Source organism: Myotis myotis, unplaced genomic scaffold (genome assembly GCF_014108235.1).
Source record: "Myotis myotis isolate mMyoMyo1 unplaced genomic scaffold, mMyoMyo1.p scaffold_m19_p_11, whole genome shotgun sequence".
Classification (NCBI taxonomy): domain Eukaryota; kingdom Metazoa; phylum Chordata; class Mammalia; order Chiroptera; family Vespertilionidae; genus Myotis; species Myotis myotis.
In genome coordinates, this window is record NW_023416315.1 from 69,441,586 (window position 1) to 70,595,018 (window position 1,153,433).

The 1,153,433-nt window shown below is 38.6% G+C and overlaps 3 protein-coding genes, 1 non-coding gene and 2 pseudogenes across 9 annotated transcripts; 3 read left to right on the forward strand and 3 right to left on the reverse strand.

The window, feature by feature from the left end:
* Window positions 1–10,100: 10,100 nt before the first annotated feature.
* Window positions 10,101–41,528, reverse strand: ING3 (inhibitor of growth family member 3). Of its 5 annotated transcripts, none has more exons than XM_036328854.1 (12): window positions 41,381–41,408; window positions 41,049–41,120; window positions 37,836–37,936; window positions 36,302–36,367; window positions 19,002–19,098; window positions 17,195–17,266; window positions 16,291–16,410; window positions 15,859–16,016; window positions 15,144–15,337; window positions 13,443–13,635; window positions 12,268–12,306; window positions 10,101–10,419 (listed from the first exon to the last, which is right to left on the reverse strand). In XM_036328854.1, the coding sequence occupies exons 1-12, from the start codon at window positions 41,406–41,408 to the stop codon at window positions 10,303–10,305; spliced, it is 1,257 nt and encodes a 418-aa protein (XP_036184747.1). In that variant the 3' UTR covers window positions 10,101–10,302. The 5 variants fall into 5 exon arrangements, 4 of the variants coding, with proteins under 4 accessions (XP_036184747.1, XP_036184749.1, XP_036184748.1 ...); XM_036328856.1 differs by lacking the exons at window positions 41,049–41,120; window positions 41,381–41,408 and adding exons at window positions 38,311–38,312; window positions 38,429–38,439; XM_036328855.1 differs by lacking the exons at window positions 41,049–41,120; window positions 41,381–41,408 and adding an exon at window positions 39,324–39,432.
* A 198-nt stretch (window positions 41,529–41,726) lies between these two features.
* On the forward strand, window positions 41,727–183,908 carry TSPAN12 (tetraspanin 12). Of its 2 annotated transcripts, none has more exons than XM_036328860.1 (9): window positions 41,727–41,897; window positions 110,738–110,906; window positions 111,812–111,947; window positions 126,027–126,109; window positions 127,100–127,235; window positions 155,922–155,996; window positions 160,341–160,448; window positions 164,361–164,504; window positions 182,248–183,908. In XM_036328860.1, the coding sequence occupies exons 3-9, from the start codon at window positions 111,882–111,884 to the stop codon at window positions 182,551–182,553; spliced, it is 918 nt and encodes a 305-aa protein (XP_036184753.1). In that variant the 5' UTR covers window positions 41,727–41,897; window positions 110,738–110,906; window positions 111,812–111,881; the 3' UTR covers window positions 182,554–183,908. The 2 variants fall into 2 exon arrangements, with proteins under 2 accessions (XP_036184753.1, XP_036184752.1); XM_036328859.1 differs by lacking the exon at window positions 41,727–41,897 and adding an exon at window positions 110,376–110,496.
* Window positions 183,909–215,981: 32,073 nt separating this feature from the next.
* On the reverse strand, window positions 215,982–735,521 carry KCND2 (potassium voltage-gated channel subfamily D member 2). The gene is made up of 6 exons (XM_036328861.1): window positions 733,288–735,521; window positions 236,316–236,478; window positions 226,645–226,740; window positions 224,134–224,226; window positions 220,623–220,870; window positions 215,982–218,615 (listed from the first exon to the last, which is right to left on the reverse strand). The coding sequence occupies exons 1-6, from the start codon at window positions 734,400–734,402 to the stop codon at window positions 218,438–218,440; spliced, it is 1,893 nt and encodes a 630-aa protein (XP_036184754.1). The 5' UTR covers window positions 734,403–735,521; the 3' UTR covers window positions 215,982–218,437.
* Window positions 303,280–303,386, reverse strand: LOC118666663. Its single transcript, XR_004971018.1, has one exon. It is a non-coding gene; the product is annotated as a U6 spliceosomal RNA (small nuclear RNA).
* A 15,001-nt stretch (window positions 735,522–750,522) lies between the features above and the next one.
* Window positions 750,523–750,922, forward strand: LOC118665756 (annotated as a pseudogene).
* Window positions 750,923–829,064: 78,142 nt separating this feature from the next.
* LOC118665798 lies at window positions 829,065–830,886 on the forward strand (annotated as a pseudogene).
* The last annotated feature ends 322,547 nt before the right edge of the window (window positions 830,887–1,153,433 follow it).

Below are 1,153,433 nucleotides of genomic sequence, written 5' to 3' on the forward strand. Positions count from 1 at the left end.
ACATAGAAATAAGATGCTGCGTTGCACATCTTCATTTTTCTACTATTCTTTTCTTGTTTGATGTATTTATTTGAACAAACATTCTGCACTGTTTCTAGATGAACAACAGTTGAAATAAAACAAATGCTTCAAACTAAATACTTTTCATTTAAAATTGCCCACAAGACCAGTATTTCTGAACATACAAATCACCTGGAGGTCCCACATGACAATACTTGGCACTGCCTTTTTAAATGGGGCACACAATAGGTCCTCATTTAATGTCATCAGTAGGTTCTGGGACATGGCAATTTTAAACAAAATGACAGGTGAGATCAATTTTATCATAGGTTACTTCAGAGGTTCTCAACCTTGGCTGCACATTAGAATCACCTGGGAATCTTTTTTAAATCCTGATTTCTGGGCCTCATCCTCCGGAAATTCTGTTTCTTTGTTACTAATGTTGTGGCCCCACCCCATAACAAAGAAACAGAATTTTCGGAGGATGAGGCCCAGAAATCAGGATTTTAAAGATTCCCAGGTGATTCTAATGTGCAGCCAAGGTTGAGAACCACTGGGTGACTTGAGATAATTAAAAGTTAAGTTCTTACAGCACATTTCCGGTTACAGAAACATCACCAAACTTCTAATAAAAGATCCAAACACTTCTGATATTAGACATCGAAATATATGTGAATTATACATACATTTAAGGTGAATAGCCTGGTTGGAGTGGCTCAGTTGAGCATTGTCCCACCCATGGAAAAATTGTCAATTTAATGCCTGATCAGGGCACATACCTGGGTTGCAGATTTGTGCCCCAATTGGGGAGCGTGTGGAAGGCAACCAATTGATGTTTCTCTCTCTCTCTCTCTCTCTCTCTCCCTTTCTCGCTCTAATCATGTCCTTAGAGGATTTTTTAAAAAGATTAATAAAAACAAGGAAGATGATTTCCAACCCACTGATACCAGAGCCTACCCCAGTAGTTCAAGGTACAGGGATGAACCCACCTGGACAGGATGTCCTTCCACAGCAGGGCACTCACACCCATCACACTAACTCAGACTGGGACAACGTGGACACCAGCTCCTCGGGCGCACATCTTTGTGACGTGGAGGAAACTGGAATCCTTGGAGAAAACCCAAAGGCCCAACCGAGAATCGGTTTTATTTCTCTCGTCAACGTTATAACCAAACGATGCTGAACGGAAACAAGGCTACTCAAGGACCTCCTGCACTCAGCAGCTCTTCACAGTTCTCAACTGGGTACGTGGCTCGTTTTTCACAGCCTTCTTTTATCTTAAAAATATATTTTTATTGATTTCAGAGAGGAAGGAGAGGGAGAGAAACATCAATAATGAGGATCATTGATTGGCTGCCTCCAGCATGCCCCCTACTGGGGATGGAGCCCACAACCCAGGCATGTGCCCTTGACCAGAATCAAACCTGGGGCCCTTCAGTCCGCAGGCGGATGCTCTATTCACTGAACCAAACCAGCTAGGGCACAGCTTTCTCTCTTTATAAGCGATTTGGAAATGCTTGCACCAGTACCAAATTTACTTTTGCTGAATTCTGTACTGTATTTTAGTTACTAGTGTACTTATATCTCTTTACAATATAGTTTGCTTAATGACAGAACTATTTTACTCATCTCCATACTCTTGTGTCTTCCTATGATTTAAATATTTTTTTAAAATTTATTGATCTTACAGATTGGAAGGGAAAGAGAAAAACATTGATTTATTGTTCCACTTACTTATGCATTCCTTGGTTGATTTTTGCATGCGCCCTGACAGGGATCGAAGCTACAACCTTGGTGTAGTGGGAACAACACTAACCAACTGAGATACCCAGCCAGAGATTCCTGAGTGATTTACTTCATATTTGTTGAGATCTACACATTAATTCAAATCTTTTCCATGATATTCCAATGTTTTGCACATGAAGTATTTCATATCCAGTGGGACAATTTTGTTCCCCAGAACACATTTGGCAAAGTCTAGAGACCTTGCTGGTTGTCACACTTGAGGGTGGAGGCTGCTATGGACATCTAGTGTGCAGGTGTGAGGGACACAGCTCCACAACAAAGAATCATTCAGCACAAATGTCAATAGTGCTGAGGTTGGGAACTGAAATTTATCAAAGAAATTGTTGTTGCACAATGTCTGCATGTGGCTAAGATTTCCTGTCACTTAAATTACAATAGTGAGTACTTGAGCAGTCTGTGGCAATGACATTGGGATTTCACCACTTCTGAATGTGTAATTATATTGCCTCCTCAAACAAATGCAACTTTGTGCATATGATCTCCTCTAAGTCTCTCAAATTTGCTAAGATTTGCATCCTCTAAAAGACTTTATATATGCATACACATATACATATACTAGTACGCATACATATATTTACACATACATTCTAAAGACAAACAGATAGATAGAAAGACTGACAAATAGATAAACTACTTACTTCAAGCAGTGAGCACTCAGGTAGAATGGCAAACATTTAATCCAACAAATTATTTTTTTACTTTCTTTAGGACACCTATACCTTGTCGTAAAGCCAGAATTCCTATATTTTTAATCAATCAACTAGAGGCCCAGTGCACAAAATTCGTGCATGGGGTTGGGGGGGGGGTGTCCCCTCTACCCAGCCTGCACACTCTCCAATCCAGGAAATTCCTCTTGATCACCACTAACCGCCTCTGCTTGCCAGCCTGATCACCCCCAACTGCCCCCCCCCCCCGGCCCCACTGGCCTGGTCGCCACTAACTGCTCCCCTGATGACCTGGTTGTCCCTTACTGCCCCCTCCCCCACCGGCCTGGTCACCTGTTACTGCCCCTCTTGCCAGCCTGGTCACCCCCAACTGCCCCCCCCACCGACCTGGTCAACCCCAACTGCCCTCCTCCCCCGCTGGCCTGGTCGCCCCACACAGCCTGCTGTTCAGTCATTTGGTCATCCCTCACTAACCCTCCTGCCGGCCTGGTCGCCCCATGCAGCCTGCTTGTTCAGTAGTTTGGTGGTCCCTTGCTAGCCCCCCTGCCGGCCTGGTCACCCCACGCAGCATGCTGCTCAGTCATTTGGTTGTCCCTAACTAACTCCCCTGCCAGCATGGTCGCCCCACTCAGCCTGCTGTTCAGTCATTTGGTCATCCCTCACTAACCCCTCTGCCAGCCTTGTCGCCCCATGCAGCCTGCCAGCCTGCTGTTCAGTCATTACTATTACTGCGATGGCGTCCCCAACAATTTGCATATTCCTCTATTATTAGTATCCTATTTAATAGAGAATATGCAAATTGACCGTCACACCATCACAAAGATGGCGGCGCCCATAGCCACAAGATCATAGCGCCCAGTCCCCTCAGCCCCACTGGAGTCCTCCAGTCCTTTCAGTCCTGCCAGGGGTGGCAGGCCCACGGTGCGGCCAGACCCGCCCTCAGCCCCCCAGCTACCCAGGGCTGGCCGGAGAAGCAGGCAAGCCTTGGATGGCAGCTGCCCAGCCACTTAGGGCTGGCCCGAGGCTCAGGCAAGCCTCGAATGGCAGCTGCCCAGGGCTGCCTGAGGCTCAGGTAACCAGGGCAGGCTGAGGGTTGTGCTGTTGGCAGTGACAGCAGCAGAGATGTGATGGGGGCATTGCCTTCCCCTGATGGCTGGCTCGCCTCCCGCCCCTGAGGGCTCCCGGACTGTAAGCAAGCCAGCTTGAGGGACCCCCCCCTCCAGTGCATGAATTTTCATGCACCAGGCCTCTAGTAGATACATAAAAAATATACAAACTTAGCTTTCTTTTTTCATATCATAGTATCAAATTATGTTCTTTTACTCAAACAGATATCTCATTTGTTTTCTCTGTAGATCTGCAATATTCCTTGGAATGATAATACATTTAAAAATTGCCTCAAGAAAGTCACATAATTTAGCTTGTTTCTTTTTGAAATGTAATCACAATTCAGTCATCTATTTTTATTTTCAGAAAAGGTATTTTGAAATGTTTACAGTATTAAATTTGCTTCCTAAGAAACTAATGTATCTGATGGGGGAATGGGAGGTGGGCAGGTTTTGTCTTATCACTCTGATGAAGGCTGGCATTCATTTAGCTCAGTGGTTCTCAACCTTGGCTGCACATTAGAATCACCTGGGAATCTTTTTAAAATCCTGATTTCTGGGCCTCATCCTTGGGAAATTCTGTTTCTTTGTTACTAATTTTGTGGCCCCACCCCATAACAAACAGAATTTCCGGAGGATGAGGCCCAGAAATCAGGATTTTAAAAAGATTCCCAGGTGCTTCTAATGTGCAGCCAAGGTTGAGAACCACTGATTTAGCTAATCTATATCTATAAAAGCCTAACATGAAAATTGTCCCTTCAGGAGTTCAACCAGGAGACCAGGAGTTCAATTGCTCGCTATGATGTGTGACCAACAGCTGGCGGCACGGAATGAAGGCAGGCCCTGGCCAGCAGCTGGGGAAGGGAGGCTCTGGCAGGCAGCTGGAAGGCTCCAATCAGCCCTGATCACTGGCCAGGCCTAGGGACCCTAACCATGAGTGAATTTCGTGCATCCGATCTCTAGTTTGGGTGATAAGAAGGAAACATTCTTTGACAAGGTTTTCTGGTCACAGGTATACCACATAAAATCAAAAGATTACCTCTATATCTAAAACATATGATCTCTGATATATCAGCTTAATTTTTTTCTTGTTTTCAACAAGAGAACTGGACTGGTCTTTTAACATATATAAATGACAACAATTGGTAAAGTGAGAACATCTTTTGGCACACTTGAGAAACCCATTAAAAAAAGTCATTTGTCATATTAAAGATAAATACAAAGTGCTTCAAGGATATGAATATGGGGAAGACATACTAAAACGTTCTAACTAGTTATAATATTAGTAAATCATTCTAATGAACTGACTCATATTTATGCTCGGAGTTACTTGGAAATATTCCTGACTGGCCCCTTGTATTGCATTTGACCTAGAAAACTTTTTAAAGTAACTTGGTAACTATTACAATTGTTCTTATTTTCAACACGGAGGGTCCCTCTCCTGGGGTAGATTTAACCATGCAAAGAGAATTAAAATATGACCATTGCTTTTCCCTACAACTGATGTTAAATTTGTGAATGTTTTAATTAGTTCATTATTGGAGACTAGCACTTACATACTTTCCTAAGGAAAACTATTCTTTTTTCTTTTTCAAATATACTTTTATTGATTTCAGATAGGAAGGGAGAGAAAGATAGAAACATCAATGATGAGAGGGAATCATTGATTGGCTGCCTCCTGCACGCCCCCTACTGGGGATCAAGCCCGCAACCCGAGCATGTGCCTTTGACCGGAATTGAACCTGGGACCCTTCAGTCCACAGGACGTTCTATCCACTGAGCCAAACCAGCTGGGACAGGAAAACTACTGTAGGTCCTTGGGTTACGTCGGAGATCCGTTCCTACGGCGCGTCGTAAGGCGATTTTCGCCGTAAGTCGGAACCCACCTACATAAGCACCTACGTCACTCACATGGAGCCCATACACAGCAGTAATGAAGTGAAACAGTAAAAAAAATTTAAAAGAAAGATAACAATTCCTGACCTTTACTTGTGGTAAATAAATAATAAAAAACATAAAGCACCTATGTACATACGTCGAAATGATGGAACTTTTTTTTTTATAAATACTGTAAATGGGAGATGGCGACGTAACCACAAAACAACATACGCTGAGTCTGACGTAACCCGAGGACTGCCTGTGTTCTTATTCATTAGAGTAGGCAATGAGGAACAGAATGAGAATAAGCAGCATGCACACACGCATACACATTCCCCACACTCACTCACCACACTGCCTTCTGAATTGTTAATAAGCAGCAGGAAAATGAATGATTATAATGCCTCTTCTGCCATCAGTAAAGAAAATAAAAAGGGGCTATGACTTAACTAAAAACTGAATCATATGGCTCTAAAGAATTTATTAAGAAATTAATCTCAAAAAACATTTTGATATATCGAAGTCTCTAATAATTTATTAGTTAAGATATTGACTTATAAGATATACATGACTCACTACCTTAAAATATAAATGGCCAGAGGGAATATGCCTCTTTTTTATGACAAACTTTAATTACAACAAAAAAACACTGAAGTCAGTTCATAACTTTAAAGTTTAACTTACTTCTCTGTAGCAGAATCAAATCATGACTATTAAGATCCTGGGTCAGAAATCACAATCTGCTTAAATATTTTAGATTTATCATCTAAAAAGGAAATCTAAAAATCTTGACTAGCAATTCTAATTTGTAGTGTTTCAAAATATGGGAGAAAAGGTTAATCTTAAGTATAGAATTTTTAAAATATTTCCAAGTTTAGATAATTAACTACTGTCAGCCTATTTTATAATCTTTTTTTTTAAATCCTCACACAAGGATGTTTTTCCCATTGATTTTTAGATTTTTACATAGTGTGAAAGCAGGGGATGGGTGGGGGGCGGGGGGAGGACAGAGAGCAAAACATCAATTTGAGAGAGACACATCAATAGGTTGCCTACCACATGCGCCCCAACCGGGCCAAGGAACAAACCTGCAACCCAGGTATGTGCCCTTGACCAGGAATGGAACCTGTGACCCTTTGGTGCACTGGCCAATGCTCTCCACCGAGTCACACGGGCCAGGGCTGATTTTATCATCTTATTTAAAAAAATGCTGCCCTGGCCGATGTGGCTCAGTTGGTTGGGTGCCATCCTGTGCACCAAGAGATTGTCGGTTCAGTTCCTGGTCAGGATACATGCCTGGGCTGTGGACTCAATTCCCGGCAGGGGGTGTGCAGGAGGCAGCCCATCGATGTTCCCCTGTCACATGGATGTTTTTCTCTCTCTCCTTCTCCCTTCCTCTCTCTCTAAAAATCAACACAAACATAAAAAATGCTATTTTATTAAACTGTTAAATAATAACAATATAATGTATTTAGCCAACAATAAGTAAATGTCACTACTATTCCTATTAACAAACAATTCCATGGCACAGTGTAAAATGTTCTTCCTGAATAGACTCTTGCCCAGCTTCTGGCTTCGTTCCCTGACCTGACACATCTCTCTACCCCATGTCTACCCATTCCCGACTACTTTTAAGTTCCCAGAATGTATGTGGTTGTTGAACAATCTCTTCTGCCTTGAAACTGTCTCTACTATCCATCTTTAGGAATCAGTTCAAATGAAACCTCCTAGGTCAAGTCTCCCAGTGTTCCCAGAGAGCTTTGTATACTCATACACTATCGTGTGTATCAAAATACCGCAACTGGCCCTAACCGGTTTGGCTCAGTGGGTAGAGCATCCGCCTGCGGACTAAAGGGTCCCAGGTTCGATTCCAGTCAAGGGCATGTACCTTGGTTGTGGGCACATCCCCAGTAGGGGGTGTGCAGGAGGCAGCTGATCAATGTTTCCCTCTCATCCATGTTTCTAACTCTATTCCTCTCCCTTCCTCTGTTAAAAAAAAAAATCAATAAAATATATTTAAAAAAAGAAAAAATACCACAACTGTTTGAGGACATGTCTGTCCTTCCCACTTCCCACAGGAACACACACAAATACACACACACCTGCATTTCTGTATTCTCAACATTTAGGTGCTTAATGTTTGTAAAATTATAAGCATTTTCTAGGACATCTTTCCTCTTAAAGCCCATTTGTTGGAAGATTTCTTTTTAAACGTGTGAGAGTTGAATGTCTACATTCTATAATGTCTACACATGCAAAGAGTATCTTACCCCTTCCAAACCAAGTATAGTGGTCTTTTATTTTTCTAAGGTTGAATTAATTCATTAGATCAAGAAGACCATTTTTGAGGTCTAAGGACAAAGGGCACTATTGCTGTATTAGCCTAAGGTTGCTAAAATCTAAAATAGGTACAATTTGCTTTAAAGGAGAAAAGAGCAAAAAAATTTAACTGCCCTTAAAAAGAATGATTGTATGTTTATCAAACACTCAGCTTTATTTAGGCATTTAATTAAGCCATTTATTGCTTCAAGTGTGTTACCATGAACATTTTAATATACACTCCACAGCAGTAAGGCCTCAATTTTCCCCACCTATAAACTGTGAACCCACATTTGTATTTTTTTTATGCCACCAATTGTTACATGAGTTTTGTACACAACAAAGATTTTTGAATGTGTATTTGATAATACCAAAAATGCTCATCATACCCCTTGTCAATGTCACAACAAACACTAATAGTTGGCCACATTATTTTTGATGAGGTAGTTCCATGTCTGGCTATCTGAGATATTAACAGGTTCCACCCATTATTAAATAACTGAAACAAAGTTTTGGTTTACTTCTTTATACACACTTCACAAAATAGTCAATGTTTGAGTTGAAGATTTGTCAAAATGTTTTCGGAGTGATTTGGGAAGCAGTGGAATTCACATACTGAAAAGGGCTGTAGCAGCTGGAAGTAGGGATGTTCCTGACTCTGACAAGGAACTTTCTCTGAAAATAAGGCTGAATATAAGGCTTTATCCTTTGACCAATTCCAATAATACAAATAAGTTTGGGAAAATCATTACATTTAATTAGAACATTAAACAATAACACTAAGCATCTCCAGGCAACATGCTGATAAGCTAATTGAATACTACGTTATATATTATTTCTTAAAGATTTATAAAATTTCCATGAAATATTGAGTACCACCAAATTGTGATACTAGTGATACTATGAAATCATGGTAACCCACAAATGAACCTAACTTAGCTTTATGGGCTGTCCAGTTATAAAACAGACTGCAGCAGCTCAGAGCTGTGGCACTGGGAAGCTGGAAGAGAACTCTGAAATCCCCTATCTAACCCAAACCCTTTGGGTAGCATTGCATAGACGTCACAGTTTTCTGAGTAAGTTCTAAGAGGCTCATAAGTAGTTTTCATTAAAGTAAAAATCTGATGTACCCAGTACGTTTTGATATAAAAAATATGACATAATAAATATTTTAAAAGCTTTAAGGATTTTTCTACTGACCAGACTCAATAGTATGCAAAATTTATAATTTAAATAGCACCTATAGAATAAAACCATAGAAGTGCTTTAGAGACTTCCTACAGCTAGCATCACCCTGGTTTAGTAAGGCCCAGAGTGATTAAAAAATTGAATTAACTGTCATACTAGTATATGGTAAAATAAAAAACAGAACTGAATTTTAAGCTCCAATCCAGGGGTCGCTTTACTTAAATTGGCCACACTGCCTTAAGTCAAATATCTATAACCATTATTTTCATTTTACCTGCTGTAATTAGACTTCTTTCATGTCCTTCCAACTGAAGGAAAAGTCAGAGAGATGATCTAAAAAAATACATCTGCATTTCAAATTTACATTAAAAATGTCTTTCCCTTATTTTCACATCACAAATTCTAAGCATTATTAAAGAAATCACAGATTAAACAGCTTTCTGTGTCCTGGGCCTCAGTCCTTAGATTATGAAAATTGGAATTTAATTAGAATTGAGAAATTTTCATTAAGTGTGTAAAGTATAAATACAAGTAATTTTTTAAAAACTTTATTTTAACACCTAATACAATTCCAATTTTAAGGATTACTTGCACAAAAAAATAAACACATTTGGTATAAAAATGTATCACTTTAATACCCTTTCCCCTTCAGCCCCTCCCCTCCCACCCTCATGAACTGCACTCGGTCTGGATGTAGAGACATAGAAAGACTAATGGCACAGGTTAGCTTTTACCTACAGGAGTTTCTGTGTATGTACCCAGGTACTCTAGAGGACACCAGCTCACTTTAGCACATGAACCACTTCCTTCAGCCTGCTGAATGTAGTTTCACAAAGAAACAAAGCTTATTATAAAGGCATTTAAAAAACCATTATCTTAAATTCTTTTTAGAAGCACTACCTTTTTTTTTAACCATTTATATACAGTATTACATAACAGCTCTGGAGTGCAGTACATGCAGCAGAACATACCTGTTGAATATAAAATACTTTTCTTAAAACCTTCATCATTGGAATTCTTAAAGTCTAAATTATAGAATGCCCATTACTTTGTGAAAACGGCTGAGGAGTACAAATGTCTGCATATGTTGGCCACTGAAAGAATCCAAGGCTAACTGGAATAATATTCATAGCACACCAGGAGTGCATAAATAATTTACTTACATTATTAAAATACAACCCATAAAATTCAAGTTCAAGATCTTACAGGATTGCCTATGTAAATCCTTTAAGTGGTTGCCTGGAAATGCATTGTATCTTCTTTCTCTTTTCTTCTCTTTTAAAGTCCTATATAAAATGTTTAGTTGAAGTCTTACTCTTTCTCAAATGAAATGACCATCTTTATTTGTGCCGACTGCCTCTTCTCTTCATGGCAGCAGTACACTGTGGACAGTACCATTTTCCTTTTGGTGCTTCTGTCAACCCAACACATCCATAATGGAACCATTCTATAGGGCACTAGAAAGCAAAATTGCAAAGAAGTTTTTAGTTCTTCTAAAGATTAGGGAGTATATTAAAATATGTCCACTACACCAAATATTAGATTAATGGAAACATAATGTTTAGATCTAGGAGCTGATTTATAAACAACACGGTCCAACTGATAAGCTTCGGAGATGAGGCAATGGAGGCACAGAAAAATTATGTACCTTTGTTAACTGAGATTCATGTAATCTATTTCCATAATTCTAAATAATGAACTAAAATTTACTAATTTTCATTTTCTTGGAGAGTAAGTTGATACCAACTTTAAAGATAAGAAGTGAGATGGGTCTCTTATGTAAAAAAGAAATTTATTTTAAAGATTTTATTTAATACTAGAGGCCTGGTGCATGAGATTCGTGCACTTGGGGGGGGGGGTGGTCCCTCAGCCTGGCCTGCACCCTCTCGCAGTCCAACAGCCCTCAGGGGAGGTCTGACTGACGGCTTAGGCCCACTCCCGAGTCAAACATCCTTAGTGCTGCCGCAGAGGCGGGCTTCTGGGCTTCTGGCTGAGCAGCGCTCACCCCGTGGGAGTGCACTGACCACCAGGGGGCGGCTCCTGCATTGAGTGTCTGCCCCCTGGTGGTGAGTGCACATCATAACGACTGTTGTTTGGCTGTTTGGTCAATTTGCATATCACCCTTTTATTATATAGGAGGATTCAGCTTTATTCGCTCCCACATGGAGTAGAATAAGCTACTTGTAATTAAAGACATAAAGGAATGCCCTAGCTTTCCCTTTTGGATAAACCCATTCCTAGATATGCAGAGAGGAAAAGTGCCGTACTCTGCAATATATTAGGCAGTTCTACACTTCCATAGAAAACCTTAGCATTCAGAAAATCTTAAGTGGGAATGAGAGAGATCAGAATATGATAGGTTAATCACAGAAATCTTATTTGTCATTTCCACTAACTGCCTAGGAGACAGTTTCCAATGGTGTTCTTTAAATGCTTGGGCAATACTGTTTTACAATAATTACCAGCAGCCCACAAGTGATTCTAAAGAGGGAAGTGGAAGGAGGGTCTTTCTCTTTCTATGCGAACATATTTTTGGGACCCTGTCAAGTCAGAGAAAGTCCAAATTTCAAGGTACCTAGCCAACCCTGCTCAATCTTTACACTGTTTATAAATTTAAATCTCTTAGCATAACATTCCTGAGTAGGATTTCTATAGAATTCGGAGTTGTTACCCCTCTGGAGTAAAAGATGGACAAAAGAGTTATATGAAAGTAAGGAGGGAGTGAAAATTACTAAACAAACATATTCTTAGCATTCAATAAAGAGTATCTCTAATCAAAAGTAAGCTTTCAAAAGAAGAGCAATTTTAAGACCCCCCCTTTTTTTTTTTAATATAAGTGATTTTTTTATATCAGCTGACACCTGCAGAGTACAATAGGACATACTACACTAATGGGAGGAAAATAATCTCACATTAGATGCTCAACATCCCCACCCTTCACCTAAGCACCATGCTTCTTGAAAAAATGTATTGTTTTCACGTTCCAATTCTTCACTGTGATAAGTGAATTGAATTCTAGCAAACACAATATTCTTTAGCAAAGGGGGAGAGGGTGTTTCTAATTTTCATACAATGTAACACCTTTTTGAGAAATACAATTTGCATAAAACCATAAAATTAGCTATAAAAGTTAAAATAGGGAACACATTAAGAGACACTATCCTATTTTGGAGAGGAATATTTCTAGCACTAATATGACATAATTAACATAACTGCAAACTGTTTTCTTACACTGAAAGACACAATAAATATTCAAATAATAATGTGATTTTTTTCATTCCTGAATAGAAAAATGTGATACTTACATCTTGGTTATCACAGCCCACCATCTCACCATAGGATACCTGGTTAAAGAAAAAATCTTATTATCACTATAGAACAAGCATCTAAATCCAAATTAACTGTTTATGATACTATTAGACAATGAAAATACACTGAATATACACTTGCATTAAGAAACAGGGTACATAGATTTATACATTTACCTAGTTTTTCCAAAAGACTTTATGGAGGCGGAGGGGGAGACACACAGAAATTGTATGACCTTTGAAAGTCTGAAAGAACCTGCTCTGTGGGAGTCATCTCTGTGGATGGTTCCTTTATTAAAGACCTTAAGTTTCTTTTTTGGTTACTTACCTGCTTCGGTTTTAATTTTTTCTTGGGTCACATTAGGTCATCTACATTTTAGCAGTCAACAGTCCATTTCATTGAAACTTCTAAACTTATTACGTATTATATGTCCTTTCTCATTTTCCTTTTTGCGGTACACTGCTAGCACTTTATAGCACAACTTCCTAACTCCTGAATTCACTGAAGTTCTCAATGGACTGAATAATTTTCCAGAAAAGGCAACTAGATGGCATACTTTCAGATTCCATGGACATGAACAATAACTTTACTCTGGGTGACAGTTTTTTGGGGAACACTCAAATTTCTCCCTCAAAGTTCTACATACATATTTCATCAACTTCTGATTGTTAGTGTTATGGAGGGGAAATTGTGGGTGAATCTGATTTTGTTCTTTTGTAGGTAACCTGCTTTTATTTGCCAAGATTTATACAAGATTTCCTTTCCTTAACCCAGGAATGAAATCAGTCAGCACCTTCATCTTGGACTACCCAGTCTCCAGAACTGTGAGGAATAGAGTTCTGTTCTTTAAACCACGCAGCCTGTGGTATATACTATTATGGCAACACGAACAGACTAAGACAATATACACGTGGGATATGTAGAAGTGGTACAAAAAATGTTTAATTACAGGTTATATCTGAGGGCTGAGATTATGGATAACTTACGTTTCTTTATACTCTTTGTATTTACAACAAACGTCATTTTTATAAAAAGCCAGAGAAAATTGTTTATGTATAAAAAAAGCAAGGGTATTTTAACTGGAGTAAAAATAGCACTTGAAAAAAAAATGAAATTGTTTTTTCCTAGTTTGTTCAGATTATGCTTTTATAGACACATGCCAGACTTTTACCTGATTACAGATGCAATATCGTGGTTCATTTGGGTCATAAGTCCAATCGACCTGACTATTTGAATCGGATTCTGGTACTACTGTTGTTTGTTGAGAGATTTCTTGTACAACAGTTGATGATGAAGAACACGATGACAAGGAAGAGGAGGAGGAGGATGAGGATGACTGCTGGCTTGAAGACTTGTTGTTGTTTCTGAAAAAAACAGCATTTATTTGCTCAGCATCCAGAAGTTACCTGAGAATAACTACTAAATAAAAGTGGTATGAAATCAAACATATAAATTAATGTTTAAGATCAAATTAAAGTAATCTGATAGTTTTAAAAGCATAATCATTTAGAACAACAAAGAGCAACATGTTTCATAATGATTTATTTTTCTTTAAAATTTTTTGCTATCTGGAGAATAAAGATATTCAAAAGTAAATTTTTTTCAAAATATTACAGAGTTTTTAAAGTAATTTTTTAATCAGTTACTATTTACTATTGACTTAAATTGTAGGCAGGATCTTTAAGAATTAGTATTAGTTATGGATCCCTTACAGATATTCTTTGTATTTTTAAGCACACTGAATAGTCTTCATCAAAATCTAAAATACCAAGATGTATACAAAAGCATTTGGTGAGCCTGGCCAATGTGGCCCAGTGGTTGAGTGTCCTCCCAAGCACCAAAAGGTCACTGATTCGATTCCTGGTCAGGCACATGTCCGGGTTGCAGGCTTGATCCCCAGTATGGGATATGCAGGAGGCAGCCGATCAATGTTTCTCTCTCATCGATGTTTCTCTCTCTCTCTCTCTCTAAAATATTAAAAAAAAACATATTTATAAAAAAAAGCATTTGGTAAAAATGATCATGATCATCAACTAATGTGTGAATACTTACCTGTGCAGGACAGGAAACCAAAAGTTTTAAAATTCACAAATAACTTACCATTATCTGCATGCTAATTCAATTGTAAAAATACAAAAATTTATCACTGGCAGTTGTAATAAATTTGGGTCATTAAGATGAATTCATTTTTAAAATACTTAGCACTTTTGTGGTAATTTTACATTGATCATTCTTTCAGGGACTTACAAAAATAGACTACATTAAAAAATTATAATACAATTATTAGGTAACTAATTCTGTTGGCCTAGCATTTGAACTTTCATTCTGTATGAACACCTAGCATATGCAGGTACTTAGGACAGACATTGCCAAGTACCATTGTTTTCATATTTAAAGTCAATACAATCATCCTAAGAGTATAATATACAAAATCTAGGGATATATTCATAATTTCAATTTCGGGGACATAAGACCAAGAATTAAGACACGTTGTTCTTAATCAAAATGAAGAATCTTATTTAAAAACAAAAAATTCGCAGGATTTAATTTGTATTTTATGTATTAATTTGCCTAAAATAAGAGGTTATAAATGAAGAAAGTTTCATAAAATGGTTTATCCTAACAAATAAAAGAAAGCAAACAGAAATAATTAATAAACCCAATTTAAGACTAGAAAAATTAAAGACTCTTAACCCTTTTTAAAGACTTTACCTCTTCAAAGTACGGAAGTGTGAATGACAATGCCATGCCTTTCAACTCTCCAAGCATCCTGACCCCTTATATGCTGCCTCTGTTTGACATGAAAGCCAGGGGATGCCCGCTAGCTGCACGCCTGGTAAAGGGGCAGGGCTCCCGTAGCAATACGACTTACTTGCTCTTTCTCCCACTCCGTGAGTCTGCTGCTGATGAACTGGCATTCTGGGTCAATGTAGTCATGAGCGCTGAAGATGATGAAAAGCCAGCTGTTTCCCTGGGCATTGAAAACTCTTTTCCCAGCTGAAAGTCATTATTTTTAAACGCTTCATAACTGGCTTTTAAACTTGATGTCCTTCGGCCCTCTTTCATCTTGAATAGACATTAATGGACAGTATTAATATACATACATATGTAGATTGTCTTTCTTAAGTATTAGTAGTTACATTACTTTGGTTTAACCAATTCTACTTTATTTTGTTTAAACCATTTTCATCATTATAATTTTAAGCTATTTTGTGTAAAGAATTTAAAATCAAGGCAACCTATGTTCTGCGGCTACAGAGAACGCCCTGGAACGGGCAGATAGAACAAAGTATTGTCCTAGCAGGTGCTGTGGGTTATAGTCAAGAACATGGACATCATGAACAATTATTGTGAGAAGGAATCTGCATGAGACTGTATGAATCTATTTTTTATTTTTCATTATCAATCAAGTAATTTCTGCATGTTCATTTCTTTAAATAAAATATCAGATATCATAAAACTATGACTTAAAAATGAGCCTGTGCAATTAGGAAAACTTCCTGTCCACACCTAGTTGTTTCTACTAGAATTTGCCAATATTTCGAACAAAACGAAACACCTTGTTCCACACCTTTTCCATTTTTTACCTGAGCTGTAGCTTGAACTGCTTGAGCAGCTGCCATGGTAATTGCCCCTGCACCAGTTCCTGAAGATAATGAGCCAATATTATAGGAGGCCAGAGGTTGGGAGGAATTCACATTGTAAGCATTGTTGGATGAGGCCGTAGAATTATTATTTCGACAACCTGTGTAGAATTAAAGAATAAATAGAAATGGTCAGAGAGAACATAATGTTAGTGTGTTTAAAATACTTTATTTCCCACAACAGATATAATCATGAATTTAAAATTTTCATGTCTCTATAAAATTTCATATCATATTTTTCCTTTTTCTTCTTTCTCCTTATGTAGAAATTAACCAGGTAAAGAATCTGTATATTCATTAATCCTGAGTGCTTTAATTTTCCCTTATTTTAACATGAACAAGCAAAAGCAACCAATCACATTTAAGAATACTTACCTAGTGTATTTTCCTTAGAGGCATCGGATGTTAGGGTAGATAGAAGAGCTTCAGATTTAAACTTCTTTTCAGGAATATGATCTGTTGTCGTATGGTGAGAAGTTGGATTATACTTCCTTTCTGCATATAAAGAATCCATGTGTTTTTTAACTTTAGAGAAATACAGACCATGCATAATACTTCCATTTAGTTATAAACTGGTACATTTTATGATCTGAGTTCCTCATGATATACAGAACATTATGTTTTCTTATAAGAGGACAAACAGAACTCTCTATGTTACATGTTTTATCAAGAGCAAACTTCTTAGACATTTAAAAAAAATTTTAGTAGGAAAGTACTGAAGTTAATTCATCGATGCACAATGGGTTCACATGTAGCATGAGGGAAATTCTGTTTTGAAAACATTATCTACAATTTAGATAAATTTTCAATCAACCCTTCTATCATGTCAAATTGATTTATCAAAAAATGCAGACAGTCATCAAGCCAACTGGCTTACCATTCACTTAGTCACTAAGTGAAACATTATTTCTGCCAAGCAGTAGACTAAGCACTGCAGAAGCAAGAATGAAAAAGACAAAGAGCCCGCCATGGAGTACTTTGTTGTTTGCCTTCGGTATTTGTGTGTAGGAAGTATATGCTGCTATCAGTACCATACAGTCTTCCTCTATGGATTTTAGGGAAAAACAGATCCCTGTTCCCAAATCAAAGATGCTTTTCCCAAGTGAAGAAGAGAAGTCTGCCAATAATTGCAATGACAAATATATATCTAATGAAAGAAAAGTAAAGGAAAGATACTTATGTCTCAATCAGTTGTGTAGATCTAATAAAAAAAATATACAGGTAATATGAGCTTTTAATTCTATTTAAAATTTTATTTGCACTAATAAACCAAACTTACTTTCCACTGGAGTATGTGAATGAGCATGGTGATTGTTCACTGGCTGGGAAGGAGTATCTAATTCCAAAGATCCTGAAAAAAGAAAAAAAATGACAAGAGAGATTCACTGTCATTAACTGTCACCACAGAACTTTACATGTCAATCAACTACAGGTACTGTGTACCCTCACTCAGCAGAGGACTAGCAAACTCTGATGTATATGCCTGTGTCACTTTAGTCAAACATATTAGGTCACCACTGCCAATTTCACCCTGAATCAATTGCATACTTTCTGTAAACAATAAGTAATCCATTTCTCAATATTCACCTTACGTACAAAACAGGTCAAGGCATGCTAATTTCGATTAAGGGAATGCACAACAGTAGGTACCAAATAAGTGAATGAATGGATATTATAACTCTTTTCTATGGGAGATCCTAAAGTATTAAGCAACGGGACATTACAGTACAAAAGGAAATTCTTTGATCACTGAAATGACCTAAGATAGTAAAGGATTTTGCTTGTGAAAAGTGAAACACAGAATCTACCGCCAAGCTTTACAATACTTTTAAATAAATGTTCTGTGTTAATTGTGATCCCTTAAGATGAAATTGTGGCAGGGCATAGAGTGGTTCAGTTTCTATATCTTGATCCAATTTAGTTTCATTTGTCTGTGTCCTCATGAGGATGCTTTGTGAACCTTCCTGCAGTACTGAATAGGCATGAATTTCTGTTATGGTGTGTCAAAAAAAAAAAACAATCAAAGGAGCTAAAGGACATTTTATTTTGTCTCAAAATACTTATTATTATCAGATAGGGTTCCCCTGGAATAAAAATATCACAACTAAATTAAATGATCATCTAAATTGATGGATCCATTTTGAATACAGCTATGGATTCCTACCTGGCTGCTTCTCTAGTTAACAAAAGTATATTAACAGAGTATATCAACAGAGATACATAACCTAACACTGTAAGTAAATTTTTCGGGGGTGTGTGTGTAGAAATATGTACATGTTCTTGCCACTGAAATGCACCAAGTAAAAAAGATGTTTGAACCCTTAAACTAGATTCTAGTAGAAAACAGCCACAATACTGATTTGGCTCACTAACGTTTAGCTGGTGTCTACTCTGGGCTTAACACCACACCACATGCTTTTATGGACATCACCTATTTAGGTTGGAATAAATGCTAAATTAGTTAAAAAAAACAACAACGAAGCTTATGTCTCCACTTTTGGGAAATCTCCTTAGTTAAACCCAAGAAGTTATAAGGGTAACCAGAGCAAGAGATCAAGCTGAGAACCTTGCAAAGAAATACTAAAATGGCTTCTCGCTGATCCAAGAAAATTTAGAGGAAAGAGACAGGACTATGGAGCCTATTAAAATTTTTCTTATTAACACAGTTGAGGAAAAGCCTTAAAACGATTCTTAAGGAGAAATAATAACCTTCTTCAAAGCTTACAATTTACACAAAGGCGAAGCGGGTAGGGCAAAGTCAATACATTTCATGACAAATGGTTGACTTGTTTCTAGATGGTTATTTTTCTTTAACTCTCTGCTCTTACCATTCAGCTTACTAGCATATATGCATATTAAAAGTGGAATGACTTCACATTTTATTTTCATAGCCAGTGAGAATATTCTATGTTCTCTCTCTCCGTTTCCATGACCCAAACAGTTTCAACTGCCAAGGCCCAAGCTCTCCGACCTGGTTGCCACCATCCACCGAGCGCAGGATCTGAGAAGTCTCCGTGGGCCCAGTTCTCCTCAGTGACTTGTGCACATACTATCCAACATGGATGGGAAACGTAAATTTTACTTACGCCTCTCTAATATTTCTGTAATTCCAGCATTATCAGCTTCCAGCTCCATTTTAAACTTAGCGAGTTCCTGATCCAGCTTTCTCAAGTGTCGATCTACCTGTTTCAAAGAAGAACAAAGATAACCACCAACATTTGGGACACTATTAAAGTGTCAGTTTAATGAGGAAACCTACATCTTTATTTCTGTTAATGATTCTGTTTTGCATCCTTGAGCAGATCGATTGACCTATACTTCAGGTTATTCATCTATAAAATGAAGATGCTGGCTAAATAATCTCCGAAGTCTCCTTTAATAAATTTTCAGTTTTAAGAAAGCAGAATTGCAATTTGTTAGAAAATGTCTGAAAAAAGTGGTATATAAAACGAAAGCAACAATGATATTAGGGATTTGGGGGGAGGAGCGGAGGTGCAGGAGGGCTGGTAACTTTTCATAGTACATGCCCTGGGTTACTTTTAGCCTGATCTGACCCTACTCAGAACAAGGCCGTCCACACGGCCATACCACATCGTTGTTATTTAGAATGAGCAATGAAAGACCCTCAGTCTACAAACAAAAAGGCTATGATATTCTATACATATATTTCTCTAAGGCAGGAAAGTAAGACATTTATGTAAAGGGTTGAAACAAAAGGAATTTTTAGCCAGAAGACTGCATTCCTCAAAGAGCCCGGTTAAAATAGTTTTACTATAAAACTACTGCCCTTGTAAAGGTGGCAAATTTTATTTTCTCATTCACCTAGAGATCTTTTGACTAATTTCAGAAAATTATATGATACCTCAAACTAGCAACAAGTCTTCATTTATTTTTTAAGCTTAGTATTATTTTTTCAAATGTACTACTTTGAAGTGAAAGAAAAAAATCATAAATTCTTTGAAAAAATACTCATGTTGCATTATTGACAACCTCTTTTTCAAACTCTAATTTCCCACAGGATCACTGTTATAATTAGTAACTTTCTTACAAATATCAAAATGCCTCTGGTCCCTTACAAGAACAAAAACTTTAAGAATTTCAATTAAGTAATGTATATCTAAAATAAGGGGGGGGGGGGAGTAGGAGACAATTTGTGTGTTAGATACCAGGTAAAGTGCTTGATGCATTAGATGGTCTATCTTTTCTAGCCCTCCCTCTAACCTTTTGAGATACGTTATAACTGTTTCTACTTCATAAGAAGAAACGAAGGCTCAGAGGGATTAAGTCAATAGTTCCTGTATTACAGAAATAAGATTTAACGCTGATCTATATGTAATAAATTGTGTTTCACCATTTATGCTTAACATTGTCCTCTGAACTTGTATATGCAGAAGCCAACTGTTGTTGTTTTTAACTCAGAGTAATATAATTCCATTTGAAAAAATAGGATTATCTTATTATTTGTATTTTGTATATTAAAACAGCAACCACTGGGGTGTTGGTTTGCGATTTTTCAGTAATTTAAAGCCCAACTGTCCCTCCATCTTCACACACAAGTTATTTTTCAGAGCTTGGTTGTAATTACAATATTTAAAATCCTGTAAGGTCACATATTATGGACACTTGCTCCTATTCAAAGAACCTGCAGGTGATTGAGCATCCTTTCAAAAAATAAAGTGTGAACACAGACCTCAGTTATTCAAGAATATATTTTACATTGTCAAAATTAAATCTCAAGGGAAATCAGAAAAAAAATACTCATATTTAAATTCCAAGACCACTTAATCCACCACTTTTCCTACCTACAATTATACTACTAATAAATACTGAGTTCTTATTATGTGTTTAGCACTGGGTTACTTGGAGGATACATGACGTATGAGAGAATCCATCTTCATAATAATTAGAATGTAGCTAACAAATCAATATTTATATAATATTTTTAATATAATAAAGTTTTGAAATATATCTTTATTCTAGATCTAACAAATAAGCAACAGCTGAAAAAGGGTCAGAAGTAGCACCCAAAAAAATAAACCATTGGGCAGAATAGATACAAAGGAAGTATGAATGTTAGTGAAGACTGGGTGGCATTCAAATAGACAGAAAAGGGAGTAATAATTAGAAAGCAGGGAGACAGGAAGACAAATAGTATTCTTAGAGAAAAAGAAAGTAGAGTATGGTGTGGCCTGTAGCAGGTGTATATGGTATAGAGAGGAAGAGCGCCGGAGTCTCGGGTGGGAGAGTGGGGTAGGGGGAGAGGAAGACATCACACACCGAACTCACTCCATCCCTGCAGGTAAGATTGCTTTACTAACGAAAGACCGTGCTGATAAGGCTTATTATGCCTGAAAGCATGGAAAATAATGATGAGAATTTCCAATACTAGATAGTCCAAAAAAAAGCAATGGAACCCAAAGAATTAATAACTCCAAAATCCAAATTCATAACTAAAATAAACAAACACAGAAAAGCCTTAACTACACTGTGGTGGGCAACTTCATAAAACAGCTCCCACCTCCTGGTATGTAAAAAAGATTACAAATTCATTTATTAGTTATTTACTTAATAGCAATTATTAGTTAGTGAGGATTTTCTTAGCTTAACCATTCCTACTAAATCAAATTATAAGTGCTCACAATAAAGCTGCTCACAATATTTAATTTAAGCTATAAAGCACCAGGATACTTAGTATTAAGCAGCCCTAGCAAGAGCTTAATTGAACTTGACTGTACTCTATAAAGTGCTCTCCCTCTACCTACATGATTCTGAATGATTAAAGCATCTATTCTAACTGATCATAATGGCCCCACAGTTTACGGACAAAGCAAGAACCTAAGTTACGCCACCCTTGCACACACCTCTAACCCCACAAGACGGATTTACAGCAGTAAAGAGGGTACTGATTCAAATGACCATAGATTACTAACACAAAGCTGACTAGACTCCAATTATTGCATTGTTCCCCACTTAATGTCAACAAATGCTAGCAATAAGTTTCCTTAAAGCCAAAAAACATATCCTATAACACCAATCATCAGTGCTTTAAGTTTAAATCTATTATCCTTTTTCTGACCTCTTTAGAGACAAAGGAAATTCTATCAACATTATTTAACATATTCATGATCATAAAGATGTTTAAGTCACAGCTGGCCCCTCTGCATGAAACAAGAAATCCTCATTCACTCTTTAACATTCTTCCATAGTTGTAATCCTTTATTCTCTTTTGACTCTCCCAGTGTTCTAATATTCAAATTTTCATGTGTCCCTGAGGACCCAAAACAAAATAACTACATATAGCTTTGTAAAAGTTTCTACATGATTAATGGTTCCCAATACGGTCAAATTCTAAAATTTAGATGCCTAGCTTACCCTTTCAAAATGAGCACTCAGTCCCTAAGTTGAAACCCATGGCAAGAAGAGATAAATTTTTATCCATGAAAAGATCAGGTAATAGTGAATAAGGATAAATTGGTGAAGAAAAAGGAACCTTGATGGCAAATTATTTCTCTGATAAGTCATGAAAATCATTCTTTCCATCTCTGAATTATATTTAAACGAGATGAAAATTTGATCCATCTTTAGGCTGAATCAAATACTTGAGGCCTTAGCACATAAACTACATCTAATCATCTTCCTAAAAGACAGTAAAGATAAGAGACAAATCAAAAGGTCAAACATATATTTCATTCATTAGAGTATCAGATGAAGAATTCTTAAATTGATAGGTAAAATGTGGGCCTGAAATATGATCATCTCAGGAATAGGCGAGGATATAAAAAAGAACAAGTTCAAGGGTAGTGGGCACTGTAACTGACTGCTAAAATCATTCAAGCATTAACTAAAAGCTCAAATTTTATCAGAGTATACATAAATGAACTTTATTAGGTACTGCAATCTAATGCAGCCCTGACAGTGACATCTGGCTGAGGAACACAAACAATTGTATAATGATTATGAGTATCAAGATTCTAGAAGGAGCCGAAACCGGTTTGGCTCAGTGGATAGAGCGTCGGCCTGCAGACTGGAAGGTCCCAGGTTCGATTCCGGTCAAGGGCATGTGCCTGGGTTGCGGGCGCATCCCCGGTGGGAGATGTGCAGGAGGCAGCTGATCGATGTTTCTCTCTCATCGATGTTTCTAACTCTCTATCTCTCTCCCTTTCCTCTCTGTGAAAAATCAATAAAATACATTTAAAAAAAAAAAAAAAAAGATTCTAGAAGGAAATTATTGCAATAGAAAATAGATATTTTTTTCTGTCAAATTTCACTAAAAGACATTGACATTTTTAGTTATATTGAACCCTAATTCCATATATTTTTTATTTGCTGATATTTAGGCAGTCCAGTTTCTTTTTTTAATAAATATACAGTGCAGGTCATAGGAATAAAAAGTTTACCACTGATTTTAAAAGTAAACAAAATATTTCAATGAAAAATAATGCAATGAAATATTATGCTATAATAAAACATTGATGGGCAAAATCAAACACGATTATATACTAAATTGTTATAGCTTAAAATCTGTCAAAATAATACATGCTTACTTAAAGTTGCCATAAAATGTGTTTAAGCAAAGCATATATCAATCTTCTCTAAGGTATAGTTCACTCCTCTGGTTAGAATCCTTCATTGACTTCCCATTGCTTTTAATTTTTAAAAAATTTTCCATCACCATTTATCCCCTCTATGACCTCTTCCTCCTCCACCCCCTCTTCCCCTCCCAATCACCACACTGTTGTCCATGTCCATGAGTTCTCTACCTCTTTTTTTTTTTCTCTTTGACTCACATTACCCCCTCCCCCTGACCCCCAGCACTAGAGCCATTTGCTTGGTCTCTATCTATGAGTTTGTCTCTATTTTGCTTGGTAGTTCAGTTTGTTCATTAAATTCCATGAGTGGAATCCTATGACACTTGTCTTTCTCTGACTGGCTTATTTCACTTAGCATGATGTTCTCTAGGTCCTTCCATGTTGTTGCAAAGGGTAAAATTTTCTTCCTTTTATGGCAGAGTAAATGTATCACAGCTTTTTTATCCCCTTATCCGTGGGGAAGCACGGTCTTGGTTGGAAAGTCTGTAAGAAGGAATCTCCAAAAGGTTGGAGGCCTCTAGGGGACCTTGCCAAAAGTCAGTAGACCCTGCCTTGACTTTTCCAAACAAGTCTGAGCCCCTGGGTGTTTTACTGGAATCTTCACGTTTAGTCTTTAGATGTCCTTGCTTAAAGAACACTGCAGATGCATGTGTCTTCTCAAGGATGCTTACCCTACTGATAGTATCTAATAGTTAATTTTAGTTCAAACTGTTGTTACAATAAAAGCCTGAGGAGGCAGGCAAACAGGGCTTTGGTTTCTCAAGCCAAGCAGTCCCTTAGCCCTCTCTTTCACAAAAAACATGTGTGGGAGTAATTACTCATCTGTCACTCAGGGTCTGGCAGTCAGCACCAGCACTTATCTACTAATGGGCACTTAATTCTGGCTTTTGTAAATAATGCTGCAATGAACATAGGGGGACATATATTCTTTCGAATTAGTGTTTCTGGTTTCTTCAGATAAATTCCTAAGAATGGTATCGCTGGGTCATAAGACAGTTCCATTTTTAATTTTTTGAGGTAACTCCATACTGCTTCCCACAGTAGCTGGAACAATCTGCATTCCCACCTACAGCGCATGCGGGCTCCATATCCTCGCCAACACTTGTTTGTTGATTTGTTAATGGTAGCCATTCTGGCAGGTGTGAGGTGGTATCTCCTTGTGGTTTTAATTTGAATTTCTCTGATGAATATTGATGCTGAGCATCTTTTCATATGTCTATTAGCATCTGTATGTCCTCTTTGAAGAAGAGTCTATTCAGGTCTTTTGCCCAAAAGACAACCCACTGAATGGGAGAACATACTCGCCAATGATACATCTGATAAGGGGCAAATATCCAAAATTTATAAAGAATTTATAAAACTCAACACCAAAAGAACAACAACACACAACCCAATTAAAAACAGGCCCCATTGCTTTTAGAATAAAAACCACACTGCTCCATTGACTTGCCTGGCCCTGCATGGGCTGGCTCCTGCCTGCCTCCTCTCGTTCCACTCCTTTCTCACTATACTTCAACCACACTGGCCATTTTCCTGGTTCATTCTGCCCTTTTTTCACCTCAGACTTTGCACTTGGTACTTCATCTCCCTGAAATGTTATTCCTTAAGCTTATCACTTGGCTGGCTCTTTCTCATTTTCCAAGTATTATCTCAATTGTCACCTCTTGAAATTACATTTATCCTGAATATATTCTTAACAACTTCCCCCAGTTATGCATTCTTTTTTCCTCTCTCCATATGTTTATATCCTTTCTAGCACTTAGCAAAATCTAAAATAATCTTTATTTACTAGTTTGCTTATATTAATGAACTATCTGTGTCATTACTGCCCACCTACCACCAGTAACTGTTTATAGCTGGAGTTCTATAAATACTTGCTGAATGAAAGTTATACTCTCCCACTATGAAGAACTGAATCAGTAGAAGTACCACTGTCTACAGGTCGAATGATCTATGAATAAAAAGTACTGTAGTTTTACACTTACGCTATGTACTCACCTCTCAAGTACATAGCATTCTAAGCTCTCAAATGTTAAATCCTGGCAGAATTTAACTTCTCTTTAATATTTGTAAAAACGTTCACTTGGATGTTTATTGTTGACTAGAGGCCTGGCACATGAAATTCATGCACGGGTAGGGTCCCTAGACCTGGCCTGCGATCAGGACTGATCTTCCCCAACTACTGGCAGCTGGCCCTGCCCCCTGCCGTTGCTGCCACCAGTCTGCCTCTGTGTGTGGGGCAACCGGCAGGGTGATTGGGGCTTTGGTACTGTCCGCATCTACCACCACCCACCCCCGGTTCCTGGTTCCCCATCGGGCGATTGGAGCCTGACGGCCCGGGGTTGGGGGAGGAACCGAGAAGTTGGCCAGCAAGCCCTGATCGGGCGATCGGGACCTGGGCCTAGGGGCAGCTCCTGCATTGAGCATCTGCCTCTAGGTGGTTAGTGTGCGTCCTAGACGACCAGTCGTTCCACCATCAGTCAATTTGCATATTACACTTTTAAATATAGATATGTAGATATAGATATAGATATATAGATATTTTGGGGAGTAGAATTAATTTGAGATCTATATAGATATATAGATATAGATATATAGATATTTTGGGGAGTAGAACTAATTTGAGATGGTAAATCCATTTAGTGACCTCCCTACTTAACAAGTCAATGATGCCATTATGTTTGTTTGCAATTACTTGTGAGGCTAATAAAGTAAATTTCTTGGCCTCAAGCACAAAGTGTTCAAGTACCAAAAGCCACTCTGGCAATATGGTGCAGCGCACAGCGCACAGAGCACACACATTCCAAGGAGGGTGTATAATTGGTGTTAACATTTTAATAATTATGTATTTGCAATGCTAGTTTCCATTTATGTAAGTAACATCAAATTTTTAAGTTTTAAACTTTCATTTAAAAATGTACTTAGTAAATAGAGGTGTAATGGAGATATTGTAAAAACCTTACAGGTGAAATGCAAATGATTAAGGTGTAGAAAATTCTGGATTAGATCACGTAACAAAAGTCTTTGTCGTCCTTTGTAGACCATTCAACTAGTCTACTGTGCCAGGCTCTGAGCATACAGAATCATTAAGAACCTCACCTACTCTCAGGGCCCTGGTTGCCTCTAATATTTTTTATTTTACAAAAATAATAAAATAAGACTTTATTGGGAATGAGTTAATTGGAAGTCCAGTATTGTTATTACTCTGTATGGTAAGATCTAATAACGTTTAATAAATTTTTTTCATGATTTAAAAGGAACCACTCTAAAAGCAAAGGAATTGAAAAGAATGATAAATTTCTATGCAATGTATAATTATTAAGTGGAAGATATTTTTTATTTAAAACTTCCAAGACACATATATCACAATAAGTGTTAATATTTTTATACTAGTGCCTTTTGTTGAAGGCACATCTATAAACCCTGTTTTATAAGAACTTTCAAAATGAGCTTATGTATCAGAGAAGGAAATCTATCCTAACATGGGAAACTAATAAAATTGAGAGCAGTTGAAAAAGAGGAACACCAAAAAGATCTGAGCAAAATCATGGATCATAAGATTATTTGGTCTCTGAAAATGATTCCATAAAGGAAGCTAAACTGATCTGAGCTGTATGACTTTCGCTTTTCCTGGTTTAAAGCCATACTTTGAAAAGAAGAAGCTATTTGCACTGCAGTCTACCAAGCCAATCTCAGCACACTAAAATGTAACTCTATTGCCTTCTGAGAAATAGTGACCCAACTAAAATACATCTGACACCAACAACGACACCATTAAACTCTATCTATCCTTTAGTCTCATATCTTGGGAGTCATGTTACTGCTCCTTTTTCTCCATCAACTTATTCAGGTGATTTTGTTCCACAAATATTTACTGAGAACATAGTTCTTGACATTTAGAGCAGGGAAAACACAAACACACCAGTAAGAGGTAAATAAATAATTATAATGTGATTCAAATAATAATAAATTCCTGGGATTAACAATGATTTGGAGGCTGGCATGATGTTGTTGAGGGTTAGGGTGAGGCACAAACTGTATATCACCTCCTCAATATATGCCTTCTCTCCTCTTTCCTGACAGAATCCCACATACCTGGGCCGGCAATGTGCCATGTTAAACAACATACCTCAGCCTCCCTTGCAGCTGGCCAGTAGTGAGATTTCCAGGCAGGCTCTTCAAAGGAGCTGACTGAAGCTGCTAAATGCGCCCTTTCGAGTAATCCCCTACTGCGATTCTACTTGTCCAGAGTGGGAACAGACTGGAAGGAGTCTGGGGCACTGAGCATGTTGAAGTAGCCTTATAAGCCCTGGTCTGTCTCCTCTAACAGTTATTTTACAGAAGAGAAAAATAAATCATTTGTTTAAATCGCTCTTGTGTGGCTTTTCTGTTATAAGTGGTCAAGTCTCTTCTAGATATAAATGACAACTATCCAGATGATTGAGATGACTTTAATAAAGACGCAATGCTTACCCAGGATTATGAAAGATGGATACAGTTTACCAAGCAAAGATGAAAGGAAAGGCATTCCAGTAATTTTTTTTATTTTAGAGTCACTTGAACTATAGCAGGCTGAAGTGGAGAGGAAGGGATAATGAGAGGTAGTTAGAAAGTAAAATGAACAAGATATGGTGATGAACAAAATGTGGAGAAGTTAGGGACAAGGAGGAGACTAGGATGACTTTCAGTATACCACTGTGCATGACTAGGTCAGTAGTTCTAAGATTTAGAAAGAAAACGTGGGGGTTCCAAGATGGCTGCATCTGGAATCTCCATCTGTTTGCTTCCAACCCTGGACTGGCCTCGCAGCTAAACTGCAGAGCAATTATCTTGAAAGACCAGAGAAGCGTAGCTGATCTGAAATATTGAGAACGGGAAACACAGGGAAATACAGGAACCTCCTCGCACGGGTACAACTGGGAAGTCCAAGGGATACTGTGGCAGCACAGGCTCTCAGCTCCATGCAGGGATCCCCAATCGGGAGCAACAGAGAAAAGAAGGGGAGTCCGCATAGCATCCAGCAGCGGGACTCAGTGAGAATTCGGTCCCCCTGAAAGACTTGGACGTGCCCAGAACAGAGTGATATCTTCCTTGTAACATCAACCTGGGAAGTTCGCTCTGGTTAGGGACTGCTGGAGGGGCCACGGAGCAGCGCTCGGGGACAGCGGAGGGGTCTGCTAGGTGCACCCAGCAGTGACTTTGATGGGCCCTCTATTCTCTAGAAGGACCTTGAGCAGAAAGTTGTTCAGAGACTTAGACTGTGTGGTTTGGGAAAGAGGATTGGTCTTGCCCATCTTTTGTGCATGAGTGGCACCTCTCCCCCACTGCTAAACTGCTGGGTCTCTGTGTATCTCTGTATTCCCATGCAAAGGGGAAGGGCACGGGGCTGGAAATCTGTACCCACACTACTTGGTTTGATGGTTTGGAGGAGACAGATATTTGGGAGCCTGGGAAGAGGCCTTGTCCAGCTGGTGCTGGCCATGCAGAGATTGGAGTGCCAAGTGGGCTGATTTTTAAATTAATTTTTATTGTTGAAAGTATTACAGATGTCCTCTTTTATTCCCCCATTAACCCCCTACTCCATGACACCATCCCAGCACCGAGGCCTTCACAACACTATTGTCTGTTATATATGCATATAATCTTTCCTGCCCCCCACTCACCCCTTGCCTCTGAGATTTGTCAGTCTGTCACATCCTTCCAGGTATCTGGATCTGTTTTGTTCATTCGTTTATTTTGCTCGTTAGATTCCACATATAAGTGAGATCATGTGATACTTGTCTTTCTCTGCCTGACTTACTGCACTTAGCACAATGCTCATCAGGTCCATCCACGCTGTTTCAAGGGTAAGAGATCCTTCTTTCTTACAGCTGCACTGCACTCCATTGTGTAAATGTAGCACCTCTTTTTTATCCACTTATCTACTGGTAGGCACTTGGGTTGTTTTAAGATCTTGGCTATTATAAATAGTGCTGGTATGAACATAGGGGCGCGTATATTATTTCCAATTGGCGTTTTGGGATTCTTAGGTTATATTCCTAGAAGTGGGATCATTGGGTCAAATGGCAGTCCCATTTTTAATTTGTTGAAGAAATTCCATACTGTTTTTCATAATGGCTGCACCACTCTGCATTCCCACCAGCAGTGTACTAGGGTTCCCTTTTCTCCACATCCTCACAGCACTTGTCATTTGTTGCTTTGTTGATGATAGCCATTCTGACAGGTTTGAGGTGATATCTCATTGTTGTTTTATTTTGCATCTCTGATAATTAGTGACTTTGAATGTTTTTTCATATGTCTTTGGTCATCTGTGCACCCTCTTTGGAGAAATATCTATTTAGGTCCTTTGGTCATTTTTTAATGGGATTGTTTATCTTCCTTTTGTTAAGTTGTATGCCTTCCTTATATACTTTGGAAATTAAACGCTCATCAGATGTATCATTGGTAAATAAATCCTCCCAAACAATGAGCTCCTTTTCATTTTGTTGATGGTTTCTTTTGCTGTGCAGAAGCTTTTACTTTTAATGTAGTCCCATTTGTTTATTCTCCTTTGTTTCTCTTGCCCTAGGAGATGTATCGGCAAACATACTAGTATTGCTATGAGACATGTCTGAGATTGCTGCCTATGGTTTCTTCCAGATTTTTATGGTTTCACGACTTACATTTAAGTCCTTTATCCATTTTGAGTTTATTTTTGTATATGGTGTAAGTTGGTGGTTTAGTTTCATTTTTTTTGCATGTACCTGTCCAATTTTCCCAACACCATTTATTGACGAGACTGTCTTTACTCCACTGTCTGCTCTTGCCTCCTTTGTCAAACTGTCACTGTTCAAAGATGACATGATATTATAGATGAAAAACCCAAAGACTGCACACAAAAAACTACTAAATTTAGTATACGAATTTGGCAAAGTTGAAAGATACAAAATTAATATCCTGAAATCAGTGGCATTTTTATACACCAATAACAAACTCTCAGAAAGAAAAATTAAGAAAACAATTCCATTTACCATTGCAGCAACAAAAATAAATAAGGTATCTAGAAATAAACTTATCCAAGGCGGTAAAAGACCTGTACTTGGAAAACTAAGGGACACTATAAAAAGAAACAAAGGAACATATAAACAAGTGGAAACATATACTGTGTTCATGGATCAGAAGAATTAACATCATTAAAATGTCCATACTACCCAAAGCAATCTATAGATTCAATGCAATCCCTATTAACATACCATCAGCATATTTCACAGATCTAGAACAACTATTCCAAAAATTTAAATGGAATCAAAAAAGACCGCAAATAGCTGCAGCAGTTTGAGAAAGAACAAAGTAGGAGGCATCACAATACTGGATATGAAACTATACTTCAAAGCCATTGTAATCCAAAGATGCTGGTACTGTCATAAGAACAGGCATATAGATCAATGGAACAGAACAGAGAGAGCAGAAATCAACCCACTTATTTATGGTGAATTAATATTTGACAAAGAAGGCAAGAGCATTCAATGGAATTAAAGCAGTCTTTCCAATAAATAAATGGTATTGGGAAAATAGTATAGGAATATGCAAAAAAAATGACCACCAACTTACACCATGCACAAGAGTAAACTCAAAATGGATAAAAGACTTAAACGTAAGTCACGAAAACATAAAAATCCTAGAGGAAAACATAGGCAGCAAAATTTCAGGCATCTCTCATAACAATGTTTACCGATACATCTCTTAGAGCAAGGGAAACAAAGAGAAAATAAGCAAGTGAGACTACATCAAAAAAAGCTTCTGCACAGCAAAAGAAACCATCAACAGGATGAAAAGGGAACTCAAGGCATGGGAGGATAGATTTGCCAATGATACCTCTGATAACAGTTTGATTTCCAAAATAAATAAAGAACTCATACAACTTACAAAAGGAAGACAAACAATCCAATTAAAAAATGGACAATGGAACCTAAATAGACTTCAATAGCCAAGAGGACATACAATGGCTAAGAGACATGAAAAATGCTCAAAGTGCCCTTGCTGGTCTGGTTCAGTGAATAGAGCGTCGGTCTGCAGACTGAAGGGTGCCAGGTTCAATTCCAGTCAAGGGCACATGACTGGGTTGCAGGCTCGATCCCCAGTGGGGGGCATGCAGGAGGCAGCCAATTGATAATTCTCTCTCATCATTGATGTTTCTCTCTCTCTCTCCCTCTCCCTTCCTCTCTGAAATTAATAAAAATATATTTTAAACAATAAAAATAAAATAAATGTTTTTAAAAAGCTCAGAGTCATTGATCATCAGAGAGATGCAAATTAAATCGACAATGAGGTATCACCTCACATGTGTCGGAATGGCTATCACCAATAAATCAGCAAATGACAAGTGCTGGTGAGGAAGTGGAGGAAAAGGAACCCTAGTACACCACTGATGGGAATGAAGACTGGAGTAGTCACTATGGAAAAGAATATTGAGTTTCCTCAAAAAATTAAAAATGGAACTGCCATCTGACCCAGTGATCCCACTTCCAGGATTATAACCTAAGAATCCTGAGACACCTATCAGCAGCATTATTTACCATAGCCACAATCTAGAAACAGCCCAAGTGCCCATCAGTAGAAAAGTGGATAAAAAAAGATGTGGTACATTTCACAATCGAATACTACACAGCTGTAAAAAAGAAGGAACTCTTACCCTTGGCAACAGCATGAATGGATCTGGAGAATACTATGCTAAGTGAAATAAGCCAGTCAGAGAAGGATAAGTATCACATGATCTCATTTATATGTGAAATCTAATGAACAAAATAAACTGATGAACAAAATAGGACTAGAGATATGAATACTTGGGACAAACAGATTTCAGTGAGGAGGGGCCTGAGTGTACAGGAAGAGATTAACCAAACAACATACATGCATAGGCCATGGACACAGACAATACTGTTGCAAAGGTCTGTGAGGGCACCACGGGCTGGGTGGAAGGTGGCAAAAGGGGATAAAATGGGGATATCTGTAACAGTGTCAACAATTTTAAAAAATAAAGAAAATGTGTGTGTGTGTGTGTGTTGGGGAGTGGGAGGGAGAGAAGAAAAAGGGAAGCTAAGAGTTAAGTTTTAATTCACAGAGTTCCAGGGCGTGGAAACTCTCAAATAAGATGAATAGACTCAGAAGCCAAGTCTGAGCATGAGAAATAATTCATGCATAATTATCAAAACTAACAGAATACATGGAAAAGCAGTGAAAAATATTTCTCAACTTGGGTGGTGTCTGTGGGGCCAAAGGAGGTAAAACTGGCATTTGATAAAATAAGTTTTCACCAAGTGGTTTCTGGTCTTCCTGGCCTCTGGAGTTGGGGTAGCAGATGGGAAGAGAGTTACCTCTACAAGAAAACCACTTGAATAGAGTAGCAACCATTATGAGTGATATTCAAGACGGAGGAAAAAGGCCATAAAGATGAGAGGGTGATATCAATGATTAATATTAAATCTCAAAGAAGAATAGATTTTTTTTTATATTATGAAGATGATGGTCACCTGAAATAGCAATGGAGTATTAACAAAGGAAGGGAAGAATAGAAGTAGGAAAAAATTAAAAAGGGAGCAAGGTAGGAAGGAGGAAAGGGGAGAGGAGAAGGAAAAGAATAAAGAGAAGACATTGCTAGAAGTACTGGAGAATGGGAATTAAACAGGTTAAGGGAGGCAGAGCTGAAAGAGAAGTGCCTTCAGGAAAGTAAAAAATGGCAGTTAGGGAAATGCGATGGAGTGAGAATTTAAAAATGGAATGAGTGCCTACTTTCCGCCAAGTTAAGAGCATTACATAATATGGGGTAAATCCTCCTGTCAGGTACAAATTAATACTCAATTTTACAGATAAGGAAATTGAGGTTCCCGGATTAAATAACTTTTCCAAAGTCCTGCTATCAGCTGAACTCATGTCTGTATGGCTCTGTTATGGACACTTACTTTTGATTACATTTTATTAAATTTATTACATCACCTTTTAAAATTGAATTTATTGGGTGGCATTAATTAAATTATATAGGTTTTAGGGGTACATTTTTATAATATTGTATTGTATGTTCACGACCCCAAGTCAAGTCTCCTTCCCTCACCATTTATCCTCTTTATTCTCTCCCACCTCTCCCCATCCCTTTTCCTTTGGTAATCACTACGCTATTGTTTGTCTATACATCACCTTTTAATACCTTACTCTTTTTTTAAATCCTCACCAAAGGATATTTTTTCCATTGATATTTTTAGAGAGGGGGGAGGTGGGGGGGGGGGAGAGAGAGAGAGAGAGAGAGAGAGAGAGAGAGAGAGAGAGAGAGAGAGAGACATTGATGTGAGAGAGACACATAGATTGGTTGCCTCCCACATGAGCTCCAGGGACAGAGATCAAGCCTGCAACCGAGCTATGTGCTCTTGACCGGGAATTGAACCCAAGACCCTTTGGTCCGTGGGTTGATGCTCTAACCACTGAGAAACACAGCCAGGGCTATTTCCTCACCCTTTTAGTCTAATTAGTCTATCCTCCTCAAAAAATTTAATTTTCATTTTCATTCTATGTTTATCCATTATTTCTGAGTGTAATACTTTCCCCTCAATATAGTACCTAATCCAGACCCCTGAGCCTCTGAATAAATTCTATTCAAAACTCATCTCATACCCTCTAAGAAATCAACAGTAACTCCACATGACTTAGTTCAGTCTTTTACCAGATATCCCTTAATACTCAACTGCATTAGTCTTTACTTGTTACATGTTCCTATTCAGGATCTTTACTTTGAGGGCATGTCTTTCCAACTAGTTTACTTTGAGGACAGGAACGATTTATAATATTTTCTCTTTATTCCTCCATTACACCTAGGTAAACTCCACTATACCAAGCACAGAGTGAATAAACACTATGGTTCCTAAGTAACAGATGGATACAAACACACACATTTAAAAAGCACATATTTACGTTATATACATATTTTCCTAAATGCATGAAGTACTTTTCATAAAGGTATAAAAAGAAGCAAAATCACAAAATATAAATGAAACAGAGTACAACCAAAGAGCTATATGATTTAAAAAGCAGGTAATCTATGCCCTAGTCGGTTTGGCTCAGTGGATAGAGCATCAGCCTGTGGACCAAACATTCTGGTTCGATTCTAGTCAAGGGCACATACCTTGGTTGCAGGTTCCTCCTCGGCCCAGGCCCTGGTCGGGCCTTGTGCAGGAGGCAACCAATCGATGTGTTTCTCTCACATCGATGTTTCTCTCTGTCTTTCCCTCTCTCTTCTACTCTCCCTAAACAAATCAATGGAAAAAAATGCTCGAGTGAGGATTAACAAAAAATCCTATATAATAAAAGGCTATATGCAAATTGTCCCATCGGGAGTTTGACCGGGAGTTCAATTGCTTGCTATGACGTGCACTGACCACCTGGGAGTGGCGCAGAACATGGTGGGAGACCAGTGGCAGCAGTGGAGCGCTGAGGGAGTGAGGGAAGGAGGAGGCAGGGAGGCAGGGAACCTGATTGGCCCTGATCTCTGGCCAGGCCTAGGGACCCTACCAATACACGAATTTTGTGCACTGGGCCTCTAGTAAATAAATATATCAATAAATAATAAAAAGCAGGTAATCCATATATAAAGATTGACATATACAGTCATTAAAGGTGAGAAAGAATACTACTAAAAAAAAAAAATTAGTCTCAGATTCAAAGAAAACTGTATTTTTCTGTTTATAAACATAATTCAAGGCCAAAATAATAAAGAACTTCTTTTTCATTCCATAATAAATGAAGCTACTACCCCCTCTACCTTTCTTCAGGCCTTATCTTTTATGAAATTGTTTTCAGAATAACTGTAAGAACAAACGCGCCTAGGTTATTATAGCCATAAAATATTTTCGCTATATAAAAACAACTAAACATTTTCTATACACGACAAATGTTTACTAGTTTTGTGTAAGCATTTACAATGTATACCATAGGTGGTATGCATCTTTCTTCTTGTGTCTTGCTCACCAAAGGCATTTATATTTACATGTACTTGTTCAGTAATAAGATTGTGACTACAAAAATAAGACATAAAATCTATATGCTAAAGTTCACCTAAAGTGAACATTTGTTTTCAGCTTCAACTTGCTTTGAGGCAAACCAGAAATGAGTATTAACTAAAGTATCTATGTCAAAGATGATGCTCTACATTAAAAGGAGCACCATATTTATACCAGTTTCAGAAATATTGCCTATACCTGTCTACTTAGTAATTTCAATCTTTTACTAGTACAAGCGCTGCTGCAGCAAAAAAGAACCTTTTTAAAAAGTTTATTTAGTCTATTGTTTCCCACTTTTGCCACCTAAGCCAGTTGTGCACTACCTACTGACATCACTGGATAGGTGAGTACGATCTATTAACACTGATTCCAATGATTCTCTTCTTCATTCTAATTTGACTACCAAGAACTCTTGTCAACACAGTAGTCTTCTGTTTATTTTACCACAGAAACAATCTCAACATGATTTATCAGGAAACTAAACACACTACCTTAAGAAGAAAAAGATTACTAAAAGAAAGCTAAACAAACAGAAAGTCTAACATCAGATACAATTTGAAAGCAATAAAGATTTGGCTAAAATGTAAGGATCTTGACCTGTTAACTAACATTGTGGGACACTACAGGAATCTTTTCTACAAAGAAACCAAACAGATTCTGAACTCTCAAATTAAATGTTTTAGTCTGCTCTTCCTTTTACATTTAAGGGAATAAAATTTAAAGTGACCACAATTCAAGTATTTATGGCATAGCATGCACATTAATTTTACTTACCAAATCATATATCTGGTTTGCCAACTGTACCTTCTCATCTGCATCTTCCAAAGCTTTATAGTAATCCTAAATAAAAACATTTGCATTTCAAGAATAAATTAATAATCTTAAAATATGTGTATCTAGGACATATAACCACATTTTCATTCTCATTCCTTATTATCACTGTCAGTCATCCTAAGTAAGCAATAAAAACCCAGTTAAGAAAAGGGTGTAGATGAGGTAGAATTAGAAATTATGCACAATGGCCAAGAATTAGAGAAAGATGTTCAGAATTCCTAGAAAAGATATAAATAAAAATAAATACTATTCCAAGTCTAGCCTCTATACTAATGAAAGTTATATGCGGTAATGACTAGATCTTTTCCTTTAAAATTTCTTTTGAAGTTAAGATTTATCTAATTTGTAAATAACATTTAAAGTCTCTAGTTTTAAAACATGTTTTTTATAAAAGTACAACTACTGAAAAAATGCTAACCTGAATGTCTCTATTTTCCAACTGCTGTATAACTCTCATTTTAAGTTAGGTATCAATTCACACAGCTCAACCTATACTGTAGATTTCTCCTCAGCAGAAAGCAAATTATTGTTTAAGAAAATAAATTCTATGAATGTCCCTGGAGTATCAGACTTCTCAGAGTATATGCAAGCTGCACTACACCCAAAACTTACCTTAACAGATTAAAGGGATAATGAATGACTTTGGGATGTATATATGTGACGTCTATATTCACACACACACCTAAGTCTCCAGGTATACTAAGCCAGGACCAATTCTGTCATAAATTCTAAATTCTTGTTCTCCTAACAGAAATAATCTTCCCCCCATGCAGTAAAATAAATGACACCACTACTCTAAATCTATAGTTTTCAAATTTAGTAGCTGATCCTTGAACAATTCTATGTGGGCTGGAGTTGGGGGAGTCATTATCACGCAGAGATATTAAAGGACCTGTCCGATGCCACAGAGCGAAATGGCAGAGTCGTCACCAAAGCCAGGTGTCTGAAACAGTTCTGTCACTGCATCTCCAACAAACTAAATCATACCCTTAAAGCAAACCCTGCAGGGAGAGCTGATATCCATCTAATCTGAAAGACGGCTATAAGTACTGTACAACTAATTAAGAACTCAAAGAAATCTTTATTTCTAGGCCTAGTTCATGTATGAATTTAGAGTTTTAAACTAAAATACTTTGAAAGAATCCTCCTCATCTCTTAAGATTCTGTTCTTCTGTGATAACACCAACTTAGGTACCTAGTAATATAAAAAATGTGCTTCAAGTTCTGCTAATTAAAAGTGTACTTTTTTATGGCTCTTCACTCTCTAATAAAAGTCACTAATTACTGAAACAACTTCTAAATAAATTACCAAAATGCTTCAATGAAGCTCTAAAACACAACAAATTATTTAAATCCTCAGAAGCCACTGGTAACGTTCCCTCATTTTGATAACCAGAAAACTATTTATTTTTAAAATATCTTTCTCAGACAGTCCCAGTTTTAACCGACAAATCACCCAGAGTGCTGAACATACTTTTTTGATGGATGCCATTTGTTCTTCTCTCCACTCTGGTTTATTTTTCTTTGCATTCATAAAGAATTCACTGACTCTTTGCTCTAGTTGATCCATTGCATCTATGACATAACAAAAACATTTCATATTTACACAACCAAGTTCATACACTGAATATACGTGCTTTGACTGGGGGAAAGAAACAAATATCTGACAATGTACACTCCTTCACTGGGTCACGAACTTTAAATATGGCATGCTTTAATTCTGTAAATATAGAATGCCTTAATTACCTTAGTAAAAAACAAAGTTACAATTTTCCCTACTAATAATTTACTTTTGTTGTTGTTACTTCATAACTTTTTCCAATAGTCAATGTAGTCAACAATACAGATAGGCTCTATACTGTAGTTTCTGAATAGTACAGTCTTAGGTCAAAAGGTAATGGTATTAAATCAGCCAAATGTGTCAAAACACGATGTCGTATTGTAAGTACCACTGGGAAATTGGCACATACTTTTAATAAGAAAAAATTATAAAAATGATTTTAACCTCTTGCTATATGGTCTTAAACACAAGATCATCTCCTATCTATGATTAAAAGCAGTAGGTACAATCATTTATCACTTAATATAGTATATTATTTATTCTAGATACATTTTTTTCCTAAATGTGCCAAGAGTAGTCATTCCATGGCTGCTAAAAGAAGAAAAATAAATAAAAGGGATTCTGTTGCCAAATAAATTAAGGAAAACATTTTTACTATATCCTTCTTTTGGAGATTTTCAGTGAAATAATAGCTCTTTAAAGATTCTGAGAAGTCTTACAGTTAATTTTTAAGAGAATTTTCCTTTGTTTAAATAAGCATTTCCAAACTTATTTGCTAAAGAAGTCTTTTTTGTTAATCCATACCTATTAACTTTAGAAAATTCTAATTATTATAAACAATAAAAGTTTAAAATCTCTAATTTATATAATCTAAGTCCAAATTGCAAGAGAATTTTAAATTTGTAATAACAAAAAAGCATAAAATTAAGTTACTTCTTATTGAATGCCTACCTTCTATCAGGCACTGTATGTTCTAATTTATATGTATTATTTTAATTCCCAGATGATTCTCATTTTGTAGAGGAAAAACCCTCAGAAGTGGTAATGAGGCCAAGGTCAATGAGAAGTCAGTAACCGAAAATGAACTCGGATCTGAATGAACCTCAAAATCTGTGCTCAAACCTATTGGTAACTACTACTTTAGCGAAATTTTAACATTTCAACTATATTAAAGTTACAATGAACTTTGTGAGCAAGCTGGAGAAACACACAATTCAGACTTCCACACCACAATATACTGAATAAAAGAAGGTGCCTTTCACATCTATCACCTCCTATTACGTGCCACATGAAACTGACAACAGACTGAGAAAAGTATATTCCTGAACAATGGGTATGGAAACGTGTGTGCTGCTGCTGGGGCAGAGAAGCAAGGGAAGAAAAGAACAGGTTCTTAGCTACCTCAAGACTCCCACACTCTGCAATGTCTGGTTCTCCAATCTCTTTTCATGGTTCTTCCTTCCTCCCTATCAGACCCCACACCCCAGATCTTCCTCCACCCTCACTTTTCTAAGAAAACCTGGCAGCACAAGAAACATTTTATGTATAGCTTAAACACAGCTGGAATAAATGGGATCAAAACATATTTTCTGCAGATATACTCCCACAAAGGCCAGCCATTCATGTCATTTAAATAATTTAAGAGTTATTTTCATTTCTCCAAACAAGGGAGTGACACAAGGCCAAAAGGTACACTTGATTATTCACTTTCATTATGTACCATATAACTTCATATTCTTTTTTATTGTAAGTAGAGCATTTTTAAAAATATATTTTTATTGATTTCAGAGAGGAAGGGAGAGGGAGAAAGAGTTTGAAACATCAATGATGAGAGAGAATCATTGATCAGCTGCCTCCTGCACAAACCCCACCGGGTTCTGAGCCTGCAACCTGGGCATGTGCCCTTGGCCGGAATCGAACCTGGGACCCTTTAGTCCATAAGCCAATGCTCTATCCACTGAGCCAAACCAGTTACGGCTAATTTCACATTCTTAATTTTTAATATAGTATCTATACAAGATAGTAAACAGCTATATTACATTCACTTCACAAAGGATTGTGAGGTTCTTTCAAAACATGAGCAACAAAAATTTGGTAATCATCACTGTTTCCTTGTTGTTTTTGTTTTTTAAATATGTTTTTATTGATTTCAGAGAGAGGAAGGGAGCGGGTGAGAGATAGAAACATCAATGAGAGAGAATCACTGATGGGCTGCCTCCTGCACGCCCCCAACAGATCGAGCCCACAACCCGGGCATGTGCCCTAACCAGCAATAGAGCCGTGACCTCCTGGTTCATGGGTCAATGTTCACCCACTGAGTCACACTGGCCGGTTTTTCCTTGTTTTAAGTGTAATTTTGCTCAATGGATTGACCTTCTTATCTCCAGAAGCACTGATTCTTTACCTTCTCTGAATCCTGAACAATTTTAAGAAACTGCACAGAAAGAAAAAAAAAAAGGATCATATAAACCAAATACTGCCCTATGAAAGAGTAAGGTTAATTTTGGGAAAAAGTCACAGAATTACCAACTATCACTGATATAAGAAGGGGAGCCAAAAATTTTATTATGGCATACAAGAAGCTTTACAGTAAAATCTTATTCCCCTCGCTCATTCTGATTAACAAAATACCACGCTGTTGACAACTGAGAATACATGCTATAATGTGCAACTTTTCCAATGTGACATCCCAAGGGTCTCTAAAAAACTGCATGCAACCCATACTTCTATTTTCTGCTCTTGAAAAAATTTTAATACGATGGACTTTAGCAAAAGCATTAATGCTAAAATATATGTTCAACACCTAAAGGCTCCGAGTCAGAATGCTGACATTCATGCCGCTGTGCATGAAAACATCTACCTACGGTCTCAATGAAGGCACAGGCACGCTGGCTGCACAGTCCAAAATCCGAGAAAGGAACACAGACGCGTTCCAGTGTCTCCTCTTGTCAACGCCAGGAGGAAAGCGGAGGGAGGCAAGGGAGGCAAGGTTTGGCACTGAATTCTTTTTGACAATTCCTATGTGCGAATCAGCCAGAGAGTCAGACAGCAGAGGCGCTGGGGTCGACAGCGACTAAGTCCGGCACTGAACGTGCGCGGCGAACAAGAGCAAACGCGCCCACTTACTCTGCACCTGCAGGTCCATCTCGCGCATCTCCGTGAAGCGGTCCCGCAGGTCCATGGGAAGCTGCTCAATCACTGTCAAAGGAAAAGTCCGTCAGAGGGGCGGGGCCAACGGCGAAAGTACGTGCCTGCGTCACTGCGTGCGTGCGTGCGTGCGTGCGTCGGTGGGGTGGGGGTCGAGGGAGCCGGCAACCCTGAGCGAGGCTGCCAGTTACCGTGAGAAAGAAACATCCCCCGCCTCCCCCTCCCTCCCCGCCATCCCGCCTGCCCGGCCACTCGCGCTCTCGCCCGCCCGCGGGTCCCACGGACGGCCCCGGCCAGCGCCGCCCACTCACTTTCTAGATAGTCCTCTAGGTACAACATCTAGCGCCTTTAGCGCTTGGGGGACGAGGGGATCCAGGGGTTTATTTGTGTCACTCGCTGTCGCCGGAGTTTTGTCCCTTCCAATATGGCGCCTCCGCTAGCAGCGCCCGCTCGGCTTCGGTGGGAAAAAAAAAAGAAAAGGGGAAAAAAAAAACCACTTTGGCGCCTGACGGCGCTTGCCTCACTGCCGCCCGGGGCTGTCATTGGCTGGCTGGGGCGGTGACGTAGGCCGGCCGTGCCTGTGCCCGCGCCGTTGTGGGAATTGTAGTTTTCCTCCCTCGTCAGCGAGCTAACCCGCTGGCAGTTCTTCACACGGAAACTACAAGTACCAGGTGCCATGGCGAGGGCTGCGCAACAGAGTCCCAACTGCGGTGCCCGTGTTTATTTGTTGCTTTTTGCACCGGTGTGGACGGGAGTCTTCTGCGGCTGCCCAGCGCCGCTAGGAACAACTTTTCCGCTGTCCCTGCCGCTGCGACGGCCCCGCTGCGTGTGAGTCTAGGGCCTCGAGGAGCGCGGGGGGAGCAGCAGAGGTTCCAGCGCTAGAACCCCCGCAAGGTCAGGCAGGCGGGGCTCTTCGGGAAAACAGAACTCGCTTCTGGAACCCAGCCTCCGTGTCCGCTCCCCAAAATGTAAACAGGACGTCTCGTGGGCTTCCATGTCACTCAAAGAGTTTATTTAAAATATGGGGGTGACTATTTCCCATATTAAAAAGGGTGCACAAATAGTTCTCAGTAGTTTCTCATCTATTCCATTTTGCGGTTGTCTCGTCGTCATTCTAATGAAATGGATCTATACGTACAGCCTGCACCCGCAAAATAAATAAATAAATAAATTATATCTATATATAATCTCAAGCAGAAATAACGGACGGAGCCTTCGTGTCTAACGGGCTGTGCTTGGAATAACTTTATGCTGAGCCAATAGCCTGTATTGGACGTCTGTAGTCCTGTGCGTTGTCTTTTTGGGTGTTTTTGAACTTCTCAAATGTTCATCCGTGATAGTCCTTCACGGATCAGTTTTCCTCTTAAAAACTTTTGCACTCAGTAAAGGTTGGCTATTACTTTCCACCTGTCTTTACTTAACTCTCTTCTGTTTCCTGCGTCCCCCCTCCTTGACATTTTCTTGTGCTGAAGACGTTTTCACTGCTCTTAATCAGGATACTTAGCTGTCAGATTCATGAACCCCAAAGGAAATTAACCGCTATCCTAATAACAATTACCTAATTTATTTTTTGTACTTATATTTAAACTCGAATGACTTCAGTCTTCCTCCCACCCTCCCCTTCCTTCCTTCTTCTGGCTGCTTTTAAGATCTCTGATATCCCAGTTTCAAAGCAGTGAATCTAGGGATAATTTATTCATTCCTTCCATCCATCCTTCCTCTCCCCTCCGTTTCCCTCCTCTCCTCACCACCTCTCCCCTCCCCTCCTTCCCTTTCTTTCCTCCCTCCTTTTCTTTCTTTCCTTTCCCCCTCCCTTCCTCTCTTTCCTTATAAATGTACTAGAGGCCCGGTGCACGGATTTGTGCACATTGAAAGGAAATTCATTAGAAGGTGGCCAACAGGGCGGGACTGGGCAAGATGTGCTGGACACGCTCTGGAGCCAACCTCCTGCAGTCCCTCGCCCGGCCACACCTGGGGCATCTACAGAGTGAGCCAGCCCCTCTGGCAGGTGGGGTCCCTCAGCCTGGCCTGTGGGAATCGGGCCAAAACCAGCAGCCTGCAGTCCGACATCCCCTGAGGGGTCCCGGAGTGGGAGAAGGCACTCTGCAAAGTTGCTCTCTCGGCAGCTCCTGTGTTGAGCGTCTGCCTTCTGGTGGTCAGTGGGCATCATGGCTACTGGCCAGTTGGCCTGTTGCTTAGGCTTTTATATATAAAATTTTAAACATGTTTAGGATGTGACAGGATTCCTGAATCTCAGGATTAGTATACTGCAGCAATTCTAGAAAATTCTCAACCATTATATCTTCAGTGTTGCTTATTTCCCATTTCCTTCATTATCTCTTAGAATACCTCTAAAACAGGTCTCATTCTATTTATCTTTATCTTTTTTTTTAAATCTTCATAGGGGACTGTTTTATTGATTTTTTTTTTTTTTTTAAGAGAGGGAAAGACGGGATTGTCAAGGGCGGGGGGGGAAAAAAGGACACATGTAATAATAGCCTTTGTAATACTTTAAGCAATAATAAAAATAAAAATAAACAACAAAAAAAAAAGAGGGAAAGAGATCAGTGTGAGAGAAACATCTATTGTATACGGTCCACCTCCAAATTTCCATATACTTTGTGTTTTTAGAAGTTCTGTTTGGTTTTCTTTTCAAGCCATGTTCTAATTTCTTATACAAATTAAGCATAGTCTACATTGTCTGTTAAATCTGACACTGAAAACTGCATGGGCATTTTGTACAGTCTGCTGTTTCTTCTGGCTTTTGCTCCTGGTGCCTGTTTCCTTGTGGCTTGTGATATGGACTCTGCACTCATGTTTCTGGGGTTTTAACTATGGGGATTCTTTGAGACCTGATTCAAAGTGAGTTTTCCTAGAGAGTATTAGAATTTGCTACTGCAAGTTGCTAGGAGGCAACAAAAACCCTAGAACTAAATTCAATATTTCATTTAAGATTTATTGAATTTCACAGGTAAATTGAATTTGGGCCTTATGCCAAGTAGCTTGTTATACATGCTGAAGGAAATTTTTTTTCCTCTCCTGGACCCCAAGGTCAAGACAGACATGTTTCCTTACTGACCTGTACATCAGGTTTTGTTTTTTTTCTGATTCACCTTTACACTGGGAATGTAGCCCTTTGGGGCCCCAGATTTTTATCTCCTATTAAATTTCTCCTTTTAGATGGGCTCTTGGCTTTATTTCCTGGCCCTCACAACTGCACAGCTATCAAAGTAGAAGACCTAGGTGTACAGAATTTAACAGATAATCTCATAGCGAAAGCCCACATGGGCCCTCACTTCTTTCTCAGAGTATTCTCATTTTTCTTCCTTTCTTTTTTTACCCCTCTGAGAATTCCTTCACTTCCTACCATTTCATCAATGTGTTTTATTTTTTTTAATCCAGCATTTTTTGTTGTTTTCAGCAGGTGGCTCATTCAGATAGCTGAAATAGTGTGCTGTCAGAAATAGAAGAAATAGAAGTGCATCATTTCAGCTGGTGGCTCTGTTGGTTGGAGTGTAGTCCCGTATACCAAAAAGTTATGGGTTCCATTTTCAGTCAGGGCACATACCCAGGTTGCAGGTTCAATCCCTGGTTGAAGCACGCTCAGGAGGCAGCCAATCAATGTTTCCCTCTCAACTCCTCCCTCCCTCCCTCCCTCCCTCCCTCCCTCCCTCCCTCCCTCCCTCCCTCCCTCCCTTCCTCCCTCCCTCCTCCTGACCCTTCCTCTCTCTCTCTAAAAATCAGTGAAAACATATCCCCAGGTGAGGATTTAAAAAAGAGTATCATTTCAGTGTAAACTGAGTTTCTTCAGTGAGTTTTTCATACTAAGGAAAATGAGATAATAGATGGTTCCCAGTTCAATTACTATAGATACACACTCCAAAGAAACTAAAAAATAATAACACGAAACACTATATATTTTTCTTGATTAATGTAATTCTTATTTTGGGACCATGTATCAGCTGCAGAAAAACTGTGATTGCTCCTTACATCATTAGGTCATAAGTAGATAACCTTTTAAAGTGGTTGCCCACTTACAGCCACTACTGCATGTCTAGGCTGTGCCCTCATTGACAAGGTAGACCATATGTGTATTACATTATTAGACTCCCTAATCATAGCTCATTCATTTAACAGGGACAGGCCAGAGCTGGGTATATTAGATACACTCTTTTGGGATTTGAAGCTGGGAATGAAGAGACTTGGAGACCGAAGGAATTGAGGCAGAATTGTATTAATTGCAGCGCAATACATTGTCTACAAGAAACTCCTGCTGAGACCCCCCAGAGCAGCCCTAGTTTTATCCTTGGCTTTTTTTCCTTTCTCTGTCACTTTCTCCCACACTAGTTGCACCACCTTGAGGAAGATATTTTAACACTCTGTGCCTCTGTTTCCTGATCTGTAAGCTGGAAATAGCAATAGTAGCTAAATCATAGGATATTTAGATTGAAATGATACCATCTCTGCGAAGACTTAGGTTAGTTCCTGGTAGATGTTATAATGCAATCAATGCCAGCTTCTATTAACACCCTTTGTTCCCCTCCTGAATTGTCCGTATTGCAGATGCTCCTTTGCACTATTAGCTTTGCCGTGTGCCCCTTGAAGCTTTGGGGCTGGCCACCCCTTAGAACTCACTAAAGACTATCTCACCTCCAACTGTTGTCACTGTCATGAAATTCAAAGGGGAAGAGATGCAAGGAAGGCCATGTAGGGGTGCTACCCTGAAGACTACTGGCTAAGGAGAAGGGATCAGGATGTAGGGAGAAGATTTTAAAATGAATGCAAACTCTGGTTGTTACCAGGAGTCCAAGAGAAAGGAAAATTTAAGTTCTTCATGTGGCATGTCCTCAGGGGGACCTTTGGCCTTATGTCTTAAGAGTCTGACACTTCCTATCTTACAAAGAAAACCACCATATTTAAACCTTGCTGGTAAAACTTTGAAAAGAAATATTTTCTTAACTTTGTGCCAGCCAGTCTCTCCTTCCTGACAGACCTCTAAAACATGGGATGAAAGCAGAATAGAATGCTGTCTTTACATGGACCTCTCTAATTTTACATGTTTAAAATCCACGGAGTCATTCACTGCATCTGTTATAAGCAGCAAGACAATAACCTTCACTTAAAATACCTATGGATGTTCCTAGCCTTTTCCACTCCAAATTCCTTTGTACTGAAATAGACCCCTCAAAGGAAGGTTGTGATTTTCTGACCTGGTTCCTGGGTGTTTGTGATGAATAATTGGAGCAGACAAGTAATGGGTGGAGAGTTCAGGAGATTTAGCAGAGGGAGTTTCTGGGTGGGGGTTCAGTGGATGGGAGAGAGATACTATTGAGAAAGAGGATGAATAACTGGATATAAAGCTGTCATAAAACCATTCCTGCAAAACAATGGAAATTCTGGATAAAATGGAAAAAGAAAGCCCAACACTAAGAATAAAATTCCCAGGTCCAGAAATAAAGACTACACTCAACGTCTTAATAATGAACAAGATTTGAAAGAGCCAGAGGGTTTAGGCCTTCACTCTTCTTGGGTCTTGGGAATCTGATTGTGGTAGAATGAACATATTACAAATGTTGAAATAAATTTCTAGGCCCAAGATGGAACTGCTCCTACATGGGATGTCATGTTACCAAACCAAAATTTATATAACTTTCATGTCCTTATAAATGCTCCCCTAGACCAGAAATGCAGTATGCCCAGTCATCCAATCTCGAAATATCAATCCAAGCCTGGGCTCTATAATTTCCTTGTTCCTTCTCACCCCAAACAAGGTTGGCTATGTGGCGCCAGCTACCAATAGGTGTGGAGTGCAAATTCAGACTTCTCACAAGGGGCAAGGCACTTTACCAAGATAGTAAACATTGGTCCAGCTGAATAAAACATGAGAGGGCCCACAGAGAGACAAATGTGTTAGTACCCATTCGGGTTGCTCCTCAAGCTACAACACAAAGAAGAGCAACATCTGTTGGAAATGAGCACACATTCAAATACTACAAATCACTTAAGGAAATGAAAACTCTGAGAGACTATTAGCAGACAAACAGGGGAACTCTAAATATGCAAGTATTGGAAGTCGTGATTGACAAATTTAACCTAGAAAGTAGAACAAACAAGAGAAAGAAAATTGAGTAGAGACAGACAGAAAGTGAAGGATCAAACTTGAAGTTTCAATACCTTAGGAGTATCAGAATGAAAAAATGGAAAAAAATGGATACACTAAAGAGTACATACTCTGATATCATTGAGGTGCAGTTACTGAAAAGGTAAAACAAACCTGCGGTAATAGACACAGAAGGGTGGCCACCTCTGGGGAAAGTGGGGTGCTTGACTAATCTTACATCAACTGTTTCTTATGCACAGCTCTGTTACTAGCTTACAGAAGGCACTTGGGTCCTATTTGTGGCATGAAAAGAATGGAAGCAGTACTGGGTGGATTAGTGCTTTTGAGTCAGAGAGACCTGCATTCGAGCACTGCTTCTGTTATTTGCTCGTATAACCCAAATCAAGTTACTGCTTCTCCATCCATGGAATGAGAATAAGGAAGGCTACTTGCACTGTTAGGTTTTGGCAAGGCTCAAAGGAGATAATTTGTAAGAGTATCTAGTACAATGCTTGGCACAGAAATGTAATCATGAAATAATATTATTTGTAGAAGTGACAGTACCTTTAAGTGACAGGGGTGGGCAAACTTTTTGACTCGAGGGCCACAATGGGTTCTTAAACTGGACCGGAGGGCCGGAACAAAAGCATGGATGGAGTGTTTGTGTGAACTAATATAAATTCAAAGTAAACATCATTACATAAAAGGGTACGGTCTTTTTCTTTTTTAGTTTTATTCATTTCAAACAGGCCGGATCTGGCCCACGGGCCGTAGTTTGCCCACGGCTGGTAAGTGCCATTCCAAGGGCATTGTAGTGGGAGTGGAGGCCTCACAGAAGGCAAATAAGGAGAAGCATTGTCTTTAGAGGATTTAAAAAACAATAATAAAACTGACTTGTACAGTCTGTTTTTATTATTATTATGTGCCAGCAATTCTAAACAATGTCAGTGATAAAATGTTTCTCCCTCAAAAATATTTTCTTGGTCTAAATTCTAAACAATCTCTGAAGTTACGGTTGAATTTTGATAACTGGAATTATATATTTTCATTAAATAATGGCTTGAAATAAACACAGAAAGCACAGGGATTGTAAAGACAAAGACATAGAACTTGAATTATCTATATATATAAAGGCCAAGTGACCAGAACAACTGGTCGCTATGACACACACTACAGCAGCCAAACAGCCCAATTGGGGCCCTGATTGGCCCCCCAACCTCCCACTGCCCCTCTCCTCAGCTGGCCTGGCCCCAATTGGCCCCCATCGGAGCCGGCCAGCTGGACCCCACCTGTGCATGAATTTGTGCACTGAGCCTCTAATTTTGATTACAAAATCCTATATTGTCACTTGGAGTTTTCCTTTGTATCTTAAAACAGTGAAAATGACCATGAACAGTTAGGTATATTATTTTTGCTTAGCAAATGCAAATTTTAGTTTATATACAAAACTTATTACTAAATTTGAATAATATCTTGAAAATTAAAATATATTCTTCTAAAATTGTTATTTTTGTTGAATTGCTATTTAGTTGCTATTACATTTTTTGTGGTTATTTATTATTGCATCAAGTCAATATGTATTTTCTTTTTTTAAAAAAATGCTTAAATAAAGTTAAAAGGGATTAACACATTCCTTTTTTCCTTATTTGCTTAGTTGTAAAATTAATTATTCATTACAAGCTTGATTATATAATGAAATTTAATAAAATAACATTTATACTGTGAGTTTCTTTTCTGGCCATTATCGTTATTTCAGTTAATGACTATTTTTGAAAATAATTTTCCTGTAAGGAGAAGGGATATATTAAAAAAGTGATCTACTCTAGGTACCAATACTCTAGGTATGCTTATTTAAAGGCTTCTCACAGAAGACACATGTAAATTTATTAATACACAGTGGCGTCACTGTTAATAACTATTTCTTGTGTTTGATTTTGACAGTCTAAGGTTCTCTAACGTTCATTTTCATGAGACTGGGAATGTAAAGATAAATTGCCAAACAGTGACTTGTTACCAAGAGAAGTCTTTGTGATGCAATATGGAAATATTTTAGTGACTGAGAGGATTTTTAGCATACTGAAAAATCTTCAAAGATTGCATTTTTCCTTTTCTTCTCCCCTTTATCACTTAGGTTCTCTATGATACTCACCAAAAGTGGTGCTTCTTATTTTTATTTAAAACTTGTTTTTTTTTCCCATTAATACAAACTATTAATGGCTTAGGAAGACATATTTTGCTAGTAGGTGTAAAGCAATTTTTGAAACTTGGTTAGGGTATTTCTACCATCAAGGAAATGACAAAATAGTGTTTTTATACACTCTGTGCATAAATATCTTATGAGACATACTATATTGCAGTATAGAGCCTGTGTCCCTCACTAATCTGGAATTTCTCAAGGACAGAGACTATGTTTTATTCATCTGTTGATCCACAAATCTGGCAGATAATATGAGTTCAATAAAGAAGTAATGAATTATTGAATGAATTCTTTAATTCATGCACATCAAGCATAAGTTCATAAGTTTTCATTCAGACCAGAGAGGACAAGACAAAGTTATGATTGCTAACTAAGCTCATGATTACTGAGCTCTTCGAAGAAAATAGGATTCCAGTGGTCATTCAAGTAACTGGTCTAGAGTGCTGAGAAGAATTTTCTAAATAGAAAACATTGAAAAATTCTCAAATACAGGAGTAGATTAACTTCAAACGTGGTTCTTAATTAGGCTTGCCTAGAAGGCGAGGCAAAGGGAAAATAAATACAGTAATATAGTGACTCATGATGCTGTATATTTTGAAAAAAACCTTTGAAGTTCTAAATCTTAAGTAGACAAATATGACTCCCATGGAACATGAGAAAGGATATTACTACAGTTAATTTTAGTAATAATTTATTGAACAACAAATACCAGCAATACAAAACATCACCAAGGCATAGTCCCTGTTCTTGCAGGATGTACAGTTTGGTCAGAGAAGCAAATGGTAGGGAGATGATTTAAATATGATATGGTAGGAGCTCTAATGTGGTAAAATTTTGAGGAAGGGACTAAGAAATTTACATAAACTGGATTGAGAAATGATGGTTCCTTTGATGAATATTGAACATACAGATTCAACAAAAGAATAAAGCGCTGGAACCAATATAAAGATGCAGTGGATAAAATATCCACAAATTCAGGTACTTCTCAGCCACTCAATATTATGTTTTGATTTAGTAGATTTTGAAATATAATGTATTAGGAATGCTAGTCAGAAAATTTACACTGCCACAACCCTACCCAGTTGTTAAAATATTGGGATAAGATGTTCAACATCGTATGCCATCAGGGAAATGCAAATTAAAAGGAGATGCCAGTACACACCTATTAGAATGGCCCAAATCTGGAACACTGACACCACCAAATGATGGTAAGTCTGTGGAGTAGGGCAATGGGAATTCTTGTTCATTGTTGGTGGAAATGCAAAATGGTAAAACACTCTGGAAGACAGTTTGGCAGGTTCTTACAAAACTGAGCATAGTTTTACCAGATGATTCAGCAATCATACTTCTTGGAATTTACCCATAGAAGTTTGAAAACTTATGTTCACTGAAAAAAAAAATTGCTTGCAGATTTTATAATTGCTTTATTCATAATTGCCTAAACTAGGAAGCAACCAAGATTTCCTTCAGTAGGTGAAGGGGTAAATAAACTGTGGTACATCCAGATAATGGAATATCATTCATTGTTAAAAAAGAAATGAGTTATAAAAGACATGGAGGAACTTAATGATTCCAACTATGTGACATTCTGGAAAAGGCAAAACTAGGAAACAGTGAAAATAGCCGGGTTGCCAGGGTGTGGGAGGGGGTTTGAGGGTGGATCTCTTGTAGACAGCATATATATGGGTCATGTTTTCATATCCATTCAACTACCCTTTGCCTTTTGATTGGAGCATTTAAGACATTTACATTTAAGGTTATTATTAATAAGTATTTATTGCCATTTTAATTATTTATGCCTGTGTTCCTCTCTATATATCTCTTCACATTACAGCAGTCCCTTTAGCATTTCTTGCAATGCTTGTTTGGTGGTGACAAACGCCTTTAGCCCTTTTTTTTTTGTCTTGGAAGGTCTTTATTTCACCATCTATTTTGAATGATAGCCTTGCTGGATAGAGTAATCTTGGTTTCAGATCCTTGATTTCCATTACCTTGAATACTTCATGCCATTCCCTTCTGGCCTGTAGAGTTTCTGAGAAAAAAAAAAAATCAGCTGACAGCCTTTTGGGAGCTCCTTTGTAGGTAATAAATTGCTTTTCTCTTGCTGCCTTTAAGGTTCTCTCTTTGTCTTTAATTTTTTGGCATTTTAATTGTGGTATGTCTGGGTGTGGGCCTGTTGGGTTCTTCTTACTTGTGATTCTTTGTGCCTTCTGGACTTGTGTAACTTTTTTCTTCACAGGTTAGGGAAGTTTTCCACCATTATTTCTTTAAACACATTCTCGATTCCTTGCTCACTTTCTTTCCCTTCTGGCATTTTCCATAGTGGCTGCACCAGTCTACATTCCCACCAGCCGCATACTAGGATTCCCTTTTCTCCACATCCTCACTAGCACTTGCCTGTTTTTTTTGTTTGTTTTGTTTTGTTTTTAAATTCTTGGGGCACACCAGTGAAAATCACCGATCTAAGCCATAAGCTCTGCTTTCTGGGAAACCCAAGCTAAGATAGTTGATACCAGAAGAACCCTAAATAGCATGTTGTTAGTAGAATTTTGGAGATTATTATTACTTGGGCAGAGGGTGATAAGTGGGATGGTGAAAGCACCTGTCATAGAGACTTACTCCTGTGATAAAGTCAGATAGCAGATAAAACACGTGGAGACTGAACATAATGGAAGCAATGCTAATTATAAGAATTGTGTAGTGGGATGACTTGAGGTAAGGAACTAGATATACCAATTTGTGGATGTGGTTAATGGTTTGGCCAAATGATCTAGAACTTGGAAAAATCCAGACTGGAGTGTTGGCCTTAAGTACTTGGGGGCACTAGATCTAATGTGTTAGATTTCTGTGTTTCATATGACTGTTCACATAAAGACCTCGGTACCAAAATATACTCTCTATAACTGGATGAGCAAAATGCATACTCCTGCTGATGTCAGTCAATTACTTTTCATATTCAATCCCAAGGTTTGCTCAATGGGCATTGTGGCAAGGACAGAGGTTTTGCTTGGGTTCAATAGCTTTATAGAATGTATATGTTGGCAATCTTTCAAGTTAGAAGGGGCAATGACTTTTTCCCTTAGAGCAGTGGTTCTCAACTTTGGCTGCACATTAGAATCACCTGGGAATCTTTTTAAATCCTGATTCCTGGGCCCCATCCTCCAGAAATTCTGTTTCTTTGTTATGGGGTGGGACCACAACATTAGTAACAAAGAAACAGAATTTCCGGAAGATGGGGCCCAGAAATGAGGATTTTAAAAAGATTCCCAGGTGATTCTAATGTGCAGCCAAGGTTGAGAACCACTGTGCTAGAGAGGATGAGTTGCTTAAAGTCTCCTCTGATAAATTCATTAACTTCCTACATTTATCACACCTAGTATCTATTGGTTTCAACCAAAAACCTTACTGTAACAACTCCCTCTTTTTCATTTTATTTGATTGTTCCTTTTCAAATTTTTTAGTTTGATGCTATTTTCACCTGTTCTCATCTAGTAATATATGTACAAAAGGCTACCATTTTCTTTAGACATTGCTTTATTTTTTTCATTGTCACTGCTATTTATTAAAAGTATTATAAAATGTTGGTTTTGACATTCTTTCATCCCACCAAAATTGTTTGACCAAAAAAGTTTTGAATTTCTTAGTGGTTGTGAGGATGTTATGTTGTTGTTTTCTATTTTTGTTGACTCCTAATTTTACTGTGTTGTGATCAGATAATGTGTTCTGTCTTGTTTCTATGTTTATAATTTATTGAATTTTTGTGGCTTAACTTATAGTAAATTTTTACAGATGCTTGAAGTCATTTTTGTAAAGTTGCTTTTTTGTTTGGAGGATATTGAGTTTAATATCTACCTCTAAGTTCTTCAGTAAGGTCTTTATATGGTTACTTGTTTTTCTATCTCATTCATCTATCATATGTGAGATAGGTATTGTCATTGTTTTTCTGTGTCTACTTGTATTTTCAACAGCTTTGCATTTTTTAATTCGGAATTGTTGTTTGCTACAAAAAAGACCTCGAGAAATATTTATTGTGGATTGCATTCTTTATTTTTTATTTTTGTTAATCTTCATCTGAGGATATTTTTTTCATTGAATTTTAGAAAAAGTGGAAGGTAGTGAGGGAAGGGAAGGCGAGAGAGAGAGAGAGAGAGAGAGAGAGAGAGAGAGAGAGAGAGAGAGAGAGAGAGAGAGAGAGAGAGAATCATCAATGTGGGACACATTGATTAGTTGCCTCCAGCACATACCCCCAATCGGGTCAAGGATTGAACCTGCAACCCAGGTGTGTCCCCTTGATTGAGACTTGAGCCCACGAACCTTTGGTGCTCGGGCCGACCCTCTAACCACTGAGTGCACCAGCCAGGGCTGCATTCTTTATTACTTTAAGAGATCCATTTTTTAAAAGCCTTTTGCTCTGAGTTAATAATTGCCTGATACTAACATTGCAATTCCTAATTTCCCCCATATGATTATCATTTGTTTACACTTTTACTTTCAACCTTTTCTTTTAGTAATTTTATTATAAATATGATTCTTGTATGTAGGTGATCATTATTTTATAGCCAATCTAATAGATTGATGTTCTCTATTTCACTTATGATAAAACAAATACGTTGAGATTTACTTCTGATCAGATATTATTTTCTGTTTTCAGTGTTTCCATTTTTTTTATAATTTGCCAAGAAGGAGATGTAAAGCATAATTTTAAAAAGCATACAATACTGAAAAATTGTTTCTCTCTAGACATTAGTTGCGCCGATTACTAGTTAACTCTGGCTTTCTCTTCTGCATTAAGGAGAACATTGACTCTGAGCCTTTCTTAGTGTCGTGTGTACTTTCTCTGACTTTATAGCACCAGCTTTTGATTTAGCATTTTGGACACGTTTCTGCTGATATATAAAGTATAAGACATTATTTTTCCTTGTGAGTGCTCCCAACTAAATTCCTGTGTTGAAGGAACCGCTTTCTTTCACTCTCCCTTTCACAGTGCTTCCTGCTTTGAAGCTGTGTGGTGTAATCTGGTAGGAAAAGGGCTCGTGATGACCTATGTATGTCCACAACTCTTCTCCTCGGTTTTTTAAAAGAGTTTATTTGGTCAGCTGGCTACTCCCTGTCATTTCTTTAAAGCTCCGAGCTTTAGAGTCAGGGCTCATTGAATTATTTAAGAAAATCTTACAACGAACATAAACTTAGTTCTAATAGAAACTGTATCTCTCTTTTCTCCTCCTACCTTCCCTTCCCAGTCTACATTATGAACACACACACGCATATACAACTTGGTGTTTAGAATTATGCAATCACCTGTTCTTTTTCTCACTAGTAAGCTTGAATGTTAGCCATCTTCAATGTAAATGTAAATAAATACAATTTGATAATAAATATTGAATAAATGGTGCTTTATCATAAGCGTCATTCTTATGAAAATATTTACTTTAAACTATTCATATATTTTCAACTGAATAAAGAAATTTGCAGTAGAAATTTATCTGTTTCAAGATCAAGATCATTAATTACTTGGTGCATCAACAGGAAAGTGGAATTTCCGTATATCTTCAAACTTGACTTTTAGCCCAGATTTGGACAAGTACACACCTTCTCTTCCAGTTCATTTTATTTACAGATGAATTAGTCATAATTTCCTTTTTCATTTCCTTATGCTCTGCAAAAATGTCATCAGCTTTAACCATTTAATTTCCAATTTCTCAAAAGTTTGTTTGACTCAATTTACATTCTCATCTACTACTGTTAGCATAAAGACCTTTAAAGGTAATTAACTCTTAGACAAATGAAATTTAAGAAGATTAATTTTAACCTAATATTTTTTTTGTTTGTGCAGTAAAAATATATAAGCTTAAAAAGACCATCTTTGCAATGATTTTTAATGAATTAAAATATAATGTATTTATGAAAGGTTGCTTTTGGATCATTAAAATATTAAAATGTCTCCAAAGTCTGATTCTTATTCAAAGTTGTTGATTATATATGATTTATTATTTTTAATGCTATGAAATTTTAAAGACACATTTCAACTTTAATTTTCTTAAAACATTTTATGGTGTAGTTCTTCTAAATATATGTGCTTTAAAAAAACTTTTGTTGGTATATTGATTAGTAGTATATGCTTAGGAATTGGATAACAGGGGTTCAAATGCCTTCTTTAGAACTCCTCTAAACCTCTCCTTGCCTCAGTTTACTTATCTGTAAAATGGGGATAATAGTAGTTCTTAACTCATAGGTTCTTGTGAGGAATCATAAAATAGATATAGACAAAGTACTTAGAAGAAGGCCTGACATTTGTTTATTTTTTAAATTGAATTTATTGGGGTGACAGTTGTTCATAAAACCATACCAGTTTCAAGTGTCCAGCCCAATAAAATATCATCCGCATACTGAATCATGCACCCAGTGCCCTATTCAAAGTCTCTTTCCATCTCCATTTTCCCTCACGTTGCCCACCTTTACCTTTCCCCCACATCCTTTCTCTCTGGCTATCACCACACTGTTGTCTGTGTCTATGTGAGATATATATATATATATATATATATATATATATATATATATATATATATATATATTTTATTTGACTAATCCCTTCGCCTTTTTTCATCCAGTCCCTTCTTTCCCCTGCCCTCTGACAGCTGTCAGTCTGTTCCATATATCCATGCCTCTGGTTCTATTTTGTTCATCAGTTTACTTCGTTCATTAGATTTCACATGTAAGTGAGATCATATAGTATTTATCTTTCTCTGACTGGCTTATTTTGCTTATCATAATAATCTCCAGGTCCATCCATGCTGTTGTAAAAGGTAAGATTTCTTCCTGTCTATCAATTGGACTACTAGCCTTTCATCTGTGTCCACTCTCCCCTTCTAATACCTTGGTTGAAGCGCAACATTTTGCGTAGGGTGTATCTTAGGCAACCCCCCCCCCCCCCCCAAGCTCTTGCTGATTATGTAACTGACTCTGTGCCTCATATCTGCGTCACTGTCATAGTAACACTTGTGCTTTGAATATTGAAAGTCCCTGATTTACTGTTATTGTTCTGCCTGCCTCTTTACTGTCTTAATAATGATTGCAATATGTGTTATCTATTGTTTCAAAACAAATTAAAACTTAGTGACTTAAAACACCAATAAACATTTATTACCTCTTATAATTTCCGTGTCAGGAATTTGGTTGCTGCTTGGCTGGGCAGCAGTTTTTTTGGCTCAGGGTCTGGCATGATGTTGCAGTCAAGTTGTCTGCCAGGGCTGCAGCCATCCGAAGGCTTGACGAGGGTTAGAAGACCTGCTTCCAAGAAGGCTTTCACCTGGATAGTAAATTGGTGCGGACTTTTGGCAGCAAGCCTGCGTTTCTCTCCGCATGGATCTTTCCCTACAGCTGCTTGAGTGTCCCTGCTACATAGTGGCTGGCTTCCTCAGCACAAGCATTCCAGCAGAGCAAAGCAGAAGCTACAGGGCCCTTTTGAATTCACGTCGGAAGTCACACTCTCATGCTTGCCGTCCTGTTTGTCACACCGAGCAGCCCTGGTTCAGTGTGGGAGGAGAATACACGCGGGCATGAATACCAGGCGGTGAGGGTCCTCAGGGCTCTCTTGGAGGCGGCCTACCACACAATATAAGAGCATCTTCTGGTGTCCAATATGAGTCACTGCTTTTGCCTCTTGAACTAGTGTTTCTATTTTCTAATAACTGTAGATGAGCCTGTACCGGACGTGTTGATCTCAGTGATTTATTAAAGTGCAGGTTCTGGCCACTCCTACTCTTTACCATCCAGCTAAACAAGACCCAAGAAATGCAAGTCCAACAAGAAACATATTCTCAATTAAATCATCCAGGCCAGTGGATCTCAACCTTCCTAATGCCGCGACCCTTTAATATAGTTCCTCATGTTGTAGTGACCCCCAACCATAAAATTATTTTCGTTGCTACTTCATAACTGTAATTTTGCTACTATTATGAATCATAATGTAAATATCTGATATGCAAGATATATTTTCATTGTTACAAATTGAACATAATTAAAGCATAGTGATTAATCACAAAACCAATATGTAATTATATATGTGCTTTTCAATGGTCTTAGGCGACCCCTGTGAAAGGGTCATTCAACCCCAAAGGGGTCGCGACCCACAGGCTGAGAACCGCTGATCCAGGCGTTGGTGACCAGTCTTGACTCTCTCTCAGTGAATCATTAACTTGTGAACTTAGAGTATCCTTTTCCCTTCGCAAGCTTAATAACATTACACTGGTTGGTGTAAACTTTTCAGAGTCGGTAAGTGTTTTATCTAATTTCCCCCTTTTGGATAAAAGATGTAAAGACATTGGAGAAAGAATATTAACTGCATTTAAGTGTGCATTGTCTGTTTAACCATAAGAATGGAACTTTTTGTTTTCCAAACTGCACTTCTGCACTTGTTTTTCTTATTTATTTGGATTATACTAGTACATTGTGACTCCCTACCCTGCGTTTGCACTATACCAGTATGAAGACAAGCCTTACCTGGAGGAGGTTATTGTTTGCTTTTGTTAAAAATTTTTTTTTCGAATTCTTATTGATTCAAGTATGAGTTTTCCTTGATAAGAAGAAATTTTACCTAACAGTGGAATGGTTAACGGCACATTGCTCTATAAGCCACGGTAGTTACAGAAGAATGTGGTAAAATGATAATTCTATAACTGGTTTAACCAGAGAGTGTCATGATTAATGGCAGAATTCTATAAGCACAAATATTTATACAAATGATGTGGTAATTCATGCAGTAATTTTAGGACAGCACATTGTTCTCTTAATTCTCTTAAAAACAAAATTACAATGAAAGGTGGGTTATGTAAATAAAGTATGTTGGATTTAGATTTGTAGACTTCTTGAGCAGATATTGAATTTCAAAATCAATGACCTGAAAGTGTTCTAAATCTATATAAATGCACAATAGTTAGTATAAATGAATTGATTTTTATAATTTTATTTATTTTAATTTCAATTAAAATCTATTAATACTAAAGCATAGCAAAATAAATTTCTTTAAAAGTACATCTCTGCTTTAAAGTTGGAATTCTTAGGAGATATTATTAAACTATATATCAGTGATTCAGTGAAACTCACAGGAGATAGAATTTCCCATTAAAAATTTCCCAAAACAGCTCATTGGGCAAGTTATATGAGTTCACTTTCAGTAATATCTATAAAGTACTCTTGAAGATCATAGAATTAAAAATTGAAAATGCTGGGAGAAAGGAACTGAAATACTGTACCCTTCCCTTCCACTGAGCTTTCAGTCCCTGTCCCGCTGGTTCTTACCCATTAACCTGGCAGCGTTAGGAAGGGATGAATAACAGCAAGAAAAGTCATATGAAAAAGTGGATGATAAGAAGTCAAGAAAAAGAAGGCAAGAGGCTCCCTTGGAGCAATTAGAACCTACTTGGAGGTTTTGCTATAGACCGAATGTTTGTGTCCCCTTAAAATTCCTATGTTGAAGCACTAATCCCAAATGTAATGGAACTTGGAGGTAGGGGTTTGGGGAGTTAATTATTAGATGAGGTCATGAGGGTGAGGCCCCATGATGGGATCAGTGCTCTTATAAGAACAATATAAACTGATGAACAAAAATAGACCCAGAGACATACAAACATTGGCAGACTGTCAAACCTTAGAGGGAAGGCAGGGGTAGGGGGAGGGAGGGAGAGATCAACCAATGAACTCATATGTGTATATGCATAACCCACAGACACAGACAATAGGGTGATGAAGGCTTGGGGGGAAGGGTGTGGGAAAGGGAATGGGGAAAAAGAAACATATGTAATACTTTCAACAATAAAGATTTATTGGAAAAAAAAAGAACAGGAGAAGACAAGAGCCCCCTCTCTCTCCACTGTGTGAGGACACAGTAAGAAGGTGTCTGTCTGCATACCAGAAAGAGAGCTCTCACTAGACACCAAATCTGCTGACATATAGTCTTGGACTTCTCAGCCTCTGGAACTGTGAGAAATAAATGTCTATTGGTTAAGCTACCCAGTTTATGGTATCCTGTTATAGCAGCCCAAGCTGACTAATATAGGCACATACCTCAGGGAAGAATATTCTCTAAAGCAGCTCTGTTTTGTATAATGTCTTGTTCATTCCAAGACAATCTCTTACTCTTTTCTCTTGAAGAATTCAATCTCCATAACAGACCAAACTATATAGCTATGTATGTAGTTACAAGCTCAACAAGCTGATAAAACCCTCGTGTTTTACTTTCCCTGGACAAACATACTGTGATCAATTTTAATATGCACTGCACCACTCTTTTTATACATATACACTAGAGGTCCGGTGCACAAAATTCATGCTCGGGTAAGGTCCCTAGGCCCAGCTGGTGAACAGAGCCGGCAGGGGCCTTCTTTCATTTCGCACCGCCTCCTGGTGGTCAGCGCATGTCATAGTGGGTGGTCGAACACCCAAGGGGACAATTTGCATATTAGCCTGTTATTATATACGTTTTTTTTAATTGATTTCAGAGAGGAAGGGAGGGGGAGAGAGAGATAGAAACATCAATGAGCCAGGCAGCATGGCTCAGTGGTTAAGTGTCAACCTATGAACCAGGAGATCACTGTTCAAATCTCTCCCTCTCCCTTCCTCTCTGAAATCAATAAAAATATTGTTTTAAAAAAGAAACATCGATGATGAGAGAGAATCATTGATAGGCTGCCTCCTGCATGCCCCACACTGGGGATCGAGCCTGGAACCTGGGCATGTGGCCTGACCTGGAATGGAACCATCAAGTAATATGTCATTGTACTTTTAATTTGCATCTCTCTGATTAGCGACTCATATGTCTCTTGGTCATCTACTAGTATATGCCCTCTTTGGACAAGTGTCTATTTAGGTCCTTTGACCATTTTTAATTAGATTATTTGTCTTCCTTTTGTTGAGTTGTACGACTTTTTTTTAATATATTTTGGAAATTAATCCCTTATCAGGTGTATCATTGGTGAATATATTCTCCCATACAGTGGGTTCCATTTTCATTTTGAGGATGGTTTCTTTTGCTGTGCAGAAGATTTTTAGTTCGATGTAGTTCCATTTTTTTTTTTTTTTTGGCCTTGTTTCTATTTCTACGGAAGATATATCTGTGAAAATTATGCTGAGTGTGACATCACAGATATTACTGCCTATGTTTTCTTCTAGGATTTTTATGGTTTCATGCCTTACATTTAAGTCTTATCCATTTTGAGTTTATTCTTGTGCATGGTGTAAGTTGGAGGTCTCATTTCATTTTTTTTTGCATGTGCCTGTCCAATTTCCCCAACACCATTTATTGAAGAGACTGTCTTGACTCCACTGTCTGCTGTTGCCTCCTTTGTCCAATATTAGCTGACCATAATGGCATGGGTTGATCTCTGGGTTCTCTGTTGTGGTCTATTGATCTATATGCCTGTTCTTGTACCAGTACCAGGTTGTTCTGAATACAGTGGCTTTGTAGTGTAGTTTGATAACCATTACGGCGACCTCTCCAACTTGTTCTTCTTTCTCAAGATTACTGTGGCTATTCAGGGTCTTTTTTGGTTCCATATAAATTTTTGGAATATTTGTTCTAGATCTGTGAAGTATGTTGTTGGTATATTAATAGGTATTGTGTTGAATCTATAGATTACTTTGGGTAAGAATGGATATTTTAATGATGTTAATTCTTCCAATTCATTAACATGGTATATGCTTCCACTTGTTTGGATCTACCTCTATTTCTTTTTCAGTGTCTTAGTTTTCAGAGTACAGGTCTTTCACTCCTCTGTTAAGTTTAATCTTAAGTATCTTAATTTTTTTTTGTTGCAATGGTAAATGATATTGTATTTTGTTTGTTTCTATTTAATGGAGCTGATTATTGGTGTATAAAAATACCATCAATTTCTGGATGCTTATTTGTAGACTGCTACTTTCCCACATTGATTTATTAAATCTAGTAGTTCTTGGTTGAATCTTTAGGGTTTTCTATGTATAATATCATGTCGTCTTCAAAAACTTACAGTTTTACTTCCTCCTTTCTAATTTGGATGCCTTTTTTTTTTTTCTTCTTGTCTGATTGCTGTGGCTGGGGCTTCCAGTACTATAATGAATAAGAATGGTGAAAGTGGACAACCCTGTTTTGTTCCTATTCTTAGGGAAATAGTTTTAGTTTTTGGCTGCTGAGTATGATGTTGGCTGTAGGTTTTTCATACATGAACTTACTTATTTTGAGGAATGATCCCTCTATTCCTACTTTGCTGAGAGTTTTATTCAAAGTTGGTGCTGGATTTTGTCAAATGCTTATTCTGCAGCTATTCATATGATCATGTGATATTTGTTTATGAGATGTATCATGTTTATTGATTTGAAGATATTGTAACAGCCTTGCATCCCCAGAATAAATACAAGATGGTCATAGTGTAGGATCTTTTTAATATATTGCTGGATCTGATTTGCTAATATGTTGTTGAGGATTTTGGCATCTATGTTCATTAGGGATATTGGCCTATAGTTTTTGTTCTTTGTGGTGTCTTTATCTGCATTTGAAATTAGGATAATGTAGGCTTTGTTAAAAAGTGCTTGAAAGTCTTTTCTCCTCTTGAATTTTTTGGAATAGTTTGTGGAGCATAGGTGTTAGTTCTTCTTTGAATGCTTGGTAAAACTTACCTTTAAATCCCTCTTTTCCAAGAGTTTTTGGACAAGGCCGGGAATTTTTTTAAAGTATTGCTTCAATTTCATTAGTTGTTATCTAGCTATTCCAGGTTTCTGATTACTATTGATTGAGTCTTGGAAGACTGTGTTTCCAGGAATTCATCCATTTTGTCCAGGTTGTCCAGAAGTTGCTTTACCTCTTTCATTTCAGATTTTATTTATTAATTTCCTTTCTCTGTTTCTTTTTTTTTTATATATATATTTTATTGATTTTTTACAGAGAGGAAGAGAGAGAGATAGAGAGAGTTAGAAACATCGATGAGAGAGAAACATTGATCAGCTGCTTCCTGCGCACTCCCTACTGGGGATGTGCCCGCAACCAAGGTACATGCCCTTGACCGGAATCAAACCTGGGACCCTTCAGTCTGCAGGCCAATGCTGTATCCACTGAGCCAAACCGGTTAGGGCTCTTTGTTTCTTTATGAGCTTTTCTAAAGGTTCATCAATCTTGTTATCTTTTTGAAGAAACAGCTGTTAGTTTCATTGATCTTTTGTGTGTGTTTTTTTTGTCTCTATGTCATTTATTTTCACTCTAATCTTTATTATTTCCTTTCTTCTGCTTCTTTTTGGCTTTTCTTGTCCTCTTTCTAATTCTTTTTTATAGTGTTAAATAATTTATTTGAGGTTTTACTTGTTTCTTGAGTAGGCCTCTAATGCTATGAACTTCCCTCTCAGACTGCTTTCACTATGTTCCATAAATTTTGCATTACTGTGTGTTTCTTTTCATTTTTTCCCAAGATGTTTTTTATTTTTTCCTTGATTTTTTTCCCATTAATTGTTTACCATACTACTTAGTCTCCATGTGTTTGAATGTTTTTGAGTGTTTCATTTTAAATATTTTTTTTATTGATTTCAGAGAGGAAGGTAAAGGGAGAGCAGTATAGAAACATCAGTGATGAGAGAGAATAATTGATTGGCTGCCTCCCACATGCCCCACCACTGGGGATCGAGCCTGCAACCCAGGCATGTGCCCTTGACTGGAATTGAACCCGGGACCCTACAGTTCACAGATTCTCTATCCATTGAGCCAACCAGCTAGAGCAAGGTTTTGTGTTTTTTTAATTGTAATTTATATCTAGTTTCATACCATTGCGATCTAAGAAGATGCTTGATATGATTTCAGTCTTTATCAACTTGTAAAGACTTGTTTTGTGTCCTAACATGTGGTCTATCTTTGAGAATGCTCCATGTGCACTTGAGAAGAATGTATATTCTGCAGCTTTGGGATAAAATGTTTTGTAAATACCAATTCAGTCCATCTGATTTAATGTGTCATTAAAGGTCACTGTTTCCTTATTGATTTTTTTTTTTTTGGTCTAGAAGATTCATCCAGTGATGTCAGTGAGGTATTAAGTCCCCTACTATGACTGCATTGCTGTTGATCTCTCTCTTAAAGTCTTCCAGGAGTTTTTTGTTATATTAGGTGCTGCTATATTGGGTTCATGTATATTTACCAAGATTATAACCTCTTGTTAGAAGGATCCTTTAAGTATCATTTACTGACCTTCTTTGTAGAACTTAAAGGAACTTATTATGAATAACAAAAGATATGCTTATCACTCAAGAAATCCATGAATTTTAGGACTTCTGTGTCAGGAACAAAGACAAAATATATATTTTTGTTATACCACATCTACTCATTTTATGTCTTTCTTATTAGACACCATAAAGAGTTTAAGGTGTCCTTAGGAATTAGTCTAAAGGAGATCTGACTAGCCAAATCTTGGAAAGATGAATGACAAAGGAGGAAAAACCCTTAAGTAGAATGTCAACTCTTAAATGTTGAAGGAACAATGAAGTTTGAAAGTAACCATTGGACAACAATCATTTCAGGCAAGAATCATCAAAGGACACTAGCACAAGTGGGTGCAAGTGTAATGAGAAATATGATACTTAAGTAGTCTCAAAGTATCTTCCCCCAAATACTTACTGGTTAAAAGAGAAATATGGTAATTTTACAATAAAGAAATCCAGCAGAAACTACCTAAACACAAATAATTAATAATAACAAAAGTTGGAGAAAATATCATGTGCCTTCTGAAATGATACTTTGGAAGGACCCAACATTACTTCTGTAATATTCTTGCCAAATGTGTTGAACCTGAATCTGGTCATGGAAGAACATCAGATAAGCCCAAATTAAAGGTATTCCATTAAATAACTAACCTATAGTTTTAAAAAATTGTCAAACACATAAAAAAATGGCAGTGGAACTGTTTCATATTAAAGGAAACTAAGACATGATAACTAATAATATCTACATGTACATCATGTGATCTATTTTTGGAAAGAACGTGTGTGTTTTTTAAAAATATATTTCTTTATTGATTTCAGAGAGGAAAGGAGGAGAGAGAGATGAAACATCAATAATGAGAGAGAATCATCGATCGGCTGCCTCCTGCACACCCCCCACTGGGGATCGAGTCCGAAACCCAGGCATGTGCCCTTGGCCGGAATAGAACCTGGGACCCTTCAGTCAGCAGGCCAACGCTCTAACCATTGAGCCAAGTTGGCTAGGGCAGCATGTGATCTTTGATTACATTATGTACTGTTTTTTTTTAAGTTGGTTTTTCTTTAAAGACATTGGGACAATAGAAAAATGAAAAAGATTTTTAGATAAGGGTATTGAATCACTGTTAATTTTCCAACTTTCATAATTGTACCTTAGACATGTAGGAGTGATCTCTCTTTTTTTTCTCAGGAAACATATATGTGCTTAAGTATTTGGGACAGAGCCTGGCTTCATATCTGAAACTACTCTTCAATCGATACATATTTATATCAAATATTGACAACTAGTGAGCCTTAGTGAAAGATAAATTTGAAAGTATTTCAAAGTATAAAGTTATATACAGAACTCTAGCTGTCCTACTTTCATTCTGTGTCTTACCGGAGCCTCTTATAAGGCCCTGGAAAGAGCTCGAGTGATGATGCGGTGTGTCATAACGGAAGCTCGGTAACTTAAAATAAGAGCGCTTTATTGCCTCATCCCCTAGAGGCCAGAGGTCTGAAATCAAGGTGCTGGCAGGGCTGCACTCCCTCTGGAGCCTCTAGGGGAGAACACAGCCCCTTTGGCTTGTGGTGGCTGTCAGCACTGTTCTCGCTGCATCACTACAGTCTCTGCCTCTGTCTTCACGTGGTCTTCTTTGTGCTTGTATTTTCCCTTCTCTTATGAGAATGCTCATCATTTGATTTAGGCTCCCCTCTGAGTAATCCAGAATGATCTCACCTCAAGGTCCTTAATTACATCCACAAAGACTCTTTTCCCCAAATAAGGGCATATTCACAGGTTTGCTGGTTAAGACATGGAAATATCGTCTGGGGAGCACCATTCAATCTATTACTAGTATGGTCATATTTTTTAAATTTGCATAAAAAGGTATTTTTAAATGCACTTGACTAAGACATATCTCTGTATACTTCATTGTTGTCTTTGTTACATTTTTCCTTGTGTTAAAGGCTTTGGAGTAGTAAGCAATTTGGGGAAACAACGGGAATTTGAGTTGAATATACATTTAGTGTGAATTTAGAATGATATATTTAGGTGTTTGTAGTCACTTGTAAATGCAGTTAACTTATTGCTAACACCAGGTGTAGGGATGGCTTCCCGGGATTCTTTTTTTGCCCACTATACTCACATAATCCCAGGATGCTAAGGTGCAAGGTTATACCTACAGCAAGCAGCACTGGGAGTACCTGGATCCAAAAAGGAGTACGGGTGGGGCTTAAAGGTATAAAACAGGAAGTTAATATATGAAAACTTCTTCCAATGATTCTGTGTATGACACTGTGAGCAAATGATTCATTTTTTATTAATGCCTTGTCAGAAAGTGAAGTTTATCTTATCAGAAATATACTTGGTAATACAACATATAGAATTACAAATAATGTATATTTCTTCAATATGGAAATTGAGCAAAACTGTATGTTTCAGAATTCTTATGTTCAAATTTTAGTAATACTATAAGCAATTGGTGTCATACATTTTATGCTTCCCGGCATGCTAGATTGTACCTTAGCATATCTGCTGTGTCATGCACTGAAGAAGTCTGGCTGTTACAACCAAAGCAGGATGCAACCATTTAGTGGCTCAGTGAAATGACCTGAAGTGATAAGTAGTTCCAGTGACAAAAGTTTAGATCCATCAATGTGTGTGATTTAATTATGTGATCATATAGGTCAATATAATATAGTGGCTCTTTAAAAACAGACTTGTTCTTACTTTCAGATTAATTGTGGGGTTGTTTTGTGTGTGTGTGTTTCAGAATTATTGATCCCACCAAAATTCATATATAGTTGTCAGGAAGTTTCTGAGTTGAAACAAAAAAATAAATAAACAAAACCTGAAACAAAAAAGATTAGAAGTTTTAAAATGCTAAAGACAGTACCTCACAGTAAAATATCATGAAGATAAGGAGAATATCAGAATATCAGAGAATATAAGGAGAATGAATATGCAACAACATTGGAAAAGAAAATGATGGGAATCAGTAAATTTTTAAAAATCAATTCGAGGAATAATGGACAAAAACACAATGTACATGAACATCAGTGACAAACTGCTTAATGAGTATTGTCAACGTAAAGTTTTGTGCAGACTAGGAACTGTACATAAAAGTGACCTTTTTTGAAATCATACAGGTCATTTATGAAATCAGTATTTTACAAAAACCCTAAATGTTTACATGACAATAACAAAGTATTGTGCTGTTGCAAGATACCTGTCAATAGTACTACTATGAAAAACAAATTTTGATCAACCATATGAGAAGAGGCTGAATTGCCGAAACCGGTTTGGCTCAGTGGATAGAGCGTCAGCTTGCGGACTGAAGGGTCCCAGGTTCGATTCCGGTCAAGGGCATGTGCCTGGGTTTCGGGCACATCCCCCAGTGGGAGATGTGCAGGAGGCAGCTGATCAATGTTCCTCTCTCATCGATGTTTCTAACTCTCTATCTCTCTCCCTTCCTCTCTGTGAAAAATCAATAAAATATATTAAAAAAAAAAAAAGAGAAGAGGCTGAATTATTGTTCTATCTTTTCTATAGAAACAATATTATAAAATTATCATCATATGAAAAGTCAATTTCCCATTGAACCCCTCCACCACACACCCACCTTTTCCGGGTTTTCACTACACTGTCTATGCCCATGGCTATGAATATCTATAGTAATAAAAGCATAATATGCTAATTAGACCGGACATCCTTCCGGGGTCATATAACTCAATAACGAAAAAATGAATACTCTGATAAAAATAATGAACTGAGGACATGAAAAGACACTCCTCCAAAGAAGACATTCAGATGGCCAACCAATATATGTAGAGATGCTCAATATTACTAATAATCAGGGAAATGTAAGTCAAAACCACAATGAAATATGACCTCACACCAGTCAGAATGACTGTGATCAAAAAGTCCACTAATAACATGTTGGTGAGGACATAGACAAAAGAGAGCCCTTGTGCACTGTAGTGGGACTACAAATTGGTGCAGCCACTATGGAAAACAATACGGAGATTCCTCAGCAAAAAACAAAATAGATCTACCATATGACTCAGCAATGCCACTCTGGATATTTATCCAAAGAAAATGAAAACACTGATTTAAAAAGACATATCCACCCTTATGATGATTGCAGCATTATTTACAGTAGCCAAGAAATGGAAGCAATGTAGGTGTCCATTGCTAAATAAATAAAGGAGATACTTGCTATAAGGGAGGGGAACGAAAGGATGGGTAAAAAAGTGAAGGGAAATGCAGTCAATAATATTGTGATAAATTTGCACAGTGACACAGGATTACTAGAATTAGTGAGGTGATCACAGTATAAGGTATAAAAATCTCAAAGAACTATATTGTACACTTGAAACTAATATAAGTAATATACTATTGTATACCAACTACTGTATACTTAAATTTTTAAAATGGGAATCATATGATCACAATTAGCAATCTCTATCCAAAACTACAGCTTTTCTTACTGTCAGAGTTCTTAGAAGTTTCTGGGCCAGGTGTCCTTGGGTCAGGCATTGATCTGCGCACAATCTAATATGTTTTGGCCAAGTTTTCAGGGGCTTGTGACATAAAGCATGGCAACATCAGACAAAAACTGGTTCGGGCTGTTTAAGCATTAAGCAACAACTTTAAATGGTTAATGTAGCATGCATTGGATACATGGATCCATTTCATGCATGGAACATTTGTGTCAGCCAAATTGGAATTAAGGGTATTATTACTACATACATGCCTAGGCAGAACACATTGTGAAATTATGCACTAACTGAAATGGTGAAAATCGGCTGGAAGGAGGGTAGTCTGAGGATATTGGCATCAGATCCCTAGCTAAAGTAAAGGTTTAAAGAATAGTGGCAGATTGTGGCCTGTTGCATATTTGTGAGATCTCATCTGTCATAATTACTACATCTTTTGCTTAGGATATTTCATCACCATCAATTGAAGCTATACTTTATCTAAAATGACGGCAGATAATATCACCACGACCAAGATCCTGGAGCACAGCCAGTCTTCTGGCATTTCAGTGATCCCTGATGCAACCCAACACCACTGTGAACAGGATGTTGAAGCAGCTGTTGCAGTAAGCTCAAGGGGCATTTGCGATCACTGAGCAGAGGAAACACATAGCAAATTGTACCAGCCAAGTTCAAGTAATGCCTCGAACAAAACATGTTCTTGGGGAAGAGTTTAGTTCTATAAATTAAAGCAGACCTGGAAATATAGTAGTCATTTCCCAATAGAAAATTCTCCTCTGGTAAAATATGTGCATTTGTTAAATTATTTAATGTGTACATTTATGTCAGTTACCCAATTTGGAATTTTATAGTATGTGATTTTTCAAATCACTCTTACTGATAATTAAAGAGAAAAGAGCCCTAGCTGGTTTGGCTCAGTGGATAGAGCATTGGCCTGCTGACTGAAGGGTCTCAGGTTCGATTCCAGTCAAGGGCACATGCCTGGGTTTCGGGCTCAATCCCCAGTAGGGCACGTGCTGGAGGCAGCCGATCAATGAATCTCATCATTGATGTTTCTCTCTCTCTCTCTCTCTCTCTCTCTCTCTCTCTCTCTCTCTCTCTCTCTCTCCCTCCTTTCCTCTCTGAAATCAATAAAGAAATATATTTTTAAAAAAATAAAGAGGAAAGAACTAGGGTTAGGTATAGAGAAAGGAAGAAAATCAAGTAGTAGAGAAAGAACAATTTCTTTTGCAGTCAAGGCTTGGAAAAGATGAAGGATGTTAAGAGGAAGGAAACTTAGTCTTTAGACGAGCAAAAGTGTGCTGGGTCATGTACAAAAAGGAGCTCAGGGAAATGACCTAGGGCTGTGGGAACATGGAAGCAGGGACAAAGGGATCAGTATGTAGATGTCAGCATCTCTAAGCCATTGAATCAGAAAGGCATTAGCGTTGGGAAAAAGAAAACAAAAAGTCTCCTCAATGTGAGATGGCAAATGTCTTAAACAATACATGATACTGACCTTCTCCTCTCCCTTATCTACTAAGATAAATTTTGGCTTCACCCTTCTGATTTCCAAAAATGGTCCCGTTGTGTTCTACTTATCGTTGGGGCTTTCATGATGAACTATTAGAAGGAATGTGGGCTGAAGGAGAACAGTCTGAGTACTAGATTGGTTTGAGGATTAAAACTTCCCTGCAAGTTTTCAGAGGAATTTTGGAAGGAGTGGTACACAACTGAGAAGCTGATGAGTGAGGGAGGAAAATTTGAAGCATTACAATAGAAATATGCCTCCTTTAAAAAATACATGTGAAGAGCTTAAATTATTTTAAAATTATCTTCTTGGTTGTGTTCTGACTGTACTATTGATCTCAGTTTGGACCTCGTGGATTATGACTTTATAAAATTGCATTAGCTTATACATGATCCTCAATTTAATCCAACAGCTGTGCATATATCATGTTAAAGCTTCAGTGAAGAAAGGGAGCTTTAATGGTGATTTAGGTGGTAAACAAAAAAATAATAGTACAGAGCACATTATTATTTGCTTTCGTTAATCATCATTGATCTTATCTTAAGTGATAAAGTTTCTTTTCTGTTTTGTGTAGTGGACATTAAAGCTTTAGTTAGTTAATTTTTGACTTCAGTTTCTATTCAATTTTTTTCACTATAACTTCCCTCAGGAATTTTCAAAGACATGATCTGTACGATCAAGGAACTGTTATTATAGTTTGGAAATGTTTATTTTCTGTAAATTTTATTGCGCACGTCACCAATACAGTTTCATCTCATCTTCCATATAGATTTCAAGTGTACAGACACATCAATATACAAATAAGCAGACATATATACAGATATGCCCGCATGCCCATTCTCTTTCTCCTTCTCCCTCCATCTCTGTTTCTCTCTCTCTCTCTTTTTTTTTAATTAATCAGATGCCTTTATTCAAAAATCAGTTTTATAGTGAAATTTGGGATGAAAACAAAACACCCATTACCTGGCACAAAATTATAGAAAAGAAATTACAATTTTTAATCTGGTTAACAAATATGATCTGTTAATTTACACACATGTTACTAGTATTGCCAGGCACAACCTCACCCTTAACACCAAGGTTAGGTAGCTCTAACTGTTCAATAAAATCTGCTATGTTTTGACCCACTGTTGAAATTAATAGTTAACTTCCTTAATTTTTTTTAATGTTATTGGACATGCATTTATTTAAAATATCCTAAATATTTACAAAAGTAAATCAAGTATCGCTTCTGTTTTTCAAGTGTCAAAGTCAACTACTTCTTTGCAATATATAGGTTTACAATAAGAGGTATGCATACAACCATATAGACACATTTTACATAGGAATGGTTCTAAATATACATGTAAAAGAACCTAACACTGAAGTATTATGCCCTACTAGCCACTCCATAGTGCCAGAAGTGCCACTATACAAAAACAGATGTAGGTATACTAGCATTATCTAACATTCAAATTAGTGCTCATTATCCAAGATGACATCTTCATGAGGGATGCCCAGTTTAATGTTTCTAGGCAAGATAGTAATTCTTAGTCGATGTAAATCATTAGTTCAAAAGCCTTATTCATTGAAAATATACAGTGAACTTAAAATATTTTTCTTTTTTTTAAAATTAAATCTTTATTGTTCAGATTATTACATTTGTTCCTCTTTTTTCCCCCCATAACTCCCCTCCTCCCAGTTCCCGCCCCACCCTCCGCCCTCACTCCCCACCCACTGTCCTCATCCATAGGTGCACGATTTTTGTCCAGTCTCTTCCCGCATCTCCCACACCCCTTTCCCCCCCCCCAAAATAGTCAGTCCATTCCCTTTCTATGTCCCTGATTCTATTATGATCACCAGATTATTTATTCACTTGATTCTTAGATTCACTTGTTGATAGATGCATGTTTGTTGTTCATAATTTGTATCTTTACCTTTTTCTTCTTCTTCCTCTTCTTAAAGGATACCTTTCAGCATTTCATATAATACTGGTTTGGTGGTGATGAACTCCTTTAGCTTTTCCTTATCTGTGAAGCTCTTTATCTGACCTTCAGGTCTGAATGATAGCTTTGCTGGATAAAGTAATCTTGGTTGTAGGTTCTTGGTATTCATCACTTTGAATATTTCTTGCCATTCCCTTCTGGCCTGCAAAGTTTCTGTTGAGAAATCAGCTGACAGTCGTATGGGTACTCCCTTGTAGGTAACTGAGTTTCTTTCTCTTACTGCTTTTAGGATTCTCTCTTTGTCTTTTGCTCTTGGCATTTTAATTATGATGTGTCTTGGTGTGGTCCTCTTTGGATTCCTTTTGTTTGGGGTTCTCTGCGCTTCCTGGACCTGTAAGTATATTTCTTTCACCAGGTAGGGGAAGTTTTCTGTCATTATTTCTTCAAATAGGTTTTCAATATCTTGCTCTCTCTCATCTTCTGGCACCCCTATAATTCTGATGTTGGTATGCTTGAAGCTGTCCCAGAGGCTCCTTACACTATCTTCGTATTTTCGGATTCTTTTTTCATTTGGCTTTTCTGGTTGGGTGTTTTTTTGCTTCTTCGCATTTCAAATCTTTGCCTTGATTCTTGCGCTCCTCTGGTCTGCTGTTGGGAGTCTGTATAGTATTCATTATTTCAGTCCGTGTATGCTTAATTTCTAGTTGGTTCTTTATCATAACATCAAGGGTCTCATTAGATTTCTTGAGGATCTCACTACATTTATCGGCGGCTTCTAGACAGTTCTTAAGAGACCTTAAAAGTGTGGTTCTGAACTCAATATCCTCCATTGACAGTTTTGTCCTCTTTCTTTGTCTCCACATTTTTTATGCTTTCTTGCTGCACCCCCTAGTGTTCTTTGTGCGCAGTCTTGTTGTAGTTAAGCCTTGATTGTTGTCGGAAATACCGGGGGTGATTTGACCTCCAGGCTAACTGGCTATGAGAGTCTGCTGTGTCTGCAGTGGGAGAGCTTCTGTGCTGGATCTCTAGGGCAGTGCTAATCTAGTGTTTGCCTGAGGCTATCTGGCAAATGGCTCTGTGCAGGGCTTGGGCGGGGCGGGTCCCCGGGGATCTACAGGGCGGGCCAGAGCAAGCAGTTATGGCTGCTCTCAGTTCCATCCCTAGGGGATCTGCCTCACAGAGCCCCAGCAACCACTGCAAACCTCGGAGAGAAAGCTGCCTTCGAGTTTCGACCGAAGCCAGACAGTCCCACTACTCCCGTTTGAGTCTGGGTCCCTAGAGACTCGCCCGGATCTGGAGCTCAGAGTCTGAAACTCCCTCCCGATTGAAAACAACAACCGCGCCCTCTGCCTCCAGCCCGCTCCGCGTGCACTCCCCACCTTAATATTTCACTTCAGCACTGCGCCTCCTCTGAGTCTGGGTATGATATTCTCTTTCCTCCTAGTTGTAGAATTTCCACTCAGCCAGCCTTCCTGTGGTTCTGGATGCTGTCCGTTCTGTCTTTTAGTTGTTTTTTGAAGTGGTTGTTCGAGGCAGCAATCTCTGGCGTTAACCTATGCCACCATCTTGGTTTCTTGTTTTTCTCTCTTGAACACAATTGTACACACACACACACACACACACACACACACACACACACTATTTATTTATTGGGATAGCTAAAAGTATGGCAATAAGAAAGATTAAGGGAGAAACCAAGATGGCGGCATAGGTAAACACCGGAAATTGCTGCCTTGCACAACCACTTCAAACATACAACTAAAAGACAAAACGGACATCATCCAGAACACAGGAAGGCTGGCTGAGTGGAAATTCTACAACTAGAAGGAAAGAGAAAAGCACACTAAGACTCAGAGAAGGTGTGGAAGTAAAGTGCGGAGGTACAAAGGCGCACGCCGAAAGGGCTGGCAACTGAGGACACGGCTGTCTTTTTGAATCAGGAGGGAGATACAACCTCCCGACTGCTCTGAAATCCAGTTCCGGGCAAGTCTCTGGGGACCCAGACTCATATGGGGAGAAACTGGACTGTCTGGCATGGGTCGGAACTCGAGGGTGGCTTTCTCTCAGAAGTGCTTGCAGCGATTACTGCGGGACACGGAGATGCAGGGCCTCTTAGGGTAGGACTGAGGATCAGCCATAGCTGTTTGCTGCTTCCTGTTGATTCCCTGAGACCCTGCCCCACCCAAGCTGTGTGCAGAGGCTTTTGCATATGAATGCCCTGGCCCTTTGCAATCTAAAATTACCTAACAAACTGCAGCTGGGTCAGAGAGACCCAGAACATCCAAAAGAAGGCCCAAGGACCCACAGCAGCTTGCATTGCTTCACAGATGGGCCTCATCTGGGCACCTCCAAACCCCAAACAAAGAAGAGGAATCTGCAGATCTCTCCATAGCTCCTGCTGGGTAGCCTCAGGCAGAGTCTAAATTAGCACCTCCTTAGAGATTCAAGAGCCAGTGTACCCAGTGGTCAGAGTGGGACCATCCAGAATACAACTCCTCATATCCATAAGGGACACACTCAGGGGATAGACTCAGTGAGCACCAAAGCCCCACTGAAGCAAGTCTTGCCCCATAAGGGTGTCTTCAGCACAGAAGTACAACCACTGTAGACACAGCTGATTCTCACAGCCAATTGGCCTGGAGGTTAATTCCTCCCAGTGATACCTATAACAATCAAGGCTTAACTACAACAAGACTGTGCACAAAGCCCACAAAGGGGTGCACCAAGAGTGTCCACCTCAGGTAATTGGGGAGGCTGAGCCACTGGGCCCTATAGGACACCTAGCACACAAAGCCACTCTATCAACACAGGGAAGCATAAAAAATGCGGAGACAAAGAAACAGGTCACAAATGACAGAAATGGAGGAAAGCAAACTACTGGATATAGAGTTCAAAACCACACTTATAAGGTTTTTCAAGAATTTTCTAGAAACTGCCGATAAATTTAGTGAGACCCTCAAGAAATCTAGTGAGACCCTAGAGGATATGAAAAAGAACCAACTAGAAATTAAGCATACACTGACTGAAATAAAGAATATTATACAGAGTTCCAACAGCAGACTAGAGGATTGCAAGAATCAAGTCAAAGATTTGAAATATGAAGAAGCAAAAAACACCCAACCGGAAAAGCAAAAAGAAAAAAGAACCCAAAAATATCAAGATAATGTAAGGAGTCTCTAGGACAACTTCAAGCTTACCAACATCCACATTATGGGCTTGCCAGAAGAAGAGAGAGAGCAAAATATTGAAAACCTATTTGAAGAAATAATGACAGAAAACTTCCCCTACCTGATGAGAGAAATAGACTTACAAGTCCAGAAAGCGCAGAGAACCCCAAACAAAAGGAATCCAAAGAGGACCACACCAAGACACATCATAATTAAAATGCCAAGAGCAAAAGACAAAGAGAGAATCCTAAAAGCAGCAAAAGAAAGAAACTCAGTTACCTACAAGGGAATACCCATACGACTGTCAGCTGATTTCTCAACAGAAACTATGCAGGCCAGAAGGGAATGGCAAGAAATATTCGAAGTGATGAATACCAAGAACCTACAACCAAGATTACTTTACCCAGCAAAGCTATCATTCAGAATTGAAGGTCAGATAAAGAGCTTCACAGATAAGGAAAAGCTAGAGGAGTTCATCACCACCAAACCAGTATTATATGAAATGCTGAAAGATATCCTTTAAGAAGAGGAAGAAGAAGAAAAAGGTAAAGATACAAATTATGAACAACAAATACACATCTATCAACAAGTGAATCTAAAAATCAAGTGAATAAATAATCTGATGAACAGAATAAACTGGTGAATATAATAGAATCAGGGGCATAGAAAGGGAGTGGACTGACTATTCTCAGGGGGATGGTGGGGGTAGAGGGGTGTGGGGGATGTGGGAAGAGACTGAACAAAAATCGTACACCTATAGATGAGGACAGTGGTGGGGGGAGGTAAGGGCAGAGGGTGGGATGGGAACTGGGTGGAGGGGAGCTATGGGGGAAAAAAAGAGGCACAACTGTAATAATCTGAACAATAAAGATTTACTTAAAAAAAGAAAGATTAATAACACATTGCTCTTGGCCCAAATCAAAGAGTTGATGGCAGTGTCTCTTTAAGCCTCACCATCTCAGCCACTAAGGAAAGGATGCTGGTGTTTAAAATATAATTAATGAAGGCCTAGATGTCCTGTCAAAATGCAAATTGAATATTGCCACAGTCTGAGCTGAATAAGTTTCAGAGACCTACCTATAGCTGAGGGGCCTAGCTTCCAGTGGGTATATTTATGACTGTAAGAGAACCACAACATTGAATTAACATTTACTGAACTCTGTTGGAGAAGCTACTATTTGGAGTGCTTGGTCAGGTGCAACCCAGAGTTATTTGCAAGGTCTATTCTCCAGCAATGACATCTGGTGTAAAACAGCCTTCTCATTAGCTGCATGGTCTTACCATAGGTAGTATTGTCACCGAAAGACCACAGCTGGACAGTAAAGCAATAAAAAGAGATTTTATTTAGAACAAATGTAATAAGAAAAAAACAACAACAAACCTCAGGGTAGAAGGGGGCTCAATTCAGAATATAACAAGGAAAAGGAGGAATTTTCATCCAAGGAGCAGGCTAGGGGTTGGTGGATAGAAAATTACTTGAAGAAATATCAGGAGTAACAGGGGATTCTGGCTAACCTGTTGTAATAGGATTCTTGGAGAAGGCAGGCCAGAGTGGTCAAACATCACTTGGAGGATGAGGAACCTGATTAGATACCAAGCATGGAGTATTCTGGCTAAATCAATTTAGCAAGATTCTTATTGAAATTGGACAATGCAGATCTGAGCAAGGAAGCCCAAAATTTTTTGAGGCCTACTTGAAAAAGAGCCCAGAAGAACATGGCTAACGTTTAGAAATGGAGAGGATCTTTGTCAGTATGAACTGCACACATTGTCTGTACCTGCACCCATGTTCTGTGACCCAGCTTGTGTTTCCAAGGGGGTGAATATTGAGGTAGGGCCAGAACTTGCTCTTTCTGCTACCCAGAGGTTCTCAACCTGTGGGTCGCGACCCCTTGGCGGACGAACAACCCTTTCACAGGGGTCGCCTAAGACCATCCTGCATATCAGATATTTACATTATGATTTATAACAGTAGCAACATTACAGTTATGAAGTAGCAATGAAAATAATTTTATGGTTGGGTCACAACATGAGGAACTGTATTTAAAGGGCCAGAAGGTTGAGAACCACTGCACTAGCCCCAGACGTAAAGTCAATTTCTACCCAACTTCCTCTGGGCTTTTGATAGTAGATATACAAGTTTCTCCAAATTCTGTCTCAAATGGATGCTATGAACACATAATTTGCTATTGGTAATTTCTTCTCCCTTCAATTCTCATATGTAATCAAGCCTTCCTGAAGATGGTGAGACCAACTGATCTGCACTCTGAGAAACAGTAAAGAAACCTATTCTCCCAAGTTTTGCTTTTCCACAGAGTAGACTAGGCAACACTGATGATCCCCATATGCTCCCCGAGAACAGCCTTTCTTTACACTCAAATTCCTAATTCTCCCTGGGAAGTCCCATAGTAACTTCTATCCGAAAGTCTCCCCGAGCTGTGCTCCACAAGTTCAGTTCCGTTTCACTCATCATACACACTCAACTATGCAGTCTTTTGCCTCAGCCTTAATTGTAATTAAAAATCACTTTCAGGAAGATGGTTTTCTATCTGGAGAATTAAGAATTAGTAAAATAGTTTTAGGTACCATTTGAGGTCTTTTCTCAGAGTCAGGCAGAAGCAGAGAACTGACTCCTGTATGGTGATTAACGCATCACTCCAACTCCATCACAACTTTTTGAATATTTGCTGAGGGAGAGAAATAGTGTCACAAATAATCCTCTCCTTTCCTCGTGAGAGTACACAGTTCAAACTCCAGAGAACCCTTCCACCAAAAGAACCCTTGGTGGGTTGCAGACCCCTTTGTTCAGCTGACGTGGAACCATAATCTCACATAATTTGGCCATTTCTCTAACGGAAGTGTGTTTGTCTAGCTTTTCTTCCCAAGGCAACTTCACCTTTCCATCAGCCTTGCCATTTCCCCCCATTTCCAGATTCCTTGTGTACATGATATTTTTGGGAAGGAAAGTAAATGCCACCATGACATTTAATTATGATCCCCATGCCTCTATCCAGTAGAGAGTCATGCCACTCAGAAGTTCATGTTTTCTTACACTGGATTTTGCTGACCCACATTAGCATTTTCCACCTCTTGCATGAGTTTACGACCATGACAGTCCACTTGAGTTGAGTGGGGTTTGAGTATGAGAGCTTAGTCTAATGGATGGGCATCTTTCCCAACTCCTGTGTTGAGGTGAAGGTCTTCAGACTTTTATGGCTATATTAGTACTTGCAAGCATTGAGAGACTTTAGACACTCTACAGATTCCACTTACTTGTGAGCCATGAGTTATTCAAGTCTAAATTATAGTCAACATTGGAAAAGAGACTAACCCTGTTCTCTGTGGTTCATGTGGCATTGGTAAGTCTCTATCATAGACCCTATTCCCATTACATTGTTAAACTTAAAACATTACACAAAACAGAATATCTATATCAGCACATTTCTCCACTATCTCCTTAAGAACCATTCCTTAATATTTTGCATACCATGCTCTCTTTTCTCAATTAAAAGGTTGTTGCTTAACAAAGAAAATTAAACGTAAGCTTAAAAAAAATCATAAAATGAGAATTGACATTCTTTATAAATTTATTTTTAGAGAAATTAAAAATCTCATGAATTAACTCAATTTATATTCATTTTGTCACATATCCTAGGTTTGGGTGCAATTCTATTAGAATCAGTGTGCTAATGGAAAAACAGATTCATGATAATTTAACTTGATCTATATTCATTTGAAATAGATTATATAAGTTTTTAAAGCAACAGTTGGAAATAAATAATGAATAAATCTACGTGCTAGCGATATTTTATTTTATTTAACCAAGTTAATCCATTGATATGTTTCTTAAGAACATGCTAAAAAAGATTAATGCATGTCTAAGTATTGTATTTATTTTTTGTCATGTAAGGTTTTTTTTAAAATAGGCCTCTCTATTAATAGGAATATCTAGGTTACACCATTAATGTTTGTTTCTAGTTTGGCATAGATTTTATTTTTATTTATTTACTTATTTTTAAATTTATCTTTATTGTTGAAAGTATTACAGATGTCACCCTCCCCACCCCCCTTGATCCCCTCTTCCCTGCCTCTCCCCAGGCCTTTCACTGCCTTATTGTCTGTGTCCATGGGTTATGCATACATGCATGTAAATTCTTTGGTCAATCTCATATCAATGTGAGAAGTCATGAAAGTATTTTTCTTTAAAGAGTGTTGTGATAGAAAAAAGTTATACAGGATAGAATTTGATATTATCTGCTCTATATTTGTATGGCTTGAAGCCCTAGCTGACAATGGATCACTCATCAATTTAAGGAGAGAAAAATGTCAAAAATTCCAGAAATCTAATAAATGTCTATTCTTGATGGCCTCATTCCATGTTATCGCTTCTTTCTAAAGTGATACTTTTATTTTCCTAACAGATTTATAAAACAAGTGCCTTTTTTACATATGTCTCTTGTATCTTATAGCAATTGTTTTTATTTATATTAGTTTCTCCTGAAAGCTTAAATTTTTATGTCATTAAAATTATCATGTATGCTAAATTTAAATATGATTTTAAATTAATTCCATTATTTCAAAAACCATGAAACAACTTTGCTTGGTCTTTCTACTTTGAAAAAAATATTACTTGAAGTTATTATTTAATAAAACTGGAACATTTTTGCAACTTCTGACAAAAGAATATATTTATTTCCCATGTACATCAAATAATGAAAACTGAACAAATGCTAACAGCTGCCAACCCATCAACTTTCAGCTCATGTTAGACAAAACACACATTTTTAAGAGGCAGACATATGGGCTTTATATCATGTTCATGTAGGCATTTGTGAATTAAATGCCAAAAAATGTTCTGCCCCAAAACCATAGTTACATCTTTTGTCTTAAGGAAATCCGTACATGTTAATGCATCAGGTTTTGGTAGAGTTAATATACTCCACTTAACCACAGTATATTTTGTACTTTACTAGAAAATGTTTTACTTTTTGTTGTTGGTGGTGTTTGTGTTTTTATTGAGGTGTAATTTACATAGAATGCAAGCCATTCATTTTGTATTTTGGAAAATTTGCCACAATCGAGGTGTAGTTGAGTTCCATCATTCTCCCAATTTCACTTATGTCCCTTTTGTCATTATCCTCTCTCCCCATACTCAGTTTCTGGCATCCAAACCCCCTGATAGACGTGGTTTTTGTCCCTATAATTTTGCCATTTTCAGAATGTCCTATAAATAAAGTCCGATACTATGTAACTTTTTGTGTCAGATTCTTTTTATTCAGCATTTCCACTTTTATTGATGCATTCAAGATTAATCAATGTTTTTATGTGTATCAGGAGACTATTTGTTTGAATAGCTGAGTAGTATTACTTCAATATATGTGCCATAGTTTGTTAATCTATTCATTAGCTAATGGTTATATAGTGTGTTTCCAATTTTTGGCAGTTATATAAAACTGTTATGAAAATTTAGTGTTTGTTTTTTCTTTTTACTGTAATCTTAAATCTCCATTTGGGGTGAGAATGAATTCATAAAAATAGGAATAGTATAACAATTCACTTCTATCAAAGTATCACAATATAATTTTCTGGAGATATTTTCCTGACAAAGCAGTATGTTACCCATGATCAAGGTACAGGCACTCTTGTCTTATATTCTTATCATCTAGGAATTCTTTACCACTGTGGCTTAGGTGTAGAGCATGATCCTACATTCATTTGTGATTTGATTATTCTCAGATTATGTAAGTGATCACAGATGCATAAAATATAAAAGAAGGATAGTGTATTCTTTTTTAAGAGCAGCTGACCCAGACTAAAGTAAATCAGTGCTATGTGAGACGAAGGAAGAGACATTTAACTGTATATGTGTAACACAAATATGGCACTGGGTCTATGTCTTCTAAGCGATGCAGCACTCCATGTCACCTAGCATAATGCTTTGTGCGTATGGCTTCAAATAATAGTTTTCTGAAATATAACATCAGTGCATATATGAATACATACAGCAAAACCCCAAGGAGGAAACATCAGTGTGTCTATTACACTTCACCCTACTTCATTTCCCACATTAATAAGTCACACCTTTTGACTTACTAAATATTTTTCTATCTCCTTTCCATTTTAATTCTTCATGCTCTAATTCTTCAGACACATAATATATCTAGGAACAAGTCATTTATTTTATTACCTAAGCTAAAAACCTTTAAAATACCCCCTGATCATTTAGTTTTATTTGAGAAATTCTTTCACAATGAAAGAAAAATACAATTAAAAGTGATGGGAAAGAAAATTAGAAATGACAGGTACAAAAAAGTAAGATTCTTTGTGATACTTAGGATATATAATGTCTTTCTTTTGAACCTAAAGTTGGTATTTCATTATCATTAATTGAAAATTATCCCCCCAATATTAGTTTTAAACAAATATTTAAAGATGCACACTGCCCTGGCCAGTTAGCTTAGTGATTAGAGCATCTGCCTGCAGACCAAAGAGTCTCAGGTTTGATTCCCAGTCAAAGGTACATACCTGGGTTGCTGGTTTGACCCCTGGCCCTAATCAGGGCACATGTGGGAGGCAACAGATTGATGTGTCTCTCTCACATCAATGTTTCTCTCTCTCTTCCTCTCTCTCTCTCTCTTCTGATCCCCTCTCTTACACTCTCCACTATCTTCCATTCTCTCTGAAAATCAGTGGAAAAATATCTTTGAGTGAGGATTAACAAAAATAAATAAATAACAAATAAAGATGAGGCACCAAGTTATGAGTTTACATGATATACCATGTGCCTCAATCTGACTATGTTGTAGAAAAATTGATCATTACAGGAAAAACTTATAAACAAACTAGCTATCGGTAAATTACTTAGAACGATGAGTTCCACTGAACTGATATTAACATTGGGATTAGGAAGAATAGGTAAATAAATCTTATACACCCACACAATGCAGCTATTCAAAAGTATAAATTCTATTTATATTATTGGCTCAGAAGAATGCATAGGATGTATTTTTAGAGGAAAAAACCAGATTGCTTGTTAATGTATACTCTGTTACTCCATTTTTGTTAAACAAAGAAAACCTGTGAGAAAAAGAGTAAATGGGAGAGAGAGAAAAATAAAAAGAGACAGAGAGACAAAGAAACAGATAGTTTATGCATTGGTTTGTATGACCATATGCAAATGCAGGTTATCTCTGTTAGAAGGGTATTCAAGCATGGGGGTGTGTATCACCTTTTATCTTTCTATAATTTTGCATGGTTCAGTTGCTATAATTAGCATGTCATAAAGTAGCACTGTTATAATTTACAGTCATTTAATAAGATAAAAAATTTAAATTGCTGTCTGAGAAAGCCTCAGCTTACCCCTCCATCTCCAGCTTTCCTCCCTGCAGCAATTTATAACTAATGTAGCAAAAAGTCTTTTTCTTTTTTTTAAATTGTCTAAAGATTTACACATGTCTCCTTTTTCCCCAATTGACCCCCCACCTCCAGCCATTCCCACCCTGGGCAAGCCCCCACCACCCCAGTGTCTGTGTCCATTGGTTATGCTAATATGCATGCACACAAGTCCTTTGGTTGCTCTTTAACCCTCCCTCCACCTCCCCTACCATTTATCTCTGGACCTATTTTTGTTCATCAAATTATGTTGATCATTATATCCCACATATGAGTGAGATCATGTGATATTTATCTTTCTTCGACTGGCTTATTTCACTTAGCATAATGCTCTCCAGTTCCATCCATGCTGTTGCAAATGGTAAAAGTTCATTCTGCAAAAAGTTTTTAACAACTATCACATTTGATAATTTAGGGACCTCTCCCCCCCAATCTAGTTCATGGTATAAACTTCTCAAATTCTTTTGGTCTCTACATGTATACTTGCATTCATATGAACATGTGTTCATCCATATTAAATTATATGAAACTGTGGCACATATTTTTCAAATAAGTCTGTAGGTCCCTAGAATTAAAGAGTACAGTGTATAACAAAAGGAGGTTTACAGTTGTTCAGATGGAAAATAAGACAGTAATTAAAAATAAATAATAATACAAGAATAAACTCTGTTTCACATACTCACAACTGTAAACTTTTACCCCACCCTGTATTTTACAGTGGAGTCAAGTGAATGGCAGACTTTCAAGAAATTTTGATCTAGAAAATTCCCATGAATACACATAAGTACAAATTGAGAACTTTTGTTCCTCATACTTATATGCACAAACTGAGGTAGATATAACAATGATGTGAGAAAATACAAAGCTAGCTAGTTGTATTTTAAAGCATTATTTTTTAACCTGGAAACACACATTTATAACTAAAAAGCATGTAATACAGATGTATTCTAAGCAGCCTTCTTACACTAAAACATTAATGTTGAGGTTAGGAAGTAATGAGTGTCCTATTTTCTTACCTCTTCAGAAAGGAATAAATGTAATAGAGATAATTTTCCAGAGCAGTTTTACTTAAATATGGAATGAAATTAAAGTATTCTACAAAGAAAAATAGAACTGTAGTATTCTTTTCCCCATCACACCAAGTGATCACAGTTACACAACAACAGAAAAATAATATGCATTTCAACTATTTCTCCTTCTGAAACTGAGTTTTGGGAGCAAGGATCAGACCTCTGTGTTTCATAAATATTCTTGCTATGGTATCTTTTGTGGAACCCTATTTAATAAATATGGGTTAAAATGTCTGCTTGTAAATATTTTCAATGAGTAACCCAAGAATATAATAATCAAATAATTGCTAGTAGAGCCCTGATGACAAAGAGCAAATACCTCCCCCCCCCCCACCTCTTTTTTTCTCCCTCTGATTTCCATCAAATTTACAAATACAACTGTTCTCAGTATGGGGTATTCCCATATGCAGACATAAGTATTCCATTTATTATGGAAGAATGTGGGGTATAATTGAGTGATCCCAGGGGGGTTGAAAATGGAGCTTGGTATATAAAAAGCCAATTTAAAATGATCTGCTTATATACCTCTATAACCATATGACTTGGCAACTTATAATCTGGCTTAGTAGGAGATGTTAATCATATGGCTAAGGTACTGGGAATTGATTAAGAATATAGACTTTCCAGTCAAAGTGCTTGGGCACCTGCTTCTGCTTCACTCATTACTAGCTAGAGATGGTGAGTGAGTTTTTCTAAACCAGCTTCAACATTGTTGATTGCATAGCCTGCTTCATAGGGTTGTAAAGAAGGTTATATAAAGGGATGATTGCAAAGTGCCTGGCAAGAAGTCAGTGGTAAAAACAGGGTGTGGCAAAATTAGGTTTACCATTGTAAGGAGTGAGGTTTACAAAACAGTTTATTCTTGTATTATTATTTATTAATTATTGCATTGTTTCCCATACAAACAACTATACACCCACTTTCCCCCCACCTGTATACTAGTATGTTAGCCATTAATGATATTAAGTACATTTAGAGCCATTTCTTGCATCCACTGAACTAGAAAAATTGTTTTGTTCTATTTCTGTGTGTTCCCATTTTCTAGGTCTTGAAATTAGGAAGACCACTGTAAGACCAATGTAAGTCAAACAGTCATTTAGCTAATTCGCAGACCAATTAGACCAAGGGAAATCGTGACCCTGAAGTAAACATACTGGAAAATACTCTTTGGACCTGCCATAGTTCTTGGGAAATAGTCAAAGGTGATAGCATTCAAGCAAGATAATCCAGAGCTACCCTTGTAGCTCCTGGGGCAGTGGTCTGCAAACTCATTAGTTAACAGAGCCAAATATCAACAGAACAACGACTGAAATTTCTTTTGAGAGCCAAATTTTTTAAACTTAAACTATATAGGTAGGTACATTGTTATTAAGTTAATTAGGGTACTCCTAAGGCTTAGGAAGAGCCACACTGAAGGGGCCAAAGAGCCACATGTGGCTCGTGAGCCGCAGTTTGTCGACCACTGTCCTGGGGGATGGAAAAACAAAAACAAAACAAAACAAACAAACAAACAAAAGACCCAATTCCAGGTGATTTTAATCAATCTTAAATTCTCTTTCTTGAGACAGTCACTGTGAGGAGTGAGGAAGTGGTTATGAAATATTTTTTAAATCTCTCTTTATAATGGCCGGGAGCCAGGGAAAGAGACAGGAGAGGCACAAAGGTAACAGAGGAAGATAGAATGGGTGTAGGGGAAACTTTATTCACTTTACTAGAGGCCCATGCACGAAATTCGTGCAAGGGGCTCAGCGCCTGCCACCGTGGTAGCCACCTCTGCCTCAGCCCCCACCACCACAGCTTCATCCGGTAGGTTGTCTGGAAGGATGTCCAGCCTAATTAGCATATTATGCTTTTATTATTATAGATATTATTCTAAGCTTATAACAGAAGACCCACTTTAAAAAAAATGCACAAGATTAAAGAAAAAAAGAGAAGGAAGAGAACCAGTGTATATGAATCAACTAATATGATCTAAGAACTCAGCTAGGGGCTTTATTTTTATTATTTTACTTCATCCTTTCATTAATTCCACAGTCAGAATAGGGTAGGTTACTCTGTGGTAACAACTCCCAGTGGCTTAAAACAGCAAGAGTTTAGATCCAGGTAATTCTCAAAGGCAGTTCTCCTCCATGTGTTGGCTCAGACTTACAACTCCATATCATGTCAACATATGCTCCCAAGACCGTCCCAGAAAAATAAGATACTTCTATAAAGTTTCATAATGCCAATTAATGCTTCTTCCCAGAAATGACATGTTACTTCCACTCACATGGAAGTAACTTTCATTGGCCAAAGTAGGTCATAGCACCATGACCAACCTTAATGGGCAAGAGCAACCTCATGTGCCCCAAAGCATAAAAGCCAGAAATTCTGGCCAGCAGCGTTGCTGCCTATCACATAAGGAGACTTCCTAGTTTGAAGATGAGGAATCCGAGATTCAGAGACATTAACAACTTAGGCAAAAAACACCCTATTCCTCCTATATCACAAGGGTGGGGAAACTTTTTTCTGCCAAAGGCCATTTGGATATTTATAACACCATTGGAGGGCCATGCAAAACTATCAACTTAATTATCCTGCTATATTTGGCCAAACATTTAACTAATTCATCCCTAATGCCTTGGCAGGGCCTGACCAAATGATTTAATGGGCCACCCCTGGTGTATTGGAATGCAAAACTCCTAAATCTATATTCTTTTTCATCGCGTTACCTTGACTCACATACACCTTTATAGTAACAGAACACACAGAACAAACACTTTCCACTTAAATCAATGTAGAAGTGAGCATTGTAATCCATTCCATAGCCAGATACACACAGATAAGTGGGTCAATTATTGTAAAAACCTAATATCGTAATCATGTACTTTGGGATGAGATGTTCTTATCTGTTGGTATTGAGATGAAATGTTTTCAATTTTGCAGTGTTGGTGTAGTTTCATTTGTCTTGGTTTTTGTTTTCTAAGGACTTGAGCCCTCGTGTGTCCTGAAGAGACCTCTGTTGTGCTCTCATAGCTTAGTAAAATCCATGGCACGCAGTTCAAAGCAAGTGCACCAAGGAGGCTAAGAACATATTCCAGGTTCAAGGAAGCCTTCCCCACAGTTTGAGCATGGTCTATGGATCGGTGAAGATGGTAGTTCAAAGGGACTAGTCAGTTTGGTAAAATAAGTGCCTTGGTTACCCATTAAATTGGCCTTGGTAAATAAAGTACAGAGTTTCCCTTTGATCTTGTGAAGATAGTTCAGCATGCTATACATAGCACAGAGATGAAAGTAGATGAGGCTGCTTAAAATGAAACACGCCACTGGGTGATATAAAGCTTTCAAACTCTCTTGAGCAGAAGAGGAGTAATTGGGGGTAAGTGATGTTTTAGCTCTGGGGTATTTTCATAGGACGTTTGGCATTAATTTCAGCTTATTTTTTTATTAATGTGAATAAACAATGGGCACTACAGGGAAAATACCATAAACCACGAGGCATAAATATGATCAAGGATCTATGACAGGCTGCATGTATTTGTTCCCATTTCTTGAAAAATTACATCTAGCTTTCATATTATTTCATCAAGAATCCCTTGTCACTCTCCTCTCTGGCCAGGACATTACATTTTTACAATTTATTAGAAATGCCTCTGTCTACATTTTACATTTTATCTTCTCCTAGCTGGTTGACATGCCTTGTCTTATTATTGCTGGAGGATGGCACACTAAAAGTGGAAAATGGGAAAAGTTAGATTGCTGTATTTTCCATTTTAATGACACACTTTATAGCGTCTGGTAGGTTTCTCCTGGTGCATGTCCCTCCTCAAATGTCAAGTTTTATCCTAGTTTTTAAGGAATTCAGGCCATGGTTTTTGCAATGTTTAGCTTATATTCTGAGAGCTGGCATTTTAATAGAGTTTTTGAACCCAGAAGAATGAATCCTATTGGAGGAATTTTCAACAAAGGTAATAGATGGTGCGCAAGAAGTGGCCTGGACAGTGTGCAGCGAGGGGTTTCCACTGACATTCTTGTCACCTGTTTGGAAAGCTGACCCTGGTTCAGGGATAGTCTTAAGAGATACAATAATTCCTACTCCTGCTTTGGGGCAGTTTGATTTCGTTGTCTTTTCAAAAGTTTGTTGAAGAAACCTTATTTTTTAAAATCCCTAAATTACCTATAGAGTTTGGGCTTCCAGTATTTACGTGACTGCATTTTTCTTTGACAATTAAAGTACCTATTTTTCAACTGGGTCATTATCCTAAACTCTTCTTTCTCTGATTTATTCCTTCCCACAGGAAGTAAAATGTCTTACCTAATAAATGAAATTTGGAAGAGAGCTATTACTCTTCACTACCCTCTCTGTCTCTGCCTCTCTTTTGCCTCTTTGTGAACCAGCCTTCCCACGGGATGCATACATTTTGTTCTCTCCACTTCCCTGTAGTCGGGAGCCTGGCTGTGGGGGTGACTGGGATTGAGCAGCTGTCCCAGTGACAATTGTCCATGGGTCTAATTCAGTGGAGAAGTATTATCAGTGCTCTTAGTAGCTAGCTGTGTCTGTAGGCTAGCCTTCATCAGTAGTAAAGCTGACATTTTGAGCTCCATCTGTTTGACTCTGTATTTGCCTTATAGTTAGTACCAAACTCTTGGGTAGAAGGGATGTTATCTACGAGGCTCCTCTATATCAGATTTGTCATTAATTATCAAAATCTTATATTTAGTTTCTCTTGTTCTAATTCCATACTCATCAAATAACCTTCAGATGATAACTCACCCCTTTACAAAACTCGTTTGTATGAAAATAATCTGTGCACCAGAAGATTTTAAGGGCCTGGATTCCTTACCAGTTAGATTTCTTTTTGTAAATTAAAATGTTGGCAGTTTGTTTTGATACTTTACTTCCATAAGCCTGGTTGTTAATGTTCATTTGCCCTTAAGACATGAGCCTGTCAATAGACTGACCTTGGAAGTGGTGAGCTCCAAGACATTTCATAATTCAATCCAATATGGTTTTAGTGTTAGAAGAGTTAGGCACTTTCATGAATGCAAGAAAATGCAGATTGCCTTATATTCAAACTAGAGGCCTGATGCATGAAATTCAAACACTCGTGGGGGGAGGTCCCTCAGCCCAGATTGTTTGAGGGCACAGGCTAGGCCGAGGGACCCCACTGGTGCAACAATGGCGGAGGCAGGGAGGAGGGACGCGGGAGGTTGGCCAGCTGGGGAGGGACTGTGAGAGGGCTCCAGCGCGTGTGAGGCTTGTCTCGCTCAGTCCCGACTGGCCGGATCCCAGCAGCAAGCTAACCTACCGGTTGGAGCTTCTGTTGCCTTATATTCAAATGTCTTTGCACCTGGATGTGAATACATTTAGTTGTCTTAAGAACTAAGAAAGCAAAACTAAGGAAAGCAAAAAGCCAATGAAAAGGTATGGCCCTCTGGTGGGAGTTAGAGTCTAACCTGACTTTAAAACTACATAATGGTGTGGTTGGTTCAATTCCAATGAATACGAGCTACATGAAGTTTCCTCCTTTCACTTTTGAAGTACTTGATACAGTCTGCTATAATCTACAGGGTGAAGTATGTTCCGTCCCTATCACAGACAGGACCCAGTCTTATTCTAGGAGTAGCCTCAGGTCATTGAGAAGCTGAGAAGGCAGCAATCACATTGGGCTATAACACTTAAAATTTGTGAGATGCTATATTTTATTTGAGGAAAAGAATTTTCATATCTGGGGAGATCAAAATTAATTGTAGGAATTTTTAAGAGGACCAAAATGTAATACTATTCTTACATTAATTAATGTGTGCATACTTGCTATTTTAAGTATCTATAATATATGAGACATTAACCTGTTAGGCTAACAGATCAACCTTGTAACACCATTTTAAAATGTCTAATTGGGAACTGATTTAGAATTGTGTATCTAGACTGAACATAATTAATTTTATGTGTAATACCTGGAGAAAAGAGAACTTGAAATTATTTTAAAAGTTTCACTTATTAATTGTATAAGTATTGCTTAAATACTTGAGGAAATTTGTTAATTTATATATACATAGAAAATGATTATGTTAAATCTGTTAATGCAATTAAAAATGTTAAAAGGAGTTTAATTAACAAGGTTCCAGATAGTGACTAAAGCCACCTTTAAAGTGACTGAAAATTTGCTAGCTTTATAATGGAAGAATAAGGTTTATAATATGAACTGAAAACTCTAAAGAACTAATCCTTTTTTTACTTCTAACTATAATAGTAAATTGAATATTTTAAAACTAACAATCTATTAATTTTTTTCACATAAAAACCGGTCTGGAGGAACCAAATCTCTCATTTAATAGGAATTACTTCTAGTATCAGGCACAAATCAAGCTTTCAGTATGAAAGAGTTGAGGCCAGTGTCTAGAGCAGGCCGTGGTAATTCACTAGAGAATGCCAACCTAGGCTGGCTCTTTAGATGATAGGGAACTGACCTTTAACATACCTCATTCTGACCTCATTATTGGTAATGCCCTTCCTTTTTTTGGAACTTCTACAACTTTTTAGTGCTTTATTAAAATGTTATTTCCCTAAAGTACTGAATATTTAAATTATAACTGTCATTGAGATTAAAAAACACATTTTTAAGTAATCAGAGGTTTTTATGGTTCTCAAGCAAGTCAGCTCTGGTAATAATGAAAACAGACTTGTGTCTTTAATAATAGAACTTACCTAATTTGTAATGACTTTATGAGTTTGCTCTTCAAAAAAGCTTTTGCTCCTTCTTTAGACCCTCCTGTGGTATATAAATAGATCATTATTTATCAATGCAAATAGGGTTTGGGAACCAGACAGATCTTGGTTTGAATTATATTTCTGGCTTAAACTAGTCTGATTCCTTGAGCAAGATATTCCACCTCTTAGTGGAATTATCTGTAAATTGAGGATCATAATACCTACCATATAGGGTTGCTGTAAAGCTTGGAGATATTATATAAAGAGAGTTGACACACAACTGGTCCTCAAGGAATCAAATAAGATTCTGATGGATAGTATGAACACAAGGCTGTGCATGTGTTGGTAGGTGAGAAAGGGTTAATTTCTGCAGCAGGTTGAGTATGTGTATGTGTATGTGTATGTGTGAAGGAGCAGCTGCCTTGACAATATGCTGCTGCAGGGAATCATGGCTGGCTGCCAAATGCAGGCTCCAAAGACCCTTGTGCTATGTTAGGCAATGGTCTGCATAGTGTAAATGATACCCTGCAAGAACTCTAACTTCAGACTTCATGATGTTGAAGACCTGGCCTCATACAATCTCCCAGAGATCATAGGTCCTAGACCCCAGTGGAGTGAGAAAAATCCCCAAGCCCAACAATTGCCCTTATAGATTTCAGGCTGCCTTCTTAATTCCTAAGGTTTCCTTCATTCATCTACCAGACACATGCCCATGTGTTAGTTTCGCTCACACAGCCAGTGGATGCTTGGGTTTTTTTCCCCTCCCATGATTATTTGAGGCAAAATACCAGACTTTGAAACTCTTGTGAAAACTGTAAAAAAGTTGCCTTCTATATGCTGTTGTGGTTGATGTAATTTTGAAAGTGGCATTTTATATCAGGCTCCAACTCTAAACAATTTTAATAGGATGATCTAGGAGAGGAAGGGAGAGAGAGATAGAGATATCAAAGATGTTGACAATATTTGGAGGCAAAAGGAGTGAGTTTTTTTTTGGAGCACTATATTAAAGGGAAACAATCTTATCCATTGACAACCTTACTGAATTTCACTATTTTTTTTTAATTTTTTTAAATATATTTTATTGATTTTTTACAGAGAGGAAGGGAGAGAGATAGAGAGTTAGAAACATCGATGAGAGAGAAACATCGATCAGCCACCTCCTGTACATCTCCCACTGGGGATGTGCCCGCAACCCAGGTACATGCCCCTGACCGGAATCGAACCCAGGACCCTTCAGTCCGCAGGCCGACGCTCTATCCACTGAGCCAAACCGGTTTCAGCCTGAATTTCACTATTTTTTAATGAAGTCTTTGAATATCTAAAGACACCTTGTAAATGGAATAATAGATATGGACTCTAATGAGAAACAGAAGAAAACTGATGACCAATTCCTTAAAGAACATTGAAATAAATTCTTTACTATCATCCCAAATACTCTTTGTTGATACCTTATGTTTGGTATGCCAAAAGTCAAAATTGTCCAATTGACAAACTGTTCCATTGAACCCTTCCCAATCTAGCTAGAAGAAACCAAGTCTTTTGGGCATTAAAATATATGTTGATTGCCCTAGCTGGTTTGGCTGAGTGGATATAGCATTGGCCTGCGGACTGCAGGGTCCCAGGTTCAATTCCAGTCAGGGGCACATGCCCAGGTTGGGGGCTTGAGGCAGCTGCTCAGTGGTTCTCTCTCATCATTGATGTTTCTATCTCTCTCTCCCTCTCTGAAACCAATAAAAATATATTTGAAATATATATATATAGATATATATATATATGTTGATTGACTAACTTTAAATTGCCTTCAAGAGTTGTTATACTTCTTATCATGATGTAGATTTTAATTGGGTAAGACAATGACTTCTGGTTGTATTATTTTAGAGAAGTTAGTTTTTTAAAAAATATATTTTACTGATTTTTTACAGCGAGGAAGGGAGAGGGATAGAGAGTTAGAAACATCGATGAGAGAGAAACATTGATCAGCTGCCTCCTGCACACCCCCTACTGGGGATGTGCCCACAACCACGATATATGCCCTTGACCGGAATCGAACCTGGGACCCTTCAGTCCACAGGCCGACGCTCTATCCACTGAGCCAAACCGGCTAGGGCGAGAAGTTAGTTTTTTAATTTGAAAAATATGTTTACAGAATGCATATAGACTGTTCTTAAACACTGAGGAGATTAACAATAGAGGCTGTTTTTAAAGAGGTTTCAGTCTAGTGAAGAATATAGACCAACAAATAATTATGATATGCAATTTATATGTTAAAAGAGATTACACAGGTGTATGGCAGCATCAGTAAGGAGCCCTTAATTTAACTTGGGGCTATCAGAGAGTTCAGTTTTAAACCTACTGTGTTGAAAATGTGAGTTGTCTGTAGAAGCTGGATGTATAGTATTATGATTTTGAAGTAATAAGTAAAGGCTTTCAGGGGTGGGCAAACTTTTTGACTCGAGGGCCACAATGGGTTCTTAAACTGGACCGGAGGGCTGGAACAAAAGCATGGATGGAGTGTTTGTGTGAACTAATATAAATTCAAAGTAAACATCATTACATAAAAGGGTATGGTCTTTTTTTTTTTTTTTAGGTTTATTCATTTCAAACGGGCCGGATCCGGCCCGCGGGCCGTAGTTTGCCCACGGCTGGCTTAGATGGAGCTCTAGGAACTATTCACAATCATGAAAAAATCAAATGTCTCTGAGAAACATTTTTCACTCATGCCATGTCATTCCTTATGATTAATTCCAAGTGTACATGAAAATGCAGTTGAAATATAAATATTATTTAGGGAGGCTTAGGAATGAACAAAAACAGACTATTAATGGTAGATTTGGCCAGGAAAATATAGAAGTAAAGCAAAGTCTCAGAAGAGTATTATTTCTGACTTGGCAAGAACCTTTTCTTTCTTTTTTAGAAACACTTTCATTTATTTATTTATGTATTTACCTTTAATTTTTTTATAAAGAATCTTTTGATTATTTCCTACAATCAAATACAATCTATACAATTAATAAAAATCAATTAAGTTATTAAAATGATGAAAGTAATAAGAACTTGGTCATAACATTGATATAAAAGGGTCCAATTGAGAGACTGCCATTTTCTTGACTAGAATGGATTTGATGTATATTTTGCAGTAGAATTGTTAGACCTTCCCACTAGAGTGAATACAGTGTTGAGGTAAGAGAAAAGAACAAACCAAGGAAAAACATCTAGGTTTTGGGTTTAAAAATGAATGCGCGGTGATTCCACTTAAAGCGAGAAGTGGCGTGGTGCTCCATTGCTGGGAATTCCATTTTGCACACCTGAAGCTTGAGATATCCTGTAGGTTGGATACTAAAACCTGGAGTTCCCAGGAGAGGGAGTCTGGGCTAAAGATGTACTTATACGTGTCCAGATATAAATGTAATTTATAAGCCGGAGAACTAATTGAGATTGTGTAAGGAAAGGAAGAGTCCATTGAAGGAAAAGAAAAGGGGGGGAAATAACAAAAAGAGACAGAATAGCTCAGGAAATGTAGCTGCTTCCCATTCCATCATTTCCCAGTGCCCTGCACGGAGAAAGAGCTCTTGAAATTAATCCTGCTCTTTCCTGGGTTAACTTGGTGGAGTAGGGAGGGCACAGTAGAGGCACATAAGAAAGCCTTAAATAGAAGCAGCTGCTAACTCTTCTGGGTGGTAATTCGATGACTATTTATTTAGATTCAGTAGAATAATTTTGTTGAGTAGATGAAATAGTTTAAAGTATTTTCATGCTGACTGTATATGCCTTTATGTCTTCCCAATTAAAAAAAAATTGCATGGGTAGATTTACAGAAGGGTATGTACTGGTACAATTGAGATGTTCTTAGGATATGAAAGACTTGAATATGCCCTATGTTCAGTATACATTAGTCCAATGAGCAAATGTAAGTGTTAAAATTCTAAAGACTATACACCTGTTGATAGAAACGATCATTTCTATTTGTACTTTCCATGTTGTTATTAAATAAGATAGATTTATATTGACAATTTAAATATATTATGTCTGAGTTAGTGAGTTTTGGTTGGTAGTTAAAGGAAAGCAAAACTTTAATAAACCAATGAGAGTTTAAACATTATTATTTTATGAGCTAAGAAGCTTTTCTTCATTCTCCTTATTTAGCCTGTAAGCATGGGTACTTTTTTTCCCTTTCTTCTTTCCCCCTAAGGAATGAAAGAGATGAAAATCTAAAGCATCTCCGTTATGGTCTGCACTGAAGTTACTAAGTTAAAAAACAAGTTCAGCAAGTTTTAAAGAAAAGACCTGTTAGCTAAGTAGAAGGCAAATATTTTCATTAGTGCTGAGTGGGAAGGGAAAGTTTCATGTGACACATCAATGTTCTATCACTTCTCACCTGAAGCCCTTTTACCTCAAAGGAGAGGGAGAAAACAAAATGATGAATTTAAAATGAGAGTTTACATCAGCAAAATATTTTTTTCTTTTATCATGCAGAAAGAAGAGATGGTGTTGTTTTATTCAGCACCTCTGTACTTTTTCTTGTGAAATAGAAACACATACAATTATTTTGGATATGTTTTTGACTAGCATGGAGCAATTAAGGATAACAACTCAGAAGAAAATGCTAAATGTAGCAAGGAAGATTGGGAAAGGAAGTATATTCAGTATATTCTTGTAGCTCACCCCATTGTGTGCATGTGGTGATCAAACAGATTTCATCTCCTGAAATCATCTCATACCTAGATAGTGCCCTGAAGGCGTTGTTTAACTCCAAGAGGAGATGGGCTTTTTGAAACAAGGCCCCTGGAGCTGACAGGAATTTCTCACAACAGTGGTTTTAGTCCTAGGAATTCAACCTGGAAAGGGGAGAGTACAGATGTTCCATGTTAGACCTGTGGATATAATTATTAATAAACAGAATGGATTTCTGCTAGTTCTGGTAACTTCCATCCAGCTCCAAAGGAAGTTTGCCCCAAGAAATTCATCAAGAGCTCACATGAAAAATTTCTACCGGAAAATACTGGGATGCCAAACCACTCTGATCGTGAACCTATGAAAAGAACTGTTATTATACTTGGCTGGAGGAGGACCAACCACCTCTCTCATGCACATCCTTCCTCTTCAACTGAGGAAGGCGTGGAAAAGACAGTGGGAAGGAAGGAGGCAATGCAGTCATGCCATGATTTGCTTCCTTCACCAGGAGAAACAGGAGACTTGAAATGGAGGTCAACAGTGACAACGGAAGTTGAGTCACTCTATTGGCATCTGTGTCTGTGGAACAAATTTCTAATGGTATCCAGAGACTGGGTATGGACATTGTTGAAGGAAAGAAGAGCCTAAAATCTTGTAGCTTAAAAACAAAAAAACAACAACACTATGGTTATTATATCATCCTTTCCCCCTGCAAACATATTCTCTCATGCTGGTGAAAACTGGCAGCACATTTCATTCAGACATTATACTTAAAATATTTGATATACATCCACAAGAGTACATGTTCCAAAGTCTTGAAAACAGATCTCATAGGTCATTGTTTCTATTCAACTGAGAATCTCAGATGTACTTGTACTGGGCTGTTATTGATTATTGCTGTGTTAATTATTTTGTGAAGACTGTCGAGTCATAAAGTCATGTAATATTGTCATGTTTATCCTATAAAAAAAGAATAATAGGATACGTGAATCATGATTTATGGTCTTGAATCTGAATTAACAGGAAATTAGTAATGACCAATTAGCATAAATTTATAAAGTCAATTATGCCTACTATTAATGTCCAATGTATGAAAAATTATAGGAGTAAGTATGAATGTGGATACATACTACAATTACATGTTTTAATCACAGCCATCTTCAGATTGAAAGACAAAGGAAGAATAAGAAAGAAAGCAAATTTAACATCTCTAATACTTAGATACACTTAAGAAATGAGTATTTGAAATATATAACATGAGGACCATATCAAAAGTTCTCTTAGAAATAGCTATTTTTAATCAATGATAATTTGTAAACTACTATTGTGAACCTAAACCTAACTTTGAACCTTGACAACTGAGATGTGATTTGTCATAATAGTTCAGTTTTTATAAAACACTGAACTATTGTTATCAATAGAATTGAAACACACTCTTCATATCAGTACTTGGTCTTTAGATTTAAGAAAAGGATGTTAGATCATTAATATTTTGCCCTAAAAATTGGTATGGGTAGTAATTTTTGTTCTAATTAAACAGGACAGAATTTTAAACATGTGATCAAATGGCTCAATGTTAGAATTATAACTAGTGGCCCAGTGCACAAATTTGTGCACATTGAAAGAAAATTAATTAGAAGAAATATTTTAATATTGCTATTTGCCCTTTCTCTATAATAGAAGTGCCAACCAAATGCATGATCTGCAATGACAGATCAAAATACACGCATGTGATTGGTGCCAGTGAGAGCTTTATATGTATCGCACATGTGTGAGTCCACTTAGCCTTTTATATACTGTATATACTAGAGGCCAGATGCACGAAATTCATGCAAGAGTAGGCCTTCCTTCCCCTGGCTGCCAGCACTGGCTTCCCTCTGGCACCCAGGACCTGGGCTTCCCTTTGGCCACTGGCAGGCATCCCAAACCCGGGCTTCCCTCCCAGCCCCAGCTTCCTCTGTAAGGTCATCCAGAAGGACGTCTGGTCTAATTAGCATATTATGCTTTTATTATTATAGATAGGATAAGCTTGCTTAATTAGACTTGCTTTCTGATGTAGCCAAACTTTTTCCAGCCCAGTGAAGCACCCCAACTTCTCTTTCAGATAATTGTCAGCAACACAGCAGTAAATATTAACATAAAGCAGATTATTATTGTACATCAGGCAGGAAGAACAAAAGGTAAAGTATTTAACTGCAGCAGTGTTTGACTATATTCTGCATGGTGAGAAAACCTGAAGTCATTTTCAAGGTCCACCATTTCTTACTTCTTCTCAGTCGGGTCAAGTTTCTAAACTTTCTAAATCTCCATTTTCTGGCTAATTAAAAGAAAATAGGATTCCACTGAGTCTCCTATGTACCTACTCCAGGACTTCTGTGAGGATCAAATGAGATGAGACACAGGAAAACTCTTCACAGACATTTGGTTACAGTGTAAAATGTTTCCACCTGGCTATAAAGCAAGTCGTGTGCCCTAACCAGTTTGGCTCAGTGGATAGAGCCTGCAGACTGAAGGGTCCCAGGTTTGATTCCAGTCAAGGGCATGTAACTTGGTTGTGGGCACATCCCCAGTAGGGGGTGTGTAGGAGGCAGCTGATCAATGTTTCTCTCTCATCGATGTTTCTAACTCTCTATCCCTCTCCCTTCCTCTCTGTAAAAAAAAAAAGTCAATAAAAAAATATATATTAAAAATAAAATAATATAAAGCAAGTTGTGTTCATAGGCTGAAGAAACTGAAAGGAGGCTACTCGCTAGGGATAGGAAGCCGGGCGTTGCTATGTAATGTCATTACCCAGCGCCCACAGCAACCATTTCTGGGCTCGGTTGGGCTGTGTGGCTGCGATTTGGTGAGGTGTTGCTCCAGGGTGGTGGCGGGGCCTGTGTCCCACTTGAGAGAAGCTGAGTGTTGGTTTGTGGGCGCCAGGTCCATAGTGCAGTTTATTGTTAAATGGCCTGTCGCTAGGGAGAGGAAGCTGGTGTTGCTACGTGACATCATTACCCGGCACCTACAGCCACCGTTTCCAGGCTGGGCTGAGCTGCGGGCTGCATTTTGCACCATGGGTCTTGGCAGCCTCTGCTGCCATTTGGTGGGCTGTCACCCCGGGGTGGTGGCACGGCCTGTGTCCCACTTGGGGGAAGCCGAGTGTTGCTTTGTGGGCACCAGGTCCACAGTGCTATTTCTCTCTAAATGGCCAGTGCATGTCACAGCAGCTCCTGCGTTGAGTGTCTGCCCCCTGGTGGTCAGTGTGCGTCATAGTGACCGGTCAGACAGTCGGACACTTAGCATATTAGTCTTTCATATATAGATATTAAAAATTTTAAAGTTAACAGAATGTGAGAGATTAAAATTTCATTCTTATCCTTCCAGAGAGCCATTAAACAACTTCAGGACCTGGCCGATTTGGCTTAGTGGATAGAGTGTCGGCCTGTGAACTTACGGGACCCAGGTTTGATTCTGGTCAAGGGCATGTACCTTGGTTGCGGGCACATCCCCAGTAGTGGGTGTGCAGGAGGCAGCTGATTGATGTTTCTCTCTCATTGATGTTTCTAGCTCTCTATCTCTCTCCCTTCCTCTCTGTAAAAAATCAATAAAATATATTTTAAAAAAAACAACTTCAGGGTTTTTGGCTCAGGAAAAATCTGGATTACAAACTCACTGTCAGAATTCATACTTTTTTACTCTTATCAGCGAAAAAAATCTCATTTATATTTATGGACTAACTCCCCAAATCAACTCTTCAGTCCACTAAAGTGCAAAGAACTTTTCTTCTACCAATTAGCTTTCTTAAGTTACTAGATGGACAATTTTTTAAACTAGAAACAGAAAGGCTAAATTTCAGTCTTCTGCTTCCAAGTTCAATGGTCATTTCACATACTATACAGGCTTGAAGTAGTTTAGATACAAAATTAAAATTGATCTGCTAAAAGTAAAATTCATTTCAAATATTTTTAGGGTCTTTTTTTTCAAAAGTTTTTATAGTTCAGTAATACTTTCATGATTAGAGGCCACTGATCTCAGAACTTTAGCTACACAGAACATAGACAAATAAACACGCACACACACACACACACACACACACACACACACACACGATGCTTAACATCAAATCTTTATGCAAAACAGACAGCACAAAATCCACTGAAGCTCATGGATTGTCTAGACCAGTGGTCGGCACTCATTAGTCAACAGAGCCGAATATCAACAGTACAACGATTGAAATTTCTTTTGAGAGCCAAATTTTTTAAACTTACACTATATAGGTAGGTACATTATAATTAACTTAATCAGGGTACTCCTAAGCTGGCCTTTGCTAAAAACGTCCTCAATCTGATTGAGGTGCGTTCGCTGAGGGCGACCCCTTCCAACTCTCCCATCCACACTCCTCTTGTATACTTGTTTCGTCTATCTCTTTTCGTTCATCCTCTCTATATGTCCAAACCATCTCAACATACCTTTCTCAATCCTTGACACTACATCTTCTTTCACTCCACAACGTTCCCTAAAATAAACTTAATAAACTTTACTTAAAGTTTTAAGTCTTAGTTAAACTATAGGTACGTTGAATAAAACTTCTTCAAAATAGACTCGCCCAGGCCGAAAACTGACTTCTGCGCATGGGCCACGAAGTTTCAATCACACTGTATGTGTGCGTCCGCACGTGGTATTTTGTGGAAGAGCCACACTCAAGAGGCCAAAGAGCCGCATGTGGCTCGTGAGCCGCGGTTTGCTGACCACTGGTCAGACTCTCCTTAGAGGATATTTTCTCTGATTTTGAATTCTGTTCTATCATTTCGGTTCTCCTGATTTTCCCCCCAGAATAGATTAGAAAATTGTTTCTTTGCTTTTGACAGAAGAGAGAACGGGAATAGGGAAGGGAAAGCTGTGTAACTTGATGCAAACACACTATGACCAGCAAGAGTAACAAAGAGGCCAGCAAAATCCAGCACAAAATGTCACGTTACAAACTCACTCAATAGAGAAGCTAATAACCTGCCTACTTTCATAAGCTATGAGATCAGCCCTGAAAAGAGACTTTCATGTATTTGCCATTAAAATTTGAGCATGCTTAGGCAGAACGAAAATAAAGATACAACTATTCAAATCCCTACAGGTCAATAGAGAAGGGCTGGGACAGTGCCCCGGCTCTAGGGCTTGAGATACCTGTCTGGAAGATCAAGGCAAACTCAAGTTTGCTTCTTGCAGACTTTAGAACCCAAGGTGTTCCAACGCTGTGTATGTGAATCTGTGTGTGTGTGTGTGTGTGTGTGTGTGTGTGTGTGTGTGTGTTGGAGAGTGATAAAGGTATGTGTGTTGGGGGTGGGGGTGCTAATGATCCACAACATCATGAAAATTCCAGATTAAGCAGGTTTCACCTTGTGGTGGTTTAAAGGTTCAGTCTTAACAGGTCCTGGAAAAGTAAGAAGGCAAATCAAATACAGGAAGCAAGATCTAGCTTCTGGAGAGAGGGATTAGGAACAGTATTAGGCATAGCCAGAAGATGAGGTTTGGGGAGAAGATGAGGCTTGGGGAAGAAATTTTTGATTCTAAACAGGATTTTAAATCTGAATATCAGACAGGGAAAGCTGAGGAGGAGCCCAGATCAGTGCTGAATAGGTAGGGTGGGGCTAACAGGGCCAGGCTTCAGTGGGGGCAAGAGGATCCTGGAAGCCCTGGCAGCCAATAGGCCTGTCCTCCCTGTTATGCCATCTGCACTGAGATGTTAGGGCTGTGTCAGCACCAAGTGGGAATGAGCATGCGCGAGAAGGGCATCAGGAATCCAAAGACACTGCTAAGGAAGACAGGAGCCAGTGTCTTTGATGAGGCAGGCTTGTGGCATCTTCCTTCCTCCTCGCACCTCCCAGTCCCTCCTTTCCCCTCCCTCCCCTCCTTCCTTTTTCTTTCTCCTTCTTTCCTTCCTTCCTTCCTTCCTTCCTTCCTTCCTTCCTTCCTTCCTTCCTTCCTTCCCTCCCTCCTTCCTTCCTTCCTCCTTTCTTCCTTCCTTCCTTCCTTCCTTCCTTCCTTCCTTCCTTCCTTCCTTCCTTCCTCCCTCCCTCCTTCCCTCCCTCCCTCCCTCCCTCCCTCCCTCCCTCCCTCCCTCCCTTTCTTTCATTCTTTCTTTCTTCCATCTTTCCTCCCTCCCTCCCTCCCTCCCTTCCTCCCTCCCTCCCTCCCTTTCTCTCTTTCATACAATTATTACTTTATGACCTATAATTATTTTCTTAGCCCATTACAGCCTTGCTCCCACCCACTCCTTTGTGTTACCATTGGTAAGCATGTTACATTTCTATATGTTATAGGCCCATAATACATTATGTATATGATGTCTAATATGTATGTATATATCATTATTATATACTAGAGGCCTGATGCACAAAATCTGTGCAAGAGTAGGCCTTCCTTTCCCTGGCTGCTGGCACTGGCTTCCCTCTGGCACCCGGGATCCTGGCTTCCCTTGCAACCCCGGCTTGGGCTGGAAGGTCTTTCAGTCTAATTAGCATATTATGCTTTTATTATTATAGAATATAATGTATTTCTTTATAAATATAAAATTTATTATTTGGTCTAGAACATAGAGTAACATTTGGTTCTTATTTGCAGCGTACCTTTTTACTGATATTATCTATGTGATGTGACATTGCCATCATGCCTTCCTTTACTTCTTTAGTCATCGTGCCCTTTGTGCTGTGAACATATTTACAATGGCTACTGTGAAGTAACTTTCTTTTAGATCTAACATCAGGTCACTGTCACAGCAGTTCCTGCTGTTGGCTTTGTGTGTGTGTGTGTGTGTGTGTGTGTGTGTGTGTGTGTGTGTGTGTGTTTGCGTGTGTATGAGTCGTATCTTCCTGTTTCTTTTCAGGCCTCAACCTTTTTCGTTGTTGTTGTTGGAAACTGGACATTTTAGATAACATATTGCAGCAACTCTAGGTACAGGTCACCCGCTCTTCCTTCCGGACTTGTTTATGCGATTTGCTTGTGTGGTGATTGGGTGGATTGTTCTAGTGAAGTCTATTTCCCCCATGGTGTTAAGCACCTATGCTGCTCCTCAGGGAGGCACAGATTTGCAGATGCCACAGCCACCCTGGTAGCCAGAGGGTTTCTAATATTTGTTTTTGAGTTCCATGTCATGCTGCTACTGAAATCCCTTCAGTCAAAGGCAGCTACGATTGTCGGCTTGATACTTTGAGAGGGAAGGAATCTTTTTCTGCAAATGGTCACCCTTCAAAGAAAAGAATACCATTCTTGAGATGACAAGATGGTCCATAAATTGACTCAGAACTCTAAAAGAATTGTTCCCTTCCTCCACCATCCAAGAATCCCCAGAGTGATTACAGGGGAAAACATGTTGACACGCTGCTTTTGAAATGGAATTTTGGACTGGAACCCGGATTCTTTGTCCATCAGAGTCAAAGAATGAATCCATGGACAGAAGGTGGTATAGCAAAGGTGGAGACTTATTAAAAAAACAAGTACAGGCTCCCATGTAGGGAGAGGGAAAGAGTCCCACAGAACTCCGACGTGGGGAAGGGGAAAGGGTCCCACTGAGTTCCTTTTCCCTGTGGCTTATAAAGGCTGCAGAGCCTGGTGCCTTGATATCCCCTCTGATGAGTCACTATTCCCTTAGACTGGTTACTATAGTAACTCCTGGGCTCAAAGGTCGAATCTCACATGGGACATGTGAGGTTCTCCCCCCTCCTTCCTTATTGTTTTCCTATTCCCTTTGGGCTTTCTTCTTCTCCTTCTGGATGAAGGGCTTCCTTCTTTTTATTCTGTAAATATAGACTTTTTGCTGTTCCCAGCTCCCTCATTCTATGGAAATGTACCTGTTGCAGCTTTTCAGCTCCCCTGTTCTATGGAGATATACCTTCTGCTGCTCTGCAGACCTGTGCTTCCTTCATGGTCCCCTTAATTTCCAAAATTTCTAACATTTCCTAAAACCTGTCTTTTTCACCCCCCAAAATTCCCGTTTCACTTTGCTTTCAGACTTAGAGGCTCAGTCCATTCTATTTAAACTTCAAAGGACAGCATGACTCCAGCTACATGTAGGCCATACTATATAATACTCATGCCCACTTAGGCGGTAGGTATGCGAGTGAGGAAACTGAGGCTTACAGAGGCGAGGAGGTGAGGTCATTCGTTCATCATCACCTTCTAGCAAGCGGTGAAGGCAGCATTCAAATCTAGGTCCGACTTCCAAATGTCTGCTGTCGTTGGCTGTATCATTCTTCTGCTCATGTCAAAACCTGTCAGTGGCCACCATTGCTTCTGAATAAAGTGCAAACTCCTAGGCTCAGCATCTAAGATCTTCCTTAATCTGGAAACCATAAACGTTTCTAATCTTCCCAGTATGACTCGTAAAACTGGAGATGAGAGGACTTTCTCTGAGACTGTGGCTCTTGTTCTACAATCTTGCTTTTCAAGGAACCTGCCTTCAAGTCCCTGGCCCCGCCTCACCCAGTAAGCCTTGGGCAGAGTGATTCAATCACCTTGGTGTGGAGAATGTATTTTTCTTGCTTTCCCTGCTTTTTTTTTTTTCTTTTTCTTCATTATTTTTCCCCCTGCCATGTCCTATGACACTGAGTTCTGTCTGTCTGCCAAGGCACCTGCCTGTCACCCTTTGCGGGGCCTCTCTGATGCGGCCATCTGTCTTCGTGCTGAGCTTTGCACCTCACACTAGCCAACACACTCCCCTCGTCCCTGGTTCCGCTCCACTGCCTGGATTTGCATAACCTTTCGATGGGTCTTCACTCAAATCCCAGTCACACCCAATGGATTGGTCTGGTTTTTAGGTTCTGGCCATCCCTGTCTGCTCCCTGAGCGGAATGAGGCATGTTTGGGAACCTTTGGATGCACAGCAAACATGATGAGTGCACTGGATGGTTGGCGATCCCAGCCTGAATAGAGTGAGGGGTGTGTAGGGGAGGGAGGAAGGGAGGTGATTTATCACAGCCTTAGCACAGTGCAAGTTGGGGACAAAGAGAGTAAACTTAAGCAACATAAATTCTTGGTTGCTGTATTTTCAGTTTTTATGTCTGATGTGAGAAATGGCTGCCGGGGACCTAGTTAATTAAGTTAACATATGGTCAGCCTAGCAGCCCAAACCACTGCTGCCAGGTAACAGGCCACCTTCCCTGAAGTGAGAACCAGCTCATCTCTGCAGTGACAGACTTGGAAGGATTCCTGTCTGTGACCCAGCGCTAAGGCGACAGTGACTCATAAAACCCCATCAATATAAACTCCCACCAGGAGACACACACTTTCATTCTTACTCCTCATTTTGGAAAATATGCATACGTTTTCTAAACCAAACATATTACATCCCAAGTCTTCTCTCTAGTCATTTACAGTGAGTAATTTTACTGATAAAGCTAAGAAATGTAGGAAAATAACAGAAAGGCTTGTAAGTTATTAAAACTAACTCTATGAGTTATGTGTGGATTTCTTCTGTCCCTGACATGGTATCTCTTCTTTATTTCTGTGAACAGTAATCATTCATGCTGCTTTCTAAGAAAGAATACTGACCATACAAAGGTAATAAAACATAATAATAATTGTTAGTTCTTTGCAATGAAAAAAAATGTAGCATCAGCAGGAACACTAACTTTTATTCATCACTCAATCATTAATGCATTTGTAGCATGAAATACAAAATGAAAATTCACTACATCTCTACATGGCTAACACACACACACACACACACACACACACAATAACATAGGGAGTTTTAAAGGCTGAATTATAACCACGAAAATCACAATTGTTTTTGTATATAAAATGGTTGGTTTATATGTGGTAGGATGAAGACACTTGTGAGCTTGGATTAGCTGATTGAAAAGAAATTTTAAAATTAAATATTTTTTCTGGTGTAAATAAATAAACGTGTTATTAATGTGCCGTTGGAATAACATGGAAGTTTTAAAACACAGCAGGTGAACTGAAGGGACAGCAGATGAAGACAAAGGACTAATATGCATGATAACAGTTTATCTTTCTCCTAGGTTTTGTACTGTGGGCATGATAAGAAGGTGATGTGGTAGTATAATGGGATAATTCCTGAGGGATCTTTCTAAGAAAACTAAGGTCTGACAGCTGTTTGTAAATGGAGACTGTGTTCCTTCCTTTTCTTTACCGTTTGCTTCAAAGAACTGCAAGTTAAGAGTTTCTGCTAAGAGAGCTCTTGCTTTTTGAAGAATATGTGTGTAATGAAGATGTAAATACTTTGAGAGTCAAAATTATTTTAGAACTTTTGTTATCTCTTAGCACAATTCTGAATTTGTAGTAACAATTCCACACATAGTTATTGAATAGGACTGGATTATCTGTACCATTGCAAGCTGGTGAAAGGAGTCCAAATCTGTGAATTTTGAATAGAGGCTGGGTTTGGATAAACTTTAGCAAGAAAGTATTCTAGGGGGTTTCTCTGAGGGTGCTGCTTTGGGCAATCCTTTAAGCCAGTGGTTCTCAACCTCGGCTGCACATGAAAGTCACCCGAGAATCTTTTTAAAATCCTGATTTCTGGGCCCATCCTCCGGAAATTCTGTTTCGTTGTTATGGGGTGGGGTCACAACATTAGTAACAAAGAAACAGAATTTCCGGAGGATGGGGCCCAGAAATCAGGATTTTAAAAAGATTCCCAGGTGATTCTAATGTGCAGCCACGGTTGAGAACCACTGCTTTAAGCAATAGTATGGTGTGCACAGGTGAATGTAGTATAGGATGTAAGCTTATGGCTTGGGAGGGAGATAATGTGGTCTGAGTTTTCTTAGGGTTTTGCTGCTGCCAGGAGGTTCCTGCTTCAGTGGTTGTCTGAATGACTTAAAAGTGCTTGCTGTATAGCGCCACAGAAGTAGTGGGCCGAGAGCTGGGCTGTTTTAGCACTGAATAGGAGAGAGGATGGTAGCATCGGTTCCTTTCTACACCCCACAGCTCAAACAAAGTTCTGACTGTGTTCCATGTTCTCCCCGCCTCCATTTGGCCATATGCTCCAGAGCAGAGCTGCTCCAGGCACAGGGAGTATCACCTGATTGTTTTAGACCAGTCACAACAGACCCATATTCCTTGCCAGTAATTGGCGCATACCTGAGTATGTAGGTGATGGGGTTCCAGCTAATGAATCATAAGGAATAGCCTGCTGTAATACTTCTGGGAAAAGTTTCCTTGATTCTATGAGAGATCCACAGAAAGGATGAGTTTCTTCTAGAAGAAGTAGCAGCCGGATGCAATGGCTGGGTTTGCACAGCCATCTTGTGATCAGGAGAAGAGGTAGCCCAAGGACATTAGCTGACACATTGTGTATATCAGAGGAGTAAAGTAGAGAAAGACCGATTCCCTGATGCTATTGTTGAATGGATGAATTGTTATTTTGGAACTATTGTTATGTAAAATAATGTATTTATTTATATCCTTTATTGTTGTGGCACTTTGAGTTGAATTTTCTAGGGTTGCCTGAATTAGCAAATAAAAATCTAGGATGTGCAGTTAAATTTGAATTTCCAATAAATATAAATAAATTTTTAGTACATGTGTGTCCAATGTGGTACTTTTCCCATGCAATATTTGGGACATCTTATATCAAAACAGTACTTGTTGTTTATCTGAATTTCTAATGTTACTGGGAATCCTGTATTTTGTTTGCCAACCTTAAGCCTGTAGTTGAGAGAAGTCTGCCTAATTCAGTGATAAAAGACTTTTCTCAGATCCTATTGGGTGTACGCTTTGAGAAATAAAAGGTAAAATTAGATTTACCAATCATAGTTTGAGTATACATATTTAAAATCCAGCCTCATATTCTCAAGAACTAATAAATATTCCTTAGAATATTTTTTCTTTTTGAGGTTTGTCAATGACTCCCCACTCAGATTTGAAATATTATTTTAATGCAGGTTAACATAGCAAGGAGTCAGGCACATCTTATAATCTGTTTCTTTACTTGCTATCTGTATGACCCTGGAGAAATCAAGTGAATCTCAGTATCTCACTGTGCGTTTATGATAAATAATCAAGGTACATTATGAGAAACATCTAGCATGTCAGACACGTATTACTTGCTCAAAACACATTATGCCTTGTTTCTGCATTGATTGTGGAGAAGTGTTTTCAGTGTACTGTAATGGGTATTACACTGAGAAAAAAATAGAAACTCATTCATTCTACCAAATCCCTACGCTGCTCCTCCCCTCTGCACAACTTGAGCCGAGTGAGTGGAATAACACATGGACAAATCAGTTGCCTTGTGGAGTGAGGAACTTATATTACCTTAGTGCATAGCTGAGTTTTATTTCTGACTCTGGGACTGACACATCTGAGATTGTTCCTAAGTAGCAACTGTTATCATCTAAACTGAAAAGAATAGTTTTGCCTTTTCTTGGAGGATAGGGACCCATCTTATTCTCAGTATCTTAGTATTCTTAGTAGGTGCTCCACAGTCAAAGGGTATTTAATGGAGCGCACGTAGCTACAGAATTGAATTTCTGCCTCAGGGGCAATGAATAGACCACACAGTCTTCCTAATGTGTTAGTCTACATTCAGATCGTCATGCCCATGTCGGGATTTTTCTACCCTCCTTTTGGTGTACAGAAAAAGATGTTATTCTCACAGAATAAACTATGAGCCCATAAAATGACAGCTGTGATGGCAAGTCGTACTGTGCTTCTGTAATTCTGGTGAAGACAGGAATTGGAGAGGGAGGGCAGAGCAGCTGCCCTCAAGGAGTTGAAGAGCTGCAGATGGGAGAAGGATTGCTTGAGCTCTGGGCTCCAAAAGGCAGAACTCGAGTTGAGGGGCAGGAGTTGAAGGGAGGCGTGGTCAGGTTGAAAGAATCATGGCTGCCCAGTCCTGCAGTGTCCCCAATGTGGTGCCATCTCCTCTGCTGAAATTTTGACTCATACCAGTATACTCTGATATCGGTTTATCGGGAATATTATAGCAGAAACTGGAGCTCTGTTTTCTTAACTTGTAAAATGAGGATATTAATTTTAATTTATCAACTCACAAGTGAAGGATTGGATCCAGCTAAACCTGAAGAGACCCCTTTGCTAGTTTTCTGGCATCTGTAAGGCGTTAGTTGCAGTGATTTTCAGCCTTCGCTGCAGATTAGAATTAACTTGGGAACTTTGAAAATCCTGGATGTCTAGATCACATCTGCAGAGATGCTGGCTTGACTGGTGTGGGGTATGGCTTAAGTGTTAGAATTTTTTCAGAACTTCCCAAGTGACTCTAATAGACTGCAGTTTTGAGAATCACTGAACTCACGTGCTGTTAGAGAGTATGATTCTGAATTTTAGTTTGGGATCTGATTTAACCATAATGTTGAGCAACTCCTTTAACTTCTATGGTTCCATATTATTTATTTGCTAAAAAGGGTGGGGGGGCATATATACTTCCAAAGCAACTTCCTCTAAAATTGTATTATTTACAGCCCTTAAGAGTTTATGAATTATGCCTGGCTGGTTTGGCTTAGTGGTTGAGTGTTGACCTATGAACCAGGAGGTGATGGTTGGATTCTCAGTCAGGGCACGTGGCCAGGTTTCGGACTTGATCCCCAGTGGGGGACATGCAGGAAGCAGCCATCAGTGATTGTCTCATCAAATGATTGTCTCATCATTGATGTTTTTATCGCTCTCTCCCTTCCTCTCTGAAATGAATAAAAAATAAAAAATATATTAAAAAGTTTATGAATTATGGAAAGGCACTGCGTCCCAGAATTAGAAGAGGATCTCTGTTCAGTGCCATGGGAGTTTTTGTGCTCTTTGTCAGTTTTGATGCTAGTCATAGACTGCCAATGTGGGGGTGTTTCTACCTCTGAGGAACGGGCGGTTCCAACAGCGTTCAGGTGATGGGCTGTCTCGGCAGCTCTCTCATTTGAGCGGAAACTGATGGCGGATAAAAGTGGGTTTCTTCGCTCTTCTCCATGTTTCCAGAAGATGCTTTGCTGCTAGCGTCAGTCACCTAACAGATGCCTGGACACTTTTCTTGGTGTTTTGTGTAGATGGCTGTCTTTGAGCTCTTTGGGGCTTGCTGCCTTACATTCAGCTTAGTGAAAGATTGTACTAACTCTAACCCAGAACACGGGTTCTCTTGTAGTCGTGATTTTATTTCTACCCAAATGAGTGTATGTCTCATTGTCACTTTGGTCGTGCAGCAACTGACCATCGACAGACAATGACACAGGATTCTATCCACCCCACCCCCCGCCATTAGAGCAATATAAGTAGGATCCCCATTATTAGGTTTTCTCAAAGATGTTGCTTGCAAAACAAAAAGACAACCTACGGGATAGGAGAACATATTCGCCAATGATATTTCTGGTAAGGGGTTAATTTCCAAAATTTATAAGGAAGTCATTCAACTCAACACCAAAAAGCAAACAATCCAGTTTAAAAATTGGCCAAATGACCTGAATAGACACTTCTCCAAAGAGGACATACAGATGGCCAATAGACATACAAAAAGATGCTCAACATCACTAATCATCAGAGAAATGCAAATTAAAACCTCAAAGATACATCACCTCACATCTGTCACAATGGCTACCATCAATAAATCAGTAATAGTAAGTGTTGGTGAGGATGTGAAGAGAAGAGAACCCTTGTGTACTGTTTGTTGGTGGGAATGCAAATTGGTGCAGTCACTATGGACAACATATGAAGTGTCCTCAAAACATTAAAAATGAAACTGCATTAGGACCCAACAATTCTACTTCTGGGTATATATCCGAAGAAAATTGAAACACAAATTCAAAAGAATATGTGCACCCCTAGGTTCATTGCATTGCTATTTACAATAGCCAAGATATGAAGCAACTCAAGTGCCATCAGCAGACAAACAGATAAAAAGTGGTGGTATATCTGAACAATGGAATATTACTCAGCCATAAAAAAGAAGGAAATCTTACCATTTGTGACAGCATGGATGGCCCTAGAGAGTATTGTACTAAGTGAAATAAGTCAGTCAGAGAAAGACAAATACCATATCACATTGTAACAACGATGTAAGGTGCCTGGTGGATCCTGAAAATATGAAGGGGGGAGCACTTTGTGAAGTGTGATTGTCTGACCACTGTGCTGTGCACCTGAAACTAATACAAAATAACATTGCATATAAACTGTTATAAAATAAAATATAATAAGATGTATAACTGCCATTCTCCAGCACATTTCCTCAATTCGCTGAGATTTTGCTTCCTGATAATTGCTGTCAGTTTGGCTCAAATAAATTCCTATATTTCTCTAAAAAATGTTTTTTTTAAAAAAATTTCTGGGAATTCAGATTTGTTAGTGTCAGATTTATTTGCCACACAATGTGCATAAAAATAATTATAGAAATGTGGGCTATCACGAGGCATAAAATATCAGATTTTTATATGGAGATATGATGGAGTGATTGTTATGTGTGAAACTTCTTACTCCCCAAAGAAACTTTTAAGAAGAAGGATAGTTTCCCATTACTATTTTAATACTCCCTGAATCTCTAGCTTAAAAAAAAAAAATCCAAGTCCATTAGTATGTACACAATTCAAGGTAAATCACCCACTTAAAACTCCATCTTATTGGGAGAAAAACTTGAAGTCTTTGGATTACCTGTGAAAGAGTTAAAAATATTTTCTTCTTATGCTGGATGTCAGACCTGGACACGTTTACTCGTGTTTCCTAGTGCATGTGCATTATGGAAGTAGGAAAGAACTGGTTGTGTGTGTGTGTGTGTGTGTGTGTGTGTGTGTGTGTGTGGTTTAATCTGGGAGGCAACAAAGCAATAAAAAGGATCACAGGGCACCACGTTAGTGACAAATCACAGGAGGCTGTTCCCAAAAGGTTGTGAAAACTGGTTTCTCGTTGCAGGAATTGGGTTGGTCCACTCTTTCACCCCCCTTCTCAAACACAAATATTTTCATATAATAAGAGCCTGCTTCCCTATGGCTATAGCCTCCCCTCCCCTCCTCCAGCACCACCATTTTCAAGGGGCTCACTGCGTGGACGTCCCCCAAATCCCTGGCTTTGGCTCCTGGACGGTGTCTCGCAGAGGTGAGGCGTCCCTTAAGGGGCTCACTCGGGGTGATGGGACAAGCAACACCCACTAGGATCCGACCCGGGCCGGCGGCCGGAGCATGCGCCGAGGGTTTGTGCAGCCAGCCCTGGCTGCCGCCGCTGCCTCGTCCGGACTTGGCGAGGACTTGGGAGGGACAGCGGCGCTGGGAGGTGGCTTAGCAGAGACTTTCCAGCAACTGCTGCCCAGGACTCTTTTTTTTTTTTTTCTTTTTCCCAGGAGGCGGCGACGGCGGCGGCGGGCGGAGAGGAAGAGAGGGAAGCGTCTCCAGCTCCAGCCGATGCAGCCCTTCGGCTCCGCGGGGGGAGCGCCCCTGCCCCGATGAGCCCCCTCGGTGCGTCCCCGACAGACGAGCGGCGGGAGTGCGGAGCGCGGCCGGGCGCGGACGGTGAGTGGCCGCCCGTCTGCCGTCCTTCCTGCCCGCGGTCCCGCCAGCGCGCCGGCGGCTGCCCGGGCGCCGGGTGCGAAAGTACTTAGGGGGCTGCCCTGGCGGCTCCCCGCGCCGCGCTGCCCCCCGCGCCCGGCCGGGGGCGCGCGCACGCGGTGGCGGGCGGGGGGCCGCGCTCGGCTTTGTGCTCCCTCGGCGGCTGGGAGCGCGGGGTCGCGGCCGCGGCCGGGGCCGGGGGAGGGGACGTGAGTGACGAACCCGGTGCCTGCACAGCTGCACGGGCCCCGATTCCCCTGCGCCCTGCCCCGCCCCGCCCCCGGCTGATCCATCACTGCGGCCGAGACATGGTTTCTCACGTTCCCCGCCAGAAACTCCAGGCGCCGGGCGGGATCCCCACTCGGCGCTGCGCCCCCTTCGGGGCCGCGCGTTCCCACGGGAGCTGCGGGATGGGGCGGGAGGTGCGGAGTTGGGGGCCCCAGGAATTGTCCTAACGAGAGGTACCTTCCCACCCTCGGACCCGCCGGCGGCGCCTGGGATGCCTCCTGCGGGTAGTTTGGGTTTGAGCGGACCTGTCCCCCGGGAGGGGCGCGGATGGAGGGGGGTTTTCCCGAGCGTCTCATCAGAATCCCGCAGACAGCGCCGCGGGTCCCCTGGGAACCGGGGTTGACTCTGCGCCTTCATTCGTCCGGGGAGTCACCCCTTTTCTCTGCTCAGCAGGTGGTATCTGCAGGCGGTTGGGACTTGGCGGAGGGGGTAGGTTACTATCAGAACTTTCACAAGTGCTTGTTGAGAAAGCGGTGTCTGGAATGAACCTGACTCCGGACCCAGCCGAGGGCTGGCAGAGAAGGGATGCGCTGGGGGTGCGGAGCGCGGGGATCAGTCCTGTTCTCCCCTGCCCGCTGCAGGTCGCTGCTGTCTTGCCCTTGGGGATAGGATGTGGTGAGAGAATGGGGCTGCTCCCTCCCGGGGGTCACCATGGCCAGAGAAGACTCCGTCAGGTGCCTGCGCTGTCTGCTCTACGCCCTCAACCTGCTCTTTTGGGTAAGTCAGTGCCAGGGCACCGCCAGGTGGAGATGGCTGGACGGGGTTTCCTGCCCACAGCCGCCACAGAATGCGCCCAAGGGCATGGCGACGCATGAATTCATTTCATGGGATCACACCCTCTGTTTTGCAGAGAAGTACATTTTGACCTTAAAATGTCTTTGATCTAGCTCAAGTTCCATTTCAAAAAAGAAATCCACCCTGGATACTCAGTGGCAGTAAAATTAGACGTGAAGTTAATCTGGGGATATAAATAAATGCACGTGCCTGTGCTTGTAGATAAGAAAATTATGACCTGCTACTTAGGGAACTGCTTGTTTTCAGGAATTTCAGATAACTGTGCAAGCCATGAGTTGTTTCCCTATGTCATCCTAGCCTAAAAGCCTGGTTGTGGCTAGCCAGTCTTACTTACACTCTAAAGGCTTGGCGGATTTTTCCAGAAGATTCCAATCAGTCTGAAAAGGTGGTTTTTCATGTAAGGATTCCTAAATTGGGGAAGTTTAAAGGAATTTTGTGTATCCTTTTGGAAAATCCCATACCCATTTAATAAAATAAAATACACTAACTGTAACCAGCTCATGGAAATCTTTATGCCCCATGAGCTAGTGACTTTTTATGCTTTGCACTCAGACACAAATTTTCATTTAGTGTTACTCATATTCACATTATTATTTATAAAACTTTTGAGGAGAGTATAAAAATTAAAACTTTGCTGTTTTAGGAAACGATCATGCTTAAGCAGGTACGTTTTTGGGCAATTTTGTATTCTATGAATAACATATTCAAAAGGTTCCTTTGGAAACTGTCATGTGTAACTTATTTATTTGGCTGACTGGCTGCCACTGACCAGCCTTTCTTCATAGAGCTATTACATGTGGTCTCTAGAGCATGACCTTTTTGTTGAACTGTTCCTTATGGACGGCTCTATTTTAAGGTGACAAATCAAGCCTTACTTCAGTGAGTAATCTGAAGGATAGCTAAACTGATAACTTTCCCCCTCAACATGAAAATTAAAGCATTGAGTAGTTAAACTCACCACTTGAAACTGTACAATTCCCACTTAATCTTATTGCCGCTTTTCATTCTAAAAATGTATAATTTTAAGGGGCTCATTAAATTACCAGTGTCTTTAAAATGTTAATAATTATCACTCCCATTTGCTAGCTTTTCACTTTTCTCCTTTGTACTTGTTAATAATAGAATCATCACACTGTTATATCTAAAAAGGTATTTAAGGGTGACCAGGTTGAACTTCCTCACTTGTGGATGAGAAAACTTAAGTGGAGGTTATTAACTAGCCAAAGGTCAAATAGCCCAAAGATGACAGTGCCAGGAGCAGGACTCAGCTTTCTTTCCTCTACACCAAGCATGTCAAACATAATTATTAATAACGAACTGCAATGTTCGCTAATGACTGGTTACTATAATGGTGTTGCATTCAGTTCCCTTACACACCTACGCGCAGGCGCACCATTTCCTCCACTAATACTAGCAGCGAATATTTTAGCAGCTGATTGCCACGTCATTAGTCTTGTACTGACTTGTTTGTTGTGCGCAACAAGAAATATTTCGCTTTCGGAGAACAAGTTTTTTTTGCGGCCCACATAAACTTAAACCTTGTTTATTTGACCCGTGTTAGCCTTTGAGTTTGACATGCTTACCTTTACATGGATGAGTATGAGTTCTGAACCTTGGAATTAGTAGGGGTTTTTGGTATTGTTGTTGAACAAAGAATAAATTCTTGGGAAATTTTCTCCATAATTTGTATTACCTGGGGGGAAAGCCCAAATCATTTAACAAAAATATGGCTCTTTTGAGTAATGAAGTTTGCTTGAAAATATCTGTTCCTTAAACTCCTGTAGAGCTCCTTGTGTCCCCAAAGAATGTGAAATGTTGTCTTTGTTTTTATTCTATCCTTAAGCTTTCTCACTTTGTGTGTGTTTTTTATTATTGAGATTGCTTCCTCCTTTCTCCAGCCATCCTTGTCTCTCAAAAAAAATCACTTTCCTCCACCAAAATAATCCATGCGAACTGCCTAGTGTGGGTCCTTCTGTTTTTCTTTATTTCATACAAAGATATATTTACTCATTCCTGTCCATGTATTCCCATTCATGAACATTCAGATGTACAACATCTGAATAGGATATGTAACAACAGCAGCAAAAGAGCTAATCCTATATAATAAAAGGCTAATATGCAAATCAACCGAACAGCTGAATGCTGACCACTAGGAGGTAGACACTCAATGAAGAAGCTGCCCCCTGGTGGTCAGTGTGCTCCCATAGGGGGAACGCTGCTCAACCAGAGGCCAGGCTCTCAGCTGGCAAGCGTAGCAGTGGTGGCAGGAGCTTCTCCCGCCTCCGCGGCAGTGCTACGGATGTTCGACTGACGGCTTAGGGAGCGGGCCTAGGATCTCAGTCGGACATCCCCCAAGGGCTCCCATACTGTGAGAAGGCCAGGCTGAGAGACCCAACCCATCCCCCCTGCCCAAGTGCACAAATTTCATGCACTGGGCCTCTAGTATCAGTATAAGTTCTTATGTTTGCTAGGCATATTTATGCCTCAATTTCCTAGTCTGAAATAGGAATGATAGTTTCTGTTTTTTATAGTTATTGTGAGGATTAGAGTTACTATATGTAAAGTGCTTGAACAGTGATACTTAAGTACTATCTCTATCTCTGTAGCAATAGTAGTACTTGCAGTTGTTACTACTGGCACTACTACAATACTGATCTCCTGTAAGTAGATTACCAGGAGGTGGGTTGCTGAGTCAAAGGAATCTTATAGTAGTAATGGTGGTAATTGTAATTGTGATTAACACTGCTGCTAGTGTTAGCACTATGACACGCCTTAGATGTAGCAGTCCTGTCCTGGGAACCCAGCCCCTAGGAATAAGAGCACTACTACACCCCATTATGCGGATGAAGATATTTGTTGCCATCTTGTTGGTTATGGTATATATATATATATATATATATATATATATATATTTGATTTTTTTACAGAGAGGAAGGGAGAGAGATAGAGAGTTAGAAACATCGATGAGCGAGAAACATGGATCAGCTGCCTCCTGCACACCCACCCTGTGGATGTGCCTGCAACCAAAGTACATGCTCTTAACCGGAATCGAACCTGGGACCCTTGAGTCCGCAGGCCGATGCTCTATCCACTGAGCCAAACCGGTCAGGGCTGGTTATGGTACTTTTTAATTTTTGCCATTCTGAAAAGTTTAAAGCAGTGATGATCAACCTTTTTCATCTCATGGCACACATAAACTAATTATTAAAATCCTGCAACACACCAAAAACTATGATATATTTTTTGCCTATCTGACAAAACATAGGTGTAGTTTTGATTCATTCACACCGGATGGCTATTGTGTTGGCTGTTCTCATTTTTAAATTTGACAATCTAAGGGTAAAGACGTCAGTGTCCTTGAATAAATAGTAAGGCATTGCATGCTTTAAAAATTCTTGCAGCACATGGGTTGAAAAATCACTGGTTTAAAGTTTTATCTCACTGTTACTTTACTTTTTACTTCCTCCACCATCAGTGAGCAGAGCATCAATTTACATATACATATATATTTATATATATTACTTCATTTCATAATTAATATTAAATATTTTATATTTAAATTTCAGTTTGCGCTATTTTTCATTTCATTTATGTTATCTGTTGCTGCATTAAAAACAAAATTTTCTGTGTTTTTAATAGAATTTTTCTGTAGAATTTTATGCATTCTTTCATGTTCTGTTCTTTTAAAGCACTTGCCTTTTTTGTGTTGGTTAAAGATTTCTTTTTACATACTCATTTTTAAGATTGCTGTATACAATGAAAAATAACTATGGGAGTTTTGTTGGAATTGTATGAAATGTATCGGCCAGCTTTGGGGAAATTGCCCTTATTCTCTCAATGTTAAATTTGTGTCTGCTGATCCTTGATTTCCTATCGCTACTGAAACAGAAGCAAGCAGTTTTCTACCTTGGGCTGGGCACATACCTGGCCATCCTTACACTACTCTCTCCTCTCATTCTCATCACAGCTAGGGAAGATAGTTTTTTGTTTTTGTTTTTTTGCTAGGGGAAGTTACTCGGAGAAGTTCTGTAACTTGCTAGTAGATAACAGAACAGGGATGCAAAGTTCCAATTTTTTTTCTCTCCAAGTGCCAGGGGAGTTGTACTTCTGGACACAGTGGGGAATTTATTTGCAGCAAAGAAGTAAACAGCCTTAGTCGGAAGGGATTAGCTGTCCACTGCTCACTCCAAGCCCTCTACGCGCGGACAGTCACCTGGGCCTCATGTGTGTTAAAAGCAGATTCTGATTCAGTGTGTGTGGAGTTAGGTCTGAGATTCTGCATTTCTAAAAAGCTCCTTTGTGATGCTGAGGCTGCTGGTGTGAGGGCCACATTTTGAGGAGCGAGGCTTTTATCCTTGCTTTTGGTTCTCGTTGGAATTGGAAACAGAACAAACCAGTGCGGCTTATGAATCCCACTTCTTAAACCAGACTTCACATCCTGAGTATGGATTGGACAATGGTTCTTCCCTCTTGATCAAGAGCTATAGTCCTTTGCTCTCAGTTGGCATTTTAAATGGACTTTTTCCAGCCTATATCTTCTATACCGGTACCCTCCCCACTTCTCTACCTCACAAGGATTTTAGAGAGAGAGAAAAAAGGAATCTTAATTGGGAAAACACTGGGAACCTATATACAATTTTGTTTTGCTGTTCTCATAGTTGAAAATCACACAGTGAAATTCTTTTTTTAGTAAAAAAAAGGTACATCTTAAGTACTTAATTTTTGGAGGCGTGAGGCATAGACAAGTCTAAGAGGAAATAATCCCCAGCACATTTCGGACTGAAAATGCACTGTGTTCACGTTGCTATGTGTCCAGGCACCTGGCTTTGCCCTCTGTGGAGCGGCTTTCCCTCCTTACACAGAAGCATGGTCCCCCTACAGCTGCACAGGGTTTGGCAGACACATACCGGGCCTTGTAGGTTTGTCAGGAGTGTGTAGTGGGTTTGTAATGGGACACGGTGCACGGGAGGAAACCACCCCTAAAATCTCTTTTGAAACCATGATTCACAGTCTGGCCAAGATGAAGCAAGGAACTGGATTTTCTTTACTTTACATTTATCCTATTTTTACTATTTAGATGGCATATGATTGAAGTAAATGAAAACTTTTCTCCATTTTAAAGACAACTTCTGTGGATTTATGATCTGAGTGCCAATGATAATTTTCTGCTATTACAAATATGGACAAATATGGTTCTCTTTGAAAGTTCCTGAAATTGGTGAACATGGAACATTCCTCATATATGTTTATTATTTTCTAAAAGTATAATCATATTTGTAGATTTTAAAAAATTTTTAATTGATTTCAGAGAGGAAGGGAGAGAGAGAGATGGAAGCATCAATAATGATCGAGAATTATTGATCAGCTGCCTCCTGCATGCCTCCTACTGGAGATTAAGCCCACAGCCTGGGCATGTGCCCCTGACCAGAATCAAACCTGGGACCCTTCAGTCCACAGGCCAACACTCTATCCACTGAGCCAAACCAGTAGTTTTAAGCTCCTATTTCTCGTTAGTAGGTAAGAGCCATTGTTTAATAGCAATGGCTCTTAAACTTCCTTGATGAAAAGAAACATATAAAAGAGAGCCTAGAAAGTAGACAGGGCATCTAGTTCATGCTTTTTTGTCTTATAGATATTCTTTTTTAAAAAATATATATTTTATTGATTTCAGAGAAGAAGGGAGGAGAGAGAGGTAGAAACACCAATGATGAGAGAGAATCATTGATTGGCTACCTCCTGCATGCCCCACACTGGGGATCGAGCCTGCAACTTGGGCATGTGCTCTGACTGGGAATCTAACCGTGACCTCCTGATTCATAGGTCGACACTTAACCACTGAGCTATGCTGGCCTAGCTAGTTCACACTTCTGGAATATATGAAAGGTAGGTGAAACAAACAAAATGATGTTCTGTCCCCTCTTCTTATGCCCCTCATAACCCCTCCCCCATCTGTAGTGAGCCTTGGGTGTTTGACCCATGCATACCCTAAGGGGGTTCTTGGTGAGTGGACATTTGCATCCCCACAGCACTTATATGTAGTCACATTCAAGTATTGCTTGCTAAATGAATGCCCCAACTTTACTCTATGACAGGCTTCCAGTTTCCTTTAACTCTTCCTAAAGAGTAGTGGAGAGCCCTCAAACAAATATTAGTGCTTTATAAAAATAGACTTTAAATAAACTTTAGTCTCAGGGGCAAAGCTGAGTATATATGTGTATATATATGTATATATATATATATATATATATATATATATATATATATACATACTAGAGGCCTGGTGCACAAAAATTCATGCACTCGGGTGGGGGTGGTCCTTCAGCCCGGCCTGTGGCCACTAGCAGTCTGGGAGCCCTCAGGGGATGTCCGACTAAGCCGCAGTCTGGCCTCCCTCTGTGGGAGGCAACTGGAAGGGCAGAACAGGGGATGGAGCTGGCCAGCGAACAGCCAGCCCCATTCCCTGCTGCTGCAGCCACTGCCGCCGCCGCCGCCGCCGCCGCCACCACCACCACCACCACCACCACCACCACCACCACCACCACCACCACCACTGGTGGCCTCCCTCTGTGGGAGGTGACAGGTGGGTGATCTGGGGATGGTGCCCCCCATCGTCCCTCCCCCGTTGTCCCCTCCCTCTGCCTGCTGGCATGTGCCTTGGCTGGCCTGGTGCCGCCGCCTGCTCGCCAGACAGTTGTTCCACCGGTTGGGTTGATTTGCATATTATGCTTTTATTATATAGGAGATATATATATTATAGTGTGCTCAGCAGGGCAATGATGGGCAAACTGAATGCTTCTTAAGGAATGTCTTTTGAGGAGAAGGGCAGGGAGGATTCTTTGGAGCACAGACTGGGGTGGTAGCCCCTTACTCATTTGCTTCCTCTGAGAATCATCACAAGCTGGGCCACTGGGGAAGTGAAGGTGGAGTTTACTCTCATTGGTCTGCACAGACACTGCGGTGTAGAATGAGGCATCTTACCCTTCTGTTACCTGCAGTCTCTATAGGGTAATCATGTAACTTGTCCTGGGAACCAGGGAAGGGAAGGGGATGTTCCTACTCATAATCATGACAGGACAACAGAGGCTTACAGCCTGGCCAGAGTAGGCCGTACGGTCTCCCCATCTACAGGGCAGCATGATGATCTATAAAAACTATTAGTCAAAGCAGCTCCAGGGAGCTATTGATTTGTTCAGCTCCAATTAATAGATGCCGACGTGCAAATCATACCCACAAGTAATCTCCGGAATTCATTTCGGATATAATTTACAGGGCCTTTTCCCCCACAGCATTCTCAGATGGTGTTATCTCTTTGCTCTCTTTCTGCTGCTCATCCCTTGGTGGAAGGGAAACTGGTTAGGTACCGACTGACCAAAAGGCAGAGGGAGGCAGGCAAGAAACAGACACATTACCGGGAAGTACTGGCATTGGGCTGCCAGCCCCCAAATAATCAAGAACTGACTTACCTTTACATTTCAATAAATAACTATTTGAGTTTTTTTGTTTGTTTGTTTGTTTTTAAGAAAAAAGGGAGTTTAAAAGCCTCTAGTCCATCTTCTCCATTTTTAAGACGAGCAAGCAACGGTTCAGAGCGTTTGTGTCGTTTCCCCAAGCTCTCTGCAGACGGAGCTGTAACTAGTCCCCATCGCTTTTGCATTCTGCTTGTTTCTAAGGATCTGACAGAAAAGGAGAAGTTCAAGGAGGTGGTTTCAGACACCCGTCAGCCTGGAACAGAAATGATTGGTGTCACTGTCACCTTATACGAGACTATATGTATTTTTTATGGCAGACAGTGGGAGGATTTAAAAATCTGTTTTTTGACTGTGATCTTACTGTTTGGTGGAAACTATAGATATACATTTCATAATAAATCTAGGGAATATGAACACACATAAAATTCTGATTCAGAAAACAACTTGATTCAGTACTTGTTTTTACATAATTAGATTCAAACAGAACCAGAATGTATCTCCTACCTGGGAAATTTCATACTTATAAATATTTATTGAGAGCTAGCATTTTCTAAATGTTTTGCAAGACAGAATGTGGCAAATGTCCTGCCAAGGAGTATATGAAATATAGCTCTTTAGAGTAATATTTGTATTATTTGCTAAATATTCCTTTGAACTACAAATAATATTTTGCAATATGGGAGAAAATGCAAGGAGCTCTAAGTCTAGTTACATAGGGTAACTACAGTGTTTCTAGTAATTTAATCATGAAACAGTTTAAGAATTATTTTAGTTTAATTTGGAAAACTAGTAGAAAATACTATGATTAGTAAGGAGTCCGGAATTAGCTGCATAATTTGTTTTTCTGGATTTAACACATCAGGATTCCTTGTCAAGGTGAATGCGTCTCATTATAACTTAGCTTGCGATGGCTTGCACTATCTTTGTTGTTACTGTTATTATTTTCTCAACCGTAGTGAATAAAATCACTCTTTGAGGATGAAACTGCTCTTAGACATTTAATGTGGAGGGAAATAATGTCACCATAAAAAGCAATTTATTCTCAGAGTTGCTTGTTTACTATAAAATAAGGCTTTGGGTTGATGTCATTTATGCTGATTAATGTTCTGTGCACAGCTACGGTGCTTGGGCAACTGCTGTGAGAAATACAGTGGGGCCAAGTAGGACACAAGGCTTGTAGTTTAAAGGACACTTGAGAACACTAAGCCAGCTTCTGACCTGATATGTAAATCTTCGATCTTAGAATTCAGCAAGCATCTCTCTACTGGAAAACTTCCAGTGATAGGAAGCTTCATTTTGCTTAAAGTGCCTCCTAATTTTGCTAAAATTCCCTGAGAGCTTGTTTAGCAGTTGAAATCATCTCCCTTTACTTTTTTCTCATTTACTCATCTAATATGTATTAGGGCTCACTATGGGGCCCGGCCCTCTTGCTATGTGATGGAGCTGTAAGTAGTGGTCTGTCTCCTCTAGGGGAATCAGGTGGGTAAAGATAGGAAGCTAGATAGCTGCTCTGGGAAGTCTGAACTAGCACCCTGACTGGGGAGGAGGGAGTTGGGAGAACGTCTTCACACTCTAGCTGATATCTGAGCTGGTCTTTCAGGCTGGAAAGGCTGGGGCAGGATAGCACTGCAGGCAGAGAAAACTGGGCAAAGACATGGAGGCTTTGGAGATGTGCATGGTGCATCTTACACATGTGCGAGCAGGTTTTTTTTGGTCATCTGTGTGCAGAATGTGTGTGGGTAGGAGCTGGCAGGAAATAGGTTCAAGAGATAAGTCAAAGGGTGACTGAAGCTTAAACTTTATTCTCTAGGAGAGCATTGGGGGAAGTAGAAATGAGACTTGGGGAGGAGCCACAAGGGGCAGCTATGAGGGCTTTAAAGCAGAAGAACTTGATCTCTGTTTTATAAAGCTAATGGAAGGGTGAATTTGAGGTGCAATCTGTGAGCTGTAGAGTTCTCTTGGAAGGTGATTGTAATTGCCTGGCAAAGAATTGAGGGCCTGAACTAGGCAGAAGTGGCAGGAAAGAGGGAGGGATTCACCAGAGGCGTCACAGGAACAGTCGGTAGGACTTGCAGGTAATTAGTTGTAGGACTGAGGAAGAAGGAGAGGTTCAGGCTGCCTGCCCAGCTGTCAGTTTATGCGATTGAAGCATCGATTATACCATTTACTGAGGTAGGAAAAATGGTGGGAGGTGCATGTAGGTTTTCAGAGGAATGGAAATTAGTTCCGTTTTAGAGATGTCAAAAGTGAGAATGGCCATGGGAGTCCTATAGGTAGCTATGCCACCCTGCTTCTGCCCTTACCCACTTGGTAGACTTTCAAATATATGATGATTTCATTTCTGGACTGATTTTGCAATTGACTTGTCTCTTAAGCTGACTGAGAAAGACTCAGAGAAAGCCCTGAGGTCAAAAGTGACTTGAGATAGGTTAAATGACAACCCAAAGTTCTATAGGAAAAGGAGAAGAGCTGGAATTCAAACCAAGGTGTTTTTTGTTTGTTTTTTTGTTTGTTTTAGATAATGGCTTCTCATTGTCCTTATGGTCAAGGTCATTCGCCTTAAAATGACTTCTGTGATCTGATCCTGATCTCTGCCTGGCTTTCTGTTCTTACCAGGTGCCAATTTCCCTTCCTTTAACATATCATGATGCCTTCTACCTTGGGACCTTTCTGTTTTTTTTGTTGTTATTTTTTACTGGGATGTTCTTTTTAGCCTTCCTCTCCCCAATGAACTTGATAATTATCCTCAGACCTCAGGTCTCTTAGACAAGTTCCCTTTGACCCCTTGGAATAGGCCAGAAACCCCAAAAGAAGTTCTTAGAGCAACTTGTATCATGCCTCCCCAGTACTTATCACAGTTTGCAGTTATGCATTTATATCTCTGATAAGTTCATTGATATATGTGTGTCCTCTTCACTTAGCAAATTTCACCATAGAATAGAGTTGGTGTCTGTTATTTTGCCCATCAGCGTATCTCCACCACATCACACACACACAGTACCTGGCAAAGAGCAGCTGATTAACACATACTTTTCTAGATGGAAGAATGACTTCAAAATCCATGGTCTTAACCATTCTGTCCAAATATTTTGGAATATTCCATTTATAATAAATACACTTTTTGGTTATAAATAGAAGAACTGTATAATAACAACCACTGACCATATATTATACAGAATGAAGACGCTGATAATTTTTTGACACCTTAGAGCTGTAATACTGAAAATTTGGCCTGAACAAGCCTGTAAAAAATTAGAGGGTAGGAAAACCAAGGCCAGAATAATAAAGAGAGGAGAATTACTTATAACTATAAGAGAATATGAGGAAATTAAATAAAATAGCACATTATAGAATTTTTTGTTGCCATCAAACTTACAAGGTGTTTAAAGGCCCATACATATAGCCAAGTGGAGAGAGAATGCATAGCCTCAGAGGGAATTAGGTAGGCCACAGTCCTCGGTTAGCCCTGTGTGTTTCAAGAGGTTGTATTATTATTTAGCGATGGTAAGGCCAACACGTCAGGAAATGACTGGCATTGAAAAGGTAGTTCATTATACTCACAGATCCCAAGAGAGTACATGTCTCATCATAGTGGGCTGAGATGGGGAAGCACGGGGATCCACCACAAGGCAGAGAGGTGGCGGGATCAGGCCAGTGCTTCTATTGTGGCTTCTTTGAGAAGGACCAGGCAAGGCAGGGTAAGCAGGTTTTGGATTGGCCACTTGGAATAATTTCAGCGTTTTGGAAGTAGGGACTGCCTCTAGTCGTCTGGCACTGAATCTTGCAGTGGTTAGGGCAGGTGTAGAGTAGCCCAGACCGAGGGAGCTCATAAGGGAAGGGGCTTTGGATTGGTTAGTTTGTATTTCAAAATGAAAAGCTTGTTCCAGGAGGACTCCTCCCCGAGGCGGTGGACAGCAGGTGGCTGAGACACGCTAACTCAGGCATATTATCAGTTTCTCAGACTAAGGCATGTCCAGCATAAGCATGCAGAACAGATGTCAAAGCATCAAGTTGACAGAAGCTAGGCGCATGGTTAATACACTGTGGCTGATTCACTGAGTAGCCTTTGTTAGGCTTGCAATCTGTTCTTCATTCTCAACAGAAATGAGGACAGTACTAACTGGCCGAATTCTCCTCTGAACTGGTGTCCCAAGGCTCCTAACCTGTGTTGGGCCATAGGCCCCTGAGCTCCTATTCACCAATGAATATAGTTCAGACATTTGGACTGAGCCTGACCATTGTACACTGCCTCCCCCTCCTCTCCCTTCTCCTCACCCCTTTTGAAACAGAAGCTTGAATGCTCTGCAGGCTGGTCTCCTCACTGTGGAATTTCTCACGCTTGTGTCTTATTGGGAAGGTAATTACTGTGGGTAAAACCCCAAAGGCATGGATTTGAATCCCAGCCCTGCTACTTAGTCTGTAAGACCTTGAACAGGCTACCTCACTTTTGTGTGTCTCATGGTACTTTTATAGTCTGTAATCACCTGATTTATATGTTTATTTTTGTGCCCCACAAGAGGCTCCTTAAAGTCTGGCGTCTTGCTTGTCTTACTCATTGTTGGGTCTCTGAATCTAGCACAGACAGTACAAAGCAGGCAGTATGCGTTGAGTAAATATTTGCAGCTGAGTGAAGGACAAGTGAATTCACTAATGGATTTTCCAAGCAGGTGTCCATACGTCACTCTCCAAGAGGCACAGGGCTCTACATGTGATACTCCTAGAGCCTTTTTCCAGAAACCATGTTTCATGGCCACGGCTTGAATCAGCACAGACACATTCCATCTTGTATTTTCATCATTTCTTTTAGCATTTAAGGCTAAATCTATAACACATAATGGTAATTGATATATTTATAATGTCCCAGAAATTATTAAAAATCAAATGAAGTAGAATTTCACTATACTGTGCTTTAAGAGCCAAATATAAGGTACATTTTAGAAACATTTCCATCAAAATAGGAAAGACCTTCAGAACTTAAGGGTTGACTTCAGCTTTTGGATTGTTTATTTAACCATTCAGCATATATCTCTAAAAGATAAGGATCTTTTTTTTAAAAAAAAAACACACCTCAATACCATTACTGTACCTAAAATAAAAAACAAGAATTTCTTAATATTTTCAAATATCTAGTCATCTTAAAATATCCCCTGTTGTCTCATAAATGTCTCTTTGTTATTGATTTGTTTGAATAAGAATTCATACCAGGTCAACATGTTGCATTGAGTAACCTCTTAAATCTCTTTTAATTTCTAATGGTCCCCCCCACCCTTGGCCAATTTTTAAAATTAAATAAATCAGATCATTTGGCCTGTAAATTTCTCATATTCTCGATTTTGCTGATTGCAAAATCATGGTGGCATTTAACGAATTTAAATCTATTCCCTGTATTTCCTATAAACTTATACAGCTAGGGGCTTGATTAGATTCAGGTTTGACTTTTTGGTAAAAATACTTCACAGGTATCTCGGTGTACTTCTCATTGCATCGTGCTGGGAAACATTATATCTGATTGTCTCTTTTTGTGATACTAAGATTGATCAGTGGGGTCTGCCTGCTCTCTCTATTCTAAACTTTCGCGTAATGCAGTGGTTCTTAGCCCTGACTACATGTTAGAACATCTGTGGAGTGTTTACACATTTCTGGTGCCCAGCCCCCACTCTCAACAATTAGTTGGTCCAGGGTAGATCAGGCTCAGTAATTTTTTGAGTCCTAGGTGATTTTGATGTACAGACAGGATTCAGAACTACTATCCTGATCATTTTGGCCTCTATTGAGGACCTTTGCCTAGAAATTCATTATTTCAGAAGGAGTTGATAAATAGTGATACTCTGTCATGCTTTCTTCACATATTACCAGAAATTCGTCTGTAAAAGCTTTCATTAAGTCTTTGGTTCTTTAGTTTTTATAGAAAAGGTTGGATAAATATTGGATTCTTAACAGTTTTCTGAATAATGATTTGAGTATGCAACATTCTACAAAGGTGACCAGTGAGTTTTGTTTAAGTGTGATTATGAATTTACACATTTTTAGCATATTTGATGTTTCAAACTATTGTGTTGATTATTGTTATTATTGCTATTATTTTGGTGCCCAAATTGCTTGAAATTTAGCCAGTGGAAGCTCTTCCAAGTTAGCTCCTTGGACTTTTATTTTTTGATAACATCAATAGTATTTGATTGCTTCCTTGCTTTTACATTTGACATATTTTAGGCTTATCTTGTGCATTTCATAATTTAATTGTCCTGTGGCCTCTTCATCTTGTGCAATTCCCCTTCTCGACCTGGAATCGGTCATTAAATAGTTTAGCTATGTGTGTCCTATTTGGTGACTTTCTATTTAGCGGCTATGTCGTGATTACGAAATGGAATGGCAGATATATAAAGTAAAAGTAAATCTCAACGGGAAATTATGGAAAAGCATAATAGCTATGTAAGGCAATATCCTTATTTTTTTATTTTTATTTTTTTTACTGTTAATCTGGCAGAGAATGTTGCATGAATCCTTCGTAACCTTTGTATTTTTTTCTTTCCAGTTAATGTCCATCAGCGTGTTGGCAGTTTCTGCTTGGATGAGGGACTACCTGAATAATGTTCTGACTTTAACTGCAGAAACAAGGTAGGCTTTACAAGTAATGATTGATGTCTTTGATAAGGTTTCCTCAGGCGCTAGTTTCTAGGTAACTTTGCCCTCAGCTGTTTAGAGGGTATTGCTGCTAAGTTCATTTGGGAAGTTTTCCCTGCCCGTGGCAACCTTTGTTACTGTTGTATGCATTTTTCTAGCATTCTCATTAAGGCCCTGAGAGATCATTCCTGTCTTCCTGACAGTGTGCCAGCTCTGTCATATTTGCATATAAAGGACAGCCGAGCTACTTTTTTTCTACAAAAATCATCCCCAACCTTGTTGCCTTCGTATTCCTGAGCTCAGGAAAACCAAACCCACTCAGTGCCATTTCTTCTCAAATTTCAAAGGTTGGTCCACTAACCTCGAGCAAATTACTCAACTTCTCCTAGCCGCAAAAATTTATTTTTCATCTCTGAATGGGGAATGTAATATATTCCACTCTGAAATGTCCTAAGGATTCACTAAGATATTTTTGTAAAGTCCTTAACACAATGGAGTGTTGTTAGGGTAATTTTTGTTATTCCCATTATTCTTCCTATTATGGCTGTAGTCAATGACCTTTTTTTTCATAAGTTTCTAGCAAAAATCATCTCTCCCCCTTCCTTTTTCTTTTAACTGGAGCCCCAGATCTGTGAGGAGGGGAAAGAGCGAAGGGTACAGTGTGGTCCCCCAGGCTGAGGCTTCAGAGCTCACAGTAGATGGACTTCTTGTTAAGGATCTCTTGCTCATCATATGTTTTAAATGAGTTGAAGTTGGAATGTACCACTTGTATAAAAAAACTAAAACAAAACAAAGCAAAAATAAAACAAGCAGGCACATTGCTGAGATAGCACAGTGATTTTGAAAATAGCAATGCAGCTGTTGTCTTTGCGCATGATGATTTAAAGGTTATTAAGGCAAATCACAGTTGGGTCGTGTACCATGTCTTGGGTGCCTTTTGATCACATTTTCTTTGTAATGTGACACATGCTTGTTCTTTTTCAGGGTAGAGGAGGCCGTCATCTTGACTTACTTTCCCGTGGTTCATCCAGTCATGATTGCCGTTTGCTGTTTCCTCATCATCGTGGGGATGCTAGGATACTGCGGAACGGTGAAGAGAAATCTGTTGCTTCTTGCCTGGGTATGGTGTTTCTATCTTCTCTTTATTGTGCTTAAAAAGACCAACCAGTAGCGGACTATTTTTTCATCAGTGCCCAAGACTCTGTGCTTAGGGAACTGTGACAGCAGTGCTCTTACCCGGGGTAATTGTTCCACAGCCTGTGCGGAGGGAAGCTTTTTCCAGGAGAGATGACTTGAACCCAAGTCTTTGCTTTACTCAAACGATGCGGAATGGAAATATGCGCTCTACTTAATTGTTCCACTCAGGCTATGTGCAGACCTCTTCATTCAAAAGTATGAGTTTTCTCTAGAGTCGTGGACCTTATGACCACTCGGACAGGTCCCTGAGACGTCAGAATGGAACGCACTTTCTTTCTCTCTTCTTTTTAAAACCGATCTGCCATATAAGCTCGTGTGGAAGTTCAGGTGGTCAGGTAGCGGACGGACATTACCGTCCTGGCACTGCCTTTACATGAGTTAGCACATGTAAGTGAGTCTCCGTGTCTATGATCTTAGTGGTTTTTTTATTTTTAAATCTGAAAGTCTTTTCTAGATTATTTCTTTAAGTCCCTTCAGCACTCAAATTCTATGGTCCCAAAGTTTGTGCTTAAACTTTTAATGAAAAAATTAGCAAACTCTCTTTTAACATTAAAAATCTGAGTCAATTAAAAGTACAGCTTGTATAAAGATTAAATAAATTTTTTTTGCTAATCCTCACTCGAAGATACGTTTCCCCTTTGCTTTTGAGACAGAGTGGAAGGGAGGGAGGGATGGGGATAGGGAGAGGAAGAGGGAGAGAGAGAGAGATACATTGATGTGAGAGAGACACATCAACAGGTTGCCTCCCACATGTGCCCTTGACTGGAAATCGAACCCAAGATTCTTCGGTGCATGGGCCAACACTCTAACCACTGAACACACCGGCCAGTGCTGTAAAGATTTTTTGAAGTGCATTGAGTGTATAAAATATTACATGTTAGTGGCACCAGGTATTGCGGCTGCTAATATAATTGCAGATATATCATATGTCCCCCAGAATTAATTCATTGAGTATATTCATTTCTGTGCAGTAGTTTTCAAGGCTAGTTACGCTTTAATTCCTTGTAGGGAACATAATAAATTCCTGTGTGCTGATATGCTGGATGTCTGGGCAGAAAAAAGGCCCTGATTTGTAGCGTTTGCGGGTTTCTGTGAGGTAAATACTCCCAGCATGGTGGATTTTAGGTCACCAACATGGTATCACTGAACGCAGAACTGGGGAGAGATGAATGCACATTGGCTCTGAGGAGCCAGCTGGGCACACCAGTGCTTGATTGGCCCCCTCCCAAGCCCATTAAGCAGAGCCTTAGTGAGAAGCTGCACGGAGCCTTTGAGTTTCCCAGGGACAACCTGTGCTACCGTATTCCTTGGCTTCTCGGAGGAAACCTCTTCAGGCCCACGGTTAGAAAACAGAATATGCCGCAGACAGTACCCCACACCCAGAGAAGGGGAACATGCCCAGGGGCTCACTTCTCTCCACAGTGCTGGGAAGCATGGGGAAGGCTTTGGAACCTTATTTTGCCATTTAAGATATTTGGACAGTAATTTAAACATAAACGAAAGGACTTACTTTAAATGAAACTGATAGTTAAAAGCATGGGTGAAGTATTTTAAATGGAAAAAACTCAGAATCCTTATTTATTTATTTGTTTGTTTGTTAATCTTCACCTGAAGATATTTTTCCATTTTTTTTTTGTGTTTTTTTGTGTGTTTTTTTTTACTGAGGGAGGAGGGAATGAGGGAGTGAGAGAGGGAGGTGGGGGGAAGAGAGAGATGTAAACATCAATGTGAGAGACACATTAATTGGTTGCTTCCCAACTCAGCCAAGGGATCCGAACCTGCAACCCTTCAGTGATTGGCCTGACACTCTAACCACTGAGCAACACTGGCCAAGGCTCCGAATCCTTTTTAAACCCATACTCTCACAATGATGATTTATTTACACCAATTTAAGTGTGACCGCTATTCTCCCCTCCCCCCCCCCAGCTCATATGACTGGATGGCCCCTGGACAGTGGGCTGGGGTGGGTGGCATAGCATATTTCATGAACCTAAAGGCTTTAGGAACACATTTCAAAACCACTTATGTATCACATTAGTCTACTCAAATGCTGGTAAGTTAAGTGGACAAGAAGAGTGTAATTTGGTCTCTACTTGAGGCAGGATGAGTCATAAAGACTTGTGCCCGAGAGGCTAGTGTGTGAGGCTGGAAAGAGCCTTACGATGCAAAGGTGACGTGTTGACTGAGGTTCTAAGGGCCATTAACTTGTTCATTTATTCGTTCTTCAAATATTTATTGAGAATATAGGCACTACTAATCTCTGCCAGTGCATATGATGGACAAACACTCCCACTATTCAATGGTAAGATCTTGAATAGGGTTTTCACCAGGTGCTCTGAGGTGGAGCGGAAGACCTCCAAGCTCAGCCTCAAGGGCTCAGTACCTGCTCCAGGAGGTTGATCGGCCTAAATTGATATGCTCTATCCCACTCTCTTTACTTGGCTCACTCCTTTTCAGTGTAGCTTTTGGTGCATTGCCGTCCAGTGTGTGCATGTTGGATGCGCCTTCCCATGGACTGCCGGGGGGCATTTCATTCCCATCGGGCTGCTTCTCTTGTCAAAGCTGGTTTCCAGGCCTTAGTTTGTCTAGGCCCAACACAGCTTTTCCCTCGCTAAGGAATGATCAGTGATCTCAATTCCCAGTTACCTGCCACTCAAAGCCAATCTGCCTCTGATCTGCTGCCCAGGTATTCTTCCCTGGTTTCCTCTCCAGAGCCTCCTCCTCTAAGCACTTGCCAAGTCCTGTAAGTTCTGGATCTACCACCCAGGAACCTGTCCCCTCTTCTCTACTCTTATTCGTAATGCCCAGATTCAGGCTCTCCTGACTCCTACTGACACAGTGCAGAGCCCCTAACGGAACTCCTGCCTCTGTTTCCTTCTGACTTACCCGAGACTAATGCCACCAGGTTAATATAATGCAACAGTAGTCGCGTTACCCCTCTGTTCTGAAACCTTGAGGGAGTCCCGGTTGGGTAATGAAGTATTTAGTGATGCCTCAGTCTGGCCTCAGTTTCTTCTGTAATCCAGTCTTTGTCCTCCATTTCTAGCTTGCTTACCTACTTTATTCTTCTCTGGTCAAACTGTATCTTCTGAGCCTTGAACAAACTCTTTGCTCCATTCTTCCCTGCTGTTATTCTTGCTGTCCCCTTAGCTGGGAATTCCTTCTTAATACTTTTGTTTTAATACTTCCAGTCCATGAAGACTTGTCTAACATCCTATCTCCAGAAATCATCATAATGACAAAGATGATGGTGATAATTAAAGTAGTGAACATTTCTCAGGTGCTTACAGATGCTGCAGAGGTTTACCTGAATGTTGTATATGAAGAATTTTACATGAATTAATCAATGTTGTCCTCTCCAAAATTCTAATGAGATAGACACTATTTTTATTACCATACGATAGATAAGGAAATGAGGCACAGATTGGTAAAGTGATTTGCCTAAGTTTGCATAGCTAGGAAATGGAGAACCTGGTATGCAGACATGGCAATCCAGTTCCAACAACATATTTGTAACAATATCATTCTTTTATTCTGTAATTGCTCCCTTTTCCCACGTGCTTATAAACATATCTGACAGTGTATAAAACATTTTCCCGATGATCTTTCATTTTAAACCTGACAATAATAATCTAATAAAGATAATTATAAATGAGATTCAGAGAAGTTCCAAGGTCACTCAGTAATAATGGTAGCGTTTTGATTCAGGCGTTAATGTTTCTGACTCCCAAGCCCATTCTCATTGGGCCTTTACTGATGTCTCTAATAGATGCTCCTCAACCTTTGTGGTCCAGTGCATTTCCCTTTTTATAAATTTCATTTTTTTTATAACCAGATCAAACTCCCAGACTACAAACAATTTGATAATACAAACCATTCACCTTGCCTATTGCTTTTTTTAAAAATATATTTTTATTGATTTCAGAGAGGAAGGGAGAGGGAGAGAGAGATAGAAACATCAGTGATGAGAAACATTGATCAGCTGTCTCCTGCATGCTCCCTACTGGGGATCGAGCTCACAACCTGGGCATGTGCCCTTGACCGGAATCCAACCTGGGATCCTTTAGTCCATGGGCTGACACTCTATTCACTGAGCCAAACCAGCTAGGGCTTGCCTATTGCTTTAATAAGTGTTCACTAAATTGAATAATGGACAAAATTAGAACAGTGGGAGTAGGAGTGACTACACATCAGGTGGGGGATGGTGCCTGGAAGACAGTGAAGAGAGTGAGAATTTAAAGGAGGAGCCTGGCAGCTAAGGGAATGGCTTGTTAAGGGAGCACAACAAAAATATGACATGATGTTGTTGCTCTTTGGCAAATATTTGCAAGGCAGCTCTCATGGTTTCTTCCTTTGTGCCCTTTAGCTTTTCATCCTAAGTTAGAAAAAATTAAGGAAGATCCTTATTTTAATGTATTTTTCAAATTAAAGAAAAAGTTTCTTTAGAAAGCCATAGAGGTAGAAGAAGTGAGCTGTGGAAGAAGTGAGCCAGCTGAGCTGCATGGGCTCAGGGAACAAGTTACAGAGGAAAAAGAAGGGATCTTGGAGCTTAGGAGAAAGGCAAGGAAGATGGACTTGAGGGGAAGGGAGTGGGGAAAGGCATGGGTTTATTCCATAGAGCAGTGGTTCTCAACCTGTGGGTCACGACCCCTTTGGGGGTCGAATGACCCTTTCACAAGGGTTGCCTAAGACCATCGGAAAACACATATATAATTACATATTGTTTTTGTGATTAATCACTATGCTTTAATTATGTTCAATTTGTAACAATGAAATTGGGGGTCACCACAACATGAGGAACTGTATTAAAGGGTCGCGGCATTAGCAAGGTTGAGAACCATTGCCATAGAGAGAACTGCCTCTTTTCTTTTGTTAATCCTCACCTGAGGATATATTCTTTCCATTGCTTTTTAGAGAGAGTGGAAGGGAGGGAGGGGGAGAAAGAGAGAAACATTGATGTGAGAGAGATGACTGGTTGCCCCCCACCCCCACTCCCAAGTGCGTCTACCAGTGCTGGGGATCAAACCTGCAACCCAGGTACAAAGCCTTGACTGGGAATCAAACCTGGGACCCCACAGTGCGAGAGCCTACACTCTAACCACTGAGCACCACCGGCCAGTGTGAGAGCTGCCTCTTTTATTTAATGTAAATATTTAAACAACCAGAATGCATTCAATCCATCTTGTCTATTTCTCTGTAGTCAAAGTCTTGTTTCATGTATGAGATCTGTAAGCCAGATAAGCAGGAGGACAATTTTTTTTTTTAAAGACAACCAGTATCTCTGAGAACCGCCATAGCTCTTAGATCAGCGGTTCTCAACCTGTGGGTTGTGACCCCTTTGGGGGTTGAATGACCCTTTCACAGGGGTCGCCTAAGACCATCGGAAAACTCATATATAATTACATATTGTTTTTGTAATTAATCACTATGTTTTAATTATGTTCAATTTGTAACGATGAAAATACATCCTGCATATCAGATATTTACATTACGATTCATAACAGTAGCAAAATTACAGTTATGAAGTAGCAAAGAAAATAATTTTATGGTTGGGAGTTAGCACAACATGAGGAACTGTATTAAAGGGTCGCGGCATTAGGAAGGTTGAGAACCACTGTCTTAGATGATCCCTAAAAAAGGAGCTGGCATCTGGGCTATGGTGGTGTTCCAGCAGAAATCAAAATGCCATTATTCACCAGAGTGATCAAGAAAAAGTGAGAAAACCTCAAAACAGAGCTTTATAACCAGCCTGCCTGTCCACCCCATCTTCACCCCCAAAAACAATTCTTCCGGCTCAGAGGGGACACCCATAGGAAAATACTTCCAGTGAACCTTGGTCATGAATTTGACCATCTGTTGAATTATAGATACAATTTAAAAATAACCTAACTTAAGGTTCCCAAATAATGTTTAGGACATCCATTTAAACTTGAATCCCAGATAAAGAAAGAATAATATTTTAGTGTAAGTATATCCCATGCAATATTAAGCTGTAATGTACTAAAACATTCTTCATTGTTAATCTGCAACTCAAATTTAAATGAGCATCCTGTATTTTTATTTGCTGAATTTGGCAACTCTACTCTGACTACATTTGTTCTTAATAAATGTGAAACTGTCATAGGAGAGAAACGTTTTTATACTTATATGAGGAGATTGGGAATAATTAAATTCTAATTATATTGGGAAAGCAATCCAAAAATGACTAGGAAAACAAACTTGATTATACCGTGACTTTCAAAGTAATTTCAGTAGCAGAAATTCCTTCTCTTTAAAAGAGAAATCGAAGCTAAATGGGAATTGGTTTTAAGCCTATATGGGTACTTCTCAAGGCTTTTAGCTGTAGACCAAATGAAATTCATTTATTATTGCAGTTCTACCTTGCTGTTCACATAGGCAGTAGGGGAGCTGGGCCAGCTCAGGAGGATTGTAAACAGATTGAACAGACATGGTTACAATATTGACAACAGCTGAATGCCGCTGTCAGGAGATGTCCTTTGTCAGAGACACTAATGTATGCTCAGCTGCCAGCAAACCACAACTAGCCCAGCACTGGTCAAAAATGAAGTTGGATGCATGTCACATGTTTCAGAGCAATACTTTGTAGTTTAAAGGTAAACGTTTCCTCTTTTTTTTTTTTTCCCAATTTTATTTTCAGGAGAATTTTCATATGGCCATTGATTGTATGGAAGCTTTTCTAAAGCTTTCTTATACTAGTAATATATGGTGATTGAACCAGATTTGAAATGATTTCTCTTAAAGGAAATCAAATCAATTTTTTTTTGTTGTTAATCCTCACCCCAGGATATTTTTACATTGATTTCTAGAGAGAGTGGGAGGAGGGGGAGAGACAAAGAGAGAGAAACATTGATGTGAGAGAGAGACATCGATTGGTTGCCTCCCACACGCCCACCCTGACCACGGCCAGGAATCAAGCCTGCAACTGAGGTACATGCCCTTGACTGGAATCCAAGCCAGGACCCTTCATTCGAGGGCCAGTGCTCTATCCACTGAGCCAAACTGGCTAGGGCAAAATCAAATTAATTTTTAATGATCATGGAGAAATTGCCATCCTCAATATTTTTATTGTTTAAAAACCTATATTATAAAGAGCTAATATGCTAATTAGACCAAACAGCAGAATGACCGGCTGGAGACGACCTTCCGGAAGAAGGGGGGGTGGGGGCTGCAAGGGCCGAGCCCCTTGCATGAATTTTGTGCATGGGCCTCTAGTCATAATACAAAACCGGATAATCTTTCTAAATAGTAATTTTTCTACAGGCTCTGTCTAAGGTCTTTTCATAAGTAGTTATACATTTTGTATATATAGTTATTAAGTTAAAATTAAACTATTACATTTAATATCTTTATTTTCTATTTTTAATATTGGTTGATGGTTAGCAACCTTCTTTACTTATTTTGTAAATATATTTTTATTGATTTCAGAGAGGAAGGGAGAAGGAAAAAGATATAGAAACATCAATGATGAGAGAGAATCATTGATCTGCTGCCTCTTGGACACCCCACACTGGGGATAGAGCCTGCAGCCCGGGCATGTGCCTTGACTGGGAATCAAACTGTTACTTCCTGGTTCATAGGACGATGCTCAACCACTGAGCCATGCCAGCCAGGCTTAGCAACTTTATTTCTAAATCAAGGTCCATCGTATCATTGGCTGCTTGTTCAGCATGTGCCCAGTGTTTTAACCTTGTTTTCTGAGAAAATACTTATAGGACGTATTTCACAGATGAAGGGAAGTAGGATGCCCAAGGATACATAGCTGCTAGTTGCTATAGTTACTATCAGTAATGTGCAAACACTGTCTTATGCTCAAAGCCCATGCATGTTTCACCCACCACACTGCTATGATTAATTATTTCTGTACGATTTAGACTTTGTTTATAATTCCAAGGCAGTTAGTAGTCATTTAACTTTTAAAATATAATCTTTTAATGCCCTTATTATAAGAGGAACTCTAAAAGTTCTGCCCTGGTTCTCTATCATCCTGTCAAGGAATAAATGGTTTTTCCTTTCCTGTCTACATTCTTCCCTCTCATTCCCCTTTTTTTCTCCCCCCCCCCCCACCCGCCCCCTTAAACATTTATTGAGTACCCAGTCTGTGTTAGACACTGGAGGGGCAAAGATGAAAGGGGAGAATGCAAAGCAAATAACAAAGGAAAATACAATATTAAAGTAATAAATAGATTGCTGTGGGAACACAGAATAAGAAGCAATTGGAGGCTTCTGGCAGGTTTTATAGGACAGTTACTTGAGCCAGAGACTGAAAATGTGTAAGAGCTTTCTGGTAGAGAAGAAAAGGGGCTTTAGAGCAACATGATTATGTGCAAAGACATAAAGACGTGGAGGAGTAAAGGAACTTGGCAGGTTTAGGCCAAACTTAGGAATTCAGCGAGCTGTGGTGTCGGTGCACAGTGAGAAGTAGTCCAATTGTGAAGGCTTTTCTAAGAGAGTGTGATGTTATGCGTGGGTGTTTCCGGCAGCGGATGAGATGATAACGTTTAGTGCAGGAGGCAGTGGGAAGCTCTGTTAGAGGTCACACCATAGTTTTCAGAAGCCATGGATGGAACTAAGATTTGGGGGAACTGAGGACAGCTGAATTCGGCAGACCTTGCTGGAATAGAAATATGGAAAAAGAATTGCATATGATAGTAATGTTGGTGACAGTGAAAAAGGCACCAGCTGTCAGACTGGATCTTGGTTCAGCAATCTCAGTACTTGGGTTCTGGCTAAGAAAGACTTCAAAGGCAAGACTCAAACTATAAGAGAAAGTTTATTTAGAAAGTCAAAGAGGTAGAAGTGAGCTGTAGAAGAAATGAACTTAGGAAACCAGTTACAAAGGCAAAAGAAGGGCCCTTGGAGCAGAGGAGAAACAGAGAGGCCAGGGAAATGTGCCTGAGAGGAAGGTGTGGGTGTGCTCCAGAGGGGACCGCGGTGGGTCTTGAGGCTATTTACCTGGAGGTCTCAGGGGAGGGTCTCAGTAGAATATTCATCAGCTTTCCAGATGTGTCCTTTCAGGGTCCTCGTCTGCACTTGATTGTCACACCTGGTCTGCACTGATGGTCACACCAGGTCATTAGTTGATGAAGCTGGTCCTGATGTCAGCCAAGGCATCACTTGTCTGGTTTTGCTGCTTTTCTGAATCCGGGGCTGAAACACAACTGAGGTGTAGATGTTATCTCTAGGGGTAAATGCTTAAGGGAGTGGTGGTGCAAGAGCCTGCATGGGAGTCCCATGAGGCCAATCTTCAGTCCCTTGTTCCTCTTCCAATAGATTTACCGAATGACTAGCAACATGCCCTGGGAGGAAAGGTCAGGGGAGGGTCTGAACTGCATGACCAAGGATATGAAAGGTCAAGGTCCAAACTGCATGACCAGGGATGTGCTAGTGGAGGAAAGGTTACCCTGGGGGTGAATTCCTGTTTTCCCAGTTTTGCCTGTTGTTAGGCACCCTGGGCTTTCTGCCCTGGTGACCTTCTATACCTGACCCAACATCCTTTCTTTGCACATACCTGTCTAACTGCCTACCATGGTAATGTTCATATTACTTGACATCTGGAAATAAAGTATTCAATATTTATGCATTTTTTAATATAACAGAAACATATCCTTTCAATGTTGACTAGAATTTTCTAAAAACCACAGTTGTTAACTATAGTTGTCAAACTCACAAAAACCTCAAGCAGAGGAATCTGAAGGTGATTTCAGCATTCCTGGATAGAGAAGCCGTTTGTGTATTTCATTTCGGTCGGCACAAGAACCTCAGCCGAGCTCCTGGACCACGCCTGCTGCTTCAGTGGTGTTTGTTCAAATGCGTCTAATTACGCCCTTGAAAAGCATGTGCGCTGAGGTCTTTAACAGTAAATATCGTGCCAGTAACCTGGACCCAGGACAACCGTGTGAAATTTGTGGCCTTAGTGACAGGACTTTAGTGCTCATGAGACTTTTTGCCTACTTAAGAATTTGAAGTATGAATGGGTCAGGTATTTGTGTTTCTGTCATTTGCATAATGTGGTGTACTCTGTCATAGGAAGCATTTTAAGCTTTATTACATACTGTTTCTTCATGTACTCATTTGAGATAACTTTGGTTACATGTAAGCCATGTTCATCTATATCCACTGACTGGGTGACGGTCCTGAGTTGGTGCAGAGTTCAAAGCCAGGTAGTTCTCTATCAGCACATGCTATTGAAAGGCTTGTCCAGCTGTGAAAGCTGCTCACCAGTTCAAATGCTACCTGGAGGCAAATCTAGCAATTGGGCACTGTTTTTGTATTCTCATCTGCTTCCACATTGTCGGTCTATTGACTCCCTTGGTCAAACACAGAACATAAACATTCATTTAAAATCATAGAGTTGTCTAGATGACTCAGGATCCAGTGTCCCTAAATGAACAGAGTTAAAATAAGAGGACAGATAACACATGTAAAAGAAGAGAGAATTAAGTCATTTAGGCCCATGCAGAAAGTAACTTTCAGAGAAATATTTTAGAAAAATGATGTTTAATATTTATGTGCAGTGTCTAGTGAAGTTGATGACCAAATAGTAGCTCATGAGTTAAAGTTAAACTTTATTTGCATGAAATTTTACAAATTTAATAACCTTACATTTTCAAAACTGTCATCCATATAGCTTTTCTCTTTATAAGATAAATAATAACAGGCCCTGGTTATGTACATGACAGAAACACTAATTTAAATTTTATTTAAAATGTATAAACACTGTAGTTGCATCACTTAGTATTCTTGTTAAGCAATGCATTTGAATTATTCTAAAATAAGTGTTTATTTCTGAATTTTCTTTAGGTTACCATTATTTTAGTTTCAAAACTTTAAAATGTGAAAACTGAAAATTTCCTTAAAATGATTACAACCAGCAAGACATTTTAGAAACATTGCCTTTACGAATATAGGGATTTTATTAGGTGATACTTGCCAATGAAATTATTATTTTTAATTAAGTACAAATATGATTTTTTGGTGTTTATTATATGAAAGAAGAATTTAAATGTTTTAAAATCCCAAGTTCTGTGCAGGGTTTGCACAGCTAGCCGAAGACATGGACTAGTAACTTTTAAATGAGACCATGAGAGGTTTGCCTTTTATAATGAAAATATTTTAATTTTAAAAGTCTTCTCAGTGTTATTGAAGTTGCATTAAATGAACTCTAAGGAACAATAGCCTTGCTCCAGAGAGAACCTTTAATGAAGGGACAGGAGACGTGTTTGAGCTGAGATGTGATGGGGGAGGGCAGAGTGCAGAAGGTTGGTGCCTTGTGGTAGGGAGTAGGGCGTGGCTTACAGAAGAGCCCTTGCTAGGGGAGCAAGGTGCTTTTGAGGAATTGAAAGGCTAGTGGAGGAAAATTAGTGATAATACTCGGAAGCTCAGGGTGTGTTTGGAGAAGGGCATGTGTAGGTCAAAGGTAGATGTGTGCCAAGTGAGCAGGGCTGACAGTTGGCTATGTGACCGAGGGCCAGATGGGGAGAGTCTTAGTATTGTGCATATGTACTCTGCAGTTTGAAGTTTTGTGAGCTGAAGAGTGATGTGAAGTGATCTTCTTTTGCTATGTACCCCTAGTACAGTGGTTCTCAACCTTCTGACCCTTTAAATACAGTTCCTCATGTTGTGACCCAACCATAAAATTATTTTTGTTGCTGCTTCATAACTGTAATGTTGCTACTGTTATGAATCGTAATGTAAATATCTGATATGCAGGATAGTCTTAGGCGACCCCTATGAAAGGGTCGTTCGACCGCCAAAGGAGTCGCGACCCACAGGTTGAGAACCGCTGCCCTAGTAGCTGTGTCTGTTCCTGCTTGCTCCTGGGCCTTTTGCTTATTTATCTGGGAGAAAATAGCTACCTGGTCTTGCCACTCTGGGCTAAGGTGCCTTCCCATTTGGAGAACCGTTTTTTTGTTGTTTTTTTTAAAATATATTTTTATTGATTTCAGAAAGGAAGGGAGAAGGAGAGAGAGAGGTAGAAACATTAATGATAAGAGAGAATAATTGATCAGCTGCCTCTTGCATGCCCCACACTGGGGATCAAGCCCGCAACCCGGGCATGTGCTCTGACCAGGAATTGAACCTGCAACCCTTCAGTCCACAGGCTAACACTCTATCCACTGAACCAAACTGGCTAGTGCGGAGAACCTTTTTTTTAAAAAAAAAAAAAAATAATAGAAGAGAGAATTGAAGACATACTTTTATTCTCTAACAATGTGCCTTTTCTGATGAAGGAATAAAGGTACTCAGGTGGGGAAGTCTAATGTTTTAGAATGTTTTCCAAATGTACATTATAAATGCAATTCTGTTGATTTGGGTGTGTTTAGTTCAGGTTTCATAGCAAAAAATATAATTATCAAGCTAAAGTAGTCATGGGAGACTGGCTGGTGGGCTAAGATGCCCTTAGGGAAACAAGCCAGCGCCAGACTCTGCGGAAGGGCGAGGACAGGAGCAGTTCATTGGAACGCCGCAGCAGTTTCCAGACTCCGTGTGTGTGTGTGTGTGTGTGTGTGTGTGTGTGTGTGTGTGTGTGTCGGGGGGAGGCCCATAAACAATTCATTAGTATCAGAGGATCGTTAGAGAACTGCTTAACTTGATTGAGAACAAACTGATAGTGGATGTGGTGCCTTCAAGACATCATTGACCCGTTTACAAAAGCAGGTCTTCAAGGGCCTCTACTTCTCAACATCGTTATAACTCAGATATTTGTTGTAGCAAAAGTGCATTTCTTTAAAATCATTCCGTGATCTATTCTGTTGAATTCAAAATGTTTCTTCTATCAATTAGCCTGAATTACTGATGTTTGGGTGAAGCAGGTGAGAATTTAATGCTTTTATCATTCTTCGCACAAGTTGTTCTTTCTCTGAACATTAAGCATGACTGTGAATCAGGTTGTGTTCTTATACTTTCTTCTTTTAAGAAGAAAGTTCATTTTTTGGTTCAGGGAGAAAGTGTTTTTGCTTGAATCGATTTATCAAAATGACAAAAAAAAAGAGAATAAATATTTGTATGCATGGATTTTTAAAATTTAAAGGAAATATTTTTCCTTTAATTTGTTCAACAAACAGGTGTGTGGTTATTCTGGAGAATATGCAAACATAAGTTCAAATGTATACCTTGTCTGAAAAATAAAGGCAAAATAAAAGAACATGATTTAGAAGAAGACAGTTTTAGAGACACAGAGCCATAGATAGATGCAAAAGTTATTGGCAGGTATTAAAGAATGAGTTCCTGTTCTAACTAATAAAACATCTTTTAGCCCTAGCAGGTTTGGCTCAGTGGATAGAGTGTTGGCCTGCGGACTTAAGGGTTCCGGGTTCGATTCCGGTCAAGGGCACATGCCTGGGCTTGACCCCCAGTAGGGGCATGCAGGAGGCAGCCATCAATGATTCTCTCTCATCATTGATGTTTCTGACTCTCTCTCCCTCTCCTTTCCTCTCTGAAATCAATAAAAATATATTTTTAAAAAAACCCAAAGCATCCTCTTTTAAAATTGCCAATTTCCTAACATTTTTGTCTTTTAAAAGGTGTCATAACGGTGCCTGCCATAAACTCCTGGCCTCTTTTGTTTGGAAGGGATCTGGCCATATTTGTCCGGGTCTGAGTGAGAGACATGATCTGGATCAGAATTAAGTCTGGTGTTACTCTGGCAGTGTTTCTAGGATATTTCCAAGGTTCCTTTCTATTGGCACTTTCCTGCCCAGGTTCTGGTGATGAAGATCCCTGTCTTGCATTCTGAGGAATGGCCCAATAATATGTAGAGACAGCCTCTTCAGAGACTGGTAGCGGCTTGTAAATCTTTTGAGCTGGGGCTAAGCATGCAGACCTAGCTTACAAAGCAACAGAGATTATGCAGTGACCTGTCTAATGTGTCCAGCTACTTTATTGCCTCAGTCTTAATGCTTTATCTCCTGTGATAAAGACCACTGACTCTGGCGACTCAGAGCACTTGACCAAGCCCCTCAGAACCTGGTGTAACACAGTTCTCTGTCGAAAGTTTTGAGCAGCACATGAAGCAGTCACATAGTCATGTGAGCTTCCCCAGCATCTTTGATCAAGAAGTTGGCTCAGCAATAACCAGTGGAAATAAAATTGAAAAGGGGAGTAAATTAAGACACATTTTAGACATAGTCTTCTGTATTTATTCAAATATAAGCATGAACAACGGACCACAGCAGACCAGTACTTTCTTCCTTTAGCTTGAATTGTTGCATGGGCTCAGGAATTACAAGGCTTTGTTTCTGCAAAAACTGGTTCATAGTTCTAGCTTTTTCTCAGTTAGACGGATATGTAATGTTGCCTTTTCTTTTTAAACTGTGTATACTGGCCTTGAGAAAGTACCAAGCCTGTGTCTGCTATGACATCATTTCAAGAGGAGACTAAAACAGAGGCATGTGTAGGTGTGTTTTAAGCAGCGAGGGCTCTTGAACTGTTAGTTTAGTCCCAGTGGATTCTTAACAGAATGTCGGCTGTTCCATTATCTTGTACAAATATTTGGCACTGGAATTCTCTTATTTACTAACTATAAGTAATACAATATTTTTAAACCTCCAATCCTGGGAAAGGCAAAATAAACAACTGACATAGACCTACTTAGCCCTGAAAGCTTGCAGGGTTTAGTATTTGACAGGGGGAGCCTGGAGTTTACCATTTATCACTTAGTGAGTGCAGGCCTTTCATCAAACTTTTTGTTTATCAAAAGTGTTGGTTATGCAGCATGTAGCTAGGAGTCAAAAGGCACCATGTTTTAAAAATACTAAAATATACCGTAAAGTATGTTATATTTTGAAATAGTTTTTATTTGGGGGAGTTGAATCTCAGACTACTAATTTTCAAGGATAAGCTAATCTGACTTCTGCAGTTTCAAAATATGTTGAATGTTAGTTATGAAAAAAGGATCTATGTTTTTAGTTATAAATTAAGAGAGTAGCAGGTTAAAACCACCTTCCGTATTTATAGTTTTTACGCTTCTGCCAGTGAAATATGTTCTCAGTGAGGCAGTTCTGTGACACTTGGTTGATTATCTTCTTGCTTACACAGAAAAACATGTAAATGTTCAAGAAAGACGTTACATCTTTGTTTTAATATAAAAATTCTTTCCTAGCTGGCATTTATATAGAAAAACAGTTTAAAAGTAACTGTTTTGTCTATTTGTGGGAGTAAACTGGATAGAATGAGGCTCAGTTTAAGGCTTACTAAATAAGAGTATTTTTTCTTATATTTGTCCACTGTTTACTAAGTTTAATATTCTCAACAAATATACACCCTCAGTAAACTAAGTGGCTTTTTAAGGGCAGATTTATTTATTTTTGTTTCCTTTAGATTGATGTTAGAAATGAAAATTTAAAAATAATCTATCTTCCCCAAAGTGAAAATTATTTGAAATATTTTTTGCAAAATCAAATATTACTTTCTTAGAAATGTTATTAATGTCAATTAGTAACAGTAAAGAAGTGAAAATGTAAAAAGAAAATAAATCACTTTAACTTATTAGTGCTTTTATCAAAGTTCAGTTTAATAAACTGGTAAGCACTCATTGGCTACATGGTACTATATACTTCATTAAAAAACTGTAAAATGCCCCTGGCTGGCATGGCTCAGTGTTTGAGCATTGACCTATGAACCAGGAGGTCAACCGTTCGATTCTTGGGATTTCCCGGTTGCAGCTAGATCCCCAGTGTGGGGTGTACCAGAGACAGCCGATCAATGATTCTCTCTAATCATTGATGTTTCTTTTTCTCTCTCTCCCACTCCTTCCTCTCTGAAATCAATAAAAATATATTTTATAAAAACCTAAAATGTGAATAAGAACAAAAATTAATTTTTTAATCAATGTTAATAGAAGCTGTTCTGACTCAATATAAGTTCAAAATCTAAGAACAAAAGATGGAATTGTTGATATAATTTATTGAGGCTTTTGACATAGCAATTAAAGCAGCATTTGTGCCTGTATCTAGGCATATTAGGAGGAAGGAAAAAATAAAGGAATATTTTTGGCCATCCTTAAATTTTTGATATTATTGGAAGTCTTTCTTTTTTTTTCTCCTGGAAAATATCAAAGATGGGAATATAGGGGTTTTAGGTCATTCCTCCTTAGTTCAAAGACAAGAAAGGTTTTGTATATACATGCGTGAACATGTATTGCATGTGTGCCCAGAAGATGGGGGTGTACATGATGAATTGTGAGGTATTGTTAACACCACCACCAACATCCCTAACATAATATGTGCTATGTGCTAGCCAATATTATGTGTGCTCTAATGTATTGACTCATTAACTTCTCCCAACTATACTATGAAGTTGGAACTATGTTGTCCTTATTTTATAGATAAGACACAGAAAGATGAAGTGGTTTGTGAGCTATGAAGTGGTAGAGCTGGAATCCAAAGCCCAGATGTTTGGTTCCCAAACCTGTACTCTGAACAACGTAGTGTTCTGTTGTCTCTCAATTATGGATGGAAGCACCTAGCTCCGCTTTCTCTTGTAACAAAATAGAATTTATGATATTTTGTTTTAATTTTTTATTTATTTATTTTTTAATAATTTTTATTTCTTAAAGTATTCCCCCCCCCCCCTTGACATTCCCCCGGCCTCCCCTACCCACCAGTTTCTTGTGTCCATTGGTTATTCTTATATGCATGCATATAAGTCCTTCGGTTGATCTCTTAACCCCGGCCCCCCAAACCCTCCCAGGCTTCCCACTGTAGTTTGACAGTCTGTTCAGTGCTGTTCTGCCTCTGCATCTATTTTTGTTCGTCAGTTTATATTTGACTTTATTATCCATTTCAACCTCACTGAGGCCGTCCTGGCCTCATCGGGGCCGTGCCTCACCGGGGCCATTTCAGCCTCACTGGGGCCATCCAGACCTCACTGGGGCTGTCTCTACCTCACCGGGGCCGTTTCAACTTCACCGGGGCTGTCCCGACCTTACCAGGGCCGTCTAGACCTCACCAGTGCCGTGCCTCACCGGGGCCGTTTCGGCCTCACTGGGGCTGTCCCGACCTCACTGGGGCCGTTCCGACCTCACCGGGGCCATTTCAACCTCACCGGGCCGTACCGGCCTCACCAGGCCGTCCCAACCTCACCGGGGCCATCCCAGCCTCACCGGGGCAACACGAAGTTTGGCATTCTGTCTTTTGTTGGGTGGCTCCTTGCTGGACAAAATCTCCAGGCATTCTTGGTGGCTGAATATCTGTATGCTTGCTTGGATTTCGTTTTCTACTAAGTGCACAGACTGCTTGTCTGCCGTCTCCCAGCGTCCCATGTGAGACTGGAACTGGTGGATGTGCTTGTGCGTTTGCTGGTACAGCGATTCCATGTCGCCGGCCCAGCCGGGTCTGGCTCCGGCTTCCTCTGAACCCGATTCTGCTTCTTGATTGTGTCCCTTTTGGATGCGAGGAGTTGAAATCTGCAGTTTGTTGGGTTGGGCTCTGTACTTGGTGTCTCTGCACATCCTACTCAGTCTCAATGCTCTTCTTTCTTTCCTTCCAGTTGTAGAGCTTCCACTGGGCCAGCTTTCCCATGGTTTCGTATGATAGCTGTTTGTCCTATAGTTGGTAGTTTCGATGTTGTTGTGGGAGGCAGCACACACAGGTCTGTACCTTACGCCGCCATCTTGGTTCTCCTGGGTCTGCTTCTTGAGTGTGTTTCTTATGGGTGCGAGGAGTTGAAGTCTGCAATTTGTTGGGTTATGCTGCAAAAGCGCAGGTGGGGCTTTTTGTGCCACTGGCACAGCTTGGATGGGAATGTAAATTGAGTAGGGCCAGGTCTCAGGGAGTCGCCAGGGCGGAGCAAATAGCAATGGCGGTGTCTCCTCGGCTCCTCGCCTCCCTGGGACTCTGGGACTTTGCGTCCCCCAGTGTTGACAAGCAGCTGCGCGCCAGAGCCTCTCTCGCTTTCTGACCGCTGCAAGGCCATGCCGCCTCTCCCCGTGGGGTCTGGGGCCTCAGAGTCCCACCCCGAACAAGCCCAGTGGATTTGAGAGTTTGTAACCCCTTCTGATTGAAAAAAACCGCGCATCCAGTTGCAGCCCTCTGTTGCGCGACTCTGTACCTCTGTTCTTGGTGCCTCTGTAGCTCCTACTCAGTCTCACTGCGCTTCTTTCTTTCCTTCCAGTTGTAGAACTCCCACTGGGCCAGCTTTCCCATGGTTCTGAATGGTGGTTGTTTGTCTTACAGTTGGTAGTTTCAATGATGTTGTGGGAGGCAGCACGCACAGGTCTACACCCTACGCCGCCATCTTGGTTCTCCTCTTTATGATATTTTTGTAATATATTTTGAGTAAATATATTAATATATGTAAATCTCTTGCACAATAAATTATTTGGGCATCCATACCTGTGTGTATTCACTCGTACACACAATTGCATATACATTTATATACATACTAGAGCAGCCTTGGGCAAACTACGGCCCGCGGGCCAGATCCGGCCCGTTTGAAATGAATAAAACTAAAACAAAAAAAAGACTGTACCCTTTTATGTAATGATGTTTACTTTGAATTTATGTTAGTTCACACAAACACTCCATCCATGCTTTTGTTCCGGCCCTCCAGTCCAGTTTAAGAACCCATTGTGGCCCTTGAGTCAAAAAGTTTGCCCACCCCTGTACTAGAGGCTTGGTGCACAGGATTCGTGCACTGGTGGGGCACGTGGCCTGTGGGAATCGGCCTGCTGTGGGAGTGCACTGACCACCAGGGGGAAACTCCTGTGTTGAGTGTCTTCCCCCTGGTGGTCAGTGTGCATCATAGCGACTGGTCAACAGGTCGTTCTGGTCCTTCTGCCGTTTGGTTGCTGAGCTTTTACTAGTATTATATAGGATAAGTATATTGATATTTTACATACTTTAAATTTTATATAGTCACTAGAGTCCCAGTGCACAAAATTTTGTGCACTTGGGGGGTCCCTCAGCCCGGCCTGTGCCCTCTCGCAGTCTGGGACCCCTCTGGGGATGTCCACCTGCCGGCTTAGGCCCGCTCCCTGGGGGATCGGGCCTAAGCTGGCAGTCAGACATCCCTCTGGCAGCCCGGGAGCCCTTGGGGATGTCCACTTGCCAGCAGGGAGCAGTCCTAAGCTGCAGTCGGACATCCTTAGCACTGCTAGGAGGCTGGAGAGGCTCCTGCCACCACCGCTGTGCTGGCAGCCATCAGCCTGGCTTGTGGCTGAGCACACTGACCACCGGGGGAAGCTCCTGCATTGAGCGTGTGCCCCCTGGTGGTCAGTGTGTGTCATAGTGACCAGTCATTCCCAGTCGTTCTGCTGTTAGGGTCAATTTGCATATTACCCTTTTATTATATAAGATAATGCTTGATTACATACAGATGGGGCGAAAGTAGGTTAACAATTGTGAATACATGAAATGTAGAGTTTATTCTTGTATTATTATTTATTTATTACTAGAGGCCCGGTGCATGAAATTTGTGCACAGGGGAGGGGGTTGTCCCTCAGCCTGGCCTGCACCCTCTCCAATCTGGGACCCCTTGGGGGATGTCCAACTGTCAGTTTAGGCCCGATCCCCGACTGTTGGTTAAATCGGCAGTCAGACATCCCTCTCACTATCCAGGACTGCTCGCTCTTAACCGCTTGTCTGCCCGCCTGCCTGATTGCCCCTAACAGCTTTTGCCTGCCAGCTTGATCACCCCCTAACTGCTCCCCTTCCGGCTTTATTGATGCCTAACTGCTCCCCTGCTGGCCTGATTGCTCCTAACTGCTCTTCCCTGCCAGCCCAATCACACTCAACTGCCCTCCCATGCCAGCCTGATTGCCCCCAACTGCCCTCCCATGCCAGCCTGATTGCCCCCAACTGCCCTCCCCTGCCGGCCCGGTCGCCCCCAACTGCCCTCCCCTGCCGGCCTGGTCGCCCCCAACTGCCCTCCCCTGCCGGCCTGGTCGCCCCCAACTGCCCTCCCCTGCCAGCCTGGTCGCCCCCAACTGCCCTCCCCTGCCGGCCTGGTCGCCCCCAACTGCCCTCCCCTGCTGGCCATCTTGTGGCGGCCATCTTGTGATGACCTTGTGCGTGATGCCACCTAGGCTTTTATTATATAAGAATGTATTATATAATACATTTATAATACATTATTATATAATACTTTTATTTTCCATACGAACAACAATAACCTTACTTTTGCCTCACCCTTGATCATACAGATCTCTTTTCTGCAAATAAATAAAATTCAGGTCTTCATCATTGCACAACACCACCTATAAGATAAAATTCTAAGTTCAAATTTTTTAAAAAATATGTTTTTATTGATTTTCAGAGAAAGGAAGAGAGAGGGAGAGAGATAGAACATCAACGATGAGAGAGAATTATCGATCGTAAACTTCATAATTTTGTGATTTAAATAAACTATCCTGGGAAATAATTCACTCCACAGTGATTTGAGCAGACTGTATGTGTGGTTTTAATAAGCAACATTGCAGGAGAGATCCAAATTTCCAAACAGGGTCTGGTGAAAGAGACCTCTGGGATGGTCTATAAATTACATTAAATATACACTTGTTTATTTCATTATACCACTCCTATTTTGAGCTTCTAAAAGAACGTTTAGCCAAAGGATGATGGTTTCTAAGCATATAGTTTCCAGTTGTCATCCACCCACTTTAGTCCTAATAACCATGAAGCATAATTGGGCTACTTACAATTTTTAGCCATTTTTGAATAACTTTTTCTACGTAAAACATATATAACTTCCTTTGGCTGCCAAGCTTTTTTCTTTGGTGTGAAGGCATCAGGGAGGCTATTGTTTGTTTTAGTATTTTTTGTTTCACTTTTATCAGAGTGCTTCATACACATAATTTAGAGTTAATTTCATTCTAAAAATCTTATTATGAAAAATACTCGTCCTTCACCCCTAACAGTGCCACTCCTAAGACACAGCCACTTTCAATTTTTATTTTAGCAGATTCCCTCTAAAGCACATATTTATGTAACTCTTCTCATTCAATTAATTTTCAGTTTTAAGCACTATGTGCTGACTTCACATGAAGATGAAGAACTGGCCTCCTTCCTGCCTTTATTCCCCCCTCCCCCAGGCATACTTCTTATCTCACCTCAACACGGACAATTCATAATTTTGTTCGGATCAGTGTTTACATGATCATGGCTATGTCAATGCTGTTCACAGCTGGGCTAGGCAAAGGACTGGTTATAATTTTTTTCTGAAATAATACTTTCTTTTTCTTGGAATTAACATTCCTGTTTTCTATGTATTTCTGTTTAATTAAACTCTTAAACTCCCCCAGTGTAAGTCTCGTCCTTATATTTTCATATGTTTGGGGCATTTTATTGATGATTTTTTAAAGAGCTCCCTCTCCCAGAGCGTTTTAGACCTGCTCCCGTCTAGACCTGCTGAAGAGTTGCTGCATGGGCTATTCCTTTACTACCTCGGGCTGCAAAGGGACACTAGAAAGTTACTGGCAGGATCTTGGCTCAGCAACCTCTGTGCTTGAGTTCTGGCTAAGAAAGAATTGAAAGTCAAGACTCAAACTATAACCAAAAGCTTATTTAGAGAGACACAGAGGTAGAAAAAATGAGTCATCGAAGAAATGGGCTCAGAAAAAAGTTACAAAGGCAAAAGAAAGGCCCTTGAAGCTTCGGAGAAACAGAGAGGCCAGGAAAACGGGCCTGGGGGGAGGGTGTGGAGAAAGATGCGGGCGTGGTCCTGTGTCTTGAGGCTATTTACCTGGAGGTCTCAGGGGGAGGGTCTCAGTAGAATATTCATCAGCTTTCCAGATGTGTCCTTTCAGGGTCCTGGTCTGCACGGATGGTCACGCCAGGGCAGCAAGCAGGTCTTTAGTTGATGAAGCTGGTCCTGATGTCAGCCAAGGCATCACTTGTCTGGTTTTACTGCTTTTTCTCTGCCAGTACGACCGAGGTGTAAATGTTAACCCTAGGGATTAATGCTTAAGGTGTAATGGCAAAAATCAGGTCATCGAGAAGCTACAAATCATACGCACTCACATTCGGAGGTTCAGAAAAGGACTGTTTATTCACACTGGGGCTGGCCCAGCGGAGTCATCTCTAAAGGCTGAGTTCCGGACAGCGGGGTTTGGCCTTATACACTGCTAGGCTCTTTGTCTCCCAGATACAGCACACATACACATTCAAGACATTCATTATAGGTTACATGCTAAGCTTCTGGGTATTTCTTGGGCTTTCCACACCCGGCACAGTTCACGCTGAAGGCCTGTTGCCTAGGCTATAGACGGAGGACTGGGTTCCTTATTTGCACGTAGACAGTGGTCGGCAAACTCATTAGTCAACAGAGCCAAATATCAATAGTACAATGATTGAAATTTCTTTTGAGAGCCAAATTTTTTAAACTTACACTATATAGGTAGGTACATTGTTATTAACTTAATTAGGGTACTCCTAAGGCTTAGGAAGAGCCACACTCAAGTTGCCAAAGAGCCGCAGTTTGCCGACCACGGGCCTAGGGGAAAGTCCTGGACCAAGGAGAAAGAGTGCTAGGTGCGTGTGCACGTAGACCTCCCCTGCTTCTCACTGTCAATCTGCCAAGAAGCGAGCCAACGGCGGGCATGGTTACGGTGGTGCAGCCAAGAGGGGGATTTATCTGCTCTTGACTTGCCTTCTCAAAGCGAGTGGTGCAAGGGCCTGCATGGGAGTCCCATGAGGCCAATCTTCAGTCCCTTGTTCCTCTTCCAATAGATTCACCGAGTGACTAGCAACATGCCCTGGGAGGAAAGGTCAGGGGAGGGTCCGAACTGCATGGCCAGCGATATGAAAGGTCAGGGTCCAAACTGCCTGACCAGGGGTATACTAGTGGAGGAAAGGTTACCCTGGGGGTGCATTCTTGTTTTACCAGTTTTGCTTGTTGCTAGGCTCCTGGGGCTTTTGCCCTGGTGACCTTCTGCAGTGGCCTATCCTCCTTGCTCTGCTCCTGTCAGTAGAGCTGCTCATCACACTATTATTCTGGGATTTTCTTTTGGCCTCATTCCTATTTTAGGTCCCAGGTTTCCTGGTATCGAAGCCATTATCCTTCTCTGTTTAGTCTCTCATTTTAGGGAGACATCTTCCAGTAGTTTCCTGAAAAAGCAAATAGAGGAGGTAGATTTTTTTTAAAAAAGCCTGTATGCCCAAGAATGGCTTTAGATAGCCTTATGTGTTCATATTGATGGCTATAGAATTACAGGTCAGAAATCATTTTTTCCCCTCAGAATACTGAAGAACCTCTTTCACTGTCTTCTAACTTCCAATATTTTGGTTGAGAAATCCAATGCTATTTTAGTATGATTTGAGTTTTGAACCTCTGTGGAAAAGGTATGTAAATTTGAACTTCAATTCTCTGTACTTTATCCTCCACTGTACCTTCTGTCCCCAATCCTGAGACTCGGTTTTACAGTTTCTACAGGACAATGACCTCTCCAACTTCTATGTTGGTGGGGGTGGGTAGTCACTCAGTTGCATAGCATGGGGAGGGACCTTCTGTTTCTAACTTCTTCCAAAACAGGTTTTCAATAAGTCATCCTCTTTTTAGCCATACCTTCCAGAAGTATCTGGGACTGCCAAAACCTGAGCATTTGAGGGCTGTGTAGTGTGAATAAGATTGTTCCAAACTTTCCCCACTACTGGTTAAGCATTCAGCTTTTGAAGGACTGCTGAACAATTTGCTAGTTTTCCATCTTCTTTGCACCTTCCAAAATATACTTGCTGTTGTTCTTTTCCTTTTTCTCTGGGTTATACCTTTTAAATATGTTTTTATTGATTTCAGAAAGAGGAAGGGAAATGGAGAGTGAGAGAGTAACACCAATGATGAGAGAGAATCATGGATCAGCTGCCTCATACACACCCCCTACTGGGGATCGATTCCACAACCCAGGTATGTACCCCCACTGGGAATCAAACTGTGACCTCCTGGTTTATGGGTTGATGCCCAACCACTGAGTGACACCGGCCTGGCAGGTTTATACCTTTTAAAATATCACTTTATTGTTTTTCTAATGAAATTTCAAGAGGGAGAAGGGATAAGTGCAGATGTTTAATCTGCTTTCTCTGTTAGAAAATCCTGGGGAGTGGGAGTGACAGGGAACCCAACCATTTTGATAAATAAACTTTTCTTTAAGAAAGGACTTTCTTAAGATTTTACTATTTTGTCTGTACACATATAATGAGATGAAACATTCAAAGGGGGGATGAATTTCCTTTATTTCTATTGGGGGGATGAATTTACCTACAAGTCACAAGGGGCTTGAATGGGAAAGTGAGATTTTTATGCCCCTCTCTTTCTCCTCAAATACTTGCAGGGGACAAAGACACTGGTAGCCTTTGCCATTCTTGCCATTCTTTGGTCAACTTTAGTTTAAAATAACAGACAAGTTGATTTCAATATTTTAATAAAAGAAGTTGGATTCCACACCCTCCACACCCTTCCTGCTTTAGTTTCCCAATAAAGATGTTTTGAAAAATACCAGCTATGTTTGCACTGGACAGGGATTTCCCTTGTGCTTCAGTGAGAATGACGCTGATAGTCTTAGGTGGAGATAAAGAGTTTCTTCACCACCTCCAAGCCTAGTTACATCTATTCAGGAAATGTGCATTGGGTGTGTGCCCTATGTCAGGCAGTGAGGTAAGCATTTAAAGCATTATATGACACCTCTTGTCCTCATGGAGTTTATATTCTAACAGATACTGTGATCTGGTTATTAACGGTTATCTTTAGGTAGTGCTCACTCTGCGTGAGACAGCACCTGACCTGCCTGAATCCGTAGCACAACACTGCAAGGCAATTCTAGAATTCTCATTTTACATGGAGGAAGCGGTGGCTTTGTGGTTTGCTCAAGGCCATCCAATTGGTATGTAAGGAGCCAGAATCTGAAGCCAGGTCTCTTTTATTTCAGAGCCCGTGTTCTTCCATTTGTGTAGTTAAAAAAAAAATCAACAAAGCAATTTCACATACGGTGTTTTATAAAATCTATTATTTAACCCAGTGAGGGCACTCTTTTTATTTTTATTTTTTATCCTTACCTGAGGATACGTTTTTATTGATTTGAGAGAAAAAAGGGAGGGACAGAGGCAGAGAGAGAGAAAGAAAGAAACATCAGTCATTGCCTCCCTCTCATAAGCATCCCAACTAGGAATTGAACCCGCCACCTTCTGGTGTATGGGATGAAGATCCAACTAACTGAACCACTTGGCCAGAGTAAGGGCCCTCACATTTTAACTAAAAGTAATTATCCTCAGCTTGAGAGATTCGATGAAAAACAATCACAAATTAATTACATCATTTTGGGGCTGTGTCCTATTATCAGCTTGCCTGACTTGATTACATTTTTTTTTAATGAACATTATGTTTAGGAATAAAACTTCTTTATATAACACAAATTTTACTTTAATTACAGTAGGAGAACTTAGCTATTTTAAGGAACTCTGTCTTGAATAATATTTAAAGCAAATAAAATAGTTTATCATGCAAATAATTGCATTCTCATTTCCTTGTCTCAGCACACACTTTCCCAGTCTTCATTTGTTTAAAATGTTTAGATAATAGTAACCCAGGAAATATGGGGAGAGTCTGTATATTGTTTCTTTTCTTTAGCCTTGTAAATTGTCTTAAATGCTTAAAGGCATACTAATTTATCATAGTATAATCCACATGAAAGACACGTAATAAAACAGAGGCGATATTTAAAATAGAAATGTGTAAGCAGAAGTCAAGGGGAGTCAAATGTTAACCAGAAACTCTCTTTAGAGAAACTCAAGGAAATCTGAAAAAACATTTTTTTCAGTTGGTGAGCTGATCATTATTTCCACTGACATTTATTGAATACCTGCGGTGTGACAGCTACTGTTAGACGCTGGGGATGAAGTGATGTTTAAGGATAGGCTCTCTGCCAGTCAGAACCGGTGGTCTGGCAGATCAGTGAGCGCTGAGACTTGTGGGGGAGGCAGCCAGCTGGCTTAAACGCTGAAGCCTCTGAGGATTGATGTGCAGCCGACAGAGAAACCCTGATACATGGAAGCTGGAATAAAGTAAAATGGTAAAGAACAGGAGATGAAATACTGGGAAATAATGATGAGGAAGAAACTGGAGCACACTGCTGGAAATTAAGGCTATGTCCGGGAGAAATGGACAAGTCAATATTGGATTGTGTTTCACAAACTAGTTCAGAATAGTGTTGAAATAATACTTCACAACTTTGAAATTTAAAAGTTTTCAGCCCTAGTGGGTTTGATAGAGCGTCAGCCCGTGGACTGAAGGGTCCCAGGTTCGATTCTGGTCAAGGGCACATACCTTGGTTGCAGACTCCTCCCTGGCCCAGGTCCTGGTTAGGGCTCATGCAGGAGGCAATCAATCGAGTGATATTTCTCTCTGTCTTTTCCTTTCTCTTCCACGCTCTCTTTAAAAAATAAAATCAATGGAAAAATATCCTTGGTTGAGGATTACATTTTTTCAAAGCACTTTCCCATTTATCAAATCAACCTTGATAGCAGTAAAAAAAAGCTTTATTTTTAATTTCATTATACAGACGAACAAACTGATGCCAGAGCAGTATAATGATTTTGCCAGAAGGTCACAGAATGTTTCAGAGCTGTATTTGAACTTCAGTCTGTTGATTCTGAATTCAGAGCTCTTTACACCATTCTAGAAAGATAGCATTAAGGAGAAGAAAGAAGAGACTAGATCTTCAAACTAGGTTGGTACAGATCATCTCATGAAACCACGTGCGCTGGGAAAGTAAGAAACATGAGAGACACGTGCTGACACTGTTACCAGAGATGTGTATACATGTTCCCAATACTGCTGAGGACAGCAGATGGTTTTGTAGTGAAATATGACACAGAAGTACGCTTCCAACCATAACAAAGCTGAGCAGAGTTCTTGCTTAATTCTTGGTTAGTTTTGTTTTATTGAAACGATGGATTAGTACCGTGCCTAATAGATGCCTCAATTAGATCCAGCCCTTAAGCTAATTAATGGCAGAGTGATTCTTTGCGCAAAAACCAACATGAGGATGCCTCTATCTAGGACTCAGAGCTCACCGAAAAAGAAAATGCAGCCCTAGCTGAGTAGCTCAGTTGGTTAGAGCACCATCTTGATATGCCAAGGTTGCAGGTTCATTCAATCCCCGGTCAGGGCTCACTCAGGCACGAGTCAACCAATGAGTGCATAACTAAGGAGAACAGCAGGCTAATGTTTTTCTCTCTCCCTCCCCCTTCCTCTCTCTCTAATCAAACAAACAAAGAAACAAGAAAATATAAGAATAAATGCAGTTAATCTGCGTATGCTATAGTAAAAGTTTCCCTTGGAATTAGAAGATGGGATGTTTGAGACGAATGCAGTGGCAATGAAGCAGAGACCGCTGACCATGAAGCTGCAGCATCATTTACAAAAAAAAAAAAATATTTTCTTTGAATTACATTTTAGATTTAATTTGTTGTAAGGTCAAGTAAATCTGTGCCCTGTACCTCTCCCACCCCCTCTGTGTTCCAGGTACCTCTGAGTTCTTAATTGACTAGCTCATCCTGTAAGGTGGCCTTGCTTTTGATATTGCCTCTACCTGGTTGCTTTCCACACACCTTCACAGCATCACCTTCTCCTTGTCATCACGGATCCACCTTAAAGATTCCCTGCATGAAGAGGCCTCTCCCGATCACCCAGCCGCAAGGAGCTCCCGGTCCCTGGCCACCGTAGCCATCTGCTCTGTTTTCATTTATGCTTTTATTGAACACCTGTGTTGTGATGAGGGACACAATAAAGCTCTGGTCCTTAAGGGAGTTGTCACTCCAGTGACAGGAAATAATCAATAATCATCACAACCTGGTACCCCCCATTCTGACCCCGCACCAGAAGCAGAGTGGAAGATTCGAGAACAGTGGCGCTGTTTTCTTTCTGCTGTAGTTAGTGCAGAGAACCTTCAGAGAACCCATTCTTCCTCACACTTTTACTGCTTACTTCTGTAAAGTTATCTGCACAACCGGAGAGGTGACAAGTTATACCATAGAGAACATGGCTGGCAACTTCTCCAAAATTTACTATGCACATTCTTGAGCAACTCGCGTTGTCTACTTTTTGCATTAATTTTCTCATTTGTAAAATGAGATAGACCTATCCATTTCACAAGGTTTTTGAATGAATTAATTATGAAAGTATTTGAGCCTTAGCTAGTTTGGCTCAATGGATAGAGCATTGGCCTGTGGACTGAAGGATCCCGGGTTTGATTCTGGTCAAGGGCATGCACCTTGGTTGCAGGCTCGATCCCCGGCCTTTGTCAGGGCGCATGCGGGAGGCAACCAATAGATGTGTCTCTTTCACATCCATGTTCCTCTCTCTCTGTCTCCGCTGCTCCCTTCCACTCTCTCTAGAAATCAATGGAAAAATATCCTTGGGTGAGGATTAACCAAAAAAAATTATGAAAGTATTTGATACATAGAGCACTAGGTGGGTATTAAGTGCTGTCTGCAGATGTCTCTAAGTTGCTGAAATTTTCCCCATCTGTTCCCCAGGGAGCTTCCCAGATGTGTGCCTCTTTTCTTTCATCGGATAAACAACACAGTAATATTTAGCGCGTCTCAGATGACCATATTTTTCTTTGATTCTACTCTAACAGCATTCATTTTCTGTTTTTCTACAGTACTTTGGAAGTTTACTTGTCATTTTCTGTGTAGAACTGGCTTGTGGTGTTTGGACATACGAGCAGGAAATTATGGTGAGTTCAAAATGGGATACAATCACAACCTGAAACTTTATCCAGGTCAGCCTTAGAGAGCAGAGCCTTTGGAGTAACTTAGGCACATGACTAGTGACTTGAATATTTATACTACGTATATGATAACATGCAGTCCCAGTACTTCTGAAAAGTAACACTGCCTTTTCTGTGTCTGAAGCGTAGTTCCAAACCCTAATTTGTAATATTTCATTTGGTGTACTATGATACGTGTTTTTAATTCCATGGATTGCTTAAACATGGATATAATAGGCTTAACATAATATATGTTTTAAAGTAGTTTTACCAACTTTTGAGTATGCAGTTTGGGAAGATTCTTATTTGCAACAAGATTTAAGAAAGCATGACAATCTTCCGAAAGCCTTATAAAAAGCTGTCCACCCATCACCGGGAGGCATGCACCCCCTGTTGGGCCCACGCTGAGCCATCGTCCCCTTCAAGACGCGCATTTGAAGGGTTGCGGTGTGTTTCCTCCCGCCGGGAACACTCTCCCAGTTGGACACTTGGCTACATGGAAACGGCTCTTCAGTTTTTCCCTCTTTTACTTTTGCACTTGAAACCACGGGACCACCGTTTATAGTTATGTTAGAATGGATGCGCATAAGTTCCTCAGTCTTCAGACGTTAGCAGTCATGTTTGATTTACCGTGTGCACTTCACTCCTGCTCACGTAGCCCATTATTACTTAGTTAACGTTTGTTCGCTTTATTCTGGACGTTGTTAGGTTTACACCTCTGCATGCCAGTGATCGCTGGCTGTTTTCATGATGGCGAGCCAGATTTCCCCTCTGCAAGTGTCAGGGTAATTCCAGTAAGATGATGCTTTTCCACATGTAGTCCTTGGACTGTCTAGCAGGAGTCGCCCAGGGTGATTCTCCACAATATGCATTCTAGGGCTCGATGCCAGGTCTGCTAAATCAGAATAGAGGGGAAAGCAGAGGGAGAAGGGACAGAGGACTGGGCATGCGCATTTGTGACAGGTTCCCCAGCCGAGTCTTCAACTCTTTAAAATGTAAGAGTTCTTTTTTTTTTTTTTTTAAATATATTTCTTTATTGATTTCAGAGAGGAAGGGAGAGGGAGAGAAAGATAGAAACATTAATGATGAGAGAGAATCATCTATCGGCTGCCTCCTGCATGCCCCCCACCGGGGATCGAGCCCACAACCCGGGCACGTGCCCTTGGCCGGAATCGAACCCGGGACCCCTCAGTCCGCAGGCCGACACTGTCCACTGAGCAAAACCGGCCAGGGCAAAATGTAAGAGTTCTTAAGCAGAGAGGCCCATCATTCTGTATTTGTTTCACAGCGGCATTTCGGCAGCTGTGTGAGAAAATGGAAGTTGCTTATGGTACTGATGCAGTTATTAAAGATTTTATGCTGAATCTGCTGTGACACTGTTTTGATTACTAAGTGGTAATTGCAGACTAGTGGGTTCTCTGCACACTCCAATTTACATGTAAATGATGTTTTGACACTGCCTCTACCCTGAACCCCTCTGGAAAGCCCTCTGAAGCGTCCCCAGTGTGTGACAACTCTCAGCAAGAAGAGAGGATTTATAATTATTTATTTCTCTATAAAAAAATTGGAAAGTTGGGCGGGTTCTAAGTTATTTTAATGTAAACCTGACTTTCTGAAAACGAAATCTATTAAATAGGAATACTTGTGCTATCTTTGAGAATCACATTTTCACTTCTTCCCCTAGAAACTTTGCATATGTAGGAGGGGTGAAAAATTAGTTGTTTGCAGGGGTTCAGGTTCTGTGTTTCTTTGATAAAGAGATGGTCTCTTAATTTTTTTCAGTTTTTAATAAATGCATGTGTCTCTTTGACATTCAAGCAAAATATAGAAAATTGCATAATTAATTATTGATGCCCTCAACTCAGCTTTTGATTGTGTTCTTTTGGATAATTAAAGGGTTTTTAGAGATCAGTTTACTTTCTGTGGATTTTAAAAACGGTTTCTACGGTGTTTATGTCATACTAATGTTGGTAAATCTCCTACGTTAAAACAGTTTGAAATGAATTAATTTAATGTATTAGCCTGGAAATATTTTGATTCTAACATAATTCTAAGAAACTTGAGTTCATTAAAAGGAATTTATCCTTACTGTGTAGATACTGTCTTCTATTCTGTTAAAGGGCCATCTGCAAGTAAATTTTAAGTATCACAGTGGTACTAGGTTGGTGTAGAGTAGACTGATATCTCAGTTGATGGCGTACATCACGGTTTTGCTTATGTAATCTTCCCCATTGATCTATCCTTCACCAGGATAGAGCAAGGCCTGTTTAAAAGTAAACAACTTTAACATATTTTTAACTTGTTTTTTCACTAACAGCAGTGTGCGTGAAAAGTGCCCTTACAGTTTACTAGCTGCCCAATCACGCAGAGCCTAGCCTGTGCGTAGACGGCTTTGTGCTCTTAGCTGCTCCATGCAAGGAGCCAGCAAATGAGTGTTTTCCTTAAGGACTAGATCACAGTGCTTTATTCCAGAACCTCAGTGATCTTCTCTGTTTCTTGACACGTTTGGCCTGTAGACTGACTGTGGCCAAAAGAAACAACTTGTTTTTATTTTGGAAAATAATATTAAAATTAAGACTGTCCTAATCACCAAACCAACAGATTTGACATCAGACGGTCTGTTTCTCCATTCTTTTTCCATACATTGTCACCTCTTATTCGCTATTTCTTCTCTCAAAAAAAACCAAACAAACAAAACACAACAAACCTGTCAATGGTATTATGTCAGATACATTTCTGGAGAATTCATTTCACTTTCATGTATTTTATGCTCAAAAGGATAGGAGACAATAATAATTTATAGTGAGTAGCTTGAGCTTTGCTGAAACCCCATGGACACTAAGCCCGTTATGTAGGGAACAGTGTTGTGTGCCCATGTGTTGGCTGTTTTCTTTTGCACTGTGCATTTCCAAGTAATCACAAAGAAAATTAACAAAGGGGGAAAAATGAAGAATGTCTGTGGTCAGGAATTTTTAAACCACCCCTATTGATATCATTCTTTTCTAAATAAGATTTCCAAATGATCCAATTCTTGAGTTAGTGTCAAGCTTGCTTGTCTAAGCCTGGTCTGTATGACACCATAGGTCAGATGCGGATGTCTGTCCAGCTCCCGAGAGCTACCTTAGTACTGCACATGCCATGAGACTGGGATTTGTATGCCTCATTTCCGCCCGGGGCACAGTTGGTAACAGACTGTTGCGCTGACTAGATTTCTGGTCAGGTGTTGTGTTGTGTACCGGAAGCTCTGGCACGATTAAACATTCCGTCAAGGGACTCGGTGCTAGGTGACTTGAGAACAGAAGCACAGACAATGCTTCGATTCGGGAACTGATCTTTCTAGAGTGCCAGCATGCCTCTGAAATCCAAATTTTGAAAAGGGGTTCACAAACTTATCCCAGAGTGAGGCTTGAGTTGATCTCTTTTTCTTCTTGATTCTTCCCTCTTTATGTTAATACCATAATCTGGAGTCTCTTCAAAAACAGCAATTTTCTGAAGTGAAATGAAAAGGCATTGCTCTGCAGGGATGGTTTGTTGTGAGGAGCTCTTCAGGTGTGTCTGTAGAACACACCGTGTACTTGTCTCATCATCTTCTTGAGCTCAATATTGGCATTAACTGATTTTGCATTACTTTGCTTTATATGACACTAGAGGCCCGGTGCACAAATTTGTGCACCAGTGGAGTCCCTCAGCCTGGCCTGCGGGATAGGGCTGAAACTGGCTCTCCAACATCCCCCGAGGGGTCCCGGATTGCGAGAGGGTGCAGGTCAGGCTGAGGGACCCCACTGGTGCACAATCAGGGCTGGGGAGGGACTCGGGAGGTTGGCCAGCCAGGCAGGGACTGCGGGAGGGCTACAGGGTGTGTCTGGCCCATCTTGCTCTGTCCCAATGGGCCAGATCCCAGCAGGAAGCTAACCTACCAGTTAGAGCATCTGCCCCCTGGTGGTCAGTGCACATCATAGCGAGCGGTTGAGTGGCCTTAGCATATCATTAGCATACTACTAATATGCTTTGAGTGGTTGAACAGCCGACTGGACAACCAGACACTTAGCATATTAAGCTTTTATTATATAGGATACCTCTACATTTAGTACAAAAACCTACACACAGAGATAGTTCAGTAAGTATTTAGTAGCTCTGAGTTAACATAGGCTACAACAAATATAAAGTACTTGTCAATTACAGTACATTCCAGGTATGTGTGAGTATGTGTATGAAACTATGAGTGACTGAGTTTGTGAATCTGTGAGTGTACGTGTGTCTGAGTGTGTGTTGCTGTGTTACAGTTGTTGATATTTTGTTTCTTATCTTCAGCTTCCAGTACAGTGGTCAGACATGGTCACTTTGAAAGCCAGAATGACAAATTATGGCTTACCTAGATACCGCTGGCTTACTCACGCTTGGAATTTTTTTCAGAGAGAGGTAAGTGCTACCATTTCTGAGGTAAAGGGTATAGAATAAATGGCGTGCTTTCAAAACAAATGTTCAAAGCTTTGGCCTTGGTCACTTTCTCTGAAAAGTTAAGCCTGTGATTCAGTTACGACTGGTGTGATTCTTTATTGAGAAATACCTTAAGAAAAGCCAGGCTCTGCTTTCCTTCCTATATATACCATTTGCTCTGCATTTCACATGCTTCTCTATAGTTTCAAATTTTTTAAAAAGCCTCTGCACTAAGCTACTGTGAAGTTTCCTTTTCATGAGTCAGTAAATATCCACATTCTACTGTGAAGTTTCCTTTTCATGAGTCAGTAAATATCCACATTCTATTTGAATAGATCATTTTTCATCACTTTTAGAGGTATTTGTATTTTAAACATCATTTAAAATTTTAAATGATCATTCTTACTTGAGAATTAGGAGTCAATATTTTGTTAAAGGCATGAGCTTTCTAGTCAGAAAATTCTGGCTTTACTGCTTACTATTTCATGAGCTTTTATAATTTACTTAACTTTCTGAAGCTTCAGTCTCTCATGTAAAGTGGGGATAATAAAATATCTCCTCGAGTTCTTGAGAAGATTAAATAAGTTTGATCTTATTTAGCTTATGGTCATTAACAATAACATTACAAAGTATAGTGACTTTTAGCTTTTCTTACCTAACTTCCACATAGCACTACATGCAAGCATCTGCGCACATGGGGACTATATTTAGATGTTTAAAGTCTGGTGACTTGAAGTTAATCATTGATCTCGCTTCAAACCAAGCTTCTCTTCCAAGCAGTTTCCCTGTGATGGGAGTGACATTTCCAGATGACCAAGTATATCCGTTTTCTTTCATTTTATTTAGAGCTGGGCCACAAAGGACTGAGGGCCAGTGTCTTCCATGATAGATAGCCAGCTCTCTGCTCCGTTACTCTGGCTTGAATATGGGCAGAAGTTCAAGTCTAAGATAATCTCCAAATCTGGCTCTTTGTGTTCCAGCTGTTGAGATGGTGAACATTATCATTGTAACACAGATTTCCTGTTTATTGAAATGCATCCTGACTTTGTTTGTTTACTGTTCATTTGTACTAAAAACAACATGTAAGGAAAATAAGTAAAGCATTTAGGGAATTTATAGGAAGCTGTGTTCAGCGACTGCCCGGGGTAGAAGGTGCCCAGAGCTCTTTATTTTTTATTTTTTGGGTTTGTGATGTAGACCATGATAATCCAGGTTAAAAAAACAAAGCACTTTTCTTTTTCTTAAATGGTAGGAAAAGGAGTTCCACTTAGATAGCGAATGTACGAGCATTGCAAATTTTAGATTTGTTGCATGCTAAATTTCCTCCTCCGTATCATAGGCCTATTTCACCCCAGAGGAGGTGGTGAAGACCTCTGGGTATCCTGAAAGATTAAAAAAAAAACACCCCTGTCCTAGTTTTCTAGGGCTGTGGCTATAACCAAGTACCACAGGCTGGGGGGCTCAAACAACGGAAATGCGGTGTCTCACATTTCTGGAGGCTCAGAGTCTGCGATCAGGGCATGCGTGGTTGGTTTCTTCCGAGGCCTCTGCCCTGGGCTTGCAGATGGCTGTCTCCTAGTGGCTTCACGTGGGCCTCCCTCTGTATGTGTTTGCGTTTAAATGTCATCTCCTTAGAAGGACATCAGGCCTATATATGGGTTTAGGGTCCACCTGATGACCTTAATTCAATTTCCTCTGCAAAGACACTGCCTTCAAAAATGGTCACGTTTTGGGGATAAGAACTTCAACATGAACTTCAGGTGGCATACAGTTCAGCCCATAACATTCCTTTTGAACAAAATAAATGGTAGAACCAGGAGGGACCTGTCAGCCCCAGTTTTCCTGCCTCTTTCAGTGCTGTTCGGTGCACGTCCTTCAGCTTCGGGGACTCTCAAACCCCAGTGATGCTTATTAAATACCTTATAAAAAGCACTCCTGCCTTTTAAAAGTGTGTTTCTTTATTTTAACATAGTGGTTGGAGAATAGGCTTTGGAATTAATAGGTTCTGCCACCTGCTAGCCTGTGACCTTGGCAAGTTACTTGGGCCATCTGAGCCTCAGTTTCTTTATATATAAAATGGTGACGGAATTTTTTTGACTTTGATACAATGTTGGCAAGAGTGACCCTGCCTCACACTGTGGTTCTGAAGGAGGCAGGAAAACTACAGGGAGATGGACCACAGTCATATGTGGCATCATAATGGGTTTGCTTACGGGAGTTTTCAGGAAAAAGTTTCAATTCAGTATCTTCTGCTAAGGACGAAAAACAACTGTGTACAAAGGAAAAATATCTCAGTGACATTAAAATTTTGAAAGTTTGGCACCGAAGGTGATATGCTTAAGTAATTTGGAAGAAGCAGTTTCTGCGGAGCACCTCATTTCCTGACAAGCCCTGACGAACGGGCTGCCCTATTGTGGATGGGGTTAGAATGTGCCAAGAGCTATTCTTCTGTCATCAACCAGAAAAAACACATGTCGTCAGGAAATGAGGGAGGCGCGTTCTCTCTTAGTGCAAGGATTTTTAAAAGACTGACTTGGAACTCTTGTTAAGTCGTGTATGATTTTTAGAAAGTAAAGTCTTTTGACTACCTACGATTTTTATGGAGTCTTAATGACTTGAAATATGTGATGTCACATGATGTTTGACTTAACCTGTGATGCCTCTGATATATTATTCATGGCTTTGAGACCAAGTTTATAAAAGGAAATGACTAAAAATATGTTAAAGTTTCTTGGAAAATTTTCGTATGACTCATAGCTTTCAGTAATTCATCATTTGTAATACTCTTACGGTGATTTTTGCTTTTAAAAATTATATATGTAGGCAAATGAAAAAATATATAGTCATTTTCAGGATTTTCCTTGTTTCATTTTACTTGAGAAGTCCAGAATTCTTCACAGTGGATTTTAGTTGAACTGTGAAATGGTGGGTTGTGGTATTTTATGGCACAGTGTAAATCCTGGGCACGGATGGATCTGTTGGGCTACATAATTTACAGAGCCAATCACTCTTGGCAGAGTCCTTCTCAGAAACTGCCCATAGTGCTTGTTTCTCACTCTATGAAGAGTAACCCCCTCTCGACCCAAGGGCAAAACATTATCATAGTTAATTATTCTGAACCTAATCTACATCCATCCTTAAGCAGTGTATCTAAACCTTGGCCAGAAAAAGTTTTTGCAAAACCTTGGTGAAATGAGACAAAAAGAAAAGGAAAAAGAAACAATAACTTTTCTTAAATCTAACTTTATGTAAGCTAAAGGAATATCATTTCTTCTGTGATTTATGTGATAGAATATGATCATTTATTTCAAGGATCTCATTTGGATGGATAAAAATTTATTGGCCAAACTTATGTTTACATCTCAAACATTTTTGGAGATTTTTGGGGTTAATGAACCCAAGTCTGGTAATCTTTGCAAGGGGAGCTTTGGTCAACAAACATTTCTCTGGAGATTACAGAAACTTTTAATATAATATTTGAATTTTTAAGCATTTAAACTGGTAACTAAGCATATACACGTAGATTGATCAGCTACTCTTCAGTGTCTGCTTAATGATAAGTATAAGATTTGAGGTATTTGTTTTGTTAGTTGTGCATATGAACTCTGTTGCTCTAAGATCACTTGTGGAGGATCTAAGGGTGGGAGAGAGGGAGGGGGACTCAGTCCTGCCTGGTCTGTTTTCAGGTGTTAATGGGCATTAGTGCTCAGAATTGTTCCATTGGGGACTCCTTTACGACAATTCTGTCATCCGCCGAGAATGTACACCTATCATTAAGTGATGAAGAATAATGTTCGCTTTGGCTACAAAATTTTAAGAAATCTGCCGTTTAACCTCCTATAAATAAAGAAAATATTTGTGTAGTGTCTGAGCCTGACCAGTATTCTTTTACAGTTCAAGTGCTGCGGAGTGGTGTACTTCACCGACTGGCTGGAAATGACAGAGATGGACTGGCCCCCAGATTCCTGCTGCGTTAGGGAATTCCCAGGATGTTCCAAACAGGCCCACCAGGAAGATCTCAGTGACCTGTATCAAGAGGTAAGGCCGTAGGTGTTTAGCTTATCGGGGAGAAAAGTTTTCTTATAATGACAAGTATAGAACCCGCAACATGCCAGTGAAATTTTCCTCTTCTGTACAAATATAAAGGCCCTTGAAATTTTTGCTCTGGTATGTGGAAAAACAGGATAAAGGTAAAAATTAATATACAAATCTGAACACTGATCACATGTTAACAAAGAGCATTGGGAAGGTCTAGGTTTTAGAATTAATTGGATTTTAAAATGAGTTGTCTAAGAATCAAATTCTCTTGCCCCCTCCTCAGGGTCCTTTGAAAACAGACGCAGGCAGAGGGTGTAGCTGACTCTGGAGGTCAGGAAAACACACTTTGGAGTTCCTGAGCGGAATATGGTATAGGACCTCCACATAGATTAAAACGTGTAGGGGAAAACACCACTCTCCCCTTCCCTTCCCCCTGCTGGATAGTGAACAGTGATGGGAGTTTTAGTTAGCTGTTTGAATGGAGTTAGATGCTCCCTGGAATTAAAATCAGTTGTCCTCTGCCCAAGAAACTTGCATACTTGTGTTTTCTGGAAGAATTTATCCGAATAATCTCTTATTCCTTGTTAGCAGAAGTTTTCCTATCACTTCACTTTTAGTGGCGATTTTCAAATGTTTTTAGCCACAGAATTTTTTCTTCCAATTAAAATCTAGAACTACACCATCCTGTACAGCAGCCAAGAGCTACGTGTGGCCACTTGAATGAAAATGAAATCAAATACAATTTTCATCTCCTCTGCTGCGCTAGCTCAGCAGCCTCTCCGGTTAGCTCTTCCTGTGGTGGACAAGGCAGATGTAAGGTATTTCCATCCTTCCCGAAAGTTTTACTGCAGCCTCCATCTAGAGTGGAAGCTCAAAATGGAAGGGAAGTTGCTCAGCTGAGGGGCCAGAATCATTTTCCAGATACATCTCCGGGCAAGCACCTGGGCACACAAAGCACTGTTGCCAACCTCTGGCTTAACAGACACACTCATGATAGAACACACACACACACACACACACACATGCACGCACACACACAATATGCTATAAAGATTGAAACTGTAAAAAAAATCATATCAGGATTTATAAAACATGCCTTTTTATGTGTTTCAAGATCATGACCTTAGGAGGTTAGGCATTTTTTCCTAGAAATACTCACATTGTTCAAAACATCTTTTAGCCAGTCTGCCAACGTCAATTGTAGAGTTGCACAGGAATCAGCTCCATTAATTTATAGCGTAAAGGAACAATATTTGAAAAAGATCCTGGAATACTTATACAAATGATCTTTTACATCCGTATCTTAGATGTGAGTAACTTTGGGCTGTTAAAAAAATCATCTCAGAGGACAGGACCCTGCCACCTTGAAGGATATCCAAAGTAAAGTGCTTTGGGCTCCAAAGGCACATACAAGGAAGAGCGCCAAGTGTTTTTTAAAGAGATTCACAATTTTATTAATTTCCTAAGGCTACTTAAACAGCAGGTACTTGTTGTCTCCCCGTTCTGAGGGCTGTAAGTCTGAGGTGGAGGTGAGGCAGGGTTGGTTCCTTCTGAGGGGTGTGAGGAAGAACCGGTCCCATGCCTCTCCCTCACCTTCTGTGGTTGGCTGGCCATCATGGTGCTCCTTGGCTTGCAGAAGCTTCGCCTGCTCTCTGCCTTCACCTCCCCACGGAGTTCCTCTGGTTTGTGTCCGTCTCCAAATTTCCCTTTTTAGAAGGATGCTAGTCACTCACTCTTCTCCTTCATCTTAACTGATCACACCTGCAACAACTCTATGTCTAAGTAAGATCCGATCTGAGTTAGTGGGGATTAGGACCTCAGCATAAGCATTTGGAGGGGACACAGTTCAACTCATAACAAGAATTGTTGAAACAGCTGAATGACTCAGGTTGTTTATTTTAAAAGATAACCAAAATACTTTTAGTCATGCCTCATACTACTGAGAGGCATTGTGTTTGGATATTATCATTTGAAGCATATTACATTTTGGCTTTGAATAAAAAAGAATATCCAAGGTCTTGTATATTGAACAAAGAATTGTTGGGTCAGTGTCGCCGAGTTCCTCGGTGGTTGTGCTGTATCTTGTGCTCTGGGTGAAAGCTGAATATTGGCTGGTGTCTGTAGCAGGGATGGCGAGCTAACACGTGCAACAAAGTCCTGCTTGTTCCATAAAACAGAAGCAGTGCTGAACATTTCTAAGATAATATTAAACGCAGGCATTCAAACACATGACCACACCACTAGATTTAAAAACACACACGCAGATGTTTACAGTATAGGTACAAGTGTAAACATGTGAACTGAAACCTATGAACTTACCCTGTGTAAACTTCATTCATTTGTTCGTTTTTAGGAGTGGCAAGTCAGTATGGGAAATTATTGGACTATACCCCATGTATAGTAATATGTATTTTCTTCAGTGATTAATACTGATAATATGATTATAACTAATACTAGAGGCCTGGTGCACGAATTCGTGCATGGGTGGGATCCCTAGGCCTGGCCTGTGATCAGGGTCATTTGGGGCCATCTCGCCCAGTCCCAGTTGGGGCTGGGCTGATCAGGGCCTGCTGGCAGGGCGGAGAGACAGGGGGAGGGACTGTGGGAGGTTGGCCGGCCAGGGGGAGGGGCTGGGGGAGGTTGGCCAGTTGCAGGAGGTTGGCTGTGGGAGCACACTAACCACCAGGGGGCAGCTCCTGCATTGAGCATCTGCACCTTGGTGGTCATCAGTGTGTGTCATAGTGACCAGTCAACTGGTCATTCTGGTCGTTCGGTCGTAATGGTCGCTTTGGCATATATATATATATACATACATATACATACACAGTGGGGCCTTGACTTACGAGTGTCCCGACTAATGAGTTTTTTGAGATATGAGCCGTCTCTAGGCCAATTTTTTGCTTTGAGTTGCGAGCTAAACTTCGGGTTACGAGCCAGCTTCAGATACCCCACCACTAGTTGGCGCAGCGAACGTCACAGTGAACGCCACAACATCAGCCCAGCATCACGTGTCTCACTCGTTCACTTTTTGATTTGATATACTAGTAATTTGAGTTACGAGCTCCGTCATGGAACGAATTAAACTCGTAAGTCAAGGCCCCACTATATGTGTGTGTGTGTATATATATATATATATTGACCATGAGAATAGCAAAACGTGAATCAATTTTCCAGATGTTCCCACAAAGTCTTTATTTCAATTTTACTATATTTAGTTGAAAAGCATGCAGTTAACATTTAATAAAATTTTCTTGTAAAAATACAATTTAATTTTACTAGCTTATCTTAATGATCTCCACTAGTAATATTTATAATGGGATTCTTTACTTTTAGGATGTCGATAATTGCTTGTTCCATGGATTTTAAGCTGGAAAAAAGCTACACTGTTGTGCCTGGGCAAATTTGATGGCCCAGATTATTCAAAAAGTTTTTCATATTTTTCATATTTTCAGTAGCAAGCTGGCATTGTCAGTTATGAGATATTTCTTTAGACATGATGTCAGAGTAATCTGCTTTTACACTTCTAATTAATAACAGATGTTGATATTGATAATGTTACAGTGCATCATTATATGCATAGTTGACTTGCCAACGTGAATCACTGAGTAGCTTTATGGTACAAGTACAATTAAGTTCATCATTAAAAAGAAGACTTAATTCCACTTTGCCCTGGAATGCATGTTTCCTAATTTCAGAGTGCCCAGGGATCATCCACCTGGAAGATGAGGGATCTAGAAAGAAGAACAAGTTGACAGAGGGACAGTTGGAGGTCTGTGGAATGTTTATTCTGAAGTAGTGAGTACTAAAGGGAGGTATTTCAGATGTCTTCAAGTATTTCAAAGTTCATCAGTCAGAACAGGAACTGGACTTACCCATTGTTGCTCCCAGGGCCAGAGTCAGAGGAAGGAACTTTTAAGTCAGTAGAAGGAAGAGCTTGTTCATCAAAATCTGTCCAATTGTGATACAGGTTCTCTTCTAAAATAGTGAGTGTCTTATCGCAAAAAAATATTAAAGTCAAGGTCATTGGTGTTAGAATGGGTTTTTAAATTAAGAGTGAATCTGGACTGGATGAACTTCAAGGTCCCTTTTATCTTTCATATTCTGTAAGCTCAGAGATAAGAACCGACTTTCTTCCTGCAATTTCTGTTCAGAGGTCTGAAATCAAGGAAATAAATCATTCTCAACCATCTGGTGGCCTGCTTGGTCCCTGACCCAATAATATTTTATGTCACATTTAAAACCTGTGAAAAATGACAGAGCAGAAATAGAGCAATAGTTGCACATTTTAGGAACAATTTCATCAGAGTTATTGTTCGGTCTGGCACACAACTCCTTAAATATCTGCATTGAGTAAAACACATGTCTAAAAGTATACATTTAAAAATCACAATTGAAAATATCTCTGACCATCCGTTTGGTTCCATTGCATTCATTCATTCAAAATGTTTTGTGGTTACCGAGTGGGATCCAGGTGCTGAAGATAGAGTGGAGAATGCTGCAGACAGAAATCTCTCCTCTTGTATAACATATATTCTAGTTAGGAACATGAACAACTAACAAGAAAAAAAGCAATAAAAATAATTTCAGGTGGTGTTAAGCACTTTGAAGATTCCAAACAGGGTCATGTGCTGGAGAATTTCTTTATTGATGAAGGAACTACTTAAGGTAGGACAGGTAGGATCTAGGCTCTCTTAGGAGGTGACATTTGAACTGAGACCAATTGATGAGAGGGGTCCAGCCATGCAAATATCAGCTGAAGAGGATATCTTTTTAAATATGTTTTTTAAAATTGATTTTTAGAGAGAGAGAGAGAAAGGGAGAGGGCGAGAGATAGAAACATCAGTGATGAGAGATAATCCTTGATTGGCTGCCTCCTGCACACCCCCTACTGGGGATCGAGCCTGCAACCCTTGCATGTGCCTTGACCAGGGATTGAACCGTGACCTCCTGGTTCATAGGTCAATGCTCAACCACTGAGCCCCACTAGCCAGGCTCAAATACTCTTAATAATTTCTTTTGTGACAAATAATTGGAACCAAACCCTTTCTGCCTCTTTAGATGGTTGTTTATTTCTTCTCTGTGTAACAGGAAACATGCACAGACAGGAAGCTGGAGAGGGCAGGGTGTGTAGATGTGAGCAGAGGTGATCTTTCTGGCTTGTGGGACAAAGAACCCGGATGATAACAAGGATGTACAGATCTCCAGTGCTCACGGTAGTGAATGAGTATGGAGGGGTGCTCCCCCACACTGAAGGTGGGACAGCTCATGGTGAACCATGTGGGGTGGGCTATTAGAGGCTTTCATTCTCTCAGTTATGTGTTACCTGCTCTGTGAGTTGATAGCAGTTTTGAGGTTTTATACCTACCCATCTCTTTTGTACCTAGTGGTTGTTGTTTTATAATCTACATACATTTTTTTAAAAAAATGTTCTGGGCAGTATCTCAGCCCTTGGCACTTTTTGTTAACACTCTTCTCTTGCTAATATCTTTGACCAATGAGAAAAGTGAGTCATGATGTATGTCTGTTTTGCCTAATAGAAACAACTTTTATTTTATACTTTTCTCACACAACATCTGAGACATGTAAGAAGTTTCCTCAGCACTTCTGAGCCAGAGGGAGAGACTTGACGGTATCGTGGATGAAAAGGAGATGGTGGGAGTGGGGATTGATCATTTTTTCTCCCAGGTAACCCTACTGGTAAGTTACTAGTGGCATTCTTCTTAGAACCAAGTAAATTACCACACTGGAAGCAATCAATTAGGGGGGTAGGTGCTGAAAGACAAGTCCAAGGCAGAAAGTCAGAGGTGGCAGCGTAGCCCCCGGCCAGGTCCGGGCCAATGATGCTAACCTCAAGTGAGTCCAATCTGCATAGAAATGAGTCTCACATCAGTGTTAGAATAAGAGATAGGAATGATCTTGAATTGGGACACAAGAAGGAGCCTGGCATAGGATAGGCAGTCCTTCATTATCATTGTGTGTATGCGTGAGATAAGCAATGAGAGCACATACAGAAGGTAGAAATTCATGGGGCTTCCAATCTTTTTAAAATATATTTTTATTGATTTCAGAGAAGAAGGGAGAGGGAGAGAGAGATAGAAACATCAATGATGAGAGAGAATCATTGATTGGCTGCCTCCTGCACGCCCCCAACTGGGGATCGAGCCTGAAACCCAGGCATGTGCCCTTGACCGGTATCGAACCTGGGACCCTGAAGTCCATAGGCCGACGCTCTATCCCCTGAGCCAAACCAGCTAGGGCTGGGCTTCCAATCTTAAAAGATAAGCAGTCATTGCCAAAGGCAGCAAATATTTGGGTGGCATGAGGCTGAAAAGGCCATTCTAAGCAAAGAGGCAGCGATGCAGTGAGAGCTGGAAGGCAGACAACACAGCACAGCGGGACTGCGGGCATGAGGAGGGCCATGCAGGCATGGCTGGACAGATGGGCACTGGACTACGCAGAGCCCTGGATACCTCATAACGCATGCGTGTTCCACAGAAGTCTGCGAATGGTTGCGAAATAAAGAAGGCGAGCATGTTTGCAAAATGGAAGCATTATTATGAAAGGAATGCTGAGGGCAGAGTAGTCCTGGGATTCTGACTTACTCATATGAAGCCCCATTCTCAGATAAACACACACGATAGTAAAAGGTGGGCTGCTTTCCGGCTGGCCCAGTGGTGATTTAGATGGAATATCCCCAAGAAGTTCATTCCCAGGGTTCTTTTATCTGGAGTCAGACACTCCCTCCTGCCTCTCTGCTGACTTCATTATCTCCTCAGCAACTGCTGGCAGGGGTCAGCTGGACTCTGACAGGTGATATCTGCTTTAGCATTCAAAGCCTTGCAGGGCCAGTTCGGGCCAGGAGGGTGGATCCCTTTTATCTCTAGGCTTTGCTTGATCTAATCAGGCCTTGAACTATCCTGCCAACTTTGCTTCAGGTTACAAATGCATTCTTATTGCCTTTCATTCTCTTCCTCAACTTAATTCAATTGTGAGTTTCTTGTTACCTATTCACTATTCAAACACTCCCCCCCCCACGCCCCCCATGCTCTATTTGTAGAGACTTTGTAGATTTTGCCTTTAGAATTTACTGATGTGAAAGCCATTATAGTAGGTTTGACCTGGGAAGTACCTCACAAAGTATAACAATTTTAGATTTGTGCTTAAAAATCATTGTATAGGCAGAGAATGGGTTGAGGTGCGAATTGGGTCTTGCTTGAGGCAAGGGAGTCTGTAGGAAACTGTTGCAGGCCACTCATATGAGTGACTATAAAGGCTGGGATTCCCATTGTGCCATTCAGGATGGACAGGAGGGAATGAGAGTGAAGGATATGAAAGAGGGAGGGTGAACAGGACTAGGTGATGAGTTGGCTGTGGGGAGTGAGTGACAGGGACCCTGCAAGGCCACTTGACTTTGACTTGGGCCCTGAATAGATGTAGAAACTATTTTTTTCAGGGGGGAAGGTTGACTTTGATCACTCCACTTTGGAAATGCTGGGTTTTAAGGGTCCTGTCCATGTACTCCTAATAGGAAATGTGAAGCTTAGAAGACAGAACTCAGCCAGAGATACGGATTTTGTGTGTATTAATTAGGGAAAGAGCTAACTCAAAATACAATAGCTTGAATAAGGTGGGAGTCTATTTCTCTCTCGTAGACAAGTTCATGCAGGGGCCCAGGATGGTGAGACACCACGCCTTTTTTTAATACCTCCCTTCCAAAGTTGCTCCTGTTTTTCTCCAGTTCCAGTCAGTGGGGAAAGGAGGAAGTGGGAAGGAACACAGCCCATGCGTCAAGCTCTACATTCCTCACCTCTGCTCGCCTTCCACTGGGGAGGGCTCACATGGCCCTGCCTCACTGCAGCGAAGGCTGGGGAATGTGGTCTCGGCTAGTAGTCGGTGTTCCATAGACTACCAGTGGTTGGCAAACTGCGGCTCACGAGCCACATGCAGCTCTTTGGCCCCTTGAGTGTGGCTCTTCCACAAAATACCACGTGGGGGCGCGCACATACAGTGCGATTGAAACTTTGTGGCCCATGCGCAGAAGTTGGTATTTTGTGGAAGAGCCACACTCAAAGGGCCAAAGAGCCGCATGTGGCTCGCGAGCCGTAGTTTGCCGACCGGTGGACTACATGAACTACCATAAAGAGGTGAACAGACTGGGGTGAGTTGGGGCCCTAACAGGTTACGGGTATTATCAGTGCATAGAGGCGATTGAATGCATGGGAGTAGAGAAGGCCACAGGAAGAGGTGAGGTGATGTGTGCAGACAAGGCCAGAAGTTGGGGGATGGTAGCATTTAACAGCAGAGGAGGAGTCGCCAACTGCAGGAAAGAAGAAATGGGAAGCAGTGTCCTGGAAGCCAAAGGAGAAGAGGTTTTTAGGAATGAGTGTTGTTCAGCAGTTAAGACTAGTCTCCCAGGCCAGACTCTTTGGGTTAAATCGTTGATCTGCTTCTTACTAGCTATGGGACCTTGGGCAAGTTGTTAATCTTCCTGTGCTTCATTTTTCTCACCTTTTTTGGGGAGATCCAACCTGATAAAAAGAGGATGCCAGAGTACTTATCTCATAGGGTGGTTTGGAAAGTTATGCGAATTAACCTGTTAAAAACCCTTGGAACAGTGCCTGTGTGTAACATGTGTTTATAGTAATAGCTGAGAGTTAAAGTAAATCAGAAAGTACACACTGCGTTTTTCAAATACGATACATATTTAATAGATCTATGAGCAAGTTTTTACATGCATTATCTCCTTTAAGCCCTAACACAATTCTTTGAAGGTTGCAGTATTGTTATCTCCATTTTACAGATGAGAAAAGTGAGGCCCAAAGAGGGTAAGTGACCTAGCTAGTCATAGAGCTAGTCAGTGATTTAGCTCAGATCTAATTGATTCCAAAATTTTGAGATGTGAAATACTGGTAAGGAGCAAGCTGAGCTTTTATAGATTTTTTTCCCACTTCTAAAGCTCACTCTTATCTATTAAGTGAGATAATAATAGTACCTACCTCCTTAGAGTTTTGCAAAGAGTAAATCAAGCTACTTAATGAGAAACCCTTAGCAAACCACTTGGCACATAATAAATACAAATCTTCAAAGCATAGTAGTAGCTAATGACAGTAATAACAGTAATTTATTAACAACTTAGTGAAGTCAATAGAAAAATTAGCCGCCTCTGATTGGAGTTTACACTAGCCAAATTGCCCCTGGTTGTGCCTGCGAGGCCCAGAAAGGATGCGTTTTCTGGTTATGTATATTTGGGCTGGCTGAAGCTAGAATTTTAGGTCCAGGTTTTGGGACTTCATGTGTCTCCCACTTTGCTTGTTTCAACACCTTCCCACTTCTTATAGTTAAACATTTAGGTGGATGAAAGGTCCAGTGAAAGACAATGTGAATGAGCAACTTGGGAAGGCTCTTCTGCTTGATCTGGCTTCCCATTTCTTTCCTACAGTTGGTGACTCCTCCCCTGCTGTTAGTGTTGCCATCCCCCAACTTCTGTCCTTGAAGCACCTGCTGGGCTTCCGGACTCTGGTCTACGACCACGTTTTTTGTTTGTTTGTTTGCTTGTTTTCCATAAAAATGAAAAATGTTTGGCAAATGTAGTCTTTTCAATGTGATGGTTCTGCCTATCTAATGGAGATATATTGAGGATTAAACAAGTCATGAGGGTCTGCCATTATTAAGAAACTAGAGGCCCAATGCACAACATTCGGGGAGAGGGCCTAAGCTGGCAGGCGGACATCCCCCGAGGGGTCCTTGGTGCTGCCGCAGAGGTGGGAGAGGCTCCCCTCACCACCACTGTGCTCGCCAGGTGTGAGCCCAGCTTCTGGCTGAGCGGCACTCCGCCTGTGGGAGTGCACTGACCACCAGGGGGCAGCTCCTGCTTTGAGCGTCTGCCCCCTGGTGGTCAGTGCACATCATAGCAACCAGTCGTTCTGCCATTTGGTCGATTTGCATATCAGCCTTTTATTATATAGGATAAGACTTGCTCTACTGCATTTTCTGTGCATGGGTTTGGTTAACTTTCTTCTTAAGGGAACAGAAAGTCCCGTAATGAATTTTATTACTTGCTGTTGAACTTTTTTTTAAAGGACTCATTTATTTCCCTGCAAAGCTTACAGTTATCGGTAGAGAACTTGTGATCCAACCTGTTTAAAACTCATGAACTGCTATCATTCATTTTTTAATTTTGGAAGCACTAGAGCAGAGATTATATATTTGTACCTGATGATTAACATAGTCCTTTCAAACTTGAAAGTTGTGTTTATTATCAAAAATCCATTATGAAAATATCGTACTGGTATGTATGGCACCTAGATTTTATTTATACCTTATTTCATAAGCCCAGGAGTTCTGTCTAACTCTTTGCCATGGCCTGGGAAAGCCATTGGTGCTTTTCTAATTTTAGAAACTCATTTTGGAGATAGATTAGAGAATAATTTCAAGTGTATCATTTCCTCAAGTGAAATGAGGCATCTGACATTCCTTCAAATAGATTCCAGGAAATGTAGGGATTAGTAATTTTTCTCTGATAAAAAGGTAATGTTATTATTTACAGTTAATAGTTGATCAGAATTTTAATATTGTAGCAAGTAAAGTAGGTTAGCCAATATGTCTTATTCATAGCTTTAAATTGTCTGAGGTTATTAATGTAAGGCTAGCATAACTTTATTTAGGAAGAAAACATATTCAAGGTAAATCAACTCAGAGTATTTTATTTTGAGAAAAGCAAATAAGTGAAATTCATTTCTTTCCTATTCTGATTAAAACAACTTTTATGAAATAGAATGCAGTTTTGAACTCTAACATTTCTATTTTCTCTTTTTGAATCACTTAACAGAAATGATAATTTATGTAACTAAATATCTATGAATAGTACAATAGATTATATGGAATGACATCTATATTTGTTTCTTCTCTAGACTTAGTGTCTTGCTTTTCAATGAAAGTGTCAGAATCTTCATGGAGAAGTGTAAATGTTATGCATGATTATTTGATTGACTTAAAAAAGTTCACAATTGTGTTCAGATTGAATTATTTCAATGGGGATAATGCAGAAAGGACCATAAACTCACAGTTGTTTCTATTAAGAATTTAGAGAGTGGCTGAGGAGGACAGTTATTTATGCAAAGAAATTTGGGAAAATACTGTCTTATCAAGAAGAGGGATATTGGAAAGTTAACATTTAACATTAAGTAATTGTGTAATGAACCACTAATAATGAGCAATACGCTGCAAGTTTCTACAATGCCTTCTGAGTCATTAAATATTAAATTGTGTCAGTATAGAGAGATTTGTGCTTTTATTTATATACAGTGGGGCCTTGACTTACAAGTTTAATTTGTTAGGAGACTGAGCTCGTTAAGGAGCTCGTTAACTCAAACTACTCTATCAACTCAATGCAAAAAATCGGCTGAGAGACAGCTAGTATCTCAAAAAACTCCTTAGTCGGGACACTCGTAAATCAAGGCCCCACTGTACTAGTTTTTTTATTATATACTAGAGGCCTGGTACACGGATTCGTGCACTGGTGGGGTCCCTCGGTCTGGCCTGCAGGGATTGGGCTGAAACCAGCAGTCTAATATCCCCCCAGAGGGCGCAGGCTAGGCCGAGGGACCCCACCAGTGCACGAATCTGTGCACCGGGCCTCTAGTATGCATATAAGATCTTTGGTTAATCTCTTCCTGCCCTCTCCCCTCCCCCCTTCCCTCTGAGATTCATCAGTCTGTTCCATGTTTCCATGCCTGTGCATTGAGTGTCTGTCCCCTGGTGGTCAGTGTACATCATAGCTGCTGGTTGAATAGTCACTTAGGCTTATATACATATAGATTTACAACGTGTATCTTTTTATTGAACAAAGGGTTTAATGCAGTACACAACAAGAATGATGCAATGAATTAATAATAAAATATAAATAACATTGGAATTTCAGGGTTAAGAACAGAATAATTAGACATGCTTACTATGAGGACAGATGGGGCATACTTGCCCCTCAGCTTTCTGAAAGCTCAGATGCAAAGGAGACATCATCATTTGCATGATTTAATGCTAGAATAGAATATTTTACATTTTCAAAGGCAACAAAACTCAAAAGTATTTTTTCAAGTGAGATTTAAAAAAATTTAAATTCTACTCTGAATTACCTAGGAAAATATCTTCAATATTATTTTTCACTAATTTTATTGAGCAGTTTCTTATGGTATTTTTAAATACACATTGGTGGAGAATAATATACAAGGCATAGGCTAACGTATTCCAGTGTAGCAGATTTTGATAGTCTGGCTTGACACTTGGATGTAATTTAAAAATATAGAGAGATGTCAGTTGATTTCATTTTTAAAATAATCTGTAGATAACTTTTTTCTGATAGAGAAGCATAAATTTTAATGAATTCTGATGACAAGCATAAGTACTTAAATTTCATCTTGTTTTGAGGAGTTATCTATGTATTGTGTAAACTGAGGAAGTGATAAGACTGACGCATTTTTATAAAAGTTGAGGGAGTGAACTAGGATCTTTGCTTTGAATAGACAACCCTGGCCCACCTCAGCATGGACATAGTATTCAGGTCCCAGTTATCAGGAAGAGACCAGGTCCTGCCCATGTGCCGTGTGACTCAATGCCATGCCACTCACCTGGGGCACCTGAAAAGCTTTATGTGTGGAATCCAAACCCATTGATAAGACCTTAGTTGTTTTAATATTTTATTGCATTTTCTAGTTTTTTAAAGTTAAAAAATCAGTGTTCTTTCCAAAGAAACATTGATAAAACCAGGCAATCCAGAAAGAGATCATCAGGATGATGAAGTGTATATATTTGGAAAAGTTGGAGGCAGCAGGAATACGTAGTCTAGAGAAGAGGATGGTTAAAGGGAATGTGACAGCTCATCAGGCATAGCTCTCTACCTTCTGGAAAAGACATTGTCTGAGAGCAGAGCTGCATCTTATTGAGAGACAGGTTCCAACAAGGAAATGCTTGTTAAGGACTACTGTTTTTCACTCAGCTGGTGTGTCGGCCTATGAACCGGGAGGTCACTGGTTCAATTCCCAGTCAGGGCACATAGCTGAGTTGTGGGAATGATTCTCTCTCATCATTAATGTTTCTATCTCTCTCTGCCTCTCCCTTCCTCTCTAAAATCAATTATATATATATATATATATATATATATATATATATATATATATATATACACACACACACACACACACACACACACACACACACACACACACACATATATATATATTTAAAAAACTACTATTTTACAAAGTGTGGACAGAGCTGTCTAGTGAGGCCCCAAGCTCCTCTCATTAGAAGCATTTTCTTTTTTTTAAATTCTTTATTGTTTAAAGTATTACATATGTCTCCTTTTTCCTTCATTGACCTCTCCCCGGCCATCCCCACATCCCAGCACATGCTCTCACCCCCCCCCCCTACTGTCTGTGTCCATGGGTTCTGCTTATATGCATGCATACAAGTCCTTTAGTTGACGTCTTACCCACCCCCCTCCCCTGCCTTCCCTCTGAGGTTGGATGGTCTGTTTGACATCAAAGCATTTTCTTTGATGTATCTTTGTCTGTGTATGAGACATACTTTCTTGTTTCTTTGCACCTCTTGTGATTTTTTATTTGTTTTTGTTGTAGAAAACTGGATATTTTAAATAATATAATGTGGCAACTCTGTAAATCAGGTTCGCTACCTCCTCCTGAAAGTTTGTGGTTTATTGTTGTTGCTATTTGTTCATTAATGACTTTCCTGAACTAATTTTGTAAGTTCTGTATTCTTTGTCATGTGTGGCCCCTACAGTCCATGCTCTGTTAGCTTCGTGGTCAGTTAATGAATGAACAGAGATTTCCTTAGATGCCTAGAACCAATGAGTCTCCCAGCCTTTGCTAAGGGTACACAAAGCCTCAGGTTAGCCAGAGGTGAGATCTTAGTGCCTTCCTAGGTCTTCCTTAGCATGTGCACAGTCCTAGGTATGAGCACAGCCCTACTCATGTGTGTAACTTCCTAGATCCCCACCAATGTGTCAGGGTTTTGCTAAGGCCCCTATCGGCTTCTTTTTGCCCCAGATTTTCCTTTTAAACTTTTTGACTCACCCATTGTGTGCACCACTTCATGCAGCCTCAGCGTTCAACAGTTGCCTCTGATTGCTTTTGACAAACATGGGGGTAAAGAGACCCTGGTTGATCTGAATATCAGGTGCAAATAAGGACAGCCTTGCAAGTAAGGCCTTCCAGGGAACCACCAGATAGAACAAACAATGGCGATTCTCTGGTAATGGGGTTTTGAAGTAGCTCCACCCCTATTTTGTTATCTCTAGTGGTTTCTAGGCCACTGGTTTTTAATTTGTGTGTGTTTAAGAAACACCTTTAATGGATTTTTAGAGAGAGAGGTCAGGAGAGGGTGAGAGAGGGAGAAACATCGATGTGAGAGTGAAACATTAACCAGCTGCCTCCTGCACATCCCCCACCAGTGTTCAAGCCCACAACCCGGGCATGTGCCCCGACCCGGAATCAAATGGGCACCCTTACAGTGCACGGAAGGATGCCAAAGCAACTGACCACAAATATACTGCAGAGCTGGTGAGGGTCGGATGGGAATAGGGTAAATTAAGATGCCACAAAGCTTACTGTTCTTACTGGAATCAAGTGAGTTTCTTACATAAATGCTGCTCAGATTGTTGCAAGCCTTCAATGAATTCCCAGAGTTATAAAAGCATTTATTCTGATTTTTTAAAAAATTAATTTTGAAAGAGGGAGGGAGGGAGGGAGGGAGAGAGAGAGAGAGAGAGAGAGAGAGAGAGAGAGAGAGAGAGAGAGAGATTTGTTGCCTCCTGAATATGCCCCGAGTGAAGATTCGAACCTGCCACCCTTTGGTGTATGGGATAATGCTCTAATGAACTGAGCCACACCTGCCAGGGCTATTTTGACAATTTTTACTAGTGCTTTTATTGTTTATATAGAGGAAAGACTATTCGGAGTTTCTTTCCTCTGCCTGTTTTGCTGAGTCATTCTAGAAGTGCTTTTTTAGCCATATTTTTACAGTTAAAAAGTTGAACTCATTGACTTCCAAGGTCCCCTCTCACTCTAGAAAATTCAGTGTTAGCTAATATATCACATTTTCAAACCATTCTAGATTATATAATTTACTGTACCTTTTTTATAAATATGATTGTTTAAAATAAAGTTGAAACAGACGTTCCTTAATGCCCAAAATATGAAACACAATAGACTATAGTTTATTCTCAATTTCTGCTTAATTTTATTGACAGATTTTTAAAAATAAGTATTATCTTTTCTACCTACTGCACTTTTACCATGTACCAAACCCCATTCTAAGTGTTTAAATATATTTATTCATTTAATTCTCCCCAAGTCTCAAACAGTAGGCTCTATTACTATGTATGTTTTCAGATGAGAAAAAAACTGGAACATGAATAGATTAAGTAACTTGCCAAAGTCACATAATTTATAAGTAGCAGAGCAGGGATTTGAAATTCAGAATTCAGGCTCTGCAGTCCATGATCTTAAACATTCTATCCTGTGTCACAAAAGGATGTTTGTTGGAATGCCGCATAAACATAAGTGTGAATGGGTTCTGATAGACAAGCTGAGGGGAACTCTTTGGAAAATATTTGAACATTGGTGAATTGTATTTGTGAGATCTATTTTGGTTTTCCAGAGTGTCTGTATATTTGTATTATCAAATAGGTAAGATGGCCAGAGAAGTGATATTATACTGATGTTAAGTAATACTAAATTATAAATATTTTAATTTTACTTTTGGTTAAATTGATGAAACTTGGATAATCCTTTGCTGTTAATTTGCATTACATATGTACTAGAAAAAGGTAGTTATTGAAATGTGTCTATGACTAGTTATACATGATTTTTTATTTATTGAGAATTATGACTTATTGGGGTACAATTACTGATCATTGTCTTTGGAAATCTAATAATGATGCATCATTCATTCCCCCCTCCGATATAATGCAGAAATTCTAACAACTGACTCTTGCCTTCCTTGCTTTAGTTGATTTCTTTGTGTAATCTAGAGAAAAAAACAAGGAGGCAGTTATTTAAATAATTACCAATTTCTTTTTATTCAAGTAGCTGCCTTAATAGGGTAAGCACTGACTCACTTTTGCCCTAAATGTAGAGTAAAATCTTGAAAAGTCAAGGTTTGGTTGGGAGATAATTTTCCGTGTATCTCTTGCTTGACTTGTGAGAGCAGAGTCACTGACTGCTTATATTTTGTTTGGTTGTGCATAGCAAACAGCCTTGATGACAAAGAAAGTGTGTCCCTCCGAAGAAAAGGGCAGGTTTATTTACTGTTCAATATAATGATGATGATGTTTCTCTCCAATGCAAAGAACAAGTATTCTTCCTGCCCATTATAAAAGATTAGGGTTCCCAAAAGATTGGGGTTCCTGTCCTATAGTGCAACCCACTGTATGTGCAGGGGTCATCTCACTATCTTCATGTTGTTCTGGGGACTCGAGGAACTGGAACATACTCTGGCCATTGCTATTGCTGTGAGTGATAAAGTTCTTTTTCTCGTTCTTCTGCCAGCATCCATGAAACCTCGACAGGCTAATTTGTTAGCTTCCAAGTAGAGTAAAACCTCAGAATCTTCAAAGTTTTTGAAATTTGTTAATTGTTATAAAAATTCTTTTCCATATTTTTATTTTAATTTAGAATTAGCTTCCCTTTGGAAGAGTGAATTTTCACTTCTTTGCTGTGGATTCATTAGAGACATGGCAGGTAGCCTCTGCTTCGGTCACCTGCGAGGTGACTTAGGACAATTGTTAGTCACATTCTACCTCCTTTTGTTTGCTCCTCATCCCCCATTTTCCTTGCTCATGGATTTTTTTCCTCTTTTTATTCCTTCTCATCTCTTCTTTCTGGATTATCTTCTTTGACTACCACAGGTACTTGTTAGCCTTTTGAACTTAAACAAAAACAAAAATCTTGCTTATTTTTTTAAGTCAGATGTCAAATTCTTACCTGATAGAACTAGAACTTGGTGCCATGTCAGGAAGTCCCCCACGTATACTTCTGCTGCAGGCAGTGGACTGAGGTGTGTGTGTGCATGTGGAAGGTAGGGGGAAGGGAATAGATTGGTTTCTGCCTACCAGCATGCTTCAGCAGCAGCAGATTGAGGAAATAGTCCTGATCCCTGGGGAAAAGCTTCTGACCAAATGAACCATGATCAAACAGTGTATACAAATAATAATGATGATGAAACTTCAGTTTTGAAAAATTTGAGTCAGTCTGTGTCAGGAGTTGGCACTCTGTGGCCTGTGCGCCAAATCTGGACCACGGCTCATCCATTCATTTTCATATTGTCTGTGGCTGCTTTGGTGTTACAGTGGCAGAGATGGTAGTTGGAACAGAGACCACATGGCTTACAAACCATAAAAGATTTACTATCTGGCCCTTTACCGCCCCCCCCCCCCCCAAAAAAAAAAAGTTCGCCAACCCTTGCTCTCTAGATGTGTGTTTTAGCAGCAGCTCTCAATTTCAGGTTGTGAGGAAGACAGAAGAAATCACTGGGCAGGCTTTTCAAAGAGTCCCCATCTCTGTCTCCCCTCTGGCTTTCTCACAGGTGTTCTTCCTGGTTGAGAGTCACTGTTTTAAACTTCAGGATCTAGTTGTTTCGCCCCATTAACTGATACCGATTGTTTGTTTTCACCATTTTGGCCCTCTGTATCCCATCCAGAGTAATTTTGACTGTGTTATTTCTTTTACAGGGTTGTGGGAAGAAAATGTACTCCTTTTTGAGAGGAACCAAACAACTGCAGGTGCTACGGTTTCTGGGGATCTCCATTGGAGTGACACAAATCCTGGCCATGATTCTCACCATCACTTTGCTCTGGGCGCTCTATTATGATAGGAGGGAGCCTGGGACAGACCAAATGATGTCCCTGAAGAATGACACGACTCAGCACCTGTCATGTCACTCAGTGGAGCTGCTGAAACCAAGCCTGACGAGGATCTTCGAGCACACCTCCATGGCAAACAGCTTCGATACACACTTTGAAATGGAGGAATTATAGAGGATGTCGAAGGAGGAAACCACCCAGTTATTTTATCTCACTTGTGAATTTTTGAGCACAGAGTTGTTTCAGAAATGTGTAGAAATAAAAATGCCACAAAGCAATGCCTAAGCATGTCATTTTGAACTCTTTAAAATGAAGAGGGAAAAGCTCCATATGTTATGTTGCCACCTGGACAATAGCAGCTGCCCTTTACAAGGCCAAGGACAGATCTAATATCCACTTTATAGCTTGTGTCAGGTTTTTACTAAACATAGTTATGCTTTGAGGTTTACGCTTTGGTACAGACTGACCAACGTTTCTGCATGCCTACTATGGTGGGATTGGAGCTACAGTAAAGTTCGATTTACTTCTGTAAGCTCGCTAGTATATAAAGTGCCAGTTAATTGCTAACATAGGAAGTTAAACAATACTAATTATTTTTATTCTTTGGTGATATATATATATTTTTTTGTGGGTAAAATAGATTAGACATAAGAAAAGTCTGAAGATTGGTGACTACCTAAATGTGATTTTTGCTAGTTACTAAAATATTCTTAACGACATCCAAGAGCAAACTAACACATTGTCTTAAGCTGATCAGGGAATCTATGTGTATATGAGAACCTGTGTTAAGTCTGTATAATTCACTAGATTTCATTTCTTATAATGTTAATAACAATTGTGAAAAGGATACATTTGTCCTGTATAACATCATTATTCTTAACCTTCCCTGTTAATAGAGTTTTAAAATTCTGTCTTGGTTTTTACAGTACATTACATTACATAACTGTTAATTTAAATACTTAACCACTAATTTTGAAAAATTGCTAGTGTGATACAAAAGGAGTCATTGTAATTCAGAATGCAGTCTGGTCCCTAGGGAGTATTAATAAGAAAATGTACACACAACTTAGTTCATTTAGCAAAGACCTGGATGCTATCTTTCTCCCAAACTAAGACTCTTTTTGACACTAAACACTTGTTAGAGAAGCTTATCTTTGCCTTCTCCAAACAGGAAGTGACAGTATCCAAGTCTGAATATAATTCTTCAGAGAATAGTGTTCTCTTTCTCCAGGGAAATGCTGTGAGAGTCATTAAGATAAGTGGCAACTTAACCAGAGAATTTCTTTGCTTTATTTCACTGATTAAGATAGTATGGTGAAATACACAGATTATTAAATTTTTTACAAGAATAAATATATTTATTTAAAATGGGAAAAGTGCATTTTACTGTATTTTATCTATTATGTTTATTTCTCAGAAAATGGAAAGAAAATTAAAACTTGTCAATAAATATTTTCTAGAGAGTAATAATTTGTCTGTCTAATTTGTACATTGTAAGCACTTTCACCATTCAAGAAGATTAGCAAAGGGAGAAAAATGTGAGAAGAAATGATTGAATACAGTAAGAATAATGATTTTCAAACTCAAACTAATCTATAAGAATATGTATCTTCACTGAGAAAAAATAAAAGATGCCCATTTACTTTTCAAGTTTGATTTTGAGCTAAATGATGATGCAACTGTTTGATATAATGTATAAAAGTACCCATTTATGTTCATTTATATCCTCAATATTTTCATATCCAAGTTTTTAAAGTAATTTTAAGAGAAAAGTAGTCTAAGAAATACAATATTTTAAATCAACAGCTAGATTTCATCTCTTCCATAGATTTAAATGAAAACAGTAAATAACTTGCTTAATCAGATTCAAAAGCAGCCCTTTTTATAATTTCCTTAGCACCCCAAATCCTCATAATTTTACCTAAAATACCCAAGTAACTGAAGCAGCTTTGAGTGTTAATTGAATTATTTGGATAGCAGTCAAATTTGGCTGCTTCTCTTTTGCCATTACAGAAAGAACAAGCATATGTTTTATTGACCTTGGTAAAAAAAAAACAACACATTTAAATTTGTAGATAAAAGTCAATTTTTACATCTTTAGACTTCAGATATTTTGATTTGCTTGATTGAATACTCTTTAGAATAGTCAACATAAATTTAGACAATCATCTTATATTCTTATGTACTTATTTAATGGGAACAAATGAAACATATAGCAAAGGTCTACAAAGGCCTCTATGGTAGCAGTGCACCTGGAATAATAACACTGGAAGGGACTTTAAAAAGTATATTTAAGCCCTAGCTGGTTTGGCTCAGTGGATAGAGCATCGGCCTGTGGACTGAAGGGCCCCAGGTTCGATTCTGGTCAAGGGCACGTACCTTGGTTGCAGGTTCCCTGGCCCTGGTTGGGTTATGTGCAGGGGATAACCAATCAATGTTGTCTCTCTCACATCGATGTTTCTCTCTTTCTCTCCTTCTCCCTTCTACTCTCTCTAAAAATTAATGGAAAAATAGCCTCCACTGAGGATTAACAACAACAACAAAAGTGTATTGAAGATGGCAGGGCTCAGGGAGTTCACTGTTTGGGTCCATTGCAAACAACATTGTTAACTGGTTCTGTGGGAATTTTTAAAAGCTTTCCTTTGTGCAAATCACAATTTTTTTTTTAATTTAAGTAACATGTAAGAAGATTATTTTTACTCAGGTTAAGAGTCAATTCAAAGTGCCCTGGAGATTCAGAGACTGCAATAAGAGACGCTGTGTATCGTCTAGCTCTGTGAATTATAAAATCAATATGTACAAGAACATGCAGTCAGTGGGGCCATTCTTAGCAAGATGAGACTCAGGAGAGGAGAATTAAGGCAGTTAATGGAGGAAATGGCCTTCAGGTGGAGTCAGGAAGGAGGAGGGGAGCTTAGCTGGCTCACAGAGGACATACCATGGGCCACTACCCTGAAGTTCAAAAAGCACATGTTATTTGTGGGGTAGGACCTGTTGTTTACTATGGTGAGAATATAGAATTCTTGAAGAGATTATCATGGGAAAGGAAATGGGTGAAATTTGAGTGCTTAGACTTCATTCTATAAGTTCAATGGCGAGTCACTGAAGTATTTTCAGAAAGAGAAGCGATTTGTGTTTCAGAAATTGAACTGGGAGGCAGTTCAAGTGAGGATGTGGAGGCACGGAGACAGGTGGACATGGTACAACTCCCCAGGGCGGGCCATTCTTTAGTTAGTTCATATGGTGCTCTCTGGGGTTGTAGAGACTCCAGAGCTGGGCTGGCTAGATTGCTGTTGCTGTGGCCTGGAGAGAGAAGGACCCTCGCCAGCACAATGGGAGTCAGAAGCACAGTGACGAAGCAGGTGACACCAGGGTGAATCTTCACCATTGGGCAGCAGGTGAATCTTGGAGAATGTCGCATGAGAAGTGAAAGAACGGACATTTCCAGATTTCATACCTGGTAAATTGGCAATGGCATTACCCTAGACAAAAGATGAGTGGGAACGGTGTTGTGGGAGGGTGATTAATGTGGTTTAGACACTCTGAGTTGGACATGCCTGCAGGCCATGCAGATGGAGATGTCTGCAGGCAGCTGTAACCTTCCAGTCTGGAGCTCCAGAGAGCTCAGTGTGGAGCCTGTGAATTTTTGTGCATTGCCTTCTGAACTCAGGAAGCCTGACAGAAAATGGGCCGCGAACCAAATCTTCTGTGAGGAGAATCTTAAGCAGGATGCTGCAAGAACTTCCTATTGTCTGAACTCCCACTCCTGCGGATGAGTCAACGGAGGTAAAAAAAAAAAAAAAGACTGCACCACTGAAACTTCTGTGGCAAAAGGAGCCACCTCCCTTTTTCTGTTGTTAATCCTCACCCAAGGATATATTTTTTCTCTATTGATTTTTTTAGAAAGAGTGTAAGGGAGGGAAGGAGAGGGAGGGAGAGTGAGAAACTTCGATGGTCGGGGAGAACCTGCAACCCTTGGCCTGGAATTGAACCCGAGACCCTTTGGCAACACCACTTTGGCAACCACTTGGCAACACCAGCAGGGCGGGAGCCACCTCCCTTTAAAACAACACCGCCAACTGCTGTTGGCTTCACCCAGCTCCCCTTCCTGTTATCATATTGTGATTTAGTTCTTATTTCCTCATATCCAAGCACCCTGTAGAGACATGGATGGGAGAGTTTTTGATATCATCTTAAGAGTGCATCTATTTTCTATTCTAGTACGTTCTTGTGATCCTTCTTTATTTCAGGCATTTATGTAAGCCTACTAGGCACTGGCCATAGGGCACTAGGTGATTTACACATATTTTTTCTTCTCTGTACAACTGTTGTGCAACCTGTAGGCATCACTAGCTCCATCTTACACATGAACAAAAGGGACTTAGCGGGACTGAGGAAATATATTCAACAAGTGGAGTGCTCTGCGTCAGTTCCTCCCCACTTTGTGATGTGGCATCTTCGTCAGCCTGTGGGGAGGATCAGCTGATCCTTCGTAGAAAAGCCAGCTCCTTCTACACCGGAACCAATGTCTAGGTTTGATTTGTCTCCAAAGTCTGTTACTTCTTCCCCCAAGACAGCTCTTTGATCTAATTTCATCCTGCCTATTTTCCCAGAACAAGTCCTAATTATCTAAAACTTTGAAGCCATACGTTGCTCTTTCCCCCTTGTCTCCTCCCAATGATCTATCTTGCATATATACACACACAGTGAAATTAATTTCTTTAATCAACTTTATGGAGGATATATATATATATATCATCCATTTTAAGTATCAGTTTTCCTTGTTCACCTCATACCAAATGACACACTCTACTTGCTTTTTCCAGGCAGCAGGCTGGGGAAGGGAAAGTGAGAGGGGAGGGGGCCTGTGCCCCCTTTTAGGGATGTCCCCAGAAGCACACATCACTTCCTTCACATGGCACAGCTATGGGAGGGGTCGACTCTTTGTTCTGACACCACGTATCCAGTTAACCAGTAAGTTCTGTGACCACAACAAAAGGGGGAAAGGCATATTTGTGTCAACTAGCAATCTGCCATATTTCTCAATACCTGCATAATAAAATCTACTTGAATTCATTTTTCAAAACCCAAATTTCAATACTTCCCTGCCAGACGGGCCAACCATAGTCTACTTATTGCCTCTAACACCCTGCATATCCTGCGCCTCCTTGATTTTGCTCACATGGTGGTTCATCTTGCACTCAGCCTTCAGGTCTCAGCTCAGCAGTCACTTCCTACATGAAGCTTTCCCTGACTACCCCACCCACAGCACTCCTTCCTACTCTGAATTCAGCATTTATTTATTGCTAGTTTGGTTCTTATATTTTCTATTTTATAATATTATATCTTGTTATCCTTGACTTTTTTATTTTATAATATTATTTTTATTTTCTCTTTGTTTATATGTCTGGTCTCTCTTGAGAACTAGTATTATATTGTTTTTTTTATCCCACTCAACATTTTGCATAAGACTAGGTAATGTTTCTTATGTATCAGTTGCATATTTATTTACTATGTGTATAACTTAATAGATGCATGAATTATGAGTCAGTTTAATGAATCAAAAGCCATTGTTCAACCTTGGCTGGGTGGCTCAGTTGGTTGGAACATCTTCTCATACACCAAAGGTTGCAGGTTTGATTCCCACTCAGGGTACATACCTAGGTTGCAGATTCAATCACTGGTTAGGATATAGAAAGGAGGCAACCACTTGATGTTTCTCTCTTACATTGATGTTTCTCTGTCTCTGCTCTTCTCTTCCTTCTTTTCTCTCTAAAATCAATAAATATATCCTCAAGTGAGGACAAAAAAAGCCACTGTCCAAAGTAATTCCAATAAGGAGAAACTGCACTGAAGGAGGTTATCTGTTCTTGACTAGGATAGAGGACACTGGGTTATTGTAGGCTAAGTACTCATCTATATATATAAAAGCCTAAGTGAGCGAACAACTGAACGACCAACCGGTTGCTATGATGTGCACTGACCACCAGGAGACAGATGCTTAATGCACAGGATCAGGCTCCATTCTGTCTGGATTGGGCCTGTGGGGATCAGGCCGAAACTGACTATCTGACATCCCCTGAGCAGTCCTGGTTGCGAGAGGGCACAGGCCAGGCAAGGGACCCCTCCAGTGCACGAATCCCTGCACTGGGCCTCTAGTTTAGCTATAAATGGATATAGATTGGATCTACAAAATGTGTTTAAAGCTCAGTACAGTTTAATAAATGTCTGAGTGAACTATTAAATTGTAGTTATGGTCTAATAACATAATAGTATCTTAGATTTATAAAATACTTTAATGCCTAACTCCAAATCCTTAAACTTTTAAATCTACATTTGTTGACCTGGGAGTGTACAGAGTAAAAACTGAATTCACATTGCTGAGGAACTCACTCCTCAAAATTTCCTTTTTGCATGGCTTTAGGGTCAATTATTCTGATGAAAGCCACTTTTCTGATGTTCAGAAGACAGTCCTCACTTCTTCCTTTGGCATTTGTAGACTGACTTCTCACATTGGTGGCCTCATGCCTGTGAACAATCACTTCTAGATTTCTGGCCACCTCCTGGACTGACATTTTTTTTAATCCTCATCAAGGCTATGTTCTTTCTTTGTTTGTTCATTTATTTTTATTGATTTTAGAGGGAGAGGAAGGAGTACAGAGAAAGAGAAACATCAATCGGTTGCCTCCTGTATGCTCCTTGACAGGGGATTGAATGTACAACCTGGGTATGTGCCCTGACCTGGAATTGAACTCAAAATCTTTTGATGTATGGCATGACACTCCAAGCCACTGAGCCACTTGGCCAGGGCTGGACTGACTTTTGCTTCCTCTAGCCCTAAAGTTGTGTACAACTCTAATTCCCTGTGTTATTGGAGTCTTTCTAGATAGGAGTCTTCTTTCCTCATGAACCCTGAGACATAAACACATGCTGTGATGGTGATGAGCAATGACTAAGAATGAGCTATATTATTTTGTGTGTTGGAGAACAAATAGAACCAGTGAAAGACACAGAGAAGGAATGGTCAGAAACATTTTAAAAAATGAACACACTAAAGAGAAGCCATTTAAAAGGAAATTGTGAGGAAAGAAATGTTTATCAGCTCAGTGACAAAATGAAGAAAAGGAGATGCACCCTGAGTAAAGGTAGTATTTGTTAAGGGAAAAAATGACTTACAGGAATTCTATTTCAGTGTAAGGATATTCCCACACATGTGCTTCCAGGGTCAGTTAGAATGATGTTACCAATGAGTGGACCAACATAATGTCTGGTGGGATGGTAAGGTAATCAAGGTCCCTGGACATTGGATATCACAGCGAGGCAGAGAGACTTCAAAGTCCTGAGTTAATACCGGAAATCCAATATTGTCCCTGCTACACACCAGTGAATTGCTTCTCTGATCTTTACTAATTGAGCTGGAGAAAAAGCATTGGCCAGATTTAATAGTGACATATTGTTAACCACCTCTTGAACAACTGTGCAAGTGGCAATACTACCTGATTATATTTATGGTAATCACATAATTCTACAAAACCCATCTTTATTTGGCATAGACCTCATAGGTGAATTAAATGGGAGAATTGATAGAAATCCCCACCCCTTATCTGTCAAGTTTGATAATGGCACTAATCACTCAAATATTATTGGTGATTTTTTACTTTTGAAGGGAGGAACTATTCTAGCCAATTTTGTTTGACCCTTCCTGCTCCATAGATCAAAGAGCTAAAATGGGTAGATTTCCTTTTGAATAAGGTATGATTTGCATTTAGAAACCGCGTAGTTAAGCACAGGCGAGTTCACAGAGCCATTCAGTTTACCCTGAGATGGATTCTGATTTTTGCATTCCTTTTCTGCATTATAATAAAGAATTTCTGAATTCTTAACCCCATCGAATGTAGGTAATTGGCTTCCATAAGTTCCTACTCTGACTAGTAGTCCACACTGACATATGGGACCTCCTGGATTAGTGTTAGCTCTGAGCCAGTTCAATAAGCTCTGGAATAGCTGAAACAAACAGACAAAATATTAACATTTGTCGGGTGCTGGTGGTGAGAACATGAATGTTTCCTTATTCTTCCCACTTTTCATAATATTTCATATTAAAATATTTAAAAATCTCAAACAATTGAGGTGAAGCCAAGAGTTACAAGTACACATGTTTGCAGTACAAGTCACATTGGAAAATGTTTGCTACAGTTTGGAAATAAGGGCCCTTACAATGAACTGATTACAAGAAAAAAATTAACTTCTTAGAAGACAAAGTCAGAAATAGATGAAATGTATGTTCTCATTTAAATTTTTTATGAAAAGGTGCTAATTCTGCCTGTTTCTTTGACTAGTTACGTGGATCAATCTTGGCATCATGATGTTTTTGTGCATTTCTTCCTAAGGACCAGCAGCTCCCCCTAAGAATGTTATTCTTCTATACAAAAGGTTAGAGGAGGAAGCCAAAAAAAAGAAAGAAAAAAAAAGCAAGCAAGAAAAAAAAAAAACTAAGTCTGAAGCAACAGTTATCACAATAAACATCCATCAGGACATGCATTTTTTGTTTATATACATTTTATCTGTAAGGCTTTTCTCAAAGTGTGGGCTTTATTAGTAAGTGGTTTTTAATTTAATGTATTTACTTTAAAATTGTATTTTATTGTTGACATTATTAGATGTCCCCCATTTTACCCCCACTTTGCCACCCTCTACCTTAGAACCCACCCTCCCCTCCCTCTGGCCCCCACCATATTGTTGTCTGTGCACATGGAATATGCATATATGTTCTTTGGATAATATCTTCACCTTCTTTCATCCCATGGACCCCACTCACCTGCCCACTAGCATTTGATAGACTGTACCATGTATCCATATTTCAGGTTCTATTTTGTCAGTTCATTTTGTTCATTAGATTGCACATAAAAGTGAGATCATGTGATATTTGTCTTCCTCTGACAGGCTTATTTATCTTGGAATTATAACTTCCAGGTACATGCATGCTTCGCAAAAGGTAAAAGTAGCCACATAGTATTCTATTGTGTAAATGTACCACAGATTTTAAATATATATATATATATATATATATTTCTATTGACTTCAGAGGGGAAAGGAGAGTGAGAGAGAGATAGAAACATCAAAGATGAGAGAGAATCATTGATTGTCTGCCTCCTGCACACCCCCTACTGGGGATCGAGCCCACAACCCATGTATGTGCCCTTACCAGGAACCAAAGTGTGACCTACTGATTCATAGATCGATGCTCAACCTCTGAGCCATGCCTGCCAGGCATATCACAGTATTTTTATCTACTCATCTACGATGGGTAGTTGGGCTGTTTCCAGATCTTGGATATAGTAAACAATGTTGTGAACAGAGGGGTGCATATATTCTTTCCGATTGGTGTTTTGGGATTCTTAGGATATATTCTGAGAGGTGGGATCACTGGGCCAGTTGGCAGTTACATTTTTAATTTTTTGAGGAAACTGTTCTCCACAGTGGCTGCACCAGTCTGCATTCCCATCAACAGTGCACTGGGGTTCCCTTTTCTCCACATCCCTGCCAGCACTTATTGTTTGTTGATTTATTGATGGTATCCATTCTGGCAGGAGTGTGTCATTTGAATTTGCATCTCTCTGATATTAGTGACTGAGTATTTTTTCATATTCCTATTGGCCAACTGTATGTCCTCTTTGGAGCAGTGTCTATTCAGGTACTTTGCCCACTTTTAATTGGATTATTTGTCTTCCTGGTGTTGAGTTGCATAAGTTCTTTATATATTTTGGAAATTAACCCTTTATCAGATGTATAATTGGCAATTTTGTTTTTTCATACAGTGGGTTTTCTTTTCATTTTGTTGATGATTTCTTTTGCTGTGCAGAAGCTTTTTAGTTTGATGTAGTCCCATTTGCTTATTTTTTCTTTATTTCCCTTGCCCTAGGAGATATACCTGCAAAAATGTTGCTATGAGAGATGTCTGACGTTTTGCTGCCTATGTTCTTCTAGGATTTTTATGGTTTCATGACTTGCATTTAAGTCTTTCATCCATTTTGAGTTTACCTGTGTGTGGTATAAGTTGTTAGTCTAATTTCATCTTTTTGCATGTGTCTGTCCAGTTTTCCCAGCACCATTTGTTGAAAAGACTTTCTTGACTCCATCATATGCTCTTGCCTCCTTTTAAAAATATTAATAGAAGCATAGGTTGATTTCTGGACTCTCTGTTCTGTTCCACTGATCTATATGCTTGTGTTCATGCCAGTTCCAGTCTGTTTTTATTACAATGGCCTTATAGTATAGTTTGATATATGGTATTGTGACCCCTCCTGCTTTGTTCTTCTTTCTCAAGATTGCTAAGGCTATTCAGGGTCTCTTTTGGTTTCATATAAATTTATGGAATATTTTCCCTAGATCTGTGAAATATGCCATTGGTATTTTAACAGCGATTGAAGTGATTCTATAGATTGCTTTGGGGATGGACATTTTAATGGTGTTTATTCTTCCAATTCATGAACATGCTATATGTTTCCACTTACTTGTATCTTCCTCAGATTCTTTCCTCAATGTCCTATAGCTTTCTGAGCACAGGTCTTTTACCTCCTTGGTTAAATGTATTCCTAGGTACATTTTATTATCGTTGTTGCAATAATAAATGGGAATTATTTTTTTTAGTTTCTCTTTCTAATACTTCATTTTTGGTGTATAAAAATGCCATCAATTTCTGGATATTGATTTTGTATCTTGCTACTTTGATGAATTCATTTATTAGATCTTGCAGTTTTCTGGTGGAGTGTTTAGGGTTTTCTATATACAATATCGTAGCATCTGCAAATAATGAGCTTTATTTCCCCATTTCCAATTTGGAGGCCTTTCATTTCTTCTTATTTTCTGATCCCTGTGGCTAGAACTTCAGTACTATGTTGAATCAGAGTGGTGAAATGGGCATCCTGTCTTGTTTCTGATCTTAAAGGAAACACTTTTAGTTTTTGCCCATTGCATATGATGTTGGCTGTAAGTTTTTCATATATGGCCTTTATTATGTTGAGTTATAGTCCCTCTAGTCCCACTTTGCTGAGGGTTTTTATCATAAATGGTGCTGAATTTTATTGAATGTTTTTTCTGCATCTATTACTATGACTGTGATTATCATCTTTCATTTTGTATGTGATGAATCACATTTATTGATTTGCAAATATTGTACCAACCTTGAATCAACGGAATCAATACCATTTGGTCAGAGTGTATGATCTTTTTACTATATTGATGGATCTGGTTTGCTAATATTTTGTTGAGGATTTTAGCATCTGTGTTCATCAGGAATATTGGCCTGTAATTTCCTTTCTTTGTAGTGTCTTAATCCGGTTTTGGAATTACGATAATGTTGGCTTCATAAAAAAAGCTTGGAAGTTTTCCTTCCTCTTGAATTTTTTTGAATAGTTTGAGGAGAGTAAGTATTAGTTCTTCATTGAATGTCTAGTGAAACTCACCTGTGAAACCATTCGGTCCTAGACATTTGTTTGCTGGGAGATTTTTTTATTACTGTTTTTATTTCATTAGTTGTTATTGGCCTATTAAGGTTTTCTGATTCTTCCTGATTCAGTTTTAGAAGATTGTATGTTTCTATGGATTTATCCATTTCACTCATGTTGTCCAATTTGTTGGCATATAGTTGTTCATAATATTTTCTTACAGTCCTTTCTATTTCTGTGATGTCAGTTGTTACTTCGACTCTTTCATTTCTGATTTTATTTATTTGGCTCATTTCTTCTTATTTCTTGATGAGTCTGGTTAAATGTTTATTAATGCTGTTTATATTTCCAAAGAACAAGCTCTTGGTTTCATTGTTCTATTGCATTATTTTTTAGTCTCAATGTCATTTATTTCTCTTCTGATCGTTATTATTTCTTTCCTTCTCCTTCCTCTGGGCCTTTCCTGTTGTGCTTCCTCTATTTTTGTTAATTGTAGGGTTAGATGGTTTATTTGAAATTTTTCTTACTTCTTGAGATAGGCCTGTAATTAATGCTGTGAACTTCCCTTTCAGGACTGCTTTTGCTGTTTTCCATAGATCCTGGATTATTCTGTGTTTCTTTTCATTTGTTTCTGGGTAATTTTTGATTTCTTCCTTGATCTCATTGGTAACCCATTAATTGTTTAATAACATGCTATTTAGCTTCCATGTGTTTGAATGTTTTTGAGTTTATTGTAGTTTATTTCTAATTTCATGCCATGTGATCTGAGAAGATGATTGGTATGATTTCAATATTCTTTATTTGTAGAGACTTGTTTTGTGTCCTAACATGTGGTCTATATTTGAGGATGTTCCATGTACACTTGAGACGAATGTATATTCTGCTGCTATGGGATGAAATAAATGTTCCCTAATATCAATTACTGGTATATCCATCTTATCTAGTATGCCATTTAAGGTTGTTGTTTTCTGGTTGATTTTTTTTTTCTGGAAGATTTATCTGGTGATGACAGTGGGGTGTTAAAGTCCACTCCTATGATTGTATTGCTCTTGATTTCTCCCTTAAAGTCCACCATAAATTTTTAATATATTTAGGTGCTTCCATATTCCAATATATTAGGTGCATATACTGGTACAGGTATAAGGGTTATATCCCCTTGTTGGATTGATCCCTTTGGTATCATATAGTGACCTTCTTTGTCTCTTTTATAACCTTTGTTTTGAAATCTATTTGGTCAGAAATAAGTATTGCTACCCAGCTATTTTTTGTTTCTATTTGCATGAAATATTTCCCCCCATGCTGTCTTTTTCAGCCTGTTGTGAGTCTTTTGTTCTGAGGCAGGTCTCTTGTAGATAGCATACATATAGGCCATATTTTTTTATCCATTCAGCTACACTGTGTCTTTTGACTGGAGCATTTAATCCATTTACATTTAAGGTTATTATTGAGAGGTGCTTATTTAATGCCCTTTTTTCCTTTATACCTATGTTCCTCTCTCTCTCTATATTTCTTCTTCTTAGAGCAGTCCCATTAGCATTTCTTTCATTGCAGCTTTGGTGGTATTGAACTCCTTTATCTTTCTTTTATCTGGGATGCTTTTTATTTCACCTTTGATTTTAAATGATAGTGTTGCTGGATAGAGTAATCTTCATTTCAGTCCTTGCTTTCCATTCCTTTGAATACTTCATGCCAATTCCTTCTGGTTGGAAGTGTTTCCATTGAAAACTCTGCTGACAAGTCTTATGGAAACTCCCCTGTAGGTAACTAACTGTCTCTTGCTGCTTTTAAGATTCCCTTTTTGTCTTTAATGTTTTCCAGTTTAATTATGATGTGTCTTAGTGTATGTTTCTTTGTGTTCATCTTGATTTGGACTCTCTGTGCTTCCTGAACTTGAGTGACTTTTTCTTCCACCAGTTTAGAGAAGTTTTCTGTCATTATGTCTTCAAACATTTTCTCTATCCCTTGCATGCTTTCTTCTTCTGGTGCCCCTATTATGTGGATGTTATGTTTCATGTTTCCTAAAAGTTCCCTCAAACTACCCCATGCTTTTTAATTCTTTTTTCTTGTTGCTGCTGTGATTGGGTGATTTCTTTTTTCTACCTTGTTTTCCATATTGCTGATTTGATCCTCTGCTTCATGGAACCTACTGTTTATGCCTTTCAGTGTATTCTCTATAATCACTATGGCATTCTTTATTTTCATTTGATTATTTTTCACTAGATGCCCAACGAACAAAATTCGTGCAAGAGTAAGCCTTCCTTCCGCTGGCTGCTGACACTGGCTTCCCTCTGGCACCCAGGACCCAGGCTTCCCTCCGGCACCCAGGACCTGGGCTTCCCTCTGGCCGCCAGCAGGCATCTGGGACCTGAACTTCCTTAGCAGCCCCAGCTTCATCTGGAAGGTTGCCCGGAAGGACATCTGGTCTAATTAGCATATTACACTTTTATTATTGTAGGTGGTTTCTATGTCATTTTTCATTCTGCAGGGCATCCTTATAACTATTACTTTAAGCTCCATTACTTTTGCCTCCATTTCTTTTAGTTCTTTTTCTGAAGATTCCTCCTGTTCTTTCATTTGGGGCCTATTTCTTTTCCCACATTTTAGCTACACCTTTGTGTTTGTTTCTATGTTGTTGTGACTCTCAGTATTGGTGGGGTGACCTTTTGCAGTAGTTGTCCTGCGGGACTCAGTGGTGCAATCTCCTTGATCTCCTAAGTTGGGTGCTCTCGGAATGTCTCTTGTGTTGCTTATTTTCCCCTCCTGTTATAATTGGGTTTTAATTGTTCTTGGTTCATTCGTGAGTATGATTGACCCTTAGGCTGGCTGACTGAGGCTCAACACTAATCACTGTGTGCAAGCTGCTGTGCAGGTACAGTCTTAAGGTGTGTTGTTGAGCTCAGTGACACAATCATCCAGATCACCCGTGCTCCGTGCTCTAAGAATGTTTCTTGTGAGTTAGGTGCACCCTCTGTTCTAGTTGCGTCTTGATGAATGCGGTTGGCCCTTTCATGAGTGGAGCTGACCCTTCAAGCTGGGTGGCTATAAGGGTTAAACCTCGATCACCATGTATGAGATGCTGTGCAGGGTTGTCCCCATAAGGTAGAGTTGTTCCTAGCAAAGTCTAGTGCCTGCTGGAAACTTCCTTTGAGTGTTGTCACTTGTATGACTGGTTTGGTTGAGCTCTGGTGTGGTCTGAAGTCTACCATTGGTTGTGTTGGTTCTGGGTCCAACTGAGTGGGGTTCAGGTACTGGTTGCTGTGAGATGCTCTGTGTAACTTGTTTGGGGCTACCTATCTGGAAGTACCATGCTGTTCATTGTTTGTGTCTGTGTCTACTGGACCTGGGTATGCATAGGAGAGGCCAATCCATGTATATGTGTTGGCTTCCTAGAGCTCTTACCTGGGGTCAGATGAATAAAGACCAAGGCTTACTGAGGTTGGCATCCACCTGCTGGATACTCCACTGTTTCTCAAGGTTGCCTGGATTTCCTCCAGAGTCCAATGCAGAAAGGCTGTAGAGTGGGCCCAAGCTTGCCATGTTCCACTAACCCTTCCAGAGGGCTCAAGCTCAGTAGGTAAAGGTGACCAGTTCAGGCTAGTGGGTACTCTAGTTTGGGGCAAGCATGGTCTGGCACTCAATGGGGAGAATGTGGCCCCTACTCCAGAGCCATAACATTCAGTCTCTGTCAGTCTCCAACTTTAGCTTCCCTAGGAGGAGCGCATTGCATGTTCAGGTTGGGTGAGGCCAACTGTCCTACCTATAGGAGCAAGCTTGGCAGGACGGGACAGGGTCACTGGACTTGGGCAAGCAGATCGAGAAAACCTTCTTTGTGGGGAGGGGGGGCGGTGGCACTAACTATGCTGTGGAAGAGGGGCAAGCTGGACTCTTCCTTTTAGCTTTGTAGCCATGCCTGATCAAATCCAGGACTGGAGCTCTCTGAGGTAGATGCACTCTGAGTGTCCCAGCTCTGAGCAGAGCCTCCTTCCCCCTCAAATCTGAGCTTAGCAAGACAGGGCTAGCAGGGCTTCTGAAACCTGATCAAGGCTGTCTTCCACTGATGGGGGCACTAGCCTGCTTGAGGGGAGAAAGCGGCATGCCTCCAGGAGAAAGCTGCATGCCTCCTTCCCCTAGCTCAGCAGCCACTCCTTCAGACACCCTGATGGAGCGCATTCCAAAGCTCCCAAGCTCCTAGCTATGCTCCCAGCTCCTGTGTGTTGACCCTTAAGGAGAGACCTGGGAATCTAGCAGACTCCCTCCTCTTTCCAGCAGGCAAAAATCACAGCTTATTTTTGCTGCCAGGCTCTTCTTCCTGATCCTGGTGCTCTAGTTTAGGGTGGGGGGCGGGTCCCAGGGAGGAGTTGAGACCCCACTTACCTCAGGGAGGACTTTTGTAACCACAGTATCCTCCCAGCTTCTCAGCTGCTGCACCTGGGTTCAAGGATCGGCCTTCTCTGCATCTCCACCCATCTTACTAGTCTGTGTGTAGCTTCTTTTTTAAAGCCTCAGATAAAATACTCCTGTTCAGGTGCCCTTCGGTTGTTTATTTAGGTTGATTGTTCTAAATTTTAGCTGTAAATCCAATTTGGCACTGGGAGGTGGTATGTGTTGCTTTCACCTACTTTGTAGCCATCCTGACAGTCCAGTAAGTGATTTTTTAAATGATCATCTGCTTACAGGTGACTGCTATGATTAGTATGATTCTTTTTAATGATTTAAACAGAGAGAAATGAGAGTAGAAACTGAAGCTGAAAATGCTTGCTAACTTGACTTGGATTCAGCAGAGATTCCCTAAGATTTTCTGCCTTTAATTCAGATAAAACAGCTCATACCAATAATTGCCCAAAAGGAGAAAGAACACTTATACTAGTAAAACGTAGAATAGAAGACTAGCTGAATCAGATGTATGGGACTGTGCTTTGGAGTGAAATGTGCTGAGCTCATACAGAATATAAACAGTTTGAGAGGGGAACACTCAGGGTCACCTGAATAAATGTATTCTGCCCTCCAACAAACCACTGACCTCCATCCTGCTTTCCCCATTAACATATTAATAGCAGACAGAGTAGACAGGGATGGCCTTTGTGATCATCCTAAGACTTGTCGCTCAAAGGGGCCTTTACACGCTTTATCTTATTCAACCCTCCGTCCACCTGTGAGCTAGGCAGCAATTCATTTAGAAATGCAGACATTGAGGCTCAAAAGGTTGGATCAACTTCCAGGTGTCACAGCTAGGAGGTAGTAGAACCTGCGTGTCTGCCTTTTCCTTTATATCTCACGACTCTTCATTCTCCATACCCTCTCTGTGTTCTCTGGATCTTGACCTTCTAATTTCAGGGAGATTGGGAAGGGTTTAAAGTAATTCCTTTGGAAAATCCTTTGTGAAAACCCACAGTGTATTGACACTTACCTCTAGGGCTGTGTTTTATTACTAGAAATACTAATTGAGGGAGGCAGTGCTTTGACCAAAATAGCTGAAGGCAGAAGATGTTAAACACATGGACCCATGCCATAAGGTTGCATTCCTCTGTGGAGAAAAAAAAAAGATATCATTTCTGGTCTCCCCAAATACATTTAGCAGATTTGATTTTGCCCCCCTTAGGAGTAAAGCAATTAGAACATTGGATGGGGAAGATTATCACACACAGTTACATAGCGTTTTCTGTCTCCATTCTGGTTCAAGTTACCCATTGCTTCCTAATTACCCCAAAAGTTAGTGGCTTAAAACAACAAACATTGTTTCACAGTTTCTGAGAGAACCACATGGCTGGTGGCTCTGGTTCGGGGTCTCTAATGAAGATACTGGCTTTCCTTTGGGGCTTTTACTATCTCTCCATATGGGTCACATACTGAAGAGCAGCCAGCTTGCCTTAGAGCAATTGATCCCAGACAGTGGGAAGGCGCACCCAAGATAAAAGCTGCAGTCTTTTTATCATCTTGAAGTGTTGGCCCATCTATCATTCTTACAGACTCAGTTAACCAGGAGTGATTCATTAATGAGGCTTACAGGGGTGGTGGTAAGGGATGAGGGAGAGAGGGGATTCAGCTCCACTTCTTGGAGGGAGGAGTAGCAAAGAATTTGTGGATATACCTTTAATACCACCCAATGCCTTGCCCAAATTCTTAACTTTTGTAGGAGGAAGCACATAAAATAAATGTTTCCTTTTCAGATGTTTCACATACTAGTAAAATGGATAAAAACTGATAAAGAAAAATCTCTCTGTTGCTATATCTCATCTTTTACCGATAGTTTCTACTATTTTCTTTGCTGCCCTTTCTCTTCTGTTTGCCTTAAAATGTTGGAGGATCCATGGCTGTTCAGGGTTTCTTATTTATGTGTATGCTCGCCTTACCAACATCCTCTAGGACCACCTCCATTCTCACAATTCTTATATGACTGTCTTCATCCCTGGGCTCCCCCTGAAATCCCAGATTTATAAGTATATCCAGCTGCTCTTTTTAAAAATATTTTTATTGATTTCAGAGAGGAAGGAAGAGGAAGAGATAGATAGAAACATCAATGATGAGAATCATTGATTGGCTGCCTCCTGCACACCCTCTACTGGGGATGGAGCCCAAAATTTAGGCATATGCCCTAACCGCAATTGGACCCATAACCTCTTAGTTCATAGGTTGACATTCAACTACACTGACCAAGCTCCAGCTGCCCTTTGACATCTCCACACAGATTACATGAATTTAAAATGTACCATGGCTAACAACTCTGGATTTCCCCTGCTTCTTTCCCAGTCTTTTCTTTTTAATAAATCCACCCAGTTGTTTAAGCGCCTCTTTATCTTATGTCTAATCTCACAGCAAGTCTGTCAGCACTTCCTTCAATATCTTTCCTGGACCTACCAAACTTTCTCCATCTCCACTGTTCCCACTCTAGTTCAAGCTACCCCTCTTCTCATTTGGACCATAGCAGTTGCCTCCTAATGGGTTTTCTGCCTTCTTCTCTCCTGTTGTACGTATTTTCCATTGTACAGCCATGCTAGTATTTTGCAAATGAAATCAGTTCTTGTCACTCCTCTGTTTAAAACTCTTTATGGTTTTCTAATTCACTTAGAATAATAAACCCAAACTCCTTGCTCTGACTTAGAATTTTTTACATACACTGAGTGGCCAGATTATTATGACCACCTGATGTTTGTAGGCAAATTAGCTATAATTTCGCGCTGAAGTTGCTAGAGGGCCAGACCATTATAAATAAGGAAGCAGGTTGTTTACCACGACAGTAGAAGTGATGTTTTTCTGAAGATATGGGTAAACAACGCGATTTAACAGCCTTTGAACGTGGGATATACATACACTGAGTGGCCAGGTTATTATGACCACCCCATCAGCACTTTGTTGGGCCACCTTTTGCCTTCAATACTACGGTGATTCTTCTTGGCATTGACTCCACGAGATGTTGAAAGGTGATGTGAGGAATCTGACACCATGCCTGATGAATAGCACTGTCCAGTTCTGTGAGATTTGATGGTTGTGGAACCAGCTGCCTGATGGCTCTTTTAACTTCATCCCACAAATGCTTCATTGGATTGAGATCTGGTGATTGTGGGGGCCACCCAAGCAAGGTAAAGTCTCCCTCATGTTCTTGAAACCGCTCCTGCACAATACGAGCACCGTGGCATGGCGCATTGTCTTGTTGGAAGAAGCCATCTCCATTGGGATGCGCCATCAACATGATAGGATGAACCTGATCAGCAAGGATACTTAGGTATGTTGTGCTATTCAGACATTGTTTCACACGAATTAAAGGGCCCAAATCATGACAGGAAAACATGTCCCAAACCATAACACTGCCCCTCCCAACTTGAAGGGTTGTATTCATGCATGTGGGGTGCATGCTTTCATGCTGTTTCTGCCAAATTCTCACTCTGCCATCTGCATGATGCAACTGGAAACGTGATTCATCAGACCACACGGCTTTTTTCCAATACTCGATTGTCCAATCCTTGTGTTCCTGTGTGAATTGGAGATGTTTTATCTTGGTAACTGCAGACAGCAAAGGTGTTCAAACAGGCCTTTGGTTTCCATATCCCATATGATGCAGTGTACAGCTAATTTGCCTACAAACGTCAGGTGGTCATAATAATCTTGCCACTCAGTGTGTGTGTGTGTGTGTGTGTGTGTGTGTGTATATATATATATATATATATATATATATATATATATATATATATATACCTCCCACGTTCAAAGGCTATTAGATCACGTTGTTTACCCATATATTCAGAAAAAAATCACTTCTACTGTCATGGTAAACAACCTGCTTCCCTATTTATAATGGTCTGGCCCTCTAGCAACTTCAGTGTGAAATTATAGCTAATTTGCCTACAAACGTCAGGTGGTCATAATAATCTGGCCACTCAGTGTATATTCTTGTTCCTGACCACTAGCCAGCTACATTGCCCCTCTCTTATCTCTTTCACACACACACTTAATATGATTTGGTAAAATAAAAATAAAATCTAAATTGGAATTTAAATCTTACTTCAATTGTAACTAAAAAATTAGAATGTGTAGCTCTTTGCCCCATCTACAGAGATGAAGAAGACCATTCTCAGCAATCAGAAAATGTCAACATCACTCTGATGGGACACACTGTTACTGTGAAGGGCCCCACAGACACCCTGCAGGGGGAATTCAATCACATCAGTGTAGAACTCAGTCTCCGAGGAAAGGAGAATAAGAGGTTCCTGGTTGGCAAATGGTGGAAAAACAGAAAGGAACTGGCCACGGTTCGCAATACCTGCAGGCATGTACAGAACATGGTCAAGGTGTCACACTGGGCTTCTGTTACAAGATGAGGTCTGTGTACGCTCACTTCCCCATCAATGCGTTGTTCAGGAGAATGGTTCTTTTGTTGAAATCATACATTTCTTTGTTGAAGAATACATCCGCAGGGTTCAGCTGAGGTCAGGCATTGCTTGTTCAGTATTTCAAGCCCAGAAATACTGAGAAAGATGAGTTAGTTCTTGAAAGAAGGGACATTGAACTTATTAAATTCAGGACTTTGATTCAGCAAGGATATCAGAACAATTTTGGATGGTATTTATGTTTCTGAAAAAGGAACAGTTGATCAGGCTGATGGATAAGATCTAAGTTGTCCAGCTATTGAAACAACACGATACCGGATGATTCCTCAGACTTATTTATGATATTTTAAAGATGCAATAAAATCTGAGTATTGATTTAAAAAATAATTAGAATACATAGTTTGAATAGTGATTATGGGAAACAATTGGACAGAATACTTACGTCAGGCATATCCCATAAAAATGTGGGAGATTTTCTATTGTGCAGACTGTAAAAAATATCATAACTAGATTTGGGACCAATAAGCTGGGCACGCCAGTAGGAAACTCTGATTTAGTGAATAATGGATGGGATCATACATTTCGTGAGTGATGAGAAGATAAATAAAGATGGCAATCTGTGTTATTAAAAAAGTGTATTCGATGTAAAAAAAAAACACCCAACACAGTACTTAGGTATATTAGCACACACTGTGTGCACATGTGTATCTGTGTTTTGTGTGTTTACATGCATAGGTGTGTTTATGTGCATGTTGTGGATAATATATGCGTGTCTCAATGCATTAGTATGCATCTGAGTATCTGCACGTGTGTCGCTGTGTGCCTCTGTGTATAAAGGGCCATCCTGATTGATAGGCAGATTGGGCAGAGCAGAATAGACAGCTCCCTCAAGTATACTCAGGGACTACAGGCATCTTCTCTCTCAATATTAATGTATCTCTAGAGATTCATTAGGTCTAAGTGGTCTATTTTCAATTGCAAATATCCTGGGAGTTGCATCCCTCATCTGTATCTTCCTGTGAGTTATGATAATTAGGTTGTGTTCCTCCTAACACTCGCTGACAACCATCAGAGATCTGAACCAATGCAAGGGTCTCAGGAAAGAAAACCTAGGGACCCTTGGGTGGTGGGTGGGTGGCTTGATGGCTGAGATGACATCTCCTGAATGATCTCCCTGGATCACAGGGATTCCTTCTCACCCATGGGATTGGCAACACCGGGGAATGAGGATTACAGAAAGGAATTCAGAGGAAGCCGATGAAAAAGTCAGTTGTTTCCCTGTTTTGCTGAGTGCCACACATGCCTGGTCCCGTTCTGTGCTTCTGAGGTTCCCAGGTGGTCTTTAGAGTTAGGCCACTCCTCCTTTTATTCAGAACTGTGCGGGGCTAGTTGGTTCCCAGGTGACACAGGGAACCCTTGGTGAGCACAAGCAGAAGACAGCAAGGGAGCACACTCGGTGGCTATTCCATGCTCAGCCACACAGAATACCTTTCAGAGAGGGGCCACTGGCCCGCCCCACCCAGGGCTTCTCCCTTCTTCTGCACTCTAATTCGATGCCTTTCTTTCTTCTTTCTTTCTTTCTTTCTTCTTCTTTCTTTCTTTCTTTCTTTTTCTTTCTTTCTTTCTTTCTCTCTCTCTCTCTCTCTCTCTCTCTCTCTCTCTTTCTTTCTTTCTTTTCTTTCTTTCTTTCTTTCTCTCTCTCTCTCTCTCTCTCTTCTTCTTTCTTTCTTTCTTTCTTTCTTTCTTTCTTTTTCTTTCTTTCTTTCTTTCTTTCTTTCTTTCTTTCTTTCTTTCTTCTCTTCCTTCCTTCCTTCCTTCCTTCCTTCCTTCCTTCCTTCCTTCCTTCCTTCCTTCCTTCCTTCCTTCCTTCCTTCCTTCCTTCCTTCCTTCCTTCCTTCCTTCCTTCCTTCCTTCCTTCCTTCCTTCCTTTCTTTCCTTCTTTCTTTCTTCCTTTCTTTCTTCTTTTCTTTTTTCTTTTCTTTTTTTGATTTGTTAATCTGAACCTGAAGATACTTTTCCACTGAATTTAGAAAGAATGGAAGAGAGAGGGAAAGACAGAGAGAAACATCAATGTGAGAGAAACACATCAATTGGTTGCCTCCTGCATGAGCCCGGACCAGGACCTGGGACAGGGAGGAGCCTGCAATCAAGGTACACGCCCTTGACCAGAATCAAACCCAGGACCCTTTGGTCCACAGACTGACGCTCTATCCACTGAGCCAAACAGGCTAGGACCATGTCTTCCTTTCTTTCACTATTTACATTCTTCCTCTCTTTCCTGCAACCCCAGCTTTTCCTTTCCCATTTGCCAGATGGGACATTCTATATTATATCCCATCAAGTTGAGAAAATAAAAATCCCACCTCCTTTCACACATAGTCCCTTAGGAATTTCATCTCAAAGCCGTCCTTCAGCGTCAAGCAGCTCAGGAATGTTTTCTACCCTTTGAGTCTCTAGTTAGGTCTAGGTTTTGTGCTCACTACATCATGTCATGTGCTTTTGCTCAGTTGAACAACGACCACTCTGGTGCCAGACGGCCCCACCATTTTCAGTCCGTGCCTTACCCTACAGCATGCCTTGAGTTGAGCCTTCCCTTGACTTGACATACTTCCACAGTCTCCTGGCTACTCTGTCTCAGACTTCTTTTTAGCTCCTCCTGGGTATTTCCAGGAATCCGTCCCTTATTCTGCACGTTATTGCTTTCCCTTGGGTTTAATACCTCCTACATGATGTTGATTCCCAAAAGGAATAATTCTCGAATTGTCTTCTGTGCTGTGTACCCCCGGATCTAACTGTTTCCTTAATGACCAAAGAGAGAGACCTCACGGGTGGGTACGTTTTCAGAGCCAGAGTCAGCAACCTGGGGTTCAAGCCACCTTTTGCAAATTATTTTTGGTACGACTTTAGGTAAGTTATGTGACATTTCTATGTTTATGGAAAAAATGACTCTATCTATAAACTAGAAAAGCTAGTAGTAAATGCTTTATAGGGCTTTTCTGATGATAAATGAGTTAATACATTTATGGCTCTTCAAAACTGTGGCTGGCCCAGTTAAATATTTAATAACTATTAATACTAAACAGTTAATAAATATCTACTAATTTTTATTATTATTGCTTTATTTGCACCCCCCCTTGGGTGATTCATGACATATTCAAAGCAGAATTCCTGATCATTCCAGCAAATGACACTTTCTTCCACTCAGCTACTTAAATCAGAAATTAACAGCTTTCCTAGAATTTTCTCATGCTGATACCAATTACTACCAAGTCTCCTTGACTTTAACTCCAAAATGCCCCTTAAGTTGTCTAGTTTCTCAGGTGTTGCTCTAAATCTGCCATATCTTGTCTCTCTCACTGGAGTCACTGAACTGGTTTCCTAATTGGTCTCCTTGCTTCCTCTCGTGTCCTTTCCCCCAACAAATCTCCAGCACAGCAACTAGAGTCCTTGAAAAGCATAAACTGGATCATGTCACTCCTCAGCGCAAAATTCTTCCTGGTTTCCCACTGGACTGAGGATAAAGTCCAAAGTCCTTGAGTGCAGGGGTCTATAAGTTCATGCATGTCCTTTGCCATGCCCACTTTCCAGTTAATAGTCACTCCCCTCTCACTCACTCTGGCTCAGCTACACAGGCCTTCGAACAGGTTTGCACATGTTACCAGAGCGTCTCTGTCTTGTGAATTATAGTTTTGTTTCTAATGTCTGCTGCCTGCAATGTTTTTTCCTAATTTTTGGATAATCCCCACTTCTCATTTAGGACCAAATAAATGCCAGTTCCTCAAACATAACTTTTCTATACCTTAAATCTTAATGAGAATGCCTCTGTTATCTCTTTTGTAATAGCCCATTATTTTCCATTGCCACAATTTGCAATTACATATTATCTATACGTTTATTTGCTTAATGATAACGTTTTCAATGATGTAAACACTACAATGATAAGAAATTCTATTTGTCTTTTCCACTGTTTTATTTCAAGTGTCTAGCAGAGCAGTGCCTAATCAATATTTGTTGAATTAATAAAGTGAATTAATGAACTCTGGCTTATAAAAATAATTAGAAGTGCCCAGCCAGAGTGGCTTAGTTGGTAGAACATCATCCTGTACACTGAAAGGTTGCTGGCTAGATTCCTGGTCAGGGCACATACTGAAAGCAACCAACCAATTGATGTCTCCTCCTCCCCCTCCTTCTTATTCTTCTCTCCTCCACCCCCACTTCCCCTCTCTAAGCATGTCCTCAGAATAAAAAAAAAAATACTTTGTGGTCATTTTAATGATAAAAAAACCCACAATAATACAGATGTCAGAAAGACAGAAGATGCTCCTAAACTTGTATTTAAGTGGTGAAAGCCAGAATTATTGTTGTATGCAGGTTTAATAATGAGAGAGTCTGTTACAGGGGGATGAGTTCAACTTTGCTGTTAGACCTGGGTTTGAATTGCCTCTTCATCACTTACCAGCGTTGTGGCTGGGGCAAGTTACTTAACTCCCCTTGACTTCGGTTCCCTCTCTTGGGAAATGGTTATCCTAATACCAGCAGAAAATTGCGAGTCAGTAAATGGCTCCTGTTGGTTGCTTAGTGAATAAATGTTTGCTGACATTTTTACTGAAAGACCTTTATTTTTGCCACTTAACTATGAAAAGGAAAGATACAGGAACCAAGAATGATAAACTATTCATTATTTTAAAACAACTAGAAAAATTTGGCCCCTGAATCACACAAAGGCCTGAAATAACAGATAGTAGGAGAAAAAAAATTAAAACCCATGAATTTTACTGAAATCAAGTAGATTGGTCCTTTACATTCACAGAGAAAATCTATGGGTGCTTCCCAGGCCTGGAATGCTCTTTGCGTGGCTGGCTCTTCCTTCTACAGTTCTCGTGTGTCTTTACCTGGAGGCCTTTTCTTCAACACCATATGAATACTCCCACCACCCCATCACCATTTCATTGCTGATCTGAGCACTATACTGTTTTTCCAGAATGTACCTCACTCTAAATTAGGTTCCTTAACTTTCTACCTGTTCTGAGTCCAAGTCATCAAGGACATTATAGGTAGCGAAGGGTGACAGAACATGCCACACCGAAACATGCCTCTTCGCTGCCGTGATTATTTTGATCTGCAGGCACTTGAAAAACAGCAAATAAAGGGACAGACTTTCTCTGAACTCGCTTACTTGCCTAAACATACATCCTCGAAAGGAACTCAATGGTCATAAGTCCCCTCCCCAGGAATTATATCAACTCTTGTCATAAGAGAGGGGATGAGAAGTGAACACCACACCCAGACAAACTTTGCCACATAATATCATAACTCCCATCTAGTTTCCCATACTATTGTCTGTGTCCATGGGTTATGCTTATCTATTCTTTGGTTACTCTCTTCCTGTCCTCTGTCCCCCTAACCTCTCCCTCCCTTCCCACTGAGGGCTGTTATTCTGTCCATGCATCCATACCTCTGGACCTATTTTGTTTGTCTATTTATTTTGTTCTTAAGATCATGTGCTATTTGTCTTTTTTTAACTGGCTTATTTCAGTTAGCATAATAATCCCCAGGTCCCATCCGTGCGCCAACAACTTTCCTGAGTTGCATGTCACACTGTTTCATATCCTGGAAGCATTTTACATTCCCTTTGAGGGGAAGACGTTGCTTCCAGGTCTCCACATGGTGTCAGGTACAGCGATTGACTTGGACTGGAGAGTGTGGGCCTGTGGATATCTCGGTGATCCTTATAAATTACAAGTCCAAAGAGAGAGAGAGATCTAACCACTTGAAAAGCAGGGAGAAGAATATCACAGAAGCTCATAGATACATTTAGAAGACAAGACTTTGAAATGCTTGGTGTCTTTTTTACTTTCATAGTAATAAAATAGAAGCATAGTTTGCTTTTCACAATCCCACTAACAGAAATGATTACCTTAATGTTTGATACAGATTTAGCTAAGAAGTGGATTATTATTGTTTTTATAAACTATGGGTTGCTTTACTCAAAAGTAACCTAAGAAGGCACAGATTCTCAATACATTTGCAAGTGAATAAGCAATGAGTTTCTCTTCAAGGTGTGCACTCAAAATCACTGCTATCTCATTTCTTCCCTGAACCAGCTAATGCAGGTTTCAGCACTCTCAGTATTTAAGCTTTAGAAAAAAGACAATGCTGTTTGGTAATCCTAAGAATGCTACTTTTCATAGTTCTTTTCGGGAAGATTCGCTTAAAAAGCTTACCCATAGCTATAATATAATTTTTTACAGTCAACAAAGAAAAAAACCACTAGAAAATATAATGGTTACTGGCAAGAAAAAGTCTCCATCCACATTTCATTAAAATGCATCAGTTAATAAGATAAATGGACTTTACATTCTGCCTGTCTCATTGTGTGTGTATATATATGCTTAATATCTTCCTCCCTCATTTTCTCTCCTTTTTATCTGAGACATAAAAGAATTTCATCAGAAAACCACTACATCAATTATATGGTAATCTGTGATTTAAAAATAGAAATGTATGTGCAAGAAAGATCCTAAGAACTTACATTTTTATAGCAATATTTTATATTACTTTCTATGTTTCTATTATGAGAAGTGCACTGCATGCTTAAGTTAATTTATTATTATTCATTTTGGCTTCCTCTTATATTACAAAAAACATTTGTTGAGACTATGCTCTTATAATACAGTTAGGGCATCAAATATATTTTCTCTGTTATAAGAAGAAGTGGAGAAGGGAAGTACAAATGATTAAAAAGAAACCATAGTCATTCTAAAGTTCATTTGTATTTAAATGTTGATATGGTCAGGGATTATTATAGAAATGTATTCATCAGAGGTGCTCAGACACATGAAGTGAGGCATTAATACTCTCACTTTTTGACTTATGGACTTATCCCTATTCTCCTAACTTGATTTTATTATAATCATTTTAACATTCAGTCTAACTTCCAAGTTCAGATACTTACACTTTGAGGCTAGAGGTGATGAGGGAAATGTCGAATTAATTTCAGATAATTCTACAGAATTTATAATCCATATCTCATAGTAAATACAGTGTAATCAAACTAAGTTCTCAGAACTTTGCCAATGAATTGAATTATAGATAACTTAGCTAAAGAAACTGACGGGATATTCAATTCTGTCCAGTCTTTCAAGCTCTGTATTTTTCAAAGGATATATACCTTCAGGCTCCTCCAGTCACTCATGGTTCCATTTCTTTCTTAGTCTCTCATTAGTGGCTTGTGCATTTTGTTTTAGATACTAGTAAGGCTGTTGATTATTAAATAAGTTTCTCCTTTGCAAATTATAGTGTGATTTTTATATTAGAGTTTACCTGCTGTATACTCCTACTTTGGAAAATAACAGAAATGAGAATTTTTATTCTTTATAAAACAACTTGAAGACGCTTTATGTCATTGAGGATAATATTTAGAAGTTATCATCAAGTTCTATAGGATTTTACAATGATAAACCATAAGTAATATTAAATTTTTGATACATTTCTTTTAAATCATAATTGCACCTTAATTTTTTATGTAAAAGAAGTTTTGGACACAACATTAATACTTGTGATAAACAGACACATTTGCCTTTTGAGAAGTAAGAAAGGAAACATTGAGGTGAAAGGTAAAAAGATATTATTAATAGGCCAGTGCTACATGGAACATAAAACAAGCAAACGATGAAACACAAGGAAGAAGTTTTATGACAAGTAGTTATACCCCAAGTACCATTTTAAAAGGTACATTAAATTTTTTACAGTTCTGTGTAAATCAAATGTCTGTGTTTATACCTTTATAGAAGCTTTCCATTTTATTAAGAGCAAATAAAAAATATCAACAACTTACAGAAAAATTTTGGAATTTTTTGTGAGGGTGAAAAAAATCTAAAATATAAAAAAATTTATTGTCGCATGAAGGGGGGGCGGGGAGGTTGGGGGTTAATGGGAAATGAGGACACAGTTGTAATACCTTAACCAATAAAGAAATTAAAAAATTTATTGTCTCATATTAATTTGGGATACTGAATTATGCCATTGCGTTGCCTATCTGAATCTTCTTTTGCATGTTATGAAATGCCATTGCTGTGTTCCAGAATTTTTGCCTGCAATAATTTGAGGAAGATACAAAAGGTAATTAAGGGTGGTAATTGTGGTTTTGACCCAATTCCAAAATATTTCTCTTCAGTTAGAATGAGCTCCAGGATTGGACTATGGGTCAACTCTGTGTCTTGGCTATTACTGCAGCCCTGACCAACTGCTTCCACATCTTGGCAGGCCTTGTTCACAAAAGGAGACAAGTGAGAGAGGGTGGGAGCTCTCACACTGGAAAATGAACTCCGTGAGTATGCTGTGCTGATATGGAGTTGCTGGGGAAAAAGAAACTTTGTCAATTAGAATGGCAATCTATTTGTCAATCAGGCTCCATTTTATTTTAATTCACCAATAGTCAATCAGAAATAGGCTATTCATGGCATATTTTTGGAGATAAAAAAATTTAGACCAAAGAAAATGGGAAGAAAAATTGATTGTCCTTGATAATGGCCTTGCAACCAACAGAGCATGACTATAACCCAGCTTCCTCCTGCACCCCCCCATTTACTCCCACTTCTGTTTAACTCTAAAAGAATAAATAGCATCAATATTTCTACAAAGGAGAACACCATCACAGAAATACATGATTTCTGTGGAAGACGTTGTTTCCACATGATTTAGAAGTGCTGCCCCCAATTTAATTTTTAAAAATTAAATTTTCTTTTTCCTTTTCTTTTTTTTTGTTTTGTTAATCTGAACCTGAGGATACTTTTCCACTGAATTTAGAAAGAGTGGAAGAGAGAGGGAAAGACAGAGAGAAACATTGATTTCTGACTTAATTTAAAAAAAATGTATTTTTTTTTCTGAATTAGGAGAATTCATTGTACAGCGTTAAAGGGTTGGTCTCTGAGGAAACGCAGCTAATGGAATGATACGTATACTAAAGTGGTTAGCGCAGTTCCTGGGCATATATTTAGGATCCAGTAAAAGTTAGCAGCCATGGTTATTGTTGTTGTTGAAACAGAGCGCTGGTTCTGCTTCCTTGACACAGAGTGGTGGTGGGTAATGGAATCCTTCTTTCACAGAGACAGTCCTGCCCGGGGCTCCCTCTGTCCTCAAGGTGACCTCAAGGTGAGCTCTGCGTGTCAGCATTTTGAAAAACCTTAACTTAACTCTGGTGCCGTGTCACATATAGAAATTTTTTGATATTTGCAACCATACTAAAACGAAGACTCATATTTTTGATATTTATTTTATATATTTAAATGCCATTTAACAAAGAAACATCAACCAAAAAAATGAGTTCGTGTGTCACCTCTGACACGCGTGTCATAGGCTCGCCATCACTGCCCTAGACTCTTCAGGATACAGAACTCCAGTAACAGAAGTGTGGCCACCAGAGCCCTTTGTGAAGGGAAAGTTCCTTCAATATGGAAGATCGGCGCCCAGGCAGAAAATATGGACGAATCCAGAACTGACCAATCAAACCCTCCTCGACTGGAATTCCTTCCTGCTTTTCCTTACCTCTCTGCTCTATACCTTAGTGGGCCAAGTTCCAAAAGAACGCCAATCAGAATTTGCTCGGCCAGCTCTCCCACAGCCACCTTGCTCTCCCTAACCCTTAAAACTTGTCCAGACCCCAGGAGATGTAGCGGTGCCTTCCGTCTCCTGGGTGTGGACTCAGCAAAAAAAGCTGACTTTTCTAAAAGCCAGTGTCATAATGTTGTCTCCCATGGGCATCAACCGTTGCGCAGTAACAGTGTTATCTTTTCATGGTGGCTGTAATCACTATTATTTACTGTTCACTGTGAATCTGTGGGAGAAAGAAACCGTATATTGAAAGGCTGCCTTAGGATTTTACAATCCAGATTAAATCTTTTGTAACATTGTATGTGCATGACATTTTACTTCTGGAATTTTTATATCCAGTGCCTGTGATAAGGAAACGTGCAGCTTCATCTATCCGAGGTCAAGGTCCATGCTTCGGCCGTTCCAATCCTCTGTCCCACGCCTCACTACCCGTTCCCTATTCTGCTCTTTCAGGGTTTTGTCCTCTGTTGTACAGGGAGCCTGGGAGATCTCAGAGCAATTCATTGGTGCTTGACTATTAAAGTTAAGGTAAGTAACTTTTGGTGTTACAATTTTTAGCTCTAACAAAGGAATTAACTTGATCCAACAAAAAAAAAATGCTGGATTAAATTAGAATAAAAACCCAAATGTGAAGTTCTGCCTCCTTTTCTGTTTTGTTCTGTGTTGGCTCGCTTTCTAATCTTTCTCCAAGCAGGTAGGCCAGGATTTGGGTGTCCTTTGCTGCAACCCCTCCTCCAACAGGAGGACCATGGCCTGCAGAAAGAGAATTTTAATGGTGTGAGGAGATTTTAGAAAGAACGTTGAAGAATACTATCTGGATGCAGCCTTTGTTGAAGAGATGTCTTTGGGAGATTCAAGTAGCCAAATGACTGTCAATATGCAGAAAGGAGAATGCTTGTAGGATAAGATTACGAACAGCAGTGTGAAGCAGAGAGTACTCTAAGCCAGTGGTTGGCAAACTGTGGCTCGCGAGCCACATGTGGCTCTTTGGACCCTTGAGTGTGGCCACGAAGTTTCAATCACACTGTACGTGCGCACCCGCAAGTGGTATTTTGTGGCAGAGCCACACTCAAGGGGCCGCAGTTTGCCGACCACTGCTCTAAGCTATTTTTCCTATATAACGGCCTGAGGAGGATTTGGTCTGGAACTTTAAATCTCTATTTCTCTAGCACAGTGGTTCTCAACCTTCCTAATGCTGCGACCCTTTAATACAGTTCCTCATGTTGTGGTGACCCCAATTTCATTGTTACAAGTTGAACATAATTAAAGCATAGTGATTAATCACAAAACAATCTGTAATTATATATGTGTTTTCCGATGGTCTTAGGGGACCCCTGTGAAAGGATCCTTTGACCCCCAAAGGGGTCGCGACCCACAGGTTGAGAACCGCGGCTCTAGCACCTAATGCAATGTCTGGCACATCCTACATGCTCAAGGATTTGAGTCATTTATTGGGTTTCCATAGAATAACCAGAGGAGAAAATACTATGATTAGGGAAAGAGGGAGAATAAGCTAATAAAAGAATGACTAGTGCTCTAGAGAAAGAAAGGAAAAAGTAAGGCAGGCAGTAGAGAGCAAAGGTTTAGAAGGTACAAGATGGATCTAATATTGTTTACACTAAAAACTTTTTGCAATAAATATCTATAATAATAAAAGTGGAATATGCTAATTAGACTGGACATCCTTCCGGATGAAGTCGGGGCTGCGAGTGAAGCCTGGGTCGCGGGTGCCAGAGAGAAACCGGTTCCGGCAGCTGGGGGAGGGAAGGCCTGCTCTTGCAGGAATTTTGTGCATTGGACCTCTAGTATTATATGATTATCTTAAGCAAATGTGCTATTCAAAAATAATAATTCCAAAAAAGTAATTATTTTTTTACAAGTAAAAAATCTTTCGCTTTAGAGAATGTTTTGCCACCCTAAATACAACCAGCCCAAGTAGATAGAAATTTAACCTGTTTTTTTTTTTTTTTTTTTTTTTTAAATAGAGTGTGTCTGCACAATTGTGTTGAAAATTCTGGTGAAGTTTAAACAGTACAGAGCAATAACCCTTTTTCGTATCTGTGAGTTAATAAAATAAGCAGCTATTAACACCCTAGGAAGACGAGATGCCTTTCTTATGAATCTCTGAGGAGTCATTTATTTGATATAAAGAACCATTTTTTATTCTTTTGAGCACTGTTGCTGGCAGACATTGATATAACTCTCTGGAGGCTCTTTGCAAGTCCACATTGTAGCTAAGTTGAAGGAATAGGGAGGTATATTGAACCCTTTTAATGCAAGATTGACATCTCAATAAATCAAAGCCCATAAAGAAAAGGAATTAATAAAGAAAAAAATAGAGATATCCAACAGAAGGACCACTAGTTAAAATCACTGCCTTTACTAAATGATTTATTCTGTTTTGTTCTTCTAATTATCTCAACATTTTTTTTTAACTTTTTGTCCCTTACTGGACAGAAGCCATCAACCATCGGTATGTGCATATTTAAAAAAAATGAATAAAACCTATGTGTATGTGTATATATATTATATATACACTGAGTGTCCAGATTATTATGACCACCCCATCAGTACTTCGTTGGGCCACCTTTTGCCTTCAATACTGCGGCGATTCTTGGCATTGACTCCACGAGATGCTGAAAGGTGATGTGAGGACTCTGACACCATGCCTGATGAATAGCACTGTCCAGATCTGTGAGATTTGATGGTTGTGGAACCAGCTGCCTGATGGCTCTTTTAACTTCGTCCCACAAATGCTCAATTGGATTGACATCTGGTGATTGTGGGGGCCACCTAAGCAAGGTAAAGTCTCCCTCACGTTCTTGAAACCACTCCTGCACAATATGAGCACCGTGGCATGGCGCGTTGTCTTGTTGGAAGAAGCCATCTCCATTGGGATACGCCATCAACATGATAGGATGAACTTGATCAGCAACGATACTTAGGTATGTTGTGCTATTCAGACATTTATAATGATCTGGCCCTCTAGCAACTTCAGCAGGAAAGTATAGCTAATTTGCTTACAAACATTAGGTGGTCATAATAATCTGGCCACTCAACGTATACTCAGAGAGAGACACGACACATATAAACAAACAAATATATCACCATCTGTTTTCTTAGATAGAAAAGAGTCTTTGACCAAGAATCTATTGAATTCTGGCCAAAGTTATTACCTCAGAACGGCTCTTTGCTTAACTCAAGTAGTGGAGGTCAAGGAGTTTATAAGGTTCAGGCAGCAGCTTTCTCTCTGGCCCACACTGTGCAAGAAGCCGCTGGCATGCGGGGTACAGGCTAATAAACTGTGGGTCACAGCCTGCAGAGAGCACTCTATTTGATAGTATCATGTATGACACACCACTGGTTTTAACTCTACTGCATCTTTTTTTAAGGACCAATAAAATCTTGCAAGAAAATTAAATTATCATAATTAGTAGCTATGGAGTTGGAGTTGCCAAGATATTTCCAAAAACGACCACTGAAAGCAGTGACACTCTTTTATCTCTAAATGATGTTGACTAAGGCTCTGCTGAACTTCCCATTGTTGGCAGAACTACTCTCTCCGCCGGTTTAGACTAGATCTAACTGCTACAATTGATGGGTTCTTGGAGCACATGTTACAGAGTTCTCTTAGATACGCACTAGGAGTGTGGCATGTTCTTGATTTGGGAAAAGAAGGAAGACCAAGAAAAAAGGGCAACAGCCAGCCATGTGATCCTGTTCAAGCATGCACATGTTTTATTTAAGTATTCTCCAAAGGTCTACTTTTCCAGCATAATGCAGATATTAGGCTACCCTTTAAAATAAAGACATATGAGTTTCAAACCAAATTGCCCAAAATAATGGCCTTGGTTACTCCATATGGCACACAGAAATAATTACATTTCACTTACAATACAGATGCACTTAACACAGTCATCAAGAGTCATTCACCACCGGCACAGTATATTTTTAAATCACCTGAAACACCAAAAAGTTTCTTTTTCTTTTCCAGAAAGTCTAAACAAAGTAATAGTTTGGGATAAATGATAAGTTGAAAAGGAGGCAGAATTGTTAACTGAAATAATCGAACTGAACTGCATTTTTTTAAATGTAACATTCAGAACACGAAAATAGAACTTCTCATTGGGAATCGAAAGACCTATGTATTCTCGATGGTGGTTTCTTTAGTCTACTTTTTAAAAAGATTCTCAACAAATGCCATCAAAGACGTGTCACTATGTGTTTGCTCTAGAAGCATGAAGTGGCGTGAGGCAGGTGTTAATATACTCGTTAGTATTCACACTCCAGGAAGGTTAGTAGCTCTTTAAAAGACATTCTAGAAATAAAGGCAGTTCTTCCCGAGAGAGAGAGAAGTTTGTCTTCATTTCACTCAGCAAATGCTTATTAAAATCTACCGTGTGCACAGCATTATTCTAGAAGCAGTTCTAGAAATGGGAAGCAAGAACCTCTGGCTTCACTCAAAATAGTTGGATTAATTCCTTTTTATGATAAATTATGATAAGTATTTAAAAATCTCTACAGTAGAGGGATAATTATTAATTCTTTCCATGTATGGAAGCTAAGCTTTATTCCTTAACACTGGTGGTTTGAAATGAACAAAACTTTTCATGTGACATAAAACATTTTTACACTGCCACGTGCAGACATGTCTGCTGATATATTTTAAAGGTGAAAAAGTATCGAGACTTTTTACTGAAATGTACATAGAGATCAACTTTGCATCATCAAACTCCTGTCCTCCTGAATTAGTGGAGAAAATGACTCCTTGCCTTATACAGGAACCTTTCTGAGATAAACTTGGGTTGCTTTTCCAGGGGCATAGAAAGCGTGCTCTTCATCAAAAATTGTTACATAAAGCACTTCAGTTTATCTCTGCATTTCAATTCACATGAGTTATTCTCAAAATTTATTCTAGATCTAAAGCAAAATAAATAATACATCAAGTGAGATTCTGGGATCATTGATCCGGTGATAATAGTCCCAGCCAACTCCTTGTATAAAAACATACAGTGGTTTATCCAATAATTGGACTTTTCCATGACAGCAAAGAGGTTAGAAATAATTCATGGATGTGAACTCCTGTTTTCTAATTTTTGACGAGAGGATTGTTGATGATAATAGACTTACAAGATGATTTTCTGGGGAATACAAAAGTAGGAAAGTCCATTGAACTACAAAACGTTAGTCCAGTTGATGACAATAAACCCAAAAGAAATGTTAGCACAGGAACAAGAAATGCACTGTCATGGGGATAAGGTGGATCAAAGAATATTACTGAGAAACATGTATGACACAAGAGTTTGGGATTAAAAAGTTATCTAAAACCTGGCCACACTAGACGTTTTCCTATGAATGTGGCTCTTACAGAATTTATGAAAATCTGGTAAGTCTCACAACAAAAATCCCGATTCCTGATACAACAGGTGTATTATGAATTATTGCAGTTGTAACAGTATCTAGGTGCAAGGTAAAATGATAATACCGCACTATCTGCACACTTTAGATTTATTATTGAGCATCCCCGTGAGCAATGCTGCAGTTCCAATAGGAGTTTATTTGCACAGCCCACCATGGGACATGAGCATCCAGCTTGTAGTAAGTGCACAGAAATTCCCCCTCTCTACATTTATAGTTTATCATGCCTATTCTGAAGACAACATAAGGAAACTGAGATCACTACTCCAAAGAATCCTAGCATGCATTATGATGGTTTCCTTCAGTTAATACAAATGTGTTGCGTGAATTTTTCAATATGCAATAATCTTCATCATAAGCCAATGTTCATGGTTTTAACAGGAAATATTTTTATCAAAATGTTTTCCATATTTTTTTTTGTTTTGCATTCAACTGAAACATTAGGTTCAAAGATTTATTTTATTTTATTATAAAAGAGTTCTGGTCATAAGAAGCATCAATAGGCGGCATTTCATTGTGCTCATTCACAAAGCCAAAGGGCCACAGGCTCTTCCTCGGTACAACAGGTCAAACTCTACAGAAATGCCATTTGGTGGTTTTATTTCCATCCTCTGGTTTGGAAGCTTTGTTTTTGTGTCACTACCAACCTCCTTGCTTCGCCGTTTTCAGCTGCAAAACGTGTACCTTGTCTTCTTTCTTCCGCATTGGAATTCTCTCCAGAGCCAGGGCTCAACTTCCCCTGGACCTGATTCCAACTGTCTACAAAGCAGACACTCTGACAATGTTTCCGCCTGAGTACTCGGGAGACTCTGGCCTGTCATCGCCTTCGGGAGTGGTCACTGGAGGTGTTGGGATGCTTATTATTGCTGTAGTCACATAAGGTTGTTCACAGTTTAGTTTAACACATTCTTCCATTTTGGCATTTAAACTGGATCGGCTGATGAGGGAAGAAAATAGATTTAAGAAGGTAAGTTGTTTACTTAAAAATGTTTTTGCCTTTAATACAGGTGTACAGGAAGTCAGGTTTATAGGTGACTTTTTAAATGTCTAAGAATAATCACCGTAATTTTAAGAAAGGAAGCACCAAACCTTAACATACAAGGTGGGCAAAAGTAGGTCTACAGTTTTTCCCATGAAAAATAATACAAGAATCTATCTCTGTATATATAAAAGCCTAAGCTACCATTAGGACTGGTCAAACGAATGGTCAACTGGTTGCTATGACGTGCACTGAGCACTAGGGGGCAGACTCTCAATGTAGGAGCTGCCCCCTGGTGGTCAGTGCACTCCCAAAGCCAACCTGCCATGGTCCCTCCTCCTGGCCCACTGGCCTTGATGGCCCCATTGGGACTGGGCAAGACGGCCCCAGTCGGCCCTGATGGCTGGCCAGGCCGAGAGACCCCACCTGTGCATGAATTAGTGCACCAGGCCTCTCGTTAATAAATAATAATGTAAATAATAATGAAACTCTGTTTCACATACAACTACAAACCTATGTTTACCCCACTCTGTATGTTAAAGTGAACATTAGTCAGGTCCCTAATCATAAATGAATGTGTAAAAACCAGCTAAATTTGATTCCATCAGTGTTTTTCAAATAAATGTTATATAAAAATGTAAGAAACAGGATCAGGTATGTTTTTGAAACACTGAGTTGAGCAAAATAAAATAGTTTTCTTTAAGACAGAATTTCTGAGAGTTTTGAGATACCATTATGAAAGGGATATATACTGTAGATATGCCTAAATTATTTGACCACAGCATCATTTCACTGTCTTGTCCCTTTGGGATATAGGGTGCCCTTAAAGTTTTCAACTTAGTAACACCCAAATGTTAAGAACCCCCAAAAGTTAGCCATTGCTAATACTTAAAGGCCTTCCAAGTGGTATTCTTGCATGAGTTTTATACTCTTAAGTGGTGAGTGGGGAGGGGGAAAGGAGAAAGGAGGGCATACATGGGAACTTCAAACTATTTTATTTTCATGGAAAACTTAATTTAAATGTATATGGCCTAAAAAATCCTTTCTAAACACTTCTCCATTTTCTACATTGGAGTGGTAGAATATTTTTGAGACAGAAATCTTTCATTGCTCCAACATTTAATATTCTGATTCCAGAGATATCTGATTGATGTAAATCAACATAACCCGAGTTCAGAATCTCATCCAGGTTTTCCACAAAGATTATTGGATACCACCAAAGAAATGGCACTGAATTAATGGTTTTTAATCTAAAAAGAAAAGCTACTAAATTTGAAGAACAAAGTAAAATTATTTGGGCCAAATTGATTTTTTAATGACTTGTAAAACAAGGAAATAAAGAGAAACAAAAGGAAAACACCAATGGAAAAATTTCACTTCAGTGGTCCATAAACTCACTAGACATACCATTTTAGCATTTCACTTATCTTGCTTTGAATTGGATTGATTTTTGTGTTTATTGTGGCCAAAATACTTTTTTTGATCAAAATTGTACACTGGTTCAAAAGGTTTGTGTAGAGATAGTTTCCAGTTTTCACTGTCACAGTGACTGTTGATTTATTTAAAGGTGCTGTTGAATACTTTTTAATCACATTAATGTCAGTTTCACTGGTCTCTTTCAGCAGTGTTAACTATCAATTCAGGCGATTTGTTTTTACCTCTGGGGCTCCTGGGTTTGGAGTGTCTGTTCAAATAGGAAACGGCTGTGGAATTAAAGAGGTAGAAATATATTTGTGGTTGCCTGCCTGCCTTATCTTTTCTCTGCTCTTTTAATATCGCTACAACTACTCTCTGACTCAAGGAATATTACAGAAGATCCATTTTCCTGCTTGTTACAGTCTAAGTCTTGTCTCATTCTAAACTCTAGGAACTAGAATTTAGATGCCACACGTGTAGCAACACAACTGCAGCTGGAGATATGCTCCAGGGACCAGCACAGGTGTGTGTCCACACAGATTAATCTACCTGTTAGATAGCGGGTTTCTCTCCACACATCTGATCTGAATCGTACTGAGTTCTTGCACACTGCCTCGATGGCTTCCTGATACATTGGCACTTGGGATGCGGAAAGTTTTTTTGTGTCGTCGTGAACAGCAAGTGCCGGTGACTCCTTGTTGTGAAGAGAGAGAAGGACTATGACTTGAAGGACGATTAACAGTCGAAACCTCCATGCAGCTTTCTTCAAACACTTGTTCATCCACAAACTCGTGATTCTGTTCCATAGGTGGAAAAAAATGTGAAGAAAGGGAGAAACACACTTTAACTTCAAAAAAAAGCAAATGAATAGTTTTATTTTTAAAACTAAAAAAAATGTCCACATACATATAGACTATCCAATCGACCACTAATACCATTTTCATAAAGATTAGAACATCAAAGCTACCTAATACTGGCATTTGTGGGAAAATAACATCTCTCTAGTTACACCTAGAGATTGACACATGAAGGCTGATTTAGTATCTATTTGTAAGCTAACTTTATCTTGAAATATCATTTATTTATTTAAACTGGAGATTATAAACTAAAGAAAAAAACTTGAAAATGAATATAGATAACACCCACAAAAATGTGTAAATTCACATTGACTTATTTTTAAACAGATTGAAATTATGAGAGACTATTTTAATCCAACTTAGATTGTCTGTTATATAAAAGCAAATAGCTTCACATGGAATTGAAAATATTTTTAAATTAGGAAATAAGGTACCTAGGACACTTCCCATTTCTTTAGATCTTCCTATAAAATTCTCAGTGGAGAGAAATATATGATTTATTAAACAAATACAATATATTTATCTGCAAAATGTGTCACTTTATGTCTGACTCAGAAGGGGTTAGCACTGAACTTTCCTGTTCTCCTTTCTTATCTTTGTGATATATCACTAGGTGTGTTCAGAATCTCTACCTGTGTTTAGGGCTCTAGCCAAGAAGCAAATAGTGATGGAAATAGTTTCATAGTCTCCATCTTAGAAAAACACAGTGTAAAATTTGCTTTAAAAATATTTAATGCAAAGCATTGTCTCCTAAAATGCTTATGGAAGACTTTTACCTCAGTAGTATAAAGGAAAATATTTTTGGTCTAAGCTACTAAAAAATGACTTCATTTACTATTTTTTTCTTTGTGCTGGTGGGAATAGTCTTATAATGAGAGACTTTGCACATGCAGAATTCCACTTAACTATCTCTCAGCCTAACCATTAGCAAAACAATTGAAGCAATTCACTGGCTAATAGGAAATAGATTGTTTTAGTTACTCATTTTGTCATTTCTTTGCTGAGACAAGCATTTTGAAGTAAACGAAATTTAACATTCTACAGTTGAAAGTCCTGAGAAAAATATGTCTAGAGAAGATAGAGTTTTATGTTAACTATTAAATTTCTAAAAAAAAAAATACAGTTCAGTAACGATTTAAACTCTGTTTTCTTCTCTGGCAATGCACATCTCACACACATAGTATGCTACAATGCATGAGATTCTAATTTGTCTCCTCAGTGACTGGAAGTGAAGAAGTCATTCTGCCGCTGGTTACCATATATTTTTATAGGCAGCTCAATTTAAACTATATTGGTTGGTATTAAATAATGTTTGCTTTAAAAAGCCCTAAGTGGCAAAAAAGTAAAAAAAAAATTAAAATGAAAGAAAAGGAAAAGATAGTCATAAATACATTCTATCATTAATGTTACTATTTATATGTCAAAGGTTTACATTAGGAAATTATAGACCTGTCCATATTTTTATTTAAAACGCAGCCACAATCCTGTAATTTCCCTGTTTAAACCCTCAAATAATTTTCCAGTTGAGATGAAGATAAAAATTTTGCATGTGCCTCAAAAATCTAGCATGAGCTAGTCACCGCCTTTCTGTCTCCGCCCGCACTATGCTACACTCTCTCCTTCCTACCACCCTCAAACTTGCAGCAAGTTCTAGCCTTCCTCGGGTTACATCACCTTCTAGCCCCTGTCGTTCTTTGCCTAACTAGCTCTCAGTCATCCTGTGAGTCTGAACTCAGGTTCCTCCAGAAAGCCTTGTCTGATTCTGTACCCTCTGGTTCCATCCTCTTTGCCCCCTACACCGTGGCCCACTGTTGCTTTGCTGCTCACTGTCCTTCCCTAGGAATATTCGTGGTTTGTCCCCCCATAGAGATTGATGGGGGTAGAGACCACACCTGACTTCCCGGCATATCTTAGGTCTTGGCTCACTGTCTGGCACATGGTAGGCAAGTCATGCATATTTGTTGAATGACTATGTAGGTAAATGAAAGTAAATGAACAAATGTATGGGCAATCTATTGGAATTGAGAACACAAATATGCATCTCTGGTGAGTGAGTGAGAAGACTTGATCCAAATACGGTGAAAGTTTCATTCTGCTCTGTGGTCACACACTATGATGTCTTTCGACAAGCCAGCTAGGGAAAGGATGATTTTACTAAAGAGGAAGTCCAATTGGGAGCCTATAAATGGAGAAATGCACACTCAATTCTCAGCCAAAGGGTCATGACACTGATTAAACACCATTTCTTTTCTTATGAGAACAAATAATTTTACTATATGTGTTCATTATACCTGTGAATTACAGAGATGTTTATATTGCCCTAGCGGTTTGGCTCAGTGGATAGAGTCTCCGGCCTGGGGACTGAAGGGTCCCAAGTTTGATTCCAGTGAAGGGCACATGCCCGAGTTGTAGGCTAGACCCCAGTAGGGGACATAGGCAGCCGATCAATGGTTCCCTCTCATCATTGATGTTTCTATCTCTCTCTCCCTCTCCCTTCTTTTCTGCAATCAATAAAAAATATATTAAAAAAGAAGAAATGCTTATATTTAGTCATTCTTTATTTTGTATTATTGCTATTGATATTCCCTTCATCCAGATGTCAGGAACACTTGAACTTCATTAATATTTTCTATTTAATTAGCATTTTCAAAATCAGGGTAAATTACATTTAAAAATATGTTTTTATTGATTTCAGAGAGAGGAAGGGAGAGGGATAAAGAGGTAGAAACATTGATGAGAGAGAAACATCATCGATTGGCTGTCTCCTGCGTGCCCCCTACTGGGGATCGAACTCAAAACCTGGCCATGTACCCTGACCAGGAATCGAACTGTTGACCTCCTAGTGCATGGGACAATGTTCAACCACTGAGCAACCCCGGCTGGGCAGGGTAAATGATATTTTATAGGACTTGCAGTTGGCTATTGGAAAACAACTTTCCATCCACATTACACTAGTATTTTAGACTAGAGTGAGGATAGCCACTAAGGATAACAACATTTTAATAAGTCTCTCAAACACTTTCCAAATGGAAATGTCACAACAGTCTTTTGAAGTAATTTCGTGTTTTATTTCTTTTGTTTTTGTCCTTTACTCTATTTTCCAGTGATGTGGGCAGTGAAGTCCTTCCTAGGAGGATTGAATATTCACAAAAGCAAATGGGAGACTGTGAGGACCGGGGCAGGCAGCGATGCCGGTTCCTTACCGTGGTCTTTTCCAAGCAGTGAAGCAGGTGGTGGTGCTGGCTTTCAAAGCTGGAGCCGTATTTGCTGACAAAGGCCTGCTCATCCTCAGAGGACTGTGAACACAGAGAAGACAGAGTCTTTTCTATCATATTTGCAAACAATGAGAAACTCAACTGCACATTGCCACAGAGAGAGAGCCGTCCTATTTCTTGAGATTAAATGTCAGCATTTTATTATTATTTATTTTAGACAGAAAGGCACAGCCTGGCAGTTGCTTTTAAGTCTGAGAGTCATTATTTACATTTTTTTTTTTCAAATTTGGAGTCTGGTTTTTTAGACTTGCCTCCCTGAACAGAAAATTTAAATCTCTTCTACTCTTTCAACTACCACTTGACTTTGAAAACCTGACAGCCATTATTTTGGGGTAATACTTAGATAATCCTGGAAATGGCATTATGCTCACCTAAATAAAAGCTATTTTGTAAGTAACGATTATTGGAACCCTAAATATTAAAGGAAAGTTTTGAGCTAAAAGTGGTTTCTCAAATTGTATTTCATACTGTGTGATATTTATAACACTAGATGATGTGCCCTCCCATTAAAAAAAAATAAAAGGAGACATCATGCTATCCTCTACTCCCACTCATATAAACTTTAAGGAACATAAGTAATTTTTAAATTAAAAATAATTAGGTATTTGAGTCATTGAGCATTTTTTACCTATCCCATGTAAAAAGGGTTCTAAACCCAATCTGAAGTGGTGGGGGTTAGCCCCAACACCATCAAGCAGTGAAATGGTCTGTGCACTAGTGGTGTCCTACAATTCAGCTCAAGTTGGACTCTGTCTACCTGGAAACAGCATCATATTACACAGGTTGAGGGCTCAGTCTTGCAAGACTGTCCTTCACTCTCCTCTCCCCAGCTTAGATTCCAATTACCAACTTAAACGATCACCTGGGCTTCTGACCATCTGGCTATAGGTTAGAGCAGTGGTTCTCAACCTTGGTTGCACATTAGAATCACCTGGGAATCTTTTTAAAATCCTGATTTCTAGGCCTCATCCTCCGGAAATTCTGTTTCTTTGTTACTAATGTTGTGGCCCCACCCCATAACAAAGAAACAGAATTTCCCGAGGATGAGGCCCAGAAATCAGGATTTTAAAAAGATTCCCAATGATTCTAATGTGCAGCCAAGGTTGAGAACCACTGGGTTAGAGGTTCTAGTGACCTCTCCTTGAACTTTAGATGCCAATTGCAAGTGGGACAGTTTACCTGTGCTTCTGACCAACTGACTATAAATCAGGGGTTCCCACAATCTGCTCCTTGAGTTTGATTAGTTTGCTAGAGCGGCTCACAAAACTCAAAGAAACATTTTACTTACTAGAGTAACAGTTTATTATAAAAGCATATAATGTGACTCAGGGAGAGCCAAGTGGAGGAGATGCATAAGGCAAGGCATGTGAAAAGGCTGAGGGCATCTGGGCTCTCTGAGTGTGCCATGCTCTCAGATTTCGAGCATTAATAACTAGATATTAATAAAGGAAGGGAGCAAAGGGAATCAGACATTAAGAAGCCTAATCAACTAGGCAGCTGAATCAGACATCATGCCTAATAAACCAGTTAGCTGAATTGGACAATAAGCCTAATGAAGTCTGGAAGTGACAGCTTCAGGCTCGCCAAGGGAACATGGCATTACCCCACCAATGGGATCAACACCTCTCCCTTTCCTGTGTTGGGTGGAAGGACTAGCTTTCCAATCTCTCCAGGGTACAACGAGCCCACTTGTCCAGACTAAGGGGGGGGGGGGTGGGGGGGGGGGCGGCGGGAAGTAACTGAACAACAAAGGGGAAATTCCTCTGCTGGGCACATGCTCAGTAGAAGCCAAGATGGTGCGGGGAGGTCATTCCACTATGAGGCATGCACAATAAAAACTAAGATGGTGGCCACAAGGGGCAGAGCCTCGCCTGAGGAAATAATCCAATTGGGTGAGGAACGCAGAACCCCAGAAGATTTAAGAAATGGATTGGTTAGGAGGAGGACCCAAAACAAGCCGGCAAGGAATTGGGAAATTGATTGGTTTTGAAAGAGCACTTGGTCCTTCCCAAGCCTGAGATAATATAATCCAAGCTTAACAAAGGCAAGCTTTCTCTCAACCCCCGCCCCATAACGCACATTTGTGGGTTCATGTGCTCACGTGTTCTCTCTCCATAGCAGACATGTGGGCTAGCAGCTGCCTGAGGCCCATCAGCCAGGCGAGCTCCAAGTGAGGGCTCCAAACTGGGGCTCCAACTGCGAGCCCGGATACAGGACTGCAGCACCAGCTGCAGCACAGCAGGGAGTAGAGGCTGCTAGCTGGACAGGGACAAAGGCTAAGCTAGAGTAAGCTCTGGCATGGACTGAACCAAAGACACTTTCGTTGTCTCGGTAGCCATTTTCATTATTACCCACAATAAAATTCTATGCTTAAGTAGAAATAAATCAACATTACATGAACAAATGGAGCATCAAAAACAGTGAGGTGCTTGACGGTACCTGCAGTTGATTACTGAGCAAACCATTCCGTTTACTTTGCATGTAAGCATTTGCACTTCCGCTTTTGGCTGCCCGTATCCTGGCGAGTCTGGCTTTCTAGAGGAGAAGGAAAATGAGTCTTGTTAATACTCAATGAATTGTTTTCTTAAAACAGTGCATATACTCTTGTATAATTCCAATGTCAGCATACGTATGTTTAAAAACATGCCAGCTTTTTGTAATTACTGACAATTAAATTTTCATCAGATTGAGGCAGGTTGAGACACTAGGAACATTCCCTGGAAAGTGGAATGAGGAAACCGAGACAAATGGCCGAACAAACTGCCAGAATGGCTCAGCAATAAATCATAAGACCCTATCTCCCCAACTAAAGATGCCTAAAAGCAGATGGTTTAAATCACTACAGTCAGGGAAGTAGATAACAAAACCAATTAGAGCCAGACTAATCCAAGATACAGGCAAAACTAACTAGAAAATGACCCCTTCTCCATTCTACACTCATTTTAATACATCAGCATACTAAACAACGCGCCCGGAAATCCAGTGAATATTCTGTTGTGATCCTCCCCTGGGATCTCCTCTAAAATTCTGGCCTATAGAAAATAGGTAAAACATTCAGGACAAAGGATCCCAGCACATGCTTCTTTGAGCGCATACATGCCCCTTTCCTCAGGCGTGTATTTGTTCCTTCTATCCTAAGCTCTAAGGGTACCATCAAGGGTACCAGGGGAGCAATGGGCTGTGGAAGCTCATCCTGATCTTACCCCCAATCCTATCTCCAGGGGTCCTTCCTTTGCCTCATTGTCCCAAATGTTAATAAATTTACTGTTACTTTCACCTGGACTCATGTCTTGAAATTTTCCCCAAATGAGTCAAGAGCCTGTAGGTTGCTTGACCTGTGAAAGGTCCAGGGCCAGCACCCAGGGGTGAAGCCGTCTGGTAATAATATGAGTGCTTTCTTTTAGTTAACATATGGGCAAGATCAATTAACTACTTTGGAGCTGGGTTATGCATTTTAAAGATTGTAATTAAGTCTTTACAGTAAGATCAAGCTATTTCATTATTGTTTCTGTCAATAGTGTTAAGAGAAAAAATAGCTAGCTGTATTACTTCTAGTTTCACTTATCCCACTTCACTTATCCCAATCTGAGTGACTTAATGAAATAAAGACCCAGCAAACCAGCTGCCAACTCTTTTTTATTTAAATTAATGTCCTTTTAAAAATTGGTAATTAAGTTTCAGACACCAATTGCCTTTTTTCCTTTCTTCCTCCCTCCATCCCTTAAAAACAAAACAAAACAAAATTTAGTTAACATCTGTGCCTTCAAATATAAACTTTTTTTTTTTTTTTTTTGCAATCAGTTTGCTAAATTGGCCAGTATAGAACCCATGCTGAACAATGGGGGCTTCTCAGAAAAATCCCTAAATGTTTCCACTAAATTTTTTGTGTCACAGGTCCACACAAAAACATGCTCACCTCATTTCTGTTTCACCTTTAGATCTGTTGAAATAAACATAGTGCTCCTTGCTGGAGAGACTAACATTATTATTTTTAATTTTAAAAGCATTTATGTATAAAGAATGTTCTTCAGTTTACAGTGTTTTGGGTGGTCATTTGAATTGCTCACATTGACAGAGAGATCACCCAAGTGATATTATTGAGCAAACTGACTGTGTGGCCAGATTCCCAGGATTCCATTCTCCTTTAGAACTGCTGTTGTACCTGCTCCAGCTGTCATGGAATGAGTTTCATTTTCACTTCCTGGAGAGCAATCTTCTGGTGACCATTCTACTTATATGATGTGTATCTAGTGTGTGTGTATAAGGAAGCAACTGGGATATCTTGGCTAAAAACATTTTTGTAAAATTATCCTATAAAGACTCCCTTTTTCTCTTTTCTACACCCCCACCCAAAAAAAATCACCTTTGATTTCTAGCCCTGGAATATTCTTTTTAATAACAATTAAAAATTATCTAGATTTTAAAAATGGAAAATGAATACATACATGTGATAAAACTTTAATACTACAAACATGCAGGAAAATCAAGTCAGTCTTTCTGGACCCTGAGCATACCTTACTCCTATGCTTCAGAGTCAACCATTGACAATATTTCTAGAGCATCTTGCCAGAGGTTTTCTAGGTATATAACAGCAAGTGTATGTACATGCATATGTGTATAAACGTATATATTACTCAGTTGGGAGAATACATTTCACACTTTTACACTCGGTTCTTTTCATTTAATACAACTTAGAATTCTTTCCATATCTACATGTGTAGATCCACCTCATTTGCTTATGGATGTATAATATACCACTGTATGAATGAAGCATCATTTATTTGAGCTTATCTGCAAGACAAATTTCTAGAAGCAGAAGTATTCCTGGGCCAAAATGTGTGTGTGTGTGTGTGTGTGTGTGTGTGTGTTTACCAAACTTCTTCCAAAGTTGTAGTACCAAGATGGCCCTTCACCACAGCATTTAGAAGTAACACTGAGATGTCTGAAGTTCTCAAAATAACATTAAGATAACATCTGGCTTCAACTTGACTCCCTTTCTTCTCCTCCATGAGTTTATTCTTCTTGTGTGCCAATTCCAGGTTAAAATAAAACTTTGCAGAAAGATCACACTTATATGTGATGGGGAAAAACAGACACATTCTTCTCTTTACTGATGGTATAATATTTACATCACTTAAAATACTGAGACAATACTACGCGATGAAGTTGGAAGTTAGAAATGTTTAACTTCAAGGCCATGCTGCTTGGCCAGGATTTCAGGCCAAACTCAATAAAACAATGGCAAGTGTCAAGCACACCTGGAAATGACTTAGAATTGATGGTAGAAATTTAGAAATAAGTAAGTTAAATACACATTTCATTTTCAGAAAGGGGTTATTGTTGGAATTTCAGTCCCTAAGTCTCACTGGTCCCCTGGAACTGTCAATGCCATTTTTTCTTTCTCTTCCTTGCCCTTCCCCTCCTTTCCTTCCTCCCTCCCTCCCTCCCTTCCTCCTTCTATCCCTTCCTCCTTTCCTTCCTTCATTTCTTCCTTTTTTTGTTTCTTCCTTTCTTTGTTCTTCCTTTCTTTGTTCCTTCCTTTCTTCGTTGCTTTCTTCTCCTCTCTTCCTCTCTTTTTCTGTAACTACTGATTGTAACTAATTATATATCATAGTTACTCTATCGAAGTCACTAGTCTTACCTATGCCATTCTATCTGCATTTAGCAGCAGTATTAGGGCACATTATATCTTTCATAAAGGAGACATAGAAATTAACCAAAAATAGTGTCCAGCAAAGGAAAATGAAACATCTTTCTCATGGAAAGCACACACATGGTGGCAACCACTACAGTAGAAGTAGTTCTAAAGCTTAGGAAAAAAGAAGCAGTTATGTTAGAGACAGAATTACCATTTTGCTAAGTCATGTGCTGTGTTAGAAGAAACACACACCTCCCATCTCAATTTCAATTACCAATTATCTTTCATTTGGGGTTAATTGGTGTAATTGTTCTCGTAGAGCACCGCACCAAATGTCTCTTGAATGCTAGCCCCTTTATGACCTGTGATTATATCTTTGTTTCCAGTAGGTAATTGAGAGAAATTCTTTTACAAAGATATTTTAGAAAATCACTTTACTTCTGTTCCACTCATTATGACAATCTTGGCAACTCTGGCTGAGTAATTGGAGGTTAAAAGAGTGCTGCTCACTAGTAAGAGGAAATGTACTCCTCCCAGCCTGCTGCTCCCAGCCCTGTAGGAAATACAACTTCTTTGCATGGTCAAGTACTAGCAAATATTATGGAAGTTAGAGCAAGATTTCAGTAAATATTAAGCCTATATAAAAAATAGGAGGCTTCCAAATTTTAATTAAAAATAAGGCTCATATTGTCAGTATAAAAAATAGCTTTGCAGTTATTTTCAAATTCCTAATCTGCCTTGAGAAATATTGATGGTGCTGGAAAAAAATTGTCTCATAAGCACCTTTTTCCTATGCATTCCAATTTTTCATAAATTTATTTTTTTCTTAATTCCTTAAACTTGGGGGTCTCTCAAAGTTAATTTCATAAAACTAGTACATGTGATAGGTTACAACCGAATGAAGCAAAATGGTTCTGTGGTCAAGAAAGTGTGGGAGCCCTAGCTAGTTTGGCTCAGTGGATAGAGCGTCGGCCTGTGGACTGAAGGGTCCTAGGTTTGATTCCGGTTAAGCGCACATGCCCAGGTTTCAGGCTTGATCCCCAGAAGGGGGTGTGCAGGAGGCAGCCAATCAATAATTCTCTCTCATCATTGATGTTTCTATTCCACTTTTCCTCCCCCTTCCTCTCTGAAATAAATTAATGTATGTATATAAAGAAAGTTTGGGAAATGCTGAGAGGTTAAGTAGGTTTCTTCGAAGCTGGATTTCTCTCAAAAGATCACATTGTGGATGTTCACTGTGAAGTAGAGAGGGGGATATAGCATGAAATTTTTCTCGAACTAATTTGACGTGGAGCCCTTCATTGTGGAGCATTCAGAGGCTAGTGTGCAGGGGTTTTTGGCAAGTTGGTTTTTTTTCAATTGCACCAAATGACATTATGTAGACTTTTCACCATGCGTCCTCTGGAGCAGTGGCTGGAATGCCAGTCAGAGAAAGATGTACAAGCCCCAGGCCTTGAGACAGTGGCTTTCTTACATGGGTCCTATCTTCTAAATGAAGTATGATGTACATGGAGAGACATTATATTAGACCCTCTTCTTACCAAATCACAAAGTGTTTTCAATACTTTTGAAATACAAAGGTATCCTAGGCAGCCTTGTGAGATAGAGAAGGCTTTATCCCTTGTAATCCGAGGCACTTCCTTACGTCTCAAATAGAGACCACATACTTCCTGTACCTTTTATCCGGGAAATTTTACTTATACTTCTAGCTTTCATTTAAGGATTAGTGAAATGCCTCATATGGAGATAACATATTAAGGTTTAGTAACATGCCTCATGTGGAGATAGCATATTAAGCTTTATGAGCTTTTAAAAATTTAATTTAAGGAGTTTACTGGAATCTTCCCATTTGTTAAGAAAAATCACTCCCCTAGAAATGAGACAAGCCAAATAATAACAAAAGAAAGAGGAAGTAAGTCAGTGGGAGAAAGGGCAGGTTCCCAACTCTGAAGCTTGTTGGAAGGCTGGGCTGGGATTTAGGTCAGTAGAAGGGACATTGGGAGGCTCAGAGGAAAGGTCAGTAGAATGAGAGAGCAACAAAAAGACTGGGTGTAGGAAGAGGGTAGAACTGAAACAGGATGTAGGCAGTTATCAGAGACAAAATTGTGCTTCCCAATATGATTTTTAATTGGTCCTAGTAATGTCCACCCTACTGTAGGAATGGAGGAAGTGTCAAGGCAAACAAGACTTCTCTGTTCATTCTTTCAGTCATTACACAAATATTAAATACCTATTTGATATTGGGCAGTGCACTCAGTACAATGGAGAAGAGGGAGAATAGGGTGTAATACATGATAATAGAGTGTGCATATATTGTAGGAGAAGAGAAGAAGCAACTAATGATGTCCATACCATTCAGAAAAATCTTCATAGAATGGGTGATAGTTGAATTAAGTCTTGAACCCTGAGTATTAGTTTACCAGGTGGCTACATTAAGTAGTGTTGGGATGGAATGGGGAATTAAGAAAAGAGGTAAGTAACTTGATAAGAATTAAATGTAGAGTGAATATTGAGAAGCATAAAATCTATAGATTCTTACATGGGTTGATAATAGATTATTAAACTGCACAAAACAAGACATAAGAAAAAAAATAATAAAATTAGGTTATCTGCAGAGATTTGAGGTAAGGACGAGGGATATTTATTAATAGTGGAAAATTTAAAAGTGATCATTTTCATATCCCAGCAAAGAGTTATTTCTTGCCATTTAAACATTCTAGAAAATTACGTATTTTTATTTAATTTGGACATTGCTGAATGTGTAGGCAATGGGTCTCAAAGGGTGGTCCCCAGATCAGCAGTATCAGTATCACCTGGGAACTCGCTGGAAATGCGAATTTTCAGGCTGTCCTCCAAAACCACTAAATCAGATGCATTGTGGGTAGAGTCCAGCAATTTGTATTTTAACAAACGCTTTGTAGGATTCCAATGAATCTAAAATTTGAGAACCACCATAGTAGAATGTGATAAATGGCATACTGAATATTGATAGCATATTTTTTTTTTGTGTGAAAGTCAACATATTCATGTAAAAAGTAAAAATAATTCACTTACATTGCACATGGTTGGTACATCAATTGGCTCATTGATTCCAAGCTTCTCACTGTATTTAGAATTATCTATAGGAAAATCCCTAAAGATTCATAGTTCTAATAATGTCAGAAGATTCTTGTTTTAGATATTAATCAATAGGTGTGTGAGCATGAGCAAGTCATCTATAAAATAGAAATAATAACACTTCCTTTGCAAATTAATTGTGAAATTATAAATAACATGTATAAAAAACCTGGGGCATACTAGAAACTCTAGAGAGGATTGTTGTTGTTGCTATTATCATTATTAAATTATAATTATAATTACTATTATGCATGACAATTACTCACCAGTTAGCCTTGTAAGTATGCAGATGATTAAGTGATGTGATTTGAATTTAAAACAGGATAAGCTCTTTGCTTCAAAATATCAACCCTACCACCTGTCATTGTATCAACTTCACTTCACTTTGGTTAATATATTCTATTCAATAAATTTTTATTGAATAATGGAGCGAATAAATAAATATATTAAAGTATAATTAACAATGAAGGTAGGGGAGAAATGTTACAGTTGATACCTGTTTTCACTCACATGTCAGTGTTTCATTAAGAATGTGTCAAGGGCTGATAGAAATGGGGTAAATGATGCATTCTCTTTAGAAGGTGGGAACAGGTAGTGAAAGCAAAAAGCGCACTTGCTAGTGGGAAGAACCTAGCAGGGAGAAAGTATTCCTGAGTGATGATGGGGATGTTCTCAAATGCATATTGTGTACATTTCATGTTTTTTTTCTTGAGCTTGGAGTTGGCAATGGGACCAAACATCACAAAGTCTGGTCTAAAAAACCATTTTATAATATTACTTATTATTCCACTTGACTGATTTTTTATTGAATGGACTGGACTCCTTGCTTGGCTGAATTAGATGGCTATTTTTGCATACCTATGGTATTTGTAAATCATCTAGTTCCAGAAGAATCTAAAATATCTTAGCCTAGTGAGTATTTATTCTGTTTGTTTTTTTCCTGGGAAGGAAAACAGGAAGTATCCCCTCACAACTTATTTAGTTCCATATCCACTGCTCTTTCTTAGAGAACTATGTTTAGTTTAATGATTACAGACTATTTACACCAGGTTATCATACTGGGCTTTCGATAGCCAATTTTTCTAGTAGTCATGATATGCAAAATGTATTGCTTTATGGCAGACATGGAGAATATAGAAGATATTTTAAAGATAGCAAAAAGCATTCATAAAACATGTTTTTCAATTTGGTGCACTTATTTACATCACATTTAAACATTTTTGCATTTTAAATTTCTATAGGCTAAAAGGCTTCTAAAATATCATAAGATTTTTCTTTGTTGATTTGCTTGTTACATACAGATATCCAAGTTTGAAAAAAGTACATGTATTTTGAAATTGGTTTATTTGAAAGTCATATTTGTAGTTCCTACAGTTTTCATATAGGTAGCTTTTTATGACAATGAAAAAAATATTCATAGTTAGTTATTATATTAAAGAAGGAATTCCCAGAATGGAGATTGATGGGTCCTGGGGAGCTAAGATTTTGTAATATTTTTGTTATTGTAAACACTATCCCTGTGTGCCCAGTAGAAAGTTTTTAAAGTGTGGCCAGAGCCCGGGCTGAGGTGCATAGTTCCTGATGGAAATCCCTCCATCTCCTGTAGCCAAAATTGTGCCCTGTGTGAGACTCTAATTGTCCAGAGGGTGCCTTTTTTTTTTAAAAAACCCACCCTGTGTACTGGATTATCAGTTCTACATATTCATGGTAACTGAACAACTTTTATTATTATTCTCTATAATAATTAGTTAAAGGTTAGATACTTGTGAAAGGGGGAGGAGAATTCTGTAAAGCAAGGAACTATCAAGCTTAAAGAGTGATTCTGTTGTAGGGGAAGAGGATCTCTGACAATGGACATGAACAAGTTCTCTGAACAATATGCTATGTGACTGCATTGATTAACTTGAGCTTTCCAAAGAGTTACTTTATGAGATTTTATACTTACCAAACAGACTGACATTGTTCAAAAGCATGTTTAAAATCCTGTTCTGGAATTACCTACACACCCAATTATGAACTGGTGCACAAAAATTTCTCACGATATTGTATGGTTATACCACAGTACCCAGGTTGGTCATGGTTATACATGTTTTTTGGTTATTAAAAAAAAGTGAAGAATACTGAAAATCTAGCACTATAGTTCTGAGAAAATTACAAAAAAAAATTTCCAAAATTATTTCTAAGCAAAAAGGGCCCTGGCTCTGAAGGTGACTATTTTGACAAAGAATGGGTCAGGGAAGTGTACTAACATTTAGTCAGTTCTTCTGAGAGGTAGTCTACCGTTGTGTTTAATGAATGTGGGAGCCAGATTGACTTGCATTGAATTGAATGATAGTTCTCCAACTTATTAGGTATGTGACCTCAGAATTTCTCAATTTATTCCACAAACTATTTTCGTAACTAATGCCTATACTTGTAAGATTTTAAGAATTATTTTTTGAAAAACATTAAGCCAATATCTGGCACATAGTAAGTCATTAGTAAATGTTTAAGTTGTTAACATTATGAAAAGCTTATATATATTTATAAACTTTTGCATATAAATGTTTATAAATCTATAAACAATACCTACCTCGGCCTTCGTGTGAGGTAGGCATTGTTTTCCTCATTTTTCAGATGAGCATGCACCCTGCTTACTCTGAGAGGGATTAATTAACTGGTGCGAAGTCCAGAGAAACAGTAAACAGTTGGGCCAGGAATAGAACTTAGCTACAAGTGATCAGATTTCTCCTTCCTCCTGTGTCAGTTTTGTAAAATAACCAAGACACATTTTGGTGCCCTTTAACAGCCCTTGTCTACGGGCACCAGCTTAAACCCTGATGGACAGAGACTGGGTGCATCAGATCTAGAAATCTGATTCTAATAAAATTTGCCAAGAATCTATCTTTGATTTTGCTACTGTCAGTATTGTTCGCTACATATTTCTTTCTGTCTGCCTCTAGTTGCACAGTGGGATTGAATTTCCCTGTCCACTTTGAAGTTACACATGGCTATTTGAATTGCTTTGGCTAATGCAGTAGAGATAGAAGTGACCTGGCCCACTTCCAGTAGGAGGCTTTAAAAGTCAGTGTGTGATTCAGAAATTACTTCTGCATAAATGATTGCAGAAGTACACTGTCAAGATAGAGTTTCCATCACTGGACCGGTAATTGAGTTGTAGCATGATTGAGAAATATTGCTTGTTGTGTTAAGCCACTGAGATATTAAGGTCCTTTTGCTGTAGTATAACCAGCCTGTGCTGACTGATGCAGCTATCGACCAAGTCTGGAACACTGAGTAGCCAGTGAAGGTTTTTAAAGCTCATTATGAGAAGCGGACGATGCTAAATCATGGTTACACAGGGCTGAATACACACCTTTTGTGCCCTCCTTTTGTCTGCGCGTTGATTTTGGTGGTAGATCCTACTGAAGTTGGATACAATCACTGGAACGGGTAGAGCAATGACCAAGACCCCACTCAACGAGCAGATGGATCCAAAAATCTTCCCTGCTATGGTTTTTGGTACCATGTCACCATACCTGGGTTAGAGAGAAAAAAAAAATATGTATATAGTTTTAAGTCACAGGAAGTTATTTCCACCTGATAAAAATATCTTTTTGCTTTAAGCCAAATGATTTTTTGGAGCAATCTATCTCTAATTCATGACTACAATATACATGGCTTAAGACTTTAGTAAGCATGTTTTAGAAATTAAAAACATGTGAATATAAAAAAAGGTATCTTTCAACATTTCAGAAATTAATTCTAACGTTTAGAAATCTCTTTGTTTGGAAAACATTTTAAGCCAGGTGATTTAATGATAGCTCTTCAATTTGTTCCTCCTATAATATGGCATAGTTCTTTACATTTATTTAATAATAAATATTTATATGCTAAATTTTATAGGCTAGCTAATACACTTAAAAATTAAGCATTGGATTGGTTATAAAATTTAAATAGAAAAGTGGTACAGCCCATTCCTTTCATCAGGTATAATCACTTAGAAATAAACTTTCCAAGGTCCCATTAACCTTCAACTTGTGAAATCCAATGATCATTTCAACATGATAATCTTACTCAATCTCTCATTTGTATTTGTTTAGTTGAATTCTCTCTCCTTGAAACATGTTTTGTTGGCTTCAGTATCAGAAAATTCCCTTCGTGGTGCTTTTACCTCATTGGCTGTTTATCTTCTCTGACTCCTTTCCCCTTAACTATTTTCTAAATCTTGGGCTAATTTAGGTCTCAAACTTGAGTCCTCTTATCTTTTTTATATTAACCTTTTTTGTGTGTGTGATCTTATCCAATGACCTGGCTTAAAACTACTGTCTACATGCTGATGCTATTCTAATTTACATGGACAGTCCTGATGTCTATCTTGAAAATCAGGCTCATATTTTCAGTGGTCTAATCTGAAGATCCCTGCCTCTGGATGTTTAAGAGCCAATCAAGACTCAACCAAAAAGGAACTTTCATTTCCCTAGCTTCTCTTGCTCCCCTCAAATCTGCTTCTCCCACAGTCTATCACCTCTAATTCCATGGAGCTGCAAACCATCCGATTACCTATATCAGAATGGAAACAGCCACGCAATCCTCAGTCCCCTCACCTCATCTCTCAGCTGGTCTAGTCTCTGCCCAAACCAAATTATGTCCCATTTGGTTCTCTTTCCTCAGCCTCTATTTCCCACAGTAAACCAAGCCATCATCTATTGCCTGAGCCATGGAGATAGCTTCTTTTCCACGTTTAACCCTTTACAATTCATGCCAACAAGGCAGCCAGAACGAATGGTTTTAAACATGGAGATTGGACTGTGGCTACTTTGCGTCACCTTCTCATAGATTTGAAATGAAAATAAATCCAAACGCCTCGCTTTTTTCTCTGAGGGATCTATATTATTTCGTTCCTGCCTATATTGCACACCACCCTCCACCAAGCTCGCTGCCCTCCGGCCACACCGGCCATCTGGCTTTCTGTCACATATGCAGGCCCCAGATCATCAGAGCTCAGTTTGGGCCTGAGAGGTCTCTCCATTAGAGAAGTTATTTTCCGGCCGCCTTATCCACGGTGGTCTTATTTTCTTCCTGGCATTTTCCCATTTGATTACCGTCATGGTATTTAACACATAATATTTTCTAATTTTTTAATGTATTTCTTTTCTGACTCCCCACCTGCCATGCCAACATTAGAATATAACCAGGGGCTGTTCTATTTGTGTCTCACTAGCACAAAGCAGGCTCTTAGTAAATATTAGCTGAATGAATACATTTTCCCTACCTCACTCATACATGGTTCTCCCAGGAGTTCATTCCTCCCGGCGGGGGCAAGAAGGAGGCATCTGCTCTTGTTACTGCAGGCGTTCCCAGCTCAGCATACAGTCCCAACTACCCCTGCTCACTCTGGGGCTCTGAGAGTCTAGTCCTTAGAAGCAGGGCTCAGAGGAGCTCAGGTATTGGAATCCTGACTCCAAGGGTCTTAGGAGTATTTGGGGAGACATTGTATCTTGAAGGGGGATCTGGGACATCACCGTTGTTTGTGTGGGAACACTTTGGGGTGTTAGTATGCAGATGGGAGTTCTGAGGAGCCGGCCCAGGAAAGGCTGGGGAGACCGATGGCAGGCCATGCTGACCAGCACTGCCTTCGGTTGACCCCAGGCCAGGCTTTGGTCCTCTGGGTCGAAGGCCCAGTTACTCATGCTTGTCAGTGTTTATGGGTGATCAGTAGTTGAGCGAATTCATCAGACCTAAAACGCCCACAGGTTGTAATATTATCATTAGAATGATAATATTAGTTTATTGTAAAAAGTAGTCTTAACCTGAGAACTGGAAGGCTGTGTCCATATGAAACATGGCACGTTTGTGTAGTCCCCTGGGAGAGCGAAACCATAATCTGATTATTATAGTGAGGAAATGGTGAAAACTAAAGGGTTTGCAAGATGAGACAAAAAGACTTGAAAACTTTCTTGCTATAGCGATATGTCAGTAGAATTGGAAGATCAATTTATTATATAATGCCGTGTGCACAGCAGACAATTTCTATGTTTGCCAAAGTCAAGTTGAGTGCCCAGCCCTGTTTTATAAACGTCATTCCCTTTGCACTGATCATGCAGTAGGCCCTGGAGAAATCAAAACTCACACATACCCCCACGTGCACACAAACTGAGCAGCTTTTCAAAAGCCTTTTTTCCTCATTTAAACGTCTGCCAATTAGGATTTAGAAAGTGTTTCTCAAAAGGAAAATAAATGAAACTCAACTATTTTTTATGGTCAAAGAAGACAAACATTGAGTCTATGTAATTAAAATGAACCATTTAACATGCAAGAACATAAAATAAAATAAACTGAAATAGTTAAATGAATCTATCATATATAATCTTTCCTGCCTTTCTCTAAGAGATTTTTTAAAATTAGTATTTATTTACTACTTTTTTTGTATTCTAGAATCACTATGTCATAGAGTAAGCCAGGCCAGCATACTTGTACTTATTAAAATTAAGAGCCTACACGTATGGTATGGACCCAAAGCTCAGTAAGACTTTTTATTTATTTAGAACACAATGAATCGCTTTTATTTTGGTATGCATCCACATCTCAGCAATTAGTGGTCCTGAATAGAAAAGTGGAAAAACACAGCGATGTGCCAGGAAGTCAAGCCCGCCAACTTGGGGGTTCTGCCATGCACATCGTAAGACATTAAGCAGATAGAAGGCTGGCAAGTTCAGGTAGCAGATGGTGGAGGGGTAGAGAATGGAGATTCATGCACTCAGAAGGGCTGCAGCTAACAAAAGGGAGAAAATAGATTATGAGGGACTTGGTCAACGGGATTTGGGGTCAACTGATACAGCAGGTTTCCCTGGGAAAGCAATGTTTGATGAGGTGCCTGGGATTCAGCAGAGAAAAAAAAAATCACTGCGGATCCTCCTTGAATGTAAACAGAAGCTATAATGTAGATAAACAAGGCAGAAAGTGCACCTGTTATCCAGAGGGGGGAAATGGGTATGATGAAATATCTTGTCTGTTTTGGAATGAAATGGTAGAAAGTAAAGATATCAACCAGCCTGCTGAAAGGCAGGACATCCATATCCTAGCAGGTTCCATAAGGAAAAAAAGGTAACAGATACTTAAGGGAGGTTTGATAGCATAAAGCTAAGCGAATCTGCACCAAATGCAGTTATATTTATTAATTTACCTCTATCATGTTTGTTTTGTAATCCAAAATTCCTTCACAATCAAGAACTCCAAGAGGAGTGCTGGTGATGCCTGGCCGGTATGGCAATGATTATGATGGGAAGGAAAGGGGAGAAGAAATGGCTCCTTAGAACATCCTCTCTTTTGCTCTTGGGTAGAAAGCCAGAGCTTTCTCCCATTATAGCGGATTAGGATGGTCTCTAAGTTGTGAGGCCAAAGCAGAGAACGATGGTGAGAGGGCACAAAGGGAATGGGCAGGGTGTTTAAGGTCGTCCAGGCTGTCCTGTGATTATTCGTAATGACAGCCTGAGCCTGGGCTGATTCCCAAGGAGCGCCCGCTGCCTCTTTCCACACATCCCATGTTCTGCATACACCACCCTTTCGGGTTTTCTGCCTGCTCTCCTCCCCTTTTTAAGATTGGGCTGCTGTTAGTACTTGTAGTGTTTAAGGTATATTTTACTACTCTGAGTATGTTGGAGAAGAATGAGAAGTACACGGCGTGATTTGCATCTGTTCTTACAGCATCCGTTTTGTCTCTCTTCATCGTTAGGTCTTTAGAAATGACTTTGAGAAATGAAAGCAGGTAATTTTTATCCATGAAGATGTCATTGGGCACAGAATCTGCTTGGGACAGGGAATATCTATCTCTCTGGCAAAACCAGCTGTTTTCTTTTGTTTAACAGGGGCCATTTAACTGGTATTCAAACTCTTAGTAAGAAGCAAAATAGCCTTGTATACCTCAGGTGTCATTTCTCTGAAACTCAGTGGAGGAAAGACATAGAATAGAAAGCTTTATCATGAGAAGTGACACTTATTTTGGCTAACTGATCATTTAATTAAATATTGCCTATAATACTGTCATCTTTTAATGATTATTTGTATCGTAGGCAACTTGTGTACTGATTGGTATTTTATTCTTTCTTCCATATGAAAACACACTGCATTTTTCCTGACTTCTTATTCTTAAATTTATGCTAAGCCCAGCAATATTATATATTCTGTCCTTTCTGTTTTTTTTTTTTATCAGACTTTAATATTATGTTTCTAGTCTTCAAAAACCCATTTGCCAAAGAGTTACACTGAAATTATTTATATACTAGTGACCCAGTGCACGAAATTTGTGCACATTAAAAGGAAATTAATTAGAGGAAATATTTTAATATTGCAATTTGCCCTTTATAATAGAAGTGTCAGAGATGAAAGAAAATTAGTAAAATGTATATGAAAATCTTCCTCCTGTCAGAGTCTGGGGCGCGCTACAGGAACCAGAGTCAAGTCCCTGCCCACCCATGTGTGCCTCGAAATTACGCGAGACCCAGACCCGGCAGGCCCCACCCTCATTGGGCTAGATCCAGATCTGGCCAGCCTCACTCCCGTCAAGCCCCACCAGGTGGGGGGGGCACAGCATCAGGTCACCTAGACTGGTGCAGGGGCGGCAGGCACAGCCTGAGGTCCCCCGGCCTGGGCTAGGAGGTGCTCTTCGAGGTCCCCTGGCCTAGGCCAGGGAGTGTGGCTTGAGGTCCCCCATCAAGCCATGCCAGGCAGGGGTAACAGCCTCAGGTCCCCCAGCCCAGTCTGGGGCGGGGGGTGTGCCTTGAGGTTCCCCATCAAGCACCGCATGGCAAGGGGCATGGCCTCAGGTCCCATAGCCCGGTGTTGGGGCAGGGGGTGTGGCCTGAGGTCCCCTGTCAAGCCCCACCAGGCAGGAGGGCACAACCTCAGGTTCTCTGCCCAGGCCCAGCGCCACACAGCCTCAGGTCCCTGCTGATTGCTCATTAAGGCTCCTTACGGGAACTCAGCCTCCGCTGTGCGTGCAGCCATTTTGACCATTATGGCTTGATGCTCAATTTGCATATTCCTTCTTTATTAGATAAGATATATAGTTTGTTTTCATAGACACATTTAAAAATACTTAAATAAAATGGATTCAAAGACTATAGGGTCTTCTAAGGTCAAATAAGGAGAGAGAATAGCATAATATAAAAGAATAACTGCCAACAAGTTGTACACAATAAAAATGAGCAGGCTTGAACTTCCCTTATTGAAGGGAAGCTTCCCCGTACTTCTTCTGCCTTCCTCTGCTTCTTATACCTTTTCCCTCTTTCTCTTAGATCACCGTCTAAAGCAACTCCAATCTTTTTCTGATCCTTTTGCACCCTGAAGATCTGTCAAACCTCATGTTTGCTGCTCCCTTTCCTCCTCACATCAGTTAAATGGTACAATATGGTGGTGTCATTCACATAAAACCATTAAATCGAAATCTGTACACACTGCCCCCAAATACTTGGCTACAATGACAACCTGTCACCATATGTTAAAGATCAAATTGAGGGGAGGACCAATTCTTCAGAAGACACTCAATTGTTAGTTTTTGACTATTTTAATCTCAAATATTATCCAAAGTTTCATGTAAAATTCTTAAATTCTAGCATGCACTTGGTGCCACAAAAATGGGTAAATGTGATTAATTCAGACAAATAAGTAGAATGAATTTATCTAACTAGCAATTCATCCATCCATCTTCCCCGTTTATCAAGTAATATCAAAATAGGTTGAAAGATGTGTACATTATAAACCAAGTTCTATTAATATTCAGTCAAGTTTCCCCTTTTTGTCATTTCTCCAGAAATCATATATCTAGAGAGTGGTTGTCTTTAGGTCTCAGATGGAGAACTATTTCCATGAAGTTTCTTACATAAAGTTCAAACACAATATTGCTGGCTTCCTGGTCCTGTTCATAGAGTCTCTATTTTTCTTCTCTTCTTTTTGAAGAGTATAAATATAGGCTCATTTGATAGAGTAGAAATGTTACATAAGGCAAACCTCCCCAGTTTAGTCATGACTTTCTACCTGTGAAACTATTTCCCAGAGGCATGATATAAAAAACAAAAAAACATGTTTTTTATAAACAATCAGGAAAATAGACAAGATCTTCAATAGCAGGAAGGAAATGCTGATTTGAAAATAAGCTGTAACTCAATCTCTCACTCTCCCTATTTCTTTTTACAATGACAAAGTCTTAAAATCCGTTGTGTAAGGAGTAGAGTGAGTAGACCCTGCACAGCTGCACAGAAGTCTAGGAGCAGCTTGTACATTGTATAGGGCAGGTGCTGGTTCAGCAAATACCGTATATATTCCAACAACTACATTAGTTAACTCTTTTTTTAAAAAAAGCAACACTCAACAACTCCATATGGGACATGGACCAGTATTTGAGGGTATGTTTGAAAAATAGGTATCTGTTATGATATGTCTGAATGTGTCTCCCCCAAATTTATATGTTGAAATCTTAATATTCAAGGTGATGATATTAGGAGGTGGGGCCTTTGGGTGGCGATTAGGTAATGAGAACAGAGCTCTCATCAATGGGATTAGTGTTCTTATAAAAAGATCCTGCAGATCCCTAGCCCCTCCACCATCTCGGGACACAGCGAAAAAGGCAGTCTATGAACCAGGAAGGGGGCTCTCACCTCCAGAACTGTTAATAAACTGCTGTTGATGAACTACCAAGTCTGTGGTATTTTGTTATAGCAGCCCAAACAGACCAAGACAGTATCCTTAAAAAAACTGGATAAAAGTAATATGTACAATAATATCCTGATGAAAGGAAGCTATTAGCTGATTGTGTTTGTATGTGTATTGTAATTACCGATGTTGTGTTGGAATTTTTTCTCCTGGAACTGACTGGTAGTCACAGAGGTCTGAGAAATAATTTCTTCTGACCTATAAGCTGGATCACTTCTCAATTAATAATTCTACCCCTGAGGGTCTCACTAGCTATGTTATTCATGGATTTCCTGCCAGCCACTTGGTATTCTAGAAAGATCATTGTTTGATGGATAATTTTTATAGCGGCTGCAATGTTTTCAAATAGCAAATGACTTTTTTTTTGGAGTGTTGCTGTATTACACCTGCTTGTGGTACAGAACTTGTTTGCCGGAGGGGCCCTGGTCTTACTTCTAGCATAGATCCTTATTTGACATTTTAAAATTAATGTTTGTCTAAAAACTCCCTTGATTTTGTCTCCGACTCTCTTGCCTGCAGGATCAACCAATATTCTATCTTACTTGTGTTGAAGGCTTGCAATTTTTTGGGGGGGATTGTATTGTACATATAGTTTTTTGAAGAATTTTATGTTCTTTCTGTTTATTTAAATCTAAGCCAAATTCTGAGCTCCTAGTTAAAATTACATTTTTTCCTTTTTCATTTGTTCAGAACGTTAGCAATCTTAGCATTGACTAAATGAAAGGGGTAGCTATAGGATCCCACACCTTAGTTAGTAGCTTTAGCCAAGGGTCCATGGACTCTTAAGGAATTCATGGATAAAATTCAGATGGATTCAGGGGACTCTATGATAGTTATGATTTCATAGGCATTTTCCTGACAGTTTTGAGAGCTTTCATTAAATTATCAAAAGTTGTGTGGTTTGAATATTTAGGGGGTACATCAATGTCATGCATTGTCGATATAGTCAGTTTGAACATACAAAGGAGATGGCTGTAAAAACGTCATTATTTTACAGCCACAGAAGAACCAAATAGCCACTAGGGGGCGTAAAAACCTAAATTAAAGTTTAAAAACAAACCAGGATCCTTCTCGGTTTTCACAAGCTAAGAGTATTTTCAGGAAAGTACCCGTACTGATTCCTTACCTTTGCCTGTATACAATCAATATTTAGGATCTATTTTGGGCATCTTATTCCTCTAGAAATAGTTGAATAGGACCAAATCTCACCATTTTATAGATTATCTATGATCACGGTGTTTCCACAAAGATGTAAAATAATTCTGAAAGCATATTCTATTTCTTTTAGAAGGATAAGTACATTTCTATAATGTGAGATATAACTAAAGCATAATTTCAAACATGAAGCCCTCTACCCAAGACCTTTACTGTGGAAATTAGGAGAAATTAAAAGATTTGGTTTGTGTATAGAAAGGGGGAAAATCAAGGAAAAGGCTAATGAGATGTTTTTAGTACATCTTCTCACATTTATGCTTCAAGCTCAATATTAGATTTCAGTAGGGTGTACTGTGTTCCCCTAGCTTGTGTCTTTTCCAAAAACAAGTTCTTTTCTGTTTTCTATATTTTCTCTTGCTTTAAAAAAAGCCTATTATATGATCAAATGAGGCTTTAAAGATAATACATGAGACATACATTTATAACCTAGTATCCTGATAAAAATGTTTTTTTTTTACCTAAATAAATACTATCAGTAAAAGTCTCTTCAGCCTCTTTTAAAAAATACTTTTAAAGTATGCTTTTCAGAGCTTACATTTCTAACACTTACTTTATTCTTCATTAAAATAGTTATGAAAACAATTGTACATTGATCATTGTGAGGCACACATTCAAAAACAAAACCGTGAAGGGCTGGCTTTCCCAGCTGTGGGACCACCGGAAATATTTTAACTTGCATCTGGTTTCTAGTTTTTGTTGCCTGGAGCTACCCTTTCAGTCTCACATATCGTAGAGTCTGATCATGTCAGTCTCCCACATGAAAGCCTTCATTGTCTCTCCATCACCTGCAGAAAAAAGCTCCGGCTCCTTAGCATGGCACACACAGCCCCTCAGGACCCCGCCACCCCATCCTCCACGGCCCACCCACACATCCTCTGTGTTCCAATTGGAACGGATAACTTTCTATTTACATATACTATTCTTAGTAGAACATTCCCCTTTGTGTAAGCCCCTTGGGTGAACTAATTTACATGGGTAAAGCTCAAGCATCAGTCCTTATTTGAAGAACTTCTTGACTATGTTATCTCCAGCCAATATAAGTAACATTCTCCCTCTTCAAAGCCTCCAACGCTGCTTGCACCTAATAGAGTACAATTGGGTTTTTACAGTTCTATTTTCTCCCATTAAACTATGAGTCCCAGGAGGTCAAGGATCATGTCATCATTATAAACCCAAGTTCATTGCTGAGCAAATAGTTGAAACTCAATAACTGGTTATTGCTTAAGTAAATCCTTCAGGGAGAGGTTTGATGGTAAACAATAAATGTGGGAGAGAGTGAAGGGCTATACACACATACTGCTCTTTCTCTTCACCAGGCTTCCTTTTCCTCGCAGGCCCAGCACCATCTCATCTCCTCAGTTTGTCTAAATTCCTGTGCAGATACTTAGATGAGATGCCCAGAATAACCTAGTTCTACAGTCAATTAATCTTACTTTTTATACCCAGAGGGATCATTTTTAACCGACATGATTTTAAATGAACAGAGAAGCTGAGAGACGTGACACTTTCCCAGTTCCTACCTATTTTTCATTGTCACACGCTTAACCAATATGTATCCGGCCAGAATTTCAAAATACAAATCCCCCACATTTGACAGATTTCACAGTCCTTAAATGCCAAACAATTTGGATGCATATGACTGCTGGTCCTTTGACTCTGACATATTATCCCGGATCTCTCCATCCCTCTCCTAGCATCTCTCAGATGATGCTAAACTTAGATAGTGAGCATAGCAATTCTCTGAAAATGCCATTGATTTTTATCTATTGTTCTCAACAAGGTCCCTTCCGGTTATGCCCTGAGAGTGTATTGGGGGAGGTATGCTCATCTTCCACCAGAATAGAGTTAATCCATCATGTAAATCTAGGTCCCAGTGAATGCCAGGGCAATTTGGCTGTGGGTTGATGGCACCAGCTCCAAAGGATGTGTGTTTTGGTCCTGCACCCAAAGGGTTTCATTTTCAACATTGTCAGCTGCTCTCTCACTGTGAGCTTTCTTCAGTTGCCTGCTGCGGTTGCTCCCATCTCTTCCTGTCCTTTGAAAGGTAACTCTGTTGGAGGAAGCTTCCCACTGTGCAAGGTTCCAAGTCGCTGCTGCTGTCACCCAAGGAGCCAAATCCAATGCATTTTGACTGTCATGCTCCTTAGCAGGTCTTCTTATAACCAGCCACCTATTCCATTTGCTGATACCACCAAAATTCATTGCTTATAATCCATTCAAAGACTCCTAGGTGCCTTGGCCGTGGAAGAAGGAGGAGTTGGTCCCTAGGGTTATGCCTGCAGCGCCAGTCTTAGAAGAGGATGCAGTAAGGCAGCATAAAGGCAGGAAGAGATGTTTATGGTGAAAGTTTTCATTTTTTTACACCTGATTTTAGTTATTGCAGGCCTCATAGAATCTTTAAAATGTCTTAAGAATTTCTGTCCTTTTTGTGGATTGTACTTTTAAAATTACTTATGGATTATCCAGTAATGAACTGACACGCGAATTCATTTTTTTGGTTGATTTTTCTTTGTTAAATGGCATTTAAATATATAAAATAAATATCAAAAATATAAGTCTTTGTTTTACTATGGTTGCAAAGATAAAAAAATTTCTATATGTGACACAGCACCAGAGTTAAGTTAGGGTTTTTCAAAATGCTGACACGCTGAGCTCAAAAGGTTCACCATCACTGGTCTACACCTTACGTTTTACGGAAGAGTATGCACAAAAATCTAACTGTACTGGAGATAAGACAGCCCTCATGTGGGGCAGGGAATTAGGCTCTGTTTTGGCAGCAGCCGTGTCTGACTGAGATGGTGCTGCTGCAAACACAAGTTGTATCCCTTCTGCAGATCTGGAGGCTGGGAAGTACAAGGCCAAGGTGCTGACAGGTGTTTTATCTGGTAAAGGCCCACTTCCTAGTTCATAGGTAGCTGTCTTCTCACTGTGTCCTCACATGGCAGCAGAGGGAGGCAGCTCTCTGGGGCAGTAATCCCATGAGGACTCCACTCTCATAATCTAATCGCCTCCCAAAGGCCCCACATCCTAATGCCATCACATTGAGTGGTATTAAGATTTAATTAAACTGATGAACAAAAATAGACCCAGAGACAAGGAAACATCAAACAGACTGTCAAACCTCAGAGGGAAGGCAGGGGAGGGTGGAGGGAGGAAGAGATCAACCAATGACCTCATATGCATATATGCATAACACAAGGACACAGACAATAGGGTGGTGAAGGTTTGGAGAAGGTGGGAGAGGGAAATGGGGAAAAAGGGGACATGTGTAATATTTTCAACAATAAAGATTTATTTTAAAAAAAGATTGAACTTAAGAATTTTGGGGGGCCGGGGGGCGCAGACATTTGGTGTACAGCATGATCTAATGGCAATCCCATTGATGGGTTGGCACTCCTGAGGCAGCTGACCACCTGGGCAGGGCCTGGGCTCCCCCGGCTCTGGGGTGGAGGTGAGGATCCAGTTTGGAACTCACACCACAGAGCAGTTTCTCACAAGCCACACAACCAGCTCCTATGCCTGCCTTGCTCCTTCCTCACCTATGCATTGCTCTGCCCTGCCATTGAACAGGGACTTTTTTCCTCCTAGAAATTCCAAAATTCTTTAAGCATACATAATTTAATTCTACTTCATGTAAACAGTCACAGGTGTCTAAATATAAAAGGAAGTTTGTTCAGAGAAGCTGTGATTTAACTTTCCAAAGGGAGCCTGGCATTTCCACAAAAATTCTAGTCTTCAACTAACCTAGAAAGTGTCTATATCGTTAAACAAACGGTTTTTGATGAAAATCCAAGGGCTTATATTTACATTAAAGAAGCTTTTGGAAAATAATTCTATTCCAATCAATGTGAGACAGAATTATTCCCTAAAACTAAATAAAAACAACATGCATTTTATGTTCAGATTCATTTACTTCTTAGGAGATGAAAGCATTGATTGGTCATTCTTTCTATTAACTATGCAAATTAGGGCATATCCTGGATATATATAAATGAAGCAGATCTTAAAGAAATTCATGTCTTTATAGTTTTAACTAGTCAGATTTCTATATGGAAATCTTCCTGTGGTACATTCTGATCGTATCTTGTTAAAATAACAGCATAAAACACAACAATAAAAATGAAACAAAATGTTACATCTGCTTAAACATAAACCAACTAGAAGACTCTTCTATACAAAAACCTATTTTTTTTTCTTTTTTTAAAAAAATACATTTTATTGATTTTTTACAGAGAGGAAGGGAGGGGTATAGAGAGTTAGAAACATTGATGAGAGAGAAACATCGATCAGCTGCCTCCTGCACACCTCCTACTGGGGATGTGCCCTCAACCAAGGTACATGCCCTTGACCAGAATTGAACTTGGGACCTCTTAGTCCGCAGGCCGATGCTCCATCCACTGAGCCAAACCGGCTAGGGCCAAAAACCTATTTTTCCTGAAGTTTCATTTTAAGGAAAAAGGGTAAACAAATTATTCAAAAACAAGTTGAAACTAGAAATTAAAATTTAAAAAAATTCTAGAATATCAATCCCACATTTCAAGGAATTAAATGCATAATTTCTTACACCTCTTCATATGTTCTTATCTACACTGGTTTTTTTGGCAATGGCATTAACTTGTGGGCAAAATACCTCACTTTTAAAACGGTGTTGCTTGTATTCAGAGTCTAAGCGGGAAAACAGAAATCGCCTCGAGCATTTAGCACAGAATGGATAGTGAAGGGAATGAAGAGCTTGGGCAGCAGATGCTGAGACTCAAACACAAGACAAGACAAGAGGTAACCTGGAGCTAGCAGCCAGAAGCCACAACCACAGTGAAGATGGAGAGGCAAACCAGGAGGAAGCTTGCCGAGTCCAAGGGTCCTTACCAGGCCTTTACAGAGGAGCTGGAGCCACCACGGAGGCTCAGCTGCTGTCTTGGAAGATACGAAGACAGAGGACAAAGAGCCTGACTCCTCTCCCGTCCCCTCCCAATCTCCTACCAGTGCTCCCATTGGCCAAACTGGAAGTGAATCAGATGAGAAGCCAGCCTGGGAAATGCAGCACTCGATAGCTAGTAAGAGTCATAACCGAACTGGAACCCAGGGCTTTTCCCCAAAGCTATGCTCTGCCCACCCACCATGGCTCATGGCTAAAGTCCATTCTGGTTCCAAGACGGACCAAGTGTAGAGCCTTTGTTGATGAACTCAAGCTCTTCCCCTAAAAGCAGAAAATTACATGTTGTTAGAATTAGCATCCTGGAAGTGATAGGGCCTTATTGGGTAGCAATGCCATGTGTCATGTTATTCTAATTTTTGAAACTTCTCAGCCATATCCACCTTCCTGCTTAAGTATGAAGGGAAAGTTAGGGGTGGGCTTCAGGTTTTTTAGTTTTTGTCAAAGATGTACATTTCAATCCATTGTAAATTGAGGACAAACTAAAGAACCAAAATACCTGTTTGGACAGAATGAGGGGAAACATGCCAAACACGAAGCAGTATTATAAAGATGTCTCATTAGATCTGATGATTGTAAAAGGTTCTACTTGTGTAAAATGGGCACGATGTGTAGTACATGCTGGCCCTCAGGGTTTCCAAGCTCTGTGGTATCTAAGTGTTGGCAAGAAGCTCTGAATTAGAATGAACCATTTCAGAGTTGTGTTCTTCAGCAGATCACTGAGGGTGCCATCAGTAATAAATAAGCATATTTTAAGGACAGGTGAATAGATGGAAAACCAAGTTACCTTTAAAAATGAATATAGTTCCACAATTAGTTCAGTTGCTCATGAGCCTGTTTGCTGATAGAGTTCTTGCTTTTGTTGTTGTTATTTTTCTTGTTATATTTGTTGTTTTTTTGGTTGGAGTCAATCAACGAAACAACAGCTCTGCATCTGGGTCATGACATCTTGGAACCAGAAGGGACCTCAGCAGTGAGCCATGGTGGGTGGGCAGAGCACAGCTTTGTGGGGAAAGCCCGGTGGTCCTGTTTGGTTATGTTATCAGCTCTGTGTTCCCACCTGTTGCTGGTGTAAGTAGGCTTTTTGTGATGTCACGGGAAAAAATGTTCTGAGATAGGCACAGGAGAATGAGTGGCATTTATTGCGTGGGATTAAACCCCTGAGTTTCTAAGTCCCCTCTTCCCTCCATCCAGCCACACAGATACAAGACAGTCAGTTCAGTTCTGTCTTCAGGAATGCTAGAATTACAGTCACTGCCCAGAGTTTCTGTTTCACATTTACACAGTCCAGTCCAGCACCAGGCCAGCTTAGCTTGTGTTCCCAGCTGTAGTCCATTGCATGTGGGTCCACATGGTCATGGACCATGAGGCCACGTGGCTGTGAAAGGAACAAAGGCAGGAGCAAAGACAGAGGAACAAGAGAGAGGAACTTCGTTTGTCTGGGGATTATGTGTTCCCCAATTTTTTTGAGCTTGCATTGGCCCCACCTCCTCTAGCCAATGATCTCTGTCCCAGTGTGTGTGTGTGTGTGTGTGTGTGTGTGTGTGTGTTTCTGTCTGTTTTAAACCAAAGATCCATTTAATTATTTTTTTTATTACCTCACCGGATGATATTTTTCCCATTGATTTTTAGGGAGAGTGGAAGGGAAGGGAGAAGGGAGAAAGAGAAAAAGAGAAACATTGATGTGATGTGAGAGAGAGACACACACATTGATTGGCTACCTCCCAACTGGACTGGGGATCCAACCTGCCACACAGGTACATGCCCTTGACCTGGAATCTAATTGCCACCCTTTAGTGTGCGGGCCAGTGCTCTAACCACTGAGCACACCAGCCAAGGCTGTTCCAGGTTTGAGTGACAGGCACCTTCCCTACATCAGCCTGACTTTATTGCACATGCGTCCATCTTCCCTATCTCCCATGAGCTGCAGGGAATGGGACAGTGGTTCCCTGGGGAGTATGAAATTGCAGCTTCCTGGTGTAGCTGCCCAGGTGGCCATGCTTCTAATGTCTGGCCTCCCTTTTGCTTCTTTCCTATCATTAATAACTCCCTAATTACAATGCTAACAGTTATGCCTCTTACTAGCTACCAAGTGCTGCATTTCCCAGGCCGTCTTGCCATCTGATTTCTTCCTGTTTGTTATTATTATAATAATGAAAGTCTATAGCTAAACATGTCAAAGCCTGGCTGTTAGTTATAAATTTAAATAAAGGAAAAGTATTTGTATGTATAAAGCAGAATATAAGATTGTGGATGAGGGTTTGGGCACTGAAATGAAAAATATGATGTGTGCTTTAAATTAAAAACAAGAATGAACATAGTGGTTCCATTATAGATTTCATTACCATAGATAGCTGGGATACATTTTTAAGATTTGTTTGCCAACTTGGTGCTTCTACCTCTAATGAAGTTTTATGATAACAGTTTATTTGCAGTTGTAGGGTAAAGCCTTCACAACACAATGCTTTAGCCTGTAAAGAGTAGAAACTATGTAATCGAGAATGATTGATTTTCATTCTGAGGCCTAAACTTGAAATAGCAGAAGTAACATTCCTTGAAGTAGTCCCTGAAATATTTGCTAGTGGTTTTATAAATACAAATAAAATTGTCTGCTTAGATAAGAGCACTTAATGTAGCAAACTTCCACCTATTAAAAAAAGAAAAAGAAGTTAAAGTAAACAATAAAGCTAAAAGCAAATATTTCTCTTAAGTCTATTTTTTTTCTTTTTCTTTTCCCTTTCTTCTTTCCTCGAAAATTTGTCTGGTTCCTATATTAAATGGGGTACTTTGATACAGATAATAAGTTTAATACTTGGTCTTCTCCCCACCCAAAGATCTCACAGTTAAGGAAGGAAGTTGGAGCAATCCTATATAATAAAAGGCTAATATACAAATTGCCCTCACAAGTGGGAGTTCCACTGAATGGGAGTTAGACATCCACTGACCACCAGGGGGCGGTGTGGAACATGATGGGCGTCGGCTACACGGTGCTGGCAGTGGGCAGCAGTGGAGGTGCTGCCAGCTCCTTTGGGCCCCAAAGAGAGTGGGACCACAGCGGGTAGGGGGAGCGGGTGAGTGGGCGGTGCCAGGCCAAGGCAGGTGTGAGTGGGGGCCCTGATTGCCCTGCCGGTCACCCCACAGATTGTAGGCTAGGCCTAGGGACCCTACCTATGCACAAATATCGTGCAGCAGGCCTTTAGTAAACAAATAATTGAACTCACATTATCTCAAGATTCTATGTATATTTCTCCTATCTCCAAGATCCCTAAGGTTATTGTTTGCATTCATGATTTATCTGATCTAACTTCTACTGGAAATAATTGTTAATTATGCCTTTTACCCCTCTGCTATTCACACAGAGGAGACTCCCCAGTGAGTCTCCTCAAGCCTAAGTGAATAGCCTTTCCTCATTCATAGTTGTTTCTGAGTTATTTTTAAAAATAGATGTAAAAAAAATAAAATAAAAAGAGATGAAAATAATGTCATCAGTTTGTCTCTGTGGTTCTTAATATACTCATTTACAATATTTTAGGCAGGACAGAGGGCTTCTGTTACAATTACTCAACTTTGTTATTGGAGTGCAAAAATAGCCCTGGATAATCTATTAATGAATGAGGGTGACTATAATCCAGTAAAAATTTCAGTGTCCATAAATAAATAAACTTTTTTTTCTTGACACTGAAACTTGAATTTCATAGAATTTGATGTATCAAGAAATGTTCTCCTTCTTTTGTTTGTTTTCTAACCACTTAAATATGCAAATACTCTTCGAAGATCACAAGCAGTACACAAACAGGGGATGGGCTGGATTTAACCCACAGGCTGTAGTTTGCCAATCCCTGACTCTTCTTTGTGTAGTCAACTCACTTTGGAAAGAGTAAGTGCTTTCCTATGCAAGAGTTTGCAATCATTCAACAAAACTTTACCTCAATACTGCTAAACATATTTTTCAAACATTTCGTAATTCTCGACTTTAGGAAATGTAACTTCTTGGGGAAGAGAGTAGAGGACCCTCTGTATTTCACCTTATCTGCCCTGTTTCTACTACTGCCCATTACTGAATGCCTGGTGTCTTTGGGTGTAGAGTAGAGGAAAGGAAGAATGAGCTGGCTGTTGTCTAGTACTTATGTAACGTTGGTACGGGGGTTGTGGGAGGATGTACCATGTTCCAAATATTCTGCCAAGTGTGGGAAGGCAGAAATTAAAAGCAGCAGCCCTTGCTCTTAGTGACTTGCAGTAGGGAGAAAGGCAACATAGGAAATAACAGTTAAGTGTAATTACTACTAAAATAGAAATGATTGTGGGATTCCTTAAGAGTTGAATGTACTGGGGAAATATCTCCACAAAGAGGCAAGACTTGAACTGAATCTAGAAGAGTAAAAAGGAGTTAGCAAAGCAATAAATGAGAAGGGATGTGTTAAGAGACTGCCAGGCAACTCCTAGCAGCAGGGATGGTCTTATGAGTAGGTGGTATAAACTTCTTCTGTGATGATCAAACTGAGATGACTTCCTGCCAACTTCACATCTCTCTTGCTCTTCGAATTACTAAATCCCACAACTAGAGACCTATTTGCCTAAGAATTCTTGTCTTTGCTAAAATACAACTCTTCTGAGAGTAGTAACACAATAAGCCTTTGAACTCATGTATGGTTCTTTGGGATTAAATTTGTGTATCAAATTGTTTCTTAAAGGCAGGTTTTAATGGGGGAACGTTGGAGAGAAGTCACACTCAAAGGGAAAAGGGGCCAGAAATGAAGCCTGCAGCACTGAAATTCAAACTTGAACTGTTGAAAAATGTTACCCAGAGCTGGCTGTGCCTAGGAAAAGCTTTTTTCATGAACTGACTTTTAAAAAGGTGTTTGTTTGTCTAGTAAGAGTGAATGAAGCCAGCCATTATGCCTTAGAGACCCTGTATTGATCTTCCCAGTCAAACCACTAAATAGAACTTGACTGCTACACAATGGAGGGCTAATTCTCCATCAGCGTAAGCCTGCAGTGAGCATGTCAATATGCATTTCTGAAACCTCCCTCTGTGAAGGGAAGAGAGCAGAGAACCCAACAAACAAATTAATGTAGGGAAGTCAAAAGGGGAATGAGGCCAAAATGTTTTGTTTATTTTAAACTCTAGTAAATAAAATCAGAAAAAAAGCAAGTTTTTATATAACTTCCTAACTTTACTTATGCTTTTTGATTTACTGTTTATAGATAGTATAATGCTAATTATTTTATAGTTTAGAAGGAAAAATATGAAAAAATGTTTTGTTTTGTTTTCTCTTAGTGAGTCTTTTTTGTTGAAACATCCCAAAAGATTATAGAAGATTTTAAACAAGAGTGGATTGGATCTAGGTAATTATGAGCTCCTGCTAGCCTAGAAATATTATAATTTTGAGTGGGATTTTGCTTAAGCTTACTAAGTGAATGGAAGAGTAAGAAAGTTCTCTCAGCAAATTATTTGTGAGTGAACTCAAACAAATTTCACATTAAAAGAAAAGTAGTTTTTTAAAACTAGACTGATTAAGTATGGATACAAGTTTAACTCCCTAATAATTAATTAATGACAAAAATCAAATGAGACTACAACTGATTTTCATGAAAGATTGCAAGCAGAGAACTTGCATAGAAAGTTACATGTTGGATTTAATATAAACTTGGTTTCTATGAGTTATCACTATATACCCACTTATATGTCACCATTTAAGGAAAGAGGATGTGGAACTGTATTGATATAGGTTAATATTAAGCTCTTTGATCTTCCTCATGATATATGCGATGTGTTGTTTTAACCTCTTCTCAATTTTCCTACTCAAAAAAGAGTAATCCAGCAGTAATTATAATTCTAGAGTCCTCACATAAGTGACTGAGAATAATTTTAATGAGTTTGTTTCAGCTGTTTTTGCACTTTTGCATATGGCACATCCACCCTTCACATGGTAATGTCTTCTGTGAGCAGAAGGATCTCACTCTCAGGGCCTAACAGATTCAGGTACGAAGAGCTGCCAACAGTTAAATGGTTATAAACTAAAAGCAAGTAGGTAAGTATAGCAATGTTTTCTACTTTCTCACTTACCTGGTTCCACAGCTTTCTCCCCCCCGACCCCCACCCCAACACTAGTCTTAACCTCTCTAAAACAAAAGAAAACAAGCTTTGGGGCAACAGAGACAATCTTATTATAAATCCCTGTCAAATCCCTGCCATGTGCAAGCAGAGATGTGAGTCATAATAACTGCCTCTACGAGCCCAGAGCCTCCTTAATCAGTCAAGTTTGATCAGTCATGGCAGTGCTCTCTACCTCTAACGTCCCAGAAGGTGAATGCCATAGAAAGGCAGAGAGATGCGTGAGGGGCATGTTTAGTATATTTGGTCTGCACTATCTTCAGGCTCTAAAGAGAAAGGAAAATTCTCATCTACATCATCCTACCCTGACCACATTCCTGGTTCCTGCAATCTCGCCTAATTACCTATCGAGACCACTTCTTTGGTTCCTGTAATCTCACCTGCATCGTCAAACTGCCCAAACTGGAAGGCTTCCTGAATGACCGGAAACTTAGTCCATATATATGAGACAAAGGAACTAGGGACATATCCGGAAGTTTAGTCCATATTTGGGAGACAAAGGAGCTAGGGGGGTATAAAGGCCAGGCCCCAGCTGCGTTGGTTTGCTCAGCCTCTGGAGAGGATTCCTCTGAGTCAAGCACCGGCACGAATAAAACAGTCCTTTTTTTTTTCTGAACCTCCGAGTGCGTCTGGTTTGTCGTTTCCCACCAGCCTGATTTCTGTCATAACACTAAATCCTTGATTCACAATTACTGATTTCTGGTGTATCAGCATGTCTTTATATCAAGAGCCTTTATGTATTTCCAAAAAGTTTTTTGTGTGATTTAATTTATACTTATTTCTTGTTAATTTATACTTAATCTATACTTAATTCAACAGAATTAAGTGTAAATTAATTCTTAAGTGTAAATTAACAGTTAATTAAGAGTTAATTTACACTTAATTCTGGTCTCTAATAAAAAAAAAATGGGTGCCTGTTATAAAATCAAAACAAGACAAGAAGGTTGTTTCAATTCCCAAAGGCTAGGAATTGCTACTGAAATGAGATTTTCCATTTTTATGTTCTATTTTATTATGCCATCATGCCCCCTCCCCCAGGGGAAGGTAAATGCCAAAATGTTAAATGTGAGCAAACATGATGATACCGAAAGAGCAGATAAACTGTATCTTAATATTGTTAAGTTATGATTACAAATTAATATGCAATTCTGGGAACAAGAGTTCGAAGGTAAGAAATAGCAACTGGTAAACTACATTCATGTGATTAGTTGTTTCTATGGATAGTTGCTTACAAGCACAATGTTGGCTAATCTGTGTTGTGATATAAACAAATCTATGGATTAGAGCTGAACACTTTCATATGTTAATTGTATTTTGTTCTGTAGCCAACACATGTCTTTATTTACATAATCAGATAAAAAAACAGTAATTTATTTCTTTGTCAGAACCTTCTTATCATGTAAAGAAAGCTTTATCTGACCAACTTTAGATGGTAAATTAAAATTCTGAATGGACATATCAGTACCATTCTTAATGAAAGCATGTAGCAAAGACACGACTCCTTTTTGGAAGACAAGTGAACTTCTTTTTGAGAAACTAAAGGACTGTAGGGCTGAGAGTTATATGTCAAATGTTTGAAGTTTTTGGATTAATTGTTTGTCTATTAGCATGAGAGATTAAATAACAATCGATGTGCTCAAAAAGCACTGTAAAAGATGTGCTCTCTTCCAGATATGAGCAAAAACCTTTTAAAAATATTTTATAGTTCTCTTGGAATAAGCTATTGCACAGAAGAAAGGCTGGCTATCAAACCAATATTATTACAGTGCTGTAAAATTGTTTTGTCTGGATTTGCTACTCATATCAATCCAAAGCAAGAATAGTATGTCACTACAATCCAGAACTTCTGAGGTCTTTACCCTCACATTTAAGACTGTGTAGTTCACTATTCTAAAAAAACCAAATCAAATAAAGAAGAAAAAAAGAAGACTGTGTAGTTCACATAACTAATAACATTACAGCAACACTTCCCAATTACAACGAGGTCTACAAGCCCAGTTGGAACTTTAATTGTTTCAGGAAAAATCTGATGCAACTAATTTTATATTAGTAAGAGATGATAGGATCATTTGGAAGAATGAGAGTTTTACTTGGGAGGAATTTATCACTATCCATGTCCCTCTCAGATGGCACATTTGACCAGATTTGTGACTTGAATAGATTTTGCTAAAAAAAACCCAAAAGAGCTTAGATTGTACTAAGATTGTAAACACAAGTGTACTATGCCCCTTGTTACTGTTTCCCAGTTGATAGTATTAAAAAAAAATCATTATTGTTGAAAGTATTACATATACCCCTCCCTTCCGGTCCATGCCTGTTCCCCATCCCAGGCCTTCATGACACTATTGTCTATGACCATGGGTTATGCATATAGACGCATACAAGTTCTTTGGTTGATCTCTTCCCACCCATTCTCCCACCCCCACTGTCCCTGTGAGATTCCAGTTGATGGCATTTTATTGGAAAAAACACGATTGTGAATTATTTCACTCTAATCATGGCAAGACATGTAATTAGAACATGTGTAGTCAAGTTCAGCTCTGTCTCCTACCAGCCCTGTGACATGGAGTACATAACCTCTCTGAAACCGTTTCCTAATCTTTAGAATATGAGGTGAGCATAGTCACTCTTTCCATGTTCCTGTTTGTGGTGGAGGTTATTACTCCAAACGGCCTTATCTAGGGGCTGCTGGAGATGACTTGACACATGGAGTTAGAATAAGCATTCAAGGAGCTCATCTTATATAGGGTTGAGTTCCTGCGATTCTGGAAGTTTTAGTCTACTTTGGCTAAACAATAAATAACATTTTTGGACACTATGGTAAGAATCTTATATAGAACACACATTTATAATAAGTTCAGAACCTCTACTTTACAGATAAGGGAGAAAAGGCTTAGAGGGGTTAAATGCCCCAAAAGGCAATCCAAGGAGAGGTGAGAAGTGGCAGGTGAGCCTGACCACATGTTCGCCCCTATTTGCAAAGGATGCTACGCAGACAGAAGTGCATGCTTATCAACAGCTGAACCCAGGCATTCTGGACCTTACGGATGAGAGAAAAGTCTTCAGGAAGCAAACTGAGATAGATCCCGCATATGGTTCAGGTGGTTTTTGAACTTCCAATTTAAGAAACCTGTTTCTTTTCATTTCCTTCTGGCTTAAAATAGAATAAAATTCATTTTCTTAGGTGGAACTGTTTTATACTTTTCATTATGAACCTGTGTTTGTTCTTTCTATCTAATATTCTTTTGTGCTTTTATATTCTTCCTAGACTATAAAATCAAGTTAAAAATATATATATTTCAGCAATCCAATATTCAAAGGAAAACTACAACACTGAAAGTTTAAAAAATGAAATAGGCTACATAAACACAAATACAAATTAGACCTATCATATAAAAAAATAGCTTTCACCTGGCCAGTTAGCTCAGTTGGTTGGAGTGCCAGTGGGTTTGATTCCCAGTCAGGGCACATACCCAGGTTGTAGGTTCTTTTCCCAGTTGGGGTACATTTGAGAGGCAATTGATGTCTCTCTCTCTCTCTCTCTCTCTCTCTCTCTCTCTCTCAATTTAAAAATCCTTGGGTGAGGATTAAAAAAAAGAAAGAAATAGCTTTCTTATATCAGTCTTTTTAGGTCTTGTGTTGACAAGAGTAGGGCAAGAAGCATCAGCTGAGACTGATCACATCAACTTTTTCCCCATTACCATTTATGCCCTCTTACACCTCCACCCCCACAACCCTGCAATCACCACACTGCTGTCCAGGTCCATGAATTCTCTCTCCCCACCCGCTCCCCAACCCCTCCATCTCCCAGCTATTTGCCTGTTCTTTATCTATAAGTTTCTCCCTATTTTGCTTGCTAGTTCAGTTTGTTCATTAAATTCCACACATGAGTGAAATAATATGGTGCGTGTCTTTCTCTGACTGGCTTATCTCACTTTTCATAATGCTCTCCATGTCCATCCATGCTGCCACGAAGGGTAACATTTTCTTCCTTTTTACAGCAGAGTAGTATTCCATTGTATAAATTTACCATAGCTTTTTTATCCACTCAGCTACTAATGGACACCAAGGCTGTTTCTAGATCATGGTTATTGTAAATAACGCTACAATGAACATACGGTTACATATATCCTTTCAAATTAGTGTTTCAGTTTTCTTCGGGTAAATACCCTGAAGTGGAATTGCTGGGTTGGGAGGCAGTTTCATTTTTAATTTTTTGAGGTAACTCCATACTGTTTTCCACAGTGGCTGCACCAGTCTCCATTCCCACCAACAGTGCATGAGGGTTCCCTTTCTCCACATCCTCACCAGCACTTGTTTGTTGATTTATGGATGAAATTATTCTGAGAGGTGTGAGGTGATATCTCCTTGTGGTTCTCATTTGCATCTCTGCGATGATTAGTGACACTGAGCACCTTGTCATGTGCCAATTGGTCATCTGTATGTCCTCTTTGAAGAAGTCTCTATTCTGGTCTTTTGCCCATTTTTTAATTGAAATTTTTGCCTTTTTAGGTGTTGAGTCTTATGAGTTCTTTATAAAATTTTGATATTATCACTGTATCAGATGTATCATTGGTGAATATGTTCTACCATTAAGTGGGTTGTCTTTTCATTTTGTTGATGGTCTCCTTTGCTGTGCAAAAACTCTTCAGTTTGATGTAGTCCCATTTGTTTACTTTTTCTTTTGTTTCCCTTGCCAGAGGAGATATATCAGAAAAAAATATTGCTATGAGAAATGTCCAAGATTTTACTATATCTATGTTTTCTCCTAAGATCCTCAACAAAATATTAGCAAACCAAAATCTGGCAATATATTAAAAAAGATCATACACCATGATCAAGCAGGATTTATCCCAGGGATGCAAGGTTGGTAGAATATCCACAAAACAATCAACATTATACACCACATAAATAAGTTGAAGGATAAAAACCACATAATCATATCCAGAGATGCCAAGAAAATATTTGGTAGAATCCAGGACCCATTTATAGTAAAAACTCTCAGCAAAGTGGGAAGAAAAGGAACATAACTCAATGCAATAAAGGACATATATGACAAACCCACAGCCAACATCATACTCAATGAGCAAAATCTATAAGTATTCCCTTAAGGTTGGGAACAAGACAGGGATGTCCACTTTCACCATTTATTCAACATTGTACTGGAAGTCCTAGCCACAGCAATCAGAAGAGAAGAAGAAATAAAAGACATCCAAATTAGAAAGGAAGAAGTAAAAGTGTCATTATTTGCAGAAGACATGATATTGTATATAGAGAACCCTAACAATTCCACCAAAAAACTGATAGAACTGATAAATGAATTCAGTGAAACAGTAGGATACAAAATAAATATCCAGAAATCAGTTGCATTTTTATACACTAATAATGAACTATCAGAAAGGGAAACTTAAAAAAAACAACCCATTCACAATTGCTTCAAATAGAAAAAAATACTTAGGAATAAATTTAACCAAAGATGTAAAAGACCCGTACTCAAAAAATTATGATGAGACACTGACTAAAAATATTGAAGAAGATACAAATAAGTGGAAACAAACCATGTTCATGGATAGGAAGAATTAACATCATTAAGATGTCCATACTACCCAAAGCAATCTATAGATTCAATGCAATTCCTATCAAGATACCAATGACATATTTCACAGAACTAGAAAAAATGTTTTAAAAATTTATATGGAACTAAAATCTACCCAGAATAGCCTCAGCAATCTTGATAAAGAAGAAGAAAATTGGAGGAATCATGCTACCTGATATCAAACTAAACTACAAGGCTATAGTTATCAAAACAGCATGGTGCTGGAATAAAAATGGACATATAGACCAATGGAACAGAGTAGAGAACTCAGAAATAAATCCATTCCTTTATAGCCAATAAATATTTGACAAAGGAGGCAAAAACATACAATGGGATAAAGAGAGTCTATTCAATAAATGGTGTTGGGAAAATTAGACAGGTATGCGCAACAACAACAACAACAAAAACTAGACCACCTTCTTACACCATACACAAGGATAAACTCAAAATGGATTAAGCATATCAACTCTTAATCTTTTAAATTGGGAGGAAGCACCTGTGACATCAACTACTGTGCACAGCATAAGTATTCAGTCTTTTCCATCTTCCTTACCATTATTAGGATCCTTTTTGCACAATAAGCTTGTTTACTGTCTACCTTACTTGTGTATTTTGATTTGTTCACTTATTGAGTTGCCTGATTATAAACTGGTTCTAAAATAAAATAATGACTCTAACTATAAATACAGATTTCAGTGGATCCTCATATTAAAGTGAACCAAAATTTAAAAAAATGAAACTCACTCCTACAAATCTGCTATGAATTAATTTTTCCCAGATACCAGTCTCAAGGAATATAACCAGGATGTTCCCAGAACTAAATTGGAACAGAATTTATATAAACCACAAGACCCATTTAAAGTCTGTCACTTATTCCTAAAGAAATTCAAAGAATTCATGTCAAATTCTCAGTGACAAGAGTGGCTATTTCTTTATGTGGCCTCCCTTGGGGAAGCCTGAGTGTCTTTTCTTAGTGTGGCCCTCCACAGCCTCCCTGATTTTAGTTGTATTCCTAGCAGAATGCTATTTCTTCGAATTGGGCCTTTGGTCCCCTTAAATTAAGTTTGGCAAAGAACATCTATCAGACACTGAGCTGTTTTAAGCATCCTGGTAACGTAAATGCAAGTCATTCAAATACAAAGTTGAATTGCATATACTAGCCTTCAGTTTTAATGAGTAAATAATAAATGTTGCATAAGATGTGGAACATAAACCTAGAAATCTAAAAGTACGTGGACAATATAATGAGGAAATCAGTTCTTTGAATCTTTGATGAAATGCTAAAATCAGTATATTTGGTGTGAGAATATGACATCTCTCAAACAATTTATAACTCTACTTTGTGACTTTAATTTTATCATTTATAAATTATAAGTAAATGTAGATAAAACATAACATATAATATACATTATATATTTTGTATCATATGTATATGAATGACTAAGGAACATTTTTAGTACAAAATTTTCTAATTGTAGTCTAGTTTAAGAAAATAGACACATATTATTAATGGCAGAACTGAAATCTGAACCAGGCAGATTTCAAGAAGCAAGCTGGGATCGAACCTGAATCTGTTTGGGAAATTTAACCTTAGCATCACTTCAGGGACCTGTAGCTGGTTATTGAGCTGAATTGTGGCAGAGAAGTTAAAAAAAAAAAAAAGTGAGAAACAGTGTAGGAAGATGAAAAATGTGTACCCTAGAACATAGCAGCATGAACTGACTAAATGTAAGAATCAGAGCAGAGAAAGGAACGTAGTAGCTCTAGTCTCATAAAATTGTACAGATATTATCAGTACTAGATCTCTTGCTTTAGTGAGCTTATTGAGAATGAATTGAGTAAGAACACATACTCTGCCAGCCCCTGGGTACAAATCCTAATGCCACTATCAACCAGCTGTGCGAGCAGTTAACCTTCATAAGACTAAGTTTCCTCATCTGTTAAACAGACCAGAAAACCTTGGTTTGTTAATTTTCTTGATATCATCTAAGTACCAATCTTAGAAGGCTCCTAAACCAAGACCGTTCTAAGCTGTGATGGTGACTAAGGACACTTGTTCAGAACTGGGGTGCACATCAGGAGAAAATGCAAAATCAACCCAGACCCAAAGAACTGTGAAGATGGTTGATCTTGTTTATGATTGTCTCTCCCTTCAAGGGAGGCTAAAGAGTGCAATGCCCTCCTGGCTAAAAGATTTGCCATTGCCTTACTGTATAATTTAAATTATATTCAATTTTCATAATGAAGCAGAGGAGAAAATATTGCTGCACTAAATTACCTGCTCCCTGCCCAGACTCGAATATTTCATAGCTCAGTCAATGGCAAGGCAATTATAAATGTCTGCAAATAAAAATAATTCCTTAGTCCTGGTGTGCAAACATATGTATCTGCCTCTTGTACCAGTTATGATAGAAGTTTGAAAAGCCCGTGGGAACTATTTGTCATACTTCGCTGTCCTCGTAGTGGACTGAAATTATCTAGGTATCTTCCTCTTATTATGATTCATTCCTGTGAACTTGGAGTTTGGATGTAGTACCATTAGGTATAAAGCAGGAGCAAAGGGAAGGCCAAGTAATATAGGCATGCCATTGTGCCAGAAAGCTGCAGTTTATTACCCTCCAGGTCCTGGAGGAAGGCACTAGACTAGACAAAGAAAGAACAGATGCATGCCCAGTAAAGTCTAAATGGCATATAGAGGGTGCTTGCCTGTCAGTCATACCTGGGAACAGGGCCTTGGCCAGAGTAGGGATGTAGGTGTGGCCACTGAAGTGTGGGAAGATCTGATAGTTAAGCTCCTAAGCAGAGGAGTTCTTTCTTGCTCTCTTGCCCTTTTTTTTTCTTGCTGCTGTGCCTGGCTGCTGGCTTGCAGGCCTCTCTTGCTCTTCACTCGCCATGGCGGTGGGCCATGTGGACCCCATACAAAATAGACTAATGGACGGTGATTAGCCTGATGCTATGCTGGACTTAACTCCACATGGAAAGGAAACTCTGGACACTGGCTTTGCTTTTAGCTCTGCTGAATCCCAGCTACACATTTCCTAGAACTTGTTGAATGGGAAGGGAACTTTGGAAACCCAGGGATGTAACTCCACACAAATAAAGCTTTCCACCACATCTCATCCTCTTGTAGGGGCTGCTGGAAATTCCTATTCCAGCAGTGCCCCAAGAACCCCACTCCCACTAGCAATGGAGAAATCCCTCTGGTGCAATTTTCTCATAACAAAGTTAACTAGTTTCTTGCTCAAGCAGAGACATTTGAGAGAGGCTAGCAATGTAGAACTCTCCCTGAGCACAATACTGTAATAGATGAAGCTGGTCTTGGCTGTCGCTTGGTGTATCTTAGCAGCGATCTCTCCTTGATTTCCCAGAACCCTTTGTGTCAGCCAGGCTGGTTGTCCTCCGCAGCATAGGGAGTGCTTGACAGTCCCCTGTTTGCTCCAATGAGAGGCAGTTAACGAAGCATAAACTTCGGGGGTCTGAGAGGGGTCTACTAATGTGTTCAGTGTCATGTATATCTTTGTTTAATTCTCCAGAGTAAGATGTAACCACTCTAGGTTAGTGCTCCCTCTTTCCACATCAACTTTCCCTCCTTCATATTTGCCCTGTGATTAGAGAATGTGGAACATGGTGGGATCTAGCAAAAGGGTTGAGCTGGGCATATATGTAGTTGAAGTTTATGGACTACATTTATATGACTTGCAGTTACTTCCATGAATAGTTATTGTTATAGCTGTACCGGTATAAGCATTATTTCCAGGAATACACCTACCACAATCTGTGCCACCTCCCTGTACCTGACCAAAAAGTGCAAGGCAAAATATGTACTAATATATAAATTTATTCTACATCATTTGGCACAGGTAACAGGTGGGCTTCTCCCAGACTAGCCAAAAGCTAGTCTGGGGAAAATTCTTCCCATCATCAGATGTGTAAACTGGTAAGCAAAAGATTCAGTTCTAATTAACACCAAGTCAAAAGACAAGTGCTTTCCTATTAGTAATTCAGGGTATTCTGTATCATACACTTTCAACGGAAAATTTAAAGTAGAATTCTACTGTGTTACATTCAGAAAGGCAGAATTTTTGTTTTTTAGGAAAGAAATCTGTAATAGTAGAAAAATAAATGTCTATTTTATACATCTCAATGATCAGTTAGAGAAAAACAAATTTTGATCAACCATGTTATTAAAAAGATTGAATTATGTTTATATTCTCCTATAGAAAATGTTACAACTATTGTTATTATGCAAGGAGGCGATCTACAAGTATGCAAACCAAAAAGGTAGGAAAAAGGTATTATAGATGTGTGATAAGCAGTTCATCATAGAAATATTTTCTGGATTTTGTGATATTTATGATACTATTCAACTTTCTTAAAATGTATATTTTGTTGTGTTTTCTAATACTAAGTAAATATTTACTTTTCTATGAAATTTTGTTTTTATAACTCTTTTTTTATCTTAAAGAGTGGCCTCAAAATATAAGCTTCAGGCTCCACAAAAGCTATTTCCATTCCAACTCCAACTCTGTGCATCCTATGTCGGTAAGTTAATGTTAAGGTAGTAACAAGCCTTTCCCGTTACCCTCTGCACTAATTTTATGCTGGGGTACTAGCCTGTGCTGTGTACCTATCCCAAAGTGTCTTCCTGCAGTCTAACTCTATGAGGTAGACAGTGGATTGCATGCCCCATCCTCTGGTAGGATTTTCTGCTCCATAGCTGTCAGTGAAATAGAAGTTAGTAAGTAAGGGACCCCTGTGGGGATAGGAGAGACAGTAGTAGGTCCAGGGAACTGTGGGTTATTAGAGCTGGAATAGGAAGAAAGAGGAGAGAGAAACAGAACAGATTCTCTGGTAGAAGGACACACATCACATGAGGAAAGAGAGAGAGAGAGAGAGGGAGAGAGAGAGAAAGAGACCTTTATTCCTTTTCAATTCCCTGTTTCAGATCCTTGTCTTGAGATCCATGGAATTATCTATCCTATATAATAAAAGGCTAATATGCAAATTGACCAAACAGCAGAATGACTGGTCACTATGATGCGCACTGACCACTAGGGAGCAGACGCTCAACCCAGGAGCTGCCCCCTGGTGGTCAGTGCCCCCCCACAGGGGGAGGGCTGCTCAGCCAGAAGCCACACAAGGAGTGGGCCTAAGCCGGCAATCAGAAATCCCCTGAGGGCTCTCTGACTGTGAGAGGGTACAGGCCATGCTGAGGGACCAACCCCCACCCCTGCCGAGTGCACGAATTTCTTGCACCAGGCCTCTAGTAACTTTATAAGACTACTGCTTCACATCTCTCGTTTATTGGATTTGAGTGGCTCTCTGTTCCTGGCAACCACAAATGACCTGAAAAATCCTCCTTCCCAAAGCATTTGCATTTTACTGGAAGACTCTGGGAAATGATAGCTAAGATTAATTGAATTCCAGACAAACTATTGAATATCTATACCATTTCTAATCTTCACAGCATCCCAAGCCGGTAGCTATCATCAACATTTTACAAGTGAGAAAACAGCCTCAGAGAAGGTGAGTAACTTGCCAAAGGTCATGCAATGGGAAAGCAAAGCTGGATTGGAACTCAGCTTTGTCTGACTTCAAACTGTCTGTTCTTTCTGTTGTACCATATTGCCTGCCAATATATACAACCAAAGGAATTAGTTTCTGCTGATGGAGTTGTGATTTTGAGCACATGGATAGGGGATTTTAGAAGCCATGCAGATTATCTGATTCAACCCTTCATGTTTGCACTTTAGGTCATTGAGGTCTCACGAGGGATGCTACTCAAGGTTCCAGAAAAAGTGTGTGAACATAGATAAGGACTTGGGTTTCTGGGTTCCTTCCATTATTTTTTTTTTTCTATTCTCAGACTGTACAAGGATCCCAGACATAACCTAATCCTGTTTCTGTTGAATAAAAACTATTTGCTTTTGGTAAATTCATATCTAACAAATCACTTTTTTATTTCCAAGGAGAACATTAATAGGCAATATTAAAGAAATTGAAATATTAATTCCTTTAAAATATGGTTTAAAGTTATTCTACATGTTCAGTCATTTTAGAGGACTTTCTATCTTATTTAGTATATTTAAAAGCTAAAATATGGCAATAATACTTGCTATCAATAGCACCTGCTGTGTTTTACATATATTACTTCTAAACCATATGAATGTAGTATAATATATGTAGGGACAAGGAAACTTACATAAATTAAGTAATTTACTCAAGTTCAACCAAATAATAAGGGGCAAACAGGATTTAACCCAGGTTTGCTTTTGCGGTTGACTAAAAATAGCAAATATTTTACCAATTTTCTTGAAGTTCAACATATATTAGGTTCAAAATGTGAGCTTTTAGACATGGTTTGTATTATGCCCTTATTATATTGTGTTTCTTTTCTTACTATCTGTGAAATGATTATGGCTTGCCATTGAAATCAGCAATCTGGTCAAAAGCTATTAAATATTCCTTTAACAGAAATCTTGTTACATAAGATTTTTTCTCTGTGAATTTTCTCTGTGAATTTTCTCATTGAGCAGGCATAGATACATTATAAGAAAAAGAAGAAAAAAACTCACCTGACCAGGGCTTTAAGATTTAAGAACCATTTCTGTAATTTAAACTGAAGTTCAAAGATTTTACAGATTCACTGAAGCCCCTGGAAAAAAAAAATCTTGGGAATCTACCATCCTGAATAATGTATCATCCATAAATAAACCAGAATTTATTATGAAATTCTGATATTTTAGAAATGTCTCTTTCTAAAAATTGCTCCTTGGCTATGGTATGGTTGATTAAGCTGATATTGATTTTGTTCTTCTTGAATAAACTGAGAGAGGTTGTAAAAGGTAATATTCTTTATCTCGATGTTTTCAATCAGGATTCTATTAGAAGGAAAGTAGACAGAGCTGGATAGTATTTGGCCAATAGCCATTATTATGTGAGGTGAAATGAATATAAATTTAGCACCCGGTGCCTGGCATACAGTAAAAGCTCATAAGTGTTAGCTATTGCTACTTGTATTATTGGCAATAGAGAGATGCCTGGGGAAACGGCCAGAGCTGTGGATGACTTCCTAAAATGAACATAGCATTTTGTCAAATGTTTCATGAGACATCTGAGAGCACCGGGCTAGTGCTGAAATGAAGCGGCTTTATGTAGCTACAAGATAGGATTTGGCTCGCCCCTGGCCTGGTGCCAGGCATGTCAGAGCCTTTGTCGATGGCTGCGGAAGGTTGATGTGACCTGCGGAAGTGACATTGCTGACACCACGGTGCCGCCAGCGCCACCTGCGATGTGTCAGCACTCTTCCTCCTCCCAGTGCCACAGACCTCGGATACATATCCAATTTCTCACTCTGGGGATGCGCTTTCTTCTCTTCTCGAGCTTAGAGCAATCATTTAGGTCCAGTGCCATAGGATAACTGTTCTGGACGTGACAGCAGATGAGTGGGCGCAGGTCATTTCCCACTTGTAGTTGTCTAAAAGGACAGATTGGCAGCCAAACGCTGTCAGCCTCGCTACATTGCTCCCCGTTATTTTAACTATAAAGGGCGAGAAAAACAACAACACCCCCCAGTTCAATATCAGGTAATTCTTCTCCACTAGAGGTCACAGCATTGGCAAGGCAGTGTGCCAGCGCCCCGAACATTGCCGTCTGGAAGGCGATGTCTCCGTGCGGACTCCTGTCAGGCAGGAGGAAGAATGGAAGAACACTGCGCTGGGCAATTCCTGGAGGACATTGCTGATGAAGGGCAGGGCTGTCTGATTTTGTGTTAATTTAATAGTTGGTTGCGGAGAGGGTTGTCTGCAGCTCGTGTGCCGGTGAAATTGGCACGTGTGAAAATTTGACTCATGCTCAGATGCTTTATTTCTTTGGACAGCAGCTCTTCAAGAATTTCTCAACAGTGCCAATACAGACACCCCCCCCCACCCGTCCCCCCCAAATCACTGGGCCAATGAGGGCATCTAGATTCCACATCCACATCTGAGGCTGTTTTCTACTGTATTCATTGTTATATTAGAATTGTATAAGCAGAGCTAAGACAGTGAACAATCACAAAGGGAAGTAATACACCTCCCAGGCAACTGATTTAGAAAGATAGCCCTCCTTTGAAATATGGCCAATTAGGCATCCTAAATTCCATCCTAAATTTGCCTAGTGCCTACTTTACTTCGCGTCCCATTCCCCACTGGGCAAGCAGGGAGTTTTGTAAGCTTTAATTCTTCATTGTGAATGGAACCATGTAGCAGAAATTGCTACCACGTGGCAAAAATTGCTATTATAGCCAAAATGTATAACTAGTATCCTAATTTTTTTTCTATGCATTACAGACATTTAACTAGATATAAATTTAGTTAGGGATTCCAAGTGACAAAGCTCTGGCTTTGTAAATTGAACAGGCGATCGCTCAATTTGGGATAACACTTCATACAGCGGCAATAAGACACAGTGCTATCTACGGGGAGTTAGTACGGACACAGAGAGCTCTGCAAGCGTTCTTTCCAAGTAGTCACCCTTTTTCACATGATCAACATGATTAATATGTTAGCCATATGAAGCATGCCTTTCTATTGGCTCATTATTTGCAATAAATATACCTATTTAAATAGGCATATTTGAATCAAAATAGGTATATTGGAATCAAAATATTTCCATTAAAAAGAGTCTTCTCACTACTCAATGCACATCTACTTTACTGTCCTATTTATCGCCTTTTCTGTAGAGATAAACTTCATCAAGGGTTAATCAAAACTCACCCTACATCCTGTTTTTCACGAGGCCTTTCAGATCTAGTCTTTCTTTACCAGTCTTTGGCACTTGCCATCGTCCCTGAAGCTCTCTTAACTCTTAGCTTCCGTGAGGGTTTTTGTCCGGGTTCTCCAAACTTAGTAGCCACCCCGCATTCTCATTCACTTGTGTCTCTGATGCCACCATGCCTGAAATATAGTGTTTCTTAGGGTTCTGTCCTGAGTTTCTTCCTCTCTCATTTCACATACCACCACCTATTTTCTGATAACTCATAACTGTGCATTCCAGCTCCTGAAATGTCGAGTCGTATTTCTGTCATTGTTTAAAAACACCCACAGGTCTAAGACTAAACTCGGGTGTCAAGTTGTTGCCTCCACCTTCTCCTCTAACAGTATTCTCTCGTTGGGGTGGCAGCATTATTGTTTTTCGTGTCGATCTCTCTTTTCCTTGGAAAGCTCATTCATCCTTTAAGATTAAATTCTCATCTCTGCTTGGAAATGCTCCTGAGCTTAATGGTGTTTTTTCCTTTTCTGTGTTCTAGCTCTTCGACCCCATAACATCGTTTTATTTCTGTACCGTATGTCGTCATGATTAATTTACCCTAAGTCATCGTCACTTATTAGTTTCCTTGGAGCCCAGCTTCAGGTTATCTCTGTGTCATTCGAACCTACCACTCTGATTCATACAAATTAGGAGCTCAAGAAATGCTTTTGAATAAATGAATGAATATGTCCTCTGCCTCTGCAGATAGGGCCATAGTTTGGATATTCCATTCATTGAATCCATCCATTTTTTTTCATTTTCTAGACTTTAATCACCTCCCATCTCAACTAGTCTTCTTTTTTCCTGTTAAATTCTTAGTTATTTTAGAAACTTTTAAATTAAAAAATGTTAAGAAGATAATATTCTTTTTTATTGTAGTAAAAATACATAACATAAAATTTACAATTTTAACCATTTTAGGTGTGCATTCACTGGCATTAAGCACATTCACAATGCTGGGCAACCATCACCATTTTTCATTCCTAGAAAGTTTTCCTCATCTCAAATAGGAAGTCTGTACCTATTAAAAAATAACTTCTCATTCCCTCCTCCATCCAGCCCCTGATAGTCTCTGTTATATTTTCTGTCTATGAATTTGCCTAATCTAAAATCTCATCTAAATGGAATCATATTAATATTTGTCCATTTGTGTTTGGCTTATTTCACATAGCATCATGTTTCAAAGTTCATCTGTATTGTAACATGTATCAAAATTGCATTCCTTTCTAAGGCTGAAAAATATTTCTTTGTGCGTATATACCACATTTTAATTTTATTTTTTAAAATTATTCTTTATTGTTGAAAGTATAACATATATGCCCTCTTTTCCCCATGGACGCCCTCCAGCCTGCCCCCACTCTCCCCATATACATTTAAAAAACTTAACTTGTTTTTGTTTTTAATTTTAAAAAATTCAATTACAGTTGTTATTCAATCTTATATCAGTTTCAGGTTCACAGCATAGTGGTTAAACATTTATGTACCTTATGAGTGATCCCCTGATAAGTCTAGTACTCACCTGACACCATACATAGCCTTTACAATATTATAGGCTATATTCCCTATGCTGCACTTCATCCCTGTGACTATTTGGTGACTAGTAATTTGTCCTTTTATTTTTTAACCCTCATCCTAGGATGTGTTTTATTGATTCTTTTTTTTTTTGTGAAAGGAAGGGCAAGAGAAACATCGATGTAAGAGAAACATTGATGGGTTGCCTCTTGTATAAGAACCAACTGGGGATCCAACTCACATTCTAGGTATGTGCCCTGATGGGAAATCAAGCCAGCAAAATTCCATTGTATATTTGTACCACATCTTCTTTATCCTGTCATCTATCTTTGGACTCCCAGGTTGCTTCCATATCTTGGCTATTGTAAATAATGCTGTAATGAACATATTTATATACATTTTTTTACATGAAAGAAATAACTAAGCGTATAGAAAAGAATTATAGAAGAATCATTTTTTTATTTAAAAAAGATCTTATTGATTGATTTTAGAGAGACAGAGAGATAAGAAGAAAGAGAGAGAAAGAGAGAGAGAAACGTTGATTTGTTGTTCCTCTTATTTATGCATTCATTGGTTGATTCTTATATGTGCCCTGATGGGGACTGAACAAAAAACATTGGTGAATTGAGACTGCTCTAACCAACTGAACTACCCAGCCAGGGTTGTGGTTTTTCTTGTTTCCCCATTTTTGAACCCAAAGAACAAAATTGTTATTTTGGTGTTGAGGGAGAAATACATGTCAAATTCCAATAACAAATTCTTTTTATAAGGTAATTGTTATTAGAAAACTAGCCTACTCACTGGGTCCAACATTAGGATTCACTCCTAAGGTCTAGCCCAGGGGTCCTCAAACTACAGCCCGCGGGCCACATGCAAATACAAATATTGTATTTGTTCCTGTTTTGTTTTTTTTTACTTCAAAATAAGATATGTGCAGTGTGCATAGGAATTTGTTCATAGTTTTTTTTTAAACTATAGTCTGGCCCTCCAACGGTCTAAGGCACAGTGAACTGGCCCCCTGTTTAAAAAGTTTGAGGACCCCTGGTCTAGCCAATTAGTCTGTAGCCTGGTACCAGTAGGGATGCGGTAAATATTTATTGAATGATTTTTATACAAGTATGACTTCATCCATTATTTTAAGTTGAGATAGTATGTGAATTAGCTCATAACTCATGGTAGTCATTAATAGCTGATATTTACTGAGAGCATACTATGTTCCAGGCACTTTTTCTTACTGTTTTTTTTTTTTTTTTTTAAGATATGCTATCTCATTTAATCCTCCTAACAACCTTACAAGGTAGATTAATAATAATGATAACAGTAAGAAAAAGGATAGTTATCATCATCATCATGATCACTTATAAACTTAGAAAAATGAGCCACAGAGCAGTTTAGTAAATTGTCTAGACTATCACCACTAGGGGAGGAGGGTCAAGATGGCAGCTTAGGTATACATGGTACTCGCCTCCTCCCACAACCACATCAAAATTACAACTAAACTACAGAACAACCAACATTCAGAACCACCTGAAATCTGGATGAATGGGAGCCCTTCAATTAAAGAAGAAGCCACACTGAGACTGGTAGGAGGGGCAGAGACAAGGCATTGCTGTTCCAACACCCACATGTGGCATGTTTTAAATCAGGAGGGATATACAGTGGGGCCTTGACTTAAGAGTTTAATTTGTTCAGTGATGGAGATCGTAACTCAAATTACTCGTATGTCAAATCAAAAAGTGAACGAGTGAGACACGTGATGCTGGGCTGATGTTGTGGTGTTCACTGTGACATTTGCTGCGCCAACTAGCGGTGGGGTATCTGAAGCTGGCTCGTAACCCGAATTTTAGCTCGCAACTCAAAGCAAAAAATCGGCCGAGAGATGGCTCGTATCTCGAAAAACTCGTTAGTCGGGACTCTCGTAAGTCAAGGCCCCACTGTATTGGCTATGGAGGAGCAAGTGTTCCAGTGCTGGAAAGAGATGTCCCTGTAACTTCGGGCTATAAAAACCAGGGGTATTGAAGCTGAGGGAGACAGAGGGCTGCTAAGATTCCCAGGCATTTCCTCTTAAAGGGCCTGTACACAGACTTACTTGGACTCACTCTCTGACCTCTAGCATTAGGCAGTAGCTCGAAAGGATCTAGGGACATATGGGAAGGAACTAAACTGCCTGTCCAGGCAAGAACTGGGAGGTAACTTTCTCCCAGACAAAAAGTGCTGGCAGGCACCTTATCTGAGTTTTCATCAACCTGGCCCACACTGTTTGCCCTTCCCTGGTGATTCCCTGAGACCCTGACCCACCCACTTTTCAGCCCCTCCCAAGTTGTTTGCAGTGGCTTTTTCATATGAATGGCCTGTCCTGACTCAGGCTTCAGACTTTCCTAAAATCTCTCAAATTAGCAGCAGCTGGCCTCAGCATGCTACATACCTCTCAAAAAGTGGCTCCAGGCCCAGCACTAGCAGCAGCTTGCCAAGGTTCCCAGCTTCCCTTCTCCTGGGCACTTTCAAGCCCAACATAAGTAGCAGCCATCTCAGATCTCCCTATAGCTTGTGGCAGGTGGCCCCAGGCAGGGTACAGGGAGTAGCTGACTTTGCACCTCCTAGGAGGCCCCAGAGCCAGTGCACCCAGTGGTCAGCTTCAGACCATGCCAGATTACAACCCTGCCAAATCCACAAACAACACACTCAAGGAGCAGATGCGATGAGCACCAAAGACCCACTGAAGCAAGTCATGCTCCATAGGGTGTCTCCTGGATAGTAGCTCTTCTCCTATAGTTGCAGCTGGTCCTCACAGCTGATACACCTGGAGGTCAATCCCTCTCAGTGATGCCAATAGCAATCAGGGCTCAACTGAAATGGGAGAGTGCACACAGCCCACACAGGGGCACATCTAGAGTGCCCGGCTCAGGTGACTGGGGAGGCTGAGCCACTGGGCTCTACAGAATACCTACTACACAAGGTCACTCTACCAATTCCAGGAGACATAGCAGTGACATCTAATACATAGAAACAAACACAGGGAAGCAGATAAAATGCGGAGACAAAGAAACATGTCACAACTGAAAGAACAGAAGAAATCTCCAGAAAAAGACTAAATGAAATGGAAGCAAGCAAACCACCAGATAGATTTTAAAACAATGGTTATAAGGTTGCTCAAGGAACTTAGTGATAACTTCAAGGAACTTAGTGATAACTTCAAGGAACTTAGTGAAAACATCGACATAAAAAAGGACCAGTCAGAAATGAAGAATACACTAACTGAAATGGAGAATAATTTACAGGGATTCAACAGTAGAGTAGAGGACCCGAGAATCAAATAAATGATTTGGAATACACAGGAGCAAATCACACCCAATCAGAACAGTAAACAGAAAAAGAAAAAAAAAATGAAGATAGTGTAAAGAGCCTCTAGGACAACTTCAAACATACCAACATTCATATCATGGAGGTACCAGAAGGAGAAGAGAGAGAGAAAGATATTAAAAACCTATTTGAAAAAATGACAGAAAACTTCCCCTACCTGGTAAAAGAAATAGACTTACAAGTTCAGGAAGTGCAGATAGTCCCAAACAGGATGAACCCAAAGAGGTCCACACCAAGACACCTCATAATTAAAATGCTGTAGGTTAAAGACAAAGAGAGAATCTTAAAAGCAGCAAGAGAAAAGCAGTTATCTATAAGGGAGCACTCATAGGCCTGCCAGTTGATTTCTCAGCAGAACCTTTGCAGGCCAGAAGGGAATCACAAGAAATATTCAATGTGATGAAAAAGCAAGGACCTACAACCAAGGCTACTCTAAATCAGTGGTTCTCAACCTTCCTAATGCCATGACCCTTTAATACAGTTCCTCATGTTGTGGTGACCCCCAACCATAAAATTATTTTTGTTGCTAATTCATAACTGTAATTTTGCTACTGTTATGAATCCTAATTTAAATATCTGATATGCTTTATGTGTTTACCAGTGGTCATGACTCATAGGTTGAGAACTGCTGCTAGTGTTGAAGGGCGTTCTTGAAGAAGGAGAAGAAGAAGAAGAAGAAGAAGAAGAAGAAGAAGAAGAAGAAGAAGAAGAAGAAGAAGAAGAAGAAGAAGAGGAGAGGAGGAGGAGGAGGAGGAGGAGGAGGAGGAGGAGGAGGAGGAGGAGGAGGAGGAGGAGGAGGAAGAAGAAATGTGAACAATAAAATGACAAAAAATACATATCTATCAATAATTGTATCTAAAAATCAAAATAAATTAAAGGAATCTAATGAAAAAAATAAATTGATGAATAAAATAGAACCAGAGGCATGGAAACATGGAACAGACTGAGGAATCTCAGAGGGAAGGGGAGAGGGCGGCTGGAAGAGATTCACCAAATATCTTATATGCGTAAATGCATTACCTATGGACACAGACAATGGGGTGATAAGGGCCTGGAGCAAGGTAGGATCTGGGTGGAGGGGGGCAATGGAGGGAAATATAGAGGAGGCATCTGTAATATTCTCAACAATAAAGATTTTTTTTTAAAATATCACCACTAGTAAGGAGTGGAACTGAAACTTTAAGCCCAGCAATCTGGCTCTGGCCTGCTTGCTCTTAAATAATCCATAATTGTTGCTCTGGGATAGACAAGTGACTCCAAATAGATTTCTAAAATAAATTATATAACAAAATATTCTTTCCTAAGGTATGAGGGCTCTGGGAAATCTGAGTAATTATTCTCTAACATTTTTTAGGGCATAAATATAGTGATATTTAAAAATTCACAGCCACGATTAGGTGAACAATACATAAAAACTCGTTATTATTTTCTAAAATGTTTAGCCATTTTATTTGAGAGCAGTTGATATACGATGTTAGCAATATTTCTTCAAGCTCAGGCCATGCTGACTATATTTTCTTGTTTAATAATGGGCTAATTCCACCTTACCTATATTTCATAGCTTTGTTGATTGTTATTCTTATCATTTTCCTGTCATTATCCTCTCAGTTTCTACTTTTCATTCTTTGGCATTTGATTCACGGGGTAAATCTACTGCTTCCTTACTCTTGTATTTTACGTGCTCACATGTTTTTATGAAATCTCTCTAAAGTATAATCTGTATATCACATATGCATGACTTACATCTTAGAGTATATCGCAAAAATTCACACTCTTCAAACACTGTTAAAACCCGGTAGCACATCACATCAGGGTAGGACTCTTCATTATGTGGTGTTCTTTTTAAATATCCTTGAGCTTTTTAGCTTCTAAAACAAATAATTATAATAAAACAGTTCTCTCACACCTGGATAAATCTAAAAGGAATTATTTTTAGGCAGAAACAATATTAAGTTTTGGAGGTTGGTATTCTAAAAATCAACACTGGAAAGATGCTGAGCCAAGTAATACCAGAATTATCATCTGTAGTATAAAAAGCTGTCCTCTGATTACTTTACCTCGTAGTAATCTCATTGGAAAGCAGAAAACACATAAGCCATATCTGTAATTAGAATGCAAAGTCACTCAGTTATCAGTGCTTAGGGAAGATTGATTCCCCCTCAATACTCTCTCTACTTAGGTGAACAATTAGAGCACTTGCATTGATTCAGCAGTTCAAAAGCTGTATAAACTAGAATATTCTCAAGATTAAAAAAAGGATAGTGCCATTATTTGCATATACATTTTAAATATTTAAGTAGTTACATTTGCTTAATAATCTGTAAGCATTTTCCTTTCTCATCAAGGAAGACAATTTAAGGTTTAGGTCCGCACAGTTTTGTAACATGGCCAACATGGAAAAATGACCCAAAAGGTCACAATATGCTTCCATCAAAAGAATATATGTTGCGGGTGCAGTCTTTGTAGGCCACTCCTATTTACCAATAGGAATGGCTAAATTAAACTTGATTCTGGCACTCAGCAAAATGCTAATTTAGCCTTTAGCTCAGTCAAAATTTTTTTCTGTTGAGGAAATAAATATGTAGCAAAATTATTTTATTTTACCTATTCAGTATCAACAAAGGATGTCTGCAAACTATATGGAAAATAGCATCATATAGGTTGTCTAGAAAAAATAAAACCAAATTAAAAAATATATAGTTGAGTTAGGTAGCTCTTTGCAACAGAAATGTTGCTCGAGATAATGACATTTCTGGCTTGTTGCCTTGTTTGATGCTCCCGGAACTGGTTTCCTTTGAGACTATTAAATAAAAGGATTGATGCGCTAAGGAACTTGAGTCAGTGCTGACCTTTGTATGAGGATTAGTTGACTCTTTGATTACTTTTGGCATTTCATTTTACACCTCTTTTTGAAATCAACTCATGGTAGTGTAGTCAATCAAATTCCAGCTGAAAACTACTCAGGGTACTTTTGATATGTATCCTGATTAGTGTTATATCATCCTAAACTTTATTAAAATTAAATGAATTGTGGGCATTAAATATAGAGGGAAGAAAGGGAAGGGCTCTGTAGACAAGCAGAAGAAATGGAAATTTCCATTTCCACTGTCGTCTTCATCATCATCATCAACATCATCAACATCATCAATAAATGTATTAAGTTTACATATGCACTTGCCATTTTTTCCTTTTTCTCCATTATAGTCTTACTTGAAAGTATATACTAGTACATTTTAGAATTATTAAAAGCATGCTAATTTAAATATAGCCTAATTCCTCTCTGTTTTTAAAAAACAAAACACATCAATTTGAGAAACATCAGTTTGTTGCCTCCTGCATGCACCCCAAGCAGGGATCAAACCTGCAACTTGGCTATGTGCCCTGGGCGGGAATCGAACCTGTTAGGGACAATGCTCCAACCAACTTAGACACACCAGCCTGGCTCCTTTCCTTCTTAGAGAGCAGCAGGTAGTGTGGTAGAATACCAGCTTCTATGACAAATCACAGGCACTCTGTCACAAAATACGTCTGATGTAAAGAGAGAAATCTCATCATCTCATACACAGAGAAAAATATAAAACTTTAAACTTAGCATACTTTCTATTTCCAAATGTTCCTCTCTCTATAATTAGGGTGAAGCATGCTTTTTCCCCCTTTATATGGTTGTTGTTTCTTAAAATGAAAGTGGCCCAATAAAGTAAACAACTTTTGGTACATATATGGTTTGAACTGATCTCTCTTTTAATGTTTTGATTGTTATAAAACAAAATGATACTCTCATTGTGTTTTTAGCATCATGGTACTCAATACTAAGTTGAGTACCAAATCCCTAAAGAATCAGCCATCATTGCAGTTTACAACAAGTAGTAAAATGTGATGGGAAACCAAAAGTGCTACAGAAATTCAGTGAAAGGAGATTAGATTTAAACCAAACCTTAAAGGGTTAGGTAGGGTTTGAGCAAGATGCCAGGGTTACTAAAGGTAATTTCAGCCTGGAGGAAAGTCTTGAGCAGAGGCGGAGAAACACAATAGAACATGAGCAGGTAGGCATATCATTGCACAGGCAGGTAGTTTGAGGAGCAGTGGTAGTCTAGACTGTATATTAAAACTGCATTTTACAGAGATTTTCTTCCTTGGAACAGTAAGTCATGTAACTTCTGAGCATGCCCAAAGCTGAAGATTAACTTCACAGTTCTGTTAGCTAACCACAGGGCAAGGGCGGACATCTCAGCCCACTGTAGGCATCAAGGTAGGTAGTCACATGGGCATGGGTAGAGTTGCAGTGGTTTTTGTAACTCTTTGTAGATTTAATCATTTTCATAGCTGGGAGCTGTACAGCATTATGATGGAGAAGTATCTGTAGATCCACGGGAACAGAGGACAGCAGGGTTTGGACTCATCATTCGCTAGAGCCTGGCTAACACAGGAAGAGACTTTTCTTCCAACTTGGGTCTATATCTTTTTCTTTGCAATGAAAGATTTTCAAAGTCCTAATTATTTAGTTGTAAATGGTGCTTAACAATTAAACCCAGGCCCCAAACTGTACAGTCCATGTACACATGGTGATATTTGGTAAGGAACGCCTGTAAGGACTGTACCTGGGTATAAGTGTCCCATGGAAAGAGCTGTCCTCTAAAATATCAAGCTTGGATAGCCCCGCCCCACCACTGTGTAGAGATAGAAAACAAAGTTTTAAAGTTTGAGAAAAGGTGGATGAGAATTGCATCAAGCTAAAGACTGGAGAGAGTGGGCTTCAGAAAGGGGGCATCCGGGCCTAATTCCTAGAAAGTAGACAGAGAAGATCCTTTTGGTCTATTTTTAAATGTTTAAATTTTCACCTCCTTTCTGGCCTTTCCCTGCCATGCTGCTACCCCTGTGGTCCCAGTTTAGTAGAAAGGAAAGAGACAGAGGCCCTGGAGAGCGAGGCAGGACAATGTTCCAGTGGCCATTTCCCAGTTTTGTGACCCTGATGACTTTGAGTCTCAGTTTTTTCTTCTGTAAAATAGGGATGACAATGTTTACACTTTTATGAGGATTAATTGAGGGAGCACATATGAAACAGCCAATACAGAGCTAGAAATACAACAACCACACACTGGAAGCTATTTTACGTTCCTACTTCTTTCCTTCTTCCCTCCCCCCACCCCCATTTTACCTCTCCTCCCTATCTCTCCATTCTTTGCCTCATTCTTTACTTATTATTTATTGAAAAATGTGGTTTAACCACTTCTCACTTGCCAAGTACTATGCTTGGCACTGAGGAAAAAATGGTGCCTTGATGGGGAATAAGTCCTTGTCATCATCAGCTTACCATCTAATGAAAGACAAACATTGATCAGAGTAGGATATAAATGAATGTAAAAATTACAACTATTTCATTTCAAGCAGAATTACATGGTGCTATAAGAGAAAATAATAGGATTATTCATATCTTTTCCTTTTCCCCTTTTTGTAAGTATAAACAGAAGAATAAATTATACTATACTAGACTCCAGCAAATGACTAAAAATGTAAATGTTTATATGTTGTTGGATTGATCTTGAACATATATGAAGGTTGGTACTTCTGTATGTTAAAATCCTGGAATCAGGAAGATGAATAACAGACATGACAACCTAACAGATTTATATTTCATGTTTGTCTTTTATGCTTCTTTTGTTAATTTTTACTTTTGGATTATAGTTATTTTAGTAGACTTCATCGGTTTACTCTTCCTTTGATTAAATGAATAGAAATTCCTTCCTTCCTCTGGGGGAATAATGTACTTTGGAGTTCAAAACAGTGGGTTGCCCAGAAGCTATATGTTCAATCACATTGCAAACACTCAATAGAAGATAAGCTTCGTCCCTCATAGGAGTTTCACTGTAATGAAAAGAGCTGAGGCAGCTTCAGAGTACAGAATGCCCTTTAGGGACCGAAGCTTCTCCCAGGCTCTGCGGCTTGGACAGAACCGAGAACTCACAGTGCCCATCCACATAAGTCAGCAATCCCTAGCAGCAAGGCACTCTCTTATTGGATAATAATTCTAGCCTTGCTACTCTCAGAAGGGATGGGTCCTTTGTAGAGGGCCTTAGAGTCTGGAATAAAAGTGACTTTTTTTTTTAAAGGATTGTTCCTGGGAAATCTCTTTTCTTCACTTTCCCTGCCTGCCAAGCCTGGGGAATTTGGGTCCTGTCAGTGTGTTTATGTCACATAAACATAATCTAATATAACATTTCCTCTTCTTATAGTAAGTGACTCTTTTGGGCATGAAACTTGAAAGACAAAAATAAAAGATGGCTGCCCCAAATCTGTAACAGAGAATTTGGAGTTAACTGATTCACAAACCATCACAGCCAAGAGCCTCCATTTCAGAAGTCACATTGGTGCAGATCATTCATCTCTGGCAGTGGTTCTCAACCTTCCTAATGCCGCGACCCTTTAATACAGTTCCTCATGTTGTGGTGACACCCAACCATAAAATTATTTTCGTTGCTACTTCATAACTGTAATGTTGCTACTGTGATGAATCGTCATGTAAATATCTGATATGCAGGATGTATTTTCATTGTTTCAAATGGAACATAATTAAAACATAATGATTAATCACAAAAACAATATGTAATTATATATGTGTTTTCCGATGGTCTTAGGCGACCCCTGTGAAAGGGTCGTTCGACTCCCAAAGGGGTCGCGACCCACAGGTTGAGAACCGCTGATCTATGGCGACATTTGTTGTAGTAGGAATGGCCTTTATGTAACACTGCCCACCCCCCCACCCCCCGCACCCACAGACACACACACACATTGTATCTCTCTCCCACTACCCATCATCTGATTCCACTTCCTTCTCTGGCTACATCCGTATTTCTCTCCTCCCCTAAGCAGCTTTCCTCCACAGTATTGCCATCTCTAGTTCATCTCCTCCCATTCTCTCTCTCTGTTCCACTCCAATACTTTCCCCCACCACTCACCGAAACTGCTCCTTTGAAGGTGCTCTAAGTTGCTAAATCAAAAAGTCAATTCTTTGTTCTAAGATCAAAGTGTTGATCTGCTTGATTCATTGACAGCATTTGACACAGCTGACCAAGCTCCTCCTCCTTCACTTGGCTTCAGCACCCTGCATTCTCCTGGTTTCCCTCCCACCTAACTGCCCTCTGCTACTCAGTCTCTGCATCGCATCAACCCCTTTGCCCAGGAGTGACCCAGCTCACGGCACCAGCTCCACTCATTTTTAGATTCATATTCGTCACTCCCTTGGAAACCATATCCGGGGACCAGCTTTCTAACATTCATATGCGAATGACATCCAAAAGCATATCTCCATGAAGGAAAAATACCACATGATCTCACTCATTTATGGATAATAAAGACCATTATAAACTTATGAACAAAAATAGATACAGAGGCAGAGAAGTCTCGAACAGACTGTCAAACTCTAGCGGGAAGGCCGGGGAGAGTTGAGGGGCGGGGGTGGGGAGCAGGAGGGGAGGGTAAGGGATCAACCGAAGGACTTGTATGCATATAAGCATAACCAATGGACATAAGACACTGGAGGCCAGGGGATTGTCAAGGGCGGGAAAAAAAGGAGACATATGTAATACTCTTTGTAATACGTTAAGCAATAAAACAATAAAAAAAAAAGCATATCTCCAGGCAAGATTGCTTCCTTGAATTTCAGACTCATATACCCAATTGCCTATGTGTCGTGTCCACTTGATGTCTAGTAAGCATCTCAGAACTCCATTTCTAATCCTCCCATCTGGTCCTGTTGCCCCAATTTTGTTAAAGGTAGCATCATTCTCCAAGTTGCTCAGGCCAAAAACCTTAGGGCCCTCATAGCCTTCGTTCTCTTATACTCACTGTACAGTCTGTCAGCTCAACATCTGAAATATAATTAGTATCTAATCCCTTCTCTGCATTTCCTCTGCCAACATCCTGGTTCAAACCACCACCTTCTTCCTCTTGGATTATTGTTATTCTGCCTTGTCCCTCACAGACCAATTTAGTCTAGGATCCAGAGATCTAGTTAAAACAGATGTTAGAAATTTCAGAGCTGCTACTTCTCTGCTTAAAACTTTGCATTAGCTTCCAGTCTCATTCTGGATAAAGCCAGAATCATAGGAATGGTCTACAAGGTCATATGCTATCTGAGCCCCCGTTTAGCAAGGCCCTGAACTAATTCTGTACTAGTGCCACTCACTGGCCTCCTTGCTGTTCCTCATAGACCCAGACGTGCTCCTGCCTCAGCGCTTTTGCACTTTCCTGGAATTCTCTTTTCCTGGGTATGCAAGGCCATTAGTTCTTAAATGTCAACTCAGCATGTATTTTCTGGCCTACAGCACAACTAAAATCCCAACATCTATACCTCTTCTCAACACTCTTTTTACTCATCCGTGTTTTCTTTTTCTCTGTATTTTTATCAGTCACCTTCTAATATAATAAGTTTTTTACTTATTTATGTTGCCTCTTTCTATTTCTCACATCTTTCTTCCACAAAAATGCAAGTTCCATGAAAGCAAAGGTCTCTTACTCACTGCTGTATTCCCCTGGCTTAGGACAGTGGTTGGTACATAGAGGTGGTCAATTAATATTTCTCAGTTGGATAAATGTAATTGTCAATTGACTTTAAAATGCATCCTCACGCTGACTGATATGTTTCTACTTTACATCTGACCCCGTTCTGCTTCTTGTGTGCTGTTCCAGTCTCCTGCCCTCACTGGTTGTTTAGGCAAAGATGACGGCGATGCCAATAGAACTATGTCACTGGATGTGGTTGGCGCCCTGGTGCCGCTGCTTGTCTGTAAGCACATGGTTCCCCCTCTGCGCCGAGGCCACCCATTCTGTGACACCAGGAAATAACTAAATGCTGAGTGTCAGGACCGCTCTGGGAGTTACCTGTGGACTTCTTTCTTTTATAAAATGCATTACATTAAAAGGTAATAGAACCATCTCTGTGTGTATGAATGTTTTTATTTAAAAGAGAATAAAGCAAAGTTAAAAGTCATTCAGAAGAAGGTATTTTTCTGTGTGCCTTATGCCTGCATAATAAATACATTAGCTCGTTAGCCAGGGCACACACTTGCTCATTGAATGCCTGTCACTGAAATTAAGCAATATTTCCATTTTTTGATAAAAAATTATAGTTGAAAAAAGAAATATTTTCTAATGCCATTATCATGTAGAAAGATTTGTGCTGGGATGTACAAGGTATCAAGCAGAAAAATCAGGAAGCATACAGCAGTGTTGTTGATTTGACCAGAATTTCTATACCCCCTTCAGCAGATGCTATAAAAGGTTTGAGAGATGGGCACTAATAGAAACCTCTCCACCCTTCCTCTCCACAGCGTTGACAGAGGACCAAGAATCCTGCTGCTTAGCTGAAGGACGTTCTAGAACATTTCTTAGTGGAGAATATTCCCAAGATAAAAGGTTGCTTCATCTCCTACCCTCATTTTACTTATTTGCCTCAAAGGAGTAAAAACAAGACTGCAAAATGAAACTGACTTACACAAATCCCATGCTACAAAGAAGCATATTATTGGAATCTTCAAATACATTATCCATGTAGTTTAGAGAGAAAGAGCGATGATTTATGACATTTTCATATAAATCATAATTTCTAAACCAGAATATTGATCCCCAAGTAAAATGAGGGGCAACCTGAATCATAAATTTTCTTATTTGGAATATTTTATAAATTTCAAGTAAATATTAGGTCCAAATTATACAGATGCAACTTTAGGCCCAGATTATTGAGCTGGAAACATTTTAGTTCAAAGAAAAAAAAATTAAACAATTATTTCAATGAATGTATCTAGGGCATAACATTTTTTTTAAAAAGAATCAAATTTTTATGGCAGTATTACTCACTGATGAAATTAGTGACAAGACAAATGAAAACAATGCCAACATTTCCTGATATTCTGTATTGTGTGTGCCGAATGTTTTTATTTTGTGTCCTGTATTGAATTTTTCTTGCCCAGATACAAAAATGCAGTGATATTGCAAGTGAATCTTTGAGTGAAGCCCACTTTTTTTCAGCTCATTGTCCCATTTTTCATAAGACTGTGACATAGTGACACTGCGTGTGTATTATAACAGTGAGACAGTTCTCCGAAGCATCTGGAAGAATGGGAAAGCAGAGAAGGTACCAGTGGGATAGAAGGTTGACTGTGTGGAGTTTTGATCCATCACTGAGTTATCCCATCTTCAAAAAAAACCATTTTTTTTTTTTCATTTTCAGGATCTGGCTCTTGGCATAAGGAGCTTAGACTCCCTCATGCTCATTCTTATAAGCTCTTTTTTTTGAGAATATTAACAATAGGAAATATAGACAAAAGTATTTGCAGAGTATCACAGATTTTTAAAATAATAAATAGGCTTGATTCTTACTCTTTAAACTCTTTTTCTTTGTGGGTTATGTTGTGGAATCAAGCTGGAGTTGATTCCACAAACACAAACACTGAGGATAACAGATATGATTTCAGAAGCACAGAGATGAAGACAATGAATTACTCGTTGCTATGTACAAGATCTCCAGGGCCTGCACAGAACTCCACCTAACAGAGACAGGTTTGTCCATGTGTGAATTTGGTCATCCCCCTGTTTTTGTACAGCCTGCAAGCTAAGCATGGTTCATAAATTGTCAAATGGCTGCAAAAATTCAAAAGAAGAATAATTCCTCACAACTGAAAATGGTGTGGAGTCCCAATATCAGTGCCTATAAAGTTTTATTGGAATTCCACGTGTTCATTTGTCTATTTTCTATTATTGCTTTCATGCTTCCACAGCAGAGCTGAGTAGTTTCGGCAGGAATCTTATGGCCTTCAAAGCTGAAAGTATTCACTGTCTGGTGCTTTATACAAAAGTATTTGTGGACTCCTGGTATAATTTACATAACCTTTCCCTCTAATCGACTGGTAAGTCACTTGCAATTTTTTACATTAATTATTAGCTCTGGGATAAACATATCTGTTACTCAGCACAGCTCTCATTTTTGCCGTCCTCACTGTTAGAAAAGCCACTTCATCCTTGTACCAGACTGAACCTGAGACTCAGTAGTGCATTCTTGGGTCCCAGTAAGGTTTCTGCCTCAAGGTCAAGGCATAATGCTTCCCATACTTCCGTATTGGAACACTGATTTGTCTACTCTTATTTTACTATCAAAGACATACTTAATATTATAATTAATAATAATCAGAAACACCAATCAGAAAGGATATATGCACCCCTATGGCCATAGCAGCACAATTCACCATAGCTAAGATTTGGAAACAGCCTAAGTGCCCATTAGCAGATGAGTGGATTAAAAACGGTGGTACATCTACACGATGGAATATTACACTGCTGTAAAAAAGAAGGAACGCTTACCATTTGCAACAGCATGGAGAGCATTATGCTAAGTGAAATAAGCCAGTAGGAGAAAGATAAATATCACATGATCTCACTCATTTGTGGAATATAATGAACAATATAAACTGATGAACAAAAATAGAGTCAGAGAAAAAATATTTTATAATATAATAGTAGTAATCTTGTTATTTGCAGATTTTTAATATTTCCTACAACTTTTGTGATATTATACTATGTTAGTACAATTTTGGTAATATTATATTTAGAATCTTTTTTCCTTGAAATATTAATGTTTATTGCATGTAACATTATTATGTTTAAAATAGTTTTCCTTGAAATATTAAAAAAATTAGTATAGTAACTAATAGTATAATTAAAGAACTGAACTTCAATAACAAAAGAGATACTTTTGAAAGAAATAAAGTTTGAGAAAGGCGAAGTGTTTTAAAAGGCAAACTTCAATCGCAATCTCACCAATTGTAAAGATTATGTATTTATGTGCCCATAATATTTTTTAAAAATATGTTTTTATTGATTTCAGAGAAGAAGGGAGAGGGAGAGAGAGAGAGAAACATCAATGATGAGAGAGAATCATTACTCAGCTGCCTCCTGCATGCCCCACACTGGGGATGTGCCCTGACCAGGAATCAAACCCTGGTTCATAGGTTGACACTCTACCACTTAGCCACACAGGCCAGGCCTTAATCATTTTTGTAATCCTCACCTGAGGATATGGTGGTTTTTTAAATTGATTTTTAGAGAGAGAGGAAGGGAGAGAGAAAAAGAAATATTGATGTGAGAGTGAAGCATTAATCAGCTGCCTCCTATACAACCCCTAACAGAGATCAAGCCTACAACCCGTGTATGTGCCTTGACTTGGAATCCAACCAGCAAACTTTAAGTGCAAAGGATGTTGCCTGCCGGGAGCCGGTCCATCCTTGCTGTTTCAAGGGACCTGGCATATATGGCATACTGTTCTTAATATGTTTGCTCACCTTCTTGGCACTATGTGTTTTAACCAAGGTCTCCTCTCTGAGAAAGGTTGTTTCCCCAGGTAGGGATTTTCCCCTGAAGTTAGGGAGGGAATAAAACCCCTCAACTAAGTGCCAGGCGGGTAATTAATCACTTTAACTACAAACAATCATGCTTAAGCTACATAATCTTTACTCCCTGGAATGAAGATAAGAAACGCCCTAACCTTTGTAATAGAGATTGATAGGATTGAATCAACTGGTATAAATACAGATGCAACAAGACAGCAAGACACAGAACTTAGAACTCAGAACTTAGAATACAGAGCTTAGAACACAGAACTAAGAGGCACAGAACCTACACAGAACGTTCTCTAGAGACAGAAGAACTTCTCTGGGGAGAACATGGCAAAAGATCCTGGACTGAACCTGACTACAGAAATTGGCAAGAGAACCTGACTAGAACCTGGTGACTGAATCTGGCTGGAGAACCTGGAGAACCTAAAAAGACAACTGGCTACCGAACCTGGCAGGAGATCCAAAGCAGAACCTCTCTGGAGATCCAGACCAGAACTTGGCTGGAGATCCTGGCTGGAGATCCTGGCTAGGCTGCTGATCAACTGAACACTGTCTCCGTGTCCTTCCTTCTTCGCCGACTCCGTCTACACCTTTGGGGACCCCTGGACCTGCTGGGGTTGGACCCCGGCAGTTGCCCAACCAACTGAGCCACAGCAGCCAGGGCTGTGCCCTTAATCTTATGAAAACACCATGATTAGTGTATTGCTTATTATGATTTACAAGTCAATCTTCATTTGGAATCCAGATATTCTTATGTGGAGCTCCAGAACTGCAAACATGTTTGAGGTAAAGATCCTCTATCTATCTCCTCAGGGACTAATCTCCTGGCCTTTCTTGGAGAGGAAGTTTTCTAACTTTTTGTTTACTCTGCAGGAATGACCGTGGGAGGAGTCTCTTGAACATGCTCTTTAGGGTCTAGGAATTCTTGCTTCTTTTCCTTATAAGGGACTCAGAGGAAAGGCAGAAAGACATTCTGATAGGACAACCCTTGACCACGAAGGGAGAGGGGAAGAAAGAGGTTCCCTTTCCATTGGAATGGTATTGCTTTTTACTTTTTCGTAGTAGGGGAGAGCTCTAAGCAAAGAAAAAAAAAAAGACTCATGGACAGACATCAGTACGGTGATTGACAGCAGGAAGTGGGAGAGGGAGATGAAAGACAGCAAAGGAGGGATAAATGGTGATGGAAAGAGATTCAACTTGGGGTGGTAAACACACAATACAATATACAGGTAATGTATTATAGAATTGTATACCTGAAACGTGTATAATTTCATTAACCAATTTCGTTCCAATAAATTCAATTAAAGAAAAATTGTTTGGTCAGTATATTTCTTAGAAATTGCTTTTTCAGACCACAAAATTCAGAGGAGAACCAAGATGGCGGCATAGGTTAAAGCCGGAGTTTGCTGCTTTGAACAACTACTTCAAAAGTGAAACTAAAAGACGGAACAGACGTCACCCAGAACCACAGGAACGCTGGCTGAGTGGAAGTCCTACAACTAGGAGGAAAGAGAAACGCATACGGACACTCAGAGGAGGCGCAGTGCTGAAGTCAAATTCTGAGGTGCGGAGTGCGCAGAGCGGGCTGGCGGCGGAGGGCGCGGTTGGCGTTTTCAATCGGGAGGGAGTCGCAGACTCTGAGCTCCAGATACAGGCGAGTCTTTAGGGACCCAGACTCAAACGGGAGAAGCGGGACTGTCTGGCTTTGGTCAGAGCGAGTGCAGCTTTCTCTCCGAGGTTTGCAGCGGGTGCTGGGACTCAGAGAGACAGAGCCCCTGGGGACAGGACTGAGAGCCGCCATAACTGCTCGCTCAGCCCGCCCTGTTGATCCTGTGCGACCCGCCCCGACCAAGCCCTGCACAGAGCCATTTGCCAGATAGCCTCAGGCAAAGGCTAGATTAGCACCTCCCTAGAGGACAGAAGTTCTCTCACTGCTGACACAGCTGATTCTCATAGCCACTTGGCCTGGAGGTCAAACCCTCCCTGGTATTAGCTACAACAATCAAGGTTTAACTATAAGACTGCGAACAAAGACCACTAGGGGGTGCACCAAGGAAGCATAACAAAATGCAGAGACAAAGAAACAGGACAAAATTGTCAATGGAAGATATAGAGTTCAGAACCACACTTTTAAGGTCTCTCAAGAACTGTTTAGAAGCCGCCGATAAACTTAATGAGATCTACAAGAAAACTAATGAGACCCTCGATGTTATATTGGGGAACCAACTAGAAATTAAGCATACACGGACTGAAATTACGAATATTATACAGACTCCCAACAGCAGACCAGAGGAGCGCAAGAATCAAGTCAATGATTTGAAATGCGAGGAAGCAAAAAACACCCAACTGGAAAAGCAAAATGAAAAAAGAATCCAAAAATGCGAGGATAGTGTAAGGAGCCTCTGGGACAGCTTCAAGCGTACCAACATCAGAATTATAGGGGTGCCAGAAGATGAGAGAGAGCAAGATATTGGAAACCTATTTGAAGAAATAATGACAGAAAACTTCCCCCACCTGGTGAAAGAAATGGACTTACAGGTCCAAGAAGCGTGGAGAACCCCAAACAAAAGGAATCCAAAGAGGACCACACCAAGACACATCATAATTAAAATGCCAAGAGCAAAAGATAAAGAGAGAATCTTAAAAACAGCAAGAGAAAGAAACTCAGTTACCTACAAGGGAATACCCATACGACTGTCAGCTGATTTCTCAACAGAAACTTTGCAGGCCAGAAGGGAGTGGCAAGAAATATTCAAAGTGATGAATGCCAAGAACCTACAACCAAGATTACTTTATCCAGCAAAGCTATCATTCAGAATTGAAGGTCAGATAAAGAGCTTCACAGATAAGGAAAAGCTAAAGGAGTTCATCACCACCAAACCAGGATTATATGAAATGCTGAAAGGTATCCTTTAAGAAGAGGAAGAGGAAGAAAAAGGTAAAGATACAAATTATGAACAACAAATATGCATCTATCAACAAGTGAATCTAAGAATCAAGTGAATAAATAATCTGATGAACAGAATGAACTGGTGATTATAATAGAATCAGGGACATAGAAAGGGAATGGACTGACTATTCTTGCGGGGGAAAGGGGTGTGGGAGATGCCGGAAGAGACTGGACAAAAATCGTGCACCTATGGATGAGGACAGTGGGTGGGGAGTGAGGGCGGAGGGTGGGGCGGGAACTGGGAGGAGGGGAGTTATGGGGGGAAAAAAGAGGAACAAATGTAATAATCTGAACAATAAAGATTTAATTTAAAAAAAAACCTCAAAGTTGTTAAGATATAATAAATAGATGTAACTAAAATGAAAAAAAAAAAGAAATTGCTTTTTCAAAAAGCTTATTCCCATATGTAGAACAAAGCACATTTTGTCAGGATTCAAATAAAGCTGTGGAGTAGAAATCAAACTGCTTTCATAACAGCAGATATGGACTTGACACTGTAGTGCTAAATGAAACCAGAATCTGCAGTGTCAAATACTCATAGAGTAGGAGTTGGCTACACTTGAATTTGGATATTTCTGTCTTCATCTTTGTGGTCATGCATTTATCTCAGACTTCCAAATTCTGGCATGTGATATCATCACATCAACTTCCAAGTATTATACACATATTGTCAAATATAATCTGAAAATAAGTATTTGCGAGAGCCTGGACAGACTCCTGCATGAATGTATATATCCTACATAATAAAAGGCTAATATGCAAATCACCCAAAAGACACAACTGGTTGCTATGACGTACACTAACTACTAGGGGGCAGATGTTCAATGCAGGGGGAGCGCCGCTCAGCCAGAAATTGGGCTTACGGCTGGCGAGTACAACAGTGGTGGTGGGAGCCTCTCCCGCCTCTGCAGCAGTGCTAAGGATGTTTAACTGATAGTTTAGGCCCACTGGACTGCAAGAGGGCACAGGCTGGGTTGAGGGACCCCTCTCATCCCCCCCCCCCCAGTGCACAAATTTCATGCAATGGGCCTTTAGTATATATATATATATTGGACTATGACAGTTTTAATGTCATTGAAGAAGAGCTTATGTGATCTTAGTGTTTAGGTAGGTGGGTAACTGCCCAATTTTTAACAACCAAATTTGTAAGGGTGATCTTCCCTATAGTAGAGGGAGGGAGTTCATCTTTCTCATAGTCTTGCTTTAGCCATATCCAGAGACTACCTTTACCAGCACTCTTCTGTGCTGTGTCGGCCTTGCTGTAAACTGCTCTGAGCTTCAAGGTTTACCAGTGTCTACCCATGGTAACTACCAAGAGACACTTGATGTCTACCCAGAATATGTAACTTCCTATGTAGCTGAAAGTTGGCTTATCTTGCAAAAGCTCTGAGTTCTTACAATGAAAGCTGGTGAAAATAGGATGAAATATATTAACCAATCGGCTGCAGTTCTCATTACCTAAGAAGGGAATTCACATATACTCTTATTCCAGGAGAGCCTCTTGTAATTTTCTTTTAAAATAACTCTTTGTCTCCTTGAAAATAACTTCTACTTACATGCAGTTGCTTAAGCCATGAGGCCCAGAACACTAAAATGAGTGTGCTATCTTGAACTTAATAAAAATATATTTTAGCACTTCCCTTTTATCGGCATCGCCATTTGTGGGGACTGTGTGGAGAAGGAATATCCCAATAGGGGTAACATTTGCCTGGAGAATGGATCTTTCTTGCTGAACTTTACTGGCTGTGCAGTACGCGGGATTTTATGCTAATCACAAACAAATCTTTGAAAGAGGAAGATGAAGAACTAGTTACCTATGATCATCTGCTAGAATTGTCATCACATAGTAGCCAGGCATGAATAGACATTCAGTATCATGGATGAATTTCAGGAGCACACCATGCTGTTTGTTCTGTGGCAAAGCTGAAGATACGAACAGTATTCTCCCTGAGGACCCCCGACAAATGACTCTGATATCCTAAGGATCCTTCTGCAGTTCTGTTGTAACTAGGTTGTGTTGGTTGCAATACTGCAAACCTGATGGTTTGTCTTAGTTTTTAACGGAAATTATTTGCTTATCTGTTTCTGCTTAGACTGACCTATTCTTTGAAAGAAAAGAAGTAATTTGGGGGATTACTGTTCTCTGGAGCTGAGCTCTTCTGCCAGAGTTCCCAGTTCACACAGGTGCAGCCAGAATGAAGCATCTTTGTTAGTGCTGTGTGGCTAAAAAATAATTAGAATGGGAGAACCTAGTGCCCAGATCTTGGTTCCAATAAAAGGAACCAGGGCTCCTTGGAGAAATGACTTACTCTAGGACTAGGGCTATAAATATGCAAGATGAGCCTGGAGCATCTTGCACCACACACACACACACACATACACACACACACAAAAAAAAAAAAAAAAGAAAAGAAAGAAAGGAAAGAAAGAAAGAAAGTGCTCAGAAAAAAATCACAATGGTTGATGCCAGAAGGACAGAAGAGCCAACCGAAGGAGCTCCCAGTAACCAAAGCTGGAACAATTCAAGTAAAAAATTAAGTAGCATTGGATTATTACCCAAACTATAAAATAAATATTCATGAATCCATACTGACATAAATAAATGATTGAATAAGTAAATATATACATTACAATAGGAAAATCTCCCATGCAAAAGATTTTCAAATAATGTGTGTAGATATTCCCCGCTCCTTAAGTGTGAGTGTGTGTGTTGACTTCCCTCCAGAGTATAATATTGCAAGGGGACAAACACGAGCCCGGGTCAAGGTTAACATCATTGGTGATAGGCCATGTGATAGCATGATGTGATGAGAATGGACTTTACCTTTGTAGTATCCTCCCCCAAAACCATAACTCCAGGCTCATCATTAGAAAAACATCAAACAAATCCCAGTTCAGGGACATTCTACACAACACCTGACCAGTGCTCCTCAGAACTGTCAGGTCATCAAAGATAAGGACGTCTGAGAAACTGGTTCACTCAAAGTAAGTCAGTCAACGACTACTGAATGTAATGTCATATCCTGAATGGGATCGTACGCCAGAAAAAGGACACTTGGGGGAAACTGGGGAAATCTGAATACAGTGTGGACTTTTGTTAATATAAATAGAATGGTTTCATCTGCCCCAGAGGAATTGGACTATCTTAACTTGCATAGCTGGAAGAACACTGGGTGTTTTAAACTCTGGCATTTAGGCCCCTCTGCCATTCGGTAGCAGCACAACCATTAAGCAAAGCATTACTCTCTTTTTTATTGTAAAAAATTCATTACTCCCTTTTTTAAAAATTGGCCTAATAAGAATTGATATTGTATATCCTGCACAGTATTATTGAGAGATCCAAATGAATAATGAATGTAAAATGCTCTGGGAAGCATAGAAAGAACTAGATACAAATGAGATGGCTTCAGTTAGTTCTTCTCATTGTGAGACCAAACTTAAAAGGGTTGGGCATTAGAAAGGAAATTATTTCCTCTTCAGATCTAAGAGACTTAGGCATTCTGAACTAAGGCTTCGCTTGTAAGAAAAAAAAGAAGGTGAACAAAACGATCATTATTGACAGCAGGGGAAAGCTTTGCTGTATAACAGGGGAAATAAAGGCTGAGGTTTATTGAGTACCTACTTTGTGCCAAGGCCTTTTTTAAAAAGCACTGATTTATTCCTCATTCACAGCTGCATGAGGCAGGTACTATTATTAATCTTTTAGAGCCAAAGAGACTAAGCACAGGAAGTTGAGTAGCTCACTCAGGGTCACACCGCTGGTAGTCACTGCCTCTCAGGAGTGCTCAGCGCACACGAAGTAGAGGGTCTGGCAAGATCAGGGAGAGTTTGAGAACATCAGTGACCGCCTTCTGAGAAACCAAGGCATGTCAGACCAAAATAATAATAAAAAAGTTATTATTTGGAGAAGCTAAGTTAGCTGCTCCTCAGGAATCAGTTGTTTTATTCCTGGAAAATATTTCCCACTTACTGCAAATCTATATCTGACCTGCTGAGGAAATCATGTGGTGAAATGAATCCAGAAAGCAGAGAAAGTGCTTCATTACTTTAAATAGCACTAAGCCCGTTACAGCCTCTGAATGGTCCCTTTTTGGAGTTTGAATGCTTCCAACTTAGCCATTTGGAGCTCAAGAGTACAATTTCATGTGCCTCTACTGATATCTTCGTCTATTGCAAGATGTATAATTATTATCTATTTTGAACTAAATATACTACAAAAATTTAAAATATAAAATCCTATCCATATGTTTTATTATTATTTTACCAACATCAGGCTATGTTTTGTGATACTTTCTTTTTTATCTTCTAGAATTTTTCTCTGGATCTAAAAGAATGAAGATCTTTTGACCCTTCCCCCCCCAAAAAAAAATAAAAAATATATATTTTAGCAAAGATGAACTTGCTACATTTGAGGGCCCCAGGTATAAGGCTACTCCATGTTAGCATGCACACAAAGAGTTCAATCCTTTGTACAAAATTTGGCCTTATCTTGAGAAAGGCTTTCTAGTAAATCAGTAGTAATCCCTTGCTTTTAGGTGATGATGAAGTACTCCATTTTTTTATATTACTACTAGAGGCCCAGTGCACAAAATTTGGGGGGGGGGGTCCTCTTAGCCTGGCCTGTGCCCTCTCACAGTCCTGGAGCCCTGGGGGGATGTCCTACTGATGGCTTAGGGGGCCTAAGCCATTAGTCGGACATCCTTAGCATTGCCACGGAGGCGGGAGAGGTTCCCACCACTGTCACTGTGCTCGCCAGCTATGAGCCTGGCTTCTGGCTGAGTGGCGCTCCCCCTGTGGGAGCACACTGACCACCAGGAGGAAGCTCCTGCATTGAGTGTCTGCCCCCTGGTGGTCAGCACGCATCATAGTGACCAGTCATTCCACCATTCGGTCATTTGTATATTAGCCTTTTGTTATGCAAGATTTTAACTACATAAAGGCTGGATTTGGAGAGGGCCACTATTATCCCAATAAGAAGCCAGAAAAGACAATAAAATAAAAAGAGAAAGAACAGGTTATCTTATACAAGCTGCCATAGAATCAACTAGGTTTACTCCACTATTCTTACCATTTATTACTCCACCTACATTTAATCTCTCAGAACTCAAGTCTGTTGAATCTCTGAAATGTTATTTCCACTTCTAGCTTATTTTTCTTCTTCAATAAATGCCAGAAGGGAATAATATTTTGATTAGTCAGAGTTCTCCTCTACCTTATTTAAGTTTCTGTATTAGAACTTGCTTTTGTCAATAAGTATGCATATCTGGTCTGGTCATTGATTTACAGAGCTATCCTCAAAATTTTCATGCTCCTTAATCATCTTTTCTCTCTGAGTATAGAATGTTCTAATTGTGCTATACACATTCAAATTGTACATATAACATATGCCTGTTGTAGTATCATTTTTATACTTTAAATAATTATCCCTTTTACTAAGTATCTTGTAAAACATAACACTTACATTTGTTTTGAGTGTTTGCTTCTTGCACTGACTATAACAGTACTACTAGCGTCTTTTCAATGAGTTGTCTTGTTGTTATTCCTTTTCAGAGAGAGTAAAAGACCTCTGAGTTCCCCTGACATCGTTCAGCACTGGACCCCACAGTCTCTAGGACAGTCAGCATTACTAGTGTGTCCCCATGCTGACTTGTTGGGGGTTAATGGGGGGGGGATGAGGACACATTTGTAATACCTTAACTAATAATAAAAAAAAAATAATTAAAATAAATAAATGCCAAAGAGTCATCTCCATTTGCAAGATCATTACTAGAGAAAGCAAAGCAACAATTGCAGGCCCTTTTCATTGACTCATCACACAGGCACTGAGAGACAGGCACCGTGCTTGGTGTTGGATATGAACTTGCCTCAGATTGCTGGGAGAAGGGAGTAATTTCCTCAGTTAGCCTCTCTGCTTTCAGAATTGGTTAAAAGTCAGAATTTTATCAGGCTTTTCAGGTGAAAAAATGTCATATATAATTTTGTGGCAGATATTGGTGTTTTCTTTTTCCATAGTCATATCCCTTCTTCTTTCCTAAAGAAGGCCAATTTTTCTCAGGTATGGGATAGTATTATTCTCCAAATAAAGGCCACCCAACTAGTGTTTTAAGAGATAATTATATTCTTTTTAAAGTATGTTTTTATTGATTTCAGACAGAGGAAGGGAGAGGGAGAGAGAGAGAAACATTGTTGAGAGAGACACATTGATTAGCTGCCTCCTGCATACACCCTACTGGGAACTAAACCTGCAAGCCAGGCATGTTCCCTGACCTGGAATCAAACTGGCGACCTCCTGGTGCATGGGATGATGCTCAACCAACTGAGCCATGCCAGCTGGGCTAAACCATTTTTTTCTTTAAGTCAGTCACGGGAACCCCATTTGTCTTTGACAACAAGTGATTTGTGAATTGGATAATGAAGCAGTTTTGGCCAACAAGAGAGCTGGAGAGTCTGCTGAAAGTCTCTGACACATGAAAAGACTGACTTCTTTATTCATTTGAAAGTTGCTCTATGAAGACATGATCCTTACCACTGCTATGGTCATCTTAAAACCTGAAGCAGCGTTATCACCAACATACCAAATGATGGTGGAGCAGAATAGTGGAACAAACATCATAAGCTACTACATCAACCATGGGACTGCCGAACTCCAGAGTTCTTATTGAGAGAGACAATAAACGACTATTTCTTTGAGTACTTTTAATTGGGCATTGTGTTACATATAGCTAACAAGTCTTGAATGATACATGTTACAACCACATTTCTCAATGGCATAATCTAGTTCATTGCTTCTCTGAAGTTTTCCTTAGCTCTAGCTGTATAACAGTGAAAGACTGCTGTGTCATTCAATACCCATTTAAATGGCTGATCAGCAGGACCAGTGTTTATGATATTAGTGGGGAGCTGGGGTAATTTTTTGATGGGTTCCATGAAGTCTTTGTGCTTTTTGTATATATTGATGTCTAATAGAAAGATTAGTACACCATAGGGATCTTAAACTATTTTACATTCTATTTCAACTCACAGTCCTAGATTTAATTTTTTTTTAGTACTGTCAAACAAACACTTTAAAAAATCTTTATCTGAAAGATTGCTAATTTTTAAACTTTATTTTTATTGTTGATACTATTACAGATGGCCCCAATCCCCCACACCCTTTGCCCATCTCCACCCAGCCCCCACCCTTCCTTCCCTCCGGCCACCACCACATGGCAGTCTGTGTCTATGGGTTCTTTCACTAATCCCTTCACCTTCTTTCATCCAGTCCCCCACTCCCCCAACCCCTCTGACAGCTTTCAGTCTCTTCTGTGTATTCATGGCTCTATTTCTATTGTGTCTGTCAGTTTATTTTGTATATTAGATTCCACGTATAAATAAGATCATATGGTGTTTGTCTTTCTCTGACTGGCTTCTTTCATTTGGCATAATGCTCTCCAGGTCCATCCATGCTGTCATAAAAGGCAAGATTTTCTTCATTTTTATGGCTGTGAGGTATTCCATTGTGCAAATGCACCACAGATTTTTTTATCTACTCATCTATTGATGGGCACTTGGGCTGTTTCCAGACGTTGGCTATTGTGAATAGTGCTGCTATTAACATAGAGGTGCATCTATTCTTTCAAATAGTGTTTTGGGATTCTTAGGATATATTCCCAAAAGTGGGATTCCTGGGTCAAAAGGTAGTTCCATTTTTAACTTTTTTTGAGGAAATTCCATACTGTTTTCTACTATGCTACACCAGGCTGAATTCCCACCAACAAGGCACTAGGGTTCCCTTTCCTCCACGTTCTCGCCAGTACCTACTGTTTTTAATTTGTTGGTAGGAGCCAATCTGGCAAGTGTGAGGTGATACCTCATTGTTGTTTTAATTTGTATCTCTCTGATGATTAGTGACATTGAACATTTCTTCATATGTCTCTTGGCCATCTGCATGCCCACTTTGGAGAAGTGTTTATTCAATTCCTTTGCCCAATTTGTAAGTGGATTGTTTGTTTTCTTGGTGTTGAGTTGTATAAGTTCTTGATATATTTTGAAAATTAACCTCTTATCAGATGTCTCATTGGCAAATATGTGCTCCCATACAGTGGGCTCCTTTTCATTTTGTTGATGGTTTCTTCGGTTGTGCAGAAGCTTTAAATTTTGATATAGTCCCATTTGTTTAGTTTTTCCTTAGTTTCCCTTACCCAAGGAGATAATAGCAACAAAAATATTGTTATGAGAGATATCTGAGATTTTACTGCCTATGTTTTCTTCTAGTATTTTTATGGTTTCACGACTTACATTTAAATCTTTTATCCATTTTGAGTTTATTGTTGTGTATGGTGTAAGTTGGTGGTCTGGTTTCGTTTTTTGGCAGGTATCTGTCCAGTTTTCCCAATGCCATTTATTGAAGAGACTGTCTTTTCCTCATTGTATGCTCTTGCCTCCTTTGTCAAATATTAATTGACCTAAAAGCATGGGTCGATTTCTGGGATCTCTGTCCTATTGCATTGATCTACTAGTATAATGCCAGTACCAGCCTGTTTTGATTATAATGGCCTTCTAGTATAGTTTGAAAACAGGTATTGTGATTCTTCCAACTCTGTTCTCCTTTCTCAAAATTGCTGAGGCTATTCGGGGTCTTTTGTGGTTCCATATAAATTTTTGGAATATGTTTTCTAGATCTGTGAAATATGCTGCTTATATTTTAATAGGGATTGTGTTGAATCTATAGATTGCTTTGGGTAGGATGGACAATTTAATGATGTTAATTCTTCTAATCCATGAACATGTTATATGCTTCCAATTTGTATCTTCCTTAATTTTTTCTTCAATGTCTTAGAGTGTGCTTTTTTTTTTTTTTAAAGCAGAGTCCTCTATTTTAGCCAACAGTAGAGCTCTTAAGTTCAAGTATAAGATTTTGTATAATTAAAGGAAATGAGTGCAAGTGCAACTTTTACCTATCAACTGGTATTAGGAGAGGTGTGAAAGGGAGTTGTAAAGAAAGAATACATTGTTCAGAAACAATAGGATGTGTTTTCTCTACCTTTGATGTTGCTTTTTATTTATTTTTTAAATATGTGTTTTACTGTGATTGGTATTACAGATATCTCCTATTTTTCCCCTTTTACTCTCCTCCTCCCAGCATCTATACTCCTCAGGTCTTTACTACCCTATTGTCTGTGTCCATGGGCTATGTGTCCTATAGTTTTATAAAATATATTTTTATTGATTTCAGAGAGGAAAGGAGAGAGAGAGAGAGAGAGAGAGAGAGAGAGAGATCAATGATGAAAGAGAATCGTTGATCAGCTGCCTCCTGCATGCCCCACACTGGGAATGGAGCCTGCATCCGGGACATGTGCACTGACTGGGAATCAAATCTCCTGGTTCACAGGTTGATGCTCAAGCACTGAGGCATGCTGACTGGGACTATAGTTTTTTGAGTACATGTCTTTTACTTCCATGGCTAAATTTACTCCTAGGTGCATTATTTGTTGTTGCAATGGTAAATAGGGTTGTTTTAATAGTGTCTCTTTCTGATAGTTCATTACTTGTGTTTAAAAGTGTCACCAATTTCTGAATGTGTAGTTTTGTATCCTGCTACTTTGCTATATTTATTTGTTAAATCTAGTAGTTTTCTTATTGGTGAAATTTTTAGTATTTTCTATGTACAATATCATGTTGTCTGCAAATAATGACACTTTTATTTCCTTCCCTACAATTTGGATGCCTTTAATTTTTTCTTCTTCTCTGATCTCTATGGCTCGGACTTCCAATACTTGTTGAATAAGAGTAGTGAAAGTGGACATCCCTGCCTTGTTCCTGATCTTAAGGGAAATGCTTTTAATTTTTGTCCATTGTGTATGATGTTGGCTGTAGGTTTTTCATATATATATATATATATATATATATATATAGAGAGAGAGAGAGAGAGAGAGAGAGAGAGAGAGAGAGAGAGAGAGCGCCTTTATTATGTTGAAGTATGACCCCTCTATTCTCACTTTGCTGAGAGTTTTAATATAAATAGGTACTGGATTTTATTGAATGCTTTTTCTGAATCTGATCATGTGATTTTTATCTTTTACTTTGTCTATGTGATGTATCACACTTATTGATGTGAATACTGTATCACTCTTGCATCCATGGAATAAGTCTCACTTGATCATGGTGTACAATCATTTTAATGTATTGCAGGATCCGGTTTGCTAATATTTTGTTGATATTTATTTTAGCATCTATGTTTATCAGAGATATTGGCTTATAATTTTCTTTCTTTGTAGTGGAGTTAGCCTAACTCCAAAACCAGAGGAGTTGTAAAAAGAGCGTAGATGTCTTCTTTCCTCTTTCAATTTTTTGGAATAGTTTGAAGAGGATAGGTGTTAGTTCTTTTTTGAATATTTGGTAAACCTTGCCTGTGGATCGACCCGGTCCAGGCATTTGTTTTCTGGGAGTTTTTAAAATTTTATTTTGTTTTTTACTGCTCCAATTTCATTTGTTGTAATCAATCTATTCAGTTTTTGTTTTTTTTTAGTCTTCTTGATTCAGTTTTGGTAGATTGTATGTTTCTAGGAATTTAACTATTTTCCATGGTTGTCCTATTTGTTGGCATATAGCTATTGATAGTATTTTTCTTAAAATTCTTTGTATTTCTGTGACATCAGTTGTTACTTCTCCTCATTCATTTCTGATTTTATTTACTTGTGCCCTCTCTCTTTTTTTCTTGATGTGTCTGGTTAAAGGTTTGTCAATATTGTTTATCTTTTCAAAGAACCGCCTCTTGTTTTCATTGATCTTTTGTATTGTTTTTTAGTGTCTATGTCATTTATTTCTGCTCGGATCTTTATTGTTTCCTCCCTTCTACTTACTCCGAGCTCTTTGGTTGTCCTTTTTCTAGTTCTTTTATGTATAACATTAGATTGTTTATTTGAGATTTTTCTTGCTTCTTGAAGTAAACATGTAATGCTATGAACTTCCCTCTCAGGACTGCTTTCACGGTGTCTCATATATTTTGGGTTGTTGTGTGTTCATTTTCATTTGTTTCTATGTAAATTTTTATTTCTTTTTTGAACTCATTGGTAACCCATTCATTGTTTAATAACATGGTTTAGCCTCCATATGTTTGAATGTTGATGAGTGTTTTCATTGTAGTTGAATTTTAATATCATCCCATTGTGATCAGAGAAGATGCTTATATGATTTCAATCTTCTTGAATTTGTTAAGACTTATTTTGTGTCCTAACATGCAGTCTATCTTTGAGAATGTTCCATGTACACTTGAGAAGAAGGTATATTTTGCTACTTTGGGATGAAATATTCCCTAAATAGCAATTAAACACGTCCGATCTAGTTTTTCATGTAAGGTTGCTGTTTCCTTATTGATTTTTTTGTCTGGAAGATATATCCATTGATGAAAGTGGGGTATTAAAATCCCCTTCTATGACTGTATTTTGTCAATCTCCCCTTTAAAGTCCATAAAGATTTTCTTTCCATGTTTAGGTGCTCCTATATTGGATCCATAAGTTTACCAGGGTTATATCCTCTTGTTGGAACAATCCTTTTAATATTATGTAGTGACCTTGTTTGTCTCTGTTATGGTCTTTGTTTTGAAGTCTCTTTTGTCAGATATGAGTATTGCTACCCCAGCTTATTTTGTTTGTTTGTTTGTTTCCATTTGCATGGGAAATTTTCCCCATCCTTCACGTTCAGCCCGTGGGAATCTTTTGTTCTGAGGTAGACCTCTTGCAGATTACATATGTTTGGGTCATGTTTTCTTATCCTCTCATCTATCTTATGTCTTTTGGTTAGAGCATTTAAGCTATTTACATTTAAGGTCATTATTGATAAATACTTATTTATTGCCATTTTTTCTTTATACCTATGTCCCACCCTCTCTATTTCTTCTTCTTCAAGCAATCTTTTTAACACATTGAGGATGGATCATGAGAATTCTCACTTCATATTACACAGTGTTTTACAAAGTATCATACTTTAAAAAGATATTAGCTTATAGGAACATGTAATAAATAACTTCAAAATGCAATGAGTATTTAATTTTAAAATATGCTTTTAACATTTATGTAAAATGATTTTTGTACTCATTCAATAGAAACTTATCTGGCCACTGGGTAAAACTAGCAATAAAACTACTGGTCTGCAATGTGATCTCTTGCAATAGTGGTTTGGTGGTAATGAACTCTTTTAGCCTTTAATTTTTTTTTAGCAGCAAGCTAACCTACTGGTTGGAGCATCTGCCCCCTGGTGGTCAGTGCACATCATAGCAAATTGTTGAGCGGCCTTAGCATATCATTAGCATATTACACTTTGATTGGTTGAATGGCTGTCTGGTTGACTGGACACTTAGCGTATTAGGCTTTTATTGTATAGGATATTTAATTCATTGTTTTTTAAAACATATGTTTTATGATTTTTTTTTTTTTGAGAGAGACAGGAAGAGAGAGAAAGAGCTAGAAATATCGATGAGACACATTGATTGGCTGCCTCCTGAACACCCACTCTTGGGGACTGAGTTCGCAACCTGGGCATGTGGCTTGACTGGGAATCCAACCAGTAACCTTTTGGTGCATGGGTCGAAGGTTGATGCTCAACTGCTGAGCCACACCAGCCGTGCTTGACTCATTCTTTTCTGTGGTTTCCATGTAATCTTTAGTGCTTGCTACCCCTTTGTTTAAGTTCTCACTGAGGTCATCCATTCTTCTTTTAAGGTCCTTGAGCATCCTTATAACCATTATTTTAAAATTTGCATCTATTTTGATTGCTTCCATTTCATTTAATTTTTCTTTAAAAATATGGAACAGTTCACATATTTGAATGCCATCCTCACTCAGGGGCCAAACTAATCTCCTCTTTACTGGTCTAATTTCAGTATATGAACTGCTGAAGCGAGCACAAGATGGCTAATTTTTAATTTTTGAATGTCCTCATAATATAATTTATTGTGTGCTGCAACAGATGTATTATCACTATTATGTTTGTTTATATTTTCATTTATTACTCCACATACCTTTGAGGGAAATAATTGACATAATAAAAACAAACTCCACTTAGAGAAAACATACAGAAACTTGTGAAATTATGTTTGTGTTTCTTGACTTTAAAAAGGAAGAATGAAGGTTACTATTGCATCAAGGAAATGAATTACTTTAGTTATAACATGTCCTAGCAGAGTTAGAGATTATATTTGTGAAAATGAGACAATAAACTATAATTAATTTATATTTAATATGTCATGTAGGATTTTATCATTTTCTTTTAAATAGTATCATTTCTATTGCATTATTATCTACTTAAAATTTAACTATGCCTTTTTGGAGTTTCATTAAATTATCTCTAAGTTAGTATTAGTTCCTTAGTTAGCCTAATTATGTTATTATGAGATAAATAAAACCTTTCATATGGACATTCAGCAAGGGTTATTTCCATGTAGGGTATTAAATACAATCCTTAATATCTGATATAAAACCAGCATTGATATACTCTACCTGTTTTTTTTCCCTTAGAAATGTTGTTGACAAACAGGCTTATTGATACTCAATAATGAAAATGTGAATAGTTATGACCAAAGGATAGAGAGAAAATATGAAGCCCAAATCACAGTTATGTACATATGACAGTTTGATAAAAATTGAGTAGAAAGATATTTAGTAACTTTATACTAAAGTCAAAATGCTTACTCCTTCATTTTATAGAGGTGGGTATAGAAATTGCTTGTTGCTGAAGCACTGTGAACATTCCTAACGGAAATGTCAACAGATGTCGGTGCAGGTGAGTAGTTGTGTGTACAGAGTGAATGTTTAGCTAGAACGTGATGATCTTGCTCCTTCCCCTCATCTTCCCCTTTCCTCTGAGTCAAATCCTTTTTCACTGACTATAGTAGAATCTGGAAGCATTATAGCTGGGCGGGATTTTTCAATCCAAGTCTGTCTCTTCTACACCCCTTACAGCTCCATCCAGGGAGAAGAAAACTGACACACAGAAACCATAGGCTCCTCAATTACTTAGTAGCTGTAGAGGCCTTGGAACTCTTAATTTCAGCTCAGTACTCAGAAATGCATAGTCTTAGAGGATCTCAACTGTTTGGGGTCATGCATCCCATCTAAATGCCACTTTGATATGTCTCCTTTGGAAAACTGCTTATAAATAGGTTGTTCAACATGTGAGGTTAATCTCGGTCTTTGGATGTGAACTATGGGATTTTATGTTAAGACACTAACCAGCATGGCATTATTGTTAGTCCAACAGATACACCAACTGGCAGTACCATGTGAACATATCCGTCAGGGGCCTCAAGACCGGAGGGGGCCTGCCTTTCAAGACCTAGTGTTTGGGTATCGTAATCTGAATAATTTGCCATGAATCCATTTTTATCTCAAATTAAGTCCATCACTGTTCCTTTCAACCTTATTTTTTTATTCAACAACTAAATTTGACTACTTCTTTGTTTAAGGTAGCGCTCTAAAATAAAGGGGTTGTCACAGCAGCGGATAAAACAAATTCCCTTCTCCCGAAGAGCTTTCAAAACTCATTTTTAATATAATAAAAGGCAACAATAAAGGCTTTGCAAATGAAGCAAAACAAGTGGTTAGAGAGGTGGTGGGCTGGAAGACAAAATGGACTGGTTGGCCAGAGAAGCCTCTGTAATATGACAATTGATCAATGATCCCATGTGTGTGGCAACATGTGTGATTTCACCTTGTAACTTGTTTTATTCATTCATTAAGTACTTGTTATGGCCCTCTGCCGTGGGGCATGCTGCCTGGTATTATACCTGAATGACGAAGACTCAAGTTGTTGCTTTCATGGGCTTAAGAGATATGAGTATGTAGTAATAACTAAAACAAGGCAGGTGGTGGTAAATGTAGAAAAGCTATATTGATAAAGTGCAAGGGAATTCAGAAGATGGAAAGAAAATGAAGAGAATGCTCCTTTGTATTAATCTTGTCTTGCCGGTCACATGTGTAATAAGAAGGTGGTGATGATACATTTTTCTTCTTTGTATCTCAACCCCCTGGCACAGTGCTTTTCCTGTTTGCCTCTTTTTTTGGATTATGGAAGTTTGTTGTAGATGATGACTGTTGTTCTTTGAATATTGTTTCTCATTTAGTGACTGCCTTTTAAATTCTTCTGTAGGGGATAAATATTCATTCACACATAAATGAATCATATCTAAAACGAAATGCATCTTTCTTTTTAAATTCTCTTATCTATATTTAGCCAAATTTAAAACATCTCAGACGTCTTCCTCTATCTTGATCTACCAGTATCCTCATTATGAGGAAACTAGGGGCCCAGTGCATGAATTCGTGCATGGTGGGTGGGGTGCCTCGGGTGGCCTGTGGGGATTGGGCTGAAACCTTGCAGCTCCTACCTGCCGCTCCTGCTCATCCCAGCCCCACTGCGCCTTATTCAGGCTTGCGCCCAATCAGTCCCGATCAGGAGAGGCTTGTGCCACCATAGCAGCGCTCACCAGCTGAGAGCCCTGCATCTGGTGCCCTCCCAAGGGGAGTGGCCTGTGGGATAGGGATTAAATTGGCTCTCTAACATCCCCCGAGGGGTCTCTGATTGTGAGAGGGTGCAGGCCAGGCTGAGGGACCCCACCAGTGCATGATTGGATTAGGGAGGGGTCATGGGAGGGCTCCAGGGCGTGTCCAATTGAGACTGGCCCCTTCTCACTCAGTCTCGATTGGGACCAGCTGGCTGGGGAGGGACCATGAGAGGACTCCAAGGTGTGTCCAGCCCATCTTGCTCAGTCCAGATAGGCCAGACCCCAGCAGCAAGCTAACCTACCAGTTGGAGCATCTGCTCCTTGAGGTCAGTGTATGTCATAGCGACTTGTTGACTGGTTGACTGTGCCCTGGTGGTCAGTGCAAGCCATTGCGAGCAGTTGAGTGGCCTTAGCATATCATTAGCATATTACGCTTTGATTGGTTGAACAGTAGGCCAGTCATCGGATGACCAGACACTTAGCATATTAGGCTTTTATTATATAGGATGACTCTGTGTGGCCAGGTCATCTACATATATACTAGAGCAGCAGTTCTCAACCTGTGGGTTGAAACCCCTTTGGGGGTCAAATGACCCTTTCACAGGGCTCGCCTAAGACCATCGGAAAACACATATATAATTATATATTGTTTTTGTGATTAATCACTATGCTTTAATTATGTTCAATTTGTAACAATGAAAATACATCCTGCATATCAGATATTTACATTATGATTCATAACAGTAGCAAAATTACAGTTATGAAATAGCAACGAAAATAATTTTATGGTTGGGGGTCACCACAACATGAGGAACTGTATTAAAGGGTCATGGCATTAGGAGTGTTGAGAACCACTGTACTAGAGGCATAAGAGCAACACATGTTTAAGTGAGCAAATCTCTCTATATAAAACCCTAACATGTAAATAGACCGAATGGCGGAACAACTGAACAACCAGTCGCTATGCGCTGACCACATGGGGGTGTGAGAAGAACATGGTGGGTGTCAGCAGCAGTCAGTAGAGTGCAGAACATTGCGGGCATTGGCTGCAGTGGGATGGTGGAGCACGTGAGTGGGGGCACCAGACAAAGGTGGGGCACTGGTTGCGGTCATAGGGGTGAGCCTCTGGTGGTTACTGAAAATTCTTTGCTCCCATGCACCGTGGTACCACCTGGCGCACACACCCACTGCCAGTGCCAGCCCCTCTTGCACCCGCTGCTAGTGCCTGGTGCTGGCCCCGGTCACTCAGGGCTTCTCCAACTCCCCCTGGTCCTGAGGGGCAATTGGGGCCAGCAGCCACCTCTCGCATTTGCTGTCAGCAATGGCCCCGCTTGCACCCACTGATGGCACAGAGTGATTGGGGAGTGGTGGTGGTGGGAGTGGGGCTGCTGGCAGAAAGGGGACGAGGGGCCGTGACAAGAGGAGCATGGAAGATGGGCAGAGATCTGCCCCGGTGCCCAATGCAGCCTCACAGCCCACAGTTCCTTTCAAGGTGCACGAATTAGTGCACTGGGTCCCTAGAGAATAAATAAAACTTCTTTCAGGGTATTGAATTTAGCATTGTTTGAATCGTTATTTAGATGGGCTTTTCTTGGCTAAAGGGAGGAGAGAAATGGAGATAATTTTAAGTTTAAAAAAGAAGCTTTCAAAAGGTTTGTACATCTTGAACTCCATGGTTATTCTTTCTTTTTTAAATCTTCATTTTTGAAAGTATTACATATGTCCCCCTTCTCCCCCATTGACCTATAGGGCTTGGTTAGATAGCTATTTTCTTAGAGCAGGTAAAAAATAATAAACAGAACTAAAATAATTATGTACATTAAATATTCTGTCTACAAATTTAAATACATGCAAGATTGTCTTCTTTTGTGATCCCTTTAAAATCTCAAGTGTCTAATTTGAAAAAGAAATCATTTCAGTTCCTCTTTCAGTCAAAAGATTAAACAATTTTAATTTTCTAAGGAAAAAGCCCCCAAAGCCACATAGAAGTTTTTAATCCTGACCAAGTATAAGCTGAATTCTTCAAAATGCCTGCCTCTAAGGTAAACAGAATCCATTAAAAAGTAGTTATTAAGCCCTGTGAGCAGAAAACAATATTAGAAGTCTAAAAATGATAGCTTCGGGGCAATGAGACTCATTGGAAGTGGAGCACAGTACAGGAACAGAAAAGGGAGAGGGATCCTTTAGTATCAAAAAAAGATTATGATGAAAAATATAACTAATTAGCATTTTCATTGTTTCTTTCAATAAGAAATCTCAAGATACTTTATGGGACAAGTAGGGTGATAAAATAAGCCTCAGGGTAGGCTACCAGATGGAATAATATATACAGGATGAAAATATACAAATATGGAAATGCTACTGTTTATGTAAGCTCTGTAACTGCCTAATCATGTTGTCTGTGTATATTTCCCACCACATTTAGTACTTTGGAGGGCTTAATGCTTCACAGCAATAGAAAATTTTCAGAAAGTATTACTACCTAACAAGTGTAACTCTAAACTCAACTGGGTCGAGTTTCTAAAGTTTTATGTTTTGAACTAAAGCAAGCACACATAACACACACATACATACACACATACAGACATATACACACACACCAAAACACTGGACTTTATATTCATAACTAGAGGCCTGGTGAACAAAATTTGTGTACTGGTGGGGGGGATGACCCTAAGCCCAGCCTTCACCCTCTCCAATCTGGAACCCCTTAGGGGATGTCCGACTACCGGTTTAGGCCGGATCCCTGTGGGATCGGGCCTAAACTGGCAGTCGGACATCCCTCTCACAATCCAGGACTGCTGGCTCCCAACTGCTTGCCTGCCTGCCAGCCTGATCACCCCCTAACCACTCCCCTGCCAGCCTGATTGATGTCTAACTGTTCCTCTGCCATCCCGATTGCCCCCAACTGCCCTCCCCTACTGACCTGGTTGCCCCAACTGCCCTTCCCTGTAGTCCTGGTCCCCCCCAAACTGCCCTCCGCTGCCAGCCTGGAGGCCCCCAACTGCCCTCCCCTGCCAGCCTGGTTGCCCCCAAATGCCTTCCCCTGCTGGCCCGATCACCCAAACTGCCCTGCACTGTCTGCCTGGTCACCCCCAACTGCCCTCCCCTGCTGGCCCGATCATCCCAACTGCCCTCCCCTGCAGGCCATCTTGTGGTGGCCATCTTGTGACCACATGGGGTAGCCATCTTGTGCGAGGGCATGCTGATCAATTTGCATATTACCTCTTTATTATATTGGATATGCCCTTGTAAAGAGGGACTATAAGTATATATAGAGAACTAAAATATAAAAGATATACATACATGTATATGTATATTTACATATATACAAACACATATGTGATATTATATATATGGTATAAAAGTTCTAGGGAATAAAAACATATGCATATCTTTGTAGTACTAAGTCCTGTGCCATGAAATGCAACAGGGGTTTGGAAATGCACTGTACTTCTTTAGCTGCTATTATAAATGTAAGTGATGTTCTTGCTAAGGTCAGATTCCCCTAGCTGTATTATAGTTAATATTCAAGAATCATAATGAAGTTTAAATGTAACCCATGCTAATACCACAGGGCATGTGTTCTGTTCAGATAAGGCTTATTTTCAATAAATGACGGGAAGGATCAGCCTTGGTTACAATTCATTAAAGCCATCTATTGCACTGACAATTCAACAAAAATGGCTCACAAATTAACGATTCTATTTCCCTTTTAAAAATAAATCCCAATGTCATTTTTATGTTGGTAATGATTCTCTATTTCTAATAAATATATAGATAGAACATTGATTAAACTATATGGACTACTCGTCAATTTATTAACCCTAAAATAACACTGATATACATATTCTTACTGACCTAGAAATAAGCTTGAATATCCTTTTAAAACACAAGCCTACATTAATCAACTTATTAATTAAAGAACTCATTCATATTACATTTTTTCCCCTATAGAAGCTAGTGTTTAGAGTATCTTAGCATTTTGAAAGCAAAAAACGAAAGTAGTGCTAACATCATTTATAATCACTGGAGATGACGTCTAAAACCTGACAGACCTCATTTAATTTATGCTTCTGATGTCTCTGGGAGCTGGGGTTCCTATATTCTATCTTCTGGATATTCGCATTCCTGCTATTTAAAGTATCATTTAGATCAGTATTGGATATTTCACAAGTTCTCACCACCAAGGATAGATGGTCATACAAACCTGACTACACACCAACCTCTGTCCTTTGCCACAAAGACTAGCTGGATAGAAAATGTCAAGTTACTATATTGTACACCTGAAACTAATATAACTATTATAATATTATATACCAACTGTCCTAAAAGTTTTAAAGAGTGGCCTGTCACACCTCATTCTTTCCTGGATAGGATCCGTTTCTTGACTTACTCGTTCCTGGAACTGATTCATTCTCAGGTGACTGGCTACGCACAGACCTTATTATGCCAGTCATGTAAATATTTCCATTTATTTACAGATGTCCTCTTTGTAGCACTGTCTCTATTGCCACTAAATATTGATTTTAAAAACAACAACAACAACAACAACAATTCTAAGGCCCTATACCTGTGATTTCTGTCTTCATTCACTTCCAAAGCCTGCTCCAGTCAGCTGCTGCCCTTAAATCCTGGCAGCATGATCACTGCCAGGGTCTCTGAGATAAGCAAAGAATAGCAGCTTTCAGATTCTCATGTTCATGAACTTGCTTGATTTTTCCATAGTGATTGCCCATTGGATTAACATAATGTTTATTTCATCAAGACCCAACTTCACTAATTATGACTGTGTGACCTGAGGTTTCTGTCCTTCCACAACCAACATATTTGATCCCTGCAGGTAGCTCTTTCAAAGAAGGTACCATCCTTAGTTCTCACGTAGCCTGTGCCACCCAAACTTCTCCTTTCTCCTTTCTATCCTGCATCATCAAATTGTTGGATTTGTAAGCATTTTAGTCATCTGTTTTGAAATAGCTACAGACATAGGGAAGAAAACATTGTAAGAAAACCAGAAAATTCATCAGACTGGTTACCATGGCAAATATTTGTACAGTATTTCCCAAGAGAAATGTAAATCATTGATCAGGATTTTTTGCTCACTTCTTAAGTCATCTTTGATTTCTTGGAGTGCGTCTATCTTCAAATGAGTCAGATAATAATATTCAATGCACTATTAAAGAAATACGATTTTGTAACCAATGTAGAATTCCCATATTCCAAAATGAGTAACTGTGGTGTTAAGCCAAAGAGAGAAAATACTACAGGTAACTCTATAACCAGAAAGACGAACAATCCATATAATTTAAAGACGTATAGAAACTAAAGTTGGTATAGTTAAATCAATGATGCAAAACTGAGCACAGCGGGACTAGTGATGCCTAAACTGCAATTAAACAAAGTGAAATACATACAAAATGTGTTTTCAGTTAATGATAAAATTCCATTTAATTGCAAAAAAGAAAGGAAATCATTTAAAAACAAGACTCTATTAAAAAAAAAATCAAAGAAAATCCTTTAATGTTGCCAATACAAAAGCAACTGGCAAAACCAATTCAATACAGCACCATTTTAAAGCATCTCTAAATGTTACATTGTTTTAGTGCTGAAGATAGAAAAGAGGATAAGTGGATGCTACACTTAGGTAACTTACAAACCAGTCGAGAAACAACAAAAATGTAGCTCATTATAATACTACTAGAGGCCTGATGCACGAAATTCGTGCAAGGGGCTCCGCCCTCGCAGCCCTGCCACCTTGCCTCGGCCCTCGCAGCCCCGGCTTTGTCCGGAAGGTCATCCGTAAGGATGTCCGGAAGGTTGTTCGGCTGTCAGGTCTATTTAGCATATTACGCTTTTATTATAGCTGATACATGAGATCGTTGAGGAATAAGCAAAGTGGTATGAGAGAACAGAATAATCTTTGAGGTAGTTCTCACTCCTGACATCTGACTGAGATGGAAATAGGTGTGTGGCAGATAGGAAGTCTCTACAATCCATGCATATACATTTCCCAGAAACTCAGATTTATGAGCACATAAGCATGCATCCACCACAGAGAAATAATTGAAAATCAATAATGAATCAAAAGTTAAAAGACCCAAGGGGTTAGCAAGTTTCAGTTATCTGAACAAAGTTGAACAATTTGTACTGATTCTAAATAAAGATAAGTGAAAAGACTGTGATTTGATGAAAGACTCGTAAGAAAAGAGATAGGGGACAAGGTTAGGTTTCAAAAAAAGTTACAGGTAGAGAAAGTTTTATTTTAAACTTCTAATCAAGGATGGTAAAATAACTGTGGTGTTAAGTAAGAGAGAGAAAATACTATAGGTAACTCTATAACCTAAAAAGGCATTATTTATTTTTACATTTAAGACATACATTGAAGGCATTATTTATTGTAAATCCATTTTATTATCAAGGTATGCTATAGTATGTTACTTTCCTGAGAAAAGAAGAACTTTCCCCTCACATAGATACCCCTAGTGGAATATAAGAAAAGTGAAGTAATATTAAATTTGAGGGCCTTGGGCCTTGTGGGCACATGGTGATTGACCATGAAGCTAGAGTTTATGAAATTGCTGAACTAGAAAAGATATGACAATAAACATTTAGGATGCGGTTGCATTTTTTAATAGGAGTAGAAAAATGTAACAACTTGAGGGATCAGATTGTTTATCTGAAAATTTTTTATCTAAGAAAATTCTCAAACATATAGAATATAACTGGCTCTACTAATGGCTTTCCCTCAGGAAATTCTTAAGAAAATTTAACATGTCTAAACCTGCACTCATATCTTCATCCCTTAATTTATTCTTCCATTCACTTACATTGATTGAACTCACATGAGAGCCTCGGATGCAAGTAAAAAGTTTTCAAAGACTTAAATTTAATACCTTAGGTTCACTGGTAAAGGTCTATTATGGTAATAACATGCATAAAATATACTAATATACAAAAAACGCCTTTGGATTTCATTAGAGGGGCACCTATATGAGGCTGGCCAGATAAGTAAGGCTCTTTATTGTGTTATCTGTGTTGACTTTTGAGAGATAAATTAAAGGTAGGCAGGTAAAGAAGGGAAGATTGCTTGAATGTATGGAGGAAAATGAATATAAACATTCAAAACTACTGGGTAAGGTAGATGATGTGGGGTGTGGTCTGAAGGTCATGGAGGGCATTTGATGCCATGATGAGAACTTGCTTTTATTTTTTTAGACTGTGATAAACTATTGAAAGATTTTTAGCAAGGAAATGACATAATAGGATTTGCATTTTCCTAAACTCATTCTGATGATAATGCAAAGGATTGATTAGGGCAGGGGACAAGACAGGAGATGAGTGAGTAGGTTGATGAAGCATTTAAGAGAGATATAATGGTATGAAGAAGGAGGATAGGTTTTCAATCTGTAGATTTAACATTGTTTGGTAACCAAACAGAAATGGTGGTTGAAAAAATTAAATGCAACAGTGACAATTCCCAGATTTCTGGTTAGACACTGGTTAGATGTATATGTCTATTATCAGTATGTGAATAAAAAGAGGAGAAGCAAATTTTGAGTAAAATAAAGTTAATTAAATTTTCAACATATTAGGTTTAAGCAAGTTATGAAACATGCAGTTTGAGATAACTAGGATGCTATTATATTTAGGGTCTGGAGCTGAAGGTAAGGATCTTGCATTAGTTTGCTAGGGCTGCCCTAACAAAGTAAGAGACTGGATGACTGAATACAAATTTGTTTCTTATTGTTCTGGAGGCTAGGAGTCCAAGGTCAAAGTGTTGACAGATTTGGTTTCTCCTGGGGTCTTTTTCCTTAGCTTGCCGATGGCCAGCTGCTTCTGTTTCTTCGGTGCATGCATGCTCCTAGTAGCTCTTCATTTTGTCCAAATTCCCTCTTCTTATAAGAACACCTGATTGGATTAAGCTTGAGCAAGTGTTTTAACTCAATCATATCTTTAAAGGTGATACTTATCTCTTAAATATGTTACATTCTCAGGGGAAGCGGTTAGGGCTTCAGCATATGAATTTTGGGGATGGGGCATAATTCAGCGCATAGTAGGTCTGATCTGCAGATTGATTTGGGACTTAATGACCATAGGGGGTAATTGCAGCCTAAGAATAGATGGGATCACCCTGAGAGGATGTAAACATTATACCCATCTCTCAGGATTGACTTGAAAAATTAAGTCCAAGGAGGCCTATATGAGTCTGAAAAATAATGCACTGGTCTGGATGGAACAAGAACTTGGAAATTACTTTAGGTCAAACACACTATTACTCGTGATTTTCTAAGCTCAAGAAGACTGTGACCCCACAGAAATCCTTGAAGATGATTAGAGTATCTTTATATTCATGGACAGTAGACTCATCTTTTGAAACAGATTCCATTAGGAGCGGATGGAAACTTTCACCTTCACCTTTTATCATATTTGATGCTATTGCATGTGTGTGTGCATACTGGGCTGGCTACTGGGGAGAAGGAAAATCCACGGGAGCTTCGGCACAGGATAATATGTGAAATGTTTTCCCAGTTACTTCTCAGTGCCCCAGACTTCACAATTCACGGGAGCCACCAGTGAAAGGATGTGTCTGTCCTCTGCAGTTGCTATTTATTCTACAACTAGAGAGCCTCTCTTTGCCTCTCCTTACCCATGGAGAAGCCCAGTAAGGGAGATGTATAGTCAAATAGCTTTTGTTTTTCTTGTAGCCAGAGTACTAAGTCAGCAAATGGTGGAAACAATATATCACCATATCCATTATATTCTCTTCTAGTTCCATGAATTTATCTAAAACCATTGGTGATAATATGTTAGCACATTAGAAAAATTCATAGGGTTACTTAAGAAGCCAAGTAATTGTAAGCTTTATATTTCTGTTTGCATGATAGTTTGGGTGATATTGGAGAAAGACATTAATGAAATTCAAGAGATTTATTTGTAATTCGTGACTTCTATAGAATTCCACTCTTGGGCAATTTGTTATTATTTGGACGTCAGTTTTACACATGTGAGATAATGAGGCTAGTCCATCATTCTTAATTTCTTCTAGGAAATAAAGAAAGATGAGTAACTCTGTTTATCAAATCCTATTTACTTGGTTCTGCTAAGATCTATTTTGAAAGTCTTAATATTTTATAATTATTATGGCATCTCTAAAAGGAAAGAAGTTTACTAATCCTTTTATACACTGAACTAGGAAGAATGCACTGCTAAAGGTCTTCTCTGAGAACTGTTTAGAAAGGAGATCATCTATAAAACACTTTGAAAAGGAACTGATCACATTTTACAACTGGCCCTGGATAACAAAGGAAGATGCCAATGTACTGAAAGATAAAAAGGAAATGATTTGCTAGCTCTATCATCATAAATATCAATGAGCACTATAATTTTAATGTTGCTGAAATTGGCACTAGGGCATTATTGATTTTCTGTATCATCTAATGCTTTCCTGCAAATATCTTTTACAAAAGTACATTGTATGTCTTCTTAATAATCTTTTCTTGAGCCGTATACTATCAAATCCCAGAGAGCCCTATTCATTCAGCAGTAAGTTAATGTCATCAAACATATTGCTATTAAAATTTTGTTAGACTTGAACTAATATCCTGAAACTGATACAATGGAATTGTACTCTTCATCCCAACCAGACACCTTGATTGTTTATGTTAAACATTTAAAACATCAGAAACACTTTCTAAAAGGACTATTATAATGTATTCAATTTTTTGGGTCATTTTTAATGCAGGGGTAATTATTTTTAAAGTCTATGATTGTAACAACTCTTGGTTTTCAGGCAGACCTTCCTCCCCTGCCAGCTATAGGTACTTTTCATTGGGGGCAAAATAGATATTCTCAGAACATGACCTGTGTGAAATGTGTGCTGATATTGTGTAATTCCCAGCTGCCTTACGTCTGGGCATAGAAGAGTTACTGCATCACACAGTGTTAGAAAGATAGAAGATAGAAGATAGAAGATAATTACTGGATTTTATGTTACCATTGATGTGTGAACATTTTCAAGGAAGAAAATCCATTCATTTTGAGAACATAGGCACAGTGGTTAAATGCACAACTCGGTCCCATAAAAAATTTATTCTTAACACAGTTTTTACTCTCGTAAGCCATTATTTGAGAGTTCCTCAGTGAATTTTGATTTTATTTTGAGGATGTGAGACACATTCCAATGCCCCTATTCTTCCTCCGGGTCAGTCAGGCATAGTCATAAACGTTTTAGTTACTGAGCTATTTAAAGGCATTTTCTTTCTGGTTCTCTTTGGGGCTGTCATGCAGTAAGTTTACTTTGGCATTGCGTTTCATCTTTACCTTCTCAAACCCAAGAAAAGGATTTGTGTGTCTGTGAAGGACAGCAGCTAAGGTCAAAGTGGTGTGACATACCTGGCCCAGCTGTCTCTTTGTCCCCCTTTTATTTCTTTTCCTTTTTTCTGAAGTGCAATAATAAGGCAAGTTTGGGCATATTCATGTCTGCTGAATATAGATAGAAGTTGGATTACTAAAAGAAGGTCAGATATATTTAGTTGAAGAACTCTAATGTTTTTAGATAAACTGAGAATCATTAGGTATTTCTTTTTTTAAATATATTTCATTGATTTTTTTTAAAGAGAGGAAGGGAGAGGGATAGAAAGTTAGAAACATCGATGAGAGAGAAACATCGATCAGCTGCCTCCTGCACACTCCCTACTGGGGATGTGCCCGCAACCAAGGTACATGCCCATGACCAGAATCGAACCTGGGACCCTTGAGTCTGCAGGCTGATGCTCTATCCACTGGGCCAAACCGGCTAAGGCTCATTAGGTATTTCTTATGTTCTCCTATTTTTCTTAGAGACCACTCTTAGAAACTGCATATGGTGCCGGAGGCCCGTTAACCTCACCCAGCGCGGTGTTTCTTGGCTTTTTATTACACACATGCATTAATCTGACCCAGTATGCTGCCTCTTAGATTTTTATATACATAGAGTTCAGAGTTCATGGTTTTCTTCTTTCTCAGTTCGTTAATTAACTGGAAATGCAACTAAGAAAGAACGTGTTACCCTGAGCCTGGATCCAAGCATGGCTGCCTGGATCCTGAGACCACTGTAAAGCTGCAGGCAAAAGACTTCATAGGTATGTGCACATGCGCTTTTCTGGAATCTTACTAGACTCTTAGATATTCCCCAAGACTAAGAATTTTTGTAAATGGGCCACATTGCTCTAGCTAGCAGCCATACTAAGTTTTTCTTATCAAATTTAAAATGAAAAATCAAAGCCTATGTTTCTTGCTACAGTCAGAGTCTTATCCTAAAGGAAAAAGGGATGGAGCTTAAAATTAGTCTGCTACTCTATGCCTAAGTCATAGGTTTGTCGAATGAAGCCAGCTTGTAATAGATTTTCTCCTCATGGAGTCTTTTGCAGGACCTAATAGCCCTCTTTCTCTTTCTCTGTTTCTTTGTCTCTTCTTCCCTCTCCTCCCATTTTTTCTTCAGTTGTTCTTTGTCTCTCCCCCTGTGAAGCTAAAAAAAATGAATTAAAAATTGAGACCTATTGAATACACTTGGCTCTAACATTTCTTTACTGTCAATGCCCTAAGTATTGATTTTCCCCCCCTTGAATTACCTAGAGACCTACAAATAAGTGCTAAGTAGAAAGAGACTGGCCTGAGGCATTGTCTTTTGAGGGAGTTTGGTTTTGAATGGAGTGAAGGGACCTAGTGGTGAAGAGTTGGGAACTATGCCGACTTAGCCAGCAAACTTTGGTTTGGGTCCAGGTGGTAAGCCTTTGGGATGTTCCTGCAAGAGTGTCCACCTATCTCATTATTGGACATCGAACAAGGACATCGGGACATTCTCACTTGACTACATGCTACTTTATCCTTGAGCGAATAGGGAGGTAAAACTCCAATGTGAAACTCCTAAGGGTGACCTAAGGTGTCCTTCACATGCTGTGGCCCTGTTTTATCAGAGCTGTACTGTTCCCGCATATACTAGACTGTATATTAAAATAACTGCATGTTTTATCTTAGTATTTTTAGAAATTAGGTGAGTACCTGACACATAGTAGGTATTTCAAAGTGCCTAACTACATGTTTTAATCCTATGTGGTAAGAATTTACTTTTTTTCCTTGCTGATTTGATTTTGGTCTTTCTGTTCATTCCTGATTTTCAGTGTCATGGATCACAATGTTTTTTTTTTGTGTTTTTTTTTTGTTTTAATATATGAATTGTCCCCTCAACCCCCCAAACTGGCGTATTAAAATTATGTCTAACAATTTCCCAGATTGATCCAATATTAAAAAATATTTCATGATATAATACTGGACTGGCATTATGCATGCAGATGTGAATAATTGTCAAACCTATTAGACCTCTTAAAATAATTTTTTTTCAAATTTCTGAGAAATTTGAAAAAATGTTCTGAGTATATTGTTATACTTAACAATAGTTTCTTAATAATGTTGTCCTCCCCTCCAGTGTCACTCTCTAACTAATACAAAATTTTATTTGCTTAATCAAGAACTTAATATTCAGTGTATTCAGTTATGTGCAAAAGTATGGACCATATATAAAATACTATCTGTAAATACTAATGGAACAATTGCAGATTTATACTTGACTGGGTGTACATGCTTATGGATGACTTTTCCATTTGTTATTTGAATAATTGTGGTTGTAAAATAAAAGACACAAACAGAGAAAGATTCAATCTAGTTTGATCATTGCAGAACTATTTGAAGAAAAAGAGATGGGTTGTGTGAGTCAATTATCGTAAAGAGAATGGAAAGTAAATGACTCCAAGTGATTTCTTTTAGATTAGTAAAAGCAGCATGAAAAACCTCCCGATTCCCCTTCTTTCCTCTTTAACTAATTTTATGCTGGTTTTATTGCCAAGTGCACCTTTCCTCCATGCCCTGCAGGAATAAAAACTGTTGACTATATTTGGAAGAAAAGAAAGGACTTGAATCTGTTTGTTTGCTATACAGACAGGCAACTTGTTAAAAATAAAACTTAAATTGAGTTAATGAGGTATTAACCCAATTTAAGATAATGAAAGGGGCATTGATATCTCAGGTAAGGTTGTACATGTAAAACAAATTGAGAGAAGCATTCAACTTCCATATCTGTTTTTAAAATTTAGAACAACAGAAAGACAGAAATAATTATCAATTTGTCAACCAACCAACTCATAAAATCAGATTATTTTAGCATTTGTGCAATAGCTTGTTTTATTGGGATGATACACAAAGGTTATTTTCTTCAACTTCATTACCCACTTAAATATCCACTTGTTTGCACTATAACCTGAGTGGCAAAATATAATTAGGTTTATGAGCTGAAGTGTCACTACAATCCACACAAAACTCAACTTTTCTGGAAAGATTATTAGCATTTTGGGTTCTGGGTTTTAAAATCTGTCTAATTAAAACATGACTTCATGGATTTGTAAAATAAAAACAATAACAATCCAGAACAGAATGTAATTAAATATGACATACAACATCTCTGACAATAGATATCCTTCTATATTTTCATATAATCATTAAATTATTACTAGATAATTATTACCTTTTAAGCATTATGCTAAATATGCATTTCTTGAAGCTTATTTATAACTGTTTCATTTTCCCTCTTTTCTATGGTAAGAAGGTTGAAAAATCAACCAACTAACCAACCAAAAAAAGCAACAACAAAAAACAATCTAACTAACCAAACAGAAAAACCCTAAGACACTAATGCGGACAACAGAAATTGCCTAAAATTCTCTACCTAGGATGAGGACTGTGACTCTAAGATGCTGAATTGGTAAATATGCCGCTACTATTTGGTTTGAGAGTTATAGCAGAGTTTCCGTACCTCCAAATATCTCTCCTACAAAGTTCCCTGGCTTAGAATAATCACTGCATCACTAGTATGATAGCCAAGGCAACGGGAAAGTCATAGATAAAACTTGAAATCAAAGCTTTAGAGCTAGATGTAAACTACGGGTTTTCTTACCAACATAAGTATCCTTGGCTCATGGTGATTGAACTTTTACTTAAAAACCTGTAATGGCAAGAAACTTAGTATCTTAAAATATAGGTGGCTCTATTCTTGGCTGGTGTTAATTAGATCATTTTTAGCTTTTAAGCGTTGATGCTAAATATGCATTTCTTGAAGCTTATTTATAACTTTGTTTCATTTTCCCTCTTTTCTATGGTAAGAAGGTTGAAAAATCAACCAACCAACCAACCAAAAAAAAAAAAAAAAAAAAAAAAAGCAACAACAAAAAGCAATCTAACCAACCAAACAGAAAAACCCTACAACACTAATGCAGACAATAGAAATTGCCTAAAATTCTCTACCTAGGAACTAAAATGTGTGTGCAGGCACGTGTACACATGTGCATGTGTATGCTTGCACGAAGGTGCTAATGTTGGAAAGAAGTTTAGTATTGAAACCACTCTAGGTCAGCAAAGGTCATGGAGACTTTAACTCCCATGCCTATACTTCCACTCTCCTATGCAAATACTCTCGAACTGTAATTGGATCAGTGAACACAAATGCTGTAAAGTGCTCTGGAAGCTTTCATGGTAGATAACAGGGAGGAAACGAATTGCTGACTTTTGAAAGATCGGGAAGAAACTGCATCTGAAGGTCATGACATGTTGCAAAGTTTGTGTTTTCACAACAACCTCTTTCATGGACACATTAGTTTGGAATTTTATGCACAATGTAGTGCCAAGAAACACATGTCATGTTACAGAGGGATAAATTTATATTTATAACCATACATATGTATGTAAACACATTTTTATGAGCAGAGAGAAAAGTGAGAAAATATACTAGTAAATACAGACAGGTTAGTATTGGTTAACTGGGAAGAGGAAATTAGAGAATGGTTTGGATAAATTATTATTTTTCTTTATGCATTGTATTTTTATTCTTATAGCTAGCTGTGTTGCTCTTGTAACTTAAAAATTTAGTAAACTTAAAAAGTAGAAGTTTAAAAATATTTGAGTTTTTCTTAAAGTTTTATTTATCATAGATAAGTAAAATCATCATAGAGTTGGAAGACTGTCATGAGGTTGTCATTTGTGAAGTTGTCCCATTATTTCATGAAATAAAAAACTTAAAGATCAATCAAATAGGGGTGGCATGAAATCACTTTATGAAAAATCACAGCCATTTGGCTCTTTGTATTTTTGATTGGTGAATTTGATTATAAACTAATCTCATTTGTAACCTCTCCTTTTTGTTAACTAAAGTTGAAAGAAAGTAGGTTAATTAGTAAGAAAAGTAACACGTGATGATTTCTCTTAAACAAGTACTTTGAAGGTGCTCCATGGAGTAAGAAGAGGAAAAAATTAAATTGCTTTCGACACATCCTTCCAAATCATATTGCACGTCAGATAGCAGTCTAGAGGGGCCTGCTCTCTCATAGGCTGAGGTCAGACCCAGATGGCAGAGAGCTTCAAAAATTCCTGATTATCACTAATAGAGTCCTAGTTATAAACCTGGTTAGTCACTTTATAAACAAACAAAGGTTGGCCATCTGCTAAAAGGCCAGCATTTAGAGGAGTCAGTCAATGTGCTGGCAGCCACTGCAAGTTAAAAGCCCCAGGAGTCCATAGGAGGAAATGCATAGGTGTCAGAGATTATGATCCTGGCCAGATCTTTATTGTATTTTTACCCTCCAGTTTTAAGTCTATATAGGTTCTTTTTCTTTAGCGGGTGATTTGGCGCATATTATTTAGGTGACTGTTATTTGGAGTAAGAAAGTTTAAAAGAATTTGAAGTATAATTTCATCTGTATTTAGGAACAAAATAAATTAAGAGGAAATATTTTTATTTGATATGTAAGCTCAGTTTGTCTCTCCTCAGATGTGATAAATATAATACATTTTATTTATTTACCTTTGCAAAGCATGGCTATGACAGGGGCAAGCAATAGAAAAAGCCATTGTATAGAATTGTGTTGTAAGGAAAGAAATATAATCAAATCATTGAAGCATTGCTTATTTGTGCAATATGCTGGGATATAGATAAGGCGCAGTTATACAGAATTTCTTGATATCAAAATAATTGTGACAATGAAAGGAGTTTTTAGGGGTAAAATAGGCAGGTTCTAGGAAATTTTGTCATTCAGGGGTCCATGGAAAAAGCACAGGGCTACAGAGTTGCAGAAGATACATTTTCATAGAATAAGGGAGCTGGGAACAGCAGAAGGTACATTTTTATAGAATAGGGGAGCTGGGAACTGCAGAAGGTATACATTTACAGAATAAAGGGAAGGAAGCCCCTCATTCAGAGAGGGAAGAGGAAATCCCAGAAGGAATAGAAAAACAATAAGGGAGAAGAAGAGAACCTCACGTGAGGTTTGAGTTCTGAAGTTGCTATAGTGACCAAATCAGAGGGGATAGTGACCAATCGGAGGGGATGTCAGAGCACAAAGAACTGCAGCCTTAATTAACTATAGAAAAAAAGGGGCTTAGTATGACTCTCTCCCCCTCCCCTCGTGGGAGTCTGTGCTTGTTTCTCAATAAGTTTCCATCTTTTGCTAAACCACCTTTTGTCTGTGGTTTCATTCTTGGACTCCACCAGACAAGGACCCAGGAATCATCCTGCCAGAGGAACATCACATGGTCCAATTCAATTTTTGTGTTTTAATAACAAGACTTTTACTGACTAAAAGTGACACTATTCTAAATTCTTGGAGGTATTTAGTAGAAGACTATAATGCTTATTCAATTAGCCTTTACAAAAAACATATATGGAGTATCTACCAATCCTCTATCTCTTACCAAATGCTGTGTGGTAAGACAAGAATAAACAACACTCCACAGGCACTGTCAGGATGATGGTTAAAGCTTAAAGTCCAGTCATAATAGGGCATCATTAAGAGATTCCTCATCATATTAGTTCATTGTCTCAGGTATCGCCCAATGTAGGAATTTGAAGTGCCATCACCAAAGGCTTGGGTGGATCTCGTAGACCTGCTGTCCTCCTTTCTACTTTTATTGATTTGTGTTCCTCACTCTAAGCCTCAGGAACTTATGCCCATGAGTATCATTACTGACAGCACCTTAGAATATTTTGTGTCTAAAAAATATAATAATTAAAATGTGTCTTGACTGCAAATTTTTAGACAAGTTTTTTGTTTCAACTTCTAGGAGCAATGCAAGGACCCATTTTGAGCATTAGGAGAGTCAATCCTCTTGTTCCCATCCCCACATCCCCACAAAAGGTCATCACTAGGTTCAGACATTTTTAGTCCACTTGCCTTTATAAAGTACTAGAGGCCCGGTGCATGAAATTTGTACATGAGTAAGGTCCCTAGGCCTGGCCGGCAATCAGGGCCGATCTGTGGGGCTACCGGTGAGGTGATTGGGGGGAGGGGGCCGCTGGCACCCGCCTTGGCTGACCTGGGGCCTGTGGGCTGATGACAGCTCCTGGGTTGAGTGTCTGCCCCCTGGCGGTCATTCAATTTGCATATTTGGCTTTTATATTATACTAGAGGCTTGGTGCACAAAAATTTGTGTACTCTGGAGGGTCCCTCAGTCTGGCCTGTGCCCTCTCACAGTCTGGGACCCCTTGGGGGATCACCGCCTGCTGGCTTAGGCCCGCTACCCAGGGGATTGGGCCTAAGCTGGCAGTCAGACATCCCTCTGGCATCCCGGGAACCCATTGGGGGATGTCCACTTGCCAATGGGGAGCAGGCCTAGCTGCAGTCAGACATCCTTAGCACTGCTGAGGAGGCTGGAGAGGCTCCCACCACCACCGCTGTACTGGCAGCCATCAGCCTGGCTTGTGGCTGAGCAGAGCTCCTCCCATGTGAGAGAGCCCTGACCACCAGGGGGCAGCTCCTGCATTGAGCGTCTGCCCCCTGGTTGTCAGTGCGTGTCATAGTGACCAGTCATTCCCAGTCGCTCTGCTATTAGGGTCAATTTGCATATTACCCTTTTATTATATAGGATAGAGGCCTGGTGCATGGGTGTGGGCTGGTTTGCCCTGAAGGGGATCCCGTATCAGGGTGGGGGTCCTGCTGGGGTACCTGGCCAGCCTGGGTGAGGGGCTAAGGGCCATTTTCAGACTGGCCACACCCGTTCAGGGTGGGGGTCCCCACTGGGGTGCCTAGCCAGCCTGGATGAGTGGCTGATGGCTGATTGCAGGCTGGCCAAGCCCCTCAGCGGGGACCCTTACCCCATCAGGGTGTGGCCAGCCTGGGTGAGGGGCTGATGGCTGTTTGCAGGCTGGCCACAGCCCTCAGCCACCCAGGTTCCCAGTGGAAGCTGGCTGGAAGCAGGTATCTGGGATTTGTTTAGCTTCTATAATTGAAACTTTGTTGCCTTTTACGGAGGCCACAGCTGGTGAGGGAAGGAGGGAAGCTCGCTTCCTCCATCACCGGGGCAACCAAGGCTCCTGCTTGCTCCAGCTCCGTGGCTTCCGGCCGCCATCTTGGTTGGGTTAATTTGCATATAGTCGCTCTGATTGGCTGGTGGGCATGGCTTGGGCGTAGTGAAGGTATGGTCAATTAGCATATGTCTTTTATTAGTGTAGATAGGATATTAAAGTTAAAAAGCCTCACCCAAATATAATTTGAGAAAGTTTCCCATTTAAATAAGATTTAAAGACAGTGACACTTAAGACTCCACTTACTCCTTCCAGTTTCTAGGACAAATTCTATTGATTGTTTCTTTTTAACTCTGGGAGGAAAAAAGCTATATGTGTACAGATGCATATTTTACAAACACATTATTAAATCAAATCTGAGAGCACTGTATTCCTTGACTGAAACTATGGAACTTACCACAATACAACATATTTTTCCTAAAAATCTTTAATGACTATGCTAATATTTTTAATGCATTTCTATGCAAGCAAGCATCAGTTCATACTCTAATAATCTGTGTTTGCATGTTGGCATATAATGGTTTTTCAAGACCATGCTGGCAGTCTTATCCTAATCAATAATAATGGCATGGTTTATGTTTTATAACAAATTAGGGCTTAACAAACTTAATGTAAAATCCAACCAACTGGGAAGAATAAGAGGTCATGATATATAGGGAAAAGAAATGACCCGTTCTTAATTAAAGATTCCTTTTCAAATTTACTTTTGGTCTATTTTGGGCATTTTTCTTGATTAAAAAGCTTTCTCCAGATGACTGGTCATTGTTTCTCTTTTGCAAATTAAAAAAGAAAGAATGTATGCATTTTAGTCAGAAGACTGTACAATGGTCGCTGCTTTTTAAAAGATATATGTTTTTATTGATTTTAGAGAGAGATGAAAGAAGAAAGATAGATATAAACCTTGATGAGAAACATTGATCAGCTGCCTCCTGCACACCCCTTACTGGGGATCAAGCCCCAAACCCAGGCATGTGCCCTGATGGGGAATCAATATGATAACCTCCTTGTTCATGGGTCAATGCTCAACCACTGAGCAAGAACGGCCATGTCACTGCTTTTAATTAGAAGAAAGACAGAACTGATGAGAATTAAAACTTGCTTTTGTCTTGCACACTAATGACCAAGATTAAAAAAAAATAGTAGAATCTCAATATCAAAATTAAAGGTACCAATCTGCCATACATATGTGTTGTGGTAGGGGGATATATATCTATAATAAGTTATGTTCCTTGTAACATATCAACATGACTCCCCATAATATCGCACCCAGATGAAACCTACAGTCTCTGGGTGGGGGGTGTGTGTGCGTGCGCGCATGTGTGTGATAATATTTCCCACTGATCTCTGAAGCAACTAGAAAATTCAAAAGTAATCCTTGCTAACTCTGCCTTGTGGAAATTAGTTTTCTGTTTAAATATAAATGACTCACTGGACTGACATATAAGAACAGTTGCAAATTTTCATACCATTTTCTCCTTATGGTCTGCAATCAACTGTACAACATCTTAATCAAGGAAAAGTTTCACAATTTGCAACTTAAATGTATGAGACAACCATGCACCGGCCAGTTATTTCCCACCATTGTATATACTTAACTTAAATGCCGCATCATTTCATGCACAAATACTTCTTTGCAGGTGGTGTCTTTGATTTTATTGCCATGCTTGTTGGATCAAGAATTCCGATCAAGGGGCCCGCATGGCTGTGTCATCTATAGCAGTAGTTGTGACTCAGAGTCAAGATTAGCAGAGTTTTAAAGAGGGCGCTGGTCCTGTCAGCTCTCTCACATGATAAGTGTTAGCTGGATCCACCCATCCTAGAGGTATAGCCCAAAGACAGACCATCTACACACCTTTGCATAGATGAGACATGCATGGCCAGAGGAAAACTGTGAAGTCTCTCAAGTCTGAATTACCTTTCCTTGCCCCCTTCCCCTCTGAATGGTGGGATATTTATTTCTTTTCTCTTTCTTCCATCTAGCTCAGAATTTTAGGCACCCGGAGCGAATTCCATTTCGATGCATATCTGGTCCAGTAAAAATATCTACTCTTGTCTCATGGCTAGTTCTCCGACGTGACAAACTCCCAGAAAATGAAATTCCCCTTCTGTGCAAGCTCTGTTAAAGAGCGATTTCCCACTGTCTGTTTTGGCAAAAAAGTTTTCTTGGGATGTGAGTTTGCTGCCTTTGCATGTGTGGCCCAGAGGCCTCGTACAGTCTCGGCTGGATAGGTCCCTTGGAAAGGGAAATAGCTAACATATCAGGTTTTATGATGAGGCTGCCAGATTGTTGTTCTCCTACATATACCTCCTACTTGTTCTGCACCAGGGACTCCCTAGGGTGAATGGGAGAGATAAATGAGGTGTTATGGGGAATCATAATTTTGCATAAAGTGAAAGGATAAAAGAAAAGTGAAAAAGATTCAAGCTTAACCACAGGATAAGTCATATTAATTAGTCTGCCTATGACACGACTCCACAAGTGGAAATGAAATTTATGAAAAGAGAGCCATAAAATGGATACACCTCATAGATAAATATCACTTGAACGCTACACTTCGCAGCTTTTACACATTGTATAAAATTACTTCATTATTCATGACCTTATTAAAACACATTAGAGATACACTTGCATGTGAATTCTAAATGCTTAATCTCAGTATGCTCTGTGTATTTAAACATTTCATGAAAGATTCATTTCTACCATTTCAGATTCAGACATTTGCTTTACAGTGACAAATTATGAAAAAAAATAGTTTTCCTTGGTTCATTTGGTAAAATACCTAGTCCACAGTAATGTGAAGAGACAATGATGTGCATAATCTAAAAATCACGAAGACACATTTGCTTCCAGAATATATCCTTACATGTTTTCTGCATGTTCATCTTCTCAATTTTGCTTGGCTTAGAATACTAATAAAATTTGTATTGATTAGTATACCTCAATTGATTGCCAGGAAAGCCAGACCACCCATGGAAAGAAATACCTTCTAGTATGGATCTACATTTAATACTTAATAGATTTTATAGGTAATTTGTAAGAGTTGATAGAATATTAGGAGTTATCCCTTTTTGTTAAAATACCTCCGCAAAAGAATGAACTAAATATAATTTTTAAACAAATGGAAAACCAGGAAAGTTTGTGTTTTGAGTAAATGCCATCAAGAATTGCTCTATATAGTTAGGTGAATTAGATTAAATATGCACAGACATAGATATATAGATAGATAATCTATATTGTAGGCAAATGATACTGTGTATGTTTTAGGCATTTTGTAACTAGGATGTAGATCATTATTCACACCAAAGGAGCAAATTTTCCCTCCCCCTTTTCTCTCTTCCAAACCTCCATTTGTTTTGTTTTAAGTAGTGTGGTTAAAAAAGAAACATAAAATTTACCCCTTAATTGTACAGTTCAGTAGTGATCTCTCTATTTTTATTTAAATGTACTTCCACAAATGTCTATGAGAAAGCTAGTAGGTCATGAAAAATCTAGAATGTAGTATTAAATTGACTTTGTTTATATACATTTTTTCTAGGAATAATTGAGCACAAGAGTTTACTGGAAAGCTCAATGCCTCAAGAAGAAATATGCTTTTGCTATTAATACATTCACCTTAAAATATTGTATATAAACATTTTTTTTTCATAGACTAGAGTTGTATTTCTTTAAGATGTGCCTATATCAGCATTGTTTCGCTTGTATGATGAAAGGAGTAATCACTGCAGTGTAATATGTATTTCTTTTTTTTTCTATGGAGTAATTAGGAATGCAACCCTGGATAAGTAATGATATATAAATTACTGCTGGTGTCCCAAGGATCCAGTAGCTCATACATTCTTTTCAAAAGTTTTTTTCTGTGATCATTATGCCTCATTTATGCTATCAAATATAGGATTCATCCCTTTTTTATAGCTGACTCTGCTTGTTTTGGAGTAAAGTAATTGAAGTTTATTGAGAAAAAGAGTAATTTAAAGAATTGAAAAAATATATTCTCCCTCTAGATAAAATGTAATCTTTCCTCTACACAAATATAAAAATGAATTAACATGTATAACTCTTGTGAATTTGCATAAATACTTTCCACCATGACAATTATCATAAATATGGTTAGGAAGTTATTCTGGGTTTTACATATTTCTTTTGTTAACTCATTTAATGCATTTTGAATCCATAATAGAGACACATAATGTCATGTTCAAAAAGAATAAAAGTGTATATAATGACAAGTGAATATTTCTATTTCATCTCCTTGCCCTGTAATCATTGTATTTCTTATGTATCCTTTTTGGGACAGTTATTCATATTTAAGATTATATGGATATATGTGTGTATCCATATCTGTAGCTATATCTATATCTATATCTTTCTACACTGATTTTATGCTACATGTGCAAATGTGCACTTTGCTGATTTTTTGACATTATATCAGTACATATTTTGCTCTCATCCCTTTAAACCATTGCATAGTATTCCATTGTATATACCTGTTGCATATACATTACAGACAATAGTTGAAATTTATTTAATATTTAATAGCCTAGATCCTCACAGTGTTAAACATTTTTAATTTTACCACTATAATCACTACAAGAAATGTTTTATACAAATGTTACTTCACAAAAGGCCAGTATGTTTGCAGGATACATTCCTAGAGTTAGTGTTGTTGAGTCAAAGATTCTGTGAATTATAAATTATGATTGCTTGATATTTCATTCTTCATGTAATTATAACATTGAACATGCCAACCAGCAAAGAATATATGTGTTTATTACTCCTCACATTCAGTGTTTTATGTTCAAAGTACTATATCTTTAGTCAAATACCTGCTTAGTTAAATATGATTATGATATTTTTGCATTCTGTAAAAAATATTTTTTCTCATTGAAAATATCAAATACTCCGCAGTCTTGGAGTCATACTAGAATTTGAGGAAGCAATTACGCACAACTTGCTTTAAGTCTGGCTGAAGATCCACATGAAAGATTTCAACTCTCCCTGATTTCTCTGAAATACAATACAACTTTATGAATAATGGCATTAAAATAATTGCTAATTATAAACATTGGTTGAGCACTAACTATAAGAAGCCTTGTAAAAAGAAATCAGAGTTGGACATGATCAAAATACATTTAAGCCACAATTTTAAAGTAGGGTAAAGAGAACATATACAAAATCACACCTATTAAACTACTGCTTAACTTTCCCTAAGCAAAGTTAATGACACCCTCTTCTGTATTCCCATACTGCTCTATTTATACAGACTGTGGCAAAAGTAGGTTTACAGATGTTTATTTGGAAAATAATACAAAAATTAATAAATAATAATACAAGAATAAACTCTATTTTACATACCCACAACTATAAACCTACTTCTGTCCCACCCTCTACTGCACGCATTCTCACTGGTTACTGTGTTTCTCTATTGATCTCTCAATGTCCCTTTTGTACTGTGTGACCTTGAGGTCAGGCCTTGAGTTTTTGTGTATCCTCAATCTATAGCATAATAAGTGCTCCATGGTAGGTGAGTAACTATTGCTTGCTTTATGAATAAATGCCTGCTGAGCAACATCTCTTTTTAAACACGCAGTAAATCTACAATGTGAAAATATTGTTTTATATGAGCTCATTGACATCTGTAATGGACAACTAGGTCACTCAGCTAGTTAGTTGCAAAAGTCAGGACTCATGACTTGGTATTTTCCGACACCAAACTCAAGCTTTGGATGAAAGGAATGATACTGCCTGCTAGGGACAAAAGAATGAATGAAGGCATATCTCTTGCCCAGTTTAGACCACTGAGTTGCCCTTTATCCAAGTCCTGCAAAGTCACTGAGATTTGGTGTCATATCTTTCCCCTTTTGAGCTTTGAGTACTCCACTATCCCTGGGGGTGAAGGGTGGAGGAAGGGGTTCTTCTCCATGAAAAAAGATTGTAGAGAGGATGAGTTTCTCCAGCCATTTCTAATCTTGCTGTCACCAAAAATGCATCCTCTATATACTAAACATTTGCTTGCTAATCACTAAGAGAAAAAAAAAAAGATGGTGTAAAAATTACAATAACAAGATTAGAAAATTATAAAGGTTCTGGAAATCTTAAAACTTGTTTTTCTTTTGTGGTATGGTATCTTGTTTCTTCCTCTCTCCAAACTAACCCCATGCCTATTTTCAGCCCTCCAGCCAAAATAACTGAAATGATAAATGAAAAGGACAATGATTTTGAGGTGGTAAGCCTTCCAAAACCAACCTTAAGAACTAGCTTATGGAACCACATAGAGAGAGTTCATCTCTATTTACCCCAAATGTCATCTGGTTATGATCACTTTCAGAAATGTCTTCATAGTTCTCAAGGTCCATTCTCCCAGACTGCTCACGGAAATTTGGGTTTCTGACCAGTTATCTCCACTGTCACAGTCTCTACATTATGAGTTAATAAGGAATCTGTCTTTCCACCTTTTTATTTATTTATTTATTTATTTATTTATTTATTTATTTATCCCTGAGGACTATGGACAGCTAATTCAAGAGGCACAAAGGCATCAAGAGCAGAGTCATATAGTTACTCTACCCTTTTAGCTCTATTTCCTACTCTGATCCATGTCTCATTAGTTTGTACTATCTGCAACAGAAAAGCTTTTACAAATCCTACTTATATATGAAATGACTTGATTTTATAAGGAATAATTGGGGGGGGGGTAGACAGAAAATTTCCTTTACACTAAAATAAATGAATTTCCAATAGCTTTGATAAACTAGATTGAAACATATTATTCACCAAAAAATAGGCAGAGGTATTAGTATATTGGTAATGTCAACAATGTGCGAGGTATTGATCAGGACCAAATGTTTTAATTTTGTAAAGACTTAAAGTTACTTATTTTAAAGAAGATGAAAATGTGCCTTGAATAATTGCTTGTCTTAAAATGATTCATGAACTCACATTAAAAATTTAGAAAAATGAAATTGTATGCCAATGTAAAGCAGAATGATGTAGGTTTTTCACTCATTAAATCAACATGAACATTTTGAATGCTTACAGTGTGCCCAGTAGTTTGGGGAAGATATAGCAATAAACAAATTAAAAAAAAAATTCCTGTCTTCTTGGGGTTTATTTTCTCCTAGATGGAAAAAGATCTGAGCTAAGAATTAGGTGAACTAGATTCTAATGACAACTTCAAAACAGACTCACTATATAACATAATTACATCTAGTTGAGTGAACATCAAAAGAATGAAGAAGTCATATCCACTATGAAATATACTGGCATTCCCCTTTATTTCATAAAGGTAGTACAGGTATAGGTGAACTCAACTAGAATATCAAAGTTAGAAGAAATATTGAATAATTTCTATAAACCAAGAAATTTTACAAAATATGAGCCCCCCAAATTCTAATTTTCATTACTTTTTTAAAAATTTGTACTCACTATATGAAACCTTGTATGAAGTTCTGGTGATCCATTGTCTTTATTTTATTTAATTTTTATGACTCATAAACATGAAATTTAAATCTAAGCCCAAAGTTGATCCATTTTCTTTATTACTCAATGAAATATCTTTGCCTTTTGGAGAAAAGTTAGTGTTCTCTCTCTCTCTCTCTCTCTCTCTCTTCTGTCTCCTTTCTGTCCCCCTGCCCCGCGTGTCTCTCCAAGTATTTACTTAAAATATGCATTCATTGTCTTACTAATCTTAGAAAAATTTTTTATTTGTAAAGGATTTCATTGTTTTTACTATCTTCATATTAAAAAAAATGCCACAGGGCTTTAAAAATACCACCAGCTCTAATGTGCAAATAATGATGGATTCTTACAACACAGATCTACATGAAAAAAAAAAAAATCACAAGACTACATATCTTGATTATAACTAAGAAAGGAAGTTTTATTTTGAGTTCTAGTACCTAATTCTGCCACTACTAGTAATTAGTTACAGGTGCTTGGGAGAATCCCTTAACATCTGTAGGCCCACTTCACTCATTTAAAAGAGGGCTTAGGATTAGTCTACCTTTAAGCTCTTTTCTTCCACTGTCAGTGAGTCTATTGACCCTGGATTTGTTTGTACAATAAGTATATTTCAATTTGATAAGAAAAACTTCATGAATATGATTAGATTTTTATTACATTAACTAGAGGCCCAGTGTATAAAAATTTGCGTACTCGGGGGGGGGGGGGGTCCCTCAGCCCGGCCTGTGCCCTCTTGCAGTCTGGGACCCCTCAGGGAATGTCCTGGCAGTCAGACATCCCTCTGGCAGCCCAGGAGCCCTCACGGGATGTCCACTTGCCAGCAGGGAGCAGGCCTAAGATGCAGTCGACATCCTTAGCGCTGCTGAGGAAGCTGGAGAGGCTCCCGCCACCACCGCTGTGCTGGCAGCCATCAGCCTGGCCTGTGGCTGAGCAGAGCTCCCCCTGTGGGAGCACACTGACCACCAGGGGGCAGCTCCTGCATTGAGCATCTGCCCCCTGGTGGTCAGTGTGTGTCATAGTGGCCAGTCATTCCCAGTTGTTCTGCTGTTAGGGTCAATTTGCATATTATCCTTTTATTATATAGGATATCATTAAATAATTTCTGGAAAATTAAAATACAGTTTACAGTGCCTTTGTATATTACTAATAAATATAAGTTAAGTTATAAAATGCACAGTTGTGACCTATAAGAAATGCTTTTCCAGTTGGAATACATGGAGTTATGTTTTGGAGTTGCAGTAATATACTGTACATATAGAGTTATGGAAGTGTAATTCTTCATGGTTTTCAGTTCTTCTAATCTACATAGATTTTTGTTATTTTAAAATGCTTAAGGAAAATATCAAATTTCAAATTCAAAATCAATCAAAATTAATTAATATATACTGGAGGCACAGACCTTGCCTCCTGAACTGAGGCTACATTCCCATTTTCACACCGTCTCAGCTCTTCTCTGTCCTTTGCTCACCACATTGCTGTGCCTTATCTGTTCCTCTCAGGATCTCTCTTCTTCCTACCCATCTTGCAATGACTGTGTTCTTTTTAAAAAAAATATATGATTTTTTAGAGAGAGAGGAAGGGAGAGGAAATAGAAACATCAATGAAAACATCACCCATCAGCTGCCTCCTGCACACCCCTACTGGGGATCAAGCTTACTACCAGGGCATGTGCCCTGACTGAGAATCAAACCAGTGACCTCTTGGTTTCTGGGTCAACACTCAACCACTGAGCTGCACTAGCCAGGTTGACTGTGCATTTATTTTTTACTTTCTTGTCTATCTACTCACATCCTTCTTCTCTCTTTTGATGTGCTTCACTTAACATATATTCCTTCATTTTATTCTCTTTTTCTTCCACTTGCTACTTTGCAATTAGTGTTCCCTTCTATTTCCATGGCACCCACAGTTGAGTCACATTTCTCTTTATCTTTTGAATTGATCTTCTCTCTTCTTTTTTTGATCTGTAGTATACAAACTCATTTATTCTAGTCTGTGATTATCGTTACCTTTACTTATTCATTCTTCTAATTCTAAATATTTATTTGCTCTGCTATGTGCCACCAGGTTTTTCTATCTCTCTTCATGGGGACAAATACTAGAGAACAAAACAAGTATTTCAGAGGAAAGAAAATGAGATTTTTAAAAATCATATCTTTTGTTAGAAGTATAAAACTATTCATTCACTTATTTAAAAAATAACAACCAACTGCCATTGTTAATGTTACAATTGAATATTAAACAAACTTGAACATGACTGTATAGGTAAGGCAATGTTTACAATGTTATTATATACATAATATCCATATCTATATCTATGTGTATACCTAAGTCTAACCACATACCATATACATGAGAATAAAATCTATATGTTCTGCTCAATGTTGCCACTAAATTTATTAAGTTATGAGTATATTTCCAAATAAAGTGGCATAAAACTATAAATCCCATATAGTACACACACACAGAGTTGAGTGTTAAAACGAATAAAAACTTACAACAAAATCAATATGTAAAAGTACATTAGTAGTATTGTACTGAACAGCACTTAGACATGAGCAGTAAGCCACTCATGTAAATACAATTAGCTTTCCGCCCCCAAAAACTGTCAACAAATTCTTGCCTTATTAACTTGAATAGAAACAAAAAGAGCCTTAGTTTCAATATGATAATAAACTAATTAATTACATTCCTTACAAAACATAAATGTGTTTGTAAAAAGAGAGAGGAAGGCGAGAGGACTCTTGGAGGGTAGGATACACAGATGACAAACACTTCGTCAGCCAGAAAAGAAAAATGATGGCTGTGATCCATGGGTTATTGTGGAATGTTGGCAGTTGTGATTTAATAATTTGAAGGTGCTGTCCTCAACCCTCCAGGTAGTCACAGAGAGCTGGTTTCAAGGGAAGTCAGAGCAGACAGTCAGCCTGGGGCTGATAGAGTGAAAGCACACTATGCCTGAGGTTGACATGATGTTTAACTTAAGGCAAATTATAATCACAAGCTTTAAATTCAGATATATTCAATCACTGTGCAAAAGGATAGGGCTACAAACAAGAAAAACTTAAGTCATACTGTAAGTCAAGTTTAAGACCTAGTATAGAGATTCTTACTTCATGATGCATCAGATGAAATAAGTACTCTCAATCTAGCATTACTTTCAGTGGACACTATCATAGGCTATTTCAACCTGTGTGGGTCTTTTGTTCTGAGGTGGGTCTCATGTAGACAGCATATAATTGAGTCATGTTTTCTTACTCATTCAGCTATCCTATGTCTTTTGATTGGAGTATTTAATCTATTTAATTTAAGGTTATTAGTGATAGTACTTGCTTACTGTCATTTTTATTCTTTCTGCCTATGTTTTTTTCTATTTTTTCTAATTACAACAGTCCCTTTAGCATTTCTTGCAGTGAGGGTTTGGTGGTAATGTATTCTTAGCCTTTATTTCACCCTCTAGTTTGAATGATAGCCTTGCTGAACATCTTAGTCTTGGTTTCATAACCTTGCTTTTCATTGCATTGAATACTTTGTGCCATTCTCTTCTGGCCTTTAGAGTTTCTGTTGAGAAATCAGCTGACAGCCTTATGGGAGCTCCTTTCCCAGCATCAAATTGCTTTTCTCTTGCTACCTTTAAGATTCTCTCCTTGTCTTTAATATTTTTGGCATTTTAATGATGATATGTCTTGGCTTGGGCCTCTTTGGGTTCTTTGTGATTGGAACTCCCTGTGCTTCCTGAATTTGTATAACTTTTTTCTTCATCTGGTTATAGATGTATTACGCCATTATTTACTCAAATAATTTCTCTAGTACTCCTGTGCTCCCTTAAACTCTCCACCTCTTTTTAATTTTTTTTTTCATTCTCTGATTAAGTTATTTTTTCTACCCTGTCTTCTAATTTGCTAATCTAATCCTCAGCTTCCTCCAATTTACTGTTCATTCCTTCCAGTGTATTCTTCATTTCTGCTATGTCATTTTTCATTTCTGACTCATCATTTTTTTATAGTTACTATATTTTTTCCATGCTTTTGAGCAACCTTGTAATTATTACTCTAAACTCTATTATCTGATAAATTGCTTATCTCCATTTCATTTAGCTCTTCCTTGGGAGAATTCTCTTGTTCTTTCATTTAGGGCATGTTTCTCACTTTGGCTGCCTGTTTGGCAGCCTGGTTTCTATGTATTAGGTAGGTTTGCTAGGACTCCTATTCTTGGTAGGATGGTGTTATACTGTAGTAGTTCTGTGGGACCAAGTGGCACAATCTCCCTGATCACCAGATGTGGGTGCTCTAATAATGTCTCTTGTATGTGTTGTGTGGGCCCTCCTGTTATAATGAAGTCTTGATTGCTATTAGTCTGTTCATTTGTGGGCTTAACCCCCAGGCTGGCTGACAGTAAGGTTCAACCCCCAACGCAGTGTGCAGGCTGCTATGTAGGTGCTTCTCACACGAAGTGGAATTTGCCTCAGCAGTGTTTGGAGCCTGTCAATATCTCCCTGTGTATATACTGCTTCTGCAGCTTAATGGGTCCTGCTCTGTTGTCTAAATCTGGCCACTGGGTTTATTGGTTTTAGGACTCTTCTGAGGTCTCTGGTACAGGCCAATGTCAGACTCTGTTTTTGACTGACTTTAAGTGCCTTGTTTGGAGCTCTCAGTGATCCACAGCTTGTGGCTCTTTCTGCTGGTGCATGAGCGAAGAACCAAGCTGAGCACCAAGGTCTGCTTTTCCTGGCTCTGGGCCCAGGAGCAGGTCAGACAAAGACTCAGAGCCCCAGAGATCGGCCTCTGCCTACAGGCTGGCTGTTAGTCTGTCACTTAATAAGCCTCAGGCCATAGTCTTCAGCAGGGCATAAGCTCCTCAGGGTGGGACAAGAAGGCTTCCAAAGTGTTGCTCCCCCCTAGGCTAAAGCTGCATTGATGGGAAAGCTCCGCCTGAGAAAGACCTTTCCTGCAGTGTAGGGAACTGATTCAGGGCAGGGATCCTGGTGGTTGTCTTCTCAGTTCCCTCCCCAGAGCCATCAGCCCCAGACTCTCCTCAAGCAGCTCTAGTCCACTCTTCCCTCCTGCTGGAGCCCAAGGTGAGTGGCTGCAAATGAAATTTAATGTGTTGACCCTTTAAGAGGGTGCTTGTGTTTCTAGCCATCTCTCCCTGGCAGACCGAATGTCTGGTGCTTTTCTCAGCCAACTGTTATATGGGCACCTTTCCTGGTTCTGTTACTCTGGGCTGGGGAGCCCAGCTTTCAGTTTGGACCCCAGATTTCTCAAGGGAAACCACCTGCAGCTGAAATATTCCTCCAGCATTTTAGCTGCTGCCTGTGCGAGCCCGGCCAACCCTCTCATACCTCCACACTCCCTACCAAGATTGAGATGGACTCCTCCTTACGTCCTTGTTTATAAGGGGTCTCTCCTGCTTGTCTTCAGTTGGTTAGTCAGGATGATTTTTCTATATTTTAGTTATAATTTTAGTTTGGTCCTGGGAGAAGGTCAGCGTAGCTTCCACTTAATCCACCACCATCTTGAAATCCCAGTAAAAATGGGCCAATGCTGTGACCACTGAGCAACACTGGTCAGGGCTGCTGTGATATATTTTGTACTAACATTAAGTATTATAGAAATTAAATATGGCCATTTCCTGGCATTTTTTTCTTTTCTAGATGTTTGCAAATTGATGTTTAGATAATTATTCCTACCAGTTTCCTTGATAAAGTTAATAGGTTTATCATTTACAATAGCTACCTTTTTAGAATCATCAGATCTTATTTGGTAATATAACCTGACTGGAATCTCTGGTCCTCAGAAATGCCACTATGTTCTAATATCTGACAAATACATCTTCCAGTAGAGCTCACAAATGTCCCTGAAATGGATGGCTTTCCCATATACTGTGTAATGGTCATCTATTACTCTCATCATATTCTTTCTCTGTATATACTATTCTGAAATTCTTGTCCTAAATTCTCAAACAATGTAGGTTGTGTCCTTACATATTTTTCATTCAGTTTCCTAAGAACTGGTATATAAGTTAGTTAATCTTTGAGCATATCTCACTTTAAAAACATATATATTTACACAATGGAGTACTACTTAGCTGTAAAAAAAGGAAATTTTACCCTTTGTGACAGCATGGATGGACCCAGAGATCATTATGCTAAGTGAAATAAGCCAGTCAGAGGAAGGTAAGTACCATCTGATTTCACTCATATGTGGAATCTAAAAATATACATTTACCAAATTTAATTTCAAGATGACTTAGTAATATAATATGAGGAAATAAGCCTAGATTACTTATGTTTTTTCCTCATAATATGCCTTGAAAATAGCTGATAATAATAATATTGTATTAAATTAATGTTTTATCATGAAATAATTATTTTCTTTTAAATATTTCTTGCACTCATGTAATTAAAAATGAATATGCCATGTAAACATTCTCTATTTTTGAGAGTAGGTAGTAATTGTTTTTGTTTCACTCATGGTTACAATATTTAATATTTTTTAATTAGGCATTCTTGCACAATTGTGCTGCCTGTATATAATTTGGAATAGAAGGTATATTTAAATTCAATGTTTGAAAAAAATTATTGTGATCTTTATTTATCAGTCTGCTAAACACAACTGGTCTTTAAAAAGACATACTCTTTAATAGTGTCAACAATAAAAATAAAGTTAAAAAATAAATTAAATGATGTTGGCTCCTAATGTGATGAAATGATTTTTCCAAATTCTGATTGTAAGCCATTTATTTTCCTAAAACCCCACATAGATATTTAAAATGAAATACTATATCGTTTAAGATATAAATACCAACTACTTTGACCAAATCATACACACCTGTGGCAACAAATATTGCTTTCCCAATTGTGTATTATATATATTTTAAGTTAATAGTTTTGAGAAAGATACGGAAAAATATACTGTATAATAAAGTTAGCATCACAAGTTAAAATATTTCTTACTCTATGTTGACATTCAGAAATTGAAGCCTATTTTATGGAGCCCACTTTTACATTTTATCTTATTGTGATAATGTCACTCACAAGATTAAAACTGCATTCCCATAGTTAATATTCTCATCCTTACTTAGGGGCAAAAACTATCAATACATACAAAAGGTTAATTGACTGACCATCTGTCCATCCGACCAACCTGCCGACCTGTTGGCCGACTAGTACATATGATGCACACTGGCAATTTATTTATTTATTTATTTATTTTTATCAAGTTATTACATATGTGTCCTTATCCCCATGTTACCCCCATCCCCTCCACTCATGCCCTTACCCCCCTGTTGTCTGTGCCCATTGGTTAGGCCTATATGCTTGCATATAAGTCCTTTGGTTGATCTCTCCTCCTTAGCCCCACCCTCCCCTACCTTCCCTCTGAGGTTTGGCGGTCTTATTGATGCTTCTCTGGATCTGTTTTTGTTCATCAGTTTATGTTGTTCATTATATTCCACAAATGAGTGAGATCTTGTGATATTTATCTTTCTCTGATTGGCTTATTTCACTTAGCATAATGCTCTCCAGGTCCATCCATGCTGTTGCAAATGGTAAGGATTCCTTCTTTTTTACTGCAGCGTAGTATTCCATTGTGTAAATGTACCACAGTTTTCAAATCCACTCATCTGATAATGGGCACTTAGGCTGTTTCCAAATCTTAGGTATGGTGAATTGGAGCACTGGCATTTTAAAAATAAATGCTGACTCACGCATACATGATACATATGAAGCTCTTGCTGGTGCCAATGGCACACATGTTTTAATTTTATAATAATATTTTATATATACTATTTTGACATGTAATTTTTGTAGTAGTATAATTACCACATGGATCTTTCTTCTAATTAATTTCATTTCAATGTGAATGAATCTGTGCATCAGGTCACCAGTATGTGGATTAACAGAATAGCTTTAGAAGTTAGTGCCTTATTTGATAAAAGATTCCAATATATGCTGCTTCAAATTTGTCATTCATTTAATTAGCAAACTTTTTTTTGGCATAACTACTATGTGCAAAACTTGGTACAGTTTGCATGTCGAATGATTTTGTGACACATCTTTTTTTTTTTTTTTAAATATATTTTATTGATTTTTTACAGAGAGGAAGGGAGTGAGATAGAGAGTTAGAAACATCGATGAGAGAGAAACATCGATCAGCTGCCTCCTGCACATCTCCCACTGGGGATGTGCCTGCAACCCAGGTACATGCCCTTGACCGGAATCGAACCTGGGACCTTTCAGTCCGCAAGCCGACGCTCTATCCACTGAGCCAAACCGGTTTCGGCTGACACATCTTTATTTTATTTTTTTTAAGAGAGTGGAGAGAGAGGGAAAGAGAGAGAGAAATATCAATGTGAGAGAAACACATTGATTGGGTGCCTCCTGCATGCACCCTGACCAGGGCCTGGGCTGGGGAGAAGCCTGCAACCAAGGTACGTGCCCTTATATGGAATTGAACCTGGACCCTTCGGGCCACAGGCCGATGTTCTATCCACTGTGCCAAACTGGCTAGGGCATTGTGACACATTTTATTCAATGGCATGCCCTGAAATCTGAAGAGCACCATATAATAAAACTGGTTGTAGACTTCAAAATTTTATTATAAGAATTCTGATATATAGTGTAGAAAAAAGCATGTGATTTTGGTATCATGAAACATGATTAAATTCCTAATTATTTTGTTTTCCAGAATTATTTTGTGTAATCTTGGCCAAGCACTTAAACTCTTTTATATATATATATATATATATAACTTAAATATATATATATATATATATATATATATATATATATATATATTGATATATTGATTTTCAGAGAGGAAAAGACAGGGAAAGAGAGATAGAAACATCATTGATCATTGATTGGCTGCCTCCTGCATGCCCCTATTTGGGGTTTAAGCCTGCAACCCGGGCATGTGCCCTTGACTGAATCCAATCTGGGATCCTTCAGCCTGCAGGCTGGTGCTCTATCCACTGAGCAGGCTGGCTAGGGCACTTAACCTCTTTGAGATACAATTGTTTAATCTACAATGACTACTTCATTGAGCGATAGTTAGATTTAAATAGATAATGTATGTGAAAATGTTTTGTAAATTCTGAGGTTGTTTATAAATGTTCACTATTATAATAAAACTAGAAGCCCAGCGCATGATTTAAAATTGTGCGGCACTGCCCTGCCTTGACACCCTAATCTCTCCACGCAGAGCTCCGGCGTGCCTGGCCCAGCCCCCAAACCCTCTGGCCTTCTCTGGCCACTTCTAGCCCTGCCCTCAGTCCCTCTAGTCGCCTAGGGTTGGTCCCGCCCTCTCTGGGCGCCTCCCTGCTTCCGCAATGTGGTGGCTCTGCCCTGTCATGGCATGGGAGGAGAGCGTGGAAGCCTCCCGCCTGCTGCGCTGTGCTCCTTCCCCTGGCAGTTGGGCCACGGGGCACTCAGAGTGGGAGCAGTGGGTGGTGAAGGACTGGTGAGGGGGCACTATGAGCTCTCACTCCTGCCCACCCTGGCAGGGGATGGTCCCGCCTCCGGGTGCCTCCCCGCTTTTGCCCTGTCTCCAGAGCAACGCCCCAGCTAATATGCTAATGATCTGGTTGTTATCATTATGGCATATCAACCATTAGCATATTAGCTCTTTATTAGTATAGATATGATTCCTGCCTTGAAGAGGTGGAATATCTAACAGAAGAGAAAATTAATCTGTTAAACTGCACTGAAAGATATTTATTTTTCTTTAAGGTATTTAACAAAATCCATGTAGTATATTCCATAGAATTAAAAAACTTATATAAAAAAAGTTTCATAAAATATAAACATTTTACATGTAACATATTACAAATAAACTATCTATATATATAAAAGCCTAATATGCAAAGTGTCTCCTCGGGAATTTGACTGACCGGGAGTTCAATCACTTGCTATGATATGCGCTGACCACCAGGGGGCGGCGCAGAACAAAGGAAGGCCCTGGCTGGCAGCCAGCAGCCACTAGGGACCCTGCCCGTGCACAACTTTCGTGCACTGAGCCTTTAGTATATTATATATAATAAAATTTTATACAATTCAATTTATGTTTTTATTATATAGAAGGACACATCTGAATACACATTTCTCTTTGAGGGAAAACTCATTATCTTTGATCCTGAGATGTATTTGTGATATAATAGGGAAAGGATAAAAAAAATGGCCATAGTCTGTTCTCATAAGGATATAGGGAAAATAAAGCACTTAAGAAAGAGGCTCTCCACAGCAAACCTCCAGAAATATTTTAGTTAGATTCTGAATCAGTAGCATTTCTGTTATATGAACTTAAACGAGGTATTGAAATCCAGCAGCCATAAGGACCAGGAAGGTCTAAGTGCTGTCGTCTTGTAGGGCATGACAATGGCCTGCTTTCCAGACTACGTGTCAGCAGCTGGATCTGAGAGGGCTGTGCTTTTCTTTCCTTTCCTTTTCATTATCTTTTATCTTTCTGCTTCAGAACAGAGAGTGCTGGTTATTCTTTCCAGGACATGTTTTTATACTAATTGAACTTTTAAGTATGAAATGTGCTGAAAATGAGAAAACTTCTCAGGAGAGTTTTTATTTCAGTGATGTAATAATGGCATTAATAGTGCCTTATGTCATTTCATGCCGTTGCATGGATATTAAGCAGCGGCACTTTGAAGTTTTATCCATCAGCCCATTGCATCTGGGGGGCATTTCTCCTGGGGTGACCAGGCAGAAGTCCAATTAAACTCCATGGGATTCAGGTTCCCGGTGGAAAAGAGAAGCAGATACTTGGAAAAAATGTCTATTATTGATGTGATGTACACAAGGGCGCACATTATTTTGGCCTCTCAAAAGCGTGGCTGGAAAGCTTTCCTGTGTGCCTCCAGGGAATCAAGGGGATAAGGCCTTTTGGAGTAGCCATTCCAGAAAGACGATCCTATCTTATTTTCCCATGTGTTCTTCTTGGGTTTGACATTACAGGATTAACGGGGGGCTACTGCCAAGGGACAGCCCCTGCAGGCGCTGAGGCCCGATCTACGTAGATTATAGGTAACTGGATCTGCTTGGTTAACCTAACAGCTGGCCTACAGGAAGCCCTGAGGCCTTCAATCGGATTCCATTTCAGTTCTCTGGATAACTGGCCTCCTCTGGTTGTAGAAATATCATTCCTCAGCTGTCTCTCTTCCCTTGTCTTCACTCTCTAGTCCTCCTAGGAGACTTGCGTCCCATGTAGCAAAAAACAGAGATCACATCATCAGACTGGTCCTCAGCTGATCTCTCCAATGTCTGGATAACATCTTTCAGGGCAAGAAGCCAGGGGAAGGTTTACCACATTCCCAACTCATGTAATACGTTTCCTCTTGTAACACATTTTTGAAGAATTTGCCTTATAGCTTTAGCCTGTTCTCCACGGAAATACACATTTATAGAAATATAAATCACTTAAAAATATGGAACTCCATAATGCTGATAAACAAAACTTCTCAATTCCTCTTATGTTTATGATGTATTTTTATGCAACACAACCATTTAGTGAAATGGTTCAAGAAGCTTATTGACATTTACTTTTCTTCCTACCATATATTTATTAAGCCCAAATATAACGTTCGCATTAACATCAAACACACGTAAAATATGAAATTGCTGGAGACGAATGATGACATATTTTAGTGCTTTTATGGTGGTGCCAACATGTCATTTAGGATATTTATATGTGTCATCTGAAAAGGACAATAAATTTCAGTGAAGGCTCAATATATTACAAAACTTTTCAGCAACATGCTCCAGAGGGTAGGTTAAAACCACAGAGAGAAGGAAGAAATATTGCTGAATAATCAGTCTTTGAAAGCATTGCATATTATTTAAAAAGCTACATTTAAAATATCCATAAGTCTAAAATATGAATGTGTCGGAAGTGGTTTGATGCATATGTGTGGATATGAGGTTATATGGAACATTTACTTTTCTTTCTATTTTTCAGTATTAAGATTATTAATTAAAATTATCCTATACAATAAAAGAGGAAACATGTAAATTGACCATCACTTCGTTATGCTCACCAGCCAATCAGGAGTGAATATGCAAATTAACCCAACAAATATGGTGGGTTAATTTGCATATACAGGCGCTGGGCGGAGAGCAGAAGCAGGAGAGCTGGCAGCTTGGGAGGATTTGGCTCCCTCGATCTCTGGGTGGACAGCAGAGCAGGAGAGCCGGAGGCTTGGGGGGCCATGGTTCTCTTGGTTGCTCCCAGAGAGGGGAGCACCAGGAATGCTGGGAATCATAGTTCTGGTGGCAGATGGATCTCCTAGACACTAGAGCAAAGTGAGCCTGGAACAAGTTACTGTTGCAGTGGGGGTTGGAGGGAAAGCAAAGGTGAGAGACATAAGTAAAATCAGAGTGTCTAGGAAAAATTAAAGGGAAGATATCCTAAAACTTCCAGGAAATCTCCACCAATGAAGCAAAGAAAAAAAAATGCCTCTGTTATTCTGTGAGCAACAAACCAAACTGGGTTGGGGTCTCAGACAATTCACTCATATGATTGCAAAGACAGACAGAAACTCCTGGATTGGAGAGGGCTCCCCAGAGGACTCCCAGATTGGAGAGGGTGCAGGTCGGACTGAGGGACCCCACCTCCCCCTGTACATGATGAATCTTTGTGCACTGGGCCCCTAGTCTACACTAATAAAAAGAGAAACATGCAAATTGGTGTCACTCCGCTATGCCCACCAGCCAATCAGATGAGTGTGCAAATTAACCCAATGAAGATGGCGGTTAATTTGCATATGCAGGCACAGAGCGAAGACTGAAGACAATTAGAAGGGAGCCAAGTGCTGCAGAAGGGAGTGAAGCTGCGGAGAAGCAAGTGGGGCGGCGGAAGCGGGAGCGAAGCCTGCCTCAGTGGGTTTTGCTCCCTTCTCTGCTTCGCTCGGGCCACAGGAAGCCCTATTCTTGCAGGAATCTTCCTGCAACGGGCCTCTAGTATATATAATAAAAGCCCAACGACCGAAGAGCAGAACAAACAGAACAACTGGTTGAGCAGTTGCTATGACATGCACTGACCACTACGGGGCAGAGGCTCAATATAGGAGCTGCCCCTTGGTGGTCAGTGTGCTCCCACAGGGGGAGTGCCACTCAGCTGACCGGGATGAGCAGCTGCTACTGCAGTGGGAGCAGCTGCTCAGAGAGCGGATCCACAGTTGCTTGGCTAACCAGGATGAATGGTGCTCCCACAGCGGGCAGATCCCTGCAGGCCATGCCCCCCACCAACGCATGAATCCCGTGCATGGGGGGGTCCCCTCAGCCCAGCCTGCACCCTCTCCAATCTGGGACCCCTCAGGGGATGTCCGACTGACAGTTTAGGCCCGATCCCCAGGATTGGGGCAGTTGGACATCCTTCTCACAATCCTGGACTGCTGGCTCCTAATTGCTCACCTGCCTGCCTGCCTGATTGCCCCTAACTGCCCTCCTGCCAGCCTGATCACCTCTCACTGCCTCTGCATGCGGACCTGGTTGCCCCTAACTGCCCCCTCCCAGCCAGTTTTGTCACTCCTAACTGCCTCCTTGCCAGCCTGGTTGCCCTAACTGTCCCCCCTGCCAGCCTGGTTGCCCCTCATGGCCCCCTTCCTGGCCTGGTTGCCCCATGTAGTCTGCTGTTCAGTCATTTGGTCATCCTTCAATAACCCCCCTGCCAGCCTGGTCATCTTGTGAGGACATGAGGGTTGATTTGCATATTACCTCTTTATTATATAGGATAGTAAAAGCATAATATGCTAATTAGACCAGACATCCTTCTGGATGACCTTCCAGACAAAGCCAGGACTACAAGGGAAGCCCGGGTCCCAGGTGCCTGCCTGCCAGTGGCCAGAGAGAAGTCTGGGTCCCAGGTGCCAGATGGAAGCTGGTGCCGGCAGCCGGGGGAAGGAAGGCCTACTCTTGCACAAATATCATGCATTGGGCCTCTAGTATATATATACATACACAGTGGGATGTTAGTGATGCTAACTAAGGCTTGGACACAAACTCCAACCCTGGAGGAGTAAAACCCCTTGGTGTGAAGCATCAGTTTCCAGAGGCTGCCACAGACTAAGTCCCCTCATGGGCCAAACACATAACCAAACAAGGCAGACAAACTTGTCCGTTTCAAGGATGGATGAGTTGGATTAGAAACATGCATTGCTATTATCTGCTACTGAAGATTGGAATGAAATTTGCTTATATTTCCTGTATCTTGAGTATAATAATTCAGCATGATAGACAACTATTGGCACGAATCTATAAAAAACAAACCAAAAAACCCCCCACTATGCTCATGGTGTTGTAAATGACCAACAGTAATGGGAAGAATGGGGGAAATACAGCTTTTTCCCCCAAGAGGGTAGAGTTGCCCTGCTCTCTGCCGGAGCTGGGAGCATCACAGTTTAAAGTGAAAGGACACACACCGGCGTTGTGCCCTCATATCTTCGGAACATTTTATTCACTGTAACAGATCAGCTTTACTGTTCTGAAGCTCTGTTGTCTGGAACTTAAAAAATGCATCCTAGGGAAAGAAGCAGTTCCCTAGGATCCCACAGTAAAAGAAGACTCCTGATTCTGTTGTCCTCCAGAGTTATTCTTTTTCACTTGCACTTCCTCTGAAAAATAAAGTAAAATAAAAAAATAAAAAATTGATGAAAGTTTCTATCTTCTACTACAAAGAAGGAGATCTCTTCCTGAGATCAATGGCATCAAAGTGGCTGTGGTCCCGCTTTCTTCAGGAATACCAGGGTGTGTGTGTTCACGCTGGCATTTGAAGTGCTCTCAGGTATTCATGAGACACCAAAGGGAAACTACTCTGGAAATTCACTCTCGAAAAATGACCTTAAAATCACTCAGCAGCCCTAACCGGTTTGGCTCAGTGACTAGGGCGCCAGCCTGCAGACCAAAGGGTTCCATCCCAGTCAAGGGCATGTACCTCAGTTGCAGGCTCCTTCCTGGCCCTGGTCAGGGCTCCTGCAGGAGGCAACCAATTGATCTGTTTCTCTCTGTCTTTCCCTATCTCTTCCACTCTCGCTAAAAGTCAATGGAAAAATATCCTTGGGTGAGGATTAACCAAAACACAAAACAAACAAACAAAAAACACTCAACAGAGCATCACCAAAGAGGATAAGGAATCAGGCAAAGTGGCAACCTGTATATTTTTGTTTTTCACTTTTATAAGCTCTCTCTCTCTCTCTCATTCTCTCTCTCTCTCTCTCTCTCTCTCTCTCTCTCTCTCTCTACACACACACACACACACACACACACACACACACACACACACACACTGTAAACCATCTCTCCCAATGGTGGGTGTGACTTTAAATAATCTACACATCTTTAACACTTTTAATGGTCTCTTCATTTCTATACCAGCCCAAAGCATGTATGAAACACCTGCTGGGTACAAGTACTCTTTGGGTTTCTAGAGAGGGCTTTCCATTTTGAAGTAGAGGGAGGTATGTAAGCATTTGTAAAATGTATGAGCACACATTTTACAAACGAGACCTATTATTCTCAAAATCTTAGGGAGGAGATTATTTGTCATCACATTGACAACTATACACATATCAGCCTGGCCCCTGTCCTAAGGGATTCTTTTAGGCTCTAGATGAAATTTAACCCTCAAGACTACAAACTTGAGAATTGGTCAAGGGAATAATTAGTCATCAGGTAGAGAATCAAAATTCCTCCCTGAATGCCAGGAAAATGTCTCTCTTCTTTTTTTGCAAGTTCGTTTTCTACTATACCTACTATGAAACTGACCACACCCCTAGAGGTGCATGTAAGATTATCTTAAATGTATGATATTAAATACATCTGTCCCTCAGTTGGCTTTTTGTTCAGTTTGTCTTACAGACCTCACTCTCTGGAAAATCAGGTAGAATGTTAATCACCGACAGTCCACATTGGAGATGTTTTATAACTTTTCATACTTTTGTTTCAGACTTAAACAATAAAAGGGGAAAAAATGAAAACAGCAGGTAGAAAGAAGCTCTTTTCCAACACAGGTCTACGAAATGCTGGGGGAAGACCTTCAGCCTAGATTGACCTATCAAACTTTTTGCCCTGACCTTGATTTTACTGCAATCACATTATTTCTTCTCTACCATTCAAGCCGATATAATCTAACATCTCAATTTTAATTTATTCTTTTCTGGTTTGTCTTTACTTGTTTTTATACCAGTTGTGTTTGTGTTTGTGTTTTTGAAGAATGGTTATCTTCCAGTGTCTGCTTCTTCATACTTGCTTTTTGCTTTGGTGCAGGTATTCCACTGGGTCTTTTTAAAAAACAACAACAAAAAACAAACAAACAAAAAAAACCTCTCAGCAAAATCCACCCAAGGGCTAATCTCTTCAGACTAGATCCTAGAACTCAGTGATGGTTATCATAACTCTTAGGACGATTGATTGATATGGATTCAAACACTCTAAACACTTCAATCATCCCAACTCTGACTTAGTAAAAATGCACCGTAAATCGATTCCTTTTTCACGTACACAAAAAATAACTCAAGTTAACTTACTTATCCACATACAAAATAGACACTGTAACCACTAGAGAATCTGTGGCCTTAGGTTAATGCTTTTATCAGAAACGGGTAGGGTCACATTGAGCTGCGAGTGGCTTCAAGGGCATCTTTAGGGGTCAGCAACATGGAAGAAGACATCAAGACCATAATCAATAACTACCAGATTACCCCTTTTGACAGCCCAACCAGGACTAGACCAGGAACTATTGGCAGAACTACCTGGACTCCCACCACTGTGAGAAGGCAATGACTGCTAAAGGGGGTGGTCTCCATGTATGAATGGTACTGGCATGTGTACAAGTGTCTTTGCTCTATATCCTGGGTGTCAGCCTGGGATGACCGCTGGGTAGAAGCATATTTCCTGGGAAGACCTGGACTATTTGCACCCCACCTGCCCTCTGGCCCTGATCCTTCTCACAGGGATATGAAGGGGACCTGGGTACATCCCATCCTAGGATCCTGAATCATGGCTTAACTAATAACTATTTGTTGGGAAAGTGGGGGGAAAAGAGAAAAGAAATGGACAGAAATGAAACATTTTCTGTGTTCATTTAGTATTGTGATTTAACTATGAATTAAACTTAGCTACTTAATTTGTCTAGACTGTATGTTCCTCAAGGGCAGATTCTACATCCGGCTCATTTTCGGCATAGAGAGTAGAGCGATGTGCTGGTCCAGAGCAGGTCCACGATGAATGCCTATTGAGTGCAGTTACATGGGGGCCTGAAGTCTGGAAGAACTGCCTTCTCTCTCCAGATAGTTTGCATAATGGAGTTACAAAGGTGAATTTCATAAGTGGAGTTCTCCTGCTCATGGCTCTGCAAGTCCCTAACTGTAGAGGTTGTCAATTTGCCAGAGGATGCACAGTGTAAAAGAGTTGAGGAGCTATGATATACTTGGTGATTGTAGAGGAGTAAACTGCCAATTAAACAGCCTGCATAATGCTATTCCTCCATGTTTTTAAACCGAAACAATGTTCTTAGTAGTTATCTTCACAGAGTTCTTCAATACATGCTTTCATGTCATCGAGACATTTTGCTGAGATTCATTTAGTTACACCACGAGGTAGGCAAGGCTTGAGCTACGTGGGCACTCAATCTCTTCAGAGTGAAAAAAAAAAGTATAGCTTCACTCGGTGAGAAGGAGAATATTGCCAAAGACAGCAAAAAATTATGGTTAATCACAAATTTTAACCACTATCTAGTTGACATGTGCCTGCTGTGCTAATTGCTTCATTACTTAATTATGCAAAAATAATAGCGTTCACAGCAAACATAGCCCGTGAAGCATTATTAAAATACAAAGAAACATGCTCTACCCTTTAGTGCAAACATAAATATTTCATAATGAGGAATAGTGCTTATTACATAATAGTAATGAGGATTTTGCAGCTAGTTTGAGTTCTTCCTTTCACTAAATTTCTATAATGCTTTTATGCACCATGACTTCTGCTGTTTGTGGTTATAATCTTGGGTCTTACCCCAACTCCCACCCCTCAAGGTAAGATTTTTTAGTACATTGTTATATATGCCTTCTCTAAGAGATAATATCTGATCACCATGTATTTGTTAAATAAAAGAAAAAATGAATAGGTGAATAAATTAGCAAATAAACTCATCTATCAAGAGAAAAGTTGTAGAATTAGAAGTATGATCCAGACACCACTTTACTTAGACATAAAACAGAAGCTTCCTGAATAAAATAGCTGTGTTTTGGAGCTTAGAAATAGTGTCCTTGGTCCAGGGATTGATTTTTAAATAAATATACCTATGCCTGGGCAAGCAAATGAATATTGTCATTTGAAGCCTGCCTAAGCTGTCAGTCGGACATCCTTAGCACTGCCATGGAGGCAGGAGAGGCTCCCCGCCACTGCCAATGCGCTCGCCAGCCATGAGCGGCTTCTGGCTGAGTGGTACTCTCCCTGTGGGAGCACACTGACCATCAGGAGACAGCTCCTGTGTTGAGTGCCTGCCCCCTGTTGGCCAGTGCACGTCATAGCGACTGGGTGTTCCACCGTTCGGTCCATTTGCATGTTAGCATTTTATTATATAGGATTGTAGATTTAGGTTGTGCCTCAGTATCATGGTCCATGATTGAAAATAGATTTTTCTCTGCGTGAAAAACCATGAAAACCAGCTTCATCAAATAAACTAATCTCTTTGGTCCTACCTGCCAAGTTTGCCTAAATGGGAACTTTATAAACCAGTAGCATTGTTCTCCTTTAAACAGCTCTCATAGAAGAACAGCCAGTTATAAGGGTAAAATGAACGATTGGCAGTTAATTTAAAATGAAAGACAGATATCCTAACCCTACCTTCTCTCAATTTCTCTTTTATCTGAGAAGGGAAAAATACATTTCTCTAAATATTTAAAAGGGCAATAAATCAAGGTTTTATTTGTATGATTTATAATTGATAAGCTAATTGGTAACTGTTATGTTACTAATGAAGTTACTTTTCTTGTAGCTTGATGAATGGTGTAAGAATGGCTGTAGGGTTTTAAGTCTCTTCTTATTCCAACATTACAGATTCACCCTCATTCCGTGAGAGAATGAGTCCTGGTCAGTCATGGGACCTTCTTGGTGTGTTGTTACAAACAGACTCCAGGCAGCCAGTCAGGTAGATCTCAATCTGTTTAACATGGAGTCCTGGGTTCAAAGGCTGCTTCTAAAAGTAACAGAGCAAGATATTAACCAGCTCTTCACTGTGTGACCCAGGGCAAACTACTTAACCTCTCCATGCCGGTTTCCTCATCTGTAAGATGGTAAATAACACCTTGTGATGTTGTAAGGTTTTAGTGAGTTAATTTATAAAACGTGTATTATACAGAGGGCAATAAATAAATCATGGCTACTATTATTAAATAAAATCAAATGGATAAAATAAACATGGTGTGGGTAATTTGGTCAAATATCATTTTTTGCTGTAATGAAAAGAATAGACCTCCATAGGTCAGTGGTAAAGGATATATTCAGAGTGCTCCTCTTACTCTTCAAATAATTGTAGAGAGAGCCATTTTCTTATTCTGTGCATGTATAGTTCAACTCTCTGGAAAAAAAGTAGTAACTGTAATTTACAGGTTGTTGTCTCTGGCTTTAAAAATTTATTTCTTTTAACTACTTTCAATTTCTTAGAAGCGAGGTATATATAAATGCAAGACAGAATTATTTATTTTCTGGAAGTATGCCCTTGTTTCCCACTGCTTAGCATGTATGCATATAAGCTGCTGAAATTACATCCTGATGATAGCAAATCACAGAATTATGACATATTCTGTACCATCTTTTTTTTTTTTTTAAGAAATAGAAAATTGGGAGACTTTAATAGCAGATGCTGCATTATGAATACAATTTACTGGAATTGCTCTCCTCTAATCATATAGAAACCATGTTATGTCCCAGAGAGGTTATAAAAATATACAGAAATCCACTTATCCTCTAAGAAAATGGAGGTCTTAGTTAGAGTAATGGCAAGAGCCTGAAATCGAGCTGGGAGTCCTGACATCATGAATTGAGACTGTCCTAATGATTTCATTTTCTGAAGCCGCAACATACTGAATACATGAATAAAATAAGGACAGTGCTTACCACATAAAGTATCTATCCTTTTAATCTTTCTCTGTTATTCCTTAGTAAGAATTATTCAAAATAGAATTTGTACATTTGTGTGATGAAGAGTTTAATCTTCTTCTTATATATCTTTTTTGCATTTGTATTGATCAAATTAATACAAATGAATATGTATTAATCCCCATATCTAGGTTAACTTGAAAATAATGAACTATTTGTATTTGATGTTCTTATTATGAACTGATAAATAAACTATGCATATATAAAATTACTTTTCCATATCTTCTACTCATAGATATAAAAGCCAGTCTCTACAATGTAATATGTAGACCAAACAATAGTCATTCCTTTATTTTATTATTTAGAATTCTAACTCCATAAAATTGTTAAATATGCCGTTTTAGAAAGCACTGCATCAAGTAGGGTATGCAATTGCATGTCCTGCCAAAGCAAAGTCTAATGTTAATTTTTTTATGTATCCTCCTAAAAACTAAAAAGTACTAATATAAATGCTTACATTTTTAATGTGGTATTTCACAATTGCATTATTTTAAGCCTTTGCAAAGTAATGCGTTTCAGTGACTTTAGATACTACTTTTAATTTTAAAAATCATTGGGCCTCCAATGGAATTGTTGTGACTATCTGAATGCTGGCTTACTTTATATAGTATGTTCATACTTTTAGTTCTAGACAAATCAATAGCATCTTAGAAAAAAGAGCTGGATAAATAATGACACAATAAATAAATATTGTAAATATTATTTAAATTTGCAAAAGTAGTATTTTATGATATCCTATGTTTGATTTAGTGCCACCGAAAAGAAAAAAAAAGGATCAAATTTTCAGAAATTTCTCAAGATAATAGATATTTATGTTCTTTTCTATCAATAGCTTTGAAATCAGTTGTTAGAAATACATCTAATTTCTCTTAAAATGCAGATTCTTAAGGCAGATGTGATTGCTGAACCAAAGATTTTTCTAATTTACAGATTTAGTTAGCAGATGTACTTAGCACTATTCACATAACATTAGCAGGCACATAACCTAATTTCATGATCTTCCGTAAAATATTGTTGTTGTCTGCTTTTGGCAAGAATAATTCTCATATTAACACAAAAACAAATGAAAATGCAGAACTTTAACTTAGATATTTGAAAACTCGTGTGATTTATCTTAGAAGACCATCTTGTGAAAAGCATATATGACCTAGCCTTTAAAATCCCACAATCCTCACCCTAACCGGTTTGGCTTAGTGGCTAGAGCTTCAGCCTGGGGACTGAAGGGTCCCAGGTTTGATTCTGGTCAAGGGCATGTACCTTGGTTGCAGGCACATCCCCAGGGCGGGGGCGTGCAGGAGGCAGATGAATCGATGTTTCTCTTTCATTGATGTTTCTAACTCTCTATCCCTCTCCCTTCCTCTCTGTAAAAAAGTCAATAAATATATTTTAAAAAAATTAAAAATAAATAAATAAAATCCCACAATCCTCACTCATCCAGTAGTTTGTGAATTCCCTAATGGCATAAGCAAGAAAAAGACATTTCATTAGTATTATGTGAATATTTTTATTTATTATGTTTTCACCATGGTTCCTTTATAAATATATTTATAACAAGTTGTTAGGAAATAAAAACATCAGAGGTTTTGGTATAACAATTTATCATTCATGTCTGAAGGCATGGATTTGATCGAATCATAGCTAGATATTTCTATAACTAGAGCAATAGAAATTGACACCTGCAATTTTAGATAGTTTGGAAAAAAGGGAAATTTTCTTGCCCAGTATAGAAATGCAGCAGCCTTGCTGACTCTCCCTCCCTCTTCCTTCCTCTCTGAAATCAATAAAAAATATATATGAAAAAAAAAGAAATACAGCAGCCACTTTGATTCTTTAAGCCAAGCATGTCAAACTCATGGCCTGCGGGCTGCATGCGGCCCACAACAAATATTTTTGTGGCCCAGCCAATATAACGGTATGTAAGAAACGTTTTTAAAAAAATTCCTAACTTAATTTTTACAACATCCTGTTATACATAATTATTAATAACGAACTACATCATTCGCTAATGACTGATTACCATAATCGTGTTGCATTCATTTCCCTTATGCGCCTTATGCTCAGGCACACCATTTCTCTCTATTAATACCAACAGCGAATATTTTAGCAGCCGATTGCCACGTCATTCGTCTTGTATGACTTCTTTGGTGTGCGCAACAGGAAATATTTCACTTTTGGAGAACAAGAAAGATAGGTTTGTTTGCATTACACTTATTATTTGTGCAGTTATGCAGTGTCTGGTAAGTTAATGTCCAAGAAAAAATATTAATTTTCATTAAAATGTTCTATTATTTTATGCTAATGATTACTCATTTATTCCAGCCCTTTGTATTCAGCATGTCTCTATCGAAATAAATCCATGTGTCTATGAAAATTGAAGCTTTTGGTTTTTTGCAGCCCACATAGACTCCAATCTTGTTTATTTGGCCCGTGTTAGGCTTTGAGTTTGACATGCTTGCTTTAAACCATTGTGTTTGCACAAAGATTCTGTCTTATATATCATTCTTGAATTGCATTGATCAAAGAGCATTTGCCTCAGAGTATTCGGGTCAGTAAGCCATGGGTCTGCCACATCATTACGGGGGTGACTTGATAATTGCTTACATACACATGCGTCAGTGCTGAGCATGGTAACACAACGGGTTTGTTGTCTCTTCACAGCCTTCCTCTTAATGAGAGAAATGCCAAGTTTGTGTGCTCATCTTCAGCTCCCTCAAATGCCCGTGCTGGGACTTCTTTTCGCTCACTCCTAAGTCTTTATTTATCATATCCATTCTGATGACTCCCAAGCTTATAACTCCAATTCCAACATCTCCCCTAAACTACAACAGCCTAGTTAACATTTCCATTTAGATGCTCAATTCGCATGGCAAACTTCATATGTTCAAAGTCAACTTGATTTCCACCTGTATGTTTTAACACAGCACCAATATTCCAGTTGTTCAGACTAGAAACTTCTACTCTTCCTCTTTTACACATCCCATAGTCCATCCAAAAGGCCCCAGACATTTCCAGAATCTTTTCTAGTCTGATCACATCAACTACCCTCCCGAGGTAAGGCCATATAGCGTTCACCTGTGCTATTGCAACAGCCTTGTAACTACCTTGTAGCTTCCATCTTGACCTTGTTACACTTTAATAATCATTCAATGGGCAGAGCAATTTATTAAAATATAAATCTGATTAGCTAAGTTCCACCTCACTCAAAGTAAAATCAAAAGTTTCATGTGAAGCTTACAAAGTTGACATCATTTGTATTATATCCTCTCTCCCAGCTACGATTCATCCTGTTCTCCTTGCTTACTCTAGAACAACCATCCTAGCCTTCTTTCTGATACTCAAGCAGGCTAAGCATTTTCTTGCCTCGGGGCATTGAATTTATTTCCACTGCCTTGAACATTCTTCTCGCAGATATGCTTCTTTCTTCTTGTTTACTTTAACCATTCCTGATTGACATCTTATCAGACAGCTCTTCCGTGAGCTCCTGTATCATTCATCCCCATGCCCTGCCCATTTTTCCGTAATAGCTTCATTACATTATTCATCACACACTTACTGTTCTCATCTTCTGATGAGAATATGAGTCCCTGCGTTCTGGGACTTTGTTTTTTCATCTGCAATTCATCAGCCTGTAAGAACAGAGCCTGGCACAAAGTAGAAACACAATAAAATGCATTGGATCGATTCCGAAAAGCTGCATGGAGTGTTGGTGTGGACAATGTGGTAAGTACGGATTTACATGCAGAAGTTTCCAGGGATTTGTGTTGTGGCTGGAAGTAGGCAGTTGGGCTTAAGGAATATGCCTTCTCTATAGCCACTAGAATTCCTAGGCACGTAAGTGAAATAATGTTTTCCCTTTAAGGACTTGGTTCATTCTGATTTGATTAATGGTGTCATATTTATGAGAGATATATGCCAAGGGAAGTAGCATCCTTAGTCTGTTCATCTACAGATCTGTAGGTATACCTCATCTCAAATCCTGATTTATTCACCTGGAGAATCATTAAGGAATTAAAATGACCACAAAGGAGACTTTCCGTGAGGACAGTCATAGTTGGTTGGGAGCATCACAACCAACATTGCCTCAGTGCCTGGTAATGTACATATTCCCTTGCTTATTGCACTGTAGAATGTCTACACTGGTTTGCCCACTCTTGTGTCTGATGCAGTGACTACAAGAATACCAGGGCTAGCCCTGGCTTATTTGGCTCAGTGGGTAGAGCGTCAGCTTCTGGACTGAAGGGTCCTGGGCATATGCCCAATTTGTGGGTTTGATCTCCAGTGGAGGGCATGCAGGAGGCAGCCAATCAATGATTCTCTCTCATCATTGATGTTTCCCTCTCTCTCTCTCCCTCTCCCTTCTTCGCTGAAGTCAACAAAATATATTAAAAAAAAAGAATACCTGGGTTCCACGTCTAAGGTGTCTAAGGTGCTCAGAGATAGCATGAATATTTAATTTGCCAATTTGTTTGCTTTTACACCTTTATCCTTCTCAGCATTGTTCTCAGCTCATAAAAAGAGACAATCAAAGCCTCTGTCTTAATTATTTGGGGTCTTTATTTACTTCTTTATAATGTGTCAGCATCTTATAATGTGGTTTTTCTCCCTTCCATATCCTTGTATATTTACTGCTATCAGGCCCTCTCTGATTTATATATATTTATAAATGTTGGTATATTTCCCCAGAGCCAAAGATTGTTGGAATCAGCATGTGTGGTTTTTATATCAAACTTTTTCACTTCACAAATTTTTAAAAAAGTATATAAAATATATCTTTTACTGATTTCATACAGAGAGAGAGAGAAACATTAATGATGAGAAAGAATCATTGATTGGCTGCCTCCTACATGGCCCCTACTGGGGATCAAGCTCCCAACCCAGGCATGTGCCCTGACAGGGAATTGAACTGTGACCTACTGGTTCATAGGTCGATGTTCAACCACTGAACAACACTGGCCAGGCTCACTTCACAATTTTTTTTTTTTAACTTTCCAAATTACTATTTACTGTAGATTAATTAAAGTCTTAACTTTGGATTCCTTAAGACCTCTCTAGCAAGGCGCTGGAAACAGCAATTATTATGTGTCTGAAAATTAATGGATAGTCTCCTCACCAATTTATAACAAATTAATAGATGGTTTTAATATTAGTTGTACTGTACTAAAAATGCATTTGCATAGTGACTATATTTCTATAAGTGTGAAAATATTTTATTAAGGTATTTGCACCATTGCCATAATCTTCCCACCTTAAACTATAGCATAGAACAAAATATATCACTTGAAGTGAAGGGATTAGCTTACAGAGGCTTATAAACCTGACTGCTAGAAGGACATTAACAAGTGAATCACATTAGGGAATAATTCCTTTAGAGCTGAAATAAACTTACAGTGGCTAATATTTAATAGGAACTTTCTTCTTCAAAATAGGCATTTATTTGAAAAATTGACATAAACCAACATTATCAATCATACTGCAACTTTTTAAATCAAATACCTCTTTGCTACAATAAACATTTCTCACTTATCCATTTTTAAATAATCATATTGAAAGTTAGATGTTATATTGTCATTTGCTTTTCGCTTCAACTAGATGGAAAGCCCTGAAAGGTAGGAACCATCTTTCTTCTCTGTGTTCCCATTACCAGCACAATGTTGGACACATTGCAGATGCTTAATAAGGGTTTGTGGAAACAGAGAATTCAATTTCCAGTTCTGTCTCAGTTCCTCTGTGCTAAGTGCTTACTTGAAGCTTATTGGAATCTAATGGCCTTGGGGTACATGCTGAAAATCGTACTCTACTCAAACAGGAGTCTATGGTGACCGATTCTACATAAAATACTAGACAAACTCAAAGAGACTGCGGCTTTGTGGAGTGCACATCACAGCAGAGAAGGGAACAGGCATCATGAGAAAACAAGCATGAGGCTTTCTTCATGATTTTTTATTTTTAGCAATTTATCTTTTTAGTGTCTTGCACTTTTCAAAGCATATTTACTGTGAGCTTCATTTGATCTTCCAAACAACATTATGAGTTGCATAAGGCAGAGACTATAATCTTCCTTTTGAAATAGAAAGAAAATCCTACAAATAGAAAGGCAGTAATTTGTCCAACATCACACAGTGAATCAGCTTTTGTATCTTGAGTGCAATTGTGTCTTAATGTGCAGTCCACGCTATTGTAAAGTTCATTTTACAATAAAATCTGGTATTCCAGAAGACATTGGTACCATTAGTTATGGACTGATTTAGACTGATGTTATTTTTTTGTTATTATTGGTGGATCAAATAGTGACAGTTGATAATGGCACTTCTACCACAGCCACCTCTCCACATGCACTATGCAAAGCTCATTAGCCTCAGGAATCACCTTGGTTAGTATCATCTAACTTTGGTCACTCTTTGAACACACATTTCATTAGAAATATATATATAGGACTGGGGGAGGGGGGGTCCCTCAGCCCAGCCTTCACCCTCTTCAATCCGGGACTCCTCGGGAGATGTCTGACTGTTGGTTTAGGCCAGATCCCTCTCGCAATCTGGGATCGCTGGATCTTAACTGCTCACCTGACTTCCTGCCTGATCAACCCTAACCACCTCAGCCTGCCTGCCTGATAGCCCCTAATTGCCTCTGCCTGCCTGCCTGATTGCCCCTTACCACTCCCCTCTGCCAGCCTGATCGCCCCTAACTGCCTCTGCCTTGGCCCCCACCACCATGGCTTTGTCCGGAAGGACGTCTGGAAGACATCTGGTCTATCTGGTCCAATTAGCATATTACCCTTTTATTAGTATAGATGTCTCCAAAAATGTACACACACACTTTGAATAATTATAAAGGCAGTGCTAATTAAAATACATTTCATTTTCAAAATTAAACTATCAGCTGTTAAAGTGTATAGACTTTCTTGGGGGGGAGCACCTTGTATATACTACTATAAACAGTGAAAACTGGCATTTGCTTATTTAAATCCTTGTTACATCTCAAAAGGATTATATGATACTTGAAAAAAAGAGGCCATATTTTTTGTTTATGCAGTCTTCACTACAGTGCTTAATGGCAAAGTGGAATTTCAATAAATTTTTGATTATATATCCAGAATAGTAACTTAATCTCTTTAGAGTTCAATTTTCTTTGTAGAAACAAAATGGATCAGGCAAAATTACATATTATTCATTTGTGAAAAAATAAAATAGAAAATGCAAGAAAAGTAAATGGTTAAGTATTAATGTAGACCATATATTGTTAATAGTGATATTTAGTTTAAAACAAAAGCTAAATTAAAAAAAAGCTATAAGAAATATAAACATTGTTAGAAGAACTAAAAAAATAGGTTCTTGTTTTATATTGCAAACATTACAAAATTTAGAGTGTACCTTTGTGTTTCATAAGTCTTTTACCTACATATTTAAAATTACATTCTCCCACGGCAATTTCATAAAAGTAGTTTAAAGAGGATGTAGAAAAAAATAAACCCTAGTACATTGTTAGTGGGAATGCAGACTGGTGCAGCCACTGTGGAAAAGAATATGGAGTTTCCTCAAAAAATGGAACTGCCATTTGACCCAGCCATCCCATTTCTGGGAATATATTCTAAGGATCCTGAAACACCAATAGGAAAGAATATATGCACCCCTTAATGTTCATATCAGCATTATTTACAACTAGAGGCCTGGTGCACAAATTTGTGCATGGGTGGGGTCCCTCAGCCTGGCCAGCAATTGGGGTCAATCAGGGCCGGTGGGCCAGGGAGGGATCAAGGGAGGGCTCCAGGGCGTGTCCGGTCCTCTGACCCAGTCCTGATTGGCTGGACTCCATCAGCAAGCTAACCTACCAGTCAAAGCATCTTCCCCCCTGGTGGTCAGTGTGCATCATAGCAACTGGTCGAGTGGTCAGACGCTTAGCATATTACGCTTTTATTATATAGGACTAGAGGCCCAATGCACAAAATTTGTGCAAGGGCTTTGGCCCCTGCAACCATTGTGGCTGCCTCTGCTCGGCCCCTGTCCTCCATGGCTTTGTCCGGAAGGATGTCCAGAAGGATGTCTGGTTAATTAGCTTATTATGCTTTTATTATATAGGATAATTAAAATATGGAAAAAGCCCAAGTGCCCAACAGTAGATGAGTGGATAAAACAGCTATGGTACATTTACACAATGGAATACTACTCATATGTAAAAAAGAAGGATCTCTTACCCTTTGCAACAGCATGGATGGACCTGGAGATTATTATGTTGAGTGAAATGAGTCAGTCAGAGAATGTCAAATATCACACGATCTCACATATATGTGAAATCTAATGAACAAAATAAACTGAAGAATGAAACTGCTCCAGACACATGGATGCATGCAACAGACTGACAGATCTCAGAGGGGAGAGAGTGGGGTGATGCAAGGAGATTAATCAAAGAACATATATGCATAGGTCATGGACACCGACATTAATAAGGTGAAGGCCTGGGGTGGGGAGAAGGGGTTGGATATAGGGGTAAAGGAGGAAGATGGGAGACATCTGTAATACTGTCAACAACAAAAACAAAGAAATAAAAATGTCTTTTTTTCAATTTTCAAAGTTAGGACAAAATATTGAGAATCTATCATGATCAATGATAATAAACTATAAAGTTAAAATCACCAATGAATTCAAAATTTTTCAAGTTCTTTATATGTGTAATTGTTTCTGTCTAACACATTCATGATTTCCTCAATTTTTTCATAAGGAAGTTATTCTTGTGAAATTTTCATCCAGATTTCACAATTCAAAAAGCTTAGATATGCTTCAAATATAACTTATTCCAATAATATTTAAATTTTTATATCATTTATATTAAAGTTTTTCACAAGGAAAATTATTTTTTCTCCCTTACATGTAGTATAAATTAATGGACACTTACCTATTTGAATTAAATGAAATACTCTATCTCAGATTAGAAAAGGAGAGGGTGCAAGAAATTAATTGAAATATTGGCATTATATATGGAATACTGCAGTATAAGTATGAAACCTATAATAATATTCTAAAGTGTATTGTTATTTTACATTTGAATTCAAGTTAAAATTATGTGATAGTAGATAGTATTTTTGCAAAGCTTAGAGAACAATCCAGAGATGTAAAAATTGGAATGGAGACTGCACACAATGTCTTTAAAGAGATCATTACATTTTTCTGTTAATGGCAGTTGCCTTGCTTTGCAATTTTACTATGTTTTTTAATTTTTTCTATCAATTACTTACTTCTATCAATTACTTTGCTTCATTGGTTCTAAGTGATGCAATTCACTAAATCACTTGATCTTAGACATCACTTATGAGGGTTACTGTTCGGTTAATTTTTTGGCAGCTATATATTGTAGTTAGATGTTAATACCACACAATATGGGCCAAGTCTCATTCTATATTTCCCCCTGGAACTGAATCACAAAATTGCAATTAGATGCTTTGAGATACATATTAGTGAGTGTTTTTCTCTGATACCTTATAAATTTGATCAAAAAGTGTGTTGATTCTTTTACAATATAATCAAAATTGCTTTTCAAAAATATATTAAAAATGCTGTATTCTATTTTTACATTTTGATTATTTATGTGAAATATCGAATTGCCTTACTTCCCCAATGAGTTATTAATAATTTCATGTATAACTGTTTAGTTGCAATACTATTAAATATGAGAAAATAATGACAATATGTGCTACATTTGAATATCCCAAAAGAATGCAACAAGTTATTTTTTTTTTGTTTTTATTTCAGGTGGTAAAATTGCTGGAGCTGTTAAATTCAGGAAAGCTGTCCCATAGTTAATGTATTTATTGGTAGAAGCATCAGTGAAATAAATTTACCTTGAAACCAAGTTATACTCCAGTCTAATTCAGGCTTAGTTATGATTTAATATAGCAAAGGGAGCGATATGTAAGGATATCTTATATTTGATGTAAATTTAAATCCTGGAAGTATAACTGAATATAAAGTTAGAAGCTAAATCTAAGAACTTATTGAACGTCTTATGTTTCATTTTTCTTCACCATCAACCATTTACACACCACCTCCCAGAATACCCTTCCTAAAAACATAGTAATCACTTCACACACTGCTAAAAAACTCTGTTTCTTAAACAAACAATTGTGATTGTGTCAACCAATATTTTCAACTTATTTTTAACAACCTCCAATCTTATGCTTGGGGCACAATGGCTGTGCTTTGCTCCTTCCACAATTTGGCTATATTCTTCTACAAGTCTAGGATTTCTTGCCCTCTGCTCCAACCATAAACATATTTGTAATTCCTGAGGACCTCGGGAAATTCTCACCTACTCCAAAAAGTTTTCCATAGCTTCTTCCTTTGAATGGCTTACAAAATGATTGCTTTGTAATTAATTTGACAATGTAAATCACGTTTCATGTTATCTTTTTAATCAAGAAATATTGGGTATCTTCCATATGCAAGGCAAAGTAAGTGCTGTAGGGCCTTGGTAGTGGAAATGTGGTCCGAGGAACCAGAAGCAGGGTTGAAAATGCAGATCTCAGAACCCTGCCTAAACCCACTGAGCCAGAACTGAATCTTTATGGTAACAAGATCCTTAGGTGATTAAAGGTAAAGGACCACTGCTCTGAAGAATACAATATGAGAAAATTGTAATAATTGCCCTCATACAGTTCACTAATATCAGAGCATTTAATCATCAAGGCAGAGTGAAAGTAAGGGTCATGAGAGAAGTATAAACAAAGTTTCCAGGCAGGGAGATGTTAAAGGAAGAAAAAATCACAACTAAATACAATTAAAACTATTAATGCCATGAAGTATATCATTAGTAACAATAATCACTTATTTATAAACTAGAGGCCCAGTGCATGAATTCATGCACTAGTGGGGTCCCTCAGCCTGGCCTGCGCGATTGAGCTGAAACTGGCTCTCCGAAATCCCCTGAGGGGTCCCAGATTGCAACAGGGTACAGGCCAGGTGGAGGGACCCCACTGGTGCACAATCAGGGCCACAGAGGAACGCGGGAGGTTGGCCAGCTAGGGAGGGTCTATGGGAGGGCTCCAGGGCATGTCTGGCCCATCTTGCTTGGTCCTGATTGGCTAGACCCCAGCAGCAAGCTAACCTACCAGTCGACTGTCTGCCCTCTGGTGGTCAGAGCACGTCATAGCGAGTGGTTGAGTGGTCTTAGCTTATCATTAGTGTATTACACTTTGATTGGTTGAACGGCCGACTGGGCGACTGGACACTTAGCATATTAGGCTTTTATTATATAGGATTCTAGTTTATGTACTTGGACAATGCTAGGCTTTAACAGGCCCTGTTTCTAATCTCCACAATGAACATTTTATGGAATGTATAGTATCCTCATTTCATATATTAAAAATAAAAGGTTCAAAAGGTTATATACTAGCCAACTATTGTCCTGGTCAGGATTTAAAACCATGTGTATTTTCTCAGTTCTTTTGATTTTTTGCCACCCCCCTGCCTAAACTTTTATCTTATAGTATTGCTCATCTATTACTTTACCGTTTGAATATGTATTGTTTCTCTCACACTTGATTGCAAAGACTTTTAAGTCTTCAACGTTATGCTTCTAGTCTATAGAACTGATTGCAGATACTACATAAATATTTCACTGATATCTGAAAATTAACAAGTCTTCAAACGAGAATTTTTTCAATTTTGGTAATACAGGGCATACACTGGTTTGGTTTACCCCAAAAATGTCTGATATAAAGGAAGGGGGTTAAAGTGTGTGTGTGTGTGTGTGTGTGTGTGTGTGTGTGTGTGTGTGTGTAAGAAAAAGGAAGCATTATTTTAAAGCCCGAGAGAATAAAATAATGACATTAGCTGGAGTGTTCCACTCTTTTGCTAAATAGCCCCCTGAAGATGGTGGGAAATTAGGATATATTTTATTTACTCATTTGTTAGTTTACTTATTAACAGAAATGATAAAACTATAATAATTTCATATGGATTAATGTACTTATTAATTACTACTCGATGATCCTTGGATAACTAGTCTTCGAGTAAAAACTCCATAGAAAATCTGACAATGTCTATTTTGCAGTAGCACCAGGTGCCCTCTCTTAAAAAACAATCCTGTAAATGCAAATATATTAGCCTTCATGTCATGCAAACCTGTTAGTCTTCATCAACTTTGATGTTGATGTCTTAATAATGAAACCAGTCTTTTAAGTAAGTTTACATACGTTTAGTTTAGTTCATTGAAAATAAATTCAGACACATCGGTTCAAGGTTATAAAACATCCAATATAACATGGCAATAAACTGTTTGCTTAAGTAGAAGATTATTTATTTTGGGAAAAGATGCATTTTTCCTTTCCTTATAATCTACTGTAATATATAGTATTCTAAGAGACTTTCCATCATCACTTATATTGTAATAAATTGATTATATAAAGAAAATAGTCTGAGGAAAAAGGCTAGTTTCATTATAAAAAATAAAAAGAAGACAGCAGAGTCTTTTCATTTTGTAATATAACTGAATGCCATTCTTCACAGAAGTATCAGAGGTTGCTGGACTCTTTCAGAAATAATGAACAAAAGAGGAAGACACTCCATTACAGCACTTCTAGGCTTTATGCCGTCATCTGTCAATGGCTGTTGTAAAGGAAGATGCTAAAATCTACTCTTTTGTTTTCTTGTGCTTTTAGTTGTTGTTCTGCATCAAGCCATGCAACACTTTCTATTTCCTTCTTTTTATTCAGTTAGATGGTTTTTCCATGACTAACAGTCTACATGTTTTTAATTATTTGTACTTGGCCACAACAAAGTTGACCAAGTCTATTCTCTATTAGGAAGCACAACCGAGCATTTACTATCACCATTATTTTACAAAAGAAAAATCATTTGGTAGTAAAGACTAGATCTTTATGGAAAAAAATACGTTAGAAAGCTCTCTTCACTGTCCGTCTTGCTTAATTTTTACTCCCATGATAAGTAAAATATTTACCACAGGCTTCAGAGCAGATGGACTTGTATTTGGGCGCCTCTGGGTTAAGCACTGCAGACAGGCACAGGCCTGGTCTCCAGAGGCACCGTCACAGTTGCCACCACATCCTTCAGTGTGTTTAGGAGACGCACAGATGGAAGATTAGTCAGTGACTTGTCAGAATGGGAAGAGAGGCCCTGGGGTGGCACGATACCTTAGGTCAGGATTCTCAACTTGTGGGTAGCGACCCCTTTTGGGGTCCAACGACCCTTTCACAGGGGTCGCCTAAGACCATCCTGCATATCAGGTATTTACATTATGATTCATAACAGTAGCAACATTACAGTTATGAAGTAGCAATGAAAATAATTTTATGGTTGGGTCACAACATGAGGAACTGTATTTAAAGGGCCAGAAGGTTGAGAACCACTACCTTAGGTGTATGTTAAAAAATCACTTTTCTTTTTTTTCCCCCAAGATGAGTCTGAGTTTACCCAGCATCAAACCTTTGCATATTAGGGTTTTTCTTTGCCCAGATCATCCAACTTATTTGGATTAAGAAATTCTGACTTGGCATATTAGTTTCCCTTTTATTCCTATCAATGAAGTAACCTAATTCTTAAAATCATGAGTTTTTAAAAATTTGGGCAATAAATTGATAATAATTTGCTTAGTTTCCTAAGAGATTTAAGGTCTTTTGTATTAGGACTTTTCAGGGATAAAACCTGGTAGGAATCTTCATTCTTCTATATTAAAATGACAAATGATTTTATCATGTTTAGTTTTCCTGGATTTAGTTTTGTTCCTTCGTTTATTCAAAATATATAAAAAATATATGAACTGGAGTCCTATTACTAGGAACTAGACTAAAGACATACCAGTGGATAAGATTAGCGTGATCCCTGTCCTTGATGTCTAACTCTGAACGCCAAATTAAATTCGTTCATGGACTAGGTATCATGGATGATAAATGAAGGAAAATGACTGTGTGCCTTTTAAGAGTAAGAGAGTTCTTTTGGAGTTAGAATTCTGCCAGTTTTTCATCTGAGAGAATGAATGACAGCATTTAAATAAAACTTTCACGACACCAATTTTTAAATATTACTTAATTGGGATTATTTACTTTTTATTATTAACAGACATATTTCTGTTTATAAAATTATTCTCAAGAATCTCATCATTTGAGGCAATCCAAATAATTATTTTGTAATTAGAAAATTTTTATCTTAAGACATTAGAAGTATTCTCATAATGCCTAAATATCAACGTTATGAATAAAACTACTACTTAAATATTTATTTGCAAAACGAATCCTTTTCAGCCTTCTCTTTCCCACATACTGTAATAGTGAGTCAGATATGAACCTTGCTTTTATATTTCTGTTTCATAAATTCATAATTTGATATTTACTTTTCAAAAGGTCACAACATGCCAACAGTGGTCATGACAACAAGAAAAATAAAATTAAGGCTTCCTGACAGTGGGTTAATGCTCTTGAAGGAACCAGATTTTGTGACTCTATCCTGGTTGTTTCATTTCTGTTGCCATTGCTACAAATTCTATTTCATGCCTGTGAATTATGTTTTCTGTTTGCATGCACAAAATATTATTTATTACAGCAGTGATTAGTTTTCTGACTTCTTAAATGCATGCATGAAAGCTAGCTGCTTCATTTCCACTATTCCCGTAGTATATCTAAAATAACACATCATGAACATGTATGTTTTGAAGCTTATTGAAGATGTTTACCCTCATGAAACATCCATATATTCTTAATTCATAGGCCAGGTGATGTTAAAATAAAAAGTTTAGTCATGTTTTAATTTCTTACTATAATAATCATTTTATTCCTCAGGCATACAACAAAAACCTAGGATAAGAGAAAGTAAAAAAAAAATAATGACTTTCAATTTCTGGGATTTCTTTGGCAAATTTTCCCAAAATGTCTAATGTGAGAACAGGGAATATCAGAAATAAATACTTTGCTTATGTGTTTAAGGGATGTCTCTGGCCTGAGATATTGCAAAATGTTGGTGCCTGAAGTTCATTTATACCAAATTAAACTGTAATTGAAAAGGCCTTTCGTAGAGTATTGTAAATCAATCACTAATGTGATTAGTAGATAAAGTACATGTTAGGCGAAGTCAATCAAAGCTTGCATTAACGAAATAATGTTATGTCTTTTTCTTGTGAAACAATGGCAGCCTTAGAAATACTAAATGTTATATTAATAATTGATAAACTTCTATAATAAACAAGACATTTTTAATGCAGCTATAATTCAATTTAGACTCGTTGAGAAACTATCCTTTTTGAAGAGACATTATTTTAGGAAGAGGACAATTAGATTAATAACCATTGAGACAGAGTTTAGATGATGTCTTTATCATCTGCATACTTAAGGCTTTTGTGAACACAATTTTTGGTACCTAAAATTCAATTAGAAAATCTTGTAAATTTAGATATGAAATTATGTATTATAGAAGATTCACTTGGTTCATATTTTGATTCTGGTTCTAAGATAAGGAAGTAGATACATTAGCTTAAAGCAGTTTCATTACAAAAATCTGGAACACACATTCATTGCAATTTTACTATATGGCGTTATGTTGTAGCACAGAGTGTGGCACAGAGTTAGTATTTTGGATGTTATTTTAAAGAATATAATTATCAGCAGTAGAATATAATTATAGCTGTTTCATGTTTAACATGGCCCAAGTTTGGCCATAGGGCAGTATGACAGTGAGATTCTGGAATATAAGTCAGCCGTGTGGCATGCCTGGAATTTAGATGCATACATCATGTCTTCTGAACATGACATTTATGTTGCTGGTGGGGTTAATATGCAATGATTAATGTAATCACCGAGGTTAGTTAATTCTTTTATTTCAAATGATTAACCCAATGGTCAGTTGCATGTGCAAATGCAGCTATTGTACTCAGATGCTTGGAAAATCAAGCAGACAAGGTGAAACTAAAAACAGAAAGGGCTGAGAATCAAGGAAACTGGACGGAACTAAGAACAGAAAGGACCAAGACTATTAGATATCAGGGTCTGAAGGATGCTCAAGTGTGGCCCATCTCATGAAATGCAAATTACAGCATAACTTAACACAAACACACACACACACACACACACACACACACACACACACACACACACACATATCCCGAAACAAAGTTTCACTAAACTTTTTTCTTTACTTACCTTAATTAAATGAGGTGCAAGATACATTTATTTTCTATTTAATTCTATTCTCTGTCATTAAAAAGCATCACTGATTCCTATAATGTGAGTTGATTTAATTTCACTAACGAGTCATGATGCATAGCAGGAAAAAAGTGACTAATTTTAATATATATTTCTTAATGTGGAGTACATGGATAGGTTTTAAGAGCTTATTTAAGCCATGAAATCATTTGAGGAGATGCTACATTTCCATCAGATTCTCACATGTATTTATGACATCCCTTCAAGATAATACAAAAATAAAATATATAGAGCTATTTACAGTTAGAACAGTACATAGTACACATGTATTATACTAATACCCTTGTATGTGTTATCTCATTTAATCCTTACAACAGCCTTTTAAGATTGGCACAAATTGTAACCAAGTTGTTTAATTGTAGAAATTGATGTTCAATGGGAGAAAATAATTTTTCCTTAGGTTACTTAATAAGTGGCAAATAGGATTCTCATTCAGCAGTTTGACTTCAGACTAATTTTTTTTAAGTCTGTGAAATCCAGTAAACTTTTCTCCTCCCTCCCTCCCTCCCTCCCTCCCTCCCTCCCTCCCTCCCTCCCTCCCTCCCTCCCTTCCTTCCTTCCTTCCTTCCTTCCTTCCTTCCTTCCTTCCTTCCTTCCTTCCTTCCTTCCTTCTTTCTCTCTCCCTCCCTCACTCCCTTCCTCCCTCCATTCCTAGGATTTATTCATAACCTGCTCTGTGTAGCAAACACTGAGAACATGAAAGTAACTAAGATTGCCCTGATACCCTTGTAGTCCAGTGAGTGATAAGCAGGTCAAGGACAAGGGACATTTCAAAACCATAAAATAAGAGCCAGCAAAGTAGAAACAGACATAAGTGGAGCATGAAACCAAGGCAACCCCTTTAAATACTAAGTATGTTGTAAGTTTCATGATAGAGCCAAAAGCAATGCTAGATTTGGCAGGTCCAAAATATGCAATTTAGGAATCTGCCACACTTTGTATATCCTGACATTCTTAATATGAGATGGGTACACTTCACATCTGGTCACTTTGGAGAGTTCTTAGTTGGGACTAAGGTGCCTTACCTTGCATGTTCACATGAAAACTCTAGTTTGTAGTAATGAGATTCACTGTTGGTTGTTGTAATCCATCCAGAAATCTGCACAGTCACTTGGTTGTGGAAAACAGGCTCAGGTGGTACAGATCTGCAATTCTTTACCATGACACTAATTTTAGCAAGAGTCAAATTCTCTAGGTCTGGAAGAAACTGGTGAAATTCACAATGCGCCTGTCAACTTCTCTGATTATTAGTATGTATACAAAGATTCAGAACTAGAGCAAAGTTGCTTAATACAATGGACAACAGGGCTCAAGCTATTAGCTAAGTGCTTACTTTCCTATCTCCATTTCATATACATTGAAATAGAAACATCTTTGCAACAGGAGGTCTAACACGGGTTATAATTGTTAAGAATGTATGGAATGTAGATAAAGAATCTCAGTAATTCATTCTAGCTTGTGTTAAATGTTTAGACATTTGTTGTAATTTTTAAAGTATTAAGGTTTTAAGAAAATGTCAAACAATATGTAGAAATCAAGAGTCAATATTGAAAGCTATAACTAGTTTCAATTATTCTGTAATTATTACTTAGAAACTAGAGGCCCATTGCAGGAAGATTCCCTGCAAGAATACGGCTTCCTCAGGCCTAGTCCTGCAAGAATAGGGTTTCCTATGGCTGGAGCGAAGCAGAGAAGGGAGCGGAGCCCACTGAGGGGGGCTTTGCTCCCTTCTCCGCTGCCTCAGCTCCACTTCCATGTCCACTACCTCGGCTCCCTCCCTTCTCTGCCACTTTGCTCCCTTCTGCAGCACTTGGCTTCCTTCTATGCTGTCTTCAGTCTTTGCTCTGTGCCTGCATATGCAAATTAACCTCCATCTTCGTTGGGTTAATTTGCATACTTGCCCTGATGGGCTGGTGGGTGTAGCGGAGGGATGTCAATTTGCATGTTTCTTTTATTAGTGTAGATTATCTTTTCATCCAGTTATAAACCATGTGGGAAAATATGTCTACTTGATTTATAGTTTCTATTCTTTGTCTAACTTTGATCCTCAATTTATATATCATACTTTGCTTATTGAATACTTGGTTGTTTCTAAAAATTAATTAATCTTAAAGAAGAAATCACCATTTAAAAACACACCCAGATGTGCCAGATACAAATCAAAATTTGGAGGGATATCTCAGCTGCAGAGGTACCTCCTGAGGAGTGAGGGGTCCCAGTCCTAAACAAGGCACCCCAGCCAGGGCTCCAGTGCCACAAAGAGAAGTCCCCAATAACTTCTACCTGCAAAAACTAGCAGAGATTGTGGCTGAGTGAGACAGAGGCTGCTGGAGTCCCAGGCAGTTTCTCTTAAAAGGCCAATGTGCAGAATTACTCAGACTTAATATCTCTGAGCTCCATTGCTGGAACATCAGCTCAAAAGGTACCAGGGACATAGGGGAGGAACTGAGTTGTTTGGTATCAGGGTGAGAGCTGGAAGGGCAGCTTCCTGCCAGACAAAAGTACTGGCAGAGACCATTGCTCCTTTTCTGAGACTGCACCACAGAACAAATACATAGGTGCCATCAATCTGGCTCACACTGGTTGCCCCAGTGATTCCTTGATAACCCATATCATCCAACTTATGAGCCCACCCAAGCCATTTCTAGTGGCTTTTCTATATAAACTGCTTATTTTGGATCCTGCTGTAGACTTTCCTAAAATCTCTCAAAGGTTCACACACTATAAACGAGCAGTATCTGGCCTTAATGTGTCCTATACCACTTGCTAAGTGGCCCCAGTGTGGCACTGGAAGCAGCCAGCCTTGGTTCACATCTTGGCATCTCCTGGGCACCTCCAAGCCCAACACAAGTAGCAGCCATCTGCAGATCATTCGATATCTCATGCAGGGTAGGCCTATCAAGGCACAGGTGGTGGCTGACATTGCAAGGAGGACCCAGAGCTAGTACACCCACTGGACAGCTTCAGTCCATGCCAGATTACAATGCTATCATCTCCACAAGCAACACATTCAAGGGGAAGACCTGATGAACACCAAAGTCCCACTGAAGCAAGTTCTGTTCCACAGGGTCAGCTCTTGCACAGCAGCTCCTATGCTGTAGTTGAAGCCAGTCCTCACAACTGATCAGCGTGGCAGTCAATCCCTCCCAGTGCTGCCAAAAGCAATCAAGGCTCAACTGCAACAGTACAGTACACATAGCCAACAGAGAAGGATACCTGGAGTGCCCAGCTCAGGTGACTGAGGAGGCTGCACCTGTGGGCCCTACATGACACCTACTACACAAGGCCAAAATACAAAGTCTGGGAGATATAGCAGCTCTACCTAATATAAAGAAAAATAAATAAATAGGGAACCAGTCAAAATGCAGAGACAAAGAAACGTGTCACAAATGAAAGAAAAGAAGAAATCTCCAGAAAAAGAACTAAATGAAATGGAGGCAAGCAACTACCTGATACAGAGTTCAAAACAATGGTTAAAAGTATGCTCAAGGAACTTAATGAGAACTTCAACATCATGAAAAAGAACTTAGAAACCATAAAAAAAGAACCATCAATAAATGAAGGCTACACTATTTGAAATGAAGAATAATTTACAGGGAATCAACAGTAGAGTAGATGAAGCCAGGCATAAAATTAGTGATTTGGACTATAAAGAATCAAAACACATCCAGGACAGCAAAAAGAAAAAAAGAATACAGAAAAATGAAGATAGTGTAAGGAGTCTCTGGGATAACTTCAAGCATGCCAGTATTTTTAACATGCGGGTGCTGGAAGAAGAAGATACAGAGCAATAATTGAAAACCTATTCAACAAAATAATGACAGAATATTTCCCCAAACTGGTGAAGAAAATAAACATACAAGTCCAGGAAGCACAGAGAGTCCCAAACAAGATGAACCCAGAGAGGCCCACATCAAAACATATCATAGCTAAAATTCCATAGGTTAAAGACAAAGAGAGAATCTTACAAATAGCAAGAGAAAAGCAGTTTGTTACTTGCAAGGGAGCTCCCATAAAACTGTCAGCTGATTTTCTCAATGGAAACTTTACAGCCAGAAGGGAGTGGCAAGAAATCTTCAAAGTGATGAAAAGCAAGGACCTACAACCAGAATTATCTACCTGCAAAGCTATCATTTAGAATGGAATAAAGTGCCTCCCATTCAAGGAAAAGCTAAAGGAGTTCATCACCACCAAATGAGTATTACATGAAATGTTAAGGGGTTTTCTGTAAAAAGAAGAAGAAAAGAAACAATAAAAAGAAACGATAAAAAATATGAACAGTGAAATGGCAATAAATACATGTATGTCTATTAAAAAACAAAATAAACTAACAAGCAGACCAGAAACAAATTCATAGATACAGAGGATATTTTGACAGTTGCCAGATGGGAGCTGGGCTGGGGAGAAGGGTGAAAAATGTGAAGGATTAAGAAGTACAAATTGGTTGCTGCAGAATGGCCATGTGAATATAGTCAATAATATTCTAATAACCATGTATGGTGTAAGATGAATATAAGATTTATCAGGATGATCATTTAATAAGTTATATAATGTCTAATCAACGGGATATATGCTTGAAACTAATATGTTTTATGTCAACTGTAATTAAAAAATTAAAAAAATTATTAAATGGCAGAAAAATAACTCACAATGAGATATCACCTCACAGTGTCAGAACGGCTACCGTCAATAAATTCACAAATGACAAGTGTTGGTGAGGATGTGGAGAAAAGGGAGCCCTCAAGAACTGTTGGTGGGAATGCAGACTGGTGCAGCCATGGTGGAAAACAGTATGGAGTTTCCTCAAAAAACTAAAACTAGAACTGCTTTTTGACCCAGCAATTACACTTCTGGGAATATATCTGAAGAAACCAGAAACACGATTCGAAAGAATATATGCACCCCTTTGTTCATTGCAGTTTTATTTGCAATAGCCAAGATTTGAAAGTGGCCCAAGTACCCATCAGCAGATGAGTTGATTAAAAAAGCTGTGGTCCATTAACACAATGGAATGCTACTTGGCTATAAAAAAGAAGGAACTCTTACCGTTTGTGACAACATGGATGGACCTGGAGAGTATTACGTTAAATGAAATAAGCCAGTCAGAGAAAGATACATACCATATGATTTCACTCATGTGGAATCTAATGAACAAAATAAATTAACAAACAAAATAAAATAGACTCATAGATACTGAGAGAAAACTGACAGCTGTCAGAGGGCAGAGTGTTGGGGGGCTGAGAGAAAAAGGTGAAGGGATTAAGCAAAAATAACACAGACACAGACAACAGAATGGTGACTGCTAGAGGAAAAAGGGGCTGGGGTTGGTAAAAGAAAAAAAAAAAGCAAAGCAGGGATAAATGGTGGCACAAAGAGACTTGACTGTGGGTGGTGAGTGCATGATGCAGTGTGCAGATGATGTTATGGAGTTGTACACTGAAAACCCATATGGTTCATTAACCAATTTCACCCCCAAAAATTCAATTAAAATTTCTATAATCTCTGAAGGCAATTCCATAGCATGTTCCCAGAAACATTGTCGATAAAGCTAGCACTTCTGAGAAAACATCACACTACCTGACTTCAAATTATTCTACAGAGCTATGATAGTCAGAATAGCATTGTATTGGCAGAAACACAGACACACAGACCAATGGAACAGAATTGAGAGCCCAGAAATAAAACTACGTAAATATGGGCAAGTAAGTTTTGACAAAGGAGCTAAAAACGCTTGATTGAGAGGGGAAAAAGCCTTTTCAATAAATGGTGCTGAGAAAATTGGGAAGCCACATGCAAAAGAATGAAACTAGATTACAGCTTGTCCCCATGTATAAAAATTAATTCAAAATGGGTCAAAGACCTCAATATAATATCTGAAACAATAAATTACTTAGAAGAAAACACAGGTACTAAACTTATGGACCTTGGTCATAGAGAACATTTTGTGAATTTGACCCCAAAGGCAAGGGATGTAAAGGCAAAAATGTATGAATGACACTATATCAAACTAAAAAGCTTCTGCACAGCAAAAGAAATCACAAATAAAACAAACAGGCAGTCAAACAAATGGGAGATGATATTTACAAGCAGCAGCTCCAACAAGAGATTAAAATTAGAAATATATGATGAACTCATTCAATTCAAGACTAAACAAAATCCAATAAAAAAAATGGGCACGGGATCTTTCCCAAGAAGACAGCACATGGCCAACAGCTATATGAAAAGATATTCAACTCCACTAGCTATTAGGGAAATGCAAATCAAAACTACAATGAGATACCAACTCACACCTGTCAGCATGGCTATTATCAACAAGACAGGTAAAAACAAGTGATGAAGAGACTGTGGGGAAAAAGGAACCCTCATTCACTACTGGTACAGTTACTATGGAAAACAGTTTGGCGGTTCCTCAAAAAATGAAAAATAGAGTTAGCATATGACCCCGCAATCCCTCTTTTGTATATTTGCCTGAGAAACTAAAAAAAAAAAAAATTGTTTGAAAAGATATATGCACCCCTATGTTCATTGCAGCATTATTCTAGGTGGCCAAGACATGAAGATAACCAAAGTATCTTCCTATAGATGATTGGATAAATCACTGTGTAATAGCTAGTAGATTTCCCCTAAACCCTAATCATCCCAGAAAAAAAAAAAGAAATTGAAAATTAAGCTAAACACCCAGTTTTCTACTGAACAAAATAGTGAATAGCTCTCCCAACTTCTGTGGCTATCTTCATGCTTTTCTTAGATTCAGATGCACGTTATTCTGTAAGGAGCAGTTTATTTGAAATATATTTTATTTTACAATTTAAATTTATAAAACAGTGTATGAAACAATATCCAGGAATGATGTGCAACCCTTTCCCAATTAATCAATGGAAATTCAATTATTTTGACATCTTTCTTCAAATGCCTATAAAAGTAACTGAGACCCGTGCAACTATAGTACTCCTGACTTTATCAAGTTTCTTGTAGATTAAAAAAGTATAAGGGTTAATAATCAGAGATCCTTAAGCATACAATAAGAAGGGCCTCATCCTTTTAGGATCTAATCTCTACAATTAAAATGCATATTTCTTAAGACTTGTGCTTTGCCAGTAAATTACGGATGCCTGGGATCTTACTGTGTGCATGCAGCAAACAGTCTGCGTAGTTAAGGCAACATTATAAAGGGGATAATGTGAAAAAGTTTATAAACCAAATATGCATGTCTCACTTGAAATGCAGTAAAATAGATATGGTTGTTTGATCTTTGAACATATTTTTTCATAATTTATTTAGAACATTAGCAGCACACCTTATGTGTTATTTCCTTCACAGCTGAATGACTCTTAATTACTTTACTTAATGGGAAACACTACTTTACACAAAATGAGTGTTGTGAGGAGACATAGCTATGGAACCAAAGTGCATCGTTAGCTCTTTATTTCATGAACCTTGAGTTTAAGTGTTTGGGCAGAGAGGATTTGAAAGACAAGTTATGGTGTGTGTTTTTCGATACAGTGCTCATTCAAATTCAGCCTGAGTTGTTTATCAACACTTCATATACAAATTCGCGGACAAATTAGCAATAGTGTGGTAGCTCTCTATTTGTTCATTAGTAGTAAGCGATTGGCAAAGCCACATGGTGGGCAGGGACAGCGGTTGGCTTCACGTTCTCAGGGTGGGTTGGGAAAGCAGCGAGAGCTAAGTCTCTGCATTCATTTTGGATGCGGCACATTTGGGAGACTGGAGAACAGAGATAGGTGGTGCTGAAGCACACTTTTTCTGGTAAGAAAACATCTGACAAAATTGTGACTGCAGAGGACTACCCGGGGAGCCTAAACACCATGGGCCAGAGATTCCTTCCTGGGAAACATCCTTTTCTCTGCTAACCTCTGTCAGTGGTTCCCCAATGGAAGCCCCTGCAGGAGTCCTGTGAGGATTCCAAAGCTCTGTAACCTTTGATGATATTTTAAATATCATTAGAAGGAAGACTTGAAAGGTTACTTTGTCAGGAGACTCACCTTGGAACAGAGTCTGTTTTTCACGTTATTGTGGAGAACAGAAAATGAAATGTTTTTATATTGCTCTCTCCCAGGCTTGACTCTCTGTATCCTTACCCATCTGTTCCTTTCAGATCTCACCAATTCAATCACGGTGCTCTGGACACAGATTAGAATTTTAAGAACAATCCTCTCTACTGCCCCTTTAATATACTTCTCTAGCCAAATAAATATCACAAAACACACTCACATCCTCTCAGCAAAAGTTCATTTCTAGTGACCTATAGCTCCCAAAAATATAGGCACCAAGTCACAAATCTTCCGTGGTGGGGCCAGAGGAAATCTACAGCAGCTGAAAATCATATTTGATGATGTCTGGTTTCTTTAAGATTCTATTTCTTAATACAAAGTTTTTAATTTATAACAAAACTGTTTGCTGCTTCACATTTTAGCAAAGCACTAAAATTATGACAGATGATGCGTGTGATAGTTAAACACTATTTGCAAACTGTTGGAGTTCATTAAATAACAAAGCTTACAATCTATAGAGAGACCCAGACATTAGTCATCAAGGAAGTCCTGTCCATCACTAGCTTTTGTTTCATGGTTCAGCACCTCGAAAGGGCTTTTGTGGGCTGGAGGACAGTTCATTTCGTAAGCAATTATCCCCCCTTCTTAATAGAAGTAGACCTTAGATCATTGATGATTTCTTTGCAATAGCAAGATGGGCATTTCCAGAACTGATGTGGGAATGGCTTTTGACAGATGTGAGGTTGGGTTTGTTCTAAGAACAACAGTTGAGTGGGTGAACGGAATAAAAGGGCAGTCTGGTTCCTAATCCTGAAAATACACATTGATCTACATAACAAAGCGATAAAAACAAGGTGAGCAGGTGAGCAGCATGCTCTTAATGCGCCCCTTTAGTGTGAACACATACGTTTTTTTTTTTAACAAGGGAGAATGCAGCGTCTTTTTTAAAAAAATGATATAACCTTGGAATGACTAAACAAAGCTGGGAAAGCAATTAGTTTCCTCATGAATAGTGATTGCATAGTACATCTACTGTGTTTATTTCAGGGCAGGTGATTGATTTGATGCTTCTGGGTCTTGCCTTTCAAACAACGTCTGCAGACGAGCATACAAGCCTCTCTTGTTGGAAATGCAGAATCTCAGCCCCACTCCACAGCGGAGTCAGGCTGCGTTATACTGATGTTCTCAGTGACGCCTGTGCCTCTGAGTGGGACAAACACCAGTCCAGGAGATTCTTTATTTCTCCCTCAATTTGGGATGGAGGAGGTTACAACCAGCTACTCTGCATGAAGCGCGTTGTTCCAACACTGTGAGATTTTCCATTATTGAGGAGGGATCTGGTTTCTTATTCTTAAAATGTTCCAAAGATGGTTCCAAAAGCCTCAGGAATGCCAAGAAGAGCAGCTGGTTCACCTAGCAGGTGCTGTAGGTGCCCGCCTTGCCAACTGTCATCATTCTTTCTATGGCTTCGAGGTAAGGGTGGTAGCTTCAGACATTTCCTATAGTGTGGTCACACACTGAGTATTTGGGTTTTGTAAGGAGGAAATATGAAAACATATTTGAAAGCACTTAGCACATAGTAGGTACTGAAACAGGTAAGTGTTGTGCGATAATTGAAATATAATTACTAATATAAGTTCCAAACGATTGCAAAACAGCAGTGCGTGTTTAAACATGCAGTATTTCTATTGATATGAGCAGGATATGGACTTTGTAAGTCCAAGATGGATGACTTTCACACCATTTTTCATGTACAGTTAAAGGGCGCACGGAAGAAAGGCGGTATTATGGGTGCGCGGCCCGTGCTTAAAAAAGCCTTACACTTGGTTTAAAGCTCAGCTACGACTGTTTTGAAATTTTAAAATATTTTTTTTTTTTTGTAAAAGAGGCCTTGCATTTTCATTTTGAAAATGATGTGCACGGACCTGTGTGGAAGAGATCTAATGGTGAACAGAGCCAGCCCCTTAAACTCCACCCGGACACTATGTCCTCAAGTTCCCTTTACTGCAAACATTGTAGATGAGAGGATTTTTTCAGAAGTGGTTTTGCACTGCAAAATCAGCAGCGTCTCCGAGTTCCCAAAGCTACAAAACACAAACGGGAAAGTGTTTCTGCACAGCCATGGTAGAAAAGAATAGGTAAGGCCAAGATATAGACACTCTCTGCATTAGCCTTCCCCAAAGTTGTTTGATCATATCAGTAGACTCATTTCTGGCAAAGTCCCAGGTTACTCTGATTGCCAAGAAACATTAGTGAGTTCCCAAGACTGCTCCAAAATAGTGTGAACAGAGCAATAGGGTTGACAGAGTGCTGTATAACCCTCTCCCTCTCATCAATGCAGTGAAAAATGTGCGCTAACCATTTTAGTCAATCTATGCTCTAAGATATCACAGGGGAAACGGAAGCTTTTTTATTATATAGTCTTCGTCTCCCTCAACTTAATAAGCTATGAACATTATCCACATCCTCAAGAGAGTGATTCAGTAGCTGCTGTAGGATTGCAGCCCTAACTGTGCAAGAAAAATATCCAGAATACTACGGACCGCTTCTCACTCCCAGCATGGTATTAAAAAAAAAAATTAACTAGCTGAAAACCAAGGTTATATCCCACCCTAAGTAGGAAAAAACCCACAAAGAGCCAGATTTCCTGGGTGTGAAAGATACGCCAGCAGTAAAAATCCAACTCCTTCTGGGCACACTATCTATCTGATTAGTTACTTGCTTTTTTGGTTGTTTGTTTTTTAATAAAGGTTACTTACTAGTAGCCGTGAAAGCCAATATTTGAGAAATCTAACTGAACTGTACACTGGCCTTTGGAAGTGTGGCTGATTGCCTGTGGTACATCAACCACTAGTCCGAACTGTGACGGGATTTTTCAACTTTAGGAGTTTTGCAGAGTTGGTGGCCATATATAACTATTACCATTAAAGATCCCTGGTATTCTTAATGCTGTGGTTGAGCGAATAAGTCAAACCTCGGTTATCGAATGTCTCCCATCTCGAACAATGTGGTTCTTAATCAAGTTGTTCATTGAGAGTGTCTAGGTTGTCCCACAAAACTTTGGTTCTCAACCTAACAAACTTTTTAGGCTGTCATCAGCATGACAAAAAGTGTCTCTCAGGCCACCAAGATAGGAGAGACTGTGCCAGTGTGAGTCAGTTTATAGCTAAACCTTGTCTTGTTAATATCTTAGAAAACTGTGCAGTGAATATTTGTGTCTGTATGTGTATGTGTTTTGTTTTGTTTTGTTGCTGGCAAATGGACAATTAGCACAATTTGAAAACATAAATAGGTCATCAAGAGTGCTAATGTTGCTAAGGGTGTGATCACAGGTCATGGAAGAGGGAGAAAAACTGTTGTTGTGTCAAGCAAAGAAAAGCAGTTAGCCAGTGACAGCCTTTTGCAGACAGTGATATGTGAAAAAGCGAAGATGCTGCATGTGGGCCACCTCAAGACACCCCTGGAAGGAGGGCTGAAACTGATTCATTTAAGGCTAGTAGAGGTGGTTCAATACATTTAAGAAAAGAAGTGTTTGTTTATAGATTAAGTGCTACATGAGACATGTACTATAGATAAAAAAGGTTAAAACAGGAAGTCACTTGGGGGTCTGGAAATTAATTAAATTTACATTATTTCTGATGGGAAAAAATGAATTGGTCTTTGAACAAGTCGCTTCTTGAATAGCCTTCCAGAACAAATTAAGTTCGAGAGCTGAGGTTCCACTGTACTGAAAATCATGTATCTCTGTAAGGTTGGGAGAAACAATAGAAGATTGAGGGATACCCAAACAACTTAAGTGAGCTGACGGAGGGAAACAAAGAATAAGAACTATGACAATTATACTGAAGTTCAACATTGGGCTACTGGAAACAAAAGATGAGAGACACGTTAACCCACTGTGCTGGAGTCAGAGGTACCTACTATAGATTAGACTAGGAAAATCAGAGGAAAGTGCCATAACCAAGGGCCTTGTGAATAGAAAACATGTCAACACCATTAAAACCCTTTCTATATGTTTGCAAATGGAAGAAATTTCCGGATAATTTGTCTCGACTCAGCTTCCTGTTGTTGGAAACTTTCAGTTTTGCTAATACATGTAATATAAGATTATTGGCTGCAAGAATAATATACTTTGAAAAGCAAGAATATCTAAAATAAGTTGTAAAATAATCAGGAGGCCGGTGCCTCCATCCCTTCTTCATCCTACATTCTATGCTAGTTTGTAACTCAATTTACAATTTTCAACCTTTTTGTGAGAAACGCTCACCTGTCCGAATTCAAATAACAGACTCGGAGACGGAATTATGGTGAAAACAAGACACTGAACACGTTCTTACAAAAGCTGCTGTCTGTTCAGCTGTACAGCCACGGATACCCATGGAGTAGGGGCTATGCTGAAGCCGGCTCACAGAGGCCCACTTCCTACATTTTTACACTGCCGTCTTTTAGCTTGATGCTAGATTACATGTGATCATGGTAGATCCTTCAACCAGATCTCTCAAATATCTGTTGACATATGAAGATCGATTTTTCTGGAGTATCGGTCCCGTTATGTAATCTTCAACAACCTCGCTTCCTACAGGAACAGCACCACATTCTTTATACGCATCACATGCACGCCTTGGTGGAGGCTTCATCTTTTTCAGCCTTATGTCACTACTCTGTTTCAGACACTCTAAGGCAGTGGTTCTCAACCTTCCTAATGGATGTTATATCCCTGGGCCTTATCAGTTGCCTCTGTAAAATACTGAAATTGGGATTTCAATAGGGATTTTTAAGCCTTTTATTCTTACTAATGGGACCCCTAGGGCTCAGTCCGTTTTGGTGGCTTTGGGTAAGTTTTGATACCTGGAAGGGAACTTCAACCCTGGCTCTCCTTAGTAAGTATGGACAGAACTCAATTGCTGAACTGCCAAAGTGGGATTTTTTGATTGTTTGTTTGTTTGTTTTTGTTCATTATTCTCAGATTATATAAAGGACCATCTCATATCTATTTTGTGCTTATTTTTAGAATATATATTTAGATGCCATATTCCAGTGGTTCTCAACCTTCCTAATGCTGTGACCCTTTAATACAGTTCCTCATGTTGTGGTGACCCCCAACCATAAAATTATTTTCGTTGCTACTTCATAACTGTAATTTTGCTACTGTTATGAATCATAATGGAAATATCTGATATGCAGGATGTATTTTCATTGTTACAAATTGAACATAATTAAAGCATAGTGAGTAATCACAAAAACAATATGCAATTATATATGTGTTTTCCAAAGGTCTTAGGCAACCCTTGTGAAAGGGTTGTTCGACCCCCAAAGGGGTCAAGACCCACAGGCTGAGAACCGCTGCTCTAAGGACTACAGTCAAATAGAGCTACTTCCCCTTTCCTGGTTAAGACCAGTGTTTTCTTAATGTCACTGCCACTATTCCTGCTCTTCCTCCATTGTGCATACTCCAATCCTGCTCATGCCATGAGCAAAACCTTCACAGCCTCTGTGTAACATTTTTCTACTTGTTCTCCAAGGAGAGAGCAATATTCCCTCACCCGTTTCTTTAAAATCACATTATCTGCATCCCCCTCTTTGAGGGATTTATCATGTTTGACTTATATTTTGGTTACACACATGTTTTATTTATCACATTGGGAATAATCTCTATTTATTAAATCTATCACAGTGCTTTGAGCATAGAAATCACAGAATAAACACGTGAAGGAATAAATAATGAATAAATATTTACCTGGGATAAAGGGGTAAACAGAGATAAATAATAATCTGGTTTATTAAGAGTGGATAAAACCAGAAAATAAAATTGAGACTCTGTAGTTTCCTTGCCCTACAAATTGTTTGAATTGAATATTCAATACCGTTGTTAAGATTGCACAAATGGAGTGATGTCAGTGGGAATGGCAAAGTAGGGCCTCTGTAAACTTCACCTCCATAAAACCAATGACAACTCTGACAAAATTATCAAAATACACTTTTTCAGAAGTCTGGAAATTTACATAAGGTTAGTAACAACCTGGGGATTTTTTATTAAGATGAAAACCTGAATATCCATGAAAAAAAGTGAGCTTTGTCATGTTTTAACTCCCCCTACCCCCATTCATTTCTCCCCAGCACCATTAGAGTCTTTAAGCCAACAGCCCTGTAACCACAGCGAAAACTAGCTGCCCGACAGAAATGCAGGGCTGGTTTAATATATAAAAATCAAACACTGTACTACACAATATCAATAAATCAGGGAGTAAAGCACAGGATCATCTCAGATGCAAAAAGAACTTGACAAAACCCAACATCCTTCCATGATTAAAAAACAGCCATCAAACTAGGAGTAACAGGGAACTTGCTCAACCTAATCAAGGAAATTTATGAAAAACATTGTCCTTCATGGTAAAATACTGGAAGCTTCCCCCTGAGATCGGGAAAAAGACATGTTACTAAAGTTTTTCGTCAGGGCAACTAGGCAAAAGAAATAAACACAAGCATTCGGATTGGAAAGGAAGAAGAAAACCGATGTCTAATCACAGGTGACATAATCCTGTATGCAGAAAACCCCAAAGAATAGACACACACACACACACACACACACACACACACACACACACACACACACTATTAGAGTCAATAAACAAATTCTGTATCATTGCAAGAAATAATATTAATATGCAAAAATCAATTGTATTTCTATACACCAGCAACAAACAATCTAAAAGGAAAATTAGAAAAACAATTCCAAAATAGATCCAGAGACATAGAAATATGGAACAAACTGATGAATCTCAGAGGGAAGGTGGGGGTGGGTGGTTGAGAGGAGATTAACCAAAGAAGTTATATGAATATATGCATAACCCATGGACACAGACAATAGTGTGGTGAAGGCCTGGGTTGGGGGGAGAGGGGTGGGCTGGAAGGGAGTGAATGGGGAGAAAAGGGTACATCTGTACAATTTTCAAACAATAATGATAAATTTAAAAAAGTAAAGAAAAACTTCCATTTGCCATATCTTCAAAAAGAATTGAACATTTTCGAATCAATTTAACAAAAGAAGCACAAGGTGCAAGTTTTATACACTGAAAATTGCAAAACATCATAGAAATTAAGCACCTAAGTGAATGGAAAGACATCTGGGGTTGGGTTGTTAAAATGGCAATATTCCCCAAATTAACCTACAGATTCAGCACAATCACTATAAAAATCACAGCTGGCTACATTGCAGAAATTGCCAAGCTGTTCTAAAATTCATATGGAAATTCAAGGAACCTAGGATAGTCAAAACAATCTTGAAAATTAAGAACAAAGTTGTAGGACTCATACTTTCTGATTTCAAAGCTTACTACAAATCTACAATAATCAAGACAGTGTGTTACTGGCATAAAAATAGAACAATGGAATAGAATTGACTCCAGAAATAAACTCTAATATTTATAGTCAATTGATTTCCACGTGAAAATTCTACAAGGCTAGAATAGTCTTTTCTTTGAGTAGTGGGACAGCTGGATATCAATATGCAGAAGAATAAAGTTGGACCCCTCTGCATTCTCTATACAAAAATTAACTTAATGTGGATCAAAATTTAAATATAAGAGTCAAAGTTATTAAATTAACAGAAAAAATCTTCATGGTCTCAGAATAAGCAATGTTTTCTTAGATACGACACCAAAAGCATAGGCAACAAAAAAAAATAAATAAATTGGATTTCAATAAAATTATTATTTTTTTGCTTCAAATAACACAGTCAAGAAAGATAAAAAACAACTTATGGAGTGGGAGAATATATTTGTAAATAATTTATTGGATAAGGAACTTGTATCTAAAATATGTAAAGAACTATTACAATGCAACAATATAAACACATATAACTAAAAAATGGGCAAAGGATTTAAATAGACATTTCTCAAAGAAAGATATACCATGGCCAATAAGTATGTGAAAATATGCTCAACATCATTAACCAAAGAAAAATGAAAACCAATGCCTCCTCACACCTCCTAGGATGGCTCTAATAAAAAAGATAAATAGCAATCATTGGTGTGGCTTTGTAGAACTGAAACCCTTACACATTACTAGAAAAAATATAAAATGTAGTCAGTTTAAAAAACACTTTGGCAGTCCCTCAAAAAGTTTAATATTGAGTTCCTATGTGACATGCCAATTCCACTTCTAATTATCTATTCAAGAGAATGGAAATGATAGGTTCATGCAAAACCTTTTACATGAGTGTTAATAGCAGAATTAATAAGACAGGCCATGAAGTAGAAACAAGCCAAATGATTGTCAATTGATGAATAGATAAACAAAGCATTATCAATAATAATAGAAGCATAATATGCTAATTAGACCAGATGTCCTTCTGGACTTCCTTCCTTCCAGACAAAGCTGCAGCAGGTGAGGGCCAAGGCAGAGGTGGCAGAGGCCCCTGGCCACGGTGGTGGCAAGCTGGGGCTGGGGGTGGGGCCAAGGCCCTTGCATGAATTTCGTGCACTGGGCCTCTAGCATGCATATATATATATATATATATATATATATATATATATATGAATCTCTCTCTATATATGATGGAATATTGTCAGCTCAAACACTGCATGATAAACTAATTAATCGATGCTGTAACATGGATGAACCTTGAAAAGATGATGGTAAGTGAAAGATACAAAAGGTCACAAATAGTATGACTCCACTTACATGAAATGTGCAACACAGGCAAAGCCATACGGACAGTGGTTGCCAGGGGCTTGCAAGAGGGGACAGTGGGAAATGAGTACTAATGGGGTTTCTTTTTGGGTGACAAAAATATTCTGGAATTAGATAGTGGTCATGGTTGTGTGACTGCTCCAGACATTACCAAATGTCACATGGAAGTCAAAACCTCCCTGCTGAGAACCACTGATGTAGACCTACATGTACTGATGTGGAAAGATTTCAAAAAAATATTTTTAAATAACTGTAATAATAAAAATGTAGAACAATAAAAACTTCAATAATGTAATATCAAAGATGGTTTGCAGTTCAAGAGAGAAGCAAATTTCAAATGCATAGGGTAGGAATAATCTGCAGAATAATGTTCTTATGTCAATAATGGATATTAATATTGTACCCACATCAAAAATATGCTAGAATAATTAAGAAGTTATGTTTATGAATTCTTAAATGAAAGATGATCCACCATAAGAAAAGATATTTTTCCTGTTACATTATGTACTTAACATAGTACTAAAAACTATTCAGTCTGCTTTCCACAATGATTAAAGCACAATTATATAAATAAAAGTAAATCAGCCCTGACCAGTTTGGCTCAGTGGATAGAGCGTCAGCTTGAGGACTGAAGGGTCCGATTCCAGTCAAGGGCATGTACCTTGGTTGCGGGCACATCCCCAGTAGGGGGTGTGCAGGAGGCAGCTGATCGATGTTTCTCTCTCATCGATGTTTCTAACTCTCTATCCCTCTCCCTACCTCTCTGTAAAAAATCAATAAAATATATTAAAAAAATAAAAATAGAAATAAAAGTAAATCAAACTTTTGCACATTCATGACACAAGAATGCAAGAAGCACCTGTTTCCACTTTAATTGCCAGAGAGAGCATTGAATGTAAATTGGATTCTCTATGAAGAGACTCCACCTTAGTTTAGAAATACTAAGGTAAAAGGACAGAAGAGGTGAGGCATCCTTATTAAGGCTCACTTAAGAATGAGAGTATAGAATAAGAGTAACCACTCAGAGTGAAGTAGTACTTACAGGATACTTAAAGAGTAATAGCAATTATTTACATTATAGAATTCATTAAATATCAAGCCTTCACTTCCTCTTTTAAATTACTATATGTAATTACACAATCCTGTTAGGTATGACTTAAGGAATCACTCCAATTTTATATCTAAAATAATACTGAAGTTTAATAAGATTCAGGGCATACAGGCAACAAATGGTGAGACTGGGACCTAAATTCAGGCTTATTTAATTCCTAAGCCCATATATTATACCAATCTCTCGCTAATTGTTTTTTAAAAAGTCTTAAATCTTAAGATTCCATGTAGGGTAAAGGGTGTGACTTATACTGTATTTCTTCCTATATAGATTAGAATATTCCATGCTACCTTTGCTGGTAGAGATAAAAATTATTATGGTGAGTATCCAGCAAATAATTTTTTCATGTGACAGGAATACTATCAAGGTGGGGATTTGCGGTAGGTCTGGAGAAGGCCAACGTAGATTGGCTGGCTCTACCCAACAAGGCAGAGCAGGAGGTCAAAGCTAGAAATGCTTAATAGGTTTGGGGTCAAGACTTGAACCAATCTCATTGCTGAGATCTTGCTCTTTCTACAGCACCACGCTGTCTCTCACAATCTTGCAAAGACGGTAGCTATCAAACACAGAGCTTGGGGTCAACTGTAAACCCCATCTGTGTACACAGGATGGGACTAGGACTCAGGACCACACTTGCCCACTGCTCAGAAAGCTGAAAGCCTGACTCCTGGTAAGGAGGTGCTCAGGGTCTCTGCCACACCCACTGTCCACCTGGGATGTTAGAGAAGTTGTTTCTTAGAAGGAGCACCCACCAGAGATTCCATCCAAGTGGAAAAGCTGTAGAAGGTGCTTCCACATTTATTACTATACTTGGACTTCATAGAAACCCATTAAATAGTAATAGAGATTCTGTTATGATTTAATTTTATAAATGAAGAGATGGAGAGTCAGAGAATTTAAATAACTTCTAGTAGGTCACATGTCAATGACTGGAAAAACTCAAGCAAGTCTTTTAATTTCTTAATTGGTGCTCTTTCTATTACACCAGTCTCCATATCCTGACTATATGATTTTTTCAAGGAATTTTTTTCCTCTATAAAAATATTTCTGTGCAGGTTAGTAATAATTGAATTTCTCTACAATTCATATGGAGTTCCTTCTTATCTTTCTCTCAGCAGTAGAAGGGAACATTTCAATAGATTTCTAAGGACAATATTTGCTCTCACAAACTGCCTCTGAATCCGGAGTCTTTATTTTTATCTGCTATACTTTATTTCAAGAATAACTTTAAAATGCTTCCATAGAAACAACTGGATAAGAAAACGAGCTATGTAACATTCGCCGTGGATGTCTTTCTGAATTTTGGACATTCATTCCTAAAGAGATTAGAGATGGTTGTTTTTGAGGCCGAATCCATTCCTAAAGGAGATTCTTTTCATATGTCTCCTTTATATCTCTCCTAGGTTATAAACTCAGACGCCGTAAAATTTTAATGAAATATTCCAAAGGCGGTGAAATACTCAAGTGTTATTATTGTAGCTTAAGGGGGGGGGGGGTGCCCTCATTTCCGTTACCTGCATTAACCTCTCTCTGCTCAGCATCTCCACAGCTTCCTAATGCTGAGTTTGGGTCATGGACATTGGAAACCATGCAGCTCTATCCAGGCACAGAGGTAGATGACTGCAGGGAGCCCATGCAGCTGGGGTGAGATGACAAAAAAGAAAGTAAACAAGAAAAAATGTACGCTAAAGCTCAGTGTTGTACTTACAGAAAAGAAAGAGGTGACAGATTAATCCCAACACCAGAAATTTTGCCACATTTAGATGATCATTGAGCTCCAGCATTTTTCCATAACAGTATATTTAGCACCCATGTGTTCTCTAGAATGGAGAAATCTGATAAATGTAGAGGATGTTGACATTTTCCTTTATTGCACTTTACATGACTTTATTATTTACATCTGTGCCACAAAGGGCTAACAGTGGAGGCCATAATTCTGTCAGCAGGTGAGGAGCTCTGCAGCTTGTGTTCTGTGCACAGGGAAGACCAACAACTAATGTCGGCTGTGGCTGCATGTCCTAAATTATGTGCTCTTATCTTCACTGGACAGTTTTATATTTGAAGATTTCTCTTACCCACCTCTTCAGCCTAATCAAATTGCAAAAATCACTGAATGGAATTCTGCATTGGCCTCACATGTGAGCAGGTCGACCCACAACTTAGCTAAGTGAGAAGAGGTCATGTATGCTAAGGGTTACTATAGTTCGTTGGTGGTGAGAAGTTGTACTGCTTTTAGTAATGGACTATTACAGGGACTGTGTGTGTGTGTGTGTGTGTGTGTGTGTGTGTGTGTGTGTGTGTGTGTGTAGAAAGGCAGAAAAGGCTGTTTTACAGTACTAAAGGACTGTGAAATGTACAACTCTTGAATTCTATGCTACCAGTATAATATAGAGTTAGATTTCTTTAGCTGTCAGCTGCATTTTTGGGGGGTGGGGTGGGGGTAGAGAATTGGATGCTAAACAGGAAGGCTAGATCTCCATTTTTGGCCCACAGATTAGCTCTTGTTAACAATAGCCAGCTTCTGCAATCATTGTCCTACATGGTAGAGTCAGCTGCGTTTTGGAAACCGCTTTACCTAACACTAAAACATCTTTGTTTACTAGTATGTCATCCTACAAATGCCCTTTCTTTCTTTCTTTCTTTCTTTCTTTCTTTCTTTCTTTCTTTCTTTCTTTCTTTCTTTCTTTCCTCTTTCTTCTCTCTCTCTCTCTCTCTCTCTCTCTCTCTCTCTCTCTCTCTCTCTCTCTCTCTCTCTTTCTCCCACCTTTGGGACTCCATTCAAATGTCATCTCTAAACAGACTTCCCTAGAAATAATTGGTCATTGGATCCTCTGTGCATCCTCCACATTTTTAGAGTTCTGTCTCTGCAGTATCAGGCATTCTATTCACTCAATAGACTAGCATATAAACTCTGAGAAGGAAGACACTATGGTTCATTTATCTTTGCATTCTCAGCACCTGGGAAAAGAATCTGCATAGAAAAAAACAAACTGCTTCAAGTGCTTATTGAATATATAGTACTAAAAAAACACATACATGTGATTTATCAGATAAAAGGCGAATCTCAATAAAAATATACAAATACAAAAGCTTAAATAACAATGGCCCCAAATTAGAGAATTATATATACTTTTTTTAGTAAAAATGATAAATGACATTGATGCATTCAGTTGTTTAATTAACAAATATTCATTGAAATAACACATAAATCACATTAAGATATTTTTTCCCACTTCTGCATATTATACTAAATTTTAAAAATCACATGAAATTATTTAGAATTAGGAAAAAAGAAAATTTACAATCAATTTTCCCAAATCCCTAATAAGTGATGGCAAATAATGCCTAAATACAAACAATTATGCTCATCTAGTAATTAGACACATCATTAACTGTCTCCTATATTTTGAAAAAATTCCTTTACAATTTACTTTCACAGTCTACTTGTTTTCTTTTGAATGAACACTCCTTAAGTTATCTAAAATTAAAGGCTGATAAAGTTTGAGATCCATTTGGAAATGCTGTTATTCTTAAACATCTAATATTATGTCTACAAAAGTTTGATTTCAGTAGAACTCATTCCAATGAGCTATATTTAAATATTTTAAACACCCAATAAAACTTTAATGGGATTATATTTAATTTTAGTATTATAAATTTTGAGCTTGAAAGAGTAGAACTAGTTATTGAAAATAATATTTAAATGATTTCTTTAGGATTTACTAAGACTAAGAAGGCTTTTGGGTATCTGAAGTGAGATTCCATTCCTTAACTATTCAGTGTGTAAACTTCTGGAAAGAAAGCCTACCCTCTGACATGAAGCTTTCATCTTGTGCTTATCCTATATGAACTCTTACAAAGTTCTTTAAGTGAAAAAATACAGTCTCAATAGACAAAAGAAAAATAAAGACCATATGATGATCTCAATTATGTAGAGAAAAAAGTTGACAAAATTCACATCCAGTCATAACAACTCTCACATTGTAGAAGCAGAAGCTACTTTCCCTAGCCTAGGAAAGGGCATTTACTGAAAACCTAGACATAACGTCATACTTAATTGTGAAAGACTAAATGCTTTCCTTCTAGAATCAGAATTGCAAGTATGTGTGCTCCTACTATTCCTGTTCATTATTTTACAGGCCAATGCAATGAGTAAAAAATAAAGAACTGATGTAGATCAGAAACAAAGAAATAAAATTGTCTCTATTCACAATATAATTGTCTACATAGGAAATGCCAATGAATGTACATAAAGGCTCTAAGAACTAACACATGAGGTTAGCAAGATGACAAGATGCAAAGTCAATATGCAAAATAAAATTTATTTCTATGAATTACTAATTGTAAATTTAAAAAGTGTTACTTAAAATAGCAATGAAAACAAACATGTAAGTGTAATTCCAGCAAAATGTGCAAGATTTGTATGCTAATTACCATAAAACACTAATAAAAGAAATCAAAGAAGGCCTAAATAAATAAATATACTGAGGAAGTTATGTTAAAATGTCCGTTCTCTCCAATACTTGTCTAGAGTTTCAGTGTAATCTCAATAAAAATGTCAGAAGATTGTTTCTGTAGAAATGAATAAATTAATTTCAAAATTTATTTGGGTATGCCAGAGATTCCAGCATAGCCAAAAATAATTTTGAAGAAGAGCAAAGATAGAAGACTTATTGATTTTAAGACCTCATATGAAGGTACCGTAATCAAGAGAGTGTGATTTTGGCAAAGAACAGACAAATATAGCAATTGAGCCAAAGACTGAGTTTAGAAATAGACTCACACACATATATGGTCAATTGATTTTCCATAAGAATACCTAGGCAATTTTATGGAAAATAGTAATCTTTTGATCAAATGGTGCTAGAATAACTGGACATATACATTCCAAAAAAATGATCATTAATCCATACCTAAAATTACATGCAAAAATGAATTAAGTCAAATTAATCATAGGACTAAATGTAAAGTGTAAAATAATAACACTTGTTAAAAAATTTAGAAAACATCTTCATAATTTTGGATAGTAAAATATTTTAAAAGTATAACACTAAAAGCATGACTATTAATGGAATGAAAAGTTACTTAAACTGGTGTTCATAAAAATTAAAAATCTTGGATTTTTAAAAGACACTGTTAAGAAAGTGAAAAGGCAAGTGATAGCCTAGAAGAATATATTTGCAGGAAAATACACTATAAAAGAATATATACAAAGAACTCTCAATTCTCAATAAGAAAACACACAACTCAATTTTTAAAAAATGAGCAAAAAATCTGAACAACGATTTGACTAAAGTGAAAAAAACAACAACATTAAAATGAAAGCACTTCCCCTGACTCCGCCCAATAAAACCTGACAACAACAAATACTGATAGAACATTGAAACAATTGAATACTCCTCAGTGGCTTGTGAGCATGCAATATACAGAAGGCCTTTGGAAAACAGTGTGTCAGTTTCTAAACTGAAATGTTCCATTGTCAAATGCCTCGGCAACCCCACAGAAAGAACTATAGTGGGGCCTTGACTTATGAGTGTCCCGACTAACGAGTTTTTTGAGATACCAGCTGTCTCTAGGCAGATTTTTTGCATTGAGTTGATAGAGTAATTTGAGTTAGCGAGCTTGGTCTCGGGACGAATTAAGCTCATAAGTCAAGGCCCCACTGTACTTAAACATGATTCTCCCCTGTATGGAATGATCATTTAACACTAAGAATATATGGAGCTTCCACACAAGTGCATTGAACTTATGAATATTTACATTATTCAAAAAAATAAAAGTAACTACCTGTTAGGGCTGGAGCTAATATTTCCACAAATGTTACTAATTTTTAGAGAAAAATCAACAATAGTAAACTTAAAGTCATAAGGGACAGATCAACTTACCTCAGTAGAATAACTTAATTTAGATAGTGACTGGGGAAAACTGTAAATAAATAATGAATTTATTGCAGAACTACAAGTACCAATGGTTTGGAGTTGATGCATTCTCTGTGGAGGAAAACTCACGTTTCCCAGGGGAAGCTAAATACTTCTGTGCAGGCAGTTTTTAGGATCTGCAAACAATCTCCCACACCAAGCTCAGACTGTCCTCAGGGCAGAGAGATCTCAGGAACAGAGGCTGGTGCTTCCTTACCTAACTCATAGCTTCCGGCAACTTGGCACAGGCTGCCTTCTAAGAAAACGGGGCAATTCATGGACAAAACAAACCTGACCAGGCCCTGACTCTGAAAATTTAAAACAAAAAGAGTTGTTAAGTTTGGGAATACTCTCCCAATATCTCTAGGAGGGAAATTATTTAGGTTGTCTCACTCTCCCAAAGATGGTTTCCAGGTCTTTGTCCATCATTGTGTAATGATCACTGCAGAGCCCTTTAAGGCTCAAGAAGTGCTACACACCTCCCGAGAGTTAGACCTCAGTCAGGAATGCAATCTAAGTGGTGATAGGGGGTTTCATGAAGGGAAACTTAACAACATATACATGTCCTTCCATACTCAATACATAGCATTTTCACCAGCTGACTTTCCTCCTAAATTTTCATTGCTGAGTATTAACTGATGAGAAATCTTATTGTATCCATGAAATCTTTTATTGAAACTACATATGAAAGTGTTTCTTCTCTGCACACATCTCTCTTGATTCTATATTTTTATCTTTGTTGAGGATGCACCATTCTTCTCCTCATTTGGGCCAGAGTCCTTGATCTTTGACTCTTTCTTGTCTCTTATCAATACCCCTTCCCCACGTCCTCCACATCTAACCAGGGATAAAGTGGTCTCATCTTCTCTCTCAAGAATCTCTTTATGTCCTTTCCAATTCCTCTGCTGCCTTTCTAGTTCAGGTCTTTATCATCTTTCATGTGATAGTTCAGTAACCTAAATGATCTCTCCTATTCCAGTCTCTTCCCGACTCTCTCACCTGGGAAGAAACACAGAATAGTCATTAAGTGTAAGCGTGCCAGAAATAGACTGACTGAGTTGGAACTTCGGTTTTCATTACTTAGTGTCTCCAAGTCTCCGTTTTCTGTCAGGTTGACAGAATCCTTGGAGAGTGCCTGGCACATAACATCCAGGCACATTTACCTCCCCTTAGTGTTAACACAATGCAGTAAAACACAGGAGCGTTGCTTGATCCTTCCAGATAGAACATAGAGTTCTTTAGAATATACACTGGATCCTGCTGTGTTTTTTTAAAAAAATCCTCATCTGAAGATATGTTTTTACTAGAGGCCCTATGCATGAAATTCGTGCAAGGTATGCCTTCTTTCCCCCAGCTGCCAGCACCAGCTTCCCTCTGGCACGCGAGACACGGGCTTCCCTTGCAGCCCCGGTGTGTTTGGAAGGACATCCAGTCTAATTAGCATATTATGCTGTTATTATTATAGGTTAGTTTTAGAGAGAGAGGAAGGGAGAGTGAGAGTGAGAGAGAGCAAGAGAGAGAGAAAGAGAAAAAGAGAATGTGAGAGAAAAACACCCATCGGTTGCCTCCTGTACATACCCTGACCTGGGATCAAACCTGACCGGGAAATGAACCCACAAACTTTTGGTGTGTGGGGAAAATCTCCAACCAACTGAGCCACCTGGCCAGGACTATCCTACTGGTTTTTGATTATGTAGCAACTGAAGAGGAACTAACACATAGTAAAAATAATAGGCAAATTAAAAGTCTACGTTAATAAGTCATTCATTCTTTCATTCACTTGGAGAGTCCTCCTTCTGTCTCTTAATCCTCTACCTCCCTGCCTTCTTTCCTCCCTTCATTCCTTCTTCCTTCCAGATCACATTTGAGTGACTTTTACATGCTGGTTGCTTTACCTTTTGAGGAACTCTTAGTGTAGTCTTAAGCGGAAACTCACTTGATCGTTTTAAAGTTCAGTTATTTTTACACTCAGCCCTCTGAAAATAATGGGATAAAAATATCATTGAGATCATTTTGGACCTAACCATCTCTAAGGTCCAATGTATTCTTTGAGATATTGTCAATGACACAATTTCTTTAAGAGGGACTTTTTAAGGTACTGATTTCCATTATGGATTTTAGTGGGGACTGAGGTGGGGCTGCTATGCTTGGAATGCAGGAGACTTAGGCAACACCTTCCCTAGAGCTACACTGTGCACTTCTGACACGCCAAGCTCCAGCCTGTTGAATGTTTAAGGATTTCTTTAACTGTCTCTGTAGGTATGGGGCAATAAAGTCAGTGTTCAACCACATGAAGAAAAGGGCTGCGGTGTAAACTGAGATTTCCAAAGGCCGATCTGTGCACTGGGGTTGTCCTACCTGCTTAAGAATGAACTCAGCAACTATTTTTGTGCCTGTACTATATGCTTTTCTTTTGGAGAACTTTTTCAAAATATAGATTTCCCTGAGATCTACTACCAGAGTTTCACATTATGTTGGTTGGTGGTGAGATCACCCAATTTATTTGTAAAAGGGTTTACCAGATGACCCTGATGTTCATTGGGGCTCCCTGGGAACATGCACTTATTTAATAGAGTCCTCAAAACTCTGCCCTTTGAATTCTCTGGTTATGAGAAGTTCCTCATAAGTCACAGAGAAGAGTGCCAACGCTGGCCGTTTGGTAGAGGCTGGTACCTGTGTGTGCAGCCATCCAGGGGCAGCAGCTAATAGTGGTCCACAGAGCATTTGAGTAGAGAAACTGCACTGCTCTTGTATGTGAGAAAATGTCCCCCCTTCCTCCATGAGGAATACATCGAGGGGCAAGACTGCAGGCCAAAGGCTTACTTAATTTCCTGCTAATAAAGTGATCAAGGGATCAGAGAGCCAACATTTGTTTTCTGTGTGGTCACATTTATACTTTGGGTGTGAGTCATGGTCTGGTTACCCCTTTTGCTTACTTAATCCCAAAATGGGATTCAATCAATCTGTTGCTATAGAACATCATCAATAAAGCCTGTGGTACGAAGACCTCTTGCTGCCCAAACTGTTTGGGTAAGTTTTTCTTACCTGGATATTGACAAGGATATTTGTGGCCAGGAAGTGGCTTTCCTATCAGAAGCACTGGGCCTGGTTTTAATAATGGTGGAAAGTGACAGGGAGTTTATATTTGAAAGGATTCTGTGACATTCTCCTCCAATATATAAAAGGACAATACCTGTAGACCTCATCTGGTAGAGAAATTTACTTAGCTCCTTACTCGTACATTTTAAAGTTAATTCTGCTTGGGGAATCAATCAGGAGGTTTTTCTACCCCAAATTAAGTATTCATAAGGAACAATGAAGAGCTAAATTAGTCTGTGATTGGATCTGCTGTCACATACTGTTCTTATTTAGATTCCAATGCCAGCTCTGGGAAGGAATATTTGATAGGTAAGGAGCTTTTCTTTCATTTCATCTTGGTGCTTAGCTAAACTACACAAAGTTTTCCACAGAATCTCTGTGAAACAACTTTATATTTGTGCTTATATAGTCAAACTGTTTTTGCTGGTGTTTAAGATGGCTATTTTTCATGAACATGTTAGCAAAAACTGTTTGCTTGTTATATTTGATATTTCTCAGTGTGTGTTGACAATAGATAACGCTCTACTCTCCCAGGAAATATGAATATCAAGAGTGTTCATCAGGATCATGTTGTAACCCCACCTGACATTTCCTTCTCTTTTTTGAAGTTCATAAATATCTCCATAGAATAGATTGATAAGAAACGAATACTAGTGAAATACTAGCACTTCACTAACAGCATCTAATGACTTGCATCTTAATTTTCTCCAGATCAAATGAACTTATTTTTATTAGACTTAGACACATTAATATTTGCTAGCCTTCCAATCTGTAGAATTCTCTCCAACTAGATTAAATGCCATGCAGTGATTGTGAACAAAGGCTGTGGAATGCATACTGAAGCCAGATGTTACCAATGTGTCTTTTGGATTTTACATAAAAAAAACTTTGTCCAATTTTTGTAAAATTTTCCATGTAATTAAAACGACAATAAAGCATTCCACTCCATTTGCTCCTTCATGTAAGAAGAGGACGAGCTGAGTACCACGTTTTGTCAGAGTTGTCCGCGTGCAGTTGGAGTGTGTGTTTGGTGACTGAACACAGCTATCAGCACAAGATGCTAACAGAGGCCTGATCAATGCCCTTTCAATGCATCCTCTGCCTTAAACTAAAATTGGATGACTAGGATACTTTGAACAGCAATTTTTAAATTAAAACTTTTTTTTCATTAAACTTTAATCAGTGCCTTGGATCTCATTAATGATTGTTTATAAAATCTTGGCAGCCACCCGTTGCTATTATACGAAACCATTTACACTTAGTGTATATATTTTAGTTTAATAAGAGGGTTACATTTTGTAATGCCTATTAATATCCAGGACAAGGCAAAGAAATTACGTGTTAATGACGAATGCTAAAATTTATTAAATTTCACACACAGTGGCAAATACTGAACCGAGGGTTTTACCGACGTTACCTCATTTATTCCTCTCCACAACCTGTGAAAGGGTTGAGGGGTAGGCGGGCTCAGAAACTTGCCCCAAATCACCTACTAATAGGTGGTGAGGACCAACTAAATAACAGACTGAATAAATGTCTATTGCTTGAGAGCTCTTTAACCACAGGTTAAAAGTATAAGGTTGAGCATGGTGATGGTTCTGCATTAAGCAAGGTAGCTGGGTAAATATTTCCTCAAATTATGGGTTGTTACAACACTTGGTGTTTCTATAGTGTTTTTCACAGCACTTTCCACTGTGTTATTTTATTTATCCACCCACAATCATCTGAGCTGTATAGATGTAGTGGGATTGCCTTTTGTTCGTGAAGGAGGATAGATGTCTGCCTGAAGCTGCAGAGCCGAGACTAGAATCTAAGCCCACCAGAGAGGCAATTTCCATTAAGCTTACTGTCTCCCTTAGTAGACCAAGCCGTTTTTTGCCAACTGTGATATGCAGTGGGCAATAACTCAGAATGAAGCAAGCTATGAAAGAGAGCACTTTAATATCATTTTATGGTTTTAACCTAAAAAATCTCCAAATATCTCATAAGCATTCACCAAATTTATAAAGAAGTGTTTTATTTGGAGTCGTAACTATATGGGTGGAAAGCTGAGGCATAACTTCACTGAAAGACATTGAACATGGGTGTTGGTATATACTATGGGAAAGGCTATTCCTTTTGCACTTTTTCAAAGAAAATGTGTGAGAAGTCTAAGTTATGCAGTATCCTGCTAGGAAAATAATCAATCCGTAATAAATTTCACATGGAAATCTATATGTGAATTGTAGTATGGATTTAAACTACAAAAAAATATTTACCTGTCTGTAAGATAAACACAGATAGATGTTCAGAACTTTTCATGACATTGAGGCTTCAGTAAAATTTACCTTATCAAGTCCTCCCAACAAGACTATTGTAAAACGTTATTGTAAAGGTTATTCCAGACAATGATCTACATAAGAAATGCCACTGAAACTAAATGACAATGACATAATGCCAAAAATTAATTCAATAAATAATTCTATAAAAGACCACTACATTCCCCATATATAATTTTCTGAGGGCCTGGATTGATCTACGGGTAAAATTAGAATATACAAAAGATCTCACAGGAATGAAGCTTTGGGGCCATCATATCCTTTAAAAAATCAGATGACAGCTGTGATTGGAACTTCTCCCTCTAAAATCAAAGAAACAAAATTACAGCTGCAATATATTTAATAGAAAATAAGATGTAGAACTGCAGATCTAGAGACATTCTTTATTCCCAGAAGTCCATCCCTTACATTCCAAATCCCTCCAATAAATGAATGGATAGTTTCAATGTCCCATTAATATTTGCCACAGCCAGGCTTTTGGTAAGGATTAATATGAAGGCTTTGAAGTCTGAAACCTCTGACAAGAATCTGCATTTTTTTTGGTGACCGATCAATCTGTGAAATAAATGAAGTTAAGGGCCTTTATAAAAATTAAGGAACACAACCAACACATGAACTTCAGAGGCCTGTCTAACTAGACATGTGTAAAATGGCAAAAGTAACAATACAATAATAACAGGACCATTTACTGCGCACTTGAATATCCCCACACGGGTTCCAGCTCAACTTTATGGAGTTAGTACTATCATTATCCTCATTTTAGATAGAAATCAACTGACAGATCATGAGGGTAAGCCACTTGCCCAAGGTCTGACTCCAAACATGACACCTGAATTAACAGAATCCATTTGGAAAGATTTCAGTCCTCCACTTAAAAAAAAATTGTAGCATCTATTTTTCTTACAAAATCAATTATTTTTTTTTTAAAAAAATGAACTTATAAGAGGCAAACTTTTATATTTAAATGGATGTTAAAATAAAAGAGTAACAATCATAAAATTTATTTTTCTGCCTGCTGCTTGCCCTGGCATTTGAAGATTGAGGCTCAGTGAGCTGGAAAGCTCTTCATCTTGACTGTCTCTATGTCGACGCTTTCATTTGTAGTATATGGTTATCAAATGTTATTGGTCCCGTGGTTTTAAAAAAAAAACCACCGCCTCCCCTCCCAAAACAGTCTACCAAATTATTCGATATATTTTTGTATATTATATTGTATATTAAGTGCATGTTTTGTGAGAGCGGTAATAATTACATTTTAAAGTCTAGATGTCTATTTATCCTTTTCATACTCATCATTCATCTCAGACCTTCATTTCACACAATGAATTTATCATATCCTAATACACAGTTAGTCTAGGGCACACTTGTAATCTATTATCCATTCCTTATGTTACCTTAAATTCTAACCTTAGAAAGAGAAGATTCTCTAGCTTTGCACGACTAGTTCGCTCTGTGAAAATAAACACTGCCCACACATGTGAGCTGGCTCCTCATTTTGTGGTTAAATAACTCCTGTCAGCTTTGACCTGCGTCCTCAGGCTCATGAGGAGGTGCTTTCTGATGCATGTGTTACTGTGTTCCTTTATGACACCACACATTTTATTTTGCTTTTTTCAAACTTAGCACAAGAGATCATGCTCTGAAGCCCCAAGGTATTGGTATATGAAGGAATACTGAAAAGAAAAAAAAAAAATACTGCCAGACAGGCAGGTGGATAATTATGTCCCACACCTAAAGAAGTTAGATCAGGAAAGTTTAAAAATATACATTAGGCGGTGGTATAAAATTAATTCTGCCCTCTTCCTGTTCCTTTCCACTTGCCATTCCGCCCTCCGCCCACTTTTAAAGCTTTCCTTGTAATTGGTGAGTGAATGTAGTTTTCTTTGCAGGCGGGTGCGCCCTCACCCACAGATGTCAGGAGCGGGTGGGAGAGAATGCAGCTGTGAAACAGAATTAAGTTCCATCCTCCCCGATAAATCGTGGGAAAATAGTGCTGTGCTTCTATAAGCAGCTTTCTATTAGATTCAGTTTTTTAGATGGTGGGCCCAAACTAAGAGGCCTCTAAGGTTCTCATCCTAGATGGTACCTGAGAAATCTGTCCAGGAAAAACAGGCTCATCCTTGTGTCCCCAAGGGCCTGGGTAGAAATCCTGGGACCTCTGAGAACCAAATTAACCCACGAGGGCCCTTGCTCCTACTGATGGAATGCAGTGTTGGGTTTCATCTGGACCCCTTGCGTTTTAACAGACCGGATAGAGGTCAGGGCTCCTGCCTGTGTTTTATAGTTATCTCCCTCTATTATTATTCTTAGCTGCAATAAAAATCAATGATCATTGTATATGCCCTTCAAAGGGACACAATTCACTAATAACACTTAAATTGTGGTTTTAGGATTACAAAAGGTGAGGTCCAATGAGGTAGAGGATTTTAAGTCACCTTCCATACACCTGTTAGGACATAATGAAATAATTGGCAAATTACTTAAAGTTAGAAATGCCAGTAATTTCCTCACTTGGGTAAAAGTCTGATGGAATTTAACTTGAATTTTTATTACATAAGGGCCATTGAATCCCGTCCTACAAATTATAACTATATGAACATTCAACTGAGGAGAGAAAATGTGTTAAAAGAAAGCAGATAGGTTTGTTATTTACAGGGCAAAGAGGGTGTCTTTCTCTGACTGACCTTTTAGTACTAACAAATGACATGAACACAAATGTATAACATATCTTAAAATTATATGCAAAATAACCTTAGCTTCTAGACACAGGTCTCAGCCTTTAGGGCAGCGGTTCTCAACCTGTGGGTTGTTACCCCTTTGGCGGTCGAACGACCCTTTCGCAGGGGTCGCCTAAGACCATCCTGTATATCAGATATTTACATTATGATTCATAACAGTAGCAACATTACAGTTATGAAGTAGCAACGAAAATACTTTTATGGTTGGGGGTCATAACATGAGCAACTGTATTTAAAGGGCCAGTGAAGTATGGTACCTATTTGCTTTGTTTAACAATGGACAGGTTACTTTGATTTTCTAAATTGTATAAGTCATCCCATTCGATTGAATGCCTTATCGATTGAATGACTATCCCATTGACTGTTATCATACTGGTCTTAGAGAGCACATTCTTCTGTACCTGGAAACAGGACAGCACAATTACCCTAAATTGTTTTAGTGGCCACAGGTGGTGCGTTCCAGCTGACTCAGTGGTCCCGAGACCAGGACAGCACAATTACTCTAAATTGTCCTGACAACTCAGTGGTCGGGAGACCCGAGGGCTCTAGATAATGTGTTTCTATCAACTCAGTGATCCGGAGACCCAAAACTGTAATTTAGATAACATGCCTAAATTTAACCCAGGTTACCCAAGGGCTCTAGATAATGCATTTCTGTCAATTCAGTGACCCTGAGACCCGAAACTGTAATTAACATGCTTAATTCTGCTTCTGTAATCTGCTTTTTTGGGAGCCAGGTGCCACATTCCAAACCCTGGGATGTAATCAATACCTTTGTGATTTTTGCCTATATAAGTCTGGTTTTGCCACCATCTTATGGCTATGAGATTTGGGAATGGCCCCTCATAGTCCCGGATTGCAATAAATGTGACTCTTTAATTCGACTTCTTGAGGCGTCCTTCTGTGATTCACGGGGTACATTACAACACCAGAAGGCTGAGAACCAGTGCTTTAGGGGATCTTAAGGTCTATCACAAAATCTATAGGCAGTGTCTGTAGATTAGCATTCATGAATACTGCTAAATTATTTTCTGTTATTTGAGACACGAAAACAATAAAGTGATAAGAATACATGCAATAGCACACAGTGGGAGCTGTGCTGCATTATTATGAAGGCAGTGTAATGCTTCATGAAAATGGAACGTTGTGATGTGGTCTAAAAAAAGGCCACAAGCTAACCTGACAAGCGCAGGGAAGGCCTGCATGGCAGTATTGCAAACTCAAAGACCCAAAGGAACCAAAATGCATGGTCTGAAATTAAAACTGTAACTAAAGGCAGTTTATAGTGGGTATCATGTCCTAGACCAGTATCTTCCCTGACAAAGGTCAATCTTTCCCTTAACTGAGCCTATTGTCTTTTTGCATCTGAGATAACATCCTTCTGTAATGTCAGGGTAACTTGTAACTTCCCTTTTTCTGGACCCCTCAGGGCACAACCAAATGAGTCAGGACAGAGACCATAAATTCCTTCAATGTTCATTGTTGACTGTTAACTATCCTGCATGCACCTGGGTAAAAGAAGTATGTATCTATCATTTTACTTTTTATTCAATCCCAGGGGTTTCTCCACCCCCCCCCCTTTTGCTTTTTCCTTCCTTTCTAGTCTATCACCAATGGATTTCATGTAGCCCACTTATGTCTCCTCCTTTGATTGTAATGTATAAAACAAGGTGAAGAACTGCCATTCTCCGGAGCATTATCCCAATCCGTTGAGATTCTGCTTCCTGGCAATTGTCGACAGTTTGGCTCAAATAAACTCACACAAATTCTTTACATGTTTGAATGCTTTTAAGTTAATAGTGAGGAGAGCAGCTTTTATAAAACTGAAAGTGGTTATTGTTCATTGTTATATGGAGAGGACAGAGTAACTGATGTTATCAAAAATGTTGAACAAAAAAGGTTATTTTATCTCTGATTCATTTCCCCCCCAAAAGGTAGATATATCTGTTAGGAAATGAATTCACTTGGAAAAAAAAATCCTGTAAGTCACTAGGATATGCATTCCCCAGTTACTGATAACCATATGAATAAGCCATTGTTATCCATCTGGAAGCATCTCAAGAAGAATAGTATATTGCTGTCTGAGGCAAAATTTTGAAATATTGTTACACCTTTGAAAAAATTAGCATGCTTGGTGTCTACTTGGCTAGGCTAGATATGAATTTGGGAAAGGTTTCTATTTCCAGTTACCCCTTTTTGAATCTCTGACCCAATATATTTCTCTGCTAGATTTGGTGCATTTTTAAAAAGTATTCATGGTCTGAATTTGAAGTCTTGGAATTTTAAAGAAAAAAACATACCGTACTCATTACTAGTATTTAGAAAATGCTTGATTAAAATTGCAAAACAAAACACCGGCGCACTGGTTGCCCTTGTAGAAAATGTTTACAGCACCCAGGCATCAAGCATGTTGGATTTAGAGAGCTACAGTAGAAGACATATGAAATATATAGATATTCAGAAAGTGCCACCTTCTCTGCTTGCAAACAGATAAACAAAAAATCCATATTTGCATTTGAAGTAGAAATTTAAAGTTAATTTAATAATGCGGTATAATATTGAATGTACTCCAAAATCAAATAAATCATTTACATGTAGTTACTCTGAGGGCTTTTTAGGGAAGTTGTGTTTTTTGATTCTTTCATGAAAACCAAGTGTTATTTCACTATAAAAAAGATCTTGAAGAGACTTCAGAAAAGTAAGGGTAGTCCTAGTCTAAATGAAGCCATTCAAGCAGGGTGGTGAATGTGCTGTTGGCAGAGATTTATAATACCTACTTAAAATGCTACCCTGGTAGGAAATGAGAAGAAAAAGGAAAAAAGAAAAATTCTCTCAAAGTTAGGAAACTATTGAGAAAGCAGTCAAAATCTTAAATAAAATACTGCAAAATCACTAATAATATATCTTCTGTTATTTGGCAGTTTGTCTACAAAATGCACAACACTTGTACAAACATACAGTTTAGAAAAGGAAGAATTAATTGCTTAAGAGTCATAGAACATTTCTTCCTCACAATCTCTGATACAAGTTCAATTTACAGTAATTTTTATAACACTATATCTTACCAGTTTAATTGTAAATAAAGACTTTTGTGAGTGTTAAGTGTAAACAAAGATCTCTTTTGTCCTTTGACAAGAACAAAGATAAAAAACAATAATGATAATAACTTCAGTACTTAGAGAAAATAAACATAGAGAAAAATTAATAAGGGCCAATATTACTACTTTAACTTTAAAATATATAGGTCTGATTTTCATTGAACAAAAGTGCATTGTCATTATTTATAATTACCTGGCTTTTATGCATTTATATGCACATATTTGTGCATGTTTATAGCCACTGGATCTTTTATATTGTACTAGAGGCCCAATGCACAATATTTGTGCAAGGGGCTCGGCCCTCGCAGCCCTGGCTTCACCCAGAAGGTTGTCTGGAAGGTCGTTCGGCTGTCCGGTCTAATTAGCATATTATGCTTTTATTATTATAGATGACATCTGAGATATTTATGAATCTGATCATATAATACTTCTATTGGGCGGGGGGAACTCATACAGATATCAAGGAGAGTAGCCTTTGGCACTTTTCTTGAGAAAGAATTATGAGAGTCAACTCAGAATTGATAGATTGAACTAGACTGAGCCATCTGACTGTTAAAGGCTCAATCTTTAAAAGCTGTCAATTAACCCGGTAAAACCTGGGGAATTTTCTCATGAATGTGGACTAAATGAATATAGCCAGTGATGGCTCATAGACACCAGGAAAGATCACCCACTTTACTAGAGATGAACATTTAAGGAATTAAGATTCATTATCATGGCTATCAAATATCACTTTGGGTATAGGTCCCTGGTTCAAACAGCGGAGCACTAAAATGCTTCACTGACTGCGCGTGTCTTTGCTCCCATGACCCAGCTTCTCGATTCCCTGCTCTACTTCCTGGAATTCATTTTAGCACCTGACCTCTACTTGTCTCCTACGTTCTGTTCGCCCTTTGGTGCCCAGGGCATGTGATCTATTACCTCTTTAATATTAGGAGCAAACTAAACCTCTTTCCGTCTACCTGCATTTCAAATCCGGGCTTCCTCTACAAAGTCCTGGTGCAATGTATTTCTTTGCACTCTTTCTTCTATTTATTCTGTCTGCCCAAGTCTCATCTGTCAAGTGAGCAAAATCACCAAACTCCCCCTTTCCACATATTTAAAACATTTCAAATCGGACCACATTAAACTCCTTTGTCAGCTGTAATGACTTTCCTTCTTTTCTCCTGTTGTCCCCCTTCTCAGCCTATGCTCTTTGGTCTGTCTTTCCTTGTGAGTCATGCAAGGGACAGATCTGGCTTCACGGAGGTGAACTGTATGCTACTCTCATATTTCTCAGCATGTTTTCTTTTTTATTGCCTCACACCTCCTGTGCACAGAAAGCACGCATTAGAAATGTCACTTCACTACTTGGTCATGCCCAAGAAGAGAAGGCCACTATGTATGCAACGGGAATGCCAAGGTATGTTTATAGATTGAAAAAGTCCTGCTTAATCCAAATCTTCTCATATGCTGCCACCCTAAAGAGGGTATGTTACTCTGGGTGAAAAAAATCTCTGTTCTAATTCCTGCTGATATTCCTGAAAAAAATCTTGTCATTCTACAGGGTGGGACCAAAGCAGGCTTAAAGTTGTTCATGTGGAAAATAATATAAGCATTAATAAATAATAATACAAGAATAAACTCTGTGTTTTGCATACTCACAATTGTAAACCCACCTTTGCCCCACCCTGTATGGCTCCCTTCTTTTTCTATCACTAATATTTTTTTCATTTCAATACTAATCATGAAAATTAACAAGGTATTCTTTTTTAAGAAGCCAGATACAATTACACGTTTTCAGTTTTTTTCTTATAGCTAATATTTCATCTTTCACCCAAAGTGCATGTGTGTGTGTGTGTGTGTGTGTGTGTGTGTGTGTGTGTGTGTATTGTATGCATGTTTGTTCATGAACAGTTTGCAGAATGTCACATGCAGAGATTTGAAGAAAGTGGGACCATGTATTCAGGATTCCCAGTGTCTATTAGGATCACTGAGTCACACCATGTTTTTGTGGGGGTGTGGCTCAGGCAGCACTTGGGGTGAGGCTTTGCAACAGGAGGATGTTCTGCAAGCTGCTAATTCCTAAATGGGCTCCTTCACATTGCCTCCGCTGTTTTTGGTTTCAAGTCCTAACATGTTCAGTTTTTTTCACTGATAGTTTAGAATGGCATTGAACACAAAATTCATCTTAGCTGAGTGAATGCTTTTCTTCTTGCTGTTGAGAAAGTCAGTTTGCAAAATTACAACATGAGTTACCTAAGAAAAAACAGCAGTTGTACCAGCAAGAAAACTTTAAAATGTGCTGAAAGAGCCACCTGAATGGGAGACTAAAATTGATCAGTAAAAACTGTAACTAAACACAATCAATAAATGACCCAGGCCTAGGAACAGTCTTAGGAAATGGATCTGTGTGGAATACTAAATGGCTGATACACAAGGCAGGCTATGTCTGTGAGGCAATTTCAAAGGGAACTTCTGCCCCGGAAGAGGCTGCAAAAAGCTTATTCCTATTATTAAAGCATGCGTTCCATGTGTCTGTCAATGGTTCATTCCAGATATTTACCTCAGTTTTATGAGAATTTCTCAAGGGAATAAAAAATGATATGATTAACACACTCTGAGATTCCACTGGTTGTATTAACTACTTCCTTTTCTTTGCTTAGATGACAGTGTTGAATCCTATGACCTCTCTGATATCTGTGGTTGACATCTGCCCAGCTGCATTCTTTAGATGGATGGCTGAGTAAATGTTTGTGTGTTTTTTTGTCCTCAAGCTTAATGTCTTACCTTAAGTTTCTTGTATTCACAAAATTGTTTCTTACTTGAATTTATATATATGGAGAGAGAGAGAGAGAATGGGCTGAATTTTGTTCCGCCAAAATTCATATGTTAAAATCTTAATCCCTAGTATTTTAAAATGTCATTATTTGAAGACAGCGTCTTTAAAGAGGCAATTAAGTTAAAATGAAAAAAAAAAAAGATATCATTATGATGAACCTTAATCCAACATGGTGTCCTTATAAGAAGAGGAAATTTGTACCTGGAGAGGTTCAGAGGAAAGGCCATGTGAAAAAACAGGGAGAATATGGTAATCTACAAGACAAGAGGAGAATCTTTCAGAAGAAACTGATGCTGCAAACACCTTAATCTCTGATTTCTAGTCTCAAGAACTGTGAGGACATAAATTGCTGGTGTGTAAGTCACTCACTCTGTAATACTTTGTTATGGTAGCACTAGACAAATAATATAACATGTAATACACACACATATGTGTGTATATAAGTACATACAGATGTCTATATTTATATCTATATATCTATATCTATCTATAAAATCTATTTCTCTCCCAAATAAACAAATTATACTTCAGTCTTAAAAATTAAAAAAAATATCATATCAATACTATAAAGGCATTAAAATTATATTTTTGAATACAAATATGGGCAATAAATGAAACTAGTTATCAAGAAGAATTAGTGAAAATGGTGATGAACAAGGACTGAGTCCTGCAATGGGGCATGTTAGTCAGAGTAGGGATCTGAAGTAATGGAAGGAAGGGTACACTATATTCCTTATCTGTGCTCTTAATATTGACTGAGTTCTTACTAATTACTGTCATGATTAAAAATATGCATTCAATATTAATTATGGGTAAGACATTCTTCTATGGGTTGTATTGCAAATATATAATACTAGAGGCCCGATGCATGAAATTCATGCAAGACTAGGCCTTCCTTTCCCCAGCTGCTAGCACTGGCTTCCCTCTGATACCCGGGACCCGGGCTTCCCTCGCAGCCCCAGCTTCATCCGGAAGGACGTCCGGTCTAATTAGCATATTATGCTCTTATTATTATAAATACTTTCTTTTTTCCAGGAGCTTACAGTAGAGTTGGGAAATAAGGTATGAACACAGGAAACACACATCCAGAGTGAGGGAGAAATGAAAACCAGATAGAATAAGAGATGAGAGACTAGAGTATAAAAGCTAAGAAAACCGCAGGAAGCCATTCTGAAAGTTTCTTGGATTTTATAGCACATGAAAGTGTTATAACAAACGAAAAAAGTAAAGATAAGGAAAGATATAAAGAACTAAAAAAACCCACCAAAAACACTTTAAAAAATCACTAAATAAAACAGCTGCTGGGTTAGGAGTAGGGCCAAGGATAAAACAATAATTGACCAAGAGATGAAGAGATCAGGGGAAATTACTTATTTAATTGTGTATATATATTCTTTAGAGATTTGCTAGCACATTGAATTTAATTCCCATGAATTAAATTGGGGAGTGGATAAGATCTCCCAGGATGAAGGTGCAAAGAAACAAAATGAGGGCAAATGCCGGAGTCCATTCATTGTCTTCACTAGCTGAGTTTAGACAGAGACCCCCAAAAGCTAGTAACCTTTGAAGTCCTAGCAAAGGTCAGAACTGTGAACCACCCAGTTAATTTAGGTAATAATAGTTGAAGCATCCCCACCTTAGTTCCCTTAATTCCTTAGATACTTCTGTAGATCCTTGTTGATTATTGTTGATCAGATACTCCCGGAAATCTATTGATGAGCTAATCAGATACTCTGCCTACTCTTGGAAATCTATTGATGAGTTAATCAGATACTTTGTCTATTCCTGGAAATTGTCTGCTGATCTGTGTGTCATTGAAACCTCCTTACCCTAAAGGCTACTCCAGATCAATAAAAGATTGGAGCGGCCTGAGCATTGGAAGGAAGTCCTTCGGGACTTGTCGCCTGGTCCCCCAATATTGCAAAATTATCTCGTGTTTTTTTCTCTCATTTGCTGTGCGGCTCCTCTTTCAGATACCGAACCCTACTCCACGCAGAACGTGGAGGGAGTCGTACTCGACAGGCAAAGGTCAGATCTGGAGGGGAAAGAGCACTTTCTGGACTGGGTGCAGAGAACAGTACTAGCTAAAAAGGCAGAGGAGAAGGAGTCCAAAGGCTTAGAAACACACCCAGGATCTACCAGCGAGAAGGAATCCAAGGCTGGGAGAATCAGGGAATGACCAATAATAGAAAATGCTGCTAAAAGGTGAAGCCAAACACACACCAGATGATCATTTGTGTCCTTAAAACAATATCAGGCCGGGCCGGTGTGGCTCAGTGGTTGAGCATCAACCTATGAACCAGGAGGTCGAGGTTGGATTCCCAGTCAGGGCACGTGCCCCAGTTGTGGGATCAATCCTCATCACTGATGTTTCTCTCTCTCTCTCTCTCTCTTCCTTCATCTCTGAAATAAAAATAAAAAAAATATTTTAAAAAACAATATCAGTACAAGATGAGGAAGGAGGCTTAACTGCAGAGAATGAGGAGCACAAACATGATATAAAAATCTTAATTGAAAAGTTTAGATTTGCTAGAAATAATAAAAATAGAAGAGGAGCTAATAGGAAAAGAGTCAGAAGATTTAAAAAAAAAATCACGATAGCCCTGTCGGGTGTGGCTCGGTGATTAGAACAGAGCCTTGGCTCACTTACGAAAGGGTCTCAGGCTTGATTCCCAGCCCTGTCCAGGTGTGCAGCAGGCAGAGAAGGATGTGCCTCTCTCACATTGATGTTTCTCTCCCTCCCTTCCACTCTCTCTAAAGGTCAATGGGAAAAATATCCTCGGGTGAGGATTAACAACAACAAAAAATCACGGTAGAGAGTGTTTGGATCTTTGAGGGGCAGTGAGGAGGGAGGGATTAGCACTGCAGCACGGGGGCTGGCAGAGGACATGGACCAAGGTTCTGAAAAAGCCACTGAGGAGAGATGCAGAGCAGTTACACTGCACTTTCAAGATGAAGAGTGAGATATATTATCCTTAAATATTAGAGGATCCAGGGCTTTTTTTTTCTTCTTTTCTTTCACACTTTGATAAATGGTTAAGATATATCAATTTTGGTTTCCAGGCAAATAGCTTCCTGCTAGTTCATCTTACCTCCTCTCTCTTTGAGCAGAATACTAAAGCTAAAGCCACATTATTCTTCTCAGAGGAAAAATGTAGGTGGAGGACAGCTTCTCTCCATGCAGAGAGACTGAATGGTGGCTATTTCTGCTTGTTATTGTTCTGTTTTGTTCCTCTTTTATAATCCAATTAGATCTCCAGCAGGATATAAATAAATATATATATATATATATATATATATATATATATATATATTTATTTATATTTTTTTTATATATTTAGTGAGTGTTAAGACATTTTAAGGCAGCATTGGATAAGAACTTCCTGTCCCAGGCTCTTTAATTCAATTCAGACACTTCTATGGAGTACCTACGGGGTGCAAGGCACTGTCTGTGGGGAGGGCCTATAATATAAAGGTTGACAGACTCAGAAACTAAAAGTTTTCTCTGCCGTTTCTATAGATAACTGAGAAAGAAACTATAAGCTTGCTTTTAGAAAGAGAAACATTAAACTGGCTCTAAAAATTACAACTATTGACACTGATCACACTTCAGAACAACATGAATAAGCTAAAAAAACCACTGTCTCCTGTGTATTCCTCATTATTACATCTAATAACACTTTACATTTGGAATCATCTCATCTTGAGGTCCTTGAAGCTTTAGTTTCAAATTCCATTTTAGCAGACTTATAGCATATATTTTACTGTCGGTCATGTTAAATCATTTTGGAAATAGGTATCTTATGTAAATTCCTGAAGTTAAAATAGAAATTATTTGGTCCAGTCTTCTACTAAATGTAGGGATACCTGACCAACTATCCTACATGAAGGTCACTGGGCTTTTCTTTGAGTGCCTTCAGGGCTGGGACCACTACCTCTTGAGGTTGATCATTGTGTCTCAAAAAACAAGCCCAGCCGAGGAGGTGTGGCTCAGTGGTTGAGCGTGGACCTATGAACCAGGAGGTCATGGTTCCATTCCCGGTCAGGGCACAAACCTGGGCTGGGGACTCAATCCCCAACATGGGACATGCAGGAGGCAGCCAATCAATGATTCTCTCTCATCATTGATGCTTTTACCTCTCTCTCCCCCTCCCTTCCTCTCTGAAATCAATAAAAATATTTTTTAAAACAAACAAACAAAAACAAGCCCATACACTGAAGTTATGGAAGTTATGTTTCAGATTCTGGCTGCGTATTGCAAAGTCGAGAGCATGAAACGGCTTCTTATAATGTACAAGAACGCTATATTAATAGGACACAAGTTGTAAGAAAAGGTGGGTTGTAAATATGTTCAAGAAGCAAAAGAAAACATGAGGCGCGTGGAACAGGGGCAGGTGTTTGTAAACCGTGCCGCGCTGTGTGAATAATGATCCGGGCTTTGATTCTGATGAGTGTGTCCTGCTGGTTCTCAGCCTTCAGGTTGCTTTGCTGAAGGTTTGCTTGGGGAGCAGGAGGAGGAAGACGGGGGAAGAGAAGTTCACTTGTTTTCTCTACTATCTTACTCTCTCCTGTTTTTTCTATAAGTTTGCTTTGCCTCCTGAGAAGGATTATGGTGAAGTATGGTAGCAATCATCTCAGGTAGAAACTGTAATTTAACTCTAACCCTGCTGTTTGGCTTAACAATAGAAAAGTTATTTTGATTTTCTGAATTATATAAATCCTCCCATTCGATTGAATGCCTTATTGATTGTAATGTGAACATCCCATTGATTGTGATCTTACTGGTTTTAGAAAGCAAATTCCTCTGTACCTGGGAACCAGGACTGGCTCTGTTGCAAAGACCATAGCTCCCTCTTAACATTTTTTACAAGCTGGTCACGGTTTAGCCAGGGGTGAAGAGCCTAACCTTTCTAAGGCCTGAGCCTGTGACCTTTTGGGGGTATGAGTCTGTAACCTGTGTTGAGAAATGGAGCGTCGAACTTTGTGTGTGTTTAGCCAACCGTTTTGTGGTTTTTGTGAATAAAAGCTTACTTCTACATCTGGTCGGGGCTGCAGTTCGGTCCTTGCTAAGGCGGGGTGCTATAACTGCAGTCACTGGCCAGCTAGTAAAGGCTCCTAAATTCTACCCTTTGGCTCTGGTGGTCGTCTCTTACAGGTTGCCCCATAACAATGGTCTGCTGATACTCAAACCCAGGTGGAAATAGAATGACTGATTAGTATCTGTGAGAAATGGGATTGAGACAGTGGGATATTTATGTAAACTGTTATCCATGGACAAAGGTATATAACCAAGGGAATGCTGTGGCATCTATGGTGTCTAGGACGCATTCTTCAACCACACACTTCTCAGTGTCAAAGATAAAGCCAGGGTGTTCAGACTTAGGCCACTAAAGGTATTCCCAGATTTGCTGGCATATCCATATGTAGGTCTCCACTCCACCATTCTCTTAACGTTGAACTTTACTTTGGCTGTAACATACTTAGGACAATTTGATACTATACTCTTTCTATAGTTTATTCCTGGTTTATTATGATGAAAATAATAGTTTCATTCAACGTGAGGTATAATTAGAAATATATGAACTGTACATCTTTGGAAAAACGTCTTTATTAAAGTGTTCATTTTAGAGTAGTTTTCATTTCATTTCATTCCAGGGGTAGTTTTCATTTTATAAGAAGAACAGATGTAAATTTAATTTCTTAGGTGGTATATCTTATTATTCACCTGTTGAGGATAGAAAATAATTACAAAGCAATTACTAGGTAACAGTAGGCTCCTGGGGCAAGCATAGTGATAAGATCTATGTGTGAAATTAGCATTTTTGTGGCAATATAAAATGAGTTCAGTTTTAAGTAGGTGTTTCAGTGATTTGCAAGCTGATATTTTTTGAATGAATAAAAACTTATCGAAATGTTTTATTTCTTAAGAAAATTTTTTTAAAAGAACAGAAAGGCAGTAACTTTTTATTTTTTAGTACAGACTGAAATGACTGGCAAGTAGGTCCGCATTCCTATCCCTGCAGCCATGAGAAAGTCACTTAACAGAATGGTAGAAATGACATACATTCTAGGATGACATATTTTACAATTGGCACATTCATAATAAATTATGAATAAAAAACTTGTATAAATCAAAAGGGAAAAATCAAAATGACCTTCCAGCTATACTACTATTATTCTCTTCTATCTTCCTAGTTTGTCATTTAGCTATTCCTAAAGTATGAAAATGATGATTTAAAATCTCCCAATGTTAAAATGAAAAATCATTATTGCATTTTTATATATTCTTTATAAGGATATTGGGACCGAGATTCTTTTTATTTATTTATTTTAAATAGTAAGACATTCCGCAATGAGCACATCAGTCTTTATCAGGCTGAATCCTCTGTGGATTTTTCTTGGCTTCTACTACTGGCCTAAGAATGAAGGAGACTGTTTTTGGGAGAGTGAAGAAAATAGGTTTAGAAGTAAACCTTTCAATACCTACAGAATTGAACAATAACAAAAAAACTCCTCAATTTTAGTGAGAATGTGGTATCTGGACTTTTTTCCTATGCTGTTTGAGTTTGTTTACATTTGTTAAAAAAAGTTTTTTAGCCAGTTTGGCAATATGGAAACCCCCAAAATATTCACACTCTCTGAAATTGCAATCCCTTAAAATCTAGCCCCAGGAAATAATTAGAAATAATCAAATGCACAAAGTTGTTCCTCTTAACATTACTTATGAATAAACAACATGGAAAGCAACCTAAATGTTTGACAGTAGGATAAATGCTAAATAGATTGGTAAGATGGAATATTATGCAGTAATTAAAATATTGTATTTTAAATTGCACAATATTGAAAAATATTTTGACATAATCTTAGAGAAGAAACCCTCAAAATATTGATTCACTCAATTTTTTTCTTTATCCAACTTTACCACCATGAACATTATTACTGTTTTACATACAAACTATATATATATATATACACACACACATATGTGTATATATGTATGTGTGTGGCAGGGTGGGGGAAGCATGGGACTTGATTGGAAAGTCTGTAAGGAGGAATCTCCAAAAGGTCGGAGGTTCTAGGGGAAACTTGCTGAAAGCGGCAGCCCCTGTCCTGACTTTTCCAAACAAGTCTGAGCCCCGGGGTGTTTTACTGGAATCTTTATCTTTAGATTTCAAAACGTCCTTGTTTAAAAGATACTACAGATGCATGTGTTTTCTCAAGGAATCTTACCCTGCTGATAGTATCTAATAGTTAATTTTAGTTCAAGCTGTTGTTACAATAAAAGCCTAAGGAGGCAGGTGAACGAGGCTGTTTGGTTTCTCTAGCCAAGCAGTCCCTTAGCCCTCTCTTTCACAGAAACGTGTGTCAGAGTCATCATTCATCCATTGCTCAGGGTCTGCTGGTCAGCCCTGGCATATATGTATATATATATAAAATCTAGATAACTGTATATTTCCTTGGTTCTCATTTCAAACTATTTTATTAGACTGGTTTTATAGATTATGTTGACACTTTCCCAAGCTGCCAAACTATAACAAATCATCACAATATGTCACACTGAGTAAGGCACTGTATTGCATAATGTATGAAGAAAGCATTTGTATAAGTGATAAACCATATACAAACCATATACAGTGGGGCCTTGACTTTTGAGTGTTCCAACTAACGAGTTTTTTGAGATATGAGCCGTCTCTCGACTGATTTTTTTGCTTTGAGTTGTGAGCTAAAATTCGGGTTACGAGCCAGCTTCAGATACCCCACTGCTAGTTGGTGCAGTGAACGTCACAGTGAACGCCACAACATTAGCCCAGCATCACGAGTCTCACTCATTCACTTTTGATTTGACATCCGAGTAATTTGAGTTACGAGCTCCGTCACGGAACGAATTAAACTCGTAAGTCAAGGCCCCACTGTATATAGAAATCATACACCCCTTCATTGTTTTTGCAAATAGTGAGAGTATAAAATGAATTGCCTTTGAAATCTATTCTCTAGTCCAAGACCACAGCCTGCATACCTAGACATGTAATACTTTCATATTAATGTAGAAAAATATTTTTTAACAGATGGTGCTTGGACAGTTTTTAAGCATTCAATGAACTGTATTTTAATTCACTTGAAAAAAAAATCAGACATCGTTTTGATGGGAAAAGTCAAGGGATAAGTTCACCTTCAGTTTCTGCCTAAGCCTATGTGGTAAGAATAAAAAATCATTTAACTAATTGATGCGTGGAGTAAGGCAAAGCAAATAAATACCACCAATAAGATTTAGTCATGCAAACAAAGCCGGGAGTTTCGAGTCAGGAATCTAAGCATTTCTGTTCACTAGTGTTCTTTTTTATCACCATTTTTGTCACCACTCCCTAGTTTTACCACTCAAATCAAGTTCTGAGAATGGAGATTAAAAGTGAACAGGGGAGGGGAGGAGAGAGGAAAAAAACAAACTCTAGGTAAAAAATGCAAGCATTGTTTGAAGTGCAAATATCTGACTTTGAGGCTAGTGGAACATATTGTTGGCAAATCCTGGTTTATTTTTAATAGTATAATTGGTTTTATTTAGCCAGATGTTTAAGAGGTGTATATTATGGAAGATGGTTCATTGAGAAAGAGTTATGTAGGTTTTAAAGGAAAGACAGATGTTGAACACGCAAAGGAGCTCAGTGAAGTAGTTTCTTGCCAGGAGGCTTTATGTAAAATAAAACCTAAATTGTTTCCTGCCCATTTTTCCAGCATAGAGTGAGAGAAGTATGAAAAGCTAGTCTATTCTGAGTCCAGGAATTGTTTCCAAGAAGAGTGAGCTTGCTTTACCTTTTGCCTTTTTCTTTTCTTTCCTCCCTCCCTCCCTCTCTCCCTGCCTCCCTCAGTTCCAGGAACACATATAGAGCTTAACAAACGGTGTCCAAGATGAGCCAAGGTTCTCTCCATATCACATTTTCTGATTTCAGTTTTAATTCATTTAGTAAACCTAATAATCTTCTCTTTTGAAATCTTTTTCTCTTATTCATATTTTAGCTTCTCTCTCCAATTCAAAGCTCTAAAGCTAGGTAGATTTATGAATCAAAAATAAAGGCTAAATATAGTCAATGCTGAGCAAGGTAAGGGTGTTTGGGGACACATAGCCCATGTATCAATCATATCATAAATATCTGGATGTGAGGGGCAACACAGAGGAACGTATAAGCTCTGTTTGATGAAGCTATTAGGTGGGGTGTGGGTGCTAGAAGAATGGAAGTAGCTATAGTCACAGGAATGGAAAGGAGGTGGAGATACGGGCAGTGTGGTGATAGACTCCACCAAGTTGCTACAGTGGTATTTGCATCACAGGAGCACTTTCATTTTCCAAAATTTTTTAACATTATTAACACAAGAGATTTTAAAGAAATACCGCACGAATTTTGTGCGTCGGGCCTCTAGTTTCCCTATATTATGCAGATATTCTGAAATTATGTTCTCACAAACAAATTAATTACGAAGTGTTAAGATCAATTAAGACAAGTACTTACACAAAGAGGAGAGTGGTGGTTTCCTAAATGTCCTTCATGTATGACCTAACAGAGATAATGCTTGGAGTGTTTCAGTGATCTTTTTGCAACCGTCATTAGCACTTGTCAAATAAAAACCGATCCCCTTCTGAAAGGTTCCCTGTCTCCACTAGAGCTCAATCAACTCATTACTCTTGCAGTCCTGAGCAGCGCTATCCAATTACAAATCCACCTCCACTGTTCTCTATCTTAGAATATCAATTTATAAGTGGGAGTTTAGAGAATCATCTTATAGAGATATTATACTGTTTTTTTTAAAAAAATATATTTTTATTGATTTTTTACAGAGAGGAAGGGAGAGAGATAGAGAGTTAGAAACATCGATGAAAGAGAAACATCAATCAGCTGCCTCCTGCACATCTCCTACTGGGGATATGCCCGCAACCCAGGTACATGCCCTTGACTGGAATCGAACCTGGGACCTTTCAGTCCGCAGGCCGACGCTCTATCCACTGAGCCAAACCGGTTTCGGCTATACTGTGTTTTAATGTAAAAAATAAGTTAAGCTAAAATATTTATTTTTCTATTCTCCAAACTAGATTTTCTAAAAAAATAATTTTAAAATAATTGATTTCAGAGAGGAAGGGAGAGGAAGAGAGAGATAGAAACATCAATGATGAGAGAGAATTATTGATTGGCTGCTGTCTGCACACCCCACTCAGGGGACCAAGTCGGAAACCCGGGCGTGTGCCCTGACTGGGAATTGAACTGTGACTCTTGGTTCATTGGATCGCCGCTCAACCGTTAAGCCAGATTGGCTGGGCTAGATTTTCTTTAAGTAACATCTGCTGGGTATATAGTTGGCAAACAGGGAAATTTTCCCATATGCCACTGTTTTGCATATATTGATGCAAAGTCAATTTTTTTAAAAAATATATTGATTATGTTTCTTTCTGGTGATGCAGAAGCATTGGGGGAGGAGCAGAGAGGCTTGCGAACAAACCAATAACTAAAGGTTTCTTTATTCCAGTCTGAGTTATTAATTTTGTTTTGTACTAATAATAACATTCTCTGAAGGGAAATAAGCAATGTGGAATATTAAGTTTTATTTATAAATAAGGGGCTAACATCAGGAAATAATTAAATAATTTTCAGAGGCAACAATAAACAATTAGAAATTATATTGTGAGGAACGCAACACCGGAGGTTATTTTGCTTCTCTTATTGTTAATTGAGGAACCAGATTAATTAAGGAATCAAGTCTAGATTCAGAGCAGCCACTTCTCTGTAGAGATTCTTTAGTAATATTGTGGTGAAGGACAATGCCAACCGGAACATACAGGGTGGTCACCTCAGAAATATGTTACTATAGAAGGAATGAGCATAGCAAGAGTAAATTAAAAAAGAAATGTACTCATTAATGCAAACTTCCTCCTGGATCAACTTGAAATCAAAACTATGCCCTGACATCAACATTTTATTTTTTACTCCATCCCTGTTTGTTTACTCTTTCCAGTGGCTGGTGGTGCTGGTGAGAAACAGAGAGGAAGAGTCATTCACTCATACAGCCAAAGTCATTGAGCATTTACCTGGGAAGTGCCAGGGGAAACAAACAGTAGCAAAACAAACATGCTTTTCCCTTTTGGACCAGGTAAACAATCAATTTCAAATACCAAATAATTCATAATGATCTTCGTCATCTTTACCATAGCGAGCACTTACGTAGCACTTAATAAGTTAACTCATTTTATCCTCATAACAGCCCTAAGAGGTAGGTCCTTTTATTATCTCAATTTTATCGATAGGGGGCTGAAAGTACAGAGAGCTTCAGTAGCTTGCTGCAGGTAACAAATCAAAGAAAGTGAGAGACTAAGCAGCTGGCCCAGATTCCATGTGCTAGTCCACCGTTCAACATCGATCCTAGGTGTTCTTGTCTTGGTGGTTAGTTGTCCTTTAAAGCTGTATTTCCACAATTGAAACCTTTGCCATATATCTTAAGTCACTCTTTTGGAGGTCCTGGGGTTTTATGATAATGAAACTTTTGTCCTCAAGTAAGATACAAATGGGGTTTGAAAGGAATTGTAATCCCTCAATTCCTCCTTCCTTTATAGTAATTTGAAATATTTGAAGTTCAGGAAGACTTCTTTCTGATTAGTCTGTTATCCTAATAATGGGAATGCACATTTTGCCAAGGATGAAGGATCTGGTCAGTCTCATTAGAAACTCAGTTGCTCTAGAGTTGAATGATTGTTCATTCATCACAAAATACTTATGGAGTTTTAAACCTGGATTTTTACTTTAATAAACAGCTGCCTTTATGCAACCCTACTGAATTCCTAGCAACATTAATCTTCAGAATGTGGAAAGGGCTTATTTGCTGTCTACATCAAAGACATTAAACTTCGTTCCCCCGTTTATGTTGAGAAAAAGCTTATGTAAAGGGTCCTGGATATTTTTGCCATGCTTTACATTGGAAAATGATGTATGTCAACCATTCTTCTCATGGGTCCATTACCAAGAACCTACATAGGGAAGTGCTAAATTAACTCTTTATGCGTATAGGGTTAAATTCAAGACCTTTACATACATCGTTGGTACAATGTATCTGTAACTGGAAAGATGAAAGAAATGATTGCTTACCTGGTTTGAAGTTACATATTGTAATCTTATTTACAAATATCTAATTTTATTTCTTAAGCATTGATTTTCTCTACTGGCATGATGGCACCCATGATGTCAGTGTATAAGATTTAAAATCTGTAACCAGCTTTGCAGACAGAAATATAAATCTTAGTAAGTATGCAATACTGCATACGTATCATGTCAGGAAGCAACTATAAGCAATGCCTTCCACTGGGAGGAGAAAAACATATACTCATTTTAGATATTTGTGTTTCTCTGAAAATATTTGCATACAAAGACAAGTGATTGCAGGACTTATGGGACGCCCTCACCTTGGTAGCTAAAATCTTGTTAAGTTCTCTACTGTATTGCTTTTTAAAATGGAGACCTGAAGCTCAGCTTTGTAGGTATACCTGAAAGAAATTAAACTTCTGAGTTCTAAATTGTGGCAAATGTGGTTTCTTCTCAGATCCGGGGCTATTTTCATATGGCACATACATGAGTTTCAAAACAAGAAATATACCTGAGGCAGATCTTTGTATCAAGGGGAGGGAGTGGTACAACAAATAGAAACTGAATGCCATTTCTATTGAAAGTTTGGATCATTAAGGAATTATGTGTAGTACATACAATTATACAGTGGTGGGCAAAAGTAGATTTACAATTGTGAGTACAACAAAATGGTGTTTATTCATATATTATTATTTATAATTATACTAGAAACCCGGTGCACAAAATTTGTGCACTGGGTTTGGGGGTGGGGGTGGTCCCTCAGCCCAGCCTGCACCCTCTCTCAGTCCAGGAACCCTCAAGGGATGTCCAACTGCCGCTGCACTCACCAGTCGTGAGCCCAGATTCTGGCTGAGCGGCACTCCCCCTGTGGGAGCGCACTGACCACCAAGGAACAGCTCCTGTGTTGAGTGTCTGCCCCCTGGTGGTCAGTGCGTGTCATAGTGACCAGTTGTTCCGCTGTTTGGTTGATTTGCATATTAGCCTTTTGTTATATAGGATTATCCTAGAGGCTCTGTGCATGAATTTTTGCATGGGAGGGGTCTCTTGGCCAGTGATCGGGGCCACTGGGGGCTGGCTGGCGGGGAGGGGAGCGTGGGAGGTTGGCTGTAGGAGTGCACTGACCACTAGGAGGCAGCTCCTGCATTGAGTGTCTGCCCCTTGGTGGTCATGCATGTCATAGCTACTGGCTGGTCACTTGGCCGTCCAATCGTAATGGTTGCTTACGCTTGTATATATATAGATTCCATATGAACAACTATTAACCTACTTTTGCCCACCACTGTATATAGCTGTTCACAAGTAGAATATGATTATATTCAGTACTGAGTTTTTATAAAGGAGAATGTTTAGATTCTAGGCAAAGACATAGCAATCATTGTGACTATTGAAGAGATGATAAGAGGATTGATCCCAACGGTCTTTGCACATAGACAAGCTCAACAGGAGCAAGAACATGGCAATTCTTATACATAACTGTTTTTCCTTCAGAGAAATAAGCCTTATTAATAGATGTTCTGATGAAAAATAATTTCCTATTTCTAAAAATGAAAAATAAAAATGTTTATATGCAAACAAAATGTTTAAATTTTTTCAGTGTGCTCATTAGTAAAGCGTAATCATGTGTATTATAAATGATCTAGCAACTTAGCTCATTGCTAGTGGTTTAGTATGAATGCAAATTTATTTAAATTTACTTGTATAAAGTTCTCTATAAAAATCATGTGTGTAGAAAGATGAATAACTTAAACATTAAGAAGCAGCAATGTCTTTCCAACATTATAAACAAAATATAGGAGTGAGATTTGGAAAGCACTATTTACATATATTCTGTTCTGTTTTGCTGATTCAAAATTTTGAATAAGGAAAGCAATGTCTCTTGTTCCAATCAATTCTTTCCCTTCCCCCCTAATCCAGGAAATTGCTCTGCTACTTCAGAATGAAGAATACAAATGATAAAGTGGAACCCTCAACATACACATGTCAGTACAAGAAAAAAAACTTACAGGTCCCTGAGCTTTTTTAGCACCATGAATTTCCAGGGATGCTTTCTATCCATGACAACCAACAGCTAGCCCTTGTGCACAGGTGCTGTGGTCTACAAGGCCCCAATATTAAGTCCCTTAAATTTGTTTTAATGAGTAGGATGGTTTGTACACTCAGGAATTAGAAAGTAATTGTGCAATCCTTGTGTTAGGTCACTAGAAAATTGACTAATTATTCTCACCTTGATGAAACTTCTGAAAGTTAAAATATTTGTCAACGATGTAGACTTTGATTTCTTAAGTAGCACAGAAGCAGAGTCCTGCAAATTCCTTCTCAGGTGTTCTGCAAGAATATAGAATTTAATTTCTTGCCACTCAAAGAAGGAACACTTTAGGAAGGGAATCCCCAGACTCTTTTTTCCTGACTTGACTGACATGTATTTCATTTGGAAAATCATGGGATAACAGGGAAGCCTCAATCTTGTCCAGAGAATGGACTGTGACTTCACAGTCTTGAACAATGAGTCTTCCAAACAGAATTTCCTAAACCAACTGTGTCAAGAGTTTGGATCCTAAACACGCTTTTCACAGAAAAGCTGTCAATAAAACCATATTAACTGATCATTTTACCCATTGGCTGGATATCCACTATGGGCTTGCCACCGTTCCCTTTACTGGAGACGCAACCTGTGAGACTGTTGCAGTCGTAGGATGATTATTTTTACTAGATGTTAGTACCTCTCTTTTTTTGTGATAGGTGGACTATAAGTAATACATAGGATATATAGTGCAATAATCCTCTTGGAAATATCCTATATTTTCTCCTTACATGTAAATTAACAACCATAGCCAGATGTAAAAAATGAGTTATTGTAAATTAAAATGACTTAACATGCATGAAAATGTCATGGCCTTCAATCTGGAAAGCATTTGGAAGAGTATTTAGTGCAATCTTTCTGCTCAGATATGGACTTTGAGGTCCACAGCCAAGAGGTGCCTTGTCCAAGGTCACTGAGGTGGTGGCAGAGCGTGTCCTCATGGCCAGCTCAGGACTTCTGCTCCATCCTATATAATAAAAGGATAATATGAAAAATGACCCTAATGGCAGAACGACCACTGGACCAGTCACTATGAGGCGCACTGACCACCTCTTGGTCCTTTTTCCCGGCCAGCAGGTTCCTATCACCTGATGGCCACCTGTGGTGGGGGCAGGGCCAGCGAGAGGGCGGGAACAGCCGACCTCTTGGTCCCTTCCCCGGGCTGTCAGGCACCGATCACCAGATGGCGAACAGGGAACTGGGGGTTGGTGGCAGCGGGGGACGGAGCTGGCTGCGGGCAGCTGGGAAGATGGTCCTGATTGCAGGCCAGGCCTAGGGACTGTACCTGTGCCTCTAGTTTTCTAATATAATGCCAGTAATAGGATCATAGTCACAACAAAACTATATTATCTTTGTCTATTCTGTGGGTATCTAGTCATAATATATACAGTCCTACTGAAAATATGGAAGAAATGTATTATTTATATTATTGGAACTTAAATTGAGTATGAATGAGTACAGGATTTGAAAATGAGTACAGGATTTGCTCTATTAAAAACATCTAAAATTGGTACTCTACATGAATAGGCATGTTTGGGATTATATTAAGTATGATTACAAGTACAGTGTCTTCTATAAGAAAATAAGAATGAAGATGGGCACTTTTTTTTCAGATTGGATTCTTAAGGGTGAACTGATTAAAACCTGTATCAAAATCATTTGAAGTTCTCATTAAAATGCAAATTCCTCAGCCCTACACCAGAACACTGAGTCAGAATTTCTAGCAGTAGGAACATTAATTATATATTTTATTATAAATCTTAATAATTAGGCACATAAAAATTGAGAATCAGATGGTCAAGGCTTATACAACTACATAAGGATTATTAGAGATTCTTGACAGTTCTCATATTTTATAAAACCTTCTTAGTTAAAACTTCAACCCACAAGTAATTCTATGGAGAATACTCAAAAGAGTTCAATTAATTCTGATGTTTTTTGAGGTTAAGCCTAATTCCATTACATCCATCTATTAAGAACTGTATTGCTGATGTATATATATCTTTATATCCTTGTTGAGTAACATTTTTATTACTCAAACAGCTCTAATTTATTGAAGCAAACTCTTACTAACCAGTCATTAATTCATGAACTACTATTGTGGTTGTCTCCAAGGAATCCTTTGGCTGATGGGCTGTCAAAATGCGAATGGGGCAGCCCAGATGTGCAATAGGGAATTCTACACAAGAAGAATAGAGTATTCCTTCTCAAACCTCTCATAAAAGCAGCTCATCCATGGCATCAATTTCACAAGAAACCGTTAATGAGAACAAAAATTACAACAATATAACCTACATTATATAGTTGCCCTATTATTATTAATGGGTTCTAGCTTAACTATCTCTTTTGATATTTTCGGTAGTACTGTGTATTTATAGATGAGAAAATAGAAGCTTGCAGAGAGAAAGTTGTTGAAATATATATATATATATATATATATATATATATATATATATATATATATATATATAAATTTTCTCATTCATTTATTATTCTTTTTTCTGTTAGGCTTCACATAAAAGTAATGAAGATACACTTTTTATTCCTAAGTAGCTTCAAGTACAAACATAGCTATGTAAACAGGCGATTGCAATACAGTTTTATGACTGTACTGATGAGTTTCGTAGAGGCTGCAAGGGGAGCCTATAAGAAATACCTAGCTCAGCTTTGGGGCATTTTGAAGGGATTCCTGAAGGAGGCGACACGTATGGGGACAAATTAATAAGTAGGAGTGAGCCAGGTAAAGAAGTGGGAATGATGGAGTTAGGGTCTGACAAGCAGAGGGAACGGCTTCTGCGAAGGCTTGGAGGCAGGCATGTGCCTGGAGAATTTGAAACACTGCAGGTAGTTCAGTTTCTCCTGAATATAGGTCTGAAGGGAAACCTGAGTCAGATTATTAAGGATCTGGTACAAGATGTTGAGGTATTGAACTTCCATCTGTTGGTGATTGCAAGACATTGAACGTATTACACTTATTTAAAATTAAAAAAAAAAAAAAGCCCTGAGCAGTGTGGCTCAGTTAGTTATTATCATCCCATGCACCACAATATCACCAGTTTGATTCTTGGTCAGGGCACATGCCCAGGTTCGGGTTCAGTCCCTGGTTGGGGTGCCTTTGGGAAGCAACTGATTGGTGTTTCTCACACTTATGTTTCTCTATCTCTCTCTCAAAAATTAAAAAAAATATATTTTAAAAAAATAAAATATGTTTAAGTTTCAGAATGATCCCTGTGTGTGGAAAGTGAATTAGGAAGGAACAGAACTGAAGGCAGTGTGACCAGTTTCAAGGCATAAAAAATGATAACTCAAATCTAGGTAGGGACAGTGGAGCTCCCGATGATAGATGGGCTTAACATAGAGGAAGGAAGTAGAATTGAAAGGACTCAGTGATTGATGTGGGTTTGGGGAAATAACGAGTACAGACTGTATCTCATATGCTGGGCAATTACGTGAACGGTGGAGTGATCTGAGACAGGAAATACAGGTGCAAAGGTTTTAGTGGTTAAAGAAAAGGCTTTCCCTGCTTCAATATTTTTCTTCTTCGTCATTCTTGAACTTGCATGCATGTTCTTACTAAGAGTGCAAAGGGGGCAAGTTTAATTATATTTGTATGAGAACCTGGCTGTAGCATGTTACAGTATTCTCCAGTGGGCTCTGGATTGAGTTCATGCAGCCAGACAGGCACTCCTTCTGCTTCTTTCTTGTCACATCATGTAAATTCTTATAGCATTTTCAACTCTTAGAGACAGCATTTCCTTATAATGAGTAATAGTGCAACATATTATTTTATTACTGAGGAAAATAATAGTAAGTTTTTTTTCTAACAAATATGCTGGGATTTCTTTTTAGAAGAAACACTGGTAACAGAAATTCTAATTATGATAAACAATGACAGGCTCAGTCAGGATAGAATATAATCCAAGGACATAAAACCGTTGTATTGCCTGATATTTCAAACTCAAACTTGTTTGTGTTGCACATAGACTGAAGATTTTTCCCGAACATGATTATAGCTTCCTAATACCTTTTCACAAAGATACTTGATCTCTTAGAATCTATAAATGGCATTTAATACATTTCATTATTTTCTAATTATTTGGTGTATTTACTTTTTCCACCAAATCATTTTTTTTTATTGTGTCCATATCTGCTCATGACTGATCTATAGAGCCAAGAGCAGTGCCTGGTATTACATACGTTTACTAAACTATATCTGAGTCTTTATTTTATGAAATTAATCTTAGAGTTTGCAACACATTTATTGTGGCTCAAATGATGGAAAATTATTTTGAATACCATATTCTTTTTTATTATTGATATTTTAGAGAGAGAAAGGGAGAGAGAGACGTAATATCCAAGAAAACCCCTTTTTGCTTCCCCAACTCCTACTCTTTCTCCACTTCACAATGAAGTTTCTTCAACAAGGAGTCCATCTCATCACTAATTCCTGACCCACCCCAAAGTCATGGTTCAACATACCACACAACGGCCTTTCACTCTATCACTTGAATAACCTCCTGTTATCAACTTCAGTGGGCATTTTTAGTCCTTTAATTTCTTGACTTTTCTTTGAAGCCGGCACTGTGGAACACGCTGTCATTTTTTACAATGTTCTCCCGTTTTATTCTTCTTTCCGTTCTGACTTTTTCATCCCAATCAATTCTGGTGATTTATTTTCTGTGCAATTTCCCTGAATGTGGGTGTTTGTACTTCAGGAAACCTCACTTATCACTCAGGATACTCTCTCTGAGCAAACGTGGCTACACCGATATTTTCAACTGCTACCGTTGTGCTGTTAACTCCCAAAGAGCTGTCTGCGACCTGGCCAATGTGGAAAATTCTGGCCTCTATGATACATCTTCCAGTCCATTCAAATAAACAAATGGACTGTCTTTCTCCCTTCCTCATAAACATATTTGCACTTCTTCACACCAATTTAGTTCAGAAATACTTCCGTCTGCTTAGGCACCCCAGCCATCAAAACTAGTCTAGAAAAGCCAGATAGCTGAGTGTTTTAAGAACGTGAAATGTGGGTTCGCACCCCAGCCCTGTGGCTTTGGGAAAGTAGTGCAGCTTTTCTGGGTGTCAGTTTCCTCATCTGTGAAATAAAGACGAGAATAGTTACACTCTATAGAGTGTTGGTTTGAGGAGCAGTTTTCATAAATGCTTAGCTTAGTACCTGATATGGCATATGTAAGTCATTATTAATCTTTACCCTCTGTACCTTCTCTTACATGCCTTGAATCCAATTCATCTTCATTTTATTATCTGTGTTTCCTACTCACCTCTCCTGCTGTCCATCTTCACTTCTCTTGTCATCCTTGAGAATAAGGACATAGTGGCATTTACCTTTTCATTTGCAATGCCCAATGCATAGTAGGCTCTCAGTCACTGTTAAGTAATAGCTAAATTAATGCATAAATATTGCAAAATCTGGCCCCGCAAATGGACTCCAAAGCACTCTTTGGCAATAGTAGAATATTTGTATATTCTCTTAAGGTAATATTTAGAAACACTGATCCTCTGGACACAAATATATTGGTGTATAGTTAATCAGTATTACTGTTTATAAAGCTGCTATGACATGGCAGTACTAATGCTGGTGTACAGGCTAGTCAACATTTAGTCTAGCAATTGAACATTTTTCTCGCTGCTATTTTTGCAGCATCAGGCAAGTCACATACAGCTTCTCTGAGTTCCATTTTCTTCTCCTCTAAAATTAGTAAGTTGGACTAGAATTATCTCAGTGATCCTTTAACATTTATGATTTCAACAGATTTGAGCAATTATTTAGCACTTGAAGTATGAGCCCCTGAGCGAAACACATCATGTCGAAAATTTTAGGCAGGGGGACATTAAATGAATGGCCTTGATTTCTCTGCCTGTTGCTTAGTTCAATGAGACAGGATTTCCTAAAGACAGCTTTCAAAATTTAATTCTGCAAGACTTCCCTGTCTTAGCATTCATTTGCATCTCTTTCAAACATCAAACCTCAAAAAAGTGAAAAAGATTTTAGCTTAAGCTGCTTACCATATTAAAGTTTTGACCTTGAGCCCAGAAAGGGCTCCATAGAAAATGAATCCCTATCATTTAAGATGATGCTGGCTTTTAAAAATTACTAGTTCTAATATTTTACTGTCACTTTTTCCCTGATTACTTGATTAAAGGTTTTTAAAAAGGTGTAATATTTTAAATCAAAATTGATTCATAATTCCACTTCAAGTAGCAAGTCTTTTAAATGTAGCCTTTTAAAACTACCAAATACCTAAAATTTCTTCTGCTGATTAACTTATGGCAGGCCTTTTGAGTAATAAAAATGTACTGCAAAAATTATTTCTGGAACCTGAGAAAAAGATTTTCCTGTAGAAACCAGCAGTGTTTACATTAATATTGAATTATTTATGAGTCAACCATATTAATGCTCAATTTTAACTGAGTGACCCAACAATGTTGGTCCACATGTACTATTTGTTTAAAATTATTTTGTGATAGTCACATTATGATTTCAGTAGAGAAATAGGAAAGTCATTCCGGTTCTATCACAATCCATAGAAAGTTGTTTTGAATGCAACATTAAAGCATTTATTTTTATGTTAACGTTGTCCTTCACCTGAGAACCTTTTGCTCTAAAGGACTGTGGGTATTCCCTAATATGTCCTTAGGAGATCAGAGTTACTATTTATTAAGGCCTTGAGTAACCTACTGATAGATATCATAGAAAATTAATTCATGAATTCATATTTTGATGTGGAGGATTTGCATCATGAGGTTCAAAGATGGCAGTTGCTTTTATGAAGCCAAATGCTAGGTATGGCAGCTCAGTGAATGGTAGGCTGGGTTGCATGGCATGAGCTGAAGCACAAGCTATCTCACAGTAATAATTTCCAACAGAATTTTGATTTCAGATATACTGTCCCATTTGCTCCGAGTATATTTTTTGTCCCTATCAGACCATTTCCCTAATTTTCTTCACTTAGAAAATATTGCCATAACTAGATGCACCATCATAAAATGGTGGTCTCTAGAGTAAATCTTCAAGACTGGTGGCTAATATTTAGTCCCAAGTCCACGGCCTTCCACTTTCTACCTGTATGATCTTGAGAAGCTTCTCTATTTTGCCTGAGCCTCGTGTTCTCATTTATAGAATGGGAGCATTCCATTACTCTCCGGACTAATGCTGATCACGTGGGATTGTCTACCAGATCAATTGTGAGATGGTGTGTGCACAGTGCCTAAAAAATAGGAAGTGCTCAGCAAATTCATTATGATCATTTCTACTAGCAATATGGTTATCATCATAAAATTGAATTAAAAATATTAGAAAATACATAAATTTGCTAATGGTAGCACTATGGCTATGACTTCATCAAGGAATAAAGTTATGGCCTTAAGGCTAATCATGCATTCATAAAAGGTGACTCAACTTCTGAGGGCTGCTTTAACACATTTTTTAAATCAGTATGTAGGCCTACATGTCAGTAATGCAAGAAAAAATTATTTACTCTATGAACTCTGGCAATATCACTTATCAATCATTTACCTATTCAGATAATTTATAAACCAAAGGGTCTTGACATGACATTTTGGGCTGCCTACCTCCTTTTATACTATTATGGCCTTCTGGATATGATTTCCTAGATATTTGCACTTGCTTCTCACAAAGGGAATAGATATTTTGAAGGAACAGACATTATTAAAAAAAAAGGAATTTAAGATTCAAATTATCCTGCAAATAAAGAATAAATGCATCAGTTCATCACTTGAAAAGCCCAGGGAACAGCTGACTCAATCTGTTTCACCATGGGAAATAGACCATTATTTTCAAAGAAAGAATCACTCAAGTGGAGATATTATAAGAAACAGAGTGGCTAATTAGTTGTTCACATATATCATAAAGATTCCATTTAGTTCTTCCTAGAATCCCAAGTTATGCACAGATGGATGAAATTAATTCAATCCTGAGCTGAAAATAAGGGATTAATGTCACCCCATTTCTGGGGTAAGCAGTTAGGGTAAGAAAGGGTCTGGGTGTAGGAGGAATAGGTTTTCAGAGCTGTGAATGTTACCAGGCATGCTGTAACTTGAGGGTGTGATGGTTGTCCTTTTATGACTGTCTTATCCTATACCTATGATTGCAACACCTCTCTTTTTGTGATTCATCAAGGCCATTTATATTCGCTCCTTTACACAGTTTCCTAGTTATTTTTAAACCTGGGATAAAATCAGACCTTATAAGAATCAGATCTTAATGTTTTAGAGTACGTGCACTCTTCTGTTGAGTTCCAAACTATAGGAAGACATAATTAAACATGCCAGGAAAATTATCTCTATATTTCAGGCTAATGTGCAAAGTGTCCCCTCAGGAGTTCGACCAGGAGACCGGGAGTTCAATCGCTCGCTATGATGTGCTCTGATGACCAGGGGGAAGTGTGAAACAAAGGAAGGCCATGGGCAGTAGCTGGCAGCCAGGGAAGGGAGGCCCCGGCTAGCAGTGAGAAGGCCCCAATTAGCCCTGATCGCCAGCCAAGTCTAGGGACCCTACCTGTGCACGAATTTTGTGCACCTGGCCTCTAGTCTGTAACCCAGGGATTTACCCTTGACCGAATCAAACCCGGGACCCTTCAGTCCGCAGACCAAAATTCTATCCACTGAACCAAACCAGCCAGGCATTAATATTAAAATCTTATGTTTCTTCAGTAGTTTATTACTTGAAAACCACAAAACAAGAATTATTCTTTTTTTAATTGCTCATTATTTCTTAGGTGCCTTGACAACTGCTGCATAACCTAGGATTAGGCATGAATTAGAATCAGGCTGTTTACATGAAATTTAATGCAAAGGGTTTTTACTGGGCACTTATTAGGTGTTAATAATCTCTTAGTTGAAGTTCAAAAACAATGGAAAACAAAATTCTGAGCTCATGTAGCTGAGGCTGCAGGTGAAGAGACATGTAAATCAATTAAAATATGACTGCCTTTATTAGGAAAGCTGGAATTATGTTATTCATATAGCAAGGAGGTTATTAATCAACAGAAAAATGTCAAAACAACAAAAATGCAGGTGTCGAGTTAGGAAGCACTCCTTAGAGAAGATGGACTTTGTAGTTGAAGAGGGAAACCAAAGGTATCTTTCAAGTAGCCAATAGGATGATTAAAAGCATGGAAGAGAATTGAGATGCTACGTATACAAATTGTTTCATGCCATCATTTTATATATGGTTTTGAAGATATCTCTATATAGTTTTTTTGAATGACACAGAACATTCTGGCAAGTATTTTTCATTGATAAGAGCAAGCAATATGTTATTGTACATAGAAAAAAATGAAACACTAGCAGCCACCTGCAAGATTCAGAAATAAAATCCTGGACTACAAACTTCAAATTTGGAAACTTTAATAGATTAGCAGTTTTTAATTTAACACTATGCACAGTAACACTTGTAAAATGTCAGTGAACAACACTGCAAAATCTCCAACTGGGGTTAAGGGAACAGACAGATCTCCACCTTATGCAATGTTAACATGTCACCAATTCCTTGGAGTGATTTATACTTCATGTCCATTCTACAAGTAAATCTGTTTTATCAATACTGTAAGTCTAGGTTGTTTGTGGCACATTTTTTTCATTGTTGCTCTATGCACGTGTGCAATAAATCCTCTTTTCCCATTCGGTGCTTTAGTAGCAAGTCCTCATTCTGCATCTCCATAAAGTGAAATGGCATAGTGAATAAAACACCAGAGCTCCATATCTGATGAAATCCTTAAAAAACAAAAACTGACAGAAAAAAAGCTTTGAAATAGTGGTAAAAAAAGAAGCAAGTTCCTGACTAGTGATCTATCTATTCTAAGGGAGGTTAGATGTTGAAATAGTATTCACACTGCCAACCTCCCTCTCTCCCTGAGCAGACTCGTCCATGCTCCTGAAGGAGAGGGTCTGAGCTGGATTCTGCTCACACCTCCTTTCTAACGACACAGAAGCGCTGGGCCATCTGAATCTGGTTGAAATGGAGACTATGCGTGCATGTGCACTCTGGGGCAGTCAGGACAGGACTCCTTCTCTGACTGAGCAGAAGTTAATTATTTTAGTGTTCTTCATACACTTCTCTTTGGAGGCCCTAGGAAGTGAGAGGACAGCAAATAGTGTTGGAGGATTTTTTGTTGTTGTTTTTTGTTTTTTTCTTGCTGTTTTTCACTTAATATCAATCTCCTTGAAGTCATATATAAGATTTTGGTACAAAAGAGTGTCCATAGTCAGTATTCTACTATATCTCACGTGTCAATTCCAGTTTGTCTTTGATTCAAAAAGTTGTTTAAGTGCCAGCAATTTCTAATACTGTTCTTCTCAGTTTTAAACTCCCCCTTGTTTAAAAATTAAAAATTATGATTCATTATTACAGATAATATAGTATGTTTAATGCATTTTAAACTATCATCTTTGAATTGTTTCCTCTTTTTGTACATTTGAAACCTATGTAATATTAACCAATGTCAATTTTTTTTCCAGAATAATAAAAAAAATCTCTGAATTTTGTTTATGTGTTTGTGATTTAACAACTATGTACTGTATAACAGCCATCAAATTTTCTGGCATGTATAATCATATTCAGGGATATTGTGCAACTGAATTAGAAACTTAATCTGACTTAAATGTTCTCTGAAATAACTGTCATTATCCTCACATTGATTTACATTGTATACCTATTTAAATAAGCCTTTAAATTACATTTCTTTGGAACCACACAAAGTGTCCTTTACACCCATAATTTAATCTCTAAAGTCATATGAAACTAAATCCTGAACACACAGTTAGATTTTATAGAGTTCACTGTCTTAAATTTGTAAGAAGTTGACCTGAAAGGTTTGATTTTCATGGATTAGAAGACTTTGCCAAACATTGTTAAGTTTCTACTAAGAAAACACAAAACGACGAAAAAAACATGTCCATGTTTTCCCCTCAAAATTGAAAATGATGGTTAATATTGTACATTATTCAGTAGTATCATTACCCCCAACCAAAATCATCCCCTGGTTTATAGTTTGTAAAAATAAGAATAGAGTAGGAGTTGGCATCAGGAGCTACTAGGGATCAACAGACACCAGGAATGTGTGGCCTCATGGTCCTGAGGCCCTCAGAAGATCAAGGGCCTGCACATCTCTGGGTGGGTGTACAGCAAGGTAGGGCTTGATTTTACACTCAGAGTTTTAGTGAATGTAGAGTACCGTTTGGCTAAATGTGGCATCAATTAGGACTTTATAGATTCTAGACATTTCATTGAATATGTAAATGAATGGATGGAGGAAAGGAATTAGAAGAAATTGAGGAAACCAGGAAACTGCAAAAAAAAAAAAAAAAAAAGGAAATGCGGAGTCTCCGATGAAAGAGGCAGCCTCTAGAGAGGTTTCATTCTGTGGCTGACTCCACAGACCCAGAAGTTTCCAGGTGTGGTCCCAAGATTAGCAGCACCAGCATCTCTGGGCAACGTTAGAGATGCGGGTTTTTGGCCTCATCTCAGGATTACTAAACGAAAAACTCTGGGGTACATGCCAGCAATTTGCGCCTAATAAGCCTTCCAGTTGATTCCGATGCCAGTCAATGTTTGAGAACCATGGCTCTGATGCGTGAGGGGTTCTAAAATTGGCCAGGAGTAGCAGGAAGGACATATTGTTTTTACTCTGAAACTATCTAATTGAGTTAATCCCATGAACTGGTATGTGAGTGCCTGCCTCTTCAGTCCTAAGCTCCTCTTTACATTTGGTGTGTACTGGCGGCCAAGGCCAATCTTTGAATCCTTTTTTTCAGCTCAGCAGGAAAGTAGACCAACTCTGCTGGGAGTAATTCCACATGAAGACATTAAGCATCAAGGCCCAGGAGAGGGTGAGCTGCTTAACAAGGCCAGAACCTCACAGGATGGGATGATCCCAGAAGACCTCCAGCTTCTGCCTAAGCAACCTGCATAATACACTTTTTCTTCGAGGAAGAGAAGGAAATTAACAAAGCCCAGAATGGGAGCCCCACTCACACCAGTCTCTGAGCCACATTCTCTGTGTGGAAAAATTGCTGGAATATCCTTTTCTCCTGCACTTAATTGAAGCCCGCCTCTTTCAAACCTCACTTCAGCCAATAAATACCCTGAGCATCATTTTCCTTTGCGGAGTGATCTCATCGCTGTGCTCTCAGGTGGCCTGAAATCATCCCCGACAGACACGGGCCATTTCTGTTTAGAGATAGACTGAGATGATAACGTATCAGCCTCATCAGCAGCCGTGGTAGCAGGAACAGCGTACTGAGTTCCCAGTGTACAGATTGTATTGTAATCGATGTGGGAGCCACAGAGTCAAGGACCCACGACCTAGTTGGTAAAACAAAACAGTACTTTAAAAAATTACAGACCAAAGGATGAGGTGCTCAAAGGAGTTATAAATGACAGGTATAGGTAGTATGAACTTATAAAGAGTGTGGATTTTAGAAATCTCTCATAATTAGACTCCTTCACATGCAGTAAACACACTTTCCATTCTCTTAATTCAACAGAAATTACCTTGTGTGGATTCTTTTAGTGGAGAGCAATTGAATTTTGTATAACATTTGAATGTAAATTATATTATTATCACTTTATATATTTTTATTAATTTCAGAGAGGAAGGAAGAGGGAGAGAGAGATAAAAACATCACTGATGAGAGAGAATCATTGATTGGAAGCCTCCAGCATGCCCCTTACTGGGGATTAAGACTGCAACCCAGGCTTGTGCCTTTGACTGGAATCGAACCTGGGACCCTTCAGTCCACAGGCCGACGAGCCATACCAGGTAGTGCTATTATATTATTATTTTCAAAATTAAGTTTATTCAGGTGACACTGGTTAATAACATTTCATAAGTTTAAGTATACACTTCTATAACATAACATTTGCATATTGCATTGTGTGTTGTCCACAAATGTCAATACACTTGACTATCACTATAATTCACATATATGGGAATATAAGAGAACATTCCATTCTAGGATGTGCAGATACTTATAGAAAACTTTTGTTTTCCTTGCGGATGGACATTAATTGCAATCTATTTTTTTTTAATTTTATTTTTTGCAGTCTATTTCCCATTTGGTATTTTGTATCCTGTGTCAAACTGGGCTGTTGTAATCTCTGCAGAAGGTAGAAGAGAAATGCATTCTAACCAGTACTAAGATGCTGCCTCTAGTTCTCTGAGTCCAGGAAGTGCCATCACTGCTCTGCTTGAGGGCAAGTGTTTTGTGTCATCCATCTTCAGCTCTTCAACACCTGAGCACAGCAAGTGCCTGGCACAGATACACAGTCAATGAATATTAGATGAATAATTTAGAGGAGATATAGTTTGATAGGAAGAAGAGTGCCTTTAAAAAAATCTAAATGCTAATGAGAAATCATGTGGGTTTTACAATAGTATTCCGCGGCAATTTTTTAAAGTGCGAAAGCTAACTTACAAGAAAGCAAATGGGGTAGTATGTATTTCTGTGCATTGAGAAAGTTAGATGACTTCTAGCCCATGAAAAACCCTGACCCACAGGTACAATGTTAGCACAAGGTAAAAATGCAATTTCCAATTTTCTCCACATACTTTGTGTGATTCAATTTTATATCTCTAATACCTAGTACAGTGCCTGGAACAATAACTATTTATCAATAAATGAATAAAAATATATGAAAAATAAAAGACTTGGGAGATACATAGCCATATGCTGAGTTTTTCATTACTAAGGGTTCTGCTTTTGATAGATAGGAATGCTTTACAATTATGTAGTAGTTTATTTTGGGAGAGCTTTTAAATATGCTCACAGAGAGTGGAAATCATTTTTTCTTAAATTGTTCAAATATTTCCAAACAAGTATTCTGTTCCCTTTCTTTCCTAGATTCTCTCTCTTGAAAATAGTATAAAGAGAAAATTTATTAGTCCTGAAAGTTTACTAAAAATCTTGAATAAATAGAAAAAGAAATGTATGAGCCTTTATTGTACTTGAATGTTCATTGACATCTTTTAATCTCCAGTTCCCTACAATAAATAATTACAAAATCTCTTTAATCTTTACTTTTGTGTGTGTGTGTGTGTGCGGACTTCTAACTTCTCAGAGCTGGTCCACTGCTGATCATCACACACCAGACTGGTTGGACCAGTTGAATTCTTTAAAATTAGCTATGTCTATTTGAGAAATGCTGTTTCCAGGTTGCTTTTCCACCTCCATTCATATGTTTATTTGACTTGGAAAATCCATATGAAAGCAACTTATTACTTTCCTCAGAAAAAGTAACATTAAGCATCAAGGCCCAGCAGAGGGTGAGCTGCTTAACAAGGCCAAAAGCTCACAGGATGGGATGATCCCAGAAGACCTCCAGCTCGGAAAATCCATATGAAAGCAACTTATTACTTTCCTCAGAATTTGTTCTCTTTCAAACTGATAGGTTAGATTCCACAAACATAAAGACAAATTGTTCTTGATCTAGAGCCGGAGAGTTATGAAGACCTACTTTATCTGAAATGGATCCCTGGAGACCTTGAAGAGCATGTATGAGTAAAAACTGTGAGCTTCCTGTGGTCGACTCCAAAGTGCTTGGTGCAAAACTATTTCCTGTTTTCTTAACATGAAATGTTAAGTCCAAGTACCACTTGGAAAATCTGCAGATACATCAACCCACAGTGAGATCTAACCAATTAAGTATTATTATTTCTGTATCTTCAGTTTGACCACATCTTGTGGATATCCCCGTTTTAAGCAAAATATGAAATGGAGTGACAGGGCAATTCTAACCATTTCATTCTTGAAAGATCAGACAGAAGCCGGAAACCAGGACTACAGGCTTTATTAGAGGAGAAGGACCTGCCGGGCTGCCTCACAAGGAGAGGACAGCAGCACGTGCAGAGGTGGGCACGCCCTTTGAGGGGCAGAATGGGAAGGGGTGGGGCCTTAGTGTACTCGGCGCACACTGATTGGTGGCTTAATGTATGGTCCATATAGGAACAAGGGCTTAGGGTATTTGGCAGGTGTGGATTGGTGGTCCAATGTCTAGTTCATATAGGGTACATGGTTAGTCGCTCAGGTATTTCCGGGCTGCAGGTTACCTCATACCTCTGCTCACCAGTTGAGAAAAGGGAGGATCTATCAATTTTGATCACTGGACTAAGAGATAATAATCTCCAATCAATTTCTGACATGTCATTGAATTTCATATTATCTCTCTCTCTCTTTTTTTTTTTCTTCTATTTGTAAAACAGGAATACTAATCCTATTCACTGCATGCCTTACCACACCATCTTGCTCTTAGGGTATTTTAACTTGAAAATTAACTCCACTTTTAATGTTACCTCTTCCCCCTCTAAAGGCAATAATAGAACAAGCAGGACCAGCGAGGGCTGGTTATGGGGGAGAGAAAATGGGTGCTGGGAAATCTGAAATCCCTCTGCAGAGGCAGCTTCTGACTCCAGCTATGTGTGAGATTGGCTGTGCACTCAGGGGAGATTGCTAATTATCCATACTTTGATCTACTCTTCCCAATTATCCTTTATTATTGTATGCCCTTTATTATGATCATTTTTGATATGGCTATCTCTGTTTTGTCAATACTATAGAAAAAAAAATAAGACCAGACAGTATAAGAAATGATATGACACTATGATAGCTGAGGTTAAGAAAAGAATTCTCTCTGAAAGACGGTATTTCCCCAAAAAGCACCCTGAGAAGATGATATTTTCACTGCTTCATGGAGTACTTGTTCAGGCATCTCCCTTTAATGATAATGGGAGCTAATCTGTGAGAGAATAAACACCTTCTAACACATTACATTTAAAACTCAGCATGAACTGAATAACAGCTCTTTTACTCCGTTAGCAGGATGGATGCTTTTAGAGTAAAGGGAAAGCCTGCTGTTGAGTTGCCAATCCTCTAGGTATAAAGGAAAGAAATTATTTTAAATGGTATTTGCATCTGTAATGCACCACAATGCTCTAGCTATAATTTGTGGCAACGTGTCAGCTGAGTAATAACAGATACACCACAACAGTGTTAATCAACACACAGACACTGGGTGCACAGAGACGGAAGCCTCAGTGGGAATGCGCTGTTATGTTTAGAGAAGATGACTCCCTTCTCCATCTCTGCTTTCTCATACTTTCTCTTCCCATGAAACCTAACTACATATTTTACCTGTGTCCTCTACTGAAAATGGTGATTTTTCTATAAATCATGACGGATGTGTAGAACACAAAGGGATGTTTTATTAAATCAGATATCAGGATAGAGGTCCCCTTTAAAACGGCATGCTTCCTAATTTCCAACATGGCTCAGTTACAATACTGTACAGTTTGAATGGGCCTCCCCTTCAGAATCTCCGTGTCTACAGCTAACGTACTGCTTCTGCATTCCCTGCAGAGGGGCCAGCCCGTGTTTCTCTGCCTTTTGACATCTTAATGGATGTGGGGTCAGTTTTCCTTGAGTTACCAACCTTGTTAAAATTCAGTTCCTCCAACTAAGTGCTTCTTTTGAATCCAAAGTTTAGTAAAAGGATGACATCTACTAAACTTTGGATTCGCTACAACCAAATAGAAATGGTCGTTGAAACAAAATGTTGCCATAGGGTCCATGAGCTAGAACCCCCCTTCCGTCAGTCCTCGAAAGGGTGTCCCTCACTTCCCTCCCTTCCGGAGCTCCTCACTTCCCTTGACAGCCTTTCTAGCCCAGCCCCTTTTACTGTCCTCATCAGCAACCCGTAGCAATGGAACTTGCCCCTGGTAACAGCCCCTTTGTTCCTTCCCCCACTCGTTAAAACATAACTTCTATATCAGTTCTCCTTCACCTGCCTCTGGTAGATGAGCCTCATACGTCTTGAGGGAAAGCTACAAGAACCCCATTCTCTTTATTAGCAATGTCACCCAATACATTTAGTCAAAAAATAAGAGCTCCAGTCTTTCATTTATTTTTAATCTATTCATTCGACAAATATTTGATGAGCACATACTGCTGAAGTGCGGCTGTAGAACCTTCCTTTCCCACTAAGAGTTTCATGGAGGCAAGCCCTCCGTTGTGTGACCTGGAAAAAAATCAACCCCTTTGGGAAACATCAGCTGGGCAGGGGAAAGGCGGCTGGAAGAGGAGCCCCCGGGGAGGAGGCAGGGCTTTCGGATTCTCCTCACTGCCCCCACATAGAAACTGACAGCACCCCTCTAATCTACAGAGGAACCTTGCTCACCTCCCTCGGAGTAGAAACAGGAAAAGGAGGAGATGGCTTCAGCAGTGCTTGCAATCAGTTCATCTAGTCAGAAATAAGATTATCTACCTCGTCCCCCCATACCTTCTCCTCCACTAACTCTGATTTGGGCCAGTTTCATTCTGACACAAAATAAGGCACACTATAAAAATAGTCACAAAAAGGCAAACTTCCACAAAAGTGAGAGCTTGGCTGTCTTGAATGAGTTTCCAGATTCCTCCTGCAGTTCCTGAAGTGGGTCTTGATTATCCAGGTAAACACATGCTCTGTTGGAAAACCTATCAGCCACTTCTATGCAATTCCCTAGAGCACCCAGTTGCTGGATAGAGAAAAATTTCTTCTTCTTTTTTTTAATGTATTTTTTTTTATTATTTCAGAGAGGAAGGGCAAGGGAGAGAGAGATAGAAACATCAATGATGAGAATCATTGATCGACTGCCTCCTGCAAGTCCCCTACTGGGGATCCAACCCACCACCCAGGCATGTGACCTGATGGTGCAGCAAACCATGGCCTCCAGGTTCATAGACTGACGCTCAACCACTGAGCCATGCCAGCTGAGGGAAACATTTCTTCTTTATGGAACTGAGGAAACTGGAAAACACCCTAAAGGTCATATAGTTGGAACAGCGACTTCAAAATAAAAATGGAGAAACTGAGTCCCTAAGAGTTTAGGTGTCTTGGTACTGTCACACAACTTGTTTGTGGCAGAGTCTCAGGCCAGAGGTTTGTCTGAAATATGTCTGCTTCTCTCTATTCTAAGAAGGGCTGTATCTAAAAATCTCTAGGACACATAAAGGTGAACAAAGCTGACTGCCTCAATCCTTAATATATTACTCAAGACTCAAGTCAGTGTTAATGTAGCATCAATCATGTGATGACATTCTATGCCAATGACAATATTAAGAACATCCAGGAAGCACCTATTAGTCCGTTTTTACACTTAAAACTAAACATAGAGGCACAGCAATTTTTTTAGTTGTCTAGAGTTATTTTAAGTAAAGTGCTTTTTAAGATGAGTGAATGATTTATCCGCATCCTCGGGCTGACTTTGAAATTCACATCACCCCTAGATGTACTAGACCCTTTAACAGCAACAACAGAGAGAAAAGGCAGAGGCAACTGAGAGTTCTAATAGCTTCTATGGGACTGCAGAGTCTCTGCTTGTCATTTTGCCAGAGCAATAGGCAAAGTGCAGATTCTTCTACAGTAAGAACTGAAGACAGAGAGAGAGAGAGAGAGAGAGAGAGAGAGAGAGAGAGAGAGAGAGAGAGAAGGAGGCTCATGGACATGACCTGCAAAAATATACTTTCCTAGAAAGTGAGATCAGAGGCAGAACTTGCTCAAAGAACAGAGTATAATGGAGAATTATTTCAGTCCTTGCGCTCTTATTGGAGTTCATGATGCAAGCCCCGGGTTTTTGGCCAAGTAACTCCAAGGCTGGCTAAATTTGATTAATTCACAATCTGCCTCTCTATCTTTGACCTTTTCAGACTCATTTTAATTTAACAGAATGAAGACTTAAGTATGAGTAACTATTGAGCACTCAAATGGATTTCTTGTAAATCCATGTATATTAAATAATTTATTTTCAATTGTTTTTATTTTATTGCCAGTGCTTATAATTTATAATCAGTGAAGCACATTGGTTATAATTTTTATCGTTCTGATTTTGATAACATAATCTAGATTTCATAGGAAGAATATGATAGATGATAAAAATGAAAAAATGTGAATATTTTTTTACAATGGCTAAGATGAAAGTATAAACATAAAAGTATAAACATTTTTTAAAGACATGATATTTATATTTAAGATTATGCTGTAGATAGCATGCAGTACATATTATACCATACAGTAATGTATAGAATGGACAATTTATCTTATGTACTCAATTTAACTTAAAATCTGTATTGTATATTGATTCCTATCCATGTAGACCATAATCTTTTGAGTACTCAATGAACTAATTTATTATCCAAAAGTTTATCAACTCAGTGGTCCAACTCACATTCTGAGTGCTGTCAGGGTGAACTTCTGAGAGATGTTTTCCTGGAGGCAAAAGTATTTAAAAGTAAAAGAATATTTAACAGTAAAGGAAACTTATAGTCAGAAGGACCTGGTAGCTTCTATTTTTGTATCCATAACAAATCATGTGATTTGGGAGATATCACTTAAATGAGTTTTAGATTTCTAATTTTAAAAAGAGAAACAGTTAAACCTTCCATCTCTTAATTTTCAGAGTTATTAAGAGGTCCCTGTGAAATAATTGATGTGAATCACTTTGAAAGTTGCACATAGCATAACTGCTCTCCCATTTCTAAGTAGCACCTTTCTCTGAAATTCAAGGAAAGAAGAAAGCCCCGATTCTATTTTATCTCCTTTGGCAAGAGTGCCCCAATTCTACCTATCTCCTCCTTTCCAATTCATAAAAATCGTTGCACTGATAGGGCTTAAACTGTGCTCAATAAACAAGTATTGGGCCACACTAATACTTTCAGAGTCAGACATACTACCGTTGCACTACAAGACCCGTGCTAACATATTTGATTTCAAAATAGATATCATTGCTTTCCTGAATTGTTGGGTCCCACTAAAAGGCATAAACAGAGGCCAGATGATTGACATTTGACATTTATTTATTTATTTTTAATTTGGGGAAGAAAATTAAACATGTATATGTATCATGAATATGTTATATTTAATTTGGCATGTTTTTATTTTAATTTCTTGAGCTATCTCTATTTGTATACTGTGAGTTGTTTCCCTTGTTTAAGTATATTTCTTGGTATACTAGAGGCCCAGTGCATGAAATTCATATGGGGGGGGGGGGGCGGGCGGTGCCCTCAGCCCAGCCTGCACTCACTCCAAAATCTTGAACTGCTGCCTTCTAATTGCTCACCTGCCTGCCTGCCTGATCGCCCCTCACTGCCTCTGCATGCCGGCCTGATCGCCCTTTACTGCCCCCCCCCCCGCCATCCTGGTCACCCTTTACTGCCCCCCTCTGTGGGCCTGGTTGCCCCCAATTGCCCTCCTCTGCCAGCTGGTCACCCCCAACTGCCTCTCCCCCTGCTGGCCTGGTCACCCCTCACACCCCCCCTGCCGACCTGGTCACCCCACACAGCCTGCTTGTTCAGTCGTTTGGTCGTCTCTCACTAACCACCCTGCTGGCCTGGTCGTAGGCAGCCATCTTGTGAGGGCATGAGGGTTAATTTACATATTACTGTTTTATTATATAGGATGGTCAGGTCAGAGTCAAGAAGTTAATCCTGGATTTGGAAATCAATTACCTTTGAGCTCTAAGGACTGTTAGTCTAAGGAAGATTTATTTCAAATTTATGTGGTTTTTTTTTAACACTCTGAGTATTTTTTTAAAACTGCTTTAAAACCAATAACTTCTATCTTGTTTTCAAAGTTATGCTTGCTAAGCAATACATTCCAGTTCCTTGTGTATCAATTCTATGTTGGCTGACCAGTTACCTGCAAACTAGAGGTACAAAGAGACTCTAATACATATTATACTTGAAACTTAAACCCCATCAATGAGAAAAAATCAAACAATTTATCACATGAATTTTTTTTAAATATATATTTTATTGATTTTTTACAGAGAGGAAGGGAAAGGGATAGAGAGTTAGAAACATCGACGAGAGAGGAACATCGGCCAGCTGCCTCCTGCACACCTCCTACTGGGGGTATACCTACAGCCAAGGTACATGCCCTTGACTGGAATCGAACCTGGGACCCTTTAGTTCACAGGCCGATGCTCTGTCCACTGAGCCAAACTGGTCAGGGCAATTACATGAATTTTATGATTCTTTTCCCTTAACTTTCACTGCTGATTTGGTAAATACTTTATCTTAAAATGTAAAGTTTTGCAGACTTAGAAAAGGAAGTTTTATTGATGTAATTTCCATAATGAAAGTCTTTCATCAGATATTTAATCCTCATTTTGTTATTTATGTAACACCTATAAAACAGTTTATTACTCAATTGTTCAAATAATCCTCTAAGAGTTGAGGCTTCCAAATCTTTTCTAGGAGATTGGCTTAACTTCACTGAGGGTTGATTAGGAAGATGGTTATCTATTGTGTTGTTAGATTGTACTGACTATTGCAGTGATATAGAAATGTAGAGCTACATCGGTAGGAAGTGGAAATAATTTCTGCACTTAGTGGTTGCATGAAACACTACGTTAATTTTGCAAGACATTTTTTCTTTCAGAGAAACGTTGGGTATTAGAATCTAAATACTTAGTTTATATCTATGGAAATATTTGATTAGACACACCGGGAAGGAAAAGAGGGGAGGAGTTTATAGAAATATGAAAAGATCTCTAAAGTAGTTTTTAGAATAAGGAAGACTCTACTAGTATTGAATATCCTCAGAGACCTTCTCTAAGGAAAAAATTATCTCTATTTTTTAATATTCAGAGAAAGATATAGTAAGTTTGAGAAAAGACCAATTGGAAGTAAAGAATAATATAGCATCAATAAAGAACACATTGGAAGAAATACACAGCGAATTAGGGCAAGCCAAGGATCAGATCAGTGAATTAGAAGATAGGGTATAAAAAAATCACTCAATCAGAGAACCAAAAAAAAAAAAAACAATTAAAAAAAAACCCAGAAGGACAGCTTAAGGGAACTGTGGGACAACATGAAAGTAACAATATTCACATAATAGGAAAGCCAGTAGGAGAAGAAAGTGAGAAAGGAATAGAGAACCTGCTTAAAGATATAATGGCAGAAAACTTCCCTAAGCTGGTGGGAAAAAAATCACACAAGTTCAGGAGTAACAGAGAGTCCCAAGCAAGAAGAACCCAAATAGGCCCACACATCATAATTAAAAAGCCAAAAATTAAAGACAAAGAGAGAATCTTAAAGGCAGCAAGAAAAAAGCAATTTGTTACCTACAAAAGAGATCCCATAAGGCTGTCAGCTGGTTTATCTTGAGAAACACTATAGCCAGAATGGAATGACATGAAGTATTTAAGGTAATGAAAAGCAAGGATCTGAAACCAAGATTACTATATCCAGCAAGGCTATCATTCAAAATAGATGGTGAAATAATGAGATTCCCAGACAAAAAAAAAGGCTAAAGGCGTTTATCACCACCAAACCAGCACTGCAAGATATGCTAAAGGGACTTATGAGAAGAAGAAATATAGAGAGAAACATAGACATACAGAATTAAAATAGCAATAAACAGGTTATTATCTATAATAACCTTAAGGGTAAATGGATTAAATGCTCCAATAAAAAGACATAGGGTAGCTAAATGGATACAAAAACATGAACCAATTGTATGATGTCTACAAGACATCCACCTCAGAAAACCTGAATAGCCAATAACAACTGGTGAAATAGAAGCAGTATTCAAGAAACTCCCAGCAAACAAAAGCCTTTGTCCAGATGGCTTCACAATGGAGTTGTACCAAACATTAAAAGAACTAACACCTATACTCCTCAAACTCTTCCAAATGATCCAAGAGGAAGAAACACTTCCAAGGTCTTTTTATGAAGTCACATTAGTCTAATTCGTAAATCAAATAAAGATTCTACAAAGAACGAGATTTATAGGTCAATTTCCCTGATGAACTTATATGCTAAAATCCTCAACAATCCAGCAATATATTTAAAAGATCATACACAATGACCAAGTGGGAATTTTTCTAGGGATGCAAGGCTGGTACAATGTTTGCAAATCAATAAATGTGTTACATCACATAAACAATTTGAAAGACAAAAATTACATGATCATATCAATAGACACAGAAAAATAATTGGACAACAACCATCACCTATTTTTGATAAAAACTCTCAGGGAATAGAGGGATCGTATTTCAACATAATATAGGCCATATGTGACAAACCTACAGCTAACATCATACTCAATAGGCTAAAACTAAAACCATTTCCCTGAAGAACAGGATAAGACAGGGATATCTGCTGGACACGCCCTGGAGCCTCCTGCGGTTCCTCCCCGGCCCTGATCGTGCACCAGTGGGGTGCTTCAGCCTAGCTTGTGACCTCTCACAATCCAGGACCCCTCAGGGGATGTCAGTGAGCCAGTTTCAGCCTGATCCCCACAGCCAGGCCGAGGTACCCCACTGGTGCACAAATCCGTGCACCAGGCCTCTAGCGTAGAAATAAAAGGCATCCAAATTGGAAAGGAGGAAGTAAAACTCTCATTATTCACAGATGACATGATATTGTACTTAAAAAACTCTAAAGACGCCACCAAAAAACTATTATATTTAATAAATGAATTTGGCAGTGTAGCAGGATACAAAATTAACACCCAGAAATTGATGAATTTTTAATACAACAATAAATTATCAGAAAGAGAAAATTAAAAAAAAAACAATTTATCATTGAAACAAAAAATTAAGATACTTAGGAATAAACTTAACCAAGATATAAAGGACTTGTATCCCCCCCCAAAACAAAAACATAAACAAAAACAAAAACAAAAACAAAAAACAAAACAACAACAACAACAAAAACTACAGGCCATTGAAAAAGAGATAGAGGAAGATAAAAACAAGTGGAAGAATATTTGGCAACATAGCAGGATACAAAATTGACACCCAGAAATCAATGGCTTTTTAATACAACAATGAATTATCCAAAAGAGAAACTAAAAATACAATTTATCATTGCAGCAAAAATTAAAATACTTAGGGATAAACTTAACCAAGGATATAAAGGACTTTTACTTAACAAAAGGAAGATAAACAACCCAATCAAAAAATGGGCAATGGATCTAAATAGATACTTTTCGAAAGAGGACATAAGGAAGGCCAAGAGACATATGAAAACATGCTCAAAGTCACTAATTATCCAAGAGATGCAAATCAAAACGACAATGTGGTACCATCTCATGCCTGTCAGAATGACTATCATCAACAAATCAACAAACTACAAGTGCTGGCGAGGATGCGGAGAAAAGGGAACACTGGTGCACTGCTGGTGGGAACGTAGACTGGTGCAGCCATTATGGAAGACATATTTCACAAATCTACAACAAATACTCCAAAACTGTATATGGAACTAAAAAAGACGCCGAATAGCCACTGCAATCTTGAGAAAGGAGAAAAAGTTGGAGGATCACAAGACCTGATATCAAGTTATACTACAAAGCCACTGTAATCAAAACAGCCTGGTACTGGCACACCAACAGGCATATAAATCAATGGAACAGAAGAGACCTAAGAAATAAACCCAAGACATTATGCTCTGTTAATATTTGACAAAGGAGGCAAGAGCATACAATGAAGTGAACAGTCTCTTAAATAGAGGATGTTGGGAAAATTGGACAGGTACATGAAAAGAAATGAAACTAGACCATCAATTTACATCATACACAAGAATAAACTCAAGGTGGATAAAAGAGTTAAATGTAAGTCATGAAACCATAAAAATCCTAGAAGAAACCATAGGCAGCAAAATCTCAGAAATTTCTTGTAGCAATATGTTTACAGATACATCTCCTAGGGCAAAGGAAACCAAAGAGAAAATAACAAATGGGACTGCATCAAAATAAAAAGCTTCTTCACAGCAAAAGAACCATCAACAAGATGAAAAGGGAGCTCACTGTATGGGAGAACGTATTTGGCAATGACACATCCGATAAAGGGTTAATATCCAAAATATATAAGGAACCCATACAGAAGGAAGACAAACAATCCAATTAAAAATGTGCAAAGAACCTAAATAGACACTTCTACAAAGTAGACATACAGAAGGCCAAGAGACATATGAAAAAATGCTCAGTCACTGATCATCAGAGAAATGCAAATTAAAATGACAATGAGGTATCACCTCACACCTGTCAGAATGGCTACCATAAACAAATCACAAATCAACAAATGGTGATGAGGAGACAAGGGAACCCTAGTACACTGCTGGTGGTAATGCAGACTGGTGTAGCCATTATGGAAAACAGTATGGAGTTTCCTCAAAACTTTAAATATGGAACTGAGTGACCCAGTGATCGCACTTCTAGGATTATATCCTAAGAAATCTGAAACACCAATCAGAAAGAATGTATGCACCCCTATGTTCATAGCAGCACAATTACAATAGCTAAGATCTGGAAACAGCCCAAGTGCCCATCAGTAGATGAGTGGATAAAAAAGCTGTGGTACGTTTACATCATGGAATACTATGTAGCAGTGAAAAAGAAGGAACTCTTACCCTTTGAGACAGCATGGAGGGACCTGGAGAGTATCATGCTCAGTGAAATAAGCCAGTCAGAGAAAGGCAAGTATCACATGATCTCATTCATATGTGGAATCTAATGAACAAAATAAACTGATAAACAAAATAGATCCAGAGACACACAAGCATAGAGCAGACTGTAGAATATCAGAGGGAAGGCGGGTAGGGTGGTTGGTTGTTAAGAGATCAAGCAAAGAACTTGTAAGCATATAGGCATAGCCCATGGACTCAGACACTAGGTTGGTAAAGGCCTGGGGTCGGGGGTGGGGGTAGGCTGGAAAGGGTCAATGGAGTAGGAAGGGGGACATATGTAATACTTTCAACAACAAAGATTTCATTAAAAAAAAAACACACACAAAAATTCAAATAATGTGAATTTCCTCCAAAAATATATATATAAATAAAATCAGTAAGCATATTCTCAAGTGAGGATGCTAAAAAGTAAATAAGCATGACCAGTGTTGCTCAGTGGTTGAACATTGGCCCATGGAACAGGAGGTCACAGTTCTATTCCAGGTCAGGACAAGTGCCGGGTTAGTGGGCTCGATCCCCAGTAGGGGGCATGAAGGAGGCAGATAATCAATGATTCTCTCTCATCACTGATGTTTCTATCTCTCTCTCCCTCTCCCTTACTCTTTGAAATCCATAAAACAAAAATTGAAAAAAGTAAATAAAAAGTAATTAAGAGGCTTTAGGTTGACTCTAATTCTCTATGAAAATATTTCCAGAATCTTGTGATTGCATACTAATTGTTCATTTATTAATGGTTACATGTTTAAAATTTTTTTTCTTAGGTAAATTTCATTTTGAAATAAAACAAATAAGACACTTTAATAAAGATAATGCTTTTTATAACTCCATTGTTGGGAAAAATTATTAAAACACACATCTGAATTAAATGACATCCTTGCTCACAACTGTGTACAGTTTGAGTCTATTACATAATGAAATCCAGGCATGAGCCATTCTTTACAATTTCTGCTAATCCTCTCAGCTCTAACTCTCCTGCTTTCCTACTGCTGGTAACATATTATCATTTGCCTTTGCATAGAGCATTATCAATTTTAAGAAATTTATGTTTCACAGATGCTCCTACTTTAAGCAAAACTTACTTTTTGAGGGTAGACAGTTCAGAGAGGAATAAACATTTTCATACAAATTCTAACATTTTTACTTGTCAAAACTCAAAATTCAAATTGGTCATCAAATAGCAATCCAATATTTGCTTTCTCAGGAATCCTGGGATCATCACTCCCCTGTCCAGTCTCTGTAAAATTTTTAGATCATTCCGTTAGAATGGTGGTCTATCTCAATTACACATTTAACCCAAAAGCTCATACAAGGTAGAACTTTTTCAGAGATAATAATTACCTAAAATACAATGTCAGAAATGGGTAAAATTCAGTTGTGTCCAATAATTTTATTATTCAGAAGGCAGATTGTATTAAAAAATATCAGAATTTTCTTTGTCAAGAGCAAGTAGGGTCAAATGACCTGGTTAACAAGGATAATGCTGGCCTTGCTGGACTGTGATAACAGCTAAAATTATTTATTACATTGTCTGACCCATGGCAAGTGAGCAATACGTAGTAGTCATTTGCTGCAGCCTACTGCAAAGAATTGTTAACAACAGCCATGATTTTAATATTAGCCATGTTCCCAAGCCATGTGCTCAGGCTTCCAATTGTATCGGATGCTATCAATAGTTGCTGAAAAAGGTAAAGATGCCAGTATTATTATTTAGGAATAAAAATATTCCACTGGCTCCTGGAGGCATCAACACTGACAGGAAACATTTCACCATCCACAACAAAAGAGAAGCTTGCTGAAGTGAACTGAATAGATCATGCAGGAATGGATAGGTCATTTCAACTAAGACCGTGTTCGCATTAGGTCCTATCCACTTGATACTATCGCTGTGCTAGAAGTTGGGGGGGGGGGCCCTTATCATGGCAGTTTTATTATTTTTCTCACAGTTATGCAGAATCAATAGATTAGAAACCCTGTGCAGTTGGAGAGGAATAAAATGAGTCAATTTCTTTTAAAACTGATTTATGCTAATCCTACAGCATGATAATTAGCCTAGTGAATAGTGTCAAGTGCTGTGACCATTTCTCCCAAAGCCAGTTATAAAACTGATTTTAAAATACTTAAAACATGTTGCCACTTGAAAATGAAATGAAATTACCCTCTGTGTGGTAAGCGCTTACTGCAATGAATTTGAATCTTATCCAACATCCTGTTATTATTTGATGACTGACACTGCCTTTGGTTTATTTATTGCCTTTCAAAACGGAGAGGTGGGTCCTGTGGATCTGAAATCTCGGGTTTGATTTCTAGGTCCATTAATTCACCAAGTTGTAATAAGCAAAATATTTGACCCACGTTCCTGATATCAAAGCATTTAAAGATATTTAGTAAAACGGGCCACAGGAATATCTATTAAACCAATAAATGATTAACATGGAATATATGTTTAAGATAAATATTCAGGGCATTATAGTGATGCTGACTAGAAGACCCAGTTATAAAATGCTTTCCAATGAATTGCCCTGGAGGCCTGTGAATTTATTACCAATATACACATATGTATAGAATTTGAGTATTGATGACACAGTCTGGCCCATGTCTCTTTCCTCCTGACAAAAGAATTACCATACCATGTGTATGCAAACCACTGAGGCAAAGATCCTCCTCCCGTTCTCAGATCATTTGGTGCTTCCAGGTTTGTGGACAAGGCAGCAGGGAAATAGTGAACTATATAGACTATCCTAGTAGCCACCACCTGAAGGGCCATATGTACTTATAGCAGGTAAGCCTAAGGCCTCAGCTCTCTAGAGATTCCTCCTCCGGACTGAGGGCTCTGGAACTTGGACTAGTCAGCTCTCTGATCTTTGTGCATTTTGTGAGGGCCTATTGGTAGATGAGGCGTTCCACACCTTGGTCTGTGTGGAGAAAGAGTGCCGCCTTCTCCATCATCTGAATAAATGTACTCACAGAATACCTCTCTTTTAAAAAGCATTCCCAGAGGTGGTTCTAATGGTCAGCTAGGTTGGGAATGATGAACCTATTCTATAGCAGTGCAAGTTGAAGAAGCTAGGGTTCTCTTTCCTGCCCTTTTACACATTTAAGTTGAGATAAGGACAGCAAATGAGAATATAGGTTTAAAATTTTAATAGCAATTTGATGAGTACTTTTATGATTTTTTAATCTAATAATAGTTTGCATTTTGTATGTCCAGTGTGTGGTTTTTGCTAGTAATTTGTTTTACTACATTTTAAAAAGTATGAGGGGGTGGAAACTGAACTAGGGCACAGGCTGTGGTCGAGAGCGGATAAATGAATGATATTGTTCTAAGTTCTGCCATCCTGAACTTTTGTTAATAAAACATAAAATAATTTTCAATGACCCAAAGAGAGGTTACACAGGTATAGGAAAGTCAATTTGAAACTATCAAGTTAACAAGTTAACCATTTTGCTTTTACAGAATAATTTTCAGCTACGTGGACAGAGACTAACTAATTCAGTTGTTGATCAATGCAAGCTGTTAACATTTCTACTTTAGTGAAGCAGCGTCAACCCCATTCAAGGAAATCAGTCAGGAATGTCAGCCTGTTATTTGGATGAACTTATTATGTGATTGACTCATCAATTTCAGTGGTTTCAATGTTGCCTGTGTAGACAACCATCCTTCTAGGAGACAGCTTTTTGGGGTACAACTTTTCTTGTAGTTGATACTGTACAAAGTGTGTGAATTTGAGTTTTACTCCATATATGAAAACTTATCTAATACTTTAGGTGTCAACCAAATGTCTGAGGCTCTAATTAAGAAAAACTGTAATGTCACTCCTAAATTTTGACATGTTTTAAAAACACAGTCTGAGTCAGTATAGCAATGATGTGTGATACAAAGCTACTCTATATGGGTTCCTCCCAAGTCAGGTAAATAATTTACCCCCATCTGCCTCAGTGTCTTCCTTTGATGAATGAAAACTTTGTAGCAAGTGAACTCTATGGTACCTTCCAGCTCCAAAATTAACTTTACTAGAAATAAATGTATGCTCATCTAAACATTGCACACAAGGGTTTTATAAGATAGTATACCAATAGTTATTTTTTCAAAGAAATTAACAATTGTAATGGAACAGTAAAGAGAAAAATAATATGAAACCATTTCTAACTAAAAGTGTACAAGTCAGCTGAAGTAAACTTTATTGTTGAACTATGTATGTCATATGAGAAAAGGACACAGAATCCTATCTAATAATAGACAAACATGGTAATTAACCGTACCTTCAACACGCTTCCCATTGGCTAATCAGGGCGATATGCAAATTAACTGCCAACCAAGATGGCAGCTGGCAGCCAGGCAGCTGAAGCGAACAGGAGGCTTGCTTGCTCCAGTGAAGGAGGAAGCCAAGGTTCCCCGCCTGCCGCTGCTGGGCTCTGAGCTTGCACTCTAAGAAACAATGTTGCAATTATAGAAGCCAAACAAACCCAGATACCTGCTTTCAGCAGCCGAGGTCTGAGCTGGAGCCAAGCCTCAGAGCTAAAGCCGGCTCTCAGCTGCAGTGACAGCCATAGAAGGTAAATAAATCCCAGAATAAAAAGAAAAAAGAAAAGAAGGAGAGGTTGGGAGCTTCAGTCACCTGCCAGCTTGAAAATGGCCTTCAGCCCCTAACCCAGACTGGCCAGACACCCCAGTGGGGACCCCCACCCTGAATGGGGTGCAACCAGCTGCAAACAGCCATCATCCCCTCATCCAGGCTGGCCAGGCAACCAAGCGGGACCCCCACCCTGATCTGGGACACCATTCAGGGCAAACCAGCCGGCCCCCACCCGTGCACCAGGCCTCTATCCTATATAGTAAAAGGGTAATATGCAAACTGACCCTAACAGCAGAAGGACTGGGAATGACTGGTCACTATGACACACACTGACCACCAGTGGGAAGACACTCAATGCAGGAGCTGCCCCCTGGTCGTCAGGGCACTCTCACATGGGAGGAACTTTGCTCAGCCACAACCAGGCTGATGGCTGCCAGTATAGTGGTGGTGGTGGGAGCCGCTCCTGCCTCCTCAGCAGCGCTAAGGATGTCTGACTGCAGTTTAGGCCTGCTCCCTGCTGGCAAGTGAACATCCCCTGAGGGCTGCTGTGCTGCCAGAAGGATGTCTGATTGCCATCTTAGGCCCAATCCCCTGGGGAGTGGGCCTAAGGCAGCAGGTGGTCATCCCCTGAGGGGTCCCAGACTGCGAGAGGGCACAAGCCAGGCTGAGGGACCCCCCTCCCCCCTGAGTGCACAAATTTTTGTGCACCAGGCCTCTAGTGTGTATATATTAGAGTTTGTGGAAGGGAATAATGAAAAGTCAGTTATGCTTTAGCTACAGCAACATGAAAATATCCAAAGGATGTATAGTTCAGCACACAATTCTCCAGAAGATTCCTATAATAGTAAGGTTCTACTGGGATCCATCCACTTTCCCTCTCATTTATTGAGACATGTGTTTCAACTGTGTTTGTAGCAGTTACAACTCTTTAAAACCAAAGAGCATGCATAAAACACAGTATTGCTGGAGTAGTAGAATATCTTTCTGGAATACCTTCTTTAAACAGCATACTTTTTATTTAAAGACTTTTGCATATCACAGTTCAAAAATTATGTATCTCCCCCTCCCCCCCCCACTTGGTGTGGTATGTGAGGGATTTACTACAAATATCAAGCATTATTCTATCGTGGACATTATAAGAGACAAATTTAGATAATTTTTTTTTTTATTTGAGAACAGATTTAGAATTACAGAAAAGTTGCTGGTAGTACAGAGAGTTTCTATATACCCTTCACCCAGTTTCAATTATTGTTAACACCTTAGCTTTCGGTTTAAGAAAACCGAAGTCAATACTTTGTTCAGTGTTAATTGACTTTTACCTAATGTCTACTTTCTGATCCAGGATCCCATCTGGGCACACATTACATTTAGTCATCCTGTATCCTTAGTGTCCTCTAGACAGAAGAAATTTCTCAGATTTTCCTTGTTTAGATAAACTTCAGAGTTCTGAGGAATACAAAATGTGTCTTTCACAGAGTGTCCTTCGATTTGGATTTTTCTGCTCTTTTTCTTGGGGTTAGAGTTTTTAGGAGAAAGACCACAGAGATAAAATGCCGTTCTTATCACATCACATAATGGTACGTGCTAGCAGTGGGACTTAATGGATGGCTTTCCCCTTGATCACGTGGCTGAAGCAGTGCTGTTCAGGTTTCTCCAGTGTAAAATTATTCCTTGCTCCTTCCATACTCTACTTCTAGAAAACAAGTTACCAAACAGCCCACACTCAAGGAGTAGGAATTACATACACTTCACCTCCTGGACTGGGTAGTATCTAGCTAAATTATTTGGACATTTATGCATAGGAAATTCACACCACAGACATTTCCAATATCTATTTTCTAGCCTATTATGTCACATTGTCAAATAAAACAAAGATTTTTTTTTTCAAAATCTGTGAGCTATGGATGACCCAATAAAACAGAGAGTTGGGAAAATTTTATTGACCTTCCCATTCCACTTTTATGTGTTGGTTAACAGTCGATTTTTTCTTTAAACTAGTCACTTTCAAAAGGAGATCATTACTTATTCCACACCAGTTTTCATTTAACCAGTGTCATATTTTGTAATTGGTATTCAAGATACTAATTCCCCTTACAGAGGCTAAAGAGCCACAGAGAGAGGGCTGTGCAAAGATGTACACTGCATATGCCTAGATGGAGGGGAGAGATCTAGATAGGAAGTGAGAGTGGGATTTTGTAGATCCAGTTATCGAATTAATGTGACCTATGCTCATTTTCCATGCAACCAACATATTTCTCATTTATTTGAGATTAAACATATCCATATCTTGATTTAAAATCAATTTTATTTTCAAACATTAGTAATGGCATTTTATTAGTTCATGTACATGTCATCACTATTAAGAAGACCCCCAAATATGGATGTAGAGCTCTGAGTAAGTGCAGGGTATTTACTCTTTCTTTTAGCATATACTTAGGGATTACAATTACTGAGATAAAACAATGCCAGGAATCTTTTGTCAAGTGTGAGATAAACAGTATATGAAGTGCTATAAGAATCTATAGAGAGGACAATTTCAAAAGGTTATGATTGTCTCAAAGGCCTCATGGAGAAAATAAAAGTGAGCTAGGCCTTAAAGCATTACAATTTTGGCTAAAGGTGATTATGTGCCCAAGGTCAGAAGGTAGACCTCTTTGGTTAGAATAGTTTTCACATAACAGGGAGGTCAGAGAAATAATGAAAAGTTGGTAAGTGGAACCGACTTTGGAAGTCATTGAAATCAAGTAAAGTGTAAATGGGTTGAGACTTAAGTTTTTAAAGATGTGTAGTGATTTATTTAGATAATGTATTGATATTAACTTTTGCTGATCTTAAAACTAAGAACGCTTACTGATGGAAAAAAAATGCAGAGAAGAAAAGATTTTTATGTGGGAACGACTATAAACACTTACTTTATATCCTAAGGAAGTGTGAATGTGTGTGTGTTTACATATGCATTTATTCTTTTAAAAAATATTTTTATTGATTCCAGAGAGAGGAAGAAAGAGAAAGAGAGAAAAACATTAATCTGAGAAAGAAACATCCATTGGTTGCCCCCACCACGCAACCCAACTGGGAATGGAACGCACAACCTAGGCATGTGCCCTGACTGGGAATCGAACCTGCCTCCTTTTGGTGTACAGGATGACGCTCCAACCAACTGATCGCATCGGCCTGGGCTGCATTTACCCTTAAGATATTATAACTATATAGTAGCTTATCTATGCCTTCATTTTATATTGTCCTATGAACATTTCCCTCTGTCATTACTATTCATAATTATTTTAGTTATTTTGTCTTAGCTATGACTCATGTAAAAAGCATGAGTATTGTTCTAAACTGGGTGTTTTATTTCATTTGTTTTCTTTCACAGCTGATAGATTACACTGTACTTTATGATCTTTTATTTCAGATAGGGAGTATTTTAATTTTTTTGTTAATACTTAATCCCAATTTTCTCAAATCATATCTGTCACAACTAATTTTGTGAGATAATATTTTTTTATCAAAAGGACAGGCTTTCAGAACCAAGACATCATAAATTTAATGTTATATTATCAATTTTATTAGGATTTTAAAAATAACATTTAAACCCTGACCGGTGTGTCAGCCTGTGGACTGATGGTCCCAGGTTTAATTCTGGTCAAGGGCATGTACCTTGGTTGCCGGCACATCCCGAGTGGGGAGTGTGCAGGAGGCAGCTGATCGATGTTTCTCTCTCATCAATGTTTCTAACTCTATCCCTCTCCCTTCCTCTCTGTAAAAAAATCAATAAAATATATTAAAAAATAATAACATTTACGTTAGGTTTAAATGGTTTTAAGTTTTATTGTCTATATTTTAAATTAAACTTGCTTAGATGTGAGCTTATTTGTTGGATTTATTTCTCTGTCGTGATAATTTTAAAGGATGATGACATAGATTTTATCTTTGAGTTTAAAAGAAATAATAATGCATTGAAAACGTAGGAAAAAATTCAGAATTTAACTAACATTGATACAATCACTGAATAGATTACGAAGAATGTATTTAGAACAAACAATTTTCTTTGATTTGTTTCTGGTTTTTAAAAATAAAATTTAAAAAAATATGACTTAACTCCCTACATCACATATATCAAGATTTCTGTTTGACATGCCCATTGGACAGCCAAGCAGAACTCAGAGACTTTGAAGCTTCAGGCCTGAGAGTTTGTGCGATATTTAAAGCCATGAGATTAGATAAGATCACCTAGAGAATAAGTGCACATTAAAGAGAGATGAGGCCCAAGATCAAATAACTGCAGAACTCCCAACATTTCTTGGAAAATAAAAGAAGAACTAAGAAATGAAACTAAAGGAGGAATTAGTCAAGGAGGATGAAAATAAGAAAAGTATTGTGTCATATAAGCAAAGTATGCAAAGTCTTTGTAAAGGAGATAATAATTAACTGTGTCAAAGGGAATTATCAAATAAATGGAACCTGAGAATTGGCCATTGGAATAAGCAGTCTTGATGTTACTTATAAACAGAAAAGAGAACACAGGAGAGTGAGCTTGAAAGGCTGGTTGTAAAAATATCAACAGAGAAAGAAATAGAGCAAAAATATTTTCAGGAGTTTTTCTACAAAAGGTGGCAGCTGGAGAGGAGTATTCTATCAAGGAATTTTTTTTTTCTAAGATGGGGTTATTCGAGAAATATGGGGTTATTCTCGTTGTATGCCAATGAGAATGAGCAATCAGTACAGGCGAAAGATGAAGTAAATTACAAGAGCAAGGAGTGCATGGGGGTGGGAGTGGGATGTAGTTTAAGTTGCTGAATTTCAATAGAATCACTGAAACAGGAGTACAGAGAATGATATGGGTAAAGGTAAAGGCAGGACGGTAAATTTGGTGGTGGAAGAATTAGCTAATTATCACCTGATTGCTTTTCTTTAAAAGAGGGATATAAACATCCAGGCAATCCGCTGAGAGAGTGAGCATGGGGGAGGAGATTAGTGATGTTGAGCATTTTTCCTGTCTCTTGACCATTTGGATGTCCTCTTCAGAGTGAAGGCAATGTTCCTTAGATACGACAGAGAAGGCTGGTGGATATAATCATCAGGAACAACAGGCTTTGAATAATATTTCAGAAGAGAAAGGAACTGGTTTCTTAGGGAGGCTGACGTCATCCGGGAACTATGACGTGTGGATTTAGTCCTGATCAGTTCCCAGGGGACCGTGAATAGCCATTTCGAGGCCCGTCTCTGCACTTTATGGTGGTGACGGCAGTGATGCTGGCTGTACTGAAGCGCGAGGCGTGTGCTCCTCAAGTGCTTCTGTGAACCGTGTGCGTGCCAGCGAGACGGCCAGCTCATTCAATCGGAGCTCCAACTTGGGTTAGACAATGGAAAGCCTCTGCATGAGGAAGAGACTGCCTTTGTCAAGACTGACTACAACATAATCCTGATGGTAGGATGTCTCTTTTCATAGTCAGGGGCCAGCCGTGTATTTATTTAGGAGGAATGGCACTGCTGCTGCTAGCTTGGTTTGCTCTTTGGGATTTTACTGACATAGTTGAAATTTAGCCAAGGCAATCGGGCACTTCAAATTCAACTGGAAGAGGAACAGCTGGAGGGCTGCCATGAGAAGCTTTCTGTGAGAGAGGAGCAGGGTGAAGGTGAAATGGCCCAAGCGTATCTGAAATCCTGGCACCTTTTACCTTCCAATAATTCAGACACGTAGTTTCCTTGCTGAATAAGCCACCGGGAGAACATCTTTCTCATTTAAACGCAAAGTGAGACCCATCTAATCTCAAACGATATAACTGGTATTGTAGGAAACTAAGAGGCACAGGCAAGCAAGGAGAGGAAGTATGCCCTGGACTTAGTTTCAAAACGGGTCCACGCACTCTCAGGTAAACGCTCACTGCACCCATTTGCTGTACACCACCTTCCCTGAAGTTCCTGGTTCTGAAAGCTGTTAACAGCAAAGGAGGAAACTATTAAGTAGAAAATTTGTCCAAATGTTGCTTTTAGGAGACATCTACTCATAATAGCTACCTTTTCTTTTGCATTGAGTCCGACGGTAGTTATTAGTAGAAAAAAAAAGTGTAGGAAGTAGTTAGTTACAGAGGCTTATAAACATGTTAGTCCACTGCGAGGTCCTGCAAATCCTATAGCTTTGCTTTCTCATGTGCCATATACATCAATGCATTGAAATTAAGAAACAGTGAAGTTGAGAACAGCAGTCAAATTGCAACCATTATGTATTACTAGGAAGGAGGTGATGCCAGTATGGAGTTGAAAATGTTGTAATACTGCAGCCATGGTTGCAAAGAAAAGTGCAATCACTGCAGGAATGTTTGTGTCATCGTTGGGTCTCATTTATTTATTGTGGGTTATCGCTATAAGGTTAGCCAACCTCTGCCCCATGTTCTGGAAGGTGCTGGCTAGTCTGAGTATATTAAGATGGAGAGATGAAGGAGGAGGAGGAGGAGGAGGAGGAGGAGGAGGAGGAGGAGGAGGAGGAGGAGGAGGAGGAGGAGAAGGAGGAGAGGAAATTGACTTATCTCAATTTAGTTTACTTTCAAATGACATATAATACCTTCCATGGCCATGATTTAACATTTTGACAAAATGGTATATATGATTAAGTTGATTCAAGAACCCCAAACTAGAATAGCTCATTGCTAAGTGACCTGCTAAAATGTCAAGTTCGTTTTTCATAATGAATCACTTTAGAACTTTTTCTGCAGATGTAACAAGTTCCTTCCCATCCAACTTCTAAATTATTTCCCCACAGCGAGGAAAAACTGAAATTTTAATTTTATTTTGCAATTGAGAGACAAAGTCCTATGACTGCTGTCATTTTAAAGGAAGCTTTCCTGATCCAATTTAAAGAGCAGTATTTGTATAAACTACTGTGCAAATCATTCCTCCTTCCCTGAGGGTCTGAGAGTACTGGCACAGTATTTGTCTTTGTAGCAGAAAAGTAATAAAATCAGAGAAAATGTAAGTATATCTGAATTGCTAGAATACATTATTGTGTAGCACGATAACAAAAACCACAGCTACATTTAAAAGAGTCACTTTCCACAATTAGGTCACGGCAACTCTTTATCTTAAAAAGAGTTGGATAAATATCTCAGCTCTACAAACTTATCTGCTACTTACTGCCCATTACTTACATTACTTCACACAGATAAACATGCGTTATTCCATATGATAGATATTTTCTTATTTTTCTTGTGAGTGTGGCTATTAATATAAAGATAAATTAGTCATGGGCCTGATCTTCAATTAACCAAGGGTCCAGTGTGGAAGAAAACACATATAAGCACTATTATGGAACAATGCAGAGTGCAATAAATGCTACAAGAGGAGTTTAAAGAAATAAGCCAGTTGGAGAAAAGTATCACATGATCTCACTCATGAGTGGAATATAATGAACAACATAAACTGATGCACAAAAATAGATCCAGACACATAGAAGCATCAAACAGACCATCAAACCTGAGGGAAGGCAGGGATGGTTGGGAGGGGGTGAGGGGGTAAGAGATCAACCAAAGGATTTATATGCATGCATATAAGCATAACCAATGGACACAGACAACAGGGGGGTGAAGGTCTGTGCTGGGGAGGAGAGTGGGCTGGGAGAGGTCAATGGCAGATTTCAACAATAAAGAATTTAAAAAAATTTTAAAAAGAATAATGAGAACACAAAGAATTAAGTAAAATTGACCAGGGGAAGACCAATAAATGCCTCAAGAGCTGGCGGCTCCCTGACCTGGGTCCTGAGAGATGCATAGAGCCTTTTACACCTTTTATATCTTGTATTGAGTATAAAGGCAGTCCAAGCTACTAGTTAAAGATGCCTTTTCTCTCAGAACTTCTAAAGTGCTAGAAGAAATATGGAATAATTCTCTAGAGGAGTGCTATGATTTATTTATATTGTTTTAGCCAATGTCTTTGGAATTTCTATTAGGGTGGTGAGGGTATGCCTTCCACAAACAAACTGTGACAGGTTTCTAGAAGATATCACACAGGTGGGGGCAAACTGAGAACCAAGTCCGTCAGAGTTATGAGATCTGCAACTCCACACGGGGGAAGTACGTGACTCCCAACATGTTGCGTTCCCTTCCAGAACAGTCAGCGACTGAAGTTTACCGTCTGGAGGTGGTGGGGTGAGGGCAGTGGCAGAGCAAAAGGGAAAGGACCATGGGCTTTTTTTTCTGAGTTATTAATTAAAAAGTGTTGGAATACTCAACCTCACTGTACACCAAAAATTCTGATTATTTAAAAAATGGTAAATTAAGATAATAACTTATAAATATGCTAGGAAATTATAGAGAAACTATACGTAATCTTGTTCTAAAAATAATGAAATCATTTACCAAGAACCGTGGTGGAACAAATTATGGTATAGGCATTCTAGGCAATGAAGTAAAATTTTTATAATAATGTGGTATAATAATATATACTACTTAATAATATGAATGAACAAACATAGAATAGTATGTATAATGTGATCCTAGATATGGAGACTATGTATGTGGTAGCATAAAATATGTATATATTCTCTCTATGTTAACAGACACTCCTAGAAGAATACATAATAAACTGTAAGTAGCAATTACCTGAGAGCACAGTAAAATTAAAAAAGGAGATGGAAGGAGGGAGGAAGCAGTAAAAATAAAAATGTCATACTTGTATTTTTGCTTTGTTTGAAATGTTTATTTTAGAAAAGTGGAAAAAATACATAAATGTTTAAAAAGGCAATAGAAACCTCCTACACTCCCATAGTCATGAATGAAGAATGGGACCTTCACAGGTTGAAAGTGTGAAAAAAAACACAACTTTTGGTCAAAGAAACCTTGAATATTTAGGAGAAATAAAACGCCCCTGCATGCATTTCCTACCAATGATGCATTAAATTCACATATCTCTCGCTGCGATGCTTACTCGGGCCGAGTTCCATATACAGGACTAATGCATACCTATTGACCTCATTAGAGACATGTACCAAAAGTCAGGAGTCCTCATGTGATTGGTAGTTTTAGGGATGCCCTTGAGCTGTGTCCAACTAACATGCGAGAAGTTATAAAAATATGACCCTTGAGATGTTCTATTAATTTCCAGGAATGAGGCCCCTAATGACCACTCTGCTTCGCTTGCAACTTGATTTATAGATGTTTTTATTAAAGTTGATTTAATTTCCTTCACTTCACATGTTCTTACTAATTGAATCATTTCCCTCAGTTCCCAGAAGGCCATAAAATAGAGAATTTATTATATACTGTGTAACAATCTACATTCAGGTAAATACATGGATGGGCCACTCAGCCAGCATATTGAGCATACCTGATAAAGTGCCGGCATAATCACTCAATGAACCTGATGTACTTCATTACAGTGTCATGAGCTCTATTGGTTATGAATGTTAAAATGATCCATTGTTGTTTTTATTGAATTAGGTAAAATATTTTATGTACTTTCAGGAAAGACACATTACCTTCTCTTCAAAATTGATTCAGATGGTTATTTGGGAGTTCAGCTTATTGTCCTCCTGGCAAAGAATGAAATGACAAATGAAATTGAAGGACTAAAAAAGGCATTCTTCCCTGTTTTGAAAAAAGAAGGTGTGCCTAGCATGAATATCATGGCATTTAAAAACTATAATGGGGATAATTATAAATTTAGGTAAACATTTTTTTTTTTACAATGGATAACTATCAAAACTTGATATTTTAGGATTAAAACACCCCTCCCTAGAATAGTTCAACTTCTGAGCCAGTTATTTTATGAGTTGACTGGACAAATTTTATTTAAAAAAATAAAAATAAATCAACAAAATATCCTTTTTCAAGTTTCTCATACTAATTAAATCTGTTTTCTTTGAGGGTGCCTAGGGTACTGAACACTATATTTGGAGTCCTTTGTTAGGTACAACCAGAACATAAAAAAGATAAGAAACTTCCTTAGGAATGTTATTGTAAGGCAAAGTTTAAATCCTTACTTTTTATTTTATTTTATTTTTTTACCTTCAAGTATAATCTTCCTTCTGTATATGAGGCAACAACCTCAGAAGAATTGCATGGAATTATTTCCCCCAAGAGCCATACAAATTTAAGTCTCAGTTTCTTCCCAAACTTTTTAAAGATCCATTTCTCCTTCTATACTCTGCCATTTCTCTGAAATGCACAATCAGTATTGATTAGTTGAATTCTGAATTGAATTAGGATCAGATATTAATGCCTGGCAAATTGTACATAAAAATTCATAAATGAGGATGAGAGATCACACTAATATATCAGCATGGCAAGAAGCATGACCTGGAGATAATGTATCGGGTCAAAATGAAAAGCAAGGACTTCAGAAAAACACACACAAAAAAACAACGATTTCTGTTCTCTTGTGAGGAAGGCTTTAGAGCAGTGGTTCTCAATCTTCCTAATGCCACGACCCTTTAATACAGTTCCTCATGGTGTGGTGACCCCCAATTTCATTGTTACAAATTGAACATAATTAAAGCATAGTGATTCATCACAAAAACAATATGTAATTATATATGTGTTTTCCGATGGTCTTAGGCGACCCCTGTGAAAAGGTCGTTCAACCCCCAAAGGGGTCGCGACCCACAGGTTGAGAACCTCTGCTTTAGAGACTGTAGGAAATCCCAGGATGAGGGCGGGATATCAATTGTTAAAGGAGAAGAAAAAGCAAACGTGCTTGGCCAGACTGAGTATTAGAACAACACAACAAACACAATGAAGTTACAATGAAGCTGTTACCATTGGGAAGTTAAATATTTCGAAAGGAGAACTCAGATGGGATTGATTGTATGCATAGAAACAATATAAGAATTGTCACTTTGGCCTTGCCAAGGAAGTGGGGGTCAACTGAGCATTTACGATTGGTTTTATTTTTTCACTCATTATTTAGCAAATGGTTGCTGAACGAATAAATGCTATTACACAAGCACATGGTGTTTGCTTTCATGACTGTACAATGTTAATGGGAAAAGACTGGGATCTCCTGCCAGATGCTTCTTATGCCCTCAGAACTGTAAGCAGGGATTTTGAATTTATTTCCCTCACACCAACATGTCTTATGCCAATTTAAGACTATATAGTCAGAGCATTCTGAACACCAGTTAGTGCCCTGAAATAAAAATCAGAACATTCCCAGAAAGATTAGAATTCCAACACTAATTAAAATTCTGGAGACTCAAAGGGGTAAGGGTCATGCCTTGGTACATTTTATGACTCAGGTTCAGAATCTGAAAATGTCAGTTTCCATTCTGGAGCTATAAACTTTATAGTTTCTTCCCCCAATTATAGTTTATAGATGTAATTTTAAAGTTTGTTGTTGTTTTTTTTGTTTTGTTTTTCAAGTGGTTTACAACTTGAATTTGTACAAAATAGCAAACAAACATTTTGGGGAAAAATTACAGGCATCCCAGACTCTGGGAATTTATTTTATTCAATCCAAAATTAACAGTAATACCAATAGTAACTAACATAAGATAGAAGCTGTTTAGCTTAAAACATAGTTTAAGATACATTATAATAATACCTCACTGATTTGGAATGCCTAAAGAAAGAATTCAGGAACAAATAAATATTGTTAAGTATTTTAAAAGAATTACAAGTTCCATTCTGTATTAGAGTGTGAGGTCCTCAAGGCAGGTATAGTGTATATTAATTATGCTGTCCTAGTGCTATTCTCATCTCTTAGGATAATTTTGTACTCTAAGCTAGCTAACCCAGGCAATTTGTTGATAAGAAAGCATGTCTTCTGAGTATTTTAAGTTTCATAGACTATGCATTAGCATACTGACTAATCCTAATATTATCAGAATAATTAAGAAATAAACTTAAACTGTGAAAATAAAATACACCTGAGATGAAAAATCCATGACTTTTATTATATTTATCCACCTACTTAATAATTTGGAAAATTCAGCAATTGTCTCCCTGTCATTAGTATGAATTAACAAAGCTCTACCATAGTGGCAGTTTTGATGGTAATTATGCAAAATGAAATTACATTTCTAAACAAATGATGGTTATTTTTATATTTAGTGCTGCCTGAAGACGAAGTGTCAAAGGAATAGCATTTACAGATTTATTTGAAAAATTAGCATAAAATTGAAGCAAAAACTTTTAAAAGCAATGTGATGGTTGAACATCAGGTTTTACTATCAGGTTCTACGCCTACTTCTCAACTCCTACTACCTTAGTATTCTTAGTACATTTCTTTAGCTCTTTCAATTAGGACTTCTTAGGACATTAGCTTACTCTATTTTTTGAAATTAAAAAAAGAAATCATCTTTTAAAATTTTCTCATGAGACATCAATACTTTTATTTTTTAAATATATTTTTTATTGATTTTAGAGAGAAAGAGAGAAAGAAACATCACTGATGAGAGAGAATCAATGATTGGCTGCATGCCCCACACTGGAGATCGAGCCCCCAACCCAGGCATGTGCCCTGACCCAGGGGAATCGAACTGTGACCTCCTGGTTCATAGGTCAACACTCAACCACTGGGCCACACCGGGTGGGCAAATCAATACTTTTCATATTCCACTTTTCTTGATCTAACAAAAATACTTTTGGTTTACCAAGAATAAACATATTTCCACTACTCATTGAGGTGTTTCATAATATTTTATTGGTATACTCTGGCTTATGATTATTTTTATGTAAAAATCATGTCAGCTCTAATAAATACTATATAAATCCTAAGTTGCTTGTCCATGTAAGTTTACACAAACATACACAGAGTGCTAAACATTCAAACTTTACTTACTTAATAAATGATAATTTGCTCTGAAATACCTGTAAATCTGTTTCATTATTAAAAGCACACATAGATTTTTGTCTCCATGAATTTTTGTAAAACACTCTTCCATGGCAAAAAACCAAGCACAGTTAGAATAAAGTGGTAATGTAAAAACAAACAAACAAACAAACAAACAAAACACAAACACACAGCTCTCAGTAACTGAAGTTAATACCTATAATCACAATATAATTTATAATACCTGAAATGTCATTACTTCAATATGAAGGACAGGTGGTGACTTTCTAGAAATATTTCAGTGCTTATCTTTAAAAAAATTATTAAACACTAATGGTGAGTTAAAACACAAAGGGCATGCATCAGTCACTTTTGAGATATAAACTTTGAAGCCAGATTTAATGCCATGTAATTTTATGTCCTAGTTTCACGTTCACAGAAACCTTCACCAGAATGTCATTTGGGGGACTAGTTTGGTTTATCATTAATTTTTTAAAAAATTTCACTGAACACCACAATTAATTATATACCTACAATAAACCAAACACTCTTTTGGGGGGATGGGGGTGGGGAAAAAGCAAAAACAATCAGACCTGCTCACAGTCCTGCAGGGTTGATAGTGAAGTGGAGTAGACATTCATAGGCATGATTGCAATTGCCACTTCAGCAGAATCCTCTGAGGGTTTGGACATGAGAGAGATCACCACACCTCAGGGCAGAGCAAATAACACAGCCTGGCTGAGGCTCAGCATGGGTATGAGAGGATGATGAAGAATGAGGCTATGGTCAAATCATGAAGAGTCCCCTGTGAGTATCCTATATAATAAAGAGGTAATATGCAAATTGACCATCACACCTTCACAAGATGACTGCCTACGACCAGGCCGGCAGGGGGGTTAGTGAGGGATGACTAAAAAATTAAACAGCAGGCTGCAAGGGGCTACCAGGTTGGCGGGGGGCCATGAGGAGTGACCAGGCAGGAAGAGGGGGCAGTAAGGGATGACCAGGCTGGCGGGGGGGAGGCAGTTAGGGGCTATCAAGCTGGAATGCAGAGGCAGTGAGGGGCGATCAGGCCAGCAAGCGGGGGCGGGGGGGCAGTTAGGGGTGACTAGGCAGGCAGGCAGGTGAGCTATTAGGAGCCAGTGGTCCAGGACTGTGAGAGGGATGTCCAATTGCCGGTTTAGGCCTGATCCTCGGGCCTAAACCGGCAATCGGACATCCCCAGAGGGGTTCCGTATTGAAGAGTGTGCAGGCTGGGCTGAGGGGACCCCCTCCCCCTGTGCATGAATTTCATGCACCAGGCCTATAGTAGTGACCATAAAACCCAGTTTATCTAGGACAGCATTGTACATTATCACAGAAATAAGTAGTAACTCTCCTTGCACTTAGCCCTAGACAGTTTTGCTTAGTGGGTAGAGCATCTGCCTGTAGACTGAAGGGTTCTGGGTTCAAATCCCATCAAGAGCGCATACCTCCATTGCAGGCTTGGTCCCTGGCCCTGGTTGGGGCTTGTGTGGGAGGCAACCAACTGATGTGTTTCTCTCACATGAATATTTCTGTCTCTCTGTCTTTCCCCCTCCCTCCCACTCCCTAAAAATCAATGGTAAAATATCCTTGGGTGAGGATTAACAACAACAACAACAACAAAAAGTTGAGGGTATGCTAGTGGAAGAGAGTGGACATGTACACAATAACTGTAATAGGAGATGGGAGGTAGCTTGTTTCATAGAATCAGGGCAGTTCTGAGCAAGCCGGTTCTTTTTCCTGGGTGAGTAGGGAAGGCCTGGCATTTGAGATGACTTTGAATGAGAGCTAGGGTTTGTAGCTACAGTCTCCTTGTACCCAACAGTCTAGATGCCTCAAATTTACATGTAGAGATAACTTACTAATCTGCTTGGTCACTTATTTCAAATGCTAAAAAACCAGTAGGATATTAGGAAACACAAAATAAATTGGTATCTTTAAAGATTTAAGAACTGAAAATGAAGATTCAAGGAGACTCCAAAGCTACAGGTTACACCACAGTATTCTCTTTTATAATCCTCACCAGAGGAGTGAGGATATTTCTTTCCATTGATTTTTAGAGACTAGAAGGGAAGGAATAATCATGGACATGAGAAAGACACATTCATTGGTTGCCTCCCATCTGGCCCTGATCTGGGCTGGGGATTGAACCTGCAACTGTGGTATGACCAGGAATCAAACCCATGACTCTTGGGTCTGCAGGCTAGCACTCTAACTACTGAGAAAACTGGCCAGGACTATACCATAGTATTCTTGATTAGATATCAGATTTGTGAAATCCATAGATACTCAAATCATTTTCTGACTCAAGACTTAGAAATGTACAGCTGTGAAGACAGGGGAAATAAATTAGCATAAATAATTAGGTTTATAACCGACTAACCTAGCTGATGAAGAGGGAATAAATAGAGGATAGCATACCTTCTGAACTGTGTATCTCTTGCAAGAATTACATGTGTTCTTGTCATCCCCAAGGAAATCAGAGGTTGTTCTCTACCCTTTGAATTGTCCCTACCAATAAATTATGCTTTCATAATGCAGTCTGATAGAGCAATTTGTGAGAAAATGTTCCAGATTTATGGGATGGTTTGTAGCACTATGACTCGGAGCTTCCGCAGGTTAGGGTAGGGGCTATTTAGCTTCCCTCAGCTTTGCACGTGGCTTTGTTTAAAATCTATTCATGCACATAGTCTACATTTAAAAGGCATTTCCTGGTACTACAGAATTTGATGGCTTAGAAACTCTTTTGCCCTCCCATGTGTATGGTTTGCCTACATATGATCTGAGTTTTCTATCTCTGGTTGCTTCAATCTAGGCACAATCTAGTGGGGGAAAAAACCTATGATTTCAGAATATGAATTCAATAAGACAGGTATGTCTAAGTAACAAAGGCAAAAAGCATTACTGAAAATTGGCAGAACACAAGGACTTCCCTTTATTATTTAGTGTTTCCATCAAATAAATACTTTACAGATATTTGCTTTATTATTCATGAAACCAGCACTAAATTTACCAGATTTTAGAGGCACAGGACCTAAGACTTGCCGTGCTGTGATTTCACTGATGTTGTAAAGCAGCTCTATCAGTTTGGGACTTTAGAACATTAAGAACCTGAATATTCATGATTTTTAAAAAATATATATATATATACAGTGGGGCCTTGGCTTATGAGTGTCCCGACTAACGAGTTTTTTGAGATACCAGCTGTCTCTCAGCCGATTTTTTGCATTGAGTTGCTAGAGTAATTTGAGTTAACGAACTCCTTAACGAGCTCGGTCTCAGAACAAATTAAACTCATAAGTCAAGGCCCCTCTGTACTTTTATTGATTTCAGAGAGGAAGGGAGAAGGAGAGGAGATAGAAACATCAATGATAAGAGAGAATCATTGATTGACTGCCTCCTGCATGCCCTCTATGGGGGCCCAAGCCTGCAGCCTGAGTATGTGCCCTTGACTGGAATCAAACCTTGGACCCTTTAGTCCCCAGGCCGACGCTCTGTTCACTGAGCCAAACCAGGCAGGGCCATGACTTTTATTTACCCTTTATGATCTACCAGGAATGGTTCTTAGTATAACATGTTGAACCACCCCTTTCTCTAGGACATGTAGCAGCATTTGAAAGTGAATGATGTGCATGGCAATCATAACAAAGCACATTAGATTGACTCATTTCTAAAAGCAAGGAGAGGATGAGAAGGGAAGTCTGGTTTACTTCTCTGTTTCTCTCTGAAGACCACTTTACATATATTATCCCATTGGTCTTTCATTTTCTTTATCTTGGAGTAACTAGGTGATTCCCTTAGCTAAGTCCTGACGAGATGTCTGTTTAACAAGCTCTCTTTAAGCATCGATGACGGTACAGCCTTGAACTATGCAGAGCCCATAGGACATGCTGCTAACAAATTGCTGGAAGCAGCATTCCTGAAGAGCACTGGGCATGAAATGCAGGGAACAAAATGCATGTTTGAATCTTTTAAGAAGACATGTAGCTGATATTAATGTAAAACTTAGAAAAGAAATATGCTATTTGACCAGGACATTGAGGTTTCAGCTAAGAAGACTAGTATGATATTAAAAACCGATTATGAAATAGAAGAGGATTTATATTTATTTTTAAAATATATTTTTATTGATTTCGGAGAGGAAGGAAGAAGGAGAGATAGAAACATCAATGATGAGAGAGAATCATTGATCAGCTGCCTCTTGAAGGCCCCATACTGGGGACCAAGCCTGCAACCCAGGCATGTGCCCTTGACCGGAATCGAACCCGGGACACTTCAGCCCACAGGTTGATGCTCTGTCCACTGAGCCAAACTAACTAGGGCGAGAATTTATATTTAAATGAATTCCTGAAATGAATAGCTTATGACTCCATGGTCGGCAAGCTGCGGCTCTCGAGCCACATGCGGCTCTTTGGCCCCTTGACTGTGGCTCTTCCTAAGCCTTAGGAGTACCCTAATTAAGTTAATAACAATGTACCTACCTATATAGTTTAAGTTTAAAAAATTTGGCTCTCAAAAGAAATTTCAATCATTGTACTGTTGATATTTGGCTCTGTTAACTAATGAGTTTGCCGACCACTGGCTTATGTTATTCATGTATAAGTAAGTAATAACAACATATAAAAGTCCTTAAACTTGACAATAACAGTGCCATCATAATAGGCCCCCTTTATTAAAATTATATGCTAAGTACTTGGCATCCTAATTTTTAAAATCTGCATGACCAACTTAATAGATGGAGATTAGATTCCTTATTTTGAACATTGAGAGGTTCAGATAAATTAAATAATTTGTCTAAAGTCACGTAGCTAGTAAATGCAAGAGACTATATATTATTCCTAATCCTGTGGTTTTTGGTTTTTTTTTTTTACTGTTGTTACACTGATTTTTTTAGAAGTCAGTTACTTAATGATTTTGCTGACACTTTACTACTCACTGATATTAATTATACCTTGAACTTCAGATTGTGGATAGTATTTGTGAACAACACAGAAAGTTAAAGAAGATGCAATTCTGACTCAGCAACTATACTTAGAATAACATTCTCCTTCAAAAAGGATATTGAGCACATAATTGATCAATTCTCACACAAAAGCTTTACCTATAAAATTGTATGCAAATTCAATTTTCATAAATGAAATTGCTTTTTAAATATGCAACAGGGTTACTTTAATAAAAGGCATTGCGAAGTCAGTAATTTCTAAAGTGAATAACCTTTTCTTAGCTTATCCTTGCTCTGTAGATTAAAACCGCACATGCAAACCTCACATGCTGTACGTAAAATTATTTCACTAGGACAAATGGTTTCCTATGGAGTGAATGAAAATTTGACAAGTTATAATGCCACTTCTTAGAACAAATGTCAGAACCTCTAGAGTGTTATATAGAATTTTAAGCAGCACCTCTTTAGGGCTTGTCCAAATTAGTTGTTACAGAAAGACCTCCATGTAAAACCATTCTATCCATTGCAGTGGTTCTCAGCCTGTGGGTCACGACCCCTTTGGCGGTCGAACGACCCTTTCACAGGGGTCGCCTAAGACCATCCTGCAGATCAGATATTTACATTACGATTCATAACAGTAGCAACATTATAGTTATGAACTAGCAACGAAAATAATTTTATGGTTGGGTCACAACATGAGGAACTGTATTTAAAGGGCCAGAAGGTTGAGGACCACTGCAAAAGTCTTCCTGAAGCTCTGAAGTGTACCAGCTATGGGCGCACACTTGTGAGCTTGTGTATGTATATTTTGTATATGTGGATATATAGTTGTGGGTCAACAGCAGAGTTTCTATCTTCTGTCAAGTTCAATACAAACTATTTATCCTAATGGAGTTCAGCCAACTCACCTTCATGAGCTCAACCTTTAGCACCTGGACAGTCAGGCAGTGTATACAGGGACGTGTGCCAGTGAACCATTTATGGATGTGAGTAGAATAAAGATTTTCATCTTTTTTATTACATTAGTTTCAGGTGTCCAATATAGCGATTAGATATTTATATATCTTATGAAGTGATCAACCAGATAACTCCAATATCCATCTGACACCATACATACTTATTGAAATATATTGACTATATTCTTTACGCTGTACTCTACATCCATGTGACTATTTTTAAATCTGATACCTGGTACTTAATCCTGAACCTCAGTTTCTTCCCCGGCTTTTTCATGCCCTAACCTACATAACCTCTTCCTTCAGTTGGTTGGGTTTTAGAATACCACTAGGGTCTCTTTCTGGGATTCTGCTCTCACTTTCCCTTAGGAGAGCAAGGAGAGGGATAAAGCAATAATCATATAGACTGCTATAAGATTACTTTTAAAATGAACACTCGCTTGTGTGCATGTGTTTGCATACATGTATTACCATAAGCATACTCAATAAAATCCTAGAAAAATTATTTGAAGTGTCAAACAAAACTAATTTTCTAATAATCTCCTTTTATAATAAAACATTCAGTACTTGCAACTGAAAAGGAAAGGCCTCTGATTTGGGGGGGGGTCATATGTTCATTTATTCAACAATATGAGATCAAAATATGAACCCTATTCAGATATTATTCTCAAGGATCTTAGAGACCGATAGGAAATACGATAATACAGAACACTACATTAGAAGGAAGAAGATGCTAAGTATATGAGAGGTATATAAGACGCTAAGGTCCTGGTTATTAAGCTGTCATCTCTCAGTGTCAAATCCGCCCTTCTCAGCTGTTTGGCGATGTTGAGCTCACCTCTCCTTTGCCAGTTAGCTCCCTGGTAGTTTTCTTTTTTCCTATTCCAGAGAGATTTGGGGTGATGTTGATAGAAGCAATATCATCCCAGCAATTGACTCTTCACCTTCACACATCAGTTAGTTCCATATTCCATTTCCCTCTTGATCCCTGAAGCAAATGCTAGCCTCAGCAAGCTGGGAGGCCTCATTCTCAGAATCCCACGTCCTAATTCTATGGGGGGGGGTGGGGGGAGCCGTTTCTGAGTTCCGGAAGCACCACCAGCAGCAGAACATATGACCTCCAAAGGTGTGGGTCTCAACCCCACCAGACCTTGCTAGGTTTTCAAGATCCCGACCCCTCCCCTCTGTACTCCTGGATCTAGGCATGCCATCTCTGCCTGCAATTACTGTCTTTTCACAACCTCTGGGTTCCCCTCTCCTTTTTGCCCTCCACACTTGTTTAAACAAAGTGTTAATTAAATTATCTCTGGTAAACCACTGGCATGGATTGCTTTTCTGAGTGGATTCTGACTGATACAGCAATAAAAACTCACAGAAAGGAATATACGCTTGCAGACACTGAAATGAGAAAATGCTTCACAAAATGCATGCCTTTCCACTCAGCCATGAACAATAACTTCGATGTGAAGTGAAGTTGAAGGTCAGGAAAATAGAAGAGGAAGTGGCAGGGGCAGGAAAGCAGAAGCATGTCGAGGGAAGATGAGCAGGTCAGCTCAGCTGGAGGGAGGTAAGTGACCAGGAAGGGTAAGAACAACTCCAAAGGACTTGTCTTCTCTGGTGTGAAAAAAGCACAAAGTACAGGTTGGAGGCTTTCTAATCTTATGAAATAATATAACAAGGGAACAATAGCTTTAAAAAAGGAACAGAATAAGAATGTATTTCAAGTAAGAGTGAACTTCCTGACTTCTAACCTCATGAAAATACACATTCAGTATTTAATTTGTTGCAATAAAAACTATTTTATAATAAGTTAAAAAAAAAAAAAGTTTACATACTGGGTACGGAAGTGTCTTATTTAAATATACTTTATAAATATTTATATTAGATAGGAATATAAATTGTAATCGACTAAATGTAATGTTGATTTAATCCATAAGAACATAGCAATCCCCAGGATATAGTGTGACACGTATTTCTGGGATGCTTATAACTTGGATGTTTGCAATTTAGATATTGACTTTGAGAAAACCAAACCATGGCTTCTGCTTCACAATTGACTTCATGGTCTTTGACAGTTTCTTTCATGTTTTTGACAGTTACAAAGTATTCTGTGCCCCTGGGCTTTTGGTGTGGACAGGAAGGAATGTGAGCAAGTCATTGGTCATGGGCAAAACCTTCAATCATCCCAGTTTTTTATCATGAAAATCAGATTTAATTTGTTTTATTTATATTTGCAACATATTTTCCAAGAACCTATGAATACATAATAGATAAAAATAATCATTATACCCATTGCCTAGTCCTTCCATGTCCTATTGCCCTCAATGAAAGCAATGAGCATTCAAGGGCAGAGTCTGAGCCATTACTATTAATGAGCTAACATTTAAATACCTATTAGAGGGTTTAAATTGTTAGCATGCTACCCTGTGTGTTTGGCTAGAGTAATAATATGGTTTAAATAAAACTGTCTTCAAAATAATTCTTGAAGTATACACTAAGTTTATTTGATGAGGACTTTGGATGAATATTTTAAATCACTTAATTGGTTTCATATTAAATGTGAATTTTAATGACACATTTTTCTATACTTTCATGTGCAAACAATAGGCAATTAGGAAACAAATAACATCCAAGTGTTACAACTATTTAAAATAGAACAAAGATTCTTTAGATCTTCAGACTCATCTACTTAATTTATAGTCATTTAAACCAAAGCAACTGGCTAATTCATTAACTTAATGAAACTGGAGGGTTATTTCACTGAAATAAATCAGACCAAACATGTGTTTTAAAATGGACTACCTGAGTCTATAAAAATGTTAAATTCTTAAACTTCACATAGATAAAACCTAAATCTGATACAACTTATATCTATCATAAATGGCAAAAAAAATGTAATAGCCAAATGAATTAAGAAAATAAAAAAAAGTGTGTGTATGTCTGTGAGAGGGAAAAAAAATAGTCATGTTTTCTCACTATTTAATGCCTTTATTGGCTGGCTTCAAAGTTTTGCATATTGAAAACTTCTGAATGTAAATTTGTTAAAACATGGTTCAAATGTGTGTGCACAGTCATTAGAATATTGTGAGCCACTCAGGGTAAGAGATTAAGATGTAATAATTGGGTTTCACTAGAAAATTACTTCATTCATCCACTTAAAAGAAACTTCAAAGACATCTCAAAACTATAATTCTTGATTTAGACAGTCTATTTTTCTTGCCTTTATAAAAAAGGAGAAAAAGAAACCCTCAGTAATCTATTACAATTGATCCTAACATGCATATATCGTCCACAAATAACCTCATCGGTACTCAGAAAGGGTTACCTAAATGAACCTGTCTACACATTGCTCCTTATAATGAGCCCCCATAAGACTAATGACTTGTTAGTGTCATGGACAATGAATGATTAATTAGTTGATTCTAAAGCAAATTGTTAAGAGTATAATTGCTACCTTTTCCTAATTTCTGAAGGTTAGAAGAAGTTAATGTGATGCTAATGTAGACAGACAGACTCAATAATTTTTTATTAACAAATCTAAAAAATTATTTGAAAAAAGCTGACCATAACATAAAAGTACCTTGATATTTATATTTAATTCATGCTTAATATCTCAGATTTACAAAATAAACAGCTATATGTTCACAAATATTTTGCTTATTATTCTATCAGTTCCTTATTTTTAATATATATTTTTCATTAAAATAATTACCAATTTTCAATGTAGATAAAAATTTTGCACTTGCTTTTGTGTTTGTTTAAAAGCATTAATTCTTCTTTATTGTTTTGAAGGTTGGTGAGTTTTCTGCTTTGAAATGTGAATTAAACCATGGGAGTGTTGATCTTCCTAAACACAATCAACTCTCCATTATTCAATGTCAATGAAGGGAGGCATTGGTATGAATAAATAATGCTAATTGATGATTCAGGCATCTGGGTTAGGGCAAGGGTAATTTATCTCAGGTTGCTCCAATGGAATAAAAATGAGGATAACTGGAGAAGTTCCATTTGGGCCAGGTTGGGAAGGTGGGGCTTTTACCATATAGTGGGCGGGTCTGGGATTGTATTTTTAGGGACATAAATGCTCTTAATGATGAACAGTGGTGTATTAGCCTGACATTTTCATATAACACTAATTTAATATCATCTAAAGGTTATGTCTTCACTGGAATTTCCAAGATAGGTGCTCTTATCCTCATATTACAGTTGCAAACACAACTTCAAAAAGGTAAGAAAATTCACACATAGTCCCACTATTAAAAAAATAACACTATCAGAATGTAAAGCCAAAATCTGTGTTGTGAATGAGATAGTAATAACTTACTGTATTCAAATCACGTGGCAATCACTCTTGGGATGTATAAATTACCAAGGAGGGAAAGAAATATCATTAGCAATACTGCATCATACACACTGCATAAGTTATACAACACATTTAAATTCATTCATTCATTCATTCATTCATTCATTCATTCATCACTAGCTATTGAAAATTGTATGATGGACCAAGTGCGGAAGATATCCAGTAAAGAAAACCAGTCTCTGCCCTCAAGAGGATCACATACTTGGGGGACTGGACAAAGAAAAACCAAATAAACTATTAAGTCTATAATAATTTTAGACAGCGATTAAGTTTTTGCGGGGGGGGGGGGGGACTTAGTAATGGGTTTGTGTGCACCCGGGTTTGGGTGAAGAATGATTTGGAGGATAGAAAGTTTCCTTAATAAGGTGATTTTTTTTTTTTTTTAGAAGAAATGTGAAGAAAGTGAGCATGAGCCATAAAGTGCTCCAGGTGAAAAAACGCTCTAGAGAGAAACACTATAATGCCCTGATTTAGTGCTCCTGACGTGTTCAAGAAATAGTAAGGACACCAGTCAGAAAGGAATGTGCAAGGGGATCAGTAGTCAGAAAGAAGCTCTGAGGGTGTGTGTGTGTGTGTGTGTGTGTGTGTGTGTGTGTGTGTGTGATGGGGGTGGGTGCTAAGTCATGTGAGGGCTTAGAGAGCATTTTAGGATTTGGGCTTTTCTTTGAAAATGGGAAGCTATTTGAAGGTGTGGTTGGAGGAGTGATTTAGGTTTTCAAGGACTTACTGGCTGCTGTGAAGAATTAACATGGTGAAGGCATGAGGTGGGGCGTGCATGCGGGTTAGAAGTCGATGGGGAAAAAGGAGGACATAGGTAATACTTTCAACAATAAAGATTTTTAAAAAGAAATCACAATTTTAGGAAGTCAAAAAAATTGATATGGGAGACAGAGGCTGAAATAGGAAAATCTGGTTAGCATGGCTAAATTAGTAATTTGTGAAAGGTTTGCCAGGCCTCTTAAAGTGCTCTAGAAATTAATATATTCAAAACTACAGTTGTCAAATGATTTTGAATGTTGAAGAATTTAGTGCTCATTAGGTAGAGAATTTTGAAATTTATGGAGGGTTATTAAAAGATATGGTTTCAAATAGTCCCCTCATCATAATTAATCTTTGGGAGACTGGCATCTAGGTAAATTGTATGTATTGAGATGAAGTGCTTTAAGGACTTTTAGCAAAGGCTGAGCTTGAATTTAGGTCTTTAATGATCGCAAGACAATGCTTTTCTGGATACTTTCATGCACTGACATGATTCTGGGAGGCAGTGTTTGATGAGAAATTGGAAGCAGGCTACTTGGGTTCAAAATCTGGTTCCAATACTCAATAGTTGGTGATCTTTGGCAAGTGACTTAAAATTTCTGGCCTCAGTTTCCTCTTCTCTAAAATTGATAATAGTGCCAACCTCAACATGTTTGTTAAATATGAAATTGAATACATGTGGAGTACTTAGCACTTCACCTGACGTTAACACATGTAGAGTGCATCACCTTGCTGTCTCTGAACGTTAACACATGCAGAGTACTTAGAACATCACCCGGCTTTAACACATGCAGAGTACTTAGCACAGAGGTGGGCAACCCCTGGCACGCATGCCAAACATGGCACACCAGTAACTTTTGCTGGCACGCAAAACCCTCTCTATAATCTTCCATTTACAATTTTTTCCTTAATATCGACTTTTTTATTTTTCACATAAATTCAGTGTACGTGCATCTTAGATAAATAAATAATTTTACATAACAAGTTATCTTAAAGACCATAGACATGGATTGACGAGAGAGGGGAAGAGCAATTTCTATGCTTTTGCCTTAACTCTCCCTGCCTTCCTAGATCCCACCAGTGTTTTGGTTTCATCCACATACGCTTGTGAATCTTTGTTCTCAGTGATGAATTTTGTTAAGTCTCATAATAGGAGTAGCCTGACGGATGAAAGTAGTAGCTCGTGCATATCTCTGAAGGTCACGAAATATAAACCTGATGTAAAATCTCTGTCATCAGTGATGCAGCAGCAAAAGTCCCACTAATAATGCCAAACGGAGTCATAAAGTTTTCTGTCGGACTATCAGTGTACATGTATACATTAAAAAATAAATGTATTTCTCATCATCATATACTGTGTTTTTGTCACTCAAATGAATTTTATTATTTCTTCAAGGTTCTTCATATACGTACACCTTAAGAGATATCAAGTAGGCGTTACACGTTCTCAAAAAATTAGGGTTGGCAGGCAGAAGAATTTTGAGTCAGAGATTTTGCTGGTTTTGGCACGCACTAACAAAAAGATTGCCCACCCCTGACTTAGCACATCACCTGGCTTTAACACACGCAGAGTACTTAGAACATCACTTGGTGTTAACACATGCAGAGTACTTAGAACATCACCAGGCTTTAACACATGTAGAGCACATCACCTTACTATCTCTGAACTTTAACACATGTAGAGTACTTAGAACATCACCTGGCATTAACACACGTAGAGCTCATCACCTTGCTGTCTCTGACAGCTAAATATGCTTCACAATGTATGCCACCATCGTCCTATGTCACTGACATGGGAATCTTTCAGGTTAGGAAAGATTCAAGGCCTCTTAGCCTGATATTAGTGCTAGTGATCCAAGGACTAACTAGGGGATTTTTGTCACATAGGAAAATATAAACTTTAAACTTCAAATACCTAAGCTTAAAAGTGACAGGAGAGAAAGGGACTGGCTTTCCATAGAGTTTTGTGATGTGACTAGAAGCCTGGTGCATGGATTCATGCACTGGTGGGGTACGTTGGCCTGGCCTGCAGGGATCAGGCCTAAACTGGCTCTCTGACATCCCCTGAGTAGTAGTGGATTGCGAGAGGGTGCAGGCTAGGCCTAGGGACCTCACTAGTGTACAAATTCCTGCACCGGGCCTCTAGTATGCATATAAGATCTTTGGTTAATCTCTTCCGCCCTCCCACCCTCCCTTTCCCCCTGAGATTCATCAGTCTGTTCCATGTTTCTGTGCCTGTGGTTTCCACTCCTGCATTGAGCGTCTGCCCCCTGTTGGTCAGTGCATGTCATAGCTACCAGCCAGCTGGTTGGCTGGTTGACCAGTTGCTTAGGCTTTTATATATATAGATGGTCCAATGTAGGAGACAGAATATGTTCACCACTAACACTATCCCACAGCTTCTGCTCTTTGTCAAGTGTTTGGATGCTAGAAGAAAGAACCAAAGTGTATCCTTGATGGCATGAAAACAGTGAGTCCTAGGTATTGTATATCTTTTGAAATAAGTGTGGGAATTATTTTCTTAATTAGAGGTGAAATCCACTTTAAGTACATGACTATAGTTGACAAGTATTTTTGCAATTGGATTGTTTTATGTTGCATTGAAATAAACAACAAAACTAATGCCATTTGCAGCAACTTACTATCATGTTAAGGAACACCTACCATTCCATGCACAAATATAATAAATGTCCCTAAACAACATCAAAAAAATCAAGATGCCATTTGACGGCTAATAAGCCAGCTGGCTTCTCCAATGTGCTGCCAAAGGAGGAAACAAGTTTGATATTTAAGTTCATAAGTTGAAATGACAATTACAACTTTGGATAAAAAATTATTTTTGAATGCTTATCTCTAGAACATAATACTTTGATGTTATTTTTAAATTGCACTTTTAATTTTAGAACTGTTTTAATTTTACAAAAACATTGCAGATTATAGAGAGTTCCCTTACACCCTATGTGCAGTTTCCCATTATCATCTTACATTAATGTGTAACATTTGTTATAATTAATAAGCAATATTGATACATTGTATTTAACTAAAGCCCATATTTATTCAAATTTCCTTTTTTACCTGCTGTCTTTTTTTGTTCCAGAATCCCATTTAGGATACTGCATTGTATTTAGTCATCATTTTTCCTTAGACTTCTCTTGGCTGTGACAGTTACTATAATATTTTCACATTATAAGTATAGTTACAAGTAAAATAAAAATTATCATCAATACATTCCTTATGCTGATTTATAAACGTCTTGGGAGAAGCATCTTTCTTGTTGACAGTTTATGTAACATGCATATTCACAAATATGTTTTCTTTCTAATATTTTATCAGTTTCCAGTATTTTATCTAATATATATTCAGTGCCAGTCTCTGAAAACAGTGGGGCTGGGGACTACTGAGGGAAGAAATAACTTTCGTCCTGAGAGTATGCATTCAGAGGGTCAAAGTGGACTCACAGATTTTGCTTGGTGATAAGACTGGTAGATGCCACAATGTTGGCAGAAAAGATGATATAATTCCTATGGCTGGAAGGCTCTCTATAATTCAATGATTTTACATATTGTTGGGATCAATTTCTAATATAATTTACAGAATTTAGAGAACCATTAAAATAGTCATTGTGAAACTTGAGGCATTTGTGGTTTTTCAGATTAATTTTTATTTTGGCCTCCTTTCATTTATTTTTACATTTATTCTTAATTTATTTTTTATCGAGGCATAATTGACACATAGCATTATATATATTTCAGGTGTACAGCATAACCATTCAATATTATTATAACCACCGCTATAAGTCTAGTTAACATCTGTCACCTGGCTTCCTTTTAGACCATTAGTGAAAGACCATTAGAAAAAAAATTGCTAGGGCAATCATTTCAGAACATATAATTTAATTTTTAAAATATCACTTTTCTTTCCACCTTGCTGTGAATAAGTAGAATGTTGAAGCCAGAGGGCAGAATGAATGGAAGAATTATATCCACAGCTATTTCCTTGAAACCATCTTTCTAGCAACCTCCTTTGAGTATAAAACCTTCAAAATCTCTGCATTCATTTTTAATGTTATAAAAATATCAGTCATTATTTAGAGACTTGGATGATGTTAAGTACTTATTTCTGATTGAAAATCTCAGATCCCCAGATAACAGAAATATACTACAATGAACTTTAAAAAAAAAACCCAGCTTTCAGATAGAATATAAAACTGTGGATATCAACAAACGATATAGTGATACCATTGTGATTAGCTAGTTATTAATATCAGGAAAGGAGCAAAGGGGACAGTCAGACATGACAGGTCAGCTTCCCCAGAAAGCTGCAGTTTCACACTTCCCACGGATCCAACACAGGGGAGATAGATGCACGCCCAGTAAAGTTGGGGGGGTTAGGGAAGGTGCATGTTGTCAGTCACACCTGGGAACAGAGGTCATGGCCAGAATGGGCCTGGCCACTGGGAGCTTGTGGAAATTGGGGGATACATAATCCCCCAAAGAAAGGAATTCACTCTCTTGTGCTCTTGGAACTCTCCTGGCTCCTGTGCTTCTGGCTGTGATCTTGGCTTCCTGGTGTCCGCCCATTTGGCCCACAGCCATTGGGAGCCCTCGCACGATGGACTAACGGACCGCAGCTAGCCTGACGCTCTATTGGATTATGCAAATACAGAAGGAAGCGCTGGACACTGGGCCTGATTTTAGCTGAAATGCCAGCTACACTTCTTCCATGACTGGACTAAGGAAAATGGAACCTTGAAAACCCAGGGGTGCAATTCCACAGAAGTAAAGCTTTCTGCTTTATCACATCCTCCCATGCAAGTCTCAGAAAATTCCTTTTCTTGGGATATTGTAAGAATCCCATCCCCAGCAGCAACTGCGGGAGAGGAGGCAGGCTCCCCTAAGATAACAATGATCTTTGAAATAGAAAAACCAACCTTTTAAATTATAAAAAAAATGTTATTTGTTCTAAAACTATTAAGAAATAAAGCTTTAAAAGAGAAAAAAACACACAACTAATTCCTAGTTGAGATGATTTTTGTTTTTTACAAAACACTAATTAAAATCTTATAAATGTGCCTTTGTTTGCATGGTGGCAAATAACCAAACAAAATTGAATTTCATTAAAATAATCAAAGTAGCAATACAGACTTAATATTGCTTAACAATATTAAAGAGAACAAGCTTATTAAATTAGGGCAATGTAACTTCAAAATAAACTTTCAAATATTTGATATTTACCCCCAATGAGCTTATGTTTATGAAATGCTACTATAAAAATCAAGGTAAACATATTATATAACACTGCCTTGTTATATTAAAATGCTTTTTATGTATTGTTTATGTATAATTAGTTTTAAATGCAAGTTAAAATATCTTTAAAAAATACAGTGTGTGCCTTATATAAGATAAGAATATATTTTTGGAGAAGGGGGTGGTGGGGTGGGTGAAATGGGTGAAGGGGTCAAGAGGTACAAACTTCCAATTATAAAATAAATAAGGCATGGATATTTAATGGACAAATAATAAATACCTATGATTGAATTTAAAACATAATGACTATGGTTAACACTGTTGTATGATATATAGGCAAATTTTTAGGAGGGCAGATCCTAAGAATTTTTATCACAAGGATTTTTTTTCTTTTATTTTTATGAAGTTATGAATATTAGCTAAACTTATTGTGGTAATCATTTCACAATATATGTAAATCAAACCATTATGAGGTATACCTTAAACTTAAATAATAATGTATGTCAATTACTTCTCAATAAAACTGAAAAAGAACAAAAGAATGCATTCATTTTCACCAGGAAATCCATAATTAAGAGATGTAGGGCTAATAGAAGTCCCATGAGACAAGGGATCCAGACACATTCTATCTTGATCTTTCATAAGACCTAGGATCCCCTTCTCAAGGTCACCTCATATCTCAAGATAACTGACTGATAAAATGTTAGTTATCAAATACTCATTCCCACCAACAGAGAGGAGGAAGAAAAATGGACATACCCCTACCCATAAAGGAAATTTCTTATAAATTGCAGACTCGAAATTTCTGCTTACATCCCACTGGCCAGGGCTTCATCTCATGGTCCAGCCTAATTGCAGGAAAACTGAAAGATGTAGTCTTTATTCTATATGGTCATCTGCAGAGCTAAAAATTAATCCAGTATTAGTAATAAAGGAGGGGACAAATATTGGGGCTAACAGAAGTTTCTGCCACATATGTTAGTACAGATGTGCCCATTCTCCACAAATTTGGTAAATAATATAAATCCTATTCATAAAAACATACAGATCTAACATCTCCATCCTATTATTCTTGTCAAGTCCTGCTCTAGAAGAACAAGACTAAGAAAAACAATTTTCCTAAAATTCAATATAATTTATTAAAAGATGAAGAATAATGTGCATGATCATGTATGTTCTTACTGAACAATGTCAAATAACCAGTCTGAATAAATGTTTAATGAATCAATTAGGTTGACCGGTTAATTTATTATTATAAAACAATGTATATATAAAACAATGTAATTTATTATTATAAAACAATGTGTAATATGTAATGTGTATATAAATGCTTAAATGCAGCTTCTGGATTTAGTCAGAAATTCCATTCTTAGCTTACTTTTGTTTGTGGACTTCCTCAGAAAATGAATAAATAAAATGATTATTATTATTATTCCAACAACAATTGAACACATGCAAATAATGTAGATAAGAAAATTTTAAAGTACTTAACTGATAATTCTATTTTGGAAAATTTATCTACAGATAGTTTATCTAAACTAAGAAATCTCTCAATTCAGCAAATTATTACCTTTGTATATTTGTATCTGTTATCCTAAGTCTAGATTCCATAGTTGAGGCTTGGATTCTAATAGATGAATTAGGGAACTGTTAAATTTCTTTTACCATCTTAAAATAATTTTACAGTTTTACATATTTTCCTGGCTACTGAATTAATCAGTATATTTGGTTTGCACATGTCTCATAGGCTAAAGTAGAAATACACTTTTGTACATTTGAATAGTCTGGTAAAATACAGTCTCTAGAAACATTTTCTATTATCTTTCACTGAGTTTCTGTACTCTATATATCTTTGCTGTATGCTCTTTTAAATTCCTCTTGGCAAGAGATAGAGTAGAAGTGCACAAGCCCATGAAAGTATCTAATCTGTATGCAATCTATGGCCATTGAATAAAGACAAGCTAATTGGTCCATAAGTGGAATGTATGATCTTGGCATCATTTAGCATCCTGCTCTAATCCAATTAACCAGCCGATGCCCTTGTCTATATGCTGCTGAAGGGCATGAATCATGTTTACTTTTGAGTACCCAGCATCTAGCACATTTCATGGCACATGAATTGAGCTCAATATTTATTAAATGTAACTATAATCCCATACCTCTCATTAAAAAAAAATCTTTGCTTTCTTCATGTATTTCTTCTTACATCCAAACTTTGGGGGTGGGGAGAAACAATTTTAAAAAACAGAATTTTGAAAGAACAGGCAACTATTAGTTCAAAATTTTGGAAGCAGATATAATGTAGTAAGAATGACTTTTTATAATTCTTTTAGTAAATTGAATTAGTATAGGATTTTAAAGTTATTTGTTTATTTATTTTTCTTGATAAGAAAACTGATTTTAATGTCAAATGTGCTTTTATCCTAGAACAGTGGTTCTCAACGTTGGCTGCACATTAGAATCACCTGGGAATCTCTTTAAAATCCTGATTTCTGGGCCCCATCCTTCGGAAATTGTTTCTTTGTTACTAATGTTGTGGCCCCACCCCATAACAAAGAAACAGAATTTCCGGAGGATGAGGCCCAGAAATCAGGATTTTAAAAAGATCCCCAGATGATTCTAACGTGCAGCCAAGGTTGAGAACCTCTGTCCTAGAAGGTCAAACGAGGAGGTGTTGTTATCGGAGAATCAAACTTCCCAGTGGCTCGTGGGACCGAGGTGGAGGTCCCTTGGGGTACCGCCCACACCGAGTAAGAATTTTCAGAAGCGCCCACGGGAGGCTGGGCTGCGGCAGAAGATTTTATTGGCGTGAAGTTACATTCCTCGGGTTCCCAAGTCCCTTGGCCCTCAAACCAGTCCTGAAAGGGGTGCAGCTGGGGTTCCAGCAGAGCCAGAAGGCAGGCCAGTGTCTTCAGTGCCTGTCCCGGGGTGCAGCAGGCTGCAGTTCAGCATTCAAGCCAGATTACAGCCCCTTAGTCCATGGTGGGTGCCCCCCATGGCCATGATTCACGGGGGCGCGGGGGAGCCCAGCCCAGTGCAGCGGAAGTCCCAGGAGCCCTGCTGCCTGGAGCTTCTCCGTTCTGAAGTTTATATATGCAGGTTTCTCGGGCTTGCGGTAGCCATGCCCACCCTGGCCACTGACTGGTTTCCAGGGGTGATGGACGGGCAGTCACCTTCCCACAACACTCACCTGCAACACTTACTGGGCATGCATCTAAGCTGCCTTTGTCTAGTCCCGGGGTCGGCAAACTGCGGCTCTTTGGCCCCTTGACTGTGGCTCTTCCTAAGACTTAGGAGTACTCTAATTGAGTTAATAACAATGTGCCTATCTATATAGTGTAAGTTTAAAAAATTTGGCTCGCAAAAGAAATTTCAATCGTTGTACTGTTGATATTTGGCTCTGTTGACTAATGAGTTTGCTGACCACTGGGCTAGTCCAGCGGTTCTCAACCTGTGGGTCGCGCCCCCTTTGGCAGTGGCGATCCTTCCACAGAGGTCGCCTAAGACCATCCTGCATAGCATATATTTACATTACGATTCATAACAGTAGCAACTTTACAGTTATGAACTAGCAACGAAAATAATTTTATGGTTGGGTCACAACATGAGGAACTGTATTTAAAGGGCCAGAAGGTTGAGAACCTGGTTTCGTCCCTTCCCCCACCGATTGGCAGGGATCAGATTGGGAGAAAGATAAATGCAGCTTTCTGGCAAAGCTATGCAGATGGCATGCCTATATTGTTTAGCCCTCCCTCTTCCTCCTTCCCTGTTAAATAACAACCAGGTTATTACAGCAGCATCAGTGTTATACGGGCAAGCAGCACCCCGACATGCCCATCCGTATGAACCTACTGCTGCCCATCAGTACTTTTTTCTCATTTATCTGTTGTATTATCTCTGAGTCCGGAATCCTTACCGCTATACTAGCTATTCACGTATCATTCAGTATCTCCCTGGGTTTAGGCAGGGCCAGGGAACAGCTGCCAAGACTGGGGAGTGTGGGAGCTGCTAGAGCTCCAGTGGCAAGGCACTTTGTTACACTCGGATGTTTGATTGAGTGATAAAATTTGATTTTAGAAAAAACAAAAAATATGTTTTTGTTGTTTTATCACAAATAGAAAAGTTTCTCGATATTTTCCTAAGTTTTCCTAGACAAGAACTTTGCTTTGGCATAACACTAAAATACATACTGACTGAAGCTTCCAGAGCTGCACTTGCAGCCGAAGGTTTTATTTCAGCAAACGCAAGCTCTGTTTCTCTGTCTTGTTTTCGTTTGCTCTCTGCCCTGAGATTTGTTTTTGAAGATTTCTAAGATAGATATCAATGAGAAGGAGAGAGAAGACATGCCTTTTATTTCAAAAGGGTGCGTGGTGTTTTTATCTCCAACCAGCTCGTGCCAATCTTTGTGTGGCGTATTTTTATCAAGTTTCAAAAACAAAATATTAATAAAAAAAATAATGTTAATGATGTTATTCAATGGTATCTAGCAGAACAGTTGTTTTATACTTTGTAAGATGATTTTATGACTTTAAATACTGCCTGAGCATTGTTAGTATTTTTTCTAAAATGCTACCCTGAACTGAAGAAAATATTAACCAGAATTTGGGCCCTTTACTTTTTTTAAAAAAAGCTCAATATTTTGTGATGGGACAATATATCTTAGTGTATTATTATGCAATAGCCACATGCTACCAGTATTTACCCACCTACTCACCTGCTAAAAAAAGAGAATATCAATATCCGTGAATGATCCAGAATCCTACCAGCAGAAGCAGCATTTACCACAGATACAAGAAGTGCACCTGGGTTTTAGAAACTAGGCCTTTGGCTGAACTCAAACCTTAGTAATACTTTGCAGAGGTTTCTATAATTTATAGAACTACTCCTGATACTTAATTCAAACATATATACCAATATTTTTCTAATTTTAATGACAATTGTACAACATGGTCTTTAGTATGGCAGGCTGCCTAGAAACTGTTTCTGTAAATTACACACCAGGATGATCTATTCCTTGGATTGTCTCCAGAACAAAGACTATGATGTATAATTAAAACCAACTAACAATTAACTGCCATCAAATACAACATGGGGACAAGTGTTGTAAATTTAGTTATTTACAATAAGAACCAACAGAAAGGCTTTTTTTTTTTCAATGGATGATAAAAGTAGATTTGTATTCTTGAGGTTATAGTATTAAGGTTGATGTAAAATAATAATGAAACTCCTGGGAAGCTAACATGTTCTAACCTTCATTGTATTGAAATAATTTTGTTAGCACAATAATGAAATGAGAACTCAAGGTTGTTCTATTTACTGCATGTTTTGAACTGAAGAATTTTATTAAGAGACATAGTATTATTACTTCGGCATCATAATTAGTCATAAGTGTGAGGCGGCTGAATGTGCCAAGACCATGTTTTTATACACTGTCATATATTTGTGCCTACCAAAAGAGGTACTTAATTACTGTGATGTAGCCTTTAGAGTTAACACCCACTTAAGAATCAGATGCTGAAGATCTGAAATAACGAGTTTCTCATTATTTTTTCTTATGTAACCCGGGGGAAAGACAGAAGGAAGCAGCTTTCTAATGATGCCTGTTTTTGAAAGATAGAGGAAAGGAGCAAACGATTTTTCAGGCTTTTCAGACACAGATGCAGAGGCGGACCTGAGGTGAAGCTACTGAAGGTTCGGGTGTCCTCACTAGCAAGGCCCCTTCCAAGGTGCTGAACTTACTTTCATATTATTTGTATTCCATTGCTGCTGTTTAAGGTGGCTTCCTCTGCACCCACCCCCAAACTGCGTCAGGCGGTAGGCTTTGTAAAAAGTGGGCGCATTTTCAGTGGAGCTGGGAACCTCGGGATTCAGGAAAAGTTAAATCTAGAGCATCCTGAAGAATTATGAGCAGAACTGCGGGCAAGTTTTCATCATCTTAAAGAGAAACAAAGGTCAAAATGCAGAAAGGCAAAGGAAAGAGGGGGAGAGCAAGTGGTGAAATGGAACAGATATTGAACTGTCATGTTTTCTTAAAACTAGAGTCTACTTTGTTACAGTATGCTTGTAAATTTGTGGAATTCCAGATATCTGAGACAGCATCCATTGCCGGGGCTGACCGGCAGACCCTGAGCGACGGATGAATGATTGCTCTGACACACGTTCCTGCGAAAGAGAGGCTAAGGCATGACTTGGCTATCGCCGCCAAGTAGCCCTGTCCGCCCGCCTCCTTTGGTTTTTATTGTAACAACAGCTTGAACTAAAATTAACCTCTAGGTACGATCAGTAGGGTAAGCATCCTTGAGAAAGCACATGCTTCTATAAGGTCAGGTCTTTAAAGACTAAACAGAGAGATCCTAGCAAAACACCCCGGGAATCAGACTTATCTGGAAAAGTCAAGGTAGAGGCTGCTGCCTTCCGCAAGGTCCCCTCAAAGGTCCCCGACCTTTCGGAGAATCCTCCTTACAGACTTGCCAACCAATACCCGCACTTCCCCACAATCCATGATTGTCATTTTGTATTCTAACTGGATTGGTACTAATTTTGTACGTGCTTAACTGGTTTGCGCACTTTGGAATGCTGCTTGGTGATGTTTCTGACTAATCTTAAAGTCATTGTAATTAGCACTTTCATACTTAATGTTTCTGGCAGGAGAGTGATGTGTAGTTAAGCACATTTGGAGCTCATGTATAGGAGAGCTTGGTATGTGTTTATATGTGTATTTTAAAGAAATTACACCTGCTAAGGACGAAAAGGAAGGCAGAGAGAGATCAGAGCGTCTGCAAAGACTGTCTGAGTGACTGAGAATACACCAGTCTCCCAGGCTTTCTTGGCCACAGCTGTCTACTCTACCCCTCACTTTAGAAATGAATTGGTCATCTCAAATTCAAACAGAAACTTTGCAATATTAGCCCAAATTACCTCTATCCTGGATATCCCATTGAATTTTACTTCATAACTAAATATGAATTGGCGAAAATTACTCAATATGCTGTCAACATATGAACTTCCTCTTCCCCCTCCCTCTCTTCTCTTTGAAATTTGATCCACTGTAGGATGCTTACAGAACAACTGCTAAGTGGTTGAAGTGCAGTAAGTTACATTTATTTACTTCAGCAAGATGTTAACGAGGATTTCAGGCTAGACCCTAAGCCAGGAGGTAGAAGATCAGAAAGAATACCCTCATATCCTGCACATATTTCAAAATCCATACATCAGAACTGAAAAACCAGTTTTGCCCCACCTACTTCAAGCATGTATTGTTGGAGAAGTAGATACAAAATGTGAGACTGGCAGAGCAGGATTCCTGGAGACAGTTGTGTCTCCACCAAGGAGAAAGAGAGGTGCTCCTACCACATGTCAGGAGACACAGCACGTAGTGGGACCACTAGGAAAACTTTCAGATGCTCTCCTGCAGTTGGGGCATACAAAGAACCAGGCTCCAAATTCTACCCAAGAAACCTAACAGGAAAGAAGCTCGCTGCCTGCTTGGGTGCTGACTGAAGAAGTGTGGCTGCTGTGTTGGAATTAGCCTGCATTCCTGTGCTTTTTTGAAGAAAAGGAACAAAGTCCTCCAGTGGACACTCAGCCAACCAGGCCTTGAAGTGGATTGGTAAATTCCACTTCCAGCTGGGGAAGTAAGGTCAAAAATAAAGATGTTTTTAATTACATCATATTTGCTCAGCTTATTCAAAGCACTGTTCACAACACTTTATAGTTTTTTTGTAAATATGCTTTTTGTCTAATGACACATTGTTAAAGTATGTGTTCCTGAAAACCTTTAACTTTGTCAAACCATTTTTCTTCCAGTCACCAAAATGAATATTTAATGGAAAATTAAATTTTAAAAGTGAAGATTAAAAAAAAAAAGTAAATTGATTTTTAGAGAGAGAAAGGGAGAGGTAGAGAGAAGCATTGATGTGAGAACAAAACATTGATTCATCCATTGGCTGCCTCCTGCATGCCCCCTACTGTAGATCAAGCCTGCAACCCGGGCAGGTGCCCTGACCGGGAATCAAACTGTCAACTTTCTGGTGCTCAGGCAATGCCCAACCAACTGAGCCACACTGGCCAGGGCTAAAAGTGAATATTTTTAAAAATCTGAACTATCTAGGGAAATACAGAAAGACACAGAAGGAAATGGAAATATATGATCTTATGAAGCAAGAGCTGGAATTCTGTAAACACAGCAGAAATGTCAGCACAGGCTAAGTGAGTTTCTCGTGTTAGTGTCTGTGTATGTCTGCAATTCCGAGGCTGGAAATATATCAGAGAACATAGTGAGTTTAGAAGCTAAGTAATTAAACTAGGTTTTGATTTTATTTTCATTTTTTAAAATATATTTTTATTGATTTCAGAGAGGAAGGGAGAGGGAGAGAGAGAGATAGAAACATCAATGATGACAGAAAATCTTTGATAGGCTGCCTCCTGCACACCCCCTCCTGGGGATCAAGCCTGCAACCTGGGCATGTGCCCTTGACCGGAACCAAATCCGGGATTCTTCAGTCTGCAGGCCAATGCTCTATCCACTGAACCAAACCAGTTAGGGCAGTAGATTTTGATTTTAAATATATTCTCCACCTTTTCAAATTATTCAAGGGTTTTCTTTTTTTTAATCATATATATATATATGATTATATATATGATTATATATATGAGAATATATATATATTTTTTTATGTTTTATTTTTTATTTTTTTGCAAAGGCGATGCTCTGAAAGGCATGTATTTAAGGGCCACTTGTTTCTACCGCATTGGTAGAGGTTTAATTATTAGACTGGGCAAGAAAGAAATATGATAATTAAGTGCATTGCTCAAGAACCTGAATCACAGTTCATGTTTTCCCCTCTATGCAGTTATTCTCTCCTACAATGTACAAAACCTTAAGGGGCCTGTCACATAAATATTTCTAAAGATCAGTCAATACCTGCAGTGTTGCCATCCATCATTGCTGAGCAAGTCCTGTTTTACACAGTAATCACATAAATCGAGTTACAAGAGATTATAATTCTTTAAGACACACCTTGGCCCTTGGCAAGGTCATTACTGTGCTGTAATGTCTGCTCTCCAGGATGACATACTAGTATGTCGAAGTATAAAGATTAGTGCAGCTAAGAAACAAAGAACAAGGACCAACAGATCTCACTTTAAAAAAATACCTCAAACATAGCTTTATGGTTTAAGCTAACACCTGAGGAATTCTTATGAATCCTTGTTAATTTAGCATGGCACTTTTTTTTCACACAGAAAAAAGAACAAATTCTACCCAAAAGACAAATCAAGCTTTAATGGAAAGTTTGGTATGATAGAATGAAAAGTGAATCAAAAGTCATATTATTTATTCACATGCTTTGCCGTTATAGGTACAGTATTTTCTGTGATGACACTTAAGCCATATTCATCATAACTCATAGGTGCATATGTTTTAGAAAAGCAAAGTTTACCTATGAACTGAGACAAAATTTCAAGTCATGTAATTTGATGAACTTCTGCTTTTGTTTGGAAAGTTGCGCTAACTTAGAGTTTTGGTCTTATTTGGCCTTTGTTATTGTTTGTTGAATTCCTTCTTTTGTTCAGTTTCTTTTTTATATTGATTTACCCCATGATATTTAAAGTTGTGGTTTTTTTTAAACATCTTATCCATAAAGTGTTTCTTTGGAAGAATTTCAAGGTAATACGGACACTTGGGAACTTCTAACACTGGAAATCGTGATGCGGCTCATAAATTTTACAAGAATGCTTCAAAAGAGAGGGCTTTGCATCCAAGAAAACACATGGTCCTTTATTACCGGATAGAAGAAAATAATAAACACTATTAAAGTAATTATGGAAATGCAAAAGTGCTTCTGGGACGAGAACACTGACTTAGGCTGAAGATGATTAGTGCAGATGTGCTAGAGAGAGGCTGTGCCAAGCTCAGTCCTTCCTCGCTAGAGTTTTGTGCTCCACAGACTCATCAGTCACTTCCCATCTCTAGATGCTATTAGTCCAAACAAAACCTTCTTAATTCACACCAAAATTTGCCAAAAGTGCAGTTTAGGGACCTTCTCTGATCTCCGAAAGCAATATCTAATTTAGTAAAATAAGTATAAGGGGACACAGAGCAAACCACCTGCTTAAAACTGAAAAAGCCCACCTACCAAAAATGATTTTATGAACATGCCGATATAATCCAGTATTTATCTGTGCTACTTTCTTTTGCATCCAGAGGTGTTGCATTTTTTGAGGATTCACTATGTACTGAGTACCCTGTGCACCTGGGGGCTGTAGTGGGACAACAATTAACCAGACAGTGACTGAGTGAGTGCTCAAGAAATAATTCATCTAGTCGGAGAGATGGAGTGAAGTCAGAGTCCTAGAACAAAAAAAGCACATGCTGTACGATAGTCAGATAAGCACGTGTGGAGGGCAAAAAAGGTAGGCATGCTTCCAGGCGGGAACTGCTAAAACATTTTCATGGCAGCAGGTAAGTAGGTTTTGCTTTATGAGAAAGATGTATAATGGGGAGGGGACCTGGGCAGAGGGGACTGGAGCAAGCTGAGGAAGGACAGACCATATAAAGAGAGCATGTGATTAAACGTTCCACACTACTTAGAAGAATTTCTGTGACAAAAATTATTACTTGAAAATAGTTTTAACTTTGAAAAATTGAAAGAGGCTATACCTCTTTAAATGCACTTTGTACAGATCCAAATCCAGCATAACAAAATAGAAGTAAGGTGTCTTTTTGCTACGATTATGAAACTTTCTCCTTTATTTTAGAGTTTTAAATACCAGTCATAGGATAATATAAATTATTTATTATTTGTTTTAATTGCATTATGGTTTATTTACAATAAAATACATGAATGTTTTGAAAACTCTTTCATTTCCATAGGTCTGTTAGAGCTGGCTTTATAAAATTTCCCTTATCAGACAATCCATTTAAATACAGTTCAGTATATAATGAGGTTTTTCCCCTTTGCTTCTGCTGAATATTTAGCAGTATAGAAACTTGACAGGCTAGGCAATTAGAATATAATTTATGATACAAACCTCATGCGGACAAATCGCTTCTTGCCCATAATTTTGAATGCAAGTCAAATCACAGATTTCTTATGCTAGTCCCAAAGAAATTTTTTTTCTGTCATCTCAATGGTACACTAATAGTTTTACTTATATCTTCAAGTGACCATGCTGGAAAATAGTCTCTGGTACAATTCATTTGGCCTCTTTAAAAAGTGATTTAAAAAACACAAAAACTTTAAACACTGATCAGCCTAAACTTCATGGAAAAAATGTTTATTTCCCATGGGTAGGCGGTAACATGCCTGGGTTTCCACAGTGCCCTTTAATGTATTATTCTCATTTGGTTGATTAAATGTTTTTCTATTGGGAGCTACTGTGCCCTATAATGTGCCTATCTCAATGAAAATGGTACCTGATACTTAAAAATGTTGGTAAATGAATATCTCTTTGAAATGATCTTTTAAAATATATTTTTAATTGATTTCCGAGAGGAAGGAAGAGGGAGAGAGATAGAAACATCAATGATGAGTGAGACACATCGATTGGTTGCCCCCTGCACGCACCTCAACCAGGGCCAGGGATCAAACCTGCAACCTCAGTATATGTCCTTGACTGGAATTGAACCCTGGACCCTTTAGTCCACAGGCCAACGCTCTATCCACTTAGCCAAACCAGCTAGGGTGTGATATTAAACAAGGCAAATTGCAAAAAATTAAGACCTTTTGCTTCCTCTACTCTTATTTCAATAATTTATTTCTCTAAATATCCTTTTTTAAATCTGCACTACTTTGTCACAGACGCTGTTAGGAACCCTCTAATATCCATATTCCTCTCCCCCCACCACAGCAAACCTTCTGAGTTTTACCCAAGTACATATATTCATTTGAAGTAAAACCACTTTCCCGGGTTCTTTTGTGTTAAGCTTGACGATGTCATTAATTCAGGTCAATAAGATGCAGTTGGAAACGTCCTGTACACTTCTGGGCTCCTGGGACTGTTCATTAAAACAAATGTTGTGCCCTAACCGGTTTGGCTCAGTGGGCAGAGTGTAGGCCTGTGGACTGAGGGTCCCAGATCTGATTCCGGTCAAGGTCACATACCTTGGTTGCAGGCTCCCGGCCCTGGTTGGGGACATGCGGAAGGCAACTAATTGGTGTGTTTCCCTCACATCAGTGATTCTTTCTGTCCCTCCCTTTCCCTTCCACTCCCTCTAAAAAACAATGAAAAAAACCCCCACAATATCCTCGGGTGAGGATTAAAAAAACACACACAAAAACAAAAGTTGTGCTCCAGCCTTTACTACTTGTTCTTTGTTCATGGACCATGAGTGCACTTGCTGGAGCTATAGCTGCCATCTTTGATCATGATAATGATGGCTCTACCCTTGGATGTCTGGAAGGTGCCTGGGTCCCCGAGGACTTTGTGGAGCAGAGCCTCCTGACTTGAGAGAAATAGAAATCTCAATCTTTGAAAGACCTATTAACATAATCCTAACTTAAATAAACATGTGAAACTGATCTCATACAATACAACTTGTTAACTTATCTTCAGAAAGCTTTCCAAGACTGAGCAATATCATGCAGGTGGCCTCATGAATACATTTTCCAGTTGTGGCCATAATGACCCTTCCATGGGTCCTTAAGGGCAAGATGATCTTAAAATATGCATTACATGAGATTGATCTTGGGAGCTTGCTGGCAATTAATAGTAATGAAATGAAAGAGCTTTTGATAGAATCTAATGCTCGTCTGTGTTTATTGTTTATCTCTAAATGTTTGCAGTACCCTTTATTTTCACTTCATATTTCAGTCGAGGTAACAGAGGATTAATCAGTATTTTTACAACTAGACATAACATTTAGCAGAGGAAGGATATTAGTATAGTCTCAGAAATATGACAGTTCTTGTAAATTATCCTTACCTTCAAAAGAATCTAGACAAACTCAAATGCCATCATCATCATCATTAAGCCAGATTAATATCTTTGTATGGGGTTGGGTAATGAATTTTATTCAGCTCAACAAGTGATTGCACTAAGTAGTCAAGGTATGCATACAAATTTCCTGTAATTTTAGCTGTTGGGGAGGTTAACATTTTGTAGAGAAGATAAGACAAAGATCATTATAACAGACTGGAGTACAATAATTGCTACAAAGTACAACAGAGATTTGGAGAAAGGTCACAGCCAGTGAGCAGAGATTAAGAAAAGTTTCAAGAAGCAGGTGGCAGTACCTACCACAGTGTGCAATAGTGAGTCAGTTTAGAATATGTGGCCTCTTCTGACCTCAACTTGGACCAAGAGTGACACAAAGAGGGTACAGAGAAAGGCTAGAATCCAGCAATGAGGTCTGAGGTTGGAGATCCAAGTCCTACAACATCAGAGTCTATCAAGGCAACTTGTTCAAGGAGTGTAATGTAGGTTTACAGAACAGCTTTTGCTCAAAGACATCTTGAGCCAGAGGATCCCTTTTCTTTTATTAAACCACTGCTTCTAACAGCCATTAATCTTACCTTCTTTATTTCCACAACTTTGGAAATGAATCCATTTGTCTATTTGACCTGTTCATATTTGATTTTGCCTGTTTCTGGTGCATTTCTTGGGCTATATCACGTGTCCCTGGTATGCTTTTTTGTTAAACCATAATATGGCAGATGAATATTTTACTTCTTCGAAGATTATGAAATTCTTATCCTTCCTGCTGCCTTAAAAAAAATACTGTTTTGAGACCTTGCTTTTCTTAAACTCAGGTAGGCACCACCCCCAAGGTGGATGGAGCTGATTATGGGTCAAATATTTTGGACTATTATCTTCACTTTTCTTTCTGGTAATGCACCTGTCAGTCTTGACCTTGGCCAGAATAAGTGAATGGAGCTTCTACAAGTGACATTTGGCCTATGAAATTCAGGAAAAGAGAATCTCCACTGAAGGTCCACCCATGACAAATCTAAAATTGTAACTTTCTGCATTTTCTTTTCCTTGCTGGGGATAGGTAAAAGTTAAGGCAATTAAAATGCATTAGGTTGATTGGCCATTATGTTAATGAACAGTCTGCATGGTTCTGGGTCAGTGACATTACTGCCCTACCTTCCAGATTGGAAGGGATGTGAGCAAATTGGTCTGACAGACTTGTTTCTTATCTCACGATGATAAAGCAGGTCTCATCGAGGAGCTGAATCATCGTGAACTGAGTTTAAAAAAAAACAAAACTGTCATTCTATCCTGCTTTAAAGTATCCAAGAGTGGGCTGCTATATCTGTGGTCTCTTAATGGAACATTTAATCTCATTAATTTTCAGAACAACACTGTGCTTAAAACAACCCACATTATCCACAGCCTGTTAAAATAGGCTCAAATGTTCGCTTTCATAAAATGTAAACTTCCAGGTGAGTATGCCAGGAAAAAAACATAAATAAAACTAACAGGTTTCAAGAATTTGATTATATTCCTAAAGCATCTATTTATTTCAGCAGCTTTGTTATTACTAATGCACAGGATTCCAGGGCAGCAGAGAGAAGCTGAATTTAAATAACTACTTGTGGCAACACAGCACCAATTATACACTCCATGGCTATTTATGTCTTCTGGTGATCCACTAGCAGTGGGAAGTAAAACTCACAACACACGGGTACAATTACAATTATGGGTCAAACTTCAGCAAGCTTGTTTAAGCGGCTCCATTAGGTCCTGCTTGAAATACTGACTGACACATATTTTGACTATTTTCAGACATATCCACTCTAACATGCAGTGATATAATCATTTCCTATTAGGATGCATTAGTCTAGAGGACTATAAAATAAAATAGCATGGCATGCACACAAATTTCTGTTGAATTTACACTGCATTAGAATACATCCCCCAACTATATTTTAGAAGATTAAAATATCATTTGGATACCACAGCAGGGCTATTTCATAGGGAATTTGAATATTTTTAGACTTGTCTAAATGGGCTTTTCCTTGGAACACTAACGTATTTTTAAGGTAAATGAAGCTGTCCATAAGAAATGAGATGTTGTCCTATACAGACCCATCACTTATTGAATTTTTATTGTTTTTTTATGTCACTCTGATCTAAATATAGGTTTCCAGGTGGTTTCTCTCTTCCCTGTAACTGCCACTCCCCTGCAATGCTTTCTGCATATTGCTCTTTTAGAGACCTTTTCATGTGACATAATAAATGTTTAAACTGTTTTCTTAAAAAACACATATGTATTACATACTAAACTATGCAGAGTAATAGATGAATTACACACCTGAAATTAACATTCATCAATTAACTTAGTGTCCAGCACTGCCGCTTGCAGCTACCTGATTGCTGCTTTTGGATGCCATCTTTCCCACCAAAGGAAGCAGCTGCGCTCAGCTTTGTTTTTCTAATGATTTTATTGCCTCAAATATAGTTTTTGAATTTAAATTTTATTTTAAAATATATTTTATTAATTTTAGAAAGAGGAGGGGACAGGGATAGAGAGAACAAATTGTCGATTACAGAGAAACATTGATCAGCTGTCTCCTTTTGGGGATTGAGCCTGCAACATGGGCATGTGCCCTGACTGGAAATTGAACCTCCTGGTTCATGGACCAATGTTCAGCCACCGAGCCACACTCTCCAGGCTAAAAGACAGTTCTTACTCAACATGTTTCCCTAAACAGCATATAGTTTCGTTTTGTTGATTTTCAAACTTTCTAAAAATGATACTGTTCTATATGTAGTTAAATGACACCTTGCTTGCTTATTTTTTTTTACTATTTTATGATTTATGAATACTGAATGTAATTCCTGTATGTCAGTAAATTTTAATATTCACTTAATATTCCATGGTATAATTATGTCATGATTTATTTCTCAATTGGATATTTGAGATGTTTCCAGTTTAATGCTATTGTGGACTATGCTCCTGTAAGAACTCCACTCACCTGCTGATGCACACTTAGGCTGTTTCCAGATATTAGCTATGGTAAATTGTGCTGCTATGAACATAGGGGTGCATATATCCTTTCTGATGAGTGTTTCTGAATTCTTGGAATATATTCCTAGAAGAGGAATCACTGGGTCAAATGGCAGGTCCATTTTTAATTTTTTGAGGAAACTCCAAACCAGGGGTCCTCAAACTTTTTAAACAGGGGCCCAGTTCACTGTCCCTAAGACCGTTGGAGGGCCGGACTATAGTTTAAAAAAAAACTATGAACAAATTCCTATGCACACTGCACATATCTTATTTTGAAGTAAAAAAACAAAACTGGAACAAATACAATATTTGTATTTGCATGTGGCCCGCGGGCCGTAGTTTGAGGACCCCTGCTCCAAACTGTTTTCCAGTGGCTGCACCAGTCTGCATTCCCACCAGCAGTGTACTAGGGTTCCTTTTTCTCTGCATCTTCACCAGCACTTGTCATTTGTTGATTTGTTGATGATAGCCATTCTCACAGGTGTGAGGTGGTACCTCATTGTCATTTTGACTTACATCTCTTAGATGATCAGTGACTGAGTATTTTTTCATATGCCTTTTGGCCTTCTGCATGTCCACTTTGGAGAAGTGTCTATTTAGGTCATTTGCCCATTTTTTAAATTGGATTGTTTAACTTCTTTTTGCTAAGTTGTATGAGTTCCCTATGCATTTTGGAGGTTAATCCCTTAATGGGTGTATCATTGGCAAATATGTTTTCCCATGCAGCGGGCTCTCTTGTTATTTTTTGATGGTTTCTTTTACTCTGCAGAAGCTTTTTATTTTGATGTAGTCCCATTTGTTTATTTTCTCCTTAGTTTCCGTTGTCCTGGGAGATGTATCCGTAAACATATTGATAGGAGAGACATGTGAGGTTTTGCTGTCTACAGTTTCTTTTAGGGTTTTCATGGTTTAACATCTAACATTTAAGTCTTTTACCCATTTTGATTTTATTTTTGTGTATGGTGTAAGTTGGTGATCTAATTTCATTTTTTTTGTGTGTGTGCTGTATCTGTCCAATTTTCCAACACCATTTATTGAAGAGACTGTCTTGATTCCATTGTACGCTCTTGCCTCCTTTGTCAAATATTAATTGAACATAATGGCTTGGGTTAATTTCTGGGTTCTCTGTTCTGTTCCATTGGTCTATATGTCTGTTCTTGTGCCAGTACCAGGCAATTTTGAATGGCTTTGTAATATATCTTGATATTTGGTATTATGATCCCTACAACTTTGTCTTTCTTAGGATTGCTGTGGCTATTTGGGGTCTTATTTTATTGCATATAAATTTTTGGATAGTTTCTTCTTGGTCTATGAAATATGCCATCGGTATTTTAATGGGGGTTGCATTGAATCTATAGATTGTTTTGGATAGTAAGGACATTTTAATGATATTGACTCTACCAATCCATGAACATGGTGTATTCTTCCACTTGTTTATGTCTTCCTCTATCTCTTTTTTCAACATCCTGTAGTTTTCCGAGTACAGGTTTTTACCTCCTTAGTTAAGTTTATTCCTAAGTATCTTAATTTTTTGTTGCAATGGTAAGTGAGATTATTTGTTTAGTTTCCCTTTCTGAGAGTTCATTATTGGTGTATAAAAATGCCATAAATTTCTGTGTATTAATTTTATATCCTGCTACATTGATGAATTCATTTGTTTTATTTTAAAATATATTTTTATTGATTTCAGAGAGGAAGATAAAAAGGGAGAGAGAGGTAGAAACATTTGTTATGAGAGAGAATCATTGACTGGCTGCCTCCTACATGCCCCCGGCTGGGGATCGAGCCTACAACCTGGGCATGTGACCTTGGCTGGAATCAAACCTGGCACCCTTGTCTGCAGGCCAGTGCTCTATCCACTAAGCAATACCAGCTAGGGCCTAAATTAATTTATTAAATCTAGTTGTTTTTTGATCAAGCCTTTAGGGTTTTCTATTTACAATATCGTGCCGTCTGTGAATAGAGACAGTTTTACTTCCTCCTTTCCAGTTTGGATGCCGTTTATTTCTTCTTCTTGTCTGATCTCTATGGCTAGCACTTCTAGTACTCTGTCAAATAGGAGGGGTGAAAGTGGGCACCCATCTTGTTCCTGTTCTTATGATAAATGGTTTTACTTTTTGCCCATTGAGTATGATGTTGGCTATAGGTTTGTCATATAAAGCTTTTATTATGCTGAGGTATGATCCCTCTATTCCCACTTTGTTGAGAGTTTTTATCAAGAAGGTGTGTTGGATTTTGTCAAATGCTTTTTCTGCATCTATTGATACGATCACGTAGTTTTTATCTTTAAGTTTGTTTATGTGATGTATCACATTTATTGATATGTGGTGGATTAAAAAACTGTGGTACATCTATACAATGGAATACCACACAGCTGTAAAAAAAGAACTCTTACCATTTGCAATAGCATAGATGGATTTAGAGAGCATTATGCTAAGGGAAATAAGCCAGTTGGAGAAAGATAAGTATCACATGATTTCATTCTATGTGGACTCTAATGAACCAAATAAACTGATGAACAAAAATAGACCCAGAGACATAGAATCATTGAACAGACTATCAAACCTCAGAGGAAGGCAGGGGAGGGGGGTGGGGAGAGATCAACCAATGAACTCATATGCATATATACATAACCCACAGACACAGACAATAGGGTAGTGAAGGCCGGGGGGCGGGGGGGGGGGCGGTGGGCGGAGAGAGAAGGGGGAGAGATCAATTGGGGGGAAAAGGGACATATGTAATACTTTCAATGATAAAGATAAAAAACTAAAATAAAGGTTTGATTGCAACATTCCTTTGATGATTTTCTGTCCAGATGATGTATCCATCACTGATAGTAGGGAAATGAAGTACCCTCCAATTATTGTATTCAGTATTGAATGCTCTGGTTCCCACCAACTAATGATCAAAAATATTCAGAAAAATAAATGTTATTTTGTGTCTGAAAAAAAAGAAAAAAAAAAAGAGCTCTGGATCATATCTCCTGATACAAATATGCAAGAATTTCAAAAATGCTTGCATCAATGTTTACTCCCAACATATGAGTTTACATTGTTTTATATCTTCACCAATACTTAGCCATGTTAAAATTCTTAATTTTTGCAAATACAGTGAGTCAAATGCTATGTTATGGCCTTAATTTCTATTCTGTCATTGCTGATAATATATATTGAGTCTTTTTATAGATTTCTGGTGTTTTGTATTTGCTTTCTATGAAAAGGAAATGCCTATTGATGTTCTTTGACAATTTTTTATTGGTTATTTGCTTTTATCTTTTGTATTTGCAAGTTTTCCTTATGAAATCGTATATTATTTCTTCATATGTCTGTCACCATCCTATTACATTTTAAATTCCTTGAAAAAAAGGACAGCACCTTCTTTATTGTTATGTTTTCCATGGTCAGCATTATGATTCAATTTTACAGTTCTCTCTTTTGCAGATGGTAGCATTTTCTTTTGTTAATTTCTTATTGAATTGTTAAGAAAATAAAAATATTAATCATTGTCCTACAAATGCTTATGGGATGATGGACTAGGAAAGGGTTGTGGGAAGGAAACAGAAGCTTCAGGATATATATATATATATATTCATGGTTCGGTAGAAATACGACACCAAATCTTGGTGTGGTACACACCAACTGGTCTATAAAATGACTACAGAAAATCCACCTTCCCTAGATGTTCTTTCTAAATCACACATTATGTTATGATTTTATTTTACTAAAGAGCATATACAATTTTCTGAGTGCATGTGTATCTTACTTTATAGTAGATTTTCATTTCACAAGAATGAATAGAGATGGGAATTGGAGTGTTCTAAAATCTAGAGAATTAAATTACTTCTTATTTGACTGATGGTCATGAAATAGTGTGGCGAGGAAAATACTGAGGTCTGCGATCAACTTATGTGAGGCATAAAGAAAACTTTTTTTCCACTTGAAAGCATGAAATTGTAACTTCTACTTTGCACAGCATTATTAGTGAGAAGTTTGATTACACATGATTTATGCTAAATGGCCAAAGACTTAAATTAAAATTCTTATTGTTACATGAAATCTGTTAACATTATAGATATTTTATTAGAACTTAAACCAGCAGTTCTCAACCTGTGGGTTGCGACCCCTTTGGGGGTCAAATGACCCTTTCACAGGGGTCGCCTAGGACCAAAGGAAAACACATATATAATTACATATTTTTTTTGTGATTAATCACTATGCTTTAATTATGTTCAACTTGTAACAAGGACATTGGGGGTCACCACAACATGAGGAACTGTATTAAAGGGTCGTGGCATTAGGAAGGTTGAGAACCACTGACTTAAACTATAATTTCAAGGTTGTAATTATTTGTATTATTTACACAATTGCAGTTTTCACATAAATAGGTAGAAATACTTCCAACCTTTCCCTAATTGCTTTAAAAATTTTAAATACAGGAAATGAGAATTAAAATGAAAATAAAGAGTTGGCAAAATTCTGAAGGTTTGTTTTAAAAAAATAAATTAATGTGCTTATAATTTTATTAAGCAATGTCACCCCAATAATTTCAAAGAAACTGAAATAAAATAAATCAACACATAATTTGCTGAAATTTGGTATTATTACTATGCCTTTAATACTTAAAGTCATGACTATTTCCTGTGAATCCCTGCACAGAACGTGCTCTATTATGTATTAGGAATCCAGACTATTATTCTCACATGCCTTGGATGGTCTTTTTATCATAGTTCTATGAAGCATGAGAAAAACTTGCCTTTAATTATGAGTGATAGGCTACAAACCTATCATAACAACCAAGTATGTTATCTCTTCAGAAAGGAAAACCTTCCTATACTCCTAGAAAACCTCTCTTTATGATACTGCAATGTCTGCAATAATACATCTGTACTGTTGATGTAGGAATGACACTTCAGTGCCTTGCCCAGAGTGTACACCCAATAACTACTTGTCCCATAATCATTTGATACACTTACATTTCAGGGAATATTGTTTTACCCAAAAAGAAATTTTCTTGCTTTTCCATGGTATTGTCAACCCAATCAAAGAACTCAACACTTGGTATGTAACATGTGTTCTTGTTTCTTAAACATGATTCAGAATCTAATTGTATTCAACACATGCAAAATAAATTCTCTGCCTATTTTTGAGGTTTGGGAGGTATTTTATATTCCTACATTAGAACAATGGGTGGCAGATTTTCTTATTAATGTTAAATCCCAATAAATGTTCTTCAGTCATTTGGTGTTGGGCATTCCCTTGTCCCTTGTTTTGGTTTGTGGGTGTGACCTGTTGGGTACATACTTTGTCCAGTCATTCTCTGAACTGCAGTATAACTTCAGCAATGAGATGACAGATTTATTTGCTTTAGCAGCAGTTTTTTCGCCAGATGGTGATGACTAATGCTGACCATGGAAAAAAAATATGATTTCCGGAGCTATTTGGATTTGTTTTTTGTAAACGATTCCTCATCGAATCACTCCAAATCCTTTTGTGGCTATTTAGCACTTTTGAAGTCTCCTATGGAGTGTTTAAGGCACAGACTAGAGCCACATGAGCATGGCAGGAAAAATTACTCGACACCTGAGAGGTGATGTAATATGAGGTACTGCTTAACTTGTGGTCTGAGTTCTGAGCGTCTTCACTGTTTATGTGCCATGGACTCCTTTGTTATTTTGGTGAAAGATATGGACTCCTTTTCTGAATAGAGTTCTAAAATGCATAGAATACATATATGGGATTACAACAAAAGCACTAATATGTTTATTAAAAATTAAAATCATAATGTGTTTTGTTATCAACAGATCAAATAAAGTGTTATCTAGGATTGGGTGTAATAACTACCTGGGTCACAAAACAATGATGAGCATAACTCTTTATGAGTGCTACTCTAATACAGTATGATGTAACTCGAGGCCCGGTGCACGAAATTCTGCATGGGGGAGGAGGGTGATCCCCTCAGCCCAGCCTGCACCCTCTCCAATTCAGGACCCCTCAGGGGATGTCTGAGTGACGGTTTAGGCCCGATCCCAGGGATCGGGCCTAAAACGGTAGTCGGACATCCATCTCACAATCCGGGACCGCTGGCTCCTAACTGCTCACCTGCCTGCCTGCCTGATCACCCTTAACTGCCCCCCCTGCCAGCCTGATCACCCCTAACCGCTTCTGCCTGGTGGCCTGATTGCCCCCAACTGGCCCTCCTGCCAGCGTGGTTGCCCCATGCAGCCTGCTGTTCAGTCTTTTGGTCATCCCTCACTAACCCCCCTGCCAGCCTGGTCACCCCATGCAGTCTGCTGTTTGGTCATGCATCTGGTTGCTTTGGTCGTGACGGCCCCTGGCTTTTTATATATTAGGATGCCATAGTAGTATAGTGACACGACTGTGTTTGCTGCTTATATTCAGAACAAAGAGGAATTTTAAATCAACAAGATTTTGGGGAAAATAAAATTGTAATTTTGTTTCCACACAAGCTTATAGACCAGCCGTGGGCAAACTACGGCCCACGGGATGGATCCAGCCCGTTTGAAATGAATAAAACTAAAAAAAAAAAAAGACCGTACCCTTTTATGTAATGATGTTTACTTTGAATTTATATTAGTTCACACAAACACTCCATCCATGCTTTTGTTCCGGCCCTCCGGTCCAGTTTAAGAACCCATTGTGGCCCTCGAGTCAAAAAGTTTGCCCACCCCTGTTATAGACACTAGGGTATTACTGAAATCTCAGGTTCTTGTGAATAATGTGCTAATGGCCAGATTGCCCTCTGCCTGGGTAGATGTTGAGGCAAAGTATTGTGGTATCCCTCCCAATGTTCAGGCTTCTAGGTCACCCTGACAAAGCCGAAGTTTTAAGTGTAGTTTAATAAGGGTCCTTTTTTTTACAGAATGTCAAGGTGACTTGTCTGGTTTTCCATTTTCTTTTTGCACATCTGACTGACTCACCTAGGATTGTATGCTAGACTGAGTTATTTTAGAAAATGTTACCCGATATTCTCAGTTTTTCTGCCAAAATTATCATATACCATGCATGATAGCAATATAAGTATACCACTTTCTTAAATTTACAGGGTCCACAGTATTTACTACTTGAAATCTTATATACTCCTGTATCCCTTTGGGGTAGGACAAGAGGGTAGTGCTTTCTTAAACTATATGAAATACCTCCACTGCAAGATTAACATTACTTCTTCTAAGGGTGCGGCTGAGCAAATAATAGCAATTGAAATGAAAGCATTCTCATCTCTATTGGAGTCACTCTAAAGGCAACATGAAAAAATAACTTTGCAGAATATGCCTCTGTCAGCAAGATGAACAACCCATCAGAGATAGAGAAGTTCTTCATAATGGGTGTGGAATTTTTGCTAATGTTATTTATTTAGAGCATATTATGATGACTTTTATTTCAGTTGGAGGTTTGTAGCTTAACTTGCATAATTGCATAAATTGCACGAATGCTCATTTTTCAAAAAGAAAAAAAAACCCACTAATCAAATAATATAACTATTATTCTACTACAGTTAATAATCTTTAACTTGTATACTGTATAATAAATAAATTATATTAACATACATATCATTTTAACCCATATCAGACTTCATATATCAATTGAAGAGGACTAACTTATAATAGAGTTTTAATAATAGCAGAATGATCTATAACAGTGATGGCAAACCTATGACACGTGTGTCAGAGGTGATGCGAACTCATTTTTTTGGTTGATTTTTCTTTGTTAAATGGCATTTAAATATATAAAATAAATATCAAATATATAAGTCTTTGTTTTACTATGGTTGCAAATATCAAAAAATTTCTATATGTGACACAGCACCAGAGTTAAGTTAGGGTTTTTCAAAATGCTGACACGCCGAGCTCAAAAGGTTCGCCATCACTGATCTATAAGTATACAGGTTATATATATTATGTACAATTTAACTTCTATTTATCCTAAATGTTTTATATATGATATATTACTTACACAAATGTAAACTATTCTAGATGGGAATATAGGATTATTTTGGCCTATACTTAAAATACATAATATTAATATTTATGCAGAATTGTGGATTTATTTCTAGCAAAGTGGTCATTTTAATCAGGATATTTGTTAACATTTAGCTATAATTGGTGATTTAACCTAATGATCTAACTTTCCAATGGTAGGGGAAAATTGGACAGATTACTTAGAGTGACTAATTGAATGTGTGCTTATTTTTTGAAAAGACTGGAAAATATACTTTGGGTTTAATTAGCATGCTAGCTACCTTAAAGAAGTCATAATTGATTATGTTGTTTTTGTATGTATATTAATTCTGAAGGGTTATAAAGTTTTTAAAATTTTGTTTATTTTTGCAAATACAGGTATATGGATCAATAAGAAAATTCATAAAAGGAGATACAAAATTAGTAAATAAACATAAAAAAATAAGAATAATGGTAACAACAATTTTATCTTATATTAACAAATACTTCATTTTAATTCTAAATACTGTAACCTTTTACAAACACTTGAATAATAACATATATTCTTAATTCTTCTATGAAAGTAAAGCTACTGGTACTACTTCCTTGGCCCCCCTTTTAAATTTCATCTTTTGCATTGGTGTCTCCATAATAAGTAACTGACTTTATATCTATTTAAGTCATTATGTAAAATCTTCAGATCCCTTCTATATTATTTGAAAAAGTTCTTAACTGAGGGAAGTCTAGGCAGTTGAGTGTGGTTTCAGTATTTCATTACCTTGACCCTCCAAGACACCCAGCATAATGATGGTGATGCTGTCCAAACACAGTGCCTCCCACAGTACTTCAAGGAAAGGGAGGGCTTCGGAGACCACACATGACCATCGCAATTGGATCTCTTGTCTAGGTTCTGTGAAATTCAGTGACATTAGAGATGGTCTATTTCTCTCTCTTTTACTTACTCTAACTAATTTCTTACACATCCTTCATTCTTCCTGATATTCAATTTTTCAAATAGTCGTTCATCTTCTATCTTGAACTTTGGTGCTTAGTTGCTCACAGAAAAGTAATTTAGGTCAGTTTCTGATATTGAGATCAGTCGTTCTGATATTGCTTGTTCCTTTTTTTAATTTATTGAGTTGACATTGGTTAATAGGATCATATAGGCTCCAGGGGATATTGCTTGTTCTAATATTAAGGCTATCTTTCTTCTTCTCCTTTACTTAATGAACATTTCTTATTTCTATTAAGAGCCATAGGCCTATTTGGCCAGAAAGCCAAACCTGTTGAAATATAATTTATAGAATGCAGATGTCAGGCATTGGTGGGAGCCAAGCTGGATCACTAGAGTGCTCGTGTACTGTGCTTTTCACTTTGGCTTCCAGTAGCTCAGCATATTGATTTTACAATTTATGGCTTTCAAAGCTATTTGCAGCCTTGATTCTTCTTATAGTTCCAATGCACTTATGTCAGTCAAGAGCACTGAAATTGTCCCAAGGCAGCATGTTTCCTTTGTAGCTCTGATTTTTTAATAGTTCATTCATTTAAATTGGTACTGAAAGTTAACATTGATTTTCCTTTGTATGTCTGGCATTTCTCAAGTTCTAGTCCCATGTATTTTAAGACACACACACACACACACACACACACACACACACACTCACTCACTCACTCTAGAGGCCTGGTGCATGAATTCGTGCACAGGTGGGGTCCCTCAGCCTGGCCAGCAATCAGGGCCTGATCGGGCTAATTGGGCAATTGGGGCTGGGAGGTTGGCCAGCCCAGGGGGTTGGGGGTGAGGAGAGGGACTGCGGGAGGTTGCCTGTCTGCGGGAGGTTAGGTGTGGGAGCGCACTGACTACCAGGGGGCAGCTTCTGCATTGAGCGTCTGCCCCCTTGTGGTCAGTGCACATCATAGCTACCAGCTGGTCATTGGTCGACCAGTCGTAATGGTTGCTTAGGCTTTTATATATAGATATTTTTTAAGCACAGATTTGGTAGGTAGTAGTACTTTATAAATTCATTTTGCATTGTTTCAATCACCATAACTGATTCAGAAAATGTGGTGAGTTATCCAAACCAGAGGGAAAAAAAGAAGGCAATAAATGAGTCAGACCCAGAAGGAAGCCTGGAACTTCTCACCATTCAGCATAGAAATTTTCAAACATTCTCTTTGTTTTCATTTGAATGTTCTCCCTGCATCTGGAATCCATGAATCTACATATTGGCCTTCTAATTTGTGCAAAGGAAATTTCTGGAGCTTTCCTTGTACCCTGGTTGACTAGCTAACACCTCCCTTCCTGAAGCTTAAATATGTCTGACCTTACCCTTCAACCTTCCAAGGACTTTGGTACCTGCAATTCTTGAGTGTGTCTAGAGATCTGCAGCGTTAGTCACCTTACATCCTCTTGGCTTCTGCCTCCTGTGGGCTTAGGTTTCATGGTTTTCTGGTCTTCTAAGTCAACTACCACTCCTCTGTTCACTCTTGGGCTTCCCAAATTTCTATGAAGTTTTTCATGCATCATTTCTCCTTCCATTCTCTTTGACTTCCCAAGTTTTATGCCATTTCAATTTATTTTATTATAAGCTTGGTAGGCATTCATGATAAAGTAGAGATCAACATGTATTTATACATATAACAAACATATATGGGGTTAATCTGCAAGATTTGTTCCCCAGAAATATGTATACCTCAAAAGTTGTGTTTATATCATTCAAATACAATAGAGCCCTAGCCAGTTTGGCTCAGTGGATAGAACATCAACTGCGGACTGAAGGGTCCCAGGTTTGATTCTGGTCAAGGGCATGTACCTTGGTTGCAGGCTCCTCCCTGGCTCGGGCCCTGGTCAGGGCTCATGTAGGAGGCAACCAATCGATGTGTTTCTCTCACATCGATGTTTCTGTCTTTCCCTCTCTCTTCCACTTTCCTTAAAAATCAATGGGAAAATATCTTCGGTGAGGATTAACAAAAAAACAAACAAACAAAAAACCACAAATACAATAGATATAGTTTTCATCATCATATAGCTTATATTTAAGATCAGTTCGTCACAAATTAGAATGTTAAGATAAATTTACATAACAATACATAAACTCTTGCGTGAATGAATCCTAATATATCAGATCTATTCATTTACTCATATTTGCACTTCAAAATATCCACTGAACACATATATGTTAGGTGCTGGTTATACAGCAGTGAACAACACCAACAGCCCCCTTCCCTCATGTGGCTTACTTTCTAGAGAAGGGAGAGAGAACACAGGAAATCAACAAAACATCTGTGTGGTAGTATCGAGTGCTAGGAAAGATAATAAAACATTGTAAAGGGTCTGCAAGTTACTATTTTAGAAAGAATGCCAGGGCAGCCTCTTTAGTGAGGTGGCAATTGTTATGAATTTTCTTTTTTCTATTCAGTCTGATAAACAGAAAAGCTTGATTGTCTCCCGCATATATAGTGCATGCTTTTGGCTCACAGGGAATCCAGTAGAGGTGGGTGTTCTGTGCAACACCTGCAGGTCACTCTTTGACCGAGAAAATCAAGGACTATTATTCTCCTCTTTTGTGCTTTGTGAAAAGCTATGTTCATATGTCACTGTCCCGGTCCCTGGGCAGGTACTGCATTTCCATTCTACACTTTGATATTTCATGTTGTCATGGAGTCCATTGCTTCTTGGCATTATTTGAGGGGACCATGGAGATTTTCTGACTCTAGCATAATTAACTCTGGGCATGTTAAGATTTGAAATTTAGATGAGTTTTGTACATTGAAGAAATAATGTCCTGAATACAACCTCAGTAATTTCTTCATTAATATAATTCTAAACCCACCAGTTAGTGTAAAAAAATGTTAATGGTTAAATGAATGATTATTTTTTAATTTTTCCACAACTAAAAATAAAAACATCAATATGAATAGTTTTCACAATATTGATTAAAATGCTACTAGAACATATTTTTATTTTGTTTTACTTTAATTATATATATGTACGTGTGTGTATAATACATGTAAGACTGGATCTTAGAACATAATTTATTTTATTATGAAGAAGAAAACACCAAAGAGCTCACATTTTGATAGCTTTTTAAAAATCACCACCCAAGAATATGTTTATTGATTTTTTTAGAGAGGGAGGGAGAGAGACAAAAAGAGAGAGAAACATTGATGTGAGAGAGAAACATCAATTGGCTGCCTCCTGTGCATGCCCCAACCAGAGATCAAGCCCTAAACCCTTGTGTGTGCCCTGACCAGGAATTGAACCTGAAACCCTTTGACTCATGGGACAACGCTCCAATCAACTGAGCCACCTGGCCAGGGCACTGATAGCTTTGTTTTAAAATAGAAAAAAAAAACTTGATAACTTTTTAAAATAAAATAAGGTAGTCATATAAATGGTAGATTCTATCTTTTCATTGGATGTTCTGCAAGAGCTATACATATTACCTATTTAACATGTTACAAAAAGAAATTAGAAAAAAGAAAGCAGTTAGAGAGGACGAAGTACGAAAAGGTATAATAAGTAAGTCTAACTGGTAATGCTGAAAATGATCATTTTAATCTTAGAAAAAACTTGTTGGAATGTATTTCAACTTAGTAAATTTGTGTTGCTTTTTGGAGTTGAGCATTTCTCCTCCTATATAATAAAATAGATTACATTTCCACATGAAAGAAAACACATGCAAATCTTTCATAGAATTACGGAAAATAACTTCATAATTGGTGGCATCAAGAAACAAGAGACACCTGTCCATGTCCCTGAAATCTTAGGATAGCCACAGCCTTCCCTGAATCTGGAAGTGGGATGAAGGATTAGATGATAATTATTCAGAAGGAAATGGATTCATAACAGTCACAACAGCCTTTTCTGTGTTCCTCCTTTGCTCGAATTCCCTATCCCCAAGGCAGTATCGCCTTGTCACTTCTAAAGCTCACCTCTCCTGCTGCTCACCTAGAGTTCCTGTCTCCTGGGGCCTCACTCCTCATGAATCTATTTTGTCTTTTTTGTTTTGACTAGGTTATTTTTTTCTTCAGCTATCATATACTCAAATTACCCATTGCTAAAATAAATTAAAAAACTAACAAACAACAAGCAAAACAATAACAACAAAATAATCTTCTCTGGATTCTTCTTTCCTCTTAGGTACCTGCTTATACCCATTCTTCCTTCTCTTGTCAAACTTCTAGAAACAACAGTATTCTATACTTAGTGTGTCTAATTCCTTATTTTGTATGAATTAAGGAGTCCAACACCAGCAGGCTTTCATTGTACTAGTTTACTGAAATTGTTTTCTTCCATGTTACCTTTCTCATTTCCAAATTCTGAATCCCTGCTCTATTGAATGTGCAACATTTGACTACTGTTTCTTTCTTCCACTCTTCCTACTCATGCTCCCAATTGCCCTCCTCTCACTTGGATGAATCATCACTGTGATGCTATATTCTTTACTTCCCTCCTCCTCTAACTGGAGATGTTTTTAAGAATCCTTCACCAACCTTATTTTTCAGATTCCTACTTCTCTTTGCAGATAATCTCAAATATTTCTACTGTTTTAACTATTATTTCCAAGTAAATAGCAAACGGGTCTATATGTCTAATTCTGACATTTCAAATAGCTGACGGGTCCCGATTCATATTCCAGTTGCCTGTTGAGTATTTCCTCCTGGCTGTCATTCTGACATCTTAAACTCAACATGCACAAATTCTAAAGCATCATGTTTCATTTTCTTGTGTTTCTACCCTCAACATTCCTCTTGTTGAAAGCCCCACACCTTTCAAGACATGTTGCAAATTCTACATATTGCTTCAAGTCTCTGATAGTGTCAGTATAAAGGCTAATTAAAATTTTAAAAACCAATCCTTAACTAAAATATAAAGGTTTTATGCCAGAAAGCTCTATAGCCCAGTGGTTAAGAACCTAGGCATTCAAGTCAGGCAGCCCTGCGTTTGAATCTCAACTATACCTCTTAGGAACTGTGAACTTCTCAAATCACTTAACCATGCCATGCCTTTTTTTTAACCTATTAAATAAAGACAATAACATAATCTAATCTACAGGGTCATGAATAATAAATGAAACAGTTAATCACCAACAATCTATCATTGTTCATATGCTCAAAATATGTTAGCGATAGTAATTCTTACTAAAAATAAAATAAAATTCTTAAGGGTATAGTGTACATTTCCAAATACCAGTTTGAGCTGTAGTCATCGTGTCTACCTTTAGAGTAGCAGTGAAAAACTTAAAGAAAGAAGCACTCATTTTCTCTTTAAAAAAACTTTCCTGTATCACATGATCTCACTCATATGTGGAATCTAACAAAATAAACTGATGAACGGAGTGGATCCAGAGACATGGAAGCATGGAACAGAATGCAGAAACTGGGAGGGAAGGTGAGGGAGGGTGGGTGGGTGGGAGATAATTAACCAAGGCCCTTGTATGCATATACCAGTATGCATGTCCCATGGCCACAGACAGTGGGTCAGTGAGGATCTGGGAGGGCAGGGGCAGGCTGGAGGAGATCAATGGGGGGAAAATAGGGACATATGTACAGTGGGGCCTTGACTTATGAGTGTCCCGACTAACGAGTTTTTTGAGATACGAGCCATCTCTCGGCCGATTTTTTGCTTTGAGTTGCGAGCTAAACTTTGGGTTTCGAGCCAGCTTCAGATACCCCACTGCTAGTTGGCACAGCGAATGTCACAGTGACCGCCACATCAGCCCAGCATCACATGTCTCACTCGTTCACTTTTTGATTTGACATATGAGTAATTTGAGTTACGAGCTCCATCACGGAACGAATTAAACTCGTAAGTCAAGGCCCCACTGTAATACTTTCAACAAGAAAGAATTATGAAAAAAATAAAATAAATAAAATAAAAAGACTTCCTGTAAGTTGCATAACTTGTTTTCAAAATATAACAGCAAGGGAGCCTGTGAAATATGTCCTTTAGTTGGGTTCAATGCCACTGTGAATAAGGGAAGGAGAAAGAAAAATGGATTTTCAGGTAGACAATTGATCTTCCCTGCTCCAAAAACTATGTAGTTTCAAGTTTAGCAAGATTAACCAATTAGATTTAATTATATCAGCTGTATAGCTTAATTAATTCAATTAACCTATCTAGTGATTACCTCTAGGAGAAAAACATTTGTAAGTAAATCTATAGATAAACTTGAGGAATATGATGAGAGTCTGATTTCAAGACTCCCTAGATTTGCATTTAGAACTAATTTGAGTAGTATATGGATTGCAATTTTAGATGCTATGTGGAATAGGAAATGTATGTGAATGTTGAAAAAAAATCAATTTGGCCTTTCAAATTAAAAAGAAAATATTTTGGGGGGAGGGTTATAGATTTCCAGGAGCTTTCCAAACACAATTATTTTAGGAATTTATAAAATGTCATAAAAAAGTTTATTTTGATGATAAGAAAGAGCTCAAGACATATTTTCCTCACATAATCCTAAAGTTAGAAATGTCAGTACATAGATAAGAGAATTAAATATGATATCAAGTATGACACATGCTTGCATATTATCAATTTGTGAATGTTAACAATGAATTTAAAATATACCTTTATAAACAAAAACTTTATGATGAAAAACATTAAACATAAAAATGTGGAGAAAAAATAAACCAAATTCTCATAAAATCATCAGATTCAATAGTTTTTATGATTTTGCCCATTTGTTCTAACTACTCTGTCTCCAACTTTTTCAAAGTATTATAAAACAAATCCCCATATCATGTCATTTTACCAAAACAACATCTTTCAAAATAGTATCTAATTCTTAATTGACAAGCAATGTGTTTCTATCATGTGTCTCCTGGATGTTTGCCGATGTATAACAAAATCTCTCAAATGGTGCCTTTACCAAAAAAGAACACTTTGCATTTACAATTGTTTTGTAATCTCTAGTATGCAACTTTTCCTATATTGCAGTTATCCACAGATTTTAGGGTTAATATATCTTCATTCTGTTTTGGAGGAAGAAAATTTAGCATCTGAACACATCTAATTACAAGTCAATACTCAATTTATGCATCTAATTGCCACATGAAAGCTGACCTCTATGGCCAAAGGATAGTATATTCTAAGACAAGGCAATCTTATCAGTTTAAAACTTAAAGTCTTTTTTTATAAATAAAATTCTTCGTAGTTCCACACGGAAGTGTAGGCTTTGGGCAGGTATCAGTCTTCATCACCATCCCATTTTCCCTTGTACAACGGTTTAAATGCCCCTTCTATATCTGAGTATTCTGACACTTTCTCCTTTTAGAGGGGTATTTATACAAATCAGAAAATTTGTTCTGAGAATTACTAGAATAAACATTTTAGAAATCTCTTAGAAAAACACCATAATATATTTTTAAATATTTCTTAAAATTACTTTCCCATCAAAGAAGTACTGTTGAAAACAATGACACATATTTTGAAGTTCGTTGCAGATGTGTTTTAAGGAGTAAAAAGGCCTTTGTTGTGCCCAGCCAGTGTGGCTCAGTGGTTGGACATTTACCTGTAAATCAGAAGGTCATGGTTCGATTCCCTGTCAGGGCACATGCCCTGGTTTCAGGCTAGATCACCAGTAGGGGGCGTGTTGGAGGAAGCTGATCAATTACTCTCTTTCATCATTGATGTTTCTCTCTCTCCCTCAACCTTCCTCTATAAATCAATAAAAATATATTTAAAAATTACTTTGTTATTAAATACACTTATTCTACTTCTTTTGTATTTCTCTATTCTCATACTTCTTTTATGCCTTTCCAGTTCACAAACTCATTAAAAATAAAAAGTGTTTCAAAATCAAGATAAAGAATATACAGTACTATTTTATTTCCATGGATTGATAAAACAAAAGTTTGGATGTTTGAGAATATACCTCTATTTAAAATATTAGGTTAATTTCATTATAAGAGAAAGCTGAAATTTTATAAACATCAGTATAATTTTCACCTTAACCTTATTGTTAGACACATATGCATGATCAATATTCTAATTAAATACATGCATTGGTGAAATCTGAATGAAGATAACAATGATCTACTCCATCTGTAATTAAAATTGAAATATTACTTTATCTCTGAGTATGTTCTGTCTTTGAAATGAAATCAAACAGAAATTTGTAACATTTTTCTAAGAAACAAACACTGACATAGCTGTGTTTTAAAAGAATGTATTGTATGCTTCTTAGGAAAAATGTTATAAGGTTTTGCTTTTCCTTTGTTTCTTGTTGGTAAAATTGTATGCATGAAGCCTCATAACACAGCTGCAACACTACAACCTTGAATTTTAAGTTGATATTGCCTGTAGCCAAGTGTGAGTCATGAATTTCAATACATTTGCTTCAATTGTACCCTACAGCAAAGATGCAGAAAATACTTATTTCCCTGGCTAGTATCAAATTCAAATAAATTTTATCACTTGAATCAAAGAGAAGACTCTAAGGTATGATCCTTCCTATAAAAACGCATAATGAGGGGGGAAAATATTAATGGTTTAATACATTATTAAATTAGAGAGGATCAAGTTTCCTTCTATTTTACTTGGATATAATTGTAAAATCTCCAGTGTGGTTATTTTCCTGGCTTGTATAAGGAAGAGATAAAGGCCCTGCTCCCTCATCTGAAAGAAAACATGAGCCAGAGGCCAGTACAAGAAATTGTTAGAGAGCCAGCGATATGAATTGCTAGTAGGGATTTTTTTTCCAACTCAGTTTTTTTTGTCTTACGGCTATAATTATATTATTCAAAATATTTATGCAAATCTTCACCCATATCATCGGAGATTTTAAAATCTTTTAAAGTTCTTTATTTTTCACACTGCCCATGAAAATAAATCTCTTTTATGATTTGTTATCTAAGTTGAGGTTAAATTAATTTCCACTTTCTCCATTGGCCTCTGGCATAAAGAGAAAATTGTAGTAGGACGTGGTTCCAGTAATATCCCTGCAGTACAATGAAAATGTTATTTCATTGACAAGGTTTTTTACCTGAAAATCAGCAGAGCTTATTACTGATACCAGAAGGTTTGCTACTCTGGTTAAGTGATAATTTATGGGTGTTGTAAGGTTAATTTCATTGTGTGACATAAGTGAACATTTATGGGTGGTAAAAGCACAATTTGAAAGTGTCATATATGTTATGACAATATCATGTCTTCCATATTTGTAGTATATGATAATTAGTGCAAATGTTTTAGGGTGTATTTCTCATTTTGACTACTTTTAGGAGCAATTCTAAGATGTAGCACAGGGATGATAAATATAATTGATTTTAGAAAGTCTTTTTCTTATTTATTTTTGCTCAAAATTATTGATGGATGAATGTGTAATAAAAAATTAATTAATAGTAATAATAATTATTATTTTATTAGCATTCATATAAAAGAGATAAAATCTATTCTGAGAATGTCATAATGAAAGGCTAGTGATGACAGATAAATTGAGAGGTCTGAGACCAGAGTTTTAAAAAAAACAACAAAAAACAAAACAACTCAGTTTTGACCCCAATTTGTGTGTCTTGTAATAATTATAGACACTCATGCTGCTCTTACCTTACAAGTATGGAGTGTAGAGGGAACATATAACTGTTGCTGAATTAGTCAGTTCTGCCCTATATTCCTCGAGTTTACTCAATGCCTCATCAATTTGTTCAGCATGCTTGACATAGTACCATACCAAGACCAACTGCCTTGTAGACGGTCTGTGCAACTGTCTCTTCTGTCCCTTAAAATTAAAGTTTAGTACTTCACTCTTTGAAATGCCTCTATAACCTACTTAGTACATAGTGAGATAATTATATATACTAGAGGCCTGGTGCATGAAATTCATGCGCGGGTAGGGTTCCTAGCCCTGGCCTGTGATCAGGGCTGATCTGTGGGATGACCAGCAAGGAAATTGGTGGGGGGCCCCTGCTGGCACCTGCTTTGGCTGGCCCAGCACCGCCCGCTCACCGGCCCCGACCCCGCTGCCGCCACTGGTTGCCTCCCTCTGCAGGTGACCAGTGGGGAATTGGGGGGGCTCCCACTGGCACCCGCAGTGGCTGGCCTGGGGCCTCCAGGCTAGGGGAAGCTTCTGTGTTGAATAACTGCCTCCTGGTGGTCAGTGCGCATCATAGCGACCTGTCATTCCACTGGTCATTCCGCCGTTTGGTCGATTTGCATATTAGGCTTTTATTATACAGAATATCTATCTATCTATCTATCTATCTATCTATCTATCTATCTATCTATCTATCATCTATCTATCTATCATCTATCTATATCCTAATATATAAAGAGCCAGGGTCCGTCACAACCTAAACATCCAGATGGACAACCAAACACCAGGCTAGGGTCCTGGCTGGCGCGGTGGAAGTCAGTCCTGGGTCCCAGCCACCCATGGCGGGAGTCAGTCCTGGGAACCGGCAACCCATGGTGTGGCAGTGGGAGGGAGCTGTGGGCCCCAGCCACCCACGATGTGGTGGCAGTAGGGAGCTATGGGAACGGAGCCATGCTGCCATCAGACTGGCCTCTGGGTATCTATCTCCCCCTGCCCACAGGCTTTGTGGAACCAGAGCCATGCTGCGATTGAACTGGCCTCTTGGTCCCTCCCCTCCGGCCTGCAGGCCTGGGGAACCACAGCCATGTTTCAATTTGACTCAACCTGAGGGGTCCTGGATTGTGAGAGCATGCAGGCTGGGCTGAGAGACACCCACCCCCCTCAAGTGCGTGAATTTTCGTGTGCATCAGACCTCTAGCATATATATATATCTCCTATATAATAAAAGGGTAATATGCAAATTGACCCTAACAGCAGAACGACTGGGAATGACTGGTCACTATGACATACACTGACCACCAGGGGGCAGATGCTCAATGCAGGAGCTGTCTCCTGGTGATCAGTGCGCTCCCACAGGGGGAGCTCTGCTCAGCCACAAGCCAGGCTGATGGCTGCCAGCACAGCGGTGGTGGCAGGAGCCTCTCCCACCTCCTCACCAGCACTAAGGAGTCCAATTGCTCCCTGCTGGTTAGTGGACATCCCCTGAGGGCTGCCGGGCTGCCAGAGGGATGTCTGACTGCCAGCTTGGGCCCGATCCCCCCAGGGAGAGGGCCTAAGCCAGCAGGTGGACATCTTCCAAGGGGCCCCAGACTGTGAGAGGGCACAGGCCGGGCTGAGGGACCCCTCCCTCCGAGTGCACAAGTTTTTGTGCACCGGGCCTCTAGTGTATATATATATAAAGCTAGATAGCTTATAGGAAGGTAGTAGATAGTGTGAGATCTTCTAAACAGATTTAAGTTCTTGTGTTGCCGTTATCTTACATATCTGAATCTTACCATTCACACACTGATGTTAGTCCAGAGGGAGAAATATGCTGGTGTTACAGAGCAATTTAACCACTTCCCACAAAACTCCTGTGGTGATAGCTATGTAATATACCATTATGGTCGTGAGAGGAGAACAGCCAGCCCTGTTGGTTTGCATCTGAAAAGCTTAAGGGTTATGCAAAAGCTTAGAAGCCACTGTGATGCCCAAACACAGCAACTATTCTTATGGTTTAGATATTTATTTTCCTTTTTTAATTATAATTTTCTATTTATATTTTATTTGGTTGTGTCGTCCTTTAACATTGGTCAGCATAAACCTCTTTTGAAAAGAAAGAGCATAATGGACCCATATTTTGAAGGGAGTAAGAATGAAATGAGTGAGGTTATGTAAATAAAGCAGAATTTCCCACATCCCTCCCCTCTTTTCCCACACAGACACACATGCACACGTACCATATAGCACAAAAACAACTGTATAATATGAATAAAGGCAGGTCAATTCATTCTGAAGTATTAATTGGCTTAGAAGTTTTATGATATGACTAGAATGGAATGGGCTGGTTAGCTCCATATTGCCTATTTTGTTTTTTGGATTAAATAATAAGTATTAATAATTGACTTATGGTTGAAAGTATCTTTCTAGGCCAAGAACTATTATGAACACTGAAATTACAGCAGTAAAGAGAAGAGAAAAGAATTTCTGCTTTCAGGAGTTTTAATTCTAGTGATAGCTAAAAATGTCTTGCTTTGTGCCAAGAACTGTTTAAGTTGGTTTATGTGCTATGAGCCTCACAACAACTCCATCAGACAGAAACGATGAACACAGATGAGAAAACGGAGGCATTGAAAGGTTAAGTGACTTTCCTGTAGTCATGCAGCTAGGATATGGTGGTGTTCGGATTTGAATGGGGTTAATTAAATGCAGCTTCTGTGCACTCAGCCACCTACATAGCTGGGTCCTCATAGAAGCTTAAAAATGTTAACATTTGTAAAGCAACTGTTTTCTAAAAACTGATGCACTTTCCATACTCCCATAACCATTTTCTGGCAACTTTCAGTAAATGATTTGAGGCACTGGGATTTGATTCAGTGGGAAGTTTACCATATTTTGGCTCTTCTGTCTTTAATTTTAAGCAAATGTAACCAAATTGGTCAGACTTGTGCTACGATGAACATACAGTAGTGTTCTATTGCCAAAGTATTACACAATGTACATATGAGCATGTTACATTTTCTGTTATTTCTGCAATGATGATGACCATCTGATTACTGTTAACGTGAGCAAGCTTGGGAGAGAAGAGCAGGAACATTCCTTCCATGAATTCCAGGCATTGCTCCACCGTGATCTGCTATTAACATTGGAGCCATCGAGTGAAGCTCTGCGAACCTCAGTTTCTACCTCTAAAATGGAACTACTAACAACTTTCTCCAGCACCAATCTGACTAACATGAAAATGTAAATAAAGGGGCTCTGCCATTTAAAAAAAAAATTTATATATATATATATATATATATATATTTTTTTTTGATTTTTTACAGAGAGGAAGGGAGAGGGATAGAGAGTCAGAAACATCAATGAGAGAGAAACATTGACCAACTGCCTCCTGCACACCCCCCACTGGGGATGTGCCTGCAACCAAGGTACATGCCCTTGACTGGAACCAAACCCGGGACCTTTCAGTCTGCAGGCCAATGCTCTATTTACTGAACCAAACCGGTCAGGGTGGGGCTCTGCTATTTTGAAAAACACCATTAGGATCACAAGGTCCGCACTTAGCTTTCCCATGTCACCTGGGCTTTCTCCCTCCCTGGTGATAGCTCAACCTGGCCATTGCCCTCCAAGTCACATTGAGGACAGGGATAGAGCAACTGGTCTACTGTGTAGCAAGCATTACGTGAGTTCATTATCAAGGTCCTTGTTTAAGGGAGGAGGAAATAAAATGATAAAGAGAAGTGCCCCATGCACAGCACTCACTAAACAAATGTTAGTTGACTTTCTTGATCATTTCCCCTGTGACATACAAACTAGAATATATTCCTACATATTTATGTACAATTAAAGAACCAAATTAAAGAAAATAGAAATGTATTTTGCTTCTTAAGAGCACAATGTTCAGAAACTTTTAATCCCCCTTTTTTTCCCTTTGCCTTTCTGAACATGAGATGTTTCTGAATAAAATGTGTGAAAGGAATTGCCATTTCTGAGAGCAATCATTTTTATGGAGTGAAATGTACAATGCTTAGTTGTGGTATCTAAAACCATGTCCTTGATGGTCAAAAGTGAAGGCCTTGAGGGGAACATGTGACTGAAGTCATGCTTGGCAAAGACAAGAATAGAATATATAGAAAGGCAAGTGGCTCTGACCCCCTCTACCACCCTTGCCTGGAGAAAACCAGAGAGTCACGGGTGAAGAGGTGGGAAGATGGAGGTTAGATGTTGGATAGCTGAAGCAAGTGTGGTAAGCAGTTACCAGCGGTTCTCAACCTGTGGGTTGCGACCCCTTTGGGGGTCGAACGACCCTTTCACAGGGGTCACCTAAGACCTTCGGAAAACACATATATAATTACATATTGTTTTTGTGATTAATCACCATGCTTTAATTATGTTCCATTTGTAACAATGAAATTGGGGGTCACCACAACATGAGGAACTGTATTAAAGGGTCGCATTAGGAAGGTTGAGAACCACTGAGTTAGACAGACATGAGCAGAGCAAGGGCAATAGGCCAGGTATGGAAGGTCACCAGGGCGGAAAGTCTCTAGCAACAGGCAAAATTGAAAAAACAAGGACCTCACCCTTAGCATATTGCTGGTCCTGCAGTCTAGATCCCTGGACCTTTCATATTGCTGGGCATTTGGTTCAGAGCCTCCCCCAGCCTTTCTTCCCCTGGTATGTCGCTAGTCATATGGAAGACTCCCTTGGAGGGGAAATAAGGGGCTGAAGAGTAGCCTCCTGGGGCTCCCATGTAGGCCCTTGCACGACCACTCCCTTAAGCATGAACCCCTAGGGATAACATCGAAGACTCCACTGTGTTTCAGCTCCAGGCCCAGAAAAGCAGCAAAACCAGACAAGCAATGACATGGCTGAGGTCAGGACCAGCTGCATTGACTAATGACCCCTGCCCTGGCAGCAATCAATCAGTGGAGGCCATGCCTCTGAAAGGACACACCTGGAAAGCTGGTAACTATTCTATTGAGATCCTTTCCTTTGACCTCCCCTAAAACGCATGTCCTTGAAAGCCCTTGGGACATTCTGGCATTTGTGTTGGCCTGCTGTTCACTTATTCCTGGGTTCACACTATCTTGTCATATTTCATTTAGCAAGACCCCCAACCTCTAGCCGGTTGGTAGCAATATAATCTCAGGTAAATCTCATCAATGTCCTAAGTCTTGCTTTCTTGATTTCTAAAATGCAGGAAATAATAACAGCAATAGTTACAGCGAGGCTCCACGGAGATAATACTTGACAAAGAGTAAATGGACTTCGCTCCTGAAGTCTAGTTGTTGTTTTGTCATTGGCTACATGTTCTTCGAGGATTTTACCAGCACGACTCCCCACCCCTCTGAAGGTGTGTCATTCTTTGCCCTACATTTTGCTTTACTGAATATTATCGTATGAATACACCTTGCTCAAGCACTTTACAGTACTCAATAAAAAGTACTACAAAAAGATTTGATGTTCACTCTGATATTTTGCAATCCAGGGTGGAATTTAATATCCTGTCCATAGGGTTAATTTTCAAAGGAATAGTGTTATCTTGTCATCATCGGTCTCCTCTTGATGCAGACCCTGAGGACAGTGATTGTGAGGTGATGCTAAATTAAAGTCGTAGAGGGATTAAATAGCTTGACTCTGAGTGAAACGGGATGATAGTGAAAGTAAAGAGCTCAGATTGCTGGACACTGATTATTAGGATGCTACTCAAATCAAGAAAAGTGTATCTTGCAGTTTCAAACATAAGTGATTCCATGTGGAGTCATTATTTCATTCATGTGTTTTATATTTAGAAAGTATTTGGAGATAATTTGGTGAAGAATCTTTTCCTTCACACATTTGAAGGAGCATATAATTCCAGGCAAGATAAACATAAATTACTATTATTTGTACAACTGCCACAATGAATTACTGTTTTGACAATATATAATGTGAAAAAGTTACTATCTTCAGTTTGGTACACATAGGCAATAAAGATAACATCCTCATTATTTTTCAAAAGTACTATTAATAAAGAAGAAATATAGTGTTTCTTACCATATTAAAACATAGTGGCTCATTCAAAAATTTTCTTATTGTTATATAGTAGCTAAATACGGTCTGCCTATAATTTGTTGTCAAAACTGATTACATGGAATTTCCATCAGCGTGTTAACCAAGACCAGTGTCCTCAGAATCTATTAATTGATGGTTCATTTATAAATTCTATTTCAATATTACACACACAGAAACATATATTTTTTTCTTATTTAAGTTAATTGAATGCATATGGGGAATTATTAAGCTCTATGACCAATTTACCAATTCATGTATAGCTAAACTGAATGCATTTTACTTATATATGACATACATAATGTCATATAACATTATGTGTATAATATAACAAATATATTGAGTTACCATGACTTCTCTTTCTCTTTATTCCCCATTGTCTACTATAGCAGTTTCCATTCTGTACCTTTCCTGGACTAGTTATTAATTCCTATTGAGTAATAAACTAAGTTTTGGATGGAAAGTAAAAGTCACCAAGTTCCTTCCCATTTCTAGTCACCATTTTCTCTAAAAGCAAAAACAAACAAAAACAACAAAAAATCCTCTAGTTTAAATGTTTATGGAAATTAGATGAGGAAATGTGTGAAGAGAAGTCTACAAAGGGAAGAATAGCCCTCGCATAATAAAGTTTGAAAACATGTTATTATGGTTTTAGATCTATGACATGACATATTTTAATCTGAATAGAAAAGAGGTTGACATTAGCTCACTTGGAGAAGAGACATATAGGCAAGCACTTATGTTAAAGTGTTCAATAGTGCAGTGGAAAATAAAGTAGGAGCCTTCAGGGCTAAATGTCCCAACATTACTTGCTGGAAAAGCTTTGACAGTGCGAAACTCATTTCCCAAGTAAACAAATGTTACTCCTTTTTTTTGAGTAGATATAGTTTATAGTGGCAGCAGTGATGTAGCACTATGCAAGGTTTAAGCTTTGTTAATTTGTTATAGGATAAGTGTTTCTTCGAAAGAGAGATCTATGTGTACTATCTTTATACACAAGTATAGAACAAATATTAATCTTGTTATTATTAGAAGGAAAAATTTTAGATATCATGTCAATCTAGGAACCTATGTTCAATGCTAAGTTAGAAAGTAAAATAAAATTTCCCTACATCCCCCACCATTGGAGATAAATTAGTAGCCATAATCTCAAGTCTCTTAACCTGTATTCTTAACCAACATGCCAAGTGTGACATTTTTATGCTACTAATGAGACTTAAAAGTTCCATGTTCTTATTTTTCTTTACTTTATAAAACAGAAAATAGATTTTTAGCCTCTGCTTTGAGTAATACTAATGTTAGGGTCATGCAGACATATATCAGATTTATAATTATTTCAATCAGAAAAACACAATTGGTCTAACAGAGAAGACGGGAGAAGTTGTGCGGATCTGCATTTCACTCCAGTTCATGGCCACATTTCAGCGCTGCTCATTTGGTCTTTGCCTCTGTCATATTTTGCTGGACCTTCCTAGAAAAACATCCTATGCATCTGGCACATACGAAAGATAGAAATGGAGCTGGGACTTGAGCTCCTGATCCTCTACTATTGAACTAGAGCACTAACTAATGATGATTCCTCTAACAATATCAGTGTTGTCAGACTCTCCCACATCCTCCTGTTGAAGTTAGCTGGCACTGGGGAACTAAGAATGAACACGCAAGCCATATTTATTGCTAAAAAGCTGTGTATACACTAAAGGCATTTAACATTCCAAAACGAGATTACATGTAGCATTCGCTGTGAACAGAATTTAAATATGCCATTCATGGATGAAATCGTGAATTCTATTTTACTTTCAAGTACACGTCTCTTTAAAATTATACTCGGCTAATAACTAAACCTATTCCATTACAGAGGTATGACAGAGATGTAGTGCTGAGCTCCACAAATGAGAGGACTCAATTCATCTATGTTTTGTGAATTACTCATGCTTGACATTTGAGGAATGTATACCAATAAATGCATAATGAATCAAAAGTTAGGAAGTTTTCAATTTAATTTTCATATCGGGGGGCATGAGAGGCACTGTGTGTGTTTATGTTTATATGCATCATCTGCATAAAGAGCTTCCCAGAATCTGCTCTCATCATCTGGGGGCCATGATTCCTAAGTAAGCTCTAATTTTGAAACAAGTGGGAAGTGGGAGTTCATGGTTAGCAATATCCCTGTTTTCAGTCAGGGGTAAATGAAGGAAGAGCTGGACGCTCAGCCTATGTCCTGTGCAATCTCCTTATGACAGATTTCTAGGAAATCAATCTGTCTGCTGTTTATTGCACATTTCTCAGATAGAGCGCATTGAAATTCAGCCCAAAAGTTCAACTCTCATTCCACAGAAAACGGAAAGAGTGGAACTGAGTCAATGTTAAGCAATACATAGGTATGTAAATAAAATCACAGAATATAGATAGGCTTGTTGTTGTTTGGCCTTTTTAATACACAATTTTCTAAAAATATCCTAAGAAGATTAAGTTTCTAAATAGAATTCAGTTGATTTTTCCCCAAAAAAAGGCATATTATAAGTATTAATTTGAGAGTTATCATGCAAATTATCAGTAGAAAAAAATATCACTACAGTTCTGTCTGGGGGATGCCACAGATCTGCATCATGGACAAGGTAATGCCATTTAAAAGGACACTCCTGCCCGCCACAGTGGCTCAGTGGTTGAGCTTCGACCTATGAACCAGGAAATAAGGGTTCGATTCCCAATCAAGGTACATGCCTGGTTTGCAGGTTCGATCCCAGTGTGGGTGTGCAGGAGGCAGCCGATGGATGATTCTCTCTCATCACTGATGTTTCTATCTCTTTCTCCCTCTCCCTTCCTCTCTGAAATCAATCAAAATATATATTTTAAAATAAAATAAAAGGACACTCCTTCCCACAGTTTTCAGATAAAGCCATTCTCATTTCCCTACCTGCTTTACAGAATATTAGATTACAGCGGGGGAGGGGGGCCCATTGATTATTTACTTTAAAGCTGTAAATAACATACTAATTCTCTTTCTCTTATTCATATGTCTGTGAAATGAGAATGTAAGAGAGAATTAAGTAAAGTATTTTGTTAATATTTACAAAGGATTTAAATGGGGGGGAAAAGAGAAAAGTCCTAATAGACAAATGTTGTTTTCTGTACTTACATGAAATTAACATTATTCAAATCCCAGTTACTAAACCAGCTGTATGCATTCTCCCAGAGACCAATTAGATGACAGCACACTTTTTCTTTATAGCAGCCTGAAGCTTAAAGAGCCTACCTTGATGAATACAAGTTTGTATATATATGCATAAATGTCATTTATCAACACTGATGTTAATGGTGAACTTCATAAGTGGCCATTGAAAATTCTCAGTAAGTCCTGATTTTTCATTGCAAAAATACTACAGAAGTACCTTTACAAATTTATGTTCCAGATGGTGCTACCATCTGGGAGCTAACTTTTATGTCTAATGGTTTCTAGCTACATTTACATGTATTAGGCATCAACGCCCACTTCTGGTTACAATCATTTTCTTTACTGAGCCGGTGCTTAGTAGAATGTGTTGTGCATGGCTTATTATACAACTGACCTCAGGTGACAAAAAGAAGTAAACAGACTGCCGTTTCATACGGCTAATAATAGAACGCGCAGCCATCAAGTGACCTTCGCTGGCCATCTTCACCCAGGAGAGCAGCAGCGTTTGTGTCTCGCACATTGGCATGAAATGTGTATCCTAAGCAGGTTGGGCCTGCCACTGTGCTCCCCTGAGAATGTAGACTTGCCAGATGGTTCTGATGAAACTTTATTTTCTTGAGAGGCTGCATTTAAAGAATACCCGATGGCCTCCAAGTGCACCCGAAATGAAACTGCTAGATTTTTTAGGAGATTCCTAAAAATGAGAATAAGATGGAGTGAACAGAAACTAGCACAGTACATTATCCTTCTCAGGGTCACTGCTCCCATTCTTGTTCAGTCTTGAGAATAAAAGAACTGACAGGTAGGCCAATCATGTTTATTCCACATATCACGACTAACGTTTGACGTATTCATGCTCAAAATGTCTACCAGATGTAATTCTTCTTCCTCAGTCCCAAGTATCTAGCTTACAGCAGGCTCATCATATTGTCATACTTTTTCATTTATTATACATTGATACTTAATAACACTTCCCCAAAGATGTGCATGTCCTCATCTTTGGACCATCTTAATGTGCTATCTTACGTGGAAAAGGGAGTTTGTAGATGTGACAAAGTTAAAGATCTTGAGATGGGGAGATTACCCTAAATTATTCCCGTGGGCCCATTGAAATCACAAAGATCTTTCTAAGATGGAGTGCAAGTCATGAGAGCAGATGGGATCATGGGAGGCAGAGGTTGGAATAATGAAAAGATGAACAAGGGACCATAAGGGGAAGTAGGCAGATTCTAGAGCAGCTGTGGGCAAACTACGGCCCGCGGGCCGGATCTGGCCTGTTTGAAATTAATAAAACTAAAAAAAAAAAAAAGACTGTACCCTTTTATGTAATGATGTTTACTTTGAATTTATATCAGTTCACACAAACACTTCATCCATGCTTTTGTTCCGGCCCTCCGGTCCAGTTTAAGAACCCATTGTGGCCCTCAAGTCAAAAAGTTTGCCCAACCCTGTTCTAGAGGCTGGAAAAGACATAGGGACGAATTCGCTCCTAGAACTTCCAGAAGAAAGAGGATAAAAGATTATTTTTGTGTATGGTGTAAGTTGGTGGTCTAGTTTCATTTTCTTGCATGTATCTGTCCAATTTTCCCAACACCATTTATTGAAGAGACTATCCTGGCTCCATTGTATGTTCTTGCCTCCTTTGTCAAATATTAATTGAGCATATTGGTTCGGGCCGATTTCTGGGCTCTCTATTCTATTCCATTGAGGATAAAAGAAAGATGGCCAGGCATCTTCCTTTTATCCCCTTTAAGACACATTTTAGACTTCTGGCCTCTGGAACTGTAAGAACGTAAAATTGTGTTGTTTTAAGATTGAGGTAATTTGTTACAGCAGCAATAGAAAGCTAAGCACACACCCTTTTTGCCTATGGACTCAAGCACTGTTTACAGACTTTTGAATAATCTTACTAGAGGAATAAGCTATATAGAGGGACTGTTTGATAGAGACAGAGAGAGAGAGAGAGAGAGAGAGAGAGAGAGAGAGAGAGAGAGAGAGAGAGAGAGAGAGAGAGTAAATGGAGCTTTGCTGGAGCAATGATCCTGAGGAGGTGAGAATGGCTAGAACCTAGGACACAAGCAGGAGGATTATCTTCAGCTAGGAATGAAGACAACCAGTTTCATGTTCTAACCTCCAATAATAAGAATAACATAGACTGCCCAGCTGGTGTGGCTCAATGGTTGAGCATCAACCTTCAAACCAGGAGATAACGGTTCCATTCCTGGTCAGGGCACTAGCCTGGGGCATGCAGGAGGTGACCGATCAATAATTCTCTCTCATTATTTATGTTCCTCTCTCTCCCTCTCCCTTCCTCTCTGAAATCAATAAAAATATATTTTTAAAAAAGAATACGTAGGTTATGACATCACTGGCTGGAGGCCTCTCATAATTTTCCTCCAAAACCTGTGAACAATATTACTGTCCATCTTCTTCTAGGTTTATTTTCATCCATCTTCAAATGTTTCTATTCCCAGTTATGCCATCGAGAAACAGCTTCTCTTTCCTCCATTGGCTCTCTCATTATTCAGGTACATCCACTTCTAATTGGAGTTATCTTTAGTGATCGCTTAATTAAAAATGAACACCTTCTAGGGCAGTGTTTTGAAGGCATTTGGCAATGTTCAGAGACATTCTGGTTGTCACAACTTGCTGGGGGTGAGGGGATGAGTGCTGCTGGACTCCAGAGGGTAGATCTCAGGGCTGGCTGCAAAATATCTTCCAATGCACACAACAGCTCCCCGTAGCAGAGAATTATCCAGCCCCAGATGTCAAGTGCCCTATGGTACTTCACTACATAGAATTTAAAGTCTATGAAATTGCATAGTGTTTCCCCATAAGAATCCCAGATGGATATCCACTGCCTATTGTGATACTACCATACTGGACTTTCCCAATGTGGCCTAAACTTTAGTATGCCATCGTGTACTAAGGGTTCATTGTGTACTTAGTGCTCTAAAAGAGACTTCCTTAGGTGTAGTGTGCAGAATCCTAGAATAACCCCATGATTCTTGCCCCCTGGTGTTATTCCTGTGATTTTATTACCTTACTAGAGGCCTGGTGCATGAAAATTGTGCACAGGCGGCAGGGGTGGGGGGTGTCCCTCAGCCCAGCCTGCCCCCTCCCACAGTCCGGGAGCCTTCAGGGGATGTCCTACTGACAGCTTAGGCCCACTCCCCACAGTTTGGCCTCTCTCTGTGGGAGGTGACCAGGCCAATCAGGGGAAGGCACCTTCCCCATCACCCCGCTGCTGCTGCCACTGCCCGCCATAGTGGCTGCCGCCCCTCGGCCCTCGCTTCTTAGTGCTTGCCCCGCCCCCTGCCCACTGGTGGGTGGCCGGTGATCTGGGGCCAGGCCGGCTGTGGGAGGGGCTATGGGAGGTTGAGGCACAGCTGGCTGCACCCTGTCCAGCCTCTGTGGAGGCCTGGCGCCGGGACCGGGCCTGCGCCGCTGCCTCTGTGGCTGCCTCTGCGGAAGGGGCAGCACTGGGACCGGGACCACGCAGCCCCCTCTCCCACTGCCTCTGCAGAAGAGGCTGTGCCACCTCTCCCATGCTGCCTCTGCTTCACTTACGCTGCCTGTCCTCAGCCCTGCAGCCACTGTGGCTGCTGGCCCTCGGCCCTCACAGCCTCTGCGGCTTTGTCTGGAAGGATGTCTGGAAGGATGTCCAGAAGACGCCTGGTCTATCCAGTCTAATTAGCATATTACCTTTTTATTAGTATAGATATGGCAGAAGAAATTTTGCAGTTGCAACGACGATGACTAATCAGTCATTTTAAAATAGAGATTCTCTAAGGAGGCTTCATCTAATCACATGAGTCCTTAGAAATATGAGTTTTCTCTGGCTGGTAGCAGAGAAAAAGCCTGGTATATTTGAAGCATGAGGACTTCAAGTGCCACTGCTGACCTCACAGATGGAGAGGACCCCGTGAAAAAGAAGTATTATACCGTGGCTCCCTGCCCACAGCCAGCAAGGAAACCAAAACAGCCACAAAGAACTGAATTCTGCCAACAACCTCAAGGAGCGAGGAAGCCGATGCTTCCCCACAGCCTCCAGGTGAGGGCCGGACTTAGCTGAAATCTTGTTTTCAGCTCAGAGTACAAAACCCAGCCAAACGCACTCAGACCTCTAACCTACGGAGCTATGGATAATAAATGGTTGACATATTTTCAGTCAAAATGTCTACCAGATATAATTCCTCCTCCTCAATCCCAAGCATCTACCCTACAATCTCATCATATTGCCATGCTTTTCCTTACCATACAGTGGTGGGCTTCATACAGTGGTGGGCTTCATAACGGTCCCCCAAAGATAGCCACATCCTACATGGCAGAAGGGAGTCCTTCCAACTAAGGGAATGAATTACTCCTTTTCCTTTTCTTTTTAAAATATATTTTTTATTGATTTCAGAGAGGAAGGGAGAGAGATAGAAACATCAGTGATGAGAGAGAATCATTGATTGGCTGCCTCCTGCATACTCCCTGCTGAGGATCGAGCCTGCAACCCAGGCATGTGCCCTTGACCAGAATCGAACCTGGGGCCCTTCATTCTACAGGCTGACGCTCTATCCACTGAGCCAAACCAGTGAGAATGAATCACTCCTTTTTCTACACTACACTCCAAACAGCTATTATGGCTTCTGCGTGTAACTGCTCCCTCATGCAGTAGCTATCAAGGCTCCAAAAGGTAAGTATTGTGTACTAGTCACATAATAACTAAGGAATAAACAAATGAGATAAATATTTTCATGTTATACTATTGGTCTGGCTCTCCGGAAATGAACATTTTTTTTAACCTTGATCAGTCAAATCAAACTAGCTGCTTTGCCAGGATGGACTCAAACAGAGGCAGGGCCCCTGACAACCCAATTTAACAAAATAGTATAGTCTAATTGACAGTGAGGGGGAAGCCAAGCGGTTCGGTGATATGCTATTGGATGGTCTGGCTCATGCTCTTTCTTGAAAGAAAAAGGCTCAACTGCAAGAGAAAGAAATGAGAAATGTGTGCACTATCCTCTGCATGCAGTCAGGGTGTTCTACTGCAAAACATACGCTTCAATTGGACTGACATTGTTTTCTGTATTCAAAGGCTTCACTTGTGTGGTAAAAAGTGCAACCCACGACCAGCAGGTTTTCCCCAGAACAATATAATCAGCACTGTCACCTTCAATTTTGATAAACCAAGATAAAAGTGGTTAAAGACGTGGCAATCAAAGATGCCTACTTTGTTCCTTTCTGTAAATCCAATGCTGTGGCTGCTGGTAAATTGAATCTATAATGTTCAACCTGAGAGTGAAGAGAGAGCTGGCAGCTGAGTGATTTTGTTGTGACCAGTTTTAAAGAATGTGTCTCTCACTTAGGCTAGGTCAGATCGAAATGCGAAAGAACCACATGGAGTGGCCTAAATATATGGCCGAATTCTGCTTAACGTAATGTATAACTTGTAATACTTGGCAATACCAAGTAATTTGCAAATTAAAATAAAGGTTTAATGCTCATTGACACACCGATGTATCTGAATTTATAGTTTTCAAATGTGAAAAATAAAACTTCTTTAAAATAAAACTGGAAAGCACATTAAGTTAAAAACAGTATCCGTTCCATTTACTTTGAGAGATTTAATTATTATATTCGTCCAGAGCACATTATTAAAATTGAAAAGACATAATTCCTTTGTCTCAATGGATATATGGGCCAAAGTGTAAAATTAAGTCACCATTTAATTATCTGAGCCTGCACGGGAGAATGATTACATTAAAAAGTGCACACCAGAACAAACTAGTAAGTTGCATGCTACCGTCACCAGGCTCCACAGGACTTTACAATAGAACGTAGTTTATGTTGTCATGAGCTTTGAGATTTTCTGCTGCTAGTAGCAGCTTTGCCTATTTGAGCTTGACATGCAGATAGCAAGAAAGTAAGTATGGGTAAGTAGATAATGCAAAACAGGATTAAAGAAGAGCAACAAACAACCAGTTCCTAGAAAAGCTAGTGTTCTCAGCTTTTTTGTTTTCATATTCCATATTTGTGCACGCCATTGAAAATGCCAAAATCAATTACAGTGGTATGGTTTTGCATTTTAGTTCTTATTTGAAAAGTCCATTTTAAAAAATCTCTTTGCCTTTCTAGTTATCATATTCTTGTTTTATTTCTTTTTCATAGAAAGAGTCTGCACATTTTATGGTAAAATAGGGATTATTATCCCCTAATAAAGAATAAAGTAAGAAAGTAGATGATTATTTCAGCCACAAAGAGAAAGGGCAGAGAGTGTACCCTATTCTATTTTCTATCAATCACAGTATATTTCCCAAAGCATTTCATGGGGTTATTGCTAATAAATATTATTCTATTAAAATAACATTGTTAGAAATGCTACTATTTCTTCCAGGTCGGAGATTCATTACAGTTATGGTCTGCACTGTCTGTGATGTTTAAAGTGCTCACTTATCCTCAAAATTATTTTCAACAAGACAAAGCTTAATGAATCTCGGAACCTAGAATTTATACAAAAGAGTAGAATGGCAAGATTTGTGTTGGACTTTCTTCTTTTAAAACGATGATACTCCTTATATTATTCTCCTCAGCTTTAACAACCTTGTTTATAGGATTTCAATTCAGATACCAAAATTTAAATAACCATAACTATTGAAGGCCTTAAGACCAATGCATATAAAAATAAAACAAAAGCAAATGTACCAACAAAAGGACCCATTTTCTTCTGCAATTTTTTAAACAGTACATTTTGAAGTGTGCTAAGAAAATAATATTAATGAAATGATTTGTAGAGAGAGTAATCAATACCAAAATCTGTCAGCATCTTCTAAAATATGGCATTTTGAGAAGAATTCTATCTTATTTTATTTCTGACATTTCTTATATCCTAAGTAACTTACTCTCCATTCACATTGATAAAAATAATTGTCCTTTTGGTTATTTTTTAAAGAGGAGTGCATGTAAGGCTCCACTTTCTTGATTATATTATACAATTTCTTGAATTGACTAATTATTCCCACTGATTATTAGATCTGCAATGAAAAACTATACATACAGGAGTGGGAATATTATGATTTTTATAAGGTGACAAAAGAAAAACTCAATAAGGGCAGAAATCTGTTTCTTTCAAACAAAAATAGCATTCTATATTACAAGAACAATGAAAGGAGTTTTAGGGATAAAAATAGGCAGGTTTAGGGAGTTTTGGGAATAAAGAGGGTCCATGGGGGAGGAATGTATAGGTGAGGGCTTGGAGCTACCAGAAGGCATACATTCACAGAGAATGAAAAAGGTGCCACAGGGTAAGGGGAGATGAAGACATACTTTCATAGAAGATAAGGAAAAGCCACAGGGTGTGGGGAAAAAGGAAACAAACTTTCACAGAGGATAGAGAATTGCCAACAAATGGCAGAAAGAGGAAAACAGATTTTCACAGGCGATAGAGAAATGTTACAAGAAAAGGGAGAGAGATAGAGGCGGGCACCATGTGGGGTTTGGGCTCTGAAGTGATATTCTGAAAAATGAGTGACCAAGTAGAAGAGCATCGGATCATAAAGTGGGGAAGGGGTCCAATTAGAAGGGAGCATGAAGAGACAAAGAACTGCAGCCTTTATAAACCTTAGAAGGGCTTTGTGAGTTACTCCTTGGGACCCCCTCCCTACATGGGAGTTTGTATTTGCTTCCAATAAATTTCCACCCTTTTCATCTACCACCTGTTGCTCATGGCTTCATCACATCCATCTGAACAAGGGCCTGGGAAAGAAATCACCCTTGCATCCCGCTCAGGAAAACAACCCGAATCAGTTACACAATTTCCACGAATCTACGCACATATGTAGTCTCCTTTGGAAAAGCATTCTGCACCCCTTAGAAAGCTCTTGACAGTTAGTAGAAGTCTCTGTCAAGTATATAATTTCAAATAGCAGCTCAAATATTTAGCAACCTCCCCAAGTATCTGAAAACCACCACATTGTGAAAATAATAACATGAATCAAAAGGAGACTAAGATACAGACAGAGCCAAAGAGGTCTGAACGGTTGCATTGATGTAAGAATCTAAACTGTGAGTCTTATAAGTGAAACAGCGGGGGGTGGGGGGGGGCAAAATATCTTCAATATCAGTTCTATCTCGCTGCTTGAAGACACAGCAGTGATGATGGAGGAAATGTTGGTTTGTTCATTTTTTAATCTGAGGGGGGAAAAAGTCGTTAGGAATTTCTCTTGAACCCTAGGGAAATGTGCCTGCTCTGTGGCTATTTTCCACAAATACTACAGGAGCAGAGTGACCTTGGTGGCAGCTGACAAGCCACCAAGGCTAATTAGCTGCTCTCCTGTCAATAGTACAGGTCATTGTAGGAACTGGGGGCTAGAGTAGAAAGTTCTTGAAGCTGGGGTGCCTGGGGCAGAAGATGCTAATGACACGAACCAGACCTAGGAGGCCTGGAGGCAGCACACTGTCTCCTGGGACTTGGGGCACCCAGGATCATGGACCAGCTGAATGATAGCAGCATGAAAGTCACATGTTAGGTTTAACAATAAAGTGTGAAGTAGAAACAGGGGACACATTTCCCCCCTTTTCAAGTAATATATCAAAGCAGGAAAAGTTGGGGGGGGCTGCTTTAAGTATCTGAGAAGGTATCCATTTTTTTCTGTCTATAAGAAAAGGAAGTATGTGTCTTGGTTGAATCTGTAAAACAGAGTGTCAAACCTCTTAAGTCCTGTTGACTTCTATGTGCTCCTTTTCGTTTAGATGGAAAGAAAGTGGCCAGGGCAGGCAGAAACCTCAAATTAGGATGACTGCCTCTGATGTCTCTTTAGCTCAGTGGTTCTCAACCTGTGGGTCGCGACCCCTTTGGCGGTCAAACGACCCTTTCACAGGGGTCACCTAAGACCATCCTGCATATCAGATATTTACATTATGATTCATAACAGTAGCAACATTACAGTTATGAATTAGCAACGAAAATAATTTTATGGTTGGGTCACAACATGAGGAACTGTATTTAAAGGGCCAGAAGGTTGAGAACCAGTGCTTTAGCTGTTAAAATATAATCAGCATCAGTATGTAAATAGCTTGATACCTCCACAGCTGTTTGTAGTTGTTTTATAACTTACCTCCCTACAGGTGTTCAAAATGGAGAGTTTTTTCTGTAATTTAGATTCTAGATTTCTAATGTCAATCAGCGGTTTTCTTTCTTTCTTCTTCTTCTTCTTTTTTTCTTTTTTCAACCCGTGTGCCACGGCAGGCACAATGGTGAGCCACAAGAATTTTAAGCACATGACTATTTAGTCAGGGGCACTGACCTCTATTCTCTTAGATTGTCTAATAAAAAAATGGCCACAGCCAACACAATAGCCGTCCAATGTGAATGAATCAAAATTATATCTATGTTTTTGTCAGATCGACAAAAAAACATACTTTTTTGTGTGCCACAAATTTTAGTAATTAGTTTAATGCCTGCCATGAGACGAAAAAGGTTGAAAATAGCTTGTTAAAATAATTAAGAGATCTGGATGACTAAACAAATTCTTTTAAGTTTTTTAGTAACTTAAGGATGACTTTGAGGGCTAAGAACAAACCTGGAATGATGAGAGAAGTGACATGATGTCTAATGAGATATTTGCAACCAGGAACCATTTTGGGAGTCAGGCTGCCATGAATTTGGATATAAGGTCTGCACTGACTTTGGGCAGATTGACTATTTTGCCAACTTCAGTTTTCTAAACAGTAATATTGGATGATAATTGAGAGCTCTATTAGTGTTGTTTGAGTTCAATTACATTACAGCTTAGGACGCTCCTAAAGAGAGCCTGATCTATAGGACTCATTTAATAAAAGTATCTAGGGAAAGCGCCACTAAGCCTACACCGAGAAAATAATGTGTTCTGAGCTATGGAGGAAGTGGGTGGCCTAGGACACGCTCAGGGAAAGAACTGCCCACGTTTGAACAAGGGAAACATTCCCTTGTAATTGGGAGCCTTTATGTGTTTGCTTAGATTAAGTCCTAGGATGAGAATCACTACCAGAGGGAAACAAAAGGAAGGGAGCATTGACAAGAACACGGAGAAGATGCAGTCGCAGGGTATTTATTACGCTATTTCCTTGTTCTTGTCTCTCTATTTGGAGAACAAGAGAAGTGTCTTTATGCTGAGATGTATTTGGGGGCGAAGGAGAATTCCTGGCCTGTGAGTTCACAGAACTGACGATTCTGAAATTAAATGAGTACGAGGATAAATTCTGACGCACAAGGAGAAAAAGTAAGGCAGAGAGGGAATCTCTATGTGTTTTTACCCTTCGGTAGGCATTTTTACTCATTTACTTGATTAAAATTTATTTGGTTATTATGGTTGGGGCACTGCAGAGAAAGCTCTAACCAGAGAGAAAAACAAATGTCTTGCTCATTTGGAGCTTACATTCTAGAGAAGGAGGGATACAAACAATACATTAAATAAATAAATAAATAAATAAATACATACATACATACATACATAAATAAATAAATAATACAAAACCTTAGACCAGCGGTTCTCAACCTGTGGGTCGCGACCCGTTTGGTGGTCAAAGGACCCTTTCACAGGGGTCGCCTAAGACCATCCTGCATATCAGATATTTACATTATGATTCATAATAGTAGCAATATTACAGTTATGAAGTAGCAACGAAAATAATTTTATGGTTGGGTCACAACATGAGGAACTGTATTTAAAGGGCCAGAAGGTTGAGAACCACTGCCCTAGACAGTGATAACTGTTTTTGGAAAAATATAAAGCAAGGAAGTGGGATGGGGAGTGCCATGCTGGAGGTAGGCACAGCCACTGTAATGTTAAACAGGGCGTTCAGGGAAGGGCTCACTAACAAGGTATCACGGAGTAAAGACTAAAGCAGGTGAAGGAAGATGCTATGCAAATAATTTAGGGAAGAGCATTCTAGGCAGAGGGAACAGAGGACAAAGATCAAGCACCATAGGTAGGAACATACTCCTATTCTGGAAGGACAGTCAGGATACAAATGTGACTAGGGTGCAGGGAGGGAGGAAGGAAGAGGCCCAAGGTGGTGGTGACGGTGACTGGCCAGTACTTGTATGGCTTCATAGGCCACTCTCAGAATTTGGGCTTTTTTCTGGGAGAGACAGAGAACCATTGGAAGGTTCTGAGGGACATGCTCTGATTGCCATTGCCATTTTCATCAGTTCATATTGGCTGTTTTGTTTTGCAAAGAGAGTAGGAGTTAGGAAATGCTACTACTACTACTACTACTACTACTACTACTACTACTACTAAAAATAATAATACTATTCTGGATGCAAACTAAAGGAAGAATCAACAGGATTTGTTAGTGGATCAAATGCAAGGTGTGAAATTGAAGAATCAAAGATGGAAATCCAAGGATTGTCTCTGTAGGAGGAATGTTCAGTTTAGTAACTGGACAGCTTTAAAACATTCTGGTATATGTTTTTATCCTCACAGTCTGAGGCTCTTGTTTTATGACCCCAAACCTCTTACCACATTAGACTCGAATTTTGCATTCCGCCTTCACCCTAACTAGACTCTGTTCCTCTTGAAAACAAGAAATGTGAATTGTTCATTTTCATTTTCTCAGGGCTGCCATAGGACCCGAGAACACACTGTGTGGTTCTGGTGGCTGTGGAGTCATGGTCACTTTAGCCATCTAGCATCTGAATCCACTCGGAGGCTGTGGGGGCTATCTCATCTAATGAGTCTTAATGGGTACCAAAGACTGTCTGACATACAGAAGGTAAAAAAGCTAAATATTTACTTCCCAGCATCCTTTTGTCTTGGGCCCAGACTTGTGATCTGGAGTTCTCCTTGCAGAGACAGCCATAAAAAACATCGCTTGGAGAGTTAGTACGCAAATGTGGGGAACAAGTAACATTTCCTTCTCTTAACTGCCCTTTCTTTATCAGATTAGTGCTGAGTTATGATTTGGGCTATAATTCTTGACTGCTTAGGCCTATGCTTGGTTCTCCAAACTTTTCAACTATTCTGTGCATTACCTAATATCATTTCATAACCTCTCTTTCTGCTTAAATAAGCCACACTTAGCTTCGTTATTTGGAATAAAGAACCCTCACCAATGTAGTGCTCAATAAGTAACCACTTAATGAAAGAATGAACATTACATCCTACTTTGAAAAATGTATACACATTTACCTGAGATAGAATAATACATGGGGAGCTTGCAATCCCCCACTTCTGTCTTCCTATTTGTCACTGTAAAATGTGAGGAACACATGAAGGAAGAGAACACAGGTCAGCTGGGATTTGATAGGAAGCAGAGAAGAAGTAATGGGAAGAGTTTCTGATTTGGGAGTCACTGACAATTTGAGAACCTGATAAATAGTATAAAGGTTTTTTCTATATGAAATTACACATAAGCAAAAGCACAAACTTCTAAAGTGAAATTTTAATGAGATCAAACACTTTGGCATCTTCTCTCTTTGATAAAATTTTATATAGTTTTCAATAACACATTCTAAAAGGTAAAAGACTACACTAAATTTATTCTTACTGTGCTGCTTTACACATGTTAATAACATGACTATAATTTCAAACTTGTAGCTAATACAGTAATCAATTTCATAGAAATGAAATTGCATTAATTACTCTGATATTGCCAGAGAGAAAGCAAGCAAAAAAAAAAAATAACAGAAATAGTTGGATTTCTCTAGCTACTCTATTGATATACAGATATTATATTGTAAAATCCCAAAGATAAGCACAGATGAATTAAAGTAGAAGTGCTAAGTCAATGCTAAATAATTAACACCAATGAAAGAAAAGATTTTGAAAACTGTACAGGTTATTACAGATCATTCAAACTAATGCCGTTATTATATAGACACGTGTTTCAGAGAAGCGAGGTAAATTGCCCCATGCCATGCATGTAGTCACTACTTACCGAGGGATATCCTTCCTTCAGACCAGTCCATTTAAAACAGAAAGCATCATTTCACTCTGTTCAAATGAAATGTTATAGCCAAAGCCATGCATGTAACTGAGACAGAAGCGGAGTTGAATGGGAAGGTACTGAGGGGCTGCCAATCTCTCTGTGAGAGGCATGGTTTGAAGGGTCTCCACTTAATCAACTCTGCCTTTGAGCATTAAAATGCAATAATAGCTAAAAATAACTGCCTACATGTATGCAGGCCCCACACTAAATGTTTTCCAATATTTTCTCTCACTCAATCTTTGCACGAGGCTCATGCAATGAATACTATTGCCTCCCTTTTACAAATGAAGAAATCAAAGAGGAGAGTGGTTAAGTCACTCACACAGGCAAATAGAAAGACAGAGCCAGAGCCTGAACCCAGAGCTCTTCACACCAAAGCTGGTGCTCCAAGTCACTGCACTCAAAAGCCCTTCCATTTTAAAATGTTCTGTTGTTTACTAGACATCATCGGTCTGTTCTACATTCACGTCTTTCCTGCCTCTCATAGTCTGTCAGCTGAGCCTTTAAATGGGAAGAAAATAACAAATTAAAAAGTATTTTATGAATAAAAGGCTTTTATTGATTTCTGTTAAAGTCTGGATAATCACAGACATAAATACCATCCAAACAGTTCATAAAACAGGAAGATTACTAAATAGGATTCTCTTGATTTGTCAGTTCAGTGGGCTTAGCCTATGACTTGTTATTTGGGAAATTATTCTAAGCTATTGGGATTTCTAAAACTTTAAGTGATATCTGAGCATAGGAAATCAATAGTTTAGACCCGTCTGAGCTGACTGTAAGACCAGGATGGAGAAAGATTTAATCTTTCTGGGTCAATGCAGATTGATTGGTAGTGACATGTTGAGATTGACTAGTAAAGTCTGAAATGGGCCTGGAAGGGAAGTGATGTCACCTCAGCCATGTGTATAGCTATTATGTATAAACCTTCTTATGTCACTCATTTGGCTTTACAGTCTACAGCCAAACTACAGTCATTATTTCCTAATAGGAGTTTGAAGGTGTTTGGAATAACTGATATAACGAATGTATAACACATAGTACAGAACCTGACCTATAACATCCTATATAATAAAAGGGTAATATGCAAATTGTCCCCTTCACTGGGAGTTTGACCAGTTTGACCATGACCCCACCCATGCACAAATTCATGCACGAGACCTCTAGTAATATAATATAATGTTATAGTATAGTATTAAATAATATAATATAATAATAAAATCAACTATGTTGATTATTATTTTTATGTTAATTTTATAAGAAATATCTAAATAAGCTACAAAACATTATTGATTTCTCACTTCAGCATAGAGATATAGAACAAAAGTTTTGTCATTCAAATTCCCCATAGTTCACCAAACTGTTCTTCTAAATATTTTCTTTCTTGAGATCTGATGCTCCCTCGGATTCAGTGATTTATTGGACATTAAGGTGAGCTGAGCTGTTGACCCTTTTCCTCCTGTAGATTCCAACCAGTTCCACATAACCATCTAGATATAGCACTGACTTTGTTATGCAACAAAGGAAAATTCAGGCCTCCTACCTCAAACCCAAAGTGGGCCATTGCAATGGAAAAGTTCTTGAGCCACAGGCAGACTGGAAGCAAAGGGAGGGGTAATATTTGGCTTGAGGAAGAGGCAAGAGTCAGAAGGGAAAAGGGAGTGACAGGAGGAGAGACAGACAAAAAGTATGAATGAGACTGAGAATTACAGAGGACTGCTCTCTACTTTTAGTCAAAGGGCCCGCATGGATGTCTGGTTCCTGGCCTCACCAATAGGTAGTAAACCACTCCACCTCCTCAGGGAAGGCTGCGCAGGAGAGGGGTCAGAAGCATCACTTTAATGTCATTCTCTCCCTGGCAGTGGACCAGAAGTCTCATTCCTTTTGTGAAAATTTGAGATGAAGGAAATGTGCTATATCTCAGACAAGACCCACAGCCTACTACTTAAGTTACCTTGAGCAAAATCTAGTTTCCTTGGTTTCTCTTCCTAATACTTCTAAATCAGATCATGTGGCACCAACTTCAGGATGCACCCTGCCCGGAATACAGAGCTCCAGTGTGTGCACACGGTAGCTGGTTAGTGCTGCATTCCACCCCCACCAGCTATGCAATTCAAATCAACAAACATTTATTGAGCCTCTATTATGTACTTAGGTGGAGGATGGAAATTGTCTTCACTTGAGTCAAGCACACGTGCTTAAGCAATACATGTAATAGAATCTTCAGAGGACGTTACACAATGCCTCATCATAGGAATTCCTACCAATTTGTTTTTCCCCCAAAAATTTCATATTAGAGTGATATGCTAATTAGACCAGACATCCTTCCAGATGACGTTTTGGATGAAACTGGGGCTGCTAGGGAAGCCCAGGTCCCGGGTGCCTGCCGGCGGCCAAAGGGAAGCCGGTGCCGGCAGCTGGGGCAAGGAAGGCCTACTCTTGCATGAATTTCGTGCATCAGGCCTCTGGAATATATATATATATATATATATATATATATATATATATATATATATATATATATAATGTAAAATCTGAGGTAAGGTCAGTTGTTTTATTCATAGAAGGCTGAAACTGGCAATGTGTCACTATAGATTCAGATTTGAAATGGGCCAGCAAGCTGTAGTGTTATGCATTTTGGCGTCACAGAGAGTCAGGTACTGAGGTGAATTATATGGTGAATGGGAGGCTTACCTAAGGAGGTTTCCTGTTTGCTTACTTTGTTTCCTTCAATTGAAATTTTCCCTAAGGGACGATTTTTCGACATTATGCATTTCCTTCTATTAATGTGTTTTAGTCTTTTTAATTTATCTTTATTGTTGAAAGTATTACAGATGCCCCTTTTTATGCCCCCATTGACCCCCTCCACTCCACACCTGTCCCCCTGAAGGCCCATTATCTGTGGGTTATGCATATATTCAAATATGCATATATGCTCGATAAATCTAAGTCTTTGCATCCAGTTTATCACAATGAAATTAAACTCTTAGCTTTAAATGAAGGTGCATTTTTCAAATATTAAAAATGTTTACCTTTTAATAAAAACAAACAAAAATAACCCTGACCTGTGTTGCTCAATGGTTAGAGTGCCAGCCCAAATACCAAAGGGTCACAGATTCAATTCCCTGTAAAGGGAATATACTTGGGTTGCAAGTTCAATCCCTGGCCCTGGTCTAGGAACTTACAGAAGGCAACTTAACAACATGTCTCTCTCACATAGATCTTTCTCTCTGTCCCTCTCTCTCTCCCTGCTCCTCCTCCCTCTCTCTCTCCCCCTCTCCCACACTCCCTTCCACTCTTTCTAAAAATTCAATGGAAAAAATATTCTCAGGTGAAGATTAACAACAAAAACATTAAAATAAAAAATAAAACAAACTGGAATATATTACTCGCTCTTACATAGAATCTAAAATATCCTTGAGTGGTAGATAATTCTTATCTTCAACCTGCTCAGGGAAACACCAGTAAGGCAATGTGAGTAAATATGGTATTGTATGAAGACAAAATTTTTAAAATAGAGAAAATATTTATACTTCCTCATATATGATAGTTTGTTCATTTAGGTGAGAGGGGGCTGGGGAAGTCCATATGACAGATACTAACTTATTAATACAAGTTTAAGTTCAATTTAGATATAAGGAAGGGAAGAAAACTAAAATATACTTTCATTTTCCTAACAAATTATGATATAAAAAGGTCAAATAAATCAACTATAGTCACATCCTTAAAACTTTCTTCACTAAATTTGCCAATACAATTTATAACATTCATTAAAAATAAAAATTCATGAATCAAGTTGACAGGTGATGTAATCTAATAATTAGTGAAAACTAAACTTGAAGAAAAATAAAATTGTATTTGTTTCATATCTGAGTATATATATATATATATATATATATATATATTTCAAAAAAGTATACATACTTCAACTGCTGAGACCTCAATTTTGATAATGAAATGTATTTTAATAAGCACTGCTTTTATAATTATCCCAAGTGTGTGTATACAGTTTTTGGGACACTGTGGTCATATAAATACAATCATATCCATATAAAAACCCAAAATAATTTAAGATGCTTATAAATATGCAGGTGAGGATATTATGTTATTGATTGAAAGAAGTAAACTGTTTTCTTTTTGACAAGATCAAATAGATGAAGAAGTCTGAGAAATTTATATTTTCAACTGTTAGAAGGTTTTGACCTGCAGTTAAGAATATCCAACAAAAAGGTGCTGAAGTAATAAAGATTACTATTCTTAGAGTTCAAAGCATTCATAAGAAAGGAGCTATACAGGGTTGGTTCAGAAACTTAAAAGTGTATAGCCCGTGAGTCATTTCTTCTGATTCTCTTGACCTCTTTTCAGTTGTAAGGTGGCTACAGAATCTCAAAACACTGCATCCTTATACATCAATATCTAAAATTAGGGGGGGTGGGGGGGGGGGGAAATGGGCCTATTTGTAACACATCTCTTTTTTGTTAGAGTTCAAAAATAAAGACCCAGAAGACATTTCTTTTAATCCCATTGTTCAGAACTAAGTTTTATGTCCATCTTTGCCTTTGGACCAGGAAACTGATTCTCAGAAGGGAGTGGGTGGCAGGTGGTCATATGGTATCTGCCAATGGTATCATTTGGTACTTTTATGTGTGACCTTTGAGGCCAAACTTCCTAGGTTTGAGTCCTGGCTCATCCATTTCTAACCTGTGTGATCGTGAGTAATTTAATCTTTTGGAATTCCAATTTCCTTATCTATATAAAATTGGGATTAAATAGTGTCTCCTTAAATTAATGAGAGTTATTATTTATTATAAAATATTTGTTTATAGTTTATATAGTGTACAGTTTATATACAGTTTATATAGTATACCTTTTATATAGTATACAGTTGATTACCTCTGCACTAAAACTTTGAATCTCTAAGTGCTTCTTTAGAGATATAGAAGCAACTTTTTAGAAATGCAAAATATATTAGAATGGCCAGTAAAATTATATTAATTCAATCTTAATAGTCTCTATTACTAATTAATAGCTGTATCAGACTCATAGGAAACTCCAAGGAATTTGCTCTGGCATCCCTCACCCCATAATAAAAGACATTGAGTACAAGGCCAACTGACTTGGTCTCCAGTTGGCCTCTGAGTACAAGGAAAATGGCACTTATTTAGTAACCCTGAATTAGAAGCTACAATCCTGCCCCAACTCCCAACCTCACATGATAATATTATGGTGAGTGTGGAGTTCTTGGGGTCCCATGAAGAAAAGAATTTTCCTGGGGCTTCATGGAAAGCTTTGTTGATGATGTAAAATTAAGGTGGTCTCCCTCCAAGGTCCCATCTCTGTCTCTCTCACCATGGAAGAAGTTCCATCTTGTTTTCAGCGGGGCCAAAATACAGGCCACTGCCCATAGTTTCTGCTCCATATTAAAGCCCAGTCCAGTCCAGCATCCTGCATGTGGAGTCCACCAGGCTATGGGTCATGTGGCGACTTAAGAAACATGACTATGGAGAGAGAACAGGCAAGCTCACCGGTGAGTGCAGGTCTCAGAGCAAGTGAGATAAAGAGTGAACAAGAGTGAGAGCAAAGGAACTCTTTGTCTGGGGATTTTAACTTTCCAAGATTTCACGTGCTTCTGATGGGGTCCAGCTCCTAGCCAATCGTACCCGCTGCTAGACTGACAGACAAGCACCTTCTGTACATCACTGCAACTTCACTGCACATGCGCCCATCTTCCCCTTGGTTTGATCCCTTCCCCAGTAATCTGCAGAGAATGGACTAGTGGTTCTCTGGGGAGGGTGAAGTTTCAGCTTCTTGGTGAAGCTGCCGAGATGGCCATGCTTATAATGTCTGGCCTTCCCTTTGTTCCTCTTCTATTATTATTAATTAGCTAATTATGACAATATTAATATATGTATGTCTTTTCATATACATAAATATACATATAGATGTGTATATATGTGTGTGTTTGTGTGTGTGCATATATAGATCTCATGGTATACAACTTGCAGTATTGAAAATCTTCCTTCCTTTAACATTAGAAAAATACACTCCATCATTGGAACAAAAAGAGAATAATTGAAATAGAGAGATGAACTTGGCACATAAGAAGAAATCTTAGTATGTTGGCAGTACCAATCAATAAATATTTGTTGAGAATCACCTGTATGATGTTACAAAAGAAGTATCAAATTCATCTCTGCCCTCTAGATGCATATGATCTAGCTGGAGTCAAATTCAACATGCCACTAAATCAATGCAGTGCTAAATTTTATTGCACTGAATCTGGTGGTGAGCAGTTGGAGGGGGCAGAGATTAGGGTAGATTAGAAGTGCTGTATAGAGAAATTACGTGATGGAGCCCAAACTGTTCCTCAGATGGGACACAAAGATCAAAGGCCTTGGGACATGTTTAATGATGGTTCGGTGTGTTGACTAGATGGAGAAAATTAGAAATAAAGTAGAATATTTTTTTGAGAAAGGTTAATAGATTAAACAAATATTTACTGAGTGCTTACTATGTACCAAGCCAGTGTTATTTCGACCTATGAACCAGGAGGTCATGGTTTGATTCCTGGACATGTGCCCTGACCAGGAATTAAACCATAATCTCCTGATTCATAAGTCCAAGCTCAACCAATCTCCAGTGTGGGGCATACAGGATGCACTGGTCAACGATTCTCTCTCATCATTGATGTTTCTATCTTTCCCTCTCCTTTCCTCTCTGAAATCAATAAAGATATATTTCAAAAAAAAAGAATATTTCAGTTTTTGCCTTTATTTGATGATATCAAGGATAACAGAATAAAATTTTACTGTAAGTACAATGTGTGAAGAAATGTATTCAACTTCAATGCTCTACTCACTCAGCCTGACATTTCTTTGTGAAGTGGGCAGAAAATAAAATTGCTTCAAATTAGAGGAGAAAATCCCACACTATGAAAAGTAGCATGTTGAGGTCATGCTTCTACTGAGGTGTGTGTGAATTTTACCATGAGTTTCATTGACATTAATGGGAATTGTGAAACTGCCCTTCTTAATGTGCTGTCAATCCTTACACTTAATATCCTCATAATGCGAAACTTTTCCTGGCATTTTATGTTGGTTTTATAGTATGAAATTGTTTTTATGTATTTATGTGAAAAGCTAAATAATATAATTAGTTTCTTTAGTTTTAATTTTTTAAGCTGTTCTTACCTATCTCTACCCCAGACCAATATTCAACCTTCTAGATCTTGACTCCTTTTAACTGTCCTGAGCTTTAAAATAAAAACAAAATTGGAACATATTAACCATTTTTTCAGTATCCAGATTTTTTTAACAATAAACATTTTTGAGGCCACCCCAGTGCATTCCATTGGGCTCCTTGGGAAATAAGAAGATAAATCAGATGCTTTGACTCTAAAAACTAATGGGCAGGAACAGAAGGAAAGAAATGAAAGGGCAAGTCTAGGCAATGACTAAGTCAAATTATTGCCGTAGGTGCTTTGCACTGATAAGATAGAGAGTTTAGATTTCACCTCCAACTTGCTCTCCGGGGGGAGGAAGATGATAGAGGAAGGGAAGCACAACGAAAGTGGAAATCATGCATGTAAAGCAAGCAACAAGACTGAGTGGGGGTGGGGCAGACACTCCATGAATACGAATTGCCCTGGGAATTCAGGCAGAAGGAGAAATCGCTCTGAACTAGGCCTCAAGGTAATTTCATTAAGGCATCCTGAGTTAGAGTCTGAAATATGAGGGAGTAACGTTCAGGCCAGAAAGCAGCATGATCAAGGAATCAAGGCAGGAAAGCAAGGGGAGTTGAAGAACAGATCTCCGAGAGGAGTTAAGAAATGTATGGAGGGATTTTTGCTTGTCACAATGGCTGAGAGTGCTGCTTGCCTTTGCTGTGCTGGAGCCAAACAGGCTAATGATTCTGTAATCAGTGCCACACAACAAAATATTGTTCTCCAAAAATGCCAGAAGTACTCCAGTTGAGAAAACAACAACAACAACAACAACAACACACACACACACACACACACACACACACACACACACACAACAACAACAACAACAAAAACCCTAGAGCAGTGGTTCTCAACCATCCTAATGCCGCGACCCTTTAATACAGTTCCTCATGTTGTGGTGACCCCCAATTTCACTGTTACAAATTGAACATAATTAAAGCATAGTGATTAATCACAAAAACAATATGTAATTATATATGTGTTTTCCGATGGTCTTAGGCGACCCCTATGAAAGGGTCGTTCGACCCCCAAAGGGGTCGCGACCCACAGGTTGAGAACCACTGCCCTAGAGGATAGGGCTTACAAAAAAAAAGAAAAAGCAATGAGAAATGAAGTTGGAAAAGTGGACTCCAATATCATACTTCACATAAATGCCATGCAGATAAGTATGTCTCATTGAACATTTTGGAATTGAGGAATGATATGATCAACCTTTGAAAGTATTAAGAATAAGGAATATTAATGATTCGACAGGTGAATTTGGCATTTCTTGGCAAGGCTGAGAAAAACCAGGAGTGGAGTGACAAGTCAGGAGGAGTTTATAGGCAGCGAGCAGAAGCAGGAGGGAGATGATGGCATTGTCAGCTTCTCCATGGAGCGAGGCTGAGACCACAGCATCTTATTCATATTCTTTTCCTCTAAAGGACTCCTCTTCACCCCCACCTCCACCCTTGGATATTATTAACCAGAGGAACGTTCAAGTTTTTCCGAGGGCGTAGGGCCTGGGAAGGGGAGGAAAGTTCTATCTAATCTTTCAAAGCCAGAATTTCTTCTAGCCTACTCTTTGGTCTGTCACAATAACACTGCCTTAAGGGAGCGAGTAGGGAAGCAAGTGTCAAAATGATGTCTCGGCAGCATACTTCACCCTGATTAGCTGTGAAAAAGCAGGCACAGGAGCTTTTCTCTGGGGCTACACACCTGAGGGTGTCTGTCACCTTTGACACTTCATGACTAAGAGCCACTTGCCCAGAAATACTCAGAAAAGATAGAGTGAGTCTCTCACACACACACACACACACACACACACACACACACACACACACACACACTCATACACACACCTGTATATACACCCTTGTACATTTTTTTCTTATAGAACAAAATAAGCAACGTGGCCAATTGACTCTTAGGACATTTATAGACCTTGTATTTCTTCTTTTGATTTATTTTTAACTAAACATTCAAATAGCTTCAGACTATTTCTTGTTTACTTTAAAACAAGAGCTGGAGGTGAGGGGCACACCCGGCCACACTGGCCAGCTCTGCGCCAAGGGCACTGATGGCTGTGTAGACAGCGCTGCTGGAATCAGGCTCGAAGCCACTTGGTGTTCTTGACAATGCCCTGTGTGGCTTCTTGGATTGGTGTCTATAGATATCGTTTTGTGTGTGCTATGTTAAACACACCCAGCGATTAATGGCTCTCCAGCTACGTAAACCATGTTCCAAGGTTAATTATATGTTGCTTCAAAAATGATTTGCTATTCTCCTTCTTCGTTCTGTACATTTTAGGTTCCCACTTATTTTTTTTAAATATATTTTTATTGATTTTAGAGAAGAAGGGAGAGGGAGAAAGAGATAGAAACATCAATGATGAGAGAGAATCATTGATCGACTGCCTCCTGCACACCCCCCACTGGGGATGGAGTCTGCAACCCAGGCATGTGCCCTTGGCTGGAATTGAACCCGGGACCCTTCAGTCCACAGGCTGACACTCCATCCACTGAGCCAAACTGGCTCGGGCAGGTTTCCACTTATTTTTACATGTCATTTTGTGGAATTCTGAAAAGTCTCTACTAATTGTTTTCCTTCTCATTTAAAGTAAGGTTGTTTTACATCAAAAGTTACAAACTCAGCCCTGGCCAGTGTGGCTCAGTTGGTTGAGCGTCGTCCCATGCACAGAGAGGTTGTTGGGTTGATTCCTGGTCAGGACTCATGCTGGGGTTGCAGGAGACAGCCAATCGAGGCTCTCTCTCACCTCTCTCCTTTCTCTCCTCCCTCCCTTCATCCCTCCCTCCCTCCCTCTCCCTTCCTCTCTCTGTAAAAATCAATAAAAAACACCTGTGCTGCCTGCCTTGAGCCCATCCACTGCAAGCTTGAGATCTCAGACCATATGCTTCCTTCAATTATTTAATTGTTAATGTGGGTGGTGGTTTCCTCATTGCACAATCCATGGGGGATTCTCTGGTTCGTTACAAGTAGTGTCTTCTGATGCTAGAACTTCTAAACTTTCTCTTTAGATGCTAGAAAAGAGTCGTGGTGCTACAGTCTCTGTTTCATTAGGAAGAAAGCAGACATCAGTGTCTGTGGTACTTTTTCCCACAAACTGGGCCTTCTTCTTGATTCTTAATGGGCCTCCCTGGCTGTCAGTTATCCAGGGAGAAAGGATAAGAGGTGGAGACCAGAGAGACCTTTCTTGGGTATCAACTGGTTTCCAGCTTGCTGGTAGTTTGCACAAACTCATAACAATGGCCAAAATGCCAGAAAGAAATTGACAGTCATGGCAGAGCTAGTAACCATAAATCTTGAGCTCATTCATTATTTTCTGATAAGCTTACCCCGGAAGCACAATGATATTTCCCCTAATTAATTTTGATCCCATATCTAGCCATTTGTTAAACCCATTCAGAAATTAGTTTGATTTTACTTTGTCTTCCATGAAACAGCAGGTCTAACTAGGTGTAAGAAAATCTTCTACAGATTAATTACATGTGGAATAAAGAAGAATTTTCTATGGTCCATTGTATCAGGGTTGTCTGTTAGATAGTCATTTATTTATACAGGTCATTTATTTGTTTATAGACTATTATAAAGAGTATATTAATTCTTTACATAAAGAAAAAGTAAACAAAGCCCAACCAATCATTTTTTTTTCAGTATTCAAAATAATCTCTGACTTGGATAAATGATCCTGAAAATCAAAGAGCTATTTCCTGAAGAATAAAATAAATAGGATTGTGCCCACATGTTGCTGCAACAAATAAAGGAAATATATATTAAAGTCCCATGTCTTCAATATACTCATATATCTCTCACAAATTTCATACTAATGTAATTCCCCTAACAACTTTTAGATGTATTTTATTAACAAAGGAGAATGAAATATGTAACAGAGAAGTTATATAAATTGGACATTTTCACATAATGGGAAAGAAAAAAGTCAGGATTCAAATGTAGGTCTCCCTGGTGTTACAGAACATTTTTCAATTCCAAAATATTTGCAAAATTCCCTATTCCCTCATTAACCAGTTTTCTGTTTTCCCAAAGCCAGGGAATTGGTTTGATTTACTTTGTCTTCCATGAAGTTCCTAGTTGTAATGTCATGTGAGGTGCTCTTGTAGCACAGCAGGTCCTTGAATAACATGGTTTCTTTCAACACCAATTTCTTATTACGTTGATGAGAAAAAAATTAATTTCCAGCTGGGGCCACTGTGTGGAGTTGGAACCTTCTCCCCATAGCTGTGTGGTTTCCTTGGGGCACTCAGTTACCTGCCACATCCCAAAGATGGCACGTGAGGTGACTCGGCGTGTCTACATGGTCCTTAGTCTGAGCAGGTGTGGGTGTGGATTCAAGTGGCCCCACGAACGAATGGCATCCTGTCCAGGGTGAGGACCCTCCTCATGCCCTGAGATGTTTGGAGAGGACCCTGAACTGGAATAAGCAGATTGGGAAAGAATGCTCTTCCTTGTTTTTTAAAAATATTTGTTAAATGTATGTATAGTTTAGATTGATTTTTAAATGATTAATATGTGGTGATGGCCAGAGGGAAGGGGGTGTGGAAAATGAGTGGAGGTGGGCAAGGGGGCAGGGGACATCTGTCAACAATAAAAATAAAGTTTAAACAAGTGTTTTGTGTCTTTGTTTAGAACTTGGATGAGGTTTTTTGACCAGAACTATGCCTTAGGAACGTAACCCTTGCTTATATCCACTAGCCAAAGGTAAACTTGGCTTTGTGACATATTTAACTCAGTCAGTTTCCAAGAGTCTGTCTACCATGTTAAGGGAGGACTTGCTGTGCTTTATCTTCATGCAGCGGTCAGTAAGGGTCCTAGAAGCTGAATCAACAGCAAGAAGGAAGAGGGTTCTGACTGTACTCACTCAGGTGAAGGTTGGCTACAGATACAGAGGCAGAACACCCTCAGCCCTAGATATTAAAGAGGCTTTTTCCCCAAGGATAGAATAATAAGAAGTCTCTTCAGAGAAAATCAATTCTAGAAAAATGAGAATCAGGACTATATAAGAGCTCACCAGGATCATTAAGACCTTGGGATTCAGAGAATATTTATGGGCTCATTTCAGGAGGAGGCACAAGTAAGCAGAGTTCAGTGGGTCAGAGGTTCATAAGCAGAGTTCAGTGGGTCAGAGGTTCACACAGGGAGCGGGTTATACAAAGGAGCTTGAGGTGGAATATGAATGACAAGAAATGAGATAGAAGTTCTAAGTACACATTTAAGTCAACTACTCTTTTTAAAAAAAATAATTTGTTAATATCTCATCATCTGCCTTCATTCCCTCAGATAATTTCTGTACAGCAAAGTGAATTAAAAACCATACAAATATCTAAAGGAAACCTTGCTTTCTATCTTAATTAAGAAAATGAAATAAATTCTCATGTTTTTCAAAATTGTTACTCATCCTTCATCTGAAAATACTAGCCTTCTGTTTTAATTTTATAAACAGCCTCATCTAAAAGTCAAAGATTAAATTGTATTTTATTCTTGTTACTCTTCCTTCCCTAAAATATGGATATAAAATATAGTATTTGATTTTAACAATTCTTTAATGAGGGCTAAACTATTAGCTTAAATTTCATTTTCTATACTAGGAGCTAATTAATATAGTTCTACACTAAAAGTAAACACATTCAAAGAACCCAGGAATTATAATTCAGTATGGCTTATTTGATGGTATATCAAAAACACACACACACACACACACACACACACACAAAAACCTCATTATCTAACACTCAGTATATCTACAGGTGTTTGAAAAAAATTTTCATAATACCCTCTGTGCTTTCCAAATCTTCAAAGATTAAATTCTATTTAAAAATAGTTTGCATTATGAATTTATGTCCTTCTGCCTTCTGGTTTGAGTAGGAATTCTAAGAGGTAAATAAAGTGCCCTGACATCTGCACATACACTCCTTTTTGACCAGGTGGCATACAAGAAAGAATATGGAACAGGCTACTCAGGCCCAGCCAGTGTGACTCAGTGGTTGAGCATCGATCTATGAACCAGGAGGTCACAGTTTGATTCCCCATCAGGACATATACCTGGGTTGTGGGCTCAATCCCCAGTAGGGAGTGTAGAGGGAGTGGGGGGCATGCAGGAGGCAGCTAAGTAGTGATTCTCTCTCACCACTGATGTTTCTATCTCAATCTCTCCATTCCTCTCTCTAAAATAAATAATAAAAAATTTTTTTCTAAAAGAGGCTACTTAGGAACTAAGTACATTTAAATCTCATTATGAAGTTTGTATTTTCTTTAAAAGCCTAAACATAGGATATAACTGATGAATCAATGAGGAAGGTAAATTTTTATGGTTCAATTTCAACAAACAAACTGTGAAGAACACAGGTTCCTATACAAACCAAGGTTGTAAATTCTGAAGAGGAGATTGTGTCAATTTACTGCTGTACCCAGGCTTACCACCATGTAGGAATTTGTGAGATGCAAAGAGAAACCAGAGTATAATGATGAATTTACCTTTGTAGAGCCAACATACATCTGTATTTGGAACTCGATTGTTCCTCCTGACACCACTACTTTGATTAAATATTTTAAAATTAATAAAACACTGGAGATATATATATATATATATATATATATATATATATATATATATATATATATATATATAACTAAATACCAATTTAAATACTATTCTAATCTGTAGGTTCTAGATACTGAAAGAATTATCAATTATTTCCTTTAAAATGGCACCTATAACACATATTTAATTTCCCCTAAATGGTAATTTCAAGGAAGATCTCTTTCAAAATATTTCATCTGCCTCCTTTATAAAGTAGAAGCTTGAGTCTCTCAGCCCAATATTTCATATATGGAGCAAAGAAGCATCAGGCATGGTTATTCCACTATTGACCTTCTTGAACTAAGGTCCAGCCATGCTGAACAAGATTTAAGTTTCTAGAACATGGCTCTGACATGAATAAGAAAGTTAATAAATATCTGTGAATTGTGTAGTATGTATTATGGGAAACCTTGCCAAGCATGACAGCTGCTCATCTGGTTTCCAAAGCATATCACAGGGGTGCTGGAAGAAGAGAAAAAGCAAGAAATTGAAAAGCTATTTTAAAAAATAATGACAAAAATCTTCCCAAACTGGTTGAAGAAAATAGACACACAAGACCAGGAAATAGAGAGTCCCAAACAGGGGGGACCCAAAAAGGCCCACACCTAAACACATCATAATTAAAATGCAAAAGATTAAAGACAAAGGTAGAATCTTAAAAGCAGCAAGAGAAAAAGCAATTAATTACCTACAAGGGAGCTCCCATGAGGTTGTCAGCTGATTTTTTTCAATAGAAACTTTGCAAGCCAGAAGGGATTGGCAAGAAATATTCAAAGTGATGAAAAGCAAGGAACTACATTTGAGGTTACTCTACCTAGCAAATTTATCATCTAGAATCAAAGAACATATCATTTAGAATCCAGACAAGGAAAAGCTAAAGGAGTTCATCACCACTACACCAGTGTTACATGAAATGTTACAGGGTTTTCTTTAAGAAGAAGAAGAAAACAAACTATAAAATGGGAACAATAAAATGGCAATAAATACATATCTATCAACAAATGAATCTTTAAAAAACACAAAACAAACAAAGAAGCAGAACAGAAAAAGACTCATAGATACAGAGAACATTTTGATGGTTGCCAGATGGGAAGGAGGTCGGGGGGGATGGGTGAAAAAGGCATGAGATTAAGAAATACAAATTGGTGGTTACAGAATAGTCATGGGGATGTAAAGTACAGCATAGGGAATATAGTCAATAATATTCTAATAACTATGCATGGTTTCTGGGTGGGTCCTAGATTTACTTGGATGATTACTTAGTAAGTTATATACTATCTAATCACTGGGGTGTACACCTGACACTAATATGATCCTGCATTAAACTGTAATTGAAAAATATTTAAAAATAATTTAAATAAAAAAGTAAACACAAAAAGCACTTTAAAAAATCTTTTCTTGAGGTCTTAATTTCTAAATATCCATATCTATCTATCGATCCGGTGTAACTATCTTACACCTGATTATTGCCTTTATCTTTGGCGCACATTACTCAAATGGACTTACAAAATATGATTCCACTTAAGGCTGAATGAGTGAATATATTATTATCAAGTGGATACACCAGGAATCCTACCAATTAGTGTAAGATGTTCCAGGAGGGCATCAGGAAATGATGCAATTACTACAGCCAACTCCCGATGATAGGTGGTCCTGCTTATATCTATGTTGTGATGTTCTGGGTACTAAATTAAACATTTGATTATATGCTGCTGCCACACATCCAAAATTTTTCCTGGAGAAAGGAAGCTGTCTATGTATACCTTTGATTGATGGTGGGCTGATCTTTTATAAAGTCTTTTCAGTTACAAAAAACCTTGCCAAGCATGACAGCTGCTCATCTGGTTTCCAAAGCACATACCTAACCTTCTTTGAGCAAAATGAAAGCCAAACTTTCCAGGTACTCATTATGTAGAATAATCCAGAATGTCAGCTCTTCAACTTCTAATTCTTTAAGTTAAAGAACATTATCTAAGAGGCATGCATTATCAGAGGCACTCCAACATTTATTATTGGATGAAATTGGATTACATTTGTTTAGCCATTCAGAATCTGACTACACAGAGCTGCATTCTAATGAGATAACTTCATTTGTTTCCAATGGTTACTAAAAGAAAAAAACCCAGTTTCAAATCTAGAGACATATTTTCTACATTTTTCAGTATTTGATACCTAAGTAGGTAAAATAAATATGTCTCTATATAATTCAGTATCATATAAGTAAATGCATAAATAGGCTTAATTGATTTCATCCGATCACATGAAAATTATCTCTAGGGATTTAATATAGTATTATATTGGCAATGTGACTTCTGTCTTTGGTATTCTTTTTAATCTTCTGCCCCTTCCCTTAATTTAGATAGTTAGGATGTCCCAAGTAGTGACCAACATATCAGAAATAAAAAGAAATAAGGCTTAACTATTAGATTTTGAGTTTTAAAATCTAATATATTTGAAAGAATGTAGAGTGAGTATAAGTAGTTATTCTTTCCATCTCAGCTCCATCTTTAGGGCAAAATTCCATCAGCTAGGAAGATTAAGAAAAATGAGTGGCAAAAAATAAGAGTCTAGAATTCAGCCGTGGGCAAACTACAAACTACGGCCCTCGGGCCAGATCCGGCCCCTTTGAAATGAATAAAACTAAAAAAAAAAAAGACCGTACCCTTTTATGCAATGATGTTTACTTTGAATTTATATTAGTTCACACAAACACTCCATCCATGCTTTTGTTCCGGCCCTCCGGTCCAGTTTAAGAACTTATTGTGGCCCTCGAGTCAAAAAGTTTGCCCACCCCTGGCTAGATATATGTGACATGAGAAAGGGTATTTGCTTTACTGATGCCTACAGAACAAGCCCCAGTGTTGGGAAAGGAGGACAGAAACTTTAGATGAACTGGGGCTCTCGAAAAGCAGGATTTGACTATGCTGTGGCCTGGGAGCAGTTCACACAGCTTTCCTTAGCCTAGAGCAGTGCAAGAGAAGCAGAATTTATCCACTAAAAAAAAAAAAAAAAAAAAAAAAAAAAAAAAAAGAGCACAGAGAGCCAGCAGGCTTAATGTGTCCTTAGAATGAGGACATGGAGGCTGCAGTGGAAACCTGCAAGGACCAGTGACCAGAGTCTAAAAGGAGAAAATAAAAAAATAAACATTAAAAGCACTTTAAAAATCTTTTCTGGAGGTCTTAATTTCTAAATATCCATATCTATCTATCAATCCTACACCTGATTATTGCCTTTACCTTTGGCACACATTAGTCAAATGGACTTACATAATATGATTCCACTTACGGCTGAATGAGTGAGTACGTTATTATCAAGTTGCCAGCAGGGATAGCTGATGACACTGAGTGCAGAAGGCCCCCAACCTGGCATGTGGTCGACACAGTCCTGGAGGAGAGTTGGTGAGGGCTAATTGAGATTTTCTGCCACTTGATAGAACTGGGGCCCTGAATACAAATTAAGTTCAGTGAGAGAAAAATACAAAAACAAAACAAAACTGTGTTTCTTGTGTACTTGAATACCTGAGCTTATACACTGAGATTTCTCTCTGATACAAGTCTGTGAATAACAAATAGGACAACTCTTATTAATCAAGTCTTCATTCTAATTATTGTATTTCCATAATATACCTAATTATTTTTAGCTACTACTCTCCATTTCCTAACTCAATTATTGTGTCATAATTATTTTATTTATACATTTTCCTTTATTCCTCAATCATGGTCCATGTTAAAATCAATTATGAGAATATTTGTTTCTTCTGTCCTCTGTATCCTTTCTACTTTTATTTCTTGCATGCCTCTTACATTTGTCAACATTGATGATGGCCAATTTTTACTGAAAATAATGTATTCTTTTTCTATATGATAGCAGCAATAGTTTACCAGCCTCAAAAAAGATAATAAAGTTTTATGTATTCCTTTCTCTTACTATTTGTGTGTCTCTTTATTTTGGTTCCATGCACTATAATTCTCAAGTGTGTACTCATTTTATAATTGATTAAGGTCAACATTTCAGCCTTCTCACTCTAGTCTTAGATCAATTCCCTAACATTTTCATCTCATTAGACCAGGTATCACATGGCAGCGGATTCTAACTTCTGGGTGTGAGTTTTCTTTAATAAACTGTACAGTGTATTATAGGTTGGGAAAACATCCATTGCCCAAATATTCAAACAAACAGACACACCCATTGGAAAGGGAAAATGGGAAAGGGCATAGAGGATGAACTCCACTGAGGCTGTACCCAATAGTTATATATGCCAGAAGGAAGTAAAGGTCACTTTCCTGGTTAGATCCCTTTTGAATTGTTTATTATTATTTTTTATTAAATATATTTTTATTGATTTCAGAGAGGAAGGGAGAGGGAGAGAGAGAGAAACATCAATGATGACAGAGAATCATTGATAGGCTGCCTCCTGCACACCCCACACTGGAGATTGAGCCCAGGCATATGCCCTGACCAGGGATCAAACCATGACCTCCAGGTTCATAGGTTGATGCTCAACCACTGAGCCAATCTGGTCAGGCTATTATTATCATCATCATCATTATTATTATTATTATTATTATTATTATTATACTAGAGGTCCAGTGCACGAATTCAGGGGCCAGGCTGGCAGGGGGGAAGGAATGTTGGAGGTTTCCCGGCTGGCCCTGCCCCTAATTGGGGTGGGGGGGGGTGATTGGGGGTGGGACTGGCCAGGGGGAGGTGCCATGGGCAGTTGGCTGGCCGGCCCCACCCCCGATCACGGTGGGGGGCCAATCAGGGCCGGGCCAGCTGGGAGAAGGGGCCACAGGAGGTTTTGGGGGCCAATCGGGGCCCCTGTCAGGCCGGTTGGCCTACGCAGTGCACATCATAGCAACCGGTTGTTCTGGTCATTCTGGTCATTCCATTGTTTCAGTCACTTGGCTTTTATATATATACTAGAGGCCTGGTGCACAAAAATTTGTGCACTCCGGGGGGATGGGGGGGTCCCTCAGCCCGGCCTGTGCCCTCTCGCAGTCTGGGACCCCTCAGAGGATGACCACCTGATGGCTTAGGCCTGCTCCCAGGGGATTGGGCCTAAGATGGCAATCAGACATCCCTCTGGCAGCCTGGCAGCCCTCGGGGGATGTCTACTTGCCAGCGGGGAGCAGGCCTAAACTGCAGTCAGACATCCTTAGCGCTGCTGAGGAGTCAGGAGAGGCTCCCACCACCACCGCTGTACTGGCAGCCATCAGCCTGGCTTGTGGCTGAGCAGAGCTCCTCCCATGTGAGAGCGCCCTGACCACCAGAGGGCAGCTTCTGCGTTGAGCGTCTGCCCCCTGGTGGTCAGTGTGTGTCATAGTGACCAGTCATTCCCAGTCGTTCTGCTGTTAGGGTCAGTTTGCATATTACCCTTTTACTATATAGGATAGAGACCTGGTGCATGGGTGGGGGCTGGCTGGTTTGCCCTGAAGGGTGCCCCGGATCAGGGTGGGGGTCCCGCTTGGGTGCCTGGCCAGTCTGGGTGAGGGGATGATGGCTGTTTGCAGCTGGTCACACCCCCTTCAGGGTGGGGTTCCCCACTGGGGTGCCTGGCCAGTCTGGGTGAGGGGCTGAGGGCTGTTTTCAGGCTGGTGGGCGACTGAAGCTCCCAGCATCTCCTTTTTTCTTTTTTCTTTTTATTCTGGGATTAATTTACCTTTTATAGCTATCACTGGAGCTGAGAGCAGGCTCCAGCTCTGAGGCCATTGCCGGCTGAAAGCAGGTACCTGGGTTTGTTTAGATTCTATAATTGAAACTCTGTTGCCATCACTGGCCGCTCTAAGCTCTGAGGCCAAGCTGGCTGAAAGCAGGTTTCTGGGGTTTGTTTAGGTTCTATAATTGCAACATTGTTTCATCCGGAGCTCAGAGCTGAGCTGCAGTAGGCGGGGAACGTTGACTTCCTGGAGTAAGCAAGCCTCATGTTCGCTTCACCTGCCTGGCTGCCGGCCGCCATCTTGGCTGGCAGTTAATTTGCATATCTCTCTGATTAGCCAATGGGAAGGGTAGCGAAGTTATGGTTAATTACTGTGTTTCTCTATTATTAGATAGGACTAGAGGCTCAGTGCACAAAAATTTGTGCAGTAGGGTGGGGGTGTCCCCTCATCCCAGCCTGTGCCCTCTCACAATCCAGGAGCCCTCAGGGGATGTTTTACTGATGGCTTAGGCCCACTCCCCTAAGCCGCAGTCTGGCCTCCCTCTGCGGAACCAGGCAACCAGGCTGGCGATCAGGGGATGGCGCCACCCCCTTCACTCCGCTACTGCCACACCACAGGCCTCCCTCTGCAGGAGGCGACGGGGCAGGCTGATCAGGGGATGGCCCTGCCCCCTCCCCCATTGCCCCTCTGCCGCTGATCGCTGCTGCCTCCCCCCTCCTCCATCACTGTCCTCTCCCTCTGCCTGCTGGCACATGCCTTGGCTGGCCTGGTGCCACCTGCTCACTGGCCCTGTCCCCCGCTGACTGGTCGTTCCACTGTTCGGTCAATTTGCATATTATGCTTTTATTATATAGGATGTCCAATCTAAGTTTCGATTGGTTTTAAATTGTAGGAATGCACAATTAATTTTTAATTAGGTTCTTCATTTGTTGTAACCATAGTTATGTTGTGCTTTATGCTATTTCCTGCAAAAAGAAAATTATTTCCTTACTGTGTATCTGGTTACTTTTAAACTTTAAAAAACACTGGCTTTCTAAAATATAATGTAAACTAGAAGGAATGAGAGGGTAGATAGATTTAAAATTTATTTTTTATATTCTTCATATGGATTTTAATATTTGTAAGATAAATTATTCATGTTTTCCCACAACAGAGTAGATGTGAATAGTTTCTACCATGCAAATATATTACATTCCTTAAAAGAAAAAAAAAAGGCTGCCAGTCCCGTGAGTCTTGACTGATTAGGAGACAGTGTGTCCTCTGACATCGACTCCTGGACAATGACCACAGACCAGTGCAGGTGGCCAATGCTGTTTCAAGGTAATAGCTCACACCTGGAAAGGTCCAGTTTTTCTCTAGGACCATTTTACACAACAGGGAAAATAAACTAATTAGGTCAAAGCATCACATTGGGGCCTCTGTTGGTTGTGTCCCCACAAGAGGCCACTAGCCAAAGGTAAACAAGCCATAAACTACAACCAGAATACGAGCTGTTGATTGAGCCACTTCTCCTTTACAGTATAGTTGCCACTGTGTTTCATTGCACTTGGATTTACGCACTGTTCATGGGAGGACGGATGAGAAAGATGCAAGAAAGGAAAGAGAAACAAGAAAGAAATGGCATTTTCTAGAGCCATATCTTCTGCTGAGAGCCAAGTACTATGAGGCCCTGCTTAGGAGAGACAGTGTTCTCAACCAGGGGTCAGGAACTGGACTCTTCAGCCACTCCGCACCTCTGTTAGAACACTCAGCACTCAAAGAGATGCTTTTATTCCTTTGATAATTTCCTCATATCACAAAAGGGGAAAAAATAAGTCACAAAGCAGAACCAGTAAGAATTACCATTTCCCTCTGGGAGAGCCCTCCTGTGGTTTTTAGTTCATATCCCAGGAAGCTTGGCCTCACAACTGCCCTTAGGATAAGAATTCAAAAGGCAGAGTTGGATCTGATATAGCGCACAGGTAGAGGGGGCAGAGCTGTTTCATCTTTGATCTATTTTAATGCAACTAGGGGACATGATGCCTTCTCAGTGTGAACAATGATCATTAACTGCATTCACACTGAACACCACTGCTGGAGGAAGGGAGAAAAGGACATGTATAGTTTGAAAAGCCACCAGATGATATTAATTCATATCCCCTTGTCACCCTTCCCAAACCCCCTGTCTGCTCTCTCTGAAAAGTCACTGCTACAGGTGTGAGATGGCAGCCTGAAGGAGCAGCTGGGGGAGCGGGCAAGATGGAGGTACAAACACAGGCAGGATCCAGAAAACGGCCACAGAAGTCAGATGAAGGCACTTGGCCTTGAAGTTGGTGGGGAACCATGAAGGGTTTTAAAGCAGTGCAGAAATAATTCCATTTGGGCTTAGAATAACAGGTGTGAGAGTAATGTAGTGAGCAGACTGACAAAGAAGGGACTGCAGAGGAGACAATATAATTGCACATACAGTTTGCTACTCTGGGCAATCTTTATAGAGGCATTTCTATGCCAGGATATCCTGAAAGAAGATATCAGTATTGGTGAAGCAATGAAAATCTTCTCATCTGAAAATTGCTTGAAAGAATCAGTGACATTTACACTGAGGGACAAAATTTTAAAGGAACAAGTAATGCCTGGCTTCAAATATTTGAAGGTCTGTCATAGTGAAAATACTGTTTTGGTTGACTCGGAAGACATATCTAAGATGAATGTACATACATTTAGTGGTGTTTAATGTAGATTTATCCTGAGGCCATGTATTTGAGAAATTAAAACTAGCAGTTATTTATGCTCTTGTTTCATTTATGCCTACTTACCTCTGCACATATTTCAGCTCTCAAGAATGGGACCAAAGACTAGTGTGTGTGTGTGTATGTGTGTGTGTGTGTGTGTAAGAGAGAGACAGGGAAAGAGGGAGATGGCTGAAGTGACCAATCTTCGATGTCTGTCAAAAGACATAATTAAAGTCCAGCATCAGATAATGTCAAAGTACAAGTTCTACTTATTTATGGTAAATGTGAAACTTAGGCTTATGGGCAACAAAAATAATGAAAGGCCAAGTAACCCAGAAGCCTTCCTCTTTCCCCAAAGGCTCTGGGCAACTCTCATTTTTCATCTGAGATGAGGACTATAAAATGATTCATTCCCTGGATGCTATAAAGGGAGAGAGGAAAGTAAAAGAAAGCTGTTGAAATTCAGGAAGGAATTTAAGACTAATGCATAAGAGAGGCAGCAGTTGAGTGATTGAGAAGGTCAGTTTGCTCACTCCACATATCCCAGGTGGAAAAGTGATCTAGCATGGCAACAGGGCAAGGACTAATGGGATTCCCACACATCTATGAAAAGAATATTGCTATGTCAGTGAATGGTACCATCAAAAACATGAGAATGGGACTTGGTAGTACACCCAAAGTACAGTGATGTTATCTACGCTAAATAACCAGGGGAAAATGGGAGTCAAGTTGTTACACAGAAAACACTGTGACAGAGCATCAGAATGGAAATTTTCTACAGTAGGAGAGTAGCTAGAATGTACAGCAGGGGTAGCCATAAATTAAGTAGGCGATGTTGGCATTGGAGTCCCCATGAAGGAAGAATTCATGTGTTTATTTCAACTCTTTTATCACTGCTTATCACATTTCTGAGCATCGCAATGCCTCAAAAAATAGTTGTTGAATGAATAAATATTGAGACACAATGTCTCAAGAAAGACTCACATATCTGTGGCCTTGACAGACAGTGCTATGTTAGTTTCAGGGTGTGTGTGTGTGCGTGTGTGTGTGTGTGTGTGTTATATCGTGCATGTTCATTCCAAGATTGCTTTACTAAGTAGCAAAATGTTCTGTATAATGGGAATGCGTAGGACAAGACGCATTTCTAGTAACCTAGATGGAGGGCAGCGGGGAGCCAAGAAATTACTGTTTATTACTGTGTTTTCCACTTAATTATATGTTCAGTTTGTACCTGTTATATAAATATAAGCTTAGCAGAGGAGAGCATAAGGAAGAGGAAAAAGAATACATAAATATGCAATACAAAAAAAATGCTCTAATTATGTACACCTTTGAAAAGGAATAGGGAGAGAGAAATGATTCTGAAGTTTCACTACAAAAATGAAATCAATTTGCTCCCCCTTTTAGTAAACTGTGCCTTGAAATATTTTTTTCAGGCCAAATCTATGATAGCAGCAGATACTCACTGTGAAAAATAACTAGCAAAAGGCAGGCTGCACTAGCACACAAATATAGTTAGCTCTGTCTCAAAGCTGTGGGGAAAAAATGTCCTTCACTAATTTGCCTTTAGATTAAGGGGCAGATTCAACTTGACTTCACATCTATTGTCAAGTAAGCTGGATATTTATTTTAAGTTTATGTAACTTGGTGCCTCCTATTATTTTCACTTGTAGCTAAATTCAGATTTCTTACACGGGGCTGATTTAGAAACTCTGCTTATGAAGTAAATGATGAGGTCAAATCAATCTTCAGTGAGGCATTGTTTATTAACTAGGGAAGCTATTTCAGGAGACATCTCAAGACACTGCATAGCTCCAGATCAAACACATCTTTCTTCCTATGGAATCTGCTCTTGGCTGGCAGAGGGAGGCTTATGACCATTAATAGAAGCGAAGGCAACAAAACAGCCCACCCCTTCAATTTCCTGTGATTAATTTGCATGGTAACGCTCCTATCCCCATCTTAATTAGTTGCTGCAAAGTGTATCTGACAAACCATTAGGTAACATATTCATTCTTTTTATTGAGGTCTTATGCTAAACTAGAGTCTTCACATACTTTATCTGATGTGTAGTCTCTGTTCAGTTCTGTTAAACAATAAATATTATCTGCATTTTGGAGACCATTACCTTAGAGGCATTATTCATGTACACAGGATCCCAAACCCAACAGAACAGGGACTGGAATCCTAAGGATCTGATTCTGTAGCTGCTCTTCCAGGCCGCTAAGCTCCATGACTTGATAGTCAAGCCTTTATTGAAATACACATCAACCTTGTCATTGATATCAACACAAACTGTAAGAGTATTGTCCATCTCAATGGCACTGTTACAGCTGGGAGTTAGAGAAAATACAGAGTAATTAACCATTTGTTGAGTAGCCTCTGGGATAAGCTGCCTTTTTAATACTTTTAGCAAGTGAGGAGAATTAGGAAAAGTGGTGTACAGTTATACTTAATGTAAAACAAGCAGATTTATCTGAAAAGGTTATAAGAATTTATGTACTAATACTCAAAATTATTATATCTTATTTTGTTCAAGCTGAGTCAAAATGCTCCGACAGAAAATAAACAGTAAAACTACTCTTTGACAGAAAGCCGATTTTAAAATGCCAGCGATGTGTACCAGAACAGGAAGGGTTAGTAAACTCTTCAATAAAATATATCATTTTGTTATAACAGCCAGTAATGCGGCCTGAGTATAATGGGTTCTTCCAGAGAAAGAGAAATACTTCTTGCCTGTCATGGTGGGGAAAGGAAGACAAGTTCGTCTAGTTTCAACCGTGACCCATATTAAACGGTGGTGGATTCTAGTGTTCAGACCCGAGGAAGACTGTAAGCAGCTCCATGGTAGAAAAGCAAACCAACAAATCCAGGCATTAATTTCACTATGATGCATGAGACTGGTCTTTAAGAGGGCAGGATGATTTTACTTTTGGAGCTAAGCTGAAAGTTTGGTCTGATGGATTATTTCTGACATCTCTCAAGAATCGTCTCCTCTAGATTCTTGCATGAAATCAAATGTAGATGGAAAACATTGCAGACAATATTGAGCTCAGACTCACATTCACCTGCAACCTCTCCAATGTTACGGTCCCAGGTTAGAAAGAAGGGCATGTGATGCTTTGGGAGGGATAATTACACAATACAGGATGGTAAGTAAAAGAATGTCCTTTTGGTCTAGGGCAGTGGTTGGCAAACTGCGGCTCTTTGGCCCCTTGAGTGTGGCTCTTCCACAAAATACCGACTTCTGCACATGGGCCAAGAAGTTTCATTTGCACTGTACGTGCACGCCTGCACGTGGTATTTTGTGGAAGAGCCACACTCAAGGGGCCAAAGGGCCACATGTGGCTCGTGAGCCGCAGTTTGCCGACCACGGGTCTAGGGGAGTAGTTCGGGGTAGAGAAGAAATCAGGTCAGAGGTCAGACACCCCCCAAAAAAGGTACTGAAAATGATCAGATGGGTTTACTAAGTCCCATTGCAGGGGATTTGCTTCTTTCTTCTCAAGGCATAACCCACAATGATTTTTCAAGCTGCAGAGAGAAGGCCCATATTCAGCAGGGCACTGAAGCTACATGGCAGCAGTTCAGAAATATCTGGGGGAAGCATCAATGCAGAATGAGGTCTGAGGCAGACTGCCTTGCTGTCACTATGGATCCTCTTGAACAGATGGAAGATGGCAGTGAGGTGAATGTACTCTGATGTTCTACCTTAACTCTGGGGATAGAAGAAATTCCCCAAATTTTGCAGGTCCCCATGGGTACAGGGAAGGGCTGAACTGAGCTCCAGAGGCAGCCAGTGGAATAAGAAAGCAGCTGTGGCTATGGGCTAAAAGGGCCAGATGGAAGAAAGAATCTGACCCATGTTTTGTTTTGTTTTGTTTTGAATCTGTGAAAAAAGAGGAAGAGTCCAGAGAATTCGGCGGGAAGGATGAGAACTTCATGATTATCCTCCCTGGGTAGTGTCAGAATTAGGGGCTTCTAACACAGAGCACAGCCAACCAAAGTGGGGTCAACATGCCTCAGCTGTCACCAATACCAGATGCCCACAGGAAAGGACACCCCATACCACATGAATCACTATACCACATGAGAGTCGGGCCAGCAAGAACTCAGAATATGGCCCAAGAGCAATGGGTTCTTCTCCAAGCTCATAAGGATAACTGGGGGAAATGGAACAACAGTTCTGAGTAGGATTTCGCATTTGAATTGACCGCATATTTTCTTTTTTTTCTGGGCATGGATTTGTTTATTTTATTTTTTTTCTTTTAATTTTTATTGTTGAAAGTATTACATAGATCCTCCTTTGTCCCCCATTATCCTCTTCCAACTTGCTCCCATCCTCCCCCCATCCAGACCCTCACCACCCCATTGTCTGTGTCCACGGGTTAGGCATATTTGCATACAAGTTCTTATTTTCTTGAGACTGTTTTGAAACATTTGAAAAACAACAACAAAGCTTTTAAATGAGAAAAGTTTGAGAACTTTGCATTCATTTTCTACTAGCCAGAATCCTAAGACTCACTTATGGAACAAAGAAGGTACAGATGTTGGCATACCTGCACTAGAGTATGCAAAAATGTCAACCATGCTACACACATCAGGCGCAGATGAAAGGATCCACCCCTTCCTCTTGTCCCACATTCAACATCTCATGAACTTAGTAATTTTCCTGAAGATTGTAAGGACGATGTGCTGAACAGCCTCCGCCCTTCTGCCATCCTGCGGGTCTCTTCACTGAGTATCCCCGCAGCCACGCTTCTGCTAGGGGATCCCCTACCAGGCAGGACTCTCTGAGGGACCACCTCCCAGCACTCTTCCTGTGGGGAGCACCTGTGCCTAAGTAGCCACTACTGAGATTGTGGATGGAGGGGTTCTATCTTGCTAGCCAGGCTGTAATTAGAAGAGCCTGGCAATTCAAGGCTGGATACCTCAGTAAAGAGGGAGCAGCCTGAAACGATGACTGGCATTTGTGGAGCCATAACCGAAAATGGGAATGCTGTATAAATGGAGACGTAGGAGTAAGTGAGATTCAGTGCTTCATGCCAGATTCTCATCCAATAGTGTTTCCAAACGGTGAGCTCTCAACCTGGTTAATATTGAACGATCACCAATAGATCTTGGGAAAAGATTCCTAGTGTCATCACAGAGATCTGAGGCAATAACAGGGTAAAATGTTCACATCGCTTTTCTTACAAAGTAGCATTGTGATGACTATGGCCACGTCTCCATTACTCAAAAGAGAAACCGGAATTTCAGCAAGATTGTCATGTGTGCAGGTCACTACACTGGAAATGCTGACGTGTGTTGGCCACAGATCAGAGCTTTGTCCTGTACTTTCACCTCTAAGTAAATTGTCTCACCTTTCTGAGCCTCAGTGTCATCATCTCTAGAAGAGAGGGAATTGTCAACAGAATTACCATGCCAACAGTGATATCAATAGTCAATTCACACAGAAAGGACAGTGGCATCATCCTTGTTGTCCATGGTTGAGCATCACCTCTCAGTTAGCTGTATCTGACATTAACTAAACTGGCAGATATTTGAAGTGCATATGCTACAATTAGGAAGTCTAACAATATCCAGTATAATTTCATAACTTAAAATTTATTTCAGTGACATGTGCATTATGGTTATTGAGACATTTTATTTTGGATAGGATTGAATATCTGTCACATCCTGTATAATAAAAGCCTAATATGCTTTAGTGTTCGACCGTTCATTCGATCATTCGACCAGTCACTATGACATGCACTGACCACCAGGGGGCAGATGCTCTGACCGGTAGGTTAGCTTGCTTCTGTGGTCCACCAGCTGAATGGGACTGGGCAAGACAGGCTGGACATGCCCTGGACAAATCCATGCACTGGGCCTGGCCTGATCCCCGCAGGCCAGGTCGAGGGACCCCCACTGGTGCATGAACCTGTGCACTGGGCCTCTAGTTATTAATAATTAAAATTGCTATTGTAAAAATTATGGTATATTGTCATTATTATAGCACTATCACTCAGCAATCCAATTTTTTCTGTTGTAAATCTCTGGTGTCTCACATAGCTCATGATTTTATGTATGCCAAATAATATAGTAAATGCTTGATTCCTAGATTAATAGTTTTCAGAGGCATATATTTGCCTTCCATCATTTTGAAGATGCTGTTCTCTTCCTCTGGTCTTTATAGTTTTTCTTAATTTGAATTCATTTTTCCCCCTCTTACCTATTTTCAGATAGTGAAAATTTATCCTGCCTCCTTAGTCATCAAGAGACAAGATGACAAGGTTATGGATTTTGCTTCACTGCCTACTTGCAGGTAGATCGGATGCTTTTTTTAGATTTCTCTCTCCCACTCCACTCCACATTTCTCTCTCCCACTCCACTCTTCTACTGAAGTTGTCCTTGACTATTAAGCATGCAGTGTCTTCCTGTTGTACTGAGGTATGACTGTCTCCTGACTAGTTATCGAAAGCTGAACTCCTCAAGTACCTGGGAAACTTTCAGGAGACACCACTACTAAGCTTTCTTTTCCAGTGTCCCTTCAATCAAGACCTATTTTCACCCTAGCCAGTTTGGCTCAGTGGATAGAGCATCCGCCTGCGGACCTAAGGGATCCAGGTTCCCTTCTGGTCAAGGGCACATACCTCGGTTGCAGGCTTCTCCCAGCCCGGGCCCTGGTCAGGTCGTGTGAAGGAAGCAAGCAATTGATGTGTTTCTCTCACATCGATATTTCTCTCTGTCTTTCCCTCTCTCTAAAAATCAATGGAAAAATATCCTTGGGTGATGATTAAAAAAAAAAAAAAGACCTATTTTCATTAATTCTGCAAATAATTCTTGAGCACCTCGAACTACCTGGCAAAATTGTCTTGAGTCTCTTCTCTTGACCGACTAACTACAGGAGGGAGAGTGTAAAAAATTCTTTTTCCTCTCTGTTTTCTGTAATTTTAAATCTCTGAATAGAAGTAAAAGTAAAATGGGTACAATGCCTACTTATAAAAATGGCTTTCTTACAGTGCAGTTTTAATCATTACTAATTATAGAGCAATTATTCTATGCTAGACATTAAGTAAAAGTTCTACATAGATTAGTTGTATATAGTTTGCAAAACAGTACTAATGTTGATCTCTTTTAATTTTTTTTTTTTTAAAAGAACCTCAGGTTTATAGAGATTAGGAAATTCCTTAAGGCCAAACTGCAGTACCCTGGCAAAGCCAACACTCAAATTCAGAGAACTGTACTTTTAACCACTATGAAAAACTAATGGCTCTTAAATGTTATATCCTCTGGCCATGGTCCAGCTAGTAGGGCTCAAGGTGCCGGGGGTAGTGGTCGGGGCGGGAAGAGTATCTTTCTACATTTTATTTCAGTCAGTGAGGAACACTGGGAGTGAAGTTTATTTAAGCCAGCCATATTTATTTTTCCTAATCTGGATCCAAAAGCCTGATGAATAGTAGAATTAATTCTTGGATTCTAATCATAGGTTGTGACCATCAGCTTCTGATGGTGTTTTGGATTTTAAATTTTTTCTGTCTTCACAGGAGAGGACACCATATTGGGCTACCAGCTTGCCAGACTTTACTTGGATCAGCTTTTTTTTTTTTTTTTTTTTTCATCAGCTTTAAGAAAGGCCTCAAATTGGACCCTGCTGCTTAGTCAATTTGATTAAATGAGGATTCCTTTTCCTTTGTATGTACAAATGCCTGTAACATGTTGCCAGGAAAAATGGGATTTGTCTGTATTCTAAGCATATATTCTAAATATTTTTCAACTTTGCAGAAATCACTTGTAGATAAAGGGCTTTCTTTTCTTTGACCAATCATTTTAATGCTGTTCCCCAAAGAATACAAAAGCCGTGGGAAATTCCTCAGCAGCCCCTTCAGCAATGCATCGCAGATGGGAATGTGAAGCTGTAAGACCCAGGAGTATCACACTGCCCCTCCTTAGCAGTAGACCTTTTATTTCAGGATAGACAGTGATGCAGGTTTAAAAATGACTTGCGGCTGATACATATAGGAAATACAATATGTTCCAATTTGACAACAAGAACAATATTGTTTTAGAAGACAAAATAATGCAGGGAATCACTCAATTACACTGTTTTAAAGGGCAGAGGGAAGCAGGGAGGAGACATATGTAATACTTTCAACAGTACAGATTTAAAAAAATAAAAGGCAGAGGGATTCAGAAGTCAGTGATTCTCAAGCCTGGCTGAATACATCGCCCGGAACTAATCAAAATACCCATGTCAGGGCCCCACCCCAGGTGAATTTCAACAGCATCTCTCTCTCCCACCCCACTCCAGGACATGCACCTCTTCTACTGAAGTTGTCCTTGACCATGAAGCATGCAGGGTCTGCCTGTGGTACTGAGGTAGGCCTGTCTCCTGACTAGTGGCCATCAGAGGAATAGAAATTTCTAAAAGTTGCTCCTTTTCCTGTCTAGGGTGATTCTAATAAGCAGCTTGGGTTGAAATCCCTTGATGAATTGGAAAGTATTAAGCCTAGTTAAAAGTAGACCTTGGTTGCTAAAATTAGTCTATTCTTGAGCTACTTTAGCTACTTTATTTTTAAATCACAAGATATTTTCTCCTTAACTTTTTTTTCTTATCAGGTTTAGAAAATAATAAAATGTGCCATAAATCTTATCAAACACTACACTTTGTGAAATCATGATAATTAATGTGAGTCCCTTTCTTCATTATCACCACGAAGATATAACCTTCTGGAAGGCATCCTTGTTTATATCTGCGTAAATGCCTGCTGAGATCTTGGCATTAAGATGATAAAGTTAAGCTTCTACTCTCTCTTAATAGGATTGAGAAAGAGAGAGATTAATATCACAACTGAGGCAGGAAGTAGAAATGTCCTTGGGTTCAATGAAGGACAATCTAAAAAGCTGTTCTATCTTACCTGGTAAAACAAGTAAAATACTTCATAACCGAACTGGAGGAACCTTTTAGATCAGCATTTACCAAGTAGCTATTTAGTGCTTTAAGTGAATATTTTATCATATTTCTGAAACTTATAAAAGAACATTAAAGGAAGTCTAGACTACCCAGTGTTAAATCTTCATAGTAGGGCCTAAGTATCTGGTTCAAAGAAATTAAATTTCTAACCACCATAAGCCAAATCGTTTTCTCTCTTTGAACTTTGAATTCTGCGTTGTGCTATTCCCACTGGCACTGTAAATTAAGGGGTAAAATGGTGACTTTCTACTCTGCTCCCCATAATGTATTCTTAGCGGAGCTTAGGTGAGAAATTTGAATGTTTCAGAAAACCAGATTGCTTTCTTTCCCGCCTCAGGGACCAAACTGGCATAACACAGGATCGTATATCATTCCAAAAAATTTATACTTGCTTACAGTATTAGATTTTGTTTTAGCCTTTTATTTCTTCTCAACAGATTTTTCACAGCCACAATACTGGAGGCTGTTTCTGAAAACTGCTAATTTTTAAAAATAGACCAGTCAACCAAATTAGCAGGATGACTGAGGGAGAACTTTATTAGGGAGTGAGCAGCCATAAGGTCTCAATAAATCTTCTCAGTCATCTGAAAAAAATGAAAAGCTTGGAGGGATAAGGAGGATGGGACATGATTAGTTCAGATTTATTCTAACAACCAAGCAGAGCAAATGTATGATTTTGTACGTCCCTTTGAAATTTCATTTCTACAGACTAAACTTTTTCTTGCCTGAAGGGCACAATCACTTTCGGTGATAACATGGAATTAGGAACTACATGTCCTGTCTATTAGGGGAGTATTTATTTTAAAATACTTATCAGGCTCATCCCAACTTTTCCTTCACCGGCCAACCTTTCTAAATACCTACATTATATATAGCTCATTATATTATAACAAAACTACTTTGCCTGAGAGTCTGAATCCCTCCTGTGCAGGATTTGTGTCTTCATTTGTGCCTGGCATATATGGTAGGTACCTGAAAAACAGTTGAAATCAGGGCTGCATTATTTTTTGGAAAAAAAAAATTAAATGCGGATACCTTCTATGATAGATGATGAGGTTTTCAAGAGCATAAATTCAGTCTGGCATACAGTAGGCCCTCAGTAAATGTTTGTTGAAATGAACTGATGGTTCCTCATAAAATTGTGTCATTGTTTCAATATATACTTAGTAGTTAAACCGGCATTTATGAAAAACATTTACAGGATGCTGTGAAGTCAAATGGAGTATCAAAGGAAATTTCTATGGGGAAGTGATATTTGAGCCAAGATCATAAAAAGGAGTAGGCAGGTGTGATGGTGAGGGAGGTATGCATAGGAAGATAGAAGGCAGAGAAGGGGTACTTTGAAATAGAGGCAAGAATATGTGCAAAGGCCCCGAGGTAGATAGGGGAAGAACATATTAAAGCAATTGATAAAAGCTATTGTTTCTAGAGCACAAGGTGGAGTAGAATAGTTTTAAGCAAAAAGAAGATTAACAACAAAATTTGCTTTCAAGTCCTTTCTGGCTGTTATCCAAAAAGAAAAAAAAAAAAAAAAGAGAAAGAGAGAAAGAGAGAGAGAGAGAGAGAGAGAGAGAGAGAGAGAGAGAGAGAGAGAGAGAGACCTAAGAGAATATGTGAGCAGGCCAGATAGGACATTAATGAAGCAGTCTAGTCAAGAGAATATGGTGGGTGACTTGTATGTATGTGTTAATGGTGGTGATGTTGAGAAATGATGTGACTCAAATATATTTGGAGGCTAAATCAATAAGGCTTGCTAATGGATTGGATAAAGGGTACAATACAGGAAGACGTTCTGAATGAATCCAAGTGTCTGCCTTTGTAAATAGGTGAATGGTGTCCCTTTCATTAAGGAATGAAACATAATGGAAGACAGAGATACAATATTGTGTAACTTTGGACATATTGATTTTGATGTGTTTCTGAACATCTAAATGTTGATATCTAAAATACAGCTGGTATACTCCTCTGGAGGTCAGGAGAGGACTGGACTGCAAATATAATCAGAGTCATTGACATGAATGGTTTTGAGCTGAAGCCACTTCCGGGATTAACTGGCTTGGGATCGAATGTAGAATGGAAAGGGAAGGTGAGGCCTTAGACTGAGCCTTTAAGATCTCAGAATTTAACAAAAATGTACAGGAAAATGGGCAAGCAAAGGGCACTGAGAAGGTGGGTGCAAAGTGGTAGGAGGAAAACAAAAAAATATGTTGGTAGAGGGGAAAAACAAGTGTTGCAAGAAAAAAGATGTGGTCAGCTAAGCAGAAGAGTCAAAATATTTAACTGAATTTAATACCTGCTGGGATAAGGAGTGAATGAGGCAGACGCAAGTGAGATATAGCAGTGAGGCTTTGAGAAAGTTGCTATCAAAAAGGTTCCTTCTGTTAACTTATCTGTCTCCCATATCAAACTGAAAACTTTTCTAAGTAAGAGGGTTTTGTGTTTTGCTTTCTTCTTGCTTAAACTAGTTATCTACAGGGGATTAACTAATAGGGATGTTGGAGTTTTACAGAGAATAGAACAAACTTGAAGTAAAATTTTCAGAGCGGTGGAAGAGACAACACGTATTAGGATTACATGGCGATGACTCCACTGAAGGTTAATAAATATACACTAATTATAGTGGCACTAGTTTGACATGCATTGTTATTGTATGTAGCTGAACCCAGATACAAGATTCAGGACATAAGCCAAATAGTTGGCTTCATCTATTGATCGACGATTTTCATGATCAGGAGGTCAAAGCTAGTGAGGCAAAGGAATTATGGGTATTGATATAAACTTATTGACATGATAATCCACATAGTTTAAGCTTATTAAGAAGGGAAATAAAGACAGAAGTGTGGAAGCAGCTAATAAATAAGGAGACGACTAAGAGGGTGATAGGAAATTGCTAGATATCATGATGGGGTAAAAATGATCATATGGGGGTATTTCAACAATCAAGCCGGTGGGTGAAGAGAGGCCATTGAAAGTGGTATCAAGGAAATGGAGGAGACAGTGATGTAGAAAATAATCAAATGGGTGGTACTTCAACAATTAAGGTTTACTCGCAGAATGGGCTTAAATTAGTGGAAGCAATACAGTTTCAGGGGAGAAGTATAGAGCAATGGCTGTAAGGCTGATTGCCTGCAGTGTAGCACAAAAGTTTATGGGAGATGAGGAGGTCAAAATGAGACACTAGGATATAGTAACAAGGGTATCCTTAGGGTCAGTCACATGCATTCAATAGGCACCAGCAATCTTCGTAGGAACTGGGTTGCAGAAGAAAACTTAAATAAGTGCACTTAATAAACCTTAATGAAATGACCCGCAATAGAAAATAGTCAAGTGGGAGGTAATGATAATTTGAAAATTGTTAGGTATTTTGTGACTGTGGGCCAGACACTTTTAGAATAATTCCAAATGGCTTTTGATCTAAGTGAAAGCAGAATAATCCAGTTTACTATTTAAAAAATATCTTAATTTTTCTGCCTTTGGAACCATATTTTCTACATAAATTAGTGATTAGAGTGAGTGTGGCAAAATTAGACCATTTTCAACCTAAAATATATATCTTACCTAATAATAGACAAACATGTAAATTAACCATCCCTCTGCTACACTCACCAGCCAATCAGGAGAGTATGCAAATCAACCCAACAAAGATGGCGATTAATTTGCATACGTAGGAGCAAAGTGGCAGAGCGAAGACCAAAGGCTCCGTACGGAGCGAAGGCCAGGGTCCCGGGTGCCGGAGGAAAACCGGTGCCGGTAGCCAGGGGAAGGGAAGGCCTATTGCACGAATCTTTTTGTGCAATGGGCCTGTAGTGTGTGTGTGTGTGTGTGTGTGTGTGTGTGTGTGTATATATATATATATATATATATATATATATATATACACATCAGCCCTAGATGGTTTGGTTTAGTGGATAAAACATTGGCCTGCAGACTGAAGGGTCTTGTGTTCAATTCCAGTCAAGGGCACATGCCCAGGGTTTTGGGCTCAATCCCCAGTAGGGGGGGTGCAGGAGGCAGCCAATCAATGATTCTTTCTCATCATTGATGTTTCTATCTCTCTCTTCCTCTCTCTTCCTCTCCCTTCCTCTCTGAAATCAATAAAAATATATTCTTTTTAAAAATATCAGTAATGATGAAGAATGAAGGAGATTTTCAAGTAGAGATTTTTTGCTCTGTATTGTCTATTTCTTTTCTAGCAGAAGACAATTATAGCGTCATAATCAAATTTTGTACAAGAGGAAAAAATTGAATTCAGTCTAATAGATTAAGTCACTGGACATGTCCTGAAAAAAAAGAAAAGAAAATTGCCTTAGAAAATGTCTGAAACATGATAAATCAGTTTAAGGAATAAAACAGTGTATACTATATTGTAATGCCAAAAATATCCTGGAAACATTGATTTATCTAAGTCTTGCACAGGAAAAAAAATCCCTAGCTAGCCAATGTTAACCGCCTAAAAGGAAGCATTTATTTAAAATATTCAGATAAAAAGTGTCAACTAACAGGCAATAACATGATTTTCTCTTTTCCTATCATCTTAAATAACATTTTTGGTGTCTTATAAACTGCACTACAATGCTGCTTCAGAATTTTAAAAATAACTTAAATGAAAAGGGATTAAATTGATACTAAAATATAAATGCAATGTATTGTACTAATAGCTTGAGATTATTCTTTCTCTAGATGTATGTATGCATATGTATGTGTGTGTACATTCCTATTGTAGATAGTTGAATAATTATTGATATTATATATCAAATGTCAAAAATGAACCACATATTTTCTTTTTCTTTTTTTTTTTTTGAACCACATGTTTTCTTAATATGCAAACATACATATATCTGGACAAATTAACCCTGAAGGGATTATGGCTTATTTAGTATCTAATAACTCTTCAATTGTTAGTTCCTTTCCTGATGCAAAAATAATTTCTATAAAGAAAATATTAATTTTTGATACTGGAGATTGCTTCTAACCATACTCCTCAGTAATTCTTAAAAATTTATCATGCATCAAAAGAACTTTAACATTTCACTGAATTGTTCATAGATTTTTTCAGTGGATTTCCATTAATTAGCCATTAGCAGTTACATGTTTTTCCCAAATTTTGTCCCATGTACACCTAATCTGTGATGTGCCACAGGAAAAGAATCTCATAGTCAAATGTGTTTGAATATTCATTTAACATATATCCTCTTCTTGCAGTTTCACAATGCACATTCATATATTTATTAAGGTCTCTATGAAGAACTCCTATAAGAAAACTTGTTAACTTTATTTTTAATTGAGAATTTCCCAAATACACTGAACTTCTTTTTTTAAATATATTTTTATTGATTTCAGAGAGGGAGAGAGAGAAAGAAACATCCATGATGAGAGAGAATCATGGATCGGCTGCCTCCTGCAAGTCCCCCACTGAGGATTGAGCCCACAACCCAGGCATGTGCCCGTGACCAGAATCGAGCCTGGCACCTTTCAGTTTGCTCTGTCCACGGAGCCAAACCGGCTAGGGCTACACTGAACTTCTAAGTTTCACTCTTGTTTTTATCTCATCTGCAAGAGTAGCTATCACATCTTATAGAGCTTTTGGAAGTTTCAAAGACTTGTACTCTGGGAAATACTGATTAAAATAATAAAGTCAACATCACTTGGCCATTCAAGAGCCATTGTATCCTGTCTCTATGCTAATTTTATAGTCTTCTACTCTGTACTATATCCTTCATATATTCATACTCACTCTTATCTAAAAAAAACAACAACACATTTTACTTTCTTATCTTTCTGTCTTGCCTCTTCTGGAGCCTAGAATGACTGTGGTCCTGGCTCTATCTTTCATTACTCAGTTCAATTCATAAATTTGGATTAAGGTGTAGCTTACTACTTCAGTGAAGTGATCTTTTCCTATAAACTCCTTAACAATTACTGCCTAAGCCATTAATTTTGCTATTAATCATGAACAACTTTGTCACATATTTCTATTGTTAACGAGAAAGGTTACTTAAAATTTTAGCATGCATATGCTTTGCTTTTTTTAAAAAAAAATGTCTTTAAACTATTTGACCTACACCTGAATTCTCTCCCTGTACACCCAGTGTAGTTGATATAACAGGCACACCATAAAAGGCTGATCTTCTGTTACTGCTTCAAAACCAGCAGAAGGGATTAATTGAAATCATAAGCTTTTATATTAATGCACTAAAGGAGAATTTCAAATGACGGGAAATTTACGTATTTTATGTTGTACAACTAGGTTGATTTTGAAATTCCTAGAATAAATGATGCACATCTTAAAGATGCCACTTTGGCTCTGGCTGGTGTGGGTCAGTGGTTGGAGTGGCACCCCTTGCACTGAAGGGTCAAAGGTTCGATTCCTGATCAAGGGCATGTACCTGCGTTGCAGGTTTAAACCCCAGCCCTGGTTGGGGTACATGCGGGAGGCAACTAATTGATGTCTCTCTCACATCTATGTTTCTCTCTCTCTCTCTCCCCACCCTCCTTCCCTTCCACTCTCTAAAAATCAATGGAAAAAAATATCCTCAGGTGAGAATTTGAAAATAAAAGAGCTCTTCCTTTAAATTTTATTTGAAATCATTATTCTTTGACAGGAGGAAAAAAAAAAACCGTGCAAGAAGAAAAAACACATTTGATCCATTTTGATTAACAACTGATGTACCTTAGTTATTCTTAGCTATTTCACCAGGTCACTACACTTTTTTGGTTCTGCTGGGGGAAAAACAAATTATATGAAAATCTTTTGTCTGTGATGAGAATTGAATTCTAAAGTCGCACATTACTACCTCCTCCACAAGACAAATGTACCTACCAGAAAGCACGTAAATGATAAATGAAAGCTACAAACAAATGCATTTTCCTTTGTTTTTATCACTAACCAGTACCTACCATATCATGACAGAAACCAATAAACACTCAATGAAATTTATAGTCTCCCTAACATATGGTACTTCCCCAGGAGCTTTCCTGATGTCTAAACCACTCCCTGAAACGGATTGGATACTCCTACCACCATTTTACTTTTAGTAAGTGTCATGATTCTGCCTTTAGGAAGACAAGTTAGCCATCTGATGACAAGTAGTTCAGTAACTACTTGATAAATCACATGAGATTTTTTTTTAAAAATCTGTTCTCTTAATTTGATTTTGAGGTGACATTTATTGTTATGGATTTGGCAGCTACAATATTACCATGATGTACATGTGAATGATATATTTTAGTGCTTATTTACTCATTTTTACCTGAAATATTTATGTATATATATACATGGAAATGGGTTATTTATTTAATCTCACATAAAAACTATGCTGTATTTTTGGCAAGTCATCAGAATAAGATGCCACCTTCCAGTAAGATGCGTTTTCCATCACTCTTGCTTGTTTTTAAGCCTTGGTTGTACCAGTATCAATTCACACCACTCAGTGCACTTGGACCGGCCTAGCTATCAGTCACTCTTGAGGAAATGTCAGGAGAAGACATTAGGGGCTCTCGGGGATTCACCACGCGAGCTATCAGCAGTGACAGGCTTTGTAAAGTTGGCTTGCGGTAGCACATGGTAAATGTTAACTTTAAAATTGAAAATAACACATGATCTACTGGACTTACTTTACCGCACTCTTTATTACTTGCTTTGGCCTTTAAAATACTACAACTCTCCTAGATAACTTTATTCCTGGTCCTTTTGGAAAATGTGAATCATTTGCTTTTTCAAGACGATGTATGGAACTTAGATGGAAGTATTTAAATCACAAATCCAGCAGCTTCTCTATATCATCTTGTTAACTGCAGATAAACAGCAGCCAAATATTGTTCAATTCATTCCCCAAAGTGTTCTGTATATAGACTTTTAAGATTATTACTTCTCTACATTAATAGAATGAAGTCCTGACTTTATCTGCAGTGCCTATCGCTATGCATGGGATTTGTTAGTTGCTCTGTGAATGTTAGTGAAAGAGAAGGAAGGGAAGGGAAGGAGGAAGGAAAGGAGAGAGGGGCACATTCATAAGCCCCCCCCCCCAAAAAAAAAAATCCATGCTAATAATAAAAGATCCTAGAGCTCATTTCCGTCACTAATGAATCGGTGAGAGGTTAGGAGTAACAGGAGTTGTCCCTGGCAGAGCTGAGGTAGAACACTGTCCTGAGTCACAGGCTCTTGCCCTGGAGGATGTTACCGCCTGAGTTATAGAGACCGACAGGGAACAAGCACCACTTTCCATTCAGTGGGTCAGCACACCCCTTCCTCCTTTTCCGCCACAAAGTCTATGGGTTTTTCTGATTTTCCTTGCTTCACATTACTTCCTCATCTTTAAAACAGGTTTAGAACGTTCAGCAAGCTATAAGCAATTAAAAAAAAAAAATAAGACATAGAGACATTAAGAGATGTCACAAATGTAGAGATATGGTGTTGGCTGTATTCTTCCAGTAGTGCTGTGAAGATGAGAAAAATGACATGTACAAATAGGACCTATGACACTAATGAGAGGGTCTGTTGCCATACAGCATCTTCAAATTCTCCCCAGGGTTCATTATGCCATGTTGATCATGTCATTTTTAGTAAATTCCAGAGTGACTCATTCCTGGCTGGCAGGTAAGTGCACTTAGAGTTACATCACCTCTTAAGCTCTGTCAGTGAACTTGTCAGAAAATAAAACAGAGCATCCTTATTAGGCAAACATAAAGGTCCAAACTTTCCAGTTTTTTGTCTTAGTATTTTAAAATTTCCTGTATGCTCTCTGTTAAAATATTACTTTTCAAGCACGCTTTACAGAAAAAAAAATCATCATTGTAGTTTCACACAAAGATTATATTATCTTTTCCTTAACCTGAATTTTTTTTTTTTACTTTAGTTTCAGTAATGTACAAAGAACCTTAGAGATGCTCTTAAAAGATCTTGATATTTTTATTTATTTGTTTATATACGGAAAGGAAATTAAATTTCTATTTTCCTAAGCAGAAAATAGTAATTGTCTGTAGCTGGACAAAACTGATTTGATAATGTCTCTGATAAATAAAGTTTGCAATTGTGTTTATATATAATTAGATAATTGTGTGTTTTTCCCAAAGATGATGTTTTTATTTTACATTAGTGACCCGGTGCAGGGATTCGTGCACATTGAAAGGAAATTCATTAGAAGGTGGCCGGTGGGGCGGGACTGGGCGAGATGGGCTAGACACACCCTGGGGCCAACCTCCAGCTGTCCCTCCCTGGCCAGCCACACCTGCGGGGTGCCGGGCTCAAAGGGTGTCTGTGGAATGAGCTGGGTCCCTCCAGCAGGTGGGGTCCTTCAGCCTGTCCTGTGGGGATCGGTTAGAAACCGGCTCTCTGACATCCCCTAAGGGGTCCCAGAGTGCGAGAGGGCACTCTGGGGAGCTGCTGTCATACAGGGTATGGAACGCAAATGCAAGTGTGCTGTAAACCAGATTGGGGGCCAACAGTACCCCAGCAACATAACCCACAGCCGAAGGTGGAATCGCGCAGCCCTGCAAGGAATTGGGCTCCCTCCTCTCTGGTTCTGGGGTGCGTCACCCAAGAACTGCTGCTGCCAAGTCACCACAGCTCAGAAGCTCCTGGCATTGAACATCTGCCCCTTGGTGGTCAGTGAGCATCATAGCTACCGGTCGGACAGACACAGTCTTTTATATATAGAGATTGCTTTCATAAAATTATGATTCAGCATGTAGAACTGTTTTTTAATCATAATTGTTATACTTTTTTTAAAAAAATAGAAAATTTTTCTTGTTGGCAATCAGGTGGTTTGGGTAAATTTCTTAAGCAATCTGTGGCTGTCATCTGTTGAGCATTTTCTTTACCTGCCAGAAAGAAGTGTTTTCCATACACCCATGGTCACAAATTCTCTCTTTGAGGAACTTGGAATTGGGATTAAGATATTATAGTTTACTTAGAGTTAATCTCTGGGAGGAACAGCTTCCAAAGTCTTGGGAGTTTTGACTCAGCCATCTTGCCAAGTGGACAAGAGAAAGCCAGTCAGCATAAAGAAAGAACCATGGAAATGTGGAAAAGACAGAGATGAAGAAAGGATGTGCACCATTCCCTGAGGTCCTGACCACTTCCCAATTCCTGTATGCAAACCCAAAGCTATTCTGCACGCTTTGATTTTCTGAGACAATTTATATTCATTCAAAGTTACCCATTTTCATTTTGTTTGGCTTTGCATTGCATTCCTGCATAATTTTTCAAGTGGGTCTCGGCTACTTATAAATAGAGTCTCAATGGTTGCTGTGGGTGGGAGTGATATCTGCGTTTATGTGTGCAAATAAAAATGCGTATGGATGAAGCTTTTCCTCATTTTAAAATAAAGTTGACTGTGAGAAACGAGGCTCTAGTAGAATGGGACAAACTGCAGATTAATAGGACCATGGGTATCCATCAGGTTGCACCCCTCAGGGAAGGTGCCTTCAGAAGTCCATGGGGAGAAATCTAGCAGAATAGAACATTTAATCAGGGAGGTTTTACAAATGGTTCATGAGACCACAGGAAGATATTCTGTCATGCCATAACAGAGACCCTACCATGATGACTGAGATCTAGGGAAAACATAGTATTTAAATACAGGCACCCGGACAGGGTCTGTTAAGACAGAAAGTTATGTGCTCAAGTACTGTAATCCAGTAATTCTCAAGCAGAGGTGATTTTGCCCCACCCTGGGAACACTGGGCAGTATCTGGAAACCTTGTTGATTGTTACAACTGGAGTAGGGGTTTGTTAGTGACATCTAGTGGACAGAGCCATGGATACCTCCAAACGCCCTGAATTGCAAGGAGCAGCCCCGCTACAATAAGGAATTAGCTGATTCACCAAAGAACTTATATGAATACATGCATAGGCCATGGGCACATACAGTGAAGGTCTGGGGCAGTGGGAGTCGGACTGAAGGGGGCAAAGGGGAAAAATGGGGGGCATCAGTAAAACTGTCAACAATTAAGAAAATTAACTGGCCCAAATGTCAATATTGCTGAGGTTGAGAACCTCTGTTTAACCCATAAAGCTCAAAGTGGAATCTTTAGATACTTCATAGCACATCTCCAAACTCCAGCTTTGGAGTTTTAATGGTTTTCGTCCATGGAGTTCAATTAATTTCAGAAAACGAATAGAGGTTTTGGGGTGAGGAGCTCATCCTTGATTGAGTTAAGGTCCACTTCCCGACTGGCATAGCCAGTCACTGTAGCTATTTTCATATGCTATTTTTCTTAGCGTATCCCTAGCCTGCGCATGTAGCACCCAATATAACTGCGTCTCAGCAACGCAGAGGCTTGCCAGTACTGAGATTCTTGAAGGCTCTAAGCAATTCTATCATGACACCCTGAGCCACAATACAGAATAGGCCTGAATAAGATTCAATAGGGCTGAATCACTTCTGTGATTCATCCACCCTGTCTCTGTGTTAGTCCTCGGCAGACAGAGCTATTTATATTGCCCAAAGATTCTGAATGATGCTAATTGTCAGAGAAGTGCCCTGCCACACATTCACCCAAATACGGGAATTCAGCAATATTGTTCCATTGACTCTCCATGAAACATCATAAGAATACTTCTAGCTTTGACTCCAGTAGTCATTTAGTTTCCTTTTGCTGCTGTAACAAATTACCAAAACTTAATGGCTTTTTTATCTGACATTTATGGAGGTCAGAAATCTGACAATGGGTCTCACTGAGCTGTGTTCATCCCCAGGGCTCTAGGGGAGAAATTGCTTCCTTTCGTTTTCCAGTTTCTAGATGCTTGTCGTATTCATTGAGCAATGACCCCCTTCTCTCAGCAAAACCAGCACTGACCAATTGGGTGTTTTCTCGAGATGCCATTTCTGTGTCTGACTCCTTGCTTCTTTCTTCCTTATGTAAAGAGCCTTGGTCCAGCAGGATAATACAGTTATTCTCCTGATCTTAAGGTCAGCCTTTGGCCATGTGATGTAATATATTGATTCTGGGATTCTGGGGATTAGGGCATTGCCATCTTTGTGGGGGACAATTATTCTTTCTACCATACTCACTAAAAGACCATTTTACACATAAGTACATAAGGCTCATAGAGCTGTATTAGTCACAAAATTGAGTTTGGACATTTAAAATGAAATAAATTACATTAGGCACTTAAAAATAGTAAGTGTAATCTTGAAGCTTTAGAAGAGTATCATGAATCTTGTAGGGAATTCATTTCTTAACACAGTCAATCTCCTGGAATCTTCACAAAACAGTTACAATTATAATTTAGGAAAGAGAGAATTTCAGGAGAACATTGCATTATTGAATATATCTTATAAACTGTTAATTATTATTACCATAAGATTAAGTATGTGATTTCTAATCTTATTAATCTCTCAATAAGTCACAAAATTACTCCCCACATGCCAGCTCTCCACTCCTAAAAATGCAATTCTCTTTCAAAAGCTACAGAAGGTAACAATAACCGTCCTTCCTACATTGGGAACCAAATCAAAGCAAAGCAAGTAGAGGAGTGGGTGAATATTGCAATGTTGTAGGTGATCATTTATATTGACGATGAGATAATGTTTCAAAGATACTGACAAACTCAGGGCTACCAGTATCAATGATAAAGTAGATAGTTTTCTATATCTTAAAATTATCCCTTGCAATAAGTATGCTTTAGCCTTTGATCCACTTATTAACTTAGTAGCAATTTATAAGAAAGGGCACAGAAAATCACCTAATTGCTTCACACATCTTTAGGAGAAAAAAATAAAAATAACATAAAAGTAGATCAATAATGCATTTTTCAAGGATTTCCATCATATCCATTCTATATTGATGATTTCTTTATGAAAATATCACAGGCACTGATGCACATAATGATGCCTCTATATGGATAAAAGCATATTCTACCTATTATTTTTAATAAGTCAAGGAAATTGTCAGTGCATTATGCAATACTTACATCCTAAAATAATAAAACAATAATTAGGAGTAAAATAAACACTCAAGCACTTGGAAAGATTTTTGTATGTCCACAATACTCAAGCTATTCTAGAAAATAAATATCATAAAACAAGCAAACAAATCTTCTCTTGTGTACAAGTTAATGAATTTAAATAATGACTTAAATATATAAAATAGGGTATATTAATGGTATAAGTAATTGTCAACTGAATAGTATAAAAAGTAAGGGGTATAAGCTGTGTGTTATTGAAAATAAATGCCATATACCTTAACTATCCTTCTATTTATATCTATACCTATACCTACACTAACACCTATACCTAAAATTATCCCCATACCAGACCATACCAATAACTATACCTATACCTATACCTATACCTATACCTATACCTATACCTATACCTATACCTATACCTAAACTTACACCTACATTGACACCTACATCTACACCTACATCTATGTCCAAATGCCTTTTGAGGTCCTGGAAGGCTAAAAACACAGCTACATTTCCTATGTACCACACAATGCCCAACAGTTACTTGATCGCAATAAGCAACGTTGTTTTTTGTTTACTGCATTCTGTGCAGTACTGAATACTAACATTATCAGACACAATAGAGTGAGTAAATGACAAAGAGGTCTAATACAAATTTTTAACTCCATTGTTATCTAAGTCAGGTGTATTCTATATTTCAAGTTATGCTTCCCAACTTTATGTATCACAGTGGTGCAGTTAAGCACCCTTGGCCCAGAGGAGCAGCACTGGTTCCTTAACTCAGCAATAATATTATAGGAGGTTTTACAAAGCCCTTCATTAAGATTATAACCTCACCCACTGCGAGCTAACTGGTGTAAGAATTTAAAATATGTAGGCTATCTAAGTAAACTACACAAAAAGATCACCCATATACTTTTTTTCAATTGCCAGTGCATTTTAAGTCCACAGAAACCTTAATAAAAAAAATGCTGGAATTATTTATCAAAGTTTCCCCTTTTAAGTAACAAAATAAATCATCTTTAGATGGCAATAAAAAATTTCACTCTCAGGCACAGTAGCATGTGACCAATAGCCTTAAAACAGCAACTGGCTTTGCAATAACCAAAGAAAGAAACTACTGCAGCATTAATTCCCGTGATGAAACTGAATTGACATTCCTTTTTCCAGCATTTCTCACAACTTAAGAGAAAATACACTCTACCCTGTTAAACGGAGAAAGAAATATTTATTTTTTTTAAATTTCAGTACATAGAAAATAAACATTTATGATTCCCCTAAACTGGACTGTGCTAGCTCTGAGGTGACTGTGCTTGCTGTTCCTTGGTTTCTCTAGTCAGCACCCGTTTTGTGGAAACGGATGCATGGGGGAAGCTTCCTTAACGGAGTTCCTTTCATCAGAAGATTTCAAAAGCTTTGCTGATGGCTATTATTTACAGTCGCTGAATAAATGGGAGAACCGAGCCAATGGGAGGCTATAACCATTCTATAAATGAATTCCAAAGCGGTGAAATCTTGTTAAAATAAGTCAGGATGTAAAATGGATTAGGTAGTCTTGCTCCATTCTAAAGCCATAATCCATTTTTTAAAAATCAGCTTTCTCTGCTTTGAACCTTTTTCTTACATCCTAAGATTGGTACTGACCTTGCTTATTTGTTGAGATATAAGGAATCAGTGGACCTTAATTTTTTTTTTGACATGTAGGCCAACTGATATACTATCCATGTGCACAAAAAGGTGGGTGGAGCATGTGTGAAATCCGACACACTTTAGGGTATAAACTGTGCAGAGAAAAAAACACCAAGTCTTTATACTGATAACTGATGGAAAAGGGCGTAGAGGAAATTACTATTATGGCGAGAGTGTTAGAATATCAAAAAATGCAAGTCTATGACAAAATAATTTTGGACAGGAGGTACTAAGAGATGGATGAGAGGAGCTGAATGCAAGAGGCAGAAACATGTGGCTAAAGGTGGGGGAGGGGATGCAACTCTTAACAATTACCGTTTTCTCACTAATGAAATATCTATGAAGGCTTTTCAGAATCATGGTTCCCACACCTGGGCTGTTTAGGTGAATCATCCAAATCACCTAAAGACCAGACATAAACTGATTCCTAATTGTGCGTTCCCTGGAGATTCTGATTTATTAGATCTGGCTTAGAGTCCAAACATCTGAACAACATTTTTATAGATTCTGGGGTGAATCTGAAGGTATAAATGCTTTAGAAGATCAAACCTTCCACCATGGCCAGGATCTAAGAAGCATATTCAAATGGGAGCAGTACACATTTTGCTAGCTCCTATCTACTAACATTGAGAAAAGCGATTTAAAACAATAACTGAGGAAGGATAGGTCTATTGAGGCATCAAAAGTCACACTCAAAGAGTTTTCTGGTGACAATATGCCTGCACAGTCTGTACCTTAAGATGCTATTCCGTTGTCTCACCTAGATTTTGCTCCCAGCTTTTTTCGTGGTTTGAACCCATTGGATAGTGACCCCAATGTAGCCCAGTTGGAACATGGACGTTATCTGGAACCTTAGGTTGTCCTGTAATCTGCCAACACTGCCAAGTTGGTCCTTAGCTTTACTTTCTGTTCATACTTACCTCACAAATCTCACAGGCCCAGCGTGGGAGGAAGTTCAGCCCAGGCTTTCCCCAGCGTGGCCCCAGAATCAGCACAGGCCTTCTCTCACGTATATTCAGTGCCCAGTGATTTTGCTGAGGTTTATCTGAATCGAGTCCTTAATCATGTTAATGACATTCTATCCATGTTTTTCAAGAGTGATCTTTGCTCCGGAAGCAGAAACATCGATGTCCTAGTTAAGACACACGTTCCCAGGCTGCATAACCTACTGAATTAGAATCTACACGTGCAGGAGTCAGGAGTCTGCATTTTCAAACTAAGTTCTGCAGGTAATTTTCATGCACCTTCAAGTTTGAAAATGATTGGAAAACAGTGATTGTTTAATTAACAAAGTAAGTATTTACATCATTAATCGATTCTATAAATAATAATTTAATGCCTTTCATATGCAGGTACTTGATAGGCTCTGGGAGTATAAAGATGGTTTGGAAAGAGCGTATTGCATTCCAGTAGAGAAGACAGAAAAGGCACTAGATGGTTGAAATAGAGCATGATAGGTGCTATGATAAATAAAGGGCTTATTTATGAAGGGAGGCTCCATTCACTTCTGGTGATTCTGGGAAGCTGTGGTTTGACAGCTATGACTGTGATAATACCAGTCTGTCTTATTGAAATGTCAGCTGTTTGCTGTTTACTCTGTACACTGAAAAAGATTATTTTTAAATTTTCCCCTGAGACTCAGTGGTCTTTTTTATTGTACAACCCTTTTGCAATTAGATATTTATGGCATAATTGTTGATACAGAAATTTTTTTGTTCAGATGTAACTTAAAAAAAGACATTAAAACAGAAGAACCATGTTCAGACAGCCAAAATACTTTGACTTCTACTTTTGCTGCTGAGGTGTTTTAAGATAATATAATTGAGTTGTCAGTGTTTCATAGACAAAGCCTTATTGAAATTTTAATGTATATATTTAGCTAGGGATAAATTACCTATTAGCAAACCATATGTGAAAATTATGTGAAGAATCTACACTAATTGCCGAAACCGGTTTGGCTCAGTGGATAGAGCGTCGGCCTGCGTACTGAAGTGTCCTGGGTTCGATTCTGGTCAAGGGCATGTACCTGGGTTGCAGGCACATCCCCAGTAGAAGATGTGCAGAAGGCAGCTGATCGATGTTTCTCTCCCATCAATGTTTCTAACTCTCTATCTCTCTCCCTTCCTCTCTGTAAAAAATCAATAAAATATATTTAAAAATAAAATAAAATAAAAAAAGAATCTACACTAATAAAAGAGAAAGATGCAAATTGACCATACCTTTGCGACGCCCACCAACCAATCAGGAGTGAGTATGCAAATTAACCCAACAAAGATGGCAGCTTAATTTGCATATGTAGGCGCCAAGCAGCCTGGGGCAGGATGCTTGCATCGCCGTGGTGATGACTCAGGCTTTCCGCACTTCCCCAGCCGCTCTGGGCCTCTGGGCAGCATGGGAAGGTGGAAAGGCGGCTCTGGGCTGGAAAGAAGACAGTGCCGGCAGCCAGGGGAAGGAAGGCCCATTCTTGCATGAACCTTTGTGCATCAGGCCTCTAGTGACATTATAAAAACCAAATCTTTAAACTATGTATACATTTGCTGATAAGTTTTTCCAGATGTTTAGGTACATGACATTTTTGCAAATATGGAATATTTAACACTATATAAAGATTTTAAGTTTTTCTGTTATAACACATAAATGACAGAACATCTAATATTTATTTTTTAAAGAGAAACAGTAAAACCCAAGTTTTTTTTTTTCAGTGCAGAAGCTCATGGTCATTTGCTCAATTAATATACTTTTTTTCCTTGAATTTAATATAAACTCCATGAATACACTATAGACTCCACCCACAGACTCCACTGCATTGCTTGTGCTTCTACTCTTTGGTATGTATGGATCAGACATGCCCTGGAGCCCTCCTGTGGTCCCTCTCAGGTTGGCCAACCTCTCAAGTCCCTCCCCAGCCCTGACTCTGCACCAGTAGGGTCCCTTGGCCTGGCTTGTGCCCTCTTGCAATCGGAGCTAAAGGACACCCTCCCACCCCCATGCACGGATTTTGTGCACCAGGCCTCTAGTATCCAATAAGCTGCATGAAACAATGGCACATCCACTACAATTTAAGTTAAAGTAGATATCAAGAGGATGTACATGCAAAGAGCTCAAAGAAAATTGACTTTAGGTAGAGTGATGAATACTGGCTTCATGGAGGTCAGAGAATTGAAGCAAACATTGGAACTGCCTTTTATTAAAGGTAACGAACATCAATGTTCATTATTTCCATCCGTTACTGAGTGCTTTCTATTGAACAGCCACTCTACTAAGTGCTGGGCTGAAAATACCTTATTTAATATCCCCACATTTGAGCTAGAAGTTATTCTCCTTATTTTATAGGTGAAGAAATTGCAGTTATTCTGCCCAGGCCACACAGTATTTCTGCAGAGCCAGAAAGCCAAACCAGTTCTCTCTGACTTAAATCCATATATTTCCTGCCACACTGCCCTCCCCACTGCCCTAAAGACTAGACTAAATACAAAAAAAGCCTGAGGAAAATGAAAGGATATTCAGACAATCTACTGGTCTTGGGCTATTTGTGTTATAATCTACTTAAAGAATCTGATTTAAAGCATGACATCATTTCTAGAAACGTGCCCATAAACACATTAGCTTCCAATTTTTTAGTTTATCTATGAATCAAAGATGAAATCTGATGAAAACTGTAGATCCTTGTCTCTTTTAATTATTGCCTATCAATCAGGACATCCTGTCTCTGGGATGCTGGATCTCAGGACAGGGGTCCCAGCAGAGGATGGTGTACAGGCAATACACTGAGGAAGGAACTCCTTCTGCAATAAGGTTTCTTTGCAATCTCAGGCCTTTATTCCCCTCTCTCCTCTTCAATCAGCATATCCCCAGGGCACCACCACCTCCTTCTTTATCTCCACTGCCCCCCTCACTGAGATATGGACTCCATCCATGGGGCCTCTTCTAGCAGTGTCCTCATTGTTTTCTTGCCACCAGTTTATTTTATATTCGGATTCATCCTCTATAGTGCCTTAAGAGTACTTTCTTTTATAAACAATGTGCCACTCCCTTATTTAAGAACTTCCTTTGCTCACTTTTTACACTAATCACTGAACTTCCTAGAAAGGTATGAGTCATCCCACATCAAGGTGGGCCTGAACCATACTTCTTTTTCATTTAAAAAATAAATAAAACCAATACCCAGTCATTTTCTGTATGCAAATATACTGCATTTGTTTTTGCATTTGTTTCTTTTTCTTATTTTTGTCTTTACTATTCATGCATCTAGAGCTAGCCCAAATATTGTCTCCTCTGTGAAGCCTTCACCAACTTCCTCCAATTCCCTCATAGAACGTGATGTTCAGGCACCTCTTGCAGCCACGTTTACGGAAGTGGATCTGCTATATGTCAGTATATTCTGCAAAGGTGCAAGGCTGAAGTTGTAGCTCATTGATCTTTGTATTGCAGTCATCCAGCTCAGTTCCTGGAATATAGTAAGTGTTCAGTAAATAATATTTCTCAAAAGTAAGTGAAAATCATAAAATAATCATAGAATAGAAGTTTCATATTATTTTCAGAACAGTTCTCAATGTATCTTTCCTTCTAGTTTGTTTTAAAAAATTTACTAGTGTTCCTTTTCAATGATCACTTCTACCAGGTCAGTGCAATTATTTTATTGTTAAAGGAAATATACTTATATAAAAATATAATAACTTAAAATATAATATATAAATATGTATTCAGAGACATTTATCCCTGTACTTGTATGCATTCAGAAAAATGAATAACTGTAATATCAGCTGGTTGAGATATAATGACTTAAAACATATTTGGAAGGCAAAAGAGAAAATAAAATATTTATATATACCTCAAAATGTTTTAAAACTGTTTAAACTTTTAGAAGCAGCAACAAGATGTTCAGTAATTTGTTTACAGTAAATAACTTATAAAATTATTTTTAAATAGGTAAAGACTTATGATATCTGAAATTTCTAATCAGCATGGTAATATAGAGCAATATATATAACCATATGGGGAAATGTTAATTATATATTAAGTAGACAATGAATGATAAAATTATATAGGCACTAAGAATGACAGACACTTGACTAGTATACACATTATAAAGTCCAGGAAGACATTAATATATATATTTTACTGGAAAAGTAATTATAAAAATAAAATGTAAAAAATATTAGGAAATTAAAACGTCAAATAATTTAAAATAGGGGTTAGTGATCATTCACATGCTTGATAATAAAATCAATTTAAGATCCCTAAAGTAGATGCTATGTTGCAGGGATCTACAGAGGTAAAACCACTAAAATTTATTAGAAATCAGGTCATGCTTCATATTTTGCCTGAATTCAGATGAATAATTCAATAAAAAGGGAAAAAGTTGTAAAAGAACCTTTTTATTCCCTCCTATACATCATATTTTAAGGTAAAAATATACCTAACACTTTATAAATGGAGGCACTATGAGCGAACAATGTGTAATAAACACTGGGAAGACGTAAAAGTGGCCCCCACGCTTGCTGAAATATGTTCCGTTACATGTTCCAAAGCAAGTCACATGTTTTAATATGACAATTTATTTACTTTTTAAATGAACATGTGCTAAAGGTTTATTCTACTCACTAGTAAATGAGGAGACCAGACAGATGTTAAAACTTATTCAAAAAAGAAATTTATCAGGGATATTGAAATAAATATGCAAATGAAAGTCAACATTATTTTTTCAAGGGGTGGGGGATGATACATTTAGTTATTATTTTCCTAAGCATTGGGCATAGAATCGTGTGTGTGTATAAACTTTAATAAAAATATGCCCCATGTGCTATAAAATGATTATAGACGTATGATAAATGTTGACTTTATGAGAGGTCCCTAACTAACTTTAAATTATTAATATAAATGTAATCAGACCATTTTATTCATTCATTCTTTCATTTATTTTTTCATTCAACAACCTCCCAATAGGGGCCTGATGTGCATGTATCAATACTGTGCTAAACTCGCTGATGACCAAGACGCCTTTACTGCCCTCATGGATCTTGAATTCTAGCTGGTAAGCAGTGCCCAAGAAAATAAATGTATGTATTTGCAAGATATTATAGGCATTTATGGAGGTAGAGGGGGGAAGGATTGGAGAACTGAAATGTCTTGGACTTTAAAGTTTGAATTAGGCTGAGTTAATGGGAAAGAAAACCAGAATCCCAAAGGAGTCCCAATAGCAGAGGCACTGGAGGCGCAAAGGAGGTTTAGGATGGTAAGAGTGAAGAGTCCTTGCTTCTGGTTTTGTGTTGACCCTAATGCTTATGGAGATATCTATTTTCTAGATGACACTAGAAAATAAAAATGGCCCAAAGTGAACAGAATACACTAATGCATTTTCATTTCATCTCATGTAATGAAAAGCCAGAATTTGTTTGTTTGCCACATAATATTTTTATTTCTTTGTTTGCTTATGTGGTAAGTAGGTAGGGAGGGAGACAGGCTGGCTGACTCTCCAGCTGATTGGTTGAGAAAAAGCATGCTTGGAAATATAATGATTAGAATGACAACAGGTAGCCTGTTATCATAGGAGTAATGAAAGAGGCAAATAGATTTTCATTCATTTAGTCTCTCAAGGGATTGAATGTTTTGGTGATTTAGTTGTTAGGGGTTCTGGGTTTGAGTAATAAGAGTGTTTTGAAATTTTAAGTTGTAGTAAAATAATGTAACAATTATTGATGCAATTGTAATAAATCATGTTGATGTATCTAATTGAGGCATATCATTAAGAGAAGATTTAGATTTACAATCTCTAACTTAAAAGGTTAGTGTTAATTAGCTTCTTAATTAAATTATAGTAATGAGGATGATCTTTTTTTGAAATATTTTAATGGGACTATTTCAAGGACAATTGGCATGAAACTATGATTAGATCTGCAAATTTCAGAGCATGGTCCATCATAAAAATCTGGTTGGGTGGATAGGTCAGGTGTTTGATTTAGGTGCTCCAGAATGGCATCTGTTTTGAAACCTAGTGAGGTAATAGCTCATGAATGCAATAAATCTTCAGATGAAATTAATATGCAGACTGTTATCTCCATGGGTAGTATTACTCGGTTGTCAACCTCTAGGAGGCAGCACTCCCTGGTTTTAAATCAGATGAGGGGATTATGTACGAATCAAAGTTAAGGTCCCTGTAGTCTATATATTCATAACTTCAGTGCCATAGGTGACCTATAGGTTTACTAGTTATATAGGGATTATTAGTTTCATCCATTAAATAAAGAATTCACAGGGAGGGTAGAGCAATTATTAAAATAATGGCTAGTAGAATTGATTAGGTTGGTTCTGCTTCTGGTGCATCCATAGTACTTATATGAGTTAGGTTAGTAGTCAATATAAGTGAAATAATATATAGTGCAAGAGAGCTAATTATAAAAACAATTATTAGGCTATGATCATGGAAGTGTAACAGTTTTTCTATAATTGTTGATGTTGCATCTTGAAAACCTAGTTGAAATGGGTATGCCATGAAGATATATAGGGTTCCACCTATAATTTAACTCTGACCAAGTTATGTAAATTTTACTAATATCTTCCTTGTGGAGAAAAACATAATGGTGTGGCACTGGCTTGGAACCAATTTAAGGGTGTTCGTTCATTCCTTCCTTTCTTACTTAGGAATTACATATGGGGGTTCTTCAAATGTGTGACGCTGTGGGGACACCTATGCAGTCATTTGAGGTTTGTTGTGGGTAATTCTACTATTAATACTTCTCATTTACATGCAAATACTTCCATATCATGAAAACTATAATTATAATAGCAATTAGTGAGATGAATGAGCCTACAAGTGATACAGTATTTCAAGTTATATAAGCGTCTGGATAGTCAGAGTAGCATCCTGGTATTCCTGATAGACCAAGAAGTACTGGGGAGAACACATTATATCAATGCCTACAAATACGACCAAGAAATAGATTTTTGCCCAGGTTTTGCTAATGCATAACCTGAGAATAATTATAATCAGTGCACAAATCCGCCCATGATAGCAACTATTACTCCTATAGAAAATACATAGTGAAAATGTGCTAGTGCACAATATGTATCATGAAGAACAACACCTAGTGAGGAGTTGGCAGGGAGAATACCTGTTAGACCTCCAGCTGTAAATAAAAAGATAAAGCCTAGAGTTAGACGTATAGCTGGAGATCATTTGATTAGTGTTGCTAATCAGCCAAATACTTTTATTCTAGCTGGGATAGCAATAATTATAGTAGCTGATGTAAAATATGCTCATGAATCAACATCCATGCTTACTGTAAATATGTGGTGGGTTCAGACAATAAAATCCAGAAATCCAAAAGATATTGTAGCTCATACTGCCCCTATATATCCCAAAGTCTCTTTTTCCCCCCTGAGTAATATGTGACAATGTGTGACATGATCCCAGATCTAGGAAGAATAAGGATATAAACTTCTGGGTGACCGAAAAATCAGAATAAGTGCTGATACAAGACCTCCTCCTTCAGTAGGATAAAAAAAAAAATAGTATTCAATTTTCGGTCTGTTAATAGTACAATAATTCCAGCAGCTAAAACAGCGAGAGATAAAAGAAGTAAAACGGCTGCAATTAAAACTGATCAGACAAATAGTGGTGTCTGATACTAAGAAAGGGCTGATAGTTTTATGTTAGTAATAGTGGTGCTCAACTGGCATGGCTCAGTGGTTGAGCATTGACCTATGAACCAGGAGGTCACAGTTCCATTCCTGGTCAGGATGCATGCCCAATTGCAGGCTTGATCCCCAGTGTGGGGTGTGCAGGAGGCAGCTGATCAATGATTCTCTGTGATCATTGATGCTTCCATCTCTCTCTCCCTCTCCCTTCCTCTCTGGAAGCAATAAAAATATATTTAAAAAATAATAGCAGTAATACAATTAATTGCATTTAAAAGGAAATAAAGACCAGCTGGTGTGCAGTGTGGCTCAGTTTCATGCACTGAGAAGTCACTGGTTTGATTCCTGGTCAGGGCACATGCTTGGGTTGTGGGCTCATCCCATTTCTCTCTCTCTTCCCTCCCTCTCAAATCAATGAAAGCATATTAAAAATAAATAAAAGGAAAATAAAACAATCAGAAAATTTAGAAGAATAACAAAGAGCAATGAAAATGAACTGACAGAAACTACCAGGAAAATCACTATGAACATCAATCAAATACTTAATGTTTTCTAGTTTGTTTGTTTTTGCCTGTTTAGAGTATAGTGAGAACTTTGGAAGTTATATCAATTGAAACCATGATCTGAAAATGCTATAAAGGTATTCTCTACATGATGTCGTTTTCAGACAATACATTTGCCTTTTGTAAACAAAGATTTTCAAACTCAGAGTAGTAAGAATGCAAATGCTTAAAAAACTGAAATTGGTTATTCTACCCTTAATAATGTTTCTCCAACTTAGAAGCATTTTAAAATTATCAAATCAGTGCCTTTTTAAAAATTTCTATTTCTCTATTTCTATTTTTCTAAAAACCACCTTAGTTTATTCAGTTTGTTCGTATCAAATAAATAACAACCAAAACAGAAGCAATAGCTATAGACTAGTTTGTACTTCCTTAAGACTCTTAATAATACAAATTATCAGAATGTAAGCCTGTGGACTGAAGGGTCCCAGGTTCAATTCCGGTCAAGGGCATGTACCTTGGTTGCGGGCACATCCCCAGTAGGGGGTGTGCAGGAGGAAGCTGATTGATGTTTCTCTTTCATTTATGTTTCTAACTCTGTATCCCTCTCCCTTCCTCTCTGTAAAACATCAATAATATATATATATATATATATTTTTAAAAAGAATATAAATTATCAGAATATATGATTATTTAAGTAAATCAATCTAATAGAAATACTAAAACTACAACCTGAATTTGAACATCTAATTGCCATTCACTGGACTTTTGTCCTCAGTCACAAAGTAAATCTCTCTCTATATAAAAGCCTAAGCATTGGCCAGTATCTCTGATGTGCACTAACCACCAACGGGCAGATGCTCATCGCAGGAGTGAAAAGCCACAGGCATGGAAACATGGAACAGACTGATGATTCTCAGAGAGAAGGAGGAAGAAGGAGGACGGGAAGAGATTAACCAAAGATCTTATATGCATACTAGAGGCCCAGTGCACGGATTCGTGCACCGGTGCGGTTTCTCAGCCTGGCCTGCGAGGATCGGGCCAAAACTGGCTCTCTGACATCCCCCGAGGGGTCCCATATTGTGAGGGCACAGGCCAGGCCAAGGGACCCCACCAATTCATGAATCCGTGCACTGGGCCTCTAGTAGATAAATAAAAGTTAAAATTTAGCTGTTAATTAACACATATTAATGAAATTAATGTGCACTGTTAAACTTAGCAAAATGTAGAATCTACTTAAAATACAATTATAAGTTTAGAGCTTTAACTTTGGAAGCATAATAATACAGTAGGAAAAAAATCACATCCTTTATAATTTCTAGCTTTTTATTCTATATTTTGTAGTTGTGGTCAAAAGATCTTAAATATATCAGTAGCAAGAGGGAAAGAAGTACCAACTACTTACCAGATAAGTGGAGACTCTATTTAAAAAAGTAGCATACATACCGGGGACTTTAATAATAACTTGCATATGTTTTCCACTATATTAAAATAACATTTCTACTTTGGTGAATGAGTTTAATGAGAGATTTCAAACTGAACTTGAATTTTGCTAATATTAGCAGTTTAAATGGGTACTCGTCTATTGGATATCAATGTCATCATAGTGCAAAGTTAAGGTAATACTATTTCATTATTTGTTCTATGGGAAATGAAATGTGTATATAGATATAATGCCTTCATTCCTAGGAACATGTAGATAAACTAGAAAAAGAAATCAGTTAATGCAGGAACAACTCAGGAAAACTAACTTAAAGAAAATTGAAAATAATTAAATGTGGGTAACTTGGCTTTCCAAAGCCTTGAGAGACATATTAAATAGTAATGAAAGACAGTAAAGTGATTTAACAAGACAAATCATTCAGTAAAATAATAACAACAAAAGGGCACAGGTGGCTGGTCTTGTTGTGTAATATGGTCATGATGTCCTATGGTGTGTCAGGCATGAACTTGGAGGATTCTTGCTTTTGACATTTAATGTTACTACGACCAATGACTCACATTTGTTAAATACACATGAATCATTTAGAATGTTACATTAGAACACACACACACACACACACACACACACACACACACACACACACACACAAGCTAAATGAAACTCAAGAGTACTGAATACTTATCTTCTAATTAACTGAGTTGGCTCTAAGTCGCACTGTTTTCTGATGTTAGCAGACACTCACAAATAATAATCATTCTATTCCATTAAAAATACAAGCCCAGTTAAAAATATAAATTCAGACCAGTTGAAATCACAGGATAAATTTTTATTATTAATGTTAACAATATAACTATTATACCCAGTCCAAAGAGTAAATCATTTGTAGTTGTTCCAGACTAGGTCAGCAGGGTGCTATGAACATTTAGCACAAAATCTGCTACTTGACCCTGAGGATATAAATCAGGAAACTATTAGCTGAGGCACACCAGTTGAGTCTGTAAAGCTCTATTCAGTCTCACATAATGTCCTTAACAATTGGGAGGAAAACCAATTGATCTTATGATTAACGTGACCAACACAGAATGTACATTTGGGTCAAAGAGTTAATACTGGGCTTGACAATGACTAATTTAGCTTTCTACATGGATCAAATTAAGCAAGTAATTGCCAGCATGTGGCCAGATCAGACTGTCGATTTGTACCTATTAATCTGACTTTATTTGGAAGGTCAGCTATTAAACTTTTGTAATCTATTTACCTCAATATGTGGCTAAACTTCTGAGATATGTGCTGTTGGAAGTTCTAAGTGAATATAAAAGGTTGCCCCAAGTAAAATAGGGAGTTTACTTAGAAGGAGAGTAAAAATATGAGTGACTATAGTGAGGGAGAAAAAAATGTAATTTCTATGTCATTGAAAAATTACTTAAGAGTTAAAGGCAAAAATTTTTCAATGATTTTTTTCAGTGCTAATTAGATAGAAGGTACAAATATTTAATGGTGCTCTCTCTGAGCCTGGTATTGTGCTAGGCAATTAACATATTGGTATCTGATTTATTTCTTCTAACAAGTGTGATAGCTAAATACTACTATTATCCATATATATATTCATATATAATATATATGTCATATATTACATATTATATACTTACTTAATATATGCTGACTAAGGTTCACAGAAATGGACTATTTTGCAAGGTTACATAGTAAGTGCCATTAGAGCAAAATGTACTCAAGTCCATAAATGAAAAATATCTGGGTATTTTAGACAGTTCAGAAAAACAAGAGAACTTGAGGCTATCAAACTGCCTTATTAACTTTCCTTTTTTCATACTGAATGTCAAACATTCCCATTGCAGTATTTGGAGAAAAAAGGTAAAAGCAATATACTATGATAATAAATATGTTAATTTACATATTAAATAATATTTGTTTTAAATATATAGTCTTACCACTGGACTCTTTATAGTGCAAGGAATTCTGGTAAGTAGTTAGAAATAATACCATATCCCTAAGTTCTGTGATATTGGTATTTGCCAATTTTAGCATCCTAAATACAGTAGTTACGTTACATGGGAACAATCAGCTTATCCTATGAACTAACTGCTTGTAACACGAGTAATTCAGGAGTAAGAATGGTGCTCAGGATCCTTCTGAGATAAATTCAAACAGCCAAAGATTCACTCCTCTAAGGAAACCAGTGTGGAAGTGGGTAATATTTTTCCATAAAATGGCACAGAGGACAAGTTAGTAAATATGAAGACAAAATTACTCAGAACATTCAAATAAGGATTCTGGAAATTAACTATTATAGGTCTGGTTTTGAAGAAGACTGAGGTTTTTATCTTTATAAGAGGAGAATAACCTCTTAAAGATTTTCTCTTTTAAAACATTGTATTTCCCATAACCAGTTTTTGATATTTGATATATTGGATATAGGATATTTGAATGAATATGGAAGAAACTAACCCATATAAAATTTTTCTTTCAATTTATTATTTTATTTTTTCCATTCCTTTTTAATCCCTCTATCCCTATGCCCTCTTCCACCTCCACCGAACCACCCCCCACAATCTCCACACTGTTGTCCATGTCCATGAGCTCGCTCTCTTTTTTTCTTAAATTTTAAATTTGAATTATCCAGAGAATGATACATAACTACTATTGAATAAGTTAAAAATGAAGAAAAATATACTTATTTATTGATGAACAAAATGAAGAAAATGAAAAAAGTTCTCTCTTTGAGTATGTTAGTTAATAATGTATCTTAAATGTACATATGTAATATTTAAGGGAAAGTGTGTAGCATAGGGATTACATTGAATCTCATCCAATTCTACTTTGCAAAAAATGTGTGAACTTACCTCAATTACCTGAGCTCTCTAAGACTCAGTTTACTTTTGTGTAAAACAGGAATAATGTCTATATTTCTCTCATAAAGTTACTGAGAGGATTAAAGTATATAAAATATTCAAGTGTCAACCACATACCATACCACTGGCATTTGGTAAGTTCTCCACAAGTGATGGAAATCGTCATGGTGATCAGAATCATCATCATAAATGTACCCTTATAAACAGAGAGTATGTCATTTTTGATCTCCGATTATGTCTTATGCATTTTATATTTCTGTTAGTAGCTAGTATAAGATCTTATATCTATGAAGCCAAGTAAAATAAAACAGAAAGTATTTGATTTGACAAATTACTAACATGTGCTCATTTCCCCCTCATTAGTTAATTTAACCTTAAAGACTCTCGTAGGAAATAACCATTCCCATCCATTTATCCAATAAGGACAATGAACATGAATTTATGCTGACATAAAAAGTCCAAATCAGCTCTCTTTCTTTAATAGCTGACCAAGGGAATTTCTCATGATCCAGATTCTTGAACTGAAACTTGAGAAATACCCAGGGCTTTGAATAAAGGCTTTAAGAAGGCTCTATATAAATGCCTCCACAAACCAAGATAGGCTTGAACTGTTTCTATGCTGCATAAATATATTTAAACATAGATTATACTAAATACCCCTTATGCTTATAATTGTTATAAACTTAAAATAACTAAAATGCTACACTTTCCAGCAAAACTGCAAAACCCATCAAAATCAGTTTGACATTTTGAATTAAATTAACAACTTAAATTAATATGAAGAATGATTTTAAAATGAAATAATTTTTATCAACTTGACATGTAGTAACTACTAAATAATGGACTTCTTGAATTCAGCAAGCTCATCTTCTGGAGCATGCTATGTGAACAGCCTTCTCCCATCACTTTCCCTATTGGACAATGTAAAATCTTCATTCTGCTGTGTTCAATAAAGTCAGCTGGGCTCTCATTAATAAAAACGCATTATTTATATATTGTCTACTTTTATTCTTTTCTCAGTAGCCATAGACAATTAAACAGTACAACAGGGTAATAAAATGCTTATACATTCAAGTTCTAAAGCAGGAAATAAAATAAAATTCTAGCAGAATACACATATGTATAATCAATAAGAGATTAATATTAATTTATTACACATATGTATAGTCAATAAGAGATTAATATTAATTAACTAACATTAATTAATATTAATATTAATTTATAGTATCATAAAAAAGATATCACTCATACCAAATACACAGAATACACACATCTCTGAATAGACCCATGGAGGCTCAGATGAGCAGCTTGATTCCAGTTCATCTGGACTGGTTTCTAATGCCGAATTTTCACTGGGGTGTGATTCTTGCTCAGTTAGTTTTCCTGGACTTAAATCTCCCCCAGGCTCTGGCTTGATGAGAATGGGAGGTTCCTGCACACATTCATTTGCCCAGCAGGTCCTAATTGGGCATCTGCTTTTACAGTGCCCCACCTTGGCACCAGGAAGAGAACAATGAATCATGCAGATACTGTGGGGCCAAAACCTCTCCTACTAGACTCTTCATTTGCACCAGCAGGTACATTTTATTGATTATAGAGAACTTTACAAAACTGAATTTAAAAACTGGCTTTATGATTGTCTAACCACTATGCTGTACACCTGAAAATTATACAAAATAATAGTGACTATAAACTGCAATTGAGAAAATTATATTGCAAAAATTGGCTTTTTGTCAGTTACATAAAAATACTTTCCTTGGAGCAGGAGTTAATTTCTACATCACCAAAAAATTTTCTACATCAGTGATAATTTAAAATAGATATCAGATGCTTTAAATTTCCATTTTTCCCCACAATTAATTAGTAAACATGCAAACTATAACACAATCTATAAAAAATTAAATATATCAGAACTTTAAAAATAGAAACACATTTATAATAATCTTCTATGGAAAGCAGCCAACAGCCAGGCAACAGCCAGTCTATACATATTAGAATTTTAGCCTATAATGCTCCTACACTTTCTTTGAATATATAAATATACAGTGATGACTAATATCCATTTGTAATGATGATCAAGAAACTACAATTTGCATTAATGATAATAATAATATTTATAAAACTAGTAATCTATTATCACCAGCATCCTACTAAGATTGGATAGGGCACAGATTCAAAACAGGTGTATTTTTGCATCACAGAATTAAAATAAATAGAAGTTTCATATCTCACTGAAGAAATAAACCCATAAATCCTTGCCTGGCTGGGAGGCTTGGTTAGTTGGAGCATCGCCCTGTGCACCAAAAAGGTTGTGGGTTCGATAACTGGTCAGGGCATGTACAGGGGAGAGATCGAGCTCTCTCTCTCTCAAGCTCTCCTTCCCTTTCCCTTCTTCTCTCTTTAAAATCATTAAAAACATATCCTTGAGTGAGGATTACAAAGAAAAAAATGTGAGGATTAAAAAACAAAAGGAAATTCTCAAATGTTAAGAAATAAAGTTAACAGAGATTATCCATTTAGTACAAACATCTGGATTAAGAATCTTAATCAATTTATAAACTACAATTTGGATTTCATGCTTCTTTCTTAATAGCTTCCATAATGAGAAAACACAGGGGGATAGCAATGTGGAATAACAGGTGCTTAGCAATTTACTGTAAAATTCCCTATTTGGATTATGCAAGGACATATAGGAAAAAAATGTAAGTCACTCAAATGTAAAAATGATTTTAAAATAATTATTCTTTATTGAAGTAGTTATTGGAAAACATAATTATAAGTTTTGCCATTTTTTGCTATTTTTGAGTCTTTACTTCCCTTAATAGGCAAAATTAAGTTACATAAACTTTGACTTATACCAAAATATTTTGACAATAATTTGGAAAACCTCATAAATAACATGCATTTCAAATAAACATCACAAGTATATTCATCAGTATGTCCTTAAATTATTGTTATAACAAATACTTAGTGAGAGTTTGTTGCTATATGGCAGACACTGTTTTAGCTGCTGGAAAGTTAGTAGTACTCAAAACATACTAAATGTCCCTATATTCAAGGAGTTTTTATTCTGTTGGGGGAAGAGAGAAGACAAACAAAATAACAAATAAAGAATATGGTACTTTAGACAGGGATGAATGCCCAGAAGTAAAATAAAACAAGTGGTGATGGGTATGGTGATTTAATTAAAATGGACTCACTGAAAAAAAAAAAAAAATTACATTGACCAAAGACCTGAGGTTGGTGAAGACAGAAACATTCTTTCATTCGTACCATACTTTGATTGCAGATACTTACTAAATTAATGTTAATATTTTAACATTTTATCCACCATTTCCTTCAAGAAAATTTTTGGAGAGTAGCTTTCACATAAAGCATGCTAAGACAATAAAGAAGGAGAGAGAATAATAAAATGTGTCATACAACATGGGAATTTGTGAAACTGTCAGCATTTTGTCAGGAGAATATACAGGTAAATTATCTTTAGTTCTTAGGTTAAAATAAAATCAGAAAAGGTGGATGGAGACTCAGATCTCTTGCCCACCTGCCTACGCTGGAGGGGTGGGGAGGGCTCAGCAAAGGAACAGTGGCCTGGCCAACACTTCTGTCTGGGAAAACGCTGCCCCTTGATTCCCCCTCCCTCCCCCACTGATGCCAGATGCTGCAGTTCCTCCACTCATGTCCCTGGGCCTTTGGAGTGGCCGCCCCAGCACTGCAGCTCAGGGTTCATCTGAGATTGAGAGCTTTTGTTGGGGGTGGGGAGGTGCAGGTGGGCTTGGGGGGTGGAGGGGGCCGCAGGATCTTACCATGTCAATCAATGGTATTGAAGAGCAAATTTAAAACAGCATGTCAAGTTGTGAAAAAGAGCCAGTTAGGCCTGGGAGAACTTCCCTTCTTCGTGAACAAGCAGTTTGGTAAAAGCCAATTTCCAGTGGGCATATTCACTGTGGTCTTTATGGGGAGAAAGTATTCAATTCCAGAAATATGTTTGCCATCAATAAACTCACTTTAATGGGGGGATGGAAGGGGAGGTGAGAAATAGAGAATTCTATAAAGATTGTTAAATCCCTAAATATAGAAGAAAAGACTGTCTTCACTCTAACTCTTAGCTTTTCAAGAAGTATTGCTAATTGATGACCAAAGAATAATTGGAACTGAATTTAGTCTTTGCATTTGAATCCTTTGCATAAACCTGTTCTGGGCCACATCCTGTGGTCCACAATCAATCCTGGAATACTTGTTTGACTTCCAAGGTAACCCTGTGCTCTGAAAAGCCATTGAGAAGAGAGAGGCAAGAAGGTGGCAAACATCCAAGGAGAAAGATGTTGGCAGGAGAAATTACTAACCTTAGGCTGCATTAATTACCCGAGATCATTTATCACAGACCTCACCGATGGACGTGGAATACATATAAAAGTAAATATGACTTTCATTCTTGAGAAACACCTTCTTATGCTGAAATACTCCAGCGTCTCTTCCCAGGTGAAATCAGAGTGTGATGACTATCTCGGTAAACAATGTACAAATGCTTCCTACTTTGTCTGTCCTCCCATCAAGCTTACATTTTAATGGCTGTGTCTCCAGGCAGACTACTGAGGCTAGACAGAAAGAGGCTAGACAGAAAAGGTGAGCCTTGCACTGAATTCTTTAGATCAATACAAAGAAGTGTCAAACTAAAAATAATGTGTGCTGAGTCTTAGAATACAAAGAAGCCTGGATGGAATCGGTATCATCAGATGGCCACTGCACTCATTTCTAGTTAGACTGAAAATAACTTTGCTGGAATGAAAATAGCTCCAGATAGAACACTGGAAACCAGAACATAAGCCAACTGAGCTATCGTAAAGCCCAGTCGGCTTGGCTCAGTGGTTGAGCGTTGACCTAGGAACTAGGAGGTCACGGTTCAATTCCCAGTCAGAGCATATGCCTGGGTTGCAGGCTTGATTCCCAGTGTGGGGTGTGCAGGAGGCAGCTGATCAATGATTATCTCTCATCATTGATGTTTCTATCGCTCTCTCCCTTTCTCCTCCTCTCTGAGAGATAATCATCATTGAGAGATAATCATAATATCAATATCCTATCTAATAGAAGAGAAACATGGTAATTAGCCATACATCGGCTACCCTTCCCATTGGCTAATCAGGGTGATATTCAAATTAACTGCCAGCCAAGATGGCGGCCGGCAGCCAGGGAGCTTGAAGTTAACATGAGGCTTGCTTGCTTCAGTGGCGGAGGAATCCAACGTTCCCCGCCTGCCACTGCCGGCCTCTGAGCTTGCAGTTTGAAACATTGTTACAAATATAGAAGCTAAACAAAACCCCAGAGACCTGCTTTCAGCCAGCTGGGATCTCAGAGCTGGAAGTTGAAACAGTGTTTCGATTATAAAACCCAAACAAACCAGATACCTGCTTTCAGCAGCGGAGGCCTAAGAGCTGGAGCCAAGCCTCAGAGCTAAAGCTGGCCCAGAATTAAAAGAAAAAAAGGAGCGGTTGGGAGCTTCAGTCACCCGCCAGCCTGAAAACAGCCCTCAGCCCCTCACCCAGACTGGCCAGGCACCTCAGTGGGGACCCCCACACTGAAGCGTGTGTGACCAGCTGCAAACAGCCATCAGCCCCTCATCCAGGCTGGCCAGGCACCCCAGTGGGGACCCCCAACCTGATCCAGGACACCCTTCAGGGCAAACCAGCCGGCCCCACCTGTGCACCAGGCCTCTATCCCATATAGTAAAAGGGTAATATGCCTCCCAGCACCGGGATCAGCGGAGCCGGGAGGCCTCCCGGCACTGGGATCAGCGGGACAGGGGGCAGCGCCCAAACCCCCTGATCGCCCTGCGGCTCTGTGTGACAGGGGGCAGGGCCACAACCTCCCTATCCACCCTGCTCTGTTCGTGACAGGGGAAGGTGCCCCAACCCCCTGATCAGCCCTACTCTGTGTGTGACAGGGTGTGGCGCCCCAACCCCCTGATCAGCCCTGCTCTGTGTGTGACAGGGTGCGGCACCCCAACACCCCCCACGGGCCCTGCTCTGTGTGTGACGGGGTAGAGCCATAACCTCCCCATCGGCCCTGCCCTGAATGTGACAGTGGTGGTGCCCAAACCCCCTGATCGCCCTGCGGCTCTGTGTGTGACAGGGGGCAGGGCCACAACCTCCCTATCCACCCTGCTCTGTTCGTGACAGGGGAAGGTTCCCCAACCCCCTGATCAGCCCTGCTCTGTGTGTGACAGGCTGCAGTGCCCCAACCTCCTGATCAGCCCTACTCTGTGTGTGACAGGGTGCGGCGCCCCAACCCCCTGATCGGCCCTGCTCTGTGTGTGACAGGGTGCGGCACCCCAACACCCCCCACGGGCCCTGCTCTGTGTGTGACGGGGTAGAGCCATAACCTCCCCATCGGCCCTGCCCTGAATGTGACAGTGGTGGTGCCCCAACCCCCTGATCGGCCCTGCTCTGTGGGTGATAGAGGGCGACGTCCCAACCACCCCCCACGGGCCCTGCTCTGTGTGTGACGGGGTAGAGCCATAACTCCCCATCGGCCCTGCCCTGAGTGTGACAGTGGTGGTGCCCCAACCCCCTAATCCGCCCTGCTCTGTGTGTGACAGGGGGCGGTGCCCCAATTCCCCTATCGGCCCTACTCTGTGACAGGGGGGAGCTCCCCAACCCCCTGATCAACCCTGCTCTGTGCATGACAGGGTACGGAGCCCCAATCCCCCTGATGGGCCCTGCTCTGTGAGTGATGGGGGTGGCACCGCAACTTCCCCATCGACCCTGCCTTGAGTGTGACAGGGGTCAATGCCCCAATCCCCCAATCGGCCCTGCTCTGAGCCCTACCAGGGGCTGCACCTAGGGATTGGGTCTGCCCTCTGCCACCCGGGAGCAGGCCTAAGCCAGCAGGTCGTTATCTCCCGAGGGGTCCCAGACTGTGAGAGGGCACAGGCCGAGCTGAGGGACCCCCCTGTCCCCTGAGTGCACAAATTTTTGTGCACCGGGCCTCTAGTATATATATATAATAATCATTATATCAATATCTATCTATATCTATATCTATATCTATATCTATATCTATATCTATATCTATATCTATATCTATATCTATATCTATATCTATACCTATATCTATATCTATGAAATGGAGCAACATATGAAAACACTCACATATGACAGATAAAATGATATACAGTTTTGAGGAAAGAAAACCTTCCTCAAAACCTTCCATGTAGTCTTTGACTAGAAATGGTTCCCAGTTCAGCTATTTCTAGAACATTAATGAAAACACCAGATCCTTTGGAACTGTGAATTTTTTGCTGCCTAAGTTATTGCCTTTGATGGCTGTTTTACTGACTTAAGAATATGGAAGAATTGAGTCATCTTATTTCTATGCCAAATTAGAAGTCACATTTGCTGCTTTTCAGCATTCATCTCTTTGCTAATCCTCCGTATGTTGGGGGTAAATGTGATTGGTGATGATTTGAATGTTTTAAAAGTTGGAAAATTCATTCATTCAACCAACGTTTAGTAATCACCTTCTTCAAAGACAGTTTTTACTATTGTATTTTATGGAGGTTTTTTTCTCTCCTTTGTTTGTTGTTGTTTCTTGCTGTTGTTTTTGGCCAGGCCATGAGCTAGGCATGTATGCAGATACATAAGGGATTCCTGCATTGGGGAAAGTCATTGTTACAAAGTGATAGGATCCAAGCTTTAAACGAAGTTCTGTATAGTTGACTTCGTTTACACAAAGGAAAAATGGACAAAGGTATGGAAGACTGAAAGTTTTCACTAAATACTCATCCTCTCTTTCTTCTATAAGATATGGTATGGGCTAGGCTTAAGGCCCCTTGCTTAAGACTACAATATCAGCCTTCTTTGCAGCTAGTTATGGCCAGCTGGTTAAGTTGTAACTAGCTGCATGTGAGTGGCAGTAATATGAGCCACATCTAAATTCTGCTCTCAAAATGGCTGAGAGTCTTATTTTCAATCAAAGTTTCACTTAGCCTGTAACTTATATCCTGTCTAATATCTTTCAGGTATCAAAATCTAAGTTCTAAAAAGATTATGTGTGATGGTGTAAAAGAGATTTAGATCCAAGTTATCCAGTGGATATGATTTGTAAAGGTATGATGTTTCAAGTAGTATGTAGTATGCTACATAATAATGACAGTAGTGCCACAAAAATTCACTTTAAAATTATAGAATGTATTATTCAGGTATAGACATTTCAGATGTCTGCTGAAAGGATGTGCCATAGATGGAGAGAGGGAGAATAGTTTGTGCTGAAGGGGCTGGTAGTGACTAATACTGTAACACCATTTACATATGAACTTCATTGACAGGCTTTGACTTTGAATTTTCTTCCTATTTATACTAATTTAGAGAAGTTATCAGTGGTTATATAACAGAGAAGGCGGAATGCAGTAATACAAACTTTGTTACATTTCATCATATGTATTTTAATCAGATTGGTAATGTAGATAGGTCTTACCTACTAATATAGCCTCATGTCCATATAAGCAAGCACGTGACTACGATGATCTGGAGTATAAGATGAAGGATGAAGTGCACTTCGCCTTCTTGATAATTAAATCTTATTTAATACTGACAGAGAATGTCCCATAACGTTTTGCATCCTATTTTTTTTTCTTCTCAGTTGAGATATATAGGGATAATACAATATACATATCTGTGTGTTTACATGCGTGAGCATATCTATATAATTAAAGCCTAAGTGTCCATTATGGCAGAACGACCAGAACGGCCAATCGCTATGATGCGCACTGACCACCAGGGGGCAGATGCTCAACACAGGAGCTGCCTCCTGGTGGTCAGTGCACTCCCACAGGGGGAGTGCTGCTCAGCCAGAAGCCAGGGTCACAGTTGGTGAGCTCAGCGGCGGTGGCAGGAGCCTCTCCCGCCTCCGTGGCAGCACTAAGGAGTAGCAAGCCGAGCAATAAGGAGCAGTGAGCAGGCAGGCAGTAAGGAGTGAGGGCTCCCAGACTGCTAGAAGGATGTCCGACTGCCGGTTTTGTTCTGATCCACATGGGGAGCAGGCCTAAACCGGCAGGGGGACATCCCCTGAGGGGGTCCTGGTCATCCCCTGAAGGGTCCCAACTGCAAGAGGGTGCAGGCCGGGCTGAGGGACCCCCCTACCTAGTGCACAAATTTTGTGCACTGGGGCTCTAGTGTGTATATGTGTGTGTGTGTGTGTGTGTGTGTGTGTATATATATATATATATATGTATATATATATATATATATATATTAATATTAGAGAGAGGCCTGGTGCATAAAAATTCATGCACTGGAGGGGGGAGTCCCTCAGCCCAGCCTGCCCCCTCTCACAGCCCGGGAGCCCTCAGGGGCAGGAGGCGACCGGGCGATAAGGGGAAGGCAACACCTCCATCACACCTCTGCTGCTGCCACTGCCGGCAGCACAAGCCTCGGCTGGCCCTGGTTGCCTGAGCCTCGGGCAGCCCTGGGCTGCTGGGCAACCGCCATCTGAGGCTTGCCTGTGCCTCGGGCCGGCCCTGGGTGGCTGGGGAGCTGAGGGGACTGGGGGACTCTGGAGGCAGGCATGTGGAGTGGCCGAGCCTGCCTGGGGGTGGGACTGGCCTTGCCGTGCGCCTGCCACTCCAGCAGAGCTGAGGGGACTGGGTACCACCATCTTGTGGCTGTGGGTGCCACCATCTTTGAAGGCATGGCAGTCAATTAGCATATTCCCTCCTTTATTGGCTGTGGTGCCACCATCTTTGCAATGGCATGAGGGTCAATTAGCATATTCCCTCTTTATTAGATAGGATATATATAGTACACTATAATATATATACATACATCAAATGTGAGGTCAGATGTTGCTTGTCTATTTTTGTATAGCCAATGTTTTACTAAAGTCTTGTCACTCATTCTGCCATCATATGCCACTAGGTAGGTGATTTTTTACTAAACTTCAGAACATATTAATGCTGAACTTGAGGACTGCACTATGTGGTTTCTCATACTTTTAAAGGCCTCCACTAGTTTAAATAATTACTATTTGCTAACCAAGAAGAAAAGCTTAGTTTTAATATTATTCACAGATAGTGTTTATTCTCTTTAATTAAGTAAACTGTTTAAATAAATGAGTGAGCATAATATGCTGAAAAGACAAAAAGACCATGAAGAATAAGAGCACGTATGAAAACAATTTGTGCAGCCTGGATTCTCTGTTGGCTGATACAGAAATGTACAAGACAGAAAGCAAATCTGGCCGGAAAACAAAAGGAGAAAGGAAATAATGCATTAAGAATCCAAGGGGAAATTTTTTTTTGAAAGAAGAGTAGTATGCTATCATTTAAATTAATTCCAGAACAATTCTGCAACATCTAAACCTTTGAACTCATACATAAATATTTTCTTCAAGAGAAACAAAAAGTCACATGTATACCTTAGAGCAGCAGTTCTCAACCTGTGGGTCGTGACCCCTTTGGCAGTCAAATGGCCCTTTCACAGGGATCGCCTAAGACCATCCTACATATCAGATATTTACATTACGATTCATAACAGTAGCAACATTACAGTTATAAAGTAGCAACGAAAATAATTTTATGGTTGGGTCACAACATGAGGAACTGTATTTAAAGGGCCAGAAGGTTGAGAACCACTGCCTTAGAGTCATATGGCTCACAGATCAGAGTTACAAACTTAGATGTGACTAGTACTCGGAAGGATAATGCCATTTAGGATGATGGCAGTGATGTGAGCACCAAACACATCTACTGAGTGACCTTGAAAGCTAATTTTCAAACTCTGGATAGAAGAAAAGAAGAAAGATTATGGGTAACATACATTATTTATGAAAACCAAAATAAATTCTTTTTAGAAAGTAGCTGTAGCCTCCACAATGCTACAATATAATCCAATTAATTATTACTCTGCTAAAGCTACTTTTTAGTTATATGAAAATTAGGAGATAAAAATACACTCATGGAAATATACCTAAATTGACTGGCCAGTGTTGCTCAGTGGTTGAGCATCAACCCATGAACCAAGAGGTTTCTAGTTCCATTCCTGGTCAGGGCACATGCCCAGGTTGGGGGCTTGATCCCCAATAGGGGGCATGTAGGAGGCAGCTGACTGATATTTTTCTCTCATCGATGTTTCTATCTCTCTATCTCTCTCACTTCTGCTCTCTAAAAATCTTTGCATGTCATTGCTGATCTTTAACTCAGATTAGCAAAATGTGAGACATTCACAGGGATTACATAGCACATGTTCCTATTCCAAAGTGAAATTTTAGCAACGTGTGGCAGCAAGACTTTAAAATAAAATCACCAAGTCACTAAATTTATATTTGAATTCTAATAATAAATATTATTAGTTCATTTGTTATAGCAAATATAATTATTCTAAGATGAATAGAATGTTTTCCTATGCTTATAGTCTCTCAGTAGCTTAACAAAATTTACTGTATTCTTGTTCCCAGCAAGGACATTTTCATTTCTTTGCTCTTAAATTCCCTAATTGTATTTGACTAATTAGGACCTCAGTTTCATATTTAGTCTTTAGACAATGAGAAGTTTATGTGGAAAGAGTAGAAGATTATTTATTTTTAGATTCTTAAGGCATTTTCTTACTTTCTTGAATTAAAAAAAAAACCACTTTCTCATATATTTAAAAAAACATTCTTCATAATCAGATATATTCTTTGAACTCCTAAAGGAAAAATAAAAATGTGTTTTGTATAACAAAATTGATTGGATTATAGATAGAATTATAAAGTCAAGTAAATTTATCATAGAAAACTACTGACTATGCTATATTTATCTCTATAAAATACAAAAATTATAATTAAAAGATAACAAAGAATTTGGCATAATTTTTAGCCATAAATAGTCTTATATTTATTGTATATCATTATTGTTAATAAAACTTGAAATCACTTCCCTTGAGCAAAAAACAATTACAGCATATAATTACCTCTCATGAAATAAGACCTTTATTATATGGTATATTTTGCTACCTAATTTCTTCAGCAACATTGTCTGTGAATTTTTTATATCTTTAAATTTCCTGTAACACCTTTCAAACTTTGGTGTTTTGACAACTTAAGAAACCATTTTGTGAATTTAAAATAATTTATTTAAGTAATTATTATTGGTAAGCTGTCAGTGCTCTTGAGTGAATACATCTAAAGCAACTTTAATAATAAAAATATATTTAATTCTGAAAACCTGATTATATATATAAGACAGAATGCTGTATCAGTTGGGTTTAGAGAAGGAGTTATATCTATATTTCTGTCAGTTTTCTACATATTGAGGCCATGATTTTTCCCTAACGTAGTCAATGCCTAAATAACAACTGGGTATTTTCCTTACTAACATAATCAACGTAATATCATCAATATGTTTGTGCCTCTAAAATTTGCCCAGAGCAAAACCACAAAAAGAAGTAAAATGTATTAAATATTATCCATCTAATGAAGAGTTAGGTGTGAAAGCCTTTAATTGACTTTTTCAATTCCTGAGTATTGTCCTTGTTCTTGTTTGTTGTTGTTGTTAGGAATTTGTGTTGCAGCAGAAGGCACTACAGGTCGCAGGTTGCCAGGGTCTAATTCATCACCCACGGGCTCCCTGACCTAGAGACCCTACTCACTTCAGAACAAATACAGCGCTTTATAAACGGCCAGAGGGAAGACACAGATGAATGGGCAAAGACAATGCCATCCTGCCCCCCACACACTCGGGCCTGATTGGTTCTGTTTCTACTACTATTAATAGTCCTTTGGGAAAGCAATGCTTGCAAGGTTTTTTAATATTCCCGTATTAAATATTTATGGCCATCAATGTCCTTTTCTTTATGCAGTAGGTGTTTCTGAGCATTATCTATAATTTGAACTGGTGTTTTGATGCTTGCCATATTTTACTTTCTTATAAATTAATATTTTCACATATTAGACAATTCATTACAATTACTGTATAAATAATATTTCCTTCTGGAAAAAAAATATATATGTCAGTATAGTGTATGTTACACTGCAGCAACAAACAATCCCAAAGCTCAGTATCGTATAATAATATCACAATTAGTACCCATGGGACATTTCCATTTCATGGACATAACATAAAGGATGTTTGGTGTTTGCAGCACCCCAGGGCAGCTACTGTACACCTGCCAGCGATGCAAGTCAGGCTGACTGTGCCCCAGCCCTCTGCGCTGGAAGCTTTCAATTTGCTTCTCTGCTCCTGCCAAGATATCACACACAGTTCCCCCAATCACATTTCACTGGGCAGAAAGCTATGTTGTCTTGACTAACGCAAGCATTTGCAAAGTCTACTGTCACCTTTACTCAACAAGGAGAAATAAGAAATTGTTTAGAAAGATTTTTCAGGTCACAGAGAGACGTGGGTTATGTGTGTAGGGAATTTAAAAATGACTTTCAAAAAGGCAAATTTGAACTGCCCCTGGAAGTCGCCCACAGAGGTAGATTTATATTTTATTTTAGGTTGAAATAAGCAATATTTAACATATTATTTTGTAAAGCAGTATAGTGAACTGGCAAGGAAGCTAAGATCATGAAATTTAAGCTGAAACTGATAAGCTATGATCTAAAAGCATGACATATTATGTAACTTTTCTCTGCCACTATTCCATCAACCAAAGAACCGTAATAATAGTAATTCAGTAATCCCTACTATTTCCCTGGCATATGTTATTACATATGGATGAGGGACTTCTTCCATGGCTGCATGCCAATAACCAAAATATTATCAGTGGTATTTTCAATCTCAACTACCTTACCAAGACAAGAAATTCCATGGTTCATAGACAAATTCAGTCATGCTTTCCTGGGCTATGCTATGTGTCAGAATCATTTTACTCCTTTCTTAAGAAAGAGTTAATTTGAAGAAAAAGCACATTAAACATTTCTTATATTAAAAACATGTCTGGGTAGAGATCTCCCTCCTTTAAATAACTATTAAAATTTTCTGGCCACTTATCTCAGTTTTATTGTATTTTCAGTTACAAATGAGTTCTCCTTTTAAACATGCATATAAATTTCCAGAGTAGATTAAAGAAGAAGACATGAGCCATTTGCTGCTGAGAAAAGTAATATTACAACTAAGATTTTATCACCCTCTCAGTGCCTAGAATAGTTCCAGTATATGAGATTCTGTATTTTTAAAAGGCAAGTCTTAAACAACAACAGCAAAAATATCCAAATTATTCAAGGTAACTTTCTATATTTCTTGCTACATTTTTGAGATAGTTGGCATTTTTGAGCTGTTACTTCACAATAACCTCTTAGAGTTATGTTAAAAGCAAAATTCTCTCTAAAATTTTATACGGTTATGTAATCCAGTAAAAAAACAACAACACAGTTTTTGAGCCTGTTTTGCATGAAGTTTTGTTCTAATAATAATATCTATTATTTAAACTATCATATATAATTAACAAACTTTTTTCCATAATTATTGTATTGTATTGTTAAATTATGGTATTTACTTAAAATCCTATGTATTATGTGTGCCTAGAGAAAAGACAGCAGCCACTAAAGAGAGTCTGTAGCTTATTCCTAATTCCCACAAAATATTCCATGGAGAAAATCTTTCACTGCAGTTCCTGTGATTGTAATCAAAGCAAACTCTGTAATTGCTAATCTAAAGTTTGTATTACAAATGTCTTTGTCAAAATTTGTTCCTATTGAAAGAAAGCAATGCCTGGCTACAGTGGCTCAGTTGGGTGTTGTGTATACCTAAAGGTTGCCCGTTCCATTCTCCATCAGGGCATATACCTGGGTTGGGGGTTTGATCCCAAGTTGGAGGCATGTTCTGAAGGCAACTGATTGATGTTTCTCACATCAATGTCTCTCTCTCTCTCCCCCCAACTCTCTCCCTCACTCCCTCCCTCTTTCTAAGCATGTCCTTGGGTGAGGATTAAATAAGAAAATAAAAAATATATATAACAAATGCTTTTTTATTATTTCTGCAACTTTAATGTCATCTTTTTATCCCTCAAAATGTGAATCATGGCATATGGTAATCATGTTAAATTTTTAAATACTGTATATATAAATAATTTTAAAATCATATTTATATACCACATATAGCTTTTATTTTTAATGAAAAGCAGGGAAAAGGTAAATTAATACTTTCCTTTGCCTTAAATGTTAGGGTTAGGTACTTCCTATGTTCATTCATTCACTAAGTAGTTATCTAGTACTTCGTATACATCATTCTCTTTCCTCCGAAACTATACAGTTTAGTTAAGAAAGGATGAACAGCCCTGGCCAGAGGGCTCATTCATTAAGGTGTTGTCTTGTACCCCAAAAGGTTGTGGGTTCAATCTCCTGATCCAGGCAACCCTTGTTTCTCTCTCTCCCTTTTCCTCTCTCTCTCTAAAACCAATGAAAACATATGCTCAGGTGAGGATTAAAAAAAGAAAGAATGAACAAACAAAAAGCTATAAGCCAATCATTTAATTGCTTTAGTGGGGGCCACATTACATATTCAGTGTGAGCATATGAGGAGGAACACCTAAGCTGGCTGGCTGCAGCACGGAAGGTATTTTTTTTTAAGGCAAGGAAGTTTCTGCTTTTATTGAAAATATATTTGACCTCAACATTGTACTAAATAAACAGATAACCATTTTCATACACACACACAAAAAATGACAGTGCTAAAATATTAATTGAGGGATTTACTCATAGTGACAGGAAAGACTTTTTATAAATACAGAATAAATATTAACAGCATTATTGAGCCAATGTTGAGATACAACAGAAGGCATTATTGAGGGCATCATACCTTTAGAGATAAAATTGAAAGAGTACACAGAGGTTTTCTAGGTATATAGGTTTTATCAGAGCATTCCAGGCAGAACAGCATTTGCAAAGCCATGGAAATATTATAGACTATCCTAAGTTCTTAGAATATATGACATTTAAAATAATAGTACCACATAAATATATTGGCTCCCATTCTTACAAATAAAGTCTTAGAGAGTTTAAGAATCTAAGTGTTGGGCCTAAATATAAACTTACGTTTGTCTGACTCCTTAAACTACTACCTTGACACTATTATTCTTTTTTTATTGGATAGGGAATGACACATACATGAAATTGGTATATTTAAAAATTCTGTAACATATAGGAAAACTACTAACAGACTATTGACTGACTTTGGAAAATGAAATAGAATATGTATTAGTAAACTAGTCAAGGGATGAGATGACCAAGTTTTAATAATCCTAGCATAAATTCTTTCTGGCTATGAAACCTTGAGCCCACTACACTTCTAGATGTTTGCCTTCTCTGGATGTATTTTTCATGCATTAAATTAATGAGTAAATTATAATATTCTGAGACAAATGCTTTACTTACATATGATAATTTTATTTTAATATTAAATCTAAAATATATATATATATATATATATATATATATATATATATATATCTGATCCTTCTCAAAATTCTCAGAAGACAAAGGTAACTCTTACGGAAGTGAAGTGAGCTATCTAAAATCACACAACTGATATATGACTGACTCACAATTTGAACCCACTTTTTTAGGTTTTACTTTCAGCACTTTCTTCAATACCACATCCAATGCTAAACAAAATATTTGATTCTAGTTTGAAAACACCTTACCTTCAACTGGAATCAAAACATTAAGAGACTTTGTGGGAATAGAAGACATACACTAATTTTCTCTGACAGAAAAAACCTGAGCTCAAGATTCTGCCAATTCAATACTAGGAGATCTGAGCAAACAAACAAACAAAGAACAGTGAGTCACCTAAATGCTTTAAAGGAGATAATAAACAAGTAGGAATTAGAAGAAATCTCAGTATAGATGAATGTTTAATCTGTCATTTCAGCATCCGGTTGAAATAAAACTGATAGAGCTTAGAGTTTCTCATCATTCTTATAAAGTAAAATGAACTAATTAATAAAAATAAAAAGGGTGGTGGCTAAAACGCCATATCATTATTCAGTTCAATATTTCAAAGAGAGTGAGAGTTCAGGTCTAGGAATTCCAATAGCATGCAAATATAACACATGCATACATATCTATAATAATAAAAGTGTAATATGAAAATTGACCGAACAGCAGAATAGCAGAACAACCATCCAGACGAACTTCCGGATGAAGCCGGGGCTGCGAGAGCCGAGGCTGCTGGGGCTGTGAGGGCCGAGACAGCCGGGGCTGCAAAGGTCTACTCTTGCACGAATATTGTGCATTGGGCCTCTAGTATATTATATATACACATACATATCTTATTTTCTATTTGTATTATAGATTAGATCATATTTATATTTAATATATATTTATATTTTATATAAGATAATTCTCTTAAAAATAACAATAGGAGGATATTAATTGCCATTAAGTGAACATATTTGAGGTTTTCAATTACTTACACTTTTAATAAGGCAAAGAAAACCTGAAATCAGTTCCTTTGAAGTTGCCAAAAGATTCTTGCAAGGATTTCCTTTTTGTAACTGGTTTTGGCTCACAGTGCAAGTAGTACCTCCCCTCTTTTGACAGCAAGTGCCCTTCTTATAATAACTGGAATGCATCTAAAATTCAAGAAAATTTTAAGAAGCAAGAGCAGAATACAGATAAAAGTCACTGGGAATTTGTTTGATACTTAAAAACAGTTTGCTGTTTGAGAGACAAGAAAGGAATGTTGAATGTAAATGTACTTCTACTCTAGTAGAAATATATAGTAGAAATATATCAAGTGTGTAGTAGTTAATGTGCTTGGTTGGGATTGAATGATAAAAAACAAACTTTGTTTTAAGCCAAATATGCAACTCATACTTCAATAAGAAATGTTTGCTATGACAACTAATTTTCCTTATAGGATTATTTTTTAAGGGCTCCTTTAAGGAGCCCTACATGTCTTATTTTGATTAAACGAATAGGACTTGCTTCTTTTTGTGATCATGCTAGCATTAATTGGGGGCAGAAAGAGGTTATCTGATAATGTGGAGAAATAATTTCACGATCATTACAACACCCACACAAACAGGCTTAATTCATTTATAAACTTGAGCTTCATTGGGAAAATGCTATGTTAACTGGCATTCCAAATGCCAGAGAATGGTTCATTAGCCTTAACTGTAATATTAGGATGACAATTTATGTAATAGAATGGAGAATCATATCTTTTTATCTATATAAAAATAAAGCAGTCTCTGAAGAATTTAGGATTTTTGACAGTTCAGTTATCAAGCCTGGTATAAATTCATGTAGCATACTGAAAAAGCGTATCTCCATTGTTACGGTACATTTGAACTAACAAGGAATGGGACTGAACGATGATTCTTTGATCTAAAGAGACTTTGTATGGTATGTAACAAACATTGTGCCATGCAAAGTTCACAGATAGATTTAAAAGAAGATACGTTTCCAAGTAAATCCTGATTAAGATATCCTCAGTTAATAACTTCTTAACAAGCTGTTTATTAAATATATGTTTTTATTGGTTTGAGAGAGAGAGGAAGGGAGAGTGAAAGAGAAACATTAACGTGTGAGAAACACCAATTGATTGTCTCCTGCATGCCCCATACCAGGGACTGAGCCCACAACCAGGCATGTGCCCTTACCTGGCACTGAACCGACAACCTCTCAGTGTACAGGAAGATACTCCCCCAGCTAAGCCACACTGGCAAGGGCCAACCTGTTATTTTTCAATAGTGTTTTGTGAAGAAAAGTATTATATTTATTTCTTTAAAAAAAGGTATGTTTCATGGGAAACAAATAATATTTACACAAATTATAAATACCAGTCTAAACACTTTATAGATTTTAACTCAAAGGCAATAGAATACTCATTAAACAACAACTAAAAACAAAAGAAAGACCGTGTAGTATTGCCCAGATATAGGTTTCTGGCACTATGTCAACTGCTAGGCATGAAGCAAATGACTTATTTTAAAAAGAAGCTCAGGTTCCAATGTGAGGGATGATTACAAGGCAGAAATGTGGTAAGTTCCTTTACCAGGAAGGGCCAGGGCTCCATAAACACTGAAGGAGCTATTATTTTGGCCTGAATAGATGAGACTTGGGGAAGCTCATCAAAACAAATATTATCAGACTTACATCTTAAAGGTCTATTAAAGTATAGGGGGTGAAAACAGAGATGCACACTCAAGCAGAAGAGATACAGTGTATAAAGGTACAGAAATGCCAAAAGACAAAGTTTGTTGGGAGAAGTGCTTTCGAAATTTTGAACACATCCTACAGGCTCTGAGGCTAAAAGAAAAAGTAGGGCCATAAGAAAGGTCTTGTTACCCATTAAAGATTCTAAATTTTATCTGGCAAGGGATGTGTATTCTATAATAATAAAAGCATAGTATGCTAATTAGACCAGACGTCCTCCTGGATGACCTTCTGGACGAAGCTGGGGCTACAAGGGAAGCCTGGGTCCCGGGTGCCTGCTGGTGGCCAGAGGAAAGCCTGGATCCCGGGTGGCAGAGGGAAGCTGGTGCCGGCAGCTGGAGGAAGAAAGGCCTACTCTTGCACAAATTTCATGCATTGAGCCTCTAGTCTGTAAAGAAAGCCCTTTAATTAAGACAATGTATGTATTAGGAAGCTGAACTTGACGATTTGGAAGATGAAATTGATATAGGGCAAGGTGAAAAGAGACGTACATGGAGGGCTTGCAGTATTTTGACAAAGAAATATCTGAAAATAGTGAAAAGAAATATAATTAATTAAGCTGTTAGTTCAAATTTATCTCCCCCCCCCACCAAAAAAAAAATAATAATGGTTTGTAGACGGAAGTCAACCAATTAAAAAGACTTGTAAAATGCTCATTTAAAATATAACATCTTTGATTGGTCACAAATATATGAGTTTTAGTTCTGTTTAAAATGTTTAAACATTTGATACTTGAATATCTACTAACAAGTATTTTTTAATATGCCTGTTGGCCTTCTTTCAAGAAATGTCTATTGAGGTCCTTTGCCCATTTTTTCTTATTGGATTATCTTCCTTTTGTTAAGTTGTATGAGTTCCCTATAAATTTTGGAGATTAAATCCTTATCAGATGTCACATTGGCAAATATGTTCTCCCATGAAGGGGGCTGGCTCTCTTCTGTTGATGCAGAAGCTTTTTATTTTGATGTAGTCCCATTTGTTTGGTTTCTCCTTAGTTTCCACTGTCCTAGGAGATGTATCGGTAAATATATTGCTACTGATATGTCTGATATTTTGCTACCTATGGATTCTTCTAAGATTTTTATGGTTTCCTGTCTTATGTTTAAGTCTTTTATCTACTTTGAGTTTATTTTTATGTATGGTGTAAGTTGGTGGTCTAGTTTAATTGTTTTGCATGTATCTGACCAAATTTTCCAACACAACTTATTGAAAAGTCTATATTGACTCCATTGTATGCTCTTGCCTCATTTATTAAATATGAATTGAGCATAATGGCTTGGGTTGACTTCCTGGTTCTCTGTTCTGTTCCAGGCAGTTTTGAGAACAGTGTCTTTGTAATATAACTTGATATCTGGTATTGTGATCCCTCCAACTTTGTTCTTCTTTCTGAGGATTGCTGGGGCTATTCGGGGTCTTTTTATTTTTATTTTTTATTCCATATAAACTTTTGGAGAGTTTGTTCTAGGTCTGTGAAATATGGCATTGGTATTTTAATGGGGATTGCATTGAATCTATAGGTTGCTTTGTGTAGTATGGACATTTTAATGATGTTGATTCTATCAATCCATGAACATATTCTTCCACTTGTTTATATCTTCCTCTATCCTTTTTTCCAATGTCAAAGTCACTAATCACTTGAGAGATGCAATTAAAAACGACAATGAGGTACCACCTCACACCTGTCATAATGCCTATCATCAACAAATCAACAAAGACAAGTGCTGGTTAGGATGTGGAGAAAAGGGAACTTTCATACACTGCTGGTAGGAATGCAGACTGGTGTGCCTTTGTGGAAAACAGCGTAGAGGTTCCTCAAAAATTAAAAATGGAACTGCCTTACAACCCAGTATTTCACCTCTGGGTATATACACAAAGAAACTCAAAACACTACTTTGAAAACATATTTGTACCTGTATTTTCAGAGCAGCATTATTGACAATAGCCAAGATCTGAAAGCAACTCAAGTGCCAATAGATGGCATATTACTCAGCCATAGAAAGAATGGAAACTTACCATTTGCAACAACATGGATGGACTTAAAGGGTATTCTACTAAGTGAAATAAGTCAGACAGAGAAAGACAATACCTTCTTTTGCCTTTAGCTGACGAAAATAGGCAAGGTGATGGCTTGGACCATTTGGGGGAGTTACTCAGTTTTTATGGATATCTCCCATGTATAGAGGATTATTAAACATGTTATTAAGTTTCTGTTATTTTTTCTGCAGTTAATCTGTCTTTTATTATGGGGGGAGTCTCAGTCAAGAACCTAGAAGAATAGAGGAAAATTGTTTTCCTTCCCCTTCAATACCCACACCCCCCAAAAAATTAATTAAAAAAAATTTAAAGCCAGTCAAATGTTTTGTTAACATATAGACATTTAAATGTTGTTTACAGCCTAATGTATCCATAGGTCTCAATGTTCAAGTAATGCAACTATATAATATCTAATATTTAAATGTTGAAGTGTTTATATTAATGACCACTTTCTTTCTGGTGTGGAGATAGCTCTTGACCAAATCTTAAAACTACAGAAGGTCCCTCCTTATAATAGCATAGATGTGCCAGAAGAACATTTAAGTTCATTATTACCAATTTCAAAAATGAAAGAGAAAGTCAAAGCTAAGTACCTTCTAAGAAAGAAGGAAGTAAAGAGATTCTCATATTTGCATATGAATCACTTCTTTAAAAAGAATTTCTTTTTGAAGGGAGATGATATATGTACACTGGTTATTCTGGATTGAAATGTGCTATTAGAAATGAGAGCAGGGTCTAAGAGCAGCTTCTGCTCTTCAACTAGCAAAAAGAACAGGTTATGTATGTTTCTGCCTTCTTTATGAAAGAAAAAAGAAGTTAATCTTATATTAAAAAACCTAGTACTCTATCAGAAGAAAGCAAAAATAAGATGAAAAACTGCCAGCATATAAATAATGTTCATAAAAATCCAGTCAATTACATTCCCAATTTAATAATTAATTGGACATGGAAGGAATAAAGTACTAGAGCATTGTCAAGTAATAGGAAAATTCCAAAAGAAGTCAGGCACAAATCACGGAAAGGTATCATTTTCTAAAGAATATTCTATTTAAGTTATAGGATCCCTGAGGGAAAAATGAAGCTAAGGTTACCAAACTGAAGTAAAACTTTACAAAAAAGAGAATTCAATTGACAGACTTCTAACTTCAGTCCACAAAGTCCAGGTTCATAAAGACTTATAGTTGAAAGGCTAGTGGCAGCTATTCCATTTTGGGGACTGAGCAGAGAGATAGCTTTGAACTGGAGTTTTTGACAGTGCTAAATTTAGCAGTCCTGCTCCTCTATGGAAAAAGACAACTATTAGGAAAGAAATTTATCAGTAAAACAGAAAGACAAATTCCTAGTCATAGTTTTGACTATTTAAGTCAAAGTTCTAAAATTATCATTTCAAAAATGAAAAACAAATGAGTTGTTATCTACTGGGTATACAATTTAATAAGATAGTATTGTTCTTTGTAAAAAGTTGAAAAGCATTTGGAATTTAATGATTTTTTTCTAGATCTACAAACTCAGAGGACGTTTCATTTTAAAAACCAAAACAAAATAAAACAAAACAACAAAAACATAGTTAACATATATATTGAAGTAAATTCTTTTACAAAAACAAAGCAAAATAAATTCAGATTTTTAAAATAACCTTTATTTCCCCCAAGAGTGTTGCTCAGTGGTTGAGCATCAATCCATGAACCAGGGGGTCACGTTTCAATTTCCGGTCAGGGCACAGGCCTGGGTTTCAGGCTCAATCCCCAGTATTGAGTGTACAGAAGGCAGCTGATTGATGACTCTCTATCATCATTGATGTTCCTATCTCTGTCTCCCTCTCCCTTCCTCTTTCTGAAATCAATAAAAACATGTAAAGATTTTTTATAAAAATAACCTTTTCATTGCATAGAATAACAAGTGTAATATTAAGCAACTGTTCATGAGAAAATTCCACATTTTTCTTTTCAGATCAATTTGACTTATAGCAATTCTAGAAGTATAAGAGAAGTGAGAAGATGGAGGGGCTAGAAGAATAGAGAAAAATTAAATTAGTTGAATACCTTGGTCATTGGAGAATCCATAGAAAAACAAAAATTTCAAGAAGTAATCAGGATAAATTACTCATAAAATTATCTAAATCTCAAGAAAATTTCTACCACACAACTTGTACGTCATATCTAAAACAACACTAGAGTCTTTTTGAGAAGATGCCAATGAACCAACCAAACAGACAAATAAACAACAACAAAAAACATATTCTTTAACATATAAAAGGCTCTGTTTTGTGTCGTGCAAAAGTGGTGACTTTCCCTGAACAGCCTATTCCTATGGCAGGTCTTGCAGCACCTTTCCTACTCTATGGAGAAAATCAATCTTGTCGCTCCACTTATTTGGAATGAAGCACAAATAGCAAAAATCAAGCTACTAGAATCATTGGCACACTCCTTACTTTCAGGACAACCTTGATTAAATAAATTAACCTGGCTTCAAGTTAGACATTCACTCATTCATTCACTACTTTCTATTTGCCAGGCACTAGGTGGTAAACAGAGAACGCTTATAATACACAGACCTTGTTTTGAAGGAGCTCACATTTTATGGGAGAAATATGCAAATGGGTACATTATGATGTTTCATATATCCTATAATAAAGGCAGAAAGACACAATACTGAAATAATAGGGGTTTTTTTGTTTTTGTTTTTATAATTTAGGTCCTACAAATCCCCTACCTTTGTGAGCCAAATATAACTAGCTGAAGTTCAGATTACAAACAAACATTTTAGGATATCTATCTTCCTTCATAAGAAATGGGTTTCATGGCCTCTTATAACCCATTTGCTGAGAAAAATCCAGAGGAACGCACCTCCCCTTCACCTCCCTGCCGAGCCCCAATCAGGAAACTGGTCAATCAATGTTCTTTACAAGGGTTCCCCTAGGCACTGGTTTGGATCACCTCAGCAATTTCCCATCCCAAGGAATACATTAGCTGTGTTGTGTGCTGTATTCCCATCCCAAGGAATACATTAGCTGTGTTGTGTGCTGTATTCCCATCCCAAGGAATACATTAGCTGTGTTGTGTGCTGCTTTATTCGTAGTCTGGTTCAGCCCTGAAAAAATGTCAGAGGATTAGCAGCTGCAAGGTATGTAAGCATGATTAAAATTAAGGCAGTGCTGCTGTGGTAGATTAGATTCTACTCACAATTTCACGTCCCTCTCTTTGGGTCCTGCCCCCATGGGATGTGTGTAGAACGCTGCTCTGTTGAACTCAAAAGTAGTCAATGAAAGGCGGGCAGAGGCAACAGAAGATTTAAGAGGCAGCCTATGGGTTGGATTCTCTTTGCCATCATCTATGACATAGACATGCCCCAGAGAAGGGCCACTTCATCACCTGCGTTCCAGATGGAAGACAGTAAGAAGGGAAGCTGCAGCAGGCTTCTGAGTGACTTGGAACACCAGGGAGAAATAAATGTTTGTTGAGAGCCCGTGTCTGTTCAGACAGCATCAACATAAGATATAACCATCTGAAGTAAAATAATCACTCCCTTTCAGTACCTCACAGTGTTGTTATCTTTTCCTTATAAAGAAACAAAATTCATTCTAAAATAAGAGGTATTCCCTAGCTTTTCCTATTGGGGCATTTCCTATAAATAATCTTTGTTTCAATATATGAACAGTTCAGCTTATGAGCACACACACTCTAATGCCAAGATTTGAATCTAAATCTATCCCTTTATATCTGAGTGCTCTTAGGCCAGGAACTAAATTATCTGTGCTTCACATTACTCTTATGTAAAATGGGAATAATAATAGTTAACCCCTGACAGGCCGTTGAGAGGATTAAATCAGAACCCATAAAACAGAGAATTCTGCATCAAGATGGTGGCATAGGTAAATGAGGTACTCTGAACCTCCCACAACAACATCAAAAGTACAACTAAACTATAGAATAATCATCATTCAGAACCATCAGATATCTAGCATAACAGAAGTCCTACAACTAAGGATATAAAAAAGAGGTTACAAAGATACTGGTAGGAGGGGCAGAGATGCTGGTGGGCTGGTCCCATACCCACATGTGTCCCTTAAAAATCTGGAGGGATATTTCATCTGCAGAGGTGCCCCCTGAAGAGCCAGGGGACCCAACTCCACACCAGGCACCCAGCTGAGGGTCCTAGTACCAGGAAAAGAAATTTCCATAACTACTGGCTGTTTAATACAGCAGGAAATGTGGTTGAGTAAAACAGAGAGCTGCTTCAGTCACTTGGACTTGCTCACCCTGAGCTCCAACAGTGCAGCAGCAGCTTGCAAGGCACCAGGAACATACAGGGAGGAACTGAATTGTTTGGCATCAGGGTGAGGGCTAGAGAGGCAAAAGCTGGAGAGGCAGCTTTCTCCAAGACATAAGTGCTGGAAGGGTTCATTGTTCCTTTGCTGAGCCTCCCTCTCCCTTCCCCCAACAGAAGTGACTGGAAGGCACAATGTCTGAGTCTCCATCAACCTGGCTATCACTCTTCTCCCTGCCCTGGTGATTCCCTGAGACCTTGCCCCACCTAACTTGCAGACCCACCCAAGCCCTTTCCAGTGGCTTTTCCATACAAATGTCTTGGCTCAAGCTTTGGACTTTCCTAAAATCACTCAAACAAGCAGCATCTCTTGCTAAGTGGCCCATGTCCATCACTGGCAGCAGCTGGCCTTGGGTCACAGAGTGGCCTCTCCCAGGCACCTCCAAGTCCAGCACAAGTAGCAGCCATTGGCAGATTGCAGTGTAGACCTAGGAAGGGCACAGGCAGTGGCTGACCTTGGCTTGCACCTCCCAGGAGGTCCCAGAGTCAGTGCATCAACCGCCTCCACGGCAACAGACTCAAGGGGCAGATGCAGCAGGCACCAGAGTGCCATTAAAGTAAATCCAGCTTTGTGGGGTGGGCCTCTGCACAACTGATTCTCCACTATGGTCGTGGCCAGTCCTCTGAGCAATTGGCCTGTGGGTAAATCCCTCCCAGTAACATGCCAACAGCAATCCATGATCAACTACAACAGAAGGGTACACACAGCACACACAAGGGGCAGGAGGGAGGCATATTTGGAGCATCCAGCTTGGGTATTCACAGATGTTGCACCTATGGGCCCTACAAGACACCTACTAAGTAAGACAACTCTACCAGGACCAGAAGACATATTAGCTTTACCTAATACATAGGGAAAAAACACAGACACACATACACAGGAAGGCAGCCAAAATGAGGTGACTAAGGAAGATGCCCCAAATGAAACTACAGAGCAAATCTCAAAAAAATAAAAGAAAGAAAAAACAACAACAAAACTACCCACAGACAAAATGGAAGCAGCAATCTACTAAAGGCAGAGTTGAAAATACTGGTTATAGAATGCTCAATGAACTCAGGGAAAGAGTACATGAATTTAATGAAAACTTCAACAAAGAGATAGGAAACATAAAAATGGAGATAGAAACAACAACAAAAAAAACAGTTAGAAATGAAAAATACACAAACTGAAATGAATAATACATTACAGGGAATCAGCAGTAGAGTAGATGAAGCAGATGGATAATCAAATCAAGGATCTGTATTATAAGAAAGCAGAAAACACTCAATCAGAACAGCAAACAGGAAAAGATTTCACCCCAATATGAGGACAGTTTAAGGAGACCACTAGGACAACTTTAAGCATACCAACATGAGTATCATGGGGATGCTAGAAGGAGAAGAGAGAGAACAAGACATTGAAAATCTATTTAGAAAAATAATGACGGTAAACTTCCCAAACCTGGTGAAGAAAATAGACATATAAGTCCAGGAAGCACAGAGAATGCCAAACAACAGGAACTCAAAGAGACCCACACTAAGACACATCATAATTAAAAGGCCAAAGGTCAAAAACAAAGAGAGAATCATAAAAGAAACAAGAGAAAAGCACTTAGTTACCTACAAGGGAGCTGCCATAAGACTGTCAGCTGATTTCTCAACAGAAACTTTGCAGGCCAGAAGAGATTGGTATGAAATATTCAAAGACATAACAACCAAAATTGCTCTACTCAGCAAACAGAATAGTCATGGGGATGTAAAGTACAGCATAGGGCAGTGATGGCGAACCTATGACACGTGTGTCAGAGGTGACACGCGAACTCATTTTTTTGGTTGATTTTTCTTTGCTAAATGACATTTAAATATATAAAATAAATATCAAAAATATAAATCTTTGTTTTACTATGGTTGCAAATATCAAAAAATTTCTATATGTGACACGGCACCAGAGTTAAGTTAGGGTTTTTCAAAATGCTGACACACCGAGCTCAAAAGGTTCGCCATCACTGGCATAGGGAATATAGTAAATATTTAAATAACCAGATATGGTGTCATATGGGTACTAGATTTATCAGGATTATCACTTACTTCATAAATTACATAAATGTCTAATCACAGGGTTGTACACCTACAACTAACATAATATTGTATGTCAACCATAATTTAAAAATAAAAAAAACATATTTTAAAAAACAGAGAGGTATTTGGCATACAGAAATGCTTTGTATAATAGTATTTACTCTGAATATTACTATTCTTATTTGCTGTATTATTTACTAAGATATCTATATTTTCCATAGGTAACATATGTAATTTTGCATTGATCTGAACTCAGTTCTAATCCATTAGAAATTCCAGAATCCAAATAAATCAGATGATATCACTCTGTGCTCAAAACTTTGCAGTAGCTTCTCATTTTTCTCAAAGTAGGCACTGGGTCCCACAATAGCAAATGATGCCCTCCAAGATCTGCATAGGGCCTCGCCTTCGAGTCCTTCCCTTATCTCACCTCAGCTGTTGCCCCCTTGCTTACTCCACTCCAGGCAAACTCTTCTGCTCCTTAAACACTCCTGGAGATGCTCTGCTCTAGCTCTTCCCTCCGTCTGGAATATTATTCCTGGAGGCATGCTGCAGTGCTAAATGCCTCATCTCCTTCACCTCTTTGTCCAAATGTCACATTATTTAGAAGGCAAATGGAGCATCTTTATTAAAACTGCAACTCTCTACCCCACTCCACCCCACACACATGGCACTCATGACTCTCCTTACCCTTGTCTGCGTTTTCTTCTTAAATTTTGCCACAGGACTTAGCACCTTTTAACACACTATGTGGTTTGCTTATCATGTGTGTCTATTATTATCTTCTACCTTCCATAACAGTATAAGCTTCATGAGGACCGGATGCCTTGTTTGGTGGGCTATTCTAAGCAATCAGAGTAGTGCTCGGCACATGATAGAGAGGTGGTAAATAAATAGTGGTAGCTGAGTGAACCAATACCAAACTGAGCATAATGGGAAAGTTTCCTTTTAATAAACAAAACCTTTATTTAGCAGTTAACTATGCCAGCATGAAACATTAACTTCTACTAAAATGAACTTCCATAAATACTAACAGTAAGCAAAGCCCAAACGATGAAGTATAAAAACAGAACAAGGGATTTCCTATTCACGCAAGATTGTACCTTTGGAGGAAGGAAGGTCCATTATTTCGAGCTGATAAGGAAATCATGTTCTCAGAAGCCCTGAGACTGCAGCACTGTTTAGATCTTTACTTTAATATTTAATTTCATATATTTCCTGGAGGAAATGGATTAATAATTGCAACCAGTGAAGCACATACTTTAAAAGACTGACCCCTGCAAGCTGTTCTTTTTTGAAGATTAAAATAGTGCCTTTTTTCTTATAAGACAAGTCCCTGGTGTGACATCTCTCTAACGTCACTGAGCTGAAAATAAACTGAGGCCAAATATGAAAGATAACTAATTAGCCACATACTCTGCAGGGTGTTTTTTGTTTGTTTGTTTGTTTCTTTTGAGACAACAAAGTGGAATGGTGCACATTTAGGTAACTTGAGTTGATCCTAATAAAGTATTAATTTAAAATCATTAAGCTTTTCAAAATTCCTATTTTAACTAATTTATTTCAATCCCCAAAACATTGGCAAATCAAAGTCTAGCTAATATGCATTAATCAAAAAAGAATAACCAAGATCATAAAACCAACACCAAATACCATCTTTACTGCAATGGCCCCTCAAAATATTCAGGTGTGTCCAATTAGTAGCTCCAGTTTAGTTTGGGGAATGAGTAGCTGCAGGTTATCCACAGAAAGTATAATCTTTTAAGGACAATCAATAACTGAAATCTGATGAAGCAGAAATATTTGAGGAGAAACACAATGGTTCAATTTCTCCTCAATGAATTCTTTAATTTAGTTCTGTCCTTTTTCTTCCATGAAAGACTTCTGTGTCTTCATTATAGTCTTCTTCCTTTTTCAATCTTTAAATTTTTAATGGAAACCAATAATTATTTTCATGATATTTGGCTGATAGTCACATTCCCGATAAACACATTCGTACTACTAACAAAAAAACTGAAAATGATAAAGGAATATTTAAAAAGTGGATCCACTGAAAATTTAAATAATGAGTACAGAGTTTATATACTTTCCAGAAGACTAAATTTGTAAATTTTATTAATAAAAATGCTTTTAAACTTACAATCAGATTTCCACTGGCAAAGAAAATTAACTTTTAAAATAAAAAAGATAATTGGTCATTTGCATGTTTACTAAGAAGCACTTTAAATAGATTTTTAAAAATTAAGGTAAGGATACAGGAATTGGTTTCTCTCAATGTAGTAGTTTGGCTTCCATCCAAAAAAAGTATATTATTTAAACTGTCAAGAAATACCTTGAAACCAAAGAAACTTACAATGAAAATGTATATATATATGTGTATATATATATATATATATATATATATATATATATAATCTTTACCCTATTCTCAACTAGCAATCAGCAGTTTCAGCACTAACAAGAAAAATCATCTCTGGATCTGCAAGAAGAATCTGAACAGAAATATATTAAAAGTATTAAAGGACTCCATGACCTTTATGTTCTGGAAATTTCTTTCAATTGGAACCAGAGACAGGTGAAAGTCAAACCTGAAAGGCTTTGGATCAAAGGAGCCGTGACATGGTGCCATACTCTGAGCCCAAACATGGTAGAAGGTGAACAGCGTTTTTAGACATTTAGATGTGACTTCCTGGTTATGGCTTTCCCAGCTGAGTTAGTATAAAATAAAACAACTATCCCAGGCCTTTTTGCACTCTGGCAAGAAAGATCCCATAGAACTTAAATAATTATGAAATTAACTGGTCACTATTTTCTGAAACTAATTGTAATCGCAAGCTGAGTCTCCAGGCTTTCTTCTGAGAATCAAACCCATAGCTATTTAGTAATTAGAATGACACTTCTAAAATTTAGCAAGGAAACCTCTCCTGTGCTTTTAATAAATTAGTTTAACTACAGAAGTTCTCATTGGAGAAAGGCTTGTTTAAGTAATCTGTGAGATCTTTTCAAAAAAATTATGCATGTCCTATGTACAACTAAGAAATATAATTTTACTAACCAATGTCACCCCCCAAAAAGAAAAATATTTGTTTATTTCATCCATTACCTATCTCATTCTTTGTATACTTTTTCTGTTCTTATCTTCTAAATTCATTGATTCATATAAATACTGTTAGATTCCTATGTCCTTGAGAGGTAAATTGAATTAAGTCTCAACAGTACTTGTCTCAAAAGTCATGGGGACTCATCCCAAAAATAAAATAAAATAGAATAATAAATATAAAATAAAATTATGCCTAAAATTCCCCACCTAGACAATTTCTCCTCAACACCTACTTTAGAACAATTATTAAAACTTCAGGATTCTAGTGATGAGACATTAAAATGATGCAAATATCATAAGGGAAAAGAAACACCATCTCAAAAGTATCTGCTGGCTCTAGCCCATAGAAGTAGCTATTCAGATCCCCTTTGTCTTTTTTCAAAGGACACAGAAGAGTAGTCATTATATTCAGCCTCAACAGAACAGGAAAACCCTGGCTCCTTGATCCCTTTGGTTCACTTCTCTTAAAGCCACAGGAAATAAGCATGGCAGAGTGGCATCAGGCACACCTGGGTTTGAATCCCAAATTCTGCTATTTATGTTTTAGCTTAAAAATATCCCTTTACAACCCTGAATTCCAAGTGTCTCATCTGCAGCAAATATGTGATAACCACCTTGTAGATTTACTAAATCAGAATGAGATAATATAAACACACCAGACTCCCAGTGCACGAAATTCGTGCAATGGGGGGTGGGGGGGCCGGCCTGCACACTCGCACAGTCCGGGACTCCTCGCTCCTTCCTGCCTGCCTGCTTGCTGCTCCTTATTGCTTGGCTCGCTGCTCCTTAGCACTGCCACAGAGGCAGGAGAGGCTCCCGCCACCGCCGCTGAGCTCGCCAGCCGCGAGCCCTGCTTCTGGCTGAGCAGCACTCCCCCTGTGGGAGTACACTGACCACCAGGGGGCAGCCCCTGTGTTGAGCATCTGCCCCCTGGTGGTCAGTGCATGTCATGGCGACCGGTTGTTCAGCCATTTGGTCGATTTGCATATTAGACTTTTATTATATAGGATAAACAATATGCTTGGTACAAAACATGAATTCAATAACTGTTGACCTATACTCCCTTAGACATTTTAATAATGTCTTGCAGTTAAATACCACATTTTGAATTCTTAACATGCTTCCAGGTGTACTATCTCATTCACTTTTTAGAAAAGGAAGGAAGGAAAGAAGGAAGGAAGGAAGGAAGGAAGGAAGGAAGGAAGGAAGGAAGGAAGGAAGGAAGGAAGGAAGGAAGGAAGGAAGGAAATTAACAACTCTTATACCACAATTTAATTCAACAGATGAGGAAACACAACCAAAATATTGGTCGCTACCCAGGGTCATGCGGTAATGACGATTAGATTTTGGAAATAATTTGACCCAATCTGTTCTTTTAACAAATGAATAAAAGTTTAGAGGACTTCAAGTTAGAAATAAACTGGTTTGCATTTTTCTAGGACAGCTGTCTTTTAACTACATTTGCTGTTTTCTCACAAGTTGAGCTCCAGCTGGGAGCAAGGGCAGCTGCATAGACTGGATTTATTCCACTGAGAACTTGGGAAAGAAATATTTACATATTCTGGAGAAGTCCAGAACTTCACCCAACATACCAAACCCTGCTTGCTTTCCATATCCACACCAAGGCTGTGTTACAGGCCCTAAAAATTTAAAAAGTGACTGTATAAATACCCCCCCCCACACACACACACACACTCACACACAGATACCTTTTACAACATGGTAGTAAGTTAGTAAGTAAAAATAGTACTCAGAACCTCCCCCAACCACATCAAAATTACAACTAAACTACAGAACAACCATCATTTAGAATGCCTGGAATCTAGCTGAAAAGAAGTCCTACAACTGAGGCTATAAAGAGGAAAAGTCACATCAAGACTGGTAGAAGGGGTGAAGACATAGTCAGCCTGGTCCCATATCCTTGTTGATTTCCCCCCTAAGGAGGGAAGGGTCCCAGCCCCATATCGGAACACCCTGCCCACGGTTCCAGTGCTGGGAGGAGAAGTCCGCATAACTTCTCGCTCTAAAAACCAGAAAGATTGTGGCTTAGGCAGCAGTTGCCAACCAGTGGTCCACGGGTGGTCTGTGAGGTCTGAAGGTTGGCGACCACTGCCTTAGTGAGACAGAGGCTGCTAGAGCCTCAGGCGTTCCTCTTAAAGGGCTGTGCATTGACTAACTCGGACTCACTCCTCTGAGTTCCAATGCTGGGGCAGCAGCTTCAAAGGCACCAGGGACAACCCTGGTCAGTGTTGCTCAGTGGTTACAGTGTTGGCCTGTGCACTAAAGGGTTTTGAGTTTGATTCCCAGTCAAGAGCACGTACCTGGGTTACAGGTTCAATCTCCTGATCCTGTTGTGACAAGTGCAGGAGGCAACCAATGGATGCATTTCTCTCAAATTGATATTTTTCTCTCTCTCTCTCTCTCTCTCTCTCTCTCTCTCTCTCTCTCTCTCTCTCTCCCTCTCATCTCCCTATCTCCCTCCCTTCTTTCCACTCTCTTTAACAATCAATGGCAAAAACAGCCTCAGGTGAGGATTAACAACAACAAAAAACATGTACCAGGGACATATGGGGAGGAACTGAATTGTTTAGCATTAGGGTCAGAACTGGAGGGGCAGCTTTCTTCTAGACAGAAGTGCTGGGCAAAGGCCATTGTCCCCTAGACAGAGTGGCAGGAAGGCACCATAACTGAGTCTCCATCAACCTGGCTCACACTGCTTGCCCCTTTCTGGTGATTCCCTGAGACCCTGCCTCACCCAACTTTCAGACTCACCCAAGCCCTTTCCAGTGGTTTTTCCATACAAATCGCCTGTCTTGGCTGATGCTGCAGAGTTTCATAAAATCTCTCAAACAAGCAGCACCTGGCCTCCTACTACTTGCTAAGTGGCCCTAGGCCTGGCACTAACCTTGGTTTACAGCTTGGCCTCTCCCAGGCACCTCCAAGCCCAGCATATGTAGCACAGCCACCTGCAGATCACTCTGTAGCTCATGCTGGGTGGTGCCAACAGGGCAGAGGGGATGTCCTCCCAGGAGGCCCCAGAGTTAACACACCCAGTGGACAACTTTAGACCACACCAGATTACAACCTAACCTCCTCCACAAGTGACACATTCAAGGGGCAGGCTTGGTGGTCACCAAAGCCCTACTAAAGTGAATCTTACTCTGTGGATCAGCCCAGGCACAGTGGCTAGTCCACTGTAGTCATAGCTGGCCCTCTCAGCCATCAACCTGGGGGTGAGTCCCTCCCAATGACTTGCCAACAGCAATCAAGCCTCAACTACAACGGGACAGTGCACACAGTCCACACAGTGGGGCGTATATGGAGTGCCCGATTTGGGTGACTAAACAGGCTGCACTGATGTGCCCTATAGGACATCTACTATATAAGGCCATGCTACCAAGTTTGGGAGACATAGAAACTTTACCTAATACATAGGAACAAACATAAGGGAGTGGCCAATATGAAGAGACAAGAAAATGGGTCCCAAATGAAAGAATAGGAGAAATCTCCAGAAGAAGAACTAAATAAAACAGAGGCAAGCAAACTAGCAGATACAGATTTCAAAACAATGGTTATACAGCTGCTCACGGAACTTAGTGAGAACTTCAACAAAATATAAAAGGACATGAAAACCATAAAAAAGAACCAGTCAAAAATGAAGGATACATTAGAGGAAGTCAACAGTAGAGTGGATGAAGCAGAGAATCAAACCAGTGACTTGGAGCAAAAGGAAGAAGAAAACACTCAATCAGAACTGCAAAAATGGAAAAGAATCCAGAAAGATGAGGACAGTGTAAAGAGCCCCTGGGACAATTTCAAGTGTGCCAACATTAGCATCATGGGGGTGCCAAGAAGAGAAAGAGCAAGAATTGAAAACCTATTTGAAAAATATAGTAACAGAATATTTCCCTAACCTGGTGAAGAAAAGAGACATACAAATCCAGGAAGCACAGTGAGTCCCAGACAAAAGGAACCCAAAGAGGCCCACAAGGCACAGCAGAATTAAATTGTCGAAGTTAAATACAAAGAGAGACTTTTAAAAGCAGCAAATGAAAAGCAGTTTGATACCTACAAGGGAGCTCCCATAAAACTGTCAGCTAATTTCTCAATAAAAACTTTGCAGGTCAGAAGGGATTGGTATGAAATATTCAAATAAATGGAAAGCAAGGACCTACAAGCAAGATTACTCCATTCAGGACAGCTGTCATTTAGAATCAAAGGACAGATAAAGAACAAGCTAAAGGAGTTCATCACCACCAAGGAGTTCATCAAACCAGTATTACAAGAAAAAAAAAAAAGATAAAAACGTGAATAATATGTCAATAAATATATACCTATCAACAATTACTTTAAATGCAAATAAATTTAATGTTCAAATCAAAAGCTATAAGGATAAAAAACCAGGACTCTTGCTGTCTGTTTTGCTGTCTACAAGAGACTCACTTCAGATGGAAACAAAATAAAACAAAAAAAGCTGATGTAGCAATACTTATGCCAGACAAAAATAAACTTTAAAACAAAGGCTATAACAAGAGACAAAGAAGGACCCAGTAATTTCACTTCTGGGTATTTTTCCAAAGAAACCCAGAACACTAAATTGAAAGACATCTACATCCATGATTATTGAAGCATTGTTTACATTAGCCAAGATATGGAAGCAACCTAAGGGTCTATAGGTGAATAATAAGAAGTGGTGCATATATACAATGGAATATGATTCAGTCATAAAAAAATAAAAAATAAATCTTGCTCTTTGCAACAACGTGGATGGACCCAGAGGGTATTATGCTAAGTGCAATCAGTCAGACATAGAAAGACAAGTGCCATATAATTTCACTTATATGTGGAATCTAAAAAACAAACAGGGAAGCAGAATAGGAAAAGACCCGTACATAGAGAAAACATTTTGACCTTTGCCAGATGGGAGTGGGGCTGAGGGGATGGGTGAAAAAGGTGGAGGGAGTAAGAAGCACAAAATGGTAGTTACAGAGCAGTCACAGAGATGTAAGTTACAGCTTAGGGAATATAGTAAAGAATATTGTAATAACCACATATGGCATCAGATGAGTACTGGATTTATTGGGATGATAACTTTGTTAAGTGATATAAATGTCTAATCACAGGGTTGTACACCTGAAACTAATATAATATTGTACATCAACTGCAATTTAAATTTTTTTTTAATTTTAAAAAAGGTAAGGAGTCCCAAAATAAGGCTAAGCCTACTAATACCATTTGAACTTTACCCAAGATGACCTTTTTACACTCATTTTAAAATTTTAAATACAATTAAAAAATAATATATGCTTTATTGGTACATTAATCATATAGCCCGTTGGCCAGCTGTGTAATCCAGCACTCCCCACATATTTGTCCTAGACACCCTGACTGCAAGGTGGGGAGTAGAGCTAATTAATCCCTTTATTTCTTTAGTCCCATTACTGGCTCCATTCACACTTCCTGCCTCTGATTCCATAAAGATAAAACCCCTGCCTTTCCAATCCCAGGGCCATATCCAGATTGATACACTTGCTGCCACACTGGAAGAGGATTTTAAAAAGATAATGTCTTGAAGGCATAAAGTTACCTATGGTGCATGGACAAACTGTGTCTGCTTATAGTTATTGCATTGTAAATCTCAGTAGCAGCAAGGCAAGTAACCTCTTAGATTTGGAAGTTTGGATTCAGTGCAGAAAAATTACATGAGAAAGAAATATAAAAGTCAGTTAGATGTTCTGGCCAGTGTAGCTTAGTGGTTGAGTATCGACCCATGAACCAGGAGGTCGGGGTAAATGCCCAATAGGGGGCATGCAGGAGGCAGCTGATCAATGATTCTCTCATCATTGATGTTTCTACCCCTCTCTCCCTTTCCCTTCCTCTCTCTGAAAGCAATAAAAACATCAGAAAAAAGTCAGTTAGATGGAGATACATTTAATAGACCATCATTCTATTGCTTGCCTCCCTTAAAAATTGTAAAGGAGCCCTGACCGGTTTGGCTCAGTGGATAGAGCGTCGGCCTGTGGACTGAAGGGTCCCAGGTTCGATTCTGGTCTAGGGCATGTGCCTTGGTTGCGGGCACATCCCCAGTAGGGGGTGTGCAGGAGGCAGCTGAATCTATGTTTCTCTCTCATCGATGTTTCTAATTCTCTATCTCTCTCCCTCTCCCTTCCTCTCTGTAAAAAATCAATAAAATATATTTTTAAAAAATTGTAAAGGAGTCTAAATAAAAATGTCCTGAACTCCTAGCCCAGTGTTCCTTATGCACAACACCCTGCTTGTAAACAGAACTCAGGGATCTCTTGTCTCTCTGTGGGACTATGTGATTTAACACAATGCTCTTTGCTAACTAAAATAATCTCTACTTTAACTCAGTTGTCTAAAATCACTCATGAGGAAGGAAGAGGAAGGACACAGTTGTCAAACCCCTACCAGCCTTCCTAAGATCACTTTCTCTTGCAATTTAACATTTTAAGTAAATTTTGTAATAATACTTTTAAATGTCTATTAAACTCTTATTTTATTCCTATTTAAATTAGTACAAAGTTCGTTGTATTTTTTTCAATTATATTTACAAGTTATTTTTAACGCATATGTGATTCTTTACCTAAACATCTATTTTCCATACTTATATTATTTGTGTGTGTGTGTGTGAGAGAGAGAGAGAGAGAGAGAGAGAGAGAGAGAGAGAGAGAGAGAGAAACAATTACAATTTGTTGTTCCACTTATTTATTCATACTATCCATTCATTGGTTGCTTCTTGTCTGTGCCCCGATGGGAGATCAAACCCATGACCATGGCATATTGGGATGACACTCTAACCAACTGAGCTACCTGGTCAAGGCCAGAAATTTTCATCATACTGTCCATGAAACTTCTATTTAGAACATATGTACCCTGTTTGAAAAATCTTATTTATCTTTTTCTTACAGGTGCATTTCCATTTCCTTTTCTGTAGCCTTAAGCATGCATGTCAAAAAGTATTAAGTAATTGTAAAATTGAATGCCAGTATTTTTCTCATCTCTGTGTTCATTCCCTATGGGCCCAGCACCTCTGCCCTTACCTTCATCAGGAGAAGGTAGGATTGTTTAGGGCATTGACTAAACCTTTGACTGCAATAAAGGCAAACACATAATCTTCATCTCCTGTCCTCTCGGAGTAGAGACTGAAAAGAGGAACAGGAGCTCTAGCTGATACACCGACCTCCGTGCTGTGTTGTGACTGGACTTTCAATCCTCTTAGTCCTGCAGGTCCCACCCCAGCATGAAGACTGCTGGATCGCTACTGTCTGATAGAATGACCCATTAGGATGACTCTACCTTGCCTTGCACTCTCGCTGCCCACATCAGGAAATGGTTCCTTGGCTCTGGACACTTCTCAAAAGCAGACTTTGTATATAGTACTCTTGAATTACTCCCTCCCTCCCTTCCTTTTTCCCTTCCTTCCTTCCTCTCCACCACAAAGCAAAATACAAAGAGATAAGTAACAGCTGTGAACCTCACCTTAGTTTGTCATAACATCACCATCTTGTTATATTTTTTATTTACCTTTGTCGACAGTATCGATTGTGTATTCCATTATCTTCTTGGTGTCATTTATAACGAATCTATTTTGCTTCTTACAATCTTTGTCCTCCTCCTGGCTTAATCTCAGCTTATCCTATCAGTAAGGTGCACCTCTTAGTCTGGATGGTTTTGCTTTGAAAGTTGACCTATTCCACTTCTTACCGCTTTTCTCAAGAGAAATGTGGGTATTAAAAAATGCCTCCATTGCCCTAGCTGGTTTGGCTCAGTGGATAGAGCGTCAGCCTGCGGACTCAAGGGTCCCGGGTTCGATTCCGGTCAAGGGCATGTACCTGGGTTGCGGGCACATCCCCAGTGGGGGGCGTGCAAGAGGCAGCTGAATCGATGTTTCTCTCTCATGGAGGTTTCTAACTCGCTGTCCCTCTCCCTTCTTCTCTGTAAAAAAATCAATAAAATATATATTTTTTTAAAATGCCTCCATTACTAAGCCAGGCGTCCTTCTAGAGAACACTTAGTACAGAATTATCAATAGAACATAGGGTAATGGTGAGTCCCCCCCCCCCCCCCCGCCCCAGGAAAACCTGGCAACACAAAATACAAAGCCAATACTGAATTTTAAAACTAGACATACTTTGGATGAATTAGCAACTAAGAAAGTAAAACAGGTCCCAGTGGTGGACATATAACACCTAAGATCAACACATTCAACAAATATTTACTGAGTAGCTACGATGTACCAGGCACTGTTACAGGTGATGCAGAAACTTAAAGGAGGTGATCCAGTTAACCAAGTGGGTATCTGGGGAAGAGTGATCCAGGCAAAGGGAACGGTGAGTGTCAAGGCCCCTTAAATGCTACGGGAATAAGAAAAGCAGTAAGAAGGCCATGAGGCCGGGCAGAGTGGGCAAGAGGACCAGCTGGCGGAGTCATACCCGGGGGGCAGAAAGGTAAGGACATGTCACAGACGAGTGCCAGAACAGGACAAGGTTATGCAGGGCCACCTTGACTATTATAAAGACTTTAGATTTTATTCTGCATAAAACAGGAAGATAGTGAGCAGCAGCTCTAGTGGAGAAGTAACATAGTCAAACTCAGGCTTTGGCAGGATCATTCTGGCCTGCAATGGAGCAAGGGCGGAGCAGGGATTCTGATTAAGAGGTTTTTGCAATGATGCAGGTGAGCAATGGTAATGGCTTTGACCAGTTTGGTAGCAGTGAGAAGTGGGTGGTTGGTCTATGGATATATTTTGTCCATAAAGTCATAGATTACACATGGTTTATATGCGAAGGGTCTGAGCGTCAGCATAACGTTAAGGTGTTTCACCTGGAATGGGAGGCATGGGGTTTCCATCACCTGAGATCACTAAAATATAGTCAGAGGAGATTTTGTGGGAAAGATCAGAGTTTAATTTGGGGCATAATTTGAGAAATTTATTAGACACCCAAGGATTCATCCCAGAGTCTCTCTAAAAGACAAATCTCTCTCTCTTCCCCTTTCATTCTTCCTTTTCCCAGTCATTCTCCCTCCCCATCTCCAATGAATAATTTCCAAAGGAAAATACTCTGCTTGGACCTTCTTGGTTCTGTTCACCCTCAGGGTGACCTACAGCAGTGTTCAACAGAGAAGCTGAACATATATTGTGTCCTTTCCAAAGATCAAATATATTTTTTTGTTGAAATGATCCTGATAGGAAGCCGTAATATATAGCCTATGTCATAGAATTACAGACTTTTAGGAACCTTAGGCAGACGTCTACAGCAACCTCCTGTTTTATACTTGAGGAGGCTGGAGTCCAGGGAGGATAAATGACTTTTGAAAGGTCAGTCATCTGCTTATTACAGAGCTAGAGCTGGGACCCAGGGATCCTGCAAGCTATTAGAGTACTGGCTCTCGGCTGATTTCCTGCTTTTGCTATTATTGATATGCTGCTGCATTCACATTCTATTTACATACTTTATGTGAATGTAATTAAATACCAGGCTTCTAGCAAAGGGTCACCATTTTCCTGGCCTTGAAAACAATTTATTTTCATTTCCTCCTTTTTCCTAATTAAATGCCCTTTGAGACCTTCAGTTAACCTTAAGATGAATAGGACTCCCCATTGTAAAACCTCAAGCAGATCAATGATTTGCACCAATAAGGTGGTCTGGGAAATGTAACTTTTAACTTTTAAAGAAACTGAAATGAGTAGAGTCGGGCTATATAAATACCCTGACATTACAACAGTCCCCAAAAATCATTTATGGAGGGAGTACTGGACTATCACCATTTAGAGGGGAAAATATCTCAATATTTTACAGCAGCACTTCCTTTTACTACAGGTGTAATTATAATTTCAGACTGAAAAGTTCAGGATCATATGAGAACAAATGATAAAGTCCCACCAGACAGGTAATGCTGAATCGCTGCAGTTATAACCTTCTCTAGTTCTATACGATGGAAGATTATTGGTTGGGTTATCCTATTTTACTGTACTTTGTGTACCTTCTTCAGGAAGTCTTCACAGGGCCATGCCGTTTATTGCATTCACCAAGAAGGCTGCAGATTTATCGAAGACTGCAAATCCATCTATTAAGTTCTGACAGTGCAGAAATGGCCTAGACTTCTTTAAGGTAATTAAATAGTCAGCCGCCCAATCATCTTTCAATAAATATAACTTACTCTGGAACTTCCTTGCAACCAAGTTCTCTGGTGACATTAATGAGCCAAATAGGGATCAATGGCAATCACAGCAAGTCAGTATGTGAAATGTACTCTGTCGAAGCTGTGCTTTTAAGTACCTCTGCTTTTGCCTCTCTGCTGTTCAATCTTCACTCATTGCTTTCTCCTTTTCATGCAACAGGCTTAACATGCAAATCACTCACCATGTGGTGTTGCTCATTCTTTTCACCTGCCCCAAACCTGCCTCAAGTCCCAATTCTCCATCCTCAAATCAATGGCTTTTACAAATTTTCCTTTTAAGTGCAGGAAGGTCATTTATTGAAAATTTAGTGTAGGCAGATAATCCACTGAGAAATTAACTTATGATATATTTCTTAGCTGTATTAATTGGAAAAAACAGAGGGGAGATTGTTCTATCTCCAAGAATGCAACAAAATATTCCTAAAGACTGAACTCTGGCCCCAGCCGGTTGGCTCAGTGGATAGAGCGTCGGCCTATGGACCAAAGGGTCCAGGTTTCAATTCCCATCCAGGGCATGTACCTTGGTTGCAGGCTCCCCAGCCCGGGCCCTGGTCGGGGCACATGCAGGAGGCAACCAATCAATGTGTTTCTCTCACATCAATGTTTCTCTTTTTCTTTCCCTCTCTCTTTCACTCTCCCTAAAAAAGATCAATGGAAAAATATCCTCAGGTGAGGATTAACAAAAACAAACAAACAAACAAAAAGACCAAATTCTGCTTTTACAGGCTAGCTTGGGCTAAAAACAATTAATTAAGCAGCCCTTGGAGTCAAGATTTAGGTCACACACTGTACCACTTGGGTTACATAGTAATATTCAACTTGCAGAAATAAAGGTTATTTTGACAGTCAAAACAGAGGGACCACGTTATAATTGTGTAACCACCACCAAATGTGTGTGCAGTCACACAGACAAGCACGGGTTCTTTTGCCACAACAAATAACCAATATTAAAAGTTCTACCATATGTGTGTCTACAGGAAAAGGGTAGATATTTGAGCTGAATTTAATTTGAATTAAACAAAGATATGTGATATTGCATGAATGACTGTTTTAAAAGAATTTCACCTGCTACTTACAATAATATGCTCATAAATAACACAAAGTAGAAAAATGATCACATCATCTTAAGTCTTTGGTGAGGTAACATAGGTAAAAAGTCATTTCCATTTTTTAAAAGCTGTGAATTCAAGTGTTCCTTTAATTGTTTTCTTGTATCTAAAATGTTAGTTTTGTTTAAATTTAAGATGTATGTAATAATGGCATCATTTCTTTTAATGAAGAGAGGATATATAAATAAAGGTTAATGAGATGGGGGGGTGGGGAGGATCAAACTTCACTCTGCCCAAAATCATATAAATTAGAAAAAAAAAATACTTAGAGCCACTCAGTCTGCTTTCAAAGTGAATGTCATATAGAGCCAAGTAATATTGCCCCACAGGCATCATTTTTGTATAGAGTTTGTGTAGATTCTGTTAAATTTGTGTAACTTTTATATCTGGTTTATGAGGGGCTCTCTTTGTCTCTCTTTTTAAATATCCAACCTATTTCTACAGAATAACCCCTGCTGTTGTACCGACGGTGTGCACAATGCAATGCAGCAGGTAGCAAATGAAACCTGTGCCTCTAATTGTGAAAACAAGAGTTGGCCTGCATGGAACAGCCAAAGATCTCTGCCAGATAACATATTATCAAATTCTTCGCCGAGTGTAGTTAGGAATTCACTGATTACCAACCTCAGCAAGGCTGACCCCTGTAGAAGCTGAACTTGAAGACAGCCTTTACCAAACAACTAATGAAGGGAAGTTGGGTAGAGCACTTCAGCAAGATAAATTCAGGAGCACAGGGGAAGATTTAGACACAGGGTCTATACATTAGGGATAGTATCGATACTATCCTAGTAGAAACACAGGATTCATGCCTGAAGAAAGGATGAAATAATGAAGGACGGGCGCAATGAAACCTTAAACAAAAGGAAAAGTTTGAACTCAATGCAACAGACAAAGGTAATTATTTACCTCATCTACCACCCACTGGCCATTTTAGTGTTGAATCCATTCACTTTAGATTTATGTGTTGATACTATAAACAAAATAACCCAAATCTCTGCTAGATTTTGCTAAGGGTGAGTAAGGAGGTAGAGAAACATCTCTACCTTCAAGGACTATTATAATGCCAACTTTGAGATGACTTTCCAAAGCCCTCACCATCTGTACTCACACATTTTCCTATCCTGTTATACACACCTTGCTGATTCCTACATAAGTATTTACCCTTATGATTAATTTCATCATAAGAAATAGTCTATCCCGTATCACTCCCCACCCCCAGATTATACCATCCATCAAGTTCTAGTTTATATCTCCTTTTCTCTGGCATGTGTCAGAATCACCATCTGTCTATACTGAATTCTCAATTTTCTAAGCACCCATAGTATTTTCTTAAAACTCACAATTATTAAATATGATAACTAGAGACAATTGTATTTGCTGCCAGTTATACAACAAATTATGTCCCCGCCAAATTCAAATGTTGAAACAGGACGCTCTTTCCTGCAATGAAAGATAGGGCCTTTAGAAATGTCATTAAACTTAAATGAGGCAAAAAGGGTGGGGCCCTAATCCATAAGACCAGTGTCCTTATAAGAAGGCAAGGAGACACCAGGAATATGGGAGGATAGAGCAAGAAAGTAGCTGTCTGCCACCGATGGAGAGAGGGATCAGGAGAAACCAAACCTGCACACACCTTGCTCTTGTGAAGAAAGAAATTTCTGTTGGTCATGGTATTTTGCTGTGACAGTCCTGTAAAAGTAACATGCAGCCTATATTGACTGAACATTGGTCTTATCTCCTTCACTCGACTCTGATCCTCTTGAAGGCAGGAAGTAAAATTATCTATATTTTTTAAAAAAGAGGTTATGATGCTTGGGGTTATTTTATTTGTTGCAATAATGTTAGATGATTAAATGTTTGCATACATGAATGAGTTAATTGGAGATTCTTATGAAAAGAGCCATTCTTAGGGAGATTTAAATAAATCTACTACTAGGACAGAAGCATGAAAATCACTTAAGATTCTCAGTGTAAAATAGGAAGAACACATTGTAATGGGTACGATTCTGACTTGGGAGTCATAAGATACCGTCTTTGAATCCCGGCTCCTCCAATTAATAACAGTAGGTTGGTCTTCAGTTTTATCAATTTTAAAACTGGATAATAATAACACTTAATTTTCAGTATTAGGATTAAAAGGAACTGCTAAGCGCTGATTCCAATTTCTGGCAATGTTTAATAAACGTTGGCCCTTTCGACAATTTTACATAGTACAATTAGAAAAATAACGCATTAAGGAAAGAATAAACTTGAAAAAAGGGGTACATGTGTGATGAGAGGTCTGAAAGAAGCTGGTCAAGTACAAAGGACAGAAAATGAAGAGCTTACTAATGGCAAAGCAGTCATGAAAAGCACAGGCTGGTCTGGAATCCTAACTCTTTAAAGCTATCCATCCACAGAGTCCTGTTGATCTTCGGGCAGTGCTAGCTAGCCTGGAAATAATGCATCTTAATATTATTCATTGAATATATTTTATATACTTATCAAAGCTAAAGAATATTATAATTTACATAATGCCTATCTCTTATATAAAATGATATGAGTTTTCTTTAGAGAATTTTTAATTAAAGTTATTAAAGGAAAATAAAATGTCCCTTAAAGCTATTTGCCTATATCAAGTCAGAGTCTCCTTAGTCAGATGACTCTTTTAAAATATATTTTTATTGATTTTTTCCAGAGAGGAAGGGAGAGGAATAGAGAGTTAGAAACATCGATGAGAGAGAAACATCGATCAACTGCCCCCTACACACCCACCACTGGGGATGTGCCCGAAACCAAGGTACATGCCCTTGACCGGAATCGAACCCGGGACCCTTCAGTCCGCAGGCCGACGCTCTATCCACTGAGCCAAACCGGTGCTGGCCAGATGACTCTTTTTATGTGTGCACACACATTCATGCAATGAACAGCTTATGTAAAGGGCCACAAGATTACCTAAAGTAAACCTCAGTGAATGGGGAATGGCTAATCTTTATTTTTCCCTTAGAATTTAGGCAGAAGCCACTTCCAAAGTAACTAATACAATCTAAATTTTTAATTTGGACATTTTTATTAATTGTTTTTAAAAGAACAATAAAAAACCCAATATTTGCAAATAAATAACATTTTATCATGAAAAACACTATGTTAATAACTATATTTTCTATAGAGTGGCATTTTTTTTTGAATTTTTGCAAGTCTAATGACTGGCTTCATAGAAGAAAGCTGAGTTCTGTATTCAATCTATTGTGATATGTTCTTCTGGTTGAAATATATGAAAACAATTGTGCCTCATAAAGATATATATTTAGAAAAGGATGGTGTATTATAATAGCTTTTTCAGAAAACTATGGATATTATTCTCTGAGACTATATCAAATCTTAAGTGGCAATTTCTAAAAAAGTAGTTGCAAGGCAGACTCTGAAACCATATCAAGGAACTTTTCATATTCTCTTACAGTGAAATCCATTTCTTTATCTTGCACTTTGAATGGACCTTTTAGCCATGCATAATTTTATAACATCCTGCACTGGGCATTTGCAAAATATCGGTTCCCTGAGTTATACTCATTTTTCAAATGTTGACACATTTCATTATAAAATGCATATACATATAAAAACCGCATTTCCAACATCACCACCAACCTTATCATAAAACTCTCTAAGTATTAGGGAACTATAAAACTCATCGTAGTGGTTATAACAGGCTCACTTCATTCATTTTTGAGAAAATGTCTGCAAAATATCCATACCCAAATAACCATAGTTGGCATGTCAGTTGTGCCTTTAAATTAATGGCATTGCATGAAAAAAGTGGCTACAAGAATATCTGTCATTTTGTCACACAAAATATTTAAATATCAAAAATCTCAATGGTTGAGGTTTAACAAAATTAATAGCTTTTTACTGCTTCCACAGTAAAACTTAACAGAAACTGGCTTTTTATTTTTAAACAGTGAACATATGGAGATGAAGAATTTGGGGCCTCTGCCTTCATTTATGCCAAGGCACCTTTACATATTATTGTTTTGCAGCATCGGTGCAAATATCAATACAGTGAAAAACGTAAATAATATCTTAAAACATTATTTGGCTTGTTTGACCCCACCGGTTCCACAAAAGTATCTTAGAGATCCTAGGTATCTGTGGAGCACCATTTGAGGGCTCCTGCACAAGCTCAAAGGTGCCTTAAGCCCTAGGCCACTTGTTCAACGGCCTACTAGATATCTTACAAGCATCTTAACTGATTATTGGTCACATTTCTTCCATTTCCCCCCAAGCTGTTCCTGTTTTTCATTTTCTATTTCAGAAACAATCATTACACAAGTCATTCAAGTCCAATCACACAGTGATGCACAAGGTAACTGCCTCCCAGGTGCATTTTTAGCTGAACTTTGAACATAAGTCATATGAAGTCCACAACCCTGAACCCAATTACCTGACCTCCAAACAAGAGCCAATACATAAAACCATTAAATCACTGTGCCAGTTTTACTACCAGCTTCCTCACAGGGTACCTTGTTTGTTGCCAACATCGCTGAAGGCTCAGAGAGAACCTGTGTGATCATGACCTTGGGTTTTGTTTGTACGTGTCTGTGCATTATCCTGTTTTTTTTAGGTGATCCAATTTAAAATGAATAAATTTTTTACGCATATATATGATATATATGACCTATGCTATGAATATTTATATATATAAAAGCCTAACCGACCGTTATGACCAGACAACCAGACAACTGGCTGGTAGCTATGACACGCACTGACCACCAGGGGGCAGATGCTAAAGCAGGAGCTGCCTGCCAGCCTCCCATGAAACCTTCCCCCCAGCCGGCCAGCAGCCCCAATTGGGACTAGGCGAGACAGCCAAGCCGAGGGATCCTACCCATGCACGAATTTGTGCACCAGGCCTCTAGTACATTATAAAACAACATATGTAATATAATATCTAAACTATAATGGGAAATATAAAATAAAGTTTATACAATATATAATACCTAATACATAACAATGTTTTTTAAAATTGTATGGCTTTACTACAGTAATAAAATACTTTGCATGTTTAATGTAGATAATTCCACAAGAATTTTAGAAGAAATACAATTTGATTAGTCATTACACCTCAAAAAAGGAAGCAAATTCCAGTAAAAAAAGACTAAAATTCATTTACACTTCAATAACTACACTTAAATATCTTTACAACGACATTTAATAAGGATATATACCAGTTTCAGATTTTTCTTTGAACTAATTTTTGTGGCGTTGCCATTTATAAGTGATTTAAGATTTGCATACACATACTGGACCTGGGTATATATTGCTTAAAATAGTATTTGTCAAAATAGAACTATGACTGAAACCACAATAGGACGTGACAATTGATTTTATTTTCAGTACATGTTAGAAGGTATTCAGTTATGGACTATCATGTAACTAGAAACCTGTCTCTATGTTGAAATTGCTAAGGAGTTGAGGTAGAAATAATATAGAAATGTTATAAGCATTCTGAAACCCAACACACTGATTAAACATTCACAAGGTTGCTTCTAAATTTGCTAATGAAATAGTCCTCATACTCAAATAATCACTATCAACTTTTCCACCTTTATTATCTGTTCTTGTCGGCTTCATAAAATTTACAAAATTAAATGCAAAATGTCTCCATTAGTTCACTGTTAAGTTGTAAATTTAGAAACAAATCAGAGAATACGAAAGTTCAGATCCTCTTAGTAACATTAACTTGTCCAACATTGGTTATATATAATTCCTGAATTGCTGGTCAGTGTTCTAAATGCATACTTTATTATAAGACACAGGAAATATAAGGACATTAATGCAGTTATAAAAGCTCGAACTTTTCATTTTATTGAGTTATGCAGGTTAACATTTGCAATCCTAACATTGTAGTAGCATGGGGTCCTGCAATTTAATAAAATAAACTGGTTGAGAAAATGAACTATGCTCACTCAGTAAAAGTGGTGCCTGTTTTCTTGAATGAAACACTGACAGCACCTGCACTTAAAGGCAACAGATGAAAACTTTAATAACCTAATAGTTTTTATAAACACTAATAAAGTTCTTCATAAAATGTTATTATTATTATATATGCCTGAAAATTTAATAAAACCTTATTTATATAATGTTAAATAAACTTATCAAAATTCTTATCCATTAAGTAATGTTGATAAATTCATATACTATAGAATATATACGTATCAAATATGTAATTAAATTAACCTAATCAAACAATTAGCAGAGGACATAAATAGCCATTTCTTCAAAAAAGACCACATGGCCAAATGCATGTGAAAGATTCTCAATATCACTAATTATTAGGAAAATGAAAATCAAAACCATAATGAGATATCACTCATATTTATCAGGATGGCTACTGCCAGAAAACCACAAAATAATCAGTGTTGGTGAGGATGAGGATGTGGGGAAATTGTGCACTGTTGATGGAAATGTAAAATGTTGCAGCTGAAACAGGAAGCAGTGAAGTGATTCTATAAAGGGCAGCAATAGAAGAGTGGGGATTAGCTATAATTATAAGAAATGTTAATCATGTTCTGTTAATTGTGACCATTCTGTTTTGATTAAAGTAGACCCCAGGACATGGGAGCCAACACTGGAATGTAGTCCATCTTTTTCTGAGAACTACCTAGATTAACAATCTTGTTGCTGAAACAGTCTGATCCCAGAGTCACACACCCTTTGTGACCCCGACTGCAAGTCCCTATTGCAACCCCCAGCCCACATTGCCTGGAACCATTATACTCGCCCACTTCCCCATGCCTGGAATTCCCACTTTCCCATGTAATCTTTGTCCTTCCACCCAATATAAGCAGCTGGCTTATGGGGAGGGTAGAGCAGATTTTTGTGGATGACCTGCTGCTCCCCCCATACTGCTGGCATTATTGGAATAAATGCTCATATATGAGTCAACCCTGTCTCTGCTTAATTGGCTCAAGTAGTGACAGACAGCTGGGACCCACTGGTTGTTCTGTTACAATTCCTCAAAAAAATTAAAATTAAAAATAGTATGACCATATGATCCAGCAATTCTACTTCTGGGTATACATATCCAAAATAGTTAAAATCAGGGTTTCTTTGGTTTTTTTTGTGTTTTTTTAGAGGGATGAAGACAAGCAGGTTTTGTTTTTTGTTTGTTTGTTTTTAATATATTTTATTGATTTTTTTACAGAGAGGAAGGGAGAGGGATAGAGAGTTAGAAACATTGATCAGCTACCTCCTGCACACCTCCTACTGAGGATGTGCCCACAACCAAGGTACATGGCCTTGACCGGAATTGAACCTGGGACCTTTCAGTCCACAGGTCGATGCTCTATCCACTAAGCCAAACCGGTTAGAGCTGGGGAGTTTTATAAAGGGTAAAGAGTTTCAGTTTGGGAGATAAAAAAGTTCTGGAGATTGGTTGCACAACAATATAAATGTATTTATTAATACTGAACTATACACTTAAACATAGTTAAGTTGGTAAATTTAATGTTGTATGTATTTTACCACAACTAAAAATAATACAGACTTTAGTAAAAAAAAAAAAAAATTGAGCAGTCTCAATTCTAGTACTTCATCGTAGAAAATCATACCACCAGGTAAAATCTAGATGACCTATTACATTGACATAGGGCGAAAGAGACTAATCAAGCACTCGTTCTTTAAATTTTAGTACTTTTTAATCCAACCAGTCCTCCTAAATTTTATACATCTAAACTATATTAAGTTCCCCAAAGAAATTCTCTCACAAATATCTGCATAAGTGATTATGCATTGTGTGGTTTTATTTTAAAATAAGAGAAAGTTCTGCTCATATCTCTTTTCATCTTTGATCTATTCAGACTCAAGATCAAGTCAATGTTTCTTTCCCTGTGAGGTCTTCTCCCTTTGACTGTGCTGACCGCTCTCTCCTCTGGGCTGCCATTATATCTTGCAAAGAACTCATTTATCCCATTTACTGCCCAATTAGATTTATTCTAGCTGTGAGCTCCTTTAGGGTAAGAATGCTTCAACTTCATCTCTGTGTCCCAGGAACTCAGCAGAGAGCCTGGCAAGAATCAGAAGTTCAGGATGTATTAATAGGCTGATGTTCAGGCCACCTCTTATAAAACTGCCTTATGGAGTAACTGCAAAATAAGTTCCTCTTTGAAATCAAAACTATGAGGGGAAAGGAACCCACTTGCTCCTCCTTTTTACTAAATAATAGCGTATTTTGCCAAATAATAATTTTTTTTTTACTTTAGTGCCAAGAAGGTAAATGCCAAACATTTGCCTTAAATAAAAGTTCACCCCCAATGTTAGTAATCTAGAATGAGTCACCTGGTATTATTCCACCAGTCCCCAATCCTGTCTTATTTTGCGTCTGTGTTATTTTAACATTATCTTGTTATAAACGGCCCCAAGTCTGTTTTGGAAGGAAGTGAAATATGATTAAGATATGTAAAATATGCAATATGAGGCTAAATATGAAGGTGCTGTTTTAAAGCTGTTCTCTTTAGTTTCCTTTCTTTAGTCTATGAATAATGTTCCCTGCATTTCAGTAGAAGTGTCAACATAGGCAGAGTTATTAGTCTAAGGAAGAAAGCAAAAGGGAATTAAACAATTTTCATAAACTGGGAAACAGGAACAAGTAACAGACCCATTACACACTCTGGGGGGCAGAGGAGAGCTGTCACTGGTCCTGGAAAAGGGAACAGGAAACCTCCTTAGAAATGCTAAAGGCTCAGTACCAGAGGTGGGGGAGGAAATTCCTCCCCTGGGCACAGGCACAGTGAGAACTGGATGACGTAATGAAACTTTTGGACATGCGCAATGGGAGTCAGGGTGACAAAACAGAGGAACGGGGCCTAGTGTGAGAAAGTAATTGGTTTTGAGAGAGAGCATGAAATCCCAAAAGAATTTACTGGGAGGAGGGGCCCAGTCCAAGACCTCAACAAATTAGGAAATCAGGTTGCATAATTTCAATGGTGCTTTTTCCTTTACCTAAACCAAGAAGCTATATATAGGGTTAACAAAAGCATCATGGCAGGGCTTCTACAGCCTGCCCACCCTCTAGGTCCCCCAGGGTGTATTAAGTCCCCTTAATTCACAAATAAAATCTTACCATCACTTTTAAACTTCTCCACGTGTGTGCGTTTGGAATTCTTTCCTCACGTCCCAGCAAAAGGACTTATTTGGCAACAGATTCCTAAACAGCTGTGCACTCACTGCAATATCGCTCCTTATACACTTTAGCGTGTCTAGTTCAGTTCTGAGTAGGCGGTATAGTCTGTTCTTCATAATTTGCTTTATAATGTATATCTACTTGTGTGTCATATTAGTTATTCTGTTTCTCCTTAAACTGTAACTAAATTAAGCTATTTTTCAAAGTAATAAGACAGTCTATTCAAGATCCTTTCTATGTTAGCTATGCATACTTTCGGTAGAATAGTTAAGACAATAGAAAATATTATTTCCTTCATAAGAATCCTAAACTGCAGGATTTAGGAGACCTGGTTCTACATTTAGCTTTAGCATTAACTGTGATTTCCTGGAAAAGTCATTTGAATACTTAGGACTAGATTACCTCAAAATGTCTTCCCATCTTTAAAACCTTATGAATCAGTGATGTGTAGAATGATAGTTGAGACTCTAACCCTTGCATGGCTAACAAACATAAATATTGATTTGCATGTGTACATATACATATTTACACACAACTCTCTATAAAAATAAACTATCCTAAATATAACATTAAAATAATTCCACACTCAGATTTGTATAAAGTAAAAAATTCAAACCTTAGAACTCAGGATTATACTTGTGTTTGCTAGAAATCCCTTAATTGTATTGTCAACATTATATTCCTTATGGTTTAAAATAACATAACTGTAAATATAACTTCCAAATCATCACACAATTGCTCATTCTGGGATCCAATATAAACCTTAGTCTGGACCAACTTATCTATATATGAGGATTTCCTATGCCTCAGTAATTAAAGCCATTTCCTCCCCTCAGACTAATTTCACTGTTGAACTACATCACAAGTTCATTTCTCCTCTCAATGTTATTTGCTCCCATGAAAACACACTCTACCCTTCTGTGACAAACCAAATTTCTTGTGTCCCACAAAGCATAGCTTCAATGGTCCATTTCTTCTGTGGAGCATTGTCTGACTATCTAGTACCCAAAGAGCTTAAAATGATCCATACCTTTTCTACATTTTTATAGTGCCACGGAGTTCATACCTAAATTAACATCAACTCTGGAATAGACTAACTCAGTGGTCGGCAACCCGCGGCTTCCAAGCCACATGCGGTTCTTTGGCCCCTTGAGTGTGGCTCTTCCACAAAATACCACGTGCGGACGCGCATGTACAGTGCGATTGAAACTTCGTGGCCCATGCACAGAAGTCGGTTTTCGGCCTGGGCGAGTCTTTTTTGAAGAAGTGGCCTTAGAAGAAGTGGGGGGTGTCGGTCCGTTGGGCGATGGGAGACGCGGCTCAGGCGGGCCACGGGATATGCAACGCGGGGGAGGTACATTGTTTTGAGGTACATTCACTGAGGTCGACCCCTTCCAACTCTCCCATCCACACTTGTCTATCTGAAACAAGTATACAAGACGAGTGTGGATGGGAGAGTTGGAAGGGGTTGACCTCAGCGAATGTACCTCAATCAGATTGAGGACGTTTTTAGCAAAGGCCAGCTTAGGAGTACCCTAATTAAGTTAATAACAATGTACCTACCTAGATAGTTTAAGTTTAAAAAATTTGGCTCTCAAAAGAAATTTCAATTGTTGTATTGTTGATATTTGGCTCTGTTGACTAATGAGTTTGCCGACCACTGGACTAACTAGTTTACCCAGAAGCATGAATTCTCCTCTGTAGCACACATTTAGATTATATTTTCTAGCCCCTTTGCATCTTTGCATTTGAGTGGACGATATGACTAGTTCTGGCCAATAGTATGTCAGCAAATATGACGCTCAACACTTTGAGACCTGACCTTTAAACCTATTTAAATCCTTCATGCAATCTCATTTACATTTTTCTTTTCTTTTTTTTTTTTTTTTTTACTGGACACATGTAGAGAATTCAACAAGGACTACAAGGTTCTAGGAGATGGCAGAGGTCTTAGGTACCCCAAATAACTGTATGGAATAAACTCCACCCTTTGTCCCAATATGATACCATTATCACTTTATATGGTATCCTGTTTTTCTTAGGTCGTTTTTTTTTTTACTTTCCTCATTGATCATAAAATACTGTGAATATATCTCAATGATTTTTAAAATTCTTTATATAATCAACTACATTTTTTAATAACATTTATTCAACATGAATGTATTTTTAATAGAAAATGCATGTCTTTAAACTTGTCATACTATCATTGAATTATATGCATTTCGTTACTCATAAAATATTGTAAATAGTTCATAATTTTGTATACTTACATGCTATTCATTATAATGTTAATTATATATCCACATAATTTTGAAAGTAAAATGAAAAATTAACACTTGCTTTAATCTATATATATAAAAGCCAAGTGACCAGAACACCAGAACGACCAGAACAACAGGTCACTATGACACGCACTGCAATGGCAAACCATCCCAATTGGGGCTCTGATTGCCCACAACTTCCCATGTCCTCTCCCCTCTGCCGGCCCAGCCCAATTGACCCCTACTGGGGTGGGCTGGCCAGCCCCCACCTGTGCACGAATTCATGCACCCGGCCTTTGGTCTAATCTAGAGAGAGAGAGAGAGAGAAACATGCAAATTGACCATACCTCTGCTACACCCACAAGCCACGCCCACAAGCCAATCAGGAGCAAATATGCAAATTAACCCAACTAAGATGGCGGCGGCCATTGAGCTAGAGCAGCCGTGGGCAAACTATGGTCCATGGGCCGGATCTGGCCCATTTGAAATGAATAAAACTAAAAAAAAAAAAAGACCATACCCTTTTATGTAATGATGTTTACTTTGAATTTATATTAGTTCACACAAACACTCCATCCATGCTTTTGTTCTGGCCCTCCGGTCCAGTTTAAGAACCCATTGTGGCCCTCGAGTCAAAAAGTTTGCCCACCCCTGAGCTAGAGCATTGCCTCGGCAATGGAGAAAGCCAAGCTTTCCGCCTGCCCTGCTGGCCCTGAGCTCCACTCAAGGCTACAAAGTTTCAATTATAGAAGATAAATAAATCCCAGATACCTGCTTCCAGCCACTGTGGCCTCTGCTCAAGAGGGGCTGAGAGCCTCGGTTGCCAGGGGCAACCCAGGCTTCCAGGACATGGGCTCTGCTCAAGGCTACAAAGTTTCAATTATAGAAGATAAATAAATCCCAGATACCTTCTTCCAGTCTGTGGCCATGGCCAGCCTGAAAACGCCATCAGCCCCTCACCCAGGCTGGCCAGGCACCCCAGTAGGGCCTCCCAACCTGAAGGGGCTGTGACCAGCCTGAAAACAGCCATCAGCCCCTCACCCAGGCTGGCCAAACCCCCATGGGGTGAGGGTCCCCACTGGGGGGCTTGTACGGCCTGAAAACAGCCCTCAGCCCCTCACTCAGGCTAGCCAGGCACCCCAGCAGGACCCCCCCACCCTGATCCAGAACACCCTTCAGGGCAAACCAACAGGCCCCCACCTGTGCACCAGGCCTCTATCCTATATAATGAAAGTGTAATATGCAAATTGACCCTAACAGCAGAATGACTGGGAATGACTGGTCACTATGACATACACTGACCATCAGGGGGCAGATGCTCAATGCAGGAGCTGCCCCCTGGTGGTCAGTGCACTCCCACAGAAGTAGCTCTGCTCAGCCACAAGCCAGGCTGATGGCTGGCAGTACAGAGGTAGTGGTGGGAGCCTCTCCCACCTCCTCAGCAGCGCTAAGGATGTCCGACTGCAGCTTAGGCCTGCTCCCCGCTGGCAAGTGGATATCCCACAAGGGCTCCCGGGTTGCCAGATGTCTGACTGCCAGCTTAGGCCCAATCCCCTGGGGAGCAGCCTAAGCCAGGAGGTGGACATCCCCTGAGGGGTCCCAGACTATGAGAGGGAACAGGCTGGGCTGAGGGGAACCCCCCCCCCCCCCCCCCCGGTTAAGTGCACAAATTTTTGTGTACTGGGCCTCTAGTATTAATTATAAAAGAAAATGAAATGTCCAGATCCCCTTCTTCTGATTGTTGTTCCAAGTAGGTGTTGCAATAAGTAATATAAAGCCAGAAATTGAAAAAGGAAACTCTCTAGGAAACCACAAACACACTCTCAAGTCATTGAAGTACCATATGAATGAGTTCATAAAACGTTTATCGGTGGTGATAGAAATAAAAATTACTTACCTCAGATGTCTGTCTTTGTTACAGTACCCTGTAAATATGTTCAATATTTGAATCTCTGCTTTGAAGGAGGAAACTAATATTAATTTAATGTTTATTCTGTGCCCAGAGCTTTACAAAAATCATTGTACTTACCTCTCACATCAACTCTGGAAGATAATTACTTTTACTCCCTTTTTAGAGACAAAATACCTTCATGAAGAACTCAACTCATAAATTGCAACTCATAAATTGTGACTGGAACTGACACCTGCCTTATTCTTTCATACTTTTTCTCTACAGCACAGAATTCTCCCTAGCATCTCTCAGCTATGTATTTATCATGACACTTATGTTTGAGTTACTGTACTTCTCTATTCTAAATATCAATACATAATTCAAATTTATTATTTCTTTTTTAAATAAGTTTTAATTGATTTTAGAGAGAGAGGAAGGAAGAGGGGGAGATAGAAACATCAATGAGAGAAACATCAACATCAATCAGCTGCCTCCTGCACAGCCCCTACAGGGGATCAAGCCTGCAACCGGGGCATGTGCCCTGACCAGGAATTGATTCAGTGACCTCCTGGTGTATAGGACTACCCTCAATCAACTGTGCCACACCAGGTGGGCATCAAAGTCATTATTATTTAATGCAGGCGTTCTAAACCTGTGGGTCGCGACCCCTTTGGGGGTTGAATGACCCTTTCACAGGGGTCACCTAAGACCATCGGAAAACACATATATAATTACATATTGTTTTGTGATTAATCACTATGCTTTAATTATGTTCAATTTGTAACAATGAAAATAGATCCTGCATATCAGATATTTACATTACGATTCATAACAGTAGCAAAATTACAGTTATGAAGTAGCAACGAAAATAATCTTATGGTTGGGGGTCACCACAACATGAGGATCTGTATTAAAGGGTCGCGGCATTAGGAAGGTTGAGAACCACTGATTTAATGGGTTACTACATATGCTAGACATAATAAACTTTTAAAAACCACATAAGAGATTGACTTTTATCAAAGAAGTCACATTGAAAGATGGCCAATTTCATTACTATGATTTTTTTCTATTCCACTTTTATTCTCTCCTCCCTGTAAATCCTAGTTTTTAATCTCCCGTTATCAGATTCTATTGCTCATTACCTTCACTTAGCAGTCATTTCATGACCTTTCAATTAAATTCTCCATGTTTCTTAACTTTTGTAGCTCCTAACTTTGTCCAATATGACTTTGATTTAGTTATTGACAATTTCAACATATACATATATGATACTATCTGACATTTGGCCTTTTGATTACTTGATCTTCTTTCCCCTAAGTCTCTTGTTTCCATATTATGTCAGCCAATCAACTCCCTGGTCATTTCTAAACCTATTAATTAAGAGCAGTGCCCATACTTCCATAATCTTTGTTTTATGGATCCAGTTCTCTGACCATTAATCATTCCCTGTCTTTCCAGGTCATTTAATCAAGTATCTCAAGTCTGAAAATCATTTGATCCCACTCAGACCTGCAGTCCCTTAAACTACATACATCCCTTAATTTCCTTTACTAGGCATAATTGCAATCCTGCTTAAATCTAACTCACTGCCTCTTGAACATCTACCTGTATGCAGCTAAATATGCATGCAGATACACACAGCTCTCAACGCTCTCAGTTTAAATTCTATTTGACAAACTGTTGGAGGACCCCTAAAGGTTGCTCACATACTATATTTCATTGGTCCATGTACTTTTCACTATCCTAGAGGACTATTCCACATGTTCTCCTTTCTTCTTAAATTTCCAGCCCTCCATCCCAAAACTCACTCCCACTTGATGACTTTGCTCCTTCTCTAAAGAGAATATTGAAGCAACTAGAAAGAATCTCCAGATATTATCATAGCCCCATACAGTATATTCTCTCTCTCTCTCTCTCTCTCTCTCTCTCTCTCTCAAGTTTCTGGAGATAAATGGTATTCAGTCCTCTCTAAAACCTTCCCTTGTGCACTAAATACAATTTTCTATCACATACCCAAGAACCACATAATGAAACTTATTCCCCTTTCTCTGGATTCTTATTTTTTTTTTATGTACTAAAGATGATCACCATTAGCAAAAGTGCTGTTTTTCTCCCATCTTAAATCACAACTTACCTCCAAATTGCTAAATGCAATGGTCACTCTTCAGCTCTTACCAGATTTGACTTATTAACACAAAATGTATTGCCCTGGATATGTTCTCTTCACTTGGCTTCCATAACACCGTACTCTTGGTTCTCTCTTAACAGCATTGCTGTTAAACTCAATCTCCTTTGTTGGTTTCTCCTCCTCTTCCGGATCTCTAAAGTTCCCTAAATCTCAGTCCTTTGTCCTCTCCTTTTCTCTGTCCAGATTTGGAACAGTTATCATACAACTATTAATAACATCAATATGCCTCTGTCACTCAAATTTAGATGTCTTATTCAGACATGTCTTCTGAACTTCAAACTCATATGTACAACTGCCCACCTCATATATTCAACTCACATATAAACTGTCTACCTCATAGATCCATTGAAATGTCAAATAGATATCTCCAAATCCACATGTCCAAAACTGAACTTCTCATTCTTCCTGTCCCTACATACCCATTCAATGGAAAGTCTTTTTTAATTCTTATTTAAATGGATGGTTTACCCTTCCATTTGCTCAGACAAAAATACTGGCTTCATTCCATTTTTTTCCCTTCTCTCACATCCACATTCAATTTGTTGGAAATCCTGTTGTTATATCTTAAAATATAACCAGAAGCCAATCATTTCTCAAAATTTCCATTTCTACCACCTTAATACCAAGCCACCATTATTATTCTAATAAAGATTGTAATCACAATTTTACTGGTTCTCCTGTTTCCATGTATGTGCAAACTATTTCAGCACAGTGGAGTGATCCTTGTAAAATCTAAATCTGATCAAGTCTTTCCTTTGCTCCAAATCCCCTGCTAGTTCCTCTTCTCAAAGAAGATCTCAAGACATTATAAGCACCAACAAGGCACTACTATGACTACAAGATCAGGCTCCACTTCTTTTCTGGTGTAATGATACCCCATTCATTCCCCTCCAGCCATTCAACCTCCTTATTATTGAGTGAACACATCAGGTATACTTATGCTTTCAAAGCTTGCACTAGTATATCGCCATCTTGGAATGCTGTCCTCTAGATATCTGCTTGTGCATTCCCTTAAACTACATCATGTCTTTGCTCAGTTGCTACCCTCTCATTGAGGCAAAATCTGACCACCTAATTTAAAAGTGCAACCTGATCCCCCTCCCCTTTTCTCTGCTTTAAGTTTTCAACAACACTTAGAACTCTCTTCTATTTAAATAATTGTGCCACAAATGTAACCCTAGTACCTAGAACAGTGCTGGGCATATGATAGATGCTCAGTAAATGTGTAAAAAATATATGTGCAAAACAATGAAGTATAAACTTCATCAAACCTACACACACACACACACACACACACACACACACACACACACACACACCTCTAAACAGAATTAACCATTTTCCTTAATAATTGAAATATGATGATGATCTACAGTTAAAGAATAATTCTGTGTATAGAATAGACTCTCAAAATTGTGAAGAACCTCAAAGTTATATAATCTAATCATACATTTAATGTTTACATTTTTTCTAGTTTTTCCCATATTAACTTTCAGGTCTACTCTTTTTAAAAAAAAAATAGTTTATTGATTTTTAGAGAGAGAGGGAGAAGAAAGAAACATTGATGTGAGAGCATATCATCAATCTGTTGCCTCCTACATGTCCTCCCCCCGTCTCCACACACACACCAGGGATTGAGCCTTTAACCCAGGCATGTGCCCCAACCAGGAATTGAACAGCAACCGTTTGGTACACTGGGTAATGGCCAATCAACTAGGCACACTGGCCAGCGCTAGTATATTCTTGAATAGAGTAGTAATAAGGGACTTTTTATATGGTTTGCAATGGAAAAATTTAAGGTCAATAATAGTTGATATTGTCTAAGATTACAAAACAATTAAAGAAAGTAGTAATGTTAGAATCAGAACCCAGGTCTCTTGCCTACAAGCATAGTGCCTGCATCATACCAAACTCTGTATAAAAAAATTTTAACGCATATGTCTACTGAATAAACCAAGTAAGTACTTCAATAGTTGACAATTAAAACAATATTTATACAATGAAAGTCAATTTTAAAACATTATCAAGTATATATGTAGAATTTGGAAAACATTCTTTGAATTTATTTTATTGAAAAATTCTTACTTTGTAAAATAAGTATTTACTTTATAAAATAAAAATACTTTATTTTTAAAAATTGAAATTATTTGGTAAGTATTCCAATTATAAAGCATTTAGGTTGATAAAACAATATCATAAAGAGCTACTAGGCCTAAAGAAAGAGAATTCACAAAAAGTGTGCGGTACAGAATTCCACCAGGAACTTCAAAATACCATTATACTATATACTAAGAAATCCACTTTAAAATTAGAAAGATGAAGACAATAATGAAAGCAAGAAAAGACTTAATTAAGATGAAAAATCCCTTAAAAGTTTCCTTCCAAAAATAATTTCAGGCAAAGACCGACTTTAAAAAAAGTCACTGTACTATCTATGCCTGGATGAGTAGATTTTTAAAGGAAACAAGACTCAAACACTATGTTTGAGTTGTGAAAGTCTTTCATATTTTAATTGTGTTTTGGACTTCTGCTCAGTGTAGCACACTATGATATAAATAGATAGAAAAGTAATAAAATTATAGGAGACAATGAAATAGTCATAATTAAAATGCCTACAAATAACTCTATGTTCCTGCTTTTTTTTAATGCTTAAAATATTGTATTCCTTAGACTAACATGCCATGCTATTTTACCCATTTTAATATTCATGTGATATACATTCAAGAATCTTTATTTCTTCTTCTAAACTTAGTCAGGTTTACCTATGTTCCTTTAAATAACTCTCCATTGCAACAGAAAACCAAAATAAAAATGACTTAGAATGTTAAACAAATATATTATCTCAAGAACCTAGCTTTTTTTACCCATATACTATAGCAAAAAAAATTTTTATTATAATTCATTTATATAAAATAAAAATTGTTATATTTACATGACATTTTAAAATTAAAAAAAATAAATTCCTGACAAATTATTAAGATCTAACGTGCCAAAAGATGTTTTGTGAAGTATTTTGGAAGCTGGCCCTTAGAGATTATCTACAAATGCTTAAAATGAAGTAGAATTTTGGCAACAATTGTTTATTTTTATTAGTGCTGATGGCTAATTCTACCAAATCCAGCTCCAAAATGTTATTCTGGATGGAACTGCTAGTGAAAATATCAGTGTTGATCACAATAAATTAATAAGTATAATATAATCAGTTAAATTTCCAAGAGTCAAAATTTATGCAAATCACTGGTATTCTGGAAAAAAAAAAATTCTTTCCACAAATATTTTCCTTTGTTTTTCTTACCCTTCAAACTGTGCCATTAGAGCAAAGGTCCTAAATGTTTTAATAGAAATTATGTTTGTTGGTTTGATTAAGGTTTGGATTGATTATCAACAAATGGGGATACATTTCTAAGAATCTGTCCATGTTTTATCTATTTCTTCTGGTGATTGGCTGCAAGGTGACTGATCTGAGTGTGAAAAGAAGCTAACCTTCATATGACAGTGAAGACTCATTTGAACGTAATTAGATAAATTAATATGTAGTTATAACAGCCCCTGATTATTATAATTACTTTACAATTTGAAAACAATATTTAATTTAATTCTTGTAATAAACCCATGAAGAAGTCAAGGAACAGTTAACCCCCTCTTACAGATAACTTAATCCTGCTGAGCCTCGCTTTCCTTACACATCAGCACAGCATGACAAGCAAGCGGCTGCGGCCGAACCAGAGCCAGGTACCCGTTCTTCCAGCCCGTGCTCTTCCAATCAGCAGATAATAACGTATGAGATGCTGAGGTGAAGATACAGTTTTGCAGAAACCCAAAACACTGAAGACTGTTCACAGCAACCCTGGATGGGGCCATTGATTTACATAAGTTAAAATCCTATGCGAAATGAAGTGATTTTGAATGTATTTTAAAAAAATGTCTTTATTATATTCCCTAAATTTCTGTGTGTTTAATTTCAAAAGACCAGTTCTCTTTTCACTTATAAAATGGTTTTATGTGACCTTTCATAGGAAATTGTCAACTGTGTAGACTCTATAAACAAAAATAGGTCAGTGATTAATCTCAATTAAAAAAAAAAAAGAAAGAGGGAAGAGAGACATTTTAAGCAACCGGTAACACTGAGCTTTTATCATTTGTTTCTCTTTTGTCCAACTCTCCATGTGGTCTTCTAGAGCTGGTTTCTGGCCCAAGTTTTATGAAAGACTCCTTTAAAAGAAGCTCCATGCCAGAGCATTAAACATTCAGTGAAGCCTTTAAGAACAAGATAGAAAGGCTTCAATAGCCATTCAGTTATACTGGAAACACTACTTGATTAAATAAAAAAAGCTAACTGCATTTGGGTTTCTTACATTTAATGAAGAACCTTCCAAGAAATGTCAGCCACATTTACCTACTTTTTCTTACTGGACATAATTAGTCTCTTCAAACTTGTTTCTAAATGTAACATTGATGTCTGAGCATGAATAAAATATATGTGGTATACTGCCTTATGTCTCACATTTGGCAATGCTGAAAAATCAACTTTGTTATGCTGCAGTGGGAGTTGATCACTGGTTTAAAGTTGAGAACATTTTAAAAGATAATTCCACAAGTGGCAATCATAATTATTTTATTATTGTTTTAATTTGGTGAATGATGAAAAACTGCTTCTGATGGTATCTTGCTTACTTTACATTCTACTAATACCACTGCAGTAGGTATTAGCAATAATAACAGCAACTTAAATTGACCAGGGCCTGCAGGTGGAGTGGGCACTGGTATCTAAAGTGTTAAAGGAAACAGAAAGATCAGGTAAGTGGGGGATCTAGAATGTCTTCACAACATCCCTGTCCCCTATGAGGAGGTGATACTAGGTTAAGAAACTGAAATTAGAACAGGGAAATGAGATATATATGAAATTACAAGGAGTAACAAAGAGCAAAAGAGGGGGCTATGGCTAGAGAGAATGGGATAAAATCAAGGTATTTTAAAGTGTTAGATGGTACTTCAATGAGCAGCTCAAGCATCAAGGTGATTTATTTAATTTAATTTTTAATTAAATGTATTGGGGTAACATTGGTTATAGCATTATGTAATTTTCAAATCTGCAATTCCATAATACCTCATATATACATTGTATTGTGTACTCACCAATCAAAGTTTAGTCTCCTTCTGTCAACATATATTTGAACCCTTTAACCTTTTTGATGGATGATTGGATAAACCAGATATGGTACATATATACAATGGAATGCTACTCAGCCATAAGAAGATGAAATATTGCCATTTGTGATCATATTCAGTGGTTCTCAACCTTCTGGCCCTTTAAATACAGTTCCTCATGTTGTGACCCAACCATAAAATTATTTTCGTTGCTACTTCATAACTGTAATGTTGCTACTGTTATGAATCGTAATGTAAATATCTGATATGCAGGATGGTCTTAGGCGACCCCTGTGAAAGGGTCGTTTGGCTGCCAAAGGGGTCGCGACCCACAGGTTGAGAACCACTGATATAGATTGATCTTGAGACTATTGTGCTAAGTGAAATAAGTCAGTGTGATTTTTGAGAGTCCTTTGAATTCTTTCACTTATTTCAGGGGAGCCACAAGATAATTTACTATGATGACATATTTCTTTTAGTATGACAAATTATTATATGTTCTTTCAGAAGATCAACTAAAAGCTTATATCCTACTTTATAATGATTATTAATGTCTTCATTACTGTGATGTTATAAACGCTAAAACAAAGCAAAAACACCTATTTGATTATTTCAATAAATATGATAAATGCCAGTGAATCTACCTATTTAATCCCTCCCTCAAATAAACATACTCACTCCCTCTTTCCCTATTTTTTTTGTTGTTGTTGTTGTTGTTGTAATAAAGAAGCACTCTTAGGATCCCAGGTTCAGAGCAAAATAATGTTTAAAAATACCAACTTAAAAATGTACAAACATTAAAAATATATTTGTTAAGAAAAACAAAGTGCCTTTACCTTGATCCTTCACATCACAATTATAATAATAAATAGTGACTAAACTATAACATATTAATGCAAAATAAACTAAAGAAGCCGCCACATTGAGACCGGTAGGAGGGTCAAATGTGCAGAATGGGCTGGCCCCACACCCACATGTGGCAGATGAAAACCAGGAGGGAAAACCTGGCTGTGGAGGTCTCCTCTGAGGAGCAAGGAGTCCCAGTCCCACACCAGGCCCCTCAGCCCAGGGTTCTAGTGCTAGAAAGAGAATTCCCCATAATTTTTGGCTATAAAAACCATCTGGAATTGAGGCTGAGGGCGGCTGAGGCTGCTGGAGACCCAGGCAGCTCCTCTTAAAGGGCCCACACATTGACTTATTCAGACTTATTGCCTCTGAGCTCCAGTGTGGGGCTCAGAGCATATGCGGAGGGATGGAACTGTCCTGCATCAGAGCATTGGCTGGAGGAGGAGCAGCTTTCTCCCAGACAGACATGCTGGCAGAGGCCACTGTTCCTTTGATGTACCTTTCCCTCCATAGCAGCAGTTCTCAACCTGTGGGTCACAACCTTCTGGAGGTCGAATGACCCTTTCACAGGGTCGCCTAAGACCATCCTGCATATCAGATATTTACATGACGATTCATAACAGTAGCAACATTACAGTTATGAATTAGCAACAAAAATAATTTTATGGTTGGGTCACAACACGAGGAACTGTATTTAAAGGGCCAGAAGGTTGAGAACCACTGCTCCATAGAGTCAGCAGGCATGCACCATATCTGAGTCTCCATCAACCTGGCTTACACTGTTTGCCCCACCATGGTGATTCCCTGAGGCCCTGCCACACCCATGATGGGAGCCCACCCAACCTGTTTCCAGTGGCTTTTCGGTAGAAATGGCTTGTTTTTTATTATGTTTCAGATTTTCATAAAATCTCTCAAACAAGCAGCATCTGGCCTCAGTGAGCTCCATACGTGTGGCTAAGTGGCCCCAGGCCAGAACACAGGCAGTAGTTGGTGTTGGCCTGCACCTCCCAAGAGGCCCCAGGGCCAGCACACCAGTGGAAATTTTCAGACCATATGGTAGCACCACCACCCAACCACCTCCCTAAGCAACACACTCAAAGGCAGACTCAGCAGGTATCAAAGCCCTGCTGAAGTTAAGTCCTGCTCTGTGTGGTGGGCCCATGATCTTCCAAGGTGGTTGGAAGTCGCTGGTTAGTTGTCACAGCCAGTCCTTGCAGCTGATCAGCCTAGGTAAATCCTTCCCATTGATGTGCCAATAGCAATTAAGACAACTATAACAGAAGGGTGTACAGCTGACATGGGGGCATGGACACACCTCAAGCACTCAGCTGGGGTGATTGGGGAGGCTGTGCCACTGGACCCTGTAGGACACCTACTACATTAAGCCATACTACCAAGACTGGGAGACATAGCAGTTCTAGCTCATACATAGAAACAGACATAGGGAGGCAGCCAAAATGAGGAAACAAAGAAACATGGTCCAAATGAAACAGAAAACAACCCCAGAAAGAGAACTAAACAACATAGAGATAAGCACTCTACTAGATGCAGAGTTCAAAACACTGGCAATAAAAATGCTCAAGGAACTCAGTGAGGACCTCAACAGCATAAAAAAACAAGCAGTTAGAAATGAAGGATACACTAACCGAAATAAAGAATAATTTACAGGGAAGCAGCAGTAGAGTGCATGAAGTTGAGAATCAGATCACAGATTTGGAATATAAGGAAGGAAAAAAACACCCAATCAGAAGAGCAAAAAGAAAAAAGAATCCCCCCTAAAAGAGAATAGAGTAAGGAGCCTCTGGGACAACTTCAAGTGTACCAACTTGGGGGAGCTAGAAAGAGAAGAGAGCAAGAAATTGAAAACTTATTTGAAAAAATAATGACAGACTACTTCCCTAACTTCTCATACAAGTCAAGGAAGCATAGAGTCCCAAACAAGATGAACCCAAAGAGGCCCACACCACAACACATTATAATTAAAATACAAAAGGATAAAGGCAAAGAGAAAACCTTAAAAGAAACAATAGAAAAGCAATTAGTTCCCTACAAGGTAGATCCCTGATTTTTCAACAGAAACTTTACAGGCCAGAAAAGAGTGGCAAGAAATTTTTAAAGTGATGAAAAGCAAGGACCTACAACAAAGATTACTCTACCCTGCAAAGCTATCATTTAGAATTGAAAGACCCATAAAGAGTTTCCCAGACAAGTAAAAGCTAAAGGAGTTCATCACCATCAAACCAGTATTATATGAAATGTTAAAAGGTCTTATTTAAGAATAAGAAGAAGAAAAGAAGATAAAAAATATGAACAAAAATGCCAATAAATACATATTTATCAACAATTGAACCTACAAAGAAAATGGACAAGCAGAAGAGAAACAAACTTATAGATACAGAGCACATTTTGTTGGTTGCCAGATGGGAAGGGTGTTGGGGGGTGTGGGCAAAAAATGGTGAAAGGATTAAGAATTACAAATTTACTGTTACACAGCAGTAATGAGAATGTAAAGTACAGCATAGGGAATATAGTCAATTTATTCTAATAACTAGGCATGGTGTACTAAAACACAGGCCAATAATATTGTTTTAGAATTTAAAAAAAAAAATGATTAAGAAAGAACAAAAAAGTCACACAGTGCAATTTTCTTGAAAAGGTTATTTTCAACTTAATTTTCTTGCTATTTTTATCTTCAGATCAGTTTTAAATCTATGCATTCCTCATTTCAGTTAGGTTTGTATGTGCATCTTACATAGATCACAAAATTGATGCTGTATAATCTATTTTTTTAAATCCTGTCTGAGGTGTTGAAAGCATTGGACTTTATTTAGAAACAGTAGCATAAAAAATAATGAAATAGCCAAATACCTACATACATTAATTTCTTTGCATTTGTATGGTTGCTCTATCATTTTTTTACATTCTAAAATGGAACTCAAAATTTTTTTTGAGTACACAACCACAATTTCTTGTGATTTTTTAAAAAATGTCCGCAGCTTTTGTGTTTAAGTTTGATGAAAAACTCTGTATTGAGAATTGTAATGTTAGTTACCATTTACTGATTTTTTAAAATGTGTCAGGCACTCTTCTGATTATTTATAATAGATGGACTCATTTTTTCCTTAAACATCCATCTACAGTAGGTATTTCATGATACTCATTTTACAGAGGAAGACAGTGACACATAAAAAGTTTAATCAACTTGCCCAAGGTTTACGTATCTAGTGAATGCAGAGCTGGGGTTACAACCCAAACTATGAAGTTCTAGAGCTTGGATCAATATACTTTCTCGATAGATCTTGTTTTATTTATAGCAAAACGAAAGAGATTAATAAATGAAAAACCCTTATCAGTGGTGAATATTAATGGAGCATTGCATTCTATTTAATAATCTAAAGATGTAAAATAGTATAATATATACTACTTGTAAAGTCATGAATAATTAAACAACATGGATCCTGGACACATTTGCAGAACAGTCAGCAAGTATTTTCCACATTTTTCTAAATTCAGAAATTCATTGGGCTCTAAAAAAACTTTTTAATTGTGTAGATAATAGCAGAGAGGACTGCCTTTATGGACTATACACAATGTTATTGCTATCTAGAATGGTCAGTTTAAAGATAATTTAAAAGATTTTAATCAAATCATTGCAAATTTTGGAGCTCAAAGTAATTCAATCATTGTCAAAAATGACTTGAGAAAGCAGGGTGTTTAATTCAGAAAAGACATAATGGCTGGAAAAGAAAGTATGTTCTTACTGTATTGTACAAAAATCCTCCATCTTTCACTGGGAAAAACAAGATTTTTTTCCTGTAAAATTCATTAAATTTTGAATTTTCATGAAAAGAGCATCAAAATAGTCTTGAGAGATTTAGCTTAAATTTTAAATAAGAAAAATTCATATTAAGGTTTTGAATCAGAAAGTATGTATGGGTAGAAATACATACTCAGCTAGTTATATTTTGATTATCTTGTAGTTTCATCTGACCACATGATATTATTTTATTTGCCTGACAGTAGATTGCAATAGTTTCCCATTAGCTGGTTAAGAAAATTCAGAATTGAATTAAGACCAGGAAAATAAATAACCAATAGGACAATTTCTAGTGAGATATTGTTATGGCATTTCCAAAATCACTTTAGTGAGATAAAAACACACTGTGTTAAAAAGCACTAAAAGTTGAGGTTTACAGGTGTTAAATACATATTTATTAAAGTATCATGTGTTAACTTGCATAGTTTATATGAAAAGGAATACCTAACTAAAACAAATTTGAATGTATAGTTAGACTCTTCATTCCTGAGGGAAAACATTATAGTATGCCTACCCTTATACATAAACCCAGACAATTGTTTCCCTATTTTGAAGCTAAGGACCTAAATATGAAAATGAACCTATAGATTATAAATTTACCACATTTCTTAATAATATTGTCCTGCCTTTCCTTAGTGTTGAGACACATTTTATGTACCAATTTACTCCCTCACTCCATTCATTCATGCATTTATTCATTATTCAAGATAAAATACCTCTTTTGAGGCTGTAATTCAACATATCCATCTATTCATAGCTCAGACCTTAAGCATGCTTACATTGCAAACAGACAATACTTATTAGATTCCCAGCTTTGCTATTTACTAGCAATATGGCTGTTAGCAAATTACTTTATCCTTTACTTTATAGGTTCCTCACCTATAAAATGAGGATAACAGTATCTAGTCAATAGGGTAGTTCTAAAAATTAAATGAAAGAATGCAGAGTCCAGCACAAAGTTAATACTCAATAGGCATTAACAAACACTGAGTAAAAACTTCATAATGAATTGACTGCCTAAGCACTTAGGAAATATTTTTGTAACACCTCATGAGAGCTGTCTTGTAGTCTGTGGAACTAAACAATGGAAATATTATCATTAAACACCGAGCTATTGAAAGATGCGACCTCCAAGGCCAGTTGCAAAGGCTATAGTATTACATCATGAAATACAAATAAAACACAAGGGCTGTAGTAAGCAGAATAATTGCATAAAGTAACTGAATGAAATGAAGATGTATGTCTTGGTAAGTGATTGTCTTACAGATCTTGTGAGGCATTCAGTGGAATCTGGGACATCAAGTCTGTAGATAAAGGAACATAGTTGCCGTGGCATGCTCTTTAACTCAACCAGGGAAGAAAGGAGCCAGTGGGAAATTGATCATGTTATAAAATAAATATTTTCACAAAGTTTTATGTAGAATTCAATTAAAAAATAAATTACACGCATTTTCAAATGATCTGGAACAGATTGCTTTTTAAAAGAAGGTTATGCTTAAAACTTTCTAAAAGAAGGCACCTTCTACAGTGAGAGTAATCCTCTCTATAATGTACTTCTTGCAAAAATATAAGCTTGCATATTTTTCCATTCCTTCATGATGAAAGCGGAGGTGAGTATTTACAAGGAAGGCTATAAAGGTGTCCAACAGCATAGTATGTGCCTCATATTAGAATTGATTATTTCCTATAATTTTATTAATTCATAAATTTCTTTAGTTGCTGAAATTTGGGAATGATTCCAGTAAACAAAGTTCTGTCTATAGTCTTGAAACAGCGAATCACCCTAATAACAGTTTTAGGAGAGCAACTCTTGCTACAGGTGGAGAGGGAGATGGAATTCTAAATGTTAACTAGTCTATATAAGAAACATTTTAGATGCATGTGAAGATGAAAACATTCTGAATTAACAATAATTAAGGTCGCCTCCTAGAGTTGTGTGTAAAAACCCATGTTGGAACATCTTAAAGGTTTGATGCAGTTCCTGTATAATACCACCTGCAATCCCTAGAGACCTTTCATGCAAACAGGCCACTATGGGTAACCAGGTTAATTTACACCCTTAATTCTAGAACATAACTGCCAGAAAAATGCACTAGCAATTTAGTGCATTTTGTAGATTGCATATTTTATGGCAATGAGGAAGATTTATTATCAAGAACATTTTCAAATCTGAAAAAAAAAATCATTTTTTTCCTATCACTTAATAAATTTTCACTAACTACATATTGATGTGTTTGAATTTTTATCCTACATTCACTCTCTCAGCTAGACATTAAGGAAACTTTTTTTTTTTTTAGTCCCCAGCATACACCTACCACACAGTTCAGTCAGTACCTGACATTAATTCATTCAACACTGTTATGGTTAATAGTGCAGGGTATAAAGCAGTAATCAAGACAGAATATAACACTGCTTTCCTGCACGTTGCATTCTTGTGGACAAAACAGAATGTAAAGAACTAAGTTCCTAATACATATTTGTAGAACATGTTACAGAACAAACTTAATAAATATTTATTTTGATGTATTATTTTATATCCCTATTCTGATTGACTAGTATAATTACCTACAACTTCCTTAAAGAGTTCTTCTAATTCTCCATTTTGAAAACAAAATAAAATATGTTTTCTCTATAATTGTAGGCTACTGACTATTCTTTTTTTTTAATATATATTTTATGGATTTTTTACAGAGAGGAAGGGAGAGGAATAGAGAGTTAGAAACATCGATGAGAGAGAAACATTGATCAGCTGCCTCCTGCACACTCCCTACTGGGGTTGTGCCTGCAACCAAGGTACATGCCCCTGACCGGAATCGAACCTGGGACCTTTAAGTCTGCAGGCCGATGCTCTATCCATGGAGCCAAACTGGTTAGGGCGCTACTGACTATTCTTGATTTTACTCCTATAAGTATAAATATGTATGGATGTTTATGCATATATAAGCAACTCTTGAAGAAATAAATTAATGTGAATATTATATGTAATCACCTTTCTTTTTTAATTTTTTTGGAATAAATCATAAATTTGTGCCTTTTATGACCAGATGTCCATGATCAAATATATAATGTGTCATTTTTTCTATTCCACTCTGTCATAAAGTAATAAAACATTTATTAACGAACTATACTAAAAAGACTACATTCAATTTATCAGAGTGCTATTTTCAGGCAGCTCCAAAGAAGAGAAGGCAACATCTGTGCACAGATGTATTCTGCAAGTCTTTCCTAATCTAGGCAGTGCATATTTAATACATGAATAAACACTCAGATATTTACTCAATATAAATAATTAAATTTATGTCTAACAAAATACTTTAATAATATATTAACGTAAAATAAAATGTGCCCAGAGAGGCTTTCATTTGTGCTTTTATATGAGCCCAACCACATGTCATTTATCAAACTTGTGTCTTTAAAGAAAGCAATTTGTATAATTAAGAAAAACTTTGAAAACCAAAGTTCCTAATTTGGCTGGTAATTGAACTATTATTCTCCTGCTTTCTCTTTGATGTCAGCATTGTATTTCTGCTGCAAGAAGTGGGCTCCTTCATGACCAACGTTGACCTCTCATCACAGCACATATCAACACCACTGCATCGATATGAATCTCCAGTGATCTCACACCAAGCTGGCACTGTTATTTTCAAATGGTTGATTATATTTTTAAATACTAACCATTTTTCTTGAAAGTCATTATTTTAACCTGCTAATTAAAGCCATTATACTGATCGAATCACTGTTTCAGAACTATTTTAGTTTTTATTACAAGTCAGAAAATTACATATATAGGAAAGGATTACTTTTAGTAATACCTAAAATTCAGTTTAAAATTTTCAGTTTAATGGCAATAGATAAAAAGCCAAGCATTCATTGATCCAACATCAAAAAGTCATTTATTGGAACAAATGATCTGTTCTCAAAAGACAATGCTATGACACATTTTGCCAATAATACTACTGAGTTTTACTCAAGTCATAGCAAATACTAATAACTAACTAGCTGACAAAGAGAGGAGGGCCATCTTTCATTCTTATAATGACTAACACCCGAAGAACAGGACATGAGCATTTTCTAAATGTTAGATGATAGCAGTGACAAAATTAAAATAAACATTTTCTTCCTTAAATGGATACAATGTTGGAGTATACATAACATCTTATTTACGCTATACAAGCTTAGAACAACAATCTCAAGACAGGTAAGTTACCTTATATTAACTGGAAATCAGGGTGTTTGCTTTATGAACTATTTCTTTTAAAATACTCTAAATTTAATATATAACATACAGGTCAATGGTATGAAGCCAAAAGAGCCCTGAGCAAGGGAAGGGAGTTGGGCTGTGTCCTAGTCCTGCCATTGACAAGACGTGCTACTGCATGGGATGCATTTAATATGCTTGGGTCTCAGTTTCCTCACCTGCAAAGTAAGGAATCTAAAATAAGTGAGTGTTAATTTCCCTATATTTCTAAAACATAATCCTATTAAACAAAAGTAGTTTATATTTGACAAAAAGTATTATGAAATCAGCTTATTTTATGGACCGATGGTTTCAATTTTGCTTTTTAAAAAGATTTTTGCACTGTAATACTGATTTATTTCACCTAAAATTAAGCTTTCTTTACTTGGAAACAAAAATTAATTAATGGTGAAATGGATATTTTAAATTGTTTCTCACACAGGCTTACCATAAAAAATGGAATTGGTTCCCAGATAAGTAATGATTCTTTGCCAAGTTATTATGCTGAAAAATTTAGAATGACTAAATAAATAATATAGGAACAATTAATCTGAGCTATACTCATTATCATTAACTTCCACCTCTTATTTCTACTTCCCTTTTCCAGTATATCATTACTTTGAAGATATTCCAGATATTTTATGATAGCTTCTCTTTGGATCTTCTAGAAAGTATACAATGTTTAGGTTCCAAAATGTTACAGTATGGATTAAAACATTCCATCAGCCTTCCTTTTACTTTTATTATCCAAATTGCCCTTTTTTCACTTTTTAATCTCTCAGCCCCTTTTTGTATCTTCCTTCAGCCCAAAAGATATTCTTAAAATGTTTCTTATACTCATTCAAACTCAACATGTCATTTATAGTTCTGATAATATATATCTCACAACAAGCACAGTTGGCATGTACAAAATGAAAACATAAAACTTTAAAAATTGTGCTGCTTGGCAAATATATGTCCTTTGCTTTATCTTAATTTTAATCATTAATTCTTATATTTATAGCCAGTAGGCACTTTATTAACACTGGTATGCATTCAATTTTTAAGACATAGATTTCACTACTTTGACTCATTTTCTTGTTACTAATAATTACCTTTCAAGAGAATTGATGATAAATATTTTTTTTAAAAAAGGCATGCTTGTTAGAAGGGAGGTATTGACTTTTAGAGGAGAAACATGACTGGGATCTCCCGATTGCTGTCCAGCAGATGTTCTGCTCTCAGTACTCACTTTCCACTTTTTATCAACACAAGCAGGCACTAATCTGTCTGAATTCAATATCCTTTCTATAAAAGTTCTGCATCTTTACCGGACACCCTGCATGCCTCCCTACAAAATATAAACAATCAACATGCAATTTTTCAGAAATCACACACAATCACATGCACACACATAGATTAGATTCTAATAACTCCAGCTAGCAGTGAAATAACTATGTAGTGATAGGTTCAGTGTCTTCTTTAGTCTGTTGTCTCTTATATGAAGAGGTATCTTTTAAAAGTTTAAATTGTGTGTCCATATTATTCTTACTAAAATGATTGGCATTTCTGAATGAGAAACAAAGGAACATTGAAACATCCAAAACACTAAATGATTAAGTTTCTTACTAAAGCACAACAAACCCTTAACAAACGGACATAGTTTACCTCCCTGTCATGACTTTCTTCTGTTTGTGCAGTTCACCAGCCACACAAACCATGCATTGCCTCCAATATATTCATCATATTTATTATTTAATGCTTATAAATCTTTGAATTTATTCTTCTCCAGTTAAGTATGAAGATTATAATAACAAATGTATTGGATAAAACTAGAACATTAGACAGTATATGTGATGAAAGGGACTAGAAAGAAAAGTAATAAAAATGTACATATGTACATTTGATGTACATATTCTCCACCAGGCCCAATGCAATGTATTTTCACATATGTAATCTCCATCTTTATTGGAGATATTTTTAATTTAAAGTGTAAACACATGTGTATAGTTTAAATAATGGAACATAACCAAATAATATTCAAATATAGGAAGTGCACAAAAAAACAAATATTAATATTGCAAAATAAAAATCTTAGACAAATTATATGTAAGATCATTAGTTTTCTAACAAATAAACTGTACAAAGATGTACAGACAAAACATGCATAGAAAATACAATTATGTAATAATTATTGAAATGTTTGTCTTAATAATCGAATAAATACAAATTAAACAATAAACTACCATTTTCCCATGTAGTAAATCTGCACTTACCACATAGCACTATGGCTGTTCGTTTACTTCTTAGTATCCCCTGCTAAATTAAAAGAGCAGAAGGTTGGACTGTGGTCATTAATGCTACTTCCATGTGCCTACCTACAAAATATACAGATGTCTTGAGTAAATAAACTAATGAATGCATGCATACATGAATGGACACGATAGCACTTAAGGCTAGGATGGTACTGAGGATTGGGCACTCTTACCCACTGCAGCTGGAACATGGATTCTAAGCACAGCTGCACAGGTCCACTGAGCAATCCTTCATCCATCAAGTATTTAGTGTTGGTATCAAACTTCTCCACAGACCCTTTAGCCTTCATATATCCACAAATGAACTTCTGTTCTTTACAAACCTGCTGTTCACTTTTTGCCTTATTTTATACCTGAGTCTATCAAGAAGGTTATAGACAGAACAAGTAAGTGCATTCCTCCCTCCAACACCCATTTTCGTGAGTCAATTCTTTTGTTTCTATGTTCTGAATGCATCTCTCTCTTTTAGTACATCTTCACTCTCATTTTCTTCCTTTTCTTTTCTTTTTTGTAAATATGTTTTTATTGATCTCAGAGAGAGGAAGGGAGAAGGAGAAAGGGATAGAAACATTAATGATGACAGAGAATCATTGGTCGGCTGCATCCTGGACGCCCCCTACTGGAGATGCATCCTGAGTGGGAATCAACAGTGACCTCCTGGTTCATGGGTCAATGCTCAACCACTGAGCCACACCGGCCGGGCTCATTTTCTTCCTTTTAAACCATTACAACAAATGCTTAATTTTTGCTTTAATTTCAATCCACTTCGGTCAATTTTCTTAAGGACAGTCACATTATTACTTCTTGTCTTGAAATTCCCTGTAAGTCCCTGTCTTTGACAGGAAAAAGTAAAGGTCCTTTTGTAGAGTGGAGAGGCATCTTCCTAGTTAGCTGCCCATGTCACTAGAAGCTTTGACACACACTGAACCATGCATGTAGACATACCTAATTGTGCATGGACATACCACATTCTCATACTTCTAGGTTTTGCACCTGCTAGTCCTTCTATGCCTTTTCCAATCCTAAACCCTTGGCAGTGTCACATTCATTCTACCAGGCCAGACTAGCACGACACTTCCTTTGTGAGTCTTTGCTTAACTCCCCTCTGTAGTATGATCCCTCTTTCCTCTGCAATACCCCTACACTGCCATGCAATTCATTATTACAGGTATGTTACTATGCTACTTGTGTGTCAATGACTTAACTTCTGGGTATATCTAGTGCCTGGCACATACTTACAGTTCTAAAATTACTCAATGTTTGTAATTATGATACCAACTGACAAAGAAGCTTGAGGCGATACTGATGGACTCTGAATTTTCATTTCAGTATATTTCTTGTTAAAATGAAAAAATACTGTCTTACTTCTGTATTTGCATCGTATACACTAATATGTACTTTAATATTTAATCCTACAATATTGCAATTTATAAGAAAAAAATATTTGGTCATTCAGATGACCAAAATATATTTAACCTACATATTTGGTCTTCATCATGGTTCCTGGTTCACACCACCCTCCCAAACCATTGGATAGCCCCTAAGTCAGCGATTTTCAACCTGTGTGCAGCAAAAAATTTTAAAACATGCAATACCTGACTAGTCAGGGGCACTGACCTCTTTTCCCTTAGATTGTCAAATAAAAAAAGGACACCAGCCAACACAACAATAGCTGTCCGGTGTGAATGATTTTACCTCTTTTTGTCAGATCGGCAAACAATACCTTTTTGGTGTGCTGCAGAATTTTAATAATTAGGTGATGCATGCCATGAGATGACAAAGGTTGAAAACTGCTGCCCTGTGCTGAAGGTGACGAAAACGTTTTTGTTATTCTGATGAGACAACTTTTGGAAAGCACCAAAGGATGAGGGCAGGGTGCCAGTGGAGCTGGAGGTTGAGTTCAATCACCAAGGGCGAATGACTTAATCAATCAGACCTCTTTAATGAAGCCTCCATACAACCCCAAAGGATGGGGTTTGGGGAGCTTCCAGGTTAGTGAACAGGTGGAGATCCAAGGAGAGTGACGCCTGGAGAAGACACGAGAGCTTTGAGCCCTTTCCCCATCCATTGCCTCATGCATCCCTTCCACTTGGCTATTCCTGAGTTACTGTATCCCTTCATCATAAACCACTGTGCTAGTAAGTAACATGTTTCCCTGAGCTCTGTGAACACCGCTAGCAAATTAATTCAACCCAAGGGAATGGCCTTGGAAACCTCTGATTTTTATAGTCAGTGAGTCAGAAATACAAGCACCTGAGCTTGTAACTGACATCTGAAGTTGGAAGGAAGGATATAGTCTTATAGGACAGAGCCTTTAATCTGTGGAATCTGATGCCATCTCAGGGTGGATAGTGTTGGGGTTCGGGTGAATTGCAGGACATCCGGCTGGCATCTGAAGCATTGCTTGTTCTGTGTGTGGGAAAAACCCTCTCCACACACTGGAATTGGTGTCAGGACCCTTTAAATGCTGACCAACTGAAATTTGTATGTTAAAAAAAATATTTCATGGTTTAAAACATACTATGATCCTAGCTGGCATATATAGATAGAAACATGAATATTGATCATAAGACTTCTACTATATTAAATGAGGGGGGAGATGTTTATACACAAGACTTTATAGGATAAAGATATAATTATATTAAATCTATTCTCTAGTTTACAAAAATATTTAAAATATGACTTGGAAATATAGTTATCAAAAATATTTTTAAATGATTCCAAAATGATTTTGTTTCGAAGGCTTAAAGCAGGAAGAAGATATAAAACATGGCATGTTTCAGGTGAAGTGACTGTCATGTTATTTATTGTGATTTACCTTTATTTTTTAATTATTTATTTTTAAAATTTTCAGTTACAGTTTACTTTCAGTGTTATTTTGTATTGATTTCAGGTGTACAGCATAGTGGTTAGACAAGCATACACTTTACGTGTTCCCGGCCTAGTATATTGTAACCTACCTTTAGAAGCAGAGAATTTGCTTCTATATTCCATTCTCCCTCTATTTCATAGCCAATATTTTAAAAAGCTTTAAAGAAATTTCTTGGCCCTAACTGGTTTGGCTCAGTGGATAGAGAATCGGCCTGTGGACTGAGGGGTCCCAGGTTTGATTCCAGTCAAGGGCATGTACCTTGGTTACTGGCACATCCCTAGTAGGGGGTGTGCAGGAGGCAGCTGATCAATGTTTCTCTTTCATCGATGTTTCTAACTCTCTATCCCTCTTCCTTCCTCTCTGTAAAAATATCAATGAAATATATTTTAAAAATTTCTTCAATATTTTGAAGAAATTTAAATGTCCAAAACCTGTTCCTGATGTTAATAAAAAGTATATTGTAATATATGAAATATATGGAATAGAATAGTAAATTTTATGTCTGTGTCCTATTTTTAGTTTAGATTTTTAACAAAAGTATATTCTGGTACAGTATATTACTATTCTACAATTTATCCTTTAAAAACAAAAAATTGCTCTGTAGCTATTCCCTTGTTACTCCAAGATGATTTTGGAGGAATGTCTGTGATTATATTTACAGCCTTGTAAGAAATACGAAAAATACAGAACAACAAACTTAGGGCTTATTCAGGAAGAGAGGTGTTAAAATTATCTCTATTAACTAGGTTAGTGGAAGGGAATTATGGCTCACAAACTATAAAACTGAATGCTCTAATGCTTTCATGTAGTGATGCCATGGGGAGGAAAGGCTGAAAATAGTAGGTGAAAGGAAATCTAACATAATCTGCTAAACAGTCATAATAACAAAAGCATAAAATTGTCTCTAAATTATAGGTGAATAATTTAAAGTACAGATAATCTTACCAAATTTGAGGCCTACCATATGTTGATAGAAGGCTAGTTTTTTGTTTTTTTTAATTTCTAGGTTGCTATGAGATAAATTAATGGTGCCCTGTTTGTTTATTTTTAAGCACTAAAAGCCAAGACATGTTTTGAAGCTGGCATGCCAGCATTGACCATGAATTTCATTTGTTTACATTGCTAAAAGTGTCTCCTGCTCTCCATGATGTGAGGCCTAAAAAAGAGTCCTGAAGCACTAACAATGCCACATATGCCACTGAAAGAAAACTTCCCCATCAGCTTCTATTTGGTTTCCAACTTCTGGGTTTAGACCACCAGGGAGTTATTTCAAGGTATTTTCAAAGTCAATGGGCTGTAAGCATTGCCATTGGAGCAAATAGGTATGGTGCATAAACATATGAATGTGTTGATGGTTTGATTAAATTTAAAGTTTTATAAAAATGTTAATTAATTCAGCACATGAATCACCTTAAGCAATAGATAATTTGTTGACTTTTTCACATGGAAATTTTTGAAAAAGATAGGGATTATGATCTGTTTTATAACAATAACATCAAATGTTATATTTAATCATTCCTTGACTTGCCTATGGCATCACTCTATAACTTGTACAGTTACACTTTACTATCTTTAGACAACCCAGCACCTACTCTGAGCTCTTAGGCGCACTCATTTTAATTTCATTTTCTCTTGTGCATTCTAATTCCAGCGCTGACGTTAATTTTAGATGCAAGAACTTAAGTCACTAGCATTTTCTAGGTCTCACCAATAAAGTAGAAACACTGGACCAATATTTTCTACAAAATTCTTTCAAAATCCAATATTCCATAACTCTCTTACATTACAGCCCTCACACATTTGAGTGGATAGCGGCAAGTACACAGCAGGTGCCCCGTGAATGCTTGTTTACTTAATGTGCTATAGCTTTTACTACTTTATTAACCGAGGCTGATTGCAGGAAGATTGTGTTCCTTAAAGTTTTTCACGAAACGAATGGTTGGAACATCTCAGAACTCCCTCCAACTGACTGACTTAAAATCTTTGGCTTTATTCTCTTCCCAGAAAACTTCGGCTTTTTACAGCTCTAGAGACAATGAGTGCCATTAATGACACATGCACAGGAGCAATAATCTCCAAAGATAATTTTATTTCTGAAGCCATGTACTATCATCTCAGCCAAATCGTAAATTAACACAAATCAAACTGGGTGAAGTTGAAGGATGAAAACCAATCTGTCTCACTTTGCCATACTCTAAGACCACCTTTAAATCTTTGGTAACTTGAACTTATAAGTCATATTAGGACCAAATATTTTAAATGGAATTTTTAATTACAGTGAGATGTTCATAGTAAAAAATACTATGCACATAAAATCACTATGCACAGCTGAGTGCAAAAAGAAAAAGGAATGCATTCCTTGTTTGGAGGGTAAGTAAGGACACAAAATTGCTATGTGTTAGATAGGTAGGACATATATACATTGTGGTTTACATATTTTAAAGGCTAATAAAATATTAATTTACAAACAAACTAATTTACAATTAATGAACCCGAGGATCTTATGCCATGTTTTGATGGTTTTATTTTTCTCAGGATATTTAACATTCATAAAAAGTAGGTCGATACAAAATATTCCTAATAGTTTTTTGCAGAAGTTTGAAATATATAATTTATATATATAAAAGCCAGCGACCAGAACGCTGTAATGACTGGTCACTATGATGCCCACTGTGGCCAGTGAACAGGTCCAATAGTGGGTGGGGCCGGCTGCCAACCTCCTGCAGCCCCTCCCCTGGCCGGCCATGTCCCCAATGGGCCCCCACCACTGCAATCTGCCCACAGACCTTCCCTCTGGCTGGCCCAACCCGCAATCACCCCCCTTATCCCAATGGGGGGGTGGGGCCGGCTGCCAACCTCCTGCAGCCCCTCCCCTGGCCGGCCATGCCACCGATGGGCCCCCACCACTGCAATCTGCCCACAAACCCTCCCTCTGGCCGGCCCATCCCCCAATCACCCCCCTTACCCCAATAGGAGGTGGGGCCGGCTGCCAACCTCCTGCAGCCCCTCCCCCAGCCAGGCCCCACCCAAGATCAGCCTCCCCACCCCAATTAGGGATGGGGCTTGCTGGCCAACTGCCTGTGGCCCCTCCCCCTGGCTTGCCCAGTCCCCAATTGGTCCCCACCACCCTGATCAGCCCATGGCCTCTCCCCCAGCCAGCTCCACCCCTGATTGGCCCCCCCTCTACTATCAGGGGCAGGGCCAGTCGGCCAACAGCCCGCAGCCCCTCCCCCTGGCTAGCCCCACCCCCATTGACCCTCCCCATACCAATCGGGGGTGGGGCCAGCCATCCAACCACCCCCGGCCCCTTCCGCCCAACTGCTGGCCCCCAGTCAGCCCCCTGCACCCCATACGGAGGTGAGGCTGGCTGGCCCACTGCCCACAACCCCTCCCCACATCCGGCCCCACTCCTGATCAGCCCCCACCACCCTGATCAGCCTGCGGCCCCTCCCCACAGCCAGCTCTTGCCCCCACTCTGATCAGGGGCAAGGCCAGTGGCTACCACCCACAGCCCCTCCTCACGGCTGACCGCACCCCCAATTGGCCCCCCACCCCAATCAGGGGCAGAGCTCACTGGCCAATCACTCATGGACCCTCCCTTCCAAGCCAGCCCGGCCCTGATTGGGCCCTGATCAGGGCAGGCCAGCCGGCCAACCTCCTGCTGTCTCCTCCTCCCGACAGGCTAGGCCCTGATCCGCCCCGATAAGGGCTGGGCCAGCCAGACCCCACTCATGCATGAATTCATGCACTGGGCCTCTAGTCTATATATATAAAAGCCTATGTGACCATTATGACCAGACAACCAGATGACCGGCCGGTAGGTATGCACACTGACCAACAGGGGGCAGATGCTCAACGTAGGAGCTACCCTTGGTGGTCAGTGTGCTTCCATAGCCAACCTCCCACTGCTGGCCAACTTCCCGCAGTCCCTCCCCCAAGGCCGGCAGGCTTCGATTGCCCTATCGCCAACTGTGCACAAATTTGTGCACCGGGCCTTTAGTATCAATATAATATATGAAATATTGAATATATAAATGATTTACAACAATGCTTTGCAATTAGTATGTCATGATCTGATTTTAAAATCCTGGAACTCAAGCACCATAATTCATTACAATCAAAAGCAATACCATTTCTTTGCCAAACAAAAAGCTTGACCAATAGGAATATATATTTTTTCTTATTTTGGTAAGAACACTTAATGTTAGATTTATTCTCTTAACAAATTGTTAAGTGTACACCATGGTATTAACTATAACACTATGTTGCAAAGCAGATTTGTAGGACTTATTTATCTTACACAACTGAAACTTTACCATTTTAAGGTTTGGTTAGCCCTTCTTCATGGTAACCAGAAAAAAACAGCCAATATATCAGCATGATTTGAAAAGATCCTGTTAAATGTAAACCTAAAATTTACATTACTGGCTTTGCTTATAGTTTAATAAACCCACTGTAAGAGAAAGAAAATCCTAAATCTATATACCAAACTTCACATGTAGAAACAGGAACTTATACAAGCACAAGCTAAATGCTTCAAAAGTCTAGGAGATATAAGTTATTTCAAAAATGAATTTTGATTTATATCTAAGCTCAAGGTAGTTGTGGAAAACATTAGGGGCAATTGGAAAGGCCGTGTTAAAATAATTGAGCTTACAGAAGCAGTGATAAGAATGTAAATCTGAAAATTACCTCTGCATCACATAGCTAGCTAAATAATCCTAAAAGTGGAATCATTTTTCTTTCTCTCAGAGTAAAATTGGAATTTTAATAGATGCAAAGAAAAGTGGTGTGGAAACCAGAAACACCTGGATCTCGTGTGAGATACATTAAGGCAGATGGCAAAGAATATGGTTTTATCTTTTAAATTTCTAAAACTGCAGATACTTTTAGCTTTCCTTAAGAATACATTATGACTTTATCAACCATAAATATATTTAAATTTTTGGGATAGACAAATAATATTTCCAAATGTTCCCCCTTGAAGCTAAACTGATTGTTGGTGTTTCGTGGATTTTTAAAAAATACTTCTCTTCCATGGGTTTCAAGGTATGCCTACTCCTTCCAGATGTCTGGAATTTTGATGTGTCTATAAAAACTCTGCTTTGGCAATGTAACCTAATGATTTATTCATCTTTAATTTTCAGCATTTTGCAAGGGATAAATTCCCTTCGTGTGATTCTGAGTAATGGAGAGAACAGCCTGGTTCACCAACTGTAATAACTGTGAGAACAATGGAAGACATGACAGAAGAGTATCAGCTAGGCTCTGTGGTATCTGCTGGGTTCTTTGGGTTTAAGAAAGAAAATATAAACATTAAGCATTGTTTGTAGGAACTAAATGAAAGGTGCTTAAGAAAAATAGGCACAGACAGTAGTTGATTACAAAAACTTGGATAGGTCATATTATCAAGCACACATGTATCATACATGAGGACCTAGAAATTGACAGTCTTAGAAGGTTCAAGTAGGGACCAGAATTCTGGACAGTTATAGAAAAGGCTAGGCTGCTATGATTTCTCCCAAATGATTCTAGGAGATGGTGTTAGCAGATTCTGTTTCAGGTACTTAGTCTGCCCTGCTTTCTTCATCTCAGATACTATTGATTTGGCAGTCCTAAATCTTGTTAATTTTCCAGGTCTAATTGAACACACCTAATTTCTAATATGTGGAGGAAAATTTCAGAAATTCATGCCAAATGTGGTCAAAACCCAACATTTGCTAATCTATCGTCCCTCCAGAACTTTACCAGACCTAGCAAACACTACCATGTGCCACACCAGCACAGCCAAGGGTGAACCTGAGGAGGGCCGGTGAAGGATTGAAGAAAAGACAGACAAGAGAATACAGCTGGGGCTTGGTCGATCTCCCATGCCTGGATGAGGACACAAAAGACCCAGCCTGCAAGCTGATGCTTTATTTTATAGTCTGATTAAGACAAGGGTACATTAACAGGTATACAAATGTTCTTGTTTTGGCAACACTTGCTGCACCTCCCACAGCCCATTAGCTACTTAGGAAGGAATTAGGGAGGGCTACAAGGTCAGGCTTAATTATGCTAGAAGAGCTCTGCCCTCCAGGCTGGGACTTGTTTGTGGCCCTGCCACAGGTCAGCCCAAGGCTTGACCTTAGAGCCGCTCCCTACACTACCACTGAGGTTTACCTCAGGGAAACACAGACACACTGATAAATAAAAATCTTAAGCATGACATCAATTTACATAACCCATTGTCTCCAACTCTGAGAGATCAAAAGTTCATCTAATCTATGGGCACTTCTTAATAATGAATTGCTAGTCTATAACCTAGGTAGTTCTGTCACTTCTTATAACATCAAAAGTAAAAAACAGATAAAAATAGTTACCACTGTAGAGAAATGCAAAGACATAGCATCAAGAGATAGTACACTTATTCCTGTTTATTTTCTAAATCGTAGTTTTCCTGATAACTTCTCCTTCTCCCAGTGGTTTGATTTTTACTTCTGGGGAAAAGAGTCTTATCTAAGAATATAGAGCAGAGTCATCTATCTCCATAGTCATTCTTCTTAGATATGAAAGCTCAGATAACAATTTCTAAGTTACAATTTCTAAGACTCTTTTTCCCCCAATTACTTGGGGAGAGAGCATCATGAAGTTAATTGGTCATAGGGATCCTCCCCCAAAGGAAGTTACCTTGTTGTTCTTAACCAGTATTAGCTGTTTCTCAGTCAGCTACATATTAGAATAGGCTTTTGGTGACCATCAATGCCACTTGTCACCAAAGTAGTGAAAAACATATAAAAGATAAAATGAAAGATTCCTCAGAGAACTGGGTATTTAAAAGATTAGCTTTGATTATTGAATCCATTTGTTTTCAGTTGAGTAGACAAGAATTGCAAACTTATTGTTATACTTCCCAAATTGTACAGTGTTATAGAACCCATGTTACTTATGATAAGGAAAGCCTAAGTTCTATTATTTTGGAAGAATATTAGGACTTTATTCATTCACTCTCTTAATAACTATTGAAGTATAATTTTAAGCACTGATGAGATCATTTAGCCTTGGAAATTCACCCAGAAGATTTTAGTTTAAATTTATTTACCCAAAATACCAAATAAGGTAATGATTATCTATTTTAAGGTGAATATAGATATAATTTTATTTACTTTTTTATTTCAGAAAGAGAAAGGAGAGGGAGAGAGAGAAAGAGAGAAACACTCCCCATACACTCGGGATCTAGCTGCAACCCAGGCATGTGACCTGACCAGGAATCTAAGAGTGACCTCCTGGTTCATGGGTCAACATTCAACCACTGAGCCACACTAGCCAGGCTACATGTAATTTTAAATTTTATCTAATAATTGACCAGACAAGGCAATTGATGTGAACATGTAAGGGAAAAGGAATTATAAATATTATGCTAAATATAATGATTTCAATTTAAAACATCATTTAAATTATATCTTATACTGGATATTCATGTACAGAAAAACTTCTTCAAGAGTTAAACACAATATATGTAAGTATATATAACAATTATATAAGCCATTGATTTAATATAAACTAAACAGCAATGAGATGCCAAAGATCTATAGTTTATTGTATATACTTTCCTTTGCTTTAAAGATTTGTGCACTCTAAAATGTATACCATTATTGAATCTTAGCGAAATGCTTATTCCCAATTTGAAGCTAGTCACTAAGTTTATAAATATTAATTATTAAAAGCAAGAAACAAACAAAAAAATTGCTTATATAAAAACCACAAGGCACCCTGGCCGGTTTGGCTCAGTGGATAGAGTGATAGCCCACAGACCGGACTGAAGGGTCCCAGGTTCGATTTCGGTCAAGGGCAACATACCTTGGTTGCAGGCTCTATCCCCACCTCTGTCAGGGTGCGTGTGGGAGGCAACCAATCAATGTGTCTCTCTCACATTGATGTTTCTCTCTCTCTCTCCCTGCTTTCCACTCTCTCTAAAAATCAATGGAAAAATATCCTCTGATGAGCATTAAAAAAAAAAGCAAAAACACAAGGCACTCGATGTCTCATTGCTTGACTCCCTACATTGGCAAAATGGTTTAAGACCATAAACTTTATAGCATGGTGATCTAGGGGGCATTATCAGAGTCAGAGTGACTCTCCCATCTGGGGGCTGCAGGGGTAATTCCCTGAGCGGTACCAGAACATGTCAAATATTTCATAAGTAACAAATGTGTATGTTTCTATGTCTGGCAAAGTAATACCAAGACTTCCTATAGCAATAGAAAATTTTAGGTATCATTCTGCTTCTGTTTTCCACTTTGCTATGGAACATTTAAGTACCACAGGTTTCCATTATTTCTGGTGTCACTGTAAAGGTTATGTATAAGCAGGACTTTTCAGTTTAGTATGATAACTGTTAACTCAAACACTGTTTCTTTTGAATGAACTAATTTCCACAGAAAATACTGTGTCTGCTTAAAGTATGCTTTTATGAGTGGGAGTCAAGTTTGCATGTACCACGATGGGAGAGGGGCTAGAAATAACAGAAACCTGAAGGAAATGCTGAAGGAAATTCAATTCTTTCAAATTTGCATGGATCTGAAATAAGTCCTATTAATATATGTGTTTCCCCTCTACAAGCCATTTACATTGGAATAAGATTTAATCAATTAGTAAATTGATAATTTACTTCTATATATTTTTCAATAATTGTACTTTTCACATTCTCCACAAGTCGTGTGTGCGTGTGTGCGTGTGCATGTGTGTGTGTGTGTCTGTATGTTTTCCCTTCAAAGTCTCAACTGTAGACATTTCAGCAAAGAAAGAGCTCTATGACTTAAACTTCCAATGTTGCTAATGGGAAGATGGCAATTTTTCATGCAACTTTTCATAATATTTCATTATTTTTTCATATTTAGTGTAGATGTCTATGCTTGTAATTCTATGTAGAAATTATTATAAATTTCAAAACACATAATATGTATCTTGGTGGGTAGCTATAAGTATGTACTGTTTGCCTTGTAAGGTATACAGTCAACACATTTGTAATTACTCAGGCGTTCTTTGTGTTGTCTATAGATCCATTGCTTATCTCAGCCCTGACACATTAGCTGGATGAATGACTAGTCCAGCCTCCAAAATCTGCTTCCCTGTGCAAAAAAAAAAAAAGGATTTATAATTTCATCTTCACTGCACTGTGGACTAATCAGAATGAAATACGTGAAATGCCAAAGAATTACTAAGTACTAGTACTAATATGATTATGCATTTATTCCCCCATTCTGTCTATAAATTATCCATTTTACCAATTAGCCTTTTAAACCAAGAGTTAGAGGAAAAGAAGAGGTTCATATAATCTTTGCTCTTACTTTTCTACCTTAAACAATTGAATGAGTTAAAAAAAATGTATTTGCAAAATAAATAAATATGTTTCCTATATTATCCATACTCTGCTTTCACAAAAGTAATTTAAAAATAAGAAATAAGTTTACTCAATCTGAATAGTTCTTCTTTCACCTGCATTTGTTTTTTTGGTGTGTTTTTTGTTTGTTTTTTTTGCTTATTCATTTTACCCAATACAGATCTTTTGGAAGTGAGTGGAAGATGAGGATATGCCTTTTCGTATTTATACAGAAAAAAATAAAAGTGTCTTCACAAAGGCTTAAAATAAAGGTTTACATTCCCAGGAATAGTTATAATTCAAGTTCCTGGACAGAGAGAGACGTGTAAACTGTTGGCTTGTGCCTTACAGTATAGTACCACACGATCCTAAAAATACTGCATGTTTCCAAAGAAGGACACTGTTCTTTAAGTTTAAAAAAAAAAATCCCTGTAGACATCTTTAGCAGAGTTTTCTAAGGAATAACAAAGCTTGAGTATTCCACCAGCAAGGACAGACAAAGAAGCAATTTAGAAGCCACCGACAAGGCAGTCTACGGCATTCAATAAAAGACGCAGCTGCTACCAATTCAAGAAGTCTTTCTATCTTTGCCATTCACATCTTGTAATTACTACCGAAAGGGAAAACAGAAGGAACAGAAAATGCGGTTTGAATTAAATCAACTATTGCTATGCTTTCTATGTAATGTAATATCACTGCATTACAATGTACTTTTAAATTTCTAGTAATAGTTATTTCCTACAAGAAAATGTTTTAACAAATGCCTTCCCTCCCAAAAAGTCTTTATCTTAATACTAAAACCTGCCCTCTACTATCTATCTATTTTTCATGGTCTATCTATCTATCTAACCACAGAAATATTTTAGCTGTTAGGATAATAGAATAAACAACAATTCATTTGTATAAGATAATTTTCCTAATCAACAGTAATAGACGCTACATTTCTATTCCACAAGCACCTGTAAGTATGCTTCAATCCAAAAATTCTGCCAAACCAGATATAGAATATTCCCAGTGAAATTTTCATGTGATCACAGAGGAAAATGGAAGCGTGGAAGAAAGACCATTTTTTGCCCCATGGATGCACAGTTGGTTAATAAAGTTCCCAATAGATTGACAAACTATCATAAGTAAATTCACTTTTTCAAATTCCTGCAATGAAAGAGCCCTCGGAATAATGTCTTTAACTGCCCTGTGTCACATTTTATGCTTCTAGATCAAATAATGCTGTCAGAGCTGGAAGCCTGAGATCTGTGAAAAATGATTAGAAAGATCTCATCAGACTAAAATATACCAAAACATCTCCTTTCTGATCTTCCTAAAATAGTTGGTGGAGAAATCCCCTTACCCACTTATCTATTCGCATATTCATTTATTCAATTTTGTTCTATGTTTATTAGCCTTACTATTATCAATATCTATTCATTTTAGAAGTTTTTTCCCCCTATAATTCCAATTATGAAAATGCTCCTTCATACTCATCCATTCAGGACTAAGATAGAACTATGACTGAATGAGTTAGGTGGAGAACAACACCGGGGGAAATTAGTGAGGAGTATAGGTAATTCTTTGAGGCCACATGTATACATGTCCTTTGTCTCAGCCATGAATGTCAACTTTTAAATATCCACAGCATAATTAAATGTATATCTTCTACACAGTCACATTCCAGCTGCATGAACTTAGCAAGTACTTTACAATTCTGTATGTCACCTCATCTAAAAAAAAATGTGGGTAATGTCACGTAGTGCACTAAGAATATAAGGAGATAAGCCATTCAGGATAGTTACTGTAACATTGTCAGTGCTCAATAAATATTGGCCATTGCTATTAATAAAAAGAAGCAGCTAAGAAACTTTGGATTCATTCCCAACTTCTTCAAATTAAAATGTCCCATTCTGTCCCAACTGACTCAATAGTTAATTAAAATCCCTACTATAATTATAATGGAAAATTCTGGCAAATATTTATATTGTTCTCTCTGAGATTTTTCTTAAAATAAAGGCCACTGGGAAAACCTTCAAAAGATCTTTAAAATATGCATTCTTATCAAGAGGCCACTCAGTCCCTGGATACTTCCATCAAGAATTATAGATATGTCAGCAAAAATTACCAAAGAGCACAGTTTTGCTAACAAGAGGATGTGGCATGCATTTATGCTCTATTTATCAGGAACCTGAATAAAAAAGAGAAAAAATATATACATACATATATACAGCACAACGAGCCAAACTGTCCACCAACCAAACGAACTATACACTGCAAACTATATTTAGTGATCTGTTTCTGCTTTTCTTTAATCACACTATTCAAACAATTAGATTTACTGGTAATTTCAGTGGGAAATAAAGGCACAGAAACAAACTCAGTCCTCTGATTGTGTCATTCTGCATGTTTGAAGCTAGAGATTGATGTGAGTCTTATGCAAATAATAGTTGACAGGTGTCAAATATCCATTATAAACATTTTTGTTTTACTTTTAAGGAAAAACATAATGGAGGACAAGTCAAGTTAAGTCACTCTTCATTGCCCTTGGAAACTGGAAATAACATATGGTGTGCTACCAACAAAGATAATTATCAGTACTATGAATTTACTTCTTTGTTGATGTTACAGAAGATACTTAATTTTAAAAATTTTTAAGTTAATATAAGTGACTTAGTTTCTGAGAGATCATTTATTCTGTATTTGCACATTTCAAAGCTCTTCTTGATCCTGAAATCAGCACTGTGTGTTGTTAATGGTATCATCTTTCTTATTTTCTCTCTCACCCTCTCCCTGTGCTATACCTGAGAAATGCTCCATGCGCTCTGAAACATGGAAAAAACTGTTCCTCTTGGGAAAGTCAGGAAAGGAGCCACAGGAGAAGTAGTAATTGAAATAAAGTTTGAAGAAACAGTAGAAATCCTTCAAATACACAAGTGTTTAAAGAGTGAAAAGCAGAAGGGATAGCACGTGTAAAGGCAAATATGTATGAGAGGATTTTGCATAGAATTCCCTATGATTGTGGACCAGTGGTTCTCAACCTTCCTAATGCCGCGACCCTTTAATGCAGTTCCTCATGTTGTGGTGACCCCCAACCATAAAATTATTTTCGTTGCTACTTCATAACTGTAATTTTGCTACTGTTAGGAATCGTAATGTAAATATCTGATATGCAGGACGTATTTTCATTGTTACAAATTGAACATAATTAAAACATAGTGATTAATCACAAAACAATATGTAATTATATATGTGTTTTCCAATGGTCTTAGGCGACCCCTGTGAAAGGGGCGTTCGACCCCTAAAGGGGTCGTGACCCACAGGTTGAGAACTGCTATTGTAGACAATGAAGAGTCTTTCTTATATACCGAAATAAAAAGATTGGAATTCTGTACTTCCACCGCTTGCGCTTTATGGTTTTCTGCTGCACACATTGGTTTGTTTTCTGCTGGTGTTCTCTTTGAAGTCTTAGCCTATCTCCTGGGCCATCTACCACTGTCCCCATTTTTCCCATCCCTTGCAAACGTATGCCAACCATTCATGTGCTGCCCCCTCCTCTCCTCTTCTCCTTTCCCTTGTAGGTTTATATATTTCAAAATACACTCGCTCGGTTTAATTACGTCTCAGAAACAAGTCCAAGTGCGTTAAAATTAACTTAGGAAATAACACTTGTTTTAATTACGAAGGAAACCGCGTCTCAGAGAAGTTAGGTAACTTGTCATTTACATACCTGTTAACTGGTCACGTACAAAATTCTTAATGCATCTGCCTCCTAGGCCATTGCCTCCCACCCTACGCTTCTCTGAACAATATAAATATGACTTCTAGGTAAGGAAACCAAAGTGTTCACATCCAAGACAGGTTTCTGTAATCAATAGCACCCGAAAATCACAATTGAATGAACAAATTCTATGGACCCATATGATCTGATGTAGTAATTGTTGGTGATAATAAAAAACACAATGCCTGTGCCCCGTGGAACCTTAATCCTATCATTTTATCGTTACTCGAGCTTCTGTTCATCTATTAAAAAATAATGGTAAAATCTTGCTAAGCCCTCAGAAGACAAATGGAGAGAGCTCTCATGCTGATTGCTATAAGAAGGGTAATGTATCATCTCAGCATGGGCCTCCTTGCAACTATTTCCGTAAACAGGATACAGCATAGACCAGAGGAGCCAGTGCCCTCCTATCACCTTTATAGGAGCCATAAGGTGATTAGGAGAACCATGGACACACAACTACCTTGATTATCATAAAATATTTTATATCATTTGAAGACGAAGAGATAGGGTGTTTTTTTTAAACCCCTTCATCAAGTGCTATTCTAGGAAAAAGCAGTTATTTGGGGTTTAAGATAGTCATATTTCAGCAGCTGCAATGTTAAATTGGCAATTGTTCACATAAACAAGTCAAATGTATCTGTTTACTTTCCATGTACTCATGAAAAAAAAAAGGCTTGCTTCATAAAATTCTGAAACCCTCACATTTTAGCTCTTCTTCACATCTCAGTGCATTTAATATCCTTCTGCCATAGTATTTATGGCTTCACAAAGAATGTAGTTATTTCCTATTATCTGTTCAATAAATAAGTAGAGGAATGCAGGATGCACAGATGCAATTTGTTATTGAAATAGCCCCGAAAGTCTTCACGGTGTCTAGTCTCAGGAGCTGGCACAGCATCTATTAAAGCTTGCTCCAGCTCTAAAGAGCAACTCTCATTTTCACACACCGGTATGTTCCACTCAGATGGCTGAGGCATGTTTCCTGAGTAGATTATGCAACATTGCTTATACATGCTCTGATGCAACATGTTTCTAACCCCAAAGGCATGTTTAAACACTTTTCTCTACTTGTTCAACCTTTTTCTATTACATAAATGAAAATGATGGAGAGTTTTCAGTTCTTTGAAATATTCTCAGGAAGAGAAAGCAATCTTGCTTGTAGTTCTTACCCAAATATCATGGCACTCTGAATGCACTGTGTTCAAGAAACAATATAATTTTGGTACAAGTTACAAAGACTAGGTCGGTACATCTCTACTCTCAATTTTGTATACTGTTACCACTTTGTAAATCAGTAACAACAAACATCCGCACATGCTATCTTCTGAAAGCATTCACCTTTCCTGATAATCCCCCTAATGAAAGAAGAAATAAGTACTAGGAAAAGGCTAGTGATAATAATGTAAGCTCCTCTGGTTTCTTATGAAGCTTTTGTTTTCCCTCTGAGAATGAAGCTAAAAGGAGCTATGTTTATTTATGTGATGAATACCAGATTTTGGAAAAAAAAAATTCAAGAGGTGGAAAGAAACATATCATATAAGTCATGAAAACTTCTTATCTTAAACACAGCTTGGATTTTCAAAGTGAACCTATGAATAGATTTTCATTTTAATCAAAACCTCAGAGTGACCAAATTTGAGTTAGGTCTGAATATTCTTTCTTTTTCACTATTTAAAATGCAGTTTGATTTCCCCTAAGAATAAATATCTTTTGCCAAGTTTGGGAGACTACAGTGCAAGATTCTGGGGCTATTCCGTAAATACATGTTTCATTAATTTTTTTTTATTGATTTGAAAGAGGAGAGAAGGAAAGAAAGAGAGATCGATCAATTGTCTCCCGCAGGAGCCCCAATCAGGGATCAAACCTGAAACCTGGGTATGTACTCTGATGGGGAATCAAACTAGTCACCTTTTTGGTGTGCTGGATGATGCTCCAACCAGCTGAGCCAGGGTCATATTTCATTAATTCTGTTACTGAATATTATTTGTAAATTACTAATATTCCCTTGAATTAAAAAATTCAATTGTATTAATATGCAGTTAGGTAATTTCAACCCCCTAAAATAATTTTTAGTCAATTATATAAGTAATGAATATTTAGCACATTTATTTTAATAATAATGATAAACATCCATTTCAGCTATTGTGAAAATATGTATTTCTTACCAGCCATTAACAAATATTGTTTTAACCAGGACTTTCATTAAGGGTGTTAATTAATATTTCTGTATAGTTCCTGTCACTTAGAAATGACTAGAAACATTTTGCCTAATTCATTTTGAAATTCAGCTAGAGATATATCTAATGATTTTGTAGACTGGCTTATATATTACAGCATATTATTTCAGTAGAGGCCCGGTTACAAATTTGTACATCAGTGGGGTCCCTTGGCCTGGCCTGCGGGATTGGGCTGAAATTGGCTCTCCGACATCCCCCGAGGGGTCCAGGATTGCTAGAATGCACAGGTCTCTATTTCTCTGCCTTCTCCTACTCCTAGATTTTTCTCTACTTTTCCCTGTCTGTGCTATCTATGAGGATTTTCCATGATTTGTCATATTTTTAAGTTATTGGAAATAAACAATATGTGGATTAAAGGAGAGATAAAATATGTGGATATAAAAGTTAACATGTATAAAAGTTCTTTACACATCAACAGCCCCTCCAGACACACATACATAGATATAAACATGGAATTTCATAGGGGAGTTTTTTGAGCAACTTGGCAGTTATTAGTTGATGAAGAACATGCCTCATAAAGTGAGGGATACATTTTAAAAATACATCTGTTTCTTAAGATGGTAGGAAAAATATAACTAATGAACTTATCTTAAATATAATTTATATAATAGTGTGACAAATCTTTTTTTGTAATATTATAACTGGTTTGTTTCACTGTCTTCTAAACGTGCCTATTTTATGTTCAAATTTTTAAAATTTAAAACGCAATCCATCAACTATTATTGGATATTTCCTAAAGACAAGTAAGGCACCATAAAGAGCTAAAAACAGTGACTAAACCGTTCAAAAATATTAATCTTTAATTAAAAATCATGGTTGTGTTTGATAAAAGAGCATAGTTGAATATCAACAAATAGAATGAAGACTGGTCATAAAAGATCTGTAAATTTTGTTAGGCAATGTCTACATGGTATTTTATGGAAGAGAAGGCATTGAAAATAGACCATAAAGCAACACTAGACTACCAACACTAATGGAAATGCCACTAAATTCTTTGCAGAGGATCAATTTGGGCTCACTTTGTGCTAGCCATCCTCAAACAACTCTAAAAGCATTCTGTCGAATTCATTTATTAAATCTGGTAGTTTCGTGGTGGAGTCTTTAGGGTTTTCTATTCAATATCATATAATCTGTAAATAAGGACAGTTTTACCTCCTCTTTTCCAATTCGGATGCCTTTTATTTCTTCTTCTTGTCTGATCACTGTGGCTGGCTAGAACTTTCAGTACTATGTTGAATAAGAATGGTAAAGCGGACATCCCTGTCTTGTTCCTATTCTTAGGGGAAATTATTTAATTTTTGCCCATTGAGTATGATGTTTGTTGTAGGTTTGTCATACGTGGCTTTTAAGATGTTGAGGCATCATCCCTCTATTCCCACTTTGCTAAGAGATTTTTATAAAAAATCAGTGTTGGATATTGTCAAATGCTTTTTCTGCATCTATTGATATGATCATGTGATTTTTTCTTTCAAGTCGTTTATGTGATGTATTATGTTTATTGATTTGCTAATATGGTACCAGCCCTACATCCCTGGAATAAATCCACTTGGTCATGATGTATGATCTTTTTAATATATTGCTGCATCCAATTTGCTAAATATATATATATATATATATATATATATATATATATATATATATAATCCTAATCCAAGGACATTTTTTTTCCATTGATTTCTTTAGAGAGAGTGGAAGGGAGAGTGAGAGACAGAGAGAAACACCAATGTGAGAGAGACACATCACACAAGCCCAAGACCAGGGCCGGGAGTCTGCAACCGAGGTACATGCCCTTGACCAAAATTGAACTCGGGACTCTTTGGTCCACAGACCAAGCTCTATCCACTGAGCCAAACTGGGTAGGGCATGATTTACTAATATTTTGTTGAGGATTTTAGCATTTACACTCACCATATTGGACTGTAATTCTCTTTCTTTGTAGTGTCTTTATCTGGTTTTGGAATTAGGTTAATGTTGGCCTCATCAGAAGAGCTCTGAAGTGTTCCTTCTTGAATTATTTGGAATTGTTTGAGGAGGATAGATGTTAGTTCTTCTTTGAATATTTGGTAAAATCCCCTGTGAAGCTCTCCAGACCAGGGCTTTTGTTTGCTGGGAATTGTTTGATTACTGCTTCTATTTCATCAGTTATTATTGGCCTATTCAGGTTTTCTGATTCTTCTTGATTCAGTTTTGGAAGACCATTTTTCTAGGAATGTGTCAATTTCATCCACATTGCCCACCTTTTGAAATATAGTTGTTCATGGTATCTTCTTACAATCCTTTGCATTTCTGTGGTGTCTGTTGTTACTTCACTGCTTTTATTTCTGCTTTTATTTATTTGGGTCCTCTCATTTTATTTCTTGATGAGTCTGGCTAAAGGTTTATCTTGTTTATCTTTTCAAAGAACCAGTTCTTGGTTTCATTGATCTTTTGTATTGTGTTTTCAGTCTCTGTCATTTATTTCTGCTCTAATCTTAATTATCTCCAGCCTTCTACTTACTCTGGGCTTTTCTTTTTCCTTTTATAATTCTTTAAGATGTAGGGTTAAAAAGTTTATTATTAATTGTTCTTGTTTTTTGAGGTAGTCCTTTAGTGCTATGAACTTCCCTCCCAGGACTAATTTTGCTGTGTCCCATAAACTTTGGGTTGTTTTGTGTTCAATTTCATTTGCTTCCATGGATTTCTTATTTCTTTCTTGATCTCATTGATAACCCATCCATTGTTTAATAACATGCTATTGAGCTTCCATGTGTATGAATGTTTTTGAGTGTTTTTACTATATTTATTTCTAATTTCATTCCATTGTGATCTGAGAAGATACTTGAAAAGATTTCAATTATCAAACTTGTAGAGAATTGCTCTGTATACTAACATGTGGTCTATCTTTGAGAACGACCTATATGCACTTGAGAAGAATGTATATTCTGAAGTTTTTGGATGAAATTTTCTATAAATGTCAATGAAATCCATCTGATCCAGTGTGTCATTTAGAGTCACTGTTTCCTGGTTAATTTCTTGTCTAGAAGATCTATTCAGTGAAGTCAGCAGGCTATTAAAGTCCCCAACGATGACTGTGTTGCTGTTGATCTCACCCTTAAAGTCTTCCAGAAGGTTTTTTTTAGATATTTAGGTGCTCCTCTATTGGGTGCATATATGTTTACCAGGGTTATATACTCTTGTTGGATTGATCCCTTTAGTACTATATAATGATGGCCTTCATTTTGAAGTCTATCTTGTCAGATATGAGTATTGCTACCCAAGATTTTATTAATTTATTTCCATTTGGATGAAAATTGTTTTCAATCCCTTCACTCTCATCCAGTGTGAGTCTTTTGTTCTGAAGTGGGTCTCTTGTAGACAGCATATAATTGGGTCATGTTTTCGTATCCATTCAGGTACTCTGTCTTTTGATTGGAGCACTTAATCTATTTTATTGATAGGTAATTTTTATTGCCATTTTAATTCTTCATGCCTATGTTTTTCTCTCTATATTTCTTCTTCTCATTACTGTAGTCTCTTTAGCATTTCTTGCAGTGCAGCTAGATTTAATAAATGAATTTGGTAATATAGCAGGATACAAAATTAACACCCAGAAATCAATGGCATTTTTAAACACCAAAAATGAATTCTCAGAGAAACTAAACAAACAATCCCATTTACCATTGCAAAAAAAAATTAAGATACTTAGGAATAAACTTAATCAAGGAGGTAAAAGACCTGTACTCAGAAAACTATAGGACATTGAAAAAAGAGACAGAGGAAGATATAAACAAGTAGAAGAATATACAATGTTCATGGATTGGTTGAATTAGCATCATCAAAATGTCCATATTGCCCAAAGCAATCTATATATTCAATGCAATCCCTATTAAAATACCAATGGCATATTTCACAGATCTAGAACAAATACTCCAAAAATTTATATGGAACAACAACAACAAAAAGCCGAATAGCCACAGCAATCTTTAAGAAAGCAGAACAAAATTAGAGGAATCACAATACCAGATATCAGGTTATACAACAAAGCCACTGTCACAAAATAGCCTGGTACTGGCACAAGAGCAGGCATATAGATCAATGGAAACAGATACCCCAGAAATCAACCCAAGTCATTACGCTCAATTAATATTTGACAAAGGAAGTAAGAGCATACAAAGGAGTCAAGGCAGTCTCTTCAATAAACAGTGTTGGGAAAAGTGACCAGATACATGCAAAAAAAAAAAAAAAAAAAGAAAGAAAGAAAGAAAGAAAGAAAGAAAGAAAGAAAGAAAGAAAGAAAGAGACCACAGACTTACACCATACACAAGAATGTACTCAAAATAGATAAAAAACTTAAATGTAAGTTGTGAAACCATAAAAATCCTAGAAGAAACCATAGGCAGCAAAATCTCAGACATCTCTCACTGCAGCATGTTTACAGATAGATCTCCTAGGGCAAAGGAAACTAAGGAGAAAATAAACAAACGGGACTACATAAAAATAAAAAAACTCCTGCACAGCAAAAGAAACCATCAACAAAGTGAATAGGGAGCCCACTCTATGGGAGAATATATTTGGCAGTGACACATCTGATAAGGGGTTAATATCCAAAGCATATAAGGAACTCATGCAAATTAATAAAGGCAGACAAATAATCCAATAAAAAATGGGCAAAGCACCTGAACAGACATTTCTCCAAAGTGGACATACAGATGACCAAGCGACATATAAAAAAAATGCTCAAAGTCACTGATCACCAGAGAGATGCAAATTCAAATGACAATAAGTTATCACCTCACACCTGTCAGAATGTCATCATCAACAATTCAACAAATACCAAGTGCTGGCAAGGATTTGGAAGAAAGGGAACCCTAGTGCACAGCTGGTGGAAATGCAGACTGGTGCAGCCACTGTGGAGATCAGTATGGAGTCTCCTCAAAAAATTAAAGATGGAACTGCCATTTGACCCAGTGATCCCACTTCTAGGAATATAGCCTAAGAAACCCAAAACTCCAGTCAGAAAGAATGTATACATCCCTATGTTAATAGCAGCACAATTTACAATAGCTAAGATGTGTAAACAGTCCAAGTGCCCATCAGTAGATGAGTGGATAAAAAAGCTGTGGTACATTTATACCATGGAATACTATGCAGCTGTAAAAAAGAAACATCTCTTACCCTTTAAGACAGGGTGGATAGACCTGGAGAGTATTATGCTAAGCAAAATAAACCAGTCAGGGAAATACTAGTATCACATGATCCCACTATGGATCCATATATGGAATCTAATGAACAAAGTAAACTGATGAACAAAATAGATCCAGAGACATAGAAGCATGGAACAGAGTGCCAAATCTCAGAGTGAAGGCAGGGAAGCTGGAGGGGGGGGGGGGGGGTAGTGGTGGTGGTGGAAAGACATCAAACAAAGAACTTGTATGCATGTATGCATTACAGATAATAGGGTGGTAAAGGCCTCGGTTGGGGGGGGTAGAGGGGACTAGAAGGGGTCAATAGGGGGTAAAGGGGACATATGTGATACTTTCAACAATAAAGATTTTTTTTAAATAATAATAAAAGCATTTTGTCCACATATTACAGTTAGTACCATTCTCATAGATGCTAAGAACCCTGCCAAAGGTGAAAGCCAGGAAAGTTTGAATAGTCTTACAAACGGGATTGCCATCAGAAAGCATTAAAATTCATAATTTAAGACCCTACTCACAGAATCAAAATTAAGTTATCCATAATGAAGTTTATTACTAACAGCTTATATTTCTTTTACTAGTGCAGATGCCTCCAGGGAAGCCTGGCCTATAGTTACGACAGACACGCATGGACTTTAGATAGGGAAATCTAGGGAGGAAATATTTCGGAGGTTTGAGGATAGAGTGATTAATAACAATTAATAACAGAGGACAGACTCTGCAAAGTCACTGAGGATTTTCAGAAGGAATATGTAGGTGGAACTGTGTCTTGAGCAAAAAAGAGCTCACGGTTGAGTGGAAAGGAGACTGAAGTGGGAAGCAGAAGACCAGGAAAGGCTTTCTCATCGCTTCATTAAGATGTAAGCAAAAATCCCTCACTGTCTCTGGGTTGAAGATATGTCATCGGCTTTATTTCCCTTATTATAGGTTGTCTACTTTTTTTTTACTTTATCTCAGATCTTGCCATCTCCTCATGAAGCCTTCAGGATGAGAAAAAAATGTCACAGCAACATAGTAAGGACCACAAGAAAAATAGAAGACAGGGAAAATATGAATTTATGTCTGGTTTAACTTGGACACATTTTCAACGAAATAATTTGAATCTTCAGCCTCATAATTTTCATGTTCTTGAAAAAGACACTTGTGAAATTATTTTCTTGCTACTTTTCAAACGCTGGTTCAGAAAATTGCTATCTTTTTGATGTGAAGGCTGATGTAACTAATTATAGCGAGGAAGACACAATTCTTCCTTTAATAATAAAGAAATTGCAATCTTTCACCTAGAATACAACATAGCGCCTGGATTTTAGGCATGAAAGATTAAATCAGTAGGCTTTGAAATTCTATTCTATTCAGAGAGACAGTGTTCCCAAGGGCCCTGACAATAGAAGGATTCTTTAAGAGCATCTCCACCTATTAGCAGACTGCAGCGCCGTGAAAAGAAGACCAGCTGAAGGCGAGGAGGCATGCACTCCCATAGAGGCTCTTACAATAATCAACTCAGTATTTGAGTCAAATTAGTCAACCTCTCCAGTTTAACAAGAATGCAATGACTAGCGTTAAACACCAATTCACAGTAGAGGGAGGACAGGAGAAGCAGAAAGGGAAAAATGGAGAAATAGAGAGGGAGATGGAAGGAGAAAGGGAGAAAAGGGTGGCAGGGAAGAGAAGGAAAGGAAGAAGAGAGTGAGATAGGCCAATCTATACATTAGTGGTTCCCCACATTAACTGTCTGGGGTGGGGCAAGTGACTCAGCATTTCTTTTTCTTTTTTTAAAAATATATTTTACTGATTTTTTACAGAAAGGAAGGGAGAGGGATAGAGAGTTAGAAACATCAATGAGAGAAACATCGATCAGCTGCCTCCTGCACACCCTCTACTGGGGATGTGCCCGCAACCAAGGTACATGCCTTTGACTGGAATTGAGCCTGGGACCCTTCAGTCCACAGGCTGATGCTCTATCCGCTAAGCCAAACCTGTTAGGGCGTGACTCAGCATTTCTAACAAGTTCCCAGGTGATGCCAATGCTGCCGGCCTGGGGACCACCCGTGGAGAACACTGTTGTAGGTCTCCATCCACATGGACTCTTACCAAGAAAAGCAAAACAGAAGCAAAGACAAAAAGCAGGTGTAATTCACTTTGTTCTTTACATAATTAAGAGAATTGTCTCAATAACCATCATTCTAAAAGCCATTATCCTTCCTCTGTGCTGTATTATTTTGTTTCAAAATGTGGAACTTCTCCTACTTACGCATATGTTAGAATCATTATTCCTTCTATTTCAGCTATGAGTAAATGGATTTACTGCCTATTTTACTGCATAGCAGAGGTGTAAAAAGAAGGCTGAGTCAGCAGCAGTGCACATGGATGCTGATGGGTAGTAACAGATGAAATGGGCATTCTCCTGTAATGCTGGTGCAAGTATAATTTGGCATAGTTGCTTCAGCATACCTTTAGGTGTCATGTGAAAACAGCCTTATTAACCAAACTGCTAAGGAATCATTGCGATCACAATTAATAACAGTAATTGAGTTCTTACTCTGTGACAGGCATTTGGGTAAGTGCTTTACATGTATTATGATATTTAATCCTCTCAACGACTCTGAGAGAAAAGAGGATCCCATGGTGCTTTTCTTGATCAGATCAGTTTGTTTTTGTGGGTTTTTTTTTTTTTTTACAGTTATTCATTTGTGCGAGCATTATTTTAAAAGAAACACTGACACACAGAAGATGGGGGTGTGTATTTGTGTGTGTGTTTGTATGTGTGTGTGTATTCAGAATGAGAGCAGAAAGATACCATCTCTAACTCACCCATATAAAGATGCTTAAGAAGGCAGATACTAAACTTATTTTCTCCTGCTTGGGATGAATTTCCATAAAAATAGTTATAAATCTTGCAATTGTCCAAAGAGTAGTTAGAGTTTAAAAGGAATATCTCCTAATTCTGACAACATCAAAACTTTGAATTTGGCAAACTACTGAGAAGCAATAAGCGAACTCTTTTTTTATTATACTTTGTATGCTAAAAATAACTTAAGATGATACATTTATAGGAAAGCACATCTATCTATACTAATAAAAGGGTAACATGCTAATTAGGGTGGATGTCTTCCGGACATCCATCTGGACAAAGCCACAGTGACTGCAAGGCCCGGGGCTCAGGCAGCCTTGGGCTCAGGCAGCTATGAGCCCCAAGGGCTGTGAGGTCCGGGGCTCAGGAAGCTGTGAGCCCCAGCGGCTGCGAGGTCCGGGGCTCTCGGCAGCTGTGGGCTCATGGCAGCTATGGGCTCAGGCAGCCATGAGCCCCAGTGGCTGCAAGGCCCAGTGCTCAGGCAGCATGAGCCCCGGCAGCTGTGAGGTCCAGGGTTCAGGCCTTGCAGCTGCCACAGTAGCGGCGGGGTGATGGGGGCGGCGCCTTCCCCTAATAAGCCCAGTTGCCTCCCACAGAGGGAGGCCAGACTGTGGCTTAGGCCTGCTCCAGGAGCGGGCCTAAGCCATCAGTAGGACATCCCCTGAGGACTCCCGGACTGTGAAAAGGGGCAGGCTGGGCTGAGAGACACCCCCCCCCCAAGTGCATGAATTTCCATGCACCAGGCCTCTAGTATATATATAAAAGCTTAAGCAACCTTTACGACTGGTTGACCAAACGACCAGTCAACTGGTTCCTAAGATATGCACTGACCACCAGGGGGCAGACACTCAATGCAGGAGCTGCCCCCTGGTGGTCAGTGCGCTCCTACAGCCAACCTCCCACAGTCCCTCCCCCTGGGGAGCTGGCCCCAATCAGCCCAAACCTGCCTTGATAGTCCCTGATAGGGACCTCACCTGTACACGAATTTGTGCACCGGAGCCTCTAGTATGCTATATAATGTCTACTCTGATTTGCAAGGTCAGGTATTTAATGGTCTTATCTTTAACCTTTAACCCCTAATTACAAAGAAGGTAATAACAACTCTAGGTTCTCTAGGTCTTCGGCAAAAGATCACCAATTTTGTTGTTTAATGACCTATAAAGGTAAAAGTAGATGTTATAGGTGAGTTTGACCATAGATCTCTGGGCATCGACCTCATCAACCACTCTTTTCTGAGGACCACAGTATCTCCTCCCTTCAGGAAGTAGTTGAGTCTTCTCTCCCTGCTGTAATCTATGAAAACTTTATTGCCAAAAGACAATTTTCAAGTCATTTTTGACTTACCCATATCCATCTTTTCTTTATAACAAGTGTCTGTCACACAAAGTCAAATTTATTAGCAATAGAACTTTGAATTGTATGGCACGAAGCACCAGAAACAGCAGAAATTATAAAGGGTGGGAGTGAGGCCTCATTTGTGGATTATAGAGAACAACATAGACTGATGAAAAGGGACAGACCCAAAGACTGAGAAACAGCGATCAGGCTATCAATCCCCAGAAGGAAAGTAGGGGAGGGAGGGGGTAAGGGGAAGAGATCAACTGAAGGACTTGTATACATGTATATAAGCCAAACCAATGGACATGGACAACAGGGGGATGGGAGCATGAGTGTGCAGGGTGGGGGGGGGGGAGAGGGAGGTTGGGGGTTAATGGGGGGGATGAGGACACATTTGTAATACCTTAACTAATAATAATAATAAAAAAAGGGTGGGAGTGAGGCGATGGAGGTCTCAATAATTTCTTTGTACTTGTCCTCCATCTCTGCCTCTAAATAGTTGTGTGACCTTGTAAAGATTGCTTCACCTTTACACATCTCATTTTTTTTTCATATTATAAAGTAAGAGTATTAGCCTAGGTGTGCTGAAGCTCTCCAAATTTATGATTCATTCTGGTAAACTGGCTGTGCTCTTGGGATAGTTACAGGTGGCATTCCAGATAAGATCACAGACAAACTTCTTACTTCAGAAAAAAACATTTTAATACAGTTTGTGTATTAGTTCTAATAAGAAGAAATATTCTCTGGCAGAAAAAAATATTAATAAGCAGTTTTTATGTCACCCTTTTAGGTTCAAAAATTTCAGCCACATGTAAAAGTAAAACATTTTAAGACCCTTTGATAAAAATATGTTTAGTGCATTAATATTAATTAGAGTACATAGTATATGCAATTATTGACTCATTATATTATAGTAATAATGCTAGACAAATTGTTTAGAGAACTGGTTTGAAATTTTAGTGGTCTTCACTTAGTGATAGTGATTATTGTGAAAGAATTAGGTAGGTAAATAGTTCTCTATATCATATATGTCATATATAAAGGTATAAGGTAGATATAACCTTATGTAAGTCATATATAAATGTATGAGATAGATATAACCTTATAGCAACATATCAAATATTAACTTAAGTGCAGTTTGCTGTTCTATCTTCTACCAAGTAACCTAAAGCTGTATTTGGAGGTGAAATCCATAACACAAAGATACTGAAATTAGATGATTCTAGCAAACACGAATTTTGATAAAAATACTGTAGTCATCTGGTTACCTGTTTCGGTCCTCCATGTTCTCTCCCTATTTTAGGAAGCCTTTGGGAGTTATGACAAATATGGAGGCAGCACATATTTTGGTCATTTTCGTTAATTAATTAAAGATACATTCCAGTTGCTCTTTATTTGAATTTTAGGTTATACACACGCTACCTTTGTTTGCATAGCTTGAGCAAACATTTTAAGTTAAAAAACTCAAATACTATATCCAGCAAAGACAGCAATGCAATGGTAAACTTTTAGAGGTTGCCGTATTTTCTTCCTCTGAAGAAACTGCGCTGCCATGGAATTGGCCCCAACATGGTGGCGATTTCGATAGTACTTATTTACAAAGTAAGCAAAGCCAAGATTTAATAAGTTGGCAGAAAAAATTCTAACATTTCATTAAAAAATAAAACAAAAAACACCCACCTTTAAAGCCTGTTAAAAAGCTATTGGACGGCAATGCACCAAAAATATGTAGATCTTGGGTAAGTGGGAAAGGAAATATTCAACATTCACCTGATGACTAATTCTGCTTCATTGCTTTATTGAGGAGATAATAATGCAATGGTTGCAGCATTTTTCAGGTTTGCTGCTCAGAGCAGATATCACCATGGCATAGCCTGCAGGTGAGGAACGGCAGGGACTACATAAACGGGGAATGATTATAATAGTATTATCACTTGCCTCAGAAGCTTGTTGTAAGGATTAAATGAGTTAGTCTATGCAAAATACAACATCATTCGATAGATAATTAATATTAAGGAATTTTTATTTAATGTCTGTTATGTGTTCTTGTTTATCACACTTCATTATATTGAATGAGGGTATTTCTTCAGGCTCTTATTTGTCTATCCTGGGTTATGATGTAACTTTCAAAGCCCTAGGGGTTTCTGCCTTGTGGACTTCTTCATCCCTTAAAAGGTTTAAAAATAATTTTTAGAACTGTATAAGTATAAATATGAATATGTTAACAATATGTATTAAATTTTTTGACCAACAGTTCCTTTTTTCTTATTTGAAAGTAATTAAACCATTTTCATGAGTTCCCTTAAAGTAATGTTGGCCATAGACATTGGGTCTACTGTGCTCAATGTAAAGGTGGTCTATATCAGAATTTTAGTGAACTTGGAGTATATGGGGAAGATCAGCTGTTAGTTAAGTTTCTATATGATAAAGCAGTGGTTCTTAACCTTGGCTGCACATTAGAATCACCTGGGAATCTTTTTAAAATCCTGATTTCTGGGCCTCATCCTCTGGAAATTCTGTTTCTTTGTTACTAATGTTGTGGCCCCACCCCATAACAAAGAAACAGAATTTCTGGAGGATGAGGCCCAGAAATCAGGATCTTAAAAAGATTCCCAGGTGATTCTAATGTGCAGCCAAGGTTGAGAACCTCTGTGATAAAGACTTTCACTGTAACTATAATTAGTTTTTTTCAACTTATGACAATATTTTACAATGCATCAGTAACTATAAAACAATACCAAAAATATATAGCTTTAGCATATGTTCACCAGTCTGTGTTTATTTTCTCTGAGTAATATCCATGTTCATAATATATTGTGAACATAAACAATAGGCTTTTGATAATACTAAGATTAAAACAACATATAGTAGTATTATTAAATAACAATCCAAATGTTAGTTTATTCTCTAAGTCTTTCTGTCGAATCAGCAATCAGAATGCAAATCAAGTACTCAAGGCTATGATTCATTCTTATGGAAATACCACTTAGTTCTTTCATCTACTTGTTGTGAGGAGTTCATTGTGAGTTTGAATTTTCTTTATTACCTGCCCCTTATTTTCTGGATACAACAGAATGGTGAAGGCCTGGGAGGGGTAGTTGTAGGGTGGAAGGATTCAAGGGCGGGGGGGACTTTCAACAATAAAAATAAATATTTTAAATAGGAATTATAAAATTATAAATATCAACTAAAATGAATTAGTCCTTTCTAAGTCAATCTGGTGAGGATAATGTTTTCCAAATTGTTTAAAAGAATGTGTCCCTTATTATATAAATTGTATTAAGGTCTGCCCTCATTGTTCCAATCAATGGGATCAAGTCCTTTACATTGCTCATTCTTATTGCCAACTTTGCTGCAACCCAGGTATACCAGTACATCCTTGGCAAGTTACCGTATGTATTTGTACTTGCAGAGCTTTGTGTATAACAGCCAAAATAACCGTCTCCGTTACCATAAATCAGACAAAGTCAAACTAGTTCAAAATTCATCTTCAAAAGGAAATCTTAATCTTGGGACAGGCATGTTTCATCTCCTCTTACAAAAGCCCCTGGATTGGTGACCTTATAGGTAAGCCTGGCCATGTGCGGGCTTGTTAACAAAATTATTGTGTGCAAACTACTGAGAAATCTCTTCAAAGACACAAAGCTTAAAACTCTGCCCCTTTTGCCTTTCCTTCTAATTGCCTGGGATGCAGATGTGGAATCTAGAGTTCAATTAGCCATCTTGACCATAAGGTAGGAGCCATGTGTTGAATTTGGTGGAGAACTTGACAAAACAATTGTTTCTCCGTTGAAGAAATAGCCAACACTGCTCCGGAATGCTCTATTTATTGGAGAAATAAAGAAATTTCTCTCTTGTTCAAGTCATTTTTATTTCAGGTTTTCTCTTATTAATAGCTGAATCAAAGTGATGTTTTAATATGTGAATATCATTACAAGAACAAAGCAGTGAAAGCTTCAGATGTTCAGGATAACTTTCACTTGCAAACATTTTAATACACACACACACACACACACACACACACACACACACACTGGTGCCAGTGTGATAGCCCTGACAAACTGTCCTTATCAAGCTCTTAACTCACTAATTGTAGCTCATTTATTTATGTTGGTGAATGTCATTTGCCTGTTTTTCTTTCATGGTATCACTAAGGAAACAAGACAAGCCGGAACCAAACGATAACAAATAGGAATGATACATATTGCATCAAGCAATGAATCTGTCCTCAGTACTTTCATTCCCATGAGTGATTCATCAAGAGCCCATCGTTATATCAGATACAGCTTAAGAGCTACACTTTCTAAAGTAGTGCTCAATTATTATTAACTTACGTGAGCAGAATAAAAGTGGCACTCGTTTGTGGAATATAAAGAACAGTATAAACTGTTGAACGAAAATAGAGGCAAAGAAGCATCGAACAGACTGTCAAACTACAGCGTGAAGGCAGGGGAGGTTTGGGGGGGTAAGAGATCAACGGAAGGACTTGTATGCATGCATATAAGCACAACCAACAGAGGCAAGACACTGGGGCAGGGGGCAGGGGGCAGGGGTTAGGGCGAGTGCCGGGCGGTAGGAAAGGCTGGGGGGGAGGTCAATGGGGAAAAAAAGGAGACATATGTACTACTATCTGTAATACCTTAAACAATAAAATAATTTTTTTTATAAAAAGTGGATCTTAATTCTCTGTGAGGCTTTGAGAAAAACATTTCCTGATTTTTCCGAACAAATGCTGTTTTGAACCCATTAAAACAGAAACTGAAAGAACAGCTTAGATCAATGTCCTCATCTTGGAAAACTTTCTGTGACTGGTTCTCAACACTTATTTTTAGAGATTATGAGCAGGAGCACCAGACATGTATAAGCTGGATAAGGAAGTAATCTCAGTCATCCATCATCCAAATCACACTGCACATGTAATTTAAAATCATGATCTCATCAATCACTAAATAGCTGCACTGAAGAATGAAGTGGCCAGAAGAGTTTAGTCAGCGGGCTGGTATATTTAGTATTTCTGGTTGTTCTCAATGTGATAATTTATTGTTTTTGTTTTCAAAACCACCATAGCACAGTGACATGGTTAGGGTACTCTAAGTTCCCTTTTCAGCGATTGTTCCAATTTTACAATGAAATTAACTAGCCAAGCAGTTATAGTAACTAGAACTGCTCTATCCAACAGGGTAGCTACTAGTCATGTGTGACTATTTAAATTTTAAATAATTAAATAACATTAACAGTTGAATTCCTCCTCGGTCACTCTAACCACATTCCAAGTGCTCAATAGCCACATGTAGCTAGTGGATAGCCCATTAAACACAACAGATGTAGAACATTTCCATCATCCTAGAAAGTTCTCCTGGACAATGCTGAACTTTATTTTCATGGATCAACATACTTTAAAAGAGCATTAATTTAAAAATAAAAAGTTAATGTTGTTTGCAATGATTCTTAACCAACAGAACCTACAAATATTAAAAAGTCCCAAAAGTATTTTGGTGAGAAGCCAGGGGACTTCAAACTCCATTAGAAATGATAGCTACTCATAAAAGAGCCATAAGTAGAAAAATTTAAAAGATAAGTGTTTCTGAAAAATAACATTGATATAGAGAATTTCTTTTAAAATAATCTGATTTTTAAGAGGAATGATGAAAATATATATGTCAAGTCAGAGCTTTCAACTAATAAAAAGATCAGTAGAACCATGTCTCATCATCAAAATTGCAATTCTTAATAACCAACTGCTTAAAATATTCTTAGAAAATAACTGCTAACTGAATTAAAGGTTTAGTGTTTGGGCATTCTAATTGTTCATTCTTCCCTTCTTTTTATTGATGTCTCATTTCCAATCAGGCTCTGGTTTCTTTCACCCTAGCCAACAGTTCCAAAGATTACCTCAAATATTTTGATTCTTCGTTTTCGTAAGCATTCAAAAACTGCTTCTCTCAGGGACTATGTGTAGAACAGTATTACATTTAAAGTATTCTTCCAAACTTATGAGATGAGCACACTCAGATAATCAGAATGGTTATAAAGAATTCCTTCTTGCCCTAGCTGGTTTGGCTCAGTGAGTAGAGCATCGGCCTGTGGACTGAAGGGTCCCGGGTTTGATTCTGGCCAAGGGCACATGCCTGGGTTGCGGGCTCAATCCCCAGTGTGGGGCATGCAGGAGGCAGCCAATCAATGATTCTCTCTCATCATTGATGTTTCTATCTCTCTCTCCCTCTCCCTTCCTCTCTAAAATAAATAAAGATATATATATTTTTTAAAAAAAGAATTCCTTCTTAGGCTATTTTACTATGGACTAAAGAGGCTTTTTCAAGTAAACAGTATTCCCATGTGGTTGTATTATAGGCACATCATGAGCTCCGCTTTTATAAAAATGAAGGGTCCTATGAAGCTAATCATTAATATTAAGTCTTCATTAAGAGAAGTATTTTAAATCAGAAATTCACCTTAAGAGATGAAATTGAAATAGAGAGTTGCTCTGTGCATGGTTCTAGGAATTACACTTACTGAGATCCAGAACTTTGAATCTTTTTGATAATCTGCAGAACAGAAGTCACAATTAGAAGTATGATATCAGATAGCCACTTGGCCTAGAGGTCAAACCCTCCCTGGAATTAGCTACAACAATCAAGATTTAACTATAAGACTGCAAACAAACACCACTAGGAGGTGCACCAAGGAAGCATAACAAAATGCGGAGACAAAGAAACAGGACAAAATTGTCAATGGAAGATATAGAGTTCAGAACCACACTTTTAAGGTCTCTTAAGAACTGTCTAGAAGCCGCCGATAAATGTAGTGAGACCCTCAAGAAATCTAATGAGACCCTCGATCTTATATTGGGGAACCAACTAGAAATTAAGCATAAACGGACTGAAATAACGAATATTATACAGACTCCCGACAGCAGACCAGAGGAGCGCAAGAATCAAGTCAATGATTTGAAATGCGAGGAAGCAAAAAACACCCAACCGGAAAAGCAAAATGAAAAAAGAATCCAAAAATGCGAGGATAGTGTAAGGAGCCTCTGGGACAGCTTCAAGCGTACCAACATCAGAATTATAGGGGTGCCAGAAGATGAGAGAGACCAAGATATTGAAAACCTATTTGAAGAAATAATGACAGAAAACTTCCCCCACCTGGTGAAAGAAATGGACTTACAGGTCCAAGAAGCGCGGAGAACCCCAAACAAAAGGAATCCAAAGAGGACCACACCAAGACACATCATCATTAAAATGCCAAGAGCAAAAGATAAAGAGAGAATCTTAAAAACAGCAAGAGAAAGAAACTCAGTTACCTACAAGGGAATACCCATACGACTGTCAGCTGATTTCTCAACAGAAACTTTGCAGGCCAGAAGGGAGTGGCAAGAAATATTCAAAGTGATGAATACCAAGAACCTACAACCAAGATTACTTTATCCAGCAAAGCTATCATTCAGAATTGAAGGTCAGATAAAGAGCTTCACAGATAAGGAAAAGCTAAAGGAGTTCATCACCACCAAACCAGGATTATATGAAATGCTGAAAGGTATCCTTTAAGAAGAGGAAGAGGAAGAAAAAGGTAAAGATACAAATTATGAACAACAAATATGCGTCTATCAACAAGTGAATCTAAGAATCAAGTGAATAAATAATCTGATGAACAGAATGAACTGTTGATTATAATAGAATCAGGGACATAGAAAGGGAATGGACTGACTATTCCTGGGGGGGAAAGGGGTGTGGGAGATGTGGGAAGAGACTGGACAAAAATCGTGCACCTATGGATGAGGTAAGTGGGTGGGGAGTGAGGGCGGAGGGTGGGGCGGGAACTGGGAGGAGGGGAGTTATGGGGGGAAAAAAAGAGCAACAAATGTAATAATCTGAACAATAAAGAGTTAGAAAAAAAAAAAAAAAAGAAGTATGATATCAAATACTTCAGACGAAAGAACATGGTGTGAACACAACTTTCTAGAACTGGAAGTAACTCAATACTTAGCTCTCTTATATGCTGTACATGAATGCAATCCTAACCCTGTCAAAAGAAGATGGAATGGCTATATGTAAATACTCAGCACTAGAAGGAGATATGCCAACCTTTCCAATGGATGAAAAATATATTACATTTTAGCACTATACATTATAAAAAGACAAACTGTTTTTGGTTATACTTGAATATTCAGTGTTGACCTTAAAAATTCCCAAGAACCCTTGCGGTGGGTCTACCACCCAATTGTCTGGGTATCATTCCCTGGGAGTAGTTTATAGCAGTTCTGAATTATCAGGAGGGGCCCAATCCAGAGTTCAAGGTTGTATAGCAAGAATTCTGGAGTGAGGCTTCCTGCTTTTTAATCACAGCTTTCCTACATTTGGACTCTAACTTTGCATTACTCACATGCAAAATAGTGATAAAAACTGCATTTAATCTCTAAAGGTTGTTTTAAGGGATAAATTAGAGAATCCATATAAACCTTTGGTATAGTTACTAGCACATAATAATATTAAACACATAATCTATAATAATAAAAGCATAATATGCTAATTAGACCAGACATCCTTCTGGACGACCTTTCGGATGAAGCCAGGGCTGCAAGGGAAGCCCAGATCCGGGTTGCCAGAGGGAAGCCGGTGCCGGTAGCCAGAGAAAGGAAGGCCTACTCTTGCATGAATTTTGTGCATCGGGCCTCTAGTACTTAATAATTATATTATTGCTAAAATAATACTCTACTTATCCCTTTATTTATATTATTCCCTCCTTCTGGAATGATCTTCTCACTCTCCATCCTCATTTCTTTGATTGCCCATACTCATCCTTAAATATCTCATTCAAGATTCTCTATCAGCAAGCCTTCCATATGACTCCCAGCTGGATAAAGTACCCCTCTCCAGGGCTCCCATAATTCTCTGGCATAAGTTTATAATTCTACTCTTTACATTGTAATGTAAAATAATCTTCTGTATATATATATACATACATGTGTGCTTGTGTGTGTGTGTGTGAGACTACACTATGGCATATGCTTCATTAATTTTTGTATCCTTAACACATAGCAAGAGCATGCCCAGAGCAGAAACTCAAATATTTGCTGAAAAAAATGAAATAATATAATTTGGTATTTTCCAATAGTTACTGAAACAGAACATTATAATAATCTTGCAGCCAAAGCTGAACTAAACTGATGTTTTATTAAGTTTGCTTCCTTGGCATCAATATGAATTCTTAGTGCTACATATTGAAAATCATTATCTTCAAGCCAAGATAATGTGCCTTTATAAATAGAATACTGCATTTTTTTTTTATCAAAACCAACATAAAAACAGCAAAAGAATGTATTCAGTTTCTAGAGTATTAGATCAAATTAAGTTAGATATAGGTCCAGACCTCCATAAGCATATAATAAAGCAGACAGAGTACAAGATAAATAAACATATACCTTGCAAATATATTTTTATGTATGTGTGTATATATCTATGCACGTGTCTAAAATATATATGTATGAAAATGTAGAGAAGTTAAAAATAAATTAACAGGCCAAGTGTTTACCTAACAAGCATATTAGCATATTTTTCTTGCAAATCATCACCACATTAATGCTTTTTAAAATTATCTCATTATAAGAATGGCTTTTAATCAAGTCCTAATTAATTTTCATTAAACTCTGAAACCATTCTAAGATGCTTCTTATAACCAAAATTTGTTCTCTCTAAATCTTAAATTAGAGAAAAGTGTCTTTGTAAATGTGTATTTTGCAATAATATCTTTTTCTTTTATATCATAATCACAATTAGTGATTTTATAAATGAGAGATAATGCAATAAATAAAATTACTTCCAGGAAAACATATTGTTCAAAAGATCATTTATCAAGGGGAAGCTGACATCATTTTCAGACTTATTACATGTCCATTATTGCTGACATGTCACACCAACTAGTAAATCAAATGAGAGTCTACCACTAACTTCTTCTCCTATTCAATATAAGCTCTACTTCTAAAGTAGTGACCCAGTCAAACCTTTTTGCTATAATGAATGTATATTTTACTCAGGCATGTATTATTTCAAAGACGCTTGGATGATAAATTCAAGTGGAAGGTGTTAGGAAACATCCTACAGGATTTTTTTCCCTTCTGCAATAAAATAAAATAAAGAAGGCTCCACAAACTATTCACCTTTTCACTTAACTATTTTATTTATTATTATTTTTAAATGTTTAATTAAATGTATTGGGGTGACATTGGTTAATATGATCATAAAGGTTTCAGGTGTGGGTTCCTATGTTACAAGAACTGTATATTGCACTGTGTGCTCACCACCCAAAGTCATATCTTCTCCTGTCACCATATATTAACTACTTTAGAACTGCTGTGTTGAAGACTGTGTGTTGTCCTGAGTCACTTCAATTAGAAAACTTACACATCACGAAGCAACACATCCCTAGAATACTCGATTAAAATATCTTTGTAAATATACTTCAAGAGCAGAAAATTTATTTTCTCACTGCCAATCCTGAAACACTTTGAATCAAGGCTTTTCTACAGCATTTCTACCTCCAGAAAGACAGTTTACATCCATACTGCTAATTTTTTGACAAATAGAAACAATTTCTGAGCCTACAGGTTTCTGTGGATAATGTACATGCTTTGGAGACAGAAGAACCCACATTAATTCTTTCTAAGTCACATTTTGTTCACTTGCGACATGAAGTAATGCCTATGCTGTAGAATCATGTGTCATAAGAAACCATGTATGTAAAGCAGATCTGAGTACAGCACCTGACCCAGCGTAATTGCTCATTAAACAAGAGCTTCTGTCATATGATGCTGATGATGATGATTGCAATTGATCCCTTGGAATGAATATGATCAAGAAGAACAGGAAAGCTGCATATGTCTAACTCTTTTCCTCTATGCATCCCAGTTGTCTTAATAGGCACAGAATTGGATGATCCTCCTAGGGACAAAATGGGAAAATCATCAGAATCTTGAATGAACCTCAGCCTCCGGTCAAACAGAGCCAGAATAGCCGTGGGTGTTGGAACAATGCAATTAGGGTTTCTAATGTACTCTTCCCTGCTCTCCTCCTTGCCCTACTGAATTTTAGATGTCTGGTTGCACTGGATAGATGCTTTCAGGACAATGATCTGGATAAACACTCCACTGATGAGAAGGATTCCTTTATAACTTTTTCCAGAAAAACATTATCTATTGTGTGTTCTGTTTCATTATTATAATACAATTATAATAATGGAGATTCATGGAGAAATTTGAGCCATGTAGCTAGGTAACGCTCAAACAATGCATTTTAATTAGCTCATAAAATGAAATTTTAAAAGGATTTTTAAAAATCAGGTAAAATGTGTCCTCAAGTAGTAAATAGAATAAGGAAAGTGAAGAAAGAAGAGGTTTTATAGTAAAAATATAAGACCTGTTATTTCACCACAAGATCAACACAAGTCATTGTTTTTAGGCCCTATTCAGAGATATTTGTCAGTGTCATGGTAGGTCATAATCTCAATGTACTTTCTTCCAGTTAGATCAACTTCAAAGGATTTGAGATCAAGGCAATGGGGGGGGGGGGGAGGGATCACATTACATGGCAAAGTTTGAATGATTTTGGTAAGTCCACTCCAGCAGAGAAAATCCTGAGGAGGAGCATGATAACTCTCTTTAAGTACAGTCCTGGAAAGGAAGTGAAAAAGAAAGCATTATATTCTTGTCAAGCCCTAAAACATGGTTTGGATAAATGGGTGGTAGAGGAAGGTGTCATGCCGATTTTTTAACAACTTTTTAAGAATTTGATTTGTGCTACAAAGAAATCGACTTCCAATTAAACAGAATGGTCAAAAAAACTCATATAAGGCCATATATTAGAAAGAGAGACTTTGAATTGGTAAGTATTTGAACTAGGTGATCTACAAGAAAATTTCTAGTTTCAAAATTTTATTATTCTAAGAAGATAAAGAACTCCATTTGAAAAACCTCCTTTAAATGTCTATTAATGAGCATGCCATTTGAATTTATGTAAGCATCATGGAATATGATGATGGCGTAAACAACCAAGATGAAATCAAAGGGGATTTAGATACCATTGCAGACGAGTGAAAATTAATTAGGACAAAGGGAGCTGAAGCATTTAAAAAATTGAGAAGTAATATTTGAATGAATTGCTTTCTCATAGAAATGTGTTTTTCAAAATATAACTAAAAAATTTACAGTAAAGATGCAATATATTTCAGTGTAATTATCTCTGAAACAACGTATTTATATTAGAGAGCAAATATAATATCCCCAATGGCGATACTGCATTATTTATCGATTTATGTTGTGCGTCATTTAAAACAATGAATATAGGTGATCTTAAACTCTTTGGAAAAAAGCAAATACCAATTATGCTTTACTAACAAAAAATGAAAAGGAAAACAACAGGTATAGAAATCAGCTCACAAGTTAGCTTGCATGCATCATAGCGATTCTTCTCTAATTACTAGGACAGGCCTAAAAGGAGGAAAGGAGGCACTTATATGAGAAAAAAACATGTTCAGATATCCTTACAATTGCATATGCTCCACTGACTGTGACGGTTACAAGAATTGATGGGTGTGTTTTGTTCTTTCCAACCCAGGCAAACAGTCACTCATTTCAGAGCATAAAAAGTTCCTCACCCATTTCATATCATACAAACACAAATATATTTTTAATCTGCAGCCAGGCTCTGAAAAGTCAGCCAGTGAGAAGAGCCAGGATGTAAAATCCCAGTTCTGCAAGTAACTTATTCTCTCATACTTATATATTTCCTTCTTGGTTCCAAGTATATTGGCTGGCACATAGTAACAGTCCATAAATTGAATTACATGAACTCTGGATTCTGTGTTTACTTGCTAGGTTTTGTGTATGACTGTACTTTTGTTTTTCTGTATTTCTGGGCATCATATTTGTTTCTGTTAAACAGCAGTGCTCCAGTCTGTTCAACTGTATGCAACACCTAATATACACCAATTTAATAAATTATTAACAAATGCCAATCTTAAAGTGATGGTGAGAGATAGTTACAGAGAACAGTATCACAGAGAGGTCAAATAATATGTCATGTATCACAGGTTATTTGGGGCGCTCAAGTGTTAAAGCCATAAATCAAGATTCAAATGTCATCAAATTCAGTCTCTATTCCACCCTCCTGATAGAATTGTTTCTCCAATTTCATATATATTAGTAGAGCATTTATGCATTCAGAATGATATTTTAACTTATTTTCATTTATCCCATGGATATTTATCAATCACTTAAGAAGATCAAAACATTTTTGAAAGAAAAGGTACAAATATGAAAACAAATATAACGTATAAGTGAAGGGATTCTTAGTGTTACAATAATTACTTTCAAACCCATTCACAGCAGAATTTATTAAGATTCAAAAAGTGACAAGAGATTCCAGATTTTGTTCAGTCAACATTCAACAGATACGTGAGTGCCAAAGAAATCGACTCACTGTGCCCAGAACATGCGCGGCATTTTTCTGCCACTGAGACTTTGCTTAAGCTAGGTGAAAAAACAAAAAAGCTCTCTTACATCCCCGCTAATCAGTCGTGGCACCCATTACTGGTGACCCTGGACAAACTTGAGAATTCTTCTCATCAGTCATACAGGAAACATCCAGATTCTAATGGAGCTATTAGCATATAAGAAAAAATAAATTTTAAAAAAGTATTTTTTTCATAGCTCTAAATACATGGAGTAGTGAGTAATGTGCTAGCTTACAGTACTCTGTGTTTAATGATTTTGCATTAGACTTGTAAATATTCTCTATATGGAAATTTCTTAAGCTAACTGTCTATAAAAAACAAGGTCATAATATTTCCTGATGGCATAAATCTGGAAATTATTGTCTAAAGCTCAGAAGAGTGGCCCAGGATAGATTAGTATATCTACAGCCCAACAGCATAGAGATGAGAGAAACAGCATAGAAATGTAGGGGATTTCTTTTGAAGGTTAAGGAAAATGAATCAAGATTTGGAGAATAGTTGTATAGGGGAATCAATCCGCATACACCAAAAAGTGTCCAAAGTCTAAAAGTTTATTTCATGTGTTTCTTTAATGTATGTTAAGTTGAAGACTTTGTATCTGGGGGAAGCTTATTTCTGTATGTAGATATTTGTGTGTCAGAGGATGTTTAGCTGAGAGAGAAGTAGCCAGAAAGTACTGTATTGTGAATGATATACTAGGAAGTTACTAAAATTGGCTGGACTTCTAATTCTACAGTAAAAAAAAAAGAAAAAGAAAAAGAAAATCTTTATTTAATATCTATGATTGGCTAAGCAATGTTCGAGGCATTGTTATAAAACCTCCAGGCAGGGGGGATTTCAACTGAAGTCTGAGGTTCTTTGAAGAGAGAACCTCTGTCACCCTAAACACAACAGGTACAGGTAGGGCATTCGAGATCCATGGATATTCTTTTTTATTTTGTTCCTAGGGATACTACAAATAAATAAATACAATCTAGGCTAAGAAACAAATTATCTTCTAAGTGTATGTCTATTTCTTCAATAAAACAGATCCTTCTAAACTAAGATAAAAATGAGCAGAAATCATAGACGATTGAAATATATCTTGGAATAAAAATTACAACAAACTTAATACGCATCTTGGTTGCTAAACAATATCTGGGGCTGGTTTGGGTAGAATATTATAGTTTTTGAACTTATTTTGTTGTTCATTTCCTTAGTAAATTTCATACCTTAGCAATATGCTGGGTTTTAAAAAAATTCCCCTTAACATGGGGAAAAGAGTATCCTCTTTTATTTATTTATTTTTTTAAATTAAATCTTTATTGTTCAGATTATTACATTTGTTCCTCTTTTTTTCCCCCCCATAACTCCCCTCCTCCCAGTTCCCGCCCCACCCTCCGCCCTCACTCCCCACCCACTGTCCTCATCCATAGGTGCACGATTTTTGTCCAGTCTCTTCCCGAATCTCCCACACCCCTTTCCCCCCCAGGAATAGTCAGTCCATTCCCTTTCTATGTCCCTGATTCTATTATAATCAACAGTTCATTCTGTTCATCAGATTATTTATTCACTTGATTCTTAGATTCACTTGTTGATAGATGCATATTTGTTGTTCATAATTTGTATCTTTACCTTTTTCTTCCTCTTCCCCTTCTTAAAGGATACCTTTCAGCATTTCATATAATCCTGGTTTGGTGGTGATGAACTCCTTTAGCTTTTCCTTATCTGTGAAGCTCTTTATCTGACCTTCAATTCTGAATGATAGCTTTGCTGGGTAAAGTAATCTTGGTTGTAGGTTCTTGGTATTCATCACTTTGAATATTTCTTGCCACTCCCTTCTGGCCTGCAAAGTTTCTGTTGAGAAATCAGCTGACAGTCGTATGGGTATTCCCTTGTAGGTAACTGAGTTTCTTTCTCTTGCTGTTTTTAAGATTCTCTCTTTATCTTTTGCTCTTGGCATTTTAATGATGATGTGTCTTGGTGTGGTCCTCTTTGGATTCCTTTTGTTTGGGGTTCTCCGCGCTTCTTGGACCTGTAAGTCCATTTCTTTCACCAGGTGGGGGAAGTTTTCTGTCATTATTTCTTCAAATAGGTTTTCAATATCTTGCTCTCTCTCATCTTCTGGCACCCCTATAATTCTGATGTTGGTACGCTTGAAGCTGTCCCAGAGGCTCCTTACACTATGCTCGCATTTTTGGATTCTTTTTTCATTTTGCTTTTCAGGTTGGGTGTTTTTCGCTTCCTCGCATTTCAAATCATTGACTTGATTCTTGCGCTCCTCTGGTCTGCTGTCAGGAGTCTGTATAATATTCGTTATTTCAGTCCGTGTATGCTTAATTTCTAGTTGGTTCCCCAATATAAGATCGAGGGTCTTATTAGTTTTCTTGTAGATCTCATTAAGTTTATCAGCGGCTTCTAAACAGTTCTTGAGAGACCTTAAAAGTGTGGTTCTGAACTCTATATCTTCCATTGACAATTTTGTCCTGTTTCTTTGTCTCCGCATTTTGTTATGCTTCCTTGGTGCACCCCCTAGTGGTCTTTGTGCGCAGTCTTATAGTTAAATCTTGATTGTTGTAGCTAATTCCAGGGAGGGTTTGACCTCCAGGCCAAGTGGCTATGAGAATCAGCTGTGTCAGCAGTGAGAGGACTTCTGTCCTCTAGGGAGGTGCTAATCTAGCCTTTGCCTGAGGCTAGCCGACAAATGCCTCTGTGCAGGGCTTGGGCGGGGCGGGTCGCACAGGATCAACAGGGTGGGCCGGAGAGAGCAGTTATGGCGGCTCTCAGTCCTGTCCCCAGGGGCTCTGCCCCTCTGAGTCCCAGCACCCGATGCAAAGCTCGGAGAGAAAGCTACACTCGCTCTGACCGAAGCCAGACAGTCCCGCTTCTCCCGTTTGAGTCTGGGTCGCTAAAGACTCGCCCGGATCTGGAGCTCAGAGTCTGCGACTCCCTCCCGATTGAAAACGCCAACCGCGCCCTCCGCCGCCAGCCCGCTCCGCGCACTCCGCACCTCAGAATTTGACTTCAGCACTGCGCCTCCTCTGAGTGTCCGTATGAGTTTCTCTTTCCTCCTAGTTGTAGGACTTCCACTCAGCCAGCGTTCCTGTGGTTCTGGGTGATGTCCCTTCCGTTTTTTGGTTTCACTTTTGAAGTAGTTGTTCAAAGCAGCAAACTCCGGCGTTAATCTATGCCGCCATCTTGGTTCTCCCAAGAGTATCCTCTTTTAATTTTACTTCCCTTAAACCTAAAATGCCTGGACCTAGCTATTGTGACACCTTTACAAAAGTTTGTTTTGAGTGTGTTTTGAGCCCACAGCAACAAAAAGCACCAACAAACAAACAAACAAAAACCAAAGTTACAAAACCATTTTGTTTTTAATATTCCAGATTTTCATAGATGGTCAGAACTTTGAAGCATGGTGTGTGTACTAATTGGCTTATGTTTATGTCTGGCCTAAGGTGCAAGGTAAGGACAGCTGTTCATGGTTTCTTTGGGAAGATAAGAATAATTGTTCATTTTGTGTCTCAAGACTCAAATCTTTGGTAAAAACATAAGGATTTTTACTGGCATACCTAATCAGGGACATGAATTTTTTTGGTGAATTTTCTCTGATATTCTCCTAAAACTTCATATTAAAATGCAGACTAATCATCAAAGAAATGCAAATTAAAACCACAATGAGATGTCACTTCACACCTGTCAGAATGGCTATCATCAATAAATCAACAAACAACAATTGTCAGCAAGAATATGGAAAAAAGGGAACCCTTGTGCACTGTTGGTGGGAATGCAGATTGGTGCAGCTATTGTGGGAAGGAGTATGGAGTTAGCTTAAAAAATTTAAAGTGGAACTGCCTTATGGCCCAGTGATTTCACTTACGGGCATATATCTGAAGAAACTCAAACCACTAATTTGAAAGAATAAATGCACCCATGTTTATTGCAGCATTATTTATAATAAACAAGAAACAGAAGCAAACCAAGTGCCCATCAATAGGTGAGTGGATAAAGAAGAGTGGTACATATGCACAATAGAATATTACTTGGCCATAAAAAGAATGAAATCTTACCAGCTGTGACATCATGAATGAACCTAGAGGTTATTATGCTAAGTGAAATAAGTGCTCACCAGCAGATGAGTGGATAAAAAAGGTACGATACATTTACACCATGGAATACTATGCGGCAATAAAAAAGAAAGAACCCTTACCATTTGCAATGGCATGGATGGACCTAGATTATGCTGAATGAAATAAGCCAGTCAGAGGAAGATAAGTATCACATCATCTCACTCATGTGGAATCTAATGAACCAAATAAACTGATGATCAAAAATAGACCCAGAGACATAGAAGCATGAACAGTCTGTTGAACCTCAGAAGGAAGGGAGGGGAGGGTAGATGGGAAGAGATCAACCAATGAACTTGTATGCATATGTGCATAACCTATGGACACAGACGATGGGGTGGTGAGGGCCTGAGGGGGGTGGGGGGGAAGCGGACTAGAAGAAGATAATGGGGGGGAAAGGAGGACCTATGTAACACTTTCAACAATAAAGATTTTTTTAAAAAAGAAAAATTTTAAAAAGAAATGCTATACAGGACATTAGGTAAAACTATAAAACTGGAACACCAAGAATAATTTAGGAAAAATATTATGTATCAATGTTAAACTACTAAAATGATTAACTGTCCTATGGTATATAAAGCAAAATCCTTAATTTTAAGAAATACTCAGTTAAGTTTTGGGACGTTAAAGCTCATCATGTATGTAACTTTACTCTGAAAAAAGGTATAGGAAATATAATATGGAGAGAGAGAGAGAGAGAGAGAGAGAGAGAGAGAGAGAGAGAGAGAGAAATGACAAAGAAAATGAGGAAACCGGTAAAAGTGTTTGATTTAAAATAAAGGAATATTTAAAACATTCTTATAAAAAATTCCAGACATGCTTCTCAGAACATTTTCTATTGCTTTTGGTTTCAGCCTTTTATTTTAGCTAGAAGAGTTTGCCTGCTTTTTTTTAAATGTTAGTTCTAGCTGTTTAAACTTAAACATGTTTTCAGTGGAATGTTCTTAATTTGGTTTTGTCATTTCCGTTTTATTAATTGTTTAGCTTATTTTATCTCTCTTGCCAATTGGAATGTGACAAAGCGAGAGTGAGGGGGACAGTCGATGCCCTGCATGAAAAAATAACACGGTTTATGTCTGTGGGAGCGGTGCCTGCACAGAGCAGGTGCCCAATAAACAGTAGACTCTCCTACTCCATTAAAAGTGTCAGATTACATCCTTACATATCTCTCTCTCTCTCTCTCTTTCTCTCTCTCTCTATGTATGTATGTATGTATGTATGTATGTATGTATGTATGTATGTATATGTCTCTATCCAGATATATTCTGTTCAGGAAGAGAGGCCTTACGAGGGTTTATAAGACTGTTTATCCTATTTATCTGACTTAGTATAAACCTGCATCATCTAACTAATCTCACTTTAAACCAAGATTTCAAAATGTCATGTCTTGCCTTCTGATCTTAACACTAAGGAACACTTGAGTTTGCCTGAGAGTATACTAGTATTTATCAGCACTATTGTGCTTGAAACATAACTTCTAACTATATAGGTTTCCTTTTGTATAAAAGTTGATGACCTGAAATCCCGTAACCATAGCTAATGAGATACCATCCTCCAAGGCAGGAAATGAATTTCAATTCCTGGCCATATTAATTGTCGATCACTTTCACAAGACAGGGCTCCTCACCCTTAGGCCTCGTGGGAAAAGGTGCACACATACTTCAGTTTGGACATGCTAACGGCCCTGAAAAGCCAATTAAAAAGCTCAACATCAAATCAGCCATTCAGCAAATTTTTACTTGCAACTTCCCCTGTGCTCAGTTACAATATAAGAACCCACCAATCATCTGTTGTTGTTTTATCTTCAACTCCTCCGCAATTTAAATTTCTCAACATGTGACTAAAAATTATCCTCTTTGGAAAGTAAAGCCTTTTAAAATCAACTTTCTGCTTCTATAGAAGAAAATAAAAGAGCAAAAAATTGACCCAAGTACATTCTCATCTCATGAGCTTTAGATCATGTTCAGACACAGTGTTGTCCTGCTTCTCATAAGTTTCCCTGTCTTCTGAGCCTCATATATCCGACTGCGAGTTTCCTATTTTCATTATGATCAACTGGTCAGTTAACTTGTGCCTACACTAGGAAAGCTCAGGCCACCTATTCCTGACAGTGTTAGGAAATCAGTAACATTAAAAACTCAAAATCCTAAATTTCCAAAAGGAAGCAGTGTCTTCTTTATCCCAGCTGTTCTCCAGAACACTGGTACTAATGGTTATCACCCATGAAACCTTATTCCTCAGCACAGGATCGGATTGGGCTTTTGCAATAAAGAATCAGGTTACCACCTATATTCAAGATTACTGAATTTCTACTTTATTGACATATTAATTAAATAATATTGAAAATTAGCACTTTCACTAATTTGACCAGATCATTACTTTAAATGGTTTGTTTTTACCTCCTTTCAAAATTGCAACTCAAGGTTAATAATATTCCAGGATGATAACAGTAGAGACAGGCTCAACATACATTCTTCCAGATAGCCGTTCTTAAAATTTGATGTGAGAAGTGAAAATGCAGTTGCCATGGTTCCCACTTCCAGAGGCTATTTAAATTGTTTTAGGTGAATGCCAAGAATCTGCATTTTTAATAAGTATCCTGGGTGACCCTAATTCTGGTGATCTTCAGTTCACACTAAGAATTTGCTAAACACTATATGTGAACCTTGTAATGATCTGGAAGTATATTTTAATCAAGACATTTATGTTTCCTTTGAAAACACCTTTGTATTCTTACAGTATTATTATTTACTTTACATTGTGAAAGTTTATATACTATATGGCCAAGATAAAAAATAGTTCTAAATAATTTGTGAAATTATTGGTTCCTTACATTGCTAAAAAGCCTGCTCTGCTCCTCAGGGAGTGAGATACTTTCTTTTATTGGATAAATAGAGCTTTACTTTGCTTCTTTTTTTACTTTACTGTGCTGTACTTTGCTTCTTTTCTTTAGCTGCCAGGAAAATCAGAACTTATTTTACACTCAGTAGCGCTTCATTTAACGTAACTTTTATTCTCCATCATTTCCCCTTCATATTTAACAGTTGTTTACTTAATCTTTTTGATTCATTTGACAGTAAATTGTTTCAAATCCTCTTTGCAAATCGGCAGAGTAAGCAATAAGAAAGGAATGATTAAGTATTTCATGTCAAAACAAGGTTGCTAGAGACAGAGAATTTTTATAATTTGGTACCCAAATTTATTAACTGTCGAATTTTTAACAACAAAAAGTTTGGTATGGTGACTGAAAATTCCAGTTCTAATAGGAAATACCTATTGATTTAAGATGTGTTTTCAATTAATAACTCTTCATCGTCAACAGTCATGTTCTGCCTAATTGTCTACTGGGTGACTGCCACTGGAGACTTCTTTTCCTTCTATTTGTAGTTACTGAGAACCTTCCTCTCTCCCTACCTGCTTTTCTTCATTCCTCCCTCCCTTCCTTCTTCTATCTTTAAAACTGCACATTTTTAGTGTCTACAACTTGATAAGTTTGTGACTAAACATACACTGATGAAAAGCATCACCACCATCAAGGCCATGGGCATATCTGTCACCTTCCAAAGTTTCCTCCTGCTCCCTTACTACTTTTTCTTATGCAAAAAACCCATTACCTTTAAAATTGTTTTAATATCACATATTTAATTATAATAACATACCAGCAATCTCTCATATAGCACCTACATAGAAGGTAATGTTCTAAGAACTTCACATATTTAATTTTAATTTCCATATAAACGCTATGAGGTAGATATTACTCACCTAATTTTACAGATGAGGAATCTCAGGCAAACAGAGTTTAAGTAACTTGACCAACATCATACAGCTGTGATATATTTAGGATGTTTTTGAGTGAAACATCAAAGGGTTATTGTAGGAGAGGGTCCTACTTTTAAAATAACATCTCATAACGTTTTCATATAGAAAAGTACAAAGAGAGAAGTTGATGATGAAAAAGCCTTTTTAAAAATAACAAAAGGTACAACATGAAATATAAAATGATTCTTATCTCCCACATACCCAGACTTCTTAAAAGGATTGTCATCAATAGTTCATGTTGTGTCCTCTCAGAAAAATAAAAGGAGAGGGTATGTGTATTTACATGCATATACCATAATACACAGCCTTACATTTTGTATTGATGTTGTGTGCTTGTGTTTCTTATACGTATATTTGAGTATACACTGTACATTCACACATATGTTAGTAATATTTAAAACAATAGGTATAAATTCAGAAACTGGGCACTGCATAATGTGGAGACAGAAGTAAAAGAAATGTGAATATCTATAAAGTGATTTCTTAATGAACTCAAAGTTTGGCATAAAGTAGTATATATTAGAGCATATTGCCAAAATTTGCTATTTGACTGAAAAAGAAGACTTCCTTTGTTTTTGAAATAAAATAACCTTACTTTTCATTTAGGTGATTATAAAGGTAGTCGGATATTTTACATTTAAATAATAAAGTTCTTTGCAAAATCAATAGGCACTTTAGGACCATGCCAATCCTGAATAAAGTGCTTTATTTCCATAAAGGAGGGTTTATAAGCATTTTCTAAATTACATTCTTCTTCTTTTTATTAGAATATTTACTGTTATCTCCTGACATTTCACATCAAATTCATACAATTTTTAAAGCCAAAAGCACAGATGCTATATTTTAGAAAGACAACAGGTCAATATACATACACTCTAAGTTAATTATGCTTCCTAAAAGAATTGCCTTTTGCCTTAGCCGGTTTGGCTCAGTGGATAGAGTGCTGGCCTACAGACTGAGGGGCCTCAGGTTCAATTCTGGCCAAGGGCACATGCCCAGGTTGCAGACTCGATCCCCACTGTGGGGTGTGCAGGAGGCAGCCGATCAATGATTCTCTCTCATCATTGATGTTTCTATGTCTCTCTCTCCCTCTCCCTTCCTCTCTGAAATCAATAAAAATATATTTTAAAAAATAAAAATAAAAGAATTGCCTTTTATTACAAACATAAAAAATTGCAAGATTACCTATAAAGGTTTGAAAATAATACTCATTTTCATAATTAAGAATTGCCTAAAATAAAAGTAATTTCCCCTTGACATTTATTCATATATCCTATTTCATAGTGATGTACCCCCTCTGGATGCCTATGAGATACCTGGAAATTAGCATAATTTTTAAAACTACAGTAATATTCTGATAAACTACAATATGAATGGAGAATATGCATATTTCTTGGTTGTAGATGTATGCAAAAAGTTACATTTTATAAATATACCTAAAAAGTGTCATTTTATAAAATACTATGAAATATCAGAAAACCAATTGAATATCAACTCCAATTCTCATTCTTAATTTCACAAAAATGAATAAATCAAAGCCTTGTGAGATATTTTCAGATTTGATATTTTTCATATTATTCTCTTGGATATGGTTGGCCTTAAGTTGAAACATAGAGTTAAAGCTATTAAATATTTCCATATATTTAGTTTCAATTTATGTAGCAAGATGAAAAAAAAACAGTCCCCCATCAAAATTAACAAAGGATACTAATTATGAGTGTAATTGCATTAACAACTTCATATCAGGCAAAGGACAGGGAACGCGCAGGCATTTTACGTTTTCCTTGTGATGGCCCTCGCAAATCCTGGCTTGTTCCATCAGAAATACAACCTCTGTATAGAACTGCTGGGTGGGATGGAGAATTACCTGGAGAGTAGATGTAGTAAGGAGAATACAGCAGTGAGATGCCACACTGAGTTCCCTTACCTTCAAGAACTGTTTTTACAAGTTGCTCATCTGGGAAGCTACCATAATTATCTGTTTGTATTTTTTATGCTGTTGATCCAATTCTTGTTCTTCTGACCTAAGTTCTCTCCAATTTTCCATTCTTTATTATGTTTTACTCTGCAGCACGGTGATCCTTACCAAAGCAGTCTCTGTATGTTTTCATTATACATTAGCTACACACCGGGTTCTAATGTAACGTGGAGTAAAAAATACATATCCTCTGGCAATTTTCACAGATTTAAAAACATAGAAACCATTTTTCTTTCAAACTCAGAAAAATAACAAAACACCTGATGAGAATACATATGTACCTGCTGCAATGGTAGAAAAAAATAAATGAAAATTTTCTAAATAGAATCCAAAGCATAGGTGATATTCTTGAACACTGACATTAGAATTGAAAACTGTAAATCTGCACATCTATATTCAAAATAAATATAATCTTCATCATTTCCAAAACAGCTCCATATCTATTGAGAACCAATTTTATCTTTTCAGCAAAAAAAAAAAAAAAAAAAATCATTTTTCATTTGAACTAGTTTTATTTTTGTCAGATAGGAATAATTTAATCATGCATGCTTATAAAATACTCCATTTTTCTGGAAAATCTCATGAATAACTGGATGTAAATGTTAAGTTAAAGTAAATATGACAAATCTAACAAAAGATGAGGATTTATACATGCTGAGTGACCATTGGAAAAAATTTAAATGTTTCAGACCTTGTGCTCATTTTAACACAGAATCACATCCTGTCCTGTATGCTAATAACTTCCTAATATCTCTCCATTATGTCTTAAATGAAACCAGAAGTCTTGATTATGGCCTGTAATACCATACATCCTCTTGTCCCAACTACCTTTCAGATGGCATTTGCTACTAAGCCCCTCCCTCCCTTTGCTTCAATTACAGCGACCTTAGGTGAAATATACCAAGCCTCCTTTCACCTTGAGTTCTTTATACTTCTTTTCTCTCTTCTTCTAAAGCTCTTTATCCAGATATTCACAGAAGTCACTTTACTCCCTTCAGTTAGCCATCAGTTTATATAGTCCCCTTGGAAAGGCCTTGTCTGTCCCCTATTTAAAATAATACACCTCTTACCCTGATTTATTTTGCTTATAGCAGCCACCAGTACCTAGAATTGTATATTTCTATGTTTATTTTCTGCCTCCCCCACTAGATTACAAGGTTCTTAAGGTTAGGGAGTTGGCAGTTATGTTTATTATTGAGGTCAATGATAGGTAGTAAGAGATCAACAAAATATGTTAAATTGAATTGAGCTCTATGAGTCACATTTTGATTTCCTAAAAGTACATGCTACTGATAAAACTTTGGTTTTACGAAAGCACTATTCCTGTTATTCTTACAAATGAATAAAGTGAGGAAGATGGAAGAATCAGGCACACATAAAAGCAAAAAAAGCAAGACCCTTTACTTTTAGAACAAAGCCTTCCCATCCTATTAGACATTATTTCAACTGTCATCTTACACCTTCAGTGTTATTTTTTCTCATTACTAACTTCTGATAACTCACCCCCTATTCTCCCCACAGTCTTTATGATTGGAATCTTCTTTACATAACAGACCTGTCAAAATTTCCACTGCAAAATGGATTTCACCATGCCAGGATATGTAGCTACATGTATTTTGTATACCTGCCTTTTAATCTCTTATAATAGGAACTTCTTCCCGAGAGAGGCTACATTTATCTTCTATGTCATTTACAGATAATAGTTTACTATTTTTAAACAATTTCTTTTTATTCGTAAATGAGTGGACCTGCATAAAGAAAAAAGTGCCACCTCGTATTTACTGCGCAAGAGAAAGAACACCTTCCTTGTCATAAAGTGTCATCAAAGTATTTTTTCACCTACAGGCTCCTTGCCTGCTAATATTTAGATAGTTAGAAAGCTGAGCTTAAAGGAGAAGGCAGACCATTCCTGTGCTGATTACTCACATTATAAGATATCTCCATATGCTTCCCAGAGGCACCTGCACTTTACCCAGCCTTCACCAGAAAGCAAACTGACTAAGGAAAAAGACACTGACAAACTATTAATTCTAATATTTGCAGAAAAATTACTATCAAAAATGGAGAAGTCTCATAGCCCTCCCTAAACTAAAAAGAGTATGGTGTAGTACACGCAAAGATAAAATGTTCAAATAATAAAGTTCACTTTTTAACATTGAACAAAGCGAAAGATTAGCTTAGTAGATTACTGCTAAAGTTGAGGTGTCACAATTCCCTGGCTAGGGAGCTCTCTCCATGGTGTGCAGTTATCATCTCATGCCATGATCAGCAACACATTAATATAGATTTTTCTACACATGGGTATTGAACTAGTGGGTTTATAACAAGATATAAACCCAAACCTCAAAAGCCCGTCAATCTAGTTAAGAAGGCAAGAAGTAAAACCACACTTTATATATAAAAAAGCATTTATTAATGTCAAGAGTAATTCCAACTACACATTATATAGGCTTGTGAGGTTGAAAAGGTTTCATGGAGAAGTTCAATGTTAAAGGCTGGTTCTCAAAGGAGACAACTAAAGGGCAACAAATCCCAATGGAATCTACTGAAGCCAAGAATGGCATGGATGTGCACAGAAAGGTAGATGGTGTTGTATATCTGGATTTATTTTCAATATCAGACCATATTCCACACTGTCAAGTCTAGCTGCTGAAACCAGTGGGCCAGTGGGAGAACAGTATATATATATATATATATATATATATATATATATATATATATATATATCTCCACATCCATAAAACAATGTAAGACAGGAAGAGGAGAGAAAAAAAGAGCGAATCATTTTTAGAGCTCTGAAGGAAAAATAATACTCGTTTTTCAGTAAATACTCCTTTTTCTTTCAATGAAAGAGAAGTTAAATTGTAGAGTTTTAACAACCAACATGCCAAAGATTTTTCAGATGATTTAGGTAAAAAAAAAATTTAATTTACTTTCTCCTCCATCAGGCCAGGTACTTTGCTGACAAATGGCCTAAGAGTTCACCAGATGAGAACACATGGGTATATTATATCAACTGGAAATCATCATGGAAAATCCTCAGTACTGTGTGAATGAATACAGAGCAGCAGTGATAGTGAAGAATATGGAGTGAGTCACAGACAGTAGGGCTAGGAGAGAAATGCATATTAATGGCATAAAAAGGAAATGTATTCCTTTTCTTATCCCGGAAGCATCAGCAGTAGCCCCCAAGTTATTAGTGTACATTCTTATATCATGCCTTAAGGCCTTCAAAAAAAAAAAGGAGTCAGGAATGAAATTTCAAATGATCCTGCTGCTATTTAATTGCCTAACTATGAGCAATCCACAAAATAAATCTTGTGTGTGTAAATGATTGATTTTAAATAAATAACTGCAAAATTTTCTATTATCAGGAATTCAGAAATTAGGTCAAAAGAAATTTGGTCTTCAATAACTTATTTTCAAAAATGAGTGTAATTGAGAGCAAAGTTTACACAAATATAAAATACATGACATCAGAATTGAATAAAATAACTATACAAAAATAAGTATAATACCAAGTCAATCTTTAGTCTAAAGGGAAATCCTAAAAAAAAAAAAAAAAATCATAGACCCACTGAAAATGAGAAAATGGCCCCGTCTCTAAGGTACTCTGCTGAGAAAACACATTAAACATACTTCTGTCAACAAAGTAAATGCTTATAAAAGAAATTAAGATGCATACATTTTTTTAAATGTACTCATTTAAAAATATGTATGTCTTTATCTAGTTTTGGAATTCAGGTAAATGTAAAACATCACATAAAATGAAAGATAAAAATCATATGATCATATCAATAGATGCAGAAAAAGCATTTGACAAAATCCAGCACCCACTTTTTATTAAAAAAACAAAACAAAAAAAACCCTCAGCAAAGTGGAAATGGAGGGATCATCCTTTCACATAATAAAGGCCGTATATGACAACCCCACAGCCAATATCATAGTCAATGGGCAAAAACTAGAAGTTTTTCCCTTAGGATAAGAAACAAAACAGGAATGTCTGCTTTCACCACTTTTATTCAACACTAGAGGCCCGGTGCATGGATTCGTGCACTGGTGGGGTCCCTCGGCCTGGCCTGCGCCCTCTCTCAATCGAGGACCACTTGGGGGATGTCAGACTGCCAGTTTCGGCCCTATCCTCACAGGCCAAGCCGAGGGACCCCACAGGCCTATAGTATGCATATAAAATCTTTGGTTAATCTCTTCCCGCCCTTCCCCTCCTCCCCTTTCCTCTGAGATTCATCATTCTGTTTCATGTTTCCATGCCTGTGCATTGAGAATCAGCCCCCGGTGGTCATTGCATATCATAGCTACTGGTCAAACAGTCGAACGGTCGAACGGTCACTTAGGCTTTTATATGTATAGCTAGTACTGGAGCCTTATCCACAGAGATCAGACAAAAAGAAAAAAAGAAAAGGCATCCAAATTGGAAAAGAGGAAATGAAACTGTCATTATTCACAGATGACATGATATTGTACATAGAAAACCCTAAAGACTTTATTTAAAAAAAACTACTAGATTTAATAAAAGAACTTGACAAAGCAGCAGGATACAAAATTAACATCCAGAAATTGATGACATTTTTATACACCAATAATGACCTCTCTGAAAGAGAAACAAAACAAACAAACAAAAAATCTCTTTACCATTGCAACAGATACAAAAAAATAAGATACCTTGAATAAATTTAACCAAGGAGATAAAAAGACCTGTATTCAGAAAACTACAGAACACTGAAAAAAGAAAATAAAAGAGGAAGATAAAAACAAATGGAAGAATATCGCATGTTCATGGAGTGGAAAAATTAGCATTATTAAAACGTCCATACTACCCAAAGCAATCTATAGATTCAACACAATTCCTATTAAAATACCAATAGCATATTTCACAGATCTAGATCAAACACTCCAAAAATTTATATGGAACGAAAAACAAAAACAAAAACAAAAAAACCCAAATAAATGTAAGCAATCTTAAGAAAGAAGAACAAAATTGGAGGGATCATAAATCCGATATCAAATTGTACTAAAAAGCCATTAAAATCAAAACAGCCTAATACTGGCACTAGAAACAGGCACATAGTTTAAAGGATCAGAACAGAGAACCCAGAAATCAACCCAAACTATTATACTCAATAAATATTTGATAAAGAAGGCAAAAGCATACAATGGAGTAAAGACATCTCTTCAATAAATGGTTCTGGGGAAACTGGACAGATACATGCAAAAAAATGAAACTAGACCACCAACTTATACCATACACAAGAACAAACTTAAATGTAAGTCAGGAAACAATAAAAAATCTAGAAGAAGCCATAGGCAGCAAAACTCAGACATCACCAATAACAATATGTTCACCAATACATCTCCTAGACCAGGGGTGGGCAACCTTTTTGTGAGTGCGTGCCAAAACCAGCAAAATCTCTGACTCAAAATTCTTCTGCGTGCCAACCCTAATTTTTTGAGAACATGTTACACCTACTTGATATCTCTTAAGGTGTATGTATGTGAAGAACCTTGAAGAAATAATAAAATTCATTCGAGCGACAAAAACACAATATATGATGATGAAAAATACATTTATTTTTTAATGTATACATGTACACTGATAGACTGACAGAAAACTTTATGACTCCATTTGTTATTATCAGTGGGACTTTTGCTGCTGCATCACTGATGACAGAGATTTTACATCAGGTTTATATTTTGTGACCTTCAGAGATATGCACGAGCTACTACTTTCATCCGTCAGGCTACTCCTAATACGAGACTTAACAAAATTCATCACAGAACAAAGATTCACAAGCGTATGTGGATGAAACCAAAACACTGGTCAGATCTAGGAAGGCAGGGACCCTGAGTTAAGGCAGAGGCATAGAAATTGCTCTTCCCCTCTCTCATCAATCCATGTCTATGGTCTTTAAGATAACTTATGTAAAATTATTTATTTATCTAAAATGCACCTATACTGAATTTATCTGAAAAATAAAAAAGTCGATATTAAGAAAAAAATTGTAAATGGAAAATTATAAGAGAGGGTTTCATGTGACAGCAAAAGTTACTGGCGTGCCATGTTTGGTACGCATGTCAGGGGTTGCCAATCACTATCCAAGGGAAAGTAAACAAAGGAAAAAAAATAAACAAATGGGACTATATCAAACTAAAAAGCTCCTGCACAATAAAAGAAACCAACAACAAAATGAAATGGAACTGCTGTTGATCCAGTGATCTCACTTCTAGGAATATCCTAAGAATCCCGAAACACCAATCAGAAAGAATATATACACCCCTATGTTCATAGTAGGGCCATTTACAATAGCAGATCTGGAAACAGCCCATTTGCCCATAGTCCATGAGTGGATAAAAATGCTGTGGTACACTTATACAATGGCATACTATGCAGCTGTAAAAAAGGACCTCTTACTATTTTCAACAGCATGGGGGCACCTGCAGAATATTCTGCTAAGCAAAATGGTCCAGTTAGAAAAGGACACGTATCACATGATCTCACTTATATGTGGAATCTAACGAACAGAATAAATTGATGAACAAAATAGAGCCAAAGATATGGAAAAATGGAAAAGACTGATGAATCTCAGAGGGAGGGGGTGGCAGGAAGAGATTAACCAAAGAATTTATATGCATATATGCATAACCCATGGACACAGACAATAGTGCAGTGAAAGTGAAGGCCTGGGATGGGGGTGAGAGCGGGTTGGAGGGTGTCAATTGGGAGGGGGGGGCAAGGGGGACATCTGTAATACTTTCAACAATAAAGATATATTTTAAAAAATAAAGTAGACAAAAAATATGTATATCATGTCAAATACTTTCTCTAAGCAAATGACAAAAGCAAAATAAAGACATGATTTGGTTATCTGTATTGCTAAAAGATGAATACATATATATCCCATTTTTCTACATTTCTTTAAAAGTTCATTTTCAACTACCATCAATTAACATGCTCTATAAAGAGCGCTATAAAAAATATGTTGTAGTATGCCAAAATAAAAATGGATGTTACTCATAGCATGCTCTTCAATAGATAGATAAATTTTGTTATTTCCCATATTGTAAAGATGTATTTGATCAACATGTTAGCAATATTTATGTAAGATGCTGGCCAGGAGAAAATAATTCCAGCCATTTTCAGTAACAACTGGGTAAAGTGAAGTCTCTACATAAATGACTCTGCAAAATATGCTCCCAACATTCCCCCAAAGCTATGTAGTCCGAATAGTGATAAATAACAAGATATTCAAAAGTTTATTCTTCTTTTGAATAATATATATTTTATAACATATACGTTATGTAACAATCTATTTTATATGTTATAAAATATACTAGAGGCCTGGTGCACAAAAATTCGTACACTCTGGGGAGTCCCTCAGCCTGGCCTGTGCCCTCTTGCAGTCCGGGACCCCTCAGGGGATGTCCACCTGCCAGCTTAGGCCCGATTCCCCAAGGAGTACACGCAGTTGGACATCCTTAGCACTGCTGAGGTGGCAGGAGAGGCTTCCGCCACCACCGCTGTGCTCACAGCTGCAGCTGTCAGCGGGCTTGTGGCTGAGCAGATCTCCCACTATGGGAGCACACTGACCACCAGGGGGCAGCTCCTGTGCTGAGCATCTGCCCCCTGGTGGTCAGTGCACATCGTAGCAAACAGTTGTTCCTGGTAGTTCTGCTGCTAGGGTCAATTTGCACATTACCCTTTTATTATATAGAATAACAAATAAAACATTTAATATTTTTATTTGTGTATATATTTACAACATATATATGTATGTATATATGTATATATATGTGTGTGTGTGTGTGTGTGTATATACATACATATATATATATAAACCCCACTCCAATTATGCCATTCTAAAAAAGGGAATTTCCCTGCTACTTTATTAGGAAAATCACAAAGAAACATTATTTTGCTTTTTTGTTTTTTTTAAATAGCAAGTTAACAAACCTATTAAAACTAAAATGTTATAGAGCTAGTGTTTGAGAGTCTTATAGACAACTACACTAAGTTTTTTCTGGGAGCATAGATGTACCAGTAATTCTACCATTTATGTTTCTGATGAATGTATACTATAAATAAACTTTTTTTCCTATATTTGTTCAGAAATCAGAATGATTTATGTAATTAAATCATGAAGTTTATTCTAAACAAAACTTTACAGAAATGTCACGTAGTAACTTTCTTTCCCATATTAAAAATACCTTTATTTTAAAATTAAAGAAGAGGTAATGTCTGCAAAACTGACACTTCTAAGTTCTTAAGTTTTATGTCATGAATAATACATTCCCTATTTTTTGTTTCTTAAAGGGTCTAAATCAGTGGTTCCTAACATAAGGCACACACCCCACAGGGGGGCAATTTGATTTTTAAGGAGAGCAATTTTAGAATGAGCTATTAATAGTGAATTTTTTGCAATTCTTATGAATCTAGGGGCCTCATATACAGTATAGAAATATATATAGTGACATATTTATGCATTTCAGTTCTCTATTATATGTTTTGAAACTTTATTTGCTGTTTTTTCATATCACTTCATACATTTTAAACAATTTCTTAGTGAGTTCTTCCTCAGTACTTCAACTGTCCTTTCTTTCTTTTATTTTTCTCTTTCATAGATGCCATGTTTTTTAGAAACTTGTTAAGACCAAGTGAATGGCCTTTTAGGCTTCCTCCATGTGAATAGGCGTTCACTTTTTGAATAATAACACTTATATGTCAGGGACAAAGGGATATCAGGATTTCAGAGATGCTTAGGTGGGACATGGCCAAAAAAAGGTTGGGAACCACTAGTCTAAATGTTAATAATCATGACTCAGAATGCAGATACTACCTAATATAAAAATCTCTTCCAATTATTTAATGCCGCCTGATACCACTTCTCACTCAAACATCATGCGCCTGAGGTACAATGATAAACTGAACCTGAAACTTGTTAAATATATTTTCACAACATTGTTTTGTTGTTAGTTGTTGTTGTTTTTATTGGTGACCACTTTGAAATTTCCTAAATTTGGCAACATTTAAGTTCTACCCTACCACCTGCACGAAAAACAAGGCCTGGAAGCTAGCTCCAAAAGGCCATTAGGACAAAGGAGGAGTTTCAGGTTCTTTTTTCCCAAGGCAGTAATTCCAGTTCACACTATGGAAAGAAGGGAGGTAGGGTAGCAGGGCCTAATGCACAGAAAGGAAGGATGTGCTATGGAGAAACAGATATGCATGGCAAATCAAACACTGTTTTTAAAAATCTGACATTCTTTCTTTTATTGGCTTCTTTTTTAAAAAAAAAATCTTTATTGTTGTATTACATATGTTCCCTTTTTGCCCCATTGATCCCTTCTAGCCCATCCCTGCCCCTTCCTCCACCCCCTGTCCCCAGGCCTTCAGCATCCTATTGTCTGTGTCCATGGGTTATGCTTATTTCATAAAAGTTTTTTGGGTGCTCTCCTCCCACCGACCCACCCACCCCCGCCTCCCCTCTGAGATTCAGCATTCTGTTGCATGCTTCTATGTCTCTGAATCTATTTTGTTCATCAGTTTATGTTGTTCATTAGATTCCACATATGAGTGAGATCCTGTGATACTTGTCTTTCTCTGACTGGCTTATTTCGCTTAGCATAATACTCTCCAGGTCCCTCCATGCTGTCTCAAAGGGTAAGAGATCTTTCTTTTTTGCTACTGCATAGTATTCCATGGTGTAAATATACCACAGCTTTTTTATCCACTCAACTACTGATGGGCACTTGGGCTGTTTACAGATCTTAGCTATTGTAAATTGCACTGCTATGAACATAGGGGTGCATACATTCTTTCCGATTGGTGTTTTGGGTTTCTTAGAATTAACTGAATCTGGAAGAATTAGAAAACCTGAATCGGCCAATAATTACTGAGTAAATTAAGCAGTAATCAAAAAACTCCCAGCAAACAAAAGCCCTTGTCCAGATGGCTCTACAGGGCAGTTTTACCAAACATTCAATGAGGAACTAACACCTATCCTCCTCAAACTATTCCAAAAAAAATCCAAGAGAAAGGAACACTTCCAAGCTATTTTTCTGAGGCTAGCATTATCCTAATTCCAAAACCAAATAAAGACACTACAAAGAACGAGAACTACAGGCCAATATCCCTGATGAACATCAACGCCAAAATCCTCAACAAAATATTAGCAAACGGGATCCAGTAACATATTAAAAAGATCATACACCATTACCAAGTGGGGTCTTTTTTTAACTTTTAAAAAATTGTGCTTTTAATGTTTTCTGCTTTAATTGGAAATGGGAAGGCTTAAAATTATACTTTAAAGTATAATTTTACCAGCAGTTGAACAATTCCATTTAGAACAAGCATGGTTAAGTTATAGTATAATGATATACTTAGTATTTCAGCCAGCGCAAAAATAATTAGGTGAATATACAATAGTTCTAAGAAAGATGAATATACAATAGTTCTAAGAAAGACCCATTTCTTCAGACAAAAAGACCGACTGAACATTGTCTAAAATGACCTGAGAGGGAGGAGATAATTCTGTCAATTATGAATTACAAAGCTGTTGGCGATTTCCTCTCTTACTAGTATAGATGTTTGCATGAGCTGAAACTTTTGATAACCACTATTTCACTTTCCATTTTCACTTGTATTATCATTAATTGATGAACATTAACTCCATTAAAAATAATGGCCATGTAAAAAGAGCTCAGAAAGTGTAATGGGAAATTCTTGATCATCTATCAGACACAGCTTGATATTAGCTTCAACTACGCATATTTTCCAAAAAGTTTTATAGCTTATATTTCATCATATAAGTATAAAACTATAGAGTAAAAAATAAATTCAGGCAATGGATTTGTCAAATATTTTCTATCCTTAAATAAAGCTTTGAGTCACAATGCAACCAAAGATAAGAAACAAAGAGGCAGAATTAAAATACATATATTTATAAAATGTATTATAAATATATTTTGATGAGAAACAGGACATTTTCCTAAGAAACTGTGCTATATTATAAAACATATGCTTTGTTAAATGTTCATATAATTTTCCAATAGATGGATTGCATTTTGACTGCACAACATTTCTACATCTTAAAAGTATGACTACTATATCCTATCAGGATCACTAATTAGCTTAATTCCTGAAAATTAAACTTGTCAACTTCACTGAAACTTAAATCTTAAAAGTAACTCCCATTTTACTTCCAAGTTCTGAGAAAGTGTATATTTAATTCTTCTAATCCACTTACATATGAATTATGTGAACTAAATCCATTTCATAGACTTTACTCATGCATCATGATTCAGTTTCTTAAATTATTTCAAGAAATAGATGCTTATAAGCATTTTTATTATATAATAATAATGCCATTAATGGTTAGCATTTCCTCATTGTTCTCCTGAAAACAGATATAAAATTCTAAATAAAATAAAAATTTAAAAGTCATTTCAGGAAACAAATTTTAAAATAATACTAACTTCACATGTCTAGATAGAACTTCTAGCTGGTGAAATTACCATGTCATCACATTCATTATAATAATGCCTATATTCAATCTTATAGATATTATATAGTATTAAAAGACTCACCAGATACTGCTCTACTTCATGAAAAACAGTGCCATTGACACCAGATTTTTAAAAATATATTTCCTTTTAATATTTCTTCCTTTACGTCCTCTTAACACAGAGTTCTTTTTTATTCATATGCTCTTCTAATTTGAAATCCTGCTATTGATTTGCACTATCCAATTGTCCTTAATAAATATTTCAAGTGACAAAAAGACAATATGACCAAATATATATCCCCTTTGATAAGAATTAAGCACCTACACTATTCTGAATCTTCTTCAAAATTTGTCACAAAATTAGCAACAGGATAAAAGAGAAATACAAGCAATAGAATATGGATTTTCACTAATTCATTTTTGAAAATGTACCAGTAGAACTTACAAAAACATGTGAGACTAAATCAAAGTCATGTTATTTTATTTTACTGTATTATAATTTCCTACTTAGCCCAAAATTCTTCACATATAAAATATTCCATTAGTTGGCTAAATGGCAACATTAGAAACTCTGTTCAACACAAGATGTCTAAAAAAATTAGGTTGATTTTAACCACATTATCATTTAAAGAAGGCAATTAAATTAGCCAGAAAAACAATACTGAAAAAGCAGCCTTGGGAATAACTTTTTTCTTGTAGCCATTACCAAATCCCTATTGGACTGATTAATTATGCCAGAAAAGAAGCATAAAGCTGAAGAAAGGGCACTATCACTACTTGTCTTATCTAAGAACTCATAAAAGTAAAAGGCTCTAACCATCTTATTAGATTCTCTAATATGTAAATGCTGCTACTTTTCGGCAGCTTGCTTAATATTACTAATCACTTCATATGTTTCTTTTTGCTCCAATGTAAAAAATCTCAATTCCAGCTTAAAATTTTTTCAAACTACTAATTCAGAATATGCCCCTTTGCTTGCAAAACACCATTACCCCCAATAAACAAGCATGCACAAAAGAATTCTAGAAGAAAATTCGAATGCACAAATTTCTATAACACAACCAGCCCTTGGTGACCATCAGTTTCACCAGATACTACTGAATGGTCATGGGCCCATTGCCTGATGGGTTCTATAGTTTCTCAAAAAATGGTGGCTGACAGTAACTTGCTTCTTTTTTTGAAACTATGAACCTAGAGTCTTAAATATATTGCAAATATCATTCCACTGCATTTGATAGAGTTGATCAGTTTCGGCCCTGACATTCTAAAACTGAATAACTTATCAGCCACAACGAACATGCATATGTAGCAATAGGCACATATGTAATACAAAATTATTTTATAATGATATTTATAATCTATATTTTATAATGTAAAATAAGAATTATAATTCTTAGAAGGAAAACACATGCTAAAAGTATCTATTCCTATAAAAATGATACTTCAAATGCACATGAAAACTTTTCACTTGAATACACTGGAGCACTTTCTGGGCATTTCAATAAATATGGTGCATAATTATACCTTTATTGGGGCAGAGATTTTGTGTTTTTCATTCTTAGTATGTTTTTATGTATTTATACTTATAATATTGACGATCCACCTTTACATTCAGGAATTCTACAATTTATTGTATTTATCAACTTTCAGGCATCAGTACTCAACTCCCTGAGTACTTTAATCTCTATATCATATCTCCTTCATAGGTCAAAAGAGTTCCTCAAAACCATTTAGATCATGAGAGAAAAATTATTTCCTCTAATTTATGATATAACTTCAGTGGGTCTCCAATCACCTCACATAATATCCAACCTCCATCCCATTTCCCTTGTTGGCACCTACCCTAGTGTTGTCATGGTGACAATGGTATACCAGAAGGCCGCAGGAATGCTGGTGAACTTGGTGGCGGAAGACCCCTTCTCGGCGTAGAACATCACGGTCGCGAAAATGATGATAGCCATGGTGAGCGAGAAGAGCAAGAAGCCCAATTCGGACGCACAGCTCTTTAGGGTGTAGCCCAGGATGCGCAGGCCTTGCGAGTGGCGGGAAAACTTAAAGATCCGGAAGACACGGAAGACGCGGAGGGTGACAAAGGCCCCGCTCACATCCTCATTGTCTGTCATGACCAGCCCGATGTAATAAGGCAGGATGGCCACCACGTCGATGATGCTCATGACGCTGCGGACGAAGCGGTAGCGACTGGGGGCCGCAGCCAGGCGCAGCAGGTACTCCACCGTGAAGATCATGACGCAGGCCGTGTCCAAGCAGAAGAAGGCCACGGCGTACCGCTCCCCGCAGGGCAGCTCCTTGATGTGCCCCGGGCTGGACCCACAGGGCACCGTCTCCACCACGTTAGCGATGACCGAGACGGCGATGAAGAAGCCGGTGACATAGTAGAACACCAGGGCCATCGTGCTGGTGTGGGGGTTCTCGAAGGCCCGCCAGACCTTCTGCCGGGCCGTCATGGTGGGCAGCGCGTTCTCGCCGGTGCTGTCCGAGTCCGCGTCGTCCTGCAGGCGCTCGGCGTTCTCCCGCCGGCGGTCCTTGTACTCCTCGTAGCAGCAGTCGCCGATGATCTCGGGGATGAGGCCGAAGAAGGCCAGCTCTTCATCGTAGGCGGAGATGCACTCGTGGCGAGGATAGTGGAGCTTGCCGGTGCGGTAGAAGTTCAGGATGTGGCGGAAGATGTCCGGGTCCCGGTCAAAAAAATACTGCTGGGTCTCCGGATGGTAGAAGAAGTCCCTCTCGGAACTGCCCAGCAGGGTGTCCGGGTACCGCTCCAGGGTGTCCTGCCACGTCTGGAAACGGGTGCCACTCACGTTCAGCACGATCAGAGCGTCCTGGGTCCTTTTTCTCTCCTGCCTCGGGGGAGCTGGCATGGGGCCCGAGGCCACGGGCATCCACCCGATGGCCGCTGCCCTGGCAAAGGGCAGCCATGCCGCTACCCCCGCAGCCATGGTGCCTGGACGTGGAGGCCAGACGGGCAATCGGGCCTGGACAGGTCAAAGTAGCCCCAACCACCCACTCCCTCTGGTCAAGTAAATGGTCCAGAGGAAGGCGGCCCAGGGGTATCACTCCTACTCCTCGGTGGGGCTCCTGGTGAAGTCACAGTTTTCAGGAGGGCAAGCTGCCCTCCAAGACAGCTATTTGCAAAATACAGGGTCCTAGCAATCACGCCCAGACCTTTCCCGGCAGGTGGACGAGGCCACTCCAGGCACAAATAAGTACACAGGTGGCTTTGAACGCAGCGATTTCTTCAAACAGGTGTCTTTGCTTCCTCCTCTGACACGCGGAGGGCGTGGGGTTGCTTTGCTTTGTGTAGTAGGGTAGAGAAAACCAAGGACAGTCGTTCAGTGGTATTCTTTCCACGAATCCAGGAACGCTTCCCACCTCCCCTTTGGCTCTTTCCAACCTGCCTTTTTCAAGTGGCCCTTCCCGCCAACGGAGTCTCAAAAAGGCGACCTGTTGTAGCTTCCCAGGTGCGATCACCGCCACTGCCCCAGGTCTCTTGGGGAGTCCGGGGGCCACCTCTGTCCCTCGGGCTGTATTTATAGAGGCGGGAGCGCTGTGGGGCGGGCGCGGTGGGGGCGTCCGTTAGAGATCCGCCTGCCCTGATCCGCAAGCACCCCTCGTGTCTGCCCGAAGCGTTCGTCCAGTCGCCCCTTCACTCTCTGTTCAAGTTCAGCTCAGGTGCAGGGTGACAGTTCCAGAGCCCGGGAGCTGGCAGCCGCCACCGCCTGGGCGGCAGCAGCATCTGTCTGCACCCAGAACGCGCCTCGCCTGCGGTCCGTCCCTGGCCGAGCGTGCACCCGGGCTGAGTTGCATAGAGACTTTCTCCTCGCCGAGCACCGGGAAAGGGAGAAGCAGGCGGAGCAGCTCGCCCACCGCCGAATCCGGGCGCCCGGGGAGCATCAATGAAGCTCAAGCGAGCTCAGCTGCCCCTTCCCCCATCCTGCCGAGCTTCCCTCCTCCTGTTCACCTTCCCAAAGCCGGACGCAGGCCGGCAGAGCAGCGGCAGCAACAAGTTCAAAAGGTGCGGGGGAGGCGAACCGAACGGACCCGCTCCTGCCAACTTACTGCGCCTCGGCGGTCGTCGCTGGGGCCGGCGCGGCACGGGGCGGGGCGGCGGGGCGCCGGGGCTGCGGGGCGGCCGTGGCGCTGCGGGGCCGGGGCCGGGGCCCGCGCGGGCAATCGCCGGCGCGCGGAGGCTGGAGGCGCTCGGCGGCGCGGGCGCGCGGGAGGGCGGCTGGCTGCTTCCCCGCCAGTGGGTGGTCCTGCATGTCCCCGGGCTCCCGGCGCCGCTCAGCTCGTGCGATCAATCGGGAAGGAGAAAATGAATAAATAACCGAGCGCACGCCCCGCCACGCAGGTTCTGCACGGCGTCCCCCGCCTTCCCCGGGGCTTGACCTTTCTCCGCCCCCGCCCCCTCGGGCTGCTGTCGCTCCACCCCAGCCACCCACCGGCCCCGGCGCAAAATGTCACCTAGGGAGAGCATCCAGGTGGGTCTGCCGGGGGAGGAGAGCGAGCCTCGGCGAACAAAGGGAAGCTCCGCACGCGCCGGGCTGCGGTGGCTCGGTGGAGGCGAGGAGGAAGGGGGCCGGTGCCTCGCTTCTGCCTCCCTGGGTCCGGGTTCCAGGCAAGCGTGGGAAAAGGAGAGAGAGAGAGAGAGAGAAGCTGGGAGGGCGGCGAGCGGAGCGGAACGCGCAGGAATTGGTTGTCTTCTGGGGGCTGCTGGCGGGGGGTGGGGGAGTGGGGGGGGCGGGTTGGGGGGAGCGAGCCCTGCAAGCCCCGCGGCAGAATTTTTAAGAGCTTTTTTTTTCTTCCTCTTTCTTTTTATTTGTTCAAGCCAGACGTTCACGTTGCAGAGGCTACTACGTCATCTATCCAACTTGTCGAAAAGTCTGGCGGTGTCCTCAGCCTAGGTCTTGCCACAACTCCTTTCCCCGTCCTTTGCGAATGACAAGGAAGGAATTAGAACCCGCTTCTAAATGTCGGCGTCCGGGGACGTGCGCCGCGATGGGTGCGCGCCCCCTTCACGCTCTCGGCGCATCTCTGTGCACATCCCGAAGGGCTGAAGTAGTGAAAGGTGTCCTTGCGAGGAGTCCGTGATGTGAGGCTGAGATTAGGAAACTGTCGTGGCCAACCGGGTTGTTTTTCGTGCACCCCGCCCCCCCAGTCATTAGGAATCTTCCTTAAAACCGAACAGACACCATTTCCAACCACTAGATGGCGTGAAGGGAGGGAAGTTAAATCTATCCCTAAGGTTTGGATGCTTTAGAAAGGTGAAGGATCAAAAATGAAGGGAGCCTGCAGGGAATCAGCTCACAGAAATATCCTCAAATCCCCGACTCCCCACCCATTTTTCTAGCAATTAGATCTATTACTCAGGCTCGAATCTGCATTTTGATGAAAATGGAATGAGATGTGGAAAGTTTCTTGTGGAAATGCCTTTGAAAATTAAATGTAGATGACTGAATAATTATAATTATTGTTATAATAAAGGCCTTTGGAAATTTTGATTAAGAAAAGATGTCTAATTTCTACCTGAAAATTACCTCTTCAAGACTTGTTGACTGTACTTGGTGGATAAACTAAGTGGACTGAAATGTATAATCTTGAATTGAATTCCAGAGATAATAGAGAGATAATAGAGACAGAATCCCGCAGATGATGAAGATTATGTGCATAGAATCCAGCAGAACATTCTATATATTTCCCTCGCCCAGGGATTCCTCTTCTTCTTTCTGGAGTTCTCATTTTGTACACCCTGCTTGGTTGGTAGAAAATAAACTCGGCAAGATCAAAATTGAATCCAAGAGCCCTGCCTCTCCCGTTGTCTGCTCTGTTTTCTCTCCCAATAAAGAAAGCCCGAGGAAGAAACTTGGTGGTCATCATAGACCAGGTCCTGTCCTCCACTGCTTACCCCACCAAGCACACCCCCCCCATAACTCTGTATATTTCACCTTCCTTAGCAGTCTATCTTCATACTGTACCTACAGTGATTTTTAAAAACCATTTTGAGATAATTATAGATTCACATACACTTGTGAGAAAGAATAGAGATCCCTTATACCTATCATCTACTTTCCCTCAAAGGTAACATCTTACCCATTCCAGTACAATAATACAACCAGGAAATCAACTTTCACACAATCTACCAACCTCATTCAGATTTCACTATGTACACGAAATTTTATGTATTATAATTATTTCTGTCTAATTTTTAAAAATATGTTTATTGATTTCAGAGAGGATGGGAGATAGAAACATCAATGATGAGAGAGAATCATTAATCGGCTGCCTCCTGCATGCCCCCTACTGGGGATCGAGCCGGCAACCTGGGCATGTGCCCTGACCAGGAATTGAACCGTGACCTCCCGTTCATAGGTTGATGCTCAACCACTGAGCCACGCCAGCCAGGCTAATTCTGTTTAATTTTATCACACATGTAGATATAGCATTTTATATCCCACCAGTCAACAAAAGTTATCTGGTTTCTCAGCATCCTCATCAACATTTGGCATCACTATTTTTCATGTTAGCCATTCTGATAATGTATAGTGACATCTCACTGTGATTTTAATGTTCGTTTCTCTAATGGCTAATTTTGCTGAACGCATTCAAATGTTCATTTTTGCCATCTGTATATTCTTCAGCAAAATGCCTGTTCCTGTCTTTTGCCTACTTTTCAATTAGATTGTTTTTTACTTTGGAGAACTGTTTATATATTCTAAATAATTGACCTTTGCAAACAATTTTCCTGATCTTTCCATCTTCCTTGCAGGATATTTTTTGCAAAGCAATAGTTTTTAATTTATGAGGTCCAATTTATGATTTAAGTTTATGGTTTATGATCAATTTTGAGTTAATTTTTATATATGGTGTTGAGGTTTAGGTTAAGGCCACCCCACCCTTTATTTTATTGTTATTTTTTGCCTATAACTGTCCAGTTCCTTCAGCAGCATTTGTTGAAAAGTCTATTTTTCCCTATATTGAATTGCTTTTGTACCCTTGTCAAAAATCAGTAGGGTATATTTTTGTGATCTATTTTTAGGTTCCCTATTTTGTTCCATTTGTGTGTGTCTATGCCCTCACTAAAAGGACACGTTCTTGAGAGTAGCTGTAAAATAACTCTTAACATGAAGTAAAATTATTCCTTACACTCTATTATTCTTTTTCAAAATTGATTAGCTATTCTAGGTCCTTACCTTTCTATATAAATTCTAGAATAAATTTATCTGTGTATACAAAATGCCTTGCTGGGATTTTAAATGGCATTGCATTACACCTATAAATCAATTTGGGGGTGCTGAGATTTTCATAGACATTTCATTGTATCTATAAGTCAATGTACATTACTATGTTAAGTCTTTTGACCAATGAGTACAGTATGTCTTTCCATTTATTTAGTTCTTTCTATGTTTATTTCATCAGCATTTTGAAAATTTCAGAATACAGATCCCGTACATGTCTTATTAGATTTATACTAAGTATTTCAATTTATTTGGAGGAATTCTGAAAAGTATTGTGTTTTTTTTAATTCCATTTTGTATACATTCATTTTTAGTATATAGAAATGCAGTTGATTTTGTGTATTGATCTTGCACTTGCAATTTTGTTGAATTTCCTTATTAATTCTTGGGTTTTCTATGTAGACAATTATGTCACCTGAGATAGGGTCAGTTTTATTTTTTCCTTTGCAACCTGTATTATGCCTTTTATTTAGAATACTAGAGGCATGATGCATGAAATTCATGCACTCAAGGAGATCCCTCAGCCTAGCCTGTACCCTCTCACAGTCTGGGAGCCCTCAGGGGAAGCAGGCCTAAGCCATCAGTCAGACATCCTTTGCGCTGCCACGGAAGCAAGAGAGGCTCTCGCCACCTCTGCTGCACTCACCAGCCGTGAGCCTGGCTTCTGGCTGAGTGGCGCTCCCCCTGTGGGAGCCCACTGACCACCAAGGGGCAGCTTCTGCATTGAGTGTCTGCCCCCTGTGGTCAGTGAGCATCATAGCGACCGGTCATTCCTCTATTCAGTCAATTTGCATATTAGCCTTTTATAATATAGGATGTTTATTTATGCACTTATAATGGTCACTATCTGAACATTTTCAGAAATCAGTCATTCACAGAGCATATAGAACTTTCAGAATCTCAATTTCCTCTACCATTTAAGCCTCATCTCATGCTATCCTGAAAATTAGCTTTTTTCACAGTCTTTCTCCGCTATTTTTCAGTTGGCAGAACTTATTGTGTTTTATCATGATTCTGGGTCATGGTTCATGCTTCTCTTTCTCAGAGTCCTCAAATAGTCAGCTTGAGTCAGAAACCATTGCCTAGCCTCTTCAAAATGATGTCCACTATACCAATGGTATCTTCAGTATCTGCCATTGTACTTGGCACATAGTAGAAATACAGTGAATGTTTGTTGAATGACTGAATGAATACTCCAATTAGATAACTAACATGCACCTGTTCCCCATTCTAGATTATTATGGTAACTCTCCAAAAGATTGATAAAGAATCAAGCTGACTTACTACCAAGATGTACAATGGAAAACAAATTACCATAACAATGAGACAAATGATTTACATTTTGTAGAACTATGTAAATAGTGCTTTTTCATTGTACAATGTGCTTACAATTACTTATGATGTACTTATAGTTGATTCTCAGAAGGCCCCCTGATGTGGTTTTTATTGTCATGTTTATTTTATCCAAAAGGAACAAAGTTCAAGGAGGTTAAGTGATTTTCATGATTATATCATATAACTAAGTGGCAGTATCCTAACTCATTCCCGGGCCTTCTGATCCCTAATCATGTAGCCTTTTAGGTCGACAAACACACCAATATCTGCAATAATAAAGCCTCTTTGCCAATTGTTGTTGTTGTTGGTCCTGGTGATTAATTTGCACAGACAGGTGCATACCAACTTACTCATCCCCCATGGCACATCTCCATGAGGTCTCTGCCAGGGCAGGAAATCAGTCGGTGGTCATGGAGAAGAGATCATTGCATCTGTTCATCCCACATTTTAACCAACTATACTAACTGCCTAGAGTGATAAACACATTTTAATTTCTAGATTATACATTTTGCATAAGGCACATTTAGTATGTCTGATTACATTCTCAGAACCACTTCCCAGACAACTCTTCCTTAGAGTCTGTAGTTGTTTATTTTATTTTTTATTGAGATATAATTGAAATATAACATTGTGTTAATTTTAAGTATGCAACGTAATGATTACATATATATATATATATATATATATATATGACTGATTACTGCAGTAAGTTTAGTTGAAATACATCAGCACACATAATTATAGTTTTTTCTTGTGATGAGAACTTGTAAGCTCTACTCTCTTAGAATATACAATACAGTATTGTTAATTGCAGTCATCAGGGTGAGCAATACATCCCCAGGTTTTATGCATCTTGTAACTGGAAGTTTGTACCTTTTGACCATTTTCACTTTTTTTTAATAACCCTGTATTTAGGTTATTGAAACATAATATCATCTTTATGAAAGAAAAAAAATTCTAAATTAAGAAAGAAATCAATTTATAAAATGGGTGAAATATTTAGCCAGTAATTAAAATTATGTGCATTGATTATTTTTCTATTTACTGTTAACAGTATTACAGATGTCCCCTCTTCCCCCTCTCCCCCCGACTTTGCCCAACTCCATCAAGCCCCCACACCACCTCAGGCCTTCCCAACACTATTGTCTGTGTCCATGGGCTATGCATATGTGCAAATATGCTCCTTGGTTAATCTCTTCCCATCCTCTCACTCTCTTACCCTCTGAGATCTGTCACTCTGTTCCAGGTATCAATGTCTCTGGGCCAGTTTTATTCCTTAGTTTATTTTGTTCATTAGACTCCACATATAAATGATATCATGTGATATTTATTTCTGTCTTATTTCACTTAGAAAAATATTCTTCAAGTCCATCCATGCTGTTGCAAAGGAAAAGAGCTCCTTTTTTACAGATGCATAATATTCCACGGTGTACACGTATCACAACTTTTTTTTTTTATCCACTCATCTACTGGTGGGCACTTGGGCTATTTCCAGATCTGATCCATTGTAAATAGTGCTGCTATGAACATAGGGGTGCATACATTGTTTCTGATTGATGTTTTGAGTTTCTTAGGATATATTCCTAGAAGTGGGATCACTGGGTCAAACAGCAGTTCCATATTTAATTTTTTAAGGAGACTCCATACTGTTCTCCATAGTGGCTGCATCAGTCTGCATTCCCAACAGCAATGTACTAGGGTTCCCTTTTCTCCACATTCTCCACAGCACTTATTGTTTGTTGATTTATTAATGTTAGCTATCCTGGCAGGTGTGAGGTGATACGTTGTAGTTTTAATTTGCATCTCTCTGATGATTAGTGACGAGCATTTTTTTCACAATTCTATTGGCCATCTCTAAGTCCTCTTTGGAGAACTATCTAGACAGGTCCTTTGCCAATTTCCTAATTGGATTATTTGTCTTTCTGGTATTGAAGTGTATAAGTTCTTTGTATATTTTGGAAAGTAACCCTTTATCAGGTGTATCATTGGCAAATATGGACTCCCATACAATGGCTTTCCTTTTCATTTTGTTGGTGGTTTCTTTTGCTGAGCAGAAGCTTTTTAGTTTGAGGTAGTCCCATTGGTTTATTTTTTCCTTATTTCTCTGCCCCAGGAGATGTGTCAGTGAAAATACTGCTATGTGAGATACGTGGTTCTAGTATTTTTAGGGGTTAATGTCTTACATCTAAGTCTTTTATCCATTTTGAGTTTATTCTTGTGTGTGGTATAAATGGGTGGTCTAGTTTCATTTTTTTTTGCATTTAAAATTTCTCCAGTTTTCCCAACACCATTTTTTGAAGAGACTGCCTTTACTCCATTGTATGTTCTTGCCTCCTTTGTCAAATGTTAATTCACCATATTGTCTTGGGTCAATTTCTGGGGTGTCTGTTCTGTTCTATTGATTGATATGCCTGTTCTTGTGCCAGTACCAGGCTGTTTTGATTGCAATGGCTTTGTACTATAGTTGACATCCATAATTGTGATCCTTCCAACTTTGTTCTTCTTTAATGGAGATCAAGCCCACAACCCAAGCATGTTTTCTGACTGAGAAATGAACCAGCTACCCTTTGGTCCAAGGAATGGACAAAACCCAACCAATTGAGCCACACCAGCTAGGGATTATTTTTTTCTATGTTCCTTAGGGAAATAAAATCTGACATACTAGTAAGATACGGGGATTGGGGGGTAGAGAAAGTTACAACATAGGTAAAGCGAATTAAATGCTTAAAATATACTCAAGATTTCAAATACCTCACAATATTCCTAGAAGATGGTCATCATGGAATGGGAGATGACCCTATGTCTTTTTTTGGACCACTATTAAAAAGACAAGTTCAAGCTAAACTTAACTTTTTTCTTCTCTTTATTAATACCATCAAAGTCCTTTTCAAAGTCCTCTTCGAAGGATCTTCCCCCTTTTAAGTTTTAGACCTTGAACACCTATTATAAATAACCCATTTTCAGGAACTTTATTACACACACACTGAACTGAAACATATTTTATAAAAGGAAATGGACTCAACTTCTAAAGTTTCCATAGCGCTTCTGGGAAACAGAGCACATTCTATGTGATTGGAACTCTGTAAGGCTAATAAACTTTGTAAGTAGATTTATAAAATCTAGCCATCATGTTACAGTGCCAAGTATTACTCCCATGGGATAGCTGTCTTTATGAGAGAACATAGAGGTTGTTTTGATATAAAAATATTTTTTTTTGTTGTTAAAATATGTATGCTATCATGAATGGTGGTCACGCATTGTTGCTGTGATATAAGAAGGCAGGGGGCAAATTAGAGGTGGGAAATCAGTTTTTAACATGGCATTATTGATCACATACAAGTGCAAGATTTTTGCATAGCAGCTGTTCCAGTCCCTCAGGTAAATACTTACTGAGAGAGCTTATTAAAATTTGTTCTACTTATTAATGTTTAATTTTTTTTTCTTTTTCCCTTGTGTGAAACTTTTGTAGGGGCAGAACTCCTACCGGCTATAAAAAGAGTTCAGTGCCTGTAGATTTGGGGAGAGCAACACTATTAGAATGCTTATAAAATAATTGCCTTTGGTGTTTTGGTTTATATGTGTCTAATTTTCAATAGCATTTTTTTTTTTTGAAATCTGAATTGTACTCTGAATAAAGAAATTTGGAAAGCTTAGTTTTTCTACCCTAGCAAAAAAATTTCATAAGAAGTCACCATAAAGAATTGCATAAATATTTTAAATCTATTTAAAACACTTTATCTATAGATAAAAGCCTAAGCAATCATTACAACAGAATGACTGGAACAACCAGTCAATCAGTCATTATGATGCGCACTGACCACCAGGGGGCAGACGCTCAATGCAGAACCTGCTTCCTGGTGGTCACTGCGCTCCCACAGGGAAAGCGCTGCTCAGCCAGAAGCCGGCTCGCGGTTGGTGAGCACGGCTGTAGTGGCGGGAGCCACTTCCGACTCTGTGGCAGCACGACCGAGTGAGGAGCAGTGTTAAGGTGCAGTGGGCTGGGGTGAGCATGAGTGGTGCAGCGTCCGGCCCTGGTTTGGGCTCCTCCCTGGCCGCCTGCCACTTGGCTCACTGCTACATCCCTCGGGGGATGTCCGACTGCCGGTTTAGGCCCAACCCCAATCAGGCCTAAACCAGCAGTCGGACATCCCCCAAGGGGTCCCGGATTGCGAGTGACTGTGTCATAGCTTATAAACAGCTCCATCCTACATCCAGTGAAACAAGGAAGGTGACTTCTACAGTATTTGAAAAATAGATCTGTGGCTGCTTCATCCTAATTTATCAGAAGAATCTCCAAACTGTCCACATCCTGTTTATTCTACATGGGGATGAACATGCACTCCTATATATTGGAAACAGTCTCTTAGATTTAAAAATTAAAGCCTGGAAAGACTACTCTAACACTGAGAAAACAGGATGGTGCAGCGATGACATGCATGGACTCTGGCTTGCACATTTTGTGGTCAGCCCTGATTCTGACACTTATAACTGTGTGACAAAGCCAATTACTTAACTTCTCTCTGCTTCAGTCTTTCCACCCATAAGATGGGGAAAATGGTACTACTGCCTCAGAAGGATCATGTTATGTACTACTTTTTATAATCAGGGCAAAAAAATGTAGCTGCCCATACAGCAGCAAGATGCCTTTCACCTGTATGAAAAGTATGGTCACTGGTGCATGCAGCATCCAGGATCAGGCCTAAATCAGCAGTCGGACATCCCCTGAGGGGTCCCCTTCCCCGCCCTCCCTCCGCACAAATTTTGTGTACCGGGCCTCTAGTAATATATAAGCATATAAAACATCTAATATATGAAATGAGAAGTTGGGACAATGTGTGATGTGAAGTTAAGATATTACAGGGGAAGCAGGTATTGTTTGCATGGAAAAATGAATTGCAAAGTTAGAAGATAAAGAATTTAGAAAAGAAATTCCAACATTGATCCAACTTCCTGAGACCTGAAACTTCATTTTTTTAAAATATATTTTTATTGATTTCAGAGAGGAAGGGAGAGGGAAAGAGAGACAGAAACACCAATGATGACGGAGAATCATCTATCAGCTGCCTCCTGCATGCCCTCTACTGGGAATCGAGCCCACAATCCGCATGTGGGCCTGACTGGAATTGAACCCAGGACCCCTCAGTCTGCAGGCCAACGCTCTATCCTCTGAGCCAAACTAGCAAGAGCTGTGACTACTTTTATAACTAATTTCAAGAGATAATAGCAAATATACTTTATTGTATTATAGCCATGTGCTGGAGAAAGCTAAAAGAGAAAAGGCCAACAGGAAAAAAAATACACTACTCCAAATAAAGGGATCAAAAATGTTCATTTACATCTTTCATTGAAGATGGACATAAGATAAATTATGAGAGAGAAATGTAGCATGTGCAATTGTTTGAGTATTGGGTGTGGAAGTCTGAGGAGTAAAAGATAGGTGACAACAGTTGTGAGCCTGGTGACTGAGGATAAGAATAAAGAACAGGAAACTAGGAGGAAAACTTATTTAGGGAAAGAAGATGCTATCTTTCATTCTGGCATGTGTAGACAGAGGTTGCAGTAAGCATTACATGCAGGAGAGAGTATGGCTGAATGGAAGGCTTGAGTTTACAGTTCCAGATCTTTTAGAAATTTATTTTTTAATATTAAACATTTGGACATTAGTATCCTGTCCTAGATCCTCAATTTCACTTCTAGTTTTCTTAGATGCAGTGAATTAATCTTGAGATGGGAAACATAAAAGCCTGTTAGAAATCAAGAGCAATAATACATTTCATTGACACTCATGTCCAAGTTACTTAATAACTCTCTCCCTAGCAGAGGAATATATTGCCATCAAAATAACTAGGAACTATTTGGTTAAAGGATGTAAAAAATATTTAAATTCTTTTGTACTCATATAGCAGGACCATAGAGAATAACAACATATATGTAGCCTATTAGACTATAAATATAATTTAGGTATCTAGGTAAATACCTATCTCTGTCTGTCTTTCTGTCTTCTCTCTCTTTCTGCCCGTCTCTCTCCATCTTAGAAACCATAGGAGTTCACCCTGATATTCCCAACCCAACCTCCATTTCTTCCTTGCCATAGTTGTAGTGTCTTCTTCTAACAGTGAGAATCCTGTTTCTCACTGCCCTACATATGTTTGCTTATTTTATTGATCTTCCTTTATGCAATCAATCACCCACTGCTGCCAGTCATCCGCATATTTAGCTTCCAATACTATCATTCAGACACGGCTGCCACTGTCCACCCCTGTGTCATCACCCTTCTCTCCCTGCCCTAAGAAGCCAAAGTGTGCCTCAGGCCACTCCCTGCATGACTGTGCCCCTCACCCCTCTAGGCTCAGAGAACATCTGGGTTGCCTCCCCATAGGGATGCCTTTCTCACTACGCTTGGTCTCCAATACCCTGTGCTGGAACACTCCTACCCTGTGGAATCCCTCCTTACCCTACACAGGTCTAACACCACCTTTGGGCCATCACAACTCAACCTATCTCCTTTCCACCTCACATGTAGGCACATACTTTGCTTAGTCTTACTTAATGATATAAGGAATAAATTGTTCATGAAAGAAAGGTGACGGGGAAGGGGGTGAGATATATAGATTTTAAAGTTTAGTTCATGAAAAGGGACTTGATCTATCACTTCATTTTTTAACGGGCTTTCTAAGTGCCTACTATTCCTCAAGTTTTGTGTAAAAAGATACCAGGGGCAAAAGAAGAAAAAAAGAATGAAAGAAAAAAGATATCAGGGGTGATGCAATAATTAGGAAAGAAGACTGGCAGCAATGGGTGATGGGTTGCATAAAGGAGGGGCCACTGAAAATCAGTAACTACCTCTCCAGGACTTAGAATCCTTAGGTGTTACCTCTTGTGCAGATAAGAGCTACCACAGCAGTCCCAAGTGCTATCTTTAGAAAGGCCTGAATGAAAGATTGTTCCTTGGTTGTTGGCACCTGGAAAGTTGACTCACAGTCAATAGTTAGCAGATGAAGGTTCCTGGGCCTCAGCTATGCAAACAAATGGTTTATGCAGAATACCCTCTCTCCTCCTGGGAGTGTGGACTATTAGTGCATGCTAAGTAGAGGGTGACTTCATGACCAGTTTCCAGCCAGGTCTCCCATGGGTGTCCTGGGCGAAACATCGCACACGTGTTGTGGCATTTCCTTACTGTCACCTCATAGGATAGCATAAGAAAATCACCTCATGAATTCCTGCAGACACTGCCTTTTCCCCATATGAGTTAGCCATATAACTTTGCTGCTTTTCTGTGATAAATCCTTCTGGTGATTACACCTGTATGCTGACTCACGTGAGTTTTATTTTGTAAATCTTTGGGGCCAGCCACTTTGGTGATACCAAAAACACTCCTGAACTGAATTTTAAGTTTGCTGAGCCAATTTTTTGTCAGGTGAAGATAGCACTCAGGGCATGTGTGGGCAGAGGGAACAGCATAAACAAAAGCATGGAGGTGGGCGTCAACACAACGTTGGGGAGACGGGAGGATGCACAACAAATTAATTGTTTCCTAAGCAGTAAGTTTCAGAAAAGCGGTGTCAGAAAATATAAGCACCAGGCAGAGCTCAGCAATTCTTCCATTAGGTATTACTTCTTAATACTTCAGAAGTTTTCACAATGAGGAACAGGTGAAATTGGGTGGTTCAATGGATATATGAGACAGCGAAAGAATGTTAGGTTTTTATCCTTATTACACTTTGAGTAAATTATTTGTGCTATTATAAGTAAAGTACCAATAGTCTGGAAAATTATTAGCCAGTTAGTTACTTATATTCTACATTTTCAAAAATAGAATCCCGGATTGAAGTTCTCTTCAACTCAATAGTTATTGCAATAAACTATGGTAGGTTTTTTTATCCTATTCATAAATTCTGATAAATATCAGAAGAGACAATAAATGTTGCATTCAATGATATTAGCATTTTGTTTTATATATTTTGGGATGTTTGTCAGTTTGAAACTACCTTATAAGTTTTAAAATATAATACCTCTACAAAATGAAATTCATCATTTATGTGTTATATGTAATATGAAATGATGTATCAACAACTTAAAATACAGTGTCTGTAAAATACTAGTATAGTGTCTGTAAGGATGAGGCTGCTTACACATTTGGTTTTAAAAACAAGCTGTCCATGGGTAGGAGGAAAGATGGCTGCAATCTAGGAAAGCTCTGTCTGCTTGCTCCTCACACCGGACCAGGCTTGTGGCTAAACTGCAGAACACTTGACTTGAAAAACCAGCTGAAAAATAGCTGATCTGAACTACTGTGAGCAGAGAGGGGACAGGAGAAGAAGCAGAAAGGATGAGCCAACTTGTGCTCCGAGGCCAGAAGGTGCCGCTGTGCAGCCACTGCCGCCTAGGAGTGTGGCGTCTCAGCCCCACAGAGGGATTCCCCAACCCAGAGCAACAGCGAAGGGAAGAGTCCACTTAGCATCAGGTGGTGGGAATCAGTGGAGAGTCAGTCCACCTGGGAGACTCAGACCAGGCAAAAAGTGATTGCTCGGTTATACCACCAACCTGGGAAGTTTTCCTTGATGCGTGTCTGCAGAGGGGCCATGCAGCAGGACTTCAGAGTGGCAGAGGAGTCTGAGCGGTTCACCCACAGTGAATCAGAGGGTCCAATTGTCCTCTGAAAGAATGTTGGCAGAGAGCAGGTCTGGGGCCAGACAGAGTGCTCTGGGTAAGAGGAGCAATTTTTCCCACCTCTAGCAAGGAGGAGCACCTCTTCCCCCGCCTGTGGGGTGGCTCTGGGCTAGATCTGTGCCCATGCATTTGGGCCTGGCAGCATGAAGGGCTTAGACATCTGGACTGGTGACAGAAGCCTCGTCCAGTGAGAGCTGGCCGGGCTGAAAGATAAGAGAGCCAGTGGGGCTGGGTTTTTCTGTTTGTTTGTTTTTACTTTTTTTTTTTTTTAATATCCCTCCTACATGGGGTGGAGACAAGGGGATGCCAGTGACCCAGGAAGAGCTGAGGCATTGGAAGGAGAGGAAGTGCCAGCCCACACCTCCTATAAGCCATGGACACCATCCCCAGTGTGAGTCTGTTTAAACCATCCTGACAGGGACCTGGATACCCCCCACAGAGCTCATTCCCCTATGGGAAGAGGGAGAGCAGCTCAAAACAAAGATATTCAAGGTGAGAGTCAGAGCCAGACCCAGCCTCTGGGCTATGCAGGCCCCACCCACTGGACTACTTGGGATCTGTCCTTCAGGGCTTCCCATAGGTTTCCCAGGGACAAGCAGGGACACTGACTCACACTGGCCTGCCCCAGGGAGCTTCCCAGGAGGCCCAGGACTGACACAGCAAGGGGCCAGATGCAACAGCATCAGAGCAAAATCCAGGGAGCAACACAAATAGCAGCTCCAAAAGTGTGAGTTTTTTTCTCTTCTCTTTTTTCTTTCATATTCCCTTATTTCTATCTTTCATTTTAGTCTGTTATTTTCTCTTTCTCTTTACTTTTAAAATTTTTTATTTTTTATTTAATTTTTCTTTCTTTTATTGTTTTTATTTCCCTATTATATATTTTATTTTATTCAGTAATATTACTCTTCTAAAATTATTATTATTATTTAACTTATTTTTCCTCTCTTTTATTTTCTATACTTATTCTATTCCTTGTCACTTTCTTCTTTGCTTTCATATTCTATATTTTCATTTTTAAAAATTTTTCCTTTAATTATTTTGGTCTCATGTCTCTTAATACTCATTTTTTTGTGTGTTTTTTGTTTGTATTTATTTAGTATTTTTGTTGTTTTTGTTATTGTTATTGTTGTGTGTGTGTGTGGGGGGTGTTTGTGTGTGTGTGTGTGTTATTTTCAGATTTGTCTTGTTTTGTACTGTCATCACTTTTATAACAATTGGCATGATGTGGTTAGGGTTGAGACTCACAGTCAACAAGGCTGAGGGCTGAGCCAAGCCACTACTGGGCTACAGAAACCAAAACCAAAATTCAAAAGGAAAGTGCATATAACCAACACAAGGGGCATTCCTAGAGTACCCAATTCAGAAGAACACTGGGTCCCACAAGAAGACTACCCTACCAACTCTAGGAGGCATACAACAGTTTTATCCAATACACAGGAACAAATGGAAAGAAACAAGAAAAATGGGAAAATAAAGAAACAGGCCCCAAATGAAAAAACAGGAGACATCTCCAGAAAAAGAGGTCATGAAACAGAGGCAAGCAATTTATCAGATAAAGAGTTCAAAGTAGTGGTTATACAAATGCTCAAAAAACTTGGTGATAACTATAAGGAACTTAATGGGAACAAGGAACTTAGTAGGAACTATATCAGCATGACAAAGGTCATGGAGACCATGAATAAGAACCAGTTAAAAATGAAGAATGACATAGCTGAAATAAAGAATACCTTGGAAATAATCAACAGTAGATTAGGCAGTCCTGGAGTCCTTCCATGCCAGCTTTGTCATTTCTTTGTTATCAGCCTAGCCCAAACTCACCATGGTGGATGCCTTTGCAGGCATCTGGAAGCTAGTGGATAGCAAGAATTTGTGTGACTATGTGAAGTCAATTGGTGTGGGTTTTGCTACCAGGCAGGTGGACAATATGACCAAGCCTACCACAATTATTGAAATAAATGGGGACATGATCACCATAAAAACACAAGCACCTTCAAGAACTCAGAGATCAGATTCAAGCTGGGGGTGGAGTTTGACGAGACAATATAGATGACAGGAAGGTCAAGTCCACCGTGACACTGGATGGAGGCAAACTTGTCCATGTGCAGAAATGGGACGGGCAAGAAACAAAACCTGTGTGGGAGCTCGTGGATGGAAAACTCATCCTGACGCTCACCCATGGCAATGTAGTGTGTACGCACACTTATAAAAAAGGGGCATGACCTGCCCCCTGCTTCACTGACTGCTCCTCTGCCAATTGGCTACCCCTGGACTCAGCACCAGATTGCCTCGCCTTTTCCTCTGGCGTTTTGTATAAATCCACCTTGGGCGGGGGGGGGGGGGGGGGGGGGAATTCTTTTGGGGTCAGGTGCACCATCCTGTATACAGTTCCAGTTCCCATTGTGTTTGTTTAACTGCATCCAAAGTGTGCTCTGGAGTCAATAAAGCAGAGCCAAGGCCAAAACAAATAAACAAACAAAACAAACAAACAGCAACACAATAGATTAAATGAAGCAGAGGACCAAATCAGTGAATTCGAATATAAGGTAGAAAAAAATCCCTCCAATAGAGCAGCAAAAAGAAAATATACATATAAAGCATGAGGACAGTATAATGCAGGGGTGGAGAACCTTTTTTCTGCAAAGGGCCTTTTAGATATTTACAACATTATTAATGGTCCATACAAAATTATCAACTATAAAAATTAGCCTGCTATTTTTGGTCAAATATTTGATTAACTTGTCCCTAATGCCTTGTCAGGGACAGACTAAATGGTTTTGTGGGCCTTATATGACCCACGGCTGGATATTCTCCGCTCCTGGTGCAAGGGAACTATGGGACAACATTAAATGGAGCAACATCTACAATATAGAGGTACCAGAAGGAGAAGAAAGTGAGCAAGGGATAGTGAACCTGTTTGAAGAATTATTGATAGGAAACTTCTCTAACCTGGGAAAGGGAAAGATCACACCAGTTCAGGAAGCACAGAGAATCCCAATCAAAATGAACACAAAGAGACCCATAGCAAGATACATAGTAATTAAAATGGGAAACAAAGACAAAAAATCTTAAGGACAGCAAGAGAAAAAGTAACTTACAAGAGAGCTAATATAAGGCTGTCAGCTGATTTCTCAACAGAAACACTACAGGCCAGAAGGGAATGGCATAAAGTATTCAAAGTAATGAAAAGTAAAGATTTGAAACCAAGACTACTCTATCCAGCAAGGCTATCATTCAAATTGAAGGTGAAACAAGGAGCTTCCCAGATGAAAACAAAAGGCCAAAGAAGTTTATTCCCACCAAACCAGCATTTCAAGAAATGCTACAGGGACAATTTCAAGAAAATGAAGAAATAGAGAGAGAGAGGGGGACATGGGCATAAGGAATAAAAGTGGAAACAAACAAGAATCTATTAATAATAATCTTAAATGTAAATAAATTAAATAAGCACCAATCAAAAGACAAAGGCAGATGATTGAATAAGAAAACATGACCCATAAATATGCTGTCTATAAGAGACCGCCCCACCCCCCCCAGAAAAAAGACACACAGAATGAAAGTGAAGGGGTGGAAAAAATTTTCCATGTAAATGGCAACAACAAAAAAGCTGGGGCAGAAATACTCACATCTGACAAAATGGGCTTCAAAATAAAGACAATAACAAGAGACAAGAATGTCATTACATAATACTAAAGGGATCCAGCCAACAAGAGAACATAACTCGGGTAAACATATATGCACCTAATATAGGAGCATATAAATGTATTATAATACATATAAAAATGTATTATAAAACAACAAGGGAGAGATAAACAGCAACATAGTTATAGTAGGGGAACTTATCATCCCACTGATATCATTAAATAGATCTTCTAGACAAAAATTCAACAAGGAAACAACAGATTTAAATGACACAATAAATCAGAGGGATTTAATTTATATTTACAGAACATTTTGCCCCAAGGCTGCAGAATATACGTTCTTCTTAAGTGTACATGGAACATTCTCAAAGATAGGTCATATGTTAGAACACAAAATAAGTCTTTACCAGTTCAAAAAGATTGAAATCATAACAAATATCTTCTCAAATCACAACGGCATAAAACTAGAAAACCAAAAAACTCAAAAACATTCAAACATGTGGAGGCTAAATAGCATGTTATTAAACAATAAATGGGTTACTAAAGAGATAAAGGAAGAAATAAAAAATTACATGGTAAACAATGAAAATGAACACACAGCAAAGCAACATCTATGGGACACAACAAAAGCAGTCCTGAGAGGGAAATTCTTAGCATTTCAGGCCTATCTCAAGAAACACTAAAAAAGCTCAAATAAAAGATCTAACTCTACAACTAAAATTATTAGAAGGAGAGCAACAAAAAAAGCTTAGAGTAAGTAGAAAGAAGGAAATAATAAAGATCAGAGCAGAAATAAATGACATAGAGATTTAATAAAAATACAAAAGATTAATGAAACCAAGAGTTGGTTCTTTGAAAAGATAAATGAGTTTGGAGAAACTTTACCTAGAATCATTAAGAAATAAAGAGAGTTGATCCAAATAATTAAAATCAGAAATTAAAGAGGCGAAGTAACAACTGATACCACAGATATATAAATATTGTAAGGAAATACTGTTAACAATTATATTTCAACAAAGTGGACAACCTGGGAAAAATGGACATATTCCTGGAAACATACAATTTCCAAAACTCAATCAGGAAGAATCAGAAAACTTGAAGAGGCTAATAACAAATAATGAAATTGAAGCAGTAATACACAGACACACACACACACACACACACACACACACACACACACACAACTCATACAGCAAACAAACAAAAAACAAAACAAAACTCCCAGCCAACAGAAGTCCTAGATGGATGGCTTCACAGGTGAGTTTACCAAACATTCAAAGAAGAACTGACACCTGTCTTCCTCAAAATATTCCAAAAAATTAAGAAAGGAACACTTCTTCTTCTGAGGCCAGCATCATTCTAATTCTAACACCAGATAGAGACACTACCAAGAAAGAATATTACATAGGTATTAAAATCCTCAACAAAATATTAGCAAACTAGAGGTCGGTGCACAAAAATTTGTGCACTTGGGGGGGAGGAGGGTCCCTCAGCCCAGCCTGTGCCCTCTCGCAGTCTGGGATCCCTCGGGGGATGATCACATGCTGGCTTAGGCCTGCTCCCCGGGGGATTGGACCTAAGATGGCAATCAGACATCCCTCTGGCAGCCTGACAGCCCTTGGGGGATGTCCACTTGCCAGCGGGGAGCAGACCTAAGCTGCAGTCAGACATCCTTAGTGCTGCTGAGGAGACAGGAGAGGCTCCCACCAGCACCGCTGTGCTGGCAGCCATCAGCCTGGCTTCTGGCTGAGCAGAGCTCCCCCATGTGAGAGCGCACTGACCACCAGAGGGCAGCTCCTGCATTGAATGTCTGCCCCTGGTGGTCAGTGTGTGTCATAGTGACCAGTCATTCCTAGTCTTTCTGCTGTTAGGGTCAGTTTGCATATTACCCTTTTACTATATAGGATAGAGGCCTGGTGCATGGGTGGGGGCCGGCTGGTTTGCCCTGAAGGGTGTCCCAGATCAGGGTGGGGGTCCCCACTGGGGTGCCTGGCCAGCCTGGGTGAGGGGCTGATGGCTGTTTTCAGGCTGGTCACACCCCCTTTAGGGTGGGGGTCCCCACTGGGGTGCCTGGCCAGTCTGGGTGAGGGGCTGAGGGCCGTTTTCAGGCTGGCCAGCAACTGAAGCTCCCAGCCTCTCCTTTTTTTCTTTTTTTTTTTATTCTGGGATTTATTACCTTCTATAATTGAAACTTTGTTGCTGTCACTGGAGCTGAAAGCCAGCTCCTACTCACTCCAGCTCTGAGGCCATGGCCTGCTGAAAGCAGGTATCTGGGGTTTGTTTAGCTTCTATAATTGAAACTTTGTTGCTTTCGGAGCTCAGAGCCAGGCTGCGGCAGGCAGGGAACCTTGGCTTCCTCCATCACTGGAGCAGGCAAGCCTCCTGCTCGCTTCAGCTGCGTGGCTGCCGGCCAACATCTTTGTTGGTGGTTAATTTGCATATCGCCCTGATTAGCCAATGGGAAGCATAGTGAAGCTACGGTCAATTACCCTTTTTGTCTTTTATTAGATAGGATGGGATCCAGCAATGCATTAAAAAGATCATATACCATCATCAAATGGGATTTATTCCATGGATTTAAGGCTGGTACAATATTTGTGAATCAATAAATGTGATACATCACTTAAACAAAATGAAGGGTAAAAATCAAATGAACATATAAATAAATGCAGAAAAACCATTTGTTAAAATCCAGCACCAATTTTTGATTAAAAACTCAGCAAAGTGGGAACAGAGGGATGATACCTCAACATCACAGAGGCCATATATGACAAACCTGCAGCCAATGTTAAACTCAGTGGGAAAAAACTAAAAATGTTTCCCTTAAGAGCAGAAGCAAGACAGGTCTGTCTGCTTTCACCACTCTTATTCAACATAGCATTGGAAGTCAGTCATAGTTATCATACAAGAAGAAGAAATAAAAGGCATCCACATTGAAAAAAAGGAGCTAAGACTGTCATTATTCACAGATGACATAATTTTGTGCATTAAAAAACCCTAAAGACTTAACAAAAAAAATAACGAGATTTAATAAATGAATTTGGCAAAGAAACAGGATACAAAATTAACATCCAGAAATCTATGATATTTTTATACAGCAATAATGAACTCTCAGAAAGAGAAAATAAAAAATAATCCCATATACCATTGCAACAAAAAATAAGTAATAAACTTAACCAAGGAGATAAAAGACCTAACCTCAGAAAATTATAGAACACTTTAAAAAAAGAGATAAAGGAAGATAAAAACAAGTGGAAGACTACACTGTGTTCAGGATTGGAAGAATTAACATCATTAAAATGTCCATACTACCCAAAATAATCTATAGGTTCAATGCAATCCCTATTAAAGTACCATTGGAATATTTCACAGATATAGAAAAAATATTCCAAATATTTATATGGAACCCAAAATGACCCTGAATAGCCATGGCAATCTTAAGAGAGAACAAAGTTGGAGGGATCATAATTATGATCACCTATACTAAAAACAGCCTCGTACTGACACAGGAACAGCATATAGATCAATGGAACAGCACAGAGAACCCAGAAATAGACCCATGTCATTATGCTCAATTAATTTGTGACAAAGGAGGCAAGACATATAATAAAGTGAAGACAGTATCTTTAATAAATGGTGTTGGGAAAATTGGACAGATACATGTAACTAGACCACCAACTTACACTAATCACAAGAATAAACTCAAAATGGATAAAAGACAAATGTAAGTCACAAAACCATAAAAGGCTTAGAAGAAAACATAGGCAGTAAAATCTCAGACATCTCACATAGCCAATACATCTTCAGGGACAAGAGAAACAAATGAAAACATAAACAAATGGGACCACATCAAACTAAAAAGCTTCTGTACATCAAAAGAAACCAAAATGAAAAGGGAACCCACAGTATGGGATAACATATTCGCCAAAGTTACATCTGATAAGGGGTTAACTTCCAAAATATGTAAAAACTCATACAATTTAACAAAAGGAACACAACAAATCCAATTAAAAACTTGGCAAAGAACGTGAGTAGACACTTCTCCAAAGAGGACATATGGATGACCAAGAGGCATATGAAAAATGCTCAAAGTCACTAACCATTAGAGAGAAACAAATTAAAATTATAGTGAGATATCACCTCATACCTGCCAGAATGGCTGCCATCGATAAATCAACAAACAATTGCTGGTAAGGATGTAGAGAAAAAGAAACCCTAGTCCACTGCCGGTTAGAATGCAGGCTGGTACAGCCACTATGGATAACACTGTGGAGTCTCCTCAAAACATTAACTGTGGAACTGGTGTTTGACCCAGTGATTCCACTTCTGGGAATATATCCTAATTATCCCAAAATGCTAATCAGAAATAATATATGTGCCTTTATGCTCATAGCAGAGTTATTTATAATAGCTCAGATCTGAAAAGAGCCCAAGTGCCCATCAGTAGATGAGTGGATAAAAAAACTGTGGTACTTTTACACAAAGGAATAGTATGTGGCTATAATAAAGAAGGATTGCTCACCTTTTGCAATAGCATAGAGAGACCTGAAGACCTTTATGCTAAGCGAAATAAGCCAGTCAGTGAAAGAGAAATATTACATATCTCACTTACATGTGGAATCTAATGAACAAAATAAACTAATGAACAAAATAAGTCCAGAGGCATGGATGCATGGGACAGACTGCTGAATTGCAGAGCAGAGTGGCATGGAGGAGGGGGATGGGAAGAGATTAACCAAAGAATTTATATGCATACTAGAGGCCCAGTGCACAAAATTGTGCTTGAGGAGGGGGGTCCCTTAGCCTGGCCTGCACCCTCTCACAATCCGGGACCCCTCGGGATTGGGCCTAAACTGGCAGTTGGACATCCCTCTTGCAATCCAGGATGCTGGCTCCTAACATCTCACCTGCGTGCCTGTCTCAGCACCCCTAACCACTCTGCCTGCCTGCCTCAGCACCCCTAACCACTTGCCTGCCTGCCTGATTGCCCCTAACCATCTCTCCTTCGGCTCCCGCCTCCACAGCTTTGTTAGTAATAACGTCTGGAAGGTCGTTCAGCTGTCCAGTCTAATTAACATATTATGCTTTTATTATTATAGATTTGAAAGAACACATGAAAATATGCTTTTGAGCCCTAACCGGTTTGGCTCAGTGGATGGAGCGTCGGCCTACGGACTGAAGAGTCCCGGGTTCGATTCCAGTCAAGGGCATGTACCTTGGTTGCGGGCACATCCCCACTACGGGGTGTGCAGGAGGCAGCTGATCGATGTTTCTCTCTCATCAATGTTTCTGGCTCTCTATCCCTCTCCCTTCCTCTCTGTAAAATATCAATAAAATATATTTTTTAAAAAATATGCTTTTGAGATATTTAAATCAATTCCTGTATCTCAGGTAGTAGTAAATTTTTAAGTGAACGAAATACAGATACCTAAATTAAAAATCAATATACAAACTTAGCAATACTGCTGAGGGTCAACATAATGCATACTAGGTGTGTTAGTTAATAATGGCAGATTTTCGCCCTGGCCGGTTTGGCTCAGTGGATAGAGCGTCGGCCTGCGGACTCAGGGGTCCCAGGTTCGATTCCGGTCACGGGCATGTACCTTGGCTACGAGCACATACCCTGTGGGGAGTGTGCAGGAGGCAGCTGGTCGATGTTTCTCTCTCATCAATGTTTCTGACTCTCTATCCCTCTCCCTTCCTCTCTGTAAAGAATCAATAAAATATGTTTTTTTTAAAAAATGGCAGATTTTTTAATCAAGGAAAACACCATAATTTCAAGAGAAACATCGAAAGTGCTTTATTCAAAGTAATGTCCATCGCTAGCTACACATTTCCCCCATCTTTCAGGTAATTTCTGGATACCATCCCAATGCAGGGGTCCTCAAACTACGGCCCGCGGACCACATGCAAATACAAATATTGTATTTGTTCCCATTTTGTTTTTTTACTTCAAAATAAGATATGTGCAGTTTGCATAGGAATTTGTTCATAGTTTTTTTTTTTTAAAACTGTAGTCCGGCCCTCCAAAGGTCTGAGGGACAGTGAACTGGCCCTCTGTTTAAAAAGTTTGAGGACCCCTGCTGAATAGAGGTATCCACTATTCAGAGACCCAATGTTCCACTTCTTCATACGTTTTTGAAGTGCTGCTCAGAAAGTGCATATGCCATCAATCGGAACAAGTGGTAATCTGAAGGAGCAAGGTCTGGTGAATATGGCAGGTGGGTTAATACTTCCCAGACAAGATCTTTTAATGTGTCTTTAACTGGTTTTGAAGTGTGTGATGGTGCATTATCATGAAGCAAAATTACTTTGCCGTGTCTTCTGGAACATTCTGGTCATTTCACAATCAAAGTGTGGTTCAAATTGATTATTTCTTGTTGGTAGCGATCAGCATTAACAGTTTCACCTGGTTTTAGAAGATCATAATACACCACACCTTCCTGATCCCACCAAACGCAGAGCATTGTCTTCTTTCTTGAAGCGATTTGGCCTTGCAGTCAATGTTGATGGTTGACCTGGATCAACCCATGATTTTGTGCATTTGGGATTCTCAAAATAAATCTATTTTTCATTGCCAGTCACAACTCGACCCAAAAAAGACTTTCTTTCATGCCACTGAAGCAACATTTTACTGATGCTTTTTCGGTTTTCCATTTGTCTTTCGTTCAGTTGCTGTGGCACCCATTTTCCTTCCTTTAACATTTTTTTCCATTGCTTGTAAAGGATCGGGAATTCCTTGCTGAGCAAAGTTTAATCTTTCTGCAAGTTGTTTTTGAGTTTGACATGCATCTTCATCCAATAATGCTTGTAATTGTTGGTCTTCAAACTTTTTCAGTTGACCTGGACGTTCTTTGTTTTTCACATTGAAATCATCACTTTTAAAGCATTTAAACCAGTGTTCACAAGTATCTTGAGATGGAGCATGTTCACCATAAGCTTCCCGAAGTATACCACAACTTTTTCTTCAAAATAAAGTAATGAATTAAAACTTACTGCAAATGCTCTTTTTTGGGCACCAAATTCGACATTTTTAAGAATAAAAATATCTATGATGTTAACACCTTCAGCAAATTTGACACATGAAGTTTTGAAGCTTGCTGTCAATACAACAAAATAGCATACATATCAAATCCCATATATATATATCAACATATGTGTAACTCCATCTATTGAAAATAATCTGCATTGTTAACTGGTACACCTAGAATTGAAATGAAACAAGAATAGAATGTGATGCCCTGGCCAGGTAGCTTAGTTGGTTAGAGCATCATCTCAATACATTGAGGTTGAGGGTTCAGTCCTTGGTCAGGGCACATATAAGAATCAACCAATAATAAATGATCAACCAGTAATAAATAATCAACCAATCATACATAAGCAGAACAACAAATTGATGTTTCTCTCTCTCTCAAATCAATCAATCAACAAATAATTTATACAAAAAAATGTGACATTAAGGTATGTGTCATATTTTTGGATTCATATAGCTTTAATTATAAAAAAATATTTTTTTCAATTCTTATGTATACCAACATTTTCATAAATTTGGATAATATTCTGATAAATTTCACCTAGCAAACATTTTTATCACATGTTTTCAAAAGACTTTGTTATTCTTGATGTATATACATTTCATTATAAGTTCATTATTAATTTATGTACTGAATAATATGGGCCAAGCCCTGTTCTAAGGATCAAGAATATGCAAGCCAACCAACCAAACAAACACTGCTGTTCTGGAGGACACATGCCCATTACAAGGAAATGCTCCCTAATGGGAGATGTACCTCTTATGAATGCTTATTCACTTTTGTTCCAGTGACTGTTGCCTTTCAGAAAACCACCTCAATCCTGCACGGCCTTAAACAACAAGAATCAATTTATTTTGCTCATAAATATGTAATGTGGTTAGGAGTTGGTGAGGAAGGATAGTCTCTAACCATGTGATAAGCTCACGTGCCTGACAGTTGGTGCGAGTGGTTGTGTGAAAGCTCAAACAGGGCTGAAGGCCTGTAACCTCGGTCCATGTAGACCTCTCCATGTGTCCAGGTCTTCCTCACAGCATGATGGCTTGATTCCAAGGGTAGGCTTCCAGAGCAAGAGCCAAACAGAAGCTATATTGCTTTAATGACTAACCTCAGCCATCACATAATGCCACTTTCCCTGTATTATTACCTCCAAAGGCCTGTCCACGCTGAATTGGAGGATACATAGACTCCACCACTTGATGGAGGAGTGGCAAGATTTCAGAACATCCCATGGGACTAGAAATATTGTTGCAGCCATTTTTTGAAAAGTACAATTTTCACAACTATAAAATATAGGAAAAATATTATTATTATATTTTAAATATACAAACATCATAGTATTTAAGAAATAATGAGTAAAACATACTAAAGACTTAATTTTTAAAAATCAACTTACATAAAATAAGCTTTATAATGGAAGTACAGTTACAGTGACTTATCAGAACTCATTGCTCAAAGGCTTGTTAAGAAACTATGGTACATTTAGGTATAAACTTCCATCCTAGTGATCTAGTCTAGTCATTGAAATGACATTGTTGTTTATATGTAGTAAACCTCTGTATGACCAGTAGGTTGCTATTAGTAGCAGTGGTAACTTGAATAAGTCAATCTGAAAGTTCGATATTATGATAAAAATCTTCACAATCAAAATTATTATAAAATAAGCATGAAAGGATGTACATAAACATAGTTATGGATGGGATTTAGAGCTATGTTTATCTTTTGTATATAGACATGAGTAAAGATGAATGTATGCATACAAGACATAGACTCAGGATTTTGTGTTATATTGTACCACAGATATCACTTGGCAGTTTCTTATCACTTGGAGATAACGCTATGAAACGAGGGTTGAGTTTGAATCAATCATTTTTCTTTTCAACATACATTTATCAAGTATTTATAATAAAGAAAAATCTGTCACAGGATGTCTAACATGACAGGGTCCACACCCTCAAGGATCCTTTAAGATGGTAAAGGTGGTAAAGAAAGTAAAGGCTTTACAGAAGGTATAAACAATGTAACATGGGAGCAAAGAGGAAAGAGAAATTAATTCAGACCTTAGTGGAAAGATGAAGAGAAACATAATGATGTATTGGAATGTGAGGGATCCTAACAAGATGAGTCATTTTTAGATAATGAGCTGGAAAGCTTGGATGAGAATAAAATGCCATTTCTTCCCAAAGTGCTGCTGTATGAGAAAATTTAATTGAATAGGGTAAAATAAGAATTTAAATACATGTAATGTCTTCTGTATTGAGTCAACGAAAAGTTTACTAGCCACTTTTGTAAGTAAAGGTAAAGTGCTTGTAACAAAGCAAAAACTCTCAAATCTATCCATTCCTCCTACGAAGTCTCTTCCTCCATGTGTACTATGGCTAAAGCTCCTAAGTAGTTTCCTTGCAACAACTTCTTTTTCCACCAGGCAGGGTCTACAGTACACAGCTGTATATTGGAAATGGAAAATTAAGGAAACAAACAGATTTGATTCACTCCTTTGCTCCAACTCTTGGCAAGCTCACCGTTGTCTGGAGCACAAAATTGCAATGCTCTGTGCAATGGTTCTGTTTCATTTCCTGCAATCTGCACATCTTCCCTCCCATCACCCAAAACAACCGACCACCAACACGCACATACTGTCCTATAGTCATGGCAGACTACTTGCAAATTTTCCGATTTTCCTTTTATGTCTTTGTGCATGTTGTATTTGTATCCTTTGATTAAAATGATATTTCTCCCCTTCCTGTAAACTTCTTACTCAAATACACTGAGTGGCCAGATTATTATGACCACCCCATCAGTGCTTCATTGACACTTCCAAAAATACTGAATACTGAAAACTTTCTAAGCAAATACTCTCAAGGTTTTATTGTTATTATTATTATTTGCATAACTAATTCACTTCATTGTACTGATGGGGTGGTCATAATAATCTGGCCACTCAGTGTATATCTTACTCTTTAAAGTTTTTCTTCAAAACTGTGAGTTACTTACTTCTTCCTCTTTAGTCCCGTAGAACCTTAATTGATAAAAATATTTATCGTGTTTTATATTCTGCAAGAATGGAATGGTATTCAATTTATCTTTGCATCATTTCATAGAGTCTTAGTAGGCTTGTTTTTTTCACCTTAAATACAGTGCTTTTTCTTAATCATTTTCATGTTACTTCTTGAGAAAAGGAAAACATGAGAAGCATTTAATAAGTGACCAAACATAATTTAAAACAAGCTAAATTAGGAAAAGGTAACAAAATACGAATCTTCAAAGAATTTTGAAGACATGTTTATAGGCATAGATGTTAATGAGAGAAAACAGAAATGATTGAAGGATCTAAACGATACTATAAAAATAGTTTACCAGTATAAATTTAGTGCTAGCATTGCTTGTATATGTATTTATTCGATCGAATTAGCCATATTACTTGGAATTGAAATTAAGGGTTGTGATTCTTACTTTTCCAAATTCATTAGATTGTATGCAGCCCTCTTTCCTCAATGCTTAGGTGGCACTATTCTTATCAATGAATATAATTTTTTAGCGGATTTCCATTTATAGTCAATATGTGTTTTATGAAAGAAAAAATATAATATTTGACTTTATGTCACAAGCTGCAAACTGTCTGTATTCTACATACTATTCTCTCACTGATTTCAGTTTATAAAATATGCTCATCATTGAATTTTCATGTCTAGGCAAGTTGTTGTCATCTTTAGAAGGATTACATCAAGCCGTTGAGCCTGTTCATATGCACAGTCAATAGGGATCTCTCCAGCTACATGCAATTTTATACTGAGTTAGGCAAAATAGAAAATTTGCAGCTAATTTACAACACCCAAAATGGCAATGTTGAAGTTTGAGTAATTGAACAAATGGACATTATACTGAGTCATAAATGTAGATTTAAAAAATATGCTGCAAGAATGTCACAATTAATGCTCAATTTACCAAAGGTTTTACAATTGTATCTATAAACAAATACAGTAGCTTATAAGCCATACAGTCCAACAAGGTCACTTTAGTGTGTATATAATCTAGCTGGGCATCACAAATGAATTGTCTGGATAACATATTAAAGAGTAGAGGCAGCCGAACCAGTTTGGCTCAGTGGATAGAGCGTCGGCCTGCGGATTCAAGGGTCCCGGGTTCGATTCCGGTCAAGGGCATGTACCTTGGTTGCAGGCACGTCCCCACTGTGGGGCGTGCAGGAGGCAGCTGATCGATCTCTCTCATCGATGTTTCTGACTTTCTATCCCTCTCCCTTCTTCTCTGTAAAAAATCAATAAAATATATTAAAAAAATAAAAAATAAAAAAGAGTAGAGGCAGCCAGCACCCCGTAACATGTGGTTCCCACTTTTATGGGTTGAAAAGCTGGATATACTCTGCTTTTCTGGTGGAGTATCAGTAGAGCTTGCCTGAATTTTGACGTTTCCAATAACGTGCAAAGGCTTCTAATAAATGCCAACATGAGCATTGAAAAATACTATGATGTCTTTAACTTGATGGAAATAAAGTAAAAATAGATGTTTTATATGGGAAAATGATTAATAATGATATGATTTGAGTTCATGGACCCAACAAAGGAGATGATTACTAAAAACAGAAAGAAGACGAGGCAAACATTTGAAGGTAATTCAAATTAAACATATTTTTTGATAGTTTCCTATGAGTCTCTATAAATCATCATGAAAATATATTTCAGGTGGGATAGAATATTATCATAGGTCATTTATGGAATTCTAAGCATTTCTATTTTTTTTAATATACAAAAATATGATTTTAATTTGAAATATAGTATAATGAGTGATTAGCTTAACCAGAGTGTATCTTCTAAATACAAACTTTAATATCAGCAAATATATTTCCAGAGAAAATATGACAGCTGGAATGCTGATACATTTGAGGACACAGATTTTTTTCCTCCACTAAGTGTGGGGCTTCCATTATGAAGAAGGCTGAATTTGCTGTCGAAGGACATACTGCTTGAGAGTGGGGCTAAGATCAGCTCAGCTTCAGGGCTCGCCCAGGTTGAATTCACACCACAGAATATGAAGGATGTGAGAAATTTGGAGATAATTAGTTGACTTTATTTCAGATCACATGTGAAAAGCATCCCCAGAAACCTTTTTAAAATAAAATTATTTCAGTTTTATTTACATACAATAAAATGTCTTCATTTATGTGTCTATTTTAATGAACAACTACAATCAAACTACAGAAAACCTTCATCACCCCAAAATATTCCCCATGTCCTTTCCCTGTCAATTCAACCTCTTACAATCAACCCCAGGAAATCACTAATTTTTCCTCCCACTATAAAGTTAGACTTTTTTAGTGTTTCATATAGAAGCAATCATAGACTATATTTTTAATGTCTGAATATGAGGTCCTAGGAAAATTTGTTTACAAATCTTTTTGGAATATATATCTTCATTTCTCTTGGTTAAATACCTAGGATAGGAATTGCTAGGTTTTATTATATATGTGTTTCATTATTTAGCAAACTGCCAAAAGTGTTTTTCAAAGTAGTTGTAGAGTTTATACTCCCCTCGTTGCTCCACAAATTCACCAATAGTTGGCATGGTTAATCTTTACAATGTTAGTTACTTGAATCAGTATGTGTTGGTATCTGATTATAGATTTAATTTGTATTTCCCTGATAACAAATGATGTTGAGAATTTTCATGTACATTTTGTCCACTTTTGTAGAACTTTTATGAGTCACCTATTTCAATCTTTTGCCTATTTTGTATTGGCTCATTTACTTATTTTTGAGTTGTAACAGTAGTTTTTTAATATTCATCATACAAATTCAAGGTTTGACACATGTATTGTGAATATCTTCTCCTGGTCTATGGCTTGCCTCTTCATTGTCTTTATAGTTGCTTTTGAAGTGTTTAATGAAACTTCATTTTGATGGAATTTCATTTATCAAATATTTTTCATGGACGTTCCTTGTTAACTTTTAAAAATTAATTGACCATAAATATGTAGGTCTGTTTCTGGATTCTGTGTTCTGCTCCATTCACCTAAAGCCATATTCTTACATATATACTATCCATTCTTGACTACAGTAGTAACTTTATGACAGGTAACTTTATAAGTCTGAAAAGCAGGCAGCCTAAGTCCTCCTACTGTGTTCATATTTTCAAAATTGCCTGCCTGTACCAGGCCTGCTGTATATCCATATAAATTGCAGAATCATCTTGTTAATTTCTACATAAAATGCCTATGGAAATTTTCCTGGAATTGCAATGAATTTATAGGCCAGTCGGGGATAATTGTCAGTTTATGATGAACTAACATATTATGGCTCTCCATTTATTTAGTTTTTTTAATTTCTCTCAGCAATTCTTTGTAGTTTGTGAGTGTTTTATGAATTCATACTTAATTACTTTATATTTTTGAATGTTATTATAAAGTGTTATATAAAAATTTCAATTTTAAACTGTCCCTTACTGGTACATAAAAACAAAATCAAATTTGTATTGACCTTGTATCATGCAACCTTGCTAAACTAACTAACTCATCTTTTGTAGCATCCTTGCTTTTTTACTTATTTTTTTTTTTTGAATGGAAATGTTGTTATGCTCTACATACAAAGATGACTTTAATTAATTTCCTATTTGTAAGACTTTTATTTATTTCTCTAATCTTACTGCAGTGGTTTGGGTCTCTAACACAATGTTTAATTGAAGTGTGAAAAATGGACATTCTTGCCATGTTTGCTGATCTTAGAGGAAAAGCACGCAGCCTTTTACCTTATGTATGATGTTAGCAGAATATTTTTTTTCTGGATTACCATTACCAGATTAAGGAAATTCCCTTTTATTCTTAATATTCTGAATATTTTTATCATAAATGAGTATCCAATTTATGCAATTACTTTTCTGTATCTTACAGAATAATGTAATGTTCTTCTTTACACTGATAATATGGTATAATAAATTATTATTTTTTTAATTTTTCAATATTAAACCAACATGCCATAGAAAAATAAACTTGTTTATGGTTTTTCTTTTACATATTACTGGATTAGATTTGCTATATATTTTTTCTATTTTTTAATGATATTATGTTAGCTGCAGGTGTACAAAATAGTGGTTAAACATTTGTAAAACAAAGTGATCCTCCTAATAAGTCTAGTAACCACCTAATACCATCCATAGTTATTATAATATTTTGACTGTATGCCCTAAGATTCTTTTGTTAAATTTAGTGGGGTGACATTGTTTAACAAGATCATGTAGGTTTCAAGTGTATATTTCCATGATACATAGCTTATGTTTTAATAAAGATTTATGCATCCATGACCATAAAATATTGGTCTTTAGTATTTTTTTATTATAATAATTGATCTGGTTTTGCTATCTGGGTAATGCTGGCCTTATAAAATGAGACTCCTTTACTTTTATTTTCTACATGAGCTGTGTAAATAGATGAGGAAACTGATAATAATAATTATAAAGATTATAATAATTGTTCCAAGATTACTGGTATACAGCTTGTAAAGAAGTGGCAAAGCTGGATCAAAAACCAAGCAGTTTGGCTCCAGAACCAATACTCTAAGTTTTATTCTACATCTAACTTTAACAGAGCTAGAAATACAATTTTATGGGAGTTCACAAGAGAGGCAAGCAGGCTTTTGTGCTGACCTTAGGAACAAAGAGCATGCCTTGCCAGACACAGTTATAAAGGAACAGAAGCAGGAGAAATGTTCTATTTGTCATTTTATTGACATGTAATAGGAGCTGAAAAAAAAACTTGGTCCTTATCTAGTACATATCACTCTTTCAAATTAAGAACATGGGACATAAAAATGATAATTGATTCTAAAAAGGTCACCTAGTGAATTAGAAATAAGTCTGGCAATAGAACCTAGGTTTCCTGACTTCCGGTTCAGAGCTCTTCCTACAACACCTTCTACTTTGCAACATACTTTACCGATTGTTCTATTATGTGCACGAGTCTGTCTTTTCCACAGGGCTGTTCATCATTCTGAGGGCGGGGACTACAGCATCCAGAGCACAGTTCTAAAGCAAATACAAATGACATCTAACAAGAAACCAAGGATACAACCTTGTATGTTTTTTTGTTGTTGTTTGAAACTAATATGTATGGTTCATTTATTTACATTAATGAATTTTTAATAATATTTTCATAAGTATATAGTATGTTAAATCTACCCCAGGTGATAGAAATATACTGATGAATTTTGAAAAGAGAATTAAGCACACAGTTGCTTAAGCATGGTATCCTATCTCATTATTTGTTACCTTTGCTTGAAATGTCCTCCCCCATAATATCTATACTCATTTCAAGCACTTGCTTCCCTGAGAAGTCTAGCTGAATGGACTTTTAAAATAAAACTCTCTTTATCTTCTATGTGCCTCATCCCTACCTCTGTAACAACACTTAGCACACCTTAATCACATACTGTTCTGTAAAAGCTTGTCGTTCCTACAAGACTTGGAAGGTTGGGCAGTCACATTCTAATTTTCTTATTCAAATTTATATCCTCATCTAAGCACAATTTAACCAAAAGCTAACACAATAATTGACCCATAGTAGGTACTGAATAAACTAATATATGTTGAATAAGCAGTAATATGCTTTCACCTTAAGCTATGCATAAGTTTAATCATTAATGTTGGGGGAAAGTCTTTTAAAGTCCATATGAATTAAATCAGTGATGTAATTAATAACAAAACACTATTTATTCACTTGGTTCATGTTTCTTCTCCTTCAACTTTCAGATATCAATAAATTGTGATACATAGATTATGTTAATTGAAGCAGATTTTACCTTAATGCGAGGTTAAAACATTTTCAAAATTCATTTCTGAATGGATCATTGAGTGTGTGAAATCTATCATTTGGATAATATAACACACATTTATTGAATGGCCTCATGTTTACTGAATTTGGATTTCATTGGTGTGCAGAGGAACCACAATAGAGATACCAAGAAAGTAAAGGAAGCGGAAATCCTGATAGATTATTTAAGGAAAGAAATAGTAGGATTGATTGGCATATTAGATGAAGCTACAAGGGTGAAGGAGACAGAAAAAAGTTTACCTGTCTAATCTTAGGAATCAGAAAAATGATAGTTTCTCAAAGCAAAATTGAGGAGTAGGTAAAAATAAATATCTTAGGAGGGCAGAAGAATTTATGTAGAGACATGCTTATTTCATATAACCAGCTAATCTCTCATATAGCAACACTACAAAGGCCATGTGAATATAAAATTAAATGGTCAATGAGAGGACAGAGGTGTAAATGTGATGATATCATCAAAATATTAAACACTACCTAAAGAAATACCAAACTAATCTGACATTTGTGAGTCCGTAAAGGAATGGCTTAACTAAGTACCGTCAGTGGGCCCCACTCACAGGTTCATGGCATCAAAGTCAATTTATAGTCCCCTATAGATATATCTGAGTAAACAAAAAGATTACCAGATATAAAAGGAAGCTTCTTACCTGAAAATGAGAGAACCATCATTAACAACAACAACAAGGAAAGACTCAACTTAGACTACAGAGAGACTATTTCAAGGAGGTGGGGAAGAACTATTATCCTCATTAGCTTCAGAGTCAAGAAATTATATTCATATCTCTCATATTCAAAGGCTGTTAGATCGCGTTTACCCATATCTTCAGAAAAAAAAAAATCACTTCTACTGCCATGGTGAACAACCTGCTTCCCTATTTATAATGGTCTGGCCCTCTAGCAACTTCAGCATGAAATTATAGCTAATTTGCCTACAAATGTCAGGTGGTCATAATAATCTGGCCACTAAGTATGTATATATATATATATATATATAGCCACAATCCATAACATAAAATAACTCTTAGAAACTTAAAATATATTAGCAATTTCTGACTGAAATGTAGAAAATAAAATTGAAAACATTTCTAGAAAAGGACAAAAATACAATGATAGAGCCTGGCCAGCACGGCTCAGTGGTTGAGGTTTGACCTATGAACCAGGAGGTCACAGTTTGATTCCCAGTCAGGGCATATGCCCAGGTTGCAGGCTCGATTCCTAGTGTGGGGTGTGCAGGAGGCAGCCAATCAATGATTCTTTCTCTCTCATCATTGATGTTTTATCCCCCTCTCCCTCTCCCTCTCTCTGAAATCAATAAAAATATATTTTTTAAAAAGACAATGATAGTGTTAATGTAAAAACATTCAAACTGTAAAGATTTCTTGTGAGTTTATTTGAGCCAACTGTCGACAATTGCTGGGAAGCAGAATCTCAACGGATTGGGATGATGCTCCAGAGAATGGCAGTTCTTCACCTTGTTTTATACATTACAATCAAAGGAGGAGACGTAAGTGGGTTCCAGGAAATCCATTGGTGATAGATTAGGGAGGCGGGAGAAACCTCTGGGATTGGGTAAAAAGTAAAATGATAGGCACATAGTGCTTCTTTTACCCAGGTGGGTGCAGGATAGTTAACAATCAACAATTAACATGACAACAATAACAATGAAGGAATTCATGGTCTCTGTCCTGGCGCCCAGACACATTTGGTTATGCCCCAAGGGGTCTGGAAAAAGGGAAGTTACCAGTTATCTTGACATTTCACAGGTGTGTTATCTTAGATACAAAAAGACAATAAGCTCAGTTAAGGTAAAGATTGAGATTTGTCAGGGAAGATACTGGTCTAGGATATGACTACCCATTATAAACTGCTTTTAGTTCAAGTTTTAATTTCAGACCATCTTTTGTGGTTACTTTAAGTCTTTGGGTTTGCAAAAGCACCATGCAGGCCTTCACAGAGCTAGTCAGGTTAGCATGTGGCCTTTTTTTCCATCCACAATAGAAACTAAAAATGTATAAAATAATCACATGTCTGCATTTGACCATTGATTTGAGTGTATCCTTAGAAGACTGAATGTAACAGAAGCCCAGGACATTTTTGGAAATTGTATGCCCTCTAGCAACTTTGTGTGAATTTGTATACAAGCACGATTTTGTGAATTATATAAAATGTTATAAATATATTTTAAAAATTAAAGACCAGTCCATGAGATCTAATAAACAAATCAAGAAGTGCAGCGAGAACAAGAACAGAGGAAGAAATGGTCAAGGAAATGTTTTTTTTAAAAAGTCCTAAAACTAAAGGAAGTGAGTTTCCAATCATGCCTGACAAAAAGATGACACAAACTCAGAAAGACGCATCACTACAAAATTTAAAAAGACTGGAAATAAAGAGAAAAATTTCACACATTTCCAGACAGGAAGATGAGAAGACAGATACACACAAAGTCTCAATGAAGTCTGGCTCCAGACTTCTCAACAGCAACACTAGAATTGAGAACGTATGAAAAAAAAATACTTTTAAAATTCAGAAAGATAATAACCATAGAAGAAATTGAAACAGTGATCAAAAATCTTCCATCAAACAAAAGCCCTGATCTGGATGGCTTTACAGGGGAGTTCTTCCAAGCATTCAAAGAAGAACTAAAACCTATCCTCTTCAGACTATTCCAAAAAATTCAAGAGGAAGACACACTTCCAAGCTCTTTCTATGAAGGCAGCATCACCCTAATTCCAAAACCAGATAAAGTCACCACAAAATAGAGAACTGCAGGCCAATATCCATGATGAACATAGATGCTAAAATCCTCAACAAAATTCTAGCAAATCAGATCCAGCATTACATTAGAAAAATCATACACCATGACCAAGTTGAATTTATCCCAGGGATGCAAGGCTGGTACAATATCCGCAAATCAATAAATGTGATATATCACATAAACAAATCACAAAAATCACATAATCATATCAATTGATGCAGAAAAAGCATTTGACAAAATCCAACACCTTTTCTTTTTTAAAAAAATATATTTTATTGATTTTTTACAGAGAGGAAGGGAGAGGGATAGAGAGTTAGAAACATTGATGAGAGAGAAATATCGATCAGCTGCCTCCTGCACACCTCCTACTGGGGATGTGCCCACAACCAAGGTACATGCCCTTGACCAGAATCAAACCTGGGACCTTTCAGTCCACAGGCTGCCGCTCTATCCACTGAGTAAAACCCGTTAGGGCCAACACCCTTTCTTGATAAAACTCTCAGAAAGGAGTGAATAGAGGGATCATACCTCAACATAATAAAAGCCCTATTTGACAAACCTACAGCCAACATCATACTCAATGGGCAACAACTAAACTCATTTCCCCTAAGAATAGGCGCAAGACAGGGATGCCCACTTTCACCACTCTTGTTCGATATAGTACTGGAAGTGCTAGCCATAGTGATCAGACAGAAGAAGAAATAAGAGGCATCCAAATTAGAAAAGGAAAAGTAAAACTGTCCTTATTTGCAGATGACATGATACTGTACATAGAAAACCCCAAAGACTCTATAAAAAAACTACTAGACCTAATAAATGAATTCAGCAATGTAGCAAGATACAAAATTAACATCCAGAAATCTATGGCCTTTTAATACCCCAATAATGAACTCACAGAAAGAGAAACTAAAAAAAGACAATCCCATTTAACCACTGCACCAAAAAGATTAAGGTACCTAGGAATAAACTTAACTAAGGAAGTAAAAGACCTGTACTTGGAAAACTAAAGGACATTGAAAAAAGAGATAGAGGAAGACATAAACAAATGGAAGAACATAACCATGTTCATGGATTGGTAGAATCAACATCATTAAAATGTCCATACTACCCATAGCAATCTACAGATTCAATGCACTCCCCATTAAAATACCAATGGCATATTTCAAAGATCTAGAACAAAAATTCATCTGGAATAAAAAAAGACCCTGAATAGCCACAGCAATCCTGAGAAAGAAGAACAAAGTGGGAGGGATCACAATACCAAATATCAAGCTATATTAGCAAGCCATGGTTCTCAAAACTGCCTGGTACTGGCACAAGCACAGACATATAGGCCAGTGGAACAGAACAGAGAACCCAGAAACTGACCCAAGCCATTATGCTCAACTAATATTTGACAAAGGAGGCAAGAGCATACAATAGAGTCAAGACAGTCTCTTCAATAAATGGTGCTGGGAAATTTGGTTATGTACATGCAAAAAAAAAAAAAAATGAAACTAGATCGCCAACTTATACCACACACAAAAACAAACTCAAAATGGCTAAAGGACTTAAATGTAAGATGGGAAACCATAAAAATCCTACAAGACTCCATAGCAGCAAAATAGCAGACATATGTCATAGCAATGTCTTTACCAACACAGCTCCTAGGGCAAGCTAGACTAAGGTGAAATAAACAAATGGGACTACATCAAAAGAAAAAGCTTCCGCACAGCAAAAAAAAAAAACAAAAAAAAAAACCATCAACAAAACAACAAGAAAGCCCACTGCATGGGAGAACTAATTTGCCAATGCTATTTCAGATAAGGGTTAAATCTCCAAAATTTACAGAGAATTCATACAACTTAACAAAAGGAAGATAAATGAGCCAATCAAAAAATGGGCAAAGGACCTAAGTAGACACTTTTCAAAAGAGGACATACAGAAGGCCCAGAGACATATGAAAACATGCTCCAAGTCACTAATCATCCAAAAGATGCAAATCAAAATAACAATGAGGTACCATCTCACACCTGTCAGATTGGCTATCATCAACAAATCAACAAACAACAAGTGCTGTCCAGGATGTGGAGAAAAAGGAACCCTTGTGCACTGCTGGTAGGAATGCAGACTGGTGCAGCCACTGTGGAACACAGTACTGTGTTTTCTCAAAAAGTTAAAAATGGAACTCCCATTTGACCCAGTAATCCCACTTCTAGGACTATATTCCAAGAAACCAGAAACACCAATCAGAAAGGATATATGCACCCCTATGTTCATAGCAGCACAATTTACCATAGCTAAGATTTGGAAACAACCTAAGTGCCCATCAGCAGATGAGTGGATTAAAAAACTATGGTACATCTACACAATGGAATACTATGCTGCTATAAAAAAAGAAACTTTTACCATTTGCAACAGCATGGATGGAACTGGAGAGCATTATGCTAAGCGAAATAAGCCAGTCAGAGAAAGATAAATATCACATGATCTCATTCATATGTGGGATATAATGATCAACATAATTTGATGAACAAAAATAGATCCAGAGAGAAATGGAGAGCAACCAAAGGACTTGTATACATGCATATTAGCATAACCAATGGACACAGACACTGGGGCGGTGGGGGCTTGCCCTGGGGTGGGAATGGTTGTGGGGCTCAATTGGTGGAAAAAGGAGACATATGTAAAACTTAAGAAAAACAATTCAGAAGGATAGTTCTTTCCAACTAGAATTCTATTTCAGCCATGTGTGAGGAGGATAAGATCTGTGAAGGTAGGATAAAGGAAGTTTTACAAATTCAAGATCTAAAAATATTACCTTTTATATTATTATTCTAAAGAATTTATTGGAGAAGATGCTTCACCAAAATCAGGGCACACAAGAACTAGCACAAGACCATGGGATACAGGATCTGAGAGGTCCAACTAAAAGGGGGCAAGAAGAATTACAGTGTGTGTAAAAGTAGGTCCCAGCAGGGCACCAGGACCGGATGACACACAGGCCTGGAACAGGTCAGAAGGCCCAGGATAGGCTGCCCCCAGGAGATAACTTTTATGAAATTCACATGCTTCTGAATGTATTGATAGGATATTTTAAAATTAGAAAAGAGTTTTGAGTTAAAATAATATTATTGTTTAAAAAACTAAACAAAAATGATAGCTTGATAGCTTTTTCACTCCAAAAAAAATGAAGAATTTTTCAGGGAGGTAAAATATAATTTTAGGGAAGTAAAAAATAATTTTAGAGTTCACTATGAATAGGTTTACTTGATATTAATAATGTGAACATTGATATTGATTTAAGAATATTATAATATAACTGTACTGGATACATGAGAAGATAGAAAGAATGCTTGTGTGGTGCTACTAGGTAAATAAAAAAAAAAAATTTTTAAAGGCAATCTTGCCCTAACTGGTTGGCTTCAGAGCGTCGGCCTGCAGACTGAAGGGTCCTGGGTTCAGTTTGGTTAAGGGCATGTACCTTGGTTGCAGGATCAGTCCCCCATAGGAGGCATGCAGGAGGCAGCTGATCGCTGTTTCTCATCGATGTTTCTAACTCTCTATCCATCTCTCTCTCTGTAAAAATCAATAATATATATATTTAAAGACAACCCTATTATCTTTCCTAGTAAGATGTCAATAGATAATACCTGTTATGGGCTGAAATGTGTTCTCCCAAAATTCTTATGTTGAGGTCCTAATCCCCAGTACCTTAGAATATGACTGTTTTTGGATACAGGGCCTATAAAGAGGTAATTAAAGTAAATTGAGGCCACATTGGTGGGTCCTAATGCAGTATGACTGGTGTTCTTAGGAGATATTAGGATGCAGATTTAGAGGGACCATGTGAGGTCTATGCATGGTGGTCCTATGCAAGCCAAGCAGAGAATAACCAATAAAAAACCTTTATCTTGGACTTGCAGCCTTAAGAATTGTGAGAAAATAAATTTCTGTTGTTTAAGGTACCTGGTCTGGGATATTTTGTTATGGCAGTCCTGGCAAACTAATAAATATCTCAGATTTGACAATTTAAAAATACAAGAATGTTATGTAGGGTGAAGAAGATAAATAAGTTCTAACAGACAGGGATGAAAGGGGTTTTAGGGATAAAATAGGCAGGTTTAGAGGGTTTTAGGAATAAAGAGGATCCATGGGGGAGGACTGAATTGATGAGGGCTTGGAGCTGCAAGAAGGCCTACATTCACAGAGAGAGAGAAAATAAAGAGGTGCCACAGGATAAGGGGAGAGGAACACATCCATTCACAGAAGATAGGGACAAGCCACAGGGTATGGGGAGAAAGAGCAAACATTTTCACACTGGATAGAGAAATGTAGACAAATGGGAGGAAGAGGAAAACAGATTTTCACAGAAGATAGAGAATTCTAACCCTGAAGGGGGAGAGAAAAGGTGGGCACCATGTGGTTTTGAGCTTGGAAGCTGATATTCTAACAATTGGAAGGCAGTATGATGAGACAAAGAATTGCAGCCTTTATAAACCTTATAAAAAGGAGCTTAGTGGGTTACCCCCTTCGGGACCCCCTCCCTACGTGGGAGTCTGTACTTGTTTCCAATACATTTCCACCTTTTCATATGCCACCCTTTGTCCTGTGGCTTCATTCTGCGAATCCATCTGAACAAGGACCCGGGAAAGAAATGGAAAGGTTCGGGATTGGGCCAGGGGTTGGACTCAAGGCTCAGGGTAATCAAAATGATATTTATTCAAGGCACCTGGGTGCAGGTGGGTGACTCAAGAAAGAGTCAGCCCTGAATGGGGAAGGACATGGCTTTTTATGCGCTCAGGGAGAGCTGCAGATGAGGCCTCAGCTTGACACACTTAGTTTTACAGCCTTGCCCTTTGTCCTTCTGCTGGAGCCAGATGTCCTTCCTCAGGGGGGGAGGGGTGGGGCTGCGCAGGAATCATGGTATTCAGTCATTTCTGTAAAATATTCACTCTAGGGGAGCATGTGTGTGCAAGGTTTAGGCTTGCAGAATGAGCTTTCTTTTGTCATCCCCTGCTAAGTTAGCCCTGTTTCTTGATTATCTGATTATCCCTTTCAGAAATCACCCTTGAATCCTGCTCAGGAAAAACAACCCGACTCAGAAAGACTTGAGGAGAGGAGCTTGGAACAATTATTTTTCACAAAAAACCTTTATCTAACTGCTTTATTAAATAGCAGCATGAATAACATTGACAGCAATTTAAACTAAACCTTAACAATGTAGACTTTTCTAAACTGGTTAAACAAATGTAAAATGTAAAGCACACATTTTCCCCCCTGACTTTATTCTTGGAAATATAGAAGGCTTTGCATTTGTAAGCCCCCAGAAAACTAAATTCCACTCTGGATATCTTATCACATTGTATTAGAGGAAAACTTCATTAAAAGGTAGTCTGAACTCTCTAAAAAAATACATATAAATCAGCCAAAGACCTACCCCAATATATACTGCTATTATTATTGTTATGAACATTATATTTTTACTAGGGGCCCAGTGTACGAAATTCATGCATGGGTTGTGTCCCTAGGCCTGGCCAGTGATCAAGGCTGATCGGAGTCTTCCGGCTGCCTGCTGGGGCCTCCCTTCCTTTGTTGCCAGCTGCTGGCCAGGGCTTTCTTTTGTTCTGCGCCACCCCCTGGTAGTCAGCACACGACATAGTTGAGGGATCGAACTCCCGGTCTCCTGGTTGAACTCCCGAGGGGACACTTTGCATATTAGCCTTTTATATTTATAGATGTTCAAGAAAAAGGGGAAAAATGTTCACTGATTGTGTAGGGCATTATCCTTTTGACCCTTTAGATACACATTGCATCCTTCTCCCACTGCTCTCTGTCCTGACAAGATGAGCTTTTAAGAGTATGAAATTTTTAGATTATACCTTCTGTATTAGATTGGACTTTGAAAACCAGCAACCATAGCAGGAAGTCGGCAATCAGGAGCAGAATGGGAGCAGGCTGTTAATCTGGTGTTGTCCCTGCTATGATGTCTGCCCTTGGCTGTGCCTCTCAATAGGGCTCCTTCCTCCCAGTTCCTCAAACTAGTCCTTCTCCTCCCTTTGATCTCAGGCTCACTATTCACTCCAGGTAAATGCACTCACCTTGGTTCCCTTCCTTCCACGCTTTGTAAATAACCCTCCATGAACAACAGGTCCTTGACGTGTATCTTATTTTGAGTGTGTTAATGGATATCTGTTGTGAAACTAACTGGTACGGTCAAATTTCATTATATATATTAGACATTAAACAAATACTTTCTTGTTTTCTAATTTTATGGCTATTTTAATGTGGTAGTAACTTCAAAGACATTTTGAACTTTAACTTGTTTATTCAGATAACAAAGAGTATTTATTAGCATATCAAAATTTGTCAACTATACAGATGAGCAGAGTGACTGAAGTAATAAACTTCATGTAAGGGATGAGGTAAACAGGAAGTGATTGTGACCTTTGATGTAGCTACTGCAAAGAATCATTGCATAAAAAAAGGATGCACATAGTTATCATGCATTATGTCCACTGTATTATTTATTTATGCCTATTGTGCTAAAATTCAAGGGAGTAGCTTTGTCTTTAAGGTAGTAGCTGAACACAGATTGAAAAGTATAAACCAAAGGGACTTTCTAAGTAATAAATGACCTGATTTAAGTCCTTACTTATTTCTTATTATATATTATGGTAGAGCTCTAGCTTCTTGTTAATTGAGAAAGAGTGTGACAAATATTCATTTTCACTTCACTAGTAACTAACTTAAAAGAATTGGGAGGAGTGAAATTGAAGGAGGTAGTATCAGGCCTTAGAAGCAATTTCTGCTTACATTTGACCTAGTGTACTAAATTTTCTTTGTAAATGCTAATGGACCTTGCTTTTTATTTCAAGGAAATTTTGTTCCATGGAGAGCTACTTTGCTAGCATTCACTAAGGAGAAATGTTATTTACTCCAGTTCACTTAGAGATGATGGAAATATGCTCAACAAAGTAACAACATTTCCAATAATGTCTTTAAAATGTTGGAACAAAATAGATCCAGAGACATAGAAGCATGAAACAGACTGTGGAAGCTCAGAGGGAATGTAGGGGTGGGAGGGTAGGTGGGAAGAGATCAACCAAAGAACTTGTATGCATATATGCAATACATAACCCATGGACACAGACAATAGGGTGCTGAAGGCCTGGGGTCGGGGGTGGAAGATAGAAGTCAATGGGAGAAAAAAGAGGACATATATAATACTTTCAACAATAAAGATTTTTTAAAAATGTTTCAAATCAGGTACACAAGAGATCTTGAGCCGGGCTTTCTATTATTTAACTTCCTTTGGATTTTTTTTTTTCATTCTTTCTTGCTTACATTTTTTTGTCTTAATATAATTCTTATTTTCAAACTACAAAATTGCACATTTATTTGAAAAATATGGAAAAGTACAAAAAGGGAATAAAATGTACAACAAATTTTATTATATTATGGTTAATATCCAGTGTCTATATGTTTATAAATGAAACCTTGTTATACATTTTAGGTTAATTCTTATATTTTACATATTGTTATATAGTGATTATTATTTGATGCCATTATGTACTTTAAAAACAAGACGAAAAATGAATTAGTATTAGTATTTAAAAATAGCAGATTTAAGTTCATTCATGAATTATATACACATGTAGCAATTACTAATCAGGACTTAATTACATTTTCAACCCAAAATACTTAATCTGGAAGGGCATGTCATGGATTAGAGTGGAAGAGTGAAGTTACTGGCGTGTGATGTCTAAGGAGATAAAGACCAATCTCCAGCTATCTGGTAAAAGAGAGCTCATTGGAGTAGATATCAAACTTCCACGTTCTAGGATAAATGCTATTACTAGTACTTACACCTAAAACCTGGGTAAGTCAATAAATTTTTTTTTAAATGGTTGCACGCTCATTCATTATGTGTATATACCATATTTTATGTAACAAATTCCCTAATAATGGATATTTAGGTTGAATTCAGTTTGTCAATATTAAAACAAATGTGAACTTTGTTGTATACAAATGAAGCCCTAAGTGCAATCTTGGTCACCTATTCCTGAGAGTGTATGTCTGCTATTCTTTCTTTTTGTTCAGTCCTTTGATCTAGGTGCAAGTATGGAAAGGCCGTGATGCACAGTAGAAAGAAAAATGTAACTCAGAGAGATCAAGGATAGCAATTCTCTCTCTTAAAATAAATAGCACGTAATCTCATGCATTTGTGGAATATAATGAACAACATAAACTGATGAACAAAATGGAACCAGAGTCATAGAAGCATCGAACAGACTGTCTAACCCAGTGGTTCTCAACCTTCCTAATGCCACGACCCTTTAATACAGTTCCTCATGTTGTGGTGACCCCCAACCATAAAATTATTTTTGTTGCTACTTCATAACTGTAATTTTGCTACTGTTATGAATCGTAATGTAAATATCTGATATGCAGGATTTATTTTCATTGTTATAAATTGAACATAATTAAAGCATAGTGATTAATCACAAAAACAATATGTAATTATATATGTGTTTTCTGATGGTCTTAGGCAACCCCTGTGGGTTCGACCCCCGAAGGGGTTGCGACCCACAGGTTGAGAACCGCTGGTCTAACCTAAGAGGGAAGGCAGGGTATAAGGGGGTAAGAGATCAACCAAAGAACTTGTATGCATGCATATGAGCATAACCAATGGGACACAGATGGGGGGGGGGGTGAGGTCATGTGCTGCAGGGGAGGGGCAGCCAGGGAGAGGTTAATGGGGGAAAAAGGAGACTTATGTAATACTTTAAACAATAAAGAATTTAAATTAAAAAAATTCTCTTCTGTTTACATATTTAAACATTGAGAATTTACTTAATTTTTTTTCAAATAATGGCGTAAGCATTTGATGAGATTATATGTAGGATTTTCACACTTCCTGCAAGCATGATTATATAGAGGTCTGGTACACGAAATTTGTACATGGGGGGGTAGGGGGGCCCCTCAGCCTGGCCTGCACCCTCTCGCAATCTGAGACCATTGGCTCCTAACTGCTCACCTGCCTGCCTGATTGGCCCTAACCACTCTCCTGCCTGCCTGATCCCCCTAACTGCTCTCCCCTGCCAGCCTGATCTCCCACAACCGTCGTCTCTGCCTCGGCCTTGCCACCGTGGCTTTGTCCAGAAGGACGTCTGGTCTAATTAACATATTAACCTTTTATTAGTAAAGACTAGTAGCCCATTGCACAATATTGCATGCACTAGGTTGCCCGCCGCATCTGTGGGAGCCACACTGCTTCCACAGGAGCCGTGCAGCTTCCATGGGAGGTGGAAGAGAGCCAACGGCGCCCACGAGAGCCAGGAGGGAGCCGTGCCGATTCCACGGGAGGTGGGAGGGAGCCGCACTGCCTCCTCTCTGGGCCTGCGTTCGACCACTGAGGCCGCAGGCCAGTCCCCCTGTCCTTGGCTCTGGGGGGCCAGCCCAAGCAGGGGCACAGCGGCTCACTGACCCCTGTCTCTGTCTCCATCTCAGCTCCGGGCCTCACCTGCATGCACAACCTCCTCCTGTGTGGTAGTGACCCGTTTTGGTGTTCTGGCCTAATTTGCATATTTCCTCTTTATAGATAGATAGATAGATAGATAGATAGATAGATAGATAGATAGATAGACAGACAAGGACTTCCTAGAGCCATTTTACCTTTTGTTTTCTGGGAGCTCTGTGCCTCCATTGGTTCTTCTCCTTTATGCTTCTGTCTGTGGTATTTATTTGGTGGTAGTCTACACTTCTTTCCTCTGTTTCCTCTTTTTTTAAGCTGCATATCCTGGTTTGGGGATTTTTGTGTGCGATTACCATTAGCTTTATTCAAAATGAAGTTGCATATATACCAAAGTTTTTTTTTTCTTTTGAGTGCATTTAATCTTCATCTTTCTTTGCCAGTTCAGGCCATTACTCTCCCCCCTTTTATGTTTTTGTTGTCACAAATTATCCCTGTTATGCTGTAAGATTTTTAGTTATCTTACTCACAGTGTTGTGACTTTATGTTCTTTGTTCCAGGTAGAATTACTCCTTTGAGTATTTCCTTCAATGGAGCTTTTCTGGTGACAAAAATCCCTGCCCTCCACCCCCAGGGGCAGTTCTCTGTTCCTCCTGGACAAAGGAAGTGCCTGCTACTGCCGGCTTTTTCCCCTCTCCGGCTTACCAAGCCATGAGCTGCAGGGCTGCATCCACAGGGAATATGCACTTTTCTCCCTTCTGGTCTCCCCCTTTATTCCTGGTTACCCATCTTTAGATGTTTCAGTTCACAGGTCTCTCAGGTGTTCATCTGTGTTGAGCAGGGATTTCTTTGTTGAATTATAGTTGGTTAACTTGTTGAAATTTTAGGAGTAGAGGACAAGGTGTGCTTTCACACCACGGTTTCTCTGACTTTACTCCAAACCTATACACTTCATGTGTATTCTTTTTGTTCAGAATGAACTTTTGACTATTTTTCAGGGTGGAAGGAGTCAGATGTCACCAATCTGCCACCAAATGGCTTCTTTGTTTCCTTGAGGTAGGATGTCCTATCAGGATGTAGTGTTGGTCTACATTTCTGGCAAGTTAACAATAACAGGAGTTAAATTAGCTATGTTGAGTGGAAACTTATGCAGTTTTCCCCATGCATTTCTTCCATCTTTACAACCATGAATCTTTTGTAAATTTATTGTGACTGCTATGCCATAGACAATGACAGAGGCTGGCTGATCATGTCTGAACGTAAAGTAATTCTGTCTTCCCATTTGTTTAGTTTTAGTTCCATTTCTGTAGTGGATACTCTTTAGTGAGAGTTAATAAGAAATATAAAGAATCTCATACTTTGTGCCCACTTCAATAATGACATCAACATCCCTCTTCCCGTATCCCTAATCCGCAGATTGTTCTCTTTCCAGGCCTTGACCAATGAGCCACACCACTTGTTACGTCATGTGTCCTTAAATATTTTCACCTTTGGTCACTTCTCTTTCTACACAAAATGATAACTCAACATACCAGCTGAAGCTTTGCTCATTGAAAAAATACCCCTTACTGTTATCTTCGGGGGGACAATAAGTACAGCAGCAGACCGTTTTAGCCCACATTCACATACGGGGCCAACCTATCTCTTAAGAAAGCTGCTCTGTTTTCTCCTCTATCAACTGCTGATATGAGACTGCACTCCATGTAGTCATAGGTTAACGTCAGAGATATCAGTGCAACAGTGGAAATGCCATGGGGCCTGGGTCACATACTTAAAAAAATGTATATTTTAATCCTCACCCAAGGATATGGTTATTGATTTTAGAGTGAGGGAAAGGATATATATCTATATCTATATCTATATCTATATCTATATCTATATCTATATCTATATCTATCTATCTATATCTATCTATCTATCTATCTATCTATCTATCTATCTATATATATATATATATATATATATATATATATATATATATATATAGAGAGAGAGAGAGAGAGAGAGAGAGAGAGAGACATCAATGTGAGAAACATAAATTGGTTGCCTCCCATATGAGCACTGACCAGGTATTGAACCCACAACCTAGAGACTGTGTTCTATTAAACATATCCATACCTCCTTGCAACCAGGCTTACTTGGCTTTCACTACAACCTTGTCTCTTGTTAGGATCATTTTAACTCCACTTGCTCCTGATGCTTAAATACTTTTCACCCTGGGTAGGGGGAAGGAGAGGAGGCACGTGCAATCTTCATTGCTGTCAGTGAGCTTAATTCTGCATCAGAATCTATTACTATCAGCCCCATTATAGGGGAAAACAACCATTGAGGTTTAGACTAATGCTAATTTTTCTCTTACTAGCGCATTCTTTACCATTTTGGTAAATGAAGTGCCCTTTGGATCCTTTTGAAGAACAGGTAACTAGTGGATGTTTCAGCCTAACACAGTATATCTACTCTAACATGGGTACTTCTTGGAGCCTTTGATCCTTTCTTTCAGAGTCAGCTACAGGCAGTTCTATTAACATAGTGCGGTCCATTAATTTCCCCATACTTCCAAGAGCAGCATGTTAATGTTGTGTCCTGATGAATTTCAGATGTAAGGTGGGGGTGGGCGGGTGGGTGGGGAGAGATTAAGCAAAGAACTTATCTGTATATATGCGTAGCCCACGGACACAGACAATAGAGTGGTGAAGGCCTGGGAGGGGTACAGAGCAGAGAGGATCAATGGGGGAAAAATGGGGGATAACTATCATACCTTCCAAATCAAAGATATCTGGTATCATAAGAGAATGCCCAGAACTTCCTGTGGTTGATTATTTTCCCTTAATAATTGGTGGCTGGAAATGATGGCAAGTGGGGGATGACCCTAGCAGTGATGGCGAACCTATGACACGCGTGTCAGAGGTGACACGAGAACTCATTTTTTTGGTTGATTTTTCTGTGTTAAATGGCATTTAAATATATAAAATAAATATCAAAAATATAAGTCTTTGTTTTACTATGGTTGCAAATATCAAAAAATGTCTATATGTGACACGGCACCAGAGTGAAGTTAGGGTTTTTCAAAATGCTGATACACCGAGCTCAAAAGTTTCTCGGTCACTGTCCTAAAGAGTACACATGTTGTCTTGAAAGGCAGAGGCTTCTACTATGTCTTTAAACAAGAAGGTAGCTCTACCTTCTAACAGTAAGGAATGGGCCCCTTCTGTGGGTCCGGAGAGAGAGTTCAGGGGAGCCTGGAATCTCAAGGCTTTTGAGGGCAGTGAAATAGATGTCCTCTAGCCTGATCTCAATACCCTACTCTTTCCCAACCATGTTTGGCATAGCAAACAGGGGGTGTATTGAGTGGACTAAGAGTTAACCTTCCCTGAACTATGCTACTCTTGTAATTAGGTCTTGGTCCAATTAATTAGATTTATTTCTTTATAAGTAAGTGGTGAGCTTTTCCCTGAGGTTTTTCTGCCTTCTGGCAATAGGAGGGGAATCTCTTTTTATGCTGCCAAAGAAGACTTCAGCCTTGCACACTTACTTGTATTCAATGATTAATTATTTTCTACTTTTTAATATCTTCCTCCAGTATGTACAGGACAACTAGCAAGAAATATCAAGATACAATTGTTCTTATAATTGACACTTCCAAGGAACTTAAAAAATGAACACAAATATTATTATACCTGCCAGCACATCTCTATCTTATCTCAAAGATAAGATGTTAACTATTGGAAAAATTTAACAGTCGCATGAACAACCACAACCAATAGGGTCTTACTTTGCACGTGGGTGGCAGGTGGTCTAGGTAAAAAAATCCTGTTTTAGAGTTTGCTTCCATGGTAACAGCACTTTTATGGTGGTTTGCCTGGGAAATAGATGATGAAACTGAGATTTTAATGGAACTACCTTCAGGATTAACATCTGTGGAAGAGTGGAAGAAGATTGGGCAGAGGAAAGAAGGGAACTGTGATTTAGTTGCATCAAGGGTCTCAGGGGATTCTAGGAATGCTTTGGAGATGGGACAATGTTTCAGAATTGTTCCAACACTCTGACATTCATCAGTCTGTTCCATGTTCCCATGCCTGTGTGTTGAGTGTCTGCCCCCTGGTGGTCGGAGTGTGTCATAGCTACTGGTCAAAGGGTCAAAGGGTTGCTTAGGCTTTTATATACTAGTATATAGATATTTTCAAAGAGATTGGAAATATTATAAAGATAATTTTAACAAATTGTACTGTTGAGTCATTAGTGTTATTTTATAAAAATCAGATTATGATTCTATTTTTTTATTATAATGAAAGCTGTTATTGAAAATGGAAAAAAGGGAAAGAAAAAAACAATAAAGCGATGCTACATTATTTGTAGCATTCAGTACTAGAAAAAAAAGGCAGAAATAATTCATGATAGCCAAAGGGTTTGAAGAGAATATTTTACCAACTCTTCGGAGAAAAAGGAGAAAAGGATGTAAGGAAGATACATTAATAAATAAAGAGCAGTAAGTTAATAATGATTCTGAAGGGTCTGAGCCATTGAGCTCAATTTAAAAATTCATACTTGGAAAGAAATAAAGGAATAAAAAGCTTTGGATTATTTAGCCATACTTAGGCAGACCTTGGAAAATTACTCATTAAATAAAAAGAAAATATGGTGACTATCTCTTACCAAAGAAAACATATTAACTTAAAAATATTAACAACTAGTCTTAGATATCTCTCTCTCTCTCTCTCTCTCTCTCTATCTATCTCTCTCTCTCTCTCTCTCTCTCTCTCTCTCTTTTAAATATTTTATAAATTGATACCCTCTATTCTTGCCTCATTGTTTGGCTCTTAGTTTTGATCCTTAGGCTGTTTCTTTTCAAATGAGATTTCCACTCCTCTGAGTCAGAGATTACAATGTACTCCCCAGACAAGTGATTTCTTTTTCTGTTAGTCAGCTCAGTAGCTGCCTCTCCCAATAAAAATATATCAGAGATCCTCTCCCTGATTCTCTGTTTGTTCAGGCCTGGCACTGCCTTCAGGCACCAGATACAGGCAAATATAACACTAAGCTCTGTAGAGCTATGACATGATATATACATACATACAATAATCTTGATTTAGTAATTTTCTTTCCAGTAATCTTATTTGCAAGAGCTTTACATTTTATAAAGCAAATAACATCTCTTCAAGTATTCATTCTATTTTCCACTTTGAATTTGAAATTAAAATCTAACAAAACTTAGAGGAAAAGGTGAAATAATCATACTGTCTTCAACTAATATTCTCAGGTTCACAGAATAAGTTCTTTCAGCTCTTGTTCACATCCCTGGTGAGATGACCACTGTCAACTTTAACATATATGACTACTGCCAATGCTGAATCTCAATGAGATTATTTTTTACTATAAGATCCATTTTAAATCATTTAAAAAGATATTTCATTATAAAATGTGATGGGAAAAATTTTAATTTATGACCATTCATATTTACTTACTCTAACCTGCCTAAGAAGTACCCAAAATAGTTTTCCTGTGTCAAAGCGACTCCTGGGTTATTTTTATATACATCACAATAGAGAGTAATAAGCAAAAGTTGTGAAGTCAGAAAGGTCAATAGAAGTTACACTGGAAAAAACAGAGAGCCTCTGAAAAGAACAGAGACTTTCTGGTAAATATTAGCTACAGGACAAGTGTAGGTGTCAAGTACTGACTTGTGTCCCCCCAAAATCCAGATGTTGAAGTCCAATTCTCCTAGTACCTCAGAATGTGACCATATTTTAGAGATTTGGTCTTAAAAGAGGTAATTAAATTAAAATATGATAATTAGGGTGGTCCCTAATCCAATGTCCTGATACGAAAAGATTAGGACATAGACCCCCAAAAGGTGATTTGGACAAATGAAGAAACACAGGAGATAGTCACCTACACACCCAGAAGAGAAGCCTCAGAAGAACCAACCCTGCGAACACCTTGACTTACAGCTTCCAGAATTGTGAGAAGATAAATTTCTGTTGTTTAAGCCACCCAGTTTGTGGTACTTTGTTATGCTGACGATAGCAAACTAATGCAAAAGTAAAATTCAAGATGGCCTGATAAAGGAGGGGAGCTTGGGATAATCTGGAAAGAGGAAAGACTGAAACTTTAGGGACAGCTGCCTTGTGGTTTAGATTTTAGGAAAGATTCAAAAATGAAGATGGTGAAACACTTTGACATGTATTAAGTATGCCATCCCTATCATCCCTATTTGCCTGCCTGCCTTCCTTCCTTCCTTCCTTCCTTCCTTCCTTCCTTCCTTCCTTCCTTCTCTCTCTCTCTCTCTCTCTCTCTCTCTCTCTCTCTCTCTCTCTCTCTCTCTTTCTTTCCTTCCTTCTTTTGAGAAGCTGCAGCAAATATTTACTTTTAATTATTTTAAATTATTTTTGTATACTGAATAAATGTTCTTTGTATTGGTACAGATATTAGAAAAGCCACCAAGTGCTTGATTTTACATGTATTATTAATACTTATGTGAACGGGGAAAAAAGGCCACATACTAACCTGACTAGCTCTGGGAAGGCCTGCATGGCGGTTTTGCAAACTCAAAGAGCTAAAGTAATCACAAAGGATGGTCTGAAATGAAAACTTTAACTAAATGCAGTTTATAGTGGGTAGTCATGTCCTAGACCAGTATCTTCCCTGATAAAGGTCAATCTTTACCTTAAGGGAGCCTATTGTCTTTTTGCATCTAAGATAACATCCTTGTGAAATGTCAGGGTAACTTGTTAACTTCCCTTTTACTGGACCCCTCAGGGCACAACCAAATGAGACTGGGCACCAGGACAGAGGCCATAAATTCCTTCATTGTTATTATGTTAATTGTTGACCATTAATTATCCTGTACCCACCTGGGTAAAAGAAGTATGTGTCTATCATTTTACTTTGTATCCAATCCCAGAGGTCCCCTCCTTTTGCTTTCTCCCCCCTCCCTAATCTATCACCAATAGATTTCATGCAACCCACTTATGTCTCTTCCTTTGATTGTAATGTATAAAACAAGATGAAAAACTGCCATTCTCTGGAGCATTATCTCAATATGTTGAGATTCTACTTCCCAGCAATTGTTGACAGTTTGGCTCAAATAAACTCACAAAAATTCTTCACAGGTTTGAATATTTTACGTTTACACTTATTAGCTATGGAGTGCTTACTGTGTGATAAAAGCTTTAAGTCCCTATAATCCCAGGTCGATAGATGTGAAATAACTTGTCCAAGTTTACCCCAAGTTTTAATTCCAGGGCTGGAATTGAACCCAGAGTAATCTGATTGCAACAATCCAGTTCCTTGCTGCTTCTCGGAACAGGACCTGCGGGAGCATTTGGTGGCTGTGTAGGCTGTTGCTGCCTTGCTACGATCCTCCCTTACTGGAGGTTACCCATGTCCCGGTTCTGCGGTTGGTTGCTAACAGCTGAATTCCTCCTTTCCGTAGCTCTCCCTCAGGTTGTGGCAGGCAGTTTGCTTCAGAGTAAGATGGCTCTGAGGACATTCCTGTACTAGAGCCCCTCGTGGTTTTAGACTGAGGCTGGGCTTTATCTGCACGCACATGTTTGTGGCCTCTTCTCCTCTCCTATTTTTCTCACTCTCTTGTATGTTTCATCTGAGAACAGTACAGCAGCTCCCCGCCTTATCCATGACTTCTCTTGCCAGCTGCTTAGTTACTGCCACCAATTGTAGTCCAGGAATATTAAGTGGAAAAGTTCAGAAATAAACAATTCACAAGTTTTAAATCGTGCACCATTCTGAATAGCAAAACGAAATTCCATGTAGTTTCACTCCATCCAATCCAAGACATTTGTCCAGTGTCTCTCTCCACACTGTAGATCTTCCTTGCCTTTAGTAGTCCACTAGGTTATCAGATCAACTGTTGCAGTATCACAGTGCTTATGTTCAAGGAACCCTTCTTTTACTTAATAATATCTCATTCATTATAAGAAGAAGCATGAGTACAGTACAATAATATGTTTTTATAGAAAGAGATGACACTTTTATGACAGGAAATTGTTATTCTATTTTATTATTAGACTAGAGGTCTGGTGTACAACATTTGTACACTGGGGGCGGGGGGTCCCTTAGCCCAGCTTGTGCCTCTCACAGTCCGGGACCCCTCGGGGGATGTCCAACTGTGGGGAGCAAACCTAAGCCCAGGTGGACATCCCCCAAGGGGTCCCTAGCACTGCTGTGGAGGCAGGAGAGGTTCCCACCACTGCCGCTGCGCTCACGAGCTATGAACCCGGCTTCTGGCTGAGCAGCCCTCCCCCTGTGGGAGCGCACTGACCACTAGGGGGAAGCTCCTGCATTGAGCGTCTGCTCCCTGGTGGTCAGTGCATGTCATACTGACTGGTCGTTCCACCATTTGGTCAATTTGCATATTAGGGTTTTATTATATAGGATATTGTTGTTACTCTCTTACTGTACCAGATTTATAAATTAACAATATTATTATGAGAATTCAAGAAAATGTATTACAAATGCTGGGCTCTATAAAAGTAATTTGTACTGGACCAGCTAGTATCGAGTTGGAGGACCTTGAATGACTACCAACAGTTTTAAATTGTTTTCTTAACACATTGTTTGCGGGTAGTTTTTATTGCGTGCTAACAGGTGGCGCAGGCCATTTTTGCTAATTTTTTGCACAAATGGCAATGTTCAGTAAAATTATGATAACTTTAGTTTACGTATTTATACTTTACCCTCATTCTACCACTAGTCTATAAAAAACGTATTAATACGTGTCCCGCGCTCTACTACCAGTCAACGCTACCAGTCAACGTAAAACGTATAAATACATTTCCCGCATACAATGTGTTAATATGGGTTAGGTACAGATTGCACTGGACTTGGGGTAACAAGAAAGAAAGGAGCAAGAGATATGAAGGATAGTTAAGAGGTTATTCCAATAAATTGTGAATTGATGGGTAGATGAGCCAAGGGAACATAAGGCAATGATGTAAAACTATTAAGACCAAAACATAAAAATGATTAGATTTTCAGAATTGCCCAACTTAACAGTTTACCATGATCATTTTATTTTTCAAATTGTCTATTTAATTGAATAAAAATGGGTTCTAAAAAATGTGGACATTTTCCTCAGGATAATAAAATGATATACTGCAAAATACAATAAAATTAAGAAGTTTAATCATCATCAGTAAAATCTTCCTTTATATATAATCACTCATTTTGTACGATTTATATTTCTGTTAGTTGAGTATAATGTAAAATATGGATTTTTTTAAAATATATTTTATTGATTTTTTTACAGAGAGGAAGGGAGAGGGATAGAGAGTTAGAAACATCGATGAGAGAGAAACATTGATCAGCTGCCTTCTGCACGCCCCCTACTGGGGATGTGCCCACAGCCAAGGTACATGCCCCTGACCAGAATCAAACCTAGGACCCTTGAGTCCGCAGGCCAACGCTCTATCCACTGAGCCAAACCGGTTAGGGCTAAAATATGGATTTTTATTTCAAATGGTTATCATTTAAGAATAGTCCTAGTTTGGGATGTGTACTTAGAAAAAATGTCATATTCAGTAATGATAATATTTGAGACAATATTGTAAAATTAAGTACATAATCTATTTTCAAATATTTTAGCACAGTAATAACTGTATAAAAACTAAATATTCCTCAAATGTAGAAATGAATTTCTAAGATTAGCAATAGAAATTAGAAAAAGTGAAATTAAACTTAATATCTGAAAAACATTATCATCGATTTATTTAATAGGCTTCACAGAGATATAATTTTACCTGTATTTACTAGATCATTTGCATTTGTTAAAATGCAAATAAAATACAGTAGAAAATTCTTATAGTTTTTCATGGGTTTATGACTTACTATAAAAATAATAGTAATAAGTATTTTCCTTAAACTCATTAATAAAGAAGGATAAAAAGAAAAAAATCTCTGAATTACAGAACACAACTGTTTCCACAAATACCTTTTTAAATTACTACTCTCTTAGCAAGGTATTTTTTGGTTGCAAAAGAGAGGAAAAACAAAAGCTTGAGGTAAGTTAAAAAAGAATGTCAAGGAATCAAAGGAAACATTGAAAAATAAAGGTTTCAGAATGAGCAGAAACTTGGGCAGTTTTGTAGTTTGTGAGGCTATGCTATTATGTCACTCAGCTTTCACCTTTAACATGCTATACCTATGTGCTTTGATGTGTGGAAAGTAATTAAATTGGCCCAACTTAGGTCAGAGGTCAATCTTAATTCAATCAGCTGTGGCAAAATCAGGGTCCTGTCATTGAAGGATTCATCTGCCTTTCTCATAGAACTCCAATAGGTGAATTAGACATTTGCTAAATCCAATAAATTAATCAACTACCACTTTATCTTTAAACACAGTTAGCCTTAAAAATATCTTAATCTTACAATTTCTGGTTCAGCCAGCAGCACATCAGTCTCAAATCTGAATATCTTGAGTTCTGGGTAAAGATGAACTTTTTAGCCAAGAATCACTTTGAGTGGTCTCTGTTTGGCAAAAGAAACAAGACATAGTACAATGCTTTGTACTAAAACCCTGTTGTTTGTGTGTTTTAGTTACTGGAACTATTTAAAAAATATTTTTTTCATGTAATCTCAACATCAAATCCAAATTTAAACAACCAATTGAAATGGAATTGCTTTGATTGAAGTAAGGGACAATACTTTGGTAAACCCCAAAATTCCTTTCCAGAGACCCATATCACTGAGGAAGGCAATCTGAAAATCACTAATGTAGTGAATAAAAAGTACAGGATTTCCAGTCAAAGGATCAGTTTTATAAAATGCTGACGTTGGGATATACTAACTTGAAGACAGGCTAAATCACTTAAATTCTCCATACATACATTTCTTCAGCTGAAAATTGTAGATAATACCTGTGTCATCTAAGTCACAAGTTTGATGTACTAAATAAAGTGAGTCACTCACAGGGACCTACTAGTATGTGATGGTATACACTGGATAATGACGTCACGTAGCAATGCCCAGCTTCTTCTCCTAGCGATGATTAGGCTCCTTGCATTTTCTTCAGCCCAGGAACACGACTTGCTTTATAGCCAGGTGGAAACACTTTACACTGAAACCAAATGTCTGTTTTCACGCGCCTCATCTCATTTGATCCTCACAGAAGTCCTGGAGTAGGTAGATAGGAGACTCGATGGAATCCTAAATTCTTTTCATTAGCTGGAATACAGAGATTTAGAAAGTTTAGAAACTTGACCCAACTGAAAAGAAGTAAGAAATGGTGGACCTTGAAAATGACTTCAGATTTTCTCATTGTGCTGAATATATTCAAACACTGCTGCAGTTAAATATTTTACCCTCTGTTTTCCCAATAACCTGCTTCATGTTGATATTTACTGCTGTGTTGCTGACAATTACCTGAAAGAGAAGTTGGGGTGCTTCACTGGGCTGGAAAAAGTTTAGCTACATCTGAAAGCAGGTCTAATTAAGCAAGTTTATTCTATATCTATAAAAGGCTAAGTTGACTCGTGCATGCGCAATACATATAAAACTCTCGCTGGCACCAATCACATGCATGTGTTTCCATCTGTCATTGTCGATGGTGAATTTGGTTGACACTTCTATTATAGAGAAAGGGCAAATAGCGATATTAAAATATTTCTTCTAATTAATTTCCTTTCAATGTACACGAATCTGTTCATTGGGCCACTAGTTTCCTAATAAAACATCAGGTATTCAATTATTTTGATATTATGTAGTTTACTTTAAAAGGACTAGTAATTATTTATCTCCTTCCTGTGGCCCTAGAAGCGTAGGGAGAATGAGCTTGAGCAGAGAGAAAAGATGCTAAGTCACTGATTTGACCCCATGGCAGGAACTGTGCAATCTGAATGTCAATGACAAACTCAGTCTTCCCCTAAGTCTCCTCTGAGGGCTGTTCATGCGGATAGAGAAGTGTACGCGGAGAGATGGAGACTGAGGAGACAAAAGCACTCTCTTGATAATATTCACTTGAGAATGATGATAAACTGGGGAATGAGTGGCAGACAAAACTGCTTAGGTAGAGGCGTACATTTTCACTCTGTTTTCGATGCTGGTACTCTGACAATGTATTTTAAGCTCAGCATTTGCTTTTTAAAATTTCTTAATTCACATTTAATTGTGTAAAGCCATTCTTCTCAAGCCTGAAGCTTTTTCATAGTAATGTGTGCTTAGATCGGAAGCTCCTAGGGCCCTAGCACATTTGGCTGGAATACTCTGTTTTTAAGGCTATATTGTGTTGGTAATACAATGGTTATGGCATAGATTTTTTTGCACTTAGAATCTGCGTGAGAATGTGGGGCTGTTCTTGCAAATCTTGGCTCCATCAGCAAATACATTAAAATAAACTGGAGGCTTGAAATAGAAATATCCTCCTTCCAAGTGTTTCATTTAGAGAATCGCATCCTGTTTTCTTCAGAATATTATGGGTAATTCTGCATATGAATGAATTTGGGAATAGAAAAGGTCCCGCAAATGAAATACACAAAATAACTTCTAGAATTTCAGGCTTCTGTAATAAAAATAAGTGATATGTTCGCTTCAAAGTGTGAGGGGAAAAGTTAAACCTGAAACAAGTTAATCAAGTTTTAAGATTTTATAACAATTTGTGACTTAGTATGGTAAGCTAAATTCTCCCCATAAGAGAATATAGTATATCTTCGGTACAACTTTCCATTTATCTTGAAAGAAAACTTTTGATACAGTTTGGCTAAAGAAGTCAGACCATCTTTCATAATATAGTCAAAGGTATATTTAAAAAATGACTGGGTCCAGTCATCAATCATCTGGAAATTCTTTAATCAGGCTCCCATTTGAGCCTAGAAAGGCTTTAACCTAAAACCAAAATAATTATTGTCAAAGTTATAGAAAGACTTAGTTGTCTTTCTAAAATCCCATTACTATTAAAAAAAAAAAAGAGTACATGGCATGATACATTAAATTAAAAAATAAATTTTAACTCATAATCTTAAATATATACAGGGTAGGGCAAAAGTAGGTTTACAGTTATTCATAGTACCTTCATGGGGAAAGTGGTGGGAGCGGGCTGGAAGAGGTTAATGGGAGAAAAAGGAGGACCTATGTAATACTTTAAACAATAAAGATTAAAAAAAGAAAATAATACAATAATTAAAAAATAATAATACAAGAATAAACTTAGTTTTACATACAATTGTAAACCCACTTCTGCCCACCCTGTCTTCTATTACATCACTGCTGAAACTGATCCAGCCGTTGCAGTAATCTTGGCCCGTGTCTATCCCTAGTGCCTTTATGTTAGATTTTACTTCTGTTCTATATTTAGAAGGAATTGAGAATTTAGCTGAATCCCTGTCTCAAGTAAAGAGAAAATTAGGAGGGCTCTTTTATATCTTTTCATTACCTGGAATTAAAAAAAAACAAAAAACTTTTTTCAGGGTTAACATCCTTTTAGGAAGTAGTGTGAAAACTTACACTGGAAATGCCATAGCAATTTTTGCATCAAGCTGATAATGATAAAAAATACATTTATTTGGAACAAATTGAGTCTGTAAGACCACGAGTTTATGTGAAATTTGTGTCAAATATTGGCCAGATGATTGTTCAAAGTTTCCCTTTTCTTGAACATAGTTAAATTACATTTTTCTAGTCCTTTTGATTATAGGTAGAGTCATATGACTGGTTGACACCATTGACATGTGAGCAGAAGCAACGCGTCATTTCCTGTGTAGGCAATTCAAAGTTGTTCCACAATCTCTTTCTTTCTCCCTTTGGTTGATCAGATGTGTATTTAAAGCTCAGTGTTAGAGATGGCTAACCTTCAGTTAGACAAGCTCTCTGAATTTCTTCACACATAAGAACCTTTTCTTCCCATTCCCTTAATGTACTTCTACATGAGTGAGCAATATATCTCTATCTTGTTTATACTCCCAGATTTCAAGTTTGTTTATCACACAGCTAACATTACTTACCCCAACTAATACATATTCAGAAAGAGATAATAAAGAATAATCAAAAGTACTTGTGATACAGAAGCAGGTTGTAAAAACATATAGATTGTAGTAGGCAGGAACTAGTTAACACTGGGAACTGACTATAATGCTAGGTATTTCAGAAGCAATCACAACTAGTCCAGAAAAAGGAAGAATTTGATAAGTAATAGCAATAGATGGTGCAGATTATCCTTGGATCCAACTGTTAATCAGCATTGGTTGTCACAAGCAACAAGCAAATAGAAAAGCAAAGATAAAATATTGTGATCAACGTGTTTCCTTAGATCAAAAAGGAGAACTGATAGGGAAGACCTCATCTAGGAGATGAATTTTCTAAATGATAATATTAATTATCATAAAATACTAATGAGTCATGCATACAATTTTAGTAGTGCTGGCAGAACAGGTAAAATGTTATTGATATTTGGGCAATGGATTTTATAATACTGGTAAAAAGTTTTTTCAAATGAATGGTTCATAGTATTTTAAGACTCAAACTAGGCTTCAAAAATAAAGCATATAAATGATTAAGCAAAAAACTAATAAATTTAACAAATATTTGCTTATTGAGCACTCACTAATTTTTGGACCCTGTTCTATATGTTTGGGTACGTTTTAATAAGTTTAACTGTTAGTAAGAATTATAGCTTGGTGGCAAGTGTCTTGGGTTTGAATCACTAAAGGAAAATAATTCTAATACTGTATTTTGAGCAAGATTCAATACATAGATAATGCAGATCCTTGGTTAGTTTGATTTGGTATTCTTTACCTTCATCTCTAGTAAGAATATTATAACCCCTTATAAAATATCAAACTTATATTATTAGAACCATAAAAGATATCAAAACATTAAAGCTATAAACAAAATTATGAACAAAATATTAGCTATAATAGAGACATATACTTCCCATGATGGTTTTATGTAAGTGATATCATATTTTAAATCTTTTTGGATTAATTGTTATTGCAATATATTTTTTTCTGCTGTTTAGGATGTTTGAAAAGTTTATAGGTACTCATAATAACAATTTTGCATTTGATTTTAATTGTCTAGGGATTTTTAATCAATCAAATCCATAGGTAATGCTTACATATTTAAGAAAATTTGGGTTTCAATGTTTCATTCATTTGGTCTGAACTCCAGGAAGATCTTTCAGTATGACTCTGGATTTGCTTTTTCAACTTTGCCATCTGAAAAGTACTGAGTTAAGGTAAATGTAGAATGTTGGTTGGTTCATGCTGTATCAAGCAGATTGTACACAGGTATCAGAGGTGCTCACTGTTAAACCTCTGATTGGTGGGTTTTAGCTGTATTCAATTGGCATGTTCTTAAGAATGACTACTGGAGTGTATAATGTTGGGTGAGGAATAAGGGCACCACCCTTAAACTGGATGGTCCACACAGGCTTCCAGTTCATCTCTTTCAGGGAACGCTCCTCCTGAGGCAGAGGGCCAAGAATTTGCATTAAGATGTTGTGAGAACCTGAATGTAATTGCTGTCTGGCTGAATACTATACTACTTCGTGTATTTTGAATTTAGGTAAAATTGGCACATTTTGTTTCCTTCAAATTTTCTTTCTAATTCCCAAACCAGCACAAATTGAAATTCAGTAAGTGGCTGTATAACACACAGGGTTTGTATTTAATGTACGTAACAAATGGAAATACATTTTTTGTGAGTATTTGTTTCCTTCTGAAAAGCAATCATTGGACATTTACAAATCCAGGTATAACTGGATGCGATTTTCCCAATTAAAAATCATCCGAGGGTTCTATTATTCTTAAGAAGGTTAGACATGAGGTACAAAGTTCATTTATTCCCATTAACCCTCAGCCCGTGACTGACTGGAAACTGTAATCTATTTTGTTTGCACCTATCATTAAAATTCCTCTGCCTCTCCCCTCCTCTTTTTCTTTCCTCCTTCTTTTCCTCTATCTCTTGTTCTCTTTCTCCCTGCCCGGTGTCTTCCTCAATTCTGTGGGTTTTTTTTTTCCTGTCTGTCTCTCTGACCAGGCCACTAGAAATAGGGGATTTAGTTGGACATTTTATCAATTTTGTATAGTTATTGACCACCTATTCTTATATTATTACTGGTAAATGCTAATTGACTGTATTTCACTCTAAAGAGAAAAGATAGTTCTATGGGATGGGAAAATCTACCTCCACAATAGTTTACACATAGTCCTCTGAATTACTTTTATAATTTAAATTTTATCTATTGCAAAAATAGGATTTGAGCTAGCTTGAGCTTCTATAATCATAATAATAACATGTACAATGTTTAGAGGACAGAGATTATTATAGACTTTTTTGTCTAATATGGTTTTAATTGATCAATATATTGTTTCCTTATACATCAAAGTGAAAAAGGATATAATCTTATTGCGTGTTAAAAAACAAAAGAGAACTATATATCCTTTTGTTAGGAGAGGAAAAATAACTTTGCTACCATTCAATTTTAAAAGTATCATGTATATTTTTATATAAGGGCATGCCTATGCAATCTTTTTCATTACTCATTTTATACTGAGTTGAATGAATATTAAAATATACTCCAGAAAAATGTCAGGGTGTTAAAATAAGGTGGCTCAGTTATATAAGTATATAAAGGCAATATATACTTATCCCTTTCTCTTATCTTTCTCCAATGATGTTTATGTTAGTTAGTATTTGGCAAGAGGTGCTTAGAGCAAACTCATAATTGGTGTTTCGTTTAACATTAATAGTCTCAGTGACTTGCGTACATTATTTGAATTTCTATTTTATAAGAATACTTGAAATAAAATAGCTATTAGCTCCTTTCATATAAATGAGGAAATTGAGGCATAGCGTTTTAAGTAACTTGCCTAAAACAACATAAACATGAAGGGCTTGGTCTCAGGCAGCCTGGCTCTAGCACTTTTACCCCAGGTTATCAGATTATCATGAATCTTTAGGATCTGGGTAAATGCATGTTCTGTTTCCTGATAGATGGGTGATCCCTGTGCTTTCACAGAGACAAAGCAAATAGAGCCATAAAAGCATGAGACTACATTTGTTTCCAGGAATTGTCATCACCTCTGAACATGCAGAGCTGTTTTAAGGAGGCTTAAAGACTAGGCCAAAGCTGTCTTTAGAAATATCTTTATATTTATTGAGATAATTGGTTGAAACCCTCAATTTTCATGTCACAGATTGAATAGATAATTTAGTATTTAAAATGCTAAAGCTAGTTATTAGGCATTAGCTAATTTAATTAAAATAGAAATTTGTTAAGCGTACAAACTTAGGGCCTGTCATTCAATGTTAGCTGTAAAGAGTTCAACCCCCATTCTAAGGTTATTAAGTAATTGACCTATCTGAATGAAATTATTTAGCATAGTCCTTTCCAAGACTGCAGGCAAAATTATTATGTGGAGTTTTGGAACAAGTGATAATGATAGGTTGTTTTTCCATTTTTCATTTTTTTTGGCAAGCAATTACTTTAACCAATTTATTAAACTGTCTGTAATCACTGGACTACAAAAAAGAAATAATTTTAGTCTTCTTTGATCACTGCCTCTTATAATGCTGATGAATTTCCTTTTTTTTTTTTTTTTCTTCATTCCCAAATGAAACTTTGGAAAAATCCCATAGATTTTAAAATCTCTTTCAATTTTCCTAAACTTCAGTCTAGTCTAGCCTATTTAAAAATTCCAATCCATAGTCACTTAAAGCTTTGTGACCTCCTCCTTCCTTAACTATACTTGTTTAGACTTGTGCTCATGAGAAGACAGAGAGAAGCTAGGTAGCCAGGAATTGGGACCATGGGGGAGGGAAATAGAACAGAGATCCCAACTAGGCAGAGTTACTGAAGTGCCCCAACTGAGAGGGGGCGGGAAAAGGGCGTGTGTGGGAGACAGGAGCTTTAAAATGTATGGATAATACTAAGACAGGCAGCTTGCATATAACCAATCACAAGACAGTAAGGCGTATAACCAATCCCAATAATGTTATTAAAGCAAATTTCTTTGAAAAGACCAATCAGGAACTAACAAGCACATATACAAAAAAGTGCACGTGCTTCCTTTTTTTCTTTTCTCCCCCCTGGCCTAGCACACAATGGATACCTGACATTCCTGTTGTGGGGGAGCATATCCCCCATCGCCCCCATGGCTTATGGCCATGTGGGCCTCCACACAGGGACTCATAGACTTCCACTAGCTTGGGTGCTGAACTGCTCCCGACTGTAACTTGGAAAGGAAGCTCTGGACACTGGGTTGCTTCTGAACCCCAGCTGCACCTTTTCCAGAACTGGCTTCTCTCACTAAACTTTGGTTCCATTAATCATTTTTGTCTGAGACTAATTTTGGTTTCATTCATATGACCTAGAGTCCAAAAAAGCCCTCCCCCTGAGACAGTTAAATGCCTTCCTTTCTTTCCTCTTATAATTTGCTCCTCCAGCAGATTGGGGTATGAGACAGGAATAGGGGAGAATTTTTCACTAACAATGGCTGTCTGACAACACACTGGAGGGCAGGTTTCTAAATGCTTAGCTGCATGTGTGATTCTTATGGGAGGACCACAGGGAACCTCCAACTGCACAGTTCATTGTCTCAGAAAATTGTTTGTGATCAGCTTGCACTCTGGCCAATCCACTCCCCACTACCACAGTACCTCATACTTGACCCAAAGAACACTCATATGTACTTGTCTTACAAATGTGTGCACTGAAGCCTGTTCTGTGGACACTTCTCTGACCTACTGTGTTTCTGAAAATCTCAAATAAGCACAATGAGCACAGAGGCAAAGCACAATCTACTATATAAAAAGATGACCAGCTATCTATCTACACTAATAAAAGACAAATATGCAAATTGACCATACCTTTGCTACGCCCATCAGCCAATCAGAAGAGTATGCAAATTAACCCAACAAAGATAGCCGTTAAATTTGCATACTGCAGGCCAGGTGGGGCAGCGCCATCCGCCACCTGCCTGGCTGCCATCCGGGCCTGCTGTGTGCGACCCGGGGTGGCGGGGGGGGGGGGGGAGGGCAGTGCCATCCACCGCCCACCTGGCCACCATCCGGGCCTGCCGTGTGTGACCCGGGGCGGTGCGACGCAGTGCGGGATCCGGGCCTGCCATCTGCCACCTGGGAGAGGGCCTAAGCCAGCAGGTGGTTATCTCCTGAGGGGTCCCAGACTGTGAGAGGGCACAGGTCAGGCTGAGGGAACCCCCGCCAGTGCACAAATTTTTGTGCACTGGGCCTCTAGTATATATATAAAAGCCTAAGCAATCAAATGACTGAACGACCAGTCGACCTGTTGCTATGATGCACACTGACCACCAGAAGGCAGCCACTCAACATAGGAGCTGCCCCTGGTGATCAGTGCACTCCCACAGTCAACTTCCTGTGGCCAGCAGGCCAGGCTGAGGGACCCCCCACCTGTGCATGAATTCATACACTGGGCCACTAGTGAAAGAAATAAAATGCCAGTCTCCCTTTTGTTTATCCACCCCACCCCATTTCCTTTGAGTGATTCTCCTGGATTCCCTTTATTTCCTTGAAGAGAGCTCCCGTGTGTGTGTGTGTGTGTGTGTGTGTGTGTGTGTGTGTGTGTGTGTATGAATCCTCACTAGAGGATATTTTTTCCAAGGATTTTTAGAGAGAGTGGAAGGGAGGATAGAAAGGTAGAGAGAGAGAGGCATTGATGTGAGAGAGACACATCAATTGGTTGGCTCCTGCATGCACCTCGACTGTGGCCAGGGATCAAACCTGCAACCCAGGTATGTGCCTTTGAATTGGAATTGAACCTAGACTTTTTGGTGTGAGTGCTGATGCTCTAACCACTTAGTACACCAGCCACGGCTTGAAGGGAGCCCCTTTACTTGAGTCAAATTTGGAAAGGGAAAAAGTATTAACCACCACCCCCTGCTTAGCTAATATCTTATAGTTGTGAACATATATGTGAAAGGAAGATAAAAGGGAGGAGAAGATTGGACTAGTTTGAATTCAGCTTCTTGCCCCACTATAGCATTTACTATTACTAACTGATTGATATTTGATATATTTTAATATATCAAATTTAAGTATAAAAATGCAACAAATTTTTGTACATTAATTTTTTCATTCTGCAATTTTACTGAATTCACTTATTCTAACACTTTATTTAATTAAGTCTTTAGGATTTTTTATATATGACATCATATTATATGCAAACAGAGACTATTTTACTCCTTCCCTTCCAATTTGATGTCTTTTTTTTTTTAAATATATTTTATTGATTTTTTTTTTTTTACAGAGAGGAAGGGAGAGGGATAGAGAGTTAGAAACATCAATGAGAGAGAAACATCAATCAGCTGCCCCCTGCACACCTCCCACTGGGGATGTGTCTGCAATCAAGGTACATGCCCTTGACCGGAATCGAACCCGGGACCCTTCAGTCCACAGGTCAACGCTCTATCCCAGGGGTGGGCAAACTTTTTGACTCAAGGGCCACAATGGGTTCTTAAACTGGACCGGAGGGCTGGAACAAAAGGATGGATGGAGTGTTTGTGTGAATTAATATAAATTCAAAGTAAACATCACTACATAAAAGGGTATGGTCTTTTTTTTTTCAATAGTTTTATTCATTTCAAATGGGCCGGATCCGGCCCGCGGGCCATAGTTTGCCCACGGCTGCTCTATCCACTGAGCAAAACCGGCCAGGGCCAATTTGATGTCTTTTTCTTTTCTTTCCTAATTGCTTTGGCTAGGACTTCTAGTGTTATGTTGAATTGAAGTGGTAAGCGTGGCATCCTGGTCTTGTTCCTGATCCTAGAGAAAAAGTTTTCAGCTTTTCACCACTGAGAATAATGATAGTTGTGTTCTTGTCATACATGGTCTTAATTATGTTGAAATGCATTACATTTATAACTAATTTGTTCAAAGTTTTTTTTATATTATGAAAGGGTTTTGTATTCTGTCAAATGTTTTTTCTGTATCTTTTGAGATGCTTATATAACATTCATCCTTCATTTTGTTAATGTGGTGTATCACTGTTATTCATTCATGAATTTTGAATCATCCATGCATTCCAGGGAAAAAATCCTACTTACTCATGGGGTATGATCTTTTTAATGTGCTGTTGAATTCAGTTTGCTAATATTTGGTTGAGGTTTTTTTATGTCTTAATTCATCAGGGATATTGGCCTGTAAATTTCTCTTCTTGTAGTGTCCTTGTCAGGTTTTGGTATGAGACCAATGTTGGCCTAGTATAATGAGTTTGGATGTGTTCCCTACTCTTCAATTTTTTGGAAGAGTTTGAGAAGAATTTGCATTAATTCTTCTTTAAATATTTGATAGAATTTACCAGTGAAGCCATCTGGTCCTGGATGTATCTATGTTGGGAATTGATTCAATCTCCTTATTCATAATTGGTATTTTCGTGTTTTCTATTTCTTTATTATTCAATCCAAGTAGATTATATAATTCTAGGATTTATTATGATTCTTTCTGAGATATACCTATAATTCTTTATTGGAAATTTTTTTCTTATATTTATTCTTTCTGGCATTCTTGCATTTTATTTTATCTTTTTATTTTTCTTACCATGATAAAGAAATCTGCAAATTTGTTCTCCATGACATTGATTAAAACATCTGCTAATTCAAATGAAACTTTTGTTAATTACTATCTTCAACGCGGGATTTCAGAAGTAGTGCATACAAAATAGTATGTGTGTATGTGTGTGAATGTGTATGTGTATAAGTGTTTAAATATTTTCAAAGGACTGGCTGTCTTATACTCTAATGAACATCCTACATAATAAAAGGCTAATATGCAAATTGACCAAATGGCAGAACGACTGTTCACTATGACATGCACTGACCACTAGGGACAGATGCTCAGAGCAGGAGCTTCCCCCTGGTGGTCAGTTCAATCCCACAGGGGAGAGCTGCTCAGCCAGAAGCCGGGCCTAAGCCTACATCCCCTGAGGGCTCCCAGACATCCCCTGAGGGCTCCCAGACTGCAAGAGGGCACAGGCTGGGCTGAGGGACCTCCCCCACCCCTAGTGCACAGATTTTGTGCACCAGGCCTCTAGTATTCTAATATTAGCCCACATGAAAGAGCATCACACAATTTTATATTAATGTGGAACTTAAATCTTCATGTTAGCATCAGTCAATAAGGAAAACACATCTCCTTTTTCCCCCTCGTTATCTGACTTTATTTATTTACTTTTAAATCTGTTTTTTATTGTTGATAGTATTACAGATATCTCCCATTTACCCTCCTTCTCCTCCACCTCTACCCACTCTTTACGCCCCACATGTCTTCGCTACCCTATTGACTGTGTCCATGGGCTATGTCTATAAGTATATAAATTCTTTAGTTTATCTCTTCTCATCCCCCCAACCCTACATCCAGGTATATTAGTCTCTTCCATGTCTCCATTCTTCATGTCTTATTTAGTTGGTCAATTCATTTTGTTCATTAGATTCCATAAATAAGTGAGATCATGTTATATTTGTCTTTCTCAGATTGGCCTATTTCACTTAGCATAATATTTTCCACACGCATCCTTGATGTCCCAAAGTGTAAGAGATCCCTCGTTTTACAGATGAATAGTATTCCATAGTATACATGTCTCACAGTTTTGTTATCCACTCATCTACTGATGGGCACTTAGGTTATTTCCAAATCTTAGCTATTGTAAATTGCGCTGCTATGAACATAGGGGTGCGTATATTCTTTCTGATTGGTGTTTCTGATTTCTTGGGATATTTTCCTAGAAGTGGGATTACTGGGTCAAATGGGAGTTCCATTTTTAACTTTTTGAGGAAACTCCATACTGTTTTCCACAGAGGCTGCACCAGTCTGCATTCCCACTAGCAGTGTACAAGGGTTCCCTTTTCTCCACATCCTCACCAGCACTTGTCGTTTGTTGATTTGTTGATGGTAGACATTCTGACAGGTGTGAGGTGGTACCTCACTGTCATTTTAATTTTTATCTCTCAGATGATTAGTGACTTTGAGCATTTTTTCATATGCCTCTTGGCCTTCTATATGTCCACTTTTGAGAAGTGTCTAATTAGGTCCTTTACCCATTTTTTGATTTGATTTTTTATCTTCCTTTTGTTAAGTTGTATGAGTTCCCTATAAATTTTGGAGGTTAAATCCTTATCAGATATAACATTGGCAAAGATGTTCTCCCATGAAGGGGGCTCTCTTGTTACTTTGTTGATGCAGAAACTTTTTATTTTGATGTAGTCCCATTTGTTTATTTTCTCTTTAGTTTTCATTGTCCTACAAGACGTATTGGTAAACATATTGCTACTGATATGTCTGATATTTTTCTGCCTATGGATTCTTCTAAGATTTTTGTGGTTTCCTGTCTTGCACTTAAGTCTTTTATCCATTTTATATTTATTTTTGTGTATCTTGTAAGTTGGTGGTCTAGTTTCATCTTTTTGCATGTGTTTGTCTAGTTTTCCAAGCACTATTTGTTGAAGAGACTATCTTTACTGCATTGCATGTTATTGTCTCTTTTGTCAAATATTAATTGACTGTAATGGTGTAGATAAATTTTTGGAGTCTCTGTTCTGATCCATTGGTCTATATGCTTGTTCTTTTGCCCAAACCAGGCTGTTTTGGTTATAGTAACTTTGTAGTATAGTTTGATATTCCATATCATTATCCCTCTTACTTTGCTCTTCTCCCTCAAGATTGCTGCAGCTTTTCGGGGCCTTTTATGGTCCCATATAAGTTTTTTGAGTATTTGTTCTATCTCTGTGAAGTATTCCATTGGTATTTTAATAGGGATTGCATTGAATCTATAGATTGCTTGGGTAGTTTAGACATTTTAATGATGCTAATTCTTCCAGTCCATGAACATGGTATATGCTTCCATTTCTCTGTATCTTCCTCTATTTCTTTTCCTAATGCTATATAGTTTTCCAAGTTCAGGTCTTTTACCTCCTTGGTTAAGATTATTTCTAGATATCTTATTTTTTCTTGTTCTTGCAATGGAAAATGGTATTGCTTTTTTAGTTTCTCTTCTGAGAGCTTATTATTGGTGTATAAAAATGCCATTGATTTATGGATGCTGATTTTGTATCCTGCTGCCTTGCTGAATTCATTTATTAAGTCTAGTAGTTTTCTGGTGGAGTCTTTAGGTTTCTCTATGTATAATATCATGTCATCTTCAAATAATGACAGTTTACTTTCTCCTTTCCAACTTAGATACCTTTTATCTCTACTTCTTGTCTGATTGCTGTGGCAAGGATTTCCAGTACTATTTTGAATAAGAATGATGAAAGTGGACATCTTTGTCTTGTTCTTGCTCTTAAGGGAAACACTTTTAGTTTTTTTCCCCATAGAGTATTATGTTGGCTGTAGATGTGTCATATATGGTCTTTATTATATTAAGGTATGACCCCTCAATCCCCACTTTACTGAGAATTTTTATCAATAAAGGGTGCTGGATTTTGTCAAATACCTTTTCTGCATTTATTGATATGATCATGTGGTTTTTATCTTTCAATTTGTTTATGTGATGTATCACATTTATTGATTTGTGAATATTGTACCAGTCTTGCATCCCCAGAATAAATCCTACTTGATAATTGTGTGTGATCTTTTTAATATATTGTGGGATCCGATTTGCTAATATTTGATTGAGAATTTTAGCATCTGTGTTCATCAGAGATATTGGCCTATAATTTTCATTCTTTGTAGTGTCTTTATTGGTTTTGGTTTTATTATTTTCTTCTTTCTACTTCCTCTGGGCTTTTCTTGCTGTTCTCTTTCTAATTCATTTAGATGTAGGTTTAGGTAGTTTATTAGTCTTTTCCTTATTTCTTGAGGTAGGCCTGTAGTGCTATGAACTTCCCTCTCAGGACTGCTTTCACCATGTCCCACAGGTTTTGAGTGGTTGTGTGTTCATTTTCATTTGTTTCTAGGAAGTTTTGAATTTCTTGCTTGATCTCGTTGGTAACCCATTCATCTACACTAATAAAAGACAAAGATGTTAATTGACTGTACCTTCGCTACGCCCACCAGCCAATCAGAGCGACTATATGCAAATTAACCCAAACAAGATGGCGGTTAATTTGCATATACTGGCTGGGAGCAAAGACTGAGACAACGTAGAAGGAAGTGAAGTAGAGGTGGCGGAGACAGGAACGGAGCCAAGGCGGCAGAGGCAGGAGGGAAACAAGCCCAGCGGTGGAGGCGGGAGGGAAACAAGCCAGGCATTGGAGGCGGGAGCGAAGCCCGCCTCAGCAGATTTCGCTCCCTTCTCTGCTTCGCTCCAGCCACAGGAAGCCCTATTCTTGCAGGAATCTTCCTGCAATGAGCCTCTAGTTGTTTAATAACATGCTATTTAATCTTCATGTATTTGAGTCTTTCTGAGTTTTTTTATTGTAGTTGATTTTTAACTTCATGTCATTATGAGCAGGGAAGATGATTGGTATTATAGCAATCTTCTTGAATTTATGCCCTAACATGTGGTCTATTTTGAGAATGTTCCATGAGCACTTGAGAAGAATGTATATTCTGTTGCTTTGGGGTGAAATGTTATGTAAATATCAGTTATATACATCTGATCTAGTGTGTCATTTAAGGCCTCTGTTTACTTGTTAATTTTTTTGTCTGGAATATCATTGCAGTGATGCAATGGGGTGTTATAGTTCCTTACTATGACTGTATTGCTGTCAATCTCTCCCTTAATGTCCATCAAGAGTTTTTTTATGTACTTGGTTGCTCCTATATTGGGTGCATATATGATTACAAGGGTTATATTTTCTTATTGATAGGTATTCGTTTATTGCCATTGCTATTTTCTTTATGAATTTGATCCTCTCTCTCCTTTTCTTGTTCTTCAAGCAATCCCCTTAACATTTCTTGCATTGTTGATTTGATGGTAATATACTCCTTAATTTTTTTTATGTCTGGAAAGTTTTTTATTTCACCTTCAATTTTAAATGATAGACTTGTTGGGTACATTAGTCTTAGAGTTAGGCCCTTGTTTTTCATTACTTTGAGTACCTCATGCCACTCCCTTCTGACCTAAAGTGTTTTTATTGAAAAGTCAGCTAGTTGAAATTCTAGTGGGAAATCCTTTGTAGGTAATTTTCTTTCTGTCTCTTGCTGCCTTTAAGATTCTTTATTTGTCTTTAACATTTGCCATTTTAATTCTGATGTGTCTAGATGTGAGTCTCTTTGGGTTCACCTTGATTGGAACCCAATCACATTTTCCTTCACCAGGTTGGGGAAGTTTTCTGTCATTATTTCTTCAAACAGGTTCTCTGTTCTTTGTTCACCCTCTTCTCCTTCTGGTATTTCTATAATGCAGATGTTGTTACATTGCTTGTTGTTTCAGAGTTCCCTTAAGCTATCTTCCTGCTTTTTAATTCTTTTTTCTATTTGCTGCTCTAATTGGGTATTTAGTTCTATCTTGTCTTCCAATTCATTGATTTGATCTTCTGCTTCATCCAATCTACTTTTAATACCTCCCAGTGTGTTCTTGATGTCAGATATATCATTCTTCATTTCTGTCTGGTTTTTATTCATGATCTCTATTTCCATTTCCATGCTGTTATAATTTACATTAAGTTTCTTAAGCATCTTTATAACCATTGCTTTGAAATCTATGTCTGATAGGTTGCTTGCCTCCATCTCATTTTAGTTCTTTTTCTGTAGATTCCTTCTTTTCTCTTATTTGGGGGGTTGTTTCTTTGTCTCCCAATTTTAGCTGTCTCTTGTATTTGCTTCTATGTGTTAGATAGAACTGTTATGCCTCCCAGTCTTTGTGGGATGGTCTTATGTAGAAAGTGTCTTAAGGGAAGTAGTGGTGCAGTCTCTTTGTTCACCTGAGCTGGATGCTCTACGAATGCTCCTTGCTCTTGTTATTTGGGCATTCTTGTTGTAATTGGGACTTGATTGTTGATGTCCAGTGAGCTTCAACCCCTATGGCCTAGTGCCAGCTGTTATACAGGTTCTTGGAGTCCACTATTTGTGGGGCTTGCTGGATTTGGTCTGATGTTGTTGAATCTGGACCCTTGGTATGTCTATCTTAGGCCTCCTGTGAGCTTCTCTAGTGCATATTAATGTAAATCACAGTCCCTTTCTGTCCCTGAGCCACCTGATTGAGGTCTGAGGGGTTAAATCCCCTAATAGTCCAGTGGTCAGGGACTCCTTAGCCCAGAGACTGTGTCTGACTTGAGTCTCAAGCTTTGATTTTTTCTGTTAAAAAATTTTTTTCTGCTTCCTTCCCACACAGAACTTGTCCTGTAGTTGTCAGCTGCAGGTGCTTTGGGTGTCACTGGCTTTTGCCTCAATGCACTTTCAGGGGCAGTGTCTGTGGTGGGGACTCAAAAGCAGATTAGGCAATCTCTATACAGTCTGCACTTCCTATCCTTGGTTATCAGGGTTCTCTCCTGATAGCCTTCAGCTGATTCTATCTCCTTTTTAATAGCTAGTTGACTATAATGCAGTTTTGCTTCTATAACATTTTATTTTCCTTCCAAATTATCTATGAAGATTCACCAAAAGTCAAAACACTCAGAATTAAAGGTTAAATTCCAAACTCCAAATTTTCAACAAAATCTCCATCTCATGCAATTGAGAGTTGCAATCTGGAACTAAGGTAGACTTGTTATTTATTTATTTATTTATTTATCTATCTATCTATCTATCTATTTATTTATTTAATTAATTTTTTTAGCATCACCATTCCACCCCCCCCCATTTGCTCTGCTCTTCCACCTCTACCCCCCCCCACAATCAATGTAGAGTTGTGAATTCCAAAATATTGATTGCTTACTAGACATAATATATAACTGGAATGTGTCTAGCCCTCTTCTGCCCTAATGTTATACAGCAGCAGTACACCCGTATCCTAAACAATTTCTTCTCTTTTGTACTCATTAAGATTCACCATGCAAGGATACCAAGGCTTAAATTGCCAACCAAATTGCTTATAGAGAGAGGTGCCTAGAAAAAAAATCACTGTGTTGTCCCCTCCATTAGAAGTGTCCAAATTGTAATGGTGGTGCACAAAGTGGCAATTGGTAGCAGTAAATGATGGTTAAACTGTTTCCTAAGGCTATTAACAATTAAGATGATAAAGCCACATAAGCAGCATTGAGGATATCATTTTATATTATGGCAAGAGGGTGAGCATCCAACACAGTTAAAATATGTATCTCAATTTATTAGCTTAGTAAAATTAGGCAACATGATAATTCAACCCAAATTTACAAAATTTGAAATTGGAATTGCATTTAGCAGGAACTATTTTCTCTTTACTCTTATTCATATAACAACATCAGAATACTGTATATAAAGTTAAATCAATAACCTGATATATGAGTCATTTTGCTTGCCTGATAGATGTTCCTGACATTTTAATCTAAGACTATGACTCTTGTTTAAATTGTGGTATTATCCTACATTGTTTACAGCTATTTTCTCATGCAAGTAAAGTGAAAAATTTTTAAAAAATCTTTCTATCATCTATCTATCTAGATATATAGATACAGCACTGTGATAGTTTTACTAAATACTTTTACTGTGATAGTTTTACTAAATACTTTTTTTTTTAATATATTTTATTGATTTTTTACAGAGAGGAAGGGAGAGAGATAGAGAGTTAGAAACATCGATGAGAGAGAAACATCGATCAGCTGCCTCCTGCACATCTCCTACTGGGGATGTGCCCGCAACCCAGGTACATGCCCTTGACCGGAATCGAACCTGGGACCTTTCAGTCTGCAGGCCGACGCTCTATCCACTGAGCAAAACCAGTTTCGGCATCCTAAATACTTTTAACCCTTAGCCAATCTAAGAAATGAGATTTTCAGAAGAGCCTTGAGGAGAAAATAACGCATAGCATTGTGAACAAATATTAAATAACCTAAAATGTCTATAATTTAGAGAAATAGTTGCTCCTCTTAATAATCCTCCAAAAACACTTTTAGATAGATTCTATAGGTACTGTTGATTAATATTTAAATTGATCAAATTTGGGTCATATTAAGTAAAAGTTAATTTTATATGTGTATTTACATTTATTAGGGTTACAAAACTGAAATTAAATGCTTTGAGAGAAACTCTTTAGGAAAATAATTTTAGATCTTTCAAACCAGAGATATTTTTTCATCAATAGAAAGTTTTGGTCTCCAAATTACTTTCTTTAAGTATATTGTATTAATTATATATATTATTGTATTAATTGTATTTCAATTGTTTGATTCAATTGCTTTTTAATTTTACTAATTATATTGTATTTCTGTTGATGCAAAAATACAAGTATATTATATTAATTATACATCAATTATAAAAATAACATACAATTACTATCCCAGCCAATATCTATTTTATGAAATCTATTTTATTCTTGCCATGTTATCTACACTAATAAAAGAGAAACATGCAAATTGGTGTCATTCCACTATGCCCACCAGCCAATCAGGATGAGTATGCAAATTAACCCAACAAAGATGGCTCTTAATTTGTATATGCAGGCACAGAGCGAAGACTGAAGATGACTGAAGACTGAATATAACTGAAGACTGAAGAGGCTTGGCTCCTCCGCTGCAACCGGAGTGGAGAAGCCAAGCCTCATTGTTGCTGCTGGAGCAGAGAAGCCAAGCCTCGCTGCTGTGGCCGGAGTGGAGGCTTGGCTTCTCCACTGCGGCTGGACCAAAGGCCTGGGTCCCAGGTGCCGGAGGAAAACTGGTGCAGGCAGCCAGGAGAAGGAAAGCCTATTGCGCGAATCTTCATGCAATGGGCCTCTAGTACATAAGATATTTCAAAATAATAAAGTATACTTGGAATTTACTTGTTGATATTTTCTGGTTTTTAATAACTGGTCTGTAAATACTTTATGAAGAAATTGGAGGTATTATTAGTCACCTTAAAAAGAAAGAATGTAGGAATTCCAAATGCTAGCTAAGGGGTAAAGAAAGCTGAGTTCAGCTTATCTTAACCCAATTTCTGTGATTGGTGAGGAAGCCTTTCTTAAAAGTACACTTAGAGTAGGGTGGTTGTTGCAATGGGTGCACATGTGCTTGATTTTTCCTTTTTAATTTAACTTAATGATCTTAATTCACTATAACTTTATATATATATATATATATATATATATATCCCAGTGCACAAATTTTTGTGCACTGGGGGGGGGGAGGGGGAAGGGATCCCTCAGCCCGGCCTGTGCCCTCTTGCAGTCTGGGACCCCTCGGAGGATGTCCACCTGCTGGCTTAGGCCCAATCCCTGGGGGATCGGGCCCAAGCTGACAGTCAGACATCCCTCTGGCAGCCCAGGAGCCCTCGGGGGATGTTCATTTGCCAGTGGGGAGCAGGCCTAAGCTGCAGTCGGACATCCTTAGTGCTGCTGAGGAGGCGGGAGAGGCTCCCACCACCACCGCTGTACTGGCAGCCATCAGCCTTGGTTGTGGCTAAGCAGAGAGCTCCCCCTGTGGGAGTGCACTGACCACCAGGGTGCAGCTCCTGCATTGAGCGTCTGCCCCCTGGTGGTCAGTGTGTCATAGTGACCAGTCATTCCCAGTCGTTCTGCTGTTAGGGTCAGTTTCCATATTACCCTTTTATTATATAGGATAGAGGCCTGGTGCATGGGTGTGGGTCAGCTTGTTTGCCCTGAAGGGTATCCCGGGTCAGGGTGGGGGTCCCACTGGGGTGCCTGGCCAGCCTGGGTGAGCGGCTGCTGGCTGTTTGCAGCTGGTCACACCCCCTTCAGGGTGGGGGTCTCCATTGGGTGCCTGGCCAGCCTGGGTGAGGGGCTGATGGCTGTTTGCAGGCTGGTCAAGCCCCCCCAGTGGGGACCCTCATCCCATGGAGGTTTGGCCAGCCTGCATGAGGGGATGATGGCTCTTTTCAGGCTGGCCACACCCCCTTTAGGGTGGGAGGGTCCCCACTGGGGTCCCTCGCCAGTCTGGGTGAGGGGCTTAGGGCCATTTTCAGGCTGGCCAAGCCCCCCAGCAACAGAAGCTCCCAGCCTCTCCTTTTTTTGTTTTTCGTTTTTTATTCTGGGGTTTATTTACCTTCTGTAATTGAAACTTTGTAGCCTTGGGAGGAGCTCAGAGTTGGTCAGGGCAGGAGGGAGGGAAGCCTCCTGCTCTCTCCAGCTCTGTGGCCATGGCCGGCTGAAAGCAGGTATCTGGGGGTTTATTTACCTTCTATAATTGAAACTTCGTTGCTTTGAGTGGAGCTCAGAGCCGGCCACGGCAAGCAGGAAGCTTGGCTTCCTCCATCATTGGGGCAACCAAGCCTCCTGCTTTCTCCAGCTCCGTGGCTGCCGGCCGCCATCTAGGTTTGGTTAATTTGCATATAGTCGCTCTGATTGGCTGGTGGGCATGGCTTAAGGAATAGCAAAGGTACATTCAATTTGCATGTTTGTCTTTTATTAGTGTAGATATATATCCATATATATATATATATATATATATATATACATACCCAACTGTATATACTAACACTCAAGGAAAGCATTTTTTTAAATAATTAAAATAAAAATAAGGGTGAAGTTTTAACTTTTAATAAAATAAAAGCAACTTTTCCATTATTAAGATATAACATGACTAATATTTATTGATCTGATCCCATAACTAATAATTAGAAATAAAATAATTTTTAAATGCTTTCAGGCTATTGCTCTATTAAGGTACTAATATTTAAGATTTGAGTAGGGAAAACAAAGAAGGCTTGGAGAAAATGCTAGTGATCTTCGTTACAATGTCTGTGAGGCCATCTAACAGCATAAAGCCTGAAGAAGTTGAGATGATAGCACATAAGTATAGTTGGATATTATTTTGCAGTAAATATATGTATGATGTTTTCTCTGTCTGTCTTTTTAGGGGGAAACCCCCAATATTCACTATCAGTATTTAAAATGCTCATGTCTGCAAAGAGGAGAATAGCACTTTGAGTCTTTATAAGGGGTCAATGGAGGTTATATTTTGTAGTGAGAATTCTAGATATTATCTTTTTCTTCAGTGCCACTAGAAGAGAAATTTCTTTTTTTCCAAGAAGAAAATTTTTTTAACATTTATTGTAAATATATAATTTTGTCATCATATATTTTATGTTTTCTATAGTTTTCCAATTGTATTTTTAATCACTTAAATTTAGATTGAAGATGATTAACTCTAGATTTAACATCATTATTACAATATTTTTAACTTATATAAAATCATAAAAATTATTAAATATATAATATATGACAAATTTAGATTATATAGTGATTTAAGCAATACAGAAAGCCTGCATTATTTTGAGCTGCTTACTATAGAAAGGTTGAATAGGTGTGTCATCTCTTCTTCTTCCTAAGGTATTTGAAGACCTGAGTAATTGGTTTAATTGCAAAAAGAACAGGAGTAGTTTTATAGATTGTGAAATTGAGGTCCAACAGTGTCAAGACAGGAGGTCATAGAAGAAATCAATGGATCAGAAAGGACAGTGACTTAGAAATTTCTCTTACGCTTATAATCTCACTATTACTCAATGAAAATATGTTGGAAAATGAGGTTAAAAGCTAAAATTAAGCCCTAGCTCGTTTGGCTCAGTGGATAGAGTGTCGGCCTGTGGACTGAAAGATCCTGGGTTCAAGTCTGGTCAAGAGCATATACCTTGGTTGCAGGAGGCAACCAATCAATGTGTTTCTCTCACATTGGTATTTCTCTCTGTCTTTCCCTCTCTCTTCCACTCTCTCTCTCTCTTAAAAAAAAAAAAAAAAAAAAAAAAAAATCAGTAGAAAAATGTACCCTGCGTGAGGATTAAAAGCTGAAAGTTAAAAGAAAAAAGCTGAAAGTTGTCTGGTGAGTTAAAATTGTGTGAATGGTCAATATATAAAATCTTAGGAATGTACTTCTATGTCTTTCTTTTTTAATTTAGCAGTTTCTCCTGAAGATATATTTTTATTTAGTTTCTATTTGACAATTTTCCATTTTACTCAATTGTTTAAAGTAGCCATGGGCTCATGGATATCTTTGAGTTGGATTTATGAAAAAGACAATAAACTATAGGAAATCAATTATCATAAATCAGGAAAACAGGCCAATAAGCAGATCTTGATATCATATTTTTTTCAATTGGGCTGACACAATTGGCATTTTGTATTTTAAAGATAAACAATAAACTGTTTTATCTTAAACAATCGCAAATCTCCAAGTTAGAGTATAATATAGAGTCCTTTAGCTACCAAATAGAGATGTTTGGTGAAGGGAGGGGGGGAGGCTTGAGGGCAAGCATCTTGATATTTGAGCAGTTGGTTTATACATTTTGTTTCCTAGGACACTTATATTAAACTTTGAGATTGCAAAAATAAATCTCTTGCAAAGATACTTCTACCTGTGAATGGTTTATTTCAGCATTTTATGTTGAAGTTTTTGGACATTCTCAGAAAAATGATGAGATTACTAATTTGCCTGCTCTTTAGTGAAGACATCAAAGCAAACATCCAAACTTGAAATGAGAACGGAATAACAATACTGGGTCCTAGATGTTGGGGAGTAATGTCTTCAAATTCCTGAATGTTTACTTTGTAACCTTGAGGGGTAAATTTGAAGAGAAGTAAAATTGGCAATAAATATAGTAAGCATCTTCAACTTAATTATTTTAGAAGTATGCTAACAATCTAAAGGGAAACATTGTTTGCCTTAAAAAATATAACTCAGAATACTGAGAGTAGGGAATAAAAACATAAATAGATTCTGTTTAATATCAATTGTTGTCTATAAGATATTAAGGAAAGGACATTCTCTTTCTCTGCGAAGACTTTAAATAGATAAATGATATAATTAGAAATGTCTGTTGGGGCATGAAAAATACAGCCTAAAATCCCAGTGCACTCAAGTATAATATGACATTATATATGAGTAGGCAGACTTGTGGGGAGAAGTAAGCCAACCTGTGGCCCTACCCTGAATGAGAAACTGGATGGAAAATTAGGTGAGGTCAAAATCTGGAACATGAATAATTATCTGTATAGGTAAACAGCAGCTTGTGAATTGGGGAACTTCTGGGTTCTATAAACCTCTTGTTTCTCTCACTGGCATGAAGGCTGATGAGCTTATAACTTTTACTGTTAGAGTCATATTTCTCTGTCTGCTACCTTCGTGCATCCCTGCCGTCGCAGGATGAATGCTGGAAGGCATCGGGGTTCATGCCTTATGGTGAGTGTGCTTGTAGTTTGAATGAGACTGTAGCACTCAATACTGTTCCCTATGGGCTCTGAGGAGGGAGACCAGTGAGGGTGAAAAGAAATACCTATAGTTGAAAAAATTTACTCAAATGAGAGGATGCAATATAACATTTTTAAACATGCAAGAAATAAAAAAGACATTATGTTTCTTATAATCCATCCTTTTCAGAAAAGTTTTGAGAATATGCAAGGAAGAAACAAAAAAAAGAGATTACATCCATGAAACACGAGAGTCTCAAAGGTGAATTTTGGAAGGGATTCTCAATATTTAAAGCTGAACAGGGGAAATTAGAGTAGGAAGAGAGCTATGGAAAATCGGTGTTCTAGGCCAAAAAAACCCACAACATTTTGATATGCCTAGGCATTTGCAACTATTATTATTTTTGACAGATCTGTTAGAGCACATTACAAATTAGCTACAGAGCCCTGGCTGGTGTAGCTTAGTTGTTTGGAGCATTGTCCAGTATACTGGAGAGTCCTGGGTTGGATTCTCAGTCAGGGCACATACCTGGGTTGCAGGCTCCATCCTGGTTGGAGTGTGTTCAGGAGGCAACCAACCAAAATATTTTTCTCACATTGATCTCTCTGTCTCTGTCTGTCTCTGTCTGTCTTTCTCCTTCTCTAAAATTAAAAGAAAATCAACCACAGAGATAGATAACCAAAACTAGTAATTTTAATCCAGAGAAAAAGTGTTATAGAAATAGATACTTAATTCTAGTAATTATATAGTCAATAGTCAACTAGAGGCCCAGTGCATGAATTCTTGCATGGGTGGGGTCCAGGCGGCCTGGCCACAATCTGGGCTCGATCAGGGCCAGGCTGGCTGGGGGGAGGGGCTGCGGGCAGTTGGCCAGTGGGCCCCACCTCGAATTAGGGTGTGGGGGGCCGAATGGGGGTCAGTGGCTGAGGGAGGGGCCATGGGAGCTTGATGGCCAGCCCCACCCCTGATTGGTATGGGGGGGTGATCGGGGGTGGAGCTGGCTGTGGGGAGGGACTGTGGGTGGTGGGCTGGACAGCCCCACTCCTGAATGGGGTGCAGGGGCCAATTGGGGGTCAGCGGCCTGGGGGAGAGGCCATGGGTGGTTGGCTGGCTGGCCCTGCCACTGATCAGAGTGGGGAGCCAATTGGGGGTGGAGATGGCTGGGGGGAGGGGCCGTGGCTTATCAGGGGGTGGTGGTGGTGGCCCATTGGGAGTGCGGCTGGCCAGGGGGGGAGGGGCTGCAGGAAGTTGGCTGTCCAGCCCTGTCCCCTATTGGGGTAAGGGTGATCAGGGGCTGGGCCAAGCAGGGGGAGGGGCCTTGGGAGATTGGCTGGCCACCCCAACCCCTGATCAGGCTGGTTTGCTGGCCTCAGCGGGCATCATAGTGACTGGCCATTCCAGTCTATGGCATTCCGGTCACTGGCTTTTTATATATATATAGATATAGAATGCAAACATCCAACAATTTCAATATTGATAGCTTGGGTAGGGGTAAAGGGTTTGGGATATAGGGTTGAACAGAGTATTCCAAAGGCCTAAATACCTCATACTGAAATATCAATCAATATTCTAGGAATTTATACATCTATAATAATAAAAGTGTAATATGTTAATTAGAATAAAACCATAATATGCTAATTAGACCAGACATCCCTCTGGACGTCCTTCCAGATGACCTTCTGGACAAAGCTGGGGCTGCGAGGGCTTAGCCCTTGCACGAATATTGTGCATCGGCCTTTAGTATAAAAATAAATGTAAAAGCCTATTACTTAAAAATATAGAGATTAATGGCAGAAGACATATGCAAGAATATTGAAAGTTACTGACTGTATGAAGTGAAATTAGGGGATAAAAAAGGGTAAAGAAGAATATTGTTATTTTTGAAGCATCCTTTAACATCATTCAATTTAAAAAATACGTGTTTGCTTTATAATATTAAAAAATAAAACATTAACAATCTACGTGCTTTATGGATGCATTTATTTCAGATTGCTTTCTAATGTATCCAATTCAATTCTAATAACACAGTTATTAGTCCATAAAGTGTGATATTCCAGAGCATATCTTCTAATCTGGAATTTTCAGAGAGGAATTTGAGCCACAGAGAGAGTAAACAATTTGCCTAGGGTTACATGTTCATAAGTATAACCTGGGTCTTGTTCTATTTCTATACATTGCTGCTAATTAAAATCTTGCTTGCTAGTTTAATATGCATTATACACAAAGGTATATTTTACTGGAAATGTCTATAGACAATGTTTTATCTCCATTGTGCAAGTGCTGTATAATACAAGATGTCAAAACAGATGAAAAAATTTATCCACTTAGAAATTCTTACGTAACTTGTCAACAACACTGGGGCCTGAGTGGAGCTAATCTAATTCAATTAATTTGTAAGTAGTGTTTATATCCATTTCCAACTGTGGACAAATTGTTTTTAACACTGAGCTGTAGGAATAATGTGTTTTATGGCGAGTTACAGAGTAAAAGAAAATGAGCTGCCCCACGGGGCTGTCTGAGTACAGGATAGATGCCTCTTGTCCGGCAATGTTAATGTCAAAGTTGCTCTGGACACCTGCAATGTGTTGTCACACGCTTAGCAATTCCAAGGACCCAGCTTCTAGGATTCAGAGAAACTACGGGAATGAGTGGGCTTAAAAAACAAAAGACAACTTAGTTTCTTGGATCATATATACAATTGTGTTTCAGTCCTTTTGCTGAAGCTTGATTGAAAGTGACAAATTGTGGGAAACAGCTAATGGCTACTGCATATGTTCAATATGTGAAAGCAAGAGAGGATTTTTCTTTTTTACAGAGGAGCAGAACCAAGGAGATAGAAAGCAAAAGGAATAGATTTAGCTGATCTCTCCTCTCTGGTTTGGCTGTTGTGAGTTTTATTACCTCTTGTCTGATGAAAAATACAGTTTTACCGACCACAGGAAAGATGTGCTGTGAAAGACACACTATTTCAATAGCTGACTTAAACATAAATATCAGATACCCAAAAATATAGCATGTGAATATATCTAAAGGTGTGGTTGTGGAATTAGTTACTAAACTAATGGTGTTGGATAGCTCTTCTATTTTGGTCCTGTGTAGAGCTCCTTTTTCTTTATATTGGAAATTTGCTAATTCTCTTCTAAGAAGCCAGTTTCAAATCAGTTCATATTTTTTCCAGGTAAATCCTTGAATAAGAGTAATGTCGTAATTGCAAAGAACTCTGTCTTTTTGCAATTGCTTAAAGTTCAGATATTGATATACAGAAACTTTATCAACTTGTATTTGAGTAGCTAGTTTTCTAGTTTTTATTTTTATGGAGATTTTTTGAGGCACTGGAGACATGGCTCCTACTCTGTGTGCAAATATTTCTGATAATAAATTCTCTTTTACTGACATAGGAAAACCTCAGAGTTATTTCTTCAAATCATATATTCCAATCATACCTTGCTTTTTGGGAAAGTATTGGATGAAGTGGCAATAGCTGTGAGTAAATATAATGGAGATTAATTCTTTAGCCATTTCAACATATTTATATGTTTTTGTGTTTGTTTTTAATATACATAAGAGGAAAAGTCATTGAATCCCTTTCAAAGTTTGGCCAAAAATTTTCTTAAGACTTTCATCTAGTCAACTTTTCCAAACATCTAAGCTAATAATTTCAATGATGAATTTTGCCAATTCTTTGTTAAATAATTTCTCCGAACAATATTTTTTTTAAAAAATATATTTTATTGATTTTTTACAGAGAGGAGGGGAGAGGGATAGAGAGTTAGAAACATCGATGAGAGAGAAACATCAATCAGCTGCCTCCTGGACACCCCCCACTGGGGATATGCCCACAACCAAGGTACATGCCCTTGACCGGAATTGAACCTGGGACCCTTCAGTCCACAGGCCAATGCTCTATCCCCTGAGCCAAACCAATTAGGGCTCTCAGAACAATATTTGAGCAAATACAATATACTGGTTTGAGTGCTTGGAGTTGGCTATAATTGGGGAATAAGGTAGTCAAATGAGGCAATAGGCAATAAAAAAATTATAAGCAAACTGACTGAAAATTGATTATTTTAATTATGGCTTTAAGGAAATACAAGATGCTGAAGTGTCCTCTAATTATTAATTAAGTAACACATTTCTACTAGCAACGTGACATGCAAGTTATACCTTCTTTGTTAATTGTCCTCGGTAGTATTTTCTAGGGTAGCCTATAAATACTACAAGCTTGGTGACTTAAAATAACAGACATTTATTCGCTTCAGTTCTGGAGGCAAGAAATCTACAATCAAGCTGTCAGCAAGGCCATGCTTCCTCTGAAAGCTCCTTCCTAGCTTCTGCTGGTTGCTGGCAATCCTTGGCATGCCTGTTTTCACATGTTCTTCGTGTGTGTGTGTGTCTATCTGTGGCTCTGTGTCTTTATATGACCTTTTTATAAAGGACACCTATCTTGCATTTAGGGTCACCTATAATCCAGTAATGACCTCATCTTAACTATTATATCTGCAATAATCCTTTTTCCAATTAAGGTCACATTCTGAAGTTCTAGTTGGACATGGATTTTTGTGGGACACTATTCAATCCAGTATAACATTATTTATAGCTTAGAGTACTAAATAGGTGCTTTATTTTAGTAGAAATTAAAATTTTTTAGACAAATAAACAAAAATTTGGAATCAGGAAGACCTAGGTTCAAATTCCTTCATTCCCTTTTGACCTTGAGCCAATTAATGTTCCACTGTCCTTTGTGAAATCTAGATAATAGGCATCTTAAGGTGATGTCAGATAATCTGATTTATTTAAAGCCAAGATAGGTCAAATAGATATTGTCTCCTTCCTCTCAATATCAGTTTCTTAAAAAATAATTAAATTTATTTGGATTATATCTATACTAATATAAGGGTAATATGCTAATTAGACCAGACATTTTCTGGACATCCTTCTGGACAAAGCCACAGTGGCGGGGGCTGAGGCATAGTTAGTTAGGGGGCGATCAGGCTGGCAGGGGAGTAGTTAAGGGATGATTAGGCTGGCAATCAGAGGCAGTTAGGGGCAATGAGGCAGACAGGCAGGCATGCAGTTAGGATCCAGCAGTCCTGGATTGTGAGAGGGATGTCTGACTGCAGGTTTATTCCCAATCCCTGGGACTAAGCTGGCAGTTGGACATCCCCCGAGGAGTCCCGGATTGGAGAGGATGCAGGCTGGGCTAAGGGTCCCCTCCTCCCCTGTGCATGAATTTCATGCACTGGGCCTCTAGTCCTATATAATAAAAGGATATGCAAATCAACCAGTGGAATGACGAGTTGCTATGAAGCTCAATGATCACCAGCGGGCAGACGCTCAATGCAGGAGCTGCCCCCCGGTGGTCAGTGTGCTCCCACAGGGGGAGCGCTGCTCAGCCAGAAGCCAGGCTCATGGCTGGTGAGAGCAGCAGCGGTGGCAGGAGCCTCTCCTGCCTCCACGCAGTGCTAAGGAAGCCAGTCTAAGCTGTCAGTCCAACATCCCCTGAGGGCTCCCTCACTGCAAGAGGGCACAGGCCAGGCTGAGGGGACCCTCCCCACCCCTTGCACGAATCTCATGCACTGGGCCTCTAGTTGGTTAATTAAATTATATAGGTTTTAAGTGTACAATTCTAGAAAACATCATCTGTAGATTGCATTGTGTCTCTACCACTTAAAGTCAAATCTCCTTCCACCACCATATAGTTTATTTCTTTTACCCTTTACTACCTCCCTCACCCCTATCCCTCTGGAAATCACTAGACTTTTATCTGTGTCCATGCGTTTTGGTTTGTTCACTTGTTGCTTTTGGTTTTATATCCCCCATGCGAATAAAATTATAATCAAGACAACATGGTATCGGCAGAAAAACAAACATACAGACCAGGGGAACACATCTGAGAGCTCAGAGATAAACCCATATAAATATAGGCAAATAATTTTTGACAATAGAGCAAAAAACACACAATGGAAAGAAGAAAGGCTCTTTAATAAATGGTGTTGAAAAGAATTGGAAAGCCACATGCAAAAGAATGAAACTAGACTATTTGTAAGCATACACAAAAAGTAATTCAAAATGGATTAAAGACCTAATAATAAGACTTGAAATAACAAATCACATGGAAGAAAACATAGGTACTAAATTTATAGACCTTGGTCTTAGAAAGGGTTTTATGTATTTGACCTCAAAAGCAAGGGGAAGTAAAAAGAAAAAAAAATAAATGAATGGGACCATATCAAACCTAAAAGCTTCTAAACAGCAAAAGAAACCATTAACAAATCAAAAGGTAGCCAATCTAATGGGAGAAGATATTTACAAACACCTCTGATAAGGGGTTAATATCTAAAATATATAATGAACTCATACAACTCAATGACAACAACAACAAACAAACAATACAATTAAAAAATGGGCAGAGGATTTGAACAGACACTTCTCTTAATATCTATATTTTTAAAGGAAGATAGACTATAACAACTTGATTCTTAAATAAGTGATTCTTAGTTAAGCTGGCATTATAAAGTTACTTGGACTGGAGAAGGTAATATAACATGATAAAGTTATTTGGACAGAGTTCATATGTTAAGAAAATGTGAAATCCTATTTAGGGAAACCCTTTGCCTTCAGAGTGGGAGAATGGTTGCCATGCAGAAAAGGCTTGTTCTCCTAAGCCAGTGATGGCGAACTTATGACACACGTGTCAGAGGTGACACGCGAACTTATTTTTTTGGTTGATTTTTCTTTGTTAAATGGCATTTAAATATATAAAATAAATATAAAAAAATTCATCTTTGTTTTAATGGTTGCAAATATCAAAAAAAATTCTATATGTGACACGGCACCAGAGTTAAATTAGGGTTTTTCAAAATGCTGACACGCCGAGCTCAAAAGGTTCACCGTCACTGCTAAGCACTGGCCCATGAGTTGACATTGTCAGGAGTCCACTAAAACTCCCCATGGCTGAGATTTTTACCTCACCCTCTAGAGATGAATCAAACATCAAGAATGCAATTAATATTCATTTTCTAGTTGACTGGAATGAAGATGTGGTGTGGTATGGAAAGAGATTTTTAGATAGATTTCAAGTGCTTTGTTGATGGATGACACCATTGCTTAAAGGTCTCCTTGCAGTAATGTTCTACTCGACTAAACCTTGCCTTGCCTCTGACTTGGGCCAGTAGTTACCCATGCACTTTCTTTCTCTAATTTTTTGTTGAGCACATCCTGACCAAAATGCCCCTGTCCATCTAGTCAGCCTCCAACACTGCACTGATGAGAATTCTCTACCTAGGTGCCTCCTCTCGCCACTTTACGCAGACCCAGTTTAGCTCTCTGATGCCATGTTGTTGAATTTGAAATCTTTGATTCTGACCATGTTCTTGTCTTTCAATCCTGGTAATGTAGTATCCAGACTCAGCAAGGAATTACTTTTCCCTTTATTATGTCTTTAGACATTCCAACAGCTAAATTATCAAATTGACTTGTACTTTTGTGTATGTCTATATGTGATTTTTAAAATAGAGGTTTGATGCACTTAGTAAAATTTTTTTCTTCAATATTTTTATCTTTACTTTTTAAATTTCTATAAACTTGACTTTATTCCCTAATTTCTGTTTTTAAAGTCTTATGAGATATACATATATTTGTTGCCATCTGGGGCAACGTAAAGGTGATATAGAGAGGTGAGAGTCATGAATATAACTTTCCAATTACTAAAATATTTTACTGGGGTGATGGTGAACTACATGACAATTTTAAAAAGATTTAATGCATTGTGCTAAACTTTGATCTCGTTGCAAATGTTTGTATATGTGAAATATAAAGAAACTATTACTAGAATATTTTATTTACCAAAATATGTAATCAAATAACTATTGATACAAAGAAGTTAAATTGTTATAGTAAATTCAACAGTTATGGCTCAAATAGTGATAGTCTGAATATTTATTATTTGAATGAGAGATCCTATTTTTATATTTTGCTATTTATGTTTCTCAGACTTAATTTATGATTCTGTTATTTTTAAGCAGATTAAATACAACCCTTTACAAAAGGTGGTGCCTCAGTAATGTTATAAGAACGATTCCATCTGGTGTTTTCAGCTATAAAATTCTTGGAAACCATCAAAATATAACTGCCTTTGTATTTTATTCCAAAACTAGTTTGGCTATGGTGATGTCTCTGAATATAAAGTATTATCTTTTCTAGAAATATTAGAAATGCATTCTAGTAAGGAACATGTAAATGGAAAATGATCAAGCTGAGAAGAGTTGCATACAAAGAAAAATCACATAATCTCCTTTTTTGTAATAAATCATGTTTTGTGGCCTGTATGTTATTTTCTTGTCAGTCCCAAGAAAGCATTTATTTTTTAAAATTTATCTTTAATAATGAAAGTATTACAGATATCCTATTTTTCCCCCCTTTGACACCCTCCAACCTATACCGCCCCCATACACACTCAGGCCTTCATTGTGCTATTATCTTTGTCCATGGGTTATGCATATTTATATATAAATTCATTGGTTAATCTCTTCCTGTTCCCCCACCCCTTTCCCTCTGGGATTCATCAGCCTGGTCCATGCTTACATGTATCTGGATCTATTTTATTCATCAGTTTAATTTGTTTATTAGATTCCACATATGAGTGAGATTATGTGATACTCTGACTGGCTTATTATGCTTAGCATAATACTCTCCAGGTCCCTCCATGCTGTCTCAAAGGGTAAGAGATCCTTCTCTTTTACAGCTGCATAGTATTCCATTGTGTAAATATACAACATCATTTTTATCCATTCATCTACTGATGGGTAGTTGAGCTGTTTCCAGATCATAGCTCTGTACAATTACAGAGCCCTGATAAGAACATAGGGGTGCATATATTCTTTCTGGCTGGTATTTCATAATTCTTAGGAAGTAATCTTAGACGTGGGATCACTGGGTCAAATGGTAGCTCCATTTTTATTTTTTAAGGAAATTCCAAACTCTTTTTTTTTTTTTAAATATATTTTATTGATTTTTTATAGAGAGGAAGGGAGAGGGATAGAGAGTTAGAAACATCGATGAGAGAGAAACATCGATCAGCTGCCTCCTGCACATCTCCTACTGGGGATGTGCCTGCAACCAAGGTACATGCCCTTGACCAGAATCAAACCCGGGACCCTTGAGTCCGAAGGCCGACGCTCTATCCACTGAGCCAAACCTGTTAGGGCCCATACTCTTTTCTATAGTGGCTGCACCAGTCTGCATTCCCACCAGCAATGTACCAGGGTTCTTTTTTTTTCTCCACATCTTCACCAGCAATTGTTGTTTTTTATTTGTTGATGGTAGCTATTCTGGCAGGTGTGAGCTGATACCTCATTGTTTTTTAAATTTCATCTCTCTGATGATTAGTGACTGAACATTTTTTCATATCTCTTTGCCATCTGTATATCCTCTTTGGAGAAGTGTCCATTTAGATTCTTTGCCCATTTTTTCCTTTATTGTTTAAAGTATTACACAAGTCTCCTTTTCCCCCCATAGCCTTTGCCCATTTCTAAATTGGATTGTTTGTCTTCCTTTTGTTAAGTTGTGTGAGTTCTTTATATATTTTGGAAATTAACCCCTTATCAGATGTATCATTGACAGATATGTTCTCCAATACAGTGAGATCCCTTTTCATTTTGTTGATGATTTCTTTTGCTGTGCAAAACTTCTTATTTTGATATAGTCCCATTTGCTTATTTCTTCTTTGTTTCCTTTGTCCTAGGCGATGTATTGGCAAACATATTGAGAGATGTCTGAGATTTTGCTGCCTACAGTTTCTTCTAGGATTTTTTTGGTTTCAGGACTTACATTTTGAGTTTATTTTTGTTTATGGTATAAGTTGGTGGTCTACTTTCATTTTTTAGCATGTACCTGTCAATTTTCCCAACACCATTTATTGAAGAAACTGTCTTTACTCCAATGTATGCCTTTGTCAAATAGCAATTGAGTGCAATGATTTCAGTCAATTTCTGGATTCTCTGCTCTGTTCCATTGATCTATATGCCTGTTCTTGTGCCAGTAACAGACTGTTTTGATTACAATGAATTTGTAGTATAGTTTGATATCTGGTATTGTGATACCTCCTACTTTGTTCTTCTTTCTCAAGATTTCTGCAGCTATTCAGGTCTTGTTTTGCTCCATATAAATTTTTGGAGTATTAGTTCTAGATCCATGAAATATGCCATTGTTATTTTAATAGGGTTCATGTAGAATCCATAGATTGATTTGGGTAGTATGCACATTTTAATCATGTTAATTCTTCCAATCCATGAACACGGTATATTATTTCATTTGTTTGTATCTTCCTCTATTTGCTTTTTCAGTGTCCTATAGTTTTCCCAGTATAGGTTTTTTACCTCTTTGGTTAAGTTTATTTCTAGGTATCTTATTTTTGTTGTTGTTGTTGCAATGGCAAATGGGATTATATTTTTAGTTTCTCTTTCTGAAAGTTAATTATTGATATATAAAAATACCATCCATTTCTGGGTGTTAATTTTGTATCCTGCTACTTTGCCAAATTAATTTATTAAATCTAGTAGTTTTTTGGTGGAGTCTTTAGGGTTTTTCTATGTACAATATCATGTCATCTGTGAATAACGAGAGTTTTACTTGCTCCTTTTCAATTTGGATGCCTTTTATTTTTTCTTATCTGATTTCTGTAGCTCAGGCTTCCAGTACTATGTTGAATAAGAGTGGTGAGACTTAGCTGGTTTGGCTCAGTGGATAGAGTGTCAGACTGCAGATTGAAGGGTCCCGGGTTCAATTCCAGTCAAGGGCACATGCCTCCATTGTAGGCTCCTCTCTTTTCTCTTCCACTCTCTCTAAAAATAAATGGAAAAATATCCTCAGGTGAGGATTAAAAAAAAAAAAAGAGTGGTGAAAGACAGCGATGAAGGCTATTTATTAAATTATTTTTTCTTCCCATACATGGAAGATGAATAATTGAAAAACCACAACAGATCATCCGCTATAATTTAGTGTCAGTTTATTGTTGGACTACTGTTGTTTTTGGTGAAAATATTTAATAAAAAGGTGAAGTTATGTAATGTCATTATTAAGACACTTCCCTGTGAATAATATATATAACATTAAATAAAATCAACTAAAATATGGTATTTTTAGTCTTTACTTTGATTATGCTACTTGAATATAATGTGTTTAGATTACATTCATTGCTTCACTGAGCCTTCAAATAATAAAGTCTATCATTTTTAACTACATGGGGCAAGAAAATGTCTTATAAAGAAGAGTGTTTTTTTTTTTTTCAATAGGTTTAAAATTTCTAATAAGATAGTACCCTGAAAGTTATTTCTCTTATTTATATAAAAGTTTATACAAAATAAATTTTTACAGAAGCACAGTGTTTAATATTTTCAGGAGCTTAAGAAAAATAAAACATTTATTTCCACTGGTCTGTTTCCTTTCATTAGACAATTAATAGTACGTAATCTTTTACATTGTTTATTTTGCTTTGGTTGCCAGGAACCTAAGAGCCACATGCATGAAATGATTAATTACAAAAATTATTTTAACTTGGTTCTACTAAAATTACTCTATTTTTCTATAATTAAAATTACCTTTTAATTACCTAGGCATTACATATACAAAATATCCTTTTAATTTTAAAAAATATATAGATAAAAGTAGATTATCCTTAAAGTTTACACTAATCCCAGCAGGTGGCCAAATTTATCTCTTTAGTTATCTTTCTAGTGATACGGAATTTTTGGACTGGAACCCAGATTTTTTGTCCGCCAGAATCGAAGAATGAATCCACGGACAGAAAGTGGTATAGCAAAGGTGGAGATTTATGGAAGAACTACAGACTCCCACATGGGGAGAGGGAAAGAGTCCCACAGAACGGACTCCCAAGTCTGAAGGGGGAAAGGGTCCCACTGAGTTCCCTTTTCCCTGTGGCTTATAAAGGCTGCAGATCCCAGTGCGCTGATATCTCCTCTGATTGGTCACTATTCCCTTAGACTGGTTACTATAGTAACTCCTGGGCTCAAAGGTTGAACCTCACATGGGACATGTGAAGTTCTCCCCGCCTCCTTCCCTATTGTTTTTCTACTCCCTTGGGCTTTCTTCTCCTCCTTCTGAATGAAGGGCTTCCTTCCCTTTATTTTGTAAATATAGGCCTTCTGCTGTTTCCAGCTCCCTCATTCTATGGAAATGTACCTGTTGCAGCTTTTCAGCTTCCCTATTCTATGGAAATATACCTTCTGCTGCTCTGTAGCTCTGTGCTTCCTTCATGGTCCCCCTAATTTCCAAAATTTCTAATATTTCCTAATCCTGTCCTATTTTACCCCTAAAATTCCTGTTTCACTAGAACGCACCTCCTGGTTCACTAGTACTAGTATTTCTTTAGTTAAGATTCTGAGATATGAAATTCAATATTTTAAATGTCAAAGAATGTTTCCAAATTGCCTTCAGGGTGGCTGAAACAATTCATACAGCAACATATATGCCATTCACTAATCCATTCAAATATATAAATATCCCTGAGTAGTATACTAGTTATAACAAGTTTTTGTTTTCTCAGATACAGTGTATCTCCTTTTGTGCCCTGTTCTCTGCCCCAGAAGGATCATCTGTTTTACCATATGAATGGCTTCTTCACCCTCTGGCTTCCAATTGGATTCAATCTCAAGATGTGTAAAAAAAAAAAAAAAAAAAAAAAAAGCAGGAGAAGGAAAGTAAAGCTGAGGATCCCTTACTGTTTGGTTTCCTTGGGATGACGATGTCCCTTGTAGGGAGGACACAGCTCTTCTCTTCGTCCAGGTTCCAGTAAATACTTTATCCTTCTGACCCTTTTGGTTTCAGGGTAAAAAATCCTCCGTGTTGCTAGACCTGGAGAATGAAAATATCCCTTAAGATCCCCCTACCTGATCAGACCTGTTAAGTTTGACCTTCATTAAACATTCCTTGAATTATCTTAGAGTAGGCCATTCATTTCCTGTTGGGATCCTAACTGATCCAAGAGCATTTTAGTCACAAAACTCCACTGTAACTGCTGGAATACAGCAGAGGAAAAACCAACACGATAAAAATGTCACTGCTCCTTTAAAGAAAAGTCCAGCCCAGATGGCTTCACTGGTGAATTCTAGCAAGTACTTAAAGCATAAAACAGAAAATATGAATAGACTTTTAACAAGTAAAGAGATAGTTTTATTAAAAAAAATGAATGGTTTAAAAGAAAAAAATAGTTTGAGTTCTTTATATAATTTGGAAATTAACACCTTATCAGATGTACTTATACAACTTAATAAAAGGAAGTCATACAATCCAGTTAAAAAAATGGACAAAGGACTTAGATAGCTACTTCTCCAAACAGGACATACAGATGGCCAAGACATATAAAAAAATGCTCAAAGTCACTAATCATCTGAGAGATGCAAATTAAAATGATAATGAGGTATCCACTCACACCTGCCAGAATGGCTACAATCAACAATTTAAAACAAGTACTAGTGAAGATGTGGAGAAAAGGGAACCCTGGTACACTGCTGGAGGGAATGCAGACTGATGCAGCCATTATGGAAAACTGTGGAGTTTCCTCAAAAAATTAAAAATCGAACTGCCGTGTGAACCAGTGATCCCACTTCTAAGAATATATCCTAAGAATTTCTAAACACCAATCAGAAAGGATGTATACACCCCTATATTCATAGAAGCACAATTTACAATAGCTAAGATCTGGGAACAGCCCAAGTGCCTATCAGTAGATGAGTGGATAAAAAGCTGTGGTATATTTACACCATGGGATACTATGCAGCTGTAAAAGAGAAGGATCTCTTACCTTTTGAGACATCATGGAGGGACATGGAGAGTATTATGCTGAGCAAAATAAGCCAGTCAGAGAAATACAAGTTTCACATGATCTCACTTGTATGTGGAAACTAATGAACAAAATAAACTGATGAACAAAATAGATGCAGAGACATAGAAGTATGAAACAGACTGATGACTCTCAGAGGGAAAAGGATGAGGTGGGACGAGATTAACCAAAGAACTTATATGCATATACACATAACCCATGGACACAGACAGTAGTGATGTGAAGGCCTGGGGTGGAGCAGAGGTGAGGTGGGGTGGAAGGGGTCAATGGGGAAAAGGCGGGGATCTGGAGTACTTTCAATAATAAAGATACTTAAAAAATTACTTTATGAGTCTTAGTAAACTAGTTGTGCTGGGCTCTGATTGGGTTTTTAGTCTTGGCTGAGCTCACATATGCATTTGCAGTCAGCTACTGGTTGGCTAAATTAGGCTGGTCTATGATGACCACTACTGGGAAAGGTCATTTCTGCTCTACTTGGTCTCTCAATCCTCAACAGGCTAGCCTGGGATTGTGCACATGGTAATGAGGCAAGATTACATAAAAGAAACAAGCGTGGTTCTCTGGTATGTGAGCTTGGAAATGGCACGTCAATTCTGCTGCAGTCTGTTGGCCAATAGAGGTTGTATAGCCATACAGCACCAGTTCTCTTTCTTTTTGCTCTGGGTACACTAATACATGCGGATCTCAGAGCTGGTTGCTGATGTCAACATATTGGATGCTTGGTGAGAATTCCATGTTAAAGTAGAAGTATACATGATAACTCTGTTACCATAGCTATTTATTTTAAAAAACTTATTAATCAACCCCGAAGTACCTGAGGAATATGGCTGATTGACATAGAATGAATCATTTTGTCCATGCAATTACTGAGAGATTCTAATCCAGAAAAGAAGTTGGTGAGTTTTAAATGAGGCACAACCTTTCTTGCAGTGTGGGCACATTTGTAGATAATATCATTTGCCCATATGCTTTCAATTTCTGAACATCTGGTCAAAATCATAGCTATTGCCCATAAATGCATGCTCCTCTTTTTCTAGACTAAGTAGATCATGAGATATAAAGTTGAATTTATAACCACTGGCAGGATTTTCATTCTGCCCTAGTCTCAAATAAGGCTGTATAATTGCAGTAGTACCAACCCAGCCAATCTAAGCCTATCACAGGAACCATTTGTCAAACAAAACTTTTTAAAAAAATATTTTGCTGTATAAATATTGTAATAGGCAGTATCCATGAGACTATAAATATGCTTTGAGGAAGGTGTGACAGTATATAGCACAAATCAGTTTATGGAAGTGTAACTATATGCAAATGAAACTGTTTTTTGGGGGAGGGGATGGGGTGTAAGTGTCAGGACTTGTTGAAGCCTAGTTCTATAAAGACTTCTTATATTTGACAAAGGAATGCTGTTGGGCACCCAATTCATACCGAGCACAGGCCACATAAACGTCTCTGTTCCTTACTGAACTGTCTCCTCAAATGATCCAAAAAAATTATGGTTAATTTTCCATCTTTTGTCATTTTTGAAGCTTGACTTGAAATTCAGCTGTCAGGAAGAGCAAGTGGCCCCATGGAGAAGTTCCTGTGAAGAGACATAGCCAACAACTTGCTTCATACATAAGTGAACCATCTCGAAAGTGCGTTCAGACCCAGTCGTGCTGCTCCAGCAAATGCTGTGGAAGAAAGAGTTGTCCAGGCCACTTCACCGGCACTGAAGATAGTGGTTGGGGTGGGAAGGTTGCTCTGGGCTACGGTTGGCAGACATATGTGTTCCATTCCTTGGGGAATCCCTGCCTCTGCAGCCCTCAGGCCTGCTGCTTCATGAAGAACAGGCTTGACAAATGTATTATGGTCTGCTTCCCGTCGAGCAAAATTTGCCTTTAGCACCAGTTCCTCATACAGTTCCCCATGCTCCTGCCACCACCCAGCATGCAGCCTATTTGAAGAGTACAGCCCTTGTTGAAGGAGAGTTCAAAGAACTAAGCCTGGGTGACGTTAAGGGGAAGTATTTGATGCTCTTTTTCTGTCCTCTGGATTCCACCTTTGTGTGTCCTCCAGATATTACTGCTTTCAGGGACAAAGCCCATGAGTTTCATGCTGTGAACTGGGAAGTTGGGGCAGTTTCCAGGGATTCCCACTTCAGCCATCTTGCCTGGATCAACACATGGAGGAAGAAGGGCGGTTTGGGCCACATGAACATCACACTGTTGTCAGATTTGACTCAGCAGATTTCCCGAGACCACGGTTGCTGAGAGAAGGTCCTGGTCTTGCCCTAAGAGGTCCCTTCATCATTGACCCCAAGGGAGTCATCAAGCATATGAGTGGCAATGACCTCCCAGTGCACAGAAGCCTGAAAAAGACCCTCCTCCTGGTGAAAGCATTCCAGTTTGTGGAAGTCCATGGAGAAGTCTGCCCAGCAAACTGGACCCCGGGTTCTCCAACAATCAAGCCACATCCGACTGCTTCCAAAGAATACTTTGAGAGGGCAAAGCAGTAGATCATCTCACGTGCACCTGCAGCTTCTCAAAAGAACCACAGGTGAGCTCATTTTTGGCATTTCAAGGCAATTATGTATAGAAGGCAAAAATCAATTATGTTTGCATTCATTAATATTTCTCTAAATGTTTTGGGAGTTTTTTGTTTTGTAACATTGGCTAAGGCTTTCAAAACATGGTTAATTACTAACATGAACCCTTTATTTAACTTTTTGATGGCTAGCTAGTTTAGAGACTGCCTAGTTGATCTGTTTCTTGGATCATGTCTTCAATGGGAAACACTTCTTAACCTTACCTGAACCTCTGTGTACACCAGTGTAGGACAAGTACCAAAAGCCTCTGATAAGAATCCTGAAATTTTCTTTATGAACTTCTTTGTACTAAACTGAATTTTTTAAGGTAACAAAGATTCTGGCCTTAAGTTTTTAGCATCAGCAGTCTACTTTAACTCTTGGAGTGGAGACATATTTGATTAAAATAATGTGAATCATGTATGTGAAAAAACAGTGGCAAAGTGACCTAACTGATCATGTATTCTCCTCATCCCTGATATTTGTAGCTTAGATAGTTATTTTGCCTATTTTATTTGTTAGCTGACTTAGTGTCCCCATACATTTCTAGGCATTGATCAAAGGTAATGATAGGTACTATTTATTTACTGCAGGATTGCCCTTTGAAATCATTGTGATTATATTTTCTGAAGTGCTCAATGTAAAGCTTATAATGCAAAAATAAATATATTAAAAAAAGAGTTGTCCAAGCGATCCCTGTAATCTCGTGAGTGGAGGGCTAAAACTAATTTTGTAGTATGTTAATTATGTCCGACGCTCTTTTGAATAGATTTTTAACCAAACATATATATTTAGATATTTTTACTGATCTATGATTCTTGGTTCTGAAATTCCTGCATGTCATATGCATGATACACAGTATCAGCCCCATAAGCAGAAAAAATACTCCAATGAAGTAAACCTAAATAACAAGATTCAAACTAGAAAAGGTCATGTGCAAGCCAGGATTTTTCAAATATTTCTTGTCATGGTGATGCTCCCAGCTCCTTCCTTGTCCTGGACACCCAAGGGTATATATAGTTCCTCTCTTGGGCATAAAAATATCTATAGGACATTATAGTACATTTAGGTACCAATGATGTATAGTGAAGAGTGGATCCAGCTGGCATGCTTACAATGATCGAATTGTATTGCTCTTACTTTAATAAAATACATTGCTCCATTATTAACTAGCAATAAATAATGCATTTGCTTTCTAGACATGAATGAGAGTCCTTACGATTCATATTCCAGGAAGGCCTGAGAAAGTGGCTTCTAATCCATATGGAATAACACACTGGTTAATAGTTTTCAGGATAAATCACAATTTATCTAGAATATAATCTTTATATATTTGGATGCTTCAAACTAGACCAAGGAGAAAATCTGAACTGTAAGTCTCAATTAGAAATACGGGATGGTACTATGCTGAAAATGGTAGTCCTTGACCTACATCTGGCACTAGAAGCCAGTATGATTAATTTCTAGTTGAACTAAGGGCCTCTTTTTGGGCAAGGCCTGCACTAATTTTAGGTATGGAACAGTGACAGTACCCTTTGGACTACAAAAGAAGGAAGGAAGGAAGGAAGGAAGGAAGGAAGGAAGGAAGGAAGGAAGGAAGGAGGAGGAAGGAAGGAAGGAAAGAAGGAAGGAAGGAGGGAGGGAGGGAGGGAGGGAAGGAAGGAAGGAAGAAAGGAAGGAAGGGAGGAAGGAAGGAATGAGAGAGAGAAAGAAAGAAAGAAAGAAAGAAAGAAAGAAAGAAAGAAAGAAAGAAAGAAAGAAAGAAAGACATACGATGAATATACCATAAGGAAACTCCACAGTCCAGAGCAGGAGCTCTGTGATCACAAGCTGGGTTTGAGTCCTGACCAAGCAGCTACTAATTGTATGAGCTGAGTAATGGTCTTAGGTTTAAAAGCTGTTTTACCAAGTTTCTAAAAAGAAGTGAAGAAATAACTTGCCTTCCAAGAAGGGCTGTCGCGGGATGCAGCACTCAGTCAGGTCAGGGCTCCGTGTCTACTTCCCAGACGCTTTCACACCTGGTTGGTGAGGCTGGTGGCCAGGACAGCCATGGAGAAAGTATACCAGACTCCAGGCCTCACAGAGAAGCTGGGACGGTCCCCAAGGAGGTAGGCCACCACCGGGCAGGATCTGGGTGGCTCCAGCACTGGCTTTGAGCAGGCTCTGGCCTCCTGGTCCCTGGGAAAGGTGCCAAAGCACCCACAGAGCCAGAGCCCAGACAGGGTGAGGTCGGGCAGATGGGTCCTCCTCCATGGTCTGGAACAGACTCAACATGAAGGGACATCAGGTGCCACACAGCTGCTACCCACAGCTGGAGGTCCAGATGCTGGGAAGTCATGAAGGGGTTGGCCAATAGTTGAGGCCCCACCCCTTGCTCGTAGATCTCTCTCTTCCAAAGTGGGACTTTCCCTGTGCACCTTTCTCCATTGCCATTGCCATGGAGACATCAGAAGTTCCTGGCTGAAGTTAGTTCAGTGCATGCCAGAGCGCCAGAGTGGGAGGCAAAGGAGAAGCTCTCCCAGTTTCTAGTCTATTCTCGGGTTCGTTTGGTGCACAGCTGGTTCCAGATGGGCAATTGGCTTTCTAAGTTTGTCTGTCATTTCACTGCCACTGTCCCTTGCCTGTTGGCTGTCATTCAGTGGTTTTCCCTGTTGGTTGTGATGGTGCCCACCTGGCCAGTACCACCCCACTGCTCTGGCACCTGCCCTTGGTTCTGGTCACAGGCTGTTCTGAAGCATAGTAATCCCTCCTTTGGAAAACTGCTATTTGAAACTGCTGTTTGAACTACTCTGTTATTTTTAGACAGTCTCTTATTCTGTAGGTCAACTCTGTTATTTTTAGATAGTCTCTTATTTTGTAAAATATAACTATGTTTTTAGCTTGGATAATAGAAAAGATAAACTTAATTGTCTGACCTTGCAAGCTAGCCATCTAACATAAGGGACTGATACGCTGATACTGATGCCAAGGTTCAGGTGTCTGTATAGATAGGATATGTACTCAAGGTTACAAGTTGTCTGTATAGATATGACAGGTGTTTGTTAGATATGATACATACTCAAGGTTACAAGCTGTCTCCAAATTAACTTACACAAAGAACTAGAAGGATATAAAAAGGAAATACTCCTTCCTGTGTTTGTTCAGAATTTGACAGAGGTAATCTGCTCTGAACCTGTGTGCAATAAAGATGACTCCTAACTAATTGGCTCAGTTCCACCAGGATCCTGCGCCTTTACCATCTGGCCTTTACATCCAGCTGAAGAGACCGTGTCCTCTCCCGCAGCCCATGTGCTCTCCTCTGGGGACCCTCCCTTGGTGACTGGGAAGGGCCCTCCAAAGAAGCCTGCTCTGTCTGCTCCTAGTGCCGTGATGTCTGGACACTTGAGCACCATTAATATCCCTCCTCCAGGGCACAGACTTTCTCTCCCCCTTTCACCGCCCGAGCAGGTAGTCAAGACTGTGAAGCCTGTACCATCCCACTCCATTGCCCAAAGGAGATGGAGGTGAAAGTCCAAGAAGAGCCATTAAAACAGATGGCAAAGAACGAAGAGGATCCCATAGAGACCATGGACAGGATGATTGGAACAACCTTCAGAGCAGTGGGGAACTACCACTGGCCCCTGGAGAACAAGTCTTCACTTCCCATATGGGCAGTCCTGGGGCTCTAGACTTCAATGCTAGGCACCTTCAAGACAGCTTGAGATGTACCCATGTGCTTTTCCTCTGAAGGTCAGGTGGTCGCAAGCTCATAGAGCCCAATGGGAGATGCCCTGCCTCCTTTGAACCCTGACCCAATCCCACGCTGCTCCCTACAGTCAGAGAGATCCACAAAGAAAGTGCTGGGTGAAGACCATCCACCTAGCTTTCCAGGTTCACTAACGTTGGGTAAGGAGATGCTCCTCCACCAACGAGCAATTTTCCAGCAGGAAGCCGAGCAAATGCAAAATATTCATGCCGCTTTGGCTACTGCTGCAACTGGTGCTGTGGGATCAAGGTGACCTGCCCCCACATCCTAAGCCGCCTTGCCTTGCTGTTGACAGAAACCTGGGCACCTTGGAGAACACTGAGTCAGAGTAAAAAGACAAAACAGAGGTCATGGCCAACAGCAGTGCCACTCAGCCTGCCCTTCTTTCTCTCCATCTGGCTGAGTGGTTGCAAACGCCCTGCCCCTGGCCACTCAGATTGGACAGGTCCCTGCTACGACTACCAACTTGGCTGACCAAGTTGCCTCTCCCCAGAACCTGTTTGTCCCTTTACCTTCTCTGACATCAAATATTGCATAGGAAACAGATAAAGTCCCTCACTCTGCTCTTGCTGCTCACAATGATTCTCTTCATTCTAATCATATTTTGGAAATTCCACTTCATGAGAATGCAGGTTAATCTTATTCCATTCTAACTACAATATGTCCTATTTCTGACTTCCCCACACATCCTAGGACCTCAACTTCTCCTTCCAGCTACTTTCCTGCCAAAAGAAATCACTGACATTTCTGAGATCCCCCCTTCTTTTGTCTTATCCATTCCTCTCTAAGTCCCTTCTACCAGTACCCCTGTTTCTACTGCCAGCCCAATACCTCTGTAGCCGTCCCTTTCACTATCACAGCCAAGGTACCTGCCAATTTGACATCTCAGCCTCCTTTAGATCTTGACATCAATAAAATAGACACTACTTGCCTGTCCTGTGCTGTAATAACTGTATCTTCTCCCAACCCCAGTATGAGATTCCTGTTATTTTACCAAACCTAATATGGTGTGAAGCACCTCTACCAAGCCACCTGCATTGAAGAACCCTGTTCGACCTCAATCCATTCCGTTGGTCCCAAACCACAGCTCAGCCCACTTTAGGGAGCCCTGATGGTAAGCAGAAGAGAAGCTCTTTCCCCAGTGCTCTGTTAGCACCAGACTGTCCCTCATGAGTTCTGCAGTCACCTGTGCTCCAGGAAACAACACCTCTGCAAACTTCAACCAGGCCATTGGCACTGAGGTTGTTGACACCACTCCTCTCCCCAAGGCTGTCCTTTACCCTTCTTCCCTTGTCTCCAGGGAGAATCACTCCCCATTGTCCACGGCACCTCCTAATTCTAACAACACATCACCCAGTGGCAGCATTCACTCAGCTGATATCTCCACCCATTTACCTAAAACATGAGTGAGCAGAGGGAAGTGAGTTTCCAATCCCTCCTTGGACTCAGGAGCAATCTCACAGCCCACCCCTGGGGCCAGTGCTGGGCAACAGACTAAAAACCTTTAATGTTGGGAAAAGTGATTGCCTCAGCACAAGGTGTGGGCCCAACTTCTCCTGCCGGTCAGCCAGCCAGGGGCAGCAGGACGCACACAGGGAGTGCAGGTTTGCAATCGCCAGATACCAATGCTCCGCTGGCCATTGGTAACAACCCACGGATTCTCCCCATTGACACATCCACTACTGCTGGTGTTGGAGTTGCCGCCAAGACTCCTAACCCTGGGGGCTGTAGCTCACTGTTTGCAGGACACCGGCAGGCCCACTGCTTGTTACGGTTCCTGCAGCTCCCCTGGATGGTGGAGCTATGGGGCCAGAGTGTCCTCTCCAGGCCCCACTCACTCACAGGCATCCAGAGCACTCACCTTCAGAGATGGACTTAGGAACTCATGACACCGCGGGACATGGAAACTGACAAATGAATTAAATGACAAAGTGATCATTCTGTATCTGAAAAGTAGCATGTGGGATGTGGAATTTTATATTAGTTTTTTTTTTTTCTTACTTACCTTTATTTCCCAAGTTTTCTATATTGAACATAAATTGCTTGTGTAATAAAACGGTCTTATTTTTCATAAAGTGGCCAAAAAAACCCTAGTTTTTTATTTGCATTCATCAAAAGATAATATTCTGACCTAAGGAATTCTACTACTGGAAATAGTAGCCACACTCCAAACTTTTTTGATCAGCTTACCTCTACACACAGTTCTGATAGCACACTTTAAGGGTGACATTGATAAATTAGGGGGCAAATGGGGATAGGAAATAGGAAAAAGGGTGAGCTGAGATGTCTAGGCTGGATAAGAATCTTTTTGTCTACCCCCGGCCCCACTTATTCACAGGGATACATAGCATCAACATTAGAGACAGACTTAAGAAGCACCGCTACCATATCTCATGTTGGCCATGTAACCAGGAATCCACCCTGACGCAGCCTGGCTGCTGCAGAAGGAGGAGCATGCATCAGGCCAGTGCTTGGGTACACTGCTGGATCCACCTTCAATATGGTCCCCTGGAAGCCACCTGCCTATAACACAGGCGGTGTGGTGATGGGAGAGGATACCATCATTCCCATGCTTGGAAGTACTAGTGCTCACACTTGCCATCAGTGCACCTGCGACCCACCTGGACATAGGAAACTTCCTACACTGGGAACAGCCACCACCATGGAGAATAAAGGTATGTCACAAGACACGTCTTTATCAGTCCACAGGGGGCTCTCCTGCCTACACCACATCCAGCACTGATGCAAGTCCTAGCACCATCCCCTGTATTGACACTCTTTGTAGTTGTACTTTATTTCCCAGGCCCTGGAACCCACCTGTGCAGCATCCAGATGATGCTATGGTGGGTATAACATCCCTCCCATGATGGGAAGACCTGTTATTTCTACTTTCCATCTAATCTTTGTGTCAATATTTCAAATCTTCAAGACTTTGCAGTAATTGGGGTGCAATTTTACCCCCCAAAGAAACCAAACACACTCTCATTGGAATGAATTTGGGGTGTTTAGAAGAAGGAACGGTATACATTGTACTCAAAAAGGTCTCGAGTAGCATTTTGGTAACTGTGTCTCAATGTTAAGGCACTTAGATTTTACTGAAGAAATAGTGAAAATGCATGTTTCCCAACTCTAGCCACAGAAATCCAGATAAAATAGATCTGGAATAGAATTCAGTTTGTGTACCATTAACAGTAACCACAAATATCCATGAACCTTACTTAAGTGACATTATTATCAATTTAGGAGCAAAATAGCGTATCTCCCAATCAAGCCTTTGTTAAATAGTATCTGTCTTGGAGTCTAAAACTTTACTCTCCAATAGCCTAAAAAGAACCCATAATGCAGTCATTATGAATTGGAACAATGTTGGACACCTGATTATTTTATGAAACCTAGTTTCATGAGAAATTATCTGTGGCCAAAAGCTAGCCTAAAAGGGAAAAGGGAAAATAACATAGAAGCAGTCATATTTACCACCTCCACCCTTAATAATGGAGGAAGACTACCAAGTGCTGTGAGATTCTTGTCATTCTACCAACCAGGTAAATCACTCCTCCTGGGAAGGAGTATTACAAGGGTGAAGCTAGAGGTAGAAATAGCATCCCCATTAATTCCCAAAGGGAAGAAGTTTGCAATATAATAATCCAAAAAATCTGAGAAGAAAATTATCCACAGTCCAACCCTCTAGGTGTCTACATGGATGACACACTTTTAGAATACCCATGGGGAAAAATTTACTCTGTCCTTCATTCCAGAAAGAGTTCTGTTTTTCCTACACAGCCTCAAACTCTATTTGTCCAAAATGTACTCACCTCTTCTCCCTCAAAACACTTTCTTCCTCCTGTTTCTTAATCTTGGAGAATGTTGCAATCTACCAAAGATGTGGTGTTCTTTTTTCTTGGTTCCTTCTTTTTCTTCATGTTTCATATACATTTTGTAAATGCTACCTCTTTAATATCTCTCTATTCCCACTACAATTACCTTGGTTATTTTGATTACTCCAATAGCATTCCAGTGCATGCTATTGCTTCCTATGCTGTACTATACCAGGCCACATGTTTTGACCAAGTTATCATAATATTTAAGCAGCAGATTGAAATTGCATACTTAAGCATTGATCTCACACATTGCACTGTAAGCACTGAGAAGGTAGGTACTTTGCCATGAACACTATTATTAACATAATTAATTTTCCTTCTTATGTTAGACATTTGTAAATTCATCCTAATTTTTATTTCAATTCTGAAAATGATATAGGACCTCATGAATTACTTTAAGTAATGACATCTCCATGGATGTAACATGTTTTGCCTACTTTTAGATCTTAGCTAATTTACTCAATTATTCCTCTTATAACTACTTTAAATCCAAATCACTTTATTCATTAGGCAGGATATAAATATGTGGGAAACTGTTTATTGCCTTCACTATCTGATAAGCATAGACAGAGCACTCCCCGAAACCCCCCCGAAGGCTGGGTGCCTTTGAAGCCCTCCCAAAGGTCAGAGCTAGGCGCCACCTCTGTTTGTCCAGACAGTGGTAGCTGAAACTGCTCCCCCATTTATTATTATGTAAATCCTTGCTGATGGGCTAGTCTGCCTGTTGCAGGGGGTCACCTGCCTAGGGCTATGCTATAGGGGCATCCCAGATCAATAAAAGCTTGGTGAGGCCTGAGCATAGAGGAGAAGTCCTTCGGGACTTGCCGCCTGGTCCCCCAATATTGCAAAATTATCTCGTGTCTTTTTCTCTCATTTGTTGTGCGGCTCCTCTTTCAGATACCGAACCCTACTCCACGCGAGTCGTGGAAGGAAACACTCGACATCTGGCGCCCAACGGGTAATCTGGAAGTGCAGGTCTGGCTGGAGCGAGAAAAGGAAGTTTACACCGAAAAGGTGTGGAAAACTCACCGAAAAAAGGTGAGGGGGATTCCACTGCACGCAATGCCCAGGATCAACTACAGAAGCCGGGGTCTGTAAGTAACTGGGAACGTTTTCTCAACCAGGCTAACAAACGGGGCAGGATTTGGCTTTAAAAAAGTAGATTCGGCTTTAAAAAGGTATATTTGGCTTTTAAAAAACTAAGAAACTTTATTATAGACTTTTGATTTGCATGTTTAAAGTGTTAAAATTTTAGAAGGTAGTATCTTATAGTTTTTGCATGTTATTATAGAACATAACCCTTGGTTTCTTGAAAAAGGTACATTAGATCTTAAAAGTTTGCCAAAAAGTTAATCAGAACTTGCCAAAAATTGTTTCCCCTTGTGGAACACGGCATTTCATTTCCTAGAGGCTTTAGGAGAGGTCAAGGAGGATGTATCTCTTCCCCCTTGCACCCTCCGCTCCTTAACAGAAAAAAAAAAAAAAAAAAAAAAAGAAAAGAAAAAATGGGAGGAATGGCCTTCATGGCTCCCTCCACCTCCATGTCCTAATCCTTAAATGTTTAATTTTCCGTTAATAGAATCACCTGTGCAAAAAGGCCAAATTATAAAGAAATTGGAATATTAAAAGGTACTCCTTAAAATCAGGCTGAAAAAAGAGTGTCATGGTCACATCAATGTGGTTTCTTGTTCAAATTAAAATCTTAATTTGTATTTGGAATCTAAAATCTGTAATAAGAAATGAAACCCGGCTGCCGAGTCCGCCTCTGGTGTGGAGAGATTCAAAGGTGGCAGGAAAGGGCAGAGCTATAAGCTCTCCCACAATGAGATTACTTAATGTTTTATTTAAAAATTACCGGAGAACATCTTATGACAACCAAACTTTGGCTAAGATAACCTTGGGTGCTAGCCATGACTTTAGAAAGCGAAATAGGGAAAAACTTAAAATGTCTTTTTCAATTAAGCATGACTTTGGGAAAAATACGCCATCTGAGTCATTTGCTGAAATTTCCCCCAAAGCAGGATGTGGGGAAAGGGAAGAAGGAGCATGTGGCGATCCAGTGTGGACGCCCCCTCCCCAAGTATTCTAAAATTAAAGTCCTTCTAGTAATTGAAAAGCTTTTACAAATTTATAAATGCATCTGGGATTTCTGTGCACATGTAAAGGGAAAAGGCCAGTTTAAAAAACGAGTGCGCATAGTTTTGAGCTGAACTTGACCTTTTGCTGTGTACAGAAAACCAGGGACTGTTTTGGTCTTAAAAATGGCAAAGTTGAACCTAAGAAAAAAAAATGCAGACTGGTTTCCCAAAGCGATTTAAAGTAGCTCTTTTGAAATTTCCCGCCCTGAGGCAAGTACCACCAGGAAGTTGATAGTCAAGTTTACATGTGAATTGCTATGGTTTTGTTTCTTGACTTCCCCAACAGGAAAATTGTGACCATTTTAGCAGCTATGCCAGGCTTATTGGCTGGAAACTTAAAGCTTTTAAGTTCAAATCATCTTAACAGTATTGAAATTTATAATACTGAAATGTTGATCTGAGTATGCCTATTATGAAGTCTAGAAGATAGAAGTTAATCTATTAATTGAAAATGCCTTATATTTTATTTGAAATGTCTAAGATTTAAAGCTCTGAAAGTTTAAAGTGCAAATTGAATCAGGAGAAATTAATTAAATATCTAATGTATAACTTGTTTTTGAAAAAATAGAATGTGTTTTCTCTTAAATGATTAGGAATTCAAAATATGTTACTTCTTGGTCTGATTTTAAAAAGAGGATTAATTTTTAAGATCTCAACTGAAATTTTTAATACAAAAACCAGTTTAAATTTGATTAATATTCTTTAAAATAATTATAAAGGGTATAAACAGCTAATGAGATTTCTGTTTGTCTACAATATAATGTTGGCCATCTATCTTTTAGGGATTTTGGTTTGCTCTTCCCTTGTTTATTGTGAGAATAAGGAAATCATCTTTTCTGTTCAGAGAACAGTGTAGACAGCCTCAATGTTGAGCTGTGTGACTTGGCAGCCGCCATGTTGGCCGCATGGCCTGCCGCGCCCCCTGGGGGCCGCCATCTTGGAACAGCCCCTCCCTCTGACTTAGCCAATCACAAAAGGAGTGTCTGCTCACTGAGGCAGGATGGAATTTCAGGGGTGGAGTTTTAAGGCGGAGTTTTACTGCGGAAATGCGGATGGGGCAGAAAGTGTGCTTGCCTCGCGGATTTATTTAATACTATTTTTAAGAAGATATTTTTAATACTTAATAAATTAGCAATCACAGTCTTAATATAATTTCAGTGGTATGATAGACCAATGTTTTGAGCAGTTGGCTTTATAAGGGCCGACAATAGAGCTCATATTTCTTAAAAGGCTTGTAGATAGAGACATTTTTCAAAGATATCTTAAATTCTCAGTAGAACCACAGTTATACATATATCATAAACAAATTAAGAGTAATTGATTCCATGGTCAAGACTAGATCCTATTATGTTGAAAACTGTTTTTAAGTGTTGAAAATGTTTTAATTAGATATGTATTTGGAAGTTTTTCCCGAGTGCAATATTTTAAAATATGCTTGGTTGCATAAGGAATTTCTGCCAAATAAAAGAAAAAATTGATTTATTAGTAGCAATGTCTTTACTTAAACTAACAAAAGCTCCCCGCCGCTGCATTTTAAATTAGGCTGGAAATGAAGCAGCGTTTGCACCTTGTGTATCAGACATAAAACTTTACTAAATTTACTAATCTTTGTAAGCAATTGAATCCTAGTAAAGTAAAATTCTTCTAAAAAGTTACTGAAGGCTTCCCATGATCCCTCTGTATATGCAAATAAGCCAAAAGGGAATACTGTTTAAAAATATTATTTTAAATTTAATAACAAGGAGAATGTTTAATATTTTGAAATATCTTCCACTAATATTTACAGGATAATCTAATGATTTGCTGTTAAAATACCAAATCTGAAAATAAGTACAGTCACTATAAATGTTTAATGACTTGGAATACATGGCCTTGCGGCACTATCAGTCAACATCCAAGAAGTAACCCTATAAGTTACTTTGTGTAAAAAAGAAAGATTTTTCTCTTTTAAGTTAATGTTCTCCAAGTGTAATCCAGCAGGAGGAAGACAAACCAGACAACCAACAGCCCAGAGACCACCTGGGGCATGGTAAAGTGAAGTATGGTAACAATTCATTCAGGTAAAAACTGTAGTTCAGATAACATGCCTAAGTTTTACCTAGGTTACCCAAGGACTCTAGATAATGTGTTTACCCAAAACTGTAATTTAGATAGCATACTGTCTCTGCTTCTGTAAATTTCTTTTTTTTTGAAAACTAGGTTCCTCATTCCAAACCTTGAGTTTAAAATTAAGTTGTCATGACCTAGAGCAAAGAATATTCTTACATGGTATTATTCTACAAAGTTTTATTAATAATTTTTGATGCTTTATAACAGTATATTGTGCATTTATCCCAAACAAATTTACAAATGAATTTGAATGCTTTACATGAAGGGATTTATTCCTTTCCACTGTGTGGAGGGCCTCCTGGGGAAGGCACTTAAGCATTCTGTATTGACCTCTCTTGACTTTTTTTGCCAAGAGGAATCCAATTGCCTACAGCTGTTATCTGAGCGCTCTGTTCAAGCTGGGATCATGAAAAGCTGGTACCATGGATCTGTCTCTTGCCCAATGGCGTAAGCTGGGCCCTCTCTGGAGAAGAAACCTGGGTTCCCTATGATCAATGCCGGGGCCCCGCCAGCAGGCGAGGGGATCCAAAGGCAGTTGCTGGGTATGGAGGCCAGAGGGACATAGGCTATCAAGGAGACAGAACTGAACCTCACATCACCCTACTTGGCCCAGAGATAGCTGGTAGTCAACGACGGGTAAGATCCCACAGGGTGGGACGACCTAAGACAGGCACAGCTGGGGGCCAGTAGGAGAAAACTTGGGGTGCAACAAAGGTGGGGCACAGATCCTCACCCCCCCAATGGTGCACGGGCTTGAACGGTGCACGGGCTTGAACACTCGCCCCTTCTGAGGAAGGTCTCCTGTCCCCATGGCTGCTTCTTGCTTCCCATGCCCAGCCCAGATCAGGAACCAAATAACAGAAGAGATTTGGTCCAGCTGAAATCAGAATCCAGAAAAACGGAGGCTTGGCTAACAGACCCTATGTCTAAATCTAGCCTAACAACAGGAATGCTCAGAGCCTTCACAAGGATGTAAAGTGATCCTTTTCATTAATATTTACAGTGTAAATTAAGATTATTGTTAAAATATTAAATTTGACAGCAAAATAGTTTTCAAATTTATTAAAGTCAAGTTTTCAAATTAATTAAATTTGGCTAATTTGAAATAAGTAATTATTCATATAGTATTAACCAAAATTTTCATTTCATGGTAAAATTGCTTAACATGCAATGAACCTAAAGCAGTCATATTTTTGTACAAAAAATTAATATTTAAAGTTATCTAGACTGCATTAAAAAATTTTCCATAAGCCTCCTAATTAAATCAAAAAAGGGGGATAGTGGAAGAATACCCTGTAAGGAAAAATATCCTGTAACTAAATTACATCTAGAAAAATTTCTTTTTTCATTTTGTAATGCTAACAGCAAGACACCCATGAAAAACATATGTGGTGTCAAAATAAGCCAAAGGAAAATCATTTGGGCAAATATAAAAAGGATTCCCCAAGTAAAATTTCAATTATTAACCTTTGGTCGAGAATATGTTTGTATATTTTCAGAGAACAACTCCAAGACCATGTGGATTCCTGTAACAACGGATCACAGAAAGCCAGCCACAAAGACAGGAGAGACAGTTCAGAGATGGAGATGGTGAAGACGCCTTGCCATGCTAGCAGTCAGCAGCTGTGCTTCGCTGCAGGGTGCCCAGGACCAGACCAGAAAGGACCGGACCTGCATTTTCCACCATCCAGAACCAACATTTCATTGCTGGCATGTACACATGAACTTTTGGACATTGAAACATGGACTCAGAACTTATGGACATTGAAATTGGGACTTGATTATTTTTTAAAGAAAAAATAAGGGGGAGATGTGGGAAACTGTTTATTGCCTTCACTATCTGATAAGCATAGACAGAGCACTCCCCGAAACCCCCCGAAGGCTGGGTGCCTTTGAAGCCCTCCCAAAGGTCAGAGCTAGGCGCCACCTCTGTTTGTCCAGACAGTGGTAGCTGAAACTGCTCCCCCATTTATTATTATGTAAATCCTTGCTGATGGGCTAGTCTGCCTGTTGCAGGGGGTCACCTGCCTAGGGCTATGCTATAGGGGCATCCCAGATCAATAAAAGCTTGGTGAGGCCTGAGCATAGAGGAGAAGTCCTTCGGGACTTGCCGCCTGGTCCCCCAATATTGCAAAATTATCTCGTGTCTTTTTCTCTCATTTGTTGTGCGGCTCCTCTTTCAGATACCGAACCCTACTCCACGCGAGTCGTGGAAGGAAACACTCGACAAAATAGATTAAATAATAGAAACATTAATTGAACAGAGAGACCTGGACTTCCAGACAACCTGCAATATCTTTTTTTTTTTATTTTTTTTTTATTTTTTTTATTGCTTAAAGTATTACAAAGGGTATTACATATGTGTCCATTTTATCCCCCCGCCCTAGACAGTCCCCTAGCCTCCCCTATCCCCCAATGTCTTATGTCCACTGGTTATGCTTATATGCATGCATACAAGTCCTTTAGTTGATCTCTTACCCCCCTACCTCCTGCCCCCCAACCCTCCCCGGCCTTCCTGCTGCAGTTTGACAATCTGTTTGAGGCAGCTCTGCCTCTGTATCTATTATTGTTCAAAAGTTTATAATGGTCTCTATTATCCATGAATGAGTGAGATCATGTGGTATTTTTCCTTCATTGACTGGCTTATTTCACTTAGCATAATGCTCTCCAGTTCCATCCATGACGTTGCAAATTGTAAGAGTTCCTTCCTTTTTAGAGCAGCATAGTATTCCATCGTGTAGATGTACCACAGTTTTCTAATCCATTCATCTACTGATGGGCACTTAGGCTGTTTCCAGATCTTAGCTATGGTGAATTGTGCTGCTATGAACATGGGGGTGCATATATCCTTTCTGATTGGTGTTTCTGGTTTCTTGGGATATATTCCTAGAAGTGGGATCACAGGGTCAAATGGGAGTTCCATTTTCAGTTTTTTAAGGAAACTCCATACTGTCTTCCATAGTGGCTGCACCAGTCTGCATTCCCACCAGCAGTGCACAAGTGTTCCTTTTTCTCCACATCCTCTCCAGCACTTGTCGTTTGTTGATTTGTTGATGATAGCCAGTCTGACAGGTGTGAGATGGTACCTCATTGTTGTTTTGATTTGCATCTCTTGGATGATTAGTGACTTTGAGCATGTTTTCATATGTCTCTTGGCTTTCTGAATGTCCTCTTTTGAAAGGTGTCTATTTAGGTCCTTTGCCCATTTTTTGATTGGATTGTTTATCTTCCTTTTGTTAAGTTGTATGAGTTCCCTATAAATGTTGGAGATTAGGCCCTTATCAGATATGACATTGGCAAATATGTTTTCCCACACAGTGGGTTTTCTCCTTGTTTTGTTGATGGTTTCTTTTGCTGTGCAGAAGCTTTTTATTTTGATGTAGTCCCATTTGTTCATTTTCTCTTTAGTTTCAAGTGCCCTAGGAGCTGTATCAGTGAAGAAATTGCTTCGGCATATGTCTGAGATTTTGTTGCCTTTGGATTCTTCTAGAATTTTTATGGTTTCCTGTCGTACGTTTAAGTCCTTTATCCATTTTGAGTTTATTTTTGTGTATGGTGTAAGTTGGTAGTCTAGTTTCATTTTATTGCATATATCTGTCCAATTTTCCCAACACCATTTATTGAAGAGACTATCTTGGCTCCATTGTATGTTCTTGCCTCCTTTGTCAAATATTAATTGAGCATATTGGTTCGGGCCGATTTCTGGGCTCTCTATTCTATTCCATTGATCTATATGCCTATTCTTGTGCCAGTACCAGGCAGTTTTGAGAACAGTGGCTTTGTAATACAACTTGATATCTGGTATTGAGATCCCACCTACTTTGGTCTTTTTCAGGATTGCTGCAGCTATTCGGGGTCTTTTTTTATTCCAGATGAATTTTTGGAGAGTTCGTTCTAGATCTCTGAAGTATGCCGTTGGTATTTTAATGGGAAGTGCGTTGAATTTATAGATTGCTTTGGGTAGTATGGACATTTTAATGATGTTGATTCTACCAATCCATGAACACGGTATGTTCTTCCATCTGTTTATGTCTTCCTCTATATCTTTTTTCAACGTCCTGTAGTTTTCTGAGTAGAGGTCTTTTACCTCTTTAGTTAAGTTTATTCCTAGGTAGCTTAATTTTTTTGGTGCGATGGTAAACGGGATTGTTTTTATAATCTCTCTTTCTGAAAGTTCACTATTGGTGTATAGAAATGCCTCGGATTTCTTGGGGTTAATTTTGTATCCTGCTACATTGCCAAATTCATGTATTAAGTCCAGTAGCTTTTTGATGGAGTCTCTAGGGTTTTGTATGTATAATATCATGTCGTCTGCAAATAAGGACAGTTTTACTTCCTCTTTTCCAATTTGGATGCCTTTTATTTCTTCTTCTTGCCGAATTGCAATGGCTAACACTTCCAGTACTATGTTGTACAGGAGTGGTGAGAGCGGGCATCCCTGTCTTGTTCCTGTTCTTAGGGGAAATGGTGTTAGTTTTTGTCCATTGAGTATGATGTTGGCTGTGGGCCTGTCATATATGGCTTTTATTATGTTGAGGTATGATGCTTCTACTCCCACCTTGCTGAGAGCTTTTATCAAAAATGGGTGTTGAATTTTGTCAAATGCTTTTTCTGCATCAATTGATATGACCATGTGGTTTTTTTCTTTCAATTTGTTTATGTGATGTATCACGTTTATAGATTTGCGGATATTGTACCATCCTTGCATCCCTAGGATAAATCCTACTTGGTCATGGTGTATGATCTTTCTGATGTACTGCTGGATCCGATTTGCTAAGATTTTGTTGAGGATTTTGGCATCTATGTTCATGAGGGATATTGGCCTGTAATTCTCTTTCATTGTGTTGTCTTTACCTGGTTTTGGTATTAGGGTGATGCTGGCTTCATAGAATGAGCTTGGAAGTGTTCCTTCCTCTTGAATTTTTTGTAGTAGTCTGAGGAGGATAGGTTTTAGTTCTTGCTTGAATGTTTGGTAAAACTCCCCTGTGAAGCCGTCTGGTCCTGGGCTTTTGTTTGCTGGAAGCTTTTTGATGACTGCTTCAATTTCTTCCATAGTTATTGGCCTGTTGAGATTTTTAGATTCTTCCTGATTGAGTTTTGGAATGTTGTATTTTTCTAGGAATTTGTCCATTTCCTCCAGGTTGTCTAGTTTGTTGGAGTAGAGCTGTCCATAGTATTTTTTAACAATCATTTGTATTTCTGTGGGGTCTGTTGTTATTTCGCCTCTATCGTTTCTGATTTTGTTTATTTGGGTCCTCTCTCTTTGCTTCTTGGTGAGTCTGGCTAGAGGTTTGTCAATCTTGTTTATCCTTTCAAAGAACCAGCTCTTGGTTTCATTGATTTTCTGTATTGTTTTTTTGGTCTCTATGTCTTTTATTTCTGCTCTAATCTTTATTATCTCCTTCCTTCTGCTCACTCTGGGGTTTTCTTGTTGCTCTCTTTCTAATTCTTTGAGTTGTAGAGTTAGATGATTTACTACCATTTTTTCTTGTTTTTTGAGATAGGCCCGTAGAGCTATAAACTTCCCTCTCAGGACTGCTTTCATTGTGTCCCATAGGTTTTGGACATTAGTTTCCAGGATGTTTCGAATTTCTTCTTTGATTTCATTGGTAACCCAATCAATATTTAATAGCATGCTATTCAGCTTCCAGGTGTTTGAGTATTTTGGGTTGTTTTTATTGTAGTTTATTTCTAATATTATGCCATCGTGGTCTGCGAAGACGCTTTTTATGATTTCAATTTTCTTGAATTTGGGGATACTTTGCTTGTGACCCAATATATGGTCTATTTTTGAATATGTCCCATGAGCACTTGAGAAGAACGTATATTCCCTGGCTTTGGGGTGAAGTGTTCTGAAGATGTCTATTAAGTCCATCTGATCTAGTGAGTCATTTAGGATTGCTGTATCTTTGCTGATTGTTTGTCTATAGGACTTATCCAGTGCTGTTAGTGGTGTATTAAAGTCCCCTACTATGATTGTATTGTTGTCGATCTCTCCTTTGATATCTTCCAGGAGTTTTTTTATGAATTTGGGTGCTCCTGCATTGGGTGCATATATGTTTACCAGGGTTATATCTTCTTGTTGTATTGATCCCTTTAGTATTATGAAGTGGCCTTCCTTATCTCTTGTTATGGCCTTCACTTTGAGGTCTATTTTGTCCGATATAAGTATTGCTACCCCAGCTTTCTTTTCCTTTCCATTTGCCTGAAAGATATTTTTCCATCCTTTCACTTTCAGTCTGTGTGAGTCCCTTCTAATGAGGTGGGTTTCTTGTAGACAGCAGATGTATGGGTCATGTTTTTTTATCCATTCAGCCACTCGATGTCTTTTGTTTGGAGCATTTAGTCCGTTTACGTTTAAAGTTATTATTGAAAGGTACTTGTTTGTAGCCATTTCTGTTTTTGTGTGGCTGTTTTCTTTCTGAGCTTTTTATTTCTTATTTTTATACCAGTCCCTTTAGCATTCCTTGCATTGCTGGCTTGGTGGTGATAAACTCCCTTAGCCTTTTTTTGTCTGTGAAGCTTCTTATTTCCCCTTCAAGTTTGAATGATAGCCTTGCTGGATAGAGTATTCTTGGATTCAGTCCTTTGCTTTGCATCACTTTGTAAATTTCTGTCCATTCTTTTCTGGCCTGATGTGTTTCTGTTGAGAAATCATTTGACAATCTAATGGGAGATCCCTTGTATGTAACTTTCCGTCTCTCTCTTGCAGCCTGTAAGATTCTCTCTTTGTCATGAACATTTGCCATGGTAATTATGATGTGTCTTGGTGTGGGTCTTTTCGGGTTCACCTTGTTTGGGACTCTCTGGGCTTGTGTGACTTTTTTCTTCCCCACCTCAGGGAAGTTTTCTGATATTATTTCTTCTAATAGGTTTTCTAATCCTTGTTCCTCTTTCTGTTGTTCTGGTACCCCTATTATTCGTATGTTGTTTCGTTTCATGTTGTCCCAAAGCTCCCTTAGGCTCTCCTCCTGTCTTTTCATTTTTTTCTCCAATTGCAGTACAATTTGGGTGTGTTTTGCTTCCTTGTCTTCTAATTCACTAATTCGGTCCTCCGCTTCACCCAGTCTACTGTTGATACTTTCAATGGAGTTTTTCATTGCAGCTATATCACTCTTCATTTCTTCTTGGGTCTTACTTAAGTTGTTGATTTTTTCATCTGTTTCTTCTAGCTTCTTCCATATGTTATCGATTTTTTCATCTGTTTCTTCTTGCTTCTTGCAGAGGTTGTCGATTTTTTCCTCCATCCGGTTTATGCACTCTAGGACCCTTATTCTGAATTCTTTATCTGTCATGTTGCATGCCTCTGTATTACTTAGCTGCTTTTCTGGAGAGTCCTCCTTCTCTTTCCTTTGGGGGTTTCTTTGTCTACCCATGTTTGATCTCACTGACATATCTAGACGTTGAGTCGTTCAGTGGTTGCTCCCTTGGTGGCAGTGACTCCTTGGTCTGTGGTTGCTCTTCAGGCGGTTGCGGTAGCAGCTGCTCTTCAGTTGGCAGCAGCTCCTCTGGTGGGTGCTGTTCACAGCTGTGGTGGCTCTTCTGGCTGGTGGGGCGAGGTTTCACGTACAGCTGCTGTTCCTCAGCAGAGGGTCTGGTGCTCAGGAGGTTGCTGTTGCTTGGATCTGCTGCGTTGATTTAAAGGCATAAAATACAACACAACAAGGCACCACGTACCAGGCACTATACACAAATATATTCACGATATTAATAACCCCAAATAAAGGTGACCACCTGAATTAAGAGAATTAGGGGATAAGGAAGAAGGAAGAGAAAAAGATAAAAGAGGAAAAAGAAAAGAAAAGTAGGGACCGAAAAAAGGAGTGCAAAAATGAAATTGGGAAAAAGGAGGGGGGAAAATAAAAGCGAGAAAAGAAAAGAAAAGAAAAAAAAAGAGCGAAAAGAGAGAATGAAGTGGAAGAGGGGAAGAGACTTTTTTATATGAGGAGAATACTCCTATAGAACAGCCATTAATCCTAACAAATTCCAGCAACAGCTCCCTGGAGATGAATGCAAACTAGAAACAACCAATAATATAACGATGAAAATAGAATGGAGAACACTAATCCCAAAATAAAATAAAGAGAAAATAAAATGGCACTTTAAAAAAAAAATGGTAAAATGGTAGCAGTAATAATACTGGTTAAAAATAAGAAGGTAGTAATTAAAAGGGTAAAATCAGGTGATGGAAAAAAGAAGAAGAAAAAAGAAGAAAAGAAAAAAAAATTAAAAAAAAATAAAAAAAAATAAAAATGGTTTCTTAGTTAAAAGGTGAAAAAAGAAAAAAAAAAAATATTGCAGTAGTGAAGGTCCTTCGGTTCTTCTATTCTTCAGTGTGGCTCGCCTTAGACCTTTCCAGGGGAGTTCTGCTCTTCCCGGCTGCAAACCGTCTCACCAGTTGAGCAATTTCGCCAATTCGGGGTGGATGTTACTAGTTTCAGCTGCTCACTCCATTTGCTCCGGGACACGACCTGGGACGCATCTGCCTATACCGCCGCCATCTTCCTTCTCCCAACCTGCAATATCTTTGGCAATAATCAGTTTCCTATAAGTAACAAGTAGAGAATTGTTAATCTTGTTCAGTGTCTGTGAGGTTCTATGTCATTTTATACCTGTAGTTTCAATGATAACATGCTTCAATCCAATTCCACTCTTAATTCTAAGGTATTAACACATTTACCCATAGAATGCTACTTTATTTCAAGTTTTACGTGTTTGATTTTTAAAACATTATTAATAAACATCAAAATTATATTTGACCTCATCATCTTTAAGAGGCACTTCTAAAAGCACTGATGAGTCATAATATTTTAAAAAATAATTTAAAAATTGCTTGAGATAAGCTTATAGGAATGTGACAATAAACTGAACAATAGATTTTTAATTCATATTATTTAGCAATATTTCTGGGGCACTGCAAGGGAACTGTATGATTTCAGATCTATGTAATTGTTGATATAAGGAACATCCAATCCTGTAGAGATTTTTTCATAAAAGGTTATTTGAGCCAAACAGACAATATATGCCAAGGAGCAAAATCTCAAATGCTCCATAAAAATAACAGTTTTACAGCTTCTTTTATGCATTTGAAATTAAGGAGAGGGTATAAGGAAGATTACAATGAGGTGGAAAGAAGCAAGATGGTGATGGGATTACAAACTAGTTAACAAGATTATATGATCTTTTGAGTGTTGATGCCCCTTTGGGGGGTATCACTTCTGGTGTTTCAAAGGTGTGTTCACTTAGATGCACAAGAATAATGGTCAGGGCTGGTTTGGAACATTTCCCTAAAGACTTTATAGGTCATGACTACCCACCACAATCTGCCCAGTTAGGAATTTATGGTCAGGTCCCCCTGTGAGGGTCCTCCCCACAGAACCCCTTTTTCATCAATATAAGTGTTAGAAGCTTTTTATTTAATCCAGGGGATTATTCCCAGTTCACTTTTCCTTAGCAATCTTATCCACATACACCCAATTCTCTAACTATAGTCTTTATTTTCTTCAACACAAAGCCCTGATTCAAAGTATGCAGATGTTTTATATAAATAAGAATATGCCTCTTGTTTTGTTTTGTTTTGTTTTGTTTTGTTTTGTTTTGTTTTGTTTTGTTAATCCTCACCCCAGGATATTTTTTCCATTGATTTTCTTTTAGACAGAGTGGAAAGGAGGGTGAGAGACAGAGAGAAATATCAATGTGAGAGAAACACATCAATTGGCTGCCTCCAACACGTGCCCCCACCTGGGCTGGGGATCAAGCCTGCAATCGAGCTATGTGCCTTTGGCCAGAACCAAACCCAGGACATTTCAGTCTGGGGGCTGATGCTCCAACCACTGAGCCAAAGCTGCCAGGGCTGGGGCTCATTTTTTTTTTGTCTGGAGTTTATTATAATTAATCACCCCATTTGCAAATGTATTACTCATATACCTTCAGAAGGGCTGGAATCTTGATACATAACTCTTTTTATACATTTATTGCTATTTTATGATTCATATTTTTGATCTTTTATTATTTTTTCTTCTTCTTAAAGAAGACGATTTAACATTTCTTGTAATAATGGTGTGGTGGCGGTAAAGTCCTTTAGCTGTTTCTTGTCTTGGAAGCTCTTTATCTGTCCTTTGATTCTAAATGATAGCTTTATTGTGTAAAGTAATCTTGGTTGTATGTTCTTGCTTTTCATCAGTTGTAATATTTTGTGCCAATCCCTTCTGGTCTGCAGTTTTCTGTTGAGAAATCTGCTAACAGTCTTATGGGAGCTCTCTTGTAGGTAACTAGCTGCATTTTTCTTGCTTCTTTTTAAAGATTCTGTCTTTGTCTTTAACCTTTGATATATTCATTATGATGTGTCTTGGAGTGGGCCTCTTTGGGTTCCTGTGTTTGGGACTCTGTATTTCCTGGACTTGTATGTCTATTTCCTTCACCAGGTGAGGGAAGTTTTCAGTCATTATTTTTGCAAATAGATTTTTAATTCTTTGGACTCTCTCTTCTCCTTCTGGCACCCTCATGATGTGAATGTTGGTGTGCCTGAAGTTGTCCCAGAAGCTCTTTAATATCCTCACTATTTTGGAATTGTTCTCTTTTTGCTGTTCTCTTTGTTTTCTTTTTCCTTATCTTCCAAATTGCAGGCCTGATCCTCTGCTTCATCTACTCTATTGTAATGTGTGCCTTATTTCAGTTAGTGTATCCTTCATTTCTGACTGGTTCTTTTTTATGTTTTCTACCTCCATTTTTATGTTTCCTACATCTTTGTTGAAATTTTCAGTGAAATCAATGAACATCCTTATAGCCAGTGTTTTGAACTCTGCATCTGGTAGATTGCTTGTCTCTATTTTATTGAGGTCTTTTTCTGGAATTTTGTTCTATTCTTTCATTTTCAACATGATTCTTTGTCTCCTTATTTTGTTTGCCTCCATGTATTTGTTATAGGTAGAGCTGCTATATCTCTCAGTCTTAGTAGAATGACCTTACGTAGTAAGTGTCTTACAAGGCCCAGTGGTGCAGCCTCCGCACTCACTGAGCTGGGAAATCTCAGCTGGGGGCCCTGGTGTGGGGCTGAGACCCCTCACTCTTCAGGATGGACCTCTTCAGCTAAGCTAGCCCTCTTTTTATGTGCAACACATGGGTGTGGGACCAGCTGGTTCCACATCTCAGCCCCTTTTACCATTCTTGATGTGGCTTCTTCTCGATAGTCTTAGTTGTGGGACTTCTCCTCCGCTAGATTTCAGGCAGTTTCAGTGACGGTTGTTTTGTATCTTAGTTGCAATGCTGATGTGCATTGCAATGTGCAATGTGGTTGTGGGAGGTTCCAAGTGCCACATTTGGCCACACTGCCATCTTGACCAGAGCTCTAATATAACTCTTTTAAAAAGTTACGGAATATTTATGTCATTAGTTATCGATATGCTGAATAGTATTGCATCAGAATAAAACCAAGCTACAGTGTGGGAATATTAAGTATTCACAAAAATTTGAAAAAGATAGCATAAAAATGAAAATTTAGGAGTTAACTCTAATTCAATCTGTGCTGTGGATCAATCTGGAACTGAAAGGAGTATAAATTGCATTCTAAATACTTCTGATTCCCTTAATCAGGAAAACTTCAAGAAACAAATATCTCAAGATAAATTATACTAGAGAATAGTTGTTACAAAGCATCTGGCAAAATAACTAAAGAGGCTTATTCTCATTAGCAAGATTTTTAAATCTACATTTTAAAGCCATTAAATGAACTCAGTCTTAATCTGCATGATCACTACTACTCTATTATCTATTTAAGAAGATAAAATACAAGAACCAGTGTTTCCTGGATGAACAAGAACATTTCCAGAATGATAAAACGTATTCCAGCCCACTGAGTATAAAATTAGATTGCTGAATGACTGTGGCTGGCTTGGATTCTGAGGTCATGATGATTCATAACTAAAGCCAGGCTTTATTTATGAATCTTAAATTGGGTGAGATAAAAAACCTTTTGTAGTACCATGTACTATGATTTAAGTTTTATCTCCTCATTCTTACCCAGAAATTTTTATTATATACCATGAAGACAGCTTGCTAGCTAAGCTGACTTTAACTGATCTCGTACTCACAGTCATGGCCACACTACTGAGTCGCACCTTGTTGTACATTCTTTGTTAGTACTGTACTTCATAGGCAGTAAAAAAAATGACAAAGCCCACTATGTCATTTTGTGCATATGTGCATAACTAACCACAATTTTATTTCAACTCCCTTATCTCCCCCCATGGCAAAATACATTAAAGTACACTTTCCTCATTTTAGGCCCTCTTTATAGGGCAAAAGTCTCTAAATATTTTAGTCAAGGCTACCACCATTATACCCTAAACATATTTAGGTATAAGAAAGTATTACTATCATAGATCCCCCTGTTCTGTTAAGATTTTTCATAGATTGTGGCCCAGTGACATCACCTGTTCCTCAGGCTTCTGAAACTTGGAATATCAATATTTTAGTAGTACAAAACTTTGATTTAAAATTCTCCCTTGTCCCTGCCAAGGTCAGGGGATAGAGAACATGCTCTGTAGGACTGAGAACTTCAGAGTCCAAAGCAGAAAAAGCAAGCTCCTTCCAGATTTATCTCTTTATTTAGGTTTACCTGGAAGAAAATAAAAATCTAGGCTTTTCACATGCTTAGCTTTCTTGTTTCTTCTCATTTTTCCTGTCATCCAAAATATTCCATCCCTTTAATCTGATGGAAAATATAGATGTCAACATGTAAATACACAGACACATACACATATTGCTTATAACAATAAAGAATATTTACATTAAAATTATAAGCCCCAGATTTGAATAATAAATTTATTTCATTAAACAGTCCAGGGGTAAATGCTGAGCTTTGCATTATATAAAATGGGTCAAGTGTGCTCTGAATAAGATTTTACATTAATAGAATATTAAGTGTGATCCCTAACTTCATTTTACATATCAACCTTCAATTATATTTTCTTAATTAATTTTAGCCATTTTTTGCTATGAGATTTTTTTCCCGTGGAAAATACTGTATTTATGTACATAGGAATGACAGCTGCAAGCCCCTCCCAAAGAACACTCCACCCCTAGGAAATGACTTAGCGGCAAACTTCTTTCTCCCTCGGCACTATCAGTGCAGGTTGAGGTGAGAGGTTGGGCTTCCTAGCTCTGGGTTCCCTTTCTACTATAGACTTCCAAATAAGTCACATAAAAGGAACTACAGTGGGGCCTTGACTTACGAGTTTAATTCGTTCGGAGACCGAGCTTGTTAAGGAGCTCGTTAACTCAAATCACTCTGTCAACTCAATGCAAAAAATCTGCCGAGAGACAGCTGGTATCTCAAAAAACTCGTTAGGACACTCGTAAGTCAAGGCCTCACTGTATTGCCAGAACTGAAGTCCAGTGGGAGCTGAGGTGCCTGGTCATTTCTAGAGAATCTATTATGAAGGTTAGACAGGAGTGATATGGGGTCCTAAGGACTACTATGTTGAAAGCTGGCATCACGGTGGGCACCCAGTCAGAGAACTGGACGTTAGTCATGTGTTCATGGTAGGCTGCATACAGGTTGTGCATTTTTTGTGTGATTGGTGCCCCATCTGTAATCCAGCCCGTGATAGCAGCCTAATACATTGCACTTACATCTTTTTCTGTGGTTATGGGTCCAGACATCAAATATTTTTCTAAAAGATTATCTGTGGTTTGACAAAGTGAACAGCTGTTCCCAGGGAGGTAAGACAGATGACTTTGCTCCAATCAGATATCTTTGATTTATTTTTTAATAGCAGGCTAGTTACAAGTATGGTGGCTCGAGAGTAACATGTTTCCAATCCTGTTATTACCCAGAAAGAGGTCCCTTTGCTGACCTTGCAGACACAAACAAGTTCAGGTCCCCTTGCTGACCTCCCAGATACCAAGGGTTCAGCAGGGAGAGGTCATTCTTTCAGCTGTGACCCTGTCTGTTATTTGCCTTCTTGTAAGGGCCTCGCTGTCTCTCATACACCAACAGAGACTTCCCATTTCCAGGGTTCCTCTCAGACCTCGGCTGGACCTCATCTAAAGGGTCAAAGCAGCCCAAGGTGTTGAGCAGATAAACTTCCCAGCAGGGTGTCCAATGGAACAAACTGTAGTCATTGGATTCAGGGGCTGAGCTGAGGAGAATCTATTTTAGCTCTGTGTGCATGCACAGCTACTCACTGATGATAGCCATAAGCACAATGCACATGGCTTGGACCAGCCACCAGGTCAGTACCAGGGGGAAAGGAAGCTATAGAACCAGCAGCCCATGAACGGAAGAATTGGACAGTGACAGGGACATCCAGACTCTGCTTTCCTCACCAGATGAAGTACAGCAAACTGGGGCACAGGTGAGGGAGATGAGAACGGAGGACACCATGGAGAGCCAGCCTATAGAGGTGGAAATCCCAGGATCTCAGCGTGGGACGTCTGGTCTAGCAAGGGTCCGCTGCACACCAGCTGGCCCACCAGTGCCAGCCCAGAGAGACATAACAGACATTCAGCATGAGGACAATCTGCGACAGGATCAGCAGCAGGTGCCATACTAGCTGTGGAGCTGGCCCACCCAGGCCTGAGTCAGCAACGCTGGCCCAAAGACTCTGGGGAACATAGTCACCCGTGACTGCCTTGAGGATCAAAGCCTCATCGGCAGTCCTGGAAACAGTCCTGACACACAGGACCATGGAGGAGAGGCCTCACTGGCCTAGAGAGGCCAAGCTCCAGTGACTTTGGCTGTCATAGTGGCTGCTAAGAAGGAAACCATATGAAATTTTAATGTGTCTTTGGGTATTTCCTTCTGCCAATGAATTGAATGGACTGCTCCCATCATTTTAAGGAAACCGATTCATACTTCCATATATCATCTTTTGAAGGTCTTTCTAGAATTTTAATAAATACCTTGATTCCAGTCAAATGTGACCCAATATGCTTTCTTAGGCTTGAGAAAGATGGATGATAACCAAATGTTTGATTATAGTAGTGGGTGGGACAAAATTCTTGGAAGACTATGGAAAATAGATTATTCAAGGTCATTATAACTGCTTTAAAGTGAGTTAACCTGTATGTTAGGCACTAAAATAGGTGGAAAATAGAGAATTTTGAGTTGATAGCTCTATCCAAAAATAGTTTTTATTTTTTAGAAAATGTTCTAAAGAATCACTGGGCAGTGTTTTACTAATACTGGTTCGGATCACAAGGTTTCTGAGAGGAAGTTTTTAGGGGCCTGTTTTTCTAAGGAGCTTCCTGATGGTACTTACACAGCCATTCTGATTAAAAAAAGAAAAGAAAAAAAGAATAGAGCAGGCATTTGGGAACCCCTAGGTAAGAAGGCTATATCTAAAAGCACTCAAGTACACTTTGAGTTTCATTTCTTACATGTAAAGAGCTTGGAAATCATCACATGATCCTTTTAAGAAAAAGCTGGGAGAACTGAAAATCAATGCTATCGAGGATACTTCAGAGCCCTGAGGTTGCAGAGCCCCAACTCTGTAGAAAGAGGTGCATCCAAGATCTTACCCAGAATAGAAGGCACTAGAACACTTGTGAGGCAATTTTTATGGAAGGCTGAACATCAACTAGTGTGAGAGGGAGAAAGTCCTCAAGACCACAGTCTTGGGAGAGTCTAATACTCCTGCGGGCTTTGCCTACAGGAATCCCACCAGCTCCTCACCATGAATGAAGGTCCAACAAAGATGCCTTCACACTCTGGTAGGGAGTAATCAGTGTCTTATATGCCCAGAGCCTTCACCATAGCAAAGGCATACTCTCCAGGGGAAAGGAGTTTGGCAGAGCTCAGTGCTGATCCAATCTCTGAGCCCATATAATTAGCCTTGAGATTTTTAACTAAGAGGGGAAACAAAAACAGAGCCAGCAGTGACACCGTAGCTAGGGAAGGAAATAGGTGGCAGAGGGGGAAAAGCTGTTCTACTGGAGAAAGATATGTGAAGATCACAGCTATAAAAAACAGGTCACTAAAATAATGAGATTTAATTAGAAGATTAGAGAATGCTCCCCCTCCTCACAATTTACTACCACGCCAAAGTGAAATACAAAGAGAAAAAATGAATGAGAAAAAATCAAATGGAGTATTGAAGGACTTTGGGACAATTTCAAAAATGTAAAATATGTATAACGAATACCAGAAGAGAAAAAGGAGAGAAAGGATCAGAAGAAACATTTAAAGTAATAATAACTGAGAAGTTTTCAAAACTGATGACATACACCAAACAGAATAAATACTAAAAACAACATAAACATAATAACAAAACACTACAGTGAAACATTTCATATTAAGATGAAAACAAATTTTAAAATAAGTCAGAGGAATAAAGTCATCTGACCTTTGGATGAAGACATATAAGATTCCAGTGGACTTATTAGAAACCATGGAAGAGAAGACAGAGTGGAATGAAATATTTAAGTATATGTAGTTACAGGTATTTAAAGTTTTGAAAAATGTCTATATGTATTGAAACTATCTTTCAAAAGAGAAGGAGAAATAAAAAAAAAAATGTTCTCATACAAACAAAAAACTGAGGGAATCTTTGCTAACCAAACTTGCCCTGAAAGTCTTAGGTGTTCTAAAGGCAGAAAGAAAGAAATATAGGTCAGAAACTTAGATCAACATAAAGAGAAAGAACACAAAGAAGAAGTAAATGAATTAAAATAAAATACTTTTTATATTTCTATTAATTGATCTTAAAGGTAACTGCTTGCAGCAAAGGGATGAAGAAAAATATATTATGCTTACACTAAGTAAATCTGAATTAACTATATTAATTCAAGGCAAGCAGACTTATGAACAAGAAGGTTACCAGGGATAAAGAGGGGCTCTATCCAACAACTACAAAATATACATTTACTTTATTCTCAAATTCACATGCAAATTCACCAATAGGGCCATAAAACATTGACAAATTTTAAAATAGACATTATACAAATTATGTTCTCAGAAAAATGGAATTAAAGTAGAGCTCAAAAACAGAAAGATAACTGGAAAATCTCCAAATAATTGGAAATTAACCAGCATACTACTAATAATGTATTGTCAAGGTAAAAAAATCATTATATAAATTAAAATATTTTGAATTGAATATAAAAATACAATGAAAAAAATCTGAGATGCAGCAAGAGCAGTGGTTAAAAGAAAATTTATAGCATGAAATAAGTTGGAAACAAAGATGATATAAAATCAACAATCAAAGCTTTCACTTTAGGAACTAGAGAAATGAAAATAATTTAAGCCCAAAGCAAGTGGAAGCAAAGAAACAATAAAAGAGTAGAAATCAGTGAAATTTAAAACAAGAAAATGTTAAAAAATTAACATAACTCAATAGCTAATTCTTTGAAAAATTCAGTAAAATTGATAAACAAGCTGGGCTAACAAATGATCTTAAAAAATGTTTTTAAAATATATTTGTATTTACAAAATGTTTTGAAGATAGTACAGTTTCCATATGTGTTATGCCAGCCCAGTCTCCTCTATTATTAACAGTCTTCATTAATAAGAGCCATTTATTACAATTAATGAAACAATATAGACACGTTATTATTAACTTAAGTTCATACTGATATTAATACTGTCTTATTATTATCTAGGTTCTTTTTTTGTTGTTTCATGATCCAATCCATAATACCACATTTGTTTAACAAGAACAATTAGAGATCATGCAATTGTTATATTTCTCAAATTTAATGTCCAGCTCAAATTTGATGAAAAACTTATACTTTCTTAATTACCTAGAAATGAATACTAGTTTGAAGTATTCTACATATTATTTATTTAGAGATCTTTCTTAGTTTGCGACTCTGCTGGTAGATTTAGATATTTTAAGCACCCACATGTATATTTTGTTTCACCAAAAATTGCATTTTAGTTTGAAATATCAGTTTTTGTTGTTTTTTAAATAAGGCACTTATAACTGTGAACTCAAGCTAGCCCAGAGATTGTCCTTAGAAATTACACTTTTAGTTTATTTTGGGGAGGTAATAAGACTGAAGACTTTCAGTAAAATCCTTGCCAGGACTACAGAGCTAGTTAGTGGCAGAGCCCAGATCTCAGGACTCTCAGTTCTCTGCTTTTTCCTCTTCACAGCATTGCTAATTTTCCATCTTTATCTCTGGTCTTGTTTCTACAGCCTTAGGTATAATTTAGAATAATTCCTCCATAACTTGTTCCCGCATAACTGGGCATAAATTAGAATAGCATTTGAATAATCTATAAATATAGAACTTTCTAAAAAATTTACAGCTGCAGAATAATTTTGAAATATAATACTTTTAAAGGTGTTTAGAAATTAAATATTTTTCAAAAATTTTACAAGTTTTCTTGGGAAAATGTATGCATTTTATTTTTATGGCATCTTTTATAGTAAATCATTACAATACAGGCTTGATATTTTTATATTTGAATTATTATAAGCTATTTTAACCAAGAGATGGCCCATCTGGACTGACCTAATAGACAGTAATGGCTCATTTGTAAGTTTTATAACCTAAGGGTTTAATATTTCACTGCAAACACTCTAATAGGCTTTGGCATAAGAAAAATATATGGAAGAGTCAGATGACTTTTTATAGATTTTTAAGTAAATAACACTAATGTAAAACAATATATACTTCAGTACCAGAAGATTATGTAAATGCTAAAGTTCTTTTTCAACGAACTGCTTGAATTCCTATCACACTTAGAGCTTCTATCACAGTTCCCGTTTGAAAGAAGCTGATATGTATATGGCAAATGATTGTTGAGCATATTTGCTGAAGGGAAAGATCATTTAAGCTCCATTATTTCATGAGTTTCCATTTCTTTTAAATTACACTCATTATAACAAATGTTTCATATAAAACATCTAATAGATTGTGTCAAACATTGTTTTCATAATTAGCATATTATAACAAAGTGTTTACTCAATTTTAAATATTCTTTTTCTAATTACTTATTCTGGGATTTTGATAGCATACTCAAAGAAAGAGTGGGCTGATAAGCACTGTCATACTTTGATGTTTTGGAGTAATGAGGAAAATAAGACATTTTTTTTTTGGGGGGAGACCAGCAGCCTGACTCTGTACCTAGTTAATTAGTATCCCTAATGCACATTCCTATTAGCCTATAGTCTAGTCCAGGGGTGGGCAAACTTTTTGACTCGAGGGCCACAATGGGTTCTTAAACTGGACCGGAGGGCCGGAACAAAAGCATGGATGGAGTGTTTGTGTGAACTAATATAAATTCAAAGTAAACATCATTACATAAAAGGGTACGGTCTTTTTTTTTTTTTAGTTTTATTCATTTCAAACGGGCCGATCCAGCTCTTGGGCCGTAGTTTGCCCACGGCTGGCCTAGTCGCTGCCACTTCCTTAATTATCTGGTCTTGCAAGACCCATTTACCTAAACACTCACATTTTACAGAGGCCATAAATGATGAACAATACAAAACCCCTGGAGGGGGTTATCAGCGCTGGCGCCAGACCAGGCCTTCGGGTGTGGTCTCACAGCCCCCATCCCAACACACAGGGCTTTTTGAATAGCCAACGAAAGATCCAGAAAACTAATCCCTATTTGGGGGACAAAGAAACCAAAGGGTATAAAGAGAAAGCTTCTTCCATATTGGTTGGCTCAGGATTTGGAAACAGGCTCCCCTGAGTCATGTTTCTACTACATCTGGAAATAAATGGGTTTTTCCTGTATCTCCGAGTACTCCTGTGTGTGTATTTTCCAGTCGCCTGGTAAATTCTATAACAGGAGTTTAACTATAATGCAAGAAATATTTATCAAAATTAAGATTTCATATACCCTCTAACAGCAAATATATTATTTGATTTGTTTCATTATGATAATTTACAATATCTAACTATGGTACAGCTACACAGAGGTGTGTGTGTGTGTGTGTGTGTGTGTGTGTGTGTGTGTGTGTGTATCAGTTTTAAACCGATATTAGTATAGGTTTAAAAGAATCTACACTAATAAAAGACAAGGATGCTAATTGACCATACCTTCGCTATGCCCTGAGCCACACCCGCCAGCCAATCAGAGCGACTATATGCAAATTAACCCAACCAAGATGGCGGCCGGCAGCCACGGAGCTGGAGCAAGCAGGAGGCTTGGTTGCCCCGGTGATGGAGGAAGCCAAGCTTCCCGCCAGCCCTGAGCCAGCTGAGGCCTCTGCTCATGGCAACAAAGTTTCAATTACAGAAGACAAATAAATCCCAGATACCTGCTTCCAGCCAGCCTCCATTGGGAGCTTGGGTGGCTGGGGGTTGTGGCCAGCCTGCAAACAGCCATCAGCCCCTCACCCAGGCTGGCCACACCCTCATGGGGTGAGGGTCCCCACTGAGGGGCTTAGCCAGCCTGCAAACAGCTATCAGCCCCTCACCCAGACTGGCCAGGCACCCCAGCAGGATCCCCCACCCTGAAAGGGCTGTGGCCAGTATGAAAATGGCCCTCAGCCCTTCACCCAGGATGGCCAAGCACCCCAAGGAGGGCCCCACCCTGAAGGGGCTGTGGCCAGCCTGCAAACAGCCATCAGCCCCTCACCCAGGCTGGCCAGGCACCCCAGTGGGACCAACTACCCTGGTCCGGGACACCCTTCAGGGCAAACCAGCTGGCCCCCACCCATGTACCAGGCCTCTATCCTATATAATAAAAGGGTAATATGCAAATTGACCCTAACAGTAGAATGACTGGGAATGACTGGTCACTATGACACACACTGACCACCAGGGAGCAGATGCTCAATGCAGGAGTTGTCCCCTTGTGGTCAGTGCACTCCCACAGGGGGAGCTCTGCTCAGCCACAAGCCAGGCTGATGGCTGCCAGTAGAGCGGTGGTGGTGGGAACCTCTCCCGCCTCCTCAGCAGCGCTAAGGATGTCCGACTGCAGCTTAGGCCTGCTCCCCGCTGGCAAGTGGACATCCCCTGAGGGCTCCTGGCTGCCAGAGGGATGTCTGACTGCCAGCAGGTGGTCATCCCCTGAGGGGTTCCAGACTGGGAGAGGGCACAGGCTGGCCTGAGGGACCCCCGAGTGCACAAATTTTTGTGCACCAGGCCTCTAGTACAGAATATAAAATACAGAAACTCCACATCTATTTTTACATAATTTTACAAAATTTCAAGGTATATTGTTAATTAAATAAGTCAATATACAGACTACTGGTTATAGTGGGCTACTTTTGAGTGTATAAATTTGCATATGTATATAAATGTATATGCATATATGCTTATATACACCTAAATATCTTTGAAAGCACTATCAAGGACTGACAACAGTTGTTGCTTCTGTGAGAATAATGAGAAGCCAGGGTCAGAGCTACAGTAATGAATGTCATACTGGATGCATTACTGTAACCAATGGACAAATATAAATAAAATATAAAAAGTATTATACACTTTAATTGCTGTCATTATTATTTAATCTATTTCATTTACCTTCAAATAAAGTATTGAGGCTTTATTTTGTTTATCTCTTCATAAATGCAAAATATATATTAAAGGCATTTCTTCCATTTTCTATTCTAGGAGAAGTGCACATCTGAACTGCCTTTGTCCTAATTGTTCTTTTCCTATTTTCACATTAGTGGATTTAAATTTCACATTATTATGTAGCTCTGAGTTTAGAAGATCCTATTTTTCCCCCTTTACTCTGTAAACATTTAGAATATACAGCTGGAATTATTTCTGTAAGTGGGATTGTGATTTTCTGGACTCATTTACCTTTTGAACTTGCTTTTCTAAGAATGTTCTTATTTATTATTAGCAAAAATCAATTGTTTGAAGGTGATTTCTTTAGAAAATAATATAAAATTTCCCCTCTGCTTACATTTAGGGAATCCTCACTCCAACTTGCCTCTCTCTTCACTCTTGGAGTGCCTTGGGTGTCTTTAATTGTTATCTATACAACTTCTACTGTATACATAACATTTTTATTCTTATTTGATTCGGTGGGAAGGTATCAGTAGCCATTTCCAAAAGATATTTTTATTAACTTATTTATCTAAAAAGCCAGGATTGTATGAAGATTTTGGTTCAATAGTAGGAAAACAATTTCTTTGTTCTATTTGAAGCCTTCTTCTCTCTCTCTTTTTTTTTCAGCTGCCTCCTTGATATCTGAAGGAAGATTTAGTTATGTAAGAATAATTCCTATTGAAACAGGACTTTTAGGGGAACATAGGCAGGTTTAGGGGATTTTAAGAATTGGGGTCCATGGAAAAAACACAGGGCTACAGACTGGGAGAAGGTACATTTCCATAAGACAAGGAAGCCAGGTCCATTTACATTCCCATAAGACAAAGGAGCAGCAGCAGGTACATTTCCATAACACAAGGAACTGGAAGTAGCCAAAAAAGGTCTATATTTAGAAAATAAAGAAGAAGGAAGAAAGCCCAGAAAGAACAGGAAGACATGAGGGAGGAGGGTCTCAAGAGCTATTATACTAGTAGTAACTAATTCCAAAGGGAATATTGACCAATCAGAGGGGATAGAAGGACACCGGAACTGCAGTCTTTATAAACCATGGAAACAGGAAGTCTGTGGGACCCTTTCCCCCTCCCCATGTGGGAGTCCTGTTCTGTGGGACTCTTTCCCTCTCCCCATGTGGGAGCCTGTACTTGTTTGTCAATAAATCTCCACTTTTGCTATACCACCTTCTGTCCATGGATTCATTCTTTGACTTTGGCGGACAAAGAATCCGGGTTGCAGTCCAAAAATTCCATATCACTATCTCACAATTTTTAAAAGTACAATGCCAGTATTATCAAAGGCATGATTGATCTTATATTTCTCTCTTTCATTTTTTTTTATATGGGACATCACCTTCATTATATTTTATTCCCATTACTTCTCAAGCAGACTTTCATATTTTGCATTATCTATATATTTACTATAAGGTACTTGGTTTCTTGAACATTCCTTTTTACTTTATTGAAATACTAGGATGGAGGATATCTGAAGAATAGTGTTTGTCTCATTATTAAATATAGTTCCTAACTTATATAGATAGCTAGTTTGTACCCTAACTAATATAAGAAAGTGACTTTTTGAAGTGAGGTTCTGCCTCAGCAAAAAAAACCTAAAAAACCAAAAATATGTGATGTTGATGGCAGAAAGTGTATATATATATATATATATATATATATATATATATATATATAATAACTAGCACTGGTGATTTTTAAAATGATAATCTATGTTTGTAATGGCAAAGATTTACTAAATCATTGATGGCAATAATGGAGAAAAAGGTATTTGCTGGGTCAGCCACTCCAGGGGAGGAGACTAGAAAGAAGACTTAGAATAAAAAACCTTGCTAGGGTGTGTTGGCTTCTATGGCCCTATTTAAAAATATGTTACAAGAGGTAGTTTAACACATGAACAAAGAGGCCAGTTTGCAGTCGGAGATGAAAGGATAAACGGTCTTCCAGATTGAAAGGCCAGTAGTTCTAACTCCAGTAATGGGATATGAGAACTAAAGTTTTGGTAAAATATCTCAGTTGGACAATGTGTAAGAAAGAAAGCAAAAAGTGGGGGCGGGGGAGGGGGCCGAGTAGGAGAGAGGAGAAGAGAGCGATCATAATTGAGGATTGAGTTGAGGTGGGGCACATGGCAGAAAAATAGTGCAGATTGGAGACCTGTGAGTGGGAACAAACTTTTGGTATGGTCAGTGGTGAATGCAATACCAGTCATTTGTGAACATCTAAGTAAAGGAGCCATAACTGAACTAAAATAGTCTTTGACTTTGGGGATCTTTTCAAACTCTCCTCCCATTAAGAGGAAATTCAATCCCAAAGATGGTGTCAGAAACAGCAAGAGCTCTGCACAGCACTGTGCTCTGAGTTACTCTGAGTCCATATATTCTTCTAAATTCTCCTCGACTACGTCAAGTACCAGAGCAGGGTCCTTCTTGAACCCTGCCCACTGCACTAACTGCTGGGTCTGAGCCCCTCTGCCTGGGCTGGACCTTCTTGGACGCCTGGTCTTAAACGGAGAAGCCATGAGAAGATGTGGGTGTATAAGAATAAGTCTATAGTGCAGGAGCCAGTGGCCATATAGCCATCAGATGAAACAGTCCTTCACAGCAATCCCATGTAGGCAGCTGTACACCGGCTGGTAAATACTTATCTTTCCCACGAGCAGCATCCGTCTCTGTACCTCAGTTATTATCTGAGCAGCCGCACGCTGCCTCCACACTCACCGCCTCACATTGGAGCGGTATCTGAGCTCTCTGCTTCAGCAGCTTCTCTAGCCCCTCTGGCTCAGCAGCTTCTCCTCTCTCCCCTGCCCAGGACACTGGCTGGTCTCTGTAGCCTCACATAGTAACTACCTCTGAGCTTCTCGCTAAGCACACTGGCTGGTTAACGTGGTAGCTATATCTGAGCTCTCTGCCTCAGCAGCTTCTCTAGCCCCTCTGGCTCAGCAGCTTCTCCTCTCTCCCTTGCCCAGGACACTGGCTGGTCTCTGTAGCCTCACATAGTAACTACCTCTGAGCTTCTCGCTAAGCACACTGGCTGGTTAACGTGGTAGCTATATCTGAGCTCTCTATGAGCTCCTAGCCTCACATCGTAGCAGTACCAGCTCTCAGCTCCGTCTCTCCAGCACACTGGCTAGTCACTAACATGTATCATACTCGGGCCAGTTGTGAACAATGGCATCAATCATTTGGGTTATGGCAGTGCACAGTGACTGTGAGATTGTTGTGCTTGCTGTGCATCTGAACATAGTCCTTGGATGCAGTGTGTATGGTATCTTGGCCTTGAACGTTCTGATTACGAGTCCCAGGCTCAGAGTGTCCTTGACCATCCGGTGCACTCTGAACAGGGTCCCCGCAGAGGGCATGCTCAAAATATTCACTTCGGATATGGCCAAGGAGAATACTGGATAAGGAGGGATTTCCCGAAGTATAGAGCCAGGGATCGTGGCAAACAATGGGCAAGAGAATTTCCTCCAGGGGAAAGATTCAGGCCCTAGTAAATGTTGGTGTTCATTTTTATTGCTACAATCCTCAATATGGGCTTTTGTTAAGAAGTTGAGTTTTAATTATGGTCAAATTTAAAAAGTTGATTAATTTATATTTTACAAGGACTGTCATTTCAAAAATGGATCAAAAACTATATATTATTATTATTATTATTTCTTTATCATCTGCACTCCAAAGTGCCTGTATTATCTATTACAAAGCATGCTCTTTTCCCTTTTACACAGTAATACACAATAATATGAATATTTTGATGCATAAACACACACATATGCACATATATATCCATATACACTTCTCTAAGAATATAGCTGCATCTATACATGTTGAGAATTGTAACTTATATGTGTGCAAATACATGTTGGTCTCCTTCGTATAAGGTAGCATCAGAATATTTTGTCAACTTGTCATAGTGCTAAGTATGAGGAGAAAATTATCACTAACAAATAAGATCTCTGGGAACAAAGTTGGTGATCACATATGGATAAGATGGGAATTTACCAGTGAAATGGAAATGTACAAACATATGATACTTTTTCTATACTAGATACTCTGCTTTGTGTTGAGTAATTTTACACACAATAACTGAATGAATGAGATACACATTTAAATTAGCGAATAGAGACAAAATAAATTTCTTTCACTCTTGCACCGCTGATAAGTAATTGAGTGAGATTTAAACCTAATATTCAATCAGTGCACGAGATACTGAATTGACCTAAAATCAAGATTGTACAGGATAAAAACCACCTTCAGGAAAACCAGGTTATTCAAATCAGATACAGAAGTTATTCAACAACCATTATACAAGAAAAAGTTGAAGTTATTTTAATATTTCATCTTTTTATTACTATTTTTGTAGCCTGAAATTTAGATAAAAATGCTGCATACTAGCAACTATTATATTCATTTTTTGAAATAAATTGACCTTTTTAAGCACCATGGGAATTGTGATTTAATATGCAGTATTTTATTTTGTTTGGAAAGATACTGAGGCATATGGCTGATTGTGGTAGCTTTTAAAACCCATCTATTACTAATCTAAAATTGGAACATTGGCCAAATTGTTAAAGGGATCCTTTATAGATGATGACTAATTTTGTGAATGATTTTGTAATTCATTAGTCTAAATTTTCAAGCATGCCTTCTAAAATATCATCCTTAGGTCAATTATTCTTGTGTGACTTTAATGAGAATATTACACTATGTGCAATTCAAACACCAGTTAACTTAGATAGTATTTTAAAAAATTGGCTCAACCACTGATCCAAACCAACAAGTAAATTTTCTTTTCATGAATCTAAAGTGATATCCCAGACACATCTATTAGATGAAATAATACTTTAAAAAATTACTTATCTGTATGAAGATACTATAAAATATAGGGCAGCAATATAAATACATAATTATAAAAGGATAAATATTAAATGGATTATATATACAATGATTTTATTGCTACTTAAAAATATTATTGTACTAAAGCAAAAATATAAAACCCTATTGTTTTAAAAATATTTTAATGACATAATATTTCTGTTAGTAGACATGAAAATTTAAATATCTGATTATATATAATCTTTTAGATTATTTCAAGTAAATTAATAATTGCATAAATTTCACTAAAATACCTAATATTATAGCACATCAAATTAAGTTTAGAAAAAAATACCTCTGCACTATAATATGTCTCTCAGCACCTCTAGTGTATTATTTTATTTTCTAATGATAAGTACTTTGTCTAAAAAATCAGGTTTCTAAATTTGAGAAGATAACTAAGACTTAGTTTTTAAGTAAATGTTTCCATTAAATCATTTTAAGTTTAAACACAGAATACCTAATGTTCATTGAAGGCTTGAGATTATGCCTTAACATAAATTTTAGACTCAACCAAGCAACATTTGAGAAATATAATAGATGTGTATGAAGCAATAGTCATCCTATTTGAAAATATTTCTATTTATATTAAAAAGCATTAGACGATAAAAAAGTATTTGCAACTATTGTTTTTTATAATTACTTTTTTTATTGTCTAAAGTTTTACATATGTCTCCTTTTCTCCCAATTGATCCCCTCCGCTATCCCTTCCCAGACTAGGCAAGCCCCCACCACCCCAGTGTCTGTGTCCATTGTTTATGCTAATATGCATGCATATAAGTCCTTTGGTTGCTCTCTAACCCATTTGTCTCTAGATTGATATATTCTTGTTCATCAAATTATATTGATCATTATATACCACATATGAGTGAGATCATGTGATATTTATCTTTCTCCAACTGGCTTATTTCACTTAGCATAATGCTCTCCATTTCCATCCATGCTGTTGCAAATGGTGAAAGATCCTTCTTTTTAACAGAGGCATAGTAATATTGTTGGGAAATAATGTACTTTCTAAGAAAACATTTTCAAACCAAAGTAAAAGTGATGATGGTGCTAATAAATGACATAAGAGTAACTAGGAAGGTTGTCTGAGTATAACTCATCAGGTTTTGCTATAAAAGCACTACCTAACAAATTCCCTTGAAATCCAGTGGGTTTTAGCAACTGACATTTGATAATTGTTCTAGATCTCTGCATTTGTGACTGTTTCTTTACTTAGCTATACTGTGATTTGTTAGGATAATTTCTCCTAGTTTCAGCTGGGATAGGCGATAAGATGAGTGTTAGGATTGTCTGTCTGATGTATCTCCCCACTTTGGTAAACAAACTGAAGGAGCACCTCTCATCTTGGGGCTTTCATGAAAGAGGGAAAGAATGAAAGAGGAGAAATAGAAACATGCAATGACTCTATTTCTGCTCAGAACTAGCCTACATCACTCCAGATCAAGGGACTACTGTGCCCTCATTAGGAACCTTTCTACCCCAAGTTATTGCCGGGTACAGTTTTGTCAAATTTTGTTATGTTATTATATACTAGAGGCCTGGTGCACAAAATTTGTGCACTGGGGTTGGGGATGTCCCTAAGTTCAGCCTGCACTCTCCAATCTGGGACCCCTTGGAGGATGTCCGACTGCCGGTTTAGGCCCGATCCCTGCAGGCAGACATACCTCTCACAATCCGGGACCACTGGCTCCCAGTCGCTCGCCTGCCTACCTACCAGATTGCCCCTAACTGCTTCTGCTTGCCAGCCTGATAACCCCCTAACCACTCCGCTGACAGCCTGATCAACACCTAACTGCTTCCCTGCTGGCCTGGTCGCCCCCAACTGCCCTCCCCTGCTGACCATCTTGTGGCTGTGGGTGCCACCATCTTTGAGGGTGGGACAGTCAATTAGCATATTCCCTCCTTATTGGCACTGCCATCTTTGTGACAGCGTGAGGGTCAATTAGCATATTCCCTCTTTATTAGATAGGATGAGTTGAAAACTTTTTATCAACAGAAAGACTCTAGTGCAGCGGTTCTCAACCTGTGGGTCGTGACCCCTTTGGCAGTCGAATGACCCTTTCACAGGGGTCGCCTAAGACCATCCTGCATATCAGATATTTACATACGATTCATAACAGTAGCAACATTACAGTTATGAAGTAGCAACGAAAATAATTTTATGGTTGGGTCACAACATGAGGAATCGTATTTAAAGGGCCAGAAGGTTGAGAACCACTAGTCCAGGGGCTAACCACCATGTATCTCCAACGTCAGTGCCACATACTTTAGGTTTGTTCCATAGCAGTAACTATTTCTGTATTAGTCTGGTTTTGTTATAATTATACATAACACTCAACTGACAACTTACCAGGGGTCCTCAAACTACAGCCCACGGGCCACATGCGGCCCGCCGTAAACATTTATCCAGCCTGAAAACATTTATCTGGCCTGCCGGGTGTTTTTGCCGCTGCTGCCTGTTGCTTAGCAGCCGACTCGTTGTTTTTTAAACTATAGTCCGGCCTTCCAACGGTCTGAGGGACAGTGAACTGGCCCCCTGTTTAAAAAGTTTGAGGACCCCTGACTTAGACATTTATAATAGCTTATATTTATATTTTGCTTCAATGTCTAACAATTTGTTGTTGTAGATCTCTACTGGGCTTCTCTCTGCTGGACTCTGCTGGACTTGGATATAGGTTGCAAATTAGGTAAACCTTTGCTCCACATGCTTCTTCGGTATGGGAACCAGGATGAAGGAGCATATCTTTTGTGAGACATGTTCTCATGGTAGAAGTAAAAAAAAAAAGAATGAAAACACACACAGCCTCCAAAAACCTCTGCTTGGTACTGGCAAACTGTTCTGTCTGCATTTTACCAGTCAGAAAAAATTATCTGGCCCCAGCAAAAGTTACTGGAAAAGTAGATTCCCACCCCTCCTACACACACACACATTAAATCATGGCAAGAGGAAAGATGAAAAGAAGAATCATGAATAAATAATACAATCTACTCACTGAATAAACTAGATAAATACCCTTGCATTTTTATGCCTATCCCATTAGTCTATTTCATTTAAAACAATAAGTATGACTGCAAAATTATTTCACTAATTTAGATGACTAATCAAGTTGACTCATGCTGGCTTTCCATTTTATAAAATTAGTGTTATGCATGTAGCCTTGTACACAAATCAACAAATCATAAATTTTAAACATAGTTTTTAATCTCCACATAATATAACAATGCAGAAAAGCTTGTTGTTTCTGAAACTTAAAGCTTAGAAATCATTATTAAATAACGATTATATTTATAGTGACACATATTAAAATGTATGACAATACAAAGTTCAGGTAAATGTTTATAGCAATATTCCTTGAGTGGCTGATCACTTTCTCCAACTGTATAATATAATGTGTTGGAAGATAAAATTACTGATATTTTTAGCTCTTTAAGGGGTAGTAATAGGATATTTGGGAATTTTATTTATTATGTTATTAATGTACACATAAGTTCACTGAAAAATGAAGTTATCTTTGCCTACATACAAGTGTCATTGATTTTACCACCAGGGAAGAATGTGTGCAGTAATTTCACTTTTTATATTTCAGCTTTTGCAAAAATCTAGCAATGTTAGGAATCAGAGTAATTCTGAATAATTCTGAAACGAATCTATGCTCAAGAAGTTAGAGATGTCTACATGAAATGTTTTTTTCTAAACTAATTGCTTTACATCAATTTTGTGTATGTCATAAATTAGATTTGATTTTGTTAGAAACTAAAATCCTTGTTCATAAGAGCAGCTCAACAACACTTATTAAGCAAACACAATGGGGATAAATATTATACTTACTGCCTTTTAAAAAAATATATTTTATTGATTTTTTACAGAGATTAAGGGAGAGAGAGAGAGAGCCAGAAACGTCAATGAGAGAGAAACATCGATCAGCTGCCTCTTGCACACCCCCCACTGGGGATGTGTCCGCAAGCAAGGTACATGCCTTTCACCGGAATTGAACCTGGGGCCTTTCAGTCTGCAGGCCAACTTTCCATCCACTGAGCCAAACCGGTTAGAGCAATACTTACTGTCTTTTAAATGTATACCAATCTTAGGAATTCTAAAATTACATAGAATATTTTTATACCTGTTAGTGACTAAGCCCTAACCATTTATTTAGGGAAGAGTTAAGTTAGTGATCCTCCAAAATGTGCTGTTACTTCTTCCTGATAATGTGAGTGGACTATAGCTCTCATTTCCCTTGCAGTAAGATGTGACTAAGTGATTGTTGATGGAAGATGAGCAGAAGCGATGTTTTCTACTTCTGCATTTATTCCTCAAGACAGCTACCTTCTCCTTTCCATCAACAGAATAGTTAGACGCATGCTGATTCAGCATTAACACGTGAAAATGGGATGTGGCTACAACATGATATGAGATCTCTGAGTCTCTGAAAGCTCATGTAGAACAGAGTTGCCTTGTAAACATTAACTATTAACTTAGAGCTATTACATAAAAGTGAAATGAATTGTCTGTATTTCTCAAACACTGTACTATGGGTTTTACATTAACACTGGTGAATCCATTATGATCACTTAATTTAGCAACACAGTATGGTAATTTTGATAGTACCTTCTTATAATAACATGTAGAAAGATGTTGAGATAGAAATCCCCTCATTAAATGTAGAACCTTTCTTTTTTACTTTTTCATCATATGGTTAGCTAATAATATGTTTTTTATAACAAAAAGATGAATCTTTTTTACATTATTTTGCAAAATTACATAACATAAAAGTACCACTGCTAAGTTATATATGTGCAAAAACATATATTGGTTTTGCTATTTCTCATTTAAAGTTAAAATGAGTCATTCCAAATTTTTTCATTTTCATTTTTAAAGTTTATCTTTTCAAGGAGCCATGTTTCAAAAATAGAATTGAAAATTCAGTGAAAAACTAATAACATTCAAAATAATATTTGGAAGTTTTATATAAAAGTCTGAAAATTCTTGTTGATAAGAAATGTACAAGATTAAAGACTTCATTCTTCCATGTTTTAACTATGTCTTGAAATATAATTATTTAAACTCAGGGAAAGATAATTGTTAATTATGACTTAATATAATCTATGTTTTGCATAAAATAGGTTCTTCTCTATAATTTAAGTCCAGAAGGACATTTTGAAGTAGGAGGGTGATAGGCACTGACATAACGCATAAGGATTGAGACAGATTTCTGCACAAAACATTTGAAATCTATTAGTACTCTTTATTCAAGTATTGACTAAGTATATTTAATGTATAATTTTGATGACTCTTGATATTTTCCTCTAATTCAGATGTATACAAAATATGCAAAGTTAATTCTTATGCACTTGTTCATGAAGGTCAATGTGATGAAATGATAAGCATTGCCCAGAGGAAATATCACCATCAATTGTCCATAGTTTGGATTCTTCCAAGTGCAGTCCTGAGAAGCACAGGTAAAGAACTGGGGAAAGTGGGACAGAGAAAAGCCATTAAGGAAAGTATTAATAAGTTCGTTGCTCCTAAGAGCAGCTATGGCACAATCCTGCTGGGATGTGGTGGCCAGCTGAAGAACATCTACACTAATAAAAGAGAAACATGCAAATTGACCATCCCTCCTCTATGCCCACCAGCCAATCAGAGTGAGTATGCAAATTAACCCAACTAGGATGGTGGTTGATTTGCATATGCAGGCGCAGAGCGAAGACTGAAGACAGCGTAGAAGGAAGCCAAGCGCTGCAGAAGGGAGCAAAGCTGCAGAGAAGCAAGCGGGGCAGAGGAGATGGGAGGGAAGCAAGCGGGGCGGCGGAGACAGGAGGGAAGCCCACCGAGGCGGGCTTCTCACCCTTCTCTCCTTCTCTCTGGCTGCAGGAAGCCCTATTCTTGCAGGAATCTTCCTGAAACAGGCCTCTAGTTGTGAAATAAACTCCAGAACTGTCTTATTACAGGGTGGGTAGACGCTAACATTTACCTATCAACTCTCATCCTGCATTGGTAGAGAGTTGCTGCCACCGGTGATACCTGCACACTACGGAATTGCATCTGATGGTGGGGAATAAGCTCTGTGGGCACTGGAGAAAGCCCTCAGGCAAAAAGGAGGGAAGATGTTAAGAAGCTTAACTGCTTCAAGTTAAGAAGCAGTCAGCATGGTGGAAACTGACTGTAGTGACAGGTGATATCAGGTAGCCCATGGCAAATGTCCTGGTTCAATAGCTTCTGCCACACTCTACTTTCTATCTGTGTTTATGTATCTAGTCATCCAATATTTATGGAACACCTTTTATTAGGGAAAGATCTGCTCTAAATGCTTGGAAAACATCAGTCAACAAAATAAAATCCTCACTGTTATGAAAATTTTATTCTAGTGGGGAAGACAGAGAAAAAAAAAACACCCAATGATTATATAATTGTGTGATAGAGAGAGTGAAATTTTTAGGATTTATAATAAAATTGTTGTCAACTCCTGCCCACCCCTTCTCTACACCTGCAAGCAACTGAGAGTAACAAACAGAAAGTTAGGGTTCATTATGTCAGAATTTTGCCCTGTAGATAACCTGAAAATGATAAGAAAGATTGTATCTTGTATTAAAGAGTCGAATTTTTATATGTCAAGGATACTATAGAATGACTAGTGGATTCTCTAAGATGTTTGATTAAATAATTAAATTCTTATTTGACTTTGAAATAGTGATATTATTTTAAATTTTTTTTTGTTCTTGATTTAATCTACAAAAATTCTTAGTATTTTTGGAATGAATAATATTTGAAATATGTCAAGTCACCAGAGCATACTTGGATTAATGATATATCTTTTTTCCTCAGGAAATATCATAAACTATGTACAAATATACATGTTTATTTTTGTCTCTAGCCCATAGCATAACAGCTATCATATAAGATGCACTACATTATCTGTCCAAAATATATACGCATGGATTTATTTTAAGCATTAACTTAATATTGTGAAATTGTTATTTGAGCATTTTAATTTTTATATTTGGTACCAAACCATCTCTGCATATGTTTTTATCCCCCCATGTATTTAAATTTTGAAAGTAAATTAGCAATAGAGTCCAAAGAGAGAAGAAAAAATATTTTTTAATCATACTAAAACTTAATTGAGAATGTTCTGCAGGACTGTGTAAGTAAAACTTTGAATATAGTGGTTGGTAGTGGTAAGCAGACCAAAAAATAGGCAGTTTCTAATATTTCCTACATAAAGTATATTTCTTATATTCAAGTACCAGAGAATTTATGAGATTAATTTCTGAAATGTATGTTTATTAAGTTGAAGGAGTTGCTGTCTTCTTTTGATTGTTTTTCTCCGAACTCCCCCAAAAGGAAGAATAATAGCTTTTAAATATATAGTGAAGTAGAGACTGTTCCCTCCAGGAATAACTTTAATAAAATAGTGCTATATAAATATAGTCTCTCGTGTTTCTTCCTCTATGAAATAAATGGTACAGATTGCTCTAAACATATTAAACCACTGATAAACACATAGTGGTGTATTAAACATGAATAATGGTTCATGAATTCCAAAAGAAATTACTAAATCTACTACTGCTACTACTACCTCCAACAACAACTGCTAGTACTACACACACACACACACATAAAGAAGAAGCTGTAGTTAAATTCTACAGCATAGGCAGATCTCAGAGACATTGCAGGTTTGGTTCCAGGCTGCCGGAAGCCGGTCCATCCTTGCTACTTGACACAGTCGCTTCAGGGAAGAAACATCTGCACAGCATATGTTTCAAGGGACCTGGCATACTGTTCTTAATATGTTTTCTCCCCTTCTTAGTGCTATGTGTTCTAACCAGGGCCACCTCTCCGAGGAAGGTTGTTTCCCTAGGTAGGGATGTTTCCCTGGAGTTAGGGATTAACAGGACTAAGGAAGAGAATAAATCAGTAAAACCCCTTAACTAAGTGCCAGGTGGGTAGTTAATCACCTTAACTATGAACAATCATGCTTAAGCTACATAATCTTTATTTAGGATAATCTCCTTCAGTTATTTCCTTGTAGCCTAACAGAACAGTAGAGTAGTGACCTCGGAATGGAGATAACAAACTAGCCCTAACCTTTGGAATAGAATGGATAGGATTAAAATCAACAGAACTAGATGGAGATGGGATTTTTGGCAAAGATCAGATAAGAAACTATGGACATGAAACAAGGAACTGTAGAAGGTTAAGGGAGGACCCAAAACATATGATGATGTAACTATAGAGGCATGCTTATAGGATCAAATGGTAAAAATACAGATGTAACAGGAGACTAATGAGAGAATATAACTATGCTGATGATCTGAATGCTGTCTCCGTGTCCTTCATTCTTCGCCGACTCCGTCCACACCTTTGGGAACCCCTGGACCGCTGGGGCTGGACCCGGGCACCAGGCCACAGAAGTAAAGTGAATATAGCAAAAAAGGAAGCCAGATGCATTGTTGGGTCTCCCAGTGCATAGAAAAGTTATGTTTTCACTCTACTGTAAGTCTATTAACTGCACAAGAGTATTTAAAAATCAATGCACACACCTCAATTTAAAAATAGTTCATTGCGCCCTAACCGATTTGGCTCAGTGGATAGAGCATTGGCCTGTGGACTCAAGGGCCCTGGGTTCTATTATGGTCAAGGGCATGTATCTTGGTTGCATGCACATTCCCAGTACAGGGTGTGTAGGAGGCAGCTGATCAATGTTTCTCTCTAATCGATCTTTCTAACTCTCTATCCCTCTCCCTTCCTCTCTGTAAAAAAATCAATATAATATATTTTAAAAAAATAGTTCATTGCTAAAAGTGTTAACCATCATCTCAGCCTTCAGCAAATCATAACATTTTCGCTGGAAAGGGTCTTACCTTGATGTTAACGGCTACTGATTGATCAGGGTAGTGTTTGCTAAAGGTTGGGATGGCTGTTTGATAGCATTTTACCCACAGAACTTCTTTCAAAATTGGAGTCAGTCCTCTCAAATGCTGCTGTTTCTTTATCAAGTAAGTTTCTGGAATAGTCTAACCCAGTGGTTTGGCAAACTGGGGCTTGTGAGCCACATGTGGCTCTTTGGCCCCTTGAGTGTGGCTCTTCCACAAAATACCGACTTCTGATCATGGGCCACGAAGTTTCAATCGCACTGTACGTGCACGCCTACACGTGGTATTTTGTGGAAGAGCCACACTCAAGGGGCCAAAGAGCCGCATGTGGCTCGCGAGCTGCAGTTAGCCGACCACTGGTCTAACCCCTTTGTTATCATTTCAACAATCTTCACAGCATCTGTAACAGCAGTAGATCCCATCTCAAGAAACGCTTTTTTGGTTCCTCCATAAAAAGGAACTTTTCAACCATTAAAGTTTTATCATGAGTCCCTGGTCAGGTGGCTCAGTGACTTGGAGTGCAGGCCCATATAGCAAAAAGGTTGTGGGTTCGATTCCTGGTCAGGTCACATAAGTTGTGGGCTTGATTCTGGTTGGGGCATGTATAGGAGGCAAATTATCAATGTTTCTTTCTCACATCGAGGTATCTATCTCTTTCTCTCTATCTCTCTGTCCCCCTTCCTCTCTCTCTCTAAAATTAATAAACTTATCCTTGGGTGGGACTTTAAAAAAAGTTTGATCATGATATTGCACCAATTCAATCCCATCTTCAGGCTCCACTTCTAATTCTAGTTTTCTTGCTATTTTCACCACATCTGCAGCTACTTCCTCAACTTCTTCCAAACTTCTGTTAATGCTGATATTTTGATATCTTTTCACAAATCACAAATGCCCTAAATGATATTTAAAAAGGTGAATTATTTGCAGAAGGTTTTCAATTACCTTTGCCTAGATCCATCCTGAGAATCACTATCTGTGACAACTATAGTTTTACAAAATGTATTTCTTAAATAATAAGACTTGAAAGTTGAAATTTCTCTTTGATCCATGGGCTGCCGAATGGATATATTTTTTTTTCACTGAGTAATATCTTTTTATTTTTCTGATATTTTAAATCTTTATTGTTGAAAGTATTATAGATTCTCCTTTCCCCCATTTCCCTCTTCTAGCCCACACCTGCCTCCCCCTTCCCCAGGCCTTCACCACACTATTTTCTGTGTTCATGTGTTATGCATATATTGTATACATACAAGTTCTTTCGTTAATCTCTTCCTAACCACCCACCCACCCCCAGATATTTTGTTAGCAGGCATGAAAACAACATTAATCTCATTGTAAATCTTCATCAGAGCTCTCAGGTGATCAGATGAATTGTCAATGAGCAGTAACACTTTGAAGGAAATATATATTTTTTTCTGAGCAGTAGTTCTCAACAGCGGGTTTAAAATATTCATAAACTGTGTTGTGAACAGATGCGTTGTCCTCCAGGCTTTTATGTTCAATTTACAGAGCATAGGCATAATAGATTTAGAATAGTTTCCCAAGGCCCTAAGATTTCTTGAATAATAAATGAGCATTGGTTTAAACTTAAAGTCACCAGTTTCATTAGCCCCTAACAAGAGAGGCAACCTATCCTTTGAAACTTTAAAGCCAAGCATGACTTCTCCTGTCTAGTTATGAAAGTCCTAGACAGTATCTTCTTCCAAGATTCTGTTTTTTCAATATTGAAAATCTGTTGTTTAGTGTGGCCACTTTTACTATCTTAGCTAGATCATCTGGCTCCACCTTGCACTTTTATGTTATGGAGATGGCTTCTTTCCTTAAACCTCAGGAACCAATCTCTGCTAGCTTTGAATTTTTCTTCTGTAGCTTCTTCACTTCTCTCAGCCTTCATAGAACTGAAAAGAGTTACCTTGCTCTGGATTAGGCTTTGGCTTAAAGAATGGTTGATCTTGTATCCAGATCACTAAAACTTTCTCCATATTAGCAATAGGCTGTTTCACTTTCTTACCATTTATGTGCTCAATGAAGTAGGACTTTACTTTCAAGAACTTTTCCTTTGCATTCACAACTTGGCTACTGTTTGGCCCAAGAGACCTACTTTTTTTTGGCCTAACTCGATTCTAACATGCCTTCCTCATTAAGCATATTTATTTCTGGCTTTTGATTTAAAGTGAGAGATATGCACTTTTTATTTCACCTGAACACTTAAAGACCATGGTAGGGTTATTTTGTTGTTCCAGTTTTAACATTGTTGTGGCTCAGAGGATAGGGAGGCCCAAATAGAGGGAGGCAGATAGTGGACCGGCCAGTGGGTAGAACCGTTAGAATATACACAGAATATAAACAGATTTATTTATTGTAAGTTAACGTCTTACATGGTCATAGTTCATGGTGCTCCAAAACAATTAAAGCAGTAACATAAAAGATCACGGATTGCTGGAAACCAATTCCAGCATGTACAGCAGGGCTGAATCTGGGAATGGCTGATGGCATTTCCCCAAACCTGAATAGGATACATTAAATTGATTTCTTGACTGCCAGAGAGTTAAAGGGCATCTTAATCTACATGTTATTGCCTCCTACTGGCCAAACACCTGAACAGCCGTAGGCTAATTCTTCCATTTCTGACAATGGACTCTGTACTGACCCTTTGAAGTGTATATCTCTGCCTCGCCTCAAGCTTGGGGTCCTGGGATGAGGAGACCTTAGACCTTAGACCTGAGACCTTAGAACTTAGACCTGAGACCTTAGAACTTAGAACTTAGAACTTAGTTTTCTTTAAGCTAAGCAACTCTGACCCCCAAATGCCTTTTCCTTTCAAAATTATGCTTCATCTCTGAACTCTTATTTAATCTACACACAACCTTCTCCAGATTTCCTGAACCCTTCTTGATGCTGGAATCAGAACCCAGGCAACTGATCACAGATCACCATAATAATGTAGTAATAATGAAAAAGTTTGAAATACAGTTGCTAGAATCATCAAAATGTAACACAGACATGAAGTGAGCAAATGTGGTTGAAAATGGAAATTATAGACTTTCTCAGCAAAGAGTTGTCATAAACCTTCAATTTGTAAGAAAAAAAAACCATATTTGTAAAGCAAAGTGAAGTGCAGTATTCTTGTTGTTAATATTTTTATAAAGTAATTATAATTTGATAATTTCAAATGTGGATTATTTAAAATAGTTATATACTATTATAATTGATTTCAGAAACTACAACACAAGTACAAAATCATGGTCAAGTAAACATGATAACTACTTTCTAAAAATCATGTCTATTAGTTATATAATTTTACAATAATAATTGTTAAGCTGTATTCTTATATTTGCATAACATTTTTGTGTTTATGTTCCTAAAATGTATCTATACATATTTACATTATATGATACATTATAGAAAAAAATAGTATATAATTAGAGATAACGTGTTTCTTAAACTACACTCATGTTGGTGTTCAATTGAAGATACCTTTAGATCCTCAAAATAGATTTCTATAGATTCGTTTTTAATGACCTAAGATTCTGAGAACAGCCTTTTTTCTAGTGGAATTCTCACTCTAGATTCCAAAAATAGAGGCCTACAAGCAAGTTACAATTTTGCTACACAAAGGGGTAGCATTATCTTATAGGTCAATGATGGCTTCATTTGTTTCATAAGCATTGTGATAGATATGAGAAACTACAGTGTTAAAAAAATGACTAATTCTAAATGTTAGTGTAATGTTTATTAGATATATTCTCTCCTTCCTTTGTTAGATATATCCTCAACCAAGTTTGCAATCAGTTATCAAGAATGCGAAAGGAACAGCTGATTTCCAAACATCCTATCTAATAAAAGAGAAACATGGTAATTGGCATATGACCACTACCCTTCCCACTGGCTAATCAGTGAGATATGCAAATTAACTGCCAGCCAAGATGGCGGCCGGCAGCCAGGCAGCTTGAAACTAACATGAGGCTTGCTTGCTTCAGTGATGGAGGACTCCAACGTTCCCCGCCTGCCTTGGCAGCCTCTGAGCCTGCAGTTTAAGAAACATTGTAACAAATATAGAAGCTAAACAAAACCCCAGAAACCAGCTTTCAGCGAGCTGGGATCTCAGAGCTGGAGTTGATACAGAGTTTCGATTATAGACCCTAAACAAACCAGATACCTGCTTTCAGGAGCGGAGGCCTAAGAGCTGGAGCCTCAGAGCTAAAGCTGGCCCAGAATATAAAAAGAAAAAGAAAAAAAGGAGTGGTTGGGAGCTTCTGTCACCCACCAGCCTGAAAACAGCCCTCAGCCCCTCACCCAGACTGGCCAGGCACCCCAGTGGGGACCCCCACAATGAAGGGTGTGTGACCAGCTGCAAACAGCCATCATCCCCTCACCCAGGCTGGCCAGGCACCCCAGTGGGGACCCCCACCCTGAAGGGTGTGTGACCAGCTGCAAACAGCCATCAACCCCTCACCCAGGCTGGCCAGGCATCCCAGTGGGGACCCCCACCCTGATCCACGACACCCTTCAGGGCAAACCAGCCAGCCCCCACATGTGCACCAGGCCTCAACCCTATATAGTAAAAGGGTAATATGCCTCCCGGCACTGGGATCAGCGTGACAGGGGGCAGCGCCCCAACCCCCTGATTGCCCCGCAGCTCTGTGTGTGACAGGGGGTGGGGCCACAACCTCCCTATCTGCCCTGCTCTGTGCCTGATACGGGGGAGCTCCCCAACCCCCTCATCGCCCTGCGGCTCTGTGTGTGACAGGGTGTGGCACCCCAACCCCCCCAACCCCACGGGCCCTGCTCTGTGTGTGACGGGGTAGAGCCATAACCTCCCCATCGGCCCTGCCCTGAGTGTGACAGTGGCGGCACCCCACCCCCCTGATCGGCTCTGCTCTGTGGGTGATAGAGGGCGGTGCCCCAACCCCCTGATCCTCCCTGCCCTGAGTGTGACAGGGGGCGGTGCCCCAACTCCCCTATCAGCCCTACTCTGTGAGTGGCAGGGGGCAGCACCCCAACTCCCTGATTGGCCCTGCTCTGTGCATGACGGGGTGGCACCGCAACCTCCCCATTGACCCTGCCTTGAGTGTGACAGGGGGCGGTGCCCCAACTCCCCAATCGGCCCTACCCTGAGCGTGACTGAGGGTGGCATCGCAACCTCCCAATCAGCCCTGCTCTGAGCCCTACCAGGGGCTGCACCTAGGGATTGGGCCTGCCCTCTGCCACCCGGGAGCAGACCTAAGCCAGCAGGTCGTTATCTCCTGAGGGGTCCCAGACTGCGAGAGGGCACAGGCCGGGCTGAGGGACCCCCCCCGCCCCCCCCCCCCGAGTGCACAAATTTTTGTGCACCGGGCCTCTAGTATAATAATAAAAGGGTAATATGCTAATTAGACCTGATGTCTTCCAGACGTCATTCCGGATGTCCTTCCTGACAAAGTAGGGGCTGGAGGGAAGCCAGTCCCGGCAGCCGAGAGAAGGAAGAACTACTCTTACAAGAATTTGCATGCATTGGGCCTCTAGTATTTAAATATTTTAATATTGTTTTCATCTCTTTGGTGACATTTACAAAGGTGATATAAAATGGTACAATTAGTATAACAATAAAGTCAATATGAATGATCTATTTATTATATCCCAACCTGGTCAAAAGTTTAGATTGAATTATTTTTTCTTTCATATAATCTGTGTTTAATATGATTATAGTTTCTAGCCTGGTGTCAAGTACTGAAAATGCCATGAAATAACAAAACAAATGATTCTTCCCTTTTAGTAGTTAATTCCAGCTTACATTAATAAGGCTGGGGATAGCCATCATGGCACTAAAGCTTATTTTGTGTTGATGGATGCATGGTAGGAAACACACTATTTGTGTCTGAGATGAAGAAGTAACCAGAAGTTTCCTTTTTCTATTCTTTTTAAAATTTCTTTTGTATTTTTCTCTTCCCTTTTCTCCCACCCCTCCCCAGGCTTTTCTCTTCCCCCTTCTTGACTCCCTCCTTACCTATCCCCTCCTTCCTTCTTACCTTTGCACAATTCTATTATATTACAGTCAGGTAAACAAGCTAGCTCTTGTTCTGCTACCTTTGTCTTCTTCTTTTTTTAAAATTTAAATTCTTTATTGTTTAAAGTATTGCATAAGTCTTTCTTTTTCTCCCCATTGACCTCTCCCCGGCCACCCCCACACCCCAGCACATGCCCTCACCACAACCCCTCCCCCCGCCAGTCTGTGTCCATTGGTTTCGCTCATATGCATGCATACAAGTCCTTTGGTTGATCTCTTATCCCCTCACCCCCCGCCTTCCCTCATAGGTGGGACAGTCTGTCCGATGATTCTATGGCTCTGGTTCTATTTCAGTTCCTCAGTTTCTATTGTTCATACCTTTGTCTTCTAAGAATAAAGCAGATAATGGGTTCGGAGAGGTTATGCCAGTTCATTATCCACTGGCAATTTTTTGAACTCATCACTCTAACATAACACTGGGTTAGCCCACGGCTGGATATACATATATGCCACACGGTTAACTAAACAGAAATAACCTTCAACTCCTACTAGACATCACTTAAAAGCTTTGGTGCTCAGGCCAGGGCCTCACATTCACTCAATAACATGATATGGAGAGCGGGTGGGGCAAAGGAGGGACCTGCTTCCCACACACAGATAGGAATCACACAGTGACTGTATTAAAATATGAGTTTCTGTCTGACAAGTGCAGCATTGCATTAGTAATTGGCATATGTACATTGAACCAAACTGAAGCGCATTAACTATCCCATAAATTGTTATTAAGCACTGAACGTATGTGGGATCCTGAGATGGATAAAAGAATGTCACAAATTCTTTAATTCTCTTTTCATTGAAAGTTGGAGTGTATTCTTAGTCTCCTTGAATCTGCACTGGCTCAAGACTTTTTTGACCAATAAAAGTGACACTTTTTGCTTAAGTTCTAATACAATCAGCAGCTTCTGTCTTAGCCTCTTGGAACACTGAGTCACCATGAAATATATCCAGCTACACAGCTGGGGAGACAATTTGGAGAGGCCCTAAAACTACATAGAAGAGGAATCCAGCTGAGCTCAGCCGTCAGCTTTTCCTTCCCAAGTGCCAGCCCGATGAGTGAAGCTATCCTGAACCATCCGGATCAGCCAGGCTGCCTGCAAAATACTATTACTGGGGAGTGAATGCCATGCAGAGCAGAATAATAAACCCGTTAGCTGTGGCCATATGTATGGCTCACAAAATAGTAAGACATATTAAAGTTGTTTAAAACACCTATGTATTCAGTAGCCTGTTGTTTATAAGTAGATTAAGAAAGGATTATGCACTACTGACCTGAGAAAAATGTACATAAATCTTCTAATTTTTATATGACTACTGCATAGTTTCCAAATTATTAATAACATTTCATAGCTATCTATTATGGTTGTGACTTGGACTGGGTATGAGCTGAGGAGAGGGAAGGGGATGGATTGTTCCCTTTCTTTGTAATTTTAGAAAGAGGAACAGGGTTAAGAAAGGAGTAGACATCTATACTAATAAAAGGATAGTATGCTAATTAGACTGGGAGACTTTCCAGGAGACTTTCCGGACATCCTTCCAGACAAAGCCATGGTGGCAGGGCTGAGGCAGAGGCGGTTAGGGGTGATCAGGTCAGCAGGGGAGGGCAGTTGGGAGCAATCAAGCCAGCAGGGAGTGGCAGTTGGGGGTGAGCTGGCCAGCAGGAGGGGCAGTTGGGGGTGAGCAGGCTGGCGGGGGGGGGGCAGTTAGGGGTGAGCAGGACAGCAGGGGGGGCAGTTGGAGGCAAGTAGGCCAACAGGGGGGCAGTTGGGGGTGAGCAGGCCGGCAGGCAGAGTGGTTAGGGGCAATCAGGCAGGCAGGCAGGTGAATGGTTAGGAGCTAGTGGCCCCAGATTGTGAGAGGGATGTCTGACTGCCAGGGGGTCACAGATTGGAGAGGGTGCAGACTGGGCTGAGGGACAACCCCCCCTCCCCAGTGCATGAATTTTGTGCACCGGGCCACTAGTATATAATAAATGAGCTATCTCTTAGAGAAAAGGGTCAAAAGGTCGCCAATGTGATGCCAAATTCCTGTAGCACTGTACAATGGAGAGATACTTCTTTGACTAGGGTTTGAAGATGTGATTAAGTGAATGCACAGCTGCTTATAACTCTCCAAAACAGGTACTGAAGAAGTCCAGCTCCATTCAGGCAGCCCTCCATAAATCAGAACATCTTCTGTGTTTCAGCTGATCTCAGCTTTGTGACATAGTTTCAGATTTGTTTCAGTTTTTCTTTGAAGCTCCCCCCCACACCCCCGCCACCGCCCAGTATGCTTCCTTGAAGGGTCCCTCCTTGAGCTTTAAAAAAGATAAAATAATGCAGGAAAGTCAATTATTTTCAAAAGAATAGGATGGAAAATAATAATAGGAACTGAGGAGTTGGGTGACTTGCTTAAAATAGGTCAAACACTTGAGAGTTCTTATTGTCAACTGTTCAAAGTGAATTTAATAACAGTCTTCTAGTCTTCAGACATATAGAATTCTATTACGTGGTTGCACCGTACTGGGAAAACATCTGTGAATATTCACATCATTATGCCAGGTTATGTTGATTTATTACTGATGCATAACTACAAAAGTTTTCTCCCCTTAAAAGTATGACTGACACAACTGTATTTCAAAAATATCTTCTCTACATGGCCAAATAATTTGAAAGTATACAGAAAGATTAGTTGGTTTATTTTATGACCATGAAAATGTAAAAAAAAATCAGAATTTAAAATGTCCAGATGTTGCATTGCATAGTTTTCACAAAATATTTCAAATGCCTGATTAAATGCAAAACAATACTGAAAACTTCCATCACTGCATATATTGAATGTTGTGCGAGAGGTCCTATTGAACACAGAAGTTAAAAAGTCAAGAGGAAAAAAAAGGAAAGATTAATTAGAAGGAAACAAAACTGTCATAACTGCTGGCAAGATAATTACTTACAGATAAAATATAAGAGACTTTATAATTCATTTTATAATAAGAAGAGAGTTCTACAAGCTTTCTGAAATAATGAAAATGTCAATATACACAAATAAATTGTATTCCTAACATGAGGATAAATAATTAGAAATGTTTATCTTACTTCAGTCTACACATTGTCCAAAGATCAAGGAATTCAGAACTGGTCCTTTGTGTTTCCTCTGTTATTTGGGGCCCTGACCTCAAATCAGGTTGCTTAAAAAAATGTATCTGAAGTGAATTCTTGGCCGACACACCTGAATACAGCAGTGAGGTAACTACCACCCAGGCTCCCATTCATTGACACAGAGCATGTCACAAATGCTGTTCTATGTAATGTTTAACTTAAACAACAGCTCCTTTGGTAAATGAGAAACTGAGGCTCAGAGAGCTAACTCTTGCATGCATTCATTCAACTAGGCAAGTGACAGAGCTGGGCTGTGACCCAGGGGTGCCTGAGCCTGAGCCCATGCTCTTTCTGCAATATTTCCTTGGTGAAGGTGGTGAGAAAAGGTCAAGTTCTGGACATATTTTAAAGGTGTTAAAAAAGAAGATAGAAATATTGATCAGATGATTCTTATATAAGTTGGCAGGTTCTGGATTTCAGGAGAAAAATCTGAACTGGAGATGCAAATGTTAGATTTGCTTGCACAGAAGTAGTACTTAAAGTTCTGGGAATGAAGGAGACCTTCAGGGGGAAATTGGAGAGACACGTGCACTGAGCTCTGGGCCACTTCAGCTCTGAAAAATGAGGAAGAAGAGAAGAAGCCAGCACAGGAAGCTGCAAAGGGTGAGAAGTGAGGCACAAAGGAATTGAGGAAAAGTGACAAATGCTATTTCTAGTCAAGTGTATTGATGATTTAACAAAATGGAAGTCATGAGTACAGTGTCTGTGGGATAAGTCATGGCATGGTTTGCTTACACACATTTCCTCTAGCTCTTGTGATTGGTAGAGATATATTGGGTTGGTATGAAAGATGATTTCAGAATTACTTCTATCCTTTAAAGCAAAAGTAGTTGAAAAATGCTGAATGAAGATGAGATGGGTCATTAAGCTCTGAAATATGCAGAGGATGTTCTAATGCATTTCTGCACTTGGATTATGTCATCCATAGAAATAATTTCTCAGTTACTTTAATTGTATTTTCAAAAACTACTTGATAGCAGCATGCTCTGTGATATAGTATATGAGTTCTTGGGAGCGTGCATGTCTGTTGATGATCATGTAATAAAGTTAAGATCACCATATTAAATACTAATTAAACAGTTTACTGGGGTTCTAAATTGTTTGCATGAATTCATCTAATCTTCTAAAAATGAATGGTTAATATTTTAAGTTGCACTTAAAAATAAGAACAGTAACCTGATTTTGCTTAAAATTTAAATTACTTAAAATGTATCACAAAACTGCTTTCTTTTTAAAATCTTTAACCTGAAATTTTAACTTGCCTATATTAATTCTTATTCCATCATCCTTAATTTAGCTAAAATATGTCACATATAGATCTATTACTTTAAGAGTCTATTTAAGGACTCAGGAATATAAGTTCTGTGGAAAGACTACTAGTAAAAAGGAATTAACATATTTTTGTTTCAATATTGTTGATAATATTTAGTAAGCAATATGAGTTGATTAGAAATGTGGTAAATGCTTTTTAAGTAATTTTTTTCATTTAATCCTCATAGAATTTTGTGAGATAGGTATTGTACTATAATTAATATGATTGTGTGCATGTATTTGGGAAATAGGTGTAAAGTAAATATGTAATTTGCCCAAAGCTACAAGTAAGTGGCAGATCTGTGCTTTGAGCCCAATAGTGGGTATGTCTTGCTAAGTAAATGGAGTCTCTGAGGCATTTCAGTTACATGGGGAGTAGAATAAGGAGCATATATAGTTCTACTTTCCTGCTGAAGACAGATTTGAAGCTGTGAAAATACAACTTTGGTTTTCAGTATTTGATAGGAAAATCTTAGGTCTGGACTTTAAGATGGCAGTGATACTGTATATTCTGAAAGGGACTGATAAATTTGGAAAGAAAACATAATATTGACTTTTTTCTTAGTAATTACATGTTCCAATGTTATTTATACAATATTTTAAAAAGATTATTTATTGGCTTTGAGAGACAGAGGAAGGGAGAGGGAGAGGGAAAAAACCAACAACAATTGTCTGCTTCTGGTCCCCTGCCAGGAATCTAACAGGCAGCCTTTCAGTGCACAAGATGATCCCCAACCCACTCACTGAGCCACACCAGCCAGCATTATTTATACACTATTATGTAAAGTGTCTTTTTTCCCTCTAGGTTCCCAGGATTCCAGGATTTAGGATGTAAATCTCTCTTTCTCTCTCTCTCTTTCTCCTTATTCTTCTTTTTCTTCTTCTTCTTCTTCTTCTTCTTGTTCTTCTTCTTCTTCTTCTCTCTCTCTCTCTCTCTCTCTCTCTCTCTCTCTCTCTCTCTCTCCTTCTCTTTTCTCTCTCATAGATGATAACATATATCTTCCATAAGCAAACCTGGATAAATTGATTGCTATGATTGCTTGCTGTGGAATAACTATAATTTGCTATCTTGACTAAACATAATAATCAGAATGACATTCTGTACAGTGTGAGAAGAAAAAAACCTAGGCTACTGTTGCTAAGTTTTAAACTGTATTGCAACTGATTTTAAGTTATAATTACAGGAGCCAAATTCTATGCAACACTTACAAACCTTACAGAAAAAAAAAAATTAGAGCATTCAAAATAGTATTAACTGCTTCACAGAACACCATGAATACTATGGCAATTTTGACAAATTTTATAACTGACCAAGAGTCAGTATAAAAGGCCATGATAGAACAGAACTACTTGCCTATGATTGGTGCCTAAAGCTGGCTCATTCCAGTTGAAACATAGTCTTTTAATAGTTGCACATATCATCTCACACATAACATTTTCTGGTTAGCACTAAAGTGGTTTTTCTTGTATGCTGCCAATTTTGTTTCTTTAATTTTTACCAGATACTTTTTGGGAAAAATGTTATATTTTGCAAAAAGTATATACAGGTTTGATTGAAGTAGAGTAGATCAAAATTTATCAGAAAAAAACTAAATTACATAAAGCAAAATGCTGTTTAGTAATACAGTTTTCTTAATTTTATTGAGATGCCAAAGCTATGATTAGATATAATGAGTACTTTTCAACATTACTCCATTTGAGAGTAAGAATATAGTCTTGATGAAATATTTAGGTCCTAAACAGTTTCAATTGTTCATGTGCCCAGCACATAGAGATGTTTTTGTAAAAAGTATAATCATGATTTTGGCTTAAGATTTGAATATACAACCATTACTCAAGAGTGTAGTGTAACAAATAATACTGAATTAACACAGCAGTGGAGTTTTTACTTCACCGGCCAGTTTACTTCAAAATTTCAGAAACCATGTGCTATGCTTCCCCAAATAAATAATAGCATTTATATACGTTTCCCCACATTAATAAGAAAGTACAAAAGGGAAAGGAAGAGCTGGAGGAGAACATAATGTATATGAAACAGCCCACGTGAGAGGTCATTTTTATCCCGTTTTATCACCAGTGAGGTGCTGGGTGCGAGAGAGGCTACATCCCCCAGAGCCACTCAGGTTTCAGTATCCACGGTAAACTGCAGTCCAGCATATTGAATAAAGAATTCCAGAAATCAGCAGTTTGTAAGTTTTACATTGCACAGTTCTGAGAAGCATGATTGAAATTTGCACCATCCCAACTCTGTCCTGGCTGAACATGAATCATCCCTTTGTCCAGCATATCCATGCAGGATATGCTACCCTCTCATTTCTCACTCAGTAACCACATGTGTTATCAGATTGTTTATGAGAGAGAGAGAGAGAGAGAGAGAGAGAGAGAGAGAGAGAGAGAGGCCATATTCAGTTCTCATTTCTATTGTGCTTGATCAACTGAAATCAAAAGTTTAGGAAACATTTGATTTTAAAAGGGGACATATTTAATATCTTCAGCAATAAAGATACACTTTTTAAAAAGTAAAATGAATCAGAATATCTTCAATTCTAAGTCCTGAGGATTTTCTGAAATTAGTTTAAGGACTCTAAGGAAAAAAAAATGCTTCAGATGACTGGTCTACAGTTTAAGTACTGAATAATATATGCTATATATTAGAAAATATATAATAAAAATTTATTTATCCAGAACTACCAGCACCTGAATGCTAAGGGCCATGCTCTGTCTGCCTTGAGAAATATCCCGTAGTTATTCCCGCCCTGTCCTAGGGGAATTTACAATTTAATAGGGGAAGTCAGGCACTCACTGATTCACATAAGAGCAGTGACCGTCTCAAAGGGAAAGACCAAATTGCTAAGGGAGCAGGAGCAGTCCCGGCTTGGGAGAGCTAATTCAGTCTAGGATGCTGAAAATCAAGAGTACTGAGGTCTAAAGAATGCAATTATCAGCTAAAACGATTTGAAGGAGTGGTGGGGGGTGGGGAGGTTAAGGAGGAGAATGTTCCAAACAAGTGGTATAATACCTTCAAGAACTGCAAAACAGAACAATGCAGATAGAAGACTCTTCAAAGTGTATGAGCAATCTTGAAAGATAATCCAGAACTAGATGGCTAAGTGCTTAAGGGACTCTAATTGCGATTAGTCTGACATCTTCGTGCTTTATTGACACTCCTGCAAAGGACAGAGAAGGTTTAGAAGCAGGCCTGAAGAAGACATTGGCTGCCAGAGGATGGAAGTCCTCTTGCCTGCTTCTACTCTAATTTCCCAGCAGCGTTTTGTTGTTCCTACTGTTCCACCCTTAAACCAGCACCTTTTTCTCATAAGAGGGGACAGGTGTCTGAGCTGTGACTGCTCCTTACAGCAAGAATGATTGAGTATGAGGCCACTTCTTTCTGCTGCCACAGCCGGCAGCCTCTCCCCACAGGAAGTCCCCCCTCCCCCCCACCCCACCTCCATGTATTTCCTTGGAATGATGCAGCACAGGTAACTGTTCAGGAGAAAAATCAAACTGGTGCCTCAGGATCAGAAGGGTTAGCTGTCAAGTTCTTCATTGTGCTTCTTCCAAGTGTGTGTGTGTGTGTGTGTGTGTGTGTGTGTGTGTGTAAGAGCTAAAAGGCTGCTCTCTGCTTAATGCATGTTGTATAGTATTCTAAAAAGAAAGAACTAATCATGTTTATGAGGAACCTAAACAGTCTCCTAAAACATTTAGGGTCCTTGGGCATAAAGAACAACTTGAATCCTGAAATTAGTGATGCACTTTGGTTTGCATGGCAGAAGCTACCCGCAATCCACCAAAATCTTTTCTCTTATTTTTCATCCGGGCACACTGCAAAAAACAGTATTCTGACCTTTATTGCAGTTGAATGAAGTGCTAAAACTAAGTTATAATCTTTTTTAGATTCTATTTGGTTATTTCCAATCTGATCTTTATTATTTTCTTCTTTCTACTCACTTTGAACATGGTTTGTTTGTTGTTGTTGTTGTTGTTGTTGTTGGTGGTGTGTGTGTGTGTGTGTGTGTGTGTGTGTGTGTGTGTGTTTAGTTTCTTTCTGTGTAAGGATAGATTGTTGATTTGAGATTTTTCTTGATTCTTGAGGTAGGCCTGTATTGCTATAAATTTCCCTCTTAGGACTGCTTTCATTGTGTCTCATAGATTTTGTGTGGCTGTGTTCTCACTTTCATTTGTTTAGGTATCTTTTGATTTCTTCCTCGATCTCATTGTTAACCCATTCATTGATAAGTAACATGTTATTTAGCCTCCACGTGTTTGTGTGGAAGTCCAAGAGGACTTGCTGATTCACATAAGTGCAATGACTGTCTTATGAGCTAAAATGATTTTCAGTTTTTTATTTTCTTGTAATTGATTTCTATTACCATTTCGGTCAGAGAAGATGCTGAAAATATTGAATGTAACCTATAATTTTAAACCCTAGCTGGTTTGGCTCAATAGATAGAGCATCGGCCTGCAGACTAAAGGGTCCAGGGTTTGATTTGGTCAAGGGCATGTACCTTGGTTGCAGGCTCCTCACTGGTCCAGGCCCTGGTTGGGGCCCATGGAGGGGTAACCAATCAATGTGTTTCTCTCACATCACAGTTTTTCTCTGTCTTTCCCTCTCTCTTCTACTCTCCCTAAAAATCAATGAGAAAATATCCTCAAGTGAAGATTAACAAAACTAAAAAAATAATAATAATCTGTAATTTTAAAATAAAAAGAAAACAAAAATGTTTGGATAATTGATCCCAGTAAAGATGATACAACTTATTCAAGTTCACATGATTATTAAATAAAGAGTGAAAGAAGTGGGGGGGGGAAACTAAGTTAAAATCTAAGTACAGTAATATGAAGAATAATAATAGTTATGATATATGCTACCTTTAGGACAGACCCTTAAATTTTCCTGTGTACACTCCTCCATGCTCTTTCCCTGTTTGTTGCCTAGAATGGAAAAGCTATGTGTTGAAGACTTTAAGACCCTCACCCTCAGCCCTCCACCACAATCACCACACATACACACATCTTTTCTTACTGACCTGGAAGGCCAGCCTTAGCCTGTTCTATAAGAGAGAAATATATTGTTTTTTTGCTTGAGTCTTTAACATCTATACTAATAAAAGGGTAATAGGCTAATTCGACTGGGAGACCTTCCAGATGTCCTTCCAAACAAAGCCATGGTTGCAGGGTCAAGGCAGAGGTGGTTAGGGGTGATCAGGCCAGGAGGGGAGGGAAGTTGGGGGTTATCAGACTGGTGGTGGGGCAGTTGGGGGCGAGATCAGGCCAGCAGGGGGTGCCAGTTGGGGGCGAGCAGGCCCGTGGGGGGAGGGGGCAGTTGGGAGCAAGCAGGCTGGCAGGCAGAGTGGTTAGGGATGATTAGGAAGGCAGGCAGGTGAGCAGTTAGGAGCCAGCAGTCCCAGATTGTGAGAGGGATGTCTGACTGCTGGTACATCTCCCCGAGGGGTCTCAGATTGGAAAGGGTGTAGGCTGGGCTGAGGGACACCCCCTCCCTTGTGCATGAATTTTGTGCACCAGGCCACTAGTTTGTGTATATTTATTATTGAAGCTTAGGCTACCCTAACTCATGCAGACTCTCTGAATTCTCATTCTACAATTATGAAATACAGTATAATATAGGTAAATAAAATTTGTAGACTGTTATTATCATTCACTTATCTCTTGATCAATTAAATTCCTTTGGTGCCACCCTCACCAGTTTGGCTCAGTGGGTAGAGTGTCGGCCCATGCACTGAAGGGTTCTGGGTTTGATTCCAGTCAAAGGCACATACCTCAGTGGCAGTACCTGGATTTCTAGCCCTGGTTGGGATCTGTGTGGGAGGCAACTTAACCAATGTGTCTCTCTCACATAGATGCTTCTCTCTCTGTGTCTCTTCTTCTCCCACTGTCTCTAAAAATCAATGGAAAATATCCTGGGACCATGATTAACACTCCCCCAAAACAAAACAAACAAACAAACAAACAACAAAAAGAACAACCAAAAAAACTCCTTTGGTGAGGTAAAAAAAAAAAAATCCATTTTATATTTATTTTTGTTTTATAGCTTATAATACTTTTAATTTGTACAAGCAAAAATCTTGAAGGATTAATAATATCATTGTTAACCAAGAGAAATGTTCTATTTTAATGGAGAACTCTTTTAAAGTATCACTTTTTAGTTAAAGTGCCCTTCTACTCTTAATAATGTATTTCAAATATGTGAAATCAATTTTTACAACACTTCTCTATAAAGCTCAAACTAATGATTAAAAATGATAAAATCCTAACTTAAACCTGAAATTTTCTCTTTTATATTTCAATCCATATTATGTAAGTATGCTGGACTTTAGTGTGTTCTTCTGAAGCACAGTTATCAAAGTTTTTCACATAAAATTTTAAACATTTAAAAAATGTGAAACCTATTAATAAGCCATTGTGCTGTATATTATTAGAATATCTTTGAACCTGCCGAAACCGATTTGGCTCAGTGGATAGAGCGTCGGCCTGCGGACTGAAAGGTCCCAGGTTCGATTCCGGTCAAGGGCATGTACCTGGGTTGCGGGCATATCCCCAGTAGGAGATGTGCAGGAGGCAGCTGATCGATGTTTCTCTCTTATCGATGTTTCTAACTCTCTATCTCTCTCCCTTCCTCTCTGTAAAAAATCAATAAAATATATTTTTTTAAAAAAAGAATATCTTTGAACCTAATTGGAAAATTATTAATACTGGTCATGATTCTATAGTTATTAAAATTTCCCAAGATGTTCTGGAAGAGCTTTGATTTATCAAGCTGTATGTATTATGCCATGAACATTCAAGGTCAAGGTCTCCATTAGCCTTTGGTCTGGAGCTAGGTGTATGAAGGATTCCTGTAGGAATTCACTATATAAGCCAAGGCATTTTCCCCCCCCATTTCATTGTTTTAATTTTTGTATAGATAGGCCAAAAAATAAGTCTCACAAATATTCTTTCTTTGTTTATCCATAATCAAAATATTAAAATATCCAGGGAAATCTTCTATCAAAGAGGAACATTTTTTTTTAAGTTTCATTTTCCCACAAAAAGAGTTTATGCATCATTGAGCTTGAAAGAAAATGTAAAAATTGGAAACAAATCTTCATATGAGTAAAATCCATTACTTTTCTCTTCAGTCAGTGGTTTCCTGTTTGTTTAGTGTAACTTGTTACAAGTCATCTTAGTCAACTTTAATGTCATCCAATCATCAATTTCTTCTTCTCATCTCTTGAATTGAGATTAGGACCAGAAGTGTTTTGGTGCCTTTTATGTCCTCTTTGAGAACCCAGAATCAATTTTTTATTTTTTTATTCAGAAAAGGTAGTCACAGGACTCTCGGGAAAGCAGAGAAGGCAGTGTGTGTTCTCATAATCTGCTTATGGAGTCGAGCACTCATCAATTCTTCATCAATGACTCTTTGTCAAAGACTACATCATTTTGAAACTGCCCACTGAACTCCAACAAATATATATCTATACATGCATTCATGAATATACACTTACAACCCAAAATGTTTCTATACAAAGAGTAAACCAATATTAGCAAATGGTTTAAACCAAATAATGTTGGGAATTTTTAAGCATTTGTCTCATTTTCTTATGTTAAATATAAAGAATAGTGAACATCATAGTACATATAATGATTGATTTTTAACTTCAGGAAGAGAGTAAAAATGTGAGGAGATAATACAAAGAAGTTATATTTCTTATGATAAGTGAGGCTCACCATTTACTTTTAATCAATGGATTTGTCTCATTCTATGTTAGTGTTTTATTAAGGACTCTGGCACAAAATTAATGACAAGGATATTAACAGAACCAGAGAATGTGGGGCTTTAGATGCCGCTTCCAGGAACACCATTCTGAATCTCATATCATGACTGAAATATGCAAATGGAAGAGACAAATGCCTGCTGACCACCTCTGAAACATTCCTCTGGTAACCTAACCTCACACTTACACTAATCCTAACGTGAAGAATCTCTGAGGATCTGTTTGCAGAGGTCTGGTTGATTGCTGAGCCTTCTTCGCAGAAGCAATGCAAGAAACAGTCCTCCATCCTCAGGGAACAGTTAACAATGAGAGGCTATGCAGACAAGTTTTGATGTTTGATGAGCAATTCTAAATCTTCTTCTACAAGGGATGGTGGCTGATTTTAATTACTAAGCCAGAATTAGCCCTATCTTGCCTATTCTCTAGCCAACATCTCTGTGTATCCAATCACAATGATTTATATCCATGACGGAAGGACTAAACTCAAAGGGAAAAGATAATTTTATCAAGACAAAGCCAAATGCAAATAAGCTCATTATCATGGAGGGTTTGAATCAGAGAAACTGGACAGAAACGCTAAACATTTCTTATGATCAGCAAACATGTACAGCAACTTCTGGTAATCACCAATCAAAACAAGCAAATAAACAGAAAAGGGGAAATTATTGATGCACCCAAATTCCAAATCTTGGTGCCTAACTGAATTTAGTACAAAGCATCAGCACGAATTCAAATGCTTGTGAATCATAGAAATCATGTGAAATGTTAAATCATGCGTTTCATGATTTATCTAAGCTACTACAAGTTCTACTAAGCTTTTTAGGGTCAAAGCTCTAGAGTCACACCACACACACACATCCTTCCCAAGATCATGCTTTGTTACAGAATTATATACCAGTTATTATATTAAACAAAAACCAAATGTTTGAATGTGTGAATCAAAAATACTGATAAGAACTTTCATAAAATTAATTTAAGAAAACACCAATTCAAAGAACTGTATACATATATTTGTGTGCTCTATGTATATGTCTATCTATTCATCCACACACACAAACACACACACACATATATATGTATATATCCAATCAGAATATTTAATATTCAATATTTATTAAACCTAACAATAGCCTAGTGTCATGGAATTTAGTATTCAATTAGAATAGTTTAAAATACAGAATATTAAAAATAATGGTCAACCTGAGGAATTCTTTTGGTGATAGAACTTTTGTAAATTTTAACTATAGTGGTGATACACAAACCTACACTTGTGTTAAAATTGCATAGAACTACTCTCCCCCCCACCCCCCCCAAGAGTACAAGTAGATCTGAGTAAGATTGGTGGATTATACCAATATCCTGTTCGTGATACTGTATTTTGCAAGATCTTACCATAAGGGGAAACTGGATAAAGGACACATGTATCTGTATTATTTCTTACCACTGCATGTGATTCTTCAATAGTCTCAAACTAAAAAGCTTAAAGTAAAATGGAAATGCAATGTGATAAATGCTAAGATGAAAGGAGTGATCTTAGCAGGGCTATATGGGTTATGTAATTCAGTTGTTCTGGAGTCACATAGTAGGGTTATATGGGCTATGTAATCTAGATTTATAGGTTAAGGAGATTGAATAGAAGAAATTAGCCAACTTCAAAGTAAAGTTAAAGGATTCCAGGCATAAGCACCAGTTTATGCAAACAACGTACTTAATCCAGGACATGAATTTCTGAGTAATGTTAAGTAATTTTGAATATTCTCCAGGCAAGAAAAAAATTTCTATTGGACAGAAAATTAGTGTCCAATTCTTTAGGGAAGTTGTGAATGCATTAATATTTATAAATCCAAGCCTTATATAGTATCTGAAGCCCTTTAAACCTTGTGTCCAGAGACATCAAAGTCATCAAATGTCAGTGCAGTGAATGTCATAAATGAGACAAGGATGGAAGCATGAGCAACATAAATTGTTATAAAAATCCAGGTGAAATGTAAGACAGTGCCTGTCACAAACTGGGAACTGGACAAATATTGTTGCATGTAACGGGAGACAGTGGTAGTAGAGATGATAAGGAGAGGATGCAGCATAGGCTCGATATAGATGGTGTAGTAGATAAAGTCATCACAACGACTCCCAGGATAGGATAATTCAGGAAGAGATGATGATTTCTACTTAGGATAATTCAGGAAGAGATGATGATAGGGTTACAGGTATGGGTCTTATGTGTTTAAATGCACCATTTATTTCCATATGCACACAAATATGTATTAGGCTGTAACTCAATTTCTACTTTCTCCTTCTCCTTTTTCTAATGAAATACTGTAATCTACCTTGTGTTGGAAAAATCAAATGGCTATCAAAAATTACCAGGGGACAAGAGAAGCAATCCAGTTCTTTTTGTTTATAGGGTCTCAAACCGGTTAAGGACTTTAAACATAGTAAGATAGTATTATTTTTTAAATTTCACTTTGGAAATAAGTATACACTACATGCTTTGTTCCAAATATTCAAATAATATGTTCTTACTGGAAATCAAAAGTATAATAGTCACCTGGAATATATAAGCAGTGACCCTCACTAATTTGCAATGCTTTCATGGCTGCCAAGTAGGTGGCAAAACACTAATTTTAACTTTATGATAACATTTTGTATTTCTTTTTTGATACCCCTGCAGTGGTGAAAATGGAAATTATTGACTCTGGGAACTCGGCCTGCAGTGCTGTTAATCACTGTATTGCTATTAATTGATTTCCTTAGGAGTGAGCCAGACCCAAGACACTACCTATTAGTCTCTCCCACTCTTAATGCAGTGATTTTGATCCTGCTTCTAGTTTTTAGAGTGAAACGTCTGATTTTCAGAACAGAGATACCATTATGTGAACAAATATGAATTAAGCAGTTTCAACTATACAATGCTCGGTTGACTCTTCATACAAGACAGACTCAAACTGTCCTTTCCTCCTCCTTGTCTGAATTATCATAAGTAAATAATTTGGAAGTCTTCAAATACTTAGTTTAGTTACCATTCATTGTGTGAAGAATCCTCAAGACATTTTGTTATTTTGAAATAACATCTAGAAACCTTGTCCAATATACCTAGAGAAATCTTTACATTCAGTTAAAAAAAAAGAGTACCCCAAATTTTTCATTTCTATAAGCTAGAAGCTAATAACCACAACTTTTTAAATAAAATACATAACTGGAAATGGAAAGTATGAGATTAGGTATTAAACAAAACTATAATTCAGAAGAAAAAATTTATAATAACATAACACCTATCCTGACATGAATATATTTATGGATGTATTTAAACAATGAGCATATGTCTGTCTTAACTAAGCAACATTGCAGGACTATTATCCAACACATGATTGATTGGTCATTTTGCCCTTTTCCTTAATAGTCTATTATAGTAATAGAAAAAGGAAGAAATAAAGTGCTCAGCTAATCGATCTAAATCATACTGGAAAGGTCAAAATAGAATTGTACATTACTACTGTCAGAAATACATAAAACATTAACATTTCTATACCATGTACTCATCACAGAAATTGTAATGGGGATTGAAAAAGACACAATATTCATCCAAAATAGCTATTGAGTTGGAAATGGAATGCCCAAAATCTAATCTCAGGAGGGGTGCTGGTGGGAAGAAAAGACTATGGATTCATCCTTTTTTTTTTTTTCAGGATCTTGAGTTCTCACTTTAGTCATCCTACATATACTAAGGTATATTTTTTCACAATAAACACTCAAATTGATGTATGTGTAGTGATGGCTTGTAAAATAACATCTCTGTTAGAAATAGATCAAGTCATAAAAGAATACTAAATAATTATATATGATAAAAAGATAATAAATATAATAAGGTGAGTTAAGAGGTATATTTTACAATGTGTTGCAGTATGGGAACTTGATGCATTATAAAGATTGACATAGGAACTTGACATAAATTATGCATAAATGTAAATAATCTAGGAATAGTTTTAAATTAATATATTATGGTATTTTGAACATTCTTTATAAGCCATGTAATTGTGTTATTCACAAAGAATTGTGAAAAATATCATGTTTGTTATTAAACTTTGTATTAATACAATACAGACTTTGTATCCTATATAATAAAAGGCTAATATGCAAAATGTCCTCATGGGCGGAGTTCAACAGACTGAAAGTTAGACATGTGCTGACCACCAGGGGGCAGCTGCGGCAGGCAGCTGGGGAAGGGAGGCCCCGGTTGGCAGCCAGCAGCCTCTAGGGAACCTACCCATGCACAAATTTCATGCACTGGGCCTCTAGTTTTATTATGTGAGATTAAAAGAAAACCTGTAGTGTGTGCATGAATTGTACACACCAGCACATACACCAAAAATCATGAATTGCATTAAACATTTAATATGCCAACAGGATAAAACTAGTGGCTTAGCAAAGCATATTTTTTTAGAGATATGAATTCTAAGAAGCATTGAAAATTTGAGGCCCTTCTTAGTTTTGAAGACAACTTGTTTTTGTTTTTTTTTTTCTGCCTCCTGGCAGTTCAGTTTAAGTTGAAATTTATGTAGCAAACACCTTATCATAATTCCTACCTCTGAAGAAACTCTGTAATGATAGTTGCACTGGAGGCTTCATTGTTATTTCGAAATACCCTTATGTTGGAAATACAAAAAGATATTAAACTCAGCATAATGGCTGAAGTCACAATACTTACAAAAAAAACCAACCAAACAAACAAAATCTTCCAGCAAAGATTTTGTTTTGGAAGAAAAAATTATTATTATTAATTTGGCATCAAAAGTCAAATGCAAATCAATAAGTATCTAAATGCCTATGAAGTACAGAACAGTTTTATTATCTTCACAGATTATAAGTAATGAGGAATACTCTTAAGGAGTTTATAATCCAGCATATCTATCTATCTATCTATCTATCTATCTATCTATCTATCTATAGATATAGATAGATGATAGATATAGATATAGATATAGATATAGATATAGATATAGATATAGATATAGATATAGATATAGATATAGATATAGATATAGATATACATACACATATATATATAGTATAACATATATAAAATTAAAAGCAGAATACCATAAATACTACAAAAGACATTAAAATACGTACTAGGGAAAGTGAGAGGGGAAAGAGATGATAAGGATAAAACTGTCGTTACCGTGGACAGTCAGAGCACCAGGAGTCTTTACCATTGGCTAAGATTGTGGCAGGGGAGGTCCTTACACTGAGCGTGCCAACTGCTAAAAGTATGAATGGATAGGGCCTGAGTATGCCAAAAGCTAGAACTATGAATGGACCAGACCCAAGCACGCCGAACACTAGAAAGATTTGTTAACATAAAAACATTCAAGCCTGTAAAGAATTTTTGTGAGTTTTATTTGAGCCAAACTGTCAACAACTGCAGGGAAGCAGAACCTCAATGATTGGGATAATGCTCCAGAGAACGGCAGTTCTTCACCTTGTTTTATACATAACAATCAAAGGAGGAGACATAAGTGGGCTACATGAAATCCATTGTGATAGATTAGGGAGGCGGGAGAATGCAAAGAGGGGTGTGTGTGGGGGGAACCTCTGGATTGGACAAAAAGTAAAATGATAGACATATACTTCTTTTACTTAGATGGGTGCAGGATAGTTAACAGTTAACATGATAACAATAACAATGAAGGAATTTATGGTCTCGGTCCAGGAGCCCAGGTGCGTGTGGCTCTGGCCTGAGGGGTCTGGAAAAAGGGAAGTTACAAGTTACCCTGACATTTCACAAGAATATTATCCTAGATGCAAAAAGACAATAGGCTCAGTTAAGGTAAAGATTGACCTTTATCAGAGAAGATACTGGTCTAGGACATGACTACCCACTTTAAACTGCTTTTAGATAAAGTTTTAATTTCAGACCATCCTTTGTGGTTACTTTAGGTCTTTGAGTTTGCAAAACTGCCATGAAGGCCTTCCCTGAGTTAGTCAGGTGAGAATGTGGCCTTTTTTTTTTTTTTTTCTTTTTTCAACCATAGATTAATGGATAGGGCCCTAAGTTCCTCAAAAGCCAGCAAGATAATTGGATAGAAAAAAAGCCTTCCCCTTCCCCATCACCATAAAAACTGTGGGTCTGAGCAGGAAGAAGAGATGATCTTTGAGATGGAAGGAGATTGTTCACATGGCTTCTGAATAAAACCTCTTTCTTTTTGCACCAGCGCCTGCCTCACAAGTTTGGGTTTCCTTGTGGTAGGCAGCTGAACCTGCATTTTTTGGTTATAGTTTTGGTGATTTTGGTGGGTCGGCATGAGTCTCAGTAGGTCCTGAAAGGCCTGGGCTTGGTTCCAAGCTGCTTGTGGCAGGCCAACCCTGGAGTGGGACTGTGGGATTTTCCAGCAGTTGCTGAGAGCGATTCTCAGAGAATTTCCTTTCATTTCTTTTCAAGGTGGAAGCCTCCTGAAATGCTTAGCTGGTGAAAGGAAATGGGTTTCTGGGGAGCACAATGACTCCAAGACTGGATGCGTCAAACCTGTGTGCACTCTGGGGTCCTCTACCCCTACTGCTTGGACCTCATACCATTTGGGTCCCGTTAGGACTGCTTGCAGCATGGGTTGGCAGGAGATAAGACAATAAGACTTATTTGTGAGCACTTTCTTGGAATAATGTAATTATGGATCTGAGTTTTATTTTTATGTTTCCTCTTTGTCTGAAGTCTTGCTATAGTTAAGGTCTTGGGTTTGTACTTTCGTGCCATCAGGGGTGGTTCTGTTTTGACTCCTGAAGGGGGCTGACTGGGCCAAATTTTAGCAGATTGGTCCATGTGTAACTCTGATCCAAACACTAAAAAGGATTTGGTTTTCTGTTGCAACACTGCTTGGCCTATGTGTACTTCAGACCATGGGGGAAAATGGCCCTAAGTAGTTCCCAAAATTACTATACTATCATACAGTTCGAATTGTTTTGCCAAAGGTCAGGGAAATGGAACAAAATCCCTTATGTCCAGGCATTTATGTCTTTACACAATAAGAATTCGGCAAAGAAAGGGAACTACCTAATGATGCAGAGAAGGGAATTGGCTTCAAAACCTCCTCCCTGATAGTAAGACACAGAAGAAAAGGAAAATGAGGAGATGAGTCTCTATAATTCCCTGAACCTGGGGACCCAGGACAAGCATCATGGGGGATTTCCCCTGCAACCCCCCCATCGCTAGATACCCCTGAAATAGGGCCCAGAGGGTGACAGCTCCACCCCTGTGTAATGAACAGATGGTCTCTCCCTCGAAGACCCAGCAGGACACCCAATTTGGCCAGGGCACCCAATTTGTATCCAGAGCAGGACAATTCCCTTTGCGGCAATTCCCTATCGGTGGAATAAACCTAGGACAGCACCCTGGCTACTATTCAGCCCATGCTCCATTTTCCACTTCAGATTTACTGAATTAGAAGAATTCCAACCTCTCATGTCAGAAGAATTCTCTGAAAACATCATATCTTATCTTCTCCATTACTGCCACTCACCATCTGAACTGGGCTGATGTGCAGGCTCTCCTTAACTCCTGCTAATGGCAGATTGGAGGTGACTAGTTGTAAGTAAAGCTAATGGAGAGGCTCAGTGCTTCCATCAAAAGAATCCCAATGTAAGCCCCAACCCACCCAGGGCAATTCCCTCGACAGAGTCCAACTGGGGCCCAAATAGTGGGAACCTAGCCTTCCTAGGACATTACAAAAGGCACATATTGGAAGGGCTTACAAAAGGGGCACCTAAACAAAAGAGCCTGAATATGACACAGGCTGTTCAACGGAAACAAAATGAAGATCCTTCTGAATTTTTAGAAAGGACCTACCAGGCCTAACAGAAACACACTGATGCTGACCCACAGGCACTGGAAAATGTCCGGAGGGTAAACATGACTTTTATTGGGCAAAGTGCCCAGATATCAGAACAAACGTTTAGACAAGGCACTGGGAATGAGTCCCTTCCAGATGGTGGACATGGCCTTTAACACAGCTGGTTTGGCTCAGTGGATAAAGTGTTGGCCTGTGGACCAAAGGGGCCTGGGTTCGACTCTAGTCAAGGACACGTACTTTGGTTGCAGGCTTTTCCCCAGTCTGGGCCCTGGTCGGAGCTTGTGCAGGAGGCAATTGTTGTGTTTCTCTTACATAGACGTTTCTGTCTTTCCCTTTCTCTTTCACTCTCCTTAAAAAATCAATGGAAAAATATCCTTGGGTGAAGATTAACAAAAAATAAAAGTAAAACACCTCACTCTGATGCATAAGATTTGTACAGAACCTTTGGGCTACAAAAGCTACCATCCAGGGCTTTCATCCTATGGTGACCAAACCTTATAGGTTGTTGACCACATGCCCAGGGATATCAAATGGTTTTCAGTCCTAGGTTTGAAGGATGCTTTTTTCTGCATTCCAACAGATGAGCAGGCTCAACTGTTATTTGCTTTTGAATGGCAGGACCTAGAAACTGAAGCCATGCTCTGATACTGTTGGACTGTGTTGCCAAAGGACTTAAGAATTCCTCAACCATATTTGGGAAAGATTAGCAAAATATTTCAGGGATGTGGGAACAGTTCAATTGAAATTGGAAATTCTTCTGCAATATGTAGACTTACTAATAGCTAGCAATACTTATGAAGACTGTTTGCTCAACACTATCCATTCCTGAATCCTTTGGCAAAAGAGGATATAAACTATTGCCTCACAAGGCCCAGAGTTTCAAACAGGAGGTGGCACACCTGAGATTCCAACTGAAACAGGTGCTAGGAGCCTGATGGTTGATAGAAAAAAAGCCATTGCTACAATAAAAACCCCAGAGAACCGGAGGCAGCTTCGTGGATTCTTAGGGATTACTGTACAGAGTTTTGCCAAGTTTGGATTCCATATTTTGCACTTATAGCAAAACCATTGTATAACTCTTTGAAAGGACTAGACTCTGAACCTCTTGAACGGACAAGAGATGATCAGGCAACATTTTACACCTTGAAGGAAAAGCTACTTTGGGCTCCCACACTGGGACTGCCTAATTTACAGAAACTTTTCAAATTATAAATTCACAAAAGACAAGGAATTGGATGTAGGGTATTAACCCAGATCCTAGGAAATACCCTTCAACCCATAGCCTATCTCTCAAAGAAGCTAGATCACACCACTAAAGATGGCCACATGCCTCCGAGCAACAGCAGCTACCTGTGACATCTTAGAGGAAGCAGAGAAATTCACTCTGGGGCAACCTACTATGGCATTTGTACAACACCAGGTCCTAACCTTATTGGAACAGAAAGGAGGGTATTGGCTGACAGAAGGGAACATAGGAAAATATCAGGCAATTGTATTAGGCAACCTATATGTTACCTTCCAAACCATCACTACCTTAAACCTGGCCACCTCGCTCCCAGACTTAGAAGGAAGCTCAGACCTCCAACATGATTGCTTAGAAATCATTGACAAAGTTTATTCCAGAAGACCAGAACTATTATACAAGCAGCTGGCAGACCCTAACTGGAAATTATATGAGAGCAACTTCATGGAGAATTGTCAACGACGAGCCGTGAACCCAGTGGTCACCATAGACAAGGTAACAGACGCCCAAGCCCTTGCCTGGAAACCTCTGCACAAAAGGATGACTGGATAGCCTCCACCAGATCCTTAGGTTTATCCCAGGGAAAAAAATACTAACATCTACACTGACCTTAACTATCCCTTCATGGCAGTCCATGCCTATAGGGCGATGTGGAAAGAAAGAGGGCTCTTCACCTGGGGAATAAGTGCACCAAACATGCAAAAAAGATTTTAAAATGCTAGAGGCAGTGAATCTTCCAAACAGATTTCCATGACGCACTGCCCAGGACACCAGAAAGCTGGCTCCCAAACAAGCCAGGGAAACCAAACCGCTGATAACGCAGCAAGACAAGCCACCCACGGGCTGCCACTTCTTGGGGCTTTAATTCCACACCCGGGCTTGTCAGTTTTTAAACTCCATTACACAGACTGATACGAGGAGTGGGCCCATAAATAGGGATTCTCTAACACTGAACCCCATTCTATATGGAAGTTCAACCCTCATGGTATGATCTACTCCAGTGGTGGCGAACCTTTTGAGCTCGGCGTGTCAGCATTTTGAAAAACCCTAATTTAACTCTGGTGCCATGTCACATATAGAAATTTTTTTATATTTGCAACCACAGTAAAAAAAAGACTTATGTTTTTGATATTTATATATTTAAATGCCATTTAATAAAGAAAAATCTACCAAAAAATGAGTTCACGTGTCACCTCTGACACGCGTGTCATAGGTTCATCATCACTGATCTACTCCCTGAAGCTCTAGTATATCCCATCCTCAAACACCTACATGAAGGGACCCATTGTGGAAAGGATGCTTTAATGGAGCTCATTTGACCACATTTGAAGGGCCCTCATTTACAAAGGACCATTAAGGAGATTATCCAAGCCTGTCAGACATGCGCAATAAGAACCCTAAGTCAGAATGTGCCCCAACAGGCGAGGGAGTACAATCTAAAGGCATAAACCCATTTGAGGACTGGCGAGTTGATTTCCCATAGATTCCTAAAACCATAGGAAACTTTACATTTTAATCAGTTTTTATAGACACCTTTTCTAGCTGGGTATAGGCATATCCCTGTAGAACTAAGAAGGCAACTGAGGTAGCATAACTTCTATTCAAAGAAATAATCATTAGGTTTGGACTTTCTTACAGCATTCAAAGTGACAATGGACCATTGCTCAACTTAGAAATCCCCATAAAGGCAGGACGGGCACTACAGATTAATGGAAACTACATGCATCTTGGAGAGCCCAATCTGTGGGGAAGACTAAGAAAATGAACCACACAATAGGGAAGACGCTGAGACAATACTCCAGGAAACACATTTGAAATGGGACCAAGCACTCCCAATGGCCTTGCTTTTAAATTAGACTCTTTTAAAATAGTTTATTAGAGACACTTCCAAGTTTCTGTTTTAAGAATATCCCCTTTAGATTTAAAACATGAATCAAAAATCAAACAATATGTACAACACCTAGGGCACACACTAACAATTTTGCACAAGTTTATTCATTATAGCTCCATCTAACTGTCTGACACACCCTTACACCTATTCTAGCCCAGAGACCAAGCCTTACTAAAGACCTGGGAGACTTAAGGTCCTGAACAGCAGTTAGCCATGCAATGGATCGGTCCCTATATGACATCCGGCTGCTAACACACTCTTCTCTAAGCTCATGGGAATCAAGCCTTGGATCCACCACACATGGATAAAGTGGGCACTGCCTGAGGAGGACTTGGATCTTGCTGCTGCTGTCGATATGGCAAAGGAAAGCTAGACCTGCACTCATGAAGAGTTTTAAAATCCCTCTTTCAATGCCCTGGCCAGTGTGGCTCAGTTGGTTGGATCGTCATCCCGCACACCTGGTCAGGGCACATGGCCAGATCCCATGTCCAATTCCAGTTGGGTGCAGGCAGAGGCAAGTGATTGATGTTTCTCTCTATCTCTCTTTTCCTCTCTCTCTCAAATTAATAGAAAAAAATTCCTCTTTCAGAAAGGGACAGTGCCTCCTAAAGCTATGTGACAATGTTATTTTTAATTTTATCCTGCATTTTCCAGACAGGGCTTCCTTGGCAAATTTATCCTGCTGTTGGTTATGCCACCCAAAGCCCCACGCAGAATTAGATCAAGGGGATCCGTTAGTCTCTCCAATTTCTGATTTCACTATAATTTCCTCTGCACTACTAGGCATATCCCTCACTAAATACTCGATTGTTTGTCTGCACAATAGGTATTACTTTGGAAGCCCATCAGAAACACTGTCTCTTGACATGTGAAGTAGTCTACAGGCTCTGCTTGTTAACCGGTGCCATCTTCTAGACACTGCATATGCCACCTTATGAAGACAGCAATCTTTCTCCCTCAAGTGAAGATTTTCCTCTAGTCTCAATCCTCCTCTTCTTTTCGTAGACAGTAAGGTCTCTGGACTCAGAGAGAGAGGTAAGATTATGCCCTTAAACAGCAGGAAGAAACTACAAAAGATGAGACCATCATCCATTTACTCTTTTTTTTATTGTCTAAAGTTTTACATATGTCTCCTTTTCCTCCAATTGACCCCCCCCCCCCCAAGCCATTCCCACCCCAGGCAAGCCCCCACTGCCCCAGTGCCTGTGTCCATTGGTTATGCTAATATACATGCATACAAGTCCTTTGGTTGCTCTCAAGCTGTCTCCACCCCCCCCACCCCCTCCCCCGCACCACCACCGTTTGTCTCTGGATCTATTCTTGTTCATCAAATTATGTTGATAATTATATCACACATATGAGTGAGATCATGTGATATTGATCTTTCTCCGACTGGCTTATTTCACTTACATTTACTCTTGTAAGATTAGAATTTTGAAGGGGGGAGTTGTTACCAGAAACAATCAGTGGGAGCTCCAGAGGGTCTCCCCCATTGGATAAGATGACAGCAGTGGGAGGTTCTTACTCTGAGTGCACCAAAAGCTAGAAAGATGAATGGATAAGGCCCTGGGTGGGCCCAAAACTAGCAAGATAATTGGATAGGGGAAAAAAGCCTTCCCCTCTCTATTCCTATAAGGAAAAAGAGATGATCTTTGAGACAGAGGCAGATTGGTCTTGGAAACAGGAGTATACCATTCTCCTAGGTCACGTGGTTCCTAAGTAAAACCTCCTTCCTTTCTGACCAACACCTGCCTCAGGAGTTTGGCTTTCATCACCACAGGCAGCCAGCTGAACCTCAATTTTTTGTTGTTGTTGTTCAGTTAAACTATCAGACAATGCTTCATGGATGAAGTATAAAGGGTTTAATAAGAAATCTCAGAGGAGAAATCTTGAGGTGGATACCCAACATGAGAAAATAAAAAAGAAAGTGTACAAAGAAACAGGGGGAGGTAGTGTATGAAGAAATGGGAAGCAGTCCGAGTACATTAGGAAATAGTACCTAAAGGAGTGCTGGGATATAAAGGCTGAAAGTATGATGGGGTCGTATTTGCCAATAGCCTGAATGTCAAGCTGAATATGCTACATTCTACTTGGTAGGAAATGGAGAAATGGAAACTCTTTTAGTGAAGATATGAGTAATGCCATAACCGGTTTGGCTCAGTGGATAGAGCGTCGGCCTGCGAACTGAAAGGTCCTAGGTTCGATTCCGGTCAAGGGCATGTACCTTGGTTGCGGGCACATTCCCAGTGGGAGGTGTGCAGGAGGCAGCTGATCGATGTTTCTAACTCTCCATCTCTCTCTCCCTTCCTCTCTGTAAAAAAATCAATAAAATATTTAAAAAAAAGATATGAGTAAGGAAGATTAATTTATCAATTGTATCTAGAATGAATACTGTGAGATGCTTTTCCAACTCATTTATTTTTAAAAAGGCTTTAATATGGATTACAGAATAATCTTATCATGCCAGAAGACTGACTCTTACATTTGAATTCATCGCTTTATACAAATGCCCTTATTGACAGAGTTTGGTATACTGTTTGGTACCCAGAAGGGAAGCAAAGAAATATTTTCTGAATGACTGAAAGGCAAAGGAGTGCCAATGAAAACCCAGCAAAACTTTTGGAAAGCTGTAGGAACTGCCATATTTGGTACTGTGAGAGTATGAGTAGTGATACAAAAATGAGAGCTGGGTGGAAAGTTGGTTTTTTAAATAAAAGGCAGTCTATATATGTCCCCCGGGTACTATACCCACTGTAGGCACACAAGGTGGAAGTGTACTTTTTGCAATAGGTCAATCTGTGACTATATACCCTTTGGCCTAAGCAGAGCCTAAAAAACAGCAGCCAGATTTATACCACTAAGGCAGAAGACCTGTCCGCCTGACAGAAAATTCAATGTACATAGAGTTTCCAATCAATTTTTAGTGTTTCATTTGTAAATATAAGTGGTCTGCCAACATTTAAGGACAAATTATATAGACAAAGCAAGCAAATAGAAAGCAAAGGAAATTGTGATGATGGAAGAAAAAAATATTAGTAATATCTTCAGAAAGATTGGAGAAGATATAACTATGAAACAATACTTAAAAGTCATTCAGAGAAAGGAGATCTTGGAAATTTTTAATGAAACATTTATAAAAATCGTAAAATAATTGGAAGAAAAGTCAAGTATTATCTCTCAAGGAAAAGTAGGAGAAGACAGGATGATGTTCAATAGGAGGACATATATAAGAAAATTAGGGAAGTTGAACTAATAAAAAATCTGGCAGATAGTGTCACAGTGGGGTGTCCTTTGTGTCCCCATCTGTTACCAGTGGAAGTGGAGTTCTTGCACTGTTGCAAGGAAATGAATTTCCTGAGACTTGCACCAGAGGATGAGTGATCTTTATTTCCCTGGAATTAAACCCCCGGGTATCCAAAGTCACTTTTCCCTCTCCTGCCATGGAAAAAGTCCAAGCTTGTCTTCAGCAGGCCAGAAGGAAGGCAACTGCCCAGAGTCTCTGCTCCATGTTAGAGCCCCGTCCAATCCAGCACCCCGTGTGCGGAGTCCCCATGGCCATGGGCAATGTGGCTTCTAAGGCCACACGGCTCTAATGAGTGAATAGGCAGGTGTGGGCCATTAAGCAAAGCAAGAGGACTGGAGATTAGCCAGGAGCTTAACCAATGAACCCTTCACCACGTAATGCACTTGCGGTGGCTTCACCTTCTAAGCAATTATGTTTTTCCCAGGTTAGACTGACAGATGAGTATCTCCCCTACATCACCCAGACTTCACTGCACATGCATCCATCTCCCAGTTTGTTCGATCCCTTCCCCCAGTGATCTGCAGAGAATGTGGTTTCCTGGGAGCTTGAAGTTGTAGCTTCTTGGTGAAGCTGCCCAGATCACCATGCTTACAATGCCTGGCCTCCCTTTTGTTCCTTTGCTATTAGGAATATTAATAATTATAAAATTATAACAAAAATAATAAAACTTCAACAAAAGGAGAAAAGTGAAGCTAAAAGAAAGGAACTTTTGAAAGCAATCGTTGAAAGAAAGAATGGAAACAATGTTTATAAATAGGGGCATACATTTCCAGACTGATAGGGTCCAAAAATTACTTGGCACAGGGATGAAAAATAGACTCTTATTAAAACACTAGAGGCCCAATGCATGAAATTTGTGCAAGAGTAGGCCTTCCTTCCCCAGGCTGCCTGCATTGGCTTCCCTCTGGCACCCGGGACCTGGGCTTCCCTCTGGCCCTGGCTTCGTCCAGAAGGACGTCTGGTCTAATTAGCATATTACCCTTTTATTATTATAGATAATACCATGAAATGTTATAACACAGAAATTAAGGGGAGGTTCCTAAATAGGGTATTAAGATTATCTCCTGCCTTGACATTTGTAAAATCATGAGTGCCTTGAATGGCCTAATGTGAAGCCCTCTCCCACCATTCTACTTTGTTTGTTCAAATGAGGTCTCCTAGTCAAACAACCCTCCTACCAAAGAAATCAGGTGCTAGTTCCTGGGGTTTCAGTTCCTTGTCAGCCCACAGAATTAGTCAAACAAGCCAACATTCTCCCATGTTAAAGAAGTGTATCTCAACTTTTTCATTCTACTGAGCACCCCTTGTTGTTCACACTGTATCCAAGTGCACCCCTCCCCCCTCCCGTTGGCCCTGCAGTACTTTTCTACCCTCAATTGTGAATGAATGTGGCTGATAAAATGCTGTTCATCTCCTCTGTTCAGTGTTGTGTCATATGTTCAGACATCCCTACAGTGTGAGACCCTCACTCACTAATGAGGTGAATAGGACACAATTAAAATCACTGAAAATATTTCAAAGGACAGATGTGTCAAATATAAAGAATGATGAATCAGAATATCAGACTCTCAAATGCAGCAAAAGAAATAAGAAGAATTATGAACAGTTTTTAAAATTCTAAGGAAAATATCTCAGATAAAACTCTTTATGCATTCAGATCATCTAACACATAGAGAAGAAGAAAAGTATTTTTAGACTTTTCAAGAATAGGAAATTTGACTCTCCTGAATCTTTTTTTTCAGGAATCTGTATGAGGATGATTTCTATCAAAACAAAGAAATAAAACAGCATAGAAGAACTGTGATCCAGGAAACAAGAGACACAACATGGTAGAGAGTTGGAAATATCAGAGGCGAAAGGAAGTATCTGTGTGATAATTGGAGAGTAGGCCTAGAGTAAAGAAAGATCGTATGTTAGTGAGAGGCCAGAGGTCTCCACTAGGCATGTGTTCAGGGAAATAAAGCATGCTTGAAAGTGAGATGAAAGCTGTGATCACAAGGAAATGTTATAATGAGACATTTTTTAGAACTTCTGGAGTGTATGTGAGGGGTGACATTCATAAGTTCAAAAAACATCAAAGCAGGGGTAAGGCAGGCAATTTTTAACTCCAGTAAAATAATAAATGTAAAGGAAGGAAATGTAATCAGAGTACATTGCTCAGCTCAGCCGTGAGCAATATTTGAAAAGTCATCATGGAAACACAATGTTTTTAAGCAAAATTGAGGCATAATTATACTGAAAGGAAAATGGAGGGTATGAGTGAACTAAAATAATAAAACCTTACTATAAGAAGTCATGTGGTGTTTAAATTGATTGTACACAAAGTATAGCATTATATTCATTTTATGTAGATCTATGCAATCACTAAACAAAATAGCTAAATATTAAGTGTGTTGCCTTAAGGGATATGGCAGATCATAAAGTGTCAAGCAATAATATTTTTTTAAATAATCATTTCAGAAATAGTTTCATTTTAAACTACTTTTATCTAATACAATTGTCGAAAATAAATATTAATTTTTTAAAGTGATCTGTCTTTATATTTCTGATTATTAAAAATGTGTTCTGTAGTCATGCTAACAAGTCACTTGATTTTTTTGAGGTTTTCTAGTATTTTTCTGGTGAAATTATGAGTGTGATTGCTCTTACAATGACAATTTTTGCTGCATTAACTTTAAAAAAACATTTTCTTTTAGAGCTGCAATTCATTCCTCTCCAGCTCACATGGTAAATTAATTGAAATCTTCTTAAAAATCATTATGATGCTCTCATTACGATTACTAACCTTTTGAGATCAAATTATGTTAAAATTGAAATGATTCTTGAATTTTAATTTATCTCTAGTTTATGGTAATTGGGAACCTAATTTATTGAATGATGACCATATTGAATCACTAGGCCTTTGGTAGTGATGGGTGCCGAATCATTTTGTGGAATATTGTATTTCTACATATTCTATTTATAACTTGAAATATAAAAACCAAGTTGATGATTCATTAAAAATCTATAACAAAGTTAAATTAAAAAGCTACTCTTATAGAAAGCCTTTTAAATGCCTGATACTTCACTTTGTGTCTAAATGATAGAATGATATAATGGAAGTTCATATTATAATTCGGTATTTCTACATTTGGAAACTAAACACTACCTAGATCAGACCTTGAATCCTAATTTACATCCAATGTGATATTCAAATCCTTTCTCTTTTGGCTATTTAAAGATACTCCTAGTATCAAATATATTTTATTTATCCAAAATAATTAGCCTTTTATTTGTAAAATGCAAATTACTGTGTGGTTCTAAGCTTAGGGTCACTGAAGATATAAATACAGGTGAGTTTAGTATTGTGGTTAAATCCAATACACTGTAAAGCAAAAGTAGGTTTATAGTTATTTGTATGGAAAATAATACAATAATCAATAAATAATAATACAAGTGCTTCACATACAGCTGTAAACCTAAATTTGCCCCGCCCTATACAAATCTTCAATTTGGCACTGTCTTTAAAAAATGAGGCAGCCCCCTATAGATATAACTGTTGGTAGGAATATAAATTATGGGAACCATAGATGTGCCCTATCTAAGAATATAATAGAGAGACGATAAAGTGCGTGGGTAACCAGCTAAACCAGTAGGAATGCACACTTGAGGTCACTCCAGGGTAATGAACATATAAAAATCAACTGAACTAATATCTGATTTTATGCAGAAATTTATTTTTTCTGATTTTTAAAATGATTATTGTTTTAGATAAATTAGAAAAACAGTTTAGTAGTGAACAGTTAGATTTAAGGCATACAATTCTCATTGATTTTCAAATTAATATTTGCTAAGCTAAATGGACTGAGTGACTTTTTAATACTGACAGAATAGTCAAAATTGTTAGACCCTAAAAAGAATTCCAGTCAGATAATTAGGTGAAGTAATGAATACCTTAATCAATATTTGTTTGACTCATTTTACCCTTGAGACAAACAAATATTTTAAAAAAAAACAATTCTGAGTACTATAGAAGTTGGCAGACCAAACCAACTTACAGAAAAATGTGAAAAAAGTTGTATAGATGCATCAATAACCTACATAAAAATGAATGCATAAAAATATTTATCTGACATAATTGAATTATAATTCTGGTTAACTATTATTAAAAGAAATATAATAATGTTCATATCAAGTATCAATAGAATATAAATACTCACCGAACAATTTCAAAACAGCCAAGTAGAAACAAACACACTGAAAAAAAAAAGTATAGCAAATAAAAAATGATATAGTTCCTGCATTTTTTACCTATTTTGAACTATTCCAAGATCCATAGGACAAAACAAACTAATTTCAGTGACTTTCATAATCTGTGTGGCAATTCTCATCACTTCAAATAAGATATTGCTGCATACAAGTTTAGCCTTATTAATGTCTATTTGTATTTTTCTTAGAACCTAGTCTTAAGTTTTACGAATCCATTTTTCTGAAATTTCCTTGTTTAGTTTCATCCATACTTAAGGTTACTAAATTCTAACAAGCTATGGTACAAAAATAATTGGCACTCTGCCATAATAGATGTAACTAATGTGTACAGGGAACACAGGTGATGTAAAATTGACAGCCAAAATTAGAAGTTAACATAGGAATCACCATAAACCTAGTGACTATACATCAAGGAAACTGATAATGCGATATCCCCTTTATGTTATTACGTATATATTTCTGCAAGTTTTGGATTAGTTTAATAAGGTATTCATCATATTCTTGTTTCAGGTGATGAGGGTGTCTAAGTATAATGAAGACTACAGGAAAGTCTCCCTGACAAAGAAAAAAATATCAAACAAAACACCTTTTCTACCCTCTTTTTACAAATCATGCAATGCTATATTTAATCAGAAAAAAAACATGAATAATTGAGGTCATTATTCAGATAACTTAGTGATACTTCTTATCATTGAACATCTATACATATAAAAGCCTAATATATGCTAAGTGTCCAACCAATCGGTCGAACAGGGGGCAGACGCTCTGACGGGTAGGATAGCTTGCTGCTGGGGTCCAGCCAATCAGGACTGGGCGAGATGGGCTGGACATGCCCTGGAGTCAACCTCCCGTGGTCCCTCCCCGGCCTCTAAAATATTTCTCCTAATTAATTTCCTTTCAATGTGCATGAATTCATGCACCGGGCCTCTAGTTAATGAATAAAAACACATGTAGCATTCATGCATCTTCCTTTGGTCCTCTGCATTTTATTTGGGGTCTGATGAAGCTTTAGAAAGTGAATTTTGACTTGAACATGTATATGACTATGACAGATGATCTTTTCTTTGCTTGAAAAAACTAAGCTCACTCTTTATTTCTAACTTTGTAGAAATAACTAACTCAGTTCTCTGCTAGGACTCATGTCCACACTGGTTGTCATCTCACTGCAGATGCCAGGTTAGTTACCTTAAGGGATGAATAGAGCACCTCTCTTTATCCTTCTGATGCACCAATCACGATTACTCAGAAAAAAGAAAACAATACAATAGCAAGTTGACATACACTGTCATTGTTATACTCTGTTTACACCAAACCTTTCCCTCTAAAATTAAATATTAATTTTTTTATATATGGGAAATGGTCTGCAAATAAATGTCTCAAATTATCATTCTATGAATAGGTATAGAGTTTATTCATAGTTTCCACTGATGTGGTCTATAGAGGTTCTGCAAACTGAATAATAAGGGGGGAAAGCAGTAAGTAATAGGACTTCTGGGCATGTGATATTTCACAGAGTGGCCTTATTTATTTCAGACAAAGAGCCTGTAGAAGTGGATTTGTGGAAACAGAGATGGCAGGGCCCTGAAGGAAAGTCTGACTTTCTCTAGACAGGCAAGATCTTGAGATTAATGACATTCTCATGGTGAATATAATCTACTGCTACCAAACAAACTTTGACACTCCTTAGAGAGCAACACTGGGGAGATGCTGAAAGGAAGAGGAGAGGAAAACTTATGAATTAATGCAGGTGGGAGGATAAACAAACCCCAAACCTGACATTCATCTTAAAATTTTACCAGACCTATGTTCTTAAAATTTGTAAAAAAAACTGTGATTTATTTTTCTTAAAGTATGGTACAAAATCGCCTTGTACAACTACCATAAGCTAAATTACTTTGAATTGTATGTTATTAAATCTGTAAGCCCTTCAAGAGTAAAAATCTATCTTGGTAATGAATTGCATTGAACTAGTAGAGCTAAAGATAGAATCTATTCTTTTCTTACTGATCTATGCTAACATTTAGTTGGGAGGACTAACCTGAAAAATTACTTTTATTGCTCAGGAATATGTAAATGTTCAGACCTAAAGGGAACTTAAATAAACTTACTTGAAATTTTGAAATTTTCAGTTGAGGTAATGGTAGCCCATATGCATGATGTTCATGCCCAATGGTAAAGAACAAGCCATTCACATCAACCCTCTTACTCTTCCTTGCCACTCTGTTCTGTTGTATCACATGTCCTTGCCTGTGTGAAGCTGAAAACAAGGCTAACATGGTGTCATGTAACTTAATAATATTGAGAATTACTATTTTAAAATGTAAGGGGAAATCCCATATTTAATTTTATCTAAGTACCGGAGGCCATATACCTTTACATTTTTCCAAGGTACATAGAACTTAGTTCCTCATCAAATATGATATTCCTATTCTCATTCTACTGATTTTGTTTATATAAAATGCTTGGGTGAAGAAGTTACAAAGGCCACCATTTCAAAAGGGTATAATAGGGAATTGTGATAATAAATAGCTTTTCAAAGACGAGATGACAGATGCCATTAAAAGCCACAAGCTGTTAAATCTAGAATCTCATATGTGCTTTGTTCTTGATTTCTAAATTTAAAACACAGTCATGGGAGGTTTGTGATTAGAGAAACGATTTGAAGTTTCACAATCAGAACAGCTGGTCCAGAGATCACAGAAGATGATGCTGAATGTGTTATGAAGCGAATGCAAAATAGTAACTGGGGAATGTTTTGGCAAGTAATAAGGAAACCATTCGAGACATTGCAGGTGTCAAGTTGCATTTGGGTTAGGTATGTTTTCCGGACCCACTGTTTCAATTGGCTCTCTTGCCTCTAAGTGAAAAAGCTATCTGAATACTTGCAAACAAGCATAAACACAGGGAATGAGTATTGAAAAGACAGGTCACAAGTTTTAAGGGCATAAGATCATTATCTTCTCTTACCTAAACTACTATAATCATTCGCTAATTGGTCTTCCTGAATACATCTCCCTCCCTTAGATTTTATTATTCACAGAATATACATAGTGACCATTTTTTAAATTCAGGTGATCTCATTTTTTGTAAAACTAATCTTCCACAGCTTTTCATTGCATTTAGAATAAAATTTAAAGACTTTCCCTTTGCCTGAATTGTCGTGTATGATTCATCTCCTGACTCCTTCTCTGTCAGCTCCTGTTTCTGTCATGCTTAGTAAATGGTGGAATCCTTGCTGTTTATCAAACATGCCAATTATCAATCCATTTCAAGATCTTAGCTCTTGATATTTCTTTTATCTGGAATACTAGAGGCCCCCTGCACAAAATCCGTGCACTCAGCGGGGTGTGTGTCGGGGGGAGTCCCTCAGCCCAGCCTGTACCCTCTCACAGCCTGGGAGCCCTCGGGGGGGATGACAGCAGGCAGTCGGACATCCTTAGTGTTGCTGCGGGGGGGGGTGGGGGGGGGTGGGTGGGTGAGAGGCTCCTGCCACTGCCGCTGCACTCTCCAGCTGTGAGCCCGGCATTTGGCTGAGTGGCACTCCCCCTGTGGGAGCACACTGACCACCAGGGGGCAGATCCTGTGTTGAGTGTCTTCCCCCTGGTGGTCAGTGTGCATCATAGCCACCAGCCATTCCACTGTAGGGCCGAAACCAGCTCTCCAACACCCCCCAGAGAGGTCCCACATTGAGAGAGGGCGCAGGCTAGGCCAAGGGACCCACCAAGGCTAGGGAGGGATGCTGAGGTTGGCCAGCAGGGGAAGGAATGTGGGAGGGCTCTAGGGCATGTCCATCCCATCTCACTCAGTCCTAATCGGGCTGGACCCCAGCAGCAAGCTAACCTACTGGTTGGAGCGTCTGCCCCCTGGTGGTCAGTGCTCATCATAGCAACTGGTAGACTGGTTGACTGTCTGCCCCATGATGGTCAGTGCATGGCATAGAGAGCAGTTGAGTGGCTTTAGCATGTCATTAGCATATTACACTTTGGTTGAATGGCTGACCAGACAACCAGACACTTAGCATATTAGGCTTTTATTATATAGGATTCTTCCCCCAGAAATTTGCATGACTAGCTCTCAAACTTCACTCAAGTTTATGTTCAAATATCATCTTCATGTCACCCTATTTTAAGGAGCACTTACAATAATCTACTTATCCTACCTTGTTTTTCTTCACGTCTCATATATCATCATTTATATTTTGATATGCACCTTTTTGTTTTGTTTACTCATTGTCTGTCTTGTGCACTTGAATATAATGTCCATTAGTTCTGATTGTTAATTTGTTTATTTCATAACCTTAACGCTAAAACAGTGCCTAACAAATAATAGCGCTCAAAAAATATACCATTATGTAAAAACTAATACAGGTAACTTTATATTATATAATTTATTGTCAAATTATTACAGATGGTTTTTAAGTAGCTAGAGTAATTAAAGCTTCATTTATCCAAATACACCAGACTCTTTAAAGGGTATGGGGTGCCCTGTTTTATCTTTCAGAATTCCATGGCAGAATATACTTATGGTTCAGGCTTTATCTCTTCACTTAGATATGGCTTCATCTATTCGTATAAATGACTGTTATTAATTTTTTATTTTGGATTATTACTTGACTACATTGGTATCTCATTTAAGAATGTTTTTATTGATTTAAGAGAGAGGAAGGGAAAGGGAGAGAGAGATAGAAACATCAATGAGAAAAACATTGATCAGCTGCCTCCTGCACATCCCCTACTGGAGATCAAGCCTGCAACCAGGAATCAAACTATAACCTCCTAGTTCATGGGATGACACTCAACCAACTAAGACACATCGGCAGGGTGGAATCCCATTTTAATTATAGTCATTTTTCAGTGTTTGTTGTGGAAAATAATAGACCTCCTGTTGGGTCTCAAACATCATCTCAACAGGCAAAATGTACACCATACCAGTCCTCTTTTTCCCCACAGCTTTCCCCTAACTTTTGTCCAAAACACATACCACACCAGCCCCATGACCTGATTTGAATAAAATCTTTTTTAAAAAATTTTGTTTTATTGCTTAAAGTATTACAAAGAGCATTACATATGTCTCCTTTTCCCCTCCCCCTTTGACCTTCCCCCCGCCTCCCCTACCCCCCAGTGTCTTGTGTCCATTGGTTATGCTTATATGCATGCATACAAGTCCTTCGGTTTATTTCTTATCTCCCACCCTCTACCCTCCCCAGCCTTCCCACTGTAGTTTGACAGTCTGTTCGATGCTGCTCTGCCTCTGTATCTATTTTTGTTCATCAGATTATAATGGTCTTTATTATCCATAAATGAGTGAGATCATGTGGTATTTTTCCTTCATTGACTGGCTTGTTTCATTTAGCATAATGCTCTCCAGTTCCATCCATGCTGTTGCAAATGGTAAGAATTCCTTCTTTTTTTACAGCAGCATAGTATTCCATTGTGTAGATGTACCACAGTTTTCTAATCCACTCATCTGCTGATGGGCACTTAGGTTGTTTCCAAATCTTAGCTATGGTGAATTGTGCTGCTATGAACATAGGGATGCATATATCCTTTCTGATTGGTGTTTCAGATTTCTTGAGGTATATTCCTAGAAGTGGGATCACTGGGTCAAATGGGAGTTCCATTCTTAACTTTTTGAGGAAACTCCATACTGTCTTCTGATTTGAATAAAGTCTTCAACTCTGTCCAGCAGAGAACAACTCCCAACTTGATCACATCACTAATTAGATCAGAAATGGGGCTTCATTCTCATTGGCTTATGCCATTCTGAGGTATACTCCAAAAAGCAGGAAATTATATTATTACTAGAGGCCCAGTGCACAAAATTCATGCACAGGGAGTGGGCTGTCCTGCAGCCCGGCCTGCACCCTCTCCAATCTGGGATAGCTCTCTCATAATCCAGGACTGCTGACTTCTAACCGCTCACCTGCTTGCCTGCCTGATCACCCCTAACTGCCTCTGTCTGCCAGCCTGATCGCTCCCAACTGCCCTCCCCTGCTGACCTGTTCACCTCCAAACTGCTCACTCCTTCTTGCCGATCTGACCTCACCCCTAAATGCTTGCTCTCCTGATGGCCTGATCGCCCCTAACCGCCTCTGCCTCGACCCCCGCCATCATGGCTTTGTCCAGAAGGAAATTGGACATCTGGAAGATGTCCAGTTGACCCAGTCTAATTAGCATATTACCCTTTTATTAGTATAGATTGGCATAATGCTTAGCTTATTTAGAGTGACAAAAATCTATTAATACTTAGCAATCAAAATATTTCCTACTCCCTTAAGGCAACTTGCATAATGCTATCTCAAATTCATTGCATGTTCTAAGCAGAAACTGATGAAGTCTCTATGACACTTCCCTTTTATTTATTTATTTATTTATTTATTTATTTATTTATTTATTTTAATATTTATTGGTGAAAGTATTGGGGGCAGGCTAGCAGAGGTCAATGTGGGGGAAAGAAGACATATATGAAACTTTCAACACTTCTCTTTTAAAAAGGAAGCATGCTGCAACCATTCTGACAGATACAGTAGTTCCTATAGCTAAGGGGAGGAGGCAAGCCTAAGGCACATTAAATGCACAATGACCTCCCCCTGGACTTATGTGCTGTGAGACAGCATGGAGGGACCTGGAGAGTATTATGCTAAGTGAAATAAGTCAGTCAGAGAAAGGCAAGTATCACATGCTCTTACTTATATGTGTAATTTAATAGTGAACAAAATAAACCAATGAATAAAATTGTCCAGAAGCATGGACACATGGCACACACTGATAGATCTCAGAGGAAAGCAGGGAAAGGGACAGGCAGAGATTAACCAATAAATTTATATGCACATACGCCTATTCCGTGGGCACAGATAGAAGTATGGTGAAGGTCTGGGGTGGGGTGGGAATTGGGTGGTGGGACTCAATGGGGGAAAAATTAGGGACATCTCTAGTACTCTCAACAATAAAAAGCTTATGTTCACCCAAAAACTTGCTCACTGATGTTTTACTAGTATTTACAATTTCCAAAACTTGGGGTCAACCAAGATGTCCTTCAGTACATAAATAAACTGTAATACATCCAGAAAAAAAAGATAAATGTCATGTGAAATATCTGGAATGAATATCCATATTAATTCAGAATACTCGGGATGCATGAATCAATCTGGAAATAACAAAATTAGCTCTGTTAAAAATATTATATTCACTGATTCAACTAGTCTACATTTTTCACAGTTATAACATCATTCATTTGTTTTTTTGAAAATAATATTGTTTTATTTATGAAAATTATTTTATTTTCAATTTTTTGATTGGTAAATTTAATTTTAAACCTTTTTTCAATTCTAGATTTATTTCATTTTAGTCAAAGAATATGAATGATTGATTATTATTTTGGGGATTACTATGAGGTTATTCTTTGTTGTTAAAATAACATCAACTGTGGCTTATTTTCCATGAAAGCAAAACCACACATCCTTATACTTCATGGGATATACTAGAGGCCCGGTGTACAAAATTCATGCACTGGGGGGTGGGGTTCCCTCAGCCCAGCCTGCCCTTCTCACAGTCCGGGAGCCCTCAGTGGATGTCCTACTGATGGCCACAGTCTGGCAGCAGAGGCTCTGAGCAGGCGTCGTGTGTGTGTGTGTGTGTGTGTGTGTGTGTGTGTGTGTGTGTGAGTGTGTGTGTCTGCTGGGGGCCTGCCCCCAGCCGCACCATGGAGGCTTGGAGCAGGCACCCCTCTGTGTTGATCTCTCAGGCTCCTGGCCTCCATTGCGTGTTTTTCTCTCCCTTGAGCTGTGGACAGGGTGGGGTGCTGCCTGCAGGCTGCACTTTCCTGCTCATGGATCACCAGATCACTGCAGAGACTGGGGGCAGGCCCTGCTGGGTGCTGCCTGTGGGGAACTTTCCTGCTCTGGGATCTAATGGTGATCCCAGGAGCAGGCCCACCTGGGGTGGGCTGCCCACCCTCCCCACTTTCCTGCTCTGGGATCGCCTGCGTTTTAAATTAATTGAGAGCTAAGACAAATAGTAAGCAGATTAAGAAAAATTACTAATTTTATTAATAGAGACTAGATTTGAGGACATGTTACTATAAACCCAATTATTTACTTGCTAATTCTTTCCCTGCAGTATCCTATATAATAAAGAGCTACTATGTTAATGGTCGTGATGCCCTCATGCCATAATGACCGTTCAGCAGGAGGCTGCGTGTGTGGCGGGGCAGAGCCGCCATGTTGCTCCCGAGACGGGGCAGAAGTGGGAAGTGCCTGGAGGAGGTGGGACCATCCATGGCAGGGAGGACGAGGGTGAGAGCCCGTACTGCCTCCTTCACTGGTCCTTCGCCACCCACTGCTCTCAGCGCGCCTGCCACCCACTTGCCAGGAGAAGGAGTGCAGCGTGTGCTGCCAAGAAGTGGTGCTCAAAACTCCACAGCAGGCGGGAGGCTTCCTCACTCTCCTCTGACGCCATGATGGGGTGGAGCCACCGCTTTGCTCCAGAAAGGGGATGGAAGCAGGGAGGTGCCTGGAGGAGGCAGGACCACCCCAAGGCGACATGTGGGACTGAGGGTGGGGCTTGAAGCAGCCAGAGAAGGCTGGAGGGGTAGTGGGTGGGGCCAGGCACCCTTGAGCTCTGTAGAGGTTAAGGTGGAGAGGTTAGGGTGTCAAGGCAAGGCGGGGGGCAGATGGGCAGGGCCACACGATTTCGCATGCCAGGTCACTAGTAGATTATAAAACAATACAGTGGAGTTTGAGTTTGCAGAGCAGATAAACTCACTTATGCCCATCTTCCATAGACCTAAGTCAATAGTGTAAATGTCTAAATTGACACTGGGAATAAAAACATTAACGCCTTTCACTTAGCTTCCCAAAGTGGCAAGAATTCTTCAAAGCTCAAATCTAGATTTAAATAATCATATAAAAATCTTACATATTGTAGAGTATCCTTTTTGTTTTTCCTGTAGTATATCTATCATCAGCTTAATTACCTATCATTTTAATTCACTTTTAAAAATGGCATATGAAATAATAAAACCTACCATTAAAAACTCAGAAAAAGCAGATAAGTTAAGATCTTTAAATTTAAGTAAGTTTTAAATTTCAATTGCTTCATTTTCTATTGTGTGTTGTTTTTCCTTTTGTTCCCACCTTTTTATTTGGCCTGCACTGAGCAGGACTGAGGGGAAATATCCAGCCCCTCTTGTCTCCATCTGAAATGAGAGGTGTGTTGTTGTATGTAGTGGGGAGAAATCATGTACATGAAGTTTTCCATGTAAGGAAGTAAACAACTACAACAGAATATTGTGAGAAAAAAATATAATGCATGGTGAAATTTGAACCAGCTACTAAACTGCTATAAAATAAAATCTGAAATCTTTTGATAAAATCTAAAGGAGAATAAGAGGTACAAACTTACATTTCTAAAATAAAAACATCACTGGGTTGCAATGCAAAACATAGGGATATTGTTAATGGTATCATGATAACTTTGCACAGTGAAATGTGGTTACTAGATTTATTATGATGGTCACTTTGTAAAGTATATGAGGTTGGATAATGATGTATTCTTGAAATTCATGTAATGTCTGTCAATATACTTCGATAAAAACTTTAGAAAACAAAAATAAATAAATAAAACTGGAGCCCTTCCTTGGTCTGTTGCTCCCACTCACCTGCTCCACCATCCTGCCCCAGCCAATGCCAGCCATGTTCCACGTGCAACCCCTGGTGGTCAGTGCACGTCATAGCAACCGGTTCGGTTGTTCCACCATTCGATCTATTTGCATATTAGCCTTTTATTATATAGGATATAGACATGCATACATACAGAGACACAAATCTGTAATTTACTCTTTTTACTATTTTTTCCTTAGAGTTTTCCCTATATCTGTACACCTATATCTACCTTATATTTTTTAATTAGTAAATAATATGTTATTGCATTGGATTATCATAGTTAAACAAGTTATTGATTGTACATTGATTTTAATCTTGCAATTAAAAACAGCGAAACAATAAGTATATATATAAATCGTATTCACTTTTTGGAAGACTTAGTAGTAATTCACTCTTCTTAAGTTTATTAGGACTTCTGCATATATAATGTTTTCAATCTTTAGCTTTTAAAAATATCTGGTACTTCTTTTTTTCAAATATAGCTTTTAAAAATATCTGGTACTTCTTTTTTTTATTTCAGAGAGGAAGGGAGAGGGAGATAGAAACATCAATGATAAGAGAGAATCATTGGTTGGCTGCCTCCTGCATGCCCCACACTGGGGATCGAGCCCGCAACCCTGGGCATGTGTCCTTAACTGGAATCGAACCTGGGACCCTTTGGTCCACAGGCCGATGCTCTATCCACTGAGCCCAACCAGCTAGAGTTCTGGTACTTCTAATGGCCTTTTAGGAGATGTCTTTTCTTGATTGCTCTTAGTTTATGAAAGGCAAGGCATTAAACTCCTCATTAACAGTCATTGTTACTTCTGCATTGAAATAAGAGGGGATTTTAGATAACAATGCCATGGTTATTTTTTACAGCTATAACGCCATTCTTCGTAAGGGGCTCATAATGATTGGTTTCCAATAATGAACCTTTTTTTTTTTTTTTTGAGAATTAGTTCCCAGATTTCAATATAAATATTCGTATAAAGAGAATAACATATATTTTAGGAATTTTTAAAAATAGTTTTAGAGAATTGTCACTCAAACCCCTCTGAGCCATTTCAAAATACTGCTGAATTTTAAAATAGAAGGGATTCTTCACGTCAGCACCTTTCTCCAGATCCTTTTTCCTACAGTTACGGATAAATGTCGAATGGGGTCCTTAGTCTCTCTTCCACTGCTGGGCTCGTGTTTGTTACTTTTGCTTTCCTCAGGGGCATGTCTCCTCAGGCTCACCCTCCGGTTATGCTCTTACTGTGCCCCTACCTACACTGTCTGCACCCTCCCGCTGCTCTCAGAAAAGACCCTTTTTGTTGTGATAGTGATCACAATAATTTTGATATTGTGGAAATCTGTACTTTTTTATTGGGGACTATTTTCCAGAAGCTTATTACAAACAGTGGAGTGTTTAGTTTCTAACCCTAATTTGCATAGGGAAAAATATAAGCTTAGTGAAGTTGAGAAACTTCGTCCAATGACCATACAGCCTCTCTTTTAACCACACATCCATTAGTCACCTCTCACATGCAATTCGACCTGGGCCAGGGAGTCAAACACGCAACCTAGGTACATGCCCTTCACCACAACCGAATCTACAACCCCCATGTTAGTGGCCAATGCTCCATCCAACCACTGACCTTTTATAAAAGAATATAAATCTTTAATTAAACAGAAGCATAGCACTGTACTAAACATCTAGAATGTTTCATATATTAAGTGATGAGTGGAAGTATGCATTGGATAAAATGTTTTTATATGTAAGGTGGTAATGTTGACAGTTGATAGTATGAAAGATTACCGGAGTACACATTATTGCTTTAAAGATCTTGGCGAAAATTTGAGCCTGAACCTGATATAAAATGGCAAAACTGAACTACATCACAGTATCATTTAAAAAATATTAAAATAAAAGAACACTAAAAATAAAATATTTTTTAAAAATGTCTGCTAAGCAAAATAATGTATAATTCCAGAAACTGGAAAAACTGCCAAGGGTATTGACAGTCATGATTTTTGAAGCCTAAAAATCCAGGGGGCATCAGATAGGCAAACAGAGGCCAGACAATTCTTAATAATAGCCTCAAATATGAAGAATATCATAAAGAACTGAGGATGTGCCCTTATACATGTTAAGACTGATAAGTTCTACCAGGGCTGCCTACATGAGACGGGTGGAAACATCTTAAGGCGCAATGTGTTTTTGTTTCTAAATATTTCTGCCCTTCATTCAAAGAGAAGTATGTCCCTCTTTCCCACAGGTATTTCCAGTGCCTCCTCAAGGATGGCAGATATATTTCTTCCCCACTATCAGGCTCTGCCAGGTGCCTAGCTTGGGCTACTAAAATATCAGTGAATGCAGCCGTGTGCCAGTTTTAGTTTTGCATAGCATTGCATGCGTCTGCTCGTTGAAGTGTGAATTTAAAGTTATGTCATTAGTAGGGGAAACGGTCGGTAGCAGAAGAACAATAGCATCCAATTATGTGACAGGCATTGTCATCTAAGATATCTCTGTGTTATTTCACTCAATAATCACTTATTGAGCATCTATAATGTGCCAAGTTCTATGGCAGGCATTGAGAACACAGCGTGCGGCATTTAACGTCATTATAGAAACCAAAGCAGAGTTTGAATTTTTCTAGAAAGGATTGCAAACCGCTTCACTCAAACTTTTTCCTTTGCCTGTCATGCTTAATGGCTACAGAAATATGCTTAAAACAACAAAAACTAACTTGGTATTAAATAGTAACAAAGCAAGGAAAACAAGCAATCTAGGTATATTGAGAACATGGTCAAGATATGTCAAATAGCAAATAAATGATCTGAACAAAGTTGTCTAAGAAGGAGAAAAATGAAAAGAAATAAAATAGCAACAATGCAAACGAATGCATGTAAATTAAAAGCCAGGATTAGCCACAGTGCAGAGTAGTTTAAGCTGCAAAAAAAAGAAAATTTCTCACAAATGTTTAAATAATAAAAATAGCAGAACATTTTTTTTTAATTTAATAAAGCAATATCTATAAGACAGAATGTAAAGGGGAAAATGGAATGAAAATTTAGCTTGCAAACTTAAATGATAAAATCATGGGCAAAAATAGCATGAGAAAATAAGAAAATCACTTCAAAATAGCAATAAACAGAATTGACAAGGTGGAAATAAAATCATATAGACTATGATTCTTTATTATAATAGAGAAACACTATAGAAATTCAAGTTTGAGGAAGTGATTATTCTAGTAAACAAGTGAGAGTAAAGCTTGTAAAAAGAGGAATCATTCAACATAGCCTCAAACTTTTCTCAAGCAGTTAGGGAGTGATCAGGCCAGCAGGGGAGGGCAGTTGGGGGTGATCTGGCCAGCAAGGGAGGGAAGTTGGGGGTGATCAGGCTGGCAGGCTGGCAGGCAGGCAAGCAGTTAGGAGAAAGCAGTCTCGGATTGTGAGAGGGATGTCCTACTGATCTGATCAATTAAGCAATGGCCTACGTAAAAAACTAGGGAAGAGAAAAACTCATTGTCTAAGTCTATGTAAAATAAGATTAATATAAATATTTATCTAACAGATTGAAAATATAATAAGATGTTATCATATTATAGTAATATTACCAACAAAAATATTAAATGAAGGAGAAGATAATTTCAATGACATTTAAGACTCTTAGTAATTTAGTCAAGTGATGATTTTTAAAATTAAAAGTTAAAAATTACCCATGGATTATAGTCCTTATGTATTCCATCATTGCTTTTCTTATCCTTAGAATGATCTTTCTGAGATCAACATGTGTTTCAGTGGAGACTTTTAATTTAGAACATGTTCTAATTAAAATCTCTATTTTTACTTTAGTTTATTTTCTGATTTTAGATTAATGATTAATGAATTTCTTTAAGTATAGCATGGGTATTTTAAACTATTTTAATAGCAATTTTTATATCCTTTGATCCTTTTCTATCCTTTGATCAATATATCAACAGGGATGATGTTTTTAATAAGTTAATGATGAAATGTTAGAAAAATAAATTCACAAATATATAAAGTTATACAGAACAAATCAGGAGGATTTATAGAAGATGCACAATGCTGGTTCAACATTTGAAAATTAAATTATGAACTATAGGGACAGACCATATGATCATATCAATTAAAACAGAAAATAAATATCCATGAGTGCATATTGTTATAAATAAATGATTAAATTTTAAAAATGGGGAAGAAGAGAAGGAAATCTTCCTTGCAGATGAATTCTAAGTCATTTATGTCTGTACTACATACCCAAGTAGTTTCAGCATAACTCTCCACTCAGATATTTGCCACCCAGAGTGACTTTCCTCCAAAGATTGTCATGTGAAACGGGGGAACAGAAGCAACACAGCAGCGGAGAAACACTGCCTCGGCAAGGTGATCAAGGTCAATGTTAACAGTGATAATTCATATTGATAGTAAGTACGCTTAATGTACTATAATGACAATGGCACTTTACCTCTGTGACCTTTCTCCCCCCAAACATCACCATATTCTAATTATGAGAAAAACATTAAACAGATACTAGTAAAGGGATGTTCTAAAAAATATCTGACTGGTAATACTGTAAAATTGTCAAGATCGTCAAAAGCATAGAAATCTGAAAAATGGTCACAGCCAAAAAAAAAAAAACCTGAGGAGACATGGCAAATTATTATAATGTGAGATCCTATATGGGATCCTGGAACAGAAAAGGGATATTAGGAAACAGCTGAGGATGCCTGAGTGAAGTATAGATTTTAGTTCATAGTAATGACTCAAAACTCATTCATAAAATATAATAAATATATCATACTAATAACAAGGGAACCTGAATGTAGGTTGTGTGAAAAATCCTTATGGCATCTTTTCAATTTTTCTGTAAATCTCAACTATTCTAAACAATAAAGTATACTTAAAAGAAAATTAAGGATGGGTACAGGTGGGTGGTAGATTTGGGGAAACATTTCTCCATTAATGCTTTGCTAAGAGAATTTAACATATAAAAATAATAAAGTATTTTTTAAACAAAGACCCGACTTCAGAAATTGTAGATAATTTCATTACATTGTGTGCAGCTGCTCTCCTGATTCTGCCTTACATCGCTATGATTTATAAAAGATATAAATGTATTTGATAATGCTGTATTTTATCAATCACTACAACCTAACAAATCTTTTTATAAAAAAGGCATAATATATGTGAACACAAATAAGCACATTATTTCTTTTATGAATTATCTATTGAATACTTTCTTCTATATGAGTGTGGTTGTTGAGAATGTAGATGTTAAAAATATTGAAAAGTTAACAAAGAAAAAGAAAAATTATTGTCCTTTTTATATGAAACATACCAGATGTTGCTCTTATCATGCATTCATCTAACCCCTTTTGAATTAAATTTGACTTTTATTTATAATAAATGTTTCTTATTTAAGGCATACAAATTAGATTTATCAAGAGATCACAACAATATAACAGAGCATTTATCACACACACACACACACACACACACACACACACACACGAGTTTCTTAGGGTTCAGAAAAACCAGGGATTGCATATATCTATTTTAACAAGTTCTCTTCAAATGTCTTTTCTTCTAAGACAACTTTAATATGATTGGCAGTAATTTTAAGTCTGTGTTATCAGGTATTTTTCAAAATATGTTGGCATCTTTTTGTCTAATTCCTTTCCAAGCTGGACTATTTCTAAGAGTATACAGCTGCTACTTAAACAATGTTTTTGTTAACAAGTTACTGAAAGCATGATTGTATAATGTCAATTGATTAACAATATAATGTTTCTGTAAAAGGCTGTTTTGCCTTAGGTATTTTTGAGTCCATAAAATCATGTAAACTGCTTTTAATAAGTCACAATTGTTTTTGTTTATAGAAAAAAAATTGATTCAACTGTCATAAGCCTTGATCTAAGGTATATTTTAAAAATTAGAGAAAATAAATATATGCATCAGCCGGGTGATGTTTGCTGACAAAGATTAGCCAAGAAACCAAAATTTTTGTTAAATATTTTATTTTTGTTTTTTTCTTCTTTTCTATTTCTCTCTTAAATATGAACACACAGAATTTACAACATAAAATCTCTCTCACACACACACATCTGTTTCAAGTTTTAACATTTTCTTATACTCCAGCAATCTAGACTTATTAATCTTGCGAATGAATACAATATTTGAGAACAAATAACCTCCAATATAACATCTTCCACCACTCTACTAAAATAACTATAAATACATACAAAATAATGAAAACCCTAAATTCTAAAAATTAGAATAAATAGAATGTCAGAATCTTGTAGTAACCCTGCGTTTTCTAAAAGAGTATAAATCAATCTTGTGCTCACACCTCTGGCCAAGTTCTCATTACAGCTGAGAGAGGCTTATTCTGGGGTAAAGGATCACTGGTGCCAGCCGTAAAACTGCAGGTGTCCACCATAAATCCATAGATGTTCTTTTCAAGAAAGATAAGATTAGAATGAGGGGAGTGAGCTTTGAGAAGGAGCTGCACAACTCTCCTTCATTTCCCCCTGCCTTTACCTTTCTCAAAAGAAAGCACATTTTCACTCCCACTAGGAATTTTTCCACCAATTCCCTATAAGAATTGCTGGCTAAGCCTGAGATGTTAAAAATGGGCTTTTGAGGACTGGAGTCCTCAAATCTTCTTGAGGTGCTGCCAACTTGAATAAACCACTTTTCCTCTTGCCAGCACCTGTCTCATCCAAGTTTGGCTTTCCTGGTGGTGGACAGACAAACCTGAAGGTCATTTCCCTTGTTTCAAATTTGGTGAGCCAGCCAGGAGCAAGTGGCACCTCTACCCCTGTAATCTTTAGCCTTTGGAGAGGGTTCCCCTTGCAAGCCCAACTAGGGGAAGGAAAAGGGTTACTATTGGGCTGACGATCCTAAGACTGGGTAAGGCCCTGGTATGCATGACTAGAAGCCCTCTGCCCCTGTTATCTGAGTTTATTCGCCATCTGGGATTCCATAGGAATCAATTGGCAGCGCTCAGCAGATCAAGGCTTTGTGATACAAAAATCCCAGTCCCCCTCCCCCTTATATTAGAATCTGTTAAAAGTACTTATTCTGGTCTGCTTGTCTGTGGATTTCTGAGTTCTGAATGCTTTTCTGATTGCATATAGTTTATAGAGTTTTTTATCTTGTTAGTTTTTCTTTGTTGGTTTTCTGTATTTCTAGCACCAATACAACATTACTCTGCAAAAATGGCACACTTGCTATTTTACTGGTTCTGTCCTTGGCTAGCAACCATGGAAACAGTGCAGTCCATCCCAAAAGCAGCCCCCTCAGCCACATTTTAGTTGGTTGGTCCACCTATGGAAACCAGCCAATGACAAAAAAGAACAAGATTTTCTATTGTAATACGGCCTGACCAATGTATGTTTTGGTGTCAGAAGAATGATGGCCCCTGAATGGTTCTCTGAATTACTATACTATCTTGAAATTAGAATTATTCTGTCAAAGGTCTGGGAAATGGTATGAGATACCTTATATAAAGGCTTTTATGTCTCTGCATAATAAAAATGAAGCCAAGAAAAACAATAAATTAATGGTTCACAAGGAAAGTGCTCTGAAATCTTTACTTACAGACAGTGAGACACAGGAGGAAAAACTACGATGAGGAAATGACTCTTTTGGCTTCCCTGAACCTTGAGGCACTGAAGTAGGAAGGTGGAAGTTATCTACCATTGCCACTCCCATCTCCCCAGTAGATCTTGGAAACCAGGGAACTGGGCCACAACAGCCCCTTTATATGATGAGGGGATGGTCTCGTCCTCTAGGACCCAATAGGGCACCCAATTTGGATCTGGGGGTCCCCAGACCGAAGCAAGGCAATATCCACTGAGACAATTCCCAATTGGAGGCATTAATCAACAGGGCCAGCCTATGGGGTATTAATGGGTCCATACCCCATTTTCAACTTCAGACTTACTCAACTGGAGGAATTTTAATCCCTCTTAATGAGAGGACCCTCAGAAAATGATTGATTTAATGATATATATTTTTACTACTCAGCACCTAACTGGGCTGATGTACCAGTGCTCTTGAACATCCTATTAACAGGAGCCGAAAGACTAGTAATAGATAAGGCCGTAGGCATAGAGGAAGCCCATCAGCTTCATTAAGAGAATCCCAAAGGGACTTCAAACCCAAAGCAGGCAGTGTCTCTCTTGGAGCCTGATTGGGATCCAAATAATGGAGTCCTAGTACACCTGGATCATGTCAAGAGATGCATATTAAGAGGATTAAGGAAAGCAGTGCCTGAGCAAAATAACCTCATTATGGTTCAGGCAGTACAACAAAAGTTTGATGTAGATCCCTCTGCCTTTTTAGAGAGAATTTACCCAGTCTACTAAATACGCAGATATAAACTCCCACACCACTGAAAATGTGTGAATGGTCAATATGATCTTCACTAGCCAGAGTGCCTCAGATACTAAGAAAACTTCAAAGGCTGGATGGGGCGATGGGAATGAATCTATCACAGCTGGCTGATATTGCTTACAAAGTGTTCCATAGTGACAGACAAAGACGCAGAGGCAGCTACGGTTTTCCTAGAGCAGTGGTTCTCAACTTTGGCTGCACATTAGAATCACCTGGGAATCTTTTTAAAATCCTGATTTCTGGGCCTATTGCTAACAAAGAAAGAGAATTTCCGGAGGATGAGGCCCAGAAATCAGGATTTTAAAAAGATTCCCAGGTGATTCTAATGTGCAGCCAAGGTTGAGAACCACTGTCCTAGAGACAAGATAACACAGGAAAATCAGAGTAGAAATCAAGGACCTGGAGGGAAAAGAAGGGGATGGCAAGAAGCAAAGCAACAAAGTCTCTAGGCACAAATCAGTGTGCTTATTGTGAGGAGAAACTGCACTGGAAAGGAGGATGCCCTAGAAATGGCGACAGAAATATTCTAAAGAAACAAAAAGGAAGCAACCTTGGAATGTAACGGTTGAATGGGATGGGGACTTGGATGAAGAATGACCAGGCCCATGGTCTCCCTTGGCCCATTGTTCTCTCCCCAGAGGGGCCCTGGTTACAATTGACAGTGGGGAATAAACCATAGACTTTCTTGTCAATAATAAAGCAAACTATTTGGTTTTGAATACCCAACAAATGCAGCAAAGCTCTGCTTCAGTTGCAGTGATTGTGGTCTCAGGAAAACCACAACAGCAAGCTTTCCTCAAGCCATTACAGTGCCAACTGGGAGGCCTTAAACTGACACAGAGCTTCATTTATATGTCAGACGGCCCAATTCCACTACTGGGCTGAGACTTGCTTTGCAAGGTACATGCTCAAGTGACTGTTTCCCCAGGAAAGCAGCAACTCCAAGTACAAGTGCCCCTGGAATGTGCACTGAAGTCCCAGATGTTCCTTGTTGAAACCAGAGGATCCATGGAGGAAGTGTTCCCACTAAAGATATACAGGCAAATAAGTAAAGCTGTGTGGGCCAATGGGACCCTGGGGTGGGCAATCTTTTTCCAGTATCCAATCAGCCGAAGGAAAAGGCAATTGTGCTTAGGTAGAAACAATACCTGCTAAAAAAAAAGAAACTTTAGAAAGGATACAACCCATCCTGCACACATTTCTAAAACCTGGACTAATTGGGCCTTGCAGATCATCACATAACACACCGAGTCTGCCCATTAGAAAGCCAAATCTGGACGAATACTGTTTTGTTCACGACCTATTGCTATTAATGAGATTACTCAGGACATCCATTCAACTGTGCCAGACCCTTACACATTGCCGACAGCCATGCAAGGGGGCAGCACCTGGTTCCCCGCTTTACATTTAAAGGATACTTATTTTGTATTCCAATTGATGAGCAGGTTCAGTTGTTATTTGCTTTTCAATGACAGGATCCAACAAATAAGACTACTACCCAATATTGTTGGGTTGTGTTGCCACAAAGATTTAAGAATTTCCTCATGGTTTTTGGAGAACAGCTTGCCGAGGACTTGAGAGATCTACAGTTGGATTCTGGAAACGTTTACAGTATGTTGATGACCTATTCATAACCGGTAGTTCTTATAAGACCTGTTTGGAAAATACCATCAAAGATATTAAGCATCTTGCATCCTGTGGATATAATATGTCTCACCACCAGGCTCAAGTTTGCAAACAGGAGCTATCTTATTTGAAAACTTGAAACCAGGGGAGGGAAGTCTATGGCAGACCAAAAGCAAACTATGGCTGCCGTTAACACCCATAAGCTCCTGAGACAAGTCTGGCGGTTTCTCGGAATGGCAGGATTCTTCCACATTAAGATCCCTAACTTTGGGCTAACAGTTAAGCCACTCTATGATCCTTTGAAAGAACTCGACACAGAGCCCTTGAAATGGGATGCAGGATGCCTGAGGGTTTCTGAAACTCTAAAGGAAACACTAACCTCAGCCCCTGCATTATGATTGCCCAATCCTTAGAAGCCTTTCAAGTTGTATGTACATGAGAGGCAGGGAATTGGGCTTGGGGTACTTATCCATATATTGAGAGATTCCCCATAGCTCAAAGCATATTTCTCTAAGGTCCTACTACCAAAGGATGGCTTCCCTGCCTTAGAGCAGTGGTAGCAACCTGAATTGTCCTCCAGGGAGCAGAACAGTTTACCCCGGGATGGTCCATCACAGTGTTTGTGCCCCACCAGGTGCTCACCCTACTAGAGCAGAAAGGATGTTACTGGTTAACAGTTGGACAAATGGGCAAACATCAGGCCATCCTGTTATACAACCTAAATGTTACTTTGCAGTCAAGTGCTATGTTAAACCCAGCCACTGTTCTTCCAATCACAGAGGCAGGCGCAGACCCCCAACATAATTGTTTAGAAATTATTGACCAGGTTAGCTCCAAACAACAGACCTGTCAGATCAGTCACTGATACTTATCGACTGGCAGTTACACACTGATGGAAGTAGCTTTATGGAAACTGGACAAAGGAAAGCCGGGTATTCAGTGGTGACCACTGACAAGGTAATAGAGGCATCTGCCCTCCTCACAGGCACCTCAGTACTAAAAGCTGAGCTGATTGCCCTCACCCGGGCATCAGAAGAACAATTCCCAAATAACCAGAGGGAATCAAGAAGCCAATAAGACAGCAAATCAAGCAGCCTGGGAAACTTTATTGATAGGGGTTCTAATAGCCCTCTTAGACTTGTCAGAATTCAAACCTCACTACACAGAGTGGGGCAAAGAGTGGGCCCATGAATGAGGGTTTTCTAATACTGGCTCTAGCTCCTTGTGGAAAATCAATGGCCATGGAATGCATGATGCCCAGTCCTGAAACATCTGCCTGAAGGAACACACTATGGGCAGGATGTACTAGCTAACTTAATTTGGCCTTACTTAAAGGGACCACATTTGCAGAAGACTACTTAAAGAATAACACAGGGCTGCCAATTATGTGGTAGAAATAATATCAGGATGGAATGCAAGCCAGCCAAAAAGGGGGCACAGCACAAAGGAATATTCCTCTTCGAAGATTGGCAAATTGACTTCACCCCAAAGCCTAAAACCACCGGGAGTTTCAGATACCTGTTGGTTTTTGTAGATACCTTTTCAGAATGCGTTGAGGCATACCCTACTAGAACTGAACAGGAAACGGAGGTGGTAAAAATTCTACTTAAAGAAATAATTCCTAGATTTGGATTCCCCAACATTATTCAGAGTAACAGTGGACCATCATTTATATCTGAGATTACCGAGAAAGTGAGTCAAGCACTGTGGATCCGATGGACATTAAAAGCATTTTGGAGACCTCAGTCTACTAGAAAAAATGAACCATACCTTGAAGGAAACTTGCTAAAGCTGTGTCAGGAGACACATTTGAAATGGGACCAGATGATTCCTATTGCCTTACTCTGAAGTAGGGTAGCTCCTAGACGTGGGCTCAAATTGAGCCCTTTAAAATTGTACTTGGGGGAGCTTTCCAACCCTCTGTTGTAGGGACTCCACCCATTGAGTTGAAACAGGAAATTAAAAATAAGCACTATGTACAATACCTAGGGCAAGTTTTGTTAACCTTACATAAGTTTGCTCTTTCCAGATCTTCTTTCCCCACAGAGGAACCACTGCACCCATTCCAGCCGGGTGACAGAGTTCTACTGAAAACTTGAAAGACCTGTACTGGCTGGCGTGTCTCAGTTGTTTGAGCATCCATCGTCCCATGCACCAAGGTTGCCAGTTGGATTCCCAGTCAGGACACATGCCTGGGTTGTGGGCTCAATTCCTGGTAGGGAGGATGTAGGAGGCAGCCAATTGATGTATCACTCTCACATCAATGTTTCTCTTCCTCTTCCTTCCTCTCTCTCTAAAATCAATAAAAACATATAAAAAAAACTTGGAAGACCCAAGGTCCAGAACAACAATTAGCAGAACAGTGGGCTGGTCCCTGGAACATACTGGACACCCCTCATATATCTCTGAAGCTGGCAGGCATGAAATCCTGGGTGCACTATACTCAGGTGAAAAAAGCCCCCCTGGAGGAGGACTCAAGTTCCAGGCTAGAGAGGTGGATTTGCACTCCTGAAGGGGAGCTAAAATCCTTTTTAAGGAACAGAGCTCAGCTAAAGCTAAGTAACAGTGCTGCTCTTCCTATTCCTTGTATGCTCTCTAATCCCACAGACATCCACTTGGACAGACAATGTCTTTGTATGCTTATCCCAAGTTATAGCTTCCTCAGCTAATCTATCTCTCTGTTGGGTCAGTCATCCTAAACCTAGGTCTAGCTTAGACCACGGTGACCCATTAGTTTTTCCTGTCTGGGATTTTCCCTCCATCCCACCTTGTACTCTTAAGGCAGTGAAATCCTACCATGCCCAGCAGATTAGCTACTGGGTACAAGTAGCCAGAAGCCACTCTCTTTCACAACTCCCTTCTTGTTTTCTCACATCTCTAAACATTACAGAACAGCTCGAATATGATATCCTCGGTTCGGAATAATCTCTCTATATAAAACCCTAATATGCAAATAGACCAAACAGTGGAACAACCAAACAACTGATTGCTATGACATGCATTGACCACCAGGGGGCACACACGGAACATGGCAGGTGTTGGAAGCAGGTGGCAGAGTACAGAACATGGTGGGCATCAGCCACAATGGGATGGTGGAGTAGGTGAGCAGGGGTGTCAGACCAAGGCGGGGCGCCAGTCACTGTCATCTGGGTGAGCCTCTCTGAAAATTCTTTGCTTCCATGTGCCGCGGTCCTGCCGGGTGCTCACACATGCTGCTGGTGCCAGCCCCACTCGCACCTGCAGCTGGCGCCAGAGCCACTGCTCACACCCACTGGCAGCGCCCAGCCCCAGTCCTGATCGCTCGGTACTGTCAGTGGGTGTGAGTGGCACCTGCCAGCCCTGATCACTCCTTAGGGCTTCTCCACCTCCCCCTGCTCCTGAGGGGTGACCAGGGCAGCAGCCTCCTCTTGCACCTACTGACAGCTCTGGCCCCAATTGCTCCGCACTGTCAGTGGGTGAGAGTGGGGCAGGCACTGTCAGCGCATGGGAGCTGCGGCGGCAGGAACGGGGCTGCCGGCAGAGAGGGAACTGGTGGCCATGGTGGGAGGGCCTGGGCAGGGGTGCAGAGGATGGGCAGAGATCAGCCCCTGTGCCCATCACAGCCTTTCGGCTCACAGTTCCTTTCAAGGTGCATGAATTCATGCACTGGGCCCCTAGTGGCTTCTATAATTCCTAATGAAGAAGGAATTCTGCCCCCATGCAATAATGCAAGTGTTTTGTATCCCCTTCAGATAACCTCATCCCCTCAAGTAGATAAAGTATATCCCATCCTTAAGATTCCAGAAAGTGAAAATATACCTTTAGAAATATGGGCTTTCTTTCAAAAAACAAACACTGGATACTATTCAGATTGGCTGTCTAAGATTATACTAGTATTTGCTCTAGCAATAACAAACTCTTTAATGTGATGCACTACTGAAGGATATATATTTGTTTATGGCTACAAAAAGAACCCCACAAAACCCCCCCTAAACAAACAAACAAACAAAAACAACCGTTGGGCTTAGCAGTGACTATGGAACAAAAATGACTTTTGCCAATGTTTTGCTGGAACTTTAGTTACACCTTTGACTGTTCACCCACAGAATGAAACACAACATTGGACCAGCACTCTCAAATTATTTGAACAAATTAAGAGAGACCTCCTAGGAAACTTATCGAATGGAGATTGATATTTCTTTGGATATGTGCTTTTTTTTAAAAAAATATATTTTATTGATTTCTTACAGAGAGAGAGGGAGAGAGAGAGAGAGAGTTAGAAACATCGATGAGAGAGAAACATCAATCAGCTGCCTCCTGCACACTCCCCACTGGGGATGTGCGCAACCCAGGTACATGCCCTTGACTGGAATCGAACCCGGGACCTTTCAGTCCGCAGGCCGACGCTCTATCCACTGAGCCAAACCGGTTTCGGCTGGATATGTGCTTTTACACTGGTGGGGAATAGCAGCCCAAAACATGTCCCACAGAGCCTCTGTAAAGAATGAATAATTATAGCTATGAAACTGGTACTTCAATTGCCAATCTACAGAAATCCTTAGCTAAAGTACTACTAGGTAATCATATAGCATTAGATCATATCTTAGCCAAACAGGAAGGTGTTTGCATGACGATTAACTCATTCTGTTGTACCTTATGGTAATGCCTCTTCCCAGGCAAAAACCAGTATTGCCAAGATTCATCAACAAGCTACCTGGTTACAACAAACGTCAGACCACCGTACCCCTCTAGGTGAAGGGATGGGTAAAGGAATTACAGATAGATTTTCTTCTTCTTTTAGGGTAGTCTAAAACTCAGATAAAGTGTATTATTTATCAACCTTTTGATATATTGTGTATTCAAAGTGATGGCCTGCTGTTTTAGCAAATTTGGAAAAACATTGCCTAAGCCTCTAGAACAGTGATGGCGAGCCTATGACACGTGTGTCAGAGGTGACACGAGAACTCATTTTTTGGTTGATTTTTCTTTGTTAAATGGCATTTAAATATATAAAATAAATATCAAAAATATAAGTCTTTGTTTTACTATGGTTGCAAATATCAAAACATTTCTATATGTGACACGGCACCAGAGTTAAGTTAGGGTTTTTCAAAATGCTGACGGGCCGAGCTCAAAAGGTTCGCCGTCACTGCCCTAGAAGACGCCTTCGTTTGCTGCTAAAAGTTCTGCTTTTAATCACGAGTGCTTATTCTATAACAAAGTGAAACCATCTAACCCTTAAAAGGCACCGTGACCCTGGCTGGGGGGCTCAGTTGCTTGAAGTGTCTTCCCACACTCCAAAATGTTGTGCTTCAATTCCTGGTTAGGGCAGATTGTGGGCTCAATCCCCACTCGGGGTATCAGAGGCAACCAATCAATGTTGCTCTCTCCCTCTCTTTCTCTTGCTCTTTCTAAAATCAATAAAAAGATATCCTTGGGTGAGGATTTTTTTTTTTTTAAGGCACCATAGGAATGGAGCTAGAATTGACAGTCAGGAGTTGTACTGTGATTTAACATTTTAACATTAACCATTTCAGTGATGAAATTTATGTATTCTGTGTTTTCTCAAAGTGCATTATCAACCCTATTTTTTTTTTTTCCTGAAAGAGGATAAATCAATCCTTTGCTTTCACCTCTGGCCAAGTTCTCATTACAGCTGAGAGCAGCCGGTCCCAGCGAAAGGAGCACTGGTGCCAGCCGTAAAGCTGCAGGTGTCCACCATAAATCCACAGCTGTCCCTTTGAAGAAAGATAGCATCAGAATGAGGACAGTGAGCTTGAGAAGGGTTTTCACAACAGTCCCTTCATTTCCCCCTGCTGTTACCTTTCTCAAGAGAAATGATATGTCCATATGTTCCCTAGGAATTCTCCCTCTCCTGAGTTTCCACTAATTCCCTATAAGAATCACTGGCTTGACCAGAGATGTTAAGATGGGTTTTTGAGGATAGCAGCCCCTCCCACATCTTCTTGAGTTGCTGGCATCTTGAATATACCACTTTCCTTCATGCCAGTGCCTTTAACATGAGTTTGGCTTTCAGGGTGGTGGGCAACCAGACCTGCAGGTCATTTCCCCACTTTCACCACATCCAAGTCTTAGCAATTTTATTGTGAAAAATTTACCAAGCTTGTCTTCTTTACATAGTGTGTTTCTTTTTACTTCTCTCCCTTTCTCACTTTCCCTTCTTGTCCCCCTTCCCACCCCTCATCTCTCATTACACAGAGGCTGCTGCAGAAAAGGTAGAAAATGCTTACAAATTTTCTTATAGCCTATCCAGTGAGTCAGTGTATCAGTCTTTTTGGACATGAAAACTGAGCAACCAAATTTGTTTTGGCTGCTTGCTGATCCTTTTCTTCCAGACAAAGTATTGACCTTTCAGTTACCTACCATTTTCCACATTTATTCAAAGGGAGCAATTCTTAGGAGAGAGAAGAAAACATGGAAGAAAAGAGAAATGCGTGTATATGTGTGTATGTGTATGTTGAGGGGGATGCTAACGATGTCATTTAAAAATTCTTAACTATATAGTCCCCACAAATAAAGCATAAGAAAGAAGTAGTAGAGGAGGAAAACAACAATAGGATATGCTTGTTTTGAAAAGTTTTTCTCATGTCAGACGTACAGATAATCAAATAGTATGGTAGGGTTGCAAAAGGATGCTGCCTCATTAAAGGAGAGACATACAAGGTAAGAATTTGAGGGAAATTGTAGATTGTGCTTAGAGGTCTGAGTGATAATTGCCCTTTATATGTGATACCTAGAAAGGAAATGTATGTGTGAACAAAAAGCAAATTAAAACAACAGTGATTGCTAGTAATTATATAATGTATTTATATTTCTGTAAATATATTGTTTGTATAATCTATAAATATAAAAATATCAATTATTATATACCAGAGGCCTGGTGCATGAAATTCATCCATGGTGAGGGGGTCCCTTCAGCCCAACCTGCACCCCCTCCAATCCAGGACCCCTCGGGGGATGTCCGACTGCCGGTTTAGGCCCGATCATGGGCCTAAACCGGCAGTCGAACATCCCTCTCACAATCCTGGACCACTGGCTCCTAATCGCTCACCTGCCTGCCTGCTTGGTCACCCCTAACGGCCCCCTCTGTCAGCCTGATCACACCTCACTGCCTCTGTGTGCTGTCCTGATCACCTCTAACTGTCCCCTCCTGCCAGCCTGGTCACCCCCAACTGTCCCCCTCTGCCAGCCTGGTTACCCCTAACTGCCCCCCTTGCTGGCCTGGTCATCCCCAACTGCCCTCCATGCTGGCCTGGTTGCACCCAACTGACCCTCTGCCGGCCTGGTTGCCCCACACAGCCTGCTTGTTCAGTCGTTTGGTTGTCCCTCACTATCCCCCCTGCAGGCCTGGTCATAGGCAGCCATCTTTTGAGGGTGTGAGGGTTAATTTACATATTAACTCTTTATTATATAGGAATGTAATAATTATTATAACAATATCAACAAAAACTACCTCTAAAATTACCAAATATTTCTCAAATCCCAAGTACTGTTTTAAGGACTTTGTACATATATTATTTAATTCTCAAAATAACCAAGAAGCAGTTACTATTACTAACCTCATTCTGTAAATCAGGAAACAGAAGTGCAGTGATAATTAATTCACCAGGGTCATTCAACTGGTAAACAGTACTTGAAGTGTTACCATAATATATAAGGTTTGCATTTGCGGCAGAGTCCTCAAACTGCAACCAATTCTGAATAATTAATAGAAGATGTAATTTTGATTTTTAAAAATCCACTATACATAATATAAATATTTTTATTAAGAATTGTACTACATAGCCATGTATTGTTTAGATATAAACTACATTCAAACTGTGAATACTGCAGAAATTTGTTTTATATTCTTATTTTGGGAGAAAAGATAAGAATTTGAATTCCTTTTCTTAATATTTCTTAATATTAAGTTCTAAGAAATTATAAAAATCTTTATAATCCTAGGTCTTAATTTATTTAATCTTTAAATAGAAAACTGTTAATGAATCTCTGTCCCCTGAGAGTTATCTAACCTGAAACCCAAGAATGCCATAACCTTTCTGAAAGTGTTTCTAATTGATTAGCAATTACAAGTAATTCAATTAAATGAGCTCATTTTTATTTTTAATGAAGTTGTTACTGTAATAATTATTTTCCGAGCACTGTACTTGAAGCCTCTAAGCATACTTCTACTTGTCTAAATACTTCCTCTTGAAAATTGAAACAATGCCTCTTTTCAATGTTTAATCTTTCCTTCACCACAAAGACATCAATAAATTATTTTGGTAACCTTGCAATATTCAGACACTGTCGCAGTATTTTCAGATAAAAACAATCATTGCTAGTACATGGTTTTATTATTTTGAGTAAAAATAAGGTAGTTTTTCACAGATAAAGAGGATTATATGGTTCAATAGGGGAGCAAAATTTGCCACCCCAAAACCTGTCTCTTTGGCATGAGGATTAACTTAGGCTGATTTTTTCTTTTCTTTTTTTTTTAAACAGAAGACTGGGGAAGTTTTCCTTGTTACCTGCCTAAAAGAATTTAGCTGAAGGGCTTGTTCCCAGAACAGAGCAATCACCAGAAATGTCTACAAGAATCTGGGCTAGGTGTGATGGGGGAGCCTCCACAGGGTCTAGAGTAGAGTCTAGTCTGTGTCCCATTGTGTATTCATGGGCCAGTAAACATTTGCTTACCAAACACTTTCTTTTCCATCTCAATGTGAATTTCCTTCCTCATCTTCGAAGTCCCAAACCACAAACACCCTTTCTCCTCAGCTCACGATGGCATATAAGCCTTACTTGCCAGATGTGTCCTTGGCCCCATATTCTTATGGGACCCCCATAATACATATACACGTAATTATATTTATTAGATTTGGTTATTGTCTCCTCTTAATCTGTTTTATGTCAATCTAATTCTTAGGCCAGCAGAAGAGCCTAGAAGGGTAAAAAAAATGTATTTCTTCCCAGACAATTGCTATTGCCTCTTACATTGCAGTCCTGCTCCATTTAATCACAGGGATATGTTCTGACAGAAGCATTACTACTTCATAGCTTGTACTCATGCAAACCTAGATGGTATGGCTTACTACTGCAATTGCACTATGCTTTTATATGACTGGCAGCACATTAAGTTTGTTTATAACAGCATCACCACAAACAAGTGAGTAATGCCTTCCACTATGATATTACAATGGCTCTGATATCACTAAGTAATGGGAATTTTCAGCTCCATTGAAATCTTATGAGGTTATCTGTTTGGGATGCAGTTTATCCTTAACAAAGACATTGTTATGTGGCACATGAAATATATTGAAAAATTATCTGTGTTGATAACTCTAGCCACAAAAAAAAAAGGCTTGGAAGAAGTTGAAATGTTAATTAGCTTTCTTGTTTCCCACATAAAGTTGTGAAGAACTGAAAGAAGAAAGAAAAGCATGACTTGAATAATTTTTAAAAAATTTTTAATATGAAGAGGCAAGGAAAAGGTGGAGAAGTGAACCAGGAAATTTTAAAATTCATAATATCTCAAAGTTGAAAATGTATAGTTAATGAATGATTTTACTTACATGCTTTCTCTGAGAGGGGGTGATTTATAATTAAGGAAAAGAAATTAAGGAAATCTGAGAGTTAGAACAGAGATTAAGACTTTTAGGACAGGCATAATATTTCCTATATATCTGTATTTCTCAAATATATAATCACATAGAATACTAATATACTGAGCAATGCATGCTAATTACATATAGAGATTCAATATGAAGAGAATCAAGAAGATACACATATGAACGTCCAGCCGGTGTGGCTCAGTGTTTGATCATTGACCTATGAACCAAGAGGTCACTGTTCAATTCCTGGTCAGGGCACATGCCCCATTTGTGGGCTTGACCCCCAGTAGGGGGTGTACAGGAGGCAGCCAATCAATGATTCTCATTATTGATGTTTCTATCTCTCTCTCCCTCTTCCTTCCTCTCTGAACTCAATAAAAATAGATTAAAAGAAGAAGATACCATATGAAATAAGAGAAGCAAGTTAAAGAACTGAATAACAAGCTTATCCTTGACCAAAGAAAAGTCTTAAAATAGCTTTAGATATTTTTAAGGTATTTAAGATGAATTGGTGATTTAGGTGATTGAAACAAGGTCAATTTCCTCCATTTGATAAGTTGATAAGACATAGTGACTTAATGGACTAACCTTTGCAGACAAAGCAAGCTGAGAAGTCTTATTCATGATGGGACTAGGGATAGGGAGGTGATTTAACTGTTTCCTCAACTTACATTTTTAGGGGATGAACACAGAGAAATTATCTTTCAAGAAAGGACACTAAGTATCTGAAGAATTGTTTCCTGACCCTTTAACTCTTTCATAGCAAAGATCCCATATTACCTTCTCTTAATATTTTCCTAAAATATGAATGCCAAAATACTTTCTTGAAATATTCTCAATACTTTAGCTGACTTCAAAAACAAAGACAACTTCTGTCATAAAGGAAGTATTTGTGCTTAAATATTGGGATAGAGACATATTGCATTTGAAAACAAGAATAGAAATTCTTCATGGACTAGAAAAGAAAAGATCTCCAAGCAGTCTGTCTTTCATTAGAAAAATAAATATATTTTGATTTATCTGAGAGTACATAAACTTTCAGAGGATGAATACATTCCAGAAAGGAAATCAGAAAGCACCACAGAATAAAGAATTGGGCTACAAGGAGAATAGGGAAGCAAGCAAATTAGTAAAGTATATAAGTAATCCATATAATTATATTTTTAAAAGATTGTAATTAGAATAATACAATTTAATATACTTAAAGGCAAAGCAAAATTAAAATTTTAGATATTAGTAGTATAGATTTTCTCAAAGAGAAAGTTGAAAGAAAATTATAGCAAGCTTTTAATTTACTGAAAATATGCACATATATATTTTTGTTGTGAAATTTAAGGGGAAAAAACTTTCTCTGTGTAGATGTATATATTATCTAAACCAATAGAGTAAGAAAAATGAAATTCAAAGAAATTCAATTAGTGTGAGAAGCCAAGGAAGGTTAATGAAGGAAGAACAAAAGAGGAATGTTATGTTTCAAGTAATTTCAAACAAATCAGCAATTATAATGAATATGAATAAATTTAACACTCTCTTAAAAAGCAGAGACTCCTTTTGGAAAACAAAATGCATCCTATCAAGTGATTCCAAGTAAATCAGTAATTATAAAAAAATGTGAATAAGCACAGGCTCCTTGTGATTAGAAAAAACTTCTTAGAAATAGACCAAATGCTTTGTAATGAATATGAATACTAATATCATTAGCATTATCATGAATAGGATAAATTGAATCGAAAAGAGAAACTGAAGAAAATAAGTATAATCCTCTTCAAAGGAATTTGGGGGCAAAGTAGAGGAAAGAAGTAACATTGTAGCTTGTGTGAAAAGTAGGGATAAGAAGTTTTTTTTTTCAGAATGAAGAAAAGTAGGATTATGTGTTTATGGAAATGATACAACAAAAAGTGAAAAAATTTGAGGATGAAGGAAAAAGTGTGGATAATTACTGGAGAAATGTTTGACATAGGCAACAGGGCCTGGTTATAATTTATAAATCAAGGAATAGTATCTATATATATAAAATCCTAAGTGACCATTATGACTGGCTGACTGGCCGATCAACCAGTAGGTAGCTGTGATGCACACTGACTACAAGGGGCCAGACACTCAATGCAGGAGCTGCCCCCTGGTGCAGTGTGCTCCCACAACCAAACTCCCTCAGCTGGCCAATCTCCTGTGGTCCCTCCCCTGAGCTGGCCAGCCCCGACTGGCCCTGATCAGGACTGGGAGAGACGGCCACCATCGACCCCCATCTCTGGCCAGGCCTAGGGACCCCATCCATGCATGTATTCATGCACCAGGCCTCTAGTTTTAACCTAATAGTCAAATCATGAAAGTAAGCTTTTTAAGAGGCAATTATAGCTAAGACACAAGTGTTCTGCCTGGTTGGTTTGGCTAAGTTGGTGGAGTATCATCTTGCGTACTGGAAGGTCACCAGTTCAATTTTCAATCAGGGCACATGCCTGTGTTGCAGGCTCAATGCCCAGTGGAGGGTGTGCAGAAGGCAGTCAGTTGATGTTTCTCTTTCTTTAATGTTTCTTTCTTTCACTCTTGCTTCCTCTCTTTGAAATTAATATCTTATATAATAAAAGTCTAATATGCTAAGTGTCCAGTCATCCAGTTGTCCATTCAACCAATCAAAGCATAATATGCTAACAATATGCTAAGGCTGCTCAACAGCTTGCTATGATGTGCACTGATCACCAGGGGGGCAGACGCTCTGACCGATAGGTTAGCTTGCTGCTGGGGTCTGGCCAATCAGGACTGAGCGAGATGGGCTGGACATGCCCTGGAACCCTCCCATGGTCCCTCCCTGGCTGGCCAACCTCCGTTGTCCCTCCCCAGCCCCGATCGTGCACTGGTGGGGTCCTTCAGCCTAGCCTGTGCCCTCTTGTAATCCAGGCTGAGGGAACCTCCCCCCGAGTGCATAAATTTCGTGTACCAGGCCTCTAGTAAACATATAAAAAGATACAAGTGTTCTAATGTTTGATGGTACAACAAATATTCTTAAATATTAATAAATTAGCAGACAGGCTCAAGATAGATATAAACATTTTATACATATATACACAAATATATGATTGATATAAACATTAGTAGGTTTTAAAACAGAAAAATGAAGGCTTTATTTCGACTTCTATATTCTTTAGAAATATTTTTTCAAATATTTGAAATTTCAAATATTTGAATAGTTCAAATTTTCAGACCATTTGAAAATTATTACTTTGTATATACATCATCACTATATTAGAAAAAAAATGAGCTTATTTTTATGGCAATGAATTATAGTGCATTTTATCAATGGAATGTAAGGATGAAATTACCTAGAACAAGATAAATTTATACATGTTTACAAAGAAAGTTGTTCCAATATATTATTAGGTGAAAAATATGTATTAAATTCTAAATACATACCTTTGGGTATAGGACTGAATTGGGAAGGTGAGAAAAAAATCTATTTTCAAGTATCAATTTTAAAAATCATAAATATTAATTACGGATATAATTATATTCTTAACTAATAAGGCTTCATATAAGTAATAAGAATTCTAGAAGTTAGAGGTTTCTGAGAAATATTTGAATCACAGGATAAGGATATATGCCATTTTAGAAGATAAAAAGCTTTTTTCTTTTGAAGCTGGAATAAGGTCATGGAACCTCCATTAACTTATATCAATTTGAACACTTTCAGTGACATCTATTACTGACCATTGAGGAATGAGAACTTACCTTTCATTTAGAATTTCTGAAGATTTCAGAACAGTAGGTCAGATCTTACCTTTCTGCACTCATTTCCTGTGCATTTCTGTATTGACTTTCTGTGCAGCATCTGCTATGACCCTGAACCCTTCCATGTGAATTATGAGAATAGCTTTGATCGTTTGGTAGGGCCATCGCATGTATTTTAAATTCCATTAGTCTGTAAATTAAATATAAGTTGACAATTTTTATTTTAAAAGAGAAATGTTTTAGGTATTTCAGATTGAAATTATATTAATTACCACAGTGTTATAAAACTGCCCCATCTATGTTTTGAAGCTACGTCTAGCTGTATAGCACAGAATTGAAACCCAGACTCAGGTGGCAGAGGGTACCTGAAATTAAATCTTCCTGGTTTAAAGTAATACTTATCATCTGTGTGGTTTATAAAAATAATAACACATGTGTGCTTCTGTTTCCTCACCAGTACTAGTAAGTAGGAATAAAAATAACACTTAATTTATAAGGTTATTTTTAAATCAAATTAGTTGAATTTGTAAAGTGCTTCAAAAAGAGCTTGGCAGATAGTAAATGCTACATAAAGTGCAAAATCAACCTACTAAAATATGAATTGATAGAAAAAGTAATAGTTAACGTTAGGCAATGTAATACGTTACATTAGACATGGTCCAAATTTATTTTAGTCCATTTCCAATCACAAACTTTAAATTTTTAAGAAATCAATTTAATTTTATGAAAGTAGATATTGATTGAATGGAAAGACACACAGATATCCACATGCACACACACACACATGTATTTCCATGTGTTTTTATTAAATTAAACAGCCATCCTCCCATCTCATGTTATCACAATGCTGATAAGCCCATGCTGCAGGACAATTTCTGCAAATGAGAAAAAAAATCTAGAATGTTCTAAATATCAAACACATATTTGGATGAACTAAAGCATCAGGTAACTAATTATGAGTTAATTTTAAAATATGGTTCCAAACCTAGTCATAAGGATCATATGAGGATTTTTAACAGCTCAGCTATTCAGACCCTACCACAGATTATGGTCCAGAATCTCTAGGTCTCTAGGGGTGGGGGTCCTAGAATCCCTTTCTGATGAATGAATGAATGAATGAATGAATGAATGAATGAATGAATGAATGAATAGATAAAACCTAACAAAAACAAACAACGAAAACCCTCTACACACCATATAATTAAAACACATGTAGGCACCTGCGGCTAACAGGATTCTTAAGGACTCTTTCAAATGCTTCCTTTTATAATTGTTTATACAGGAGTGTGAATCTCTGTGTAAACTCACAACCAAGTATTATTGTGGAGGCGAAACGTAATGCTGTCCATCTCACCTATGTTGCCCATTCCATCCTTAATGATCCAAACACTACCAACTTCAAATCCTTGTCGACAGTGGCCATCGGTCCCCCTGTGCTCAATTTGTATGGTATGAGTAATATGACTCCTATGGGTAAAATGGCCTTCAGAGAAACAGTTTTCATTGTAGTAATAAACTAAAATTATAGCTGCTACCAAAATAATATACTCAGTTCAAAAATCAACATCAGATGATTAGGTCATTGCCCAGTGATTTGTTGCATTTGAATATAGCAATTAAGCTATAGAAGATTGAATTTTTTAAAATATATTTTTATTGATTTCAGAGAGAAAGGGGGCGGGGAGAGAGAGAGAGAGAGAGAGAGAGAGAGAAAGAAATATCAATGATGAGAGAGAATCACTAACTGGCTGCCTCCTGCATGCCCCCTACTGGGGATCGAGCCCACAACCCAGGCATGTGCTCTTGACTGGAATTGAGCCCCGGGACCCTTCAGTCTGCGGGCCGGCACTCTATCCACTGAGCCAAACCAGCTAGGGCTTGATTTTTTTTTAAGGGAAACATGTAGGGGGATTGCCCTTGTAGTTCAAAATGGGCTAGTGACAAAGCTCTTTTTTTTTTTTTTTTTTTTGGGGGGGGGGGGGGGATACAGTGAAAGGAGGAAAGAATGTGCACTTTTACATGATTTGGTAAATAATGATTTCACGGTCCTGTGCTATTATTTATTTTCTATCTTAAAAAGACACAGCTACATCATTAATAAAAAACAAGGTGTGTGACTATTAAGAGGTATTTTGTTTAAGAAATATGAGATACAATATCTCAGTAGGCAGATCACATAAATCTTCCTGCTTGCTGCACCGATTTTGTACAAGTTGCTGTTAATGCAATTCAAGTAAGTTATATGCAGGTGGCTTATTGGGAGGAGTTCACACTGAAGTGTCGACAGACATTTCAGAAATTCTGCCACGGGTACCATTCATAGTCCAATCAACTATAAATATCTTTCTTTAACCAGTAATAGGGCCTAATTGGTTTTAGATTTTCATGTCTTTTATCTCTTTTCCATGAAACTTCTGGAGATGTTCTGGAAAGGGATCTTCAGTCTTCCTTCACAGAGTGGTATTTAATAATAACTCTACTGGCTTCTATGGGAATAACATTGTTTTCACACAAAAGGACTTGGAGCCTTAAACATTTTCATTCTTGTTCTAAGATATGTGTCAAGAAAAAGAAATTAGTTTGTATTTACATGATATTTTACTAGTACTTCCTTCTATGGCTTAGTAATCTTTCCCATTGGGGTTCACAAAAATTTATTTTTCTTTAGCTATATATACCATTTCCTTGACTCTCATTTAACTGTTCTGTTTAGAAAATATATTTTTAAGCCAACGTGCTGCTCTTTTTAGATTGTATTTTACAAAATCACCAAGTTAATTCAATAAGAAAATTGAAGAGATTCAAACAAATTGTTTCCTCTCGTGTATCAAAACAATGATGTGATCAGAAAGCACACACTTTATATTGACTGTATATAGGCATGGCAACGGCAAAATTGACATGGTACTTTATTTTATTATAGCCTAATTCACTTGTTTTCATACTTAGTTTTGATACTACCCTACTCATAGAACAGCATAAAAAAGTGCTATTCTAATCTTAAGTGAGCTCCCTGCTGGGCTTTTTCAAACTTGATGTTCAAGCTAAACAAAAGTCTGGTGGTCTCAAGTAGGCAGATGGGGATCTGGTGCCAATAGGCTCTCAAAAATCACTCATAAAATTTTATATTTTATATTTTTATTAACTAAGTGCTTAAATAGTATAATTTTGGAAGACAATTAAGAACCACTTATGCTGATGTAGTTCCATTTGTTTATTTTCTCCTTTGTTTCCCTTGCCCTAGGAGATGTATCAGCGAACATATTGCTATGAGAAATGTCTGAGATTTGGTTGCCTGTGTTTTCTTCTGGGATTTTTATGGTTTCACAACTTATACTTAAGTCTTTTATCCAATTTGAGTTTCTTCTTGTGTGTTGTATAAATTGGTGGTCTAGTTTAATTTTTCTGCATATACCAAAAAAATTTTCCCAACACCATTTATTGAAGAGACTCTTTTCTCCACTGTATGCTCTTGTCAAATATTAATTCAGGGTAATGGCTCGGGTTGATTTCTGGGTTCTCTGTTCTGTTCCATTGATCTAGATGCCTGTTCTTGTGCCAGCATAAGACTGTTTAAAACGACAAAAATGGGGAAAGGATCTAAATAGAGATTTAAAAAGTGGACATACAGATGGTCATGAAAAAGTGCTCAAAGTCACTAATCACCAGAGAGATGCAAATTAAAAGGACAATGAGGTATTACCTCATACCTTTCAGAATGGCTTCCAGCAACAAATCAACAAATGACAAGTGCTGGTGAGGGAGGATGTGGAGTAAAAGAGACCCTTGTATATTGCTGGTGAGAATGCAGACTGGTACAGCCACTGTGGAAAACAGTATGGAGTTTCCTCAAGAATGTCAAGGAGCGGGGGGGGGGGGGGGGGAATGGAGACATATGTAATACTCTTTGTAATACTTTAAGCAATAAAACAAAATTTAAAAAAATAAATAAATATTGAACTGTCATTTGACCCAGTGATCTCACTGCTAAGAATATATCCTAAGAACCCTGAAACGCTAATTAGAAAGAATATATGCACCCCGATGTTCACAACAGTGCTATTTACAATAGCTAAGATCTGAAAACAGCCAAAGTGCCCATCAGTAGATAGGTGGATAAAAAATCCTGTGGTACATTTACACCATGGAATACTATGCAGCTATAAAAAAGCAGGATCTCTTACTATTTGAGGTGGTATGGAGGTACCTGAATAGCATTCTGCTAAGAGAAATAAGCCAGTTAGAGAAAGACAAGTATCACATGATCTTATTCATATGTGGAATATAATGAACAAAATAAATTGATGAACAAAATAGTTCCAGAGACATAGAAGCATAGGACAGACTGATGAATCTCAGAGGGAAGTCAGGGGTGGGTGGGTGGGGAGATATTAAGCGGGGAACTTTTATTCATATATGCATACCCATAGACACAGACAATAGCGTGGTGAAGGCCTAGGAAGGGCAGGTGAGGGGTGGAGGGGGTAAATGTGAAAAAAAGGGGGCCATCTGTAGTACTTTTCACAATAAAGATCTTTCTTTCTTTTTTTTTTCTTTTTTTTATAAAAAGAACCACTTATGATTGTCAAGTCTTTCATAGCAGAACAATGTATCTGTCCAACCCTAGATGTACTGTGATGGTGGACACACTTACTCTTCGCAAAATCAGAAAATAGTGATTATTTGATTCATGAAAGGGCAAACTTGACATGATTCTACACCTGTTGTAAGAGCAAATAGGTCCTGCAGACAAACCCTAGGCAATACTCTGCTTTTAAATCTCCTGTTATTTGAACACTGGATAGAAATTTGAGTTCATTAAATCTCTGTGTTCTATCTGGCATTTGCTGAAAATATGTTTCAAAATTTTTTATTTTGAATTAACTACTAGCTTCATTAAATAAAATAGTCAATAGTATATCCAGTATTTTAATAATCTGAAAGGATTTTATAATTATACTAGAGGCCTGGTGCATGAAATCATGCACTGGTGGGGTCCCTCAGCCTGGCCTGCACCCTCTCACAATCCGGGACCCCTCAGAGGATATCTGAGAGCTGGTTTCAGCCAATCCCTGTAGGCCAGGCCGAGAGACCCCACAGGTGCATGAATCCATGCACCAGGCCTCTGGTATGCATATAAGATCTTTGGTTAATCTCTTCCCGCCCTCCCCGCCTCACCCCTTCCCTCTGAGATTCATCAGTCTGTTCCATGTTTCCTTGCCTGTGGTTTCCGCTCCTGCGTTAAGTGTTTGCCCCTTGGTGGTCAGTGTGCATCATAGCTACTGGCCTATCGGCTGGTTGGCAGATTAGTTGGTTGCTTAGACTTTTATATATATAAATGTTTTTGTTGTGATTACACATGTCATTAATGTAATATCCTTGTAGATTTTCTACGACCTGCATGAAAAATAGTGCAATAGACCCTCCACTCAGTATTTATTTATTTATTTGGGATCTTTAATACTTTTCCAGAAGTGGATTAGTCAGTATGTGATAATTTTATAATTCCTTGCAGTGGAATTGTAATCCTCATGCTTTTAAAAATGTATGTGGTTATTAAGTGCTCTATTCTATACACATAGGAAGAGGAATGACACTGTGGAACACTGTAAATTATACTGGCTGAGCTTTAAATGCTGTACAAATCTACCTTGGCTGAACCCCCACCTGCTGTGGAGGACAATACTAGATATGAAAACTGTTCTGGAATTCCAACGATGAACAAACTCAGAAAGAATATAGAACATCAACTAAAAAAGAACTGAAGAAAGCACATCTCCCCTTTCCCCCAAATAGCTTAAATGCAATCATTCAGAGACATCTATGAATATTAACACATAAATATTTTAAATAATAATTAAAGAGAATAATAAAAATTCAATTAATTATATTTATATAACTAAAGACAGTTTCCTTGTAGAAATGCCTAAATTCCTGCGATCTCACAAGTATATAAATTGAAATCTAATATTTCTTCACATTTACCATAATTTAAGATGTCCTGGAGAAATAATTTGAGCACTCTATGTAGATGAAAACCATATTCCAAAGTAAAACACATATGCAAAAGAGTAACTAAATATGCAAAGAAAAGGCAACAAATTGAATGTTATAAAAATTAATGTTTTACAATAAGTAGCATAAGAACTTACCAGTAAGTGCTTGAAAACAGAGTTTTCATCTCAATAAAGAAAACCCCATAACACTTTTTTTGGAAAGAATAAGGTATCTAGAATATGGGAGACGTAGGTGGTAATGGAATACAGTGTATATTTTCTTGTTATGGATAAATACAAAATGTGAAAATTGACTAGTAGACAGAACTATATCCAATTCACCTTGGCCCAAATTCCTAGAAACAACTGAAGGATGTAAAATAAAAAAGGTAGACTTATAGGAGAAGACCCATAGATTTGAATAAAAAAGGAAACCACAGCTCCAAACGGACAGGAGCAGACTAATGGGAAAGGTAATGGATATGATTGGCCAGAGTTATCCCTGAGCCAACATTGGAGTGTTGCCTAAATTCACTAAGCAAATCAACATTAAAAATATCAAGCCAGCCGAGACTGGTTTGGCTCAGTGGATAGAGCGTCGGCCTGTGGACTGAGAGGTCCCGGGTTCGATTCCGGTCAAGGGCATGTACTTGGGTTGCGTGCACATCCCCAGTAGGAGATGTGCAGGAGGCAGCTGATCGATGTTTCTCTCTCATCGATGTTTCTAACTCTCTATCTCTCTCCCTTCTTCTCTGTGAAAAATCAATAAAATATATTAAAAAAAAAAAAAATCAAGCCGGGTGGATGAGATACTGGTTCTCAAAAGTAGGATTAGTGAGTGTGAGACTCAGAGAAAGAGAGACAGAGCTCCTGAATGGGTGACGAGGATAGGTGAATGGAGAAGCGTCTCAGCCACAGAGTACTAGTACTCACTGTCTGTCGTAGGGGCCTAGCAGTATGAGGCACATCACACAACAACAAACACTAAAGAGAAACATTAGTGAGCCCAAGACTTCGTTCAAATTGGTGTACATTCTTCTTTGACTATTGGTGTTTTGTTTTTGTTTTCAAACCAGCACTCGGACCCTCTACTGACTATGGTAACATCTTATTTTTCTTTGGAAAATCCTCCTTTCTCTCTCTCTCAGTTTCTCTGTTTCCTGAAGTCTCTAAAGCTACAGCTGCTGCCCTCTTGAGCCCACGAGGAAGATTATTTCTGCTCAGGAAGACACGCTCAGAAAAGCCTCGCTAAGACACATTAAGAGCAAGTTCTGGTGCTTTGAAAGGGCGTCAGGTCCATCTGAGTCGTCAGCGGTACTCTCGACATTCCATTTAGATGGATTTATAAATTGCTTTTTAGGCCGAGGCCGTGTGAGTGAATTATTTGCAGCATATTCTGACTAATATATAGCATAAAGGCAATAGATAAAAGTAAGAAAGAAAAAAGTTCAAGGGACATGAAAATACAAAATTTCTAACATGTTTTCTAAGAGAAACTCCAGGGAAATATTTTTTTTTAATGCAGAAAAGAAAAAAAAATCAATATTAGCAAAATACAAAAAGAAAAAAAATCAGGGTCAATGAGGCACTAAGCCAGGTGAATGAATGAAGACACAACACCTAGATGTGCCATTATAAATTTTAAACTGGATAGGATTAAAATATCCTAAATTCCAAACATGGAAATTTGTTTCCTCTGTCTGACTTCATTTTTCAAACCCATTATTTACTCTGAAAGATACTTCTGTTGGGCTTCTAAGCCCAATAATGTAATACCTGCCCTAGTCCTCTTCAAAATTCTCTAAAGATTTTTGTTGAATATCCTTGCCTTCTGTGCATCTCTCTGCCTCAAATATTTGTGAAGTTAGGATTCAAGCTCTAAATATTTACCACATTCAGTTTGATTCACTTGTTTAGATTAGCCTCAGTTCATTCAATTTCTATCTGTCACCTCCTTTTAGTTTCGGCCACTCATGGCTTAGGTAATCCCCACATTTCATTCAAATTTCTCAGACCATACAATAGGAACTATACTGTTGTCAGTGCATTCTTTTGATGCGCATAATTTTGTTTTCTAAGAAATTCAACTTATTGTCTGATTTAATCATTTTGAGCTACTGGAACCTATAACAACTGGCTTCTGAATCCTATATAATAAAAGCATAATATGCTAAGTGTCTGACTGATCAAGATCGACCACTTGACCAGTCGCTATGATGCACACTGACCATGAGGGGGCAGATGCTCTGACCAGTAGATTAGCTTGCTGCTGGGGTCTGGCCGATTGGGCCTGGGTGAGCAGGCCGGACATGCCCTGGAGCCCTCCCCAGCCAGCCAGCCCCCATCGGCCCCAATTGGGACTGGGCGAGATGGTCCCGATATGCCCTCATAGCCAGCCAGGCTGAGGGAACTCACCCATGCACAAATTTGTGCACTGGGCCTTTAATGTCAGAATAATAAAGTTATTATAGTTTCCTAGTTTACTGGCAACATGTATATTAAATGTGTTTATGATCATTTTAAGAAATTCTGAAGTTATAATGTTAAAGTTATATTCTATAAGAAAACTCTAGGCATTCTGCCAAATATTCCATGATTTGGCTGGTATTCAAGAAGAGCTTTTTGGGGCACTATTTTATTACTCTATTCTACATGACATTGATTTGCCTTTGAACTCAACTAAAAGTCCATCATTCCATAACTCAAATTAATGGGTATAAAGATAAGAAATTTCCTTATCATAGCAGTATGTCCCTCAATATTTTTATTTATAAATTTGTTGAATGCTCAAAACTCATCAATGTCTCTGAGCATTTAAAGGAATAATCGGAGCCCTAGCCAGTTTGGCTCAGTGGCTAGAATGTCAGCCTGGGACTGAAGGGTCCCAGGTTTGATTCTGATCAAGGGCACATGCCGGGGTTATGGGCTTGATCCCCAGTAGGAGGCAGCCAATCAATGATTCTCTCTTATCATTGATGTTTCTATCTCTCTCTCCCTCTCCCTTTCATTGAGTTCTTTCTGAACTCAATGAAAATATATTTTAAAAAATAAATAAAAGAATAATACAGGATTATACAAAAATGTGTACATAAAGGCAAACTTAATATAAATAGACTATTAGGGGAGTTTCCCATAGAATATAAACCACAAGTTGCTTTTCATTTTAATCTTGCTTATCTGGATTGCATAATTTCTTAATTACTTAGGATAGTATATTGTTCAAAAAGTTCAACAATTTAAAAATATAATCATAATAGGTAACTGGACTGTACATGTCTGAATACCTTAGATTTCGTATTCACATATATTTGGTCAAGATTGTTTATGATGCCACTTGTTTTCAATTAACCACCTAGAAGCAATGCATGTAAAAACAACAAAAAAGGACATAACCCTAGATAGCTGAGCAATGCTGATAATAACTGAGAGTTTAAATTGGTTCCTCTTGCCCAGGCTGGTGTGGTTCAATTGGGTGGGCATCATTCTGTGCACCCAAAGGTTGCTGGTTTGATCCCCCTTCAGGGCATATGCCTGTGTTGCCAGGCTCGATCCCCAGGAGGGGGTGTGGAGGAGGCAGAAGATCAATGTTCTACTCTCACATTGATGTTTCTCTTTCTCTCCCTCTCCCTCTCTCTTTCTCTCTCTCTCTTTCTCCCTTTCCTTCTAAAAATCAATTTAAACATCTTTAAAATGATTTCTCTCCCTCGAATATCCATTTTTGAATGCTGAGCTACTCAACATTCAAGTGCTCTGAGGATAAACTGAATTACATAAGACAGTTGACGGTCACCTAAGAGTCTACTAAAGCCCACTAATCAGTGTCTAGAATAATGTGGCTAAGGTCTAAATTCTCTATAACAAATATAAATTGCATTTTTTTCTATACTGCACAGTACATTACATTTTAGTAGACAGAAGAAGTTGAAGGAGGAGAAAGAGAAAAAAGAGACGAGTTTTCACAACTAAACGCACCCATGTAATCATTCCTTACATGAATGAAAAGAACATTTCTGTTACTCAAGAAAAACCTTCAGTGCCTCCTTCACTCACTACCACCCACAAGGATAACCACTATGCTGACCTCTAACAGCACAGATTAGTTTTACCTGTTTTTGTCCTTCGTATAAATGAAATCAGAAGATATTGAACTGTGCCTGGATTCTTTCAATCAACATTATGTTTATGAGATTCAGTTCTATTGCTACACATAATGGATCTTCCATTCTATTTGCCATATATCATTCTATTATGTGGATATGCTAGGATTTAATTTTCTATTTTACTGTTGATAGCTTTTTTGATTATTACAAGGAGGGTTGCTGTAAAGATTCTGATATTTTACCATATTATTCTATTTTTATTTTGGCATGTCCTTTGAGTATATACCTAGGGTAAAAATTTTAGGCTATGGAGTGTGCGTATGTTCAACTCTACCAAATATTGACCAAAAATTATACAAAGAATTTTATACTCTCACTAGCAGTATATGAGAATTTGGATTGTTCATCACTAGCAACATTTGTACTTTACTGTCTATTTTTAAATTTCGCTGACTTGTGGGTATTTAATGATATTACCACAAAGTTTTAATTTCTTCTAGGACTATATTCAGTGGAGTATTTTTGCATGTTTTTTGTCTTCTTGGAATATTCTTTAGCATGAAAACTTTATAACAATCATATCTTTTGCCCATATTTCTATTGTGTCTTTTCTCTGACAGAGATTTATGAGAGTTTCTAAAATATATTACAGATACTAGTTTTTTGTTATATTCCAAAAATATCTTCTCTCAGCCCTGCCAGCGTGGTTCAGTGGTTGAGTGCCTGACCTATGAACCTGGAGGTCACGGTTGAATTCCCAGTAGGGGCACATGCCTGGGTTGTGGGCTTCATCCTCAGTGTGGGGCATGCAGGAGGCAGCCCATCAAGATTTCTCTCTCTCTCTCTCTCTCTCTCTCTCTCTCTCTCTCTCTCTCTCTCAAATCAATAAAAAATATTCATCATTATGCTAAGTAAAATAAGTCAGAAAAATACAAGTATCACATGATCTCACTCATATTAGAATCTAAAGAATAAAATAAGCCCTAGCCAATTTCCTTAGTGGTTAGAGCAATGACCTGAGGACTGAAGGGTTTCTGATTCAGTTTAAGTCAAGGGCATGTATCTTGGTTGCTGGCTTGATCCCTGGCCCCAGTTGGGGTGTGTGCTGGAGGCAACCAATTGATGTGTTTCTCTCCCATCGATGTTTCTCTCAATATGTCTCTTCCACTCTCTAATTTTTTTTTTATTGATTTCAGAGAGGAAAGGAGAGGGAGAGAGAGATAGAAACATCAATGATGAGAAAGAATCATTGATTGGCTGCCTCCTGCACGTCCCCTACGGGGAATGAAGCCCACAACCCCAGCATATGCCCTTGACTGGAATTGAACCCGGGACCCCTCAGTCTGCAAGCTGACAGTCTATCCATTGAGCAAAACCAGCCAGGGCTCTTCCACACTCTAAAAATCAATGTAAAAATATCCTTGAGTGAATATTAACCAAAAAAGTAAAATAAAAATAAACAAACAAAAAAACAACTGATGAACAAAATAGATCCGGAGACATAGAATCATGGAACAGCCTGATGGATCTCAGAGGGAAGGCATTAAGTTGTTTAATGCAATGTGTCTCAGTACAGTTTCTTCTTGTTTCATGTGCATATTTACTGAAATTCTTGGTTCTGAGTTTAGAATTTTTGTCAATTTTTGAAAATTATGGGAATTAGTTCTTTTTTCCTGCTGCCTTCATTCCCAAATTTCTCTCGTATTTTTTAAATTAAAGCTGTCTCCCAAATTGACCAAGTTTAACCTCCCACAAAACTTAGAACTGCCACTTTGTGGAAGGAACATATAAATAAATAAACTGCCACTTTGTGGAACATAGAAATAAACTCTGAACAGAAATTTATCTGTGCCATGATGTTAATGTAAAGTTTTGTGTGTGTTTGGTATCTTGCCTCAATTATAATTATATCACACTTTTGTTGGTTTCCTCTCTTCCCACTTTCTTTCAAATATCAGAAAATGTTCACCCAAGGTATCTTCTCTTCTTTGTCTTTTTCTGTTACCTTCAAAAGTTACTGGTGCTCTTTCACCTTGAACAAGAAACCATCAACAGGTGAAAGGTGTGTTTTTAAATATGTCCTTGAAATAAAGAGAGACAAAATATTTTTATCACTATAAAATAAACAAAAATAAGCTTGACATAGGTTTGTTAAAAACAAGAATATCTTCAGCTCTATGAAGTTAAATAATATAAGGATATCCTCAAGCCCTTTCACAAATTCCTTCTTGATTTGTGTAGAAATATCATTATCAATCCATTAACCATGTCATTTTTAAACAATAAAAATGATACTCTTAAACATAAAACCAATGCTATCTTTTCTCTATCTAGGCCATTTCCCAAACTGAAAGAACCTTGTCCATAAGAATGTAGCATATCTTGTGACTAATGATTTCAATGAGTCCTAATAATTTTTATAAATGTTGAAGCTTATATTCCTGTGCAAAGTCACCAAAAATTTCTCTTTTCTATTCAAAAGTTCCATTATTATTATGAGATTCTGTGTTATATGTTTCTGATTGTTGGGCTTTGTCAAAAAACAACCACTAGCTTTGCAGGTTCTCATCTATAATAATAAAATCATAATATATGTTAATTAGGCCAAATGTCCTTCAGGACAAAGCTGAGGCTGCGAGGGAAGCCTGGGTCCCGGGTGCCAGAGGGAAGCCAGTGTCGGCAGCCGGAGGAAGGAAGGCCTACTCTTGCACGAACTTCATGCATCAGGCCTCTAGTAGACAGTAATTTTTGCTGTCTTGCTAGTCTTTCAATCCCCTCAGCCAAACTGTGTTCCTTCAACACATCTTAAAATATATCAGTGAGTCTATAAACATAACTCCTCTTCACTGCTTAAATTATCATACTTGGATGGTTTATATCCTCTACTTAACTCCATATATATACATTTGTTGTTCCCCACATATAATCTAAAATAAATGCATGGCCCCAAATGATTCAGGCTTCCATTTAAATTGCTCTATGGTTCTGGCACCATAAGATGCAAAATCTGGTGTGTTAAAAATTTGAAGACATTGGTCAAACTATATTTCCACATGGAGATTGAGCAATGCCAGGGACTAATTAATGGATAAAAAAAAAAATACCCAAACCTATATTAATGAAACCTGAACAAATTAGAATCAAAGGTTGAAATAATGAACAGACCTGTGTGTGTCTGAATTAGATTGTACCACAAGAAATTACCAAAAAAAAGTCACTATTGATACTTAAGCTAACAATTCCTTTATTCCTCTCACCTACTTTATTATGCAGTCTTATGAATTCTTTACCTCCAAATAAGTCTTAAATCTTTAAATTTATTTCTATCTATACTACTCCAATAAAAAAATATTCAAACATAAATTATTATGAAAGCCTTGCAAACAATCTGAAATAATATAAAATGATAATCATGAGAGTCTTGAAAAGTGAAATAAAGTAATGATTTAAGCATAATAGAACACAGAGTAAGCTTTAAGAGCCAGATAATATTCCCACTCTACATGTTTGTCTTAGAGTACATTTTAGTTTGAGACTATGGTAGATTTAAACAAAAACACACAAATTTTTGCAACTCTCCTTTTTAATGGGAGATGGAGAGCTAGAAGATCTAAAACATTCTAAGGCAGAACAATAGAGAAGAAGAAGAACATCTAAAGTAGCACTGATGATAAAAGCAAATTGAGAATGAAATAAATGGCCACTTTTTGTCATATTCTAGACTTTATATTTTAGCTTTATTTCACCATTCTTTCTGGAAATTGACTATACCTTCTTGTCATTACAGCCATTAAAAATGAAGTGATGCATTAGATAGAGATTTTAAAGATAGATTTATAATAAAGTAATTAAATAAAATATACTGTATAGTAAAAAATTGAATCTCCTAAAAGATCATCTTAGAAATATTTTTGTTTTTTAAAGATTCTTGTTGAAGAATAAGCAATAGTGTATACATAAGTAGCAAAGTAGAGTGGAGAGTCAGTAGGTCTTCCCTTGGTCTCACTTTATCTTCTTTCTCACAGTTTTGCACTTGCACCCTTTAATAAGATATTATCACCTAAACTGTCTCCAGTTTTGTTTCCTAGAGGACCAAAGTTAAGAAAATAACCTTTCTGAAGTGTAAAGAATGTTTTCTTTTTGAAGAGAAAATTGTATTCTTGTGTCCTGCAATCCAAGGTTACTTAATTCAACCTAGAAACAGATCCATTTTCCTGGACTTATTTAATACAACTTCTCTCATGAACTCTCTGCCTAACACCGCAGGAGACACGCAGCCTGTGCCGCCTAACCCACCAGGCCATCTTTTGAATTTCACAGGACAGAGATTAAAATTTATGGTTTCCAAATGGAAACCGTAGCCTGAATCCTAATCGGATAAACAGAACACAGAATTCTATGGATTAGAGATAGAAATTTCTAGACAGAAAATTAGGTCCAAGGTGTATAATTGGGCATGATTGCCAGCATTGCTTAATAGACTTTGGATTTCTCAATCAAAACAAATAAACTAAGAAGCTGATAAAAAACTTCGAAGTTATATTTTGACAAAAGTTTAAGGAAATTGTATTTTTAACCTCTTCTACACAACATCTTTCCTTACAAAGCAGTTGGGCTATGTCTACCTGCCCAACTGAACCATGCTTACAAGATATTGCCACTGAGAATTACACCTTGCAAAATAGAATGCCATCTGCATGTTTACCTCCAGTATGTTCAAGGTGGGTAAGAACAAATAGGGCATACAGATTACGTAAAAAGACAAAACAATAACAAAAGCAACAAAAACAAAATTTAACTTTGTTAGTTTAAGGATTCCTTTCTTTTCTATATTTCAGGATAATGTGCTATGTATGAGTGATGCCATGTGGATTATATTTTGTGGCTGAAAATAAATAAAATTTAACTATAAGTTATCAGATGCATATGACTTACATATGTGCTTAACATCACCCCCAAAATTCTGAATTTGAATTTAAATGTTATGACTAAATGACACTATGATCAGTCCTTTGGAACCAAATATACACAGGGGTAGGCAAAAGTAGGTTTACAGTTGTGAATACACTAAACAGTTTATTCTTATATATTATACTTTTTTTTCCATACAAATAACTATAAACTTACTTTGGCCTGCTCCTGTATAAGTCACACACACACACACACACACACACACACACACACATGACCATATTTGTGAATATGGTCAATCAATAAGTATGAACTATAAGTAGTTCTTTGTTTTTGTTGTTAAAGTGCTCTTTGTTGGTTGCCTTGAGGGTTATAAAAATGGAGGCTAGCCCTAGCTGGTTTGGCTCGATGGATAGAGCGTCAGCCTATGGACCAAAGGGTCCTGGGTTCGATTATAGTCAAAGGCATGTACCTTGGTTGCAGGCTCCTCCCTGGCCTGGGCTCTGGTTGGGGCTCATGCAGGAGGCAACCAATCAATGTGCTTCTCTCACATTGATGTTTCCCTCTGTCTTTTCCTCTCCTTACACTTTCCCTAAAAAATCAATGGAAAAATATCCTTGGGTGAGGATTAACAAAAAAATAAAATAAAAATAAAAATGAAAGCTATCTTCTAGAATCTGAGAGTCAAGCCAGTTGAACAGAAATGTCAAAGAATCAGGAAAACTGTCATCAAGTATTATTTGCACCAGAAACTCAGCTATACTTGAACCAGTACTGCTTCTAAATTTCTTAGGTAAGAAAGGTAATGAATTCTATTATTGATCTAGCTGATGTGAACTGAATGCCCTAAAACTAGGAACTAGAGGGATTTAACTCATAAAAAAAAACCCACACAAAAACACCAAGATAAATAATTTGGTACATTAGGTTAATTTGCTATGTTGGCGATTAATCTCTTTAGTCACTGGGACTTCTAAAGAGCAGTGTATTACAATAAGCCAGAAATATCCTCATTTTCCTGTGGTCTCATCCATCACTTCCACAGTAAACAACCATATACCATGGTTCTTCAAAATATTTAATTAACATATTAATTCTCGATGGCATTGTAAAAGTCACAAAGATGTTTTGCTCTCCTCTTATTATGTAGAATAAATACTCAATGAAGGCAAACTATATATATATTTTTTTAACTTTCACAGAGGACTTATGATAATAATGTGCTTATTTGAATATTTAATATATTCAAATGATTATCTTTTACACTAGAACAGAGAGTTCTTTTAAATAGCAGCTGTTGAATGACAAAAATAATAATAAAAACAAAAATCAACTATTTCAGACATGTTTATTATAACTGAGTCCTCTCCCCATGATGGCTATAGCTGAATCTCCAACTCTTACCTTCAAACTCACTGGATTTTGGTTTACTTTACGATTAATGTAGTTTCAATATCTTCATTTTTATAAAAAACAACTTGCAATACATTCTATAATTTAGGGATTATCCTAGGTCCATGAGCCAGAAATATTATACTTGGGCAGTTTTATAGTCCCTGGGAGTATAGATAAATAAGAAATGGCTTGAAAGAATATCAAATTCTAGACTGAAAAAGTTTAAGAATTTAAATGGCTTGCTTGCTTCAAATGCATTCTCTGGGAAAACTGGAAGAATGAAAATTCAATTCTAGTTTTTTGAGCACATCTACTGAACTAGCTATCACACACATACATATACATAATTTTATAACAATTTATCACTTTAATGGTTACCAGTTCCACTACAACTAGTCTCCTCATGATGTACTATGAAGACCTTATTTTAATTTATTTAACCTTAAATATCACACTGTGTATAAGGTAAGGGCATGGTTGCTGTTGTTAACTAGAAAATCTGGTGGGGAAGTAAATGGTAAGTATGAGGGAAATAAGAGTTCTACTCTGGCAAATAGTTCAGAAACTCATCAGTCAGGAGGCCAAGATTTTTGTTATCATCTACTATTTGAGGACATTTGTCCCAAAGCATAAAGTACACATATAGACTTATTTAATTAATGATAAATATCTGTATGCTATTTGGTTGTGGTAGTTCTTTAACTTCAGGGGGGAAATGACACATAGATTGCCAGAGCAAACAGAATATATTTGATTTTTTCTTTATTGCAGAGTAGATATTCTTCCTAAGATTTACTTATCTAACATCTAATAGATTCTATATTTGCTAGTAAAATTCGATATATGCAGACATTTAAATAAAACTTCATGTTGAGAAAAATATATAAAAAATATATATATGACAGTTATACACATTCCAGGTAATACTAATTAGAAATTATTAAACACACACACACACACAAACACACACACACACACACATACAACTGAGCTTCCTCTTTGCTTTAAATAAAATTTTTCATGGTTTGAGAATCTGAAAAATGTAGTGGAATTTCTATTTGTAACATTAAGTTAGTAAATTATACCTGTGATTTACTTAAATATAATTAAATGGAATGACCTTAGTGCATCCATAAGAACTGAATTCTAGTATTAAATGACATATTGGGGTTTTTTATTTCGTTGTTTGAAAGAAGAGATTTTTTAAATTAATATAAAATAAATATTTACAAAAATTTTCACATATAATGAAAATGACTTTACGTGTATTAGTTATACAAATAAATACATACATGCATACATTTGTAAACAAGACAAGCAAAGTGGAGTATGAGTTAGCTACTTGCTTGAAATGTTTTAGTCATGTGCCTCTACTTAAGTGGAGATTTATCAGGAAGCTTTATCAGGAAGCATTGACAGACATGGCTATGTATTGTTTCTGTTTTCCTTTTGTGCCTTTAAAATGATATATTAATCTACGGCACAAATATTACAATACTCATTTTAGCATTATGAAACTTCAATATTCAAATTAAATCAAAATAACTAATTGCATTATATTTATATTAATCATAATTAATTTGTGCTGAGGGAAAATTGTAAATGATAGCATATATGACTTAAGAAGACTTTCCTCCTGACTTACATAGCTTTTTAGCCATAGAAAATCACTTAACTTCTCTGATTTTCAGTTTCCTCACTTGTAAATCTGGAATTAAAATGTCTTCCCTGCCTCTTTCTTAGAATTTTCTGTGAAGCTTGCATGACAATATGAGAGTGAGTACACTTTATACATTGAAAATATACAGATGTGAGGTGTAATGTAGAGCAAAATGCTGTACTAGACAATAAGTACTAGGCATTAGTAAGCCCTCAGAACACTTTTTATATTAATAAGATTCTAGACTTGTAAGTCTATTTCTTTCACCAGGTAGGGTAAATTTTCTGTCATTATGTCTTCAAATAGGTTTTCAGTTTCTTGCTCTCTCTCTTCTCCTCCAGGTACCCCCATGATGCAAATGTTGGTAACATTTGAACTTGTCCCAGAGGTTCCTTACACTATCTTCATATTTTTGGATTCTCTTTTCTTTTTGCTCTTCAGATTGGGTGTTTTTTTTCCTCTCTCATATTTCAAATCACTGATTTGATTCTCAGCTTCCTCTACTCTACTGTTGATTCTCTGTAAATTATTCTTCATTTCAGTTAGTGTATCCTTAATTTATGACTGGTCATTTTTTCATGTCTTTGATGTTCTCACTAATTTCCTTGAAATTCTCACTAAGTTCAAGGAAGTACAGAGAATCCCAAACAAAAGGAACCCAAAGAGGCCCACACCAAGACACATCATAATTAAAATACCAAAGATTAAAGACAAAGAGAGAATCTTAAATGCAGCAAGTGAAGAGCATTTAGTTGCCCACTAGGGAGTGCCCATATGACTGTCAGATGATTTCTCAACAGAAACTTTGCAGGCCAGAAGGGAGTGGCAAGAAATATTCAAAGTGATGAACAGCAAGGACCTCTGATCAAGATTACCATACCCAGCAAAGCTTTCATTTAGAATTGAAGGTCAAATAAAGAGCTTCGAAAACAAGAAAAAGTATTACAAGAAATGTTAAAGGGTATTCTTTAAGAGGAAGAAGAAAAAATATTAAAAATAAGAAAAATTAAATGGTAATAAATACATATCTATCAACAATTGAATCTAAAAATAAATGCACAAGGAATCTAATGAATAAAATAAACTGATGAATAAAATAGAACCAGAGGCATAGAAACATAGAACAGACTGAAAATCTCAAAGGGAAGGCGGGGAGGGAAGATTGGAAGAGATTAACCAAAGAACTTACATGCATTTCCCATGGACACAGACAATAGGTGGTGAAGGCCTGGGGAGGGGGCAGGATCCAAGTGGAGGAGGGAAATGGGGTGGGGGAGTGAGGAGACATATGTTATACTCTCAACAACCTAATCTACTAAAAGACAAACATGCAAATTGACCATACCTTCGCTAAGACTTAAGCCATGCCCACCAGCCAAAATTAACAGAGCAACTATTTGCAAATTAACCCAACCAAGATGGCGGCCAGCAGCCACAAAGCTGAAGAGAGCAGGAAGCTCAGTTGCTCCAGTGATGGAGGAAGCCAAGCTTCCTGGCTGGCTCTGAGCTCCACTGAAGGCAACAAAGTTTCAATTATAGAAGATAAATAAACCCCAGATACCTGCTTTCAGCAGGCCGTGGCCCCAGAGCTGGAGCGAGCAGGGGCTGGCTCTAAGCTCCACTGAAGGTAACAAAGTTTCAATTATAGAAGGTAAATAAATCCCAGACTAAAAAAGAAAAAAGATAAAAAGGAGAGGCTGGGAGCTTCCGTCGCTGGGAGGCTGGGCCAGCCTGAAAATGGCCCTTAGTCCCTCACCCAGGCTGGCCAGGCAACCCAGTGGGAACCCCCCACCCTAAAGGGGGTGTGGACAGCCTGGAAACAGCCATCAGCGCCTCACCCAAGATGGCCAAATCTTCATGGGGTGAGGATCCCCACAGGTGTGGGGGGGGCTTGACCAGCCTGCAAACAGCCATCAGCCCCTCACCCAGGCTGGCCAGGCACCCCAGTGGGACCCCCACCCTGATCTGGGACACCCTTTAGGGCAAACCAGCTGGCCCCCACCTGTGCACCAGGCCTCTATCCTATATAGTAAAAGGGTAATATGCAAACTGACCCTAATAGCAGAAAGACTGGGAATGACTGGTCACTATGACACACATTGACCACCAGGGGGCAGATGCTCAATGCAGGAGCTGCCCCTGGTAGTCAGTATGCTCCCACAGGGGGAGCTCTACTCAGCCACAAGCCAGGCTGATGGCTGCCAGTACAGAGGTGGTGTTAGGAGCCTTTCTCACCTCCTCAGCAGCACTAAGGACTGCAGCTTAGGCCTGCTCCCCGCTGGCAAGTGGACATCCCCCCAGGGTTTCTGGGCTGCCAGAGTGATATCTGACTGCTAGCTTAAGCCAAATTCCCCAGGGAGCAAGCCCAAGCCAACAGGTGGTCATCCCCCAAGGGGTCCCAGAGCGAGAAAGGGCACAGGCCAGGCTGAGGGATCCCCCCGAGTGCACAAATTTTTGTGCACCGGGCCTCTAGTCTCTCTATATAAAAGGCTAATATGCTAAGGGTCCCTCCGCCCGTCTGACTGGTTGCTATGACACGCACTAACCACCTGGGAGCTGCTAAGCTGCAGTGACTTGGCAGTGGCAGTTCTTGGGTGATGCACCCCAAAACCAGAGAGGAGGGAGCCCAATTCCTCACAGGGCCGTGTGATTCCACCTTTGGCTGTGTATTATGTTGTTGCTGAGGCCCTGTCAGCCCTGAATCTGATTTACTGCACACTTGCATTTGCATTTCACACCCTATATGACAGCAACTTTGCAGAGTGCACAGTAAGCAATCAAAACTAGGGGGAGCTTTCATATCAAGAAACTCTTCAATGAGGAAGTTACTACAGAATCTCTAGAAAAAAAATAATATACCTGTGTTCCATGAGGTAGCAAAATTGGAATGGCTACCAGGAAAAAAAAAGAGTCAGTCTTCTTAATCTCCTTTTACCTTATTTTCTCTTTTGCAGATGAATAAAACAAAGTGGTGGAGGGTGGGACAAGGGGAGGAAAAATAGGGAGTTGAAAGAACAAGCAAACTAGGCCTCTTTTCTGTTGCTGGTATATTGGCCACTTATCAAGTCTCTGATAAAGCGAGGGACAAAACACTGAGTTGGGTATACACTGAGTGGCCAGATGATGATGACCACCTGACGTTTGTAGGCAAATTAGCTATAATTTCACGCTGAAGTTGCTAGAGGGCCAGACCATTATAAATAGGGAAGCAGGTTGTTTACCACAACAGTAGAAGTGATTTTTTTTCTGAAGATATGGGTAAACAACTCGATTTAACAGCCTTTGAACGTGGGATATATTTGAATGTGAGTGGCCAGATTATTATGACCACCCCATCAGTACTTTTTTAGGCCATCTTTTGCCTTCAATACTGTGGCGATTCTTCTTGGCATTGACTCCACAAGATGTTGAAAGGTGATGCTAGGAATCTGACACCATGCCTGATGAATAGCACTGTCCAGTTCTGTGAGATTTGATGGTTGTGGAACCAGTTGCCTGATGGCTCTTTTAACTTCGTCCCACAAATGCTCAATTGGCTTGAGATCTGGTGATTGTGGGGGCCACCTAAGCAAGGTAAAGTCTCCCTCATGTTCTTGAAACCACTCCTGCACAATACGAGCACCGTGGCATGGCGCATTTTCTTGTTGGAAGAAGCCATCCCCATTGGGATACGCCATCAACATGATAGGATGAACCTGATCAGCAAGGATACTTAGGTATATTGTGCTATTCAGACGTTATTCCACAGGAAATAAAGGGCCCAAATCATATCAGGAAAACATGCACCAAACCATAACACTGCCCCCACCAGCTTGAAGGGTTGTACTCACGCATGTGGGGTGCATGCTTTCATGCTGTTTCCGCCAAATTCTCACTCTGACTTCTGCATGATGCAACTGGAAATGTGATTCATTGGACTACATGACTTTTTTCCAATGCACAACTGTCCAATCCTTGTGTTCCTGTGTGAATTGGAAATGTTTTATCTTGGTAACTGCAGACAGCAAAGGTGTTCGAACAGGCCTTCGGCTGTTTTGCTGATACTCGCTCCATGGCTCCAAGCACCAACAATCATCCCACGTTCAAAGGCTGTTAAATCTCGTGTTTACCCATATCTTCAGAAAAAAATCACTTCTACTGTTGTGGTAAACAACCTGCTTCCCTATTTATAATGGTCTGGCCCTCTAGCAACTTCAGCGTGAAATTATAGCTAATTTGCCTACAAACGTCAGGTGGTCATAAAAATCTGGCCACTCAGTGTACAATAAATTAATTTCAATCGTTTTAATTACAGAGTGAGCCTTAATTACTACATTTATATTGTTCTTATTAGTGAACATATATAGCATAAGAACAGCTGTAGACTAATCTTCAAATGTCAACAAGAGACACAAAATGGATATGCAAGGAAGCTTATTTGAAGGGGCAAAAAATATAGTTGTTTATTCTATAGTTTAAATTATTCATCATACCAGTTACCCTCATATATTAGGTTTTGATTTTCTTATTTTGCTTTGCTTTTTCATTCCAGGATTTTTTTTTCTTTCAGTTTGACTTCAACATTACTGATTCTGTTTTCTCAGATATAAAATCTTCTATAATTTAAAAGCATTGATTACTTTCAAACCATAAACTTATCATCTCATATACCTATTTTTTATCATATCTTAGTGTTTTTGTTTTTGTTTCTGTTTTTAATTTTAATCTCCTACCTTGTTTTATAATCTTACTTTTAATTTGCTTCTGATGATTTTAATTATGGTCTTAATTTTTGGTATATTGCAATTCATTTAAAAGTCTTTTGTTATAAGTTCCTATGTTTGCTATATTTTATTTTATAAAACCTCATTATAACAATTCTAATTGCCAATTTCAACTCATCCAAATACCTTATAAACAGAAACCTACAAAACAAACAAACATACATACAAGTCATTCTTGCTGGGGCAGATGAAAGTTAAAAATGACATATTTTGTAAGATACATTAATTTATAAAATTATTGTAATGTTAATGTATTCTAATCCATTGTCCAGGCTGAAGGAGAGAAAAAAAGAATCTTTAAATTAGAATAAGTGAAATGCATAAAAAATGATTATGTTCAGTTTAAGTATTTAAACATTCAACTAAGTTAATAGGTTTTTTTATTTGTTAAGCTATAAAAAAACAATAAAGAGTATTAGTAAAAAAATAATTTATCAGATGCCTAATCACAGCCATATTATTTATACGCTATATATTGATCAACTTTCACTGGTAATTTTTCTAGACTCATAAGTGAATTAATTTATATCTTTTTAAATTTGATATTATACAAATATTTATATTTAAATTTCAAATTTTATTAATATAATATCAATAGAATAATAGCCATTTTTATAATCAGAACATGCAAAAACTATTTTCCTTACTTATAGAAAACCACAAAATCTAGAATTTGTCATAATGATTATAAATATATACTATATTAATATTACATGTCCAATAATTTGATAAAATATTTGTAATTTGAAACAATATAACATGATTCTGAATTGAATAATATGAAAATTAAGATTTTGTGAATGTAAAATGCTTAAAATTAACTGTATTAAAAAGATTTATAAATAAATAAAAATATTATATTTGAAAAATACTGTTTTAGGTAAAGATCAGATGGTGGGAAAAGATTAAAAGTATGGAATTTTACATCTAAAATTACCATAACAGAGAAAATTAAAACAACAAAGCTAGGAACACAACTTAGTGATCAAAAGTTATATCTCATAAGCAGTCTTACGCGGCCTTCCAACATGTTTTCTTCTTCCTTGTGCTCTTGCTGTATTTCATGGAAATATTTGAAGAAGAAAGAGCTAAGAGATGGGATTATTAGTATATAAAATAATGGAAGTAGCTATTGCATTAAAATAAGTTATTCTAAATATATTTCTTGAACTAAATGAAAGAAAATAAAGTTTAACAAGTTAAATGAGCATTAGAAAATAAAACTTTATTTTTATAAAATAAGTTATTAAAACTATAGGATATAGACTTCAGAAAAATGATAGTTACATTTAAAAGTTCTTAGAAAAACTCATGTAGTATTGATTTTTTAAATTAATAATGATATATCCCTTTTTTATTATTAGGCAAGCATGAAGTTATGTAAAGAGATGATATCTAGAAAGCTGACATTTTTCCAAGTACATACATTTATTTTTCTTTAAAGTAACCTTAGCCAGGAAACAGTGAAAATATATACATGAAAAGCTCTTATCTCTATCCACACATTTTATTTAATTCTGAGACTGTATAAAAGGGATTTGAGAATAGCAGCATAAATGGTAACATTATAAATCTCCAAAGATCTGGGAGAAGTACAGAGGATTTTAGAAAAATGCTTGGTTTTCCAATTAATTTCATTTCCATAAATATCCAACTCCATATTCTGTTCTGCATGATAAACAGGTGTGATAAGAAAATGGGTCTGTTATTGCTTTATTTCAGGGAAACACTTGTGGTTCTTTTACAGTAGATATTTGTAGCTATACCTTCTGAATCTAAACATAAAGAATTAACTAAAGGTAATAAAGTCAAGATTTTTTTTTCAAATTTTAAAAGTTCATTGTTCACAGAAAAAAAACGAAGATTACATTATTGTTAATCATGTGGATGTAGTGTTTGCAACTTTGACATAGAAAGAAAAATATAAAAACAAGAACCCTGATGAGAATTCAAATGCTATTCAGTTTAACTTCCAGACACATCGCTCTGAATGCTGGGCACCTGGCACATAACAGGCACTATGCAAAAGTTCAATGACTCAACAACTCAATGCCAAATCCAGCCCTCTCTCTTTCTTCTTACAGACTTTATTCCCATTTCTTGCTTAGTAACTGTGCAAGCAGAAGAAAAACTCCACATTTCTTTTCATTCCCAGAATTCAGTTCATTCACTATTTATTAGCCACGTAAAGTGTGCCAGCTTACCAATAATGTTTTGAAGTCTACTCACGGAATAATGGTTTGAAGTCCACACATCCCTTCAGGAGGCTTTGGCTTGAACTTTGAAAACTTGTACAGGAGTTGCTACAGTAGTTGGCCAATTCCACAAAATCTGACCTAATTTCCCAACACATCAAAAATTCTTATGCTTTTGAAATTTACATTCAAAAGAATAAATATTATTTTGGAAAGTTGTTTAGTACAAAGTTATTTCAGCAACATTCCCACATCCAGAGGATTTTAACAAATGGTATTCTAGTTTCAAAGTTTAATTCCTTTAAGTTTCAAATGTTTTCTCCACTATTACATGACGTGGATGAATAAATCTATATTTGTGCTATTAATATTTTCTTTATAATTATATCATCTAAAATAATTTTATTTTAGATTGATCAATTCTAATTATTTAGAAAGAATAAACTATTTTTCTATGCCAATTTGCTCACAAATAATCATTAGTAATTTCATGTCTTTGTAAGTATAGTAAAACTTCAATATAACACAGTCATTCAGGTGAAGGGGTATCTGTTAAAGCCAAAAATCCATTATATAATAAAGTAGGTTTTCTGAATGTGTAGGTTAATAAATTCAAAAATTAGTTTACTTGTTTTTACTTATGTAGACATGTTGGTGTAATTAAAACTAAGTATGTATGAAAAGTTTAATTTCACAGAAAAGTTTTCTATATGTATTACTGTAATTTTAAGTTTATACTGAATAGGTCTAGTAAGTGCTTGCATCCACAAGTCACTGTGAATAAACAAATGCACATGGTTAGGGCATGGCTTAGTGCATGTGAGAATAGCAGCATGGGGGGAGGGGTCGTTAAAATTGCTCCAGGGGGTCGTTAAAACTGCTCCAGAAAGTTATACCACATGAGAACAGAACCAATTACTGTGTGTGATGTGATGTGATCATGTGCAAATCATTTGCTGAACATTGTTTACAAGTGGTGACCCTTGGATTTAAATATATAGACTATAAATGATGTCAGAGTAAGTGGGTATGACACAGACAGGACCAAATTGGAATTACAACTATAATACAAAGAAACCATCCTGAATAGTCAACTGCAGACTAGCTGGAGAGAACCCTGATAACCAAGGATGAAAAAGCAGAGACCACAAAGAGACTGATAGGAAGGGTGGAGGCACAAAAGGGCTGGCTGAGTTACCACAGATAGCAGCTGAAATTCCAGAGAAATATCTCAGCTGTGGGGGTTGCCACGGAGAATTCTGGGGTCTAATCCCCAAACTGGGCCCCACAGCAGAGAGCACCAGAATTGGGAAAGGTGACCATATAACATCTGGCTGTAAAAAACAGCAGGGTTGCTGTCTGCCAGAGAGTGAAGGCTGGAAATGCAGGTATCCTCTCAAAGGGTCAACTCACAAAATTTTGTGTGCAGCCACTCACCTTGGGCTCCAGCAGAGATAGGTCAGAGTGGACTGGAGCAGTGTGAGCACAAGCCAGGGTTGAGGGCTCTCGGGTTAGAGCTTGGAGGGTAGACAACCTGCTGAGTCATTCCCTCACAATGCAGAGGTCATCTTTCTCAGGCAGACCTTTGTTATCCAGGCAGTTTTTGCCTGGGGGTAAGACAGTTGACCCATCCTATTGAAAAACCCCTTGTCCCAATCTGTGGAGTTTCTGTGGCCCATTAAGAGACTGAGAATAACAACTAGTCTCCAGGCAGAAGCAATTGCCCCACCCTATTTGAAAAGGTCACACCCCACAAATGTGGATGATTGCCTGAGGCTACTCAGACTGAATCCAATCAATCTGAAGGCAGAGCCCGGTCTTTGAAGGCTTAGAGTCTTTGCCAGATCTAATTATCCAAAAATAGCATTTGGGTCCCTGCCTCAAAGACCACCCCAGAGGGTGCAGGGAGGCAAAAGCCAGCAGGATCCCAAGCGCCTGCAGCTGACACCTGTGGGACCAGCTCTAGGGGGAAGGGAGCACACCTCAGAAGAGGGACAATCAAGGTGTGAGACTCAAGGCAGACCCAGTTTACCTTGCATCAGAACACATGAGTTTCTGCTTGGGCTTTAATCAAATACATATTTTTAAAAATTTATCTTTACTGTAAAAGTATTACAGATGTCCCCTTTGTTGTTTTTTTTTTTTGCTCATTGATCCACTCCACCTGCACTTGCCCCTCCCAGGCCTTCAGCACACTATGTCTGTGTCCATGGGCTATGCATATATGCATTTAATGGTCTTTAAGCATCTTCTTGGTTTTATGTTTAGAATTACTTTTCTTCCATAAAGCATACTTGTTAAAATATATGTATATATGTCTTTTTAAAGAAATTATGGCAATACATGTGTACAAATATCTAAATATTATATATTTAATTTAATTTTTAAAAAATCTTTACTTTTTAAAGTATTACACATGTCCCCTTCTTTCCCCCATTGACCTCACCCAGCCCACTCCTGCCCCCCACCCAGGCCTTCACCACCCTATTGTCTGTGTCCATGGGTTATGCATATATACATACAAGTTCATGGTTGATCTCTTCCCACCCACCCACTCTCCCCTGCCTTCCCTCTGTGATTTGACAGTCTGTTTGATGCTTCTATATCTCTGGATCTATTTTAGTTCATCAGTGTATAAAAAAGACTTGTATTAAAGAGATTTAAATTATTTTAAAATTGTCATATTTTCTAGAAATGTTGATTATTAACAGAATCTGTAATATTTTCAGATTAATGCAAATAATATAGTTTTTCAGGTATAATATGCATTTATATTACATAAAACTATAGTACATAAAGAGTCTTCTGTGTAGATATTGAATGTCATGTGCATGAGTTATATATTTAATATCATGACATATCGGTATTACTTTTTATTAAAAAAATAATATGTTCTTATAAGTGGCATTTTGCCAAGATTCTTATTCATTTTTTCATTTCTAATCATGCTTGAATTATTATCTATAAAAATTATGGATTATATTCAAATGTTATTTTGAACTAAAATATTAACAATAAAGGGTGTATTATTCACATTTAAACAGATTATTTTGGTCTCACAATATTACATTGGTACTTGTTCAAAATTATTATGTTTTTTTCCTCCCATTAAAACTGGTTACTGATGGGGAGATAGGCATGGGATGGAGGTTGTCGATGAGGGGAAAAGAAAAATGGGACATCTGTAATACTTTCAACAATAACAATAAATTAAAAAAACTGATTACTTTGAAATTGAGCATTTGAAGACATAAAAAGGAAGGGTAAGGATACAGTTGATTATGTCTCAGGGCCAGGGTTCAATCCTGGAGGAAAAAACTGAGGTTTCTCTACAGGTTCATAGTGAAAAGTAAAAGCACTTGAATTTTTTAGAACTGGATGTAGAAACACACAAAACACTTGGCAAAGACACAAGCAGAGCTTATTACAAGGTTGAGTTCATTGATAGGACTCACAGTAATTTCTACAGCAGAAAATAAGTGGCCTGATAACAAAGGTAAAGTTGCTGCATAAGGAGTTTTCCTTTTATTGTGTGAAAACTGTTTCAGTACTCAAAGCTTAAGGGCATTTTACCCTGGCATCACATTGAAAATGATTCCTTCTGCTTCAGATACCAGAGGAAGTCTAAGCTGATCTTACAAGTATTTAGAGCCCTAGCTGGTTTGGCTCATTGGATAGAGCGTCAGCCTGTGGACTGAAGGGTCAGTGCCTGGTTCGATTCCGGTCAAGGGTACATGGCCAGGTTGTGGGCTTGATCCCCAGTAGGGAGTGTGCAGGAGGCGGCCTAACAATGATTCTTTCTCATTATTGATGTTTCTATCTCTCTCTCCCTCTCCCTTCTTCTCTGAAGTCAATAAAAATCTATTTTTTTTAAGTATTTAGAGACATTGTCCTTATGTTAATAACCTATCAAATGCTCTTGGTGCATCATTACAGATCTAGTTAAGAGTAATGCAAAAAGACCATGGAACTACATTTTCAAACTAAATTTTCATTATTTTAGTTAATACTAGAGGCCCGGTGCAAAACAATATGTGCACTTGGGGAGGGGGGGGTCCCTCAGCCCGGCCTGTGCCCTCTCATAATCTGGGACCCCTCGGGGGATGACCACCTGCTGGCTTAGGCCTGCTCCCTGGGGAATTGGGCCTAAGCTGGCAATCAGACATCCCTCTGGCAGCCTGGGAGCCCTTGGGGGATGTCCACTTGCCAGCAGGGAGCAGACCTAAGCTTCAGTCGGATATCCTTAGTGCTGCTGAGGAGGCAGGAGAAGCTCCCACCACCACCGCTGTACTGGCAGCCATCAGCCTGGCTTGTGGCTGAGCAGAGCTCCCCCTGTGGGAGCGCCCTGACCACCAGAGGGCAGCTCCTGCATTGAGAATCTTCCCCCTGGTGGTCAGAGTGTGTCATAGTGACCAGTCATTCCCAGTCTTTCTGCTGTTAGGGTCAGTTTGCATTTTACCCTTTTACTATATAGAATAGAGGCCTGGTGCATGGGCGGGGGCCGGCTGGTTTTCCCTGAAGGGTGTCCCAGATCAGGGTGGGGATCCCGCTTGGGTGCCTGGCCAGCCTGGGTGAGGGGCTGATGGCTGTTTGGAGCTGGTCACACCCCCTTCAGGGTGGGGGTCCCCACTGGGGTGCCTGGCCAGTCTAGGTGAGGGGCTGAGGTCTGTTTTCAGGCTGGCCTGCTACTGAAGCTTCCAGCCTCTCCTTTTTTTATTTTATTTTTTTTATTCTGGGATTTATTTACCTTCTGTAATTGAAACTTTGTTGCCATCCTGCTCGCTCCAGCTCTGAGGCTGCGGCTGGCTGAAAGCAGGTATCTGGGGTTTGTTTAGCTTCTATAATTGAAACTTTGTTGCTTTTGGAGCTGTTGCCTTCAGAGCTTAGAGCAGGCCGCAGCAGGCGGGGAACCTTGGCTGCCTCCATCACTGGAGTAAGCAAACCTCCTGCTTGGTTCAGCTGCTTGGCTGCCGGCCGCCATCTTTGTTGGCAGTTAATTTGCATATCTCGCTGATTAGCCAATGGGAAGCGTAGCGGAGTTAAGTTTAATTACCCTTTTTGTCTTTTATTAGATAGGATATATGTAGCAAAAAACTTTAAAATAAACCACAAAGTAACGTAAATTATCATTTAAATTAATATGTCAGATTTTATAGATTCAAGTGGAGATTGTGATTTTGCCAGAAACTTGTGAAAAACGTGATCTTTACATCAAGTTGAATAACCTTTTACCAATCTTCAACAGATAAATGGCTTTGCTTATTGGAGCTGAGCTTAATTTGAAATCAAACTAGTAAATAAGAAATCAATTAAACTAAATAATCATATTTCGATAATAAAATAAAATAAAATAGGCCGGAGATTTTCAACCTTTTTCATCTCATGGCACACACAAACTAATAATTGCTGTGTTGGCTGTTGAAATTATTTATTGGATAATCTAAGGGAAAAGAGGTCAGTGCCTCTGATGTTTTAAAATTCTTGTGGAACACCATTAAAATTGCTGACATAGACTGTTAGCTAAAACTTGTTCCTCACCATTAGTTGTATATCTGCATTCTGTGGCTAGAGAGTAAGGAAAATTTAAATGATTCTGGAGATTCAAACAATTCCACTATGTCAAAATAAAAACACATCCCCTGGAACTTAATAATCCAAATCATCACGCCAATTAAACCTGGCTCCATCAAAAGCCAAAGAAAACCAAAGAGTAGCCACAGTCCCCGCCCCCCTTCCCCCCACACACTTTTTTTTGCCAAGTAGTCTGTAAACTTACATAAAATAAACTCAGTAAATAGTTGTTTTACTGAAATAAGTTGGACTGAGAGAATGATTAAATTTCTCCTTTATTTCACATTAGGAACGTATAGGCAAATAAGTAAGATATACTATCTCTTCTGCTCTGAAATATTACATTATAACTCTCCACCTAGATGATACTAAGGACATATTTCATAATTAATAAGATAAGGTCAATTTTACTCTCTAGGTTCCTTCTAGGGTACTCACTTGAGTCTATTTAAAAGTCTACAATAAATGACTCTTAGAGGTACTATGAAGAACACCACAAGATGGCAGTATTTCAGAAATTAATACATGGAGAGAGCAATTACTTCTATATAGTACCTAAAACAATATAAAATATTTGGCTATATTTTTAGAGACTAAAAATAAAGTCATTACTACAAGTGATTAAGAATTACTGATACCAGGATGTCTGTTTGGTAATAAACAAGTTATTTCCTTTAAGTATTATAACTGTCAGTGTGATTGTTCCAAAACATTAGCAAGTTTCTGCACATATAAATGAGTTGATGCTAACGGATTGTCAGTAGATTAATAAATCTTATAATTGCTATGTATTGATCTATAACTATAACCATATTTCAAAAATTGTTTGAAACAATAATTCATTCTAATAAAGCATCAATTATAGTGTATTCCTATATGATTGTTTAATAATCCTTTTTAGAATAAGAAACAGAAATTAACAATTACTCATATTAAATACATCACTTATAGTTTTCAAACTGTTCTGAATTGAAGATCAGCAAGCTTTTTTATTGTAACTACTATCATAAAATTCTCAATTATGACATATAAAACAGAATATGAACACTCTTCCCCCAAAGAAAACCTGTCTAGAAAATTGTCAAATATTTTATCATAGGAATTACATATTTCCACCATTACCCTGCTTGTACAGAGGGACTGCTCTAGGGTATCATTCATCTAGAAGTCACACGTAGTTTTTGTCCTCTAACTCTCAATTTATCTATATGTAGTAGACCTAATGCCATTGTAATTAGCTAGTTATTAATAGGAAAGGATCAAGGTGGGAGGCCAGCCATTACAGGCATATCATTTTGACAGATTCACCAGGAAGCTGTAGTTTGTATTCCAGGAGCCACCAGCCTATTCCCAGGACAACAGTGGGGGAAGGGATCCAACAAAAGGAAAACAAATGCATGCCCAATAAAGTTGGGGTGACATAGGAAAGGTACTTGCCTGTCAACCCCACATGGGAAGAAAGATCATTGTCCAGAATGGGGGTGGCCAAGGCAAGCACATGAAAACTTGGGAATACTTAATATCCTAAACGAACAAGTTTTCTCTCTTATACTCTTGGCTCACTCCTAGCTTCCTTGAATCCACCTATGTTTCCTCCATAGCTATGTGGACCCGTGGATCTCACATGCAATGGACTGTTGGACTGCAGTGGGGAAACACAAACTAAGCTAGCCTGATGCTGGACTGTGCAGGCATGGAAAGGAAATGCTGGATCCTGGCTCTGATTTTAGCCCTGATAAAGGCAAAATGGGACTTCCTCCTCCCTGGCAGGACTGAGGAAAATGAAACCTCAGAAGCACAGGGGTTTGATTCCACAGAAATAAGGCTTTCCACAATATTGCATCCTCCTGTGCCACTCTCAGAAAATTCCTTTACTCAAGGTATTGCAAGAAATCCACCCCCTTCTCCCGCCAGCAACTGGGAGAGATGAAGACCTCTCCCCTCTATTAACAGACCTAATTCTACCTTTGTAGGTGGAGTTATGATAGCAAGATATGAGAAATAGGTATCTATATTAGAGAAGATAATACATCTTTTTATGATTTTTTTAACCTGTTGAAATCTGGAAGTACTTATATTAATTTATTTTAAAGACTAGAGGCCTGTTGCATGAAGAGATTTGTGCAATAGGCCTTCCCTTCCCTTGGCTGCTGGCACCGGTTTGCCTCTGGCACCAGGGACCCAGGCCTTTGCTCTGGCCGGGCTCCAGCTGGAGCCGGCCCTGGAGCTGTCCGGCTTCGTGGCTCCGGCTCCAGGGCTGTCTGGCTTTGCTCCAACACTTGGAGCCTACATATGCAAATTAACCGCCATCTTTGTTGGGTTGATTTGCATATCCTCCTGATTGGCTGGTTAGCGTAGCAAAGGTACAGTCAATTTACATGTTTGTCTATTATTAGGTAAGATACTCTTTTCTTTATATCTATTTTTAATAGTCCATTCTACTTCTCTATTATTTGCTTTGAGATTAGAGGTTAGGTACAAGTTCTATATGGTGATGAAACACAGTCCTAACACTGAAACCAGATCCCCAGACCCTAATACTTTTTCTTCTCTCCTTGTTTATTTTGCCTTTAGGAGATAACAGCAGTCAGGTCTCCTCACAATGCCTCTGACATCACCAGACCTCGGCAGACACATGGGGCCCAGAAGCTTGTGTAGGCACAGAGAGACCCTAAATGAACTCCAACTAACCCTTAGAATGGTAGAAACTAAAATTCTCCTTTAGCAGGAACCTCTGGGCCCAGACCCAGTCCTCAAAGACAGTACTATATTCAGAAATAATAATTTGTGCTTAGCTGGGCACCTAGATCTCTCCCATCAGTCCATGCCTACTTGAAATTACATTATACTTCCCCTCATCTTTCCCTTTCCTTACCTTAGATGACATACTCCGATTGTCTAATCAGGACTCCTGAATTAGAACTAATAAATATACATATAGATATAGTTTGTCCTAAATTTTACCCTTTACATTTGCTCCATCTTTATTTAGAAAGACTGACCTGAGCCTTGAATCTGGACTCCTTATTTGAAGCTGGACAAATAAATATTTTCTCTGCAAAATCCTGTTGCCTCAGACGTTGGCTTCTTTGAGCACGGCAGGCATCTAACTCACCAAGTTTGGTAACAACAATGCATTTCACTATATCTTTATTTTAACCTCTTTGGTGACACCATAAAAACCCAGTCAAACATCTTACTAAGACAAAGGCTGTGACAGGCAAAAAGCAGAGGAAAGAGGCTTTCTCTGCTTGCATGCAAGAGAAAGAGGCAGCTGCTTCCTGGGCACCTCCTCAAAAGAGAGAAGAAAAAAAAACCTTTGCTCTCTGGAGACAATATGGGTAGCATCCTCACTCTAACCTTTGAGAATATAAATAAATAAATCTCTCCAAGGACAAGACAATTCTGGGCGTATCCAGGCTTTACGACCTAAGAATGGATGTCTTCTAAGTTCTTCCCTCATTTTCCCTTGACATGGAAACACATACAGGTACAACTAAGTAAATTCTAAATTCTCTATCTAAGCTGTTGTAAGTTAGCTTGCCAAGGCTTGATATTCACCCTTTAATCAGATTTTGTGCCATTTTTACCTACATTTGTACTAATCAGTATCTTCTATTTTGTAGCCAGGCCATTAGTATCTATTGCTCAATTACCCATTACTTATTTTCTCCTCTTGATCATGATATCATCAATAAAATATTCTGCTATTAATCGTTGGAAGACAGCAGAATTTTCTACCCCAGATGTGCCTCTTTGGAATAAGAATTAATTTAGGCTGATTATTTTTAAGAAACCTCAGACATAGGTGTCTGGTATTTGCTGGCACCCTGCCCCAGGGGCAAAAGGACCCCCTCCCTCTCTTGGGCCAGTGAGAAGCTGACCTGTCCACACTGACGTCTGGAAACCACCCCACCCCAGTGGAAAATCCCTGCCGGACAAACAGCTCCCGGAATATGACCAAACCGCAGGACAGACCGCAGGTTTCACCTGACCCTGGAAAGCCCCGACTGCCACCAGTTTCGGCCAGCAACAATTGCCTCAGAAAAATATAAAACCTTGCCCCTGCCCAGGTTGGGCGGGGCTTCTCCTGCTCCCCTCTCTGAGCCGGTGAACCCGCCCGTGTGCTCCCAATAAAGCCTGTTTAATCTGGTCTCTGTTTGGACTCACGGTTTTTCCTTGCGGCGGCGTAAAACCTAAGAATAGGGAAAGCTCTGAAAATCCAATAGAAGTTACCTTTTTGCAAGAGACATTTCTTTTATAAAGAAAGCCTCCATCTGTAAGGGTGTCTTCTTCCCTGTACCGGAAAGAGGATGACTAAATCTCTAGAAACTCTTATCAATGGAGAAGGCAAGGATCTAAATCTGAATAACAACCATATTCCTATTTACTGAGTTTTTTTCTGACAGCCTCCCAGAACTGGCTCCTCCGCCTCTAAAGACTTCTTTTGTCCTTAGTTGGAGATGGTATTGAAGAAGGTGGCTTGGGCCCAGCCAGCGCTGCTCAGTGGTTGAGCATCAACCTATGAACCAGGAGGTCACGGTTTGATTCCTGGTCAGGGTATGTGCTGGGGTTTCAGGCTCAATACCCAGTGGGGGACGTGCAGGAGGCAACCAATAAATGTTTCTCTCTCATCATTGATGTTTCTATCACTCTCTCCCTCTCCTTCCTCTCTGAAATCAATATATATATGAAGGTGGTAGCTTGGGCCATTTCAAGGAGTTACTCAATTTTCCTGGGTCTGTCCCCTGTATACAGTAGGTACACGTGTTATCAAACTGCTGTTTGTTTTTCTCCTATTAAGATAGGTTTTTATTACAGAGTATACTTTCCTTTAAATTCACCTTAAATTCTCTCTATATAGATTATTTGCAGACAATGTATATTCTTTTTTTTAACAATTTATATTCTTATGTTAATCTAGTAATTGTGTATAATGCACTTTTTTCTGTGAAGGCAAAATGGGTATAATTTTCTTATGCTACTAGTATTGAAAAATCTATATTGCCCAAATGTATGATCGACATGCATTGTTAGAGGCTGTTTGAAATCTCATCTAATAATTATCTTTTGTTGTGAAATGAGCCTGCTATTTCAGTGACATTTTCTATTTAATTCCCCAAGTCAATACAAATCTCCTCTCCTTTCTCTCCAATTTGAACCATGAAATTTCCAATACTTTTCTGAGCTTTTCCCCCTTCACATGATTGTTTTGGTCAATCCCCCTCCCCCCTCTATTTCCTGATGTGTTTCTTTATTGTAACAGAGTGAAATACTCAGCCTTTCTGACCCCTTCTTGTTCAAGGCTACTTGGCTCCCATGGCCTTCAGGCTGATAGCTTCTGCTTAGTCTTGCATGCAGACATATTAATCATTAGTGAAATTCTGACCTCCCAAGGATATAACAGAAATATGTACAAAAATAATGATTACTTATCAAAGATTTGCAGGACCCTCCCGATGAGATTCACATCAACTTCCTTGGACCCCTGCTGGTGCCCAGATGTCTGCGGTGATCAATCACCTCTTTCCCCTCCCATTTCCCCTTCCCTTGACATAAAAGATGCCTGAGCTCTGTACTTTGGTAAGATGGATTTGGGGAACCACTATGTCTCCCATCTTCTTAGTCAAACCTTCTCAATCAATAAACTTTTCCTTAATCCAACTCTGACATTTTGGCCTTTCCAAGCACTGGCCACAAGGACTTTATTTTAGTAACATTACTAGCCACATATTATTTGATTAATCAGAAATTTTTCTAAAAGACATTGAAATATTTTATGGTATCTTCCAATCCTCCTCTAATATTATATTGATGGGTATTGACAGGTTGGTCTGATGTAGGTATATAAAGATTGCATTTAGTTTTAGCTATTTTATGTGCTGTTAAATATTATTTGTTACCAAATTTTTCTGAGTTTCCCTCCCCCAAATAGTATCTATTGTTATTAAATATCCACAAATTGGTGCCTTTACAACTTTACATTTTTTAAGGGCCATCCTGAAAACTGTCTCCATTGTTCCATTTACTGTAATTTGGATATTGCTCTTCTAAAAACCTTATTTTTACCTTTTCTTTTCATTCCCAATGACTAACCTCATAGACACAGACAACAACAGAGTGATTTCCAGAGGGGAAGGGGGGTGGAGGGAGGTAGAAGTGGGTCTAAGTGGGATAAATGGTGATGGAAGACTGACTTGGGGAGGTGAACACAGTACATTATATGATGATCAATCATAGATTTATATACCTGAAACCTACATAATTTTATTAGCCATGTCACCCAAATAAATTAAATAAAAATACAATCTATGTATAGTTGCAATACAAGACTTGGTTTTCCTGCCAGGGCTTTCGTAGCTTTTTCTGATTTGATTACACCAGTGTTTATGTATTGCTGGTATGTCATGTTTTCAGTTAGGGTACTTTGTTGCTTTCATTTCCCCTGTCATGGACTGAATTTTCACTTTCTATTACATCCAAATATTCTTTCAAGCTATCTATACATAGTACACACATTTTGTCATGAGGGGTATTTCTATTTATTTTGAATTTCATAATTTTTTTTGCAATGTTTCTTCATATATAATGACTGAACACATGTGCACATACATACTTACACATGTGTGTATACATATGTAGTATTTTCATTTTATATTTAATTTTAAAGCATAATTTTATATTTATTTTTTAAAGCATAATAGTTATACTATACATTTTCTCAGTCATTTTTAAGGCATCTATCAATCCCTCTTTTTTTTTTCCTATAGCAGCTATCATGTGACATAATTTAGTTTTTTGGTGTGCTTTTTGTTATTGTTGTTGCTGGTGGTGGTACAAATATCATTAGTATCTTTTTTATTTGTTCTATCCCTTCTATATACAGAGGTCAGTCTTCTATACCTTTCTAGTTGTGATTAGTATATTTTATGTAATTCTTACAATAATATTACTAATTCAGTGGCTGCAGTTATAGTTTTTGATGGCTTTATTAGGCTCAGGCCATCAATGTTACATTATTTGAACACTCATCTCAGGAGAGACTTAGTAATATTTTTATGCACAACTATTGCTTTTCATTTTTATTTATTTATTTTTATTAATTTCAGAGAGAGGGATGAGAGACAATCATTGATCTGCTGCCTCCTACACTCACCCCCCTTCCCCACCCGGGGATTAAGTCCACAACCCAGGAAATGTGCCCTGACTGGGAATATGACCTTCAGTTATATATAAGTTGATGTTCAACCACATGCTGACTGGGCTGCTTTTAATTTTTAAATTATTTCTGTCATCTCTAGCTTTATTTCTTGATCTGTTAGAAAACAAATGTCTTCTTTTGTCTTTTAATCTTTACTGCTGAAAGTATTGGAGCCATGGAGCTTCTGATTTTCCTGACTCTCAGCAGAATCCCTCCTCACATTTTGTAGGTCTGCCTAATGTATGCTCTAGTTTCTATGACTTCTATTTCTGATGTTCTTTCTGCTTTAGAAACTTTACTTAAAATCATTGCTCTAGCTTCTAGAGACCCATCATCATCATCATCATCATCATCATCATCATCATCATCATTCTTTATCCCAGGTAGACAAGCTATATATACAGTACAAACCATATGGGTTATAATCAGTTAGACAGTTACACTTTTACAGTTTAGCTACAGTTTATGCCCTAACTTTCTGTCTCTCAAAACTGCACAAGGTTTCTAAGTTTAAATTTAGGACGCAAAACAGCAGATAATATGGAGAGATGTCACTGATGACAAGCACACTCTTCTTCAGTGTAATATTTACAATTATTTTTGTTCAACTAGCTGAGGTAGTGAACAAAGAAGGTGAGAGGGCATTAGGGACACACTACTTTACCAGAAATGGTCAACCTCTCATTGTCTGGGTCACAGCCACCTTTGAGTCACAACTCTTCTAGCAAGATTTTCATTTTTCATCCTGAAAAGGACATTGGAATTGTGTCACAGTTAGCATTTCGCCATCTGCAGAATAGCTAATTCTCCATGAGAGGCTCAGGGAGATGAATGTTTTGTGCTCAAAGCTCAAGGACAGTGTGACTGGGCAGGCCATAATGCTAAAACTTTTACTAAGGGGATGGGGAGTTATAAGAGCCAGGCATCATAGCTTATGAAATGCAGAAATCAAACTGAAACACGTGGTTTTCCTCTGGGCAGGATGCAAAGGTGGTTTCTTTCCTGGGTCCTTGTCCAGATGGATTCGAAGAATGAAGCCAGGGACAAAAGGTGGAAATTTATTGGGAAGCAAGCACAGACTCCCAAGTGGGGAAGGGGTTCCAAAGGGGTAGCCCACTAAGCCCCTCTTTCCTAAGGTTTATAAAGGCTGCAGTTCTTTGTGGCCTGATATCCCCTCTGATTGGTCACTATAGCAGCATCAGAGCTCAAACCCCACGTGGGGGTCCCCCTCTTTTTCTCCTGTGGTAGAATTGTCTAATCCCTGTGAAAACCTGTTTTCCTCTTTCTCCCTTTTATTTATCGACTCCCTGGGGCTTTCCCCTGTCTTCTGTAAATGGGTATCTTCCTCTCCCCTTATCCTGTGGCATCTCTTTTCTCTCTCTGTGAATGTGTGCCTTTTGGCAGCTCCCAGACCCCCAGCTTTGCAGTCCTCCCCCATGGACCCTCTTTATTTCTAAAACTCCCTAAACCTGGCTATTTTACCCTTAAAAACTCCTTTCACTTAGATCCCTATTACGGTATCCCCATGCTTTCTTTCCATTGCAAACATTATACACTTTCTAGGTAAAAAAGTGTTCTCCACTTTATAATTTTTACAAAAACAACACGTTCAAACCAAGCTTTAAATAAACATGTTTATCACTTTTCCTAAGAAGAACATGTTTTCACTTTGCAAAGCAAGGTGGAAACACTACCAAAACTAGCTCATATTTTATGGCAAAGATGAACCATCTCTTACTGATTTGCATTCAAATTATGCACAATCATATATGCAGATGTTAGCTATGCTAAATAATTAGTTTATATATTTAATTTCTAAAATTAGTGGAACGTATTATAGATTTTTTTACAGTTGTTTTTTTTTTTTTTAAGAAATCAAAGACACATGTAAAAATATTGATCAACTTAATAGAAGTCATGGGCTCTGTTTTTATTCTCTATTTAAATATCAGCAATTCTCCAATATAGAAATTCAAGTTGGATGATAATTGTAATTACCTCATAGTTCAAGATTTGGGAACATAGAGTATAGCCCAACTAGAAATATTTATGCTACTGTTTTTTTCTTAATTCCAAATAATTTATTTTTCTGATGATCTTATTTCACTTATTTCCCAATCTATGCTTTATTTAAACTTATGAATGATTTAACTCATTAGATAAATTTCAGTTAGGAACTAAAGATATTTAAGATTTTGCTTAAATTTAAATCCCATTTTCCTCACTCATTAAAGGCAAGTTACATAACCTTGAATGCCTTTGTTTTTCATTTTGAAAATAAAGATAGTAATATGTATTAGTTTGCTTATTTCCTGAGAAATAAATTGGGAGGTATGTGATTAAAATGTATTTAAATATTATTTTGTCATTTTCAAATGCAAAAAGAAGACTTAGTGAATTTAAGGGACTTTCCCAAGGATATCCAAGTCAGTAGTGAAAACACACATAAAAAAATCAAGTTTTGTATATTGATGAATATTTACACATAATAACTAGCTGGTTATATTGTAAAATATACAGCATGTTTCTTATTGATAAATATTGGGATGAGATAAATGATTTCTACTTTTCTATTTGTTAGGGAATATGAAAAAAACACATTTTTGTTTATCCAGTCTGGGCTACACAGTTTGTTAACATGACTAAAGACTTCTGATCAAAGAACTATTAAGTAGTGGAGCCAGTAACTGAATGTAGAAAAAATACTGACTTTCAATACTAAATTGTTTCTAATACATCATGAGGTTCTATATTATATAATATAGTGCATTCTATTTAAAAATGACTAAGTTTATTCAGGAAAAGCAGAATAAAAATAAGTGTACAGGCCTTGCCGATATAGATCAGTTGGTTGGGCTTTGCCCTGTGCACCAAAAGGTTGCCAGTTTGATCCCCATTCAGGGCACACACCCAGGTTGAAGGCTCTATTGCAGTAGAGGGTATGCAGGAGGCAGCTGATCAATGTTTCATTCTCGCAATGAATGCCCCTCTCTCCTCTCTCCCCTTATCCTTTCCTCTCTCCCTAAAAATCAATACAAATATCTTTTTAAATGAACAATACATGTTGTAAATGACATCTAAAGATAATACATCCTGTGCTCACAAAACAGCACAGGATGAATTGACTAGTGAATGGTATATATAATGTAAATGGAAGGAATTTAAATGAGGGAAACATCTCCTACTCTTGGTTTTCTGAACTCGGCTAGCAGTTGAAATGGATCTTTTGATTGGCTCACACCAGTTCCCCATCCAGATTTAATGTATCATATTAGCCATTAACTTCACCCACCCCTCTTTGATAATTTTTCCTATGTATCCAAGAAAATGTTAAATGTACTGTCCTAGATTTCAATTTTGATTATGTGCTGTCCAGTGGATGCAGTATGTTTTTTGAGCATATGCTTTGTCAATGTTCATTTCCTTTCTCTCAGAACATATCCTGAACTGAATGTAGTCGTTGACTGGTTGCACTGTGTACACTATCTTGTTTGTTAAGAATTGCACTGATTGGCTTTATAATATTCTTTGATTCTTGGATGAGATAAAACTTGGCTTAAATGCTAACAAACTATGAGAGAGAGAAATGAAGAAAACAATACCATTAACTATTACATCAAAAAGAATAAAACACCAAGGAATAAATTTAACCAAGGAGGGGAGCGGAAATATCTGTATACTGAGAACAATAAGATATTGATGAAAGAAATTAAAGAAGACATGAATAAATGGAAAAATAATTTGTTATCATGAATTAGAAGAATTAATGTTAAAATGTCAATACTACGAAAAAGCCATCTACAGATTCAATACAATCACTGTCAGAAATTCCATAGCAATTTTTCAGAAATAGAACAAATAATTTTAAATTTGTATGGAACCACAAAATAACCTAAATAGCTAGAGCAATCTTGAGTAGCACCTGAATAGACTTTTTCCCAAAGAAGACATACAAAGGCTAACAGGTATATTAAAAGTTGCTCAACATTACTAATGACCAGGGAAATGAAAACTGAAATCATAATGTAATATCACCTTACACATGTTAGAATGGCTATCATAAAAAAAGACTAGAGGCCTGGTGCACAGATTCGTGCACCAGTGGGGTCCCTCGGCATGGCCTGCAGGGATCAGGCTGAAACCAGCAGTCCAACACCGCCTGTGGCTCCTGCCTGCTGCTCCTGCTCATTCAGACCACACTGCACCTGCCGCTGCTACTTGGTAGGCTCCCTGCCACTCCACTGTGGTCTCTGGGCTGCGGTGGCCAGTCGTGAACCTTATGTCTGGCGTCTGTCGGTGGGAGTGCACTGACCATGAGGGGCCAGGTCAGCGTGTGTTATAGTGACCGGTCGACCAGTTGTTCGGCCATTTGGTCTCTTAGGCTTTTATATATAGATAGATAAGAAGTAACAAGTGTTGGTAAGAGTGTGGAGAAAAGGGAACCCTTGCGTGCTGTTGATGGGAATATAAGTTGGTGCAGCCACTGTGGAAAAGTGTATGGAAGTTAATAATAGAACTACCATATGATATAGCAATTCCACTTCTGGGTATTTATCTCAAAAAATGAAAACACTAATTAAAAAAGATATCTGCACCCTCATTTTCATTTCAGCACTATTTACAGTAGCCAAGGCATAGAAACAGTTTAAGTTTCCTTCAATGGGTGCATGGAGATTATAAATAATTATACACACTTTGCATAATTATAAAGGCAGTGTTTATTAAAATACATTGTGTGTATGCATTTTGGGGGAACATGCTGTATACACACATACACACACAATGGAATATTATTCAGCCATAAAAAAGAAGAAAATATCGTCATTTGTGACAACATGGATGAACTTTGAGGACATCATGTTAAATGGAATAAGTCAGACAGGGAAGGACAAATATTATATGATCTCACTTATATGTAGCATCTAACACTCCTCCCTAAAAAGCAAAACAAACAAACAAAAAAGCAAACAAGCTCATAGGTACAGGCAACAAATTGGTGGCTGCAAGAGGTAGGGAGTGGGTGAAATGGGTGATGAGCATCTAAGGAAAAAACTCTCAGTTATAAAATAAATACGTCATGGAGATGTAATGTACAGCATGGGGACTATAGTTAATAATACTGTACTGTGCTATTTGAAAGCTCCTAAGAGACTAAACCTTAAAAATCTTCATTACATGGAAAACGAGGAAAAACATCATAATCTAGAAATCATGAAGGGAAAGCGTGAATGCACTGTACTCTGGCCAATGCAGAGGCAATGCCCTAACCCTGAAATGTTTAGGTTTGGATTTGCTCAAGAGGGAAAATTGTTTCAGTCACTACTTATTTGGGCTTATTCTTGTAAATAGCCAAACCTAATTCTTACTGATATACATAGTTTATTTATTAGGTAGATGTTTTGCATGGAGTTATCACTGATTCATGAAAATTGATCAACTAAATGATCAATATAGTCACATTTCACAGAGCAAATCATTTACAGGTTGACTTTTTGATTCAGTCTGTCTGAATTCAAGTCCTGATTCCAGCAACTACTAGCTTTCTGGCTTTAAACAAGTTACTAAGACCTTTGAGGGCTCACTTCCTCAGTTTGTAAATTGATGCTAGCTATAGTGTTTGCCCCACAGGTTTGTTGGAGGCATTGAAAGTGGTAACATATATCAAATATTGAACACTAGGCATAGCACATATTAAAAACTCATAATGTTAGTTATTATTGATTTTCTTATCATATACTTACATAACAATAAACTATGTTCAAAATAAATGATGGCCCACTTTTGGAATAGGCAAAGAATAAAAAGAAATAAATGTATCCTTTGAAAGATGTAGCCATAAACCTATATAGTACCAATACTTTTAAATCATATGGGAACAAATGATCTATATGCCTAAAATTAGACTGTATACAGTTCATGCATTTTTAAAATCTCTCTTCTCTCTAGCTATGATCGATTTCTCTAGCTATGATCGGTTAAAAAAATACTATACTCATAGAGATAGTATATCTTCTTTAGTACTCATAGAAACAGGGCCCTTGCTATGGGCAAGAAAAAAAATAAGTTGACTCCATAGGGAACACAAAGGCCTTCAAAGATTTCCTGATAGATCTTCACATTTATTTTAATATCCATAAATATATGCAATGGGGATTCAGTTCTTTCTATAATTTAAGTGTGACTAAACTTTAAGAAATTAATTCTGTTCTCTGAATGCTTCTTGTCTGTTGTTCTGAGTGAAAAAAATCTCCTTTGTAGAATACCCCTCTCTCATTTTACTCTTAGAAATTTGACACTTAAAATTTAAAGTGACTCAACCGAACGTGTGTAGTGTAATGTTGGTAGAATCATGACTCCCAGTATATTGCTTATTATGCACATCAAATAGCAGGGAACGACCCGAATTCACCCTTAATTGTATATGCAAAGAGAAAGTTTAGCTTATAGTAATTTAGAGCCCTAAAAGAATTAAGCATTTCAATAAGATTATGTCTAATAAAATCTGTTAAATAAAAATACATAAAGTTTAAATCAAAACTATAGGGCACATATGTCATATTGAAGAGACAGAAGAAAAAGTCTAGGTAGTCAAGGACAGGACCATGGGGGGAGGAAGTAGAACTGGGGAACCTAACCTACCAGGGAGTGTTGCTAAGGCAACCCAGCTGGCAGCTGGCTGGGGAAAGAAGGGCGAGCTGAGCGTAGGAGACGTGAACTTTAAAATGTATGGATGTTGTTAAGACAGGCAACTTGCATATAACCAATCACAAAGCAGAGAAGCCTATAACCAATCCCAAAGATGTTACGAAGGCAGAATTATTTGAAAGAACCAATCAGAAGCTAGGGAGCATACACTGAATGGCCAGATTATTATGACTGGCCAGATTATTATGACCACCCATCAGTACTTCATTGACACTTCCAAAAATACTGAATATTGAAAACTTCCTAAGTAAATACTCTCAAGTTTTATTCTTATTATTCTTATTATTTGCATAACTAATTCACTTCATTGTACTAATGGGGTGGTCATAATAATCTAGCCGGTCATAATAATCTGGCCACTCAGTGTATATCTACCCACTCCAGTGATGGCGAACCTATGACACGCATGTCAGAGGTGACACGCGAACTCATTTTTTTGGTTGATTTTTCTTTGTTAAATGGCATTTAAATATATAAAATAAATATCAAAAACATAAATCTTTGTTTTACTATGGTTGCAAATATAAAAAATTTCTGTATGTGACACGGCACCAGAGTTAAGTTAGGGTTTTTCAAAATGCTGACACGCCGAGCTCAGAAGGTTCGCCATCACTGCACTAGACAAAGAAGGACCACTCTCCTTCCCTCTCTCGGGCACACTGGGTTCCTGGCTCTCCTGTGGCAGGAGATATGCTCCCCTGCGCCCATGTGGCTTATGGCCCTGTAGGACTCCACACATGGACTAATGGACTTTAATTAGCTTGGATGCTGACCTACACGCGGCTGCAACATGGAATGGAAGCTCTAGACCAGCAGTTCTCAGCCTGTGGGTCGCGACCCCTTTGGAGGTTGAACGACCCTTTCCCAAGGGTCGCCTAAGACCATCCTGCATATCAGATATTTACATTGCAATTCATAACAGTAGCAACATTACAGTTATGAAGTAGCAACGAAAATAATTTTATGGTTGGGTCACAACATGAGGAACTGTATTTAAAGGGCCAGAAGGTTGAGAACCACTGCTCTAGACACTGGCCTGCTTTTGGAACCCCAGCTATACTTTTTCCAGCACTGACTTCTCTCAATAAATGTTGCTTCTTTCTGCTAACCGTTTTTTGTCTGTGACTTCATTCTTTGATTTTGCCATACAACAAACTCAGACCTGACCCCCACATTTGGGTTTCAATATGTGACATAGGGTCAAGAGGGAGTACTATATCTAAGGGAAAGTGGTAAAAATTGGCTTAAAAAATCTATTTTACCAATATAGAATGTGAACAATCTAGGGATTTTTTTCACCCGGAACAACAGACAAGAAGCTCAGCATTCAGATCTATTAATTTATTTATTACATGATCTACCAAATATGGATCATCTACATTTTTTTTCCTAAATGACTGGTGTAATGAATGCTAGGCAACAAAATATTAATTTTAGCATAATGAAAATCAATCTTTAATAATTAAATAACTGCAGGGCTCTAAGGGTAAGATTACTATCAATTTGAGCAAAACAATTTAAATACAGCATTTTTACTCATGGACTAGTTAGTCCCTTGTGTGAAGGGATCAGAGAAGGGAATTAAAATTTTGACCCCAGTATTAACATTTGCTGCATGGTTGAGACTCATTTCTTAAGTTTCATTCAAGTAGTTTCCTGAAAGTAAAACATGTTCATAGAATCAACATTATCCAAATCTGAATTATCAGAAATATATGGAATTCATAACCCTAGCGCTAAAATAACATGGGTTTGTTTACTTAGAGACTTATAATACATTTATAGCTCAATCAGTTCCTCTTTATAATGAGTCATCATAATGAAATATTATAATATGTGCAAAAATATTCACTCTATAGGCACTTAGAAATTTTAAAAATGATTCATATGCATAAAAATCTATAAATCTATTATAAAAATGTGATTATATTTTTAATAATTCAGCAGTTTTTAAAAACATGAGGTTACTATAACACCAACATGCTCACCTCAGAATAAATGAATTCATTGCTTCATTACCTCCTGCTATGACTTTGTGTCAAGTTTGAGGGTTAATATTTGCATATCATTTAACATTTCAGCTCCTTGACATTGATGATTTTTTTTTAGATTAGACACCAAAAGCAAAAACAAACAAATTGGACTGCATCCAATTAAATTGCTTCTGCGCAACAAAGAAAGCCATCAGCAAAATAAAAAGGCAACTTAACAAATGGGTAAAAATATTTGAAAATCATATATCTGATAAGGCGCTAATATCCAAATAAAAAGAACTAATACAACTCAATAGCAAAAAACAAACAAACAAGCAATTCACTTTAAAAATGGGGATAGGACTTGATTAGACATTTTTCCAAAGATGACATGCAGATGGCTAACATGTATATAAAAAGGTCCTCAATGTCACTAATTACCTGGAAAATGCAAATCAAAATCTCAATGAGATATTACTTCACACCTGTCAGATGACTATTATCAATAGCCCATGGACACAGACAATAGTGTGGTGAAGGCCTGGGATGGGTGGGTGCAGGGTGGATGGGGTCAAGGGGGGAAAAATGGGAGGCATCTGTAATACTTTCAATGATAAAGGTACATTTTTTAAAATGACAAGACATAACAAGTGCTGGTGAAGTTGTGAAGAAAAGTGTAAAATAACCTTATGCACTGTTGGTGGGAATATAAATTAGTGCAGCCATTGAAAAAAGCAGCATGAAGGCTCCTCAAAAAGTTAAAAGTTAGAACTTCCATATGACCTAGCAATTACACTTCTGGGAATCTATCCAAAGGAAATGAAAATACTAACTAGAAAAGATATCTACATGCCTACATTAATTTCAGTATCATTTACAATAGTCAAGGCATAGAAGAAACCTAAGTGTCCATCAATGGATAAATAAAGACATTTTCTATGTATATATAATGGTATATTATTCAGCCATAAAAAAGAAGAAAATCCTGCCATATGCTAACACATGGATTAACCTGGAGGAAACAATGTTAAGTGAAATAAGCCAGACACAGAAACAAATACTGTATGATCTTATTTACATGTGGAATATAAAATAGTTGAGCTCATAGAACCAGTGAAAAGAATAATAGATACTAGGGTCTGGAAAGTGAGGGAAATGAGAGATGTTTGTCAAAGAGTACAAACTTTCAGTTATAAGATGAAAAAATTATGGGGATCTAATGTACAGTGTGATGACTAGTTAGTAATACTGTATTGTATAGTTAAAATTGGCTAAGAGAGAGCTTAAGTTTTTCACCACAAAAATAAAGTAAACTGATAGGTAATTATGTGATGTGGTATATGAGTAAAATAACCTTATGTGGGGATCATTTAAAAATATACATATATTACATTATTACAATGCATACCCTATATATAAACTTTTTTTATTTGTCAATTATGACCCAGTAAAGCTAGAAAAAACAAGTTGAATGTTGGGGGAGACAAAAAAAGAAAAGCATTTTATATAAACTATTATTTTAAAAAAAGAGTAAATGATTATAAACACATACATTTCTTATATATGCCATAATTCTACAATTCATCCTGGAACTTTACTTTTTCTTTCTGTCTTCTGGATAACACAATACTGCTTAGGAACATGAGGCAACACGCAAAAATATGTGATATTATTTATAATACCGCTGACTGTAGGCATTTAACATGAATTCCCAAATCAGCCTTGGCTTTTATTAACTTTCAGCTAGCAGAAAACTTTTTATTGTTGTTGTTACCAAATATATATGTAAAAAAAAACCTTCTATATTCATCAAATAATTTTCCCATGAGTAGTTACTTTGAAAATTCAAGAAAAGTAACATACAGGATGCCTTAGTGTGCATGCATGTGTGTTATATGTGTATGTTATAAATCCTCCAGAGTAAAGTTTTTGTGGAAAAAAGATAGTAGGTAGGATATAGGATACAATGTTAATTCATTGTATTAGAGCACCCGTCTTTCAAAGAGTAAAAAACAGTTTTTCTTTTCTTTCCATATCAAGATTAATTCCCATGTGAACTAAAGTGAAGGCGTTGGGCATCAAGCTAGAAACCATTGTCTAATCTTTTCATTCTTTAAAGGTAGAAAAGAGGTGGTGTTTCAACCTTTATTGACTTTTTGGGAAGATTGAAACAGAAAACATAACTTTGTTTTTTGTTTCTCATAAGTCATACAAATAGTCAGCAGTGGTAAGCATTATAATGTCTACTGTTGATTTTTATCTCCTTTTTTTTTTAACAGAGACACTTTGCATATCCTCCTATCTAATAAAAGAGAAACATGGTAATTAGCTGTACCTCCGCTACCCTTCCCATTGGCTAATCAGGGTGATATGCAAATTAACTGCCAGCCAAGATGGCGGCCGGCAGCCAGGCAGCTTGAAACTAACATGAGGCTTGCTTGCTTCAGTGACGGAGGACTCCAACGTTCCCCGCCTGCTGCTGCCGGCCTCTGAGCTTGCAGTTTGAAACATTGTTACAAATATAGAAGCTAAACAAAATTCCAGAAACTTGCCTTCAGCCAGCCGGGATCTCAGAGCTGGAGTTGAAACAGTGTTTCGATTATAGAACCCAAACAAACCAGATACCTGCTTTCAGCAGCGGAGGCCTAAGAGCTGGAGCCAAGCCTCAGAGCTAAAGCTGGCCCAGAATAAAAAAGAAAAAAGAAAAAGAGGAGCGGTTGGGAGCTTCAGTCACCTGCCAGCCTGAAAACAGCCCTCAGCCCCTCATCCCCTCACCCAGACTGGCCAGGCACCCCAGTGGGGACCCCCACCCTGATCCAGGACACCCTTCAGGGCAAACCTGCCGTCCCCTACCCATGCACCAGGCCTCTATCCTATATAGTAAAAGGGTAATATGCCTCCCAGTACTGGGCTCAGCGGAGCCACGAGGCCTCCCGGCACCAGGATCAGCGTGACAGGGGGCAGCGCCCAAACCCCCTGATCGCCCTACGGCTCTGTGTGTGACAGGGGGCGGGGCCACAACCTCCCTATCCGCCCTGCTCTGTTCGTGATAGGGGAAGGCACCCAAACCCCCTGATCAACCCTGCTCTGTGCCTGATAGGGGGGAGCTCCCCAACCCCCTGATCGCCCTGCGGCTCTGTGTATGACAGGGTGTGGCGCCCCAACCCCCTGATCGGCCCTGCTCTGTGTGTGACAGGGTACAGAGCCCCAACCCCCCTGATGGGCCCTGCTCTGTGAGTGACAGGAGGCAGTGCCCCAACCCCCTGATTGGCCCTGCTCTGTGTGTGACAGGGGGTGGTGTCGCAACCTCCCCATCGACCCTGCCTTGAGTGTGACAGGGAGCGGTTCCCCAACCCCTCAATCAGCCCTACCCTGAGCATGACTGAGGGTGGCATCACAACCTCCTGATCCGCCCTGCTCTGTGCATGACAGGGGGCGGCGCCCCAACTTCCCAATCGGCCCTGCTCTGAGCCTGACCAGGGGCTGCACCTAGGGATTGGACCTGCCCTCTGCCACCCAGGAGCAGGCCTAAGCCAGCAGGTTGTTATCTCCCAAGGGGTCCCAGACTGCGAGAGGGCACAGGCCGGGCTGAGGAACCCCCCTCCTCCCCCCCGAGTGCACAAATTTTTGTGCACCGGGCCTCTAGTATTATATATTTTAATATACATTTAACCCCTTAAATGCTAATCTTATTTTTCGTTAATAAAAATTAGGAAACTATCTGAAGCATGGAGGCTTTGGAACAGACAGACATGCCTCAATGTGGATTTGGGGGGATGAGAAGAGATAAACCAAAGGACTTAAATACTTATAGGCACAGCCCATGGACACGGGTAATAGGGTAGTGACCTGGAGGGATGGGTAAGGCTGGGAAGAGGGGTAACGGGTGTGAGGGGTTGGGTGGGATGGGAGATACTTGTAATACTATAAACAATAAAAAATAAATATAAAAGTAGGAAACTGAAGCTTAGAGAGATTTAGTAACTTGTCTCAAGTCACACTGATGGTTAGTGGCAAAGCTGGGATTTTAACAATTATCTACGTCTCCAAAACTTTCTAACTCCCCTCTCGCAAATTCTTGGCTACATTCTCACTAAGAGTTAAACTATGCTGTGAATGCTAAGGGAGACACTATAGAAGTTTACTACAGAGATACCATATTAATAGATCTGCTATATGATGTTCTGTCTTTTTAAAGGAAATGCAATTTTATGACTTGCAAGCTACTTTTAACCACAATAATAAAATGCTTTTAATTGGAGATTTTGTAATTTAATTAAAATGAAACATTTCATATTGTGGTTTCTAAATACTCCAAAGTATATACATTTGGGGGAAGTTTTTGTTTGTTTGTTTGTTTGTTTGTTTTTAAGTATGGTATTCTATTTACAAATCTTTCTTTAAAATTTTAAAGTAATGAAACAGTACACATTATATCAACTTTCAGATTACATCATCCCAGAATTCCAACTATTGAGCAAGACTGAATGGAATCCCATTTTCCTTTCCTGTTCCCTAAACCAGTGTCTTATTTCCTAAAAGACCACAGTTATTTGGATAACAAGGGTTTCCACCGCGATATGAAATTGGGTGGAATGGCTGCTATTTCAGAATCATATAGGCTACGAATAATAGCTGCTTCATGAGGGAGAAAGAATGTTTAAGTGTTTATTAACCATCGAATACTTGCACAACAATAATGCTAATGATATTTTGCATTTATATTGAACTTTATAGCCAGAGCAATTTTTGCAGGTGGTGTCCCATAAATGCAAGGCAGCACGCGTTCCTCTCTGTAATAGGATCATCAGTGTGCCATTCAAGTAGAAATTTGAATAAACAGAAAGGACTGGTAGCAAAAGTAAAGTTAAATAGCATGAAAACCTGTGCGGCAGAGGGATTGTTTTCTGTCTCTCCAAGGGAATATTTGCTAGAGTAAAGGACAGTGTAGTAGAAAGGAAAGAACATTTCGTTCGGATTCAGAAATCTTAACTAAACTCTGCCAGCTGTGAGGATTGATGCAAATTACTTCACCTCTTTTCTCAATTCTAAAAAGGGAATAATCTTTCTTGACCATCTTACCCTCAGGGTTAATGCGATGTCAAATATATTAGTATGTAACAGTACATTTTCAATGACAGAGCTGGACAAAATAAGATATTCTTTTGTTCATTACCATGCTTACTTTTAAGCTGACTCTCATAGGCAACTAGCAAAACTACTAAAGTGTTTCCTAACCTTAGTATCATTTTCTCAAACTCCCGATAGTTGACCATATTCAAAAATTAGTCTACCTACTAAGCAATGAAAAAATGTCAACATGATATCATGATATCGCATTACCAGGATTCATAAAAAGAGGCAAAGAAGATTATGGGCCTTGTAGGAAAGAGACAACTTTTTGGTCAGAACCCCAAAGTCCTGAAATTAGCCTGCATTTAACGTTGATTGAGATGCCTTTTTATTTCTCAGAAGAATTATTTTCTTAGTCTTTTAAGGTTGATGTTCTGCAATTATGGACAGAATTACGCACCCTACAACTGGTTCACAAACCCAGTAATAGAATTGTGCACTTTTCCTGCAAAAAGCATGTCCAAAATACATTTGGCTCAGTTGAGACTTTTGTCTCTATAATTTATGTAGGTAAGCAATGCAAGAATTATGATAATGTATGATGTACCAACACCCTCCTTTGGGCTTGCATACAAATGAGTCATGAACTCTTCTCATAATACGAGGCATTTCTTCAGCACCCCAGCAAATACTGCCAATTAATTGCCATTTAATCCAATTTGATCTCTCTGAGCTAATGTCTGGGATAGTCATGGGAGCAGGTTTTCAGTTTTTAGAGAAACCATGCCCTTACCAGGACTCTTAAAAGTCTTCCTATTTCACTGTAATTCCTTATGTGCTATGGCGTAGAATTAATAATAATAGTAATTTAAAATTTTCATTTATGTCAATAGTGTTTTCATTGCTGCAAATAGTAATGATTTATTTGCTGGGTCTAAAACAAGTGTAAAAGATGAATAAGAAATCTGCTTTCAGTCTGAAAAAAAACTGGTCTGTGCAGTATAAATAGTTATAATATTTTTTAAATTTATGAGAGATTTTAGAAAATGGACAATAGGCAGTACGGGACTGTGGTGTGTGAAAGAAGACACACACACACAAAGAAGAGACACTAACGAGCCCTCAATCACAATTCCAGGGCTTGGGATAATCTCTCAATGTGGCACAGAGAGGAAAAATCCAAGCAGAGCATCATTATCCCGCTGAGCTGAGGATAAAAAATCAGAATTTGCTGTCAATAGCAAACATGTATCTTTAAATCTTATTATTTTATAGAAAACTTAGGAATAAACACCATACCTGCTTTAGCAAGTTCTAAGTAAGCCCAGACAAAGTGAACAGGGGAGTTGAGCGCAGCAAAGGTAGAGGAGTTCGGAAAACTAAAAACAGGGACACAAGTTCAAAGTGGTCATCTGCTATTTCAATCATCTGCTTTACTAAAAATCAAAAGATTTTTCAGAGGAAAATAATAAAACTCAGACCTTCTATAATATACTATCCCACATGTCCAATGCTTCATCAAAAATTAATAGACTTATGAAGACACAAAACTATGATTTATAATCAAGAAAATAAAAAACAGACAATAGAAAGTGAATCCAAGAAGAACCAGTATAAAAAAGCAAAACTATGATTTATAATTAAGAAAATAAAAAACAGACAATAGAAAGTGAATCCAAGAAGAACCAGATAGTGGATATAGGAGATAAAGAATTTAAAATACTAAGACTAATCTGAAACATGTTAAAATAAACAAAACTATAGCCTAAATAACTAAATCAATAAAGAATCTCTGCAAAGTAATAAAAATTATAAAAAGATCAACAGGAAATTTTATATCTGAAAGGTACACTATCAGAAATAAAAAAAATTTTGAATTAACTTACCATAAGATTGGAAATGGTAACATAAAATAAAATAAACCTAGGAGACATATCAATGATCAAAACTGAATAAATGTGAAGGAAAAAAAAACAGTTAAAAGTGTCTTTGTAAAATATGGGACAAATCAAATTGTCTATTCTACATATAATTGGTGGGCCAGAATGACAATTAAGTTAGAAAATCATTTTAAGATATAATGACCTATTACAGAATTTTATGGCTATCACATATCCAAGCAGGGCAAATTATAAACAGAATCATGTGTAAGCTCATAGGAGTCATACAGCAGGACACCAAATTTAAAGAAAAAAAATTAAAACAGTCAGAGATAAAAGATACACGATCTACTGGGAATCAAAGATAACAATGACAGTTGACTTCTCATGAGAAAGCAATAGAATAAAATCTTTTAAAAAGTTGAAAGAAAAATAATTATAATTATAATTCTATATCAATATTGAACCTTTTTAAAAAATAATACTGTAACAGATATCCAAGTAGCAAGAATATTCATTGCAAGCACAAATAATAGAATCTAAAGGGTGCCTTTCAGGTTAAAGGAATATGCCACCATATGGAAAATTTCACTTGTGAAAAAGAATGAAGAACACTAGAAATGATAAGTACATGGGCAATTACAAAGAATATAATTTCGTCTTATAATTTTCTTGGAAAAAAATTAACTACTTGAAGTAAAAATAATAATCCAACATGTGGTATTGAAATATATGTGGAAGTTTAAAAAAATGCATACTAGTCACACAGAGGATATAGGAAATGTAAATAGAAGTACAGACTGTAAAGGTTATTACATCTGTAAAGTGGTGAATGGAGAGCAGGAAATGAAAACTGCAAGTGGAAAATAGGAAGAGTGTAGTGTAAATTGAGAAGGGTGAAATGTCAGATATGAAGTATAAGTTTTGAAGACTTGATCGAAAACAGACTCTGAGAAGGTAAGGATACATATTGTTAGGTCTCGAACAACTAAAAATAATAAAAGTAAGTGTAACTAAGGAGACCATAGGGAAGGAAGTGTAACTAAGGAGACCATAGGGGAAACAAAATGGAAATCTACAAAGGTTTAATAAACCCCAAAGAAGGCAGGAAACCAAGAAGGGGGGTGAGGAGTGGGGACAGACAATGGAAATTATAAAGCAATTAGTACAATGGTAGAGTTAAATCTAAATATCAAATTAGCAATTAACTATATGGAGTGAACATCCAAATTACAGTGAAGTAGATTAAAAAACAACACATAAATACAAGTAGTTTATATAATCTGAATTTTATTTTATTATTATTTTTAACATTTATCTTTGTTGTTGAAAGTATTAAGATGTCCTCCTTTCCCCCCATTGACCCTCTCCACCCCATTCCTGTCCCCTCCCCAGGCCTTCCGCACACTATTGTCTGTCCATGGCCTATGCATATAAGTTTATTAGTTACTAAGTGGTATGGCTGGGGCTATGGACAAAGCACTGCAAAACATAGGTCCCCATAGGCTTCTGGTCCCCACTATGGGAAGGGGCTGAGAGCCACTACTGTGGCATTGAACAAGTCCTTGCTGTCTACAAAGCTCTCATCACCATGAGAGCAATAGTGGGCCAACACCTGTCCACCTGGGGACTGCCCTCCCGATCTTGGGTTGGATCTACCCTGTCTGGAGGCAGCCCCAGAGCCAGACCACCCATTCTGCCGCCTTGACAGTGTGGAGCACGTACCTGACACAGAGAAGTACTCTCTCCATGAGCTCCCTCAGCGCAGAGTTGCAAGAACTCCTTGGCCCCATCACCTATGTGACCACTAAAGACTCCCTTGCTGACAGCCTCCACCATCCAGCCCCGTGACAGAGGCATACTGTTCACACCAGAATCCCCCTGAGATACAGACGGGTCCTGTAAGGGCAGCAGCCCCATTGGAGGGTGATGGGGTACCACCCACAGACAGACAGAGCCTGGATGGAAGATGAGGAAGGCACAGCAATCAATGGGACGGGCCCTGGGTGGTGTGGTTGGTGACTCAATGAGCCAGGATCACTGGTGATCTGAACAGACAGCTGGGTGTTGTTTGAGGCTTGACACTCTGACTTCCTAGGTGGGAAGCCGATTCATGGCTAGAGGCTGGAAAGCCCCTCTGGGGATCACACCTCGGCAGGACCTGGCTACTCTGTGCCCAAAAGGCCGTCATCCTCTATTTTGAGACCGGGTATGCCCCTTTTCGGTGCCCGGGGAATGATGAAGCCAAAGACCTAGCACACATCACTGGCTAGAGGAGGCCCCCGCTGAAGAGACCACAGCCTGGCTCCACCAGAAGATGAAACATGTGGTCCTGCCAATGCTCTGGTCGTGGTGAAGCCCTGTGGATGGATGTCGTGGCCTCGGGCCAAGGTGTCCCTCCCGTGCAAAAAGGCACCCAAGCCATCTGCCAGTTGAGGGAGGGCACATGCACCAGGACAACCAATCCCTGGGGCATAGGCAAGTGGACTACATAGGGCCACCAGGGGTCAGAGGGAGCTCAGTACACTATGACCTGTGTGGACACTGCTACAGGTCTGCTCCAAGTGTGCCCAAGTGCAAAGGCATCACAAATAACCACCATCTGGGCTCTCAAGCCACTGTGTGCAGCATATAGTAGGTACCCCGGAGACCATCACGAGTGACCAAGGCACCCATTTCACTGGACACTGAGTCCAAAAATGGGTGGAAGATCACAACATTGACTGGTGCTTCCACCTCCCGTACAACAGCAAGGGTGCAGGGCTCACCAAGGGGAATGATGGCCTTCCCAAAGATGCCTTGCAGGTGAGCAGCCAGTGTCTACAGGGCTAGCCTACCTGCTTGCATGACACCTTGAGGGCCCTGAATGAGAGACCTCTGGCCACGCAACAGTCCCCAGTCAACATACTAACACAGTCCCAGACTTCCCCTGGATGCCTCCAGATAGCTACAGCAGAGGAGGCCCTGAGACCAGGGGTGGGAACCCAGAACAATCTTCTTTTGCTGGCTCCTTGTGACATTCGCCCTGGGCGAAAGGTTCTTAGGTGGCCATGAACTGCTTAAGCTGGTGCTCCCTGGTGGCCCCTTAGGGTGAGGGCTAAGAGGAGGAATTGACCCTGATCCCAGGAGCATCTGTGACATGGCCCCGCACCCTAGTATGCCATAATCCCACCATGCATACTGTGCCACGGGGAACGTGCATAGCATTTCTATGGCAGGTTTGCCTGGCTCTTCGACCTCCACAACCACCCACCGTGAGAGAACCACATGGGCCTGGTATACCAAGCCAGCCTCACCCCCAACAACAGTGACCATACTAACCCAAGATCACACCCTTGCATGTGTGCTACCAGATGGGAAAGATCTGCCTTTGCTAATCCCATTAAAACATCTTTCTTTTCACCCTAGTCCAGGGGTTCTCAACCTGTGGGTCGCGACCCCTTTGGCGGTTGAACCACCCTTTCACAGGGGTCGGCTAAGACCATCCTGCATATCAGATATTTGCATTATGATTCATAACAGTAGCAACATTAAAGTTATGAAGTAGCAACAAAAATAATTTTATGGTTGGGTCACAACATGAGGAACTGTATTTAAAGGGCCAGAAGGTTGGGAACCACTGCCCTAGTCTGATCACAGGGAACCTGTTTGACCAATGGGCACGTACCCCGGCCAGGGTGGCCAACTGTTCAGACTGCTGGATATGTTCCAAGTTTCCGCTATCAGCAGCATGTCCTCCCCCCGTGCACCAACCCCAACAATGAGACAGAATGGAGCCGCCTGTGCCTGTGTGATGACCCTGTCCCTGACTCCAACCGCATGAGCAATGAAGTCTTCCACCTTGTCTGAGAACAGTTCAGTCACGCTCAACCCTGGCTAGGGTATCCTGTGTGAGATGGACCAGGGTGGTTGACTGTGGTGCAGGTAGAATTGCGGGGTCAGACCCCCTCAGGTATTGAGAGCCAGAATAATTCCACAACAAACACCATACAACATAACATAACACTTAAGGAACAGTGCTGGAATACATCCATCCTCTGACCAAGACCTCTGGGAAAAACAGCTGAGGGGCAGGCTCATTTCCTGTCCCTTGGGGGACCCTCTGGGTCTGTGGGACGTGTGGATGGCCATAGCTCCCCTGTACTTGGACAGAGCGCTACACTTGGGGAAGCCCATACATCCCCGGATGGGTGGTAACCACTCTGCCGACTGTCTCCCGTAACTGGGATGCCTATACGGTCTGGCACAGGACCGTGTGTGTTGGACCCCTGGCGGTTCTACCCCCTTGCCATCTTCTCCCCCAAGGGAGGGAACATATGGAATTAACATGAGATCCAGGATTTAGCAGACCACATGGCTCAGGCCTTGAACCACACAGATGAGCAAAGTAGTGTTACAGAACCCGATGGCACTAGACTTGCTGACCGCAGCGCAAGGAGGGAGCTGTGCTCTCACCGGTCCGAGTGCTGCACCTACACACCTGACTCAGAATACAATGTCAGTTTAGCCCTGCAGGCCTTGAGAACGGAGATCCATACCATTTCTGCCCTGGGCACTGACCCCCTCACCTCCCAGTGGAACTCTCTTACCTCCTGGAGATGCTACACCATTTTAGTGGTTGTGAGAGTCCTCCTTCTCCTGCTATTGCTCTGCTTGTAGCCTATTCTCCATTTGTGGGATTTGGATGCAAAATGCTAACACCCTAACCACACAGGTCCCCTACCAGGAGACTGGTGCATAGACTGTGAGGTGGAATGGGCGATATCCGGGTGGAGTGTGGGGGTATGTGAGGGTACAGACTAGTTATCCCTCCCAGTTAGTTGAAAGGTGTCTGCCTGGCCAGCAGCCACAAGGAGCAAAGAAGCATATACCGCCCTGACCGGTTTGGCTCAGTGGATAGAGCAACAGCCTGCGGACTCAAGGGTCCCAGGTTCGATTCTGGTCAAGGGCATGTACGTTGGTTGCGGGCACATCCCCAGTGGGGAGTGTGCAGGAGCCAGCTGATCGATGTTCCTCTCTCATCGATTTTCTAACTCTCTATCCCTCTCCCTTCCACTCTGTAAAAAATCAATAAAATACATTAAAAAAAAAAAGAAGCATATACCCAAGTGTCTTCCCATGTCCTTGACAGCCAACAAGTCTCACCAGACTCTGTGTTTGTCCTTGGAAACACACAAGCTGTTCCAAACATGGCACCCTTCCCCTCTCCTCTGCTAGATAAGCCCCTGCCCGACCCTGGCCAAATGCCACAACTCCCCTGACTGGCCGCCATTGGGTCTTCCCTTTTGTAAGTACTAAAGGGTATGTCCTTGCCTTCTGGTTCCATGATTGGTTTTTTGGACTAACAAATCAGAGCATGGCGCTCCTGGGATGGGACCTCTTACACTGAAGGACAGTTAAGGCTATGGAAAAAGAATGGATTTTCCATATGCATTTATGTGCTTGATGAGTATAATACACATTTATTGGGCAATATTCAGTAAAGCAAGTAACATTCACTGGAGGATATTGAAGGATTTCAATGATGAAATTGGAGAGATGTTTATCTAAATGTGCAGCTTAAAATTAAAGTAATTATGTGGTAGGCAGAATGGTTTTCAAAGATATCTCCTGGGACCTCTGACTGTTATGCTGCAAGGCGCTAGTGACTTTGCAGGTATATTTAACATTACAGACCTTAAAACAGGGAGACTATCCTGGATTATCCAGGTGGACCCAATCCTACACATGATCCTTAAAAGCAGAAAACTGTCTCAAGCTGGAAGCAGAAGAGAGCTGCAGGAAAGCCAGAAAGTTCCAAACCTGAGAAGGATTTGTTGTATGATTGCTGTTCTGAGATTCAGGGTTCTAGGTTTAATGACAAAAACAAAACAAACAAACAAACAAAAAACAAAAAACGGGCCTTGAGGGACTGAGTGCAGTACTCAGCTATTACCTAGCAGGAGGATGAGGAGCTCAGAATTAAGACCATCACAGAATTGGACTTTATAAATTCTGAATGAGCTTGGAAACAGATTCTCCTCAGACTACCCCCCTACCTCCCTCCCCCACCCCCATGATGGTCAAGCTGGCAAACATGATTCTGACCCTTTGAAATCCAGAGCAGAGAAACCAGTTTCTAATCTAGCACCTACAGAACTCTGAGATATTAAACTTAAGCTATGTTAAACTGTTAAATATGTGGAAATTAATTATGGTAGTTATAGAAAACTAATAAAAACCACTAGAAAACATATGGGCAGAATCAACTACAAGGACAGTAGACTGAGTACTTAAGTGTGACTCTGGGTCTTGGTGTAAGGGACTCAAGGAATAAAGAGAATCCACAAAATTTACCTTTATTTTTTAAAAGATTTGTTAATTATTAAAAATATTAATAAATTGTCTTACTGGTTGTTTAGTTTTTGAGAGGGAGAGAAGGCATTTATTTAGGCTTTAGGAAAGCCTTTGAAAAGGTCCTAAATGACTATTATCAAGTACAATTTAAATCCTGTACTTCTGGGCCCAGAGACATATGAAAACATGCTCAAAGTCACTAATCATCTGAGAGATGCAAATCAAAACAACAATGAGATACCATCTCACACCTATCAGAATGGCTATCATCAACAAATCAACAAATGACAAGTGCTGGAAAGGATGCAGAGAAAAAGGAACCCTCCTGCACTGCTGGTGGGAATGCAGACTGGTGCAGCCATTATGGAAGACAGTATGGAGTTTCCTCAAAAATTAAATATGGAATTGCCATTTGACCCAGTAATCCCACTTCTAGGAATATATACCAAGAAGCCAGAAACACCAATCAGAAAGGATATATGCATTCCTATGTTCATAGCAGCACAATTTATAATAGCTAAGATTTGGAAACAGCCTAAATGCCCATCAGCAGATGAGGGGATTACAAAACTGTGGTACAAAACACAATGGAATACTATGCTGCTATAAAAAAGAAGGACCTTTTACCATTTGCAATGGCATGGATGGAACTGGAGAGCATTATTCTAAGTGAAATAAGCCAGTCAGAGAAAGATAAATATCACATGATCTCACTCATATGTGGGATATAATGATCAACATAATTTGATGAACAAGAATAGATCGATATAGAGACAAATGGCAGGCGAGGAGAGGGGGGTTAGGGAGCAACCAAAGGATTTGAATGTGTGCATATTAGCATAACCAATGGACACAGACATGGGTGGTGGGGGCTTGCCCGGGGTGGGAATGGATGGCGTGCAGGGGGGGGGGGAGGGGGGTTAATTGGGAAAAAAGGAGACATATGTAAAACTTTAGACAATAAAAAAATAAAAAATAAATCACTGTACTTCTGGATTTCCTTTTTTATCATAATGAGCACTTAAATATTAAAATATCCCCATATATTAACAAAATAGAAAATACAATATTCTCATTCTCAAAAAAGTCATCCATTAAAAACATTGCTCTTGTACCAGCAGAAAACCATAACATTGATTTATAAAATTTAATATTCTTCAAAACTGCTTATAAAGAAATATCTTTTATTGATGTTTCAGGAAAATATTAGAAATTTCAATATAAGAAAAAAATAATAGGCAGTATCATAAAGTACTAGAGGAAGAAAATAGAAAATAATAAAGCATTCAAGGTGATAAAAAATCCCCTCAAATTATAAATAAAGTAGAGAAAACTGTAACAGAAAACCTCAAGATAATTAAGTATTCTTAAACACGTATTGAATGACATAAAGAAAGATATCAAAACAGAAATTTTACTCAGTATATAAATGGATACTAAACAAGAAAATAATTGTGAAAGTGTTTACTGAACCAAGTAAAGAATGTAAAAATACCAAAGACTCATGTCAGTAGTTAAGATTAAGTGAAAAGTTGTACCAGGGAGATTGAATTCAACTCAAATAATAAAGAATATTGTGAAGAGAAATACAACAACAAAGAAGAGAAATCAAAAGATAGAAGAAATAAGTAATAAAGAAAATATCATAGGTAAAAAGCATAATCATTATAGGACAGGGGTTGGCAAACTTTTTGACTTGAGGGCCACAATGGGTTCTTAAACTGGACCAGAGGGCCGGAACAAAAGCATGGATGGAGTGTTTGTGTGAACTAATATAAATTCAAAGTAAACATCATTACATAAAAGGGTGCGGTCTTTTTTTTTTTTTTTAGTTTTATTCATTTCAAACGGGCCGGATCCGGCCTGCGGGCTGTAGTTTGCCCACGGCTGTTATAGGAGATAGACAAGTATACAAAATATAGGATACAGGAACTGAGAAACCTTGCTGCCTCCTTTATCCCAGACTTCCTAGGGTGAGTGACCCAGAAACCCCACAGGTAGGTTGTATTTATTTACCTGTAGGGCACCCCCACTCAAAATGTGTGTTCTCTATAGCCAAAGGATCATTAAAGGGTCAACTTAGCAAGACACAACCTTTTAGAGAATAACTACTCTACTCTACCCAAACACCACAGGAAAAATAAATCCCCATCTTTACCCATTCTGTCAAAGGCAGGGAGGACTCTGTATTAGTCAGGGTTCTCCAAATAAACCAACAAGGTGCTTATATACACAGATAAATAGAGAAAGAGATTTAATGTTAGGAATTGGCTCGTGTGATTGTGGAGGCATGGCGAACCCCAAATCTGATGGGGAAAGCTGGCAGGCTGGGGACTAGGGGAAGAGTTGCAGTCCAAAGAAGTCTGCTGGCCGAATTCCAGCTTGCTTAAGTGAGGTCAGTCTTCGTTCTAGCAAGGCTTCGCCTGAGGGCTGAGGCCCTCCTAAACTGTGGAGAGCAGCTTCCTGTACTCAAAGTCTACCATTTCAATGCAAACTCATCTAAAACAAATGAAAAACGCCTTTACAGAAACATCCAGAGGAAAGTTTAACCAAATTTCTGGGTGCGGTGGCCCAGCCAAATTGACATAAAATTAACCATCACTGATGCCTGGACTCACGCTCCCCCAACGGCTGTAACCAGGTGCAACAATCACCCTCTGAGGTGTCAAAGAGGCTGAGCATGGAGCTTGGACTCTCCACCAGGTGGTTAGTACGTGCATATTTTACTGAATTGGATATACAGGCTTACCTCGTTTTACTGCGCTTCACTATATTGTGCTTCACAGGTGTTGCAGTGTTTTTTTACAAATTGAAGGCAAAGACCTACCACCAGCCCAAAGATTATTCCTGGCTTTATCTTATACTTGCTTTATTGCGGTGGTTTGGAACGGAACCCACAATACCTTGGAGGTATGCCTGTATATATAGAGAAGTTCACAAAGTAGATGACAACATGTGCATGAATTCGGGAAAGTGCCAACGCAGACCACAAGGTGAGACCGCGCAGCTCCCCCAACCTGGCAGCAATGCAGCACCTCTCCTCCTCCACCTGAGGTGGGTGCCAGAGGAAGCCTCATGAAGAGTTGGGATGTCATCACCTCCCTGTAGTAACAAGGTGGCCTCCCCAGTGGTATCGTGGAGCCTTCAAAGAATCCAAGACCTCCCCTGCCGCTAGGAGTAATGAAGAGCTCTCCCCTCTCCTGTGTCAATGGAGACCCACAGGTCCTGGGTTTCTACCCCACTCAGTGGTAAACAGACCACATTCCCCCCTCTTCCCTGCCATTGCGATGTTAAAACAAGCCAGCTGAAACAATCTATAATAATAAAAGTGTAATAGGCTAATTAGACCTGATAGCCGAATGACCTTCTGGACGTCATTCCGGACATCCTTCCTGATGAAGCTGCAGTGGCAGGGACTGAGGCAGAGGCAGTTAGGGGTGATCAGGCAGGCAAGCAGAGGGTTTAGGGGTGATCAGGCAGGCAAGCAGAGTGGTTAGGGGCGATCAGGCAGGCAGGCAGGCAGGAGAGCGATTAGGAGCCAGCAATCCTGGATTGCAAGAAGGATGTCCGACTGCCGGTTTAGGCCCAATCCCAATGGGAAGTTGGACATCCCCAAGGGATCCCAGATTGTAAGAGGATGCAGGCTGGGCTGAAGGACACCTCCCCCCTCCCCCTGTGCACAAAATCATGCACTGGGCCTCTAGTGTTTAAATAAGATCAGGCATCTCATAGTGAAATACCCAAATTGTCTATATTTCACTTGAAAATCAGTCATCATATCAAGAACCAGGAAAATATCAAATGGCAATGAGAACATTAAGCTACTGAACTTAGCTAATAATTATGCAAATTTATATTAAAATAAGAATGAGATTCAATTTCACAATAACCAGGAAGAGGATCCTATTAATGTCAAATCTGTAACATCATACCCACTGCCATTAATTAAAGTCAGGTCAATGTGCTGAAAATGAAAGCGAACTGTTCAATAATGATTCCCTGAAGCCCCCATCAGCCTAATTACTACATTGAACACAAATTCATCATAGAGAACATTCAGCTTTTTCCTAATTTGTCAAATAATAAATTTATCAAATTGATCAAAATCTTGTTTTTCTTAATGTCTTAAGACTGTTCAAAATGTTCTGTGTATTTCTGAGAATTATAATTCTATGCACTCAGAATTTTAAGTGTCAAGCATGTCATGATTAGTTTTTTTAATCTTTATTTTTGAGAGTATTACAGATGTCTCCCCCTTCTTTCTCTCCATTGCCCTCCTCCACCAGTTTCCTGCCCCGCCTCAAGCCTTCACAACTCTATTGTCTGTGTCCATAGGTAATGCGTATAAGTTCCTTGGTTAACATCTTTCCAGTCCCCTTCCACCTTCCCTCTGATATTTGTCAGTCTGTTCTATGTTTCCATGCCTCTGATTCTATTTTATTTATCAGTTTATTTTGTTCATTAGATTACGTATTTATTTATTTTTATTTTTAGGTTTAATTATAAATATATATATATATTTGTTGTTGTTGTTGTTGTTGTTGTTGTTGTTCTTCTTCTTCTTCTTCTTCTTCTTCTTCTTCTTCTTCTTCTTCTTCTTCTTCCTATTCTTAAACAATACCCTTCAACATTCAACATTTCATATAATACTGGTTTGGTGGTGATTAAATAATTCATTTAGCTTTTTCTTGTCTGTGAAACTCTTTATCTGACCTTCAATTCTAAATGATAGAATTGCTTGGTAGAGTAATATTGGCTGTAGGTCCTTGCTTTTCATCACTTTGAATATTTCTTGCCACTCCCTTCTGGCCTGCAAAGTTTCTGTTGAGAAATCAGCTGAAAGTCATATGCGTGGTCCTTGTAGGTAACTAACTGCTTTTTTCTTGCTGCTTTTAAGATTCTTTCATAATTAGTATTGAAAAATAGACCAAGGTTTACATTTTTCAACACATTTTCAGACCATTTTACATCATTCAACACTTTCTTAATGTTTGAATTCGCATTCTTGGAAGGGAGAAAGGGGGAGAAGTTGTCCCCCCTTGAAGGATTTGAAGGATTTGGGTAGCAATTTGCATAAACAATCTTGCTAAGTCACAACTTAGAATAAAATAAAAATGTGTTTCACATTGCATCATTTTTTCCAGATATTGGGACATCTCTTTATACCTTCTCAAGATCCCTTAAATCAGTGGTTCTAAACCTTGGCTGCACATTAGAATCACTTGGGAATCTTTTTAAAATCCTGATTTCTGGGCCTCATCCTCCGGAAATTCTGTTTCTTTGTTATGGGGTGGGGCCACAACATTAGTAACAAAGAAACAAAATTTCTGGAGGATGCGGCCCAGAAATCAGGATTTTAAAAAGATTCCCAGGTGATTCTAATGTGCAGCCAAGGTTGAGAACCACTGCCTTAAATTCATGGGACTTATGTATCTTTATCTGGTGAAAACATCTTCACCTGAACATAGGCCACACCTGTTTTACATCTCCTAGTTCCTTTCCAGTGGTTCTCAGCCTTGGCTGCACATTAGAATCACCTCGGAATCTCTTTAAAATCCTGATTTCTGGGCCGCATCCTCCAGAAATTCTGTTTCTTTGTTACTAATGTTGTGGCCCCACCCCATAACAAAGAAACAGAATTTCCGGAGGATAAGGCCCAGAAATCAGGATTTTAAAGAGATTCCCAGGTGATTCTAATGTGCAGCCAAGGTTGAGAGCCACTGCTTTAGCCCAATTTTTTCCCTTTACTCTCCTCTCCAAAAGGTGATTTAGATTCCTTTGGGAGATCAGAAGCTGACTCTTTTAATACTTTGCATTACCTAGCCTATTTTTTATTTTAATTTAAAAACTGTAGTTTCTGCTTTATTATATTTTAGCATTTAACATTTGGAACAGAAATTTAGATTTTGGAAATACTTTAAAAATTTCTCTCAAAAGATAAAAATGACTGTCTCCAAGACAATTATCTGAAGGTTTATTTATTTTTTTGATGCGGCAGTGTGGAAGCTCTGCCTATCAAAACAGTGAATGTAGAAAGTTAGCAATTATTTCAAAAAGGTGGAGGAAGAGGTAAGGGTACAAAACAATTTTGGAAACATCAGTTTCACTATGTCAGAATTGAAATTATTCTAACAAATACATAGTACATGTAAAAACTGAATATTGGTTTTCTCATGTCTCTATTATAAAGAAAAACAGTATTATCAACACCCTGAAACTTTTGAGGTAGCACAGGGCATTTTTTTTCCAGTAAGACAGTAAGGACACTGCTACAAAATATTGTCAAGGCAAAATACAGGATATAAAATAAAAATGCAGTTTTGTCTTCCATGAATTCATAAACTAATGCTAGAGATAGACATATGTCTAAATACCAAACATATTGCAAGTGCTTTGATACAACAAATACAATGCTATGTTAGCTAGTAATTCCAAGTTTGGGATCTGGAAAGCATTCTAAGAATTGAGTAATATTTAATTGGGTTCTAAGAGAAGCAAAATATTACCCCCAAACTCCAGTTTAACATTAAGAATATAAATTACCTAAGCTGAAATTTAATAGAAATTTTGAGCAGAATGGGAACCAATCTTGAAAATGTACTGGGTGACAAAGATTATTAAAATTCAACAACTAAATGGCATCCTAATAATAAAGAGCGAATATGCAAATGGTTGTCACACCCTCACGCCATCACGGCTTAGACACTCAACACTGGGGAGAGAGGAATGGGGACCAGCCAGGCGCAAACGAGCCTGTAAGAGAGGAATGGGGACCAGCCAGGCTGCGGCCCGGGAGAGGGACAAGCTGCCTGCCCACAGTCCTGGGCACAGTCCTCTGTGGCTGTGGCTGGCCCAGGCAAAGCTGGCCCATGTCCTGGGTGCCTGCGACTGGCCGGAGGAGGGAATCCTGGGTCCTGGGTGCACGGTGAGGAAGAGGTGGTTAGGGGTGATCATGCCAGCAGAGGAGCAGTTAGGGACGATCAGACAGGCAGGCAGAGGTGGTTAGGGAGATCAGGCAGGCAGGCAGAGGGGTTAGGGGCAATCAGGCAGGCAGGCAGGTGAGTGGTTAGCAGCCAGCGGTCCCGGATTGCAAGAGGCAGTCAGACATCCCCCGAGGGGTCTCGGATTGGAGACGGTGCAGGGTGCAGGCTGGGCTGAGGGACTGCCCCCCCCACCCCCCCCGCACAAATTTCATGCACCGGGCCTCTAGTATAATATAAATATATGTTATATGTCTGGATTTCCATTGGAATTAATTACCTAGACACAAAATGGACATTTCTCACATGTAATACAGTGTATCAATTTTAACTATAACAAAGATTGGTTAAACCAGACTTGAAAATAACTGTTCAATATATTGGTCACATAATTCATACTCAAGTTAAAAACTGTGTAGTGACATAATTCATTTTACCAACACATCTCTCTTATATCCATATCCTCTTTCCCTCTTCCTCTTCTTCATCCTCTCCTTGTATCCAAAAAGCTCTATATTGTATTGAAATAAGTGACACCAGTATTGTATGCCTGCATGCCTCTTTTGTAGGGCAGACTTTATTTTGTTAACTTCATATAGGGTCAGGGGTCTAGGGTCTATCCCACTCTTGAACTCTAAGCATTAACTTTGACTTTAGTCTATCATCTTGCATGAATCACTTTAAGCCCCTATACCTTTCAGAATTAAAAACAAAACTGTATTATAATTTTTTGCTTCTAAAGGATGACCCAGAGTGCCATTGGCTGCAGTCCTGCTTCACCACTTCATTCTGTTTTCCTTTTTGCCACACCCCCTACCATCATGTTTAATTCGTTTTTATGTACAGTGAGATACAAAGAGCATGAAATCTAGATATAGATTTGAATTCTGCCACCACACTTAACGGGATTGATATGAGATAAATTAAATAACTACCCTTGGCTCAGTTCATACTGTAATAATTAGAGCAATAATAAATATCAATAATGCACTACAGAGATTTTTTAATTAAGGATTAAAATATGTATATTTCTGAGAATACCTAACATATTCTAATCATTTTGAATAATAGTTACTTTTATATTATATTTTATTGTTTTTCATTGTGTTGGGGATCAACAAAAAATAAAATATTTTTGTTCCATGTGTCTTTCTCTGAATTTCCCTCTCCTTTAACTGTTCTTAAATTAGTTATGGAGAAAACAAACCTTGTGCATAGGGAATCATATCATCAGCCCTAGAAATTATTTTAAAACTCATTCAAGAAAAGATATCACTCCATTGGTGGGCTAGATATTCTGGAAACTGTCCTATTAAATGACATACAATACATATTTTTTCTCATTACTAAGCATAGAAATTTTCTAAGACCAAAAAGTAAATAAAAAAGGAAGGAAGGAAGGGAGGTAGGGAGAAAGGAGATACTGAATTAAGGAGGTGGGCATTATGCAAGAAGCAGGAAGTACTACAAGGAAAGCAAGGGCAAAAATGAAGGAAAGGTTAGCTTGATGGTGAAAGCTTTTATCAAAAGAGACTAAATCTTTGCCCAATGGGAGATGGGGCAGGGATGCTTTAAAAGAAGCTAAAGCGACTTTTAACAGAAGCAAAAACAATGCCTCTCTAAATATAGTTTCAGGATAGGCCCTCAGTATTCTCACATAACACACTCATAAAATATAAGTTCATATAAAAATGAGAATCACAAGAATCTAGATTACATGAATAAGAGTGATCAGAAACAACAGACAAGAGATGTAAGCACTCATAGACTTCAGGTATGGTACGACCAAATATAAATACTTAAATATATAATTCCATCTTAAATATTCTCTGGGTACAAATTAGATGCAACTGCGATTGTTACAGAAGACCAAAGAAGTACCAAGCACGCTTCCTAGAGAAAGGGAGGGATCCCGTTTATTAACACTAGTGGACTCCGGGAATAATTCCCAAACCAGAGTGAAGAAACAGGCAGAGAGCCTGTCTATAAGTATCCCGCTGGGGTCTTTGTCTTGCAGATATGCCCCCTGCCCCCTTCGTGGCCCTGCAGGAAGGCCCCCAGGTGTCAGGCCACATCCAATGATCTGTCCTGGGGCCAGCGATAATGACACCCCCCCCCCCCCAGGGCAGTGCATTGTTCACAGTTTTTATGGCCTGACATGCCTTGCAAGACCAGTTTCCTCCTCACAATAACCACTGAAAATGCAGCATAAAAAGACAGGGACTGAAAATATAAAATATAAGTGACAAAGTGACCAAGAAGATAAGAACAAAAGTCAATATGCAAATGACTTGAGGACCAGAAAGAAAATACTGTACAGACTATAGCAGTGATGGCGAACCTATGACACGCATGTCAGAGGTGACATGCGAACTCATTTTTTTGGTTGATTTTTCTTTGTTAAATGGCATTTAAATATAAAAAATAAATATCAAAAATATAAGTCTTGGTTTTACTATGGTTGCAAATATCAAAAAATTTCTATATGTGGCACGGCACCAGAGTTCAGTTAGTGTTTTTCAAAATGCTGACCTACTGAGCTCAAAAGGTTCGCCATCACTGGACTATAGAGAAAAAAAAAAAGGTAATAATTGAAAACATAATAATGATAATACTAGTTAAAAATATAAATTGGTAGTTATAAAAATTCTTTAATATGAACAATGTATAATTGCTTAAAACTTCATAAACTAAATAAAAAGTTATTTTACCATTCAATAATAAGAACAGATCATGTACAAAATGCAGGAAATTAGGCTGATAATACAGTATCAGTGTTACGCTGAAAGTCAGAAGAGAATGTTGTAAAATGTTAATCAATCTAAAATAGTAGACTGACCCAAACTATCTTAAAGACAGAAGATAAAACAAATACTATTTTCAGGTGATAAAGCCTGACAGATTTGTTTTAGGCATTATAATGCTGTTGGATAACTTTGTCACATTCTGCCTTGCAACTGAAAATTCCATATATGTAAATACTTTAAGTTGTTGATGTTAAGTTTACTCTTTTTGCCGTAAATTTCTATGAATTCTGTGCATTTTGGCAAATGCTTAATTAATGTCTTCTGTTAACCATCACAGTACCGCACAGATGAGTTCACCGCACAATTCCCCGTGCTTAACCTGTGCAGTGCTCCCCAGCACAACTCCTGGCAGACACTGGTCTTTTGATCATTTCTAATTTTTTGCCTTTCCAAAATATAGTGTAATTGGGATCACACAGTAGCTTTTTCAGACTAGTCTTTTTCACATAGCCACGTGAATTTAGGATTAATTAATGTCTTTTTGTGACCCAATCATTCATTTTTAATTGAAAATAATACTCTATTGTGTATGTGCCACTGTTGGTTTATACCTTATCCATTACCCAGTCCACTGAAGGAAATCTTGGTTGTTTTAAGTTTTTAGCAATTATGCATCAAGCTGCTCTGAATATTCATGTAGGCATGTAGAATAATTTTTTAAAACAAATTAGGTAAATACCTAGAATTGTATACTAGTATGAGGATTGTTTAATTTTGTAATGTTGCCAAAATGTCTTCCAAAGAAGACATACCATTTTGCATTCCCACCAGCAACTAAGCTAGGGGTCGCCAAACTTTTTGACTCGAGGGCGACAATGGGTTCTTAAACTGGACCGGAGAGCCGGAACAAAAGCATGGATGGAGTGTTTGTGTGAACTAATATAAATTCAAAGTAAACATCATTACACAAAAGGGTACAGTCTTTTTTTTTTTTTTTAGTTGTATTCATTTCAAACGGGCCGGATCCAGCCCGCGGGCTGTAGTTTGCCCACGGCTGAACTAAGCAGATTTCCTTTTTCTTTTTCCTTTTTCTTTTTTAATATATTTTTATTGATTTCAGAGAGGGAGAGAAAGGGAGAGAGAGAATCATCAATGATGAGAGGGAATCATTGATTGGCTGCCACCTGCACACCCCCTATGAGGATCCAGCTCACAACATGGGCATGTGCCCTTGATGGGAATTGAACCTGTGACCCTTCAGTCTGCAGGCCAACACTCTACCCACTGAGCCAATCTGGCTAGGGCAAGGAGGTTTTCTATTGCCCTGCATCCTTACCAGAACTTAGTATTGTCAATGTTTTGTATTCTGACCTTTCTGATACACATGTAGGAATATCTCTTTGTTTTAATTTGTGATTAAAACATTATTAATTTAAAGAAGTCTTTTTTATTGATATTTTGGGATTTTATACATAGACAATCATGTCATCTCTGAACAAAGACAGTGTTATTTCTTCCTTTTATATCCATACTAGAGGCCCAGTGCACAAAATTCATGCACTCGGGGGGGGGGAGGACGGGTTCTTCAGCCCTGCCTGTGCCCTCTCGCAGTCCGGGAACCCTTGGGGGATGTCCAACTGCAGTGGAGGCGGGAGAGGCTCCCGTCATCCCCGCTACGCTCCCCAGCCGTGAGCCTGGCTTCTGGCTGAGTGGCACTCCCCCTGTGGGAGCACACTGGCCACCAGGCAGCAGCTCCTGCATTGAGCATCTGCCCCCTGGTGGTCAGTACATGTCATAGCAACCTGTTGTTCTGCCGATTTGCATATTAGCCTTTTACTATATAGAATAACTTTTTTAAAAATATATTTCATTGATTTTTTTTTTTTTTTACAGAGAGGAAGGGAGAGGGATAGAGAGTTAGAAATATCGATGAGAGAGAAACATTGATCAGCTGCCTCCTACACACCCCTACTGGGGATGTGCCCACAACCAAGGTACATGCCCTTGACCCGAATTGAACCTGGGACCCTTCAGTCCACAGTCCAATGCTCTATCCACTGAGCCAAACTGGTTAGGGCAGGATAACTTTTAAGTATGATGCTAGCTATAGGCCTGTCAACTTGAGGAAGTTCCCCTCCATTCCTAGTTTATGATAGTTTTAAAAATCATGAATGGGTGTTGGATTTTTGTCAAATACCCTTTTTTGCATCCACTGATGAAATGTAGTGCAATTTATTTCTAAATGTTTACTGATCTTGCATATTTGGGATAAACCCCACATGGTCATGATGTACAATTCTTTTTACACATTGTTGTATCTATGTTCATGAGAGATATTGGTTTATAGTTTTCTTTTCTGTGTGCTATATTTATCTGGTTTTGGCATTAGAATAAAGCTGGCAAAATAGAATGTTAGAAACTATTTTCTCTGCTTCTATTTTTTGGAATTGATAGTAGAGAATTGATAACAATTTTTCCTTAGATGTTTCAGCCATTATTGTTTCAAATAGTTATTCTGTTCCATTCTCTCATTTTTCTCCTGTTGGTATTTAAATTACACATGTGTTGCATCTTTTGATATTGTCTGACAGTTCTTGGTTAATTTGTTCTTTTTTTATTATTTTTTCTCTTTGATTTTCTATTTATAATATTCCTATTGACAATATCTTCAAGCTTTCTACTTTGTTTCCTTGGTCATGTCCAGTCTACTAGGGAGCTTATCAAGGCATTTTTTATTTGTTAACTGTGTTTTTTTATTTCTAGTATTTCCTTTTGATTCTTCATTTTGGATTTCTATATTTATGCTTAAATTATCCATGTGTTTTTACATGTTGTCCACTTTTGCCATTAAAATTCTCAATGTATTGATCATTGTTTTCAATTCCACTCTGATAATTCCAACAGCTATGCGATATCTAAGTCTTGTTTTGATGCTTATTTGCCTTTACAACCTTTGTATCTTCTTGGCCTTTGGTGTGCCATGTAATTTTTTTGTTGAAACCCTGACATGTTTATTATCGAGTGATAGTAATTGAGGTATATGAGCCACTAATGTGAGAATTTATGTTAATCTGTCTAGGGCAGTGGTCAGCAAATTGCGGCTCAGCAAACTGCGGCTCTTTGGCCCCTTGAGTGTGGCTCTTCCACAAAACACCGGCTCTTCCACAAAATACCAACTTCTGCACATGGGCCATGAAGTTTCAATCGCACTGTATGTGCACACCTGCACGTGGTATTTTGTGGAAGAGCCACACTCAAGGGGCCAAAGAGCTACATGTGGCTCGCAAGCCACGGTTTGCCGACCACAGGCCTAGGGTTTAGGTATTATTTAATACTAGAGGCCCAGTGCATGAAATTTGGGTACTGATAGGGTCCCTAGCAGCTGCTGGCTGCTAGCCAGGGCCTCCCTCCCTTCCCCCGGCTGGCTCTGCCCCCTGGTCAAACTCCTGGATGAACTCCTGGTCAAGGGGACAATTTGCATACTATGCTTTTATTATATAGGATTTGCAGTAGCTACATATCCAGAGGCTTTACATTCCTCTAATATTCTTGTCTCATCAACTCTTTTGGTGTTGGATTCTCTAAGTACTCCTCCTACGAGCTCTTCGTTTCTAATACTGGAGCTCTAGTGATGTGGTGTTAACGCTCATGGGAGAAAAGCATTCCATAGTGTTCCAAGTAAATTTTTTATTAACGGTTCTCTCTGGCCTATGACATTTCCTTGAGTTCTTAATTAGTTTTCCACTGTCTCAGGCAGGTCAGGAAGGTTAGAGTGGGCAGGAGTGAGAAGAACATCCTTTCTCCACTGGCCTGAAGCCAGATTTCCCCTCTGAAAATAAGCCTTTGTCACAGAGAAAGTTCTAGGAGTATTTCATTATAGTTACTTTTCTCCTGATAGAGCTACCAGGTGAACATTCTTGAATTTTTTCCTGGTAGATTTCTGTGGTAAAGCCAGTAATTCATCCAAATCATCATTTACATGTACCTAGCAGTATATGGTTCTGAAACAGGAATTTTAGGGGTGAAATAGGACAGGCTTAGGAAATTTTAAAAATTTTGGAAATTAGGAGGAAGCACAGGGCTTCAGAGCAACAGAAAGTATATTTCCATAGAATGGGGGAGCTGGGAACAGCAAAAGGTCTATATTTACAAAATAAAGAGATCGAAGCCCTTCACCCAGAAGGAGAAGAAGAAAGCCCAAAGGGAATAGGAAAACAATAAGGAAGGAGGGGAGGAAAACCTCACATGTCCCATGTGAGGTTCAACCTTTGAGCCCAGGAGTTACTATAGTAACCATTCCAGGGGAATAGTGACCAATCAGAGGGGACATCAAGGCACAAAGATCTGCAGCCTTTATAAATCATAGGAAAAGGAACTCAGTGGGACTCTTTTCCTCTCCCCATGTGGAGTCTGTACTTGTTCTTTAATGAATCTCCATCTTTGCTATACCATCTTCTGTCCATGGACTCCAGTGGACAAAGAATCCAGGACATCCTGCCCAGGGGAACACCACATGTTTCAGTCCAAAAATTCTGCTTCAGTTCCAACTACACTGGCTTTGACTCCAGAAAAAACACCCTGTGGCTTTCTGCATTTGCCCATGGAAACCTCATTTCTCTGACTGGCTCAAGTGGTGTTTGTCCAGCTTTTTTTGTTATAAGGAGAGGAGTATAAACTTCTAAGTTCTTCACATGTAAGAGCTAAAAACTGGGGGGAAAAACACACAATAGTTTTTAAAATTTGTTAATAATAATATTTTAAGGAAAAAAGTGATATAAAAGAAGAAACATTTATAAATTTCATTTGTCTAATTTTCATCTTAGATCTAATAAATTTTAAACCCCCATCTATGTGACAATAGTGTGATTACTTGTATTTTCACGCCGATTAAATGAAACTATTGTTATAAAAGACCGGCGAAAAACCAAGCCATGCTTAGAGAAATGGAGTTACACAGCTTTATTATGCTAATGGACTCAGAGGAAGTTGCCTCTCAAATTCTGAGCAAACCATTATGGTGGAAGCCCCTCTTTTATCCCCTTTTGGTGTCTTTGTCCCCCAAATACGGATTACACTTCTGGACCTTTCGAGAGCTTTGCAAAAACCCCCGGGTGTTGAGGGTCTTGAGACCATACCTAAGGGCCTGGCCTGGTGCCAGAGCTGATAACCTCCTTCTGGGGGCTGTCGTGGTTTATGGCCTCTGTAAGATGAGCATTTAGGTAACATGTCTTGCAAGACCAGTTTCCAGGAAAGGGGCAGTGACTTAATTATAAGTTATCAAGAACGTACATTAGGTTACTGGCACAAATTTAGATTGCTAGTCCCCACCTGCCCCCCCCCCCAAAAAAAAAAAAAAAGTCTTATTTTCCCCATCACTATGAGAGCAAAAGAAAAATTGTATTCAAATAACTTTGCAATTGAAATTCGGCAATTAATTTATATTCTCCCTGACAAAGATAGTCAAAGAACTATGTATCATGGATTCATCTTTTAGGCAGTTACATTTCAGGAAACATTTAAGAAACAATATAGTTAAAATTTAAAAATAAAAGTACACACTGTTTTCTGTTTATTTTCTCATTTTTAACATTCTACTTCACTAGTTTATTCAGTATGATCACATTTACAAGCAGATGTGAGTAGCATTTCTATTCTGGTCTATTCATATGAGCTTAATCAAGATAATAAAAGACAACTGGTAACTCAGATTTTTTAACTTCTCCTTTGAACTCTAGAATAATAATAACCCCCAGGAATACCATGCTACATTTTTAAGATAAAGGATTAGGCCAGCAGAAGCTTTATCCTCATTTGCTAACTCCCCCACACTGCCTTTGGCATTCTGGACTATGTTTTGTAGTCTGTGATCCCTATCATTAAAGGGTTGGAATTGATGTAAAGCCAGTTTCACCCACCAACCAGATGCAGGAACCTAAGGGGGAAATGGGGTTGGAAATAAGTACCTTTGATTTCAAAGGCAACATAGTCATTTTAAGGGCAAAAAAATATCAAGACCTTGCAAAAGCAAAGTGTGATACAAGTGCATATGCTAGAATGCTGTCCCAAGTAGATACCAGAAACGGATCTGGGGTGTTTATCTAAGGCGTCCCTTGAGATAAACTTTAACCGTGCAGGTGTTGGGACATTCAAGTAGTTGTTAGCGAAGAGGCTACACTACGCAAACAGGACCAAGGGCAGGCCTAGGACCGAAAAGACAGAAGCTTTAATTTCAGTTTTAAGCATATGCAAAATGATTCAATTAACTGCTGGAGGAATTACGCCACATGAAACATATGCAGTTGCAAATCACACAGCACTTTATTACTCACAAAAGTTCCTGATGCTGCGGGTGTAGGCTTGATGGGATCCGGGTGGTGCTGTCCTCTGGGGTCCAGCAGCTGGGCTGATCTGGTCTGGATACAGCATGTCAGCGTTCCTCACCCGAGAGCTCGGTTGTGTCTGGATCAGGAGGTACTAGCCATTCTTCTGTCATCTGGCAGAGAGAGGAGCGTGGGGCATCGTCTTCACTTGCCAGACTGACAAAAGGACGTGCCTTTGTGGCTGTCTTGACAGGCAAGCACCGTTGGCTGGTCAGGACCCATTTTTAAAGCCTGTTCATACCCACAACAGTTCAGGTGGCTATCAGTGAATTACGTCAATGCACACATGTTAATCTCAAACAGGGCGAGGGGCTACATGTGATTATCTGGGGAGAGTACATCACTTACACAAATGGTTATCTTAACAAGTCACTCTGAGTCAGTAACTGAAGTTCAGATCCTTATCTATGGGGTACACACGCTTCAGAGCAGTGGGGAATGTGTCCTTAATATCACACTTTAAGTTTCAAGAAAGTTAACTCAAACATTTTAAAACCTTCTTAACATTTTTAGACATTTTTAAAGCATTTTTAAACAGTTTACTACAACAAATGTCAAAATGATTTAATTGGCTACTCATCACAACTAAAAGAAAAACAATGATTAATCATACAGCATTCGTTTAAAAAATATTTTGTTATTGTTCAAATGTTTTAATTTTAAAAAATGAGTTTCTGTTAACCAAAGGCCATATTTTAAAATTAAAAGAGGGCTGTAGTATAACCAGACAATCAATGGGTCCATGCTGCCTGTCCTAATTTAGCCAATTATGCAGAGACAGGGTTGAATCATTCATTATGAGCAGTTATTCCAATACTGCGGACAGTATGGGAGAGTAGCAGATCATCCACACAAATCCTCTCTGCACCCCACCATAAGCCGGATGCTTATATCAAAGGACAAAAATTAGATGGGAAGTAGCCAAAGGGTATGCCAAATGGGCAATTGCAGCTAATGGGGGCTGGAGATCCTCAAAGGGCTTAGCAATATGCAAAGGGGCAGGGGTCTTCAAAGGGCTAGTGATTTGCAAAGCCTGGGCCTTCAAAGTTCCTGCGATTCTGGTTTTTGACTCTGGTGTAGGCAACAAAGTTGCTAATCTTTTCACGATAATAGCAGCTCCAAATGGGGAGGAAGAGCTGCATTTCCAGGTGAGCTCCCAGGTCCTGCATGCAGCTGCCAGCCAGATTAGACTGTGTTTTCTTTAATCGGAATAAAACAATCACGATTAACAGAGCATGATTAATAGTTCTTACAATTCTAGTGGGTTCCCCAGCATTCCATTTCTGCCCCTCTCAGTAGTGCTGGATTTTGAACATTTTCCAAAGGAAGTAGTCTTGGGAAATTCGCCTGTGTTGTTTTCTTGCTTGCTTTGTATAAAAATAGATAATTGGAACTGTGCAAAGCTTTGGGGATTGAGGATGTAAAATGATTTGACTGCTTTTAAGAGTGTGGGTTTTCATGATACATTTTGTTGTTGTTGCGACCATTTGTTTAGCCTTTTGACTTCACAAAAAGTCTTTGCTATTAAACCTTAAGATCAATCTACAGAGAAGATTCACTAGAACAATTTCCAAAGCTTCTCTCTCTTTGACTCAGGAATACGCGTCTCTGCATAAAAATCCTCAGTAACACTTTTTCTCTGCCATATGTTGCTGTTCTCAGAAACAAATTAATAGAATAACAACTGCCCCACAGGCAAAAGTTTTGCCTGCCCCAACCACGCAATTTTGGCATCTTCACACCGGCTTCTCTAGAGCATTGCTGTTCTCAGTTTCTCAGGGGAAGCTGAACATCACTGGAGCTTTGGGACAATGAAGGCATTGGTTCTATTACAAAGAAGCAAAGCATTTCCCCAAAGTGGCTATGAAGCTGCTTGACAATGAGATACATTTTCATTGAAAAGACAAATGAAGTTCAACAAGGAGTAGTGAGTTCGTGTCTTCTTGGTAAAATCCTGTAAAGTTTTTTTCTTCTTCCAAAGACAAAGCACTCTGCCCCCCCTTGTCATCTTTGCCCTTTTAAGCTTCAATAGCCACTTCATTAAACGAAACAATATTGTCACCATCCGTCATTTGCAAGGTCTTCCTTCCCAATACAGCCTGGCTCTCTGCAGTCCCAGCATGCAGGTCCCAGTTTCCACTTGGATTTGCATTTTAAACTATGAATTTATAGGAGCCATAAATTTTGTCGGGATATTAAAAACTCTGCAGTGAAAAGGAATAAGTACATGTTTCCCTTTTCTATTCCGTGTCTAACAGTGCATCATTCTTTTTGTTAGAGGAGGCAGATGGAAATCTATGAGCTCGGAGAGGCTGGGAGAGGCGGCTGGGGCTTAGAGGAAGTAAGTGTGAGATGTGACAAACTGAAAATAGACGGTGGAGATGGCAGGCTCCTTCGTGAGCAGAGCCCTCCAGGATGTGGCCTAACCAGTGGCGTAGCCCTTGGAAGAAGGAAAGGAGCCTTATAACGTAAAGATACATTTCTTTTTTTTTTTTAGAAATATGAGATGGGGAGACTTACTGGGGGGCACTCATTTGAATTCAGGCAGCCGACTAGCCCATTCAGGTCCTACCTGAGTGTATTTCTTTCCTACAAGTAAATCCCCGCCTGCTTTTGCTGCCATTAGTTGTCTCTTGTTTGACGTCATTCCTCCAAGCAGGACAAGAACAGGGGGCACAGAGCACGGTCCCTGGCCAGAGTTTATCTCAGGCCGGAGACCTGTTGACCAGCGCTGACATTTTCATATTTTTTTTTTTAGAAAGAGATATTGGTCTTTTTTAACTGGATGTGTTCCAATTTCCAACAATATTTCCTGAGACGTCGTAGGCACCCAATAATGTGTCAGATTGGTTGGAATAACACTCTTATACTGGAAAAACACAGATATATGTAAATTATTTGCACAGAAATTCCATTAAACGATGAAACCATTGACAAGATATAAAACATAAAATAGATTTAAATGAATCAAAAGTAAAAAGACACAAAATAATTACAATAGTAAACAAACAACAAAAGGATTTATGAAATACAGATACTCATGCACAACCTGCTGGCTAATAAGGTAACAATTTCTCCCTCTGCTTTCTGCTCTCCTTGCTCTAAAAGGCAATTCTGTTATTTCAAGTTTAAAACTTACAATTATTCTTAAATGTTTTGTTCCTTATGATTAGACTTATGGTCAGTTGCTTCTCTGATACATTTCAAATTAAGGAAAAAAAAAAAGGTCTGATTTAAGCTAATAAGCTTCAATCTTCTCTCCTTTGTCCCAGCTTACAAATATGTAAATTCAACTACTAACGAACTAAATATTTGAGCATATAACTACCTGCTTATACAGTAGTCCACCTTGTCTGCAGTTTTGTGTTCCTTGGTTTCAGTTATCCATGGTCAACTGCATTCTAAAGATATTAAATGAAAAATTCCGGAAATAAACAAGTCATAAGGTTTAACTTACACACCACTAAGGTCTTCACTACACTATTGTCTGTGTCCATGCGCTCTTTGGTTAATCTTTCCCTGCCCTACACCTCCCCCCATCCCCTCTGAGATTTGTCACTGTGTCCCATGCGTCTATGTCTCTGGATCTATTTTGTTCATCAGTTTATTTTATTCGTTAGATTCCACAGATGAGCGAGATCAAGCAATACTTTTCTATGACTGGCTTATTTCCCTTAGCATTATACGCTCCAGGTCCGTCCATGCTATCTCAAAGGGAAAGGGATCCTTCCTCTTTATAGCAGCACTAGAGGCCCGATGCGTAAAATTCATGCAAGAGTAGGCCTTCCTTCCCTTGGTTGTTGGCACTGGCTTCCCTCTGGCACCCAGGACCCGGGCTTCCCTCGCAGCATTGGCTTCGTCTGGAAGGTCATCTGGAAGGACATCTGGAAGGATGTCGGGTCTAATTAGCATATTATGCTTTTATTATTATAGATAGTATTCCATTGTGTAAAAGCACCATGGCTTTTTTTATCTATTCATCTACTGATGGGTACTTGGGCTGTTTTCAAATCTTAGCCATTGCAAATAGCACTGCTATGAACATAAGGGTACATATAGTCTTTCTGATTAGTCTTTTGGGATTCTTAGGATATTTTCCTAGTAGTGGGATCACTGGATCAAATGACAGTTGCATTTTTAATTTTTTGAGGATACTCCATACTGTTTTCCATACTGGCTGCACCAGTCTGCATTCCCACCAGTAGTGTATTAGGGTTCCCTTTTCTCCACATCCTGGCCAGCACTTGTCATTTGTTGATTTGTTGATGGTAGCCATTCTGACAGGTGTGAGAGGGCACCTCATTGTTGTTTTGATTTGTATCTCTCTGATCATTAGTGACTTTGAACATTTTTCATATGATTCTAGGCCATCTGTGTGTCCTCTTTGGAGAGATGTCTATTTAGGTCCTTTGCCAAATTTTTGTTTCTTGTGTTTTTGTTCGTTTTGTTTGTTAATCCTCATTTGAGGATTTTTTTTCCCATTGCTTTCTTTAGAGAGTGGGAGGGAGGGTGGGAGGGGGAGAGAGAGAGAAACATTGATGTGAGAGACACATCGATTGGTTGCCACCTGACCTGGGCCGGGGATCAAACCTCCCACCCAGGAATGTGCCCTTGACCAGAAATCGAGCTCTCAACCCTTCAGCGCATGGGCCCACACTCTATCCACTGAACGAACTTCACTGGCCAGGGCCCTTTGCCAATTTTTTAATTGCATTGTTTGTCTTCCTTTTGTTAAGTTGAATGAGTTCTTTATATATTTTGGAAATTAACACCTAATCAGATGTATCATTGGCAAATATGTTCTCCCATACAGTGGGCTCCCTTTTTGTTTTGTTGATAGTTTCATTTTTGCTGATTGCTGTGCAGAAACTTTTAAACCACATCAATCTTCGGAAAGAAGAACAAAGTAGGAGGGATCACAATACTGGATATCAAATTATACTGCAAAGCCACTGTACTCAAAACAGCCTGGTACAGCATAAGAACAGGCATACAGATCAATGGAACAGAGCAGAGAACACAGAAATTGACCCAAACCATTATGATCAATTAATATTTGACAAAGGAGGCAAGAGCATACAATGGAGTCAAGACAGTCTCTTCAATAAATGGTGTTGGGAAAATTGGATAGATACATGCAAAAAAACAAAACAAAACAAACAAACAAAAAACTGAAACTAGACCACCAACTTACACCACACACGAATAAACTCAAAATGGATAAAAGACTTAAATGTAAGTTGTGAAACCATAAAAATCCTGGAAGAAACTATAGGCAGCAAAATCTCAGACATATCTTGCAGCAAAATGTTTCTCGATACATCTCCCAGGGAAAGGGTAATAAAGGAGAAAATGAACAGAGGGGACTACATCAAAAGAAAAAGCTTCTCCACATTGTCTTTCCTCTGCCCAGTCTCTGTGGCTCAATGTCCCCTTTTTATAAACACATCTGTGTTATTGCATTAGGATTCACCCAACCTGTGCCAGTGCAGGCTTGAGAAGCCTGAAGAATCATATTCTCTGGTTGGTATCCTGCCTGATGGCAGATACCTTTTATTTTTATTTTTCTTATTAAAAGAAAGAAAAATGAGGAGGATAATTCACATTTAACCTACATGATTTTCTACCGAGCATTTTCTGCTGCTGCTCATGTTATTGCCACATGCTGCCATCTTCCTAACCCCAGTCTTGCCTGAACCTTCCCTCACATGCCATGCCACGACACAGCACAGGTCCTTGACAAAAGGAAGGGGAGATACAGTATCTCACACCTGGCCTCTTCACACCCTGCTCTCTTTCATGGAGGAATTAGGAAGTGGTTTTCTCTTTTCTTACAGAATGATAGTTTTACTCCTGGGTATTAATTTCAAGAGAAGTTTTCACATGTTTGTGAGTTGTCTATCCTAAGATCTAGCAATAGCCTGACATTTGTCTTGTGCATATCCTTCTCTGAAAAGTCATTATTAAATACTAACTAGAGGCCTAGTGCATGAGATGCATGCACTAGGTGGGGTCTCTCAGCCTGGCCTGCATCCTCTTGCAGTCTGGGACCCACCCCTCCAGGGATGTCCGCGTGCTGGCCTCGTCCCCATCTGTGGGGATCAGGCCTAAGCCAGCAGTCAGACATCCCTCTAGCAGTCTGGGGCTCTTGCAGTCTGGGACCCCTCGTTCCTTACCGCCCACCTGCAGCGGAGGCAGGAAAGGCTCCCGCTACCACTCGCCAGCCATGAGCCTGGCTTCTGGCTGAGTGCACTGATCACAAGGGGGCAGCTCCTGAGTTGAGCATCTGCTCCCTGGTGGTCAGTGTGCGTCATAGCGTTCTGTCATTCAGTTGATTTGCATATTAAACTTTATTATCCTATGTAATAAAAGGGTAATATGCAAATTAACCATTACTCCATCACAAAGATGGCGGCACCCATAGCCACAAGGTGGCAGCTCCCAGTCCTCTCAGCCCTGCTGGAGTTCCCCAGTCCCGGGGTGGGGGTACAGACGCTGAGAGCGGGCAGCGTGAGTGGCCTGGTGAAATGCTTGCTTCTTTGCCACAGTGACCAGGCAAGTGTTCCACCCCAGCTGCAGAGGGCACCTGGGCAGAGGGCACAGAGCGATGGGGGGAGGGTGATGAATGCTTGTGTCGTCGCCCCAGTGACAAGGCAAGCATTCCGTGCCTGGCTGCATTTGGGCCTCTGTCCAGGCTGGGGCGCGGATGGGCCTCTGGGCCGTGGAGAGCCTCTGGGCAGTGGACCTGGAGTGGCCAGGCCCTGCAGAGTGCTACTGGCACATGGATTCGTGCGCAGGGCTACTAGTATAGAATAATTACTAAGCAAAGGTATACTTCGGAAACTGAAAATCATAAACAGCATATAACTTGTCTCTCAGAGAACACCTTTGCTCCTTGGTTTTGTTGTACCTTATCTTGATGAGACTATATGACTTCCAATAATTCCTTTTCGGAGTAAACACTATTTTTTCCTAACCATAAATTTAAAGTCATCTTTTATTTTCTGGACTCTAAGTTGGACTCTGTTATTTATTTATTTTTTAAATATATTTCATTGATTTTTTACAGAGAGGAAGGGAGAGGGATAGAGAGTTAGAAACATTGATGAGAGTGAAACATCAATCAGCTGCCTCCTGGACACCCCCCACTGGGGATGTGCCCCGCAACCAAGGCAGGTGCCCTTGACCAGAATCGAACCTGGGACCCTTGAGTCCGCAGTCCGATGCTCTATCCACTGAGCCAAACCGGTCAGGGCAGTAGGGACTCTGTTATTTTTAAAAAATATTTTTTATTGATTTTAGAGAGGAAGCAGGAAGGAGAGATAGATAGAAACATCAATGATGAGAGAGAATCACTGATCAGTTGCCTCCTGCATGCCCCCGACTGGGGATCGAGCCCACAACCAAGGTATGTGCCCTTGACTGGAATCGAACCTGGGACCTTTCAGTCCACAGGCTGATGCTCTATCCACTGAGCCAAACCGGCTAGGGCTGGACCCTGTTATTTTGTATAATTATGTGTGTGCATGTGTTCATAGGAGAGGACATGAAACGTTTAACCAGTTTTTATTTGCATCCACTGTAGACAGGTCTCATGCCTTAGATTAAAGAATGATGGTCCCTGGCCCTCTAACAAAGCATCCCTCAGAGCTTCAAAAATCACAAAACGTGGATTTCTTCAATTGCACTTTGCCTGTTGCTTCAAGACACTTCTTCCCAGACTCTTAATAAATTGATGATTATATCTGTATTGTTTTCATCATAGACAACATTGGAGTCCTGCTTGCTTCCGAATTTCCTTGTTCTATTGCAAATATTAAGCTAAACCTGGGTCCAGAATATTTCTCCATATCCTGCTTCAGAGTCCTGGGGCTAGAATGCAGGCTTCTAAATGTCCAATTCATCCATAAAATCTTGTGATATGGATATAATCATTTGAGGATACTACTCAAGATTCAAATTTATTTGAGGAAAAATTATTCACGAAAAAGTGCTTTGCCCTACCTAAACTTACAAACCTCCTCTCCCTACCCCAATTCCTCCTCAAATCCATTCTTAGTAAAGTCTCTATAATGATGTTTAAAAATGAAAATGTGATTCTGTTACTTCTCTGGTTAAACTCTTTTGAGTCTCCTCATACCCTGTTGATAAAATTTTAATTCTTTTGCAATTAAGATCTTTTAGGATCTAGGCTCATTTCTTAAAAGCATTGTCCTTTTATTCTACTATGTAGCCATCTCAAATGACTAAGAAGATACTAAATGATTCGATTTCCTCTTTTTTTTCCCCATTTACTTTCTGCATGCCAATTTCTCTGCCTGGGCTACACTGTCATCACCTTTTAAAAAATTTTATTTCCAACCAAGCCAGTTTAAACTGTTTAGTGAAGTTAAACAATTCAAACTGAGATATAATGTTATGCACTTGTGAACTTGGCTGAGAAAGTAAAAGGCTGTAAACATTTTTTCCATAATTCACTTTAAGAGTTATCACAACCCTCACTGGTTTGGCTCAGTGGATAGAGCATCGGCCTGCAGACTGAAGGGTCCCAGGTTCTATTCCGGTCAAGGGCATATACCTTGGTTGCGGGCACATCCCCAGTAGGGGGTGTGCAGGAGGCAGCTGATGGATGTTTCTCTCTCATCGATGTTTCTGACTCTCTATCCCTCTCCCTTCCTCTCTGTAAAAAAATCAATAAAATATATTTTAAAAAAAGGGTTATCACATATCTGCTCTGGCCAGTGTGGCTCAGTTGGTTGGGCATTGTCCCAAGCACTGAAAGGTTGCTGTTTTGACTCCCAGTCAGGGCACATGCCCAGGTTGTGGTATGCAGGAGGCAACCAATCGATGTTCCCCCTCACATCTGTACTTCTTTCTCTCTCCTTCTCCTTTCTCTTCTCTCTAAAAAAAAACCCAATAAAAATGTATTTTTAAAAAGAGTTATCATATATTTATAACTTATTTGAAAGAATTTTCTGACATCTAAAAGATTTAATGTTGTTATTCTGTTCCTTAAAGATTCATCCACAATTTAAATTTCTACTATAAGCTTGATAAATTTGCTAAAACTATAGGAAGCTAATTCTTCATTTATTAGATGCCCTATATGTTCTCATTGGTGTTTATTGAAAATTTTGCCTCAATGATTGATGCACATAACCATGGTTATAAGGCCAAGCTAACCTTATTTATGTAACTCTAAGAAGAAAAGGAAAAAATGTGCATAAAATACATATTAAAGTTGAAATGCTTCAGCTTTCCTTTATACCAATCTGCATAATAATACTTTAAATAAAAGTATTTTTTATTCATGTAGACCCAACCAGAAGTCTACATAGCCTTACCTAGTTAGCATTTAATCTATTGCTATGTTATTCAGTGAAAAATAATTTATCTTCCCTAAATAATAAATCATAGCTCTTATTAATTCAAATACTTTCCCTCTCCCCCTTACTCACTTACATACAGAAGAAAAATATAAACTTTTCTAAAACAGAATGATATGCGGAGGCATTTGGGAAAGTAGCAATTGATTCATGAATTTTCAGGAAGATGGAGCTAGTTGTGCAGCTGAATATATAAAAGGCTCATCATCACCATATGTAGTTGGCATTGAAGACATTTCAATACATTATTACATTCTTTATGAGGGTATGTAGGGCACTAATGTACTAAAATTGTAAGAAACAAGGCCAGGAAGACAGATTGTCATGAATTAATGTCGGTATTAGTAATCAAGGGGTGAGTATTGACCCGACCTGAAAACGTTCAAGTGCAAAGTGCTTCTATTTAGCATGTATCCTGCTTCTGATCATGGCTTCCCTTTGATTACTTTACAAAGTATTTTGACATTTGATAGGTTTACTTAAAATGGTGGTTTCTGTTATTTTTTTGTGATGCATTTGAAATCCAAGTTCACTGACACAGATGCAAGACAATAATGGCCTAAAATAACATAAAGAAACAAATAGGAAAATATAAAGCGCTGGTGGGATTCAAAGTTGAATGAGACAAATATAAAGGTTTTTAATTATTCTCAGCAATAGTCTTACACTGTACATAACATATTCTAAGTGGTTTAGCAAATGTAATTCTAGTAATAACTTCCCATGGAAAATACTCTTCTTCTTATTATTATTTTGTCCATTTGTGATATTTTGTGCGTCAATGATATTAATTCCATACCTGAACTCATGTAGGAAGAATATTTGCTGTTGTTTCCATTTGCTGTGGTTAATTTAGTAGAAAATAACCCCCCCTGGGTGTGTCATAAATTATACCTACTTGCTATTGTCCAGGGCTTGAAGGAATGCACAAGGCAAAAATAATTTAGCAACTGACAAACAGTGCCCAGATACTCTCTCTGTAATAGTGTCAACTTAATTCAATTTCATATTTCTCTGTGCTATAAATTTTAGCTTTTCTTTAGTAGAGAAACTTATGCATTTTTTCCCCTTAAACAGATAGAACTTCTTAGAGCAATATTTGGACAGGTTTAAAAACCCAATTACTAATTAAGAATAATTTATTTTGTATTCTATTTTCACATTATGAAAGGAGGAAAAAAAATAAAATGCTTTTCCTTAGCCTTGGGTGTTCAGGATGGTCAAAAAGCACTGAGCTGGACTGATGCTTTGGTTTCAGGGTCAATACTCTCCAGTCTGACACTCACCGAGGAAGGCAAGGTCATTCCTTAATGAGGCCCACAGGGTTTGAGAGGCCCTGATTCTGTGATGGCAATTGGGGACTCTGGGGGGCCTTTCATACGTTGAGAGAGTCTCAGGATGAATTCAAAATGAGAGTTTTATCTGATAAAAATAAGATAAAATAAAAACAATGGACATAAGGAAACTGGGAGGTGCTGGATATGTTTTTTACCTTGATCGTGGTGGTGATGGCATTATGGATGTTTGCATCTATCCAAACTCATCAAATTTCACACATTAATATAGGCAGTTTTTTGTATATTAATTATACTGCAATGAAGCTGTTAAAAGAGTTAATACAGGCAGTGGAAATAAGATCTATAAAGTCAAAGGAAAAGTTGTATGAAAATGTAACTTGTTTTCTTGGTTCATCTGAGTTCAGTGAGTCAGTTATTTAGGGATGGCTATTTTCAGCCAGAATTGTTCTGATTGGGCAGACAGGGAATACTGGCTAGGGTGGGAAAAACAGAGAGATTCTTGGAATGTGCATATGAAAATCTGATTGCAGGAGAGAGCACGTTATTAGTCACCATATTAGTTTCCTAAGGCTGCTGTAGCAAAATGCCACATACTGGGTGGGTGAAAACAATGTAATTTTTTCCTCACAGCTCTGGAGGCTAGAAATCCTACATCAAAAGGGCTGGCAGGCCATGCTTCCTTCAGCATCTCCCTGCTTCTGGTGGTCGCTGGCCACCCTTGGTATGTCGTGGCTGATAGCTGCATTAGGCTAATGTGTGCTTCTGTCTTTACAAGACTGTCTCTCCTCAGCGATTGTTCGATTGTTCGTATGTCTTCAAATTTCCCTCCCCTAATAAAGTAACTGTTACTGGATTCATGGCCCTCCACATTTAGGAAGGCCTCATTTTAACTTGATTATATCTTTTAAAAGCCTATTTCTAAGTAAGGTCACATTTAACAGATACCTGGGGTTACTATTTCAACATACTTTTTTGGGGGGACATGATTCAACCCACTGCAGTCACTATATAACAATTAAATCAGGACTGTAAAGTTATTTAGACAGTTATTTAGGAGAAATAATTTGGGAGTAGAAAGTAGAATGAAATAAGAGAATATGTCCCAAGATATGTATTTATGAAAATGAAAAAAAAATTGTAAAAATAGAATATTTAAATAATGATGAAGGCTACAGATAGTTTGTAATAAAATTTTTTTGTTCAGAAATACTTATGTGTCACATATATTTCCATAGGATAGATTCCCAAAAGTGGAATTGCCAGGTAAAAAAAAATGCTATTTCTCTTTTTTAAATAAAGATTTCCCCTTATAAGAAAAATAATTGTTTTTTCATTTTCTCATCCCACCAAAAATGCCTTGTGTTTGAAAGTTGAATAAAATATATTCTAAAGTATTTACATAAAGTTTAGTTGACCATATAATATATTTAATGGCTACTTACCAAAGGAACTGCATTTTTCCTGAGATTACCCCTTTGAATTTCATTGTACTAGTCTATTGGAAGAGACAAATAAAAAATAGAAAGACAAACAAGGTTTATAATATTGCACTTCAAGTATTCCATTGTGTAACATGTCTCAGTATTCAATTATTTCGCAACCACTACTCTTCTACAATAAACCTACAACTCATAGTTCAAAATTTTATTTTATTTAAAAACAAGCTGACCTAAATTCTTCTTAGATTTTAATAATTTCTTACAGTTTACAAAAGAGACAAAATAAAGAAGTACTCACTAGTTAACAACAAAGCCCTAAGTCCACAAGTTCTCTTTGTCAGTAACAAGGTAGGATGAGACTTATTTTCCTTAATTGTAAAACAGGAAAAAAATGGGATTGTTGTAAAGATAAAATGATGAAACAGTGTTGAAACATGAATCCCAAAGTGGCACCTATAGGTATGTATACAAACATTTGTTGAATCTGAATGTTAAAAATAAAAGTGGATTATGCAGTTGTCCAGATAATTGAATTCAAAACAGAAAATTAAAAATGCTTGCATCAATTAAGGTATCCAGAAATGTCAGTTGAAAGTTATTTTTTGCTAATAGTTAGATGAGAACTTGAATGCTACATTTTTATTGGCATATATTTTTATCATCAAGCCTGTGTTGAGTAATTTATGAAAGATGAAAAAGAATAAGATCAGAAATTCACACAGCCTGTCTGGTGTAATTCAGTGGTTGAGCATCAACCTATGAACCAGGAGGCCCTGATTTGATTCCTGGTCAGGGACACATGCCCAGGTGCAGGCTCAATCCCCAGTAGGGGGCATGCAGAAGGCAGCCAATCAATGATTCTCTCTCATCACTGATGTTTCTAGTCCTCTCTCCAACATTCTTCCTCTCTCTGAAATCAATAAATGAAACATACTTTAAAAAAAGGAAATTCATACAACAACCTGTTTCAACATTTTTAAATGTGTCTTTTAAAAATATTCAATATATATATATGGTCTGTTATCTAATCACTTATTTCTTTTTTTTAAGATATATTTTTATTGATTTTTTACAGAGAGGAATTGAGAGAGACAAAGAGTTAGAAACATCGATGAGAGAGAAACATCGATCAGCTGCCTCCCGCACATCTCCTACTGGGGATGTGCCCGCAACCCTGCTACATGCCCTTGACCAGAATGGAACCTGGGACCTCTCAGTCCGCAGGCCAACGCTCTATCCACTGAGCCAAACCAGTTTCGGCTAATCACTTATTTCTAATCATTCTTATGGTATCTGATGTTATAAACATATTAATAACATTATTTTTATGAGAATCCTATGTAATAAAAGGATAATATGCAAATTGAATGGCGGAATGACCGGTTGTTATGACACGCACCTACCCACCAGGGGGCAGACGATCAGCACAGGAGCTGGCCCTTGGTGGTCAGTGCACTCCCACAGGGGAGTACTGCTCAGCCAGAAGCTCTGACCTGGGCTCACTGCTGGCAAGCACGGCGGGGGCAGGACCCTCTCCCTCCTCTGTGGCAGCACTAAGAAAGTCCAACTGCCATCAGTCGGACATCCCCTGAGGGCTTCCGGACTGCAAGAGGGCACAGGCTGGGCTGAGGGACTCACCCAAGTGCACGAATGTCATGCACCAGGCCTCTAGTTATAAATAAATGTTTATAATTCCATTGACTAACCTTTTTCTATGAACATGAAAGTAAATAACAACACTCAACAATAAAGTGCATTTGATGTGTATCTTCTAATTCTTGTAATAGATCTTGCAACCCAATATTCCTGTAATAAATTAATGGATGTTCTCCCTGAGTTACTAGGGTGAACATGCCTCTAGGATTGCCTGCACTCCCACAGTTTATATCTGCCTTCCAATGCCCCATCCATTTAACACCTGCTTTCATCCTCATAACTGTCCAATTTGGATAATAAGTTACATGATAACCTTACTAACATGTCCATGTATGCAATGCTCCCAAAAGTTGAGATACCTACATAGAAAGAATGTTATCTTTTTCAAGCCAAACTGTTTATGCTAGTTATCCTTATTACTCCAATCATGTACTGTAATTAAACAACATATAAACTGGTAAACATGAATAGAGAAAGAGTTCTTATTTAATAAAAATTGGGTTGAATAATTTGTCAGATAATAATTTGCTGTTATTGCTATCCAGTAATTCTGGGTAAAAACTGTAAAACATATTGTTCATTTTGAAAATTGATATCTATGTTTACATCAGATAGGAATACCTATATTTTTATATTTTATGTTCAAAATATTTGATGTATGTGTGTTTATTAGTCATTACTGGTACATAATTTTTAAGTTAACTGACCAATTTCCAGTAACTGCAAATCAGACTCTGACTCTGTTCAAAATTTCTAACAGTATATAGTTGAGAGACTATTAAACATAATTCTGCTTTAATTAATGCAAATAGCAGGATAAAGCCTGGTGCCTTTACACTATTTTTATTCCTTGATAACAATGTAGTCTTTCTCCTTTTTCCTCTCCTCCCCCTTCTATCAAGAAAAATTTGAAATGTTACTTCTCTATAAGTCTATAAATATTGAAAATCTGTAGGCCTTTTGCACACTTTCTTTTGCTAAGGTTTTGTTCCCGAGTCTTTTGATGGCACAGCATTTTTATTCTGCTTGAATGTGCTCAGCTCTCTCTAGCTATCCCGTCTCAATTCTGAGCACAGAAGAAAAATTGGCTTCTAGTTCCACACATCATGGCTTAGGGGAAAGAAAAAAATGTCAACAGTCACATTGTATTTGCACCTCCCGTCTTTTTTTCAATAAGTGTTATATTCTAAGGAGAAAACAATTCTGCCGCCCCTCTATTAAATATATCAAATTAAAATGCCTTTCATTTATGTATGGAATATTGCCTATAACTCACATATTTTGACCGAAATCATTTCTAATGCATTTAAAATATAAAATGTGAGTTTCATTGATAAATTGTAAGACATCTTAGAAGACAAAATTATATTTTTCCAAGGCGGCGATGACCCCTCAGTTGTGCAACACTTAGTGAAATGGTTTAAAAGAACAAGTTACCCACAATTGTACTATGAATCAATCAGGAATGTGCTCAGCTGCAAGTAAAAGAAATCCTAACCTTCATGATTTAACAAAATTGGATTTTATTTTCTTCACTCACAGGAAGTCTGAAGGAGGTGATTGGCGATGTTGGACCAGCTGCTTAACGATGCCATTATAAACTCACGTGCTTTGTAGTTTTTGGTTCCATCTGCTGACTGTGACCACACTGTCACAAGATGATTTTGGAGTTCCAATCATAATATGCCACTTTAAGGCAATACAAATGAATAATCAAAATGATAACCTCAGCTGCATCTCTTTGCTTTGTCTGGGAAAGAAAACTTTCCCCAGATCATATCACAGACGGCCTCTGTTTGTATCCCATCAGTAAAATTGTATCATAGGTTTACCCTTAAATGTAGAAGGAAGTTGAGAAATCTAAGTAGGGAAGAAAATGAGAGAAGGGGTATGGAATAGGTGTTGGTCGATTTAACTTGCAAGGGTACGCCACAAAAGCTGCCCAAAGGCTTGACACGACTACACACAAGAAACTTATCAGTTTCATGGCCGATTCTTCATTTGCCCCATCACCATGAAGAAAGACTGTCTTACCTCCATGACTCTCTTCAAAGGCCCCACAGAACTGCTATCACTGACCCAGGAAGAATTCAGTGTTAACGTGGTACCGTGAATGTTTGCATTATTCTTTATTGTTTTGACCACCAGTGGCACAGACCTGACACATCAGTGCATTGGGTACATATTTGATAAATGAAAGAATAAATAGCCCCAGAAAATATGTAACAGGATGGAACTATTAAGTGTTATAGATGTCAAACTGAAATGCCCTTCTTAAATATAAGCTCAATTGTTAATTTGAGAAAGGTTTTTAGTAGTTAATATGTAAAAGCAATTTTGATAGGTGGTGTGAAAGAGGAGCGTAGACATAAGAACCTAGTTTTAGTCCTGAGCACATGTATTTTTCAACTGAATTAAAAATAGTGACTTCTTATATGTATCCTACACTTAGTTAAAATGATTAAGTAAGCAGTCATAAATTAAGAAAACACCCAAATAAGTTTTATTTAAGACAGAAATAAAAATGAAGATCAGAATTTGGAGGGATATATTATTCATGATTTATGGGGTCAGCAAAAAACTTTATGGAAATTGTGACCCTGAGAGCATTTAATAGATATCTTTTCCTCTGAGGTCAGGAGAACTTGGCAACTCTATTCATTCTTGCCCGTAGGTGGTTGTGGTTTCATATTACCGTAAGATCCAAAGACATACAAGAGACGAAGGGGATCAAGATGTATGGTGTGCGATTATACAGAGAAAGAACGTGAATCTTCACTTAAATGAATTACCTCTATCCAAAGACCTTGCATTGCTAACCGTTTTAACCATGAAAATAAATAGAATGCATGGCCATCAGGATGAAAAGCCAGATGTAGTAATAATGATTTGCTAGTTAAGACATGAAATGTAAGAGTCAAGATTTAGTATTTGGTACAGGATTATCAAAACTTTAGGAGCTGTGTCAGGAAACCACCTTCCCTAACTTAGCGAGAGCACTCTCAATCAACAGAGGGAGAATGAGCCAGGGAATAATATATGTAAGTGAACTATACCAATGGCTATGTGCAAATGTATACATAGGGAGCAAATAGCTATTTAAATGAGTGATGAGGTTTTATAATTTGTAAACGAGTCCTCGTCTTTATACTGTTTCATAAAAATATTATTTGTAATTATGATGACTCTAAAATGTTACACATACACAAAAGTTACGTAAATCAAAAATTTCCTCCATCGATTTACGATCTCTTTCAGCTCTAAAGTAAATGATTCTGATGCTGTGCTTTCTAAAGTGTTTCTATTGGACATCCTTCTTAAGTCTAATTTTCTGCAACATTGCTTTTTCCCTTTTATTCATTCACCAAATATTTATTCAACAGCTATTATGAGCAGGGCACAGTTCTAAGCATTGACTTCATGTTTATTTGCCATTAGGTCCACTTTATTTATAGTCAGTGAATATTTGGATAATGTAATAGCACCTACTTAAGGTAGTAAAAGTTATAAGTGATGACTGTTGAAAAGGAGATGATACAGAGAGGATTTAGCCATTCATAAGATTGCAGGATAATGGGAGGGAAGAGGTGAGATAGAGAAATTAAAGATTTTCTTAATGTGGAGAGGTATATATTGGAATAATAACCTAGTCAACCTTTATATCTTCCTACCCCTTATCCCACTTATAGTTCATTCCACTTCAGGGATTTTTCTCCCCTCTAGTCTATACCACAGCACAGGAAAACATTAACATAAGCTCTTTCTCAAAATATCTATAGTGTCATTCAACTGTATATAAGGTTATCAGATAATGAAACCAAAACATTTACAGTTTTTCTACATATATTAAAAAATGTGGAATCAGCAGTGAAATTGATTTAGAAGAATAGCCATTTGATCTGAAAAATAACACTTCATAGAGTGATATATAATTAAACCTTCTGGACTGTGAACTTAGAAAGTAAATCTTTTTTAGGAAGATTTTTGACATCTTGTTTTCATGAGTAAATGATATCATGTGTGCACATATAGAATGGTAAATATAAATAAGGGCAAATTATATGTCCATCCTCAAACTTTTTGAGTGTTTGAATTTGGTATTTAAATCTACATTTAACATGACTTTTCTGCTTTTGAGGTAATTGCTACAAAAAGGGACATTGCAAAATAAAAGTTTTTCCAAATAATAACATAATCAGTAGACTTACTCTACATAAAAACTACACAATCATTACAGCAAGAACTTTCATACAACTCTCAATTTATTTCCGACACTTATTTCACATATATCTAACATAATTTACCATGTTTCCTATGAAAAACGCCAACTGGCTGCATGGAAGCTTCTGTTGGCCAATTATGACATGATCCAAGTGAGCAGGCAAGAAAACAATATCGAATCATTCTCCTGCCGCCCCCTAACACTGAAAACAGTGCCCTCTAGCCACCTGTATCCAAGGTAATTCATTTTTCAGCTTGTACTCTGCATGTTGAACTTAAAAGTAATTATCAGAAATGGTACTTAAAAGAATCAGAAAAAAAAGGCGATAGCTATTTTCTGACCCTCTTTCAGATTTGAACATATTTTAAAGTAAGAATTCTTTTATTTCATATAGCTTCACTAACAGACCATCGCAGAGGAGAGAAATGTAGTTTAATGCTGTATTAATAAAGAAAATGAAATCTTAACAATTGCTAAGTTGAGACAATAGTTCAAAAATATTGCTTAAATCTACATATGTGTTCACCCTAATTATGCCTGGTTAAGGACTTTTAAAATTTTCCTTAATATTTCATTACTTTTCTGGATGAGTTGCCTTTCAGCTAAAAGAGATTTAACATTATTCCTAAAGGAGATGGGGTGAAAAGTATATCCTCGAAAAACAAAGCATAAAATTAAATGATAAGGTTAGAATAAGCAGAATTAAAGTATTTTCTCTGAGTGATGATAATTAGCAGCTGCGTGTCAGGCTTTCAGAATTGCATAAAAGTCATTGTAGGTATTGAGGACTCAGGGGTGTAAGAGCAGAAGAACAGGCAGACAGGGCGGTCTGCCCAGGAGAGCCTGCTCTCAGCTTCTCTACTCTGAGGACTGGCTTTTCTGTACCTTAGTAATAGTGCCTGTCTATAGTTATGACTTAAATAATATTTTTTAAAAATATATTTGTTTTATTGATTTCAGTGAGGAAGGGAGAGGGAAAGAGAAACACCAATGATGAGAGAATCATTTATCAGCTGCCCCCTGCACGCCCTCTATTGGGGATTGAGCTAGCAATCTGGGTATGTGCCCTTGATAGAAATCAAACCTGTGACCCATCAGTCCCCAGGCTGATGCTCTATCCACTGAGCTAAACCAGCAAGGGCTTAAATAATATTTTTTAATGAAATTGAGTTGCATTTGGAAAAGGAATACATGATTTCAATCATGTGTGACTGCAACAGTCACAAACCAGACAGGAAAATGGAAACTGCATTAGGAATTCAATGGAGAGGATTTTATATAGGAAATTGAGTACTAAGATGTTAGAGGGCAAATGAGATCCCAGCATGGACCCAAATACAATAACTCCAGGAGGCAGCTATTCCTCCTAGGGCCAGGGAGCATGAGGGAAGAGGTAGGGGTTAGCAGAACATAGAGTCTAGAAGAAGGGCCCCAGAAAACTTGGTAACACTGGTTCTCCCTCATCTCCATGATCATTGTATTAAATAATAGACGTACAAAGTAAAGGTGTTTCAGTGCCTCTCAGTGTCTGGTCAGAGTATGTGCTTCTTGTTTTTATTATTTTACTAGAGGCCTGGTGCACAGATTCATGCACCAGTGGGGTCCCTCAGCCTAGCCTGTAGAAATCGGGCTGAAACCAGCTCTCCGACATCCCCTGAGGGGTCCTGGATTGTGAGAGGGCACAGACCAGGCTGAGGGACCCCACCAGTGCACTATCGAGGCCGGCTGGCTGGGGAGGGACCACAGGAGGTTGGCTTGCCTGGGAGGGCGAGAAGTGTATGGTCCATCTCGCCCAATCCTGATTGGCTGGACCATAGCAGCAAGCTAATCTACTGGTTGGAGTGTCTGCCCCATGGTGGTCAGTGCACATCACAGTGATTGGTCAAAGAGTTGAATAAACAGTTGGACACTTAGCATATTAGGCTTTTATTATATTGGATCATTATCATTATGAAGTTCACACAGTACAATGTGCACTGTCTGATAGGAGTGAAATTCCACTCAATATTAATATTTTTAATCTTCCTGGAATATAGTATCTATATATATAAAAGTCTAAGCAGTCTACTGGTCGCTATGACACTCACTGACAACCAGGGGGCAGATGCTCACTGCAGGAATTGCTCTCTGGTGGTCAGTGAGCTCCCATAGCCAACATCCCGCAGATGGCCAACCTCCCATGGTACCCCCCCTCTCCCTGGTCAGCCAGCCCCGATTGGCCCCCATCAAAACTGGATGAGACAGCTCCAGTCAGCCCCAATCGCCAGCCAGGCAGAGCAATCCCACTCTTGCACGAATTAGTGCACCAGGCCTCCAGTAGAATATAAAAACACAATGCAAAACAATAAGCAGATACTGCTTCCTATTACTGTATTATAAATCTCCATTACATTAACTTAGGTTGGTGGCTCATGCCTTATAAGAGAATTTAAAATCAAATGCTATTTTTATCTTTATTTATTAGGTTATATCATTTTAAACTTGTCTAATATGAAGAATGTTTTGATATGACTGCCCTGAACATATAATCTGAGACAGAACCTCTGGTGAATGTAAGTATGTGTTCTATGCTTTAAAACATACTTACTGGCACATGCTTGTGTTTCTGCTTTTTACAAGGACAATCAATCTTAGGTTTTTCAATGTGTCTATTTCCCATGTTATGGACTTCTGCAGCAGTCAACTCACACATTATGTTGAAATAAAATTCACTTACACTGTAAAAAGGGGGCTGTTGAGAAGAAAATCACACAAACTGGTAAATGTCTTCTCTGCACAGATGGTATTTTTATTACATTCAGTCAGCTCTTGTTGCAATTTTTGTGATGGTATGAGAACCTGCTCACTTCATTAGAGTAGAATATTACATTTTGTGTTCTTTAATTTAATTAAATGATTAACAGTGTAACAGCTATAAGGCAAAACTCTGAATTGATCAATGTTAATGCATTAAAAGTATTTTCATGGGTAGGCGTCCTACATTATGTAGTGACACCATTTCTATGTTGTCAACCAAAAATTAACCTAAAAAATAATAATTTTGACATAAATTCAGTAATTATAACACACTTTGAAGCTCTGTCTTGCTGTGCTCATCACTCGTCGATGGACCCTTTTTTCCAGGCCAATCATCTAGAAAGCCCAGAATTTGTTAAAATTTTAAGGTAGGAAGCGTTAAGCAGTAGGGCTTTTTGGATTTCACTTAAAACGCTGAATCACTTTCTTTTCCTTATTTTTGTTTTGATTTGTTTTGTTAATTCTCATGGGAGGATATTTTCCCCATTGATTTTTAGAGAGGATAGAGGCGAGTTGGAAGGAGAGAGAGAGAGAGTGAGGAGAGAAGCATCCATATCAGAGAGACACACCAACTGGTTGCCTCCCATATGCACCCTGACTGGGGCCCAGGATCGAACCTGCCATCCAGGTACTTGCCCTTGACCAGGAATCGAACCTGTGACCCTCTGGTGCCCAGGCTGACGCTCTAACCACTGAAACACACTGGCCAGGGCAATACTGGATCACATTAATCAACGATAATAAGGTATGTTATTACAATGATTACTTCATAGTAAACACGATATACCCTGTGGCTGTGCTCACCTTTCATGAGTATGTTCCACAGAATATCTGAATCACTCCAGTGAAGAAGTTGGTGTTGGAATGCGGGATGGGGAGAAGGATGACTACTGTTGGGAAGCCATTGTGACTACATCAAACCCTTATCTAATTAACCTCATAGAATCAACCAGATTTGCAATTTTGAATCTTCCGCTACTTTAAGAAACTAAGCTTGACATCAGGTATTAAGTACTTATCAAATAACAGATTTTCAAACTATGGTCTCATTGCAGTTTACCAACTTCATTTTCCACTGCTCTCTTCCTTAGTTCCACATTTTCCTGACCTTACCCTTACTCAAAACATCGTGCTCCTTCCCACTCCCATTTCTCTGCACAGCTATTTTGCCTTCCTGAAATGGGGAGTATCTCAGGGAAATGTGAAATTTAGGTGCCAATGACATATATATTGACCTACTACATTGAACCTCTTTATGTTAACCCATATATTTACTGGTATACATTTTCTTAAAATGCCATTTAAATGTCACTTCCTGTTATATATAATAAATCTATCAATTTTATTGTATATTCTGTTACATTCTAATTCATTGTTTTCCTTCCTATAAATATCTTCTTAGTAAGAGCCTGACTAAATGGTAGTTTTTTAAGTCCCCAAGGAAATTATAAAATTCCATAAAAATGGAACTAAAAGAGTTCAGTAACATTCCCAACACTTTCAACACCAAGGCGACCTTTTATTGTTCTACCCACCTATGCCATTAAATCAATGTTGTGGAACATTTTAAACATATTGATTCAACTTTATTTGCCAGAATTAGCCACAAGCAAAAGTAAATACAGGTAAATATATACTACTATTTATGTTAATCTATCATTTACTTACATTGCACATAGTTAGGGAGCCAAAGTTTTCAGGTTTGGTACCACTCTGCCCCTTTAAGCTCCTTCCACTTACTGCATCTGGCAGGCCACAGCATCTATGCAGATTTCTATTACCTAGTAGACAAAACATGAATAAAAATATTTTGCCAGCCTAAAAGCTTTGAGATAAAAAATGATCCGTTAACTAAGATTGTTGATCTACTTAACTCAAGTTTAACTTTTTAATTTAATTTTATTATTGACACTATTGCAGATGCTCCCCATTTTCTCCCCAGTTATTCTCCTCCACCCAGCTCTCTCCCCCCATCCCCACACTACTGTCTGTGTCCATGGGCTATGTATATATGTTCTTTACCTAATTCCTTCACCTTCCTTTATCCAGTACCCCGCCCCCCCCAACCACTCTCTCCTCTGATATTTGTCAGTCTGTTCCCTGTATCCATTCCTCTCATTCTATTTTGTTCATCAGTTAATTTTGTTCATTAGCTTCTATATGATTAGTGAGATCATATAGTATTTGCCTTTCTCTGACTGGCTTATTTCATTTAGCATATTATCTCCAGTTCCATCTATACTGTCACAAAGGGTAAGAGTTCCTTCTTTTTCACATACTGGTAGTATTCCACTGTGTAAATGTACCACAGCTTTTTTATCCACTCATGTACTAATGGGCACTTGGGCTGTTTCCAGATCTTGGCTATTGTAAATGACATTGCTATGAACATAGGGGTGCATACATTCTTTCTGATTGGGTTTTTTTTTTTTTTTTTTTGGATTCTTAGGACATACACCCAGAAGTGGGATTGCTGGGTCAAAAGGCAGTTAGTTCATTTTTAATTTATTGAGGAAACTACATACTATATTCCACAGTGGCTGCACCAGTTTAAATCCCCACCAACAGTGCCCTAGGGTTCCTTTTCTCCACATCTTTGCCAACACTTATTGTTTGTTGATTTATTGATAGTAACTATTCTGACAAGTGTAAAGTAATACTTCATTGTAGTTTTAATTTGTATCTCTATGATGATTAGTGACCTTGAATATTTTTATATGTCTATTGGCCACCTGTAAGTCCTCTTTGGAGATGTGTCTGTTCAGGTACTTTGCCCACTTTTTAATTGGATCGTTTGTCTTCCTGATGATGAGTTGTATAAATGCTCTATATATTTTGGAGATTAACTCCATTATTTAAGTATTGATCTGATGGAATTCATTATAGTGGCATCTTCTTCTTGAGTTTCAATCCACATTTTTAAAACATTTTCTGAGCACCTATATGTAATCTAAGTATCTACATGGATATCTATCTATCTATCTATCTATCTATATCTATATCTATATCTATATCTATATCTATATTTATATTTATATATACACATATATATGTCATATGTGTATATATATATAATATATATATATATATATATATATGCCTTTATATTATATATGTACTAGAGGACCAGTGTATGAAATTTGTGCATGGGGCAGGGGGTTCCTTAGCCCGGCCTGCACCATCTCCAATCTGGAACCCCTCGGGGAATGTCTGACTACCTCTAGCAATCTGGTACCACTGGCTCCTAACCACTAGCCTTCTTGCCTGCCTGATTGCCCCTAACCACCCTCTGCCTGCCTGATCGTCCCTAACTGCTCCCCTACCAAGCTGATCACCGCTAATTGCTCCCCTGCTGGCCTGATCACTCCTAATTGCCTCTGCCTCACCCCACACCCAGGACCCAGGATTCCCTCCCTCAGGCCGGCCGCAGGCACCCAGGACCCAGGCCGGCTTTGCCCGGGCTGGCCACAGCTACAGGGGACCATGGGTGGGTGGCTTCACCCAGGTTGCAGCCACAGGTGCCCAGGACCACAGGGCGGGTGGCTTATCCCTCTCCCTGGCCACAGGCGCAGGCGCAACCGCTGGTTCCCTGGACTGTGGGGCAGGCAGCTTGTCCCTCTCCTGGGCCACAGCCTGGCTTGTCTCCATTCCTCTCTCATGAGCTCATTTGTGCCTGGCTGGTCCCCATTCCTCTCTCCCCAGTGTTGAGTGTCTGAGCCATTAAGGCATGATGGCGTTAGGGGGTGATGACCATTTGCATAATAGCTCTTTATTATATAGGATTTTTAAATAATATATACCTTTATATTGTATATACAGGTTGGGGCAAAAGTGGGTCTACAGATGTGAGTATGTAAAACACAGAGTTTATTCTTGTATTATATTATTTATTAATTATTGTGTTATTTTCCATATGAAAACTTTAAACCTACTTTTGGCCCACCGTTTTTATATCTTTATGTAAAACAGATACTTTAATTATTTATTTTTTAAACAAGCCAATGATTTCCAAATTTATGCCGTCAGAGAATTATATATATATAACTATCTACTTGAACCTCATACTTAAATATCTAATAAACATATCAAATTTAACATGCTCAAAGCATTATTCATGCCTGATCTTTTTCCTTAAAATAGTTCTTTTTAGGACTTCCATTTCTCAATGAAATGTAATCAAATACCACCAGTTTCATAAATCTAAATTCTAAAAATTCCTCTTGAGACTTCCATTAAGCCATTCTAATCCTCTGTTTCTCTATTCTTTTTTAGGCCTGGAATAGTCTTCTTCCACGATTTCTCTATGCAATTATCTCTAAATAGCATTCTTTAAATTTCAGCACATTTGACAATTAATAGAGGTCTCCTACCACCATGCTTGCTCACATCATAGCACTTATTATATATTTTAATGATCTATTTGTGTGGTGATTAAAATATTGTCTTTCTATTGCAGAATACTGTGTGCTTCATTGGGTCAGAGATTATATCTATATTCATTACAAGCTCATTATTAGGAACTATCATAATAAGAAGCAGTTATTTTAATTCTATATGAAAAATGTTTCAATATACCAGAGCTACTTGAGGAAATTATTGGAGAGGAGATATTATAAGCATAGAATTGAAGAAGATAAATATTTCCTAATTTCACTAATAGAAAAAATAGAAGTTGCAGTGAAACCGAATGTAAGAAGAATTTTCTAAAGACTATTACTGCCTAATAATGAATTTATCAGTTATTAAGCAGATTAATGGCTACATGAAGTTCTAGAGAAGTAAATTAACATTTTACATAAAAGAAGGGGAATTTGCAGGATCCAGAATTCTTTTCACCACTCCATGAGCTGAAGTGTGTTCCTCCAAATCCATATACTGAAGCCCAAACTCCCAGATCTCAGAATGTGACTATATTTGAAGATGGAACCTTTAAAGATATGATTGAGTTAAAACAAGGCCATTAGTGTAGGACTTAATCCAATCTGACGGGTATTTGTATAACAAGAGAGACACACAGAGAGACACCAGGGGAAACCCAGGTGAGAACACAGAGAGAACGTAGTCATCTGCAAGCCGAGGAGAGAAACTTCAGAAGAAACCAAATCTGCTGACACCTTGGTCTGGATGTCTAGCTCCCAGAACTGTGAGAAAATAAGTTTCTGTGGCTTAATTACCATCTGTAGTATTTTGTTATGGCAGCCCTAGAAAATTAATACAACCACCATATACCAGACTAATTTTGAGAATTACCTCTGCCCATTCTCAGCTTTCTCATGAAAATGGAAAGCCAGCGTAATGAGGTTTATCAAATTTAGTCAAAACCAACCATCTGTTTATCTCAGCCCATCTATATTTCATATAACTGGAATTAAAACAGGTGTTTTGCAATGAGGTTTGTATTCTTCAATAAAATATTCAATTTTCATTTTTGCAGAAAAACTTTTAGATTAAAAATACATATTATTGAGAAAAGTACCGTTTGTTTATTAAAAATTCAAGGGATTTAAGAAAAAGTACATTTTAAACCACCTCCTTTATTGCCTCGCTTTTTTGAAGTTACCAAAAAACAATTGCTCTACCTAAAGCCATTTCAACAGGCTGTATTCGGATACTATATAAATAAATATTTGCCATGATATCTTTATAGGTCTTGGGAAAATATGAAAGTTAGGTGTCAACAGTTTATTCACCAGCTAATATAGTAAATTTTATTATATAACTTATTTAATTATTTCATGGTTAATCCAACTCCTATATTAACTGAGGAGAGAAGTGGCTTTTAATGAGTTTTATGATGTCATAATTCTGAAATACCATTCCATTGCAATTAATAATTGATGCGATTTAGTGGGAAAATGCCATCATTTTCTAAGTAGAGAAACAAGTCTATAAAGAGGAAGAAATAACTGGACCTTTAAAAGTCAGGAAAATCTCCCTGAGGACTCCGGATGTCTGACTTCCATTTGATTTCTTCAATTGCCTTTCCCCTTAAGGATCGTCAACAAAGTCTGTTGCAAACACGGTTATTTCAGGGTCATCATGTTCATATTTCTAAATAAGAACCAGTTTCAAAAGTCCAATCTTACACGTTGAAACAGAAAAGAGAAAGTATAAAGAACAGTATCTCCAGGTACTATTTCACATAGGAGCTAATACAGATATCCTCTGGATGACTGAAATAAGCCAGGGAGGTCATTACCAAAACAAGGCAAGATGCAAAGAATTGGAATCTGTTATATTATTTATGTAGTGAAGTCATTGCCGACTGTATTAGTTTGCTTGGCTGCCATAGCAAAATATCACAGAATGGCTGGCTTAAGCAACAGAAACTTACGGTCTTTCAGTTCTCGAGGCCAGGAGCTCGAGATTGAAATGTTGGCGAGGATGGGTTCCTTCTGGGGACTGTGAGGGGAGATCTGCTTCCGGTTTCTGTCCTTGGCTTGTTGATGGCTTCACATCATGTTCCCCTCTGCCCCGTCTCTGTGTCCACATTTCCCTTGTTTATAAGGATGCCAGTTTTATCAGATCTCCTCATGTTATAGGTGGTTATCTCCTCCCTATGTCTCTTCCCATCATCTTCCTTCCATTCATATCTGTCTGTTCATTTCCCCTTTTTATACAGCACCATTCATATTGGATTAAGGCCCACACTAGTGACCTTGTTTTTACCTTAATTTCCTCTGCAAACACCCTATCTCCAAATGAGGTCACGTTCTGAGGTACTGGGAGCTAGAACTTCAACATGTAAATTGGAGTGGGGTGTGTGTGTGTGTGTGTGTGGCGGGGGTTTAATTCAACCAATAACACTATGACATTAAAATTGTGAAGTGATTTCCTTAGAAAAATGAACCACTTCTAGATTTAAAATTCAGAGTTGGGAGTTTTTCTTATGTTCACTCACATTCCAGAAAATATAGAAATGTAGTACTAGATGAAAAACATCCACTAATTTCAAGGAGTTTACAAAATGCTTTTAAAAAAAGAAAAAGAACAGCAATTTTCAACCAGTGTACCCAAGGATTTTCAATACATGTAATACCTGACTATTTAGTCAGGGGCTATGAGCTCTCTTCCCTTACATTGTCAAATAAAAACATGACAACAGTCAATATAACAATAGCCCTCCAGTGTCAATGAATAAAAATTATACCTATTTTTTGTCAGATTGGCAAAATATATATTTTTTTGGCATGCTTCAGAATTTTAGTAATTAGTGTATGTGTGCATGAGATGAAAAATGTTGAAAATCACTGCCTTAGAACATCATTTAATAATAGACAGTGTATAAAGGAATAAACTAAATGAGTAATATATACATTTGACTCTCATCTATACACACTAATTCCCTTGAGCAAGAACAATTGGCAAGTCCAATATCTGTTAGGTTATTCTTTTTTTTTTTTAAATATATTTTATTGGTTTTTTACAGAGAGGAAGGGAGAGAGACAAAGAGCTAGAAACATCGATGAGAGAGAAACATCGATCAGTCGCCTCCTGCACATCCCCCACTGGGGATGTGCCCTCGACCCAGGCACATGCCCTTGACGGGAATCAAACCCGGGACCCCTCAGTCCGCAGGCCAATGCTCTATCCACTGAGCCAAACCGGTTTTGGCTGTTAGGTTATTCTTAATGTTTTCATTTCAATCCATTTCTGCAGATCTTTTCTTTCTATATGTTATATTATCTAATTGCTTTGGTGTTGTTTAAATTTAGTTCTCGGGTTTATGTACCATGTTTTCTGCTTTGCTATTTATTTATTCACATAATCATTCACAACTAACTGAATGGCCACTGTGTTCTATGTGCTGGGCCTGGGAACACATTGATGAATAACATAGCACTCTCTATTCTTAAGAAGCCCAAGTTTAATGGATGAGAAAGAGATGCTGACTAATGATGTTATTTAACTTACATGCTAAATAGAAAGTGTAGGCTCAGAGAGTGGAAAAACAACTCCTGCTTTAGGGCTTTAAGAAAGATTTCACTTAAACTGAATCTAAAAGAATGGAGATTTCACTTGGCAAAGAATCTGAATGTGAGAGAAAAGCATGTATGGGGCTTGAGGGGATGACAGGCGTTAGACTTGGTTTGGAACAGAGAAATAGGAGAATATTCAAGTTAGAGAGAACAGTATGCAAGAATGATTGCCTGGTGTGTCCAGGGAACAGAAAGGAATTAGGCCTTGGAAGGGGAATAGGACACAGTTGGGAAATTTTGCGAAATGAGACTGAGGAGAAAGAGAATAAGTAGCTAGACCTTTATGGCCCTTGTGAGTTATTTGGCTCCAAATCTTAGCTTCACCCAATTGCAAAAGATATGGCCTACAAAATGTTTGTGTCAAAGTTTCCTTTAGTTCTTTTAGGAATCTACAGGATTTTTAAAAATCTGAACAAAGGGGGCGGGGGGGGGGGTTAAAAAATAATTTTCTCAAAGTCATCATTTTATTTCTGGTTTATCTTGAGATTGTAATCAATGTACTAATTGAAACTGTCATTCTGTCCCTACGTTTTTGTTCCTAATAAGAGGAAAGTGTTTTATCAGTTTGATATATTTTACATTTATGTAAAATAACAACTTAAGCATAACACAGAATAGTTGAGAACACATATTTAAAAGCTAAATCAAAGTTTATGATTTTTTTATTCCAGATTTTATTCTAGATTTCCAAATACCTAATTTTAATATATTTTTGTAGGACATGTGTCAAATCTGTTTGAGTTACATAAAGTGTTCAACTGTAATCACCGATAATCTTTAAAATGACTCCTAAAAGGTCTATATTAAGTATGAATCTATTTAAAAAATATTTATTGAAAGATTTTTATGTAGTAATGTTACCAGACACTGAAGACACAAACACTGTTAAGATAAGAGTCCTGCCATTTAGGAGGACTTTGAAATCTGCTAGGAAAGATAGGCACATAAATGTATTATTACAAAACAATAAATTAAATCTGTAAAGAACCTGCTCCATTATATTATGTTATGAATTATTTTCTATGACTTTTTCTCCACCTTGTAAACTTCCTTCTGTCATGTCTCGCATATTCATACTCTTGTGTATCATTTGTTTTTCTGGTCACATAGCTATGGGACATGTTGCAGTGTTTTAAATACTGGGAGGACATCATCCTGTATAATAAAAATATAATAAAAACATACCGGAAAGGTTGATTAGAGAAAATAATTCTTTAAATCTGAAATACAGATGCATGCTAAAGACATCAGGGAGGAACCATCCTCTGTTAGTACACGTGCCTTTCTTTGTGGTATCTCCGTTTCCTCAGGGACCTTCATCACTAATGGTGTCCGAGCATGAGGTGCCATACAGGATATGAAGGCTCAAACAACCGCAGTGATGGACATGGCAGTGTAGCCCTGGTCCGCATGACCTGGCTCCTCTCCATCACCACTCACTCACCAACCTGGCCAAAACATTGAGCTACTCTTCCAACTTCCAAAGAAATAAAATCATATGAAAGTTACCCACCTTTCTGGGTAATTTTTTCACGGTATATGGACCTACGTGCATAAATAATATTGAGCAGGATGCAACTTTGGGTATTTCTTCTTGTTCTCTCTCTTTTTTAACTTCCTCCAGCCACAGGCTTTGTTTTCTCCAACACCATTCACTGTGAAAAGGTTAAGTTCCTTCTTGTCCCCCTTCCCTCTTTTAACTTAGTTCTATCCCAAGATTATTATTAAGAAACAAAACAAAACAGAAAGGATACATTGCTATCTCTGTAGTATCTGAAGAAGAAGGAAGTCACCAGTTACCCTCGATTTTAGAGAAGCAGTCCTCAGGAACACGTGGTATATCACTTCTAATCTGACTAAATCTAAACAACCATTTATATGAACACATACTGTATTAAACATGTAAATAAGATGTTAGTCTACACAATTTTCTGGACTCTTCTAATTCTAAATCTGGACACACACTTAAGAGTGCTTATATCAAATTATATTAATATCTTACTCATTTTAATAGTTTCTTGGTGTTCCATTGTGTGGCTGTAACATTGTGTTTTGTGTGTGTGTGTTTTTATTAGTCCTATTTTGATGAACAGTTAGAAGATTTAGTCACTACTTCTGCATGAAACTTGAGTTCCAGATCCCCAACTGGCTTCATGAACAACCCACAAAATCACCTTTCTGAGAAAGCCAATCCCCTTCTAAAATTAAAAAAAAATAATGGACACAAATAACAGTGTGGTGATTGCAGGGAGGAGGGTAGTAGAGGGAGATATAAGAGGGTATAGATGGGATAAATGGTGACGGGATCAAATTATTTTAAAGAAAAAATAAATTGCAATATTAACTAAGTAATTTATTCCATATTTAAAAAGCATCTTTAATTTTGATGGAGAGGGATTGGAAAGAAATATAGTTTTCCGAATCAAAAAGACAATAAGCTAGAAACTTTAAACACATTGCTTTTTACCTGTACCAAAGTCAACCTCATACTTACCTCTTAGTGGCCTATAGTTTATGTGAACAGATACTTTTAAGACACCTCAACTCTTTTCTTAATATCACTTTAAATAGATTTCAGCCTTTCTCTCATAAGCTATTCATCACTTGATATGAACTGAAACCCATATACTGGACTTAAAAAGTCTTAAAGAGAATGAAATGATGATTAATCAGTATATTTGTATTTTTCGCATGATATATGTTAGGGTCTCAAAGGAGGGAACCTGGAGGCCAAAAGTGGTAAAGAATTATAAATTTATTAGGTCATCTGTAAACTAGATAGGCTGAGCCCCAAAATGATGCCACTACAGGGGACTGGGAGTCAGAGATTTTGAAGGACCCTAGGTGAGCTTTTCAGTGGGAAAATCTTTGGGCAGGTCCAGATCCTGGGCAAGTCCAGAGGGGAAAGTTACTGGTCTTAGCAAATGGAATGTGGTCCAAGCAAAAGGGAATGTTGGTTGTGAAATGATCTAAAGGTCAATTTCCCAAGGGAGGGAGTATCAATTCAATTATTTTATCAAACCTAACATTCCTAACATTGTTTTAAGGAATAGAGATGGCGGTCAATTCTTCTGTAGTTACTTCCTGCTGAGGGGTGGGGGGGGGGGGTGTCAAGATCATAAGGGGATGGACTTTGATTGTAGTCAGCTGGAACACTGTATACAGTGTTTATAGATTCCTCCTGGTTGGAGTGAAGGATTGTAGCAGCATGATTTCCCGCAGAGACCGGTTAGTAAAGGCTCAAAGCAATCCTGAAGGAAAGAAGAAAAATGATGCAGAATACATGGGCCAAAAAACGAGGATCAGGAATAGGAATGTTAATGGTCCTATGAAGGGAAGTAGTCAGGTATACCAATTTATATTCTTTAGCTAGTAGTCCCATGAATTTTATTGTCATTCTCTAATTGTTGTGGTCCTTTCTGTTGATTTGGGGGCAGTATCCCTGACAAGGCTAGACTGATTGACATAAAAACATTCTTCTTCCAGAAAGAGACCTAGACCCCCTTTCTCTGAAGTCAGGAGGTTTAGTCCTCTCCAATTTTGGAGGGTGACAACCCCTAGTGAATTTATCTGATCTTGAATTTGAACTAAACTTTTGGCAATGTCATCTAGGCTTTCATGTAAGTCCTGAGACAGGAGTTCAAAATATGATAGAACAGTGGTTAAGACCCTTATGCCAGTCCCGACATCTGCTGAGATACCGAGGGTTATGAGGAAAGGGATTATCTGAACTGCCCTTTTGTGTCAGAGATGATAGGTTATGGGGACAGATAAAGACTGACTATTGGGGGCCATGTCTACATTGGCTGAGAGATAGAGTATAGGTTCTGTCCAGTTGTTCATTCCTGTTTTGAGTAGAACTCTGTCTCCTGCTAAGAAGAGATGTAGGAAAAAACATAAAGCTCCTGAATTGTTGTTAACAGATTTAAAAGCATGGCAAAGGAAATAAAACAAACATAAAATGGTGCTGTTTAGATTTCAGAAAAAAAAAAGATTAATAATGTATAAGTCGTTTTAAATATTTAAAGTATTTGAATATGGTCTGACCCTACATCTTGTGCATACTCTTTTCTCTGTTAGAATGCCATTTCCCACCTTTTAAATTAGATTTCTCATTCTTAACAGAGTACGAATTCCACTTTATATCCTTGATCAACTCTCTCAAATTTAGTTAGGTACCACTTTTCTCTTGTAATATGCTACCTCACATAGCAGTTAGTCTATTATATTTTTATTTTTTAAAACAACAACAATCTCTAATCGGTTTGGCTCAGTGGATAGAGCATCAGCCTGCGGACTGAAGGGTCCCAGGTTCAATTCCAGTCAAGGGTTATGTACCTTGGTTGTGGACACATCCCCAGTAGGAGGCAGCTGATCGATGTTTCTCTCTCATCTATATTTCTAACTCTCTCTCTCTCCCCCTTCCTCTCTGTAAAAAATCAATAAAATATATTAAAAAACATAAAAAACAACAACAACAACAAGAAGGTTTTCTGACAGGTTCTAGAGGGTACAAAACACACCTGGGGCCACACAGTGAGGTTACAGGCAGAGAAAGAGAGAGCACAAGTCTGGGTTTCTGCTTTTGTTGGGGTCGAGGGTGGGGGCCTAGATTTGAGGGGCTCAGTCTATCAGTGAATTTACAATTCAGGAAGAGATAAACAGGGCTCAAACTGAAATGGAATTTTTGGACTGGAACATGCGGTGTTCCCCTGGGCAGGATGGTTACCCAGATTCTTTGTCTATCAGAATCAAAGAATGAATCCACAGACTGAAGATGGTATAGCAAAGGTGGAGATCTATTGACGAACAAGTACAGACTCCCACATGGGGAGGGGAAAAGGGTCCCACAGACTTCCTGTTTCCATGGTTTCTAAAGGCTGCAATTCCTGTGCCCTGATATCCCCTCTGATCAGTTAATATTCCCTTTCGAATTGGTTACTATAGTAACTCCTGAGGCCCTCCTCCCTCATTGTCCTCCTATTACCTCTGGGCTATCTTCCTCCTTCTTTATTTTGCAAATACAGTAGGTCCTCCGGTTACCTCGGAGATTTGTTCCTAGGGCGCAACATAAGGCGATTTTCAACATAAGTTGGAACCCACCTACATAAGCACCTACGTCACTCACATGGAGCACATACACAGCAGTAATGAAGTGAAACAGTAAAAAAAAAATTAAAAGATAACAATTCCTGACCTTTACTTGTGGTAAATAAATAAAAAAAAAAAAACATAAAGCACATATGTACTTATGTCAAAATGATGGAACTTTTTTTTTTTAATAAATAAATGAGAGATGGCGACGTAACCACGAAACTAAGTACATCGAGTCCAACATAACCCGAGGACTGTCTGTATACACTCTGGGCTACTCCCAGTTTCCTTGTCTTATGGGAATGTAACTGTGTCTGGCTTCCTTGTCTTATGAGATGTAACTTCTCCCAGTCTGTAGCCCTGTGTTTTTTTTTTCATGGACCTCCCAATTCTAAAAATTCCCTAAACCTGCCCATATTCCCCTAAAATTCCTGTTTCAAAATGGTCAGTTATTGAAATGAAACAAGATCTCTAAAAGAAATGAATATCCGGGATGAAGCGTGTGTGTGGGGGGGAGTGGCTCTTTATGTATTCAAGTGCCTGTCAACTTGTTTATTCGAGAGAGCTCTTTTGGAAGTGGAAGCCTGGGCAACCAAGAGTGTAAGTCGTGCCTTTGCATTACAAAAAAGAATAATCAACTCCTGGGGCTTCACTAAAACCTTTCAATAGCATTCTCTTGCTGGCTCCCCCCACAAATCATTCTTTTTTGTTAAATAATGATTTGAACTGGCAAACTTAATAGGAAACTTTTAGATAAAGTAACAACTTGATCAGGCAGGAAGTAAAAAAAATTGAATGGCTAGCCTTCCAGTTTTGGGGGTTTGTGTCTAATGACATGTTCCTATCTGTCCCCCACCTTAGACCATTTAGGATAGGGATTATATGGGGTATCCTATATAATAAAGATGTAATATGCAAATTAACCCTCACACCATCACATGATGGCTGTGCCCACACTGGAGGCGGGGTTCCTGTAACGAGCAATCAGCAGGGACCTGAGGTTGTGTGGCACGGGGCTGGGGTGGGGGACCGGAGGCTGTGCCCCCTGCCCAGCAGAGCTTGATAGGGGACCTCAAAGTGAGCGCCCTGCCCCAGCTACACTCCCCACCTCAGCACTGGGATAGGGGAACTCAGGCCACACCCCTCACCATGGCACCGGGCCGGGGGACCTGGGGTGCATTGGGGGATCTGAGGCTGTGCCCCCGCCTGGCAGGGCTTGATGGGGGTCCTCAAAGCACCCCTCCACACTGGCCCGGGCCTAGGGGACTTGAGGCTGTGCTCTCCTGCCTGGTGTGTGCCAGGGGACCTGGGGCTCCGCTCCCCACCCAACAGGGCTTGAAGGGGGTGGGGTTGGCCAGGTCTGGATCTCACCCAGTGAGGGTGGGGTTGGCCGGGTCTGGGTCTTGCACGATTTTGAGGTGTGCAGGTGGGCGGGGACTTGACTCTGGGTCCTACAGCACACCCCAGACTCTGACAGGAAGAAGATTTTTATATACATTTTACTAATTTTCTTTCATCTCTGACATTTCTATTATAGAGAAAGAGCAAATAGCAATATTAAAGTATTTTCTCTAATTAATTCCTTGTTAATGTGCATAAATTTCGTGCACTGGGCCACTAGTATTTGGATAATTGAATTAACATTCAATAAATGCTTATTGAAACAGGACTTTTAGGGGAATATAGGCAGGTTTAGGGAATTTTTAGAATTAGAGTTCATGGAAAAAACACAGGGCTACAGACTGGGAGAAGGTACATTTCCATAATACAAGGAAGCAGCACCAGGTATATTTCCATAACTCAAGGGAACTGGAAGTAGCCAAAAAAGGTCTATATTTACAAAATAAAAAAGAAAGGAGAAAGCCCAGAAGGAATAGGAGGACAATGAGGGAGGAGGGGCTCAGGAGTCACTATAGTAACCAATTCGAAAGGGAATATTGACCAATCAGAGGGGATGTCAGGGCAAAGGCTCTGTATCCTTTATAAATTATGGAAACAGGAAGTCAGTGGGACTCTTTCCCTCTCCCCATGTGGGAGTCTGTGCTTGTTCTTCAATAAACCTCCACCTTTGCTATACCATCTTCAGTCTGTGGATTCATTCTTTGACTCCAGCAGACAAAGAAACCAGGTTCCAGTCCAAAAATTCCATATCGTTATGAACTCAATTAAGTTGAAAAATGTTAAAATTGGTTCTGTGTAAACTAAGGCAGTTAAACTGACAGCCAATAGAAGTATTATTGTTTTTATTTAATAAAAGACAACACTTTTAACAATTGTAGCTAATAATAAAATAGACCACTTTGGAGTGTTAATGTAAGAAAACATTCAAACTTGGAAAGAATTTTTATGAGTGTGTTTGAGCCAAACTGTTGACAATTGCTAGGAAGCTGAATCTCAACATTTTGGGATAATGCTCCAGGGAATGGTAGGTGTTTGTGTGTGTGTGTGTGTGTGTGTGTGTGTGTGTGTGTGTGTGTGTGTGTTTGGGGGGGTTACCTTGTTTTATACATTACAATCAAAAGAGATGTAAGTGTGTTACATGAACTTTATTGGTGATAGATTAGGGAGACAGGAAAAAGAAAAGCGGAGAAACCTCTGGCATTGGATAAAAAGTAAAATGACACTTATTTTTCTTAGGTGGGTGCAGGATAGTTAATAGTCAATAATTAACTCAATAACAATGAGGGGATTTGTGGTCTCTACAGAGTGGTGCCTGTGCTTTGAGGGGCCTGGAAAAAGGAAAATTACTTTGACATTCCAACAATATGTTATCATAGATGCAAACAAACAATAGGAGCGGTTAAAGTAAAGATTGACCTTTGTCAGGGAAGATACTGGCCTAGGATGGGACTACCCACCATAACTGCTTTCGGTTAAAGTTTTAATTTCAGACCATCCTATGTGGTTACTTTAGGTCTTTGAATTTGCCAGGCTAACACGCAGGCCTTCCCTGAGCTTGTCAGGTTAGCCTGTGAGCCCTTTTCATCCACAGGAGAATGAGGTCCAAATTGCCATAAATATTCCATGTATGAGTAAGCATGGTTAAGTAGCAGAGATTTACTCATCAGACAGAAGTTTGAAATGGATTCTCTCAAGACTTTTTATCTCTCAAAGAGTCTAGTCTTCAAAATTACTAAAAACCACAAGATAATTATGTTGTGCTTTCAAATAAATCACCTCATAGCACAAACAAATTGAAAGTGAATTAGCCCCATTTTCTTGACAATACAGCTGAGGTATTTGTTGGTTAAATTACACATTGAAACTTAAACACACACACACACACACACACACACACACACACACACAACAAACTCTTGGAACTGAATGATACTAGCATGAAGATCCTCAATTCAAAGGACAGTTTTTATTGCTGTTGTTATTGTTTTCTGTTTGGCCCCAGTCATCCAACTGAAAGAACACAGAGAGATGAAGGTGTTCCCGGGTGCTAGGTCATTCAAAGTCCTTGCGACACAGGACAGCTCTCTTGGCACCAGAATGAACATGCTGAGTCCTCACAGGGACAGATGGATTTGATGACAGCAGTACTGAATAAAGGCTTTTATTAATAGCCTTTATTTTTAGCCTAGCATATGCTATTCTTGTATAAATGTTTGATCATGTTGGAAACTTACTAGGTATTTTATCTCTTATAATATTCTATTGGAAAAAGTTCCAGTTTAATGATAAATTGTTCTGTAAAAGGTTACAATGTTATGGTAACCTCTGAGTGTCCCAGATGAGAGTGCTAGCTTATATATCAGCCCAAGCTTCCTTAATTCTATTTTAAACATGATGGCTTATAATAGAAGAGGAGGCCATAGAATGAAAAGTAAATCCATACATTTACAATGGAAAAAACTTAATTTAGATTACATGTAAACAATATACACATTAAAAAAATGTATTTTCAGCACAAAGTATGTTTTCTTTCAGTAAGCCTAATAAATTGGTAAAGTCTCCTAAATTTCAGATTATTATTTTTTTATTGATTTTTAAAGAGAGGGGAAAGGAGAGGGAGAGAGAAATAAACATCAATGTGAGAGTGAAAAAATCGATTGGTTGTTTCCTGCATGCCCCCTACTGGGGATTCAACCTGTAACCCTGGTATGTGCTCTGACTGGGAATTGAACTGGAAACCTTTCGGTGCCTGTGAAGATGCCCAGCCAACTGAGTTACAATGGCCAGAGCTAGATTGTTATTTCTAATCATGAGGTTGATGACAACATGATATGGTTACTCTTCATAACTGTTGATAATACTTTGTGGCAGCCCATGATATAAAAAATCCAGGTGATGGAGAATATAATAATCATGAAACATAAATTAAAATGAGGTTTAAACAACACAGATAACCAACTATTTCAGAATTTTCATCTTATTGAAGCTTTTATTTATCCTCTTTGAAGTGTCTCTTTAATTGTTCTCCCAAGCAAGCTAAATTGCCGTGACCCAGATGTTAATTTTAAATATATAAAAAAAATAATTATTATCCAGTGAGCCAGTTTCTAATTCTAGTTCTTTCACTAATTAACACTATAATTTTGTATAAGTCCCCTTTGCTCTTATATAATTTGGGAGAGATTATTCTAGTGCTTTCTACCTTTAAAACTTCTATAAACATATAAATCTAAATATAATTATCTCTATTATTATCCAGAAAAAATTGGATTTTAAGCATCAGTAGCAATGCTGTTTATAAACTTAAAAATGTTTGCAAGAAAATGTTTCACTGTACAAATTAAAGATCACCCCCAAAAGTTTTAAAATACATTTTTATTGAAGTATTATTTATATGTAAAAAATTTACAAATCTTAATTATACAGCTTGGTAAGTATTTACAAAGAATAAAGTAACACCCCCTACATGAGAACCCTCCAGAAAAAGAAATAGAACATGGCCACTGCCAGATATTCTTCCCGGGTGCTGAATTATAGTCATTTATCCCCATAATAATAAGTTGGAAATTAAATTTCCTTTAAATAAGTCTTAAAATGTAAAAGAAGAAAATACAATATATATACAAGAGGCCCAGTGCACAAGATTCATGCATTTGGGGGTCCTTCAGCCTGGCCTGCACCCTCTCGCAGTCCGGGGGCCCTCGGGGGATGTCCAACTGATGGATTAGGCCCGCTTCCCATGGGGAGTGGGCCTGTTGTCAGTGGGACATCCTTAGTGCTGCCATGAAGGCGGGAGAGGCTCATTCCATGGCCTCTGAGGTAGCCAGCCAGCTATGAGCCTGGTTCAGGGCTTCTGGCTGAGCAGTGCTCCCCCTGTGGGAGCACACTGACCACCAGGGGGCAGCTCCTGCATTGAGCGTCTACCCCTTGGTGGTCAGTGTGTGTCATACTGACTGGTTGTTCCACTGTTCGGTCGATTTGCATATTAGCCTTTTATTATATAGGATCAGTGCTAATATAATATCTTTATATTAACAATATTTATATTAAATACAACATAAATAAATTTAATAAATAAAGTAAGCAAAAGGAAAGATAGAGGGGAAGAAACACTATTTGGAATATAAACAGAAAACTGCCGTGGCCATGAGGATTCAGTCACAAGGTGGCTATTCCCCGTGATCTTGGAACCAAGGAAAAATGATTGTGCATTGAAGTTAAAAATAGGGAAATGTTTTAGTCCACGTGGGCTGTTGTAACAAAATACCACAGGCTGCATAACTTACAAGAACAGAAATTTATTTCTCAATGTTATGGAAGCTGGAATTCTTCCAGGAGGGACTGGGAGGCCCTCCAGGTTACAGAATTCTTATACCTCACGTGGTGGAAAGAAGTAGGGGGCTCTCCAGAGTCTCATTTATTAGAGCACTAATCCCACTCATGAGGGTTCCACCCTCATGACCCAGCCATCTCCCAACGGCCCCACCTCCTAATAACCTCACATTCAGGATTATGACTTCAACATATAAATTTGGGGAAGACACAAACATTCAGCTGATAGCAAGAAATATGCCTACTAGAACTTTTTTTAAAATATATTTTTATTTATTTCAGAGAGGAAGATGGAGGGAGAGATAGATAAATCAGTGATGAGAGAGAACTATCCATTGGCTGTCTTCTGCATGCCCCCTACTGGGGATTGAGCCCACAACCCCAGGCATGTGCCCTTGATTAGAATCGAACCTGGGACCCTTCAGTCCGCAGAGGGAAACTCTATCCACTGAGCAAAACCGCCTAGGGCTGCCTCCTGGAACTTGAATAACTTCCAAGCTAAGGCTATCACCTCCTTAAGGATTTTATCTAGTTGCATGTGTGCATGTTTATATGTATGTAAGTGTGTAAAGGCAGACCTCGTTATATCTCATTTCACCTTATTGCACTTCATAGATGCTGCATTTTTTACACGTTGAAGACAAGATCCTTCACCAGTGAAAACATTATGAATCACTTTATTATAATATTTGCTTTATTAGGATGGTCTGGAACAAAACCTGCCATACCTCAGAGGCATGCCTATTTGTCAAATTGTATGTGTAAAGGTTAGGGAGAGGGGAGGGCGTGCTTAGCAATGCGTATGAAAGAGGAGTTTATCAAGTCACATTTAATATGTTTTTCACTTAATTATAATGTTATGAGTCAATATAAAACAAGCAAAACTCTCACCACTGAGTTTCCCATGTAGTCTGTCTATACAAAGAGGATGTGCTGGGTCAGTCAAGTGGTCCACTCGATTGTATTTCTCATTATAAATTAATACATCTTTCTGGATTCATGCATTCGATTCATGAACTTTTTAAGCCTCCTCACCACCAACCTACAGATATTAACAAAATAACTTTTAAACAGTCAAGGAAGATTGATATGACATGGTAAGTGTCTCATCCTAGAGCAATTCTGACTTACAGTTTACTTTGTAAATATCTATCTGAAGTGACTTAAATTTGCATATAAATCTCTGACTCTATAGGAAAAGAAGTCTTTAAAACAAAAAAGCCTGTTTACTCTCATAGTATACCCATGCCGGATTTTATTGCAGCCTTGAACCAGTGCCCAGACTCCTTCTGTGTGGCTGTGAGCACTGAAGGGGGTTGTACAGTGTGGAAAAGAAAAGAAAAGGCTATTTAAAAATGAAGGGTCATATCTAATTCCTTGTTACTTACATCTTTGGTATGAATGACTTTTAAATTAAGATGAACCTTAAGCTCTCGCTGGTTTGGCTCAGTGGATAGAGTATTGGTCTGTGGACAGAAGGGTCTTGGGTTTGATTCCTGTCAAGCACACATTCCTGGTTTGTGGGCTCCATCCCCAGTAGGGGGCATGTAGGAGGCAGCCTATCAATGGTTCTCTCTCATCATTAACGTTTCTATCTCTTTCTCCCTCGCCCTTCCTCTCTGAAACTAATAAAAATATATTTTTTAAAAAAGATGAACCTTAAGTAGGTGAAAGTATCAGAAAAAATATTATAAAAAAATGTGTGAATTCTTATCTAAGGCACATTATATATAAAAGGTGAGCTGCATCTAAAGTGAAAATATCAATATGATATAATAGTGAAAGTGAAAATAATTAAGTTGGACATAAGAAAGGGAAAAGGAACCTAGTTAAGAAACTGGAAAAGGATTGCTGTATTATGGGGTTTATAAAAATTTCTTTATAATTTGTAATTATTTATGCTTTAAAGTTTTGATAATTCAAGGTGATGACTAAAAATAAAATCCTCTGAGTCTCTGAAACCTCAAACACCAGGAAAAGAGTAATATACTGGAAAAAGGTCTGATTTTACCTTGAGTCGGTCCATTTTTTATAAAGGAAATGTTTCTTTTTGTCTTTTCTTCTTCCCCCTAAGCTGCCCTTCCATCTAAGTTCTGGGTTTTTAACTTGTTTCTCTATCTACTGTCCTACTTGTTCCCACTATCACTACATAATATTTTTTAATATTTTTAAAATTTGAGTGTTGGTGTTTCATCAAAACTTTAATTTTATACAGTAAATAAGAGAGGGAGTAAGAGAAAAGTTTTGGAGGTCATGGATTTGTTTATAACCTTGATGGTGGTGATGTTTTCATGACTGTATAATGTACTTATTCCTAAATTCGTTGTTATATACATTAAATAGGTACAGCTTTTAACATTTCAGCTATACCTCAATAAAGTAGTTTTTAAAAGGGGCTGTAAGTCCACTTTCAGGGCTATAAGTCAACTTCAACTTTCATGGTGCTTTCTTGGATATAACCACTGTCTCTGTAAGTGTAAATCCCAGACCTGCACACTCTTCCATGTTATTCTGAGGGAATCTGATTTACTTTACATTTATGTTTTACATGCTTTGTGTGCATAAATCACTATGTTTCACCAGACTCACAAATGTGTTGTCCAATTGCTGAGACTCATTTTTGATCTTAAAAAAGTCATAAATAAATTAGCAAGACTTTAAATAAACATATATTTTCTCAAGTAGGAAAAAAAAAATCAGAATTCCAATTTAGGAAACATAAATCAAATGCCTGACACTCCCTTCCAAGTATAATGCTAATCACTGAGTATTATGGAAAAGCAATTCCCAAAATAATGTCAAATAAAAAATTTGACTGCACTTAATATTATATTTAAAAGACTTATAATCTAATGACAGATGTATACAAACATATATATATATATAAATCCACATTCTTTATACAAATCATATGATAATGTACTAGAATCATAAAAAAATTATTATAACCATATAGAATCCAATATAGCATGAAACAAGTTATTTTAAAAATTGCATATACAATATGCAATAACTAGTACAATAACTAGATGGAGAAAATACCAATGAATGATTATTATCTTATACAATTACCCTGTTATATTGCAGGGGTTTTCTTATATACCTTTTTATTGTAGTTAGACTTTTGAGATAAGCCTAAATACCTGCTTTTTTTTCTTGTTAACTTGTCAGCTGGCTTACATATCTATGAAAAATACACATTGGAGATTACAATTTTAAGGAATCCTTCGTTTGCCCCAGCTAGGTAGTTCAGTTGATTAGAGCATTGTCCCAATATGCAAATTATATAAGTTCAATCCATGGTCAGTGCACATACAAAAATCAGCCAATGCATGCATAAATGAGTGGAACAACAAATTAATCTCTCTCTCTCTCTCTCTCTCTCTCTCTCTCTCTCATCAATGAATAAAAAGAAGAAAGAAAGAAAGAAACTTGAGGAGGTCATATTGAGACCAGTAGGAAGTACAGAGGTGCAAGTAGTCTGGCAGGACTTCCACTGGAAGCAGCTGAAATTCAGGAGGGATATCTCAGTGGGGAGGTTTCTCCCTGAAAAGTTTGGGGTCTAAACACCAAATGGCTCCAGAGCCCAGAGCACCAGAAGTAGAAACGGTGCCCTGATAACATCTGGCTGTAAAAAGTAGCAGGGTTTCTGTCTGCCAGGAAAAGATGGCTAGAAATGCAGGCACCTTCTTAAAGGACCAACACACAAAATTTTATTTGCAGCCACTCACCTTGGGCCCTGGCAGAGGGAGGGTAGAGTGGACTAGAGTTGCATAAGGAGAGTCTGGGTTTGGTAGCTCTAGGACAAGAGCTAAGAGGATCTCTGTGCTGAGTCATTGCTCCATACTGCAGAAACCATCTTCCCCATCAAGGTGGCTTTTGCCTGGTGGGAAGCAATAGCCCCACCTGTTGGAAATCCTTTTGCCCTCCCCCCTGCGGAGTTTATGACCTGCGGAGGTCTATAGCCTGAAGTTCCTTAAGGGACTGAGATTAACAGACAGCCTGCAGGCACAGGCAAATCCCTGGGTGCTTTGAGTCTTTGCCTGACCTGCTCCTGGGCTCAGGGCTAGTCAAAGCAAATATTAGTGCACAGCTGGGTACATGCATCCAGGTCCAACAGAGGGAATCACAAGCTGTGAATAACTGATAGCTCAAACAGGTTGCTCAGGACCAAGCACAGAGGTGTCTGACATTGGCCTGCACTAGAGTCCCACTGAAGAGGAACAAACAAGTACACACAGTGGCCGGCTTCAGACAACAGAGCAGGATCCGATAAATTTCACTAGCAGCATATTCAAGGCAGATGTGGGCTGTCATGAATTTTGTTTTGTGTGATGAGCACCTGCTCAGCAGCCTGCACATGGTGTTGGGGATTGAGCCTCATTGTCAGCCAGGCTGAGGGTCAAGCCCATGTGTGAATGGACCAATAGCAGTCAAGACTCAATTATAACAGGAAGATCCACACTATATGCACAAGGGACATTCTTAGAGCATCCAGTTCTGGTGATCAGGAAGACTGTGCCACAGGTTCCACAAGTCGCCTATTACATAGGGCCACCCTACCAATACTGAGAGTTGTAGCAGATCTACCTAATACATAGAAACAAACCCAAACAGGCAGCCAAGATGAGGAGACAAAGAAACAAGCCCCAAATGAAGGAACAAAAGAATTCTCTAGAACAAAAATTAAATGAAGTGGAGGTAAGCAATTTATCTAATATAGAATTCAGAGTAATGATTAGCTCAATAGCATTAAAAAAATATAGTAACCATATAAAAAGACCAGTGAAAAATGAAAAATGCCATATCTGAAATAAATAATACATTGGAAGGAATAAACAGCAGGCTTGATGAAGCAGAAGATCAAATCAGTGATTTGAAAGACAAGATAGAAAAAAACACCCAATCAGAGCAGAAAAAATAAAAAAGACTTTAAAAGGTAAGGATAGTTTAAGGAACCTATAGGACAACATGAAAGATAGTAATATCCATGTGAGAGGGGTACCAGGAGAAGAGAGAAAGCAAAGGATTGAGACCCTATTTGAATAAATATTGTCTGAAAACTTCCCTAACCTAGTGATGAAAAAAGACATATATGTCCAGGAAGCACAGAGAGCCCCAAAGAAGATGGACCCAAAGAGGCCCACACCAAGACATATCATAATTAAAATTCCAAAAGCTGAAGACCAAGAGGGAATCTTAAAAGCCACAAGAAAAAGGCAGTCAGTTATCTACAAGGGAACTCCCACAAGACTGTCAGCTCATTTTTCAACAGAAACATTTCAGGCCAGAAGGGATTGGCATGAAATATTCAGAGATGAAAACAAGGACCTACAACCAAGGCTACTTTAAAAAGTAAGGCTATCATTTATAATTGAAGGAGGAAATAAAGAACTTCAGACAAGAAAAAAACAAAAGGAGTCTGTTGCTACCAAACCAGCATTACAAGAAATGTTGGAGGTCTTGCTTTAAGAAGTGGAAGAAGAAAAGAAAAAACAAACAGAAAACAAACAAACAGAGGATCATATTAAAAAAACCACACACAGTAAAATGGCCATAAATATGTTCCTATTACTAATAACTAAATATAAATGTCTTAAATGCTGCAATCAAAAGACGTAAGGTAGCTGAATGGATAAGAAAACAAGACCCATGTATATGTTTCCTTCAAGATACCAAACTCAGAACTAAAGATACACACAAACTAAAAGTAAAGGAATGGAAAAAGATATTTTATGCAACTGAAAAGGAAAAATAAAAAGCTGGGGTAGCAATACTTATATCTGACAAAACAGACTTTAAAAGCAAGTATATAGTGAGAGAAAAAGGACACTACACAATGATAAAGGGATGACTCAAACAAGGGGATATAACCCTTGTAAACATTTATGCACTCAACATAGGAGCACCTAAATATGTAAAGTAAGTCTTGATGGACATAAAGGGAGAGACTCACAGTAATACAGTCATAGTAGCAGATTTTAACACCCCATTTGGAAGATTAATGGGTAGATCTTCCAAACAGAAAATCAATAAGAAGATGGCAGCCTTAAATGGCACACTAGATCAAATGAATGTAATTGATATTTTCAGAGAATTCCATCCCAGGCAGCAGAATATACATTCTTTTCAAGTGCACATGGAACGTTCTCTAGAATAGACCACATGTTAGGATACAAAACAAGTCTCAATAAATTTAAGAAGATTGAAATCAGATCAAGTACCTTCTTTCACCATAATGAAACTAGAAATCAACCACAAGAAGAAAACTGAAAAACACACAAAGACATGGAAACTAAATAACAGGTTAAAAAACAATGAATGGGTTTACAATGAGATCAAGGAAGGAATCAAAAGATATGTTGAAACAAATGAAAATGAGAACACAACAATCTAAAATCTGTGGGACACAAGAGTAATCAGTCCTAAGAGGGAAATTCACAGCATTACAGGCCTATCTCAAGAAACAAGAAAAATTTAAATAAATAATATAACTTTATACTGAAAGGAACTAGAAAATGAACAACAAATAAAGCCAGAGTGATTAGAAGGAAGGAGATAATAAAGAACAGAATAGAAATAAATGAAATAGAGTCTAAAAATAACAAAAATAATACATAAGATCAACGAAACCAAGAGCTGGTTCTTTGAAAAGGTAAACACGATGGACAAACCTTTAACCAGATTCATTAAAGAGAGAGAGAGAGAGAGAGAGAGAGAGAGAGAAAACCCAAATAAATAAAATCAGAAATGAAAGAGAAGTAACAATGGACACCAAAGAAATTCAAAGGATTATAATAATACAGTGTGATTAACTATATGCCAACAAATTGGACACCATGGAAGAAATATATAAATTCCTAGAAACATACAACCTTCCAAAACTAAATCAAGACAAATCAGAGAATCTGAATAGACTGGTTACAACTAGTGAAACTGAAACAGTAGTAAAAAACAAAAAACAAACAAACAAAAAACTCTCAAAAATGAAGTCCTGGACCTGATGGCTTTATAGGTGAATTTTATCAAACATTCAAATAAGAACTAACACTTATCCTTCTCCAACTATTCCAAAAAAATCAAGGGGAGAGAAGACTCCCAAGCTCATTATACAAGGTTAGCATTATCTCAATTCCAAAACCAGATAAAGACATGACAAAGAAAGAAAATTATAAGCAGATATCCCTGAGGAACATAAATGCTAAAATCCTCAACAAAATAATAGCAAGACAAAGTCAGCAATATATGAAAAAGATCATACACCATGATCAAGTGGGATTCATCCCAGGGATGCAAGATTGGTACAAAGTCTGCAAAACAATAAACATGATATACCACATAAACATGATAAAAACCACATGATAATATCATTAGATGCACAGAAAGTATTTATCAATATCCAGCACCCAATATACAGCAAAGTGGGCATAGAGCAAATGCACTGCAATGTAATAAAGGCCATTTATGATAAACCTATAGCCACCATCATACTCAATTGGCAAAATCTAAAAGTTCCCCCCCCTAACAACAGGAACAAGACAGGGATGTCTGCTTTCACTACTCTTATTCAACATAGTACTGGAAGTCTTATCCACAGAAATAAGAGAAGAAAAAGAAATAAGGCATCCAATTGGAAAAAAAAGAAGACTGTCATTATTCGCAGATGACATGATTTTGTATATAGAGAACCCTAAAGGCTCTACCAAAAATGAATAAATGAATAATAAATGAATTCTTTTATAAATGATAAATTTGTAAATGATAAATTAATTCAATAAACTAGCAGGATAAAAAATAAGTATCCAGAAATAGTTATATTTTTATATATCAATAGTGAACCATCAGATAGGGAAACTAAAAACAACAACAATTCTATTCACAGTTGCTTTAAAAAGAATAAAATACCTAAGAAGAAACTTAACTAAATATGTAAAAGACCTGTATCAGAGAATTATGAGACACTAAAGAAAAAAATTGAGAAATATACAAATAAGTAGAAGCATGTACTGTGTCCATGCATAGGAAGAATTAACATAATTAAAATGTCTATACTACCCAAGGCAATCTACAAACTCAATGCAATTCCTATTAAGATACCAATGGAATATTTCACAGAACTAGAACAAATGTTTCAAAAATTTGCATGGAACCACAAAAGAACCTGAATAACAATAGCGATCTTGAGAAAGAAGAAAAAGGTCAGAGGAATAACCCTGCCTGATATCCCTGCCTATAGCCCTGTAGACTATACTACAAGGCTACAGTAACCAAAACAACATGGTACTGGCATAAAAACAGACTTGCAGATCAGTGGAACAAAATAGAGAGCCCCGAAATAATACATACCTTATAGTCAATTAATATTTGACAAAGGAGACAAAAGTATGCAATGTACTAAAAATAGTCTATTCAATAAGTGGTGTTGGGGAAATTGGACAGATACATGCAAAAAAAATGAAACTAGACCACATTCTTACACCACACACAAGAATAAACTCAAAATTAATTAAAGACTTAAATGTTAGACTGGAAATCATAAAAATCTTAGAATAAAATTTAGGCAATAAAATCTCAGACATTTCTCTTAACAATATTTTTTCTGATATATCTCCTCAGACAAGGGAAACATAAGATACAATAAACAAATGGGACTACATCAAACTAAAGAGTTTTGGCACAGCAAATGAAACCATCAACAAAATGAAGAGACAAACCACTGTAATGGAGAACATATCTGCCAATGATACATTGGATAAGGGGTTAATGTCTAAAATTTATAAAGAACTTATAAAACTCAACACCAGAAACCAAATAATCCAATTTAAAAAAAATGGGCAAAAGACCTAAATATCACTAATCATCAGAAAAATGCAAATTAAAACCACAGTGAGGTATCACCTCACAACGAGCAGAATGGCTGCCATCAATAAATCAACAAACAGCGTGTTGGCAAGGATGTGGAAAAAAGGGAACCCTTGTGCACTGCTGGTTGGAATGTAGGCCGGTGCAGCCACTGTGGAAAGCGGTAGGAGTTACCTCAACAAATAAAAAAATGGAGCTGCCTGTAACCCAGTGATTCTTCTTCTGGGGATTAATCTGAAGAAACCTGAAATGCTAATTTGAAAGAATATATGTAACCCTTAGTTCATTGCAGTGTCTCTTATAATAGCCAATACCTGCAAACAGCCCAAATGTCCATCAGTAGATGAGTGGACAAAAAGTCGTGATATATTTACACAATGGAATACAACTTGGTTGTAAAAAGGAAGACAGCATGGATGGACCTGGAGAGCATTATGCTAAGTGAAATAAGCCAGTCAGAGAAAGACAAATACCATATGGTTTCACTCATATGGGGAATTTAATGAACAAAGTGAACTATCAAGCCAAATAGAGACAGACTTATAGATAGAGAACAGGCAGACAGCTCTATGGGGGGTATGGGGGTGAGGGGGTTGTGGGGAGGGATGTTTTGGTGGTGAGGGATTAAACAAAAAATAAAAAAGAGAGAACTCATGGACATAGACATAGTGTGGCAATTGCGGGGACAGTGGGCACAGAGGGGATAAATGGTGATGGAAACATTAAATTTAAAAAAAGAAAGAAAGAAATCCTTGGTTTAATTGAATTATACTATGAATTAGTATCACTTAATGTTTATAAAAGTTTGTGGAATAAAGTAATATTGATATTATTTTTATTAATGGTATGTGGAAGATTTGTTTCTGTATAGAAGTAAATGAAATACCTAAATTTCTCTATAATTCAAAATGATAAACATAATGGCAACTAGAACATTTTAATATACATTAAGCATCCTATATTTTCTTTAAATCATATATACATATCTATGAATTTTAATGAGCTGCTGAAGCTAAGTGGAATATAAATACATTTACCCATTCAAATGTAAACATTAAAAAGCTGGACCACAAATTGCATTTGGCTAAGCATTAGCAGAATGACACAAAAGGAAAAAGGATATGAGGAAATGTAATAATGAGTCTGACTTGTCTGACTTTTTTTTTTCCTTTATTACAAAAGAAATGATACTCTGTGGTAATCAGTCATCATATTTCTATATCTTGGAGGAATTCATTTTTTTAAAAAAGGCTGTTAATTCTAAGCTTTAATAGCGGGAGTAATTTCAGGGACATGTTCACATTTCTATATACTTAGCATTGTATGAACATCTTTATAATTCTTTAGTGAATGGTATGCACTTCGCTGCTGGGATATTTAATGCACAGAAATGTACCATTGGCACCCAGGTGCAGGAGGATGAGAGAGCAATGTGATACACACAACATGATGGGACAGAAACAACTCAGTTCTCAGGGCCGAAGACTGGACTTGAAATCGTGGATCTGATACTTTTTAACTGAGTGGGATTACTGAAGTTTCCAACCTTTCAGAGTGCTCATTTTGCCATCTAGAAATGGGAAGACTAATATTCCTGTCTCAATCACAGCTAGTGATTATTAAAAGAAAATGAAATATTTGTATAGGAAGTAGCACATTAACAAAACACTGTCAACAGGAGGTTTTGTTCGTAGTTTAGAAATGTTTTCCTTATAGTCATAACCGACATCTATAAAAAGCCATAACATTATTTTTAATCTAGGAAAAGCAGTCTAATTTAATTTTGCTGTGAGTCCCAGGCTTAGAGACCACAGCTAATGAATCTTCAATTCCGCCAGGCATATCCTTTCCTCAGGAACACAAGGCCTTTCCCACAAAAACTCTCCCTGGTTTCCTTGTGTTTACCTTCTTACATTCTTTAAGTCTTTATTCAAATGTCAGTTTCTCTCAGTGAGTCCATTATGAGCTCTTCTACCTAAAGTCATAAAAATTGTGTGTAATTATTAGCATTTCCCCCTCTTACCATGGCATTTATCACCATCTAATATATTACTTTATCAATTTTTCTATGTATTGTCTGCTCCTTTCCTCCTCCTAATATAATAAGCTTTAGTTTAGCAGAGGGTTCCATTTGACTTTTTTTTCCTGCTCTTCTCCAGCACCAATAGCAGCACATGACACAGTAAAGGAGTTAAATAAATATGTATCAAATGAATGATTCATAAATTAAACTTTATATACTGGGCGGTGAAGAAAATTGGCCATTCCAAAGACATTCTAAAGATTAATAACTCTCATTTGATTCAAACAGAAAAAAATTTATGACTGATAAAGGGGTTTCAGATACTTACATAAATTGATAGAGTATAGAGAAGATAGAGACCCAGAGATGTATAAACGTGCCTGACCTTCACTTCTGAACAAGATGGACGTAAGGAATTGGATTTATTCTCCTTCCTAAACAACCATAAAACAGACTAAATAAATGGTGCAGTGGGTTGCAAGGTACAGGGTACCAGGCGATGGAAGACAGTGATCCCTGCGAGTAGGAAATAAATGGGGGAAGTCCTACCATTGTCATAGCTAATAACCCTGTGAGATTTTTCAGGTTTCATAAAAAAAAAGGGAGGGGGGGAAATCCAGGCAGAGCCCAGCTGACACGGAAAGTCCAGGGTGACAGAGAAAGCTAGAATACAGGAAGAGCACAAGCGAGAGACTTGCATGGAGAACATCTGGGGAAATGTGCAGGCTAATCCCTACTAGTCAGCTGACTACTCATCAATACGTGCATGTATGCACACTGCATGGGGAAAAATAGCATGAGTTCTTGTGAAGCAACCACTGATAGAAATGCAAAAATAAATGAGCAAACACGAATTTAAAGCAGGAGATTTCAATTTCTCTTTTTCAATGAAAATAAACTAGATAGAGAAAATCAGGAAGACAATCCTGAAATCAAAACCAACTTGTCCTAATTGACATTTTTACAACACTTTGGCCAACAAAAACATAATACACATTTTTGAATGAAATTATAAACCTCTAGCCCTATTGATCAGATAAAAAAATCACATGACAATGATAAAACAAAGGAACAGAGGGGAAAAGTATACCACTGTGGGATTCTTACATATAGAATGATATAATTTTACTTGAAGGTAGATGGTAATGCATTAGAGGTGTATACTATAAACCCTTTTTTGCAACAAAGAGGCAGAAAGAAACATTTGGAGTTATTTTCCCTGGTTGTGATGATGGCTTTAAATCTGTATATATATATATATATATATATATATATATATATATATATATATATATATAATGTCAAATATATAAAATTGTTTAATTTATGTGCAGTAGTATATGTTGCTACACTTCAAAAATATTTTAAGTATGTTTTTATTGATTTCAGAGAGAGGAACAGGGAAGAAGAGAGTGATAGAAACATCAATGATGAGAGAGAATCATTGATTGACTACCTCCTGCATGCTCCCTATTGGTGATCAAGCCCACAACTGGGGCATGTGCCCTGACTGGGAATCAAACTGTGATCATCTGGTTCATGGGTCGACGCTCAACCACTGAGCTACACTAGCCAGGCCAAAAAAATTCTTTAAGTGTTCATCTCTAGAAATTAACTTGTTTATTGATATAATAAAACTTTTCATGAACACTTCTTGTGATAGTCATTTTAGTGAAAGATCTTTTTTTTTCTGTTTGGGATTGAAATACATTGTTAGACCTGAAAAGCATGCCAACTGACTAGATTCTAGTTATGTCGTTTCTATTAAAATAAATTTCTGGACTTATTCCCAAATACTTTAGAAAGAAGGTGACATTCTATGAATAAATTTGGAATGTACAAACTCTCAGGCAAGAAAATGAAAAGCAGCAGATCATCTTTCCTTTTGTGTAATAGAAACATAAATTAGGAAGTTCGTACTATTGAATCTCCTTTAACAATTGTGATCACACTTGCCAAGGAGAGGTATTTAACCTTAATTATTTTTTTCAAAGATAAATGTGATTCAATTAGTTAATACCACCTAATAATACACATGCATAAGCACATATATAATAATAATAATGCACTAGTGTGTGTTTATGAATGTGTTTATACGTATATATGTTTTTATTATAGTTATTTTGTTGTTGTTAATCTTCATCTGAGGCTATCCTTCCATTGATTTTTAGAGAGAGTGGAAGGGAGAGGGAGAGACAAAGAGAGAGAAACATCAATGAGATACATCGATTGATTGCCTAACGCGTACACATTGACCAGGGCCGGGGTAGAGCCTACAATTGAGGTACGTGCCCTTGACCAGAGTCAAACCTGGGACTCTTCAGTCTGTGGACTGACACTCTATCCACTGAGACAAACCGGCTGGGTCTGCTGTTGTTGTTTTTACTCCTATGCATTTGCCTAGACCTGCATTTGTATATAGTTAATAGAGTAAGGGGATGAGTGTCCCACCTCCCTTGTCGGGAATACCTTATCAGAAACAGACAATAGTGGCAATAATGGCTTCTCTGATGAGACAACCATTCCTCCAGCTGTTGGAAGTGTTGTCCACTGATGGTCTATGGCTGTGTCCCTCATCAAAAAGTATTCTCAGCCTTCCCCAAGGTTATACTACCCGGGTAGCCTACAGAAAGTGCCCTGTGAATGTGACAACTCCGGACATTGTGACTCAGTTAAGTACTCCTTAGAGGACCACCTCAGCCTCAGAATTTGTGGGATCCTGTGAGGCTGCTGTTTCAACTGTATGGCAGCTGAACCTCTTCATCTGATCCACCCTACTCACCCCTGACAAGGTTGATCCTAAAATTACTTCCCAACAAATTTTCTGTAGGCAAATTTCCATCTCACCATATGTTTCCCAGGACCAATTATAGAAAGTGCTTGATTCATTCTTATTTTTTTGGTTGTGTCTAATATGCTTTAAATTTTAATGATGTAGTTTTAATTTATAACAGATATTTTAAATCTATCCCATAATTTGTTTGTTTGTTTGCTTTTCATCACATTTTTTTTTCTTAGGTTTTCAATTTATATGTGTAATTTAACAACACTTAGGATTTGGGGGTCACGGAAATATTCTGAACTAAACCGAGATATAAGTGAAGGCCAGTTTGTGAAGATTTAGACTTTTCCTCTTTTCTTTTAACCCCAAGCAAGTTCTGCCAGAAAGATATTTTGTGCCTCCATCCCATCCCAATGTGATTTTTCTCTCCTATAGTTTGGGTTTTGGTGTGCAGCCTCGTTCACAACACCCCAAGATGTCCTCTTACAAGGATGGTCTTGACTGTTTCAGATAGGATTCAAGGTGCCTATGTCCTGATGCTTCAGGCCTAACAATGACTCTAGAGATTGATGGCAATCTGGTCCTTCTCTATACCCACCTATACCCACCCTCCATTTTTTCATACTTTCTTTCAACTATAGCTAAACATGTAAAATGAAGAGTTACAGTATGCAATATTTTTCTGGTTGGGATAGAAGCAGTTTTGATCATTTGTGTTCTGAGATACTGCAAACAAATCTTTATAACATCTTTAACAGAGAATAACAATTATTAAGATACTAGAGGGCCAGTGCATGAATTCGTGCATGGTGGGACCCTCGGGGTGGCCTCTGGGGATCAGGCCCTAGCTCGTGACCCCAGCCTCAGAGCCTTACAGCCCCATCTGGCACCCAGCCTTGGCCTAGCACCGCCCCCTCACCTGTTTCACCATCTTGCCTGCAGGGTGATCGATTAGGGCCGGGCCATCTGCCCAGCTCCCTCAGTGCCTGGGAGCCAGGCAGCAGCCCTGCTCCCTGCCGCCACCACTGGTTGCCATCTGCAGGGCAATCAGTGGGGCAAGTGGGTCCCCATTTGCACCTGCCTTGGCCTGGTGCCATCCGCTCACCTGCTCCACCATCCCACTGTGGTCCTGCTCTCATTGGGGCCCAACGGGGCTGGCAGCACTTCCACTGCCACCCGCTGCCAGCACCACATCACTGACGCCCTCCATGTTCCACTGACCGCTGGTGGTTAGTACATGTCACAGCAAAAGGTCAAACTTCCGGTCAAACAATTTGCATATTAGGCTTTTATTATCCACTAGAGGCCCAGTGCGCAAAAATTAGTGCACTCGGGAGGGTCCCTCAGCCCGGCCTGTGCCCTCTCGTTGTCTGGGACGCCTCGGGGGATGACAACCTGCTGGCTTAGGCCTGCTCCCCAGGGGATTGGGCCTAAGCTGGCAGTCAGACATCCCTCTGCCAGTCCGGGAGCCCATGGGGGATGTGGGGAAAAGGCCTAAGCTGCAGATGGACATCCTTAGCGCTGCTGAGGAGGCGGGAGAGGCTCCCACCACCACTGCTGTGCTGGCAGCCTTCAGCCTGGCTTGTGACTGAGCAGAGCTCCCCCTGTGGGAGCACACTGACCACCAGGGGGCAGCTCCTGCATTGAGCATTTGCCCCCTGGTGGTCAGTGTGTGTCATAGTGGACAGTGATTCCCTGTAGCTCTGCTGTTAGGGTCAATTTGCATATTACCCTTTTATTATATAGGATAGAGGTCTGGTATATGGGTGGGGGCCGGCTGGTTTGCCCTGAAGGGTGTCCTGGATCAGGGTGGGGGTCCTGCTGGGGTGCCTGGCCAGCCTGGGTGAGGGGTTAATGGCTGTTTGCAGGCTTGCCAAGCCTCCCAGCAGGGACCCTCACCCCATGAGGGTGCCTGGCCAGCCTGGGTGAGGGGCTGATGGCTGTTTGCAGGCTGGCCACAGACCCCAGCCACCCAAGCTCCCAGTGGAGGCTGGCTGGAAGTAGGTATCTGGGATTTATTTAGCTTCTATAATTGAAACTTTGTTGCCTTTTGCGGAGGCCACAGATGGCCAGAGCAGGTGGGAAGCTTGGCTTCCTCCATCGCTGGGGCAACCAAGCCTTCTGCTTGCTCCAGCTTTGTGGCTGCCAGCTGCCATCTTGGTTGGGTTAATTTGCATGTAGTCACTCTGATTGGCTGCTGGGCGTGGCTTGGGCATAGCGAAGATACGGTCAATTTAGCATCTTTGTCTTTTATTAGTGTAGACTATAGGCCAAGTGCATGAAATCATGCGAGACCCAGACCCAGTGTGCTGCAGGATGCAGTGTCAAGTCCCACTGGTGCCGCAGGACCCAGCGTCAAGTCCCTTTGGTGCCACGGGACCCAGCGTCAAGTCCCACCAGTGCCACGGGATCCAGAATCAATTCCCTCCTGGTGTCCAGTCTTTGGTCATTACGGCGTTATGACCATTGGAGGCCCAGTGCATGAAATTCGTTCATGGTGGCGGGGGGGGGGGGGCCCTCCATTCGGCCTGCACTCTCTCGCAATTCAGGACCACTGGCTCTTAACTGCTCACCTGCCTGCTTGAACTCCCCTAACCACTCTCATGCCTGCCTGCCTGATCACCCTAACCACCGCTGCTTGCCTGATTGATTGCCCCTAACTCCTCCCTGGGGGGCGGGGCCAGATAAGGCGAGGGACCGTGGTGTTCTAGTCTCTGGTCATTCCACCATTTCAGTCACTAGGTTTTATTATATAGGATATATAAAACCCTAATATGCAACTAGACCGAACGGCAGAACAACCAAACAACCGAACACTATGATGTGCACTGACCACCAGGGGGCATGCGTGGAACATAGCGGGTGTCAGCAGCAGGCAGCAGAGCATGGAACATGGTGGGCATTGGCCACAGCAGATGGTGGAGCAGGTAAGCAGGGGCACCAGACCAAGGTAGGGCACCGGTTGCTGTCATCAGGGCGAGCCTCCAGTGATTGCTAAAAATTCTTTGCTCCTGTGCACCACAGTTCCACCTGGCATTTGCACCTGCTGCCAGTGCTGGCTCTGCTCGCATCCACTGCTGGCACCAGAGCTACTGCTTGCACCAACTGCCAGCATCTGGTGCCGGCCTCGAATGCCATCAGTGGGTACAAGTGGCAGCTGCTGGCCCCGATTGCCCCTCAGGGCTCTCCACCTCCCCCTGCTCCTGAGTGGCAATCGGGGCTGACAGCCGCCTCTCGCACCTACTGCCAGTGTCACCCCACTTACACCTACTGTGGGAGTGGCCACAGGACAGGGGCTGCTGGCAGTAGGGGACCAGGGGGCCGGGGTTGGTAGGGCTGGGTGAGGGCGTGGAGGATGGGCCAAGACCCACTCCTGAGCCACCACAGCCTTGTGGCCCTCAGTTCCTTTCAAGGTGCACGAATTCATGCACTGGGCCCCTAGTATAGGATAAGTGGGAAAATCATGTTTTACTGCTATGGCTAAAGAAACGGATCATAGCACATTTTACCTGTTAAAATATATTTGCATGACCAATATTGATTCAAAAACATGTATATCCTTAAATAAAGATAATGTGTGCACAAAATTTTTATTTTAATACTAGAGGCCCAGTGCACGAAATCGTGCAGGTAGGGTCCCTAGGCCTAGCCTGCAATCAGGGCCATCTTCTGTTCGTTCTCTAGTTCCCAGACTAAACGCTGCCTCCACTGCCTTGCGGGCGCATCCTGCAGCTTCCATCAGCACCGCAAGCCCCAGCAGCAGCAGCAGCAGCGGCATCGGCCGTGGTGGCGCCTGCGTGAGTGGGCAGCACGGTTCCATCAGCGGCCGGTCCAGGGCATGCGCATAGAGGTGAAGTCGCCGCTGCCTGCTTTCCCTCCGGCTTGAGTCCCTGAGCAGCTGGGGATGAACTGGGGATCCCAACGGCCTGACAGCCAGCCCGGTCCTTCCCCCACCCACCCAGTTTCCCCATTCACCATCGCTCATCCATCGGAGCCTGCGGGCTGGAGAGAAGGTCCAAGAGGTCAGCCGTTCCACCCGCTCACTAGTCCCCAGTCCTGTCCCACTGCCACCCACTGCTTCCCCGTGGTTCCCCATTCACCTGTGGGCAGGGATGGGGGGCTGAGGGAGGTGGGGGAGGAGAGGGACGGAGAGGTGGTCAATGCACCTCATGGCGACTGGTCGAGCAGTCATTCCGGTCATTATGCTTATGGTCCCTGGCGTTTTATTATATAGGATTTTAAAAATGATATCCTTTTTTCAAAAAATAACTCTTTTTACACTGTCATATGTTTAAATAACTTAGTTCTTAAAATGTTGATTCAACTATTTCAATATATTTCATTACTTTTTTGGTTATATTATCATAATTGTAATTACTAGGTCAAAGGGTATGAACTTGGCTGATAATGAATGTTCTCTGGTTCTCAAGTTGTAATGATCTTGGTTTGAATCCCAACTTTATCAACAGTTGTATGAGCTTCAACTTTTCTAAACTTCAGTTTGTTAATTTATAAAACATGGATAATAATAGAGCCCATGAAACAGAATTGTTGAGATCACATGAAATAATGCAAGTAAATATTTAGCCCAGTAAGAGTGCAGTACATTTATTGTCATTACTGCAATCTGTCCTTTTGATTGGTTGATGCTCAAATGGCAGTGGTAAGGTTTGTATAATGACTTTTATAGAGACAATTTTTAAGATGTCCATTTAAAAATCTTTTTATAGGATCTTTGTTACTTCACATAGGCTTATAAACTACAGTCCCAGAACTCTGCTATTTAATTTTTAAGTTTCATACATTTTCAAGTATATTAAAGATAAATGCTTCATCAGTTCTCTATGTTTATGAGGGTCACCATTATTTAACTTTCTTTCCTTTCCCCTATTAAGCTTTCACCCATGGGTTATAAAGCACTGAAGAAAATATGCTGAATATCTGTTAATAGTCACTTTCCACTTCTACTTTCTGTGAATAGTTGTGGAAGATCAAACTTAATTCTCATGTGGATTAGTGGCTTGAAAACTCTCAGTCCAGCAATGAGAAGAAGTACAGACCTTGTTAAACCCTTTATCAAGTCACGTACTACCCTCAGAGTAATTGGGCTAACTGATTCCTGTAAAACATTTGTGAGTTATTTGTTACTTCATACATTATATGACAGATTTATTTTCATAATGCTCTCAGTTGCAAAACAATTAGGTTGTGTATGGAAATATTAAAACAGCACCTTTTAATAATGCCGAGGAGGTAACACATGTCAAGCAATGGCAGAGGTTCGTTGGGAAGCTTCCTGAGTGATGGGGGTAATATGTTCCTAATGATGCTGGTGGCACAGGGGAATGAAATCAGCTAAGCTTCGCCAAAGCTCCTGATTAATAGGCATGGAATTAATAGACATGAATAATGCCTTCGGTACCTCTGAGGTCTAATGGATATCATTGCATAAATGATTGACTTGTTATCAGCCACAGCATGAGTGTTCTCCAAATTGTGATAAAGGTCAAAAAGCATAATTTAGTTTGATTCATTTTATTAACGGAAAGGTTTTGTGTTTTATGAAGGTATCCCCATCTTCTACTAGTATTCTTGTGAAATTTGATCAGATACAACTTTTGAAAATTAGGAGGTTTTGGAGCACACATTCCTTCAGAGTTCTTGGCCTTACTGTGTGTTTCTTCCTCAAGAAGCCGGGTTATTTTCTCACCTCGAAACTATCTAAGAACTACAAAATTACCTGAAAAGGACAATACTAAACTACCTTGCAAAAGGTCCTAATAAAATACTTATAATTTGATATTTCATTTCCCTTTATAGTTTGAGGATTTTTTAAATACAGATAAAATGATGTGTTTGAAAGTTTTCATTAACTTTAATTTTTATTATACAATATTTCAAACCTAAAGGAATTTGTAGAACTAAAACAATATGTATCTAAAAAGCTAAAGAGTGTTATACGTGTGTGTGTGTGGGGGGGGGCATGCAATGTGTAGCAGACAAAAGGCACACTTTATCAATGAGTTCTCTCATTGTTCATAGCAGTAGGCTCCCAGAGACATGCTTATAATGAGAAAATCAATTGATTTTGTAAGAGGGCCTTTACTTTGAATGGTTATCTGAAAATTCGTAAAGAGAGCTAGAGGCAATCAGTTACGGTGCGCTGGGTTTTGGAAAACACGTTCGGAATCAGTATAGTTACTTCTTCCTTCCTTCCTCCACCTGCTCTGCTCCCTTCTTTCCTGTTCTCTTTTTCACTCTCCTCCCCCTACTCGTGATTCTTGCCTTCATCCCATTTTCCTTTCTTCCCTCCCCTCTCTTCCATCCTCCTTCTTTCCCTCCCTTCATTCTTTTTCCTTTTTTCCTTCTTTATGTTAATGTGAGTTGCTTACTATAAGTTGCAAAAAACATTCTTTGACAAAAACCACTGTGCTAATATGTATGTGTGTGTATGTGTTTCATTGTCGCACTCAGTAACTTGCAAACATGAAGCGGGTAAGTGACAATATAATTACAAACAGTAATTTGATATGTATTTGCATTTTATGCTTTGTACTGAGATGCTATGTTACAATTTTTACATTTAAAATGAGCTGGCATAATTAATAATCTATAGCATCTATAATAATGAAAGCGTAGTATGCTAATTAGGCCAGACATCCTTCTGGATGACCTTCCGGATGAAGCCAGGGCTGTGAGGGAAGCCTGGGTCCTGGTTCCAGAAGGAAGCTGGTGCCAGCAGCGGGGGAAAGGAAGGCCTACTTTTGCATGAATTTCATGCATGAGTCCTCTAATAAAGTAATAAGCAAGAATAGAATTTGACATTTCAGGAAAGTAAATGGGTACCTATAATTTATTAAACAATTACTCTGTGTCAGACACTACAGTAGACACATTATTAACCTTTATTTGTTAAAACTTCCCACTGGTATTATTAGTATCAATATTTAGGCCCTACTGCTGTGGGATCGGGCCTAAACCGGTGGGGACACCCCTCTCACAATCTGGGACCGCTGGCTCCTAGCCTCTCACCTGCCTACCTGCCTGATTGCCCCTAACCTCTCTGCCTGCCTGGTCATCCCTAACTGCCCTCCCCTGCCAGCCTGATCTTGCCCCTAACTGCCTCTGCCTGCCTGATCACCCCTAATTGCCCTCCCCTGCCAGCAATATGCACTTTGCAAGGCTCCTGGACTGTGAGAGGGCAGAATCTGGGCTGAGGAACTCTCCCACTCCCCTGAGTGCAATCTATTGCCCCAAAGAGGTAGGCCCTACCCACCCGTCTGGGGCTCCGCAATGGATCATCCCTGCAGAGGGAGGCCCCACCCACCCACTGCAGTGCTGCTGTAGGGTAGCCTGGGCCTCCCTCTTTGAGGCGATCGATCGCAGGGCTCTGCCATCGATCAAGCCAAAGAGGTAGGCCTTGCCCACCTGGCTGGGACTCCATGATGGAATGCCCCGAGAGAGGGAGGCCCTGCCCACCCACTCCCATCCGCTGGTCGGTGGCCTGCACTTCCCTCTTTGGGGTGATCATGGAGCCCCCCGATTGATCGATCACCCCGCTGGCCAGTGGTCTGGGCCTCCCTCTGCAGGATGATCATGGGGCGATGGCCAGGCCCCCCACCAATCGTATCGCACCACCTTGGCTGTCCTGGCACCAGAGGGTGTCATAATGTGGTCATCTGGAAAGTCATCAGATGGTCGTTCTGCTGTTCTGTCATTCAGTTGATTTGCATATTATGCTTTTATTATTATAGATGAGTTTTTGTTTATTTATCTTATTTGTTCATTTGTTGCTTTCAGGTGTTTTTGTTGTTGTTGTTGTTGTTTTTTGGTGTATTTCTTTAATCCTCACCCGAGGACACGCTTAGCGAGTAGAGAGGATAAAGAGACAGAGGGGAAACATCAATTTGAGAGAGAAACATCTATTGGTTGCCTTTGGTATGTGCCCTTACCAGGGATAAAACCCACAACCCAGGTTTGTGCCCTGTCAAAGAATGGAATTGGCAACCTTTTGGGGCACAGGATAATGCTCAACCAACTGAGCCACTCTGGCCAGGCTACTTTCAGTTTTATATTTCACATATTGAAACAAGAAAAATCAATGTTTGTGCTACATGTTACTCCCAGAACCATTAATTAAGAGATAAGGATTGAATCTTTATGAGTGCTTTATTCAGATGGCCAGCGGTCTGAGAAGATGGAAGGTTATGCACCCTAAAAAGTGTCTTATATCTTATCTCAAGCCTAACCTTTTTATAAGTAGAAGAGAAATGTAGGTAAAGGGTTTGAAATTCAGGAGAACATAGGTAAGGGGTTTGGAATTCAGGAAAAAAGGTTAATCAAATAAAAGCTACTGCCTAGTGATTTTCCAAGCATCTCTTCATCTGCTGATTGGTGATTCTATTTTTGTTTGTTTGTTAATCTTCACCTGAGGATATTTTTCCCATTGATTTTTAGAGATAGTGGAAAGGAGGGAGGGAGGGAGGGAGAGAGAGGGAGACTGGGGGGGGGGGCGGAGGGGGGGAGAGAAAGAGAGAGAGAGAGAGAGAGAGAAACACCGATGTAAGAAAGACAGGTTGATTGGTTGCCTCATGCACGCGCCCTGACCTGCGCTGGGGATTGAACCTTCAACCCAGGAACGGGTCCTTGAAAATCAAACCCTGGTGCATGGGCTGACGCTCTAGCCACTAACAAACACTGTCCAGGGCTGATGGGTGATTCTTTGTCTGCGTCCTGGGTGGCTGATGTTCTCTCCCTGGAGCACAATGGCTCAGATAATGTCTTGGTTACTTGCAGTCTTCCTGGGGTACAAAGGTCGAATTGTTTGTGGGTCTCCTGAAATTAAACAGGTCTAGTCATACATTCCCGTCCCTGGAACAATATTTTTCTACCTTCATTCATTACCAAGCCTATTAACTATATAACTAAAGGTAAAGATATTTAATTTCTTGAGTCCCCCCATCATTCCACACTGCTATTCTTTAACTACCATATCTATGAGATTACTCTCTGATGAAAGTAATCATTTTGCTGTTGAACATGTATCTTAGCACTAGAAAGTCTCCTAGGGGTTTTAAAATACACTTATTTGCAGAACCACATGAGGGGGAACACTGGAAGCAACAGCAAGCGATGGTACTGAAAAAAGATGAAAAGAAGTTACACACTCTCCAGCTGGGCCTACATTCATGACTTTTAAGGAAAACATTTCCCTGACCTTTAGAGTTACCACAGGTCCCCAATAATAAATATCGAAGTAGGTTATAGTCTTGTTGATATGCTGAAACAAATAATAATTTTGAAGGCTTCCCAGGGCAGTACAATCACCTATAAGATGTGAAGTGGAAGTTTGTTTAACATAGGTTCCTCCTGATAGACTAAAGTTGCTGATATTTAGAATTTTTTTTTTTTTTTGCTAATATTTTCATCTCATTTGAAAAGAATAAGTTCTCCATACATGGGGTTAAACAGAAGTGATGAAAAGAATATGTCATAGTTTTTGAAAGATGACTTTCAGGTCGTTTTGTGGTTTGGTGATCCATTGTTCTTCTGCCACTTTCTTTACTTTGGTGTGATGAATCCAAGGTTTTATTCCTGTCAATTTCACCCTGGTTGGGGTGGTGACTAGTGTCCTAAGGTCCAGTTCACTTTTCTTCTGGTTGGCTCTTGGGGATCCTGTCTTCCAAGTCTTGAGTAGCACCTTATCTCCATGCTCAAAGGAATGCAGTGAACCTGTGGGGGAGGGATCTCTAATACAAGCAAGGTAATGGCAGCTAAGGTCGGACTTAATGCTGTATATAGTTCTTTATCTTCACTTCTTGATCTACATACATATCTCCCATCCCAAACATAGCCTGAAACGGTTGCCTGTACACAATTTCATAAGGAGTCAATTGAATCCCACTCCGAGGAGACACCCTTATCCTGAGCAGGGTAATAGGTACAAACTTGATCCAAATGCGGATGAGTGTGTTGACACAGTTTGGCTATATTTTTCTTCAAGGTGTGAGCCATCTTCTCTACCTTGCCAGAAGCCTGAGGTCTCCATGCCGTGTGAAGTCTCCGCTTGATTCCTAAAAATTTACTAGCCTTCTGTGTAATTTCTGAAACAGAAGCAGGCCCATTATCATTCTGGATGCTGCTGGGTAGGTCACAATGGGGAATTATTTCCTTCAGAAAGGCTTTCGCTACCTCCAAATATTTCTTAGTTTTAGTAGGATGGATGTCAGCCCATCCTGAAAAGGTATCAAAAAAGAATAACAACTATTTCCACCCTCAGACCCTCAGCATCTGGGTAAGGTCTATTTGCCAGTCCTCAACGGGGCGTTGTCCTTGGGGTTGTTCTCCTTCTTTCTTTTGATGGGGATCTGTCTTGGGATTGTTCTTATGGCAACAGCACATCTAGCTCTTACTTTTCACATGGACTTAGAAATTCCAGGACCTGTGAGCCAGGTTGATACAGGTGGTCAATGGATCCCTTCCATGGCAAGTGGTTTCATACAAATGCTTCATGAGTGGCTCTACACAGTGTTCAGGAAGCAGTACAACTCCTTTCTTATTCTTCCTCCATCCGCCATAGGGATCTTCTTCAGCAGAACTTCAGCGCTTAGCTTCCCCTAAGTCTGCAGGCCAATATTCAGGGTCAAATTGTGACAAGTCTAGAACAGGTACCAAAAGCATTATAAATGCCACTCGATTGGCCAGATTGTTTCCTTTCGCCACCTCGGTATCCGCTTCCTGCTGCCCAGGGCAGTGCATACCTAGACAGCTTCTAATAATTTTGAAATTTCTGCTGCATGCTTAATTCCCTTTTTATTGGAGGTTAATAGTCCTCTTTCCTTCCAGATCAAACCATGTGCATACAAAATTCGGAAAGCATACCTCGACTCAGTATACACGTTCTTTTGTGTGACAATTCTAGTGCCCTCGTCAATGCAACCAGTTCAGCTTTCTGAGTAGAGGTTCCCAGTGGTAAGGCCTCAACCTCTGCTATACAATCCAGAGTCATAGCTGCATATCTAAACTTTCTGTCTCCTTTGTCCACATAACTGCTTCCATTTGCATATAGAGTCCATTCTGCCTCTTTTATTTTTATTTTTCATTTTTTAAAAATATATTTTATTGATCTTTTACAGAGAGGAAGGAAGAGGGATAGAGAGTTAGAAACATTGATGACAATCGATCAGCTGCCTCCTTCACACCCCCTACTGGGGATGTGCCCGCAACCAAGGTACATGCCCTTGACCGAAATTGAACCCGGGACCCCTCAGTCCACAGGCCGACGCTCCATCCACTGAGCCAAACCGGTTACAGCCATTCTGCCTCTTTTAAAGGCTGGTCCTGTAAATCAATCCTGCTAGAAAAAAATCACACCTCATCAGTGATTTTAGCACAGCCATGCATTAACAGGGTAGAGTTGTCCCAGGAGCAGGGAGGCAGGGTTTAACTTACTTACAGTTTTGAGGGAGACATTGGGATTGTTGAGAAGAATTGCTTGGTACCTGCCCATTCTTCCAACAGTGAGTTGCAATTCCCTGTCTGCTCTAGCAGGCTCAACACTTGGTGGAGTGCCTACACGTGATAGGCTGCCCTGAGGGAAACTTTCAGCTTCCTGTCAAAGCTGGCAGGTGGCTGCCATAGCTCTCAAGCAGGCTGACCACCCCTGGCTACACCTTGTCCCCCGACTGTTAGTGTTACCTGAGGTTCCTGGGAGGTGACTTTAATAGGTTGCTGTAATAATTGAACCCCTGGGATGGGTCACACATCATTAGAGCTATTTTTTTTTCCCAGAGTTCTCAGACTCTTTTCCCTTACTCGGGGCACTCATTTCTCAGTGCCCCTTTCCTTTGCAATATGCGCATTGATCAGTGGCAAGCATTTTAGATGGGGGTCAGGCACTTCTCGCTGTTGATGGAATTGCCCAGATACCTGTTCCCCCAAAATACTGGCCACTTCGGCCTTTTCCTCTTCTCTGATATTATAAAATTTGAAGGCAATGCCTACTAATTGGGGAGGATTCATTCCTATTCCTCCCTCCCATTTCTGAAGTTTCTTTCTGATGTCAGGTGCATTTGAGAGATCAAGGTCAGATTCAGGGTTTGTGGATCCAAATCGGTGTATTTTCTATAGGCCTGGCAGATTTTTTCAAGACACTCAGAGGGGTCTTCTGTGGGCTTTTGTTGCCCCGTCTGTACCATATTCAGACTTTTCTGCAAAGGAACTCCTTCCTCCAGTCCCCCGAGGATGCACCTCTTATGATGCTCTCGGATAGAAAGGACATTCTAATTAAGGTCCCAGTTGGGCTCAGTTAAAGGTATTGCCTTAGTGGGATCAGAAGTCCCACCTGGTTTTCTTGGTGCAGCCTCTGAGCCTCTTCATTTGTCTCATCTAACAATAACCTCCCACGCTGCCTAAGTGAGATATCCAGTCAGGCTTGTATATCTGCCCAATTGGGATGGTGGGTGGCAAAAACTGTCATAACCAAGTCAATCATTTTAGCAGAATCATCCCTATAAGAAGGAACTGAGTTTTTCCAGTTTAACCAATCCGATGAAGAAATCAGAGGATATGTCCAATAATATTCCAGGTCTGGCCCTCTGGTCCCACTCTCACGGGAAGTCTTCGCAAAGGGTATTGCCTTGCCCCGGTAAGGGCTGGTCCTCCACCGAATGTGGTTCCCTGGCAGGTTAGGGATGGAGAGACCAGCTCAGCCTCACCTCTCCAGCTCCCACAGCCACGTAAGGAGGAAGATCCCCAGACTTGGAGGGGCCATGGACCCCTGGCCATGCTCGCAGGAGGCATACCGTCCAGTCCAGCTCTTCCTTGTCCCTCTCTTCGGAGCTTCTGCTCTCTACCACAGGCAAATTCCCTTTTCTCTGGACCATTAATCCATTTCCTTTTCATCTTTCATCTTAATTATGTAAAGTCATAAAACCTTTTACATAAGGTATTTTATCCCATTTCCCTAATCTTTGACAAAACAACTCTAACGGCAGGACAGGATAGTATAGTCATTTAAAAACCTGTTCAGCGGCCAGCACTCTCTTGAGCCTGGGTTATACTTGAGCCAAGCAGTATTACAATAACCATCACTCTTGTCACTGACAGGACACCTGCTACCCCTGAGAGTTTTCTGTTTGAACTTGACTCTGACTCTGCAAATGCTTTCCCAGAGCAGACTGAAATTTCTAGAATATGCATTTTAATAAAAATATATGTATGCAAATATGGACCCTAAAAGACCATCTTACATCTCAGCTCAAGCTGACCCCCTTTAAAAGGGGAAGAAAGGTATAGGTAAAGGGTTTGGAATTCAGGGGAAATGTTAATCAGATAAAAGCTGCAGTCCAGGGAATTTCCAAGCAACCCTTCATCTGCTGATGGGTGATTCTTTGTCTGCACTCTGGGCAGCTGATGTTCTCTTCCTGGAGCACAATGGCTCAGATAATGTCTTGGTCACTTGCAGTCCTCCAGGGGCACAAAGGTCGAATTGCTTGCAGGGCTCCTGAAGTCAGGTAGGTCCACTCATACATTCCAGTCCCTGGAACAATAGCTTTCTACCCGAGTTAATTACCAAGCCTATCAACTGTATAACTAGAGCTAAAATTTTATAACTTCTTGAGTTTCCCCATCAATATGAATAAAATTATATGGTTCGTGACTTTTTCTGCCTTATTCATTTTGCTCTTTTCTTAGCTATACATTTTGTTAGTTAATCTCTTAGTGTATTTATTGTGTTTTCAAGTGGCATTTTAATTTTTTAAAAAATCTTGTTTGGATGAAAAGTAACTTTATTTCAATAGTAGAAAAACCTTTCCTTCAATATAGCATCAACACGATTTTATAATCATTGCTTCATATTGTTAGGTCGGGGAGAGCCCAGGTTCGGATGCATGCAGGCATGTGATGAGATAATGAACTTCCCCTGGAATTTCTCACAGATCAACGTGCCAGACACAGACACCAGCTTCTTCTCCCTGAATTCACATACCCCCACACAGATAAGATAAGATAAGAACTTCGCCCTGAATATTCCGCCCACTCCCCTGCAGCTGAGACTTTCTCAGTTGAATGTCATGATGATCCCTGCGGTGCAGACTTCCTCAGTTCAGGCCCCCCGCCCTCACCAAACACCTGAATAAAAAGATCCCCCTCCCTCCCTGGAGGCGCGACATTCACTGGCCCCACCTTTTGGGTCAGTGGGTCTCGCCCGAGAACGCAAATAAACTTCTCCTTTTCTTTCTGATTCACTCGGTTCTCTTTGTTCTCTTCGCCGCTTTTCTGGGCCACCTCACATTTGGTGCCTTGAAACCCGGGTGGCGCGAGCACCTCATCGGGCCGTCCCTCCACGGCTCGGGGTGCCCGCCTCTCACTCCTTGTGGCCCAGGACCTGTCAGGACCTCGATTCTTCCTCTCGGCAGCCTCTTCCCGGTGGCAGCATCAGTGGTGAGTCTCGCCCCCGTGCCGGTCCCCCTGGCCGCACACCCGCCGGTGTCTCTGTCCGAAAAACGCGGCCGCGTCAGAGATTGCCTTTTCCGGACCCTTCCAGGAAGGCTCCTTTAGACCTCGGAGATAGTGGAGACGTCCCTAGCTCCTTCGGTCTAATCCGTCTGTCCGTGGCGTGGGTCAAATCGCTGGGACGCTAGCTTTTGGCCCCCGCTACAGGTCAAGGGGAATCGACCATGGGCAATCAAAATTCCAAACCTGACCGGAGCACACCTCTAGGGTGCCTGCTCACCAATCTGGCTGAACTGGGCCTGTCGCAGGACTTGCGTCCGAAGCGTCTCATTTATTTCTGTAACGTGGCATGGCCTCAGTATGAATTGGATAACGGGTCCAGATGGCCCGAGAACGGGACATTTGATTTTTCCGTCCTCACCGACCTCAGTAATTTCTGCCAACGAACCGGGAAGTGGCTCGAGATTCCCTACGTCCAAGCTTTCCTCTGTTTGCGTTCTCGTCCCTCCCTCTGTTCTTCCTGCTCCACGGCCCAGGTTCTCCTGGCCCGTGAGAAACCTGCTCTGCTCACTGAGACTTCTTCATTTTCCGCCTTCTCTGAACCCCCCGAAAATCTTTCCTCCCCTCCGAGCCGTCCACCACCCTACCCAGGCCCGTCCGCCCCAGCGCCAGCGCCGTCCGCCCCAGCGCCAGCGCCGTCCGCCCCAGCGCCGTCCGCCCCAGCGCCGTCCGCCCCAGCGCCGTCCGCCCCAGCGCCGTCCGCCCCAGCGCCGTCCGCCCCAGCGCCGTCCGCCCCAGCGCCGTCCGCCCCAGCGCCGTCCGCCCCAGCGCCGTCCGCCCCAGCGCCGTCCGCCCCAGCGCCGTCCGCCCCAGCGCCGTCCGCCCCAGCGCCCGCACTCTCCGCGCCCTCTGCTCCTCCCTCCCTGCCGGATCCTCCTCCAGCCATGCCTTCCGCTGCTGACCTACTGACCTCGCCTCCCATGGACCCCGTCTCTCCTCTTCTGCCCACCGCTGCTGCTCCTCCCCGACCCCCGCCAACTTCCCCGGTCAGTAAACACACGCGTTCCCACGCTCCTCCTCTCCTCTGTCCTCTCCGGGAAGTTGCAGCCTCAGAGGGGGTGGTCAGGGTTCATGTTCCCTTCTCACTCTCTGATCTCTCCCAGATTGAGAAGCGGCTGGGGTCTTTCTCGGCCAACCCCACCGCGTTCATCAAGGAATTCAGATACCTCTTTCAGGCCTATGATCTCACCTGGCATGACATTCATGTTATTCTTTCTTCCACCCTGACGTCAGATGAGAGGGAGAGAGTCTTGGGGGCAGCGATGGACCACGCAGATCAGGTTCACAATATAGATGCCAGTATGCCTGTGGGGGCCCAGGCCGTTCCTCGCCAGGAGCCGGGCTGGGAGTATCAACTAGGTACCCCTGAAGGGCAGAATGGGCGCCGACGCCGAGACCAAATGCTCCAGTGCCTGATGGCTGGTCTAGAGGCCGTCTCCCACAAGGTAGTTAATTATGATAAATTAAGAGAGATCACCCAGGGCCCAGACGAGAACCCCGCAGTCTTCCTTAACAGGCTGACTGAGGCTCTGACCTTGTACACTCGCCTGGACCCTGGGTCTCTGGCTGGAGCAACAGTTTTGGCCACCCATTTCATTTCGCAGTCGGCACCAGATATTCGGAAAAAATTAAAAAAGGCAGAGGATGGTCCTCAAACTCCTGTCCGAGATTTAGTGAATATGGCATTTAAGGTATTTAATGCCCGTGAGGAGAAGGCAGAATCAGAACGGGAGGCCCGCCTTAGACAGAAGGTAGACCTGCAAACGCAAGCCTTGGTTGCAGCCCTGAGGCCGGCGGCAGCCGCGCATGGTCCCAAGGGGGCCGTGCGCGGTGGGGGTGCAACGAAAGGACGCACACCGCCTGGAGAATGCTTCAAATGCGGAAATGAAGGCCACTGGGCAAAGCAGTGCCCCCAGCCCCGGGCTCCGACCAAGCCCTGCCCGGCGTGCGGTCAAAAAGGTCACTGGAAGAATGACTGCCCCTGGAAAAGTGGTGGCCCCTTTACGCGAAGGCGTGAGGGGACCACCCTTCCGGGCCATGACGCACCGCCACTGGCCATGCTGGGACTGGCTGAAGACTGAGGACGCCCTGACTCGACCACCCCGATCACCCTAGCCGAGCCTCGGGTTGAAATGAAGGTAGCGGGTGCACGAGTCTCCTTCTTGGTCGACACGGGGGCTACCTTCTCTGTCCTTCCCTCTTTTTCGGGTCCCCTTTATCCTTCCAAAATCTCGGTCATGGGCATTGACGGCAAATCCACCTGCCCGCTGGCCACCGGACCCCTTCCCTGCCTCCTTGAGGATAGCCCTATAACCCACTCATTTTTAGTCATGCCTTCATGCCCGGTGCCCCTGCTAGGACGAGATATTCTCACCAAACTAGGGGCCACTCTGAGGCTCACTCGGAGCCCTTCAGCCTCCCTGCTTCTTCCGCTCCTGGCTCCCTCCCTTCAGGGGGATGCCGATCCCCCACTGCCTGCGTCCCTTGTTGACCCAAAAGTGTGGGATACCTCTACTCCGGTGTTTGCTAGACATCATGCCCCGGTCAAGATCAAACTTAAGGACCCCACCTCGTTTCCCTCCCGCCCCCAGTTTCCCATCTCCCTAACTCACCGTCGAGGACTTAAACCCCTCATTACTCGGCTTCTGGGGCAGGGTCTCCTCATCCCTACCGACTCTCCCTGCAACACGCCCATCCTCCCAGTTAGGAAAGCAGATGGGACTTATCGGCTGGTTCAGGACCTCCGACTGATCAACGAAGCGGTGGTCCCCATCCACCCGGTGGTCCCCAATCCTTACACTCTCCTCTCACGCATCCCGTCCGGTACCACCCACTTTTCTGTTCTTGATCTCAAGGACGCTTTCTTCACCATCCCCCTGGACCCAGAGTCCTTCCATCTGTTTGCATTCACTTGGGAGGACCCAGATGAGCAGACATCCCGCCAACTCACCTGGACAGTCCTGCCCCAGGGGTTCAGAGACAGTCCCCACCTGTTTGGCCAGGCCCTAGCCAGAGATCTCCATCAATGCTCCTTAGAACCCAGCACTCTCCTCCAGTATGTGGATGACCTCCTCCTCTGCAGCCCCTCCCTGAACATGTCCCGGAGGCATACAGCGGATCTCCTTAACTTTCTAGGAGACAGGGGATACCGAGTGTCCCCTGCCAAGGCACAACTGTCAGTCCCCACCGTCACTTACTTGGGGATCTGTCTGATGCCCAATTCTCGAGGACTGACAGTTGACCGAGCACAGGCAATACGAGACCTACAGCCTCCCACTTCTGCAGACCAGATCTTGTCCTTTTTGGGATTGGTAGGGTTTTTCCGCCATTGGGTCCCAAACTTTGCTCTCCTAGCTAAGCCCCTATACCAGGCTGCTAAAGAAACACCAGTGGGTCCCCTCTCCTCACCCTCCCTCGTTCGTCAGGCTTTCTCTAAGCTCCGGGATGCCCTTCTGGCATCCCCCCCCCTCTCTCTCCCGGACACTTCTAAGCCATTCCAACTATTTACTGATGAAAGACAGGGAATGGCTGTTGGGGTCCTCACCCAGTCCCTAGGGCCGGCCTTTACCCCCGTGGCCTACCTGTACAGACAGCTTGACCCCACGGTCCGGGGATGGCAGCCCTGCCTCCGGGCTCTGGTTGCAGCTGCCATTCTGACCAAGGAGGCCCAAAAAATTTGCCTCCAACAACTCTTACAGGTCTTCTCCACCCACAGGTTACAGGATCTCATGTCCCACCGATCCCTATCTCTCCTTGCCCCCTCTCGCATGCAGGAACTCCATCTCCTGTTCCTCGAAAATCCTGACATCACCCTGACCCAGTCCCCAGCCCTAAACCCGGCCACTCTCCTTCCCGCTGCCTCCACCCTACCTGTGGCAACGCATTCCTGCCCCGAGGTCGTGGAGGCCCTCACTCAGCCTCGGGCAGGACTCTCAGATTCTCCTCTCTCTAATCCTGATTTAACTCTGTTTGTGGATGGGAGCTCCTGCCTGGACCCCCAGGGACGTCGGAAAGCCTCCTACGCGGTAGTGACACCTGAGCGGACCCTGGAGGCAGCCCGACTCCCAGAGGGCACCACCTCTCAAAAAGCCGAGCTCATCGCACTGACCCGCGCCTTACACCTGGCCAAAGGGAAGAGAGTAAACATATATACCGACTCCAAATATTCCTTTCTGATAGCCCACTGTCATGCTGTTATCTGGAGGGAGAGGGGCTTTCTCTCTACTAAAGGCTCACCTATTGTCAATGCTAGACTCATAACACGCTTACTTGATGCCTTACAGCTTCCCTCCCAGGTTGCCATCATGCACTGCCGAGGCCATCAGACGGACTCCTCGCTGGTTACACGGGGAAACACCCAAGCAGACTCGGTAGCCAGAGGCTTAACTCAGGGTGAAGGGTCCCCAGCCCCGGTCCTGTTCCTTTCTCTTTCCTCCATTTCCCCTCAATATACAGAAGAAGAGAGAAACAAATTCCTGCAGCAGGGAGGCTCACCCGGTCCTGAGGGATGGATCTTTTTAAATAACAAAATTGCTCTCCCTCGAGCCCAGACAGGGGCCATTGCACAGCAGATCCACCAGTCTTTGCACATTGGACCACTGGCACTTTGGAGGTTCCTCGAATCCCTCTTCACCTCGCCCACACTATGAGAGCCAATCACAAGTGCCTGCTCCTCCTGCCCCACGTGTGCAGCTGTCTCACCCCAGGGAGGGATGCGCCCCAACTTTCCCACACATCAAATGAGGGGACACCTCCCAGGGCAGGACTGGCAGGTAGACTTCACCCATATGCCTCCCACAAAAAGACCAGGTATCTGCTTGCCATGGTAGACACCCTGACAGGGTGGGTAGAGACCTTTCCCACCCGCAAGGAAACTGCTGAAGTGGTGGTGAGACCCTTATAGCACACATAATCCCAAGGTTCGGCCTCCCCTCCTCCACCCAATCAGACAACGGCCCAGCCTTTATATCAAGGGTCGTTCAGCAGGTTAGCACCTCTCTTGGCATCTCTTGGAAAGTACACATACCCTACCGACCACAGTCATCAGGTAAGATCGAGAGGATTAATGGCCTCCTCAAAGACCATCTAACTAAACTCTCTCTAGAAATTCACAGCTCCTGGCCAGACCTCCTGCCCATGGCCCTGACAAGACTCCGGGCTACACCAAGGAGCCCCACCTTCTTAAGTCCTTTTGAACTTCTATATGGGAGACCTTTCTTGCTCAACCATCGTCTCCCTACTGATCCTCCTCCCCTGGGTACTTATCTTCCATATCTGTCCTTAATCAGGCAGCTGCTCCGAGAACACGCTGACAGGTTTCTGCCCAAGCCAAAGCCAAATGACCAGGACTCCCGAGGACCAGCCTTTCATCCTGGTGACTCGGTCCTCCTTAAGAATCAACATCCAAAAGCCTTGGAGCCTAGGTGGACAGGACCCCACATCGTGATCCTTACAACCCCCACCACGGCCAAGCTGCTTGGCGACCCGTCGTGGCACCACCTCTCCAGGCTCAAGAGGACCCCGGAGCAGCATGACTTCTATAAATGTGAGGTGTTGGGCCCCACTAAGGTCCGCCTTAGTCGCTCTCCCCCTCCTTCTTCTCCTCCCAGCCCTGAGCAACCTACACCAACCCCCACCCGCTTATGTGTGGAGGTTCAAGGTCCGTGAAACCTACTACCAGAACGGCAAACAAGTCACCCGGCAGGTAGGATCTCAGGACTGCCCTCTAGTGGGATGCCAGACAAGGATACGGATAACTGTCGACATCAGGTCAGTGTACAATGGTGTCCGGCCCTATGCCTGTTTTGCTTACGACCAGGAGGGCCCAGACAGGTGTAATCAAGATGTCAACACCTATGGGGTTTGCCGCTGGAGAGACTGTGTTGTCAATGATGCCTACAGGGGCTGCTCCTTTATCTGGGAAAATGGGGCCTTCCACATCATAATCCGGGATCCCTGGGACCAGCGATGGGTTACGGGGGTTGTGGAAAAGCTATATTTAAGTAGTTGGAACTCAACCCCTTCAGGGACCATTTACATCTCCCGGGAATATGTCTTGGCCCAAGAGGCCCAAGTCCAGGTCTCCAACAGCATCCTACAGGCCGAACAGTCCCTTAAAGGGAAGCTGCCTGACTCCCCCCGGGTAGAAGTCCTCTCTTCTTGGCTCCAACTTATTCAACACACCCTACTATTCCTCAATGAGACCCACACCCTGCCCAATGTCTCCCACTGCTTTCTATGTGCCTCTCTCCGAAGGTCCTTGCTGGCTGCCGTCCCACTCACAACTTCTTCAGGAACCCAAGGGAAAGGTGAATGTCAGCCTCCCGTGGCTGGCATTCCCCTTTGGGAACCTGAAACTCCAGAGCCTGCCCTGCCCCCACGGATATGCTACCAGACCAGTAATCCGGTAACTGGAGGACGAGTCACTTGGAACTGCACCCAAAACCACACCGCAGCCAGTCTCACCAAGGCCAACCCGGGTACCTTCTTTTGGTGCAACGGCACCTTAAGCAACTGCATGAACTCCTCGGACCCAGGCCCTTGCTTCGTTCGTGGTCACAGTAGTTCCCCAACTAACCTTATATGGAGAGTCGGAGCTCCCCTGGCTGCTCCCTCCATTCCACCCCCGGACCTGCTGGGCCGCCTTCCTCCCTGTCATGTTAGGGGTGAGTATCGCTACCTCAATAGGCCTCGTGGGTGGGGCGGGGAGGGGCCCTCGGGAACAGTCTGGTCACGGCTCATTTCTTTAATGACAAGCTCCAGTTAGCCCTGGAGTCTATTACTGTTTCTTTAGCCTCCCTACAGCGACAGATAACATCAATAGCCCAAGTAGCCCGACAGAACCGGCGCGCCTTCGACCTTCTGACTGCAGAAAGAGGAGGAACCTGCATATTCCTTCAGGAAGAATGCTGCTACTACATCAATGAGTCCAGAGTAGTGGAGCAAAACGTACAGACCCTGACTAAGCTGAGTGAAGAACTACATGCAAGACACTTCCAGGACAACTCTCCTTTCAGCTGGTTCCAAAGCCCCTTAGCTACCTGGGTCCTACCCATGATAGGGCCCCTGATTCTCATCTGTGTCTTTTTTCTCCTAGCCCCCTGCCTCCTCAAGTTCATCCGCTCCCGGATCGCGGAGATGTCACGAGTGACTGTGAATCAGCTCCTGCTCCATCCCTACACTCGGCTCCCCTCCGACCTGCCTCTGCCAAACCCTGGCCTTTAACCTCCCCCCTACGCCGCCCGTGGTCAGCTGGAAGTAGCTAGAAAGAGTCGTCGTCCCTTATCACCAAAAGGCCGGGATGTTAGGTCGGGGAGAGCCCAGGTTCGGATGCATGCAGGCATGTGATGAGATAATGAACTTCCCCTGGAATTTCTCACAGATCAACGTGCCAGACACAGACACCAGCTTCTTCTCCCTGAATTCACATACCCCCACACAGATAAGATAAGATAAGACTTCGCCCTGAATATTCCGCCCACTCCCCTGCAGCTGAGACTTTCTCAGTTGAATGTCATGATGATCCCTGCGGTGCAGACTTCCTCAGTTCAGGCCCCCCGCCCTCACCAAACACCTGAATAAAAAGATCCCCCTCCCTCCCTGGAGGCGCGACATTCACTGGCCCCACCTTTTGGGTCAGTGGGTCTCGCCCGAGAACGCAAATAAACTTCTCCTTTTCTTTCTGATTCACTCGGTTCTCTTTGTTCTCTTCGCCGCTTTTCTGGGCCACCTCACACATATAGGGTATTAACCAAATTTATTAATACCTAGAAAGGACAAGGAGAAAGCCAAATATTATGGGCATGCCCAGTAAAGTCTGGGTGATGCAGGGAAGGGGATTGACTGTTAGTCACACCTGGAAACAGGTCACTGGCTAGAGTAGGCGTGGCCACAGCAAGCAGGGGACTGATGGACGGCAACTAGCCTATTGCTACACTGGACCAGCTCCACCCTGGGACATAAACTTTGGACACTGGCTTTACTTCTAGCTCTGCTGAAATGCCAGCTGCACATCTTCCAGGACTGGATTAGGAAAACGGGACTCTGGAAATGCAGAAATATAATTCCATGCAAATAAAAATCACGTATCCTCCCATGCCAGTCTCAGAACATTCTTTTTCTCAAGATAACATAAGGACCCAACCCCGAGCACCCAGGGGGAAAGGGATTCCCCAATTACCACTGCTGGGTAACCCCCTGATAATAAAATGACCACAAACTAGGTATCATTGGACAAGAGAAATTAATTCTCAGTTATGAATGCTAGTCGTCCATATCCAGGTATCCACAGAGCCCTGTTCCCTCCGAAAGCTCCAAAGGGGAATCCTTTCTTGCCTCTCCCAGCATCTGGTGGCTCTCAGGCATCCTGGTTCTCCTTGATCTGCAGCTGCATCATTCCAATTTGCCTGCATCTGCACATGAACATGCTGAGCTGTATGGGCCTCTATCACCTATACTGCGGGTCCCCTGGTGGAGCAGCAAGCTGCCCAGCACTCTTGTTCTTGCTGGCTTCTGGGCACTTTGAATTTCTCTGTCCTCTCATCACTCCAAGACAGGCAAGGCAGAAACCAGTCCCTTCCAAGCTCCTCAAAATATTTTTACAATGGCTATTGTTTCAGTCTCCTTCTTTTCTCAGGAAGAAGTTAGGAGCTGGGAATTTTCTCCCTATGAGTCATGCAGCCTTTAGCCAGGGAGAGGGACTAGGGCAAGTAAACACCACAGTTTTTCCTATAAGCTTCAATATGGCTGGTTTTGTGCTCACCTGCGGCGCAGAAGCCTCTTAAGCAGTGGTTCTCAACCTTCCTAATGCCGCGACCCTTTAATACAGTTCCTCATGTTGTGGTGACCCCCAACCATAAAATTGTTTTCTTTGCTACTTCGTAACTGTCATGTTGCTACTGTTATGAATCGTAATGTAAATATCTGATATGCAGGATGTATTTAGGTGACCCCTGTGAAAGGGTCGTTTGACCCCCAGAGGGGTCGCGACCCACAGGTTGAGAACCGCTGCCTGTTTTAAGATTTGCAAAGGAAAGTTGGTCTGTGTATTGTTGTTGAGTCAATGTCTCCTGGTGGGGGTGGGGGTGCAGGTAGGAGGGCCCGAGACGTACCATTACTGATGTCCCTGCAAATAATCGTCCACATTCCAGATTGTTTACATAGGACAGAGAATTAATTCTTGTAAGATACTGTATGTTTTCCTTTGTGACATTCATTTATCAGAGACTAGAAACTAATGGAAGCAACAGCTGACCCTCAAAGCTCCCAAGCAGATGATTTAAGTGCTTTTTAAAATTAAAATATTTGCTTTGAGCATTAGAGATGGAGACTGAAGCTTAATTAAGTTTCCATATGCTCCTAGGCTAGATGAAGTTTTCTTTGGTTAAATAGAAGTGAAATGAAAATTCATCTATGGTCTGATTTCCCTGTGCGCTCACTGTTCATCTCCAAAATTCCAAAGGCTAATTTTAAAATGGATAAATGTAGAAAAGGAAAAGTAATACGTAAAAATGGCAATCCTTCCAGACTATGAAAGTGCAGCGCAGATCAACTTTCTGAAGGCAGCTGATATTTTCTGAATATCTGGAGAGTGACAGATACCAAGGCTCCAAAGAGGAATCCTTTCTTACCTCGAGATAATGTCAGGACTCAACCCTGAGCACTCAGGGGAAAGGGATCCCCCCATTTCCACTGTGAGTACCAATAGAATCAAGTTGTCTATTCACACCACTTCAGTATGTTTATCCCAAGATTGATAATTATTTTATTTAGGAAGTTTTCTGGCTAGCTTCTTTATTTCACCTTAACCTTCACACAGAACCGATCTGTGAATTCAGCATTACTAGTTTGAACTTCCTGTAATTGACAAGAGTAGGCGAAGCTGGGAATGGATTTGTGATCTTTGAAGAGCTAGACCACCCTTGAATTTTGTATTCACATCTTATGATAAATAGGATACAATGACACTTCTGTGTTGAATCCATTTCTAAGTAATTGGTTAGTTGCGTACTACTGTAACTAAAGGCATCTCTTGCCATTGTCATATGAAGAGGTAGAGTTGAAGATGGTGGATTTTGTCATCCCAAGGAATATGTGGTAGGTTAGATATCTGCAGCTGTCTCTAGAAGTATTTAGGAACTGCCCCCAATTTTGTTCTTAACAAGCGATTTTCAATTAAAGATCCTTAAAGGAACTGAAGCAGATATTGAACTACATAAAACAGAGAATACAGAGAAAAGTAGGAACTATTAGAATCTCAAATTCCACGTTGAGGTGAGAATCACAGATCATGGTTATCAAAAATGTACTTAAAGATATCCCATATCTCTGTGTCCTTTTGAGTAGACTAAACACAATATAATATAGGCTTTATATTCATTGTACTGATTTAAATAAACAAGTTCATGTATTTTGTAAATAATGATTGAATTTCATTTTAATAAATTAATGTGGCATTCCCAATTACATGTGTAATTTGTTCACTACTTAAGTTATAGTAAGTGGTTTTTATAACCTAAAAGATGTATGGATGTTTATATTAACCTGTGCATTTAATTAGCATTTAATTTGTCACCCTGAGAACTTATTAACAGGCTCATTTCTGCATGCAATAACATTACTCTTCCTCCTGGAAGAATGGAAAAAGAAGAAAATATTTATTAATATTCAGTTAGTCAATAAACAATTTAAGTTTCACCTTAATAGGGTAAATTATGTAGATAAGTTCAATCAATAGCATTTGCTATGGCTTCCTCCTTCTTCAAAAAAAAAATTGTTCCAAGTTAAATGTATTACTGGAAAGATATTTGTTGCTCTATTTTTCTTGTTTAGTAAGATTCTTGGGAATTAAAAAAATTAACATGAAATTCTAAATATGAATACAAACTGGTACAAAATCTTCTAGATTGTGGTATATTTTCCTGTTCTTTATGCTGAGTCATAATAGTACATTTCATATAGATTGATCCTAGTCACCTCATCCAGACCAGCATCCATATGAGCATAGCTTCTGGTTGCTCCTCAGATCAAGAACAGAATTGCCAATTGCTTTCTTCTGTTCTTAAATTGAGTAGTAAGGATAATTTAGTCACTGTTGACATTTCTTCCATTCAAATTATATGATGCCATCTCTAAAAGGATAATGGAGGCTTCAGGAATTTTAATCATTAACATATTGCCTAAACTATGGTTTTGGTTTCTGGGATCTCTTTGGAACATTAGGAATCAGTTGTAAAGGCCCATGCATTTAATTCATGATATATTCCAAATACAGACCTTTAAATGATTGTCCTTCCAGCACCTTTGCTTTATAGGTTATATGACAGAAGTTATTATCTAAGCAGGCCATAAAAACTCAAAAAATATATTCCTGACTGGAAGATGCTTTGAGGTATGCAATGTGGTATTTATAGTATTCATTAGGTTATGTTCCACTCTAATTTCCTTAATCAGAAATTTATATGTGTAGGGTATTTAGTTAGCATTTTAATTAGAAAGTTCTGCATAAGTGGCATCCAAAAGTGTTTTATTTATCTCTATATCTGATCAATATCAGTGGATTTTAAATTAAAATCATGAATATTAGAAATATTTTACTTGTGTGTCTGTGTTTTAAATAAGTGGTGTTAAAGAATATAAATTTTCTAACATATCTTTGAAATAGTATTTACCTATCCAGGAAGAAAGTATAAAAATCTCAGGAACCATGTGCCTTTTAATATTAAAAATGACAAGCTATTATTGTTTCTTAAAATTCTTGGGGGTTGTCTTGAATTGGAGGATTCTGATTATGGTTGACTGAAGCAAATGAGGTTAACTGAACCTGCTTCCAACATTCGGGCGTTTTGATATCAAATAAATTATTCATGAGAAATGTGGTCCAAACTGTTAAACAACAGGCAACTAAAACTTTATCCAGATTACAAAGCAAATTAAATAATTGTTTTTATGCTTGCTTAATAATCAATATTTAGAGATAAATTAAAATTCAATCTGATTAGATGTATTTTTTAAAAATATATTTTATTGATTTTTTACAGAGAGGAAGGGAGAGGGATAGCAAGTTAGAAACATCAATGAGAGAGAAACATCGATCAGCTGCCTCCTGCACACCCCCTACCAGGGATGTGCCAGCAACCAAGGTACATGCCCTTGACCGGAATCGAACCTGGGACCCTTCAGTCTGCAGGCCGACACTCTATCCACTGAGCCAAACTGGTTAGGGCTAGATGTATTTTTATTTTAACCTGATAGGTGGACATTCAGGTGATGGTTTATCCTTGAGAACAATTAGAGACTACTCTCATCTACAAAAAATGATCTATTAGTTGTAAATTACAAAAATCAACATAGGTCACTTTGCAACAATTAAGTCTGTAGACAATGCTCAAAATATAGAGTATTTTGGAGTTTCATGTCTTTTCCCTGTGTGTATTTGTTTCACAAGACCCTTAGTCATATTGTCTAAACCTAAAGTCTCCTAACATATACTATATAATCAATAATATTTCTCTCTTGTATAAAACAAAATATTAAATATTAAAATATTGTGCCTTCTTGACCATAAACTGCATACGGTTGAATATTATAGTCATGATTACTGTTGTACCCTAATACATTATATAGGGCCCACCATATTGGCATTTAGTAAATATTTGCTAAACTTACAGAGTTCATTTAGTTCCCTAATTACTAAAGAGAAATTTCATATGCAAAACTTTACTTGATAGCTATAGAGAAATATAACACATTTCACAATCAATGAGCACATAAAAGAGGTATGGTGACATAATAGAAAAGCACAGGTTATGCATTTGGAAGAAATACATTCAAACTCTAACTTGGTAGCCACTATTCTCAACTTATTCGACTTTTCTAAACTTCCATTTATATGCATGTGCCTCTAGAGTGAAGACAATTCATCTGTGTTTCTGTTATCTAAATAAAATAAAAGCCTAAGCAACTGTCCGACTGTCTGGTTGTCTAACCATCTGAACGGTAGCTATGATGCACACTGACCACCAGGGGCGGAAACCACAGGCAAAGAAACATGGAACAGACTGATGAATCTCAGAGGGAAGAGCAGGGGAGGGGAGGGCGGGAAGAGACTAACCAAAGATTTGATATGCATACTAGAAGCTTGCTGCATGCATCTGTGGGGTCCCTCGGCCTGGCCTGTGGGGATCGGGTTGAAACCAGCTCTCTACCCAAGGGGTCCCGCATTGCAAGAGGGCGGTTCTCAAGTGATGCACCCTGGAATCGGGCTCCCTCCTCTCTGGTTCCAGGTGCGTCAACCAAGAACTGTAGCTGCCAAGTCACTGCAGCTCGGCAGCTCCTGTGTTGAGTGTCTGCCTCTGATGGTCAGAGTGTGTCATAGCTACTGGTTGGAGCATCTTGCCCTGGTCGTCATAGCTACTGGTCAGATGGTCAATGGTCGGACAGTCACATAGGCTTTTATATATATAGACTAGAGGCCCGGTGCACAAAACTTTGTGCACTCAGGGGCGAGGGGGGGTCCCTCAGCCCGGCCTGTGCCCTCTCGCAGTCTGGGACCCCTCGGGAGATAACGACCTGCTGGCTTAGGCCCGCTCCTGGGTATCAGAGGGCAGGCCCAATCCCTAGGTGCAGCCCCTGGTCCAACACAGAGCAGGGCCGATGGGGGAGTTGGGGCTCTGCCCCCTGTCATGCACAGAGCAGGGCAGATTGGGAGGTTGCGATGCCACCCTCAGTCACGCTCAGGGAAGGGCCGATTGGGGGGTTGGGGCCCTCTGTCACACTCAAGGCAGGGTCGATGGGAGGTTGCAGCGCCACCCCCTGTCACTCACCGAGCAGGGTCAATCAGGGGGTTGGGAAGCCCCCCCCCCCGTCACTCACAGAGTAGGGCCGATAGGGGAGTTGGGGCACCGCCCCCTGTCACAAACAGAGCAGGGCCGATCAGGGGGTTGGGGCGCCGCCACTGTCACACTCAGGGCAGGGCCGATGGGGAGGTTATGGCTCTACCCCATCACACACAGAGCAGGGCCTGTGGTGGGGGAGGGGGGTTGGGGCGCTGCCCCCTGTCATGCTGATCCTGGTGCCAGGAGGCCTCGTGACTCCGCTGATCCTGGTGCTGGGAGGCATATTACCCTTTTACTATATAGGATAGAGGCCTGGTGCATGGGTAGGGGCCAGCTGGTTTGCCCTGAAGGGTGTCCTGGATCAGGGTGGGGGTCCCCACTGGGGTGCCTGGCCAGCCTGGATGAGGGGATGATGGCTGTTTGCAGCTGGTCACACCCCCTTCAGGGTGGGGGTCCCCACTGGGGTGCCTGGCCAGCCTGGGTGAGGGGATGATGGCTGTTTGCAGCTGGTCACACACCCTTCAGGTGGGGGTCCCCACTGGGGTGCCTGGCCAGTCTGGGTGAGGGGCTGAGGGCTGTTTTCAGGCTGGCGGGTGACTGAAGCTCCCAACTGCTCCTTTTTTTCTTTTCTTTTTTTTTTATTCTGGGCCAGCTTTAGCTCTGGCTCCAGCTCTGAGGCCTCTGCTGCTGAAAGCAGGTATCTGGTTTGTTTGAGTTCTATAATCGAAACACTGTATCAACTCCAGCTCTGAGATCCCGGCTCGCTGAAAGCAGGTTTCTGGGGTTTTGTTTAGCTTCTATATTTGTAACTATGTTTCAAACTGCAAGCTCAGAGGCCGGCAAGGCAGGCGGGAACGTTGGTTTCCTCCATCACTGAAGCAAACAAGCCTCATGTTAGTTTCAAGCTGCTTGGCTGCTGGCCGCCATCTTGTCTGGTAGTTAATTTGCATATCTCGCTGATTAGCCAAAGGGAAGGGTAGCGGATGTATGCTAATTACCATGTTTCTCTTTTATTAGATAGGATATGCATATCCCAAGGACTAGACAATAGTGTGGTGAAGGCCTGGGGCAGGGGACAGTTGTGGGCTAAAAAGAGTCAATGGGGGAAAAAGGGACATCTGTAATACTTTCAACAATAAAGGTAAATTTATTAAAAAGTTAATAATAAAAAAATCACAAGAACTTGGATTTGATGTAGGTTCTTGAAAATTGCCTTCTACATATCTGGTGTCTGAAAGGTTTTATTGATTCTGATATTTCAAGGACAACCAAATATTTATTGTATTAGTTTGCTAAGGTTAATATAACTAAAAAGTACAGAATGCTTTTTAGCTAAATACCCTCTGGATGGCTTAAAATTCAGAAATGTATGTTATCAAGGTTCTGGAAACTGGAATTCCAAGATCAAGGTTTAGTAGCTTAAATTTCTAAAGCCTCTCTCATTGTCTTACAGATGGTCATCTTCTTGCTATGTCCTCATAGGTCTATTCTCTGTGCACACATACTTGGTGTCTTTCCCTCCTCTTATAAGGACATCAGTCATTTTGGTTTAGGGTCCCAAGTTTATGATTGCGTATAACATTAATTATCTCTTCAAATGCCCTATCTCCAACGACAGCCACATTTATTTATGGATGGGCACAATTCTATCCATTAACTTTATCCTCTCAGCTTGCACCAGGAATATCAACAGTGCTGGGATCTAACTAAGAGCCATGGACATACTTGTCACAGATTTTCCCCTAAAAGTATAGACATTCCATTTGGAAACTATTCACTGATTCCTCACTGCACCTGTGGTTAGGAAACTTGAAATGGAGTTTAAGAAAAAGACTTCCTCTGAAAGAGCATTGCTCTGCTCAAGTGATTTATCTTTCAGAGTGAAATGAAAAAATTGACTAAGAGTAAGAAGCCTGACAAACTTACTATTGTGATCACCCTCTGCACATAGGCTGTCTCCTGGAAGGATTATTTGCTCTTTTGTTGGTGTTATTCTATGCAAACAATAAACTGCCTTTGAGTTCCTATTGTCAAGAAGGTACTCATATCATATATGGTAATAGAAATGGTAAAGTGAATATTTTTATGTGTTAATTGATAGAGCAATGTTAGACTTTAATTTAAAACTCTGGACTTTAGCTTCTTTGTAATTTTATTGCATTTTTTAAATTTTTATGGAATTTTTTGGGGCTAACATTGGTTCACAAAATCATACAGGTTTCAAGTGTACAACTCAACAGAACATCATCTCCACACTGCAGTGTGTGCTCATCGACCCAAACAAACTCCTACAATCCCCATCTTCCTACCCTTTGCCTGCCTCTACCTACCCCCACCCTTCATTTACCCTCTGGCTATCACCACACTGTTGTCTATGCCTATGTGTTATATGCTTAACCCCTGTACCTTCTTTCATTCATTCTCCAACACCACTTCCCTCTCACAGATGACAGTTGGTTCTATTCTGTTTATCAGTTTATTTTGCTCATTAGATTCCACATATAATTGAGATCATATTGTATTTGTCTTTTTCTGACTGGTTTATTTCACTTAGCATAATAATCTCCAGGTCCACCCATGCTGTCATAACAGGTAAGATTTTCTTCTTTTTTTTATGGCTGAGTAGTATTCTACTGTGTAAATGCACCACAGCTTTTTTATCCACTCATCTACTTATGGGCACTCAGCTTTTTCCAGATCTTGGCTATTGTAAATGCTGCAATGAACAAAGGGGTGAGTATATTCTTTGAATTAATGCTTTGGGTTTCTTTGGATATATTCCTAGAAGTGGAATCGTTGTGTCAAAAGGCAATTTAATTTTTTGAGGAAACTCAGTACTGTTTTCCACATTGGCTTCATCAGTCTGCATTCCCACCAACCGTCATGAGGGTTCCCTTTTCTCCACATCCTTACCAGCACTTGTTTCTTGTTGATTTATTGATGATAGCCATTCTGACAGGCATGATGAGATATCTCATTGTGCATTTAACTCACATCTCTCTGATGAAAATTGATGTTGAGCATTTTTTTATATATTTATTGGTCATCTCTATGTCCTCTTTGGGGAAGTGTTTATTCATGTCCTTTGCCCATTTTTTAATTGGATTGTTTGTCTTGCTGTTGAGTAGTGTAAGTTCTTTATATATTTAGAAAATTAACCCCTTATCAGATGTGTCATTGGGAAATATGTTCTCCCATACAGTGGGTTCTGTTTTTTATTTTATTGATGGTTTCTGTTCCTGTGCAAAAGCTTTTTAGTTTGATGTATTATGATTTATTTTTTTACTGTTTCCATTCCTAGAGGAGATATATCTGTAAAAACATTGCTAAGAGAAAAGTCTGAAATGTTACTGCCTATGGTCTCTTCTAGAATTTTTAAGGTTTCACAAATTACATTTAAGTCTTTAATCCATTTTGATTTTATTCTAGTGTATGGTGTAAGTTGGTGGTGTAGTTTCATTTTTTTGCATGCATCTGTACAATTTTCCCAACACCATTTACTGAAGAGATTGTATTCACCTCATTGTATGTTCTTGTCTCCTTTGTCAAATATTGACCATAAAAGCAAAAGTTTATTTCTGGGCTCTCTGTTCTGTTCCATGGATCTATATGCCTACTCCTCTACCTGTCTCATGCTGTTTTGCCTACTGTGGTCATATTGTTATGGAGTGAATTCCCAGACAAAGAGCCACAGAGTCAATTGGGTTTAAATTACAGCCTTTATTCACGAATTCGAATCCGGGCTTAAGCCTTAGCTGACGCAGCAGCAGGCAAGAGCCCCGAGCATCCGTTGTAAGTTGCTTTTATCCCCTGGTTCTGGGAAGCTATTTTGCAAAAGCTATTGGCTGATCTTTAATCTGCAAAAGCTATCTTTATTTCGGGGTAATTGGCAGGATATGGCTGGTTGCCCTGGGTCCGAGAAGCAGGATGTGCGGGTTTGCGGGTAAGCTAGGAAAACAGCTGGCAGCTTGTTGCAAACGGGGTCACACAATTTTAAAATTTTCCACTCTTCTATAATTCAGTCTATTGTTCCTGACCTGAGGTGCTTCTTACAATATATGATAGCTTGGTATTAGGTATTGGGATACCTCCAACTTTGTTTCTTTCTCAAGATTGCTGAGGCTCTTTGAGGTCTTCTATGATTTTATATACATTTTTAGATCATTTGTTCTAGATCAGTGAACTATGCAGTTGATATTTTAAAAAGAACTGTGTTGATTCTATAGATTGCTTAGGGTAGTATGGACATTTTAATAATGTTAATTTTTCCTATCCATGCGCACTCTTTATGCTTCCACTTCTTTGTATCTTCCTCAATTTCCTTCCTCCATATCTTATAATTTTCCAGGTGTTTTACATACTTGGTTAAATTTATTCCTAGGTACCTTATTTTTTTGTTGCAAAAGTGTATGAAATTGTATTCTTAATTTCTCTTTCTGATAGTTAATTTTTTGTGTGTATAAAAATGCCACTGATTTTTGATATCAATGTTGTATACTCTACTTTGCCAAATTCATTTTTTAAGTCAAGTGGTTTTTGTGGTAGTCTTTGAGATTTTATGTAAAAAATATAATGGCATCTGCAAATAATGACAGTTTTATGTTCTTCTTTCCAATTTTGATGACTTTTATTTCTTTTTCTTGTCACTAGTACTTCCAGTGTAATGTTGAATAAGAGTGGTGAAAGCCAATCACTGTGTTGTTCCTGATCTTAAATTTTGGGGGATAATTTGAGAAGGGTAAGTGTTAGCTCTTCTTTGAGTGTTGGATAAAATTCTATGGTGAAACCATTTGGTCTAGAACTTTTGTTTGGTGGAAGGTTTTTTTTTAAATTTTTTATTACTGATTTGAGTTAATTAATTGTAATTGGTCTTTTCAGCTTTTATAATTTTTCCTGATTCAATTTTGGAAAGTTGTGTTTCTAATAACTTATCTATTTCACCCAGTTTGTCAAATTTGTTGGTATATAGTTGTTCATAGTATTTTCTTGTAATCCTTTATATTTTTGTGGTGTCAGTTGTTAACTCTGTTTAATTTCTGATTTTATTTGTTTGTGTCCTCTCTCTTTCTTAATTAGCCTGGTTAAAGTCTCATTAATCTTATTTTGTTTGTTTCAGAGAAGCAGCTCTTGGTTTCATTTATATATACATATTGTTTCTTTTATATCAATACTTTATTATTGTAGGTTATGCACACCCTCCCGATAAAGTGTGTCTTGTATGTTATAGGCCCTTACATAGGTGGTGTTAACCCTTTAGACTGGTTGACTATAAGGATAAACCTCTATCACCATGTGTGAGTAACTGTGAATGGGCTGCCTTCTGAAGTGGAATTGTTCCCAGTAGGGTCTGATTCCTGCCAGAATCCCCCTTTGGGTGTGTGGCATGTGTTGCTAGTTGGGTAGAGCTCTGGTGTGGTCTGAAGACCACCACTGATTGTGTTGGTTCTGGATCCACTTGGGCAGGATTCAGGTACAGGTTGATGACAGAGGTTGTGTGTCATCTGTCTGGAGCTACCTCTATGGAGCTACCATGCTATTTACAGTTTGTAGCTACATCTACTGTGTACAAGGGTCAACTTTCTCCAGCTTAGAGCTGCGGGCAGATCTATAAAAGGTCCAAGGCTCCCTGAGGATCTCCTTCACTTGTCAGCTGCTCTGCCTCCCACATAGGTTGCCTGGGATTTTTCCAGAGCCTTCTGAACAAAGACTGTAAAGTGGGCCTAGGTTGGCCATGATGCACAGAGCCTTCCACAACTCATGAGTTTGTTAGGATGGAGTGACTGGGGTCGGAAAGATGGGACTATTCGTTTCCCTTCTTGAGGACCCTGTGGTGAGGCATCCAATGAGGAGAAAGTAGACCCTACTCCAGAGCAAAACCACTCAGGCTCTACCAGAATCTTCAACTCTAGCTCCCCCAGGAGCTGTGTGGCACAAGTTCAGGTTGCCTGCAGCCAGGCATCCCTCTGCAGGAGCAACTCAACAGGGTGGAGCCACTGGGGCTTAGGAGCACTGACCAAAAGAGTCTCTCACTGAGGGTGGTACCAGCCAGGCTTGCAGGAGGGGCCAGTCCCCAGACAGTAGCTTCTGATGGAGACACCCTTCGAATGTCCCAGCTCTGAGCAGCACATCCTTCTTGGAGCACCGAGCTCAGAAGCGAAATATTAGTCTACGTAACAATTGGGCTTTGACATTTTTCCCACTTATTTATAGGAGAATTGGGTAAAATATATTTGAAGTTGCAGGACATAGTCTAAAATGTTTTATGGGGTTTTCTTTCCTATTTTATTTCAATCAAACCATTATAGAGCTCAAAAACTAAGGTTAATGTTACATTTGGCTTGTTTTTATATATAGGATTAATGTATGAACAAAGAGTCAGAAATACTCTCTCTCCACCCCTTCCCTCCATATAATATATGTGTAGGACATGAATACCTTTTATGCATATTAATCAACCCATTAAAATGGAGGACATTATGAAGTCCAAGCAAAACCATTCCAGTAGATGCCTAGTGCATAGGTCCCGAATGTAACAGGAAACAATCCAGTTTCTGTTCTGTGCATTTTGTATTCCTCCCTATAACTACATTGTGTGAGTTTTACACTTCAAATAAAAACAAGCAGACTGAAAATTGTAACTGTGCCTCTTCAGCTTACTTGCAATGTGAGATGAATACTAATATTTCACTCCTTTGAAACAATGTGAAAAGTTGGTCATTGAAAACCCTAAGTATGTTGGCGGTACACTTGCTGGGTTCAGTGCTTCATTCATTCTTACCTTGCTTTAAATTGAATTTCAACTCACAGAGAGAGGAGAAATGAGAAGGCAAAAAAAAGAGTCAGTGAAAACAATAAAAAGTGTAGAGAGCATAAACACGAACCTGCCTCCTTCATTCTGCTACATACTGAGAAAAATGATTTTCTGAGACCCACATGGGAGAACAAGTGATTTTTATTTGCGTGGAATTAAATCCCCGAGTTCCCTAGTTCTCCCCTCCCTCAGTATCGCCACAAAAGAAGTATAGCTGTGGCTTCAATAGGGCTAGAATCAGAGTCATTGCCCAGAGTTTGTTTTCCATGTTGAAGTAGAGTCCAGTCCGGCATCAGGCTAGTTAGTTAGTGTTCCCCACTGTAGTCCATCAGCCCATTGCCTGTGGGCTCCGTAGGGCCACATGGCTGTGGGGAAACACAGGTGAGTGCATGGAAGCAGGAATGAGAGAGCCCCATGAGCCAAGCTAAGAAAACCAAGAGCCACAAGAGAGAGAATTCCTTTGGGGGGGGATTACATATTCCCAAATTTTTATAAGCTTGCGGTGGCCATTCCCAGTCTGGCCAACAATCTCTGTTCACAGGTGTGACGGACACTTTTCCTAGTCACCCCAACTTCATTGTGCATGTGTCTATTTCTCCTTTGTTGAACCCCTTCCCCCCAGTGATCTGCAAGGAATGGGCCAGATGGTTCCCAAATAGCATGCCTAAAATACTTGGCCTTCCCTCTGTTTCTTTCCCATGATTAATAATGAGCTAATTACAATGGTATTACTATTAGACACCTCCTTTTGAATGTATCACATCACCTTTATCCAAACCCACACTTACCAACTTGCTTTTTCTGTAGGTCTTCTCAATAAATACTAAATGATCATGCTAGAGTCCAGGCCACCATCATATATTCTCTCATCACTATGACTCTCATTCCTCAATCGATAAGCAGCTATTCCTGATTCTATTTTCTCATTTTCTTTTTTGTTCTCAAGACTCTCCTTTTCACCATACCTACCTTAGTCGGCATCACCACTGATTTTATGGCTAAGAGCCTCCTAAGTAGTCTACATATGAAGTGGAATTTCTATTAGAAATTTTCTATTCCTAATTTTATTTTTCCATTTGTTCACAATTAGGTTTGCTTTTTGCTTTAATACCGGGGGATAAACTGAAAACAACAACACATACGTAGTTTTTATCATTTGTATCCTTCATTCACTTCACTGAGGGGAAGGCCAGGGCCTTGGGATAGTCTGGGAAGTCCTGCCTATTCCTGGGAGGGAAACAGCGGCGGAGCTTCACTCAGAATAATGCATGATGGACTCGACGTAATTCCCCGGGAAGAGCCCCGTCACTCCATTCATAACTCCCTCATACCAGCCATCGTCGTTCTTCTTGATGACATAAATGATGGCTCCTTCCTGAAAAGACAGCTCGTCTTCCTTGTCTAAAGTGCAAACCTTAAGTCATCTTAAGACTCTCTACTGTCTTCCCATTATTACAAAATTCCAAACATTCATAAATGGCCTTCTGTAGTCTCTGCTCTCTGTCCTTTCATAATGCAGTTTGTGTTCATATCACACTCATTTATGTGCTTCTCTTTCCTTGAAACTTTACCTTTATGTGTGACACTACAATCAACTTTTAGTCATTGTCTATGCATCCTTTATATTTCAAAGTAAATGGGGGGTGAGTAGGGGGATATCTGTAATACTTTCAACAATACAGATAAATTTAAAAAAAGAAAAGAGAAAATCATAAACCTGTAAAAAAAACAGAGAGTATGATGATATCTATGCACCCAAATATAATTACATTAAATGAAAATGACCTAAATAGAATAATATCAGTTTAGTTTCAGAGCATGTTTTTCGTCATTAATTTTTATCATTTGATGTTAAAGTATGTTCATAAACTGGGGGAAGCAATTGACATTTGAGGCTGTAGTGAATAGTTTAGTAACTTCTGATTTAAATATAATATATATACAGGAATGTACACAGGTCATAAATATAAAGCATAATAACTTTGCACATATTTAACACATCCAAATAAGAACTCAGATCAAGAAAAAGAATGTTACTATAGCATTACTATAAGTTTAACAGCTATATGTTTTAATATGTATAAATAATTTAAAATATTTTTTAAAGAAGTTCCATTGCAAATTTTTATTTGATCTTTGGACTATATAAAAGTGTATTGGTTATTATCTATGAAATAGGAGTTTTCTTTTATTATTTTATTATCTATGTCTTCTTTAATTTCTATCTGGTCAAAAAACAACTTCTCAATGATTGTAAACGTTAATATTCTTTGAGATTTGATTAGCCAGCACTTGACTTTGGTAAACAATCTCTCAGAACTTGAAATAAATTTCAATTCTGTACATTGAATGCAATTTTTTTTTATTTGTGAATTAGGTCAATTTTACTAACTGTGTTAATCAGATCTTTTATAAACTTGACAAATGACTTTTGTTTCTGTTAAGGGTGGTGCATTAATATCTCATTTATTATTTTACTAGTAGATTCTTTTATTTTTCCTTTTACTTCTGCCAAGTTATAATTAATATCTTTCAAAGCTATGTATTATAAACATATAGATCTGATATTGTGATGTTTTCCTGCTGAATTAGTTATCTTATCATTATGAAAGACCCATTTTTTTCTATTAATGTTTCCTGCCTCAAAATGTTCTGTGTTTAAGTTTGTATAGCTAAAAAAGACACACTTTGGTCAGTGTTTTCATCATATGACTTCTTTTATACATTTGTCATCATTTTTTTCTGAATGTTTATATTTTGAGTGTGCTTATATTTTGTTTATTTATTCTTGGTTTTCCAGTCTCAAATATTATTCTTTTTCTTCGGATTAGTTAATTTACATATATATTAATTACTGATATCGCTGTTTATGTCTAGCACCTTCCTATTTGTTTTCTTTTTCTTTTATTTTTAATTTATTTATTTTGAGAGAGAGGGATTTGTTGTTCCACTTACTTATGTATTCATTGGTTGATTCTTGTATGTGCTCCAACCAACAGAGCTACCCGGCCAGAAGTATTAATCTCTTTTGTTCTGCCAGATTTTAGTAATGAGATCTTTTATTATATTTCTCTACCCTGCTTTTGTTATGCATACATTTTTTTTTAATTAGTGGTAGCTCTAAAGCAGACATTTTCCATTTTGGCATTGTTGATATTTTGGTCTGAATAATTCTCTGTTATGTAGACTCTTACATGTTTTACAGAATGTTTAGCAGCATCACTGGATTCTACTCGCTCAGATGCCTATTGCACCCAATTGTGATTTCCAAATGTATTTCCAGAAATTGTCATATACCACTTGGTGGCAAAATTGGCTCTCATTAAGAGTCGCTACTTCAAACATATATCATGCATTTTAAAATATTGTAGTCAATAAAAATAATTTTCTTTTACCAGTTCTATAATAGAGTAAAACCTTGGAATACTTTAAATTCATTTACCCTTTTTAAGTTCACATTATTTTAATGTAGTTTTAGTACTACATATATTTTAAGCTCCACTATACACAGCAGCCAATTTTATACAGTACTGTAGCAACATATTTAACATGTCTAGGTTTTATTTTTTGGTTCATCTGTTTTCCCTTGGCTTTTTATAGATAAATGAAATAGTTTTTCTATAATAAAACTTCTCCTCACAAAAAAATCTTTCACTTTTTCTTTGTAAATTTTTTATTTTTTTTGCAAATTGAGGTATAATACTATATAATAAAAGCCTAATATGCTAAGTGTTGGGTCGTCCATTCAACCAATCAAAGCGTAATACTCTAGTGATATGCTAAGCTGCTCAACTACTTGCTATGACATGCACTGACCACCAGGAGGAAGATGCTTCAACTGGCAGGTTGCTTGCTGCTGGGGGCCAGCCGATCAGGATTGAGTGAGATGGGCAGGATACGCCCTGGACCCTGGCTGGCCAATCTCCTGCATCCCTCCCTGGCCCCGATCATGCACCGGTGGGGTCCCTCGGCCTAGCTTGCAATCTGGGACCTCTCAGAGGATGTCGGAGAGTCAGTTTCAGCCCAATCCACAGGCCAGGTCGAGGGACACCCCTGGTGCACAAATTCATGCACCGGGCCTCTAGTTGATATGCAACATTATATCAGATTCAGGTGTGAATATAATATATATATAAATATATATATATATATATATATATATATATATATACTAATAAAAGAGAAATATGCAAATTGGTGTTACTCCACTACCCTTCCCATTGGCTAATCAGGGAGAAATGCAAAATAACTGCCAGCCAAGATGGCGGCTGGCAGCCAGGCAGCTTGAAGCGAAGATGAGGCTTGCTTGCTTCAGTGACGGAGGAAGCCAACTTTCCCCGCCTGCCGCTGCCGGCCTCTGAGCTTGCAGTTTGAAACATTGTTACAAATATAGAAGCTAAACCAGCCTTGGGCAAACTATGGCCTGCGGGCCGGATTCGGCCCGTTTGAAATGAATAAAACTAAAAAAAAAAAAAAAAAGACCGTACCCTTTTAAGTAATGATGTTTACTTTGAATTTATATTACTTCACACAAACACTCCATCCATGCTTTTGTTCTGGCCATCCGGTCCAGTTTAAGAACCCATTGTGGCCCTCGAGTCAAAAAGTTTGCCCACCCCTGAGCTAAACAAAACCCCAGAAACCTGCTTTTAGCCAGCCGGGCTTCAGCCAGCAGGACCGCAGCATTGTTTCAATTATAGAACAAATGCAGATCCCTGCTTTCAGCCAGCCGGGATCTCAGAGCTGGAGTTGAAACAGTGTTTCGATTATAGAACCCAAATAAACCAGATACCTGCTTTCAGCAGCCGAGGCCTTAGAGCTGGAGCCAAGCCTCAGAGCTAAAGCTGGCCCAGAATTTAAAAAAAAGAAAAGAAAAAAAAGAGCGGTTGGGAGCTTCAGTCACCCGCCAGCCTGAAAACAGCCCTCAGCCCCTCACCCAGACTGGCCAGGCACCACAGTGGGGGCCCCCATCCAAAAGGGTGTGTGACCAGCGGCAAACAGCCATCAGCCCCTCACCCAAGCTGGCCAGGCACCCAAGCGGGACCCCCACCCTGATCCAGGACACCCTTCAGGGCAAACCAGCCGGCCCCCACCCGTGCACCAGGCCTCTATCCTATATAGTAAAAGGGTAATATGCCTCCCAGCACTGGGATCAGCGGAGCCGTGAGGCCTCCCAGCACCGGGATCAGCGTGACAGGGGCCATTGCCCAAACCCCCTGATCGCCCTGCGGCTCTGTGTGTGACAGGGGGCGGGGCCACAACCTCCCTATCTGCCCTGCTCTGTTTGTGACAGGGGAAGGCTCCCCAACCCCCTGATCAGCCCTGCTCTGTGCCTGATGGGGGGGGCTCCCAACCCCCTGATCACCCTGCGGCTCTGAGTTTGACAGGGTGCAGCACCCCAACCCACGGATCAGCCCTGCTCTGTGTGTGACAGAGTGCGGCCCCCCAACTCCACCCCCCCCCCACGGCCCTGCTCTGTATGTGATGGGGTAGAACCATAACCTCCCCATTGTCCCTGCCCTGAGTGTGACAGTGGCGATATCCCAACCCCCTGATCGGCCCTGCTCTGTGTGTGACAGGGGGCGGTGCCCCAATCCCCCCACCATGGGCCCTGCTCTGTGTGTGACGGGGTAGAGCCATAACCTCCCCAATCGGCCCTGCCCTGAGTGTGACAGGGTAGGTGCCCCAACTCCCCTATCGGCCCTACTCTGTGAGTGACAGGGGGGAGCTCCTCAACCCCCTGATCGGCCCTGCTCTGTGCATGATAGGGGGCGGTGCCCCAACCTCCTCATCCACCCTGCCTTGAGTGTGACAGAGGGCGGTGCCCTAACCCCCAATCGGCCCTACCCTGAGTGTGACTGAGGGTGGCATCGCAACCTCCCGATCTGCCCTGCTCTGTGCATGACAGGGGGCGGCACCCCAACTCCCCAATGAGCCCTGCTCTGAGCCGGACCAGGGGCTGCACCTAGGGATTAGTCCTGCCCTCTGCCACCCAGGAGCAGGCATAAGCCAGCAGGTTGTTATCTCCCGAGGGGTCCCAGACTGTGAGAGGGCACAGGCCGGGCCGAGGGACCCCCCTCCCCACCGAGTGCACTAATTTTTGTGCACTGGTCCTCTAGTATATCTACATTAATAAAAGAGAAAAATGGTAATTGGCATACGACGCTACCCTTTTCATTGGCTAATCAGGGCTATATGCAAATTAACTGCCAACTAAGATGGCAGTTAACTGCCAACAAAGATGGCGGTTAATTTGCATATGTAGGCACAATGGAGGGAGGCGAAAGGGAAAGCAGGAAGAAGCCCCCTGCCACTGACAGTGATCGGAAACCCAGGGGGGAGCTAAGAGCTGGGCGGCAGGGCAAAGGCTGCCCTGTGGCCGCATTTGCCTTGCCCCCCAGCTATGATCGGAGAATCAGGCGCCTTTGCCGCCCTGGCCAGTGATAGCAGGAAGTAGGGGTGGAGCCAGCGATGGGAGCTGGGCACGGTTGAAGCTGGCAGTCCCGGGAGCTAGGGGTCCCTTGCCTGGGCCTAAAGCGGAGCCCACGATTGCGGGGCCACTCCGGGCCGGACGCCTCAGCCAGAGGCGTCCTGCAGGGGCAGGGGCGGAGCCTGTGCTATCGCGGCGCTCCCCGCTGCCACTGTGGGTCCCCGCTGCCCGGGCTGGATGCCTCGGCCAGAGGTGTTAGGCCTGGGCAGGGGCAGAGCGGGAGATCGCAGGAGCTGGGAGTCCCCTGCCCAGGCCTAATGCCTCGGCCAGAGGCGTTAGGCCTGGGCAGGGGCGGAGCCTGCAACCACGGGGAGCTGGGGGTCCCCTGCCCAGGCCTGACACCTCTGCTGGAGGCCTCAGGCCTGGGCAAGGGGCCGATCCGGTGATTGGTGATCGGAGGGTGATGAGGGTCAACTCCTCTGGCCGAAGCATCAGGCCTGGGCGGGGGGCTGGGGGTCCCCTGCCCAGGCCTGATGCCTGGGCCAGAGGCATCAGGCCTGGGTGGGGGTTGGAGCCGGGGATTGGGGGGATATGATGGTCCCCTCGCCCAGGCCTGAAGCCTGGGTCAGAGGCGTCAGGCTTGGGCGGGGGGTGGAGCACGTGATCAGAGGGAGATGGGGGTCCCCTGCCCAGGCATGATTCCTGGGCCAGAGGCCTCAGGCCTGGGCGGGGGCCAGAGCCAGTGATCGGGGGGAGATGGGGGTCCCCTGTCCAAGCCTGACACCTCTGGCGGAGGCGTCAGGCCTGGGCAAGGGGCCGATCAGGCAATCGGAGGGTAATGGGGGTCGACGCCTCTGGCCAAGGCATCAGGGCTGGGCAAGGGGCAGAGCCAGCAATCGGAGGGGTCTGGGGGTCCCCTGCCCAGGCCTGACGCCTGGGCCAGAGGCATCAGGCCTGGGCAAGGGGCCGATCCTGCAACTGGAAGGTGATGGGGGTCAATGCCTGAGGGCTCTCAGTATGTGAGAGGGGGCAGGCTGGGCTGAGGGACACTCCCCCCCCCCACCCAGTGCACGAATTTCGTGCACCAGGCCCCTAGTATATATATAAAATTGATCACCACAGTAAGTTTAGTTTAGCTGTGGGCAAACTATGGCCTGCGGGCCGGATCCGGCCCGTTTGAAATGAATAAAACTAAAAAAAAAAAAAGACCATACCCTTTTATGTAATGGTGTTTACTTTGAATTTATATTAGTTCACACAAACACTCCATCCATGCTTTTGTTCCGGCCCTCCGGTCCAGTTTAAGAACCCATTGTGGCCCTGGAGTCAAAAAGTTTGCCCACCCCTGGCTAGTTACTGTTCATCACCATACATTGTTATAATTTTTTCTTGTGATAAGAACTTTTAAGATCTACTCTCTAGCATCTTTTAAATATGAAATACACTATTATTAAGTATAGTCATCCTGCTTTTACATTACCAAAGTTATAAGGGTGCAATTTGAGAAAACAAGTCTTATACATCACAGTGACAGAAATAAAATTGGATATATGTTGCTAGAACAAAAATGCTCTAACAAATAACTCTTCTTCTTATCATGGGATAGAGTGTGCTGATTTTATCTTAGGTTTAAATGTCATACCTACTGATCAAAGCTCAATTGAAAATTGAGAGAAAAAAAATTAGATACTTTGCAAATTGTTGACATATGTGAGCTTTTGTTTTTCTCTATATGTATGCTGTTCAAAATATTTCATCATTCGCTCAAGAGTATATGTATAAAAAAGAGAATATACCCTAGCCAGTTTGACTCAGGGTATATAGCCTTGGACAGTGGGCTGATGGGATCCCCAACCTGGACCCTGGTCAGGGCTCATGCAGTAGGCAACCAAAACGATGTGTTTCTCTCACATCTATGTTTCTGTCTGTCTTTCCCTCTCTCTTCCACTCTCTCTAAAATCAATGGAAAAATATTCTTCGGTCAGGATTAAAAAATATAACATCAAAAAAATAATAAAAATAAAAAAAGAGAAAGAACTCATGGACAGGGACAACAGTGATAGTAGTGGGAAGGGGTGGGTAGAGGTGGAGGAGAGTATAAAGGGGATAAATGGTGATGGAAAAATAAAATAAAGAAAAAATATAAGCACAAAAGTCTTCATTAGAACAAAAATACAAACCTTCTTATATTATTTTTTCAAAAGATCAAAATATAAATCTCATCACTGAAAAAGCATAGTACATATAATAATACACAATATTATACAATATGTTGATAGAGTCAAGACAAAACTCATTAAGTAATAGCAATAAATGTAAAGAAAAGTATTGATACAAAATGACTTTCAATTTGCCCTACAATATAAAACTCATATATCTGTTATATATTAGATATACATGGAAAATAAAGTAACTCAGAAAGGCTAAATACAAAGAATAAAACAACAAAAAATAGGCAAATAGGAACTACAAGTTCCTATATATCTAAATAGATATAGATATAATATCTAAGTAGAGTTCAAGACCACAAGCATTAATGATGTCAAAGAAAAACACAATGACTTTTATAAAATTAAAACTACAGGTATTTCATGAAGACTAGAGGAAAATCACTAATAATAGGACACTTGATTCAGTTCTTTCAGTAGAAAATAAATCAAACAAACCTAGCTGGTTTGGCTCAGTGGATAGAGTGTTGGCCTACGGCCTGAAGGGTCCCAGGTTCAAACGTGGTCAAGGGTACATGCTTGGGTTGTGGCTCCATCCCCAATAGGGGGTTTGCAGGAGGCAGCCAATCAATGATTCTTTCTCATAGATGTTTCTATCTCTCTCTCCTTCTCTCTTCCTCTCTAAAATCAATAAAAATATATTTAAAAAAGAAAATAGATCAAATAGATAAAAATAAACAAAGAAAATAGAACAACTAAAATCAATCTATAGTATAGATAATTTATATTTTACAGATTTACTTTGGATACATAAATATTTAAAACAATTGATTTATGAAAAATAAGTTTTATACTTAGACATATTTGCTAAAGGTTTAGACAAGATTGTATATATTTTTAATTTAAAGTTGAATGACTTTTTTCTTAAAACTGTTACATTGCTATTCTACATTGACTTGTTCAATTGCATATTCTTCAGAAACTTGGTTTTTTATTCTCTGGAAAAGGAAAGGAAGTTATTTTTTATTATAAAACAACTAAACAAAACATTTACATGACAATAACAGCATAAGTAAAGTCAAAGGATAACTGACAAATTAGGTGAAAATATTAAGACATATATTACAAAAATATTAATGTCCAAAGTATACAAAAACTCTAAAAGTGAGGGATAAAGGACAAAAGATATAATAGAAAAGAATATATTTTTAACTTTCTTGCACTCTTCTAATTATCTTAGCTTCACATTTTTGGTGGGGAAAGAACGATTACTGGTGAAACTTTTTGGCAACAAAAGACCATGTTTCAGGACCATTTAATGATGAGACTTTCTTTTCTCCATTATTTGGTTTTGACTTCTTTGTCAAAAATTAGTTGCCCATATATATGTGCATTTATTTCAGGGCTCTGAGTTATTTTCAATTCGACTATGTGTTTGGGTTTCTGCCAATACCATGCTGTTTTAATCATCCTTGCTTTACAATACAATCTGAAGTCCGAAAGCATGATACCTCGTTTCATTTTTTCCCCTCAGGATTGCTTTGACTGCTTGGGCTCTTTTGTGATTTCATACCAATATGAGAAATTTTTGTTCTATTTCTTTAAAAAATGTCATTGGGATTTTATAGGGGTTGCAATAAATCTGTACATTGCGTGATATGGAATTTTAATAAATGGTACTGGGAAAACTAGAAAGCCACATGCAAAGGAATGAAACTATATTTCTTTTTTCCCCATATTAAAAAAAAAAAAGACAAAATGGATCAAAGATAGATGTAAGACCTGAAACAATAAATTACATAGAAAAAAATATATAAGTAGAACACTATGGACCTAGGTTTTAAAGAAGGTTTTATGGATTTGACCCCCATGGCAAGGGAATTAAGGCAAAAATAAATGAATGGGGACTATATCAAACTGAAAAGCTTCTGCACAGAAAAATAAACCATCAACAAAATGAAAAAGCAATCAACTGAATGGGAGAAGATATTTGCAAACAATAGCTTCGACAAGGGGTTAATATCTAAATCATATAAAGAACTCATACTACTCAACACCAAGCAAACAATCCAATTAAAATTTGGCAGAGGGCCTGAACAGACACTTTTCCAAAAAACACATACAAATAGTTAGCAAATACATGAAAAGATGCTCAACTTCACTAGCTATTAGAGAACTGCAAGTCAAAACTACAATGAGATACCACTTCACACCTGTTAGAATGACTACTATCAACAAGACAAGCAGTAACTAATGTTGTAGAAGCTATGGAGAAAAAGGAGCCCTCATTCAGTGCTGGTGGGAATATAAACTGGTACAGCCTCTATGGAAAACAGTATGGTGGTTCTTCAAAAAATTAGGAATAGAGTTATTATATGACCCAGCAACCCCTCTTCTGTGTATCTCTCAGAAATTTCTTTTAAATTTATCTTTATTGTTTAAAGTATTGTTTATTGAAGTATTATTCATGTTGGCCAAGACATGGAAACAACCAAAGTGTCCTGCAGTAGATGGCTGAATAACAAAGATATGGTACATATGCACAATGGAATATTATTCAGCCATAAGAAAGGATATAATACTGCCATTTGTGACAATATAGATGGACCTTGAGAATATCATGCTAAGCAAAAGGAAAAGTTAAGAATCATATGATCTCACTCATATGATATATAAAACTGAAACCAACAAATTAACAAACAAGAAAATAACAAAAACTCATAGACACAGACGATGGTATGGCAGTTACCAGAGGAAAAGGGGACCGAGGGGAGTAAAAGGTAAAGGGGATCAAATATACGGTGACAGAAGATGATTTGACTTTGAGTGTTTTGTTGGGCACATAATACACTATATAGATCATAGCAATGGGCACTTGAAACATATTTAATCTTATTAACCAATGTTACCCCCAATAAATTTAATAAAAAGAAAATAATTCACAGAAAAAAGAAAGACCATGTTTCAATTTTGAATCAAAAATGGAAAATGAATTTGGCAAAAGACTGAGTTTTTATAGAAAAAAGCCACATAATTATACCAACACTAAGTACAAATCATATTAGTTCAAGGAAAATAAGTCAGAGGTGCTTTTAGAAACAGCAGGCGAATAGATGAGTTGCTTGAGAAAACTCGAGTGTGATTTTAACATACAAAATCAAAGCAAGTGTGTGAGTGTGTGTGTGTTTGTTAAATGATCACATGTTACAGTGTTTATTGCTATGCATATCTTATAGTAGCTGGTGAGGCTGAATATAAGTTTATTAAGTTAAGAGAAAGGTGTTCTAATATACTTGTAACCAGACAACCAAGGGGTCCGGGTTGCCTGTCACTACTTCAGTCAATTGAGCAGAGACAGGGTTGAATCATATATGAGCGTTTATTCCAATAATGTGGGCAGGGTGGCGAGAGCAGTCAGTCACTCTGGGAATTCTGCTCTGACCCCCTCACCAGGTGGCTGATTATATACACAAGTGGGAGAAGATAGCTCCGTGCAGCTGTGAGCAGCAAGTGTAACAGGGAAAAGGGGAGGGGAGGGTCTGCAGTCTGGCCTTCAGGAGCTCAAAGTCCGATAACAAGGGGGCTAACCTTCTATAATGTTACAAAAAACTCAGCCTGTTCCTGGGACGGGAGAATGGTCAGCATCCCTGAGAAAAATTCCTGGGTGGAGTCAGGGTCCAGGCACAGCAACCAAATCAAAGTGTGTCCTGTCCTTGATCTGTTCTCAAAATGTATTTATTTTCTAAGTAATGGACCCATCGAGGCATCTTATATTTTTACAGCCTGTGTCATCCTCCAGTTTCCCAGGGTCTGTAAGAAAACTTCTTATCTGTAATTAGTAAGGTGAATAATTATTAGACAACTGTGGCTCTATTCTCATTACATGCCCTTCCCCACTATACCACTGAGTACAAGTAAACTTAAAGAAAAAAAAGTTTAAAATTTCCCGAGATAATAGAACCAATATGGGCTTATTGTTTGAAATGGAACATAGCCCATAAAAATTATGAAATTTTATTTTGCTTTTTGATTAAAACACAATTTTTATTCATAGTTTTTACTCTGCAGAGGATAAAATGTATTAAGAAGAGCAATTGATATTCTTTACTATTCCTGATTTATGTTTTCATTGTGGTAAGAACTCAACATGAGATACATTTTTAAACAAAATATCTTATTTTTTTAAGTGTACAATACAGTACTGTTAGCTGTAGGCACAATGTTATACAGTAGATATCTAGAATTTTCTAATTGTGCATATGTGAAACTTTATATTCTTGAACTTAATGGAGTAGAGGAAAAGTTTCTAGGAGATTCCACTACTCTGTGTATGAGTGCATATAAAGAAAAAGCAAAATTACTTCGGTATAATGTGGTATCCTGGGAAGAGCATTGAGATTGATTATTTCATTTCTGAGTTTGAGTCTAAATGTTGCTACTTAGAAAATGTATGATTTTAAAAATCTCTTTTTAGTCTTTAAAATAAGCATGTCAGTAACTGACTCGCAGAAATATGAGAAGAGGAAAAGTAAACGATTTGTATTGTTTTTAAGTCCGGGATATTGAAGATCTGTCTGTAAGTTACTGTGTTCTTGTTAGACCCATATCTGATACTTTATTGATGTGTAATATTCTTAGGGTATCCGGTCAGACAATTAAAATCAGGCATTAAATGATAGCCTTTTCTGGTATTGTAGCAATGTTGTTCCTTGAGAGAACAAGGAAGAATGCTACGAATATAGAGATTCAGACCAGTGGCATTGGTTTAAAATTAATACCTGTTTACCTGAACATTCAGAGATTGTACATGAGAGATATATATCGAGAAATATATCTAGGAGACCTATTTTTAGTCCCAGTTTTGTTACTCATTTACATCTCACTGGGCCTCGGTTTTCTTCAAATGTTAAATATCCAGAGGAGATATTTATTTATTTAAACTGGGCATGATAGTGACCATTGGAGGGTCAAGGAAAGCCAAGATGGTGATGCAAAATTAGACTTTGGGGTCCCTGCCTACCCCACTTCAGTCAGTACTGACTTTCTACTTTTATCTTCCCCAGTTTCACGAAAGATGAACTATCCTGAAACAGTTCAACAGATAAAAACCTAAAGATCCTTGTCGTGTAATATTCTATGATTAGAAAATTCTATATAAAGCTCTGGTGTGGAAAATTGAAAATCCACACATGAGTTTCACAAAGACAAATGTAATAATCGTATTACTTTCAGCCACAAGAAGATAAAACAGTTATCTCAATGACTTACTCTCTTGATATGTTGAGTGCATAAGCACACAGATTATATCATGCATATTTCTCCTCAAATGCTACATTTTTACATGGATGATGATGGGCATAGCTAAACAGAAAAGGACTGGAATATTCTGCAGGTAAGACAGTCAAGAGAGGTACATAGAAATGTTACAGAAAAACTGGAGAAGAACAAAGCAACGCTTAGAGAGATTTATTATTACACGCAGGCCCAAAGGAAAATGTCTCTCAAATTCTGGGTGAAATCACACAGGAAGTTTCCTGTATTTATACTATCTTACCCTCTCTGTCTCCCCAATATGGGATTTTTCCAGTTCCCATTGCAAGTTCTTAAAGGGCCCTATGTGCTGGGGCTTTGAGACCTGGATTAAAGGCTTGGCCTGATGCCAGCACTGATAACTTCATCTGGAGAAGGTTTAATGGACTCTCTGAAATAGGAGTAGTCTTATTTTCCTTATTATTTTAAGCCAGCAAGCATTTACAGAAGCCAGAAATAGCAGGGTTAAAATTTCAAACAGCAGTTTTTATATAAGACTAGAGGCCTAGTGCACAAATTTGTGCATGGGTGGGGTATGTCCAGCCCGCCCTGATTGAGGCCGATTGGGCTGGACTGGCCAGGGGGAGAGGCCATGGGTGGTTGGCAGGCCAGCCCTGCCCCCAATCAGGGTTAGGGTGGCCAATTGGGGGTGGAGCCGGCCTGGGCAAGGGGCTGGCCGCGGGAGGTTGGCCAGCTGGCTCTCTCCCTTCCCTCCCCCGCCCCCCCCACTGAACTCCCGGTTGAAGGGACAATTTGCATATTAGCTTTTTATTATATAGGATGGATGCATCAGAAACAGGTCAGGAAAAGAGGAGTGGGTAAGTGTTATGATGACTGCAGGAAAACCTGGGAGTCAGGCATTAGACGTTTAAGTCAACAGGATGCAGTCCTCTTTCAGACCCCCTCTAGCAGGGGACCCGCTGGAGGGGCTCTGAGGGGTAAAAAAGAGTGATGCTGCGGGGGAAGGTGGTAGAAGTGAAATATTTGTTGGTGAACATGCTTTCTACTTCACATCGCCATTCTTGGCCTGGGGCCTAATAAGTACGATTGTTAAAATAGCAACTGATATCTCAAGTGATTTCTTTTGGCAAAAATCACTTAAAAAGTAAAGCATTTGGGATGCACCACAGAAGTCATTAAAAATAGGTCTGAAGAACCTAAAATGACACTGATCTTCACAATGAAACATGAAGGAAAAACCAGATAAATTCTGAACTTTCCAACTTCTTCATGATTGTTTGAATTTAATTGTATTTTATGAATTTAAAGTAGACATAATGATTTCTATAGTACTCTATATGTACATTCTATAAATCTAAGAGTGGGAAAAAGACCCTACTAAAATTTTAGAATTTGTTTCTGTTCATTTTCCAATCAAGAAATAAGTATCTACTGCATGCCTATCACTGGATTAAAAGTAAAATGATAAACTAACATCCTATCTGCTCTCAAACAACACAGAATGTAAGGAATATAAAATGAGAATAAATATAATGTAATATGATAAATTCCACAATAAAAAAATAAAGTGTTTGTTAGCATAAATAGAAAATTCTTTTTCTGATTTTCCTCTGACATCACTTGCATTTTTATGGGTCACAAGACTTATACTTCAAATGTTCATTTTTAAATAGGGACAAGATATCAATTAGCCACTCAAAGTGAAAAAGCAACTGGGCCTAAATAAATGCCTTGCCAGTCACTGCTCTCAATAGCATAGTGTATTTTATATTAGGGGAAAAAAGCCACTTGATATTGTAAGATAACAGCATGTAGTTTGATAGGGAATGTATTGGTTGGCCAATATTTAAAGAATCATTGCATAATTTTATACTAAAATTCATTATTTAAGAATAATCACATTGAAAATAGATTAATTTCAGTGGTAATTAGAAATTATTTTAGCTACTAATGGATATTCCTTATTTGACTTTCTTTTCCTTTTTGTTTTTAATTCTCACCTAAGGATATGTTTTATTGATTTTACAGAGAAAGGGAGAGAGAGAGAAAGAGAAAGAGAGAGAGAGAGAGAGAGTAGAGATTAATGTGACAGAGAAACATCAATTATTTGCTTCCTGTACTCACCCAAAACCCTAATATGTGAGCCCAAAACCCTGATATGTGCCCTGACAAGGAACAGAACCAGAAACCTTTTGGTGGGTGGGTCAACATTCCAGTCAACTGAGCCACCTAGCCAGGGCGTTTCCTTTTTCTTTTTGAGCAGTAGATTGAAGTTTCATTAATGATTGTTCTTTTGTTTTAAGGTAAATAATCCTTCTTTTATAAAATTAGCATTTTATCAATAAAAATCTACTTTTAATATTTAAAAAGTTTTAACATTTCCAGAAAATTAATATACACAAGATTTCCACTCTAATTCTTTAACTCCTATGTCAGGATATCATTCCTCATGGCATAATTAGAAAAGCTTGCCAATTAGGAAAACTACTTCTGTTCTCTAGTGCGTTTCCGGAATATAGCAATAAAACTTACCATACAATTGGGGTGAGGTTTCCATCGAATGATAATGTGTTCCATCTGTGCTGATTATGACTGCCTGCTTATCCCAATTAGTGACAGAGAAATGGGGGCTTAATAGGAGATTGGTGATGCTCACAATGATGGGAATGAAAGAAAATATGGTGTGGTCACACCTTTCTTGGATATTCTGAAATTTGTATCCTGTAATGCTTTCCTGCCTTCCTTTTCCCGAGACAGGGCAATAACGTGCGCTCGCACACACACACACACACACACACACACACACACACACACACACACACACGGTGACTGTATTTGGTGATAGGTTGCATAAGGAGATAAAATAGGTTAAGTGAGGTTATAAAAGTGAGGCCTTAATCTAAAAGGGCTGGTGTGCTTATAAGAAAAGGAAGAGACACCTGATACATCTGTCTCTCTCTCCCTTTCCATCTCCCTAATTCTCTCCCCATCTTCTCCCCTACCCCCACGAACAGAAAAAAAGGTCAAGGAAGGGTACAGCAAGAAGATGGGCATCTACAGGCCAGGAAGAGCGGTCTCCCCAGAAACCCACCATGACAGCACCTGTATATTTAACGTCTAGCCTCTAGAACTGTGAGAAAATACATTTCTGTTGTTTAAGCCACCCAGCTTATGCTATAGGATTTTGTTAAGGCAGCTGAAACATATCTATATCTAGTTCTGTCATCTATTTACATGTCTGTCCCTACATAATGCAATTATACCTGTATTTTTTCCTTCCTTTTCAAATTAGGGAATGAGGTAACTATTCAGTTTAGTTCCTTAAATTGTGACTTATTTAGAGATGTTTGTAGGTCAATTATTAACTTGCTAGTTTCTCCATTTGTCATACAGGAAGAAAAGACTTAGCAACTTTTGGAATTCAAATTAGGACAACTTTCTTAAATGTTTTCACAATCCCATGGACTAATGTTATGAGAAATCAGAAAAGCTGTAACTATTCTCCAAGATATAAAAGTAACCCCTGCTTCTTTTATAGTGGTGTCTGCATAGGGTGCTGTTGTGTTTCAGATAGTATCTTAAATCTGATTATGAAATTGTCTTTTAAATAGCCCTCTGTTCATGCCAATAAAACATAGACCTACACAAAACTTTTCAGAACAGTAAATGAATTAAAGTGGATCTAGGCCAATATGCAAGTAGTAATTGCAAATACTTTTAGCAAAATCTGAAAGCAAGTAATTAATAAGTGCCCTAAGATATCTAAAATATCAGGATATCTGTCATTAGTTAGGCTTGTTCATACATGGTAATAATATCATAATAATTTTGCAAAGAGTATCAAGTCATCTCTGTCACTTGCATCATGTTCTGTAATCAGAATTTTAATTTAAGAAAATATATGTTAATTGTCACCTTGTCCATTGTGGCTCAGTTGGTTGGACATCATCCCATATACATACCGGTTTGATTCCCCATTAGGGCACATATCTGGGTTTCATGCCCAATCCCTGGTAAGGACCATACAGGAGGCACCTAATGGATGTTTTGCTCTCACATTGATGTTTCTATCTCCTTTCTCTCTAAGAAATATATATATATATATGTATATATATGTATATATATATATATATATATATATATATACACATATATATATTATGTATATTAATTGAAAAGTCATTAATGTCCTTAACTATATTTCTATAGAATCATAAAGGAGGCTATCCTGAGCTTACAGGGCAGCTACATTTGCCAATTTAGTTTTTTGTATATATGGCTTTAATATCTAGCAAACTAAATTAAAATACATTATAACTTAAGACACAATAACAAAATTATTTATAATCACATCACTGACAAGCTTTAAAAAACTGTTTTGGTGCTAACTTTATACAATTTTGTACAAACATTAGAAACTCAATTGTGATTTTCAATTATTTTACTTAACATTTTGTCATTACTAATTCTTCTTATAGTTATACCTATCCTATCTAATAAAGAGCTAATATGCTAATTAGACTGGACAGCGGAACGACCTTCTGGAACAACCAGTGGGTGGGGGCAGGGCCCCAGGGCCGTGAGGCAGCTGGGGCTGTGAGGGCCTACTCTTGCATGAATTTCGTGCATCGGGCCTCTAGTTAAAGTAATAATAACCATAATAAAATTAAAATAACTTTTAAAACCCCATTTTATCTCATATATAAAATAGGCATCACACTTTTTTTTTTTTAATCTAGCTCTCCTGTTTGGCCTTATCCTATTAAGGCCAAATTAGTTGATTCTTTGCTAATATCCTATAATCCTTTTACAAGTTTCTAAGATAGCATTTATCACCTTTTATCCATTATCCTATCTAATCATAGACAAACACAGTAATTGACCATACCTTCACTACACCTCCCATTGGCTAGTCAGTGTGATATGCAAATTAACCACCAACAAATATGTTGGCTAATTTGCATACTGCAGGAAGGGTGGGTCAGCGTAAGTCGCCATCCAGGCCCCCGTGTGCTGCCTAAGCCCTGCTGCCAGCTGGGAACCCCATGTGCAGCCCTGGGCAGCGGGGCTTGACGGTGCGATCAGCCCGAGGAAACCCTATTCTTGCACCCTAACCCCCTGATCGGCCCTGCCTTGTGAGCAACCAGGGGCGGTGCCCCAACCCCCCAATCTGCCCTGCCATGTGCACTATCCGGGGCGGCACCCCAACTTTCTGATTGGCCCTGCCCTTTGCGCAACACTGGGAGCGGGCCTGCCATCTGCCACCCGGGGAGCCGGCCTAAGCCAGCAGGTGGTTATCTCCCAAGGAGTCCCAGACTGTGAGAGGGCACAAGTGGGGCTGAGGGACCCCCCCACTGCCAGTGTACAAATTTTTGTGCACTGGGCCTCTAGTTTACTTATATTGCTATTTTTCTCATCAGAACTGTAGATTCTTGAAAGCAAAGAAACTAATTATTTGTTGTTGTATTCCTTTCTCATAACTCAGCACCTGGCACAAAGCAGCAAAGGATAATACTTTTTATGTATGAATGAAAACATCTATAAAAAGTAATAATGGCATCAATGGAGTATAAAGACTTTTTCCTCTCATTTTAGGTTTCAGTGAGTAAGAGCAATCAGGAAATAAGATATTAAAAGAACTCTATCATATATTTGTTCAGCAATAAAGCACTAAATTTTATTTTTTTTCTCTGTCTTATACTTGACATTGACTAATGGACATAGCGTGAGGCCTAGAGAGAAAATCCATGTCTTTGATAGCTACTGGCGATTCTGTATTTCTTCTAAGAACTAGATTTTATGATCTATAAGTCAAATCCCAATGAGAATAAATTTAAACCAAACCTAAAAACCATTTATTAGATCACAGGGAGGTAATTTAGTCCTATATTGTTTATCTGCTTTGAGAGAAATGCTCGTAATACCTAGAACTGATAGTGATATTGAAATACTAGAGGCCCGATGCACAAAATTCGTGCAAGGGGCTAGGCCCTTGAAGCTGCGGTGGCTTGCCTCGGCCCTCACAGCCCCAGCTTCATCCAGAAGGTCATCTGGAAGGACATCTGGGAGGTTGTTCGGCTGTCTGGCCTAATTATTATGCTTTTATTATTGTAGATATTTACATAATTTTTAGAGAAGGAATATTATTATGTATGAGTAAAGTCCTAAGTATGCTGTGCTAGATTTTAATGGGTACTGGGTTTTGAGAAACAAACCTAGAAGATGAAATAGAATAGACATTGAAATGTTTCTTTTCAGAGACCACATTCCAAAGTGCTGCTGTGTCCAAAATGGCTGAGAAAATGGAGAACTTTGTCACAAAGAGTACTGTAAACAAAACATCCTGTGTATTCACTGTCTTAAACCATGTACTTCTTCTGCTGGAATGCTGAATGCAGTGAAATTTGGCTGTTAAACATGAAACTAAAAATTTGAAACACTCCAGAGTAAAAGCAGTAGGAGAGAGAAGTCTTCTCTTTGTGGGAAGGAGAAAACAGTTTATGTAAATGTGGTGGGCATATCTCCCTGTAGCATACAGTACAAACTGGTGTAAACAACAATCATTTGTTAACACATACATCACCGTTCCAAAGAAACCATCAATTTTATTTCAATTGAAAATAATTTGAATTATAGACATGTTTATTGCATTTTCTTATTTTGTTTTGTGGAGTGGGTTTTTTAGAACAAGGAGGTGTTATTTTTCTCAGCTGATATATTGTGATTTAAAAAATATGCCAAAAAACTTATAATTCTTAACTGTAAAGAGACAACAATCCAGTTCTGACCACTAATATCTGTGAAAGGTGACAGAGTGTTGGACTAAATTTCATTAGTACAAGGACAGAAATATCTAACATACATATAATATATATAATATATATAATACATAATATATAATATATATTTTAATATATAATATATTTAATATATAATTATGTGTGTACATTATAATATATACACTAATAAAAGAGAAATATGTAAATTGACCATCACTTTGTGACACACACCAGTCAATCAGGAGTGAGTATGCAAATTAGCGGGACAAAGATGCGGTGGCCACGGAGCCAGCCAGAACAGGTGGGAGGCTCGGGTCACTCCCGGTGATAGAGGAAGCCAAGCTTCCTGCCCACCTGGGCCAGCTGCCAAAGGAGGGGCCTGTGGGCAGCAGCAACGGAGCAAACCATAGCGCAGGAGGCTTGGGTCACCCGGACCAGCTGCTGAGGAAGAGGCCTGCAAACAGCCCTCAGCCCCTCACCCAGGCTGGCCACGCCACCATAAGAGTGAGGGTCCCCTCTGGGGTGCATGGCCAGCCTGCAAACAGCCATCAGCCCCTCACTCAGGCTGGCCAGGCACCCCAGCAGGTACCTGCACCCTACAGGGGGTGTGGCCAGCCTGCAAATTTCCCTCACCCCTCTCCCCTATATGGACCCCCACCCCAGTAGGGGCATTGCCAGCCTGCAAACCACCACAGGCCCCTTGTCCAGGCCACCCGTCCCCCAAGGGAACCCCCACCCTGATCTGGGACACCCTTCAGGGAAAACCAGCCAGCCCCCACCTGTGCACCAGGTGTCTATCTATACTAATAAAAGAGTAATATGCTAATTAGACTGGGAGACCTTCCGGACATTCTTCTGGACAAAGCCATGATGGCGGGGCCAAGGTAGAGGCAGTTAGGGGCCAAGAGGGGAGGACAGTTGTAGGTGATCAGGCAGGCGGGGGGCCAGTTGGGGGCAAGCAAGCCATCAGTGGGGGGCAGTTGGGGCAAGCAGGCTGGCAGGGGGCCAGTTGGGGGTGATCAGGCTGGTGGGGGGGCAGTTGACAGTGAGCAGGCTGGCAGGCAGAGAGGTTAGGGGCAATCAGGCAGACAGGTATGTGAGTGGTTAAGAGCCAGCAGTCCCTGATTGTGAGAGGGATGTCCCACAGGGATCGGGCCTAAACTGGCAGTCGGACATCCCTCGAGGGGTCCCAGATTGGAAAGGGTGCAGACTGGACTGAGGGACACCCTCGCCCATGCACAAATTTTGTTCACCGGGCCACTAGTATAAATTAATGTTACATATATAATAACTTATATATGTAATCTATTATATATGTTTTAATTACCAAGCAGGGCTAAAATTTTTTAAAGTATTTTTGTGTTGTTTTTTTTTTTATAAATGAAGATAATTACAGGCATCACATGTGATAGAATACCCTCTACCCTACAAATAGAGGGTTCAATAAAAAACTCATATGCCAAAATTCTCTGTATATTAAAGCTACTTTTATGTATGAATATTAGAGATATTTTATCAAGAACTACACAAACCATCTAGCCTAAATGTTATAGATATGTTATTATTACTCATTCTGTGTGGCTATTATATGCAGCATAATATACTATTCAGTTTGGGAGACTCTACTCTGATGAATATTATAGTATATGATGAGAAATGTAAATACAAAGGTCATAATAAAAAGTCAGAAGTGGGTCACAAATGTGTCATAAAATTATAAAGTTATTTGATAGATAAAAGGGCTGAATGATTGCTTTCCTTACACATCCAGATGCTTTATGAAATGAGATTATATTTGATTTGAGTCTGATAGTGTGGAGAAAATGTGAATATGAGATGGAGCAGAATTTGAGAATCTAGATCTACAAGGTAGAAGAAATTACATGGAAAAAGTCTTCAAAGCAGGGATATGTTTGACGTGTATATGGATTAACTGATAGTTAATTTGGGAAGAAATATAGATATGCAAAAATAGTGGGAAATAAGATTTAAATATAATAAAATATTCAGGAAATTCTAAATAAGTTTTATCTCCATGAGAAAATGGAGAAGAGCAGGTTTTTGTACTCTCAAGCATAACTTAATCATAAATCTGTGAAACAAGTATAGTTTAGGTAAAAGTAGTGGGAGATATAATGTATTGGTCCATACTGCCTTCCAGAGAAATACTGTCTTCCAAAAAAAATGTTTACCTCAAGGAATGAAAGTTACAATTTTGCCATTTTGTATTGTAGAAAAGGAGAAAACATAATTTTGAAAAATTTAAGTGGGGATTTATATATAAGCATTTTCCACAGAAGAGTTACATATCTTAAGGAATCTTTTAGTGACCATTAGGAATCCTGAAATATTTGAGACTGGGAACTCATCCAAATCCTGGGTCAATAATGTACAAGCACCTGTATTATGCTGATGATATATGAAAATCCATAAGCACATTTGAATTATAGTTATTTCAGGGCAAAGCTTATTGCAAGGACAATATATTCTACTCCAGTCATAAGTAAAATATTGATATCGAATTTCTAACCCTGTTGCCTAATTGAGTAAGGGCTATTCCATTTCCAAGATTGTGTAATTTTTACATTTATGAATCCAAATGATAACTAGTCAATAGTTTTTAAAATCTGTCATATCAATTGAAATGCATGAAAACAAATGTTTTAATGAAATATGAAAAAATATTAAGCATTTATATACACATATATCTATGCATATGAGCTGAGCAAAAGATTTACAGTTGTGATTACATGAAACACAGAATTTATAAAGAACTCTGTGCCAAAGTGTGTTTGAGTATAATAAATAGACTATAAGAATGTGTAAATTATGTGTTTGAGTATAGCAAATAGACTATAAGAATGTGTAAATTATGTAAATTACACACTTATGATATTACTAGAGGCCCAGTGCACAACATTCGTGCACTGGAGCGGGGTGTCCCTCAGCCTGGCCTGCACTCTCTTGAAGTCCGGGACCCCTTGGGGGATGTCAACCTAAGCTGGCAGTCAAACATCCCCCAAGGGGTCCTTAGTGCTGCCGTGGAGGCAGGAGAGGCTCCTACCACCACTGCTGTGCTCTCCGGCCATAAGCAAAGCTTCTGGCTGAACGACACTCCCACTATGGGAGCGCACTGACCACTGGAGGGCAGCTCCTGCATTGAGTGCATCATAGCTAACGGTCATTCTGGTCGTTCCACCATATTGGTCTCTGGATATATATATATAGAGATATATATATATCTCTGGATATATATATATATATATATATATATATATATATAGAGAGAGAGAGAGAGAGAGAGAGAGAGAGAGAGAGAGACTAGAGGCCCAGTACACAAAATTCATGCATGGGGGTGGTCCCCTCAGCCCAGCCTACACCCTCTCCAATCTGGGACCCCTCAGGGGATGTCTGTCTCACAATTCTGGACTTCTGGCTCCTAATTGCTCACCTGTCTGCCTGTCTGGTCACCCCTAACTGTGCCCCCCCATCCTGATCGCCCCTCACTGCCTCTGTGTGTCGGCCTGGTCACCCCTAACTAGCCCCTGCTGCCGACCAGATTGCCTCCCACTGCCCCCTCCATGCCAGCCTGGTCATCTGGTCTAACTGCCCCACCTCCACTGGCCTGGTCATCCCTTACTGCCCCCCTGCCAGCCTGGTCACTCCACGCAGCCTGCTTGTTCAGGCATTTGGTCATCCCTCACTAATCCCCCTGCTGGCCTGGTTGTAGGCAGCCATCTTGTGAAGGTGTGAGGGTTAATTAGCATATTTCCTCTTTATTATATAGGATACCTAAGTGCACTGTGCCATTGTGACATTCTTTTGAATCAATAAAGCTATTGTAATAATCATAACCTGGTGTCTTTTTCCAGATGAGCAACTATAACCTATTTTTTCCTACTTGAATAAGCAACAGGTTTAGAGATTCTATATCATCCATTCAATATTCATATTTCACTTGTGACTTCAGTGGAATATTTTGTCCCTATTACATTATGTTTAGCTATTGCATGACCTTAGGCCACTCTTGACTGTGACAGTTTCTTAGATGACCTTGACAATTTTGAGTGTGAATTGCCAGGCATTTTGTGAAATATCTTTGCTTATTTATTCTCTGTTGTCCTTGTGTTTCCTTAAGAACTACAGAGCTGGAGATTTCCACTTCTTTCAGATATGGTCCTATTATCATGAAGTCCTGTTGATGTGGTCATAAAAGGTGGGTGACAGAAATTATTCTACAATCTTATGACTATACCTGAGTCTTTTATTAGATCACTACTACTGGGCTGTGACTTCAAAAGTGTTTCTGAGAAATGGTTACATATTCCTAGTCTATTTTGTTTCCCTTCTCTATCACTGTCACATCATCACCTATGTCATCAGATGTTCAACAATCTTACAATTTCTTTCTCATAATTTTACTAATGACCATGCTTTTATTTCACCAAGAAAATAGCAGCAGCAATATAAGAACCTAATTTCTCTGCCTCAAATGTATCAGTCTACCAGTATCTTTCCTACAAATCCTGCTTTTATTCTAGGTTCATTAGAAATATGGACCCTTGAGTTATAATGGGACCCTACCTTTCTAATCTATAAAATGGCATCTCCTGTAATTAGCTCTTTTACTCCATCATAATTTTTTCCTCTAATGTGAGCATTTCTGAAGACATACTAAATATTAATTCCTTGATGCAAAATTCAACCCTTTCTTTTTAGCTACTGCTCCTTTTATTTCATATCATAGCAAAACTACTCAGGCACCTTTTTCATGCTCACTGTCTTTACTTTGTAATGTTTTGACTTTTCTAGTGGCTTGCTGCTCAATTAACCATCAGTGATTTTAAGCATTATATTGTTCAGCTAATATTTAGTAACTGTGAAATCCAGTGCTAAGCACTATTCTAGGCACAAAAGTGCAGTCATTTTCGTGGCTGGTGGTTCAGTTGATTGGAGTGTCATCTCATACATCAAAAGGCTGTGGGTTTGATTCCTGGTCAGGACACATACCTAGGTTGAGGGTTCAATCCCTGGTCGGGGGGCATGAGGGAGGCAACCAATCAATGTGTCTCTCTCACATTCTCTCTGTCTCTCTCTTGCCACCTTTCTCTAAAGAAAATCGATTTTAAAAAGTGCAGTCATCAAGACAATGTCTGCGGCTTCATGGAAATTACATTTTAGAGTGGGGGAAAAGGTCATAGAATACAAATACCATTTGTAATCTCAGGCATTGATGGGTGTTATGAAGAAAAGTAGGAGTATAAGTGTGATGAAGAAGGCTTTTGTGAGCGTGTGGTCACTCTTTCAGCATGACTCGGCAGTTATCTTACTATAAAGCTTTGTTTGTGTAACTTCTGAATCTTTTCTAACGTTCTCCTGACTTTACTGATGTCACAGCCTCCTTTTCTAGATCTTCCTTATATCCCTAACATTAAATATGATATTGCCCCTTGTCTCAATTTTTTACTGGTTGTGTTTCTTTTCTATACATGTTTTCCCCATAGTTGATCTCATTCAGCTCTATAAGTTTTAAAACCATTAATAAGCTAATAAGTTCTAAATTTATATTTTTTGACCTTTATCTCTATATGAGGGAACAGGACCATATATATACGTATCTACTTAAAATGCCTCCTACTTAATGTATCCTAAACTGAAACCTTCATTACTCTCTTTCCAAATTGGTGCCTCACCTGTCTTTCCCCTGGTAACATCCCCCACGATACACCATAATATTGGAGCCCCAAACTCCTGCCCAATAAAGCACCAGGTGACTTCTGGTAACTGTTTGACCTGAGTAACCACAGCTCCAAAGTGTAGGGGGGTAGGTTGGTGAGGCAGAGACTATTCCAAGGTACCACTGACAATCAATGTTGAAGAAAATGTGGTGGGTAAATGGCCCATTCTCTTGACGTTTATATGGGTTATTCTGGGAGACATTCTGTACACTCCTGAGAGGTCCCAGGAGAATCAAGTCTCCAAATTAACACATTCTTAAATTGCTTTGCCTCACTGTCTGCACTCTCTCACATGTGTTTAATGACTTTAATTCACTCTAAAAATACCTGAAAACAAATCTTCTTCTCAGAGTCTACTTTTGGGGGAATCCAAACTAAGTTAGTCATCCTTGATTTCTCTTATACCAATCAGCTGCCCTCAAGCCATCAGCTTTAATCCTGCCTGCAACTCTTCAAAACATACCTGAATCCAACCATGTCTCACCCCTCTACTGTTTCTCTGATAAACTATGAAATCTTTATTCTTTATGGTTGGAGTACATGAACTCTATTCCTTGTAGTAGACTATCTCTAGCCTCTGAACAATATCCTTTCCTAAACTAGTTCCCACAGAGTCTCTATTCTGTACAACAGCACAACTGAGCATTACAAAGTATACTTGAATGGCATCCCCTCTCTATATGTGATTTACTATCATACATAAAGTCTTTTTCAGAGACCATCATGCTTTGTTTCTTACCTATATGTCTGACCTTATAACAAAAAAGTCTTTCCTTTTCTTACTGTGTCCTAGCCTTTTTGTTTTTTCTCCTAGTCTTGATTTTTATAAACTTGTCCCTGCTAAGGACTTTCATTTAGTTGTAATGTGGAGTTGAATTTACTTTAGGTAGACAGAAAATATATATTTCATTTGGGGGCTAAAATTTAATTAAACCTTGGGGAAAATGTAAGAATGGAAATTCCGGTCATTTAAAATGAAGATGATATGTGTTCAATATGATAAATATATGAACTGAGTTGAGTTTAATGTGAAATCATTTATTGGAAGAGAGTAGTACACAGATCAATAGTTGCCCTGGGAAAGAAACATATTCTATTAAAAAACATATAAGTCTTTGGTGGTATTTTTAGTGCAGAAACCTTTTAGTCACCTAGATTACATTTGATTTAATCTTTGTTCTGCAGATCTAAAGCATACATTGTGTAACTCTCATTTACATTCATCTTGTGAATGATTGATAACTATTAGAAGCTCAAATGTTCACATACATAATTTAAACTGATGAGTGTTAAATATTGTGTAAAGTAAATGAATAAGAACAAAAATCAATATATCAATACTAACTTTTGTGCAAAGACCTCTTAAATTAATGTTGATATAACTTTTTAAGAATAGCTGTTATCTTTTAGAAAGCCAGACATTTTGCCTTGCAGCCTATAAGTATTGACAAGGAATTGTAGGAAATAGGCTAATATTATTTAACTACAATTTAAAAAAATTATGAATCTACAGTCTAAAAATCCATTATTATTTTGCATAGAATATAGAAGAATAAGGTAACAAAGATTGATGATTTCAGTGTATGTTTTCTTTGGGTAATATTAATTTTTTCTGGATACATTAGTTTTCTATTGCTGCTAAAACAATGTAACATAAGCCCAGGAGCTAAAAACAATACCAATTTTACTAGTATTAGCTCACAGTCTATGGGTCAGGAAATGTAGCACTGAGCATGGGTCTATCAGGGGTTTATGCTCAGGGCAGAAATCAAGGTGCTGTGGGCACCATCTCACCTGGAGCTAGGTCTTCTAAGCTTATTCAGGTTTTTGGCAGAATTCAAGTCCTTGATTCAGTTTCTCCATGAACCAAGAGATTGTCCTCTTTATCTTCAAGGGTAGGAGAAAGTTCTTTACATTGTGGAATCCATCTCATGCTTGAATCTCTGATTTCTGGTGTCTCTGACCTCTAGTCTCAGACTTGAAGAGTTCATGTAATTAGGTCAGGCCCACTTGGATAATGTCCCTTTCTTAAAGTCCATTGTGACATTTAATGTATCCATGTCATGTGAATAAAATCCATCAAATTCATAGTATCTCAGATCAGGGCAGGTATACCACGGGAAGTTGATCTTGGGAGGCCAGCTTTATCATTCTGCCTGATTTCTGACTAATGCAACCTGCTCAAAACACTTGAATTTTCTTCTACCATTAAAAAGATGATAGTACAATTACTGTCAAGTTAAATGTTTATTAAAATATTTACTAGAAAATATATATAATTTTTATTAATACCTCTGTCTTAGGAGAACTTTTGAGATATTTGTTTTATAAGTAAATGGAAAGAGGTAAGATGGACTTTATAAATCAAATGTGCCTCTTTAATATAAGTATGTAGCCAATAAGTTTACTTTTTATGAAAAACATTCACAATAATTTCTTTTGCACCTGTACACTTGCTATCACACATGACATTCTCTCTTTGTTGCTTAATAATTCAGAGTACAATTACAATATACATTTGCATGTTGCGAAGATTATGTGCCATTTTTTTCTTGACATTCTAAAATTAGGTAACTTTAATGTTTTATTTATTTTTCATTTATCTTTATTGTTGAAAGTATTACAGATGTCCCCTTTGTTTTTGTTTTAATTTTTTTCCCATTGACACCCTCCATCCTGCACCCACCCCTCCCAGGCCTTCACCACAGTCTGTGCCCCTGGGCTAGGCATATATGCATATAAGTTTCCCAGTTAATCACCCCCCACCCACACCCTACTCCTACCTACCATCTGAAATTCATCAGTATGTTCCATGTTTCTATATCTCTCGATGTATTTTGTTTATCATTTTACTTGTTCATTATATTCCACATATGATTAAGATCATGTGATACTTATATTTCTCTGGCTTATTTCGCTTAGCACAATACTCTCCAGGTCCAACCGTGCTGTTGCAAATGGTAAGAGTTCATTCTTTTTTACTGTCATGTAGTATTCCATTGTGTAAATGTGCCACAGATTTCTTATCCACCCATCCACTGATGGGCACTTGGGTTCTTTCCAAAGTGGAAAAGGGAGTGCATATATTATTTCTGATTGGTGTTTCTGGTTTCTTAGGATTTATTCTTAAAAGTGGGATTATTGGGTCAAATTGAAGTTGACTTTTTAATTTTTTAAGGAAACGCCATACTACTTTCCACAGTGGCTGCACCAATCTGGGTTCCCACACACAGTGTGCTGGTGTTCCTTTTCTTCACATCCCCACCAACATTTGTCATTTGTTGATTTGTTGATGATAGCCATTCTGACAGGTTTGAGGTGATACCTCATTCTTGTTTGAAGTTGCATATCTCAGAAGCTTAGTGACATTGAGAATCTCTTGACCTTCTGTATGTACACTTTGGAGAAGTGTCTATATAGGATCTTGGCCCAATTTTTAATTGGATTATTTGTATTCTTGTTAAGTTCTATGAGTTCCTTATATATTTTGGAAGTTAACCCCTTATTGGATGGATCATTGGGAAATATGTTCTCCCATGTAGTGGGCTATCTTTACTTATGTTGGTTTCTGTTGTTGTGCAACTTTTTATTTTGATGTAGTCCCATTTGGTTATTTTCTCTTTTGTTCCCTTTGCCTTAGGAGATGTATTGGTAAACATACTGCTACGAGAGATATCTGAGATTTTTCTGTCTGTCATTTCTTCTAAGATTTTTATGGTTTTATGACTTATATTTATGTCTTTTATCCATTTTGAGTTCATTCTTGTGTATGGTGTAAGTTGGTGGTCTAGTTCATTTTTTTGCATGTACCTGTCCAATTTTCCCAACTTCATTTTTTGAAGAGACTATCTTTGCCCCTTTGTCAAATATTAATTAAGTTTCTGATCACTATGGCTAGTACTTCCAGTACTATGTGGTGAAAGTGGACATCCCTGTCTTGTTCCTGTTCTTAGGGAAAAATGCTTTTAGTTTTTGAGTATGATGTTGTTGTTTTTTTATATCATTTTTTTTGTTTTTCTATGTCATTTAATTTTGCTCTAATTTTTATTATTTCCTTCCTTCTACTTATTCTGGGCTTTTGTTGTTGTTCTCTTTAAAATTCTTTAAGTTTCAGTGTTATATAGTTTATTAAAAGTTTTTATTGTTTTTTGAGGGAGGCCTGTAAAATTAGGACCTTCCCTCTCAGGACTGCTTTCACGGTGTCCCATAGATTTTGTGTTGTTGTGTGTTCATTTTCACTTGTTTCCAGGATGTATTTTATATTCGCCTTGAGCACTTTGGTTACCCATTCACTGTTTAATAACATGCTATTTAGCCTCCATGTGTTTGAGAGTTTTTATTGTAGTTGATTTCTAATTTCATGCCATTGTAATCTGAAAAGATGCTTGATATGATTTCAATCTTCTTGAACTTGTAGAGACTTAGTTTGTGTCCTAACATGTGGTCTATCTTTGAAAATGCCCATGTGTACTTGGGAAGAATGTATATACTGCAGTTCTCCAGGTGGAATATTCTGAAAATATCAATTCCATCTGATCTTGTTTGTCATTTAGGATCACTGTTTCAGTGACTGTGTTTGTTTGTTTGTTGTTGTTGTTTTTTGTTTAGAAGATCTATCCAGTGATGTCAGTGGGATGTTGATGATTGTACTGCTGTCAACCTCTCCCTTAAAATCATCAAGATTTTTTTTTTTAATATGTTTGGATGCTCCTGCATTGGATGCATATTTGTTTACCAGAGTTATATCTTCCTGTTGTATTGATCCCTTTAATATTATGAAGTGGCCTTCATTATCTCTTATTATGGCCTTTACTTTGAAGCCTATTTTGATAAATATGAGTACTGCTACCCCAGCTTTTTTTTTTCCCCATTTCCTTTTGCCTGGTAATTTTTCCCCCCATCTCTTCACTTTTATTCTGTGTGAGTCCTTTGTTCTGAGGTGGGTCTCTTGTAGGCAGGATATGCATGGGTCATATTTTCTTATCTATTCAGCTACCCTATATCTTTTGAATGGAGCATTTAAGTCATTTACATTTAAGTAATATTTTAGAATGCTCTTCCTACTAGTCTTCAGGTATTTTCTGTCCTTCCTCAATATGTCTCCTCCTCAGCTGGACTTCAGGTGGTAATTCCCAGTGAATGTTCTCCAATTTAGTTGGATTTCTAGTCTGGCCCTGAGAGGAGGTGCATGAAAGGTCTGCATATTCAGCTGCCATTTATTCTCCACAATAACTGTAATTTGTATATACATACCATATGCTTAGTATTATAATCTGACTAGAATACTCTTTCTCTAATCATTCCCTTTGTCTAGTTAATTAGCACACATTTATTTCCATATTATGCTCAGAGTCATCTTCAGAATTATTTGAGCGGAAGATTCAAATGACCATAAATTATTTGCAGCTCCTCTCATTACAGGTTGATTACTATTTCCCTGTTCATTGGCTGTGGGATTTGCTTTGACCTATATAATTCACAGACATAAATTCTGTGTGGTTTCTGAGGACGGGGTCAAGAAGCAATTGGTCTTCTGATTTCATTTTTTTTCTTTCTGCTCTGAGATTATCACTTAAAAATAGCCTGAGATATGCAATTTAGGAGAAAAAAATGGTAGGTTTTGGTACAGATTGTCTGAAAATGATTTGCAGTCAGCGGCGTTTTAGGTATGATTGAAAAATTACACTCAGTGTATTTCCAAGTAAAAGGCATGTTAGCGTTGCTTTCTTAACTACCTTTCAATTAATTATTTGTGTTTTTTTAAATTAATTAAATTTGTGGTTTTTAATTAATTAAAAAGTAAAAAAATCTGTTAGTCAATTTAACAAGAAACATAAAATGCTGGAAGCTGTTCCATCCTTGCTACTTGACACAGTCTCTGCAGGGAAGAAACATCTGCACAGCATATGTTCCAAGGGACCTGGCATATATGACATACTGTTCTTAATATGTTTGCTCCCTTTCTTAGTGCCATGTGTTCTAACCAGGGCCACCTCCTTGAGAAAGGTTGTTTCCTCAGGTGGGAATGTTTCCCTGGAGTTAGGGATTAACAGGACTAGGGAAAGGAATAAATCAGTAAAACCCCTTAGTGTTACAGAAATATTGTGTACTACTTATGAGGAACTTAGACTAAGACTGTTAGCAATAAATTTAGGACTTGCTAGGCCCACATCCCCAGGGGTCTACCCACCAGAGAAAGTACCAAAGCCTATACCTTAAAAACCCACTGACACAGCGTAGTCCCAAGGAAGACCACCAGCAAGGCTAAAAGGACAAATATCAAACAGTTAAAGAAATACCACTGCAAACAATGCAGGCAGGCTCCTTATCTAAAGATCTTATGAGAGCAATGCGAACAGAAAGACTTAAACTAAGTGCCAGGCAGGTAGTTAATCACCAAAACTACGAACAATAACGCTTAAGCTACATAACCTTTACTTATGCCATAGAATAGGAAAATCTCCTTCACTTATTTCCTTATAGCTTAACAGTAGAGCAGTAGAATAGTGACTATGGAATAGAAATAACAAACTAGCCCTTATAATGGAACACAGAGAGTAACCTTTAGAATAGAATGTAGAAACATAGACAATAGATAACATTAAAATCAATAGAGCTAGATAGAGATAAGATTTTTAGCAAAGGTCAGATAAGCAACTATAAACATAAAACAAGGAACTATAAAAGGTCAAAGGAGGACCCAAAACATACCATGATTAGAGGCATGCTTATAGACTCAAATAGTATAAATACAGCTGTAACAGGACAATAAAAAAGAACCTGACTATGCTGATCATCTGAATGCTGCCTACGTGTCTTTCATTCTTCGCCAACGCTGTCCACACCTTTGGGAACCCCTGGACCGCTGGGGCTGGACCCCAGCAATAAAAGATGAAATTATCTGCATTATCCACTGTAGTAATACTGGGACCATTGAAGGTAAAAGTCTGGTCATTTTATTTCCAGTTTTATGATCATTTTTCTTCCCAGTTTTATTTTTCAGTACTCAAGACAGAAATTTATAGATATTTGTACACACTGGTTAATTCTTATAGTATCAAATGAAGCCCACAGTAGTATTGTTGCCAGAATTTTCTAAGCCTTGCATGGGAGAATGAATGGTTTTTATTGTCATTAAATTATATTCTTTGGGTTTAAAAGTCCCATGTCCCTTAAATCAGTCCTGAAAAATATGCAGCTGGGGCTTCAGAAGAGCCAAAAGTAGGGCCAGTGTTCAGAGGTTCCCTCCCATGGTGGAGCTGGCTCCCATGTAGCATCAGGCTAAATTCAGTCCATCCGTCCATTGTGTGGGTCCCACATGGGCAAATACAGGGCAGGGGTCCCAAGAGAGCAAGGGCAGGAGCGAACTCCCTTCATTTAGGAGTTCAAATATCAAATCTTCCTTTGCTTGTAGTGCTCACACCTATTCTGGACAGTGACCTATTCCCAGGTGTGACTGACAGGTAATTACTTTCCCACATCACCCAGACCTTACTGGGCATGCGCCTATTGTCCAGTCCCTTCCCCTAGCAATCTGTGGGAAACAGACTTAGATAATGTTAACTGTGGCTTCCTGGCAAAGCTGTATAAATGGCATGCCTGTATTATTTAGTCTTCCTTTTGCTCCTTTTCCATTCAATAATAATCAGGTTATTAACAGTATCAGTATATCTATCATTTCCATGGGATAGCTGATTCAATTTGATGATTCAGAGCATCCATAGTGAGAGATATGTGGGAAAAGGGTCATCACCATTTCTAAGTCAAATGGAAAAAAAAGTCTTAAAGCACAGTTTTCTGTGTTATATGAATGCCATATTTATTACAGAAATATAGGTTACCAACATTTATTAAATTTAGTGATGTGAAATTTTAATTCTAATTTTAGAATATAAGATATATGAGATAGATATTAAGAACTTCAAATTCACATATTAAGAATCTTGTTAGAAGAATTTAGAAAGCTGTTTAAAAAAATACATTTTGCTTTATATAAGAATTTTGATTTAGCACCTATAAACTAATTTTGACTTCAATAAAACTGGATTTCTGAGACTATGATAATATTTAGATAAAACATCTGAATTAGATAAGTAGAAAAATATAAAAAACAATTTTACAAAACAAATGGAAAAAAATCCCTTGACAAAGAATCATTTTGATGGTCTTTCAAATCCACACTTTTATTGAGTTTTGCAATTTTGTGATAGCAGAGATTTAACACAAGTACTTCAGCAGAGCAATATTGGAGAGAGATGAGTTTGATCATGTAATACCATTCCAGTAGTCAAATTAGCTGGAATGTGCTATGCATGCATGCCAGCTCACAGGAAAATTCACAAAGATTCTTTTTTTTTTTTATCAAGTAGATATTGAATCTGTAAACAATAAAGGTTTCAGGAAGTAAGCTAATTAGCACTATACTATAGTCAAACACCTTAATTCCTTATTATGTAAAAACTAGAGGCCCAGTGCATGAAATTCATGCACGAGTAGGGTCCTTAGTCCTGGCTGGCTGTCAGGGCTGATCTGTGGGGTCACCGATGGGGCAATCGGGGGGCCCCTGCGGGCACCCCCCTTGGCTGACCTGGTGCCTCCCGCTCGCTAGCCCTGCCCTCCCTCCCCCCCGCTGCCACCGCAGGTCACCTCCCTCTGTGGGGCGACCAGTGAGATAATTAGTAGGGGCACTGGCACCCACCTTGGCTGGCCTGGGGCCTGCTGGTGGGGGCAGCCCCTGAATTGAGAGTCTGCCCCCTGGTGGTTAGTGTGCATCATAGTGACCGGTTGTTCCACCGTTCAGTCGATTTGCATATTAGGCTTTTATTATATAGAACTAGAGGCCCGGTGCACAAAAATTTGTGCACTCGTGGGGGAGAGGGGGGTATCTCAGCCCGGCCTGTGCCCTCTCGCAGTCTGGGACCCCTTGGGAGATAACGACCTGCTGGCTTAGGCCTGCTCCCGGGTGGCAGAGGGCAGGCCCAATCCCTAGGTGCAGCCCCTGGTCGGGCTCAGAGCAGGGCCGATTGGGGAGTTGGGGCGCCGCCCCCTGTCATGCACAGAGCAGGGTGGATTGGGAGGTTGCGGCGCCACCCGCTGTCACGCACAGAGCAGGGCCGATCAGGGGGTTGGGGCACTGCCCTCTATCATGCACAGAGCAGGGCCCATGAGAGGGGTTAGGGCTTTGTACCCTGTCACACACAGAGCAGGGCGGATCAGGGGGTTGGGGCACCGCCACTGTCACACTCAGGGTAGGGCCGATGGGGAGGGGTTTGGGGCGCTGCACCCTGTCACACACAGAGCCACAGGGCGATCAGAGGGTTGGGGAGCTCCCCCCTGTCACGCACAGAGCAGGGCCGATCAGGGGGTTGAGGAGCTCCCCACTGTCACGAACAGAGCAGGGTGGATAAGGAGGTTGTGGCCCCGCCCCCTGTCACACACAGAGCCGCAGGGCAATCACGGGGTTAGGGAGCCCCCCCCATCACACACAGAGTAGGGTCCATCAGGGGGGTTGGTCGCTGCCCCCTGTCACGCTGATCCTGGTGCCGGGAGGCATATTACCCTTTTACTATATAAGATAAAAGCCTGGTGCATGGGTGGGGGGCCAGCTGGTTTGCCCTGAAGGGTGTCCTGGATCAGGGTGGGGGTCCCGCTTGGGTGCCTGGCCAGCCTGGGTGAGGGGATGATGGTTGTTTGCATCTGGTCACACTCCCTTCAGGGTGGGGTTCCCGCTTGGGTGCCTGGCCAGCCTGGGTGAGGGGCTGAGGGTCGTTTTCAGGCTGGCGGGTGACTGAAGCTCCCAACCTGTCCTTTTTTCCTTTTTTTTTATTCTGGGCCAGCTTTAGCTCTGAGGCTCCAGCTCTTAGGCCTCCGCTGCTGAAAGCAGGTTTCTGGCCTTTGTTTACCTTCTGTATTTGAAACAATGTTGTGGTCCTGCTGGCTGAAGCCCAGGCTTTTGTTTAGCTTCTATATTTGTTACAATGTTTCTTAGAGTGCAGCTGAGAGGCCAGCAAGGCAGGCGGGGAAGCTTGGCTTCCTCCGTCACTGAAGCAAGCAAGCCTCCCTGTTTGTGTCAGCTGCCTGGCTGCCAGCCGCCATCTTGGTTGGCAGTTAATTTGCATATCTCACTGATTAGCCAATGGGAAGGGTAGCGGCCGTATGGCTAATTACCATGTTTCTCTTTTATTAGATAGGATGAGCTCTACTCTAGGAAAAACACATTCATAGGTTTGCTTAGAATATGTAAATTTATACAAATATACACAACCATAGGCATTTTTATAAGGACCTTTTTATTGAGAATCTCCACATTACCTATTTGTGAGTGTTTGACAGTAAAGGTAAGTACAGCTTGACCATCATTGTTTAACCTAGACATATGGGTAGTGCAGGTACATTATGATATTTACCAAAATACTTATAACCAGAAATATATGCCACAGTATAATAGATAGTGTATCTTGAGAGAGAAATATATATATATGTCTAAGAACCATCACAACGAAATGGATGATTGAACAGACTGCATGGGGCTACTAGGTTGGCAGGGGGCTCAGTGAGGGGTGACCAAACGACTGACCAGCATGCTGCGTGGGGTGACCAGGTCAGCAGGGGTGTCAGTAAGGGGCAACCAGGCCGGTGGTGGGGGCAGTTAGGGGTGACCAGGACGGTGGGAGCGGGCAGTTGGGGGCAACTAGGCTGGCAGGTGGGCCAGTTGGGAGTGACAATGCCAGCAGCGGGGCAGTTAGGGGCAATCAGGCAGGTAGGCAGGTAAGCAGTTAGGAGCCAGTGTTCCCAGATTGTGAGAGGGATGTCTGACTGCTGGTTTAGGCCCTGGAGATCCTGGGGATTGGGCCTAAACTGGCAGTCAGACATCCCCCAAGGTGTCCCAGATTAGAGAGTGTGCATTCTGGGCTGAGGGGACCCCCCCCCCCCCCCACGCATGAATTTCATGCACCGGGCCTCTAGTTCATTAAGGTAAACCTCAAATACTGATTAAGGCCTTTACAAAAAAGAGAAACTCAAGTAAAGCAATGACTCATTTGACCTGGAACTCAAAAACAATTCAGAAAGTAATGCAGCACAATTAATTGAATAATCATTCTGGGTGCTCTGAAGATTCTGACCAAACTAACTGTCACATTAATGTAAATTAGCTCTTCTCGGTATATTTTATGCCCATTCTTCCATTTCCAACTATCTCTTAATGTTCTCATATTTAAATTCTCATATTTGAGAAGAGATTTTAGGCAGCGCAATCACAATGATAGAATATGGTATAGGTTAGCTTTTCATAGGTCAGGTTCTGCCCCCTTCTATTTTGCATATCTATTTTGTTCATCTTTGATAAACCCCAGTTTCTTAACATAATCCTCTATCATCAGCTGTCACTACTTATGAGCTTCTAAGTAAAGTAATTTTCCCACTCAGTCATGATTTTTTTATTGTTTCAGTAAATGACATGTCTTCTGGAATTTCCCAAATAACTTAGTCATCTTGTAGGTGTTTGGGTCTTAAAAATATATTTATTCTAATATGTGTTTGATTTATTTCTAAAAATTCTGCCAAGGAAGTTTTGACATTTACACTTCATACATTATGGGCCATTACTTTTGCCAGCCTCTTAAGTGCTATTCCAGCACTGTGTTAGCATAGGCTCCAGGAGTGTCAAACACTAAGATAGGGATTGTCCTCATATCAACAAACTCTCCGTTACTGAGATTTCTTTATCACTCCCCTTGGTTTAGGACTTTCAACATCACTCCTAGTCATACTTCACATGATCTTATGTGGTTCCTTTCATGAACGAGTCATTTCCTAACCTAATGGAGAATGCATTCCCCTTATTGAACCATGCAAGACCCTTTGCCATTGGCAAGTTACCAAGATAGAACTGAGAGAAAGTCTTACTTTGTAAGGCATTTATAGAGACCTCATTAAGAAGGAGCCTGACATATTTTGCCATTATAGATGGGAATTAGGGGTTTGGCATTAATAAGGTTATCTATCTATATCCTTTTCCAAAGTCCAACTTCTTTCATGTGAGGGCCCCTCCCCAGAAATTTGCTGAAGCTGTGAATATATACTTTTCTAAAATTATGATACTCTTATAATCAGGTTGATCTCCTCGTCTTCAGTATAGTCCGCTCTCCAGCTATAGAAGATGAGGGTTTCTATAAAAAGTACCTTAGGTACTTTCTTTATCCAGTAAATTGGTAATTTTCTGGCCTATAACTCTAGGTCTCTGTCTTCAATAGATATACTTCCCAGAAAAAAAAAAATAAAAGCAATTTTTGGTCCTTTCAATTATTATTTTCACATCTCTGAAATTTACAGATATTACATAATCTGGTTTTTTAAACTTTTTTATGGTTTCTGTCATTAGTTCCAAAGAAAATTGAGAGCTATAATGTTGCCCACAAATAAACACCCTCATAGCCTCCATCCTCTGTTGCTAGGATAAACTGCTCCTATGTACACCATTTCCATTTTATCAGTGTATGCTGCTGAGATATCCCATCCTAATTAGTATTTCTCTCTGATATTAATCATGACATAATAGCTTTTTAACTTTCAGGATTTTGTGATAGCTCAATGCTTGGAGTTGTTTTCTCCCAAAGCCCAGTAACAGGCAGGTTATGTTACTTTGGAAGACATATATTTAGCTGATATGTCAGATAACTTGCAACAGAGGTAGGGAACACTACTCAATATCTAAAATGAGCAAATAAAAATGTTGATTTATGTGCTTTTCAAGAAAGGAAGAACACTTATGAGGCAGGGATTCTCAGATTCTACAAAAATCATAGAAGTTGATAAATTTCCCAATTAATTCTGGAAGGAGCAAGAATGCATTCTATTTACTCCTCTACTCAATGTTTACTGCAGTACTATATTAAAACAGGAATTTTTTTAAAGCATAATATTTATAAAGGGAGAAAAAAAATCCTGTCATTATTTACAGGTGACAATTTGCACATAGAAAATTCAGGCAATAATCTACAGACAAACTGTTTGAATATACCTTGAAAATGCATTTGACCTCCCAGACCCTGTATGTGGGTGTACGTGTGTGTATGTGTATGTGTGTGTGTGTGTTTGTATATCACAACTAAATAATTCCTAAGTCATATAAAAATCATAACAGAAACAAAGTAATACTCAGAAGTAAATTGCAAAGAAAATTCAGCATATCATTCCTGGATTATAAGTAAAATAATACTAAGATTTTAACAAAACAAAAGAAATAAAGAAATCAAATTGTCATTGTTTAAGAGTGATTATTTGCTTATACAGAATTCTGAAAATTGCTAGAATTACAAAGAAAGCTTAGCAAGGTGTCTACATATAAGAGCAAAATATATAAATCATTTGTATTTCTATACATCAAAATTTAGAATAATTAAAAAAGTCATTATTCACCCTAAAACTAAAATTAAAAGGCATAGAAAAACAAATTTAGCAAGAGATGTACAAAAATTTATTAAGGAAAATGGAAATCATAGTAAACAAATAAAGGAAATTTGACCAAATAAAATGATATATTGCATTCATGGATGTGAAAGCTCAATGAAGACAAATCTGCATAAAGTAATTTGAAAACTCAGAGTATTTCCTATATAATTTCCCAAAAGGATAATAATGGTACTTTGAATAACGACAATCTTTACTTTATAGTGAGAGTAATTATCCAAGAGAAAAAAAAAAATGGAGAGGAAAAAAAACTAAGGCGTATTACTTAGATTGCATCAAGATTAATTATAATATGATAGTAATTAACAGATGGATTTTACCGTCTATCATCTTCCTGCTTAAATTAATGTCTATCATGCCAATCGTTTCTTTTCAATATCCTGAAGGTGTATTATCCTGTTAATTTTTCATTAAAAAGCGCTGAGAGCCTGCAGCCCTTCTTTCGCCATGCTTGTACTAATATACTGAATATTTGGGGAGAATGTTTTTCACTGAGGATTACTTATTTAAGTAATGGTCATCAAACTTAACAAGACTCTAAATATGGTAATCCTACTATTTTAAACAATCACTAAGTTCTGTTGATTTACAAATACCACTGAAAATTTCATATTTTTTAAACATTTAACCTGCAACCACATCCTTATCTCTTCAACATTTTAAAAAATGGTCCGTAGTGTTCTATCAAAATATCTGCACCTTTCTTCTTTCAGCCCTGTTACAATTGTGCAAAACATTTCTTCAAATTTCATGACAATGCACCTCCATTTTTGCACTATACTCTTCTTTAGCCTCATTAGGATTGTTTTGATTTATATTCCCTTCTCCTGCTACCATATCTCCAATTTTTCTCTTTCTATTAGGTTATTCTAAGAAGCATGTACATGTACTTTCCCAGATTTAAAACTAACAAGACAAATAATAATAAACACATTTTTCAATCCCACACTAGCTTTAGGCACTTCTTAATATCTATCCTTTCCTTTAAAACCAAACTTCTGAAATAAATTTTCTATACTTACTATTCCAATAACTCCAGTGCCAACTTTTCAATGCACTGGAATCTGAACTCTGCTTTACCAGTCCAGAAAAGTTTTAATTCCTGAAACTTTCCATGCCACTAAATTCAAGGAACTTACTTTCTGACTTTCAACTTTTTAATTTCTAATGAAAATTTTATTACTTTATTTATTGATCACCTTCTGTTTATCAGGCAATGTATTTGGTTATTGGAATATAATGGTAATCAAATACATATATTATTGTTGCCCCAATGAAGCTCACAGTATGGAAGCAAAGAAATATATTTATCAAATAATCACAATTATTAAGTGCACCACAGGGAATTTAGCACATTATAAAATAAGGGTAAGTAAAAGTTTATGATCTGATATATGACACAGAATATTATATGACAATGAGCAAAGGTAAGAGTGTTCCAGGCAGAA

Bases quoted from the DNA above. Each gene is read 5' to 3' on its own strand.
- ING3 (XM_036328854.1), bottom strand. From the start codon at position 41,408: ATGTTGTACCTAGAGGACTATCTAGAAA. The intron at 37,937-41,048 runs GTAAGTGGGCGC...GTTATGTCATAG, and splicing joins GATGGACCTGCAGGTGCAGA to ATGCAATGGATCAACTAGAG. The intron at 16,017-16,290 runs GTAAGTATTCTT...AATTCTACACAG, and splicing joins CTCTAAGGAAAATACACTAG to GTTGTCGAAATAATAATTCT.
- TSPAN12 (XM_036328860.1), top strand. From the start codon at position 111,882: ATGGCCAGAGAAGACTCCGTCAGGTGCCTGCGCTGTCTGCTCTACGCC. The intron at 111,948-126,026 runs GTAAGTCAGTGC...TTTTCTTTCCAG, and splicing joins CCCTCAACCTGCTCTTTTGG to TTAATGTCCATCAGCGTGTT. The intron at 164,505-182,247 runs GTAAGGCCGTAG...TTTCTTTTACAG, and splicing joins TCAGTGACCTGTATCAAGAG to GGTTGTGGGAAGAAAATGTA.
- KCND2 (XM_036328861.1), bottom strand. From the start codon at position 734,402: ATGGCTGCGGGGGTAGCGGCATGGCTGCCCTTTGCCAGGGCAGCGGCC. The intron at 226,741-236,315 runs GTGTGTATTCAG...CTTCTCCTCTAG, and splicing joins ACAAAAGGAGGGCACAAAAG to AAAGCCAGACTCGCCAGGAT. The intron at 218,616-220,622 runs GTAGATTAATCT...TTCCCTCATCAG, and splicing joins AGAAACCCGCTATCTAACAG to CCGATCCAGTTTAAATGCCA.